The sequence below is a fragment of the Schistocerca piceifrons genome, chromosome 2 (assembly GCF_021461385.2).
Source record: "Schistocerca piceifrons isolate TAMUIC-IGC-003096 chromosome 2, iqSchPice1.1, whole genome shotgun sequence".
Classification (NCBI taxonomy): Eukaryota; Metazoa; Arthropoda; class Insecta; order Orthoptera; family Acrididae; genus Schistocerca; species Schistocerca piceifrons.
This window is the reverse complement of record NC_060139.1, coordinates 612,610,626-613,764,058: the sequence shown is the minus strand read 5'-3', so window position 1 is coordinate 613,764,058 and position 1,153,433 is coordinate 612,610,626. Positions and strand designations below refer to the sequence as shown.

Here is a 1,153,433-nt window from a genome sequence, read left to right as displayed (position 1 = left end):
ATGACAGGAGGTGTAGTGACACGATCAGCCTGTCCTGGCCGACCGCTGTCTTTCAGTGACATCCAGCCTTCCGAAATCGTTTATTCCATGCATAAACACGCTCACGTGACATCCTGTGTTCGCCATACAGAGCCGACAGTATATGATCAATTTCACTTCCCCACACTCCTCCCGCAGTAAAAAAAAAAAAAAAAAAAAAAAAAAAAAAAAAAAAAAAAAAAAAAAAAAAAACGCACTACTTCGGTTTCTTACTCTCTCCCGGACTCCATAACGAAGTTGGACGCGGACACGACTCACTGACCTAACTTCTCAAAGACAAACGGCACAGTAGTGAACGTTCGCGCTGTTTCATCGTGATCCCCAATAGAGGGCACTTCAATACAAACATCTACCAACGTTATCAAAGACCCGCCATGCTGCCTATACACTGAAGCACTAGAGAAAGTGGTATAGGCATGCGTATTCAAATACAGAGATATATAAACAGGCAGAATACGGCGGTGCGTTCAGCAACGACTATATAAGACAACAAGTGTCTGGCACTTGTTAGATCGGTTACTGCTGCTACAATAGCAGGTTATCAAGATTTAACTGAGTTTGAACGTATTGTTACAGTCGGCCCACGAGCGATGGGACGCAGCATCTCCGAGGGATTGAGGGATTTTCTCGTGCTACCATTTCACGAGAGTACCGTGAATATGAAGAATCCCGTAAAACATTAAATCCAACATCGCTGCAAACGGAAAAAGATCCTGCAAGAACGGGACCAACGACGACTGAAGAGAATCGTTCAACGTGAAAGAAGTGCAACCCTTCCGCAAATTGCTGCAGATTTCAATGCTGGGCCATCAACAAGTGTCAGCGTGCGTAACATTCAACGAAAGGTCATCGATACGGGCTTTCGGAGCAGAAGGCCCACTCGTGTACCTTTGATGACTGCACGACACAAAGCTTTAAGCCTCGTCTTGCCTCTTCAGCACCGACATTGGGCTGTTGATGACTGGAAACATGTTGCCTGGTCGGACGAGTCTCGTTTCAAATGTATCGAGCGGATGGACGTGTACGGGTATGGAGACAACCTCATGAATCCATGGAACCTACACGTCATCAGGGGACTGTTCAAGCTTGTAAAGGCTCTGTAATGGTGTGGGGCGTGTGCAGTTGGAGTGATATGGGATCACTGATACGTCTAGATACGACTCTGACAGGTGTCACGTACGTAAACACCCTGTCTGATCATCTGTATCCATTCATGTCCATTGTGCGGTCCGACAGTGCGACAACCCACACGTCCAGAATTGCTACAGGATGGCTCCAGGAAAACTCTTCTGAGTTTAAACACTTCCGCTGGACACCAGCCTCCCCAGACACGAAATTATTGAGCATATCTGGGATGCCTTGCAACGTGCTGTTCAGAAGAGATCTTCATCCCTCGTACTCTTATGGATTTATGGATAGCCCTGCGGGATTCATGGTGTCAGTTCTCTCCTACACTACTCCACACATTAGTCGAGACCATGCCACGTCGAGCTGCGGCACTTCTGCGTGTTCGCGAGGGCCCTACACGATATTAGGCAGATGTACCAGTTTCTTTGGCTCTTCAGTGTACATTCTGTCTCGTTTTCGTTTGACTGCTCTTTACAGTCATCTACGATTTTTTCTTCTTCTGTTAGTGGATAAATCTCTCTCTCCCTGCAAAGCAATTATTCCAAAAGCAGAGATGCGAACTTTAATCCACGTTCAGCGAATAGTTTCAATATAAATTATTCAAAAACGTTTCGCACCACCTAAATAATCACACGAACCCAAATAACTCACCTCCAAGAGTCTCCACACTAATATCATGTAACACTGCCTGTAGCCTTGATAGTGACTTCAATTCGACTAGCAAGAGAGTCCGCAAGTTTTTTCATATCTGCAATTTCCAGTGGAAACCACTCATTGGTGATGGTTGGGTCGCTCAGAATTAACAAACTGCTGGGATTTTGAATGCTTCGTTTACAGCGTGTGCGCTACACTCGATGTGTAATTGTGTGCTTTTGCTTCCTTATTAACTAATCGTACGGCAGGCGCGTACCAGTGCAGCTGTTCGAAGTGCAAATTACATTACGGCTGCAGGCTCTGTTAACTGATGGATCTTCAAAGGCTTAACAGATATTATTTTATTGGAATCCAAGAAATTTGTATTTCTGGTCGTTTAAAATTAGCTGTTGATCTGTCGCTGTGGTCTTCGAGAGGTAACTAATAACTGCGACGTCGTAGTTAACAATAATCTCGGATTCGCTATCTAGTTACCTTCAAATAGACGCACATTGGTATTCGAATACAGTTTTCACTATAACTGCTTTCTCTATAGTTAATTTAGGTACTTCTCACTTACAGACAGTATCTTGCTTTAATCCTTCCACAAACATCAAAATATTCAGTATTAATTTCCAGCAGCCGTAATATTTTACGACAAGAGATAATAAAGAACTTTCACGTTAGCGTCGTAATTTCGATTTCATTACTAAACAAATACTAGCAACGCGTTGAAGTATATTTTTTCTGTATATTCATTATGTAATCTCAAACGGAATCACGTCACCAACATCTTTGTACACTCTTCAAAACAGCAGACACATTTATTACACAGATCTATGTACAAGCTAATGCCACGCCATGGAACTTTAATGTATCGATATGTATGCAAAACCAATCGTGGCTAGATTAGAACCGAAAAGAGAATATAATTCACATTTATCATTTAATTTTTTACAATATTTCTTCATTTGTTTTAACTGTCATCGTAGGGGCTGGTTCATTGCATCGAGCTATCTTCTGTGATTGGCGGCTATCGACTCGGGAACTCTGACATACGGCGACGATACCTCCGGCACGACATGAAGGTTTGTCCTCCGCCTTCCCCGGTTCTCACGATGAACATGAAACAGACTAAACAAACAAAACATACATTTCTAGTACTTCATATTGACAATAAAATACATGAATAATTGTAATAGCGCATTCAGTACTTGTTACTACCTACCGTACCATGTATCGTCTGGTGGAAAAGTTAACGGGTAATACTTCATACATAATACTAAATCATTACACTTTTTATCCGTTGTTTCAAACAGTCCCAGTTATTTTCTACAGGATTTAGTCTGGATGCTGTAGTGTGCCGATCGAAGTGCGATAGGATACCTGAGTGATCGTCAGACCACGATCGTATGTGTATGTATGTATGTACCCTTGTGTACGTGAATGTACCGTTTGAATATGGCTGTCGTCATTTTGGAATATGGGAGCATCTGCGTAAACTTATTTGTCAGCCCGTATTTATGTGTCAATAAATCGGACAGCCTCACTCTGTTGTAAACATTTCACTGCGTGGTCATGGACACATCCAGACACTGTAGCGACCCGTGTGTTTTGTTAATATTGTGACAAATATTTTGTGTGGTGAGCTTGACTGTGATTATGGTGGGCTTGGATTCAAGGGGAACAAGGACTTCGCATATTTTTAAAATGCTGTACTGTAAAATAAGAAATAACAAAAATCAAGAAAATCTTCTCGAGACTGCATATGTTAACACATCTATTGTAACTCTGCAAGGATTACATTCAGTACCGTGTCCCTTCACTCCGTGCATTTCAACACGTTTGAACACCTCACTACACGCTGTCTACAAATGAGATAAACGGTTATAGCTCCGTCATAAGTTGCATTGAGAAGTAACTTCTTGTTTTGTTTCTTGATGGTGACTATTTTCTGACATCTGTGTCCATTTTCAAACCATCCCTACCGTAATTAGGACAATAGGCGATAGCCCATATAAAAAAAACTGCCCCTGCAGCGATGATCAAACCGGCAGTACGGCCGACTCAACAACAGTAAATAGACCACGTAGAACGGACATTAGAGAACTCTAACACTTACGATACGGAGGGTTTGAAAATGGACACAGATGTCCGAAACTAGTCATCACCAACGAAAAAACGATACTTCTCAGTGCAAGTTATGACGGAGCCACAACTATTTACTTCAATTATAAAAACAATTTAGGTAACTATTTATCACCTGCAGCGTGCTGCAAATTCGTAAATGCTGTCCACAAGCTGACGGAGGCGTTGCTGTTTCTAGTCCCAGTCTTCGACAGCCACCCTCCCTAGGTCATCCAGTGTGTGAGGATGGTGTCCGTGACGACGCACTACCAGTTTCAGATTATCCTAAGCTTGCTCAATCGGGTTATCGGCAGCTGATACCACATGCGATTCCATTCGGTTGCTTCCTACCTCCTAGACCAGTCGTTCCCAACGTTTCTATCTTCACATTGCCGCTGGGTGTAATCACATGTTAATTAGTGCCTTTCCCCCCCCCCCCCCCACCAGAGCCCGTTCCCTACCATCATAATTAGGGCCTACTAAATTTTAAAATAAAAACAAGCTCTTTGAACATTTTCGTGTTTAAAATGGCGAAAGATAAATGATATTTAGTTTTTGTAGTTGTCTTAGTAAACCACTAACTGATGAGTCCATACGACATTTCTAGTAATATTTTTTACAGACTGATAACGCATTTTTCAGTGCATCACATTTCCTACCTACAAAATCTTCTCAGAAAAGAAAGCTATTTTCGCTGAGGGTAGACACGTGTTACAAAGCATGCTTCCTCTGCACCACTCCACTTTCTAGCGGCATTTGCTTCATCCAACACCTGCACCCCCGTACCAAATTAAAATGTGTTCATTGTGCTTATTGTTTATAAATCACTTCTTTGCTGGACTTCTTACTTTTTGAAATTCGAAGACTTCAGGCTGCCAATCCTTTGTTTAAGAGCACTGCTACTACCAATTCTGCTACTACTACTAATAATAATAACAACAGTAATAGTAGTAATAGTGCGGTGTAGGCCCTACAGCTGTGCAGTAGCTATTCCATAGTTGCTGTTGCTTTGTGCTGTCGGTTAGTACGTTTATAGTCGCAAAGTAACTAATCAAGCAGCTTCCGGTCTATTGCGGAAATTATGTACAACTTTGAGGAGTAAGAATATGTTTTATACATATGTCTAAATTTTACTGTCGTACATGGTACAAAGTAAAAAGTATTTGTGTAGACGATGTACTAGGCGAAGAAGACGTTGTTCGTACATGTTTACACAAACTGTAAGCCTCACCACAATGTTAATGCTGGTATTTGAAAAAAAATGTAGTTATGGGTAACTATTGTGATCACCATTAGAGTCTTATGAAATTTTGATCATACATTGGTGAGTAAAATTTAAGGACGAAAGTAACTTTCTCATGGTGTCTCACCACAGATTAACGTAGCTCAATGAAACGTGGACCACACATAGAAAGAACTCCAGTAGCATAGTACAAAATGTGACTAAAGCAAATGCGCAGCGAGATGAACAGAGATGAAACTTTTATTCAGAAACAATAATTACACTGAATTCACAGCGATTTTTGGTCGTGCCCTGGACGTTAATAAAGGCTGCACATTGTTCTGTGTAGGGTGTGTGATTACCATGAATGGCTGTGCATGCTCTGCAACGTGCTCCCCTCCTGGCCTCGAGGTTGGCGAGGTGTTCTCGTGGTAGGGCGCTCCATTCCTCCACCAGAGCGACTGACAGCTGCCGGATGGTCATTGGTGCTATAATAGGTCTCCGGACACTTTCACCAAGTACTCGACGGAATTTAAGTCGGGAAAACGGGCAGGCCAGTATACTAGCCAAATATCGTCACCCTCCAACAGCTCCTCTACTTGTGCTCTTAGATGCGGTCGCGCGTTTTCGTAGATGGTTCAAATGGCTCTAAGCACTATGGGACTTAACATCTGAGATCATCAGTCCTTTAGACGCAGAACTACTTAAACCCAGTTAACCTAAGGGCGTCACACACATCCATGCCCGAGGCAGGATTTCAACCTGCGACCGTAGCAGCAGCGCGGTTCAGAACTGAAGTGCCTAGAACTGCTCGGCCACAGCGGCCGGCGCTTTCGTAGATAAAAATGAAGTCAAGGCCGAATGCAGCCTTGGAACTACGCACGTTGGGAAGGAGTACAGTGCCACAACAACGTTGACGGGTGTTCAATGATTTGGAGGTTAGTACCTCCATGCAACGTTATGCGGCTACCCCCGTCGGAGGTTCGAGTCTTCCCTCGGCCATGGGTGTGCGTGTTGTCCTTAGCGTAAGTTAGGTTAAGTTAGATTAATTAGGATGTAAGCCTAGGGACCGACGGCCTTAGCAGTTTGGTCCCATAGTCCATACCACAAATTTCCAACATTATGCGTCCCCACACGATAACACCTGCACCACCAAAACGATCATGTTCTATAACGTTCATGAGTGCATTACGTTTACCTACCTCTTGCGATAAGAGGATAGATCTAGTAATTCACTAATTATAACTGCTAACGGATGCAGTGCGCTTTTATTTTTTAAGCGTTAACTGAACAACATAATCAACCTCACTCAAGAGACTAAACTACCTCCTACACCTGGCGCTAATCAGCTCACATCACACAGTAAAGAAACTCACTCTTTTTAAATAGTAGGTAATTCCATCATAAATCTGAAATAAAATTTTTGTACCGCTACTTACCTAGCCAGTGTCCACGCTGAAATTGGCTAAGTGATTTGGGAGTTTTATTCATGCTTTCATTACATGGAAAGAATAAATCAACTGTTATTCCAATTTTTACGGTAGCTAGAATTACCTGCAAGATGAAGAGCTACAATAAATAATTTCGGTGCCAAATTTGATATTATATTCTCTGTAGCAAAACAGTAGATATGCTAAGATGGATCTTGCTTTGTCACATTCTGGTACCTTTACCTTCTTTTTAGTGTTGAATAGAGTTTGGGCCGATGGGAGTATGTCCGTTAATTATTTAATAACAACCATTCAAGTGAAGAAATCGGTGTACACAATTATTATTGTCCTATGGTACCTTCTTATTGCAGAGAATGCGAAGGAGTTTAGCGGTTCTTCGAGAATGTAAAAGGAAATGAAAACTTACTAATTCCTGGCTGGCTTGGACTACGTCAAAATGACCGCTTGCGTGGAACGTAAAAGTTAAGCGAGTATAATTCTCGCCCATTTCAAGAGCTTGCAGTCTTTAGTTTTCCGATTTCACAGTCAAAACATAAAAGGAATAATAGTGGTCTCCTAGTCAGCTCATCAGATAAGCCCTCTGCCTCCTGCATACCGATCTAAAGCGAGGCAGGTATTTTTTTTTTTTTTCAATAGCTCGTAAAACTAACATAATCGTGAAACATGGCACTGGGAAATAACCCGTTCGTACCACTCTCGCTAATGTAAATCCCTTTTTGTGTGCTGCGACTAACGATTGCATCAAGAATCATCCTCGGATTGCGGGCGTATTTGATTTTCAAAATTATTAAATTATTGAATGAGATTTTCACTCTGCAGCGGAGTGTTCGCAGGAGAGCTTCTGTAAAGTTTGGAAAGTAGGAGACGAGGTACTGGCAGAAGTAAAGCTGTGAGGAGGGAGCGTGAGTCGCGCTTGGGTAGCTCAGTTGGACAGTCTGCGTTCGGCAGGGCAGCAGTGCGCACCGCGCTCGGCCGTCCACGCCGCTGCGCGCGCGGAGTGTTTTGTTTACTTCCTTGTCACAGCGCTTCTCAGTCGAACAAGCTGTAATGGCCAACTCTTACAGGAAGAACACTCTTAAGTTCACCTTCTCAAACGAATACGCACGACCCAAAGCACTGGCCGTCGAACGCTTCCTACGCGAAGACGTGAAGATCCCGCGTGACGAACTCATCGGCATACACCTATCGATCATTAGCAGCGTCGTTTATGTTAAGATGACTTCCGACGCTGCCTGCAACGAGATCATTCAAAGGACGCGACATGGACTAAAATTTCGGCACTCCGACGGAAACGTCGGGCCTGTGGATGTCGACCATGCAGGACTTGGCCTTCGGACGATCCGTGTATTCGAACTGCCTTTCGAGGTGACTGAAGATGAAGTCATCGCGGCGCTAAGTCCGTTCGGAAAAGTCCAGAGCCACGTAGCCGAGACATGGGCACAGTTTACGACGTATCCGGTGCTTAATGGTGTGAGACAAGTCCGAATCGATCTCAAACGGCACGTTCCATCGTACATTTCTATCGGCGGCTGCCGTGCGGTAGTCATTTACGACGGACAACCTCGAACATGTTCCGGTTGTGGCCAAGAAGGCCACGTCCGTAATGAATGCCTGCAACGCCGCATCACACAACTAAGGCCCGACGATACGAACACCGACAGAACCGTGACCACCCTTCCAGTCACCTATGCGGCGACACTGCACGTCCAGCCCTCACAAGGCGCCGTTCATGAGCGTCTCTCTGGTCCGTTACACCCGGAGGCGTCCCAGCACCTTGACACCGGCGATGCCGCCCGTGAACATGTCCAACAGCCGGACACACCCACGCTAGAAGATCACAAGGATACCAATGAGAGTGTTCTGGAGAATGAAGACCGCATCATAGCACCCGCGGCTTTTGTACCGGAACGACGTGAATCTCTTCCTTCCTCAGACACCGAAACTCATTGCCGAAAGCAGAAGTCGCCCAAACGACAAAAAAAACGCCGCAAGACATCAGAATCGACCATTGAGCCCCCTCCGCAGGACGAAGAAATGCCACATCACTCCGACGGAGAACACGATAACACTTTCTCCTCTGCCACGGAGACGCGTCATCCACAAGACGGTGAACCGTCCGACAGAGATCGTGCGCAAACCCCGCGCCCAGAAGCCATGGAACATAGCACGCCTGTTGTCACCGACGCCATTGAGCCGACTCGGCCAGCGCTGCCACCTCTCGCCGATGTCAAACCTGTCGGACACCTTTCATGGGCGGATGACACGGATTTCCCACCTCCATCTGATGCGGAAATGAGATCTGTTTCTCCGTTCGACCAAAACTAAAATGGGGGAAGTTTCTACGGCGAATCCTGCGACTTCTATGGACTTCCAGCATCCACAACAACAATCTTCACCAGCTACGACCCTATCAACAGCACGGATCTCCCATCAGGCGTACCGAATAGCTACTATCAATACTAATAATATCGGCTCCCATGCTAAACTTCAACTGCTCCGTGACACGCTAAGAGCAGCGGACATCGACATCGCCCTGTTACAAGAACTGAGGACAGCGACTTGGACTGGGTGTTATGGATATGAGACGTACGCCGCCCCTGCAGCTATGGAACACACAGGCGCAGCCATCCTCCTCCGAGAAGGAATTGCAGTTTCCGATGTCGCATACCTACCAACAGCGCGAGGGGTGGCCATAACAGTTGAAGGACTCAAAATCATAAATCTCTACGCCCCATCGGGCACTGATAAACGGAGGGATCGCTCCCAGTTCTACGCAGAAGATATCACGCCTTTATTCCTCGGTCGATACGATCATCTCATCGTAGGTGGAGATTTCAACTGTGTTCTCGAGTGCACAGACCAATACCCCCATTTCACCACATGTCCCGAACTTCGCTTCCTCGTCCGCCGCCTTCGTCTCCTCGACACTTGGCGAGTGATACACGGCGACCGCCCGGGGTATACACACATCACGAGCCACTCCGCCAGCCGACTTGATAGAATATACATCTCTAACGCTCTAAAATCAGTACTCCTCGACGCGGAACGTTGGCCGTCTGCCTTTTCGGATCATGACATCTATATCTGTACCATGAACCTACGTCGACAATCTATATGGCGCAGTGCAGGACCCTGGAAACTCAATGTCGCGCTACTGCGGGACCCTGAATGTCGACAACAGGTCACCGACACGTGGCACACCTGTGTTCAACGCATTATGCGTTACGAGACCACACTGCAGTGGTGGTTGCTGTGCGCCAAACCGGCCATCCAACGCACATTGACACACTATGGCAGAGCAAAAGCCAGGTGGAATCACCATACAACTGATTTCTACTATAGCGCTCTACGTGAACTCATGGATCATCCTCCATCCCCGGATCGCCTCAAAGAAGCTCAACGCATCAAGGCAAAGATTCTATCCTTGACCAGATGCCGTCTAGAGGGAGCCATTGTACGAGCCCGCAGCCAAGACAGGATTCATGGTGAAGAACCTTCTATGCATCATATTGTTCAAAATGTTCGTCGACGCCGACAGGCTTTAATGACAACTTTAGACTTACCTGATGGACGACGGCTGACTTCGCAAGCTACCATTGCGGATGCATTCACAACGCACTATAGACTTTTCTATCAAGAAGTACCTGCCGGTGCAGAGGCCATTGCTGAGGTTGCCCATGAGACACTTGGTACTCTAAACGCAGCAGCTGCAACCCTCCTGACTGCTGAAGTGACCACCGACGACGTCCAGGGCGCTGTGGCCAAGGGGTCTCTGAATCGATCTCCCGGCCCGGACGGTTTACCTCTCGAATTTTACAGAACCTTCCAAGATTTGATGATGCCACGATGGAGGGACATGTACTGGGAACTTTTGTCCGGCGCGGCGAACCCGCCACCAATGTTCATGGAAGGCTTACTTGTACCAGTCCCGAAACCCGCAGGAGGAACACGACTCGACAGTTATCGGCCGATCACGTTACTCAATTCGGACTTCAAGATTTTCACACGCCTTCTGGCAGTGCGACTCAAACATGTATTACGGGACATTGTCTCCCACGAACAAACATCCTTAGGCGGCGATCGTAATATACAGACGGCCCTCAGTGAATATCGAGATGTGATCGCTGTGGCAACACACTCGCGACTGCCAGGCGCTTTAATCTCCATCGACTTCAAACAAGCGTTTGACCGCGTAAATCATGCATTCCTCAACGCAGTGATGGACCGAATGGCAATTCCCCCGACGTTCACGCAAGTGATTATGTGGCTCCTTCGTGGAGCAACGTCCAGACTTCTCGTCAACGGCAGACTTACAGAACCTATACGGATTGAACGCTCAGTACGGCAGGGTTGCCCTTTGTCGACGGTACTTTATGCCATTGCGATGGAACCACTCATTTGCGGATTACGGCGACGTTTGACAGGTATTCCACTCCGGGATCATATGTTCCGCTGCCGAGCTTACGCGGACGACTTGGCCCTCGTCGTACGTTCAGCGGCTGAAGTACAAGCTGCGATGCAGTGGATTACCCGTTACAGTGCAGGGGCAGGGAGCGCTATGAACGTGGCAAAATCATGCGCCATGAAGATCGGCCGCGGCCTTCCCGCAGACAGCGTAGCTCCATTTCAACTGGTAGACACCATTCGTTGTCTCGGATTGGTGTACACGCGAGACATTCGCCGCACCTCGGCGATCAATTTTCGTGCGCTGCTGCAACGCATCCGGGCCAACATACAAAATCACATACTACGCCCGCTGAATATGTGCCAGAGAGTCACCTTCGTCAATACCCATCTGGCAGCTCGGATACCCCATATAGCGCAGATTCTGCCCATCACTGCGACAATGGCGGCCAGGTTACAGGCGGCATTCGGCTATTTCATTTGTTCTGGACACATCTTCAAAGTCCAGTATGAAGCTCTCACCTTACCGAAGCGGGACGGTGGCCTCGATCTGGTTAATGTGAGAGCCAGGACAACGGCACTTTACACCAATACTATGATCCGGTTATGGAAAAGCCAAAATGCTAGTTTTACTGGAATGTTGACCACCGAGCTCGCGCCTGTTTCGAGACGCCCACCGACGTCTTTGGCACACATCCCACCTCCGATGTCACATATCGGCCGTTTCTTTTTGGAGTACAGCTACATATGCACCGAGCTCCCCAGGACCAGGAAGACGACCACCCGCGACATCTACCGCCTTCTCCGAAAGTCTCCACCCCGCAACCCCGTCGAAACACGTCACCCCCAGGTTTCATGGCCTACAGTTTGGAAAACGATCCACCAACCATATCACACCACTGACACCACCTCTATGTGGTACCTTCTCGTCAACGGCAAGTATACTACAAGACAGAAACTGCATCGCATCGCACTGGTGGACTCACCCCTGTGCCTCAAGTGCAATGTCGAAGATACAGATTTACATCGTTTTGAGTGTGGGCCAGCAGCAGCTGTCTGGACCCTCGTGCAGAAGGTTGTGGCTTTCTACCTCCGAGTACCACCACATCACGTTTCTCCCACCATGATGATATATCCCGACACGACCTACTTTCCATCGGCTAAGTGGCACGCCATCACATGGATCAGTGGCATGGCTGTCGACTACCTCTTCCGAGACGACATCGTCGATCCGGCGGACTTTTGGACACGCCTCCAAGTGTATCACCACACCCTTCGCCGGCATCGACACTATCGGGCCACTTTCGCGAACTATTTACAGAGCGTTTTCACGAACCCGCCTCAAAGCTGGAATCTCAACGAACCGTGCCAGCCAAGGCTGGACGATTCCACGTTCCCCTTCAATGGTCAATGATAGAATGCATTTTGTTCTGCTGGCGCGCCAAAGTGGAGCATGGCGCGGAAAGTATTCCTATTTTATTTCAGTTCTCTTTCCTCCTCCTCTTCTAAGTTTTTTTTTCTCCTTACACATTTTATCCCTTTCACACATAGCTCTCTATCTGCAGCCTATTTGTTTTCTTTCTCTTGTGCTCCAAAAAAAAATAAAAAAATAAAAAAAAGAAAAAAAAAAAAGTTGGTAGAGCACTTGCCCACGAAAGGCAAAGGTCCCGAGTTCGAGTCTCGGTCCGGCACACAGTTTTTTTATTAAATTATTGTTCTCCCTCTAAGCAGTCAACAATCTTCCTATCCCCGTCAGTAAACGCTAGTCACATTTTACAAAGGAGAGCTGGAGAGCCCACCGCTGCAGGCACCGACCTCCGCAAACTGTCACGAAATTGATTATAAATTACTACTGCTCACATTAAAAGGTGCAATGCGTCATATTATAAACTTATAAAGTTCAGACCTCTAAATGTAACAAAATTTCGCGATACACTCCATAGTTCCGAGCCACATGCTAACATGTTGCTAACCACTGGATGGGAAAATTTAATTAATCTATGTTCTGCTCAGTAGTGAAAGGTGGACAGTTTATATGCGCCGGGCGAGATGTGAGCACTGTCCCTACCCAAATGGATTAAACATTAGAGCAGAGGTGAAAGGAAAGTACAACTGGATCCCAAAACCAGTACTAAGTCAGAATGCAGGGAAACTTAATTCAAATTAAAAGCTGTCAGACTCTAGCTTTCCTTGGCTGTTACTTCTTGGTGCAATGGTATGTAAACAACCTGTCTTCAGTCGAGCATTGTTAACAATTTGAAAGGAATGATTTCTGTTGTCAATTTTGTGCGCAACTTCCTAATAACGCACAGGGCCTCACAGTGGAACAGAATGTGTAAATAAAACTCTTGACCCAGTTCGTAATACTGGTGTGTAAAGTAAGTTTTCATAAAATACAATTACATCTATTGCATTCTTGAAACCTTCGAATGGCAGTAATCTATCACCTCTAGTGCCTCAAAAATACTGCCGATGATATGTACATGATTCTAAACGGTGCTATTATTATTGCTATTGTTATTACTTCGTTACTTACTTTGGGCCTTACTGGACCACATGATATACAACAAGGGGTATTTTCAGGATTTTGTTTTATGATTTTTTTGTCCCCTTATTACTTTCATTCTCACAGAACGGGCCCCTTTCCTCTTTTGTGCCAGACCATCTGTCCAGTAGTGAATTTTCTGCCTGCAAATTTTTCTGTCTGGCTCAGCAAGTTGTTTGTTCTTGCTTCCTTCGAGCCTTCTTTTACTTCAGCAGTTCATTACATTGTTTCTTTATCTTTTCTCCGATTTCTGTAGAATTCCACAACCTGTCTAGTTAATATGGTTGGTTCCATTCTTTTGTACGCCCATAAAATTTTAGCCTGCCTTTTTCATACCCGAATAAATCTTGCTATGCGTTTGGGTTTCTTTATTTGCTCTTTGTCTGTATGCTCCCTCTTCAGTGTAATTTGCACTTAAAATTTTCCTGATTACTTTTGCATTACTTCAGTATTTCAGCCAGATATGGTCATTGTGGTTTGATCACTGTGTTGTAGTGTCTCTATTCTAAGTTCAGAAGTACTACATTCTCCCCCCCCCCCTCCAAAAAAAAAATCAGTAAACAGGGCAGTGCGCCTGATTGGCCTATCGCGTGTGCTGCATGCGCAATATGGCTATATCGCCTCTGCGTCCAACTGTTCCTCTTTGTATTTGTTCCACGCTCAAGTTTCTTTGCAGGTGGCTTCGCCTGCGTAATTAGACTACCCGCCTAACTTCTCGCGAGCGTCTAGGTCGCCTTCACTTCAAATGGTTCAAATGGCTCTGAGCACTATGCGACTTAACGTCTGAGGTCATCAGTCGCCTAGAACTTAGAACTAATTAAACCTAATTAACCTAAGGACATCACACACATCCATGCCCGAGGCAGGATTCGAACCTGCGACCGTAGCGGTCGCTCGGTTCCAGACTGTAGCGCCCAGAACCGCACGGCCACTCCGGCCGGCGCCTTCACTTCAAACACACCACAGGGCCGGAGAAAAAATTAAAATACAATATCATGGGGCCATTATTGGCAAATCATCTGGCTGATTTCAAGCGTTACAGTACTCCCAAACACTGCCACCAACTCAGTATTTGTTAGAGCTACCACTTATTAAGAGGAGAATCAGCAAATTCACATCTCACCAACAAGTTAGATGTCTTCTTGAGGTATTGCTTGTCATAGTACTATGATGTAGAGCAACATTTTACTGGCACACGCTGCCGAGGGACATGGCGTCGCCGAAATAGCAATACGTCTTACATCACCGGCGTTGCATATCCACATCTACACTCTGCAAATTATTATGAGGTATGCGACCGTGCCATTACGATCCATTCATGCAGGGATCACCGGAACAATTATTGCTTCTACGCCTCTGTGTGAACTGATTTGGTTCAATTTTATGTTCATAATCTCTGTGGGATAGATAGGCAGTGGAGAGTACAGTTCATAGTTTCGCGCTGAAATTTTGACCCAAAATTTGGTGGCACCGTGGATGAGTGTCAGAATAAAAAGTGAGCTGTAACTTATAGAAATGTTCAGTTTACATTAAAAATGTAAATTTTTCCGTGCTTCGCATACTAAGCTAACCGCATTCAAAAGAATTCTAGGGGTTGTCCACTGCCGTGTTGGTAACCCCTACTGCTTTGTTATGATGCAGACCGAGAATCTGTATGACATCGTTAGAAGCAATAAAACAGTATTCAAGAATATTCCTCTTATGACTCAAAATACAAGTCGTTCCAGTTTCTTCTGCGATGGCTGGTAGCTACGTAATCCAGAGAAGAATCCAACAGCTGACTCATTGCAACCGAGGACGGTGCTTCATCTCGGAGTGGTAGCCGATGACAAACTGGTGCAGCGGTCTGCAGCCCGCTGGCGAGGTAGGCACTCTGCGTCCACAGTCCTGCTTGGAGATGGCAGTGATCGCGACATGTGTGTTTGACACCATTTCGGGGGGTACTCAATCCCTCCCAGATCACTGCCCGCTTTGTCCCTTCAAGTGACGTCATGCTCAATGCCGTACTTGGCCCGCCGCACTACTTATCAGTGCTGGCTACTGTGCTGACTTCAGCCCTGGATGCTGAAATTCATCATCCAAGGCAAGAGACTGCTGATCTTCTCGTGAGGTAGGAAGTGTAAGACCAGCAACAGAACAATCTCACACACAATATGTTACCATACTGTAACTAGATAATCAGAGTGAACAACGTGAACGCCATCGATCCTACATGTCGAGTGCTCTAAGACAGTGGAGGTGGAGTATCTATATCGTCGAGCAGAGGCTCCGGTCTACGCCGTCATTCATAATGACCGAATCGGTTCTGCTACTCTCGAGTTGTCAGCGGTCTCAGTTCCATTACATTTGCTTAACGAATTTGTTACAGTGTTTTTACTCCTTGGTCAAACTCCTGCTAGGCGATGTTGCGTCCTTTGAACCATTTTCTGCTGAGCTCACTTGCAATTGCAGACAAGAGCGTCGAGGTTGCTATCTTCCTGACCGAGCAACAGCGTTCAAATGATTGCACTTTCATGCTGTCGGCTGTTATACTTCCTTGTGACAGTAGCGCCGGCTGTTGGGACTTGAATATTTTGCTCTCCCTTTTCCTTACTAATTTATCATGTAACAAAATCATCTCTAGTAAAGCAATGTGGTCTGCAAGTCAACCTCCGATTTATTGATTGAATAACATTATCTGATAATAATCCAAGAAGAAAGGTGTCTAAACAATCATAGAAACGCACACCTTCTTCCCCTTATCACTCCATTAAAATCATAGACATGTAATTACGATAAGAAATTAAGTAGAATATTTGTTACTTTATGTGATCTAAATGAGAATAACGTATCTGTAGAATTCAGACTCTACAATAGGCGGTCACATTGTTTCTAACCAGAAATGACATGTTTCCCACCTAGTTCCTACTCACCAATACTTCATAACTTATAGTAACTGTGTATAAGCTGAGTGTGACATGTAAGAGAAGATCACATCGTGTCATCCAAGCTATGGGCTTAATAATGAAGGTTCCAGGTGCCAGGGTGTCAGCTCGCATTGAATTTCTGCGATATATGATGGAGTCAAAGAGACGTCTGGCCAGGTAAAAATCCTCAAAAACCGTCAATCAGCTGGTCTTCTGTACATAGAAAGTGCATTTATGTTTATTGAGCAACACAGGGGCACCGAATTTATGTGGATTGTTTCGAAGTAATCAGACCCTTTTAACTACCACAAACTGGTGAAGACTGCAAGACAATTGAATGCAGAACATTGAACTGAAACAGTTAGAGTACGATATTCGCATGGTGTAGACATCACTGCAGGATAGAGCTGTGCAGGGCCGTAAAGCGTAGCACATGGGCAAGGGAACTAACAGCAGACGTTGAACATGTGTTTGCGACGAGAAAATAAGAACTGGAATATTAAATACACAAAATTTGACACATTGTAGATAGCATGTGAGTATTTATGAACTGAGTGTCAGAGAACAGAAAGGAACGCAGAATACTGGCATTATTATTCAGGTATTACTGCCCCGAAAGGACAAAAAAAGACCAGCAATGAACTACGGCATTCGGATGCAGAAGCCAATGGAAACAATTACATTAAAGACACATAATGTGTATCCACAGTTCATGTGGCGTGTAACTGAAAAAGTGTCGTGATTTCTTTCCATTGGCAAAAGATTCCGCATTAGTCCCACATTCGGATCTCCGGGAGCGGTCTGCCAATGGTATGTTGAAGGAAGTGATATACGGAAGTATTGACGAATGAAAATGTACGTTTGAAATCCTCAACTGTTGTAGATAATGCGATAGTGAAGACCACAGTACGCAGCTTAGACGAAGAGGAATGGGCATAGAAAAACATATGGGGATATAAGGAAGGTAACGGAGAAGCTGTTCGGTAACAGAAGAAAATATCAATTCACAGACGAAAGAAGAAAGTACAAAAATGTTCTGGTAAGGATAGGAATACTGTAACCTAACTTAGGAATGAAATAAATGGGACGTACAGGAAAACCAAGGTGTAATAGTTACAAGAAAAATGCTAAGAAATCGAAACAGAAATCGAGTCGGAATAACTGATTACGCACATACAAATGTCCAAACAACCGTTGGCGGAATTAAAAGCAAGAGAGCCTACATTAAGAGTGAAACTGAATTCCACTGTTAAACGCAGAGGAGAGAGCGGATGAATGGAAAGAGACCACTGAAAGGCTCTACAAGAGGAGGACTTGTCTGAGAACTTGATAGAAAAAGAAATGAATGTCAGTATGTAACACGTAGGGGATCCAGTATTAGAGTCAAGAGTTTAACAAAACATACTTTAAATAGTACAGTACGAATGCGAAACATTCTTTCGACATTTCTAAAATCATTGGGGAAGTGGCACCCAGAAATTACTGAAGTTGTTGTGTAGAATCTATGAGATTGGAGATATAGTACTATAAATTCGGAGAAATATCCACACAATTTCGAAGTTAACAGGGACAGATAGGTGCGAGAACTCTCCCTCTCCCACATCTCATGCATCCAAGCTGCTAGCAAAAACACTGTACAGAAAAATCGAAAAAACAAACAGGGATCTGTTAGCTGACGATCAGTTTGGCTTTAGGAAAGGTAAAGGCACCACATAGGCAGTTTCGACGTTGTGTTTGATAATGGAAGCAAGACTTCAGAGCAATCAAGATATGTTCATAGAATTTGTCGATGAAGAAAACTCGTTCGACTGTGAAAAATAGCGCAATATGTTCAAAATTCAGCGAGAAAGAATAAAAATACGAGTAATATACAGGGCCGGATGGAGAACATTTCCCCACGTAAGCAACCCATCATTATGCGTTCCCACCCCTTTTCCCTTGCACGATTTCACTTGTGTCGGTTTTCACTACTAATTGTGATACGCGCTGTATACAAATTTTGCACTTGGGCTCCGCTCTCAGTTTGGCACCCCAAGAGTGCGCTGTTAACTGTGGTACGTACTGCATAGAAACGTTATAACTGTGTCGCCTCTGACCCTTCCCAGCATGGTGCTCCAAGCAGTAGCTTGTGTCAAACCGTTCCTCCAAATGTACAATACGTGTATGAAGCAATGAGGAAATATAAGGAGACCAAAAACGTAGCGTTCCGTTTAAAAACGGTATAAGGTAAGGACACAGTCTTCTTTCCCTAGTGTTCAACCTGTACATCGAAGAAGCAATGACAGAAATAAAATAAATGTTGAGTGTGATTAAAAATTACGGTAAAAGGAAGTCAATGATAAAATGTGCTGATGATATTGCTATGCTCACTGAATGTGAGGAAGAATGTCAGGACTGTTGGATGGAATGAACCGTCTCATGAGTATAGAATGTGGACTGACAGCAAATCGAAAAAAGAGGAAAGTAATGAGAAGTATCAAAAACAAGAACAGCGAGAAACTTAACACCGGGATTGGTGATCACGAATTAGACGCATTTAAACAATTCCGTTGCCTTCGAAGCAAAACAACACATGAAAGTCGAAGCAAAGAAGACATAAAGAGCAAATTAGCAAAGGCAAAGAGGACAATCCTGATCAAAGGAAGTCTCCAAGTCTCAAACTGGGGCCTTAATCTCTGGAAGGAATTTTCTGAGAATATGTCTGGAACTGCATGAAAACCGGAAAAGAAGAAGAGGATGGCTGCTACAGATAAACGTTGCAAATAAGGTGGACAGACAAGGAATGAGGAGGTCCTTTGCGGAATCGGAAAAGAAAGGAACGTACTGAAAATATTGGCAAGCAGAATGGACAGCATGATAGGACATGTGTTAAAGGATCAAGGAATAACTTCCATGGTAAGAGAGACAACTGTAGAGGGCATAAACAGAAGAGAAAACAGATGTCGGAATCCACACAACAAAGAATTGAGGATGTAGACGCAAGTGCTATTCTGAGATGAGGGAGTTAGAACAGGAGAGGAATCCGTGGTGGGCCACATCCAACAAGTCAGAAGAGTGAAGATTCGAAAACAAAAAAGGGCCACTCGTGAATGTAACACCAAAGGGGAAAGATACTGGTACCAGAAGGACCCTCCCCCTCAGTAAGGTGGCTTTCGGACTATAGTCGCACGCAGATGTAGATGCAGCAATGCAGCAATGGCATCCGTATGTAGACTATAATGGGTGTTAAAGACGGGTGCAAGAACGCGGAGAGCCAAGTCGGGGGGGGGGGGGGGGGGGGGGGACCATGTGAAGCCACACACACTAAGTTGAAAGAGATCTGTTGGCTCCAGTTACCCGTAGCGTGTGCGAAGACACCCACGTAAGTGCAGCCGATTATCACATACACACTTAGTTTCATTAAATTACAGGTGGAACCCTCCCTTTGACACAGGCGAAACTTGCGTTGGAAATTTCAACGTCACATTATCAGTCTGCTTGCGACGCTTAAAATCAAGTGAATTGGTAGCGCAGTGGCTAACAACACAGTTTCGAATTTTTGTGCCCGTGTTCAGATCTAATCTTATGTTCTTTTTTCCTTTTGTTGTTGCGGAAGATGTGGCATTAACATTTTTTGTTAGAGAGTGACATACAATGGAATTATTGACAAAAGAAATAGGCACTTCAAATCGAATTAAAAATAGATTTTGTCGTCACAAATCTGATATAATTGACAGCAATAGAAAGTAAAAATCATATAAATTCTAGTAATTCAATTTTCTGCTTAGATTTTTACTTCTGTAATCAAGAGAACCAGTGCTTTCCCAAGGTGATATCTATCATACAAACGCTTCAAGGCTATCATCCGGGAGCATCACGTGCAGCACGGGAAGGCATATATGCCACAGACACATTTTTTAGTGCAAATATCATTAGCAAAAGCAGCCTCGTTAATGTTGCTAAACACCTCGCTATCTGGCGATAATTTCGCGGCAAACCACGCATATCGAAGCATTTTCTCGAATGCATCGCTTCTACTTGCGATTTCCCCTTGCTGTACGATAAGAATAGAGCACTTCTGTAATTGTCAGCTGTAATTCTTCACCTGTCGATAAAAGTAAACTATCAGGGTTGATAGAATGGCATTCACTTTGGCGGAATTGCTTTTAATGCACAGTCTTCCGACTTCATCGACAAACAGACGGTCGTGGAAGTAGGGCTGGCTCTGAGCACTATGCGACTTAACTTCTGAGGTCATCAGTCGCCTAAAACTTAGAACTAATTAAACCTAACTAACCTAAGGACATCACACACATCCATGCCCGAGGCAGGATTCGAACCTGCGACCGTAGCGGTCGCTCGGTTCCAGACTGTAGCGCCTAGAACCGCACGACCATTCCGGCCGGCCTGTAAGTAGGGAACCCTTTGTCCACCCCACGAGTCAGTAATGCACAGCAATGGCTCCATTTTTGCGTAAGGTCGCTAAACATTGTCCAAAAAATGTTGATGGGTTTCTTTTGTGATTTTTTCTGCTTTTGTGGCTGTTGCGTACAGCTTTATGATATTATTCCATTCATTGATTTACATCTTCTTGGACGCGAGGAAAAAATTCGCCACTGTCTTTTCGGAGACAAATAAAAATTGTTGCTAACAGTTTCCTGAATGGTGTCCATACGTATTTTAGCCACATTAAAAAGGTTGCTATTCTTAATTATGTTCACACTAAAAAACGTTGAATTTTTACGCTTCGAATGTCTGTCTGATGGATATCACCCTTGGAATGCGCTCTTTCTCTTAATGTATAAAAATAAAAATCAAAGGAAAAATTTAAAATACTAGAATTTATACTTCTTCATTTTCAGTTACGGCTAATTATGTAACATTGTATAAGATTTAGGTTATAAAATTTTGTTTTAATAAGATTTGAAATGCTTATTTGTTTCGTCAGTAATTCCACTGTATTTCACGACAAAAAATATTGATGTCATGTACTTCCGCAACAACAAAAGGAAAAAAAACATGAGACTGGATTTGAACACTGGGCACAGAAATTTGATACTGCGTTCTTAACCATTACGCTGCCAACTCGCTTGGTTTTACGCCACGCGGGCTGACTGATGGAGTGGCAACGAAACTAGAACCGTCATTTTCTCGGAAACTATTGCTTGTCGGCACCTAAACCAAACTACGTGTCTCTTTATTTCCAAGCTTCTTCCTCTCTGCTAAATTTCGACTATGTCAGAGAGCGATCTATGGTGAGTTCCCTTTGCGAAAACTGGCATCGGAAACGCAAGTGGTGTATGCGCAAGTGTACGGAATAGATTTTATGAGCATACGATTACGAATAGAACAAACTATATAGACACGAAGTGAAAACTATTAATAGCACGGCTTTTTCTGATCCGGTATTACCTATCATAATAATGCATGACATCGAGAAAATGCAACAGATACCGTCACGAAAACTTCGACTGTCTCTGATGTTGGAAGAATTGGCAGTTGCATGGAGAGTCTTAAGGCAAAAACAGATAAAGATTTTGATTAGCGGTAGATCTTTTCGCGACTTCAGCGAATAAATTGGCTTACGAGCAGAAGCGATGAAGAGATGGAAGCTGCTCAGAGATTTCGATGTCACGACTGACCGGAGACGCTTCTTTTCAGCATCTCATCGTCATAGGGAGTAAGATATGTTGTTACTGGTTAGTTTCTGAGTCTAAGTCACTCAAAATAATTTCACGTTTCATCGCGACCAGAAGTCTTCCCCAAAAGCCCATCACGATAATCATCCATCGGGAATTTCTACCTGAAGGTCAAATCTTGAATGCTCAATTTCAATAGGCACAAGAGTGAGCGCCCGTAAGCCGCGATCCAGCGAAGCTTCTCAATTAAGTTCGGCGTTACTGTTCGAAGTACTACCAAGCACTCTCCCGATCTAGCGCGTGAGGAATGAGCGTGAGACAAATCGTCATGTTTAGGGCTTGTTCCGGATTCTGGGATCAGTTTAGGAGGTGTTGATTTTTGTATGTACAATACATAAAATTTATAGAACTGAAAAATCACTCAGAGTTCGGAAGACGTCCAGTTTTCAACCTCTATTCTGATCGTTGGTGACAAATGCCTTGAACTGAAATTTGTTCCGGCTACCAAATGAAATAATACAAGATCCACCATATCTGCATACAACACTACAGCACGTAGCACATGAAACAGGCAAGTGCCTAGTCACCATATCTGAACGTCTCACCACTTCTACTGATGCCCACCTGTAGGTGGCGGTTTCCCAGAACAGTCGTGGTTGTGCATGGAATAGACTGATTCTGTACAAGTTCTGTAAATTATGTAATACCGTAGGCTAAGATCTTCTACTGGCTGTTCCTCAGTAACTGCCAAAGATCGATCACATTACCAACAAATAATTATTGCACAGACCATAATAATACTAGGCGCTTCAGTCTGGAACAGCGCGACCACTACGGTCGCAGGATCGAATCCTGCCTCGGGCATGGATTTGTGTGATGTCCTTGGGATAGTTAGGTTTAAGTAGTTCCAAGTTCTAGGGGACTGATGACCTCAGATGTTAAGTCCCATAGTGCTCAGAGCCATTTGAACCATTTGATTGTGCTTTTGATAAAGTCAGCCGTTCTTTCCCGGCTGCTATAATGGATCGAATGGTCTTCCCAGCTGCCCTTATCCGTGCTATCATGCGCATTCTCCAAGCTGCCTCGTCGAGGATGATGATTAACGGTAGGGATGAAGGCTAGGGCTCTCCTCTCTCAGTAATCCTCAATGCAATAGCGACAGAGCTGCTTCTGTGTGGGCTCAAACAACATCTTTCGGGCATCACGCTGAGAGGGCACACATTCCAATGCAGCACTTATGCAGATGATTTAGTTTTTCTCGCCCGTTCTGAGAAGGAGATCCGGATGGTGCTAGGATCGATCGACAGTATGGGAACGCGACAAGCAGCAGCATGAACATGGTCAAGTCTTGTGCCTTGGAAAATGGGCAGAGGGTTGCGGGAGGAAGTGTGGTCCCACTGCAGTGGACACACTTCAGTGGTTAGGCATCATATTTACTAAAGATGTCCGCCATACGAAGGTCTAGAAATGGCTCTTACATGCTCTCCGCACGGACCTCCGGGGCCGTCTCCTCTGAGCTTTAGATTTGTTCCAAAGGCTCGCCTTCATTAACGCTAACGTGGCATCACCGATACCTTATTTGGCGCAGATCCTTGATGACACAACGGATCCAAGTGGAATTCGGCTACTTTGTTAATAATGGACTTCTCTTCAAGATTCGGTCTGACGCCCTCACTCTCCCCCCACCCCCCGCCCCCCGTCCCCTCCCCTCGCAGCGGAAGACTGGGACTTTACCGTGATCAAGATGTGGACTCATCGTCGACACAGTTACACCAGTCTCCTCGTTGATGAACTGGCGCCTCCGTCCTGCTTGCCCCCTAATGCACTCGCTCACATCGCACCTGTGCTCGCTCACATCGCACCTGTGCTCGCTCACATCAAAACATTCTTTCTTGGTTATAGCTATGTGCACGCGAATCTCCCCAGCACAAGGGATCCTATGGCACGTGATTTATATGACCAGCTGATGGTGGATCATGCTCGGAATGTGGTTGAAAGACGCCGCCCAAAAGTGGCTTGGCCTGGGGTGTGGCGAGCGATGCACGGAAGATATTTTACCACAGTGATCTGCGTCACCTGGTACCTCGCCGTCAACGAAAAGTTTCCTATAGCACAGAGACTGCACAAAATTGCTCTGGCTGACTACGCAATGTGCATGCTATGTCGTGCGATAGACACGGATGAACATCGCCTGGAATGTGGTCGTCCCGCGGATGTGTGGCTTCTAATTCAGAAAATGCTAGTCTTCTGTCTCCGAGTACCGCCCCACACGATGCAGCCCGGGATGCTCCTTCGCCCGGATGAGACTTACTTTCCGCAGTCAGAGACACATCCGATTAACTAGATCAAAGGACTATCTTTACGGGATGGTCTCAAAGAGGTGCTTCAGTTTTTTTACAGGAACGACACGATCAATTGCAATACATTTCCAGATATCGTCAGACCTTTGCTCATTACTTTGTTTATTAGATAGTATCGGGTAAGAGAAGTTGTCTCTGGTGGACATTGATTTGAATCTCGAAATGGACAATTTAACAAGACTGTATTCCGAGAAGACATACCTGCGTCTCCACTGTGGAGAGTTGATACCAGACAGCGTTTATTCTGAGATGTATTCTAGTGGTCGTCGTTCTTACATTGTACTAATAAAGCCCAATGCTGTCACGAAAAAATGCGTAACACTGTAGTCTGGTAATAGAAGAGTCTCTGGTTCGAACCCCTTAACACCAATTTTTTGCTTTTTTTCACTTTCATTTAAACTGTATATTTTTGTCAAATAACCAGGATCGAGTCCCACGTGCACCTATGCACTTTTTTCATTAAAAACAGGACGTTAAAAAAACGCAACTGAAGAAAAAGAAACCAAAACCAAAAAAAAGTGCAAGGAGCCATGACTGTGGCGTGCCGGCGCGACGAGCTGCTCAGCGGGCAGTGCAGCGTGCCCCCCTGCAAGTCCGGCGGACGGCGAATGGTAACAAACGATAGTAAATCAAAAGCGGCTCACCAAGAAATCCTCTCCTATGCCAATCTCCTCATCTCAGAGTAGCAGTTGCAATCTATGTCCTCAACTATTTCCTGGATGTATTCCAATCTCTGTCTTCCCATATAGCCTTTTTCTTTTTTTTTTCCCTCTACAGCTCCCTTTAGTACAGTGGAAGTTGTTCGCTGAACGTATGTACTATTATCCTGCCCGTTCTTCTTGTCAGTGTTTCCCAAATATTTCTTTCCTTGCCGATTCTGCGGAGAACATCCTCATTCCCTACTTTATTAGTCCATCTAATTTTCTACATTCTTCTATAGCACCACATTTCAAATGATTCTTCATCTCTTACCTTATTAGATCATCTAATTTTCAACATTCTTCTATAGCACCACATTTCAAATGCTTCATTCTCTCCTGTTGTGGTTTTTCCACAGTCCTTGTTTCACCACCATATAATGCTGTGCTGCAGACATACATCCTTAGAAATTTATTCCTCAAAGTCAGTCACATGTTTGATACTAGTAGACTTCTCTTGGTAAGGGATGCCCTTCTTTGCCAGTGCTAGACCGCTTTTAATGTCTTTGCTCTGTCCGTCATGGGTTATTTTACTGTCAAGATAGCAGAACTCTTTAACTTTGTCTACTTCTTGCTCACCAATTATGATGGGGAGTTTCTCGCTTTTCTCATTTCTACTACTTCTCATTAGTTTTGTCGTTCTTCGATTTACTCTCATTCCATATTCTGTACTCACTAGACTGTTCATTCCATTCAAAAGATGTCGTAATTATTCTGCACTTTCACTTCAATTACCGTCCAATCTCCCTTCTAACAGCTTTATCCAAAATTTTTGAGAAAGTAATGTATTCAAGAGTAGCTTCGCATATCTGTAAAAATGAAGTACTAACAAAATGTCAGTTTGGTTTCCAGAAAGGTTTTTCAACAGAAAATGCCATATATGCTTTCACCAGTCAAATTTTGAATGATCTGAATAACCGAACACCACCCATTGGGATTTTTTGTGATCTCTCAAAGACTTTTGATTGTGTAAATCATGAAATTCTGCTAGACAAGCTCAAGTATTGTGGCATGAGTGGGACAGTTCACAAATGGTTTAATTCGTTCCTGACTGGAAGAGTGCAGAAAGTTGAAATAAGTAGTTCTCGTAACATGCAAAGATCAGCACATTCCTCAAACTGGGGAACTATCAAGAATGGGGTTCCACAAGGGTCAGTCTTGGGTCCTTTGTTGTTCTTATTATATATTAATGACTTGCCATTCTATATTCATGAAGAGGCAAAGTTAGTTCTCTTTGCTGATGATACAAGTATAGTAATCACACCTGACAAACAAGAATTAACTGATGGAATTGTCAATACTGTCTTTCAGAAAATTTCTAAGTGGTTCCTTGTAAACAGACTCTCACTGAATTTTGACAAGACACAGTACATACAGTTCCGTACAGGGAATGGTATGACGCCATTAATAAATATAGACCTTAATCAGAAGCATATAGCTAAGGTAGAATATTCCAAATTTTTAGGTGTGTCCATTGATGAGAGATTAAATTGGAAGAAACACATTGATGATCTGCTGAAACGTTTGAGTTCAGGTACTTATGCAATAAGGGTCATTGCAAATTTTGGTGATAAACATCTTAGTAAATTAGCTTACTACGCCTATTTTCACTCATTGCTTTCATATGGCATCATATTTTGGGGGAATTCATCACTGAGGAATAAAGTATTTATTGCACAAAAGCGTGTAATCAGAATAATAGCTGGAATCCACCCAAGATCATCCTGCAGACGTTTATTTAAGGATCTAGGGATATTCACAGTAGCTTCTCAGTATATATACTCTCTTATGAAATTTGTTATTAACAACCAAACCTAATTCAAAAGTAATAGCAGTGTGCATAACTACAATACTAGGAGAAAGGATGATCTTCGCTATTCAAGATTAAATCTAACTTTGACACAGAAAGGGGTGAATTATACTGGCACTAAAGTCTTTGGTCACTTACCAAATAGTATCAAAAGTCTGACAGATAACCAACAAGTATTTAAGAAGAAAATAGATGAACTCCATTCAGAAATAAACAAAGCTCATAAGAACATAAAATTCACACTTGAAAAAGAAAAAGAAAATCAAATAAATTTTCTTGACATTACAATTAAAAAAGAAAATGGAAAACATACATTTAACATCTTTAGAAAACCAACAGCCACGGACACAATAATACATTCCACATCCAACCACCCCCAAAGCCAGAAATTTGCAGCACTAAGGCACATGTTACATAGATTAAATAGAATCCCACTCAGTAAGAGAAACTATGAACAAGAAATGAACACGATCATACAAATAGCTAGGAACAATGGGTATGACACACATGTGGTACACAGGCTCAATCAAAAAATAAAAACACAAATAAAAAACAAACACAACATTTCCACAATACAAAAGAACTCACAAGCTGAAAACTTACAAACACACTCAACAAACACACACAATGACAACACCACACAGAAAAGAACCAGATGGTACACCATGACCTACACACATAAACTAACACACAGAGTTGCAAACATCCTAAAGAGACAGGGCTTCAAAATAGCATATAAGCCTGGGCAAACCCTTCAATCACACCTAAGCCAGCCAGCTACCAAGAGGGACAAATTCCAACAATCAGGAATATATAAACTTGAATGTCAAAGTTGTGATGCAGTATACATAGGCATGACATGCAGGAATTTTGAAACAAGATACAAAGAACATATCAGATGTTGGAAGTATGAAACAAACCATTCCACATTTGCAGAGCATTTAAAACACTACAACCATCATCCTACAAACATGGAACAAGAAATGAAAATAATGAGAATAAACAACCATGACAAACATCTTATACAAATGCAAGAGAACTTCCACATCCAGAAAGCCATAGCAGAAAACAAACATGTGATAAATGAACAAACACACATCAGCACAGGCTCCTTACTACACTTAATAAAGGAAATGATAACATAAAAAAAGTATATAACACCAAAATACACACACACACACACACACACACACACACACACACACACACACACACACACACCCCTCCCCAAAAAAAAAAAAAAAAAAAAAAATTGCATAACACCAAAATACAGACAGACACACATACACAGCACATATATATATATATATATATATATATATATATATATATATATATATATATATATATATATATCACACCAAAACACACATACACAGGACATAAACAAAAATAAATAATTAAATACAATAAAATAAAATAATATGACACCAAAAAACACACACACACACACACACACACACACACACACACACACAAATGCATACACGAACAGACCACTGATACTTCGATAGTTACACTCATAAGTTTGGCAGTAATATTCGATCTTTGGCAAAAACATTTGACAGTCGGCAACAGAAACCAAAACATTGCATTAAAAAAAGCGTTCAGTGCATAGTGCTGTGGAATGCAGAAAAAACAGCAAATTGGCGCTCATAGGAAGAAGAACAAGACCAAAACTGCAACAGGAGCGTAATATGTAAGAAACTGTCTACGCAACCTGTAAGTACAGTTCAAAATATTACTACTTAATAGGAAATACCAACCACCAGAACTGTTTATAACCTATAGGCACAGTGACAAAAAATGTAAATAAAATAGCTAACATATGTACATATTACAGGCCACTGATGATGCCTTGCAGAAAATAAAGGCGAAACGCGTATGGCACTAAAATTGTGTTTTATTCAGTTGCTGTCAGACGGTCCATAAGTGAAAATCATCAACATACCGTAGTATTACGCGCAACTGAGGAGGACAGGACCAAAAAATTGAAAAAAAATAAAGTTGTTATATTAACTTAAGTATGTTGTTAAATTAACCTAATTGTGTCATGTATTAGAAAATTCGACTCATTCCACATCATTACGAAATATCGTATTCATGATCCATGGAACTAGTATTAATCTAATCTCACTGAGGATGGCAATGTCATCAGCGAAGCTTATCATTGATATCCCTTCATCTTGTACTTTTATCCCGCTCTTGAATGTTTCTTTTATTTCGGTCATTGCTTCTTCGATGTACAATTGAACAGTACGGGCAAAAGACTACCTCCCTGTCTCAATACCCATTTTAAACCGAACACTTCGTTTCTGGTCTCCCACCCTTATTATTCCCTCTTGGCTCTTTTACATATTGTATATTATCCGTCCCTCCCTATAGCCTACCCCTATTTTTCTCAGAATTTCGAACATCTTGCAGTATTTTACACTATTGAACGCTTTTTACAGACCGACAGATCCTTTGAATGTGTCTTGATTTTTCTTCAGTCTTCAGTCCATTATCAACCGCAACGTCAGAATTGCCTGTCTGGTGCCTTAGCTTTCCTGAAGCCAAACTGACAGTCTTCCAACAAATCCTCAATTCTTCCGTACATTGTTCTTGTCAGCAACTTGGATGCATGGTTGTGCGGTAATGCTCACAACTGTCGGTTCTTAGACTTCATAAATGAAAGTTCTGCGGCAGTACTGAAACCTACGAGGTTTGCAATGTGAACTTTACTTCTCAAAAACTTTTCATAAACTTAATTTGTGTATTATTTTTAATGATTAAACATGTTCATTTTTTAAAAAATCTTCGATTTCATTTAATAAAAAGTGGTTCAAAGAAAACGTGGAAACACTAGTACAATGTTTTCGAAAGTTTCAAACTGGGCTCATCTACAACGACCGAATGTCGCGACGCTGAATTAATTTCAAAGAAGGAAAGATGCATAGCTGTGAGAAAACATCACAGTCCTCTGTAGATGATTCGAGCAGTGTCTTGGTCGTGTTCGCTGTATGGAGTCCAACAGTGTGGTTGCAGTCCCGACGTAAGCTCTCCCAAGAAACAAGAAGCTCAGAGTACATAAGACGTCTACGATTGTGAAAGTATTCACCGACATATTGAATCACGAACTCCAACGACGTTGTTGTCCTACAAATGGCTTTATGCAGCTCTCCAAGCTAGTCTACGATTTGTGCGGTGCTTCATCTCTGCATAACTACTGCAACCTATTCGTACACCCGCTCTAACCTTTTTACTGCAGGAGTGTCTTAGACTTTCCCTCACAGATCCCTCGATTACCAAATTAACTATTCCTTCATGCTTCAGGATGGGCCCTATCAGCCTGTTCATTCTTTTAGTCAAGAAGGATTGTTAAGATTTTCTCTCACCGATTAGATTCAGTGCCTCTTCATTGGTTATCCGTCTGCTCATCTAATCTTCAGCTTTCTTCTCTAACAACGCATTCCAAACCTTCTGTTCTTTTTATTTCACTTTTGAATAATGTTACACTTCAGTGTGTTTTCTGAACAAGTTGTATTTTATCCCTGTTAACTTCATAATTCCAAACAAAAAGTATTCGATCCAACACTGTCAAGACGCTTTGGAACGCCCCTCCTCGTCTGTGCCTCGGAAATTCCACTGGTGAAACCCAATCGCGGCCGCGGCCAGAGTTCGCGAACTCTTAGTGCGGTGCGGTACGCGAGACAAATCACGCAAAGTATTTCTCTGTAGGCTACCTAAGTTTGTTAACGGACCTGGACGATTTCTACGCCCTGCTACACCAACGCTACAAAGCAAATAAGGATCTCCAACCTCTATTAGGGCCGCGAGACAGGGTTAAAAGAAATTTTTGTATGTCTATCCTTGTGATGGGGGAGGCCTGGGGGCTTCGGCCGTACACCTTATGTAAGAAAATGAAAAACCTACAGCCGTCCTTATGATGTCATTTATTGTATGGCTTCCAGTTTCGGTGCTTCAGTGCACCATCTTTAGACCTTAGTTGATGCTGAAGGGGTTAATACCATCCGTACACAAGATGCACCAGTAGCCAACAGCTATAACTGGTTTACGCAGACTATGTGTAATCGCGATGTTGTCTCTCCAACCACCAATTATCAACAGCTGATAGTTGATGGTTGGAAAGACCCCATCGCAGTTACCTTCAGGCTGGGGAACAGCCGCAGTCCCACGGACACTGGGAAACCAGCGCTGTAACTCATAGCGGCGCTCAGCATTGGCCGAGCGTCACTGCCCGTAAATTATCCGTTACAGCTTCTTCCAGATCTACAGCTCTAGAAATATACTAGATGAAATTAACTGTATTAAGCGGCAGCGCTTAGATCCCTTGTACTTTTGTATTCCTCCAGTCCATCACTCGTGTAAGTACTTTGCAATCATTACTAATTTAAGTGATAATTAGGTAATTCTTCGCGTGTCATCAAAAGACAACGATATAATATATTTTTCCTTAAATTCTGAAGATACTTCACCGTCTCTTACACACTATCTGATCAAAAGTATCCGGACACTCATAAGAGCCGCTCTGAAGCTGCCCAAATCGACTGATACTGACGTGATTCTAAAGGGGAATCACGAAATAACAACCAAAGCGAAAATTTCGCACTAAATCAACATAAGGGATCACTCGTGATTTACAAAGTGCTACCAGCACTTCAGCTAGTACAGTGACTGTGCGTAGGGAGGTTAAAAGAATGGTATACAATGGTCGACCAGGAAAGGTAGAAGGAGTAATCCACAAAATTACAGGCCCATATCGTTAACGTAGATATGCAGCAGGATTGTAGAACATATATTGTGTTCGAACATTATGAATTACCTCGCAGAAAATGGTCCATTGACTCACAGTCAACATGTGTTTAGAAAACATCGTTCCTGTGAAACACAACTAGTGTTGAGTGCTATTGACGAGGGATTTCAGATCGTTTCCGTATTTGTGGATTTCCGGAAGGCTTTTGACACTGTACCACACAAGCGGCTCGTAGTGAAATTGCGTGCTTATGGAATATCGTCTCAGTTATGTGACTGGATTTGTGATTTCCTGTCAGAGAGATCACAGTTCGTGGTAATTGACGAAAAGTCATCGAGTACAACAGAAGTGATTTCTGGAATTCCCCAAGGTAGTGTTATAGGCCCTTTGCTGTTCCTTATCTATATAAACGATTTTGGAGACAATCTGAGCATGCGTCTTCGGTCGTTTAACGACTAATAAAGTCATCAGAAGATCAAACGATTTAGAAAAGATATGCGAATGGTGAGAAAAGTGGCAGTTGACCCTAAATAACCAAAAGTGTGAGGTCATCCACATGAGTGCTAAAAGGAACTCGTTAAACTTCGGTTAAGCGATAAATCAGTCTAATCTAAAAGCCGTAAATTCAACTAAATACCTCGTTATTACAATTACGAACAACTTAAATTAGAAGGAACACATAGAAAATGTTGTGGGGAAACTTAACCAAAGACTGCGTTTTATTGACAGGACACTTAGAAAATGTAACAGACCTACTAAGGAGATTGCCTACAATACGCTTGTCCGTCTTCTTTTGGAATACTGCTGCGTTGTGTGGCTTCCTTACCAGATAGGACTGACGGAGTACATCGAAAAAGTTCAAAGAAAGGCAGCACGTTTTGTATTATCACGAAATGTGGGAGACAGTGTCACAGAAATGATACAGGATTTGGGCTGGAAATCATTAAGAGAAAGGCGTTTTTCGTTGCGACGGAATCTTCTCACGAAATTCCAATCACCAACTTTCTTCTCTGAATGTGAAAATATTTTGTTGACACCGACCTACATAGGGAGGAACGATCACCACTTTAAAATGAGGGAAATCAGAGCTCGTTCGGAAAGATATAGATGTTCATTATTATCACGCGCTATACGAGATTGGAATAATAGAGAATTGTGAAGGTGGTTCGATGAACCCTCTGCCAGGCACTTGAATATGACTTCCAGAGTATCCATGTAGATGTAGATGTAGACCATCTTCTCGTTAACTACAATTTCTGATTTGGAGTGCTGAATCACACTATGCGTTGTGACAGCCGGAGGGAAGGGTTTGGGTTTGGCAAATGCATGAAGAGCGTTAGCTGCCGTCGTGTGTAGTGCCAACAGTGAAATAGGGAGGAGATGGTGTTCTGCATGGAATGTTTTTCGTGCTTAGTGTGTGGTTCCCTTTCTGTGCTTAAGGAAACGCTAAATGCGGAAGTATATGAAGACTTTTCATATCATTGTGTACCGAGTACAGCAAAGGAAAAATTTGGAGACGATGATCGTTCATATCAGGCTGACAATGCAATCATGTCATAAGGCAGCATCTGTGAGGCGATGGTTTGTGAGCAATAGCATTCCTGAAATGGACGGCCAGCCCAGAGTCCCCACTTGAACCCAGTGGAATACATCTGAAATGAGCTAGAACGTCGACTTCACTCCAGTCTCTTACGTCCAACATCACTACTTTCTTTGGCTTCGGCTCCTGAAGCGATGAGCCGAGCGCGCTGGCTACTGCCTCTCTGGTTATCGATGGTCGTCCGTGGTTTAGTCTGCCGATCAGAGACGCTGGTGTGAGGATCTTCGACTGGAAGACTGTTTAAGCGCGCAACGGGTCGGTTGCTCTCGAGTCATCAATATTTGGTTTCGCGGTGGTGCAAGTATATTCCCTGAGGTGGCGGGTCACACCGCTGGTGGTAGAGTGAGAGCGAGCGGGCGGTTCAGTGAAGAGTGTGTGATGATGTGGGGCCGGCTCTGTCGCTGAATACGAGTCCGACGAGAGTACTGTACTCGGTTCACTGGTGTTCAGAAACAGCGGTGACCGTTTGTTGGTTTGGAGGCTAAATGCCCTTTTAAAGCGTTAGTGCATCCCGCAGGCTGGTTGTAGCAGAAGTACGAGTACAGTTACGCTATTATATACCATTCTCCAATAGGATAGCACTGCTGAGCCTATAAGTTATGAAGCAGCCGATATTAGTAACTTGCCCGCGTTGTGCTGTTCCAGTTTCTTTCGCCCATTAAGAAATCTCTTACCTTCAGCTGTCTGTAATTTAGTACGGTGTTCATATTTAAAGAACTATTGTGTGCTGTGTTGTTGTTTTACCGCACTTTAGATATTTTGTACCTTGAAGGAAGTTTCTTTTTGTCAACCATTATGTAAAGATTAGATAGGTGGATGATCGCTGAATTGTTTATAATTCTAGTGCGATAAAGCAGGCTGACCCTACTGCTTCTCGTAACCCAAGGAGGTGCCGGCCGGTGTGGCCGAGCGGTTCTAGGCGCTTCAGTCTGGAACCACGCGACCGCTACGGTCGCAGGTTCGAATCCTGCCTCGGGCGTGGATGTGTGTGATGCCCTTAGGTTAGTTAGGTTTAAGTAGTTCTAAGTTCTAGGCGACTGATGACTTCAGATGTTAAGTCCCATAGTGCTCAGAGCCATTTTAAACCAAGGAGGTGATTCTGAACCAGCTGTTGACTTACTAAGCGCATGTAGTACGAGTAACTGGCTTAAACTTTTTGCACTGCTGTTGATCCCAAATTGTTTTATAAAGTCAAGTGCTCTTCGTTGCATTATTCAAATAATTGCTTCTTACTTGAAAAGTCTGAAGTCGCTCAGATTTTTAGTTTGTTAAGTTAGTATGAGAAGGAGCAATCATCTATTGGCTTAATTCACAGACTGCTAAATCAAAAGGTCAAAATTAAATGGCTTTGTGGCGTTTAATGCCAAGGGATCATTCTAATACTTGTAAATGCTTTTTATTGCAAATTTTCTGTGTGTGTGTGCGTGGGGTAATGTATATTTGTTGCCGTTATTAAACAACTTAAGTGCTGCGACTCCTTGTCTATGTCCGGTCTACTGTTATTTATCCCTCGGTTGTCAATGCATTCACAACGATTGTATTTGTTGTTTAATTGATTGTCTTTAGTGATTCCTCGAGTCAGCCGTTTTGAAATCATGAGTTGTAATATGTCCCCCGCAGAGTTCAAGGCGTCATTAAGGCGAAGAATGGATACACCCAATATAAACGTCCACTAATATTTGTCCTGATACTTTTGGTCAGATAATGTCCTCTGTGTACTAGATGAAACAATTTTGTCATGACTGGCTCTCCGATGGACATTAATAATTCTTAGCAAATGTCACCGGTTCCTAGGGTTCCAACTTCGATCTTTCGCTGCTCTGTCAAATTCTTTTGCAGTATCGCATCCCGAATTAAGTTATAAACCGCAATAGCGCTGAAAAAAGAAAAAAAGAATCCACCAGCTTTAATCTGCTTTCACACGAGAGACTTTCTTGTCTAAACTACTCGTGACAAGTGAATCTACTGCAGCACCCCTGATGTATTACTCCTAAACTAAACTCTCCTGCCATGAATTTAGACGTCGGCACCAAAGGTGCGTGCGTTCTGAGCGCTGTCTGCTGTGAAACTGAGTTTACTAGAAACCGTCCTCCTTTCAAAAACTGTGAATGTATGAACATTACTAAAGAACTAGCGATGACAGTAAAGTTTATCAATAACGACGCCAAATTCTGGAACAATGCATGATGAACACAGTTCTGTCTTGTCAATTATTTATACACGGCCGGTTTCGGTCATGGATCATTTTCACAATGGATTTTTTAAAAGTAGCAACATCAACTGATATTCATACCTTTAAATATGAATGAGCAATACTGTCGTATCAAAACCGTTAGAAACATTTAGCATAGGTATTCAGCACTATCGCAATGTCTCCATGAGTTAATGGCCCCATAAGTTGAAGGAGGCATTGATATGGCACTGAATACCTGTGTTAAATATTTCTAACGTTGCGCTGAGGTGATGAGCTCCATGAGTTGATGTAGCCATTGCTATGGTACTGAATACCTGTGTTCAATGTTTTTTATTTTTTTTATGGTTTTGACTCAATAACGTTGTTCATTTACACCCAAAGATGTCATGTGATGTTACTACTGAAAAAGAAAATCCACTATGAAAATGATTTATGAGAGGAACCGGTTGTGAATAAATAATTTAGAAGGCAGCACTGTGTTCATTATGCATTTTTCCAGGCATATCACCGCTATTAATATTTGGCTGAAAAAATGTTCAAAGCCAAATTGACAGTGACTGTCTTGGCAAAGTCGCTGGCAATAGAAGGAATAAGAAAACTGTAGTCCAAATATTATTAAATACCTCCATTTATTTGCATTAGAAAACACAAATACATGCAGTGTGCAGTGCCTGTTTACTTTATCTTTTCTGTCTTGTCCCCTTTGTACGCGCAAAAAAAAAAAAAAGTATTTTCTTCTTCAATAGAACCGACGTTTTCACTGTTGAAACAATTTTCAGTAAAAACTCTTATCTATTTATTTTCTTATTTTTACAAGGTGTATACTTTGTTTGTCCGTATACTGCATTGTTAATCCTAAATAATTTTGTCTTGTGGTAGAGCATTCGTAGGAAAAGTATCAAATCCTCATGCTACCTCCATAGTGCGTCCCGAAAACAAAGTAAACAACGAAATATATATTAAGAAGACACAAAATCCATTATCGGTACTTACAACATCCACGAAGGCGGCGAGAACTAGTAAACTGCCGATGTAGCAGATGACGCCACCGTCCCCGTTTTCTGGACGCAGCATGCTCAGGCTTCTACAGTTCTACATTTGGCACAGTCGATTGATGAATCATGTCACTGGTCAACTCACAATGTGGATGGCGGCTGATTTACTTGTAGGCTCGTGGCCCAGACCCATCACGAGAATAGTAGTCACCGAAACACGCGGCTCAAGTTCATATGCGTTAGCCCCTCGCGTCTCACTCCGCTTCATTCCTCGTCCTGCAACGTTGGAGTGCCACTTACTGCCTGGTCAGCCATTACAAGTCGCTAGCTCCGAGTGGTTGCTTTCGCTTTGATCCCTGATTTCATTGTGCTTTGCACATAATTATGAGTAAAACTTCCTGGCAGATTTAAACTATACGAGAGCGAGACTCGAACCGGGAAACTTTGCCTTTCGCGCGCAAGTGATCTACCAACTGAGCTGCCGAAAGTCTTAGTGATGCTGACTTTCGCCCGGGCTGAAGTAAAAAACAAAAAGTATTTTACAACTATTTTTCTTGAAAGTTATTTCTAACTCTAGTTCGTATTTTTTATGTGACAACTGGAATTTTTTAAAAGCATCCTATCACATTCTAGACTAAGAACAGAGATAGCTAACTAAAAGCTAAACTAAACTCCGTCCGTAAAGGCTTAGAAAGCCCAAAAAAATATGTCGTGTGACTAGGGCCTCCCGACAGGTAGACCGTTCGCCTGGTGCAAGTCTTTCGATTTGACGCCACTTCGGCGACTTGCGTGTCGATGGGGATGAAATGATTATGATTAGGACAACACAACACGCAATCCTTGAGCGGAGAAAATCTCCGATCCAGTCGGGAATCGAACCCGGGCGCTTAGGATTGACATTCTGCCGCGCTGACCACTCAGACACCGGGGCGAACAGAAAGCCCAACGGTACCGACCGAGCGCCGTGGCATTCTCAGCCGACAGGCGTCACTGGATGCGGTTATGGAGGGGCATGTATTCAGCACACTGTTGTCAGTTTTCGTGACCGGCGCCGCTACTTCTCGCTATCAAGTACCTTCTCCGTTAGCCTACAAGAGCTGAGTGCACCCGCGTTGGCAACAGATTAGATTAGATTAGATTAGATTAATACTAGTTCCATGGATCATGAATACGATATTTCGTAATGATGTGGAACGAGTCAAATTTTCCAATACATGACATAATTAAGTTAATTTAACAACATACTTAATTTAATATAACAACTTTTTTATTTTTTGTGTTTTTTATTTTTTTATTTATTTTTTAAATATTTTTTTTTTATTTCTTTTTTTTCTTAATTTATATCTAAAAATTCCTCTATGGAGTAGAAGGAGTTGTCATTCGGAAATTCTTTTAATTTCTTCTTAAATACTTATTGGTTATCTGTCAGACTTTTGATACTATTTGGTAAGCGACCAAAGACTTTAATGCCAGTATAATTCACCCCTTTCTGTGCCAAAGTTAGATTTAATCTTGAATAGTGAAGATCATCCTTTCTCCTAGTATTGTAGTTATACACACTGCTATTACTTTTGAATTGGGTTTGGTTGTTAATAACAAATTTCATAAGAGAGTATATATATTGAGAAGCTACTGTGAATATCCCTAGATCCTTAAATAAATGTCTGCAGGATGATCTTGGGTGGACTCCAGCTATTATTCAGATTACACGCTTTTGTGCAATAAATACTTATTCCTCAGTGATGAACTCCCCCAAAATATGATGCCATATGAAAGCAATGAGTGAAAATAGGCGTAGTAAGTTAATTTACTAAGATGTTTATCGACAGACCCAGATAGTCGCTCATCGAAGTACTAGCAAAGCTCAAAAGCGTTTAACTTCGGTGATCTGACGGAAACCGGCGTTACCACTGTGGCGAGGCCGTTGGCAGAGATGTCTAGCACGCTTTTCTTGGAATTTTTACTAACATTTGAAATTATCACTAATTGGAAATGCTATAAGTAGGTGAGACTACCTGATCTACTTAGTCTCGTGACGACTACTTAGGTACAAACAATTTTGCTGTGTAAAATGGACTCTGCAGTTACAAATTCTTCAGATAGGCTGTGTGGTGTCGGTGTGAGGCATTTAGAAGTGTGTCAGGCACTAAGCCAGCTGCGATCCTCCATCCAGACAGAAGCAGCGTGAGTGCGACGGTACGAATCGGTGTCCAGGTCAGCGCGCACAAGGCGACCCGTCCAACCCTTCTTCCCCTCTCCACCCCCCTCCCCCCCCCCCTCTGCCTCTCCGCGAAGCTCCCCTCCAGAGCGCCGAGGCGGCAGCAGCTACGGCTGCGGCAGCGAAACAAAATTTGGCGGCCCTTCCGCTGGCGGTAATTGTGTGGGCGACACTTTAATTTTCTCATTTGCCGCTTAATTCGCGGGCGCGGAGCGCGACATTCGCCGGCCGGCTCCGCGGCAAATATCGCCGAAACCCAATTGGACAGCAGCGGGCGGAAGGTAATCGGCCGTACGGCGCGCAATCTGCCTGCTGTCGCTGCCGCTGCTACTGGCCCCGCCCCCACCCGCGATCCCCACCCACCGACCCCTCACCCACACTCGCACCGCCCAGAGGGAGACCTCAATGCCACATAAACACTCACTCAGCACCGGCGTTGCGCGCCTGTACGTTAGAGATCAGAAAAGGAGCGCGTATGATTCTGAAGTTGTGGGTTGCATACTTTACAAAACAAGGTGGCACTGTTAAACCAAAGCAGACGGGCTTCCTTCGTTCCCGCCTAATTCCGAGAATACTGCGTGTGCGAGAACTGTGGCGCTGCGGTGGTTTCACACTCGCATATTCTCCGTCTTACTGCGGACTGCGGGAGTATAAGACCAGTCGTGACTTCCTGTTAGTACAGAAGATGAGTACTCTATCTTGCTTCTGTAAAGTAGCACTGACAAGCCGAAATGATCGATTTTCGGGGTCAGGTGGCATTTAAAGAAGCTTGTTTCGTGAAACTGTGTTGGTGTAAGACAAAAATTATTTGATGGAGAGTATAATACTGCAAATGTCTTCCGTTGGAGAAGGGGTGATGCCTGGAATAAGTTTTAAGCTGTAGTCCATGCTACAGACGAAAAACATACAGAATTCCGTCCAACACAAACACAATGATTGTATTCTTGTTTATTCTACCTCTGCCAAGAGAAACATATTGAAACTTCTTTATTAAATATTTTACTTTAACTGCTGAGTGAAATTGAATGCAAGTGAACCTACTTTCTCTTTACTTATTCTTATCATGTCAACAATGACCCACAATATTCTAGCACAACGCAATCTGACTGCTCAAAAAGAGAATAACATAACTTCAAATAATTAATTCAAAAGAATGGCCCCGACTAAAAAGAAATCGTAACAATAACCTATACATTTCATTAAGCACTTATAAAAATCTTCATTACGCGAACTACTGCAATACAGCGAGCGTCAATACTGCCAGCTAAATAAAATATTCTGGCTACTAAAGCCACTAACTACTAATAGGCATGTGGTTACCAAAGGAAAGATTTTGTTGCAAACCAAATAATGTATTTCTTTACCTTAATAATGTGACATCCAGTTCAGACACAAACATAAATCGTCATTGACATCCAGTACGAAAGTATATAATCATGAATAATATTCAATCTCCAAGTCGAACATGTACAGATCGTTAGCCTACGCTAACACTTCAGACCTCTACCCTCCATCAATGCTAACTTCTCACATCGAACATCCATCACTGCTGGCCGTTCACCTCCAACTGATCAACAGTATTTCCATCACTGCTGGCGACTAACTTCCAACTGCCAACACTACTGGCGATTAACATCCAACAACTAGTCCAACCAGCCTCAGGGTCTCTTACAAAGAAAGCGCAGTCAGAGATCGAATGCAAAGCGCTACGCAACGCTGCCAACACAGAAGCAGCCCACTTACAATCTGTAGAGCGTCAAAAGGAAACTGGACGCAGAGTAACGTCCTGTTATATCTGTGCTATCAAAAAGCGCGCTATTTCTGTATTCTTTCGGTCTTGGCAACTTGCGTTTATGGGCTAATCACGAGTTGTGTAGCGTAGCCCATCATTCGTTTCTGTAAGTTTTTCAAAGACTATGTATATAAAGTCCGCGGTTATACTTGCGAACTCGTGCATCCGTCTCCTATCTGAACAAGTCGAATCCACTCATACCCGACAGCAGTCGCAATGACAAGTGTGAATCAGCGGAAACTCACGAGTCGAGTCAACGAGTACGCGGGGATGGCGAATTCGAAGATGACGGCATAGGACTTACTGGTGAGTTTAAAGCGAGTATACGGAGCTAATTTCTGATCTCTACTATAAAGATTACGAAAATCCTGGGTTCATTCCTCGGTAGTAGGAAGTTCTTTCCTAGCAAAGATAGATACAAGAGTAGATTTAAAGGAATTGAAACAGATGTCTCCCAAGGATCGATCTTGGTGGGCCGATCCCATACAAATGACCGCAAAAAGACGCAACTAACTTCATTTTCAGACGTCATTGCGGTCTACTTCAGCCACCCGAATCTCAGTTACATCACATTACATGTGCAGATGCACCTTGGAGAGATAATCTTACGGTGCAATACAGGGAAAATTAGAATAAATTCCGATAAATGCGACGCTATCATATTCACTACCAGAAGGAGACCTCCCAGTCGTCAAATCTCCATTGACGGACGGAACCTATCCTGGTGTGACATATAAAACATCTGGATTTAAAATTTGATTCTAAACTGCTATGGAACTGCCGTAGCATATACAACGTATTTAACTCTTACACTTTACTGAAGGGTAATGGACTGGCCACCATGGCAAAATTACTTAAACTGAAACGCCAAAGAAACTGGTATAGGCAGGCGTATTCAAATACACAAATATCTAAACGGGCAGAATACGGCGCTACGGTCGGTAACTCCTATATACGACAATAAGTGTCTGGCGCAGTTGTTAGGTCGGTTATTGCTGCCATAATGGCAGGTTATCAAGATTTAAAAATGGTTCAAATGGCTCTGAGCACTATTGGACTTAACATCTGAGGTCATCAGTCCCCTAGAACGTAGAACTACTTAAACCTAACTAATCTAAGGACATCACACACATCCATGCGCGAGGCAGGATTCGAACCTGTGACCGCAGCAGCAGCGCGGTTCCGGATAAACGCGCCTAGAACCGCTCGATCACAGCGGCATTGTTTCATAATATTACACTCACTATCAGCCAACGTCAGGACCACTTTCTGTACTGCAACTTCCCAGTGTTAGCCTAAAAATCTGAGCCAGCATCCGTCTGTAACGAGGGAGATGTTAAGTTCAGAAAGAGGAAAAGGTGATTAGTATCACACCTAGATTTGGGAGTAAGTTCTACCACAAAAGAAACAAAGAAGGAAAAATATAGTTTGATAGTGTCGTGTAGAGTGATAGATGTTTTGTCGTCGTAAGTGTTATTTATTTACGAAACCACTCTCTCCGAATAATCTGAATGTTGAATTACCACAGCAGTGCGTTATGGTTGTACCGAACAAAACACTACTTTCTTTAATAGACAAAAGCGGAAAATGAGACGAAAATAACATGAATTAAGCTGTAGAAAATGTCAGACTTATTGAAATGACAGTTAGTTCCAAGAAGTACATTATGTGACAAACTTACAACTGCCATTCTACCGGATATGAGTTCACTGCACGACCTCGCTCGTTGTATTGTGGGTAAGGCTCTCCGCGAAGCACGTCTTTCTTGCGACGTCTCCTAGAGCAGTTTGCTGAGTATTCCCGACACACTCTCGTGTTGACCAAACCCACTGAGTGAGTGTCGCAATGGCTGTACAGGAACTGTATTCCGTAGGGTGGCGGCTCAAATCCATTCTATTCGATACGAAATCGTTACAACTCACATTTATCAAATTCAGGGACATAGAACTCACTCATTGCTCCCTTATATACCAAGTTCTGAAACGACTGTTTTCTAGTGATGCGCTCTGCAGCCACGTACTACGAATCTAAACAGGGGAGAAATGCTTTGTCCACTGATATGTCACTTATCTGTGTATCTTGTAGTTTTCGTGCAATCTTCTTATGAAAGCCTGCAGATTTATCAGTAACCTCACACTTATTACCTCTATTAAAAAACAAACACAGTCCGAACAGGTCTTGAAGGTCCAACGGTACTGACCGGCCGCCGTGTCATCCTCAGACCGTAGGCGTCACCGGATGCGGATACGGAGGGTCATGTGGTCAGCACACCGCTCTTCTCGCCGTTGTCAGTTTTCGTATTTTTCAATCAGGTAGCTCCTCAATTGGCCTCACAAGGATTGAGTACACCCCTCTTGCCAACAGCGCTCGGCAGGCCCTGATGGTAACCCATCCAAGTACTAGCCAAACCCGACAGCGCTTAACTTCGGTGATCTGACGGGAACCGGTGTTACCACTGCGGCAAGGCCGCAGTAATGCTCTCTATGCTCGAATTTTCATGTAGTGCTTGTTGATCTGATAGTTAATGCCTGTGACTGTTTACGAACTCCCTGAAATATTTTTCTTTCTATATGTGACTTATTGTACCAAATACGTGTGTGAGACATTATCGTAGTGAACTGCAGTTTACTGGAATATTTTGTAATTACCGATCAAGTATTCGTAAAGGTAAGGCAAGGGTGAAAGGTGGACTAGCAGCCTGGAGGGCAGAGAGTCAAATATCCGTCCGCCCATACAGAATTTAGCTTCTTGGAGACTTCTTTGAGTCACTTAAGTCAAATTTTATAGGTGTTCCTTTGAAAGGGATCCTTCACCAGTCCGTACTTGTGCTCTGTCTCTAATGGCCGCGTCGTCGGCTTTGAATGTTAATCTTGCGTTTTTGAGTAATCTTATCACAAGTTCTAAAGTGTGTCCCCGCTACCATAGTTTCGCAGAGCAGAATAGTAATTAAGTGAGGAATAAAATTTTAAAATGTTTATTTGACACCACATACGGTCACAAGCCACAGTCACTAAAACAATAAAAATTTTAAAAGGTTACATTATTAGTTTCGGCGCACTGGATCGTCGTTTTCGAATGTAATCACAAACCCTGAAAACTGCAACCACTATTCTTTCACATACTACGAAAAATACACGAAAACCAATAAACTTAATCAAGGCAGCAGAAACGGGTCACAAGACGTTATGGCAATTTTTGGTTGATCAGTTATTTCATATCTCATACACGCTACATTAAAGTGTGAAATGACTGATCAACTATAAATTGTCATGACGTCTTGTGACTGGTTTCTGCTGCTTTAGTGTATTTTTCGTAATATTTGAAAGAAGCGTGGTTGCAATTATTAATGCAGTTTTCCAAGTTTGTGATTACATTTGAAAACGACGACTCAGTGCGTCGAAACTAGTAATGTAACCGTTTAAAAATTTTATTGTTTACTGACTGTGGCTTGGCGACCGTGTGTCGTGTCAAATAAAGATTTTAAATTTCATTCAGTCACACTCCTTGATAGCAGTTATGTCGCAATACAAGAAAAAGAATAAAATTTTGTTGAAACTGACTGGTACAAGGCAAAGTGGTGAACGCCTGTCAAGTTCACAGTGATGCCGTAACCAATGTCAGTGTTTGGAAGAACCGAAGTACAGGCAATCAGAGAGCTCAGTGCCTCAGAGCGTGGCAGAGAGAGCGTCAGGAACAGCTGATTCAGCACCTTTACAACAGTGCAGACCAGATACGTCACTAGTCTCTAAAGGGGCTACATGCAGCAACTACGCCTAGGGACTATGCAAGAACGCCTTTCAAGCTACATACTTTGCATAAAAGAACGTTATGAGGCTCTGAAACTAAACATCAGGCCATACAAGATATTTGGTCACCAGTGCAGAGGCATCACGTCATCGACTGCTATGAAACCCTCATTCTCAGTGTCTGGCCACTACACTTACATCACTGGTGTCGATGGAGGACCAGCTCGACACGATGACCCAGTGAATAAGCCGAAGTGTTTTCGTCCACCGCTATCTTGGAGTCTATTGCTAGGAATCTGGAGTCATCTGGCTGTGGAAGGAACTTCAACTCTGCGAGCTGCATTTCTGATGGCCACACTTGTGGTTACCCGAAGATGAAGACCCAGCTGATCTTCCGTGAATGAAGAACCTATCTGCCCATTTACAGCTGCATGAGCTGTTCATCTTGGGCAATGCGCCTGTGCCACCACTCCTGGGCAGTCCTCCTGTTCTGATGGGTCTTCCGCCTATACGCCATCACGGCGACTAACAACTGGGGCACGTAGATTTCTGGGGCCAAGCCTAAGCGCAGTTACACTCAATGAGAGCTCTGAGGCTCCGACAGACGTCCACAGCCACGCCAGGCTGCAAAGAGTCGCCGGCCGCCACACACCCCTGTGATGGGGCCACGGTACTGACCACAGACTACGCCACGGGCTGCGCCAGCAGATTCCTCGCCGAAATCCGATGCACTACCCTGCATATCCGTGCAACGCGAGCACAGCACTTCCGCTGCTACGCCACATTGGAAAGAAGACACAATGGCTGCAAAACTCTCTAAAGTAAACGACTATTAACTGAGTGATGCATTATTAGCGCCTTGGCGCACCACAGTCCTCTCGACTATCCCGCACCCAGATAGGAGGCTGGATCTGGCGGTATCCTACAATACTGTACACAACATTTAACACTGTTATAGGAAAATGAAACATAAAACGCACGCAACACAAATATCCACATACAAATCCGCTATACTCACCTGAAGATGATCGCATAAACACTGGTAATCCGTCATGAGTTGTTGCATAAAACGTGTATAAATAACAGTTTCTTTTACTTCCGTAGTAGACGTTGGATGAACGGGGCAAGATTGACAATTTTTTAAAATTTTCGGCAAATAACTGACGAGACTGTGTAACCACTGGCAAGAACAGAAACTAGGCGCTGTGGCGAGCTCTAGTTATTACATAGAACACGTTCAGTTGCACGTTAGACTTACAATTACATATTAAGATACACAATAGATCGAATTCATTACAATGTGGGAAGCCATAGTCTGGTAAACAACGAACCGAAAAAAAAGAAAGGCGAGCAATAATTACAAATGACTGTTAAGATGCCCACGAATTGTGCCATCAACTTCAAATGGAGAAGTAATCCAATGATATTGAAAAAGCTCATAAAATCACAGTCATAGTCATATTTTCGTTGTCTCTTTCTGGAGCTAACAATTTAATATCGCGGGACGGAATTTGGATGCTGTTTTGCATAATAAAATCCCCAGACACCTTGAACGAGGTCACACAAAGTTCGCAGTTTCAGAAGCGATTAATGTCACACAAAATGTCATTTACACACTTTAACGACGCTTTATAAACTCGAGAAATATTTATCATAAGACAATGCAAGATATTTTTTTCTACTTTCGGGCCTGCCGGAACATTTACTCGATACCACATATGACCTATTCTGTCATGATCTGGTCGTATGTCAGGAAAAACGGAAGAAATATAAGTTAAATAAATATAAAAAGTACTCATAAAAATGGAAAAAGAGCGAGGAAGCATTACGGCTTCCCTACCAAAATATATTAACAAAGAAGTCTCTACGAAACAGTGCAAGAAAATAAGCAGTGGTATTGTAGCTCTAGGAATCTTATAAACGTTCCATTTATTAAAAATTAAAAATATGATAAATATGTGTGAGGTAGATTGCGAAAGTAGTTCACTTTTTCCTTAAACAAAATTCTGAGAACCAGGAAATAATTTATATGTATACTTACTTCGCGAGATATTGCTACAGAGAATTTTCTTTGCCCTACGGTGGTAGGTATTATCTCTATAAGTGGGCTCCCTGCAGTGTGAAGAGCAATCAGCTGACGATCATAACAAAATTGACTGCGAAATGTTTATTATTTCAAGTAACGAGTTTTTCGATCGATAACCAATATCTTCTTTCGATAACCGACGCCTCTTAGGCAAACTCATTAAAGCGCAGAAAATGGGAGAAGGGCGTCTAATTACCTCGTAATAAGCAGCGAAATCGTATAGCCGCTAATGCGATACTGAGACGTTAACGGCTAATGGGTTTCTGTTCGCGTGTCCTCTATTTCCCCCCGATTTTGTGGCGAGCAGCAATCTTCCCCTGGCAGCCTTTCTCGTCACGAGAGAGGATCGTTCCACGTGCCATTCTCAAGCCGATCAACGGCTGTGCCTTCGCATGGATAACTTTAAACAAGGCTACGGAACAGTTGGTAAAACATGTGTTCCAGCTTCATTCACTACACTGACAAACTACTTACATACTGCGGCTGTCCTTGCTCTCAGGTGACAAAAGTGTCGAAACATCAAGTAACTTCTGCCTCTGAGTTACCATACAAAAGCAGCACTCGTCAAAAATTGGCATCTTCTGGGAGAGCGACAAAACGTTGTTTATCTTTAAATATCATCTTGTTCTCATTTATATTTTTGTATTGCTTCCTAGAAATAGCTAAAACATTACTATTATATGGTACTTACTGATGATCCAGCCTAGCTACAACTGATACAGGCTGGTTTTGTCAGAAACTTTTGCTAGGAGTAGGAAGGAATAATACGATGAGCTGCGCTAATTATACTTTATTAATCTCAATGTATCCTAATGTTTTACAGAACAATAGTTACATTAAAGGCGCACAAAACTGAAAGTCAAATTTTCACTGGACTTCTCCGCTACGTGACTATTGTCAGATTCAGTAATATCCAGGTTCAGTTCATGATTTTTCCCTCAACACGCAATTAGTGATTTAAAATGTTTTGCCTCTCACTCTTCAAGAACGGAAAAAGAGCCTTGATGTCTTGAGTTGTTGACTTTTTAACCTTGATTACATCGTTGAAAAACGAGTGTAAGCCACATCGAACCTTCTCTTTCCTTGAGTGCAACCTTGTATAACTGAAGCTCACAAAAAAGTAGCTCTCAAATGCCCTTCAGATATACGCGTTGCCTTGCAGATGGTTTGAGGTAGTGATCAACACCCTCTTTCATGTTAAGCGTAAAGCGCTAGTCTGCCTTGCAAATGCTGAAAGGTGCACGACGTTGTCCAGAAGAAGTAACGACCGTGTACCAGTCATCGGGGGGAGTAAGGCAGTTTATTTTATTGAACACTTTCATACTGCCCTCCGGCAAATGAAGAAGATACGTCGTGACAAAGGGAAGGAAAGAATGGAAACAGTGCTTACTTGCAGCCATCTCCAACACATTTGGCGGGACCATTCTTCCCAACTTTATGATCGTGTTTCGCGCCCATCAGCTTCTCTTTCTTCTTCTTTTAAACATTAGTTGAATGTTTCGTCGGTGCTTGGCAGAATACTATAATAACATTACAAAATGAAAAACAAGCTAATGTTCTGCAATATTATATTTCTTTGGTCACGCACCGGATTTCGGCTTCTTAGGCCGTCTTCAGATAGCAGCAACTGAATGTCGCAAACGCAGATAAATATAATGTGAGATTCACGCAGATATTACCTGTACAGGAGATAGAAAATGACACAAAGTGTTTCCATAGGAAAACATTACATTTTTCTGCCACTTAGAAATAATAAAATTACCTAAAAAGGGGGAAACGAAGCTTTTATTTGGAGATACATTGAACAGCTGTTGTGAAATAAGATGAATTTACAGTTTGAATCTAGTATCTGTAATGAATATATGATTTAGTAAAGGGGAAAAAGGAAACTGATTCTGATCATTTAATGGTAAGCTGGTGTTCTGTGTCACGTGTTTGTTGATTTCCAGAGGCTATTTTCAGTCAGGTCAACTTTTTGCTTTTCGTAGCACAACGTAAAACTTCACGTTCTACCCAATATGAATGGCTTTCTGTTAAAAGACGATCAGAAAAGGTTGAATCAAGCTCAGTCAGTATTTGATGATCATCTTTCAACAGAAAATAATTCATATTATGTGTAATGTGAATTTTACATTCTGTTGAGAAAAGCAGCATGATGACCCTACTGGAAATCAACGAACTCATGATACAGAATGCCAGCTATTATTGAATGATCAAACTCAGTTTCCTTTTTCCACGTTTTTAAATTAAGTTTTCGTTACAACTACTTGATTTAAATTGTAAATTCAACTTATAATTAGTTGTTCAACGTCTCTCCACATAAAAACTTTGTTTCCCCTCTTTTAGATAACTTGATTATTTTCATTATGTAAACACTGTCGCTGAGCTGTGGCCGAGCTGTTCTAGGCGCTTCAGTCCGGAACCGCACTGCTGCTACGGTCGAAGGTTCGAATACTGCCTCGGTCATGGATGTGTGTGATGTCCTTAGGTTAGTTTAAGTAGTTCTGTCTAGGGGACTGATGACCTCAGATGTTAAGTCCCATAGTGCTTAGAGCCATTTGAACCATTTTTCAACACTGTCATTTTTCTACCTCCTGTACAAATAATATCTCTGTAAGTCGCACATCATGTTTGTATTTGCGGCATTCAGTTTTCACTTGCAGAGGACCTAAGAAGCTGAAATCCGCTTCCTGATCAAAGAAATATAATTTTGCAGAGCGTTTGGAAGTGTTTATCCTTTTTTAATTTCCTTATTTTTGTCGCATTTTCCTTTCTGATGTTTAGGCCACTGGATACTGTCTTAGCAATCTATTACTGAATCACTGACACTGAACCGTAACACACTACAGAAAGAGACTGAAAGATTCCAAAAATTACCAAGAAGGTAACAACAAACATTTAGGTTGCATTTCGCCATCTTTCACAAAAACGAGTCTTTGTCAAATCTGTCAGAAACATTTTTCATAAAGTTTGTTTTTGTACAACTACTCTGTCTCTGAGCTGCAATAACTCAAGGCAAGGGTGGTTTCTGCTAAAGTTCATTAGCGTAAATGGTGAGTCATGGACATTGCTACCAGAATTCGCAGAAACCGCAGAAACGAAAAAAATGACAAGGGTTATTTTGTAATGAACTCTTCAGTCGCCTACACACATGCACAACTGAACGCCTCCTTCGAAATTAGCTGCAACTCTCCTTGTACTCAGGCGATGAAAGTATCAAGTAACTTTAGCCATTTTTCTGTACATTAAAGAGGTATGGCCGAATTCTCTGGATCAGTGCTTCACCAAGGAAGTAAGAAGCCATTGAATGTACACGATGTGATCAAAAGTATCCGGACATATGGCTGAAAATGATTTACAGGTGGCGCCCTCCATCGGTAATGCTGGAATTCAGTATGGTGTTGGCCTTGATGACAGCTTCCACTCTCGTAGGCATTCGTTCAGTCAGGTGCAGGAAGGTTTCTTGGAGAATGGCAGTCCATTCTTCACAGGGCGCTGCACTGAGGAGAGGTATCGATGTCGGTAGGTGAGGCCTGACACGAAGTCTGCGTTCCAAAAGCCTGTGAACGTGTCCCGATTTTTCTTTAGCCTTGTTCCCAATGCCAACCGCAACAGCAGAACTGCCTTTCTGGTGCCTGTACCTTTCCTGAAGCCAAACTGATCGTCATCTAACACATCCTCCGTTTTCTTTTATATTCTTCTATATGTTATTCTTTTCAATAACTTGAATGTATGAGCCGTTAAGCTGACTGTGCGATAATTCACGCACTTGTCAGCTCTTGCAATCTTCAGAATTGTGTGAATGATGCGTTTCCTAAAGTCAGACTATATTTCGCAAGACTCACACATTCTACACACCAACATGAATAGTGGTTCGTTGGATCTTTCACCCAATGATTCTAGAAATTCATATTGAATGTTATCTGTTCGTTCTGCCTTATTTTATCTTAAGACTTCCAAAGCTCTATTAAATTTTGATTCTAATATTGGATCCCGTACATCTTCTATATCGATTTCTGTTTCTTCTTCTTCTATCACGTCATCAGACAAGTCTTCCCCTCATAGGGGCCTTCAATGTATTCTTTCCACCTATCCACTCTCTCTTCTGCTTGTAACAGTGGAATTTCCGTTGCACTTTTACCACTCTTGCTTTTAATTTCGGCAAAGGTTGTTTTGACTTATCCACATGCTGAGTCAGTCCTTCAGACAATCATTTCTTTTTCAAATACTTCACATTTTTCATGCAGCAATTTAGCCTTACCTTCCATGCATTTTCTACAAATTTCGTTCCTAAGTGACATGTATTTCTGTATTCCTAAATTTCCCTGAACACTTTCGTACTTGTTTCTTTCATCGACCAACTGAAGTATTTCTTCTCTTACCTATGGTTTCTTCGCAGTTACTTTCTTTGTACCTATGTTTTTCTTTCCAATTCTTGTGATTGGCCTCCTTAAAGATGTCTATTCCTCTTCAACTGCCTACTGAGCTACTGCTTATCGTTGTATCCATAGCCCCAGAGAATTTCAAGCATAGTTGTTCATTCTTTAGTATTTTCGTATGCTCATTGATTTTTCGTGACTATTCCCTTTAACTTCAGCCTAATCTTCATCACTGCTAAATTGTGATCTGAGTCTATATCTGCTCCTGAGTACGCCTTACAATCCAATATCTGATTTCGGAATCGGAGGGAAAATGTGTAAGGACATATTGCTGACCAAAGGATAAAACTGAAGACGAACTAATAATTTCAGAAATTTCCTTCTTCTTCTTAGGCATTCTCTTGTCCCTGGTTAGTTTCTGTTTAATCTCTACATCTTTCTTGGTCTACTGATTAAACTTTACCTTATTGATCGATAGTTCATTATTGTTCCTGCCTTTCTATTTTCATTCACTCTTGTAACATTATCTCTCTGTTTATTTCTACACTTCCTGGTCTGTTATGTTTTAATTTGCAATTACTGTCTGACTGTTGTATTCCTTATCATATAACGCATTCTGTAGCGTGCTGTTCTTGTTAGAAACCTAATTCTTCGTTCATTTCCAGCGGTTATTATCCAAGTCTCATTGCCATAAGTATAAATGCTATTGCCATTATTTTGCAGTTCTTAATTAGTGTTTCTTTCTTCAGCTTTCCATTCGGTGACCTGAATGAGGCTCCATTAATATAACAAAATCTTTAGATTTTTTTTCGGTATGTCTTTCTCGTTTGTGAAATAGATAGAATTTTCCAAGAAGATGAATTCATTTTCTGGATGCTTATCATACTTATGCTTCGGACCGGGTCTTGCTCTTTAAAACCCGAGTAGTCCATGGCCAAAACATTGCCCATTGTCATGCGAGCAAGATATTCTAGAGCAAACGTTTGTCTCAGTGTCAGGTCAACATGAAGCAACTCCTGAACATGGATAATTTTATATGTTTCGTAGAATATTATGCACCGTGCTCACAGTCAAAGTTCGGCCAAAGTTCGGGCAATTCCAATTCACTGCACAGTTGCAAACCACCGCTGCAGCCACATATTTCTACTGAGGTCGGATCAATTCTTTTCCTCCTTCTGCCACAATGTACTTTAAAAGAAGCTGTCCTTTAGAATTAGGTAATCATTTTCCTTGCCCAATATTTGACTGACGTCTTTTTCATATCCTTGAGCGTTCGGTACAGAATGTATGACACTGGCGAAATACCATCAGACTTTCGGAAAACATCATCCACACAGTTCCGAATATCCCAAGAGCTGACAAGTGCGAGAATTATCGTACAGTCAACTTAACAGTTAACACATTCAACTTACTGACACGAGTGGTACATAAAGAATGAAAAAGAAAATTGAGGATCTGAGGATATGTTAGATGACGATATTTGGCTTCAGGGAAGGTAAAGGCACCAGAGGGGCAGTTCCGCTCTTGCGGTTAATAATAGAAACAACACTAAAGAAAAATCAATACACGTTCACAGGGTTTGTCGACCTGAAAAAGACATTCGACAATGGAAAATGGTGTAAGTTGCTCAAAATTCTGAGAAAAACAGCTTTAAGCTATAGGGAAATACGGATAATATACAATATCTATATGAACCAAGAGGGAACATTAGACTGAAAGACCGAGAACGAAGTGCTCGAATTAAGAAGTGTGTAAGACAGGGATGTAATCTTTCGCCCCTATTGTCCAACCTATGCATCGAAGAAGCAATGACGGAAATAAAAGAAAGGTTCAAGAGTAGATTTAAAATTCAAAGTGAAAGAATATCCATAATAAACATTCGCTGATGACATTGATATCCACAGTGAACGTAAAAGGAGAGTTACAGAATCTGTTGAACAGAATGAATAGTCTAATGAGTACAGAATATGGACTGAGAGCAAATTGAAGAAAGACGAAAGTAATGAGAAGTAGCAGAAATGAGATCGGCGAGAAACTTAATATCAGGATTGGTATCGCGAAGTAGATGAAGTTAAGGATTTATGTTAGCTAGGCAGCAAAATAACCCATGACGGACGGAGCTAGGAGGACACAAAAAAAACAGACTAACGCCGGCAAAAAGAGCATTCTTGGGAAGTAGAAGTCTACTTGTATCAAACAGGAAGAAATTTCTGAGAATGTACATTTGGAGCAAAGCATTGCGTGGTAGTGAAACAGCGGCTGTGGGAAAACGAGAACAGAAGAGAATCGAATCATTTGAAACGTAGTGGTACAGAAGAATGTCGAAGATTTGGTGAATTGACAAGGAAAGGAATGAGGAGGATCTCCGCAGAATCGGCGAGTGAACGAATACAGAGAAAACGCTAACAAGAAGAAGGGACAGGATGGTAGGACAGGTGTTTAGATACCAGGGAATAAATTCCATGATACAAGAGGAAGCTTTAGATGGTATAAACTTTAGAGGAGGAGAGAATTTTGAATACATCTATCAAATAATTGAGGACGTAGGTTTCAAGTGTTACTCTGAGATGAAGAGGCAGGCACAAGAGACAAATTTGTGGCGGGTCGCATCAAACCTGACAGAAAATCGATAACTCAAAAAGTGTCCAGAACTTCCACAGAGCGACTGTTGCACAATCACCGTTTTTGTAAAAGCCTTTACCAGCATCGATGATCCTGCGTTGAGAGAGTATTACAGAGCATCTCAGACGCAAACCGAGGAACATCTGCGTACCTTGCGTCATTTATTTTGCATATTCTGCCGCTTATAGAGCCATCTAGTGGTAAAATTTTCGTTAATTTTTTTGTATCCTTAATTCTTCCCACTTCCTTCATAGCATAAAGTTGAAATTTTGAAAATAGGCTTTTTTTTTACAGCGTTTTGAAATTGGAAATTTAATTATCAACACCCAGTAGTCGTAGGAAAGAATTTTTATGACTGATTAACGTCTTCACTACCAACAGCATACATATGTGTCCCACAATAGGTTATCAGGAAACTGTTGAGAATTCGTTGCATGTTATTGCTGTAAATCAAGGTCCCCATGGCAAATTGAAGCCTGCTAATGGTTTGCTATATTCTTATAATTACAAGTTGCACCTATAGGTCGTGCTGCCTTCAAGTTTCACTGTTAATCGTCTGCTCCATATTGTCGCATCGAATTAGTTCACCCCTGCAGGTAGGCAACCTAACAAAGACATTTACAAAGCGGACTGCTATCGTTCATTCCCAGACAATTCGTGTCAATGAAATGCACGCAAGAAAAGGCTGTGCCCATACTGTGCATCTGTAATGCGAATTAAAAATTTGAAGAGATGCTCCATTCACTTACGTGTGTCTGTTTTCAGTACGTCTTGCAGATCTTGTACATTTGACTTCCGAAATCCCGGGAGTACTTGTGAATAACGCTGTATGTCCCTACCCTCCCTACATTGGAAAACGAAACAGCGGGAAATATTGTTTTGTATTAGTACTTATTACTACTGTATTAGCTAAAATAACCATACATTGACGTCTTTCACTTGAAAAAGTATTAGTAGTGAAATGGTTAAATTATTTTCAGTGATATCTATAAATTTGTGGCTGTAGTGGCGACTATGAAGAAAATTATGACAATGGTGATGTTTACTCGCAAACGTACGCAGCATGTTGTTCCACATTCGGCACCAGCAACCTCGACCACGTGAATGGTGGGACTAACCTACAATTAATGACTAACGTAGTACGCGCGCACAGGCACCTGCTTCTGAGGCTAGAACCAGTGATCAACAGTCTCCGTGCGTTGGCCAGTACTTCGTAGCACGCGCAGCCGCCCCTGTATCGATCACAGGCCCAACCTCAACTGGATCGCAGTGCAATCTTCTACCGCACCAACGTCAAGTTAGCATTTGCTAAATTGGACCAAGTAGAGTATCAGTGCGAAAGAAGCTATACAGGGTGTTCCGAAACTACTCGTTCAAATTAATACAGGAGGTAGAGAACGTCAAAATAAATATATTTAGTTATGGTACATATGCTCTTTGGCGACACTTTCTGAAGTTGGGGCGCTTTAGACGGAAGGTAGTTTAGCACGCTAATAACAGCTGAGGCATTCACAGTAATTGTTCGAATGTGCGACCATTGGCCTGTATGCACGAGTACATCGTCCGACCACTGGCTGTAGTGTCCGCTCGAAGACTCCTGGCATGTCCGCAACGGTAGCAACAGTGATGGCAGTTCTAGAGGTTAGGTCTTCTTCATTTTCCACAACGGTTTCATATACCAGCTGCTTCATATGCCCCCTGGGGAAGAAATCCAGTGACATGAGATCAGGTGACCTGAGTGCCGAGACCATAGGGCCATCTCGGTCGATCCATAGACTTCCGAAGGTGGCTCTCAGATAATTCGCCACAGCAATGCTGAAACGGGCTGGCGCTCCATCGTGCTGGAAGTACATCCTTTGTCTAACATTCAGAAATACATCCTGCATTAGTTCTGGCAGCACATGGTGCACCGTTTTGAATATCAGAACACAACCCCACTCAGCGACTCCGACACAGCAGTTTACGTCAGCACTACTAATAAAAGTTTTCTAGCCTTACAAGTTGACTTCAGAGACAGTAAGTTCCTAATCGAAGTATATATGTTCTCTCCGTTGTGTTACCTACCGCCTGTATTCTCTACCTCTTGTATTTGAACGAATAGTTCCGGAACACCCTGTATAGGAACGTTGTCTTCAACCCGACCCACTCTTTGCTCTTTGAAAAACTGGAGATGTCTCTACGTATTTTGCCGAGAATCCAGTCTCTGGAGCTCCCTGACCTTCAGAAATTAACTGAGCTATAGGAGGTTCTTCAGACCAATTATCATTTCTGTCGTGTAACCAAAAGCACCTAGACTAACTTATGATTCGAAATTTATTTTATCAGATGACCACGGAAATGAAGTGGCCAGATACGATGAAAATATTCACTGACGAGTCAAAAATAATTGAGCAACCATATGTGGATACCACCAGTTAAGCCAGATCTACAGGGAGAACTCCCGCTTACAGAATAGCAGTGGCCATCCTGCAACTTGTTTGTCTGTAGAGCTCGCACAAAATAACGTGGCACTGAGAAAACGCATTTTTTGCAATTTTAATTCTCTGAAGGAGAGTTCTTTCACCCTGCTTAGAAGGAGGGACTGGTGTTGGAATTTGGAAAAAAAGTTAAGAAAATTGGAAACTAGCCTTGTGTTTCCTATCGTGGAGCCCTTAACTGATATGCAAATTAGGGGGAAGAATCAGGATGTTATGCAAATCACACCCAAGTGGATTTATACTGAATCTGCACAAGATGTGTAATGCGATCTTATAATGGCCGTGACATAAACACTACGTGCGGTGGCTAGCATCTCATATAATTTATTCATTAAATTCATTGATCAAAGTTCCCATCGAAAAATGATGATGGGAAAATATTCTGATGAGTGTGACTGTTTAACAGATAAGTGCCGTCCTAAAAATTTACAATTACATTATTTTCTTTAAACCTAACACAAATTGATCATGAATTTGTACAAGGAACAGTAATGTATATTAACATAAACCAAACATGTAAATAGGCCTCAATTTGATAGAAGTGCTTGCAACAACCTATTACAAACGACACTGCATGAAATCTAATGTGCTTCTCTACTATGACAAGGGGAGCAAAGAGAATAGTTGAAATGTATAATGTTAACAGAATCTTCCGTCGGTTCTTGGTAGAACAACATTATGATAAATGAAGAGCAGCAGTTTGCTTTTGTTCTACAGTAGCACGATACGGTACCACGATATCACCTAAGGAGGCAAAGTGGGCCTACGGATTCAACCGCTGAGAAACCTCAGTTCGTTTTCTGGGTGGCTGGAAAATCAACTGAAACCCTACAGGCCAGAGCTGCGTATATTACCGACAGTACGATGCAAGGCGGCGTGCTGAACACCGCTGTTACTCATGGTCAGTCGCTGCACGGAGAGAGGCCCTGCCTTGGAAACCGATCGAAGTGCGAGTCCGGAAAAACTCTTAAGTGTTCGTCAGGGTGGTCGAACAAGTGAGACTGCGAATGAAATTACTCCGCGGTAAGGGCGGCAAACTATGCGACCGACTCCTGCTGCGGCCATGAATCAACTCTCCCAGATTCTCTTCCACCCCGCGCCCAGTGAGCTGCAGCTCCACTTGTGCTAGAACTCAACCAATCGGCGCCGATAAACAAAGCTTTCGCCTATTATGTCCTTACAGCAGATACGTATACAGTCTCACTACCGTACTCCGGCAACATAGGCGCTAATACCATTTCTTCCCGCCAATTCCCGACGATAACTGCAAACGTGTGTGTGCTGACGAAACCGTCGAGCAGCCTGCCTTAGCCTCCGCCCGAACTTCGTGCGGTAAGCTTTATGGCGACGGGCGGCAATGGAATATGATAATTAGGTTGCTACGTGTGGCGCCGTTCTGTCGGCTATCCTGCGGAGCTTGGCGACCATTTCTCCGAAATGTCCCAAACAACAGCACAGCCGTTGCTCCAATTTGGCGCTTTCCTGTCCGAAACATGAGGCTTTCGCGAGAAAACTACCCCCAGCTATTGCAAAAATAGCGGGCGTCCGTCGCCCTGGCCACTGAGACCCGACATCAAAAGAGAAAGCCGCCAGCCAGGGTCCGGGACTCCGTCCGCAACTCCCAGTGACCAGGTGTCCTCCCACCTCCTACTATTGTGAGAGTTGGCCTCCTCACAGCCCAAAAGTTCCCGTTCGTCTCCTTCGTGAAATGAGCAGAATAACGAAATGCGTGCATCCTACTCCCGATCAGGCACATGCCAGTACATAGTATCCAATTACCTGTTTTGCATGACAGTGTAATGCGGTAGTGAAATAACATTAATCTGCATGTATGTAAATACAGATTTTAAAAATGCAAGATAGGCTGATTTGATGGCCCTTACAAGTGTATGAAGAGGCCAGAGGGCCTAACATCTTACATAGTTGTTATGAAAATCTACTAACAAGTCCTGTGTGCCTTCAAAACCCATAGGACTATAGACGATGGTGAGATTGTTTGATGGGCGATAAACTGTATTCTCAGTTATTATTTATTTTATAGCATACCTAAGACCTTTAATGACCAAACTCTAATTATAGCCTTCATTTTTCCATCTATATCTACAGAATGTTTTCGCAATCGGAGGACAAAATTGATGATTGAAATTTCATGAGAAGATCCCGCTGCAACGAAAAACGCTTTTGTTTTAATGATAGCCACTCCAATTCTCGTATCATGTGTGTGGCACTATCTCCCATATTTCGCGATAATACAAAACGAGCTCCCTTCTTTCAACTTTTTCGATGTCATCCGTCAGTCCCACTTGATGCGTAAGCCACACTGCACAGCAATACTCCAGAATAGGGCAGACAAGCGTGGTGTATGCAGTCTCTTAAGCAGACCTGTTGCACCTTCCAAGTATTCTGCAATGAATCGCAGTCTTTGGTTTGCTCTACCCACGACATTATCTATGTGATCGTTCCAATTTAGGTTATTTGTAACTGTAATCCCTAAGTATTTTGTTGAATTTACAGCGTTAAGATATGTGTGACTTATCGAGTAATTGATTTTAGTACTCATATGAATAACTTCACACTTTTCTTTATTCATGGTCGATTTCCATTTTGGCACTATACACATATCTTATCTAAATCATTTTGTAATTCGTTTTGGTCATTTGATGGCTTTACGAGACGGTAAATGACAGTTTCATCTGCAAACAATCAAGTATGGAAACTCGGATTCTCTCCTATGTCGTTAATATAGAGCAGCGACAATTTCGAAAATGAAATAATGTTTTCCGTTAGCAATGACTCTGAGGAAATACTAATATGTAAGCTTTAGGTCGCTTCAGCATAAAATTAATGTTCTGTGTTGAATCTGAAGTACTTTGGGAGCAGTCCATTATTATGAGTACCTGCGAGAAACTTACAGTGTTTTGTCATTATAAGTGGAAGGGGGTGAGGGTCATGAGAAACACGAACCCTGCGATGAACTTGTGATATCACACTGTTTACCTTGCCCAACATATATCGCGAAATCTCCGCTCCGTCCTGCACCCATGAGAAATCAGTATACCAATGGAAAGGTACCCACAAAAGGTCTTAATTCTGTCATGAGTTACTGAGAGTTTGCATATATTAGAACACACAGTTGAGAGATATTAAACTCTTCCGAAACAGTATCGGTCCCACGCAGCAGACGGCCGCTGACACTCGTAGGATATGCAGTGTCGCATGCTGTGCTGCACGCCGCAGCGCTCGTATATCTCGTTGGCTTTGAGGGCGCCCGCCTGCGTGCTAGGACGGCTCGCTGCTGTCGTAGTGTTGTACTTGGTATGAGGTTAAACAAACATTTACCCAAGCGGGTGTTGACAGTAGTGCAGGTTTGTACTACATCCTGCACACATCCACAGGACTTATAGGAACGTCGACTGCAGTACACGAGAGATAAAGGATAGAGTGAGTGAAACAAAACGCCTGAAACGTACTTTATACAGTACGCGAATATATTCTGTTTAAAGTCGTTTGAATGTTTCCTACAAATGGTACAAGAATAATTATTAGAATCGTCCACAAGAGAGCGTCTGTCTTCGATATTCGAGCAAATTTTGTATAATCGTCGCATTATATCGGTTTCTCTGTCTTGTAAAAACTGAAAACAGGGAATAATAATCCATCTCCACAGGGAATCTGCGGAAGAACCTTCTGACTACGGGCCCATTTGCATTCTACAAGCATTGTCTAACGCGTTAGATTATATAGGGTGGTCCATTGGTAGTGACCGGACCAAATATCTCTCCAAATAAGCATCAAACGAAGAAACTACGAAGATCGAAACTCGTCTAGCTTGAAGGGGGAAACCAGATGGCGCTATGGTTGGCCCGCTAGATGGCGCAGCCATAGGTCAAACGGATATCAACAGCGTTTTTTTAAGTAGGAGCCCCCATTTTTTATTACATATTCGTGTAGTACGTAAAGAAATATGAATGTTTTAGTTGTACTACTTTTCTCGCTTTGTGATAGACGGCGCTGTAATAGTCACAAACATATAAGTACGTGGATCACCTAACATTCCGCCAGTGCGAACAGTATTTGCTTCGTGATACATTACCCGTGTTAAAATGGACCGTTTACCAATTGCGGAAAAGGTCGATATCGTGTTGATATATGGCTATTGTGATCAAAATGCCCAACGGGCGTGTGCTATGTATGCTGCTCGTTATCCTGGACGACATCATCCAAGTTTCTGGACCGTTCGCCGGATAGTTACGTTATTTAAGGAAACACGAAATGTTCAGCCACATGTGAAACGTCAACCACGACCTGCAACAAACGATGATGCCCAAGTAGGTGTTTTAGCTGCTGTCGCGGCTAATCCGCACATCAGTAGCAGACAAATTGCGCGAGAATCGGGAATCTGAAAAACGTCGGTGTTGAAAATGCTACATCAACATCGATTGCACCCGTACCATATTTCTATGCACCAGGAATTACATGGCGACGACTTTGAACGTCGTGTACGGCTCTGCCACTGGGCACAAGAGAAATTACGGGACGATGACAGATTTTTTGCACGCGTTCTATCTAGCGACGAAGCGTCATTCACCAACAGCGGTAACGTAAACCGGCATAATATGCACTATTAGGGTACGGAAAATCCACGATGGCTGCGACAAGTGGAACATCAGCGACCTTGGCGGGTTAATGTATGGTGCGGCATTAAGGGAGGAAGGATTATTAGCCCCCATTTTATCGATGGCGATCTAAATGGTGCAATGTATGCTGATTTCCTACGTAATGCTCTACCGATGTTACTACAAGATGTTTCACTGCATGACAGAATGGCGATGTCCTTCCAACATGATGGATGTCCGGCACACTGCTCGCGTGTGGTTGAAGCGGTATTGAATAGCGTATTTCATGACAGGTGGATTGGTCGTCGAAACACCATACCATGACCCGCACGTTCACCGGATATGACGTCCCCGGATTTCTTTCTGTGGAAAGTTGAAGGATATTTGCTATCGTGATCCACCGACAACGCCTGACAACATGCATCAGCGCACTGTCAATGCATGTGCGAACATTACGGAAGGCGAACTACTCGCTGTTGAGAGGAATGTCGTTACACGTATTGCCAAATGCATTGAGGTTGACGGACATCATTTTGAGCATTTATTGCATTAATGTGGTATTTACAGGTAATCACGCTGTAACGTGTGTCACATTGGAACAACCGAAATAAAATGTTCAAACGAAACTACGTTCTGTATTTTAATTTAAAAAACCTACCTGTTACCAACTGTTCGTCTACAATTGTGCGCCATATGTTTGTGACTATTACAGCGGCATCTATCACAAAGCGAAAAAAGTGGTCCAACTAAAACATTCATATTTCTTTACGTGCTACACGAATATGTAATAAAAATGGGGATTCCTATTTAAAAAAAAAAAAAACGCAGTTGATATCCGTCTGACCTATGGCAGCGTCATCTAGTGGGCCAACCATAGCGCCATCTGGTTTCCCCCTTCAATCTAGACTAGTTTTGTACTTTGTAGTTTTTTCGTTTGACGCTTATTTCGTGAGATATTTGGCCCGATCAATGGACCACCATGTATAGTTCACGATCAACTTACCAGTTGTTAACATCAAATAACCTTCTGGATTAATACCAATCTCGTATCCGGAAAAATCGTAGCACGAAGACTGCTCTTATGAAAGTGACAGATGAACTGAAACAAATTATAGACAAACACGATGCGACTATTATGTGCCTTTTAGATTTCAGTAAAGCTTTCTGCACTGTCGACTTTGATATTCTCCTTGTTAAAATCAAATGTTAAGGCTTTTCTTCAAGTGCTGTATCATAGTTCTACTCATACCTTAGATACCGCCGACAGTGTGTAATGATCGAAGCAGACAGGTCACAATGAAACAATGTAGTATCACGGGCCTCACAAGGATCAGTATTGGGCCCATTACCTTTCTCATTATATGTTAGTTACGTGTCTACTATTATCTCCCAATGCAAACCTCGTTTATACGCTGATGATCTTCAGTTATACCTAAGTGCAAGCCCAACAAATCTGCGCACAGCCACTCAGAACGTTAATGATGACCTCCTTACCTTATCAGAATGGACGCAGAACATAGGTTTGAAACTTAACCCTTCTAAAACGCAAGCAATCTTATTCACTAACAAAAGACTTATTACTCCTCATTTCAGAGAATCTCTTCCACCCTTAATCCTAAACAGCACAGAAATCACCTTTTATTCTTCCGCAAAGAATTTGAGGATGGTTTTGGACAATAATCTAGACTGGACTGAACATAGAACTGCAGTCTGTAAGACGATGTCACCATCACTTCATTCATTTGAAAAACTTAAAAGAATATTTACTCTCAAGCTTAAAAATTACAGACCAATATCTCTAACTACTGTTTGCTGTAGAATCCTTGAACATATTCTCAGTCTGAATATAATAAACTTTCTTGAGGATAAGAAGCCTATGTCCACGAATCAGTATGGTTTTAAAAAGCATCGTTCGTGCGAAACTCAGCTTGCCTTTTCTCACATTATATACTCAGAACCATGGATGAAGGGCAACAGGCAGATTCCATATTTCTATATTTCCGGAATGTAATTGACACAGTGCCCCATTCCAGGCTACTAACGAAGGTACGAGCATATGGATCATACGGAATAAGTTCACAGATATGTGAGTGGCTCGAAGACTTCTTAAATAAGAGAACCCAGTATGTTGTCCTCGACGGCGAGTGTTCATCAGAGACAAGGGTACCGTCAGGAGTGCTCCAGGAAAGAGTGATAGGACCGCTGTTGTTCTTTGCTGATCATGTCGTGATTTATGGTAAGGCGTCGAAGTTGAGTGACTGAAGGGAAACACAAGACGACTTAGACAAAATTTCCAGTTGGTGTGATGAATGGCAGCTAGCCCTAAATGTGGAAGAATGTAAGTTAATGCAGGTGAGTAGGAAGAACAAACCTGTGGTGTTCGGATACAGCATTACTAGTGTCCAGCTTGATACAGTCAAGTCGTTTAAATATCTGAGCGTAACATTGCAAACCAATATGAGGTGGAATGAGCAAGTGAGAACTGTGGTAGGGGAGGCGAATGTTCGACTTCTGTTTATTGGGAGAATTTTAGGAAAGAGTGGTTCACCTGTAAAGGAGACCGAATGTAGGACGCTGGTTTCTGAGTACTGTTCGACTGTTGAGGATGCGTGCCAGGTCGGATAGAAGGAAGACACCGAAGCTATTCAGAGTCGGGAGGCTACATTTGTAGGTTCGAACAATAGGTAAGTGTTAAGGATGTGCTTCGGGAATTCAAATGGGAATCGCTAGAGGGATGGCTAAGTTCTTTTCGAGAAACACTATTGAGAAAATTTAGAGAAAGGGCATCTGAAGCTGACTGCCGAACTATTCTGCTGCCGCCGACATACATGGCGCGTAAGGACCACGAAGATAAGATACGAAAAATTATGGCTCATACGTAGGGGTACAGACAGTCGTTTTTCCCACGCTCTATTTGTGAGTGGAACAGGAGGGGAAATCACAGTAGTGCTATGGGTACCCTCCGCCACGCACCGTACGGTGGCTTGCGGAGTATCTATGTAGATGTAGATGTAGATGTAGAAAAAGAAACTCGTAGAGCCACTAATACTCCCCATCCTTGATTATGATTAACCTATTCTTCTTCGTATGAGAGTTCACGTCAGCTGGAACTGACGAGAAATGCTTATGTGCGAACCATTTGTGAAGTACGCTATTTCGACCGTATCACTCCTCCCTATGTACAGTTAATATGGCTACGTGCCAATAAGACTTGAGATTATCATACCCTGTCTTTGTTATATTGTCTTCTCAATCACTGCACTCCTTCCTGTTTATCTTCAACCCTCACACTACTATCTGAACAGCACAGCAGAAATACTCGTTTTCAACAAATTAAAATCCTCTGTGTACCATTGTACAACACTGCCATGTTCTCTCAATCATTTTATGTATCAGGAATCTGACTTGGAAACAATCTTCGTCAGGATATTAAAGGAATTAAAATCCTTTGAAACTTCAAAAAGACAGCTAATGGTCTGCCTTCTCTTAGTAACTATATCTTCTTGTGGCTCACTCTCATCAACGCTCCGTCCTGCACCGCTTTGCCCTCTCTATTGAAAGTCTCTTCTTTGCTAGCAGCCATTGTCACTTTCACTCTAACGCTCTCCTCTTTCATTTTCCCTGCCACTTCTTCTAAAACAAAACAAGGCTTCCAAAGAGCTAAACTACTCAATATCAATGCCTCCATTAATTTATTATTCTTTTTAGTGCAACTGTTATTATCATTATTCCAAATTATTACCTTCCGGTTAATAAAGCAAATTATTATTATTGATTTTGTTATGTAATAATTAATTAATATAATTCTTAATTCCTCCATTATTTTATCATCATGATTAGTGTTACTATTACTATGCCAATTATTATTCATATTAATAATCCAAATTATTACTATTGTGATTGTTATGTAATGTTTTTGGATACGTTGTTCCTGGTCATATGCAAGAGAGGGTCTTAAGGCTCTAACATCAGGCTAAAAAAGCAATAAATAAACAGATAAATAAACAGAGCACATAGCGCTGGTACTTATGATTCGCTATTACATGATCGCTGACGCATCGCTTGTGTGCTGCCTAAATTTTATGTGGTTTGTTCGTTTACAGTCTCTTGGCAATAACATACGCTCACGTTGTCCTTTACATTTCATTTTACAATAACAAGGAAAACGGAATAGCATAGTGCGTGATCACAGGGTCACACTCCATATTTGTGGATTAGGATCCTAGACTGCCTACCGTTTTTAAGAACTTTCCCTCCTTATACAAAATAAACGTTTTCGCAGAATAACCTGCATTTCAGTGATATAAATAGTTTCATTCGTCTGATGTGAAAGAATGTCACTGTTTGACGAAATTGGATTTTTTATTTCATTACCAGTAACCGTTGGTTGCAAATTATGTATTAATAAATTACCTATAATAATTATTCTCCAAGATAAATCTATTTTTAGTTCGTACGTTCTGCGCTAGATGTTTACGAGTAGAACAAACCGCTAAAACACAAGTCTTATTGAAATGCTGATTATTTTGTGAAAATGGTACAATTTACAAAAGACAAAATGTCATTAAAACCGTGAAGCAGACCCAAACAAGAGTACAGATTTCCGGAGAGAACAACGATCCAATCCTCACCCAGCCATTTCGGTTTTCCGTGATTTCCCTAAATCGCTCCAGGGAAATGCCGAGTTGCTTCCTCTGAAAGGGCACGAACGATTTCGTCCGCCGACCGCTTGTGTTCCGTCTCTAGTGACCTCGTTGTCGACGGGACATTAAACATTTATCTTCCTTCCTGTTTTTCGGAAATCCGAAGTATGATGTTTTCATCAAAGCTCGCTAATATTTTATTGTCGTTAGAACTTACTGTATACCGAAAATATGAGCGACAATTTTCACAATAAATAAGAATTGTCAAGCTAAATCCGAAAATAGAAATCTCAATCAATGGTGAACATTGGTCCGAAATTTCATTCAAATCCGTGACTCATAATAGCCGGCCACTCCTTATTAAACATTGAGTGTTAAACCACTCCTTTTACAGTTACCAAACTAACCACGTTTTTCAATGAGTGCTACTCCTTGCTAATACAATGATTTTAGGTTAAATCTCATAGATATAGGTTTATGAAGCTCCTGCCTCATGTTCATTTACTGTTTGAATTTTAAGCTAATCCAATGGTTAGCCTGATTTCTCACTTGATTTTAAAGTAACATATCATTAGTCTTTACTTCCTGATACTTTTTTTCGCCAATATTGCACTTAATCTCTTGAATTAGATTCTAGTGGATAAAGTATAAAATATGAAAAACAGGACCAATTACCTTCAGTAAATATTACGAGGAACAAAATTAGCACTACTGATTAACAAAGTCATCATAAAAATACAGATGTAAACATAATGTCACCTTTACCATTTAAATTCGAGTCCCCACAATGAAATTCCTTCGTCATATCAAGTTCGGTGTAACTGTTAAGCAAGTAAAAATCAAGCGCCGATTACAAGCAACTCAGGATATAATAAAAGTCCTGGATCACAATAGACACGATGTAAACGTTTGGGCGGACCAAGAAATATGCCTATAGTTACAAATTTTTTTAGTGCTTTGGCAGCGAGAAAAGTTTCCGTGCAGTCAACGAACATCACAACACCATAACATCCACGTCGGTAAAGATTAGATCTCTTTTGATCATAGGCTTGGTAATTATTTCGTACCAGGTTCTCTCCGTAAGAAGAATACTACGATTCATTTCTTATTAACCAACTGAAAGCAGAAGCAGTAAATACTAACGCCATGGAATATATGAGAAAATTGGTTCTGCGTTCTACAATATCTGATATAATATTTTTTATAATGTTAACAAAAACGATGTTTTCCATTGGTACTAAACACCACCTGCGACACAACACAAGGTGTTTTTATTTGGGGTGACTCACAAAAATAAAATTTGCAATGAATTCTGAGCAAGGTAACATTGTAGCATGTACCTCAGTGTAAAACCTGTAGAAGTATGGAAGGCTCCAGACTCCCAAGAATAGCTTATTATTCCAGGGCATTTGAAAGAAGAGGCTTGAGAAGATAATGTGACAATATCTTCTAAACGCAAGTGCGGGACAGATCACAAATTTTAATACCGAAGAAATATCTTCATTAAATGTAATAAATACCAAATATCGGTTTAATTTGTTATAAAAAGTAAATTAATTTGTACTTTAGTAGTACCTTCGCTGAACTCATTCTTGTCAGGAAGTATGGTTATTAATGTAGAAAAACAACAAAACCTAATCAATGCGTAACACTATGTAGCAAACACTGGGATCTGGGATCTGATATAATTTCATGCATACAGACGACGTATAGTGTTAGAAACCAGATTTGAGCCTTATACGCAACATTGTAAGTAAGTACTCTTTCGTTGCAACACAGCCTCTTTATCAAACAGTTTCCCCAATTTAACTAAAAACTATAACCAAATATACCACTTAAGATGAAATAAATATCTAATTCAGGATAAATTGTTTCTTTATTATTACATCTGGGCAGAAAGTAGATGACAGGCACAACTGTGGAATCTGTACAGACAACTGCCTGAATCCCAGTGAACTGGAGAACAACAAAACTTTAACATTGTATAATTACAATGTTCTTCTCCCAGTCTGGCAGCAACACCCGAGGCAAGAATGTAACGATAAGAAATATCGAGAAGTATTGTAATATTATTTACACATACTTCCATAAGACGAAATGATGACAGTCGATGTTATAATCAAGTAAATAATTCCTCAGCAGTTTTCTGGTTACTGGTCTGGTTACTCGGCTCCTCTCCTCTATCAGGTATTTTTTCCTTGGCGGTGCTCTAGATACTGGCGAAGAAATGGCGGCTCCGGAAGGGCGGTGCGCCTCGGCAATGGAGAGCCGTGAGGCGAGCTTCTTTCTGCGGCGCAGATACTGGCGCAAGTATAATAGACGCCCCGCTATCACCAGCTTCGTTCATTTCCTGCGCCACCGTGTCGCCGTCAGATAAGTCGCGCCCTATCGCCACAATGCCACCACATTTCAACACTTTTTATCTCCTCTTGAAGGGAAAAGAAAACGCGGCAGAATGGGGCCCTGAGTGTACCATTATGTTAGTGTGTAAATCCTATTATCCGAGGCGGTCCAATTTTGGCGCCTTTATCTGCGCCGGCACAATAACGCATAAGTTGCAGCGGGCCATAAAGGGGCGGCGCTGCGAGCGCTGCGAGTGGCGATAGCGGCTCCGCGGTGCGCCCCGCTGCCGCTGGATGGCAGCACCGCCGATCGTCCTAATTGCCGTCTCTGCGGGCGCGCACACCGCCGCGGACTCATTACCGAGGCAAATGCACGCCGCCAACGGCGTCTCGCCCACTCTCAACGGCGCATCGGATCTCGCAGGAATTGTTCCGTTTGTGCTAATGTCTCGTGAACGTATAAGAGCTGTGAAAGCTTAAACTTGACGACAGAATCCTTAAAGCATCTCAACCAGAATCCCGTATGTTTTTCCTCACGAGCGTCACCAGTACTAAAGTATTGAGAGGGACAACTTAGTAGGTAGGCTATAGCTCACAATGAGGTCTAAGACGGAAGCTACTCTTGAAAAAAGCTGAAAAATTGGGACCTAAAACCACTTTTTGGAGCATTTGGATGCCTCAGATCGTATATTCCAATAGACTTAAAACTCGCAAAGTGTGTCAAAGTATTCTTGGATTTAAACGTATTTTGTGATTATTGGACATAGGAAGGTTATATAGTATTGACATTTAAATGGATCAACAGTGTATGATTATTATGAATTACGTCCAAAACGAAAAGGCAATAGTCCTAAGTTCTTTCCATATACAAAAGCGTTCATGAAAATTTTCGGCTGAGTGAATAGGTGAAAAAGATCTCTACATTTTTAAATACTGCATTAGTTTGATTGTCAAAACCAGTTGAAGAAAGTGAAAAATATGCGACAGAAAACGAAATCTATTTTGTAGTTTAAAGTACAAACATATGCGTTTAAAATACGAGAACGCTGCAGACCTATTGTTCTACAGCAATAGACTTCAAAATTTAACATTGTGTAGCTTTCTTTTACTGAGTATTATGCGGCTGAAGCTGTGACGGGTAAATTGATAGTTTTGTAAACTTTTTGTAGGTCAGAATCAAGGAAAATTAATATGTCTGGGACATTATAAGCTACATGATATACTTAGATCAGTTAAAAAAACAGTTTATGAAAATGTCTGTAAACTAGGTATTTTGCAATATTGTGGCAGTATAATTGAGTAAACTGGAATACATTTTGTAATAAGTGTTTACTCACAATCTTTTTTTTCTCTAAAAAAAGAAAAACACAATATTAATGAACTGCCTTGAACTCTCTTCATAGCAGTTGTTCTTCACAAATACGCTGACTATAACTTTATTATTTTACCAACACCAGACTGTAAGTGATTGACGCGTGGCGTTCAACTGTTTGACTTCTGCCTCCCGGCCACCCCTGTTACAGATTTAACAGCAAAACCATAGTGTGCCGGCCGATGTGGCCGAGCGGTTCTAGGCGCTTCAGTCTGGAACCTCGCGACCGCTACGGTCGCAGGTTCGAATCCTGCCTCGGGCATGGATGTGTGTTATGTCCTTACGTTAGTTAGGTTTAAGTAGTTCTAGGGGACTGATGATCTCAGATGTTAAGTCCCATAGTGCTCAGAGCCATTTGAACCATTTGAAAACCACAGTCTAACCTAACAGTCGTGACGCTCCGTCTCGTTTTTGTTACCCATAGCGTTAGCAGCGTCCCAAGCGGACAGCAAGCGACACTTCTGAATACGTTATCGGAAGTGAGGTACTAACGTTTGTATTGATTTGTAAGATAGTTTTTACAATAGGGAGCGCATGTTATGCGATAAAAATCGACAATAACTAAAAAAATTGCACCTCATTTTTCATTATTTAATTTCTTAAGAGCCCTGGGAGTTACGGAGCGGTACACCACAGGACAGTTTATTTACGATTCTCTTGTAACGTACAGGCATGTACTGAATTATGTCGTTTTCCTTTAATAACAAAAATTCCTAGTAAACACCAGAAGACCTGACGTTCCGCAGAAAGACGTTGTATATGTACTCAACAAGGAGGATTTTTGTTCGCTTACACTTTCGGTAAAAACAGGGAATGTGGGAAGTAAGAAACCTATATGGAATGTAATATCTACATTAGTTAATGTACGAAATAAGCCACCACAACTACAGCTTAACGGAAAACGTGACAATAAATCGTCAAAAGCAATTAAACGTCTCCCAACACAGATGCAACCAGTTCCACCATTATTGCTAAATCCAAACCACTAACGGCAAAGCCGGTCGCGGTGGTCGTGCGGTTCTAGGCGCTGCAGTCCGGAACCGCGGGTCTAGGCACTGCAGTCCGGAACCGCGGGACTGCTACGGTCGCAGGTTCGAATCCTGCCTCGGGCATGGATGTGTATAATATCCTTAGGTTAGTTAGGTTTAAGTAGTTCTACGTTCTAGGGGACTGATGACCTAAGATGTTAAGTCCCATAGTACTCAGAGCCATTTGAACCATTTTGAAACTAACGGCAAAAAGCTTCAACACATTCGCTTTTGATACAAGAGTAAGTACATTCATAGTCGCGTGTTAGAAAGTGGAATGAAGTTTAAGAATAAGCGAATCGACAGACTACATCAAATTCTTTTAAGTATCACGGAAAGTGCCTATGATAATAACATCAGATAACAACAGAAATATTTGTTTCTAATGCATGAAATTCTTTTCCAGAAAGAGATTTTCACTCTGCAGCGGAGTGTGCGCTGGTATGAAACTTCCTGGCAGACTAAAACTGTGTGCCGGACCGAGACTCGAACTCGGGACCTATGCCTTTCGCGGGCAAGGTCCCGATTCGAGTCTCGATCCGGCACACAGTTTTAATCTGCCATGAAGTTTCATGAAATATGTGTTTATATTCTCGTGCTTCCAGCGGAATAAGCTGCAAATATGCACTTATTCGAAAGTATTTTTTCATTAATAAGTTATAACTTATGTTAGGGAATCAGCGTATTCGGCTGTTTTTACGTGTATTTGACGATAATTCATGCCTCTTGGTAATTTACTAACGAATGGAACGCAAAAATATAACAACTATTTAGAAAATAATTAAAAACAAAGATTATTCTTCCGACGCACGTGATTCTCTGCTTTCTCGCCGCTTGGAGCGGTAGTGTCGCTCCAGCTGTCAAACGTAATAATTTTCGCACCACAGACTTTCGTGACTGTATGTACTACACTGTGGCAAAACCAAGTAGATTCGCGCTTATCTCCCCGTTTCTTCATCACTCTTCATTAAAACTTGGAATACCGCCTTTTTAGTGAATAGTATGAGCAGACCTGCTCTACTGCTACGTTAGTAAATCTTGAGAACAATTGATTCTTATCGCACAAGAATTTTTGTATATGTAATTAGTTAAACTTGAATGTATTCGTCTATCAGTGTCAATTTTTGTCAACTAAGAGTAAAAAAAGTGATATTGCTTTTCAAAAAATAATGGGGAGACTCGTTCCCCCTGTCATGCCCATAGTTTTCCTCATCTGGATCTCACTGCTAATTAAATTGTTCTAAAGCCTGTCGCTATCTAAATTTAGTCGAGCATGGAACCTTTCTTAACTCAATTCACTCTTCGAAAAGCCGTTTTGTGCCCTGCAGTTCTAGTAGTCGCTTCAATTGTAGCATTGTAGCTTTTACAACACCCCAATAACTGACAACAATCACAAATCCAAATTTTTACCTCGATCACTTGTTAGTTTGTTAAGGAAAGGACATGCACAATCAGTAACTCGAAAACTTACGTTAATCAGTTTGGTGTAATATACTGTATTAATCTTTATTAATGTAAATGCTACAGAGGCTGTTCGAAATGCTCATTTAAAATGTTAAACATCGTACGTTAACATGCATCATTCCGTTATGAGGCTAATTTCACAAAATCGCATTTGCTTATTTCGTTTGCTACAGTCGACAGTTCCTCGTTCTTCATAACAATTTTAAAAAAATCCTGACACCTGTAACTATAACTTGCACTTTGTGCATTTCGCATTAAATGAGTTGTTGCTGATGTGTGCTGTCCATGAAGAGGATTACCAGATTAAATAGATAAAATTACTGAACATTGCTTTGGCGAAAGGATTTGTGAGCTGCAGGCTGAGTGCGAACACAATAAAATGTTTAATAAAAATTAACAGTTATACTGTCGCTAGTTGCAGCTTTCACCAATTTTTTTAATTTTTAATTTTTTGGAATAACTGGTGGTATGTTGCCATCTTGCATAATTCTGCTTCTGCCGTGTCGAGACTCAATTCCTTTCTAGCATCAGACCATCAATGACTCGTGTGACTGAAGACTCTTTTCACATAGGCATTGCTCCATGGAACAGCTGTTATAATTTTCATAATTTAGTGATACGAAGAGAATTCTGAAAATACGGAACAACATATACTTTGGTACCGAACAAGAGGCTGAAATACCGAAAATTTGCGTAAAAAAAACCAAACATGTGGCAATCCACGACATGGATATTTTTTCTCAGAATTTTAAATAATAGCCAATAATTCGCTTAGACACTGGATTTGATGTTATTACTTCAATGTCACTCGTATTCATGTAAGAAATAACTAGGTTCGAATATCGACGGTTGACTATTGACATTTGTTATTTATGCGTAACTGTCACTGGTTGGTGCTGCAGTTTAATAGTAGTGGATCGTTGAAATAAAACATTGTTCATTGTTGTCGCAACTTTTCAAATTACGGAGCGTTGTTTATGCGTTGACAACTGACATAGGTTACAGCATAAATAAGGTAGATTCAAACTTACATGCATCGCCTAATCACAGATAAGTAATGTGATGTATCGTACCATGATTCCTACAAACATGTCATAAAACAGATTCGTACTTCCATATATCGCGCAGCGATATATAGGCTTAACATTGATGTAATTTCGACAGATGATTTAAGACAAAAAACATAAATTAGCGGAAAATATTATGTAATGGATAATTTTTTAACCCTCAAATACGGAAAATCCCTTACAATATGTGACAACTGGCACTATTACAATAAGATTGTTCTATCAACATTGAAACGTTCACATGACAAAAAAGGTTCGACACTTTGGTTTTTCTAAAATAAAGTTAGAATATCGTCCATATGTAGATACTATTTATATTTCTTATTTTGCATAGATAGCTGCTTTGTAGGTTTCATATTTCCATCTTCAGGTGCCTGAAAGTCCAGATAGTTGTGCATTTCTACAGAGACTCCACTTATAAAGCTTATCTATTACCACTTGCCCAGGAGGGCTACACCACCAAGATAATGTATGTACGACTTTAACAGAGAACAGTTCACTCGTAGGCGTTACGTACTTACATACTTGAATAGAAGTGTGTGCGGCGGCTGACACCCGTTGGCACTAAGCCATTGTCACAGGAGGAAACTCTAACGCGTGTTACACTGCTAAGAATCCTCTGCTAGGCACAGTGGTTTTCAGAGTATGGATCTAGATGTAGATATAAGTGGGAAGCAAACTGGGCTGGAATTTGCATGTTGTTGTGGTCTTCAGTCCTGAGACTGGTTTGATGCAGCTCTCCATGCTACTCTATCCTGTGCAAGCTTCTTCATCTCCCAGTACTTACTGCAGCCCACATCCTTCTGAATCTGCTAAGTGTATTCATCTCTTGGTCTCCCTCTACGATTTTTACCCTCCACGCTGCCCTCCAGTACTAAATTGGTGATCCCTTGATGCCTCAGAACATGTCCTACCAACCGATCCCTTCTTCTAGTCAAGCTGTGCCACAAACTTCTCTTCTCCCCAATCATATTCAATACCTCCTCATTAGTTATATGATCTACCCATCTAATCTTCAGCATTCTTCTGTAGCACCACATTTCGAAAGCTTCTATTCGTTTCTTGTCCAAACTAATTATCGTCCACGTTTCACTTCTATACATCGCTACGCTTCATACAAATACTTTCAGAAACGACTTCCTGACACTTAAATCTATACTCGATGTTAACAAATTTCTCTTCTTTAGAAACGCTTTCCTAGCCATTGCCAGTCTACATTTTATATCCTCCCTACTTCGACCATCATCAGTTATTTTGCTCCCCAAATATCAAAACTCCTTTACTACTTTAAGTGTCTCATTTCCTTATCTAATTCCCTCAAGCATCACCCGATTTAATTCGACTACATTCCATTATCCTCGTTTTGCTTTTGTTGATGTTCATCTTATACCCTCCTTTCAAGACATTGTCCATTCCGTTCAACTGCTCTTCCAAGTACTTTGCTGTCTCTGACAGAATTACAATGTCATCGGCGAACCTCAAAGTTTTTATTTCTTCTCCATGGATTTTAATACCTACTCCGAACTTTCCTTTTGTTTCCTTTGTTGCTTGCTCAATATACAGATTGAATAGCATCGGGGAGAGGCTACAACCCTGTCTCACTCCCATCCCAACCACTGCTTCCCTTTCATGTCCCTCGACTCTTATAACTGCCATCTGCTTTCTGTACAAATTGTAAATAGCTTTTCGCTCCCTGTATTTTACCCTTGCCAACGTCAGAATTTGAAAGAGAGTATTCTAGTCAACATTGTCAAAAGCTTTCTCCAAGTCTACAAATGCTAGAAACGTAGGTTTGTCTTTCCTTAATCTAGCTTCTAAGATAAGTCGTAGGGTCAGTATTGCCTCAAGTGTTCCAACATTTCTACGGAATCCAAACTGATCTTTGCCGAGGTCGGCTTCTACCAGTTTTTCCATTCGTCTGTAAAGAATTCGCGTTAGTATTTTGCAGCTGTGACTTATTAAACTGTTAGTTCGGTAATTTTCACATCTGTCAACGCCTGCTTTCTTTGGGATTAGAATTATTATATTCTTCTTGAAGTCTGAGGGAATTTCGCCTGTCTCATACATCTTGCTCACCAGATGGTAGAGTTTTGTCATGACTGTCTCTCCCAAGGCCGTCAGTAGTTCTAGTGGAATGTTGTCTACTCCCTAGGTCTTGTTTCGGCGTAGGTCTTTCAGTGCTCTGTCAAACTCTTCACGCAGTATCATATCTCCCATTTCATCTTCATATATATACTCTTTCATTTCCATAATATTGTCGTCAAGAACATCGCCCCTGTATAGGCCCTCTATATACTCCTTCCACCTTTCTGCTTTCCCTTCTTTGCTTAGAACTGGGTTTCCATCTGAGCTCTTGATATTCATGCAAGTGGTTTTCTTTTCTCCAAAGGTCTCTTTAATTTTCCTGTAGGCAGTATCTATCTTACCACTCGTGAGATAGGCCTCTCCATCCTTACATTTGTCCTCTAGCCATCCCTGCTTAGCCATTTTGCACTTCCTGTCGATCTCATTTTTGAGACGTGTGTATTCCTTTTTGCCTGCTTCACTTACTGCATTTTTTGTGTTTTCTCCTTTCATCAATTAAATTCAGTATCTCTTCTGTTACCAAAGGATTTCTACGAGCCCTCGTCTTTTTACCTACTTGATCCTCAGATGCCTTCACTATTTCATTCCTCAAATCTACCCATAATTTCCACAAAGACTATTAATACCTAGGTTTTTGCCAGTTAATTTACGTTCTCAGTTAACAGTGGACTTTCTTAAACGTATTCGTATCGCTATCCGAACTTTATTTACGTCTGGACTAGTTAGCAGACTTTTCATCAACTACCTGATTTTTGCACCAGTGCAGCAAATATCGGCAATGTGTTTGTTCTGATGTCTCTTACTCGCACGATAATTTATGACACAGTCACTCAGGTAGATGATAGGTGTCCTCCACAGCATAAACGTCGTGTTTGGACACTCTGAACGGTGTATATGAATGATTTCGGGAGTCACATTTAAATCTAAATATAATACACTTCATACACAAGTGCAGTGAGGTATACACTAGGTAATAAATACTTTTGGCAGTTGTTTGTAAATAGCTACAGTACCTCTTTGACAGCAGTCAACTTGTCATTCTCTCTGCAAACACCTCCATCAAGTGCAACCTGGACTGATTTTCACTCATACATATGTAGTATGATTCAAGTAAGTTACCTTTTTAGTTGTTCCACAACTTTCGTAAACTCTTCCTAGAATGTCTTAGGGATCCACACAGATATTACAAACAAATGAAAGCTCTGATAGCTGTAACATCTGTTCCTTTAACATTCCTTTCCCTCGAAAAGTTGCCACGAAGTTCATTGATGTAAATATTAGTACACGTTTCAATTATAGGTATTATATTTCCATCCAAAAATAAGTTTGTAATATCTATTTCTGTCTTTGTTATACGAGCTATACTTTTGGGTCCGGGTAAATACTTAATAGCCGTACAAGATCTTCTTCTAATATTTGTAGGATAGTTACTTTTTCTCCAGTTAGCTATTCCGTCTCTTCGTAAAACAAATACGTCCTCTTGACTTACTTCTTCCAGTGCTTCATTTTCTGACACTTCTTGTTCTCTCCCTAAATCATGACCATTTTCATATACACAGTCCTCGTACTCTGAGTCATCAATATCACTGTCAGGATCTTCATCACTTAGTTCATGGAACTACATCATTCCACAATCCAAAAATGTATAAAATGTTTACCTTTTGTAGGTAAGTATTCTAAGCAGGCTATAACAATGTTTCATAAACAATGCAAACCTGCTTAAGTGAAAACCGATAATGGTTGGAGCTAACAGATGGAGAGTCAACGGAAGGAACGGAACGGTGCAAACTCAGTTCAGCACAGTCAGACAAAATAGAGCGGAGAAATTATGTGGACGACGAGTGTCATCCGCGCGAACAAGGGGGATTAGTGATTTCCAAGACAAGAATAAATAAATGCTTTTCGTAACTTATTATTTATTGTAGTCGTAATTGCGATTTAATACGGGTGTTAAACGGTTTCCTCCGTTGTGGTTCACCTTCACATCATTTCAAATTAGTTACATAACGCGCCAACTTCTTTAACGTTGAGGCAGTCATAGAGGGTAACGAAATTGAAGTGTTACACTGTAACTATGCTCCAAAGATTTGAAGATGGCCAACAACAGTCGAAACCGGTAATCACCAACATTAAACAGCAACTGTGACTGAAATAAACAGTGTCATAATTTTCCAACAGTTCCCGTATGACGTTGAGTTGTTGGGCGTTCCGCCGGATATCAGCGTCGTACTTGCACCGCAGAACACCCGACAACCCAAGACGTCATTAGATCGTCGGGAAAACCTGAAGAGGTACAGTTCCTGTATCGCTACAAGCATTATGTCCGTCCTTATTAAAATCTTTTGCTACTAATCATTTACTGACAATTAGTGTTCTTGGCTATTGCTCTTGCACAACATTTTTTTCTACTAATCATTTGTTGACAATTAGTGTTTTGGATCTTGCTCTTGAAGAACATTTTTCCTACTAATCATTTGTTGACAATTAGTGTTCTCCGCTCTTGCTCTTTTACTACACTACAGTACAGATTTAAAAAAAGAAAACATTACTTTCTTTCATTACGAAAACTTTTATTACTGCAACTATTATAACATCATTTTTGAACAAATAGAAATGAAGCGCACAAACGTAACGTAAAGCGTATACTTAAAAACAGATTATTGTTTGATTACACGATTGCAAAACAATCACGGAAACCAGTTTCTTCCATAAAATATCTAAAAGTATGCACACGGAGTGATTTACAGTGGAACGGCCACATAAAACTAATAACGGGCAAGGCAAATGCCGGACTGCTAATCATTGGCGACTCCATAGGAAATGTAGTCCATCAAAAAAAGGAGGTAGCTAATAAAACTCTCTTTCGACCATTAGTTGAATTTTGCTTGCCAGTTTGAGATCCGTAGGAGATAGGATGTTAGAGGAAGAGATTAATTTAGTAAGCACGAGAGCATCAAGGAGACGAACACTAGTGGCAGACGCTGCAAGAGCTGTGTTCTAAATCGCAGTGTGGGCTACTGTTGAAGTGGCGAGAGCGTACGTTCCTGGAAGAGTCAACTAATATGCTGCTTCCTGCTACGTGTATTTCGTGAAAAGGTCATGAGGATAAAATTACAGCAGTTTTTGTACGTACAGTAATTCATCTCCGTGAACTGGCTCCGTACTTCATCAAGGAGCTATTGGTCTGAAGATGGTCACTTTTGACTGAGATCGGTTACCAGAATTAATAAAAAAACAAACTGTTGCGATGTGAATTGACTGTTTTTGTTATTCTAAAATTAGAGAGATTCCATCCCACATGGAGGCTTACCAACAATCGTCCATCCTGCGAAACATACTCTACTCGAACAGGAAAAGTGACAATGGTACTACAAGGTACTAAAGCAACACATTTCTTTCTCGGCCTGTTTCGGTTGAAAGATTTCGGAATTTGTTGTGGGACATCGTGGAAAATTCCCACTTCAGTCCATACAGTTTCATGAAGTTCCGATAGGTGGCGGTGCTATACGTAACCTTCAAAATGGTGTCTAATGGATGTGCGTTCCAAACAAGTCACTTTGGCGATAAATCAGAGCATCGCAGATATACATGGCCACTTGCAGAATGTCGTCGGCGACCTGGCAGTGAACAAAAGCTCGGTGAACAGTTGGGCAAGGCGATTTGTGTGTCATCGTTGCGACAAGGTAGCTCAAACCTGTCCGATCTACCGCGCGCTGTGTGGTCGCTCACAGCTATGAAACGTGCAGTATTGGAAGGTGCGAATATTTATTCGCGGTGATCGAGGATCACAATCAAACACCTCGCTGCTCAAATGGACGTCTCCGTTGGTAGTGCTGAACCACTCTTCCACTAGTTGGGGTACTCAAAGGTGTGTGTCCCCTGGGTTCCTCTGCCAAACAGAAAACTTTAAATGGTTCAAATGGCTCTGAGCACTATGGGACTTAACATCTGAGGTTATCAGTCCCCTAGAACTTGAACTACTTAAACCTAACTAACCTAAGGGCAGCACACACATACATGCCCGAGGCAGGATTCGAACCTGCGACCATAGCAGCAGCGCGGTTCCGGGCTAAAGCGCCTAGAACCAATTGGCCACAGCGGCCGGCCAGAAAACTTCTGTTTGCTTGGATGCACTCTGCAGGAAGCAGCACGTGGATGATGGGGATGTTACTGATTCGACGTCGAACAGTGAGTGGTACCATACGGGCATACGGGCCCTTCCAGTAACGTACTTTAAGGCCATCGCATTGAACATGTTGAAAAATAGATTATTGTGGCCCTAACAGAGGTGAATAATATGATGTTTTGGTATTCCGAATAAAAACAACCTGCTTTCAAAAAATACACTCCTGGAAATTGAAATAAGAACACCGTGAATTCATTGTCCCAGGAAGGGGAAACTTTATTGACACATTCCTGGGGTCAGATACATCACATGATCGCACTGACAGAACCACAGGCCCATAGACACAGGCAACAGAGCATGCACAATGTCGGCACTAGTACAGTGTATATCCGCCTTTCGCAGCAATGCAGGCTGCTATTCTCCCATGGAGACGATCGTAGAGATGCTGGATGTAGTCCTGTGGAACGGCTTGCCATGCCATTTCCACCTGGCGCCTCAGTTGGACCAGCGTTCGTGCTGGACGTGCAGACCGCGTGAGACGACGCTTCATCCAGTCCCAAACATGCTCAATGGGGGACAGATCCGGAGATCTTGCTGGCCAGGGTAGTTGACTTACACCTTCTAGAGCACGTTGGGTGGCACGGGATACATGCGGACGTGCATTGTCCTGTTGGAACAGCAAGTTCCCTTGCCGGTCTAGGAATGGTAGAACGATGGGTTCGATGACGGTTTGGATGTACCGTGCACTATTCAGTGTCCCCTCGACGATCACCAGTGGTGTACGGCCAGTGTAGGAGATCGCTCCCCACACCATGATGCCGGGTGTTGGCCCTGTGTGCCTCGGTCGTATGCAGTCCTGATTGTGGCGCTCACCTGCACGGCGCCAAACACGCATACGACCATCATTGGCACCAAGGCAGAAGCGACTCTCATCGCTGAAGACGACACGTCTCCATTCGTCCCTCCATTCACGCCTGTCGCGACACCACTGGAGGCGGGCTGCACGATGTTGGGGCGTGAGCGGAAGACGGCCTAACGGTGTGCGGGACCGTAGCCCAGCTTCATGGAGACGGTTGCGAATTGTCCTTCCCCATACCCCAGGAGCAACAGTGTCCCTAATTTGCTGGGAAGTGGCGGTGCGGTCCCCTACGGCACAGCGTAGGATCCTACGGTCTTGGCGTGCATCCGTGCGTCGCTGCGGTCCGGTCCCAGGTCGACGGGCATGTGCACCTTCTGCCGACCACTGGCGACAACATCGATGTACTGTGGAGACCTCACGCCCCACGTGTTGAGCAATCCGGCGGTACGTCCACCCGGCCTCCAGCATGCCCACTATACGCCCTCGCTCAAAGTCCGTCAACTGCACATACGGTTCACGTCCACGCTGTCGCGGCATGCTACCAGTGTTAAAGACTGCGATGGAGCTCCGTATGCCACGGCAAACTGGCTGACACTGACGGCGGCGGTGCAGAAATGCTGCGCAGCTAGCGCCATTCGACGGCCAACACCGCGGTTCCTGGTGTGTCCGCTGTGCCGTGCGTGTGATCATTGCTTGTACAGCCCTCTCGCCGTGTCCGGAGCAAGTATGGTGGGTCTGACACACCGGTGTCAATGTGTTCTTTTTTCCATTTCCAGGAGTGTAAGTGTTGTAGTACTTACTGGACGCCCCTCGTAGTAGTTCCATTCGCCGCTCACGATAAGGTGCTTTGCGGAGTATAGGTGTAGATGTGGGGGTACACGTGTTGTGAAAGCACCACCAGCGGGCCTAGGTCACCTACGGGAAAAGGGATAAATAGAAAGGAAACTGACAGTGTGGGAGTAATTTGGAATACTGTGAGGACTATGTGAAGTCTAGAAGAAAGGAAGTATAAAACTGTGTTAGCTCATTTAATATTAAATCAGGAATATAGATTAGGTGTTTGTTGATTTCCAGGCCTTCTAACGGATTTAGTTTTTGGCCTTTGTTTGTTAAATGCAGGATATTGGATTGTAACGGGTTACTGTAGACCTCACTTACTGTATTCTCAGCAAATTTGCAATCATATTTCTGTAAGTTACAACTGCATTCATGTGCAGCCACCTAGTTGTTATGTCTCTGCCTGATTGAACACAATCGGGACCAGTAATTTTATATGCCCCATTGTTGGCTAGTAATTAGGTCTTAACTTTGCCACTGAAAGTACTCTGGACTGTTGTGTTGTGATGTTCCTCACGTGGTAGAAAATCATACAGTTGCAGGATTCAGTGTTTTGGCTATACTCCGTGATAGGTGTCCTATGTATATGATTATACACCACTTCCTGCAAACAGTGGAAGGAATGGCTAAAGTCCTTTAAAGTAAAATGACGGCCTTGTAAGCCGAAAAACGGTTAACAACATAAATTAATACTATATAACATACAAAATACTGTGCTATTCATTTATAATTATGTAAGTTTTACCAAGAAAAGACGGAAGAATTAGTTAACACGAGACAGTCCAGTGTCCAACTTTCTCCAAATATGAATCACAGTTTAATACAATCTTGTAACAATTTAGAGATGTAAATAAGCACATCCGATTTGTCTAGAGCCTTGAAATATTAAGCACCACATCATCTTGTTGCCCTCTAATGTAACTCCGACTCTGTTTTCGATTTTACTACTGCTATGAAGACGAAATGTTAATGGATAAATGAGCGCCCATTTCTGAAAGATTCGTAGTAGCTATCATGTAATAAATAAATAAATTTTTAGTTTTTACGTTGTAAAAGATTTATACGTTTCGCGGGGGGTTTTAGTGAATAGGCAGTTTATATCGGCGTAATATATTGATTACTGGAAAGCAAATACAAGGAGTTACGAAAGGGTACGGCCAAACTTTCAGGAAACATTCCTCACACACGAAGAAAGAAAATAAGTTCTGTGGACATGTGTCCGGAAACGCTTACTTTCCATGTTGGAGCTCATTTTATTACTTCTAATCATGGAATGGAAACACACAGCAACAGAACGTACCAGCGTGACTTCAAACACTTTGTTACAGGAAATGTTCAAAATGTCCTCCGTTAGCGAGGATACATGCATCCACCCTCCGTCGCATGGAATCCCTGTTGCGCTGATGCAGCCCTGGAGAATGGGGTATTGTATCACAGCCGTCCACAATACGAGCACGAAGAGTCTCTACATTTGGTACCGGGGTTGCGTAGACAAGAGCTATCAAATGCCCCCATAAATGAAAGTCAAGAGGGTTGAGGTCAGGAGATCGTGGAGGCCATGGAATTGGTCTGCCTCTACCAATCCATCGGTCACCGAATCTGTTTTTGAGAAGCGTACGAACACTTCGACTGAAATGTGCAGGAGCTCCATCGTGCATGAACCGCATGTAGTGTCGTACTTGTAAAGGCACATGTTCTAACAGCACAGGTAGAGTATCCCGTATGAAATCATGATAACGTGCTCCACTGAGCGTAGGTGGAAGAACATGGGGCCCAATCAAGACATCACCAACAATGCCTGCCCAAACGTTCACAGAAAATCTGTGTTGATGACGTGATTGCACAATTGCGTGCGGATTCTCGTCAGCCCACACATGTTGATAGTGGAAATTTACAATTTGATCACGTTGAAATGAAGCCTCATCCGTAAAAAGAACATTTGCACTGAAATGAGGATTGACACATTGTTGGATGAACCAGTCGCAGAAGTGTACCCGTGGAGGCCAGTCAGCTGCTGATAGTGCCTGCACACGCTGTACATGGTACGGAAACAACTGGTTCTCCCGTAGCACTCTCCATACAGTGACGTGGTCAACGTTACCTTGTACAGCAGCAACTTCTCTGACGCTGACATTAGGGTTATCGTCAACTGCACGAAGAATTGCCTCATCCATTGCAGGTGGCCTCGTCCTTCCCCAGTCGCGAGTCATATGTTGGAATGTTCCGTGCTCCCTAAGACGCCGATCAATTGCTTCGAACGTCTTCCTGTCGCGACACCTTCGTTCTGGAAATCTGTCTCGATACAAACGTACCGCGCCACGGCTATTGCCCCGTGCTAATCCATACATCAAATGGGCATCTGCCAACTCCGCATTTGTAAACATTGCACTGACTGCAAAACCACGTTCGTGATGAACACTAACCTGTTCATGCTACGTACTGATGTGCTTGATGCTAGTACTGTAGAGCAATGAGTCGCATGTCAACACAAGCACCGAAGTCAACATTACCTTCCTTCAATTGGGCCAACTGGCGGTGAATCGAGGAAGTACAGTACATACTGACGAAACTAAAATGAGCTCTAACATGGAAATTCAGCGTTTCCGGACACATGTCCACATAACATCTTTTCTTTATTTGTGTGTGAGGAATGTTTCTTGAAAGTTTGGCCGTACCTTTTTGTAACACCCTGTATACGATTTTATTTGTACTTGACAAATGAGATCCGGTAGACACGCTCAGCTTAAATTTTTCTAGGCAGTGAGGTCATACTGTAAAACACATGAACGTAACACGTTAAGACTGACTAGGAGCAACCTGAAAATGATAAAATCCTTTAAAAAAATGGCATAGGCTAATGTGAAATAACTGAACTGTGGATGTAGCAGCAAAACCGATACCTACTGTAAATATGTCACAGAAAAAGATAGAAGTAGCGTACAAGAATACAAAGTACTGCAAAAAGTGTTACATAGAAGTACTAAATTGTGATTAATTCTAAACTAATAAAAAGATGGGAGGTTGCGGCAAAAATAAACTGAAGTGCAACTGGTTCTTACGAGTAAATAAAATAGAAATGCTATGAAAGTGATCGTACTGAAGCTACTAAACTATGAATAGAGAGAATGTCTGAGACACGTGCATATTCAAGCGAGAAGCTGAGTTCAATAAAACTGAATAAGATGCGGGTGAATGGTGCCCCTCAACATAGAAACTTACCTGACGACACGTTGTCAGATTGAATAAGATGCGGTTGAATGGTACCGACAACAATAATGATACAACAAAATCCTAAAATATCAAAAACGTGCTTGAGACTAAGTTCACTGAAAGCAAAACAGAAGAAGAAAATTTACGCTAATATCTATGGAAGAGAGAGAAAGATGGTTCTTCACTTAAAGACATGGAGGTAAAAATAAGACGACATGACACTACAAACTTACGTTGTATGTTGTTAACGTTCACGTTTGCAAGAAGTTATCTATGTTTCTTTGCTAGCTCATAATTGAGTGCAATGAGGAAGAAGTAAGCAAGGCATGCTAGCATGACTTGCGAATGTCAACAAACTGAAATATTCTTGAAACGTCGAAGGCGTAATTGTAGTGTACAGATCTTCTTGCTTTGAGAATTTACCTATAAAGTGTCATTTAGTGTGTGGCCAATAATAGCAAAAAGCCATGCATTCATCTTAGAAAGCATGATCCAGCAATTTGCAATTCAATATACGTCGCCAGTAGGCAGTTCTGGTGCTATTAATGAGCATTTCAGCTAATACCCCCTATATTAGTTAGCGCAGATGACCGCACGGTGAATGTAGGAATGATCTCAATAACCTAGAGCATGTGAAATGAATATTTTGCTGTAACAAGTATGTAATTCATTGATTTAGAAATGAGTTAATTAATGGAATGTAATTTCACACTTTGTTTTCACACTAAATTACTTTATCTTTGTACAGTAGCCTATTTGCTTCATTGTCCAGAATTTTTCTTGTCAGAAACTCTGTGTCAGTTTTTCAGAACTAACCTTCTTGATTTTACTTTTGAATTTCATTTTGAGGTTTTCAGAGTACATAAGCCTACACCAAGCTTTTTGATATATCGATAATAATACTATAATGTCATGCCGCAACTATCACTTTTATTTATTCATTCATCCAGCAAACAATAGATCAAATTTGATACAATGTACTTGTCAGATACAATAATGAAAATTCAAGATCCATTTTCTATTTAGAGCTGTTTCAGTCTTCTTTTATGTTTCATCTTACAACGCAGTAGCTTCATCTTACTGGCTTTCCAACAGTACTTGCTAGTCACCCACGCTTTGTAAACGAAGTTCTAATTGTTACCTTGTTTACTAATTTGGCAAAGACCGATATAAAATTACTCCACACTATGCATCCAAACTAGGCTGGAAAAGGAGTTTTTCTCTGTAAGTTGAGCAGAAGCATTCATGTGTTACTGTTACCGAGATTGTGCACAAATTTCTTCTTAAGTGTAATGAAGGATCAGAAGTATAGGAAAACGAAGATGTACATTCCAGTCCTGTACAGAATACAAGTATAAGAAAAAGAAAACTGTTGGGGCGTATTATTTTCTGATTCGTCAGAAAGATATGTGCTTTGAGTCACGTTGCAGGTGACGATTTTTAGCGCTTAAAGTTGAGATCTTTTCAGAATGTTCCATTTATACAGGGTGATTTTTTCCACCGTGTACAAACTGTAGGGACTGATCGATGAGAGGATAGGGAACAAAAGAGGTCTAACGAAGTTGTGTCCGGAAATGCTTGGTTTCCATGCTAGAGACCATTTATTTAACTATACTTTGTTACAGAGACTGCGGTCTAATACGCGCTGTACCATCCAGCCACAGTTGTAGTATGCATGGTTTTTTTCAAGAGGGTGGTACTGTTCCTCACTGTTGTGCCCTAGCGCCCTCTCCTGCCATAGTAATTGGCAATGGTGTGTCCGATTCACTTCTCTAGTTGACTCGCCTAGTAGTGGATGTGATACAGCATTGTACACAATGGTTCCGTATTCGAATCGAGAGCTTGCCGGCATGGTGTTTACTTGTTGTTGTTGTTGTTGTGGTCTACAGTCCTGAGACTGGTTTGATGCAGCTCTCCATGCTACTCTACCCTGTGCAAGCTTCTTCATCTCCCAGTACCTACTACAACCTACATCCTTCTGAATCTGCTTAGTGTATTCATCTCTTGGTCTCCCTCTACGATTTTTACCCTCCACGCTGCCCTCCAGTACTAAATTGGTGATCCCTTGATGCCTCAGAACATGTCCTACCAACCGATCCCTTCTTCTTGTCAAGTTGTGCCACAAACTTCTCTTGTCCCCGATTCTATTCAATACCTCCTCATTAGTTATGTGATCTACCCATCAAATCTTCAGCATTTTTCTGTAGCATCACATTTCGAAAGCTTCTATTCTCTTCTTGTCTAAACTAGTTATCATCCATGTTTCACTTCCATACAAATACTTTCAGAAACGACTTCCTGACACTTAAATCCATACTCGATGTTAGCAAATTTCTCTTCTTCAGAAACGCTTTCCTTGCCATTGCCAGTCTGCATTTTATATCCTCTCTACTTCGACCATCATCAGTTATTTTGCTTCCCAAATAGCAAAACTCCTTTACTACTTTAAGTGTCTCATTTCCTAATCTAATTCCCGCAGCATCACCCGACTTAATTGGACTGCATTCCATTATCCTCGTTTTGCTTTTGGTGATGTTCATCTTATACCCTCCTCTCAAGGCACTGTCCATTCCGTTACTTACGGAAAAGCAAATGGCAACGGGCGGCGGGCAGCCATTTTGTGTCAGTAGACTCATCCCCGCCGACAACAACACAGCATTCAATGTTTGCAACAGTGTTTTGTCGTTTGTCCGAACAGGGTCATTTCAGCAAACAGGAAACCATGAAGGACGTATCCGAATGTTCGGACACCAGACTTAGGGGAAAATCTGATTAACCCTGTGGAAGGCGACCGCTGTGTCAGTACCAGGCAGTTGATCCGCCAGCACAGGGTATGCCAGACGACTGTGTGGAACATTCTCCATGATAATTGTTACTAACCTTATTACTTAACAGCGTGTGCAGACTTTTCACATCGGTAGCAGTTTTGTCACTGGTTTCTTCACTAGCCAACAACGATTCCAGGATTTGTGTCATCCATTCTACAGATATTCACAGGGGAGGTCACCTTTACGCGGAGTGGTATCATCAGCTTTCATAAGTCATCTGTGGGATAGTATGTAGTGCCCCCATGGTATGGTGACAACGAATCATCAGCATCGGTGCAGCCGGAATATGTGGGCCGGAATAATTGGCAAACTTTTTTGGAACGTCTTCCTTCATGTCGCCTAACAGGCCGAAACCATCGGCGTTTCTTGCGGGTGACTTCGCTTCTCCTGCTAGAAGAAGTGCCATTGATGATTCAAAGGGTTATGTGGCTGTGCATGATAGTGCTCCAGCTCGTGGGTCGATGGATCGGACGACGTCGTCCAGTTGCATGGCCTGCTTGTTCACCGGATCTCAACCCGCGCGATTTCTGGTTATGGGACTATCTCAAAAATGTATGCGTATGTAGAGCCGATACCAGATGAGGTGACACTGGAGCAGCGCATCATGCTGCCTTTAACACTGCTCGGATGCAGCCTGTTCGATGTGATCGTGTGAGGCAGAACGTGCTACGACGCGTACACGCATGCTTTGAGGCACATGGAAAACATTTTCAGTATATACTGTAACTGTGACTGCATAGTACAGCGCGTAGTAGGCCGTAGTCTCGTAACAAAGTAAGACTGAATAAATGGTCTCTAGCATGGAAACCATGCATTTCCGGACATACGTTCATTAGATCTCTTTTGTCCCGTATCCTCTCATCGATCAATTTCTAGAGTTTGTACACGATGGAAAAAATCGCCCTGTAGAAAGAATAGATTAATGAAGGAATTCAATCAAATGGCCTCCTATGGTAAAGTGTAAATCCTGTGATGCGAATAACAACAAAGAAAATTCCAGATGAAGGAGTATATCATGATCGTTCCTACGTCTACAAGGTGTGTATGAATAGGGATGGACAAATACAGGATATTCAGGTATGTCAACCAGCATTCTTGACATTGCATTACCAAGACATCTCTCGCTACAGTTAGAAAGGCGTTCGCTACTACAGGGAAAGGAAAGTTGGAGACAAGAGAAAAACATAACACTACATCAAATAAACGTAAAGGAGAAACTGTGTCTAAAGTGCATCAACATATAAAGTCAATGAGAGGCCACAAATCAGTTTGTGATATTCACGACAGCAAACGGTGATATTTACCACAAGGACTTCATATACGGAAGTTACACCTGTTATAATCAGAGAAAAATCCTCCAAATCCAGTGTCATACGAACAACATCGACCGATCTTTGTGACTAACTAGAACATAAGTTTTGGGAATCCCAGAACTGACACATGTTCAGTGTGTGACAAAGTTAGAGCTGACTGTTTTAAACTTCATTTACAGATAAACAACGGGAAAGATGCAACTCAGATACAAACTCTAAATAAACAGAAACAATATCTAACGACTTAAAATGAAATACGTAAGATTAAAGCGCACAAGTTTTGCGAGATTAAACATTCCCAGGTCCATAAAATCTGTGATTAAGAAAGCTATCTATATTGATTACAGAAGAATTTACCGCTTCTTAATGTTTCAACCAATGATGCGTATTACCGCAGGCAGCTATCATTTTATTCATTCAGCATTCATGTGCTTTCTTCTGGGAAATCCAGATTTTATACATATGATGAAACACTTCCCAACAAAGGACCTAATGAAATGTAATCCTTTTATACTTTAGACTACGGTCAGAACGAGTAAACGACGCAAGCTGGCTTTTTTGATCAAACAAGTTTCACGACTCAAAACAATCAGAACACATGAAGGTAATGTTTTGGGGCAACTAAGATGGTGCACGTCGGCTTGCTGTTATTGACGTGGTGACAACTCCCATTATTTTTACCGTCATGGTTAAGACCATGGTAAAAGATAATTTACACCATTCGCTCAGTATTCGTAACACAGATTAACAAAATATCATATTTTTCATTGCCAAGAATGAAATTTTACGTGGTAGACCATTCTTTCCGCTATTTAAGGAAATTTATTTGGTTTGCAGCCATCATGTACAGTTTTTCGATCATTAGATACTGTAAACTGCAGTTTCTATAATAATTTTACATGCTGTCAAAGGAGATTTCTCAGCTCTCCCAACAGCATACATTTTTCAAGTTAATAAATAAGCATAGCGATCACAGTAGCTCTTATCCCATTCAAAACAGTCACTTACGTTCGCGGATAGACTTGGAAACTAAAGCTGCTTAACATATGATTGCCGTTTATGCAGTTTTGTTCGGCTGTCAGACACAGTATCCAGCAGCGAAACGTTGTTAAGGTTTTTCCGCGGCTTTAACTGTGATGAAAGCTTTCGTCTATTCCTTGCCTCACGCTAGAAATGTTACTCCGGAAAAAGCAAAACATGAATGCAAGAAAAGAAGTTGTAGAGACATTTGGCACTACATACATCTGTATGCAGCCAGAAGATCTCAGTGCCTTCTTTCTGAGCAAGAAACTTCCTTTTTATCTTTTCTACAAGAAGATTCGTACAGACATACTTGACGTATTTGCAAGCCCTCACTCCATTCTCACTCAGGTGTTCTTCGAATTTTCCTGTTAGCAGTACTTTCCTTACGTATGGTCACGCTAAAACATCTCCTTGGAGCTTGGCAGTTGCAATTGCAGAAGACATTTTCGTGAGAACACGAAGTCCAGTTTCCAGTGTTTTTATAAATGTTTTATCCAAGGTGTGTTTTATACGGAGCAACGAAGCAGCACTTCATATATGATAACCAGTGGTCTGTATATGACAGTCGATACTTCAAGGTAGGCAAATTCCCATCAGCATGCCAGTATTTTTCATATTTTCATTCTATATTTTCCTATGCTGTTATCGTCTGAGATAATGCTGCAGGAGTTAAATTTTAAACTTCAGAAACGAGCAGTGAGATTAATACATGGGATTTCTTAAAGAACGTCCTGCAGGGTTTTCTTCAAGCTTTAGGATGTTTACACTTATAGGTCAATATACTCACTCCCTGATGATGTTTGTAGTCAATAACAGGGAATTCTTTTGGACAAATTGCGACATTCACAACCATGACACAAGAAAGATTTTTGCAACTCTCACAAATATACACAAGAGAGTTGCTGAGACACGAATAAAAGTATACACTAAGGTCCCCATTAATATAAAAAGGAGACTAATAATATTCAGGTATTCGAAAGTAAACTAAAACATTCCTCATAGATCAAACTTTTTATGAATTCCAAAAGTTCTAGTACACTGTTTAGTAAAAAAATTGAGAAACCACTTAGTCTGAAAATACACTTAAAAACAAAAAGTTCGCTGCTTTTACTCGTATCATGAAGACACACAAAGGTTATATTTTAATTTAATTCTTTAAGATCAGTATGTAAATGCATTTATTTCATTATGTCATTAATGTACAGGTACGTTTATGTATGCCATTTTATATATATATATATATATATATATATATATATATATATATATATATATACAAATGATGTATAAAATTTTCATGTAACCAGCGTCCATGTAATATTATCTGGTATGACTTGTCCTATATTACCAGTAAACTATTTGTACAACGTATAATCTACGGAACAAAGCAAGACTCCTGACTTGACTTTGGATACCCTAGTGTAGAAGAAGTGCCTTCGAACTCTGCTTCGAAGATTTGATGAATAGTCTCCATTGCGAGGGATACAGTGCCACGACAAAGCCATTTACGTGTAGTCAAACGACCTTTGGGCTATCGGAAAAAAATAGTTTTCTAAATCAGCTATTCTTGATCTGTATCAGGCATTTTTTATACTATGTTCCAGAACATGTGTGTCTCTAAGCTTGAAACCTAGAAGTGATAGACGAACTCAGTATTCTTTTGTCTGACATATAGGAGGGGACTATCCAGTGATAGCGTTTGCTTCGAACCAGACGGCGTACTTAGATAATCAAATGATAAGGCGTCTGCTTGCGAAAAGCAGGAAATTAAAATTCAGATTCCAATTATGTTACAAATTTTTATTGTTACTCCAAAGATAATACACATTTATATAAGAGAAAAATGTTAGCTTCCTCAACTAATGTGCCAAAGGACGGTCACGATCCTGCTTAATCACTAAAATTTGAGAATAGTTCCGAAAAGGAACAAGATAAGAAAAAACTGAAATCAAGTCTGATACCGTGCCGGTGGTGTTTAGCTTGGGTGGTGAAATTTCGTTGTTGATCAGTGCTATGATAATTAGGGAATGGGACTCTTAATAAAATAAATCTTGTGGTGAACGAAAACTTCGAGCAATGCTACATAAAATTATCGAATTAAAACAAAAAAATAAACAGAAAAAAAACAGAAATACGAGGTTAAGTTAAAGGGTAAGCCGTAACAGAGTCGCATTATACTGTGGGATGTTGCAGACTGACATATTCAGTATGATTTTGGAGTTCTTAGTTACCTATGATATACACTGGTGTTGAGAACTTAACGACGGAAATATCTTTCGAATGATGTGTCGATGGTTAGTAACATAGCTCGATGAAGCTTGGACTACACATAGAAAGAACTGCTACGGCACAGCGCAGAGACATCAGAAAGAAATACGCCATGAGGTGAACAGAAATGACACTTTCACACAAAAACAATAATTACCCTGCGTCACTGCCATACATGATGGACTCCTGGACGTAACAAAAGGCCGGACGTGGTTCTTTATGGGATGAATGATCGCCATGGACTGCAGTACATGTTCTGAAGAGAGCTCCCGTGCTGACCACAACGTTCCTAAGGAGTTCTCGTGGTAGGGCGTTCTATTCCTCCACCAGTGCGGTTGCCAAGTGCTGGATGCAGTACGCCTCCCCAGCACATTAAACATGAGGCCCATGTGACTTAAGACGAGGGAACGGGCAGGCCAGTTTATTCGCCCAATATCCTCTCGTCCCAAGAGTTCCTGCACTGTTTGATGCGGTCGTGCATTGTCATCCTTAAGCATGAAATCAGCGCTATATGCACCCCTGAAAAGACATACATGGGAAAGGAGTACAGTGTCACAATAACGTTGACCAGTGGGCGAACTGTCCTCAAAGGTTTGGAGGCCAGTGCGCCCATGCAACATTATGCTTCCATACAACATAAAATTAAGACGAAGACTACCAAACCGATCACGTTCGACAGTGCTAGAAGTATCCTCGTATGGTGGGAGGTAGGAACACGTAATGCACCTGGAAACAGTGTCGGACACGATCGTTTCGGTGATTCAGGTGTATGGTATGGGTAGATAAAATGTTGCATGGAGGTACTGACCTCCAGATCTTTGAACACGGAACACACAGCGATCAACCATCGACCGCATGTGGGATGGATTCTGGAAACCTATTGCAGCACGTCCACATGCACCAACCACCATCCAGCAGCTGCACAGGCGCCGACTCCATGGGGCCTGAGGGGGCCCGAGGTCCCTCAAAAATTCGTTTGGGGGGGGGGGGGCAGAGTCCCCCAATAATTTAAGAAAATTATTAGTTATATTTTGATTTGTAAAATCACGGAAGTAAGCAGGTTAACTGAAAACGAGTGGTGAATCATGATAGTGTGACGGTGATGTGGGCAGACTTAGAATCTGTTCCGGTGCGCGAACCTTCGGGGAAAGTCTGGCGCCGGCGGGCCAGCGCTGCAGCCGCGGCGACATTCAAAAGGACTGGAGCCGAGGCGCCTAGAACCCTCCACCTCGCGTCGCCTTGACGCTTCGAGACATTACGACGCCGTGGCTATACAGTATAAAGCCCACCCTGCTGTCGCAGTCATTCAGTGTGGGTACTTTCGCTCAGTGCATGCTGCAGATCTGTTTCGTGTTCCAACTTTAGTGTCTAGTGGACTATTTTATATGACTATATTTTATTCATTTACTTTAGTCTCTTAGTGTATTGCGAATTAAGTTTGCAATGGATAAATTTGTCATCAAAAAGGCGCGCTCGGAAGTTGATGATACTGCAAGTCAACCTCCAACAATTATTGTGTCGTCAATTGCTTCGTCGTCTTCAGGCGAGAACCGCTCACAGCCAAAACCTGGACAATCCGGTAAGGGAAGATCATTTCAGAAGTCTTGGTTGATCAAATATACATGGCTAGAATATGAAGCATCTACCGAAAAAGTTTTTTGCAAAACCTGCAAAGAGGCAGATGCTGAAAATCTAATACAATTTTCTTCAAAAAAAGAAGATGCTTTTACTTCCGTACGGTCTTCTAATTGGAAAAAGGATTTGGAAAAATTCCGTCTTCATGAAAATATGTTTACACATAAAGAAGGTGTTCTGAAAATAAATTCTATAACTAACTGAAGGGTGGCCTCCCAACTGAATGAACAGTTAGTGATATGAAGAAAGGCCCTTTAGCTCTTGAGACAATTTTTACTACCGTACAATTTCTATGCCGGCAAGGACTAGCAATTAGAGGGTACGAAGATATAAACTCAATTTTTTTTCAAATGTTGTAACTCTGAAAGAATGACATACCTGAGTTTAAAGATTGGTTAAGGTATTCGGGGTATAAGTGGACGTCCCACGATATTCAAATCGAAATCATTGATCTACTAGGAAATTCTGTGTTGAGAAAAGTATTGACTTCAGTCAAGAAGACTGAACATTTTTCTATTATGATTGACGAATCAAGTAATTCTTAGATTCGCGAACAAGTGTCATTTTGTACTGTCGGTGATTCCTTAATCATCAATGAAGACATTATTGGCTTATACGAGACCCCCAACACTGAATCAGAAACTCTGTATTTTAAAAGACGATTTTGCTCGTCTTGATTTTTCAATGGATAACTTAAGAGGACAGTGCTATGATGGTGCCTCGAATATGAGAGGTAAGTTCCAAGGACTAAAAAAGTTAGTTTTGGGTATACAATAAAACGTACATTATGTGCACTGCAATACCCACAGTCTAGACTTGGCAGTTGTAGACTGTCTCCGCCACCTTACGTCTATGAGGGATATTATGGCGTTAGCCAAGGACTTCATAAACACCGTAAGGGAATCCAACAAAAGGATGGGACTTTTCAGAAGGATGCGCTGTGAGAGCGCCAATGACCAAGCTGGTCTACGACCCCACTGCCCGACTGGATGGACTAAGCGAACTGTCAGTTATTTATGAGAAATCAACAAGGGTTGCCCAGAAAGTAACGCGCAGAATTTTTTTCTCTCGGCCGGAAACAGTGCTACAAATGCGAAATGTTACATGTGTATCATTTGAAATCTCCTGAGTGAGCACGCCAAGTTCCCGTCACTTTTGACAGATAGCGTAGCTGCAAGACAGTTTGAAAATGGCGTCTGTGGGCATGTACGTTACAATTTCTCACAGCAGAGAAAGAAACTGTGGGGAATATTCACCAACACCGGTGCAGAGTCTATGGAACATCTGCTGTCGACAGAAGTGCGGTTAGTCGCTGGGCACGAAGGGAGAGGTCATCAGAAGGCGCTTCGGCGGAGCTCCACGATTTGCAGCGGTCGGGGGGACCATCCATGGCTGTCACACATGACAGCCCTGACCCAGCCCCTCGGACTTCCACTTGTTTGGGCCACTACAGGATGCCATTCGCCATTCGTGGAAGACATTTTGAGGGCGATGAGGAGGCGATTCACACAGTGAAGCACTGGCTCCGCCACCAGGACAAGGATTGGTCCCGACAGGGCATACACCCCCTTGTTTCGTGCTGGAGGAAGGCCATACAACGGCATGGAGATTACGTGGAAAAATAAGGTGTGTAAATAAAACATCATTCTTTCGTGTGTGTTATTCTCATTATGTTCAATAAAGAGTTGTTGAAGAAAAAATGCGGCGCATTACTTTCTAGAAACCCTCGTAAATGCATTACTCAGCAACTGTCAGACAATAAGAAACAGTTAGTAGTTTTTGGAGATTTCAAAGCAAATTTCTTAAAAGATACGGACAGGAGAAATGAACTAGAATTATTATTTGGGTGTTTAAATCTAATTTCAGTAGTCAATTTTCCTACTCGTACGCAGCAGAATTGTAGGACACTGATTGATAACATTTTTTTATAGACAGTGCTTAGCCTGGAACAGTTAATGTGTACCAGTGGCTAAAGGACTGTCTGATCATGATGCACAATTTATGGAAATAAAGAGTATGGCACCTTACAACCCAGAGGCAGATTCATACAAAGCAGTGTAGCTTATTGATGAGAACAGGATACAACGTTTTAAGAGTAAGCTAAAAGAAGCGATATGGAATGAGGTATATGTAGAAATAGATGCCGATGTCAGACTCGATTTATTCCATTGTAAATTTGCGTCAATATCTGAAAGTTGCTTTCCTAAAAATTATACAAAAGATCCATTAAAAAACAAAACAAAAAAGAAACAAAAAACCCTGGACAACTAAGGAAATTAAAATCTCATGTAAGAGGAAAAGGGAAATTTACGTAAAGGCTAGAGTAAGTTAAGATCTGACATTACTTGCACACTAAAAAAAAAAATGCTGGAGTATTTTAAGGAAGATCATTAAAATGTCCGGAAGTATGCATGGCAGAAATAAATAATGCAGATAAGATTGAAACTATATGGGACATTGTCAAATAGGATACAGGACAGGACAGCCAGTCAGTGTACATGATTCCATATCAATTGAACTAAATGGCAATGTTGCGACTGGTAATTAACAACTTGAAAGCATTTTTAACAATAACTTTCTAAGCACAGCGGCAAATATACGATTAAATGGTTCAGATAAACAAGCAAGAGGATATATTAAAAACGTCATTTCACAAAACTTTAAGCAGCTAAAATTAGCCTCAACATCCTTCACTGAAATTAATACAGTTATAAAAATTCTTAATAAAACAAAAGATCTTGCGGGGTTGAAGGTATTTCGAACAGAATTCTGAAAAGTTGTTCCAGCTTAATAAGTAATGTCGTAAATAAATATCGGTAGCGGGCAGCGATCCATTGCCCCCGTGTCAGCGTCAGCTGCTACATTGATCACTGTAGTGGCGACTTCAGGGTAGGCTGCTCTGGCTTAGATATCTACTGTGGTCCTCGATTGGATCCCATAAGGTGGCCAGGTGACATGGCCCCTGTGGTAGTTGAGCTGTGGCGCTGACAGAAGTGATTTTAGTACATATGATTTGAGCATATATACTGTTCCAAGCTGCGCGTGCTTGGTCTGCGCTACGCCTTTTGGCATGTACATCGTACGCTTTGGCAGCCACCAGTGTGGAATGGCTTGTGATGTATGGGTGCTTGAGTACTGCTGCATTAAGTATTTCCATATAGAACCAGGCTGGTCCACCTTGCAACACTGCGACGGCTATGTTACATTTCGCAAAGCACGGCGTGCCTGTGGCTGGCGCTGCTGCAGTAACTTATAATTAGTGCATTTATGACCAAATATGGTTGGTGCGCTATAATACAAGTGCGGATATCCTGTATTTCCCCATTCGTATCCTGATTCGTTCCATATTCAGTGTGGAAACGTATATTCAATGATTAATAAAGATTTTTGTACAAGTACATGTTTATTCACTTTAGCCACCTTACCGGTGCAGTCAGTTTCTTTAGAATTCAACAATGATTTCGATTTCCTCACCTAGGTAATCTACAAAGTGTCTACAGGAGCATTTATTCTTAATCCTCCTAACGTCACTCCAGGAAAACTTCCGTAAACAGACAATGCTAGTTCTAAAATTTGATTCTTATCCACACTAGAAATCATGGATAGTTTTTGCATGTCGATCCTTCTGAATGAAGGTTTCTGCTGTTATAACCTTAGTGCTGTTTTCAGCTATCTTAAATACAGCTTTATGCTCACCGATTCTTCAGAAAATGTAGCTCCATGACTACCTAACAACGCTGATGTTTACACTTTCTCCTAGAAGAATTCTACCCAGTTACGTCTGTAAAAGCTTCGTATAACCACTAAAGATCCAGGATGGAAATAATGTTCGAGGAACTGACTTTATCCAGTTACAGAGTACCTGGCGGCTCAACACAAAAGTTTTGTCTCAAGTACAGATACTGTTGAGGATCAGTGGACGAAGTTCAAAACCATCGTACAATATGCGTCAGATGAGTATGTGCCAAGCAAGATCGTAAGAGATGGAAAAGAGCCACCGTGGTACAACAACTGAGTTAAAAAACTGCTGCGGAAGCAAAGGGAACTTCACAGCAAACATAAACATAGCCAAAGCCTTGCAGACAAACAAAAATTACGCGAAGCGAAATGTAGTGTGAGGAGGGCTATGCGAGAGGCGTTCAATGAATTCGAAAGTAAAGTTCTATGTACTGACTTGGCAGAAAATCCTAAGAAATTTTGGTCTTATGTCAAAGCGGTAGGTGGATCAAAACAAAATGTCAAGACACTCTGACCAAAATGATACTGAAACAGAGGATGACAGACTAAAGGCCGAAATACTAAATGTCTTTTTCCACAGCTGTTTCACAGAGGAAGACTGCACTGTAGTTCCTTCTCTAGATTGTCGCACAGATGACAAAATAGTAGATATCGAAATAGACGACAGAGAGATAGAGATACAATTAAAATCGCTCAAAAGAGGAAAGGCCTCTGGACCTGATGGGATACTAGTTCGATTTTACACAGAGTACGCGAAGGAACTTGCCCCCCTTCTTGCAGCGGTGTACCGTAGGTCTCTAGAAGAGCGTAGCGTTCCAAAGGATTGGAAAAGGGCACAGGTCATCCCCGTTTTCAAGAAGGGACGTCGAACAGATGCGCAGAACTATAGACCTACATCTCTAACGTCGATCAGTTGTAGAATTTTGGAACACGTATTATGTTCGAGTATAATGACTTTTCTGGAGACTAGAAATCTACTCTGTAGGAATCAGCATGGGTTTCGAAAAAGACGGTCGTGCGAAACCCAGCTCGTGCTATTCGTCCACAAGACTCAGAGGGCCATAGACACGGGTTCACAGGTAGATACCGTGTTTCTTGACTTCCGCAAGGCGTTCGATACAGTTCCCCACAGTCGTTTAATGAATAAAGTAAGAGCATATGGACTATCAGACCAATTGTGTGATTGGATTGAAGAGTTCCTAGATAACAGAACGTAGCATGTCATTCTCAATGGAGAGAAGTCTTCCGAATTAAGAGTGATTTCAGGTGTGCCGCAGGGGAGTGTCGTAGGACGGTTGCTGTTCACAATATACATAAATGACCTTGTGGATGACATCGGAAGTTCACTGAGGCTTTTTGCAGATAATGCTGTGATGTATCGAGAGGTTGTAACGATGGAAAATTGTACTGAAATGCAGGAGGATCTGCAGCGAATTGACGCATGGTGCTGAGAATGGCAATTCAATTTCAATGTAGACAAGTGTAATGTGCTGCGAATACATAGAAAGATAGACCCCTTATCATTTCGCTACAAAATAGCAGGTCAGCAACTGGAAACAGTTAATTCCATAAATTATCTGGGAGTACGCATTAGGAGTGATTTAAAATGGAATGATCACATAAAGTTGATCGTGGTAAAGCAGATGCCAGACTGAGATTCACTGGAAGAATCCTAAGGAAATGCAATCCGAAAACAAAGGAAGTAGGTTACAGTACGCTTGTTCGCCCACTGCTTGAATACTGCTCAGCAGTGTGGGATCTGTACCAGATAGGGTTGATGGAAGAGATAGAGAAGATCCAACGGAGAGCAGCGCGCTTCGTTACAGGATCATTTAGTAATCGCGAAAGCGTTACGGAGATGATAGATAAACTGCAGAGGAAGACTCTGCAGGAGAGACTCTCAGTAGCTCGGTACGGGCTTTTGTTAAAGTTTCGAGAACATACCTTCACCGAAGAGCCAAGCAGTATATTGCTCCCTCCTACGTATATCTCGCTAAGAGACCATGAGGATAAAATAAGAGAGATTAGAGCCCACACAGAAGCATACCGACAATCCTTCTTTCCACGAACAATATGAGACTGGAATAGAAGGGAGAACCGATAGAGGCACTCAAGGTACCCTCCGCCACACACCGTCAGGTGCTTTGCGGAGTATGGATGTAGATGTAGATGTAGATGTAAATAATTAGCCTAGATGCACTATTTTCTGTATGTATGTGTGGTGGTTCTTGTCAGGAGCCCACAGACCCTGTCCCAGACTTAAGACCCGAATCTGAACCTCCAAACACTATTTCAAGAGTAGCATGAGTGGGTCCACCTCGGACGCAATTTCATATGTAATGTGGGTGGATTCACTCCGGACGCCATTCCGGACGTAGCATGGGTCGAATCACCACTAGACACTGTAACGGACGTAACGCAGGTGGATCCATTTCTGGATATTATCCGGGACATGCCTTGGGCGTAGAGGTACTGGGTGCACCAGATTTTTCATACGTGGAGGAACAAATCCGGTACTGTTCTGCCTCAAAGAATCCGACCTAAAGTGGAATTAGTACTAAGGCAGAAGCAGATGCTGGGTGAAAGAAGTGTGATTCATCCATAAAAGACATGATTTACAAAAGACAACATTATGTGACTCCTAGGATCGTATTACCTTGGTTTACTTCATTCGAATACGTAACACAAAAACTCGGGAAATCCTCTGAGTAAAGACGAGTTGTAGGATGTTAGGAGATACTGCTGTTAGCTATAATAAGAAGGCGGTGAATTGCAGGAGGACCGGTGGATGATCTGTTATTGATGCAGGAGCTGGCAGTTGACTCGAACGTAAATAAATGTAACTACGAAACATAGTCAGGCCTAGAAATCCACTACTGTACAATTACACTATCGCTGGAAACATTAACTACTGTAAAATACCTGGAGGTAAGAACCAAGAGCGACCTAAAGTAGTACGCATAAAGCACATTCATATGTCGAGCTAAGATTCATTTGCAGGAATCTTAAAGTAATGGAATTCATCATCCACAAGAGACGGGGTTAAAAAACATCTGTTCAACCGATCATTATTTACGCTGAGTTGCTTGTCAGACTCTTTCTAAGTTGGATTAACAGACGTGCAATGAGTTTTTTCAAGGAATCGTTTACTCGGCGCAAGACAGTAAATGAACTTTAGTGGAAGACTGTACAAGAGAGATGTGGTGCATTAAGGAGTGGTTTAGTATTGCAAAACCCAGAGTTGGTAAGTTGTGTACAATATATTACTCCGTTCCACATACGTCTCAGCAAATAACCACAATGCGGAATTGCAGCTATTGTGGATGTTAATGACAGTCTTTATTTCCTCTTGAATGGAGCAGGGATACGTATTAAAACAGTCTCTGACACACACCGTAAGGTGGCAAGTGAGCGTTAGGCATTGAGATTTTTGATACAGTCCCCATATAGACACTAGGATCATTCGGAAAGTTGTTGTATTTTTTCCATTGAATCCTGTTCAAGCCCATGCAAAACGTATGTAGTTTGATTATAAATGTCTAGGTGCTACGATACTGCTAGCACATTTTAGGGTCTAAGCTATGGGGAATATATTACCTTATCCTAGGTCTCTGACCAAGGAGGTAATATCGAAGATAATATCAAGTGTGAATGAATTTTTGTAATGTCATGCAGAAGTGACAGGAGCTCGCCAATTTCGTAGTTGTGGATGAGTATACCGTTTGTCGACTGAAAAATTGGGAAGTAGCAACCATCAAAGGAGAGTAAGGCTGACGGCAATGAGCGTGCAGTGTATGAAATAGACTTAATCAGGCCCCTACTGAAGGAATTACATCTAGTTTCCTGCAAAAAATTGGATGAAGTACATGCAACTGTCCACATCTCTCGTGTTCCGTCTGGTGTTGCTCCACAGTGCATATTACTTAGCCGACGTAGTAGCAGTCACACTGACATGAAATTTTGTACATCAAGCTCGAGATCGGCCTTCAAATCCTCATGAGCTATCGTATTTTTAATGGGCGCCTGAACATTGATGAAATGTTGTCTCTTCAGGAGCCAGCTCCCCCCAGGGGGTCCACAACTCTTTTATGGATACGTGCGTAGCGAGCACGGGACCCCGAGCTAATGTGGCCCTCCTTCCTTTCTGGGCTGCATACCTTCCTTTTCCGCATCCTTCCCCATCCCCCATCTTCGCCTCCCCCCCCCCCCTCACCTCAGCCTCTTTCCTTCCCTTTCTCCCCCTCTAGGAATATGTTTTGTGCCTATGTCCGGAGACAGACGCTCGAAAATGTATAATAGTCTCTCTTCTTCGCTTTCTCTGTTGGCAAGTCTTTGTCCTTCCTTTGTTCTTGTCTTTTCATTACCTCTTCTCTTTACACTTTTCTCCGCTGCGGTGTTTGAGGCCTTTCCCTTTCTTTGTTTTTCCCTTTTCTCTTCTTTCCTCCCTGTGCGTGTCTGAAGGCCGACCCACGCATTCCCATGCGTAGCCAGTGACGGGTAGACAGGTAGGACACGTACGTACCCCCTGGTAACGGCCAGGCCCAGGGAGGGGTGATTACCCAAGCTGATACCTTCCGAAAGTGCCGATTGGTCCCTCCGTCCGTTTCTCGGGAGGTGTGACGTGAGGTGTGAACAATCACCTAAGGCGGGAGTGCCCTCAGAGAGGGCCCCCACAAGGAAGGAGCGCGCCATCGGAGACGCCGGTAATCATGGGGGATACTTCTGCAATGGTTTCCTCATCATCCACTATGTCTGCTCACAAGAAGTTCAATGAGTCTCAGCCACAGACAGTTCTTCCATCGTTGTTTCTCGGTCTGACGAAGGTCACGACTTCTCCACGGTCAAACCTTTCATTATTCAGAAAGGTGTCGACGCAATTGCAGGTCCTGTAAAGTCTTGTTCCAGATTACGAAATGGCACCTTGTTGTTAGAAACAGTCAGTGCCCTCCAGGCACAAAAATTTCTGCGTACTTCACTGCTACACACCTTCCCTGTCCAGGTGGAAGCGCACCACACTTTAAATTCATCACGTGGGGTCGTTTATACACGCTCCCTCGACGGACTGTCCGACGAGGAAATTCAAAACTACCTGTATGACCAGGGCGTCACAGCTGTTCATAGAGTCATGAAAAGGGTTGACACGAACATCGTTCCAACCCATACTGTCTTCTTGAACATAAAAGCGGGCTATCGGATAATTTCCGTTCGCCCCTACATCCAAAACCCTACGCATTGCTACCGGTGTCGGTGGTTCAATCATACCAGCCAGTCCTGTTCCAATCCGGCCAAATGCGTTACGTGTGGCAAGGATGCCCATGAAGGTGCTTGTCCACCTCCATCCCCTTGTTGCATCAACTGTATGGATGACCACGCTGCTTCCTCTAGAGATTGCCCATTTTTAAAGACGAACGGCTCATTCAGGAAATCAGAGTGAAGGAAAAGGTGTCGACCTTTGCTGCTCGAAAGTTATTCGACAGTCGAAAGCCCACTGTGCCCCAAACAGGTAAATACAGCACTGTCCTTGCCTCTCCTCGGCCAACAAAGTAGGCAGCCACTCAGACTTGTGATCTCACCTTTAATGTCACAGTCGTCAAATCGGCCAGCGCAAAGATCGCCCGTTCAACCTCCCCACTCTCCCCACCCTCACCTGCTCACTCTATGGCTCACCCTTCATCGGGTTCTGCTAAATCTCGAGCCCCAAAATCAGACACCCGGAGTTCCAAAAAAGAGCCTACTCGCGAAGATTTTTTACGTACACCAACTTCACAACCATCGGTTCCTCCTTCATCTCAACGTTCTGTATCTGGTAGCCACATACAAATGTTGCTGCATTTATCTTACCATAGTCTGCGTTACCTCCTTCGCCTTTATACTCGAATTTAGACCGACAGTACTTTTCCCAGACGATGGCAGGAAGCTATCGTCGTTCCTGTTCCGAAACCTGGAAAGGAGAAACATCTCCCCTCTAGCTATCGCCCCATTTCTCTCACGAGTAATGTATGTAAGGTTTGGAGCGTATGGTGAATTGCCGTTTAGCCTGGTGGCTGGAGTCCCGCAGTCTTTTAAAACCTGCCCAATGCGGTTTCCGAAAGCATCGTTCTGCAGTTGACCATCTTGTTGCTCTCTCCACTTATATCATGAACAATTTTCTCAGGAAACGCCAAATAGCAGCGATATTTTTTGATCTGGAGAGAGCATACGATACCTGTTGGAGGACAGGCATCCTCCGCACACTGTTCTCTTGGGGCTTTCGAGGTCGGCTGCCCCTTTTTCTTCGTGAATTCATGGCAGAGCGCACATTTAAAGTGCGGGTGAACAATACTCTCTCCTGTACCTTCTCCCAAGAAAACGGGGTACCCCAGGGCTCTGTGCTAAGTGTTGTACTGTTTGCCATTGCCATAAACCCAATTATGGATTGTCTCCTTCCTGATGTCGCGGGCTCCCTCTTTGTGGACGATTTTGCGATCTACTACAGCTCGCAACGGATCAGCCTTCTTGAACGACGTCTTCAAGGATGTCTCGACCGCATCCACTCTTGGAGCATCGAAACCGGCTTCCACTTTTCTCCCAGTAAGATCGTTTGTGTTAATTTTTGGCGTCGTACAGAGTTTCTTCCGCCTTCCTTACGTCTAGGCCCTGTCAACCTTCCATTCGAGGACGTCGCAACATTCTTGGGTCTTATGTTTGACAGAAAACAGTGCTGGTCCTCCCATGTTTCCTATCTTTCGGCTCGCTGTCTGCGATCCCTCAACACCATCTGTGTCCTGAATGGTACCTCCTGGGGAGCGGACCGTGTGGTCCTTCTCCGCCTCTATCGCGCCTTAGTGCGCTCGAAATTGGACTATGGAAGCATAGTTTACTCCTCTGCTCGGCCATCTGTTCTTCGGCGTCTCGACTCTATCCACCACCGTGGATTACGTTTAGTGTCCTTTTTACACCAGCCCTGTGGAAAGCCTTTATTCTGAGACTGCTGAACCTCCGCTGTCGAATCGGCGAGCAGTCCTTCTGAGTCGTTATGCTAGCCATCTGTCTTCCATGCCTGCAAATCCGGCCCATGACGATTTTTTTCGACGCCTCCTTGGATTTAGGGTATGCTGGACGCCCTTCCTCCCTACTACTACCGGGAGTCCGCTTCCGTCAACTGCTCCATTCTCTTTCCTTCCACTTTCCTAAAACTTTCTTGACAACTTGGGGTACAACACTGCCTTGGCTCCGGCCCCGGACCTGCCTGCTCCGTGACCTTTGTCAGTTTCCCAAGGAAGGTTCTCCTTCTCTTGTTTATCGTCGGGCATTTGCTGCTCTCCGCGCACAAATGACGGATGCCACATTTATTTACACTGATGGCTCAAAAACATCGTTTGGTGTAGGTAGTGCCTTATTGTTGGCGACACCCCAAATCGATTTCGGCTTCCCGACCAGTGTTCGGTTTATACTGCGGAGCTTTACACTGTTCTCCAGGCTGTCCAATACATCCGTCGCCATCAGCGAATACAGTATGTTATCTGCTCAGACTCTCTCAGCTCTCTCGCCAGTCTCCAAGCTCTCTACCCAGTCCACCCTCTGATCCACCGGATTCAGGATTGCCTCCACTTGCTCCACTTGAGGGGCATCTCTGTTGCGTTCCTCTGGATCCCGGGACATGTTGGTATCTGTGGAAATGAGGCGGCTGATATAGCGGCCAAGGCAGCAGTCTCTCTTTTTCGGCCAGCTATTCGCATGATTCCCTTTGTCGATCTACGGAGTGTTTTATGTCGTCGTGTTGCTCTTTTACGGCACGCACATTGGTCGACACTTCCCAATAATAAATTGCGGGACGTGAAAAGTCTTCCCTGTGCTTGGACCTCTTCCTACTAGACTCCGGATAGAGCACTGTCTTTTTAGCCATCGACATCTTTTAAGCGGCGATCCTCCCCCACTCTGTCCCCACTGCTCTCAACTGTGGACGGTGAGACACCTTTTACTTGAGTGCCCCTATTTTACTCCGTTACGCGCCCGTCTACAGCTGTCGCCTGATATATGTTCCATTTTAGCAGATGACACGCGATCGGCCGATCGCGTTCTCGAGTTCATTAGTGCCAGTGAGATGACGTCAGTAATTTGAAGCTCTTTTTGGGGACAAACAACCCCCCTTCTATAGTGGTTTTTTAAGCTTTCCTTCTGTTTTTGGTTTCCCCACTTTGTTGAGTTTTGCTCCCATTCCTGCTGGTTTCCAGTTTCGTTTTTTAGCTTTTCCTAAGTCACAGACCGGGCGCTAATGACCATAGCAGTTTTGCGCCCTAAAACCATAACAAAAAAAGTAGCCAGCTAAGCTTTCGCGACACTGTGCCACAGAACGGCAAAAACGCGAGTTTCTTGTTCTCTTCTTCAGTGGTGCTTTTCCTGTGTGTCCCTCCAGAAACAGCCTGTGATACGTGGCGGTGATTGCACATGTTTTCCCCGAAGAATTCTTGGAGCTGACTTAATTCTGGTGGGAGATTTTCAGCGTTTGAGGCGACTTTAGCACGGTGGACGAGAGTGTTCAGAATGCCAAGATTTTGTATCGAATGGTGGTGGCTAAGAGCGTGCAAATGCCGATTCGTGTGTTTAGGTTACCTGTACACACAGTGGCTGAGGTGACCATTGGTTTTCCTGAGAACGAGGACATCAAGGAAGGGCAAGGCATAATCTATCTCTTCTCCCATCGCAAACCTAATGTGTCATGAATGCTGTTCAGGTGTTCTAAGAATTCTCACAGTTTTTCACATCAGTGGGGCCTGATGATAGAATTGTCGTCGACGTAACGATAAATGCACATTGGCTTATCTGGAGTCTCGTTCAAAGCGATGTCGTCACATTTCTCCCTAAAAAGGTTGGCTATGGATGGAGCTAACGGACTTCCCGTCGCCAAGCCGTTCAACTAGTCGAAATAATGGCCGCCTTATAAAAAATACGATAAGGTCAACATGTGCTTAAACAATCACTTAATCTACAGCTACATCTACATATATACTCCGCTAGCCACCAAGCGGTGTGTAACGGAGGACACTATTCGCGCCAAAGTCATATTTCCCCCACTTTGTACTACCGAATAACTGGGAGAGAAGATCTATGCAGTCTTTGATAGGAACACTCGTAAATAGAGAGGCCATATCAAAACTGACAATTATATCACCTTGCACAAGATGCAGATTTTTATTTCGTTTGAAGAAGAGAACAAGAAACTTGCGTATTTACCTTTCTGTATTACAGTGTCGGGAAGGATTCGCCGGCTCCTGTAGAGTGACAAGATCTCATCAGTGTTCAGGCCCCAGTAAAAATATGATAGCTCTTGAGGCATATGAATGGCAGTCTAGGACTTACGACGCCTGGAGTGTACGAAATATCGTGTCAGTGTCGCTGCTACAACATCGGCCAAATAGACACACTGTGGAGCAACGCCATACGGAACCCGAGAGATGCTTGCGCCTACACTATCCCGAAAAATCGGCTGTGGCAGAACACGCTTTAGAAAATCGATTCTGAATTCTAATCGGCAAAGCATCTATCATTATGAAGACGGAGGGATTCTGGGGCAGCGTCATAAAAGACGTAGTAGAAATAAACATATCTGAAAACCCCATCAACTGGAACGGTGGTTTGCAGCTCAGATCGGCAAGGGACCCGGCCATCTCGAGGTTGCAGAGGACCCATGTACGCAGGACGAAAACATTGCCACATTTGGCGACGAAGAGAGCACCAGTGATGTCACAGCTAGCAGTGTGGCTATATAACGACGCGGCCATGGCTACACGGCAGTGATTTCCCCCTTGACAATGGCCGAGGAGAGCTCGGCCGAAAGCTCGTGGAATTTTAAACACCTGACACTGTTGTAACCCAGACAAAATTATATTAATTCATATCGCTACGAGCCCATGCATTCATACAGTATACCAACGGGCTGTTAAGATGCTGGAATGGATGACGTCAGTGTTAACAACCTTTGTGGATACCATATACATTTTAGCCAACTGCAATAGAATGTGCTCCGCTAAGATAAAGTTCTAGAATCACTCTGCTGCTCAAAATTGCGTGTCGTAAGTACTCTGTAACATCTATTTGTTCAATACATATTGTGCATTAAGTGTGTTGAGAAAAAATGAATTATTAAGAAATTTCTCAAATAACTGATCAAAGCCATCATTATCCGTTTAATCTTGATGAACTGCACGGAAAAAAATCTCATAAAAGCTTGACTGGAGGACTGGATGGCGGCATGGCGTCTCGCATAAATGCACATGGTTGATAAGTGGTTGGGAGGGGGGAGAGGGGGCAGGGGGGGAGATCCAATGACTGTTAGCAGAATATGGAATCGGTGGGTTCAGGGGGGTAATACGGAACGCCGTGCTGGATCCCAACGGCCTCGTATCACTAGCAGTCGAGATGACAGGCATCTTATCCGAATGGCTGTAACGGATCGTGCAGCCACGTCTCGATCCCTGAATCAACAGATGGGGACGTTTGCAAGACAACAACCATCTGCACGAACAGTTCGACGACGTTTGCAGCAGCATGGACTATCAGCTCGGAGACCATGGCTGCGGTTACCCTTGACGCTGCATCACAAACAGGAGCCCCTGTGATGGTGTATTCAACGACGATCCTGGGTGCACGAATGGCAAAACGTCATTTTTTCGGATGAATCCAGGTTCTGTTTACACCATCATGATGGTCGCATCCGTGTTTGGCGACATCGCGGTGAACGCGTATTGGAAGGGTGTATTCGTCATCGCCATACTGGCGTATCACCCTGCGTGATGGTATGGGGTGCCATTGGTTACACGTCTCGGTCACCTCTTGGTCGCATTGACGGCACTTTGAACAGTGGGCGTTACATTTCAGATGTGTTACGACCCGTGGCTTTACCCTTCATTCGATCCCTACGAAACCCTACGTTTCAGCAGGATAATGCACGACCGCATGTTGCAGATCCTGTACGGGCCTTTCTGGATACAGAAAATGTTCGACTGCTGCCCTAGCCAGCACATTCTCCAGATCTCTCACCAACTGAAAACGTCTGGTCAATTGATCAATGGTGGCCGAGCAACTGGCCCGTCACAATACGCCAGTCACTACTCTTGATGAAGTGTGGTATCGTGCTGAAGCTGCATGGGCAGCTGTCTCTGTACACGCCATCCAAGCTCTGTTTGACTCAATGCCCAGGCGTATCGAGGCGTTTATTATGGCCAGAGGTGGTTGTTCTGAGTACTGATTTCTCAGGATCTATGCACCCAAATTACGTGAAAATGTAATCAAATGTCAGTTCTAGTATAATATATTTGTCCAATGAATACCCGTGTATCATCTGCATTTCTTCTTATTGTAGCAATTTTAATGGCCAGTAGTGTAAGTTTCGATCGGTTGCGAAATCTAAATCACAATGAAAATCAGAATTTTTTTATTTGCAACGGTTAGCTATACCTTCCAGCTATTCTGTACCCATCACCGCTCCGACTTAGACATTTGTGGTATCGTTGAATCAACGTTCCAAAACCCTCGTCATAGAAGGCAGCCGCCTGTGCTTTTCCCCAATTCTCTACGCAGGTATGAAGCTCGCTGTCTGTGCCAAAATGTCATCATGGTCAGCGGTTCATGTGAGCGGAGCTGAAAATCTGAGGAAGCCACGATCGGGCTGTATGGCGGGTGATCAAACACTTCCCATCGAGAATACAGCAGGAGTTTCTTCATTCACCCTGCATTGTGCGGCCGAGAATTATCATGAAGAAGAAAATGCATGACAGTTACGTTATGTGAGGTTGTATGAAATGAGGCGAGATCTCTCGGCAGGCACCCATATTTGGCGGGAGACATTACTTTCTAGTCATCTTTACGTGTTCATTGTGTGTTCAGAACTGCAAAATGGAACATGACGCGATCGATGGGCATAATAGAGACACTGCACAACACATACGTGCAAAACTTCATAGAATTTTCACTGTGGTTTCCATTTTGCGACCGATCGGACCTTGCTTTCTGGACACCCCTCGTAGAGAGTGAAATTCGAAATTTTGTGATGTAAGGAACGTATAACCGGAGATGTGAAATGAAGTTTCTACAGCTGCCGCTGGGTCATTGGAAATCCATGCACTACCTGTACGAGAAGTTACCAGGTAAGATTATCGTAAACATGCGTGCCGGAATTCTTGGAGATCATGTTACAGGCCCACATATCTCACCACATCCTTTGAACGGTGCATGGTCTTAGAACTATTTGGTGAAAAACCTTGCCTGAATTTCTAGAGAACGATAGCTTGTACTGGGTGGGGCAAATAAAAGTGACCCGGACGAGTGTTTACGATTGGACGTGAATGTCTGCTTATGAATACATCCCATGACGCGCGCAGCACGTCTACTCCCGTCACGTGATCCACACCGGTTCAGAGCGTAGTGTCAGTGTGAATGGAGTGGTGCAAATGGGTCTATGGTACTCACAGTGGAGTTGTGTGACAACGAAGTCAAGGAAACGGTGTGGTCAGTTGTTTGCTGAGACGTTTAATGATGTCAAAGTACCAGCAAAGGGTACCATGTAACGCTTAATCCGAAAATGTCGTCAGACAGGATCTGTTTTGAACAAGTCAAAAAACATTCCGAGACATGCCCGCACATCTGTAAATGTGACTGCACTTCACCAGAAAATACTTCAGAGTCCTGCCAAATCAACCCGACGCCTGTCAAAAGACACCAGCATATCACGTCGATGATCATGCGGACGAATAGTCCACGTGGACCTGCACATGTATCCGTATCGAGCGTCTGTTGTTCATGCATTAACACCAGCAGAAGCTCCTCAAAGCCTCCAGTCTTGTGAATAGCTGTTCACTGAGATAACAATGAATGGCTTTGACATGTATCTGTTCTTTATGTCTGATGAAATGTGGTTTCATCTGAGTTGTTATGTCAACTCACAGAATCACAGGTTCTGGTCAGCGTATAATCCGCATAACTTCCACGAAACATCATTACACGATCAGAAGGTTGGGGTTTGGTGTAGAGTGTCTGCAGGACGAATTATTGGTCCCATCTTCTTTCATTAAACGCTGACTTCGGCGCGTTACATTTGTGGCAGCATTAACGGAGGGGGAAAAAACCTACAATTACTTCCAACAGGATGGAACAACGGCCAACACAGCCGGCCGAACCTTGGAGCACATTTACACGAACGTCACGACTGACAGAGTTGTCAGCGGAGGTCAGTCTGGTCACGGTCCTATCTGGCCAGCCAGGTCACCTGATCTGTCAGTGTGCGAATACTTTTCACAGGGCGCCCTCATATCTAAGCTACATCGCACCAGCCCTCATAGTCTTCAAGAACTGCAGAAGAACTTTTCGGATAAGACTGCAGCAATTCCAGCAGTCCTGCTTCGACCTGCCTTCAGCATCTTATTGATCAGGGCCCAAAAGCGCCGAGAAATGAATAGTGATCACTTTCAGCATCTACTATAGTCATGTTATTAATGTATTTTCTTTTCTCTGCTGTGTTTCGTTGTACCCTGGAATTGTGTTCTTCAGGCCACTTTTATTTGCTCCACCCTGTAAGTATGCGCTAGTTTATGGTTTCAGAATGATGGTGCTCCAGCGCACTTTGATTATCGACCCAGGGCATTTTTCATAGATAATTTCAGGCAGGCAGTAATTGGAAGGGAATGATCAGTCACTTGGCTTCTGCGCTCCCCTGACTGCACCACTCTTGAACTTTTTCTCTGGGATTATGTGAAGGCCCTTGGGCACTCAACACCAGAAGAAACACTTGAGCTAATTGAGAACATCTTTACACTGTTTGGTATCATCAGTGGCGAGAATGGAATCAGAATAATAAAAAACATGGTTGGTTGTTGCTCATCTTGTAACGAAGTTAATGATCGTCACATCGAATATTTACTCTACAACAGATAAACCACACATTCCATTTATGGTATCTGATTGTATTCTACGGTTAATAAATGATTTCCAGACTACAGTATTTTGGTGTTTCATTTGGCCTGTCGAATGTGTAGAAAGTGCATAGTGCTGTAGAAACTTTCCAACTACAGGTCCCATATTGCAAAACGTTCTGAATTTCATTCTCTACAATCTCTGAAATTTTTAAGATGTCATTCCGTAATACCCTGTAGTTCTTCTCGTAGCCTTTAACGATGGGGTTCAGAATGTCTCTATCATGGACCGAATAACGTGCAGTGGAATTCAAAGGTGTCAGGAGCCGTTGCATATTCACAAGTCAACTCGATTTCGGAGTAAGCACTGTGTTTTGAAACTCGTTTCCACTACTGTCAGATACCGTGGATCAAAGCATAAATTTAAAGCTGTGATAGATGGGGTTCACTTTTCTTACTGCTCACGTTCGCGATTGCGTAACCTTGCTGTAACGACTCATGTATATACCGCAGCGGGGCGGCATTATTTAATGCATTTGAGTCGTTTACCGACCAAAAATTCGCAAAGTACCGTGCAATTCAGGTACGTTGCCCATAAAAGTTATACTGCTCAGCGAGGAGTAGTCACAAAGTTAATCAACATATCACAAAAATCAAGTTGTGATCATGAAAATTTGGCGAGGAAGAATTCACTGGATACCATTTCAGCAGAACAGCGGAATGAGGCGAAAGTTGATAGCCCGAAAGACGTCATGTGTGATTGTGTCATCTGTAGAATGAGTTGGGGCATTACGAAGGAGTATAACCACCCTCTTGTACATCGTCCCGCGACGCTTCGTCTTAGAAGGCTCCCGTAACGTCGTCAGAAGATTTCGGTAGTTCTCTCCTGTGACAGTTTACGCCTTGCGACCATAATCTTGTAGCACCACATCATGACAATTTAAAAAAAAGTCAGATTCATCTTGCCCAATAACGGATGGGTCCTCAGCTTTCTTGGTGGTGGTGAATCCACATGTTCCGATTGCTTGTTTTTCTCCTGTGGCTGGAGGATTTTGTGACATACTCGTCTATGGTGGTTAGTCTGATAAAGAAGCCAGTACGATTAGCTGCAATATTTCCACTTCAGTCACCAAGAACCAGCAACCAGTCTTTTTACCGATATGTCATGGAGAACACGATGTGAGTCGGGTAGACACCCGAGAATTCTACAAGATCTCACCACCGCCTCGATTCGACAGGCTTTTTAAATGAGTGTGAGCAGTCGCGGAACCCAACGGGTGGTGAACCTTATCAAGTTCAAAATGTCGTACAAGGTGTTGGGAACTGATCCGTGATTGATTTTCATTTTTCCACTATCGCCCGAATTGTGATACGCAAGTCTTCGAGCACCATGGCCTCCGCTTCTCTTGTGATTCCCCTTTCTTCACAGGGAGATAGTGTGCCTCTTCGTGATTCCGACACCTCTGACCGCACAGGAAGCATCATATGTCATACGATAGTGCATTGCTCCCGTCACCTATCACCAATTCAGCATAGACTGTTGTAATGTTGTTCCTCTTCAAAAACGAACTACCGCGCGATGCCAAAATTTAACAACGGACTCCACCATTTCGTTTAACTTCTTCTGGCGGCTTGCTACATTATTGGAGAGGGCAAATGCACTGCTGTGATGGAAAGATTGTAAACGAATGACACTCATGCTATGATGACCGTGTGAATAACCAGCTGCGATAGAAAGTGTAAGTGCTATGGGTCCTGTCTGCCTCTCTAGCCGAGCCATCAGTGCAGATGGCCTCCGTGCGGAGGATCTGGCTCCGATTCCCCTTCCTTGGCGGAAGGACTGGAACGTGGTCCATTGAGCTTCGTGAAGCTAGGTGGGGTGCTACTTAACTGAGTAGTAGACATCTGCTAACCTGGCAACGGTCGGGAGAGTGGTGTGCTAAACACACGCCCCTCCACACCGCATCCAAGTGACTCCTTTGGCACATGGATGACTCAGCTGTCGGTAGTGCCTGACTGGCGTGTGTGTGAGGAGGATGGCGGGGCTTTCTCTTTTTCTCACTATGGGCCATCAGCGAGTACTGCGATAACGAGGCTACTGAAGTATTTCTCAATACTCTTTGTGACTATCTTTCGACCCTAGTTTTGCTGAAGGACTTTTCAAGATCAATTAGCTAGTGAATTAATCCGTTTCTAGTCCACGTCAAGCTATTCCAACAGGATATCAGGTACAAAAGGACTTCTTCGCATCTCTAGAGTGAATGCGGATATCGACATCCTGAAGAAATGATAGTGTGTTGGGTACAAATACAGAGCTGGCAGGAAGCGTTTGGCTTCGTTTTCTACTTTTTCCCTGCGTACAACTTGCAGTTTGGAACGCCAGCAGTTCCTAGTATCACAGACTGTCGGTGATATCAAAACTTCAGCATCAAGCTTCCCATTCGTTTATCACGACGATATAAAGACTATGGAGAAATTTTAAAATTTATTGTTTTATAGTAATGACTATCGCGACTTGTTTCAAACTCTCCATCATCCTTTTCTCTCTTGAAATCCTCTTTTTATCTCTGCATATATACTAATCCGCACTTCCTCTACATTCGGTTTAGTTTGATTTTGTCTTTACTTGAACACTTCTCCTCTACTGCCTACCTAGTTCCAAATTAAGAGTGTTTGGCAGCTATTGTTCATCTCCTATTTACGTTCCGTTCTGATAGGTACAGATTTTCGCAAATTTCATCCGTTACCAAGTTTTTCCAGTTCTTCTTTATTTTTTATTTAGTCTAGTCTCTCAGTCGTATTACCCTCCTACAGTAACATATTTCAGATGGTACTAGTTTCTTCTTCTCTGGTCTTCTCACCATCCATGTTTTGCTTACAGAAAATGCTGAGCTTCAGAAGTGCAATTTCAAGAACCTCTTCCTCCCCAGGTGCTTATTGCACAACACAAGCTTTCTTTTCTTGGAGAAAGCTATTACAGTTTGCACTCTTATTTTAATGATGTTTTCCTTGCTGCGGTGATCTTCTGCAGCTTCACTTTGTTACAGTACTTCCACTATGTTACCAAGCAGAAATCTTATTTCTGTTAATTTTCATAACTTCCAACTACGCTCTATTCGTATTTATCCTTAACTCATGTTATTTGGTAAGCTGGCTTTCTGTTCCATTCAACAGTTCTTCTAAGTTTACATAATTTCTATCGAGAGTGCAGTCCTAAAGCATCGACTGCACGCCGACCAGCGCAGCGCCGTGGAACGGCGTTAAGAAGGTGCTGACACCGCACCAGTGGAGAGAACGGGCGGTGCCACACCCCGAGGAAGACAGAGTTCAGCGCCGTCTGTCAGCGCTGACTTAACCAGCCATCGTTTGTTGGGCCAGTTCTGTTGCAGACTTGGAGAGCATCATTACTGAGTAATAGGAAGATGATACTTAGCCTGCGCTCTGCGGGGAGGTGCAGAAGCACATCAAGCCACCTCATAATGAGTTTTGTTTCTTTCCTTTTTAGAAATAGTGCTCTATTAATCGGCAAGTGGCATGTACAGATCATTTTAGATTCCTACCACCGACCATCACAACTTCTCTCCTTCCTCGTTTGTGTCAGTGCTGATTTCAACAGTAGCCAATGCAACACGATGGGCAGCCGCGCGGAGTCGCGACGCTGTCTATGGCACCACGGCACGGATTGCGAGGCCACTCCCGCCTCGGGCATGGGTGTGTGTGTGTTGTTCTTAGCATAAGTTAGTTTAAGTAGTGTGTAAGTCTAGGGACTGATGACCTTAGCAGTTTGGTCCCTTAGGAATTCGCACACATTTGAACATTTCAACAAGATGGGCAATGTGATCTACATAGTTTGAATTAGAACCTGTTCTCCTTGAGCCTTACGTAAATTCTAAAAGGGAAGTACCAGTTTCAGCTGTCACTAGTCAGCAGTCATCTTCAGGTCGTAACAGAAACATGTGGCTCACTCACACTTAGAAAACTGTATTGTCCGTTCAGTGTGCTTATATGCGAACTGCTGCTTCCTCTTGCCATCTGAAGATGGACAGTGATAGTCAAAAACGATAGTTGCTTGTTAAAATATTTGTGATTTTTCACGACAGTAAATCATTTTTCAAAGAAATAGTCTCTTCAGTTTTCAAGAAACACTCGCCTCTACATATCATATGCTCACTAATTTACATACTAAAAAATTTACCAAGTATATTGATGTCACAGATCAGATCATTACTCGGCAAAGCTCACTAAGCTGCCTTTAAGATGCTTTCCTCCAGTTTAGGATGCCATCCAGACAAGTCAGTGCTCTATTCACAACAGCATTTACACACTGGACTCGCAGTCGGGAGCACGACGGTTCAATCCCGCATCCGGCCACCCTGGTTTACGTTTTCCGTAATTTCCCTAAATCGCTCCAGGCAAACGCCTGGATGGTTCCTCTGAAAGGGCACGGTCGATTTCCTTCCCCGTCCTTCCCTAATCCGATGAGATTGATGACCTTGCTGTTTGGTCTCCTCCCCCAAACAACCCAACCTAACAAGAGCATTTACACTAGCTGATCAAAAGTACCCCAAAATGCACACGTAATGCGGAATCAACCACTAGGTGTCATTATAGACCACTATAAAAGGAGGCGGGGAGCATTGCGATATCAGTAGACAAGCAGTAACAGCAGAATGCATTGGCCAGGAGAGTTCAGTAACTTCGAAGGTTGACTAGTCACTGGATGTTGCCTGAGTAATAAGCCCGTCAGCGAATGCTAGTGGCATGGCAAATACGGGGAAAGGCAAAGGAACAACCACAAGTAGACCAAGAACAAGAATACCTCATTTACAGAAGGACAGGACACAGGGGCTTTGCTAAGGGTAGATGTTAAATATAGCATGAAATCAGCAGAAGGAATGACAATGCACCCTGTAATAAAGCAACATGTGCGAAGTAGAATTTTGTTAACATTCCTGAAATGGGCTGGCCTGCCCGAAATATCGACCTTGAATCCAGTGCAATACCTTTGGGATAAGTTAGAACGTCACCCTCGTTCCAGACCCCCAGCGTCCAGCATCACGACCATCGGCGGTTTCGGCTTTTGAGGAATGATGGGCTGCCACTCTTCCACAGACGTTCAGACACCTCATTGAAAGTATGCCAAGGAGAGATGAAGTCGCCTTTAAGGCTCAGGGTGGACACAGCCCACATTTATGACCACTAACAGGTGTGTATATTACTTTTTAGGATGTAGGTTCTAGTGCAGCAGTAACCTCACAGCATTGGCCTCAGCACGAAAGCAGTGGCTAAGTCCAGAGGAGGAGACTTGTAGAACCATGGCGACTCGTAGAGCGCTAGACGCGAAGAGTGCAGGCCATCATAGGTTCCTCCTCGGCCCAGAATGTGGGGCGGCCATGTTCCCCCTCCTCATAACGTTCTGGAAATCTGTTTGACAATACCCTAAAGCCAAATCTTTCGTGAAGCAAATCAAGCACAATTTTGGCAATATGAGGGTGTGCTCCATCTCGCATAAACCATTGTGCCTGCAATGGAAGAAATGAGGCCATGAGTTGAGGAAAGAACTGATTTCGCAGCATGTGTAAAAAGCGTTCACTGTTCGAAGAAGAACAGACCGATGATTCCATGGCTTGACATCGCGACCCACAGGCACACTTTCTCCCCGTAGATGTCTTTCGTGTGGATTATTCGCGGAGGTTCACATGCCCAGCATCGAATGTTCTTTTTGTTCAAAACACTGTTCACGTAAAAATAAGCTTCGTCAGAAAACCATGTGTTGTGTAGCACTGCCTCTTGGTCTTGCTCGATTGCCCACCTTGCATACTGCAATCTCCGCTCCTTCTCTCTCGCAGTAAGCTTATGCGCGACAGTCATCTTGTATGGATACAAGTGAATGTCGGATTGAATAATTCGTTGTACAGACTGGCGTGAAAAGCACACCTCATCACTGGCTCTTCTTGTTGATTTACTCGGACTATGAGTCAAAGCCACTCGAACTGCTTCAATGTTTTGCAGCGAGCGTACGGTACGTGCATGTGGCCGCTGACACTCCAAAACAGATCCAGTACCTTCAAATTTTTGATATAATTTGCGTATTGTCTGTGCGCTGGGAGCCCACCGTGTGCCGAAACGAGTGCGAAACCTTCTCTGTGTCAATGTAAAGCTGTTCGTGGCCGCGAACAGTAACACAGTCTTCGTCTTTTGTGCGACAGTCAACCGTCCTTTACCCGCCATCGCGGAAAACTGAAATGGCGGGCTCACAACGTAAGCGATAAACTCGCAACGACATCTGGCGTAATATCCATGAACTGCACGAAGTTGAGAGCACAATTTGAATGCTATTGCCCCAATAGTACACTTGTAGCATCAAAATTCAGTCGGGTGACTTATGGTGCGCCACCCTGTAATTATACAAGCCCTTACAGAAATTTTAGCCCTCTGGTTCTGCACTGAAGCGCCAAAGTAACTAGTACAGGCATACGTATTAAAATACAGAGATACTAAACAGGCAGAATACGGTGCTGCGATCGGTAACGCCTACATAAGACAACAAGCGTCTGACGCAGTTGTTAGATCGGTTACTGCTGCTACAATGGCAGGTTGTCAAAATTTAAGTGAATCTGAAAGTGGTGTCATAGTCAGCGCAAGAGCAATGGGGCACAGCATCTTCGAGGTAGCGATGAAGGGGGGATTTTCCCGCATGACCATCCATTTCACGAATGTACCGTGAATATTAGGAATCCCGTAAAACATCAAATCTCCGACATCGCTACGTCCGGAAAAAAATTCTGCAAGAACGGGACCAATGGCGACTGAAGAGAATCGTTCATCGTGACAGAAGTGCAATCCTTCCACAAATTTCTGCAGATTTCAATGTTGGGCCATCAACAAGTGTCAGCGTGCGACCCATTCAACGAAACGTAATCGACATAGTCTTTCTGAGCTGAAGGCCCACTCGTATACCCTTGATGACTGTACGACACAAAGTTTTTCGCCTCCCCTGGGCCTGTCAGCATGGACATTGGACTGTTGAGGATTGGATAAATGTTGCCTGGTCGGACGAGCCTCGTTTCAAATTATATCGAGCGGATGGACGTGCACAGTTAAGGAGACAACATCCTTAATCCATAGACCCTACATGTCAACAGTGGACTGTTCAAGTTGGTGGAGGCTCTGTAATGGGGCGTTAGCATATGGAATGATATGGGACCCTTGATACGTCTAGATACGATTCTGACAGGTGACACGTACATAAGCATCCTGTCTCATCACCTGCATCCATTCATGTCCATCGTGCATTCCTACGGACTTGGGCAACTCCAGCAGGACAATACAACACCCCACAAGTCCAAAATAGCTACAGAGTGGCTCCAGGAACACTCTTCTGAGTTTTAAACACCTCTGTTAGCCTCTAAACCCCTCAGACTGAACATTATTGAGCATATCTGTGATGCCTTGCAACGTGCTGTTCAGACGCGATGTCCAACCCCTCGTTCTCTTACGGATTTATGGACAGCCCTGAAGGGTTCATGGTGTCATTTCGCTCGAGTACTACTTCAGACATTAGTCGAGTCCATGCCACGTCGTGTTGCGGCACTTCTGCGTGCTCGCGGGGGGCCCTACACGATATTAGGCAGGTGTGCCAGTTTCTTTGGCTCTTCACTGTACTTCGCCGCCTGTCGGTGCAGACACAAACACGATTATTTAAAAGCAGAACACCTCACAGTAGCAACAGGTTATCCGTTCCTAGTGAGCTTTTCATTACATGAGCTTAACATTAGAATATTATATATAAGCGAGTAATGTTACATTTTTATTGTATTTGGATACAACTAACATTATACTCTATGTTTCGAGCTACGACAACGTCTAACAACCCTAGTAATAACAATGGGAATTTTAAACTTCCACAGCGGTAATTTTGGGTTGTATTTGACAAAGCAATTTCAGGTATGATAGAATAAAAACTTAATTTTTAAAGATTTTTTTAACAGGCAAAGCTAGAAAAAGCTCTTGAAATGACAAGCAGGGACGAGAGTGAGAAATAGTCAGGCAATGTAAAAGCAAAGAGATCCTCATGAAGCGTGTTTTAGGAAGCAATAAGTTTTTCCGAGATCACTCAGTGACAAACGTATTGTACGATTGTCTTAAAAATTTAGACCGCCAGCTCATTCCTTTGTGTAAAGATATGTTCTCAAAACCAATGTGCAAGTATGGAGAGCACCTGAAAATAAAGCACCGGTCCTAAAAACCGAGTAAAGACTTTTACTACGATTTTAGGAAAAGTCCTGAAGACTTAAGGACGAGGACATTTCAGTCCACGAGTTCACAGCCAGCAGCAGTTTTCAGCAAAGAACAACTTGACAGATTATTTGATAAACTATATAAGCTGATAGGAAAATACAAATTTATAAACATTTGTGATTCACTTAAAACTTTTTTGTTGCGAAACGACGTTTTACACGTTATAATTTCATGTCTGATACAGCCCTTCAAAAATTTAAGCAGCCAAAATGCGAAAATTGGAAAAATATTAAAAAATCGACGATAATATATTCTTATGACGTCATGTTTCACAATTATATTGAGCAGCCTATCACAGTACTGGTTGGTACAAAGAATATGTCAATACATCGTGGAGAAAACGTTATAATTTAGAAAAAGCTTTCTTGCCCGGTACTACCCGACCTTACCCTACATGTTGACGTGGAGAATGTTTAACCCAATAATCAGCATCAAAATGGCGACAAAGTGTAATCTGAGATTTGAACTGAATCCCCATCGAACTTATTCCCTTCGTTCGCTCCCAGTGATGTATCGTATTTCAAAGCTTCAAAATTTAGTTTGATGGGAAGACATTGTCATCAGACGAGAACACGGTCGTCTCCGTGACTGAATATTTTTCATTGTTTGACAAAATCTACTTTCCCTATAGGATGAAATACCTAGAATCTCATTCGATCCAGAGTATGATATTAAAAGAAACAGCTCTTCATGGGCTCTGCCAGGTTTATTTATACATTTTCTTTAGAAAATTATTCTCGATCTCAGTTAATGACGCTTTGGAGCAGGTTTAATTATTTGTTCAGAAAACCTAGGATGCAAATGATAATATGTTAAAAAAAGAGATGAATAAGAGACACAAACAACCAAACCACAATCTTAGGTCATCTGAAATGCTCGATACACATGAATTATCACATTAAAGTGGTACGAAATGACTAAAAAGAACTAAAAATCCGAATAATATAATACAAAACATAAAAACTTACGCCTGTTAAGATCAGTGAGCTTTAGTCGCGCTGCACTGTAGTCATGCTACACTGACAGCGTCGGCAAAGCACATCAGACGGGCTCACACAATAACTGCACGAGGATGAAAAAAGGTAGGGGGCGGCAAACGAGTCGCTGGCGACCTTCATAATACACCAGTCAGCCACACCATTACGACCACTGTCCAAGCGAGTCAGAATGCCGTCTGGCGGCGTTGCGGGCACGGGACGTGCTGAGGAAACTATGTAAGCAGAACAGAGACGAATGGGGTATCATTCTAGTAACAATACGGGCCGCAGATGAGGAAATCCACTGACTTAAGCGACTTTGACGAAGAGAAAATTGTTCTGGAACAAGTATCTCCGTAATGGTGAGGATGGAAGGCTGTTCGCATGCCACTGTTGTGGGTGTCTGTGTAAAGTGGTTGAAGGAGGGTGAACGAACGATTAGGCGACAACGTGTTGGACGTTGACACCTCTTCACAGAAGGTGGAGGTCAGAAGTGTGCCCATTCTGCAAAACATGACTGATGGCGATCAGTAGTAGATCTGACGACATAGCATGATGCTGGTGCAGGCGTAGGTGTTTCGGAACACACCATTCAGCGCACTTTGTTGAAGGTGGAGTTCTGCAAAGATAACGCACGTGTTCCTTGTTGATCGAACAGCATTGTTAATTACGAGAGAAATGGGCATGGGATCACCGGGGTTGGCCCGTAGATCAACGGGAACGTGTCGCCTGATGTGATGAATCACGTTTCTTGTTACAGCAGGTGGATGGTCGTGTACAGATACACTGTCATTAGGCGAACGGACGTTCGAAACATGCATCGCGCCACGGAGACGGACCGACGCGGGCAGTTTTATGCTATGGTAACATTCCTCTAGGCTTCCATGGTATCTGCGATATTAAACGAAAGCATAGTAACAGCTGTGGCTACATGAACATTATTGCGGACAACTTGCATGCCCTCGCGTATAATGGCATTTTCTAGCAAGCTAAATGCCCATGACACAAAGTCAGAACTGTGCAACAGTAATCTGAGGAGCATGATAATCAACCTACGCGTTAAGTCTTGGCCACCAAATCCGCCTAATCTGAACCAGATGGAACACTCTGGGGACGCTATTAGACTCCAGCTCCGCATCCACAAAACACCGGCCTGTAATTTATGGCCGGCCTCTGTGGCCGAGCGGTTCTACGCGCTTCAGTCTGGAACCACGCGACTGCTACAGTCGCAGGTTCGAATCCTGCCTCGGGCATGGATATGATGTCCTTAGGTTAGTTAGGTTTAAGTAGTTCTAAGTTCTAGGGGACTGATGACCTCAGATGTGAAGTCCCATAGTTCTCAGAGCCATTTGAACCATTTTGTAATTTATGGAGGTTGCGTGTTCTGCACGTAAACATCTGGTGCCATGTACCTCTGGAAACCAACCAAGGCCGTGGCGACCACGCACAATCACTGCTGTACTGCATTCAGGTGATCATAATATTTTCGCCATAAGTTTATGTTTGTTAGCTGCAAATAAAAAACTCTGAAAATTATTTATTCCTAATCCCAGTGTTGTAACGTTTTTTATATAATTAAACTTTTTAAGATTAAGCTGAATGAAGTCTAAACTGTGGAAGGGTTACCAAAGTCTGATAGTCGTGTTACGTGTTGTAAGTGCATGTGGTGTGCTTACTCTGTCTTATCGTTAGCAAAACTCTACGTATCGAATGGACAATGCAATTCCCGATACCAATAACGAAATACAGTCACTGCAAAATACATTCAGCCCCTTAGGCACTGAATCATCTGGCCCTGTTCAGAACTGTCTACTTTGGTCCCTAAGCACATAACAAATAAATTAAATTTTCTTACCTCTAGAGTAGCAACGATGGAACGCGGTATATTCTGGTCTCTCATAAAAAATATGAATATGCTAACTAAAGGCTCAGCAGTGGGCAATGATGGCCACAATACTGAAAATGCACTTGAAATTCTTTTGGCTGATAAACGAGAACATTTAAGAAAATTCAACTTCTTTAAAAAAAAATGTATGACCTGGACTTGAGAGGAGGCACTGATTATCGTGAATTACTAACACTGAATTTTCTTAGCAAAATTATATTGCATGTTAAGTTTGTCTTTCCACAAACATTTGACAATTGAGGCTACATTAGTCACAATTGATTGATAAACAGATTTAAACAGTAAGTATTATCTAATTTCATTAATCCAACATAAATGTAAATCATCAAATTATATACAGTTTAGTTAACAAATTTTAAAAGCATGACAAAAATGAAATATCTAACTAGTCCTTTTCTCAAAACAGTTTACGTACATTCTGGAGTTACTCAACAATTACAAATTATCAGCCAACTCATCTATACTAAAGCACTGGCAAAAACGGAAATCGTAATTATTTAAATCTTTACCTTATTTGCACGAAGACTTCTGCTTCAATGTTCGACAATATTGACATACCTATATTAATTTAACTCTTGGTGGCTTCACACAGCACACCACAAAGACTGCCTACTCCATCGTCTTTCCCTCCCAGACAGCTACCTACAATTCTGCGCCAAGCGTTCTCTTACTCCAACACTAGCAGCACAATAGAAACTTCTATATTCAAATTAGTGTGTCTGCACTTAAACTGCTGAATGCATGAGAAGATGAAACTTCTACGTTATTTGATTCTGAAACAGCAGAGTAGAACTGAATATACTGAGCCTGCTTTCTCTTTACTTTTCTTATCATGCCAACACTGACCCAGAATATTCTAGCCCAACGCAATTGACTGCTCAAAAAAAAAAAAAAAAAAAAAAGCCCCTATACATTTCATTAAACACTTACCTCAAAAACATCTTCATTTTGTAGCAAACCGAATAATGTATTTTTTTTACCTTAATAATGTGACATCCAGTTCAAACAAATATAAATCGTCACTGACATCCAGTACAAAGATATATAATCATGAATAACTTTCAATCTCCAAGTCGGATACTTCCAGATCTTTAGCCTACGTTAACACTTAAGACCTCTACCCTCCATCAATGCTAACTTCTCACATTGAACATCCATCACTGCTGACTGTTCACTTCCAACTATCCAACAGTACTGGCGATTAACTTCTAACAACGAGTCCGACCAGCCACAGAGTCTCTTACAAAGAAAGCGCAGTCAGAGATCGAATGCAAAACGCTACACAGCGCTGCCAACACAGAAGCAGCCCACTTACACAGTATCTTTGACTCTGCGGTCGCGCACAGTCAGCGATCCGCATTATCGAGCCTATCAGAGATATTAATCGTTTATAGTATACTACTTTCATTTTAACTTATTAATACTCTTATCTTATTCTGGTGCCACATACAAGTGTGCCCCAGTGTTAAAAATGATGCACACAATCATTCCTAAAGTAATTATGCACAATGAACTGTTTCAATTGTAACTGTAATATAGTATAAGATGCTGACCAAGTAGTGCTCTGCAAATGTACATACAGACCTTGAGTGTTTGTGTGCAAACCCTCGCAACGGCGTAGTAGATCCCGGATGCCATTTTTTATTTCTAGTTCATTGTTGCTATTTGAGTTTACATCTTGCCATTTTGTCGTTTGGAGATAGTGAGTGGAGCTGTGTACGCTAGAAAATGGAGGGCCACGTGGAGAAATCGGAACATTTCCGACATACACTCCTGGAAATGGAAAAAAGAACACATTGACACCGGTGTGTCAGACCCACCATACTTGCTCCGGACACTGCGAGAGGGCTGTACAAGCAATGATCACACGCACGGCACAGTGGACACACCAGGAACCGCGGTGTTGGCCGTCGAATGGCGCTAGCTGCGCAGCATTTGTGCACCGCCGCCGTCAGTGTCAGCCAGTTTGCCGTGGCATACGGAGCTCCATCGCAGTCTTTAACACTGGTAGCATGCCGCGACAGCGTGGACGTGAACCGTGTGTGCAGTTGACGGACTTTGAGCGAGGGCGTATAGTGGGCATGCGGGAGGCCGGGTGGACGTACCGCCGAATTGCTCAACACGTGGGGCGTGAGGTCTCCACAGTACATCGATGTTGTCGCCAGTGGTCGGCGGAAGGTGCACGTGCCCGTCGACCTGGGACCGGACCGCAGCGACGCACGGATGCACGCCAAGACCGTAGGATCCTACGCAGTGCCGTAGGGGACCGCACCGCCACTTCCCAGCAAATTAGGGACACTGTTGCTCCTGGGGTATCGGCGAGGACCATTCGCAACCGTCTCCATGAAGTTGGGCTACGGTCCCGCACACCGTTAGGCCGTCTTCCGCTCACGCCCCAACATCGTGCAGCCCGCCTCCAGTGGTGTCGCGACAGGCGTGAATGGAGGGACGAATGGAGACGTGTCGTCTTCAGCGATGAGAGTCGCTTCTGCCTTGGTGCCAATGATGGTCGTATGCGTGTTTGGCGCCGTGCAGGTGAGCGCCACAATCAGGACTGCATACGACCGAGGCACACAGGGCCAACACCCGGCATCATGGTGTGGGGAGCGATCTCCTACACTGGCCGTACACCACTGGTGATCGTCGAGGGGACACTGAATAGTGCACGGTACATTCAAACCGTCATCGAACCCATCGTTCTACCATTCCTAGACCGGCAAGGGAACTTGCTGTTCCAACAGGACAATGCACGTCCGCATGTATCCCGTGCCACCCAACGTGCTCTAGAAGGTGTAAGTCAACTACCCTGGCCAGCAAGATCTCCGGATCTGTCCCCCATTGAGCATGTTTGGGACTGGATGAAGCGTCGTCTCACGCGGTCTGCACGTCCAGCACGAACGCTGGTCCAACTGAGGCGCCAGGTGGAAATGGCATGGCAAGCCGTTCCACAGGACTACATCCAGCATCTCTACGATCGTCTCCATGGGAGAATAGCAGCCTGCATTGCTGCGAAAGGTGGATATACACTGTACTAGTGCCGACATTGTGCATGCTCTGTTGCCTGTGTCTATGTGCCTGTGGTTCTGTCAGTGTGATCATGTGATGTATCTAACCCCAGGAATGTGTCAATAAAGTTTCCCCTTCCTGGGACAATGAATTCACGGTGTTCTTATTTCAATTTCCAGGAGTGTATTTTTCTGTTTGAATTCAATAGAGGAATGGCAGCAGCCGAGGCAACCAGAAATATTTGTGCCATGAATGGAGATAATGCCACCCAACAGAGCACGGCAAGAAAACGGTTTTCTCATTTTAAGGAGGATCGTTTTGACGTTAGTGACTCTCCACGTTCAGGAAGACCTTGGGGTTTAACGAAGATCGTTTGAACGCGTTAATCCACAGTGATCCGCGTCAAAGTACTCGAGAATTGGTAAATGTGATGAACTGTGATCATTCGATTGTCGTGCGACATTAGCACGCAGTGGAGAAGGTTAAAAAATCGAGTGTATGGTTACAGCATGCTCTAAGGCAATATCAAAAAAATTGGCGGGTGGCCATGCGTGCAGGTCGGCACGTGTCATTATGTTAACCTAAGGAAACGAGAGGAATGTTTGACGCTAAAAACAGCAGCAACTCCCCACAGCAACACCCGCGCGCATCCACGAAATATAATGTTATGCATCTGATAGAAGAGCGACAGTGTAGTCTACTATGAGCTGCTTAACCGAGGTGTAACTTCCGCTGCTGATATTTATCATCAACAACTGAGACATTTTGCTGACGCAATCCAAGAACAACAACAAGGAAGACAGCGTGAAGTGTTGCTACTCCACGATAACGTCCACCCGCTCTCTGCAAGACCAGTGGCTCTCAACCTGAAGGAAATTACCCTTTGAGAGGTAAAATGAAATTTTTCTGAGAACTAAAAACTACACGTTTTGAAACTAAATTATTTTCAAAAGACCATTACTATTATCACAATTTTGTAAGACTCTAATACTGTTTATATAATCAATAAAATTTTCTCGGGCTTCCAGCCGCGTCAGGAGGTTAAAATGTGTGATTTTAACCACTACTTGATGCGGCTGGAAGCGCAAGAAAATTTTATCAGTTCATATCGCCGCGAAACCATGCATTCACTGATTGTATGAGTTATCAATAATTATTTTTTCCCAATTAGTAGCATTAATGTGATGAAAGTTACGGATTTCTTACATAGTCCACCCACTAAACTTACGGTGTGCTTTGTACCGTACATCGCTGATGATAAAAGTGAGACATACACGTAACAAATACCAAATATATCAAGAAAATATCGTCTCCAAATTGTAGATAGTACCTGCAGCAGTCCAGAAATTGCTCCATTACTCGCTTCGAAACACATAAACGAATTAATTGACAGTACAACACAGCAGTAACTACATGGGGGCTACTGTAGTGCTGTAGACATTATTATTATTATTATTATTATTATTATTATTACTATTAGTTGCCAGTTTAGACGTAAGGAGTGCAACAGCTAAGTGATTTATGGGCAGTGAGTATAGTGCACACATTTTAACTTGGTCGATTTTAAATGGGACTGCTGGGTGTGCAAGTCAAGCAAGTGCCGCAATGGAGAGGATTCGTGCAGGGAAAGCATGTTTTGTAACAAGTGTCTACCCTCACCGTGGATAGATAGCTTTCTTTTCTGAGAAAGATGCCCGCATCTCGTGGTCATGCGGTAGCGTTCTCGCTTCCCACGCCCGGGTTCCCGGGTTCGATTCCCGGCGGGGTCAGGGATTTTCTCTGCCTTGTGATGGCTGCGTGTTGTGTGCTGTCCTTAGGTTAGTTAGGTTTATGTAGTTCTAAGTTCTAGGGGACTGAGGACGATAGATGTGTAAGTCCCATAGTGCTCAGAGCCATTTGAACCATTTTTTTCTGAGAAAGAGTTGTGGGTAGCACAGGCTATGCACGACGAATTCCTTCGTCATTCATTCTCTCTCTCTCTCTCTCTCTCTCTCTCTCTCTCTCTCTCTCTCGCACACACACACACACACAAACTAAATATCATTCATCTTTCATTTTAAAAAGTGTTCCCATATGATCTAAGAAAAGCTGGGACCCACTGTGCTAGCTGAAAAAAACACTATACAGGAGTTTGGTTGGAAAGTCATTCCACATCGTCCTTATATACGTGACTTTGCGCCCTGAGATTTTCACCTTTTCCGCTCTCTATCGAGCAACCTTCAAGGAACTTCCTTTGCTGATAAAAATGGGTTCCGAACATGCACATCGCCGCAAATCCACGTGATTTCTGTAGTCACGGAATCGAAAAGTTATCACAAACTATTGTAAATAGTATCTGTTGTGTTTATTAAACCCATGGAAAAACGCTACCAACTTATGCACCAATCTAACAGTAAGCAGTCGAAGAAAGTAAACAATGCAGAAGAAATGCTATTCGCCGAGAATCTTATACGGCCATTACGTGTGTAAACTCTAGATTTCTATTTCCTTCAAAGCGTTCATAACTGCACAGCGTATGAAATTTCCACACTGTTACCAGTTTTGTGTACCGAATGTCTCTCATTCTACAACTGTTTGACAAAAGTTGATTTGTAGCCAACAGGATCATCCCTGCAGCGGATCGTAGAACTGCAGCCTATCTGCGATAAAAACACCGACATTTGTTCGCCGCATGGCATCCTACGGTGTGTGTTCAAATGGCTCTGAGCACTATGGGACTTAATATCTGTGGTCATCAGTCCCCTAGAACTTAGAACTACTTAAACCTAACTAACCTAAGGACATCACACACATCCATGCCCGAGGCAGGATTCGAACCTGCGACCGCAGCAGTCGCGTGGTTCCGGACTGCGCGCCTAGAACCGCTAGACCACCGCGACCGGCCTACGGTGTGTGTGGCGGCGGGTAATTTACATACCACTGTCATCTACTCCCTTTCCTGTTTCAGTACCGAACGATGCACGGAAAGAACCATCGCTGGCAAGCCTCCGTGTGAGCTCATATCTCCCTAAATTTACCTTCAATCTCCTTTCGCGAGATATACGTAGGAGGAAGTGATATATCTGTTGACTCTTCCAAGAACGTGCGCTCTCGGAATTTTAATTGAAAGCCATTCGGCGATGCAGGTCACTCTCCCTGCAGCGTCTCCCACTTAAGTGAATTAATGAACAGCTCAGTAACGCTTTTGTGATTACTAATCCAACATGCAACGAAACACGCTGTTCTTCTTTGGATATTCTCTATTTGCTCTTTCAATCGTAGGGGGACGAACGATAGTCAAGTATCGGTCGAAGGAGTTACTGGAAGCCATCTCCTCCACAGTTTGACTACACTTCCGCCAATGATTCTCCATCTGGCATCTGCTTTTTCAACAATTAGTTTTACGTGTTCATTCTACTTTAAATAGTTCCTTAGGCATACTACCAGTTATGTTATGGGTGTGACTGCTTCCGGTGATTGTTGGCCATCGTGTAAGTATACAGCAACGTTGATTTCCTCTTTTTTATGGGCAGATCGATAATTTTGTTTACGTTCAGGGTCAATTGCCAAGTCCCGCTCATATCATCGCTCCTCTGCAGGTCTTTCTGCATTTCGTTACACTTTTTCGACATTGTGCCTTCTTTATATACAAGAGAATCGTACGTGTAGTCTCATACTGCTTTCCACGTAATCTGTCATGACATTTATACAAATCGTGAACAACAGCAATCCTGCAATTCTTCCTTGAGGGGTGGACGAAGATATTTAAACGTCCTAAGACATCTCTCCGTTAATTGTGAAAAATAAGAACAGTTACTGCATTCAACTCGACGAACTCCTGACACAGAAAATCATGAATATATCCTCATGAACATTCTCAGACACTTCATAGACTTGCCCATATTGTACATGCAGATTTCACTTTGTAAGGTGGCATCATTTTGAGCGACATTACAACTACCATTCCAGAAAGAAGACCCTTTAATAGTATAAACATCGAGACTGGAAACCATTAACGATACTGACATCGGCTAGGGATCTTAATTTGTAGCAGAATATCTGCACGTTGGGCGATAGTGAAGCTGATGGAGACGTGGAGCTGGCAAGAGAACGGGAAAGACACAACCGAGGCAGGCAGGCCTGAGATCTGAAGACAACAGCGCCCGTAAGCTACTGGAAACCCCAGGCGGGTGGACCGCGGCTTAGCTGGAGCCACGTGGCTGAGGACAAGGAGAAGACACAGGGGCTCGCTCACAAAACGCGTGGCGGCATGTAGGTGGTTTTCCCAACGGCCGGAGCGGAAGCTTCTGGAACAGTCTGGAAGCTTCTAGAGGCTTCGGTCGGTTGCAAAACTGAGATTGGTCGGCGCTCGGAAACGAACGCCTTCCAGCAACGTGATTGGCCACGCACATTAAAGGGGGGAAGAAAAAAGAACAGGAGCTACGAAAAAGCGTAGCGACTGAGAAAGACTTGTTCCTGGGCCGTCGAGGAGAGAGGTTGGTCCTGGCGAGGTGTGCGACCTCGTTACTGGGACAGACTACTTGTAGCGAGAGCCTGAGGATCGTCTGGTGTACCACGGCAGCTGTGGAGGTGCCTACGGAAGCTTTTGGTGAGGTAGAATTTATGTTATCCCGCTGAGGCGAGAACCTTTGCAGTGATAAGCGTTAGATCACTGTAGTGGTTGTACATTCGCAACGGCGGTTAGGGAAGTAAAGTAAATTGCTGATCACGTGTCTTTCTCGTTCTATGCTGAGGCTTCACGTTGCTAGTCGCGAGTGCAGTTCTAAATATAATTGCAATTGCCACAGCTGATGTCAGTATTCCGCGCTTGAATTAACGACCGCGAATATATCACAGGACAGTGCCAGACAGAGCGATTACCAAATGCGAATAGGCAGAACTAAAATGTTGCTCGTACTGTGTAATCTTGAATAGAGTAAATTGCAGAAGAGTAAAGAATTTAACACTACTGAGTGTATCAATTCATAGCTAGTACTTTCCTTTGTCATTTTATTATCTCCTTATTTGTGTATTTCATGTTTGCAACCACCTGGTGGAGGCAGTGTTTGTAGGTCAGCGCATCTGAACATTGTAGCATATACTGAGGATATGGTTAGAAACCAACCAGATTTGCATACGACTAGTTAACGTCACATATAGAGCAAGGGATAAGCTTACCCTTCTGGAGAGCGTATAAGTGTCAGGGCGACAAATAAGCGTTATAAAATCCGTTGTGCAAAATTTTTCACTTATACGTTCGGCTCGCAGGCTTACCCATCAGCAGAAAAGAGCAAAACAGAAGCCGTAGCTTACAACTTAAATGTTTTGCTTCTGAATGCGAAGCGACTTTCCCGAGCAGTGAAGCGGATTGAAGGAAAAGCAGCTGTTTGCTCCTGGCGCCTCGCGCGTGTTCCGCCGCAACCACGCGTGCCTCCCCTCCCCTCCCCACCCCACCATCCCTTCCACACCTGCCGCGGCCGGACCCGCGCCTTGCAGACGTAGCCGCCGTCGCCGCCGGACGTTCCCGGCACCTGACCTCCACACCGACGCCGACGCCGACGGCGGTGCCCTCGAGAGGACCGCTGTTTGTCGTCTTGCCGACTCATGAATATGCAGCCACCGACTCTTGCGTGTGGCGTAGTTACGTCCCCATTCAGTGGAGCCAACTTGGCAGAGTCTGCAAATCGCTTCAGTCGAATTTCGTCTCCTTTCTCCGCCGCGGATCCCGCTGCACTCTCGCTCCCTCTTCCCCGATGATGGAAGAGTTTTCCAAACTCGCCATTGAAGACCAGGAAATTACAGTTCACTAGGAAGGAAGAAATTAGTTCTTATTCACAGCGTGCGAAGAATGGCGGGCCCGGAGAGCGATTGTGATTATAAAATCAACTGGAAATAAGCGCGCTTCATATTTTTATGCAGTCGGATACGTTCTATATATACAGTAATTACGTTAGCAAAGAGGAGCAAAACTCCGCAGAAAAAGGGCGAAGAAAAATAAATCTTCTTCGAAAGAGAGAAATCTGTTTCCTTTTGAATACGCCGGATTCTAAGAGTTACAATTAAGCTCGAGACGAGGGAAAAAAAAACGTCGGACGGACGAGTAGTCGTATTTTAATATGTCTCAGCTTCTCGTTCTTTTTGACAAAGCACAAATGAACAGTTACACGTTTCTGAATAGTAATCATCCTATTGAACTGGACACTCGCCAGTGAAAATATATCGTTATGCTGCGAATTTAATACTTATTCATCGCTTTATATCTCATAGCGCAGCGAGAACGCCAGATTATTTGCGCGAATTAATCTTCTCTGTAGACGGAGATTCACGGAAGCGTCTCAAATTAGAGCTTTACGCTATTACATTTCTGTCCTTTACTGAGAAACACGAAATAGTGCAGGGGATTAGGTTGCTGGCTAGACTCTTTCGACGGTTGTATTTTCCTGAATCCCGTAGAGCGTTGGAGAAACACCAGCTATTAATTGAATCAGAACACGATTTAGTATTTTATCAATTCGTTAACTGATTTCCATATTGGGCAACGTGTATTTTTCGAGTATCATGTCCTTTGACTATTCTGTTTACATTTATATGCTGATTTGCTTCTGATAACACAAAAGGGAAAAAAAATTAATAGAGGGAGAAAGCATCAGTTCAGCAGATATGATGAAAACGTTTGAACATTATTTCGAAATTCTGGTGTATACACAATAAATATCTACCCCAATTACATTCTGTAAACTCAACGGAATTTTCAATACTGCAATAATAACTATTCATTCGTCTCACTGTTTCATAAAGGTATACAATTATATGAAACCGTTTTTGTTTCTATTTGAGATAATAACTTGGTCATATCAGTTTTGTTGTATTATCGGTAAACAATTTTGTCTTCCGGGGTATGTTGCCAAACACTTTTTTTTGTATTCTCTTCCGACAATAGTTCGTGTCATGTCTAGCTCATTTAACATAAATAGTAGTGTAGAATCTCTTTCTTGTAATATTTCTGTGTGGATGTTTTAACATTGTTAGCAGTATGGTTAAATAAATTCAAAGCAGATCAAAAACGCAAATCAGCAAATGAATAAATGGCACCACGAACTCACGTGTCATCTGAGAAACACAAACTCAGACAAAATTGATAACGATTTTTTTTTTCAGAAGAAGATAGAGAGAAAAAGATAAACAAATTTGTTGGACATGTCATCAGACACAACACCTTTATCATTAATATACTTCATGAGAGAGTGCTGAGAAAGAAAGGAAGAGGACCGCCTAGGATGAAGTATTTGGAAGACATCGAGAAGAGTATAGGGCACCATAATTAGGTGGAACTAAAACGAACACCCAACTAGAGAAGAGAATGACTGCATTCACAAAGTATTAGTCTTTAGAATATGTATGTTTGTAGTGCACAATTTATAGTCAAAACTATTCACTGTATGTCAGTGAGAACGTCTTTGCCTTTCCAAGAAAAATACTTGGAACAGTTTTTGGCTTGTTGATAAGGCGGGATTTCAGGTATTGTGTTCTTCTGCCCTCGGCTGTCATGTATTTGTGAGAATCGTCATTTTCAATACTGGTGGCCATTCAATGATAATACCGAGAAGTCTTCGGAACATAGTGAGTGCCATGCCGCCAAAGGTGACGATCATTAAGAAACACTTCTTGCTATTGTCGTTTTAATTCACTATTCCAATCATTCATCCTTGACGATATATTTACCTAGTACAACTATTTCTTTCTCAAATATTTTTAGGTGCAATCTGTTCGATCAATGTTTCAGCAAAGAAGGGCGTTGGGACAGTCTCCTCCCCCCCCCCCCCCACTCTCCTTGGTGCCATGCCTTTTGCAGGCAACATTCTAAGCGACCGAGCCATCCGTGGTCGGTTCAGACCTGGGATCTATGCCTTCCACAGTCAAATGCGGTAACGACTGAACTATCCAAGCACGACTCAACGACCCGCCGTTGTAACTTAACTTCCGCCAGTACCTCACTCCCTACCTTCCAAACAGGAGTTCTCCTGCATACCATGCGGGACTAGCACTACTGGACGAAAGGCAGAGTGTGCGGGGATTTGAAACTATGCGTTGTACCGGAATCTGAAGCTGAATTCCTTGCCTTTCATGGGAAAACTTTCTGTCGATTGAGCTATCCAAGCACAACTCACGACCCGCCCTCAAAGCTTTCCTTCCGCCAATACCTTGTCTTCTATCTTCCAAACTTCACAGAAGGTCTGCTACTTACCTAGCGGTACTAACAGTACTGGGAACAAAAAAATGTTACAAAGAAATGACTTAAGCACAGCGTACAGTCCACACAAGATACGGTGTCTGATGTACAGTAATCAGTTTTCATCCAAAGCGCTGGGCGAGTTCATTTGTTTGTTCAGACGGGAAGGCCGACAATGTTTGCTACCTTTCGGCCGGTCAGCGATGATAAAATCGAGGCGTACGTCCTGCAATATTTCTCAAAACGATTTTACGAAAACTATTCTATAAAAAAAATCTTTTTCGCGTTATTAATAGCTTTACGTCAGGTTCATGATGACGTGACTATCATTTCGTTAATGGTCATAGTTATTGTGATATTTGCATGAAAATAAGACACTGCGAGAAATTCGAAAATGTTTTGCAATGAAAAATAGAGGTCGCTATGATTTTGCGTTTGGTGCATATTACGTAATATGTTTCTGGGTATGAAATTTAGCTAACATATCGAATTTTTCTTTAGTCTTGGATGGACGTCTCAATCTGTCACAAATCTCGAAAAAATTGATCTGATGTAGCACACTTATTTGCGTTCGCGCCGCACCAGCGATAAAACCAGAGTGAAATATCAAATCAAAATGGCTCTGAGCACTATGGGACTTAACATCTGAGGTCATCAGTCCCCTAGAACTTAGAACTACTTAAACCTAACTAACCTAAGGACATCACACACATCCATGCCCGAGGCAGGATTCGAGCCTGCGACCGTAGCAGTCGCTCGGTTCCGGACTGATGCGCCTAGAACCGCTCGGCCACCGCGGTCGGCACTGAAATAACCACAACATTCTTAATATCTCATAAACTATTTGAGATATCGAAAAGAGTTTTTGGTAAATGATAGCATACAAGTAGGAGAGTATTTTTCCATATGTCTATTAAGCAAAACTTCGTTACCTACCATGCTATTCCACTAACTACAGTCTCTTTTAATGAAAGAATTTAATTTTTGAGGGCTATCGATAGCTGGTGAAATGAGAAATGCTACTGGCTTTGGGAACAACGTAACTGAAGATATTACACGTTTATTTTATACCTAGGATGTGCTTTCTCATAAGCTACTGATCTTCGTTTCCCTCGGTTCCTCACATAATAAACCATTGTTTCAGAATTCTCCGCAGTTGTGAGGTGGCATTTTGTAAACTCTGCTGTGCTTTGGCAACAGAAGCAAATTTTAACATGGCAACCAGAAAAATGTGTTAGTTTTACGCAAAATTCGCTACTCATGACACTTCTCTGAAAGTTACAAATGGTTAACACGCCAAGCGAAAATATGCAGCTTCATTTTCAGTGGCATACTTTTTAGATACTAACCAAAGTGGAGGTGACAGATCGTTTTGAATAATGGTCACCATGCAAATGTGGGTGTGGAGGGACTCCACGTAATGTTTACAAAAAGTGTGAGCTTCAGTTTAAAATGGCACTTCCCCTCCAGCGCTCAGCATTTCCCCTACAGCACCTGCCTGTAACTCCCACCACTACCACTTTCCCCACTCGTGCCCTGCTGACTGTGCATCTACTGGCCATGGTATTTTGTACAGACTCCAGACGGAAGGGATGGGGGGAGGGGGGAATGAGGGGGCTGGGAAATGTTTCTGCAACATCCTTCTTCCAACAATGTTAATCCCACTAGGTATGCAGGAGAACTTCTGTGATGTTTCGAAGATGGGAGTTGAGGTACTGAGGGAAGCAACGCTGTGAGGGCAGATCATGACTTGTGTTCTGATGGCTCAATTGATACAACATTTACTCATGGAATACAAAGGGTCTGAACACTATGGGACTTAACATCTTAGGTCATCAGTCCCCTAGAACTTAGACCTACTTAAACCTAACTAACCTAAGGACATCACACACATCCATGCCTGAGGCAGGATTCGAACCTGCGACCGCAGCAGTCCCGCGGTTCCGGACTGCAGCGCCTAGAACCGCACGGCCACCGCGGCCGGCGGAATACAAAGGATTCGCCTTCGAATCCCAGTCCGGCACACAGTATAATCTGCCAGTAAGTATCAGTACAATGGTTATTCACATGCGCTGTTAGCAGCTCCCTGTACAAAATGGATTGTGAGCGAAAAACTCTGAGTAGTCCTGGTCCACAGTGTTTGGTCTTTGCCTAGTCACTGATTTTTACGCGTTGGGAGTGGGTAGAGCTTAGGATCTACGATGACCGACAGTTGTCCCTGCAGTTGGCCTGCGTGGATTCGGTGTGGCCCTGACGTCACCGCACGAGTCGAGATGGATGTGGAAGCGCTCGCTGGAGGGGACTAGCTCGCGAGCCACACTTTGTCAAGTCTTACCTGGACGTGCCGAAGCACTGGCTTATGCCACAACTACAAGGGTATCCTTCACTTTGCAGCAAGATACTGCTCCATGACTCTTTGTTTCAGATGTTCGTGATTATCGCAATGCCGAACTGCCTCAGCGATGCTTCCCATAAACAACAACCCTCTTCTTCAGTGACACCCTTGATGACCTGATTTAAATCCATGTGATTTCTTCTTGTGATGTTATGTCGCAGATCGTGTGTTCATGACTCAACTGCCACTTAATTCGAAAGAGTTACAAGGACGGAATATCGTCAGTGATATTGACCATGCCGCATTGGGACGAGTATGACAAGAATTTGACTATCATATTGATTGATGTTCACCACGTCTTAAACTGTGTTCATATTAAGCACCGGTAGTGTGCATTAAAAACACTGGTATTTTCTATTTTCCATATGTCCTTCAGTTTTCGTGCAAGCGTCTTCTGAAATCCTGGAGGTGCGTATGGTGGTAAGTTCCTATGGGACCAAACTGCTGGGGTCATCGGCCCCTAGGCATACACACTACTTAATCTAACTTAAACTAATTTACGCTAAGGACAACATGCACACCCGTGCCCGAGGGAGGACTCGAACCTCCGACGGGGGCAGCCGCACGAACCGTGGCAAGGCCCCTAGGCAGTGCGACTATCCCGCGCGACGAGGTGCTTATGAATAACCCTTTACAACATAACACGTTTAAAGAATAGTTTAAGTCAACATATACTAACCCACCATATTGGCATATGCTTATTTGACGAACTCACCTCGATTAGAATAAAAATATTACACTTAAAGTGCTTGTGGTATATTTGAGGATGACAACAGAGGTAGACAGCGTAAAAGTTTTTGGGAATGATAAAAACAATAAAGTGAGCATTTCAGTCATCTTGAGTGATGGCCCACATTTCTTCAGATCTCAGTCCTATTGAAGCACCTCACGTATATTCACCGCTGGTCATCTGATATGTCCCCAACTCCTTATTTGCTTCAACCACAGCATTACTCCCGCGCCATGAAACTACACTCCTGGAAATGGAAAAAAGAACACATTGACACCGGTGTGTCAGACCCACCATACTTGCTCCGGACACTGCGAGAGGGCTGTACAAGCAATGATCACACGCACGGCACAGCGGACACACCAGGAACCGCGGTGTTGGCCGTCGAATGGCGCTAGCTGCGCAGCATTTGTGCACCGCCGCCGTCAGTATCAGCCAGTTTGCCGTGGCATACGGAGCTCCATCGCACTCTTTAACACTGGTAGCATGCCGCGACAGCGTGGACGTGAACCGTATGTGCAGTTGACGGACTTTGAGCGAGGGCGTATAGTGGGCATGCGGGAGGCCGGGTGGACGTACCGCCGAATTGCTCAACACGTGGGGCGTGAGGTCTCCACAGTACATCGATGTTGTCGCCAGTGGTCGGCGGAAGGTGCACGTGCCCGTCGACCTGGGACCGGACCGCAGCGACGCACGGATGCACGCCAAGACCGTAGGATCCTACGCAGTGCCGTAGGGGACCACACCGCCACTTCCCACCAAATTAGGGACACTGTTGCTCCTGGGGTATCGGCGAGGACCATTCGCAACCGTCTCCATGAAGCTGGGCTACGGTCCCGCACACCGTTAGGCCGTCTTCCGCTCACGCCCCAACATCGTGCAGCCCGCCTCCAGTGGTGTCGCGACAGGCGTGAATGGAGGGACGAATGGAGACGTGTCGTCTTCAGCGATGAGAGTCGCTTCTGCCTTGGTGCCAATGATGGTCGTATGCGTGTTTGGCGCCGTGCAGGTGAGCGCCACAATCAGGGCTGCATACGACCGAGGCACACAGGGCCAACACCCGGCATCATGGTGTGGGGAGCGATCTCCTACACTGGCCGTACACCACTGGTGATCGTCGAGGGGACACTGAATAGTGCACGGTACATCCAAACCGTCATCGAACCCATCGTTCTACCATTCCTAGACTGGCAAGGAAACTTGCTGTTCCAACAGGACAATGCACGTCCGCATGTATCCCGTGCCACCCAACGTGCTCTAGAAGGTGTAAGTCAACTACCCTGGCCAGCAAGATCTCCGGATCTGTCCCCCATTGAGCATGTTTGGGACTGGATGAAGCGTCGTCTCACGCGGTCTGCACGTCCAGCACGAACGCTGGTCCAACTGAGGCGCCAGGTGGAAATGGCATGGCAAGCCGTTCCACAGGACTACATCCAGCATCTCTACGATCGTCTCCATGGGAGAATAGCAGCCTGCATTGCTGCGAAAGGTGGATATACACTGTACTAGTGCCGACATTGTGCATGCTCTGTTGCCTGTGTCTATGTGCCTGTGGTTCTGTCAGTGTGATCATGTGATGTATCTGACCCCAGAAATGTGTCAATGAAGTTTCCCCTTCCTGGGACAATGAATTCACGGTGTTCTTATTTCAATTTCCAGGAGTGTATTACAAACATGTCATCACATCACTACAATGTCTAATCATTTCTCAAGGAAGGTAACACACTTTACTGTACGTGTTAACGTCTCAAGATCAAAAAGTGCAAATAACGCTGCCAAAAAAAGTTTTAAGTGTATGTGGTTGTGACGGAACTAGGAGAGAGCGAGACAGGGGGAGAGAGAGGGGGAGCGATATCTACATTACGCTCTGTCTATAGTGAGTACAGCCGCGCATGGTCCTACTCAGCTCAAGCGCTTCACTAATCACGCCACAGTTCCATTTTTTGTAACCTAGTCAGGTACTCATTGTTTTAAGAACATTATTTTTCTTTTGTCCTACAGCGTTATTATTGAAACAAACTGTTGATGGTGTGCAGCTGCAACCAGTCGAAAATTTATGTGTCTACAATATTCAGTAATTTTCATGGCACTAAATATTATTAAATGCTAATATACTGTTGGCAGCACTGTTAAAATAGCGTGAAAGGTTTCCACATACCTTATTATCCATCTTTAATTCTCTGCCACTTTGTAAATTAAGTTTCTCATGCTGTTATTTCTCTGTATTTAATGTCTTACATTTAATGTAAAATGCGTTTTCAATTTAATATAACAGTAATATAGGTTTTCTTTCCATAAATGTCATATCTTTTTAATGTGTCAGGTGGTTATAATTAAAATTTCCCTATTTAACACGTTGTAATACGGAAAATAATAACCGAAGGAGTACCAAACTTGGTAGCATTAATGTCAAGGACATGGAGAAGAAAAATAACGCAGAATCAATTCAGCTGTAACACTTCTAATGTGCTGCAGCGGTACATCATATCATAATATACCGGTACTATTACTGCTACAAAAGGAGCTCAATGTAGCGCCCATCAGTGTCCAGGAAACAATGAAAGAACAGGATTGCATTCTGCAAAGCTTAACGAAGCATGTCCGTAGGTATGCTGATTACCTCTCTTGATATACAGCGCTTCAGATCAGTATATGCCTGATTGTTCCCCTGGGAAACCCTGTCCATCAGGTGGCCACGCAACCAGAAATCACAGGGAGTGAGATCAGGTGATCGTGACGGACAAGCATTTCGAAACAATCGTCTGATAATTCGATCGTTTACAAATGTGTTTTGGAGAAGCAGGTGACAATCGGAAATTGCACGCAGCATTGTCTGCCATAGCAACAGCTATTTCATCAACCACCTGTGGTGCAACCGATAGTCGACCACTTCCCAAAGCGACGCCCAATTCTCCAGCTGATTCGAACTGTTTCATCATGCTCCGCACAGCATGTGGTGAAAGAGGACCATTCCATAATGCTTTCAGCCAGCGATATTCTCGAAGTGCAGCTGCAGCATTACTGTTGTTTTGATAATAGAGCTTCACCAATAATGCCCTGCTTCTTTAGTTGAAGCTCATGTTGACACATCAACAAGTGTACTGCGATTGTTCAGGTGTGTGAGACCATGAATCATGATGACTGATGACGGCACCTGGTGGCCGTAGTTGGAACTGAACAGTGACGCTTGGAAATCATGCACGTGACGCTTGGAAATCATGCACACCATACTCTGGGCATCAATGCTACCTACACTCCTGGAAATTGAAATAAGAACACCGTGAATTCATTGTCCCAGGAAGGGGAAACTTTATTGACACATTCCTGGGGTCAGATACATCACATGATCACACTGACAGAACCACAGGCACATAGACACAGGCAACAGAGCATGCACAATGTCGGCACTAGTACAGTGTATATCCACCTTTCGCAGCAATGCAGGCTGCTATTCTCCCATGGAGACGATCGTAGAGATGCTGGATGTAGTCCTGTGGAACGGCTTGCCATGCCATTTCCACCTGGCGCCTCAGTTGGACCAGCGTTCGTGCTGGACGTGCAGACCGCGTGAGACGACGCTTCATCCAGTCCCAAACATGCTCAATGGGAGACAGATCCGGAGATCTTGCTGGCCAGGGTACTTGACTTACACCTTCTAGAGCACGTTGGGTGGCACGGGATACATGCGGACGTGCATTGTCCTGTTGGAACAGCAAGTTCCCTTGCCGGTCTAGGAATGGTAGAACGATGGGTTCGATGACGGTTTGGATGTACCGTGCACTATTCAGTGTCCCCTCGACGATCACCAGTGGTGTACGGCCAGTGTAGGAGATCGCTCCCCACACCATGATGCCGAGTGTTGGCCCTGTGTGCCTCGGTCGTTTGCAGTCCTGATTGTGGCGCTCACCTGCACGGCGCCAAACACGCATACGACCATCATTGGCACCAAGGCAGAAGCGACTCTCATCGCTGAAGACGACACGTCTCCATTCGTCCCTCCAGTCACGCCTGTCGCGACACCACTGGAGGCGGGCTGCACGATGTTGGGGCGTGAGCGGAAGACGGCCTAACGGTGTGCGGGACCGTAGCCCAGCTTCATGGAGACGGTTGCGAGTGGTCCTCGCCGATACCCCAGGAGCAACAGTGTCCCTAATTTGCTGGGAAGTGGCGGTGCGGTCCCCTACGGCACTGCGTAGGATCCTACGGTCTTGGCGTGCATCCGTGCGTCGCTGCGGTCCGGTCCCAGGTCGACGGGCACGTGCACCTTCCGCCGACCACTGGCGACAACATCGATGTACTGTGGAGACCTCACGCCCCACGTGTTGAGCAATTCGGCGGTACGTCCACCCGGCCTCCCGCATGCCCACTATACGCCCTCGCTCAAAGTCCGTCAACTGCACATACGGTTCACGTCCACGCTGTCGCGGCATGCTACCAGTGTTAAAGACTGCGATGGAGCTCCGTATGCCACGGCAAACTGGCTGACACTGACGGCGGCGGTGCACAAATGCTGCGCAGCTAGCGCCATTCGACGGCCAACACCGCGGTTCCTGGTGTGTCCGCTGTGCCGTGCGTGTGATCATTGCTTGTACAGCCCTCTCGCAGTGTCCGGAGCAAGTATGGTGGGTCTGACACACCGGTGTCAATGTGTTCTTTTTTCCATTTCCAGGAGTGTAGTTTGGTGTTATAAAGTGTTAAATAGGGAAAGTTTAACTATAACAAACCAGTATAATCGTATTGCGCTATCTGTGACGCTTGTGTACATTGTACCACTCTGTATTTGTGTTCGTATATTGTGAGTCAAAACGCGTGATGCACATTGGTAATTTCTTTTATCACCCAATGAAAGTGTTTTACAAAGAAAACCAACGTGTATGAACGTGAAATCATTTGTGCCTGGTTGCTGTTGTACGTAATCAATTTAAAAATTTTGATTATCCCTTAATTCGAAGATTATGAAGAGGTTTCATTTGTTTGTAAGATCAATTCTGGAACTGGCCATCCCCTAATAAATCCCATCTGGGACTCTTTCCATCCCACTAGTAACGCTCCTTGTATTTGGCTGAATGGGGCCTGGGGCAGAACACTAACAGTACGCCCTAGTAATCGTTAAAAAAAGGAATGGATATTTCCTATTTAATTGCTGGGGTACTAAGAAGCGTGGCTCATAGGCTCATTGGTAATTGAACCAGTCTATCGAGGCAAACGTACTGGGTTTAATATTTTCATCTGTCATTTATCTCTTATTTCACCGCTGAAATTGTTTGCTGACCTGAAAAATGCCGAACTGCACTATGGCTCGGAGTCCACATTACACTGGAGGTCTCCTACAACGGTCTGGGAACATTGATTCAAAGATAAGAGGAAGGCAATGATATACCACCTCCTTCATAGATGAGACATGGAGTCAGTCTTGTAGGCCTACACTCGAACGGACCTCTCGTGTTAGTGTAGTGGTACGAGTGTAGCACTAATACTTTTATTTATTAATGGATCACTTTCACAATGATACTGAACATTTCATTGTACTACAGTTTAAGAATAAAAAAGAAAAATGTGGTCATTTCCAGACAAATTACCAAAACCATGCAGTAAGCACATCTCAGACTTTCTTCCTATTTGAAAAGGAATATTACTTACAAAAATGCCGAGCGGTTCTACGCGCTTCAGTCCGGAACCATGCTGCTGCTACAGTCGCAGGTTCTAATCCTGCCTCGGGCACGGGTGTGTGTGATGTCCTTAGGTTAGTTAGGTGTACGCAGTTCTAAGTCTATGGGACTGATGACCTCAGATGTTAAGTCCCAAAGTGCTTAGAGCCATTTGAACCATTTTGAACTTACAAAAAGATGGCCTTCAGCCTCAATACTGGGAACAAGGGAATACATATTAATTAGTCATATAAAATGCAATAAAAATACTTCTAGAATATAACAATAAGAAAACACAGCAATCATCACAAGTTTCACATTTGCAGAAAGCCAACAACAACAGACAGAATTATACATGTCACATGAAATCGGCAGCTCTCCATCACGTGATACACAGACTGAATAAAATCCCACGAGACAGAGAAAACTATGAGATAGAATTAGAAGCAATACACCTCATAGTGAAAACAATCAATATACCACCTATATAATACAAAAGACTCAATAATAAAATGAAAACTTGTTGAGATTTAAAGAAAAAGATCGTAGCAAACGAAAGCAATTTGTGCCTGTTAATGGAAGACCACATTTGGTGTGCATTGTTGTTAATATGAGTTCGTTGCTATATGAGAAACAAATGCAGTCGGTCGTTCCCTGTAACCTTGTGTTTCAATGTGATTTTTTTAAATGAAAGACAATTCCCAGATTTTATGAGCTTCCCGTCGTGTTGGAAATCTGGGAAAGGAAAAGGTCGTAATTTGCGACTGTGAAAGTATTGTGATTTTTCTGTATCGTACGTTAAAACATGGCTCCATCGGCAGAAGAAGTAGCATTAAGCAGGATGCCGAAATGAAAAGACGCTGCAAGTTGTCCGTTATCGGACTTGGAATAAAATGTGATGTTCATTGCAAAGAGCCATGGTGATTACTTTACCGACAATATCAAGGAATCTGAAAATGGAAAAAATTGGAGTAGGAACAAAAAGACTCACATGAAAAATATTACATTTTGAGAACCATAGATATCACTGTTTAAACATACGTTATTATCAGTGAAAAGTTTAAAGAAATGTATAACACACTTGCAAAGATTATCATAAGAATAAAGACCAGAAAGATATGCAATTACTTGGAGAGTTCTACGACTTCGAATATGACATAAATCTAGACATTTGTCCAATATTGCTAAAGTGCAAGCCCTAGCATTCAGACTGAAGCGCCTGGGGAAGAAATTGACAGAATAGCTCTGATCACAATGATAAAAAAAGAAGCTGTCTGATGAATTTAAACGTTTTAGAAGCGCTTGGGACACTACTATCAAGGAAGAGGAAATGCTGGGAAAACTACACTTTAATTACGACAGAAATCGAAATATTTCATCCAATATTGCTAAAGTGCAAATCCTAGCATTGAGACTGAATCTCCTGAGTCAGAATATTGGAAAAATAACATTGATCACAAAGATAACAACGAAGCTGTCTGATGGATATAAACATTTTGGAAGTGTCTGGAACTCTACCAGCAAGGAAGAGGAAAGTTGGAAAAAGCTGAAATCGCGACTTCAGTCTAAATAACATAAACCGATAAAAATAATGAAAAAATGTGTTTTGTGTGTTGCATTTAAAGCTACAGCCCACAAGAAGAAACACCAGAATAAAAATATTGGTAAATCAGTAAAGTGCTTTGGAAGTGGCGGTTCAGGTCACTATGTAAGTGAGTATAAAGAGAAACTTAATGATAAAAAGAACAGAACACAATTCTCAACATGTAGCAAATATCATCAGGGGGAGTGTTGGTCAATAAACGAACTGCTTTCATGAAGTACTGCAGAATCACAAATCATCCATCTAAAATATGTACCTTCAAAGAGGAACATCAGAATATGAAAGAAGACCAAAGATAGCTTTTGTTTCAGAAGTACTTGTGAGAGAAAAGTAAGAAGATCGACAAAACAGATACCACATTTGTTGTAGACAGTGCAAGTAATGAGCACATTTCATATGAAAGATAAATTATGTCAAATGTGAAGAAGGGGGTGAAGATACAAAATTAAAATTGCAAATGAAAATTTCATGTGTTCTAATCTTATGGTAAAGGTGACTCAACAAGGGAGTTACTGACATGTGTGTAATGTGTCCTTGAACGATCAACAAATCTGTTGTCAGTAAGTGCAATTATTACCGAAAAAGTGGGTGTGGCAATATTTAATAAGAAAAAGGTGAAGATTGTGAAAGATGGAGACATTATTTTGTGAGGCAACAAAGCAGACAATGGAGTGTACATCACTGACATCAAAAGAGACTGTGAAAAGGAAGTGACAGCGAGACAAAAGAATAAACCAGTTCAGGGGCACAAAAAATAAGGTCATCTAAATATCAGTTTTCTGGAGAAAATACCAGAATTGTGTGATGGTGTGGACAACATTGTGTCAGAAGAGGACATGCCTTGTTGTGAAACATTCATCATGGCAAAGCAAATAAGAAAGCTGTTCAACATTGTGCAGCACAGATCAACAAGACCTCTTGAGATTATTCACACAGATATACAGAGTAAGGTAAGCCCAGTAACTTATTTCAATGCATAACATTTTTGCTACATGTCTTGATGATTATACACATTCCTTGAAAGTGTATCTTTTGCACACACAAGATGAAAAAGATGACTGTATCAAGGAATATTTAAGTGCAAGTGAAGCTCACTTCAATATCAAGACAGAAAAAAATGGGCTGTACCAGAGAACAAGACTACAGGTATATTGACTTCAAGGAAAGCTGTAAAAAGAGAGGTATGGTGATTGACTACACAACTAAAGAAGCTCCTCAGCTGAATAGTAACGCAGAAAGAATAAATCTTACTACCATGAACAAAGTAAGGGCTATGTTGTTTGACGCAAAAGTTGGAAGCAAAATGGAGGGCTATGCAGTCTTGATTGCAGTTTATCTCATGACCAAAAGCCCTGCTACAGCAGTTAATGTGACTCTAGTTAAAATATGGTTAGGAAGAAGATCAGGTTTGACAGGATCTGATATTTTTAGATCAGTGACGTTCACAAAAATCTTGAAAATTTAAGAAAACCATGCTTAAGAGATGAAAGAGGAATTCGTGCAGGTTATACAGACAATAGCTATGTCACATGGTATCTTAAGACTGCAAATTTTCTGAAGCAAGAGATGTTGAGTCTACTCATCAATATGAAGACAAAAAAGAGCAAACCAGAGAAGAAGGAATAAACCTAACTGTGGAAAACCATATTTTTGAAGAGGAAGGAAGAAGAGAATACTTTCAAGAGGAAGACAAAAGAAGATAATTTTTTGAAAAAGAAGAAGAATAACAAGGATAACACAAATCAAAAGAATAAAAAAATATGAACCACAAGAAGAAAGAAGACAAACTCCAGAAGAACATTAAAGAATTTATCATAAACAAAGACACCAAATAAATGACGATTTTGTCAAGCTCAGAAAATTGGTTGATGGATATAAATGAAGACAAAGAGTCATTGAAGAGAAATGAATCATAGATTCCCATGGATAAATAAAATGTTCATTGAAAAGAAATAATTACAGGAAAATGGATTTTCAATTAAAAGGGTAATGGAAAGTACAATGATAGGCTAGCTGAAAGAGGGCATCACCAGGATCAAATAAAACTGGATTTTAAAGATAGTTTTAGTTCTGTTGAAAAAAAATTTATTTCCTGAGATTCCTATTTGTGCTAGCTGCACATGAACATGTGATAATAATAACATTCCATGTTGAAACACCCTGTCTTAGTGGTGACCTGAAGGAACAGGTTTTCATGGAAGTTCCAGAGGGACAAAATTTCAGAGGTGCAAAATTTGTCTGCATAAAAAGGCACTGTATGGAATAAGAAACTGAATGATTTCTTAAGAACGAAAAGCTGATTCTCCTAAAATCTGATCAATGTGTTTTATAAATCAGATACTGAGAAGAGACTATACCTCACTGTGCATGTTGATGGGATTCTCTTTCGATGAGACATATCTTAATCGAAAAATCTCTTGCAAAAGCTGATGCAAAATTTTGAGATAACAACTGATGAAGAATGAACAATGTATTGTGAACTTGGAATCAAAAGCGCAAAAGAAGGTACCTGTATTCATCAAGAAAAATTACTAAATAAGTGATGCAAACATGCAGAATGGAAAAATCAAAAACTGTATAACTTCAATTTCACCACAAGGAGAAACTGACAGAATCAATCCAGCAAAGTCAGACTTTCCATATTGAGAAGCGATAGGCAGTTGATTGTATTTAATGAGTAAAACAACATTGAACCTGTAATATGCAGTATACTATGGTAGCAAATCAATCACATAGACATCCAAAATCTGAAGAAAACTCTAACACATCTGAATTCGACAGGAAGTGGAATATTCTATTCCCCAGAAAAACAAGAACAAGAAACAATGGCTTATTGTGATGCAGATTTCGCAGGTGACAAGAAAGAAAAAGTACTACATGATACATATTTTTGTACAATAATGCACGAGTTACTTTGTGCTGCAAAAGTCGATCTATGGTTGCACTATCTAATACTGAAGCAGAATGCATATCTGCAACTCACTACTGTCAAGAGATAATGGGTTTGAAGATTTTCATATAAGAACTGCTGGACAAAGACATGAAAATGACACTTTGTGTGGATAACCAAAGTGTAATGGCAATGATAAAGTCAGTTCAGATCTCAAGACGAAGTAAGCATATTGACATGAAATATCATTTTCTCAGTGATTAATTGAATCATGGCTGGTCCAACATACAATATTGTGAAACTCAAGAAAAACTTGCTTACATTCTAATGAAACCTCTTCAAAGTATTGTTTTTAAAAGACTAAAAGAAAATTTGATGTTTAATTGAAAATTAAATATTTTGTTTGTTTAATATATGCATTTTCAGAGACATGGTTACAAATGTTTTATGAGATAATAAGACATTGTTTTGTTTTAGGGAGTGCATAGTATTTTAAAGAGAAAGATTGTAGTAAACAAAAGTAATACATGGCTGTTAATGTGAGGCCACATTTGGAACACATTGTTGGCAATATGACTTTGTTGCTATTTAAAAAATGAATGACGTTGGTCGTTCTGAGTAGCTTTGTGTTTCAATGTGTTTTTGTTTTTTTTTTTAAAAAAAAGGGCAATTCCCAAATTTACGAATTATCTTAACAAAACACAACAAAAGAAAAATGAAAACAAGCAGTGGACATGATCACCACAAAACACAACCAATACAGAAGTTATAGTACATACATAAATATGAAATGGGAACACTTTTAACATGAATAATAAAAATAAATTGTACACTAACAAATGAACACACAGAATGGCAATTATACTGACAAAACAAGGATTACAAGTATGATGCAGACCAAGTAACACACCTTAGACATATTTACAAACACTAATATAAAAAGTGGATGAATATCAAGGAGCCAGTGTATATTAGTTAGAATGTGAATATTGCAAATCATTGTGTCTTGGGAGAGCAGGCAGACATTTCAAAGCTACACACAAAGAACACAAGAGAAGCTTTAAGTATAAAAATAGCCATCCTACATTCGCTGAATCCCTAATAAGGCCTGAGCATGAAGCATCATTGAACAGAATATGAAAACTATTAGAATAAACACTCACAACAGGAATGAACAAGGAAGTAAAAAAAGGCCAAATTAATATGAGTAACAACCCATTGATCATGATAGCCAGTATTATGTATAACAAAATGAGTTGTAGAAAATAACCATACAAAATAATCCCTCACTTCATCTCCTGACCATACACCCTTAATTTAAAAAAATTGAAGAACTAATATTTGCATTCCCCTATACTCATATTTCCCTCTTTTTCCCAGAGCATCCCAAACCATACGCAATAACACATGCACCTATATAACAAACAATTAAATACCTGACTGTATACAGGTACCACAACACAGCCAAAAGACGACTGAAAAACACACAGTGACAGTTGGCAACACTACACACAGTCTGCACACAACCTACACAGTTAAAGTTAAGTTTTCAAGTGAAATTTGTTCGATAACGTCGAAAATCGAACATCATGGCGTACACAGGACAATGAAGTACAATTCCAAAGCGATACAAGCGAAATAATATGATCAGAAAATCGTAAGTAAGACAAAACAGTAATTTTATCTTACAAAACTGTGTTGCAAAAAGTTGTTTCTCACATAATAATAAGAGAATAACGAAAAAACTGCAGCACAGTATCAACTCTGGAGCTTTATATATTACATTTACCTTATACATAAAACAAACTCTTATTACAGGTGGCTGAGAATGCTTCATAAATAAACGGAAGCGAAACATGCATGACGAAAAAAACAAACAGCATACACAGATGGACTGCATCTCCAGGAAGACAATAATAATAATAAAGAAACATAATTTGTACATACAGGCATTCACATATTTACAAGTCTAGATTGATAAGTATGAGACAGAAACTGGATTTATATTAGAAAAGGAATACAATATAAATCAGTGCATAATCTTCATGCAGTAAATGAAGACAAACACTTTGAAATATCAACTACTGAATCTGCAGTGCTTGACATCAACAAGAAATTAATTATTTTGTATGTGTCTCACTAACCAAGCAGTTCTGTGGACACTTTTTTCAATAAATTAACAAAAGTTCCAGATAAAATCCCAACGGAAAATGTTAACTTCATCTTGTACAGACACATGAACACAGATATTACAGATGAGACTAGTAGCACCCTCGCAACTATCCTTCACAGTTAAGGCATATTCCAGATGGTTAATAGTGCAATAAGCACAACTACAATTACTACATCAGCAAACAACCATGTGGTCACAAGTATGTACAGAGAAAAGTGTGATGTAGCTGTTAAAGAGCTGGGACTGTCAAACCATTTCTACCAAATAACAACAGTAAAATCAAGTATGGACGAAAATCGTCAGCTGTAAGCCTGCACGAGACATTTATGAGCAATCAACATAAATTATTTTTAAAGAGAACTAGCAAACGAAAATTAGGGTAAAGTGTGTAGAGAATCCAATATAAATATGAAATTCTCTTAGTACATCATCGCTATCATATCAAGTTTTTTTTTTTTTTTTTTTTTTTTTTTAGGTATCCTTGCCTGTTCCAGTTACAAGTAGATTGCAGCTAATTTTTCCATCTCTTCTTAGAATGCTTAACGTTTCTTTTCTCTTGAGGTCTATATTTGTGTATTATTTTAGGAAGTCGTTCTTCTGGTATCCTTTGAATGTGTTCACGCCATTTCTGTCTGTACTCCTTTATTTTCTGGAGTATTCTTATGACACCCAGTTCGTTGTTTATGTCACTATTTTTTATCGGATATCTGAGTTTGCAACCAGCTAGAGGTCTTAGGAGTCTCATCACTGCTGCCTCAACCCTCCTCCTTTGAGTGGTGGTTAGAGTGCAAGTCTCAGACCCATACATTAGAACAGGCACTGCCATAACATTATAAAATTTGAGTACTGTCTCTTTTCCAACTTTTTGAAGAGAGAGCCATTTATAGCACCTACCAATTGCTGGAATTTTTACAGTTTGTATTTTTGATCATTGTGCGTGACATATGAGACCTCATATCTCAGGTATTTAAAAGTGTTTCTTTAATGTCAGTAGCGCCATTAGACTGTTGTTTATATACAGTGTTACATTTACACTTACACAATAATGATTTTGGCTTCAAAGTGTCATTATCAAGTGTTTTAAGTGTTATAAATTGCCTAAGAAGGCATACTGTCGTATTAAAATACACTATTAGACATACAGTCTAAGAGTCGATATTTCTGGCAGAGCCTACTGCATTGTTTCATTACTGAGTACGCCCTCTTGATTGAAATAAAGGGTTGTGTCTCTGCTGAAGAAAGGTAACCAGAAGACATAAAAGACTAAAGGCCCATTTCATGGTACAATCATCCACAAAAATAATAGCGTTAGTTATAAAAGACTGATTAATGACTTATTTGAATAAGTACAACCTTCCAAGTGAATCACAGTTTTGGTACTGAAATGGTAGAAGTACAGAACCATCCACATTATAATTCACAAAGATGGGTGTGTGAGGGATATTCGTAGATCTTTCTAAAACTTTTGATATTTTCGACCATAAGATTCTAGAAAATAAGCTAGAGTCATTAGGAATAAGAGGTATAGCTAATGACCAGTTCTCACTTTACCTTGATAAGACAACATAGGAGACAGAGCCTATGAGAATCTCTGCTCTAGCCTACAAGGAGTCTGTATAAGACGTTGAAATATGGTCAATGAATCCCACGTCATGGATATCTAGAATGCAAAGTTTCGTCAGCAGTTTCAAGCACTGTGTGCTTTCTTGAGAAAAATAATGTAGGACAACATTGATGCAATCAAGAAGTAGAATGGCTGACTCTGAGCACTATGGGACTTAACATCTGAGGTCACCAGTCCCCTAGAACTTAGAGCTACTTAAACCTAACTAACTTAATGACATCACACACATCCAAGCCCGAGGCAGGATTCGAATCTGCGACCGCAGCGGCCGCGCGGTTCCAGACTGATGCGCCTAGAACCGCTCGGCCACACCGACCGGCCAAGAAATAGAAGTATAAGCGTTTCGGCAAAATTCTTTTTCAGATCGAAAGGGAAGAGGTTTTAATATTTCTGTAGGTCTTGGAGAGAAGCTGATATCTTCTTGCATATTGCCACTGTGTGGTCACCCCACTTTAACTTTTCGTCTATTGTTACTCCTGGACTATTAAAGACGGTAGGGATTCGTGTTTTTCGGGCTAATGAGCCTAGTATGATCTACCAGTACCGTTTTGGTTACATTGAGATTTAACGCTATATTCTGTGACCATTTCGATAGTGCACACAGGTCAGTACTGAAATTCTCGGTAGCTGTCTTTATCGGTTTTGCACTTACATACAGCTGGAGGAGGTCATTGACATACATGTGGTACTTCTAGTAGTATAAGATTGATGACACATCACTGAAGTACAATGAAAAGAGTATACCATGTCGATAGTGCATCACAGGTCAGTACTGAAATTCTCAGTAGCTGTCTTTAACTTTGGCGATTTTGCACTTAGATACAGCTTGAGGCCATTGGCATACATGTGTTACTTCTAGTCATATAAGATTGATGACACATCACTGAAGTACAATGAAAAGAGTATAGGACCCAATAACGAGCCCTGGAGGATGCCTGATACTACCTGTCTCCACTGTGACTTCATGTTGCTGGACAAGACGCACTGCTGGCGAGACGTCAGGTATGAACGAAACAGCTGCACAACACTTGGAAAATTTCGAAGAGGCCAGTGTCAAAGACTACACTAAAGTCTACGAAGCACGTGGAGTCACCCCTTGTCTATCCAGGACAAGCTTGAAGTCGTCTGCTATTTTTATGAAAACAGATGTGTTACGATGTTTACAGAAACCTGATTGGTATTAGTCTAGAAGGTTATTTGTGGTTAAGTACAGGGTTATTACAAATGATTGAAGCGATTTCACAGCTCTACAATAACTTTATTATTTGAGATATTTTCACAATGCTTTGCACACACATACAAAAACTCAAAAAGTTTTTTTAGGCATTCACAAATGTTCGATATGTGCCCCTTTAGTGATTCGGTAGACATCAAACCGATAATCAAGTTCCTCCCACACTCGGCGCAGCATGTCCCCATCAATGAGTTCGAAAGCATCGTTGATGCGAGCTCGCAGTTCTGGCACGTTTCTTCATAGAGGAGGTTTAAACACTGAATCTTTCACACAACCCCACAAAAAGAAATCGCATGGGTTTAAGTCGGGAGAGCGTGAAGGCCATGACATGAATTGCTGATCATGATCTCCACCACGACCGACCCATCGGTTTTCCAATCTCCTGTTTAAGAAATGCCGAACATCATGATGGAAGTGCGGTGGAGCACCATCCTGTTGAAAGATGAAGTCGGCGCTGTCGGTCTCCAGTTGTGGCATGCGCCAATTTTCCAGCATGTCCAGATACACGTGTCCTGTAACGTTTTTTTCACAGAAGAAAAAGGGGCCGTAAACTTTAAACCGTGAGGCATCCAGAAGCTTTAAACTGCGCATACCATCGCCGAATGGAGTTAGCAGTTGGTGGATCTTTGTTGAACTTCGTCCTGAAGTGTCGTTGCACTGTTATGACTGACTGATGTGAGTGCTTTTCAAGCACGACATACGCTTTCTCGGCTCCTGTCGCCATTTTGTCTCACTGCGCTCTCGAGCGCTTTGGCGGCAGAAACCTGAAGTGCGGCTTCATCCGAATAAAACTTTATGAGTTTTTCTACGTATCTGTAGTGTGTCGTGACCATATGTCAATGAATGGAGCTACAGTGAATTTATGAAATCGCTTCAATCATTTGTAATAGCCCTGTAGTTGGTTAGCCAGTCATGGAGTGTATATTCCAAGGCCTTTGACATTGCTAGAAGATTGTATACAGGTCGGTAATCAGAGGGTACTGTGACAACGTCCTGTTTATGTTGTTGATTAACTAGTCCTTGTTTCCAGACCTCAGGAAAAACACTTTTGTTTGAGGGGTGGTTGAAGATATCTATTACAGTGGGCAGTAGTGGGTCAACAGTAATTTTAATCATTAGGATTGTGATGCCATTGTGTCCAGTAGCCAGCCGAGGTGGCCGAGCGGTTCTAGGCGCTACAGTCTGGAACCGCGAGACCGCTACGGTCGCAGGTTCGAATCCTGCCTCGGGTATGGATGTGTGTGATGTCTTTAGGTTAGTTAGGTTTAAGTAGTTCTAAGTTCTAGGGGACTGATGACCTCAGATCTTAAGTCCCGTAGTGCTCAGAGCCATTTGAACCATTTGTGTCCAGTAGATGCTGATCTAACATGAATTAGGGATTTTTTGATCCATTTCCAGTACCATGCTTCAGACAGAATTTTTAGTGGTTGCGTCGTTCATCCTCTTGAAGGAATAAATAAGTCTCCGTTTCGTTTGTGGTCCAGCTGTGGTTGTAGATAGTGGTTCAGTTCCTTATCTGGGACTGGGGGATTAGATAAAGCTTATACTTTGCCTGCACCAAGACCACGCATGTATTTCCATAGGACAGCTGGTTTGTTTCTCTTGTCAGTTACTGAATGGGCATGCCTGAGCTTAGCATTTCTCGCAGCTTGAATGATTCTGTTCCGCTTCTGCTTGTGATTGACAGGATTTTTAGGTGTAGGGCAGAGTGTGTATGCCCGATGTGCGATGTTTCCGATTTTCATGATCTCTTTTATTTCATTAGTGAGCCAAGATGCAGGTTCCCTTCTCACTCCTCTGGTCTTTAGGGGAGCATATTTGTCTTATAATTGAGTAAATTTGTTAGTAAATGCACGAAGTTTCGTTCGTACCCGGAAAAGAATCGAAATTCGTCACCGAAACCATTCCCTGCACCTCAGCTACAAATTGTGATACACTGTTGCGTTTATAGTCTCTGTATGTAGTCAGTTATGGCACCATTTTTTGACATCCTAATGAATACATCAAGAAAATTATATCGTGGGCAACAATGCCGCGTGCCAATATTTGAGAGATAGTAACTATTCTGCTTGGGGATGTCACAGCAAATATATCTGTGAGAGTGTGGCTGCTAGCCGTGTGATGGCTAGACGTAAGCTTAAGTAATGACAGAGTTGAAGAAGAAAGCCTACACTTGAATTTCACACCGCAGGGGCTGCCGTACAGAAAATTTGTGGTAGTGGTACCCGCATAATTATTTCCTCATATGTCGATTTGAAACTTAAGACGGCATTTTCGAAGCAGGACAACCCATCTACTTTACATAGTTTGTGGAGGGCATAGACTAGGCATCTTCTTTCAAGGGATTTGATCTCTATGAACATGTATCCCACTTGTTTATTTTCATTGTTGTTGGATATGCGTAACACAGTACGCAATAAATCAGAGCGTATGTATTCCACACCTCGTCTGGTACATCTGTCGTGTCTTAGAAAGACGTAGCCATCTAGATTTACGGAACTGATGGGAATGTTTCGTTTAAGTCATGTCTGCGATAGAAGCATTACGTGAATGTGTAACTCTTGAAGTTTAAACGCAGCCAAAACCTCTCAGACAAACAGAAGCTAAACGATGTCAAAGTTAGCGTAAGGAGGGCAATGCGTGAAGCGTTCAGTGAATTCGAAAGTAAAATTCTATGTACCGACTTGACAGAAAATCCTAGGAAGTTCTGGCCTTACGTTGAATCAGTAAATGGCTCGAAACAGCATATCCAGACACTCCGGGATGATGATGGCATTGAAACAGAGGATGACACGCGTAAAGCTGAAATACTAAATACCTTTTTCCAAAGCTGTTTCACAGAGGAAGACCGCGCTGCAGTTCCTTCTCTAAATCCTCGCACAAACGAAAAAATGGCTGACGTCGAAATAAGTTTCCAAGGAATAGAAAAGCAACTGGAATCACTCAACAGAGGAAAGTCCACTGGATCTGACGGGATACCAATTCGATTCTACACAGAGTACGCGAAAGAACTTGCCCCCCTTCTAACAGCCGTGTACCGCAAGTCTCTAGAGGAACGGAAGGTTCCAAATGATTGGAAAAGAGCACAGGTAGTCCCAGTCTTCAAGAAGGGTCGTCGAGCAGATGCGCAAAACTATAGACCTATATCTCTGACGTCGATCTGTTGTAGAATTTTAGAACATGTTTTTTGCTCGAGTATCATGTCGTTTTTGGAAACCCAGAATCTACTCTGTAGGAGTCAACATGGATTCCGGAAACAGAGATCGTGTGAGACCCAACTCGCTTTATTTGTTCATGAGACCCAGAAAATATTAGATACAGGCTTCCTTGACTTCCGGAAGGCGTTCGATACAGTTCCGCACTGTCGCCTGATAAACAAAGTAAGAGCCTACGGAATATCAGACCAGCTGTGTGACTGGATTGAAGAGTTTTTAGCAAACGGAACACAGCATGTTGTTATCAATGGAGAGACGTCTACAGACGTTAAAGTAACCTCTGGCGTGCCACAGGGGAGTGTTATGAGACCATTGCTTTTCAAAATATATATAAATGACCTAGTAGATAGTGTCGGAAGTTCCATGTGGCTTTTCGCGGATGATGCTGTAGTATACAGAGAAGTTGCAGCATTAGAAAATTGTAGCAAAATGCAGGAAGATCTGCAGCAGATAGGCACTTGGTGCAGGGAGTGGCAACTGACCCTTAACGTAGACAAATGTAATGTATTGCGAATACATAGAAAGAAGGATTCTTTATTGTATAATTATATGATAGCGGAACAAACACTGGTAGCAGTTCTGTAAAATATCTGGGAGTATGCGTACGGAACGATTTTAAGTGGAATGATCATATAAAATTAATTGTTGGTAAGGCGGGTACCAGGTTGAGATTCATTGGGAGAGTCCTTAGAAAATGTAGACCATCAACAAAGGAGGTGGCTTACAAAACACTCGTTCGACCTATACTTGAGTATTGTTCATCAGTGTGGGATCCGCACCAGATCGGGTTGACGGAGGAGATAGAGAAGATCCAAAGAAGAGCTGCGCGTTTCGTCACAGGGTTATTTGGTAACCGTGATAGCGTTACGGAGATGTTTAGCAAACTCAAGTGGCAGACTCTGCAAGAGAGGCGCGCTGCTTCGCGGTGTAGCTTGCTCGCCAGGTTTCGAGAGGGTGCGTTTCTGGATGAGGTATCGAATATATTGCTTCCCCCTGCTTATACCTCCAGAGGAGGTCACGAATGTAAAATTAGAGATATTCGAGAGCGCGCGGAGGCTTTCCGACAGTCGTTCTTCCCGCGAACCATACGCGACTGGAACAGAAAATGGAGGTAATGACAGTGGCACGTAAAGTGCCCTCCGCCACGCACCGTTGGGTGGCTTGCGGAGTATAAATGTAGATGTAGATGTAGATGAACTGCCGGAGATTGTACATTCGGGTGTGTGACGCAGAGTTTTGTATAATCAGTTTTAGCACGTGCGAGTGCACTGATAGTCATTAAATCATCGGGCTCTGAATAAGCGTGTGCACAGAGACAATGCATTGAGGAATGTGTTGTGCTGGAGATCAGTGGGAGCAGCAGGCGAAAGCAGGACAGGTAAGTAAGTTACAGGGAAAGGTGAAGTAGTGTGGTCGAGGTCACAAAGGCCTGCTGCAGGTTCGGGACAATGGAGCAGTAACGGCGAAAGGAATCTCGCCAGCCAGAGCCAAAATAATCTGCACAAAATGCAAGATAAGAAGAACAGTAGTTGATTGGAGCTAATAGTAAGTAACATCAAAGACATTATAATAAATTGCTAAATAAAAATGACACTAAGACTAAGTTACTACAGCAATCGATAAAGTAAATAAGAAAAGGAGTTAGTAATAAAGTAAAGTCAAACAGATAACACGTTAGTGAGTTATGGCTGGCTATGTAATAAAATAACAATAGAGACTGTAAGGTGGGTATTTCGTTTTGATTTTTGTAAGTTATCGATGTGCACGTCAGAGAGAGAGCAAGTTATATTACTGTTAAACAGCCTTTAGTCTTGTTGTGGCGCAGTCTTTGCCTCTATGCAGTCTGACACATTCTTAGTTGAAGTATTGTATGTGAGAGACGCATTCGGTAGTGCTGTGTTGACTTGCGATGGTATCGGTTAGATGATGAAAGATTTTTATAAAGGACAGCAAGAATGAATATGATATGCGTATTGAAAGGCGATAAGAATATAATTTTTGAATAATTTTGTTTGCAGCACTGCACAGCTAGTTTGCCACGACGATTATTGTCAGTTATTTAACTTTGTTCACTTGCTCAGAGCTGAGAGAAAAACCACCACACTTCCCGGAGTGATGCATGAACATATCAACTAATTAAGTTGTTTGGATTTTATAGAAATTCTCTGTTAACATTATACCCTTTCTAAAACATTGTGCACTTTAATAAACATAGTCTTGTTGAGACTGAAGTTACGTGTGATTATCATGCGAAGTTTTACTCTCTAATTTTGAACACATACTTTGTTCTAAAACTGTTATCTTGGAACATAATTTCATAGGAATAGTTCCTCTCCTCATACCACTGTTTAAAGAATGTTTGCCGGCCGCGGTGGTCTAGCGGTTCTAGGCAGGTCGCACGTTCGAATCCTGCCTCGGGCATGGATGTGTGTGATGTCCTTAGGTTAGTTAGTTCTAAGTTCTAGGGGACTGATGACCATAGATGTTAAGTCCCATAGTGCTCAGAGCCATTTGAACAATTTAAAGAATGTTTGTTATTACGTATTACCACACTGCGCAAATGGTATGCAACAGTTTGAATATTGTTTGGAAATTTTATTTAAAAAGCGAAATCTAGTTTAGCCTCTACCTGTTTGCTGTTGTGCTCTCGAGATATGTTGTCAAGTCTCGAGGTAAGTGGAAATATTGATTAGTGCCAGATAATTGTTTTACTTCAGTTGCACATTTAATATAAAAACAAGTAGAATCCAGAGCAGTTACAGTTCAATTCAAATTAGGTTCTGCGTAACCAACCGTTAGCATATGAGTATAAGTAGGATAATAGTTCGTGGGTACATAGTTTTGGTAATGGGCGGACTTTTTATACAATGGTAGGCAAATTTCGGCTAAATATCGTACAGGTAATAGCGGCAGCAAGAGCTGACGTCTTCTTAGCTCCTAAAGTAGAGGTTTTTGAGCTCATTTTCTTTGAAAACTGATGTTCCATCGTCTGTCTTTCCCATTATCCTAGTATTTCTTGTCCTTACTTTGTGTAGTTAAAATCTCATAATCGCGCTGTTCAAAATCTTTTAGCTTTCAGAGGTAAGAGCCTCGCATACTGTCGTACCTGATTTCACGAGTTTCTTCTTTGTTTTGAAGTTGTCACACCTTTTCCTGTAGGTTACAGAATTCACTATTATAGGTCTTGGTTTCGTAGATCCTGGCATCTTAAATCTCACTCTATCACTTCTCTCTGTGCCGTTCATTTGCTACTTGACTTTGGTCAACTTAGGATATGATGTGTTATGTGGATAGGAACAAAAGGGTCAATTGATCACTTTTTACACAGAGTCCAAACTAAGAGAGTTAAAGAACCGCTTAGATGTAATGTCAACAAGTAAACATTTGGCGAGAGCTGAATAGTTAATTGATGCTTTTCCGACCACTCACTGAAGTGGAGCAGTAATTAGAACTGGCTAGCTTTGACCTGCGTGGTTTCCTAAATACTGGTGTGCGGAAGGTTGTGTGTTCTGCTCACTTTGCGAACACGTGGTCGGAATAGGAAAATACTGCTGAGAATATGGAGCTGCTTGTCACGATGTTGACACCGCCAATCTGAATAGAGCCTTCCCAAAGCCAGGCTGTAAACATGTTGTTATATTTATACTGTGAAGGTTTATCAGGTAGGCAACCCATCAGAACTGGCTGTACTGCAGTAGAGCCTAAGCCGTAGTATATAGCAGTTGGTGGTAGGGAAAATTTCACTTTACCAGTGACAGAAGTATATTACTGTTGCACACGAAACAATGGAGTTCCTTCCAGAGAAAGCTAATTAAACCCTCAAGAAAGTTTAAAATTCCATAATATGCAATAAAGTGACACTGAACATACAGAAAACAAATGCCATTTATTTCAGTTTGAAGAGAGAAAAATGAAACTGACAAATTAAATGTAGATGGTACTTCCACATACTGTGTAACAAACCCAAAATTTCTAGGAATGAATATGGATTCTCAGCTGAAGTGGCATAAACTGACAAACACATTTGTGAACAGAATTACATCAGCACATTATGACCTCAGAGTCCTGTCATGAATATATAACACCCAGTGTCATTTAGTTATATGCTATTCACATTTACATTCAGTTGTTAGTTATATAAATCTTTTCTGGCGAACAAATACACAAAATATGAACACACTTATTAAACTACAAAAAAGGGTCATTACTAAAAATAGTAGTTGAGTTAATTGGAAATATCTATTCAGAACACTGGGGTTTTTAACTACACCATGTGAATACATTAACCAGTGGTTTACAGAACACAAACAGATCTGTCCATGATCATGAAACGAGATCTAGATTGAACTGGAATTTAACAAGAAAGAATAAACACAAAAGCCGAAACAGAGTTTTCTGCCAAGGAATAAAGCTGTACAATAAATGGCCTAAGAAACTTAAAGAATTTATTATGGTGAATTTATCCAAAATCATGATTAAGACATACTTATTAAATTCTAATTCTATAACGAGAAGGGTTATTTAGATGAAACAGAGTGAGAGTTTGGTAAAAATTGTAGAACAACAAAATACCAAGAATGATGATAAGGAAACATCCATCTTAACCACCGAGTTTTCTTTACAAACTCATCAGAACTTAACCCCAGGAAGTAACAAATCCTCTATCATCAGTGGCACAACTAGACAGTCGGATTCTGCGGAGACTGGGCTGAGACATTACATCCTAAAACTGAGGAAATCCTAGTCTTCTGCTCAACTCAAGTTCAGACTCAAAACTTTTTTGGCACAATCAACATTAATTCATTCAAAGTCAGAGACGTTATGCAAATTGTGAGAAACACTTGAAGAAAAAAAAATAAAATTTTAGCCTTACAAGACACAAAATTTCCTGATGAGAACACAATGTTTTTTTTTTTAAATTAAAAAGCGATCAAAATAAAATTGACAAAAGAACCATTAAAAACACATCCCATCTGGAAGTTTCATTCACAGTTTCATGGGGCATTCTTTGTTCAATAAATGAAGAAAAGCCGGTGAATAACAGATTAATGACAAGTTCTTTGAAATGTGGAGTAAAAAGAACACAGTAATTAATACACATATGCAACTCAATCAAGAACATAAAAAAGAAAGAATTAATAAATCATGGGATGTGTTAGAAATATAGTCTCTAAAAGTCCCCAGAAGCTTCTGAATATTATGATCCAAGTTTGAACATCACAATTAGAGGAAGACAAAAAATTCAGCAAAACAACTGGTGATTTTCTTGCATGCAAATGGGGAAATCAAAATGGAAAGAGACTGGTAGAACTGCATAGAAATTTCCATCTCAAAATATTCTCAACCCATAACAACAAAAAACCCTCAAAATAAAAGAAGAAGGTGACGACCACCCAAGGAGAATACAGGTGAATTACAGACTGGTTACATCATAATCTCATATCCACATCAAAAGGAAATTTTAAATGTTAAAGTATGCAAATGAAGAAATATGAATCCAATAATGGGAGGGAGGCAGAGTATGTTCTGGTGTACTCTAAATTGTGGAAAGATTGCCCCCAAGATCAAGGTAAAGGGAACCGCTCCCTCAACGCCTCCCCTTCCCTTTGAAACCAACTAGGAGAGGTATAAATGCTGTGAAATTAAAAAATTGGAGTTGGGGCATTATGATATTGCTAGGGAAAGCCTGCATGGTTACCAAAATTTTACAAAATCGAGGATCTAATTGATTAAGATAATTGATGACTATGCCCCTCTATAACTTATTAATCAGTGTGGGGCAAATAAAAGTGGCCAAGAGAACAGAGCTTCAGGGTACAGAGAAATACAACAGAGGATTGCTGCAATCTCATCCGAAATGTTCTGCTGCAATTCTTGAGGACTATGAGGGTCGCAGCGATACACCTTAGACCTAAAGGCAACCCACACAAAGAAATCACACAGTGACAGATTAAGCGACCTATGTTGCCAGATAGGTCAGTGACCAGATTGACCTCTGCTAACAACTCCGGTGGGCGTGAGGATTACGTAAATCTGCTCCAAGGTTCAGCCAACTATCTGGGCAATTGCTCCATCCTGTTGGAAGCAACTGTAGGTCTTTCCCTCCCCTGCTAATGCTGCCACCAATGGTTTCAAAATGTGTGGGCTACTTTTATTTTCCCCACTCTGTGCAATTCATGAGCCAAACATGGCTGCCAATAATTTTCCCCCACAACAATTCAAAAATAGTTGTTCGAATTTCCTATCTATGAACTACACTTCCTAATTATATTTTACTATCAAATCATTCTTCTATAATTATTTACCCAGTTTGTTATTCCTATTTATTACCCAGTTAGGACTACTCTGGGGCTCTTATTGCTACAATTTGTAATCACTCATTTATAAGGGGCACTAAAAAAAACGAGCCAGAGACATAATTACAGAAACCAGTACCTGTATGTTAGAAGTATTGGCATTGGCTGTTGAGACACTTGTCCCACTATGACACAAGGCGGTTAATGACTGTCTCATAAAATTCCCAGGGCTGTGATGTTAACCAGTTCCGCATGTTCAGCTGGACATGGTCGTCCGAGATGAATCGTTTGCCCTTCAGAGCCTTTTTAAGGGGACCAAAATTTCATTCCTTCTGATTCACTTTCTGCAGAACAGAACAACAGTGAATGCCCAACGTTTCTCGCAAACATTGACCACCCTTCACCAAGCGATCGAATCAAAATGACCAGGCAATCTCACCTGTTGGGTCATTTTGCTCCACGACAATGCAAAGCCCCATGTGGCCAACACAGTCATGGCACTCCTGGAGAAATTCAAATGGGAGGTTCTCAGCCACCCTCCAAACAGTCCGGACCTCTCTACCTGTGATTACACCGTTTTTGTTCCCGTTAAAAAGACTCTGAGGGGCAATCGATTCACCTTGGACGACGGCATCCAGCTGTACGTGCGGAAATGGTTAACATCGCAGCCCCGGGAATTTTATGAAGCAGCCATTCACCGTCTTATGTCAGAATGGGACAAGTGTCTCAACAGACAGGATCAATACTTCTAACATACAGGTACTGATTTCTGTAATTATGCCTCCAGCTCGTTTCTTTTTGAACGCTCTTTGTACTATAACTCTTTTCCAAGATGGAAAACGATAAGAGTGTCAAAAATGCATATAGTGTGCTTGTTAAAACAACTGCTATTGCATTATTGTTACAAGAGACATAACTCCCGTGTAAAAATGACTCAAATTCTGTTACCACACTGCCTACACACAATCCTTATGTAACAAATCAAGTACACTCCTGCCACAGAACAATATTTCACTGTAGAGATGCCTACACAACTCACACTGCCAGCAACCAGCTCCATGTTTACCAATTACCACAAATGTTTTCTTACACAGAACCCTGTGTTGTATGAAGGGATGTAACAGTTATTATGTTTTTATTAGAAACAACCACAGCAGTCAGTAAGCACGAGTCCCACGGCATATCTTTCTATAACAACTGCCCACAGCCTGTACCTGATTCACAGCAACAAGAGTATAATGCAGATCTGCTAAACCTAGCATGTCAGAAATAACATCACTTTCGAACAGCTTTACATTCCACCCAATATGCTGTGGTCAGAAGTGTTTGATGTGGTGGGGCGGCGCTCCTGATGTTTAGCAGAGGACTGCACTCTCAGGTGTGGAACATTTAGATAGTGAGGGCCAATGTTGGAGGAACAGATGTAACATCAAGACTGCAGTGTGCAGGAGAAAACTGGAACAACTACTTTGGACTGGTGATAGGGGAAAATTACTACAGCCATTTTTGGGTAATAAATTATTCAAACTGAGCAATAAATTAGAGAGGGGTGTGTTCATCTGTTATACTAATAAATTAGATCCGCCATTTTGTATAAATCTGTCAACCATACAGGATGCATCAGCTGTTCTGACCAATAAGATAATTGTCCAAAACAAATTTTTGAATTGTCCACCATTTATGCTTCAGCCTGTTGGCCTAGAAGGTAGGGGAGAGGGGGGAGAGGTGGGAGGAGCGGTTGACATTGACTTGGGGGAGGAGATGTCTGACAACAAATCAGAATGTGGCAGAACATACAATGCCCCCATACTAACAAAGACCAATACCTAATGTGTGTGAAACTAAATTTAAAGCCTTAAAAATTCAGTAGTGAGGTGTCACTAATTGTTAAATTTGATAGTACTACAATCCAATCACCGAAAATGAGCTTGATAATGTACTAGCACAAACTGACTCTAACTCAAACACAACTTAAGCAGACTTGCTCAAAACCAGATTCCTTTATAAAGATGGAAAAAATACCCTTGATGGAGTGAAGATTGTGGGCATGTAGTAAAATCATTACAAAAGGCATTCGAAACATGGAACATTAAAAAACATAAAATGTATGCAACATGATCCTGGCCACTAGAGAAGTAGGAAAATTAAACAAACAAAAAGACAGCATTAGAACAGTCAAATGTGTGAAACTGAAGAAGGCTTCCAAAAAAATAAAAATAAAATTAAAATATAAAATAAGACCAGGACTTTTTATAATTTTTAAAAAATAAAGATAAATAGGTACCAGTCCCTAAGTCCCAGCTTCAACAAGAAAAATGGACAACTGGCACTTAACAATGAAAAAAACTGCATAGAACATTTCAGATACTTTTAAAAATTTCTAAAGTGTCCTGAACCCACTGAAAGATTTCTACCAGAAATTTCCTTAAAAACCAATCTATATTTGCAAACACCAAATGGAGAGGAAATTGCTAGGTAAACTGAAAGTTTAAAAAAACATCAAAGCATCTGATGAAGTTTCAGAACTCCTGAAATTAGCTGGCCCAGAAACTTTAAAGAAACTATATTGATCATGCAAAATATTTGGCAAACTGGAAAAATTCTAGATGACTGGAAACTGCAGTAATAGACTAACTACAAAAAATGGAGGCATGATGAATATTAAGAAGTGCAAGGGGGGGGGGGGTTCTTTTCTGCCTGTTAGATACAAAATTCTACCTCAATGTCCCCTGTAGCCCAAAGAAAAAATTGGTGGACATGAGGCATGTTTCATACCAAATACATCTTGTCCAGAACAAAGTTTACTTGTGAAATTAATTCTCAGGCGTCATACGTTTCAAAAAAGTTTATGACTCAACACATCGTAAGTCTCTTTTCCATATTCTGAAGGAACAAGTTAATGACGTCGAAACCACTGCAGTTCATAGTGAAACATTAAACGACACAAAATCTAAGGTAAAATTTAGTACAGAATTTTCGAAAAATCTTTGAATTAATACAGGATTGAGACAAGTTGACCGGTTCTCTCCATTACCTTTCAGCTGTGTTTTGGGAAAAGTAATCCAATAGTGGAGAAAACAGAAATCAGAGTTCAAAACTGATGAACCAATCAAATTATGAAAAATCAATATCAGGAAAGAGTGCTTACCTTTTGCAGACGATCTGGTGATTCTATAACAGGACACTGATATAGCACAAAAACAAGTAGGAACTCTTAAAGAAAGAGTAAGGTTGCAAATATCACTTGGCAAAAGAAATTACATGTCTAGCAACTATCTGATACCAATAATTCTAAAAAACTAAATCCTGAAGAGTCAACTGACTTTCACAATTCAGATATTTATGTGAAACCATTCAGGAAACTGGCCTGGAAAAAATTGGTTACAGAATTCATTGCTACAAAGTGGAAACTGTTTTCGGGCCATCAAAAGACATCTATAACAAAAAATGCGTTCCAAATTACACCGGTCTGATACACTACAACACACTCATACAACCACAGTGTCTTTATTTTAAACAGAAAGTAGGACATTGAGGGAACTCAAAACAGAGAACGAAAAGTAATCAGTGTAATTTTAAGTCCAAACTGTTCTGAAGAAGGAACATCCAGACTAAGCAAATAAAGAAATTTAGAAGTATATCAGCATTTACTCAGATATGAACAAACGCAGGCTAACATTCATATTAAACAAATGGAACCTACCACATTAACTAGACATGTTGTGAAAATTTACGAAAGTTGCAATAAAGCTAAAGAGCAATAAAATGGCTCGTTGCAGTAAAAGAAAACCTGAAGGAAGTAACACTAACACAAGCTCATGGGTCAGACAGTTGGCTTGTAAGAATAGAGGAAAAGAGTCCATTCTGAGAGAATGAAAGTAACATTGGGACAAAAAATTCTAAAAGAACCTTGAAACGTCTCTTGTTGTATATCATGTGGTCCAATAGGGCCCAGAAGTGAATACTATTAATTTCATGCCATTCTTCTTGTTTTTATTTTCTGGAAAACATAACTCTCAAAGGTATGCAACGAATAATATGGAAATGTCACCCAGTTACCGAACTCAATACATCGTTCATAATAGTGGATGGGATGCCGATACAGAATTTCAGGCAAGCAAATAAGGAAGATGTGATTCAAAAAACGAAAAGCGGACATCATCGCCCTAGCCCCGATGTCAGCTGATAGTATGTTTAGTGTTACATTATGATATTATTTGTATGTTGTGTCTGTAGTATGTGCCATGACTGATAGTGGGAAATAAATTTAACAGTATACCACCAGCATTTTACACTACAAAATAACTTCTTTGCTAAACAGTATTGAACACTAGGAATAAACTGAACGAAGTAGCACTATTTTTAACAGACTGCACTTGTGTTCGGGAGGATGGACGTTCCAGTCTTTACCCATTCATCCTGATTTACGTTTTTTCGTGGTTTTCTTACATTGCTTCACGGAAATGACAAGATAGTGTCTATTATAATGCGAAGCGCGACTGTCTGTCCCTTCCTTGTCAAACTAGATCTGCAAATAGGTAAATGTCTGCATACATTTTTGTAGTTCTTGAATATCATGATACATCTGTCCATCCTTGTAAAAGTGATTCACAGGAGAATAAAACTGCTACTACTACGTTGTCATATCGTATATGTTTGATCACTCACTGCAAGTATGAATCATTCACCGCATGAATCCCTATTTCAACGTTCAATGTACATGATGTCTCTGAGTAACTTATTTTGATTAAGCTCGAGATCTCAAAGGTGTTGTATTTCACACAAGCCCTTCACCCACTAGTAGATACGGGCGAAGATGGTATCAAACGGAAAACAAAAACAGAATCATACTTGCAGATATATTAAAAAAGGCAGCAGAAGAGATTTTAATGTTTCTATTGTTTAATGGGACATAACCTTGTCTTGAAACGGAAACCGAAAGGTCGCAGAATCGAATCGTGGTCAGCACACTGATTTTTTTCATTTTTAGCATTCACATCTGAACGATGTGAGTATTTACACGAAACGTCACATGATTCATATTTCACATTAAATTGTAGGTCCCTTTACCAGTGCCGGCCGCGGTGGTCTAGCGGTTCTAGGCGCTCAGTCCGGAACCGCGCGACTGCTACGGTCGCAGGTTCGAATCCTGCCTCGGGCGTGGATGTGTGTGATGACCTTAGGTTAGTTAGGTTTAAGTAGTTCTAAGTTCTAGGGGACTGATGACCACGGATGTTAAGTCCCATAATGCTCAGAGCCATTTGAACCATTTTCCAGTAGAATTACTGGGCTAGATTAGCAACACACAAGTCAGTGAAATGGCTTCAGCAACACACAAGTCAGTGAAATGGCTTGGAACTCAAAAACTTGCACCAGGCAGTTGTGTCACACAAAATTATTATTTCTGATTACGCGTCATCTTGTGGAAAACCTGAGCAATTAGCCAAATATAAGTCTAGTTATTGTCTCTGCTATGTATCTCTTATCCGTACTGCAAAGAATTCGAGAATAGTTGCAGAACAAAAATTTAGTGATCCTCTGTCCCTTACGCACATAGGCTACGATGTACGCAGAAGAAACTGCAAACTACGCAAAGTTGATTAGGTGTGAAGTGTCATCATAGGTTCAGCCCACAGCTTGGCGATTTATCGAAGCACCTTTATGTCGCTTGTGTCCAAATCTGACCTCTTTGTTCGTAATATGAAATTTTTTTGTCTAATGATTATTAATACTGTTCCCTGATAGTTTTGTCGAAAGTCTGTGAAATTTCCTGCACTGCCACACCCCTTCAAATTCCTAAACAGTGTCGTCAACTTAGATGGAGAGTGGTTCCAGGACTCCCATACAATTTCGATATGGTGTCATGCAGCAAAAAGAGCTGCCTTGAAAGAAGAATATAAGCTGTTATTGGGGAAAGAAGAAGCCATTGCCGATGTGCAAGCAAGGCTTATATATTACTTTAAATTCATTGTATGGAAAAATATAGATACCATACAACTGGAGAATACAACATATCAGCATGTACGGCATATAGCAATGGTAAGTGCTCAGATGTGGGAGTACTGATAAAAAAATGATGGATTTGAGAAAGTTTATTATGTTAAAGGGAAAGCAAAAAATCTGTTGATAAAACTCCAGTCCATTTGAATCTGCTTGGAAAGCTTGGTTACATGGTATCTAAATGTGGTGGACTGGATACTGCGCATGTAGCAAGAGAAAAGCTGTTTTCGGAGTTTAAAATCGATGGATAACAACATTTAACAAACATTGATTTCTTAAAGTTGTAAACTTAAAATTCTATACGGAAATTCCACAACGATTTGGGGCAGTTGAGATGGCAACATACACCCAAGACAATATGGAATGCGTTAACAACATTTTAATTCAGAAAATAAAGGGTAACATTCCCAAATGCACTTGGCTTGAAGAATTACAAGAAGGTACTGAGACAATTGCTAAGGCCATAAAAGTCACAGTTTACAGGAAAAAAATTAGGTATATACACTCCTGGAAATTGAAATAAGAACACCGTGAATTCATTGCCCCAGGAAGGGGAAACTTTATTGACACATTCCTGGGGTCAGATACATCACATGATCACACTGACAGAACCACAGGCACATAGACACAGGCAACAGAGCATGCACAATGTCGGCACTAGTACAGTGTATATCCACCTTTCGCAGCAATGTAGGCTGCTATTCTCCCATGGAGACGATCGTAGAGATGCTGGATGTAGTCCTGTGGAACGGCTTGCCATGCCATTTCCACCTGGCGCCTCAGTTGGACCAGCGTTCGTGCTGGACGTGCAGACCGCGTGAGACGACGCTTCATCCAGTCCCAAACATGCTCAATGGGGGACAGATCCGGAGATCTTGCTGGCCAGGGTAGTTAACTTACACCTTCTAGAGCACGTTGGGTGGCACGGGATACATGCGGACGTGCATTGTCCTGTTGGAACAGCAAGTTCCCTTGCCGGTCTAGGAATGGTAGAACGATGGGTTCGATGACGGTTTGAATGTACCGTGCACTATTCAGTGTCCACTCGACGATCACCAGTGGTGTACGGCCAGTGTAGGAGATCGCTCCCCACACCATGATGCCGGGTGTTGGCCCCGTGTGCCTCGGTCGTATGCAGTCCTGACTGTGGCGCTCACCTGCACGGCGCCAAACACGCATACGACCACCATTGGCACCAAGGCAGAAGCGACTCTCATCGCTGAAGACGACACGCCTCCATTCGTCCCTCCATTCACGCCTGTCGCGACACCACTGGAGGCGGGCTGCACGATGTTGGGGCGTGAGCGGAAGACGGACTAACGGTGTGCGGGACCGTAGCCCAGCTTCATGGAGACGGTTGCGAATGGTCCTCGCCGATACCCCAGGAGCAACAGAGTCCCTAATTTGCTGGGAAGTGGCGGTGCGGTCCCCTACGGCACTGCGTAGGATCCTACGCTCTTGGCGTGCATCCGTGCGTCGCTGCGGTCCGGTCCCAGGTCGACGGGCACGTACACCTTCCGCCGACCACTGGCGACAACATCGATGTACTGTGGAGACCTCACGCCCCACGTGTTGAGCAATTCGGCGGTACGTCCACCCGGCCTCCCGCATGCCCACTATACGCCCTCGCTCAAAGTCCGTCAACTGCACATACGGTTCACGTCCACGCTGTCGCGGCATGCTACCAGTGTTAAAGACTGCGATGGAGCTCCGTATGCCACGGCAAACTGGCTGACACTGACGGCGGCGGTGCACAAATGCTGCGCAGCTAGCGCCATTCGACGGCCAACACCGCGGTTCCTGGTGTGTCCGCTGTGCCGTGCATGTGATCATTGCTTGTACAGCCCTCTCGCAGTGTCCGGAGCAAGTATGGTGGGTCTGACACACCGGTGTCAATGTGTTCTTTTTTCCATTTCCAGGAGTGTATTAGTATCCGAGAACAAACCTTCTTTGTATTTATCAGATCACATGCTGGAGAAAGAATTAGATGAATCATATGCAGATTTGAATTATAAATGAAAAATTAAGCTGGAGGTTTTTAAAAATACACAAGGCAAACATAAAGAAAAAATTGTTTTCTGTGTATTAATGTATATGTATAATTAATAAGGAATTTGTACAAGAATATTTGTTTGCTTATTTGTTGCACTACCAAAAATCTGAACAGAATCTTATTTGGTGTGTCTTTGGATGCTGATCTTGCAAAGCACGGTAGCTGAAAATGTGTATTTGGCTGACATTTAAAAGTAGTCAAAACAAGGTGTCTGAAAATATCAGAATCTACATTTCATACTGATATGAACTACTAGACTCCGTGAGCTGCAGATTTTTGGAAGTTATACTGCTGGCCTTGAATGTCTTAGACTTAAGGACCTCTTGACATCTGGAGGGCATAGTGTCTAGACACTATTATAGCTACAAGTCTGGTATTATTCATCGTCTCTGCCTGGGCCAGTGAGAGGGTATCTTCACTCACTGCAACAAGAACATAATGGCCACAGCTGCCAGCTGAGGCAGGGAGTGCACCAAGAGAGGCTACACATCTGCAACTGTACGGTTTCAGTGCAGGTGGTGTGTCGACTGAGGTAGTGCAATCGGCGGGAGATGCTGGCAGGTAGCAAGGCAGTTGGGACGAGCACTGAATCTGGCTAGTGCCAGCTGTATCATTGAAGTAACCCGCTGCTTGTGGCCACCACTGCCAACAGTGGCAAAAAAAAAAAAAAATGCTTGCCAAGGTAATATCTACATGTGGCCATTGAGCCACCATGTCATGGACTGTTCTCTCCAGCTGTTCAGCCAGATCAATCATTCATTCATTCTGAACAGCTGTCATTCATCTGTCAACTACGACTTGTACGTTGAGGTCTGGAGTTCAGTGCAGTCCATGCTACCATCACTCAAAGACGCTCGCTGTTCTAAGGCCACAGGCTGCAACGCCTTGCGCCTTTGAACGGTGAGGGGGTGACAGTCAGCTGCCTGTAAGTTAGCAACCGAAAGCCACCACCGGCCTAGTGCTGCCACCTGGATAGGCGCCATAGCACAACTCCGTGAAGCACTACCTCTGCTTCGCTCTGCGTCATCCAGATGTCGATGCCAGACTGGGATATCAGAATGTGAGAGTGTACTTGTTTCTGACGGTGTGCTAACAATTCTGTTGTTACTAAAGGAGTTCAACTCAGCTGAGGGCATCTATCTGACTGGAACATAATCTCCATTTACACCGTTTGAATGAGGAATGTCTGAGTGAGCAGCAGCGATACTATTCCAGCCAATAAAAGAATGGTTTCCCAAACAACCAACAGTGGTCATACAAAAACCCAGCTTCCACAGTATTGTTTAAATTTTAATGCAATGCTTATTTTAATACCAGTTGTGAAGTTAAAATTAATATTAGCAATTGATAATAAACTGTCGAACAATTTTAACAACACTAATGGAGAAAGCAAGATGACGCCGTGTGTCGTATTGAAAAGAACAAGCCTTGTACACATCCAGCACTGCAGAAAAGCGCCTTCATAGCTTGATTTTTCCTTTTATTCTCAAAGAACCTCTTAGTTTTTTTTGTCCTGTTCTTCATCTGCGCTCTTCAACAGCAAATTGGTGATGTTCAGTCGTGTTCCTGATTCCATTTCAGCGAATGACTTCTGGTAAATTTGTTGAAGCGTATACTTACTCTTCAGTTCTTGTGCTCTCCCCAGTTGGTTCTCAATGTGGCTCAGTTTTTCCTAAATTCATTACACTATCTAGTTCCCAATTATTTTACGACTTCTTCGCTGTCTTCCATGATCTGCTGGTCATAGGTCTATTGTGATTTATATGTAACTTCTCCCCTCAACCAATTTTCTACATGTATTTATCTTTTAGTCTCTCAGTAGCAATACAGTTGTTAAAACAACAACACAAAAGGAGTTTCATTCGGTAAAGGGAATTATGGGAGCCATAGATGTAGTGTAGCATGAAAAGACCCTTTTAATTGGGTGTTACATTACTTTTACTACTATCAAATTTTCCCTGCTAAATCACTGAAACAGTTCTCGGCAAGGATACTTGCTAAAAACTCGAAATGCTTTGTGTATTACCTAGCAATTTTTTCGAAAGTATTTGTCGAGAATTATTAAACGAAAGAAGAATCCTTTTTTCTTTCTTTGGATGTTGAAGCTCTTCTGTCCGTGTCTGCTTACAGATAAATTTGTTTCTTGATAGGATATGCCTTGAGCAAAACAATTTTTTTTTCTTCTCTTCTATTACCCAGACATGCTTCACTTTCAACATCATCAGTAGGCTTTCATTCTCTCTCTCTTGTCACTACATTCTGTGGATTTTCTTGCTTTTTATGTTTTGCGTTACACAGTTTTCCTTTTCACAGACTGCCATTTTCGCTGGTTTCCCGATTGAAAAACTGCAATATTCAAACTTTCACTCTCGCTGTCACTGTTTTTCTGATAACTCCAGGAAACGCGCAAGCTAATGAAATCATAGAACTGGAGTAGAACAGAAATTTAGTAAAATTAACAAGTAGATTATGCATACAAATTCGGCATAGTAGCAATGACCAACATGGAATCCGAGCACCTAATATCCCTATCGAACAGCATTACAAATCAATTGAAAATATCGTGTCGAGTCGGAAAATTTCCTTCTAAGTCACTCGTTTTATAGATGCCTAGCACAGTGATGGAAATTGGAAATTTGTGGTAAGTTCCTATGGGACCAAACTGCTGGGGTCATCGGTCCCTAGGCTTACACACTACTTAATCTAACTTAAATCTAACTTAAACTAACTGACGCTAAGGACAACACACGCTCCCATGCCCGAGGGAGGACTCGAACCTCCGACGGGGGAAGCCACGAGAACCGTTGCAAGGCGCTCGAGCCCACGCGGCTACCCCGCGCGATGCACAGAGATGGATTCAGATCACCATGTCGTCTGAATCAGTTGACAGGTGATCAAAGACCAAGTATTCTGCGAACAAAATCCACATGCGAAAGACACCGAGAAAAAGACAGAACTTCACCGAAATTGAGTGTTTGGTAGTTCCCAACCATGTGAAAGCTGTTACAGTACTCACGGATTACTGAGGTCTCACCGTTACACTGTTGATTGCTGGTTGCAAGTTTCCATCACTACATCGCGCTACCAGACGAAAGTGCCTTCCGCTTCGAAGTGTGCTGTAATCCAAGGGAATTCTGCCGCCGAGCGTTCCAGTTGGCCGGTTCCGCTCAAAGATTTTGGCCTTGCGGCATGATAGACTAGCACTTCCTTGTCCCTAGCAGAGATGAGACACTCTTGCGGTCAGAGGAAGCTCTTGCCTGATCGTCTGTGGTCAAAAAGTGAGTAATGTCGAACATGGTGCAGTTCTGCGATGCATGAAAGGCATTCGTGTCGTCGAGACCATGACTTAATCCCCATTACATTCATTGAGCGTTCCCATTTGTATGTCTCAAAAACTGATTCGTATAATGACAAAAGGCTGAACGCAGGAAGATGAATGGTGGTTAGCATTTCCCTTCACAGGTCTTGGGCATACAAGTATGTTGTGGAATGACACAATTTTTTTATTTTTTTAACTCTTACCAATATTAATTTTTTTACCAATCTCTTCTTCTGTATTATCTACGTAATCCTTTACTGTATAATATGAATTATTTAAGAGCTATGTTTGAAGTAAATCTTTAAACGTGTTGGTTTTAGTTCTCTCTTTTATTTCCTTGGGTAGTTTATTATACAATTTGATACCCTAGTAGAAAATGCTATTTTGAGATTTTTATTTATTTTTCTTGGTATTTTCATGTGAAGTCTGGCTCTTGTTCCATTCTCACGAATAGATATGTTAGTGATAATTTCTTAATGTGCGTAATGGATTAGTAGATGTACATTATGCAGTTAGAATTTCCAACTCTTTAAGGAGATTTTTACAATAAGCCCAGTTATTGTTTTCATTATTCTTGCGATTTAGTTTGAATATTGAGGTCATAACTTCCATACGTGGTCCCCAAAAATGATGCCGTAACTAAGGACTGATGTACATATGAACAGTATGTGACAATGCCTCTATGCGAGCTGCTATTTGTTTAGTTTTATCTGTACGATTGCTGTGGAATGGATTCGTAAGGCCATGAAACTGCACATAGCTTCTGTCCTGAAGGAAAGGTCTTCTTAGTTTTCTACGCACGTTCCTGCGAGATGTAAGGCGTTTAAGGTCTCTGTCTACCATTTGAGATTTTTGAACACGTCTGCCACGCCCGGCTCTCATACGGTATGAGACCACAACCACCGAGCTTGTTTGTATAAGCTGGCTGGTCTTTTACGGTTCTCTTTGGGCAATAACATGCGGATGTGGAGGAGATCAAACACACATCGCTTGACAAAAACGTGAACAGGCAGAAGACAAGGTCGATAGTCAGTGCAGCTTCGTGCACATACATACCTTCGGTGGGTGTATAAATGATTAAGAGTTGTTATTCTACGTGACAGGTAGAATGGCCATCACAGTGCTGTGGTGTTGTTCATGTCTGATGCTGCCATCAAGGCTGATGGGGCATATAAGGGTAGTGAATTGTGGGGCATGCTGATGAGACAGAAGCCAGATTTTGAACAGCATAGGAACTTGAGGGCATACTACTCATCGTCAGGGTTTTGCTCCACCACGTCTAACTATCACAACGGAGAGTCGACATACTGTCCATCAAACACATTGTAACCTCTTCACATCAGAGTATGCCACCCGAAAACAAGTAATGATCTCCTTGCAACATTTTCCTGCCATACTATTAGTCAGACACTAACAGCATCTAGATTAGGCAATTACTGTCCCATTCCCAAGCTGCTGTTAATACCACAAGACAAACGGCTGAGTTTGGAGTGGCGTCGCGACCGGGAAGCATGGATTGTTGCTGAATGGTATCGCATTGTGTTCAACAACGAATAGCGGTTCTACACTCCCCCGTATGTGTCTATGAAATGTCTGCGTGATGCTGAGATTCTCCTTTCGCCAGCAAGACCCCAGGTCCATCCCTGTAGATGTGTGGGACCAGTGCCAACTCCATCCCAGTGCCAAATCCAGGACATAAAGTATCAGTTACAACAGTTGTAGGCCACATTGTCTAACGAAAGGATACAATGGCTTCATGACGTTCTTTCCGTCCGAACCTGTGCACATGTTCAGGCCGCAGGACGTGCAACGTCGTATGGACTAGTACTGCCAGTTCTTTGAAAATTTGACTCGATATTGTAATCACTGAAACAACGTTTTCAATTCCTAAAATTTCATTCTTGTCCTTTTTTTAACAAGCAGTCTATTTCCAACGGTACGCAATCGCGGGATTCCGATCCAAGTAACTTCACAGTGTGAATGTTGTTGAGCGTGCTAGCTCATACAAGTGTCTGTATTACTGGTATAATAAACATTAGTAAGAACTGATCTATTTTGCCTCAGTTCACGAATTATTCGAAACTTTAGTGTAATCATGAAGCTTGATGATGATCTCGACCTACATTGTTGCACATATCGTGTAGACTATAGGCTATCGGAAGGTAGGATCATGTAACAGGATCCTTTCCTTGTTTAGCTTTCAATATATATATATTTTTTTTTTGGTGTATTAGAGATTCATTCTCTTGTCCATATTTCTGCTCTGGATTTTGACAATCTCATATTCCTCACCCATTCTTTCATCCTGACACTAATGTTATTGCTTCCCCTCATACACCATCTCAGGTAATCAAATTAGTCCATCTTTAGTACAATAAGTTCCGCAATTAATACATTCTGTATTATACTGAAGTATGATATATCAAATTTGAAGACCCAATTACACGGATAAATGCGAGGAAGGTTTAATAAGTAACGCAACACATTTTTTTTCTGGAAGTGGGCTGGTTTTATTCAGGATTCAAACACACATTACTTTTCCTTACTCTTCTGGCTGCAAAACCCTATTTTTTCAACATAATCTCCGTTCAATACGACGGCCTTACGCCACCTTACTGGGAGGACCGGTATGTCCACGTGGTACCAGCCTACTAGTCCATGACGGGGCGAACGTCGTGGAGTATCAATGACCTCCTCATTAACCACATACTGCTTCCCACGCAGTGCATCCTCCATTGGGTCAAACAGATGGAAATCAAAGATGCAAGGTCCGGACTTAAGGGTGGATCCCAATGGGCACACGCCTTTGGGTACCCCACCTGGTGGACGAGTGAGTCAGCACTGCCAACAGAGACGTCCAATTATGCAGCGAGGTGTTTGATTGTGATCCGTCGATCAACTCGAATGAGAGAGTCTGCACGTTCCAACACTGCAGGAGTAACAGCTGAGTACGGCCGGCCGTCAGCCAGGAATCGCACAGATTTGGCGACCTTGCTGCGATGATGACAAACGCATCACCCGAGGACTCACAGTGCTTTTGTTCACTGCCATGTTTCCATAGACATCCTGCAGGCGCCTATGAATGTCTCAGATGCCCTGGTTTTCCGCCAACTCAATGACAGCTCTGTGCATAGAACGCACCTCCGTAACCAGACGCCACTTAGAAGGCTACGTATAGCGCCGCAACAAGAAAAACTTCGTTAACCTACAGGAGCTGAAGTGGAAAGATTTCACGATATCCCACCACGAATTCCGCACATTATCAACCAAAATTAGTCGAGAAAAAAATTTGTTGCTTTGCTTATTGCACGTCGCATGTACATTCAAACGTTATGACCTTAATGTCATATAGAAGGAACCACTCAACCAAATATGCATCACAACACGATTTGTAGTTCCTCTTGTGATAACCAAAATTAGTTCCCTTCAGCATCTCAGAGCTAAACTATTACATTTCAAGCTAACTTGGACTTCAGTTTGCGGTGCATATCAACCTCTCGACTCAATCTATAGTCAAAAAATAATGTAGTAGTGAATCGTCAGTGTTCTGTTCCAGTTTTGTTTACGCACGTATAATCTTACGCGATAGAGTATGATAGGTCGCGGGTCAAAGCCGACGTTCGATATCTGTAGGATCGACGTAGCCGTATGCAATATATAGAATGAGGTGACAAAAGCCATGCGACAGCGACATACACATATACAGGTGGAGGTAGTATCGCGTACACAAAGTATAAAAGGGCAGTGCAATGGGGGAGTTGTAATTTGCACTCTAGTGATTCATGTGAAAAGGTTTCAGACGTGATTATGGCACGACGAGAATTAACAGACTTCTAACTCGGAATTTTAGTTGATGTTGGTCGCAGGGACATTCCATTTCTGAAATCGTTAGGGAATTCAGTATTCCGAGATCCACAGAGTCAAGACAGTGCCGAGGATATCAAATTTCAGGCATTACCTCTCACCACGAACAATGCAGTGGCTTTCGGCCTTCACTTAACGACCGAGAGCAGCGCCGTTTGTGTAGAGCTGTCAGTGCTAACAGTCAAGTAACACTGCGTGAAATAACCGCAGAAATAAATGTGGCGCGTAAGACGAACGTATCTTTCGGAATGCGTGACAAAATTTGGCGTTAATGGGCTTGGCGGCAGACGACTGATATGATCGCCTTTGCTAAGAGCTTGATATCGCCTGCAGCGCCTCTTCTGGGCTCGTGACCATATCGGTTGGACCCTACACGACTGGAAAACTATGGCCTGGTCACATGAGTCCCAGCTTTAGCTGGTAAGAGATGGTGGTAGGGTTCGAGTGTGGAACTGCGCGACCACTACGGTCGCAGGTTTGAATCCTGCCTCAGGCATGAGCGTGTGTGATGTCCTTAGGTTAGTTAGGATTAAGTAGTTCTAAGTTCTAGGGAACTGATGACCTCAGATGTGAAGTCCCATAGTGCTCAGAGCCATTTGAACCATTTTTGGTTCGAGTGTGGTACAGACCCCAGGAAGCCATGGACCCAACCTGTAGACAAGACACTGTGCCAGCTAATGGTGGCGCCATAAAGATGTGGGCTGTGTTTACACAAAATGGACTGGTCTTCTATTCCAACTGAGCCGATCATTGACTGAAACGGTTATGTTCGGCTACTTGGAGACCATTTGCAGCATTCATGGATGTCAAGTTTCCAAACAACCATTCAATTTTTATGGGTATCAGTGCGCCATGTCACTGGGCCACAATGGTTCGCGATTGATTTGTGGAATATTCTGCAGAACACGAGCGAATGATTTGGTCCTCCCATATCGCCCGACATGATTCCCATCGAGTATTTGTGGGGCGTAATCGATAGGTCAGTTCGTGCACATCCTGCACAGGTAACACTTTCGCAGTTATGGACGGCTACAAAGACAGCATAGTTCAATATTTCTTCCAACGACTTTTTGAAAGCATGTCACGTCGAGTTGCTGCACTACGATTGGCTTAAAGAGGTCCGACGCGATATTAGGAGGCATCCCATGACTTTTGTCACCTCAGCGTACAATATATCGCTTTCTGGTTCGTGCATCGATATCGCTTCACTTCTATTGCGCCGCTAGTTTCCGTATTAAACTAGAGCAAGTGCTACAACAACTAAAGGTGAAATCTTCCAATTTCCTCAGCGCAACTCTCGGCGAACTTTCCGCATTTCTCGAAGCGGCGGATGGGTAAGTATGCCCCGGAAACTTTGGAGAGGACGAAAAAGGCCTGGTGTTAATCGACAGATTCGCCGGGGACAGAGCACCCGGGGCGGCCGTAATTGGCGCAGGCGGAAGGCCCGCGCACTAAGTGAAAACTAACAAGCCGGGGGCAGGGGCAGGCAGCCAACAGGAGATGAGGCGCGCTTCCTGAGCGCAGCGGCGCGAACACAGGCGCCCCGCCCGCCTTAATAAATGAACCTGTTTTGCTTAATTTTCCGAGTCAACACGGGCTCGCCAAGGCGAAGGAAATATGTAATGGAGTGCGCCCGCATCCGGGCCGACCGAGAAGCCCATTAAACGAGGACGCGTGGAGGGTGGGGTCGGTAATTAGCTCGTAGGCGAGTTTATTACGGCGGCGCAGTGTGTAACAGTCATTCGCGAAGTTTGGAACAAGCGGCGAACAGATTGCAGCGCAACCCGATAAAGAGCGGCAGCTGCTGCGGCCGTCTTCCGCGGAGCTCCTCGCCTCGCCAGGAAGACATCGTGGGCCCCTCCCCCCCTCCCTCCCTCACCCCACCGTCACCGCCATTCCACCCTCATCCCCCACCCCCACCCATCTCCCCACACCGACAGGCGGGCTAATCGCGCCTTTGCCGCTAATGAACGGACCCTGGCGCGCCGCGAAAGAAAACCCCCGCGGAATTCGGCTGCTGCAGCCGGAGGCCGACTATTACGGCCCGGCGGCGCTATCGCGGCGGGACAACTTGCGCCCGACAGGAAACCCATCGTCATCCTGGCGCCTGTGTCGAGTGAAAAGAAAGCACATATATTGTCGTAAATAGATGACAATTTGGGTATTTAGAATGCTGCTTAACGACAGCGAGTCTCAGCCAGGGTCTCACTGCAGGGCAGTGTATGGATCTGTAGCAGTCTCCAACGAAATTATAAAAGACAGAAAACCTAGATAGAGGACAGCGACCATGATGCTTTTCTACAATGAAAGAATTGTCTAGGTTGCATTTTTTTCCAACCCCATCAACTATAAATTAGGCATTTCGATAGACTGCGATCATCATATTCCATAAGAAGAGATAGGACGATAAATTTGACGATATTTTTGTTATTGATTGAGGCTTTCTTCGTGATAAATATTGTTTCTTAGCATTAACGTATCCGTGGTAATGGTGCTGGCCGAGGTGTGAGGCTGTCGAGTAAATTACTTGAAGAAGTACGATCCTAATTGACAAACAAATTATTACAGTTTCAGAAAAAATGGATGATTTATTCAAGAGAATGATCTTCATAAATCCAGGAAGTCAATAATGCGTTGGTCCACCTCTCGCCCTCATACAAGAAGTTATTCGGCTTGGCATCGATTGTCAGAGTTGTTGACTGTCCTCCTAAGGGTTATAGTGCCAAATTCTGTCCATTTGGCGGGTCAGATCGTCAAAGTCCCGAGCTAGTTGGAGGGCCCTGCCCATAATGCTCCAAGCGTTCTCAAATGGGGAGAGAACCGACGACCTCGCTGGCCGAGGCAAGGTTTGGAAAACTAAAGAAAATCAGTAGAAACTCTCGCCAGATGTGGGCGGGGATTATCTTGCTAAAACGTAAACCCAGCATAGCTGACCATGATGGGCAACAAAACAGGGGGTACAATATCGTCCACATACCGCTGTGCTGTAAGGGTGCAGCGGATGACAACTAAAGGGGTTCTGCTATGAAATGAAATGGCACTCCGGGCCATCCGTCTTGGTTGTCTTGCCATACGGCGGGCGACAGTAAGGATGGTATCCCATCGACAACAGGAGCATCTCCAGACACATATTCGCTGGTCATCGCGGTTCCGTTCGAAGCGGGACTCATCACTGAAGACAGTTCTACTCCAGCCAATGACATTTCAGGTCGAAATGCAAAATGGGGTGTTCGTGCAAAGAGGTCAATTGTAGTCGGCGCAAGGGGCGCCATGAACTCAGCTCCCCTTCTATGAGTCGCCTATTAACGATCCTTGTGATCACTGAAACACCAGTTGCACGTCGCATCAATGACAATGGTGAATCTGGGCTCTGAGGGCCTCTTGACGATTGCCCTCTCCTCACGTCCGTCATTTTATAAGTCGACTGCTTACTTCGCGATGCTGTGTTTGGGCATCGTTCACCCTTTTCTGTTATCATCGAATAGTGGCATGGCTCCTATTCAAACACTAAGGAATTCGCCAATCACTCCATCCAGCTTCTTAGAGTCCGTTACGTCTTCCTCACAAATCCTGACACCTGCGTCTATTGTTCACACGCCTGTCTGTGAAGCATAGTTACTGTCTAACTGAGTCCACAGAATGAAATTTGCAAAGGCTTTCTGCGCTGGTATCGACAAGTCTCCTGTTTACTATTATTGCCGGCTGCACAGTGAAAAAATGATTCAAATGGCTCTGAGAACTATGGGACTTAACTTCTGATGTCATCAGTCCCCTAGAACTTAGAACTACTTAAACCTAACTAACCTAAAGACATCACACACATCCATGCCCGAGGCAGGATTCGAACCTGCGACCGTAGCAGTCGCGCGGTTCCAGATTGCACTTCACTATAGCATCACACACTCATCCATTGGCCGCGAAAGTGTACAACTTTGCATTTTTCGTCGATACCGAAACGAATATCAATTTGTGACTAGTCTGCATAACTCCTTCGTGGTGTGCCTTTTTTTTTTTTGTCTGAGAGTGTATTTCTATACCTTTTTTTTATGCCAAGACGTATTTCGGACTTTCACATTTCTCGAATTGGCAAAATGCATTTAAATCTTCATCAAAATAACGTTTTTGTTGACTTCATTTTGAAGACGGTGGCTGTATTGCATCCTGTAACTTTTTTTCAAATTCACACAGGGACTCCAGAAAGTAAGTTACACGTGTCATCCCACAATAAGATCATAGCACAACAAGAGTAACACATGTAAGCTCTCGCTCAAACTTCGCGTTATCTATTCTCTACCTCCATAGCCAAATGGTCAGCGCAACCAAATATCGTGCGAAGGGCCCAGGTTTGAGTCCCGGCCAGATCAGGGATTTTCTCCACTTGATGACTGGATTTGGGTCTTATCCTCATCGTCATTAAATCACTATTGACGCATATGTCGCCAAAATGACATGCACCAGGTGCCGAACTCCTCAAAAGGGGGACTATGGTCAAATATGCCAAATACACTTTTGATACACGCAAAATACCACAACATACGTTGCTCTCTGACTCCTGCTTCTTGTTTGTCATCTGGATTCACTAACAAGTAGGGCTCGATGAGGCGACCACCGACGTCAGCACAGATACAGTACCTTTTTACTATGTTCCAGTATACACAATCACCAACCTCCAGTCCTCCAGCATCTGCCACAGCCATAAATCGCAACAGTATGTCTTCTTGAATACCACAGAATTCTTGTAAATCAAAGATTTCATGTGACCCCACAGGTAGTAATCTAGCAGGTTCAAGTCAGTATGATGTGTAGGCCAAACAATTGGGTCACCATGACCTACCCACTGTTGCCCAAATAGTTGATCCGAGAACGTCATGGACTACATGTGAGAAATGAGATGGTGTGCCATGTGCTAGGATCACATGTTTTGACACACTTTGGAGAGCCCAAGCAGTACACCACCAAGGAATTGCAAGTATGCAGCATCTGTGAGATGTGGTGGAAGAAGATATGGGGCAGTTACACATCCATCCAGGAACGCTGTCCAAATCTTCTGATCATATTATTCCTGAACCCATGGGATGTGCAGCATGTGGGTTTTCACTGGCGCACACATGATTATTGTGCAGATCGAGAACACCTCCCCTGGTGAACTCGGCTTCATCTGTAAAAAAGATCCGCTGTGGGAAGCATCCAGACAATGATGCAAAAGTGGGCTCTTGACACAAAATCCTGTAGCTGCGTTACCTGTGCCTAGGATGCCTGGGGTTGTGTGGGTGTAGCTACCGCTCATGTAGAACACGCCAGACAGTCTGGTGATCAGCAGCATTCAGTCTACGTGCTATGTTTCTAGTACTTGTCGTATCATCTTCCACTGTGTAGAGTACAGCCCCTTCTAACTTGGTTGTGTGGCGCCACCATGGAGCAACGAAGCTGACCCTGCTGGAGGTGATTGTACCAGTCTCTGAGGTCTTCTGATACACAACAGCAAAGAGGGAGCGCAAAGGTGACAGTTGGTATGCGTGCACTGATAAGCAGCCCTTCCATTGGACCAAGCTTCGCCATACAATGACTCCATGTCAGTCTCTTCTGCAAATGTATGGTATGTTCAACATAAAATCAGTAAAAATGAAATACACATACAAATTGTATTCTGTAGTGTAGTCAATAATTACTACTGCACACTAGAACAGTAAGAACAAACACCATCTAGGCGCCTAAAGACAGGCAATGGGCAGTGGAAGTGTGTCAAATGGTTGTATACCTGCAGGCACCTTGGGCTACTTCATACATTTTCTCAGTAAAGGCACATTTTTAAAATTCTCCATAAATGTGGGCTGGTGCAACGGACAGTTTTCACAGCTGGGGGGTCTTAGAGGAACCCTATGGCGTTTTATTGAAGCATGTATCAATGTCGCACCCCTCTGTGATCACGCCACAGGAGGGAATGAAACAGGAGCATTGAGAATCGTAAGTACTCTTTGGTGCTTCACATCACATTGAAATTTCGTCGAATGGGTTTGAATGGTCCTATATACCAGAGCAAAAACTGCAGACATAGTGCATTCTGAAGGGCTGGGTTCACGTTCGATGGGGTTACAGCGCTGTGATGTCCATCAAGAAGAGTTCAGTTACTCACGAAGTGTCAAAAGTGTCAAAGGTTGTCAAAAACAACGTCCTGTTGCTCATCATACTGCAAACTGTCGTTTTCGATCACGATATGTGTGAGGATTAACGCCCCAAGGAAAGACGTGGTTTCGTTGACGCCCTTTACACCTCCTCCTGAGGCCTTTTTGTGTCGATTCTAAGTGGCGATGTGTCTCAAATGTTTTCCTCGGCCACTCATCAGAAAACTGTGTGATTTCAGTGCTGGCCCTTGCGGTTCTGACCTCCATCGCAGAGCAGTTAAAAGAAGGTTTTTCTTTTTTCCTTGTGAAGTACAAAGTGCTTGTAAATGGAAATCAGAAGAATTGAAGGAATTGTTATACAAATGTTTTGTCGAATGTTTTCCTGGACATCGCAAATGGAATGTTCTTATATGTGATGAAGAAACCTGGTTTTGACTATTAGATGGACAACATTTCTAGAAGAAGAAGAAAAGTGCAGCTCCAGTGCCAGTGAATGATGTTTGATATGGTATCTTTGCACACTGGCCAGACCATGGGCCGAAAAGGAGGGTGCAGGGTTGGCCTTCAAGTGCATTTGACTATAAGCTGTGGAAAACGTGGAACAGTTCCGTTCTTTGTACCAAAAAGGGATTATTTTAAGAGACTTCACATGAAATAGTACAAAATGCAACGATTTTTTCAGCCACAGAACAATATTGTAGTATTTACATTGTAGCACCCTTGCAGGTTTTGTGGGCAATGATGTTTAAAGGCAACACACTGTATTTTGAAAAAAAATGGATGTAAAAGTGTTCACACAACTACACACATCTAATTTAAGCAACTTGAAATTTTTTTCTTCACAACGACAAACAAAGGGTTAATCTCACCCAGCTTTTGGTCCTAGTGGCCTATGTGTCACGTCTGTATCTCCATTTTCGTAAATTTAATAATTTGTCTGACTTTCAAGGCAAATAGTTACGTTCCGTATGCTATTTAATTTGAGGTGGAGGTCTTATATAATTTCGTCAATTTACAAAGTGTCCTTTTAACACACAACCCTTCTATCTAATTCCTGCACACCAGTTAGTCCCTGTTAATGACTTAATATTACATTTCAACTTATTTAATACCCCATACACAAAATATTTCGAATAGTTTAATTTTGTACCGATGATAATGTAAGTCAGAGACCACACATCTGCTCAGTCTTCCTCCAGTTGCCTTTTGCCCTGCCATCCATCATTGCTTCACACCATTCTTCCATTTCCTGCGTGGCTTTATGTCTTTGAAATTGAAAAATGATGGCATCGGCTTGACCCCATCGGAGTTCAATTCAGACCTCAAATAATTCAGCTCAGCCGAAAAGATACTGGGAGGGTTATTCAATAAAGAATACTCCTCAGTTTCTTTTCTTAGAACTCATTTATTCTCAAGAGTTAGAATTTGGGGATAGTATCATCCACAATTTCTTTTACCTGTACCGTTCTTCTACACGGTCTCCGCCAAGTTCTACGGCCTTATGCAAGCGTTGAGTAAGGGCATGTATCCCCTGCTGGTAAAAGCTGTTGTCCTGTGCACGTAGCCATGCTTCAACTGCATCAATTACGATCTCATCATCTTCAAAAAATGTTCGAATGGGTGTGAATTCCGAAGAGACCAAACTGCTAAGGTCATTGGTCCCTAGACTTACACAGTACATAAACTAACTTATGCTAAGAACACACACACCCAGGCCCTAGGGAGGACTCGAACCTCCGGCGGGAAGGGCCACGCAATCCGTGAGATGGCGCCTCAAACCGCACGGCAACTCCGCGCGGCCTCATCATCTTCAAAGTGCACCCCACACTGGTGGAAGTCCAAGGGCGACAGGTATGGGCTATGGTGTAGATGAGGCAGTGATATCCAACTCTATTCGGCGATCTTGAGTTTGTTCAGAGTCTACTCCTCTGAACTAATGGTTAACCCTTCTGTCAACACATCCGCGAGAATGACATTATCACTGTCCCAAAAGACAGCATCACGACTTTGACAGCAGGGGGAGCTGCCTTGAATTTCTTCTTTTTTTGGCGATTGTGGGTGGTACCAATCTAGTTGTCGCCTTCTGGTTTCCCGTTGAAAGAGGTGAAACTGGGTTTCATCACCCTAACTATCCATGACAGAAAGGCTTTCCACTGGCCTCTCACACTGCTTCAGCAGTTCAGATGAAACGGCATTTTTTTCTTGATTCTTGTAGTATGTTGTGACCATTCGTTGAACCCATCTTGAATACGCCTTTCGGTATTCAAGTGTCTCAATCATTGCACACGCATTTCTGACTCTCACCGGTAGCTGTGGAGTCAATTGTCGAGCTGTGATGCGGTGAGAATCACAAATAATCACGTCCGCGCAATTCTCCATGTCGGAAGCAATGGATGTGAAAGGACGTCCAGAACATAGCTGATCATGGATCTGTTTCTGCATTTCCTGACGCTTTAACCCACTGTACTTATCCCTCAACAGTAATCCGATCAACTGCGTCATTATCATACATTGTGCACAAACGTTTATGGACGTTCTTTGTCCACAACCAAGAATTTAGTTACAATACATTGCTTGTAACGAGTGTTTTGCATGGATGCCAATTTGATGGTTCACTACGGTACTGTCATCTATCGAAATCGTTTGAAACTCCGCACATCAAACATGAAGCACCTAAAACAATTTTTCCGTAGTGACACCACTTACTGGATACTCGTAGTACATACATAGTGTGCGTTTTCCTAATAAGAACCTAGTTCCACATTTTGCATGTTTCACCACCGTTGCGGCATCGTCATTATATTTTTCCAGAGAGAAAATAACGATAAATAATCTGTTACTTTACAACCGAGAGACACAAGCTTCTCGTAATTTCTAAATATTGTTTCTGTATATTGCATAATCCTTAGATTACGTTTGTCGTTTGCTGTCTCTATCCATCATTGAATGTACTTAATAAACATGGATATTTTTGCTTACTTCTCAGGAATTCATTTATCTTCTGTACAACACTTTAATATGCGGATTCACACATTACCTTATGGTCTTTCCAAAAAATTGATGAACATACGATATAGGTCTCCTTGTTTCTTTACATATTTCCGAACAAGTTCAAGAAGTATAAAAGGTAATTATTATAAATACACACAGAAACGTTATGTCACTTTGCCATTATCATATATTCTCCCTGCTGTGTTCTTTAAGTGATATTTTCTATCAACATGAAGTTAAAACATATGATGCTGTTTATTTGGGTCATTAGATGTGCGTGCTCAACGTTTTCCACGATTTTATTTCCAATTTTATGATACTCCTCTTATTCTGTCGACGCTGACGATAGGAAGAAGGATGGGGGCATAACAACTCGTCCACAATCAAGTTAACAGCGATGAAGTGTGAACGACTGGAAGAGGAAATCGAGCATATCCTTTTCAAAGACAACGTCCTACATGCCTATGCGGACAACGGCAGTACGAATGGTCACAGGTTTGTTTGAATCATGGGGCAATGTCAGAGAGACGCTGAAGGAACTGAACTGGAACACACTTGAATATAGATACAAACTATCCTGAGAAAGACCACCTAAAATGTTTCAGAACCAGCTCTGAATGACGAATACAGAAATAAACTGCAATTCCACACGTATCCATCCCTTAGGAATCACGAGGACAAGGTTAGATTAATTACAGTGTGCCCAGAGACGTATGAGCAGCCATACTTCTCGCGCTCCACACATGAATGGAACGGGAAGAAGCCGTAATAACTGATGCAATGGGAAGCAATGCACTTCAGTGATTTGAGGAGCATGGATGTACTCTGTCTGATCGCAAGTACACGGAAACCCCTACGGAAAGCACCACTGACCACTAGATGTCACGAGAGACGGACCCACAAGTATAATAGGAGTCGGGGAGTATTGCGTTGTCAGTAGAGAAGCAGTACAGCAGGGAAGGTCGCTCAAGAGAGCTCAGTGGACAAGTCACTGGATGTCACCTAAGACAAATCCGTCATGGACATTTCAACCCTTCTAAAGCTGCCCAAGCCAACCGCTGGTGATGTGACTGTGAAGTGGAAATGTGGAGGATCAACCGCAGCTAAATCAAGACCACGTGTTTATCGTGTGCTAATGGACAGCGACCGTCGTGCATTGCGGAGGGAGTTTGTAAAAACAGCATGAAACCAGCTGAAGGAATCACTAGTGGTTTCCAAAATGCTACCAGCGACCTAGCTAGCACAATCACTGTGTGTCGGAAGTTAAAAAGAATGAGTTACAGTGGTGGAACAGCGGTGAGTTACAGCCAAACAATATAAGATCATAAGCCACATTAAACAGAACTCTTTGGTGTGACGTCACATGTGCTGGACTGCTGTTCACAAATTTTTAGACTTCAGATACCTATTTCAAAGATTATTTGCGTCGATATTGGCTGTAACAGTAAATTATTAGTGGATTTTCATTCATCTCAGTCTTTCTTTTGTTATTCGTGAGTGTGCTTACGTCCTTCATCTAAGTCTCAGCACTGTGTTTACATTTTGCGGCGTGCGGTTGCAAAAAATGGTTCAAATGGCTCTAAGCACTATGAGACTTAACATCTGAGGTCAACAGTCCCCTAGGCCTAGAACTATTTAAACCTAACTAACCAAAGGACATCATACACATCAATGCCCGAGGCGTGCGGTTGCAGCTGTAACGGTTCTAAGGCTAAGTACTGACAAAGTTGTTTGTGCACTGTATTCTAATATTAAATTTAGTAGTTTTCAATTGTTCATCGAAATATTAGCAGTTTGTTTACATTTTGCGGGGTGCAGTTGCAGTTGTAGCAGTTCTTAAGCTCTGACAAAGCTGTTTGTACACTGTTATTCGGTTATTGAATTTAGTTGTTTTCAACGGTGTCTCGTGCTGTTTCTGTCGAAATAACGGTTTAATAAACTTTCGGAAACTTTCGCCCACTGTGTTTTATAGAGCTGTTTGTGTCTTGAAGTCATTTATTAAATTTAGTACCGTAGTTTTCAGCTGACGTTTCTTATTGTTTGTAGTGAAATATTTCTGTAAAACTGTTGTTCACATTGTTTAATTTCGTTGAGTGTTCCAGAGGTCGCTTTAGTTTTAGATAAGAAATTGTGTGAAGTTTTTGTGGTACTGGTATTAGTTGCGGTTAAGTAGTATTAATAAAAGTAATTACTTTCTTAGCGAAATTCGAGATCACTATTATTAGTTCTTTAAATAATTCTACTGTTGTAATTGAACTTAGGTAACGAGTAATGGGTTACGGTGTCAGATTTTTTCAAAGTGCTTTCATTGGGAGGAATGCAGTGGGAAAGCCAGTGGGCATTCTAATGATATCCTCTCCTAATAATACAGAATTTGTAGCAGAAATAAGTTGATGGGGGAGCAGAGCGTAAGATATGTACCCTTTAGGTGCAGTTACAAAACTCAAAGGAGGAACTAGATTGGTTGAAGAGGGTGAAGGGCGCTGAGAAATGGGAACTGGCAGTTGGTAAGACGGCAGCTAGTTGGAGGAGATATTCAGACAATTGTACTTTGAGTGTAATCGATATATTTGATGAACTGTCAGAGTTTAGTGGAGAGGAACCTCTTGCAGCTGTAGGTGTAGGAAACCTGCAGCAGTCCTCAGCAGTTAGGAGGCCTAAGTCAGTTGCAAATTCTGACAGAAAGAAGAAGGTTCTGCTGCTAGGTATCTTCCATGGCAGAGGCGTGAGCCAGCAGTTGCAGGAAGTGTTGGGGAGTGAGTACCAGGTCACCAGCATTGTGAAGTATCGTGCAATGTTGGCTAAGCTGACTGTTAACATAGGGGAATTAACAAGGAATTTTACGAAACAGGATCAGGTAGTTATTGTGGGTTAAGCTGGGATAGTCTTGATAAGGACGGAGTGTATGATGTAGATGGTGACCAGGTAAAGATAGCTGCTCACACTGGTGGCACTAATGTGTACTTCGTGCAACTGTTTCAGCGTCATGATTGGCCTCATCTCAATGCTGCTGTTAGGCGTGGTAACATGGAGCTGGGGAAGGCGCAGATGGCGGAGGGCATGGCTCACATTGCAGTGGTGCCAGTTGAATCGGGTTTTGTTAGGCAAGGCCTGCACCTAAATAAGTATGGGAAGGGGAGAGGCTGGAAAAGCTTACAAGTGACAGTGTAGTGGGTGGTAGGATCACTCATGGAAAAATTCCTGTAGTAGTTGGTGTCAGAGCTGCACTTTTTTTTTATTGAAGTCAGCTGATAGGTATCCTTGCTTAAACGAAGTCCCTCTAACAAAGCAGTCACCTTCAAAGGAGGTCAGGAATCCAAGTAGTGAAGGAATTAGCATATTTCAGCGAAGTATAAGAGGTATTAGAGATGAACTGCTTATAGATGTTGACTCCGACATTATTGGTATATCGGAGCACCACTTAAATAACTTGACAGTTCAGAGGTTTCCTTTACCAGCATACAGATTAGCTGGCTGTTTTTCAAGCAGTTCTTTGTGGGGTGGGAGAGTGGCCATGTACATAACAAAAACAGTATTCCATTTGAGTCCATATACGTATCATGGCACTGCACCGCACAGGTATTTGGATGTTGTGCAGGGGCAGCTAGTTACACTAAACTCTTAATTGAATTGTTTACAGGTCCCTTGACTCTGGCTTCAGAGAATTTCTTCTCAAGTTAGAGAGGGTTCTTGATTCACGTCATAGCAAGTAGGAAGAGTTAGTTACTTGTCACGACTTCAATATTAATTTTATTTGTGTTTGTGTAAGAAAAAGGGTGTTGGAAGATCTCCTAAGTTCATATGATCTGATGCAGACTGTGTTTCTTCTAACTAGGGTGTTGTTGTTGTTGTTGTTGTGGTCTTCAGTCCTGAGACTGGTTTGATGCAGCTCTCCCAGCTACTCTATCCTGTGCAAGCTTCTTCATCTCCCAGTACCTACTGCAAACTACATCCTTCTGAATATGCTTAGTGTATTCATCTCTTGGTCTCCCTCTACGATTTTTACCCTCCACGCTGCCCTCCAATACTAAATTTGTGATCCCTTGATGCCTCAGAACATGTCCTACCAACCGATCCCTTCTTCTGGTCAAGTTGTGCCACAAACTTCTCTTCTCCCCAATCCTATTCAATACTTCCTCATTAGTTATGTGATCCACCCAATCTAATCTTCAGCATTCTTCTGTAGCACCACATTTCGAAAGCTACTATTCTCTTCTTGTCTAAACTGTTTATCGTCCACGTTTCCCTTCCATACATGGCTACACTCCATACAAATACTTTCAGAAACGACTTCTTGACACTTAAATCTACACTCGATGTTAACAAATTTCTCTTCTTCAGAAACACTTTCCTTGCCATTGCCAGTCTACATTTTATATCCTCTCTACTTCGACCATCATCAGTTATTTTGCTCCCCAAATAGCAAAACACCTTTACTACTTTAAGTGTGTCATTTCCTAATCTAATAACCTCAGCATCTCCCGACTTAATTCGATTACATTCCATTATCCTACTTTTGCTTTTGTTGATGTTCATCTTATACCCTTCTTTCAAGACATTGTCCATTCCATTCAACTGCTCTTCCAAGTCCTTTGCTGTCTCTGACAGAATTACAATGTCATCGGCGAACCTCAAAGTTTTTATTTCTTCTCCATGGATTTTATTCCTACTCCGAACTTTTCTTTTGTTTCCTTTATTGCTTGCTCAATATACAGATTGAATAACATCGGGGATAGGCTACAACCCTGTCTCACTCCCTTCCCAACCACTGCTTCCCTTTCATACCCCTCGACTCTTATAACTGCCATCTGGTTTCTGTACACACTGTAAATAGCCTTTCGCTCCCTGTATTTTACCCCTGCCACGTTTAGAATTTGAAAGAGAGTATTCCAGTCAACATTGTCAAAAGCTTTCTCTAAGTCTACAAATGCTAGAAACGTAGGTTTGCCTTTCCTTAATCTTTCATCTAAGATAAGTCGTAAGGTCAGTATTGCCTCACGTGTTCCAGTGTTTCTACGGAATCCAAACTGATCTTCCCCGAGGTTGGCTTCTACTAGTTTTTCCATTCGTCTGTAAACAATTCGTGTTAGTATTTTACAGCTGTGACTTATTAAACTGATAGTTCGGTAATTTTCACATCTGTCAACACCTGCTTTCTTTGGGATTGGAATTATTATATTCTTCTTGAAGTCTGAGGGTATTTCGCCTGTCTCATACATCTTGCTCACCAGATGGTAGAGTTTTGTCAGGACTGGCTCTCCCAAGGCTGTCAGTAGTTCTAATGGAATGTTGTCTACTCCGGGGGCCTTGTTTCAACTCAGGTCTTTCAGTGCTCTGTCAAACTCTTCACGCAGTATCATGTCTCCCATTTCATCTTTATCTACATCCTCTTCCTTTTCCATAATATTGTCCTCAAGTACACCGCCCTTGTATAGACCCTCTATATACTCCTTCCACCTTTCTGCTTTCCCTTCTTTGCTTAGAACTGGGTTTCCATCTGAGCTCTTGATATTCATATAAGTCGTTCTCTTTTCTCCAAAGGTCTCTCTAATTTTCCTATACGCACTATCTATCTTAACCCTAGTGAGATAAGCCTCTACATCCTTATATTTGTCCTCTAGCCATCCCTGCTTAGCCATTTCGCACTTCCTGTCGATCTCATTTTTGAGACGTTTGTATTCCTTTTTGCCTGTTTCATTTACTGCATTTTTATATTTTCTCCTTTCATCAATTAAATTCAGTATTTCTTCTGCTACCCAAGGGTTTCTACTAGCCCTCGTTTTTTTACCTATTTGATCCTCTGCCGCCTTCACTATTTTACCCCTCAAAGTTACCCATTCTTCTTCTATTGTATTTCTTTCCCCCATTCCTGTCAGTTGTTCCCTTATGCTCGCCCTCAAACTCTGTACAACCTCTGGTTCTTTCAGTTTATCCAGGTCCCATCTCCTTAAATCCCCACCTTTTTGCAGTTTCTTCAGTTTTGCTCTACATTTCATAACCAATAGATTGTGGTCAGAGTCCACATCTGCCCCTGGAAATGTCTTACAATTTAAAACCTGGTTCCTAAATCTTTGTCTTACCATTATATAATCTATCTGATACCTTTTAGTATCTCCAGGGTTCTTTCACGTATACAACCTTCTTTCATGATTCTTAAACCAAGTGTTAGTTATGATTATGTTGTGTTCTGCACAAAATTCTAACAGACGGCTTCCTCTTTCATTTCTTAGCCCCAATCCATATTCACCTACTGTGTTTCCTTCTCTCCCTTTTCCTACTACCGAATTCCAGTCACCCATGACTATTAAATTTTCGTCTGCCTTCACTATTTGAATAATTTCTTTTATCTCCTCATACATTTCATCAATTTCTTCGTCATCTGCAGAGCTAGTTGGCATATAAACTTGTACTACTGTAGTAGGCGTGGGCTTCGTGTCTATCTTGGCCACAATAATGCGTTCACTATGCTGTTTGTAGTAGCTTACCCGTACTCCTATTTTGTTATTCATTATTAAACCTACTCCTGCATTACCCCTATTTGATTTTGTATTTATAACCCTGTATTCACCTGACCAAAAGCCTTGTTCCTCCTGCCACCAAACGTATCTAATTCCCACTATATCTAACTTTAACCTATCCATTTCCGTTTCAAATTTTCTAACCAACCTGCCCGATTAAGGGATCTGGCATTCCACGCTCCGATCCATAGAATGCCAGTTTTCTTTCTCCTGATAACAACGTCCTCCTGAGTAGTCCCCGCCCGGAGATCCGAATGGGGGACTATTTTACCTCCGGAATATTTTACCCAAGAGGACGCCATCATCATTTAACCACACAGTAAAGCTGCATGCCCTCGGGAAAAATTACGGCTGTAGTTTCCCCTTGCTTTCAGCCGTTCGCAGTACCAGAACAACAGCGCCCTTTTGGTTAGTCTTACAAGGAAAGATCAGTCAATCATCCAGACTGTTGCCCCTGCAACTACTGAAAAGGCTGCTGCCCCTCTTCAGGAACCACACGTTTGTATGGCCTCTCAACAGATACCCCTCCGTTGTGGTTGCACTTACGGTACGGCTATCTGTATCGATGAGGCACGCAAGCCTCCCCACCAACGCCAAGGTCTGTGGTTCATGGGGGGAACTAGGGTGTAGGCAATATATTTATCCATTCTTCATTACTAGATGAGCATTCTGTTAGTAAAACTGTGAATGGCCTTTCAGACCATGATGCACAAATTTTAACACAAACAGGTTTCTGTACTCAAACAAATGTAGTATATAGTTACAAATTATGTAGAAAAGCTAATCCTGCGGCAATTGAGAGTTTATTAAACCTCGTTAAGGAACAAGAGTTGCAGGATGTTTGCAGCGTCGATAATAAAGATGACAAATATAATGCTTTCCTTAATACATTTCTGGTCTCTGAAAGTTGCTTTCCATCAGAACATTCTAAATAAGATACTAGCAGTGAAAGACAGTCTGGGTGGCTGACTACTGGGATAAGGATATCATGTAGAACAAAGTGTGAATTATATCGAAACGTTAGAAGTATTCACAATCGAGCTACAGTAGCCCATTACAGACAGTGTTGTAAGGTGCTTAAAAAAGTTATCAGGAAGGCAAAGAGTATGTGGTAAGCAAATAGAACAGCTAATTCACAGGATAAAATTAAAACCATATGGTCATTTGTGAAGGAAGTGTCTGGTCAGCAGCACACGGTCGACGATATGCTGTCAGTTCAAAGGAAAAATATTTCTGTTACTGATAAGTCAGATATATGTACAATATTTAACACTCACTTTCTGAGAATTGCTGGTGAATTAAATAAAAACTGTTTCTACAGGGAATCATATAGCTCTCTTGGAAAATGTCTTTCCGAAACGGATGTCAGAAATACTCTACTGTGATACTGGCAAGGGAGAGATTGAGTCAATAATTAAATCATTGAATACTAAACACTCTCGTGAATATTATGGAATGCCTAGCAGAATATTAAAGTACTGTGCTGCACGTGTTAGCCCTGTACTTGGCCATATTTGTAAGTTTTCCTTTAAGATCGATAAAAGCATTCAGTAGTAAAGCCGCTTTATAAAAAGGAAGAAAGGGATGACGTAGAAAATTTTAGACTTATTTCTGCCCCATCAGTGTTTGCTAAAGTTACTGAAAAGGCTGTGTATGTAAGGATAATTGATCATTTTATTTCACATAATTTGCTGTCAAATGTACAGTTTGGCTTTAGAAGTGGTTTAATAACTGAAATTGCTATATTCTATTTTCTGTGTGAGGTACTGTATGGATTAAAGAAAAGATTTAGAACGCTAGACATGTTTTTTGATTTAACTAAGGGGCCTTTGTTGATCACAAAATATTGATCCAGAAGTTGGACCATTATGGAATATGGGGAGTAGCTTGCAATTGGTTCAGCTCTTACTTTAACAACAGACAGCATAATATCATTATCCACAGTGTTGAGAATAGCTATGATGTGGGGTCAGAGTGGGGTGTGGTCAAATGGGGGTGCCCCAGGGATCAGTGCTGGGGCCACTCCTGTTACTTATTTATGTACATGATACTTCCTCTAGTAATACAGGTGATTCTAAAATATTTCTGTTTGTTGATAACACTGTCTTGGTAATAAAGGATGTTGTGTGCAACATTGGCTCGGTTTCAAATAGCGCTGTTAACGACATAAGTTCATGGCTTGTAGTTAATAAACTAACGTTAAATCACAGTAAGACTCAGTTTTTATAGTTTCTAACACACAATTCAGCAAAACCTGACGTTTTAATTTCACAGAATGGGCATGTGATTAGTGAAACTGAACAGTTCAAATTTCTAGATCGTCAGATAGATAGTGAACTGTTGTGGAAGGCCTGCATTCAGGATCTTGTTCAAAGACTTAATGCTGCCATTTTTACTATTCGAACAGTATCTGAAGTAAGTGATAGTTCGACACGAGAAGTAGTCTAACTTGCTTATTTTAATCCGTTTATGATGTATGGTTTTATATTTTGGGGTAAGTCTTCCAATTCTCAAAGGACTTTTTGGCACAGAAAGCAAGTGGCGTAAATTCACAAATCTCTTGTAGACTCCTGTTCACTAGTCTGGGTATTCTGGCATTGGGCTCTTAATATGTATAGATTCTTTATTGTCGTTTCTTGTTAACATTACCAGCTTATTCCCACGAATTAGCAGCTTTCACTCAGCTTCACACTAGGCAGAAATCCAAACTGCATTTGGATCGTACTTCCTTGACTCTTGTGCAGAAGGTGTGTAATATACTTCTGCATCCATTTTCAATAAGCTACCAATGGAATTTCTTTCAAATCGAAACTGAAACGTTTCCTCATGGGTCACACCTTTTATTCTGTAGAGGAGTTCCTTGAAAAATTAAGCTGATTCCTGTGTTGTATTGTTGATTGCGTTTACATAAACGTATGGCTTGTTTTTTGCTTCATAAATATTTTATTTTATCTGTTATTACTTTTATGTTGTAATTTAATATGCTGACACGTTCCATGACCTTGGTGATTTGTTCCTCAATTTGGTCCTACAGAACGAGACGTGTAAAGTAAAATAAATAAAATTGATCACGATATGCCACATTTTAATATGATGGAATGTTATCTGCCATCATGTGTAGTGCCAACAGTAGAGTAGAGAGGAAATATTCCGCAGTTCGTGGTCTAGTGGCTAGCGTTGCTGCCTCTGGATCAGGGGGTCCCGGGTTTGATTCTCGGCCGGATTGGGGATTTTCTCTGCCCAAGGACTTGGTGTTTGGGTTGTCCTCATCGTTTCATCATCATCGTCGTCGTCGTCATTCGTGACAGTGGCTAGACTGGACTGTGTAAAAAATTGGACTGTGTAAAAATTGGGGACTTCGTGCAGGCGCTGATGACCACTCAGTTGAGTGTCCCATAAACCAGACATCACCATCAAAGAGGAAATAGTGTTACGCTGTGGGGGATTTTTTCGTGTTTAGCGTGTGGTCCCCATCTTTTGCTTAAGAAAACGCTAAATCTGAAAGGATGTGTACACATTTCTACCATTATGCACGGCGTACAGTAGAGGAATAGTTTGGAGACAATGATAGTTTGTATCGGCATGACAGTGCACCCTGTCACAAAGCAGCGTGTGTGAGGTAATAATATGTCCACAGTAAAGCGTTTCTGAAATGAAGTAGAGGAAACCCAGGAATGAAATGACCTCAGCCAAATAGAACACCTCTGGGGCGAGTTAGAATGTCAGCTTCATTCCAAACCTCAGCGTTCTCTCAAAGAAAACGGACTGCTACTCCTCCACAAACATTCAGAAACCACACTGAATGTGTCCTCAGCAGAATTCGAGTCATCATAAAAGTGAAGTGTGGAAATGCGCCATATTAATGTCAGTGGTGTGCTTAAGTGGGTGCTGCAACAGTCTGCACTGTTGCCAGATTCCCCTTCCCCCTCCCAACCCATATGATATGATGCACAGTTGCCAGATATCCCCCTCCACGCCATCTCTGTGATATAATAGACCAATTCAAAAAAATGTGAGGAATTCAAAATAACCCAGTTGAGCTACATGTTTCTTTCCCATCGCTCTGATGTCACTATGGAAGGAAGGAAGTTGCTCCAAGTGTGAATAGGTGGGAAATTTAAAAAATGGAAGACGTACAATTGAGTCATTGGTGTAAAATTCAGAACTCCAAATGGCGACCTGGGTGTACTAGGAGAGTCTGTATGATGACACAATCCAAGAAGGTGAACTAAGATGGTGACCTGTGCAAGTTACGACAGCCTCTATGATGTCAGAATACAATATGGCGACCTGGGAATACTAGGACTACCTCTATGACGTCAGAACAAATAGAAGATGGAGACCTGAGCGTACTTCGATAGTATATGACGTCACAACCCAAGACGGTCATTTTTTGCAGATATGAGGCATGCTGCTTCAAGATCGTATGTCTGCAACTGTGTAGTATTGAGGAAAATCTGATATGTTTTTGTTTTGTCCCTCACAGTTGCATGAATAGACAAACTACGGCTGCATTGGTTACTAGCCTAAAGCTGACTCACCATTTCTCAAATCACACACCTTATTAACTGTAAAAGTTATACAATATCGTTGCCAAAAGGTACGAATACGTTTTTAAAGGAAAGTCAAACTGTGAGAAACAAATTCTCTCATTGATAAGACAGTCTACGTGGCTATTGTTACAGCTGACCGACACACGAATATTGTCAGTGTAGAACCTTACACTCATCTTTAGCGATTTACAGAAACTAGACTTATATAGCTGGATAGGGAGCTGAAACCTAAACTTCTCAAGTAAGAGTCCAGTGTCTTAATCACTAGGTCAACTCTTGCAGTGTCACTGACTGAATCCCTAGGTATATAGGATCTTCCGCTTATTTGAGTGTGAGTTGCCTTTCTTACTTTTATTTCTGTTCGCTTTGCTCCATATTAGGTAATTGGAAAACGACAGGTTGGAAATATGGTTAGACGTTTTTAGATAATTCAGTTTCCATGTAGCGCTGTTAAGTCCCAGGATACTATCACTGGCGGATATTAAAAATTAGTCCAAGTTCTGCGTAGGCAGTTCCCTAAAGCCGAACCATCTGTGTCAAGGACCAAGCAGACTGTCAGCTAGAGGAAAATGCTGAACAAGTTCCGACAAACAATGAAGCTATCACAAAATGGGAGAACGAGCGAGTGCCTAAGCTTCAAGCAAAGCCTAATGACAGCATGGAAGCCGAGAGATACCGACACACTAGTGACAGAGCAGTGTGTCGCATGGAAGGCTAGGTACAATGTAATAATAAATACTCAGGTACCAAGCCAGTAAAAAAGAGCCTCTGAAACGTGAAGTTACCAAAGTCTAAAGTCGCTAGGAGAGCTGACAGCGAGGGAAAACCAGGACACATAATGTTATAGCCATTCCCACTGATTCAGAGCTCATAGAAAACGCCAATATAAATACCCCACACTTCTTTGGAAATGTATGACTGCCGAGTGTTGATTGCCGACTGCCCAGCGTGTAGTCTCAGTACTTGTGCCAGTTGCAGCTCTCCAGTGAGAGAGGAGGCAACGCAGGTCGACCTTTGGCATGCCTAGCTGTCTTTGATCGTCAATGGGACCACAAGGCTAGCTGGAAGGATGCTGCTGCTAGCTGCACTGCCAACTTCCAAGGTGACGCTGACGGGACGTGGAGGCCGCCATCACCCTGCATATATGCATGACCTGAATGCTGTCTGTCATCCACCTTCGAGCAGGGGGACCAAGCGAAGTGGGGCAGTGGTTAGCACACTGGACTCACATTCGGGTGGACGAAGGTTCAAACCCGCATCCAGCCATCCTGATTTACGTTGCGCGTGATTTCCCTAAATCTCGCCAGGCAAATGACAGGATGATTTCTTTGAAATGGCATGGCCAATTTTCTTCCCCATCCTTAACAAAATTCGAGATTGTGCCCCATCTCTTATGACCTCAGGGGGGACATTAAACCCAATCTTCCTTCCTTCCTTCCTTCAAGAGGGGGGGAGGGGGGCACTGTTGCCCATTCCATTCCTGTGACAGACACTGATGCTGCCAGCACCTGCCTCCTAAATGGGGGCTGAGAGCTGACCTCTGTGAGGCAATGAGTACCTCAGGTGGATCTGGGATGAGACCCCTAAGTGAAATGCTTCGACGGCAACAAGAGCACTTAGACCAACATGTAGAGCTGGAGGCCACCAGAGTCCATGGGTAGATGACTGCCCCATGAGACAACAGCTGTCAGACGACGCTTCGCTGCACTGGTGGTAGCACAAGTCGAGCCCATGCCTCCCTTCTGTTGCTGAAAAGGCACTGCTCTGCTGGACCAACTGAGGTGTGGCGCTTAGGAATACAATCTTGTAGTACTGGCTAATAAATGTGTTATTGTCGATGGTGTTTTCTAGGGGCGCTCGAGCGTAACTAGATCCTCACCACCACATCCCCCACAGCTCTCTCCTGACGACTGTAGGATGGTTCAAATGGCTCTGAGCACTATGGGACTCAACTGCTGAGGTCATTAGTCCCCTAGAACTTAGAACTAGTTAAACCTAACTAACCTAAGGACATCACAAACATCCATGCCCGAGGCAGGATTCGAACCTGCGACCGTAGCGGTCTTGCGGTTCCAGACTGCAGCGCCTTTAACCGCACGGCCACTTCGGCCGGCTCGACTGTAGGAGTCTGGGATCGGATTCACATATCTGGTGTCAGCAAGCGGTTGCCGGTGGTGGTGACATGTATACCTGACACTATACCCACACATCTAGGACAACAGTTCTGACATGAGATCAACAGCTATGAACTGAAGTTCGTAACACAGATATGTTGTGAGTGACTGATATTTGTTTGCTTTCTTGTTTTGTATTTTCTTACGGCCATGTTGAGCCATAGGAACCTTCGCCATACGTTAAAAGTGTCGCTTGTTAGGCTGTAGGAACCTACAGATTCTGAGTTCCGCTGGAAAAATAAATATGTGTACTTGTAGCCAGTGAGGTGTCTCTAGTGCAATTTATCTGGGCATGACTTGCCATTTGTTCAACCTGTGTCAGTTACCTGTATTCCATGTAGAAGGATTGGTCACGAAGCACACCAGAGCACAGAATCTCGCTGGGCTACGATATGGCGTACAGACTAAGTGTAGTTTAATTCCTTTTTTTGTCTATTGGTTGTGCAGTTTCCTTCTTTTCTGATATAATGTTTTACGTTAATGCCTGACACATGAGGAGTGACTCTGAATGAAATGGTGAAAGCTTTGAAGGGGCAGATAGCTGTGTTGCTACAAACTACAATGCAACATGGACAAGATAATGAGGCATTGCATAGGCGAACAGAGAAATCGGAAGCCGTTGGGGCCCAAGGACTCCTTCATTCCGCAGAAAATAACACCATGTTGAGTGTGCCCCACCCTCTTTCCATTGATCCGACAGAAGCTAACCACACAGCGTCATTTTCGGAGAAAGTAATTGAGGATGTATCTACTTTTATTAGCTATGTAAGGGCTGTCGCAAAATTGGGAAAATGGTTGGTAGAAACGTCCTCGTCTATGCCTAGATTAAGATTTGTGGTTGAAGCGAAAACATACGTTATGTACCACAAGACCCTCGTAAAGGCTAAGACATTTGATGAACTTGCTACTGGGCTACAACAGCGCTATTAGAAGCAGAACAGCGCGAGGTTCTTTAGGGAAAGGCTCAATGGAGTATCAAATAAGCACGATGAATCAGTGGAATCCCTCTCTGAGAGGATTAGGAGACTGATCTCGTAAATGTATGAACTAATGAAGAATTCGGCGGCCGATAGTTGATTGAGGCAGAAAATAGGGGACTGGATGTGTTTCTAAGGGTGTTTCTGCTGATATGTCATGGGGGTCAGAATGGAGAACCCAAGTGAATTATCTGCTGCTATTAGAATTGCTATGTAATTGGGGAAGACTGACATTGCTACATGAAGACTGAGTGATGGTTCAAATAGCTCTAAGCACTATGGGACTTCACATCTGAAGACAGAGTGATCCCAGTGTTTTTGCTTCTGAAGGGAAGTGTTTTAGGTGTGAGCAAACACGCCACATCAGGAAACAATATTGTCGGCTCTAATAATTGGTCGTTATACGCGAACGGGAGTGCCTCGAGCATTCGACAGTATTTCCAGTAGAACACGAGACGGCAGAAATGTATGCAGAGATGGATTGTTGCGTGCTAGACAAAGTAAATAGAATGGAACATAAATTTCTGGTGGACACAGGAGCTCACATGTCAGTAGTCAGTCTGGATTTCGTGGGCAGAAGGAGATGTGGTCGCCACGTTATAGGTCACGCAGAGTAGGCGATAAAGACATGAAGTCATTGAGGACAATGCTGTTCAATTTTAACATTGGAAGTACGTGTTTTCCAGAGCATATAGAAGTATTATCGTGTGTTGGTGAGGGGTATTGTGCGATACTATGACTCGACTTTCTTGCTAAGCATCATGAAGAAATTGAAATTTGGCAGTGTACAACTGAATTTGGTGGGGCATTGTTTCCACTAGAAGCAACAGCTGCAATTGTTACGCTATCACAAGATTCACCGATCATAAAGGCAGTACCCAATAAACTGTGGGCACAGGCACTGAAGATCAATTTGCATGATACAAAGCCGTAAGGAACGGGCAAGTTGTTCTGGGTAAGCACAGATATGGACAGACCTAAGGATTTATTATACACTGATAAGCCAAAACATGACCACTGCCCACTGCGATGTTGGATGCCGTCTAGTGGCGTTGCAGGCACGTAACAAAAGTATGTAACTGGAGCAGGCATGGACGAGGAATCACCCTAGCGACGATACGGGTTGCAGATGGGGAAATCCATTGACATAAGTGACTTTGACAAAGGGCAGATTATTATTACGCAGAGCCTGTTAACGAGTATCTCGAAAACGGCGAAGCTGGTCGATGGTTCACATGGTACTGTCATGAGTATCCATGGAAAGAGGCCGGCCGGGGTGGCTGAGTGGTTCTAGGCGCTACAGTCTGGAACCGCGCGACCGCTACGGTCGCAGGTTCGAATCCTGCCTCGGGCATGGATGTGTGTGATGTCCTTAGGTTAGCTAGGTTTAAGTAGTTCTAAGTTCTAGGGGACTGATGACCACGTAAGTTAAGTCCCATAGTGCTCAGAGCCATTTGAACCATGGAAAGAGGCAGAAGGACAGTGAAGCTACCACAAGCCGCTAGATGGTTGGACGTCACAACTGTTCACAATGATGGGGACCATACCCTAAACATAAAAAAGTCCCCCATAGCGTAACGTGGAGTTCTGAGGCTTGTCTGTTCTGTAAAGTAGGATAGATGGTGATCTGTGGCATCTCTGCTGAAACGTGCAAACACAATTGTACTGCCATGGGCATGGGACCGTTGGGATTCACCCATCGATCAATGATACATGTTGGCTCTTTGGGTGAATCACATTTTTCCTCGATGGTTGTCTCCACAAACGACCTCACTGAGGTGAACGGCGGCTCGAAATGTGCAGCGTAGTACGGAGACAGGCTGGAGGGTTTGGTTTGTTTGATTTGTGCAGCGCTCAACTGCGTGGTTATCAGCGCCTGTACAAAGTCCCAATTTTTACACAGTCCACTTTTTTTTTACACAGTACAATCTACCTACTGTCACGAATGATGATGATGATGAAATGATGAGTACATCACAAACACCCAGTCCCCAGGTAGAGAGAATCCCCAACCCGGCCGGGAATCCAACCCGGGACCCCATGATCCAGAGCCATTAGACCACGAGCTGCGGACCCAGACTTGTGGGAGCAGTATTATGCTACGGGAGACATTCTCCTGCACCTGCATGGGACATCTGGTAGTAAATGAAGACATGCTGACAGCTGTGAACCATCTGCATCCCTTCATGTCCCATGCCTTCCCCAACAGCGATGTCATGTTTCAGCTGTGTAACTGTCCACGTCTCGGAGCCAGAATTATGCTTCATTGGTTTGAGGAACATTATAGAGAACTCACTTTGATGTCTTGGGGACCAAATTCCCCTGAGGTAAAACCTATGGAAACCACGTGGGTCGCTATCGGGCGCCATCACCGCGTACTCAACCAGCGGCCCAATATTTACGCAAATTACGTTATCCATGCACAGACATCTAATGCCAAATATCTCCACAAAACTACAAACAAACTGTCGGATCTCTGATACGCGGAATCAGTAGAGGACCAATAAGTTGATAAGCAGATAGTCATAATGTCTTGGTTTATCAGAGTATGTCGTAAAGCCATTGGAAATTAATGAAGACTTGGGTAAGTCACACTGTTTTGTGTGCAGAAGTAAAGTACATGTCAGTTGCGTGGGAAATTTTATGGTTCCGGTCTTGATAATTTTGGCATAGACGAAATGAGTGAACCAAAGCGTTTACTAATTGCCGATTTGGATGTTTTGGAGGAAGATGACATGGGACAGGGCAAGTCAAGTGAGGACCTCTGCCACAAGCATATAATCAGTGTATCAGTATTACGTGAGAAAGTGAAGCATTTACATGGAGACGATAGAGAAGCAAATGAAGCTTTGTCACTACAGCTCATGGATTTGTTTCATCCGAGTAGTCTTTTACCATCAACACAACTCGTGCAACACAGAATACCAACAAAGAATAATGCTCTAGTGCACAAGAGCCCAAATCGAATTCCGAAATGTATGCAACCAATAATGGAAGAATTTATCGACCAGCAGAGAGTCCCTGGGGGCCATCCATAGTTTTGGTTCCAAAAAACTCACCAGATGGCATTAAAAAATACATATTTTACTCTGACTACTTATATACAAATGCACGAACGATCAATGGGGCATATCCAATACCAAACATAACACAGATTTTCAACAACATGCGTCGATGTAACTATTTCTCCACAATGGATTTAAAGAGTGGATATCATCAAATAGAAACAGTGCCAGAGGATTGACCAAAAACAGCTATTTCGATCCAGAAGGGTCACTTCCAATATCACTGAATGCCATTCAGACTCAATAATGCACCTGCCATCTTTGAGTAATTATTGGAGACTGAATTAAAACGTTTGATCTATCTGGATGACATATTAGTCTTTTAGAAGCACATGGAAGAACATGCACTTTGGTTGGACGAGGTATTCAAAAGACTCAGAACAAACGACTGATATTAAGCATTGATAAATGTCATTTTTCAGCAGTAGAAGTAATTATCTTGGGCACATACACTGATCAGCCAGAACATTATGACCACCGACCCACTATCGATACAGGTCCAGGTGATAGCAGTATCACCTGGCAACAAATGACTGTTAGTCAGACACACGCAAAGCGCATGTAGTATCAGTGAGTGTGCTGTCCAAGTGTAGAATGGGGAACATGCACAGTCTCTCTGAGTTTGACCGAGGGCAGATTTCGATGCCCCAGAAGCTTGGCACAAGCATTTTGTAAATTGCACAACTTGTTGGGTCTTCGAGGAGTGCTGTGGTGAGTGTTTCCAATACGTGAAGAAAGCAAAGTGAAACCACATTCAGATGTCATGGGGTTGGGCGGCTACTCCTTATGGCAGAGGTTGGATGTCGCAGTCTGGGCAGACTGGTAAAACAAGACAGGCGGCGAACTGGGTAGAACTAACATCAGACTTTAATGCTGGGCACAGTACAAGTGTGTCTGAACACACAGTGCACCGAACGCACGTAACAATGATCCTCCGCAGCTGACGATCCATGCATGTGCCAATGTTAACACCACGACATTGGCAAATACAACTGAAACGGTTCAAATGGTTCAAATGGCTCTGAGCACTATGGGACTTAACTTCAAACGTCATCAGTCCCCTAGAACTTAGAACTACTTAAACCTAACTAACCTAAGGACATCACACACATCCATGCCCGAGGCAGGATTCGAACCTGCGCCCGTGGCGGTCGCGCGGCTCCAGACTGAAGCGCCTACAACCGCTCGGCCGGCGATTGAAACGGGCATGTAACCGTCGGAACTGGACGTTGGCACAGTGGCAGAAAATTGCTTGGTCTGATGAATCCCAATACATTCTTCATCATGCCGATGGAACGGAGCGAATCCGTCATGCCGATGGGAGGATGCAAATCCGTCGTCTACCAGGGGAGACAAGCCGGCAGTGACTCTATTCTGCTCAGGAGAACATTCACTTGGGCATCCATGTGTCCAATGGAGCTCGTGCAAAAGCGCCACAACTGCCAAGGAGTTTCGTACACTGCTTGCAGATTACGTACATCCTTCATGACGATCATGTTTCCCACGGTATTGGCATTTTTCAACATGATAATGCGCCACGTCACAAGACCAGGAGTGTGATGAAGTGGCTCAAGGAACACAGTGGCGAGATCCAATTGATGTGCTGACCCCCCAACTCGCCAGATCTTAACCCAGTCAAACACAGCTGGGATGTAATTGAATGTGGCGTCAGAGCTCATCACCCATTCCCATAATTTATGGGAATTAGGTGAAGTATGTGCAGATGTGGTGCCAACTCCCTCCAGGGACCTACCAATGCCTCATTGCTTCCATACCATGACGCACCGCCGCTGTTATCTGTGCCAAAGGTGGATAGACAGACTGTTAGGTAGGTGGTCATAACGTTCTGGCTGATCAGTATAATTAGCAAGCAAGGTGTGAGAACAGATCCACATTTGGTCTCAGCAGTTTCGCCAACGAAGACAGTTAAACAGTTGCAGGGTTTCATCGGCCTGCGTAATTAATATCATCGATTCGTAAAGGACTTTGCTGAAATTGCCGCACCTTTGACTCGTTTGTTATAGAAACGTACAAAATTTGAATGGTTTGCCCAATGTCAGACGTTTTTCTATACTTCAAAGCGAGCACTCACATTGAATCAAGTTTTGATATTCCTTGATTTTGAAAAAGAATTTATTCTGTTTTATGATGCGAGTAACACGACTCTGTTGTTGTCCTAGGACAGAATATAAATGGTAAAGAGCATCCTGCAGCGTATGCATCCCGACAGTTGAACAAAGCAGGGCAAAATTCTTCCACGGTTGAGAAGGAGATGCTAGCAGTAACCTATGGTATTACGTACTTCTGTTGTTGTTTATATGGCCAAAAGCTTAAGGTAGTGATGGATCACAAATGGTCATTAGGATTGAAGGATCCTTGCAGAAGATTAACAAGGTGGGTATTCCATTTCAGGGAATTTGATTACAAGGTAATGCACAAGCCAGGGAAAAAGCATGATAATGCCATCAGTCTGAGTAGAAAAATTGCACTTCTAAAAACACTGGACAGGAGTGTTGCTGAATGGCAAAATGCTCAGCTACCAATGTTGACTGTCAACATTTCAAGTTGCAACCTCACTTCGTGAAGCATAACGGCTTGCCGCAGAGAACAACAAAGTGCAGATTACGAGTGGTAGTGCCTGCAGCTTTCCGGAACAAAGTCTTGGCACTAGCACATGACCATGCGTTGTCAGGTAATGGTGGGCAAACGGCAGCTGATAGATGAATTGCCAAAACATTTTGGTGGAGAACTAGAAAACGAGATGTCGAGCGATATGTCATGAATACATACCTTGTGCGCAGCGAGCTGATTTTAACCACCGACCGATTCCATAACAACATCTATCGGAAGCATGTAAATCATTTGAAATGCTTGGGGTGAACATTTTAGGCACATCTAATAAAACAGCCGCACTGAGTAGCCGCGTGGTCTGGGGCGCCTTGTCACGATTTGCGCGGCTCCCGCTGTCGGAGGTTCGAGTCCTCCCTCGGGTATAGGTGTGTGTGTGTTGTCCTAAGCATCAGTTAGTTTAAGTTAGACTAAATAGTGTGTATGCTTAGGGACCGATGACATCAGCAGTTTGGTCCCATAGGATCTTACCACAAATTTCCTATTTCCTAATAAAACGCCAACCGGAAATAAATACATATTGACTATAATTGAGGATTTCTCGCGTTATATAACAATGGCTGCAGTTTCTGATCCAAAAGGAGTACATTTACTCGAGCGTTAATAAATAATTGGTTGCCCACAATTAGCATTACAGATGCTCTAATTACAGAGCCTTAAAAAAAGAAGAGCAGATATGACAACACGCTGGGAGATTACCACAATACAGGGCTGGCCAATGGCTATTAGTGGCGAATCCACATACACTAAAAGAAAAGAAAAAAAATTCCTCACCTGATACCATGGACCATATGAAGTAGTGGAAATGATGTAACCTGTCAATGTTAAAATACAGATGCCAACGAAGACATTTTTGGAGCAGTCGATGCATTGCCATAAGTAGCAGCAGCATCTGCAGTACAGATGTGAAACCTCATGGAACAAAGAAGAAACAGATGACTTGTGACCAGAGTTTGTCTAAAAGCCTAACGACTTTAAGCCAAATCGAGAGGTAAGATATGAGATTGTTGTTGTCCTATATTACACTTCGTTTGCTCTTGTGTAGATTATTAGGAAGTCATACAATATTATTTTGTTCTATTTATAGTCAGTTTTAAAGTGGTTTTTTTTATTCCTTATTGTCAAGGGCTCGATAAGTGTTGTTTTTGTATACGGGGGTATAGTTCTGTTGAGGTATTCTCATTGTCGTCTTCTGAAGGGGGGGGGGGGGGGATGGTGATAAAGATTCCTTTCCCTCAGGTCGTATATCGAAATGGGTGCAGGTATGAACAAAAGATATGTTAATAATACGAGATCGCTATGCTCTAACGTCATTGGACGACCGACAGAGATGCCAGAGGGAAAGTGTTACCATCTGCCCAAATAGGATAATATAGACTGGCTAACAGGCATGCGAGGTCCAGTTATTCCTGGGAAAAGACGAAGCAGTTGAATGTCAAAGGGAGGAGTTAACGATATATCCACATTTCATAGAGTAGACACCCACCAGGTCTATTCAGATTTCTCACCACAAGTAATCGTAGTAAACTGTTACGAACATGGGAAACCAAGAGTTCTGAATAGAGTGGAATCATGGGATAGCAGAATAATAATAATAATAATAATAAATGGTACAACTTACGACCTACCACGTGCCACATTTCGTCTACCAGCTACGATCACTGGTATGACCACACTTAAGTGAGAAAAACCTATGTTGTACTGGCCTGTGAAGCCGCTAGAGGTACTGCATAGTAGTAGTAGTAGTTGTTGTGGTAGTAGTAGTAGTAGCAGCTTTATTCATCCGTATATCTGTTTTTACAATGACATGTCAAAGTATTTACAAGTTTAGACCAATTTAAAATAAGCTAAATCGTATACACATACATTTACAAACTTCTAGTTAGGGACAATCATTAGATTTACTCCTGGTATACAACACTTTTTTTACAAATAACTTATTAAATTATGTAACGCCACACTGTTCACTCATATCTCACTATCAGCCACTGCACACACTATACACACATTTTTTCAAAGTACTTCACCCACTACACACACACATCACGGCGATCTCCGGGCCATTTTCTGTACCACAACTTCCCATTTGCTATCCTGAAAAACTGAGTCGGCATCCCTCTATAATGAGTGAAATGTTGAGCTCAGAAAGAAGAAGAGGTGTTACTAATGTGCAATGCATAGCTTGGGGTTAAGTTTTTCTAGGAAAGGAAAAAAGAAGGAAAAAAACATAGTGTGAAGGTGTTATATGGAATGTTGGATGTTTTATAATCATTATTATTATTTATTTACTTGTATAACATTTTTTACCAAACTCCTACTCTGTTTTATCTAAGTAATCCTTCAATGTATAAAATGCGTTGCATAACAGGTACTTTTTAACTGTCTTTTTTAAATAAATGTATTTTTGCAATTTCTTTTACCTCTTTTGGCAATTTATTGTATGGTTTTATTCCTTGGTAGAAAATGCTGTTCTGAGTTTTATATTTATTTTTTCATGGCAAGTGTAAGTTGAGTATAGTTCTTGTTCCATGGTCATGGACAGACCTTTTTGTGCAGTAATTACCAATGTTATTTTTGATGTGTACAACTGACTTGTAAATGTATTCACACAGAGCAGTTAAAATCCCCAGTGTTTTGAACAGATACTTACAATGAGATCGACTACCATTTTTGGTTATGATTCTTACGGCTCTTTTCTGGAGTTTGAAAATTGTGTTCATATTTTGTGCGTTTGTTCCCCAAAAAAGACTGCCGTAGCCAAGAATTCAATGTACATATGAATAGTCAGCAACGCGTACTGTCCGGGAATATAAAGTCACAATGGCGGCAGGTAATGTCAGGCGTTCCTCAAGGCTCAGTTCAAAAATGGTTCAAATGGCTCTGAGCACTATGGGACTTAACATCTGTGGTCATCAGTCCCCTAGAACTTAGAACTACTTAAACCTAACTAACCTAAGGACCGCTAGACCACCGCGGCCGGCAAGGCTCAGTATTAGGTCCTATACTCTTCTCTCTGTATGTCAATGATGTGTCATTGGTTCTCACCTATTGCAAATATCACATGTATGCTGATGACCTTCAGTTGTACCTAAGTGCGAAACCAAGTAATCTTAAGAGAGCTGTTGAAAATTTCAATACTGACCTCGATGCACTATCAAAATGGGCACAGGACATAGGACTAAAACTAAACCCATCTAAAACCCAAGCGGTACTTGTTGGTCACTCTAAGCTCATTAGCCCAAAACATCGGGAATCCGTACCATCTCTTATCCTAAATGGGACAAATATTAACTTCTCTCCCTCAGCAAAGAGTTTGGGAGTAATAATAGATGAAAACCTAAATTGGACAGAGCACATAATTGCAGTGTGCAAAAAAGCATCAGTATCCCTTCATGTCCTACAAAAATATAAAAAACTCTTCCCTTTCGATCTGAAAAAGAAATTAGTACAAACGCTTATACTCCCAATCATTGACTACGGCGATATTATCCTACAAGGCCTCTCTCAGGAAAATTCGCAACGTCTGGAGCTGGTCATGAATGCCTGCGTCCGATATATCTGTGACGTTCGACTTTTTGATCACATTTCACCAGCATATGCAAAATTGTCCTGGCTGCGTGCAGACAAACGCAGAGATTTCCATACACTCTGTCTTATCTACTGCCTCATAAATGTACACTGTCCCTTATATCTCTCCTCGTCCTTAACGCTTATGTCGGAACAACATGACAGAAACACACGTTCCCATCACAATAAAATCCTCTCTGTTCCACTGCACCGCTCAGTCATCTTCTCCAAGTCCTTTACAGTAGCGGGAACCCGGCTCTGGAATAACCTCCCTCGTTATGTTAGAGAACTTAAAAACATTTCCGGCTTCAAAAAACAGTTAATGACGTATCTACTTAAGCAACAGTAATGCCTTCCTCTGTACATGAATGCACTTCACCTCATTACTTCCCTCTTTCCCCCTCCTTAAATCTCCCTTCCCCAAAGCTCGCTATACTAGTAAACCTCTACCTTACACACCAAGATATTAACGTAAATCTGCACAAATCGTCATTACTATTGCCAATTTTTCTCATGTTTATCATTATTATTTGATTTTTTTTACTGTTATTATTATTGCTATTATCATAATTGTATGTACTGAAAGGGTACAGTACCGCCCGACATTGAAAATAGGTACAACATTCTTCGTTATTCTTGTCAGAACAACATATTTTTTCTAATAATAACTCACTTTCAATTAATACAGCGAAGCCGGATACCAGTGTGGCAAAGAATGACAATTTATTTATTTAACTGATCACATGTGCACTCCCACAAAATAAATCCCTACATCCAGTTTGGTGAGATCTGTGAAATGAATGAATGTATGGCCGTCTGCTAACCGCAGATAGTGAATGTGAATATATGATCATCTTTGAGACAGTACTTGGGTCACCTTTAGTGGGACCAAAGAGATGAAATTTACCTGAGCTTTGAGCGCCTGAAATGTGGCTGACCAATACGGTAGCATGGTGCTCCACCACCTCGGCGAAGGTGCGAGATTAGCCATGTTTCAGCACTCTGCCGCTGGATCTAGTGTTGGTAAGACCTGTCTTAGGTGTGCTCCGTAAAGACAAAAGAGTGGAGACATGGTATGCATGTGAAATACTTAAGAGTAGTTTAGAATAATAATTTCTCAATTTCAGGAACTTTTGTGGCGAGAATTAAATGTCAGGCAGGTAATATTAATGGGATCGTAGTAATCTTCGGAAGTGACCAACGGTCACAATGAAACCACGTGTAGCAATAAGTTGAAATACTTCCGAGTGCTTAAGTTAAGCTGAATTACTAGCGTGTGTACTATAAGTTGGAAATATTTAAGAAATGGCGTGTGCAGGACTTGAAATTAGAGACGAGTACTTCCACGTGGTGAGTACTGTGTGAGTCTCAATCTGTGTATGAGACAAAGGATAAAGAGAAGTACTCGTCCATGGTATCAGTTGAGGACTCGCGTGTGTGATGAATATGTTCTTAATATTACTTTGCGTGTTACGTTTCCGTGTGACGCTTGATTCAAACTATAATAGTCTGAGAGAGAAGCAAGGTGAGTTAGCCGTCTATCCAGCAACGCCACTTGGCTTGTATTGCACAGGAAGACGTGCATATATCGTCCAGAGTTCGCAGTAGGAAAGAAAAGTTACGAAGTGGGGCTGTGTCGTGTGGAACTGGGATGAATACTAATTGAAGTGGAAAAGCTGAAAGTGATGGGATTATAATGTTGTGACTATTCCTATGTTGTATTCCATGTTGCAGTGTGGTGTATGTCATGTAATTTAAGTATGTGTGGTTTGCATGGGAGAGTAGCAAGGTAGTTTCAGAGGTAGTGGGTTATGCATGTTCCTTTTGTACCACTCGGTCTGGAGGAAAGTTTCGTGATGATGGTTGTGAGAGTCGAAGTGTGAGATATAGCAAAAGATCCACCATCCTATTCAGAAAGTGCACTGTAGCATTAAATAATTACGAGACCATAAGATAGAGAATCACCAATGTAAAGCCATGCCCACTGGGCGGAATTTCTCATGTGTTATTGTTGTAGGTTATAGAATTTGTGTGTTTAGGTTATAGAATTTATCGGAATAAATAAGATAGTGAAAAGAAAAAGATTGGTGGCCTTTGCCTTCGAATAGTGTGTTGCCATGATACCCAGAATTTATAATGTGTGCGCCATTCATATGCAGTGCGATGGCCACGTGTTGATCAAAGCCGTTGAATAAGAACGAAAATGTGGTATTGCCAGTGCGTAGTGAACAGTCAGAGTTGTGTAAATTACTAATAGTCAGATGTGTGTTTCCGTTGCGCAATATCCAAGCAGGAGAATAACTTTTAACTTAATTGTGAGTACTAGAGTTCATGTTACTTGATAACAAAAAAATGAATCCACTCGCTTGGCAGACCACTCATCTTGCAGGCCTGACTTCTTGATGCCACAGTATGAGCAAGGCATGCGGGTGCCTCTCAGTATAGCACCTGTTGTAAAAATACTGCCAGCATTTACTTTCTTGATAGGTTCCCGGGAATTACGCCGGATAATAATGTAGAAACTGCACAATATTTCAGTGAGACAACTGCCCGCCATCTTCAGGTGCTACTGTCGCGTCGCTGAGAAGCTCGCCAATTTATATGCTGGCTTTCTAGAACAGCGCAGGCGCCAGCACGGCACAACGTCATCGAAGACCAATCGTAGACAGCGTCGAATACCAGAGCCCTCTGCTGGAGAAACGGGTCGCGGTCCGCGGAAACGCGCCGCGGCGCGGGAAAATGCGGCCGGGAGCGACGGACCCCGTTCGCGCGCGCGAGGTGTTGGCGCGCGATTTAAGCATCTGCGCTAAGACTTCCCATCTGCGTTGACTCGGTGCGGTTGCTAATCTGCGGCTGACGATTCCTTAGTGCCGCCAAGGCTGGCTCCCAGGCTTTGCTCAGGTGAAACCCCGTGTCTCTGTTTATTAGGTCACTGCTTATACGTATTTCGACCGCCTCTTTGATGATGGAGTCCCAGTATGTGGAAGCATGCGAGAGGAACTTGGTTTCTTCGTAATTCATGCCGTGTCCCGTGTCAAGGCAATGTTCAGCAACCGCAGATTTCTCTGGCTGACCCAATCTCGTGTGACGTTTATGTTCGTCGCATCTGTCTTTGACCGTACGACACGTCTGGCCAATATAAGATTTCCCACACTGGCACGGGATTTTGTATATTCCTAGTCTCCTCAGGCCGAGGTTGTCTTAACCCAGCCCAGCGTTGATTGCACTCGCGCTAGAGGCAGGAAAACACATTTAATCAGGTATTTCTTGAAAATTCTGCCCATCTTAAAAGACATGCCACCAGCATACGGTAGAAAAACCAACCCCGTCGTGTTCTCTGCTTCTTCAGGCTGTTCTTGAGGTTTGGAGCGTGCTGGTCGAAATGCGTTCCGGATCTGCTTCTCGGAGTACCCGTTCTGTGCAAACACAGAGCGGAGATGGCTAAGCTCTTCCGATAAGCTGTCCTGATCTGAGATGGCTCTAGCCCTATGCACTAGCGTCCGTAATACACCGCTGCGCTGTGAGGGATGATGACAGCTCGTAGCTTGTAAATACAAGTCTGTGTGCGTAGGCTTCCGGAACACACTGTGACCCAAGGAGCCGTCTCCTTTTCTACGAACCAAAACATCCAGAAACGGGAGCTCACCATCTTTTTCTACCTCCATGGTGAAACAGATGCTTGGATGGAGGGAGTTCAGATGTTCCAGGGAAGAAGGAAGCGTTGCTGTCCCATGCGGCCATACCACAAACGTATCATCTACATATCTCCAAAAACATTTGGGTTTCAAAACCGCCGTCTGAAGTGCTTTGTCCTCGAAATCTTCCATAAAAAGATTTGCTACTATGGGAGACAGGGGGCTACCCACAGCAACACCGTCAGTCTGCTCAAAATACTGGTCGTTACACAAAAAGTAAGTCGAGGTAAACACGTGTTTGAAAAGGTGTAAGACGTCCTCTTCCAGCTTACCTCCTATGAGTTGTAATAAGTCCATCAGAGGGAGCCATGTGAACAAAGAAACCACATCGAAACTCACTAGTAAGTCGATAGATTCAGGACGCAGGTTCTTCAGTCGCCGTATAAAATCTTCTGAGTTTCGAATATGGTGTTCACATTTCCACACCATGGGACTCAGAAGAGAAGCCAGTTGTTTAGCTAGGTGGTATGTTGGGGCACCTATATTACTGACGATAGGGCGAAGTGGAACATTCTCCGTATGTATATTTGGCAGGCCATAAAGTCGTGGCGGAACTGGTGCTCGTTCTCTTAAAGTCTTCTTCAGATGGTCAGGAAGTTGGCTGGATTTGAGGAGAGCGGATGTCTTCCGTTGTACGGCATCCGTCGGTTCTTTCTGGAGACGACGATACGCTGTATCCTGTAATAGGTCCATCATCTTGCCAAAATAAGATGTAGCAGGCAGAAGAACAGTGGCGTTACCCTTGTCAGCTGGTAAAATTACTATATCATTGTCTTCTTTTAAAGAAGGTAGCGCTCTTCTTTCTTCAATGGTGACGTTCTGCTTGGGTGCAGGCATCCTGGTTATTGATCTGCAAGCCTCTCGCCTTATTTCTTCAGCAGCATCATTCGGAAGTTTTAAAACACCTTGTTCAACGGCACTGATGAACTCCTTGATGGGCAAGGTCTTGGGAGTCGGCGCAAAATTAAGTCCCTTTTCTAACACTGACATTGCAGCGTCACTCAGTGGTTTATCTGTCAGATTAAACACAGTCCGTCTGCTAAATTTCTCTTCTTGCAATGGCCGGTGTGTGAGGCGTTGGAACTTAGAGGTTTGACGCGCCGTAATTTGCTGCCGCGCCCAGTCCGAAAGCGCCCAAGTAGAGCTGTCCACCCACTCCCAGGAATCCGCTGACAGACACGACGAGATCTTCAGGTGAAGTGAGAGCAGGCTTCTGGAGACATGGTCAAATACTCGTCTAGTATAACGGATTCTTTCTCTCACCAGTGCCCTGCTTGCTCGTTGTTTAATTCTCCTGGCCGCCGCAGAATCCACATAATGGGTAAACTTGGCGAAAGTCGGTGTAGTTTGCTGGTCCCGACATCTCAGTAAGAACGCGAGAGAGCACAACTGTCTCTCCCTTTTGTTGCGGAGTTTATCGAACTCACGTACTTTGTTGACCATCTCCTCCCCGTAGAGGTACCAGATGTGCTGTTTGAGGGGAACCTTTCAAGAAGATGCAGCGCCGGGAAAGCCTCAAACAGCACAGCATTTACTTTATTAGGTCTTAGTCATTACTCTTTATTCATATTGTCACTATAGTAATCTAATTTTCTTATTTAAACTATTGTCATGATGTAACTCTGATGTGTGAAATGCTGCGTGTGTGGAACACTTGTCCGATGTGAGAGAGGGCCTGATGGCCCTAATCTGATCAGGTTAAATAAATAAATAGTATGTAACTAAAAGACACTGTATGTTACACATTGATGGTAGGATTCTAAGGGCATAACGTGCTAATGACATGCTGTTTGCAAGTACCTTAATGTGCTTACACCACTTCAACTGAGAATCAATATTCATTCCTAGAAATTTTGCATTTGTTACACAGTCAATACAGGTGCCATCTACATTTATTTTAACATTGTCATTTTCCCTCTTCAAACTGAAATTCATGGCATTATTAGTTTGCTTCATGTTCAATGTCACTTTATTGCTTATTGATCAATTGTAAACTTCCTTGATACCTTCATTTGCTTTCTCTGCAAGGAGTTCTCTTCTTTTCTCAGTGACTATTATACCGCTGCCATCAGCAAAGAGAATTTATTCACCATCAGTAACACTACTGGGAAAGTCATTGATGATAGTATTGGTCCTAATAAGCTACCTTGTGGACACCTATATTAATGTATTTTGGTTCTGATAAGTTTTTTACTAAATGGTTCGATCTATTTGAAGTATGTGTTATCTCTACTCTTTGTACTCTATCTGCTAGGTATGATTGAAACCAGTCATTAGCTACCCCTCTTATTCCTAATGTTTCTAATTTATTTAACAGTATCTTGTGGTCAACTGTATCAGAGGCCTTCGAAAGACCCATAAATATGCCTGTGACACACTCATCTTTGTCAAGAGCATCAAGTACAACCTTCGTGAATTCTACTATGGCTGACTCCGTATTTTTGCCACTTCGGAAACCAAACTGTGATTTGCTTAGAAGATTGTATTTATTCAGGTAATTCATTAATCTGTCATTCATAATAGCTTCTATATTTTTGAGAATGCTGACAGCAGGGAAATGGGCTGGTAATTTTCTATATCTTCTGCGTTACCTTTCTTAAGCAAAGGAACAACTCTTGCCTGTTTTAACTGCTCTGCAAATATCCCTGAAGTGAAGGATCCATTTACTATAATTGTTAAGGGGCCTTGTATAATCTCTATGCATTGTTTCAGTACACATTGGTACTTCATGTAAGCCTACTGACTTTTTATTTTTTATTTTTGAACAGTTTTATTGACTTCATTCTCTGAGGTTTGAAGTAATATCATTGTATTTAGTGCAACAGTATTTACTGATGTTATATTTGTTTTGGGGAATGTTTGCTGCAACTTCTCTGCAATACTTGAAAAATGCTCGTTTACATAGTTTGCTAAGTGTTGTGGATCATTTATTACCTTATCCCCTCCCTTAGCAGTATGTTATTCTGCATTTCTTTGCCTCTCCCTGTTTCCTTTTTTATAACATCCCAGTCTGCTCTGCTTTTATTCTCTGCAATATTTGGTCATCAAATGACTTTTTTGCAGCAATCAGCACCTTCCTAAAGATCTTTTTGTATCTATGACAGAAATTTAAGAATTCTGGATCATTGCACCTCTTTTTCATGGAACTGAGGTATTTAAGTGTTTGGGAGGACTTCTTAATACCTGCTGTTATCCATCTGTTTTTGTGAGATGTTGATACAGACATGCATAATTTTGGAAATGTGTTTTCAAAGTTCAATTTATACAATATGGAGAATTTAGAGAATTTCATATTCACATCGGTTTCCTTATACACTTCATCCCAGCTTTGTTTTGCTAGTTCCTCTGAAAAATCTTTTATTTTGATTTCTCATAGATGTCGTTTGTAGGCTTGTAGTTCAGGGAATGATTCGAGGCCTGATTTTACTGTTTTATTTGACAGAGATGGTCTGATAGTCCGAGATCTTTTACAGCTACATCACATTTTTCCCTGTCCATATTTGTGGCCACATTGTCAAAAACTGATACAGTCACTGCAGTAACCCTTGTTGCACTATTTACCAATAGGGACATACCAAAACTTTGAAGGATATTTATGAGGGTCCTGTTGGATTCATTTATGATATCAGTCTTGATGTTAATGTTCCCACACAGAATAATGTTGACCTTTGTATTTGAGACTTTATCTTGAACTTCTGTTAAGTTAATGAAAAAAGTGTCGACACTACCACTGGGAGATCTATACACACATAAAATGGTTAATTTCTTGGTGATATCAAGCACTGTTAATTCAATAGCTGATATTTCAAAGTGTTTGTATTCACTTGCTGTACTGAGGTCATGTCTTGATTTGAACTGTGTTCCTTTTCTGATATAAAAGCATGATCCTCCACACCTTGAAGCATTTCTGCAGTAAGAGTTTGCCCTTTTATATGATGATAACACTACATGTTGCCTTTCTGTCTCTCTACACCAGTGCTCAGGAACACAAACTACTGTGCAGTTCATAGATTGGAGGTCAAATTCTAACAGCTGTATTTCATTTTTTATTGATTGCATGTTTTGGTGCAGGATTATTAAGTCTGTGAAATGCCCCATGTTACTATTTCCAATTTTTTGTTTTCTTTGTGACATGTGGTATGTACGATATTTGGAGTGTTAAAATCTGTCTTGTGAGTGAGTGTTTCAGTATTTTGTCAAGTGCTGGAGATACTCTTTAGGCAGGGGAACCTGTCGTCTAGATTTATCCTAAAAAAGACTTACTTTTCCTACTGATGACAACAGGTATTTGACCATGTGTGGCCTGAGATCCACCCCCTATACTTTCATGAATCAGCTGCACCAATCTTCCCCTCCCAGTCCTGTTTATGTGTAGACCATGCCTAGTGAAACCCTATCTGTTGATAGTACCGACAGGCATCAGAGGAACATGAACAAAGTTGGATGCCCTTGGAGCCATCCCTAACTCCACACTGATTCGCCTCACAGCTCCATCAAGGTGTGGCCGATCATGACGCCAGAACAGCTCAACAAAGTGTATGTTGGTGCCATGAGTCATGAAAGCTATCTTGTCCAGGTCACCACCTACGTCATACACCCCACCCACTATCACTACATGGTCCTCTTTTGTAAAGTCCTTACATAAAGACCCTAAGTCCCCTATCACATGGCTTAGCCCTGCATTTGGCTTGAAGATAGTGGTGGCATGGTATGCTGCCCCTAAACTTTCCTGTAACTGAGGGCCTACACCTCATCCATGGCTACTACCTAGCAGCATTTTCTTCTTCCTAACACTTTGTACACTCCTAGGCGTTTTGGCCTCGGTTGAAGTGCACTGCATATTTTCTGCTCCTCGCTCTACCTGAGGCTCTTCTCCACTTAACTCTGGCAGTGGTAGATACCTGTTATTGGTGTTGATGATAAAACTGTCAGCTCGCGTTCTCTTTCTTCCTATCGTCCTACCAGCTGCCAGTTCCCAACCACCCTTCCCCCCCCCCCAATCTCTATTTATCCTTATCAGTTCCTTCCTTGCTTCCTCCGACTTTGCTTGAAGGCACAGATTTTCCTTTCCTGGTCCCTAATCAATGTGTTCCTACTGTACTCTGAAGTTCCAGGAGAGAGCCTCTTCTGTTCTCCCAACATTCTCCCCACTGCATCTCTCTCTCTCTCTCTCTCTCTCTCTCTCTCTCTCTCTCTCTCTCTCTCTCTCTCCCCCCCCCCCTCCCAGTGAAAATATTTCCTTCAAGATTGGCAACAAATCCCTCTACTCATTACCCTATAACAGCTCTCACATTTATCACTCATGATCAGTTTCGAAAGAATAATTAATTTTAAAGAATTTTTTTTTAATTTGTCAAGGACGTGAGATTGGCTGTATGTAAACAAAAAAGGCACAAAGATCTTACGTGCGATGGTGGTTGTTTTTGTACTGATTTAGACAATGACAGAAGAATGAATTAGTAATTACTTTGCTTTTAGATAATTTACGTATCAAGCGTGTTTGGTTAGGTTTTTAATCGTTTACAGCTTGGAAAATTTAGGCCTAGATCGCGTCTATCTAACTAGTAAACAATACGAAATGTGTTAGTTAAATACGATTTAGAAACGTTTAATTACACTTTTATTGCGACAATAGACACTGATGAAACTAGTAGCTGTCTTTTTTTAACGAATTTTGCACTATCAAGAAAACTTGAATAGAATTTTTTGTGTTTGTCACGCATAATTTCGGGTTATGTCGCGAAGTTTTTTCAAGAACAAGCTCTGCTGGGACGCTAATACCCAGTTGTGCGACAAGAACGGACACTACAGCTAGTATACGAAACAAAGAAAATTTAAATTTGACACTATTTCCTCTTAAGTAAGTTCTTTTAGCGGACGAAGAAAATACCTATGATCTCACTCAGCAGCTATCTTGAATGTGTACCCAAAACTTAACGTTCCTAAAATAATATTCGAATCCATACATTCTGTACTCACTAGACGAACTAGTAGCAACGCATAAAGGGAGAATTACAGCTGAACAAATGCAGGAATCCCGCGATAGACAACATCATAGTATTACATCTATAAGGGTGCAGTCTACTTCTGTTTCAAACGAAAGTCAGTGCACGCTCAGATTTACCTGTGCATCACATGCCCATGATTGCTTTGTAAATAAGCATCAGACATAGTAAGCAATTGAATGTAAAACTAATATGAACCTATAAGTATATGTGTTTGTAAGAAATTACTTCTGCAAAGAGTTACACATACCATCGAAATATCAATTGTTGAAAATTATGTAAATTAGCTGTATAGATAGAATAACTAAATTGGATAATGTGTAACTACTGGTGCGAAATATGTAGGATGAGGTTATTACAGGTACTCCAAACCGAAAAATTCGAGACGAATTTTCTGAAGGAGATAATCCCAGCGGGCACATAAAATTCGTCCATGTCCTACCATCCCAGCTCCCGGAAGAAGAACCGCCTGTCTCAATGACCAGGAGACTGCCGGCTAGGGGGAAGGAAATGCTGAGCGAGCTGCAGCAAACACAGAAGCCATCGCTGTAAGGGGGAACACCCAGGTCCGCAAGTAAAGCATAACATCATGGAAACCGAGAGAGACCGCCATACTAATGACAAAGCAGAAGGTGGCAAGGAAGGCTAGGTACAACGCAACAATATCTATACAGGTGCTGAAACAGCAGAAAAGAGCCTCTGAAATATGAAGTTGCGAAAGTCTGAAGTCACTAGAAGAGCTGATAGCGAGGGAACACCAGGACAAATGATGTCATAGCTATCCCCACCACAGCAGAGCACATGGGATGTGCCAACATGAATACCCTTAAGCTTATTAAGAAACGTCTGATTGTTGGGTGCCGATTGCCGACTGATCAATGTATAACATCAGCCCTTGTGTCGCTGCAGCTATCCAGTGAGAAGTGAGGTTATGGAGGTAGATCCTCAGTACATCTAGCTTTCTTCGGTCATCTATGAAACCATGAGTCCAGCTGTGAGGACATTGCTGCTGCCAGCTGCCCTTCCAGCTTCCGAGGCAACGCTGATGAGGTGTGGAGGCCGCCATCACCCTGCAGGCCTGCTGGAGGCTTCACCTGCATGACCTGGATGCTGTCCGTCATGCGCCTTCGAGAGGGGGAGGAGGGCGGCACTGCTGTTACTCATCCCGTTCTTGTGAAGATACCAACATCGCTGGCTCCTGTCTGTTTCAAAAGGGGCTCAGAGCCGAATCCTGCGAGCCAGTGACTACTTCAGGTGGACCTGGGACGAGACTCCTGAGTGCAAATCTTCGATGTCAATGAGAGAACTTTGGAGATCGACACATAGAGCTTGAGGCAGCTGGAGCCCATAGGCTGACGACCACCCCATGACGCAATAGCTGATGCCGAACCCTTCGCCGCACTGGCGGTAATGCCCATGCCAGTAGAGCCGCTGCTGACGCGGCGCTGCTCCGCCGGCCCGGCTGAGGCATGGTTTTCTGGAAGACGATCCTGTATTACTGCCTAACAAATGCGTTATTATCAATGATGTTTTCTAGGCGCTCTCAAGCATAACTAGGTTCTGATCACCGCATCCCACCTGGCTCCCTCCTGTCGACTGTAGGAGTCTGGGACCGGACTCCCATAGTGCAATTTCTCATATGAATTGCGACTTGAAGATGATAAACAGACAAGAGTAAAAAAAACATGTATATGGTGTTACAGAAGAATGCTGAATATTAGGTAGAACCATTAGATAACTTATGAAAAGAAAAATGTTGATAGAACACATTCTGTCACATCAAGAAATAGTTAATTGTAAAATGAAAGAAGTGTAATGGCGAAAATTGCAGAGGGAGCCCAGGACTTGACTACAGTAAAGTGGATACAGGTTGGAATAGTTATCCAGAGATGGAGAGACTTGTGCATAATAGCCTAGATGGAGACCTGCATCGCTCCAATTTTCAGACCGAACACAACAACAACAACAACAACAACAACGCAGTCCAGAGTATGTAGCCAAGGATGGAATGGCAGAGTGGTAAGTCCTGGCAGTATTAAGTTATTACAGATGGAGCACATCTCATTGGGTAGGAAGTGAGAATGGAAACTGCTATTCGTTTATTTACAAAAGCATTCGTCATTTAACCGTTTGCCTCAAGTGATTTAGGGAAATCAATGTCACCCTAATTCTTCAAAGCCGAACGGAAATTTGAACCAAACTCTACATTTACTTCAGTAGAACCACAACTCTGCATAAGGGTTGATCATATTTCACTAATTATCCCATCATGGTAAAATAAGTGTGTATCAGGAAGTAATGTGCGTCCAAACAGGTCTTGCAATATACACTCCCGTAATTCCAGAAGACGTCACACCATGTGCGCACTTGAACGATTTTCCCTCTCTCTCTCTCTCTCTCTCTCTCTCTCTCTCTCTCTCTCCCTCCCTTCTCTAAGACATTATGAAAAGGTCCCTTTTTTTCTGAATCAGTATAATGATAGTACAATTTAAGCTAGGCACCAACAGCTGTTTAATGAGTGGCCTGGAATTTTAGGCGACAGTCCAATGTTATCCCAACGCATCTCACAAGAACTGTGGACAAGGATTTTATACTGAACATTGTTTCGTTTCATAGTTGCTACACGACACAACGGCCTTACCTCGTTGAAAACACCGATTCTCGTCAGAACACAAAGGATAAGCAACGTCGGGGGCGGTCAGTACTTGGTTGAGTAATTGCCTGGGTATGCCACATACTGTTGACAGTTTTCACTTTGCCTTTTAAGGCAAATGGAAGGACGGATTGTGGCGTGAAGTCCATGATCATCTGTCTTTGTGCCAGTGTCCTGGATTAAATTCCAAACCACTCTGCTGTATCTGATGAAGTAAGGGTACGTGACACTGTTGATGGTGATCTGTCTGTCGGACACAGAAGTTCAGCTCGGCGTTACCCCTTGGTGTTATTCGGGAGCTACAGGCTATGTGCTCACACTTGGAGAACACAAGGAAGCATGTGGTTTGTGCATCACGGGGCTCCAGCACATTTTTGTCACGTTGCTCGACATGCATTGGATGACATCTACCGTGACAGACGAATAGATAGGGCAAAACTAGTTCTATGCCACCCTGTTCTCCCGACCGCAGTCCTCAGGGATAATCAACCTCAGGCAGAGGCCAGTGAAACCATTTGACTCCGTCCGAGCGTGTTTGAAAGGGAGTACTCTTCCACAAACGTAAATGATTCGACGAGTGTATGTGTTTGTATAACAGTTTTTTCCTTCTTTTAGTACAAGGATTCCGCTTACAATGTTAGTAAAAGTGTTTCTACAATGCTCATATTAGTAGCGATGTATGCTCTTTGATTTTGCACGCAGTATTTTTGTCTTTTTATATCATCATGAAATACGAGGGCTACGTGAAAATTTCTCGACCTGATAGTAAAAGACTGGTTTTTTAAAGCCCAAAAACACACTTTTCCGTTGTCAAGATCAATGTACTGCGTCCAGAGTTGTTCAAGGGAGGGCATTCCATCTCTCTAGTGAGATTCCCGAAGCTCTGCAAAATGGAAATCGTACACGAATACTCTACTTCGAAAAAAAAAATCATTTTTTATACTTTTAGATGCGTATGAACTTCAGTAAATCTGCTTTAGTACTCACTGCGCAACCACGCGATGCTCTTGACAGCTGTTAAACAGACGCCTGTGGTTATAGCTATGTAATATGATCACTCACAAGTAGGATACAGGAAAAAGAGAGACACAGGTAATATGCAACATTCATTTATTCATTTAACAAGTATAAAACCCATTTGTACTTATAAAAAATAACATTTGAACTGCTATATATAGAGTATTAACCTCCGTAAGGTCTCGCCAGTCTACATAATAGCGAGCCGTTCACTCCCGCCATTGCGATCCCTAACACAGCGTCCGCACAATGACGCTACAGACCTCCGACCCTCTTGCTCGCTCGCAATCACCGTCCATTGTATCTAACTGGTCGGACACAAACACCTAATAACGGCTAATGACAATTGACATCGAAAATAATATCCTTTGTCAATCCAGTCAATAATATTCCGGCAAACGCGATCACCTATTGTTCTCCCTGGCGCAACAGGTGGAAAAAATATATATATTTCCCCGTTGTCGAGGGGAGTGAGGAAACGGAGATTAAGGTACTATACTTTTACTGTTCTCGTTAACTGCACATACTTGTCGTAAACCAACTTGGTAAAACATTTGTACTATCTGGGAAACAGTCTTATCTTTACTGAGCAAATGCTGTGAATCTGAATTGAGGTAATGGTCTGACGCCAAAGATGAATTGGAAGAAATGATGCCTGTTGCGTTGCTAAGAAACATACCTGAGATTCAACTGTCATGGATCATAATGCGACAGAATCGCCTTCTACGGAACAAAAAAAAAAGTTCATAGTTGCACAGTTTGCTTTGAAATAGGAGTTGTAATGCATCAAAACTGAAATACCACCATGTTGAACGTATAAAAAATTAATAAGCATATAATGTTAAAAAACCCAATCAATACAGAATTAAAAAGAAAATAGATACAAGTAGTTTCACTATACCCCAAAGTATATAATAAATTCAAAGAAAATAAGGATACCCAGAAAAAAGCTGCTAACAAAAATATAAGAATTCTTTGGCAAATGTGAGCATCGTCACTGGAAAGCACTAACTTCCCAATCTCTTAAGTAGATTCCCCACGATTTACTTAAATAACCGGCCTGAGGCACTGTCTGTTAATAGGAGTCGAAAGCGATATTCGATATTCTAGGTGAATACGTCAAATGAAAACAGGGACTTATGAAGCAGAAATAAACTGTGTTACGAGCAGGAAACGCACACGTAAACTTATTCTCCATGTGAAATGAAATGTTAGTTGAGTAAATGTCTAAACGGAATGGAGGTACAGCGCAGAGGAAGCAAAGGTGATGCATGAACAGTTCCTCGTAAGTAGCGAACTTGTTAGTCACCAACAAGGAAGGTGGGACTTTCAAAGAGAGCAATTTTCTTTTCTCATAAATGTGTTTGATCATCTCGAAAATATTACTACGGACTGGCCTAATCTTATGACTGATGCACAGTCTTTCAGCTACATAAGCCAGAACAAATTACTCTTCGTATATTCAATCTTATTATGGAGTACCGGGAACTTCGGTTCAGATTATTGACTTGACGGAAGCATTTAGAATGTAAGCTACAGATGCATCTCCAGGAAGAGGAAAAAATGTATGAAGGACGTATTCAGCTTGGTTTGCCTTTTTTGAAGCGCACCTTACGATCTCATTGTTTATACTGAACTTAGCTGGAACTAAACTGAACTTTGTAACTCTTTCAAAGTACAAAGCGAATATAATAATGCCTCAGAGTCCAGAATGAAAAGTTTCACGCCAGTGTCGCTCTCTGCACCATCCTCTCCACCTTCGACTTGTTCTTCAGGCTGCCGCTACGGGACTTCTCGAACTTCTGGTAGCTGCAACACACAAAATAACTTTTAATACCTTTCATACTATTAGTTTACAAGTGGTTCAAAATACCAGTACAGAAATACATTGAATCGTTGAAGGTGACTGTTCTGTGGAAGTAGATACGACAGTATACATATATATTGGTATTAATGGTTGAACTATGATAACCTAAGATAGAACATCTGGAGGCTCCAACTGAAAGCAAAGAAATTTTACTTGGGCCCAATGCCCTGTGCTTCCGTATTCGAAAAGTGAGTTGCGCCCAGGTAGTATATGATGGCTCACTAGCACAAGTTCGTAAGACACGCTCCACAGTACGCAGTGCGGGCTTCATCCTGACTCTATGTGTACGAGTATTAAATAACATTCAAAAATGCAAAGCCCCGTTGCGACAGGAAGGCAGTGAAAGAAACACCAAAAATGGGAAATACAGGATAATTTTCGGTTAGCGATAAAGCGCACAACCCTCTGTCACTAGAAGCATCTACAAAACAAAGTGAAGAGTCACAGCATCCAGCATCGCGACTGTAAAAAACAACGTGAACTAAATATTCACAAAGACTCTCTTATACTCTTTAAACCCGTTGCAATAGACATTTGCTGTAAGTAAAATGACCCTCTGAAAGTGAAGAACAAAAGGAAATTTGAGTAAAATCGGCGCCAAGCTGAGAGGAGTGGCAGCGGCGCCACAGCTGTAGATCTCGCTCGGCTCCAGACTGTAGCGCCTAGAACAGCACGGCCACTCCGGCCGGCTGCCATTTGTACTCAGGTGATTCATGTAAAAAGGTATCCGACATAATTAGAGCCGCACGACGGAAATTAACAGACTGAATGCGGAACAGTAGTTGGAGCTAGACGCGTGGGACATTCGATTTCGAAAATCGTCGCGGAATGCAATATTCTGAGTCCACAGTGTCAACAGTGAGCCGAGAATACCAAATTTCAGACATTACCTCTCACCACTAACGACGCACTTAACGATCGACGGCAGCGGCGCTTACATGGAGTTGTCAGTGCTAACAGACAAACAACACTGTGTGAAATAATCACAGAAATCAATGTGGGACGTAAGACGAGCGTATCTGTTAGGACTGCGTGACAAAATTTGGCGTTAATGGTCTTTGGCAGCAGATGACTGACGAGAGTGCCTTTGCTAACAGCACGACATCGCCTGCAGCGCCTCTCCTGGGCTCGTGACCGTATCGGTGGACCCTAGACGACTGGAAAACCTTAGCCCGGTCAGATTAGTCCGGATTTCAGTTGGTAAGAGCTGATGGTAAGGTTCGAGTGTGGCGCAGACCCCGCGAAGCAATGGACCCAAGTTGTCAACAAGGCACTGTGCAATATGGTGGTGACTCCATAAAGGTGTGGGTTGTGTTTACAAGGAATAGATTGGATCCACTGGTCCAAATGAACTGATCACTGGCTGGAAATGCTTATGTTCGGCTACTTGGAGGCCATTTGCAGCCATTCACGGACTTCATGTTCCCAAAGATCTATGGAATTTGTATGGACGAAAATGCACCATGTCGCCGGGCCACAATTGTTCGCCACTGGTTTGAAGTGCATTATGGGCATTTTGAGCTAATGGTCGGACCATCCAGACACCCGACATGAATCCCATCGAATATTTATTGGACATAATCCAGAAGTCTGTTCGTCCACAACATCCTTCACCGGCAAAACTTTCTCAATTATGGACGGCTATAGAAGCAGCATGGTTCAATATTTCTGTAGGGGACGCCCAATGAATTGTTCTGTCCAGCCCACGTCGAGTTGCTGCACTAAGCTGGGCAAAAGGAGGTCCATCACGGTATTAGGAGGCATCCCATGACTTCTATCACCTCAGTGTACTTTTCAGCATGTACTTTCCGTGCGTCACTTGTTTTCATTTCTGCACGTTCCCAATAGGTTGCAGCGCTTGCTTTCAGAAAACTGTTCAGTTTTGTTTCGTTTTAGTAAGTTTGGACTACAATGTGTCTAGAACATTAACATACACAACACTATCGAATAAGTGATTGTTTTATCACAATACACCGATGTATTTTTTTTCGGTTTAGCATTGACACTAAATTCGGCAACAACCTGTTCTTTCACATTCCAGTGGCACCGTTTTCATAACTTTTAAGAATTAGTATCGCGTTTTCTGAATGTTGTACGTATTCCGGTTATTTTCTAAAACAAATAGTAGTATTCCTTTTGAACAAGTACTAAAATTTTGGTGAATCTCACCAGTGTTTGTAAAAAAACAGTATTTTCATCTTATTTTGGCATAGAACAATGCACTGACCACTAATATAAACTTTTCATTCATATAATCAGAGTTGAGGAATGAGGAAAACTATATACAGGGTGTTACAAAAAGGTACGGCCAAACTTTCAGGAAACATTCCTCACACACAAATAAAGAAAAGATGTTATGTGGACATGTGTCCGGAAACGCTTAATTTCCATGTTAGAGCTCATTTTAGTTTCGTCAGTATGTACTGTACTTCCTCGACCCGTTGGCCCAATTCAAGGAAGGTAACGTTGACTTCGGTGCTTGTGTCGACATGAGACTTATTGCTCTACAGTACTAGCAACAAGCACATCAGTATGTAGCATCAACAGGTTAGTCTTCATGACGAACGTGGTTTTGCAGTCAGTGCAATGTTTACAAATGCGGAGTTGGCAGATGCCCATTTGATGTATGGATTAGCACGAGGCAATAGCCGTGACGCGGTACGTTTGTATCGAGACAGATTTCCAGAACGAAGGTGTCCCGACGGGAAGACGTTCGAAGCAATTGATCGGCGTCTTAGGGAGCACGGAACATTCCAGCCTATGACTCGCCACCGAGCGAGGTGGCGCAGTGGTTAGACACTGGACTCGCATTCGGGAGGACGACGGTTCAATCCCGCGTCCGGCCATCCTGATTTAGGCTTTCCGTGATTTCCCTAAATCGCTCCAGGCAAATGCCGGGATGGTTCCTTTCAAAGGGCACGGCCGACTTCCTTCCCCGTCCTTCCCTAATCCCATGAGACCGATGACCTCGCTGTCTGGTCTCCTTCCCCAAACCAACCGACCAACCTATGACTCGCGACTGGGGAACGACGAGGACACCTGCAATGGATGAGGCAATTCTTCGTGCAGTTGACGATAACCCTAATGTCAGCGTCAGAGAAGTTGCTGCTGTACAAGGTAACGTTGACCACGTCACTGTATGGAGAGTGCTACGGGAGAACCAGTTGTTTCCGTACCATGTACAGCGTGTGCAGGCACTATCAGCAGCTGACTGGCCTCCACGGGTACACTTCTGCGAATGGTTCATCCAACAATGTGTCAATCCTCATTTCAGTGCAAATGTTCTCTTTACGGATGGGGCTTCATCCCAACGTGATCAAATTGTAAATTTTCACAATCAACATGTGTGGGCTGACGAGAATCCGCACACAATTGCGCAATCACGTCATCAACACAGATTTTCTATGAACGTTTGGGCAGGCATTGTTGGTGATGTCTTGATTGGGCCCATGTTCTTCCACCTACGCTCAATGGAACACGTTATCATGATTTCATACGGGATACTCTACCTGTGATGCTAGAACATGTGCCTTTGCAAGTACGACACAACACGTGGTTCATGCACGATGGAGTTCCTGCACATTTCAGTCGAAGTGTTCGTACGCTTCTCAACAACAGATTTGGTGACCGATGGATTGGTAGAGGCGGACCAATTCCATGGCATCCACGCTCTCCTGACCTCAACCCTCTTGACTTTCATTTATGGGGGCATTTGAAAGCTCTTGTCTACGCAACCCCGGTACCAAATGTAGAGACTCTTCGTGCTCGTATTGTGGACGGCTGTGATGCAATACGCCATTCTCCAGGGCTGCATCAGCGCATCAGGGATTCCAAGCGACGGAGGGTGGATGCATGTATCCTCGCTAACGGAGGACATTTTGAACATTTCCTGTAACAAAGTGTTTGAAGTCACGCTGGTACGTTCTGTTGCTGTGTTTCCATTCCATGATTAGTGTGATCGGAAGAGAAGTAATAAAATGAGCTCTAACATGGAAAGTAAGCGTTTCCGGACACATGTCCACATGCCATATTTTCTTTCTTTGTGTGTGAGGAATGTTTCCTGAAAGTTTGGCCATACCTTTTTGTAACACCCTGTATATAGTGTTTCACAATTCCTACTACTGGTTTCCAGGGCGTTAAAAGATAAAATTTTGATAAGAAAACGATGTGCTGAAATGCACCGTTTGGATATAAACTAAGTTTGAAGGTAGGATCACGTTCAAATCACCCGCTTCACGGAAGTCACACATACTGAGAAGAGGGCACTGTCGTCAGTGAATGTTGCAATTATAGCATCACATTTTATTTATTTATTTATTGCCAAATTATAGACCTGTTGCCTGATGTTTTGAAACAGGTAGAACATTCCTTATAGTTTTCTGTTTTCACCTTTTTGTAGTTTTCTTTTATTTTTATCCACAACGTTTTACAAAGAATAATACTTTTTAAAATAATGAAATTTAAGGTTGAAATATAAGATCTGTGAGTGCCATAGCCGATTGTGACTGGCGGTGAATATCTCGGAATGGTTTATTCGAGCTGTTGACCGCCAGTCACAACAAAAAATTTAGGTTTGTTAGCACAGAAATAGTATTGCTAATCCTATATATAAACTTTATGTGCTCATCCGTGTACAGTATTTAGTTCTTTCTTGGCTGCATCGCCGGCACCTTATGCTTATTTACTGTCACATCTCGTCCTCCTCCTTCTGTTCTTCTTCAGTATCACTGCTTTCACGGTCACTGTGGGTATCGCTGTCCGTCTTCTGAAGATCGTTATTACGTTGCATATACGCATGTCTGTTATTTCGTGTCCGCAGGCACTCTTCATGCGTTGTTTTTGAAATACTGTTTGTCAGTATGTTTAGTTGTGCCCATTGTTCTTCGTCTCATGTATGTCAGTTTCTGTGCAGTGTAAATGTAGTGTATGTCCATTGTTCGCGTATTGCCCGCGGAAAAAGACAGTGTTTTCTGGGGAACCTTCTTCCCCGCATGTGTATGTAGATGTAGATGTCTGTCTCAGACTCAACCGGTTTAAGTGCATGAGGTGAGGTCCGTGTCCGGTTAAGAAACGTACCATACCGTGGCTGGGATCTATATATTTCATTCTCAACCGCTCCTCCGCATCACATGCCATTTAAGCCCGACTATAGCAACAGCAGCGGAAACTGGTACTTTCACAACTGGGAGGGTTGACTGTGGTGTTCCACGGACTCGCCGCACTCTGAAGAAGATGTCCTTCCTTACGTAGAAAAGAACCCTACGGTGGGTATTCGAAACACTGCCCATACAGAGCTTATTGTTATGCTGCGTGCGTACTGCGAAGTGAGCATTTTCGAATTGATAACGATCTTCAATTTTTTTTTTACACACAAACTGTACATTCCTGGACATGAGTTCCTTATCAAAACATTATCTACCACCTCCCCCTACAATCCCTAGAAGCCTGTAATAGAAATTGCGAAATACCCTGTACATGCGAAGAACTACCTCTCCAGGATCAGTGCTCTTTCTTCAACTAAGAGATTTTAATTGAGTTTTCGATTACTGTGTGATCGCTTATCTCTACATACGTCAAAAAAATGGCTCTGAGCACTATGGGACTTAACTTCTAAGATGATCAGTCCCCTAGAACTCAGAGCTACTTAAACCTAACTAACCTAAGGACAGCACACACATCCATGCCCGAGGCAGGATTCGAACCTGCGACCGTAGCGGTCGCGCGGTTCCAGACTGTAGCGCCTAGAACCGTTCGGCCACCCCGGCCGGCTCTACATATGTCATTTTCGGTGTTGTGCAGATCCCGGAAGGAGTAACGGTATTAAGGTTTTCAGTGAAGGAAGAAACCAGCAATGCGATCTACTCTTTGTCACCCTGTGTTTCAGTTCAAGTATGGTCATTGAGCGTGAAAGAACAGTCTGATGGACAGGACAAAGCTGCACGACAGCTTTCTGTCTGATGTTTCAGAAGGCAGGTAACCTGGAAGGTGAGAAATACTACGGAAAAGCGTGGTACACATTCATCGCGCAACTGATGCGGGTACAGAACCATACTCGTAGTATCAAGTGAGGGCAAATGCCTCTTGTCTCGATAAATGAAGGGAAATTGCAACAGTGAAAAATCAGGCAGAACACTGAATTATGGTATGGCGATGATGATAACGATAGGTTTTTTTATGTCTCGTATGAAAAATTAGATAACACTGATCTCAAATGACAAGTTCTAGATTAAACAGATTGTGGATTACTAAAGTTTGTTAACAAAATTCGTTTGGCAAAGAACTTCCAAACCCCGCTACAGAACAACGATGCCGTTCGTGACTGCTCCCTCGCTCTCCCTAACGCCTCCCCTACCCCTCCCGCCCCCGCCCTTCCCCTCACTTAAATACCTAATGGCGTAACTTGACGGTCTATCGCATTATTCCACGATGAACGGTCGCTCGCCACTCGCGTTGATTACACATTGGCAATATAGTGGTCACGACTCCGGCAAATAGGTTTCTAAAGCCAATAACCGGGCGCGGCGGACCGCGCACGCCGTGTCAAACGCATTAGCCGCACCAAACTACGCAAAATGATCCCCTGTGTTTCCAACTTCGTTACCAGCCAAACAAGCGTTATTTGCCGGCACCGAACCGCGATAATTTAGAATAACTGAAAATGACGGACAGCGCTTGATAACAGAGCTTCGAAACAAGGACTCCATAACTGGCAACCAAAGGCTACTGCTTTTGTTGGGGAGTGGACTTTGCACTCAGAGGAAACGACATTGGCGAGTATTATGAAACTCCAAGAGAATCTCATCCAGTACTTTATGCTTAGACAGATATCCACTCCTAAAAAGGAACAACTGGGAAAGGAGTACAATATCACTATAACGCTGACTGGTAAGTGTACCACGTTCAAAGATTTGGAGGCAATATCATGCGCCCCCACACCATAACACGTGCATCACCACAAAGAACTTGTCCGACCATTGTGAACGTACCCTCATATGGCCGGAGGTGCGATCAAGTAATGCACCCAGAAACATCGTTGAACATGATCGTTTTGGTCATCTAGGTGTTGTGGTGTCTGGTCTAGGGGGTACGGGCTAACGCTGCATGGAAGTCATCAACATGATGACGATGATGATGATCATCATCATCATTTTCCAATTCCAGTTTCCCGAGTCACGTGTACAAACGCACGCCACCTCTTCTGTCTTCATACATCTTCTGTTCCAGGATAACTTCCGATTTGTGCCATTTATCCTGCACGCCTGATCTGACGGTTTCTATCCAGCGTTTTCTTGGTCTTCCACGTGGTCTTCTTCCTACGAGGTTCAGGTTGAAATAGTTTTTGGCAGGTCATTCGCTGTTCATTCTCATTATGTGCCCATACCACTGAAGCCTGCGTTTTTTTATGGCACTGGTAACAGGAACCTCAGTACCGTCTACTTTTCTATTCACCTCATTCCTGATTTTGTCCTTTCTAGTTGTTTGATTCAGAGTTCTAATGAATTTCCTTTCTGTTGCCTCAATTCTGCTGAGGTCTTTGTTTAGTAGGGTACATGTTTCTCAACCATATGTAAGGAATGGTACGAAATAGGTGTGGTACATGGTCGCTTTTGCTTTTCGTGGAATTTTATCGTCCGAGAGAAGATTTCTGATTTGACTGTAAAAACTGAATGCTTTCTGTGTTCTCCTGAGTATTTCCTGCTTAATGGTGTTTTCTTTCGAGATCACGCTTTCGAGGTACTTGAAATGGGAAACAGATTCTACTTTGACTCCTTCTAGAAATATATTTGAAATTGTTCCTTGCCTGTTGACTGTTCAAATGGTTCAAATGGCTCTGAGCACTATGGGACTTAACATCTGCGGTCATCAGTCCCCTAGAACTTAAACTACTTAAATCTAACTAACCCAAGGACATCACACACATCCATGCCCGAGCCAGGATTCGAACCTGCGACCGTAGTGGTCACGCGGTTCCAGACTGAAGCGCCTAGAACCGCACGGCCACACGAGCCGGCCCTGTTGACTGTCATTTCTACTGTCTTTGTTTGATTTATTTTTAGTACGAAATTTTTGAATTTGTTGTTCGAATCATTAAGTTTCTTTCGTGCTTCAGCTTCTGTCTCTCCCCATACTATCAAATCATTAACAAAAGCTAGGGCATTTGGTTCAGTATTTTGTTGACAGAATTTATGATCTTGTCCATTACTATTACAAACTGGAGTGCTGATAAGTCACTTTCTTGTTGGAAACGTCTCATTGTTTCAAACCATTCTGATCTTCGTTACCTATCTGGACACAGCTGTAACACTTTTGGTGTGGCGTCTTGACTTTATCAATTAGGTACTTTGGCACCTTTAAAGGTCTTCCCAACATTCCCATATCTTGTTTAGAGGACACTGTCATACGCTTTTTCAATTTCCACAAATTCAGACACAAGATTTCTTCCATATTCCCAGCACTTTTCTGTCATCATTCTTACTGCAAAAATAAGATCCATAGTACCTCAGCCTTTCCTGAATCCCTGTTGTACTTCCTCAGGCAGAGGTTCTACTATCTTTCCATATCTCATTTCTGTGATCTTTTCAGCAGCTTCACGGTGTGTGGCACCAGCGTGATGCCTCAGTAATTTCCACATTTTCGTCGACCGCACTTTTTGAACAAAGGGATGATGACTCCTTTACTCCAATCTTCTGGGAATTTGTTTTCTTCCCAAACCGCTAATACGCATTTTAAGCTGCCTTTGGCATGTCTGAGCTGAGATCATCATAGCCTGTCGACGTTCCATTCCGCATATTCTTTATGCTGTTCCTACCCCACGCCATTTTAATGGATGCTCGTAGGTTTGTACTTCATTAATTACTCTACACTCGTTGATGGTTGTGTTGTCCCCACCTCTATTTAATAGCACGTTCACGTACATTTTCGTTTCATCCCGGGTTCCTTTCTGTGTCCAAAGTATGTTACCGTGATATGTTACCAGTTCAAGGATATTTACATATTCATTTCGTTTACTCTTTAGTCCTTTGTATAATTTCCCACTTCCCTGACAGTCTTCCTCTATCCTTGTAGTAAAGTCCTCCCAGCACTTTTCTTCCTGGATCAGTGTTGTTACAGCTAATTTCTTTCTGCGGTATTTTTGTGCTAGATGTTCAGTTGCTAATTCATTTCGTCTACAATCTGTTTTCCGTTTTTCATGGTCTAATTTTCTTTTCAATACGTTCCTATCTTTTACTGCTGTCTTCACCCCCCCCTCCTTTTTAATCAAGTATTTCATTCTCTTTTGATGTGGCACTCGCTTTTCCGCAGATGTCCATGGCCTCTTTAAAAGGGTTTCTTTGAATGAAGACCATTCTTCTTCAACTCACCTTTTCTCATTTTTGGGTACATTGGCTACTATTCGTGCTTTTAGTTTCTTTTCTTTTCCATATTCTTCAACAGCCAAGTCATAATCTTTGGCATTCTGTTTTGTTTAAATTTTTTCACTTGAACATCTTGTAGGTCAGCAATAAACAATCGGTGGTCGCTATCTAGGCACTCAATGGGCATGACTTTAACATCTGTAACATACTGATCAACTTTTCTATCCTTGATGAAGTCTTATCATAGTCTTGAGCTTGCCATCCAGCTGTATCTTGTTATTTTATGACTTTCCCTCTTCTGATACCACGTGTTCTGTATGGTTAAGTTGTTTTGCACACGGAAAAGAATTAGATTCTCACTTTCCGGGTTTCTGTTCCCATAACCATGAGGGCCGATGACGTTTTCACATTGTAGTGTTTTCTAGCAACTTGAGCATTCAAACCGCCTGTAATGATAGTATTCTCCTGTGTTATTTGTTCTTCAAGCTCAGTAAGGAAATGCTTTCTCCTTCGTGGTACATCCTGTCTGAGGATGCTTCACTACAATGACGTCCTCTGGTAGCGCTAGATCTTTCTTAGCGCTTCCTTGAATTGGATTATAAAATCTGAGTACAGGATCTTACCGTTCTCCTGATTGCCCGTGGTAATGGCTACTGTCGCTAACTTGGCACTCATTTTATTCCTGCGAAGAACGCCACGGGATTTTAGCAATATAAAAGTAACGTCGTGTTTCTCTCTCGCAGTTGTATATACCGAATTATCTTAAACATCAATGGGACCCTATAGCGTTATCCGCTGTGATGTTTCAGTACTTCTTGTGCTGCTTGAGAACCTTCTGATAAACATTTCGTGAAAGGCACTTCGCGACTGCCGAAATTGTTGTCAATTGTGTTGATATAATAGCTGTTTTTAGGGGCAATTTACATCATCCTGCGTCCCTGAAGCCAAATCGATATACGCCCAGCTGGCCTATTCATAGCGTCTTTTGAAGCATCTGTGCGTGTGTGTGTGTGTGTGTGTGTGTGTGTGTGTGTGTGTGTGTGTATTATTCAGTCGGGAGCAGAACTGGATATATGTACACTAGTGATGAGGAAGAGGTCCCATACTCCGAGGAGCGTAGGGAACGATGCGGGAGACCTGCACCGCCGTCTAGGCAAGGTCCTAGAGGAGTTGGTTGGCCATTGCTTGAATGATGATGATGAAGACAACACAACAACACCCAGTCATCTCGAGTCAGGGAAAATCCCTGACCCCGCCGGGAATCGAACCCGGGACCTCGTGGAAGGGAAGGGAGAACGCTACCGCGAGACCACGAGCTGCGTACATACACTAGTAAAATATGATTAATATTACTGTACACTGGTGTGCAAAATTTAAGGATGGAAGTAACTTTCGCATGATGTGTCATTCGAAAGTAACATAGCTGGATGAAATTTGGACCTTATACAGAAAGAACTGCTTCAGTATAGTGCAGAAGGTTGCTGGAACAAATACCCAATGATACGATCAGATATGACACTTTTATTCAAAGATAATAATTATACTGATATCGCCGCGATTTATAAGGGTTCAAATGGCTCTGAGCACTATGGGTCTTAACTTCTGAGGTCATCGGTCCCGTAGAACTTAGAACTACTTAAACCTAAGTAACCTAAGGACATCACACACATCCATGCCCGAGGCAGGATTCGAACCTGCGACCGTAGCGGTCGGGCGGTTCCAGACTGTATTTATAAGGGTATCCTTGACATTACAAACGGCGGACACGATTCTATAATAGGCTGTTTGATCACCACGGACGGCGATATAAGCTGTGCAACGCGCTCCTATGCTGGCCACAATGTTGGCAAGGAGTGCTTGCGGTAGGAGGCTCCCTTCCTCCACCAGCGCGGCTGACAACTCCTTCATGGTCCATGGTGCATGTGGACGCGCTGTAATACGTCTCCCCAACGCATCCCCCGCGTGCTCGACGTCGAGAGAACGGGCAAGCCAGTTCATTCGCCGTTTCAAGAGTTGCTGCACCTACGCTGCTCGATGCGTTCGCACATTGTCATCGACAGAAATGAAGTCGGCGGTGAACGCACTCCAAAAAGACGTACGTGGGGAAGGACGACAGTGTCAGAATAAGGTTGACGGTGAGAGTGTCGTCTTCAAAGATTTGGTGCTCGGTTTGCCCATACATACTGCTTTCAAACCTAAACCAAGCCGCGGATGGAAGAATGAATTAAACACGAGACATGACAGTTCTTCCAGTACCGCTCGAAGTAATACGGTGCAAATACCTGGTGCTCATCGAAGATAACGTAAGACACAAAACCCTCCCAAAAAGGAACGACAGAAAATTGGTACACTCAATATCCTCACTCTTAACAACAAATGTGAAATGGGCAGGCGTAAGCTCAGGATACTGGGACTGGGTGAGACAAAGTGCAAAAGCTGTGAGAAGAAATCACCGAGAAATTGATATGTGCTATACTGGAGAGGTAACAGTTGCGAATCCAAAAATGCAGTTGACCTCGTCCTCCATAGATGTACAGACAGAGTGCCCGGATCATCCAGATGAAACTAAGGGCTAGTAAAACACAGAATTCTGTTTTGCAAGTATATGCACCTCAGGAAGAATGTAGCCCTGAGGAGAAAGAGTATTTCCTTACTGAGCTTGAAGAACAAATAACACAGGAGGATACTGTCATTACAGGCGATTTGAATGCTCAAGTTGGTGAAAAAGACTAGGATGTGGAAACATCATCAGTCCTCATGGTTATGGGAACAGAAACCCGGAAATACAGAATCTAATTCTTTTGCGTGTGCGAAACAACTTAACCATACAGAACACATGGTATCAGAAGAGGGGGAGTCATAACACCACCGGTATACTAAACGAACATTACCATGAACGATTTACGAAGCAGTAGTGCTCAAAAATTCAGTCACGAACGTTTCACACAATACCTACGTCGAAATGGCTGGGTGGAGAGCAAGAGGTTACTAACTACACTGTGCTCGCCTGCCAGCGATGGGAACCGTGCAACGGACACACTACTTCATCAGCTGTTGAACTTTGGATACAGGCCACTTCAATTCCTAGCTTCACAAAGCTTCTGTCTATCGCCAACTTCAAGGTCAAGGTCTTAAAAGTACTATCGACCTCCCTTACTTCAGACGGAACAAAGATACTGTACGACTATCAAGCCTTAAAGAAATTATGTAAAGACTTATGCATAGGAAGTGCAGCATTAAGAATTTTGATGAGTGAGCGCGTGTATCGAAGTATGTATGTGGAAACAGTGTGGTCGTTCCATTTTGTGCAAGTATGCTTTAAACGTTGGTGATATTGTACAGTCTCTAACATGGCTTTATGACTATCAAATCAATTTCAAAAAGTCAGTTCCACAGAATTAAAAAAAAAAAAAAAAAAAAAAAAAAAAAAAAAAAAAAAAAAAAAAAAAAAAAGGACATACGTTTTTAAGCTATTGCCTGAGGCAGAATTCAAAAATTACTAAAAACTTAGAATCATTGCACATACTATAAACGTTTAGTAACATTATAACGCTTAAGTCGCACCGATAAGTTCCTTAATAAGTACAAAGAAGAAAAATGCGTCCGAACGGAAGTAACATTAATGATTTACTACGCAACACGAACGACTAACATCATAGGCGCTGTAGGAAACATAAAACCTACGCGTCATGTCTCCCTATCTTGTTGCTCGAAGATTTGTCATTAATGCCTGCTCTTTCTGTGACCAAGGGGTAGTTCCCTCCTTTTCCTATTGGACTGGAGACTAAAACCAATCCAAAAACGAATCCGCGGGTGATTGTGCCTGCGACTTATCTTTCACAGAGGCTTCGTCAACATGTACTATGTTCATGTTTTCAGTTACAGGTCTATGTTTATTTTATTATCAACCTATACTCATTCCTGCGACGTACGACCTACCCTGCAACTGTTCCTTTATTGTGTGAATTAGTCTGACACATTGCTCTAATGTCATTGGTCTCTGTAGAAAACGAGGCATCTACCCCGGAGAGAGTGACGCCATGTACAATAGTACTTCATAAATGATAGTAAAGGCTCGTCTCCGTCAATACACTCACCAGCCAACTAGCATCAGAACTCCGTCGTCTCTGCTCTATCTACACATATTATAAATTAAAACCAGCCGCCGCGTTTGTTCTGTCTGTACGCATATGATGGTTAATTTCAGGAACTACTGCAGCGATTCTGATACGTTTTGCACTAATAAATAGACTGATTCACGGGGAAAATTTTATTACCGCTACGCTAGACAAGTCATCCAACCGAGGATACTTAAGAGGTTACGAGTTGCACTCAAGTTACAACATCTCGGACTTTTTTCTCGCAAACTAATCATACGAAAACTGTGACACTTTTATCAGTTCTCCACTTAATCTCCCTGCAGCGTACACATGTATACCAACGTCGACCCGATGGTTTATGGGCTGCCGTGAACGTTTCTTTAGGAGCCCGGTTTGACAACGGAAAATCGCTGGTGCAATAGCATCACGACTGGTGAATGTGGGACGGCGGAGAGTGTCTGTCACCGTTGGAAACAGCCACAAGTCGCTAGGATCCAGGTCATATGAGTAGGGACCATAAGAAATCGCTTCATAGTAATTTTTCGCGAAGATACTGCTGCGTCCAATGCACCCTATGAGCTGGTGCGTTGTCTCGGTGAAAGAGCACATGTACAGCCCTTTATGGCCTCTTTTCACACAATGTTGAAAGGAGCTTGTTCTTCAAAACTTGGTAGAGTATATCTGGGACCGTAGTGCCCTTTGGAACGCAATGCGTAAGGATTACGCCATTAAGCCACCGCTGTCACAGAAAATGGCCATCATCGTTTTTCAGCACTCGTGCTTACCTGAAATTTTTTGTTTGGTGGTAGTGTGTGTGTGTGTGTGTGTGTGTGTGTGTGTGTGTGTGTGTGTGTGCGTTTCCAATGAGTTGACTGGCACTTCGTTTCAGGATTGAAAAACGCCATCCATATCTCATCCTTCGTCAAAATCGATGAAGAGTCCCATTCATGCCGTCATCACGCATCAGCATTGCCTGGCAACGTGCCATACGCGCAGCCTTGTGGTCGTCCGTCAGCATTCGTGCGACCCACATGGAGAGCACTTTTCGCATTTTCAGGCCTTCATATAGGATTGTGCGGACAGTTCCCACAGAAATGCCAGCTTTGGAAATGGTGTGTTCCACACTCGTTCGGCAATACTCTCAAACAACTTTATCCACTCCGTCACGTCGTCAGACTGGCCGGGGCAAGGCCAAGATTGTCTTTCATTGTTGTCACATGACGTTCTGCCTTCTTTGAACTTTCGCATCCGCGAACACTCGTTAGGCACATCAATAACACGATCGTAATATGTATCACTCAACTGGAGATGAATTCCAATTGGCGTCAAAGCATGGAAATGAAGAAAACGGATGATTACGCTGCTCGCGAATTGTAAATATCGCCCTTTTAAGTATCAAAACCAGTCTACACACTCTCCGCTACCACTATAGTTGTCTCTGTCGTAGACAGCTGCCGTCTCTGTCAAGCATTCACAAGTCGAGTGCACACGTATTTTAAAACAAATCGCATGTTTCCAGTTGCGAGAAAAAAAAATCTGAGGTGCACTTCGAACAATCAGTGCTACCCGAGGGAAGTTGGGGCAGGTCGCTAGTTGCTACTAGTTTCCAAACCCATCAACCTCTTGATGGGACACGTTTTCGCCTAAGAGTACCTGCCGTAATTGGCCTCTCTAAGAGGAATACCATTAAAACGTGAGCCGAATACACAGCCCTAAAATGGATGGTTCAAATGGCTCTGTGTACTATGGGATTTAACCTCGACGGTCATCAATCCCCTATAACTTAGATCTACTTAAACCTAACTAACCTAAGGACATCACACACATCCATGCCCGAGGCAGGATTCGAACCTGCGGCCGTAGCGGTAGCGCCGTTCCAGACTGAAGCGCCTAGAATCGCCTAGAAAATGGGGTATATGCGCCCATTATCTGCTTGTTCTGTAACTGCGTATAATAGCGACATGAAATGTCAAATTTTACAGCAGAATACTACTGAAACCTCAGGGAGTCACACCTAGTGATACGTGGCTGGCGACCACGGGGCCCCGAGCTGAGTCCTGGCATTGCTTCCACTTACTTATGCCAGGCTCCTCACTCTTATCTTTCCTATCTGGCCACCCTCGGCCAGCTCTTGTTCTTTTCCGACCCTGACGCTATTAGGTTTCGAGGGCTAGGGGTCTTTCATTTTCCAACCTATACTTCTCATGCAGCGTCTGACCCGGAGCGGGCGGCTGCAAAAGGCGTCTGTATCCCATGTTAGGGGCGGCCTCCAGAACTGCGGAAGGCAACGGAATACCACCGCAGATTATCTTCCCCGCATAATGCAGTCTCCATTTATGCACAAAAAATGGCTTCCTCTCATGTTAAATCAGTGTCCGGAGGTAAAATAGTCCCCCATTCGGATCTCCGGGGGGGACAACTTGAAAGGAGGCAAAAAATCAAAACGAGAATTGGTACCTGGAATGTCAGAACTCTGCTACAAGCAGGAAAACTAGAAAACCTTAAAAGAGAGATGGAAAAGAATCATATGGACCTCGTAGGAGTTGCTGAAGTAAGATGGAATGGACATGGAGAGTTGCAGTCAGATGAATATGTATTCTACTACTCAGGAGGAGAAGTAAAAGGAATTAATGGAGTAGGAATGATTATGACAAAGGAATTGGCTAAATGTGTGGAATATGTAGACTATGCAAATGACCGGGTTATTGGTGTAAGGCTGAAAGGAGCACAAAAAGATTTACTGATTGTTCAGGTGTATATGCCAACTTCAGAACATGATGACCAAATTGTAGAGGAAACGTACAATGTAATAGAGAGAATAATGGACGAAAATAAAAAATGCTGCAAAATAGTAATGGGAGACTGGAACGCCATTGTGGGAGAGGGGAAAGAGGGAAACATAGTAGGCAGTCATGGTCTTGGAAAGAGAAATGACAGAGGTGAATGGTTAATTGACTTCTGCAGGGAAAGGAAGCTGATAGTGGCAAACACATGGTTCAAGAACCATAAGAGGAGGCTCTACACTTGGAAATCACCAGGGGATAAATATAGAAACCAAATCGATTTCATACTGGTAGAAGAAAGATACAGGAATGGAATCAAGAAGGTGCACACATTACCAGGTGCAGATATTAATAGTGACCACAACTTACTTATGGCAGATATAGAAATAAGAATGAAAAAACTGAAAAAGGCGACAATGGTGAAGAAATGGGATCTAGAGAAGATAAGGTCCAACAAAGAACAAATTACAGAAATGCTGTCTCGGGACTTTCTAAACACATTACGAGACAAAGAAGCACCTGATAATGCCAACGAGTACTGGAATATGCTGAAAGAAGGAATCATTAAAGCAGGACAACAAAATATAGGATATGTAAAAGGGAAAAGGTCAAAAAAACCATGGGTCACACAAGAAATGATTTCCAAGATGGAGGAGAGAAGAAAATTGAAAAACAAGAACACTGAAGATGCAAGAAAGATATACCGAAGGTTAAATAACGAACTGCGAAGAGAAACAGAGCAGGCTAGGAAAAAATGGCTAAAAGAGGAATGTGATGAAATTGAAGAACTGGACAGGAAAGGAAGATACAACTTACTATACAACAGAGTAAAGACTATGACATGGGAACAAAACAGAGCAGGAAGTGCTACTATGGAAATTTTGAGTAAAGACGAAGAGGTAGTGTATAAAGATCGTGACGATGTCCTCCAGAGATGGGAAGAATATATAAAAGAGCTATATGACACAAATAGCAAACCAGAAACTCTGGAACTTGAATCACACAACAGTGTAAGTGATGAAGAGAAAGGACCGACCATCATAATGGAAGAAGTAAAGTCTGCTATTGCTGCAATGAAAAATGGCAAAGCAGTAGGTACAGATACAATACCGGGAAAAATACTAAAATGCTTGAACCACAATGGAATAAGAGAAATATTGAGGTTATGTAATAAAATATATGACAGTGGTGAATGGCCTGAGGATTTTTTGACAACAGTAATGATTCCATTGCCGAAAAAACAAGGAACCAAGAAATGCAGCGAGCACAGGACAATCAGCCTCATTTCACATGCAGCCAAAGTGATGTTAAGAATAATTAATAAAAGACTTGAAAAAGTAATAGAGGAGAATCTCGGCGAGGAGCAGTTTGGCTTTAGACGGAATACGGGCACCAGAGATGCAATAGGGCTCCTACGAATCTTGGGAGAAAGATTTATTGAAAAAGGAAGAGACCTATATATGTGCTTCATCGATTTAGAAAAGGCATTTGAAAATGTGGTTTGGGACAAGCTGGCGACTATTATGAGGGAAAAGAGAGTGGACTGGAAAACCAGAAGACTTATAAACTCATTGTACCTTAATCAAAAAGTTTCAGTTAAAGTGAGAGGAGAAAGTACAAACTGGATCAGACTAGGGAAAGGAGTAAGACAAGGATGCTGTTTATCACCTACTCTTTTCAACCTGTACTTGGAAAATATGATTGACCAATGCTCATTAGATGACAAAGGAGTAGAAATTGGAGGAAGAAGAGTAGGGTGCTTGAGATTTGCTGATGACATGGTCCTTCTAGCCACAGGGGAAAAAGAATTACAGGATTTGGTGGACACCATTGCAACTAACGGAAAAAAATATGGAATGAAAATTAACACAAATAAAACAAAAGTATTGGCAATAGGAGGAAATAAGGAACTAAAAATTGTGCTGAATGGAGAAAAACTAGAACAGGTGCAAAATTTTAAGTATCTTGGAAGCAGGATAGACACCGACTGGAAGTGCACCACAGAAATTAAAACAAGGATAGCAATGGCAAAAGAGGCGTTTTATAAGAAAAGGAGAATCTTCTGCAGCGGTATGGACAGAGAACTCAGAAAGAGACTCATAAAATGTCTTGTATGGAGTGTTCTTCTATATGGCGCTGAAACATGGACTATGAGGAAAAAAGACAGAGAAAGGCTGGAGGCTTTTGAGATCTGGACATGGCGGAAGATGGAAGGAATAAGTTGGATGGACAGAGTAAAAAATGAAGAGGTAGTGAGAAGAGTGGGAGAGAAAAGGCAGTTACTAGATGTAATAAAGAGAAGAAAAAGAAATTGGATTGGGCATATATTAAGAAAGAATGACGGACTGATAAAAACAGTTTTAGAAAGTTATGTACAAGGGAAAAGGAAGCGAGGAAGGAAGAGATTCCAGATACTGGATGACATGATGGACGGTACAACATACAGCAGCCTTAAGAAGGAAGCAATGGATCGCAGAAAATGGAGAGGCAAAGGACCTGCTAATATAGCAGATAACTAATGACGATGATGACTACTGAAATTGTTAAAATAAAATGCGAGACGTATCTGCTGGTAATGGAGGGTTAATAAAGTAATTACCCTTTTAAATAGGTTTCAATCTCTCCGCTGAAGGATCGATCGGGCTGTTCGAGACCCGACTCACTGTAGAGCTCCATGTTTTCCAGTCAGACACCAGTGGAACTGATTGTGGGGAATGAGGGACGCGGGCCTTGGGGCAGGGGAGAGGGAGCGCAGGTGAAGACAACTGAGAATATTTGAGAACTGATTTCCAGTTCTGGCATTTGCCTTACAAACAAGGGAAATCTACCGAAAATCTTTGATTAGGACCAGCAGATCCGCAGGTATTTTTTACTTAGTTCTGGGACAATACGTCTCAGATGAAAAAGTGGAGACTACTAAATGTAAAGCGACTAAAGTAGATGACTTGGTCAGCTTGGGTAGTGCGTCTACCGCAGCAGTCGCCTGCTTGAAATCCTACCTTTTGTAAATTTCCCAGCCGAGAATACAGGATAGAGAAACCCCCCAAAGACCTTGGTCAGAAATGGCGCATTTGAAATATTTTTAATTTTTGTATAAAATCTTGTGTGTTTTCACATATCTGTTCGCGTCTATTAAGACATAACTTTCGATGACTTGTGCGACATCCTTAGCATAGCTACCGTAGTCGCCTGCATACGATTCTCTTTTTAAATTCATTAATGCGGAGAGGTGGTTAGGCAAACATTATAAATTTGTGTATCTGCCTCATAAGTAAGGCAGAACGAACATAATTCAAGCCTGCCAATGCGTCACGCGCTTGCTTAAGCACTACACTGAAACTGTACCATCTAGCTGTGACTGAGGTTACTTACATTATATCGTACTTCGCCTTTTCAGCCGGCGACAAAGAGGGTCTCGTATTCTTTAGCGATGTTTCCAAATGATGTTGCGTGATGACAGGAGCGAGCTGAAAGAAACAACAACATTAAAATCACACGAAGAACTCACCAAAGGCTAAGAAATTAAAATCAAGACCTTTAACCCGAAACATGAAGCAAGTCCCCAGTACACCGGGATTCTTACTCAAGGTACAGAATAAACAGACTTTATAAAGAAGCTACTGGATCAAAACGCGCAGGATGGAAATTTAATCATGTATATAGCAAACAACATCTCTCACAACTAAACTGTAGACCGCAAGAAACAGAGAGAGACAGAAAATCTAACACTGAGATACAGCTTCTTGCGAGAAAAGAAATCACTCAGCAATCAGAACGCTTGGCGTAAATAGTTTCCTTGTACAATGCAGAAGATGTAGAAAGTAAAAATAAAAGTCCCGTGCATTTGTTCTCCTTCCTGCCTCCCCCTTTTTTGTGAGCGGCGGGGGTACATGCATAGCGACAGCCATTTTTCCACATGTTACGATCTTCAGGTTTAGGCATCTAAGCATGTCTTGTCTTTTCCCTACTACCGTCTACATTATAATTATCTTACACGATAAGTCTTGAAAGAATTCCTTCACTACACTTTCTTTCAGGGCTCATGTGCAGCCGCTCGACCTTGAAATTCAAGTTTTCTCTCCTCCCGCCTAACTGTCGTACTACTTTCAGTGGATGCTGATGCAGTTTGGAATTCCTGTGTGATGGTCTGGATAGATGTCTGACTATTACACATTACGACCCTCTTCAACTGTCGATTGTCTCTGTTAGTCAACAGACCAGGTCGACTTGTACGCTTTTGTGCTGTACGTGTCCCTTCACGCTTCTAGTTCACTATCACATCGGAAACATTGGACGATTGAACAGTGGAAAAACGTTGAGTGGAGTGACGAATCACGGTACTCAATGTGGCTATCCGATGGTAGGGTGTGGGTATGGCGAATGCCCGGTGAACTTCATCAAAAATGGTTCAAATGGCTCTGAGCACTAAGCGACTTAACTTCTGAGGTCTTCAGTCACCTAGAACTTAGAACTAATTAAACCTAACTAACCTAAGGACATCATACACATCCATGCCCGAGGGAGGATTCGAACCTGCGACCGTAGCGGTAGCTCGATTCCAGACTGCAGCGCCTCGAACCGCACGGCCACTCCGGCCGGCGAACGTCATCTGCCAGCGTGTCTAGTGACAACAGTAAAATTCGGAGGTGGTGGTGTTACGGTGTGGTCGTGTTTCTCATGGAGGGGACTTGCACCTCTTGTTGTTATGCGTGGCACTATCACGGCACAGGCCTACATTGATGTTTTAAGCACCTTCTTGCTTCCCACTGCTGAAGAGCAATTCGGGGATGACGACTGCATCTGTCAACACGATCGAGCACCTGTTCATAATGCACGGCCTGTGGCGGAGTGGTTACACGACAGTAACATGCAAGTAATGGACTGGCCTGCACAGAGTCCTGACCTGAATCCTAGACAACACCTTTGGGATGTTTTGGAACAAAGACTTCGTGCCTGGCCTCACCGACCGACATCGATATCTCTTCTCAGTGCATCACTCCGAGAAGAATGGGCTGCCACTCCCCAAGAAACCTTCCGGCACCTAACTGAACGTATGCCTGCGAGAGTAGAAGCTGTGATCACGGCTAAGGGTAGGCCAACACCATACTGAATTTCTAGCATTACCGATGGAGGGCGCCACAAACTTGTAAGTCAGTTTCAGCCAGGTGTCCGGATACTTTTGATCACATAGTGTACATGTCACCTCCACTTCCATTTCAGTTCTTTACCGATCACTATGACTATATCTTCTCGCACATATAGACGGTTATTCGTAAGTACCTATGGGGTTTCAGAAGACAACTGCCCGAAAACACATTTTCACTCTACAGCAGGTCCTGAGTTCGAGTATCGATTCGGCACACAGTTTTATCTGCCACGAAGTTTTATATCAATGCACACTCGGCGGTAGAGTGAAAATTTCATCATGGCTTCAGTTCTCCACAAACCATGAATTCCGCATACTTCAGCGTGTACGTAAACTCCGTTGCCTGTGTGCTGGGTGACAAACTGTTTATTCCACAGAATCCAGCTTCCAACTGTAATACTGTTGTGGTTGCAGACATCTAAAACGATACCATGCTCTGGCAACATAGGGGACAAACGCCAGCTCTGAAGGACTGAGTAACCACTGCATAAAACGCGCATGCCTGAGTACTACATATTGAGGGCAGTGTGAACAATAGATCTATCAAAATGTTTTGGAGCCTGCTTACACCCTGCCCTTCAACTAATTCTACATATTGGAACAATACAATCCGAGCCTATGTACTTGTACATTCTTCAATGAACATCTGGGACCACAGTCTCCCTAGCCTGAATTTTTGTGTGACACCTCACCTATCGACCATATCTGCTATATGGTTAACACCAAGTTTAGTCAGAGAGAATCTAGTGTCAGAAAGCTTATTGGCAAATGCCGTCAAATAACGTGTGCTTGTCCAGAACATTTGTCAACTGCTATCGAGTTTCACGATTCCTTCGAGTTTTATGGAAGTAAGGTGTGTGAGTGGAACCTCGGAAACTGCGACATATTCGTAAAGAAACAACTGAATATTTGTGACAAGCAAGAATACAAATGTAATTGCTTCTCGATCCAAATACATAAATTTAATCTTTCGCCATTTAATCAGACTGAAGTCATAAAATCGCATAAAATCACTTCTGGGAGGGAGCGCTCTTATATGGAAATAACATCGAATACTGCAGACCATTACATTAATAAAAAATTCGGAATCTTACCAAACGCAAAATATATAAATAAATACTAGAATGTTGCAGGTCTCAAACCTACTTTTCTCCACTCCATAACTCAACACCTCTAGCCGTTACGCAGTGACGAATACATGGACAACTTTCAACAATGGTATCTTTCATCTTAGAATCTCCTTAAGGCTTTTACCGCCAATGTGTTATTAAATGACGTTTAATTATAATAAATCCTACCAAGAGTGATGAGTTTGTGATAATTCTTTAATGTGCCAAGCGAACGACACTGTGATGGCAACAGAAACTCTTCAAAACCGGATCCATTTTTGGTGGAAAGAGGACAGGTCGACCAGCAACACGGCAACAAACATATGCAGCAGTGACAGCTTCTGTGACCAGATTTCCCATAAAGTCATTGCCGAAAAGATCTGCTGAACTTGACATTCCAAAGGACGTGCGGTGAAGACATGAAGCTTACTCAAGATTACTCGAGATGTTTGCGTCGTTCCCACAGCGGGGCAAAGTTTTATTAGAAGAATGTGCAATTTACCGGTCTTGTCGGAATAGTGGCATTTTTTCTGGAGCAAGGAAAACCCATATTATTACGAGGAGTTATAGAACAATCCCCCAAATGTTACGATCTGGGCCGCAACGTCCAGTAGGCACCTCATAAGGCCATATTCCTCTGACAGTGCAATGAATCAGCATTCTTGGTTGTAAACGTTGCGTGAATAGTTTATTCCAGAGCTCCAGAGACTGAACATTCTTAGTGACAGCTGGATTCAACAAGCTGGAGCTCCTGCCCACTACACTCTCCGTGTTCGAGCATTCTTGGATGAAATGTTCCCCGAGAGGTGAACAGGGACAGAATCGGTGCATCTGCCAGCGCCGATTGAGTGCCCTCCGGGGAGACCAGATCTGACATCATGCGATAGCTGCCCGTGGGAACAATTAAGCAGCTTGTCGCGAAACAACGACACCAGACAACTGCCGAACTAAAGAAAGCTGTTAGGGACACATTCAAGGACATCACACTGCCTATGCTTCGGAAAATTTCACACAGGGCCTGGCGGCGCATCATTTAGTGCCGCGACAATGATGGCGCCCATACCGACGTATGACAGGACTTTAGGACAAGGCTGTATATTCCAGGGGCGAGATGAAGTAGGCCGCAAAGATAGTATTACTACCAAGTTACTAAACCTGCCGCTTACTGTGCACTCCGTACCACAGTGCAACGTAGCATTTTCTCATTTACAAGTCACTGTCAGAGGTCGAAAAAGCGAGAAGTGACAGAAAAATCGCATGACCAATGGTAGAGCAACCTCCAAACCAATGGATTTGTAGTCTGTCATTAATCCACTGAGCCAACAACTCAAACTTTTGCATAAAGTATCAAGTAATTATTTACATCGACAAGCCTCAGAAACCAACACTCTTTATAGGTGACACAGTGTAGATAAAAAAAATTAGCAAAAAAATGCTGTAGTAGCCCTCTTTATTCGTCAGTTAAGTGGACGAATAACAAACAATAGGTAATTATTAGTGTTAGCGTAGACGAATCATTTTATTGACAAATAACTTTTCGGGTTATCTATTTATTCGAATTATTATCTATATGTGAATTTATTCAAGTAATGTCCATTTCTTTTGATGGCTATCGAAAGAACGACCATGTGTTGGTGACAAATTGGTGCGCATACTAAAAAATACAGGGTCAGTGGTTGCCAGCCTTCTTCCTCTTACCGACTTGTACCCTCCCAAAAATTCTCACCCTGGACAGATCCCCAAAAGCCAAAGGACAGAGTCGGTGTCGACTGCACCAGTGCATTCTTGAGTAATATGTGTAGCTGCTATTGGAGGACTCATCATCACTCTTTCCATACATAGTACGTACATAATCCAACACATAAAACGTAACAGTCAGGCGCTACGAAACGATTTTTGCCATAGCGTGGGGCGGTAGGTAAAAACAAAAGATATGTAATTCAGTTTTATAAATTGAAATGTTTGGAAATTTTGTGCGATTTTTGAATACTACAGCCTTTTACAAGGATATGAAAATTAATAGTATGAAAAGTCAAGATTCCAGAAGTTTAATATACTGAGAGGCGAGTTGATGTATCCTTTCTGCCATAGGTGCATCATACCATTAGGCAGCGTCATCTGCGTACAAAGCCAAATCTTCGTTCCATTTTATTGGTGATGGAATATCTACAGTATATAGTGATCACAATATCTGTGATAAAATTGCCCCTTCCGGTACTCCTACCTTAGGAAAGAATGGTGTCGATCTGCTGTCATTTATGAAAACAAAACATAAAAAAACTCCAACGCAGATATTAGCTGTAAACAAATACCTTTATTTAGAACGTAACATTACCCTTCCTTTTACAAAATGTCATATACACTCTATTCCTTACAACAAATGTAACATATTTCACTTCGCTTTGAACATTATCGTTTTTCTCAGGCTCATCACCAGCAATTTGCAGTCCAATATAAAATGGATTAGTACCTTGAAAACGGCGGTTTTTTACTTTACATTCCTTCTCTAAATCTGTCCAGGATTTCACTTTAGATATATCAGCACTTTGTTCAGGCTTAGAATACGTTACAAACTTAAATCTATTCCTTCTAGTATATTTACGCCAGGGTACACCAGTTGACCTCTGTGAGTTCAAATCAAAGGCACGCATCTTATTACTACAGGCTATACGAACTTTTTCCAATGCACCCTGATCTTCAAAAATCTTTTTGTTAGCTTTATCATCAAGTGTTAACCTTTCAATCCTCACATTAACACTATAGACATAAGTTACAATTTTATTAATAATTACAGAAGCACATTTGTTACCAAAAAACTTAAATTCATCAGTAATATCATAGTGTTGAAGTGTAGAAAAGTTCTTGGCCTTTTCATCATGTTTCTCCAAAGCGGCCATTTTACCATACTCAAAGCGTACACCATCTGTTTGTGTAAATTCTGTACGCCACCGACACATACGACCGAATATGGGCCTAGTTAGATTCGTCAGTCGGCGTATCCAACGCCGAGGGCGTGCAGAACGAAACTTCCGGTACATCCTCATCCGACGATATACAAACACTCTCTTCCGGGATTTCCACATCCGACGCGTCCGACGCATCCACTTCATCCTTACATGAACGACAATGGACAATATGACAATCTGCATGTACAACCTCAAGTCGGGAAATTAGAGCTTCACCTCCAATACTAAATTCATTCGATAAAAATACAACCAAGCCACGGTGTGTAATGACCATGCCAGGTTTGTTTTTAACATTAACAGTAACTGGTCGACCTTCGACAATACGCTTCAAAACAGATGCATATTGAAGCCACCTGCACCATTCAAATTCTTCAAATACAATTACCTTGTGAATACGACTATCGTACCCACCAAATCCGAATTTGGAACAAAAAGGCAAATATACGTGCTGCTTTTTCGATTAAACCTTTTCAATCAAAGGTGACTTGCCAATATTTGTATCGCCAAATAAATACAATTGCTTCTTACGAACCTCCGTGGACCGAAAGGCCTTGTTATACCAACGTACCACGCGGCCCGCCCAGCCATTAAATCAAATGACACTCGCTCAGAGAATGCACAAAAACTCGATTAGCCTGAAAAGAATCGAAATACTTCTCAATAAAACGAATACGACTCCAATTATTAACAAAAAATGGATCTGTATAATCAAACCTGGTCGTTCGCTCAGCCCATCTACGTAAGCGAACATTAAATGACAGAGCGGAATTATTACAATTAGACAACGGTTCTGAATCATGTTTAGTAATATAAATTAAAACCGACAGATCTGGCCTTGTAACATTAACCAAAACGGCCTTGCTGTGCTGATATTGGGAACGGCTGAAAGCAAGGGGAAACTACAGCCGTAATTTTTCACGAGGGCATACAGCTTTACTGTATGGTTAAATGATGATGGCGTCCTCTTGGGTAAAATATTCTGGAGGTGAAATAGTCCCCCATTCGGATATCCGTGCGGGGACTACTCAGGACGACGTATAAACAAAACGCGTTCTACGGATCGGAACGTGAAATATGAGATCCCTTGATCAGAAAGGTGGGTTAGAAAATTTAAAAAGGAAATGAATAGGTTAAAGTCAGATATTGTTGGAATTAGTTAAGTTCGGTGGCAGGAGGAACAGGACTTCTAGTCAGGTGAATACAGGGTTATAAATATTAATTATCTAACAACGACATGGAGCAGCGAGTTCGAAACAGCTGTGCTTTGTTGGCACAGTTTCGAAATGCCGTGTCTTGCTCCAGTATTCAATTTTCTCATGAATGTGCGATGTATTGCAGTTCATAGATGAGGAATGTTGTTTTCTGTTCTATGGAAAAACCTCCTTTCGTGGATGAGTTGGAAAGGCAGCCGCCTCAAGTTAAGACATGGCGCGGGCTGGCATCACGATACCTGTTCGTGCCATATTTTTGAAGGATATTGCTGACTGGAAATTTTTATTTGGACATGTTTAAAACGTAGTTAACACCTCAGCCCGAAGGCAAAGTAATCGTGGATCAATGTGGTTACAGCATGTCGGAGCTCCAGCACAGCTTACTATACCTTGGTGAACATTTTCTAGGTTGAAACGTCCCCTTTGAAAAATTTATACAAGACTGTGCTTAAACTGACACACAATATTTTTTAGCGCAACGCAATCTGACTTTCAATAACCCTACAAAAGAATGGCCCTGACTAACTTTAACCTATACAAATCACTTACCTCACCAAAAATCTTCGTTACTCAAGCTACAGCAATACAGCGAGCGCCACTACTGCCAGCTAAATAAAAGATTCAAACTATGGAAGGCACTATCTACTGATAGGGATAGTTAGCAAATGAAAGATATTAATAGAGAACAAACAATGTATTTACCTTAACATCATCAAAAGTCATAATATATATAGTAGTTCATAACATCCATTTTTACAAATATCAAAACTCCGCCATTTCTCTCTCCACATCCACCACTGCTGGCGGCTCACCTCCAACTGCGCAACGCTACGCGCTGTTCACATCCAGCTGCCGCTGCCCAACACTACAATGGCAGACAACAATGCAAACTAGCCACAGACTGCACACAGCACAGCCAGTGATTTTTATACAGAGGTGGCGTTACCAATAAAAAAAACATAAACAGCCTACTTACAAGGTCTCTGCATTTGGCGTGTGGTGCATCAGCATCTGCAGGCCCATTTAATTGGCCACCTCGAAGCACGTACCTTACCACGCCAGATAATAAACAAGCCCCACGTGGCTCATCGTCGGTACAAGACTACGCAAGAAATTCGCAAAACTGTTGAGGTAGCCTTTAGAAGCATAATTCCTGAGATGTTCCGTAAGATGTCAAGGAGGACGTGGAGACGCAGAGATCTTTGCGCAAGCCACGATGGTGCACACACAGATCCGCTGAATACAAAGTTTCTATGCGTAAGTACTCAGATATGCAATATACTATTCTGACATAGGAGTACAGGGACTCCTCGCTCAAAACTACATGCGAAAGGAATAGTAGAATCAGAATGGGTAGCCTTGAGAGGTGAGAGAGCGAAAACAGCAGAAGATCAAGTAGGTAAAAAGACGAGGAATAGTAGAAACACTTGGGTAACACAAAAGATATTGAATTTAATCGATGAAAAGAGAAAATATAAGAATGCAGTAAATGAAGCAGGCGAAAAGGAATACAAACATCTCAAAAATGAGATCGACAGGAAGTCCATAATGGCTAAGCAGAAATGGCCAGAGGACAAATTTAAGGATGTAGAAGCAAATACCACCAGGGGAAACATAGATACCGCCATACCGCCTACAGGAAAATTAGACAGACCTTTGGAGAAAAGGAAACCATCTGTAGGAATACCAAGAGCTCAGATGGAAAACCAGTCATAAGCAAAGAAGGGAAAGCGGAAAGGTGGAAGGAGACGGCCTATACAAGGGTGATTTGCTTGAGAGCAGTGTTATGGAAATGGAAGAGGACGCAAATGAAGATGAGATGGGAGGTATGATACTGCGTGAAGAATCTGACAGAGCAATGAAAAACCTAAGTCGAAACAAGGCCCCGAGAGAAGACAACATTCCGTTAGAACTACTGAAAGCCTTGGGGAATCCAGCCATGACAAAACTCTTCCATATGGTGAGTAATATGTACGTGACAGACGAAATACCCTCAGACCTCAAGAAGAATATAATAATTCTAATTCCAAAGACAAAAGGTGCTGACAGGTGTGAAAATTACCAAACTATCAGTTCAATAAGTCATGGTTGCAAAATACTAACAAGAATTCTTTACAGACGAATGGAAAAACTGGTAGAAGCGGACCTTCGGGGAAGATCAGTTTGGATTCCGTAGAAATGTACGAACACGTAAGAGAATACTGAGCCTATGACTTATCTTAAAAGATAGGTTAAGGAAATCCAAATGTACGTTTATAGCATTTGTAGACTTAGAGAAAGCTTTTGACAATGTTGACTGGAATACTCTCTTTCAAATTCTGAGGGTGGCAGGGGTAAAATACAGGGAGCGAAAGGCTATTTACAATTTGTACAATAACCAGATGGATTTTATAAGAGTCGACTGGCACGAAAGGGAAGCAGTGACTGAGAAGAGGGCGAGACAGGGTTGTAGCCTATCCCCGATGTTATTCAATCTGTACATCGAGCAGGCAGTAAAGGAAACAAAGAAAAATTGGAAGTAGTAATTACAATCCAGGGAGAAGAAATAGAAGCCTTGAGTATTGCCGATGACACTAATTCTGTCAGAGACAGCAACTAACTTGGAAAAGCAGGTGGACGGAATGGGCAATGTCTTGAAGCAGGATATAAGATGAACGTCAACAAAGGCAAAACAGGGATAATGGAATATAGTCGAATTAAATGAAGTGATGCTGAAGGAATCAGATTAGGAAATGACACAAAGTAGCAGATGAGTTTTGCTATTTGGGGAACAAAATAACTCATGATGGTCGAAGTAGAGAGTGTAATGTCCAGTGTAATGTCCCCACAGAAAACACCCTCTACCACGCACCAATTAATCATTGTCAATCAAACCATCCACATTCATTCACTTTGGAAACGTATCTGATCTGATTTTCTCGTAATATATGCGGCGACAGCTCGACGACGCCAAAGTATTTTCTAGTGCGTGTATTCTTTGAAGTAACAGAGATGCATATATGCTTTCTCCATGGTTGTTAGAGTGGTAACTAGGACAGCTTCTGGAGTATCTGTTGAGGGATTGACGTGTTTCTGAGAGATACATATTCTGCTTTTCTTCTCGCTAAAGCGAGCCAATTATCATTTGTGCCGCTAGCGGTTTGTTTGAAGAGAAAGAGACTGTAAACGGGAAATAATTAAGACGTGGAATCACCGGAGATCTGGACATGTAATGGAGATGGATTTAATACACAATTTCCTTCATAAATAAGGTTTGTGACTTTTTTGTTCTGGAGTGAATGAACGAATGAGTTTTCTGAATCATTTGATGATCACGTTGGCCCTGTAATAAGTGGGGAAGTTTCAGCTGTGTCGAAGAGAGCCTGCAATCACTGAGTCTGTGTTAAATCGTCCAAAAAGGCTTCGTACACATCTGGAATTCGCAATCTTTCGTAAAAGGAACAAATTGTCCACACGATTGATTCTCCCGACTGAATGCAGTGTTTAACAGTAATTATAAATGTAAAGATCTCTTACAGCAAGCCAGCCGCTGATTACCAAAACGAAGGACTCTATTTGGCTGATTTCACGTAATGAAATATTATAGTAAAAACTGTACATAGATAAAGGAGAGAAAGAGAGAGAGCGAATGAAAATAGAGATAATACTAATAATCTTCCATTAGTCTAACTTTTCGCCTGTCTTATCACGGATCAGCCAAGAAATAGGAGGCCCTTACTTTACTGTATAGATTTATGTGTGAAGGTGAAGGGCTCTTAAAGGCAACAGATACACGTCTATACAGACAAGACATTACACAGAGTTAGCGGCTAGCTGCATTCATCATCTATTCTTAAAGAGACGGCAACTTATTATCCTTAAGATTTTAAAAAATGTTAAAAGAGGATATAAAACGTAGACTGGCAATGGCAAGAAGAGCGTTTCTGAAGAAGAGAAATTTGTTAACATCGAGTATAGATTTAAGTGTCAGGAGATCTTTACTGAACGTATTTGTATGGAGAGTAGTCATGTATGGAAGTGAAATATGAGCGATACCTAATTTAGACAAGAAGAGAATAGATGCTTTCGAAATGTGGTGGTACAGAAGAACGCTGAAGATTAGATGGGTGGATCACGTAACTAATGAGGAGGTACTGAACAGAATTGAGGAGAAGAGGAATTTGTGCCACAACTCGACTAGAAGAAGGTTCAAATGGCTCTGAGCACTATGGGACTTAACAGCTGTGGTCATCAGTCCCCTAGAACTTAGAACTACTTAAACCTAACTAACCTAAGGACATCACACACATCCATGCCCGAGGCAGGATTCGAACCTGCGACCGTAGCAGTCACACGGTTGCGGACTGCGCGCCTAGAACCGCGAGACCACCGCGGCCGGCCTAGAAGAAGGGATCGGATGGTAGGACACGTTCTGAGGCATCGAGGGATCACCAATTCAGTAGTGGATGGAAGGGTGGATGGTAAAAATCGTAGAGGAAAACCAAGAAAGGAATACACAAAGCAGATTCAGAAGGATGTCGGTTGCAGCGGTTATCCGGAGATGATGAGGCTTGCACGGGACAGAGTAGCATGCAGAGCTGCATCAAACCAGTCTTTGGCTTTGGACTGAAGCCAACAACAATAACACCAACTTGAACATCACTGTATTCTTCTAGAGGCATGATTCTGATAGCTGGAACTATTTTGTCATGGAGTACAAAAGTGGAAATCAGTATATGGGCAGAGTTCCTACGAACGTAATATACGATGCTTGAAGCACAATGTCTGAAGCACACATGTATCAAATTTATTACGAAAGTAGTGGATACATATAAGACGTAAACTATTATAATGGTATTACTTGGTTTCTTTCAAAACACAAGTAACAAAATAAGGCGTTTGCATTTCCCCGTTGGTAATTGTTACAAAGGCACTCACTTTCTTGTTGTGTTATTGCATTGTTAGTACTTTGTCCAATCTCTGTTCTTCCTAATTGTCTCAGAAATTCTCTTCAGCACTGATTTTGTTGTGATTTGTAGTTTTACAGTGAAATTGTCACCCGCTCTTCTTTCATCGATCTTTTCAGCTCATAAACGGCCTCAAATTGCCTTCCACTAGCGACAAACAAGTTTTTCAAGTATTTGCTCAATGTTTTCCACGGGGTTCAAATCCAGACTACGAGAAGACCACGACAAGACACCAATACGATTATCTTCTAACCACTTTTAGTTGTAGCAGAAACACTGAAATCCATCCGTACCATCTACATGAAACTTTTTCTCATCGCTAAATATTACTTTTTCCATTATTTTCAGCAAACTCCAATACAGCCTCTTAATGTTTGGGTGTCACAGCGGGTTTCTTGGCTATTTGACGATTGGAGAGTCCCATTTCCTTCTACGCACCGATATTTTCCTTTTTGTTAACACGATAATAGTTTTCCGCGTGGCAATGTAACATTCGTGGTTTATGTGCACAATACGCACAGCCACTAATGGTGTTTGTTTCCCATCTGCAGTAAAGGCACATATGCGCACACTAACACCGCACAGAGCCGACTGCCTTTAGATTCTTCTACCACTTCAATCGCTGATGTCTTGTGAATAACTGTACTACTGGCATCAAATGCGACACTATTTGATTGGATTTATCAGTATACTGGATCTCATTATGTTGCATCTACACCGTGCACAACTATTCTGCCAGACAATGTTAATTTCCCTACAAATATTCACGCCTTTATACTGATATTCGCTATTGTACTGATACCCTTCCTGCATTATTATGTGAATATTTGCGATGGCATGTATAAACTTTTAATGCATCGAAAGATCATCTCTAGTTTCAGTGATGCCAAAAATTTTGGCTTTTCCTTATCGACTACGTACGGATATTCTGTTATCGGTTGTTTGGATCGATGGCTACTTGTATTAACGAACGCAATGGTTGGATTAGGCCAAAATGTGGAGTCTTATATCTGTCTCTGAAGTTCTGGAATTTGCTTTTCATCCGGGTTTGTTTTATTTATGCAGTAATGCATTAATGTTTCTGATTGAAAGCTGAGAATTTTCGGCGGATGAAACACGTGGCAATTTGACTCATCGCTGTAACAACCTTTTCCTTTTGTCGGGGAAGATATTAATTAGTGCTGTTGTAACTGCACGTAACGAATTTCGATTATGGCTCTGGAAAAGTTGGCGGATCGACACATTTGATAACAGCCGCAGTTTCAGCGCTTGTGGGCTCCTTGGAATATTTTTATAACGGAACTTCCTGGCAGATTAAAACTGTGTTCCGGACCGAGACTCGAACTCGGGACCTTTGCCTTTCGCGGGCAAGTGCTCTACCAACTGAGCTATCCAAGCACGACACACGCCCCGTCCTCACAGCTTTACTTCTGCCAGTACCTCGTCTCCTACCTTCCAAACTTTACAGAAGCTTTCTAGAAACATACCCCAGGCTGTGGCTAAGCCATGTCTCCGCAATATCCTTTCTTTCAGGAGTGCTAGTTCTGCAAGGTTCACAGGAGAGCTTCTGTAAAGTTTGGAAGGTAGGAGACGAGGTACTGGCAGAAGTAAAGCTGTGAGGACGGGCGTGTGTCGTGCTTGGGTAGCTCAGTTGGTAGAGCACTTGCCCGCGAAAGGCAAAGGTCCCAAGTTCGAGTCTCGGTCCGACACACAGTTTTAATCTGCCAGGAAGTTTCGTATCAGCGCACACTCCGCTGCAGAGTGAAAATTTCATTCTAGTATTTTTATAACGCTTTACACTGATTGAGTGATAGTCTCCTTGACAGTTTGCGCAAGAAGTTGTTTTGATTCAGAGCTACATTTGCTAGAAAAATTATCGTCAGTACATTTACTACATTTCACACTGCAATTTTCTGTCTAGTGATCAAAAGTATAACACTGGTACATTGCATACATCGTGGGGGAGATAAATTTGTCCCAAAAACTCGAAATGAATCTTGAGGAAGTAATCTACTGTGGTTTGTTCTCGTTTAAAAACACGTATAATTGTTGTTCTTCATTTGGTCAACCTGCATTTTACTCTTACTGCGCTTAGTACGTTCAGATTTGGGTTGCTTCTCAGCACTTCCACTATCTCTTTTGGGATCAACGTCTAAGTCAACAGTTTTAATAACCACATTAAATGTCGGCGAATTTTTCTTTGTTTTCTAATCTGGGGCACTTGCCTGTCGCGCTCTTGGTAGTGTAACCTTGGCTTTTGTCGATGATTTTGGATAAACTTTTTAATTTTCGTTAAGACATCTGGATTGTAGCTTTCTATTCTTACTAATCTGTCTTTTTGAAAGCGGAAGTTATAAATATCATTTGACACTCCTTTTTTTTTTAATTCCCAGTCGAGTGTTCTCTGAATTTCCTCTCTTTTTACATTACTTTTGAACACAACAACTAGTTCTTCAGTTGTAACTAATGAGGTATTTTATTCTTCGGTGGGTTCTTCGGTTGGAGTTGACAGTGTCATGCACTGACGGGTTCCAAGACCATGGAGATTTGTTCCTCAATTTCATCCTACGGAACTTGACGTGTAAAATAAAGTAAGTTTTACCGTAGTCCAATTTGGTTTCGTTACATCTTCCTGAGCTTTTAGTTGTATAATATTTGTTGGCCTCGATTGTGATGGCAGTTCAAGGTTGTTTTATGTTTTTTGTTTAGCTTTCATCTTTTCTTTCACTTAGTTTGGAATCCATCATCTGTCATCGGATAATTTGGTATTTGGTCGATTCAGAATCTAGGACATCAGCGCTAGCATTTGGCATTTGACTGTTCGTGAGTTCTTTGTCAGTTGTGGGCATAATTTTGAATGAGAGTCCTGATTTGGTTTTTTGAACACTCATAAGTTACGGAATAATGGCGTTGTCAGAGGAGTTTAAGTCTATTATGGATTTTGGATCCATATCATAGAAGTTAAAAGAAGATTAAAATAGGTGCACCAGTAGAGGAACAGTAACCACTAGCCTTTGCCTCTGCACTCGCAGATAACCCCAATGTGAATGGGACCTTGGAGTGCACGTCCCCTAGCTAACGCCGTTGATCTGGTTAATGCAGGATCAAGCTAAGTGATGAGGTAAAGTCTCGGCGATAGTAAAATATTAACCGCCGGGGCGACTCCACCGGATGGAGTCGTGAAGTCGCAGCTTTTCACACTGCTGTAAGTCAACTGCAAACACGATAAAGTTGCTCACAAACAGCGCACACATCATACGCTAGAGCGCATGCATACTACTGAGACCCTCTCAAGTGAAGAAACGTCGGTCTTTATAGACTTAGTGGGTCAAAATTTACACATGCGTCATTTGCTGATTCTGCTGAAAAAACGAAATTGAACACTTCCTTATCCTAGCATTCCATACAGCTTCCAATATGGCAGCTGAGCAAATGGTGACGCTGTTCACAACTCCTATGCGGAAAAAACTTGCTTCACCCTTCTGGTGAAGATGTACCAAAACCTTTTCTGAGCTCTTGCAGATCCACGTCAGCAATCCACCCAAGTTGCTACACCGGTGAAGACATCACACACTGCTCTGTCTGCTTCTGCTCACAATCTGAATAACATCAGCACCTCCCTTCCAAATGGGCTCTCCAATATGGCCACGTATCAAGAGATATCAATCATGTTCGGACAACAGATCAGGATCACAGGTAGACGCTGCCAGAATCACCCACGCCCGTGATACACGCAGACGCCCAAACTGACAGCCTGGGGCATATCGCCAGAGCACCCACACCACCACTTATAGCTTCTACGTCCAACACAGAGAACAATCTCTGTCCATGTCAATGACAACAGGTGACCGCCATGATGGATGTACTATCTATATAGCTGATCCCAAGCGCCGGTAAAATATGAAGGGGTGTTTTTATTACAAAACAGTCGAAAAAGCCGTGGCTAACACCAATCAGTTTTTCACCGTGGTATTTCCGGCCAGTGCCTCCCGCACTGTGCTGCTTCCTTCGGCGGTCGGAAAAGCCACGGTTAAAATGCTGTGATCGTAAAAACCACATTTATTTCAAGTGTCGGCAAGTACATGGTCGGGAAGTCGTCGTCACCGCAGGAGGCTATCGAAGGGGCTGTTTTAGCTCCATGGTACGGGCTTTCTTCGCTCCACAACAATGCCCCAGCTCATTCCGCATAGGAAACACAACCACGTATGCTGCTTCTTTGGGCTATCAAATTTTGCCTCACCCACTTATTTTCTAGACATAGTATTCACATCTTCCTCTTTCCTTGGATGAAGAAACCGTTGCGCGGCAGACAATTCCCAAATGATAACGATGTGGTTTCAGAGGTAGGACGTTTCCTGAACAGCCAAAATGCAGACATGTACAACCAAGGTCTCCGCCAAGAAATTCATTGTTGCAAATTTTGAAGCTTGATTTTGCAGCATGTCACAGCATTAAAACTTTACGACTAACCCTCGTACGTCTGAACTTCAGATAAGTACGAAAATAAGTTCCAGAAACGAGCTATTTTATGTCACAATTGTCACACTGCTTTATCCAGCCACCGTTGAGGCAGAGACAGATCCGACACGGGACGGCGTCAGAGTGAGGGATTTCCTGAAGTGGCCCAGATTGTGCGCCAGGAGGGTGGGTGGCAGGGGCCTCACCCCCGCCGAGCACGTAGCCCGACATCGGAGGCTGGCCGCCGCGCCGATACAATCCAGCGCTGATAATTACATCGTTAACTAACGGCGCGCTATTCTACCTTGCGCTGATCGGCCGTAATGGCTTGCCAGGGGCGGCGCGATAAACCTGCGCAGAAACTCAGCAAGATGACATTGTTATCTGGCGGCGCGTTAAGCCCGCCTCGGCCTGCTGCCGGCGCGGATCAGCTAGCAGCCCGGGTGATTTCCCGCCCTCCCACCACGACCGCCACCATTCCACGCTAGTTAGCACCAGCAAACACCCGATTCTTTAACGAATCGTACTTCCATGTATAAAACAACTTCAAAAGTCCGATTACTTTACATTTTAGTTAATGTGTTAAAAAAGATCAGAAAATGTTTGAAATTACATTTAAAATTTTTTGGAAGTCGTTAAGCGCTCTCGGTATGAAGTACTGTGTATAGTCTGAATAACTGGCGCTCCACTTTACGCAAAATCAAGTTTCTCAGGCATCACAATGTTTATGGCGCCGTATCTCCTGAACTACGAGTCATGCAACGATACAATGTTGCAGGTACATTCAGTGGTATATACTCGTATGTCTACTGTCTGAAAAATGTGTTGCAGTTTTACGGCATGAACAGTGGTAATTTTACTAAGCGATGAACTTTTTTTCCCTTTCATCTTTGGGGGCTTTTTTCATAGATTTTACAAAAGCATATGATTCAGTATTACAATCAAAATTGTACAGAATTCTTTTGGAACTAGGGATACCAAAGAAGTATGTTAGACTTATAGAAGCGAGTTTGAAAAACACAAAAGGTAGAGTACGCGTGGGGAAATTGGAGTCAGAAGAATTTGTAATAAAGAACGGACTTGAGCAGGGAGATGCCCTGTCTCCGCTACTTTTTAATTTAGTCCTAGAATATATTGTACGAATGGCAGCACATAATTCAGAGGGTGTGGAGTTAAATGGAAATATTAAGATATTACGGTATGCAGATGATCTAAAGATCTTTAGCGATAGGAAGGAATCTGTAACAGCAAATGCGAATGCGTTAATCAAGGCTAGTGGAGATGTAGGTCTAAGGATAAGTGAAGACAAAACTAAATACCTGGTTACTACTAGAATGCCAACAGCAGTAGATCAATAAATGTTAAGAGTTGGAGACATGCAGTTTGGGAAGTGAACACATTTAAGTATCTAGGCGTGGACATCACTTCGAGAAATGAGATTGAATCCGAACAGAAGAAGAGATTGCGGGCGGGAAACGCGTGCTACTTCTCACTGAATAGATTACTTTCATCACGGATATTGTCTAGGAATTTAAAGATTAGAATATACAAAACTATTATTCTACCAGTTATGCTGTATGGGTGTGAGACTTGGTCTCTCACTGTGCAAAATGAAAAGCCGTTTCGAGTATTTGAAAACAAAATTTTGAGGAAAATTTTCGGAGCAAAAAGGGATGACTTTAGCGGAGAGTGGCGAAAACTGCATTACGAAGAGGTTCATGAACTCTATTCAAGCCCTGACGTAATCAGTATTATTAAATCACGTGTGCTGCGATGGGCGGGTCACGTAGTTCGAATGGATGAGGGCAGGGCAGGCGCGCAGAGTACTGTAGGGCACCTAGAGGGAAAACTTCCCGTGGGGAGACCGAGGCGTAGATGGGAGGACAATGTGAAGGCTGATTTAAGAGCCTAGGTATCGAAGGTGAATGGAAGGAAATAGCCCAAGACAGGGACAGGTGGCGAAAATACGTTGCTGCGGTAATGGACTCTCGAGTCCGGTATGACCAGTAAGTAAGTAATCTTTGGGAGGGGGGGGGGGGAGGGGAGGAGAGAAGAGGGGAGGGGCGAGGGGAAGGAGTCAGCAAGAAAAAAGGTTTCTCAAAGATTTGAAATTATGTGTAATGTTTGTTGCAAGTAAGTAAGTGCTCTTTCAAAAATACTGGATCCATCTCTCTTTCTCTCGCACTAGCACTGTCTCCTCTCTCTTCCACCGTCGCTGTCTCTAGACTACTCACTTTCATCACAAAAAAGCGCGACTACGTTCGCAAGCCAAAATTTTTAGTGAGGAAGGTGGAATGAGGAATGAGACAGCTAGTTTCCCCACTTTTCTGTCAGAGCCTGTTAAAGGGCAAAATATCCGCCTTTCTTCTGTTCCGACAGAAGAATTTTACCGCTGGTTCCCTGCTTTTTCCCTGCTACAGCTGGGTGTGCTCCTTATATAAAACGAATCCTGGAGGTCAGTAGCGTTTTGATAGTTTATTTATATACTTCCACACATTTACATTCTTTGACACATATAAATAACAAATAAGTATGCATAATACAAGTTTAACATAAAATCGTCTCCCATCCAACCCAAGTTCACTCTACACTACTATACATAAAATTCCACAACTTTTTAGACTACACACACAGTACACAAAAGTGTGGTGTTTGATTTGCAAGTACAAAGAGTTTCGTATGACATAATAATTCTTTATAAGGTGCTTACGCCACCAGGTGGCACCATCGAACAACTTCCAGGCCAATACCGCCTATAAAGTCGTGAAGTGTCCATTATACAGAGACAGAGCATCAGTATTTTACTGGTGAAAAAATGTCTCCCAAAAACATAGTTTAGTGACCTTAAAACCCTTGCGATGAGCCTAGAATTCTTGCCATGTATTCACTAAGTCAATTAAAGTTACATTTACACCTCGCAATGGATATTACGTGCATATTTTACGTGTATAAGTACGGTAACGTTTAATCTGTGTATCTCGGTAATGGATAATGTTACCGAAAAAAGTTTCTTAAGTTCCCAGAAAACATGATCTTAAGAACACAAGATAAAATCTTCGATGATTTGCCATGAACAGAAATCATAAAAGTGGGCATACGCACAACTGATGCTTCTGATAGATAAAAATCTTGGATTTTCGGAATTTCCTCAGAAATCGCCCATGAATAAATTGTGCTTTTGTAAGTCGCCTAAAACCCACCCTCAACCAATTCTAATTCAAAAGACCCGACCTATTTGCTCAATTTTAATGGGCTGGAAGAAGTGTGTACTGTTTAAATTTTGACCATGTACTGTACAATAGCTACAGTATGGCCGTTATTCAGATAGGTATACAAATGGTCGCTAGGCCAAGAGCTATTTAAAAAACACTTTGCCTTTTGTCTCTAATCAATAGAATCTCAGACATGACCGCTGAAAAATCGCATTTTCGCGCGCAGCTTTTTGGAATATATTGGTACAGTGCACTATCGTACATAACATTGATAACAGAAAAATTAAGACTGACGTTATATCAGCAGTGACTGAGTTTTTGTATTTAAAGGAGTTGATGAGAATGATTGGGCGGACAATATAGGAAACAGAACAATAAAAAGAGTTTAAACAGTGTTTTCAAAATCTAAGATTCCAGGAAAACAGAAGCGAATGTTTACAACAGATGTGCGTTAACAGTGTTTACTTTTGCCAGTGAGCCCTCGGCACTCAGCGTACAAACAATTCTAAAATCTGAGGGATGCTCAGCAAGCGGCGGAGAAATGCATGTTGGGCATTATTAGCGGAGAAAATAAAATCAAAACACGGAACGGGTAAAAGACTGGACATGAAGAAGTAATTAATGTGCTGTTTTTGTTGTTATCAGATAGCTCAAATGGCTCTGAGCACTATGGGACTTAACTTCCGAGGTCATCAGTCCCCTAGAACTGAGAACTACTTAAACCTAACTAACCGAAGAACATCACACTCATCCATGCCCGAGGCAGGATTCGAACCTGCGACCGTAGCGGTCACGCGGTTCCAGACTGTAGCGCCTAGAACAGCTCGGCCACTTCGTCCGGCTTTGTTGTTATCAGTTCGAAGACTAGTTCCATGCCGGTGACCACGCTAGCATATCCTGTGTAAGCCTCTTCACGATTGCAATATGCAGCCACTTGAACCTGCTTACTGTAGTCAAGCACTGGTCTCTCTCCACCAGTTTTACTTCCCACACTTCCCATCACGATCAAACTGACCATTCGCTGATGTCTCAGGACGTGTCCCATCAAAAGAGCCCTTCTTTTGGTCAAGTTGAGCCACACATTATAAATGTCAATGAAATGAAGTGGGGCTGGGCAGGACACGCAGCCAGCCGAGGCTGGTACATGGGACCAAGGCAGTTGACTACTGGATTCCAAGGGGATAGAGAAGGGCAGGACGACGACCTAATGGAAGGTGCGCATATAACATAACAAAGCGTGAAGGGGCAGCCTAGTTGCTTATCTCTAAAGGAGTGGTTGATGACAATGACGTTGCAAATAACGGTTTACAGGCATCCTGTATGAACGCTGATATTTCAAGCTGTGTCAACATTATTTTGAAACAAAATTTAACTACATTCCGCAGTCAAGTCAAAAATAAAGCTAGGTGTAGGTTATTCACCGGTGGAGACTCGTCAGATGGGGAATTAGCGAATTCGCCAAATTTGCCTCATGAACTGCAAATGTCCTACCGTATGTCCCGTGACGTACACGAGGTAGGATTCCAAGGTGTTATAGAAGGGCAGGACGACGACCTAATGGAAGGTGCGTATATAACATAACAAAGCGTGAAGGGGCAGCCCAGTTGCTTATCGCTAAAGGAGTGGTTGGTGACAATGACGTTGCAAATAACGGTTTACAGGCATCCTGTAACACGAGGTAGGATTTCGATTTCAGTCGATACTTCTTTCTACTATCATTCTCCCTCGAATGTTTACCTGAGCAACACTTACTCTCTGCCAGAGTCGCTGGTTGCGGAAGAAAGATTAACATGGGCCTTCACACACATTCTCTCAGCCTCTCAGTTAATCAAGCCTTAATTTTGAGAGGATGAGCGGTGCAACACAGAACTATCTACGATTAAGCCCAGTTCATCTGCAAGGAAGATTGTCTTCTACGAGTAAATGAATATCAGTGGTGAATGGGGAGGACAGTGATTTGTCCTATCTGGAAGAAAGAGTTCCTGTAGTCTGTTTACAGCTGTGACACAATTTACAGCTACAGTATACAATACGCAATGGACAACTACCCTTTATGGTCCCATTTCTCTTATTTAATGTTAATTTTATTCGCCCCTGATGATGGAAGTTTGTCAATAGGCATAGTCGCACTTTTCATAACGTTCTCTAACTTACTGAAGAAGTTAAACTAAAAAATTGATGCACAGGGTTTCCCAGAAGTTCTCGTACACCTCTATCCTTTGTGAAACTGGGAACTACACTGTTGTTTTGTAGATATTCCTTCTTTGAAATTGGCGAAATGTTTGTTAACAGTACTGTATCGTTGTGTCTCAGCACTGCAGCCTTTCAGTTGTGAAGAAGCCATCGCTGATGTTAGTGGGAACAGTTTCACTCTTGTGCAGTACTTCGCAGCGCGCGCGCGCGCGTGTGTGTGTGTGTGTGTGTGTGTGTGTGTGTGTGTGTGTGTATGGCGGGGGGGGGGGGGGGGGGGGGGGGGAGTTGTGCGCACGAACCCCTCTACAAAATAAAACATGAGATAGCTTAGGCAAGGTCCCCTCTTGTAATGCTCCCTACTTCATTGGGAGAAACGTAATTTAGTAACGCGTTCAATACGCATGATCACATTAAAAAGTATTTGGAAATTAATTATGTAACAACGGCATGGAGCAGCGAGTTCCAAACTGCCGTGCTTTGTTGGCACAGTTTCGAAATGCCGTGTCTTACTCCAGTATTCAATTTTCTCATGAATGTGCGATGCATTGCAGTTCACAGAGGAGGAATGTTGTTTTCTTGTCTATGGAAAAACCTCATTTCGTGGAAGAGTTGGAAAGACACCCGCCTTAAGTTAAGACATGGCGCGGGCTGGCATCACGATACCTGTTCGTGCCATATTTTTGAAGGATATTGCTGACTGGAAATTCTTATTTGGACATGTTTAAAACGTAGTTAACACCTCAGCCCGAAGGCAAAGTAATCGTGGATCAATGTGGTTACAGCATGTCGGAGCTCCAGCACAGCAAACTATTCCCTGATGAACAGTTCCTAGGTCTCTGCATTTGGCGTGTGGTGCAGCAACATCTGCAGGCCCACTTCATTGGCCACCACGAAGCACGGACCTTATCACGCCAGATAAATAATTATGGGAAATAAACAAGCCCCACGTGGCTCAACGTCGCTACAAGACTACGTAAGAAATGCGCCAAACTGTTGAGGTAGCCTTTAGAAGCATAATTCCTGAGATGTTCCGTAAGATGTCAAGGAGGACGTGGAGACGCAGAGATCTTTGCGCAAGCCACGATGGTGCACACACAGATCCGCTGGATAGAAAGTTTCTATGCGTAAGTACTCATATCTGCAATATACTACTCTGACATAGGCGTACAGGGACTCCTCGCTCAAACCTACATGCTAAAGCTGTTCATAATAATACGGGACTGCGCAATGCTGTCGATTGTCTAGCTAGTAGTTGGCTGGGTGGATGACTGTAATGAAAAGGAGTAATGGATAGCAGAATATGAGCCTTATGGAAATGTACTACAGAGACATGTTGTATAAGGTCTAACGTATGAACTGAACATGCACAACACGACTCTTTACAAATTCGTATAAATAAATTTGTCAAGCTGACGCTTCACTTATGTTACAGCGTTAACATGCACCAAAATAACAAAAGTACGCCAAGCTCCCGATAATCCGTGTTAATGTGAACGCGAGACCGCACGGATAACAGAAAAACATCGATAATCCAAAATACAAGTATGTTTACCTGTAAACTGTTTCATGTCATATTTGAAAGCCCAATTAGAAAACTTCTTCATGCATTTGCTTTCAGTTCACTGTCGAGAAATCATCGTATAATTCAATCTGTTTCTGCTTTTCATTTGCTTTTTTTCCTGACGACGTTTCTAGTTTTCGAAGAGTCGAAACATCAGGGCACTCAAAGGAATTTTATCCTGTATACTCTAACAACAGACACACACCCTTCAGCTCCTCGACGAACATGATAGCGAGTTCCTCTGTCTCCTCGTCCCGTTTCTTTTCCTCTGACGAACAACTTTGTTCGCTACATCCGCGTCACTTAGCTGCTATAACTCCGTTTCATAGGCATCGCTATTTAAACACATGCAAATGTTTTCAGTCATCGATGTCTTCGTAAGCAAAAATTTGTTTCGCAGAGTAGGTCAGACGAGTAGCAGTGTCATGTTCCTCACTTCTATAACTTTCAAACCTTAGTTTCACGGATGGTGGCATCATTTTCTTCAGAGGGGCGAACTGCTACTCCCGCCTTTACGTCGTCCCAAGCCTCGTCTGTACCACGGGTTACAACGAGCACGTTCAGTGATTTCTAAACACCGAGGACGTCCAACGGTAGGACTGGCACCAGAGGTGACTCCAAGTTGCACAACACATTATTCCCATTTAAATCGCCGAATCGTCCAAGGATAATCTGCAACCGGGCTAATCCTCACCCTGATAATCGGAAGATTGCTGCATCACTGATGTAGATTACAAGTAGTTAAAGCAAAAACAAGGACTTTGATTACAAACACACATTTCATTGAGGTTCATTTCCCTTGTCTAAACATACACGGATAAACGCTTGTTCTTCTTCCCTCTCTTGTTTCCTCTTCTCTACCGGTTCTGGTTCTTCCCTATTCGTTGATTTTCTTCTGTTGTCGCTTTGTTTACGTCGCATTTGGTCAGGTTCTCTACTTACAGCGTTCATTTCGCTTTTTATTTCTCGCTACATCGTGTTTCTGATATTCTTTGAGATCTCTCCCATCATGGCTTGCAACCGTAGGAGAGACTGAACAAAGACCGTGGGTACAGAAGGAAATCATAGAAACAGAAAAGATGAATTCAGATACGTGGAAAGAACAGAAATTCCAAGTCCGTCACCTTCACACGCGCGTTTTGCCGCCCACAGTTTCCACGAGAAGATATCACAAAATGGATCATATCGCAACCCCAAGGAGAAATACATCTGTAAACTTTGCAACAAGTCATACCCCAAAACTCATTCAGTGAGGTATGAAAGGAGAACTCAACCACCAAGCACATTAACAAAAGACTGATGAAATCATAACTCAGATGTAACTATATGGATGTGATAAAGTGATCAAACATTTGATTTTTAAATAAAAAGTGCCAAGCTAAAGCCTATGCCATCATCATGATGTAAAGTTCTGGTGATGTCCGTAATCAAATTATCTGGATGCTGATATGAATCTTCCAACAGGGCTTGCCGTCGGGTAGATCGGTCATCTGGTGCAAGTCTTTATAGCTGACGCCTTTTCGGCGACTTGCGTGTCGATGAGGATAAAATGACGTTGAACACAACACCCAGTGCAAGTATGCCGTTTAGGCTTTTATGTTGTAACGCCACGTAGTGGTGTGTATGAAAATCGCTGACTGCGCTGTGTGCAGTCTGTGGCTGGTTGGACTCATTGTTGGAAATTTGCTAGTGTAGTATTGGGCAGTTGGATGTGAACAGCGCGTAGCGTTGGACAGTTGGAGGTGAGCCGCCAGCAGTGGTGGATGTGGAGAGAGAGAGATGCCAGAGTTTTGAGAGGTTACTATAACCGGACGATCTGGACGTGTGTCCGCAAAAACAAAAAAACAGGAAATTTGAAAAGATGGATGTGTTCGCAAAAACAAAAAAAAGGAAATTTGAAAAGATGGGTGTCATGAATTGATATATATATATATATGATGACTTTTGAAGATTATTATGGTAAAACGTCCGGCCTTTGTGGCCGAGCGGTTCTAGGCGCTTCAGTCTGGAACCGCGCGACCGCTACGGTCGCAGGTTCGAATCCTGCCTCGGGCATGGATGTGTGTGATGTCCTGAGGTTAGGTGGTTTTAAGTAGTTCTAAGTTCTAGGGGACTGATGACATCAGATGTTAAGTCTCACAGTGCCCAGAGCCATTTGAACCATTAAGGTAAATACATTGTTTGTTCTCTATGAAAATCTTTCATTTGCTAACTATGCTTATCAGTAGTTAGTGCCTTCAGTAGTTAGAAGCTTTTATTTAGCTGGCAGTATTGGCGCTCGCTGTATTGCAGTAGTTCGAGTAACGAAGATTTCTGTGAGGTAAGTGATTCGTGAAAGGTATACGTTATTGTTAGTCAGGGCCATTCTTTTGTGGGGATTATTGAAAGTCAGATTGCTTTGCGCTAAAAATATTGTGTCAGTTTAGTGATGATCAGAATAAGTAAAGAGAAAACTGTTTGAGTAGTTGAGTTTTGCTCAGCTGTTTCTGTATCAAATAGCGTAAGATTTTTTCAGCACTGTCATTCTTAATTTTTCTAAGGGGACGTTTCACCAGTCCCCCAGTGGAGAAAATTTCTGACCGGGCCGGGAATCGAAACCAGGTCCCTCACTTGGTATTCTGCCGTGCCGACTCATCTATGGAGGCGAAGTCCAATACCATTGATTAATCCACACGGTTAGCCAATGGTACAAAGTTCCACTGTTGCTGGCGTCACGTGTAAACAGTGCAAATATTATATTATAAATATTTAAATTAGATTCTAAAATTTCATCTATAGATGATAATAGAGGAAGCCAATGGGGGCAATAATGCGGTCCTTCACCGGGAGCGGTGTAGAGACACGTGGGTAATCCTTGAGAACGGCGACAGGACGGGGGTTTGAAGCTGATCCGTCACGCAGGAGAGTCGAGTTTTTCCCGCACTGCGCCGCCTCCGCCAGTAGGGGAGCCCGTAACATAAGAGGCGTTGCCGATAAGGCTGGAACGCCCGGAATGGTACACACTGCACGCACTGCGTAATGTGCGGCCTTTTATCGACGCTCGCGTAAATCTGTTCTTTGGACATTTTCACAGCTCCAGCAGTCATCAGCGAGTCCTTTCTTACGAGTTACTACTTGTATAACGCTCTGCGCTGATGTTTCTTGCTAGCTTTACAATCGATCTCAAAACTGCGGCGACTGCCACTCCACTTTCGAGAGAAGTGCTCGACGCAGACGCTTCCGCTCCAGTGTAAAATGTGCGTAGCAAAAGTAGTATACAAGTGTAAGAAGCTTCTGCTGAATACGCACCATGCAATGTGCAACGCACTGGGTCTTGGCGGCCTTTTACCCGAATTAAAAACTATGTGCAAGATCACACTGCTCTGTATCTGATAGATCTGCGTCCAAAAGTGGTTCTTTTGCTTCCATAATCCAGTAATGCCAACTCTCTCTTTCTTTCTCTTTCTCACAGCACTGCTAACAACACGCTACATAAGGGCAGAAGACTAGATAACTGCAACTTTGTTTTTAATTAAATTGCACGACAGTATATTGGAAAACAAGGACAGAAATCCTGTAAGTACTATTAGGCACCTATAACATGCTTAAACACAGATGCATTTGATATCTTTACTCCTGTAAGAGGATGTTGTCCGAGGTGGTCCCAAAAATCTTCTATCGGGGACAGATCTGGGGAACTTGAAGGTCACAAGAGTACCTAAACATCACACAAACAGTTCATAGCGACATGTGACATGTGTGGGTCAGCTTTGTGCTGTTGAAAAGTGGCATCACAATAGGGTTGCATGAGAGGTAACACATGAAGACGGAGGATGTCCGTGACGGGTCGTTGTGCCGTCAGACTTTCTTAAATCACTATTAGCAGTAACCCGAATTAATTACCGATGGATCCTCACACTACGACGCCGGGAGTAACGCCCCTATGCCTCTCCAAAGCATTGTAAGAATGATACGTCTCCGCGGCGCACAATCGTAGTTCAGTGGCGAAAACAATGCGATGCCATTCATCTGCAGTACTACGCCCTGGTCACACCACCACTCCCAACACAGCTCTCTGTGTTGTTGTATCAAAGGCAGCGTAAGCACTGAACAGTAATTCTCTAGTCCGGCTGCTTCTGGTCCCTGACCAACGGTGCGAGGGGACACAGAATGTTGCAGGGAGACCACTACTAGTTCTCGGATGGCAGGCGCAGATGTAAAGGTGTCACGATGTGTTGCATGCACTATTCGGCGATCATCCCTTGTTGTGGTTGTTGGTTGGTTGTCGGTTGATCGGTCCCATCGGATTAGGAAAGGAAGACGGCCGTACCCTTTGAATGGAACCATCCCGGCATTTGCCTGAAGAGATTTAGGGAAACCTTGGAAAACCTAAATCAGGATGACCGGACGCGGGTTTGAACCTTCGTCCTCCCGAATGTGAGTCCAGTGTGCTAACCACTGTGCCACCTCGCTCGGAGAGTGATGGTCAGTCGTGGATGACCGGAACCTTATGACGAGTATGCTTACCCTAACGTTCCCATGCAGTCCAAACTGGGATACTGACACATTCGAAAGCCCCACAAGTCTGCGTATTTCACGGGTCAATCATCTGCCCACGTGGAGACTCGCAACGACGCTCGTTTTCAAATTCTGCAGAATGCTGATAATACTGTCTCACACGAGCATGCGGCTTCTCCGTGACCATCACAGAGATCACTAAACATCTGACCATGTTCACTCCCCTTATATACGCTATCTGGCTTGATTATAAAATTAAACGTCATCAATGCACTCTGGTGACAGTTCTACCCGTCAGAGAGAATTGCAACTCTAATCATTTACATACCCAACGATGGTTCCTGCGCGTGCGAGATTACATTAACATCTCACAAGTCTTATGAGTGCTTCACATTTTTGTCAGGCAGTATACTTATGAGACACAGAGTGTTGCGCATTAAATGAATAATTCTAATGATGTTTGTAGGTCAACTACTAACAGCATCATACGACAACTGTCTGGCAGTAAAAATGTAGATTTTTCCATTCGTTCTTGTGCTAGAATACCCGTACTGTGCACTGCACGGCTGAATAGTTTTTTTTTTAAGAATAGCACGAGATGTGTGATAAAAGGAGTGAAATTGATTTTTTATCTACCAAAGTTTTTATTTTTTTCAAACAATAATATTGTCCCCCTCAAAGTAGATCTCCTTAGCAGCTATACATTGGCGAAATCTTTCTGTCTTGGTAGCAGCGCTGAAAGGCTTCAACTGGTAGGCCCTTTGTCATGTACGTAGCTCACATTATTTTTAATGTTCTCCTTTCGGGAAGAGGAAAAAAGTCACAAGGACTCAGATCAGGCGAACAGGGACTTGTGCAACCAGTACCTTTTTGAGGCCGTGTGAGATATGGTGTCGTACTGATGCAGCATCCACTTGTCTGCAGTGTCCGGTCTCACTCGACTGACCTTTGTCCTGAACCTTTCACGGGCAATTTTGTGGAACCCTTGGTTGACAGTTTGTCCTAGAGGAAAAAATTCGTTCTGCTCTCACAAGATCACGCACACGCTCGACGTTTTCGTCATTTTTTGAAGTTGCCCGTTTCCCTGTGCGAAGTTCATATTCAAAGTGTTCTCGGTCTTCTAAAAATGATATCTACCAGCGAAAAACTTGTGCTCTTGATAAGAAATGCTCACCACAGACCTGATACAAATTTTTATGTGAGTGGTTGGTTGATTTGGAGGGAAGGGACCAAACAGCGAGGTCATTGGTCCCATCGGATTACGGGAGGATGGGAAAGAGAGTCGAAAAAATTGGTTCAAATGGCTCTAAGCACTATGGGACTTAACATCTGAGGTCATCAGTCCCCTAGACTTACAACTACTTGAGCCTAACAAACCTAAGGACATCAACCACATCCATGCACAAGGCAGGATTCGAACCTGCGAACGTAGCAGCCGCGTGGTTCCGGACTGAAGCGCCTGGAACCGCTCGACCACAGCGGCCGGCGAAGAGAGTCGGCCGCGCCGTTTCAAAGGAACCATCCTGGCATTTGCCTGAAAGCGATTTAAGAAAATCATGGAAAACCTAAATCAGGATCGCCGGACGCGGGTTTGAACCGTCGTCCTCCCGAATGCGAGTCCGGGGTCCTTTTCAAGTGTCACACCTGCGGATTCCTCAAGTTTTGAGTTAAACTTTCGCTTTTCCATTTTCGTAACACACAACAAAAACACAACTTCACCGATGGCGCTCCCAAAAATCTTGTAATATCTGTACGGAGCTGAAACTCGAACTAGCCGGCCAGTGTGGCCGAGCGGTTCTAGGAACTTCAGTCCAGAACCACGCGGCTGCTACGGTCACAGGTTCGATTCCTGTCTCGGGCATGGATGTGTGTGATGTCCTTATGTTAGTTAGGTTTAGGTAGTTCTAAGTCTAGGGGACTGATGACCTCAGATGTTAAATCCCATAGTGCTCAGAGCCATTTTCTTGAAACTCGGGCTGAGCATCTGGAAGGCAAGAACACACCGGTCTGCACTAGAACAACAACACAGAGTTGCCAAACCGCTTGCAGTGTTATCAGTCTCAATACTTTTCTCACACCCCTCGTACGTAGACAAAAAATTTTATTGGTTATGCGTTGTTAATGGGACAGCACGGCAACGAAGTAGGTACTTCACGCAGTAAGGAGAAACTTTTCAGCTTCCGCAAACCTCCTTTATGATTCTCGTCTTCAGGGTTAACTTTGACAGTCTGCTGTTTGCGTCGATCTTCATTTATCGGAGATACTAGCGTCATGTAGCCACCTCACAACAATTTTTACAGTCAATAGCAAAACAACATGGAATAGCTCTTTACTGTCATTAAATAATACGTAACCCACATTAGTTAGATTCATTAAACGCAAATCAAAATTTAGTCTACAAAAATTGCTGTGAAGCTGTAAGGGAGCAATTATCGCAACAGATTCGACTTTCAACATGATTCTTCCATCGGTGTTAAATAAAGAAAAAAGCACCGACAAAGGACATCCACAAGCGCACAAAGATCTACTGTATTTACACCTGCGAATAATTATGCCACGGAATACGTATTGGGAGCGTTAAAATCGGTCAACAACAGCACCACGCACCAACCACAGTAAATTAGTTCAACTGGTTCTAAGCACTATGGGACTTAACATCTGAGGTCATCAGCCCCCTAGACTTAGAACTACTTAAACATAACTAACCTAAGGACATCACACACATCCATACCCGAGGTAGGATTCGAACCTGCGACCGTAACAGCAGCGCGGTTCCGGACTGAAGCGCCTAGAGCTGCTCGGCCACAGCGGCCGACCAACCACAGTAAACACAAAGCTAAACATGTCGTGCTGAGTTCTCAGCCAATTAATGTCGCTATCACCATTGGCCACCTTCTGCATGTGTAGGCCCTCCACCCTTCCTTAGGCTAATAGGCGTCTATGGCGACAGGAAATGTACCAGCCAAAAATTGAAATAAATTTGGCAAATCACGAAAAACAGTTGGGATAAACGATAGGAGACAGAAATTTGTCTAATTGTGTTCTGCATGTCAGATGCTTACTGATTACAACAGCACCGAGCGAGGTGACGCAGTGGTTAGCACACTGGACTCGCATTCGGGAGGACGACTCTTCAAACCCGCGTCCGGCCATTCTGATTTAGGTTTTCCGTGATTTCCCTAAATCGTTTCAGGCAAATGCCGGGATGGTTCCTTTGAAAGGGCACGGCCGATTTCCTTCCCCAATCCGAGCTTGTGCTCCGTCTCTAATGACCTCTTTGTCGACGGGACGCTAATTTCTCGCAATTTTAACTCTGCAAGAAAGCCACCAGTAGTAAATTAACCTGTGCACGCTAAAGTTAACGAAGGTGAGGAAATAATTTCTCGGCCTGGAAGTGGAATACTTTTTTTTACGATAACATGCTCTTATGACCTGTTGATGGAGAAAGTAGTCACCCACAAATACATTTTAGAAATATTTATTTTACTACCTTGACTTGGTTCCAGTTATCGTGCCCGTCTTTGATGGGTGCGCTCTTTTTACTATAGCACTAGCTGAAATAGACTCGCTTCGCACGGTTTTTATATTTATTTGTTTTCTGCAAACATTCCACATCAATCGAGATTATTCGAGACCACAGTAGAAATGAATATTTAAAAATCGTAAAAATGTTAGTACGACACGCTAAAAAGTATTCTCGAATGCTCAAAAATACTCTCAAATACTCTTTAATCCACTGAAGTATTGCACAATACCCAATTTTAAACAAAGTGCTCTGCCATCCATTTCTCTACAGAAGACCGAGACTATTCCAAAACATACGAGAACGTTAAAAAAATAGGAACTTTCTAGAACGTTCTACAGTCTAGAACAATCGTGAATATTTTATAACATTCGAAAACATTCGTTAACATTTAAACATATTCACGACAACATTGTTAAGTCTTGACCTTTTTCCCTTAAAACATACATTGATGCGAAAGACGGAAAATGTCCTGATGACGAATATAATGTGATAGCAACCACTCCAAACATTGTTATCTCCAGAAGCACAACAACAATCACCGCAAAACCACTAAAGCACACAACAGGGCAACAAAGGTTAGCACCTGACAAGAAAATCAGTGGTTGGCAGTAGGTTATTAACAGAATAAACCTTTAAATAAAGAAAGTGTGAATGTATACTAGATCATCATAATATTCTCAATATAACTGTATTTAACGCACTGAAAGAAAACTTTGTTTTGTTATCTCTATACTTCGTTCTTAAAAACTAATTCTACAACAACACTTGCATAAGAACTACATTTGTCATAGTGTTACTTGGTGGGCAGACACACAAATTCCTTATGTTTGCCATCCTTAGAGCAAGCTACACGCAAATGACCGTGAGGGAAGCATGATTCTTTCACATTAATATCACAACAAATTAACGTTTGTCTTTGAACCTTATTTATAGTGATACTATATGCTAATCTTATGGATATTGCAGTCTTTTGAATTGAGACGACAGTTTGGTGGATATGAGCGGAAACCTCGGAATTAATGTTATTTTTCCTTTATCTTTTACTGGTGTCATTTTTGCTTCAATTATATTATTTGATAACAGTTCATAGCGATTTATTCTTTTGAATTTTTAAGTTAATATCGTCAGCTACGTCATTTCTTACTGCTAAAATGGCTCTTTCAAATAACCAACTTTATTAATTTTGAATAATATTCGGAAAAACTGTTATCGACTAATTCATCTGAGCTGATTATAATGTTACGTGAATCATTTGTAAGCTCAATCTGGCCAGTTATACAATCAATTGGGTAAGTGCCCTCACTGATTCATAAGAGTTTTTCGACACAATGTTTCCCTTCTTCGCCATTGGAAAGTTGAGGGCCGGCCGGTGTGGCCGTGCGGTTAAAGGCGCTTCAGTCTGGAACCGCGTGACCGCTACGGTCGCAGGTTCGAATCCTGCCTCGGGCATGGATGTGTGTGATGTCCTTAGGTTAGTTAGGTTTAATTAGTTCTAAGTTCTAGGCGACTGATGACCTCAGAAGTTAAGTCGCATAGTGCTCAGAGCCATTTGAACCATTTTTTGGAAAGTTGATGGTTCAAATGGTTCAAATGGCTCTGAGCACTATGGGACTTAACTTCTAAGGTCATCAGTCCCCTAGAACTTAGAACTACTTAAACCTAACTAACCTAAGGACATCACACACATCCATGCCCGAGGCAGGATTCGAACCTGCGATCGCAGCGGTCGCGCGGTTCCAGACTGTAGCGCCTAGAACCGCTCGGCCACCGTGACCGGCTTGGAAAGTTGAAATTTCATATTTGTTCTTGATTGTACTTTCCTCATTCGAGGCCAAAGTAATGACTTCTTTGAACATCCAGTGATTTCATCAGCTGGAGTTGATTTAGGAATAACTGAAGTCGTTTGCCGAACACGTCCAGAATGTTTAAGTAACGCACCTCTCAATAATTACGGATTACCTCGAAGATCTAGAACATTCTCGAATTTTTTGAAATAATCTATAACATTTTGGAACATTCTAAAACATTCTCAAAGGTTTTTGAAAATTCTAGAACGGACATTCTGGTCAGGCTACACCACTTCGGCACTCGATTCCAAGCTGCTTCACCGTCTTCCCATAAGAAGTCAATTGGTGCGTGCCCTGTTTTGGCACTTGGATTCTTCGCACTCAAACCCCTGCAGTTCCAGACCAAGCCTTTTTCATGGATGGAGGTCAAATGAACCATATCAGCTCCATGGGGGTGCGTCAGTGTGTAGCGGTGTTATAACGGCACACACGGACAATCCAGCTAACATTTATAATGTCGTCGCGAACAAATACCCTCTTTAGACACCCATATCTTCGTAACTAACCCTTCCAGGTAAAAAAAAAAAGAGTCATGGCTGGCGGATGGAGGTTTACGACACCGTATAACCCTAACGGAGATGCGAAATTTGCTTTCTTAGTTTTGGCGGTGCGCACAGTCACATCACACTTTCTTTCATTATCCTACTGTTTAGATTCGTTTGCATGTTGCTGAAGAATCCCATACTGTAATAAAACAAGTGCAACCATATGAAGGTGGGTACGATGACCTGATGGCAGTGAAATAAAACTTTTTTAAAAAATTTGTGGGTGGCTGCGCTCTCCATTAACAACCCTTAATTAACAACCATGGAGTTCAACGTACTCTGATTTTCGATCTGCAAGTGATTACATTTAATTTCTGAATTACGATTCTGCAAAATGCGTCGAGGCCTTGCCAATGGAATCAAAATGTTTCCAGGAATAAATTTCTTTACATGTGATTTACATTGTCCCGATGACAGACGATTTATTTCGCTTCCAACCCAGGCATCAGAAGTATTTCTTTTCATGCAGTTGTCCAGAAACCTTGTGAAGTATTCAGCACCCACTGTTTTACCCTTTGTAAGATAACCAGCAACTAGAACCCCTGTTGCATCACAGAAAAATCTCGCCACAGTTTTCCCAGCAGAAGAAATCATCTTTGATTTTTCAAGTGCAGAGCCACCGGCTGCAGCCTCCTGCTTTGTTTGCTGTGTTGTTTCTGGTGTTAGCGTTGGACCGAAGTCTTATCCAGGGTAACAAAACATGCATACTGAATCACTCCAATTCTTTTCAAAACGGCGTAAAACATTTACAAGACAGAGAGCTTTTGTCTCTCTCCTTGTATAGAGTCAGTAACAATGTTTTATATTTTTTATATATATAATAATAAAATAAAGAAAGTATATCAATTAACCCTACCGTTCTTTGCATTATTCGATCACTCATTGTGTGTCCTGCCAATAAAAAACTTCTTGTGAAATCCTTTTTAAAAGTAAAGCTGTACGTGAGTTCAGTTTCAGTTTGAGTTTAACGTCCCATCGAGAAAGAGGCCATCAGAGATAGAGCACAAGCTAGAATTAAGGAAGGATGGGGAGGAAATCGGGCGTTCCCTTTTAGAGGAACCATTCCGACATTTGCCTTAAGCAATTTAAGAAAATCACGGAAAACCTAAATTGGGATGTCCTGAGGGGGATTTGAACCATTATCCTCCTGAATGCAAGTCCAAAGTGCTAACTATTGCGGTATCTCGCACCGTCTAACCCTACCAGAATTAACCGAAAGATTACTGACGAAAGTTATTCTGAACATGCAGTTTATCTTCCTGCAGCAGATGCACTAAACTTTTCCTTTATTTAGGCTATAAAATTTCTTTTCGCTACTCAATCAGACGCCTTTCATCTTTACTTAGAAAATCTCGTTGGTAGAGTAGCTTACTATGAAAAATGATGGTTTGGAAGAAAGAAGCGGAAAGCATCTCCCCGATAGTTAATTCAGCGTAACATATACACGACTGCTTTTACCCAGTAGGAAAACTTACTTAAGCGTGTCGACTGCTGCAATCACTTAGTTAATAACCAAGGTTAACTAAAGGCACAAATAAAATCACATTTTCAATGTAGTTTGTGTAAAATGGCAAGTTCACTGAGAAATTGCGGTCACATGCAGAGGCACGTTCACAGTTCTTTATAAGCTTTTATTATTTAGTTTTAACTCTCTCTCTCTCTCTCTCTCTCTCTCTCTCTCTCTCACACACACACACACACACACACACACACACACACACACACACTGCTCTCTCTTCTGCCTGTTCCGTTTATGAATGGTGCACAGGAAGAACGACAGTCCATACGCCTTCGTATGAGTTCGAATATCTGTGATTTTAATGTCGCGGCGTTTCAAGAGGTGGGTGGGGCAAAGTAGTATGTTGCTCTATTCTTCCTTGAAACACAAGCTCTTGATATTTTAACAGCAAATCTCTCCATTGTATGTATCAGCCCTCCTGTAGTGCCTGCCACTGGAGTTCGATGAACATCTTCGTAACAGAACGGAATTTTCACTCTGCATTGGAGTGTGCGCTGATATGAAACTTCCTGGTAAATAAAAACTGTGTGGGGGACCGAGACTCGAACTTGGGACCCTTGCCTTTCGCGGCTCTACCGACTGAGCTATCCAAGCATGAATCAAAACCTGTCCTCACATCTTCAATTCTATCTGTAGTTCGTCACACGACGTACTGGCAGAATTGAAGCTGCGAGGATGGGTCGTGAGTCGTGCTTGGGTAGCCCAGTCGTTAAGGCAAAGGTCCAGAGTCTGAGTCTCGGTCCGGCACAGAGTTTTAATCTGCCACCAAGTTTCATCTTCGTAGAACTCTCGCATTTACCACACGGACTTCTGATGGGGCGCTATGCTCTTCTTTGGCTACCTCTATATCCTCGTTTAACATTGCTTCTTAGGGGTCCCAGGCTGACAACCAATTCTTAGCAGACACGGTGAAAGACTATTTTGGAAGCTATCTCCTTCAGCCCTCTGTGGATGAACTACACTTTTCAGGCCCATTCTAATGAACCTCGATCTGCCCTCTGGGTTTCTTATAATTTGTTTAATGAGGATGTTTCAATTTAAATCGCTCCAGAGTCATACCCCCAGATATTTAAGAGTTGTTGATCTTTCCAAATATAGACAGCCAATCGTGTCTTCAACCAATAATGGATACTTCCACCTACCTACGACCAATACCTTATATTTGTTTACACTTTGAACCATTTGTCAGTCTTGAATTGCGTCGGTCGTCCGCAGATCTTCCCGAATTTTGATACAAATTTCAGGTTTTGTGACTTCCCCACATACAACAGCATCATCTGCGAAAAGCGTCAGGGATTTCCCACATCATAAATCCTGTATGACTGCAAACTGCCGTTCAGTGAAAAAAATGCGAACGTACCCAGTATCGAACCAGATGTATGAGTGGATTCAAGACTTCCCTGCAGATTGAACTCAACACGTCGCTCTTAACGGAACGAAATAGACAGATGTGAAGCTAATTTCAAGATTATCCCCAGGAAGTGCGATATGACCGATACTGTTTACGATGTATATCCATGATCTAGTGGAAAGCGACGAATGTTCTTTAAGATTTTTCGCAGATGATGCAGTTGTCTATAAGAAAGTAGCAACGCCAGAAGACAGTATCGATTTGCATAATGACCTGCAGAGGACTGATGACTGGTGCAGGCTCTGGCTGTTGATCCTGAACGTAAATAAATGTAACATATTGCGCATACAAAAAAAACGAAGTCCACTGCTGTACACCTACACTATTGATGACAAAAATTGCTGAAAACAGTATCTACCGTAAAACATCCAGAAGTAAATGTCCAGAGCGACCTTACGTGGAATGCCTACATAAAATAAATAGTACGAAAAGCAGTTCCAGACTGAGATTCATAGGAAGAATCTTAAGGAAATGTGACTCATCCAGAAGGAAGTGGCATATAAGGCGCTTGTTCGACCGATTCTTTGAGTACTGTTCATCAATATGGGATCCTTACAATTACGACTGATAAAAGAGAGAGAGATCGAACGAAGAGCGGCGCATTTCGTCACGGGATCAGTTAGTCGGCGTTAGAGTGTTACAGAAATGCTTAACAAACTCCACTGGCAGACGTTACAAGAGAAACACTTTGCATCACGGAAAGGGTTACTTTTGAAATTTCGAGAAAGAACTTTTTGGACAGAGTCGGAGAACATATTTCCTCCCGCATACATCGCGCATAATGAGAACAACGAGAAAATTCGAGAACTTAGAGCCAATACAGAGGCTCACCGACAATAATTCTTCCCATGCGCCATTAGCGTAGGGGAGATCAATCAGTTGTAGCGGAAATAGCCTCTGGCATGCACAATTAGGTGGCATTCGGAGTGTGGTGTAGATGACGATAAAAAATATGTGAAGTGTCGGACATTACTATGATAGCTGCATGCTGCCACGAATACGTGCATTCCTTCAGCGTTCCGCATTTGCTCTTTACACCAAAAATTTGATGTTTCTCGCCACCATTCCAAGGTAAAAGAATGACAGCCTTTACAGAACTAAGTGCAAGACCAACTAACTTATCGAGTTTCATTCTGACTGTGCTTCAGCCCGCTTTCAACCTGTTCCTGAGAATTCTATTTACAGCAAGTACAGTAAGTGGTAAGTTATTGAAGAACACTCCAAGACAAAAATAAGCGAAGCAACACGAAAGAATTATCCGAATGGGACAAAAATCAGTAGATGTGATGCACAGGTAAACAAATGGTGGCAATTTCAGAAAAACTGGATAATTTATTCACGAGAAAGAGCTTCACAAATTGAGCAAGATAGTAACGAGTTGGTCCACCTCTGGCCCCTATGCAAGCAGTTACTCGGCTGGTCATTGATTGGCAGAGTTATTGCATGTCCTTCTGAGGGATACCTTGCCAAATTCTGTACAACTTGCGCATTACATCGTCAGAATCCCGAGCTGGTTGGAGGGCATATCGTCGACGTAGCGTCGCGCTATAATGCCTCCGCGGATGACAACCGAAGGGGTCCTGCTATGAAATGAAATGGCACCCCAGACCATCGCTACCAGTTGTCGGGCCGTCTGGTGGGCGACAATCAGGTTCGTACCCCACCGTTGTCTAGGGCACCTCTAGACATGTCTTCAGATTGTATTCTCATTACTGGAGAATAACTGCCTTCAGTGAAGAGTTCCGCCCCCAACTGAGCCCCAACCACCAGCCAAGACGTGCCTGGAGACGCCTGGAACAGCAGCCGGCCTGTCGCCTGCCACGCCGCCCGACTACCAGAAGTGATGGTCTGAGGTGCCACTTCTTTTCACAGCAGCAGCCCTTTCGTTGTCATCCGCGGCGCCCTTACAGCACAATGGTAGTCGACGATATTGTAGGATCCGTTTCCTTTCCCTTCAAGGCACCCCATCCTGGACTTACATTTCAGCAAGATAATGCTCGCCAGCAGACGATAAGAGTTTCTACTGCTTGTTTTCGTGCTTGCCAAGCCCTGCCTTGGCCAACAAGGTCGCTGGACCTCGCCCCAGCTGAGAACATATGGAGATTTATGAGCAGAGTCCTCCAACCAACTGGGGATTTTGACGATCTGACGCGCCGATTGGACAGAATTAGGCATGACATCTCTAAGGAAGACATTCGACAACTCTGTCAATCAATGTCAAGCCGAATAACTGCTTGCATAATGGCCAGAGGTGGACCGACGCGTTATTGACTTGCTCAATTTGTAAAGCTCTTTCTCTTGAATAAATCATCCAATTTTTTTCTGATACGGTAATTATTTGCTTGTCCGTCTACGTACATCACATCTACCGATTTCCGACCCATTCGGATAATTATTCTTTATGGTGTTTTTTCCATTAGAGTGTGTATTAGGAAAACAAGTTGTGTAAGAATGTCATAAAAAATAAGACAAAAGAGTATTCTGATAATTTTTTAAGCTCTTAAACAGATAAAAGATGGGCAGTGTAATATTGAATGCAGCTGCAGAGCAACGCTGAAAGGGCTGCGTAGCATCGATGACTGGTGCAGGGACTGACAGTTATCCTGAAAGTAAGGCAATTGTACGCAGATAGGCGAAGAGAGCATTATTGTTAGATTGCGCTGTTAGTTAAAAATTACTGCAACCAGTAACGACGGTAAAATACCTATGGAGTCACCGAAAGGGGAGTGACCGCATAAAACTGACTCCTGGAGAAAGCAGATGCCAGGCAGAGATTCACTGGAAAGATCTTAAGAGAATGTAATTCATCTGTGAAAGAAGAGGTTAAAACACTTGTTCGACCGATTCTTGAACACTGTTCATCAGTTCCTTACCAACTAAAAGTGACGACGACGGGAAAAACAGCGAAATTACTGTTTATACAGAGGTACTGCCCGCCACACACCATATAAGGTGGTGTGCGAAGTATAGAATTAGACGTAGAACGATTTTTCAGTTTTCAGTTCTTATCTCATCATAGTTTTTTACGATCTGAATACTTATAATACTTCATTGCAACCTGTATTTAACATTTTGTTTTTAATACACAAAAAAGGCTAATTTCACTGAGAGTGAGGGTTTGTTCTAAAATGTGTTCCTTTTCATTTGCGCACTCGTAAATTAAACTCAGTTGAAAATGTTCATGCGAGCGCTGCACGTCGGCTGATTCTTCCGCACCGTACCGAACGAGATGGCGCGCTGGTAAGACACTGGACTCCTACTCGGGAAGTCGGCCGTTCAAATTCCGATCCAGCCGTTCAGTTTTAGGTTTCAAGAGCATAACGCTAGACGGGGACCGCCGGCGATTGAAAACAAAAAAATATGGACTCAAACACTAACTTACTGAAAGGAGAACAAAGCAAAATACATTCCGGCGTAAGAAAAAAATTAAAATTCATATTGACACTGATATAATGAACTTCCACTGGGGTCCAAAATTTAGGGACTAAAATAACTTTCACGTGATGTGTCAGTGCCAAGCAACATAGCTCCATGAAACTTCGACCATACATAGAAAGAATTGCTACAGTACAGTACAAAAGGTGAGTGGATGACATACGCACTGAGGCGAGCAGAAATGACACTTTTACTTAAAGACAATCACTACACTGTAGTCACCGCGATTTTTCACGCTCCCTTCGACATTAAATAAAGAGGGCCTCGGTTCTTAATTGGTTTTGTGATCAACGGAATCCCATGCTGGCCACAAGCCTGGTAAGCAGTCCTTGTGCTCCATTCCTCAGCAGCACGGCTGACAGCTGCTGGATGGCCGCTGATGCTTGTGGACGCCCTGCAGTACTTCTCCTCAATGCACCCCACACTTGACTGACGGCATTTAAGTCGGACAAACCGACAGGCTAGTCCATTCGCGCATTTTCATGCAGTCACACTATGTCAGGACCGAATGTATCCCCAAAAGTACGCATATGGGGAAGAGGTACAGCGTCGCAATAACGTTGACCGGTGAATGTACCGTATTCAAAGATCTGGAGGTCAATACACCCATGCAACTGTGCTCCCCACGGCATAATGTCTGGACCATCAAAACGATAATGTTCGACAATGTTCCGTGCTGCTTTATATGTTTCCCTCTCTCGCCATATGAGGGTACATCCAGTACTGCAGTTAGTCGGTACGAGGTGCGCACGCGAGTGCCTTGTTAGCGCATGGTAACATACAAGAAAACACTTCGCCTCTCACGTTCTCCCACACTACAACGACCGTGCTACTTTTCTCTCTGCACCCCCTGCTCTCCGAAGATAAATCACCAACTCTTCGCGTTTTACATGTACGACAAAGAGCAAAAGAGGGCCATAGATTCTGGCTGTGTCAATGTAGCGATCCATATTGTCAAATAGCAATAAATTTATTTATACTTGGTAATGTGTAAGGTTCGTAACTTCGTAATTTTAGCGTCAAAATACTCAATATACAGGGTGATTCAAAAAGAATACCACAACTTTAGGAATTTAAAACTCTGCAACGACAAAAGGCAGAGCTAAGCAATATCTGTCGGCGAATTAAGGGAGCTATAAAGTTTCATTTAGTTGTACATTTGTTCGCTTGAGGCGCTGTTGACTAGGCGTCAGCGTCAGTTGATGCTAAGATGGCGACCGCTCAACAGAAAGCTTTTTGCATTATTGAGTACGGAAGAAGTGAATCGACGACAGTTGTTCAGCGTGCATTTCGAACGAAGTATGGTGTTAAACCTCCTGATAGGTGGTGTATTAAACGTTGGTATAAACAGTTTACAGAGAATGGGTGTTTGTGCAAAGGGAAAAGTTCTGGACGGCCGAGAACGAGTGATGAAAATGTAGCACGCATCCAGCAAGCATTTGTTCGCAGCCCAGGAAAATCGACTCGCAGAGCTAGTAGAGAGCTGCAAATTCCACAATCAACTGTATGGAGAGTCCTACGAAAAAGGTTAGTTATGAAATCTTATCGTCTGAAATTGGTTCAAGCACTGTCTGCAGCTGATAAGATTAAAAGAATCGATTTCTGTGATTTTATCCTTGCTCAAATGGAAACAGATGAATCTTTCGTTTCAAAGATTGTGTTTAGTGATGAAGCAACTTTCCACACTAACGGGAAAGTCAACCGTCACAATGTCTGTATATGGGGCACTGAGAATCCGCGGGAAACAACTCAGTATGAACGTGACTCGCCTAAGGTGAACGTTTTCTGTGCCATTTCAGCCCATAAAGTTTTTGGTCCCTTTTTCTTCGAAGGTGCTACTGTAACTGGACTACAGTATCTGGAGATGTTAGAGAATTGGCTGTTCCCTCAGCTCGAACAAGAAGCACAACAATTCATATTTCAGCAGGATGGAGCGCCACCACATTGGCACTTATCTGTCCGTAACTACCTGAACGTCAACTACCCGAGGCGATGGATCGGCCGCCAGGCAGCCCGTGACAGAGCACTTCATCACTGGCCTCCAAGAAGCCCTGATCTTACCCCCTGAGATTTTTCCTTATGGGGGTACGTTAAGGATATGGTGTTTCGGCCACCTCTCCCAGTCACCATTGATGATTTGAAACGAGAAATAACAGCAGCTATCCAAACTGTTACGCCTGATATGCTACAGAGAGTGTGGAACGAGTTGGAGTATCGGGTTGATATTGCTCGTGTGTCTGGAGGGGGCCATATTGAACATCTCTGAACTTGTTTTTGAGTGAAAAAAAACCTTTTTAAATACTCTTTGTAATGATGTATAACAGAAGGTTATATTATGTTTCTTTCATTAAATACACATTTTTAAAGTTGTGGTATTCTTTTTTAATCACCCTGTATTATTATCGTGTCAGGAATTGAGGGAGGGGAGCGGAGATGAAAATTGTTTGAAAATTGAAAGACTGAAAAATGCAGACTTAAGGCAAATGCCGCTATGATTCCTTTGAAAAAGCATGGCCGATTCCCTTCCCTTTCCTTCCCCAATTTTCGCTTGCGCTTTCTCCCACGATCATATCGTCGGCGGGACATTACACCCTATTATTCTTTCCAACAGTCCATATCGATACGTACAGCTCTCTCAACTGAAGTATATTTACAGAATTTTGTATATTTAATCTCATTGTTTTACAGTCGAATCTCGATATTTACGCGCCGTTTGCAGGTACACTGTATGATCAAAAGTATCCAGACACCTGGCTGAAAATGACTTATAAGTTCATGGCGCATTGTATCGTGTAAGCCCACCCTTAGCCTTGATGTCAGCTTCCACTCTCTCAGGTATACACTCAATCAGGTGGTGGAAGGTTTTTTGGGGAATGGCAGTCCATTCTTCATGGAGTGCTGCGCTGAGGAGAGGTATAGATGTCGGTCGGTGAGGCCAGACACGAAGTCGGCGTTTCAAAACATCCCAAAGGTGTTCTATACGATTCAAGTCAGGACTCTGTGCAGGCCAGTCCATTACAGAGATTTTATTGCCGTCTAACCACTCCACGACACGCCGTGCATTATGAACAGGTACTCGATCGTGTTGAAAGAAGCAATCGCCATCCCCGAATTGCTCTTCAGCAGTGGGAAGCAAGAAGGTGCTTAAAACATCAATGTAGGCCTGTGCTGTGATAGTTCCACGCAAGACAACAAGGGGTACAAGACCCCTCCATGAAAAACACGACCACACCATAACACCACGGCCTCAGAATTTTACCGTTGTCACTACACACGCTGTTCATCGGGCATTCGCCATACTCACACCCTGTCATCGGATAGCCACATTGTGTACCGTGATTCGCCACTCCACACAACGTTTTTCCACTATTTAATGTTTACGCTCCTTACATCAAGCGAAGCGTCGTTTGGCGATTACCGGCGTGATGTGTGGCTTATGAGCAGCCGCTCGACCATGAAATCCAAGTTTTCTCACCTCCCGCCTAACTGTCATATTACTTGCAGTGGATCCTGATGCAGCTTGGAATTCCTATGTGATGGTCTGGATAGATGTCTGCCTATTACACCTTACGACCCTCTTCAACTGTCGGCAGTCTCTGTCAGTCAACAGACAAGGTCGGCCTGTACGCTTTTATGCTATACGTGTCCCTTCACGTTTCCACTTCACTATCACATCGAAAACAGTGGACCTAGGGAGGTTTAGGAGTGTGGAAATCTCGCATACAGACGTATGACACAAGTGACACCCAATCACCTGACCATGTTCGAGATCCGTTGAGTTCCACGGAGCCCCCCATTCTGCTCTCTCATGATGTCTCTACTGAGGCCGCTGATATGGGGTACCTGGCAGTAGGTGGCAGTACAACGCACCTAGTCTAAAAAACCCATGTTTTTGTGGATGTCCCGATACTTTTGATCACATAGTGTATAAATGTTACTGCGTCAACAGGGAAGTACATACAGCATACCCGTACTGGAGCCCCATTTGCAGCGACATGCCATGAAGTATGTGCTTACTTATGTTCTGATGTGTAGCATTCAGCTGTCACTTATTAAAAATGTCCGACAATGGAGAGGAAGGAGAGGGGGAAGAAAGTCACGGCGACGGCATACGAACCCGGAACCATGTCGGTATTCGCCTGGATCGATATTGGAAGAACGGAAAACGTAAATTGGGGATGTCCAGTCGGGAGTTTGAGTCCCGCTGGTCACGAAAGCTTGTTCTACGTGATACAAACTGCCGTTATTACTGCTTTACAAAAAGAGTAAGCTGCGGTTCAGGAATGGACGCCTTCGTCACCTAGTAGCGGTTTCGGCCATTTTTGATGAATGCTAATGATATATTTTGTAGTCATGTGTTTTGAGCTAGATATAAGAATTGTAAAATTGTGTATTCGTTGCATTTATATGGAGAGTAGTTTTGGTAACTGACGTTTTCAAACAGTACCAACAACGTAAACAAATATTATATATGTTGTATGGAAAACATTCTTATCAGACTTACATGACATGGGCTTTGTTTGGAAAATGGCCAATGACCACAACTAATTGCGAAGTGAATGCAGTAAAGAGGATACTGCGCAGACAGGGTATATTAATTGTTACAGCCTTGTTATGATGTTAATCATAGCAGCAGATGAACACCCGACGATCATCGTCAGTTTCTGGATATTAGTTCTCAACAGCACGTCCACAGCAATCCGCCCACGTAAAGCAAAAGACGGCGCTGCGTTGTGCATATAACTGATTTGACTTACATGTGCTATTCATTTGTAGTCCATAATAAAATATGTTCCACGTAGAGTCCGCAGCTCGTGGTCGTGCGGTAGCGTTCTCGCTTCCCACGCCCGGGTTCCCGGGTTCGATTCCCGGCGAGGTCAAGGATTTTCTCCGCCTCGTGATGACTGGGTGTTGTGTGATGTCCTTAGGTTAGTTAGGTTTAAGTAGTTCTAAGTTCTAGGGGACTGATGACCATAGATATTAAGTCCCATAGTGCTCAGAGCCATTTTTTTGTACCACATAGAGCACACGACAGTATTCTCACAACAGAAGCCGTATGCGCTGAGCCGGTCATGCCACGCCACGACATAAGCGAAGCCAGCGATGCTAACAGGTGACGCCGCTGAGTACAAGTTCTAAGACAAGAGCAAAAGATGCAAAATAGTACAAAGATTGACGTCGCGTAGTAACGTTGAGGACAAGCCCTCTTTCTGACAAAGCTACACGAGTTGACTTGTGTGACACATGTAAAACCGAATTTTGGAATACATGAAGTGATGTAAGGAGTATGCGCCCACTTTGAACGTTTTTAAACGCTGAAACAGCGCTGATATGGACACTACAAAAATATGCAGGAGTCACAGGACTTGTGGTGAGTGATTTAATGATGTGTTCCGACATTATCATCAGCAGATAATCTGATAAAGGAACAAAACCTCAAATAGCACAGTGAAAACAGATTGATAATTGAAAAATTTATTACATATTTGTTTCGAAAATCGGTACAAAGTTATACAAAGTACATACCAAATGTGAATAGGACCTACATGGACTAACAGAGAGGAATGTAATTTACATACTTGCCAAGATGACAGTGGCTGGTTAAGGCGACCTGTGCCACGAAAATTAACAAACAAGCCACTACGTGGTATCAGTTGTGTAGCGTATGCCGTACAGATTCACTTATAGGATACAGATAATAGAAAATAGGACGGCATAGCCATGTAGGGCTTAGTAAGAGAAATCATTTTTCCCATAAACCAACACAAGAGAATATCATTAACATAATGAGTAGTCTATAAGCGAAAAAAGTATTTAATTAAAAATTAAACTTGAAAAAATCACTCATTTATATTGCACGGCTTATTTATTTGAAGCATGTATGGTTCACGTCGCGATAATTCGAGTGCTTTACCAAAGATAATCCATACCGACATTGAAATTCATTTGAGTAAGCATTGAAAAATATTCATACCTGGCATTACAATCTTGGATGACCAATAAAAAAGAAAATTTGGAAGCTTTTAATACATAAAAGATAAATAACGAAAGTAAAAGACGACCAATAAGTCAGAGAATACATAGTAATTATTCTGAACGCCTGAACTGAGATGACCTGGGAAATAAGATCCCATTGATTTTAACTATTACGAAAGTTTACGTCGGTACATTTTCGTCGTATAAATTTCTAAGATTGGAAACAAGTTACGTGCTACTAGTAAATTAAGTTTCTTGATGAAATACGTTTAGAAATTCCAAACAAAAAGTGAGGAAGAATGCAAAGTTTATGACCCGTGTAACCTCTACAATCGATCACTATTCAGTATAGGGTCGCATTTAAGAAAAAAGAAATAATAAAATTACAGGATGTAACAATTATCCCTGAATACAAAGCTGATTGCTAATTAGCATCTGGGCGAGGGGGGATGAGCGTAAATTAATTTTCTGAGTAGTAAATGCAAAAAGTATTTAATCAGCACTCTATAGATATTAAAATTATCACTATTTTGTTATACTAGTATTTATTACATAAACGTCGTCATCGTCTTAATCATCAGTCGTCTGATATTTACCGCTAGGTAGTGACCTCTTGTAGATTTATCCATGCATTATGGTCTTCAGGTACAAGAGCGTATCCAGAGTTAGAGCTTGCGGGGAGGGATGGAGGGCACATTAGATTCGCGGTGAATGGCGAAATAGTTTTGAGATCACACAACAAATGGTGGTGAGTGCATTTGTTTCTACACAATATCCATTACATATGTGGCCTTTCTTTAAAATGGTACATAACTAATACCTCAGACTGTGTGGCGGGGCGGGGTGCGAATTCGGTTTTTGAGGATCACTTTTTTTCTGGTGTGAGAGGGACAGCTACCTCCAGGCACCCGCTGCGTACGCATATATTTATCTATAGGAATCCATGATGCTCGTACGCAGGGGCGATTCTAGAAGTCGATCGTGGGGGGAGGGGGCGGAGGCTAATGGGTGGGTTGGGGGAATGGAACATAGTTTAACAAAAGGAGTGTTGGGGTCCTCCACCGACAAACTGGTAAAATCTGGTGTTGCTTAAAGTAGTTTTCGGTAACTGTTTTGGAGTTCAGAGTAAAAACATGTCTACAGAATGTGTGTGCCCGGGAAAATAGTACGATTTGACCCAGATGTCCGGCGATTTCGAAGTTTGTCTGGGGTCAGCAATTTAAGTGTTGGTAGGCATATCCGGCATATTTAGCTATCTTGATAAATGTTAAATGGCACTCGTACATTAATATACATCCTATGTCTATTAATAAATAATAAGACGCCCATTTTAAGTTAAATGATATTTATTGGTTTAGATAGTAAGCTACACTCCTGGAAATTGAAATAAGAACACCGTGAATTCATTGTCCCAGGAAGGGGAAATTTTATTGACACATTCCTGGGGTCAGATACATCACATGATCACACTGACAGAACCACAGGCACATAGACACAGGCAACAGAGCATGCACAATGTCGGCACTAGTACAGTGTATATCCACCTTTCGCAGCAATGTAGGCTGCTATTCTCCCATGGAGACGATCGTAGAGATGCTGGATGTAGTCCTCTGGAACGACTTGCCATGCCATTTCCACCTGGCGCCTCAGTTGGACCAGCGTTCGTGCTGGACGTGCAGACCGCGTGAGACGACGCTTCATCCAGTCCCAAACATACTCAATGGGGGACAGATCCGGATATCTTGCTGGCCATGGTAGTTGACTTACACCTTCTAGAGCACGTTTGGTGGCACGGGATACATGCGGACGTGCATTGTCCTGTTGGAACAGCAAGTTCCCTTGCCGGTCTAGGAATGGTAGAACGATGGGTTCGATGACGGTTTGGATGTACCGTGCACTATTCAGTGTCCCCTCGACGATCACCAGTGGTGTACGGCCAGTGTAGGAGATCGCTCCCCACACCATGATGCCGGGTGTTGGCCCTGTGTGCCTCGGTCGTATGCAGTCCTGATTGTGGCGCTCACCTGCACGGCGCCAAACACGCATACGACCATCATTGGCACCAAGGCACAAGCGATTCTCATCGCTGAAGACGACACGTCTCCATTCGTCCCTCCATTCACGCCTGTCGCGACACCACTGGAGGCGGGCTGCACGATGTTGGGGCGTGAGCGGAAGACGGCCTAACGGTGTGCGGGACCGTAGCCCAGCTTCATGGAGACGGTTGCGAATGGTCCTCGCCGATACCCCAGGAGCAACAGTGTCCCTAATTTGCTGGGAAGTGGCGGTGCGGTCCCCTACGGCACTGCGTAGGATCCTACGGTCTTGGCGTGCATCCGTGCGTCGCTGCGGTCCGGTCCCAGGTCGACGGGCACGTGCACCTTCCGCCGACCACTGGCGACAACATCGATGTACTGTGGAGACCTCACGCCCCACGTGTTGAGCAATTCGGCGGTACGTCCACCCGGCCTCCCGCATGCCCACTATACGCCCTCGCTCAAAGTCCGTCAACTGCACATACGGTTCACGTCCACGCTGTCGCGGCATGCTACCAGTGTTAAAGACTGCGATGGAGCTCCGTATGCCACGGCAAACTGGCTGACACTGACGGCGGCGGTGCACAAATGCTGCGCAGCTAGCGCCATTCGACGGCCAACACCGCGGTTCCTGGTGTGTCCGCTGTGCCGTGCGTGTGATCATTGCTTGTACAGCCCTCTCGCAGTGTCCGGAGCAAGTATGGTGGGTCTGACACACCGGTGTCAATGTGTTCTTTTTTCCATTTCCAGGAGTGTATTTGCCGCTCTTATTCTTTTGTTAAAATGTATTTGAAACACATTGCAACCTATATTGCTACACAATTATAAAACAAATGATTGAATCTGTTGAAGCAATATATTCACTGATTTGTGAAGTCATTTTATCCAGTGTATTATGATACTCCAGTGGGGAGGGGGGGGGGGGGCTATAGCCCCCATAGCCCCCCGCCGCCCTTGCCACCGCCTCTACATGTACATATTTTCTAATGCCATCCACGCAGTTCGCCAAGGACGTCGTTGTCTCACTATTTATTCCATCATGTTTTGGATCGGCATCTGGAATAGCAATATTTCGTCTTTCTATATTTCTGCTGTTAACCGTACAGCCATGTTCAAGCCGAGTCGGTGACTGAATTAAAACCATAGAACACAATGATATACGAGTGGAGTAGAACGGGCATCCGTGACAGGCCAGTTGGCACAATAACTTGTCTTAGAATATAACATAACAAGTACAAGTCAGTAAATCCACAGTGTTTAGAAATTATATTGATCATTATTAAAATGGACGGCATGTGCTGAGATGGGAGGCAGCAAAGACATAGAACAATAACTCCTCTGAGAGCGGAGACGTGAAATATGTGGTTTCCACAAACTGTCGAACTTGAAACCCTTGTCTCGGTTGAGAAGATTGTCTGCAAGTTGTAAATCCACTGCTTCCATGCCTAGTGAATTCCAACAGGTAGAGGCTGTAATCAGTATCTTGACTTTCTCGTCATCCAAGGAATGACTACTGAAAATACAATATTCAGTGACGGTGTTGAGGAACTGCAGATTTATTATGCTTTAGGGGGCGGATGTGTCGCCGGTATTCGATACACCGTTCTTGCACAGTGCGTGTTGTTTGTAACTTTTACCTAACTGGCAAAGAATTTCATAAATACCCGTCTTTCGTAAGAATGCACATGCAAAACATCATATAAGAGACCTCTGAAAGAGTAAACTCCATATCAACAAAATAAAGAAGAAAGAGTTTTAAAGTGCACGAGCTTTCTTCCGTACCAGTTCGTGAGAAGCGTTTCTTCAAAAACTGTTAGAATAAGGTATATAGTTGTCAGTATAATGTGGATGAGATTTTCCGCTCGCCGGCAGAGGCAGTCGCTCTTCTGGGATCTGTGGAAGATAATCTGCTCTTATGAAAGACTGGTATTCTTCAAATTCCTCGTCACTGGGTAAAAGGCACACAGGACAACAATACGAACTGTACAACAGCGCTGCACCGAACACCACCGACACAACCGCCCCCTAAAGCATAATAAATATGCAGTTCCTCAACACCCCATTTCCACAGGTCATTCCGTGGATTCCGAAAAGTCAAGATAGTGACCACACCTCTATCATAATGGACCTCAGTGGTCACGGAAGCTATGGAAATTCAATTTGTAAACAACTTGCTCAACCGAGACGAGAGTTTTCAGCTCGACAAATTATGGAAACCACTCATTTCACCTCTCCGTCCTCAGAGGAATTATTAAAAAAAAAAAGTTCAAACGTGTGTGAAATCTTACGGGACTTAACTGCTAAGGTCATCAGTCCCTAAGCTTACACACCACTTAGCCTAAATTATCCTAAGGACAAACCCATGCCCGAGGGAGGACTCGAACCTCCGCGCGACCAGCCGCATAGTCCATGACTACAGCGTCTTAGACCGCTCCGCTAATCCCACGCGGCGAGGAATTATTGTCAGAGTCTTCCCTCCCTGGCATTCCAACTCATGCCGTCCGTTATAATGATTAACCACATTATTTGTAAGTACTCTGGATTTGCTGATTCACTCCTTTTATGTTTTATCCATGGAAGACTAAATTTTATCTATGACAGGCGCCGTTGTACATACTGGCTTATCTATGACGCATGCGAATTTTACTCCACAGTACACTATCTGATAAGAAGTAGCCGGACACCTATTAATGGACATTAATATGAGGTGTGTTCACGCTCTGCGTCCATGACGCTCGGACTCTCCTAGGAACACTTTCAATAGGGTGTCTGTATGTCTGCGAAAGAATCGTAGCCCATTCTCACTCAAAAGGCGAAACCAGGGAAAAAATGGCTCTTAGCACTATGGGACTCAACTTCTGAGGTCATTAGTCCCCTAGAACTTAGAACTAGTTAAACGTAACTAACCTAAGGACATCACACACATCCATGCCCGAGGAAAAGCAGGGAAAGCAATGATGTTGGTCGGTGGGGTCTCGAACGAAGTCGACGATATAACTCATCCCAAAGGTGTTACATTGGTTAAGGACGGAACTCTAGGTAGGCCAGTCCATTTCAGAAAGGTTATTGTCCACAAACCATTAGCTCACAGTTGCTGCCTTGTAACAGGGTGCAGTATCATTCTGATACAAATAACTGCCATCTGCGAAATTGTGTTCTATTGTACGCAGTACATAACGCTGTAAAATGTGTTCATTTCCTCCGCATTTAACGTTTTCTTAAATGCAATAAGGGGACCACACACTAATCATGGGGAACACTCCGATACAGAAACATCAACTCTTGCAAGTTTGGAACTACACGTAATGGAACAAAACGCTCTCAAGGCTTTCGCTAAATCTAAACCCTTCCATCGGATTGCTACAAGTATAGCGTTATTCATCACTACAAATCATTCGTTGACAATCATCCACTGTCCATTGGCGTCACTCTTTACACCACCTCAAACGTCGCTTACACTGACTACAGAAACGTGTGGCTTGTGAGGATCTGCTCGACCACTGTGGACCATTATTATTAACCCCCTACCCACAGTCACTGTGCTGGCTCTAGCGCTGGAGGTACTTTGGAAGTCAGGAGGTGTTGCTTTCCCTGATTTCATTCAACTTTTTTCAAGCAGCCTCCGCAATGCTCGACGGTGTCGGTCTGTCAGTACATGACGTCTGTGTGGTCTCGGTTTAGCTGTGGTTATTCCGTCACATGTCCACTTCACAATCACATCACCAGTACTCGACTTGGGCAGCTTTAGAAAGGTAGAAATATTCCTGATGGAATTGTTACTCAGGAGAAGTCCAAGTCATAGTCTACGTTGGAAGTCACCGACTCTCCTGACCGGCCCATTCTACTGTTACCACTTGTCTACTAACGACACAACACTCCCCGCCTCGTTGTATACTCGGGGGTCCGCCTCTCGTAACGTACAGCGATCAATTGCGCAATACACAGGGTGTCCGGATCCTATGATCAGCTAATGTATACCGCTAGACCCGCTGCGGGTCGGACTGTTGCTGCTGTCACTCGTCTCGCTCGCCTACGCTTCGTCGACATGTCCGGACGCGGAAAGGAAGGTAAAGTTGCTGCTGTGGTCAATTTACTGTTCAGCCTTGTCGGGAACGACCGCGGCAACAAGAAGAGCAAGAAAAACAAAGCGAAGAAGGACAGTGCTACCGCTACCAGAAAATAGGGCTCGAAGCCAAGACCCACAGGGGCACAGTCGCCTGATACACGTGACTGTGATAAACTGAGGGACGTCGCTGCCACGTGTGTGAACTGTTGCAGCGCTCATGCTGCCAACTCACGCAGGTGCAGCTATATAAAGAGCAGAAGAGGGAGGCCTAGGCGCCCCCGCCCCTTCCTACGCCCCCCCCCTCCCTCCCACCCATTCAAGAGGGAAAACTGGCCGCGCCGCCACGAAGAAGACAACGGTGACTTCCGCGCAGCGTTGTGGACAGCAGCTAACGACACAGTTGCCGCTCCCAGGTCCTCCATGGCGGAGGAGAGGGCGGCCCTGAGGGCGGAGTTAGACGAGGCGCGCCGTCAGATGTGGCACTTGCGTGACGCCCTGCCTCGCGCTTCTCGCAAAGCACAAGAGCTGGCGTCCGCCCCCACCAGGACGGGAGCAGACGCAGAAACAAGGGCTGTCTCCCCGAGGCAGAAACGCAGGCAGATCCGGAAGTGGTCACGGAGCTGGAGACACCATCCCTAGCCACAAAGATGGACAGCATAACGCGCGATGAAGGATGCTGAGGTGGTGGCCAAGACATGGAGACGACAGCGTGAGGGCGGTACTTAACTAGATCGCCGTCTCTCTCCATGTTGGCACCTACCCAAGCCATGACTTTCCCTATCCGTTCTCCGCCACAGACATCCCTCATCTCCCTCACCAACCCTCCGATTTCCAACAGGGATACGAACCACCGAAATGAGAATACGAAAACGGCAGTTATAAACAAGCAACGCCGATTGTGCCACTGACTCATAAATTCTTGGTTCCATAGAAGAAAACCCACAGAAACACACAGTATTTTTTGTTTGAACATTAACTGATATGGTTTATCTCATATCACTTTGAAAACTGATGTGTTAATGCTACTTCCTCTCCGCCCCCCCCCCCTCCCCGTGACCCACCTCAACAATAATTAATATTTCGTCAAGAGCTAAACGTTTTAAGAGATGTTGGCTGAAATCTGATCTAATTCAGGGGTAATGGTCTCTGAAACCTTGGGAACCCGTTTATAGCATGTTTGCTTGGGACACATCTGTCTAACAGAATACGGAATCAGGGCACGTGACCCCAGTAAACTTCCACGTACCGCCAAAAAAAATGCACATAGCGACGGATAATACAACGATAATATGAAAGACGTCAGTTTACCAGAAATTTGAAACATTTAATTTAATGACTGCCTCTCTACTATCATATCACCATACATATTCCAGCTAATTTTATTTGTACATCTAGGTCAAAAGGAAAATGTGGATGTAAAATCTGTGAATCAAATTTTGTCTGTACTGTACTATTCCAAATTCCTTTTAAATGTTGTTTATTTACAGGGCTTGACGTGCAGTGAATTCTTTTAGTATGAATAAAAACACTGATTTCAACTGGTTCCAGACTTGTGTACGAGAGGCCGATATGTGTAGGGCGTCCGGGAAGTGCCCATACCCCTGGCTGACTTTGTACAATAGGGGAAATAAATAATTGTTTCACTGGTATACCCCCCCCCCCCCGCTCTGAAGCTGATGAAAAGCACTGTTGTCAGTATTGTACTGTTTCGGTTCAGTACCGTGTTGTATCAGTTGTGAGGCCATATTTGACGTGAGCAGACATACACATGGTCCAGTCACATTAAAGACCGAGCGAGATGGCGCAGTGGTTAGCACGCTGGACACGCATTCAGGACGACGGCGATTCAAACATGCTTCCGGCCATCCTGATTTAGGTTTTCCCTGATCTCCCTAAACCACTTCAGGCAAATGTCGGGATGGGTGCTTTGAAAGGGTACAGTTGATTTCCTTCCCCATCCTTCCCCAATCCGATGGGACCGATGACCTCGCTGTTTGGCCCCGTCCCCCCCAACCAACCATCACTTTACTGTGACCACCGCCCATGGTCGGTGTCAACGTGCAGTTGTTACTCACAGATGACAAAAAAAAAAATGGCTGTAAGCACTATGGGACTTAACTTCTGAGGTCATCAGCCCCCTAGAACTTAGAACTACTTAAACCTAACTAACCTAAGGACATCACACACGTCCATGTCCAAGGCAGGATTCGAACCTGCGGGGTAGCGGTCGCGCGGCTCCAGACTGAAGCGCCTAGAACCGCTCGGCCACACCGGCCGGCACAGATGACAGGTGGCAGCACTAGCAGTGCGGGGTATATAAAGCGTGTCGTGGCGACGTGGAAAATAATCCTGTCGTTGTCGTCATGTAGAAATGGGGCGATTTATCTGACGGCCAAAAGATAACAATCATTGGCTTTCAGACAAGGGATGGAAGCATTTCAGAAACGGCTAAGTGTGCTGAGTGAAAGTATGCCGTGAATGACAAAATGGAACTATGCAAAAGAAACGCTGAGGCAACTATGGTGCACCATGTGCCATAAATGACAGGGGTGAATGATGCTCTGGAGACGTGTACGGTCAAATAGACGTGTAACTATTGAGCAACTGACCCCCACCCTCCCCTCCCCAGACGAACCAAGGACTACTAACAGTTTCTCCTGAACAACCGTTCAGCAAACGTTGCTGCGTAAGGGTCTCCGTATGAGGAGCTTAGTCCATACACCTATGCTGATTGTTGTTCATCGGCGACGAAAGCTGGAATTTGCACACCAGTTCCGTATCCGGACGTCGAGTGAGTGGCAACAGATGGCAGTTTTAGGTGAACCACGTTTCATGCCCCATCGGCGTGAAACGTTTGAAAGCAAACACCCTGCAACAATCGTTGGAAGGGCCCAGGCAGGAAGAGGAGGCGTTATGGCCTCGGAAATGTTTTCTTGGTATCCCTTCGTTATCTCGTCATTCTGGAGGAACAATGGATCAATATACGTATGCATCTATCCTTGGGGACTACATCCACTTCTACATGGAGGTTTTTTTTTCCCCTCGGCACGATGGTATCGACCAGCTTGACAAAGCAATGTGTCACACAGCTCGCAGTGTACATGCGTGGTTCCAAGAGCACCTGGGTCAATTTACTATACTCCTCTGGTCAACAAACTCCCAGGATTAAAATCCAATTAAATCCCTTCGCAAGAGAGCAAGTGAGTTTCAATTACCACGGTCAATAATGCATGACCGCATCAATAAAGACACGAAGATGAAAGGACTTTGACCGATGTTTGCCAAATGAATTTCTGACAACTTGAAGCAACGAGTTGCAGCTTTTATGCTTTGTAGGTACAATTCCCAAGTTCCTTATCTCTCTACAGAGGGTTTCCCTTTTATGCTGTCACGATATCTGTTTGGACCAAATTTTTTAAAGTGTACATCAATGGAAAGAGTTCTTCAGTGACGTTGCAAGTGTGACTAATACCTTATCTAGAAAACCAGGGAATCACTGATCATTAATGGAAATAAGAAAATCTCGTGCGGATCAACGTCGGTACAGGTCTAATGATTGTCGGAAGTGCTGAAGAAACATTGTGATGTATAACTCTTGAGATGCTCCGCAAGATGTCGACGAACACATTAAGACGCACAGATTTCTGTGTAAGGCGCAATCGTGCACATGCAGATCCACTGACGACATAGTATTTGTGTGTAAGTAAATCAGTGCAAAACGTGCTTTTTTGATCTAGGGGCTGGCCGGTGTAGCAGAGTGGTTCTGGGCGCTTCAGTCTGGAACCGCGCGACCGCTACGGTCGCAGGTTCGAATCCTGCCTCGGGCATGGATGTGTGTGATGTCCTTAGGTTAGTTAGGTTTAAGTAGTTCTAAGTTCTGGGGGACTGATGACCTCAGATGTTAAGTCCCATAGTGCTCAGAGCCATTTGAACCATTTTGACCTAGGGCTATGGGGACTTCTCGGACATGATGTAAATAATAATAATAAAGATGATAAATATTAATTCAACTTACAAGAACTAGCGACTAATATCAGGAAGGGAAAAGATTTTGAGATACAATAAAGTCAGCACTATCAGAAATAACACACAACGAGCTTTTTCAATCTGTACAGGTAATCTCTGAGGGTTGTGTTAGAAGCAAGCTCATAATTGATCATTAACATTTACAATTAGGTGAAGTAACTAGATTTCACTGTGCTGTAGGGGTTTCTTTATTTCTTTGTAAAAAGTCTCCCAGAGGAGTCAGAAAATACAAAGGCATTACTGCATCACAACAGGCTACAAAAAATAGTAATGTTGAGTAAACTGCTTTATGATTAAATAAAATAAATACACACATCTTTATCAACTTACGAATCATAAGTCCCCATCATTTCCTAAGTAAACTAAATTGAAGGAAGCTCTCTGGAAGAGGCATGTCTCGGTTTGCCTATAGGAGACGTTACTGATTATGGGTTCTGTTAAAACTATAGTAACAGAAGTTTCTGATGGTGAGACGTTATCATCATACGGGCGGCTATTGACAAACAGTTCACATTAAAAAATACCAGGGAGATGATTTTCTTATAATCGCTGATTAGATGATCGTCTCAGGTAATTGAAGGTATACGGCTTCTTTAACTCTGTCACAGTAAAGCTAATAATTCAGTCGCCAAAAAGATCGTTCCGCAAGCAAAATTTCAAATACTTCAAAATCGAGATCGCAATTAACTTTCGAATATCATTTTCCCGGAGACCAGCTTGGAAAACTGGGCTTCGCACCCAACGTTGCTACTAGTCTATAGGTTGACAGTGATGTCATTAGCGACGAGACTGCGAGGAGGAAATTTGTCGAAAACATGAATCGCGCCAACTACCGACCGTCCTCCGCAAAGCACTGCCGTTTCGTCTGCTGTCGTATTTAAGCGGCAGTGCCTTCAGAAGAAATTAAGCGATCACAGGCTTCTTCTGGAGCTGCGGTTTGCTTTCCCGTCGCCTAAAATCAAACACTCCGCAGCCGACCGCAAAAACGTGTCGCTCCGCAGGCGCGTCCCGTCAAAAGAACCAATGAAATTATTTGGCTTTGCAAGGGTGAGGAAGGCACACAATCTCTTAAATTGGAATCCGGAATCTTGAACCTTCATCAAACCGGCGCGGCCGCAGCGCGCGGGAAACCAATCTCGACGGTGCGCATTCTGTAATGGAGACGGGGCGGGCACGTGGGGCGCCTCGCCTCGCCTCGCCTCGCGAGCCTTAATTAATTCCCAGGACTGGCAGCGGAGCTCCGCAGGGTGGATGCGGGCGCAGTCGGGGAGTGCCCCGGCCGCAGAACAACGGAGACTTCGGCATTAACATACGGTACGGCTGGCCGGAGCAAACTGTGCCTGTACATCTACATCTACACGGATACTCTGCAAATCACATTTAAGTGCCTGGCAGAGGGTTCACCAAACCACTTTCACAATTCTCTACCAGGTGTACCGGCATGAAATGAAATGAGCATTTTTTTTGTGAAAATGAAACACTAATTTTGAATTGAAAAGTAAAAACATTTTATTCAAAGTACTGACCATTGCTTTCTATACATTTTGACCACCTTTCTGGCAATTTGTGGACACCACACGAATAGAAATGTTAGTCTTTTGAAGCAGACCAATCAGACACCCAATTCGACTTCTTCGTAGGAATCGAAGTGTTCCTCAGCAAATGCGTGCCCCATTGATGAAAACAAATGGTAGTCGGAAGGGGCCAAGTCTTGTGAATATGGCGGGTAGGGTAGCAGCCCCCAGCCAAGTGTTTTGATTGTATCCTGAACCAGTTTTGCTTTGTGTGCAGGTGCATTGTCGAGTAAAAAAATTACTTTGCCATGTTTTCTGGCCCATTCTGGTCTTTTTTCGACCAATGCATAGTTCAAATTGACCATTTGTTGTCTGTAGCGATTAGTATTCACAGTTTCACTGGGTTTTAGAAACTCATGATACACCACACCTTTCTGATGCCACCAAAACACAGAACATTGTCTTCTTGCCAAATCGATCTGGATTTGCAGTCGGTGTTGATGGTTGTCCCGGATTAACCCGTGATTTGTCCCGTTTAGGATTCTTAAAATAAATCCATTTTTCATCGACAGTAACAATTCGATGCAAAATTGATTTTCTTTCATGTCTTTGAAGCAAAATTTGACAAATGGTTTTTCGGTTTTCCATCTGTCTTTCATTCAATTCATGTGGCACCTATTTTCCGCACTTTTGGATCTTTCCCATAGCTTTCAAACGGTCAGAAATTGATTGTTGTGCAACATTTAGGATTGCTGCCATTTGCTTCTGACTCACAGTATCATCTTCATCCAATATTGCGTGCAATTCGGCGTCTTCGAACTTTTTTGGTGGTCTTCCACGTTCTTCATTTCTTACGTCAAAATCGTTATTTCTGAACCGTTGAAACCATCTTTTGCATGTTGCTTCTGATAGAGCATGATCACCATATGCCTCGACAAGCACTCGATGCGACTCTGCAGCACTTTTTTTCAAATGAAAACAAAAAATTAATGCTTTCCGCAAATCATCACTTTCTGGTACAAAATTCGACATTGTTAACACGATGAAAACATATGATGTTGTTTGATCCATGACTTGATGTTTACTAAATATCTCCAACAGATCTCATAGCAACCAAACAAAAAAAAGGCTCGTTCACAACAAATGTTCCCTGTCGACACATTTGTATCTTAACGCTCATTTCATATCGGTACTCCTGGTATTATTCCAATCTCGTATAGCGCGCGGAAAGAACGAACACCTATATCTTTCAGTACGAGCTCTGATTTCCCTTATATTATCATGTAGGTCAGCGTCAACAAAATATTTTCGCATTCGGAGGAGAAAGTTGGTGATTGGAATTTCGTGAGAAGATTCCTCCGCAACGAAAAACGCCTTTGTTTCAATGATGTCCATCCCAAGTCCTGTATCATTTCAGTGACACTCTCTCCCCTATTTCGTGATAATACAAAATGTGCTGCCCTTCTTTGAACTTTTCCGATGTACTCCGTCAATCCTATCTGGTAAGGATCGCACACCGCGCAGCAGTGTTCTAAAAGAGGACGGACAAGCGTAGTGTAGGCAGTCTCCTTAGTAGGTCTGTTACATTTTCTAAGTGTCCTGCCAATAAAACGCAGTCTTTGGTTAGCGTTCCCTACAACATTTTCTATGCTTTCCTTCCAATTTAAGTTGATCGTAATTGTAATATCTAGGTATTTAGTTGAATTTACGGCCTTTAAATTTGACTGATTTATCGTGTAACCGAAATTTAACGGATTCCTTTAAGCACTCATATGGATGACCTCACACTTTTCGTTATTTAGGGTCAATTGCCAATTTTCGCATCATACAGTTAACTTTCCTACATCGTGCGTCGCAGTCGCGTCGTTACTGTGTGTGTGTGTGTGTGAGAGAGAGAGAGAGAGAGAGAGAGAGAGAGAGAGAGAGGGAGAGAGAGAGGGAGAGAGAGAGGGGGAAGGGGTGAGGGGGGGGGGTTGTATATACACATCGATCATACAGACATCAATGAAACGTCCAACAATGGTGTGTACAGCACTGCTGTAGACAAAGCGTCAACGTAACGTCACGTCATGTCGCACAGCCCGGTAGGGTAGGTTTAATAAAAATGTATGGGCTTCCTAAAAAAAATTGAAAAGAAAACAAAATTTATATCTCACTAACGGCGCCTCACTGTGTTATGCACCGTTAAATAGTTACTTATAAAAAAGGCCCGGGTATGCATTTATTACATTCTTCCATTAGTCCATCTCCTCCTAACCCCTCGCTATATGCCGTCTCCTCCTCCCCCTTCTCTCTCCACGTTATCACCCCGATACAAATAGGACTCGGGTTCTTCTTAGGCCCACAGTATTTCTTTCTGGATCATGACTGTGTACCCAAATTGGTTGAAGTCGTTCAAGAGGTTTAGGATGAGCTTTTTATACGTGACGTTGCTCGCGTACGCACATGCCAAATATATTTAAGATGTATTTAACACATTTTACACGTATTTCTACTCACGTTTCACCTTTATCTCTAGCGAACTTCGCACTGCGTTTCATCTTCACGCAGCTCAATGTCTATGACGTCCTACCTCTTGAATTATGTGTCGTACAATATCATTCTACCGGTACATCCAGTGAGGTATGTGGCTACTGTCTGAGAAACGTGTTCGAATAGACTTAGTAGTAAGGAAGTAATAAATTAACAGGCCATAAATGATACCGCAGTTTCGGACAAATCTTAATATGTGACGTCATATCTCCTGAACTATCTGCAAAATGTGTCGCGAATATAGTTAGTAGTAAATAAGTAGGAAATTAAAACGTCATTCTGCATGTGGTAGTTTTGCTGCACGAACAGTGAAAATGTAATATGAGATAAACTTTCTTCTTTTCATTATTTTGTGGGGGTTTTCAGCGTGATGAAATTTCGCAGACGTTTCAGATTATATATAAGTTTGTTGCAAGTCAAAATGGTTCAAATGGCTCTGAGCACTATGGGACTTAATTTCCGAGGTCATCAGTCCCCTAGAACTTAGAACTACTTAAACCTAACTAACCTAAGGACATCACACACATCCATACCCGAGGCAGGATTCAAACCTGCGACCGTAGTGGTCGCGCGGTTCCAGACTGTAGCGCCTAGAACCGGTCGGCCATCCGGGCCGGCATTGCAGGTCATTAAGAGCTATCATTCTCAAATACTGGATGAATAGAGTACGGGCTCTTGCGCGTCGTGGACTACACAGCTTTTTTCACTCCCACCCCTTTGGTTCAAATGGCTCTGAGCACTATGGGACTTAATTTCTGAGGTCATCAGTCCCCTAGACTTAGAACTACTTAAACCTAACTAAGGACAACACACACATCCATGCCCGAGGCAGGATTCGAACCTGCGACCGTAGCGCCCACCCCTTTGACAGGTAGTTATATATAAGGTAGTGTACGAGTTAATTCAGGTTGTAAGGTGCCTCCAGTCCAAATTTCACCCAAATCAGTCCAGCCGTTTCAGCGTGAAGGTGATACAAACATATTAACACAAACCCCAACTTTCGCATTTACCAGGTTTTATTCCCTCCTCATAGAAAACTTACCTTTCAAAGTGTTCACGACGAACACCTCACCGAAAGCCAAATGGGATTCAAGAAGGAAAGATCAACTCTAACTGCATTAGAACTACTGCTAAATAGCGTATGGGAAGCCCTTGAAGATACAGAAAAGTTTTATGTGGTATTTATAGACGTCACAGAATCCTTTGACTTAATAAATGGAAGAAATAAACAGAAAATTAATGACCAAAAACTAGAGGAAAACCTAAGAGAGAACAATATATGGATACGAATCATAAGCGCAATACTGCGATGGAACGAAATACGGATCTGAGACAACCTCCTCCCGTCGGAGCCGATACTCCAATCAAACGGAGTACCACAGGGAGATCCACTGAGTCCTCTGTTATTTATCCTTGCAGCGGAAGAATACCCCAAACGGAAAGTGTACTCTTAAATGCATATGCATACAATATTGTAACAGGCGCATAGGACATTGCAAAGTTACAAGAAGTGATAAACGATATGGAAGATTGGTGTGTCAAACAGGGTTTCGAAATAAATGTGGCGAAAACAGAAATGATGGTATTCAGAAATGGGGGAAGAGCACCTGCATCAGCTGAGATCATCAGCTGAGATCTTCATACGGGAGAGAAAATTGAAGATTGTACCAGACTTCAAGTACCTAGGGGTCACAATACAAACAACTGCAGAATGTTTCACACAAAATGTAACAGAGAAAGCAACGCAAGCAATAATGGCAATCCATGAAATACAACACACGAGATCCCTTAGCCTAGAGATAGAAATGGCACTATTCAGAGCCCAAAATCTTCCCAAAGCTGACGTACGGAATAGAAATTATCGGACCACATCTTACAGTGAAAAACCTAACGACAATAGAAAGAGTGAAAGGGACCTGCATAAAGAAAGCAATAGGAGTGTCCAAAACAACACGATCCAGACTGGTATACTTACTGACGAGGAAACCCTTTCTCAATGAATACTTACGGACAAACCTGATGTTACCAAACAGCAGCGTTTTGGAAAGACTACTTAAAGCATTGGAGGAAAAAAGGGAAGCTGTATCTTCGGAATATTACAGAACAGGCGCCATGATTGACCGAACAGGGACAAAGAAAAACTTCGAAATGAGAAACGTGATCACCAGAATGGCAGTCCGTAGTTTCCACCCCCTTATTTGCAACAACAAGTCATATCATAATGCAATGTTTGAGTGTAAACTGTGTCATGAAATATTCAAACGTTACCATACAGAACTCTACCATAAAGAGACGGTCAATAAGTGACTACGCAAATCACTATATGTAAAATTTCTAATTTCGTTTATCATCATCATTGTACTATGAATTTGTATAGCTATTTGGTTACAGTAAACTTATTATTATTTCCTCCTCATAAAGTAATAATCATGCATAAACTATTAATTAGAAATAAAAGAAAAATGGCTTTTGAATAAGAGTTAAGAACATTTCGTTTCCCAGGCACTGCATTTTTATTATAATTTTGCTTTGCATTTCCTTGCTTTGAGCGAAGAAAACTGATTGATTATGTCACTGAAATCCAGTTCAGTTATATCGCCATGATAGCTAGAACTGAGAGTCTGCTTTCAATTCTTTCAATTTAAATGAATTATAGCTGTATATACGCACAACGGCTAACAACTTCCGTACTAGTACCAATCAGTAAATTCCTCCACTCCCATGTATGAGACAGTTTCAAATGTCGGTTTACTTCACAAATGAGTTAATGTCTTAAATATTTGACGTTACTCATGGAATCGAGGAAAAGTTAAGAAACGGTTTGAAATTATGTTTTAAGTTTACTGGGAGGCGCTAACTGCTCTCGTTGTCAAACAATTGATGAGTATACACTGGGTAATAAGCGCTCCGTTTTAAGCAACACCTAGTTTCTAATGCACCTCAGTGTTTATAACGTCGTATCTCCTGAACTATGAGCCGTGGAACGATATAATGTTGCAGATACATTCACTGGTACTCACTGAGTCGATAAAAGTCATGGGATGCCTCCTACTATCGTGCCGGACCTTTGCCCGGCGTAGTGCAGTAGCTTGACGTAGCATGATGGACTCAACACGTCGTTGGAAGTCCACTGCAGAAATATTGAGCCACGCTGCCTCTACAGCCGTCCATAATTGCGAAAGTGTTGCCGGTGCAAGATTTTGTAATTGAACTAACCTCCCGATTATGTACCATAAATGTTCGACAGGATTCATGTCCGGCTATCTGAGTGGCCAAATAATTCGATCGAACTGTCCAGAATGTTCCTCAAACCAGTCGCGAACAATGTGGAACGCATCCGTTAAGATAGTGCGGCGAAATCTGGCGTTAATGGGCTATGGCAGCAGACGACCTATGCGAGTGCCTTTGCAAAGAGGACAGCAACGCCTTTAGCGCCTCTCCTGGGTTCGTGACCATGCGAACATGGCGCATTGTCATTCACAAAAATTCAGTAGTTGTTTGGGAACATGAAGTCCACGAATGGATGCAAATGGTCTCCAAGTGGCCGAACATAACACTTTACAGTCAATGATCAGTTCACATGGACCAGAGGACCCAGTCCACTCCACGCAAAAACAGCCAACACCATCATGCTACTACTACCAGCTTGCACCGCGCCTTGACAACTTGAATCCATTGCTTCGTCGTGCCCGAGCCACACTCGAACCCTACCATCGGCTATTACCAGCTGAAATCAGGGCTTATCTGACCAGGCAACGGTTTTCCAGTTGTGTAGGGTCCAGCCGACATGGTCACGAGCCCAGGAGAGGCGCTAAAGGCGATGCTGTGCTCTTTGCAAAGGCACTCGCATAGGTCGTCTGCTGCCATAGCCCATTAACGCCAAATTTCGCCGCACTATCTTAACGGATGCGTTCCACATTGTTTTCTGCGGTTGTTTCACGCAGTGTTGCTTGTCTGTTAATACTGACAAGTCTACGAAAAAGCCGCTGCTCACGGTCATTAAGTAAAGGCCGTCGGCCATTCCGTTGTCCACGGTGAGAGTTAATGCCGGCGGTATTCTCGACAAACTCTTGATACTCTGGCTTTCAGAATATTGAATTCCCTAACGGTTTCCGAAAAGGAATGTTCCATGTGCGTGGCTGCTACTGCCATTCCGCGTTTTAAGTCTGTCAATTCTCGTCTTGCTGTCATAATCACACCGTAAACTGTTCACATAAATCACGTGAGTGCAAGTGACAACTCCTCCAACTCTTTTATACCTTATGTACGCGATACTACGGCTTTGACGTTTGTCGCCTCAGCGCACTCTCAACGGCTACTTCCTTAATAGTACCAATCTGTCCGCCCCCGGTAGCTGAATGGTCAGCGCGACAGAGTGTCAATCCTAAGGGCCCGGGTTCGATTCCCGGTTGGGTTGGAGTTTTTCTGCACTCAGGGACTGGGTGTTGTGTTGTCCTAATCATCATCATTTCATCCCTATCGACGCGCAAGTCGCCGAAGTGGCGTCAAATCAAAAGACTTGCACCTGGCGAACGGTATACCCGACGGGAGGCCCTAGACACACGACATTTTATGTAGTACTAATCTGTAAATTCCCCCACTCCCGTGTATGATACTGTTTCAAACGTCCAATTACTTTACAATGAGTTGATGTGTCACACATTTGTCGCTACACATACAAGGATAAAAAGTAAATAAAAATTTTAAAATTACGTTTAAAGTTTATTGGAAGTCGCTAACTGATCTTATTGTGACACACGAGCTGAGTACTGTCAGATTAATTTGCGCTCTGTTTTTCGTAAAGCTTAGTTTTTAACGCATCTCATTACGTTGTATCTCCTGAACTGCGTGTCGTCCAAAGATACAGCTTTGCAGATACATTCAGTGGTATACGTGCATACTGTCTACAAAACTTGAATCGAACAGAATTAGAAGTAAATCAGAATATATTATCAAAGTAACTGTACAAATGCATGCCACTAAAACTCAGAAACGAGTTCCGGTACGGTCAAGCAACTTAATGGTGTGGTAGCTCACTATCCCCCATCCATGAAGAAGGTTCCCAGTTTTATCTGAAATGTGTGCTCTTGAAGATATAATGGCTGGGAAGTTTCGCCCTCTACAAATTTACAGAACATTCCAGAACGTTCCGGAGTGTTCTGAAAGATCCGGGATATTCTGGAATCCGGAAATAATCTGGAACATTCGGGTGATTCCAGAATGTTCGGAAACATCCCGGAACATCACAGATCACTGTGGAACATTCCAGAACACTCTCGAATGTCGCTGAATGTTCTGGAACACTTTGGGCCATTCGAAGCCTTTTTGGTATGTTCCGGAATTCGCCACTTCTGGGGCTACCCATTGGTAGCGGTATGTAAACCAAGACCCGTCGTGTGTTCGAACATCAGTTTCTTATCAGTGACGAAGGAAGGAACCGAAGAAATGCAGTGAACGAATAAAAATAAACAGTGAAGTGTTAGTAGTCAAACTGATACAGTGACTGAATGTAAATCGAAAATAAAGTTTGAAAAATGTGTAAAGTGTACTTAGTGTACTATTTAATAAAAAGTTGATTTGATTTATATTTTAGACAACGCCCAAACGTAATAGAGGAGGAGACTTTGCCAGTTCTGAAGCAAAAGGGCGAAAACAAAAAGAACAGCGAAAAAACGAAGAGCGTGAAGCACGTATAACATCCCAACGAACGACAATGAGCACCGAGACACGCAGAGAAACCGAAGAACAACGAAATGAACCGATTGCTAAATCAAGAATTGCGACACAATCTTGTGATAGAAGACTGAGAAACCGCCCTACGAGAACCGCGGACGAGGACACGTACGCAGTACAACCTAACAAATGAAGTATTCCATCACGACCCTACGAAAGAATTTAACAAACACGTCGTAATAAGGATAATGGATAACACCTGCCATTTTGCAAAGCGAAAAAATTTGGTAGAGAAACACCAGATTTCTGTTGCATGAATGGAAGAAATCGGTTATCACCACTGCAAGAACCATCGCAGGAATTCTTCCGTTACCCCACCGGGGAAACTACAGAATCAAAACACTTTCCTCAATATATAAGAGCATACAACGCCTGCTTCCAAATGACTTATTTCGGTGTCACTTCGATCAACACTAACAGAGCATACTTAGAAAGTTCGAGATACAAGCAGGAATACACTCAAGATGCCATGATCTAAAAAAAAGAGAGACCGACCTGACCTCTTCATAACATTCACGTGCAACTCATCGTGGCCAGTAATCAAAGAATAACTAGGACACTGCAAGCCCCCACCAATAGACACGACATAAAAACCCGAGTTTGCCGACAAAAACAAATGAGGTATACTGAAGTCATTACAAAACATCATATCTTTGCAGCCTTTAGATACACACAATCGAATGGCAAAAACGACGACTGTGTCACTCACACAATCTCATATGGCTACACGAAGAATTCATCCCACGGGTATCGACAAAATCATGTACGCTGAATTTCCCAATCCACAAGAAGATCCGGAACTGTATAATGTAACAGCGAAAAAACATGATTCGTGGACCATGCGGGCCATTAAACCCTAATTCTTCATGTGTGAGTGATGGAAAATGTACCAAAAAATGCCCAAAACCAAACTTGGACGACACACAAACTGGAGTTGCTGGCTATCCCAAATACAGAAGACAATCACCCAAGAACGGTGGCTTTACAGCAAATACGAATACAAGGCAGGGACGAACTGGAAATACTGTAGATAATCAATGTAGCCATATAACACACTACTTAGCAAAATGTTCCAAGCGCACACAAGTGTAGAATAATACTGCAATTCAGAGAAATCCATAAAATATGTCTGTAATTCTGTGAACAAAGGCAGTGACATGGCAGGATTTCAAACGGCCAAAGACAGCGTACAACAAAACAGAAACGACGAGATCCTCATGTACCAGATGGGAAGATACATCAACAGTAACGAAGCAGCGTGGCGGATTTTCGATTACGCATTTACGAACGCGAACCAATTGTGCAATATAGCAGTATATTTGAAGAATGGACAGAAAGTTTACTTCACAAAAGGCACCGTTTGAAAAATTGCAAGCGAACCACCTCAGACCATAACATTAACAGCTTCTTACCAACTGTGCCACATCCATATACATGGAACACGACAAGAAAAATCTTTCAACGAGGAAAACAAGGAATTCCAGTAGAAGATCATCCAGGAACCATGAAAACTGGCGCGCTAGGTCGAGTACACACCGTACATTCGAACAACGCCGAATGTTTCTATCGCCGGATTTTGCTACACGAAATACGGGGACCAACAAGTTTCACAGATCTCAAGACAGATGACAGTTAACTACGCCATAGATACAGAGAAGCACGCCAACGCTTAGGACTACTGGCAAACGACAACCACTGGCAATTAACAGTACAAGAAGTCTTACTCACAGCCTCAGCTGAATAAACGAGAGACTTGTTCGCCAGAATTCTAACAACATGTAACCCATCGAATTCGAAACAGCCATGGGACTCCTTCAAAGAAAGTATGAGTGATGACATACTGTACCAAATCCGACAAGCACATCCTGAACTGACCATCAAATTCAACGACGACTTCTTCAATGAAACGCTCATTAGCCTAGAAGATAAATTTTAGCAATAAACAACCAGACTACATCTTCAATAAAACACTCTTTCGCTTTGAAGATAAATGTTTAGTAATAAACAACCAGACCTTAGTACAACTTGTGAAAAGATGCTATCCAAGAGTCAAACTTCAAAATTACAAAGGAAAAAAGCTACAACATCAATGAACTACTCCAATACATTGCTCACAACAAACCACTTTTCAATGATTATTAAAAGGAAATTTACGTTATCATGGACCGGATCGACAACAACACCGGTGGAAGTATTTACTTGGACGCACCCGCGGTATCGAGAAAACGTTTCTGATGAATCTATTTGTGGCGAAAATACGTGCTAAACAACACATCACACTTGCATTAGCATCATCTGGCATTGCAGTCACACTTACGGGAGGAGGACATACCGTCCATTCCCCCCCCCCCCCCCCCCCCAACAACTACCGTCGAATATAGCCAAAGAACAATTCCCCTGTACGTAAAATCTCACGAGCATCTGGACGGGGTGAACCTCTAAAGGAATGCAAATGAAGTCCCATGCTTCTTAACAGACTGTGGGGGAACGATGCGGGAGACTCGCACGCCGTACTACACGGTCCTAATGGAGGGGGTTTGTCACTGCCTTCCTCCGACCGTAATGGGGATGGATGATGATGATGATGATGATGATGATGATGATGAAGACGACACAATAACACCAAGTCGTCTCGAGACAGGTAAAAATCCCGGACCTCGCTGGGAATCGAAGCCGGGACCCCGTGCTCGGGAAGCGAGAACGCTACCGCGAGACCACGGGCGCGGACTGGACTTTAAAAGCAAGCTAAAATTATATTCCGGGACGAATCCACAATGGCACATACAAAATCACTCGAAGCCATGGGCAGAACATTACAAAACTTGTAAGGATACTCTGACGTGATGGGAGGAACTCTGCTCACACTCTCAGGAGATTTTCGACAAACACTTCCAGCTATCTTCAAATCAACACCAACCGAAGAGATCAATGCACGCTTTAAAAAAAATCATCTCTGGCACCACATGCAAATACTGGGACTAACAAAAAATGTGAGAGTTGAACTATCGATCGACGAAACAGCAGCACATTTTGCTCAACAGCTTTTACGAACAGGTAAAGGCACATATCCTACTGACCAGACGACCGGTCTCATTAAACTCAACAGTGATTTCTGCAACATAGCTATTGCTTAAAACGAACTCATCGAACAAATTTATACAAACATTGTTCACAACTTACCAATCTGGACTGGCTATTTGAAAGAACACTTTTGGCAACTAAAAATAATATTGTCGACATTATCAACTTAAACATTATAAAGGAAATTCCCGGTGAACAGTGAATATGCAAATCAATCGACACGATGGTAAACATTGAAGAAAGTGTGAACTTCCCTATAGAATTTTTAAACCGTTTTCAAGTACCAGATATGCTATTACGCTGCCTTCGACTTAAAATTGGATCCTTGATCATACTACTCAGAAATCTCAACTCACCAAAACTATGTAATGGAACATGGATGATCGTCAAACAGCTATCGAATAACACCATCGAAGCCGAAATTATGACTGGAAAGTACAAAGGACACAAACTATTTATCCCCAGAATACTACTGATCTCTACTGAACTGCCATTCCAATTTAAAAGACTGTAATTTCTAATCAAATTAGCCTACAGTTTTACAGTTAACAAAACGCAAGGACAACGTTTAAAATATTGCAGCATCAACCTCAAAGATACCGGCATCTCTCACAGTCAACTGTACGCAGCTTGCTCTCGCTTACGAAATTTGAAAAAAATGTAGATATATACCCCAGATAACAATAGCAACAATGTTGTTCATAAACAAGAATTATAAATAGTTCGAATATGTTTTTAATAAAAAATTTTACATGGTACACTTTACAGTTTATCCTTTTATTGGAACTACGACATAATCTCATACCAAATCCCTGAGCGAATCCGGGTACCCCAGCTAGTAAGTAATAAATTAAATCATCATGCCAGATGCCAAAGTTTCAAATTGGTTCAAATGGCTCTGAGCACTATGGGACTTAACTTCTGATGCCATCAGTCCCCTAGAACTTAGAACTACTTAAAGCTAACTAACCTAAGGCTAGCACACACATCCATGCCCGAGGTAGGATTCGAACCTGTGACCGTATCGGTCGCGCGTTTCCAGACTGTAGCGCCTAGAACCGCTCGGCCACTTCGGCCGTCGCCAAAGTTTCACTGTATGAACAACCGAAATTTATCAAGCAAAAAACTTTTTTTCCTTTTCATTATTTTGAGGGGGTGTCAGCGAGAAAAAAGTTTCGAACAGATATGTAATTATGTCTGAAGTTTGTTTTCAGATATTGGTTGAATATAATCTGTGTAGTTTGCATGCCGCGTGTTATGCTGCCAGTTTCTAACTGTAATACGTACCCTACTGTGTTAGACCTTTATCGTAAGATTATACCTCTTAATGAGCAGATTATGAAAACATTTTAAATTTCCAAAGTTGTTCACTAATCATATGAAATATTGACAGTCAAGTTTTTGTTGCCACTGGCAGTCGTTAGATAGGCAGCCTGGAACTACGACTGTGCACGGTGATATCAGTTTAGTAACATTGGCCGTTTCAAAATTAATATCGGGTTTTAAGGTTATCTAACATTTATTATCATCAACTGTCTGCCTGTTTAGCTAGGTGGTAACGTGCTCGCTTCCCATGCAAGGGGGCCCGGGTTCGATTCCCTGCAGGGTTGGAGATTTTCGTTGCTCGTGGACTGGGTGTTGCGTTGTCCTCATCATCATTTCATCCTCATCACCGGCGCGCAAGTCGCCCAATGTGGCGTTGAATGAAATAAGACTTGCACTTGGCGGCCAAACTTGGCCGAATGGGGCCTCCCGGCCAACGATGCCAGAGGCTCATTTCCATTTACCATCAACTTACAATTATAAATAATATATCAAATGAAAGAGCAGTTCGAACAGTTACGTTTAAAGACCTGCTTCCTGTCTTCTCTTGAAAGCACTAGTGGCAAAAATGACTACTACTCAAAAGAAACTTTTTTTGTGTTTTACAGTTTGCAACGACTGAAGTAGCCTGCAGGCATGCGACAACTTGACACCTCTCCGTTCCGGAACGCCTACTAGCAGGTTTCCAGGACTCACTCTCACACACAAGTAGGTTTTCTCTTTAAAGGCACATATTTAAACTTCTCCGTAAGTGTGGATGGGTGCCAGTGAGGGTATTGCTGAAATTGTGGGTCTTTTTTGTCGAATGATTTTGAACGGTTCCTAGTGGTTCCACCCTCTACCCCAGAGCAAAAAAATCAGTCGCACTAGGAGTCAAATCACGTTGGCTGGGATTGCAGTGCCACGATGCCCTTAGAGAAGGACTGAATCGTCCAGGAGATGTCAGCAGTGTCAAAAATTGTCAATAACGTCGACATGTTGCTCATCGTACTGCGAACAGTTGTTTCCCAGCGTTAAATGTGTGGGGATCAATGCCCCAACAGAAGCGTTGGTTTCGTTGGCTTTTTCGTATCGAATCTGAGCGGGAGTGTGTCTGAAATGTTTTCCGCGGCCACTCATAACAAAAACCGCGTGATTTCAACGCTTAGCGTCGCCGTTCTGACCTCCATCGCAGAGGCGCCAAAAGAAGGGGTGTGATGCTGGTAAGAGGGACTGTTAGATTAGATTAGATTAATACAAGTTCCATGGATCATGAATACGATATTTCGTAATGATGTGGAACGAGCCGAATTTTCTAATACATGACATAATTAGGTTAATTTAACAACATACGTAAGTTAATATAACTTTATTTTTTTGTGTTTTTTGTTTTTCTTTATTTTTTATTTTTTTTATTTTTTAAATATTTTTTTTTCTTTTTCTTCTTAATTTATATCCAAAAATTCCTCTATGGAGTAGAAGGAGTTGTCATTCAGAAATTCTTTTAATTTCTTCTTAAATACTTGTTGGTTATCTGTCAGACTTTTGATACTATTTGGTAAGTGACCAAAGACTTTAGTGCCAGTATAATTCACCCCTTTCTGTGCCAATGTTAGACTTAATCTTGAACAGTGAAGATCATCCTTTCTCCTAGTATTGTAGTTATGCACACTGCTATTACTTTTGAATTGGGTTTGGTTGTTAATAACAAATTTCATAAGAGAGTATATATACTGAGAAGCTACTGTGAATATCCCTAGATCCTTAAATAAATGTCTGCAGGATGATCTTGGGTGGACTCCAGCTATTATTCTGATTACACGCTTTTGTGCAATAAATACTTTATTCCTCAGTGATGAATTCCCCCAAAATATGATGCCATATGAAAGCAATGAGTGAAAATAGGCGTAGTAAGCTAATTTACTAAGATGTTTATCACCAGAATTTGCAATGACCCTTATTGCATAAGTAGCTGAACTCAAACGTTTCAGCAGATCATCAATGTGTTTCTTCCAATTTAATCTCTCATCAATGGACACACCTAAAAATTTGGAATATTCTACCTTAGCTATATGCTTCTGATTAAGGTCTATATTTATTAATGGCGTCATACCATTCCCTGTACGGAACTGTATGTACTGTGTCTTGTCAAAATTCAGTGAGAGTCCGTTTACAAGGAACCACTTAGTAATTTTCTGAAAGACAGTACTGACAATTTCATCAGTTAATTCTTGTTTGTCAGGTGTGATTACTATACTTGTATCATCAGCAAAGAGAACTAAGTTTGCCTCTTCATGAATATAGAATGGCAAGTCATTAATATATAATAAGAACAACAAAGGACCCAAGACTGACCCTTGTGGAACCCCATTCTTGATAGTTCCCCAGTTTGAGAAATGTGCTGATCTTTGCATGTTACGAGAACTACTTATTTCAACTTTCTGCACTCTTCCAGTTAGGTACGAATTAAACCATTTGTGCACTGTCCCACTCATGCCACAATACTTAAGCTTGTCTAGCAGAATTTCATGATTTACACAATCAAAAGCCTTTGAGAGATCACAAAAAATCCCAATGGGTGGTGTTTGGTTATTCAGATCATTCAAAATTTGAATGGTGAAAGCATATATGGCATTTTCTGTTGAAAAACCTTTCTGGAAACCAAACTGACATTTTGTTAGTACTTCATTTTTACAGATATGTGAAGCTACTCTTGAATACATTACTTTCTCAAAAATTTTGGATAAAGCTGTTAGAAGGGAGATTGGACGGTAATTGTTGACATCAGATCTATCCCCCTTTTTATGCAAAGGTATAACAATAGCATATTTCAGTGTATCAGGGAAAATGCCCTGTTCCAGAGAGCTATTACACAGGTGGCTGAGAATCTTACTTATCTGTTGAGAACAAGCTTTTAGTATTTTGCTGGAAATGCCATCAATTCCATGTGAGTTTTTGCTTTTAAGCAAGTTTATTATTTTCCTAATTTCAGAGGGAGAAGTGGGTGAGATTTCAATTGTATCAAATTGCATAGGTATGGCCTCTTCCATTAACAGCCTAGCATCTTCTAATGAACACCTGGATCCTACTATATCCACAACATTTAGAAAATGATTATTAAAAATATTTTCAACTTCTGACTTTTTGTTCGTAAAGTTTTCATTCAATTTGATGGTAATACTGTCTTCCTCTGCTCTTGGTTGACCTGTTTCTCTTTTAATAATATTCCAAATTGTTTTAATTTTATTATCAGAGTTGCTTATTTCAGACATGATACACATACTCCTGGATTTTTTAATAACTTTTCTTAATATAACACAGTAGTTTTTATAATTTTTGATAGTTTCTGGGTCACTACTCTTTCTTGCTGTCAGATACATTTCCCTTTTCCGGTTACAAGATATTTTTATACCCTTAGTAAGCCATGGTTTGTTACAAGGTTTCTTACGAGTATATTTAACTATTTTCTTGGGGAAGCAGTGTTCAAATGCATTTGCAAAAATGTCATGAAATAAATTATATTTTAAATTGGCATCAGGTTCACGGTACACCTCATTCCAGTCTAACTGCTGTAGGCTTTCCCTGAAATTTGCAATTGTTAAATCGCTGACTGAACATACTACTTTGGAGGACTGTTTAGTATTGCTGAATGGAGCTATGTCATATATTGTAACTAGCTGTGCACCATGATCAGAAAGACCATTCTCAACAGGCTGAGCAGTTATCTGGTTAAACTTATCTTGGTCTATAAAGAAGTTATCTATCAGTGAGCTGCTATCCTTTACCACCCGAGTAGGAAAATCAATAACGGGTGTCAAATTGAAAGAACCGAGTAATACTTCAAGGTCATTTTTCCTATTACCCTCTTTCAGAGAATCTACATTGAAGTCCCCACAAATAATAATTTGCTTCCCCCTGTCTGACAGATAGCACAACAAGGAGTCCAAATTTTTCAGAAATAGATGAAAATTTCCTGATGGGGACCTATATACAGTTACAATTATAAATGTGCCTTTATTTAATTTAAACTCACAGGCACATGCTTCTATATGTTTCTCTACACAAAACTTTTTTGTTTCTATACTTTTTGCACAATGATAACTTTTGACATATATGGCAACTCCTCCTTTCTCCATATTTTCTCTCATTACATGTGCAGAGAGCTTATATCCACTTACATTTACCTTATCCATATCAGTAACAATGTGATGCTCAGACAGGCATAGTATATCTATTTCATTCTCAGCTTCTAAATCTTCTAAACAAACCAGAAGCTCATCTACTTTATTCTTTAAACTCCCAATATTTTGATGAAATATACTTACATTATTTTTAATTATACTTTTATGAGAACCTTTCCTTATTCTAACATTTTCAGTACTCTCCTGTCTGAGTTTCTCATTGTGCTTAGGCCTAGTTCCTATGCCAGTGGTCACATGGTGTTCAGAGAGGCAGATTATGTCAACTGGGTTGGGTGACTTTAATTCATCAATGCAATTGCCTAGGACTGAGATACAACTTGGTGGAGATAAAATTTCTGGTGATTGGTGAAAATTAATAATTGATAGCTGTGATTGGTGATCAAATGTGCTAGAATTGTGCTGTTTAATTTCTTTCCTAAACTGAAGATTTGTTTCAATCCTGACCTCTCGTAGAACTTGACATCTTTCTGTCTTACCTATCCTAAAAAAAGGTGCTGCTCCAACACCTGTAACCACTGGTATTTTAGCATTCATGGCAGTGCCTCCCCCCCTTAAATTTCCTGCTATTACCCCAGCCAGTTTCCCCTTCCCTTTCCTGTTGAGATGTAGGCCGTGCCTGGTATAGTCCCACCTACTGAGATAATCAACAGGAACTACACCAATACGAGCCCCCGCACCCGACCCAAGCAGCTGTTCCAACTCCAAATTAACTCTCCCAACAGAAGAGTTCAAATGAGGCCGGTCATGGCGTCTCAGGACAGATACAAATTCAACATTGGTGTGTCTCGATGCCGACGCAATCTTTACCAGGTCACACTCTATACTGTACCCAGGATCTCTGTCGATACTGTTCCCTGGCCCTCCCACAATAACCACGGTGTCTTCCCTGGTAAATCCTTTACAGAGTGAACCTAAATCCTCTGTCACCTGATCCAGACTAGCACTTGGTTTGAAAAAATTTGTGACCTGGTATTCTGGTCCTAATTCCTCCTGCAGAAGTTGGCCTACACCTCTGGCATGAGAACTGCCTAACAACAAAACTTTCTTCCTTTTCGATGACTTTCCTACATTCTTTTTCAATTTCCTATTGAAAGTTTGTTGTGTCCTGTCTACACCTACCTCTGCTTGAGTCTCATCAGTTTCTAACTGAAGCAACTGGTCAAACTTATTTTCGACATTCACCACAAAACTGTCAGACTTAGTTCTAGGCCTGTTCCTTCTGCTACCTGTTGCCACTTCCCACCTCTCTTTGCCCTTCTCCCTCCTTAACCTGTCCAGATCTTCCCTAGCCTGATCTAGCTCAGCCTGAAGGGCAACAATTTTCCCTTCCTGTTCCACTATCTTCCTATCTCTGCTGCAAATCCTACACAACCACTGATGAGCCTGATCCACTTTCCCAACACCCACGCCACTGCAGTCCCCCCAGTGAAAAAAACTAATACATCCATCACACCAAACCCCGGAACTAACAATTCTACGGCAAGTCAGGCACTTCTCACTCATGGCAAAAATAATACTTTAGCTAGAATAAATCAATTAAATTACCGAAAATCAAAAAAGACGTTACAAGAATTAAGCCTATTCACAAATGTATATAAGCAAGTTTCTGATTTAAAATTCCGCTGTTTTTCTGAGATCTGTATTAAAACAATGAAGGTATACGCTATTTATTATATATTTCACTCGATGGAATGAAAAAAAGGACAATTAAACGAGATACTTTAACTTTGATTCTCCAAAAACGTTACGAGAATTAGGCCTATAAACAAATGTATATAGGCAAGTTTCTGATATAAAGTTACGCTGTTTTTCTGAAATCTGTATTAAAACAATGAAGTTATACGCTATTTACGGTAGTTTACTTATTTGTTACCGAGAAACTAGTTAAATTACCGTGAAACAAGAAACAAACACGTTTACAAAATTTAAGCCTAAACGCGACTTCGCGAAGTTACGATCTTTTCGTGTTTTCTGAAAAAATACGCAAAGAAAAGTCAAACCTTTAATGGCAAGACTAAACGATACACTAATGCACGTATTTAATTTGTTGTCGGCGTTAAACTAAATTATATTCCTGTATAAATCATTTAACTTTCTGGAAATGGTTTCTGGCGTCACTTACTCGGCGGCCATCTTGGCTGCGTCTAAGCTACAATACTGTGGCGATCTTCGCATTATCTGAGGCACCCACTGTTGCGTTGAGCAGAACTGTGGTGAAATTTGGTGTCAATGTGACATTATTAAGCCACCTTACACCTCACACGAACTTTTGAGCTCTGGCTCTTTTTTTTTCTTTTTTCCCGCATGTGCCGACACCTTGCTGTTTGAAGCGTTGCCGAGACCAAGGGTGACGTAGCTTTTGGTCCAATAGAGACCAATAGGCACCTTTGAGCTAGATTTCAAACTTATGTGTCGCAATGGGTGACAATTACGGGGTTTCCAAAAAGTGACTGCTTAATTGTGTTGCGCAGTGTATTTACAAGACGAACGCTTGATAAATTTGGTGTCATGGTAATGTACAGCTAGTGAAGCTGTTTAATTTGTACGTAGTTCTACCAAGAGTCATCTGCAGTTGAGAATTATAAATGTCTGTTGAAGTCACTTCCTTCGTACTATTTTCGTTTTCCACAGCGCTATACTTCTTTTGCAGAAGTCCAAGTTTCTGTGACGTGGAGAATGAGTATGTGTGATTAATGTTTTAGTTTCCATGAGGAAAAAACGGACTCAAAGAATATAGCAGAAAATAAAAATAGAAGGATTTCATCTTTAAAAATGTCAGTTTGATAAATCTCTAATTTGCAGCATGACAGAATTCCAAAGCCGAAGTTTTTCGATACACTTTCAGATTGGTGCACTGTGAAACAATTTCACAATCTCACAGCAGTATAATTTATTAAAACAGAGAGTCGTAAAAGTGATAAAGTCCAGCACAAAACCTAAAAAATTACGGTGGTAGTCCCTTCTTTTCCCACACCAGAAAAAAGGATAGAGCCATCTGAGCTGCGACACTTGTCGCAAACAAGCGAAATGCCCTCCCGTTTCTCTGTTCGAAGCTTTAAAGTCAAGTATTGGTACGTTCCATACAGCAAATGCTAATGATTAAGATACCAATGACGAAACTGTGCAGATTCCACAGTATTTCGAGAGGGGTCTGCCTGTACCAGCCAAGCAACGGCATTCAGAAACTGCAGACGCTTACGAGCATACCTTACTTCGCACCATAGCACATGACTTTGGGAATCAATGCAAGTCAGAGAAAAAAATTTTATGCTCATATGAATCCACACTACATTGTTTTGCTCATCTGAATCCTCACTATACAGACATCCGTACCGTGTGAATCATGTATTCAACGGTGAAAGTGAGCTTATCAGGAACAAAATGTCGGAATATACAGGGTGTTTCAAAATGAATATACGGGTTTTAAGGCTGTATAGCATTTATTACATTCAACTTACAACTATTAATAATACCGGTACATCAAATGAAAGAGCAACTCAAACAGTTTTGTTTCTACACCTGTGCGCAAAAGGAAGAGTGCAAAACTACCCACAGTGACAGAAGAAAGTGTTGAACGAGTGAGAGTCTTTGACATGCAGCCCCAAGAAATAAGTTTGGGAAAGCTTGTCGCGAATTAGTAATTCCAGGGACATCTGTGTGGAGACCGTCCGCAGCTCGTGGTCGTGCGGTAGCGTTCTCGCTTCCCACGTCCGGGTTCGATTCCCGGTGGGGTCAGGGATTTTCTCTGCCTCGTGATGACTGGGTGTTGTGTGATGTCCTTAGGTTAGTTTGGTTTAAGCAGTTCTAAGTTCTAGGGGACTGATGACCGCAGATGTTAAGTCCCATAGTGCTCAGAGCCATTTGAACCATTTTTTTGTGTGGAGACTTTTAAGGACACGCTTACAACTACATCCCTATCGTCTTCAGGTGTTACAAGCCCTAAAGCCTATAAACTATGGTTTATGAACCAGCTTTGCAAACGAATGTTGCTGCCTGACTATGAAGATTTTCTGGATCGTGTTGTCTTGCGTGATGAATCGACATTTCTTCTTAGCAAAAATGTGAATACACATAATGTGGACATCCGGGGGCCAGTAAATCCCCACTTTTGTACAGTTGCAACGACACTGTCCTAACTTGAACGTTTCTTCTGACATTTTGTTTGGCAGCCGCCTCAGTACGCCACTGGTTGAACGGCTTTGTACCACCCTCCCCTTGGATTGGTCGCAAGGGGCCAGATGACAAAGCTTGTTTCCTCCACGTTCACACACGAGCATGCGCGATTTTTTACCTCTGGGGGTTCATAAAGGACCACGTGCATGTCTCCGCTGCCAACTGATCTTCTGACATTATAAATAGCATTGTTGCAACAATTAATCCAGACACACTGAACAAACACTTGTAAGAAAAATTATTCGATTTGCTCTTGCATTTGATGAACTATTTACAACTGTAAGCTGAATGCAATAAATGCTACAAAGCCTTCCCACATAATCATTTAGAAACACCCTGTATATAAACTCAGCAGATAAAATATTAGTCGTCTCCCTCAAATTAGCACATTAATCGCCGACGAAAATCAAGGCAAAGAAGCTGCGTGTAAGTGCCAGTCGGCTGTATAGAATCAGCACAGAAAGCTCGGACGGCGTGTAGTAGATGTAACAGAAAGGAACAATCGTGTTTGGACGTGCCCATAAACACAGTGTGAATGAAGCTGCCCGATTTGGAGATTTATCAATGTGCATAGGCCAGCGTGCCTGCAAGGAGTGGTGTACCACTAACAGCCATGTAACATGGCGTGGCAACAGTGATCGAAAAAGATCCAAACTGACAGGGACCGGCCACAGGTGCTACACCTTGTCAATGACAATCAGTATCAAACACGACAGGAACTGCTGTTACCAATTAATGCAGTTGATCTCATCCACTTTGCGAGCAAACATTGAGAAAGAAACTGCAACCAATGGACATTTGAACTGACATGCCTCAACCCGGAGTTGGTTCAGTGCTATTTTGCAGGTATCCATTTTTCATACCAGACTTAGACCCACTCATTCAGGTTACCGTGAACATGAACTAGAATGTGAAATTTGAGTTTCAACTGGCCTATAAAATGTTCAAAAGGCTTACTGAAATTGAGCTGCGTGACGTCTTCGACAACCGCCGATATTTCGAACGAAATAGCAATGTGCAAGAAAATTTAAACCCTCGTTAGGCCGGGTTACAACGACCAAGAACCGTAATATGACATCTGCATACAGACAACGCACACTCACCGTAAACGTTTACTTCTACAGGGACGAAATTTGCCGTTGTTTGTGGAAGTTACACAAACTTCGAATTACAAGAATGAGAGTGCAACGTGCACCAGCTCCTGTTCGCCACAAGATCCATTATACTCGCTTCATCTACATCACACTCTGCAATCCACCGAACGGTGTGTGGCAGAGGGTACTTCTGGTACCAGTAACTGATCCTACCTTGCCTGTTCCACTTGCGAATGGCGTGTGGGAAGAATGATTACCGGTAACTCTCTGTATTAGTTCTAATTTCTCGAAGTTCCTCGTTGTGGTCACTAAGCTTCTTAGTCACTGTCTGACTGGTAATTTCGTTCTGTAATTCGTCGATATTCGGCTAAGTTTTAACTTTCGTGTCTTGGAGTGTGATATTACATCTCGGTGTCCTGTGATCGATCTCACGGAGAAATCATTGGACTACGCATCCTTATCCACGTTGGGGAAAGGTTTCGACTTTCAACGACGCCAAGTATTTGCCAGTTGTAAATTTTTTAATTTCTGTCAAATAGGGTGACTTTAAACTACCTCCAGACACTGTTGAGGAAGTTAGGAGACGACCATATCTTGTGTTGGCTGCGGCACGTTTGCCCAAGAATACAACAGCTGAAACGTCTCCTCTGCGTGCACTCAGGATGGATCTTGATATTGTTATCTGCCGAACAATAGAAATGCTACATTTATGTTAGACAAAAAGGATATAAAGATGCAGTGTTTACCATCTGATCCACCACACCGTAGGTAGTAATTGCCTGACAAAAATAGTTCAGAGGAAATTAATCACCTCCTGAGGAGTTCCTTCTATGGAACTTTCACCAGTACCTCAGCCAAAAGCACACCAAAATAAAATTTACTATGGAGATAGAAAAGAATGGGATGTTGCATTTCCTATATGTGGAAGTTTACCAAAAGTCTGATGGTAAACTTGGCCAAGAGTATATAGAAAATCTACCAGCACAAACAGGTACCTACATGTCTCCTCTCATCGTCACCCTATGCAGAAAAAAAGCTGCCCTGCACACTTTAATCGAAAGGGTCCACAGGATCAGTGATGAAGAACATCTGAAGATGGAACCACAAACCTTCAGGTCCATCTTTGGAGACAATGGTTATGGCATGAAGATGACAGATAAAACTATGGTGACAGAGGATGAAGGTAATAGAGAAGAGGAGCAGACAGTAAAAAACATTGCCCATTACCATACATGCAAGAGGTCACTGAACATGTGGGCAAAATTCTATGTCAACCAAGTATCAACCCAGTTTTCCGAAGCAGCAACAAAATAAAAGATGTTCTTAGGTCAATAAAAGACGCAGTCAACAAGCTACAAACTGGTGGAATCTACGAAACTGGCTGCAAGTATGGACTAGTGTATGTAAGCGGAACATTAAGATGAGTACAGGCAAAAGAGCCACTTACCTTGATTAGGGAGATTAGAGGTATGGTAGAAATAGGTAAGTGACCCGCCAACGTGAATAGAGAAGACCTCAAGTGACTTGGCTGCCATCTACGGAATAACAGTATTTGAAAAGCAACCCACACAGGTACACAGGAAATCTCAGTGGTCATACGAATAAAAAGTACTGGTTTGCTCAGCCTGCATCAGGCAGCATTAAAACAGCACTACACCATGACTGCCACCTATTTCTCGTTGCCTGTTTCCATTAATGACAAGAGATAAAGCAAACACCAGCAAAGGTCACCTAACAGCCTTCCTCCTCATCCTCAATATCCTATCAGATTACCAGTACAGTTTCTTTCACTAGTATATAAGAACTTAGGTTTCTCTCACTCAACAATCAGCTCAACATCCTGAGGAAAGCCATTTGCAAGAGTGGCCAGAACACTGGAGAATTTTACATATTAACAATGGTCACATACCATGAGGAATTTTATTGACTGTGACAATAGTTGCAAAACCCTTCACTTACATTATTATGTGCTGTCCCCTCTAGGTTATATTCCCTTCCAAAGATCCGCAAGGAAAGGGCCCTCTTAGGCCTATTATTAGTAACATTGGTGCTTCAACATACCATGTAGCAAAACACCCTGATACTCTGTTGAGCTCACTAGTAGCTTGGTGCAGACATCACACTAGGTAGTCGGCAGATTTCTTGTGTGGGAAAAAAAAAGAGATTGTATTTGAATGGCTCTGATATTTTAGTAAGTTTTAATGTGGACACTCTATTCACTCTATTTTGGCATATCTTGACTTGCACTTACTTTTTATTCAATGACTACTTCCGCAAGTGGTTACTCGGATTTGTGACAGAAAACCAATTGTCACCTATTATCTGTTTATGGATTGTTTATGGTAGAATTGTTTATGATAGTCTTTCAGGAAGGTAACCTGGAGTCCATGGCACTTTCTTAATGTGTAAGTGATACTTTAGTTGTTTCACCTCATGACAGTGACAGTTTGCAAAGCTTTTAAGAACATCTGAATTCCGGTTACTTGAACATTTGCTTCACTGTGGAGATAGAAAAGAATGGCCACCTTGCCTTACTTGATGTGATGGAAAGGAGGGAATTGGTGGTACATTGGGGCATGCCATTTACAGAAAGCCAATTCACACTGATTTGTACCTTCAGGCTGATAACAGTTAGTCATCCAGGTCATGATACAGGGGTTCTCTGTACCTGGGGTCAGAAGGCCCACATCATCTCAAATTCTGAAAGTTTGTCAGCTGTGCTAGCTCTCTTCAAAGTCCTTTTCACCAGAATGGTCATAGTGAGCGACTAATCAAAAGCATATTATACTATCAATCTACTGTGGATCCGGTGAGGTAAAAATGACAAGGTGGCACTTAAGTCTATAGTCTTTTTGCTACATGCGGTAGCATTTCCAACAGGAATGGTCACCTTATTTGGAAACATGGCGCGAAATGCATTTTTTAACCACCATCTAACATTAGAAACCTTTTAGGGCCTTTAAGGTATAATCCTGGGTTGCCTAAGTCAGGTGTCTACAGTATACCAGGTAATTGTGACTTGTCATACATTGGTCAGACCATCGGGACCATGGTGGATTGGTGTACAGAGGGTAAGCACTTTACAGAGCAGAAGAATCACATACACTTACTACAGCTGAGAAAATCTGCTACTGCACATCATTGCATTGGTACTCATTATCTTATGGCATAAAATGACAGAGATTCTGGCATGGACTTCCTGCTACAAGGATGACATTATTAACAAAGTAGTTGAGATTAAATTAGCAAGTGACTTCATAAACAGAAATCAAGGTTTTTGCTTAAATTCTGTTTGGAGTCTTGCTTCCCCCACCCCCAACTCCCACCCCCACCACCTCCGTCCCGCTCCCCTCTGCTCAGACAACAGAGGAACAGAGTTAATACTATCAATTGGTAGTTAATATTCGCTATCGAGAACTTCAAATATTGTTAATCTTTGATTGTGTGGTGATACCAGTTATTTACATTACGTGAACTGTCTTTCTTCATATGCCATACTATGGGTCTCGGTCAGCATACCCCTGCCTACTAAGGGTTTAAATTTTCTTGCACAGTGCTCTGTTATTGCATTTGTGCCTTAAAAATGATGGTGTGTTCACCTGCCCAACTGTCAGTGGTTGTCAAAAACATCACCCACCTGCATTCTCGTAAATTGCTTGAACATGAACCAGGATGTTTATTTCAACATTATTGACGACGAAGTACAACTTTTCCTTCTACATCTTCATGATGAGTATGCTGTGGACAGTCCTAGCCTCCAAATGATAAAATCGAAGTCAACAGGGCTGCACTCGTAGTCTCAATTTGATGAACACTCAGGCAAATTTTCGCAACTGAATTGGCTCACTAAAACCCAAAATTTTAATCCCACAAGAAATGTCTGGGACTATTTTAAACAGTGGGCAAAATGTTGCACACAACATGCCTTCAATCTGGTAGCTCTAAGGTATATTATGTCAATAAATGGCTTCAGCTAGATGTGGCATACCTGCAGAAAATTGCAGAGACACTCCCTCACCAAATTGAGGCCATTATCAAGGCTAGAAGTGGTGATACACAGTATAATGTGTGATTCTCATTGGAATGATTAATTTTTTGTCCAATGTGCTTATATACAGAGTGTCTCAAAGCTTTAGGGCCAAACTGAAACAGTGATCTGGGCCCACAACTGATTTTATTAAGATAGGGAACCAATGGTCAGAAATGCATATTTATAGTGTTATGGACATACATAGTGCGGACCACATAACAACATAGCTCACAGTAATTGTTCAAAGTGATGACCATCAGTCTCAATGTGGGTATTGAAATGGCACATGCAGTTCTGCTGCACTCTCGCAAAGTCGCCGGGTGTTGTTGTACACTGGAAAAGGCAGTGGGTGATAAACTACCAGACAGACATGTAGTACACAATTTAACTCATAGCACATACTTCATGCAACAATTCCATACATAACACCAGTGCGTTAACCAGCACTGCAAGCACACTGCTATCCCTTATGTCAGTTGCCCCTTGTGTCAGGAAGCTAGTAATTGGGAAGAGGAGTATGTTCCGTTTGATGGGCTGGTGGGCCAAGACTTTTTCAAAGAGAATTGAGACTTAATCAATTATGCCACTGGAAGCCTGTGGTTCCAAGGCAAACAGACTGGAATGAAAACAGAATAAGAGTGTGAGCTCCACACAATGCAGAGAGGTATTAGAAGTTGGGGACTGTTCCAACAATTGCACTGATACAGGAATGAGAAGGCTGTTTCTGCAAAAGCTCAAATGGGGAGTGAAAACTGAGTAGAGACATGAAGACAGAGTTACAGGGTGAGTTCTACACAGCACATTTAAAGGAAACAGAATGCTCTTACAAGAAAGGCTTAAGCACAAAGTGAGAAACACATGGAAAGGCAAGAGTGAGTAGGGACAGAAGGTCATTAACTGTTGACCCACAAAAGAGACAGGCAAGAGGGGTTGATGAAGAGATGCAGAAAGGGCACAAGCCAACCTAGTTTCAACACTAAAAATAGAACCCCAAGAAGAATGTGAGTGCCAAATAAAAACAAAGGTGAATGAAATGAGAGAGGCTATGATTCTGAAACAGGATATCAGAAATGGTGTGCATCTATGTGAGGCATCAGTAAAAGTAGGATCAGGAGAATGCCTAACAAGTGTGCTGAACACTATAGATAAGAGTGCATCAGAGAATGTCCACAACTGGTAGCACAAACAGTACCACAGCAGGCATTGTTACAGGGCTCATACAAAGTGAATCATGTCAGAAAGAACCAGCCACAGTTGAAAGTAAGAATAAATGTATTAAAATAGAACATCCAAGTAAGTTATCTGGACATGAAAGAGAAAGCAGCCATTACTATGGAGTGAATCATGTCAGAAAGAACCAGCCACAGATGAAAGTACGAATAAGTGTATTAAAAGAGAACATCCAAGTAAGTTGCCTGAATATGAAAGAGAAAGCAGTCATTATTACCGAGCTACACACCATGTAGAGTGATGATTTCCATTTGCCAGGAGCCAAATTATCTTATTCAGACAGGCATGAAATTAAACTGCTACAAGAAGTGAAAGGTAGTATGATATGCTCGCAGTCCTACGGAATACCGTATGCACAAAAAGAAATGCTCCAGCAAGAAACTGAAAAGATGTTAGAGGATGACATCACAATACCAATCAAAAATGGTTGGAATTTCCCCTTACTTTTGATTCTGAAGAAGATGGATGGCAGTAGAAAGCAAAAGTGATGAATAGTCATGGACTATAGACAACTGAATGAGATCACCCTAAATTCATCATATCGATTGAGAGCCTAGGAAAGTCAAAGTACTTCTCAACCCTACATTTAATGGAGGCCTATTATCAGGTCTTGTTGAACAAACAGGATCAAGAAAGGAAGGCTTTCAGTATGCTCTATGGACACTGCGAGTACAAATGAATACCAAGTACATTTCAGAGACTCATGAACTTCATTTTAACAGGGTTACAAGGTAACAAGTTGTTCATCTACTTGGATGACAAGGCAATATAGGGCTACTCTTTAGAAGACCATAATGTGCAGCACAGAAATATTTAAAGGACTTAGACTCCACAATTTAAATCTACAGGTGGACAGGTGTAAAAAATTTTGTGAAAAGAAATATTCTATTTGGGCCACATTCTATCATGTGATGGCTTGAGGCCAGACCCACAGAAGGTCAAAGTGATAAAGCAGTATCCACAGCCCTAAAACAATAAAGCAACTGAAAGCATATCTGGGCCTTGGTAGATACTATATACATTTTATAAGCAATGCCAGCAAAAGCATGAAGTTGCTACATGAATTATTAAGGAAAGTACCATTTTACACTTTGGGTGTCAAGCAGAAAAATGTTTTTTCAGGATTTGAGGATAAGCTGATCCATCCACTGATACTGCAGTATCTGTATCCCATCTTTGAAAAGGACTTCATAATTACAATGGACACTAGATAGATATGTATTGCAGCAATTCTACACTAAGGAAAAATTGGAAGTGATTTATCAGTTGTGTGTGCCTCAAGAACACTGAATAAGGCAAAAAGAGGATACAGTATGATTGAGAAGGAAACATTAGTCACTTGTTGGGCAGTAAAATACTTTCAATCATATATATTTGGTAGAAAGTTCCTGATCATTACTGACCATAAACCACTAACATGGGTAGGCAGTATATCAGATCCATAGTTCCGATTGATAAATTTTAGGCTACAGTTGGAGAGATGTGACTATAAAATCATTTACAAGAGTGGCAAAAGAAATCAACAACTGGTGCACTCTCACAACTGAGAGATGCCAGGAAGGCTGGAACATGACTGGAAGGCAATAGCAGCCTAAGCAGAAGAGGAAGCTGTACTGCAGGCCAGGGATCCAAGGTGGGCAGAGAGAATGGGGCTATATAGAAGAGACAGCTGAATTGGGAATGTGAGAAGAAATAAGAAAACGAAAAACCTGCAATATTAAAAAAGTTTCATGATTCTCCCACTGGAGGGCACCAGGCCACAGGAAGATCTATGAGCAATCAAAAGAGTACTGAGTATGAAATAATATGAAGAAAGATCTACAATACAATATCTGGAAATGTGAGAGCTCTCAAAAGAATAAACTCACTAGGGAACATATAAATGTGCCAAGAAAATGATGAAGACCCACAAATGCATTTTCAAAAGTTGTGATATTGACCTGGAAGATCCATTAAACCAAATGGACAGACGAAACAAGTATATTCTCACCTTTCAGGATATACTGACCAAGTTTACGCCAGCTGAGACTTTTCAATGGCAAGATGCAGACATGGTAGCACAAGGAAAATTGTTTCCATTGGAATTCATGTTGTAATTACTGTAAAAAGACCAGACATCAGACTGAGAAGAGCAAAATGAACCACAATTGATAAAAAAGTCAGACAATCAAGCATACTGCAGTGGTCAACAATAAAAAGTCTGGTATTGTTCATACCAAACATGTGCAAAGTCATGAAGTTTGATGGGTGAAACGTCATGTGAATGCCATGTTTTCCATCAATAACAAGTCATTATCTGTAATTCTTCAAGTTAACAAAGTGCCAGTCAATTTTCAAATTTACACAGAGTCATAAATTTCCATCATCAATCTACAGGAGCCCCAAACATTTGAATTGCCAAAGTTAAGGGACAATTTTCAGCAAATGTTACTACATTCATCATTGTAAATTCAAACAAATTACCTCAATTACTAGAACTGGATGTCTTTATGCTTTATTAGTCACCACCATTCATGAAGGAGCAAATCAAAATCAAACTGATGTTCCAAATGGAAAGTTCATCTGTAGCTAAAAATTTAAGATCTTTTTTCTGAAGCAACAAGTAGTATTTAAGATTACAAGGCGTACATTACACTAAAGCTAAAGCAGTGCCAAAATTTTGAAAGCATGCAACATTCCTTTTGTGTTAAAAGATAATGTAAAGCAGGAACTAAACTGCCTTTGAAAGAATGAGGGTATAGAAGGCAAAGCCAGTTGCCAATGGGTGAAGCTAATTGTAGTTGTACAGAAAGCGAACAGCTCAAGCTTGCATCTGTAGAGATTTCAAAGTGACAATTCATGCTCAGTCTATTTATGACTCCTACTGCCAAGCCAGAAGAACTGTGTCAAAATTATCTGGTGATGTGTACCTTGCAAAACTGGAAGTATATTTGCAAATTCCCTTGGATGAAGTCAAACATAGCTTTATTGTGACAAACACTCCATTTGGTTCTACCAGCAAAACCAGTTACCCTTTGGAATAGTCAGTACATTCAGTTTGTTCCAATGATACAAGAGACTGGGCACAGTGAGTAGTGAGACGCAGTGAGCAATGGATTATAAAAAATATATGACAAAATGCCATCATCGTTTTCCACATGTAGCATACAGTCTCTGAGCATTTAGAAGACTGTGAAAACTAGAAGGCTGAATGATGCTGAAAAATTGAAACTATGACTCTCCTGTTTTACTATATTTCTCTCCTAATTGTGTCGTGCCTATATAGGGACTTGTATTACTTCATTTAGTAGAAACCACACATTAAAAAGATAAGCAGTTGTCACAGGTTTTGTTTCTTTATAGCATATGAAATACAGAATTATAAACTCTATTTGTTACTGAATAAATGTGTTTAACTGTGTTGATGGGATATGGGAAAGTGTGAGCAATTTTTTCTGGACACAATGAGCATACACTGATCAGCCATAACATTATAACCACCAACCTATTATCAGTATAAACCCATCAAGGTGATAGCAGTGTCACCAGTGAGGAATGACTGCTAGTCAGACACATGCACAGTGTGTGCAATATAAGTCAGCATGCTGTCCATGTGTAGAACAGGGAAGGCACACAATCTAACTCAGTCTGACTGAGGGCAGAATTGCAATGATCCAGAGGGTCAGCAGAACATTTCAGAAACTGCAAGGGTATTTGAGGAGTGTTGTGGTGAATGTCTGCAACATTTGGTGAAACCACGTCCAGATGTTGTGAGATTGGGTGGCCACTCATCCTTACAGATGTTGAACACAGTAGGCTGGGTAGATTGATAAAGCAGGACAGACAGTAAACTGTGGTGGAACTAACATCAGACTTTAATGCTGGGTAGAGTGTAAGTGTGTCTGAGCACACAGTGCACCGGACTTCTGCAGCTGATGACCCATGTGTGTGCCAATGATAACACCATGTCACTGGGAACTACATCTGAAATGGGCACGTGATCATGGGCACTGGACGTACGCACAGTGGTAAAGTGCTGCATGGTCTTATGAATCCTGACATCTTCATTATCATGCTCATAGAAAGGCACGAATCTGTAGTCTTCTACAGGAATAGCTCCTTGACACCTGTACTATGGGACAGAGACAAGCTGGCACCAGCCTCATTATGCTCTGGGGAACATTTACGTGGGCATCCCTGGGTCAAGTGGAGCTCATGTACACTCCATTATGATGATCATGTTTCCTAAAACTAGTGGCACTTTTCAATCTGATAATGCACCATCTCACAAGGCCAGGAGTATGATCAAGTGGTTCGAGGAAGGCAGTGTAGAGTTCCAATTGATATTCTGGCCTCCCTACTCATCAGATCTGAAGCTGATCAAACGCATATGGGATGTCATTGAACATGGCATCAGAGTTCATTGCCTCCGCCCCCAGAATTCATGGGAATTAGATCACTTGTATGAGCAGATGTTGTGCCAGCTCCCTCCAGCGACCTTCCAAGGCCTCACTTTTTCCATCCCATGATGCATTGCTGCTGTTATCCCTGCCAAAGGTGGACATACTGGCTATTAGGTATGTGATCATAATGTTCTGGCTGATCAGTGCATACGCAGAAAATAAAAATTGTCTGCTGTAGAGAGAGAAAACTACTTTTGGTCTAGCATCTGCTGAAGAAATGAAGAAAGCTGTGATTAATGTGATTCAAAATGGCTTGAAAGTTCTGGTGAAAAATATTCCTCAACAGGTAAGACATCTCAGCATGGAGCAAAAAGAGGAAGCACAAGAATACTTACTGATACCCAAGAGAAGCAAGAGCTTTTAGAATGTGAAAATGGCATAGAAAGAAAATGGCCAAACTCAAAAAATCAAACAACCATTAAGCCCATTTCTAAAAATGTCTGAAGGCAACTTCAACCAGACGAAACCTATAAAGGCTCTGCTATCCTTCAGATGGGTGACAGTAACGATAATTCAGGTCTTCTTGATGAAGAAGAATTTAACATGGGAGGCAAGCTCAAAGAGAAACTTAGTAGGACATATCAGTCAACTAATAAAAATGAAAACACTGAAATTGTGACTTATCTGCACAAGTCATGTAAGTTTGACAGACACTGTTCATATGCTGTAGATGAAGAACTACAGAGCTTCACAGATGTCATTTGTAGACTACCAAAATAAGTTGTAAAAATGTTTTATTTCCTATTGACATGGATACTTATAATCTCCTTTGATTTTGTTATGCATAATATCATTGTATCAGACAATTTTTATAACGAAAAATAAATATTTCCAACTTGTCTGTGGATTTTTTTTCTTTTTTTTTTTTTTTTTTTTTTTTACAGTTGCTCACACTCTTCCATGCCAGTGCTAATGGTGTCCTCTAGTGGGAACTGAGTGGGCACTTTGCTGTCAATTATTCTATTTATAAGGTTTTCATAAGAACAAAATGTATAAAAAATCAATATAAATATTAGATGGTACACGCAAAATCAAACAATGGAAAATCCATGATGGAATGTAACAATATTAAGAAAAGGATAGTTGCTACTCACCGTATAGCAGAGATGCTGAGTCGCATATAGGCATAGCAAAAAGACTGCCAGAAAGGAGTTTTTGGCCAACAAGGCCTTCATCGGAAATAGACAGCATATACACATACAACTAATACAAACACAACTCACACGCACATGACCATAGTTTCTGGCTGCTGAGGCCTCAGCAGCCTCTGGCCTCAGCAGCCAGAGACGGTGGTCACATGTGTGTGACATGTGTTTGCATACATACACACGTGTGTGTGTGTGTGTGTGTGTGTGTGTGTGTGTGTGTGGTGTTTACTTCTGATGAAGGCCTTGTTGGCCAAAAGCTCACTTTCTGACAGTGTTTTTGTTGTGCCTATCTGTGACTTAACATCTCCGCTATAAGGTGGTATAAGCTTTCTACATGACATGAAGTAATGCATAAATGTTATCAAATTTCATCACAAAATATTCTAGAACAAAAAATGTGACCACTGTGCCCCAGTCTCCCCTATTTAGAAGATTTAATTCGAAAATCTCTGAACACTGTGAACTACCTTAAGTCTTGTGACTTACTCTGAAGATGGCTGGACGATACGCAGCCGAAATATTAGTGGAAGAAATTTTATTTGTGCAGCTGCATGCCCAAAATTTAATGGACTATCCATTACCCTGCGAAAAGTTGAAAATACATGTCTTAATTATTGTCCGAGGCAAAAGTCGAGGAGGACTCTTACAGAATTTGGAATCCATTTTCAGAAATCTCCAAGCTGTAAATTTGAAATGCAACATGAAGAAGTGCATCTTCTTTCAGTACAGAGTGCAATACTTGGAACAATCTGCACACGGCATCAAGCAGATGCCGCAACATATTGACACCACTTAAATACTTCTTATTGCTAAGGACATCTAGTAATTAATTGCCGAATTAGAACAAATTCACTGCTCAAATAGCTACCTTCAGTGAATCACAGCACTAGTTGTTGCATAAAGGCATCAAGTGGAACTGGAACAGTGAATGCCAACAAACATTTAAAATTAAAACAACATTTACTTGCAGACAAAAGTCTTAATAACATATGATCCAAATAAAATTTTAGAATTGCTGCAGATATTTCAGACTATGGCACAGGTGCCAATCTGTTGCACCAGCATCATGGTTTTGGACGAGCAATATTGTTAGCTTCAAAGACTCTGACTTCTTCCTTTTTTTATTTCTTCCCCCTTTCTCCTCCCTTGTGTTTGAAGACTTGCAGACACATTATGTAAAATGCATTGAAGTAGGAAGGAGTGCCTTGAAAAAGATCATGTAAACACTGAAATGGAGTAATAAACATCTATGAAAAAAGAAATCAGTCTCTGTCTTTGTTGATCCGGCTTCACACATTTCTTGTCATCTGGGCAAGACTCAGCATCAAGGGTGGGTTGTTGTTTGTTGTTGTTGTGGTCTTCAGTCCTGAGACTGGTTTGATACAGCTCTCCATGCTTCATCATCTCCCAGTACTTACTGCAACCCACATCCTTCTGAATCTGCTTAGTGTATTCATCTCTTGGTCTCCCTCTACGATTGTTACCCTCCACGCTGCCCTCCAATGCTAAATTTGTGATCCCTTGATGCCTCAGAACATGTCCTACTAACCAGTCCCTTCTTTTTGCAAAGTTGTGCCACATACTCCTCTTCTCCCCAATTCTATTCAATACTTCATCATTAGTTAAAGCTTCTATTCTCTTCTTGTCCAAACTATTTATTGTCCATGTTTCACTTCCATACATGGCTACACTCCATACAAATACTTTCAGAAACGACTTCCAGACACTTAAATCTATACTCTCTTCTTCAGAAACGCTTTCCTTGCCATTGCCAGTCTACATTTTATATCCTCTCTACTTCAACCATCATCAGTTATTTTGCTCCCCAAACAGCAAAACTCCTTTACTACTGTAAGTGTCTCATTTCCTAATCTAATTCCCTCAGCATCACCCGACTTAATTCGACTACATTCCATTATCCTCGTTTTGCTTTTGTTGATGTTCATCGTGTATCCTCCTTTCAAGACACTGTCCATTCCGTTCAACTGCTCTTCCAAGTCCTTTGCTGTCTCTGATAGAATTACAATGTCATTGGCGAACCTCAAAAGTTTTTATTTCTTCTCCATGGATTTTAATACCTACTCCGAATTTTTCTTTTATTTCCTTTACTGCTTGCTCAAGGGTGGGTACAAACTTAAAATTTGGTCCTTCTATCAATCACCACACTCACCTCCAGAGGTAAATCAAGGCTTTATAGAAAACCTCTGCTTACTAATATATACAAACCTCCAATCAAACTCTCATCACTGAAAGAGTCTTTAATAACTCTGTTGGGAGAAGAAGAGGCACACAACAAAAGACATCCAGCAAAATACAACTAAATACTTCCTCTGAAAACTACTCAGAATAGATAACATAGAAGCCCACTCATCACAGAAATACGTAACATCCAATGGCAGCAAACAGGCTTTACCTTTTTGATGCTGTCCACACTTAAACTGGCAACAGTGACCATGAGGCAGTTGCAGCAACAATGATTACCACCAAAATACGAAGGACAATTAAATGAAAAAAATTACACATTTGATAAAGTAGACAAAAAAGCTGTAATATTGTATCTCAAGGAAGAACTATAAAACTTTAGCACTGGGCACGAGCATTCAGGGTAACTGTGGCTCAAGTCCCTCCACGGTATACAGTCTCTGTAAAGAAACTTGTCAAGAAACAGGTTAAGTGGCGGGGGTCACATAGAAGAAATAGGAACCAAAATTTTGGGTAGCAAAGAAAAACCACAAATGCTGAACTCAGTTTTCAAATGTTCCTTTACAAAGGAAGCTCCAGGTGTACAGATCTAGTTTAATTCTTGCACCACTGCAACAATGAGTGATATACATATTAGTGTCAACTGAAATCTCTAAAACTGAAAAGGCTAATAGACCCAAAGAAATCCTTCTCAGATTTCATTTGAAATTATCACAATATTCTGGTCATATCTGCCAGTGGTAGTGGTCAGGTGTGCATGAGGTGTGATTGCTTGTGTGAACATGTGCGTGTTTTCTTTGCTGAAAAAGGTTTTGACTGAAAGCTACAATGTGTTACAGTCTCTTCGTTGTACCAGCCTGCAACTCAATGGTTCATCTTTACAGTGAGTAGCAATCAATCCATTTCCTAATATTGTTAAATTAACACCTAAGTTAGACCCTCTCTTAACCATAAAATACTGTGAATTATAAAAAAAGTACAGTTCATCTCTGTCTACAAGAAGTGTAATGAGTGATCCACATCACTACTATCCTACATCATAAAAACTCCTCTGTTGTAAAATACACACATAAAAAAAAGTTTTGCATTGCCTCGGTTCCGAGAGTTCCAAAACCTGTACACAAAATTGGGTTAGAGATCAACATAAACATCATTTATTACTCATGAAAACCACACATTGCATGTTGTACCATACAGCAGCACCTTCAGAGGTGATGGTCCAGTTTGCTGTACACACTGATACCTCTAATACTCAGTAGCACATCCTCTTGCATTGATGCATGCCTGTATTCGATGTGGCATACTATCCACAAATTTATCAAGGCGCTATTGGTCCAGATTGTCCCACTCCTCACTGGTAATTCAGTGTAAATCCCTCAAAGTGGTTGGTGGGTCACGTCATCCATAAACAGCCCTTTCCAATCCATCCCAGGCATGTTCGATAGGGTTCATGTCTGAAGAACATGCTGGCCACTCTAGTCAAGTGATGTCGTTATCCTGAAGGAAGTCATTCACAAGATGTGCATGATGGGGGTGCAAATTGTTATCCATGAAGATGAATTCCTAACCAATATGCTGCCGATATGGTTGCGGTATCAGTTGCAGGATGGCATTCACGTATCATACAGCCATTACGGTGTCTTCCATGACCACAACGACGTACGTTGGCCCCACATAATACCACCCCAAAACAGCAGGGAACATCCACCTTGCTGCACTCACTGGACACTGTGTCTAAGGCACTCAGCTTGACCAGGTTGCCTCCAAACAAGTCTCCAATGATTGTCTGGTTGAAGGCATATGTGACACTCATCAGTGAAGCGAACATAATTCCAATCCTGAGTGATCCATTTGGCATGTTGTTGAGCCCATCTGTACAGCACTGCATGGTGTCATGGTTGCAAAGATGGGTCTCGCCATGGACATCGGGAGTGAAGTTGTACATCATGCAGCCTATTGCACACAGTTTGAGTCATAATACGACGTCCCAAGGCTGCACAAAAAGCATTATTCAACATGGTGACATTGCTGTCATGGTTCCTCTGAGCCATAATGCATAGGTAGTGGTTATCCACTGCAGTAGTAGCCCTTGGGCAGCCTGAGCAAGGCATGTCATAGACAGTTTCTGTTTCTCTGTATCTCCTCCAAGTCCAAACAACATCCCTTTGGTTCACTCAGAGATGCCTGGACACTTCCTTTGTTGAGAGCCCTTCCTGGAACAAAATAACAATGCAGACACGACAGAACTGCGGTATTGACCATCTAGGCATGGTTGAACTACAGACAACACAAGCCGTGTACCTCCTTCCTGGTGGAATGACTGGAACTGATCGGCTGTCATACCCCCTACATCTAATAGGTGCTGCTCATGTATGGTTGTTTACATCTTTGGCCAGGTTCAGTGATGTCTCTGAACAGTCAATGATATCCACAGTCAATGTCTTTCTTCAGGAATTCTGGGAACTGGGTGATGCAAAACTTATTTTTGATGTGTGTATTAGACATATTCTGAGCTCAAACTCAATGACTTCATCTATGTTAAAAGGCATGGAGTCCTAAATTATCAGGCCTGTGATACTTACCTCTAAATGCCTGAATATACAACAATGTTGCCATGTACAGTGCAGAAGAAAACTAACTGTAAATACACTACTGGCCATTAAAATTGCTACAGCAAGAAGGAATGCAGATGATAAATGAGTATTCATTGGACAGATATCATATACTTTTTTTTTAATCTCATTTTGTTCGTTAAGAATTGGGTGCAATTGTTCGTGGCAGACGTCCCATGATGCCCGTTGAAGTTCTTTATTGATCCATTCACTCAGTTTTTTTTATTACAGTGGGCAGCTAACCCTCTGACCGAACACGCTGAGCTACCATGCCGGCTACTAGAACTGACATGTGATTACATTTTCACACAATTTGGGTGAATAGATCCTGAGAAATCAGTACCCATAACAACCACCTCTGGCCGTAATAACGGCCTTGATACGCCTGAGCATTGAGTCAAACAGAGCTTCGATGGTGTGTACAGGTACAGCTGCCCATGCAGCTTCACATGATACCACAGTTCATCAAGAGTAGTGATTGGCGTATTGTGATGAGCCAGTTGCTCGGCCGCCATTGACCAGACGTTTTCAATTGGTGAGAGATCTGGAGGATGTGCTGGCCAGGGCAGCAGTCGAACATTTTCTGTATCCAGAAAGGCCTGCAACATGCGGTCGTGCATTATCCTGCTGAAATGTAGGGTTTCGCAGGGATCGAATGAAGGATAGAGCCACAGGTCGTAACACATCTGAAATGTAATGTCCACTGTTCAAAGTGCCGTCAATGTGAACAAGAGGTGACCGAGACGTGTAACCAATGGCACCCCATACCATCATGCCGGGTGATACGCCAGTATGGTGATGACGAATACACGCTTCCAATGTGCGTTCACCGCAATGTCACCAAACACGGATGCGACCATTGTGATGCTGTAAACAGAACCTGAATTTATCCGAAGAAATGACGTTTTGCCATTCGTGCACCCGGGTTCGTCGTCGAGTACACCATCACAGACGCTCCTGTCTGCGATGCAGCGTCAAGGGTAACCGCAGCCATGGTCTCTGAGCTGATAGTCCATGCTGCTGCAAACATTGTCGAACTGTTCATGCAGATGGTTGTTGTCTTGCAAGTGTCCCCATCTGTTGACTCAGGGATCAAGACGTGGCTGCATGATCCGTTACAGCCATGCGGATAAGATGCCTGTCGTCTCGACTGCTAGTGATATGAGGCCGTTGGGATCCAGCACGGCATTTCGTATTACCCTCCTGAACCCACCAATCCCATATTCTGCTAACAGTCATTGGATCTGGACCAACGCGAGCAGCAATGTCGCGATACAATAAACCGCAATCGCGATAGCTTACAATCCAAACTTTATCAAAGTCGGAAATGTGATGGTACGCATTTCTCCTCTTTACACGAGGCCTCACAACAACGTTTCACCAGGCAATGCCTGTCAACTGCTGTTTGTGTATGAGAAATCGGTTGGAAACTTTCCTCATGACAACAAATTGTAGGTGTCACCACTGGCGCCACACTTGTGTGAATGCTCTGAAAAGCTAATCATTTGCATATCACACCATCTTCCTCCTGTGGGTTAAATTACGCATCTGTAGCATGTCATCTTCATGGTGTAGCAATTTTAATGGCCAGTAGTGTATGCTTGCACATGACTCCTTTATTGATTTTATACTTTACATTGTAGGAAATGTTACTGTGAACTACACATACCACCATTTATATGGGAAAATATCAGAAGAGTAAATCCATATGTGACAAAAGCTAGCTGAACACAAAACTAGGTTTGGAAGACAGGTGTCCCAAAGACCATTGGTAAGTATTCAAACCATTATTCACTTGTCCCTAATGTCTCAAGCCCACTGACTTAGAAACATACAAATGGTATTCATAATTATCATGCCTTTCACGGGCAAGGATGGGTCTTGAGTCATGCTTGGGTAGCTCAGTTGGTAGAGCACTTGCCCACAAAAAGCAAAGGTCCCGAGTTCGAGTCTCGGTCCAGCACACAGTTTTAATCTGCCAGGAAGTTTCACATAAACGCACACTCTGCTGCAGAGCGAAAATCTCATTCTGGAAACATCTCCCAGGCTGTGTTTAAGCCATGTCGCTGAAATATCCTTTCTTCCAGTAGTGTTAGTTCCGCAACATTCGCAGAAGAGCTTCTGTGAAGTTTGGAAGGTAGGAGACAAGGTACTGGCAGAACTGAAGCTGTGAGGATAGGTCGTGAGTTGTGCTTGGGTAGCTCAGATGGTACAGCACTTGCCCGCGAAAGGCAAAGGTCCCAAGTTCGAGTCTCCATCTGGCACACAGTTTTAATCTACCAGGAAGTTTCAACAGTTAACTTTCTGTAACAACAGAAATTTGTTTGCAATACATTACTATCTGCCAAGTAACTTCACAATGTACAGTGTTATACATGTCATTTAACTAACAACAATATCATGAAAAGGATAGATGGCTACTCACTTAAAAGATGTCATGTTAAGTTGCAAACTGGCATGATGGAAAGATTGTATACAAAAGTGTTCGGCTGAAGCCATTCTGACCCGCGTGACCAGAGACAGCAGTCGTGTGTGTGTGTGTGTGTGTGTGTGTGTGTGTGTGTGTGTGTGTGTGAAGTAGTAGCCCTTGGGCGGCCTGAGCAAAGCATGTCACAGACAGTTCCTGTTTCTCTGTATTTGTGTGTGTGTGTGTGTGTGTGTGTGTGTGTGTGTGTGTGTGTGTGTTGTGTGACGTGTGCTTGCTTGTGTAAACATGTGTTTCTTTTCAGAAGAAGGCTTTGGTCAAAAGTCCTTGTGTACAGTCTTTTCATCATGCCTGTTTGCAACTAAACATATCATCTTTATGATGAGTAGCAATATATCCTTTTTATAATATTGTTGATATTCCAACCTGGCCTTTCCACTGTTTCATTTAATTACCAAGAATTTTCAGTCCCTAAATATAAATACCAAATTAATTTGTTGAATTTGCTAATTAGTTATATTTCCAATGTCTTTTGAATTGCATGGATTTCCCAGTCCTGTAATTATGTTAGACAGTGGCTGCTGAAGAACTTTTCACTTCAGCGTATAACTTCATTCTGAACCCCAGACAAGGAGGCAAAGTGTACATGAAAATTATTTTTGTGAGATGAAACTTGCAGTTCCGCAGCAACAAGCACCACTGAGGAGTAAATGTACTGGTGACTGCATACAGGAATCCCAAAATCGTTAATGAGGCTGCACCAAGATGCAAAATAAGCCTTTAGACAATTAGATACATTCCTAATTGAAAAAAAACACTGAATTAAGTTCCTTAACTTATCTAGGAGGTCCAAGGGTGGCACCTTTTTTAGGTTAGAATCGAGTTTCTATTTTGAAAGAAGTCACTAGAACAGAAGAGCACCACAAGAATGTACAGAAAAGTAAGGTTAATTTATTCCACCAAAATATTAGAGGATTGACTAATAAGGTAGAAGAGCTTCTTGACTGCTTGCAAACTTTAGAGGAAAAGATAGACATTCTGTGCCTGTCTGAGCACCACATAACCACAGGGTTAGATTAGTTACATATACAAGATTACTATCAAACAGCTTACTCATGCAGAACTAATATGAGAAAAGGAGGAGATGTTGCATATATTAAGACAGAACACAAGTTCAAAAGCACTGACGCAAGTAGATTTTGTAGTGATCAGCACATAGAAGTGTGTGCTAGTGAATAAATGCTGAAAAACTGTTCACTTTAATTGTAATAGTATATAGATCCCCACTGGGAAATTTTGAATTATTTATGAGGAGCCTGGATCCCTTCCTGTGCTCTCTGTCAGACATCAGCAAGTAGTTAATAGTCTGTGGTAACTTCAATGCAGATTTTCTAAAGGATTCTAACAGGAAAAATGATCTGGAAATCTTATTTGGATTCTACAATTTGCTCTCAGTAGTTAACTTGCCGACAAGGGTTTATAAAGAAAGTAGGTACCTAATTGATAATGTTTTCTTTGGTGAGGCACAAAGCAAGAAAATAACTGTCTACCCAGTAACAAATGCTCTCTCTGATAATGATGCACCATCAGTCAGGATAAATGACAATAGTGCCTTACAGTGTGGATACACCTCAGTGGAAGTCAGTCAGAATCATTAAAGACTACAGGGAAAATATTTTTACAAGTAGTTTACAAGAAACAAACTGGGATGAAATTTATAAAGAACCAAATGCCAATATAAAATTTAATTTATTCCACAATAAATTCGTATCAGTATTTGAAAATAGCTTTCTGTACAAGCTAATCAGAAGGGACATTAAACAGCCATGCAAAAAACCATGGATCACTAAGGGGATTAAAGTACCTTGTGAAAGGAAAAGGGAAATTTATCTTTTGGCAAGAATACGCAGAGACCCTGCAGTAGTTGTGCACTACAAAAACTACTCAAAATTACCAAGAAGGGTTATTAAAAAATCAAGAAACATGCACATAATGTCAGAAATCAGTACATTTGACAACAGAATTAAGGCAATATGGGATAAAGTGAAGCAAGAGACAGGACAACCAAGCACAGAAGAGGATAACAATACTGTTGAATTGAATGGAAGGATTATAAATTATGAGTCACAGGTAGCAAATGTATTTTATAATCATTTCTTAAACATAGTAGAAAGCACAGGGACCATCAGTTCAAGAGAAAGATCACAGCAATATGTTGAAGAAGTAGCTCTCATAAAATTACATCATATGAATGTACCACTAACTTCTACTTCTGAAATTAAGAGAGTCATACATTCTCTCAAGAATAAAAGCTCTTCTGGTTTTAATGGAGTTTCCAATAGAGTACTAAGTATTTGTTCCCACAGAATAAGTAAAGTATTGTCCAAAATATGTAATACATCACTAACTCAGGGCACTTTTCCAGAGAGACTAAAATATGCCGTTGTTAAACCCCTCTTTAAGAAAGGTGATAAGAGACACATCAGTAACTACCGACCTATTTCACTGCTGACAACATTTTCCAAACATTTGAGAAAGTGATGTATTCAAGTATAGTATCTGATCTTGGCAACAATAATATTCTCAGCAAATCACAGTTTGGGTTTCAGGTGGGTTGCTCTACTGAGAATGCCATTTACAGGTTCACACACCAGATATTACAATCATTAAATGACAAAATAGCACCGGTAGGTATTTTCTGTGACCTACCCGAGGCATTTGATTGTGTGAATCATAGTATACTCGTAGATAAATTGAAGTTTTATGGGATTGATGGTATAGCCAGCTAATGGATAATGTCATATCCAACCAAAAGATGCAGACAGTTGTACTTAGTAGTAATTCAACCAACAGAATCCAGGGATATACCGTATTTACTCGAATCTAAGCCGCACTCAAATCTAAGCCGCACCTGAAAAATGAGACTCGAAATCAAGGAAAAAACAATTTCCCGAATCTAAGCCGCACCTGAAATTTGAGACTCGAAATTCAAGGGGAGAGAAAAGTTTTAGGCTGCACCTCCAGATCGAAACAAAGTTGGTCCATTGTAATATGAGACACAATTTAGGTCGAATGAATGACGATACAGCTACAGTAGTTTGGTTCGAGTCATAAGCTTAGCAGTTAAGCTTTACCAGGTAGCCATTGCAATGCGTCAGGCGCTACGTCCATATTTATACGGGTACCCTTCCTTTTTAACGTGCTTCGTTTGGTTTGAATTGATTGCTTATTTTTCTTTGATCTGATAAGTGCCGTTCTCTTTGTTATAGATCTTTACGTGTCACTCTAAGCTGAAAACGCATTACTGTACTGTGTCATGCATTGTTTGTTGCATTCTGATAATGAGTGTTTACGACCAGTCCCCGCTAGCGACATGCCTTGCTTTTGTGCGCGCTACCGCTGCTTGCAATAAAAAAAAGAGAGGAATCGTCTCATTAGCGAAACAATGGCAAGAGACTGCTATTTGTTGTTACTTACACTAATGCTTTCTTTGATAATGATCAACAAGAACCAAATAATAGACTGCGTATGATAGAAGATGTTCTGAACGAGAGATCAGCGAAAATTTTTCTCTGAAAATCTTTGTAGACGCCTCTGTAGTACGTTACATTCTGCACAGAAATTAGAGTCATCTTAGATTTAAAAATCTAGTCAATTGCCGTGCTTCATTTCTGACTGTATCACTATTAGGCATAAGAATAATATGAATATAAACGTGACATGATATGTATATTCTTCCGTGTTTGCTGTTGTCTCACTCTAGTTTCGTAGTTTATTAGGCAGCAAACACGAAAGAATACAAGGCAAAATGTTTATATTAGTATTATTCTTATGGTGAAGAGAATACTGCATGTGATTCACAATTCATAAAAATTCCTATTAGCAACCATCTCTTCTCACAGGTAGGAAAAAATTCAGAAGGTAGAGTTGGCCAGATTCACAAATATCCCAAACAGTCTTGCCAGTCGGATTTTCGCAGTACATTGAAATGCTGCTACTTTCGAAGATGAATAATATGGAATTTGTATCTACTTCATTGGGTAATGTATGAAAATGTAGTGGTCAAAACTCCGGGCGGATAAAAAATCTCGTCTTCCACTTTTTTTTTAAATTTATTTACTGGCGCAGAGGTTTTGGCACCAGTATTTATCTTTGTGCCTGCAAAGCATGCCTGTGTAGCGCTACATATATTCGACAGTAGAAGTTAGTTGTGGTGGCACCTACAAACATTTTTCAGAACTTCCGCTTACTTTGCACTCGATTCTAAGCCGCAGGCGGTTTTTTGGATTAAAAAAATCGGAAAAAAAGTGCGGCTTAGATTCGAGTAAATACGGTAATTCTGACTGGGGAGAAATCACACATGGAGTTCCCCAATGCTCAATCTTAGGTCCACTAGTGTTTCTCACATATTTAAATGATCTACCATCTAATGTACAACAAGCAGAAATAGTTCTTCCTGCAGATGATACCAGCATTGTAATCACTCCCAGTATACATACAGTAATGGAAGGAATGGTGAATAAAGTTCTCAAAAGTATCATTGACTAGTTTTATGTGAATGGTCTCACCCTGAATTTCACAAAGACACATCATATTCAGTTCTGCACCTCTAATGGTACAGCACCAGTGATAAGTGTGAGAATTGAAAAAGCACATTTTGGAACTCCTAAAACGACTTAGTTAGCCACATTTGCACTTAGAATCATAGCAAATTTTGAGGAGCGAGTAATCAGTAAGTTGGCATATTTTGTTTATTTTCATTCAGTAATGTCATATGGAACAATGTTCTGGGCTAACTCATCTTTAAGAAAGAAGGTCTTCATTGCTCAAAAACATGCTGTAAGAATAAAACGTGGTTGTCAATCACAATCATCTTGTAGACATCTGTTTAAGGAGTTGGGCATTCTGACTACTGCTTAACAGTATATTTATTCCCTCATAAAGTTTGTTGTAAATAATCCACTACAGCTCAAAAGGGACAATGAACTACATAATTACAATACAAGAAGGAAAAATGACATTCATTACGCAACATTGAAGTTGTCTTTAGCACAGAAAGGGGTGAACAATGCTGCAACAAAAAATTTTGACCACTTACCCAGTGATATAAAATGTCTAACAGACAGCAAGGTAAAATTTGAAAATAAATTGAAGTAGTTTCTCCTTCACAACTCCTCCTATTCCATAGAAGAATTTCTATATTTGAAAAGTGTAAAAGGTGGTGGGTAGAAATGCTAACTCAATCTGTATATCTTGTTTGCATTTTGGGAGAAAACATATATGGTGATGTTTAGAGTACAAACAGATGTACAAATTAATTTGCAATATGAATGTAAAATGACTCATTCCACATCATGAGGATTTATCATGCAAAATGATCCTGGAACATGAAAGTAACTTTTTTTTAAGACAGTATAGTTGTATGATGGAGATAAACAGCGATTAATTTACTTATAATCAATTATTCAAAATGACAGTCACAATCGCCTTATTTATTTTGCCGCCAACTGGTTTCAACCCGCTATGGGGTCATCTTCAGGGCAATTTACACCATTTGGTCACTTGCTGGAGTCATCACCCTGCCTGTGCATGGTCGGTAACTATACATTGGCAGGGTGACGACTCCAACGAGCGACCAAATTTACACCATTTGGTCACTTGCTGGAGTCATCACCCTGCCTGTGCATGGTCGGTAACTATACATTGGCTCCAACGAGCGACCAAATGGTGTAAATTACCCTAAAGATGACCCCATCACGTGTTGAAACCGGTTGGTGGTAAAATAAATAATGTGATTGTGACTGTCCTTTTGAATATCTGATGAAAGTAACTAACTAACTCCATTTTAATTACTATCCAGCTGGACCCACAGGAATTTTACATATTACATTTCATTTACTGTACGGTTGTGAATAAAGAACATAGACACTATTCTTACATTTCAACTGGGTTGCACTGCTCTGACAGCAAGGGGAAAAAAAAAAGAGGCAAATTTTTAAAGTGCTATCAAATCAAGTCACTTACAAGAAATTTGAATTTGGGACTTTGATAAAAAATAATTTAGTGGTTTGGCATCGTGTGATGAAAATCTGTAAGGCTGTATGACTCTATGTTGTTGTTGTTGTTGTTGTTGTGGTCTTCAGTCCTGAGACTGGTTTGATGCAGCTCTCCATGCTACTCTATCCTGTGCAAGCTTTTTCATCTCCCAGTACCTACTGCAACCTACATCCTTCTGAATCTGCTTAGTGTATTCATCTCTTGGTCTCCCTCTACGATTTTTACCCTCCACGCTGCCCTCCAATACTAAATTGGTGATCCCTTGATGCCTCAGAACATGTCCTACCAACCGATCCCTTCTTCTGGTCAAGTTGTGCCACAAACTTCTCTTCTCCCCAATCCTATTCAATACTTCCTCATTAGTTATGTGATCTACCCATCTAATCTTCAGCATTCTTCTGTAGCACCACATTTCGAAAGCTTCTATTCTCTTCTTGTCCAAACTATTTATCGTCCATGTTTCACTTCCATACATGGCTACACTCCATACGAATACTTTCAGAAATGACTTCCTGACACTTAAATCAATACTGTACTCTAATGTAACTTTTTTCTAAAAGTCCTTTAGAATGGTACTTCCACCTCACAAAATGTTAAACATAAGACACATTAAATCAATAAAAATCATGATGGCAGCAATATATATTTTGATAAGAAATGAAAACCATTGTTTTACAGTTAACCAGAATTTTTCAACCATCTACAAAGGATAAAATCAAATTATTAAAGAATCTGTAATAACACCAAGTTACGACTGAGGTAACAGATGAGAGGGTGGAGTAGTAGGGGTGTACATACACTATGATTTATCACCTACTGTGCTACACACATCCAACAATAATGAAGATAAACAAGTGGAATATACATTCATAGAGATCAAAACCCTTTACAGAAAATGCCTGACAGTGTCTTCTACAAACTTCTTAAAGTAGCAGGTACGTCTGCTTCGAAACTGCTGTTTCGTGTCTCGAATTCATATATGAGTACATAATTATACATGGTATAACTAACATATATTTTCTAGACAGTAGTCCTCCCATGTAAAATTTAAGTGGATGCTTATTTTTAAAACATGTTGCTACTTCAGGTTGCTCCTACCCATCAAGCAAACAGTAGTCACATTCTCGTAGATACATTGCAATGAAATCTCCAAAGACTAAATTCATGCCTCTCAAGGCTCTGCACCTGGCATGTCTGCTCATGACACAATTTTCATGATGTACTTGCTAGAATGTCTCTGAAAGGAACCACAACTGACTGCATATTGAGACTTTAAATGCATTAATTTATGTGAACTTGCAACTGAGGTGCAAGAAATAGTTTTGGGAATGTCATCTATTCCCTTCTCAAACCTAAATGAAAAAACTTCATGGATTTATTAATAAATTTACTCAATTATGTGACAAATACGTCCCCCAAAGACTAGAAAGGTATGAAGGAAACCTGCACCTTGGTTCACAGAAGAATTAAAACAGCTCACAAAGCTCAGAGATCACATATACAAACTGTGCCCTATGCCTGAAAATGCAGTCAAGCTGTGAGAAATTCTAGACTCAGGCCTGCCCACACATTAACTGGCAACAGAAATAGACCATCCATCCTAAAGAACAACCTGCGTGGTCTTCGTATAGGCAAAGTAAAAGCTGCAGCCAAAGAACGGAACCGGTACTTCACAGTAACTACATCCACAAATGAAGTGGGGACTCATTGATTACTTCATTGGCGTAAATAGCTGTAGCCATTAAAAATTCTATCTAAAGCATATTACTTGAAATGCCATCAAAAAAGCCATCATGCTATTCACATCGGCATCTATTGGACACGGTAGCACCACAGTCCAAATGATGATGCTTATTACTGACCCACTACTGCCCACTATAACAGATATTTTCAACCACTCCTTAACCACAAGTGTTTTCCCTGAGGCTGGAAACAGGGGCTAGTTGAGCTACTACCTAAAAAGTATGTTGCCACACCACCCTCAGATTAGCAACCTATTTGCATTCTTCCTGCACTGTCCAAGGCATTAAAACACATGGTCCATGACCAGTTAACAAACTACATAACTACAAACAACCTACTAGGTGAATACCACTCACGTTTCTATCAACATCGCAGCACATCAACCTTAATAAGGGTAACAATGACCTCAAGCTTGCCGTGGATACACAAGAGACAATTATCATTCACTTCTTAGACTTCAGCAAAGTCTCTGACACTGTCAACTTTGACATTTTACTTGCTGAGCTTTGCAGCCTAAATTTCTCTCAAAGTGCAGTGCAATGTTTTCGCTCATACCTGATGTCTCACCAGCACTGCGTCATGTCCAGCAGCATGAAGCCACAATGTAGGCAAGTAGTAACAGGTGTCCTCTAGGGTTTGGTTAGGTCCTACTCTATTTTCATTGTATGTCAACAATGTGTGATACGAATTGTCTAAGACCTCCAGTTGTATGTAAGAACAAAACCAATAAACCTGAAGGCAGCTATCAAGATTCTCAGTACCGAACTGTGTGCATTATCAAAATGGGTGCAGGATACTGGTTGATTAGTTCAGGCTAATTAGCCCAAAGTATCAGGACTCCCTACCATATTTAACCCTAAATGGGACAAATATCAGCTTCTCTTCCTTACCAGAGAGTCCAGAAGTAATAACAGATGAAAATCTAAACTGAACTGAGCATATAACTGCAATGTGCAAGAAGGCAGCAGTACCCTGTGAAAATATAAAAACCTCTTCCCACATGACCTGAAAAAGAAACTTTTACAAACACTTCCAATTATTGATTACAGTAATGTTATCCCGCGCAGTCTTTCTCAGGAAAGGCCACAGCACCTCAAAATGGTTATGTATACCTGTGTTCATTATATCTCTAATGTTTGACTCTTTGATCATATTTCACCACCACATGCACAGCCATTCTGGCTGTGTGCAGAAAATTGCAAAGATTTCCATACACTCTGTCTTCTCCACTCGTTAATCAACATACACTGTCCCCCATAGCTCTCCACAACGTTACCACTCATATGAACAACATGGCAGAAACATTCTTTCCCATCAAAGCAAAATCCTTTCTGCCTCACTTTATTATTCAGCGACTTTCCCAAAGTCCTTCTCAGTAGCACGAACCTGATTGTGGGATGACCTCCTACATTATATTAGAGAACTGAATAACATCTTAAATTTCAGAAGATAGTTCATGACATATCTACTACAGCAACATAATGAGTACCACGCACTCATTACCCTTGCCCATCCTCCTTTCCAACCAGATCGTCCTCATTTCCCAGTTATCTTAGCTGGTGGAATCTCCTTAAATTTCCTTTCCCCGGAACTCGCTATATCAGAAAATTTCTATTTTGCACACCCATAAATTCTTTTTATATCTGACATTATTATTATTATTATTATTATTAGTAGTAGTAGTAGTAGCAGTAGCAGTAATAGCAGTGTTGCCAGTGTTAACTTATTAGCTCGTAGTCAGTATTATTGTCTCACTTCGTCACTATAAACCATTTTAATACTATTTTTCACATTAAAATTCTTATTTCTTAGGTAACTATGATATAATGAAGGTACTGTATGTGTGAAATCCTGGTCCAGTGTAAGAGAGGGCCTGATGGCACTAATGAGATAAGGTTAAATGAATAAAATGTTCTCGGTTTTCAAGCCGCGTCAATTCGAATAAAATCCTCGAGCTTTCGACGACCATCTCCGCCATCGTCGTCAGGAGTTCACTGACTGCAGGGGCAGCTATGGTTTCTCACTTATATAGGCACGATGACATCATCAGCAGCCAATCAGATAGACCCAATGTGGCACGTGGGCATAAGTCGACCTGGGCAGCTAGCGGAGCTATTGCCCATGGCAGCACCGGTGACATCTGGTTTATCAGATGAAGTGGTGAAGAAATTAACGCCTCATGCCACCAGACCTCCCAGGCTTATGGATTACCAAAGATACACGAGGAAAGTGTTCCTTAGAGGCCCATTGTTAGTGCAATCCGTTCGCCCACCTACACATTTGCTAAACATCTGGCAGGATTATTAGCACCAAAATTGGGAAATTGTGAGCACCATGTTGTCAACTCGCAGAAATTTGTTGAGGCACTCAAGAGAATGAAGACAGTCCCAAATGACCTAATGGTTAGCCTGGACATTGTGTCACTTTTTGAAAGGGTGCCAATACAAGATACGCTGGATCTTTTGGCCTAACATTTTCCATCTGGAATCATTAAGTTGTTCCATCACATCCTAACGACAATGTACTTTTTGTACTGTGATTAATATTATGAGATGACGGACGGCACAGCCATGGGATCACCACTGTCTCCAGCAGTCGTAAATTTCTTCATGGAGCACTTTGAGGAGCAGGCTTTTCAAACTGTGACATTATGGCCATCTTGCATTCTACAATACGTTGATTACATGCTTTCTATGATACGTTGATGACACATTCCTGATATGGCCTCATGGTGAAGATACACTACAGCAGTTCGTAGATCACATGAATGGTGTACACCGCCAAATTAAATTTACTGTCGAGGTGGAGGAGCATGACAAGCTACCATTCTTGGATGTTTTGGTTGAGCAGAAGGCAGGAGGCTAGCTTGGTCATTCAGTGTACTGGAAACCAAAATACACTGATCGATATTTGAACACCAGTAGTTTCCTCCACTCTGTACACAGGAAAGCGGTTCATAGAGCCAAGACTATGTCTGATGATGACCACCTACGGTCTGAACTGCAGAACTTAATATGTGTTGTCGGGGAAAATTGATTCAGCGAAAGAGACATCGCAAACGCTTTCAAGGGCTGCCGACAAAAGACACCTCATGAATCAGTGGAAGAGGCCAAACGGACTGCATTCCTGCCATACTGTGGAGCAACTAGCAGCAAGTCAGGACATCTGTTGCCGAAACATGGGCCAAGACCAGTGTTCCAGCCGGCCCCCAAGATACGAGACATGTTGCGCCCTGTTAAAGACGACATTGCTCATCGAGAGTCCAGCATGTATGGTGCACCCTGGGAACGTGGCAGCATGTATATCAGACAAATAATTTGCACAGTTGCAGAGTGTTGTACTGAGCACAACCGCCATATAAAACAAAGGGAGCTTGAAAAGTCAGCCATAGCAGAGCACTGCCTAGAAAACAGGCATAAAATATAGTTTGAAGATACAAAAGTGTTGGCTCATGCATCAACGTATTGGGACTCTGTTATAAAGGAAGTGGCCGAGATTCATTTAAACAACAACAATTTCAACAGAGACCAGAGGTACACACTGTTGGACATTGAAAGAAAGCAAAAGCAGATGCGCGACGCGGGAGCAGCAGTTTCAAAAGTGGTGCCCGCCCCTGGTGCCACCTGACGTCACCAATGCTGCCATGGGCAATAGCTCCCCTAGCTGCCCTGGTCAACTTAAGCGCAGGTACCACATTGGGCTATCTGATTGGCTGCTGATGATGTCATCATGCCTATATAAGCGAGAAACCATAGCAGCCCTAGCAGTCAGTGAACTCCTGACGACAATGGTGGAGATGGTCATTGAAAGCTCGAGGATTTTATTCAAATTGATGCGGCTTGAAAACCGAGAACATTTTATTCATGTATGCCATCGCAAAAGACTCTGAGGACACAGAGATCAGGTTAAGTAAGTAAGTAAATTAAATAAAAACCAGAGCAAATCTTAATGCTAGTCAGAGCTTCTGATCATTAGACAAGTCTACATGCCACCCATCATTCACCTACAAGTGACGGGCCACACATGCACAATTGTCATTTTTTTGTGTGTGTGTGTGTGTGTGTGTGTGTGTGTGTGTGTGTGTGTGTGTGTGTGTGTGTGTGTGTGTGTCATTTTAAGGAATCATTTTCAAACAGTTATGTCCAATTCCTGTAGTTATTCAGTGCTGACCAGCTTGATCATTTCATTGCTACTTCTGCAATTAAGTTAGACTCATCTGCTCTATAGCATTGGCATTTTTAATGTCACACCACATATACAAGTAATCTGTGAACCAAAATCGCTAATTTACAACAAGGAAAAAGTATAGCAGTACTGTTTAAGGTCACAGGAACAGCCGAACAGAGACAGCGATAGGTTTCACTATGTTAGAGATAAAAAAATACATCCTACTTTCAGAGAGGAAACTTAGTAAATTTTTTACACTGCAAATGGAATATAAATGATATGTAAAACAAAAATGATATTAATGTCACAAAAAAAATCATTATTAATCAAGTTATGACATTTTCATAAGTGATATGTTTTAATAGGCAACTGCCAAATCTTCATTTCTACCCATTACACATACAAGAACCACATGGCAGTCACAAGCACTGAATAAGGCAACTGAAACATACAAAATACAGATCATACATACCTCCAATTTCTGAGTCACAGGAACACTAAGTGATTCACATAAGTCACCTACAGTTTCCGTTGAGCCTGCAAGATTGATAGCCTGATTAATATGAACAGAAAACTTAACAAGCACAAAATATGAGAATCAAGAAGACTATGCTTTCTCTAATAATCCAAAAAAGGCATCAAGTGATAAATTTATACAAATGTGAATGGTAGTAAAAATTAAGACTAAATTTGTATGAATTGTACTTAAAAGCTAAATGTAAGAAGAAATACCTGGGGTTGGGAAGGAGTAGGGAGGTGGGGGGGAGGGGGAGGGGGGGTTGGCTGTAAGAGTTAAGTAATGTCCATTACAGTCTTTGTGTTTGTTGTTAGCAATTCATACAGTTCATCATTATTATCTGCAGTTTTGTATTTCACAGCTTCTAAAATTAGAATGTGATTCAAAATGTCAGAGAACTCAACACAATTGCTGAGTGAGACTACTGTGACATCTTTGACTCTGTTCGCTTTTGTTCAGTTCTCTTTGATCTTCCATGTAGTCAGTAGGTTTTGAATTGTTTACAATTTTATGTTTCTTGCACAAATGTGAAATAAATTGCTTGTATTCACTGTATCAGTACACAAGTTTTTATTGTGGTTATTGATCCCACAAGAACATCCATTGTTACGTACTTCTAGTAGATGCAGATGCTGCTGCACTAATTGCTGTTCCAAAGGATACACAGTACTGCAATGATATTAATGAAAGAGGTACATTTTGATGATTTTCTGTAACTACAGTGACTTAGCTGCAATGAGGTTTTAACAACCTACACTAGGTTTGGTTAACCATGCACTTCAGTGTCTTTCTTATGCAGCTAGTGAGACTAATGCTACAATTACTACTAGGGTTAGTCCAATCCTTCCCTGGTTTTAAAATACAGAGTGAAATGGGTTCTTTCCATGAGGCAGGATATATTCCTGTCGCCCAAATTTCATTAAAAATCTGAAAGAGGACCTTCTTTGACTGCATGTGTTTGTTATCAGGTCATGACCAGACACACTATTATGAGCTACTGACAATGCTGGATCCAGCTCCCACAGAGAGAAACACTGTTAGTATTCCTCCATATTGATGGAACAGAGATCAAGACCAACCCTCTCCTGTGCTACATGATTATGACAGAAAGCTGAATCATGGCAAGAATTGGCCATAAGGTCCTACAGGATTCAGCCATTGTCTGAGCAATGTCTCTCTGCTATCGGCAGTCATGAGTTCTGCCAGGGAATTCTTCCTATTGGCATCCCACACTTAGCTTGCATGAGTGGACCTATTGATGGAGTTCAGGAACCAGTGGCGCCGACTTAGGCGGGGGAGGGGGGGGGGGGCAGGAGGGCAAGGAGGGGGGGCGGCCTCACTCACCCCCCCCCACCACCACCGCACCATTCAAACATGCATTTCTCACTGCTCTCCCCCCCTTCCTCATCCTTTACTGGGAAATTTGTTAAAACTTGCACATACATTTTGGCATAATAGTATGTAATGATTATGAAGGAAAAAATTACCGATTTTACGAGCTATTGTGTATTCCTTTCTGCTACTCCTCCAACTTCTGCATATGATGAACTGTCGTGACAGGGTTTGCCCCCTGCATCTGTACTATTCGCACACTTTTACTGTATCGAGGTATGGGGGAAACGAAAGCTCACCATGAGCTCGCAGTGCTTTGGCTGCTAGGACGAGGTCCACTTCCTCCCACAGCAGCCTGCTGGCAGCTTGTAAAAGAAACTAATGAGCAACAGTGACACCGAATTTGATGGCAATAGCTAGAAGGACTAGGTAACATTAAAGACTCTTCATTCATTTTTGTAAATTCTATTGACAATCACTAGGTACAACACCACACAAATCAGGACGAGCTCCAGGGATTTTGCCGCCCTGCGCAAACATGTCAAGCGCCCCCCCCCCCCCCCCCCCCCCCCCTACTTTTCCAACATAGTCATCCTTTCCCACAATATATTTCATACATGACGCCTTATTTTCACATATCACACTCATTCGTCTCTTTGTTGTGAATATGTCTTTAAGATCAAAGCAGCAGTCAGTGATACGTTTACAGTGCAATACATTTTAAGCCATTTTTGTTGGAGGAAACGTTTCTTTCATAAATCGGAGCACATTTGTTTCTGTAACATAGATAATTTTCAATAAGACCCTTGATTTTATAAATAATTTGTATTTCCAATTTATTCCCACATTCCTTCATTTACGCAAGATGGATTTGCCGCCCCCAGAAATCTGCCGTCCTGGGCAGTGGCACGGTTAACCCCCCCCCCCCCCCGCCCCCTCCCCTCCCTAGAGCCAGGCCTGACAATAATCAACACTATTGTTACATGGCTACTTCTTGTTAGGTGCACACTGCTGTTACACAGACCGCAGCTAATGTTGGCAGTGAATGGAGTGAATGTAAATATTCTGGAGCTGGGCATCGCCAGTGGTCAGTTAGTCTTACTGTGACTCAGTTCAGTTGTTAATCTTTCGTCCCTTCCTGTCCAGTTTGAAATGGACAAGTTTATAATTAGGAAGAAATGTGGCAAGTGTTAGCGATGGTGAAAATAGACCCAATGTTAGTGGTGCTGTGAGTGACAACAAAGACACAGATAGTGACGGAACTGTGGGGGTGACAAAAAACACTGTTCCCAGAAAAAAACAACGCTGTTATCAGCCCTCTTGGAAACAGCAATTTGCATGGATTGATTACAATAAGGTAAAAGATGTTTTTTTTGCAAATTTTGCAGACAAATGTTTGAAGAAAATCGTTTTCAGTTTTCTCACAAAATGGAAAAAACTTTCACGGAAACTGGTTTTTCGAATGGAAGAAAGGGGTAGAAAAGTTGAAAGCGCATGAAGCACTGGGCTGCCACAGAGAAGCTGCACTGAAATTCAAATCCTTAAAATTGAATGTCAGTGTATTTAGCCAGATTTCCAAAGAAAAACTGACACAAATGAAAGAAAACTGAGCTTGCTTACTAAAAATCATATCTTCCCTCCATTATTTAGCAGTGCAGGGGCTTGCAATACGTGGGCATACTGATGAAACAAGTAACTTTGACAATTTATTATGCCTTCGATGTGAAGATAATCGGCTACTTTCAATATGGCTACAGTGAGAAACTTACAAATGGACATCCTATGATGCGCAAAACGAAATTTTGGCCATTTTAAGTCATACACTTCTTACAAAATTATTGGAGGATATCAAGAGTGCAGAGTATTTTGCAATAACAGCAGATGAAACAACAGACATAGCCAACAAAGAGCAATTTAGTATCTGTATAAGATTTGTTGATGCTTCGCTAGAGATAGAAGAATATTTTTTAGGGCTATACTCAATACAAAGTACCACAGCTAAGGCTCTGTTTGATATTATTATCGATATTTTAAGATGATTTGATTTGCCTATATCTAATTGTAGGGGCCAATGCTTTGATGGTTCAGCTAACATGGCTGGATTATATAATGGTGTCCAGGCAAAGTTTATGGAAATGGAGAAGAGAGCTATGTTTGTGCACTGCCTTGCACACTGTTTAAATCTTCCAGAATGTCGAAATGCACTGAATGTTACAAAGGACTTAATACATTTTGTGAGAGATTCACCTAAAAGATTAGATCTTTTTGCTCACCTGAAGGCAGATGCCTCTACAAATTTGAAACCACCCTGTCCTACAAGGTGGGCCGTAAGATACTTGGCAATGTCTTCAGTTTTGTCCAACTATACAGAACTTCAGGAATTTTTTCTAAATGTTTCAAGAAATGACAATTCAGACACTGGGGCCACAGCAAATGGCTTTTTGATTAATATGCAGACATATGATTTCTTTTTCATGTTATCACTTTTGGTAAAACTGTTTGGTCACTTTGATACCGTAAACATAGCACTACAGAGGAAATCCCTACACTTAGAGGAGGCCAATAAGATGATTTCCACTCTTGTAACTTCTATTAAATTTATGAGAAACAATTTTGAATCATTCTGGGGTGAAGTAACTTCAAAATATCAAGATATGGATGTTGATTCTCCAAAATTACCCCGTAGAAGAAAAGTCCCTAAGAAATATGATGACTCCATCAATTCATCTGTAGAAACATTCACTGGAGTATGTGACAAACATAGAATATTGTAATAAAATATGTTTAAAATACTAAAATAGAATATTGTATTATCAAACAACGGATACATCCATCAGCTTCTTGGAATCACGGTTCAAAACTCAATCATTCATGTTTGTAAATCAAACTGAACAATTTCTTCTTGGTGATAACAAACATTCATTCGATATTTTATCTTTCTACGAATTAGATATAGACAAAGAACGCTTGCTTCTACACCGAAGCCTGTTTCATGAGATTATCCATAGTAGTGATTCTGCGAATATTAGTTCGTTGGATGACATAGTGAAATACCTAAAACAGGAAAAGCACCTGTTTGACCTACTGCCTGAACTAGTGAAATTCATACATGTTGTGCTGACAATTCCAGTAACGTCTTGCACCGCTGAGTGATCGCTTTCTTGTCTGCGGAGGGTGAAAATGTGTCTTTGTTCTATAATGAGGCAGGATCATCTTAATGCCATCGCAATTCTCAATGCCCATAGAGATGAATCGATGAAACTCGACCTTGATGCCATATGTGATGAGTTCATATGCAGGAATGATCTGAGGATGAGTACATTTGCCATAAAAAATTAAGGTATGTTTCTTCAACTTTATTTATGTATTTGTTTTGTACCACTACTGACCTATACTCTGACTGAAATGACATTGTGATTGACGTTTCAGCGAGTCGAGGGTTAGGGGCTAGTCGCCAGCCAATCGTAGTTTGCATGATTTTCAGCTGTTTGCACTTTTCATTATCTTCACAATCTTTTTGGTTTCTTGAAAGTTGTTATGCTGTGAGGGAAATTTCCCAAGAATATGATGTCATAACTCAAAAGGGAAAGTATGCGTGCATAATACACCTCTCTCCTTCAGTACTTGCATTGTTCCATAGAATTCTCATTGCATAAGTCATTTTAGATAGCTTAGAATTTAAGAATATGATGTGGGAATTCCATTTCAGATTGTCTTGTAAGTAAACAAAGCAATTTTGTTTCAGTGACACTTAATTTTTTTGGTTTTCCAAAGAAATATTTAGTTTTAATGGATTTTAAATTTTGCTGTGTGTGGAATTGTATAGTGGCAGTTTTTTTTCTTGATTTATATATATGTCTGCTTGTGTCTGTGTATGTGTGGATGGATATGTGTGTGTGTGCGAGTGTATACCTGTCCTTTTTTCCCCCTAAGGTAAGTCTTTCCGCTCCCGGGATTGGAATGACTCCTTACCCTCTCCCTTAAAACCCACATCCTTTCGTCTTCCCCTCTCCTTCCCTCTTTCCTGATGAGGCAACAGTTTGTTGCGAAAGCTTGAATTTTGTGTGTATGTTTGTGTTTGTGTGTCTATCGACCTGCCAGTGCTTTCGTTCGGTAAGTCACCTCATCTTTTTTTTTTAAGTTGGCGCCTCTGTCAGGAACTGTTGCTAAGATCTCTGCCTGTTCTCTCAAATAATCCTCTAAGCATGTTTCAGATGGATCCAGATAGGGTAGTTGTGGCTGCTATGAAGGATACCATACACCCCCACTGAGCAGTGTCCACAAGGTTTGGTGAGCAGAACGAGAGGTCCATGGCTGTAGGTGAACCTGTAATGGTGCTGGAATACATAGCTTGATCCACGTTCAGCATGATGATGTCTTTTCAGTTCATGAGAGATCCTCAAGTATTTCACCCCAGAGGTAACTGGTGTTGGACCTTCATGGTGCACCCCCACATTTGACTATCAATTACATTGTTATTTTGATTGAGGTACAGGAAGAAATACAAACCATGCTCATGTGAAAAATCATACCTTGTTGTTCTTCCAGTGCCATTATTTGTGCTGTATACAGTAATGACTGAAGGTCAGCTCCTGTAAAGCCTGGTGACTTCTGAGCTATCTTTGAAAGGTCCACATCATCAGAAAGTTCAACTTTCCGGCTGAGAACTTTTAATATTGATAAACGATCTTCCTAAAAATAAAAACAAATATATCTGTATTTAGAGTTCTCATGTCTGCATAAAAGTAGTTTGCTCAAATGTAATAAATATTCATAATATTCTATTAAGGAGACATTCACAAACCATGTAAAATAGATAATGCTGGCTTGAAGACAAAGTAGTGAATCAAAATCCATTAAGTCCAATTGTCTTTTATTTTATTCCCAATATCATATCTTAGCATGACTACTGTGTGATATGACATTATGAAGGATGTGGTTTTACCAATGGTCTGAACTTCACAGGGAAGTTCTTGGGACCAAAAGAGGAAAACCCTGCATAAACATAAGTCCAAAAATTCTCCTACCTCTAAACAATAACCCTTGATATGTTTGAATAACACTTTTTCAATATGTCTTTCATCATTATCTTTCCAAAATATGTTATCTTGTTATATGTGATGGTTACATCACCACGCATACAGACTTCACATGAATCAAGACCCATTTTATTAAGTTGGAGCATAAGTTTGTAGCACTTTTGTTTTGCATGTTGGTACTCTGGTTGTTATGGATTTATTTATTGATTGTCATACTTTATTTGTAGTTCACTGCTCCTAACTGAGTTTACATATTGTCATTCTGTCATCTGAAGATAGTGGCTTGAGTTTTGGATGCTATAAAATGGAGTGCTAAGTGGAGAAATAAGAATATTTCCAACATACTCTTCTGTCTGAGTTCAGTAGAGGGGTGATAGCAGTGAAGGCAGCCAGGAACATTTGTGCCATGTATGAGGATAATGCCATAGTACAGAGCATGGCAAGACATTTGTTCTCTTGTTTTAAAGAGGATCATTTTGGCATTAGTGACTCTCCATGTAAGGCCTTTCGGCTTTGATGAAGAGCATTTAAACACTTTAATCCACTTTTATCCACATTAGTGTACTCGAGAACTTGCAAATGTGATGAACTGTGATCATTCCACTACTGTGGGACATTTGCAGGCAATGTGGTGGATTCAAAAATTGGGTATATGGGTACCGCATGCTCTAAACCAAATCATAAAAATCAGTGGGTAGCCAAATGTGCGCCTCAGCTTGTTTGTCATCAATTGGCTCATGAACAACACCAACCACACCTACCCTGTATCATTAATGGTGGTGAGAACTATCATCCTAACATAAGGAAAAGAAAGGAAGGTTTGAGCCCAAACAAAGCAGTGATTCCACGTATAAATACCTTGTGCATCCACAAAACACAATGTTATGCATCTGATGGAACAGTGATGGTGCAGTGTACTATGAATTGCTTCCCTGAAGTGTAACCATCATGGCTGACATTTTTTCAACAGCTGAGATGTCTTGCAGACACAGTCCAAGAACAACAACCAGGAAGACTGCATAAAGTATGCTGTTCCAAGATAACACTCGCCTGCATTCTGTTAAACTGACAAAAGACACTATACAGGAGTTTGGCTGGGAAGTCATTCTGCACCCACCTTATTCATCTGATCTTGTACCCTCAGATTTTCACCTTTATCACTCTCTACTGAACAACCTTTAAGGAACTTCCTTTCCCTACGAAAATGCGCTCGCAACATGGCACAAAGAGTTCTTCACCTCAAAACTACATGATTTCTACAGTTGAGGAATCAAGAAGTTAGCCCAGCATTAACAGACTGTTGTAAACAGCAAAGGAGAATATATTATTAATGACTAACATCTCTATTATGTGTATCTGTTGTGTTTATTAAGCTTATGGAAAAATGCAATGAACTTATGCACCCACCCAACACATGTAAAATATAAGACTAAGTTCTCATTTACTCACATATTAAGTTTAAAATAGAGTTTCATAGTATTTTTGCCAAAAATAATCATTATCTTTTTCTGAAATGCATTTTAATACAAAATTTACACACTTAAAAATTTGTACAGTGAAACCAGCAAAAGTTGCAAAGAAACTAGTCATCGAGTGAATATAAAAAAAATGAAATCTGTAACTTTGGATGGTTTTCCATTGTACTGATTAACAGAAGTTGTTGACCTACAATTACTCCCGTATGCTGGAAGTTCATACTTAAAAATTTAACACACAATACATAAATCATATGCATCATAAATAGACTCTGGATCATCTGCAGTGGAAGAATCCATCGATGCCGTAGTCAGTTCATTTTCAATGACAGATTTCTTTACATGCAAGTTATTTGCAGTAGCTGAAGCGTCTTCACAATGCACTTGACATTTGTCTGAAGTGCCACACCGTCTTGCAAAGAAGTGCTTCATTGTCAGCTGTATAGTCTGCTTTGCCAGTTGATTATACAACTCTTTGTAACATTTAGGAGAATGTTCAACTTCTCGCTTCACTACTGTACTCCTTACTCATTCAGGATCACTGTTGTTCAAAAACCGTCATTGTGGCATCAGTTACTCTAAAGGCACTGGCCATTTTCTTCATTGTCAGCTTCCTAACAGGAGGAACTTCCTCAACTTCAGCTTCTTCTTTATTACTGTTCTCACTGAAAACTATCAATCTTCATTGGTCAGGTTCTTAGAATGTGAGATTAAGTCACATATTCTCTTCACAGACATCAATGAAACCAAACTGTTGTGCCATGTCCACAGTGTGTCTCATTGCAACAGTGAAATCACTGACCACTTCATCTTTTAGCATTGACACAGCAAGGGGCCACAATTTCCTCCATACACCATTCATACATTTTGGAGTGATGTCAGTCCATGTGTCTCTAGTAACATTCTATCACCACCGTAATATTAAACTGCCACCAAAAAATCTTCATTGTAACTTTGTCATTTGAATCACATTCTTCCCTGAGACTGGAGACAGTTTTATTCAGATAGTAAACCGTAAATTTAAAAATAACTCCCTGGTCCATGGGTTCCAGGATAGATGTAGTGTTAGGCGGGAGAAACAGGACTTCACAGTTTTTATTAGAATCAGTAATGAAAAGTGGGTGGCTGCGGCATTATCAAGATGGAGAAAAATTTTGAAAGAGATTTTTTCCTTTCTCATAGCAGATCTTCATTTCTCTATTCAGTACAGCAACAAAATAGTCATATTTTAGTAGAAGTTGTCAAACCTTTTTTATTCCATCTTGAATGAACTCCCAGCATGGTCCTCACAACCTTTTAATGGCCTAGAATTTTAAGAGTGGCAGATCATAAGGGGTTTTAATTTTCAGTCACTTGCAATATTTCCTACAAAAAGAAGGGGGCATAATCCTTGGCAGTCTTGAAACCAGAAGCTGTTTTTTCTTCAACAAAAATGAAGATGGGTTAATTTCCAAAGCAAAGTAAGCACATTTGATCAAGGTTGAAAACTTGCTTCACAGTATAGCCTTTTCCTGTCAATTTCCTTAAATCTCTTTTCAAATTCCTCAGCTCCAACTTCATCTGCTGCAACTGCCTCTACTCTGTTTTAATGGTGTGAAAGCCAAAACGATACCTGAAGCAATCAAACCAACCTGAGGTGGACGAGAAAGTTGTTGGATCATCCTCTTCTTTCATCAAATCTGCATACAAGCTGTTGGTTTTAGCTTGAACAGCAGCTCCAGAGAGAGGCATGTGCTTTTGGTTGTGGGTGGTGCTCAGCTCAATGGCTTAGAATTTTTTCAGTCTTTCCATCACCTCCAAGTGTGATTTGTTCACTCTAGTCACATTTGAAATAGCCAAAGATTGAGCAGTTTTTCATACTGACTCCACAGTATGACAAATAGTTCTCACAATGGATTCACTATGTCACAAAGTGTGCTGAATGTCAACAGCATACGCACCTTTCTCATAGTGGTTTAAAACTTCAATATTATGAAAAGGAATGTTTGTTGCTACTCACCATGTAGCAGAGATCTTGTGTAGAAGATAGGCACAACAAAAAGACTGTCACAAATAAAGCTTTCGGCAATTAAGGCCTTCATCAACGACACACACACACACACACACACACACACACACACACACACACACACACACACACACACATACACACACGAGCGCGTGAGCACAGGCATGCGCAAACGCAACTCACACACATGACTGCAGTCTCAGGCAACTGAAACCACACTGCTAGCAACAACACCAGTGCATGATGGGAGTGTCAACTGGCTGGGAGGAGGAGGAGATTAGTGTTTAACGACCCGTCAACAACGAGGTCATTAGAGACGGAGCACAAGCTCGGGTGAGGGAAGGATGGGGAAGGAAATCGGCCGTGCCCTTTCAAAGGAACCATCCCGGCATTTGCCTGAAGCGATTTAGGGGAATCACGGAAAATCTAAATCAGGATGGCCGGAGACGAGATTGAACTGTCGTCCTCAACTGGCTGGGGGTATGGAGGAGTCTGGAGTGGGTAGAGGGATGGATAGTATGGTGGGGGGGGGGGGGGGGGTGGACAGTGAAGTGGGGAGAGGGAGGAGGGGGGGGAAGTAGCGGAAAAGGAGAGAAGTAAAAAGACTGAGTGTGACACTGGAATGACGGCTGTATAGTGCTGGCATGGGAACAGGGAAGAGGCTGGATGGATGAGGACACTAACTAACAAAAGTTGAGGCAAGGAGGGTTATGAGAACATAGGATGTATTGCAGGGAAAATTCCCACCTGCACAATTCAGTAAAGCTGGTGTTGGTGGGAAGGGTTCCGTATGGCACAGGCTGTGAAGCAGTCATTGAAATGAATGTCAAGTTTGGCAGCTTGCTCAGCAACCAGGGTGTCCACTTGTTTATTGGCCACAGTTTGTCAGTGCCATTCATGCAGACAGACAGCTTGTTGGTTGTCATTCCCACATAGAATGCAGCACAGTGGTTGCAGCCTAGCTTGGAGATCACATCACTGGTTTCACAGGTAGCCCTGCCTTCAACGGGATAGGTGATGTTCGTGACTGGGCTGGAGTAGGTGGTGGTGGGAGGATAAATGGGACAGGTCTCACATCTAGGTCTATTTACAGGGGTATGAGCCATGAGGTAAGGGGTTGGGAGCACGGGTTGTGTAAGGATGGATTAGTATATTGTGTAGGTTCAGTGGATGGCAAAATACCACTGTGGGAGGAGTGGGAAGGATAGTGGGCAGGACTTTTCTCATTTCAGGGCAGGGAATGTAATTCCATTGCTCCAGTCCTGGGTGGTACTGAGTTATGAGGAGAATGCTCCTCTGTGGCTGGACAGTGATACTTTGGGGTGTGGTGGGAGACTGGAAAGATAAGGCACAGGAGATTTGTTTTTGTACAAGGCTGGGAGGATAATTACAGTCTGTGAAGGCTTCAATGAGATGTTTGGTATATTTCGAGAGGGACTGCTTGACACTGCAGATGTGATGACAATGGGTGGCTAGGCTGTATGGAAGGGACTTCTTGATATGGAATGGGTGGCAGCTATCAAAGTGGAGGTATTGCTGGTGATCAGTAGGTTTGATATGGACAGAGGTATTGATGCAGCCACCTTTGAGTTAGAGGTCAACATCTAGGAAGGTGGCCTGTTGGTTTAAGTAGGACCAGGTGAAGCAAATGGAGGAGAAGCTATTGATGTCCTGAAGGAATGTGGATAGGGTGTCCTCATCCTTGATCCACATCAGTCATCAATGAATTGAACCAGGTTTCCACTCCCATCATGCATTGGTGCTGCTGCCCTCAGTGTGGTTTCAGTTGCCTAAGACTGAAGTCAAGTTGTTGAGGAAGGCCTAATGGCCGAAAGCTTTATTTGTGACAGTCTTTCTGTTGTGCCTATCTGCGACTCAGCATCTCCGCTATATGGTGAGTAGCAACTTTCCTTTTCATAACATTGTTATGTTCCATCCTGGATTTTCCATTTTTTATTTAAAACTTCTAACTTTGTTTGTAATGAATATAATTTTTATACACAGTTCTTTCCATCGACAGAGACACTTCCTTTCCTTCTGCCCAGTATTGTAGATAAGATCCTATCAAGTGCACCTTCACAGCTATACTAATGTGAACTGATAATTCACATCTTGACAAATGCACAGAAGATGCATGTTGAGATGTGCTAATGTATTATTGCCTCTGTGTACTGTTAACAGATGGCAATACTGAACTTAAAACTAAAGTCACTTGTATGTGAAAATGTGAATAAGTATTCCATGTATAAGGGGGCCTACCTGTATCTGAGCAGAATTTATTTCATCATTTTCAGTTTCAGCTTTGCAACTGTACATCTGCCCACATAATGGTCTTGTGAACTGTCTACCAACTGTATTAATTTTCATTATATAAATGTAATAAGACAAATATTAGGGCCCAAACACCAGGTCAATATTGGTTGGACAAAAATGAAAGTTTAATCAAAGTGAAATTATGATTAGTAGAAATGTGTGCAGTTCAAAATATCTTATTATCACTGTGTGGCACAATAAAATGAAATAAAGATTTAACAGCTGGCATAATAGTGACTTCCGGAACTGTCAAAATACGTAAATTATAAAGTACAGTCAATACACACATTTAGAAGTAGAAAAACTGATCTTTGTCTCCTATCATCCTCTGAACAGGTGGGTCCATCTCAACTTCAGATCTCAGTGAACTGGTCCTAATTTCAAACTTTCTCCAATGTATCCCTCATTCCTCCCTCACGACAGAGCTAACAGTTCAAAAAGCTAGGAATAGACTTCGTTTTGTTTTTCTTTTTTTTCTCATACTTTCAAAAGTGTCTGTTGGCAGTACTTGAAATTTCTCATATTGAAACCATTCTGTTTCCTTATAACACAACAGCTTCCTCAGTGAATTTTCCTTTTAATACAAAATTTATAATTTTAATGATTTGTTCCAGTGTGAATATAGAATTATGATAAAAAAAACAGTGCATCACTAACAATTAAGAGTATCCTGAAAGAATTACTGCAACACAAACTTCAGATATCGAACAAATACCAGAATTTCAATTACAACTTCCAGGCTGAAAGGCCACGATCGATACACATGAAACTGTTTCCTGTCAATTCATTTCTGACTGCAAGACATCTTCAGAGGTAAAATGCTCACTACAAAAAGGTCTCAAAGGGCCCTCAAACTTATGGAACAGCATAGAGAATATCACCATTTGTTACATCATGCTGATTTCATGATTATATCAGGCTGGTATCACTGTTCTCAATTAAAAGTAATTGATATTCATTCTGTTGGTGGGGTTGGTGCAAAATTGACATCGATATTTTATTTAACTTAACAGCATCTTCTTTTCTATTAAAATTATTATATTGTACATGAATCTCTGTGGTCTCTCTACACATGTACGCATTACAACGTATTGGAAAAACAAAGATGATGTGACTTACCGAACGAAAGCGCTGGCAGGTCGATAGACACACAAACAAACACAAACACACACATAAAATTCAAGCTTTCGCAACAAACTGTTGCCTCATCAGGAAAGAGGGGAAGGAGAGGGAAAGACGAAAGGATGTAGGTTTTAAGGGAGAGGGTAAGGAGTCATTCCAGTCCCGGGAGTGGAAAGACTTACCTTGGGGGAAAAAAGGACAGGTACACACTCGCACACACACATATCCATCCACACATATACAGACACAAGCAGACTTACAACGTATTGGCTTTGATAAAACACTCGTCTCATTGAATTTTATTTCATAGTTTTTATCATGGAAGACTTGTTCTCCTATGGTCCACTTTTCAGGTCATGGTAGCTGACAGTTCTTTTTGTGTTCAGCCAAGTGAGTGGTAATACTTCTCTCTGTAGAGTCAATGTATATTTGCCCACAACTGCAAGAAATTCTGTAAATCTCAAGTGTCACCAATGGATGTTGCGCATATTTTGCCATTTTTAAGAAGCCTAAAAATTGTTTCAACAACATCCTTGGCCAACACTTTCCCAGTTCAACCCATAATCTTGTTCATAAACAGGAGGAAAACTTTCCTAGTTGGCAGTCATTGTTCCTAATTAGTCCTGCTTCCTCTTCTTGGACAGAGTGCTCGATTCACCTCTTTAGTGAAGTAACCTTTTTTCTTTCTTTTTTTTTTAAGGAAAACTATAGGTAATTCAGCTTATCTAGTAAATAATATTAGCCCTCTCCACCAAGGTTTTAATGATGCATCCTTTTGTCTTGGGTGACAGCTGTATTCCTTATGGAAGTATTGATCAGTAAGTGTAACTTTCCTTTGCACCTTATGACCCAAAGTCCCATCCACCCTTCTGATCACACTTACTTTCAGAAAATTAAATCATCGAATGCTCTTTTTCTTCATCATAAATTGAATTTTTGAGCTGATATTGTTTAGAGCCCTCCCAAGCCCTTGCTGCAGTTGCCATTTTATCTCCAAAGATGTCTCCCACAGTTGAGACGAGATGTCAGTGAACTGTTTTATATACCTCAGCCCATAAGGCTTAAATGAAGTGAACACTGGCTGTGAAAGCCTACACTGTATGATGCAAGTCTAGAACAAATGTGTGGGAGAAAATACAGAAGTTTAAATGAAAAGTAACTGTGAGGCATGACATGCACCGACAAAGGGTACAACACCAAGGGACATACTGTAAGTACACGTAACAATGGCATGTTGGAACATGTACTACAAATTATAATTAAGTGGACTGCAAATGTGGAGAGTGAGAATGTCAAAAGATTGGCTGTTTACTGTCAGAAGGTTTACAGCAAATTCCTCTGAAGTACAAAGATGTGAAATGTTCAACAACACTTGGCGTACAAATTGGAAAGACTGGTTTGAGCCCCAGGAAGTGAAATGTTTACAGTAGTAAGCAGAAACATTGGGTTGGGACTTAGATCAATAATTGATTGTTTCTACCGACTCTGTTACATTAGTTGTAAAGTCATTCAAAGATAACCTAAACCTGATAGTACGGAAATAGCTTAAGAATACAGTTGTGGTGGTAGTGGTAGTAATAGTACATGACTATAATATAACCAATATCAAATGGGAAAATTACACATACATTTTTGACGCTAAGGAAAGATATGGAGGATTACAATTCAGCATTCCTTTGATGACACAGTTTCAATTATTGAAATATGGGGTTGGAAACCAGCTGTATACTTCCCAAAAGAGCTGTCTTACCATATACCAAAGTTCAGCAACCTAGAGAAACCACCAAAACTCTAAATATGGATGGCTGAACAGAGATTAGAAACCTTGTCTTCTCGAATGAATCCAATGCCTCAGCTGCTATGCCAACTTGTGCAGTAGGTTAGGTCAGTGTTGCAACGTAATTCTTAACTCATTGCCCTAAAACTACCTAGAACAACCAATCTCTTAACCATAACATGCCACAGAACCACTGAATAAAAAACTGAGCCAGTCATTGGAGGAAATCACAAACCATGCCTGTCTACAAGGACAGCAGAAGTGAGCCACAAAACTACCATCCAGTACCAATGACATTCATTTGCTGCATAGTCTTGGAACATATTTCAAGCTCAAACATAATGAATTATCTCAGATGAAATGACCTCCTCTCTTTTCTCATATGACACTGTGACATTTGTGGATGAAGGAACTCTAGTGGATGCAGTACTTCCTGAATTCCAAAAAGCATTTGTGTCAGTACCACATCAATATTTATTAATGAAAGTACAGTCATATGGGATAACAAACAAAATTTGTAACTGGACAGAGGATTTCTTGATAAGGAGGACACAGCTTATTTTCTTGGATGGAGAGTCCTTGCTGATTAAAAATAACTTAAAAAATAACCAAAGAAAGTTCAATCCTATTGAAAACATTTTCTTTTGCAGTTTACAAAATACAAACTCTTCTCTTGTATTTTCATGATGGTCAAGTAAATATGCTTGGTCATCAGGTCAAGTTTTGCTTTTTAAAAATTTCCGTTAATGTGGGCGGAGTGACTTTTTGCACATTGATGGAGAAGTAGAAATATTAGACTGGTCATTAAGGTGTCTCAACCTCTAATATGTGGAATAAATAATAAGAGAAATAGTAATTGTGCTAACTAAACCAGAAACTGGAATAGCTGTTTTCCAGACGTCATTTTTGAATGGGCTAGTAAATCGGCTTCAGGCGTAAAACAACAGCAAAAAATGGTTTCCAAAATTCAGTTTCCATTTTCTGGAAGATGTGTCACATGTAAACGTAATGACTGCATAATGACTACTGCAGTGACACACATTTGTACATTGCATAAATTGGCAGCAGTTGCAAAGTGGTATGAAAACTTTAGGATGACCACCAACAAGACCCAATCAAAATATCGCCAACATCACACCATGATGACCATTCCCTCTCAAGGCAGCAAAAGCTAATGAAGGGAGGGGTTGGGAGAGTACAATCTGATCTTGCATCCTGCTTACAACCTGAAACAAACCTTTTGCAGTAAATTCATTTTCTTTAACATTATACAGATGCTAATTTAGCAATCAGTTTTCTCATAATCGTTTTATTTTTAAAATAACATAATGAAAGAAAATACTTTTACTTGTATCAGCATGCACTATGTTTAATTTTATGAATACCATCTGAAACGTTCTTGCATACCACCAGTGGTATGTGTACCACCATCTGGGGATCCCTGGTTTAAATGACAATTTGCCTGTTGGCTTCAGCCTTGGGTTCTTTGGCTTTTCTGAAATTCTGCCAGCACAAGTTGCTAGAATTGTCAAAGCTTCATCCTCCACTGTCGGTGGCAGGGGAAGCTTTAACAATGCTAGTTGCTCATGCATCTCACCAAATAATTCATCTTTCAAGACTCTCTACTATGCATGAAGTAATTTATATCTATTTTCCTTTTCATTTTGAAACAAACCAGTTTGTTCTCATTACAGTCTGGCACAGCTGGCATTAACAGTTAGTCATAAGACTTGACAATTATTAAATTAAGCAAATTATCTCCAACTGTGTTTCAGTGAGCTCCCGTGAGTTTTTCTTTTGGCTGATGAAGTCTTTCCTTCTGATTAGATTACATCTTTAAAACACACATGAAAATGTCAAACATGCCTGACTCTACTGAATAAAAATCTTCACAATAGGCATAAATTCCATGGACAGACAATTTTCAATAAGATTTGGTTCAGTCCTCAGGCACATTCATTGTAGCACAGTCAACTAGAAGCTTAAATGCTGTTTCTTCCATTTTATTAAACACAACCATCTCACTCGGGACTATTCTAGTGTACCAAAGATATCCTTACTTAACTACAGTTTTTATTAAGAGGAAAAAGAAAGAGTTCTGCAAATTTTTATGAATTATGTTGCTGTGTTCCAAAATAAGTTGGAACAATTTCAAAGAACCATTGAATGAATTAAAATAGAGAGTAATCAAAATATTACTGTCAAGTTTTAAAACTTTCCACATTCCCATGTATCCTAATACATATTTACAATTAAGTCATATACCTCTGTTGGAAGGGTACAGAGAACAGTATGATCAATTCTTCCAGGACGAAGCAAAGCTGGATCAAGCAGGTCAGGGCGACTGGTAGCCGCCAATACCCAGACACCCTGCAGACCTTCTACACCATCTAACTGAGTCAACAACTGATTGACAACACGGTCTGTGACACCTGTACTATCGTGGCCACGCCTATAACGAAAAAGGAAACGCTAGTAAATAAAGTAACTGACCAAATGAATGTCAAAAACATAAATAAGGAGAGAGACAGACTAAATATATGCTGTTTCAGTTCACATCTTTGCTACAGCAAAAAATTGTGTTCATTCAAGAGAAACAAAACTTTAAATGAAAGTGGCTGTATAGTGGATATTTTCCATCCTCTGTTTTTAAGTTCAATGTATTACCACTGTACTAAAACTGATTTTTGTATTTCTAAATTTCCAAACATTCGAAAAAATAAGGACTTAAACCAAAAGCCATGAGAGTGTGTGGTGCTAGTCATGGTAAACAGGTAAACAGAGTAATAGATGAGAGCAGCAAGAAGAGAAATGTGCCAACCTGAATATCTGTCCTGTCCCACCTCCCTAAGGGACCCAAAACACAATTGTTTTTAGTGTTGTATGGGAATATCTAAATATCTGCATCTTTTGGTGATATTTACATGAAAATGGATAGTAATCTGACGTGTAATATGAAAAACACCTACAGTTACATACCAGAGCATGTAACACCTGACGATATATGATGTTTGTCAGTAATTTTAACATTTTTCTTGATGTTCTGCTTGATTTCAATATACTGAACTGAACACATTGAATATTTATTACAAATTAATCTGCAACTGCTGTCTCTAACTTATAACACTACTGTCCTCGTGACACAATATTTAGTCCACTGTGCATCACATGAGTCATCCTCCTAACACTTGAGCAAGCATGCCTGTGTATAAAGTTCGACAATCACAAATAACATTGTCTGGTACCATGCCATTATTGTTTTACAACTGTGAGCCCTTACCTATTCCTTCATTATCACTTCAGCTAATATATTAATTAGTTGTGTTGTCATATGTCCAAACGAGCATCAGTAACATAAAATAAACAGCCAACTAAGTGAGAAAAATTTACAATCTGTGCAAGAAAATGACCCAGATTTCAAACTAGCAGCACAATCCCCCAATGAGGCAGTTATCTACGAGATAATTAGTAATCAAGTAATCGCTTGACAGGGATATGATGTAATGCACTGTTTAATGCTTCAAGTGGGTCACTGCTGTGGGGTAACACTTGTATGCAGCAACAGAGTGATAACATGAAAGGTTTTGTGGGGGCCTGCCCTCTCATCTCGTATAGGGTGCTTAAAGGAAGCTGCATCCTTGGAATGCTACACAACAATTCACGCAAATAATGTTAGTAGTTTTATTTCAATAAAGCAGATTGACAATACTTAACTTGTATTTGCAGTGGTGTCACAAGCGGTGAGTGACATGCAACATAAATCTGAGTCCTTTGCTATATAACAGTGTTCATGCAAGTTTGACACCCAGTTTGTGGATCACTAATAACTGCTGTCGTAGCACTCTCTGTTGGCCCATGCTAATGCTCTGCGAATACTGTCCACTAATGTCTGATCAAGGCTGGCAGGAGCAGCACTCATATTCACTTCTGCTAGATGCCTCTCATATTGTGGTGATGGCCTGGTCAGCGCGCTATTGGCCGATGTCATCTCACCGCCTTCTCTTCTCTTGCATTCTTCATCTTTGTTCCAGCACTTGTGGTTACGCCAGAACAGGCTTATTTTATTTTTGTCTAATTAAACAGTGATGTAGCTCATGAAATGTAAGTTTATTTTATCATTCTTCAATTAAACTAACCATAGGATTAAACAATGACTTTGCTCATACGTGTTTCCATTTGTAACATAAGGACAGCTATTCTTTATATATGTACAAAGTCCACCACTTGCTCACTGCCATTATGAAAAATAATACACCCATTAGAGGGTTAATACAAGGATATACCTACCACTTTATGATGCACCTTCTAACAGTAAGAACTCCAGCTAAAAGGCCTATAAACTCTGTCACACGAGCAATGACTCTCTGTTCTGTAGAGTATTTGCTTGAACATGCATGATCTAAGGATGTCTTCCACTTTAGTTAGTATTCCAAACTGTCTTCGGTTTTGTGGCAGTGTAAGAAACTAATCATTCTGGGATTTAAAAAAGAAGTGTATACAGGCCTTTCAGTTTGGCCACTGTGTTGAATTCAGAACAAACACCTATTACATCTTTAATTTTTCATGGTGTAGGACACCTTTTATTAAGTTTATGGAATGTAAGCATATAAATTTTTCCAATTCTTCTACAACTTTTTGGTCACGTATTTTCCTGCAATTCTCAGAATGAGTCAAAAAGTTAATAAAAGTCAGTGCTTTCAACAGTGCATAGAATTTGGCCTAAACTATAATTTGATCACAAAGAAGTCATCATAGTGTTGCTACCACCAAAACTAGACCCCAGAATGTTTTGACATTTCAGTGCTTCATTTTCATCTGACAAACCACTTATGAAGCTACCTCTTTGCCAAAGACCAGCCCCTTTGATGCACATTCACATGTTCCTTGATGATGTACACAAGGGATATACTGGCAACATTTAATCAGTCTCTTAGCTCATTCCAAGGTCGACCAGAAGATGCATAATAAAAGTATCAGTACAAGAAGGGGAAATTGCATAGCTGCATGCTTGACACTTGATGGATTAACCACATATCAATTGGTTGGTTTGTGAGTTTACATTATTATTCATATAAAAAGTAGCCTTTAATTAATATTTAACATTGTATTGTTCATCTCTGAACTCTACTGAGACTAAGCAGATGCAAATGTCACACCTTTTCTGTAATGAAGCAGCACAAGAAAATTATATGCCAAGCAGTATTAACAAGAGGACAACGAGTAAAATGAACACATTACAACTGAAACTGGACAGCCTGTGAGTGGAGCAATCAGTGGCTCTTCTGTTTTAATAATAGAGAAATATATTTAATTTGCATAAAGATCTGACTGTGTAGATCGCAACATTTTATAACAAAAACAGAAGTTTTATTAAATTAAAAGTAGTGTTAACAGATGACTCACATCGTGCTTAATGAAAAGAATGCAAAAGACTGTACTTCATGATTAACACACTGGAGAATGAGAATCTCTTTCAGATTAGGAGAAATCATTGGAGTTCCACAAGGTTGAGTATTGGGTCCTCTGTTGCTTCTCATGTGTGTTTATGACCTTCCATTTAACACACAGCAAGCAGAATTATTACATTTTTAATAGAGAAATATATTTAATTTGCATAAAGATCTGACTGTGTAGATCGCAACATTTTATAACAAAAACAGAAGTTTTATTAAATTAAAAGTAGTGTTAACAGATGACTCACATCGTGCTTAATGAAAAGAATGCAAAAGACTGTACTTCATGATTAACACACTGGAGAATGAGAATCTCTTTCAGATTAGGAGAAATCATTGGAGTTCCACAAGGTTGAGTATTGGGTCCTCTGTTGCTTCTCATGTGTGTTTATGACCTTCCATTTAACACACAGCAAGCAGAATTATCACATTTTACATATGTCACAAGCACATAATTCAATCCCACTAGACATACAGTAAATAAAGAAATTATAAATAATTTGTTGAGAGGGATTATTGAATGATTCTCCGCAAATTGCCTCTCTCTTGATTTTAAGAAAATACAGTATATTCAATTTTGCACATCAAAATTTATGACACCATTGATAAATTTACAGTAGAAGCAGGGGATAGTAAGCCAGGCAGAACCTTTACAACTTTGGATGTACATACTAATGAGAATTGAAATTGGAAAAAACTCACGTTAGAGATTACTAAACAACTAAGTTCAGACACTTTTGTACTTTGTGTTATTGCAAGTAGTGGACAGAGGTAAATCAGTAAGTTAACATACTTTGCTTATTTTCAATGAATAATGTTATCTGGAATTTTACTCTGAGATAACTCATCTTTCAAGCCATAACAATAATATGGTGCTCATCCTCAATTACCTTGAGTAAGTTGAGGGTTGGGAATTTTAATGATATTATCATGCATGCAACTTCCTGGAAGTATCATGCCAAGTATAGTCAAGACAGACACAAAGCTGGTCCCACCACTGTAGTACAAATTTACATGCCAACTAATTCCACAGATGGTGAAGTGAGACTGAAAGAATGTCTGATGTGATAAAAGAAATTATTCAGATAGATAAGGAGAAGAAGAATTTAATTTGTGGGGAGGAGACTGGAATTTGATAGTAGGAAAAGTAAGAGAATGGAAAATAGTTGGAGTTATGGACTGGGGGAAAGAAATGAAAGAGGAAGCTACCTGGTAGAATTTTCCTCAGAGCACAAATCACTCAGCACTAATACTTGTGAGGGGGATTACCGGGTTGGTTGCACCGATAATCACACCTATTTAGCAATAGTTCATTTATTAACCTTAACATATACAAGGATGACAAAGAACTGAACTGAACATGGCGGAACAGCCAAAGATAATGCTTAGAGTCCAAAGATGAATGCATATTGATGTTGGTGTCGATTTCATTGGCGCCACATGACAGCCCCCCCCCCCCCCCCCCCACACACAGTACGGAGTACTCTTGAGAGGCCAGTTGGGGGGGGGGGGGGGATGACTATGGCGTCGGCAGGGGTGGTCCGCAGGAGCTGGATCACTGTCAGCTCGACAGCATTGTCGGGGAGCTGCGTGGGTAGATGTCGTGAAGGAAGGTTCAGCCACCAAACCTAGAAATCGTTGAAGCGAGCCGGGCGTCGTACTGGGTGTGCGGCAACAGGTAGGCCGGTGGTTTGCGTGTGGAATGGAGCGACGACGACGATGTCTCCGGTGAGTGTGACGAACACATGTAGCATGTCTAGGTCGACGTCAGGCGGGAGGGGAACACATTTCACCAGGTGGCAGGGAATGGTGGAGGTTGTGTCATGAGCACTGGATGAAGAGAAACACACGATGAACAGTGTATAATCACTCAGTATTATTGAGATGTCATGGATTATGTCCGGGTGGACAGGCACAAACACCTCGAGGAGGGCACCTTCAAGACAGGGGGGGCGTGAGAAATCTCGACAGGGTGAGGCAGGCGACGGTGGAAAGGTCGAAGGGACCGGCGAAGGGCCCAGCGGCGAGGGCATGACCGTAGGTAAGCTCGACATGGGGAGCATGTGGTCACTCGACGGAGTGTGTGAGACTGGAGTAGAGGGCGAGGTCGGAGGAGAGCTCGATGATTGGAGCTAGAAGTCACTCAACGGAGTGTGTAAATCCGACATGGAGGGAGTGGTTGGAGCGTCATGAACCACGACAGTGAGTGGCGTGGTCGTGGCCTGAAGGGGGGTAGAAGAAGGCTCGACATGATCAGGCTTAAGTCTGCTGAGAAAGACTGTAACAGCTGAATCTTTCATCTGGATGTCATAGGTGTTGGCTGAGTGGCGGAGAACTTGGTACAGGCCAGTATATGGAGGTTGGAGGGGAGCACGGACATTGTCATCTTGGAGCATGACGACTCGCAATTGTCCAGAGATTTCGGGACGTGAACCTTAGGCCGGGAATTGCTGGCGGGCGGAGGGATATGGAGGTTGATGAATTGGCGTCTGTCCCAGTCCCGAAGGAAGGTAAGTCAGACTGCGGGAGAGAAGCGGAAGGGCTCACAAGTTTGCAAGGGAGAACAATGTTCTGGCCATATATGAACTCGGCTATTGTGCCTTTGAGGTATTCCTTATAAATCGCACAAATGCCGAGTAGCACAAGGGGAAGGGCCTCCGTGCATAGAGAGTCGTGGCATCGAAGAGCCGCCCTGAAAGTGAGGTGCCAACACTCGATTAGCCCGTTACTTTGCGGGTGATATGCTGTGGTACGGATGCGCCAGATGCTGCAAATGTTTAAAATCCCATTGAACAGGGCCGACTCAAATTGTCTGCCCTGGTCAGTTGTGATGATAGCTGGACATCCAAAATGGGATACCCATGACTCGACGAAAGCTTGAGCAACAGTTTCTGCCGTAATACTGGGGAGGGGGACAGCCTCGACCCAGCGAGTTGTTTGGTCGATAGATGAGAGAACATAACGAAAGCCATTAGAGGGGGAGAGAGGGCTGACAATGTCAATATAAATATGCTGGAAACGTCCCAGGAGGGATCGAAAAGACGCCGAGGGACGGTGAAGTGTGCTTGTGTACTTTGCAGCGTTGGCACGCAACGCAGGAGCGTACCCATTGCTGGCAGTCCTTGTTGACATTTCTCCACACAAAGTGCTCTGCTATGAGGCTGGCGAATGCATAAACACCAGACCGATGAGCTTGCTGTTTGGTCTCTTCCCCCATCCAATCCAATCCACACGAACACCGGGGTGGGCTAAATTATGCAATGCGTTGAAGACAGCTCAATGGAGCATGGTTGGGATGAGGGGGCGTAACGTTCCCGTACTGTCGTCGCACCAGATCTCACCAGAAATGCCAGGGAAGGTGGTGCGGATGAAGTGTAGTGAAGAAGTAGAGTCTGAAATTAGGTTTTGTGTTTCCTCTTTGGCAGGTTGGAGGTTAGGCAGTTCAGAGAGGTCTAACAGTGAATGGACAGCATCGGCTTGTGAAAGGAAATCAACAACTATATTGTCAGCACCCTTTATGTGTCTGACATCGGTGGTGAATTGAGATATGAAGTCCATGTATCTGAAGCGGCGAGGAGGCGGTTCAGCTGGCAGGTTTGTAATGGCCGCAGCCAAGGGTTTGTGGTCCGTTAAAACATAGAAAGGGCGTCCCTCAACGTCAGTCTTAAAATGCTTAATCGCTTCATAGACCACGAGCAACTCCCTGTCAAGCACGGAATATTTCCATTGTGCATTGGTGAGCTTGCATGAGAAGAACTGCAGAAGTGAAGTTTGGCCATCGATTGTCTGGCTAAGGACACTGCCGATGGCAGGATCGCTCGCATCTGTGGTGATGAAATGCTGTGTATTGGGATGAGGATGCGCGATGATGCAGGCCTCAGCAAGAAGATTTTTGAGGACAGTGAAAGAGTCAGTCATAGCAGGGGTCCATGTAACGGGCCGAGATCCAGAAGTGTTGGTGCCTGCCAAGGCGTCTGTCAGTGGAGGCTGAATCTCCGCAGCTTGAGGTAGATATCAGAGATAATAAGTAACCATCCCCAGAAAGCGGAGCTCTCTGAATGACAAAGGTCTAGGTAGGTTTAGTATTGTTTGTCCTTTCTCAGGAGGCAGTGAAATGCCGTCGGCAGAGACTCGAAAACCAAGAAAAGTGACAGCGGGTTGATGTAGCTGCAATTTGTCCTGGTTGGTCTCAATGCCTGCTGCTGCGAGAGTGTTCATAACAGTTTGCACATGTCGAATGTTGTTCTTGACAGAGGAGCTGAACACAAGAATGTCATCAAGATATGCAAAGCAGAAATTTAGGTCGAATAGCACTTCGTTGATGAAGCGTTGCCAGGTCTGGGTTGCATTTTTTGGACCGAAGGGCATGAATCGAAACTGAAATAACCGAATCGGGGTGGTGATTGCTGTCTTCTCAATGTCTTCAGGTGCCATGGGTCTCTGATGGTAGGCCCATTTGCAATCAATGACAGAGACGTGGTCGCACCTGTGAGGGAACTGGTAAAGTCGGCAATGTTGGGTATGGGGTAGGTGTGCATAATTGTTCGTGCATTTAGTCGATGGTAGTCTCCGCACATGTGCCAGGACCTGTCTTTCTTGGGTGTCGTATGTATGGGCATAGACCAGCTACTGGCAGAGGGTTCAATGACGCCGGAGCTTAGTAGTTCAGAAATCTGATTTTTAAGGTCGGAGATGCACTCGGGAAAAAGTCGACGTGGTTTACTGGAGATCAGGGGACCTGGTGTGAGGCAAAGCTTGTGAACCGTTCCGTTGGTGACGACGGAAATGTTGCCGGCGGCACGGGAGGCGGTTTGTTTACAATGTGTGGTGGGCGGGACAGGCGAGGCATGGTCGTGGTGTTCAGAGCCACTTGGCGGACCAGACGGGAGCCAAGGTGGCAAAGTGTCCCAGGAGTCAACGCGACAAGATGGCCACCGGCCCATAGTAGTGGCACCGTGGTCAGGTGAGCTCGGTAGAGCTCATGAGCCGTTGGTGAGTCCATTGTCCGAGGGCGCGGCCTGTGGCATCAAGGTCGCAGGTGAAACGCTTGGCGCGAGTGCACTGTTTGTGTTGTCAGTGGTGGTTGCATGGCGGCACGCAGGAGCCGAAGTTGCATAGTTTGAGGTGCTGTGCGCGAAGGGCAGGGTAGGAGCTGTCAGTTCGGGAACACGTGATGCTCATCGCGCATGCGCACTTGTGTCTGGCCGAGTGTCAAATGCTGCTGTGTTAGGAGGGTGTGGCCCTGCGGAACTGTCAGTACACATTATGGCAGTCTTGATAGCACAGTTGCAAGGGAAAACGGGAGGTAAACACATGGAGGCTCGATTGCTGGGATTGCAAGCAGATTTGGCGCACTTACTGACCTTGCTTTGTCCTTGCTGTAGTGTCTGTAATTCCATTGCTGCATTCGAGAGCTGGAGCTGTGTTTCGTGGAGCCAGAGGGAGAGCGCAAAGTTTTTTTTGTGTAGGCGAGCGACGTGTTCAAGCTCAACAAGGCACTTGTGCGTCAATTTCGCACACTACAAAAGTCCACTCAAGTTTGCAGTTTGTGGAGATTGAGACGAAGTGGGAAGTTGAAGCCGAGCAATGTATTTTAGTTGAATTCACGGCATGCAGTGAAGTATGATGAGGGCGGATGTTCGACAAGACTAAGGACGTAGGCAGCAGCGAAACATCGGCACCTGTGTCCTCTAGGAAAAGGTATCCCGACGAAACGAAATGTCTTTAATGTAAAGTTGTCCGCAATTATCCAGTCATTCCCAGACACAATGGAGCACAGAGGAGGGGGGGGGGGGGGGGAGAGGGGGGGGTGCCTGTCATGTTGTGCGCAGGAGGTGGCACCCAGGCCTACCTGCAATTGGCTTGTGGGAAGTAGCAGGGTGGTCTGCAGTTCCATGCCACCTCACTAAACCGTGTGTGGAAGTAACAGTACGGGTAGTGCGGTTGCATTTCCTGTGGAAAGTTCGTTGCCAATGGCAGTGGCCGAGGTTCGGTGGCCGCAGAAAACGGAAGACGTTACAACTCGGGGTCACCAGTGAGGAGGATTACCAGGTTAGTTGCACCAATAATCACACCCATTTAGCAATAGTTCATTTCTTAACCTTAACACATACAAGGATGACAAAGAACTGAATTTAACATGGCAGAACAGCCAAAGATAATGCTTTGAGTCCAGAGATGAATGCATATCAATGTTGGTGTCGATTTCATCGGCGCCACACTTGGTTTAAGAAGCATCAAAGAAGGCTGTATATATGGACAAGACCCGCAGACAACGGAAGATTTCAGGCTGATTACACAATGGTAACACAGAGATTCCAGAAATAGTTTTTAAACTGTATGACAATTGTAGAGGCAGATGTGGACTCTGACCACAATTTATTCGTAAATTGGAAAAAGAAGAAATTGCAAAAAAATAAGAAATTAAGGTGGAGGGTTCTGGGTAAGTTGAAAAAGAAAAAAAAAAAAAGAGATGTTATTGAAAGTTTCAGAGGGAGCATTAGACAATAACTGACTGAAGTAGAGGACAGGAATACAGTAGAAGGGATGGGTAGCATTAGGAGATTAAATAGTGACAGCAACAGAGGATCAAATAAGCTAAAAGACAAGGTCCAATAGAAATTTTTGTACACCACACAGGAGATATTAAATTTAATTGATAAAAAGAGAAAATATAAAAACACAACAAGTGATGCAGGTAAAAGGGAATTAGAGGTCTACAAAGTGAGACTGACAAAAAGTGCAAAATGGCTAAACAGGAATGCCTACAGGACAAATATAAGGCTATAGAAGCATATATAACTAGGAGAAAGGTAGATACCTCCTATAGGAAAATTAAAAGACCTTTGGCGTAAAGAGAAGCAGCTATATGAATTGCAAGATCTCATATGGGACATGTACTAAACACAGAAGGGAAAGCTCAAAGTGTATAAAATATATAGAGGGGCTGTACAAGGGAGATGAACTTTAAGGCTGTATTATCGAAAGGGAAGAAGATTTAGATGAAGATGACATGGAAGACAAGATAGTGTGACAAGAATTTGACAGAGCACAGAATAATCTAAGTCAAAACAAGATGCCTGGAGCAGATGACAGTCCATCAGAACTACTGATATCTTTGGGAGAACCAGCCATGACAAAACTATTCCACCTGGTGTGCAAGATGGATGAGACAGGCAAAAATCTCTCAGACTTCGAGAGGATTGTAATAATTCTGATTCCAAAGAAAGCAGATGCTGAAAGGTATAACTAATGCTACATAATAAATAATACTTTACTATACATAATAGAAGTTAAATTCTGAGACAAATAATTTAAGAATAAAAAAACCGATAGAAGTCAACCTCGGAGAAGATCAGTTTGGATTCCAGAAAAATGTAGAAACACTGGAGGCAATACTGACCATATGACTTATATTAGAAGATAGATTAAGGAAAGGAAAAACCTACACTTATAGCATTTGTAGACTTACAGAAATCTACTGACAATGTTGACTGGAGTGCAATGATTGAAATTCTGAAGATAGCAGGGGTAAAATACAGGGAGTGAAAGGTTACTTGATCTCTGCCCAAACTCTTTGCCTTTACAAATGTCTGCTTGTGTCTGTATATGTGCAGATGGATGTGTGTGTGTGTGTGTGTGTGTGTGTGTGTGTGTGTGTGTGTGTGTGTGTGTGCGCGCGCGCGAGTGAATACCTATCCTTTTTTCCCCCTAAGGTAAGTCTTTCTGCTCCCGGGATTGGAATGACTCCTTACCCTCTCCCTTAAAACCCACATCCTTTCGTCTTTCCCTCTCATTCCCTCTTTCCTGATGAAGCAACCGTTGGTTGCGAAAGCTTGAATTTTGTGTATGTGTTTGTGTTTATTTGTGTGTCTATCAACATGCCAACGCTTTCATTTGGTAAGTTACATCATTTTTGTTTTTAGATATATTTTTCCCACGTGGAATGTTATTTTATGTTTGGCATTAACATGAATACCAAGGAATCAATAATACAGAGTTATTGTATCTGCAGTGAGATGCAGCTGTCTGTATGACTAGGACCTTTATATTTAAATTAATAACAAATCTTCAGATGAACTGTCGACTTATTTCTGTTGTTATGCTAACATGATCTCGGGTATTATCAAGAGCAGATTCTGTTTATTTTAGCTAAAGGTATATGTATAAGAGTTATAGTGATTGTAATGGACTAAAGCTGTTTGTATGACTGTACACTTCATATTTTAAAAATCATGAACAAAAGTTCTTTAACTGTTGACTTATTTTTATTCTTACATTAGAGTGATCTGGAATATTGGTAAAGGCAGCTTCTGTTTGTTCCAGCTAGAATTAATATGTGTAGAAGTACTGATTTACGTTATCAGTAGAGGGTTTTAACATTTAGAGATATAGTACAGGTTTTATTCTGTGGTAGGATATTACACTGACACCAGTGTGGTTAGTATGTAAATAGCAGGAGGGGGGGGGGGGCTCATTGAGAGGGGGGGGGGGGGGGGTTGGGGAGCAGGTTTAGGGTTCGTTGAGTGATTACTTGTTATGAACTAGTAGATCTTCAAAGTTCTGAATGAAAAATTTGTTTCTCAGTTCAGTTTTGGTCATTGAGTAGGTAGTCAAGTGCTGTATTTGTGTAGATAAATATTTCAATTTCTTCAAGAAGGTCAAGTATTTTGCCTTTGTTGGCAAAATGTAGTATTCAGAGATTCTGTTCTATGTTGTTTGCAGTACGATGGTATTGGGCAAGATGTGAGGCAAAGCTGGACTTGTTCAGGTTGTTCAGATGGAGTGCATCTGTGTGTTCTTTAAATCTTGTTGTGAAGCTTCTACCAGTTTCTCCAATGTAGAAGCTTGGACATGAGTTGCAAATGAGCTTGTACACACCTGACTTTTGATACTGTTGTATAGAGGTTTTGGTGCTGTGTATGATTTTATTTTGTATTTTGTTGTTGGTGAAGAAATGTATTTTTATGTTGTATGTCTTGAAGAGGTTGGCTATTTGGTGAGAAATCTTCCCTAGGAAAGGTAGGCTAACAAATGTGGTTTTCTTGTTTATGGGTGGTTGTTCAGCAGTTGGTTGATTTAGTTTTGCTGTATGGATTAGTTTATGTATTATTGCAGCATTGTACCCACTGGTGGAGGCAATTGATTTAGTAATTTCTGTTTCTTTTTGTCTTTCACTTGTGTCCATTGGGATTTTAAGCATGCAATTAACCATTGTTCTGAAGAATGCTTTTTTCATGTTGGTCTGGATGGCAAGAGGATTTGTGTATGCCATTGGTGGTTGTTGGCTTTCTGAAAATTTGAAATTTATGGTTCTGATTTTTATTTGACATTGTTAGATCAAGATAGTTAATGCCTTCTGGTGTTTCATGTTCTACTGTGAATTGGATTTTATTGTGTATTTTATTAAGTTCTTTGGCTAGATTATCTATTTCTTCTGTTGTTCCATTGAACAGAATGAGTGTGTCATCAAGAGAGCATTTGTAATAAAGCAGCTTATCTTTTAGTTGGGTTTGGGACCTAAAAATGTTATTTTCAAGGTTATTGATATATATGTCTGCTAGTAAGCCTGCAAGACTACTACCCATTGCCTGACTACCTACTCAATGACCAAACTGAACTGAGATACAAATTTTTCCTTCAGAACTTTGAAGATCTACTAGTTCAAAGCAAGTAATCACTCAATGAACCCTACACCAGCTCCCCAACCGCCCCCCCCCCCCCACCCAATGACCTCCCCTCCCTCTATTTACATACTAACCACACTGGTGTCAATGTAATATCCTACCACAGAATAAAACCTGTACTATATCTCTAAATGTTAAAGCCCTCTACTGCTGACATAAATCAGAACTTTTACACATATTAATTCTAGCTGGAACAAACAGAAGCTGCCTTTACCAATATTCAGATCACTCTAATGTAAGAATAAAAATACGTCAACAGTAAAAGAACTTTTGTTCATGATTTTTAAAATATGAAGTGTACAGTCATACAAACAGCTTTAGTCCATTACAATCACTATAACTCTTATACATATACCTTTAGCTAAAATAAACAGAATCTGCTCTTGATAATACCCCAGATCATGTTAACATAACAACAGAAATATATCTAAAAACACAGATGATGTGACTTACTGAACGAAAGTGCTGGCAGGTCGATAGACACACAAACAAACACAAACATACATACGAAATTCAAGCTTTCGCAACAAACTGTTGCCTCATCAGGAAAGAGGGAAGGAGAGGGAAAGACGAAAGGATGTGGGTTTTAAGGGAGAGGGTAAGGAGTCATTCCAATCCCGGGAGCGGAAAGACTTACCTTAGGGGGAAAAAAGAAAAAAAGGACAGGAAAATGTCTGCTTGTGTCTGTGTATGTGCGGATGGATATGTGTGTGTGTGCACGAGTGTATACCTGTCCTTTTTTCCTTTTTTCCCCCTTTTTTCCTTTTTTCCCCCTTTTTTCCTTTTTTCCCCCCTAAGGTAAGTCTTTCCACTCCCGGGATTGGAATGACTCCTTACCCTCTTCCTTAAAACCCACATCCTTTCGTCTTTCCCTCTCCTTCTCTCTTTCCTGATGAGGTAACAGTTTGTTGCGAAAGCTTGAATTTCGTGTGTGTGTTTGTGTTTGTTTGTGTGTCTATCGACCTGCCAGCACTTTTGTTCGGTAAGTCACGTCATCTGTGTTTTTAGATATATTTTTCCCACGTGGAATGTTTCCCTCTATTAACAACAGAAATAAGTCAACAGTTCATCTGAAGATTTGTTATTAATTTAAATGTAAAGGTCCTAGTCATACAGACAGCTGCATCTCATTGCAGATACAATAACTCTGTATTATTGATTCCCAAATTACATCTCTGTACAAAGTAGGCCTATGCCATATCTTTCTGTCAAGATCTTTGTTACAAGCAACAGTTGTAAAGCACATACTGCATGCTGGAAAAGTCTCGCTGTCAAAGTGTACATTAATATTGTTTGTGTGGAAGTGTGTGTCCTTATATAACTACTGGACATCAAAATGGAGGTAGACAGATGGACACTAACCGAAAAAAGCCGCCTATACTGTCGCAGTAAGTAAAAACTAAATTTACATCCATATCGACAGGTAAGCTACAGTCATGGCAATACATTAAAGTGTGACCCATCTTTCTGCCATAGAGCCAGCACCCAGCATTATGCTACTACCAGTAATGATGTAACTTCCTGAAACCATCTGAAGATGAACCTGAAAAGGTTCGAAAACCGGTTCATGGAATAAGACATAATTATTCAAAAAAGTGACTGGTTGCAGTTCTGTATAATTTATTTACATTCAATATACAGTCACGGTTCTAAAATATCCATAATGGATAAGCATAAAAAGAATTTAAAGATTAGAATATTTTAGCGCTCTCTCTCTCTCTCTCTCTCTCTCTCTCTCTCTCTCTGTGTGTGTGTGTGTGTTATCTATATATCTATCTACCTATCTCTCTAATATTACCTCTGCAACCTCTTGTGAGATATAAGAAAGAGGAAACAATATATTGAGCAGCTCTTCTAGGAACACGCAGTCCCACAATTTTGACAGTAAACTTCTCCATATTGCACACTGACTCTCTTATAGATCCTGCCTCTGGAGTTGGATGAGTGTTCGTATGATGTTCTTGTACTTACTAAACAAACCCATGAAAAAATATGATTCCCTTCGTCAGATCATCTGCATGATCTCTTTCAGTCCTACCTGGCAATGGTTGCAGACTGAAGAGCAATACTCAAGAATCAGTCAAACTAGGGATTTGTAAACTACTTCCTTAGTAGGTGGACTACACTTTCTGAAGATACTTCCGATGAAACTTGGTCTGGCTTCTGATTTTCATAACTGGATTTCAAACCGTTAGTGATCACAGACTCTTAACATGCCGAGTAAAAGCTGACATAAAGCTAGAAAGGAACAGACTCATCACGAGAGTTGTTCAAGAACAGGGAGGTTTAAACAATCAAATTAAGCAACAGGTTCATCATTCTAGGAAATTAATTTATTGACACAGTTAAGAGGGGCAATTACTTGTTGTTGTTGTTGTGGTCTTCAGTCCTGAGACTGGTTTGATGCAGCTCTCCATGCTACTCTATCCTGTGCAAGCTCCCTCATCTCCCAGTACCTACTGCAACCTACAACCTTCTGAATCTGCTTAGTGTATTCATTTCTTGGTCTCCCTCTATGATTTTTACCCTCCCCGCTGCCCTGCAATGCTAAATGTGTGATCCCTTGATGCCTCAGGACATGTCCTACCAATCAATCCCTCCTTCTTGTCAAGTTGTGCCACAAACTTCTCTACTCCCCAATCCTATTCAATACCTCCTCATTAGTTACATGATCTACCCACCTAATCTTCAACATTCTTCTGTAGCATCACATTTCGAAAGCTTCTATTCTCTTCTTGTCCAAACTAGTTACTGTCCATGTTTCACTTCCATACATGGCTACACTCCATACAAATACTTTCAGAAATGACTTCCTGACACTTAAATCTATACTCGATGTTAACAAATTTCTCTTCTTCAGAAATGCTATCCTTGCCATTGCCAGTCTACATTTTATATCCTCTCTACTTCGACCATCATCAGTTATATTGCTCCCCAAACAGCAAAACTCCTTTACTACTTTAAGTGTCTCATTTCCTAATCTAATTCCCTCAGCATCACCCGACTTAATTCGACTACATTCCATTTTTCTTGTTTTGCTTTTGTTGATGTTCATCTTATATCCTCCTTTCAAGACACTGTCCATTCCGTTCAACTGCTCTTCCAAGTCCTTTGCTGTCTCTGACAGATGCAATCGGCAAACCTCAAAGTTTTTATTTCTTCTCACCGGATTTTAATCCCTACTCCAAATTTTTCTTTTGTTTCCTTTACTGCTTGCTCAATATACAGATTGAGTAACATCGGTGAGAGGCTACAACCCTGTCTCACTCCCTTCCCAACCACTGCTTCCTTTTCATGCCCCTCGACTCTTATAACTGCCATCTGGTATCTGTACAAATTGTAAATAGCTTTTCGCTCCCTGTATTTTACCTCTGCCTCCTTTAGAATTTGAAAGAGAGTATTCCAGTCAACATTGTCAAAAGCTTTCTCTAAGTCTACAAATCCTGGAAACGTACGTTTGCCTTTCCTCAATCTTTCTTCTGAGATAAGTCGTAAGGTCAGTATTGCCTCACATGTTCCAACATTTCTATGGAATCCAAACTGATCTTCCCCGAGGTCGGCTTCTACCAGTTTTTCCATTCGTCTCTAAAGAATTCGTGTTAGTATTTTGCAGCTGTGACTTATTAAACTGATAGTTCGGTAATTTTCACATCTGTCAACACCTCCTTTCTTTGGGATTGGAATTATTATATTCTTCTTGAAGTCTGAGGGAATTTCACCTGTCTCATACATCTTGCTCACCAGATGGTAGAGTTTTGTCAGGACAGGCTCTCCCAAGGCCGTCAGTAGTTCTCATGGAATGTTGTCTACTCCCGGGCCTTGTTTCGACTCAGGTCTTTCAGTGCTCTATCAAACTCTTCACGCAATATCATATCTCCCATTTCATCTGCATCTACATCCTCTTCCATTTCCATAATATTGTCCTCAAGTACATCGCCCTTGTATAGATCCTCTATATACTCCTTCCACCTTTCTGCTTTCCCTTCTTTGCTTAGAACTGGGTTTCCATCTGAGCTCTTGATATTCATACAAGTAGTTCTCTTTTCTCCAAACGTCTCTTTAATTTTCCTGTAGGCAGTATCTATCTTACCCCTAGTGAGATATGCCTCTACATCCTTACATTTGTCCTCTAGCCATCCCTGCTTAGCCATTTTGCACTTCCTGCCGATATCATTTTTGAGACGTTTGTATTCCTTTTTGCCTGCTTCATTTACTGCATTTTTGTATTTTCTTCTTTCATCAATTAAATTCATTATCTCTTCTGTTACCCAAGGATTTCTACTAGCCCTCATCTTTTTACCTACTTCATCCTCTGCTGCCTTCACTATTTCATCCCTCAAAGCTACCCATTCTTCTTCTATTGTATTTCTTTCCCCGATTCCTGTCAATTCCATTATATAATCTATCTGATACCTTTTAGTATCTCCAGGATTCTTCCATGTATACAACCTTCTTTTATGATTCTTGAACCAAGTGTTAGCTATGATTACGTTATGCTCTGTGCAGAATTCTACCAGACGGCTTCCTCTTTCATTTCTTACCCCCAATCCATATTCACCTACTATGTTTCCTTCTCTCCCTTTCCCTACTCTCGAATTCCAGTCACCCATGACTATTAAATTTTCGTCTCCCTTCACTACCTGAATAATTTCTTTTATCTCATCATCCATTTCTTCAATTTCTTCATCATCTGCAGAGCTAGTTGGCATATAAACTTGTACTACTGTAGTAGGTGTGGGCTTCGTGTCTATCTTGGCCACTATAATACGTTCACTATGCTGTTTGTAATAGCTTACCCGCACTCCTATTTTTTTATTCATTATTAAATCTACTCCTGCATTACCCCTATTTGATTTTGTATTTATAACCCTGTATTCACCTGACCAGAAGTCTTGTTCCTCCTGTCACCGAACTTCACTAATTCCCACTATATCTAACTTTAACCTATCCATTTCCCTTTTTAAATTTTCTAACCTACCTGCCCGATTAAGGGATCTGACATTCCACACTCCGATCCATAGAATGCCAGTTTTCTTTCGCCTGATAACAACGTCCTCTTGAGTAGTCCCTGCCCGGAGATCCGAATGGGGGACTATTTTACCTCCGGAATATTTTACCCAAGAGGACGCCATCATCATTTAACCACACAGTAAAGCTGCATGCCCTCGGGAAAAATTACAGCTATAGTTTCCCCTTGCTTTCAGCCGTTCCCAGTACCAGCACGGCAAGGCCGTTTTGGTCAGTGTTACAAGGCTAGATCAGTCAATCATCCAGACTGTTGCCCCTGCAACTACTGAAAAGGCTGCTGCCCCTCTTCAGGAACCACACGTTTGTCTGGCCTCTCAACAGATACCCCTCCATTGTGGTTGCACCTACGGTACGGTTATCTGTATCGTTGAGGCACGCAAGCCTCCCCACCAATGGCAAGGTCCATGGTTCATGGGAGGAGGGGGAGGGGGGGGGGGCAATTATTTAAAAAAGATAATTTTTCAAACAAAGCTAAAAATTTCTAACAAACAATAATATGAACATATTCAGCAAAATGTAAAACTACTCAGAAATGACTCGGGGAGGATGTGACGTGAATTTAGGTGAAAAGTGTTAGAAAAGGAAAGTGCAAAATGTACACAATGCCTATGGGGATGACAGCTCTCAAAAACTGGAACAATACTGTAATTATTTTACTTCAAGGCAAAGGAGACAATACATACAAAAAACTACAAATCAGTCAACTTCCTCCCTAAATTATCACCAATCAGACATAAAAAACTGAATTGTAATCAGGCAAAGCAACAAGTAATTGCAGTCATTAACAAAATTATATCATGGAGTAATGAGTATTAATTACCACTTTGCCTGGGATTCAAAGACTCTGGCAAAGCTTTTGATTCAGTTACAACAAAACCCATATGAACAGCACATGAGAAACAAATGACTAATTTAACCTATGATGTTATTCTGAAGAATATAAACATCAAAGCTAAAGTTTCTTACGCTTCACTGTAACACTGAGACGTTCAAGACTGATAATGGAGTCAAGCAAGCAAGGAGATTCTGTTTTCAGTAGTCATAGATAGGGGTTGCTATGTGATTTTACAAAGCATGCAAGAGCAAAACAGATATAAATAGCTGAAGTTAACTCATAAAAAACATTAATGGCTAATGATCTAGTGTATATTGACGCCCAGAGGATTGCAAGTTTTGCTGTAGTGACAATTCATGTCTATGCACTTAAGAGATGGTATTACTAATAAGAAGGAGCCATATGGCTTGATTTGTGAAGTAGCCACTGAAGCTGAGGTGTGATGTGCAGAAGTACGTGGTCAACTATCCTCTTGGCCACAGTCTGATAGTAATCATTCATTCAGTTGGGCAGCTGGTTGGTGGTCACACCCACAAAAAACCTATGCAGAAGCTCAACAGAGCTGATATAACTTCTCTGACAGATGCACATGAAATGATCGAAATGATGTATGACAGGTCTGGAGACAGAGGACAGGTCTTGCACCTGAATCTTCCACAAGGTATGGACCGCATAAGAAGAGGAACACTTATCATACCTCCCAAAGTGGTATTTCGCCACCCACCCAGCCTTAAAAATAGTCTGGTGCACCCTTATGCCAGGCCTACTTTCACCCCTTGCCATATTGAGTGTCCAAAATAAAACAGGCCCCTAAAGTGTTCCCCGCATTTCATGACAATGTAATCTGAACAGCAAAGAGATCACCAGAAAATTATCCTACTAAATGAATCTAATCCGTGAAAACATTAATCCAGTGAAAGGCAGCTTGCAACAATAATCAAGAGATGCTCATGGAAGAATGATGAAATGCATTATAGAAAAAAAAAATCAAACCTGCAGTGAAATTAAAATAAGGATGGGTACAATGTGAACCAGATGGAAAGATGGCAGATAGACGGAAGAAGTTCTTTGCTGTATATGCGTGATAGTAAAATCCTAAAATGTTACATTTTCTTATATACTGGTCCAACAAGCACCACTGGGACAATCTTCCAGTGCTTTCCTTTTTGAATGATACTGGATGAGATCATCACAAGGGCAGTCATTACCCTTGCACCATAAAATGAAGCAGCTGCCCTAAAAAATCAAAAACATCTGCTGGTAGCTGCATATAGTACCGTCATAGTAAGCACTAGAATAAGATGAATAGGCATCACAGCTACACCATAAAAATCATTTACGAGATTAAGGATACAATTGTTTTGGTAGGAACAAGCAATGCTTTTTGTGAATTTCAAACTCAGAAGCAAAGGCACCAATGCAAGTATGCAAAAGTCTACAAAATTTTACAGTTTTCAATCCACAATTACGAAGGTGATATGAAAGCCTAGAGTGTTCTTCCTACACCTGACAATGCCTGCCTGCATACACCTCTTGAAACACTACAATTAATCATATTATCAGGATGAGAGTAATTTCCTCATTCTCCTTTGAATAGATCTGGTACCAAGTGAATCATTCAATGGCAGAGAGCATTTATATGAGGACAATATGTATGAAATTGACACCATAAAGTTATTGTGCCATTCTTTCATGTTTATAACTTCAGAAACCGTACTTCATGACAGTACTGTCTTTCACAAATCAGCTCTTGAATCACAGACAGCTGAAATGCTACTTAAGATTCATTTAAATTCTTCATGGTTTTTTATAACATCCAACTTATTTATGTGGTATGTCTCCAAACAAAATTATTTTGAAACTAAACCATTGTTAAACAATGTCAACAAATAAGGCATGCTTTTGTTACTGGATTTACAGATATTTGAAAGTGTGTACTAAATTGTCTTGAGACCCTAAGAATAAATTGTAATTGTTTGTTTGAGAATGAATGCAACCTGTATTCACCAAGATAAAGAGTGTAGATCACAAAGTAAATGTTGCACAACATGAAAAGGGGAACAACAACACACTGTAGATGGGAAGTGAGGATTACAGTGTCATCTACAAAAGAATACAAGTACCAAAACCAGATAATCCTCATAACATCAACTGGAAATTGGGGGGGACTAGTATGTTTCTCTCAATTGCAGTGGTGTCATAGATCTTTATTTTTAGTTACCAATAATATTTCCTTAAAGTAAGAAATATTGTGTAAATTATACACATTTAGAGCTTTTATCTTAAGATGAATAAACGAAAAAAAATCTTTAGAAAACGTAAGTGACCACTCACCTTGGAGCCAAACTATCAAATTCATCAAAAAAGAGTATACATGGCTTGGCACTCTGTGCTCTGGAAAAAAGCAAGCAATTGATTTGTCAGTTTCTATTTATGCATTATTTCAATTACACGAATATTTCTTAAATAAAAACCTGTTAAAACTACATTTATCTACAGAATTTCTTGATGGCAATGATGGCTCTCACTTTTTATGTCCTGGTACATAAGTTTCATTTTTCAGTTATTTGCGTAATTGGGGGGGAGTAATTCAGATCCTGAATGAAATGTATGTTGTAATATCCTGACCTCAAATATAATGAGATATTTCAAACAGAGCAACCTCCTCTATCCCAACCTGAATGGATTCTGAAAACATTGGTCATACAAAACCCAACTTGTGCTTTTCTCACATGAGTGTACTGAAAGCCAAGAATTATGGTTAAGTACATGTGGTACATCTTGACTTCTGAAACATATTTAACTCAGAATCACACCAATACTCATTAATGAAAGTATGGTCTTATGGAGATAGCAAATAAAATTTTTGACTGGATTAGAGATTCCTGGTATGGAGGTTGCAACATGTTATCCTGGATGGGAAGTCATCAACAGAGGTACAAGTAACTTGAGGTGTGTCCTAGGAAAGTGTGTAGGGACACTTGCTGTTAATGTTGTATATTCATAGCCTGGTGAACAATGTTAACAGCAAACTCTAACTTTTTGCAATTGGTGTGGTTGTCTATGAAATACTGTCTAAAAACAGTTGCACAAATATTCAGTCAGAACTTGATAATATTTCAGAAAGGTGCAGAGGATGGTAGACTTCTCTAAGCATTCAGGTAAGTACAATTGTGCACTTCACAAAATGAAAAAAAGACATAGTATTCAATACTACAACATTGAAGAGTCACAACTGGAAATAGTTAACTCACAGAACTAGCTGGGAGTGACAATTTGTAGGGATATGAAATGGAATGATCATATAGGCACTGTTGTAGATAAAACAGATGGCAAACTTCATTTCACTGGTACAATATGAAGAAAATGCAATCAGTTTACAAAGGGATTTCTTATGAAAAATATGTGACACATTCTACTACATTGTTCAGGTTTCTTGAACCCCATACCAATCAGGCATGACAGGGACACTGGATGTATACCGTATGAATGGTCAAAGGTTTGTTTGACCTGTGGGAGAGCATCATGAAGATGCTGAAAAACCTGAACTGGCACACACTTGAATAAGGAAGTCAACTATCCTGTTAAAGCCTAGCTAAAATGTTTTATGGACCAGTATTAAATAAGTAATGAACATTACAGCTCCCTACTTATTGCTCCCATAGAGGCCCTGAGGGCAAGATTAGACTAATTACAAGATTAGACTAATAATAATTAGAGGCATTTAAGCAGATATTCTTCACATGCTCCATACATACATGGAATGCTAAGAAACCCTAACATATGGTATAATGAGAACAAGCCTTTGCCAAGCTAATTACAAGATTAGACTAATAATAGTTAGAGGCATTTAAGCAGATATTCTTCACCTGCTCCATACATGAATGGAATGCTAAGAAACCCTAACATATGGTATAATGAGAACAAGCCTTTTGCCAAGCTCTTCATATTACAGTTACTGATGTTAATGTGCATATATGCACTATTTACACATACAGCCATACAATCAAGAACCTGCACTTATATTACAAAAATCAGGAGGGACTTGGATGCATAACACTTTATATGCATAAGAGGCAATCAAAAAGTTCCCATTCAGAGGTCATATGATCCAGAACCGGTATGCCAGTCAAGCAAAATCACTGTCAGCACTGAGGCAATCATTTCATCACCACACCAAGTTGAACATACCCATTTGGTAAACACCATGTCCTGCTGCCTGCTACACATCCTTGTCCAACAGGAATCATCACCATTGAAGGCCTTTTTTAAGAGGCTGTAGATGTGATAATCACATGGGGAGAAATGAGGACTAAAGGGAGTGTGCTCACATGTCTCCCATTTCAGTTGATCCATAACAGACAAAGCTGGCCTCCCAAATTGACCAGCATCTTGTGTCAAATTGCAAACAGCATGGAACTTGGTGCACCATTCCACACCAATCGTCTTCGACAGAGATGCTGTCCCATACACACTCATCATACTCCAGTAGATGTCTACCAGTGTTTATCCTTCAGCAGCTAAGAAAATAATAACAACACGTTGGTTCTGATGGTATGCATTTGGTAATAACGTCACTATAGTTTGTTTTCACATTTACCACACACACTTCAGAAAGACATGAATGCCCCTCTAATTCCTTGCCCACATGTCAGTGCTTACGTATTCACATTGAAGTTGTGCTACATTACCTATACACTGCATCGACACCCTCAAACAGAAACTTTTTAATTGCCCCTTAGAGTACACATGTAGGAAAACAAGTGGTGGAACCCATGTAATAGCATTCAATGTATGTTACAAAAAAGTTATTAAACTGTAATAAAACAAAAAATTAATGATAACAGAAATGGCTGCGTTACACATTTATATAGCCAATTTAATTACACTGTTCAAAATGCAATGGCTTTGTAGTAGCTATAGAGTAATGTCATGCTTCAAAAACTAAGAATTTCATAATTTAAAACCCTGACTGTTCTGGGTTGAATGCTCAGACACATGCAGCTATGTTTCCACATGCAGGTGGGGATAAACAGCCTACACTCAGGTGGTCAACACTGTCTATACTGATAAGAGCACTGATTAAAGAAGTGTGACTGCAACAAGACATGTTCCACAGAAAAATCCAATCTAAGTAAATAACACCCCTCAGGAGACACCGCCTTAACAAAACACTGTCCATGTGATCCAATGAAATGGAGGGCTATACCAGCAGTAGTGTAACTACCGGCAGGGCCTCCTAAGCCGGACAGGTCTCCATAGAGGATCCAAATGAAGAATGTCTCACAATGTCTTGTCTAGTGTCCTATCCTGTCCTATCCTATCCTATCCTATCCTATCCTATACGCCCCCTTCCTTTCCTTTTCATCTCTGTGATTGTGTGGCAGCAGGCACAGTCCCCTAATGTGGACAGCAGAAGATCCTTGGAAACCAGGACAACATTGAATGGATGGATAGCATTCTGTAGTCACGGTGAAGACAAGCTAAGGGGTAAGGCCCTGAAATAAAACCTTGGAAGGTGTCCAGACCATGAGGTGGCAGCCCCACCAGGACACTCAGGGGCTGTGGGCTGATAACCTGCACCACCAAAAACCACATATCACAGAAACTAAAAGAAGAGACAGCCAGATGGATCTTAAGGATATGACCTTTGGCCTGAAAAGGAAAACCCGTATTGGTTTTTGGAATGTAAGGACATTGAGAGAGGCAGGAAGGCTAAGACAGGTTGAAAAAGAGATGGAGAACTACCGACTAGATATATTGGGACTAAGTGAAATAAGGTGGCCAGAATTTGGGGAATTCCAAACACAAAATAGTGGAGTGCTGCTGTATGCGCGTCAGACAGGTGAGGGCGTGATGCATAGGAATGGTGTAGAGCTCTTACTGTGTAAAAGCAGCAAGAAGAGATTACTGGAATGGAAACCAGTCTCAGAATGGATAATAACTGCACACTTTAAAACAAATGTGTGATATGTCACTGTAATTCAATGCTATGCACCTACTGAAATATCTAAAGAAGAATTAAAAGATGCAATTTATACAGAGCTTAACGGAGTCCTTAGACAAACAAATTCTAGGGACATAAAAATTGTAATGGGTAACTTGAATGCAAAAGTTTTTTCAGGAAATGAAGGGCTTTAACATATCACGGGTGTGCGTGGCACAGGGATCAGAAAAGTACATGTTGAACTGTTGATAAATACGTGCTCTGAACATGACCTAGTCATTGAAGGCACATTGTTTCCACATCGTAACGGACATAAGATAACGTGGGAACGTGGGTTTCTCCAGACCACGTTACCAAAAATCAAATAGACCACATAGTCATAAACCGCACATTTCAACACTCTCTGTTAGATGTCAGAGGAGCAGATATTGGAAGTGACCAACACCTAGTTTTGGCGGAATTCAGACTCAAGATAGTGGTAAATAGAACCAAGCTCAATCACAGGAGAAAGAAAATAGATGTGGCAAGGTTAAAAGATCATCAGATCAAAGAAACATTTGCCCTTGAACTACAAGGTGTACAACTTTGCTTCCACCATTTGCCGATAGGTGGCGACAACGGTAAATAGCGGTTGAAAGAAACAGATCGTAGATGTCAGGCACTTAGCTTGGACCTCGGTCAACATAACCTCATTCAAACTTTAGTCGGTTTGTGTCTGCATCATAAAGTTGTTTTCAATTGAAAATGTCAGTTGATGAGCCTAATTCCCGTCATTTGCAGGAGGTGTTACTGTTTTGTTTCAATATGAAGAAAACAGTGCCTGAGTCTCATCAAATACTCTCAAATATGTATGGTAAGGACGCTATTAGTGAAAGAACATGTCATGAGTGGTTTCAATGTTTCAAGAATGGTGATTTTAACATCTTAGACCAGCATAGTAGTGAAAGAGAGAATGTTTCCAAAGATGCAGAACTGGAGACATTGCTGAGTGAAGACCTGCATCAAAATCAAGAAGAATTGGCATGATTAGTGGGAGTGAAACAGCAAGCCATTTCAAAATGTCTCAAGACCATGGGCATGATTCAGAAAGAAGGAACTTAGGTCCTGTGTGATCTGAAACCAAGAGACGTTGAACGGCGTTTGTGTGTTTGTGAACAGTTGCTTCAGAGGCAAAAACGGAAGGGATTTCTGCATCGCATTGTGAACAGGGATGAAAAATGGGTTTATTACGATAACCCTAAATGCAAATGGTGGGTGCCAGGTTGATATTCATTGGGAGAGTCCTTAGAAAATGTAGTCCATCAAGAAAGGAGGTAGCTTACAAAACGCTCGTTCGACCTATACTTGAGTATTGCTCATCAGTGTGGGATCTGTACCAGGTTGGGTTGACAGTGGAGATAGAGAAGATCCAAAGAAGAGTGGCACATTTTGTCACAGGGTTATTTCGTAAGTGTGATAGCATTATGGAGATGTTTAGCAAACTCAAGTGGCAGACTCTGCAAGAGAGGCGCTCTGCATCGTGGTGCAGCTTGCTGTCCAGGTTTCGAGAGGGTGTGTTTCTGGATGAGGTACCGAATATATTGCTCCCCCTACTTATACCTCCCAAGGAGATCACGAATGTAAAATTAGAGAGATTCGAGCACACATGGAGGCTTTCCAGCAGTCATTCTTCTCGCGAACCAAACGTCACCAGAACAGGAAAGGAAGGTAATGACAGTGGCACATAAAGTGCACTCCGCCACACACCGTTGGGTGGCTTGCGGAGTATAAATGTAGATGTAGATGAAAAATTCATGGGGATACCCTGACCGTGCTTCCACGTTGATGGCAATACTGAATATTCACGGCTCCAAGATCATGCTCTGCATTTGCTGGGACCAGCTCAGCAAAGTGTCCTCTGAGGTGTTAAAACCAAGTGAAACAATCACAGGTGCTCATTATCAAACGTAATTAATGCATCTGAGCCCTCTCCGGGAGACACCACCTTGACGAAGTACTGTCCTCGCGGGTGGAGAGGCTTGCATATCCGCGGGAAGCTGAGGGCTAAGTCGAAGGTAGAGGACCTACTGCCGGAAAGGCCACAGCCGATTGATCAGACTAAGAGTGCCCCAAAATGTCCTATCTTCCCTATCCACTCCCAGTTCTACCCAACCCAAGATACGATGTGATTCGTGCTGAGGGGTGCTTGGCACATGGGAAGATGTGTCGCAAACGGAGCCTCAGGGATACCGGGCGACCTCCCTGAGCAATTAGCCTTACACTGCGTGGGGAATTTGTGGTGTGGCCCTTCTAGATCCCCAAATCTCATGGGACCAATATGGGCATGACTATAGAAAATAAAGAAAAAGAAACTGAGGGGCAAATTGAGACCTCAGATACCCTAACAGACAGAACCAATGGAAGGCATTTCCACTACTGAATCAGGGTCTAGACCTGAGCCAGAAGTGGGAACCGTAACTGAGAAGCTAGACCAGATTAAGATCAAAGGTGTGTCTGGGGTCCAGAGGAGGAAGCTACTCAGGGAACAGAGGAAAAAGGAAGGTAAAGAATGGCTTCCTAAAAACAAGTGGAGGGAAGTAAAGGGACTAGAACCTAAGACTCCCAGGAAAAACTGTCTGAGGTTGACGGGGACATGCAGACCCCCACAACATCAAAGACAGATAGTAAGTGGATAAGGGGGGAATCAAAGACTCCCTCCTCCCTGGATAAGCGAGTCCAGAAAAACCCAAGGCAAGAAATAAGGAAACAGACCTATAGTACTGCAGCTCGGTTTTTAGGATGTCAGTTATCCAGGACGGTTATCCACTCGTGGCCATTACCTTGCAGCAGGAGGAACTAGTACAGATGGCCCTCTCTGAAAAGATTGGGGGGGGGGGGGGGGAGGACATGACAGTGGCCCCGGTCCCAACTTCAGGAGGGTCTATCTACATCGTGGTGTACTCACTTTTGTCTGTGAGGGGGTGCACACAGTAGAATGGCTCAAGGACAAGGTGCTCACGATATCCCCATGGGAAGATGCGAATCTGATGGTCAAGACGGCAGCGGAGCTTCTTAAGTCCACAAAGATATCATTAAGGGTACCTAAGATCCTTAAGGAAGTCTCTCCCAAGACTCTGTTCAGGAAAATAGGGGCCCAGAACCCAAAAGTCCCGACAGAAGACTGGAGAGTGATTAACCAGAAGGTAGCTCCTGAAGGACAAACCCTGGTGTTGGAGGTTGGTGAGAAGTCCCAGAAGGTGATGCAGGAGCAGGACCTGAAATTGTTTTTCTCGCAGGTCACCGTCAGGGTTCTCAAAGATCTCAAAGATCTCAAAGATGGTAGAAAGACGGAGCCTGGAGGTGCCGCAGATTAATCTGCAGTAGAATAAAGGAGCCTCTGCTGCCCTGAGCCACTGCCTGGGGAGACAGGAAGTGGACGTGTCCCTGATACAATAACCCTATTTATACAAAGGTGGTGTACCGAGCCTCGGAGGCACTGGAGGTAAGCTGATCTATGCTAGGAATTTAAGAAACTCCAGAACATGCATCTATGTTAGAAATGGCATTTCTTTCGTGCCAATGGTGGATTTCTGCTCTAGGTACTTAGTGACCATCAAAATGCAGCAATGTGAGAAAGGTATCATGAGGGAAATTATTTTGGCCTCAGCATATCTTCCCTCTCTCTTGGAGGTGAGGAGACATAGAGACTTGCCATCGGCAAGGTGATCAACTGCTGGTGGCATGTGATGCCAGTGCCCACAACCTAGTGTGGGGCAGCAATGACACCAACAGTGGAGGTGAGTACCTTCTTGAATTTCTCTTAGCCAACAACTCAGAGGTCCTGAATAGGGGCAATGAACATACATTCAGGAATAGCAGAAGGGAAGAAGTAATTGACATAACATTTGGTTCCATGACAATGGGCATCTATGTCAAACAATGGCATGTGGTGTTGGAGCCATCCTCACCAGACCATATGTACATTAAATTCAAGGTTGAAATGGGAATCAGACAGACCATGACCTATAGGAATCCCAGGGAAACAGACTGGGAGACATATAGGAGGCACCTTGACTTAGGCTTATCAGAAATTAAAACCTCGATAAGGAAGCCAGTAGAATTTGAGGAAGTAGCAGAGGCTGTTACCTCTGCCATAGTGACCTCATATCAAGACAACTGCACAATCACCAGGAAGTGCATAATTAGGAGTGTTCCTTGGTGGAATAACAATCTGGAATCACAAAGAAAACAGGTACGGAGACTGTTTAATATTGTGAGATGTAAAGGACAATGGGCTAAATATTGTGAGACCCTTGTCAATTACAATCTTGCAATAAGACAAGCAAAGGAGGCATCCTGGAAGGCATTCTGTGAGGAAGTGGTGGGCACGGCTGCAAAAGCCAGACTTCACAAGATTCTCGCTAGAGTACCAACCAATCCAGGAGGTACGTTGAGGAAGAAGGATGAGGAATACACAAAGACAGCACATGAGACACTGGAATTGCTCCTCAAAACTCACTTTCCTCAATATGCTCTGCCGGACAACACACACCAGTATGTGACCTCAGAGAGACAACGGTTCTCAGGCACTCGAAGAGAGGACTGGGAATTGGCCAAGGAGTGTGTGAAATTCAACAAAATCCACGGGGCAGTGGGAACATTCCAACCGTTAAAGTCACCTGGCCTAGATGGAATTTTCCCAGCTCTCCTGCAACAGGCAGGAGGAAAGCTTATAAGAGTCCTATGCAGGCTATTCTGGGTTAGCCTAGCAGTAGGAATCATTCCCAATGCTTGGAGGGCAGTGAAGGTTGTCTTCATCCCAAAGCCAGGGAGAATTAATCATACCAAGGCCAAGGATATGAGACCCATCAGTCTGTGCTCCTCCATTCTCAAAACATTGGAAAAACTGGTTAATGTATATGTTGGGGAGAGGAGGCTAAGTAGGGTCCCTCTACACCTGAACCAACACGCATACCAACCAGGTAAATCATGTGAGACACCTCTCCACCAACTCATCAGGAAGGTGAAAAAAGCACTTCACTCACAAGAAATAGCCCTCTGCATCTTCATGGATATTGAGGGGGCCTTCAGTAACATGACCTTTGATGTCATGGTAAGGGCAACAGATGTGCATGACCTGGGGACCACTACATGTAGGTGGACCAGGGCCATGCTTAGTGGAAGGAAGACAGAGGCTACCATGATGAATGAAAAGATGGTAATTAAGATCACTAGAGGCTGCCCACAAGGAGGAGTTTTGTCTCCTCCATTGAGGAATCTAGTGGTGAACAAACTCATTGAGGAACTAAATTCCAGACAATGCTTCTGTCAAGGATACGCAGATGACCTTGTCATAGTAATACTTGGCAAATTCACTGACACAGTCAAGAATATGGCACAAGGAGGGTTGGACATTGTGCAGAAATGGTGCATTAAACAGGATCTGAGAGTTAATCCCAAGAAGACTGTTGTGGTGCCATTTACGAAGAGACATATTCAGCATGCAAGTTGGAATCTAAAGCTCTTCGATGAAACTCTACCTGTGAAGGGGATAGTGAAATATCTACGGGTAACCTTGGATGAGAAGCTAACTTGGACCCCTCATATTAAGAGCATCTGCTCCAAGGCAAAAAGTACTTTAGCGAGTACTAGGAGGGCTTGTGGCAAAAACTGGAACCGAAGCCCCAGGGGTATGCACTGGATATACACCACAGTGGTTAGACCTAGGATTTCCTATGGGGCCATAGTGTGGTGGGAAAAGGTAGACCAGCGGGTTGTTGCTAAGGAGCTTTCTAAGGAGCAGAGATTGGCCTGCTTAGCCATAACGGGCGGAATTAGCAGCACACCAACCACTGGAATGGAAGCCATGCTGGATATGCCTCCACTTCACCTTTGGGTTAAAATGGAGGCAGCAGCTGGGGCACACAGACTTAAAACTGGCCAAAACTGGGTCTCATTCGGATATCCAGAATCACACACTAACATAGTGAGTGAGGTAAATATAGGTATGGCTGGGGAAATGGCTTCCAACTATATAATAACTCCCAAATGCTTCAACAAGCCTTACAACAAAATAATTGGAAGTAGGGAGCAGTGGGAGAAAACAGTTCGACGCCGTACGGGGGACATCATTTGGTTCACCGATGGGTCGAAAACAGACCAAGGCATTGGGGCAGGGTTGTATGGGGTTCAGCCAAGACTGGAGAGCATCATCTCTCTAGGGAAACTGACCTCTGCACTCCAAGCTGAAATTACTGTAATGAAGGCATGTGTGGAGGAGAATATGCATAGGTGCTACAATGACCATAGCATCTACATCTATTCAGACAGCCAGGCAGCCCTGAAATCGTTGGCAGCTCCTGCAACAAGATCTAAAATTGTTGCAGATTGCCACAGGGCTGTGGTGGAGCTAGGGGGAAGCGATAGGGTGAACCTAGTGTGGGTCCCTGGCCACTCAGGTATCTGTGGCAATGAACAAGCTGATAGATTGGCTAGGATGGGGGCAACAGCTCCATTTATTGGACCGGAACCTGAACTGACACTCACCAAGGCTATGATCAAATTAGAACTATGGAACTGGCTTAGGAAACAGCACGTAGGATATTGGACCAAGGTCCATAATCAAAAACATGGTAAGGTAATGATGCCCAAGTCATGTTTTAAAAGAAGCTCTGTAATCTTGGGATTGAACAGGAGCTCATGACTGGACTGATGACTGGCCATGGGAATTTCAAAAAACACCTACACACAATGGGTATAACGGAAGAGGATCCTAAATGTAGGATCTGTGATGAGGGTGAAGAAACTGCATCACACCTAATCTTCCAATGCATGGCATTGGAGAGTAAAAGATACAGAATCTTCGGGACAACTAGACCTCAAGAAATTGTGTCTAACAAAAAACTGGTAGAGGGACTCCTTGCACTATTTAAGGCCACTGGTTGGCTTTACTAGATATACAGGGAGCGATACCGCAAAATAAACCTAGTTTTGGTACGGGCAGTGGCAGGTCAGACCTAAGCTGTTTTAGCTCCCCTGTTAAAATCAATCAATGCGTTTGAGCAGAACATTAAAAGAAAAACCACCACAATACAATGAGAGGCATGATAAAGTGATTTTTCAGCATGACAATGTTCAACCCCACATTGCAAATGAGGTCAAAACGTACTTGGAAATGTTAAAATGAGAAGTCCTACCCCACCCGCCGTATTCTCCAGACATTGCTCCCTCTGACTATCACCTGTTTATATCAATGGCCTGGCTGACCAACACTTCCAACCTCATGAAGTCACAAATTGGACTGATTCGTGGACTGCTTCAAAAGATGAACAATATTTTCAATGCGGGATTCGTACACTGCCTGAAAGATGGGAGAAAGTAGTGGCCTGAGATGTAAAATACATTGAATGATACATGTGTAACCAATTTGTTTCATTAAAGCCTCAAATGTTGTGGAAAAAACAGCGGATGCAAAGTTGTACACCTTGTACAAAACAGATTCCAGGTCCTCTCTGAAGCAAACTTTATGGAAGAGGGAAATGAAACATGTTGGCAAAAAATCAAAGATAGTTATTTAGATGTGGGAGATAAAATCTTAGGATTTAAGGCACATCAAAGGAAAGAATGGATCTCCAATGCTACAGGGAATGAAATCAGCCACATGAAAGAACTAAAACTTAAATTAAATCTTTGTAGGACAAGAGCGCAGAAGAGTGAAGCGCAGAAAGAATACATGGAGGCGAACAAAAAAGTGAAAATATGGCTATGTCAAGATAAAAGGAAATGGATAGATGAGCAAGCAAAGTTAGCAGAAGAGGCAGCAAGACAAGGAAATATGAAAGAGCTCTACAATATAAACAAATGGTTGTCAATGAAGAACTTCAGACAAGAGGGACCAGTTAAGAACAAGGATGGGGTGATGCTTACAGTTCAACATGCACTGCTACAGAGATGGGAAGAGCACTTCAAGGAACTGTTAAATTGTGAAAACAACCAAGGGGAACAGGTAAGAAATGTTCCAGAGGAAGTCGAAAGACATCAAGATATAAATCTGCAATGCCCCACAATGGACAGGGGGATTGCTTTGAAAACCCTAATACAAAGGCTCCAGGCCTAGACAACACAGCACCAGAGCTCTTAAAAGCTGATATTGAAAGTACTGTTAAAATACTCCATCCATTGCTGAAGCATATTTGGCTTGAAGAGAAATCTCCAAAGGAGTGGAAAAATGGTTTGGTGGTAAAGCTCCCAAAAAAGGGAAATCTGTCAGACTGTAACAACTGGTGTGATATTGCATTGTTGTCAGTGGCCAGTAAGGTCCTCACCAGAATTATTTTAAACAGATTAAAGAGTCTCTTGATAAGTGAACGTCTAAATAACAGGCTGGTTGTAGGGCACAATGCAGTTGTGTTGATCTTACTAACACACTAAGCATTATTTTAGAGCAAAGCAAAGAATTCCAAGCAACCATGTCCCTGGCATTCATTGGTTTTCAAAAGGCCTTCTATTCTGTGAAACATAACTGCTCTGGCAGGTGTTGCAGAAGTATGGCATACCACAGAAGATCTTAAACATCATACAAGATCTATATGATGGCTACAAATGTTGCGTACTCCACAAGGGAAATATGACAGAGCCCATGAAAGTAACAACTGGAGTCTGGCAGCGTTGCATTTTATCACCAACACTTTTTCTACTTGTTCTAGACTCAGTTATGAGAAGAGTTTACAGCAGGCAGGAGATGAGGAATCCAGTGGGGAATCCATGAATGTCTGGAGGATTTGGATTTTGCAGACGACATAATTTTATTAGCTCGAAGGCCAACTGATATGCAAGCTAAATTAAACTTGCTGAAAGAAGAAACAGAGACTGCTGGTCTCAAGATAAATACAGGCAAAACAAAGGAACTGAGAGTAAATTCAGGGAACATGGAGGTGCCACTGTTAATAGGGGAGCAGCGGGTGGAGACCGTCAACTCATTCCTCCATCTGGGTAGTATAGAGATGGAAGATGGTGGAGCTGGAGATTACACGAAAAACCACATTTAAAAGGTGCCTTCATACAATTGTATCCAATATGGAAAAATAGAAATATCAGGTACAAAACAAAAATCCATATTTTAATACAAATGTGAAAGCTGTCCGTCTGTACGCCAGTGAAAGCTGGAAAATGGATAAAAAGATAACATCCCAGTAACAAAACTTCATAAATAGATGTCTCTGACATATCATGAAAATCTGGTGGCCAGAAAAAATATGTAATGAGAAGCTCTGGTGAATAACAAACCAGATACCTATAGAAGACCAGATACGAGAGAGAAAGAGGGGTTGGTTGGGGCACACATTGAGAAAACCAGATGGAGCCATTGAGAAAAAAGCATTGGAATGGAATCCCCTGGGAACAAGGAAGGGAGGAAGACCTAGGGGCACATGCAAGAGGACAGTGGAAGGGGAAGCAAAAATAATTGGCAAGGCCTGGGCAGAATTGAGACAAATGGCCAAAGACAGAGACAGATGGCGAGTTCTCCTGGATGCCCTATGCCCACACAGGGGCCCGTGGTCTAGGGGTAGCGTCTTTGATTCATAATCAAAACATCTTCGGTCCTGGGTTCGATCCCCACCACTGCCTAAATTTTGATAAATAATCAGCAGTGGCGGCCGAAGATTTCCGGCATAAGAAGTCAGCCTCATTCTGCCAATGGCCTTGTCAAAGAGGGCGGAGGAGTGGATAGAGGTTCAGGGCACTCTCTTGTCCTAGGGGTGGGAAATTGCCCCTAAAGGCAGAAGAATCAGCAATGATCAACGACATGAGGATGCAGAAGGCAATGGAAACCACTGCATTAAAGACACGTAACGTGTATCCACAGGACATGTGGCCTGTAATTGAAGAAGTATCATGATGATCTCTCCATTGGCAAAAGATTCCGGAATAGTCCCCCATTTGGATCTCTGGGAGGGGACTGCCAAGGGGGAGGTTACCATGAGAAAAAGATTGAATAATCAATGAAAGGATAACATTCTACGAGTCGGAGCGTGGAATGTCAGAAGCTTGAACGTGGTAGGGAAACTAGAAAATCTGAAAAGGGAAATGCAAAGGCTCAATCTAGATATAGTAGGGGTCAGTGAAGTGAAGTGGAAGGAAGACAAGGATTTCTGGTCAGATGAGTATCAGGTAATGTCAACAGCAGCAGAAAATGGTATAACAGGTGTAGGATTCGTTATGAATAGGAAGGTAGGGCAGAGGGTGTGTTACTGTGAACAGTTCAGTGACCGGGTTGTTCTAATCAGAATCGACAGCAGACCAACACCGACAACAATAGTTCAGGTATACATGCCGACGTCGCAAGCTGAAGATGAACAGATAGAGAAAGTGTATGAGGATATTGAAAGGGTAATGCAGTATGTAAAGGGGGACGAAAATCTAATAGTCATGGGCGACTGGAATGCAGTTGTAGGGGAAGGAGTAGGAGAATATGGGCTTGGGACAATGAATGAAAGAGGGGAAAGACTAATTGAGTTCTGTAACAGGTTTCAGCTAGTAATAGCGAATACCCTGTTCAAGAATCACAAGAGGAGGTGGTATACTGTGAAAAGGCCAGGAGATACGGGAAGATTTCAATTAGATTACATCATGGTCAGAAAGAGATTCCGAAATCAGATACTGGATTGTAAGGCGTACCCAGGAGCAGATATAGACTCAGATCACAATATAGTAGTGATGAAGAGTGGGCTGAAGTTCAAGACAGTAGTCAGGAAGAATCAATACGCAAAGAAGTGGGATACGGAAGTAATAAGGAATGACGAGATACATTTGAAGTTCTCTAACGCTATAGATACAGCAATAAGGAACAGCGCAGTAGGCAGTACAGTTGAAGAGGAATGGACATCTCTAAAAAGGGCCATCACAGAAGTTGGGAAGGAAAACATAGGTACAAAGAAGGTAGCTGCGAAGAAACCATGCAAAAACTCTAGACCTGGCGTATTTCTGCCTCAGATTTATTTCTTGGAGTACTTCATTCTCCACTGTGTGACAAATTACTGATTCCTATGCAACTTACCATACCACACTGCATGAAGGAACATGCAGAATGCTGCAATTATTATTCTTGTTGTTGTTATTATTATTGGTGAATTCTCCCCAGAAATGGAAGATGTTAAGCAAATAACTCGAACAATTTTTCTTGTTCTGACAATAGGCTTTCATTCTTTCAGGAAAGGCTTGTTTATGCTCATCCAGCCACATTGATTTGTACTGTTTTTCTTTTGGTTGCTCTGATAAAACTTCTCATTTGTCTCTTTTGTGTCTCAAGCCGTCTCTTTCTAGAATGTTGGCTGGTCTTATGTTGCAGTATTTAGGTCCTTTCAAATTTCATCTAGCCAAGGTGTGGAGTTCTTAAGTGAGATTACAGAATCTATTAATCTTTTATTCTCTTTGTCAATTGATTTTCTAGTAGTTGGCTGAGTTGACCAAAGAATTTCATTTGCCTTTCTCCAATACCAGTTTCAATATTTGAAAGCTTTTGTGTTGTTTTAATGGATTGTAGGCTATAACTGTCTTGGGTATGTCTTCCTTCTAGAATTTTCCAGATGATCTTTCTCTCTTCTTTTTTGATGTCTTCAAGTTGTTGTTTTCTGTTAAGGGTTAGTGTTTCACTCGCTTAGAGGATTGCTGGTTTTATGACAGTATTGTAGTGTCAAATTTTTGCTCCTCTTGACATTGATTTTTTATTGTAGACGTTTTGTGTTAACCCTAATTCAATTTTAATTTTTTGGAGGAGATGTTGCTGTGAACTTTCAGTTCAATGAATTCTCCAAGGAATTTAAAGTCTGGGACTCTGTTAATTTTACCATGTTTTGTTTTCAAGCTTGCACTTTCTGTTTTTGAATAAAAGAATTAAGTTTTCTCAAATGAAATTTGTAAACCTACTTTTTCTGCACATTCTTTGAGTATTTCCAGCTGTTTGACTGCAGTCTGCCTATCCACTGTTAGTATCGCTAGGTCGTCTGTAAATGCAAGATATGGTAAGTAGAAGTTGTTTTTGCAAATGCCCATTTGGACTGGCTCCCAAAACCCACATTTCTTGAGTTCTTTCTCTCATTCTTGCATAACTTTATCCAGAACTACATTGAACAGAATAGGAGAGAGTCCAGCACCTTGTCTCACACCTGTTGGAATGTTGATGGGTTCTGAGATCTCCCCAATAAATTTTACTTTAGATTTCATGCCAATTAGTGTTTGTTTTATGATTTCTCATGTCTTGGGATCCAAAGCCCCCCCCCCCCCCCCCCTCTACTACAATTTGGAACAGTGAGGGCCTGTGTATTGAATCATATGCTTTTTTGAAATCTACAAATGGGAATACTACAGGGTTTTTCTCTGAGAGCTCACATTTTGAATATGGTTTTGAGGTTGAAAAATTGCTCCAGAAATGATCTGTTTGGTCTGAATCCTGCTTGATATTCTGCTACTTTGGGTTCTAATCATTGTTGTGTTCCATTCAAGGTAAAATCTGATAGAATTTTGTAGGTGACTGGTAATAGAGAGATACCCCTATAGTTGTTTACATCTGATTTATTACCTTTTTCATGTAATGGATGAATCAGAGCAATCTTCCAGTCATCAAGGACTTTTTCATTTTGCCAAATGTTTTGGATAATTTGAGTAATTTTTCCGAGTGAATTCGGGCTTAAATTTTTCAAGAGTTCTGCTACAATTCTGTTCTCTCCTGATGTTTTATTGCTTTTAAGTTTCTTGATGTGCAGATAAATTTCTTCTTGTGTTGGTGGTGACAAGTTCTGTGGCGAAATTTCTGGCTGCATTTTCGGGAATCTCTCTTTGGGTTCTGGACAATTTAAAAACTGAAAAATCTGTGACCAGTATTGGGCAAGTTTCTTTATTTGTCAGGGCCAATTTACTACATTGTTTTCGAAAGCAAACATTTTGTGGTGAGTACTCCTTGATCTGGTTTGTGAAGCTCTTAAAGAAATCATGTGTATTGTAGTTTTTGAAGTTTTCTTTGATTGACTGCAGTTGCTCACTAACATATTTTCGTTTAATTTGTCTCAAAATCTTAGAAGTCTGTTTGTGCCTTTCAAAAAATTTACTCTGTGTTTCTTCTGATTTATTTCAATTGTAAGTTTGAAATGCCTTTCTTCTTTCTTCCCTCCCAGGGCACACCACCTTATCGTAGGCACCTTCAGTGCCAGGTGGGAGGTTTGGGTGCTCCAATGAAGCCGAGAGCTGTGCAAGCAGTAGCATAGTTACTGGCAGAGTCACCCAAGCCGGACTGGTGTCGACGGAGGAGAAGATGAAGTGTGTCCCGCAACATAGAGCAGGGGAGGCTCTATAGGCGTAGGGAAGTCAACCCTCCCTGGGGAGTGAACCCTAAAAAAACCCAGGTTCTCCAAGATGCGGGTTGGGCGTGAGGCTAACAACCTCACCCCAGAAAAAAGAGCTTGTTACGGAACCAAAGTACAAAGAAAGCCAGATGGATGTAACGGATAAACAGCCTTGGCAACAGAAACGGCACACGAATTGGTATTTAGCGACATGGAACGTGAGAACACCGAACAAGCCTGGAGGACTACAGAACCTGAAAATGGAAATGAAGAAATATAATGTGACAATAGTGGCAGTACAAGAAGTGAAATGGAAAAGAAGCAGAATATTAGCATCTGGGACACACAAACTGTTTTACAGCTGTGGAAGCAGAAGATATGGAGGCATAGGTTTTCTGGCTGATAATGCTCAAAAGTCTGCCACATTGAACTTTAAGCCTGTTACTGAAAGAATCTGTGTATTATGAATGAAAACCCTTTTCTCCAATATATCCTTCATATCTACACATGCACCAGATATATATACATGCTTCAGATATATTAGAGGTGGATAGCTGTTGTGGTGCAGATGGAGATAATGATCATTATTTGGTAAGAATCAAATACAGACAGGGAATAGCCAATAAAGCTATCATGCCAAGGTTTGATGATACCAAGTTAAAAACTGATGAAATTACAGCACAACAGTATAAAACTATCTTGACAAATAGACTTAATGAAGAGAAAGAGTGGGCAGGAGAGGATATTGAAGAAAGATGGGAAACAATTAAAGGAATATTACATATGACAGCTGAAACAGTACTGGGCAGAAAGAAGCAATTGAGAACCCAGAGGTGGTTTGATGAAGGCTGTAGAAGGAAGACAGAAGAAAGCAATGAGGCAAGAAAAAGAATAATGCACAGGAGAACTATAGGTACTGTAGAAGAATACCAGGAGAAGAGAAAGGTAGCAGATAAGGAATGTAGGAGAGAAAAAAGAGATAATTTGAAAAATGGTGGAGGAAAAAAGCAGATTTTAGACAGATGGCTGGAGTATTTTAGTTAACTACAGAATGCAGAATCGAAAAATTAAGGTGGGATAGATGCCAGTATGGCAGAAAAGGTGGAGCAGGAAGTAAACGGAGATGAAGAGCACCAGGAATCAGTAGCAGAACCCACACTAGAAGAAGTTAAAGTTATATCAAGACTCTTAAAAACAATAAAGCTCTGGGAGAAGACAATATTACAGCAGAAATGATAAAATATGGTGGAGAAAAACTAGTAAGGGTTTAGCATGAGATTATAATGGAAATATGGCAGAAAGAAAATATGCTGAAACAGTGGGGTACAGCAATTCTCTGGCCTATACATAAGAAACATGACAAAGCTGACTGCAGGAATTATAGAGGAACTGCACTACTCTGTGTAGTATATAAAGTATTAGGAAAAATCATGGCTGGGCAGTTAAGAACATACGTAGAAGAGTATCTAGGAAACTACCAGTGTGGTTTCAGAACTAATAAACACATCAAAAAAAGTTTTGCATCACCTCGGTTCCGAGAGCTCCGGAACCTGTACAGAAAATTGGAATAGAGATCAGCATAAACATCATTTCCACCCTTTTTATTGCTCATGAAAAACAACACATTGCATGTTGTACCACCATACAGCGAGACCATCATACGTGGTGGTCTAGATTGCTGTACACACCGGTACCTCTAATACCCAGCAGCATGCCCTCTTACATTGATGCATGCTTGTATTTATCATGGCATACTATCCACAAGTTCATCAAGGCACTGTTGGTCCAAATTGTCCCACTACTCAACAGCGATTCAGCATAGATTCCTCAGAGTGGTTGGTAGGTCACGTCGTCAATAAGCAGCCCTTTCCAAGGTGTCCCAGGCATGTTCGATAGGGTTCGTGCCTGAAGAACATGCTGGCAACTCTAGTCGAGCGATGTTGTTATCTTGAAGGAAGTCATTCACAAGATGTGCATGATGAGCGCACAAATTGTCATCCACGAAGATGAATGCCTCGCCAATATGCTGCCCATATAGTTGCACTATCGATCAGAGGATGGCATTCATGTATCGTACAGCCATTACGGCGCCTTCCATGACCACCAGCAGCACACTTCAGTCCCACATAATGCCACCCCAAAACAGCAAGGAACATCCACCTTGCTGCACTCACTGAACAGTGTGTCTAAGGCGTTTAGCCTGACTGGGTTTCCTCCAAACACATCTCCGACAATTGTCTGGTAGAAGGCATATGTGACACTTGTCGGTGAAGAGAGCGTGATGCCAAACCTGAGCGGTCCATTCCACATGTTGTTGGACTCATCTGTACTGCGCTGCATGGTTTTGTGGTTGCAAAGATGGACCTCACCATGGACGTTGGAAGTGAAGTAGCGCATCATGCAGACTATTGCGCACAGTTTGAGTTGTAACACAACGTCCTGTGGCTGCACGGAAAGTATTATTCAACATGGTGGTGCTGCTGTCGGGGCTCCTCCAAACCATAATCCGTACATAGCGGTCATCCACTGCAGTAGTAGCCCTTGGGCAGCCTGAGCAAGGCATGTCATGGGCACTTCTTATCTCTCTGTATCTCCTCCAGGTCTGAACAACATTGCTTTGCTTCACTCCAACATGCCTGGACACCTACCTTGTTGAGAACCCTTCCTGGCACAAAATAACAATGCAGACACGATATAACTGCGGTATTGACCATCTAGGCATGGCTGAACTACAGACAACACAAGCCGTGTACGTCCTTCCTGGTGGAATGACTGGAACTGATTGGCTATCGGATCACCTCCGTCTAATAGGTGCTGCTCACGCATGGTTGTTGATATCTTTGGGCAGGTTTAGTGACATCTCTGAACAGTCAAAGGGACTGTGTCTGTGACACAATATCAACAGTCAACGTCTATCTTTAGGAGTTCTGGGAACCAGGGTGACGCAAAACTTTTTTTTGATGTGTGTAGATCCACTAAAGACCAGATTTTCACTATCAGACAGATCTTTGAAAAATATTACAAGTTCAACATTGATGTCCACCAGCTGTTCACTGACTTCAAACAAGCTTATTGATAGTATCAAAAGCGATCAACTTTGGAAGGCAATGCAAGAGGCAGGAGTCCCTAAGAAACTGATAAGATTGGTTCAAATGACTTTGAGAAGAACAGTATGCAAAGGTCGACGGCACTTTATCAAAGGCATTTGAAGTTATCCAAGGCCTTGGAGAGTGCAATGTGAAATACACAAAGCAACAACCCTGGGTGAACACTGTGTAATAGAGTTACCCAGGAGCTTGCATATGCAGATGATATTGATTTGATAACCAGGAGGAAACAGCACCTGGAAGAAAAGTTTGAGAAAGTAGAAAGATATGGTGCAGAGATGGGGCTGACCATTAATCAGTCATAGACCAAGTATACGTTAACATCTAGGAAAAGATATAGTGAAGGAGAAAGAAGCATGACTTTGAAATCTTGGGTCACTGGTAACTGAGAATAATGATATGAGAGAAGCAATACATGCAAGGATTGCAGCTGGTAACAGAAGCTACTTTGCACTGGTTCAAGTGTTTAAAGCAAGGAGCCTTAGTAGGACTCTGAAGCTGATGGTGTATCGTAAAGTAGTTAGACCTGTGATGTATGGTTCAGAGACCTGGACTACGACACAAAACGATGAGGAGTTGTTACTGAGATGGGAAAGAAAGATACTTAGGAAAATGTATGGGCCAGTGAATGATAGGGATTTTCAGAGAATCAGAAATAATAAGGGTATCAGAGAGTTGTACAACAAACCAGATATCATGACTGAAATAAAGAGTAATAGATTACTTTGGTTGGGACACGTAGAAAGAATGGTGGATAACAGCACAGTCAAGAAAGTTTTCAAAGGAAAACCAGGTGGATGTTGTATAAGAGGCAGACCAAGGATCACACAACGTGGAAGAGGACTTGAGAAGGATGGGAATGAGAAGACGGAGAGTCAAGGCGGCGAGCAGAGAATAGTGGGCAGAGGTTCCCCACAAAGGCTGTAGTGCCAAGGAGTAGTAGTAGTAGGAGTAGGAGTACTACTACTAGTACTAGTAGTAGTAGTAGCAGTAGTAGTAGTAGTTTCTTCTTTCTTCTTGTGCATTCTAGCATTCTTGATTCCACAAGGGTATTTTGGTTTTTTGTGAAGAAAGATCAGATCTCTTGCAGTTTTGATGATTTTAATTTGAAATTTCTCACAATCTTCTGTGTGTTGTTCTTCCCATTTTTCAGTGATTTTGGAGTCTCTGATTTTGTGTAGAACAAATTTTGGGATCAGTGGTGTTCTTCTTTTGAATTTCCTCCTGGGTGTGAATTTATTTTTTATTCTGGTTAAATAATGATTCAAATTGATATTTGCACCTCTGCACACTTGCACATCATGAATTTCTTTTCTGTTTCTGCAATTATTATTATTATTATTATTATTATTATTAAGTTTGTTTTCCAATAAACAAGAACGGTTCTTACTAGTGAAGCGAGAATGACAAGCCATAATTCTGGATGCCATAATTACTACTACTTCACTAAAAAGCTCAAGACATTTATAACTTGATCATTATGCGGGAGCATTTTGGAAATAAGTGTTGCCAGACATCAAATGTACTAATCATTATAATTTTATTCACACAACAGAATGAGGTACAAACATGGTCACTGTCCAGCCAGACTGTGTCAACCTGATAGATGAACTGCAGATACTCACTGGCCTCCATGATGTGTGGGGCAAAGTTGCGATAACTTGATTTATTTAGTTACCTCAATTTGTTAATAACCAGCTCTAAAATTTAAAATGGCTTATATTGTTGAAATATCAGACAAAATACAAGTACCATTTTAAAACAAAATAAAAAACAAAAACAATACTGCAACAAGTTTATTTTTACATGGAAGCCTGCACTTAAATCTACTTCTTAACATAATTTCCACCTATATTAAAGCACTTATTGTATCTTTCTACCAGCTTCTGAAATCCGTTCTCATAGAAAAATGCCAGCCACTTTTTCACTAGTCTTGATTTGATGTCATCATCTTCCTCATAGTGTTAACTGACAAGGTGCTTCTTTGAGCACAAAATAGGTGCTAGGTCAGGGCTATCTGGAGCATGATTAAATTGTCTCCAGTTGTATGATGTGATGAGATCTTAAGTGCAATGAGCCACAAGGGGACAGACATTTTCATGCAGGAAAATGATGTCTCTACTAAGTATGCCATACCTTCTGTTTTGGATTGCACATAATAGTTTCTTTCAGTTCTCACAGTAACTATCTGTACTGAGGGAGCTACCTTGAAGCAAAAATCGACACGCAAAATACCATCCCTGTCTCGGGACATAGTAAACATGATTTTTATGGCTGAAATTGTTTGCCAGTACTTCACTTTCTTAGCATATGTTGAATGTCTCCATTCCAAGAACTGGTCATTTGATTATGTGTAACATGAGCAACCCATGTTTCAATATCAGTGATAATTTAGCTTAAAAACTTATTTCCTTCAATATAGTATCTCCGGAGGAAAGTCACTGCACTTGCTAAATAATTAGTTTTGCATAACTCAAATCAGCATTTTTGTAATCTAACATGAAAACTACTTCTGATACTGTAAGCATTCTGTCATCATTCCATATGGAACACTTCTTCAAATGTGAGGGAAGGTACAAGATGATGATGAAATCAGGCATTGCCTACCTTCTAAATCTTTTTTTTTCCATCTTCTGCATCAGATCGTCAATAATGACTTTAAATGCTATAAACCATTTTCCAAGCATTCCAGCATTCATAGTGTTTTTTCCATAGACTTTACTAAATATTCTGATGAATTTTGGCACCCTTTACATCTCTTGAATTCAACAAATGAATGTCAATGTGTATTTCACTATCAATGGCATTTTCACTCTACTGAGCTACTTTGAATGTATACAAACAAATGTTCATGTGAGCAAAAGCTACTGTACGGCATTTGTGGTAGTCAACAGTTGAAAGCATTTTGCGAGCATGCAGAGTATTGTGACTGAAAACACCGATGACCATATTTCAAAATGGTACTTACTTCAAAACCTTATCTGTTTAGAGCTCTTTAGAGCTCAATGTATAATTTATGTAGCATTGTATGATTTCAAATTGCCTGATATAAGCTAACATCTACTTTCATTCCACATATGTAGCTAATACTAACATATCCATTAATTCAATTCTGTATTATGCTCTACTAAGTGAAAATTATGTTAAGAGACGTAAGTTTATGCCAGAATGGATCAAAAACAGCTAGCCAATTATAATAATCATACAATTCAAATAGTGTTTACAACCAAGCACTATATTGAAATTGAAAAACAACAATAACGAGCGTGTTCACTTTAGGTCATTGCTAAGCTCAATTAGACATAATTTTTAATATAAAATCGATTAAGTAGCTGTGTTCATTTCTGTAAATGTCTTCTGATGTAAGTACATTGAAACTTTTGATTGAAATCAGGTATATTTCAATATCTGATAGTTTATGTATTTTGAAGTAAAAAGACAAATAAATTATCAATTACAGGCAACTTATTTGAAAAAAGTAAATAAAAGCTTCAATAAATTTACCTTATAAAAAGATTCCTTACAGCTTCTTCACTGGCTCCTATGTATTTTGAAAGCAGTTCAGGTCCCTACAACAATAAAACATTGACAGCATGGTAAATGAAAACCAACATTGACTACAATCAACAGTACTGCCTGACAAAAAAGTGAGGAGGAAGCCAAATGAAGCTTCATGAGTTCAGTTGGTATGTAGAGTTATTTGAGTGATTACAAAATTGAGTCCATTTATCAGTATGACATTGCAGTCACTCTGCTCTGGATTCATACACCAATTCAGTTGGAAAAGATATCACAAGGCTGTTGTATACTTGCCTGAGGCAAGCTGGCCCAGAAAAGTGATTCCTGATATTCTGGATATTGGCACTGGAGTGGAGCTGACATCTGAGCTGGCCCAACACATGTTCTATTGGGGACAGATCTGGGGATCTTGTTGGCCATGGGAAAATCTCAACATTACACAGATAGTTCTTAGCCACATGTGCAATGTGTGGATGAATATTGCTCTGTTGAAAAATGGCACCATGATGCTGTTTCATGAGAGGCATCACTTGAGGGTGTAGAAAGCCTGTGAGACACTGTTGTACCATCAGAGTTCCCTCAGTCACTTGGTAGTGACCTGAAGCTATACCAACTTGCTCCCCACAGCATGACACCAGAAGTAACATTGCTGTGTCCCACCAAAACATTGGAAGACTGGGACCTCTCCTCACCATACTGTCTCACAATGGTCATCCGAGGTACTGTGGATCATGATTAATCACTGAACACAATGTGATGCCATCAGCAGTCTATGCTCCCTGGTAATGCACCACTCCAAATGTAGCATTTTGTGCTGTGGTACAGATGGCAGGGTATGAAGGAGACGGTAATTCCGAAGTCTGCCTGTTGTTAGTATCAGGCCTGGTAACAACACTAAACTAGAACAAAACTATTGTGCTCTGGTGGCTTTTCAACCTGTCGCAGAGAATTCCAACTCTAATCATTTACACCCTAATGGTGTGTTCATGTATGAAGTTACACTGCTTCGTGGTGCTTGAGGATGCTTCATGATGCAGGATGACAAAGTATGTTGTAGGATAGTGTTAGTACTGACAGTAAAAAGTAAAACCATAGTAACTGAGAAAGAATAGATGGCATTACTTGTTGTTGTGGTCTTCAGTCCATAGACTGGTCTTATGCACCTCTCCATGCTACCCTATCCTATTGAAGCCTCTTCATCTCCAAGTAACTACTGCGGCCTACATCCATTTGAATCTGCTCACTGTTCTCCAGCTACAATTTCAGCCCCCCTCCACACACACACACACACACACACACACACACACACACACACACACATTTTATTCCAATACTAAACGGATGACCCCTTAATGTCTCAGAAACTGTCCTATCAACCAATCCCTTTTTTTTAGTCAAGTTGGGTCACAAATTTCTTTTCTTCCAATGCTATTCAGTACCTCCTCATTAGTTATGCAATTTACCCATCTAGTCTTCAGCATTCTTCTGTAGCACCACAAAAGTTTCTTTCAATTTTTGTCTGAACTGATTATCATTAACATTTCATTTCCATACATAGCTACACTTCAGACAAATCCCTTCAGAAAAGACTTTTTAACAAATCTACATTTGATGTTGATATATAACGGTTTTTACTGCCACTGCCAGTGTACATTTTATATCTTCTCTGCTTTGGTCATCATCAGTTATTTTGCTACCCAAATAATACAATTTGTCTACTACTTCACTTGCCTCATTTTCTAGTCTAATTCCCTCAGCATCACCTGATTTACTTCAACTACATTCCATTACCCTTGTGTGGTATCGATAGCTAAGACGCCTCAGCGAGGGCCAAGTTGTTAAGTTGGGATGATGACACCGACACTGATGACTGTGCTCACTAGACGATGCTGGAGAGCTCTACGAGCATCGCTCCAGATTCTCCCGATTTCATCGAGTGCAGACAGCCAGGAAACATCGCTTCAGCTTAGTTTGCTATTGAGACTTTGCACCAGTTATGATGGGGCCACAACGCTGCACCTACGTGTCATTATCTAATGTTATGTAATATGTTTGTACACTAGTAAAGGTGCTTTAACTGTATTTGCAGTACCAACTTGTATTACCTTTTCCTGCTCCTACCCACGTGCTGCCTTCCAGGTGGGATACAAAACCTTGTTTTACTTTTTTTGGTGTTCATTTTACATCCTCCTTTCAAGAAACTGTCAGTTCCATTCAGCTACTCTTCAATGTCCTTTGTTGTCTCTGACAATTACAGTGTCACTGGGAAACATAAAGGTTTTTATTTCTTCTTCCTGAACTTTAATCCCTACTTGCAAATTTTTCTTTGGTTTCCTTCACTACTCGCTCAATGTACAGGTTGAATAACATCAGGACAGACTGCCAACTTGTCTTACTTCTGTCTCAACCATTGTTGCCCTTTCATGCTCCTCAACTCTTATAATTTGTGACATTAGTATTGGAAGTAAAATCTAATGCCTGACCTTTCAAAGCCCAGCAAGTTTCTCCAAACTTTGGAGATGAAAGCATAAACTAAGATGCCACTCTACTTAAAAATTTGTAGGCAGATTCCAACAAGGGTTATACACTGGCTCGTAGTAAATGCATCATTTTTTGTATAATTAGAGCTCCACGTACCCTGATAAGTTTGATGGATTTGATTTTACAATGGGCCAATTTTGGCTGAACTGATGTTGTCTGATGGTCATGTCTTCCATTTGAGATCTGTGGTTATGTTATATTACTGTAGTAGCAATAGTACGTGACAGTAGTAATAATAGTTAGTTATCACTTTATAATCAACTATCATTACTACAGTAATACCAACAGAATGTATCTAACAAGCAAACAGACAGGAATAGAACCATCGATATCATATGAATGCCAAAACCATCAGAAATAACGTGATGATGGCAGATCAGATGAAACGGATCTATTGCAAAATAAAAGCAACCAAACTTAGCAGCAGGCTTGGAATTACATTTATACAATGTCCTTAAAAGACACATACTAAGCAGAAGAATATAAATTGCATTATCTTTTGTTGTTTGACTTGCACTGTCGTGAATGCTGTGACATACAGAACGTACATTCATGCTTGCTTTTTTTTTTTTTTTTTTTGTCATCAGTCTACTGACTGGTTTGATGCGGCCCGCCACGAATTCCTTTCCTGTGTTAACCTCTTCATCTCAGAGTAGCACTTGCAACCTACATCCTCAATTATTTGCTTGACGTATTCCAATCTCTGTCTTCCTCTACAGTTTTTGCCCTCTACAGCTCCCTCTAGTACCATGGAAGTCATTCCCTCATGTCTTAGCAGATGTCCTATTATCCTGTCCCTTCTCCTTATCAGTGTTTTCCACATATTCCTTTCCTCTCCGATTCTGCGTAGAACCTCCTCATTCCTTACCTTATCAGTCCACCTAATTTTCAACATTCGTCTATAGCACCACATCTCAAATGCTTCAATTCTCTTCTGTTCCGGTTTTCCCACACTCCATGTTTCACTACCATACAATGCTGTACTCCAGATGTACATCCTCAGAAGTTTCTTCCTCAAATTAAGGCTGGTATTTGATATTAGTAGACTTCTCTTGGCCAGAAATGCCTTTTCTGCCATAGCAAGTCTGCTTTTGATGTCCTCCTTGCTCCGTCCGTCATTGGTTATTTTACTGCCTAGGTAGCAGAATTCCTTAACTTCATTGACTTCGTGACCATCAATCCTGATGTTAAGTTTCTCGCTGTTCTCATTTCTACTACTTCTCATTACCTTCGTCTTTCTCCGATTTACTCTCAAACCATACTGTGTACTCATTAGACTGTTCATTCCGTTCAGCAGATCATTTAATTCTTCTTCACTTTCACTCAGGATAGCAATGTCATCAGCGAATCGTATCATTGATATCCTTTCACCTTGTATTTTTATTCCACTCCTGAACCTTTCTTTTATTTCCATCATTGCTTCCTCGATGTACAGATTGAAGAGTAGGGGTGAAAGGCTACAGCCTTGTCTTTACACCCTTCTTAATATGAGCACTTCGTTCTTGATCGGCCACTCTTATTATTCCCTCTTGGTTGTTGTACATATTGTATATGATCCGTCTCTCCCTATAGCTTAACCCCTACTTTTTTCAGAATCTCGAAAAGCTTGCACCATTTTATATTGTCGAACGCTTTTTCCAAGTCGACAAATCCTATGAAAGTGTCTTTATTTTTCTTTAGCCTTGCTTCCATTATTAGCCGTAACGTCAGAATTGCCTCTCTCATCCCTTTACCTTTCCTAAAGGCAAACTGATCGTCACCTAGTGCATTCTCAATTTTCTTTTCCATTCTTCTGTATATTATTCTGTATATCATGCTTGCTATAACTAGTAATTAGATGTATTTTCTCTCTCTCTCTCTCTCTCTCTCTCTCTCTCTCTCTCTCTCACACACACACACACACACACACACACACACACACACACACACACACACACACGAAAGCAACTAGAACAAACAAATTAGTTAAAAAAAGTTTTGATTAGATATGACATATTACAAATCAAAAACAACACTTTTGATATATATAACTTTTTGACAATTTACAAAAGAAAAAAACTGGATGAGCCAGTTAATCCAAAAATATGTTATCTCCACCTCCCCCACCCCCACCTCCAAGCCAATACCACCACCAATTTAGGTGAAAAAGCCAGATAACAAAAACTTCTGAACCCACAACGGACAAACACACACACACACACACACACACACACACACACACACACACACAAATAAATACACAAGGTGAAGATTTATGATATTCTCCTACACCTTTCTTATGTAATTTGTGAGGTTGGTACAATTCATCCCAAGTTTACACAATTGAAATTACTTCCTTCCCAACAACAAGGAAATTGTCAGGTTACTTATGTGGTATTATAAAGGTCAAAAAGTAGATATTGTTGGCATTCCTTGTAAGCTGCAGCAACACACTGAACAGTAATTTTGTCATGTTAGGGCATTACATCACACACTACACACTATGCTTAACTGACCTGCACAGTAGTCTAGAGATATTTGTAAACCTTATTTTTGGTTGAGCTAAAGCCCCACCAGTGCCTTTCCATAACATCCCTTTTTCCACAATTCTCGAAAAAGTAATGTCTTGTAGAGTAGTCAGTTTGATTTCCAGAAAGGTTTTTCAATGGAAAATGCTATGTATACTTTCACTAATGAAATATTAAATGCTCTGAGTAACCAGAAGTCACCCGTTGCGATTTTTTGTGATCTCTCGAAGGCTTTTGATTGTGTAAATCATGGAATACTTCTAGATAAGCTCAAGTACTGTGGTATGACTAGGACAGCACTCAAATGGTTTAAATCATACCTAACTGGGAGAGTGCAGAAAGTTGAAATAAGCAGTTCATATAATATGCAAAAAGCTGGTGATTTCTCACACTGGGGAACAATCAAGAATGGGATGCCGCAAGATTCGGTCTTGGTTCCTCTGCTGTTCTTAATATATATTAATGACTTGCCATTCTATATTCACAAAGATGCAAAGTTGGTACTTTTTGCCGATGATACAAGTGTAGCTATCACACCCAACAGACGAGAATTAACTGGTGAAATTGTAAATGATGTTTTTCAGAAAATCATTAAGTGGTTCTCTGCAAATGTGCTCTCATTAAACTTTGACAAAACACAGTACATACAGTTCCACACAGTAAATGGAATGACACCATTAATAAATATAGACTTCAATCAGAAATCGGTAGCTAAGGTAGAATATTCAAAATTTCTAGGTGTATGCATCGATGAGGGGTTGAACTGGAAAAGACACACTGAGGATCTGCTAAAACATTTGCGTTCAGCTACTTTTGCTATTAGGGTCATTGCAAATTTTGGCAATATACATCTCAGTAAATTAGCTTACCACGCCTATTCTCATTCTCTGCTTTCGTATGGCATCATATTCTGGGGTAACTTATCACTGAGTAAAAGAGTGTTCATTGCACAAAAGTGTGTAATCAGAATAATTGTTGGAGCTCATCCAAGATCATCCTGCAGACTCTTATTTAAAGAGCTATAGATCTTCACTGTAGCCTCACAATATATATATTCACTTACGAAATTTGTTATTAACAATCTGAACGAATTCAAAAGTAATAGCAGTGTACATGGCTACAACACTAGGAGAAAGGATGATCTTCACTACTCAAGGTTAAATGTAACTTTGGCTCAGAAGGGGGTTAAATTATGCTGCCACAAAAGCCTTTGGTCACTTACCTAATAGCATCAAAAGCCTTTGGTCACTTACCTAATAGCATCAAAAGTCTGACAGATAGCCATACAGCATTTAAAAGGAAATTAAAAGAATTTCTTAATGGCCGCTCCTTCTACTCGTTAGACAAATTTTTGGATATAGTAACTGGGTAATTTCCCCAATCCCCACCAAAATATAAATAAATAAATAAAAAATAAAAATAAAATTAATATTAAGTGTCATGTAATATTTTGTGTAATATAATATCTTGTATAGACACCTTTTATTTACCTGACACATTCCACATCATTCCGAAGTGTCGTATTCATTATCTATGGAACAAGTACTAAGCTAATCTAATCTATAGGGTACTGCAACATGATTCTGACTGGTTGTAGTGGTAATTTTAGTGAACTTATGTGCAAATGTCTGTACGATATATCTCTTAATTATCAGGATGTTCCCATACTATAACTGTCATAGGACATATTCCATCTCTACTGGCAGTCATGTTGATGGTTTCCCACACTACAGAACATTTTGTATAATGGTTTAAAAAGACAAGGTGAAAATTTCTTTATTTGGCAGTGAAAGAAATATTAGGTACTTATTTTTTTACCATAGTGCCTTATTATATCAATGCATTTCATCCACTGTTTTTCCAGAGAGGACATTCTTCTTCTAAAGTGAGATTCTGGAAGGATAGTTGAAAACCTACATACAGTGCCAAACCTCAACCTCTTCTTTAGACCCAATATGCTTCCCACCCACATATTACAGAATAGACAAAAATTTAGAGGGTGCCAAATTTAGTGAAAAAATGGATGATCAAACTACTTGTATTTCAAATACACACTTTTCCCACTCAGGAACCACCTTTTTGGGCAGTTACTTCCTTTCACACTATTGCCATCTTTTTACACACTTTTTATGCTAGTTGGTCCACAAGAGTTGCATAGCAGTCACCAGTTTTTGAAGCCTTTGTAAGCTAAACAATGAGAAGAATCCTTTTCTCTTCTCCGACAACAATGGCTGTGACCTTCAGACACATGAAATTAATCTCCTTTTAGAGGTGCAGCAGTGGTATTGGCTTCCACACCATATTCAGTTCCCCTCCGTTTCTTCTTCTTCTCCTCCTCTCTCTCTCTCTCTCTCTTCCCTGACATGGACCTACATAACAATCTCACAATATCAGATGGACTCTTTATAAACTGCCCAAATACTGATGAAAACTTGTTCTCACAATTGATTTCACCACTACTTAGCAAATGTGACACCCATCTCACTCAAAGCATTTGCATAGTTAATTCTTCACGTAAAGTTTGCCATATCTTTCCTCCAGAATTTCTATGGCGTCAATTATTCTCTGCACCTTTACTCAAGGACATTCCAATTCCACATTTTGCACTTTCAACATTTCATTCATATATTCACTAACTCACTCACTCTATCATCACATACTATAGATCTCATCAAGAAGTGATGTGGAACACATCAAGATGTACATTAATTAAAGACCAGCAAATCATATAAAGTTCATCTCTACATTATACTAACAAAATCATCAAAATGCCTGCAGTTGATGCTTATGACAGCTCAGTAAATTATAAAAAAATCTGCTGTTGTTAAAAAAGCTGTTACTTTCTTGGGTATATTAAATATCTACTACATATCTCCTGTAGGTAATTTAATATTAATTCGATTACATTTGTGTTTTTAAAAGAAAATACATGCATACATTTTTGGCACAGAGAAAATATGGATACACTGTAATCATTTGATAATTGACTGTAGAACACACCAGAGGAATAATTCAAACAATGGAGGGTCAAACAAGTCCATCAATAATCCATAGAATAGCAATCTTAAATGTAATCCAGTTGAAATCTGGTACACGGCCCATGAAAGTACTGTGTCAGTGAAATACAGACTTTAGCACACTGCAATTCAAAGTGTCTTGCACCTACTCAGAGGGCAGATTTTATCTCTGGCTTGATACTAGAAACCAGGCCCATATGACAGCCCATTGGTATCTCTTACCAGCTCCTAGTGGAGTCAGTGATAGCGTACATCACACGTTATTGGACTCAGTGTCGGATGTCAGAGATACAGCCTTCCTTCCCCCTTTAATTGGTGCATAGAGCTATAAATCTCTGCTTGCAGAAGGAGTTTGGCGCTGAGACTGGAGTTGGCTGGTGTTGATGTTCTGGTATTTGGGTTGATGCTGGGAAGTCACTGTTGCTACAGGTGGAGAAAAGTTCCATTCCACAAACGACCAACTCTGATAGCACAGAACCTGGGGATGTGGGTCTGCCAGGCACCTGAAACTGTGTTGAGCTGGCTCTGGGGACAGTAGTGGTTGTCTCAAGCTAAAAGCCACTAAACGTGGGCACAGCTTGTTGGCATGTCATACCAGCACGGTGGCATTTACATCCACTGTTAACTTCTGTCATCCAAAGAACTTATTGTTTTGCTTGCTGTGGTATTTGGCATTTGAATGACAGACAGAATCTGGCGTAAGCATCTATGACAAGCCACATCTCTGGCGGGGATGGACCACCAAAGTCCAAATTTACATGCTCCCATGAGAGCTGTGGTGTTTGTCAGGCATGGGACCACTGCAGGCATGCTGATTGGGTTGATGTTCAGCTCTCACAGGAGGGCACTGTCGTCTCAATGTCCTTCATGATGCCACAGGTATTTTGGCTAGCCAACACCTTCATGCATGACATCCTCTGGTGGTCAGCATGCAGGAGATTTGTGCCATGCTGACACAGTGGTAGTGGGAAGAGCATCCAGCACTCATTGTCATCACTGTCTGATGTCAGCATCAGTACTCCCTGCACCATCTGGATTACATTTTTTAGGGAAAAATATGTGCAGGATCTGGAAGGAAGTGCATTGGGAGGTGTTCCAGATAATCTTGGCTAATGTATTTCATAATTTGTTTGAGGATAAGATCCTCAGCTATATCCTTCACCATTACAGATGCAGTGACAGCAAACCATTGTAGGTAGTTCTGTAAGGTGCCCCATATTTGGAAGAACTTTGTTTCCCAAGACTTAAGTTTGAGATCCGGTCCCTTAGACAGTATGGATAGGACACATGCGTTACTGTGTGGTGCTGTCAGTTGACAGTGAATCAAATAATTGTAAATGCTGAGGAAGAAAGCACACTGCTATAGGTATTGCATCATTTTCCCTGAAAGTCCATTCTTCTACATCTCAGGAATCCACCATATAGTGCATGGCCAAGGTACCACATATCACTACTAGTCATTTCCTTCCTGTTCCACTCACAAACACAGTCAGGGAAATTGACTGTCTATAAGCCTCCACATGAACCCTAATTTTTCTCATCTTACCTTTGTGGTCCTTATATAAAATGTATGTTGGTGGCAGTAGGTTCAATCTGCAGTCAGCCTCAAATAAATTTCCACAACAATGCTCCATGAAAAGAGCATTGTCTTCCTTACTGGAATTCCCATCATTAAGTATGTCCACAGATCAAACCTACCAGCAACAAATCTAACACCCCACCTCTGAATTGCTTGGATGTCTTCCTTTCATCCAAACTGGCAGAGGATCCCAAACATTCAAGCAGTACTGAAGAACATGTTGCACTATTGTTCTATACAATGTCTGCTTTACAGATGATCTACACATTCCCAAAATTCTCCCAACTAAACAAAGGCATTCACCTACATTACTACCAACCTGACATGCTCATTCCATTTTGTATCGCTTTGCAAAATTACACCTTAATGTTTACTTACTTGATGTGACCATGTCAATCAGCACACTACTAAAGCCATATTCAAACATTACAGGATTGTTTCTTCTATTCATTTGCACTAACTGCCATTTTCCTACATTTAGAGCAAGATGTCACTCACCAAACCAACTATAAATTATGTATAAGTCACCTCAGGATTAAACAAAGAGATTAATAGTTAATGGTGTCTTGGGAAGATCTAAAATTTTGTGCCTCAAAGAAATGTACTGAATTTTTGGAAGCCAAACATGATAGTCAGTGGCTTTAACAATAATAATAATAATAATAATAATAATAATAATAACAACAATAATCATCTGGAAGTAACTGACCTCGACTGAAATATTTTAGATGTGTATATGGTGGTTGTTCATGCACAAAATCATTCTTGTTAGAAAAAACACACATTGTGTCATGTTGAGACACACAATGGCCAGTATGAGGTGTTCATACATTCCCAGACAAGATGCACACATTAGATAATATTTTAATTTGTGAAAAGCCTGTAAGATGGTAACCTTTGTGATGTTGGCTACAGAGATGGTGAACAAATCATCATTAGAACACATGTTTCCTTGTTTATAACAGAAGCTGCTGAAGCAGTATCAACAACAAATTTTATTAACTGGTAGTTCATTCTTAGTGGGAGAGAAAATTTTTTCAGTTTGTAAGGGGTCCGCAGGCCCTTACTACTAGGTTTGCACTCACACAGGTCGACAGGGCAACTATCGATTAGTGTGTCGGGTCGCGAGAGCGAGAGTTGAGTCAAGTCAGTGCGTGTTGTAGGTTCCCGCGAGGCGGGCAGAGCTGAGCAGAAGCCAGCAATTGATAGAAATTACCGACAAAGGGAGTGGCCATCGCCGCGGTTCAACCCCTTTGTGTTAGTATTATACGGGAAAGTGAGAAAGTATAATTAACAGAGTGATTCAGTGATATTTATGTGCCGTTATTGAGATTCCGCGTCTACCGCGCCGGCATTATTTGGATTGCAGTGTTGGATTGCAGTGTTGGATTGCAGTGTTGGATACAGTGATTAAAATTTGCGTGTGACGATAATGAATAACATAGAGGCCTGTGCTAAGTTTAGCCGTTATTAACTCTGTAAGACGAAGGCAGTGGCTGTCTCCTTATTTTGGTGTTTTTGGGATGAATATAGGTCGTTCATTGATGAAGCTGTATTGTTGTTCTTCTTACCACCAGACATTTTATTATTACAGCATTTGAGAAGGACAGAATGGAATGTAACATCTCCGTAGCAGTCCAATCCGATTGCCGGCCCCATTAGGTACACGGTCACATTAATTATTATCTATTTGGGCTGGTATCAGATCCCGATCGAGCGGGATAAGTCAGTAGATAAAGCGGAGTGTTACACCCTTGGCTTACCGTGAAAGGACTAGTGCAATTTTTGGACGAGTAGTAAAGAACAATAGATAATTTTACCTTGCTTAACGCAAGAAAGTGTTTTTTCAATTTGGATCGAGACAGAGTAGGAACTGTAAAATCGCGACAAGGAACAGTGCATTTTTGAACAATACGAAATAATAATATCTTACGATTGTGACTAAACTGTTTTTTCTTGCCATATTAAATAGAACAATAGTGTCAATAAACTGTGTTATAATGTGCGAATGCATAAATCCGCGCAAAAAACTGTGAAAAGTGAACGCCAAAGAAAGACACGTGTGAACAGTAAAATAGCAAAACGAGCCAAGAATTCATCACGAAAGTTTTTAAAGAAGTGTTTAGCGGTAGTATTTTGACTGAAATTGCTTTTCGAATAGTGAAAATCGGACAGCTTCGTGTGGACCCATAAACTGCTATGCAGACGACAATGTATTGTGGCGACGCAATTATTGAGTGACGTCACGCAGACCCGTGTAGCAGTTGCACCAAAGAGCTTCGATCCGTGAGGTGATTTCACACGACATCCCACCACGGAGCAGCCAGCTGAGCGACGCGACTTCGAGACACCGAGCGCAGTCCCGGCACCTAGCGGCCAAACTACAAACTATGCCCGCCTGCAGCGCCACGGAGCGGCCGACGGAGAACTACGACGACTTGCAACAGCAGCGCAACCTCACGCAGCTCCAGCGGCAGTACAGCGCCACGCCCCCCTCAAACGTCAAAACATCGCGACTCGCAGTGACGTCAGTTGGTGAGTGAAGACGACTGGTTGACATAACATTAAATTGCGGTGTGCAGTCTTCGCGATAAATAAACAATTTTTAACTGATATTTACATTAGGACAAGTGCCCAATTGTAGTAATTTCCGAAAAATTTGAGCATACTCTGAAATATAGCATACTTATTTATGCACACTGCACTGTCTAAATGGTAATTATACAGATATGCGCATTGTTTTTGGGGATTTTACATTTATAGATTTTATGAGTGTTGTGATTATCTTGTTTAAAACATTTTTACATAAACTGTGTATGTGGAAGTTGTTATTGGAAATTATTAGGTTTTTGAGAGTTGTTATGTTCGATGCTCCTGCATATTGTATCAATTTAGGGATTAATTGAAAAATGCTTCAGGTACTGTTTGATTAGTTTTATGGTAATTAGGAGTGTTTTGGGTTACTGGAGGTTATTTTGTATTACTTGCCTGTGCATTAAAAATAAATCAAACATGTCTACTGAAAATAAGCAGGTTTGTGAGGAAGTAGTTGAAAGGAAAGGGATAGGACAGGAAGACAGGGAAGATTCGGGAATCAGGGATTATGGAGTATCATTAGATAGCCCATTAGCACACTCAACTAGTTATCCCAAAACACCGGAACAAACGATGAGAAATAAGTCAGTTTCAGAGGATGCAGATAAGTGGTCGATGTTGGTAGACTTGATAAAGGAGAATAGCGCATCACTAAAGGGTTTGCAAGAAAACAACGCATCACTAAAGGAAGATTTACGAGAAAGGGAAGAAAAGTACCACAAATCAGTAGAGAAACGTTTACAAGAAACTAGAGAAGAAGGAAAAATATTACGAGAATCATTAGAGAAGGGTTTACAAGAAAATAACGCATCATTAGAGAAAGGTTTACAAGAAGCTAGAGAAAGGGAAGAAATGTTCCGCAAATCATTAAAGGAAGATTTACAAGAAACTATAGCACTAGAGATCAAAACATCGCAGATGAAGATGGAATGTAATCTGAAGAAAGAAATGCAGGAGTTACAAGAACGACTGAAGATGGACATCGACGAGAGAGAGAGGAAGCTACAGAAGAGCGTAGACCAAGTCCAGGGAGACATGGAGAAGATGGAAGGAAAGTTGACAAAAAAGATAGAAGACGATGTTGAAGAAACTAAAGACGAACTGGGAGAAAGGATCGCCGAGGTGACGCAGATGCAGAAACAGTGCAATGATGCGGTTAAGGGGATAGGAGATAGGCAAAACCAACTAGCTGTCAATCTGAGAAATGCCATAGCCATGCAACGAGAAGAGGATAACAAGAGGGTTGAAATGGAGGTCAGGCAGTTACAACAGGGAGTGCAGCAATTGGAGAGCAAGACAGAAGAAATTGATAAACGAATTAGCAACGCCACCTTAGCCATTGGGGGAGGTAAGGTCGTTACATTGATTAGCAGTGATAATCGGTGCGTCCAAAATCATACAGGGCAGAAATTTAGACCGAAAGGAGGGTTGCACCCAATGATATTTATGAAATGGCTAAAAGGAGTTTTCCCAGCACATCTTAAGGACTCAGACAAGATTCAATTTGCAATAGATAGAATGGAAGGTGAGGCCTTCACTTGGGGGGTCAGGAAGAAGGAAGGGACTACTAGTTATGATCAGTTTGAAGAGGAATTCTTGAAGAAATACTGGTCCAAAAGCCATCAATGTGCAGCAATTGAGGACCTACTCCATCGCAAGTCACTTAGTACATGGAGAGGAACGTTGAGAGAGTTTGCCGAACATTTGTGGGAATTGAACGAGACCCTGGAACAACCCCTGAGTGATGACGTAATGATATCTGCGATAAAAAGAAGATTGAATCAGAAAATGCGGGGGACTGATGACCTTCGCTGTTTAGTCCCCCTTAAACATCCAACAACCACCACCACCATCAGAAAATGCAAGAAACTGTATCTGGGAGCCTAATTAAAAATAGGGAGGCTTTGATGGAGATACTGGAACAGTTGGAGTCTGTTCGATCACAGGGACACAATCAAGCTAATGATCAAAACTGAGGGGGAGGTAATGACCCAAGGAATCATTTTGGTAATTCGTCTAATTATAGAGGAAGAGGTGATGGTCATAGGTACAGGAACCATGGTGGTGAACGTCAATGGAGAAATGATTGGAGAAGGAGTGAAGAACCAAGAGATCATGAGAGAAGATGGGATAGGTGAATGAATGACACGGTGCATATAGAAGAGGTGGAGAGACCGGAAAACTGAATGACACTCCAGATGAGGTCCGATCGGGAGTGAGAGCTATGAGGACCAGGGTAAACCTACTAAGACACGACAATGGTGGAAACCTAAGAGAAGATCTACTGGAGGAAAGAAGTGGGATTCCCAAAGAACCCGTGCTACCCACGATAGGGATCAAGTTATGTGGACTGAATATCGAGGCATTAGTCGATACAGGAAGTGAAGCATGTGCAGTATCCAAAAGGTTATATGAACAGATACTAAAAGCAAATATTAGCTTGCCTAGTTTCCCAGTGAGTGGAGTGAGAATTGTGAACGCGTTGGGTGCAAGGAGTAAACCTATTAAAGAACAAGTGTTGATTACCTTCGAGATAGAGGGAGAAGAATACGAAGCAACATTTTTGGTGGTGGCCGGATTGAACACATCAATTATTTTAGGGATAGATTGGTTGAATGAAGTTGATGCAGTAGTGAGTTTTGATGAAGGTACTATCAAGGTCAAAGGAAGAAAGGGAGAAGAGAAGAGGTTAAAGTTTGCTGAGGGGAGTGCAATCGAAGAAGAGGAAGAATTCAGAAGAGTAAATTTGTGTCATGAAGAGGAACCCACCACGGGATACGGGGAAGAGGAACTAGGAGGAGAAGTGTTGATATACCTTGAGGGATTAGCACAAGAGGATAGGCATAAAGAGAATAAGATCAGGAAAAGGTTGGAGGAGATGACACACCTAGATGAGAGGACTAAGAAGAAATTAGCCACAGTATTATACAGGCGTTGTAAAGTATTTTCTCAACGGCCAGGTATCATGAAAGGGGTGGAGTGTAAGCTAAAGATAAAGAACCATAAACCGTTCAATATAAAACAGTATTCCATTCCCCAGGCGAAACGAAGAGCAGTAGATGAAGAAATGCAGAGGATGATGGACCTTGGTGTTATAGAAAGGACCAATAGTCAATACAACAACCCCCTATTTGTCGTTGATAAGAAGGATGGAAAGGTGAGGATAGTTTTGGATGCACGAACAGTGAACAAAATCATCGAACCGGAGAGGGACAAACCAGAGACTATAGAAGAACTGATTCAAAAATTCCGAGGAGCAAAGGTGCTTAGTAGTATCGACTTGACTGCTGGTTACTGGCAGATACCATTGGCCACAGAGTCTCGCCAGTATACGGCATTTACTTATGGAGGAAGGTGCTATCAATTTAGGGTGTTGCCGTTTGGACTTAATGTGTCAGTGTCTGAATTTATAAGAGCGATGGATAAGATACTAGGCGAGGAGTTACTTAAGAAGGTCACCGTCTATGTGGATGACCTCTTGATAGCAAGCGAATCATGGGAAGAACATTTGAATAGACTGGATGCAATCTTGGCAGCTTTTGAAACCGCAGGGGTAACTGTAAACCTGGACAAGTCGGAATTTGGCAAATCAAAGATAAAATTTCTGGGCCATATAATATCCGAGGAGGGTATCTATCCTGATCCTGGTAAAATGGAGGCTATTAGAAATTTTCCGACCCCCCATAGTAAGAAACAGTTGCGAGCATTCTTCGGGGTTTGTGAGTTTTATAGAAAATTTGTCAAAGGATCTGTACTTAATGCCCCGAGTATGAGGGAATTGACTAAGGCGAGGATGCCGTGGCATTGGAGTGCAGAGTGCCAAACCAAGTTTGAGAATATCAAGGAAGCACTATATAGTGCGGATATATTGTACCACCCGGATTTTTCCAAGGATTTTTATTTAGGAGCAGACAGCTCTGACTATGGACTAGGAATACATTTGTACCAAATAGAGAGGAGCGGAAATGGTGAGAGTGTAAGAACAATAGCGTTTGGTAGCAGAAGTTTAAATGCTTGGGAGAGGAAATCTTCGATTACTGAAAGGGAGGCATTGGCAATTGTGTGGGGGTTTAAGCGTTTCCGGTACTATTTGGCCGGGAGGCATGTGAAAGTCGTGACTGACCATAAAGCCCTTACATTTCTGACTACAAGCAAGTTGAGGCATAGCAGACTAACGCGATGGGCCCTGGCATTACAGGACTATGACTTCGAGATAATTTATGAACCAGGAGCAACACACATAATACCTGATGCTCTGTCAAGATTACCAGCTGACTCAAGAGGAATGTTGGTGGACAGGCCGGAAGGAGAAGGAGTTAGAATTAACCTGATGAGGGGAGTACAGTATGAAGAATGCATAAGGAAGTTCCTAAAGAATGTGCATAGGGAACAGAACGAGGACGAGAAATTAAAGACAATTAAAAACAAATACAGGTGTGCAGGAGAGGAAAGAATTCACACATTTTATTATATTCACAATGGGATACTTTATAAAAGGAACAAGGAGAGTGAGGAGAACTGGAAACTCTGTGTGCCTGAGCATGTGGCAGAAAAATTAATTTGGTATACGCACTATAGTAATGCACATTATGGACCGAAGAAGTGCCTGGAAAAGTTGAAATTAGATTGTGCATTCAACAACATGGGAAGGCGTATACGTAAAATACTGAGTACATGTGACACCTGTCAAAAATCTAAAACGACTACAGTACAGCACAAAGGATATATGCACCCAATTGTACCAACAGCAATTAAGGACATAGTTGCAGTGGATCTCTTTGGGCCACTTCCTGCCTCACGAGGGAATTACACACAAATCTTAGTAGTGGAAGAACTGGTTTCCAAATACATAAAATTTTACCCACTGAAGAAAGCTACTAGTAGAGCCATCATTAACCATTTTGAGAAAGACTATTTTCAAAAGGTGTGTATTCCTAAGCGAATTTTGAGTGATAATGGGTCACAGTTCAGGTCAAAGGAATGGACAGAGATGCTAAGTGAGCACGGAATAGAGCAAATTGCCATTTCTAGGTATAGGTCAGCTTCTAACCCAGTGGAACGAACAATGAAGGAATTGAACTGTTTATGCCGAACCTACTGTCATAGGAAGCATGGTTCATGGAAAGAATATCTGGAAGAATTTAAGCGGGTTAGGAATCACCTCCCACATGATTCTACAGGGTTTGCCCCATGTGAAGCATTGCTCAATCAAGAACCAGATAGTATTTTTCGTGAGTTGGTAGTCTACCCACCAGGAAGTTCATTGACCTGGGAAAGGAAATTGGAGCTGGTGGAATTAAGTATGAAGGAGAAGGCTAGGAAAAGACAGGAAAGACACGACAAGCTAGTGAAACCGATAACTTACCGAGAGGGAGACCTGGTATTAGTAAAGGTTCATGTTAGATCAAAGAAAATAAACTCTGAAATACATAAGTTTAACCACGTTTATAAGGGACCGTACAGGATTATAAAAATTGGTCATCCTAACATTGTGGAGTTGGAATATGCACGGACAAAGAGAGTGCATGGTAAGGAGCATGTGGAAAACATAAAAAGGTACTACTCCCACGAGAGCAGAAATGACCCAGATGAGGAAGAGGAACTCGATTAGGGCCAATGTCTGAACTGAGAGTGTTCGAGCTCCTTGATGTAGTGGGGAAGGGCATGGTTAGAACATTTAGCTGTAAAATGGACATTTGAAAGAGGGAAAGGTTTATTTATATTGTGTTTTGTGATGTATTACAATTGGAATTGCATATTTCATGTCGAAGATTATCTAAGAATGAGTATAAAACCTGTAATAACTAAATTGTAGTATAGTAATTCATATGTCCTGTGTTTAAGTAATAATTTTTGAGTGTATATGTTGTGTGTTTCATTCAATATTGGACTAGAGAGGACTATTGCTGGTTGATATAAAAATTGTAATTTGGACAATGCCATGTTTATGAGATGTATAACCTTTTGTAAAAATTATTGTGGAGGCAGCCCACTACCGGAGTCGAGGGATTATTTGATGAATTGTAATTTCATTAATTATTTACACTGTGTGTTTGTTCAAATGTAGCCATGTTTCATTCCCTTGCCGATTCTTTTTCGCCTGCGGCTCTAAAGAAGTTTTCGAGGGCGGGGATGTAAGGGGTCCGCAGGCCCTTACTACTAGGTTTGCACTCACACAGGTCGACAGGGCAACTATCGATTAGTGTGTCGGGTCGCGAGAGCGAGAGTTGAGTCAAGTCAGTGCGTGTTGTAGGTTCCCGCGAGGCGGGCAGAGCTGAGCAGAAGCCAGCAATTGATAGAAATTACCGACAAAGGGAGTGGCCATCGCCGCGGTTCAACCCCTTTGTGTTAGTATTATACGGGAAAGTGAGAAAGTATAATTAACAGAGTGATTCAGTGATATTTATGTGCCGTTATTGAGATTCCGCGTCTACCGCGCCGGCATTATTTGGATTGCAGTGTTGGATACAGTGATTAAAATTTGCGTGTGACGATAATGAATAACAAAGAGGCCTGTGCTAAGTTTAGCCGTTATTAACTCTGTAAGACGAAGGCAGTGGCTGTCTCCTTATTTTGGTGTTTTTGTGATGAATATAGGTCGTTGATTGATGAAGCTGTATTGTTGTTCTTCTTGCCACCAGACATTTTATTATTACAGCATTTGAGAAGGACAGAATGGAATGTAACATCTCCGTAGCAGTCCAATCCGATTGCCAGCCCCATTTGGTACACGGTCACATTAATTATTATCTATTTGGGCTGCTATCAGATCCCGTTCGAGCGGGATAAGTCAGTAGATAAACCGCAGTGTTACAAGTTGCTCTTTGAAGGGGTCAGCTACGGCTGTAACAAGTTAATGCTACTGCAGTGTTGTCGGTGTGATGCAGGGCCTAATTTGCAATTTTCCACGACCAGTATCTGTTTAGAGCACTGCACACAGCTTGTTTCCCTATATGGGCAATGAGTGTGGTTGTTGTTGTTGTTGTTGTTGTTGTTGTCGTTGTTGTTGCTTTCTTCAGTCCAATGACTGGTTTGATGCAACTCCCCTTGCTACTCTACCCTGTGCAAGCCTCTTCATCTCCACGGAATCACTGCAACCTACATCCTTCAGCAACTGCTTATTGTATTCACCTCTTGGTCTACCTCTATGATTTATACCCCCTACACTTCCCTCCAGTAATAAATTGGTGACCCCTTGATGTCTCAGAATGTGTCCTACCAAACAATCCCTTCTTCTAGTCAGGTTGTGCCACAAATTTTTCCCCCAATTCTATTCAGTACCTCATCATTACTTATATGATCTATCCATCTAATCTTCAGTATTCTTCTGGAGCACCACATTTCAAGAGCTTCTATCCTCTTCTCGTCTGAACTGTTCATTGTTTGTGTTTCACTTCCATACATGGCTACACTTCACACAAATATTTTCAGGTAAGTTTTCCAGACACTTAAAGCTCTACTCGATGTTAACAAATTTCCCTTCTTCGGAAACACTTTTCTTGCCATTGCCTGTCTACATTTTATATCCTCTCTACTTTAACACCATCAATTGTTTTGCTACCCAAATAGCAAAACTTGTCTACCGTTTTAACGGTCTCATTTCCTAATTGAACTCTCTCAGCATCACCTGATTTAATTTGGTTGCGTCCCATTATCCTCGTCTTAATTTTGTGGATGTTAATCTTATATTGTCCTTTCAAGACACTGCCCATTCCTTTCAACTGCTCTTTCAAGTCCATTGCTGTCTATGACAGTATTACGTCGTCAGCAAACCTCAAAGTTTTTATTTCTTCTCCCTGGACTTTAATTCCTACACCAAATTTTTCTTTTGTTTCCTTCACTGCTTGCTCAATATATAGATTGAATAATATCAGGGATAGGGAGCAACCTGGTTTCATTCCTTCTTAACCATTGCTTCCCTTTCATGACCCTTAAATCTTATAATTGGCATCTGGTTTCTATACAAACTGTAAATAGCATTTCGCTCCATGTATTTTACACCTGCCATCTTTAGAATTTGAAAGAGAGTATTCCAGTCAACATTGTCAAAAGCTTTCTTTAAGTCAACAAATGCTGTAAATGTAGGTTTGCCTTTCCTTAACCTATCTTCTATGAGAAGTCATAGGGTCAGTATTGCCTTGTGTGTTCCTACATTTCTCTGAAATCCACACTGACCTTCCCCAAGCGCTGTTTCTATCAGATTTCCCACCCTTTTGTAGAGAATTCATGTTAGTATTTTGCAACTGTAACATATTAAACTGATAGATTGGTGATTTTCGCACCTGTCAGAACCTGCTCTCTTCAGAATTCGATTTATTATATTCTTCTTAAAGTCTAAGGGTATTTTGCTTGTCTCATACATCTTTCTAGCCAGATGGAAGAGTTTTGTCATGGCTGGCTCTCCCAAGGTTATCAGTAGTTCTGTCGGAATGTTGTCCATTCCCGGGGCCTTGTTTCGACTTAGGTCTTTCAGTGCTCTGTCAAATTCTTCATGCAATATCCTATCTCCCATCTCATCTTCATTTACATCCTCTACCATTTCCATAATATTGCCCTCCAAGTAAGTCTCCTTGGATAGACCCTCCATATACTCCTACCACCTTTCTGCTTTCCCTTCTTTGCTTAGGACTGGTTTTCCATCTGAACTCTTGATGTTCATACAGGTGGTTCTCTTTTCTCCAAAGTTCTCTTTAATTTCCATCTTTCCTCTAATGATATATCCTTCTAAATCCTTACAATTGTACTCTAGCCATTCCTGCTTAGCCATTTTGCACGTCCTGTCAATCTCGTTTTCCCCCCTCCCTGCATCATTTACTGTATTTTTATATTTTCTCCTTTCAGCAACTAAATTAAATATCTCTTTTTTTACCCATGGATCTCTACTAGCCCTTGTCTTTTTACCAACTTAATCCTTTGCGCTTTCGGTATTTCATCTCTCAAAGATACCCATTCTTCTTCTAATGTATTTTTCCCCCTGTTGCTCATATTTAGCAAAACAGTCTGGACTGCCTGGATAACACTTCCTACTGACACTGTGATGAGGTTGGGTGGTAGAGGGACTATGTGAAGGCAATGAGTCGAATACTTGCTCTGCTGATTTGTTGCTTGGGTTTTGTCCCTAAATGGGCATCGGGGTCTGAATCTCAAGTTGCATTATGAAGATGAACTTGATTAATTCTGATAACATCTGCTGTGGTGTGAATGGAAATAAAGTTTTAAGAAATATACCTCACTTTCATCAAAATTCTGCAGTACTGCATTCAATATTTTAAGCAATTTTACACAAAAAAAACCTGCTTTCCTCCACTATTGTCAACTTCTTTGGGAGCAGGATCTGTTAATCTCAATGAATGTGCACAAGCTTCTTTATTTATTTGGTGCATTTATTATGCCATGTACTAATGTTTCAGCATAAGATTGTTTCAGTTTTTATTTTTGCACAAAAACTGACACTTGCAGGTCAGCCATTTGAGAGCACTTGCCCATTCAGCATATTATTGATGTGACTTCTTGTCACAATGAAACAATGTGAGCCTAGCTGGTACAACATGTGATAGCTGCTTGTTATGCTTAGAGAGCAAACTACAGATTTCAGACAAATCTAAACACTCTTTATTGAGAGGACATAATTTTTGTCAAAGAGATAATTTTTGGGGTTTGTAGATAGCAGAAAAGCACATTGTTTAGCTGTTTGCAAGGAAGTGTAATTGCACACATATGTAGTATGAATCCCAGTCCTTGTCTTCTGGATGATGAGGTAAAATTGTTGGTAGTGACTACTGTTCTGACTAGGAACCATTGTACTATAATCTGTTGCTGTTCCAGTATTTGCTTTCACATTTCATCCTGTCGTGTCTGGTACTGCCACTGAAGTTGTAGTTGTCAATTTCATTGTCTCCTCCTTGTGCCTGCTGTTTCATTTGAGGTTGCAGCTGTTGTCCCCACTGTTTGATGTATTCTGGATCCATATTCACTGAACTTACAAGGAGAGGACCCCAGTGGTAGGAACAATTTTCTGAAACCACTGTATGGTGATGTGGGCTGAAATCCCATGTATCACACCCTGCAGTCATTCACCTGGTGTACCCCACATTTGTGAGTGATTGATGCAAAAAATTGGGGATTCTACTGACGCTCAACAGTGTTAAAAGACAAGAATTTTCTAGACTAGCTTTGTGTTGTAATGGATAGGGTAAGACCTTTATGTGCTGAGGGGCAACGGCCTTGCCGCAGTAGATACACCGGTTTCCGTCAGATCATCGAAGTTAAGCGCTGTCGGGCGTGGCCGGCACTTGGATGGGTGACCATCCAGGCCACCATGTGCTGTTGCCATTTTTCAGGGTGCACTCAGCCTCAAGGTGCCAATTGAGGAGCTACTCGACCAAATAGTAGCGGCTCCGGTCAAAGAAAACCATCATAACGACCGGGAGAGCGGTGTGCTGACCACACACCCCTCCTATCTGCATCCTCAGCTGAGGATGACATGGTGGTCGGATGGTCCCGGTGGGCCACATATGGCCTGATGACGGAGTGCTTTTTTATGTGTTGAAAGTCATGGGCTTGAATCTCATCAGGTACTTTAGATTTTTTATCTTTAAATCTTTATTGAAATGATTTTGATCATTATATTTATTCAGTTAACTGGTATAAATGTAATTTCTTATTTCAATTCATTTGTCACATCATTTCATTGTATGAATTTGTTTGTTGAGGGAGACGGGGGAGAGGGAGAGGGACGGGGTGAGGGAGCGAGGGGTGGGGGAGGAGAGGGGGAGGGGAGGGGGAGGCGAACCTCATTGCAAATACTGCACATGCCACAGAGCAACATGCTCTTTATTATAGAGATAATATGGATACAAGATTATCACTTGATAGTTCACAATTCCCTTCTGCACCGGATCATAAATTTAAGAATACAACAAGAGAACTTTCTGACATTCCAGGGTCAAGCAAATCAGTCATTATTCCTTATAAGAAAAATCCTAAGCGTAGTCCAACTGAAATAAACCTCCTGACATGAAATAAAGTAAACAGCCAGGTCACAAAAGTACAGTGTAAGTGAGGTACAGGCATTAGCACAGAAGGATTAAAAGTTTTGCAACTGCCCAGTGGTCAGATTTCATCGACGACTTGACATCAGCGGCCATGTCCATGTGATGGCCCACTGGTACCTCTTACCAGCTGCCAGAGAACTCGTTGATAATGGACTCTGCAGGGTATTAAGCTCGCTGTCTGATGGCCAATATACAGCATACACTACTACTTTTCATGCAGCTTTACAATGAACACCACTCCTTGCCATGTAATTAACAGAATTTATTGGTCTTCTGTGACTCTATGTATGCAGATAATTTCAAGAAAGAGTGGCTAATAAGGTAAGCTTTTTAACTCTTTTGATTGATACTGATTCCCGATTTCTATTAAAGCAGTTTTGTGGCATTCTTCATTGGGAATCTATCGTAGAGAAGTGGGTTACACTTTAAATCAAGTCACCTATTTCCTAATGGTTGACAATGTAGAATTAAAATTCCTCTAACTATGAATAGATTTTTGTTTGGTGATAAATGATATAAAATGAAGAATACTGTGATAGCAGAGTATTCCAGTTTATACTGTTGGAAGACACACACATAATACACCATTTTACAATTCTGTATAAAGAAAACAATCCTTCATATTAAGCTGGCACATTATTTGTGATATTGTGCAAGATGTAGCAACTGCAACAAAGGAATATATACAAAATTTCATTGATAACAATACTATCTCTCTGCTAGGCCACAACTTCTTCCCATGTCGTCATATGAGATCTGCAACACTTACCAAGATCTATTTTTGTTCAGCTTAATTATCCACTATTATTTCTCCCTGCGGCTCAAAATGTTGTGTGGTACACTGCTGTAGGTCTGAATTTAAACCTTTACAGTGCCACCAGATTGTCTTCAAACGGCAATACTCCTCGTGCTAGGTGGGTGGGAACTGTCTATCTTTTCAACAAAAGTTGAGATCTTGGAAAGGATGCATAGTGTATCAGATTCATAAGGTGCTTCAGTGAATTCTTGGCCCTGTCTTGGCATCTTTCCAGAGACATTCTGTTCAGTTCGTGAACCACAATGAGAAGGGGTACATCAGATAATCTACAATTGATGCTGAACTGACCAGTAGTAGGAGTGAATAATAAATTGGCTCAGAGTCTCATATTAAACAGACTCATATAGTGGCAGATATACATAATATACCACAAATTCTTGACATGTGGCTGTCAGTAGAGTGAATGCTTGAAGCAGAGTGTTTAGAGCCATGGAACTGGCAGGGAAAGATTTTTCACTAACACACTTCCTTTCCTCTGCCAAGATCATTGTTATGGTAGAGAAAATAGCCCATTAAGACAGCAGCATCAAATAGTTTAAAATGTCTCTGTGTACACATCCATATAGATCTTACCTGCATTAGGAGTTTATGTTCCTCTACGTAGGACCTGAATCCAATCATATTCCATCTCAGTATGATTACGATTCTACATGTGGGGCCTCAAATTATACCCAATATCACAGTCAAGGTGCCTATTGAATGGCTCTGAAATAGCACTTGACTCAAGATATACAATTCAAGGAAAAAACTTTCACTATCAATATTTGGTCACCAAGGAGAGGAGAGATGATGGTGAAATGTTCTCAGATCACAAGATTTTGCACCAATGCTCTGGATTAAATTCCAATTCGCAATTTGTGAAGCAAAGGTGTCAATAAATGTGAAGGAAGAAAAATCTTTCCAAATTCATGGTCGAGTCACATTAATATGACCATCAACTATGTTCGACATCAACTTGCAATAACCACTCACAGATGGCAGGTGACAGCACTAGCAGTGATCGGTATATAAAGCACGTGAGAGGGACACAAAAAACAGTGCAGTTGCTGTTGTAATGTGGAAACAGAGCAAGTTATCTGGTGTCCAGAAGAATGTGGCCACTGGCTTTTGAGCGAAGGATGGAACAGTTTCTGAAATGGATAAATTTGTAAACTGTATACATGCGGCCATGGTTAAAGTATATCAAGAATGGAAAAATAGCCCTATCCAAAACTGGACCACAGATTACAGGGTTGAACGATGCCTGTGGAGATGTGTACAGGCGAACAGACATCCAACTGTTGAGCAGCTGACCACCCAAATTAACAATGGGGCAACCAACAGCATCTCATCAACAACCGTTCAGTGAACAATACTGTGAATGGGCTTCCGCAGCATGCGTCTGGTTCAGCACCCATGCTAAACACAGTTCATCACCGATGAAAGCTGAATATCAATACCGCAACTGGATGTCCAATGAATGGCGACTGGTGGCATTTTTAGATGAATCATGTTTTATGCTCCATTGGCGTGAAACATCTGAAAGCAAACAACCTGCAATAATCATCAAAAGGATCCAAGCTGTAGGGCATTCCCTGAGTGATCTCATCATTCTGGAAGTGACAATGGTGAAACATATACATCTATCCTTGGGGACCATGTCCACCCCTACATGCAGTTTATAACAATGTAAACAATCAATATTGACAAAATAATTTAACTGGATAGATAAAAAATCCACTCACCATGCGGCAGCAGAACACACATGTAAAAGACGGTTGTAATTGGCAAGCTTTCAGAGCCAATGGTTTCTTGTTCAGGTAGAAGGGTTGAAGGGGAAGGCAGACAGGTGAAGGAAAAGAGTTGGAGAGGTGTAGGAAAAGGGGTAGATTTTGTGAAAGTCTCCCCTGACCCGTGGTTCTGGGTGACTTTCCCGAAATCTACCCCTTTTCCTAGACCTCTCCAGTCCTTTTCCTTCACCACTCTTCCTTCCCCGCCAACCCTTCTGCCCAAAGGAGGATCCACTGGCTCCAAAAGCTTGCCAATTACAACCGTCTTTAATGTGTGTGTTCTGCCACTGCATGCTGAGTGGATCTTTTATCTACCTACATGTAGTTTGTTTTTCCTCAGTATGACGGCATCTACCAATAGGACAACACAACCTGTCACACAGCTCACAGTGTGAATGTGTGGTTCGAAGAGCATCAGAAAGAGTTTACAATACTCTCCTGACCAACAAATTCCCCAGATTTAAACCCAACAGAGAATCTGTGGGGCCACACCAATCGGGCTGTTCATGCCACAAATCCTCAACCAAGAAACCCAGTGCAGTTGGCCATGACACTGGAGTCGGTATGGTTCCACATCCTTGTCAGTACCTTACTACAGTAGCTAGTTGCATCTCACAACACTCTCGCTGTAATTACAGATATTGTATAGCTCTGTTACCATTGAAAAATTTTATGAAACATGTTTTGCATTACATTGTTTCCTTGATTGGCTATTGTGGTCTCCACAAAAGCCTTTGCTTATGAAGGTGTTTTAAAAATTTTAGCATCCCTGCCACTCATCAGCTCTTGCTGTATGCAGAAGGGTAAAACCTTCTTAACTGCCCTTCCTGTTTTCTTTCTTTTTTTCCTTCTTTTTTTTAAATTGTTACCGCTATGTAAATGTTCTGACACAAAGCATGTGGTGTACCTTTTTAACTGACATCTGCCCAAGATGACCCACATTATGTACTATAGTGATATAAAAATTGTTAAAAGTCCCTAACAGCCCACCAAAGCACAGCAATTTCTTTTGCTTTGATTATTGAGAACCACATTTTTTTGACACAGGGGGAAAAGAAATAGCAATTAAGCTATGTGGGGCGACAAATACCTGGAGAGATATTAAGCTGCAGCTTGAAACATACTTTGATTTTCATTATACTGTTTTTATCAAACAAATTCTGTACCGTATACATCACAAAATATTTATGAAGGCACATCACCATAAAGTGAAATTCAAGATAGGTAAGTATATTTGTAGAGGATAGCAGTTCTTATAATAAACTTCACCTTAATGCTAATAAATTTCAGTCCACACTCTTGGGCCATGGCACCAGCCAGAAGTGTTTTCCCAGTTCCTGGAGATCCATACAGCAGGACACCACTTTGGTGACGTAAAGGAGACTGCTCAAACAATTCTGGATACTGAAACAATTAAAACCTTTGAGTGTTTTACATCATAAACCAAAATATATTAAACATACCTTTGCAGAATAGAGTTACAAAGTTTGCTTTTGCCTTGAAAGTATAATGAGAGGATTATAAAAACTGAATATTTAAGTAATGAATATAATAGGGAAACATTCCACGTGGAAAAATACATTTAAAAACAAAGATGATGTGACTTACCATACGAAAGTGCTGGCAGGTCGATAGAAACACAAACAAACACATACATACACACAAAATTCTAGCTTTTGCAACCAATGGTTGCTTCGTCTTTCCTGACGAAGCAACCATTAGTTGCGAAAGCTGGAATTTTGTGTGTATGTATGTGTTTGTTTGTGTTTCTATCGACCTGCCAGCACTTTCAAATATTTAAGTTATTTAGATAATTATACTTTCTATTACTTGAAAGTCTTCATTTCTATCAACATTGTTCAACATCCTGACAAATATTACGCAGTATGCATTTGTTAATTAAAATCAGTTTTTCTTCTGTTACCCGTTACTGTATTCTAAATATTTTGAATGGATTTTCCAGATAATTGTGGTGGTGATGATTTTATGTATGTAAGAAATAGCAACAAATTTCAGATATCATTTTGATATAACAGTACATTAGTTTTATTTTATTTTTACTGTTTTATTCTGTGACAGTGTTTCAAATTCTACAAATCCACTGCACATCATTGCTGGATCCATGCCGATTTCCTCAGTCTTCTCCTAAAACTATTGGTCACAGACATTTTCATTGCTACTAAAGTAATTTTGATGTCTTCACTGACAATTTGGTAATAGTTTCCCAAATTTCTGCATTTAGCCAAATCAGATTCTTACAGCTACTGCTCTTCAGAGGAATAGAATACTGTAGAAGAAGAAAGGGTAGGTTTGAGAGATGAAATATTGAAGGCAGCAGATGTTCAAGTAGGTAAAAACATGAGAGCTAGTAGAAATCTGTGGTAAATAGAACAGATATTGAATTTAATTGATGAAAGGACAAAATACAAAAATGACATCCATGAAGCAGGCAATAGGAAATACAAACAGCTAAAAACGAGATTGACAGGAAGTGCAAAATGGCTAAGTAGGAATGGCTAGAGGACAAATCTAAATATTTAGAAAAATATGTCACTAGGGGAAGCGTAGATGCCACCTACAGGAAAATTAAAGAGACCTTTGGAGAAAAGAGAACCACCTGTATGAATATCAAGAGCCCAGATGGAAAACCAGTCGTAAGCAAAGAAGGGAAAGCAAAAAGGTGGAAGAAGTATAAGAGGGTCTATACAAGATAAACATACTTGAAGGCAATATTATGGAAATGGTAGAGCATGTAGGCAAAGATGAGATGGGAGATACATACAATATTGCATGAAGAATTTGACAGAGCACTGAAAGACCTAATTTGAAACAAGGCCCCAGGAGCAGACAAGATTCCGACAGAATTACTGATAGCCCTGAGAGAGCCAGTCATGATAAAACTCTTCCACCTGGTGAGCAAGATGTATGAGGCAGGAGAAATACCCTAGACTTCAAGAAGAATATAATAAGTCGAATTTCAAAGTCAGCAGGTTCCGACAGGTGTGAAAATTACCGAACTATCAGTTTAATATGTCACAGTTGCAAAATACTAACACGAATTCTTTACAAAAGGATGGAAAAACTGGTAGAAGCTGAGCTTGGGGAAAGTCAGTTTGGATTTCAGATAAATATTGGAATACACAAGACAATACAGACCCTACGACTTCCCATAGAAGATAGGTTAAGGAAAGGCAAACATACATTTATAGCATTTGTTGGTTTAAACAAAGCTTTTGACAATGTTGACTAGAATGCTCCCTTTCACATTCTAAAGGTGGCAGGAGTAAAATACAGGGAGAAAAAGGCTATTTACATTTTTTTACAGAAATCAGATGGCAATTATAAGAGTCATGGGTCATGGAAGGGAAGCAGTGGTTGAGAACAGAGCGGACTAGGTTCTACACTATCCTTGATGTTATTCAATCTGTATATTCAACAAGCAATGAAGAATTCAAAAGATAAATTTGGTGTAGGAATTAAAGCCCAGGGAGAGGAAAGAAAATCTTTGAGGTTTGCCTATGACATCATAATTCTGTCAGAGACAGCAATGGACGTGGAAGAGCAGTTGAATGGAATGGGCAGTGTCTTGAAAGGAGGATATAAGATTAACATCTAAAAAAGCAAAACAAGGATAATGGATTGTAGTCAAATTAAATCAGGGGATACTAAGGGAATTATATTAGGAAATGAGACACTTAAAGTAGTAAAGGAGTTTTGCTATTTGGGCAGCAAAGTAACTAATGATGGTCGAAGTAGAGAGGATATAAAATGTAGACTGGCAATGGCAAGGAAAGTGTTTCTGAAGAAGAGAAATTTGTTAACATCAAATATAGGTTTAAGTGTTAGGAGGTCTTTTCTGAAAGCATTTGCATTGAATGTTGCCATGTATGGAAGTGAAATGTGGATGATAAACAGTTTAGACAGAAACAGGATAGAACCTTTTGAAATGTGATGCTCCAGAAGAATGCTGAAGATTAGATGGGTAGATCATGTAATTAATGAGGAGGTACTGAACAGAATTGGGGAGGCAAGATATTTGTGGCACAACTTGACTACAAGAAGGTAGATAGGCTGATAGGACACATTCTGAGACATCAAGGGATCACCAATGTGGTACTAGAGGGAAGCAAGGAAGGTAAAAGTCATAGAGCGAGACCAAGAGAAGAATATAGTAAGCAGAGTCAGAAGGATTTAGGTTGCAGTAGTTACTCGGAGATGAAGAGGCTTCCATAGGATAAAGTAGCACGGGGAGCTGCATCAAACCTGTCTTCAGACAGAGGACCACCACAACAGCAACAACTGATCTTCATAATTTTTATCTTTCTCTTGTTTATCTGCGAATTAACTAGTTTGGCCAATAATTTTTCCCACTCGGTCCTAAAGACATATCATCAAGAAGCATTAATTCTATTACCCTTTACTCTACAGTCAACTTTTCTGATACTTCAATTACTCATTCTTCACCACATATCACTAACTTACTCTTCCTAATACAGTAGTAATTGTAGTTCCTAGTTTTCAATTTTTTTGATTGTTATACTGATGTTTGTAAACATTGTAGTCTAGTTCTACAGTGCTAAACAGCTTATCTAGCTACTTATTACAATGGTCTTTCTCCATATATCCAAATGAATTTTGGTTTTTTGTGACACAGGAAGTTGTAACATAATAGGCATTCTTCACTTTTCTAACTCATAGCTTACTCTCAACACATATAACATTGATTTTCCACACGTCTATGCATCACTTAGTAAAATTTACATTATTCTACAGAATGATATATGACAGATTTTAAATTTATCTGCACAAGCTTTATTTCAAAAGGTGTTAGTAATTGTAATTTATATAGTCATGGCTACAGATCAATAACAAGCACAAATATGTTTTACACCAATTATGAATGAAAATATACAGTAAAATTATGTTAAATTAACCCTCAAGACATTCAATACTCCTCCGAGCAGCAGAACTAACATCTCATAATCTCCTGCATATTCTGCTTGAATACAATCATAAATGTTTATATGCATTTGCTACTGAGTATCCCAAAATATTAAACAATCCACGAACTTCTGATAGAATAAGCCTGTTGAGTACTACAATCCGCATCTTCCAGTGTTCTAACAACTGTTACTGTTACTCAAATTGATCTTGTCTCTTATAATCTAGAGTCTAGAATGACTTTTCCTTCCACCCACCATTTGTACTTTTTCACATCTTGACCCACTAGCCGTGTTTCAGCAATTAGGAAGCAAGTAATTCGTTTCAGTCCCAAACAGTCTAATATCAAATTTCTGGCTTTTTCTTTTCGATTATAGCTTCCATTCACTTTGAGACTTTATGACAAATGTATATGGTTATTGTTAGTATAAATATAAAATAGGGTAAATATATGGAAACACATACCTGTGATGGCCACCGGAAAAGTTCAGTTAACATTTCCTTTACTTTAAGAAGGCCACCAACATCAGCCCAAGACAGAGAAGTATCATGATGAAGCTTCACATCTCTTAGGGACAATGGGATGTTCTTCTCAAATGCTTTAACTAAATCATTAGTCTCTATTTCTGGCAATTTTTCATCACCTACATGAAAACACCAGTTATTAGAAAATAAAAATCTTGTCTAGACCAAGCTGCAATAAACATATGTTCAAATTATATGCCAACAAGCTTCTATAAATCAAATACAAATTGTTCTAAAATAACCAAATTAAAACACACTTTCCTGGGGCACATGTAAAGTTATTTCTATGTCTGCTAGTGACTCTCCTTCCAAGGTAACATGTCGCATCCTCCCTACTAAAAATTTCGAAGTCCAGTCACAAATTTCGTTTGATACTCCATAGGATCATATCTTTGACAGTAAGGGTAGATGTGGTACAGAGTCAAATGCTTTTTAAAAATTGAGGAATACTGCATCTACCTGACTGCTTTCAAGATGTCAAATAGAAAAAAATGTGAGCTGGCAACACATGATTGACATTTTCAGAACCCATGCTGGTTACTAAGGAGGAGAGGTCATTCTGTTCAAGATACCAAATTACATTTTGACCTCAAAATAGGTCCCATGATTCTAAAACAAATGGACTGCTAGGATATTGGATGGTAGTTCTGTGGATCACTTCTGCTACCCTTCTTGTAGGTGGATGTGACCTCAGCTTTCTTCCAACTACTGGGCACAGTTTCACATTTGAGGCATTTTTGGTAGATTATACTTAAAAGAGGGGCTAACTCCACTGAAATTTGGTACAGAATCTGACAGAGAGTCCATCAGGCCCTGGAGCTTTGTTTACTTTAGGAATATCACCTGTTTCTCTCACCACTAACATTAACAGATGTATCACTTATCTTTGCAGTGGTGCAAGAATTAAATTCGGAAATACCCCTGGATTTTCATTTGTAATGGAATATCTGAATACTGAGTTCAGTGTTTCTGCTTTTTTTTGCTGCCATCAATTTCAGTTCCTGCCTCATCCATGAGTGACTGGACACTAAGTTTGGTCCCACTAACAGCCATTACACATGATCAGAATTTCTTTGGATTTTGTGGGAGATCCTCTGATAATACTCTACTGCTGTAGTCACTGAAGGTTTCACATATTGCCCGCCTGATGGACAAATAGATTTCATTCATATTTCACTTTCTCTAGCCCTTGGTTTTGTTTTACAGATAGTATGCAGTAGTTTCTGTTTCTTTAGTGGCTGGTTACCATATATTGCCATTCCGAAAAATCTTGCCTAGGTAGATCAGAGAACACACCTAGTAATGTTTTGCAGGACATCTTATCAGCTGCACTCACTTAAGAAACTGTAATATTGCCAATTGATTGTTGGCTGATTAAGGACTAATCCAATGCTGACAGTATTATTGGGGAATTTCTGTACTATTGAACTTGGGCTTATTGTGAAGGTTTTGGTTACACTTGGAGGTAACATCCTCTTTGTCTCAGAATAGCACCATGTTTCCTAAGCCCACAATTATTTGTTGTATGTTCTCTAATCTCTGTGTAACCCTTCAGTTTTTACCCTCTACAGCTCCCTCTAGTACCAGGGAAGTTATTTTCTAATGCCTTAAAATATGTTTTCTCTTCTTGTCAGTGTTTTCCATATACTCCTTTCTGGCTTTACTGGCCAGGAGACCCCACCTGAGGTTGTTCGGCCGCCTAGTGCAAGTCTTTCAATTCAATACCACTTCAGTGTCTTGTACGTCAATGATAATGAGCTGAAATAATTTTGCAGAGAACTTCCCCATTCCTCATCTTATCAGTACCCCTAATTTTCAACATACTTCTACAGCACCATAACTCAAACACCAGTTTTCTTGTTTTCTGGTTTTTCCATAGTCTATGCAATCGTTGGTGGCGCATACACAGTGGAAAGCAGGAGAGAGCCAAACATGTCAATAATGTTGCCAAAGCTCTCACAGAACCAGAATTTCTATACCACCTCTTCCAGTGACACCAACATGCTCAAAGCCACTGAGAACTTGTCACTTACAGCACCAGAAGAAAATGAACAACTAAATCTTTCTGTGCAAGCTCCGATTTCTCTTATTTTATTATAATAGCCATTTTTCCCTATATAGGTGGGAATCAACAATTTTTTCACTTAGAATAGACTGTTTGTGACTGAAATTTCATGAAAAATCTCACTGCAATGAACACATGTATCCTATCTATGACACACTCTGCCCCATTTTGCAATAATACAAAATAAGCTATTGTTGTTTGAACTTTTTTGATGTTTTTCATCAATACTATCTGCTAAGGATTCCACATCATGCATAAATACTTCAGAAGAGTATGACCAAGTGTAGTAGAGTGTGATATTCCCTATACATGTTTTCAGATATAAGTATGTTGACTTCTCATATTTCTGAATTTCTGCATCTGAAATGTATTTTCATTTTGCCACATCAGTGCAGTTCTGTTGTATTTTGTCACTGTTACAGTCTAGAGTAATGCTGGAATTGAAATCTTTAGAATAACGAGAACGCTTTTAAATGAATATGAAGAGTTTTTCTATAATAACCTTCACATATTATTCCAGAAGTATACAACAGCTGTGTCTGTAAAAGACTTTCCAATTGAGGAAACATCATGTAATAGTATATATCGTCAACGAAAAAACAATACCGTGTAGCTGACAAACTGCTGATTTTTCGTTTTTCAGTCAAATGGTGTCGTTGACCGTACGCGCATCTGCTCTTAATGTCATAATGCTGAATTTTTAATTATTTACCATGAAAAAATTATCTAAAACAATACCACATACGTGACACAGCAAATAAACAGATGGCAATAATGTGGAACTGTAGAGAATTAAATACTGCGTATCTACAATCTATGGATACTGTAAACAATACCGCGTAAATACAAAACTGCACGCAGCACAGCACATCGTTGTTGCCTTATTACATATTTAATAGTGCTCGAAAGTGGTTACATGCTTGTAGCTTCATTTGTGATAATGGACAGCGATACAGATGACAATCGTTTTACTCAAGAAGAAAGTGTTTCTCAGCTGAAATCAGCTTATGAAAGTGGAGAATCATTCATGAGAGTGGCTGACAGTGGTAAGAAAATTGTTTTATTATTCAACTTTGAATGTTAGTAGCACCACAAGTGTCTTATTGTGATATAAGTCAGAAATCCCCCACTTCACTCGTTCTGTGCTTTATTCATTTCTGCCAAAGATTTCTAGACTGTCCACTTTCTTGTAGGATCTCCCGTAAATGCAGAACAAACAACAGGTGAGAAAAGTCGTAACGCTGGAGTTACATTTACCAAAGAAGAATTAATTTCATAGATGGGGTTCTCGGTTACTGTTCCTGCAACATCTAATGATGCACGTAAATTTTCTTGGGATTATTGTTAATAGTATTACTGATGCTGTCATTCTCATAAATACAAGAATTTGAGCTTCATCTTTGTCTGCTTAAATTAATTTATAACTATTTTTCCATCTAGAAACCTCAGTGGCTGTATTCAACAATGCTCAAAATTAAACCACAGTCACATTTTCCACTAGAGATGACAGTACTTCACATTCATTGCTATGCAGTGGTGCTCATCGTTTGCCAAACACTCTGGATAAATTATTGGAAGATCATGGGAGCAATAATGATGCTGACAGTGAAGGCCAAGAATTTTATGGTGACACAATCAGTGACAGGAAAAAGAAGTCTAAACAACATTCTGAAGATTGGAAGAAAAATGCCAATAAAATTCTGAGAATGCATGGACAGGAGTATATTGGATACAAAAGAAGTCAAATTGGTAAAATCATTCGAGATACTCCAAGAGAGGCACGAAAATTAGGTCCAACATGTACTACGAAGATGTGCCAGAAATGCTTTCAAAGGAAGTGTCATCAGTTTTCTGGTGATGATAGGCAGGCAGTATTTAACACATTTTGGGAAATGATGTCATGGGATCAGAGGAAGGTTTATGGTATCAACCTTGTGGACGTAATTCCAATCAAATGTCCAGGGAAGAACAATGGCGAATCCGGGAGGAAAGGGACGCTCATTTATCATTTTAAAAATGAGTTGGGGAAACAAAGTATGCAAAAATATGTTTCTCAATACTCTTGGGATTAAAGAATGGACTGTCCAATATTGGCTGGGTAATTCCGCACATGGGATGAGTCCTGATACAGAATCATCACAACCTCGAATCAAACAGATGATGAAGAAAGATGAGAGAACCTTCATGAAAGAATTCCTGGACTCTCTTCCAAAACTTCCATTGCATTACTGCAGGAAATCCTCCTTGAAGTTGTACCTTGAGCCTATTCTACAATCCAAACAACAGCTGTATGGACTCTATATGAAAAAATGTCATGCGGAGAAGGTTTCACCATTAAATCGGGCTACCTTTAACTTGATTTTAGAAGATGGTAATATTAGCTTATTTTCCCCCAAGAAAGACCAGTGCGACTTGTGTTGTAGTTACAGGCTTGGTAACTTGAATGAAGACGTGTGGAAGCAACACACAGAATGGAAAAAGCACACAAGGATGCAAAAAGATACTGACAAGAAAGAAGCCCCGCAGAAGCTCTGCTCAGTGTACACCATAGATTTACAGGCCGTGAAAGTAGTTCCATTTTTAAGTGCAAGTGCAGTTTATTATAAAACAAAGTTGGCTGTTCATAACTTTATAATGTATAATTTAGAAAGTCGTGATGCAGTATGTTACTGGTTTGATGAAACGCAAGGTAAATTGGTTGCATCATGTTTTGCCACATGCATCATGGACACCCTATCCAGAATGATTAAGGAAAATCCCATTCAAGTCATTCTGTATTCTGACGGCTGCACATATCAGAACAGAAATGTGATATTATCAAATGCTCTTTTAAGATTAGCAATTGATAATGGAGTATTGATTACACAAAAGTTTTCTGAAAAAGGCCATACTCAGATGGAATGTGATTCAGTTCACAATTCCACTGAGTGCAAGCTTAAAGGACGTGAAGTTACACATCCTTGCCAATACGTGGTGATATCTAAAGAAGTGAGAAAAAAAGCCACAGCCATACAAAGTCCATTACCTAGATTATTCCTTTTTCGTCAACTACAGAAAAGTTTGTAGCTGTATGACTCAATTAGGCCTGGAAGAGCTGTAAAAAATGAGCCTAGAGTTACTGATCTGAGGGCGCTACAGTACCGCCCAAATGGTATTATTTACTACAAGTGCCCTTTCAACTAGGTGTGACAAGAATTACCGAGGCATCCCAGGAAAATTCTTGGAGATGTTTGCTTCCCGAAACTATACAAGAAAAGACTGAAAAACCAAAAAATCCAAATGGGATAATTTACAACAGCTTAAATCTGTTCTTCCTAAAGATTGTCATAGTTATTATGACAACATTCCTTATGAATGAAAATTACCGTGGAGGTAACTGTGTGACGAGTATCAGTGCAGTGTAATTCTCTGTTGTTGCTTTGAGTGACGTTTATGATTTTTCTTGAAGAAATGTGCAGACATTATTGGAACTACGTAAACAGTATATTTATTTAAAATGTTTCTATGAAATCTTACGATAAAAAATGATTAAGGCTCCAAAACGTGTTCTTACCAGCTTTCTCAGTACCAAATACCAATGTAAATGTGTCAAGTCATGCTGGGAGACTGACAAACAAATACCGTGTAAGTAACAGATCATGGCATAAATACCGATAAAAATTCTGCGCATGTGCCTTAATTAAGCTTTCTAAAGTGTATTTTTTTTTGTTTCACATTTTTATTTGATCCAATATTTCCTTGCGATGCTATGATGCAAATTTAGTGCCACGGTGAAATGTATTAGGCATTTTAGACAGTTTTTTCTCTCTCATGTAAAATTCTTATTTTGCTACTTACGCGGTATTGTTTCTTCGCCAACGATATACCATTTTGAGAGATCATTGCATGAATAAATGGGTGGTCTACATCAGGACCGGCCACATTGTGCCAAACTTCATGTGTGAACATGTGCAGGCCACAGGCGGGCCAAGGCCAAGCCTATCACTCAGTTTTGCTCACTCCTTCTTGGAAGTACTCAGAACAGTGTAAGGAAAGTGCAAGGATTGAAGATGTTTGGTTTTTGGGGTGCTCAACTGCGCGGTCATCAGTGCCTGTACAAAGTCCTATGTTTACACAGTCCAATATTTTTCACAATCCACTGTAGCCACTGTCATGAATGATGATAATGTGATGATGATGATGATGATGATGATGATGATGATAAGGATGAAATGATGGGGGCAACACAAATACCCAGTACCCTGGCAGAGAAAATCCCCAATCCGGCCAGGAATCGAACCCGGGAGTCCGTGATCCAGAGGCAGCAACATTAACCACTAGACTATGAACTGCGGCCCTGCAAGGTTTGAAGAATTCATTGTGACCTTGAAAGAAGTACAAGGAGAGTTTTAAAGCGATTTTGAGGACATTTTCAATCTTATGTCTGTTTCCGAGCTGATTTCAAGATCATTTGCCATTTCAGTTGAAAGTCCTGCTGTGTACGTGCAATTGTAACTGACTGATGCGCAAAATAATTCCAGTTTTAATAACATATCTTTCTGTTTAACTTCTCATGGTTGGGATTCACAGTTATATAATATTTCTTGAAAGACATCATAGTCGCCGTTGACTGTATAAAATATTTCTTGTTACTATTGCAATTTCGGACTTATGGCCATTTTTATGTAACACTGCAAAGTTACCTAAACACAAAAATACAAAAGTGAAGCACAGGGTGTATATACATAATCAAGCAAACATTTCATTTCATTTCATTAAGAAAGTAGCCCAATTATAAAAATTGGAGATAAATGTACATTACTTTCATTCTGTCAGAACATTAAACTATCAGACATGAGTACATGTCGTCGTCAAAATGCAGGCTTTTGACCGTGAGAGTCCCACAAGATCTGATGAGTACGACACTTATTACATCGTATTACGTTGTTAAATATATACTGAACTGTCGATGTTACCATTGTTCTAATAATCTATCATACATACAAGTTCAGGTGCACTGACAACATGTGGAGCAAAGTCAGTTGGCGAGAAACTACATTTACTAAAGATACTGCCTGTGCACGTATCAAAGATAGTGCACACCAAGGATACAACTTATAAGCTTTATATGGTATAGTCTTTTCATCTGTCGACATCGTACAGCTTACTAAATAATGCTATGATTGTAATGGGCAGTAGGATAGGATGGGAGGCATTGTGATGTTTTGTCAGAATTTGTGGTGCTGCACAGTGAATTGGACTGCTGGCGAGCATTTTACACTATTTATATTTGTAAAATTTATAGGCATACAAAGTATTATATATCAGAGCTCTGTGTTCATCTCATTTATGAGCACTTAAGTCAATGTGAGAGCTTATTAATAGATAACACATGTATTATCCCCTATTATGTTATAAATAAATATTCCCATAGTGACATACTGTATATAAGCATGTAATCAAAAGTAGCATCAGCTGACAAGTTAGTTGCAGAGAACAAAGGGGTTGGCCAAGTTATTCTGTTGATAATCAGTCAAAGTACAATCAGAAAAGTCAGTCATGTGGTTTACATTCACAGATAGTAAATTTGTCTGTTATCAGTAGATTCTACTAAGTTACTATTTGAACTTTTGCCGAGGATCGTTATCGAGCAACATCAAAGTCAGAAATGTTGTATTCAGTAGTAACCGGACAGGAAGTTAAGCCGACAGGAGGAGAAACTAAACACAATGAAAAGTCTTGGATTGTAAAAGATCATGATGCACAAATTTTTAGCAAGTCTGTTAGTCAAATGCTTAAAAAGTTAGAAACACTATATGGCAAGAAATCAGATTTAATGATTGAAGGTTTACAGAGAAATTTCTTTAGTTACAAATACAATGCTAGTAAGTCAGCTATTTATAACTGTGTGCAGATTCAAGAATACACAGAAGATTTAGTGGCAATAGGTGAAACTGTAAAAAAGGGCTGAATTATGTTGTAAATTTCTGGAATGTTACTGCCAAAATTTCATCACTTCCGTACTGTATAGGATAATGTAGCAGCACCCAACAAAAATCTCGACATGTTATTTGAACACCTGCATCTGGAAGAAGCTAGATTAAATGAGACAGAATAGTCAAACATGTCTCAAATGCTTTCATATCAAAACAAAATAAACTTTTTTTTTTTTTTTTTCAAAGTAAGTCAGTAGGAACAGTCTACAGTTCAATGCCTCACATGCGGCAAAACCAGGCATGCGAAGAAAACACTTCAGAAATAAACCATGTACCACATATTTCGCATATTGTAGACACACCTACTCACACAACTGCAAACAAAAGGGTCATTTTGCCTGGTAATGTCCGAATGTAACATTAACACAAATGAGACGAGTCAAAACTCCCATAGCAAAGACTCAAAATGTTTCAAGTGAAATGCGCTGGTCACTTCTGAATTACCTGTTGCCAATGTAAATGACATAAATTTGCAATCTGATCAAGGAAACACTTGGTACCAAGACTGTGGTGCCATGCAGCATGTGACATTTATATTAATAAATTATGAAGAATTAAATAAATGTATGAAAGTGTTGATTGGCAATGCTACTGAATTAGAATGAACTGGAGTGGTAGACATTGAATTAGTGGCTTTTGATCGAGAACAGTTGTGTGACATAGTTCTGGAGAACATTTTAGAAGTACCTAATAGAAATTTTAATTTATCTTCTGTTACTCAAGTCTTAAATATGGAATATGTTCTGAGTGCAATTGCGTACATCTCTGTTTTCAAAACCAATGACAATTTGGGAACTGTAGCAATAGGCAGACATGAGTGACAGCTGAACAAAATGCTGTTTCATACAGAAGAGTCCAACAAATGTCTGAGAGCAGTCTCAATTAAAATGTGGCATGAAAAGTAAGCTCATCAAAATGTCACATGTTAGAGACATTCTAAAAAGAAATGACATTAATTATACTGATGACTAGAATGAGTATGTATGTGTTGATCATATCTACAGCAAACAACATTACAAATCTATCCAACAAATATGAAGACTGCAGTAAATACCCTGGATGTAAATCATGTTGACTTGTGCGAAGTGAATCTCATGTCATTAGTAGGAGTAAGGTATTTTCTGTTGTTAAAAGATTATCTGTCTCATTTCCAAACTGTTTATTTTCGGAAGACAAATGGTTAAGCTACTGCCAAATTAGAACTTCCATGAAAACAGTAGAAAACCAGTGTAGGAATAAAGTAAAATGTTTGTGTCTGACAACAGGATCAAAATCAAGAATGCTCTCACTAAAAAGATTTTAGATAAAAGTAGTATTTTTCACATCAGAACCAACATGTACACACCTCAGCAAAATAGAAGTACTGAAAGAGAAATGTGCACAGTTGTCGAGTCAGCACAATCAGCAACACATGCACAAAAAATGAATGAGAATCTGTTGGCCAAAGTGATAAATCATGCAGTCTTCATGTTAAATCAAAGTGGAAGAAGTGTAATAAAAGAAAAAAGTCCTACTGAATTGTGGTTTGGATAAAAAATAAATCTTCCTAATTTGAGAAGTTTTGGAAACGACTGGTACATTTCAATTTAAGATTACGAATGAAGAAAGAAATAAAAGGAGGGAATCATCTTTGGCTATAGACTCTACCTACCTGATGAAAAGAATGTTGTTGCCTCTGATAATGTCATATTTGATAAAAGAATAGAAGATAAAAAAGAAGCTACTGAATTAAAGACTTTCACAAGGGAAAATGAGAATGAAACTGAGTATTAGCATCCAGAAGAAAACCAGATATCTGATGACTCACTGTATGATGTCTCTGAACAATGCAGTGTGTCATCTGATCACATAACACAAAACGGAGTCTTACCCCCAAAACTACATGACTGCAAATCCGATAGGCTGTGAAAGGTTTCATCAGACTATGAAATAGCTTCACAGCACAGTAAGAATGCAAACTTTGGCATGATGGGTGAAGTTGAAGGCATTTCTATTTCAAATGCCTTGAAAGACAAAAACTGGTACAAAGCAGTATCTGATGGATACAAATCCCTAATAAAACTAAAAACTGGGAGGCTTGTAGAACTTCCAAAGAATGTAACACCTCTAAGCTGTTGCTGGGTATTGTGTAAAAAGCAAGACAGATGTTATAAAGCCAGACTAGTTGCAAGAGGGTTTGAGCAAGAGGAAGTACTGGACTACTCAGAAACCTTTAGTCCTGTAGCACATTATGAATCAATTAGAGTGCTTCTTAGTCTTGTGGCTATAAATGAAGTGAAAGTAACAACTTTTGACATAAAGACAGCTTTTCTATAGAGCGATCCGCAAGAGAAAACCTACATGAACCAAACTGAAGGATACAACAATGATACAAACAGAGTTTGCAAGCTGAAAAAGAGTTCACATGGCCTCAAATAAACTCCAAGGCACTGGAATGAGAAATTCTCAAATTATCTGATGTCATTAGAATTTATTAAGACAGATGATCACCCTTATCTACTATAATGAAGACAGAAGCACCATTATAGTATTGTTTGTTGATGATGGATCAGCTATTGGAAGGAGGACAGCCAGCACTACTGAAATTAAAAGTACATGGGTAGCACAGGCTGTGTGGCATGGACTGGGTGGTTTTCTAGGTTATAGGGTCTTGGGGAAAAAAAGAAAGGGCTTCAGTCTCAAAGGGTACAGATTGAACAGAGGAAGAACATAGATCTAGGAACCATCAGCATAACAGTTGTAAATTGCCATAGCTGTGTTCAGAAAGTACCAGAGCTCCAAGCACTAATAGGAAGCACTGATTCTCAAATCATTACAGGCACTGATAAGTTCAGCCAAAATCTTTGCGAAGGATAGGCTAAGTACAGTTGGCGGTGGTATGTTTGTTGCTGTTAGAAGTAGTTTATCTTGTGGCAAAATTGAAGTAGATAGTTCCTTTGAGTTACTATGGGTAGATGGCAACTCACAACTAACATGATTCAATTGCTGAAAGATTCAAAGAAAACTTGAGTCTAATTTCAAGCACGAATCTGACACATACAATTATGATTGGTGGTGACTTCAATCTACCCTCGAAATGGTGGTAAAAATACATGTTTAAATCTGGAGGTACACATAAAACATCATCAGAAATAGTGTTAAACGCATTCTCTAAAAATAATTTTTTAGTTCATGAGCCCATTTGCATAGTAAATTGTTGAGAGAAAACACACTTGTCCTCTTAGCAACAAATAATCTTGATCTAATAACAAGTGTCAAAACAGATATAGGGATAAGTGAAAACAGAGTTGTCATAGTGAGCCTGAATACCATAACTCCCAGATCCAATAAAAATAAAAGACAAATATACTTAATCAAAAAAGCAGATAAAAATTTGCTTGATACCTTCCTGAGGAACAATCTCCACTCCTTCCAAATTAATAATTTAACTGTAAAGCATATGTGGCTTGAATTCAGAGAAATAGTATCAACAGCAATTGAGAGATTTATACCAAACAAATTAACATGTGATGGAGCTGATCCCCTAGGGTACAAAAAATAGATCAGAATATTGTCGCAGAATTTAAACAAACACGAAATCCCCAAGATTGGTGATATTTTACAGAACTCAAAACTTTAATGTAGAATTCAATGCGAGATACTTATAACAATGAAACCTGGCAGAAAATCCAAAGAGATTCTGGTTAAACTTAAAGTATGCCAGCAGTAAGACATAATCAATGTATTGTCTGCGCAATAGTAATGAAAATACTGCTGATGACAGTGCTGCTAAAGCAGAGTTACCAAACACAGCTTTCCGAAATTCCTTCACCAAAAAAGACAAAGTAAATATTCCATAATTCAAATCAAGAGCATGTGCCAACATGAGTAACTTAGAAGTAGATGTCCTCGGAATAGTGAAGCAACTTAACTCACCTAATAAAAGCAAGTCTTTTGGTCCAGATTGTATAACAATCAGGTTACTTTCAGACTATGCTGATGCAATAGCTCCATACTTAGCAATCATATGCAACTGCTCACTTGAGGAAAGATCTGTATCTAAAGACTGGAAAGTTTCACAGGTCACATCGATATCCAAGAAATGCAATAGGAGTAATTCATTAAGTTACAGGTCTGTACCATTAACACTGATATGCAGCAGGAATATGGAACATATATTCTGTTCAAACATTAAAAATTACTCGAAGAGAACGGTCTATTGATATATAATCAACATGAATTCAGAAAACTTTGTTCTTGTTAAAGTCAACCAGCTCTATACTGACACAAAGCTCTGAGTACTATCGACAAAAAATTTCATGTTGATTCCATATTTCTATATTTCTGGACTCCATTGAGAAAGTTCAAAGGAGGACAGCATGTTATGTATTATTGAGAAATATGGGAGAGAGTGTCAAGAACATGAAACATGATTTGGGGTGGACATATATAAACAAAGGTGTTTCTCTTTGCAGCAAGGTCTTCTCACAAAATCTCAATCACCAACTTTCTCCTCTGAATGCAAAAATATTTTGTTGACGCTGACCTACATACTGATAAATGATCATTATAATAAAATAAGGTGAATCAGAGCTCACACAGAAAGATGTGGATGTTCATTTTTTCTGCAGAGTTCTGTTGGTTCATTCAGACTTTGCTGTTTGAGAGTGGACTAACAGAGAATTATAGTGAAAGAGGTCCTATGAACTTTCTTCCAGGCACTTAAGTGTGATTTGCAGAGTAGCCATTTAGATGACATGTAGATAAAAGTTCAGTGGAAATTTTTGCAAATCAATCTATGTATACAAACAAACTTTTAAGACAATTTAAGTTTGACGATTTGAACCCAGTAGCTACACCTATGGAGCACAGAATGGAAACAGATAAAGAAAATCTTGGCAATGATGTGTCACTAGAGAGGACTGAAGTCCATAGAGAAACTACTGAGAGTCTACAGTGCCTTTTACAACAATATCTCATTCAGGTATCAGTTTTTCTGCTAATTACTTAAGCAGATTTAGTAATAAACCAATGATTAGTCACTGGAAAATGGTGAAACATATTTTTCAGTACCTAAAAGGTGCTATGAAGATTGGTATATTCTTTGATGGAGACTCAACACAGCTTGCCTTTGCCGATCCTGATTACGGAGACGATATTTCAACTACATGCTCCAGCAATGGAGTTCTTATCATGTGGGATGGACCCACTGCCTGGTATGCTCAAAAGCAATGTCTTGTGGCACCGTAGAATGGTGTGTAGTGGAACATGTGGGGTAAAGTGGGACGAGTGGCTCTCTCTGAAAGTGATCTCTTTACTTAATTTTGTTCATCAAAGTTTAACAAAGCAGATACATAGTGTCTGAAGCTTATTTAGCTGGTAAGTGCTTCACAGATTGTTTTTTTTTCTGTCATGCCAAAAAGGTTAGATTATAAAATATCCTTACAAACCTCTTCCAGTGCTCATAAGAATATTAATGTAACGCTCAGCTTAACCTATAGTCTCAGAACTAGTATTGAGGTTATGTTGTATACAAATCATTGTGATGTTATTGTCATTAATGTACTCATGAGACTAATTAGTTTAAATAATTGTCTTTTCATGGGTGAATGGGACACGGTGCGAAACTATAAAAAGGCTGCAGGGAGTGATGGACTCTTTTATGCGATGCAAAATGCTATTGCAGAGTACAGGAGAAGTAGCAGAAGCTTAAGGATCATAGCTGAGGAATATAGTGTTCCGAAAACTATTCTGGCAAATGAAAAATTTAAGAAGAAACATGGAAATCAACAAGTTTTAAGTGAGGAGCATGAAAATTTAATAGTGGCAGGAATTTTAACCTGTGCTGAGTGGGGGTTTTCTCATCAAAGTGATGATGTTAAGGACACAGTAAAAACTTTTCTTGATCAACATGGATATCATGTGAAAAAACTGGGAGAGATTGGATCAGAATCTTTTTTGTTGATATCCCAGCATCACATTTCGTCTTTCAAAAAATGTGAAAAGATCAAGAGCTGCTGTTAATGAAGACTGCCTTACTGGATATTTCAAAAACTTGGAAGCTAATTTAAAAGACATTCCTCCAGAAAGGATTCTAAGCTGTGATGAAACAAATTTCACAGATGGTCCTGGATCTTCCAGGGTCATTGTAAGAAGAGGATGTTGACATCCAGAATGAGTTATTGACCATAGCAAAGAGTCAACCAGTGTGATGTTAACTGTTTCTGCTAATGGAGAAGTGCTCCTCCCTTTTATTGTGTAAAAGACCTTGCGCACAAGTCTCTACCCAACTTGGACAGAAGATGGTTTTGAAGGCTCACGTTAGGCAGTAAGCAAATCTGGTTGGTTTGACATGCCATTATTTGAAGAATGGTTTGTCAAAATAGGTCTGCCATATCCGAGAAGGTTTGATGGAAGAAAAGCTGTCATAGGGGACAACCTTCCAAGTCATCTCTCTCAGGAAGTGATAAGACTGTGTCATGATCATAACATTGCCTTTATAATGCTGCCTCCAAATTCTACACATCTAACATAACCCTTGGATATTGCAGTATTCAGACCAATTAAAGCAGCATGGAGAGATGTTTTGCTGAACTGGAAGAAACTGTACAAGGGATGTCTGCCTAAAGCCCAGTTTCCAAAAAAACTGAAGCAAGCACTGGAGAAGGTTGGTAACATGCAGAGGAACATAATCTCTGGCTTTAGAGCATGTGGTAAAATACCATTAGATTCTGAAAAAGTGCTGCAGACGATTCCAAGGAGAGTTCAGCATTCCAAATCTGAGAAAGTTTGGATAGATGTTCTCACTGAAAAGTTTGTCATAGCCATATCTAGTGATTCCACAAGAAACAGAGGTAGAAAACTAAATGTTCATCCAGGTATGAGCATTTCTCCTGCAGATTTTGTCACTAATGTTTCCACAACTTCTGCCAACCATAGTAGTGTCTGCAAGCACCAGTCGTCCATTGGTACCCAACAAGATATTCAAGTTCCTAGAGGTAAGAACAGAAGTAGGGAAGTGAAACCTAAATTTGCACTGTCAAAAAGAGAACAACCCAGTGACTTCATTGTGGCGAAATTCATCACAGAGCAAGACCACTGAACAAAATTCTACCAGGGAGAAATCACTGGCGTACCACAGGATAAGACAATTGAAATAAAATTTCTAAGGAAAAAGGTAGGGGAAACAGAGACAATGTTCCATTTCCCTCAAGTGACGATATCCAAGATGTTCTCTACACTGATATTGTTTGGAAAATTGATGTGTATCAAGACATCAGAAGAGGAAGATTTCTCTTCCCAACACTGTCCAAGATTGTTGACATTGCAAAAGTCCGATGAGGGAAAATTAGCGATGAACAGTATAGCAAAGCTGCATATAGATTTGTAAGACCATTATTATCATGTTATAGTGCATTAAAATAGTCTTATTTACAGAAAAAGTTCCTGAATTTAAAATAAAAGATTATCTCTACAAAACTTTTTTATACGGTAGCATATAATAAAAAGAATTTCTGCTTACCCTACTCATTTGTGTTATTTCCCTGTCCTGTTTCATCTCCATAGTGAACTTGAGGGGTATTTTGAACACAAATAAATGTCTGGGACACACATTTCAGCACTTAAACAGTCCCTCTATCTAACATATTTAAAAAAAAATATGAACCCAAACATAGTGCAAAATGTTGTTAGGAGATTATGTATTTAAAGTTTCATAAGGTTTGGAAACAAAATTGGTACCATAGGTAAATTTACTAAAAAGATGAAAATCTGTCCCACTTCACCCCATTCTATGATAACTTCAACCACTGAAGCAGAGTATCTAATTGCCATCTCTTCAATCAACAATGAATGCTGGATACAATGCCTTGGACAAGAATTTGGAATTTCAAGTCTGAATGAACCAACAGATTATGTACTGACAATCAAACTGCCAAAGCTGCATATTGACAATCAAACTGCCACATATATGTTGAAGAATACCTATGAAGGAAAAATAACAAGAGGCAAGAAATATATAGACATTCCACAAAAGTTCACTCAACAACATATTGGAACAACCACAAAAATGAAATATGTGGAAAGTTCAAGTCAACTTGCTGACGTACTGACAAAACCACAGACTCGTAAAGTATTTGAAGAATTAAGAAGAAAAATAATTAAGGAGGAGCATTGGACGTTAACTATTTTTCTGTCTTAAGGTGCTTCCATATAAGTTCCATGAATTTTTTGATAATGCTGTATGTTGTAATTACTCTCTGATCAGTCAGTTGTCTGTTGTCTCTTTTCCAAGCATTTTATAGATTACATCCAAGGGATCAGTAGAGTTGGCATACCCGATCAGCATCTCATCTCATATCCACTTATGAGAATATTTCAGGGGATATGAGGAGATATATTTCTCTCTTCTGGAGATAACAAAGCTAGATGCAAGTATAATTTACCACATACTGTACCCAACAGCCAAGAGGATGATCTCAACAACATTCTGGCTCAATGTGGCAGAGCAACTCATGAAGAAAGTAACTCTCCTTCTCTACAATTGTGAGGGGACCAAGCAAAGCAGAAAATCCATTAAGGTTTTGAGCCAAAAAAGCTGGAGGCATCTTCCAGAAAAAATAATACCAGCTTAGAAGAAAACAACTCCTTTTAGAAGGTGAAAAGTTTATTATGATTGAAGACGTTGTGGAAAAACCTGTTTCGAATGTAAAATATGTAAAATTACCTTTAATGTGGTCAAGTATATCACGATATACCATACACAGGCTGACTTCCGGAAGGCATTCGATACAGTTCCGCACTGTCGCCTGATAAACAAAGTAAGAGCCTACGGAATATCAGACCAGCTGTGTGGCTGGCTTGAAGAGTTTTTAGCAAACAGAACACAGCATGTTGTTATCAATGGAGAGACATCTACAGACGTTAAAGTAACCTCTGGCGTGCCACAGGGGAGTGTTATGGGACCATTGCTTTTCACAATATATATAAATGACCTAGTAGATAGTGTCAGAAGTTCCATGCGGCTTTTCGCGGATGATGCTGTAGTATACAGAGAAGTTGCAGCATTAGAAAATTGTAGAGAAATGCAGGAAGATCTGCAGCGGATAGGCACTTGGTGCAGGGAGTGGCAACTGACCCTTAACATAGACAAATGTAATGTATTGTGAATACATAGAAAGAAGGATCCTTTATTGTATGATTATATGATAATGGAACAAACACTGGTAGCAGTTACTTCTGTAAAATATCTGGGAGTATGCATGCGGAACGATTTGAAGTGGAATGATCATATAAAATTAATTGTTGGTAAGGTGGGTACCAGGTTGAGATTCATTGGGAGAGTCCTTAGAAAATGTAGTCAATCAACAAAGGAGGTGGCTTACAAAACACTCGTTCGACCTATACTTGAGTATTGCTCATCAGTGTGGGATCTGTACCAGATCGGGTTGACGGAGGAGATAGGGAAGATCCAAAGAAGAGTGGCGCGTTTCGTCACAGGGTTATTTGGTAACCGTGATAGCGCTATGGAGATGTTGAGCAAACTCAAGTGGCAGACTCTGCAAGAGAGGCGCTCTGCATCACGGTGTAGCTTGCTGGCCAGGTTTCGGGAGGGTGCGTTTCTGGATGAGGTATCGAATATATTGCTTCCCCCTACTTATACCTCCCGAGGAGATCACGAATGTAGAATTAGAGAGATTCGAGCACGCACGGAGGCTTTCAGACAGTCGTTCTTCCCGCGAACCATACGCGACTGGAACTGAAAAGGGAGGTAATGACAGTGGCACGTAAAGTGCCCTCCGCCACACACCGTTGGGTGGCTTGCGGAGTATAAATGTAGATGTAGATGTAGATGTAGCCATGTGTGAGTATTTCGACAAATGAAAAACAAGTGATGGTGTATCATAAACAATTCAACTGGTGTTGTAAGTCCTTAGTACACATATATTTCTTCAAATTTCATAAATAATCATTTATATGTAAAAAAACGAAAACACAATAAAAACAATTGTACTCCAATGCAAAATACGTTCTCAAAAATCATACGTGAATGGTTTAATGCAGTGAGTGATATATTACTGCAGGTCCTATATTTTCAAAGTTTCTTCTGTTAAAATACTTGTTATTCATTTATGACACTTTCTTCAAGATAAAGAATTGTTTTTGTTGCTGATAAATATGGTTTTTAATTTGGTTTAACATGTTAATCATTTAGAACTTCGACTTCATAAACCTGTATACAAGTGACACACAGCAATTGTTTTCGATCTTCATTATCAACTGATAAAACTTACCAACTCGTTTCCAGCTCTCAAATAAAGTTTTCTCAGCTAAATCTATTAAATCTTGCAATACATATCCCTCAGTCTTCTGGGAAAAATGTTTCAAATCATCTAATGTTATCAAACTCGGGATATCCCTGAAGCTTCCTTGTAGCAAGTTCCTTAATATTTCAAGTCTTGCATCCTGTAAATACAAATGTTAGAGCTTTAATGATGAGGCATTAGCTAAAATATGCAATTCATAATTTAAAAAATTGTTTTTCCCACACAAATACTCATATCAGATGAAACATAATGATTGTCCCCATTCCTCAAGAACATGAAAATGGCAATGTTGGAAATGGCATCTCTCCTTCCAACCCCCTCTTTTGTGTGTGTGTGTGTGTGTGTGTGTGTGTGTGTGTGTGTGTGTGTGTGTGTGTGTGTGTCACAAATAAAAAACAGCGGAAAGTGGAAAGTCATGTGTTAGTTCATATGTAATTATGCCATTACTTTCTGAAGTCAGAGTGAAGGAAAGGAGTTCCACAATGGCTGGACAAATGGTGCCACAAAATGTACATTCTTGCCCTACATACACATTTACACTCTGCAAGCCATTGTGAAGTATGTGGCATATGTTACTTCCCATTGTACCATGTATTAAGGACTGTTTCCATTCCATTCACATGTGGTATCTCATCTTTTCTGTGATGCTATCTTGTGGATCACATACAACTGTGACCATATGTGCTGTCCTTTTCTGAATATGTTTGGTATTTCCTGATAGTCCTATCTGGTATGTATCCCACACACTAGTTCTAAGGTGCATCACTCAAGTGTTATATAAACAATCTCCTTTGCAGACTCATTGCATTTTCAGAGTATCTTACCAAAGAACCAAAGTCTACCACTTGCTTTACCTACAACTGGACTGATGCAATCATTCCATTTTATAATCCTACAGATTTTTATACCCAGGTATTTGTAAGGAATGTCTGATTCTAACTGTGACTCACGGATATCGTAGTCATAGGATGCTAGATTTTGATATTTTGTGAAGTGCAAAATGGTCTGTCCTTGTTTCAGAAATGATATGAACAATAATAGGAGGCCTTTGAAAGGTATTACAGTGTGTTCATTGATAAGCCTTGTCAGTTACCATGTCACACGACTCACCAGAGTGCTACAGCACGAGTGGAGGGTCCTGAATGGTGTGGATAATTTCCTTCTCAGGCTATATCTCTTGAATGCCTTATGGGACACAGAGAGAATCAAATCAGATGGGAAAGTTCTTTTCTACACTAAAGTTTATCTAATGCAGTGACTGTAGGAGATATAATGCTCTGTTGTATATGGTAAATTCTGCGAACAAAGTAGGTCTCTCTTAGATCCATCAAGATACTCAAGGTTAAAATGTTACATTTACCTCAAATAGTAAAAAGTCTGTGCTTTATTGATTTAGTGCCATCAAATCAAAGTAGTTCTGGACCACCTAAGTTGGAGCATCCATGCCTAAAAGACAGTACTCTGGTCCAGCTCCGAGCAGAATTCCCAAAAACCCTAATTGATTTTTAATGAAAAATTTGTGAGCAGTTTCAAGTATGGCTGAGCAACTGTATGCTATGTAAATAAGCATGTATAGAGCAAATTTCATATGCTCATTCCATCACGAGGAATTGATACCTGTTGTTAAGAGATTGTTCTGCAGGCATTTGTGGCCTGCCTTATGCCACATGGTGGACTGCATCAAACCTTTCTGGCAGAACATCTCAGCAGACTCATACATATTGCAATCATGATCAACCTGTGATTTTATACAGCCTCTTTAAAACACAAATCAGATAGCTCTGTCTCCTTGCAAGCTCTGTGCCTTATATATTTTAACATAATAAGTCCTTCAAGGGTGTGGCTTTCATGTTTATCACATTCAATAGCCAAGTAAAATTTGTATCAAGAACAAAACCCAGAAAACTCAACTGAATATGTGAAATCAGGACACTCATTCTCAAATTAAAAGCAAAACTTCGATGTTTAACAGGCACACACAGATACTCCAACAGAAAATTTAAAAATCTATTTGTTAACCCATTCCAACCTCCAAACTGTTAGCACTAATAAAAGTGTCGTTATTGTAAGTCTGTGAGAAAAGTAAAATTCTGCTATTGAACTCATGCTAGCTGTGGAAATTTCAAGCATGGGTACATTTAAAGTGTCTGAGAGATGTATTCTCATAATTAAGTAGACCAGCTGGACTTCATTGAGTCTGAACTCGTCAGCAAAACATGCAATTGCTCATCCTACAAAGAAGATCTCATTGCATGACTTCTGAACTGAACCAAAGATTTTGGCTAGGGCACATTACAAGTAAGATGAACATTGTGAATGCTGTGGGGCACAGACATATGGACACAGTCTCAATGTAAGTTCTTTTTGTTTACTGAGAGACTAATAACTGAAATGACTCACAGAAGGGCTGAAATACACCCCTTGGGACAGAAAGCTCCATTTCAGAGTCATATTATTAAAAGACACAACCATAAAAGAATAAACAGAAAAGCTGTGCTATGGGCTCAGAACATCTACTGGTCTAGGGTGTAATAGATGTCAGGTATGAGGACCCTACTGTTACCCTGCTACAGCAACTGCTGTATAAATCAGTCACAAAGGAGACAGGCAAAATATTGTATGTACTGTTAACAAAAATAATCCTCTCCCTTCCAGGAGTCACCATTTCTGTTGAGGCTACAGTCCATTAATATAAGAGAGTGTGATTCCTAGAAACATAGGCAGAAGTTTAACTTCTTCCACTTGAGAGCTAGTGATTTTTCTTTATGTGTATTTTAGAAATTACTACCAAACTTTGATATGCTAGTATATGTATGCTATGTAGCCTACCAGAAGGAGACAACAAAATGTGAATCAAGAGCTTTTGAAGGAGACAACAAATTGTGAATCAAGGGCATTTGCAAGCACAGGTATTGATGCTGCTAATAGCAGTATGAGTCAGTGTTTAGCCATCTATCTCCACAGTAGATATATGAAGAGCTGAAATAAATGAGACAGTGAATATCATAATTGAAATAAATGAGACAGTGAATATCATAATTCACATTACCTTATATGCCCTTTTTCTTTCCACATATGGAATCTGGCTTACAATTTTAGGTCCCTGTACATTCATAACATCAAAGTACACAAAATATCCAGAATAAAAGCTGTCAAGGTAAAACTCTTAAGTAGACAGAGTTGCACAAGAAGCCAGTTATAAATAACACTTTCCAGAATCCACCAGATGAACACCTTAAGTTACACAAACCACCTAGGGTTAATCTTCAAGTCACTGATGTTTTTGATGTCATGGGGAAGCGGAAGAAAAGTTGAAATGAACATCCATCCCAAAATGCCCATCTAATTAAACATCTAATGAACAATGTTGCTGGGTTTGAGCTTGCCAATTATAAATGGTTGATACTTAACTACATTCAAATGGGATGTTGATTAAATGGGGTTCAGTGTGTGACTGTTGTGTGGAGGAGCAAAACTGCAAAACTGCCCATTCGATGCTTTTAAAGGTGATCTGAAAGGTTCATAAAAATTGATACTGAGTGTTGCAATCTGGTTGTCAAATTTTAACATTAATCTATAAACAGTGTGTATGTTTTCTATAATTCCACATTATAAATAATAATAATAATAATAATGCTACAAATAGTGATTTCCCAAGCAACCTAGCGATGCTTGTGAAAACAGGCAAGTATGTTACTTGATGAATAATGTGGAGGCATTTTCTTTATATTCTTAGTCTTCTGGTTACGCCAATGGCATTTAAAGCAGTCCATAAGGTCTTATTCTGAGTTATATAAATACTCATGAGCAATTGCATTACAGGTAACTAATTTGTTGTGGAGAGAGCATTCCTGTCACCAAGGATAATGAAATAGTTTGACAAATTATGTGACTGATACAATGTAAGACTTGGTTCTGGCCATTGGCACTATTTTTAAGTGTAGAATTGGCAAGAAAAGTGACTTCATTGCATTTGATCACTGCCTGGTAATGAGAGCCTGATGTACAGAATACTCATTCTTCGAGCTAACACAAACAATGGGCTTTTTACACACCAGTGGGTCAAAGGGTTACAGTGAGTTTGTCGACCCGAGAGAACAGCCACTACCCAAGCTAACTGTTGTGGTCCATAATGTGACAGATATCATCACTGAATATAATGGATAGTAGTGGTGGGAAGATGGGCCACAGTCTTCTAACACACTTGTCAATTCAGTACTGGACAGCAACAACCCTCACCAGATTTTGGTGTAAGAAAGCCACCACACCATTTGTTACGCCACTCACAACACTACACAAGGCACAGAGATTATCGCATACCCAGGACTATCATGATTCGTTGCTTAAAGCATGAAAAAAGATTGCTTTAGGTGATGAACTGTGGTAAACATTGTTACACATCATTGGGAAGGTGTGGAGACATAATATACCATGTGAGGGGATGCATTTCACTTACCAACAGAATACTTTGCAGGCAATGAAGGTATGGTATGTTCACAGAGAGAAGAATGAGAGTTTCCTAGTTTTGAATTTGCAGAAGTTGGTCAATTTCAGCCTGATTATGTTTTGTGACTGGCCACTGCCAAGCCCAGTGATGTAACCCTGAAATTTTCAAAGTGGTTGTTGTGTCATGTTCTGGTGTCTCATGAATTAATACCTCTACTGATAATTGACAGTGGTTTCTTGTCCATCATGGGCAGCACCAGGCTCACTTTCCATTCCTTGGAGAGAGGCAAGTGGTAGTACTTTAAGGCGTTGAGCATATATAGCAGTGACGAATACAGAAAAACCTCAAGGAGGGGTGCTAAAGATATCTTGAGCTACCTTAACTTTTGCCATAATAAAAAATAATCAAGTCACATGCAACGAGTAAGAAAGTTTTATTTAAAGTGATTATACACATATACAAGACAATGTCATCTTACGATATCAAAATGTTACAATTGTGGTTCTCTTCCTAAAACGATGAATTCTATATGCCTATTCTTCCTGGCAAATCAGTTAATTACATCTTCAATAGGACAATCAATGTCAGGGTAAGTGTTCAACAGAGCTAAGCCATTAAGTCAGTCTTCCTTCACTGTCGACCTCAGCCATGTCTTTGTATTCCACAACGTTGAAAAACTACTTTCTACTGTAGCAATAGAAGCAGATAAACAAGAAAATATTTTGTACAGCACGTGCAAAGTAGATCTAGTACAGACAGACAATGCTTGCATAACAGAATCATGATCATTAAGGGCGTTTATGCTTGTTTGTTTGTATTGAAGAATCTCTCCCATTAGTTTCTTTTTAATCACAAAGAGTGATTCTTCTTCAAAGACCAGTAGTTCAGTTAAGCACTGATTCAATTTATGTGCCAGATCATTACAGTCACGTTTCAGTAGTTGTGAGGGCAAAAGTATGTTGAATTTTAAATGATAAATATTTTCTTCAGCAAAACGCGTGTGCTACATAGGAAAGTACAACTACTGGATAACTTGGCATGCACGCCCTGCGTGCCTCCCTTATGTATCCACCACTGATAGGGTGTCACAGAGTGTTGTGACCAGGGCCGCAAAAAGGGGAAAAAAAAATAAAGAAAAGGAGCTGTTCCACTTTCTCTCTTAGCCCATGAGACAAACAGTGAAGTGCACAGGATCAACAGACGAGATCATTATTAATGCTGTTGAATCGAACAGTAGCACCAGTAATAATGAATCTTGCAAAGTTGAAGAATATGAAGTTCAAAATTGTAACCATTCTTTTTATTGTCACAATGTAAGTTTTATTATTGGTTCTTTTTAATCCCAAATTGCCGATGAGAACTGATACAGAACTAGTAGTAACAAGCTCCTTTACTCAACCTGAAACTATCAACTTCAATTTCAATTGTTAGCTTTTTTTTACACCTATTTCAGTTTTTACTTTCGTAGACACACAGCACACAGACAGCTGATACAGTAGCAGATAGAGTGCTGCTTTGAGCATAAACTGATATGTGAGCAGAAGTGTAGTCCCAGCACCATGTGATGTAAATGCAGCTTGACCCCCCCCCAACCCCCCTCACACCTTGACAGGGCTATATTCTGGGGGTTGGTGGGCAGAGCTTACTTCCTCTGCTCAATGTAACCCACATCCATCCACTTACTTCACTATACTAACCTGCACACTTCATGCATTTACAGAAAGGCAATGGACCAGCCATCTGCCCCAGAGATGAGTAATAATGGTTTGAGGAACACTACAAAGATATGAGGATGTTTGTGCGATCTCCTATGTTTACCTGACTAAATTCCTAATGGACACATCTGAGTAACCACTGAGCCAGACATAGATGCCCTTAAACCTAGTTCCGATGACTATCTATGAGTGGTAGGTGGTTCAATGGTCACAAATCAGAATGTCTCACAAACCTTTTCAGTCTCAATGAGTGTAGAGCAAGACTTAATATGTTATTGGAGAAACTGGACTATTAAATGGAAGAATGAGCACTGCTGTCTCTACCAACTTCTCTCTCTCACATTTTGCATTACACTTTTAAAATCAATCCCACCAACTTTTTTTTCCAGTTCTCTTACAACCCGTGTCTGTCCACATCCAAGTTGCATACCATGATACAACACCCATATTAACCAATTTAATTATTTTCCTGAAATGAAATGAATGGATCAGTGGGAATGAAATCAATCAAGATGCAATGACATGAAATGTTATCATCTAAAACTGGCCATAAATGCTGAAGCTACAGTGTAACAAATATGGTGTGATTAATGCATATTTATATTTCAGCCCAGCAGTTGCCTTAACAATTATGCTATCTGAGCACACCACTGGAGTTAACTCAATGTTTCACTATCACTAATGTTCCTATCTATGATTTTGTTTCATTGATGCCAGCTGTTCTTGACTTTGTTAATTTTCTCTACGGGAAATTCTTATAAATGCTCCAGAAGAATCACTGACAAATAAAATATATTTTGTTAGATTGAACTGCTGTGCAATTTGTTGCTCTTCCACACTTCAAGTGTTGGGCCCCTGCTTGCTACAGTGCCCATCTCTTCCTTTGTCTTCAGACACTTCTTTGGTCTACTGGATTATAATTTCTGACTGTATGGTAGTCTTCTGCCAGTTCATTCTGTTGAGATGTTTCTTCCATTTTATTCTGTTGTCTTCAGTTTTGGATCTTACACAAATATGTTAAATTCTGTCCTAATGTTGCTGTTTCTTGATCTGTTTACTCCGGCACAGCCTCTCACAGCTATAAGAAATCTCATTACAGTCACCTAGATCTTACTTTCTTGCCATTCATAAATGACCCATAACTTACTTTGGCATAGTGTCCTCACAGGGTGTGCTCTACCATCTGAGCTACCCAAGCATAACTCACACCTCATCCTCACAGGGCGCGAGTCGTGCTTGAGTAGCTCATACAGTAGAGCACTTACCCGCGAAAGGCAAAGGTCCCGAGTTCGAGTCTCAGTCCAGCACACAGTTTTAATCTGCCAAGAAGTTTCAATGTTTCTTTGGTTACAGAGTTCATTTTGTATAGTCTACTTATTGGAGTCACTTCCCATCATTGACAATACATTACATAGCCTATTTCCCTTTCCAAAAAGCCAGTAAGTATATAAGATATTAAAAAATAAAAAACAACCTTCTTCAGCTCAGGAATTTCCAGAATTGTTTTAAATATATGTCTTCCCTCAGGCTCAGAAATGGCAGGATTAAGTTTTCCCAGTTCCAATGCTGTAGCAATCACAGCAACATAATTGTATTTCTGAAAGTCCAATAATGTAATGCAGAACATTTCAGCAACTCTGAAACAGTCAAAGGCATTTTAAAAAAACTTAATTTTGGCAATCCAGGAAAACAAATTGATTTCATAATATTTAACAGATTATTTATTTGTATTTTTTAAAATTATTTCTTTCCCTTATAGCCCATATTTTCTTTCACAACTTTCTAATTTTTATTATTATTCCTTCTTGTTCCACTATTACAATGGCACAATAGTAAAACAGTGAATTAAATTATCTACATCATGCAATAATCTGGAACATGTAAGAGAGAAAAAAAAACAATCTGGACACAAAAGAAATGACAAGCTGCTTCACAAATACCTTCGGATAGATTGTTAGGGCATTCTTACGTTGCCATCAAAAGTCAAGCTCTCAATTTATCCTCAACAGTAGTAACTGGCATTTGTATAGTACATCAATATAGAACATTACAAACATCTTCAAGCAAAGCCAGCAACCTACAGTAAAATTTTGCAGTAGCTATAACAAAATGAACATTCCTAACTGTGATGCAGTAGTGTGTGATCCACATAAAAATTCACACTTTTGTTGACTAATAAAATTGCATTGCAGGAGGTAACGTACTAGAAAGAGGACATGTTCTCAAAACCCCTGCAGTTGCATTTACAACATGTGCCATGTTCTATGATGTACTGTGATACTTACTGAACAAAGTTTCCATACTTCATGAGTTCATGTCATGATTAGTTGCTATCTTTTTTTAAAAAAAAAATTTGAGAGGTGTCTTACTCATCTTGTACCATACATTTACAAGCTATTACAAGTACACGTGAAATTAATAGTAAAATGCTAATGCTTTTAAACAATAGCTGATTAATGATAACAGTAGCTTGGTATTAACCAGGTTTTACTGTGCATTAACAGCAATTTTTATGTAAGAAGACTAGTGATAACTTTCACTAATAAGGAAATATGTCTAATTTAGTTTTTTTATTATTGTTTACCTAGTGAATGAATGATAAATAGTTATTCCATTATTCATATAAATGCCTTATTTTGAACATTCCACTAAATATTCGACTATTGTCACATTTAAATAACAATTAGGGAAATCTGTAAGCAACATGTCTTCATGAATACTCTTAATTTTTGAGCTGGAAATCTTAATCCTAGTGAGTGCAAAAACCTATTACACCATCATTAAAAAGTTCGAACCAATTTCTGCTAATATACATGGAATAGTCAACATTTATAAGGTCTCCACAGTGAATGCAAAAACCCTATTGATTGACTTGGTAACTGAAGTTCTTGTGACTCAACTTAATGTGAATGGCTTAAAGTTGTGGTTTAATTTTCAAGAGCATGTCTTTTCTGCAGCTGTGTTTACAAATAACTTCTCTTTTTCTAACTACATATGGTACTTTTGCAGTTTCAAATATTTATAAAGGATCAGTGTGTTGTATTCTTTCAGTGAAATCCTGTTGAATTAGAAAGTTTTCTCTCTCTCTCTCGGCCTCAGTGTTTCAAATAAGTCTCCTATTTTGTCACCTTATTTAACACTAATTCATGATATACAGTAGGGCCCCATGGCTCAGTAGGTAACAGTTAATTACAGATCCAAGGAACCAGAGTTCAATTTCCAGTCAGTTCTAGGACTTCTTCTGTCAGTTATTGTTCCCTCTATCTTTCACGGCAGTTTTTTAATGTGAAAAATATCGAGTGACACCATGGCTTGGAGTCCACATTAAACTGTAGATCCCCTTATAACTGACTAGGCATATCAGTTCAAAAATTGGAGAATGTAATAGCATACCACATAAAATAGGACAATGCCTAGTGAATCACTGTGGTATTCAACATAGTTTCAACTTCACATCATCACCTTTCACATATTTACATGTCAGAGCTCAAACATGTAACCTTGCCTTAGCGAATCTGCTTTGCCTGATACAGGGAAACATTAAACTATGACAGCTGGGTAGATATTTGAACTCTCTCCCTCTCCAAAATGGAAGTCCAATTTGCTAACCATGGCACTACCTCATTCAATAACAAGTTTTCATGTCAATCACTTTGTGCTTGTGAAAAAAACTCTTGCATCAAATCAATCACTGCCAGAGACATACTCTTGTGGTGGCCAACAGCTGACTTTGCTCTCTACAGGGAAATGTTTGGTTGAATTAGATAACTGCACCAGAAGTGTTATTTCAAGAGTACTTGCCACCCACAGTATGTACATGCAGATAAAAGAAAAAAATCTAAATTAACGTAAATAAAAGAGAACATTTGCCATATTTACAGTGTGTAACACAATGACACTGAACTTTCGAAGGCTGTTCATGGAATTTTCTGAATATTTTGGTATAAGGGACCTGCGGTCTTCTGTGGCTCAGTATACAATAATTACATTCTCACCACATAGCAGAGATGCTGAGTCACAGATAAGTACAACAAAAAGACTGTCACAAATAAAGCTTTCAGCCAGTAAGGCCTACATCAAAAATACATGATACACCCCTCTCTCTCTCTCAGGCAACTGAAGCCACAATTTGGAGTGTGGCTTCAGTTACTGGGAACTGCAGTCATGTGTGTGCGTGTGTGTGTGTGTGTGGGGGGGGGGGGGGTCTATTTTTGATGAAGTCCTTACTGGCCCAAAGCTTTATTTGTGACAGTCTTTTTGTTGTGCCTATCTGCAACACAGCATCTCCACAATATGGTGAGTAGCAACCTTATATTGACGACACCACACGGAAATTGCATCGAGATTAAATATTATGTTCTTCAAGCATACATTCGTATGAGTGATAACTGGGCCCACCGTCAAATCATTGAATCTCTCCTGGGAGGCCAGTAGCTTGTATCCGACGCGCCACAGCCCACTTAATTTACCCTTCACACACTTATATTGACGATAGCACACAGAAATTACTTTGCGATTAAATATTATGGTCTTTAAGCACAATTTCATATAAGTGGTAACTGGGCCCACAGTCATCTCATTAAATCTGTCCTGGGAGACCAGTAGCTTGTATCCGACGCACGCAGCCAAATTACATTATGGTTCACACCCTTATATTGATGATACCCCAAAGAAATTGCATCGCGATTAAATATTGTGTCCTTCAAGCACACTTTCCTAAATGTGATAACCGGGCGCAATGTCACCTCAATGTATCTCTCCTGGGAGACCAGTAGCTTATATCCGAATCACCGCAGGCCACTTCATTTACCCTTCACACCCTTATATTGACGATACCACACAATAATTGCTTCACAATTACAAATAATGGTCTTCAAGCATACTTTCCTATAAGTGATAACTGGGCCCACCGTCACCTCATTGAATCTCTCATGGAAGAGCTGTAGCTTGAACCCGATGCACCACATCTTTCCTTTTCATAATATTGTTACATTCCATCCTGGATTTTCCATTGTTTAATAATTACATTTCATTTGATCTCTTACCCCTTGTATCAATACTGCAATGAAAATATACTCACAGCAGCACAAATGTCAATAGGATGTGCTTTACGTCTCACTTGAGAACAAACTTGTATCATCCAGTCACAGTTCATGCTGTTGACAGCAGTAATATCTCCTTTACACTTGAGCCTCAAGCCTGCATTCAGTACCAGTTAGTTCTGTCTCAGGTTTGTTTTTTTCTGGCTGTGTCAGTTGTACGTCAATAGTGATACACAGAAGTATGGAAATAACTGATGAGGAGTTGTCCAATATGACCTCACATGTGAGTTCACTGAAGGCACTGGAAGAGTGACATAAAGGCGCTACGCTCAGTTGTTCCCACAGTGATGGCAACCACATCACGGTAGTTATGCAACTGTACATAGGCCCCATGAATAATTGAATCCTATTGTGTAACTATGTTTTGAAGAGAATGTGTTGCAAGCTTTTTCAGTGTTGTGCAAATATTTTCACAGAACAAAGATAATTCTGGTAACAAAGCCAAATAAATCATAATTACATCATTACTCTGTAATGAGCCACCAGTGATCATAGCTCCCTTAGACCAAAATACCCAGAAAATATGCATGATCAACCTCCAAAATATCAATTTTTCCTGTTACTACCTATATACAATTTTAACTTCATGGAACCTTTCATATCTTGCTCTCTCTCACTACCTACACACATACACAAAAACTACATGTAATCAAGTAAACCTATCCAGTCCATCACACAATACTGTCATTGGACTTCACAAAATCACCTGGATTTTTGTTGCCATTGTTAATTAAAACACGCAAAAAACATTAACGTACAGTTGAGAAATAAACAGTTTTTTAGGGTGCTACATATTTCGAGACTCATGGTCACCAACAAGTCCTCAAAGAATCTTGTCATCCCAGTTAAAAACCTCAATGCCCTTCATGAGAAGCGATTATCCTCCTACACTATTTGCCATTGTATCACAATTAAAAGAAAGGATGGCAGTGGTATAACAGTACTATGAGAATGGATACTGGGATAAGTCTTGAGTCTGCTGACAGTACCTTGGGAAAAAAGAAGGAAAAAGAAATAAAGATGATCCCCGCTTCACGAACCAACCTACTTGGGAGCGTCACTACTACACCATGCTTATTGGAGGTTGTAAATTTGAAGAATGGATGTTACATGTCATTTTTCTTATCATTTCTCCTATCCCCACCAAAAACTGATCGTGGTATCAACTAGCCACTCCTGTAACCAATTTTATCATCACTTCACTGATGTAAATCTCTTTAACTCATCTACAATATATAGTCCTCTAGCTTTCCTTCTTGCTGGCTATCCAGTGACAGAATCACAGGACAAAGCATTGCAGTAACACAGAACAGTATTTTAATACATGATGGACTATGTCAATTTCTTTATTCTGTTTTGAACTTTTCCTAGGGCCTTTGTAATGCTGTTAGCAAAGGTTCACCTTCAATTTTGCTGCTTAAAAATTCCATTGTGGCCAAATCAGTAATTAATTTGAGAATTTACACTGTCTGACAAAAAAGGTGAAGAACATGGGAGACATGGTCTGATGATAATTTAATTTTGCATAAGTAACACCATTGGCAGGTAGTTAACTGATTAGACCTGCAATTCTAAGTGATAAGTAGAACAGCCACCAGAGTGCATTAGCATTGTTTGTGTTAAGTGTTGTTACCAAGTTTGGTAGGGTATATAAGGGGCATGACCAGCATCAAACGTTGAGTGATCACTCTGAAGGACATGGAGATGCTGCATAGTTGTGTGAGACAGCATTATCAGCACTGGACAAGAGTTTGAAAATAGGCCTCATTGAGTGTCTTCATTTGGACAGCTAGTTCAATCATGCAATATATCCAGATTTGTGGGGCATACAGATGTGTCATCTTAAACATACCAAGTGAAAATATTGGAAATCACAGAGTGTGTACGAACAGTGTTTTGGTTACATTCAATGCTTTTGCAAATTAATTGTGCAAGTAACACTAAAAACATTCAAGTGCAGACCATGATGCGACTGTGTTAGGAACATTGCATCAATCATACCCACATGTGTCTCATCCAGTTGACTGATTCCTGAATTTCTGCATTTGTATATTTGACAGAATGCTACATCTGAGGTTTGTCATACTTACAAATGACACAATCTTCATATTAACATGATGAGTATTCTCAACAATACGCATTCTGTTATACTAATTGCTATTTGAAGTTATGGTCCAAACTGAGAAAACAATGCATGATACATACGCAAGAATTTATTTTGATCACTAATAAAGGTGATTAAATCATAGAATAAAAATGGTTAAAAAGTTGAATTTCATATCCGTTTTCTGACAACAGGTGGTATGATGATTTTATTGTGTGCTATTATAGAAATGCAACAATGTGAACCCTGTTTCTCCCCATTATTGGCAGTCTTAATGATAGATGAGAACAAAGCAGTGAAAGAAAACTTGAAACATGCTGCTATCTTCTTACTTATTCTCAGCTGAGAAAAGATTGGTCAGACAGATCCGTGATGTCAGTTTGCGAGCTTTGTGTAGGCTGTTATTCATGTGTCTTGGAATTTTGTCTCTGCCGTCCTTGTAAATATCTCCATCATAGCATTTGTTATTCACAATAATGGCTCATTCAGAAGAAACTGCAACATTCACTCACTGAGCACTACATGGAAAATTAATTTATACTTGTGTAACACTTTCTTGAGCACAGTACAGATAGGTGTGCACTATTCAGCAGACTTCGTTTTCAACAGCCTTCCACCAGAACTTGAAATAATTGAGTGATAAACCTCCAGTCTTTATATCTAAGTTGAAATGTTTCTATGTGGCATGCACTATTCTGGACAGATGTTCTTCATAGTACTAGGAGAGAACTTCTCTCTGTAAAATTTTATTTATTCATATATTCTTTCATGTTTTGTTAATTTTTTAGTTTCTTTAGTAGTTTATTAGAAAACGGGCTGTAAACTACGAGCTGACTCATGTAGCTTTGTCTTCCATGGTCCCACAAAATCAGATAAATAAATAATTAAAAATAAAATATAATCAGCGAATCTCACTTCCTTTCAGATATCATATCTTGAAACTGAAGTTTGGCATTAATAAAACCTATTGTATTAGGTACCTATGACCCAGCTGACTAGTGATCCGAAAAGTGAGGTCTTTGTAGTTGGTGTAGACAACTAGTCCTTATCCTGTTAATGAGTATCTAAATTTTCTGAATGCCTATAATATAGAAAATGCCTCCTTTCCTGTGCAGGGGTTGTTCATCTCTTTTTATTCAAGTCAGTTCCTGCAAAAGCTATTGTAGTGTGATTTTCACCTCTGTTGTTAACTTATCCATGAAGTAATATGCATAAAAGCCAATAATTAGAAGCATCTGAAACTGAAATGAAATAATGATAATGAAATACATTTGCCTCAACTATATACTGCGAAAGACTACTTTAGAATTATTAGCTAACTTTTTACACAAAGAGTATCTTGGCATACTCTTAAAACTAAACACTGAAAGAACAGGTAGTAGTTTCATTCTATTTACAACACCCAATATGACTATCTGCAGTAGTTCCTTTTCCCACCTCTTTTCCTATCATTTCTTATTCTGCTGCTATCACTAGACACTATATTAAGAAGACAGTCATCAAATTTTATTTCCAATTTCTCATTGGGACTTCACCAGTTCCACCCTGAGACTGCAGAATAATACGAAAACCTCAATATTATAACATGAAAATGAATATTCCATAATTCCAAATACATCTTAGAAACCATGTTAAGGATCCAATCATGAAAAAAATTGTGGTATTCTTTTGTGGTTATCATCGATTTATTATTAGTCCAGCTACTTATAGGCCATATCAAAGACAGTACACTTTACAGACACACACATTTACAGTGGTCCTTCTAAAATATTTTGGTCATTCCAAGTTGGAGATTATTATAATAAGGAAAGTTCTGGCAGAATTAAACCCTTTAGCAGTAAAGGTAACCACTTACCAAATAGTAGAAGCACTGAGCTGTTGGCAGGCACACAAAAAGGAACGAAATGTTGTTAGCTTTTGGAAGAAATCCTTGGATGTGCTAAAGTGCATGCACGACCTTGCCCCCTCCACACACACACACACACACACACACACACACACACACACACACACACACACAAAGTTTGGTGGGGAAAGAGATGGGAAGCAAGAGGATGGGTTGGGGACAAATGGATAACAGAAAAAAACACTGAGAGAGACATCAGGTGTGTAGCCTAGGAATGTGGGAAGGAGGGATGGCATGTGCTCAGGCTAGGGACACAACACATGGGCACCAGAGCCAGTGATGTGCAGCACATGATAAAGATGACATGGGGTCACAGACTGGGAAGGGATGACAGGATAGATGAAGGGAAGCTGTTGGATAGATGTTGTGGGGAGAGTGGATTGGTAGAGATTAATGCCAAGAGGATTATAGGAGTGAAGTACGTGTTGCAAGGGTAACTTCCATTTATGTAGTTCAGAAAAGCTGGTGCTGGTGGGAAGGATCCAGATATCATGGACTGTGAAGCAGCCACTGAACCAGAGCATGTTGTGCTCAGCAGTGTGTTGTGTCCCTCCTCCATCCTGTCACCCCTTCCCAATCCACACCCCCATGTCATCTTCACTACATGCCACACCTCACCAGCTCTGGTGTCCTTGTATCACATGCCTTGCCCATGCAACTGCCGCCCCTACCTCTCAATGTCATATCTTGCTTTCCTGCTTCCTCCCTTTTAATTGCTAGGCACCTGTCCCAACAACTCCTCCTGCTTCCCACCTCTTTCTCCCTCTACCCGTCCCAACTGACAACTTCAATCCCAGTCCATAGCTCCTCACAGAATTTCTTACAAAAGCTAACAAAGATTCATTCTTTTTTGTGTGCTTGGAGACAACAATGCTTCTGCTATTTGATGAATGGTGTCCTTTATTCCTAAAGTGTTTGCAAGTTAGACATTACCTGTATCATACTGCTTCTGAAATGAATTGCTCATTTAGCTTTTATGAAATAAGTACTGTGCTGCTAAACACATTAACACATTATTTCCATCATTAAAAAATAAGTTTACTCAGTTGCATTGCTGCATTTTTTACCAGTGATGTAATTCATATTCAATCATCAAAACATCCTCACTACTATTATCTGTAACATTCCAAACTTCATTGCTGAGATGTCTTGTAACTCCCCAGTTGTTGTCAACCTCGTGCTTCAGCATAAGCAGCACATTTCTTGTCCTATCTGTTGAGCACCAAGAAGGGAAAAAGAACATTCTTCAATATGCTATTGTTTGTCTTAGAGTCTGTCTTTCAGTTTATATATATTGGTCAATATTTCCTTTCACAAAAACTCTCAGTTTTCACTGTTTTACGCTCTAAGTTGGTTATTAGAATTTTACAACTCATCTTTGAAATATTGGCAAATAGGCTAATTTTTTCCCCAACAGTTTGAGATAACGTGCAGTTTTGTATCCTCATTCTCTGACTGGATGCTGTAACCTCAAGACTCTTGAATATGCTTTGGCAAAAGTAGTGTACTTTCTGCCATCAGCTCCAAAACACCCTTGCCCATTTATGTAATACTGATTTTAATTATCTTAAATATTAACTGTCTCTTTGTTGTACACTGAAATTAAATAAAAAACAATATAAACAAATTATTTTATCCATTTTGGTTGGAGGACACTGCAACTGTTTCTGTGCATTACACTGCAGGAAATAGGTTTTTAAAAATGATTTTTATTGTACCATTATAAAAACAAATATTAAGAGTTCAAAGTTAGTGCATATATTTGAACAACTGAGTTGCTTTTCTCTGGACTGGAAGACATGGTAACTCCATAGGTGTTCAAAGGGGGAAGGAGGGCTTGGGGCACTTTCCCTTCCTGGAATCAGGGATACAGCATGTTACGTCCTCAGAAGCATCTCTCATTGTGCTCACCTAAAGACAAGAGTGTTGACTTATTTAGCACATTGTCACTCCCTGTTGTCTTGTGGAATTATTTGTTGGGGCGATGCATGTAAAGTACCTATGGTGCTTGTTCAGCAGAAGTGAGCAGTGAGAATATTTTGTAAAATACATAACTGTACCTCTTTTAGCACCATTTTAAGGGTCTTTGAATCAATACACTCATTTACCAATACATTTACTCCTTAATATGTTTTGCTGCTGATGATAAAAATCAAGGTTCAACGTACGGTGATATGCACAGTCACAATATAAGAGAGAAAAATAATTTTCATGTAGACTTTGCCCCCTTGTCCAGGGTTCAGGATGGAGTTATGTAGCATACTCTGGAGGTTAGATATTCAACAAGCTTCCATCTATCATACAGTGAGAAATTGGGAATGGCTACCAGTTCAACAGAAAATTAAAAATATGCCTCATTAGCCCTTTTTCCACAGGGCACTTGAATATACAGACTCACGGATTGAAAAGTTTTGTTAGCTGCATGACAAGTGATAGAGTTTGTTATAAAGCTGTGTGACAAGTATTAACCTATGCAAATAACATGTAAAAATATTCACTTTGTAAAATACCATTGTAATCAAGGAAATACGAAGCCACTAACAGAAGGTGAACAGCAGCTATACAGTAAACAGGACCAGGCAGCATCTTTTTCCAAAGTAGCAGCTTCCTTCATTGATTAAATTTAGATGACATAAGTGTCACTAGCATAAAGCAGTACAGTGTCTTGGTGGAATCTACAGAAGATGAGGAATGAATGAATGAATGAACAGACTGCTTGTTTATTACAGAATTCACACACATGTCCAAAAATGACTGACAGTGATGCTAGTAAAACTCAAGAGGGGGGAAAACTATGTAGAATATCCTAAGCATTAAAACCACCATCTTAACTTTTCTCTCCCCCCCCCCCTTTTTTTTTAAAAAAAAAAAAAAAAAAAAAAAAAAACCAGTCTCAAACTTTTTGGACAGTTGGGGTATGTAAGAGAATACGTTCACATCTATGGCTTTGCAAACAGAGAGTGCTATAAACTTTTATCTCAAAAAAATTTAAAAGAACTGCTCGTTTCATTTCATTGCAGTGTGTAATCAATGTAAGTTGTCTGTTGGTTGTATTCTTGTTTAGTAATACTTCATTTACTGGAAAATTAGTGAAAAGTACCTGTCATAATAAGTGTGTTCTGTGTGCTCCAGCTGGACAGCACTGGCTATAGCATCCAGATCATCCAAGAGCAAAACTGAAGGCTGGTAATAGACACATTCCGTTAAGGCTGTCAACAATATTCTCTGCAATGTCTCAACAGTTTTTCCTTTCAAAAGAGAAGAAAAAGATAATGTCTCACACAATGATCACCATCTACTGTAAATAAAAGCTCTGTTACACTGTATTAAATGCACCAATCTTTCATTTATTATGAATTCCAATACGTTTACCACCAACAATTGCAGCAATAATAATTACAATACAATAAATATTAATAACAACAAAAATGATAGAAATGAAAAGAATATAATTTTTTCCAAGTATCTGGTGACAAATAGTTTCGATCTCAACAGCAGTAGAAACACACACACACACACACACACACACACACACACACACACACACACACACACACACACAGAGAGAGAGAGAGAGAGAGAGAGAGAGAGAGAGAGAGAGAGAGAGAGATGAGAGTAAGGACATCCCATCTTAAACCTGTTGGTAGGCTCTCACTCCACCTACATACTTAAATTCAGAAATCAGTGCCATTCCTAGTGAAATCTAAATCTCCCACCATTTTTCTGAAATAGTATTTTACTTAGATGTGTCCCCCAAAACTAATGCAATTTTGTCACAAAAACTTCCAACACTTGCTCTAATGTCTAATAACCACAACTTCGAATAACAGAGAGGGAGTCATGACAGGCATCCTTGCTCTATACACAAGATTCTTCTGTTATGTAATCCAAACATCCCCCACTTTATCTCCCAGACTGAAGACTTAACCGTCCAGTAAGTGATGTAGCTTTTTAAGTATCATCTCAAAAAGTTATCCGAAATACTGTTTTGACTATTCCTGTCTTGGAATACCACTACTTATCAAAAGCACAGTAAGCTTCAGCAAACAAACCTCCTACCACCACCAATCCCTACAGTCCCATAATCAAATTTAACTACATTGCATCAGTCAAAGACCTAGTCTCCTTCACCTAATACCTGCAGTTACCCCTTTAGTTTGCACTTAACACGACTCTCGCCCAACACAAAGTCTCAAGCAACCTGAAAAAATGCAAGTGACTCCCATATATAAGTAGAGTAAAAGAAAGGACCCCCCCAAAATTAGAGACTTAAATCCTTACCATCAGTTTGCTACTGAATTCTTGAGCATATTCTAACTTGGAATATAATATACGTCTTGAGACAGAAAAGCTTCTGTTCACAATGCAGCATGGATTTAGAAGCCATCACTGGTATAATACTCAGCTTGTTCTTTTCTTGCAAAAACTCCAGCAAATTGTGGATGAAGTCTGGAAAGTATTTGACACAATGCCCAACAGCAGACTGTTAACGAAGGTCTGAGCGTGCAGAATAAGTTCTCAGATATTTGAGTGGCTTGAGGGCTCCTAGGTAACAGAACTTTGTATATTGTCCTGGATGGCATGCATTCTCACAGGTAGAGTATGCAGCAGTCTGTGATTGTTTGCTGATGACGCTGTAGTCTATGGGAAACTGTCATCATACAGTGGCTGTAGGAGGATACAGGATGACTTGTTCAGAGGAAGTTGCCATTTATCACACCAAACAGATATTCTATCCACATAAAATGTGGGTTAATGCAGATGAGTAGGAGCTACAATCCTATAATATTTGGATATAGTATTAGTGGTACACGGCTTGAGTGTTTGGGATCCCACCATGTCAAATAAAAGGAAGACATCAAAGCTATTCAGAGGTATGTGCCAGAAATGTTACTGGTATCTGATCAAAACCTGCGTACTATGGGCATTCCTGGAGGGAAGACAATTTTCTTTATGTAAAATGCTATTGAGATAGTACAGAGAACCAGCATTTGAGACTGACTTCAGAAGATTCTACTGCCACCAATGTACATCTCACATAAGTAATCCAAAGACAAGACAAGAAAAATTAGGGCTTGCACAGAAGCCGCCATTTGCAAGTGGAGAAGGAAAGGGAATGACTTGCTTTGGTATAATATAATTTCCACCATGCAACATATGGTGACTCAAAAGAATTTATGTATGTATTTGCTGTCCTTAATAGCTCACCTGTGTACCTATTTTTCAACTCATGACAGATGCACCCCTGCACTGCTTCTATTTGATGTTGTGTTGATAACCCTATACTCACGCGACCAGAAGTAGTGTTCTTCCTACCACCCCACTTCCCTACTTCCCACTATACCTAACTTCAGCCTATCCACTTAAAGATAAAATCTCTAACCTAGCTACTTGATTGAGGTATCTAACATTCTAAGTGCTGACTCACAGGATTCAAGATTTGTTTTTCCTGATGACAACATTCTCCTGTGTAGTCCTCACCTGACGGATTATTTTACTTTCAAAATATTTGTCCCATTAAAATGCCATCCAGCATTAAAGTACACAGTACAGCTGCATGTCCTTGAGAAATAATGACCTACAATTACCCTTGCTTTCAGTGATTCACAGTACCAACATAGCAAGGCTATGAGATGGCTGTACTTACAATATGAGTGTTTGTCTTTCCGCATCTTTGAGGCATGCAGTCCAACCAATCATGACAAGGTCTGCGGTCTTGTGAGAGGAGAGGGAAGCAGGTAGGTTATTTGGGGGAGAGAGAGTAGCTAATTTGTAGTTATAACATCAGGAAGCTGGTCATCGCCTACCTATTCTAAGGCGTGGATAGTGCTGTAAGTATAGAAATAGGGTGATGGTCGGAAGGTAGTGAGAAGTTCCTACCTACCACTCAATATCTACATGATCAGTGGTTATACAGCAAGAACATATTCCAAGTCTTAGTTGCTGTGTCACTGTTTTTACTCTGTAAAAGAATGCCTAAAATAGTAAACATGCTGGTTATGGTTGAGTGTGAAACATGTACCGATCAGTGAAGCAAATCTTATATAAACTTGTTTCAATGTATTGTGACTCATAATGTACCCAATGTAATATTAACACATTTTGTCCACTTTCTGCAGCACACTGTGTAATATTCCATGAAATGAATCAAATAAATAAATAAGTAATTTACTGTATCAACATACCAGCTGACGTGTAACATACCATTTCTGTGAAGTGATGTGTTGCACATGTTAATAGTACCAACGAATGGTGTTCGCCAAAAATATAGTTAATTTTTATTATTACTTTTATGGAGTTTTGAATATGCATATTATGTGGAGAATTTGTACTGTTTGTGCATGTTAACAAGTGTGATAGAAGCAGTGTTTCTGCAAGAAGGGGGTGGGGGCAAGAAGGGGGCAGTCTGCAGTTTGAGCACCTGCTGATGTGCCAGTTATTGTGTGCAGCTGCACCCCTGCATCTGAGACATGCTGCACTCCGTAGAATAGCGTGACTAGACAATGGCTTATGTCATAAAAAAATAGAGTGAGTTTCTACTGGAGAGTCTGTGCTAAAGCCTGTTAGAGAGTGGACACTGAGCTGTTGATAATTTCGTTAACATTTTATGTAAATGCCAAAGCTAAATTGCAGACAATTGTACATGGGAGTTTCCAGAGCTGTATAAGTTGAAAGAACACATGCATGTCTTTAAACAAATTCCTCAGATATTTGGTACCTTGTTGAACCTATACATGCAATATTTTTCTCATCTGCACAGGCCAGACTGCACAGGAGATAAAGTCCAAGGGAAGAAGAAAGATGATCCAGAGAGGAGAACTGTACTCCAAATAAACATGTCAATGATCACAAATCTGGCACCACAGTATCAAAATTGTTACATGAAATTTCTTCCCCTCTGAACATTCTTCAAATTCAGTGGGAAACATCCCAAAGTATATAATCTAAAACAAGTACACTGCCATAAACTATAGTGGGCTGAATAATTTCCAGCTCTTTTAGTCATAAAATAATAAAATACAAGTTTTTATAAAGAATCTAGTGGGCTAGAAACACTTGATAATATTTCAGTTGGTTAGTTCACATCACATTCATTGCATAACTGGGGAGAATACATTCACTTAAAAAGAAGTAGCATAACAGTAGCAAAACAGTGGAGATACAGAACAAAGGCTATATTTATGAAGTACTATATTTGTGATCATATAAGGGACAGTCAATTGAAAATGAGAAAGATGGGAGAAAATAAGGAAAAGTTTCTTATTTCAAAATTAACTGTCACAAATGTTAATGCTTTTCTCCCCTGTTAGCCAAGACGGTCCATGTCTTCATGGAAAAATGTTTGTGTTTGCCTACAGACCACAATTGTACCTGTGTGCGCTCCTCTTTGCCAAAAGCAAATTGACAGCTGCGAATGACTGTCATCAGAGCTCCAAAAATATGGAAATTGCAAGGGAAGGGCGTGTAAGGGCTCCTCAGTGAAACTTCTACATCACAATCAAAACAACAGGCATGTCAGCTCCAGGAAAGTCATGATGACCTTTTTCTTTGATTGCAACGGTCTGCTGCTCACTGACTTTCTGGAAAACAGTGGCCCAATTAATGCACAATGGTATGTGGACACTTTGCAAAAACTGAAGCACACCATGAATTTCAAATGCACAGGAACGCTGATGAACAGCATTATTCTGCCACACGATAATGCCTGCCAAAATACTGCCAAGGTTGTTTTGAGTCGATGCAGAAGTTCTGCTTGGAAGCTCTCACACGTCTTCCATACAGACCTGATCTGTCCCCATGAGATATCCATATATTTGGAGCACTGAAGAAAGACATTTGTGGCCACTGATTTGCTTCGGACGAAGAGGTGCATGCCTGGGTACAATCGTGGTTCCACAGGTAACCACAAACTTTTCCCATGAACGCACTGACTGTCTTGTCTCACAGTGGGGCAAATGTATTGACAATTATGGTGATTACTTCCCCCCCCCCCCCCCCCCCCCCATGAAACATGGACCTTGCCGTTGGTGGGGAGGCTTGCGTGCCTCAGCGATACAGATAGCCGTACTGTAGGTGCAACCACAACGGAGGGGTATCTGTTGAGAGGCCAGACAAACGTGTGGTTCCTGAAGAGGGGCAGCAGCCTTTTCCGTAGTTGCAAGGGCAACAGTCTGGATGATTGACTGATCTGGCCTTGTAACAATAATCAAAACGGCCTTGCTGTGCTGGTACTGCAAACGGCTGAAAGCAAGGGGAAACTACAGCCGTAATTTTTCCCGAGGGCATGCAGCTTTACTGTATGATTACATGATGATGGTGTCCTCTTGGGTAAAATATTCCGGAGGTAAAATAGTCCCCCATTCGGATCTCCGGGCGGGGACTACTCAAGAGGATGTCGTTATCAGGAGAAAGAAAACTGGCGTTCTACGGATCGGAGCGTGGAATGTCAGATCCCTTAATCGGGCAGGTAGGTTAGAAAATTTAAAAAGGGAAATGGATAGGTTGAAGTTAGATATAGTGGGAATTAGTGAAGTTCAGTGGCAGGAGGAACAAGACTTCTGGTCAGGTGACTACAGGGTTATAAACACAAAATCAAATAGGGGTAATGCAGGAGTAGGTTTAATAATGAATAGGAAAATAGGAATGCGGGTAAGCTACTACAAACAGCATAGTGAACGCATTATTGTGGCCAAGATAGATACGAAGCCCACGCCTACTACAGTAGTACAAGTTTATATGCCAACTAGCTCTGCAGATGACAAAGAAATTGAAGAAATGTATGATGAAATAAAAGAAATTATTCAGATTGTGAAGGGAGACGAAAATTTAACAGTCATGGGTGACTGGAATTCGAGTGTAGGAAAAGGGAGAGAAGGAAACATAGTAGGTGAATATGGATTGGGGGACAGAAATGAAAGAGGAAGCCACCTGGTCGAATTTTGCACAGAGCACAACATAATCATAACTAACACTTGGTTTAAGAATCATGAAAGAAGGTTGTATACATGGAAGAACCCTGGAGATACTAAAAGGTATCAGATAGATTATATAATGGTAAGACAGAGATTTAGGAACCAGGTTTTAAATTGTAAGACATTTCCAGGGGCAGATGTGGACTCTGACCACAATCTATTGGTTATGACCTGTAGATTAAAACTGAAGAAACTGCAAAAAGGTGGGAATTTAAGGAGATGGGACCTGGATAAACTAAAAGAACCAGAGGTTGTACAGAGATTCAGGGAGAGCATAAGGGAGCAATTGACAGGAATGGGGGAAATAAATACAGTAGAAGAAGAATGGGTAGCTTTGAGGGATGAAGTAGTGAAGGCAGCAGAGGATCAAGTAGGTAAAAAGACGAGGGCTAGTAGAAATCCTTGGGTAACAGAAGAAATATTGAATTTAATTGATGAAAGGAGAAAATATAAAAATGCTGTAAGTGAAATAGGCAAAAAGGAATACAAACGTCTCAAAAATGAGATCGACAGGAAGTGCAAAATGGCTAAGCAGGGATGGCTAGAGGACAAATGTAAGGATGTAGAGGCCTATCTCACTACGGGTAAGATAGATACCGCCTACAGGAAAATTAAAGAGACCTTTGGAGATAAGAGAACGACTTGTATGAATATCAAGAGCTCAGATGGAAACCCAGTTCTAAGCAAAGAAGGGAAAGCAGAAAGGTGGAAGGAGTATATAGAGGGTCTATACAAGGGCGATATACTTGAGGACAATATTATCGAAATGGAAAAGGATGTAGATGAAGATGAAATGGGAGATATGATACTGCGTGAAGAGTTTGACAGAGCACTGAAAGACCTGAGTCGAAACAAGGCCCCCGGAGTAGACAATATTCCATTGGAACTACTGACGGCTGTGGGAGAGCCAGTCCTGACAAAACTCTACCATCTGGTGAGCAAGATGTATGAAACAGGTGAAATACCCTCAGACTTCAAGAAGAATATAATAATTCCAATCCCAAAGAAAGCAGGTGTTGACAGATGTGAAAATTACCGAACTATCAGCTTAATAAGTCACAGCTGCAAAATACTAACACGAATTCTTTACAGACGAATGGAAAAACTAGTAGAAGCCAACCTCGGGGAAGATCACTTTGGATTCCGTAGAAACACTGGAACACGTGAGGCAATACTGACCTTACGACTTATCTTAGAAGAAAGATTAAGAAAAGGCAAACCTACGTTTCTAGCATTTGTAGACTTAGAGAAAGCTTTTGACAATGTTGACTGGAATACTCTCTTTCAAATTCTGAAGGTGGCAGGGGTAAAATACAGGGAGCGAAAGGCTATTTACAATTTGTACAGAAACCAGATGGCAGTTATAAGAGTCGAGGGACATGAAAGGGAAGCAGTGGTTGGGAAGGGAGTAAGACAGGGTTGTAGCCTCTCCCCGATGTTGTTCAATCTGTATATTGAGCAAGCAGTAAAGGAAAGAAAAGAAAAATTCGGAGTAGGTATTAAAATTCATGGAGAAGAAATAAAAACTTTGAGGTTCGCCGATGACATTGTAATTCTGTCAGAGACAGCAAAGGACTTGGAAGAGCAGTTGAATGGAATGGACAGTGTCTTGAAAGGAGGATATAAGATGAACATCAACAAAAGCAAAACAAGGATAATGGAATGTAGTCTAATTAAGTCGGGTGATGCTGAGGGAATTAGATTAGGAAATGAGGCACTTAAAGTAGTAAAGGAGTTTTGCTATTTGGGGAGCAAAATAACTGATGATGTTCGAAGTAGAGAGGACATAAAATGTAGGCTGGCAATGGCAAGGAAAGCGTTTCTGAAGAAGAGAAATTTGTTAACATCCAGTATTGATTTAAGTGTCAGGAAGTCATTTCTGAAAGTATTCGTATGGAGTGTAGCCATGTATGGAAGTGAAACATGGACGATAAATAGTTTGGACAAGAAGAGAATAGAAGCTTTCGAAATGTGGTGCTACAGAAGAATGCTGAAGATTAGATGGGTAGATCACATAACTAATGAGGAAGTATTGAATAGGATTGGGGAGAAGAGAAGTCTGTGGCACAACTTGACCAGAAGAAGGGATCGGTTGGTAGGACATGTTCTGAGGCATCAAGGGATCACCAATTTAGTATTGGAGGGCAGCGTGGAGGGTAAAAATCGTAGAGGGAGACCAAGAGATGAATACACTAAGCAGATTTAGAAGGACGTCGGTTGCAGTAGGTACTGGGAGATGAAAAAGCTTGCACAGGATAGAGTAGCATGGAGAGCTACATCAAACCAGTCTCAGGACTGAAGACCACAACAACAACAACTTTTTTTCCATCTGTCTCATTTTCATTTGACTGCTGCTTGTACATGAATTGCAGTTCAAATGATGTATAATGATGTCTTGCTTGTATATTTATGGTGTACATGACAATGGCACATTCTTGGATGAAGCATGGTTGTAAGAATCAGAAAAAGTATCTGCACATAGATCTGTATCGTTGCAGTAAAAGTCTGTGATACAAAGTAAAACTTATGCAACCCTTTGGGTACCTCATCTGTTCAACATTCCCGAGTGGTGTAAAGGTGATAATGCATGTGTAATCCCTTATGACATGAATGCGGAAAATAATGGACTGTGGTGTAACATATCACTTGAGGAATGTGATGTGTTACCACATGTCTTTCTCTAATTGACGACCTTGGCAAGTGTCTTCTAGTTCATTGAGTAGGTAGCTTCAACCTGTAAACTATGTGCAGACTTTTTGTTTCTTCTGTGCATGTGCTTGAGTTTGGGTGGATGCAATACATTTGCAAGACAAGGTGAAAAGAGCTGTCTTTCTGCACACTGTAGCACCTGCTAGTTGCACAATTACTCTGTGCCACCACCACTGCAGCTCAGAAATGGACTGTGGGCGATGGGATCTAGAAGGTAGTGACAATAATGGTGACATCACAATAAATGAAATTGACATTCGTTATCTAGACTTAAAAGGGTATTGCTAGATTTTAACATACAAGCAATGTCCACACAAAAGTCTTCAAACTATCTGTAATTGAAGTGTTCTGAATTGTAACTGCAATATATAAATCTCTTAACAAGAGAAAGTGGACATTTTGCAAAAATGACTTTTTAATTAGCACTTATGATGGAGTTTGCAGCTACAAAATAACTTCAGGGCCATTCTGTCAGTGGATTGCATCACATATAAACGGCAAATAAAAATCAACAAAGGTGAGCACAAAATTAGTTATACAACTTACTGACAGAAAATGTACATTCCAGGATGTATAAGGTACAGAGAAAGTTGAGCTACACAGGATTTAATTTGTATTCTTTTTTATCTTTTTTTAAGTAAATGAGACTCTACAACAGCATGGCAACTTAGCTTTTATAACAGCATCATGGTGCCAAAGATAGTAAGTGTGACAGTCTCTGAGAGCTGACCAATACACAGTCAAAAAACCCAGATAGCTAATCACAATTTCATAACACTTAGTGAATGGAACATTATTTATACCCTTCTCCCTTTATGGTGAACCAAGAGTGAAAAAATACAGGGAATAAATAGCTGATTTGGTGGCCAATAGGGCATGTGAAGTGGTCATTGTACCAAAATGTACCACATTCCTGCAAGCTAGTGCCTCACTTTAGAGAAGAAAGATTGTGTTCATAAGAGAGTAAGTAGCTGGGGACAGAAAACAATTTGTCATAAAACTGACAGGGCAATCCTGGACACCAGTTTGTCATCTCTCAGATGAACTTGAGTCTCATTCATAGCATTGAGGACAGGGCATAGTTCCTTAACACAGGGCTATTTTGTACAGGTAGAGAATCCACTTATTTGTGAGCTGGAGGCGTTTGAAATTCAGTGTGCCTAATTTTATCAAACTGAAATTTATGTTCTCATTATGGCACAGGAGTAAGCAGTCTATTTTAGGTATTTATTTTATTTATTAATTTACTTTATTCATCCATATACATATTCCTTAGATCCTTTAATGCGTGACACACTAGGATGTGGAATGACTTAAAAAATATACAGATGTATTTTCATAAGACATAGTAGCTACTTTACAAATACAGACATGGAATTGGCAGTGAATAAAAATTTTAACACTGAAGTGGTGTACACTTTCTACACCCGATTTAGATTTTTTGTTCACAATGAAGGTCATCATTCCTTCTTGTGTTGTGATAGTGGAACATTTGGTTGCTTTCATAGTGGGCAGGATTGTCTACCACAAAACTCATTATCAAGTAGATCTATTGGAAAGTCATAGTAAGTATACCAAGCTTCTTGAACAGATTATGGTAGGAGATTCTCGCGTGTACTCTACACATTATTCAGACCACCTTTTTCTGTTACAAGAAGATTTTCTTTGATGAAGATGAATTACCCCCGAGGGTAATTCCATAGCACATGACGGAAAGGAAGTACCCAAAATAAACATATTTTGTGACACTGATATCTCCAATTTGTGAGATTGTGCTAATGGCAAAAGTAGCAGAGGACAAACGTTTTATGGTTTAGAGGGTATGATGTTCCCAGCTGACCCTACCGTCTATGAGAGACCTACGAATTTCATGCTACATAGTCATGTAAAACAGGAGTCTCTTTTGGGACATTGTCATCAAAACTGAGGTGGATGCAACTGGTTCTGCTCAGGTTTACTGTTACTGAGTTTACTCTGAACCAGGTTAAGAGTTTTAAAAGTAATTTGTTGACTTCAGCTTCTATGTCAGTGGACTGTTTGTTGTATATCACAGCACTAGTATCAGTGGCAAACATAGTAAACTTGAATGTTTTATATGACAAGGGTAGTTCATTTATGTAAAACAGAAACAGCAGTGGACCGAGGACTGATGCCTGAGGGAGTACAGTGCCCCAGTTTTACTCCATCTCCTCCCCTGCTAACCTGCTCTTATCAAGAACCACCGTCTGCATCCTATCATTTAGGTAAGATTGTAGTGAGTTTCCCACTGCCCCTAAGATGCCATAGTGCCTTCCTTTTTTGATAAGTATTTTGTGATCCACACAGCTGAACACCTTAGAGAGATCTCAAAAGTTTCCAACTGGTTTCATTTCATTATTATTATTATTATTATTATTATTATTATTATTGTTGTTGTTGTTGTTAAGGGATTTCAATATGTTTTTTGTGAACAAAAATATTGTACATTAGTGGACATACCTTTTCAGAAACCAAACTGTCTATCACTGAATATGTTAAAATTTTCAAGGTGCCTCACAATTCTGGAATGCAGTAATGTTTCAAGAACTTCTGCAAAAGCGGTCAAAAGAGAGATGGAATGATCATTAGTGACATCCATTGGGTCTCCCTTTTTATGGAGTGGATTCACTATAGCAAGCTTCATTCCATCTAGGAAGACACCCTGCCACATAGAGGCATTAAATATGTGGGCTAAATCTTTGTGTAGTTGATAAGAGCAGCATTTTAGTAGTTTACTGGAAATATATTCTACATCTGATGATCCTTTGTTTTTAAATGATGCAATGGTTTTCTTTGCCTCCTTTCTGGTTATGGAGGATGGATTTATTTCACTTTGTGGATTGGGAAAATGGTGCTTTAGTATGTCCACGGCACTTTCTAAAGAGCCATTGCAACCTATTTGCGCAGCAGCACTTATGAAGCTGTCGTTGAAGGTTTTGGTAACTGTCTCTTGATGGCTTATATGTTCATTATCAATATTTAAAACAAAGTCTAGATGTTTATTGGCACTGTTGACACCTGCCACACTCCTGATTATGTCCCACATTGTTTTGATTTTTTTACAGGAGTGATTGATTTTGGTGTTAAAATATGAACTTTCTGAGTGTTTAATTACTTTCCTTAATATTTTACAGTACTTTTTATAATGATTTATTTGGGCAGAATTTTCTGAATGTTTTGCTGTTATCTACAATTCACATTTGTGTTTGCAGGATATCCTTATCCCCTTTGTGATCCATGACTTTCTTGTGATTTCTTTGGGTCGATTCTTGTAAACCTTTTTTGAGAAGGAAACTTCAAATAATGATGCAATTTCATTGATAAACAAATTATATTTGGAACTGACATCTGTTTTATGTGTATGTGATCCAATTTACATTTTGGAGGTATGACAAAGTCCTTAACTGTTTCATCATTTATGGGCCTGACTACCTCCCACTGTGGCTCAGTTTTATTCTGGCAAGTAATCATATTATGAACGGTAAGTCTCTGACCATCATGATGAGAGGGACCATTCAGTATTTTACTAATGGTGATGCTTCCCAGATTCCTTTGGTCTACAAATACGATGCTTGAATTAGAAGTTACTCTGGTGGGAAAATTCACCACTGGGACAAGGTTGTAAGTGTACATCAAATTTTCCAGATCTCACTTCCCACTACTGTATGTTAGAAATTTGATACTGAAATCTCAAAGTATTATAACATCTCTTTTAGAATTAAATAGATGAAGTAAGAGCAAGCCAGGCCGCTTCAAAAGCAGGTTAAGATTTCTTTATGGTGCGCTATATACAGGGTGAGTTTTTTCCACCTTGTACAAGCTCTAAGGCTTGAATGATGAGAGGATATGGAATAGAAAGTTCTAATGAACTTGCATCCAGAAATTGCAGGAATCAGTGGACATCAGCATACATATATTCATACTCTTGTATTGCCATGTTTGCCACTATCTGTAGGTCAGAACAGACTTTTCATTGAAGTTTGGGTGGTAGATAATCCATTAGCCCTACAAGTCAACATAGGTCCCTACTCAATTAACAGATGTATGCCAGGCTAGGACCCCCACAACTGGCTCACATTGAGTGTCAATTGGTAAGCCTTAACAAATCGCAAATTCATAGTCTCAGCCAATTCATGACCGACACAATTTACAAGTCAGTTGTTGGTTCCATTATGTACTTGCTGGTTAATTATGTGAGTACTAGAAATGTGATTAGGTCAGATGCCTTTGTTACTTTTGGTTTTTCTACTGTGGATGCAGTGCATCTGGTGTCAGAACAAGCGGCTTCCCACAAACTGTTCTGAGTTTTCAGATCAGTTTGCCCCAGGGTTAAGTTGGGCAAACACTTTCACTGTAGACATCACCCTCAAAACCTCTGGCACCGCCGGTGCCTGTTGCTTTACACGACCAGGTTATGATGGAGCTGGATTGCTTAAAATCATTGGGACTGATTAGACATTTCCCCAAGTGAATGGACTGCACCCTTAGTGATTGTAAAGAATCCATCCAGTCAGCTTCAGCTCTATGGTGACTTCAGGGTCACTATTAACACACAGGCTCCCTCTGCAACTCAAACACAACGTCATTAAGTCTCACTTTTTCCGGCCTCCCACTGTTTATCTGGGCCATGAACTTTCCCAGAAGAGCATGGAATAACATGTTGCCACTATTATAGCTTTGCCCCATCAGTCTAATCTATGTGAACTTGAGGCATTCCTTGCCAGAGTGGTGTACTCTCTCATGTTTTTTGCCAGAGCAGTTACTATCACCCACCCCTTTCACATGTTGCTTCAGAAAAGTGCTCCTTTTTTTGGTCTACAGCCTGTGACCATCCCTTTGTGATCTTAAGGATAGTCTTTGCTCCATGCCGTGTCTTGCAACATTTCAACTCAGCAAGCATCTGATCCTGGAAACTGATACATCTCAGTACAGTGTCGGGAGGGTCCTGGCCCGTTGTCATTCACACAATTCCAAACAGCCTACTGCCTTTCCATCAAAAACACAACTAAGCTCAGCAACATTATTCTCATGTGGAAAAAGATAATCTTGCTATGGTCTATGCCATAAAAAATTTAATGTGTTTTCAGATGCTGCAAAATTTGATATAATTACCAACTCTAAGCCCTTGGTTCCCTGTTTAGCCAGTCAGTGTCCTTAACAGATAAAGCCACTCACTGTCTTTAATTTTGGGCTCTGTTCTTGCTCTGTTCAATCTTGAGACCCATTTTCGTCCCAAAATGCAACATGCAAATGTTGATGGTCTGTCCTGGCTACCCATTTTCTTTGACCCCTTATTTGATCAGTAGGAAGTTCTCTGTTTTCAAATGCATACAGAGGCGAGGCACACAGTGCATGGATTCCCTGTCACTAGTTCCTGTATTGCCTCTTTGTAGCAGCAGATCCAATGCCCCAGCAGGTAGTAAACACGAGGCAACATGGATAGCCCGACCATCTGAAGGGTCAGTATCAGACAAGCTTCAGAATTATTATTGTGTTGTCCCATCACCTCTCCCTCTTGGATGGCATTATTCTCCTATCAACAGTAGGGTTTATGGTCTGCATCATGGTTCTAGCAGCTCTGTGGCAGGAGAACATCTCCTTATTACATCAGGATCACTGGGGCTATCTCTCACATAAAACTGTCAGTGCACCACCATGTATTAGGGCCGGGCATCATTCAGGAAGTGGAACTCCTTTTTGCAGGCAGCCGCAAGTGTTCGGGTCAGCAGACAGTCTTGCGTACTGTATTTTCACCACTGCCGGCCCCTACACAGCCTCAAGAAACAGCCCACATTGCTTTCACTGGCCTCTCTCTCTCTCTCTCTCAATACTTTCCAGTTACTGGCAATTGCTGCTTTATCTCATTTTCCTTATGGCATATGTTGTGTACCTGTGGCAGCAGATACAACTGTCAAAGCTCTTCAAAGGTATTCTCCACAGAAGGCTTGTCTTGCACCACGGTTTCAGATAATGGCCCTCAGTTTGGGATAAAATATTTCAAGGACTTCTGCATGCACAATGCCTTTCATTACATCATGGCACCTATCTTCCATCCATAGTTGACTGGCAAGACAAAACACCTTGTTCGAACATATAAGACACAGATGCACTAATATGTCGAATATTTATTGGCTGAGAGGATTTCAATTTTTTACTCTTTTTAAGTCCTTAACAATGATGCCAGTTGGGGCCAAGTGTCCCAGTTAGCTCCTGCATGGTTGTCAGCCACAGACAATGCTCAATCTCTTGCTGCTGGGCAGGTGTCCCCCAGCAACACTGCTTTTGCTGACTTTTGTGCCCGGTATACCAGTTCGAGTCAAGGCATTCGGATTCTGACCATCGTCCACAGACAGCAGGGTCACTTCATCTTCATGGGTCGCTCCGAAGATCAAATCGTGGCATGCCAATGGAGCAATTACATCCCAGGATGGGGACAAGCCTTCTCCTTGGGCCATGAGCCTGATGCCTTGCTCTTTGGCAGCCCTGGCCACCCCGCAGGTTGTGTCTACTCCATTGGTTGAGGTTGTCAACACAGACAGAAGTTTGTTTCCTGCAGCATCTGACACTGCAGTGAGCAAGCACCACCACCAGCCAAGGTGAAAGCCAGGTCTCCATCATCAGAGCCTCCCCTCTCCAGTCCACTGTCTGCTACCCATGCCAGTGCCATTGTTGTGAACTCCAGTGTCACGATGGCATCTGTCCCCCCGTCGCTGATCCTGTCCATGGCTAACCCTGGGCTTTGCAGTTGGCGGGGATGACCTCATCCTATTCACTTTCATATGTAGGTGCTGGTCCAGTTGTGTCACGGACTTCTTGCACTTTTGCCCTCTCAGCACTGCCACTGATGCCAGAGATGCCTCTTTGGTCAGAGCATCATGGATGGCATCGCAATGGTTACGTCACCGACTGCCCATAGTGGTCATATGTTGGGTCACAACAGCAAGCTAGTGCACATTGACATTCAAACGGTACGGCTTCAACTCTTCAACTTCCTGAGCCAGCCTGCTCACCAACCACCTCCACCAGGTCCACCACGTGTACACAGCACTACACCAGCAACACCTGATGTGGACAGCCTCTTTATAAGGGCAGGCAAGGGCCTTGGGCCCCTGGCTGTTAAATGTGTCCGAGATGGGTAAACTACGTTCATGGTATTCTTGTTGATGTCGCTGTGTGACCCAATAAATTGCGTCTCTTTTACAGCCTGTGTTTTCTAGTGTTCCTAGTTAGAACAACATGAAGTAACATGAATGGTTACAACACTGGATTTGAATTTAAAATGTGTATGATTCAAATCCACATCTCATCATGAGGATTAGGTTTTAAATGATTTTATTAAATCAATTACAGCAAATACTGAGACGATTTCTTTGAAAAGGATATGACCAAAATTTATCCTCATCCTTGTCCTACCTCATTTTATGCCTCATTTATAACATCTTCATCACATATGACACAGTGAAACTTACTCTTCATTCCTCTTGGGTGAGAGAGGGTTTCTGATGCTCTATCACAGGGCACACATGTGTGCATGCATGCAGGCACTCAGCTAGCTAGCCAGCCAGCCACCCACCTACCCACCCATCCACCCACCCACTCATACCCACACCCACACATACAAACACATGGTTCCATAGTCTAAATCATCCACCTTGTCCCAGGACTGTAGCTTGACTGGAGTGATGGGTTGTGAATGGCAGGGTGGATGAGAGGAGAAATGCAGTGGGGAGAAGGCATAAGGGGAAATGAGAGCTGGGAAGTAGTACTAGAATGGGACAGATGTATGAATGTGCCACCAATCAATTCATTAAGGTGCAGGAAATCACGCAACACATGTAGCACACAGTGAGGTCGAGGAGTGTTCAGATTAGGATTTTTTTATCATTGTGAATTGATGTTCTTTCCTCTGACAAAGAAGTTTGTATTTTTGAGAATGGAGGTGAGAAAAGAAGGTGAGGCCAGGTTGAATGTAAGGTACTCTCAGAAGGCAGTCTAGCCAGCTATATCCTTACTTATAACTACCACTTCTTCAAGATGAAACCCAGAAACAAATCCACTGAAAGGCACTGAGAAGTCATATGCCAACCTATTTATGGGCCATGCAGAAGAAATCTTCCAAGCCACGTAACATCTAAACCGCTTTTCTGGTCTAGGTTCTCTCATCATATCTTCATGATCTGGACTCAGAGCGAAGATACTCAGTCCTCATCCTCCACTGTTTCAACACCTTCTCTTCAATGTGAGCTTCACCCAGTCTTCCTCAGCCCCATGTTTCACCTTCTTGGCTGTGGATCTCCAACTCTACAATACCTCCATAAGAACATTCATCCATATCAAACCCACTAATTATCAATAGCACCTACGCTTTGATAACTGTCATTCCTTACACCCTAAAAAGTCTCTCTCTTATGGTCTGGCCACCCGCACTTGGTGCATCCACAGTGACAAGCAGCTGAGCTATTTCTTGCTAAGTACACTGAAAGTCCTACCAGGGCCTTCACAGATGAGGTACTACCACAGCTGCCAACCTCGAGAAGCGACTTTCAGTAATCGCATGGCAAATAAGGAGGAGGGAAAATTTTAAAAATTAGAAGCCTGATTTAGGGCTTTAAATGCTACATTTCAGACACTTTCCAAATCTAAATAAAGAAGATTTTCCAGGAATAAAAACAACTGTAAATGAAAAAATCAGGTTAAGTGGAAAAGGCTAAAAATTAGTCTAGCAAACAGCTTTCACAATATTACTATCTGAAGTTGCTTAAGTACTCAAGCCTATTTTTACAGTACTTATTTTTTTTTTTACTGTGATCATTTTTCACTTTTCTTTTTACTACAATCAAAATGATATGTAAATCCATGACTACTGGTACTTGGAACATTTACAGAAGCTTTCACCTTTTTTCAGTTTCACTCTGAATATAATTTGCACTGTTTAATTTTGCATCACCGTTTGTGTCAAGCTTCTCTTTACAGTTGCCAAAGGAGCAAAAGATGTTCAATTCCTTGCATTTTTGACAAAAACTAAAATAATCTAAAAGACAAATAAAACCAATGAACACAGATAATGTCACAAAATTACCAAACATTTCAATAACTTTCTTTACTTCCTTCTGCCGGTGTCTTTATATCAACTCTTGTACCTTTTATATGGCCACGACTATCAACCAGCTGGCCATTGTCAAACTGTAGCTAAGAACAGATTTGACTACCAGTGGTGGAACATGCTGCTAAGCATAGGAAGCTTGATATCAATGGCTTCTTCACAACAGTGCCATGTGGATTTCACTTTCCCTCCAATGCCACCTTCTCTGAATTATAAAGATGGGTATTGTCAATACAATATAACCTTCGGTACCAGAAGCTTCCTGGCTTCAGCTCCACTAGCCCCTGTCCCACACCACCTCCTGCCTTGCTCCTCCACCCCCTCCCTCTCACCTTTCATCTGCTCTATACTCAGACTCTACTCTATATACTAGACTCTCCTCTCTACATTCTCTCTCTGTTCATCTACTCCATCCTCCAACTCCTCCACCCTCCGAAAAACTACTACTCCATCTCATTCATCTCCACTTTACCCCAGGGTGAGTTCACACATATCGTACTCCTTTCCTGTCCCCTTGCTGACTCTCCCTCCCAGCCTCAGCTAGCACTAAACTGGACATTTCTGAAACCTCAGCAAAGTTTTCAGTTTTGGTTTACAAGTTTTGGGTTTGTTGTTGGGTTGTGATTTTCTCTCTACACAATATCTTGACAATTTCTTCAGCTGTTTTCATCAAGTGTTGAATGCAGATTTCATCACTCATTGTTTGGACTCCAACCAGGCTGTGAATGGTACATGCTACTCACCACCCTAGCAATTTGTTGACAAATGGAACAGGACAATAAACAAATTGAAATCCAACAGCAAGGCTGTACCAAAACATAAACATGTTTAAGTAAGAAAAATGTCACAAGGCAAAACCCTTCAGTAAGAAGTCACTTAATAAGCATTTACCTAATAACACAACAATGTTGTCTGATGTAACTGAAGTAAAATGAATGCAGGAATCCATATTACTTAAGCTAAAGCCTCTGTCATTTTTGATTAAATTATCTATAACTCTAATCTCAGTTGCCTCGTTTATTGCACTGCTCCAGAAATTCGTTGTCTGCAACTCAATGCTCGTATTTTTACATTTCATTCCATGTTCACAGGTGAGGCAGTGTTTGTTGACAGCTTATTTTGTTGGTTGCTTTAGTCACGTGTAACAAGTGTTTTTTACCACTTTGTTCAACAGTTCTTATAATTTGTGCAACATATGACATGCCAAATTCAAACTGAATGTCTCACACACCCAGTTTTTGAAGCTGTAAATTATTTTTCACAAAACATAGTAGACCCAATGAAATTCAAAGGTCTACTGCTATATCTCATAACACATCTCCATCATGTAAACTCTACTTCCACCTCAAATCATGATTGTCACAGCAAATGCCTTGGAAATGAATTACTACCAACAGCATACATATCACATATCTCAGTTATGACAGTAGAACTGCCTGCCATGGATCCACCCCTCCTACCCTCCTCCATGACCACCCTTCCAACCTATGTCAAATATTTTCATACAATTTTATGAGCTCAAATATACATATACAGTTACTCATGCAACAATTAACTGTGTAGAATAATTAATGAAAAAGTGTACATACTGGCCCACTGCTGTACATCAATGTATTACGTGGCCACAATTTCCAATTTATTACAATAATTAATTTCAACAAATTTTTCATTTACAATGGGGATAAGCTTTAAAAATGCACTGATGCATCAAAGGTACACAGAAATAACACTCATTCCATGATAGAAGACATTTGTTAGACACATCTTGTGAAACATTTGACAGCAAAATAAACAACAGAATTAAATCCACAGAGAAATTATTGAGATCCACGTATGCTTTCGAACAAAAGAATTTAGAAAATAATTCTTGCATGCTGCTCACAAACCTCTCAAATGCTTGCAGCAAAGTTCCACAACATGAATATAATATGGTGATTCCTTCACTTCATTGCATAGCATCTTCGCAATGGTACTTCGTCCAGAACCACTTTTACCTGAAAATGTGAAAGAATAAGTTAAATGTGCAAATAAACACTCACTGGGAAGACCTGAAGATAAAGTACTATTCTTCCTAAAAGCACCTACTACCTGATTTTGCATACAATTCTTTGATTGCTAGCTCATATCCATAGATAAATAATATTTTGGGAAACTGGGTTACTGAACGGTAGTGGGACAAACGTGACAAATATGGCACGTCTATCTTAAACTGCTTGGTGTTCCTACAACAGTCAGCATGGGCAGGCTTGTTGGACATAGTTGTTCTAGGTGCCACTGAAGTAGGATGGTAGAAGAAACACATCTGGATGACATTATACACAGACAGATCATGGGCGGATTAGAGGTTGGTCAGTCAGAACAAAGTGAAAAAAAAAAAGAGAAGTGTACCACCTATAGTGTCTTTTTATGAGAAATTTTCAGCAGGGAGGAAACATTTAACAGCATATGGGCAAGGTTAATGATAAACTATGGCTGAGAACTAGTAACATCACTGCTGCCCTAACTGATTAAATACAGTCACCCAGCATAGGACCTGACCGGGCTGGAAACCTCATGCCAGTCCCTAAGTTACACAATTGCCATCAAACTATGCATTAACAGGTTCTTGAAATTCCTCTGGATGCTTGTCAACATCATGAATGAAATCCCCTTAAACAAAAGCACAGCATGGGCAGGAGAATATCGTGCCTTGCCTGCCACGAGTGGATCCAGGAATATTGGGGTGTCGCCCTGTTCTCAGGAAATCACAGTTCAGCTTGGAGAGCATAGGAACAGTATTAAAGTTCAATGTTATCTTGATGAAGAGATCGTCAGAGATGGAGGAAAGGTTGGAATGGGGAGGGACTGAGAGGGAAATTGGCTGTACTCTTTTTCAAGAGAACCATTCTGATATTCCCTTAGGTGATTTTTGGAAAACCACAAAAAACCTAAATCTGTTTGGCCAAAAATAGAACAGAACTGCCATCGTTCTGAATGCAAGTCCAGTGTCTTGCCTCTGAATCTCCTCACTCACCAGTTTTCAATGCAATTCTCAACATACTGTAATATGATGTATCCCTTGACACATATTACACACCTCACTTGCCAGTAGTTGAAGGGCAGCTGGCAATGTTGTTTTTGGTAAAACATAGCACATTGTTATATGCATTTTCTCATAGTATACATTTATTTATGCATTTATTTTACCTGGCAAGATTAGGGCCTTCAGGCCCTCTCTTACACCTAACCAGGCATACTCAGATTGAACGAATTTCAGTTTGTACAGAACATTATGGACATACCACGTGTTATACAGTATTAATGTTAAAGAAAAAAAATAGAGATTACAACATTAGTACACAGATAATTATAACAATAAAAAAATTATAACAGAATGAAATTTTCACTCTACAGTGGAGTGTGCGCTGATATGAAACTTCCTGGCAGATTAAAACGGTGTGCCGGACCGAGACTCGAACTCGAGACCTTTGCCTTTCGCGCGCAAGTGCTCTACCAACTGAGCTACCCAAGCACAGTAGCTCAGTTGGTAGAGCACTTGCCCGTGAAAGGCAAAGGTCCCAAGTTCAAGTCTCGGTCCGGCACACCATTTTAATCTGCCAGGAAGTTTCAAAATTATAACAATTAATAATAATAATAGTAATGACTATGTATACGAAAGTAAACATATTTTTCTTTTATGAATGTCAGTCCTATTGGTAGTTGGGAATTTTCTCGTTATGTTCTTGCAGCTTGTGAGTTATTCACATTGAGCAGAGACATAAGATGATAGAATGGGGTGAAAGAGATATAGAAGAGGTAGCTAGGTTAGAGGAAGAGAAATAGAATGGTAAAATTCAAAGCTATGATGGAGAGGAGAAAGAAAGAATGAGAGGGGCACAACAATGGTGGCTATACCATCCCTAATATGTAAGTTTTGAGTTGCCTCTTGAATGTTGAGTGGTTCTGGATAAGACGCAGATCACGGGGGAGCGCGTTCCATAATCATATGGCTGAGATGGAGAATGACACGGACAAAGATTTTGTGTTATGTAAAGGTACAGGCAAGATGCTATATGTATCTGATTTGGTATTGCGGTTGTGGAATGATGATAGGTGTTTAATGTGAGAAGATAATTATTGGCGGAACATTAATTCCATGAGATGAATGATAATGCCAAACCACACAGCTATCACCTGGTGGACATGTACCAGCAACACGACAACTTCACATGCTGGGAAGGACAGCTGCCACCCCCACCCCCCCCCCCCTTCAGATTTAAGTTCTGCTGGACAAAGCCTAAAGACTGCAGACTTAGCCTAGCAGAAGAGTCCCATGATTGACTTAGCAGAAAAAAGTCATAGCAGAGTGTCGCAAGAAACCTCAGGGGTAGGGGGTATGTGCTTTTGCACAAGAAGCCATATTCTGACTATGCTGACACTGCAAAAGTCATCATCTGGGTATCCTGAAAGGCAAGGTTGCTACACAGCCTTGGCACAGAAAGGACTGCAGTATCCCTGACACTTTGAAAAGATCGGGACTTTGAGACAATGATGTCATAATTTCCCAGCGACAATACCTCCCTCAGGACTCAGTACTTCTGTGTCTTAGGGGAAGAAAAGTGATAAAGACATGCAAACACGTGGCCTCTCCACTTGCCCCCCAAGCACCTGCAGTGTGTCGGACAGAGTGCAAACATCCGCAGAAGTTGTCAAAGATTACCGATGTTAATGACAGACGTATGAGCACTTGCACATGTGCAAGGTGGCTGGTACAGGTGCTCGTTCACAGCGATGTGGAATTCACGCACTTGAATTCACTTGCACACAGGCTGGGAATTTGCAGTGTGTGCATGCGCAATGTGCTTCGCTTAACACCAGAGTTGGGCGAAATTAATGCAAATGAAAATATGGATACATATAAATTATCATTCATTATTTGTCAATAACAAACATTATTCAAAACATTACTCCCTCACACAAATAAAAAAGCTTCATCAACTGTGAATAAAAAGTATTATGAACAATAGATAAATTTTAAATCCAATGCCATTTATTGCCCAACTCTTCGGCCAATGGATGCATTTTCTGAATTTGTTTTCAAAACCAACTTTTTTTCCAAACATTACATCGGAAATTTTATTTGATTTTCAAAGACTTGCCTTTGTGATGCTAAAGAAATACATTCTATATGTGCAAAGAGGATAAGCCATTGGTGTGTGACATCTACTGAATTCATGTTTATATTGTGACTAAACTCAGAGGTTGTACAGAGTTTCAGGGAGAGCATAAGGGAACAATTGACAGGAATGGGGGAAAGAAATACAGTAGAAGAAGAATGGGTAGCTTTGAGGGATGAAGTAGTGAAGGCAGCAGAGGATCAAGTACGTAAAAAGATGAGGGCAAGTAGAAATCCTTGGGTAACAGAAGAAATATTGAATTTAATTTATGAAAGGAGAAAATATAAAAATGCAGGAAATGAAGCAGGCAAAACGGAATACAAACATCTCAAAAATAAGATTGACAGGAAGTGCAAAATGGCTAAGCAGGGATGGCTAGAGGACAAATCTAAGGATCTAGAGGCTTATCTCACTAGGGGTAAGATAGATACTGCCTACAGCAAAGTTAAAGAGACCTTTGGAGAAAAGAGAATCACTTGTATGGAAACCCAGTTCTAAGCAAAGAAGGCAGAGCAGAAAGGTGGAAGGAGTATATAGAGGGTCTATACAAGGGCGATGTACTTGAGGACAATATTATCGAAATGGAATAGGATGTAGATGAAGATGAAATGGGAGATATGATACGGTGTGAAGAATTGGACAAAGCACTAAAAGATAGAAGTAAAAACAAGGCCCTAGGAGTAGACAACATTCCATTACAACTACTGATAGCCTTGGGAGAGCCAGCCCTGACAAAACTCTACCATCTGGTCAGCAAGATGTATGAGACAGGCGAAATACCCTCAGACTTCATGAAGATATAATAATTCCAATCCCAAAGAAAGCAGGTGTTGACAGATGTGAAAATTACCGAACTATCAGTTTAACAAGTCACAGCTGCAAAATACTAACACGAATTCTTTACAGAAGAATGGAAAAACTAGTACAAGCCGAGCTCAGGGAAGATAAGTTTGGATTCCATAGAAATGTTGGAACACGTGAGGCAATACTGACCCTATAACTTATCTTAGAAGAAAGATTAAGGAAAGGCAAACCTACGTTTCTAGCATTTGTAGACTTAGAGAAAGCTTTTGACAATGTTGACTGGAATACTCTCTTTCAAATTCTAAAGGTGGCAGGGGTAAAATACAGGGAGCGAAAGGCTATTTACAATTTGTACAGAAACTAAATGGTAGTTATAAGAGTCGAGGGACATGAAAGGGAAGCAGTGGTTGGGAAGGGAGTGAGACAGGGTTGTAGCCTCTCCCCGATGTTATTCAATGTCTATATTGAGCAAGCAGTAAAGGAAACAAACGAAAAATTCGGAGTAGGTGTTAAAATCCATGGAGAAGAAATAAAAACTTTGAGGTTCGCCGATGACATTGTAATTCTGTCAGAGACAGCAAAGAACTTGGAAGAGCAGTTGAATGGAATGGACAGTGTCTTGAAAGGAGGATATAAGATGAACATCAACAAAAACAAAACGAGGATAATGGAATGTAGTCGAATTAAGTCGGGTGATGCTGAGGGAATTAGATTAGGAAATGAGACACTTAAAGTAGTAAAGGAGTTTTGCTATTTGGGGAGCAACATAACTGAAGATGGTCGAAGTAGAGAGGATATAAAATGTAGACTGGCAATGGCAAGGAAAGCGTTTCTGAAGAAGAGAAATTTGTTAACATCGAGTATAGATTTAAGTGTCAGGAAGTCATTTCTGAAAGTATTTGTATGGAGTGTAGCTATGTTGGAAGTGAAACATGGACGATAAATAATTTGGACAAGAAGAGAATAGAAGGTTTCGAAATGTGGTGCTACAGAAGAATGCTGAAGATTAGATGGGTAGATCACATAACTAATGAGGAGGTATTGAATAGAATTGGGGGGAAGAGGAGTTTGTGGCACAACGTGACTAGAAGGGATCAGTTGGTAGGACATATTCTGAGGCATCAAGGGATCACCAATTTAGTATTGGAGGGCAGTGTGGAGGGTAAAAATCATAGAGGAAGACCAAGAGATGAATACACTAAGCAGATTCAGAAGGATGTAGGTTGCAGTAGGTACTGGGAGATGAAGAAGCTTGCACAGGATAGAACAGCAGGGAGAGCTGCATCAAACCAGTCTCTGCACTGAAGACCACAACAACAGCAATGTGATAATGAAATATTAATTTCAGCTCACAACCTTCTTCAGCAAAAATTGAGAGTTCATCAATTCTGCTGACATTTTTGGCAAATAATTCATTCTGGTTCCATCTTAGCTTCATTTCTCAAATCACATTCTGCATAAAATCTTCTTTTTACATCATATCATCATTTGAAACTCACGGCCTGCTTTCTTTGTAACTTTTTTGGCTACTACATGTCAGTAGTTTGTTGTAAGCCTCCCTTTGTCGTTGATAGAATATAGATGTTCTACTTGTTTTTAAATTGTGGGTAAGACATTGATTGCTGCAACAACTGCAGTTATTGTAGAAAGGTGGAAAAGTCTTCCAATAGTCTCTAGACACTTTATTGATAAAAAAATTACCAGGGTGCTGTAATATTGTGTTTCTTTTATGAGCCCAAACCCAGTGTCTCTCTTGGAACAATTATTAAAAAATTTGAGAGTGTTGGAAAAATTTTGGTCTGTGCATATTTGAGGGCAACTCTAGACACGGTGTTTGACAACACCATACTGGTAGGTGCAGGGAGAGTTGAACAGGGACATGTCAGTAATGTAACTGCTAAGTATTTTTAAGTTTTATTTGTTATGCACTGAAGTTAGTAAAGATGTGCTCAACCTGAAGGTGGGTCTGAACACCGCAGTGCTTTACTGTAAGTCATGACAACGTAAGAAGGTCCCTAAGGCTCGGAGCATTGTTGCCAGCTTACAGCATTGAAGATACGCAAAGCTGCCACATCCACTCCCTTGCAACTGTCAGCAATCAACTTATGCCAACTTAACCATAGGCAATGTCATGTACTCTTGACTTCCTCTGACCTTTGAACTGATTTACACAGCCAGTTGGAGGTGGACCTAAATTTTCAACATGTACCCGAAACATGGTACAACTTGATTTGGCATTTTTGTCATTTGTTACAGGTGAAAGATGCAATAAGTAACAGAGAAAATTGTAGGACCAATGGGGGATTCAACCACAAACATTTAGTTGTGTAGTCTGGAACTTTACCCAGTGAAGCAGGTTGCTGCACAAACCATTAATAAGTTATTTGTCAAACAGAAACTGCACTGAGCCATGGGAAGAAACACTAGCCATAGAATCTGCTACAAGAAGTAAACAAAGAAAATATAGTGGCATTCTACAGTACTCATTATTTAAGTCACAAATAATTTATTCACAAATAAATTTGTCTTAATGATCCACTTACTCAAATAATTATCTTGAAAGAAATTTATTTACATAATGCTCATTTCTGCTTACCACAATATGTTATGCTTCCTTTCTCTTTCCACTCACTGCAGTTCATATTATCAACTTCAACAAGTCCTATGAGTTCATTTGCTCGATTTACTCATGAAAGCTGGAGGTGTAGCTGAACTTAAGGTTTTTTGGTTAATTGCAAATAAAGTTGACAATTACAGTCTGTTGTCATGCTCCTTAACATAAAGCCTTTCCAAAACATGTCTCAATATCAGTGTGATTTTAGCAGTGGACTGAATGTGAGCATTGTTTCATGAGCTATTATTTTATGCAAATTTACAGTTCCACAGCTAAAATGTCCTTCAATAATGTCAATATTGAAGTATCACTTTAATTTTCATTATACATGATCATACTTAGTCACTGTGGTAACATTTGGTGAATCTCATGTATACAACACACACTTTCTCCACAGAAAACAGGGAAAATCAACAGAAAAAAGAAATTCTAATTGTAAATGCATCCAAACTCTAGCCAGGACCATAAGTACTGCTAAGTTGTGCCAAAGCCATATAGAGTCCACATTTCCCTAGCTGCATGATCCTAGACACAAAAAATTAGAATTGTTGAGTTTCACAGTGATCAGTACATAAATTTTCATATACAGAACAAACATATTTGTAAGACTGATGTACAACCAAACATATTTTACAAAATTATTTAATGCTTTATATTCAGCTAAGTTGGATTTTACTTTGTTTGATGAGCTACAAGAACTAATGTGATTTTGATTTAGAGAAAATATTGTCGGCTAGAAATTTAGAAACATATATGTTCACTATTATCCTTATGCAATGTGAATCTCCTTATTTATATGAATGAGCACCATATAGCAAATTAGAGTAAATTGCTTGAAAGTATTAGTCAGTGAGTTAATCAATCAATGCTGCATGTCATTGTGTACAGAAAAATTAAGATAAGAAAAGTATGTACTTGAAGTTCAGAATCTAGCAGTGGTTTTGACCAAATCTGCAATGGAAAAATTGGGCTGCTTCAAGTTTAATTATCATGGAGGACAAACAGTTTTACGTAATCTAAAACACATTACTGGAAAATCGAAATTTTTAAGTTTCAAATGGCATAGGTCACCTTCTCAAGTATAAGTGTTAACTCGCAGGTTTTTGGATGTGGTGAACTGTAGTGCTAACTTCAGTTATTCATAGTGCTAACTTCAGTTATTCAGTTAACTGAAAGTTTTAATTAACAGCACCCTAATGAAAACTAATAACACCAATGGAATCACAACAGCCAAAAAAGTAATCTGAATAATAATTCCACTGAAATTCAGTCTAAATAAGAACTTGAGATTTTTAAGTCTCTGTATGCCCATCTTTTTAGAGATGGTTGCGGGACTCGGCTTTTCTATGGGAGGATGTCAAATTAAACACCTTTCAGCTGTCTAGTTTCCACCCTATTTTATTTATCAACCAGTTTCAGCGTATTACTATGCCAACTCCAAGGCCCTGACTAAAGTGTAGGGGGAATCTATCTTACTTGTGATCAAAACAAGGGGCAGCAATAGTGGCATTAGTTGATTTTTGCTATATTGATCACTTCAGCCATCACCAGCCAACTCTGCACTTCTGGATGGACATGAAACAGTTAGCATTACTTTTCATGTTAGTTTAGATGTGGTGTTCATTACAGGTGGCACAAAGCAAACATGACAAGGGCTACATTAAGAAGTGTCAGAGACAGTTTTATACCATGAGGTGTGGGAGGGAGGGAGGGAGGGAGGGAGGGAGGGAGGGAGGGAGGGAGGGAGGGAGGGAGAGCACACACACTTGGTGATGCCCCCTATCTTTCTGTGCAAAACGCATCTACTAAATCACCTTCTTATGTGCACACCACTATAGTAATGGTTGGTGCCTCATTTAATGTTCCCAAAGCCTCCCCTCCTCCATTATTGTATGTATGCCTAACCTTTCCTTGTCATTTTATGATTCTATTTATCTCTGTTTTAGTCTACTCCACTTTCTTCTTAAGAGTGCCTACAGTTTTGTTCTAACTATGGAGAAATCCTCAAACATCTGGTTACTGTTGGACAATTTCAGACAACCCACAGAGAATACTGCTATTTTTCTTGTGTCATATGGCACTGTCTAATCTTTGATAACTGCAGAAAATTATCATCAGCAAATGTGGAATACTACACATTTGTGGAACCTAATACCCTGCATAAAATGAAACAGTGTAATTGAAATTACTACATACCAACAATAAGTATGTTTTGTAGTATCAGATTTGGCCACATTTCTGGAGGCAATGAACCTCCTAAATGCAATCCAACCTCCAGTGTAGTTAAACCTTCATTTAGTATATCCCTCTGCCACCTGTAGAACAATAGCAGTAATAAGAAGAAAACATCACACCGAAGTAGAAAAATGATAATTACTATCAGCATTACTTACTCAGCAAAAAAACTATTATTTTTTGACAAAAGTTTACTTTCATCATCTTTTTCAATCTCTGATGTTCTCTCACAGAATTCAGTAACCTTCACAGCACACTTCTTCATAGATTCTGAGTTTAAGATACAGTACTCCAATTTGTCAGGAATTATTTTTACCAATACAGTCTTCTTTGGCATAATAGCACTTAGAGGAAATAATGTCTCAGAATTTAGAAGAATGCCATGTTTCTTGCTGTACTTCTGTACAAATGTCTGAAATAACTTTGGCGCACTTTCGTCGCTTTCTTCCTATAAAGAAATAAAAAGCAACTTGCAACACTTTTGGTTGTATGATTTAAAAGTATAACACAAAACTACATGTTCATCTAATTTTTATTATTCCACACAAATAGGACATACTAAAAGCAGCACTATAAAAGAATATATGGAGTACCAACAGATCTAACAAGTGCATGGTAATTTGCATAACAGAGAAAAGAAAAAGATTAACATAAGAAATACATGTCATGAATTATCATTTTGGCTACTTACAAAATAAACATGTAAATATAAGAACTAATGTCTTTGAACCAATGCTCACCACCAATAACCACATACAGTACAATGTGAATATAATTAATTAAATAAAAGTAATTTATGTCCAGACAGGCTATCTGGTATTTACTTCAAAGAGTCGTAGCGCCAAGAATTGTAGCTCCAAGTACTGAATATTTAAAACAGAAAATAATAAATAATATTTTCTCTAGAATGAACTGTTTGTCAAGAGTAGCAGATGTTTAGATACAGCATGAAACAACAAAACCTTATTGATCTGTCCCACACCATTACACTGTTTCCAACAAATTTTACGAACAACACAACATGCACAAATACACCACTTAAATGCAACATTGTGTGCCAGGTGAAGACATGATAGCAAAATGTCGGATCTAGTAATTATGATTAAGCTGTCCTCCAGAAAAACGCTTAATCTTAATACTACTGTGCCTTACTATAAATGGCCCTATTGGAGTTTAAGTACTCGCATCTTCCTCCAACTTTTGAACTAACTTATCCAGACATTCAATAGGGGAAACTAAAATTTAATGTAGATTCTGACTCTAGGTACAACTCTGCATTTTTCAGATGTGCAAAGCAATGCAGAGATGAAAATGTAGTAAGTAAAAAATCCTAGGACCAACAGGATTTAACCCTGAACCTTTGGATTTGTAGTCCGAGACTTACCCAATCAGCATCACACTACACCATCTTGATCTACACCATGTAAAACTGGATGAACAATGTTTGCAAAAAGTTGTTTATAATGTGTAAAATGTGGATAACACCAAACTCTCTTAAATAACAACTGTTCAAAATTATGTTATTTCAGACCACTGAGAATTTTTAGGAGAACAGAAGGAAAGTGTGTATGCCAGGTACTTCAAAATCTTTTTATATTAGTCACAGATTTTTGTCATGCAACGCAGAAATTCAAACTTGATTTTCAAACTGAAGAACCAACAGCCCATACGGAAAATGATGGACTTTTATTATTATCTGATATTTTTATGTCTTCATCTAGTGCTGTGAGAACATTTAAGCTATCACTTTCAATTCCAGATTAAGAGGACTAGGTCAGTCAACAAATTATTATTAATAGGAACATGATTAAGTTTGCTGGGTACCTGAAAATACAGGGTGAGCAAACCAAGCTGTTCACCTCAAATATTTCTGGAACGTAATTCTGTTTTCATCCAGATGAACTGTGAAAAAATCCTTATTAAATGACATTCTTCGATCCTTATTAAATGACATTCTTCGTTATATTGTCACATCTTAACCAGGCACTAGTCTGAATCCAAAAACAAGACCATAAATCAAGAACAGCAATTAGTATTGAAAGCACATTTATTACAAACACCAATGTACATTCAGAGGAGAGGAGAACAGAACTAGACTAATGGACAGAGAATGCTGCTATGTATATGAACAGTGACTATTCCAGAATATACAAAGATTACAAACATAAGAACTTTCAAGAACCTTTCAGAAAGGATAAATACTAAATAACAATTAATTGCTGGTTTGAACTGATGAACAGCAATACACCAGCCAGTGATGCTAACAGTTATGCCACACCGCATGCAGAACTAGCAGCATTGCTCCCTCTCCTGGAAAAACAGGCACCTGCTATTTCAAAAGTTTGTCAAATGACTTCTTTATGTCAGTGCTGGCTTATCCCCCAGGGCTGTAGTAGGGCTTCATACAAAGAGCAAGGATAACACCTCTGCACTTTTGTCATCTTGTGAACTGTTATAATCCAGGACTTTGTATTTGACACATGACACACAAGAAAGGATATGATACAGGCCGAAGTAGCACTTCAGTAACTTTTCTGATAGTCCTCTTTCCACACAGCCTTAAAAATACATACCAACTCTCCCAGACCTTATCTCACTGGATGGTCTTTGTGTTATAGTGCTCTGGATCTTTCTCCTGGGCACCAAGGGTCTGTATATGAGTCAGCTGTCGTACTTCTTCGGTCCTGGTGATGAAATTCCACATAATCGTCCTGGGTACCATCTGGTTGAAAAGGAACAGCATGTCCAATGTCATTTCAGCCCATGCCTGTGGCACAGGAAGAAAAGTGTGAAACCTGTAGTGTCCTACTTCACATTACGTGTGAATATCACGGCAGGCAGTACAGTATTTCGGTCTCTCACTGTTCGACATCTGCTTACATTGAGAGCAAGTTTGCCAAACTCTTATTAAGCTGTTCTGTAAGAATATTCATTTGTGAGTGATAGGCACTTGTCATGCTGTGGGTGATGTCACAATGTGAATTCCCTCTGATACTAGTATCAAGTGGACGTCTTTTGCATGATCAGAGATTATCACATGGGACGCTCCGTGCTTCAAAATGGCATCTTCTACAATGAAACTGCAACTTCTGGAGCTTCAGCAGTCAGCACAGATTTGATGACAGCATAGCAGGCAAGGCAGTCAGTGCAAACTACTATCCACTGATTCCTGTTTGTCAACTTTGGGAAACTCCCCAAGAGATCTATTCCAATTTGGTGGCATGGTGCTGCTGCATGTGGAACTGGTACCAGCAGCTCCAGAGGTAACTGCAGCACCTGCTTCCATCACTAGAATTCTTTACAGTGACTCACATATGAGTAGTGTCTAAAATATCAGTAGAGACCTGACAAATGATACAAGCGTCTCATTGTATCAAGAGTCTTCATGAATCCCAGGTGACCAGATGTTGGGGCATCAAGAAAAAACTTCAGGATGGTTGGCCATATATGATCTACGATGATGATCAACCATTTCAACCCCACTGGATCATAGTTCCCCTTCAGGGTGGCTACAAAGAAATGATTCAAAAATTCCTTGATTTTGAAATTTTATCAGTATTTTAAAGACAATTAAAGTTTAATTGTTTTCTGTCAGTAACCAAATATGGTACAAAACTTGCAAAAATGGTTTATTTTATTCATTTTTAGTACACTACATTGGCATTTTATACGTAATTTAACAATATTATAAAATGTATAAAATTTAAAGAAGGTAACACAAAAATAAGATAATGACTTGTCATATGAACTAGAACAAATTAAAGTTCTACATTTGGTAGAACAATTTACTGAAGATTCTTACATTACTCATCAAATGCTTGAATCTTAGCTTAAAGCTCAGCTTTTCTTGATGTAAAATATTTTCTTTTAAAATCCGCTGATTCTATTATTGTATCTTCTTTTTTCTGGTGTTCAGTTCCTTCTGGTACTTTTGAACGCAAGTTCCGGTAAGAATGAATTAAATATTTTGGAAAATCAAGAGCTGCAACATCTCCAGTTATTTCATTTAGGATAGAGTCATATATTAATTGTTGAGCAATTAAAGTTTCATTCTTCATATTCTCAACTAAGCATTCACAACTGACTAAAAAACCTCTTTCAATATTAGCGCTGCTATGAGCAAAAATGAAAACTATCTTTAACATTTTTACTAATGATCATGTATTGCTATGCAAAAGAATTAATTCATTCAAAAAATGATCTAAGCGTTTCTTAGTCTGTGAATAAGTTCTGAGAAGTAGTTGTGCTGAAGACTGAGGACAAAAAATGTTGATACCTCATGTAATTTCATCAGCCACACTCCAAAATAGCATTCAAAATAGTGAGCAAACTTATCAGTCTCCCTCTTCTGACTTTAGGAAAATATACAAGACTTGGAGCAAAATATGAGATTGCTTTAATAAGATTATATAGTAAGGGTGATTGCAGCTTTTCTATTAAAGCTATGATACTCAGTTGTGGCATCTTTTCTAAATTTCAAAATCATAAGATCAGTGATTTTTTTTTTTTTTTTTTTTGTTATACTTTGATAGCTTTTTTAGTACCAGATCCTATTTGTACAGACTCAAATTGTTTTTATCAGTTAAGTCAATACTTGATAAGGAGACAACACACTTCAGTATATCTGCTTTGCTAAACTTCTGCATTATAATTGGAATAACCATCACTAAAGAGCTGTGTAGAAACAGTGCTGCAGGAGCACTAGCTCAATATTCTTGTATGAATGGTTGTGACTCAGCTGCTAATGACTGAAAGAATTATAATTTCACTGGCAGAAAAGGATTTGAAGAAGCCCCAGTTACTATTTTGTCACTGGTGCTACTCGGTTCTTTTTTATCACACTGTAAACCCACCACAGTTTTTTTTAAGATTAGAAATAATTTCAAAAGTCAAAACCCAAAAAGGGTTCCAAAATTTCTTACGATAAAGATTTGATGCTGAATACTCTGTCAACTGAGTGTGAAGAGTCAGCATGTCTTTAAACACACAATAAAATAATTGAACAGTATTCCAATTAATGGCTTCAGTTCCACATTCAAATGCACCACGAACGATATGAGTATTGCAGTCGCCAATATCAAGTATCATCGGATCATTAATTTATTTAATAGACTGCAGCTCAGAATTCAGACCTCTAAAAAATTTATGATCAACATTTGGTCCAACTACAGAGATTTGTAACATTTTATTGCAGCATATGAGAGGTATTAAGTGTTTCCTTGAATGACATAAGAAGATCAGAAGCTCTTGTACAATGAACAAAAGTAAATGTTAAGTACTATGTACAAAACTTTTTTTCTGTCATTGTTCCAAAATCTTATATTTATATCCATTTGAGTTTGAGAGATTTCATTGAGTGATTCATCAAATTCTATAACAAAACGATTCCCTCAGTCTATATGACAGAGCAAACCCATAATGAATTGAGTACACAATTTTAGTTTGCTGCAGTTCCATTCTACTTTATATATATATATATAAAATGATTATAATAGAGGGAAACATTCCACGTAGGAAAAATATATCTAAAAACAAAGATGATGTGACTTACCAAATGAAAGTGCTCGCAGGTCGACAGACACACAAACAAACACAAACATACACACAAAATTCAAGCTTTCGCAACAAACTGTTGCCTCATCAGGAAAGAGGGAAGGAGAGGGAAAGACGAAAGGAAATGGGTTTTAAGGGAGAGGGTAAGGAGTCATTCCAATCCCGGGAGTGGAAAGACTTACCTTTGGGGGAAAAAAGGACGGGTATACACTCGCACACACACACATATCCATCCACACATATACAGACACAAGCAGACATATTTGAAGACAAAGAGTTTGGGCAGAGATGTCAGACGAGGCAGAAGTGCAGAGGCAAAGATGTTGTTGAATGACAGGTGAGGTATGAGTGGCGGCAACTTGAAATTAGCGGAGATTGAGGCCTGGTGGATAACGGGAAGAGAGGATATATTGAAGAGCAAGTTCCCATCTCCGGAGTTCGGATAGGTTGGTGTTAGTGGGAAGTATCCAGATAACCCAGACGGTGTAACACTGTGCCAAGATGTGCTGGCCGTGCACCAAGGCACGTTTAGCCACAGGGTGATCCTCATTACCAACAAACACTGTCTGCCTGTGTCCATTCATGCGAATGGACAGTTTGTTACTGGTCATTCCCACATAGAATGCGTCACAGTGTAGGCAGGTCAGTTGGTAGATCACGTAGGTGCTCTCACATGTGGCTCTGCCTTTGATCGTGTACACCTTCCGGGTTACAGGACTGGAGTAGGTGGTGGTGGGAGGGTGCATGGGACAGGTTTTACACCGGGGGCAGTTACAAGGATAGGAGCCAGAGGGTAGGGAGAGTGGTTTGGGGATTTCATAGGGATGAACTAACAGGTTACGAAGGTTAGGTGGACGGCGGAAAGACACTCTTGGTGGAGTGGGGAGGATTTCATGAAGGATGGATCTCATTTCAGGGCAGGATTTGAGGAAGTCGTATCCCTGCTGGAGAGCCACATTCAGAGTCTGGTCCAGTCCCGAAAAGTATCCTGTCACAAGTGGGGCACTTTTGTGGTTCTTCTGTGGGGGATTCTGGGTTCGAGGGGATGAGGAAGTGGCTCTGGTTATTTGCTTCTGTACCAGGTCGGGAGGGTAGTTGCGGGATGCGAAAGCTGTTGTCAGGTTGTTGGTGTAATGGTTCAGGGATTCCGGACTGGAGCAGATTCGTTTGCCACGAAGACCTAGGCTGTAGGGAAGGGACCGTTTGATGTGGAATGGGTGGCAGCTGTCATAATGGAGGTACTGTTGCTTGTTGGTGGGTTTGATGTGGACGGACGTGTGAAGCTGGCCATTGGACAGGTGGAGGTCAACGTCAAGGAAAGTGGCATGGGATTTGGAGTAGGACCAGGTGAATCTGATGGAACCAAAGGAGTTGAGGTTGGAGAGGAAATTCTGAAGTTCTTCTTCACTGTGAGTCCAGATCATGAAGATGTCATCAATAAATCTGTACCAAACTTTGGGTTGGCAGGCCTGGGTAACCAAGAAGGCTTCCTCTAAGCGACCCATGAATAGGTTGGCGTACGAGGGGGCCATCCTGGTACCCATGGCTGTTCCCTTTAATTGTTGGTATGTCTGGCCTTCAAAAGTGAAGAAGTTGTGGGTCAGGATGAAGCTGGCTAAGGTGATGAAAAAGAGGTTTTAGGTAGGGTGGCAGGTGATCGGCGTGAAAGGAAGTGCTCCATCGCAGCGAGGCCCTGGACGTGTGGAATATTTGTGTATAAGGAAGTGGCATCAATGGTTACAAGGATGGTTTCCGGGGGTAACAGATTGGGTAAGGATTCCAGGCGTTTGAGAAAGTGGTTGGTGTCTTTGATGAAGGATGGGAGACTGCATGTAATGGGTTGAAGGTGTTGATCTACGTAGGCAGAGATGCGTTCTGTGGGGGCTTGGTAACCAGCTACAATGGGGCGGCCGGGATGATTGGGTTTGTGGATTTTAGGAAGAAGGTAGAAGGTGGGGGTGCGGGGTGTCAGTGGGGTCAGGAGGTTGATGGAGTCAGGTGAAAGGTTTTGTAGGGGGCCTAAGGTTCTGAGGATTCCTTGAAGCTCCGCCTGGACATCGGGAATGGGGTTACCTTGGCAAACTTTGTATGTGGTGTTGTCTGAAAGCTGACGCAGTCCCTCGGCCACATACTCCCGACGATCAAGTACCACGGTTGTGGAACCCTTGTCCGCCGGAAGAATGACGATGGATCGGTCAGCCTTCAGATCACGGATAGCCTGGGCTTCACCAGTGGTGATGTTGGGAGTAGGATTAAGGTTTTTTAAGAAGGATTGAGATGCAAGGCTGGAAGTCAGAAATTGCTGGAAGGTTTGGAGAGGGTGATTTTGAGGAAGAGGAGGTGGGTCCCGCTGTGACGGAGGACGGAACTGTTCCAGGCAGGGTTCAATTTGGATGGTGTCTTGGGGAGTTGGATCATTAGGAGTAGGATTGGGATCATTTTTCTTCGTGGCAAAGTGATATTTCCAGCAGAGAGTACGGGTGTAGGACAGTAAATCTTTGACGAGGGCTGTTTGGTTGAATCTGAGAGTGGGGCTGAAGGTGAGGCCTTTGGATAGGACAGAGGTTTCGGATTGGGAGAGAGTTTTGGAGGAAAGGTTAACTACTGAATTAGGGTGTTGTGGTTCCAGGTTGTGTTGATTGGAATTTTGAGGTTTTGGAGGGAGTGGAGCTGGAAGTGGGAGATTGAGTAGATGGGAGAGACTGGGTTGGTGTGCAATGAGAGGAGGTTGAGGTTTGCTGGAAAGGTTGTGAAGGGTGAGCGAGTTGCCTTTCCGGAGGTGGGAAACCAGGAGATTGGATAGTTTTTTGAGGTGGAGGGTGGCATGCTGTTCTAATTTACGGTTGGCCTGTAGGAGGATGCTCTGAACAGCTGGTGTGGACGTGGGAGAGGAAAGATTAAGGACTTTTATTAAGGATAGGAGTTGACGGGTGTGTTCATTGGCTGAGTTGATGTGTAGGTGAAGGATTAGGTGGGTGAGGGCAATGGATTGTTCAGTTTGGAACTGGTATAGGGACTGATGGAAAGAAGGGTTGCAGTCAGAGACGGGAACTTTAAGTGTGAGGCCTTTGAGGGTAATGCCAAATGTCAGACAGGCCTGAGAAAATAGAATATGGGAGCGTAATCCGGCTAGGGCGAAGGCATGTTTGCGGAGGGAATGTAAATAAAACTTAATGGGGTGGTTGTGGGGGTGTTGTGAGGGTGACATGGTATTAGAAGGTGGAAAGTGTAACACGAGGCTGAAATGAAAATGAAAATAAAAATATATGGGGAGAGATAAAGGTGAACTAGAAAGCAACTGGAGATCTGGTATGAAAAAAGGCGAAAAAGTGTTGGTTAAGTTGATCCTGTGGTGAACTTGGGTTGGTAATGAGGATCACCCTGGGGCTAAACATGCCTTGGTGCACGGCCACCACATCTTGGCACAGTGTTACACCGTCCGGGTTATCTGGATACTTCCCACTAACACCAACCTGTCAGAACTCCGGAGATGGGAACTTGCCCTTCAGTATATCCTCTCTTCTCGTTATCCGCCAGGCCTCAATCTCCGCTAATTTCAATTTGCCGCCGCTCATACCTCACCTGTCTTTCAACAACATCTTTGCCTCTGTATTTCCGCCTCGACTGACATCTCTGCCCAAACTCTTTGCCTTTACAAATGTCTGCTTGTGTCTGTGTATGCGCGAGTATATACCTGTCCTTTTTTTCCCCTAAGGTAAGTCTTTCCGCTCCCGGGATTGGAATGACTCCTTACCCTCTCCCTTAAAACCCACACCCTTTCGTCTTTCCCTCTCCTTCCCTCTTTCCTGATGGGGCAACAGTTTGTTGCGAAAGCTAGAATTTTGTGTGTATGTTTGTGTGTCTATCGACCTGCCAGCACTTTCGTTTGGTAAGTCACACCATCTTTGTTTTTTATATATATATATATATATATATATATATATATATATATATATATATATATATATATATATTAAGATGAGGTGACTTACCGATATATATATATATATATATATTAAGATGAGGTGACTTACCGAACAAAAGCGCTGGCAGGTCGATAGATACACAAACAAACACAAACATACACACAAAATTCAAGCTTTCGCAACAAACTGTTGCCTCATCAGGAAAGAGGGAAGGAGAGGGGAAGACGAAAGGAAGTGGGTTTTAAGGGAGAGGGTAAGGAGTCATTCCAATCCCGGGAGCGGAAAGATTCCTTCCATTATATATATATATATATATATATATATATATATATATAATATGAATATAATAGAGGGAAACATTCCACGTGGGAAAAATATATCTAAAAAGAAAGATGATGAAACTTACCAAACAAAAGCGCTGGCAGGTCGATAGACACACAAACAAACACAAACATACACACAAAATTCTAGCTTTCGCAACCAATGGTTGCCTCGTCAGGAAAGAGGGAAGGAGAAGGAAAGACAAAAGGATATGGGTTTTAAGGGAGAGGGTAAGGAGTCATTCCAATCCCGGGAGCGGAAAGACTTACCTTAGGGGGAAAAAATGACAGGTATACACTCGCACACACACACATATCCATCCACACATACACAGACACAAGCAGACCCTGCTTGTGTCTGCTTGTGTCTGTGTATGTGTGGATGGATGTGTGTGTGTGTGCGCGAGTGTATACCTGTCCTTTTTTCCCCCTAAGGTAAGTCTTTCCGCTCCCGGGATTGGAATGACTCCTTACCCTCTCCCTTAAAACCCATATCCTTTTGTCTTTCCTTCTCCTTCCCTCTTTCCTGACGAGGCAACCATTGGTTGCGAAAGCTAGAATTTTGTGTGTATGTTTGTGTTTGTTTGTGTGTCTATCGACCTGCCAGCGCTTTTGTTTGGTAAGTTTCATCATCTTTTTTTTTAGATATATATATATATATATATATATATATATATATATATATATATATATATATATATATATATATATATATATATTTTCCAGCAATAGTGCAATTGAGAGTAGAAAGGAACTGCAGCAAACTAAAATTGTGTATTCAATTCATTATAGGACTGCTCTGTCATATAGACTGAGGGAATCGTTTTGTTATAGAATTTGATGAATCACTCAATGAAATCTGTCAAACTCAAATGGATATAAATATAAGATTTTGGAACAATGACAGAAAAAAAATGTTTTGTACATAGTATATAATTAAGAATTGAGTACAAAATTTTAGTTTGGTGCAGTTCCATTCTTCTCGCTATTGCACTATTGCTGAACATTTTTTTTTTTTTAATAATTGTGCGTCACTTCTTGCTGAGAGCAGTGACTTGTCAGTAATCAGTGTCTGAATACATCAAAGTATTTCTGCATGGCTTACTCCTTCTTTGAGAAGAAAGAAGCTGATAGTATTTTGTGCTTTCTGAATTTGTGGTTCATTTTCTTCACGTATGACTGGATAAGAAATGGTCAATTTTTCTTAAGAATCATGTTTTAATTGCATCAGCACTAGTATGTTGTAGGCGAGTTACAAAGCTTTGAAGAGGAGTTGTATTTTTGTAGATTTTAACTTTGCTAATATATTTTAATCCTTTAGCAATACCCAAATTACTTGAAAGAAATGTCACATTGCGAAAGCTTGCATTTTGCCCTCTCAGAACTGTTTGTATTTTATTCTCTCCAAAACCCCAAATTTGGGTCACTCTATCAATAACTCTGAAAGTGTGCTCTCATGCTGAATGCAACTGTCTGAAATTTTTAAAAAATAATAATTTTACATTTTATTCAACAATATGAACAATGGAACAAACGACAGATGGCAGTACCAATGATTTTTGAAAGTGTATTATAAATATAGTCCTTCTCAGAAACAGTACTTATTTGTAATACAGAACATGAAACTAAACTAGTGGGTCTATACAGTCAAGAAGTCTCATGCCAGTAGGGAAAAGTAGAGCATGTACTCAGATTTTGATTGTTGAACCAGTATATTGTACATAAAAAAATAAAGTACTGTACCTGTATTAGTTGGAGAACACTGCTAAATATACATAATACATTCCACAACTCAAAGTTTCCATAGTTTTTACTACAGAACAACAAGCACGAATACAGGTCTCAACAACTGCAATATTATCTCAAACAATAAAGTGAAGTAAGCTTCAAGCTGCAGTCCAAAGATGCCATGTTATATGGTGAAGATCATGCAGGCCCAAAGGTCTGTGGTAATTTAAAAAAAGCAAAGACATTGGGTAGTTTTCCCTGATATTTTCATGGTATTTCTCGGTTGCATACAATTCCTTGATCATTCCCAATATTCCCAGTTTTCTTGGTTTGTGGCCACCCTGCTGTTATACGATTCTCTTTTTATTAACTAGAATTCTCCTTTGGTTGGTTCCTCATTCTTCAGGCTTCTGTGGTTATAGGAAGGCTGGATCTTCCCTCTCTTCAGCAGCAATGTCATTTAATGCAATGATGACTGAGATTTCATTCAGACTGCTGTGTCCCACCATAGGGGTCTCGAAATCCAGTCAGTATCCTTATATTTGCATCCATTTTTGTGTCAAATTGACATGAATTCCTGAAGCCTCGGTGCCCGACTCGTCAGTTGATGAAATATATCTTTCAGGCTAGTCAGCCCACATACAAAATGGTGGCCTGCCACTTGAATGGTTTGTCAATCAAACAGGACCCAAACAACTGCAAGGCATTGATTCTCAGTTGTGGAATAGTTCACCTCAGACTTGGAGAGTAGTCTGGAAGCATAAGCTGTCACCTCAGCACCTTCAATCATTTGTACTTGAACTGAATCTGTCCCATAGAATAGGTATGAAGTTCTGTCATTCAAAGCTAGGATGGGAGAAAATGTTAGCACATCATCAAGCACAAGCAAAATCTCTTTCTTGCATCTAACCCCAGGAAAATTTGGTATCTCACCACCAGTAGTTCTTGCAAGTTATGTTCCTTGGTACATAAATCCTTTATGTACAACAGATAGCACTTCTGATGAAACTTCTCACAATTATGTAAACGAATCTGAAAATCTATGACTGCTCTTATTTTCTCTCGATTTATTTCTGAAGTGGCAAAAAGGCACTTCATTGGATTCAGACAGAAGCCTGCTGCCTGAACACACGTCAACACAGTTTTCAGGTACCTTGGATGTCTTTCATATATCTTTTTTTAAAAAGATAATGTCACACACATAGCAAAGACATGTCATCTATTTTAAGCACTGAAGCATTGTCGAAAGTGGCTGGAGCACTAGGTAGTCCAAACAGCATATCCTTGAACCTGCAAACCAGGAGCGCTTCTGTAAAGTTTGGAAGGTAGGAGACGAGGTACTGGCAGAAGTAAAGCTGTGAGTACCGGGCGTGAGTCGTGCTTCGGTAGCTCAGATGGTAGAGCACTTGCCCGCGAAAGGCAAAGGTCCCGAGTTCGAGTCTCGGTCAGGCACACAGTTTTAATCTGCCAGGAAGTTTCATATCAGCGCACACTCCGCTGCAGAGTGAAAATCTCATTCTGATAATAATGTTGATCTGTCTTTTCTCCATTCTGCATCTGAAAGCATTTGAATATTGGTGCAGAACAGCTAGCACTCACTGATGTTGTTCCCAGGTCAAGCCCAATCCTATTGGCAATTTGATAGTAGCTGCCCCCATGTTGTCTGTGCTGGTATTAGAGTACAGTTCTCCAACTGTATTAAGCTGCCCTTACTGGACTGGTTCAGCTGTCTGAGTTGTAGCTGCTCTTGACAACTGGTGATCCAAAGTTCTCCTTGACCACTTACAATACTTATGATCGACGATGAAATGCAGATTTCTTTTGTGAGCCAGTGTAGCTTTTTGCAATCTATATACACAGGTTAACTAAGCATCTGTACTGACAGCTAGAACTTCTGTCACTGATTTCAGTAAGTTAACAACATCTTTGATGGCAAACAACCACTTAGAGCAATCACTGTTATGAGTGTGTATGTCAAAATAGCTTTGTCAGTTTGGAGCTCTGGTCTTCCACAATCTATGACTGTTGTGATGCCTGCAAGAAGTTCTAGCAGAGAATAATGTTATGATTACATTCTGTTAAAATAACACATTCAAAACAGTTTCTTCTGTCACTGGTAACTACTCTTGCTATACCTGTTTTTGTTAGCTGCACAATTTCCCATTTGAAGCCTTCAGCACAATTGCTTTTGTATCACAGACAGTCTTCTTTAGTTATGGGGTGTAAGCATCCAAACTTACAGGAAAAGAAACCAGTGATTCAACTAGTGCCCATACAGGTCTACGATGACATTAACGAGACTTCCTGATATCTTGGTGACAGTCGTCCATCGCTTCTTGGATAGTCGCCTCACTTAGATTTCCTCAATTCAGCAGCTAAGCAAGTGGCTTGTTCCTCTGTATGGCAACATGATAGGGAGCAACCCCATCTATGGTGCAGTAATTGGCCTCATCCTACAGACCAACTATAATTGTCTGCCAGTCTTGTGGCGTAGTAATCATCAAACACTAGTTATCTTTCTCTGCAGTAGTGTACAAAGTGTCCCGGGCATCCACAGAGAAAATATACTGGTATGCTGTCCTCTGACCTCCAAATGTCTGTTGTTCTGTGGGGCGTTATACTCGGTGGAGGAGTTAGTTGTACCCGCATTGGTTCAGTGCCGGGTTGTTGTTTAACAACTGTGGTTTAAGTCTAAGTTGGCCAAGTCTATTCTTCCTGGCATGTTGTAATGGTGGTTCTAAAGATCGATACACATCATCTTCAAGATCCTCTTGAACTTCAGATGTATGGAGTCGACATTCATGGCTGCTATCTCTTACTTACTTAGTCCACCTGTTCTGAGTGACATAAATTGCTCTCTCTCTCTTCTCTGACAACCTGGAGTACGAGGGAGGGTGAGGACATGGTGGTCTTCAACAACAGCCATAGGGACCATATTTGGGAGTCAGTCATATCTCCTTTTCTGTTTCATTTCCTTGATGTGCTGGTACCACTTGATGAATTTCTCTGGTGTTGGGACATTCTTTATAATAAGACTTTGGCACGTTTTCTGCGACTCCTTTTATCAAGTATGCGAGTCTGTCAGGCTCTGTTATACTACGATTCTCAATGTGGGATAGGCCCAAAAACAATCTGTTATTAGGAGTGTGTAGTTTCCCCATGACACTGGGCCTTGTTCTTCAACTGATCTTCTTCTATGAGGAATTGCTGCAAATTGTCACCAAATGTTTTCTACAGTATGGCCTGTAATTTACCCCAGCTGTTGAGATTCTCAAACCACTGCTGGGCTGTGCTATACAAATAGTAGTACACATTTGCCAAACATATCACGTCATCCTATCTATTTTACTTGGCAACTTGACTGACTCCTTTCACCCACTTCATCACATTCTAACCAATGTCCCTGGTAAACACAGATGGATGTCTGACATGTAGCTGACTTACTGCTGTTTCAGAATCCATTTGTCTCTTGAATATATGGACTGTGGGAATGGTGTACTGCTTGTATTCCAGTTGCTGTCCATGTAGGTCACAGCTTTTACATTGCCTAATTGGAGCCATGGTGATATAAATGTTTTGAAGTACCTGAAGTCTCCACCAAACACTGTCATGTAATAAACAGAATCAAGTCGAAATCAGAAAGCAGGGTTGTTCGATAAAGCACAACACTTAGTACAGAAAGCACGTTGATTACGGACAGTAATGTACAGCCAGAACAGAACAGAACTGAAATCCTACCAAGAGTGTTGCTATTTATACAAACATCAAATATTCCAGAATATACAAACACAAGAACTTTCAAGAATCTCTGAGAAATGTTAATTACTAAATAACAAATACCTGTTGGTGGTCGAGTTTGAACAGGTGACCTGCAGCACACCAACAACTGACACTAACTGCTACACTGCACTAAATGCACCATAGCTAGTAGTAATATGAATTACAGAGGTATTGGTATCAACTTGGACCTACAGTAGTTTGTACTGCTGAACAGCATTTAACTCTTCAAAATCTAGCTATTAGTTTTTGGAGAAATCACATATTTAGAGCTTTTGATTTATATGTTTTGAATTTGATATTGATTGCTGACTTATGCAAAAGTTCACATTTCACAACCAAATAAGAAAAAACGTCACGTCAGATAATGAGGAAGCAAAGTGTTGGAACACTAAGATATTAGTGTAAAAGGAGCGTACAGGAAATTAAGCATTCGTTCTACCGGTGTCATTCAGATGTGTTGAGTGTTGGTGAATTTGAAAAAATAAATGTTTTTCACAAACCAAGAGAAACTAAGTATGCTACTTCTTTATGAAAACTGCAGAAGGAACATGGGGAGAACAGTTAAGTTGTATGCACAAAAGTAGCTCAACGGACAAAGGTCCAACAAGGATCATAATTTAGCAAATATTGAAATATTGTTATTGGAAGAGCACTGAAATACTATGCAGAGCATAAAGAGTGAGCCTGAAATGAGCAGAGAGAATAAAATAAATGTCCTGGCAGTTGTTATTCATAAACTACACGTTAGCTCCAGAGAAACTGAAAGTGCCTCTAGAATAAATCAGCTCAGTTTCATACACATTTTGCATGCAAACAGCTGCGATCCATATCATGTCACTTCACCAGCAGATTGATCAGCGAGACTGCAGAAGACAAAGGAATTCTATTGCTCAGTTCTGGTGCAACATCAGGACAAAAGATTCTTTCTACAATGAATTCTCTTTACCAATGAAACTATCTTTACAGATCATGGAAAGCTGACTGAAATAACTAAGCTTTATGGGATCACTGGGGATTCGTACTGGGTGAGGTAGGTTCATCATCAGAAACAGTGGAGCGTAAATGTTTGGGTGCAGGATTTTTAAAGATTACATGATTGGTCCTTACTTCATTCAAACTTTATTAACCAGTAAAAGATATGCCCAATCACTAACCAAAGTGCTAAAGGCTCTCCTAGTGGAACTACCCCTTAGAGTACATAGTTATTGTGGTATTAGCATGGTGTGTGCCTGGCTTACTACTCACACTCGTGACTAAGGAAGTGCTCACCCAGCTCTTTCCTGGTTGATTTATAGTGTAAGACAGCAATTAGTTTTTTGTCCTAAACAGGTAAGTTCTAAATACAGTTTCTCCATAATTGCTAATCACATTTTCAAAAAAGTAATGCAACTGAATTCATTTCTTTTAGAACTATGACATTAGCAGCAGTTATTACTATAGTTGCATCTGAAAAAGTGAAGTCAAGACTAGTATTTCTGTAATTAATATAGCTAGTAAACATTTTAGGAATATCTCAGCTGAAAAGCTTTGCTGAATCACCCTGTATATTATCTACAAAGAAATGATTGTTGGAATATGAAAGTAGATCCAGTAACAATGAAAAATCTGTTTGTCAACAAAATTGTTTACGTTTCCTCAACTACTGGAGGAGTGTTAAAGTGTGTGGCACTTGATTCCCACAAAATAGTCTCTTTGAAGAGACGCTCCCAACAAAATGCCTGCCTCAAGTTGCATATGTATTTTGAACCATTCATTCAAAATAAAGATCTAACAATTTGGTTCTTTCACATGGCAGTACTCTAGCATATACGTCCAACCTCTCTAGACAACAATGATCTTGACCCTGTGACTACTTGCCATTTTTATAAGTTAACAAGCAGCTGAAATGATTATGATCTCCTATAGATGAAGAGCTCCTGCAGGAGTAAGAACAATGGAACAATGTATGTGGACACTTACTGGAAAAAGCTTGGGGGAAAAAATCCTTTGTGCAGTCTACAGTTAAAGTGATACTCTGGATAGTGCGCAATGGAACTAATTAATGGAACTTATTTAGGAAAAGGGAAATGAATTTGTTTTTCTAAAAAAAAAAAAAATAAAATAAAATAAAATAAAAAAAAATCACAGAATCCTTTAAACACCTCTCTCATTCAGCATAATCAAATACACAAGCTATTTTGCAACTTTTGTTTGATTAATATATTATTAGTCCCTGCTCTCATTCTGGTAGCACCGATTTCAAATTTTTGTTTTTTGTTTTTATTCCTTTTAATCAGGCATGCTACTGACAACATAGTTCTCGAACAATTCCCTAGCAGTGTGCACTTGCTCAATATCTGTACACAATTGTAAATGGACTACCCACCCTTTCAAATTTAATGACTGCATGGGTCATAGAAACAAATTACTAGTTCCAGTTCTATTATCAAAATATATATGATGGAAGAAAGAGAATATCTTAGGGAACTCATGCAATTTCTTCACTGATCTTGCATGAACAGTATGAGGGTGATTTCACAGAATCACCACGAGAGGTCAGCACTAGTGCAACAAGTTGTTCAGGTAATATTCATTGGACTGTTGCCTGTAAACACATGGCACGTGGTGTGGTAGTGATGTGGCTCTGTCGTTGTTCCCACTTAGTGATTTGCAAACATGGAAAAAAATTGAGATTCAAGCAGTGATTAAGTACATGAAGAAAGGTATGTAAGCAAAGGACATTCATGCCAATTTCCAAAATACACTGGGGGGGGGGCTCTGCCCCTTCATATTCAACTGTTGCCAAGTGGAAAAATGAATTTAAATTTGGTCAGGAGAGCTTAGATGATGATCCATGCAGTGGATGACCAAGATGTGTCACTACTCCAGAAATCATTGCAAAAGTCCACAAAATGATTATAGAGTATCGCCAACTGAAAGTGGGGCAAATTGCTCACGCCTGCCAGATGTCATCTGAAAGGGAATATCACATTTTAACTGAAGAATTAGAAATGAAAAAGTTATCTGCAAGATGGGTGCCGCGACTCTTGACGTGTGCCAGCACACACGGCAAAATTACACAAACTAAGGTCTGAATTGCCTTATTCACCTGAAATGCTCCGTCAGACTTCCATTCCTTTGCAAAACTGGAAATTTTTCTTGTTGGATGAAGATTCACTTCAAATGAAGAACTGATACCTGAAGGTAACAACTATTGTGCAGGCTTGGAAGAAACTCATTTTCGAGATGGGATCAAGGTACTGGAACATCACTGGACCAAGTGCATTAATCTCCGAGGAGGCTACATTGAAAAATAAAAAAGCTTCAGTGATGTAAGTACTATTTTTCTATTTCGTTCTGTGTACTTCTCAAATCACCCTGCATAAAGCTAACACTTATGATAGCAGACAAACTATCTATATATGTAATACACGTACCATGAACAGGCCCCTGAACATTTTTGAAAGCCTACTCCTTAGATTGAAATTCTAACCATCCAATTTCAAGTACCAGCATTTCTGAGACTTTGAAGTGAAACTGCTTTTCCAGCACATTCTTCATTCTCAGCACTCACCAACCCTTACCTTTTATTAAATCACTCTGTCTCTTGCTTCAGCTGATCCACTTGCTGTCTGCACTTGTTATACTTTCTTTACCCCTTTGACATCAGTTTCTAACAAGGATTATAATTTCTGAAGCTGGAGATTAAGTCATTTTTGTCATTAAGAGTTTTCTGCCAATTATTCAGCTTCAGGGAAGTAAGTGTTTTTCTCTGAACCCGTCATAGAGCTTAACCTTGAATAATACTGCTTATTGTTTGGTGCAACCCACAATTCTCATTCATAAATACTCATTAACAATCTTTCATAACCTAAATCAGCTAATAATGTTTAGTCTTTGACTATGGAATTCTGGATAATATTCATTCAACAAGAATTACAGATAAGTATATTACAATATTATGAAAAGGAAAGGTGCCACTCACAATATAGTGGAGATGCTGAGTCGCAGATAAGCACAACAAAAATACTATCACAAATTAGCTTGCCGCCGCCACCACTGCCATTTGAATCTACTGCTGAATAAAGCTTCCTAGAAACTCCTTAATCTAAACACATCCATCTTGCGCATGCAAGTACATTAGGGCAACATTTAGGGCTCATCTCGATGAATCTAAAAAGAATTTCCTTGGTCCATGCACCATTCATTTGCACGGTTGCATGTACTGCCAACCTCCATATCTTAACCAGCAGACATAAATTTGTACTCTATGTATAGCACTGTTGGCTCCTATTTCCATAAATTCAAAATTCTTTACTCACAACTACTGGTCATTTATTCATTACAGTAAAACTATTTTCTGTGACTGGCTCCAATGAGACTGAACACAGTTAAGCACTGAGACAACGAGAGAAACAGGATGAATCCAAGTACCACTGCACAGCCCATTCCTCTTGAACTACACCAAGATGGGTGCAGATTTCAAGTGTGACAACCGCCGTTCCCCCAGCCCCCTCCACACACACACAGATATACAGTGTGTCTCACCTTCCTCCGCCACCTCAAATATCTCTGGAACAACAATAGATATTCAAAAATGGTTTTCACCAGCACGTTAAGTACAGCAGGGGCATAGGAAACCAAATACTATGCGAAATTTTAAAACAAACAAATACTATTTTCAACACAAACTTGTGTATTTTTAAATGGACATCTCCTCTTATTTCATATGCAATCTATAGCATGAAAATCACAAAAATAATGGCGTTGGTTGCATCGCAATACATCAATTACATCCCAAGAAATTGCGTAGCGAAGTTGACGCTTGAAATAAATGAAGCGCATAGCCAGCGCACGTCCTGAGACTCAATCGTGCACCTCACGCTGCCTGTGTCAGGGGCTCACACAATGGAAAGGTATACACAACCCACAAAAATAAATTAGTAACACGTCCAACGCAAAGTTATGTCTTTCAAATTGCAAATGTATGTTTATTCTAGTGAAATGACAACTAGAGCTACAATGAGAGATAACACACTTGAATTCACTTTGCTAAACACATTTACTAGTGCCCTGTCACCCACAGAAACTGTATTGTTGTGCATTACATACAGCTTAGAAAATACAGCCACATCTTGACTAATGCAGCTTTGTCACGTCAACATATGTTTGAAGTGCCCTCCGTTTGCATCAATACACATTTGCAGATGGGTAATAAGAGAGTGTTGCACAGATTGTAGAGTTCCTACAGGTATTGCTGCACATGTCGCAGTAATATGATGTTGAATATCCTCTACTGACATTGGGGGTTCTTGATACACACTGTCTCTCACTGCGCCCCAGAGAAAGAAGTCTAGTGGGGACCGTCGTGGCCATCACACCGTACCTCCCCGTCCCATCCACCTATTTGGAAATACCACACCTAGAATGTCTCTGGAAACTTTTTCATTGTGTGCGGGACATCCATCATGTTGGAACCACATCGATAGACAAGTTTCCAGTCTTAGATCCTCCCTGAGGAGCGGCTAGTGTGTTTTAAAGAAATTATGCATATTGCTGTCCGTGCAATGTTCCATGGTGTAAATAGGGACCTACAATACAGTTAGCAACGATACTGCCCACATTCCACTCTCTCTGATGAGCAACTTGGTGAATCCAGTGGGGATTTTGCACGGACCAGTAGTGCATGTTCCGCAGAGTCACATTACCATGATTTGTAAATGAAGCCTTGTCCGTCAACAATGTATTGCTTAGGAATACTGAATTACCTTGCAACTGTTGAAGTGCAAAACAACAGAATGCAATGCGAAATTCAAAGTCATTCCCATACAGCTCTTGGTGCAGTGAGATATGGAACGGATGAAACTGATGCCGATGCAAGATTCTGCACACATTACTGTGGCTTATTTCTACACCTCGTGCAATTTCTCATACACCCACCTGAGGATTGTGCGCTAAAGTAGCCCAAACAGCAATTTCGTTTCCATTTCCAGACACTGGTGTTGTACATTGACATTTTGTGGGAGCCCAGCTTCCTGTCCCCGTGAGTGTCTTGCAGATGTTGCCAATGTTTCGGCGTAACGGACACCGCCGATTTGGGTAACTTTCAGCATACAGTGTCACAGCTGTGGTTGCATTTCTGTGACATTCACTATAAATTAAAATAATATCTGGTTTTTCTTCATTACTGAAGGCTGGCATATTGACTAGATGACATCAAATGTAACAAGCCACAAGAAAACAGGTTTTAATGTGGCAATGTATGTGAATTACGTTACAGTATGAGAGCAGTTCAGCAGACCAGATTAGGAGACACTTGTACACTGAAGGTAGAGTGTGCTATGGTGATATTGGTATGTTTACAGCAGGATACAGGCACCAGTGCAGGTAAGCCCTGCTCTGAGTACAGTACTACATGCGACACATTACGTCAGAAACTGTGACGCCATTGCTATCCTTTATAAGCCATATATTTCAGAACTTATGAGGTTTCGAAACATGAAACCAAGTGTGTTACCACTAATTGTACCTCTAGTTGTCTTTTCGAAACAATAAACATTATGCACAGGACATCCATCATTCTGATACCGCATTATTTGACACATTATAAGAGGTGGACTAATTCAAGTAAGGTACAGCTCAAGAAGGGGCTAAACTATCCCCCTTTAGGAGTGCCACCAATGAAATATGGGCCAATGATGTGTTCTCATACAATACCACACCATACATTAACACTCCACTGATGTAGTACATCAATCACATCATGATTATCAGCAGTGTGAGCTGCACGCTCGAGTCTCAGGACCTGTGCTAGCTTTGCGCTTCATTTATTTAAAGGGTCAACTTTGCTTCACAGTTTCTCATGATGTAATTGACATATTGCAATGAAACCAAGGCCATAAAATTTCACATAGTATTTAGTTTCCTAAGCCCCTGCCTTACATTCATGCTGGTGAAAACTATTTTTGAATATCTATTGTTGTTACATAGATATTTGAGGTGGCAGAGTTAGGTGAGACACCCCGTATATGTGCCTTTACAATGTGCTGGCTGAGCACACAATGACTGCAGTGGAAAGGGGCATGAATTCAAGAATTGAAAAGGATGGCTGGGAAGGGGGGAGGGGGGGGGGGAGGAGGAGGAAAGAAGAGTGGCTGATGGCTCGGGTGGAGGCAGCGAATAAGCAGAATAAGAAAGTGGGGGAGAGAGGCAGCAGGTGCACAGGCTAGGATGCATGAACATCAGAGTCAATGAGTTTATGCAGAATATAATGATGATGATGATAATGATGATGATGATGATGTGGAAGAGTGGATTAAGAGGACATGCAGTACAGAGAAAGAGGAGACTGTTGGGTCGAGAGTGTGTGTGTAGTGGGTTAGAGGAGAGTGAGACCAGGAGCATTACAGGAGTGTGATGTATTCTAACACCATAATAAATGGCACACACATTGGAAATAAATACCAAAAAAAATTGGTGATCAGAAACTGTATGCCAGCAAATTTTCTCCCCTCGTTAGCCAAAGACAGGCAATGGAATTTTTTTTCCTATACCAGGGTTTGAACTGGCTGCCTTTGGATCGAGCACCACTACACAAACTATACATTAACGATCTTGGCTACAGTGACATGTGATAAACTGTCCCCCGTCTCAAACTGGTATAAAATTCCAAACTTTCAACAATATCATCCAAGTCTCTGAGATTATAACTTACTTTTCTTCTTCTTTTTTTTTTTTTTTTTTTTTTTACGTGGTACTCATTCTCATTCATATGAGCACAGGCTATATATTTTTAGACAACAATGTACAGATTTTTTGTTAAAACTAACTGTGACAAAGATACTGCTGTACTGTGCTGTGAAGATGTGCAGTTTACTTTCCAGTTTTAACTACGATGGCAGCGAACTTAAACCATTTGACAATTTTTTTCTCCAGTTTGTTGTCTTTCTCCTTATATATAATTTTAATCAAAACTGTAAGCACAATAATGTGCTGTTTTGTTTTCTTCCTCACAGTCAGTTTTAAGAAAAAACAGTAATGTTGTATTTAGGGTGAAGCAGAGATGATGCACAAAGAGGGGGTGAGATGGAGGTAATGAACAGAGGGGGGGGGGGGGGGGGGAAGGGGGGGAAGGTGATGGACAGAGAGAGGAGGAAGAGGAGGTGATGGACAGAGAGAGGAGGAAGAGGAGGAGATGGACAAGGAGAGAGGGGGGGAGGAGATTGACAATTAGAGGGGAAGGAGGAGGAGATAGAAAAAGACGGGGAGCATATTTAGCAATTGTGCAGCTCTTCCTGGTTCATTAGTATTCTATATGTTTCACGTGATATTTATATACCCTTCGTAGTATTACAATTTCCACAAACCAGAGTTAGAAATTCACTGTACATAAAACTAAAGCCCTGGAAGTTTTTTATCATTATTTATTGTCACGTTGGATGCTGCACAATATTATACTCTTCAGATTAACTACTCTCTGTACCTCTGCCTGTAGGGTCTCATAAAACTCATATAGTTTTTTTTACGCACTTACAGTTAATATTTACACCTTGAAAGCCGAGATTTCTTGCTGATGGTCAGTTTTGATTACTGGTGTGATATTTTTAACATTAAAAAACATAAGCTTACTTCAAAATCCACTTTGGAGTAACAAACATCACACATAATTTTACTGTTGCCATCCATCAGATTTTGCAACCTATTTCACTGTTCAATTAGCACAGGCTGCAGAACAAACTATTTGTTCTACTATGCCCACTTTAGCAAACTTCTTTTTAGTATTGCTGTAAGATTACTATGAAGTGCCCAATGAGCAGTTTCTCAGGGAGCACAAGGGAACACCAATGAGAGAAAGAGCAATATGGCACTGATGAAATATGCCATGATTATAATTTCAAAGGAAAAACCTAGGTCTCTTCAAAACAACCAATCACTATGGAGCCAAGTTTTTGGGAAAAATGATATATTGTTGGGAGACACTGACTGACTGTTTCGCGAGTACATTTAATATTTTCGTAACATAACATAAACCACAGTCATAATAAGCATTACTAGGAACTCATCCTTATGCTGTTTCAGTTGTACTGATGATGGGCAATGGTGGTTAAAATCAATTAACAGTATAAAATTATTATGTGATTGAGTCAATAAAAATATTAAATGTACGAGAGACTGCAAGTGCTAAAATACATTAAAAGAATCCAATTTTTCAATAAGACTAGCATGCACGGAACCTTCATAAAAGGAGATTTAATTCATGATCCCACCGCCAACACCATTATTTAACAGCATAGTTATTTTCTGATTTACATGGCGACAGCTGCTTGTATATTAACAGTCCAGCTACCAGTTAAATGAAGTATCACTAACGAACACTTTTACTACAAGTTTATCTCTGTTTGCAGTTGAATGTGTCAGTCTGAACAAATTAGCCCCTGAGGTAGCAAAAGCAACTCTTCACATCAGAATCAGTAAACATTTTATTCAACTGCACATGCAGTTAATTAATGATGAATACTAAATCACGGTGTTTTACATGAAAGTAGTACTAACCTGATGGCTAGAACATTCAATAGTCAAATTTGACTCCATAACAAATTAACAATGGAATGGAAAACTATTCTACGGACAAGTGTACAAGCATCATAGAATACCGTTCGTCTGGTGGCTGGGGCATAAGCACTTTGACAGCATTACAAAATTACATGCAAAAACCACACAACTTACACTGCACTGTAGAGTCACTTCTATTTGCTACATCAGCCCCCACCAGGGAAGCAGAGCAGTGTCCAAAAACCTTGTAGGGAAATGTGCTCATTGACCAAATCATGTTGTGCATCCTGAGGGCTCCTTTGCATTGACAGTTAGTGAATTTAGTGGTGACTAAACAATTGGAACTGGGTCAGGATTGTGCTGTGTTGTCCTCTTCGGAATTCCTTCTTGAAAGAGGCTCACAGGTTTCATGCAGTCCAGTAAGACAGAAGTGGTTTTGCCAATAATGATAATGCAGAACAAGTGTGGGGTCTCCTCATCATACCACTTTATGTGGCCCTGAGTAAGGTGGCTGTAATGGAGCTTTGACACTGTCAGAGAGTAGCATTATGTCTTGGTTTAAAAACATAGGATTGGTGCCATGTCTGAATATTTGTCAGGACCGCAAGTGGAAGATATCTGTCAAGGTGGGTAGCTGCTAGGACTGTGGAGCCACTAACTCCCTTTGCAGGCGTAACATTCCACCCCACACAATTTCGCCAGCTGGAGCATCGAAATCAAGCTTGCAAGTATTTATCAGGCTGAGCAAAACCATTGGCAGGGCTATGGTCCAACTGGCATCGTGCTACATCAAGACTGTTTACAGTGATCTGTGCCAGCATTCTATGATCCCACTGCTGGTGGGGTAATAGCTCATAATTCTATGATGCACAGTGCTACAGAATTTAGTCAGCTGTGTGAACAGGTCAAACTCAAACTGGCATCCACGATCCATCGTGACATGCAAAGGGCAGTCAAAACATGACACCTAAGTCAAAACAAAGACAAAAGCTAAACTCCCTGCCAAGATTACGTCTACTGATGCGGCTTCCAGCCAGCATGTGAAATGGTCTATCATTGTAAGTAAAAAATGTTGGCCATTCGATGGAGGTACGGAGCCAACTACATCGGTATGAATGTGTGCAAATTGAGCCATTGCATCAGGAAAGTTGCCCACAGGCACACCCATGTGTCTGTTGACTTTACTGCATTGGCATTTAATCCATGTTCACATCCAGTCTTGGCAATCTTTCTTGATTCCTGGCCACACAAAACGATTGAAGACAAGTCACAATGTCACATGAACTCCAAGATGGCACAGGCATATTACCAAAAGCACACCTCCTGAATGCCATTGGTAGGAAAGTGCAAGGTTTGCCACTGGACAGTTCACAGTACAACTTGGCGTCATTGCTGGGAATTTGTACTATCCGAAGTTTGAGCAATGATCTGAAGTCTTCAAGCAGATCATGCAGCTCCTGGCCTGATTGTTATGCTGCTGTAGGTTCTGTGAAATCCATCAAATGAATGATGCTGCTGACACAGCAGAGGCAGTTGGCCCCTATATTGTCTATTCCACAAATGTGCTTCATGCCTGTGCTGAAATGAGAAATGTAGACCAACTGGTTGTGTTGGTTAGGTGAGCAATTCATGTTATTTTGTTGTATGGTATATGTGACTTATGGTCAGTAAAGAAAATTCTCAGACCTCCAGTTGAGATTGTAAATATTTAAGGGCTTCGTAGATTGGTAAAAGCTCTTTGTCATAGGCACTCCGTTTTTTTTAAGATGGAGACAGCTAGTGCAAGAAGAATGCTAGCAATTGCCATGCTCCATCAAAAAGTTGTTGTAATGTTGTGCCGATTGCCATATGACTGGCATCAACTACCAGTGCCAATGGTGTGCTCGTTTTTGGGTGTGTGAGTAATGCCACATCCGCTATACTCCACTTGGCTGCTTCAAAAGTCAAGATCATTTTGTCCATCCCTGAAACTGGTGACTTTCCCTTCCTCTTCAGTCTTTGTGAGTGCCGCTTTTATCGGTACTTCCTACTCAGCCACATGAGATAGATGTCGGCATAGAAATTGAGGATTCTGAGGTAATGATGCAGTTCCGTGAAAGTCTTTGGCTGGGTCATCTGCAGGATGGCTTCAACTTTCTCTGCCAAGGGTAGTGAGCCAGATTGCATGGTCCTATGGCCCAAAAACTCAACTTGTGTTTGGCTGAAGACATTCTTGGCAGTATTTAGAATGATGCCATACCACTCCAATCTTCTGAACACTTTTGTAAGATGATGCTAATGTTGCTCCAGAGAGGTAAAGAAGACCAGAACATCATTGAGATAAGGGAAGCAAAATATTAGCCCTTGTAACATGGAGTCAATGAGCCTTTACCATGCATTTTGTAGGCAAAATTTCATGAACCAACTCACAAAAAGGCCAAAAGGACTGATAATGGCTGTCTTTTGTATTTCTGCTTCTGCAAACAGAATCTGCATATATGCTTTTGCAGTCTACAACACGGTATCCATAACGCCACATAAGTAATTGTATGGGGCAACGACTGGTCACAGTTCTATCATTTAGGACCCAATAATCATCACAAAGGTGTCATTTACCATTCTTTTTTGGCACCAAGTGTAATGGAGACCACAAGGGCCTACTCTATCCAGTGCCAAGCATTAGGTTGGCAGGACACTGGTGGGCCTTCGGTAGTCTGTATGTGATCACAGAGTCACGGGGTATCTTCTTTGGTGCTCCTGGAAGTCTCGTTAGTGCAGGAAATATCTTCAACAAGTCAATGGACTTGCTGCTGGTGTCTTGCATGAGTTTAGCCACATGTACTGCTGTGTGCTGACGAAAACCTGCTGCTGTTGACCATACACCAAAAATTCTGCTCCTGTTATGGCTCCTGACACATCTGCAACTGTGAAATCCCACGTAAAGTTGCACCTTAGCATTCCATATCAATATAGGAAGAATTGTTGGAGGCAGTCAAATGGAAGTGGGTACACGACCACTTGCTATGCAACTCCATGCATGGGAACACACACAAGTCAGAACCAGTATGTATGAGATATTGGTACCCGGAGTTATGATGACTGACGACAAGGTGCTAAGACAATGTCCAAGTGATCGGTTGATGTGCCAACATCCGATTGCCGCTGGCATTTGGGTGTAAGCAGGGCATTGTACACTTGCCTGCCCGGTTCCAAATCTCCTATAACAACAGAAAATGGAGAGCTTGTCAGGACCTGATGTTGATGAAGTGGTAGACAAACGGCTGTTCGACCACTTGCAAAAATGACCGCTGTCTCTGCTGCGATCACACTAAGTCAATAATTATTCCATCTTCTTGGTCAATAAATTCATTTTGGCAGACAACATATCAGTATTGACTCATGTTACCATTTGTGACAACAAGCTGTTGCCCCCCCCCCCCCCCCCTCCACCCATCACTGTACACTCTGGCATAAATTTTATAGCATCAAACATTTTGTCAGCTAATTCCACTACAGTGTCTAAGGGAATGCCACTTTGTGATGCAATAACAGTTTTCGCTTGGGGTGGCAAGGGATTACTACACAGGGTGCTTACTACACATGTGTTGCAAATACTGTGAGAGTCATATCTCGCCAATGTCTTCTTGGGTTATGACTCATCTGATTCATTCTTCCTGTGAAGCAGAAACCCTTCACATCAGTTTGTTATTAAATTCTCATATGTGCCTGATATAGGTGGAATGGTGATCACATCTTTGATCTCCACTACATATTTCTGATCCACCTGGCTTGCTATGAATTTGGTTCCATCCACGGTAATTTTGCCTTAGTGAAAATTCACTTCCACTTGTGCAAATCATAAGCTGCATTATTCAGTCAAAAAGATAGCAAATGCATGGCGAGTCCTGAGACTGAAGGCACAGTTTCCATTCATGCCTCTGTCATCTCGAATGCATCCTTCCTGTTATATAATGTGGCTAATTCTATCACGTCGAGATCACCAGTGTCAGACTGACATTGTGTCTGTCATTGTCCATACAAATTATTGCATGAGTACTATTAGCTGCCAATGTAGTGAAAGAGACTCTTCACATCAGAATTGGTAAACAATTTACTCAATTGCACAGGGAGTTTGTTAATGATGAATACTAGATCGAGGCATTTTACATGAAAGTAGAACCAACTGGGCAACTAGAAAATTCAGTACGCAAATGTAATTCTGTAACTAATTGACAACGGAATGAAAAACTATTCAGAGAGTAAGCATACAATTGTCATATGTACATTGAATCTGGTGGCTGATGTGGAAACACTTTGACAGCATTACAAAATTACGTATTAAAACCACACAACTTGCACTGCACTATAGGAGTCATTCCTGTCTGCTACAAATTTATCTCATTCCATGAGGTGTAAGTTTTCCTTGTGAAATCTCAATTCCAGGGTATCACAGGGATTTTGCGAACCAGTAAGTCTGTTCATCATTAATTTCTTTTAAATACAACTGGACTTCTTCCTCCTCTCAAGATGGTTCTGTTGGTGAGAGTAGGAAGATACTTTGGTCTTTCAGCTAACTGCCTTTCTTATGCTTGATAATATGTTAGTACACTCACAAGGAAATGAATTACAGGAAACTACTATTTTCAAGAGAGAGAGAGCACCTATGCCCATAGCAAATGCAGTAGTTTAGTACATTAAGTGCTTGGACTATCATTAGACCTCATACAGAACATTGGTATGATAGTCAAGTGCATGGTGGGCAACATGCAAAGTATCGGCACCAGATCACAGCAAGACCATGAGTGACCAAAGATCACGTGGGCACTTTCCATATGCTACTATGTCAAGTGTGTAACCATAAATATTGCCACTGGCAACATGTTGATGACAGGGGTCACCATTTGCTATCACATATTACAACAACAGTTAAAGAGGACACAAAGCACCTTATAAATCACAAATTCAACAACGGACGAATACAACAACTATTCAGCAATCATGCCATCCTAAGATTCAGAAATCATTGCACCACATGTATAACTAAGCTTGCTGCACGCCACATGACAAAGTTTTGCACTGGTGCAGCAAAACTACCACTGGATACTCAGAGAATAGGAAAATGTCATCTGGACAGACAAGTTGTACGCTTTCCAATAGGAGCTACTTCAGTAAGTAGTGGAAGCATTCTTGTGCACTGAAGTTCATACAGGATGAGTAAGAACCCTGATATGTGCCTCTGCAGTCTTTCACACTGAGTGACAAAACATAAATCTGCTGTCCAACTGAATGTATTCATTTATTCACCTACAGCACACAGCTGGTAGCCTGTATCTTCAGCAAGACGTGCACCATCTCACCACTTTTTTATCACATCAGAATGGTTTTAGCAATACTCATTGGACATCAAAGTCCTTGGGCAGCTTCGTAGGTCAACTGATTTCAATCCTATTACATGTGGTACAACATTAATGTGCAAACTCTGGAACCACCTCCAAACACTCGCCATAAGTTATGAGTTTCAGGTGAGTACTTATAGTTCGAGGTTGTTCCCCTATTAATTTGCCATCCCATGGAGTCCTTAGTGTAATGCGTCATCATTGACATAAGGGTGAAAGGAGCCATTACATGCTGCTTTGTTAAGTGTAAATAATTCAGCTCAAGAGTGAACCTGCATCATTAAAATGGGAGGATCCAGAACTTGTGAACTTACAATGTAAAACTGATTTTGGTGTGTGTGGGGAGGGTTGGGGGAGGGGGGAGGGGGGAGGGGGGGAGGTGGGTGCATGTGTGTGTGCACGGACATATTTGTCAAGGTAGGAGGGCAAGAGGTAGCCGAGTTTGACTAGAAACACACAGTGCTGCAGTAGTCCTTTGTGTCTGCTGTGACAGCATATAGCATGTTAAAACCAGTCACAATACAAAGTGTTTTAAGTACCGTAACTATGTAAAAATTAAGCATATGTTATCATAGCATTGAGCCTCACAGCACAATAAATTTATGAGCTAAAGAATCACAAGTCATGTTCTGATTGCACTCTTGCATTAGTCATTGCACTCGTTGTTTTGCTCCTCGATACTGCTCCGTCTAGGCTCTCGCTTTGGTTCACTCTCTGGACTTGTCATTCTGTCACGTTGCCTTCACTGTCCATCTTGCTGTTGCTGTCTTTCCATGTTTATCAGCGATTCACTGTCAATGCACTCGGCTGGCAGGCCAGTGTCTCCTGGCCGTGTTTGATTCCGGCTCGTATATTCTGTGTCATGTACAGTGAGTCAGGATGATAAATGAATCTTGAGGATGCTAAGGCAGCAGTTGACCCCAATTCTGGCTTAGAAATGGTTCCACTAAGTCATGTTTTGTATGAATCACAAGTAACCTCACCACTCAATAACAATATATAAAGGTGATTTCCATAGCATGGTGAACAATGGTTTGGTATGACAATGATACTGGAACAATGAAGAACCAGTATTGCCTGACACACACTGAAAAACTGTCACTGGATGAAGTGTGGCAGAGCCACAACCTCAGTATAGAGGCCAAGCATCTGATCATGACCGTCTCTTTTCCTTGTGGTGGATAGTGTCAATAGACTTAAAGTATAAGGGTCTCAGTGAACCATAAATTGTACACCCATAAACTAGCCAGAATTTTAAGAAAGCTCCATAAAACTAGTAGACTCTCCCTGTCTAATACACAACACATTTAACTAAGGTACTTCAAGATGTTCAGTGCCTTGAGGGACCTTTTTAGGTCTATTAGATGTGTTACCAATGACAGCTTTGAATCAAACGTAAATCCCAGAAACCTCACTGAATCTTTAAAACTTAGAATGTGTCACTCATTTGCACATCAGGTAAATTAAAAATCCAACACAAATAGTTAAAATAAACACACACACACACTTATCTACAGAAAATCTAAAATCAATATTGCCAGTCCATCTTCCAGCTTCCTAAGTGTGAGTGTCTGTTGGCAAATCGCTGTTGTACAGCTGGAAGAGGAACAAGAAACTGTAAAACCATCCACAAATCTTGAACATTGTTCCAAGCTCCTTGAAGTAACAGTTATTCATTATTATGATAACAGTAAAAATGGTTCCACAAAAAATATTGCCTTGAAGGATACCATTCCCCTGCTAAAACATCAAAATATCCGTACCTAAAAATGTTGAATTTTGAATAATTGTACGAGTATATGCAGGTAGTGTCATCATGTAGTTTTATGCCCCTTTTCTTTGTTGAAAACTATGCCCACTATTTTCTGTCACTGAAGGAAAGCCTGCTGACAATATGCCATCCGTGTTGTTGTTGTTGGTAGATTAATACCTCATGCATCCATACTGATCTCTAGGATTCAGACCAGACAATGGTTTCTCATATGACCCAAGGTCTTCCAAAAAGAAGATTACACTTCAGTAACTACTGGGGAGCATGGTTGGTCCTTTCTTGGTCTGAGGAGGAGGACAATAACTATCTACCTCCTCGAGTTTGTACATTGTTGTATCTGCCATATTTCACTAACAAACATTATGGGAAACAAATGAAATTTGGTAAGTACTTCCTAGCTCTGCAGTGGATGTTCTTTATACAAGCAGGTTAGTTCTAAAGGACTTAATGCCAACAATAATAATTCAATTTACGAATTAAACAATTTCATCTGCAATGGAATATTTGATGACCTGAGCCATAGTAAAATTAAAGTTGTATTAGACCCTGTTACTTCATTGACTTTATGTATAATGTTCCACATTCTAAGCCATTCAAGTATATGTTATTAACCTTCATAAAACTTCTATCAAATACTGCATCCAATTACTCTTCCATTTGGTGAGAACAAAATTCCTAATTACAAATTCTGATCCAATGGGACATCCTAGTGTCACTAAAATTTACAACTTAAGTTATTTACTAATATTTCCATTGCCCTTTTAACTGAACAACATTTACTGCAGCTATTTCCCTCACTCTCATTAAGTCTCTGAAGTTTGATGTATTTCACAATTCCACAAAATATGGGCATTTGGTTACATTTTTTTCCTAATTTTTCAGACAGGTGGCAGAAAAGCTTATTTGTCTAAGAACTTTGCCATTTCTCTGCCATTTCATTAAACCACTCCAATACTGAAAAATACACATTCTCAAATGACCATTTGTACCTCATGACAATATAGTTTGTCATACTATCTTTGTTATTTCTTAAGAAATACATCAAGGTATTAGAATCTATTTGTGGAGAGAGCAATGAAACTTATTTACACAAGTTCAAAGATAGTAGGAGTTCCAACTGAATTGCTTGTAAAGAACAGATTTTTCTGCCAAAGCTGCACCAACCTCCCCATTCATTACTAGCATTCATAATGCTATATGCTCTTAGGTATGAACACTGAGCAAGAAAGATTCTAGCATATGACCCATTAAGCTACAGTATCAAGTCCACTGGACAAAAAAAAAAAAAAAAAATAGTCACCCCTAGAGAACTCATTATAAACATAATTTAATACTGTATAATTCTACTACTGGCATTGATAACCATCTGGATTTGGTTAGCAAGGAATCCACAACATGATGCAAGTCTGGCACATCAGGTTAAGGCACTCATTGAGGATTCGATCACACAGTTCAACCAAATTGGAAGGATGCTGATGTCAGCATTTCATCCACTCATCCATCATGTCCCACAGATGTTCTATGGGGTTTAAGTCAATTGATTTAGCATGCCAATCAAAAAATTATGTGGTGGGCGAGTGTTCAGAAAAACAGTCACATATTCTTCCAACCCATAGAACTTTGCTATTGTCTTGAAAAACATGAGTATCAATAAAATACTTATTATGCAGATGTTGACTGAAAGGAAACACCTGGAAATTCTGAATGTTTAAATGAACATGCTTGTTCATGTCAATGGTCACCTCAGTAAGCAGCCCATCTTAGGATTTATTTATTTATTTTTTTAATAAAAGACTCATTTCATCATGAACATATGTCATTTCAATATGGGCGAAAATGTGATTTGTCAGACTATACCCAGTTCTGGCAGTTAGCTACTATCCACTTTCAACGTTTTCTAGCCTACTGAAGATGCGTAGCATTACATCCCTGTGAGAGCAATGGCCTCTTGCGAGGTGACCCACTCCAAACTCTCATTGCAGTTCCTGTCACAATATTCTCCTGCTGACAGGTGGGGATGGACCTTCATCCTCTGTCTGCAGCAAATCCTGTCAGGTTTGGAAGTGATTCTGATTCACAGGCCATGAAATGCACCTCCATTCTCCCTCATTCAGTATCTTTCTCAACCACAATTCTGATGCGTTTCGTGGCCACATATGTTACACTCCTGCTTGTAGACACATTGAACAGTCCACCACAAAACACCAACAAATTCAGCAACTTCACAGACCATTTGGTCATAGGTAAGACAAAAAATGATTGTCTCTTTTTGCCACTCCTTTTGCACCCTTAGATTTACCCACATTTACATACAATGTCTGCTTGAAACATAAATATGTAACAAATCACTAATAGAGGCAGTGTATGTGCAATTGAGTGTGTGACTCAATCATTGTGCTATTGTAAAGGCTTAACAATTCATCTGTGCAAGCATACAGGGATGATTAATTTTTTGTTCAGATGCTTATTTTTGTACTTAAATAGCTGTTCTGGAAAAAACACATAAAATAAATAGCTTTTTAAGGATAAAAGTTGTGACCCTGCTGAGACATCAATGTAATAAAAAGGAAAGCCCACTACTTACCACACTGTCAATAGCAGATAAGTGAATTTCAGTAACATGTGAACTATTGTCCACAGGCAACATTTCTAGTGTAGTCCTTGACCCGGGCAAAACATTTAAAGTATGCATGACAATTTCACTGACAAATAAAGGCCTGTGAATGGTCTTCAAAGCTGTTTTTATTACACGAGTCCTTATGCTCTCAGAAGCATTTCGCACAACACACTCCAAACACACAAGTCTCACAAAGAGACAGTTTCTTGATGTTATTTTAGTACCTCCCTTGTTTTCCTCTACAGGTAAAGACAGGTTAGCATATTCTTTCACCACCTTTTGTTGGAATGGTACAACTGACAGCTTGCATATTACAGTTTCTGGATGCACTGAATCTGTTCTTGGAAAGTCTGTTTCATACACAAATACATTGTATGGCTGGAAAAACAGTTCATCTTGGTAATTAGTTTCTACCAAGTCTACACTACACTGAAGTAACTGAAGTCTATACAAGTACGTTTGATCATCTTTATACACAATGGATTTCTGTATTTTCGAATTGTTAATGGAATTCTTTAGAGTCACATCAATCACTTCCTCTTCGGCTGCAGATGCCTGGAGAAATGACCCCAGTTTTCTGACAGAGTTCCAAAGAGTAGATGCTGGTCTGAAATGTGCTGTTCCACTTTCACTATTGTCTTCAACTTCTGGTACAGAAGAAATACCACTACTTGATCCTAAAGATGGTTGTGTCTCCTGCACTTGTGAAGAGAGAGACTGGCTTGGAATGTCATTAACAATTACTTCAGTGAAGTTTTCCACATAACCAACTTCATAAGAAGGTTCCAGAGAATCTGAAACATAAAAGAAAGTTGTATTCTTCTTTTACTGTAATATGATTGCAAAGCTATTTTATTTTCATTAAATACATTTACAGTGTCACTATTTTCATTATTTTTGAATTTAATGTAATAATGTACTTTCATTTTTTAATATTTAAATGATGCTATGTTTACTTTTAACTGTAACATTTTAGTGTGCTACTGCAGTTTTCGGTTTTGTGCCATTTTCTAGCATCCACAAAGACATAATACAACATAAAGATCTGATGTCATATTATTCCATAATATATTCATATGTTACTCCACAGACATTGGGTCTTTACATTGTTGTAATCTTTGCATCTTTGTGGATATTTGAAAATGGCACAAAACCCAAATTTACAATACAGCAATAAAAAAGTTACAGCTAAAAGGAAATGTGACCTCATTTAAACAATTTATAGGGGCTGTGGATCCATATTACAAGAAATCATATACTATCGTGAGTCTCAAACAATTAAAAGCATTACACTCAAACTGGATTATCCTGTGTACACTGCCTTATTTAGTTCACTTTTTTTAATCAGAGTTTTTCTTGACTTACTTCCAAATTATATTCATATGAAGAGGATTGAATGTAGTCTCTTATGCATGTTACAACTGAATTCACTGGACTCTAAATTCAAATGTGCTACATAAATCTAACTGATATTTTGTAAGTGACACATTAATCTTCACATATTTTATTATTCACCTTTTTTCTCTGCAGTAGAACATTCATCTTCAATTCCCAGCATTCTGTCACTGTTCTTAACAAATGCAGCATTAATTTGTAAAATTAACATTTACAATAGGTTTGGAATATACAAATATCAAATGATAAGACTGAAATTTTGAAAAAAATTATAATGAAGTGCATTCCTTTCACCTAAAACCCATAAACGAGAGTTTTAATTCAATGTTTACTTCACATCGCAATACAGAGCAACTCCAAAAAGGCTCAGTTTGTAACATGTGAAATTTTATATATGACATTATTTAAATGCGAAGCAGAATTACACTGTCAGTTTTTCCTATGCAGAGGCAGAAACAGCATCTTCAAATTTCATTGTCTTTTCCTCAATTGCTCACATTTATCTCTTCATAGACTTGTAAGAGACACTTTTTCAGAATTTTGCTATGGCATTCACTGCGTGTATTCCTTCCATTCTGTTTTATTCCACAAACAGTGCACACTGAACTCTGCCCTTACTGACCAGCAGAATTTTGTTTAAGATGCTTCCACTTATTTGACATTTTCCCCCGTTTATAGCTAAATGCTTTGATTGCTATAACAATGTAAGAGCTTCCATTATACAAAAAATTTTATTCAAGTAGGTTTGATCATTATTTCTTAGTGATGTTACAAGCAATCATGTCAAAGATTGATTACTTATTTGTCATGGTGATAAGCTACTGTACATATGACACTTGTTTACACTGTTACCCTGTCTATGTTCAAGTTTTATCTAACAGCAATATTTTCTAAGAAATCCATCACACAGAAATTTTCAAACAGCCTGCTCAACTTAGTTGACAAAGCCTGTGGGCTGATGAACATTTAGTACAGTGGTGGCATATTTCTGGTTGCCAGTTTCTATGTCAAAGACGGTACTGCTTCCTTTCGCCCAGTAAGTACAGTCACTTTCAATTACTTTAATCAGACTTTTTGGATATATTTCTAGCCACATTCCTGTTTTTCTTAACATGTTCCCACCCACACAACCCCTTTTTTCACAATAATTTCTGAATCTTTTGTACTGTCTGTTTTACAATAAAAACTGAAAGTCATGCCACTTTCATGAAATGAGACAGAACTTTCATTATGGAACAATCTTCAGGTATTTTACATCTTTTACAGCCCACGTGAAGCAGACGTACAATTTTAAACTTAAAAACATGCTGCTGTATTTAATCACTTCTACGTGTGTGCTGCCCAATCTAGCAGCCACCCACCAGTCTCACCTTTGTCTTTCCCAGGATCTGTGCTTGGGGCAGAGGGGATCTCATATTACATTTGTGGGGGAACGAATCACAATTTCTTATACAATAAAAGTCAAAACCAAGCATACTAAAAGACCACTTCATAACAAGAGACTTACTACCTATAATTTTCTTAACTGAGAGTGTATAATTGGTATGAGATTTGTACACATTTTAAGTTGTCGGAATGGTAACATTTAGTTTCATGTGCAAACTTTCTATATTTACATTTCAGCAGTTTTTGACACACTGTTAACATGACGAAAAATATGAACAAGTGGAGGTACAAAGCTGTTTAAGACCTAAAGCCATCTGCCATACGAGAATAACAACAAATGGTTCTGAATGCTCTTGAAACCAGTGAATATGCGTTACATGTTCTGACTTCAAATTGGTATTGGACTGAGACATCTGTCTACATGGTGAGTCATGATTCAAAGTTAGGATTGCGAAGATCATATTTTTTCCTAAGGGAGGAAAGAGTGGAAAAGAGGGTGGCAGCTGCTCTGTCCCACCCCGTGCTGGGAGTGGCCTTGCCTTTACCAATCTCTCTTCTTGCTCGGGTATTTCACAATTTTGTGTAAATTAAATGGCCCATCTTGGATTACTTTTCCATGATGCACACCATATTTTTCAGAGAACTCCAAAGCAAGACCTGAAGACTGGTAAAATTTCTATCACTTGATTACAATAGTATGCTGATCTTAAGATGATAAAGCAACAAAGCTCAAATATCTCACAGAATGATTAACGGTATATCATTCACTGTAATTTACAAATACATTAATTTTAGAAAGTTATTAACACATCTGTTAAAAGTTACATGCCTGGTGTGTGATGGCAGTTTGTTTCTACATTTGTGTCAGTGTACCATATGCTATCTGGTTTTAATAACTGACAAGTACTGTCAACCCTAGTTCTGACCTTTGGTTCACAGTGTCCTGACAAATTATTTGTTTCACTATTTTCAAAGGTTGTCATATTACTCTTCAATGATTTAGAATCATACAGTTCATGCAATTCAAGGTTAGAAATAGTGATTTTTACACAATTTTGTTAGAAGCATCATCATTTTTTACGCAGTTTACAAGTGATTCAGATTTCATTCATTTGTTATACTCTTCTTGTCTTTGGATTCTTGTTTCTTTCTCTGGAGGTAGATTATATAGTATTTTTCCTTTTATGATGTTGAAACTGATAGCCTCTTCTTTTTGGTCGCCAATGATACTGCAGCACTGACAACTTTTTTGTTTTGTTTTTTGTTTGTGCATTTATTTTATCCAACAAGATTATACATCTAAGAAGACATCTTTAGTGAGTTAACACTAGAATATGAACAGTAGATGAGCAATACATATTGATATCATAATGAATGCACAGTATTTCATAAACATCAGTCTTACTAACAATGTGTTAGCTATTTTTCATTTAAGTAGTGTATGGCAGCAGTACTGCAAAGACCCAAGTCTAGGCAAACGGGCTCAGTGCCATAAAGCAGGCCCCCTTGCAGCTATATATTGACCCAGAGTTATCCCATAGCTCTCACCAAGTGTCACCATCTGCCTTTTGAGGTGATTACTAAAACCACAAAGCACTTTGGCATGCAGTTTACACACTTTTAGCAGCTGTAACACCAGAACAGTCCTGCTCTGGGACGTATAAATACTGTCTGTCTGGCCGGGCTGATCTTCAGTTGGATCAGAAGTCACTGATTTATCAACTGTCATCATGATGGCCTCTGCCACGAAGTCAGTGTTGCTCTGCCATTACCCTGACAAGACCAACTGATAAGAAAGTGCAGCTGCTGTCAGAAGGGCTGAGGGTTGACTTCCAAGGCCCTCCCTGCCATTGAAAATCCAGCCAGATGTAAGTCTGGGGTTCTTATCCGGATGCCTCTACTGTCCCATACTGGCAGCCAGTTGGCCTCGCATATTGCCAAGTCGACCGCGCCAGCTGGGCTTAACACAATCATTATGGCCAGCAGGAATGCTGCAACTAATCAGGAGCAAGTCAACATGCGTGTGAAAGTTCAAGGGCACTACCTCTACTGTATCAATACACAGAAATTGTGGGTTGATGCCGGGCTGCAGATGAGGGCATGTACCTGTAGCTGCCTTAAGCTTCTTGGTGCAATAAAGAGTTTGTCTTGCTGCAGCCGCATTACTCTTCCAAAAGTCTCTGATGGTTCTCACCAATAAATCAAATTCACAACCCCCAAGTGGGAGAGCCCAGCACCATCCTGACAACTAGAAGAATGGCTCTACAACCACTTGTAGAAGTCATTGCACACCAAGTCTCTACACTCCAGAAGGAATCAAATATGTATAAGAAGTTGACTCATCAGGGGAAAAGTGACAAATATGCATCCAGTCACATTAATGTGACCACTACCCATGTTCAACATTAACTAGCAATAACCACTCACAGACAGCAGGTGGCAGCACTAGCAGTGGAGTGTTTATAAGTGTGTTCACATGACAGGGAAAATAGTGCAGTCATTGTCATAATGTGGAAACAGAGTGATTTGCCTGACATCCAAAACAGCATGACCATTGGCTTTTAGGCAAAGGGTGAAAGTATTTCTGAAACAGCTAAGTTTGTAAACTTTCATGCGCCACTATGGTTAAAGTAAACCATGCATGACAAAATAGCACTATCCAAAACCGGTGCTGAGGCAAATGGGGTGCCCCACAGGCCAGAGATCACAGGAGTACATGACGGCTGCAGAGATGTTTATGGGCAAATAGACATGCAACTGTTCAGCAACCAATTGCCCAAATGAACCAAGGGGCTACAAACAGTGTCTCCTCAATGACCACTCAGAGAATATTACTGCCTCTACAGCAGGCATATGATTAATGCACCCAAGATCACTGCTGTTCGCTAGCAACAAAGGCTGGAATTTGAACACCAGTACCATAACTGAATTTCCACAGAGTGGCAAATAAGTGGCCTTTTCAGATTAATCACATTTTATGCTCCGTCTGCATCAGACGTCTGAAAGCAAACACCCTCCAACAATTTTCAGAAGGGTCCAGAGGAGAATGTTTTTGTGGCATTCCCTGGGGACCTTATCATTCCGGACAACCAAATGGATCAACACAAGTACGCATATACCCTTGGGCACCATGTCAACACCTACATGCAGTTTGTTCTTCCTCGGTACGATGGCATCTACTGTCAGGAAAATGCAACATGTCACATAGCTCACAGTGTACGTGCATGGTTTGAAGAGCACCAGGATGAGTTTATTGTACTCTCCTGCCCTCCCCCCCCCCCCCCCCCTCCCAAATCTCCCAGAAATAAATTGGATTGAGAATCTGGGGACCACCTTGAGTGGACTGTTTGCATCCTAGATCCTCAACCAAGCACAGACGGCCATGACACTGGAGGTGACATGGGTCCACATCCCTGTCTCTTCCTGCATGTCTCAAAGCAGTCTGTGGTGCAAAAGGTGGTTATTCAGGCTTTTGACAGGTGGTCACAAATGTAAGTAGTCATTGCTTCACATCTGTTTATGGCATACAATCAGTTTATTTTGAAACTCTTCCACTTGCCCATGTTTCCATAAGAAACAGCAATAAGGCATTGTGAGTCTGCCTTGATGCAAAACACTTGTTTTTATTTATTTTATTTTCTTTCCCTAACTAGTTTCAGTCACAATGTCACCATCATCAGTGGTTTTTTTTTCCTTTGTTCTAAAATGTGCAAAAATACTGTAGTTATAAATATTATAAAAACTTTTAATTTTTGCACAAGGTGAACCCCAATCCGAAATTCTTGTTCACAGCATGTTTGACATCATCCGACATTTTGATTAATGCAATTGTTGTATTATGGTGTTTACAGAAGCCTGATTGATATTTATCACGGGTGTTGTACATTTTAAAATAGTCTAACAGCCGGTGACAAAAATGTACTCCAAGGCTTTATGTACTGTGATAAACGTATTTCTCAGCCTATCATCACCCCCATGAACCATGGACCTTGCCGTTGGTGGGGAGGCTTGCGTGCCTCAGCGATACAGATAGCCATACCGTAGGTACAACCACAACGGAGGAGTATCTGTTGAGAGGCCAGACAAATGTGTGGTTCCTGAAGAGGGGCAGCAGCCTTTTCAGTAGTTGCAAGGGGAACAGTCTGGATGATTGACTGATCTGGCCTTGTAACAATAACCATAACGGCCTTGCTGTGCTGGTACTGCGAACGGCTGAAAGCAAGGGGAAACTACAGCCATAATTTTTCCCGAGGGCATGCAGCTTTACTGTATGATTAAATGATGATGGCGTCCTCTTGGGTAAAATATTCCGGAGGTAAAATAGTCCCCCATTCGGATCTCCGGGCGGGGACTACTCAAGAGGATGTCGTTATCAGGAGAAAGAAAACTGGCGTTCTACGGATCGGAGCGTGGAATGTCAGATCCCTTAATCGGGCAGGTAGGTTAGAAAATTTAAAAAGGGAAATGGATAGGTTGAAGTTAGATATAGTGGGAATTAGTGAAGTTCAGTGGCAGGAGGAACAAGACTTCTGGTCAGGTGACTACAGGGTTATAAACACAAAATCAAATAGGGGTAATGCAGGAGTAGGTTTAATAATGAATAGGAAAATAGGAATGCGGGTAAGCTACTACAAACAGCATAGTGAACGCATTATTGTGGCCAAGATAGATACGAAGCCCACGCCTACTACAGTAGTACAAGTTTATATGCCAACTAGCTCTGCAGATGACAAAGAAATTGAAGAAATGTATGATGAAATAAAAGAAATTATTCAGATTGTGAAGGGAGACGAAAATTTAACAGTCATGGGTGACTGGAATTCGAGTGTAGGAAAAGGGAGAGAAGGAAACATAGTAGGTGAATATGGATTGGGGGACAGAAATGAAAGAGGAAGCCACCTGGTCGAATTTTGCACAGAGCACAACATAATCATAACTAACACTTGGTTTAAGAATCATGAAAGAAGGTTGTATACATGGAAGAACCCTGGAGATACTAAAAGGTATCAGATAGATTATATAATGGTAAGACAGAGATTTAGGAACCAGGTTTTAAATTGTAAGACATTTCCAGGGGCAGATGTGGACTCTGACCACAATCTATTGGTTATGACCTGTAGATTAAAACTGAAGAAACTGCAAAAAGGTGGGAATTTAAGGAGATGGGACCTGGATAAACTAAAAGAACCAGAGGTTGTACAGAGATTCAGGGAGAGCATAAGGGAGCAATTGACAGGAATGGGGGAAATAAATACAGTAGAAGAAGAATGGGTAGCTTTGAGGGATGAAGTAGCGAAGGCAGCAGAGGATCAAGTAGGTAAAAAGACGAGGGCTAGTAGAAATCCTTGGGTAACAGAAGAAATATTGAATTTAATTTATGAAAGGAGAAAATATAAAAATGCAGTAAATGAAGCAGGCAAAAAGGAATACAAACGTCTCAAAAATGAGATCGACAGGAAGTGCAAAATGGCTAAGCAGGGATGGCTAGAGGACAAATGTAAGGATGTAGAGGCCTATCTCACTAGGGGTAAGATAGGTACTGCCTACAGGAAAATTAGAGAGACCTTTGGAGATAAGAGAACGACTTGTAGGAATATCAAGAGCTCAGATGGAAACCCAGTTCTAAGCAAAGAAGGGAAAGCAGAAAGGTGGAAGGAGTATATAGAGGATCTATACAAGGGCGATGTACTTGAGGACAATATTATGGAAATGGAAGAGGATGTAGATGAAGATGAAATGGGAGATATGATACTGCGTGAAGAGTTTGACAGAGCACTGAAAGACCTGAGTCGAAACAAGGCCCCCGGAGTAGACAACATTCCATTGGAACTACTGACGGCCTTGGGAGAGCCAGTCCTGACAAAACTCTACCATCTGGTGAGCAAGATGTATGAAACAGGCGAAATACCCTCAGACTTCAAGAAGAATATAATAATTCCAATCCCAAAGAAAGCAAGTGTTGACAGATGTGAAAATTACCGAACTATCAGTTTAATAAGTCACAGCTGCAAAATACTAACACGAATTCTTTACAGACGATTGGAAACACTAGTAGAAGCCAACCTCGGGGAAGATCACTTTGGATTCCGTAGAAACACTGGAACACGTGAGGCAATACTGACCTTACGACTTATCTTAGAAGAAAGATTAATTACAGGATATCACAATTATTTCATATTCTAACAAAATGTGCTAATCATTATTTCTTCTTACTTAACAGACACTGACATACAAACAATCAGTAAGAATTGCAACAATTTCTTGAAAAAATTATTTCTTCCAATTGAGAGACCATCTGTAGCATGGACGCAATAGGTAATTGGTCAGTGTGTGTACTCACCTTACACCACTGCAAGTAATGATTCCTTTTTCTACATTAATTAGCATAATCAGATGTTGCTGTCATCAGTATATTTATTATACTGGAAGTATACTTCTAATGGATTTTTATTTAAGTGTCTTGGTTTCACAGTTGAGTATTTTTGGCTCATATATTTCTATTTCTAGCACACATTATATGTCTTCAAATTGATCATATACTTTTACTATATAACAATAATGATACCGTACCTATTTAAAAAATCAACTAAAAATAATATAATAATTTTGTCTCTCACCAATTCGAAGGGAGATGTGAACATTTTTTGACACCCAAGCCACAAAAAGTTCATTTTGAAATACAATATGAATTTGGTTTAGAAGTGTAGACTGCAGTTTAACACTGTTAGACTCCTGGAAAAAAAGATAGTGCAATGGAGTAAATTACTTTGGTTTCACACAAAATTCAATAATACATAGTTACATAAAAAAATACACATGGAGAAAATAAAATATGATTAGAAAATATTGACAAACAGCATCGGTACAGGTTGTTACCTCATGAACCTATTACAGAAATGGCTTTTGGGCTATGGAAATAAATGATGCAATGGTCAACAGAAATCATAATGAAACTGGATAGATAAGAAATCTACTCAGAAAGAGGCAGCAGGAGAACATACGTACAAAAAAGGTTTGACTGATGCAAACTTATAGAGGCAGTGGCTCCTTCTTGCAGCAGAAAGGTTGAAGTGGAAAGAGTGGTAAAAGGAAAGGAACAGGATAGGTTTAGGAGAAGGTGTAGAGTTCGCAGAAGCCACCCAGAACTGCAGATCAGAGGAGATTTACTGGATGGCATGAAAAGAAAAGACTGATTGTTGAGGACTGCAATGGATGAGAGGTGAAAACCTGAGAGCTTAAAGTTGGATGGCAGGGTAACATGCAAGACAGAGATAGCGACTAAAACATCATGCACAAGTTAATAAGGGTAAAAAGGTAAGCGCATCGTATGAAACAGGATTGGATGCGATGGCCCGGGAAATCTGCTTTTCAGCAAAGCTGATACTGTTGATCCCTCCAGAACACAATTCAGAGCACACCACTTGCCACTAGTCTTGAATGTATTAATCAGCTACTTCGACAAGGCCATGACATCTTAAAACCGTGACCTGAAATGAGACCTATCATGTCCAAGATTCTGCCCACCACACCTTGAACAGCTTTTCATCATCCCCCCAATCTCCCCAGTTATCCTTGTTAGACAATATGCTCCTTCTGCACCCATCTCCCTACCCTATGGTTCCTAAACCTATGACCACCCCACTGCAAGACTTGCCCTATGCACCCGCCTACCACTACCTATACCTGCTCTGTAACTGGCAAAACATATACTATCAAAGGGATAGACACCTGTGAAACAACATGTCATATGCCAGCTGTTATGTAAACACTGTTCAGCCCTTTAAATGACTACCAAGAAGTTATCAGTTCAGACGAATAGACAAAGGCAGAGTGTATATATCAGCAACACACAATAAAATGTTGCACAGCATGCTCTACGACATGACAGTCATGACCTCGGTGCCTGTTTCACTGCACACACCATCTGGATTCTTTCTCCAGGCACCAGTTTCTTAGAATTCCACAGGTGGGAACTAGCACTACAGCAAGTCCTTGGTTCTTGCCACCCAGCTGTTCTTAGTTTTCTTCTGTCTCAGCATTTCTTCACAGTAACGACTCCTTTCTTCACTTCATTTTTTTATCTGCATCTTTCATTTTCTGACCTGTCTATTTTTCACCAGCCCCATCCCACGTCTATTACATATATTGCACTTAGCTGTTCACTCTTAGTCACTCATACACAATGTTTTAGCAGTAATCTCTGTCTTGGATATTACCCTGTCTTCCACCTTTTCAAATCTCATCCAGTGCAGTCCCCAACAATCAGTCTTTCCTTCTTGTACCGTCTGGTAAGTCTCCCCTGACCATGGGTTCTGGGTGACTTTTCCGAACTGTACTCCTTGTCCTAAACCTCTCAGGTTCCTTTCCATTCACCACACTTCCTTCCCATTCAACTCTTCTGCTGGAAGGAGGAGCCACTGTCTCCAAAAGCTTACATAAGTGAAACCTTTTTTATATGTGTGTTCTTCTGCTGCCACTTGCTGAGTGGATTTCTTATCTGTCCAGTTACATTATATGGTTAAAAATAGATTATTTTTGTTGTTAGAAATCATAATGAGCATTATATACATCACTATTAATGAATGTATGGCTGCCCCCCAATAACTCATTGAAGGTGTACTTCTTGTTTCTTATACAACCATTAAGAAAGTGAAGATCATCTCATAATATTGGCAGACATCATGTAGTAGCTTATTCTTTGGTTTCTAAGATTCTTTGTTGTATTTTGTTTATCGACAGCTTGCAGCCAAATCATGGTATTTATGCACAAGGCAAAGTCATGTTAGTAAATAAAACAGAATAGCATTTCTAGTGTTTGTACCTATTTCACAATTCTTGATGCTGAACTTTACAACATAAGAAAATAAAATCAAGAAAGAAAAAAAAATCCTATTTTGCGTGTGTGAGAAATTAATGTCTTGGGGACCACTGGAAATGTGATGGAAAAAGTACAATAATGCTACATTTGCCATCCATGTTTAAGAAGAGTAGACTGTCGACTGTCAACAAACTGTGTTATTAATCTGGATTTAATGTTCATTTCATACATTATGAACATATTGGCTAAGTGAAACATCTGCTGTTATCAACTTTGAAAAAGCTTACACTTGACTATTTACCACAAAGTTTTACTGAACTAAAATATTTAACATTTGTTAATAACATGGTGGGACAGTGATTAAATAAACATGGTAGAAAGGATTCAGCGTTTCTTTAATGAGGAAAATATTATGAGATCAAAGTGTTGCCACTGACAACTATCATCTTGATATCTATTTCATAAGAGTATCAAATTAAGTATTAGGTGAGGAACTCCTAATAAAATCACCACACAAAGATAACACATTAACAACAATGGAAACATGGTAAGTCACTGTAATACATTATGAACGATATTTCATTCATTACATAAAGCGGAAAAGATAACATTCTCGAAGTGCTTATATGTATAAATCTAGAGTCAATTTCTACATAATTAATAAAGGTGGAATTAGGTTTATTTCTGAAAATTAGAAAAGAAAATGTGAAAAGACTTCTTGAAGTTGGAAACAGAAAAGTTTTTACTGGAATTTCATGGCAAATCAGTCCATAAACAGTAATGTTTCTGGTCAACTCTTGAAAAAATATTACACTATATGCATGTAGAGCAAAAAGCGCTAAGAAGTATTCAAATACATAAATAATCAGTTTTATACAATACCATCAATTATTTCATCCAGAGTTTACATTGCAGTCTCACCTAAATACACAAGGAACGTTCAATAAGTAATGCTATACTTTTTTTTTTTCTGAAAGCAGGTTGCCAGTGCATCATAGTATTCCTCACTCATTTGGCTGTATACTTTATTTTTGAACATATCTCCATTCAATGTGATGGCCTTATGCCACCTTACTGGGTGAGCCCACATTCCCACAAGGTACCACACTACTGGTTGACACTGGAGTCAATGTCTTGCTGCATCAATAACATCTGCACCATCCATGTATGCTTCTCATGGAGTGAATCCTTCATTGGGCCAAACAAATGAAAGTCAAAAGGTGTGGGATCCAGACTGTAGGATGGATAAGGAAAAACATTACAATGAAGTTTTGTGAGCTCCTCTCAGATGCACAGACTTTTGTGAGGCCTTGTATTTTCATGGAGAAGGAGAAGTTCATTTGCATTTTTTTTCGTGACAAACATGCTGACATTTATTATTTATTCAGTTTCCTGAGGCTAGCACAACACACATCGGAGTTGATTGTTGCACCGTGAGGGAGAACAGCAAACAGGATAACGACTATAGAATCCCAGAAGACTGTGACCATGACTATTCTCAGAGCATGGCGTTGAACTTTTTCTTTGCAGGAGAGGTGATGTGGTGCCATTCCTTGGATTGCTGTTTTGTTTACAGTTCAAAGTGATAGTGATAAATGCACTATGAACAGAGATGGCGAGCTGGACAGCGAAGTGTTTGACTGAGTGTCGCGTACATTTCAACATCACAGGAGTCACAGTTGTGTGAGGCCAGCAGAGGAGATTGGACAGGTTTGCGTGATCTTGTTGTGATGATGACAGACTCACCATGCTTTTGTTCACTGCCAGGTATCCATAGATATTCTGCAACTGCTTATGAATATCTGCAATGCTCGAGAGGGAGAGGGGGGGGGGGGGGGGAGAGAGAGAGAGAGAGAGAGAGAGAGAGAGAGAGAGAGAGAGAGAGAGAGAGAGAGAGAGAAATAACTTCATAACACCTCTCTGCTTGATACCATTTTGAAGGCTACGTATAGCACCACCACTTATTCCTACAACAAATTCTACATTTTTTTCAACAGAAATTGGCAGAAGAAAAAAAAGTTGCATTACTTACTGAATGCTCCAGTAAGTAGCATTATAACTAAGCTACAAGTAGAGCTGTTACAGCTAAAAGAAATGGAAATTAGGCCAATGTCAGGTAATATTGTTTATGTACTATAAATTTAATAAACATCATAGTGTAATAGAACAACAGCAACTCATGATTTTATAGAAACCAAAAATAATTCAAGTAGTAGATGGTCAGAATATGAATAAAAACATTTACTGACCACAGCTCATTATCCTTTCTACAGAGCTACAAATCAATAGAAGCCTACCAAGGCAAGCCTGGGTTTGTAAGAATGTGATTACTCAATTGTTTTTATTAGAGAAATAGATGACATAGTGACAAACATGTTGCCTCATCTAAATATCAGTAAGCCTACAACAGGCGGAGAATGAAAAGAAGAGAATTTTACAAACAAGACCTTTCAGGGCCAGATCAACAATCTTTGAGAAATGATACATAACATTCTAAAGCATCATTCTTTGTTAGTGAAGAGCCCCATAAGGTACAGAGAATTAATAATGATAACTGCACACAATGAATGTTAAGAAAATCACAACAGCTGTTATTTTAGGTGGATTTATTAATCCACAACCGTTTTCATTCTATATAAACATCCTCAGTTGACCTAACGTTCAACAACACATAGACTAGGCTAAAAGCTACTGAAACATCCAAATAATATATGATATGTAACTGTTCATTGACTATTCATCAACTGTCTGTGTAAATATTATCCACAAAGTGTCTGAAATGTACCGATGTCATGGTTTGAAATGTCCAGTTGCCCAGTGAATTTGAAAAGTACATGCTGAAATACAACAACAACAACAACAACAACAACGTTTCAGTTTATTGACTGCGCTTGGTACAAGCACAGCCAGCGGTACATGTTGGGTAGGGCACAGCCATTCAATGAAAGACATAAACATCCTGGTTGGCATCTATCAACATACTGACTTTAAGACAGCAATCATTTCAAACTAAGTTTATGACGAAGTGTGAGGCGGCAACCTAATAATTTACACATTCTCAGCTTAAAAATAAAATGTAAAATTACTTGATGTGCTAATTATGTCATGAAAGCATAAAAGAAATTTTTAGGGAAAAGAATTAAAGAGTTGACAGTCAAGTGTAAAAGATACTATACATGTGTTCTAACATTTTGCCAAAAACAGCTGAAGGTTCGTATGGAATGAAACTGGCCATTGATAAACATTCATATCACTCAGCAAAGGAAGTACAACATGATCAAGATTAAATAACGTTACACATATTACATTTATTTAAAAGCATACTTGAACAACCTTCTAACAGATGTTCAATAAACCCTCCATGAGCCCTATTACATGCCTAATGTCTTCATAGCCACAAAAGTACTGCTCTGTAAAGCATAGTAGGATTTTAGTACATGTTGTGAAATGCACATCTGATATGGACAGTCAGCTCAGCTTCAGTGAAAATTAAGATGATGTGCCCTACACTCTTGTCATGCCTCTAAAGAAAAAAAGTCAAAGAGTGTTGAATCATGCAAACTTGCTAGCACATAATATATCCTATCAAATACATCCATGAAACTTCCTGGCAGGTTAAAACTGTGTGCTGGACCGAGACTCGAACTCGGGACCTTTGCCTTTCGCGGGCAAGTGCTCTACCAACTGAGCTACCCAAGCACGACTCACGCCCTGTCCTCACCACTTTAATTCCACCAGTACCTCGTCTCCTACCTTAAAGCAGTGAGGACAGGGCTTGAGTCGTGCTTGGGTAGCTCAGTTGGTAGAGCACTTGCCCGCGTAAGACAAAGGTCCCAAGCTCGAGACTCAGTCCAGCACACAGTTTTAATCTGCCAGGAAGGTTCATATCAGCACAAACTCCGCTGCAGAGTGAAATTTTCATTCTGGAAATACATCCATGTTCCCCAGAGAGGACAGATTGCTGACACGCAAACAATAAAATGTGATGAGGCTCCATCATGTGGACCCAGAGGTTTCTCTCCACAGGAAATGGTACTATGTTCAGGAATCCTGTAAGTTATGGAAGTTGTTGGTCAGGTCCAAAAGCATTCGATGTTGGTTTTCACGGTTTCAGACATGGCTATTTGAACTATAAAAAAAAATCTCGCATAATTAGGTAATATAGTTTCTATGATGGTGTGGTTTGCATTCCTGCAGTAGCCACAAATAATTAAGAGAATTTTGCTCATTGCACCCGTGACAGCTCAAATACCTGTACAATTGTCACAGCTCACATACTTGTATAATACGCTCCACAAAATGTCAGTCACACAACCACCTCAAAAACCAGAGTGCTTACAGAACATTTTTCACTGCCAGTGTGCTCAAGACAAGGAATTACTGTTTTTAGAAGTCAGCAATAGAATGAAGTGAAGCTATTATGTTGTATACATTTCCTGTCAGGAAACCAATACTCTTCGACATAATGAGAGCATTTGCCATGGTCCCTTTTTCACCATATCACTTGTCAATGAGCTCGAACAACTCTTAGTCCACACTGTGTCCAGAACTTAACCTGTTAACAACAAGGGGTGTATGCCAATATTTTAACATGGCAATTTTAGATGGCAGTATTTTGGACAATGGTTGTATGAGATACTGCTAGAGGTCGGGCTTGTTCTATGTCGTTTATGGCACTGCCAACTTCAGCAAGCAGTTGTAGTAGCCATTCTGGAGAACTTTGTGTATTCCAATTTGCTTTACATATTGTGCTGCTTATTGTATTCTTTCCTTATTCTGAAATAACTGAAGAGGCTGTATAGGTCCATCAAAGGGTTCAAGTATGACTCTCATGACCCAAAAAGTATTTAACAAAATTTCTTTCATGATAATGATAACTCACTTTCCTTATGTCGGCTCTAAATACTCATACAAATTTATTACTTTTGGCTGTGAACTAGCTTCTGCATACAACAAAAACTCTGCATGTGGTAATCATTCAACCATTCCTCAAGCTGCACTTCGTAGATAGACAGGGTCATTAGAGGTGGAATGTACATCACAAACTTTTCCAGGGGGATTCACATTCAAATTGGTACGGGCAAAGCAACCATTGTATCCAGCTCATACAAAGAAAGAGCATTTTATAAATCTAAACAACTAAATTTAGATCACAGGTTCTGACAGCTGATGAAATTACAAATTGAGTAACAGCAGTTACATTTATATGTATATGAAGCAAGTACATAAATTTAAAAGCAAATCTCTCCCTGTAAATCAGTTGTGTGTCAAGTTTTGCATCTACCAATGTGTTATGGAAGGACTGGCTGTCGGACAGTAATTTAGAATAATTATGCAATTACCCTAACTCACTTTCATTAAAACTCTCAATAGGTCTGTACAAAAACGAAAAGCCACTTCTGTTCAAATTTTTTTTATGGCACACACAGTCATGGAAGGAGACATTTATCTCTGTGTTTTTGTGTTGGCATCACGTAAAGAGGGCAACCTTAGAACTAAAAAAACTGGTCCACGTGTCTGAGGATTCTGCATAAACTTCATTATGTACATAGACAGTTCATCCATCCCAGGAATTGAGAATCTGGACAATTTTTGCCTGTTATTGACATTAATACTGGCAAGATATTGTTCCAGGAATTCCAAGTATTTTGAGAATGTTTTAATTTTAAATTTGAGGAGGATAACAAATGGCAAAAGAAATAATTTTTTGTATGATATAATTACAAATTAACACTTTTTGATTTTTTTTTCCTTTACTTAATGCTGTGAAACATTGCTTCATCCCAAATTTCATGATTCTAGGTCAATGAGATGTAACCTATAAATGTTGATGAGTGAGTTTATGACTATCAAAACATGTGACAGATCACTCTATCATTTGATTGAATTGACTTCGAAGCTAATGTTTATTACACCACAAAGGAACTGCACACCTTAGTATGTGATATAAATTTCAACTTGATATGTCTACCTATTCCTGAGAAAAATAGGTCTTAACAGACAGATGGACAAGCAGACAGTCGGATAATAAATGACAAAAAAATATTTTTTATGTGATGTAATTTCAAATTCACAATTTTTGTATTTTTTCCTTTAGCTGTACTGTAAAACCTTGCTTCCTGTCAAATTTCATGATTCTAAGTCAACAGGAAGTACCAAACAGGTTTTGATGATTAACAAAGCGTGTGACATAATTAGCAGTATCTTTTGATGGCACTGACTTATAAGCTTCAATTTTTTTTTCACTGCCAAGAGACTCTAGACCTTAGCATGTGACAAATTTCAACTTGATATGTCTACCTGTTCTGAGAAAAAAGGGTTTCTAACAGTCACACAGACAGACGGACATGACAGTGACCCTGTAAGGGTTTCGTTTTTACTGACTGAAGTACAGAATCCTAAAAAGTCCTCACCGCCAACAAAGATGTTGCAGGTGTAGGTCAGAGCAGCCACCTCATAGGGATGGCAATGTAGAGCATGTTTTTAGCCATGGAAACACCCTACTCATGTTACAAAACTGCTGGAGACACAACATTTTGCCTCACTCACTTAACTGTTTCACTTGTTTTGTATAATTTGTCAGATTCATTTGCAGTTTGTTATTTGTCATTTGTCAACAGGCTCATTGGTGTAGATGTCTGTCATCACGCTAGATAACAGCATGCTCTGACCTCCATTACCTCGGAATCAGTCTTGTAGAGTTAGCTATTAATTCCACGACGTTGTGAGAACATGGCCTCAACAGATGTCAGAGTAAAGATGATGCTTGCCTGAAGTCAAAGGTCTGATTTGCTATCCGTCTGTGTACTGCCAATACATAAGTGCTATATTCTACGCTGCCACTTGCAATAAATATCTAGAAATCCCTTGCCTAGCTAGCAACTCCCATTCTCTCTTTCACACATAGCTTTCCCCATCAACTGCATTTGAAATTCAAACCATTTTATTTATGATGCAAGAGTAGTGGTTAATTGGTCTCCTACCATATTGTCATAGCATTCTGAAGTTCTATGGGCTGGAGTAAGTGAACTTCTCTGTCTCTTTAAAACTTTTTCTGTTCTAATAATTTCATGTGTGCAACAGGGCTATTCCTACTAATATTCTGACATTGTGAATCAGGGGCTCCCATAACAGAAAGGCTGTCTCAATCTCCATACATACTGAAGACTATATCTAAATAACATTAAAATTCTACTAATTGTTTCTTGTCTGTAACCATCCCACCTGTCCCTCTATATGTATACAGCATACTATGGTATAAACAGAGCACAGAATTTATGTTTGTAAACACAAACTGATTGTGTCAATAAATTGATTTAGTGAGTGTAATCACTAACTAACTATAAAAGTGTCCCAAGCTGGGGCACTTCAGCTGGCAACGAGGTGTGGCAAGAATTTCACGTGACTGTTCCAGATACGGTTTCTGTGTTTTGTATTGACATGGCGTTGGTAGATGTACCCGCGGAACTTACTTATCCAATGATCCTTCTGCTACAACCGATGCAGTGGGTCAATGAGGCTCTTCTGGAGAAGCTCACGGATCTGGTGCACTGACCACTAGAAGTTTCAGAGCACGTGGACACAGCCCTTGCCCCCCAGCCAGGAGTTCCAGCAGCCACCCCCTGCCTTCGTAGTGTTTGACCACAAAGTGAAGCTGTGGTCATTCTACCTAGTGCATATGGAATAACATTTCTTGGTCCATGTGTTGACAGTTGACGTCTAGTGGCGTGCTTCTCTTGTGGCCAATGCCGGCCCCATTGTGTACCAACTCATCCAACAGCAGCATTCTGAGGGTGATCCGGACTCTTGTTTCCTATAAACCTGAAGTCCAATGTTCATGTGCCCATGGCCATCTACCATGTTTTTAGTTGTTACAATATTTTTCACGAGTCTTGTAGGGAGTGGATTAGCTGACTCCAGGGACCCTTGGGACTGTTGTTTCTAGCACACTAATGGCCAGTGTAAACGTTTGTACACTTCCTCCCTGGTGTGTGACACAGTTCTAGTGCACTCCCCAGATGAGGCTCTCCAGAACGATTTGCTCAACCTTAAGGAACCCTCCCTTGAATACCCTTCCCTCCTGCAGTCAATGTTTTACTAGCCATTTTTCCACCACGCCAAATGTTTGGCATGTGGAAAGTCTGGCCACAGGTCCAAAGTTTGTTGCTCCTAGGTGATGTCTGTCGACTGGGCACCTCCTGTCACCTCTGACTCTGACAACTCTGAGGGCAGTGATACTCCGCCATCTGTTCTCCTGATCCACATAGTGCTCCCTTCCTGCCACAAATCAGTGTCTCTCCCTGTCCTGCTTGACGGCATCCCAGATTCTCTCTAAATCGATACAGGGTCCTCTGTCACCATCATTAACTGGCCGACATATAAGGCCCTGGGATCTCACCTCTCCCCCTCTCTTGCCTTCCCACACCCAGCTACACACTTTTAGCAACAACCTCATTCCCGTCGAGGGCACCCTCTCTTCTCGTAATCAGTATGGGGATACAGCTCTCACGGGGCACATTCTGGTGCTGATCTACCTGGCAATCCTAACCATCTTGGCTTGGACCCTTTCACCACTTCGGGGGATGCAAATTCACAATACCAATCCTCATGTCAGTCAGGTGGAGGCAGATTCCTATCCCTCCAAATTGTTTGCCAAGTACCTCGAAGTGTTTTCTGCACCCTCTTCTGGCCTCAAGGACTTTGAGGAACATGTCCCACTTCTTCTGTCAGCTGTTCCTAAGTTTTAGAAAGCTTGAACCATTCCCTTTGCACTCCGAGACCATCTCCAACAGGAACTCCGGTGTCCTCACTCCTATCTCCAACAGTTGCTGGGGCTACCCCATAGTTTTTGTCGAGAATCCAGATGGTGCCTTACACATCTGCAACCATTTCAGGGTCATGGTCAATGCCCAGTCAGTTGTGGACTCTTACCCTATCCCCAAAGTTGAGGAGATTTTGTCTAAACTGGGCACCGGCAACATTTTTGCAAAAATTGATCTTTGTGACCCATACCTCCAACTTCCTTTGGATGCAGCGTCCAGGAACATTTTCGTTATTAATGCCCCATCGGGTCTTTTTCAATACAATTGACTCCCTTTCGGTATCGGCAGAGCACCGGCGATTTTCTAGCGGTATCTTAAGCAATTTTTGTGGGATGTTCTGCATGCTACCAACTACCTGGACGATACCTTGGGTGCTGGTGTCTCTGCCGAAGACCTCGGCCACAATCTGGACCTTTGTTTGCAGTGTTTGATCATATGGGCCTCCATTGTAACAAGGACAAGGGTGACCTGTTTGTGTGACAATATCTTGGCCATCTTGGCCATATCCTTCGTGTTTCTGGAATCCACCCAGTCCCACAGTTTGTTAAGTCCATCCAGAAGCTCTCTGTGCCTCGCAACAAGACTCAACTCAAATCTGTCTTAGGTCAACTGAACTATTGCCACCATGCAGCTGTCATTTTGGAGCCTCTCCATCACCGCCTCTGCAAGAATGTCCAGTGGCACTTGTCCCCTGGGTGTGACATGGTGTTCCACGTATTAAGATAGGCGCTCCTCAAGCCTACCTGCTTGATGACCTATGATCCCTCCCGGCCACTCATGCACACCGCCGAAGCCTCCAGTTATGATGTGGGAACTGTTCTTCCCAAGTGACTGATGGAGTGGAGTGGCCGATTGCATTTGTCTCTAAACCTCTTAATTCTGCTCAGTGTAACTACAGCCAAACCACATAAAAGCATTGGCCATTAGTTTTGGGTCCAAAATGTTCCATGATTATGTCTATGGGTGTCAATTTATCCTCTATATGGATCACAAGCCCCTGCTACTCCTCCTCTGAGCTGTAGCACCTGGTCCCACCAACACAGCCTGCTGCCTCCAGCACTGAACCCTGTTCCTCTCTACCTATTTTAATGAGACAGTTTTTCACTCTACCACCCATCATGCCAAAGCTGAATTCCTTTCCGGCTTCTACTGGGAGAGGATCCGGCATTTGAAGCTGATCCCAAAGTCTGCTGCCACCTCGACTCCACTGTCAATGTCACCATTGTGTGGCTACCCCTAGTTGTGGACCTCTACCAACACCACACTGCAGAAGATTTGATCCTTCATATCCTCCTCCAGCACATCCAGCACTGCTGGCCCTGCAACAGGAAGGCGCTCTGGCACATCTGGATCTCAGGTATTCTGGGGTTGTCGACAGGACCTCTCTTCCCTGGCATTGTCCTGCTACTGGGCGACAACAGCTGCACTCGATTGGTCATTCCGGTGGTTCTCCACAACTGTGTCCTCTGGTTGCTCCACGAAGGACAATGGGGGACTGTTCTTATCAAGCAGCTGGCTTGCCATCATGACTACTGGCAGGGCATGGGTTCTGATATCATGGATTTGGTTGCCACCTGCCCTATCTGCCATAGACAGCAGGTGGCCCAGCCTCAGTGATACTTCCCATCGCCATCCCTTGGTCCTGCTTATAATTGGACATTGCCGGCCCCTTCCTTGGCTCATTGTGGCTTATTGTAGTGGACACTGTGTCCAGTTTTCCGTTCATGGCCTGCATGTCTTCCACTTTCCTCTTCCCACACCGTTTGGGTCTTTACACAAATTTTCGCCCTTGAGGGCCTTCCTGAATCTATTGTCACGGATAATGAGCGTCAGTTTACTTCCTATGAATTTTCTGCCTTCTGTACTAATTGCAGCATTGCATTAATCCACACTACACCTTTCCACCCTGCCTCCAATGGCACTGCTGAGCATTTTGTGTGGACTCTAAGCCTCAAATATCCAAACTACACCAGCACCACTCCCTCAAAGAGACTCTTTACCTTTTTCTCACATCATACCATGCCACTCCGATGGAGGGCTCCTCTCCAGCAAAGAGCTCCATGGTCACCCTCTCTGCTCCTCTCTGTCCATTCTCCACCTCACAGACCATCCCACCTCTCCCCCTTCTTCCTGTTGACATTGTTTTTCTCCTGGACACCAAAAAGGGCAATGAATTTTGTCCACGACCAGCTCCGATGGCTGCTGGCCACCATTTCCCATCACCTGGACCAAGTTATTCTTCTCATCACACTCCTCGATGGCTCCCAATCCCACAACATCTAAACCAACTCTGCACCCACCGTAGTTACCCACCTCCGACAGAATCGGCCCCTCCTCTCTCTGTTTCAGATACACAGGACTCTTGACTCACTGCATGCCCAGCCAATGTGTTGCTCCTGTGCCCAGCCTGTTGACACCTTCACCTGCTGTCCCAATGGACATCGATCCACCAGCATCCCCTGCCCAGCCCTGCAGCTATGCTTCTGGCAATGACACGGCCCTCGATTTCAAGTCTTGCCTCTGCCTCTACTCAGTATTTCTTGGGGAAGGGGAGAAGATATGCTGTGTTTCCGGTGTCTCCTACAATGACACCAACACCCAATGTCACACTGCTATGCAGGTCATCACTCCAGCTCCACAGGCACACCAGTGGAAGTCAGCCGAATTTCACCTGGCCAAGGAAGCACACTAGTACCAAGGGCACACAGAAGAGCAGTAGAAGCTCCCACCCTTTGGTGCATCTGCCACACCATTTTCCTCAACCAATCCAAAACCACATTGCTAAACCAATAGCTATCTAATAGTCATTCATCACATGGGTATAACTGCCATCACCCGGAGAGCAGCAAGCAGTTCCATCTCCACCAGCAGAAGGAGAAGTTTGTCAGCACCACGCTGCCACCCAGACTCGACATTGCCCTTGCCACCCAGGACCAACATGCATCACTACACAGGGCTCAAGTTGTGGACTCTGAAGTTGGAGCTCCTTGTATTGCTCATGAGATGGGACTTTAATTTTCTGCCTACTGTGCATGTGTATGAAGAGTCTTTTTCTTTTGCAAGAGAACTTTTCAGAGGATAGTCTCACACCAAGATTTATTTATGCTGTTTTCCCTGAACTTTAAGTTGTCAAAGAAGTAATTCCTTTATTTTCAAGAAGGATTTTTTTATTTGTTTTGAACTGCTAACAGAGCACAGAACTTACATTTGAAACCATAAATTGATTGCGCCAATAAATTGATGAGTGAATGTAATCTCTGAGTTACTGTAACTGTGCCCCAAACCAGGACACTTCAAAGTCCATGGAAAATTAAAGCTTCATATCACTCCTTGGGGCATGCTTGAAGAGCACAACCATCAGCACACTGCACGCAAAAGAAGGGAACCAATTTAGATGCCCAACCAATTTAGAGACCCACACTCTAACACAGTTTCCACTTGCCACATACAGTCAATGCAGCGTGTATTCTTCATAGCCTAAGAATATTCAATTTGAAAACACAGTTCAGCTATGTGCATTCTAGATCTGGCATTGTCTCATATAGGGTGGCAAAAACTGTCTTAAAAAACTAAGTAGAATAATTTGCAATTAAGTTTAATTGGTTAAACTATTAGCAAAAAATTGATCCATACATATTTGGAAAAGAACTAACACCTGTAATGTCTCAAGAAAAGATAATTCACACTTTATGTCAAATATTAGCACACACTATAAAATATGGTATAAGCTATTATCAAACATGTTGAAGTATGACAAGTTCAAGAATTACACTAATACACAATTAAATGACTAAGTTTTAATTGACTTTTCATTCTAGTATAGTGTGCAATATTTCTTCAAATACATTTCAGACTTTATTTTCAGTGAATATAAACAAAGGTTTTTGAGTGTCTGAGCCCAATGCAGTTAATATAGACAATATGTAACATAAATTATTCACTTACTAAAAGATCCCAGTCTTCAGATGACAGTGGTGAAACACACACTTTGCTCACTGCAGCAACATTTGGAAAATAAGAAATAAGCACTGTATCCTCATTTTTTAACCCTAGTTTCTGTGCAAAAAGACAGAGCTAACAGAAACTTCATTTTGTTCAATAGAACTGTCTGCATAAGGACTCCAAGAAACAAAAGCTACCTGCTCATTGCCATATTCCATTTTTAATCCTCCAACCTGAAATTAAAAAAAAAGATAATTTAATAATCTGAATCATAATGCTTTCCATTTCATATGCTGATATTTACAGATCAGTCTGAATATCTCAAGAATGATTTGGGAAAGGTCTACAACCACTCTTCCAAACAGCATATACAGCAAACTCCAATTTACTCTATGTAGGGAGAAACACAAACAATGAAAATACCTCTATCCTGCTCCACTCAAAATTAAGACTGTCAGCCACAGAGTTTAAACAACTATTTCAATTTATCCTCTTGGATTCCATTCATTCCATGCTTCTGAATTTAATTCGGTTGGCATTACATAGTTTCAAAATGAGTTTCAATACGGATGAGAGACTTGGAAAATTATAGTTTTCATTTGGGTTGATTTTCCTCTTCCATGGCTACTATGTTAGCTGATACTCAAAGATAAAAATGCTTTCAAGTGTCCAACAACATCAGTGAGAAAAAATAAAATATTACACACTCAAGAACTGATTAAGAAAACACCACTTGCAAGCACAATTACATTCAGTGTACCAGTAGTTTAGGGAATGGGTCATTTGCAGCCCAAAAAGCTTGCAGATACCATATCAAACAATGGAAAATCCAGGATGGAATTTAACAAAATATAGGGCTGTGTGTGTGTGTGTGTGTGTGTGTGTGTGTGTGTGTGTGTGTGTGTGTGTGTGTGGAATTTGCATGAGTGTGTGTATGAATGTTTTCTAATTTTGAAGGCCTTGTTGGCCGAAAGCTCAGTTTCCGATAGTCTTTTTGTTGTACCCATCTGCGACTCAGCATCTCTGCTACATGGTGAAAAGACTATCCTTTTCATAGTACAGCTTGCACATAAGTCTTCATGTGTATTCTTCACAGTTCATGGCTGCAGCTCTATCTAATATCAGAACAGACAGTTCAGCACTTGAGGCTCTATCACTAGATGCTCAGTAGGTTCAGTTGCATTAGGTCAAAGTTAACTTTCAACATTGCTACTGTTAACGAAAGAAGCCTATGTGATTCTGAGTCTAAGATAAAATAAAAACCATGCAAGCCTATTATGTTAAAATAGAAGGCCACTTCATTCACTCAATTAATCTGAGAGAGATAAGACTGGACAAAATAAATTGGCCATGCCCTGCCAAAGGAACCATCCCAGAATTTGCGTGGCATGATTTAGGAAACCTAAAGTAGGATAGACGGATGCAGGTTTGCACCATCATCCTTCCAAATGCAAGTCCAGGTGCTAACCACTTCACCATCTTGCTCAGTTGAGTATTGCAGATGGAGGGACATGGAAGAAGGGCGAGGGGAGGGATGGGGCAAAGAAGAGGGGCAGGTGTGTGTGTGTGTGTGTGTGTGTGTGTGTGTGTGTTTTCCAAACAAAGAATTCTTCAATGGACTCTTCATTGGGGGGGGGGGGGGGGCATTTTCTTATATAAAATTGCTCAAGACAAATTAATTACACTGGTTATTTGACAATCGAATGACCATGCTGCAAGGAAAGATTTTAATTAACTGCATTTCTTATTTAATGGAAAATAACTGAGTATGTTGTACCTCCACATAAAGCCAAATGCTTTTTCAATGCCAAAGAGTATCCCTATAAGGTGCTGTCCACGTATGTAAGCTTTCTGTAGAGCTGTCTCCAGTGGAGTCATTTTGTCTAAAATAGAACAGCACTTTCTGAAGCCACATTGCAAGGATCTGCTAAGTGTCTTACTCACCAACACCCATACTAGAGAGTAATTTACTATTCATTAAAAGGTTTACCTACACAGCATGTGACAGCAGCACAACAGTAACTGCATATGGAGGTGCTATCCTTCCCTGGTTATAAGATGGAAATCACAATGGAGTCCCTCCATGTGTCTGGGTATCATACACAGTTGAGAAGATAAAGGAGTGTTTCTTTCACATGCTATTTCTGTGGCTGTATCCTTCACAGCAGACAAGGTGTTTTCCAATACTACACAGAGAGGGTGAAGGTACAGAGGGTGGAATTACAGCCTTCTCAGCTGTAGAAATTAAAGTCCAAATACCCCCTCTCTACAGCTCCTTTTTTATGTAGGAATGTGTGATCTCTGTTTCCGAGAAACGGTATGTTATACCATGGCTTGTACTAAGTCAGCTGGAGAAATTTATGTAACCTCATCATTTATTATGGCAGAGATAGCTGTTCAGCTGGCTTTCCCATAGACCCTCCAGATTGATTCTCATACTCTTGTGTGGGATGAGGAACCATGAACCGCATTCAGTAACTCTTGTCATGACATTCCTCAGGTATCGTAATTGTTTGCCGTGTTTTTACCCTCGTTGCACAAAAGGCTGCTAAATTATCTCATGTATGTCTGGTTTCTAGCTTTCACAGCACTGCCTATACCTTCCTGATTAGAGACCAGCATTTGTTGTTCCACCACAGTATAGGTTGCCTCTTACGATGTTCCGAGATCTTTGGTGTGCATGACTCAGCCACAATATAAATTATACTTTTAACAGAACTCAACACGATCTTCATGTACAAATGTTGCAAACTGGGAACAGAGCATCCAGTATGCTCTACTGATAACTGATTTCAGCAGCTGCCTTTTTGGTTCTCTTAAATCTGAAAAGTGTGTCCAGATAGGGAAATGATCGCTTAATGCAATTCAGTCCCCACTTCTGCTCAGCAATGTCTGCGAGGGTATGTGCATAGATGGAGAGGTCAGTGGCTGAGCATGACACTGTGACTCAGCTAAAATGCACAATTTAAGACGACAATGGGATCCTCGAGAATGCAATCCCTGGATGCAGGTGCCGTTGGAACCCCTGAGTACGTGCTGTGGATTAAATCCCCAATAAGTAGGAATGGCTGGGGAGTAGTCTAGTAAGGTTTATGAGAGCCTATTTATTTAGTGGGTCATGAAGTGGTAAGTATGCAATGCACACAGTTTTCAGCAGTACTTGGATGACAACAGGTGTGTATGGCAAGCTGATGGTGAGTGGAACAAGTGGGCTGTGGTATATGCTACTAAAGAATGACACTACCCCGCCCACAGCCCTGTAACCACTAATGACATATTTCCTACGGAGGCAGTAAGTTACTAGCACAGAGGCATCAGTAGTTTTCAAGTTTATCTCCAGCAGATAAAGGCACAGTGGACTTTTCTGTGTTAGGAGTTTGAGTTCCTCCATATGCGTTCTGAGTGCACTTGCACTCCATTGAGTTATGAAAGCTACCAATCAATGATGGTTTTCTTTTTCACTTCCTCTCTTCTTTGATATCAGGTGGAAGATAATAGAGTGAAAGCTGCCAGTGACTTTGGTTCCTTGATAGGGATACCTCTGTCCACAAAGTTGCCTTTGCCATTAGAACACGACAGGACTTACCAATCCAATAGTTTTAAATTGATTTTCTTTGGCTTTGCTGGCTTTTAGCTGAACCTTTCTCTATTATTGAAGGTGATAGTGTTGGTATGGATAATGATGCAGACTTTCTGAGCTACTACAGATTTAATATTTTTGTTTGGAAGACCAACTGGCTTCTAAGTACCTGAAGGATCAGAGGAAATTTTATTTTTGCAGGTGCAGCTGCAAGTGTATGTACTTTTTCCCAACTCAGATGTCTAAATCTAGTTCAGGTTTTGTTCTTGGTGATTTTTTTAAGGGAAGTTGCATCATCTTGAACGATTTCTTAGGCTCCCCATATGGGATTCTCCTTGCCACCTACAGTTTCCAAATATTTTTTTCTTTAATGTAAACATGGCACTCCTTGCCTTTTAGATACTTTGGTGGACATGCACACAATTCATTTGTTTTGGATGCCTGTTATCTGCATCTACTACACATAGCTTCACTATTACAACTAAAAGTTAATAATAAGTCTGTGGAAATGTTAGGCATTTAAAATATTTTGTTGGGTTTGGTATTTAGAATCTAATTTCATGACAAATAAATCAAGCTGTGATATATTCTGGTAGTATGAGGGAACTAAATGCTAAAATGAACACCATAGATTTTCTAGTGACTCATTTACATTCTTCTTCATGTTCATCATCAGCATGATGTTCGCATTTGATTATTCTTCCTCCATTTCTTTGGGGTTAGGTTCCATTAGATTGTGGAATTTAATCACACCCTTGCTGAAACTGACGGTGGAACTGTGGGGTGGTGAGTAGGTAATCAAATGGTTGGTACTTTGTTATGTTATTATAAAAAGACACTTAAATTGTTTGTGCATACTTTACACCTACCTCTGCTTCTTACAAAAGCCTAATAATTATGTTTGTGGCCAGCCAGAAAGCACTGGAGAACAAACCGACCATAATTTCTAGGCTGCAAGTCCACATTACTCTTTGTACTCACTGAAAGAAAATGCTCCTACTTGCTATTGACTCAATGGCATCAGGAACTATGACTATAAACAAAAGTTTTGAGTTTTAACTGATTGATATATTCAGAAAATGTTCATACACACAAAATGTAATATTATCCCTAACGATGATAATAATATCCCTATCGGACAGCAGTACTATTAACAGTTCAGGGGCAACCTCTACGGGAAGTTCCAATTAAAATGGTCTATTGCCCTGACTTCTAATCACAAAAAATTAATTACGAGCCTTAAAAGTGGAAAATAATCTTGCCATTTGCCACACAGTTTAGTTCACATTAAGAGCAGCACACAAACAGTTGCTTCCATGAAATCTTTGCAATCTAAGATGGTGTACAGTCCTTGCAAGTTCACTTCCTACTTTTACTGAAAACAATTTCATAGAGGCACAGCAGACCGTCAGACGGAACATCTGCTATGAACCGCCTTACGCACATGTAGTAGTATCTAAATAGTCGCTTTCTCGAATTTGTATCAATCTATCTCACTGTTGTTTAACAATGTACAATCTTCTTTATTATTATATACAAAGGGTTAAGCTTGCTTTAGTTACTGAAAAAGTTTTATCTTAACTGCATTTAAACTTTGTTGGTTAGAATTTTTAGAGTCGAATCGACAGTAGAACATGACCTTTGAACCGCCTCTTTAAGGTTCCTTGTAATTATTATTATTTACAACATAGTCTTAAAATTTTGTACGGATGTTTTCTTTCCTGAATGTAATCTAGTGCTGTAATTAGAAATTTCTATTACTAATACAAATGATACCTAATCTACCATCAATAAGGACGTTTTGATTCCAAATTTTGTTTTTAGTACATAACTTCAAAACTAATAGAGGTAGCTAATCGGTGCCCACAGTTACTGTTTTTATATCAAACAAAGGCTACATACAAATTTTCATCTTTCAGTGTTTAATATTTAGCGCCTTCAATTTTCATACAAATGCTGATTTTAACCAAAATATTGCTCTGATCAAGTTGAGACTTGTAAGTTTTAGTTATGACACACTTTTGCATATCCTGAACAGTTTTTAGCTTTGTAGTCTTATTATTCGGTGCCACCCTTTTCTTTTAATTCTCAGACCTTACAAAACTGAAGAATACACGGATGAAGTTTGGAAAAGTTATTTTAATTTTTAATTTCACTCTTAGATTATGGTTCAATCCTTTGTATGTTGAGCACAAATACATTACGAAGATGTGGCGCTGGTAGAAATGAACTGTGCAAGCCCCAGTACACTCCGTGCTTCTGTATGTCTTACAATGATACAGCACTTGTTTCGCCTCACTATGTGCTGTGGTGACCAGGGACACTGACAACCCTCACAAAAGTTATGATGTGTCAGTCAAAGTAAGTAACACACACACGCTCTGTAGCAGCCATGCGGGAACATCAAGTCTAAATCCAGACTGCCAGGAGATGCACTGAAAGCTACAAATCATCAGGTACCTCACCAGGCATCAGCAAGAGGTTGATGGCCATACCACAAAACCACACCCCCATATGATCACAAGTGACTAAGGAGCAGAATGCCTCTTCCTGAAGAGTGAGTATTTAAGCCAGCCTAGGAACCAGTGTGGGTAGTTCTCAGGACCAAGAGCGGTCAGAGTGATGAGCTGACTGCTTACATTCCATCAATTAAGCTCTAATTGACGTGCCACTGGAGAAGACTGTGTCACACCAAGAATTTAGCTTGCAGTAGGCAACAGTTCTTCAAGTGCTAGATTTTTCCATTTTATTCCTGGCTGCCAGGAGTTAGTTGCAGCCTATACCTCAGAACTGTATTTAGCAGGAACCACTGAAGAGGTGGAGTTAATTTCTCATTATCCCTGTTGTAACCACCAGTGTTTTTCAAGCTAATAAAGAAGCTGTTTGTAACATCTATTGGAGCTCTCCTCAGTTGGTAACAAAAAGTATGATTTGTCACTATGCATACCAGTTAGTATATGGTTTGGAACCCAAAAGCTTAGATACTTCTTGTTGTGCAGCTGTCTCAACCAGTTAAGTGTCATTTGAATGTCAACTCATTCCTTTCACAGACCCTAGCAATTGGTTCTAAACCTTCGCAAATATCGAAAGGAAGATATTTTTAAAAGATCTGTTCTCTCTCTCTCTCTCAACTTTTTCTTTTTCTGTGAGTTGTAAGTCTTCTGACTCATTTGATATGTCCTACCAAGAACTCCTCTATTCTTCATTTCGGAGTAGCACTTAAACCAAGCATCATCAATTATTTGTTGGATATGTTCGTCTCCATCTCCCCTATAGTTTTTACCCTCTACGCCTCCCTCTAGTACAGCTAAAGCTATTCCCTGGTGTTTGAACACATGTCATATCATACTGTCCCTTCTTCTGCTTAGTGTTTTCCACATTTTCCATTACTTGTTGAATAGCACATCCCAATTTCTATCAGTCCACTAAATGTTCGACATCCTTCAGAACTGTATCTCAAATGCTTCAATTCTGTTTATCAGGTTTTCCCACTGTCCAAGATTTACTTCCAAATAATTCTGTCCTGTATATGCACTTTCTCAAAAAATTCTTCCTGAATTTAAGGCATATGTTTGGTACTACTAGGCTTCTTTTAGCAAAGAATGCTCTCTTTGCCCATGACAGTTTGGTTTTTATGTACCCCTTACTTTGTTTGTAATTCCTTATTTGGCTCTGAAGATAAAAGAACTGGTTCACTTTGTGTACTTCATAGTCCCTAACTACATTGTAAGTTTATCGCTAATCTCATCTCTGTTTCATATTTCCACGGTTTATTCTTAATCCATATCCTGTGCTCATTATAGACTGTTCATTCCATGCAACGGGTCATGTATTTTTCTCATTTTCACTGAATATGGCTATGTCATCAGTGAATCTGATTGATATCCTTTCACCCTGAAGTTTAATACCACTCTGAGACTTCGTCATTACTTCCTCGATGTACAGATTGAACACTACTGGAGAAAGACTGCATCCCTGCCTTACACCATTTTTAATCTAAGCACTTCATTCTTTGCCTTCCATTCTTACTGTTCCCTCCGGGTTCTTACGGATATTGTGTACTACCTTCTAACCCAGTAGATTGTGATGGTGATGATGGACACATGACAATGGAGTATTTAACAACCCACTTAAAAAGATTTTCGAGATGAGTATGGTTAAAACAAATTAATAAAAGTTTCAACACGGATGAAATGAAATCAGTTGAGCCTTCAGAGTCATGTCATGTACAGTCCAGCGTGACAGACTGTGAATGCATTTGGTAGGCAGCCTATGACACACAGTCAGACAAAACTACTGAGCAGTCAAGGGATTCCATAATTGTAAATTGTGGTGCTCATCTACAATGTTATTAAATATATATTTTAAAATCACATACAGAGTATTTTCTTTTTTAAAATTAGTCAAGTATCAAATAATTATGACATCTGAAGAAGCCAATGTGGTAATTTACTCCACCCTTAGCATAAAATATTACTATTTGCCACATTCATTTAAAAAATATGGCCTTGTCACTCTCAGACAACTGTTGAAAAGTTGCTACAAAGGTGAGCAACCAATGGTATTGCTTGCAGGCATCTCTGGTATGGAATACATTCTGTACACCTGTCACATGACGAGTAACTGCTGTCTGAGTGTAAGCAGATGTGTGCAACTTCAGCACAGAAGTTGAGCATGAGACTTGTTCTAAATGTGCCTGTGGTCAATCTAATGGACTCATGGTGGACAGAATCCGGTACCTTACATTATGATGATCTAGCAGACACATACACTGTGCATCTCTAATAAAGTTGGGATGGAAGAGAAGCTGTATAAAACTGGAGCAGACATATTTGGTCTATGCCCCCCCCCCCTGCCCCCCACCTCCCACCCCAACCATTGTGCAACACATTAAAAATAATAAGGGCTTTGCAGGACCAATTCTCAAGTTCTGCAAATGAGGCAGCCACGTAACCTGGTCAAAACGGAAGCTCAGATAACTCACTGAATCTTTGAAATTTTAAACAGTGATCCTTATTTAAGTTCTAGGAGGTTAAAAAGGTGATGAGAGTGGTCAAAAACAAAACAAATCAACTTTTAGGGTGAAAACATAAATTCTGTTTTTCATGCCTATTTCTTCAGTCTCTTAGTCATCAGCAGCTGGTGTGTACTTGACACTACACTGGAATGTGAACTAAAAACTGACAGGTTGTTCAAAAATAAAGAAAACTTAACAGGACATCTTACTGTGGATGTAATATTAGCTATAGCCAATAAAAACAAGATCAAGCTTAAAACTCTACCTTGAGAAAATCATTTTCTTGTATAAAATTACCCAATAAAACATTGCATGCTAACTAGACATCTAAAATAACTTTGCAAAGAAAGGACCATATAAAAATAGGAAGATGCCCCTAGAAGAGTTGTGTATGCACTTGTCCAAGGATATTACGCCTCAAAGCAGTATATAGGGTTTCTCAAGGGGCAAGAGGGGGGGGGGGGGGAGGGGGGGCTTAGGGATGTCGCTTAAGTGCTGGTTGCATAGGAAACTCTGTCTAAAATCCAGACAAGACAGAATTTGACTATTCACTCCAAGGCCTCTACCACAGTCTAGTGAGGGCAACATTATGATAACTAAATAGTTATTTATGGTCTTTCCCCTGTTTAAGAAGTGGAATTAAAATAGCTTTCTTTTATGCACCACGAAATTGACCAGTTTCCTATTTTAACTTAAAAAGTTCAAAATGGATTCTCTTAGCAGTCCCAGTGATGCGCAGCAACATGCTGTAAAGCACTTTGTAGTGAAATACTCCCTTGTCATTTATTGCAATCAATGCTGAATCCAGCTACCACAAAGAGGGGGAGCAGTTATAGGCTTCATCACTGGTGGAACTTAAGTCCCTAATGTCCCTCTCAGCAAGTGCTCAGTAATGACAAAGCTGGATCTTGGCCAACAGTGGCCCTGATTTGAGTGAAGTGCTCTACCTTGGTCTGGACAATGTCTCTCTTGCTAGTCAAGAAATCTCCATTCCTCATACCAATTTTAATAGGGTACCACCCACCTGTCCCCAAAATCCTCCTAATGGTTTTCCATACATAGGTTGGTTAAGTGCAATGGCTGATGGAGTTCATAAGCTGTAGCCATGATCTCTTTTTGCTCTTCCTAAGTGTACAACAGCTTTTTGCCCTTCCCAGCTAAAAGACTGCAAGATTCTCATCCAATAGTCAATACTCGAACCTCTGCAAGGCCAGACACCTACTCCTAATTACACAGTGGCATTTGCCACTCCAACAAGGAGCAGGTGGTCTTCGTGACTGCCCTGAAAACTTTGGCATAGTTGAATCAGTAGTGTGGTGGATGGTGTTGAAAAGTGTGTGTGAGGACTGAAGAGCATAAGGATAGATTGATGGTAGAGAATGACCCACTGGCAGTACTGAAGCGCGTGTTTTCCTCCCCATTCAGGAGAAAGCTATTTTTGGACAACATAAGAGCCTCAACAGCTTAACCCTGGGGACATCTGGTGGTGGAGCCCCACAGTACATGATATGTGGTTAAGCCTCCACAAAGAAGGAACAGCCAAGGGACCTGTGTGATGAGGTTGCAGAGGGGCTCACCCTCTGGAGCTAAATTCAATGGCAAGTAAAGGGAGTATAAGGTCTTCCCATATGGCACATGTGCACCTTTGCATTAACTGCTTGCAAGCGGGTGTGTAAGAGAGAGTCTTTTACAGAGATGGTGACACCTTCTTTAGCTATTTCCCTACTTAGGTCATCCTTTCTGTGGAAGCTAAACTTATCAGCCAGTATATTATGACCATTGCTCTACTATAGATATAAACCCATCCAGGTGATAGCAGGGTCACCTGACGAGGAATGTCTGTTAGTCAGACACATACATGATGCATGTAGTATCAATGAGCATGCTGTCCGTGTGTAGAACGGGGAAGATGCGGGATCCATCTGAGTTTGACATGGGGCAGATTTTGATGGCCTAGAGACTCAGCGCAAGCATTTCAGAAATAGTGTGAACTGTCAGGCATTCAAGGAGTGCTGCGTTGAGTGTCTTCAACACGTGTTGAAACCAAGTCCAGACGATGTGGGGTTGGGTGGCCAACCCTCATCACAGATGTTGGACACCATAGGCTGCGCAGATTGGTAAAATATGACAGGTAGCAAACTGTGGTGGAACTAACATCAAGCTTTAATGCTGGGTAGAGTACAAGTGTGCCTGAACACACAGTTCATGGAACACTCCTAACGACAGGCCTCCACAGCAGAAGACCCATGGATATGCCAATGTTAACATCACGACACTGGCATCTATGAATGAAACAGGCATGTGACCATCAGCACTGGATGTTGGTGCAGTGGCAGAGCATTGCATGGTCTGATGAATCCCGATACCTTCTTCATCATGCCAATGGAAGGACACAAATCTATCATCTTCCAGGGGAACAGCTCCTTGATATTTGTGCTCCAGGACAGAGACAAGTTGGCGGCTGCTCCACTAAGCTCTGGGAAACATTCACGTGGGTATCCATGAGTCCAGTGGAGCTTGTGAGAGGCCCCATGACGGTCAAGTAGTACCATACACTGGTTACAGACCACATACAACCCTACATGACAAATGTATTTCCCAACGGCAGTGGCATTTTTCAACAAGATAACACACGACCCATGGTCTAGGGGTAGCATCTGTGATTAGTAATAAAAACGTCCTCAATCCTCAGTTTGAACTCTGCTACCGCTTAAATTTTTAATAAAAATCAGTAACGGTGGTAGAAGACTTCCGGCATAAGAACTTACCCTCATTCTGCCAACGGCCTTGTCAAAGAGGTCGGAGGAGACGACAAAGGTTCAGGGTACTCTCTTGCCCATGAGATGAGAAACGGCCCCTAGAAGTGGAAGAATTAGCAATGATCAACAGCATGAAGATGCAGAAGGCATTAAAGACACGTAATGTGTATCCACAGAACATGTGGTCTGTAACTGGAAACGTGTTATGATGATCTCTCCACTGGAAAAAGATTCCGGAATAGTCTCCCTTTCATATCTCTGGGAGGGGACTTCTAAGAGGAAGGTGGCCATGAGAAAAAGATTGAGTAACCAATGAAAGGATAATGTTCTACAATTCAGAGCGTGCAATGTCAGAAGCTAGAAAATCTGAAAAGGAAATTGAAAAGGCTTAATCTAGATATAGCAGGGGTCCGAGAAGTGAAACGGAAAGAAGACAAGGATTTCTGGCCAGGTGAGTACAGGTAACATGAACAACAGCAGAAAATGGTATAACAGAAGTAGTATTGAATAGGAAGGTAGGACAGAGATTGTGTTACTGTGAACAATTCAGTGATAGGGTTGTTCTCATCAGAATCGACAGAAACCAACATCGACAATGATAGTTCAGGTATACATGCCGACGTTGCAAGCTGAAGATGAAGAGAGAGAGAAGGTATACAGAGGATATTGAATGGGTAATTCAGTATGTGAAGGGAGAGGAAAATCTAACAGTCATGGTGGACTGAAATGCGGTTGTGGGGGATGGAGTAGAAGAAAGAGTTACAAAAGAAATGGGCTTGGCACAAGGAATGAGAGAGGAGAATGATTAACTGAATTATGTTATAGATTTCAGGTAGTAATAGCAAATACTCTGTTCAAGAATCACAAGAGGAGGAGGAATACTTGGAAAAGGCCGGGAGGTATGGGAAGATTTCAATTAGATTTCAAAATTAGATAGTGGATTGTCACGCATATCCAGGAGCAAGTATAGACTAAGATCACAATGTAGTAGTGGTGATGAATAGGCTGAAGTTTAAGACATTAATCAGGAAGAATCAATAAACAAAGAAGTGAGATATGGAAGTAATAAGGAATGAAGAGATATGCTTGAAGTCCTCTAAGGCTATAGATACTTCAATAGGGAATAGCTCAATGGGTAACACAGCTGAAGAGGAATGGACAACTCTAAAAGGGGTAGTCACAGAAGTTGGAAAGAAAAACATAGGTACAAAAAGGTAACTCGAAGAAACCATGGGTAACAGAAAAAGAAATACTTCAGTTGATCGACGAAAGAAGGAAGTTCAAAATGTTCTGGGCAATTCACAAATACAGAAATACAAGTTGCTGAGGAATGAAATAAGTAGGAAGAGCAGTGAAGCTAAGGCAAAATGGTTGCATGAGAAAAAGAAAAAAAAGAAAAAAAAAAGAAAAAGATTGTCAGGACGGACTCAGCACATAGAAACGTCAAAACAACTTTCAGTGAAACTAAAAGCAAGGGTGATAACATTAAGAGTACAGTGGGAATTCCACTGTCACATGCAGAGGAGAGAGCGGATAGGTGGAAAGAGTACATTGAAGGCCTCCATGAGGGGGACTATTTGTTTGATGTGATGGAAGAAGAAACAACAGTTGATTTAGAGGAGATGGGGGATCTGGTATTAGAATCATAATTTAAAAGAGCTTTGGGAGACTTAAGATCAAATAACAAAGATGTGATAGAAATATTCCACCAGAATTTCTAAAATCATTGGGAGTAGTGGCAACAAAACAACTATTCGTGTTGGTGTGTAGAATGTATGAGTCTGGCAATATACCATCTGACTTTTGGAAAAACATCATCCACACAGTTCAGAAGATTGCAAGAGCTGACATGTGACAATTATCACACAACCAGCTTGACAGCACATCTATCCAAGATGCTGACACTAATAATATACAGAAGACTGGAAAAGAAAATTGAAGATGTGTTTGGCTTTAGGAAAGGTACAGGCACCAGACAGGCAATTCTGACATTGCAGTTGATAATGAAAGACAAGAATAAAGAAAAATCAAGACATGGTCAAAGGATTTGTTGACTTGGAAAAAGCATTCGACAATATCAAATGGTGCAAGATATTCAAAATTGTGAGGAAAATAGGGGTAAGCTATAGGGAACGATGAGTAATACACAAGATGTACAAGAGCCAAGAAGGAATAACAAGAGTGGAAGACCAAGAATGAAGCGCACAGCTTAAAAAAGCTGTAAGACAGGGATCTATTCTTTCGCTACTACTTTTCGATCTATACATCGAAGAAGCAATTACAAAAATAAAAGAAAGGTTCAGCAGTGGACTTAAAGTTCAAGGTGAAAGGATATGAATGATACAATCTGCTGATGATACTGCTATCCTCAGAGAAACTGAAGAAGAATTATATTATCTGCTGAACGGAATGAACAGTCTAATGAGTGCAGAATATGGATTGAGAGTAAATCACAGAAAGATGAATGTAATGTGAAGTAGCAGAAATGAGACCAGCGAGAAACTTAACATCAGGATTGATGGTCATGAAGTTGATGAAGTTAAGGGATTCTGTTACTTAGGCAGCAAAATAAACAATGACGGACAGAGCTAGAGGACATCAAAAGCACACTAGCACTGGCAAAAAGGGCTTTCCTGGCCAAGAGAAGTCTACTAGTATCAAATATAGGAAGTAATTTCTGTGAAAGTATGTTTGGAGCTCAGAATTGTATGGAGAGAAAAATGGATTGTGGGAAAACCAGAACAGATGAGAATAAAAGCATTTGAGATGTGGTGCTACAGACAAATGCTAAAAATTAGGTGGACTGGTAAGATAAGGAGTGAGGAGGTTCTGTGCTGAATTGGAAAGGAAAGAAATATGTTGGAAACACTGACAAGAAGAACAGACAGCATGATAGGACATCTGTTCAGACATCAGGGAATAACTTCCACGGACTAGAGAGAGCTGTAGAGCAAAAAAACTGTAGAGGAAGTCAGGCATGAACACATCCAGCAAATAACTGAGGATGTAGATTGCAAGAGCTACTCTGAGATGAAGAAGTTGGCACAGAAGACGAATTCACAGCAGGCTGCAATAAGCAAATCAGAGGACTGATGGAGAAAAAAAGGTCAGGATTGTGATGGAGGGTTCGAGGCACGCAGTTGCAAGTTCCAATTGATGTACTCTCCCAACTCGCCAGATCTGAACCAAATCAAACACATCTGGGATGTGACGGAATGTGTTTCCAGAGCTCATTGCCCCCTTTCCTGGAATGTACAGGAATTAGGTGACTTATGTGTGCAGATGTGCTGCCAACTCCCTCCAGCAACCTACTAAGGCCTCATTGCTTTCATGTCATGATATGTCGCCACCATTATCCGTGCCAAAGTGGGACATAGCAGCTATTAAGTAGGTGGTCATAATATTCTGGATGATCAGTGTACAGCTTCTAAACATAGAGGGATCAGATAATTTAAAATATGTTTCCTGTAAACACAAGTGTAAAGGTCTGACCTGTGCTAAGAGTCTGACCTCCTCCACATATGTTCCAAGTCAACTTGTGTTCCACTGTAAAATGGGAGACATTTTATTGGTGAGGTTTTGTGTGTTCTTGACCGGTTTCTATCTGTCAAGTGGGGATGCTGCAACAGCATATCCCGCTGGAATGGCTTTTTGGTTCCTTCAACCACATTTCTACATCCATATTTCCTGTACTTCCATCAGCTTCATTATACAATACTAATGCAGTGTGGTCTGATGGCTTTGGACTGTTTTGTTTCACTCTCTAAACCTCTTTACCATACCTTTCCCCATCACTGGAGATGGTGGTGACTTAATCATTGGTGGCATATTACTGATCTTCAGTCTGTCTACCTGTCACTATTTGTGGCTTGTTGGTTACTTTTGATGACAATGTTATGCAAAGGATAGATTGCTACTCACCATATAGGTTTTGAGCTCCAGACAGACTCAACAGAAAAATTGCAGTCTTTTTGTTGTTCCTGTCTGCAACTCAACATCTCTTTTATATAGTGAACAGTCTTGTATCCTTTCCACAATACTGTCATTATTCCATCCTGCGTATTCCACTGATTGTTCAGTAAGCTTGTAAGATTCACATGTTGTCTGGCAGCAACTTCTCCATTGCAAGTGCACTTGCATGTGCAAGTGTCCGTGGCAACTTCAGATTATAAAGTCTGCATCAAGAAATCCTCTCTTTAAGGATGAAGTTTTTGCTACCAAAGCAAATGAGGTTACAAATCTTGGTGGTTTCTGAGTTTCAAAATAGGGATTCTCCTTGTAACTTTTATCTCCTGGATTTTCCTCTCATCCTCCAAAACTTGGCAGTCACGGCACCAAGCAGCATGACTGCTTTACACTTCAAACTAAACAGAGGAGCCGTACAAGGATTCCCATTTTGCTTGTGCCTTGGCCAAATTTACACAAAATGTCCGTCTATTGCATGCTGTAGTGGAGTGTCCATCATGTTGACATTTGGAACAATGTATTGGGTCAGGAATATATAGTCTCATTTTCAGAAGGAGGAGTGCTACTGTAGTAAGCTCAGCCAACACAGGAGAACTAGAGAACGAATGCAGACATCTTTTCCAATTTAACATTCTCTCACATCACTTAATTTTTAACATTCATCACAGTAAGATGTTCTCACTCTTTCCTCAGCTGCTTTAACTCAATATCCATTAGGCTTCCACAAGTGAAAAACCCTTGCTAGAAAGAAAGATTGTTGTGATGTTTTATCACAACTCGGTATTCTCAAAAATCTTTCACTGTCTCCAAGACTTCAGCTTGGTGTGATGTGGCAGTTTCCACCATTAGTGTGCCATTCCTAAGACACCTGATAAATTTTTGTGTGACTGGTATACACTGTAGTCCAACATATATGTAGAAAGTTTTTCAAAGCTTACCTCCTGTCTTAGATTAGATTAGATTAGATTTACTTTCATTCCAATTGATCCGTAGTGAGGAGGTCCTCCTGGATGTGGAACATGTCAGAAAAACAACAATACATGACAAATATTTACAACTAAAACAAATAAGCTAATGTACCATTCCACAGGTCCCAAGTGGAATGATCGTCATTTTTAATGAACACTAAGAGTCATTTTACAAATACTAATGCACTGAATTTAAAATAAAAAACGTTTTTTATTTATTTATAAGGTAATAAACATGTAATACAACTACTGTAATACTTATTTACAATGAACACATTACTGCACTGAAATGGTGCAGAAGTTAGATTATACTTACACACACACACACACAAATTTTCAGTGAACACATTACTGCACTGAAATTGTGCAGAAGTTATGTTGTACTTATATACAAATCAGTTGGTTTTACTAAGAAATTCATCAATGGAGTAGGAGTTGGCCACCAATAAATCCTTTAGGCTTCTCTTAAACTGAATTTCATTGGTTGTTAAGCTTTTTATGGCTGCTGGCAAGTTATTGAAAATGTGTGTTCCTGAATAATGCACACCTTTTTGTACAAGACTAAGTGACTTTAAATTCTTGTGAAGATTATTCTTATTTCTAGTATTGATTCCATGAATTGAGCTGTTGGTTTGAAAAAGTGATATATTTTTAATGACAAATTTCATTAAGGAATAAATATACTGGGAAGCTGTAGTTAGTATCCCTAGTTCCCTAAACAGGCTTCTGCAGGATGTTCTTGAGTTCACACCACATATAATTCTTACTGCACGTTTTTGTGCCTGGAAAACTTTAGCTTGGCTTGATGAATTACCCCAAAAAATAATCCCATATGACATTATGGAATGAAAGTAAGCATAGTATGCCAGCTTTTTCATTTTTATATCCCCTACGTCTGACAAAATTCGCATTGCAAACAGAGATTTGTTAAGACGCTTCAGCAGTTCTGTGGTGTGCTCCTCCCAATTGAATTTATTATCAAGCTGTAATCCCAAGAATTTAACACTGTCCACTTCTTCTATCTTCTTGTCATCATATGTTAGACATATACTCTTGGGACACCCCTTACAAGTTCTGAACTGCATGTAGTGTGTTTTTTCAAAGTTTAGTGACAAAGAATTGGCTAGGAACCAGTGATTAATGTCCACAAATATTTTATTGGCTGATCTTTCTAAGACTACACTTGATTTGCTATTTATTGCAATGTTTGTATCATCGGCAAACAAAACAAACTTGGCATCTGGTAATGTTACTGATGAAAGGTCATTGATATACACAAGAAAAAGTAAGGGCCCCAAAATGGAACCTTGTGGGACCCCACACGTAATTAGTTCCCAGTTGGATGATGCCTGATAGACATGTATCAAGCTCTTTCCTAATAACACCCTTTGTTTCCTGCCAGAGATATAAGATTTGAACCATTTTGCAGCATTTCCTGTTACACTATAATATTCTAGTTTACTTAAAAGGATATTGTGATTTATACAGTCAAATGCCTTTGATAGATCACAAAATATACCAGTTGCCTGCAATTTTTTGTCTAATGAATTAAGCACATTTTCACTGTAAGTGAAGATAGCCTTCTCAATATCAGAACCTTTTAGAAATCCAAACTGTGACTTTGACAGTATGTTATTTGAGATAAGATGGTTATAAAGACGACGGTACATTACTTTTTCGAAAATTTTTGAGAATGCTGGTAACAGTGAAATTGGACGGAAATTTGATGCTATTTCTTTATCTCCCTTCTTAAACAGTGGCTTAACTTCAGCATATTTCAGCCATTCAGGAAATATTCCACTGATAAACGACTGGTTACACAGATAGCTTAATATGTTACTTAGCTCAGAATCACATTCTTTAATTAACTTTGTTGATATTTCATCATACCCACTAGATGTTTTTGATTTTAAAGATTTTATGATGGACATTATTTCTGTTGGGGTAGTGAGGGTCAAATTCATATTATGGAAATTACTTGAAATGTCTGGTCTAAGGTAATCCATAGCAGCATCTACCGAACCTGACAACCCCATCTTTTCAGTATTAACATTTAACAGAAGGAACTGCATGTCATGGTCTGAGAGGCCATTGGCTATTGGTTTTGTAATATAATTTTGTTCATTGGACTTTTCTATAAAGATATTATCAATGGCTGTTTGTGAGCAAGTGGCTACCCTAGTGGGGAACTTTACTGTGGGAATTCTGAGACCTCGTAAGTGGCCTATTACTATATGGAATTCTTTTCTAAGCCAAAGATCGCAATGGGTGTTAACACACCCAGACAGTATGCCCTTCTTCCCTTTTAGGGTGTTCCTTTTTATCTGTTGAATTTGTCGTGGAGTTCCACAGGCAGCTTTGAAATAAACTTCCACTCAGGCAAAGCCCCCACTTGGCTGGGTAAGCCTTATACACCTGAGATGATAGATTTCCCATAAGTTATACGCTAATGGCTGTTCCATCTCATCGGTGCACAGCACACTTTAGTATTGAGGTTTCTTTCATAGAAGTTTGTACCACACAGGCAATCTGCACCATTAAGCTGAGATTTCTGGTCCCTGTGACACAATATTCCACTACCACACTGTACAGTGGTCATTGAATCCTGCCCAAAGTTTATGGTTATACAGGACTGGCAACACACACAGTCTCCAGATCAGGAAACTAGGTTTGGTAAACTCATACCTAGCAAATGAAAGTTCAGCTGGAGAAGTTGCTGCCAGACAACCATCTGGCACAGCCCTGGAAGCAAATATAGCTTATTGAATGCCATGGATACAACTAGCATTACCTCCCCTCCCTCCCTCTTTCCCACAAGCTTATACCAATTTTTTTGAGAATTTTGACCACCTTGCACCTTTTTACAATGCTGAATGCTTTTTTACAATGTAAAATTCCATGTAAGTGTTTTGTCTCCATTATCAAGTCTTATGCCAGAACTGCCACTGGTGTCTTTACTTTTCCTCAGGCCAAACTGACAGTTGTCTAACAGGTCCTCAATTTTCAAGCTCTGGGAAACTATTATTATAGAACCAGTCTCCTCCTCCTCCCCCCCCCCTCTCCCCCTGTCTTGCAAATTGCCATGTATTTCTTCTTCTGACACATCCACAGACACTTCCTCCCTCAAAGAGGCAATTGATGTACTTTTTTGAAAGACATTTTGCCATTTGACTTAATTGTTCATCTATTTCCACAGTCATAATTTTGGCTTTACAGCCATTCTCAAGTGCATTCTGAAACATTAAAAGAAGCCTGCCCTAACATGCCCTTGAGAATGGCTAAAAAGCCAATATCATGGCTGAGTAAAATAAATTAACAATTAACTGTCAAAAGGCGGAAACATATTTCAAAAAATAGTATTCCCAAAGAAAAGATCATTAATCACCATACTCTTTTCACTTGTCTGTTCTCTCTCTCTCTCTCTCTCTCTCACACACACACACACACACACACACACACACACACACACACACACACACACACACACTCTCTCTCTCTCTCTCTCTCTCTCTCCCCTCTGTGTTTAACAGTGAAATCCCTTTTGCACTCTTAATGCCTTTGTTTTTGCTTTTGATTCTACTGAGAGTTATATTAACTTTTCTATGTGCTGAATTTGTTCTTCCAAATAACAATATCTTTCTTGATTTCTTCATATTTTTTTGTATCTATTTTGTTTTGCTTCCCTACACTTCCCATTGATTCAATATCTAAGAGACTTTGCTAAATACCTCTCTTTTCATTATCATTTTTGTATTCCCTTCTTTCTTTGATGAACTACTTCTTAACAGTTATTTGTGTTTATCTGTATAACTTCTTAGGGAAACAAATAGTAGAAATGGGTAGGGCCAAGTTATATACAGTGGGAGGTAGTGGGGAGTATTTGGTCAGCTGAGTATTGGAAAATCAACACAGATTGAATAGAGGTATTTCAGTAGTAGGTCTCGTATTTGTAATGAATAAAACAATAGGAATGTAAGTGAGTTACTATGAATAGCATATCTTGTAGTCAAGATCAATATAAAGTCAACACTATCCACATTAGTACAAGATTATATGCTTCCTAGCTCCACAGATGATGTACAGATTGAACAAAATGTATGATAAGATCAAAGAAATTATTCAGATCATTAAGGGAGATAGTAATTTAATTGTCACAGGTAACTGGAATTTAATAATAGGAAAATTAACAGCAGAACATGGACTGGGGGAAAGGAATGAAATGGGAAGTTGCCTGATAGAATTCAGCACAGAGGAAAATTTAATCATCATTAACACTTTGAACTTCTTGATAGATTGTCTTCCATGTTGGATAATAAAATTAACCTCACACACAAATTGAAATCATGTCTGCTTGACAACTCCTTGTACTCCAAAGAAAAATTCTGAATCTACATCTACATTTACAAACATAATCCGCAAGCCACTGTACTGTGTTTGTCGGAGAGTACCACATACCACTACCAGTCGTTTCCTTTCCAAACAGAGTGAGGGAAAAACAACTATCTATAAACGTCCATTTGTGCTCTAATCTCTCTCACCTTGTCTTAATGGTCCTTACGCAAAATGAACACTGGCGACAGTGGAATTTTTCTGCAGTCAGCCTCAAATGCTGGTTCTTTAAATTTTCTCAATAATGCCTCACAAAAAACAATGCCTTGTTTCCTCCGGGGATTCCCATTTTTTAGTTCATGAAGCATCTCCATAGTACTTGTATGCTGACGGAACCTACCTGCAACAAATCTAGAAGCATGCCTCTGAATTGCATCAATGCCTTCCTTTAATCCGACCTGGTGGGGAGTTCAAATACTCTAGCAGTGTTCAAGAATGGGTCACACTAGTGTCCTATACACCATTGCCTTTAAAGGTCAGCTACACTTGCCCAAAGATTCTCCCAATAAAATGAAGTTAGTTATTCAGCTTCCTACTATCAACCTGATGTGCTTACTCCATTTCATATTGCTTTCCAGTTTTATGCCTAGACATTTAATCGACATGACTGTGTCGAGCAGCACACAATTAATGGTGTATTTGAATGTTACAGGATTGTTTCTGTTACTCATTTACATTAACCTTCATTTTGCTACCCTTAGAGCAAGCTGCCACTCATCACACTAAATAGAAATTCTGTCCGAGTCAACCTGTATCCTCCTACAGTCACTCCGTTAGACACCTTCCTGCATGCCATAGCATCATCAGCAAACAGCTGTAAATTGCTGCTCAACTTGTTGATCAGATCATTTACGTACATAGAGAGAAAAGAGCAGTCATATCACAGTTCCCTGTGTCACTCCTGACAATGCCCTTGTTTTTGATGAATACTCACCATTGAGGACAACATACTGAGATCTTTGAGACACTCACATATCTGTGAAACTGATCCATATGCTCACATCTTCGTCAACACTCTACAGTCAGGCATCATGGCAAACGCTTTCTGGAAATCTAGGAATATGAAACCTGCCTGTTGCCCTTCATCCATGGTTTGCAGAATATCATATCAGAAAAGGGCAAGCTGAATTTCGCATCAGCAATAGTTTCTAAATCTGTGCTGCTCTGGCGACAGAAGATTTTTCTGTCTGAAGGAAATTTATTACAAGAATGTGTAGTAGTATGACTTGGTCTGTGTGTGTGTGTGTGTGTGTGTGTGTGTGTGTGTGTGAGAGAGAGAGAGAGAGAGAGAGAGAGAGAGAGAGAGAGAAGGGGCACACAGGGGAAGGGGGGGAAGGGAAGAGATATTGGACATAGTTCAGTACAAATCACTGTATGCACGGTAAAAGAAAACTAAAAAAACATAAAACTGTCTTATTCAGCATCACAGTGAGAGGTTGCAATTATTACCCACAAACACCTTAAACCAGAAGTCTTTGGCCACCACTGATGATGATGATTTTATTGAAAATTTAAGCAGTGGCTGCAAACTGATACCCAGACCTATGATGTTTTGATTAGTTGTCAAGTAAACTACCATTAGATCTCATAACTACCACAAATGAATTTTTGTAAACATGTGCTCTGTTGCTTTCTTTACATAAATTCTTTTGATTTGATCAATTGGGAGGACTATCCACGCAAGTTCTCTGTTGGTTGGATGTCAGTAGTCCAGAACAGTTTACTCTTCCTGTGAAGAATTTGAATATGAGCAGTAGCAATAACTTTATTTCCATGACGCTACATTCAGCAGATAACAATGCACAAACATGTGGAAATGTAGGAAAGTAAGGTGAGACCTAGATAAATACAAGGAACCAGAGACTGTTCAGAGTTTCAAAGAGAGTATTATGCAATGGAAACCAGGAAAGGAATACAACAGAAGTTGAATGGATAACTTTGTAACATGAAATACTAAAGGCAGCAGAGGATTGAATATACAAAAAGAGAACTCCACAGAAATCCTTGGATAACACAAGATGTACTGAATTTAATTGGTGTGCAGCAAAAGCGAATACAGACATCTAAATATATGAGATAGACAGAAAACACAAAATGGCTAAGCAGGAATGGGTAGAGGACAAATGCAACACTGTACAAGCATATGTAACTAGAGGAAAGATGAATACCGTCTATATGAAAAATAAAGAGATCTGTGGAGAAATGAGGAGCACTTTTATTAATATCAAGAGCTCAGGTAGTAAACCAGTACTCAGCAAAAAAGGGAAAGCTGAAAGTGGAAGGCATAATGTAGATGAAGATGGGATGGGGGAAACAACACTACCAGAAGAATTTTCCACAGCACTGAAACATCTCAGTCGAAAAACAAGATCCCTGGAGTAAATGATGTTCACTCAGTATTATTGAGATCCTTGGGAAAGCCAGCGACAATAAAATTATTCCACCACATTTGCAGGATGTATCAGCCAGGCAAAAGACCTGCAGACTTCAAAAAGAATGTAATAATTCCATTTCCAAAAAAAAGGGAGATACTGGCAGGTCCAAATATTACTGAACCCCTAGTTTAATAAGTCATGGTTGCAAAATACTGAAAATACCAATAATTAAGATAAGAATTGAAAAACTGATAGAAACTGATCATGGGCAGGATGTTTGCGTTCTGGAGGATTGTAGGACCACCCAAGACAATACTGACCTTAAAAATTATTTTAGAAGATAGGCTATAAAGAAAGCAAATCAACATTAATACGCTGCCCAGTCACATTAATATAACCACTTGTCAAAACCCTGAATAACCACCTTTTGCAGCATGGACTGCTGCGAGATAAGCAGGAAGAGAGTCAATGAGGTTTTAGAAGCTCTGACAGGGATGTGGAGCCAGTCTGACTCCAGTGCCATTGCTGGTGTGCTAGGTAACTCGGTTGAGGAACAGACCACTTCAGATGGTCCCACTAGGATGGGTGGGAAGCATCTTGGGTAGGAAGTCCTTCATTTCAGGGCATGATGATTGGTAATCAAAGTCACAGTAAAGGATGTAGATCAGTTGTTCCAGTCCTAGGATGGTACTGGGTGATGAAGGGGACACTCCTTTGTGGCTGGTTGTTGGGGTGGTGGGAGGACTGGAGGTGTGAGGGCAAATGCAATGAGAGATTTGTTTGTGGACTAGGTTTTGGGGATAGTGCCTGTCAGTGAAGGCCTTGGTGAGACCATCAGAATACTGAGCAATGGAGTTTTTGTCACTGCAGATATGCTGTCCCTGGTTGGCCAGGTTGTATGGGACAGATTTTTTCTTTGTGAAAGGGAGGACAGCTGTCAAAATGGTGGTACTGTTGGTGACTGGTGGGTTTAATCCAGATGGAGCCATCAGAGAGGAGGAGGTAGACATCTAAGAGCACTGGGTTGAGGAGGACCACAAGAAGCAGATGGAAAAGGTGTTGAGGCTGTGAAGCAATGAAGACAGGCTGTCTTGGCCCCAAATCCAAATCATAAAGATATCATCAATGAACCTGAATCAGATTAGGGGTTTGGTGTTTTCAGAGGCTACGAAGGCCTCCTCTAGATGGCCCATAAAAAGGTTAGCATCGGAGAGTGCCAAGCAGGTGCCCATGGCTGTGCACAGATTTGTTTATATACCTTCCCTTCAAATGAGAAATAGTTGTGGGTTAGGCTAAAATTAGTAAGTTGTATAAGGAATGAGGTAGTGGAGATGTTGGTGTATAGGGAGATGGTGTCAACAGTGATGAGTAGGGATCCAGGAGGTAAAGGGGTGGGGATGGTGGAGAGTCAGTGAAGGAAGTAGTTGGTGTCTTTGGTGTGGGACGCTAGATTATGGGTTGTTGGTTGGAGTTGTTGGTCAATGAGGGCTGAATTTTTTTCAGTGGGGGCACAATAACCAGCCACAATGGGCCATCAAGCATTGTTGGGTTTGTGGAGCATGTAGAAGGTGGGAGTGCAGGCTATCACAGGGGTGATGAGGGAGGTGGATGCAGGGAGGGTGTTCTGGGAAGGGCCTATGGCTTTAAGCAGGCACTGGAGTTTGCGTTGGACTTCTGGGATGGGATCACTTTGGCAGAGTTTACAGGCGGAGGAGTCAGATAATTGGCGAAGGCCTCTGCCATGTAGTCACGTGGATTCATAACAACAGTGGTGGAACCTTACATTAATTTAATTATTTTAAACAGCACTATATGAAGTAAACATTATTTATAACAGTAACTTTTTTCTGAACAGAGTACATCTACTCCTCTGAAAACTGGTAAGTTCTTCCAGTTGAGAGTTTAAGTTATTCAACAACAGAAAGCACACAAGGAATGAGAACTGGTCAAATACCCTCTCATTTGGGCCAACGGAGCTATGCAAAAGTCCTGAAGGGCACACAAATTGTACATAAATACCTTGTTCTGTTGTATTTATTTCAGTGATTATTCCAAAGTATCACGGATTGGGATACTTACAAGCTATGTGTCTGGGAGGATATGGACTTGCTGGCTGATAACATAAGTAACAATTCATGCCTAAGTATGAGAAAGGAACAAATTCAGCTGGTAAATATCCCCATCTCACTTATCTGATTTCAGGAAAAAATCTGAAATACTTTCAAAAGTTTCTGAATACTGAACATGGCAAGCAGAACCAAGGCTGCAAAAGACAGAAGAAACTAAAAATTGAAGTAACTAATTTACTAATAAATGATTATCATTTGAAGTGAAGAACAGTCTACAAACTATGTACAAAAGATATTGGAAGCACAGGAAAAAAAGGTATGAAAGAAAATAGTTGATTTTAGGCGATTTACATCACGTTTATTCAAGATTTAAAGGCAAATATCGAGAAACTGAAGTAGATATTTCAACATAGGATTCACTTCTACCTAAATGGTGTGTTTTAGTAGGCGCTACTGCTGTGTTTGCATCATTAATCAACACATAAATTTACTAAAAAGCCCAGTAGCATTTGAAGGAAGCTATAAAGAACTCACAAATAATAGTACATGAAAATCCAACCTCCACACGTATGCTACGGCACTGAAATGAGTGCCATCCAAAAGAAACACTATATTCCCTATTTTTTATATTAGAGAAGGCTGATAACTGTAATGAAGATGAAACATTGATTTTTGTCAGTAGATTTTAACTGGTACAACACAAATGGTCACATGTACTATTAATACTGCTGATTTGACTGACGATCTTTAACTAAACTACACCATTTTTTTCTACATCCTTAAATTACCAAGTCTCAATAAGAATATTATAAGATTCTTAATGAATCGTCTGATGTAAATGTTACCACAGTATCAATGGGCTCTGGTGAAAATTACTCTTTCATGAGCAAAGATGAAGAACAATGATACCATTGGATCTCTTGCAATGCAGATCCTATCATGAGTAATCTAAAAATACTGAAGATGAGAGATTTGTTAAATGTCTTCATGTTTTATCTGATGATATCAAACATGATGACTGTATGGGTGCACAAAAATGCAAGAAACTTAACTGAATTAATTTAAAAAAAAACACACATTCAAATATTCAAAAAATCCATTATGTTAGTGATAGCTGTGTTAGCAATACAAAGAAAATAAATTGGTAAATCAACATCTTCATCAAACGGATTTTAATGTCAGTGCTAAGTGATCATTTATTGCAACTAGCCACCAAAAAAGTGAGTGTGACATTTTAGGAAGGCCAGTTTAAAGACTAGCACAAAAGTAATAACAATATTATGAAAATGATGAGTCACTGACAGGCACAACAAAAAGGCTGCTAGATATGTAAGATTTTGACCAAAAAGCCTTCTTCTGGATTAGACAAAAAACACACACACACACACACACACACACACACACACACAACACACACACACACACACACACGGAATCACCATAGGACAGCTGAGCAGCCAGGAGGTTAGACAGAGGGCGGGAGGAGATTTTTTTTTTTTTGGGGGGGGGGGGGGAGGAGGGCTGAAAAGAATTGAAAAAAAACTGTGGGGTGCATTGGTAGAACAGAAGGCTGTGTAGTGCTTGGATGGGAATGGGGGAAGGAGATAGATGGGTATACGACAATGACTAACACTAATTAATGCTTGGCTCATAAAATACCCCAAAATGGCCTTACCATCAAATTATCCATCTCTGGCTGCAACCCCTCCTTCCACAATGACCTCCACCTGTTCAGATTCTGCCGTTCCTTAACCCTCACCAACACAGTCCTCCAAGAACCATATTGATCAGGTCCAAACCTCCTTGAAATACCCCTTCTCCATCCATAAAATTCTCATGCTGTGCAAACCCAAATTCTTGGATTCCATCTCACACACTGAAAATCTTGCTCTCCAGAAACTAGAGCAGTACACACAATGCCATCTGATAAAACTCTCCAACCTGTTCATTTCGTAATCCCACCTTAGACTAACACCTCTACAACTGCCTCCAAACGTCCCCCACGTCCCCTCATAGCTGGCTACGTCAGTACCTCTGTCCATATCAACCAACTAATAATAGTACCTCTGCTTCGATAGCTGCCACCCATGCCATATCAAGATGTCCCTTCGATACAGCCTAGCCAAATGTGGCTGCTGCATCTGTAGTGGCAGCAGTCCCTCTCAAAATATACCAAGGGTCTCACTGAGGTCTCCATAGACCATAACTACCCTCCCAAAATTGTACAGAGACATATCTCTTGTGCCTTATCTCTCCAGTCAGGCACCACCTCCCCAAGTCCCACTGTCCGGCCACAGAGAAGCATTCCTTTCGTGACTCAGTACTGCCCAGGACTGGAACAACTGAATCACATTTTCTGCCAGGGTTTTGATTATCTCTCATCATGTCCTGAAATGAGGAATGTGCTATCTACTATCTCCCCCCCCCCTCGCCAGTGGTATTCTGCCGACCTTTGAACCTACACAATATTCTTGTCCATCCTTACCACCCCCCGTGAACCATGCTTGCCATTGGTGGGGAGGCTTGCGTGCCTCAGCGATACAAATAGTCGTACCATAGGTGCAACCACAACAGAGGGGTATCTGTTGAGAGGCCAGACAAACGTGTGATTCCTGAAGAGGGGCAGCAGCCTTTTCAGTAGTTGCAGGGGCAACAGTCTGGATGATTGACTGATCTGGCCTTGTAACACTAACCATAACAGCCTTGCTGTGCTGGTACTGCGAACGGCTGAAAGCAAGGGGAAACTACAGCCATAATTTTTCCCGAGGGCATGCAGCTTTACTGTATGGTAAAATGATGATGGCGTCCTCTTGGGTAAAATATTCGGGAGGTAAAATAGGCCCCCATTTGGATCTCTGGGCGGGGACTACTCAAGAGGATGTTGTTATCAGGAGAAAGAAAACTGGCGTTCTATGGATCGGAGCGTGGAATGTCAGATCCCTTAATCGGGCAGGTAGGTTAGAAAATTTAAAAAGGGAAATGGATAGGTTAAAGTTAGATATAGTGGGAATTAGTGAAGTTCGGTGGCAGGAGGAACAAGACTTCTGGTGAGGTGACTACAGGGTTATAAACACAAAATCAAATAGGGGTAATGCAGGAGTAGGTTTAATAATGAATAGGAAAATAGGAATGCGGGTAAGCTATTACAAACAGCATAGTGAATGCATTATTGTGGCCAAGATAGATACGAAGCCCACGCCTACAACAGTAGTGGAAGTTAACATGCCAACAAGCTCTGCAGATGACGAAAAAATTGAAGAAATGTATGATGAAATAAAAGAAATTATTCAGATAGTGAAGGGAGACGAAAATTTAATAGTCATGGGTGACTGGAATTCGTCAGTAGGAAAAGGGAGAGAAGGAAACGTAGTAGGTGAATATGGATTGGGGGTAAGAAATGAAAGAGGAAGCCGCCTGGTAGAATTTTGCACAGAGCACAACTTAATCATAGCTAACACTTGGTTCAAGAATCATAAAAGAAGGTTGAATACATGAAAGAAGCCTGGAGATACTGACAGGTTACAGATAGATTATATAATGGTAAGACAGATTTAGGAACCAGGTTTTAAATTGCAAGTCATTTCCACGGGCAAATGTGGACTCTGACCACAATCTATTGGTTATGAACTGTAGATTAAAACTGAAGAAACTACAAAAAGGTGGGAATTTAAGGAGATGGGACCTGGATAAAATGACTAAACCAGAGGTTGTACAGAGTTTCAGGGAGAGCATAAGGGAACAATTGACAAGAATGGGGGAAAGACATACAGTAGAAGAAGAATGGGTAGCTTTGAGGGATGAAGTAGTGAAGGCAGCAGAGGATCAAGTAGGTAAAAAGACGAGGGCTAGTAGAAATCCTTGAGTGACAGAAGAAATATTGAATTTAATTTATGAAAGGAGAAAATATAAAAATGCAGTAAATGAAGCAGGCAAAAAGGAATACAAACGTCTCAAAAATGAGATCGACAGGAAGTGCGAAATGGCAAAGCAGGGATGGCTAGAGGACAAATGTAAGGATATAGAGGCTTATCTCACTAGGGTAAGATAGATACTGTCTACAGGAAAATTAAAGAGACCTTTGGAGAAAAGAGAACCACTTGTATGAATATCAAGAGCTCAGATGGAAACCCAGTTCTAAGCAAAGAAGGGAAAGCAGAAAGGTGGAAGGAGTATATAGAGGGTCTATACAAGGGCGATGTACTTGAGGACAATATTATCGAAATGGAAGAGGATGTAGATGAAGATGAAATGGGAGATATGATACTGCGTGAAGAGTTTGACAGAGCACTGAAAGACCTGAGTCGAAACAAGACCCCAGGAGCAGACAACATTCCATTAGAACTACTGATAGCCTTGGGAGAGCCAGTCCTGACAAAACTCTACCATCTGGTGAGCAAGATGTATGAGACAGGCGAAATACCCTCAGACTTCAAGAAGAATATAATAATTCCAATCCCAAAGAAAGCAGATGTTGACAGATGTGAAAATTACCGAACTATCAGTTTAATATGTCACAGCTGCAAGATACTAAAGTGAATTCTTTACAGACGATTGGAAAAACTAGTAGAAGCCAACCTTGGGGAAGATCAGTTAGGATTCCATAGAAATATTGGAACACGTGAGGCAATACTGCCCCTACGACTTATCTTAGAAGCTAGATTAAGGAAAGGCAAACCAGTGTTTCTAGCATTTGTAGACTTGGAAAAAGCTTTTGACAATGTTGAGTGGAATACTCTCTTTCAAATTCTGAAAGTGGCAGGGGTAAAATACAGGGAGCGAAAAGCTATTTACAATTTGTACAGAAACCAGATGGCAGTTATAAGAGTTGAGGGATATGAAAGGGAAGCAGTGGTTGGGAAGGGAGTGAGACAGGGATGTAGCCTCTCCCTGATGTTATTCAATGTCTATATTGAGCAAGCAGTGAAGGAAACAAAAGAAAAATTCGGAGTAGGTATTAAAATACACGTAGAAGAAATTATAACTTTGAGGTTTGCCGATGGCATTGTAATTCTGTCAGAGACAGCAAAGGACTTGAAAGAGCAGTTGAACGGAATGGACAGTGTCTTGAAAGGAGGATATAAGATGAACATCAACAAAAGCAAAACGAGGATAATGGAATGTAGTCGAGTTAACTCGGGTGATGCTGAGGGAATTAGATTAGGAAATGAGACACTTAAAGTAGTAAAGGAGTTTTGCTATTTGGGGAGCAAAATAACTGACGATGGTCGAAGTAGAGAGGATATAAAATGTAGACTGACAATGGCAAGGAAAGCGTTTCTGAAGAAGAGAAATTTGTTAACATCGAGTATAGATTTAAGTGTCAGGAAGTCGTTTCTGAAAGTATTTGTATGGAGTGTAGCCATGTGTGGAAGTGAAACATGGACGATAAGTAGTTTGGACAAGAAGAGAATAGAAGCTTTCGAAATGTGGTGCTACAGAGGAATGCTGAAGATTAGATGGGTAGATCACATAACTAATGAGGAAGTATTGAATAGGATTGGGGAGAAGAGAAGTTTGTGGCACAACTTGACTAGAAGAAGGGATCGGTTGGTAGAACATGTTCTGAGGCATCAAGGGATCACCAATTTAGTATTGGAGGGCAGTGTGGAGGGTAAAAATCATAGAGGGAGACCAAGAGATGAATACACCAAGCAGCTTCAGAAGGGTGTAGGTTGCAGTTGGTACTGGGAGATGAAGAAGCTTGCACAGGATAGAGTAGCATGGAGAGCTGCATCAAACCAGTCTCAGGACTGAGGACCACAACCACAACAACAACAACAACAACAACAACAACAACAACATCCTTACCAGTCCAGTCACAAGCATCAACTATCCCATCGAAGGCAGGGCTACCTGTGAAACCAGTCATATGATCTACAAGCTATGCTGCAACCAGTTTGCTGCATTCTCAATGGGCATGACAACCAACAAACTCTCTGTTCACATGAATGGCCACTGTCAAACTGCAGTCAAGAAACAGCTGGACCATCCAATTGTTGAGCACGCCTCCCAACACGACGTTCTTTATTTCAATTGAAATCTTTTGTGAGAGATGAAAATGTGCAGCCTGTAATTATTCCAGTTGGGGTACTCTGGCAGAATCATTAAACTAAAAACATAGAAATAATATTACTGAATGATTTATGCACCCTTTAGTATCTTGGAAGTCATTCCATTAACCTAAATGGCAGGAATTTTTCTGGTTCCCATTCCTTAAGTACTTGCTGTTGTTAACTGTACTAAAACATCTACTAAAAGAACTTACCAATTTTCAGATAAATTCATGCAGTCTATTCAGAATAAGAATGTTGCCGTTATAAATTGCATACACTACACCTATCGATAACAATCAATTTTTGACAAAATAATTCAATTGGATAGATAAAAAAAATCTACTCACCAAGCGGCGACAGAAAACACGCATAAAAGGAAGTTATAATTAGGCAAGCTTCCAGAGCCAGTGGCGCCTTCTTCAGGCAGAAGGGTTGAAGGGGAAGGAAGACGGGTAATAGAAAATGACTGCAGATGTCTAGGAAAAGGTGTAGATTTCAGGAAAGTCACCCTGAACCACTGAACAGGAAAGACCCCTCCATGTGCCAAAGAAACTGATGTAGGCAGGCATATTCAAATACAGAGATATGTAAACATGCAGAATACAGTGCAATGGTCGGCAAAGCCTATATAAGACAACGAGTGTCTGGTGCAGTTGTTAAATCAGTTACTGCTGCTACAATGGCAGTTTATCAAGATTTAAGTGAGTTTCAACATAGTGTTATAGTAGGCGCAGGAGCGATGGGACACAGCATTTCTGAGGTAGCAATGAAGTGGGGATTTTCCCATACAACCATTTCATGAGTGTACTGTGAATATCAGGAATCCAGTAAAACATCAAGTATCTGATATTGCTGAGGCCGGAAAAAGATTCTGTAAGAACGGGACCAATGACAAATGAAGAGAACTGTTCAATGCGACAGAAATGCAATCCTTCCACAAGTTGCTGCAGATTTCAATGCTGGGCCGTTAGCAACTATCAGCATGTGAACCATTCAACGAATAAGGGCTTTCGGAGCCGAAGGCCCACTCGTGTACCTTTGATGACTGACGACATGAAGCTTTACACGTCGCCACAGCCTGTCAACACCAACATTGGACTGTTGATAACTGGAAACATGTTGCCTGGTTGGACGAGTCTTGTTTCAAACTGTATTGGGCAGTTGGACTGTACAGGTATGGAGACAACCTCATGAATCCATGGACCTTGCACATCAGCAGGGGACTGTTCAAGAAGGTGGAGGCTCTGTAATGATGTGGGGCATGTGCCTTTGGAGTGATATGGGACCCCTGATACACTATGTGATCAAAAGTATCTGGACACCTGGCTGAAAATGACTTCGTGGTGCCCTCCATCAGTAATGCTTGAATTGAATATGGTGTTGGCCCACCCTCAGCCTTGATGACAGCTTCCACTCTCGCAGACATATGTTAAATCAGGTGCTGAAAGGTTTCCTGGGGAATGGCTGACCATTCTTCATGGAGTGCTGCACTGAGGAGAGGTATCAATGTGTGTCGGTGAGGCCGCGGCACGAAGTCGGCGTTCCGAAACATCCCAAAGGTGTTCTATAGGATTCAGGTCAGGACTGTGCAGGCCAGTCCATTACAGGGATGTTATTATCATATAACCACTCTGCCACAGACCATACATTATGAATAGGTGCTCGATCGTGTTAAAAGACGCAATTGCCATCCCCGAATTGCTCTTTGACAGTGGGGAGCAAAAAGGTGCTTGAAACATCAATGTAGGCCTTAGGCCTGTGCTGTGATAGTGCCATGCAAAGCAACAAGGAGTGCAAGCCCCCTTCATGAAAAACACGACCACACCATAACACCACCGCTTCCAAATTTTACGGCTGGCACTACACACGCTGGCAGCTGATGTTCACCGGGCATTTGCCACACCCACACCCTACCATCAGATCGCCACATTGTGTACCATGATTTGTCACTCCACACAAGATTTTTCTACTGTTCAATCGTCCAATGTTTATGCTCCTTACACCAAGTGAGGCATTGTTTGGCATTTACCGGCATCATGTGTGGCTTATGAGCAACTGCTCAACCATGAAATACAAGTTTTCTCACCTCCCACCTTACAGTCATAGTACTTGCAATGGATCCAGATGCAGTTTGGAATTCCTGTGTGATGATCTGGACAGATGTCTCCCTATTACACATTATGACCCTCTTCAACTACTGTCTGTGGTCTCTGTCAGTCAACAGATGAGGTCAGCCTGTACGCTTTTGTGTTGTATGTGTCCCTTCACATTTCCACTTCACTATCACATCACAAACAGTGTACCTAGGGATGTTTAGAAGTGTGGAAATCTCATGTACAGATGTATGATACAAGTTACACTCAATCAGCTGACCATGTTCAAAGTCCTTGAGTTCCAAGGAGCACCCCATTCTGCTCTCTCACAACATCTAATGACTACTAAGGTCGCTGATATGAAGTATCTGGCAGTAGGTGGCAGCACAATGTACCCAATATGAAAAACGTATGTTTTGTTGGATGTCCGGATATTTTTCATCACATAGTGTACGTCTAGATATGACTCTGACAGGTGATGCAGACGTAAGCATCCTGTCTGATCACCTGCATCCATTCACATCCACGGTGCATTCCAACAGACTTGGGCAATTCCAGCAGCACAAGCCAACACCCCACTGGTCCAGAATCGCTACATAGTGGCTCCAGGAACATTATTCTGAGCTTCACTTCCACTGGCCACCAAACCTCCAAGAGATGAATATTATTGGGCATATCTGGGATGCCTTGTAACAAGCTGTTCAGAAGAGATATCCACCTCCTCGTACTCTTACGGAATTATGGACAGCCTGCAGGATTCATGGTGGCAGTTCCCTTCAGCACTATTTCAGACATTAGTTGAGTCCATGACACCAAATTTCGCATTCTCTGAATAAATGAAAAAACACACACGCACACAGTGAGAGAGAGAGAGAGAGAGAGAAAAAGTGTGTGTGTGGGGGGGGGGGGGGGGGGGGGCACACACGCTTGATTTTGGTATGGTTACTTGTCGCCATTAGGAGAACAAATAAGCCATGTTCCATCCAAATCTGGGATGGTGGATGAGTAAGATGCTTTTTTCCTGGTTGAACTAACAAGGAATGAACCTGAATCAAATTGGAATAAAAAGAGATATATGATGTAACGTGATTAAAGGAAATTATGGATTGATCAAACACAATCTGGGGGTCAAGGAAGCATCACCTTGATAATAGTGTGGGCAGTAAAAACTGTCGAGGGAGACCAAAGCTTGAATACAGTTAAATAGTTTCAAATGGATGTACGTTGCAGTAGTTATGCACAGATGATGAGGCTTGTGCAGGATAGAGTACCATGCACAGCTGCATCAAACTATTCTTTCACTGAAACTGACCAGTGAGACACACTTCACCTGTTTTGGTGGAACCAGTTTTATCCAGTGTCAGGAGGAGGCAGTCACAAAAGGGAAGGGGTCAATTAATTGTTGGCAGGTCAAACTTATGGCAAATGATGGTACCCCTTAGGGAAATGGCAGCAAGGGACAAGAAAGGACACCATGTGCACTTAGTGTGTATGCCTGGGGGCCTCGTTCAACATGTTGAAGATACATGTTGAAGATACATGTTGAAGATACATGTTGAAGATACATGTTGAAGATGCTATTTCAGCAGCCACTGAGGGAAAAGGATGCAATCAACTGCAGATTGTGGTGCACCTTGGAACAAACTATGCCTGTCTTCTGGGCTCCAAGGTCTTGGGCCATTCCAGCAACTGGCAGAGAACACTGAGAAGACAAGCCGGGCACATGGAGTTTCAATGAAGCTCACAATTTGCAGCATTGCCCCAGAACTGATCATGGCCCTTTGGTTCAGTCCTTCTACTCAACTCAGAACCAGAGACTTTGAAAGTTCTTTAACAATCTAGGCTGCAACTTCCTGGACTTGCGCCACAGGGTTGAGAACTGGAGGGTCCCCCTAAATGGATCAGATGTGCGCTACAGATCAGAGGCTGCTACTTGTAGCTGACTGTGTGAGGTGTGTACAAAAGGGTTTTTTAGATTAGGTAACACCACTTACTGCAGATAACAATAGCTGTAGGCAACCCAGAAATATCAGCGTAAGATTGAAAGAAATTCGTCCCACAGGTGAGAGAGTTTAAAAAAATCGTAATGGTAAACTGCCAAAACTTTTGTAATAGAGAGGCCAGAGTTTGAAGCAGTGAAGCTCAGACAATGCTACATACAGAAAGCTGGTTGAAATATGAAATTGATGGCAGTGAGATCTTTGGGGGAAATGTAAGTATATATTAAGAAGATAGGCAATTGGAAACAGAGATGGAGTATTTGTCACAGTAGAGAAACAACTCAAATGCACTGAGATAGAAATTGCAGCTGCATGTGAGATTGTTTGGACAAAACTCAGTGTCAGGGGTGGGAATATAATAATAAATCAATCCTTTTATTGCCCACTAGACTCATCTCATGATGTAATTGAGACCTTTAGAGAAAATCTCAGTTCACTTCTACATAAGTTCCTCAAGCATACTGTAATCATCAATGGAGAGTTTTATCATACAAAAATTAATTTGGAAAATTCAAGTTTTGATAGCAGTTGGCGTGATGAGACAACCTGCAAATACAATACAATACTTTACTAAATGCCTTCTCTGAAAACTACCACAAGCAAATATATTGGAACCAATGGCAACAAATAGACCAGCTCTTTGACAATGTCCACATCGAAACTGGTATCAGTGACCATGACGTGGTTGTGGCAACAGTGAGTACTAAAGTACAAAGGACAGTTAAAACAAGCAGAAAGATACATATGTTCAGTAAAAAAAAAAAAAAAAAAAATCAGTCGCATCGTATTTCAATGAGGAACTTCAAACTTTTAGCACAGGGTAGGAGCATGTAAAGGAGCTGTCGCACAGGTTTAAAAGAATAGCTCACCATGCACCGGATAGATATGTACCCATGTACAGTCATTCTGAAAGAACTCCTAAAGGAACAGAGATTACCGCATAGTAGGTGTAAAACAAAGCATACGGCTATAGATAGAGAGATGCTGAATGAAACACTTTCCTGACTGTCAACAGAGCAATTTGTGATGCTTTCAATGACTACCGTAGCAGAATATTGTCAAATGATATTTCACAAAATCCAAAGAAGCTCTGTTCATATGAAATGGCTGCCACAGGCAATGAAGTTAGTGTCCAGTCCATAGTGAACTGGAACAGGAACTGAAACAGAGGGTAGCAAAAAAAAAGCTGAAATGCTTAACTTAGTTTTCAAATGTTCCTTTACAAAAGAAAACCCAGGAGAATTGCCCCAATTTAATCATCATACCATTGAAAATATGAATGAAATAAACATTAGTGTCAATGGTGTTGAGAATAAGCTGATATCATTAAAATTAAAAAAATCTCCAGGCCCCGATGGTATCCCTGTCAGATACTATGCTGAATTTGTGGCTGAGTTTGTCCCTCTTCTAACTATAATTTATCATTGATCCCTCAAACAAAAAGCCATGCCCAGTTCTTGGAAAAAGGCACAGGTCATACCCATCTACAAGAAGGGCAGTAGAAATGATACACAAAACCACCATCCAATATCCTTAACATTGATTTGTTGTAGGAGCTGAGAATGTATTCTGAGCTCAAACATAGTGAGATACCTTGAACAGAACAACCTTTTCAATGCCAACCAGCATCGATTTTAAAAACATCGACTACGTGAAAATCAACTCGCACTTTTCTCACATGATGTACTGAAAGCTATGTGTCAAGCAATCAGGTAGATGCTGTATTTCTTGATCTCCAAAAAACATTTGACTCAGTACAACTACACTTATTGTAAGAAATACGATCATATGGGATGCATCAGAGAAGTGTGTTGGAATGTTTGCTGTTCATGTTGTGTATTAATAGCCTTGCAGACAATATTAATAATACAATCAAGCTCTTTGCAGATGATGCAGTTATCTATAATGGAGGACTAACTGAAAGAAGCTGCATAAATATTCAGTCAGATCTTGATAAGATTGGCAACTTGCTTTAAATGTTCAGAAATGTACAAATTTGCACTTCAAAAAATGAAAAAAACATAGTACCCAACAACCATAATATGATATCAATGAGTCACTGTTGGAATCAGCCAATTCATAGAAGTAGAGGGTGTAACACTTCATAGGGATATGAAATGGAATGATCACATAGGTTCTGTTATGGGTTAAGCAGGTGGTAGACTTTGGTTTATTGGTATAATACTAGGGAACTGCAATCAGTCTACATAGGAAACCGCTTAAAAATCACTCATGCCACTAGTTCCACAATATTGCTCATGTGTGTGGGACCCATATCAGATAAGAGTAACAAGGGATATTTAACTACACAGAGAAGGGCAGCATGAATTGTCACAGGTTTGTTTAGTACATGGGAGAGCGTCACAGAAAAATTAAAAGGAACTGAACTGGAAGACTATTGAACTAGACCAGGAAAGACTATTAACAAAGTTTCATGAACCGGCTTTAAACAATCACTCTAGGAATATACTACAGCTCCCTACATATCGCTCACACAGGGATCACGAAGATAAGATTAAAATAATTACTGCACACACAGAGGCATTCAAACAATCATCCTTCCTGCGCTCCATAGGTGAATGGTATGACAAGAACCCTAAAAAACTGGTACAATGGGGCATCTCTCTACCGCACACCTCACAGTGGTTTGCAGATTACAGATGTAGATGAAGACCACAGCAACAGCTAGGAGGTTGTCTTTCACTTGCACTTTTATTGTATCAAAGCCACAATGTACCAGATCTGTTATTTGCTGCAGTCTTCCACACCTCAGGTAGCGTACAACACAGTGGCTTGATGGGACTGCAATCCACTGCCAGTTCCCCTCTTCGTTAATGCCTGATGTGAGTGGGATGGTCGTTCCTGGTTCTCAGTACTCATGGTTGAAACAAATAACCTGGGCAGTCCCGAGTAATATCTTGAGATGTAGCTTGTCGGCATCACTGTTATAGTACACAGTTACTGTTGAAATGACACTTTCACCCGGAACGTCTGTACAGTTCTACCTTGACGTAATAAGTTTTTTTTAAGGGAAGCTTCTGATCCTTTCTGTGAGCTCTTCCGGGGTCCAACACGTCACTTTAGCCGATCTTACAGTCTTGTACTTAGTAAATATTGCATTTATTAACGGTTTCTCCATAGTTCCTATAAACGGATTCCAAGGGAACCTAATTCATTTCTTTTTCTCCAGTTTCCTGACTAAGCGGACCAGGTTTTGTAAGCTCACAAGGCAGAATTGCTATTTATCAAGTTTACTTGTATTATGAATCTATATACTGAATGTCTCTACTATTGCGCTGCGTATCATATAATATCATCAAAGAAAAGCCGTCTACTTACCGCTGCCTTACTGGCATTTAATAATCGTAACCAGTAAGCTGAAAAGTGAAGGAAACAGTTCCTCGACGAATTGAGTTTGACGATAAAAGATTGTCCGTGGATCATTTTTTTCTCGTCTGTCTTTATTGTCAGTGGGCTTTGTACCTGTTACTTGGAATATTTACTAAGTTTCAGCTTCGATCAGCTGTTGTTGACAATATCCACGTGCATTTACAAACTCCAAAGATATTAGGTGGATGTTGCAAGCACTTTTTTTCTGAACATTTCAAATGTATTTAAGGTACTCTGGAAAATTTCAGACAGATATATTTATTTTATCTCACAGGAATAAACATAAATTTACAACTGCAAAGCATTATATTTCATCCTTTTCTTAATTTTCTGATCAGACACGGAAAGTTTTTCGAAAACAAAATAACATCGAACACGAATCTGAGAGCGCCGGTAGAGCGCACTACAATGAATTTAAAGGCTTTCATTGGTTCCTTCCTTGAAGGTTCAACCAATCGCATGTGATCGTAACAGTCATCAGAATTTCGAAAACTGTTCAGAATCTGCATAGTTGCAGATTGAGTATTCCTGAAGTAGTATTTCTATATACCACTTCTAATTAGCTCTGTGCTGCAGTGCCGCGGAAAACAGAAATACCGCTGGGAATAGCTTCTATCCGGACTTCTCCATCGTATTATTCGTGCGTATACCATCTGTAAGTGATATGTATGGCGGTTTTTAAAGGGACCTGTTGAAGTTTGTTTATGTTTGAGATAGCAATCTTTTGCCTGTAAATGTTAAAATTTATTAGAAAGTATTAATTCAAATATAAAGGAAGGGTAGTATTTTGTTACATTTTGAATATTACTGTTGAGGTGGCTAGTTAAAAGCAGCCATGAAATACAAACACCCTGTTTGTGTGAGCCAAAGCTAACAATTTCCACTGGCAGAAATTCTGACTAGTAACACTAGCTTACTTCTAAACCGTCATTTGGTGCATGCTGACCAATTCTAACTATTACGGCGGTGATAAATGCCTTTAAGCTTTTGTAATTGGCGTCCTGTACGTTAGTATAACTGAAGGAATTAATAAAATTAAAGTATTTGGTCTAGGTTAATATGGGAATTGCTCATTTATTCGTTCTTAGAAATCTAGGCTGCACTTCTTCCTAATAATGCCCATGGGAGTTACACTGTACTCGCAGTTCACTTATAGGTTGTAATTGAGTGTTAAATGTTTTGTAATACATAATATTCATTGCTCTCATTGACGTACTCGGTGACTTGCTATAATTGTTAAATGTCTCAGAAATTTAGCGGCACAGTCTGAGACTTAAGTGCAAGACAGTCTTCATTGGCAAATTTACACGATACGCCGCGAATAATCCGGAACAGAACCGCACACAATTAAATGCGAGTGGCTCAAGAGAGAATAGTTCGCAGTATGCTATTTCTTTGCCAACTTACTCGCTTGCCTTATTTCCGATTCGTAACGTAGATCTAATCCAGAAAAATAATCATTTTAGATATGGAGCTTGCTTTTTCAGGGTCAGTAACCTTTTTATGATAAAAGAATAAGGACTAAAACTTTGTAGTCATTCAGAACTTTGTAGTGTTGAAGTCATATAGTGAAGTTAATATATTGTCTTTATGTGGGCGTTATATTTTTGCTTAATTTGTTTTGGACCTGTTAATCTGGCTTGTGTAGAATGTATAGTTCTAAAGTTTATAATCTTAAGTACCTGGTACCTGTAGTGTTTGTAGGACAAGTAATCACAACCCTGAAGATTACATACTGCTTCCACACACTCTCCATTCTTTTGCTTTATGCAAGATTTCTACAGGTGTCTTCAATCCCCAGAGCTGTGTATAAATGTGTAATTTAACATAAGTTTTCTAAATTGTTGTTTTTGAAACAAAAATATAATTGACATCTTCCTTAAGTGCCCCAATACTATATGGTGACAATAATATGGTTTGGGAGTCAATTATCCCGGCAAAAATTAAGTATTTTTGTACTTGATATAATATAGCTTATCATAGGCACTTTCTTGTAGGCCTAATTGAAAGCATGTTGCAAATATTGTGTGGAAGTCTTGAATTGTGAAAAGGCTACACTTCTCCAAAGAGGACCACAAGTTGGTCTGTTGTGGTTTTGGAATTGACCTCTATTTTATATTAGGCATGTGTAAAAGATTTAAAAAAATTCATTTTAGATAGGTTTTTGTAGGGGTAGACTTAACTCTGTGCTAGATTCAGAAGAGGCCAGAGGAAATATATTTCCTTCTAGGGTTAATAAATCTATTTTAGTGTGTGTACGTTTACGATTGCTTATGTTTAAGAGATTATTCAAATTGACTTGGAAGTACTTCAGATTGGTGAATGAAAAGGTTTCTTAGATAAATTAATTACTTGAGTTTGTAGGTATTACTATGATTTTGTCTTAAATGCTTTATTAAATGTGTAGGGTGGGCATTTGTGTGTTGTTTGGATATAAAACCAAAATTAATTTGCGAAGTGCAGTAGAGAACTGTGCCTCACAGTGACTAAATATACTTAGGAAGATATTTGATGGAAAAATAATCTTGGTTTATTAAAAGTTCAATCAAAATAGTTTCACATTTCAATTTATTGGATCACTGTGTGGTCAGATTTTCTCCACGGAGAAAAGAACTACAAACATCCAACTGAAAAATGGGAAACTATTCCCATTACAAAAGTCTCACTCAGTTTAATTTTACTACTGGACTATATATTTCTTAATAAGTGGCTTTGTTGGAAACCTTTAACTAAAAGATGAGCTTTATAAGAAACATTATCTTTTTTATCTTTCACCTAAAAAACCACTTTGTGTCAATAACATTCCAATCACATGTGTAATCCAATGTTTTATTTTCTTCCAGGGCTTGCAGCTATCTTCCTATGTCATGTTTTAAATTTTCAACTTCACTAAAAGACATCACTTCAGTGTAAGTGCTGGGGTCATCATTCAGTGCTTCTCAGCAGGTCCAACTTGTAAGCATCTTAGTAATGTGGATGTTTCACATTCCACCTAAGTCTGGTTTTATGGCCTCCCATCAGTATCTATTTTTCTCTGTCTTCAAAAGAACTATTTTTGTCTTCACTGACTTCTTGTTTTACTTCAAGCTGACTTGTATTTTCTTTCATGAACTTGGTCCTTATTTCTAGTTTTCTGCCCCCTCTGGTTCTGAAATTTTAGGTTTGTTCTTTTCACCACAACAAATATGATTCTATTACAGGAACACGTTTTTCTTTTGCCATTCAGATATTGCTGCGTGCAAGAAAACATCCCATTACCTCAATGTTTATGTATTGTATATACATTGTGTGTCCTTTTCAATCATTATCATAATCCATAAATAAAGCTGTCTTGTTTTTGCATTTGTTTCAACCTCTTTTCTTCGCATAAAAGTGCATGCGCACACACTAAATATTTTCAAATCTTCTCGGGATAAGTCAGTGCCATAAAAGGTTTCAGAAAGGAATTTTGCCTCTGGCAGGATGTGGACCAGTTCCATTTAACATACAAGCTACCATGTTAACTGTTTCAGCCCAGAAATGTTTGGGCATTTGTGAAATCATTGAATGACCAGCTGCACCCAAGATGTGCATTTCCTTTGCATCCTTTTCCAGCCATTCTTTCCTCAGCATTCTTGTCTGCAGCTCATGGTCTAGTGGTTAATGTTGGTGCCCCTGGATCACAGGGTCCCTGGCCAGATCGAGGATGGTGTCTGCCCAGGGGCTGTGTGTTTGTGTTGTCCTCATCATTTCATCATTCAGGAGATGGAAATGAAACAATTGGGTCTCCTTCAGAAGCTGTGGCATTGACATAATCTAAAAATGCTTTTCCTCTATCACTTCCATTTGGAATTTCCACATTGCCCAATTGACCCCTCCAAACAGCTTGAAGTACTGGTGCTTAGATTGTTCCGTAGCATCATGCTAATGTCAAAGTTGCTCTTGATCACAATACCAAGAAGCTGTGCCATTACCTGAAAAATACTTACGCACCTGGCCCCATAACCTGTAATTAGGCCCCATAAATGAAGCTTGATAATTTTGTTAGTACAGTTGGGTTAGATATTGAAGTGTAAAGTTCAGTCATATGACAATGCACACAGAGAATAAACAAGTGCCCATAAAATGGAAGTTAACACAAATTGAAAAAGTGGTGCCAACTTAAAACAATATTAACATTGTACCACTGTTTTCCTAAAAAATAATTAAATTTAATAATGGCAAGTCATTAAAAATCTTGGATCACATGTCATAATGAAGGACTTGAAGAAAATAGCCAGAACAAGTAGTGATTAATAAGTACTTTCATATTATAAACAACACAGTAACATTTTATGGAACATTATAAAAATCCAGGAGAATGCATATCTTGTCGTGAGATTGACAGCTCAGTGTAAAATAAAATAGATATAGAATACTGTTAAGAGACAGGGAAAGAAACAATAGGACATTTCCCTGTTAAAGGGAATGGGACCATATAATGCAGTTAAAGTGGAGCAGATAGTTTAATTTACTGTTAAAATATATATCAGTCAAGTGGGCAAGTAGTTCAGAAGAGGGGCAATTTCATTGTCACAGGTAGGACAGCTGCACTACTGTTTTTGAACAGTCAAAAGCTAATACAACAAAAAGTATAAATAGAAATAGATTGGTTGTCATACTGACAGTTATATTTCCTTATTTTTAATTCTGAATGTCAGAAGTTTACAAAGTTGGTTGCTAATCATCTTTAAAACTGTCACAGGTCAGACAGGAAATGGACATAACATTATTCACCAAAATTTTACAAGAAACCTGTGAATTATTTTCTTTTGAAAATATTGAATCCACACTAACAAAGTAGTTCTCTGCATGACATATCAATAAATATATTATTAATACTTATAGATTTTGTAGTTGAAGAATTGTCACAGGTGGGACTTTGGTGAAATAGAACCTGTATTTTAATTTAAAATTAATTTGCTTGTATTATTTTATTATCCATTTTAACAATGAAATGTTGAACATTATCTGGTACCCCAAGATTAATCATGAAATTAATTTTCATTCTCCATTTTTGTCTACCTCTCAAGAAATTTTATTCACTATTTCTTCTGATAGAGGTATGAATTCCTTGAATCCATGTGGTCAGCAGCCTCTTTCTTCCTGGTGGCTGCCACTCAATAATTCTGTGGTAATCTCTCCTTTGACATCCATACCATAAGTTGTTTTTCTTCTATAAAATCTGCAGCTGAATTTGTAATGCCTATTTTCTTTCTGATGACTTCATTTTGATTCTTTCTTGTCTTTATATCCCTGCATGCTGCCTCCAAAAGTCCATCTATGTTGCAATCAACCTTTTTACTATTTGCGATGTAACTGTCCATATGCTGTAATTCATGTGGTAATTGTGTTGAAGTTTTTCTTTGTGTTTCTTCTCTAATCTCTTCATCCCATAAAATGATTTACTGTTCCAATAGCAAAATTCCCACCTTTTATTCTTGAGTTTTCTTCTCTTGTTTTCCATCTTGTGACAATGACTTGGAGATATTTGTACTCTTCGGAGTGTTTAATAGTTCCATCCCTATATCCAGTGTTAAATCTTGATTTCTCTCTATTAAAATTTATTTTGTTTTATTTTTGTTGGAAGGCCCCATTTTTTTATACTCCGTTAATTTCACTGTAATATACTATCTTCATCTTGTGCCAAAATTAGTTGGTCATAGATGGACAAACTTGTTCTTCTTTAGGAACTAGTTCTTTTTTTTTTTAATAGTTAATTTTTACTCATTCACTCTTCATTTGTGCATGGTATATGGTTCTTATGAAAAATTGAAAATTAGTAGTGTAGGTCAGTGAAGATGGAAGGTGCCAAGAGGGGCACTTGGCCTCCCCCTGGAGTACAGAGCTTTTATCCATTACAGAATTCTCACACACTTGTAGAAATTTTCATGATTCTGCAAAACCTCATGTTTAGCCAACTGTAGTGTTACATGGCTCATCGCAGTGAAATAAGACTAAGGTGGCACACGAAAAACCAGTCCAGAGTACAGACTGCTACGAGCAGAATAGGTAAACATGTAATTGGTCCGTAAAGAATTAACAAATAAGCTAATGCAAACAGCTACTTCGAAGAAATAGGTGATGACTAGTGGGCGACAGTGCCGAGTCCGATACTCGGGGTCAATTTTTGTGTGGCACCCTGTACCACTGAAATAATATTGTAGAAATTATCATTCTCTATAAAAAAAATCTGCCACCACACACTAGATTGCAGAGTGTGGGTTCCATTCTGTTGTAAAATGGTCTGCGTTCCATAACAATGAACTTGCTGTTTTACCTTGGATCAAAAAGACGGAAAATGGCTACTCGTGTGTGCTGCGCAGTCTTCCTTTGCATGTGTAATATCAAAAAAGCTTGCCTTTTTATGTCTTCTGCTGTTTATTGAAACAGTGAAGTAAGCAGATATGTCCTTTTACCTGAGAAGATGTAGTATATATCATGTAATTTACTTAATTATAAGATACATTTTATTTACCATTAATGGAAGCTGAATAGAATATGAAAAGAACCAGAAGTCAAAGATTCAAAAAGGTTTGAAACAGATCTAGAATGGGTGTGCACAGGCAACAAAACGAACAACTCGATATTGAACTAACTACAAGCAACCGGCAGTGGAACTGCAGTGAGCGTCCTTGTGAAGGATGAAGACTCTGGCCAAGGGAGACACACTGATGGGAACAGGCCCGAGGCTGGAATGAGACTGACAGTTTCCTGTTCCTGGGAACTAGAAGTAGAAAGCTGTGGCCAAAGTGAACTATGAAAGACCGTTTCTTACAAGGGAACCTCCCCATCGCACCCCCCCTCAGATTTAGTTATAAGTTGGCACAGTGGATAGGCCTTGAAAAACTGAACACAGATCAATTGAGAAAACAGGAAGAAGTTGTGTAGAACTGTGAAAAAATAAGCAAAATATACAAACTGAGTAGTCCATGGGCCACATAAGCAACATCATGGACGAAGTGTGCTTAGAAGCGCCGTGGTCCCTTGGTAGCATGAGCAGCTGCTGAACGAGAGATCCTTGGTTCAAGTCTTCCCTCAACTGAAAATTTTACTTTATTTTTGCATAGTTATCTGTCCCTTTTTCCCCCTAAGGTAAGTCTTTCCGCTCCCGGGATTGGAATGACTCCTTACCCCTTAAATACCACATCCTTTCGTCTTTCCCTCTCCTTCCCTCTTTCCTGATGAGGCAACAGTTTGATGCGAAAGCTTGAATTTTGTGTGTATGTTTGTGTTTGTTTGTTTGTGTGTCTGTCGACCTGCCAGCACTTTAATTTGGTAAGTCACATCATCTTTGTTTTTAGATATATTTTTCCTACGTGGAATGTTTCCCTCTATTATAACCAGATCAACAAATTGTAATGAATACATATCGTTTACTGAGATCCCGCATGTTTGTACATTCTGTCTACAAATACTAAATGAAGGGACTGATTTCTAACTTTTTTCTTTCCAATTATTTGTTGCAAACAGAATATGATCTATAGTTGATCTCTTTGCACAGAAGTCAGCTTGGTCCTCGGCCTCCATTTCCTTAAATGCTGTTTCCAAATTTGCTTATAACTAACATAAATTTCAGTACAGTGCTACTTTAAAGTATTGAGTACTTCATTATTTCTCTTGAAAAATGTACCACTTAGAAAAATGGACAGTTGACTTCTCACACATTTTCAAAAATATCTAAATTGCTTGAAAACTTGTAAGGTGTCCCTAACAAGGTGCCTCGATTTGGAAGAACAGCAAGAACTTGTTCAAACTCTTATGTAGGATACATCCTTCTTGTCAACTTTGAATACCTTTGCCAAGTTCCGTACAGATCTCGTACACATAATCTGTATTTCCCTATTGTCTTAAACACTTCTATGCGAACACAGCATATTTTTACTCGGATTTCTTTCTAGCAGTTTGAAATTCCACTAAAATGTTCCTGGCATGATTTTTCCAATTTGTTCTGAACTGGTAACTGCTTGGGGATTTAGTAAAGTCATCAGGATGTGATTCATCACTCATCTCAGATCTCTGTAGAAAAGAGAATTTCTGGTTGGTGAATGTCGAAAAACCTGCACTTTCTCTTAATCTGATTTTAGAAACCTTTTCCCACATATTAGAGTGCAGGTAATGTAAGCATTGAAGTAATGCTTGCTGCAAGTATCTATCATGTTAACACATTTCCAGTGTCCGTCCAGAAGATCTGTTTTGATAAATATCTCTTACAGTAAAGGAAAGCTTAATTTCAGAAACTGATTTGGCATAATCCAAAAATTCCTGTGCATTGATGGCTTCTGTAACTTTGTTCCAAACTGCCCTTTTAGTTACAGTTACTATGCCATCCACTGCACCTTTCCCTTGTGATCTTGTAAAGAAAAGCCATTCTCTAGACACTACAGTGTCTTGCATTGTGTAGCAGAGGTTAGAAATGGTGAATTTGTTCAGAAATTGATCTGTGCAACTGTCAGAAAAAATTCCAGTGAAGATCAGTTTTGGAAGCTCTTGTTTCAGTTTACTTACTAGCCACTTCAAAGAAGCACAAAGTGAGTACTTGTGATGGCACTGTTCATTGCTCACAACTGCAAATGACTGTAGTCTTGTTTTCAACCAAGCAGTCAGTGACCACTGTAATTTGTGTATGATTCCAGTGAGCACTTTTCTCACATTGTGTCAATGCTGCATAGTTTTCTGCAAAATCTGTTTGCAATGTACCTTCATCACTAACGGATGCTTTGTCTTGAAAGCTACAGATTGTATCCTTCTAAGAAGTGCTGTTTGATCTTAGTTGAAACGGAAGTTCAGGGATAACTTAACTTCCACTAGCACTAATCTGTTTAGTGACTTAAGTTTGGTTCACTGTCTAAATCATATTATGTCGCATAAAACACTTTATATCAGATAGTGTGTGCAGATTTGTGATGCACTTCTTGCAGTCACTTGTCATGTGTACTTATTTTTCTGTGAATGGCTTTAACGATGAAGTTGAAGTTAGCGTGATATTTGCACACGCATGTATTGTGAAGCATTTGAGAAGTTATAACAGTAGTTTCAGGCCACAGCTTGTAAAATTTTGAAAGCTTTATAACAATATCAGGATTCTCTTACTTAAAAAGCAAAACTGCTTCCTTAACTGTCAGTCATGTGGCATTTGTCTACAATAGACTTCCAATCCTTTATAGCAGATGCTACATTGATTTCATCATTTGTGAAAAAGTTTTGTATTTTGATCAGATTGTCACCTGCAAGTTCAGATGATGTTTTCTTCTGAGAAAATCTGCTTTACTGCCTTTTTAGGTAAGCTTTCACTTAAAAACTTTATTATTGCTGGTTTATATATAGGCTTGAAGGAAGCACCTTGTTTAAGCAAAATACAGCTTTGCCGAGGGCTGAGGACATTTATAAGATCCTAACTGGGAAGCTGATCTGTAGTCGATACAGATTTTAGTTTGTCTGCTCTTTCTTATTCTTTCCGCTTTTTTCTTCTTATCTTTCAATAAAGATTTTTCACTGGAGGATCCCCTCATCTTCATATTTTCCTGTTTCTTTTTTGTTATGGGCATTGTACTTGCTGGCATCTTTCTTCAACTTTTCTGGAATTTTTCTCATATGCTCTGCTGTCGTAATCTTCCCCATTTCCTGAATTAATTTTTTATTTAGTTTAAACCATCAAGCACTTAGTATACCAACCAGCATAACTAATAACTGTTAAATGTTTGAATTGTAGTAACATTCAAAAAAACTCAAAGGTGGGACACAATTTCTCTTAACATCTATGAATGATCATGTGCAAATTAACAGCTCTGTCATGGGTCATAGTTTTTGTTACTTAAAACCTAAAAGGCACAGAATTGCTGTGATTGCTGAGTTTAGAAGGTAAAAACTTTTACGTTTTTGTCACTGGTAGGACACTAAATGCATAGTTGCGGCAAGCACGGGGTCCCAAGCTATTGCAGCGTTCCTTCTTTCCAGGGCTGCATTTCCTTGCCCTTCCCCCTCCTTTCCTCTCCTTGCTTCTTCCCGTTCACCCTCTCGTCTCCCTCTTTGGTGTCTTTAAGTTGGCCCCACAATCCTCCTGGTTCCGTTGACTTTGCAATTTGGTTTTGTTGTGTAATCACCTAATCCTTTTGGCATTCCCTGGTCCCTATTTAGGGTTGGACCTCCATTACTAAATGTCTATTCCGTAGTGAGAGCCATGTGAGGAAGAGCAGCTTACCTAGTGTCCGACATGTGCCCTCCTAGTCCATTCCACCTTTTCTTTCACGTCATTGTCTGATGCTAGGATGCGTAGCCAAATCAATACCCAGCCCATGTGGTAGGGTCACTATGTACCCTTTTGGTTGAGCCCCCTGAACACACAGGGATCACACTTCTGATAACTGAGCTGTGACCTCTTCACTTAAGCTTAGGAGTGGTTGCTTGTCGTCCTGGAGCATCGGAACTCCCGGCAGTGGCCGCCGTGCCATACGGCTCTTGGTGTGACTGGGTGGCGCCTGTGGGGAGAGCCCCTGATAGGGGTGGGTGGTATCAGGGCGGACACTATGCAAATGAAACTCACAGATCCAGAACTCTGGCTGTTCTTCTGCAGCTGTCTCTGTGTGGAACTGACTCTTCTAGTGCTGCTACTCCTGCCCTTCTGGCCTTCCGTTCCATGGCTACCTCCTGGGAGGAGGGTCAGGCCCGTCGGCTTGGGGTGAAACCTTTTCCCCCCATTATCCCCCCCTGCGGGTCCGGGGTAAGAATAGGCCCGAGGTATTCCTGCCTGTCGTAAGAGGCGACTAAAGAGTTTCAACCGTTTCGGCCTTCCATGTGATGGTCCCCTTTGGGGTTTGACCTCCATTTTTCAAAATTCTACAGAAGTACGAGCCTTTTGGGGAAGGACGCCTTACGTGGTGTACCACTGGTCCTCAGTGCACTAAGACCTTGGCACTCAGCATTGTACCGGCGTTGTAACCATACCCACTATTCCTCACATTGGGGCTAAACGCTTGATGGGTTGTACAAGTTATGCCCATAGTGCATCCCCATCTGCACCTACGATCATGATGGACTTTCCATGGCACCAGAAATCCAGCACGGTAGCCAGCCCGTTGTGGTGGGGTCATCATGTACCCTCTAGGTTGTAGCCCCCTGACAACACAGGGATCGTACTGCCGATACCTGAGCTGCACCCTCCCCACGTCGGCCAAGGAGTAGATGCCTGTCTCCTTGGGGCATCAGGACTGCCGGCAACGGTCATCCTGCCAGGTGGCCCTTGCTGAGGCTGGGTGGCGCCTGTGGGGAGAGCCCCTGGTCGGAGTGGGTGGTATTGGGGTGGACGTTTCGCAGATGAAACGTCAACATGTATCAGGTTGCTCTGCGGCCGAGTCTTTCAAAAGGAAAGGTACTGTTTCTAGTTCTGGTTCTCCTGCCCTTTCCCCCTTAGCCACTCCCTGCGAGGAGGGACAGGCCCGCCGGCTTGGGGCGAAGTACTTCCCCTGCTATTTGGTCTGTTCTCGAACCGATGGGGGGGACGTTCGCCACCTCCAAGCCCATGTTCTTTGTTCAGCACATTGAGGACATCTTCAGTGAAATCGAGGCTCTCAGTAAGATGCGTTCGGGGTCCGTTCTTACAAAGACCACCTCCGCCACACAGTCGGCGGCGCTCCAGGCGTGCGACCGCCTAGGGGACATCCCATTGTCCCACATCTGGCACTAAATAGGACGCAGGGGGTTATTTTTCATCGTGACCTGCTGCAATCTGAGGAGCTCAGGGCCAACCTGGAGCGCCGAGGCGTGCATTTCGTCTGGTGAGTCCAGCGCGGCTCCAAAGACCGTCGCATCGACACCGGGGCCTTCATCCTTCGAGGGGGACGTTCTCCCGGAGAAGGTAAAGGTGATGTGCTACCGGTGCGACCTGCAACCTTACGTCCCGCCTCCTATGCGCTGTTTTAGGTGTTTGCGCTTTGGGCACATGTCGTCACCGTGTGAGGCTGAGCCCCTTTGTGGCGATTGTGGCCGTCCTCTTCGTGAGGAACATACATGCACCCCACCACCTCGGTGCGTTAATTGTCCTGGCATCCACTCGCCTAGATCCTCAGACTGCCCCGCATATCAGAGGAAGAAGATACAAGAACTCAAAACTTTGGATCGGCTCTCTTATTCTGAGGCCAGGAAGAAGTATGACCGCCTCCATCCCGTGCCGTTGACCACTTCGTTTGCCTCAGTTGTGTCCACTCCTTCCGCGGTATCCTCACCGCTATCCTGTCCTCCCATCCGGAGTCTCTGCCTCCGCCTCCCAAATCCCTCCCTTCCAAATCCTCCTCCCCAGGGGCCACCCTTCCCCCCCCTTGTCCGACGTCTTCCTCCAGCAGAACGGAGTGCCTCAGGGCTTCGTCTTGAGTGTAGCCCTTTTTGCCATTGCGATCAATCCAATTATGGATTGCATTCCACCTAATGTCTCAGGCTCTCTCTTTGTCGATGACTTCGCGATCTACTGCAGTGCCCAGAGAACATGCCTCCTGGAGCGCTGTCTTCAGCATTGTCTAGACAGCCTCTACTCATGGAGCGTGGCAAATGGCTTCCGGTTCTCTAAAGAGAAGACACTTTGTATCAACTTTTGGTGATATAAAGCGTTCCTTCCGCCATCTTTACAGCTCGGTCCCGTTGTTGTCCCATTCGTGGAAACAACTAAGTTTCTAGGGCTCACGTTGGACAGGAAACTGTGTTGGTCTCCGCATGTCTCTTATTTGGCGGCCCGTTGTACACGTTCCCTTAATGTCCTCAGAGTTCTTAGTGGTTCATCTTGGGGAGCGGATCACACTGTCCTGCTTCGCTTGTATCAGTCCATAGGCCGATCGAAGCTTGATTATGGGAGCTTCGTCTACTCGTCTGCTCGGCCATCCCTCTTACGCCGTCTCAACTCCATCCACCATCGGGGGTTACGTCTTGCAACCGGAGCCTTCTACACTAGTCCTGTTGAGTCTTTATGCTGAAGCTGCCGAATTACCATTGACCTACCGGTGCGACGTACTGCTGTGTCTGTATGCCTGCCGGCTGTTGTCTATGCCCGACCACCCCTCTTACCAGTCCTTCTTCACCGATTCTCTCTACCGTCAGTACGGGTTGTATGTGTCTGCCCTGCTGCCTCCCTGGTGTCCGCTTCCGTTGCCTGCTTCGACAATTGGATTTTGCCCTCCCTACCACCTTCAGAGAGGGTGAGAGCCCGACACCACCTTGGCTCCAGGCTCCGGTTCATATTTATCTTGACCTCAGCTCACTCCCGAAGGAGGGTACTCCGGCTGCAGTGTATTGCTCACAGTTTGTCGAACTTCGTGCTCGACTTGCCGGTCACACCTTTATTTACACCGATGGCTCCAAAACTGACGATGGTGTCGGCTGTGCCTTTGTTGGGGCCGCCACCTTTAAATACCGGCTCCTCGACCAATGTTCCAGCTTGACGGCCGAGCTTTTTGCTCTCCATCAGGCCGTTCAGTATGCTCGCCGCCACCGCCATTCATTGTATGTACTCTGCTCTGACTCACTCAGTGCTCTTCAGAGCCTTGGAGCTCCCTATCCGGTCCATCCCTTGGTTCAACGGATACAGCAGTCCCTCCATTCTTTCGCTGATAATGGTTCTCCTGTCAGCTTTCTGTGGGTTCCCGGACATGTAGGAGTGCCTGGGAATGAGGCTGCGGATGCTGCAGCCAAGGCTGCAGTCCTCCTGCCTCGGCCAGCCTCCCATTGTCCTGTCATATGACGTTCGTGGGGATGTTTGTAAGAGGCTTGTGTCGTTGTGGTGGGATGCTTGGTCATCCCTCCAAGGAAACAAGCTCCGGGCAGTAAAACCGCTCCCAACTGCTTGGACAACCTCCTCCTGACCATCTCGGCGAGAGGAGGTCCTTCTGACCAGGTTGTGGTTTGGGCATTGCCGGTTTAGCCACCGCTACATGCTCTCCGGTGACCCTGCCCCACAGTGCCCTAGTGGTCAGGCATTAACAGTGCGCCATGTTTTATTGTCGTGTCCCCGCTTTACTCAATCTCGTGTTGCCCTGTCCCTGCCATCTACTTTACCGGATATTTTAGCTGATGACGCTCGAGCAGCTGCTCGTGTTCTGCGTTTTATAACTTTGACTGGCTTGTCCAAAGACATCTAACCTTTTTACTTATTTTATCTGCATCTTTGTCAGGTCTTTCTGATGTCCCTCCCCTCCCCTTGAGTTTTACTAGATTCCATGTGCCCTAACAACAGTGACTGGGCACTAATGACCTCAGTAGTTGAGCGCCCTTAAACCCCACAAAAAAAAAACAATCTGGCCAAATGGTTAAGTGTGGCAAGGATGCCCATGAGAGTGCTTGTCCACCTTCATCCCCTCATTGCATCAACTGTGTGGGTGACCACGCAGCTTCCTCTAGAGATTGCCCCATTTTTAAAGATTAACGGCTCATTCAGGAAATCAGAGTGAAGGAAAAAGTGTCTACCTTTGCTGCTGGAACGTTATTCGCCTGTCGAAAGGCCACTGTGCCTCACACAGGTAAATACAGCACTGTCCTTGCCTCTACTCGGCCAACAAAGGAGGCAGCCACGCAGACTTGTGATCTCACCTTTAGTGCCACAGTCGTCAGATCGGCCAGTGCAAAGATCGCCCGCTCAACCTCCCCACTCTCACCTGCTCACTCTATGGCTCATCTTTCGTCGGGTTCTGCTAAATCTCGAGCCTCAAATTCAGACACTCTGACTTCCAAAAAAAGAACCTACTCGTGAAAATTTTTTACGTGCCCCAACTTCACAACCATCGGTTCCTCCTCCATCTCAGTCCTGTTTCCAAGAAGACTAATAAGAAACCCAGTTCCTCTTTCTCCGCCACGGCATGTCTCATCTACAGCACCACCTGGTGGTAACCGCCCTCTGCAGTCTTCTGTGTCACCAAGGCGCACTGCTGGCAGCCGATCACTGGTGGCAGGTTCTGCTCCCGAACAACCTATTTATCAGGATCTTCTGCCTTCGACTGAATGCCGTTCCACGCTGTTGGTCGCAAGCTCTGAGCAGTCGTTGAGTTGAGAGCAACCTTGGTCACATTCTTCCCTTTCCTGTCCACCCTGTGTCCATTATCCATTGGAATGTCTGCGGCATTCGAGCCAATCGGGATGAATTGTTGATCCTCTTGTGGTCTTACTCGCCGGTCATCTTCTGTCTTCAGGAAACAAAGCTGCGTCCCCACGATCGCTTTGTTTTCCCCCATTTTCGATCAGTCCAATTTGATGTCCCTTCTGTTGAAGGCACTCCAGCACATGGACTTATGATTCTTCTCCATGATACTCTCCATTATCACCCAATCCCCTTAAACACTTCCTTCCAAGCTGTCGCTGTCCGTCTTTCCCTTTCTGGACACCTCTTTGTACTGTATACATTCCATCATCCACGCCAATGGCAAGAGCTGATCTCCTTCATCTTCTTGGTCAGCTTCCGTCCCCCTATTTGCTAGTTGGGGACTTCAATGCCCACCACCCGCTTTGAGGATCTCCGTGTCCTTGTCCGCATGCCTCACTATTGATAGACGTCTTCAAGGGGATCTAGTTTGCCTCAACACTGGGGTCCCTACATTTGTCTGCCTCCACGACAAATTACTCTCACTTGGACCTTTCGGTCGGTACTGTTCCGCTAGCTTGGCACTTCGAATGGTTCGCCCTTGACGATACACACTCGAGTGACCACTTTCCATGTGTCCTTAGACTGCAGCCTCAACTGCCATATATGCGCCCGCGACGCTGGAAGTTAGCCCAAGCCAATTGGACACTTTTTTTCGTCCCTAGCGACATTTGATGACCGTCACTTTCCCAGCGTCGACGATGAGGTCACACATGTTACCGACGTTATTCTTACAGCTGTGGAACGTTCAATACCACGCACCTCAGAATTGCCCCGGCGCCCCCCAGTTCCTTGGTGGAACGGGGCGTGCCGTGACGCGATACGTGAGCGGCGACGTGCTCTTCGCGTTTTCCGCCACCATCCTACTTTGGCCAACTGTATCCGCTATAAGCAGTTCCGTGCGTGATGCCGTCTCGTCATCCATGGTAGCAAGAAGGCAAGCTGGAAATTCTTTATTAGCTCATTTAACACCTTCACTCCCTCCTCGGAAGTTTGGAGTCGGCTTCGACGGTTATCAGGCGCGCCTAGTTTCTCCCCGGTCTCTGGGCTCACTGTCGCGCATGATACATTAGTGGACCCCGTCGCAATTTCTAACTCATTGGGTCAACACTTTGCTGAGATTTCAAGCTCTTCAAATTACCCTACAGCATTTCTCCCGAAGAAACGTGCAGCGGAAGTGCGACCACTTGCTTTCTCCTCTCAAAATCGCGAAAGCTACAATACTGCTTTCTCCATGCGGGAACTCCAACAGGCACTCTCTTCTTCTCGCTCCTCTGCCCCAGGACCGGATGGTATCCACGTCCAAATGTTGCTGCATTTACCAACCCATAGTCTGCGTTACCTCCTTCGCCTTCATAATCGAATTTGGACCGACAGTACTTTTCCCAGACGATGGCGGGAAGCTATCGTCATTCCTGTTCCGAAACCTGGAAAGGACAAACATCTCCCCTATAGCTATCGCCCCATTTCTCTCAAGAGTAGTGTATGTAAGGTTTGGAGCATATGGTGAATTGCCGTTTAGCCTGGTGGCTGGAGTCCCGCAGTCTTTTAAAACCTGCCCAATGCGGATTCCGACAAAATGGTGGCTCAAGGTGTTTCAGATAGCAGTAGGTTTCACAATATAGTCTGCTAACATCAGGCTGGAAATTGGGGAACAGATCTTGGTCCCAGAGAGCAGTCTGAGGTTGGATAACATGACAGAGGAAGGGTTGGAACTGTTAAAAGAACTAGTCAATGAAATCCAGTTAGCATGCAACTATTTATAATGAATGCAGTTTGCCATAGTAGGATGGCGGTTAAAAATGTTGAGAGCGCATATCTGTTTGTGAACCCTACCTGTCAACCCAGGGCTGGGAGTTAAGTGTTACCCAGTCATCTGTTATGTGTCAGACATGTGGGCCAGCCTTCAGGAGCATACAGGGAGGAAGAAAAAGAGGAACCTCAAATGCTTGGAAAAAGAGGAACCTCAAATGCTGAAAAGAGGAACGAGAGAAGGGAAACAGACAGGAAAAGGGAGTGAAAAACAGTTATGGGACTGTTCTTACGTCAGTGACAGACAATGCAGAACATCCCCAATAACATCCCACACACGTTCCCCAAGTGAGGGGAGAAAGAATAGCAAGAGGAGAGAGACGCAGTACAGAATGTGAAAAATCCTGCAAAGGCTGGGGCCCTGTGGTAGCCAAGTACAAATTCACCCAAGAGTAGCGAGCCCCCTGAGGGGATAAGCAAGTGGCCTATCTGGACGGAGGTAGACATTGCAAAAGGTGATTGCTGGGATTGTTCACACTTTTACCGCTATTACTTCCAGATTAGTATGAAGGGGGTTCCAGTCACTAATGACATCTGTGCAAGCCACAGTGCAGACCCTTTCAGATGCTATCCCTGCACCGGCACAGTTCTGATAGACTGCCTGATTAGCACGAAACTGGAGAGTGGTCATCACGGATGTGCATTTCTTGAAGAGCAAGACAGAACACAGAATAAGAGGAGACAAGGTGTTATTTCTGGTAAGCGACTAATATCCACTGCAATTCCACTGGATTAGCATGTGACGAGAGCCCAGGTTAGACAAAGAAGCTGAGGGGAGGGGAGGTGATGTCACTGATGAGGATGGTGTGGCTCAAATGTCAGATGCAGGTTGTGAGGGGGGAGATAGCACCTTCAGCGGCATTGGGAGGGGCATTTTGTCCTGGGACTTATGTCTTTTCTTCTCTATCTACGGATGAGGAAGGAAGGATGATGATAGACAGGCTTCTGCAAGATCCAGGACCGAAAGAGTGAGTAACCTTGGGGCACACAGATAGTGCATCTCTTGACTGAGTTGTGGCCGCAGACTTCAGGCCTCAGAGGGTTCCCAGGGGAGAGCCCTATCACTGGTGGGTGCCGAAGAAGGGAGGTACTTCAGCTGGGAGAGGGAAGTGACACGGAGGAGATGGCGTGGGAACTGTAGGGAAGGGGGAGGGGAGAGGGGGACTGGGCTTGAGTAAGGAAGATGAATGAGCGGGGCGTATATAACAGAGGCAACAGTTGAACTCTACACCTGAAGTCTTATTGGCGAGCCTCAGCATAAGACATGATTCAGGGACTTTTCCTCTTGACTCTTCTCTCTTGTAAGCTGGGCAGTCTGGCAAGTGTGGAGAGTGGCAGTCATGACAATTTAAACACAGATGGTGGACAACAGGGGCTTCCCTCATGGAGTGGGTGTAAAGTCACCATACACAGCTTCCACCACACTGTGGGAAGCCTTATGCCCAAAACTCAAGCACTTTAAGCACCTCGTGGGTGGTGGGATATATGGTTTCACATTTCATCAGTAACATGACCTTGACCTCCTTGGGGGAGGTTATCTCCCTTGAGTGCCAGAACAAAGGCACTAGCATCAGTGCGTTTTTCGTAAACCTTCTGTACATGTCAAAGTGAACACTGCATCGCTCCAGATTAGCCTGGAGTTAATCAGTTTGCAGGACGAGGTTCCAATAAAAAATTGCTCCCTGGACCATATTCAGTGACTGGTGAGGGGTAATACACTGGCATGTCAGCAAGATGATTGCAAGCACAAAGAGCTGCAGATTGGGTGGCAGTTGTAGTTTTGATCTACAGGGAGCCTGACTGCAACTTAGTTGAGACTTCACTTTGCCAAACGGTACGTGCCATTTAGGGAAGAACTCAATTCATAGCATCTATGGCGTGGATTCCCCTTCCGCTCTGTAGATGCCCTCAACCCCACTGGGTCATCAGTATGTGTAGCCAGTCCTTGTGGTGGGGCTGTTATGTATGCATCTGGCTGAGCTGTTGCCTCCCTGTGCCAAGGAGTGGTTGCTTGTCATCCTACAGTATGGGAACTCCTGACAATGGCCACCATGCCATGTGGTTGTGGCTGGGTGGCACTCATGGGGAGAGCCCCTAATTGGAGTGGGTGGAAGCAGGGCAGATGCTTGGCACATTAAGCGTATCAAGCTGCAAAAATTTGACCCTCTCTTCGAATGGTGAAGGATAATTGAATGCTGTTTCATATGATCCATTCCCTAGCTACACCCTGAGAGGAGGGCCAGGCTCACAGTCTTGGGATGAAACATTGTCCCCAGCTACATGGTCTTTACTAGGATGGGTGGTATTACAGAATTATGTGAATTATTTATGACAAATATTGGTATCATGACTGAAGCTGTATGGAACGTTCAAGTAGGCGGTGTTTTCTTGGACAGTATCTGCAAGATATATGTAATAAGGCTCTGAATTAAGTGAATGGACTGACCAATGAGGGACACACTTATTATGGCTGAGCAACAGTCATTCATACTGTGATTTAAGTGTTTCATGTGTGTTAAACACAGTGATGAACTCATGGACAAAATTAAAACTGAATATGCAAATATTCATGAAAAAATTCAGTTACTCTTGTCGCCAACTTGGTCGACAGAATGTCAGTTCCAAATTTCAGGTTTCTGAATATTTGGTACAAGCAAGAGCTCATAATGGAGAAGGGTATTTTATCGATGGCTGAGTAGGAAAGAGGAAGGCATTGCCATATGATACAGTGCGAAAAGTCAAGTTTATTTGGATGATGAAAACAAGAATAATGCCTGGGGAAAAAGTGAGCACCAGCAAAAATACCTATGAACAAAAGCACCTTGTTTTAATTAACTTGACTGTATTCTCTATAAAAAGTATCCTGAAGATAAGGTAGGATTCTCAAAATTTGCTTCTCTTTGACTGAAACAGTGTCTACTTGCAGGGTGATCAGGAAAACAGTGTATGTGTGCATTTATCACCAAAACAAATTACCACTAAATTCCATTTATATTTAAGAAATTTATGAAGATGTAATTAAATATGTGATGTAAATAACAGCCTGTATGCTTTGTGTGAAAAATGCCCACCAGTTCACTGCTTCAAACCCACTTAGAAAATGAAATAGACTATGATCCTGACGAGATAGTTCAGTACAGTCAGTGGGTGTCAACTGATAAATAAGTTATTTGAACACTGTCATTCTATCAGAATTCTGTGACACTAATTAAGAAAACTGAAAAACTTGCTCCAAACTTATTTCTCAATCACAATCTGATAATCTGAAAATGAAGGAAACACTTGAAGGAAACACTTGAAGGATCAGTGTTAATTTTAATGGATTTCAGTAAGAATCTCAATTTTTATCCATGATGAAGTACAGGGGTACCATTGAAACAATGGCAGCTGCATTCTTCACACCGTCCATATATATTACAAAAAGGATAAACAGTCACACAAAAGTATTTGTATTGTTTCTGATCATCTATAACAGGTTGCCTTGGTGTACCAGACTCTGAAGACTATTGAATTTTAAGTGTTAATTTCCAGAGATTCATTTGCATATGTTGAGTATTTCACTGATGATTGTGCTACACAATATAAAAATTTTAAGAATTTCAGAAACATCTACCATGAACACAACTTCAACATGAAGTGCAGCTGGTCCTCTTGCTTCCAGCCATGCCAAATCTTCCTGTGGTGGTATTGGTAGCACTGTTAAGACTTGTCACAAAAACAAGATTGCCAAGAGTTTATGAAGATCAAATATTTACAGATTCACAGGTATTTGAATTCTGTCATGAGAACCTGCAAGGCATTTGAGTTTTCTGTTTCAAAAGATGAAATGGTACATTTCAGACCTCTTTCTCAGCACTTAAAGTGTAAAAACAATTCCTGGAATACAATCCATGCATCACATTGTACCAACATCACCGATTAAGATTGGGGCAAAAAGGCTGAGCTGATACAGATTTTAGTATCGTGCATGATTTCTCAGATGCTCTTCCAACCCTACTGCCAGAATGCAATGTGCAGCCCAACTGCTATGTTGCATGTGCATGTGACTACATGGTATTTGGAAATTGTTGATAAGGTGAATTGTCGATAAGGTGAATTATGAAGGAGATGTGACAGTAAGGTTCATGCATCCTCATGGATCGTGCCTGTCCTATTGGCCTAATAATGATTGTGATGTTTCTTTCTCTCATACACTGTGAAGTTGATATTACCACAGCAACAGCCCATACTTATTCTCTGAGCAAAGAGTCCTTGAAGTTGGTGGAAGAAAAGTGGTTGTCATACAAAAAACATTATCTAACAAGGGAACCTCCCCATCGCACCTCCCTCAGATTTAGTTATAAGTTGGCACAGTGGATAGGCCTTGAAAAACTGAACACAGACCAACTGAGAAAACAGGAAGAAGTTCTGTGAAACTATGAAAAAAATTAGAAAATATGCAAACTGAGTAGGCCATGCGAAGATAGGCAACATAAAGGACAATGGGCCTGAAGGAGCGCTTTGGTCCCGTGGTTAGCGAGACCATCTGCAGAACGAAAGGTCCTAGGTTCAAGTCTTCCCTCGAGTGAAAATTTTAATTTTTTATTTTCAGTATATGTGACACTCTTTTGTTTTCATCACTTTTTGGGGGGGTGATTATCACATCCACAAGAAAACCTAAATCGGGCAAGATAGAAGAATCTTTTTACCCATTCGCTAAGTGTATAAGTTAGGTGGGTCGACAACATATTCCTGTCATGTGACGCACATGCCGTCACCAGTGTCGTATAGAATATATCAGATGTGTTTTCCTGTGGAGGAATCGGTTGATCTATGACTTTGCGATTAAATGTTTTCGGTTCCCATTGGAGAGGCACGTCCTTTTGTCTACTAATCACACGGTTTTGCGGTGCGGTTGCAAAACACACACTAAACTTTACAGTGAACAGAGACATCAATGAACGAACGGACAGATCATAACTTTGCGCAAATAAAGTAAGTAAAATTTTCAGTCGAGGGAAGACTTGAAACAAGGACCTCTAGTTCCGCAGCTACTCACGCTAACCACAGGACCACATCGCTCCTGAGCCCAGTTTCCTTGATGTTGCCTATATGGACTACTCAGTGTTGACAATATTGGCTTTTGACAAAATGTTTAAATATTATAAACAAAATGCTATGTATTTTTACATGGAGTTAATTTGGTTATGGCAGAGCTAAGAAAGTGTTCATATGTCATGTGATGAACAAGTTGCCCTGTATTTTATAATGTGCAATTTTGTTTCACATACTGCAAATTTTGTTCAGTTTGGATATTGTTATGTGTACTTATGTTGATAATGTCTCTTGGGTAGTGATTTTATTTATCTCCAGGAGATTTACATATTTTGTCACTGCCATTCATTTCTCAAACTGATTTTTGTGTGATTAAACATTTGTAGATCACTTTCCGATTTTTTTCAGTGTCTTCCAGAGGGGGCCAATTGTGAAATATTTTTTTTCTGATTTAACAATAAAATTAAACTTCACAAAAATTTAATCGGAGAATTCTAACATGTTTTCAGAAACTGCATGTCCGAAAGGATATTCAGGGAAAAACTGTCAGCATACCGATTTTTTTTTTTTTTTTTTTTTTTTTTTTTTTTTTTTTTTTTTTTTTTTTTTTTTTTTGTTTAGAAACTGAAGCCAATTTTCAAATTTTTACAGTTTGCTTTGAAGTTATTGCAATTGCTATCTACAGAATGCACACAAAGCAATAAAAATTGGCAAAAGTTCATTATATTAGACAAAAAAGCAGTACACAATCTCTCTTCACAACTAGATAATGGGTGTCATGGCCTGGATGACTTGATATGGAATGACTCAAGTATTATCTGCAAATATGACATTCTGCCTCCTGACCCAAATAAAATGGCAGATCATTGAAGCAGATACAGTTGGCAGTGAAAACCTAGAGGCACTAATTCCTCCCCATACAGATGTACTACTGTATCAGCTTACAGCAACTTCCTGCATTGTTTCTTATAACTTGATCATGCATTTGCTGAACTAAGTATTCCATAAAAACTTAGCTTCTGTAATACAATATGACATCTGAATCAGATGCCTTAGATAAGTTACAGAACATCTAAACTGGCAATATAAAATTATGTAGGAACTGACACTGGGTGGTAACTTGACATCTGTTGAGCCACCCATTTTACAGGAAGGCCAAACAATTGCATGTTTCAATTTTTCTGGGAAGTCACCCTTAGCTAATGATGCCAATACTACAGAAAGTAGACCACTGCTCACCATATAGTGGAGATGTTTACCCACCAGTCATGCCTATCAGTGGCTCAACATCACTGTATGGCAAGCAGCAATCTATCCTACTCATATTATTTCATCCTGGAATTTCCATTGTTTAGTTAATGTTGCATTGCATGAGTGACTAAGAACATTACATATTACAGAGCCAAAACTTCTCTGGTGTGATTGGAGAATTTTACATCCCATATGAACATTTGTATTATAGAGTTACTATCATCCTTATTTCATAATGGATTGAGATATTTTTGATTGAGTAAATGTTGTCTACACTGTTTCCTCAGCATTCTGTTTTGCTCTCTGTGCAGTTTCATGCCAAACTGAACCTGAGGCTTATTTCTAATTTTTTTTAATTTTTTTTTTTTTTGAACCTACAAAAGTTGAGTTTTTCTGACCTGAAAAAAAATATTAAGATTACAAAATCAGTGCTCCTGCTGATGAATGAAAACAAAAGGTTTGCTTTCTGTGTTGGTAGCTATTTAAACTTGGGTTGCAACAGTTGCTTTAATTGTTAAGTTTTAAGAGCGAACATTATCTTCCTGATAAACTTCAGTCTTTAAAGAAAGTAAAGTTATTAAGATGATTTGAGGTGAGAGGCACTCGACAGTCATCAGCATCCTGACGAGACGTCAGCATGCCAATTTTATGGGTGAGGACGAAGGCTGTCCCCACATGTCTCCCTTCCCCTCGAATTTAGGGATGAGGCCTGATGGTTTACAAAATTTCACCACTTGTAACTCTGGAATAAGTATCTGCGAGACTGAGGACTCACGGTATCAGTGTACAAGACATAAATTGTTCTGGAAGACACTTTAAAAACAGGGTGTATACGTGGACAAGAAAAAAAATTCCCGGATTTTTCCCAGATCTCCCGGTTAAAAATACATTTTCTCCCGGGTGAAAATGCATCTTTTCCATGTTAAGTGACAGTATACTTTCCGTCGGAACTGTAAAACTTATCAATCCTTTGAATAGATATAGTTTTATACAGCAGCGTAGAATTTCTCGGCACTTTAAAAAAACAACTCAGGGGGCAAGCAAGTTTTGGAAAGATCTTTGATAAGCAGCAACATGTATGCTGCAAATTTTTGTATTATGGAAGTATGAATTCGAATTCCACCAACAGGAAAAGTTAATGGTTTAAGTTACTATAAGTAGTGTTGCTACAAGAAAAGCAAAGCTTTCTCATATAATACTTGTCTCTAAGATTAATAAGCTACAAGAGAAGCTAAGCTTTCACATATGTTGACCTGTTTAGCACATGTTAAACTAAGATACTTCATACAAATATGCCAGCAAAATTTTTAATACCGACAAATCTCTGATCTTCTGGGCTCAAAAATCTTGTACATGGCTCGTCATCAAAGAGTTGATTTTTTAAATGAGAGCAAACAATCAGTGATTTAAGAAATTCATCATACATTCGCGCACATAGTTCTTCTTGCGTAAAAGAAAATCTACTTTGAAAATAACGCTTTTCGAACCACAATTCGCAATATTTTCCCGCAACCTGTTAGAACTAGATTCATTTCAGCAGTTGCCAGAGAGCGCCAGATAAGAGGCGTCACCGCACTTGTGCAGCTACGGTGACATAGGAAGCCAGTATGTTCGTACATGTAAAACATTAAAAGATCTTACTTACATTGTCATAAAAAACAAGACATCAGAGGATACTCAAAGAGCATCAGAATTTCGTGAACCATACTAAAATAAATATTTCACCTTAAAGCGCACATTCATATGTCCAGATTCCCAATGACATAGGCCTCAACCTGATATTAAGCTTTTCAGTATGGTTTTTGGGATGTAAATTTTCTTGGAGTACCAGTACTGTATTATCTCATGTTTGGTTCTTTATTATGGCATAATGTCATACATGCTAGAAGATGAAAATGTGCACTTGAAACGCAGTGAACAAATAAAACTAGCCAATAGTGTGGAATTAAACACTTCATTTCAAATAAATTTACTGCCTCAGAGGAAATCTGAACGCCAAATTTCTTTAGCAAACCGACAAAAATAACTGTTGTTCTGCAAGGCGATTAATACTTGACTTTCAGAAAGGTGGAAATAAAATCTGAAACTAGTAACATATTGAAGCCTTCTGTAATTATGTGAATGTATTTTAATTCACTGGATAGCTCCCAGCCACAGAAATCCAATCTTTCATTTGACGAGAGCAGTAAACGAAGAGGAAACAGAAAACTCACAAAATGTAAACACGGGTCATGTGGAGACTTACCCCCCCCCCCACCCCCACCCCACCCCACTGTAACTCAGACTGCTCTGTGCACATCTTTCGGAAGAGTGATACATAAAACATATCTTCGAGGAAATATAAGACATGTTATTTGGTCTTCAGTGAGCTGAAGTGCAGTGCCACGCCTCTACAAACAATATTCTTATACCGCATGCCACTGTGTTGCGCTCTGTGAAACTCAAACGTGTATATTTTGCAATGCATGCCATCAGACTGTTTCAGGACAGTGGAAATTAAAATGTCCTGTAGTGCCTCTCCTGCTTCCAGTCGGCTAGTTTGACATCTTGTCCCTCTAAAAAATAAAAATAAACACAATTAATAATGGATGGGATTATTTGTAACTGGGAGAACAAGAACTCTTCAGAAAATCTGGTCTTTTTATTGCCTATTAGCTAATAACTTGCTCTTCTGTGTGACAAAATTAAATGTAGGATATGTAAAACCAGTAAAGACAAGATACAGGCAAGATAGTAAACATTTCTTCAGTCCTTAGGTCCTCGCGATTTTTCTCGCTAATCGTGCTGCAGCTTTACATGGCGTGCTTTCCTTTCTGCGAAAGAACTATTACCTCAAAGTTCGTCAAACGTTTTGCTACATGAAAAATCGAAATGTCGTCTAATACTGAAAAAGCTGTTTCCTCCATCGGAAACGAGCAGAGGAGGCTCGGGTGATGCTATGCTCTGCTCTGCTCTAAATGAGTGCTGCAATGCTGCCTTTACTATGAGGAAGCTTGATTGACTTCTCATTTCATCCCGATCCTCTGCCCCAGGGCCAGACGCCGTCAGATGTTGAAGCACCTTTCTCTTGTAGGCAAGCACTTACTGCTTAACACGTACAACCACTTTTGGGCAGAGGGCACATTTCCTGGACACTGGTGTGAAGCCAATGGCTTTTTACATAAATCAAATTGTGGCCGTGTTTTTCGATTTGGAGAAGGCCTAAGACACCTGCTGGAGAACTGGTATCCTCTGTGCGGCCTGTCCTGTTTCCTTCAGGCATTTGTAAGACAGTTTCCAAGGTGTATGTGGGTTCTGCCTTGTCAGACATCTTTATTCAGAATAACAGTATGCCTCAGGGTTCGGTCCTGAGTGTTGTCCTCTTTGCTATCACCATAATGGCCGGTCTCATGTTGAGCATCTTTAGCTTCCTTTTTGTTGATGATTTTGCCATCTATTGCAGTTCTCCACGGACCTGTCTCACTGAGTGGCGTCTTCAGTGCGGTCTTGATAGTCTTCACTCCTGGAGCATCTCCATTGCCTTTCGCTTTTCCACTGACAAAGCCGTCTTTATGAATTTCTGGTGGCACAAATGGTTTCTCCCACAATCTCTACATCTTGAACCTGTTGCCCTTCAGGTCATTGTCACTAAGAAATTTCTGGGGCTCGTGGTTGATAGGAAACCCTCTTGGTCCTCCCGTGTCTCTTACCTGGCAGCCCGCTGTACAGTCCCTCAATGTCCTGTCTGTCCTCAATAGTACTTCTTGGGGTGCCGATCGAACCACTCTCCTCCATTTGTACTGGTCCCTTGTCCATTCGAAACTCGACTATGGGTACTTTGTGTCTGCATGCCCATCCCTCTTACACTATCTCAACACTAGCCACCATTGTGGCATCCATTTGGCCATGGGTGCCTTTTACACTAGCCTGGTGGAGTCTGTATACTGAAGCTGCTGAATACCACTGTCAGACTGCTGTAACTTTCTCCTCAGCAGGTATGCATGCCATTTGTGTGCCATGTGTAGCCACCCATCCTATGCCTCCTTTGATTCCTTTGATCACCACTATGGGGTGTGTCCCTCTTGTTACCTCCTGGAGTCTGCTTCCACTACTTGCTACGGTGGCTTAAATTCACACTACTTGCAACTTTCCCAGTGGGTGTGAACCCTTCACCACCTTCGCATTGTTAAATGACCCATGTTAACCTTTGCTTTCATTTGCTTCCTAAGGACACTACTCCAGCTTTGATCTATCGTTGTCAGTTTCACGACCTTTGCGTGGAACTCCACGAAAGTGCCTTTGTATACACTGATAGCTCTGACTGTGGAATCGGGTGTGCCTTCGTCATTGGAACCAGTGTCTTTTGATATAGGTGTCCGACACACTGCTCAGTATTTACAGCAGAGCTCCTCACCCTGTATCAGGCCACGGAGTACACCTGGTGATACAGCCTATTCAGTTGTTCTCTGCTCACTTTCAGCGCCCTTCAAAGTCTATGTGCACTGTCCACCCATTAGTGCAGCAGGTCCCAGAAAACGGTCACTTGCTTACTCTTGGTGGAGCCAGTGTGATGTTTCTGTGGGTTCCTGGTCTTGTCAGTCTGCCAGGATATGAGGCTGCTGATGCTGCTGCCAAGGCTGCAGTCCTCGTATCTCAGCCCACGAGTTCCTATATTCACTGGGATAATATCTGTATTGCTGTCTGTCAAGGGGTGGTCACTTTAGCATCACCACTGGTCCTCACTTCACGGTAATAGCTCAGGCCTGTTAAGCCTCCCCCAATGGCTTGGATGACCCCTCGACTCTCCGGCTGGGAGGAGGTCATCTTAAATAGGCTGCATATTGGGCACTGCCTTTTTAGCCAGTCACTTGATAAGTGTCACCACCCCACCATTTGTACACATTGCACCCATGTTCTGTCTGCCAGTTTCTGACACTGCCCATTTTTAACCATTTACGTTCTCACTTAGGGTTGCAGTTTTTTCCCCCCACTAGCTGCTTATATTTTATGACCCACCGTCTAATTTCTTATGGTGGGTCGTATGTTGCCACTTAGCCGCTGTGACTGGGTCCGGGGTCCGGAGTGACAAAGTAACACCACCCCGGCTCCCGTCCCCACTCACACCGTTGCCAGTGTCCCGCCACGTGGAGGCGGGCTCTATTTGTTTAGATCCATTTGATTTTTTTTTTTGTGCAGCATTAGAAAATCTTATAACTAATACAAAATCAAGTAAGATATTAATATACAAAACGAAATTAAATATTTAGAATGAAGGGAGAGAACTGAATAGCGAAGGGGTAGGTATAATATTGCCCGTCAGCTGGTTGTGGGCGGCGGCCCGGGTCTTGGAATGACCCTCAAGACGCTGGCCGTCGCTCACCATGCCTTTAACATCTACCATCCTAAAAACTAACTGAACTAGAAGAGATTAGAGTACGTTAGAGCTAGAAACTAAGACCTCCATGTCCAGCCTGCTAAACTGTTTACGATATACAATAGAGAGGTAACTGATTTTGTGCTTGGCTTAAAGTTGCTAATGAAAGGGTACTTGTGGTAAAAGTAATAAGGTAATGACGCTAACAGTTTGTGTTGAGCCTACAAGGCTCCTAGTATAGTACATCAGGCGCAAGCACCTCCCGGCCCTGCCGACAACACTACCTGAACGGTGGTTTTCCCCGATCTACCATAGGCATCCGTCGGGTTGGGCTCAAAAGAGAGGAACCACAATTGAGATCCTTCCATCCAGGACGTGCGCCGCTTCTTACCAGGGGGCGTAGGTCCCTTGAAGGGGTGCCTAACTTTAAGCTTCAGATCAGAAGTTATTAGTGTAGTGGAGGTTGAGGTATAGGCTGTGTAGGTTGGTTGCACAAACAGTTCACGCTGAGACAATGAGACTTACAATGATACGTGGTGTGGCAGTTAGCACCTTCCGGCTCCGCCAGCAACACAGCCTGAACGGTGGTTTTCCCTGATCTACCATAGGTATCCGTCGGGTTGGGCTCAAAAGAGAGGGACCACAATTAAGATCCTTCCATCCGGACTGTGCGCTGCCTCTTAAAGGAAGGCGTAGGTCCCTTGAAGAGGTACCCAGCTTTAAGCTCTTATTAGACATGGAGATGCTGTTAACTATTTACATATAAAGTGCAATCTGTTTTTAGGATTGTGTGTGACTTGTGCACCTCTTGTCGGTTGTTCCACTGTGTTCTCTGAATTTGACTTGGTTGACACTATGGATCATCCGTGCTGGACGCTTCAATATCTGTGTTTGTGCCCTGGTCTGTATCTGTTTCTTCTTCATCACCCGTGGTGCTGATCATATCTGTCCCCCCTGGGCATCGTGATGTCTGTTTGGACCGACTTGCCTTCGGTAGGGTCTGTTGCGCAAGTATTCTATTCGTTGGATCTTCGAGATTTCGTCCGTTAGTTTGTTGAGTTCAGTCCACCTTTCCGGGTCGCGTATTATGGCATATAGTTCGTTCTGTGTGTTCGGGCGATTTATGTGTACTGTGTGTCTTACGTTCGTGCGTTGTCGGCAGAAGACAGTATGTTCAGGGGAACCTTCTTCCCTGCATGTGCATCTATTAGTCTGCTGCAGACGTGCATGGGATAAGGGCCATGTCCTGTGATGAAATGTACCACACCGCAGCTGGGATCAATATGTTTGTATTTCCCGGATGTCAGGGAAGAAGTTGTATACACGGCGGCCCTTATCGCTGTTGGCCCACTCGCCATGCTCTGAGTTGGCGTGTTGTCTCAATCGGTACACCAGTGATCTGCCAAACCTGGTCTATTCTCCCCATCCTAAGCCAGTACATTGCTGTGCGGTACCTGATGGTGATATCTATGGGAAAGATTCCCATGACGACACATAGTGCGTCATTTGATGTGTTGAATGCCCCTGTTAGTCGAAGTAGAACACTTCTTTGGCCTCGACGTACAATGGTTCTGTTGGTTGAGAGATTTAACCTGTGGGCCCACGTACTGGCAGCAAAGCATAGTACTGACTCGAAGAGAGCGCAATGGTATGTTCGTGTCACTGACAGGGGTAGTCTGAATTGTTCCGAATTTAGCCTAGCCAGCTTGTGTAGTATCTTTTCTGCTTTGTTTGTGCATATTCGCATGTGTTCGTGGAAGTTCAATCGTTCATCAATGTATACTCCTAGACAGCGTGTGACTGCTAGTTTTTTTTATGTTTGTGTCCCCGAGTTTGACTATTGGGTTCCTGCGCAGGATACCCTTTAGCAATGTGTAAGTTGTTTTGTTTCCTGCCATCTTTAATTGATTATCTGTGCACCATTGGGTTATTGTCCTAAGTGTTCCATTGGCTCTTTCTTCTAGCTGGGCACGGTTGTTTGCTGAAACTACGAGTAGATCATCAGCATAAGCGACAACTCCATCAGGATGTGCTCCTCTAGTATCTGTAGAAGCAGTTCTATAACTATGTCCCAGAAGATGGGGCCACAGATCGACCCTTGTGGACAGCCTTTTGTAATTCGTTTAATCACTTTCTGGTTGTCCATTTGCCAAATGACCGTTCTGTCTCTGCAGTAGTCCATGAAACTAATGTACAGGGACTCCGGTACCTGCAGGTGTCTGAGCCTCTTGAACAAGGCCGGCCACCAGAGGTTGTCGAAGGCACCTGAGATGTCTATCATAATTGCAAGTGTGTATTTGGAGGGTGTGTCGTGTACTATTTGGAGTGCTCTGTTAATTGCGTCGTCTATAGATTTCCCTTCCCTGAAGCCATATTGGTGTGGTGTCAGTCCCTGTAGTGTTCGGTGCGCTTGTAGTCTTTTGCAGAGTAGTTTTTCTTGAAATTTACCGAGTATATTGATAAGGCAAATTGGTCTGTATGACTTGGGGTCTGATGGGTCTTTGTCTGGAGCCTTTTTGATGATAACCGCCTTCGAGGTCTTCCACACTGCAGGCACACGACCCAGCCTTAATGCATTGTTTAACGACGTTGTGAGAAACGGGGTGATCTGCGGTGCAATTTGTTTCAGTACCTCAGAGTGGATACCATCCGGTCCAGGTGCCTTTTTGTTTTTGAGTTCTGAGATCGCTGTCGCCACTTCTTCCTGCACAAATGGACAGGTGACGGTTGGTGTGGTGTATACTGTGCCTATTTCACGCCTCAGTGCTGCATGTTGTGGTGTCTGTGTCTGCGATGTCATCGGGCAGGAGTTTGCTCAGCAAACTCCGCTGTGCGTCTCCAGCCCTTAGTCATCTCACCATCCTCCTGTCGCAGCGTTCCCAGAACCAGTGGGCTCTTAATTTTGTCAAGATTTTGTATGGTGCCCCCCCCCCTCCCCCCTCCTGGCCCCGGGGTGTCCACAACTCTTTTGTGGATACGTGCGTAGCGAGCACGGGACCCCGAGCTAATGTGTCCCTCCTTCCTTTCCGGGCTGCATACCTTCCTTTTCCGCATCCTTCCCTATCCCCCATCTTCGCCCCCCTCCCCTCACCTCTGCCTCTTTCCTTCCCTTTCTCCCCCTCTGGGAGTATGGTTTGTGCCTACGTCCGGAGACGGACACTCGTAAATGTAACGCCTTGTCTGTCTTCCTCCTTCCTTTGTCCTTCTTTTCCTTACCTCTTCTCTTTACCCTTTTCTCTGCTGCGGCGTTTGAGACCTCTTCTTTCCTTTCCCTATCTTTGTTTTTCCCTTTCTCTTTCTTTCTCCCTGTGCGTGTCTGAAGGCCGACCCACGCATTTTTGTGCATAGCCGGTGACGGGGTAACGCGCAATTCCCCGCCCCGGGTAGACAGGTAGGACACTTACGTACCCCCTGGTAACGGCCAGGCCCAGGGAGGGGTGATTACCCGAGCTGATACCTTCCGAAAGTGCCGATTGGTCCCTCCGTCCGTTTGTCGGGAGGTGTGACCTGAGGTGTGAACAATCACCTAAGGCGGGAGTGCCCTCAGAGAGCCTCCCCACAAGGGAGGAGCGCACCATCGGAGACACCGGTAATCATGGGGGATTCTTCCGCAATGGTTTCCTCACCTTCCACTATGTCTGCTCACAAGCGTAAGTTCACTGAGTCTCAGCCACAGACAGTTCTTCCATCGTTGCCAGAGTTCCTTGTTGTTTCTCAGTCTGACGAAGGTCACGACTTCTCCACGGTCAACCCTTACATTATTCAGAAAGGTGTAGACGCAATTGCAGGTCCTGTAAAGTCTTGTTCCACATTACGGAATGGCACCTTGTTAGAAACAGTAAGTACCCTCCAGGCAAAAAAATTGCTGCGTACTTCACTGCTCCACACCTTCCCTGTCCGGGATGAAGCGCACCGCACTTTAAATTCCTCGCATGGAGTCGTTTATACACGCTCCCTCGATGGATTGTCTGACAAAGAAATTCAGCACTACCTATCTGACCAGGGTGTAACGGCTGCTCAGAGTTATGAAAAGGGTTGACACGAACATCATTCCAACCCCCACTGTCTTCTTGACATTTGACAAAGTTCAACTCCCATCGAAAATCAAAGCAGGCTATGAGATAATTTCCGTTCGCCCTTATGTCCCAAACCCTACGCATTGCTATCGGTGTCACAGGTCCAATCACACCAGCCAGTTCTGTTCCAATCCGGCCAAATGTGTTACGTGTGGCAAGGATGCCCATGAGTGCTTGCACACCTCCATCCCCTCGCTGCATCAACTGTATGGGTGACCACGCTGCTTCCTCTCGAGATTGCCCCGTTTTTAAAGACTAAAAGCTCATTCAGGAAATCAGAGTGAAGGAAAAGGTGCCGACCTATGCTGGTCAAAAATCATTTGCCGGTCGCCAGCCCACCGTGCCTCAGACAGGAAAATACAGCACTGTCCTTGCTTCTCCTCGGCCAACAAAGGAGGCGGCCACGCAGACTTGTGATCTCACCTTTAGTGCCACGGTCGTCAGATCGGCCAGTGCAAAGATCGCCCGTTCAACCTCACCACTTTCGCCTGCCGGCTCTATGGCTCACCCTTCATCGGGTTCTGCTAAATCTAGAGCCCAAAAGTCAGACACCCGGACTTCCAAAAAAGAGCACACTCGTGAAGATTTTTACGTACCCCAACTTTGAACCATCGGTTCCTCCTCCATCTAAACATCATATTTCCAAGAAGGCTACTAAGAAACCCAGTTCATCTCCTCCTCCGCCAAGGTGTGTCCCATCTACAGCACCACCTGGCGGAAATCGCCATCGGCCGTCTTCGGTGTCGCCGAGGCACACTGCTGGCGGCCGATCGCTGGTGGCAGAAGCTGCTCCTGAACAACCTACGGATCAGGATCTTCTGCCTTCGGCTGAATGCCATTCCCTGCTGTCAGTCGCAAGCTCTGAGCAGTCGATGAGTTGACAGCACCTGCCCAATGCGGATTCCGAAAGCATCGTTCTGCAGTTGACCATCTTGTTGCTCTCTCCACTTATATCATGAACAATTTTCTCCGGAAACGCCAAACAGTAGCAATATTCTTTGATCTGGAGAGAGCATACGATACCTGTTGGAGGACAGCCATCCTCCGCACACTGTTCTCTTGGGGCTTTCGAGGTCGGCTGCCCCTTTTTCTTCGCGAATTTATGGCAGAGCACACATTTAGAGTGCGGGTGAACACTACTCTCTCCCGTACTTTCTCCCAAGAAAACTGGGTACCCCAGGGCTCTGTGCTGAGTGTTGTACTGTTTGCCATTGCCATAAATCCAATTATGGATTGTCTCCTTCCTGATGTCTCGGGCTCCCTCTTTGTGGACAATTTTGCTATCTACTACAGCTCTCAACGGACCAGCCTTCTTGAACGACGTCTTCAGGGATGTCTCGATCGCCTCCACTCTTGGAGCATCGAAACCGGCTTCCATTTTGCTCCCAGTAAGACCGTTTGTGTTAATTTTTGGCGACGTAAGGAGTTTCTTCCACCCTCCTTACATCTAGGACCTGTCAACCTTCCATTTTCGGACGTCGCTAAATTCTTAGGTCTTATGTTTGACGGAAAACTGTGCTGGTCCTCCCACGTTTCCTATCTTTCGGCTCGCTGTCTGTGATCCCTCAACACCCTCAGTGTTCTGAATGGTACCTCCTGGAGAGCGGACAGAGTGGTCCTTCTCTGCCTCTTATCGCGCCTTAGTGCACTCGAAATTGGATTATGGAAGCATAGTTTACTCCTCTGCTCGGCCATGTGTTCTTCGGCGTCTCAACTCTATCCACCACCGTGGATTACGTTTAGTGTCTGGAGCTTTTTACACCAGCCCTGTGGAAAGCCTCTATGCTGAGACTGCTGAACCTCCGCTGTCAAATCGGCGAGCAGTCCTTCTGAGTCGTTATGCTACCCATCTGTCTTCCATGCCTGCTAATCCAGCCCATGACATTTTTTTCGACGCCTCCTTTGATGTAGGGTATGCAGGCCGCCCCTCCTCCGTACTACCACCGGGAGTCTGCTTCCGTCAACTGCTCCATTCTCTTTCCTTCTGCTTTCCTAAAACCTTCTTGACAACTTGGGGTACACCACCGCCTTGGCTCTGTCCCCGGATCTGCCTGCTCCGTGACCTTTGTCAGTTTCCCAAGGATGGTACCTCTGCACTTGTTTATCGTCGGGCATTTTCTTCTCTGTGCACAAATGACGGAAGCCACATTTATTTACACTGATGGCTCAAAAACATCGTTTGGTGTAGGGAGTGCCTATATTGTTGGCGACACCCCAAATCAATTTCGGCTTCCCGACCAGTGTTCGGTGTATACTGCGGAGCTTTACGCTGTTCTTCAGGCTGTCCACTACATCCGCCGCCATCAGCGGATACAGTATGTTGTCTGCTTCGATTCACTCAGCTCTCTCCCCAGTTTCCAAGCTCTTTACCCTGTCCACCCACTGGTCCACCGGATTCAGGACTGTCTGCGCTTGCTCCACCTGGGGGGCGTCTCGGTGGCGTTCCTCTGGCTCCCGGGACACGTTGGTATATGTGGAAATGAGGCTGCAGTCTCTTCTTCGGCCAGCTATTCAATTGATTCCCTTTGCCGATCTTCGGAGCATTTTGTCGTCGTGTTGTTCTTTTATGGCACGCACATTGGTCGACACTTCCCCATAATAAATTGCGGGACGTGAAAGCTCTTCCTAGCGCTTGGACCTCTTTGTCCTGAACGCGTCGTCGGGTGGAGGTAATTTTAACTCGACTCCGGATAGGGCACTGTCTTTTTAGCCATCGACATCTTTTAAGCGGCGATCCTCCCCCACTGTCCCCACTGTTCTCAGCTGTGGACGGTAAGACACCTTTTATTTGAGTGCCCCTATTTTACTCCATTACGCGCCCGTCTACAGCTGTCGCCCGATATATCGTCAATTTTAGCAGATGACACGCGCTCGGCCGATCACATTCTCGAGTTTATTAGTGCCAGTGAAATGACGTCAGTCATTTGAAGCTTTTTTTGGGGACAACCATCCCCTTTCTGTAGTGGATTTTTAAGCCTTCCTTCTGCTCTTAGTTTCTCCAATTTTTCAAGTTTTGTTCCCATTGCTGCTGGTTTCCATTTTCGGTTTTTTTACTGTTTCCTAAGTCACGGACTGGGTGCTAATGACCATAGCAGTTTTGCGCCCTAAAACCAAAAAACAGACAAAAAAATTCCACCTGGTGAATTTACAGGGGTACCAAAGACAACAGGGTTGCTACTGGTGCCTTCATCTGGACCTTTGAGGGTGATTCATGGCCTGAAAAGGCCAGGGTGATGGCTTACTGCTGTGATGTTACCATGTGTCCCTTCCCCTATGTGGTTCTTTAAGTGCTGGAAATTTGGGCATGTCTTCCCGCTGCTCTTCCAGTGCCACATGTCGAGACTCTAGATGTCCACTGCATCTAGATACTCAATGTGCTCTGGAGAGCATCATACTCCCCCTGCTCACAGACCCTGGACCGGTTGACTTACCAAGAGGCTAAATGTAAATTTGAACAATTACACCCCATTTGCCCCCCAGGGGGTCCACAACTCTTTTGTGGACACGTGCGTAGCGAGCACGGGACCCCGAGCTAATGTGGCCCTCCTTCCTTTCCGGGCTGCATACCTTCCCTTCCCTTTCCGCATCCCTCCCCGTCCCCCATCTTCACCCCCCCCCCCCCCCCCCCACCTCTGGCTCTTTCCTTCCCTTTCTCCCCCTCTGGGAGTATGGTTTGTGCCTACGTCCGGAGACGGACGCTCGAAACTGTTCAAATTTCCTTGCTTTCTACACTTGCAAGTCCTCGTCCTTCCTCTGTCCTTCTCTTTTCCTTCCCTCTTCTCCTTGCCCTTTTCTCCGCTGCGGCGTTTGAGACCCCCTCTTCTTTCCTTTCCCTTTCTCTTTTTTCCTCCCTGTGTGTGTCTGAAGGCCGACCCACGCACTTCCATGCGTAGCCGGTGACTGGGTAACGCGTAATTCCCCGCCCCGGGTAGACAGGTAGGACACGTACGTACCCCCTGGTAACGGCCAGGCCCAGGGAGGGGTGATTACCCGAGCTGATACCTTCCGAAAGTGCCGATTGGTCCCTCCGTCCGTTTGTCGGGAGGTGTGACCTGACGTGTGAACAATCACCTAAGGCGGGTGTGCCCTCGGTGAGGGCCCCCACAAGGGAGGAGCGCGCCATCGGAGACGCCGGTAATCATGGGGGATTCTTCCGCAATGGTTTCCTCACCTTCCACTATGTCTGCTCACAAACGTAAGTTCACTGAGTCTCAGCCACAGACAGTTCTTCCATCGTTGCCAGAGTTCCTTGTTGTTTCTCGGTCTGACGAAGGTCACGACTTTTCCACGGTCAACCCTTTCATTATTCAGAAGGGTGTCGACGCAATTGCGGGTCCTGTAAAGTCTTGTTCCAGATTACGGAATGGCACCCTGTTGTTGGAAACACACAGTGCCCTCCAGGCTCAAAAATTGCTGCGTACTTCACTGCTCCACACCTTCCCTGTCCGGGTGGAACCGCACCGTACCTTAAATTCCTCGCGTGGAGTCGTTTATACATGCTCCCTCGATGGATTGTCTGACGAAGAAATTCAGCACTACCTGTCTGACCAGGGCGTCACGGCTGTTCATCAGGTTATGAAAAGGGTTGACTCGAACATCATTCCAATCCGCACTGTCTTCTTGACATTTGACAAAGTTCAACTCCCATCAAAAATCAAAGCAGGCTATGAGACAATTTCCGTTCGCCCTTATGTCCCAAACCCTACGCGTTGCTATCGTTGTCAGCGGTTCAATCACACCAGCCAGTCCTGTTCCAATCCGGCCAAATGTGTTACGTGTGGCAAGGATGCCCATGAGGGTGCTTGTCCACCTCCATCCCCTCGCTGCATCAACTGTATGGGTGACCACGCTGCTTCCTCTCGAGATTGCCCCGTTTTTAAGGACGAAAAGCTCATCCAGGAAATAAGAGTGAAGGAAAAGGTGTCGACCTTTGCTGCTCGAAAGTTACTCGCCAGTCGACAGCCCACCGTGCCTCAGAAAGGAAAATACAGCACTGTCCTTGCTTCTCCTCGGCCAACAAAGGAGGCGGCCACGCAGACTTGCGACCTCACCTTTAGTACCACGGTTGTCAGATCGGCCAGCGCAAAGATCACCCGTTCAACCTCACCACTTTCCCCTGCCCACTCTATGGCTCACCCTTCGTCGGGTTCTGCTAAATTTCGAGCCCAAAAGTCAGACGCCAAGTCTTCGAAAAAAGAGCATTCTCGTGAGGAGTTTTTACGTACCACAATTTCACAACCATCGGTTCCTCCTTCATCTAAACATCATACTTCCAAGAAGGCTACGAAGAAACACAGTTCCTCTCCTTCTCCGCCATGGCGTGTCCCATCTACAGCACCACCTGGCGGAAATCGCCCTCGGCCGTCTTCTGTGTTGCCGAGGCGCACTGTTGGTGGCCGGTCAACTGGCCGATCGTTGGTGGCAAGAGCTGCTCCTGACCAACCCATGGATCAGGATCTTCTGCCTTCGACTGAATGCCATTCCATGCTGTCGGTCGCAAGCTCTGAGCAGTCGTTGAGTTGACAGCACCCTTGGTCACGTTCCTCCATTTTCTGTTCACCCTATGTCCATTATCCACTGGAATATCCGCGGCATTCGAGCCAATCGGGATGAATTGTCGATCCTCTTACGATCCTACTCGCCGGTCATCTTTTGTCTTCAGGAAACAATGCTGCGTCCCCATGACCGCTTTGTTCTCCCTCATTTTCAGTCCGTCCGATATGACCTCCCCTCTGTTGAAGGCACTCCAGCCCATGGAGGACTCATGATTCTGCTCCATGATACTCTCCATTATCGCCCAATCCCCTTAAACAGTTCCTTCCAAGCTGTCACCGTCCGTCTATCCCTTTCTGGATACACGTTCTCTCTTTGTACGGTATACATTCCATCGTCCACACCAATGGCACAAGCTGATCTCCTTCATCTTCTTGATCAGCTTCCACCCCCCTATTTGCTGTTTGGGGACTTCAATGCCCACCACCTGCTTCAAGGATCTCCACATCCTTGTCCACGTGGCTCACTATTGCTAGACGTCTTCCACCAAGCAGATCTAGTCTGCCCTCAACACTGGGGTCCCCACATTTTTGTCTGCCTCCACGACAAATTTATCTCATTTGGACCTTGCCGTCGGTACTGTACCGCTAGCTCGGCACTTCGAATGGTTTGCCCTTGATGATACACACTCGAGTGACCACTTCCCTTGTGTTCTTAGACTGCAGCCTCAACTGCCATATCTGCGCTCGCGACACTGGAAATTTGCCCAAGCCGATTGGACACTTTTTTCATCTCTAGCGACATTCGATGAACGTCGCTTTCCCAGCGTCCACGATGAGGTCACACATGTTACCGACGTTATTCTTACAGCTGCGGAACGTTCAATACCACGCACCTCCGAATTGCCCCGGCGCCCCCCAGTTCCTTGGTGGAACGAGGCATGCCGTGACTCAATACGTGAGCGGCGACGTGCTCTTCACATTTTCCGTCACCATCCAACTTTGGCCAACTGTATCCGATATAAGCAGCTCCGTGCGCGATGCCGTCGCGTCATCCGCGATAGCAAGAAGGCAAGCTGGAAATCCTTTATTAGCTCATTTAACACCTTCACTCCCTCCTCGGAAGTTTGGAGTCGGCTTAGAGCTCTTCAAATTACCCGCCAGCATTTCTCCCGAAGAAACGTGCAGCGGAAGTGCGACATCTTGCTTTCTCCTCTCAGTCACGAAAGCTACAATACTGTTTTCTCCATGCGGGAACTCCAACATGCCCTCTCTTCTTCTCGCTCCTCCGCCCCAGGACCGGATGGTATCCATGTCGAAATGCTGCTGCATTTATCAACCCATAGTCTGCGTTACCTCCTTCGCCTTTATAATCGAATTTGGACCGACAGTACCTTTCCCAGGCGATGGCGGGAAGCCATTGTCGTTCCCGTTCCGAAACCTGGAAAGGACAAACATATCCCCTCTAGCTATCGCCCCATTTCTCTCACGAGTAGTGTCTGTAAGGTTTTGGAGCGTATGGTGAATTACCGTTTAGCTTGGTGGCTGGAATCCCGCAGTCTTTTAACACCAGCCCAATGCGGATTCCGAAAGCATCGTTCTGCCGTTGACCATCTTGTTGCTCTCTCCATTTATATCATGAACAATTTTCTCCGGAAACGCCAAACAGTAGCAATATTCTTTGATCTGGAGAGAGCATACGATACCTGTTGGAGGACAGCCATCCTCCGCACACTGTTCTCTTGGGGCTTTCGAGGTCGGCTGCCCCTTTTTCTTCGCGAATTTATGGCAGAGCGCACATTTAGGGTGCGGGTGAACACTACTCTCCCGTACTTTCTCCCAAGAAAACGGGGGTACCCCAGGGCTCCGTGCTGAGTGTTGTACTGTTTGCCATCGCCATTAATCCAATTATGGATTGTCTCCTTCCTGATGTCTCGGGCTCCCTCTTTGTGGACAATTTTGCGATCTACTACAGCTCTCAACGGACCAGCCTGCTTGAAAGACGTCTTCAAGGATGTCTCGATCGCCTCCACTCGTGGAGCATCGAAACCGGCTTCCGTTTCTCACCCAGTAAGACCGTTTGTGTTAATTTTTGGCGACGTAAGGAGTTTCTTCCGCCCTCCTTACATCTAGGTCCTATCAACCTTCCGTTTTCCGACGTCGCTAAATTCTTGGGTCTTATGTTTGACAGAAAACTGTGCTGGTCCTCCCACGTTTCCTATCTTTCGGCTCGCTGTCTGCGTTCCCTTAACACCCTCCGTGTCCTGAATGGTACCTCCTGGGGAGCGGACCGAGTGGTCCTTCTCCGCCTCTATCGCGCCTTAGTGCGCTCGAAATTGGATTATGGAAGCATAGTTTACTCCTCTGCTCGGCCATGTGTTCTTCGGCGTCTCGACTCTATCCACCACCGTGGATTACGTTTAGTGTCTGGAGCTTTTTACACCAGCCCTGTGGAAAGCCTTTATGCTGAGACTGCTGAACCTCCGCTGTCCAATCGGCGGGCAGTCCTTCTGAGTCGTTATGCTAGCCATCTGTCTTCCATGCCTGCTAATCCAGCCCATGACCTTTTTTTCGACGCCTCCTTTGATGTCGGGTATGCAGGCCGCTCCTCCTCCCTACTACCCCCGGGAGTCCGCTTCCGTCAACTGCTCCATTCTCTTTCCTTCCGCTTTCCTAAAACTTTCTTGACAACTTGGGGTACAGCACCGCCTTGGCTCCGTCCCCGGATCGACTTGCTCAGAGACCTATGTCAATTTCCCAAGGATGGTACCCCTACACTTGTTTACCGTCGGGCATTTGCTGCTCTATGTGCACAAATGACTGAAGCCACATTTATTTACACCAACGGCTCGAAAACATCGTTAGGTGTAGGGAGTGCCTATATTGTTGGCGACACCCCAAATCACTTTCGGCTTCCAGACCAGTGTTCGGTTTATACTGCGGAGCTTTACGCTGTTCTCCAGGCTGTCCACTACATCCGCCGCCATCAGCGGATACAGTACGTAATCTGCTCAGATTCTCTCAGCTCTCTCCTAAGTCTCAAAGCTCTTTACCCTGTGCACCCTCTGGTCCACCGGATTCAGGACTGTCTGCGCTTGCTCCACCTGGGGGGCGTCTCAGTGGTGTTCCACTGGCTCCTGGGACACGCTGGTATCTGTGGGAATGAGGCGGCCGATATAGCGGCCAAGGCTGCAGTCTCTCTTCCTCGGCCAGCTATTCAGTCTCTTCGCTTTACCGATCTACAGAGCGGTTTATGTCGCCAAGTTGCTCATTTATGGCATGCGCATTGGTCAACACTTCCCCATAATAAATTGCGGGAAGTGAAAGCCCTTCCTTGTGCTTGGACCTCTTCCTCCCGAACGCGTCGTCGGGAGGAGGTAATTTTAGCTAGACTCCGGATAGGGCACTGTCTTTTTAGCCATCGACATCTTTTAAGCGGTGATCCTCCCCCACTCTGTCCCCACTGCTCTCAGCTGTGGACGGTCGGACACCTTTTAATTGAATGCCCCTATTTTAATCCGTTACGCTCCCGTCTCCAGCTATCGCCTGATCTATCGTCGATTTTAGCAGATGACATGCGCTCAGCTGACCGCGTTCTACAGTTTATTAGTGACAGTGAAATGACGTCAGTCATTTGAAGCTTTTTTTGGGGACAACCAACCCCTCTCTATAGTGGATTTTAAGCATTCCTTCTGCCTTTAGTTTCTCAAATTTTATGACTTTGTTCCCATTGCTGCTGATTTTAAATTTCGTTTTTTTCCTGTTTCCTAGGTCACGGGCTGGGCGCTAATGACCATAGAAGTTTTGCGCCCTAAAACCACAAAAAAAAAAAAACCCATTTGATTGACGTCCGCATATGCTGCAGCTAAATTACCATTGCAGTCACAAGTACCAGTCATACCACATTCTGTGCCATGAACAGTGGGCTCTCTGAGCCTGCAGAATACATCTGCCCACTTGGTGGTAGGGGAAAATTTCCTTCTGTTGCTCCCAAAGTATCTACTTTGAAAGCAAGGGCACCCCCCCTAAACACAGGGGACATTGGTGCCCTACCGCCCAGTTTGAGAAGCAACATCCTCCTCCAGCTCCTTTTGTGCAGAAGGGGTCCCTTAGGGCCCTCTCTCGCCAGGTTCACCACTAATGCTACAGCACACACTCGCCAGTGGCTAAGCAAGCCAAAGGCCGCTGGACGAAGAGCTTCATGATCTTCCTACGTGCCTGGAGCTACTTCGGAGAAGTCTTACCTGCATTTCTCTAAAGTCAAGTCGGGGGGGGGGGGGGGGGGGGGGCAAGCAAAGAAACAAGTATGTTAAGAAAGAGGACCCTCCAGTGGCCCTAACACCACCACTCCCTACCAATTGAGCACATGAGGATTAGGTGGAGATCTTAGTGTCCCCTGAGGTCCTAGATCTCACTGATGCCACATCAATAATACAAATATCCAATCGGTGGCAGCAGGCGACCCTGCTTGCATAACTTGACTCCTTACACGCTTCATGCCTTCCCAGCATCAAGATAATGTTATCCTCCAGTGGAATTGCGGAAGTTTTTTCCACCACCTAGCTGAGCTATGGCAACTGTTGAGCTTTACACCTGCTTTCTGCATTTCCCTCCAGGGAACCTGGTTCCTGACACTGCACACACCTGCCCTCCGCAGCTATAGGGTATTTTACATGAACTGGAGCAACTATACTAGTGTCAGGTGGAGTTTGTCTTTATGTACTGAACTCGGTATGCAATGAACCTGTGCCTCTTCAAACCCTTCAAGCTGTGGCTGTCAGGATAAGGACAACACAGGAAATAACTGTCTGCAGCGTATATCTTTCTCCAGATGGTGCAGTACCCATGAACACATTGGCTGCACTGATTCAACAACTCCCTAAACCTTTTCTACCTTTTGGAGATTTTAACACTCGTTGCCCCCCTTGTGGGGTGGCACTGTGCTAACTGGCAGAGGTAGAGATGTCAAAACTTTACGGTCTCTACTCAACCTCTGCCTGTTAAATATTGGAGCCCCACACATTTCAGTGTGGCTCATGGCACTTAATCTGCCATTGATTGATCCCTCTGCAGCCCCGGACTTCTCCCATTTGTCCACTGGAAAGCCCACGGTGATGTGCATGGTAGTGGCCACTTTCCAATCTTTGTTGTTCCCCTGGGCGTCTACCAAGGTGTGCTTTAAACAAGAGACTGGGAAGCTTTCACCAGTGTATCTCCCCCACATGGTGCCACTGATGTAGTAGTTCAGCGGGTCACTAGATAAATTGTTTCTGCAGTGTAAAACACATTCCCTTGTTCCTTAGGTTGCCCCTGGTGAAAGTCAGTACCTTGGTGGTTGCAGTAAATTGCTGAAGCCATTAAAGAGCATCAGTGAGCTCTACAGCGACATATGTGGCACCCTTCCCTAGAGCATGTAATAGCTTTCAAATGGCTCCATGCTTGTGTTCACCAGCTTGTAAAAAGATGGAAACAGGAATGTTGGGAGAGATATGTCTCGGCCATTTGGTGCCGTCACCTTACCAAGTGTGGATGAAGCTCAGAGGTGTTTCGGTACCAGACCCCAACTGGTGTCACTGACATGAACATCAGTGGCGGGTTACCTACCATCGCAAACACAGTTGCCGAGCACTTACCTGAGCACTATGCTCAAGCCTCTGTGTCTGGGAATTATCCCCCAGCATTTTGCATCCTCAAATGGTGGATGGAAATGTAAGCCCTCTGATTCACTGAACATTACAGTGATACCTGTAATGCTCCATTTACAGAGTGGGAACTCCTCATTGTCCTTGAATATTGCCCAGACACAGCTCTTAGACCATATTGGATCCAGTCAATGATCAAACATCTCTTGTGTGGCTAAAAGCGGCATCTCCTAGTCATCTTCAACCGGATCTGATGGGATGGTGTCTTCCATAGCAATGGCGAGCACCATCATTCCAGTGCTCAAACCTGGCAAATACCCACTTGATGTGGATAGCTATCGGCCCATCAGCCTCACCAATGTTATTTGTAAGCTGTTAGAATGTATGGCAAGTCAACAGTTCTGTTGAGTCCAGGAGTTATGTGGCCTACTCGTTCCATGCCAAGGCGAACAGCCTTTTCCAGACAATCTCTCATGATTTATGAAAAGATTGTCATGACCTGGGATCTTGCCACATTATGAGTGGGGGCTCAGGGCCCACTCCTGATTTTTTTATCCAAAATTTTCTATTGCTCAGTACTTCCTGTGTCCATGTTGGTGTCTCCCATATTCCCTCCCCCCCCCCCCTCCCCAATATTCAGGAGAATGGGGTCCCACAAGACTGAACAGTGTGTGTCTGTTTTTAGTGGGCATTAATGGTCTAGCAGCAGCTGTCAGGCCATCTGTCCCACCTTCTCTGTATTCAGAAGACTTCTGCATATCATACTGCTCCTCCAGTACTGATGTTGCTGAGCGGCACCTACAGGAAGCCATCCACAAGTCACTGTCTTGGGCTTTAGCCCACAGCTTCAATTCTCAGCTGAGAAGTTCACATGCACTTCTGTTAGTGGAGCACCATTCATCCGGAACCAGAATTTTACCTTAGTGACAATCCACTTACTGTAGTGGAGACATATCGATTCATAGTGCTGGTTGTCAATGCCCCATTGACGTGGCTTCCTCGTGTTCGTCAGCTGAAGAGGAATTGCTGGCAGCACCTCAGTGCCCTCCACTGCCTGAGAACCACCAACTGGGGTGCAGATTGCTCTACGCTGCTGCAGCTCCACAGAGCCCTGGTTAAATCCCACCTTGACTATGGGAGTCTGGCTTATGGCTCAGTGGCACCCTCAGTGTTGCTTTTACTGGTCCCAGTGCACCACTGTGGCATTGGACTGGCAATGGGAGCTTTCAGGATGAGTCTGGTGACCAGTGTCCTGGTGGAGGCTGGAGTCCCTCCGTCGAAGCTTAGGCATGCAGGCACAATTGCTCGCCAGTTATGTTGCACACATTCATAGTTCTCCTGTGTGTCAAATTTACAGTCTCCTTTTCCCACCCACAGCAGTTCATCTCCCATATCAGAGGCCCAGGTTAGGGCTTAAGATTGCAGTTCACGTCAGATCTCTTCTGCCTGGAGTCTTTGCCTTTACCACCTATACTCACTGTCCATTCACATACACCTCCATGGTGTACAACTAGGCTGAAGCTTTGCCTGGACCTTTCACATTGTCATAAGGACTCAGTTAACCCTGCAGCTCTGTCACTTCCTCTAGATTCTTGACATGTACCAGGACTATGAAGTGGTTTAAACCAATGGCTGATGGTCACATTGGTGTCGCATATGTCCATGGAGGGCATATTGAACAGTAGTCCTTAGCAGATAGCTGCAGTGTTTTTCACTGCAGAGCTGGTGGTCATTTCTCGTGGTCTTGAGTGCATCTGCTTGTGCCCTGGCAAGTTGTTTCTTCTCTGTACTGATTCCTTCAGCAGCTTACAAGCTATCAACCAGTGCTACCACCACCATCCTTTGGTAGTGACAGTCCTTATATTCCCTGGAACGGTTCAGTCATTTTGTGGTGTTTGTATGGACCCCAACCCATGTCAGAATCCCAGGAAATGAACTTGCCGACAGGCTCGCCAAACAGGCTACATAGAAACTGCTTCTAGAGATTGGCATCCCTGTAACCGACCTGTGATGATTACTATGCCGCAAGGTTTTTCAGCTTTGGGAGACGGAATGGCATAATCTCAGTACATGCAGCAAACTGCGTACCATTAAGGAGAATATGAATGAATGTGCACAAGTCCTTCATGCAGGCCTCTTGTAGGGTCTCTATGGTTCCCTGCTGGCTCTGCATTGGCCATATGTGGCTATCACATGGTTACCTCCTCAGTCACGAGGACCCACCTCAGTGTCACTGTGGCTCACATATGACTGTTGTCCACGTCTTGCTGGACTGCTCTCTTTTAGCCTCTCATTTAGCCTCTCTGTGGCAGATTTTTAATCTTCCCAGCACCCTACCTTCGGTGTTGGGCAACAATGCCTCAACAGCAGATTTAGGTTTGTTTTATTCGTGACTGGTTTTTATCGTACCATCTATGGGTGGGCATTTAGCCCTTTGTGAGGCCACCGCCACCCTGCCTCCATTTTAACTCTGCCACCAAGACAGACAATTGCAAAGATAGTGAGACAGTCTTTTCCCTACATGTGTTCATCTTACCTTGTCTTTTTTTGGTGGATATTTTGTGTTGCAGAGTGACTGGCTCATCCTGTTTTTATTATTGTGATCAGCCAGCCCAGACCATCTGCTGTATGATTTTAATACCTTCTTCTGCTTTTCTTTGCGGTGTTTGTTTTACCTGTTTTTCGTTTCTTCCATTCATTTTCTTTTTAGGTGTGATTCCCCATTAGTTTTCATTCTTTTACTTTCTCAAACATACTTTGGGTGTTTTTGTACCCTGAGCCTTGATTGTGTAAGGAATAAGGGACTAATGACCCAGTAGTTTGGTCCCTTTATACCCCAATCCAGCCAACACTTACCACCATCTTATGCTTTCCATCCTTCAGTTCTAGGGTGCTCCATCTTCTACATAGATTGTTCTAAAACGCTAGGTATGGCGGGATACACTTTTGTCTCCTATTGGCATGGAACACCATTTAGTGCTGTGATCATGTAGTGTGTTCACAGCAGAGCTGCTAGCCAGTAACAGAGACCTCAGTTTTGTTACTAGGACCTCCCTCCACAGTGTTCTAATATGTACTGACTCAATGAATGAATGCCTGCAGGATACAGACTGATGCTACTCTCGCCACCCTTTGGTCATGCTATCCGTGACCACCTCCTCGCCCTTGGCTGTGCTGCATGCTCAGTTGACTTTGAGTCCAGTCATTTGGGCATCCCAGGGAATGAATTGGCAAATTGTTTGGCTAGAGGCAGGTAATTGTGTGTGCCTCTCCCCAATTCCATTTAATGATTCCAGGTGCAGATATACAGATAAAAGCAAATCTAAATTTGCCTAAAACTGGAGTGACATCTGGTGCTCTACTGCTCTTAGTAATAAATGCCACACAATCGAGGAAACTATGGCAGTTTGGTGCTCTTCCTTCTGCTCCTCTCAGGAGTCCACTGTCTTACGCTGTCCATGCATTGGTCATACTAGGCTCACCCACTGTTTCCTCTTGCATAACAAGCCACTCCCACAGTGTGATCGTGGAGCCAGATGGTCGGAATTCCATATATTGGTGGAATACCCCTTTCTCTTGGCCCTTCGTGCTAAGTATGGCCTTCCAAATTCCTTGTCTTCAATATTAGTGGATGGTTCACTGCTGTCTGAACAGTTCCTCAGTTTCCTTCATGAAAGTTTTTATTTTCAGTCAGGAAGTTTTGCCTTCCTCCTGGTCTCTCTTCCAGTTTTCTGAACTGGGGCACATGACCTTTCCCCCATGAAAATAACTGCTATTCTATCCCTCTGTTTTCAAGTTTTTAGATTTGGCCTATCATGTAATGCATTCTACTGTGTGTGATTTTAGCTTCCTTGCTTTGTAGATTGACTCCACTGGCTGAATCTGCCCACTTTTTGCAGGCCCCTGTTATGCATGTACCTTTAGAGGTGTGGTACTGTTTAGTCCCACAATCCCACTCATTCAATCATCTTTTGGTGAAAGGAAATACATTTGCCCTGTTGATGTTCTCACATGAACCTTTGTAAGAATGTCCTTGTCCACAGCTGTGATTTCAGGTTTCTCAGTATATATAGGTGAAGGGGAAGGCCCATGAGGATGTAAGAAGCTGATTGACACCTCATCAGTATCTTAATTAAAATTCAGGACATGTCCAACCCATTAGTGACCTTTGTGCTTGCATGCATACAAGAAACCCTGTGATATCATTGAGAAACAAGCCTCGTTGGATCCTAGTGAGATTCGTTTCTGATGTCTGGAAAATTGGAGAAAAGGTTTGTTTATTGTAATGGTCAGTGGAAATAACACAACGTAACTTGTGGGTACCTATAATTATGTGAATTTAAGAACCTCTCCCTCAAGAGTGGTACACACATGCTCGGAGCTAGTTTGTATGAGTGGCACACTGCAAAGTTCTTTGAGCACCATTCAAACAACTGTCTGGGTGTCATTATCTGAGATGTAGATGCACTGCAGACTGGCACAGGCACAGTATCTTGATACCAGCAATACCATCATATGGTTCTTTGCCATGTGATGTGGCAAAAAACCTTCTGCAGAGGCATTGGAATCAGTCTGGTGAAATTTTACATTGGCAAAATTCTTGCAGTTCTTATACAGGGTTGCAGCACCATCAGAGAACTATTAGTACATGTACATAGGTGTTATATGGAAATGGGATCTTGTGGAGCTGATAGTGACACTGAAAAAGATAAATTACTGTCATGTTTAATGCAATTTGATATAACAAAGGAAATGTGATAAATTGCAGTTTTCTGGTTGTCTGTAATAAACAAGACAGATAGTGGCCTGGGCATTGTTCTGATGAAACCTGTGCACCTCATTGTGGTGGGCAAATGTACAATTTCCTGCAAAATTATATATTAATAATTTATTGCACAAGTGTCTTTTTCAGATGTTTTAGAAATGGAGATTGTTGTGTGGCTATGAAGGAATGCAACAGCTTCTTTTCGTTTGTCTGCAAGGTTTTCTAAGAAGTCTTCCAAAGATGATAAACATATAAAGTTGTTATATCTGTATGTGTCCAGTGTTTGATTCCATTTTCATCAAACAATTCTTTAAAGAGTGTCATGATAGAATGTGTACCTGGACAGTTTCCACTGTGGACATATAGCATTATGGCTGTGCAGGATTACAAATGAGCTATGCGAGACTGTTGGTGCTAAGTTGACAGTGTGCATTACATGTCAAAATTTTTTAGTGGGGTACCTTTCAACATGAGCTCCACATGTTTGTAACTACTCTCTCTCTCTCTCTCTCTCTCTCTCTCTCTCTCTCTCTCTCTCTCTCTCTCTTTGTGTGTGTGTGTGTGTGTGTGTGTGTGTGTGTGTGTGTGTGTGTGTGTGTTTTGCACCAGCCAAAACACAATTCTTAGGTTGCAACTGGAAGAATTTCGATAATCCTGTTTTCAGTCCTGGGTGTTCATCCCACTGTTCACAATTAGTTCACGTAAGACATTTTTAGGTCTTGGATTGGGAGTTTCTGCTTTTTCTCACTAAATAAAGGCGCTAAATTCATTTTCAAATCTTTGAATGCTCAAACTTTTTCTAAGTGTCAGAATTTGGTTCCCCTTACTGAATGTGGTGCTGGTACTGAAGCTATGCAAGTTTGTAGTGGGTTAGCCACAGGTCGTTGTCAAAAGTTTATTTTTTCTACATGTATCGCGTATTATGTAGTATGTCATTATGTCACTGATCCTGTCGACCATCCACATTTGCACTTTACGTAGATTTTGCTTGTAACTGTTGTCCATCTTCCGGAATGAATTACAGCATAAAAGATCTCTAACTCCATCTTCAATCTGTATTTGTATAATTTCAATACACAGTGCCTTCTGCATCAACTGTGTGCATGTAGCAGCCACACTGCCATCCAATATTTGATAGCTTGATATTGGCCTGCCAGCATGTTACCTTACTGTGCTTCGTTAGAAGACCACCGTGTTAGCAATAAAAACATGTTTTCCAGAGCTCTGTGTCATATTGTTGAAGGCTGAATAAAATTTGTGTTAACGCAACACTTCCTGTGCATATAAACTAATATCTCCTAATCCCATTGTTCTCCTAACTTGATTTTTTACTGTGTTATATAGTATAACCTAAAGAAACATAAATTTTTTCGTCAATTTTGAAAGTAACGTGTTTTAAGGTATTCAGTGCCAAAAGTTTTAGGTCACTGACCTAAATAGTGTACATTCTTTGAATACGACAAAATTGCATGTTATTGAAAAAGCTTGTTTCAGAGCCTTTCCAAAATTACATGGTTCACTGTTCTATCTTCTTCGATCTACACAAGGCTTAAGACACGACACTACACTACACTGCTTGGCACCACACATTTTAGTTACCCTCCATGACTGGGGCTTTTCTGGCCCTCTTCAGGTTTTTATTAGCAAGTTTTTATTCCACTGGCTCTTCTGTTAATTTGCTCTTCAATCGGCACCATTGGCACAGTACCCTGTGCGATACTGTTCTCCTGCAGCCAAGTGTTGCACTCTTCCGTGTCACCATCAATGAGCTTGTATCCTTTGTTGGGCCTCTGGTTACCCCAGCATTGTATGTCGACAGATTTTTGCATCCAGTGCAGTTCCCACACAGTAGCATCTGCTGGATGCTGGCTCTAAGGTGCCATCTGATGGGCCTGTGTGTGCGCCCTTTCCCATGGCTTCGTTTTCTCCCTTCAAAACACAGGTTATGCATTTTTCCAATGCACCATTCTGCTATCCAGAACTTAGGCAACCAGTGCCTAGATTAATGATTTTACTCTTGTATTGAGCCACAGTTGTCTAAAACTTTCTGAAAGGTATAACGTATTTACTCGAATCGAAGCCGTACCTGAGAAATGAGACTCGAAATGAAGGGAAAAAAATTTTCCTGAATCTAAGCCACATGTGAAATTTGAGACTTAAAATTCAAGGGGAGAGAAGTTTTAGGCCGCACCTCCAAACCGAAACAAAGTTGGTCCTTTGTAATACGAGACACAATTTAGGTCGAATGAATGAAGATACAGCTACAGTAGTTTGGTTAGTTGTAAGCTTACCAGTTAAGCTTTACCAGGTAGCCATTGCTACGCATCAGGCGCTCCGTCCGTATTTATACGAGTACCCTTCTTTTTCACGTGCTTCGTCTGGTTTGAATTGATTGCTTATTTTTCTTTGATCTGATAAGTGCCATTCTCTTTGTTATAGGTGTTTACGTCACTCTAAGCTGAAAATGCATTGCTGTACTGTGTCTTGCATTTTGTCGCTTTCTGGTAATGTGTTTACGGCCTGTCACCGCTCGCGGCATGGCTTGATTTTGTGCACGCTACTGCTGCTTACAATTTAAAAAATAGAGGAATTGTCTCATTAGTGAAACGAATGCGAGAGACTGCTATTTGTTGTTGCTTACACTCCTGCTTTCTTTGTTATTTGGTTCTTGTTGATCATTATCAGACTGCGTATGATGTTCTGAACGAGAGTTTAGCGAAAATTTTTCTCCGTTTGAAAATTTTTGCAGACGCCTCTTTAGTACATTACAGTACATTAGGCACAGAAATTAGTCATCTTAGATTTAAAAATCTAGTCACTTGCCATGCTTCATTTCTGACTGCATCACTATCAGGCATAAGAATGATACGAATATAAGCATGACATGATATGTATATTCTTCTGCGTTTGCTGTTGTCTCCCTCTAGTTTCGTAGTTTGAGGCAGACAGGATTTAAATGAGGTAGCAGCAAACATGAAAGAATACGTGGCAAAAAGTTTTTCGTATTATTCTTATGGTGAAGAGAATACTGCATGTGATTAACAATTCATAAAAGTTACTATTAGCAACCATCTCTTCTCACAGGTAGGAAAAAATTCAGAACGTAGAGTTGGCCATATTGACAAACATTCCACAGTCCTGCCAGTCCGATTTTCGTAGTTCATTGAAATGCTGCTACATTCAAAGATGAACAATAGGGAATTTGTATTTACTTCGTTGGATAATGTATGAAAATGCAGCAGTCTAGACTCGGGGTGGAGAAAAAAGCTTGTCTTCCACATTTTTAAAATTTATTTACTGACTCAGGTTTTGGTGCCAGTATTTATCTTTGTGCCTGCAAAGCATGCCTGTGTAGCGTTACATATATTCAATGCAGAAGTTAGTTGTGGCGGCACCTACCAACATTTTTCAGAACTTCCGCTAACTTTGCACTCGATTCTAAGCAGCAGGCAGTTTTTTTGATTACAAAAACTGGAAAAAAGTGCGGCTTGTATTCGCGTAAATACAGTAACTGCCATTTGACTGTAAAAGTTTCATCCCACAATCTAAATTTCAGCCTTAGACCAGTATCAAGGGTTAGAACTTATTATTCAATATCTAAAACTTCATCTTCACTCATTTCTACCAGACATACCAGTCAATCATAGGTATACATATAAAATTGTATAATCATTTTTAACTACTGATGCTACTCTTGCCATCCTGTGGTATCTGCTATCCATTACCTTCTCCTTGCACTTGGCTGTGCTGCCTCCTCGTTTTTCTTTCTCTGAATCCAAAGTCATGTGGACATCCCATGGAATGACGGGGTGTCAGTTTGGCAAGAGAGGCAGATACAAATCAAATCTCTTTGACAAAAAGTGAAGTGACATCTGGTGTGCTGTTATCAGTAGTAAACTCCGCACAATCGAGGAGACTGCTGTTGGGCACTCTTTTTTTTTTCCATTCCTCTCGGAAGGAGTGCACTCTCATGCTGTTTATGCAATGGTCAAATTAGGCTCTCACGTTGATTTCTCGTGTGTAACAAGCCACCCCATAATGTGGTTGAAGAATGTCCTTAAAGATTCCTTGTCTTTAACAAGAGATGATTCACAGGTGGCTGAACTAATCTTCAGTTTCCTTAAGCAAAGTGGTTTTTCAGTTGAAAGGTTTTGCTTACTCCTGCAGCAGGGGCAAGGTGGCTGTGGATGAAGCCTTTGTGTTTTCTGGGTCAGGGACTCATGACCAGTCACCTGTAAAACTGCTTTTTAGCCCTGTTTTTCCAGTTTTTAGATTTGGGCTGCCACATTATGCCTTCTGCTGGGTGTTTCTTAGCTTCCTCATTTTATAGTTTGAGCTTCTTACGCATTTAACTTTCAAGTCATGGGACTGGTGACCTCTCTGTTCAGTTCCATAACTTAATCAGTTCCCCTCCACCCACCACCCTAAATAGGGAATTTGTATTTACTTCGTTGGATAATGTATGAAAATGCAGCGGTCTAGACTCAGGGTGCTGTGCTTACTGGCAGTCTAATCCCAGCACTCTCTGCCAGACAGTGCTCTGCTCTTCTGTTCCACATGACTTTTGCATTCTGGCCTGAGATGCTGGAGGTGAGTTGTGTGGTTCTTTTGTGAATATGGGTTTTTGTGTGCGTGTGCGGGTGTGTTTTCCTTTTCTAATGAAGGTTGTGAGCTGAAAGCTGGTGTGAGGTGTCTTCAATTATGCCTGTCTGCAACTTAAAATGTCACCTTCTCCTTACATTGACATTACAACCTCATGTTTCTATTGTTTGATTTGTTCTATTAATCTCTTATACCAAAAAGTAATAAACAGGGTAGAAAATTCTAAGTTCATAGTACATATTTACGAAAACTTTTAACTGGAAAAATCTGATGTTACTTCTGCTAAAAATCTAGGTCCACCTACTTTTGCATAAGAATAGACATATTTTGTGGATAAAGAAGTCAGGAAGTTAAAATATTTTACATATTTTCATTTGCTGGTGTCCCCTAGAATGATGTTCTAGGGTAAATCCATCTTTAGGCAACAAGTATTCATTCTTAAAAAAAAGTAATTAGAACTCATACAGCAGGTCTCTCTTTAAGCAGCTGAGAATGTTAACCATATGCTCACATATGTATTAACTTACTAAATTTATCAACAGTCCATGTAAGTTTGAGTGTGACATATATTCACAAGTACAATACTAGAAGAAAAAACATGATTTCCATTACCCTTTGATCTTTGGTGCAGAAAAGAAATATGCAGCTCTAAAACTGACAATCCACACATGGAAATAAATTTGACAAGTGTTTTCAAATGTAGGCTCAAGATGTTTCTCCACAACAACCAGGCTTTTGGTCTGGCCCTTGCAAACTTTAATAGGTTAAATGTGTACGGAACTTAATACAAAAGTCATAAGTGAACAGTAGAAGTCAGAAGCTTATAAAGTTAATGCAGCAATGCAAAGTTTAGTGCTTACCGTAAGTTTTCCTAATTCTTCGTACAGTGGTCAGTTTGAATTATGTGTAAGACTTTAAATACATACTGCATACAACCATCTTCATTAATTTCCTTTGTTTTCCTCTATCCCCATCCTTGTATGAAATATGACCTTGACATAGATAAAGAAACCATCCCAGGTAATATTTGCATGATAGCCTATTATGAATATGTTCCCTACATCAGCTGCTCTTTCTGTACTTGTGAACTGCAAGACTGTAGAACCAGGCTACAATCCCTGAAAGCAAAAATGAATGCAGCTCAGAAAGTTGGATTTTCTCATATAGAGACTGCACTTGTGTAATAATTCATTGTTGCCTCAACTGTTCTAGTCCGTTTTTGTGACTGCACTGCATTTGTAGATTTAATTGTAGATGGAGATCCTCTGATTATGCACCGAATGATGTACTGGTTAAACACTCTGAAACTAGGTAACTACTTTTTGGTTAGCAATCCAGTTTTATTAATACCTGAGTAATATAATGAAAAAGTCCCATGAATACACATGTGTAATGTCACGTAAGTTACTCTATTAAGCTGTAATATTATGGATACAAATCTTTGCTGAGGTGTCTTGACAAGTCAGTTTCTGCTTTTAATCTAGCTAAAGATAAAATTTGCAAAAATATCATGATTCCTTTAGATGTAAGTTATTTAACTAAGGTTTTTTGTTTCAGGTATGTTTAATATGGCACCAAAAAAGACAGCTTTAAAAAAATCTCTTGGTGAGACAACAATGTTGAAAAGATCAGTTAGTACTCGTACAAAAAAGAACTCTGATGTGAAACTGGTAGATGAATCTTCAAAGCGAAAAGCTGTTTCTCCCCTGAAGCAGTTGTCTAAAAGATCAGCATTTGGAGATATAACTAACGTAAGTATCAAATCGAGCCAGGTTTGCAAATGCACGCCTTGGTGATTTGTGAGTAAATCATAGTAGGTGTCTACTTGGCTTATCACTTGTAACCATTAATATTTGATCTCCTTATGGTAGGATGCTGATCTATCAAAGAAAATTACCACAAATAAAAAAGACTCAAAAAAGAATGTGGAAACAATTTCTCATGTTGTTAAGAAAAACCTTAAAGAATCAGAAAATGGGAATAAGGCTGTTATGCCACATAAAAAAACTGGCAGGAGTAACATTCCAACATTCCCACCGAAAGTGCAAATGGCAAAAGCAAACATAAAACCTGAAAAGGTACACCCAAGCTCAGTTTCAAAGCCTACATGTGACAAAACAGAAGTTTTAACTTCTGTTCGTGTGAAATCACCAGATTCCACTGACAATGAGCTGTATTTGACAGCTGTGGAAGAACTGTAAGTATGGTAAAATGTATTTGCCTCATTGTGCTTTGGTTTTTTTCCTCCGGTGATTCACTTTATTACAGTGGCTCGTCCAGTAAAAAACTGACTACAAAGGACGAGGAAAGAAAGAAAGAACCACTACCTCCACCTGGAGTTGAAGACTTTGATGCAGAAAACATGGGTGATCCAGTCCAAGTTTCAGAATATGCTATGGATATATTCAGTTACCTCAAAGAGAGAGAGGTAAGTGTTCAGTATGTTGACCCACTGATAATATGGTAATTTCTTTTACAAAATTATCACAGAGTTGAACTGAAGTATGGGACTAGAAAACATTGTTTACTCATTGCAATTAAGTATCTGTAAAAAAGTAGCAAATGATAAAAGTAAGACAGTCTTAAGTGGTCAGCATGTGGCCATACTGTTCTGTGTGCATTATAAACTCTGCAACATAGTGAGGTGCCACTAATGATTAATGCAATTTGCAAATAAGCAGTCAACTTACTGAAATAAGTTGTAGGCATGCAGCTGAGTAAATTTGATAAACTGGTGATGTTCATTAGATTACCTCTTAACATTTAAAAAGTATTTTCCAGTTTATGCCTTGGAAATAAAGGGGGGAGGGGGTTATTAGCTGTGAAAACATTGTGTCAAAGAGTTTTTGAACATTGTACATTCTGATGAACGATGTAAATTTTACAACCAAGCTGTTTATCCTTGGGAATTAGGTCAAACTTCCGATGTCACTTATACTAAGCATATGTTTGCAAATTTTTTATGATAAAAATTACCACTTAATGGAGGCTAACAACTGCTCATGTGATAGTCTGACACAGCAAAAAATTGAAACCTTGACTGTAAAAGCAAGAACTATTCTCACCTTGTCTGCATAACACCATTGCTCCCTCTGTGTATTAAACATCTGGATGCATTTCTCTGGAGATTAAACAGCTTTAAATGTCAGAATATTAATATAACAATGAAAATGATCAATTATTGACAAAATTATTTAATTAAATAGATAAAAATCTACTCACAAAATGGTGGCAGAACACACAGACTGTAATTTGCAAGCTTTCGAAGCCAGAGGCAGAAGGGTTGAAGGGGAAGGAAGAAGCGTGAAGGAAAAGGACTGGAGCAGTCTAGGAAAAGTAGATTTCAGGAAAGTCAACCAGAGTTGGGGGGCATGGGCTGACGGCAGGAAGGACATCCGGCCAACCCCGACACACACATCGCCAAATCCGTAGTAACAAGGCTGACCACACTGTGCAGTGGGACAAAGGCCCAAGGACATGATGATGATGAAGGTTCAAAAATGGTTCAAATGGCTCTGAGCACTATGGGACTCAACATCTATGGTCATCAGTCCCCTAGAACTTAAAACAAAATCTCATCCAATGCAGTCCTGAACAATCAGCCTTTCCTTCTCACTCCGTACAAGTCTCCCCAGACCCCCGGCTCTAAGTGACTTCCCTGAAATTTACCTCTTTTTCCTAGACATGTCCAGTCCTTTTCCTTAACCTTCAACCCTTCTGCCTGAAGAAGCCATTGGCTCCAAAAGCTTGCCAATTGCAATAGTCTCTCATGTGTGCATTCTGCTGCTGCTTGGTGAGCAGACTATTAATGTTATAACATTGTGAACTGTAATGTAAACTATATATGTTAGATGTACATTAAAACCACCAGTTAGATGACTGAAAGAAAATCCTAATCATTTAAATTGCTTATTTAAAGTGAGGTAAATGTAGTCAGAGATAACAAAGCTGATTACATATAGACTGAATTGTTAAAAACTGTGTGCATTAGCAATATGATCATAAGATGAAACTTCCATGGAACAGCAGTATAGACATAATTAGATAATGAAAGAAAGGCTTTGTCACAAACTGTTTATCTGTTGTAGTTGAAATAACCACTCAGTGATGTTACTTTACAGGCAAAGTTTGTAATTGATAACTACATGGAGAGGCAAACCAGTATAAACACTGCAATGAGAGCTTTGCTTGTTGACTGGCTGGTTGAAATACAAGAGAATTTTGAGCTTAACCATGAAACATTATACCTTGCTGTTAAGCTTACAGACATATATCTATCAAAGGTTACTGTATCAAAAGAAACTTTACAATTAGTTGGTGCAGCTGCCATCTTTATTGCCAGCAAATATGATGTGAGTATTATTCACAATTCGATCTATCTCATTTGAGAAATACATGTATTTATAAGAACTTGATGCTGACAGGAACGAATGGCCCCAATGCTCGAAGAAATGTTATACGTATGTGATGGAGCTTATGACAAGAAGGAACTCATAAGGATGGAAATAAATATCTTGAATAAAGTGGGATTTGAATTGGGCATTCCACTCTCATACAGATTTCTTAGGAGATATGCAAGGGTATGTAAGCCATTACTTAAACATATTTTCTAATATCTGTAGAATAATGTTAGTTTGATGTTAGTTATAACTATCTTAGAGGGTCAGTAATGAAATTTATGCTGAAGAGAAAAGTCACATGTTGGTTTGTTAAAAGCTGATTTTTAGTGATGCCTACTGAAAATAGGGAAAATTTCTTAGCAAAGTCATATTGGACATCAGGTGTATTCCAAACCCCGATTGAAGTATTTATGTACTTCAGCTCCAGATACAGGCTCTGTATATACATAATTTTAAGGTGAATCGTGGCAGTAACACAGAAATGATGTGGTCTTAAAAGTATGAAACTTGATGTGTTTACACTGATGTGGGTAGGTCTGTTAGCTTGTTAATTGCTTGGTTAATTGAAAACTGCATGTCACTAAATGTTATAGATATTTCTCCAGAACATTAACCCTGTTTCAATACTTCAGTTGTTAAGAAAGTTTACACTCCTTGATTTTCAGAATTATAACACAGTGTGTATTAGTGTGTTTTTGCACTATCTGTTAAAGGTTTGACTTTTCCGTAGTAATATTGCAGAAATCATGAAAAGATCAATGTTGGGTTGTAGCTGTATGTTTGTCTAAATTTTTGACACAGTATGCTTACAGGATTGCAAAAGCAGTTAAAATTTAAGTTTTTGATGCAGAAACTGTGCTTTGGTACTGGTAGTTAATGTACACACACTTGTTTATAGGCCTGTTTTTTCCTTATTTATTGGTAATATAACTTCATGTATTCTTAGTAAAATATATTTATCATAAGTGAAAAGTCCCTGACTTGCTGTAGAATTGTTAAGTCAGGGCTTCTGTGTGGTGATTGCTGTAATTTTTTCATGTTGGTGTCGTTAGTGGTGTAGGAAAGGGGAAGTACATGAGGCTCTTCAGTGATTTTGTAGAATATGTAGTGGAACAGACTGGGGAAAAATTGCCACCCTTCAGGCTGAATTAGACAAGGCTAGGGAGGATCTGGACAAGTTAGAGGGAGAAGAGTAAGAACAGGTGGGAAGTGGACACAGGAACAGGCTCAGAACTACATCAGGCAGCTTCGTGGTGATTGTGAAAAATACGTTTGACCTGTTGCTTCAGTTAGACATTCAGGAATCTCAAGCAGATGCGGGTGTAGAGCACAACAAACTAAATGCAAATTCAAAAGTAAGAATTTAGGGAAGTCGGTAAAGAAAGTTCTTTTACATAGTTCTCATGCTAGAGGTGTTGGCCAACTTTTGCAGGACAAACTATAATCAGAATACCAGGTCACAATTTTTTAAACCTGAAGCTGGTCTGTAGCAGATGACGAGCATTTTGGCTCACTTTGCAGAGATTTCACAAAGGAAGAGATTGTAGGTATGGTGGGTGAATAGGGTAACAACATTCAGATATTCTACATACAGTATGTGGAGTTTTCTTTAGGTGTCTGATGACTGCTGTATTTAGCTAATGTGACAATATTTTGACTGTTTGTAGACATATTACTCCCTGCAGCTACATCTAATACTGCTGCCTTAACATTCCATTAGACTGGTATAGATATTCAGCCTTGCAACTCTTTGATTTACGTCAGGGTCCAGCTATGCTATGTCCTGTTCTTCCTCGGCACCAGACTTTCTTCCATGCAGATTTCTATAAGTGCCTATAAAAGAAAACATTGCATCCAGTAAACTATGTATATTGTCACAGCCTTTCACCAAAGGCTACACATTTTGTGGGAACCAACTAATATTACCATCTTGTTACCATTCTGTGTGAGAATAGTATATAATGACAATCATGTATGTACATCGTATTCATCTTCCTTGGTGTAGGAAATCCTCCACAGACCAGAGCTTTTCCTCCTTGCTTTATGGAGATTAGATTCTCTCCAGCAGGTTCTCTGCACCTGTTGGGTAATAGTTTCCCCACAGTGTGTGGCCCGATGTTAACAAACCAAATGCAATCAAGCACATCTTTAATCTAGCTTCTATATTTGATGGTTGATACATGCCTGTCAAAGAATGGCATGTATCACTACATATGAAGTGTTACCTGGCAAAGATTGCATTAGCAGAGACATATCAGTGTTAAGTTTGTATCTTCTCTCAGGTGCCATGACGGACCTCATTTGAAGTCTTCAATTGGGAAAGTTAATTTGGAGTTGAAATGGCTGCATATATAACTTACTCATGTGGTTCCTGTTTCCCCTCGGTGATATTATACTATACATGGCCTTCACATCAACAGGAAGCTGAAGGGTAAACGGGCTGGGCCCCCCAGGGGGCTCACCGCTCTTTGGCGGGTTTGTGCTTGGCTACCACAGGCCCCAGCCTTTGCAGCACTTTTTTCCCTTTCGTGCTGTCTATCCTCTTGCTATTTTTTCCTCTCCCTTGGGAACATCTGTGGGGTATTATTAGGAATGTTCTGCACTCTGTTGCTGACCTGCGAACAGTCTCAACTTTCTTTTTGGCTCCCTTTTCCTTTCTTTGTTGCCCTTCTCCTCTCATTCCTCCACTTCGGAGTTTGAGAATCCTCTTTCCTTCTTCCTCCCAGTCCGCTCCTGAAGGCCGGCCCACGCATCTGATGCGTAAAAGGTGACTAGGTAATGCGTAATTACCAGCCCCAGGACGACAGGTAAGGTTCACTCGTACCCCCTGGTGCAGGCCAGGCCCAGGGAGGGGAGATTGCCTGAGCTGTAACCTTCCCAAATGCTGATTGGTCCCTCTGTTGGGTGTTCGGGAGGTGTGACCTGAGGTGTGAACAATCGTCTTAGGCAGATGTGCACCCTTATGAAGGGGTCCCCCAGTTCGAAGGACTGCACCATTGGAGATGCTGGCAACCATGGATTTCCTCTCGATGAGTCAATCGTCTCCATTGACGTTGACAAAACATAAATGTAATGAGGCTACTGATTAGGAGACCCTTCCTGCCGCACTGTGGTTCCCTGTGGTATCATGTACTGAAGACACAGTCCTTTGCCGTAGTCAATCCATTTATTATTCAGAAAGGTGCTTATGCCATTGCTGGCCCTGTTAAATCCTGCTCTTGTTTACGGAATGGCACTTCGCTTTTGAAGACAGCTTCAGATTCTCAAGCACAACTGCTACTTGCTGCCTCGCTTCTCCACAGCTACCCTGTTCATGTCGAGGCATATAGGACTTCGAATTCTCCCTATGGTGTAATTTCCACCAGGCTGCTTGATGGTCTAACCAAGGCTGAAATACTCGTACCTCTCTGATCATGGTATAATTGCCATTAATCATGTAATGGAAAAAGGTCAATTCCTCCTTCGTGTCAACCCATGCTCTTTTCCTCACCTTTAACAGGGTGATGCTGCCTCACAGTCCGACCGTACATTCCGAATCCGATGCACTGCTACCAGTGTCATCGGTTCAATCACACTAGAACATCTTGTCGACACCCAGCCAAATGCGTAACCTGTGGCAGGGATGTACACAGGGAGAATGTATACCTCCTTCTCTCCGCTGTATCAACTGCAATGGCCGCCACACCACCTTCTCCCAGGATTCTCCTGTGTATCTAGATGAGCGGACTGTACAAGAGATTTGTGTAAAGCAAAAAATGCCTTACCCAGTAGCTCGCAAGTTACTGGCTTGTCGCAAACCCTGTGGTCTCCCCTTTGGCACCTATAGTTAAGTGTTTATTACCCCCTTGCTATATGAAGGACCTGGCCCTGCAGACAAGCAACCCCAAATTAGACTATGAGGTTGTGAAGTCGCCCAGTGTCAAGGTAGCATTGCTGCTACACTGTGCTAAAAACTGTCAAACTCCCATCTAAAGGAGTGAAGCTACGCACTACACAACCAGGAGGAGGAAAGGACAGAAGGAGAACTCCTGACAAGACTTCCTCCGTCCCTCCAGCCAAACAACATCCAAGTCTTCCCCTAACCACAAGGGCTCGAAGTTTGCTATAGACAAACGGTCCTTTCCTCCACCAACTCAAAGATCCTGCTTGACGGTGTTGTCATGTGGTCACTTAGCCTGGCTCTGATTTGCTGGTGCACAGCACAAACTGTCTTTCAGTGTTGGACTCCACATACTGACTGCACAAGCACGTCGATGCTTCTGTGTAAACCATGGAACAGGAGCCAGGATCATCCTGCTCCTGTGCCCTGTAGTAGCGACTCTCCATCAGCTGTCCCTCTGCGGTGACAGTTTATACCCCTAAATTTCATCATAACTGTTCTCCAGTGGAATGTTTGCAGCCTTCGGTCCCACAAAGAGATTTACGCCTGTTTATAGCAGCACAGCATCCCCTTGTACTCTGCCTTCAGGAAACAAAATTATGCCCTCAAGACCACTTTGGGCTTGCACATTACTTAACAATTCGTTTTGACCATCCCCTGAGGTCTGCATGACATCTCATTCGAGTGTCACGCTGCCTTACCCACCTTTAGTCAACCCATCTCACTGACTACCCGTCTACAAGCTGTTGCCGTTCACTTTTTCATTCCCCACCTGACTTTCTCCCTCTGTACCATTTGTCACTCCATCATTCAATGTCACCAGGGCAGACATCCTTCAGCTTATTGGGCAACTACCTCCACTGTTTTTGCTACTCGGTGACTTTAATGTGCATCATCCACTTTCTGGTTCTCCCAGGACCTGCCAGAGAGGTGCCCTCCTGGCCGACCTTCTTAACTGAACCTCTTGTGACTTAACACTGGAGCACCCACTTTCCTTTGCAACTCCTCACACACTTATTCCAATTTGGACCTATCCTTTTGTACTGCCCAGCTTGCCCATAGTCTTGAGTGGTCCGTTCTGACGTCTACTCGAGTGACCATTTCCAGTGTGCTATCTGTTTGCCGACTCCTACCTCATCCACATGCATGCACAAATGGCAGCTTACTAAGGCTGACTGGCAGCTTTACTCCTCCCTGGCAACCTTCGCAGAACAAGATTCCCTCAGTTGTGGTGACCAGGTGGACTATCTTACCAATGTTATCCTTACTGCTGCAGAATGTTCCATTCCTCACCCTTCCTCTTTTACGTCATGTCCCAGTCCTTCGGTGGACAGAGGCAAGCCGTGATGCAATTCACGAACGGAGAAGTGCTCTCCACATTTTTAACCGTGACACTACGCTGGAAAACTGCGTTCATTGTAAACAGATGCTTGCAAAGTGTCATTGAGTTCTTCGGGATCGCAAAAGAGCTAGTTGGATTTCATTCTCTTTTAACAGTTCCACACCTTTTGTCATGTGGGCCAATCTCTGACAGATCTCTAGAACCAAGATCCATTCCCCATTTCCAGCCTGACAGTAGGTGCCGATGTCGTCGTAGATTCTTTTGCTATATCTATCACCTTGGGCCACCATTTTGCGGAAGTTTTGAACTCTTTCCAATATCACCCTGCTTTCATCCATTGGAAACGAGTGGACGAGGCTTGGGCGATACCCTTCTCTTCTCCGGATAGTGCTAAAATACTGCCTTCACTCTCAGGGAGCTACGTAATGCTCTGTTCATCCCAGTCCACCACCCCAGGGCCAGATGCTATAAATATTCAGATGTTGCTGCATCTGGGCTGAGGGCTCATTTCCTGGATGCTGCTGTGAAGCCAGTCACACCCATACCTAAGCCTGGTAAGGACAAAATCTTCCTTCTAGCTACCATCCCATCTCATACCAGTTGCATTTGCAATTGTCCTCTGCTCAGACTCTGAGCCCTCCAAAGTATGTGTGCTGTACACTGCTCATCCCTTAGTGCAGCAGGTCCAGGAAGACTCACTTGCTCACTCTTGGTGGAGTCAGTCATGCTTCTGTGGTTCCCTGGTCATGTCAGTCTGCCTGGAAACAAGGCTACGGTTCTTATACTGCAGCCCGTGAGTATATCTATTCCTTGCGATGCTATCTGCATTGCCATCTGTCAAGAGGTGGCATCTCCTTTGGTGTCGCCAATGGTCCTCCCTTCAAGGGAATAGGCTAGGGCTTATTAAGCCTCTCCTGGTGCCTTGGACAACCTCCGCCGGGAGATTATTTAAATTTGGCTGCGTATTGGGCACTGCCTTTCTACCAATAGTCATTTGCTCAGTGGTGTTGCCCCTCCACTTTGTACACCTTGTGCCCAAATTTTAACTTTTCACCACTTCCTGCTGGAATGCCCTCTTTTTTTTACGTTAGAGCTTGGGTTTGCTATCTGATTTATCAGCCGTTTTAGCGAATGACGCACTGGCTGTCAACCGCATTTTACTTTTTATCTGCCAAAGCAATACGGTGAAGGCCATTAAATTTTAGTTTTAAACCCTCATACTTGTACGGTGGGTTTTAAGCCCTTTTTGCATGTGCTTTTTTAGCTGTCTCCTTTTCTGTCCATTGGGACTGACATATAGTTTCCCTCATCTGTGTTCTATAGTTTTTATTTGGGCACATATGACCTCCAGTTGTTTTTGCACCCCAAAACAAGCTGGCTGGGCTAATAGTAGAAAATTAATGATAAAACGCCAGTGGCTACAGGGCTGGTAAAATCATCTTTAGAGTGAAAGGGGGGGGGGGGGGGGGCAGGAACACAGTTTTAAGACAGGTTATGAATGAAACAAACCTTTTTGGTGTGAGGAAGAAATTAAGTGTAATTCTACTTATTGTATCAGCACTAACAGCTTTTTGTTAAAAACTTGCAACAGAAATCTTATTTCAACTCAGTGGGGAGTGTCAGTAGTCTTCACTGCATCAGAATATTCTAAGACTAAAAAGTAAAATTAATAAACTAATAATCTGCATTGATAAATTAGTCGTCAAACCCAGTTGACGTAACCCACCTCTCTGAACATGTGTTAAGTGCTACATGATTTAGGTTAGCATCTCACTTTTGTAGAACAGATGTGGGAATAATGGCTTGTCATAAATTTAAGAACAAATATTCATAAAGATTACCTGGATCAGCGTATAGGAGCATGTGTAACCAAAGCAGAATTTAATAAGTGTCTATTGAGCACCTACTGGTAATTCCAATCTGTTCATAAACTGCGAAACTGTTCTGGCCTAATAAACATAAAAACAAAGAAATAGTGGTTACTGGTGACTTAAATGTAGTCTATCAGACCAGACAGTACAGGTAACTTCACTATTATGAATATGACCATCACTCCCCAAGCAGAGGTAATCCCGTTTTTGAATCTTTAACATCAAAAGATTCTAGTAAAGATAAAATATCAACAATTTAGGGTGCTTCTTATTTTAATAACATGCTAAGCTATCTGTGTAAAGAGTCATTTATTAGTGGACCATTACCTGAATGATAGAAATATGCTGAAATTAAGCCATTGTTTAAAAAAGTCAAATTTCCATCCCATTTGACTTTTGCCAGTAGTCACAAAGTTCTAGAAAAAGCAATCAGCTTCTTAACCATCTGACAACAAATATATTACCGAAGTCTCAGTTTAGATTTCTAGAGTTCTAATAAACATACAGTAAAAATGTACTAAATATGTTAAATTACAGTCTACTGTTATGTTCTATGTCAGACATTTGACTGTAAATCACAATACCCCTCTAATTAATCAGATTATAATAGAGTAACAAGAATTGTTGCAAAATTGTCAAATTCCTATATCTGACAGGAAACAGAGGGTGTCATTAAGAAAGACATGAATTAAGCTATCACACATCAAACAGGGAACTAATTAATGAGGTGAGGTGCCCCACAAGGTTCCATCTCAGGCCTCTTGCTCTTTTTGTGTGTATCAAGGATCATTCATCAGTACCATTGCCAGATGCCGAGTTAGTTTTGTTTACAGCTGACATGGACATTGCAATCAATAGCAAATCAAATTTAGTCGTAGGAAGGTACGTTAATGAAATTTTCATGAGCATTAGTAAATGGTTCTCTTTTTTTTTTTCACTCAACTTTGGAAATGCCCTACTTGCAGTTCGGAGCTTGTGAAAGGTTCTCTGCCATATTTGCCTAAGATGACAAACAGGAGTGGAAGGAGCACACCAAAGAACTGATAGTGTGTAAACAAACCTATATTTGCAATGTGAGTGTTGTCATAGATATAAAAACGAAAAGGCTCACTTTCATTCCATAATGTCATATGGGATTATTTTTTGGGGTAACTCATAAAGCCAAACTAAGCCTTCCCAAGTGCAAAAACCTGTATTAAGAACTGAGTGTGAACTGAAACAGACTGCAGAGGCCTGTGTAAGGAAATAAGGATGCTAACTACTGCTTTTCACTAAATTTATTCCTCGATCAAACTTTTTAAAAATCTTCCTCACACAAACAGCTAAGGTCATGGAATTAATACTAGAAATAAGAATAATCTTCAAAAATACTTGAACACTTCAGTTCAAAAAAATATCCATTATTCAGGAATACAAATTTTCAGTAGTATGCCAGCAGCCACAAAAGTTTTACTACTAAAAAGTTCAGTTAAAGAAGAGCCTAAATCAGTTGTTGGTGACAAACTACTCCCATATGGGAGGCACATTAGCATACTTCTATTTCTCATTGTTTGCTTTTCATTTTAAATATTTGTGTAGTGTTCTGACACGTTCAACAACCTGGAGGATCTCCTCACGATGGATAAATTGGAATTAAAAGTACATCTAATTCTATCAAAAACAGTTTAAATGATTCCCACACGGGAGTTAATTTCCATTGTTAATCTGATAAAACTTGAATTCCGTTACAAAGTTCAAAAGTGATGTGAAGCATTATTCTTGGTAGTACATAAAATCGGTACATAAATTGTGGGTATGGTAGTCTAGATAGTCATAATGCAGCAAGTAATTGTATGACTTGCCGTTAAGTAGTAATACATTTTTCAGTTCTATATTCACAATTGTGTGCTTATTATTGCTTAAAATTTGTTGCAGTGTTCCAAAGTAACTCTACCAGTCCTCACATTGGCACGTTACATCCTTGAACTCTCCCTTATGGAATACACATTTGTGTCTGAATCGGATTCAAAGTTGGCTGCAGCTGCTTTATTACTTGCTTTAAAAATGAAAGAAATATCTGGGTGGACAAAAACTCTTCAGTATTATTCTGGTGAGTCAGTTGTACAATTAAGATAAACAGATGTTTATTGAATACGGTGACAATACTGGTTTCTTTCACAGGTTATAGTCTTGAAGAAATCAAGGATCTGGTTTTTAAGTTGAATGACATGCTGAAGATGAAACCAAAGGAAGCATTGTCCACAGTAAGAAACAAATATTCCCACAAGTAAGTGTGTAATCCATTACATTAACTATTCTTCACTGAAAAACACACTGCTTAGAATCCTCTGCAGTACTGAAAGAATTACTGTATTTACCTGATTCCAAAGTGAGGTTCCCAGATTTGTTATTTGAAAGTGTCGCCATGTTTGCAGGTGAAGCTTTGGAAACTGATATCGTGTAGATTTACCTTAAAAAATTTATAAGGGTTGAAGGGAGAAAAGTGATCTCATCTTGGCTGAGAATGAGTATGAATTCAGGGTGAGAAGTGATGATTGAGCAGCATATTTGGTAGTGCTGCCAACCATGAGAATGTGTACCACATATCTTAGTTTCTTATGAATATCTACCATGTTTAAACTGCAGTTTGTTGGAATCCATTGGATTGACTTCAAAACTGTTAAAATATTAAGTATACATTACTGCGAGAGAGTAAAAGTATAGGTAAGAGACAGTGGCATACTTCCATGTGCCAAGCAGCTTTGTTCTCACATATCACCATTAGATACAATGGAAATAAAATGGAATATATAAGTGGCTGGTTCTACACAGCCAATGAGGCCAGTAGACAGACAATATTCAGAAGTAAGAGGTAAAATCTCGTGTCAGTACACATGTGAAATCATTGTGGCAACCATGTCAGAAGCAATATATTTGAAAGAAACAGCCAGATATTTGACAACAGATTATTCACGTGCAGAAATTTCATCTTTTTACTATTAATATTGCTGTTGCACACTAAAAAGTGAAGATTAAATTAATGTAAACCATCGTAGAAGGTTTAGCCAAGAGCTAAACATAAATTTGAAAGATTACACCCCGTTGGATTTATATCCACATACGCTACAGTTACATTACCATCGTCCTCACAAGTACAAGTAGTACCACACTGTGTGCAGTGTGCCGTGAGCTGTGGGCCATCTGGGGCAAACAAAGTTGCTGAGCACTATGCTCAAGCCTCTGTGTCTGGGAATTATCCCCCAGTATTTTGTGTCCTCATGGTGGATGGAAAGCAAAGCCCTCTGGTTCACTGAACATTGCAATGAACCCTGTAATGCTGCATTTAGAGTGGGAGCTCCTCATTGTCCTTGAATATTGCCCAGACACAGCTCCTAGGCCATATTGGATCCAGTCAATGATCAAACATCTCTTGTGTGCCTAAAAGCGGCATCTCCTAGTCATCTTCAACCGGATCTGATGGGATGGTGTCTTCCATAGCAATGGCAAGCACCATCATTCCAGTGCTCAAACCTGACAAATACCCACTTGATGTGGATAGCTATCGGCCCATCAGCCTAACCAATGTTATTTGTAAGCTGTTAGAATGTATGGCAAGTCAACAGTTCTGTTGAGTCCAGGAGTTATGTGGCCTACTCGTTCCATGCCAAGGCGAACAGCCTTTTCCAGACAATCTCTCATGATTTATGAAAAGATTGTCATGACCTTGGGATCTTGCCACATTATGAGTGGGGGCTCAGGGCCCACTCCTGATTTTTTTATCCAAAATTTTCTATTGCTCAGTACTTCCTGTGTCCATGTTGGTGTCTCCCATATTCCCCCCCCCCCCCCCCCCCCCAATTCAGGAGAATGGGGTCTCACAAGACTGAACAGTGTGTGTCTGTTTTTAGTGGCCATTAATGGTCTAGCAGCAGCTGTCAGGCCATCTGTCCCACCTTCTCTGTATTCAGAAGACTTCTGCATATCGTACTGCTCCTCCAGTACTGATGTTGCTGAGCGGCACCTACAGGAAGCCATCCACAAGTCACTGTCTTGGGCTTTAGCCCACAGCTTCAATTCTCAGCTGAGAAGTTCTCACATGCACTTCTGTTAGTGGAGCACCATTCATCCGGAACCAGAACTTTACCTTAGTGACAATCCACTTACTGTAGTGGAGACATATCGGTTCATAGTGCTGGTTGTCAACGCCCCATTGACGTGGCTTCCTTGTGTTTGTCAGCTGAAGAGGAATTGCTGGCAGCACCTCAGTGCCCTCCACTGCCTGCGAAACACTAACTGGGGTGCAGATTGCCCTACGCTGCTGCAGCTCCACAGAGCCCTGGTTAAATCCCACCTTGACATTGGAAGTCTGGTTTATGGTTCTGTGGTGACCCCCCCCCCCCCCCCCCCCCCAGGGGGCTCACGGTTCTGTCGTGAGTACGTGTGTGGTGAGCACGGGGCCCCGAGCTATTGCAGCCTTCCTTCCTTTCCAGGGCTGCATTTCCTTGCCCTTCCCCTCCTTTCCTCTCCTTGTTGCTTCCCTTTGCCCTCTCCTCCCCCTCTTGGTGTCCTTGTTTATGTTGGCCCTGGTTCTGTTGGTTTTGCAATTTGGTTTTGTTGTGTAATCACCTAATCCTTCTGGCATTCCCTGGTCCCTATTTAGGGTTGGACCTCCATTACTAAATTTCTATTCCGAAGTGAGAGCCATGTGAGGAAGAGCAGCTTACCTAGTCTCTGACATGTGCCCTCCTAGTCCATTCCACCTTTTCTTTCAAGTCATTGTCTGATGCTAGGCTGCATAGCCAGCACGGTAGCCAGCCCGTGTGGTGGGTCGCTATGTACCCTTTTGGTTAACCCCCCTTGAACACACAGGTATCACGCTTCTGATACCTGAGCTGTGACCACCTAAAGTTAGCATTGGAGCTCCAAGCAGTGGCCGTTGTGCCATACAGCCCTTGCTGTGGCTGGGTGGCACCTGTGGGGAGAGCCCCTGATCGGAGTGGGTGGTATCAGGGTGAACACTATGCAAATGAAACGCATACCGGGTTCAGAACTCTGGCTGTTCTTCTGCGGCTGTCTCTCTGTGTGGAACTGACTCTCCTAGTGCTGCTTCTCCAGCCCTTTCGGCCTTCCCTTCCATGGTTACCCCTCTGGGAGGAGGGTCAGGCCCGTCGGCTTGGGGCAAAACCTTTCCCCCGCTATATCGTTTGCACCAGGACTGATGGGGATACTTTCACCAATACCGAAGCTTTATTTTTTGTGGAACACTTTGAAGACAAGTTTGGCAAAGTAGATTCTCTGCAAGATGCGGTTGGGTTTGTTGTTGATCAAAACTGCTTCAGCTGCCGAGTCTGTGGCTCTTCGTGCCTGTAACCATCTTGGCAAAATTTCTGTGTCCATTACCCCCACCAGTCTCCAAATATGGTTCAAGGCGTGATTATTCACAGGGACCTCATCCTTCAAACTGATGAGGAACTTCGGGACAATCTCGGACGTTGGGGTGTTCACGTTGTTCGGTGTGTTCAGAAGGGTCCGAAGGACAATCACATTGATACTGGCACCTTTATCATGGCCTTTGAAGGGGATACCCCCCCCCCCCCCCCCGCCCCCCTGGAGAAAGTAAAGATTATGGTTTATCGATGTAACGTGAAGCCATACATCCCACCACCTATGAGGTGTTTTAAGTGCTTGCGTTTTGGACAAGTCTTCTTGCTGTTCTCAGGCCCCTCTCTATGGTGACTGGACGTCCACTCCATCTCAAACAGAAAAGAAGAAACGTAAGTCCTCCCCCCAGGGGGTCCACAACTCTTTCGTGGATACGTGCGTGGCGAGCACGGGGCCCCGAGCCATTGCAGCCTTCTTTCTCTCCCGGGCTGCATTTCCTTTCCCTTCCCCTCCTTTCCCCTCCATACCCCTTTCCCCTCGCCCTCTCCTCTCCCTCTATTGGTGTCCTTGCTTATGTTGGCCCCCGTTATCCTCCTGGTTCTGTTGGTTTTACACTCTGGCTTTGTTGCGTAATCATCTCCTCCTTTTGGCATTCCTTGGTCCCCCTCTGGGGTTTGACCTCCATTCCAAAATTTCTCTTCCGTAGTGTGAGCCATTTGGGGAAGAGCACCTTACCTAGTGTCTCCGACGTGTGCCCTCCTAGTATATTCCATCTTTTCTTCTACGTCGTTGTCTGATGCTAGGGTGCATAGCCAGCACGGTAGCCAGCCCGTGTGGTGGGGTCGCTATGTACCCTTTTGGTTGAGCCCCCTGAACACACAGGGATCACACTTCTGATACCTGAGCTGTGACCTCCTCATGCATGCCTTGGAGTGGTTGCTCGTCATCCTGGAGCATCGGAACTCCCGGCAATGGCCGCCGTGCCAGACGGCCCTTGCTGTGGCTGGGTGGCGCCCGTGAGGAGAGCCCCTGATCGGAGTGGGTGGTATCAGGGCGGACGCTATGCAGATGAAACACATAAGGGTCCAAACCTCTGGCCGCTCTTCTGCGGCCATCTCTCTGCGTGGTACTGATTCCTCAAGTGCTGCTTCTCTTGCCCCTTCGGCCTTCCCTTCCATGGCTACCCCCTGGGAGGAGGGTCAGGCCCGTCGTCTAGGGGCAAAACCCTTCCCCCGTTATCTAGTTTGCACCAGGACTGATGGAGATACTTTCACCAGTGTCAAACCTTTATTCTTTGTGGAACACATTGAAGACAAGTTCGGCGAAGTGGACTCCCTGAGCAAGATGCGGTCGGGTTCGTTGCTGATAAAAACTGCTTCGGCTGCCCAATCTGCGGCCCTTCGTGCCTGTACCCATCTCGGCACAATTCCCGTGTCCATTACCCCTCACCAGTCTCTAAATATGGTACAAGGTGTGATTTTTCACAGAGACCTCATCCTTCAAACTGATGAGGAGCTTCGGGACAATCTCGGACGGCGGGGTGTTCACTTTGTTCGGCGTGTTCAGAAGGGTCCTAAAGATAATCGTATTGATACTGGTGCCTTTATCCTGGCCTTTGAAGGGGATACCCTTCCTGAGAAAGTTAAGATTATGGTCTATCGCTGTGATGTGAAGCCGTACATCCCACCTCCTATGCGGTGTTTTAAATGTTTGCGTTTTGGCCACATGTCTTCTCGCTGTTCCCAGGACCCTCTCTGTGGTGACTGTGGACATCCACTCCATGAGGGAGTCCCTGTGTTCCCCCTCCTGTATGTGTAAATTGTCATGGTAGTCATTCTCCACGTTCAGCAGATTGCCCAGTCTATAAGAAAGAAAAAAAGATACAGGAGTATAAGTCTCTTGATCGTTTAAGCTACACAGAGGCCCGTAAGAAATATGCACGATTGCACCCTGTGTCCATGACATCTAGTTACGCCTTGGTTACATCTTCATCCCTTCCTCCCCCTTCCTTACCCCCGTCCCGGACCCCTCTCCTTCCCCCCCTCCCCTGCGGCTCCCACACCTTCTCCTCTGGGCGCCGCTCCCCCTCCCCAGCCGGAGAAGTGTCCCACTCCTTCGGCGTCTGCCGGTCAAGGGCGCCTCTCCCGGGATGCCCCTTCCCGGCACCTTCCAGGTCAAAGGTCTGCTGCAGCGCGGCGACCGCGAGAGCCGCGGTCTATCGGCCCCCAGGTCGCCCGGTCTCTTTCTGTTCCTGATCTTGCTGCAGCTGGCTCCATTATGCCACACAGCCCTCCTCGATCTCAGCCTGAAAAGAAGAAGAAACATAAGTCCCGGGACAAAGAGCCTCTGGTGTCACCGGAGGTCCCTTCCCCGGCTTCACAACCGGATTCTGACCTGTCGTTTATGGATGTCGCCCCCTCCTTGTCGGTGACGGGTGGGGACCCGGCGGTATGACTGGATTTAGCGTGTTCAGCCCTCATTTAAACCATCGTTCTGTGGTTCTCCAATGGAATTGTAATGGCTACTATCGTCACCTTCCGGAATTGAAATCCCTTCTTTCGTCCTACTCAGCAGCTTGTGTGGTTCTCCAGGAATCTCATTTTACTGATGCTCACTCACCGACCCTCCGTGGGTTCCGTGTTTTCTGTCGAAATCGGGTCGGACCCTTGCGGGCTTCTGGTGGCATTTGTACGTTGGTCCATACAGACATTGCTAGCACGTGGATTCCTCTCCAAACTACATTGGAAGCAGTTGCTGTTAGGGTCCACTTAGACTCTGCAGTCACAGTATGCAATCTTTATCTCCCTCCTGACAGGACTCTTACACCTGCTGCCTTAACCACCCTTCTTCAGCAACTTCCTCCTCCCTTCCTCCTCCTTGGGGATTTTAATGCTCATCATCCTTTGTGGGGCAGTGCCTTTCCATCTAGACGAGGTCTTCTTATCGACCAATTTATTGCAGACCACGACCTGTGCCTTCTTAATGATGGCTCCCCTACTCATTTCAGTGCTGGTCATGGTACCTTTTCTGCCATTGATCTTTCTCTTTCTTCTCCCTCTCTCCTCCCTTCATTACACTGGTCGCCACACGACGACCTTTGTGATAGTGACCATTTCCCGTTGATTATCACGCTCCCTTCCCGCTCCCCGATGGAGAGGTTACCTCGTTGGTCTTTCCACCGCGCCGATTGGCCTCTATATACTGCACAGGTCGAGTTTTCTCCCTCTTTGTCAGGTTGTATTGATGACGTCCTACGTGACGTGTCTGACGCGATTGTTCGCGCTGCTAACCTTGCTGTCCCGCGCTCATCTGGACAATTTCGTCGTCGGCAAGTCCCGTGGTGGAGTACGGCCATTGCCATTGCCATCCGTGATCGCCGTCGAGCTTTGCAACACTTTAAGAGGCACCCATCTGTAGCCAGCCTTTCTACCTTTAAGCACCTTCGCGCTAAAGCCCGTTATTTAATCAAACAGAGCAAGCGGATATGTTGGGAACGGTTCGTTTCTTCCCTTGGTTCCACTGTCCCTCTGTCACGGGTATGGGCTACACTTCGCTCTCTCCAAGGTTGCCATCGGCAGTCCACCCTCCCAGGCCTTCACCTCCCAGATGGCATTTGTACGGACCCATTAGTTCTCGCAGAACATCTTGCGACCCATTTTGCAGTGGCATCAGCGTCGGCCTCCTATCCAGCTGCTTTCCTTCATCAAAAACAGCAGGCTGAAGCTGTCACCTTATGTTTCACCACTTGTGAGTCAGAATCTTACAACGAACCTTTCACTGAATGGGAATTTCTTTCTGCTCTATCTGCTTCTCATGATACGGCTCCTGGCCCAGATTCCATTCATAACCAGCTGCTTCAACATCTCAGTGCTCCACAACGGCACCATCTTCTTCGGGTGTTTAACCGTATCTGGCTCCAGGGTGACTTCCCTTCTCAGTGGAGGGATAGCATTGTGGTTCCTGTCCTTAAGCCTGGTCAGAACCCCCTATCTGTTGACAGCTATCGGCCAATTAGTTTGACCAATGTTGGTTGTAAGTTACTTGAACGGCTGGTAGCCCGTCGGCTCACTTGGGTCCTCGAATCTCGGGATCTAGTGTCCCCTTACCAGTGTGGCTTTCGAGAGGGACGATCTCCAATCGATCATTTGCTTCGCTTGGAATCCGCAGTTCGGCAGGCTTTTTCCCGGCGCCGCCATTTGGTTGCAGTGTTTTTTGACCTTCGCAAGGCCTATGACACGGCCTGGCGCCATCACATCTTACTAACCCTTCATCAGTGGGGTCTTCGGGGCCCACTCCCGATTTTTATCCGCCAGTTCCTGATCCATCGGTCATTCAGAGTTCGAGTTGGTACTGCTTTTAGTTCTCCACGGACCCAGGAGACGGGCATCCCACAGGGTTCTGTCTTGAGTGTCCTTCTTTTCCTCATTGCTATCGATGGACTTGTGGCCTCTGTCGGTCCCTTGGTCGCCCCTGCCCTGTATGTGGATGATTTCTGCATTTGGGTTAGTTCCTCCTCGATGCCATCTGCAGAACGGCAGCTCCAGGTGGCTATACGGCGTGCCTCTGCATGGACCCTCTCCCACAGGTTTCAATTCTCTCCTTTAAAATCGCGGGTGGTCCACTTCTGTCGCCGTACTACGGTCCACCCTGAACCAGAGCTCTATCTCGCTGCACAAAGATTGCCTGTGGTTCCACAGTTTCGTTTCCTAGGTCTTCTTTTCGACAACAAACTCACTTGGCTGCCCCATATCAGACTCCTGAAGGTAGGTTGTTTCCGTAAACTCAATGTCCTTCGCTTCCTTGCCCACTCCTCCTGGGGTGCGGACCGTTCCCTCCTCCTCTTACGTCTTTATCGTGCTCTAGTTCTGTCACGTTTGGACTATGGTTGTCAAGTTTATGGTTCAGCTGCTCCTTCCACGCTGCACGTGCTGGATCCAGTCCACCATCGTGGTATCCGTTTGGCCACCGGTGCCTTCCCTACTAGCCCTGTTGATAGTCTCCTGGTTGAAGCTGGGATCCCCCCCCTTTCTGTTCGGCGGTCCCAGCTTCTGGTGTCTTATGCCCTTACTATCCGTTCTTCTCCCGCTCATCCTTCCTATTCTATCCTATTCCCAGACCATGGACGTCGCCCGCCTGACTCCCGCCCTCGGGCGGGTTTACCGGTTGGGCTGCGCCTTGCGTCTCTTACCCGTGATTTTCGGCTTCCTTCTTTGTCCTGTCTTCCTCGCTCCCTCCCCTCCACCCCTCCTTGGTTAGTTCCTCGGCCTCGAATTCGGATGGATCTCCGCCGCGGTCCGAAAGATTCCATCCCCCCGGTGGTGTTCCGTTCCTTTTTCCGCCAAATTTTATGGGAGTTTCGGGATGCTGTTGTTTTTTACACTGATGGCTCTAAATCTGCTGATCATGTTGGGTATGCCTTCACGTCCTTTGTTGGAACGGAAAATCATCTACTGCCACCCTCATGTGGGGTGTTTACTGCGGAATTGATGGCAATTTCCCGGGCCCTTACCTTTATTAAACAATCCCAACACAACCGCGTTTTGTTATGTACGGACTCAATGAGTGGCCTTCTTGCTATTGACCGGTGTTTTTCGCGCCATCCCTTGGTCTCTGCCATCCATGACCATCTCGCTGATCTTCACCGTGCTGCTTGTTCCATTGACTTCCTATGGGTCCCGGGCCATGTGGGTATCCCGGGTAATGAGCTCGCTGATCGTTTGGCTGGGGGAGCAGTTACTTACCCCCCGTTTTCTGTAACCCCTCCTGCAGCGGATTTACGGCTTCACATCAAATCCCACTTTGCACAGTCATGGGCCAATTCTTGGGAGGCTACTCCACTGTCTAATAAACTTCGTGCCATTAAGGTGAATACAGGCCCATGGCGTTCTTCCTTTAGCCTCTCCCGCAAGGACTCGACCACACTGTGTCGTCTCCGCATTGGCCATACCAGGCTGACCCATGGTTTCCTTTTGCGTGATGAGCCACCCCCGCTATGTGGTTGTGGAGCCTTCCAGTCAGTGGCCCACATTTTGGTTGAATGCCCCCTTCTTTTGGCTCTGCGTGCTAAGTACAGACTCCCCCACACTTTACCTTTGATGTTGGCTGACGATTTCCGGATGGTCTCTCTGGTTCTAGGTTTCCTCCGGGAGAGTGGTTTTTATTCTCAGTTTTAAAGTTTTTAATCTCCCTCTGGTGTTGGGGCAGGGTGGTGAGTGTTTGGGTGTCTCCCACTGTAGGCAGTGTTCAGAGATTCCCGATTCACCTCCCTGACCGGAATCCTCTTTTCTTTCCCTTTTACTCTGTTTTTACCCCTTCTTTTTAAGGCTTGGTTAGTTTTTCTATTCCCATACGTACTTTCTGCATTGTAGCAGTTGTACCTTTTAAGTCACAGGTGGTCTTGCCTATGCTGTTTCAGCAGTGTTGGGTTCGTTCTCTTGCCAACTTCCCTCATTTGTTTTTACTAATGACAACGTGACTGCCCTTTTACGTTTCCCCTTTATCCGTTTTATTTTTCTGACTATACTGAGATGTCCCGTTAGCAGAATGGAGTCTATTTGAAACAAGGGACTGATGACCTTGCTGTTGGGTCCCTTTAACCTCAAACAACCAACCAACGTAAGTCCTAGGACAATGAGCCTCTGGTGTTACCAGATGTCCCATCCCCAGCTTTGCATCCTAATTCTGACATGTTGTTCATAGATGTCGCCCACTCTGTCAGTGACGGGTGGTGACCTAGCGGCATGACTGGCCTTAGCCTGTTCATCCCCCATTTGAATCATCGTTCTGTGGTGATCCAATGGAATTGTAATATTACCATCACCTTCCAGAGTTGAAAACCCTCATTTAGCTTACTCTGCAGCTTGTGTGGTTCTACAGGAATCTCATTTTACTGATCATCACTCACCGACCCTCTGTGGGTTCCGTGTCTTCTGTTGATATCGGGTCAGGCCCCCTGCGGGCCTCTGGTGGCGTTTGTACGTTGGTCCGTACAGGTGTTGCTGGCACGTGGATTACTCTTCAAACTACATTGGAAGCAGTTGCCGTTAGTGTCCACCTCGATTCTGAGGTCACAGTTTGCAATCTTTCTCCCTCCTGACAGGACTCTTACACCTGCTGCCTTAACTGCCCTTCTTCAGCAACTTCCTCCTCCTCAGGGATTTTAATGCTCGTCATCCATTGTGGGGCACTGCATTTCCATATAGACGAGGTCTTCTCATAGAAAAGTTTCTTGCAGACCATGACTTGTGCCTACTTCATGATGGCTTCCCTACTCATTTCAGTGCCAGTCATGGTATCTTTTCTGCCATTCATCTTTCCCTCCCTCCCTCCCTCCGCTACAGTGACCATTTCCCATTGATTCTCTCTCCCTTTCCACTCCCTGATGGACAGGTTAGCTTGTTGGACTTCCCAATGTGCCAATTGGCCTCTATATACTGCACAGGTCATTTTTTCTCCCTCTTTGTAGGGTTGTATTGACGTCCTACGTGACGTGTCTGACGCGATTGTTCACCCTGCTAGCCTTGCTGTACCGGGCGCTCATCTGGACCATTCCATCACCGGCAAGTCCCGTGGTGTAGAGGCACCCATCCGTTGCCAACCTTATTACCTTTAAACGCCTTCGCGCTAAAGCTCCGTTATTTAATCAAACAGAGCAAACGGATGTGTCAGGAAAGCTTGGTTTATTCTCACAGTTATACTGTCCCTGTATCATGGGTATGGGCTACAGTTCGCTCTCTCCAAGGTTGCCATCAGCAGTCCACCCTCCCGGGCCTTCACCTCCCGCATTGCCTTTGCATGGACTTGTTGATTCTCGCGGAACATCTTGCAACCCATTTTGGAACAGCATCAGCCTCCTATCTGGCTGCTTTCCTTCACCAGAAACAGCAGGCCGAAGCTTCTGCCTTGTTTTGCCCCCTGTCAGTAAGAATCTTACAACAAACCTTTTACTGAATGGGAATTTCTTTCCGCACTTTCTTACTCTCATGATACGGCCACTGGCCCTGACTCCATAACAAACTGCCTCAACATCTCGGTGATCCACAACTGCAACATCTTCACCCGATGTTTAACCGTATTTGGCTCCAGGGTGACTTCCCTTCTCAGTGGTGGGATAGCATCATGGTTCCTGTCAAGCTGGTAAGAACCCCCTATTTGTTGAAAGCTATCGGCCAATTAGTCTGACAAATTTTGTTTGCAAGTTACTTGATCGGGTGGTAGCCAGTCGGCTCAATTGGGTCCTCGAATCTCTGGATCTATTGTCCCCTTACCAGTGTGGCTTCCGAGAGGGACGTTCTCCGATCGATCATTTACTTCGCTTGGATTCCGCAGTTCGGCAGGCTTTTTCCCAGCGCTGCCAGTTGGTTGCAGTATTTTTCGACCTTCGCAAGGCCTATGACATGGCTTGGTGCCATCACATATGATTCCCACTTCATGAGAGGTATCTTCGTGACCCACTTCAGATTTTTATCCGCCAGTTCCTGTTCCATCGGTCATTCAGGGTTCAGGTTGATACTGTTTTTAGTTCTCCACGGACCCAGAAGAATGGCATCCCACAGAGTTCTGTATTGAGTGTACTGCGTTTCCTCATTGCTATCGGTGGACTAGTGGCCACTGTCGGTCCTTTGGTCACCCCTGCTCTGTATGTGGAAGATTTCTGCATTTGGGTTAGTTCCTCCTCGATGGCCTCTGCAGAGTAGCAGCTCCAGGGAGCTATATTGCATGCCTCTGCATGGACCCTCTCACATGGGTTTCAGTTGTCTCCTTTAAAATTGTGGGTCGTCCACTTCTGTTGCTGTAGTACAATCTGCCTGATCTGGAGCTCTATCTCATTGCACGACAATTACCCGTGGTCCCACAGTTCTGTTTCCTGGGTCTTCTTTTTGACAAGCACTCACTTGGCAGTCTAATATCAGACTTCTGAAGGTAGGAGAGGTGCGGACCGCTCCAGCCTTCTCCGCCTTTATCGAGCATTAGTGCTGTCTTGCTTGGACTATAGTTGTCAAGCTCATGGTGCGGCTGCCCCTTCCCCACTGCACCTCCAGGATCTGGTCCACTATTGTGGATCCATTTGGCCACTGGTGCCTTCCGTACTAGCCCTGCTGATAGTCTCCTGGTTGAAGCTGGGATCCCCCCCCTTCTGTTCAGCAGTCCCAGCTTCTGGTTTCTTATAGTCACTGTCCATTTCCTCTCCCACTCAGCCTTCCTATGCTATCCTGTTCCCAGACCATGGACATCGCCCACCTGATTCGCAATCTTGGGCGGGTTTACCAGTTGGGCTCCGCCTTGCGTCTCTTCGCCGTGATTTTCAGCTTCCTTCTTTGTCTTGTCTTCCATGCTCCCTCCCCATCACCCTCCCACCCCCGGTTAGTTCCTCGGTGCCGAATTTGGATGGATCTCTGCTGAGGTCCGAAAGATTCCATTCCCTGATACTATTGTTTCTTCTGCCAAATTTTATGGGAGTTTTGGGATGCTGTTGTTTTTTACACCGATGGCTCTAAATCTGCTCATTGTGTGGAATATGCCTTCACATCCTCTGTTGGAACGGAAAATCATCTCCTGCCACCTACATGTGAGGTGTCTACTGCGGAATTGATGGCAATATCCCAGGCCCCTACCTTTCTTAAACAGTCCCAACTCAACCGCGTTTTATGTACGGACTCAATGAGTGGTCTGGACCATCTCCCTGATCTTCACTGTGCTGCTTGTTCCGTTTACTTCCTTTGGGTCCCTGGCCATGAGGGTAAACCACGTAATGAGCTTGATCATTTGGTTGGGGGAGCAGTCTCTTACCCCCCCCCCCCCCCGCTTCCCTCCCCTCCCCCCCCCCCCCCCGCTTCCCTCCCCTCCCCCCCCCCCCCCCCCATCTGTAACCCCTCCTGCAGCAGATTTACAGCTTCACATCAAATCCCACTTCGCACAATCGTGGGCCAACTCTTGGGAGGCTATGCCCCTGTCTAATAAACTTCGTGCGATTAAGGTGACACCAGTCCTGTGGCGTCCTTCCTTCCACCTCTCCCGAAAGGCTTCAGCCACCCTGTGTCGTCTCGGCATCGGCCATACCAGGCTGACACATGGTTTTCTTTTGCGTAATGAGCCAACCCCATTTTGTGGTTGTGGAGCCTTCCAGTCAGTAGCCCACATTTTGATGGAATGTCCCCTTCTTTTGGTTCTACGCACTAATTACAGACTTCACTGCACTTTACCTTTAATGTTTGCTGATGATTCCCGGATGGTCAAACTGGTTCTCAGTTTCCTCTGTTGTACCTTGAGCCTTGCTTGCATCAGGAAAAAGGGACTGATGACCTTGACCCTGTAGATTGGTCCCTTTATACCCCAGACCAAGTAATCCAAAGCTCAGACATTTGGTGGACCACACAAATTTATTAAGGACACCACCCATTTTGTGGGACTTTGAAAAGAAAAGTGTATCTTGGCCACAGGCATGCTGGTTAGCTCCAGCGCGAGGTCTTCATTCACGAATGTAACAGTACAAGATGCAATGAATGTCTTAGAGAAATGTATAGCACCCGATATGTGATCTAGTGAGTCACTGTTTAACAACCACCTATTTCAGGTTGAAAGGAGAATTTTATGAATAGACAGATGGTGTAGCTATGGGTACCCCTCTCTTAGTGATTGCAGCAGACATCTTTATGGAAGCAATAGAAGAAACAGCACTCCAATCTGCACCATTACACCCAGAATGTTGGCTTAGATATTTTGACGGTACTGGCCACATGGAGAGGAAGGGCTGTGAAATTTCCACCAACACCTTAACTAACAGCACAGCAGAATCTAATTCAGTATGGAGATAGAAAAGAATAGGGTGCTGCCTTTCCTTGATGTGTAAGTTCACTGAAAGCCTGATGGTAAACTGGGCCATGGAGTTTATAGGAAGCCAACCAGTACTGACAGGTACCTGCATGAATTGTCCCATCACGCTATGCAGAAGAAATTTGCCCTGCACATTTAACCAAGAGGGCTGACAGGATCAGTGATAAGGGACATCTAACGAGTGAACTACTAAACCTAAAGTCCATTTTTTATGCCAGTTATGGAATGAAAGTAGCAGATAAAACTATGGTGACAAAGAATAAAGGTAAGAGGAGAACTAAAGATGGTACAAAACATCGCTCTATTACCGTATGTTAAAGGTGTCACTGAACAGGTGGGCAAAATTCTCCACCAAGCAGGCATCAAGCCAGTTTTCTGAAGCAGCAACAGAATAAAAATTTTCTTCACACAACAAAAGATACAGTTGACAAACTACATGCTGCTGGAGTTTACGAAATCAGGTGCGAATGTGGATTAGTGTATGTAGGAGAGATGGAGTGACCAGTAGCACAAGGATATGTGAACACGAAAGATAAATCCGACTGGGACAGCAGAGCACCAGGATGTGTGCGGCAAACATTGATTTTGGTGAAGCTCGCATACTGACGAAACAGCATCTTAGTTTCAGGAGGAAGATTAGACATTTCTATTGTCTCTCTAAACGATCGGCCATCATGCACAGAGGATGGGTACAGATTTCTGGCGACTTGGCTGCCAGCAATAACAGTGCTAAGGGGTGATAGCTCACATGAAGCAACACATACAGGCATGCGGGAGAATGCAGTGGCTGCAGGTACATAGAGTAGTGGCGCACCTCAGCAAATGCTAGACAGCAGGAAAAAGCCATGTCACAGTTACTGCCTGGTTTTCCATTCGCCAATTTCCGCCAATCACAAGCAGTAAGCAAACACCAATCAAAATGTCGGGTTTACACCAATGAAAAGACATAATAAAAACACCAATAAAGGCTTCTAACATCCCTCCCCTTCATCATAAACAGCCTATCAGAATTAGATAACTGCTATGTCTGCAGGTTAGTTTTCTCATTCAGCAGTAAACAAAACACCTTGAAGGAGGTCACTTGCAACAGGGACGGAAATGTTGCTTAGGTTTATATATATATATATTGACAATGCAGTCACAAACCCAGAAAAATTTTGTTGAATGGGTTGATGGCTTTGAAAGCTTACATTTACATTTTTTATTTTATCTCCTTGTGATACCAAGATCTAAAAATTGATAAATGCCATAAATTTAAAATAGATATAACTTTTTAGAAACGTTTTTATGCCAGTAAAACTTAATTTTCATTAGTCAAAATGTTAAATTTTTCTCAAATACCCCTTTTTTTTTAAAGGGGTTAATCTTATACCGAAGTTAACACTATAAGTTGATTTACTAAGACTAAAAGTTAAACAAAGTAGTTGGTAAGGAGAAGCTGTTCTTTCCGTGTGTGTGTGTGTGTGTGTGTGTGTGTGTGTGTGTGTGTGTGTGTGTGTGTGTGTGTGTCACACATACTAATTTTTTTCCTCTTTGTTCAGAATATTTTTTGAAGTTGCCAAAGAACCAGTATTAGCAGAAGTCAACTTGTGATGAACACAAATGCCATTCTGGAGGTGCACTGCAGTAATCATTGTTGTTCAATTCTTCATTATTTACTGTTTTTCTGCCAGTATATTTTGTACAAAGTCTGTTATTTATAGACCTTTACTGAGCTTTTATACAATTCAAGGTTGATACTTCCAGTGTAAAAACATTTTTATATTTTTTACTATTAATCTATACATACTTTTAGATGTACATATTTAAGTGCTGTATTTTAAGTCTTTTGAAAATAAAATTTTTGACGTGAATGTGAATTGGTCATGTGTATACTTCAGTCGTTTTTGTATTGTCAGCATAGCACTGCCAACCAAGTCTTCCTTAAAATTACAAATCTGCTACTTTGCAGCAGTACTCAGCATCACTGCTGTTTATATTGTACAAACTTATAATTTTATGTATTTATGACAACTGACTGTAAGTCTGTAAATAGTGTAAAAAATAAATTTTCTTTCTGATAATTCATTGTCTTTGAGAATGACCTAAAAACCTAAGATGAAGTCCCGTGTGGAAAATCACGTCATGACCTGAGCCACAGATACTGCTGCAACAACTAATCACACTTGCTTTATTTCCATGTTTTCCAGAAGTTTAGATTCTAATTTATCAGTTGAGCCAAATTGTGAAATATCTTAAGCTTTGTCAGGTGTCTAAAAGACTGTTTAACTTCGCTTTAGATGCAAACAGCTAAATCTCAGGTGGTGTTAAATGTATGCATAAATGTGAAATCATTCTTGTTAACTTTGGTTTGTATCAATAGTATCACAATTCAACATGTAACTGTGATTCAGGTCACATTTGCAGGTAATGTGCTAAATTTGTCAGCTGAGTAGGGATGGGAAATGAATGTATGTCTCGCTGCTAGATAATGTCTACATGCTTTTCTCATAAAACGTGCTTTGTTAGACTCATGGACAGTAAAAATGCTTATCATGTCATGATTCTGTGAAGAAATTAATTTTGTTCAGAGATCATTCATTCGGCTTGAATAAAACAGTTGTAATACATTCAGTACTTGTACTGTGTATGGATAGTAGTGAAGAGGAAATCACAAGCTTAAATATTCCCTGTATCCCTGAAAATAGTGTAGTGTCAAATTTGTTCCTGTTACACTGCTTTTCAAGTACAGTATGTTAATTGTGCCTTTTTTCTATGGTGAAGGCTTTGCATTAGGTATAAAAATTCAGTTGTTGGTGCAAATGTAACTTGTGCAGAAGATCAGTTTTCTGAGGTAGCCTTAAAGCAGACAAGGCTAATAAATTTAACATGTGCATAACAAGATGACACATCATTAACAATGTGTTCCACAGGTTACAGATTTACTTTTTCAGATATTTCCTTTAATAGTTCCTGTGGTCAGTGTTTGCGTTGAGATTGAATATATCCGGGAACTTCTGGCACAAAAGCAAATTAACGTTGGCTATGTAGGGATGAATTATTGTAACTGTATCAATGTACCTAGAAGGCTGTAAATCTGAAAGTGGCTTTTATTTACAAAAGCACAGAAAACTGAAAACAAAGCACCATTGTAAACAGATGTTTCCTGTGCAAGTGCTCTTCGTCATTTTTCCTTAGCCTGTGCTTCAGCTGCTATTATTTTGCCCCAGGCTTTTTGAATTAGTTTCATCACTTATTTGCACTAGCACTAAATTTACAGCACACCCCGCCTACCGAGATTGTCCCGAAGTTCATCATCAGTTTGAAGGATGAGGTCCCTGTGAATAATCACGTCTTGAACCATATTTGGAGACTGGTGGGGGTAATGGACACAGAAATTTTGCCAAGATGGTTACAGGCACGAAGAGCCACAGACTCGGCAGCTGAAGCAGTTTTGATCAACAACAAACCCAACCGCATCTTGCAGAGAGTCTACTTTGCCAAACTTGTCTTCAAAGTGTTCCACAAAAAATAAAGCTTCGGTATTGGTGAAAGTATCCCCATCAGTCCTGGTGCAAACGATATAGCGGGGGAAAGGTTTTGCCCCAAGCCGACGGGCCTGACCCTCCTCCCAGAGGGGTAACCATGGAAGGGAAGGCCGAAAGGGCTGGAGAAGCAGCACTAGGAGAGTCAGTTCCACACAGAGAGACAGCCGCAGAAGAACAGCCAGAGTTCTGAACCCGGTATGCGTTTCATTTGCATAGTGTTCACCCTGATACCACCCACTCCGATCAGGGGCTCTCCCCACAGGTGCCACCCAGCCACAGCAAGGGCTGTATGGCACAACGGCCACTGCTTGGAGCTCCAATGCTAACTTTAGGTGGTCACAGCTCAGGTATCAGAAGCCTGATACCTGTGTGTTCAGGGGGGGTTAACCAAAAGGGTACATAGCGACCCACCACACGGGCTGGCTACCGTGCTGGCTATGCAGCCTAGCATCAGACAATGACTTGAAAGAAAAGGTGGAATGGACTAGGTCTTCCTCACATGGCTCTCACTTCGGAATAGAAATTTAGTAATGGAGGTCCAACCCTAAATAGGGACCAGGGAATGCCAGAAGGATTAGGTGATTACACAACAAAACCAAATTGCAAAACCAACAGAACCAGGGCCAACATAAACAAGGACACCAAGAGGGGGAGGAGAGGGCAAAGGGAAGCAACAAGGAGAGGAAATGCAGCCCTGGAAAGAAGGAAGGCTGCAATAGCTCGGGGCCCCGTGCTCGCCACACACGTACTCACTGAGATCGCACACAAATTTTCGGCATAAATCTGGATACTGGAGAGTCCCAAACAAGTGAGAACTTGGGAGCACATGAATAATTCTGCAGAGAATTTTGAGTTTGAACTTTTTGTTAGACACAATGTCAATGATGGAGTGCAGTAGTGAAAAGATGGGGTTTGTGGTTTATGAAAGACAAGGTGGTGGTTAAGTGAAAAATACAATTCATGGAAATCTGTCAAAGGTATTGCAGAAATATCTTAATCCCCAAGTAAATGTTATCACATCTACGATGCAGGAATTGCTATACTTGCTAAAAGAAAGTCAGTGATCACCAACCTGAATGATCAGTCACCAGAAAGTGAAACTGAAGACAGTCAGATGTTTATATTCCTGGGTCTGAAGTTGTTGGAGCATTGAATGTTTGCATTTCTGTTGTAGCCCCTCTACTGTATGGCCCCTTAAATGTCCAGGGAAGATAAGCAGCACAAGAAAACAGTATGTACAAAGAAGTGGAAGAACTTAGTTTTACACAAACTTTGTAATTTAAGTGCACATGTATGCCCCATGTGATGTAGTTTCAAAACATAAATACTATCTCAGCAGCCACCTTTACTGACACCAATACCAAATAGCTGCTTCAAGCAGCAGATATCTGCTGCTTGAAATATATACCCACTTCCTCACATTTAATTTCAAAAGCTTGTAAAATAAAGAATGCTAAAGGTGTTTGGGTATGTCTAGATTCCTACTGTGGGTATTTGTTGAAAGATGATATTAACATTGCTCTTAAATGTTACGCAAGTGATGACATACTGAAGCAGGCCAAGTTCTAAATGGGCTGATTATCTCTTAGTGAAAAAGGTAAGAAGATAAAATATCAGTAAGAGAAGCATATCTCCTAACGAAAAAGGAGAATCCAGATTTAAAAATTGGTTTCATAAAATTCCACTAATTATGACCAAAATGGGTAAAATGCCAACTAGTGAAGGAAGTATGTACATGTATTTACTGCACTAATTTGAAACTTGTTTCATAAGTAGTGTCACAGGGAATAAGCACACAAAGATTGATTTAATGCTTTTTTTTTTGTACATGTCAAGAACTGAGAGACCAAACTTGGTTGCAGGTGTGTGCAATGTGTCCTGGTGCTGACTGTATGACCATTAAAGAATTACACCTTCAGGATACTGACAATGATGTAACCTATACATTGTGGGAGGAAGGAGTGTTTAAGAAGAGTGGAGCAAGGGAAGTTTTACAGAGGTTAGGCATTGGGTCATGAAAGAGGTAGGTCGTCATATCCACAGGATTCAGACAGACTGTAGCAGAAATAAAATCAGCCACATCCAGAATACTGACAAATTAGTTTTTAATTTAGACTTCACTGAGAAGTAGCCTGTTGCTTTGCAGAAGAAAGTTCAAAGCTACCACTGGCATACATCCAAAGTGTCAATATTCAAATATGTTGCTCACTTCTGTGAAACGTTAAGTTTGCTATTTATCATCTCATTCATGACAGTGCGCATGCATGCTATACAACCAGCATAATTGGTGTTATAGCATCTAGAGGCCACACATTTCCTAAACGTTTGATGGTGCAGCGTCTAATTTAAAAAAAAAAAAATCAGCTTTATGTGCTTGGAAGAGACTGTACAGGAATTAAGAGAGAAAAATGGGTATTTTCAGCAACAGGTTGTTCAAATACTGCATGTGCTGGGGTAGGACAGCTCTGTAAATATCTTGGAACAAAATTTAATTTCCAGATGAAGCTCTGAAGATGCTATTGGATTTCTGCAGACCATATCAAAATTATTACAAAATGTGGAACTCTTACTCTACATGAAAGTACATTAGTGGCATTCTGCTTAAAAAATGAGTGGCCTGCTACGAAGCCAGTGGCAGGTATTCAGTAAAGTCACAGCTGGGTTGCATTGTGGAGTGGCATATACATTGCAAGAACAGTTCTCCACGAAATGCAGCCTGTTGCTGTGTAATAAATGCTCAGACCTCAGTATTTTAGAAGACTTAGTTGTCACCACCATTTCTTGTGTATATGACAGTGGCAGGTTGGACAAATGACTCTCATGAGCTGCAAATTCTTTCAACTGCGCGCGCGCGCGCGCACACACACACACACACACACACACACACACACACACACACAAAAAACCTCTTTTCTATACTTTTCTTATAAACTGCTAGAACAAAGTGAACAGTTGCTTTCCTACTCACTCGTAAGGCTGTAAAATAATTATTTTGACTTAATATATACCAGTTTTGCATTACATTTACTCAACATCAGCAATTAGTTTAAAGTTTCAAGTGGCCAGGATTTTTTGACCTACAGCTACACTTACCAAATTTTGCACCACAAAATATTACCCACTGTGTACCTTCCATAAGTATAATGACCAACTAACATACCATGTAATGTACAAATGTATGCTTTTGCAGCGATATCAACTTTAATGAAATGATTATAATAGAGGGAAACATTCCACGTAGGAAAAATGTATCTAAAAACAAAGATGATGTGACTTACCAAATGAAAGTGCTGGCAGGTCGACAGACACACAAACATACATACAAAATTCAAGCTTTCGCAACAAACTGTTGCCTCATCAGGAAAGAGGGAAGGAGAGGGAAAGACGAAAGGAAATGGGTTTTAAGGGAGAGGGTAAGGAGTCATTCCAATCCCGGGAGCGGAAAGACTTACCCTAGGGGGGGAAAAAAGGACGGGTATACACTCGCGCACACACACACACACACATCCATCCACACATATACAGACACAAGCAGACATATTTGAAGACAAAGAGTTTGGGCAGAGATGTCAGTCGAGGCAGAAGTGCAGAGGCAAAGATGATGTTGAATGACAGGTGAGGTATGAGTGGCGGCAACTTGAAATTAGCGGAGATTGAGGCCTGGTGGATAACGGGAAGAGAGGATATATTGAAGAGCAAGTTCCCATCTCCGGAGTTCGGATAGGTTGGTGTTAGTGGGAAGTATCCAGATAACCCGGACGGTGTAACACTGTGCCAAGATGTGCTGGCCGTGCACCAAGGCATGTTTAGCCACAGGGTGATACTCATTACCAACAAACACTGTCTGCCTGTGTCCATTCATGCGAATGGACAGTTTGTTGCTGGTCATTCCCACATAGAATGCGTCACAGTGTAGGCAGGTCAGTTGGTAGATCACGTGGGTGCCTCACACGTGGTTCTGCCTTTGATCGTGTACACCTTCCGGGTTACAGGACTGGAGTAGGTGGTGGAGGGAGGGTGCATGGGACAGGTTTTACACCGGGGGCGGTTACAAGGATAGGAGCCAGAGGGTAGGGAAGGTGGTTTGGGGATTTCATAGGGATGAACTAACAGGTTACGAAGGTTAGGTGGACGGCGGAAAGACACTCTTGGTGGAGTGGGGAGGACTTCATGAAGGATGGATCTCATTTCAGGGCAGGATTTGAGGAAGTCGTATCCCTGCTGGAGAGCCACATTCAGAGTCTGGTCTAGTCCCGGAAAGTATCCTGTCACAAGTGGGGCACTTTTGTGGTTCTTCTGTGGGGGATTCTGGGTTCGAGGGGATGAGGAAGTGGCTCTGGTTATTTGCTTCTGTACCAGGTCGGGAGGGTAGTTGCGAGATGCGAAAGCCGTTGTCAGGTTGTTGGTGTAATGGTTCAGGGATTCCGGACTGGAGCAGATTCGTTTGCCACGAAGACCTAGGCTGTAGGGAAGGGACCGTTTGATGTGGAATGGGTGGCAGCTGTCATAATGGAGGTACTGTTGCTTGTTGGTGGGTTTGATGTGGACGGACGTGTGAAGCTGGCCATTGGACAGGTGGAGGTCAACGTCAAGGAAAGTGGCATGGGATTTGGAGTAGGACCAGGTGAATCTGATGGAACCAAAGGAGTTGAGGTTGGAGAGGAAATTCTGAAGTTCTTCTTCACTGTGAGTCCAGATCATGAAGATGTCATCAGTAAATCTGTACCAAACTTTGGGTTGGCAGGCCTGGGTAACCAAGAAGGCTTCCTCTAAGCGACCCATGAATAGGTTGGCGTACGAGGGGGCCATCCTGGTACCCATGGCTGTTACCTTTAATTGTTGGTATGTCTGGCATTCAAAAGTGAAGAAGTTGTGGGTCAGGATGAAGTTGGCTAAGGTGATGAGGAAAGAGGTTTTAGGTAGGGTGGCAGGTGATCGGCGTAAAAGGAAGTGCTCCATCGCAGCGAGGCCCTGGACGTGTGGAATATTTGTGTATAAGGAAGTGGCATCAATGGTTACAAGGATGGTTTCCGGGGGTAACAGATTGGGTAAGGATTCCAGGCGTTTGAGAAAGTGGTTGGTGTCTTTGATGAAGGATGGGAGACTGCATGTAATGGGTTGAAGGTGTTGATCTACGTAGGCAGAGATACGTATCCACCATGGTTTAATAGCCGTTTTAGGAAAGTGCTACGTAAACAAAAAGCACTTCATCTCAGATTCAAGAGAAGTAAAAACCTAGCTGACAAACAAAATCTGAATGAAACGAAAATGAGTGTAAGGGGAGCAATGAGAGAAGCGTTCAATGATTTTAAAAACAAGACATTGTCAACCGACCTTAGTAAAAATCCTAAGAGATTTTGGTCATATGTAAAATCATTCTCTCAGCGACCATACCAGCACCGAAACGGAAGACAACAGAGAGAAGGCCGAAATACTGAATTTGGTTTTCCAAAGTTGTTTCACTGTGGAAGATCACAACACTATCCATCCTTTCAATCATCGTACGAACGTCGAAATGGCAGATAGTGAAGTAACGAATTGCGGATTTGAAAAGCAGCTACAATCGCTTAGTAGTGGAAAGGCGTCAGGACCAGATGAGATATCTCTAAGAGTCTATAAAGATTATTTGAAAGAACTTGCTCCCCTTCTAGCAGTAATTTATCGTAGATCGCTTGAGCAATGAAAGGTACCTAATGACTGGAAAAAACTGCAGGTCATTTCCGTTTTTAAGACAGGCCCTAAGACAGATCCACACACTTATAGACCTATATCGTTGACATCACTATGTTGTAGAATTATGGAACATGTTTTATGCTCAATGATTATGACATTTTTGGAAAACAAGCATCTCCTCTATAAAAATCAACATGGATTACGTAAACAGAGACCCTCGAAATTCAACTCGCTCTGTTCCTCCATGTGATCCACAGCACAGTGGACAACAGCACTCAGGTCCCTTGATGTCCCTTGATTTCAGTAAGGCATTTGACACCGTCCCACATTGCCATTTAATGAAAAAAATACGAGCTTACAAAGTATCAGAGCAGACTTTCGATTGGATTCAAGACTTCCTTGCAGATAAAACTCAATATGTCACTCTTAACGAACAACATCCGGAGTACCACAGGGAGTGTGATAGGACAGTTGCTGTTTGCAAAATATATAAATGATCTAGTAGAAAGCATTGGATGCTTTTTAAGGCTATTTGCAGATGATGCAGTTGTCTATACCAAAGTAGCAACGCCAGAAGATGGTAAAAATTTGCAGAATGACCTGCAGAAAATTGATGAATGGTGCAGACTCTGGCGGTTGACCCTCAACGTAAATAAATGTAACATATTGTGCATACATAGGGAAAGAAATCCACTACTGTACAGCTACAGTATTGACAACAAACAGCTGGAGACAGCGTCTGCTGTAAAATATCTAGGCGTAACTATCCAGTGCGACCGTAAGTGGAATGACCACAAAAAACAGATAGTGGGAAAAGCAGATACCAGACTCAGATTCAAAGGAAGAATCTTACGGAAATGTAACTCATCCATGAAAGAAGTAGCTTATAAAGCACTTGTTCACTCACTTCTTGAGTACTGTTCATCTATCTGGGATCCCTATGAGGTAGGACTGATAAAGAAGATCGAATGAAGAGCGGCGCCTTTCATCACGGGATCGTTCAGTTGGTGATAGAGTGTTACGGAGATGCTAAACAACCACTCCATTGGCAGACATTACAAGAGAGGCATTGTACATCACACAGAGATTTACTATTGAATTTTTGGGACAGCGCTTTTCAGGAGTCTGACAACATATTGCTCCCCCCTCCACATACAGCTTGTGTATTGACCATGAGGAGAAAATTCGAGAAATTAGAGCCAATATAGAGGCTTATCGACAAGCATTCTTCCCATGTACTATTCGTGATTGGTACAGTGTTGGAGAGATCGGATAGTGGTACCGAAAGTACCCTCCGCCACACACCATTAGGTGGCTTGTGGAATATGATGCAGATGTAGATGTATTGCCGTTTTTGATAAAACAGCTTTACAAGTAAAGCCCTTCTCACCTTTACCAGACCAATTTTGATTGCAGCTGTAATGCACACTGATGCTTGTTTCAACCCTGTGTCACCATACCCCAGTACCGACTCCTTATGGTGGTAACTCATGATATTAACACTACTAACAAAAATCTGGCTGCACACAGTCTGAACATCATTCCTGTAAAGGTGTATACGAAGTGGCAAAAGCTTAGTTATAACCATCCTGTATACATATAATCTGGATTGATTTATAGCAAATTTGGTGCATAAACAGAAAACTTCACAAGTATCTGCACTGTTGGTTTTATAACCTCCTATGTAGCTCCAGTAGGGGTGGAGTTACAGGCAAAGATGTGTTTTTTTCCAGCCTCTGCCATGTAAGTAGCCATTCATGACAAGTGTGTTGTGTAGCAGTAGTAGTGGCCTGCCTTATCGACCTGCTTTGCAAGGCAGCCTACACATCATGGGCAAGAAATGGATTTTGCAGCCCCAGATGTGTGGGCTACCCTGCATGGCAGGCTTGCCATGGGAGTACTATCAGCCTGCTTTATCTTTTGTTTTAGGGGCTACATGTGTGGATGGGCATAGCTGGCTGAAGGAGATGAATAGGGAGAGGTGAGGAGGTTGTGGTGGATAGAGAGGGGGGGGGGGGGCGCAAGAGGCAGGAAGAGATGGACTGGAGGAGATGGGGGCAAGAGAAGACAGAGGGGGAGGAGGAGATTGACTGAGAGGTAAAGGTGATGAACAGAGAGAGGGGGAGGTGGAAATGGACAGAAATAGGAGAAGATGGGCAAATAGTGGGGGCAGAGGAGACGGACAGTGAGGGTGAGGTGGAAATGGACAGGGATAGGAGAGGATGGGCAAATAGTGGGGGAAGAGGAGATGGATAGTGAGGAGGAAATGAACAGAGAGAGTAGGAGGAGGAGAAGACAGACAAAGACTTATCCTCAGATATTTCTACATGATAAAATGGCAGCTGGGGAAAAGTTGCTAGCTATGTTACCTCTGAACAATTAACTTTTCTTCTATGTATAATTTGAGGCAATTACGCAAAAGTCCTATTTCAGAGACTCCTGTATGCAGAAGCATCTAACCCGAGTGCTATAATAGTATCATCTTCAACTGCAACAGAAGGTTGGGCCTGCAATAATTTAAATGCTAACGTATACAGAGTACATATATTAACAGAACAGCAGGCATACTGTGAGAAAAGAAATTGGTTTGTTCATCAGCGTGGTATCAATTCCCTCAGTCTGACTTAATTTTCCCTTCTCAGAGAACTTTTCGCACAAGGCCAAATATTGCTTTTGTACTGTTTCTAAAATAGTCAGTCATGTATACCAGTGAGAATCAATGGATAATGTTTTGCCATGAGCATCAAGAAGACCATTTTTCTTTGTATAAGAGACAAGTTCTTCTGCAGCACTCAAAATCATGAACGACAGACTAATACTCCGCATTAAAAACATTTTGTAGAACTGTATTTAGCATATGGTAGGAACAATGCAGTCATCAATGATTACTCAATGCAGTGACATTGTTGCCATAGGCATTGTTGCCACAATCAGTTACCTCAGGCATAATTATTTTAAGCATTTTCTGCCATGAGACATGACACTTGTGGGACGAGGTATAATAGCCTTTTCCATAACTGCACTACAATATCAAATAAGGTGTAAGATTAAACCTTCACCTCCAATAGTTTCTTATGACTATAAATATCACACATACATAGCCACACATTTATCAATAGCCACCTCCTGAGTAGATTCAGGAAGGTGTTTCTTGTCAGATGAAGATGGTTGTATATTAGACAGAAATGGGTCGTAAGAAATATGCTGAGTCTCACTTAACCACTAACATGAGTTTAAATTTCACTGCAAACTGAAAAACAAACAAAACTGAAACTTTCCCCATTCCCGTCAGTTATAGGCTTACACACTGCTTTTAAGATTTTTATCACACTATGTAGTTTTATATTAACTAATGATTAGTTTGTCTCTTACTCCCCATTTGCTTGACATGCTCTCCTTTCTTTGCAAACCACCCTCATTTTTTCCATAGTAAAAAAGAAATAAAAAAAGTCGGTGACTGAAAAATTACCCACACATTCGACTGTACCACTACACTAAGAACTGCTCTACTCACCATTCATATACTGTAGCATGCAGCTGTGGTAAGTGCTACCACCAGTCAGCAGTGCAGTGGTCACTGAGCACTGTGCTGTGTAGCCTTTGCAGTAATGTCACACGCTCACTCTGTCTCAGACTGTTGTAGCCCAGAGTAGAGCAGTGTGGACTGCGGCTCTGTGCACAATTCTGGTCAGGGAGTTGTACACCATTTGCATTACCAAGTTTATTCATATTGTACCTAACAAAGCTCCAAACTAGTGTTGCATTTTTCGCAGAATTGTTTACTTGGTTCAGAAATGAAATTTACAATACTGCTTGTAGTTCCACTTTAACTCCTGATTACATTGCTTTAAATAGAGATTCCTCTTCCTGGCTTATGACACTGTGAGCTTGGATTTACAAACCCTATCTCTTCTTTGCCACTGCATTTGATACCGACCAATTGTATATGAAAACTGGATTCACAGCGTTGTAAGAATTTCTCAGAAAATAATTAAATTTCTCATTTACTGTATGCCTCTGGTAAACTTCTTCCCATCATTTATCTTGTAAATGCTCTATGAATAACGCAAGAGAGCCACCACACAATTTTTTTACTAAATCTTATTAGTACCCTTTCTAGTTACATGCAATTTTAAGCAAGAAAATACAGATACTACAACTGATGCCGACCTTCTTTCTGTCCTGGATCACATCACAGTCATGGGGCACAATTATTCCCATGGAATCAAACTTGATAAATATATTATGATTGTTACACCCTATGCTGTCCAAGCTGCTGTTGCAGCTGATTATTATTAGTATCATTATTATTACTGTTATTTATTTCAGCCACAGCTCACTCAGAAAGTGTTGCAGTGACATGAAAAAAAATGATAAATACATCATGTTTATTGTTTGAGCCAACAGAGAAATAGAGATTTAAAGTAATGCATCCCCTGATACCAATAGAGCGAGTGCAGATGAAGTTGCACAAAGAAAGCAAGCCAGTGTGCTTTATTGATAATAATGAAGATAGGTCAAACTGTGTGTTTAATAATTCACTCAACAGCAAGTTGAAGAAAAGTGTGTGTTTCCAGAGAGATAGACAGTATTAAAAATAGTACAGTTTTCACTCAAAAGATTAAAGAAGTTGAAATTCGGTCAGGAGCTACTTTAGCTACCCTCATCATGGTCAGTTTAATTACAAACATACCAAGAGACAAAGCTTATAAATACGTCAACAATACAGTCATATAGTGGGACGGTATCACAGACAAATTACGTCTATCACGAAGTTAAATGTATTTCACCCTAAAACTGAATTCACGTTATAAACAGAGAAAAATAACAGCTTCAGTTGACATTTTCAACATATTAATTAAACACTCGCATTTAAGTTCTTAATAACCAAACTCATTGACAGACAGATTGTTAGTATCCCAAGGTCAAAAAGTAAGTAACTAATTACTTAAATAATCCATACAATCTTCTTTTGTTTTTCTTTTTGGAACAGCAGCCACTATCATCCCGACCTCTTCTCCTTTGGCATCCATAGCACCCCACAAATCACAATGACAAAGTGTAAATGTCTCCTTCCCCACCAGTAAAACACTCTCCCTCTATCACGTCTTGTGTGTGTGTACTGTGCTTACATTTGTGTTTTGTATCTGCATATAAACAAAAAATGAACGCATAGTATGCAGTCTTTCCTCTGCCGTTACTACCATAATTTAAGGTTTCCATGTGACCATCTACAACGCGCAGTAGGAAGGCTTCAAATGGCTCTGAGCACTATGGGACTTAACATCTGAGGTCATCAGTCCCCTAGAATTTACAACTACTTAAACCTAACTAACCTAAAGACAACACACACATCCATGCCTGAGGCAGGATTCGAACCTGCGACCGTAGCAGGTGACGAAGTGTCAATGCAGTCATATAAATTAAAAACAGAGTATATAATAAAACTAATTAATATTTTATTTACATTCTTCTCTGGCCTGAGTTACTGTACATAAACACACTGGTTGCAAAAACATTTCAAATGTCTGAGAATTCAGTTCCTTCTTCTCTTAGTAACAGGTCCCGATTGCTTTCCTTTACGTTTGCGTTTCCATTTCTTGTTCTGCTGCATCCACATATCTCTCTTTGCCTCCCATTTCAGCTGTTTAACATCTGCAATTAAAAAACCAAAATTAATGGAAAAGATTATGCTTTCTTAATATTAAAATACGTGCAAATGGACACACTGAAGTCCTAATTTCTATATCTAAATCTACATTTACACATTGCAAGGCATATTACAGTGTATAGCAGACAGTTCACCATATATCACTAACATTCTCTCACCCTGGTCACTGTTGTTTCATCTGCAAATGAGTGTTGGTAAGCTTGAATTTCTCTAAATTTACCACCAAAGACATTTTTTGATAAACATGCAGTAGGAAGTAAAATGTTGATTGAGTCTCCTTGGAACATGTATGCTCAGAATTTAATTTTATGCCTTCCTATAATGAATAACACCTCTCTTACAACATATGTGGCTGAAGCATGGCAACTCCATGTCACACTTGTCCTGATTAAGTGTGCAATGAGTAAATGCACAGTTCCTCTTTTCATTTTCTTCATTGATCTTACATGGTAAACACCTAATACTGACAAGCAACATCCAGAAACTGGTCAAATGAAGGTCTTCTAAACTGTTTTCTAACATATCACTTCTGGCCTCACCTCTCAGTTGGGACACCAAAGCCAGTTTCTGACATATGGTGGAAGGGGGACTTTTTTCAGCCTAGAGATGATTGGTCAGTATTTATGTAACCCGTCTTAGTGGTTTGTGGTCAGAGTCTACTATGCTGGGTTAAGGGCTAGTGACTTTTCCATGAAGGAAGGTGTTTTCTAGCAGGTGTTGGAAATACACTTGGCTGGATGTCTTCCCCGATATAGGAAGCAAGTTGTATGCTCTGGAGGTGGTTCTTGTACTATTTCTGAAATTGAAAGTAAGTGATCCTTCACGGTCAATAAAGTTACTTTTCCAATAAGGGAGGCTTACAAGAATTAATTTCCAGGTGTGACCATGGAATTCAGATTAGTTGCCTTTCAATCTGCTAGGCAAGTACTGTAGTTTAATGAGTGGGCATGCACTCAATAGGAAGAGACCTCATCATCAACATGTGGAGTGATTAGCTACCTGTAGGCAGCATTAATTATAAGTAACAGGCTTGGCGACGTCTAACTGAAGCCAATAAATTATATCTGCTCCTGTAGAAACTTGGAGTGTAGTTTTATGGTGAGTGGTCTGCTTCCTATTGACTTTAAGCTGGTATCCTGTTTTGTTCTCAAGAAGATTATCAGCTCAAGTTGCTAGGAGCTGACTGGAAGCAGCATATTTACTGTTAGCGGTGTAGGGTTTCCAGTCCAGTAGTCACAGTGTAGATCCTGGAATTCTGCTAAAGGCAAGTAAATAGCTATCCAACATTAATTATTGGTTTTGGAATAGAGACTAGTATAACTCTGTTTTCACGTGGGTGTGAGGGGTTTCTTTAGTACACACATTTTTTGAGCAATAGATAAGACTGTGAAGTTTTAGTACAAATCAGCACACACAAATTCCATAAATTAATGATACAATCATAATTAATGAAAATCTATGATAGTGCTCTATTCAAATTGATTATACTCGTATACTTTTCAGTCAGCACATGTACACCCTAAGTCTGCACTGCAAGCAGATGACTGATTTTGAGATGTGGATACAAGGTTGCGTTTCCGAACCTATTGAAGGTGTTCCACAACACAGCAGAGAAAACACTGTGCAGGATAATAAGTATACATCTGATAGATCAGACAGTGAATCGCAGGATTGCGGCATCTGGCTAAATCGCTGTTCAAGCACAAAATAAGTGAGTACATGGTCATTAGCACCTCATGGATGTGAAATGACAGTCAGTATACAAAAATTGAGATAGGAACATAAACAAATAAAAGTGATACAAAAGAGAATATTAGAGAAGGAAAGTTGCTACTCACCATATAGCGAATAGACACACAATTATAGCATTCAGCCCTTAAGGCCTTTGTCAACAAGACACACACACACACACACACACACACACGCAAATGCAACTCACACACACGTCTGCAGTCTTAGGCAACTGAAACCACACTCAGTTGCCTGAGACTGCAGACGTGTGTGCGAGTTGCATTTGCGTGAGTGTGTGTGTGTGCGCGTGTGTCCATTGTTGACAAAGGCCTGAATGGCCAAAAGCTAAAATTGTGTGAATCTTTTTGTTGTGCCTATCGTGACTCAGTATCTTCGCTACATGGTGAGTAACAACTTTCTTTCTCTAATATTGTTACATTCCATCCTAGATTTTCCATTGTTTGATACAAAAGAGAAGAACACAAAATCATTAAAAAGTCTAAATACACCCATAACAGAAGAGCTGGTTTGCTAGCACTCTCAATACTGGCCGCATTATATGTACAAAGCTGTAGAAACCAAACAAATTTAGCCATATTCAGAAGAATGCTATTTTGTCATTCTTTAACAAATTCTGACCAATAAGGCACCACTTTAGAGCTACTTTCTTCTACTTTTACATTCTTCTAAAATAATTATTTTTCAGTAAGTAGGTTTCAGGATAACCACATAATCCATACAACACTGTTTTTGAAAATTTGAAAAAAATTCTATATTAGAAAAAGTTACACACAATGTATACCTTAAAATATAAGTAAGTTTTTCTTCACACTAATGATGTGGCTAATAACAGTTTTCATAGAGAATCATATTGTTTCTTTGTATGGTAGATCTTGACACAAGGTTCCATATACAAAGCAACACCACATTGCTCACACTGGTACCAGGCCTCTTTCTGAGAAGCTTTTCCACTTTCTTTTTTGCACCTGAAAATATATAAATGGCATATACAAGCAGCATACTTCTTGCTTGTGGGTGGTATCCACTACAGCAAATATCCCTCTGTTCCACTTTGCACAGCAGTATCAGTAACATGTTGCACATCATCTTCAATTAGCTCAGCTGCAAGTCTAGTGATGGAATCAGTCATTTTCACTCCCTCCTGGTGCTCTGAATTACACAGCTAAAATATTTTTGACACTCCCATGTCATACGAATGTACAACTTCCTCCATGATTTGATTGTTCTGTACTGAAACCACACCGTACTACAAGATATGCACGATCATCACCTGCCTTGTTCACAATGTAATCTAATATTGTAAGTGGCTTCATCATAAGTGTTTTATTCTTTTAGGTATGTGATACAAATGATGTTGCATGCACACACCTCTTTAAGTTTCCATTTTATCACCTACAAATTGTTTTCACATCTGCACACGATTGCACCCTTTTCCTGTTTAGTTGCAGCTAAATCTTTGGACACAAAGTCATGTTTTGCTTACTGTACCACAGCACCAGTTCCTTCCTGACCCAACTGCTTGAAGATTTCTGGGCTGGAGTAAAATTTACATTTTATTACCTACAAATTGTTTTCATGTCTGCACATCATTGCACCGTTTTTCTGTTTAGTTGCAGCTAAATCTTTGGACACTGTTTGTCATGTTTTGCTTACTGTACCACAGCACCAGTTCCTTCCTGACCCAACTGCTCCAAGATTTCTGGGTTGGAGTAAAATTTGTCTAAGTAAGCAGTGTGGCCTGTTTTGCAATGTAAGCCTCAAAATTAATTACATAAAGATTGAAACTTCCTGGCAGATTAAAACTGTGTGCCTGACCGAGACTCGAACTCGGGACCTTTGCCTTTCGCGGGCAAGTGCTCTACCAACTGAGCTACCGAAGCACGACTCACGCCCGGTACTCACAGCTTCACTTCTGCCAGTACCTCGTCTCCTACCTTCCAAACTTTACAGAAGCTCTCCTGCGAACCTTGCAGAACTAACACTCCTGAAAGAAAGGATATTGCGGAGACATGGCTTAGCCACAGCCTGGGGGATGTTTCCAGAATGAGATTTTCACTCTGCAGCGGAGTGTGCGCTGATATGAAACTTCCTGGCAGATTGCCCGCGAAAGGCAAAGGTCCCGAGTTCGAGTCTCGGTCGGGCACACAGTTTTAATCTGACAGGAAGTTTCATATCAGCGCACACTCCGCTGCAGAGTGAAAATCTCATTCTGGATACATAAAGATTGTTTGCTTCAGCAACAGTATATAACTTCAAACCACATTTGTGTGGTTTATTCTGAACGTATACATGAAAACTCACATGAACAAAAAATGGACACACTCCCTGATCTATCATAAGTTTCTCAGGCAGACAATATGCCCTAGTATAAGGCTCTTTGAGACTGTTGTATTAACAAATAACTCTGAAGAGTGGATGATACTACTTCTCTTGGTCTCTGTTGCTTGGAATTGTCAACAAGGTGCAAACAGAGTAAACGTTAAGTGACTCATCACTTGCGCACAAAAATTCACCCAATCATTGGATTAGTGTTCCAATCCTGAGCCATCCTGAAACATACATATGAAAAACTATGGCCAAGAAACACCTACTTTCACAGAGTGTCAGTAGCTTCCACAAACTTAGTACTGAATGAGGTTTCAGTTCATTTTTACTATGTTTCTTTGCTACTACCTGAGATGAACATACATGTGTATGAGCTTTAGTTTCTCTGATGTCTTCAATGGTTACAAAAACATTTGAACAATGGGTATCTCATGTAATTGATCTTCATGAGAACTTTTTGTGGTGCTGTGTTAAGAGGTAAATACACCTGAGTGTCAGCTATAGTCTACACACCAATGGACACAACAGACTTTTATGCAGTGCATTCTGATGTTCACTATTTGTTTCATTCTCTTGCAATAAATGGTTTTCATTCAGTTAATCTGTTGGAATGAACAATGCACTGCTAATATAGTCAAACAGAAATGACCACAGAAAACATATTTTTGTGTACGTAGTAACAGTAACATATTATTATTTAACAGTCAGTCTCTTGCTTTCAAATGTGTCGCTTTCTCCAAAGTCATCTTTTTTGCTACATCAATCATCTAGAATCTCTTCAGCAGTAAGTGGAATGGTGATTTCCTGGCCAAATTAAGTTTGACATGTTATACTGAACGAAAATTACAGCTCATAATGAGTAGCCAGCAGAAGGTGCAGACAAATCTTTCTATTCATCTGTGAATGCAAACTGTAAGTTCTTACTGCTGGATGCGACATCTAAGATATAAAATACATGAAGCCAACAGTGCAATCCATACTTTTTATGAGCTTGATGATTTTTGGACATCATGTAGCCCACAAATTCTATGGTCTTGGCACCAAGAGTGTTAAATTAACTTGGAGGACAAGTTAATTGTTACCATGCAAACTTTTGTCAAACTGTTGTATAAGTGAAAAAATATTGTAGTAGAAGTTTCAAACTATGTTTGTTGTCACCCAAAATAGAGGATTAGCACCCAGCAAAATTATCAACTGACCTTTTGGGTGCAGGATACAATGTGCTGGATGGCAGTGGTCAAACACAAAGCTTCTCCAACCTCAGCTTGTTGTCCTACACCTCCTGTCACTCCTCCCTCAATCACATATGACCCTGCCCATAGTAGTCTCTAACAATATGCAAGACTGAACAACATGCAAAACTTTTTGGTAGCTGCATCTGCCAGTTCACAGCTCCAAATTTCCATGTACCCAGTACAATATCACTGCCTTCCACTTCTTTTATCAGTAAATAAAACTGTTCTGTACTGAGTGGACTGGTTTCTCTGTTGAACACATGCACTGGGTGTCTTGCAGTGTACTCTGTGAATCAGAGGAAATGAGGAATTCTGTAGCCCAAATACATCCAGCCTGCCCCAGTGCCCTCAAGACTGCAAGTAACACAGCAGCAGAGAAAGTAAAATTCCTATTCACGCCATGGGAACACTGGCATAAACTACAGAGCAATAAAGGTAATCCCTTCCTTAGACCCATTGTTGTATATTGCCAAATAGTTGGCATATAGGTATAAAACGTTTATAGGTGAATCCCAGAACACTGTACTTATATTCAAGAAGAGTCAAAATATTGTTGCAGTTTCTGTGAGTACAGAAAGGAAAGGAAGATCAAGATTTTATGTCCCTTCCATACTTAGGCCATTAGACAAAGAGCACAAGGAAGGATAGGGAAAGATTCCAAACATATTCTTTTCAAAGGAACCATCCTGGCATTTACACTGAAGAGCCAAAGAAACTGGTACACCTGCCTAACATCGCGTAGGGCCCCCGCAAGCACACAGAAGTGCCGCAACACGATGTGGCATGGACTTGACTAATGTGTGAAGTAATGCTGAAGGGAACTGACACCATGAATCCTGCAGGTCTGTCCATAAATCCATACGAGTACAAAGGGATGAACAGCATGATGCAAGGAATCCCAATATGCTCAATAATGTTCATGTTTGAGGAGTTTGGTGGCCAGCAGAAGTGTTTCAACTCAGAAGAGTATTCCTGGAGCCACTATGTAGCATTTCTGGATGTATGGGGTGTAGCATTGTCCTGCTGGAATTGCCAAAGGCTGTTGGAATACACAAGGGACATGAAGGGACGCAGGCAATCAGACAGGGTGCTTACATAAATGTCAGCTGTCAGAGTCGTATCTAGATGTATCAGGGGTCCCATTATCACGCCAACTGCACGCACACCTCACCATTACAAAGGCTTCACCAGCTTGAACAGTCCCCTGCTGACATGCAGGATTCTTGGATTCATGAGGATGTCTCACGTCCGCCGCTCAATACAATTTGAAACGAGACTCGTCCGATCAGATAACATGTTTCCAGTCAAAAACAGTCCAATGTCAGTGTTGACAGGCCCAGGTGATGTGTAAAGCTTTGTGTTGTGCAGACGTCAAGGGTACACGAATGGGCCTCAGACTCCAAAAGCCCATATCGATGAAGTTTTGTTGAATGGTTGGCACGCTGACACTTGCTGGTGGCCCAGCATTGAAATCTGCAGCAATATGCAAAAGGATTGCACTTCTGTCACATTGAACAATTCTTTTCAGTTGGCATTGGTCCCGTCCTTGCAGGACCATTTTCCGGCCGCAGCAATGTCGGAGATTTGATGTTTTACTGGATTCTCGATATTCACGGTACACTCGGTGATGCTGAGTCCCATCACTCGTGCACCTACTGTAACACTACATCCAAATTCACTTAAATCTTGATAACCTGCCATTGTAGCAGCAGTAACCAATCTAACAACTGCGCCATACACTTGATGTCCTAAATAGGCGTTGCTGACCACAACGTTGTATTCCATGTGTTTACATTTCTCTGTATTTGAATACGCATGCCTATACCATTTTCTTTGGTACTTCAGTATATCTTGGGCAATTTATGAAAACTATGACAAACCTGTAACTGAATGGCCAAATGTGGATTTAAAATGCCATCCACCCAAATTTGGGTCCAGTGTCTTAACCACTGTGGCATTCTGCTAGGTTCCAGTCCAGAATGGCAGCCAGCTCCACCAATGGAAACTGATCAACATTATAAGTCACTAGGTCAGCTTCTGCATGAATCCCAAACAAAACTGTCACTTGTAGGCCATTTGAAGATGCCGTTTCCACAAATGAGCACATATGCTTGTCATACGAAGGGAAGTTACACTGGCTGAATAGTTGTAGCTCACCAACCTCAGCACAGAGGCTGGCTATGGTGCTGAACTAGTAGACACCTTTGGCCATCCTTGTCCCTACATGGCAGATAGCATCTATGATGCACGGGTCTCACCAATTACACAAGTGGCCCTGTAATCCAACCAGAAATGCAAGAAAGCCTTATAAAACTGTAACAGGCATACACTGTCTGTTCCCAGGATTTACTCTAAGTTCACCAGGATTTACTCTAAGTTCACAAGTTGTTGTTGTTGTTGTGGTCTTCAGTCCTGAGACTGGTTTGATGCAGCTCTCCATGCTACTCTATCCTGTGCAAGCTTTTTCATCTCCCAGTACCTACTGCAACCTACATCCTTCTGAACCTGCTTAGTGTATTCATCTCTTGGTCTCCCTCTACGATTTTTACCCTCCACGCTGCACTCCAATACTAAATTGGTGATCCCTTGATGCCTCAGAACATGTCCTACCAACCGATCCCTTCTTCTGGTCAAATTGTGCCACAAACTTCTCTTCTCCCCAATCCTATTCAATACTTCCTCATTAGTTATGTGATCTACCCATCTAATCTTCAGCATTCTTCTGTAGCACCACATTTCGAAAGCTTCTATTCTCTTCTTGTCCAAACTATTTATCGTCCATGTTTCACTTCCATACATGGCTACACTCCATACAAATACTTTCAGAAAGGACTTCCTGACACTTAAATCTATACTCGATGTTAACAAATTTCTCTTCTTCAGAAACGCTTTCCTTGCCATTGCCAGTCTACATTTTATATCCTCTCTACTTCGACCATCATCAGTTATTTTGCTCCCCAAATAGCAAGTTCACAAGTACAATCTATTAATTGTAGTTTGCTACTGACCAACCACAGTTACAGGGTTGGAAAAAGAATGAAATATAGCAAAATCATCCATTGGTCTGCCAACAGTAATGTAAGGCCATTGATGGCAACAGCCTTGATACACATCATTCTACTTTACAAACAAACCACAATGACTTCCTTAACAACATTTAACAGAAATGATAGAAGATGAGAGACAACATGAATATGGTAGAAATGCTCAGACACCCCACTAATGTGGGCTGTACTATGATATCATGCCTTCAAGTGGTGCTGCAGGCTTTCTCAATATCAAAAAGACATCAACGAGACATTGCTTGCTTGTTGAATCAGGGTTGCCACAAGTTACCCCAAGTCAAATTCCCTGATACTTCCCTGATTTCCAGACACATTTTAGCATTTTTCCCTGAAAAATTTTGAGATTGATTGATTAATTGAGTGGGTTTATGGGGCCAAATGGTGAGATCATCAGTCCTGTGATTCCTAACTTACTCACAGATGAAAGAGGGTCAGCTTTGGATGGATCCAGTGTGGAGTCAAACGCACGCAATAGAAGATATAAAAGGGTAGACCAAATCTAAAAACAGGAAAACAGAGTGCTCTTTCCATGGGGGAGTGGTCATGGGGTCCCAGACTGAGAAAACATGAAGAGAGACCCCAAATACAGCTAACCTGCCTCTGCTCCAGGAGTAAAGCAAAACCTTATATCAGGAAATAACCACTTTCACAGAGGAAACTGAGGACCAATGTCTGCTAACATTAATATTACGGAAGACTATATTTAGCATGAAGGGGACATTCTACCAATATGCGGGATATCATCAGACTGGCTCCACAACAATACTGTGGCAGTGGTTCATTATACAGGAGGACGCAGTGGGTGAGCCAGGTATGGCCAATGTGTAGACGGCATAAAGCAGTGGACTCCTTCCCAGAGGTGCGGAAAGAAGAGCACCAAAGCACAGCAGTGGACCCTTTCCAAGAGGAGTGGAAGTAAGAGCACGAAAGTGCAGCAGTGTCCTTGACTGTGTGGATTTTAGTACTGAGAGCAGTAGCACTCCAGATGTCACTCCACTTTCGGGCAAAGAGAGATTTGACATAGGTGTATATCTGCACCTGGAGTCTCGAAAGGGAATGAGCATGAGTATCAGCTTATCTAGCCAAACAGTCAGCCCATTCATTCCCTGGGATAACCACATGACTTGGGACTCAGAGAAAGACAACTGAGCAGGCAGCGCACACCAGGAAGGAGAAAAGACCATGGACACCAGAGATCAAAGGATGACAAGAGTAGCATGCTGCTCAATGAGTTGGTACATATTAAAACACTATGGAGGAAGGCCTGAGTAACAAAATGGGCGCTGTGGTAACAGCTAGCAGCTCTGTTGTGTACACACTACATGATCTCTGCAATAAATGGTGTTCTAAGTCAGTAGGAGACGTGAAAATGTATCCTGCTTTATCTATCACCTTAGAACCATCAGTGTAGAAGACTGTAGTACCCGAAACTCTGCAAGGATGGAATGTACAAGGGAGACCATAGGGGCGACAGAGACCTGGAATAGGTTGGTCCTAATCTGTGGTCCAGGCACCATCCAGGATGGGGGGGGGGGGGGGGGGTAGAGCAAATACATGTGTACTTGTGGCACATTTCAGTGAATGGAGATGGAGATCCTGACAGAGGGAAATGAGACGCATTCCAACTGGCAATCCCACCTGAGGGTAGTGCTCGGGAGGCAGACGTCCCTCGTTTGCAAAGAGGACAGAGTACATGGGATGGTCAGGGAATCTGCGAATGGCAATTGCGTACAAAACCAGGAGTTGGCTTCGTCGTATTTGTAGAGGGGGAACCCTCACTTCTGTGAGAATACTGTCATTGGGAGTAGTGTGAAAGGCACCAACAGCCAGACTCACCCCACAATGGTGAACAGGCTTGAGTATTTTCAGAGCGGAAGGAGTCACTGGGCCTTAAACCAGACTTCCATAATCTAGTCTGGACAAGGTCAGAGCACTGGTAAGATGAAAAAGAGTAGCATGGTCTGCATCCCAAGATGTGTGGGCCAGGAGGCAGAGAGCATGCACATAGTCTTCAGGTGGCAAATACGGGACAGCCACATCAGCTTTAAATAAAAAAAAGGTCCAAGAAATGGGACTGTGCTGTAACATCTAGGAGCTGGTCACCTAAATAAAGTTCTGGATCAGGATGTACTATGAATTGGCAACAAAAATGCATAACCCGCATTTTGGAGGGAGGAAACTGGAAGCCATGGGAGACAGCCCATGCAGAGGTTCGCTGGGTGGCCTCTTGGAGTTGGCACTTAGCAGATGCTACCGAGTGTGAGCTGCACCAGATGCAAAAATTGTCAACATACAATGCCGGGGTAACCAACAGATATTACAAGCCCACTGATGACTATGAGGAAGAGTGTAACACTTAATACAGAATCCTGTGGGATACCATTCTCCTGAATCCAAGGAGTGCTGAGGAAGTGCCAACTGGAACCCAGAAGGGGCGGTGGGATAAAAAATTGTGAATAAAAATCGGAAGGGGGCCTTGAAAGCCCCTGTCACTGATGCTAACTAAAATGTGAAATGTGCTGACATTTAGTAGAAGCCAGTCGGATTGCAGTTTCGAGTCTGAGTAAATAGTCAGTTGGAGATCGTCCTTCCTGGAAGCCACACTGATACGGGGACAAAAGGCCCCGAGATTCGAGTACCCAACGTAATTGGAAGCTGACCATCCTTTCTAGCAGTTTACAAAGTATGTTCATCAGGCTAACTGGGCAGTAGCTGTTGAGAGACGTTGGGTTCTCCCCAGGCTTAAGGACATGGATAACTATACTGTCTCGCCACTGTGAGGGGAAGGCACCCATGAGCCAAATGTGGTTCAAGACCCTGAGTAGATATTGCCTCTGTGTAATGTCCAAGTGTTGGATCCTCTGGTTGTGGATGGAATCTGGGCCTGGGGCTTACATAAAGAGGTAAGAGCCTACAAGAATTCCCATTCACTGAAGGGTTCATTATAGTGTTCAGCTTGGTGAGGGTTGAAACAGAAGTCTGGTTTCTGCCGGAGACAGGTGGCAGGATAGGAAGAGGATGCCGAGGCTGTCGCAAAGTGTGTCGCGAGGTGTTCTGCAAGGACCAATGGATCAGTAGACAGAGCACCTTGGAGGATAAGCCCCTTTACAGTTGACTGTCATTGGTGACCCAGAAGGCTGCAGAGCTTGAAACAAACCTGTGATGAAGAGCCGTACCTCCACAGCAAGGAAACACAGTGCTCCCAACATTCCTATTTACTCCACTCAATAGGGTAACGACCCGTAGCACGGAGACACTTAAAAGCGAGGAGGTTGGTCTGTGAAGGGTGTCATTTAAATTGTAGCAGTGCCCGTTGGTGGTCCTGGACAGCGACTGCTACATCCTTGGTCCACCGTGGTACTGGCTGATGATGAGGGGGACCTGTGGATAGGGGGACAGCAGTGCCAGCAGCATGAAGAATAGCGGCAGAAATACCCTGCGCGACCGCATCAATGCAGTTTGAGAGAGAAGTGTCGAAGTGCACAGCAGACATATATAAAGTCCAGCTGGTCCTGCAGAATGCCTGTCTGCCTGGCAGCGGCAGGGGAATAACAGAAACTCTGGCAAGTGATCACTGTCACAAAGATCATCATATGGGGAGACCAATATAGGCAAGCCACGAGAGCAGGAGAGGAGACGGTGAGATAGAGAGCAGCAAAGGCTCCATAAGCAGCACTGAAGTGGGTAGGGGAACTGTCATTGAGGAGACACAAATCAAAGTCTGTAATAAGCTAGTCAAATAGAAGACCCCTACCCAACAAAGTGGCACTCCCCCACTGGGGTGGTGTGCACTGAAGTCCCCAAGGAGGAGATACGGGAGTATGAATTGCTGTATTAAGGTATACAGTTCATTACAAGCAACTGGCCTACCTGGAAGGCGGTAGACATTACAAATGGTGATTGCTGCAGTCGCCCGCCCTCTAACTGCTATCACTTCCAAGTTGATATGAAGGGGGATGCCCTCTAACTGCTATCACTTCCAAGTTGATATGAAGGGGGAGCCAGTCACTAATGACATTGATGCAAACCAAAGTGCAGACCGCTCCAGACACTATCCCGGGGCCGGCACAGTTCCAACAGAATGCTCAATAACAAAAAACTTTAGAATGTGGTCATCATGAAAGTGAGTTTCTTGAAGAGCAAGACAGAATGAAGAGTAGGAGGAAACAAGGTGTTGTACTTCTGGGAGGTGGCAATAATATTCGTTGCGATTCCACTGGATTATTATGTGGTGAGATGAGACATAAAGAAGCTGAGGGGAGGTCAAGTCACTTGGTCAGTGAGCTTCACCAATGAGGATGGGATGACATCCATAAAAACTAGGTCTCATTTGGGATGAGGTGGAAGCGTGAAGCCCTCCGGGAAGCTGGGGAAGCTTTGTCCTTTGACTTGCATGGCTTCTTTTTCTCCCTCAGAGGGTGGGAGGAGGTGTTCTCAGCAAGGGATTAGATGGCAATGATTACAGTATAGGACAGAGAGTGAGTGGTTTTGGGACTCTTGGAGCACTGGACTCTCCCCTGGCCCAAGTGTGCAAGCTTTCTGTACTGATAATGCCAGGAAGGGATGTTCCAAAATGGAGCCCCATCCCTTGCATGCGCCACAGAAGAGGATGTTTTCCCTGGCTGAGGAGGAGGAGGACGAGTGGCTCCTGGAGGGGATGGGACGGGAGCCACCAAGGGTGAGAAAATTGAAGGGGGGCAGGATGGGGGTAATGGTGAAGGGTGAGGATGGGAGGGCATAACTGAGACATAGGTAGAGCAGAGATTTACAGGGTGAAGTCTGTCAAATTTCTTCCGGGCTTCAAAGTAGCTCAGATGGTCAAGGGTCTTTATTTCCTGAATTCTTTTTCCTTCATGTAAACTGGATATTCCGATGAGTGGGGAGAATGGAGACCAGAGCATTTTACACAGTTAGGCGGTGGGGTGCAAGGGCTCCCCAAATGAAGAGGGTGGCCACAGTCACCACAGAAGGGAGTGGCACCACAGTGCAAGGACATGTGGTCGAACTTGAGGCAATCGAAGCAATGCGTAGGAGGTGGAATGTATGGTTTCACATCACATCTGTACACCATTACCTTGAACTTCTCAGGCAGGGTATCCTTATCAAATGCCATGATGAAAGTGCCAGTGTCTACACAATGGTCCTTAGAGACTTTCTGGACACACCGGACGAAATGAACGCCATGTTGTTCCAGATTAGCCCTAAGCTCATCATCAAGGAGAAGTTCCCTATGGAAAATTCCATCCCACGTCATACTGTGTGACTTGTGAGGAGTGCCGGCAGGCTGTGGCCGAGTGGTTCTAGGCACTTCAGTCTGGAACCGTGCTGCTGCTACGGTCGCAGGTTCAAATCCTGCCTCGGGCATGGATGTGTGTGATGTCCTTAGTATTAAGTAGTTCTAAGTCTAGGGGACTAATGACCTCAGATGTTAAGTCCCATAGTGCTTAGAGGCATTTGAACCATTTTTTGTGCCGAGCAATAGTCATGGGAATGTCTCCTAAATGGTTGCAGGCACAGAGGGAGGCTGGCTGACTGGCGAAAGTTGTCTTTATAAGGAGAGAGCCAAAGCTCATCTTGCTTACTGACTCAACTTCACCGAACTTGTCCTCAGTATGCTCGTCAAAGAAAAGGGGTTTGGTGGTGGCAAAAGTCTTCCTGTCAGTCCTGGTACAGACCAGGAACTGTGGAAAGTGTCTCGCCCCAAGCCGGCACATCCAGCCCTCCTCCCAGGGTGTATCCAAGGAGCGTAAGCCTGGAAAGGCAGAAACAGGAACTGAGATAGAACTACGTTAAGCAAGAGACACAGCCGCAGTAGAGCAGCCAGAGAGTTTAACATATTTCCGTTGCCAAACGTCCGCCCCGGTACCACCCACTCTGAACAGGGGCTCGCCTTGTAGGCACCACCCAGCCACACCAATGGCCGCCTGGCAGGACGGTCATTGCTGGGAGTTCTGATGTCCCGAAAAGATGGGCAACTACTCCTAGGCTTTCACAAGGCATTCACAGCACAGGTACCACCAGAGTGGTCCCTGTGGGATCAGGGTACTCAGCCAGACGGGTATGTAACAGACCCACCACATAGACTAGCTACCGAGCTGGTGACCTAGCAAGGAGGCAAAACGGCTTTGGCAGGGAGGGAGGGAAAAGCAGAAAGGGAGAGGGAGAGGAATCCACACCAAAGACGCTAGGGAGGGAGTTCTTCCCCAACTGGTCTGCACTACAGGTTTCAAATTTAGAGATGGAGGTCAAACACCTGAGGGAGAACCAAAAAAGAAAAGGCAAAAAGGAGGAGGAAAAGCAACCAACCACACCTGCAAGATGAAGCAGCCGACATAAAGAAGAACACCAAAGGAAGGAGGACAGGGAAGGAGAAGGAAGGGGAGGGGAAAGCAGCCCAGAAAAGAATAAAGGCTGCAATAGATCAGGGACCCGTCCGCACCACACATGTACCCACCGAAGAGCTGTTGGCCCCCTGGGGGGACAAATTTTGAGATCTCAAGGGAAAGTAAAGACATAAGTTGACAAAAAATGTAAGGACTTCTGTATTTCTAAACATGTGAGTAAAAATCTTAAGTACTAACATCAACATCTTTTGAAATGAACTGTTTTTAGATGGACAAAGCAATTCAAATGTTATATATGTTTCATCAAGATCACAGATTTTATTTTATTTCAATAAAACGAAACACATTTGGTGACAAAAATGTATATTTCATTGGAATCGCAAGACAGATTTAAAATATCTCCACTGATTGCAAAAATAATCTCAGAAAACAGTAGACCTCTCAAAAGAAGTGTATTAGGCAGGGAAGAGTTGTGTGAACAGACACTATAGGCAACTGCCAATAAAATGTTGGGCCTACTATGTTTGTTATTGTCAGTTATTACCCACTGTGTTATGACTATTATTTTATGGGTATTGTGTGGTTTTTCTTTCATGAAATATGTGAGTAAACAGTGTAAGAACTGCCAGTGACTGTCACTATTTTCTTCCTCTTATCAGCCATACTTTCTAATATATAAACTACTTTCAAAGTGCCAAAATGTACTAGGATAAAGAAAATGTCATAAAATGCCACACTGTACAATGTTCTTGCGGTGAGACAGTCGCAGTTCCTGAAATCCGTTGCCTCTGGCCTGCCGAGCTCCACAGTTCTGAGTCCATGGATAAACCACAAACATCTGCTGCATTACACCACACACATACATGGCCTGCAGGCAGATCGGTGAGACCAGATCCGATGGGCAGGGCCTGCACATTAGTGGGAAATGATGTCCAGGTTGTCAATCATAGAATTATAGCACCCTAGGCAAAACTAAAAACTGAACTCCAGAAATAGGCAAAGTCATTATTTAACATTTACTCCAAGCCTTTACAAGCATGTAGTGAGGGAGAGCTCTGTGATAACAACCTGGACAAGCACAGACCTTCACTTACTTCAAGAAGCATATTATAATATTATATACAGGGTTATTACAAATGATTGAAGCGATTTCACAGCTCTACAATAACTTTATTATTTGAGATATTTTCACAATGCTTTGCACGCACATACAAAAACTCAAAAAGTTTTTTTAGGCATTCACAAATGTTCGATATGTGCCCCTTTAGTGATTCGGCAGACATCAAGCCGATAATCAAGTTCCTCCCACACTCAGCGCAGCATGTCCCCATCAATGAGTTCGAAAGCATCGTTGATGCGAGCTCGCAGTTCTGGCACGTTTCTTGGTAGAGGAGGTTTAAACACTGAATCTTTCACATAACCCCACAGAAAGAAATCGCATGGGGTTAAGTCGGGAGAGCGTGGAGGCCATGACATGAATTGCTGATCATGATCTCCACCACGACCGATCCATCGGTTTTCCAATCTCCTGTTTAAGAAATGCCGAACATCATGATGGAAGTGCGATGGAGCACCATCCTGTTGAAAGATGAAGTCGGCGCTGTCAGTCTCCAGTTGTGGCATGAGCCAATTTTTCAGCATGTCCAGATACACGTGTCCTGTAATGTTTTTTTCGCAGAAGAAAAAGGGGCCGTCAACTTTAAACCGTGAGATTGCACAAAACATTTTAACTTTTGGTGAATTGCGAATTTGCTGCACAAATTCGTGAGGATTCTCTACTGCCCAGATTCGCACATTGTGTCTGTTCACTTCACCATTAATAAAAAAATGTTGCTTCATCACTGAAAACAAGTTTTGCACTGAACGCATCCTCTTCCATGAGCTGTTGCAACCGCGCCGAAAATTCAAAGTGTTTGACTTTATCATCGGGTGTCAGGGCTTGTAGCAATTGTAAACGGTAAGGCTTCTGCTTTAGCCTTTTCCGTAAGATTTTCCAAACCGTCGGCTGTGGTACGTTTAGCTCCCTGCTTGCTTTATTCGTCTACTTCCGCGGGCTACGCGTGAAACTTGCCCGCACGCGTTCAACCGTTTCTTCGCTCACTGCAGGCCGACCCGTTGATTTCCCCTTACAGAGGCATCCAGAAGCTTTAAACTACGCATACCATCGCTGAATGGAGTTATCAGTTGGTGGATCTTTGTTGAACTTCGTCCTGAAGTGTCGTTGCACTGTTATGACTGACTGATGTGAGTGCATTTCAAGCACGACATACGCTTTCTCGGCTCCTGTCGCCATTTTGTCTCACTGCGCTCTCGAGCGCTCTGGCGGCAGAAACCCGAGGTGCGGCTTCAGCCGAACAAAACTTTATGAGTTTTTCTACGTATCTGTAGTGTGTCGTGACCATATGTCAATGAATGGAGCTACAGTGAATTTATGAAATCGCTTCAATCACTTGTAATAGCCCTGTACATCCAAGAGTTACGGAAGTCTACTGCTTCATAAATGTGGTGGAACAGGGACAGGGTAAGGACTTCTTCGGCTGCATCTGTGAGATGCCACAACATGGTGTAATGCATTTTGTCTCATCAGTTGTGTCACGAACTCACTCCCACCTGGGGAAGTGACAATTACAAGGTTTCCAATCCTTGAAACTGTCTTGCTCAGTGATGGCTCCATGATGATAATTTATCTTGGCTAGTAGTCGGTACACGATAATATTTTGTCAAAGGAGGTCCAGTGTCATACATAGATAGTAGGTGCTCCACTCAATTCATTTGCATGAATAGTGAATTCATGCCAACTAGCTCTGCAGATGACGAAGAAATTGAAGAAATATATGATGAAATAAAAGAAATTATTCAGATTGTGAAGGGAGACGAAAATTTAATAGTCATGGGTGACTGGAATTCGAGTGTAGGAAAAGGGAGAGAAGGAAACATAGTAGGTGAATATGGATTGGGGGACAGAAATGAAAGAGGAAGCCGCCTGGTAGAATTTTGCACAGAGCACAACATAATCATAACTAACACTTGGTTTAAGAATCATGAAAGAAGGTTGTATACATGGAAGAACCCTGGAGATACTAAAAGGTATCAGATAGATTATATAATGGTAAGACAGAGATTTAGGAACCAGGTTTTAAATTGTAAGACATTTCCAGGGGCAGATGTGGACTCTGACCACAATCTATTGGTTATGACCTGTAGATTAAAACTGAAGAAACTGCAAAAAGGTGAGAATTTAAGGAGATGGGACCTGGATAAACTGAAAGAACCAGAGGTTGTACAGAGATTCAGGGAGAGCATAAGGGAGCAATTGACAGGAATGGGGGAAATAAATACAGTAGAAGAAGAATGGGTAGCTTTGAGGGATGAAGTAGTGAAGGCAGCAGAGGATCAAGTAGGTAAAAAGACGAGGGCTAGTAGAAATCCTTGGGTAACAGAAGAAATATTGAATTTAATTGATGAAAGGAGAAAATATAAAAATGCAGTAAGTGAAACAGGCAAAAAGGAATACAAACGTCTCAAAAATGAGATCGACAGGAAGTGCAAAATGGCTAAGCAGGGATGGCTAGAGGACAAATGTAAGGATGTAGAGGCCTATCTCACTAGGGGTAAGATAGATACCGCCTACAGGAAAATTAAAGAGACCTTTGGAGATAAGAGAACGACTGGTATGAATATCAAGAGCTCAGATGGAAACCCAGTTCTAAGCAAAGAAGGGAAAGCAGAAAGGTGGAAGGAGTATATAGAGGGTCTATACAAGGGCGATGTACTTGAGGACAATATTATGGAAATGGAAGAGGATGTAGATGAAGATGAAATGGGAGATACGGTACTGCGTGAAGAGTTTGACAGAGCACTGAAAGACCTGAGTCGAAACAAGGCCCCCGGAGTAGACAATATTCCATTGGAACTACTGACGGCCGTGGGAGAGCCAGTCCTGACAAAACTCTACCATCTGGTGAGCAAGATGTATGAAACAGGCGAAATACCCTCAGACTTCAAGAAGAATATAATAATTCCAATCCCAAAGAAAGCAGGTGTTGACAGATGTGAAAATTACCGAACTATCAGCTTAATAAGTCACAGCTGCAAAATACTAACACGAATTCTTTACAGACGAATGGAAAAACTAGTAGAAGCCAACCTCGGGGAAGATCAGTTTGGATTCCGTAGAAACACTGGAACACGTGAGGCAATACTGACCTTACGACTTATCTTAGAAGAAAGATTAAGGAAAGGCAAACCTACGTTTCTAGCATTTGTAGACTTAGAGAAAGCTTTTGACAATGTTGACTGGAATACTCTCTTTCAAATTCTGAAGGTGGCAGGGGTAAAATACAGGGAGCGAAAGGCTATTTACAATTTGTACAGAAACCAGATGGCAGTTATAAGAGTCGAGAGACATGAAAGGGAAGCAGTGGTTGGGAAGGGAGTAAGACAGGGTTGTAGCCTCTCCCCGATGTTGTTCAATCTGTATATTGAGCAAGCAGTAAAGGAAAGAAAAGAAAAATACGGGGTAGGTATTAAAATTCATGGAGAAGAAATAAAAACTTTGAGGTTCGCCGATGACATTGTAATTCTGTCAGAGACAGCAAAGGACTTGGAAGAGCAGTTGAATGGAATGGACAGTGTCTTGAAAGGAGGATATAAGATGAACATCAACAAAAGCAAAACAAGGATAATGGAATGTAGTCTAATTAAGTCGGGTGATGCTGAGGGAATTAGTTTAGGAAATGAGGCACTTAAAGTAGTAAAGGAGTTTTGCTATTTGGGGAGCAAAATAACTGATGATGGTCGAAGTAGAGAGGAATAAAATGTAGACTGGCAATGGCAAGGAAAGCGTTTCTGAAGAAGAGAAATTTGTTAACATCCAGTATTGATTTAAGTGTCAGGAAGTCATTTCTGAAAGTATTCGTATGGAGTGTAGCCATGTATGGAAGTGAAACATGGACGATAAATAGTTTGGACAAGAAGAGAATAGAACCTTTCGAAATGTGGTGCTACAGAAGAATGCTGAAGATTAGATGGGTAGATCACATAACTAATGAGGAAGTATTGAATAGGATTGGGGAGAAGAGAAGTTTGTGGCACAACTTGACCAGAAGAAGGGATCGGTTGGTAGGACATGTTCTGAGGCATCAAGGGATCACCAATTTAGTATTGGAGGGCAGCGTGGAGGGTAAAAATCGTAGAGGGAGACCAAGAGATGAATACACTAAGCAGATTCAGAAGGATGTAGGTTGCAGTAGGTACTGGGAGATGAAAAAGCTTGCACAGGATAGAGTGGCATGGAGAGCTGCATCAAACCAGTCTCAGGACTGAAGACCACAACAACAACAACAGTGAATTCATTTACATGTCGCTGTAAAACTGCAGCCATTTTAGAAATGAGGTTCCTTGATAACATCCTTTTTGTTTCCATCCAGTACTCCTCACAGTCCATACGGATAACTGGTGATCACCTTATGGTGTAACAGACAGAACCAATGTGATGTGTATTGATCAAGGGTTTTTTCCCCTTAGATTTGTTGCTTTTACCTGACTTTATCTTCCAAGGACAAAAGTGGCAACTTTCATGCCAGTCAATTTTTCTGTTTCTGTCTTTAGGGCCAATTCATTTGACTTGAAGCTACTGTTATCTAGTGTAATCACAGATGCCTGTCAAGAAACTATCAATTTTGCTGCAATTACAGTAACATTTCTAGTTACAGTTATTTTCCAATTTCTACAGATAAGACTGAAGACTACTTCATACTGACTAGTTTTTGGTGACAGATTACTATGATGACATGAATTCTAGATGTTTAATAGCTTAATATACTTTCTTTATGTTGTGTACCAAGCAAGAGGTACACAAAATATACCATGTGACACTGCCATCACACAGGCACAACCATTCACCTGATATCTCTAGCTCCAGTACAGCAGTCTGTAGGTGTCACTGACAGACACAGTGCCTCACTAATTGCTTGGAAAAGACATTGAAGAAAATGGTGAACAGCCACTTTGCCTAGGTTATGGAGTTCAGTCGATTAAGTTCTCAGTTTTGACTGGGGTGCTTCCATGCCACTTCCTCCAGCACATCCTGTAAGTCCACTGATAGTGTGCTAAAGCCGATAGGGAATGCTGTCAACAGCAAACCACATTGCTTCCATCTTGTACAGCAGACTCGGATATTCTTCTGCTGACAGGTTCATAACACAACATAGCACGGGCACTAACACAGTTACGAACCATCAGTCAGACAGTTCACTTCAGAGCCTGCAGTTAGCTCAGTACAGTACTCTGATGACTTCCCTCTGACTTAACAGTCAGTATTTACGGAGAAGCATGACAAGTAACAGATTGTCTGCAAACATTACTATCAGCGATACTTTCCATCTCATAGACTGCCATGAGACAGTACAGTAGTTAGATGCCATGCATCAATTTGTACCCAAGTGAAATACAATTTTGTAACATACTCTTAATAAATGTTACTTTATTATTTCTTATTGTGTTCCCATATTTCTGTTTCAGTACACCTTATCAAGCAAGTGTTAATTAGTTAGTGTACAAACCAGCTGAACCATAGCAAGGAAACAGTTTCCTGCTGTCATGAGTGTTTGGACTGAGTTAATAATAGTATTGATTTATTACATTCATAAAGTTTTGCAGCTGGAGGATAACTTTAAGAATTGCAAACAATTTTCACCAGTCATGATTTTGGCAATGTGGAAAAACTCATCATTTGACAACATGAAAAACTGGAAATAGTTGATCACAAGACAGTGCAAACCCACAAAACTTTCAACAACATTGGATGGCGAACAACACGAAACACTACTGGACAAAAGGGGAAAAATTACTAAGCAGGGCAAACTTTATGCTTCAGTAATTTCATGTTTTCCGTGGCAACAGTGCATGACTGCCAAGAGACAGTAAAGCTAGTTTGGTGACATGCATTAGATTGTACCCAAGTTAGGTAAGCCAAAGTATACATCACCCCTGAATTTCGCTGTATATCAGTGCAAATTAAATATGCATTCTGGAGAATTTTTGGAAGCTACCGTTGTGTTTTGCATAATTTACTAGCAATCTGTAACAAACCAGGGTTCGTGATTTCTTTAGCAAAGCAGATTTTCTAAGTGACATTTTGTGTTACATCTAGTTCTCCTTTAGAGAGCAGTAGCCCTATATATTATCTGCATTTATCATAAAATAACTCAATTTTCGAGTTTGCTGACAACTAAAATTAAAATCAAAACATTTTAGGAAATAAGTAATTTTTATCACAGGTTTTTGTATTGCCTTGATAAAAATCTCATTTTGTGTATCTGCTTCAATTCTTATAGGGAATTAGCAACTTTTTAGCTCAACAGATTAAAAGATAATCAGCAGGTTTAATTTAAAGTCCTTTGTTCACTGCCTTGTAACACACTGCACCAGCCAAAAAGCAGCCCCACTGTGAATGCTGCTCTCAAACACGGGATGAGTTGGCTGACATTCATAAGGAATTGGAAATCGCCCTGACTACTGTCAAACGATTGACAGCTGCTCCAAATCGGTGTGTCAGAAAAGCTCCTGAGAGTTGTGTACCTGTGATACCTGTACCATAGGTACCTCAAGTACTATCCTCTCCTGAAGATCCTGTCTCCTCTGCAGAAAGTACAGGATCTGTCATTACACATCCACTTGACTGTGAGTGGCATGTCAATGGTACAGCTAGGCATCCTGTACAGGGTGGACGGGGACCAGGGACAACTCAGGGTGTTGTTTCGATCCCCTTAACCAATAAGTTTGAGGCGCTGTCTATTACTGAAACTGAAACTGACTCAGTGGGACTCGCTTCACCTGTATGGGAGAAACCTGTTTTTTCTGGTGTCAGGAGGAGGCAAACACAAAAGTGAAGGGGCCTATTAATCATTGGCAGTTCAAACATATGGCAAATAATGGCACCCCTTAGGAAAATGGCAGCAAGGGACAGGAAAGGACTCCAAGTGCACTCAGTGTTTATGCCTGGGGGCCTCATTCAACATGTTGAAGAGGGTATTCCAGCAGCCATAGAGTGAACAGGGTGTAACCAATTGCAGATTGTGGTGCACCTTGGAGCAAATGATGCCTGTTGTCTGTCTCCAAGGTCATTCTTGGGTCATTCCAGTGACTGGCAGAGTAGGGTGAGAAGACCAGCCTTGCGTGCAGAGTTTCAATGAAACTCATAATTTGCAGCATTGTCCATGGAACTGATCATGGTCCTTTGGTACTGAGTTGAGTGGAAGGACTAAACCTGAGACTTTGAAAGTTCTGTGAAAAGCTACGCTGCAACTTACTGGACTTGTGCCATAAGGTTGAGTACTGTAGGGTCGCTCTAAATTGGTCAAGTGTGCATTACACATCAGAGGCTGCTACTCAAAATCCTAATGATAAACTGCTGAAGCATTCGCAATGCAGTGCCAGAGTTTGAAGCACTCATGAAAAGCAGTGAAGCTCAAATAATACTAGGTACAGAAAGCTGGTTGAAACCTGAAATTGATAGCAGTGGGATTTCTGAGAAACTTTTAAGGGTATATCGAAAGTATAGACAAATGGGAAATGGGGGTGGTGTATTTGTTGGAGAAGACAAACCACTCAAATCCACCAAGATAGAAATGAAAGCTGCATGTGAGACTGTCTGGGCAAGACTGAGAATCAGGGGTGGCCATAAAATGATAACTGGATTCTCCTATCACCCACCTGACTCATGATGTAACCAAGAGCTTCAGAGAAAACCTCAGTTCATGTGTACTTAAGTTCTCCAGTCATACTGTGGTCATTGGTGGATACATTATTCATCCAACAATTAATTGGAAAAATTACAATTTTGTTAGTGGTGGGCATGAGAAGACATCCTGCGAAACTTTACTAAATGCCTTCTCACAAAACTACCTAGAACAGATGGTTAGGAACCCCACTCATGATGTAAATATACTGGATCTAATGGCAACAAACAGACATGACCTCTTTGAGAAAGGCCACATTGAAACTGGTATCAGTGACCATGATGCTGTTGTTGCAATAATGATTAACAAAGTACAAAGGACATCTAAAACAAGCAGAAAGATATATATGGTCAGTAAACTACATTAAAAAAATCTGTAATGTCATATCCAAACAAGAAACATGAAACTTTTAGCACAGGTCAAGAACAAACAGAGGAACTCTGGCTAAAGTTTAAAAGAATCGTTGACCAAGCACTGGATAATTGCGTTCCCAGCAGGCTGTTGGTGGCATAAAAGTTAGTGTCCTGTCGCTAGTGAATGAGATGAAATTGAGGGTAGCAAATCAAAAGCTGAAATGCTTAACTCAGTTTTCAAATGTTCCTTTACAAATGAAAACCCAGGAGAATTGCCCAATTTAATCCTAGTATCAGTGAAAAGATGACTGAAATAAGTATTAGTGTCAGTGGTGTTGAGAAACAGCTGAAATCGTGAAAACTGAGCAAAGCTCCAGGTCCTGATGGAACCCCTGTCAGATTCTGTACTGAATTTGTGGCCAAATTAGCCCCTCTTCTAACTATAATCTATTGTAGATCCCTGTGCCCAGTTCTCGAAAAAAGGCATAGGTCACACCCATCTATTAGAAGGGTGGTAGAAATGATCCACACAACTACTGCCCAATATCCTTGACACAGATTTGTTTTAGAATCTTAGAATACATTCTGAGTTCAAAATATGATGAGGTATCCTGAAAAGAATGACCTCCTCAATGCCAATCAGCATGGTTTTTGAAAACATCTATCTTGCGAAATCCAATTTCCACTTTTCTCACACGACATACTGCAAGCTTTAGATCAAGGCAACCAGGCAAACGCAGTGTTTCCTGATTTCCAAAAAGCAACTGACTCAGTACGATAGATGTAGAAGTAACTTCAGGTGTGCCCCAGGGAAGTGTGCTGGAACCTTTGCTGTTCATGTTGTATATTAACAACCTTGCAGACAATATTAAGAGTAAAATCAGGTTTTTTGAAGATGACATGGTTATCTATAATGAAGTACTATATGAGAGAAGAGCTTGATAAGATTTCAGTGTGGTGCAGAGATTGGCAACTTGCTCTAAATGTTCAGAAATGCAAAATCATGCACTTCACAAAACGAAATGTGTCACTTTTGGAAGCAGCCAACACTTTGTAGGGCTATGAAATGGAGTGATCACCTAGGTTCAGTCATAGGTAAAGCAGGTGGTAGACTTTGTTATTGACAGAATACTGGGGAAGTGCAATCAGTCTACAAAAGATATTGTGGGACAAGTACCAGATAGGAATAACAGGGGATACTGAACATACACTATGTGATCAAAAGTATCTGGAAACCTGGCTGAAAATGACTTACAAGTTCGTGGTGCCCTCCATTGGTAATGCTAGAATTCAATACTGTGTTGGTCCACCCTTACCTTGACGATAGCTTCCACTGTTATGGGCATGTGTTCAGTCAGGTGCTGGAAGGTTTCTTGGGGAATGGCAGCCCATTCTTCATGGAGTGCTGCACTGAGGAGAGGCATCAATGTCGGTCGGTGAGGTCTGGCACAAAGTTGGCATTCCAAAACATCCCAAAGGTGTTCTATAGGATTCAGGTCAGGATTCTGTACAGACCAGTCCATTACAGGGATGTTATTGTCGTGTAACCACTCCGCCACAGGGTGTGTATTATGAACAGGTGCTCGATCGTGTTGAAAGATGCAATCACCATCCTCGAATTGCTCTTCAACAGTGGGAAGCAAGAAGGTGCTTAAAACATCAATGTAGACCTATGCAGTTATAGTGCCATGCAAAACAACAAGGGGTGCAGGCCCCCTCCATGAAAAACATGACCACACCATAACACCACCATTTCCAAATTTTACTGTTGATACTACACAAACACGCTGGCAGATCACATTCACCGGGCACTCGCCGTACCCACACCCTGCCATCGGATCGCCACATTCGGTACCATGATTCATACTCTAAACAACGTTTTTCCACTGTTCAATCACCCAATATTCACACTCCTTACACCAAGCGAGGCACCATTTGGCATTTACCGGCGTGATGTGTGGCTTATGAGCAGCTGCTTGACCCATAAAATCCAAGTTTTCTCACCTCCCGCCTAACTATTATAGTACTTGCAGAGGTTCTGATGCAGTTTGGAATTCCTGTGTGAGAGTCTGGATAGATGCTTGTCTATTACACATTACGACCCTCTTCAACTGTCGGCAGTCTCTGTCAGTCAACAGACGAGGTCGGCCTGTACGCTTTTGTGCTGTATGTGTTCCTATGTTTCCACTTCACTATCACGTCGGAAACTGTGGACCTAGGGACGTTTAGGAGTGTGGAAATCTCACATACAGACATATGACACATGTTACAGCCAATCACCTGACCACATTAGAAGTCCATGAGTTCCGTGGAGCACCTCATTCTATTCTCTCACGTCTAATGACTACTGAGGTAGCTGATATGGAGTACCTGGCAGTAGATGGCAACACAATGCACCTAATATGAAAAAATGTATGTTTTTGGGGGTGTCCGGATACTTTTGGTCACATAATGTATGTAGAGAAAGGCGGCATAAATGGTCACAGGTTTGTTTAATCCATGGGTGAGTGTCACAGAGCTACTGCAGGAACTGAAATGGCAGATTCACGAAGACAGACATTACAACATATTTCGGCTCACAAGTTCATGTTTCTTCTGCCAGACATTGATTTCTCATGTTTTAAGAAGTCAAAACAAAGCTATAGCCAGCTAAGAAATCACAGGACTAATTGACTGAAACAGTCAGTAAAAAAGTTTAGGCAAAACTATAAAGAGTGGCTTACTCAACTGCAGGGCCTGACTCAGGACATCAATTTCATTGTGAAAATGATCAATGTAAGAAATTTTATGCAGACTCACTATTTTGTGAATGCTTTTCCTGCACTCCCCTGACAGTAAATTAGAGGAGGACTTGGAAATCTAACAAACCCAATTTACAAGATTGTTTGCCTCTGATTTGAGCATACCAACAAACATGTGTATCTGCTGAAGCAATACAGAGTGAAAATGCCGTTCACGACATATCAACAGCCAGCACAGCCAAGTAAATAGTACTGTTAGGCCCAGAAATCACAGGACTAATTGACTGAAACAGTCAGTAAACAAATTTAGAAATTCTAAATTAAGATCCTGTTCACGCTGTGGGGTAAACCACAAAATACAATGTGTGTTGTGATTATTGTAAAAAATCTGAGCATATAGCTCAGGTGCGCAAAATGAATCACAGTCGACAAAAATAGCAGACACTCAAGTATATGCAATGATTAATGGTAAAAAGTCAAATATTGTTCATAATGGACATGTGCAAATTCAACAACTTTTGCGGAGATTAGATGTCACATGAATGCTATTTTTTCTAGGAATAACAAGTTGGTAACTGTAACTCTTTGAGTTGATAAAGTGCCAATCAATTTTCAGATTGACACAGGGTTGTCAATTTCAATCACTAACCTGCAGGCATACCGAAGGTTGGGAATGCCAAAGTTAATAGAGTTCCAATGTTCGCTGTTCAGTTACATCAATCAGGAAATTCGAATGAAAGGACAATTTTTCAACATATCTTACATTTAAACAATTTACACAGCAGGCTACACTCGCAGTTGTAAATTTAACTGAAGCAACAAATTTTGCTGGGACTGAATGTCTTCAGTGCTTTGGGCTTCATCACGCATGAGAAACAAATCAAGTTCAAACTGACATTCCAAATTAAAAGTTAAATCAGCTATTGCAAAAAATATAAAGATATTTTTTCCAAAGCAGCTAGCAATATCAAAGGTTACAATGCATAAATTATGCTGAAGCCAAATTTGGTGCCGAAATTTTGCAAAGCACTCAATATTCCTTTTAGGCTGGAAGATAAAGTAAAGCAGGAATTCAGCCATCTCGAATAGCACACAGTTATCAAAGCTGTAATCAGTAGCCAATGGGCAACACAGGTCTTAGTTGGACAACCAAATGGTTCTCTTCGCATCTGTGGAGATTTCAGTGAGAATAAATTCTCAATTTAATGATTCATATCCTATTTGCAACACAGAAGAACTGATGTCAAAATTAGCTGGTGGTGTATACTTTGCCAAGCTGTATCTTAAAGAAACATATTTGTAAATCCCTTTGGATTGAGACACACAAAAATTTATGGTTACAAATAATCCATTTGCTCTCTACCATTGCAAAAGGCCAGCGATATTTCGAGCAATTAATTCTGAAAGCTCAGAATGCTGTGGATTACCTCGATAACACAAATGTCTCACACACAACTCCACAGGAACTCTTACAGAATTTCGAAGCTGTTCTCAAAATGCTACAAGTAGCAAATAGGAAATGCAACAAAGACAAGTGCATCTACTTTCAATGCAAAGTGCAATATGTAGGATACATACAGTCTGCACACGCTTCAAACTGATGCCACAAGACACTGACACTATTAAACACCCTCTGGCTCCCAAGGATATCAAGCAATTACATTCTGTATTGTGACACACAAATTATTATCAGAAGTTCCTCCTTCACACAGTTTTATTCAGTGAACCACTGCACAAGTTGTCACAAAAAGCAACTAAAAGAAAATGGAACAGTGAATGCCAATGTGCTTTTAACATATTAAAACAATATTTGATTGACACCAAATGTCTTACGATGTATGATCAGAGCAAAATGCTCACAATTGCCGAAGATGCCTCCATTGCATCAATATCATGGTTTCGAATGACCAACTGTGTTCATTTCAAAGACTCTGACAGTGCCACACAGAAATTGCAGTCAGAGTGAGGAGAAGGCTCTTGCAATTATATTGCAAGTCAAGAAATTTCATGATTATATTTATGAATGTACTTTCATCTTCCTCACCAACAACAAACCTTTAGTGGCTATACTTGGACCAAACAATACCATTCCTACATGCAGAGCTCAATGTCTGCAGCACTAGGCATTTCTTCTGCTGAACTGCAACTATGTAATTATAATCAGGTCCACAGTACAACATGCAAATGCATATTTCCGTTGACATTTTCCACTAGGACAACACAAAAAGACTGACTTATTAGATGATTTTTGTTTTTCAATAGTTGTCAATAGGCAAGCCCAATGGCCTTGCCACAGTGGTGTCACCAGTCCCTGTCAGATCACCGAAGTTAAGCACTGTTGCGTTGGGCTAGCCTTGGATGGGTAACCATCCGGTCCGCCGAGCGCTGTTGGCAAGCGGGGTGCACACAGCCCTTGTGAGGCAAAACTGAGGAGCTACATGATTGAGAAGTAGCGGCTCTGGTTTTGGAAACTGACATACAGCCGGGTGAGCGGTGTGCTGACCACATGTCCCTCCGTATTTGCATCCAGTGATGCCTGTGGGCTGAGGATAACATGGCGGCCAGTCAGTACCATTGTTCCTTCGTGGCCTGCTCGAGAGGAGTTTAGTTTAGTTCAATAGTCAAGACACTGTGGGAAATTTTCCCAGTAAACTCTAATTTAATTGACAAATTTGTGCCTACAGATCCATTTTTGCCTAAGCTCAAACAGTATGTTCAAATGGAGTGGCCTAATTATAAGAACTTAATTAATCAATGGAACATGAGGCAAGCAGTACAAGGTAGAAAGGTGTCATTGCGGTACATTCAGAATCAAAACAAGAGTGGTTATTCCTGTGGAGCTTAAATCTAAGGTCTACAGATGCTACATTAATGTCATTGGGGCATAGTTCATATGCAATGCATTGCTTCAGAGCACTATTTCTGGAAAAATATTGACAAAGACAATGAAATGATGTCAGCTAAATGACTCTTATGTCAAAAATACCAGTCAGCACCACCTCGACAATATTTTCTGTGGCCACAGACAGCAGAACCCCGGTCATGTCTGCATACTTATTTTGCAGGACCATCTCTCGGAAGCTACTGTTCCATCCTCACTGGTGCTTCCTTCAAACTTGCATTTGTGGTGCAGATGTCATTGATATCTTCCACAAAGGCTTTGTCTAAGGTCTTCTCTATTGAAGGATGGCCAAAATACATTGTCACTGACAATGTCAAACAATTTTATTCTCGGGAATTTAAACTATTTTGTGTAACCAACAGCATTTCACACTGCAGGATGGCGCCATTTCATCCTGAGGCCAATGGACTCGCTGAAAGACTTGTGTGAATTTTCAAGTACCACATGTTGAAGCTCGTTCAACAGTACAATAAAGACTATCCTTAATTTATCTTCCTCCTCACGGTACAGTGCCACTTCACATGATGCACAATCTCCAGCAGAGATACTCCATGGAAGACCCACTTAACATTAACATGAATTTTAAAGCTGCTAGTGCATCCATGTGCCAGGACTCAACAACAGTCAAAACAAAAAAATTTAAAGTGAATGATCTGGTACACTTTTCAATGTACATCATCATCATCATCATCATCATCATCAGTGTTCTGCCAAAGGGCAGGTTTTCACATGATAGTTCTCCAGGCCGTCCGGTCTTCTGCCATCCTCTTCAGGTCCACATAATTTCCTCTTCCCTTCATGTCATCTATCATCTTGTATCTCCTTCTTCCTCCCAGTCTTCTCCCACAAACAATGTACAAGCATGGGAAAAAGACCTGTGTACCAGGAATATTCATAGATCAGCTCAGCAATGCCATGTTTATGAATAAATATTTACATGGCATCACAACACACCACAAAAATCAAATCAGGACCACTGCACTCACATGCACATAGGCAGTTCTCTATGCTGTTTTCTTTTACAGACTCAGAAGATCTATAAGCAGCCAGCTGTCTGAGGGACCTTCTTATGCAGTCGGCAGCAGCTTATGCCAGTGCCTCCAGCAGCATGCTCCAACTGCATCCATCACCTCACTGTGGTTCTGCATGGGTTTCCTGCAGTGGTGCAAGCGAATGCCATGGGAAGCAACATGTGCACCTAGCAAATATGCACGCCAGCAAGCACAGGAGGAGGACACTTACCGTGAGCGGCCGCCACCACACAGATACAACAACTCACCTGGTGTCTCTCAGCTCCATGCAGCAACCTCCAGATGGTACTCACAAACAACAGCCTCTTGCTATTTCTGCACCACTTTCAGAGTGACTTGCATGTCCACTGGTAGTGTGAACAGCCAATGAAAAATCCTGTCAAACACAGGCTACATTGCTTCCATCATGCATGGCCAGACAAGGATATTCTTCCACCAATAGGCTCAAAACATGATGCGCCACACTCACTCACACAGTTACGAACCAGCAGTCAAGATAGTTCACTTCAGTGAACTCAGTAGACTACTCCAAAGACCACCCTCCAACTTAGCAGTCCCTACTGACAGAGAACTACAGCCATAACAGAATGTCTGCAACAATCACTATTAGCAATATATATAGTATCATGCCAAGAAACAGCAAAATTAGTAAGATATCAGTATATTAGGTTTAGGAGATCAAATTCCGCATTTCTGTTTTAGTGCACCCTATCAAACAAGTGTCCCCTAGCAAGTGTACAAACCAGCCGTCATTATGGAACAATAAAAGGGAAACACTATTTTCTGCTACTGTTGATGTTTGGGCTGAATTAATAGTAGCAATCAGTTACTACATTCACAACACCTAGTTCATTCTCTGCTTTGAATTTTGGGTACTTTTGACTCCATGTGGCATGGTTAGTAGAACAGTTTATTCAGGCTAGAGGTGATGAACAGCGTCCCTGGTTCACGTGCACCTTTGCCGTAAGCCACTTGGCCCTAATAGGGCACAGTAAGACACCACTACTGCAGGCATTGTAGCATCTCATTGGTTGGATACCCAGCATAGCACTTTCAGTCAAAAGAAACCACTGGTCCAGTAAGGTAAAGTTATTGCAAATATAGCTGTCATTTTAAGCTACTCATTAACCATTTTCAAGGCACATCTTACCTAAGTCACTATTTGCCTGTCCATTCCATTACATCTCTCCCATAATTATGCTAAAACTTGGGGCAGTGCAAAACTGCATTATGATGGGTTATTTCAGCACTTTGACCTTTCAAAGTGAGCCTTGCGAAGGAATTAACTGCTTCATTAAAAACTGTCGTTCTTGAGGGACTACCCTATAAGTGTCATTGCAACAGGAGTATGCAGTTGACTGGAAAGTATCATCGGAATAAATGATTTGGGTATTTGGAGATACTTGGCAACATAGTTCACAAATATGTTCTCCTATCTGATACAAGTCAGCATTTCAATGAAATCTATTGAAATGGGAAAACTAAATTATGTTAAACCTAAGTGTAACCCATATACTTGTATCTAGTTGCCTGCATTAATATACTGCAGTTAGTCCCCTCCCCTCCCCTCCCTAAACAAACGCATATAAAATTTCTTTCTCACACCGCAGTTGGTTTGCTAATCATGATGTAGTTCAATTCCACGAGTATTAGAAAGACAGCTGTCAAATATTACACTTACCAGCATTATCTTTGGTAGACACTGCTGATATGCTTCCTACATTGTGATCAGACGTTCCAGTATCTTCCAATATTTCAGCAAACTCTTCAGCGGGGATGAAAATCTCTTCATCAAGACCTTTCTTCTGTAGGATTCTTCCTTTCTTTTTGTTTGCCTGCCAACAGCACATAGAGCTATAGCACATTTAGTTTATAGCATCTGATCAAAATTGATCAGTTTACGGAAGAAGCAACAGGACAATATCAGACAAAAAAGGAACACAAATCATAACAATGAATTAAAGGGATGAAATGAGTTTATTCCAAATTCTAATCAACAATAAACACAAAGGAAGGATTGTTTTACTGTCCATGTCATTACACCCTCCCCCCCCCCCCTTCCCCTCAAACTACAAAATACACACACAAATCCAGTTCACAGGATAACTATCATTGGTTTATTAGCAACATTACAGCTGTTATTATTGCTATGGAAGTGCTAAAAATGCTGGCTGGCAGTGAGTTTACAGAGACAGGCAAGAATGCATTATCACTTAGTTCTAGCTCTCACCTCTACACTGAGATTCTGTATATTCTCATAAACACTAAGCCAGTGACAGAAGTAATTGTCAGGCTCTAACAGAATACTGAACACATCCTGCCTGAAACAACGATGGTGTTGACTCTGGCTTCTCCAGTGCTGTACCTATATTTGCCGTTTACAATTTTAGCATATGACAGCATGTTGTTGTTGTTGTTGTTGTTGTTTGGTTTGATGCAGCTCTCCAATGCTAATATATCCTGTGCAAGCTTCTTCATCTCCCAGTACTTACTGCAACCCATATCCTTCCGAATCTGCTTAGTGTATTCATCTCTTGGTCTCCCTCTATGATTTTTACTCTCCACACTGCCCTCCAATGCCAAATTTGTAATCCCTTGATGCCTCAGAACATGTCCTACCAACCGGACCCTTCTTCTTGTCAAGTTGTGCCACAAACTCCTCTTCTCCCCAATTCTATTCAATACCTCCTCATTAGTTATGTGATCTACCCATCTAATCTTCAGCATTCTTCTGTAGCACCACATTTCGAAAGGTTCTATTCTCTTCTTGTCCAAACTATTTATCGTCCATGTTTCACTTCCATACATGGCTACACTCCATACAAATACTTTCAGAAACGACTTCCTGACACTTAAATCTATACTCGATGTTAACAAATTTCTCTTCTTCAGAAACGCTTTCCTTGCCATTGCCATTCTACATTTTATATCCTCTCTACTTCGACCATCATCAGTTATTTTGCTCCCTAAATAGCAAAACTCATCTACTACTTTAAGTGTCTCATTTCCTAATCTAATTCCCACAGCATCACTCGACTTAATTCGACTACATTCCATTATCCTCATTTTGCTTTTGTTGATGTTCATCTTATATCCTCCTTTCAAGACACTGTCCATTGCGTTCAACTGCTCTTCCAAGTCCTTTGCTGTCTCTGACAGAATTACAATGTCATCGGCGAACCTAAAAGTTTTTATTTCTTCTCCATGGATTTTATTACCTACTCCGAATTTTTCTTTTGTTTCCTTTACTGCTTGCTCAATATACAGATTGAATAACATCGGGGAGAGGCTACAACCCTGTCTCACTCCCTTCCCAACCACTGCTTCCCTTTCATGCCCCTCAACTCTTATAACTGCCATCTGGTTTCTGTACAAATTGTAAATAGCCTTTTGCTCCCTGTATTTTACCCTTAGTAATTCTACTGCGTCCTAAGCATATATAGCTTATTTCATATGATGGTACATTTAAAAAATCTTGCACTCCTGTATCCAATGCTTGTGGACTTCGACAATTTGTATTCTTCTGTCTCTAAAAACGTTATCACCACCATGACATTAAATCCTTGTCTTCTTTGTATTTCTTTGTATGCCAAATAGTATGTTTACTGAGTTATAGCAATAATTCATGGCCCCTCACAAGTACAAAGAAACACAACACAGGGTAACTTTTCATTCTGAGTCATGCAGTATAGTTATTTCAACCTATATGAAATTTACAGGCTGGCAGTGAAACACTTTACATGCACCACAACACAGTAGATACCATTCTGCTTGGTGGAAACGACTATCACACTTTCTTCCTAAAAATACGGCACAGCTTCAGCCTATGGACTGCAGTTTCATTTTGATTGCAGCCTCATTGCAGTGTTACCACCAACGAAGATATTATTCATGACGCTCCTGTAATCCTGTTCATCATGCTGAGCCTCTAAGGTTGAACAGCTATGCCTCTATCGACTACACACCACTCAGAAAGTATTCGAGCCCATAGCGTGGCCATCAGTATACCATTTCAATATGCCACAAGTATAAATATATACACTGACTGAAGAGTCAAAGAAACTGGTACACTTGCCTAATATCGTATAGAGCCCCTGCGACAACACAGAAGTGCTGCAACACGATGTGGCATGGAGTTGCCTAATGTCTGAAGTAGTGCTGAAGTGAACTGACACCATGAATCCTGCAGGGCTGTCCATAAATCCGTAAGAGTACAAGGGGGTGGAGGTCTCTTCTGAACAGCATGTAGCAAGGCAACCCAGATATGCTCAATAATGTTCATGTCTGGAGAGTTTGATGGCCAGCAGAAGTGTTTAAACTCAGAATAATGTTCCTGGAGCTACTCTGTCACAATTCTGGACATGTGGGATGTTGCATTGTCCTCCTGTAATTGCCCAAGTACATCAGAATGCACAATGGACATTGCTGCAGTCACCACAGAGGCCTACTGCAGTGGCAACACAGCAGACAGACCAGCAATGCAGGTTGGTGGCTCCACTGCAAAGTCTGGGCGACGCAAGCGTTTACAAGCAAATACCACAGTCGACAACAAACATGTAAGGGCAGCCAATTTCCATCAGAGGGCATCAACCAGCAGCAGAGGAAGGGGGCGCAACAATCAACAAACAATTACCTGGCGATCACATGTGTTTTAAGGCCTATCATTGACTCTTACCTTATCCCGGAGGTCGATGATATACTGCCCAAGTTGGGGGTGGACAGATCTTCACCAAGATTGATCTTAGGGAAGCATACTTCCAGCTGCCACTAAATGCTCCCTCTCAAGGGGTCCTCGTCATCAATACTCCCTTCAGACTCTTCCAGTACAACCGCCTGCCCTTTGGGATCACCAGCACTCCAGCCATCTTTCAACTCTTTCTGGAGTTGGTGACTAAAGAGGTCCCCGGCACTGCCAATTACTTAGACAACATCTTAGTTGCAGGGATCTCAGTCCCAGACTTAGCGTGGAATCTTCGGCGACTTTTCGAGGTTCTGCAGGCTGCGGGGTTGCAGTGCAACAGGATCAAATGGTAATTTTTTGTGCCGCAAATGACCTATATCGGTCATGTCTTGAGTGCTACAGGTATTCTCCCCACACTGCAATACCTCGAGGCTATTCAGTGGCTCCTGAGCCAACAAATGTCTCCCAGCTCAAATCCATCTTGGGTCAACTCAGCTATTATTGGTGTTACATCCCACATGCTGCAGCTCTGGCAGAGCCTCTGCATCGCCTCCTTCGCAAGAATGTTCCCTGGATATGGTCGCCAGAATGTGATCAGGCTTTCCAGCATCTAAAAATCTACTCTTCTCGCTCCACCATACCTCGTCCTGTATGACCCCGCCAAGACTCTTATTTTGGGTGCTGATGTGTCAGATTATGGGCTGGGGGCAGTGTTGTCTCATATCATTGACACTGTTGAGCATCCAGTGGCTTTCGCCTCGAAAACCCTATCACATGCACAGCGCAACTATAGGCACATCAAGAAGGAGACCTTAGCCATCATATTAGGAATTATGAATTTCCACGACTTCATCTATGGCCGCCAGTTCACACTCTACACGGACCACAAGCCCTTGGTCTCCGTCTTCAGCACCACATCCATCATCCCTAACTGCTTGCCACTTGCAGCCCTGGGTGTTGTTTCTTGCAGGATAAACTTACGACATCTGTTACCAGGACACGGCTCTCCATACCAACACTGATCTTCTTTCTCAACTTCCTGTGGGGACTGATTCTGACTTTGATGCTGATTTCGTCTGGATGGTGCGGCCTCCTCCACCATCGCTGCTTGGCACTGGACGCCCAGCACGCCACACACCACACAGCCTCGGACCCTGTTCTCCAGACGATTCTGCGCCACATTCAACCTGGGTCACCCTCTGATCATCGTCAGGTGTCAGACAAGGAGGTTTGGGCTTACGGGCCTCGCCGCAATGACTTTTCTGTCCACGATAGGGTTCTTCTTCTCTTAGGGGATACTGATCATTGGCACGTCGTGATACCATCCTCCCTCCGTCAGCGGGTCCTCGCGCTCCTGCATGTCAGGCACTGTGGTATCATCCTGACGAAGCACCTCGCCCACCAACATGTATATTGGTGGGGTATGGATCACCCACATGGTGGGTTCCTGCACCTCCTGTCACTGTCAGCAGTCGGTGCGGCCACGACACCTGCTTCTGTGGCCTCCAACCACTGCCCCACGGTCCCCGGCTCCATCTGGATTTTGCAGGTCCATTCCTAGGTCCTAGTGGCTCATTTTGGTGGATGCCGGCAGCAGTTTTCCGTACATTGCACACATGTTCTCAACAACTGCCCCTCACACCATTCAAGCCCTCTCTCACATTTCTGCCATCGAGGATCTGCCGAAGGTGATTGCGATAGACAACGGCCCGCAGTTCACATCGCCAGTTTACTTCCTTCTGTGGTACGTTGGGCATCCAGCTGCTCCATATGGCGCCATTCCATCCTGCATCCAATGGTTTGGCTGAAATGTTTGTCCACGCATTTAAATCGCAGATGGTCAAACTGTGTCAGTATCACTCCCAGGCAGCTGCCCTCGACCTCTTCCCGTGTACATATCGTTCTTCTGGGCCCGCGGGGTCTTCTCTGGCAGAAAAGTTGCATGGCCCCACTCATCAGAATCCCCTGTCACTCCTGTTTCCTGCTTCCCCTCATCCGACTGCTCCTGTCTCAGCGCAGCTGCGGTTCTTTCCATAGGATCCAGTTTGGGCATTGGTGTTTCCCCGTTGGGGGGAGGGGGGGGAGGACTGCTGCAGTCACCACAGATGCATACTGAAGAGGCAACACAGCAGACCGGCCATTGATGTAGGTCGCCGACTCCGCTGCGAAGTCTGGCCAATGCAAGAGTGTTTACAAGCAACACATAGGTGTGGCCACCATCTATTAGAGGGCATCAACCAGCAGCAGACGAAGGGGTGCTACGATTAATGAACTATTTCCTGGTGATCATGTGTGTGCAAATATTCCCGGCAATATCCTTCTGCCAAGGGCTAGATAAGCCGGTGCCCAGCCGTTCAGTGAGCAGTTCTCAACTCGCCAAGTGCGGAGAACATTGGCCGTCTAGCAGTGTGCCACCTGGACCGTCCTCTCTGCCCCAACGATTGTGCTACATCGCTTCCACTGTGGTATACTACCTACCAGCTGCTAACAGCAGACTTCGACATGGAACAGTTGTACAGGTACAGAGATAAAGGGCACACTGTGTTTAGGAATTAGTAGTTATTTGCTTGATCCGCAGAAGGAGTCCTTATTGTTTCGACGAGTGTGTTACTGTTGGTGGTTTATTGCAGTTTCCATAACAAATAAGTTGGCAAAACAAGTTGGTTCTTGCTCTGTAGATTTAGCAGTCATGAATGGATGCAAGTGATCAGACACAATGCTTGCACCTGACAGTCGTATCTAGACATATCAGGGGCCCATATCACTCCAACTGTACATGCACAATTTGGAATGAGACTCATCCAAGCAGGCAACATATTTCCACCTGGCAGTCCCACGTGAGGCGTAAAGCTTTGTGTCATGCAGTCATCAAGGGTAAACGAGTGGGCCTTTGGCTCCAAAAGCACACATTAATGATGTTTCGTTGAATGGTTTGCACGATGACAGTCATTGATGGCCCAGCATTGAAATCTGGAGCAATTTGCAGAAGGGTTGCACTTCTGTCATGCTGAATGATTCTCTTCAATTCTTGCAGAATCTTTTTCCAGTCACAATGCTGTCAGATGTTTGATGCTTTACTAGATTCCTGATATTGGTCGTATGGGAAAATCCCCACTTCATCGCTACCTCAGAGATGCTATGTCCCATTGCTCGTGTGCTGACTATAACACCACATTCAACTCATTTAAGTCTTGATAATCTGCCATTGCAGCAGCAGTAACTGATCTAACAACTGTGTCAGGCACTTATTGTCTTATATAGGCATTGCAGACCGCAGTGCCGTATTGTGCCTGTTTACATATCTCTGTATTTGAACACGCACGCCTATACCAGTTTCTTTGGTGCTCCAATGTATCTTGCAATTTACAGTACAGAATGACTGGGAAACCCTACACCAATTCATTCCAGTTCCAGATATTTTCTGAAGCTAAAATAATGTTGAAAATAGATATTTTGTGGGTTGGGTGTGCTGAAGATTTGAAGAACTTTGCAACCTACTTTATTATAGCAAAGCAACTGAAATGGGAAGAGAATGTATAAGACTATGATATTGTACATGCACCACCAGAAGTTAGTGGACATTTAGATGCATAAAAGATCAGCTTGTGAGCAAAATCAACATTGGGCACACAAAATGGCTGAATTAATAGAAGTGCTGGAAACTATTAAGTAGTGGAACACTGAACCGAATTCAGTTGGTTATTCATCAGTTTTGTATTTTAAAAAAATAAAAATAGAAAGAGAGAGAGAGAGAGAGAGAGAGGAAAGGAGTGAAATACTGAAACTGCATATTTCACTAACCTGTATGTAATAACCTGAATTTGAACTCCTATCTGCACCAACATGAAGCATCCTAGTATATGAAGAGCACACCCATTTGATTTCATTGCATAGACCGCACAGGGCATTACAAAACATTAAATCAATATGAGACTGGCTTAGTGTCCATGAAAAAGTGGACAGAATCATTAACCTAACTGACATAAATCTTACCAAACAAGAAAAGAGCCTACTACATAAAGCACCAAAACACAACATTAACACAAACATATCATACCTAACAATAGAAAACCTCATAGCAGAATCGGAACACATTATAAAGGAACAAGAAAGATTGAGCACACCAAATTTTAATGCAAACTTGACAAGAGAATTAGTAGCTGCAGAAGTAACACAGATAAACAGATCACACAAATCCACAATTATTTCTAATCATAGAACATCAGAGGAAATCACAGCCAACAAGCTAAAATAAAAATTAAAACAGAACAACGCCATAGTAATAAGAACAGACAAAGGGAATATTACTATAATTATGGATGAAAAAGAATGCATAGAAAAAACAATAGATTTTCTCAAAGGCAACAACATCACAAAACTGACCAGTGACCCAACAGCAAAGTACCAGAAAAACATTCAACAGACACTGAAAAACATCAAAAATACATTCTCAAAAGGCCAGGTAAAGAGGATAACATAAAAATCCAAAAGCACCCACCCTAAACTCCCTACCAAAGGTTCTCAAGGATAATATCCCATTAAGGCCCATCATCAACTTCCGAAATACTCCAGCCTACCACCTAGCCCAACAGACACACACACAACTAAAAAAATAGTACACTTTTGATAACAACAGGAACCTGGAAAACTCAAAGGAATTAATTGACAGAATCAAGAACATACACATAGCAGACACAGCAACCCTCATATTATTTGACATCAAATCAATGTACACTTGTATTCCAATAAACGAAACAATCAACATCATCACACAAAGATTAAAACAACAAGGAAACACACCGGACACACATATCAATGAAATAAAAACCATATTCAAGACCATAACACCACAAAATTATTTTGTATTCAACAAAGAATTTTATTCTCAACATGAAGGGCTGCCAATGGGATCACCAATTAGTGGCCTCCTAACTAACATATTTATGAACAACCTGGAGAACATAATCTTCAGACACATAATGAAACCAAAAAACTACAAAGTTATATACTAGTACCGTCATGTGGATGACATAATATGCCTGACTGATCAACCATATACACACATAGAACAGCTGTACAATGAAATGAACAACTTACACCCAAAAATTAACTTCACATTAGCAACAGAAACTAACAACACACTACATTTTTTTAGATCTCACCATACATAAAACAAACAACACACACAACTTCACAATATTCAGGAAACCAACAACCACAAGCACCACCATTCACAACCTATCGAACCACCCACTGACAAATAAGCAAGCAAACTTCAGATTCATGCTTCACAGATTAAACAGAACACCTGTGAACACACCTGCTGAACAAACAACTTCACACAAGAACTAAACACAATAAAACAAATAGCAGTAGAAAATGGTTATGCTACCCATATGGGAGACAAGTTAAATTAAAAAGTATGTAAACAGTACAAAAATGAACATCCCACGCACACACACACACACACACACACACACACACACACACAAATCCTCACCCAACACAGAACGACACCAAACACAGAACGACACCAAACACAGAACGACACCAAACACAGAACGACACCAAACACAGAACAACACCAAACACAAACAATGACCACACACAAGACACACCAGAGCAACAACACACACAAACCGAAATGGCATATACTCACCTACAATAACAAGATTGTTCATAAAATAGACAACATATTAAAAAAACAGGGACTCCAAATAGGATAGAGAAAAGAGAACACAACACAGAAAAAGATCAGAACACAAGAAACATTCACAGATAAATTTAACAGATCAGGAATATATGAACTCACATGCAACACTTGTCAGTCAGTGTACATAGGGCAAACATGCAGAAACTTCAAAACCAGATATTCAGAACATTTCAGAGCTTTAAAAAGCAACAGCTCCCACAGCACATCTGCTGACCACCTTATAGCCCACACTCACCACCCAACTACAATAGAAGCAGACTGACCACTGGGGAAAACTTTCACATACAGAAGCCAATAGCAGAAGGAAAACAGGTCATAAATGAATACATTAAACTCTGCAAGGGCACACTATTTAACATATTAAAGGAACTTTACAAAAAAGACAACATAAACAGATAAAGTAGTCTAACCCCCCCCCCCCCACACACACACACATACTAAAAATGGATACACTACACTCTGCAAAGACTCACCATTTTACACACAAAAGGAACACCATGTAAAAGACAACAGCTAAGAAGCACACACACACACACAAAGATAAAATGTAAACAAAATTCAAATTTGGCACCGAACTCACTGGTAAACAAATGAACACTGACTGGGCTGGGACACACAACAACCACAATTACACTGTTTTGGTGAAGTGCAAAGTGCTTTTATGACCTTATTTGTGAAAATACGTGTAATATTTACATGTGCATCATGACACCCCACCGTGATGCTGAGAATAAAAGGGCTTGCCTCATGAAAATGTAAGTAAAAATGAATATAGGTGCAAAATATCACAACAAACTAAATCAAACAATGGAAAATCCAGGATGGAATGTAACAATACCATAGAAGGAAAGTGGTTACTCACCATAAAGCACAGATGCTGAGTCGCGATAGGCACAACAAAAAGATTCACACAATTTTATCTTTCGGCCATTAAGGCCTTTGTCAGCAGTAGAAATATGTACACACATGCGCGCGCGCGCACACACACACACACACACACACACACACACGCACGCACACTCACGCAAACGCAACTTGTACACACATCTGCAGTCTGTGGTTTCAGCTCTCTGAGACTGCAGACATGTGTGCAAGTTGCGTTTGCGTGAGTGTGTGTGTGTGTGTGTGTGTGTGTGTGTGTGTGTGTGTGTGTGTACTGCTGACAAAGGCCTTAATGTCTGAAAGCTATAATTGTGTGAATCTTTTTGTTGTGCCTATCATGACTCAGCATCTCTGCTATATGGCGAGTAGCAACTTTCCTTCTGTGGTATTGACAATCTAAATTATGTTTAGATGATAGGTTAACTCTCAACAAAGTTTCTCATCAACATCGTTTGGTTGCAGATGACAAGCTACCTGCAATAAATAATACACAAGTGGTCCTGAAAAATCATGCACACCAAGCAGGGGTTGCTCCTGTATAGGTTTGCAGGTTTGTGCTACCCCCAAGGAATAATTTTGTTCAACTGTGTTTGCCTTCTGAGCGTTCTATACTAGTGGAGAAGTAGCGCACCGTTTATCTCTTTTGAAATGCCCGAGCTCCAAGCGCCGAACGCAGCGGAGTTGGACGGAATGTGCCGGCGGCGACAGCAGGTTGCACTGTGGCTGCAAACGCGGACTTGGGTGTCTCAGAGGCGGTGCGGGGTGCGGGGGAAATGCTTGGCATCACTGTACTTGTATGCGGGCCTTGTGCGTATAAGCATCTCACCCGGGCCACCCTGCCAGCTGCAGGAAGAGGACCCGAACTCTTCCAAAGGGAAACGGAACTATCCGATCTTCGAACAAAGTGGGATTCTCGCGCCACCTTATCAGTTCAGGTGTTGCTGAGAGCGAATTAACTATTTCCTGTGCGTTGTGTTAGTTATTTTAGCATGTGCTACTGTGAATTTTGAGGCTCAAGTGACAAGCGAATACCTGAAATAATGAATCAGGTAATTTCATTGCTCTCTGAACCCTTCAGTTCACGTAAGTTTGAAGAAAAATTAGAAATCAAGAGGCTAGGTAGGCCGACTGCTTTAACAATTTCTCAGACCGTTAAAACAAAAAGTCGCCAATTCAATAGGAAATTTAACTCTGAATTGTACAACAAGCATGAATGGCTGTGTGCTTACGACATGAAAAATGCCTTATTTTATTTTCCTTGTTTATTATTTGGTGTAGATATTTTCATGGTCTACACACGGAGTCTGTGACATTCAACACCTCCATGACAAAATTAGAAAACACGAACTTCTTCAGTCGATGTAAATAACATTTTTGAATATATCAAGTCTAGGCAATGTAAATTAAGACAGTGGGTGCAGAAGGTCTGTGGCATTACACAACCAGAAAGTTGCCAATAATAGGTACATATCGAATCTAATTATTAACTGTATTCATTTCTGTGGTGCGTTGGAACTTGCGCTTAGAGGACACGACGAGACTGAATCATCTTCCAGTCCTGGTGTTTCTCGTTCCTTGATTAATTAGAATTAGACTCGGTATTAAAATTGCATTTAGAGAAAGCTACAGTTTTCAAAGGAACCTCAAAAACCATCCAGAGTGAACTCCTCCAGTGCATACTTCAAGTCTGCCAAGAGGAATTTAGAAAGGAAATTAAAGGTGCTGAGTTGAAAGATTTTGGGACTTCATAGCACCAGAAAAGTCTTTGGCAACATCCATCATCGAACAGATAAATAATCATTTGGGGAATTGTCCACATAAGCCAATAGCACAAACATATGATGGTGCAACAGTCATGAGTGGTTTGTCACGTGGGGTGCAGGCTCTTTTTAAGGAAAAGTTTCCCAACACTTCATACATTCATTCCTATGGCCACCAGTTGAATCTCATTATGCTTAAAGCCGCTTCCATTAATAAAAATGTGCGAATATTCTTCACTAAACTTCAGGGACTTTGCAGCTTCTTTTCAGCATCTCCTCTCACAGAACAGCAGTTCTCAACGAAATAGTATGAAAACAACTGCCACGTTCAGTGCGTACTCGTTGGAATTTTCAGTCAAGGAGCGTCAATACCGTTTTAGAATGCAGGGAAGATATTATCACGTGCATGAATAATACTAGCCGTGGGAAAAACTGTGTAATGAGAACACGATCCTACAAGCCTGTGGCTTAGTAACAATTTTGGAGGATAAAAAGTTCATTTTTTGGCTTTCATTTTTTTCATAAAATCATGATCCATGTGGATATTTTGTATAACCAGCTACAAAAAAGGCATATTGACCCAACTTACTCACACAGTCAGCTGGCAGCTTTTGAGCATGAAATTGCGAACATTAGGGATGAAGTGAGCGAAAATTCAACAGATTTACAGGAGTACCATAAAAGAGGGAGAACTGAAGATGGGGCAGCGATGTGTAATCTACCGCGGGAGGTAAAAGAAGTATGTGACGTCGTAAGTTACGAGGCAAAAGAAAGATTCAAGTTCACTGGACACCTAGTTGCAGCCTCTCTCTTTCTACCAGAGAAATTCGCTACTTGCTCTTCCAGTTTTCCAGAAACTTATTTCAGAGCTGCTACTGAATGCTACTCTTTTTTGGAAGCAAAGAAACTTTGATCAGAACTCTCTGTTATTTATGGAAGATAGGAGTTCAAAATCATGTGTGGAGCTTTGAGCTTTCTGGATTACATAACAGACAATAATCTTTGTGATACACTGATTGAATCTGTGAAGCTCCTGAAAGCGATAATTACAATTCTAATGACCACATCAAAAGCAGAACGTTGTTTTTCTTCACTGAAACGCATCAAAATCTTCTTGCAGAATACTATGGACCAAGAAAGACTATCAGCATCCGCGATTGCAGACTTCAATCAAAGAGCGATTGAAGGATTTGCAAATATGACGGAAAGAAGAATAGAGTTCCTGTACAAGTGATCACCACCACATCCAAGTTCAGAGATATAATCGAACGGCGCTAACATCAGTCCTGCTGAATAAGGTTAGTAAGGCATCCCTACCACTTTTTGAGTACATAGAGCTGCAGTTGATTTTAATTCCTTTTATTCTGCAAAAGTAATAGTTTTTTCTGTGTACACCTTTTGGTTTTATTATGAGTAGATGTAGGAGTGACACGAGCGAGTGGTCTGTTTATATCAGGCATTACAAAAAGATTGAGCAGTGTACTGATTTTCTCTCTTTTGTTGATGTTTTCCTTCATGAGTAAAGTGCACCACCACCATCTTCTTTGGTCACGAGCCGCCACTGACACCAAGTGTAAAGGTATCAACAAAAAGAAACGAATTATTGATGGAACTGAATATCCATATAATTTTGTAATCATTTAGTAAAAATGTTTCACATTACAGATTAAATAAACTGGAAATCCACTGATGATGGCACAGTGGTGCTGAAACATGTTTGGGAAATTGAAAAAAACGGTGTTTTGCATAACTGGCAGACCTTACATCCAACAATTTTAACTGCAAACATGGTAAACACAAGGAGCTGCAAATCTAAATGATGAATATACTGAACACAGATAGACACACATACAGCCATAATACACTCTGTCCTACCGCCACCCCTTACCCCTGCCCCAAACACACCATCTCCACCTACATCTATACTGCTGTGATGTGTGAGGCAGAAGATAACTTTTATTATATCATATACTGATGTTTCTTCCTGTTCCATCCAAGGATGAAATGCAATAGGGATGTCTGCTTGTACACATCGGTGCCACCTATTATTTGTTTAATTTTATGTGCACTCTCTCTACAGAATAATCATATAGGAGTCTTATGAGAAGTGAGGCATATTTTTTCAACTGTCTGTCTGTCAAGATTTTTCAACATTTACACTCTCTGACCAGTGAAACAATATGACCACCACCACCACCACCACCACCATCACCCTTCCTCACACACAATAATAGTTTTTAGTTAATATGACCTAATACAGGTCCCATACTATTGAGCAGTATTCTAGTACGGCCATACCACTGTTTATCACACAATTTCTTCTGTAGAGAAACTGCACTTTCCCTGTATTCTACCAATTAATCACAGCTTGCCACTTGCTTTACCTACAACTGAACCTATGTTGTCATTCAACTTTGTATCTCTACACATTGCTATTCCCTAATATTTTTATGACTTGACTCTAGTTGTACCTCACTAATCATGTCATCAAATGATACTTGCCCTTACTTTTCATAAAGTTTACATCTGTGCTTTTCTTTCTGTCATGAACTAGTTATTAATCATTGTTCCAGACTATTTTGCTGAGATTAAACTGAATACTGCCATAATTTTTACTGATAGAATTTCACTGTAAATAACAGCAATACCTGTGAAAAGCATAAGATTGCAGCTTGTAGTATCCACTAATTGTAGCTCATATTCGTAAAACGTGAACAGCAACAAACCTAATTAAAGTGCCCTGAGGCACACGAAATATCACTTCTGTGTCTAAAGATGATTATCTATTCAGGATAACATATATAGCGAACTACCTGTCATAACATTTTCAATCCAGTCACAAATCAATTTAGATATGACATAGGAATATATTTTCATTAGAAAGAAATCACTGACGTACTGAATCAAAAACTTTCTGAAAGTTTTGAAACATAGAATCAACTTAGTTTGCTCTATCAATGTCACTGAGGATACCATGTGAGAAGATGGACAGTTGAGTTTCACATCATCAGGGCTCATGCTGATTGCTGTGGAAAAGATTCAAGGTAGGTCATACTTTTTAAATAAGAATATGTTAGATGAGACAGAGCTGGCTCCAGGGATTTTGCTGCCTAGTGCTAAAATGTCAAGTGCCAGCCAACCCCCCCCCCCCCCCCTCCCCCTCCTATCCCAGAGCTTGCATTTTCAAACATACTCAACCTTTCCAGAAAGTTATTCATCCATAAAATTTCACGTATAACTCTTACTCATATGTCGTTTTGCCGTAAACACTCCTTGAAGGCCAGTGCCAGGTATGGTGGCCCAGTCAGTGGAACAGAAGTGAAACATTTACAGTGTAATACATCCTGCGTTACAAATCCAAAATTAATTATATCAACCAAAATTATGTCACTAGCAGAGTACATAACTAAGATCTCTTCACTTTTTCTTGTTTCCTGAGGAACAGTGTGAGACGTGTAGCGATCAGAATAGCTGAGTACTGCATTGTTGGCAGTATCGCTGGAGCTTCTGTTATACCAAGCGGAAAATCATAGGATAGTGAGTGACTTACATATAAATGTTTTATTTGTTGGAAAAAGTGTATAAACAGCCAGTGCCTATTTAGTGTGTCTTTAGTACATAAAGAAAAACAGCTGTGTTCGGATGTCAACAAGGTGTGTTTTCCGACACGCCATGATCACAATTTGTGCCTCAAACAAGCAGTTTTGAAAGCGCTTTAATTTACTATCAGAAAAGTAACAGTTAATCCCCAAATACAATTATTGAAATGAGAACAGTGTGAAATTTGATGAAACAGGATAAATAGTTCATGCAGTGCAGTTTAGTTGCTTTAGCTCCTAAATATGGTTTGATACCTTTTCTCCACATGATCTTAATATGATACATTTTTTACACATGAACTTAATATATAGTGCTTATGGCTCCATCACAGAGACAGAAAAGAGAAAGAGGAAAATTTTAAAACAAGTTACAGAGAAAGTAAAAAAAAAAAATTTAGACGAGTGTGGCAAGAATAAAAGGATGTAAATAGTATTATGGCAGATTCAACGGGGAGGGGGTGGTGGAGGAAGAATTCCATGTATTTTTCCACATGTAAATGCTGCTTAATCATAATGCCTGGTTTCAAAGGGCTACGACATGTGACAGGCAGTGCATATTTTACTTATTCTTTATTTATTTACTAGCGCAGAATTCCAGCATTGCCCAGGTATTTATTTATAGCTGTGCATCCACGTGCATACCACACAGCATATGGCCTTGTGCTTAATGTTTATAACATCATATTTCCAGAGCTTTGTGTCGCACATTGTTATCATTTTGTAGGTACATTCAATAGTATATGTGGATACTGTGTGCAATTGTGTAGCAAATGGAGTTAGCAGCAATGAAGTAATAAATTTAAATGTCAGGCACAATGTGACAGTTTCTGATGCATCTCACTGGTTTTGACATCATATCTCCTGAACTATTAGTTGTACAATGGTGTAATATTGTAGGCACATCCAGCAGAATATGTGGATACTGACCATGACATTTCCTGTGAACAGACTTAGTAGCAAATAAGTAATAAACTTAGGTGTCAAGCGTGTGATGTGGCAGTTTTCACACATCTCACTTACTGTGATGTCATATCTTATGAACTTTGTGTCATACAATGGCATAATTCTGCACTTACGTTCAGTGGTACGTGTGCATGCTGTCTCGCGAATACAGAGAGAAGCAAAAAAGTAATAAATTAGAATGTTATGTCTTGGGCAGTATTTTTACTGTACGAAAAGTGGAAAAGTACTAAGCAATAAACATATTCCTTTCATCATTTAGCAGGGGGTCGTAAATGAGAAAAAAATCCATAAAGGTTTGAAATTTTTCATGCCCACCCTGTTCCTTTTGATAGTTAGGTGGTTCTTAACCCCACAGCAATTGTCGCCTGACAGTAAGGTGTATGTGTACCCTGTTTGGGTGAAATCAATCCAGTGGTTTAGAAGGAGATGTGGAAAATACACACACACACACACACACACACACACACACAAATATATATACACACTACTAAACATCATGATGGTACAACGAGAAAAATCTCATTACCCCGGGCCCCAGTCAATAGACAGGGATCGTCGTGAGCATCGGATTCTGGGGGCTCATGGACATCATGAGAAGAATCAGAGCTTCCCTCAAGACCAAACGCAAACACTACATTGGTACACTCAACATGAACACACTGATGAAGACAGGAAAGATGAAACAACTCACAGACACTCTCAAAAAATTTCAAATCAAAATATGTGCACTGCAAGAAACATGATTCACAGACAAAGACCATTTCAACATGGAGAACTTTAGAATATACAAAGGAAAACCATCGAGACAACTGAAAAACCTACAGATTTTTGGTACAGGATTTGCAGTACACAGGTCCATCACGGTCAGCATAATTGACTTTTCGTCACCAAACGAAAGAATCAGCTCCACCACAGTGAAATCAGCCAACAAATCCTACACAATAATCAACGCACATGCACCGACTAATGACTAAAACAGGAAAAACCTGGACGAAATTGATGACTTCTGGGCGACAATGGAAGAAACTATAAGGAAAATTCCTGCACATAGAGTCAAAATAATACTGGGAGACTTCAATGCTAAACTCGGAAAAGAAAAGATATACAGACATACCACAGGAAAACATATTCCACACAAGGACACAAACAAAAATAGAAAATACCTGATAGACTTTGCAAAAGCCACAACCTCGCCATTATGTCAACAAAATTCAAGAAATCAACACGGAAACTTACCACATGGAAATTCCCCAGCAGAAAGCAAGAACAACAAATCAATCGCGTAATAGTCCAAAAAGACTTACAAAAAGAAATTTTGAATATAGACAATGTGAAGGTTATTCGACTCAGACCACCACCTACTACAGATCAGGATTCGTCTTTTACCCAAGAAAAAGGTCCAGAAGAACAAAATTGTTAGACCAGATCCAGAATACCTTACTTTAAACCAGACACAAATGGAAAACAACAACAAATTGAGGTTAAGGCTAGAAAAGTTGTGGAACTGATAGATGTGTTGGAGTTTTAAATTCTGCAGTACATCAGTATGCTCTGGAACTCAGCAGTCAAACAACAGTTTGGCTGTTATTCTTTGTAAAGATGCACAGTTGGCTTGTTGTCATTGCCTCATACAGATCTACACAGCAGTTAATGCAAAGCCAGTACATGACGTGGCTGCATTCATCAATGGTCCAGCATCTGATATGGCAAGATACACCCGTCATGCAACTAATTAAGCAGGAAGCTTATGGATGCACAAAATAGGACATGCAACTGTGAACCTGGAACTTTTCCAAGAATGATATGCATGGGTCAAGCAATTGAACATATGTTACTCACTGTAGAGAGTGATAAAGAGTATTCGAAGCCTAAGCAGAGACTGTGATTTGGTTTCTCTGGTCTAGGGTGACAGTCTGTAATAACAGTAATAGAGAATTGATTCTTTGGAGTTCTTAGTGAATTTGTTTTTCTGATCATATTTTTACCATAGATTCCTTGGCAAATAAATGTTCCCAAGAATTGTGGAAGAAAAAAAGTTTTACTGATTCACAGAACTCCTATCATACCCAGGCTGGCTCTAGGGAGGGGTGAACCATGCCACTGCCCAGGGCGGCACGTTTTTGGGGGTAACAAAACCTTAATTTTTGATATGGTTAGAGAAGGATAAATTAAACAAGACACTGGAAACTTTGCACAAATGAAGAATTGTGGGAATAAGGTGGAAATATAAATCATTCATAAAATCAAGTGTTTTACTGGAAATTGTCTACGATATTGTGAATCAGATGACAAACGAAGTGCTGGAGGTGGTCACTAAGGGTGCGTCTTTCAAAGTAGCAAAAGTTGCTTGTGGCAATGTTGCCAACTCACTTTCTACCATGTATGTACACAACAGTTTAAAAGTACCTACATCAGCTTGAAAGCCCCTAAGAAGTGGAAATATTTATAATAAATAAATAAAGAAAAATGTCAGCATGGGGTGGCCTACACATACAGCAGTCTTGAATGTCTATAGCAGTGCTGCTTTATATATTATTATTATTAGTGGTATTTTGCCCTTAAAGAGTGCAGTTGGACTAAACTACAATGCCAATTCCTTTTGCTGTCTTCCCTGCTGCCCAAACTTCCCTCATTCACTCACTGTGTTTCTGTTTCTGGTCCTCTGTCCATGTTTCTTGTCGGCTTCGTGTCTTCGGATTCATCTTGATTGCCTTTTTGGTTGCCCACATTTCTTTCATCTTCTGGCTGCGATCTTGCTTGTGTTCTTCGGCCCATTTAAGCCTGTTCTTTTGTCACAGTGCGTCTCGTGTAGTTTACTTTTCTTAATGGTGTTTCTGAATTTTATTCTGTTGTTTATTGTGTCTGCTGTGACGTTGAGTTGCTTCAGGTCATTTTTTTACCTCTGACACCCATTTGTTGTTTCTAGTGGTTACCCAGTCAAAGATCTGTTTGGTCAGTCCGTATGATGGCATTCTGTATAGGTGTCCATAGAATTTTAGTCCGCATTTTCTAATTTTTTCTGTGATTGTCTCCGTATGTTTGTGTAGTTCCTCAGTAGGTTTCTTGATCCATATTCCATTGTTGTTGGTTGTGCCAAATATTTTCCTAAGTATTTTCCATACTACTTTTTCTAGTTGTCCAATACGTGTATACCCTAGGATTAGTGTGGTCTCTGCTGCATATAGTGCCTCGGGGAGCACCACCGTGTCGTAGTGGCGTAATTTGGCTTTTTGTGAGTTAGACTTCTTGTTGTAATGATTCCACACTACTTTTTATGCCTTGTCCAGTTTAGTTTTTCTTTCTTCGTTTGAGTCTCTGTTATGTCCTTTCATTTGTAGTGTTTCACCGAGGTATTTAAAGTTTGCCATTTTGTAAATCGTCCCGTACTTTGTGTTCAGAGATGAGAGTTTCTTTGTGCTCATAAACTGTGTCTTATCATAAGATATCTGTAGTCCAGTTTTGGAAGCGATTTCATGTAGTTTTTCAAGAGCGTCTTTTGTTTTGTTTATACCTTTTGTGACAATCGACAAATCGTCTGCAAAAGCCAGGCATTTAATCTGTAGGTTTCCTAAGGTTATCCCCTGTTGTGATATTTCCCATTCTTTTATTACCTTATATAACACTAGATTGAAAAGGAGAGGTGAGAGGCCATCGTCTTGTCGGACACGTGCAAATTTCAAAGGGCTCTGATAGTTCACCACAGAACTTTACTTTGGAGGTCGTGTTGGTCAAGGTTTCCTCTATGACAGTCCGTGTTTTGTTGTCTACTTCGTATTCAGCTAGAATTTTGAAGAGAGTTTTCCGTTTGACAGAGTCATATGCTTTTTTGAAGTTGACAAAGGTAATGATCAGGTTCTGTTTGTGTTGTAAAATACTTTCAGGTTCCAAATTTGTTCCACACAAGACCGCTCTTTACGGAAACCTGCTTGGTATTCTCCAATCAAATGGTCGGTCTGGCATTCTAGTCTGTCAAGTAAAGCTTTAGAGAGTATCTTGTATGTGAACGGTAGTAGGGATATTCCTCTGTAGTTGTTCGGGTCAGTCTTGTCACCTTTTTTGTGTAGTGGATGTATCAGAGCAGTTTTCCAGTCGTCAGGAATTTTCATGGTCTCCCAGATATCTTCCAAGATCCTGCGGATGTGTTTGGTGAGTTCTGGGTCTTGTAACTTCCAGATTACCGTGATGATGCCGTCTTCTCCTGGTGCTCTACAATTCTTGAGTGACTTAATTATTTCTTTAACTTCTTCTACAGCTGGAGGTACGTGCTCGTTTCTGTCATCATTTCTTCCATAGGGGGGTTTGTGTTGAGCAGTTTTTCAAAGTCCTTTGCCAGAATGTCACAACTGTTTTTGGTATTGGTTTCTAGGGTTCCATCCAGTCTTCTGAAGCACAAGTTGGATGGTTGACATCCAGTCATATTTTCTCTGAATGTTCTGTAGAAGTTTCTTGTATTGTTCTTCGTGAAGTCCGATTCGATCTCCGTCAGTTGCCGTTTATCATACTGTTGTTTTTCACTGCGAATGATTTTGCTTGATTGTGTCTGTGTTTTCAGGAAGTTCATCCAATTCTCTGGGGATTCAGGGCTACTAAATTTTTTCCATGCACTGATTTGTTGGTCAATAGCTTGGTCACAAGTTTGGTTCCACCAACGGTGTTTCCTTGTGCATGGTGCTTGTGCTAGTTTCATGGCCTCTCGGATTCTTCCTGAAAGTTGTGTCCAGTCTTATACAACATATTTATGACTCAGTTCAGTATCCCTGTTGTTGTTGTGGTCTTCAGTGCTATGACTGGTTTGATGCAACTCTCCTCACTTGTCTATCTCTTCAACATGACATGAATTGTACCCACCTGCTTGCTACAGTTACACCTGGAGCTCACTCTACAATTTCTCTTTTTCACAAAACTTTTTCTTTTTATCACTAGTTAGTATTTCATAATCTCAGGACCTTGGCAGTTATCAGTTATTTTGCTGCCCAAATACCAAAACTCATTTACTGCTATTAGTGTCTCATCTCCTGATCAAATTCCCTCAGCCTTGCCTGATTTGGTATGTGTACATTACAATAACCCAGTTTTACTTTTATTGATGCCCACCTTGTGACTTCTTTTCAAGACACTGTCCATTCCATTCAACTGTTCTCCAAGTTCTTTGACATAACTACAATGTCGCAGGCAACTCTCAAAGATTTTATGTCTTATACTTTCCCTTTTCACATTTCTCCTTGATTTGATTCACTGCTTTCTCGATGTACAGACTAAATAAAATCTGGGATACATTACAACCCTTCCTTATTTCCTTCTCAACCACTGCATCCCTTTCACTTTCTTTGACTCCTATAACTACAGTCCAGTTTCTGTACAGGTTACAGACATTCTATTGGACCTTGAATTCAGAATTTCAAAGACTGTACTCCATTCAACACTGTGATATCCTAAATCTACAAATCCTATAAACGTACATTTGCCATTCTTCACATAGTTTTCTAAGCCATAGGGACAATATTGTACTTCAACGTTACACACATACTCCACAAGGCACCACATGTTGCATGGCTGTGGTTGTCTTGTACCACTATTAGTCATTTCCTCTCCTGTTCCACTCACAAGTGAAGTGATGGGAAGACAACTGCCTATGTGCCTCTATATGAGCCCTAATTTCTGTTGTCTTAATTTGAAGTGTATATTCCACAGTTTCTGATGATAGTCTTCTTAAACTGAATGCAACTGGTCAATAAAAATATTTAGTGTGACTTGTGGCTGTCCTGAAAAAAATTATTTTCTCAATAGTATTTCGTGAAAGGAATGTTGTCTTACCTCCAGAGATTTCCATTTGAGTTCATGAAGCATTTACATAATACAAACGGCCTTCAAAAAAGTTTTGCACAGTCGTCTCTAATTTTTTTATTTTTTGCAGGAGGAGAGTGAAATTTTTTGTGAACATACTTGGAACATTTAGCTATAAGTTGGCGTGTAAAAGTATTTTCTTTTATTTACAGGTGAGCCATAATGGACAATGAAGAAGACGTCAGGTTGTGACAAAGGTCAGTGATAGAGTTCCTCTTCAAGACCGGCGATGACTCTGTCAATCGATTCGCATGAAGTTGCTCCCTGTTTATGGGGAGGACACAGTGCATTGCAACAGTATCCTGCGGTGGTTACAGATGTTTAAAGAAGGTGATTTCTCTCTACTGGACAATCCACGATGAGGTAGACCATTGACGGCAGTGAGTGATGTGAATAAGGAGACCACTGATCAAATCACACAAAATGACAGATGTGTGACTACATGACAGCTTGCTGAAATGACTCGTTTAGTCATTTGGTAGTGTTGTATCACTGGTACAGTCACTGGGGTACAGAAAAATCTGTTCACTTTAGGTGGCTAGATTATTGACAAAACAAAAAGAAAGCGATGAGGAAGAATGTATGCGAGGGTCTCATGAAAACCTTTACTGAAGAGTGGAAACAATGTTTTGATGGCACCACTACCCAGGATGAAACATGGTTGTTTTTGTCCAAAACTGAGAGCAAAACCCTACCTTCTACCTTCTTCTTAAAATTCACAAACCCAATCATCCCGGCCGTCCCATTGTAGCTGGCTACCAAACCCCCACAGAACGTATCTCTGCCTACGTAGATCAACACCTTCAACCCATTACATGCAGTCTCCCATCCTTCATCAAAGACACCAACCACTTTCTCGAACGCCTGGAATCCCTACCCAGTCTGTTACCCCCGGAAACCATCCTTGTAACCATTGATGCCACTTCCTTATACACAAATATTCCGCACATCCAGGGCCTCACTGCGACGGAGCACTTCCTTTCACGCCGATCACCTGCCACCCTACCAAAAACCCCTTTCCTCATTACCTTAGCCAGCTTCATCCTGACCCACAACTTCTTCACTTTCGAAGGCCAGACATACCAACAATTAAAGGGAACAGCCATGGGTACCAGGATGGCCCCTCGTACGCCAACCTATTCATGGGTCGCTTAGAGGAAGCCTTCTTAGTTACCCAGGCCTGCCAACCCAAAGTTTGGTACAGATTTATTGATGACATCTTCATGATCTGGACTCACAGTGAAGAAGAACTCCAGAATTTCCTCTCCAACCTCAACTCCTTTGGTTCCATCAGATTCACCTGGTCCTACTCCAAATCCCATGCCACTTTCCTTGACATTGACCTCCACCTGTCCAATGGCCAGCTTCACACGTCCGTCCACATCAAACCCACCAACAAGCAACAGTACCTCCATTATGACAGCTGCCACCCATTCCACATCAAACGGTCCCTTCCCTACAGCCTAGGTCTTTGTGGCAAACGAATCTGCTCCAGTCCGGAATCCCTGAACCATTACACCAACAACCTCAAAACAGCTTTCGCATCCCGCAACTACCCTCCCGACCTGGTACAGAAGCAAATAACCAGAGCCACTTCCTCATCTCCTCAAACCCAGAACCTCCCACAGAAAAACCACAAAAGTGCCCCACTTGTGACAGGATACTTTCTGGGACTGGATCAGACTCTGAATGTGGCTCTCCAGCAGGGATATGACTTCCTCAAATCCTGCCCTGAAATGAGATCCATCCTTCATGTGAAATCCTCCCCACTCCACCAAGAGTGTCTTTCCACCGTCCACCTAACCTTCAAACCTCTTAGTTCATCCCTATGAAATCCCCAAACCACCTTCCCTACCCTCTGGCTCCTACCCTTGTAACCGCCCCCAGTGTAAAACCTGTCCCATGCACCCTCCCACCACCACCTACTCCAGTCCTGTAACCCGGAAGATGTACACGATCAAAGGCAGAGCCACGTGTGAAAGCACCCACGTGATTTACCAACTGACCTGCCTACACTGTGAAGCTTTCTATGTGGGAATGACCAGCAACAAACTGTCCATTCGCATGAATGGACACAGGCAGACAGTGTTTGTTGGTAATGATCACACCCTGTGGCTAAACATGCCTTGGTGCACGGCCAGCACATCTTGGCACAGTGATACACCGTCCGGGTTATCTGGACACTTCCCACTAACACCAACCTGTCAGAACTCCGGAGGTGGGAACTTGCCCTTCAGTATATCCTCTCTTCTCGTTACCCGCCAGGCCTCAATCTCCGCTAATTTCGATTTTCCGCCGCTCATACCTCACCTGTCTTTCAACAACATCTTTGCCTCTGTACTTCCGCCTCGACTGACATCTCTGCCCAAACTCTTTGCCAGATCTCTGCCCAAACTCTCTGCCTTTACAAATGTCTGCTTGTGTCTGTGTATGTGCGGATGGATATGTGTGTGTGTGTGTGCGAGTGTATACCTGTCCTTTTTTCCCCCTAAGGTAAGTCTTTCCGCTCCCGGGATTGGAATGACTCCTTACCCTCTCCCTTAAAACCGACATCCTTTCGTCTTTCCCTCTCCTTCCCTCTTTCCTGATGAGGCAACGGTCTGTTGCGAAAGCTTGAATTTCATGTGTATGTTTGTGTGTCTATCGACCTGCCAGCACTTTCGTTCGGTAAGTCACATCATCTGTGTTTTTGATATATGTTTCCCACGTGGAATGTTTCCCTCTATTATATAAATATCTAAATCAAGTATTCAAGAAATTCTCTAGAATGTTTTGAAGAACAAAACAGTGTGTAGAAAGTTTTTCCTGCACACCTTGACTCCTGAACAGAAACAACACACTAGGTCGCCTGCCATGACATGACTAAAATGAAAAGCATGGACAGTTCTTTCCTGGAAAAAATAATCAAAGGTGACAAGACTCAGTGTTATCAATATAAACCTACCATTAAATAACACCATGCCGAAATTCACATAAAAGTTCAACACTTTGAGAACATAACAAATAAGCAAGTCAATGTGGTGCACGAGATGAACAACATCCCACATAAGTATCTTTCTGACAGTTTCATATGGTTGTATGAAAGTTCTGTATGTTGCACACAAGTGACTGGGGAGGGAAAGGGGGGGGGGGACTATGTAGAATGCCTGCAGCCCTAAAACTGCCAGCTTAACTTTAGTCTATTTTTGATTTTTCATTAATCCAGATAGACTCAAAACTTTTTAGTGTGACAGGATATGAGTTTGTTCCATTTCATATTAGCTCAAGCGTTCATACATTTTTCTGGAATCCAAACTGACCTCCTCCCAGTTTGACTTCTACTAACTGTTCCATTCCTCTATGGCTAATTCATGTTATTCCTTTGCAAACATGACTTATTAAACTAACAGTTCAGCAATAATCACTCCTCCTTTCTTGAGGTCAATAGGTATTTCCGATGTCTAATACACTCTGCATACCACTGCCTTGTTTCAACTTAAGCCTTTCATCAGGCTGTCAAATTCTTCTCCCAGTTCTGTATTCACCATCTCATTTCGCATTCATCCACTTCTTCTTTCCTTTCTGTAATGATGTCTTCAGGTTTCTTTGCTTTATATAGTTCTTCTACAAATTCCTTCCAAATTTCAGCCTTACTTTCTTTTATTATTTGGCAAGGTGTGTTGCTCTGTACAAAATTACAGTGGTAAGTATTACAACGTATCTTGAGACACTGAAAGACTAATCAAGACGTTGTGCCTTGACCTCAGAAACTGTTTTCATGGATTTTCATGAAGAATTACACACAGCATCAATTATTGTTGCAGCTATGGACCACTGCTGATTTATCTACATTCTGAGTAGCCAGTTCACGTACACATTACAGGTAAATTGAAACTTCTCGGCAGATTAAAACCGTGTGTCAGATCGAGACAGGAACCTTGCCTTTTGCAAGCTTACCAACTGAGATAATAGTAAGTTGAATGGCGCAACAGCTTGGTGCTAGTCTTTCAACTGGATACCACTTCAGCAACTTGCTTGAACCTGAGTCAATGGTACCCAATTTTCCCATTTGGTCACCCATCAATGTATTAACTGGGCCCGACATTTGCTTAACTCCAGTGATCAAGGAAGATCCCGCGAATCAAAGGTTGTAAAAGTCATTGGGACCAACTGAACAATCCAGGTACAACTCACAATGTTCCCTCACAGCTCTCTCTCTATCAACACCCCTTTCAAGATAGCACACACACTGCAGCAGAGTAGAAGATTCGTTCTGATGAGCAGTCCATTTTCTGAAACTTCCAGGCAGATTAAAACTGTGTGCCGGACCGAGACTCGAACCCAAGTTCGAGTCTCGGTCCAGCACACAGTTTTAATCTACCAGGAAGTTTCATATCAGCGCACACTCCATTGCTGAGTGAAAATCTCATTCTGAATCCATTCTCTAATTAAAATCTTGTAAAAAATAGACATAATGAAACATCAATACGGTTACAGAATGAGATACTTAACACGTACACTAATATAAAAAGTAAATGTACACCAGTAATATAAAGACTATCAAAAAATCAATGTGAGGTGCCTGAATGACAAAAATGACACAAAGTAAGAATTAGAACACAAATAAAAATACATTGACTATCAGACATAAACATTTGAGATAACATCTGTTGTCACTTCAAAGTGCTATTGTTAGGAACAGTTTTACCTGTACAGGTGACCGAGAGCTGATAAAGTTCCCTGCCACAGACAGGGTTTGTATAAAAAGTAATGAGACTGATTTTTTGCTGACACGACTGTACTTCACAGTGCACACTCCCCTGGGGTGTTTGGTGGTGGGGGGTGTCTGGCCGAAAACGTGTGGCATGCCAGTCACCTGCGGACTCTTGTCTCAGCAGCACCGTGCATTGAGTGGACACGTCACAAAGTTAGCGATTGTGGTGCAACATGCAGCAAACGATCGAGCAACGTTATGCCATCAAGTTTTGTGTGAAACTACGGAAATCAGATACGGAAAGGTTGGATATATGTTGGCAAAACTACAGTGATGATTGCCTGTCAAAAGCCCAGGTTTTTAGGTTGTGAAGAGCTTTAAAGAGGGCCAGGAAAGCACTGAGGATGAGGACAGCTCCAGACGCCCGTCAACCAGCAAAACTGACGAAAACATCACTCGTGTGCGTATTTTATTGAACACTGACCGTTGGATGAGTGTCAAGATGATAGCACATGACCTCGGATTTGATAAAATGACAGTGCACATCATCACCAAAGAATTGTCAATGAGGAAGATCTGCACCAAGAACCAAGACGGTCCTGAATATTTCGTCAGATGTTCAAAAGCAAGCACATGTGAATGCCTGCCAACACAATCTCCAGAGCCTTGAAGTTGATTCTGAATTTTTAGATAACATTATCACCAGAGATGAAACCTGCATGTTTCAGTACGACCCGAAGACAAAGGGTATGAGTGCTGAATGGCACATCACAACATCCCCACGTCCAAAAAAGGTTCGCATGAGCAAATCAAAGGTGAAAGCCAAGCTGATTGTGTTTTTCGATGTCATGGGCATGGTTCATCATGAGTTTGTGCCCCAAGGCCAAACTGTCAATGGTGCTTTTAACTGTGAAGTGATCAAGAGACTGAAAGCCAGGATCCATCACTTGAAGCCAGCCATCACCGATGATTGGAAGCTGCATCATGACAATGCGCTGAGTCACACCTCCTTCATGATGGCCAGCTACCTGGACAAGAAAGGGATTCCAATGATTCCCCAGCCCCCCTACAGCCCCAATGTGGCCCCACCAGACTCTTTTTTGTTCCCCAAACTAAAAACTTCCCTGAAAAGACACCATCACGGGACCCTGGAGGAGGTCCAAGCTGTCATGATGAGGGCTTTGAAGGCCATCCCAGACTCAGCGTTTGAAGAATGGAAATATCGCATGCAGCACATTTTTGATTCTCAAGAGTCATATGTTGAGGAGTACTAAGTGGTTGTAGCGATATCTACAATAAATTTTGATTCACACGCTCAGTATCATTACTTTTTATACAAATCCTGTACTCTCCATTGTCAAATATAACGGACCACAGGGAAGATGATGTTATAGAGCAATCTGTACGGATAGTTTGGGTTTCAGCTTGAGTAGGGTTTGAGGTTTTGGTCATATTTTTATGAAAGACTGAGAGATGATGCTGGAAACGAGAAATTCTTAGAATGTTGGAAGAAGATGATTTTGGGGGAAGCAGAAGAGGGCACTTTTGGTATTTGGGTCAGTACTACTATAGACAGGATTCGACACCCATTCTGTTGGTTGTGGGTTGAGACTAGATGGTGAAGTGATATTTCTAGTTGTATTTATGAGTGAATGAGGGGATATCTTTTGACTAGGACAGGGTGACTGAATTTAAGGATGGGTTAGGAATTAGAAAAGAATGAATGTATCAGGATCAGAGAGAGGTATGGATTAGAGGTTTACTACTGAATGGTGGTCGAGGTGACACAGTGTCGGTGTTTTATTATGGTTATGGCTGTGGCTGTGTGGGAGGTGTGTCATGATATGGAGGCCAGGCTGGGCTTGTTGGCTAGATGTTATTGGAGATGGTGTTGTGAATGGTATTTGTGGGAGAGGTGGAGAGGGGCACCACTGTTGGGCCACAAGGTAAATGAGTTTAAATAGAGATAGGAACTGTCAGAATTGGTGACTGGCAGAGGCAATGTACAGATGAAGGACATGGTGGGTAAGGGCTAAGAATGGATAAGTCTGGGATTTATGTAGGGACTGTTGGAAGGATGGATTGCAGACAGAAGTGGGAACTTCAATACCGAAAATTAAGCACAACTGGAGGAAAAATATATAGGAATTTAGTTTGGCTACAGTGAAAACATGCTTGCAAAAGGAGTGTAGGTATCAAGGTCTATGGTTAGGGGGCATGAAGATATGGGGGGAGGGGGGGGGGGGGGGGGGGGAAGCAGAGCTAACTTAGACTGGGGAAGGTAACATCATGAAATAGACACAAGACTAAATCAAGGTGTAGAGCTTCTGTACACAGGCAAATTGGCCACTGGGACAATGTGTAGAAAATATTAGACAGTCAAAATAACTTTACAATGAGGTATAGTCATTCAATGCTCTGTAAGGGTTACTAAAAAGAAAATAAGACAGAAGAAAATCACTAAATTGAGAAAAACAGTAGCCAAGCAAGAAAACTAGCGGGAAAACAATTGCCACACAAATATGGAATATTGTTCAACAATTAGAGTAGACTGCCAAACAATGAGAGATCACTACTACTGAGTAAGGATGAATGAATACAGAGAAACGATCACCAAAAAAAGAAATGAGATCGCTAAACAGATAGAAAAGAATCACCATACAAGGAAAAATCATTGTGGAAGGAAAATGAAATGAAAAAAATTATTATACAGCATTTTTGACCAGGAGGCCCCATCTGTGGTTGTCAGGCTACCTAGTACAAGTCTTTTTATTTGATGTCACTTCAGTGACTTGTGCTTCGATAATGATGAGGACAACACAACTTCCAGTCCCTAAGTGGACAAAATATCCAACCTGGCCAAGAATCTGACATGGTTCTCACGTATGGAAGTCAGCTGCACTGACCATTCAGCAACAGAGGCAGAAAGGAGATGACCAAATCACAAAAAAGAATAAAAATGCCAGAAAGAGGATTAATTGTATCAACAGATAAGTTCACTTGAGGGAATTAAGAAAGTACAAGGATCCATAATGACTGGGCAGTACTTATCTCTAGGAGTTATAGGTCTAAGTACAGCTGAGAGATACATACAACAAAGTATCCTAGGTTTCAGAGATGTTGATTCCTTCCTGGGGAAGGAAAGAGGAATAGATTGGAGAAGGCTATAAAGACAGGCAGGTCACTCAAGACTCTGAGATCAGATAGACCCATCAGTTATAATGACAATTACACTGAAAAATTATTAGTTGCCACAGTATATCAATGCTAGTTTATACCTTCAATGAAAACTTTTTCCTCCTTATGTCCTCCCGAATGCTATTTACATCAACTTCTTCATCAGACATATCATCGAATACTAATTCCTCTTCATCATCATCCTCTGCATCAATATCATCTCTTCCAGTACTACTACCAATATCATCATCATCATCATCATCATCATCATCAAAATCACCATCATCAATATCTTCATCAAGATCCTCATCAACATCAAGATCATCATCAAACACATCATCCATATCTTGATCAGCACCACTTCCATCAGAATCATCGTCACTGTCTGTCTCTGTAACAATAAATTTTTTTAATGGTTGTAGCAGATTTCTGTGAACAAACAGATAAGATATCATAATCAGAATTGTGCCAGGAGCACATGCAGCTTACAGTAAATTGCTGAACGCTATATGTGCCCTGATTTATATTTGACAACAATATTAGCAAAAGGATAAGACTGCTACTCACGATAAAGATGACCTGGTGTGCAGGCACGCACAACGAAATGACTGTTACACATTATATCTTTTGGCAAAAGCCTTCTTCAGAAAAAAAACAGACATTAATACAAGCAAGCACACCTCATGCACATAGGACTGCTACTGCTGGCAGCCATGATCAGAATGCAACTGTCACATGATTAGCAATATAGAGTAGGGTGGGGAAGTGGGAGGGGTAGTTAGGGTACGGGTGGGGGAGAGAAGAGTGCTGTCTGGTGGGGCATGCAGGAACTAGATGGTGGCCTGATGTGACAACCAGGTGCAGAGTCGGGAGGGGGGGGGGGGGGGGGGGAAACGGAGAGCAGAAAAGGAGAAAAGCAGGGAAGAGGGAAGGATAGGTGGATAAATTGACAAAGGACAGCATACAATGAGGGTGAGGGGACATGAAAAGGGAGAAGGTGATAGGGCAGAGGGGGCGGGAAGTGTTGGATGGACGGTGTGGGGCTAATAGGTTACTGTAGCCTGAGGCCTGCATGATTTCGGGAAATGACACTGTGTTCTAAGGATAACATTGATCAGCACAGCCCAGAAGAGGCTTTCAGAATACTGGGAAAGGGACTTTTTGTCACTGCAGGTACACCATCCCCAAGTGACCAAGCTGTATGGGAGTATTTTGCTGTGGAAGGGATCACAGCTATCAAAATGCAGGTACTGTTGGTGGTTAGTGGGTTTAACATGGACAGAGGTGTGGATGAAACCATCAGAGAGGAGTTGGTCAATGTCCAAGAAGGTGACATGCTTGGTTAAGCAGGACCATGTGAAGCAGATGGGAGAGAAAGTTGAGGTTGTGAATGAATGAGGATATGGTATCTTGTCCCAGAGTACTGGCCAGGGCCTTCACAGACAGGCACTATCCCCCCAAACCTAGTCCACAAACAGATCTCCTGTGTCATTTCCTCTCACACCCCAAATCCTCCCGCTCACCCCAAGAGCCAGACACAAAGGAGTGCACCCTTTGTCAGCCAATATCACCATGGACTGGAACGACCGAACCACATCCTTCATCAGGGCTTTGATTATCTACCATCATGCCCTGAAATGAAGGACATCCTACCCAAGATCCATCTGCCCCCTTCTAAAGTGGTGTTCTGTCGTCCACACAAACTCCCCAACGTCCTAGTCCACATCCCTGTGGAAGACTTCACCACCAGCTTTTCTGAACTGCAGAGATGGAAGTTATCCTTAAAACACACTCACCACTCCCAAAATTAACCCGGGCTCACTCCACAGTAACCTACTGTGCCCACATGCCCCACCCAACAGTTTCTGCCCCACTGTCCCATCACCTCCTCCATTCTCATGTCCCTTCACCTGAGCTGTGTGCTGCCCTCTGCCAATGCACCCACTTGTCCTCCTCCCTTCCCAGCTCCTCTCCTTTTCCACTTTCCATATTTTCCCATCACACCCCACCTCCCGACTCTGCAACTGGCTGTCACGTCATTCCGCCATCTAGTCGCTGCATGCCCCACCAGACAGCACTCTTCTCCCCCCACCTGTACCCTACTATTCTGCCCCCATTCCCACCCCTCTCCAAGTTGCTTTTCATGTGACAGTCACATTTTGGTCAGAGCTGTCAGGGGTAGTGGCCATGTGTGCATGAAGGGCACTTGCTTGTGTGAATATGTGTGTGTATTCTTTGCTGGAGAAGGCTTTGGCCAAAAGCTATAACAACAAGCCATCTTTATGGTGAGAAGTAATCTATCCTTTCCCTAATACTGTTGTTATTCCAATCTGGAGATTCCATTGTCTGATTTATAGTTGAAGCAGATGTTGGTCCATAACATTAAGCTTGATGGTGGTTAAAGGTTATCACATATCTGATTATGATGTCACATTACGCCCAAAGAGGGTCTGTTTATGAGTGAAACGGGCGTAATGTGGATCCGAGGGGATGCACTTATAGTACATTGTGAATACCATCTCTGTGTGTGTGTGTGTGTGTGTGTGTGTGTGTGTATTGCGTTTTTGTACATGCATGCACATGCATGTATATTTTTAATCCATGCCATACAGCTTAAAATTAATATTTCATATACAATTTGCACCACTGATTCCCAAATTAAAGTTTTTCATTTGCAGAAATCTATAAATACTATAAATGTAATGAAAATGGATAAAAAAGATTCTACTTATAATAAAAAAGAACTATTTTACTGGGCAGAATAAGTTCCAGGAGTACAGTAATAAGTACTTGCTTATTGAGAACTCTTTGCACATATATAAACAACTAGTGACCATAACAAAAATCTAAGCCGAGAGGGGCAAAGCCTCCTAGCTCAATCGATGAGCAATATAGTGCATTAAATCTAACATACCTAAAAGAAGAAAGAAACAAAATAATAAGATTCATAATGAGATTTTCACTCTGCAGCGGAGTGTGCGCTGATATGAAACTTCCTGGCAGATTAAAACTGTGTGCCCGACCGAGACTCGAACTCGGGACATTTGCCTTTCGCGGGCAAGTGCTCTACCACCTGAGCTACCAAAGCACGACTCACGCCCGGTACTCACAGATTTACTTCTGCCAGTACCTCGTCTCCTACCTTCCAAACTTTACAGAAGCTCTCCTGCGAACCTTGCAGAACTAGCACTCCTGAAAGAAAGGATACTGCGGAGACATGGCTTAGCCACAGCCTGGGGGATGTTTCCAGAATGAGAATTTCACTCTGCAGCGGAGTGTGCGCTGATATGAAATTTCCTGGCAGATTAAAACTGTGTGCCCGACCGAGACTCGAACTCGGGACCTTTGCCTTTCGCGGGCAAGTGCTCTACCATCTGAGCTCATTCTGGAAACATCCCCCAGGCTGTGGCTAAGCCATGTCTCCGCAGTATCCTTTCTTTCAGGAGTGCTAGTTCTGCAAGGTTCGCAGGAGAGCTTCTGTAAAGTTTGGAAGGTAGGAGACGAGATGCTGGCAGAAATAAAGCTGTGAGGACCGGGCGTGAGTCGTGCTTCGGTAGCTCAGATGGTAGAGCACTTGCCCGCGAAAGGCAAAGGTCCCGAGTTCGAGTCTCGGTCGGGCACACAGTTTTAATCTGCCAGGAAGTTTTATATAAATATTATTGGACAATATAATTATAATTTCAAGATATGTTTGAGATGGTTATTCCAGTATTTATTTTCCTTAATATCATCATTTATTAATATTGGCAGTTTATGGATTGTAGGGATAGGTGTAGGATAGACAAGTAGTATGAACCTGCATCATGGTCACTACCGTGCTTGGGGAAATTATTATTCCACCGATTTTCAATTTCGATACAATAACAGCTGCCACCCACTCTCCACTTAAAGTGTTACACCAATGTAGGTGTGGACTCCCGGCTGCCCATAAACATGAGAATGATTCGACAAACAAATTTTCTAGGTCAAAGAAATAATGTTCTCTGTGTAAGTCATTTCAGAAACTTCGCTGAAAACAAACTGGAGTTATGTAAGATCCATGCCTACAAGAGCTACTGAGGTTTCTTCCCTCTTCTGTAAATACATACTCTTGCCACCTCTTTTTATTTTTTATTTCTAGTGCAAATTTCTTAAATTTTGACTAGAATACAATCATTGAAATTCTGAAGTAAGCAGGGATAAAATGTAAGGAACAAAAGATTACATCAAACTTGCAGATACCAAACTACAATCATAGGAGTTGAACACCGAAGACAAGCAGCAGCTGAGAAAGTAAAGAGACACAGTTATAGCCTATAACTAATATTGTTCACTCTGTAAACTGAGCATACAATAAAGGAAACCAATAAGAAATACAGAAAGGACATTAAAGCTAATTAAAAAGAGGTTATTTGATGAAAATCAACAATACAAATGAAGGGTATTGGAATGTAGGCAAATTACTTCAGTCAGAGCTGAGGGAATTAGATCAGAAAATGAGACTCTAAAAGTAGTACATGAGTTTTCCCATTTGGACAGCAAAATGACTGATAATGGACAAAACAGGGAGGACATAAAATGCAGACTAGTTATAGCAAGAAAAACATTTCTGAAAAAGAGGAATTTGTTAGCATCTAATATAAATTTCAGTGTTAGGACATCTGTTCTGAAGGCATTTGTTTTGAGAGTAGCCTTATACAGAAGTGATACCAAAATGGTGAATGGCATAGACAGAAAGAAAATACAAGCTTCTGAAATATGATGCTACAGAAGAATGCTGCAGATTAGGTGGCTATGTTGGATAACTAATCAAGAGGTACCAAATGAAATTGAAGAGAAAATAGTATTATGACGCATCTTGACTAAAAGAAGGGATTGGTTGATAGGACAGATTCTGAGGCACCAAGGAATTTTCAATCTGATAATGGAGAGTAGTGTGGGGAGTAAAATAATGTAGAGGGAGACCAAGGCTTCAGTAATGTAAGCAGGTCCAATGGATGGCGTTTGCAGGAGTTACAGCAGAGGAGAAGAGGTTTGCACAGTGTACACTAGTGTGAGTTTTACGTGAAACCAGTCTTCAAAACAGAGAACATAACAACTATACTAGAAGTGACCACTACATTTTCTCCCAATCCAGTCTTGATTATCATTTCTATTTTAGGGATCTGTGGAATGCCACAGATGTGTCAACAAAATTTTGTGGGAGACTCAAAAACATATGCAATATCCATCACAGTAAGTTTATTCTTAGAATTGAAGGAGCCCACCTTCTGAGAGGTGTTTAGGAGCATATTACTACCTTGCACATAATACGCATGAGGGTAAAATTATAGAGAAATGGGCTCATGTTGAGATCTACACGCCGCCATTCCTTTCGCTCTTAATTCCTGAAAGGTAATGATACAATAAGCATTCCCTCAACTGCAATGAGTTATACAACAGTAGATTTAAAAATATTGCAAATCATGTCAGATAAGATCATTTCATAAAACACCATTTTACAATACATTAAATAAATAAAAATCATTCCCACTAGACACTCTAAGGGCTGACAGTATAAAAATTGCTGATTGGATACTAATTTGACATTACATCAGAAATAGAACTACATTCAGGACGCAGTTCTATTGTGTAATGCTACATTTGGATCCACCGAAGCAGGTTACCAACACCCCCCACATACATGGTCTCTCTGCTGCTGAACATTTCCTCAGTCAGTGCCCACCAGATTCCGAACCTATGACATCCTTCTTGCTCACCTTAATCAAATTTATATTTACCTACAATTACTTCACCTTTGAGGGGCAGACACAAAAACAGATCTACCAACTATTTCATGGGTCCCTTGGAGGGGGCTTTCCTGGGATCCATAAGCCTCCAGCCACTGGTTTTGTTTAAATATATTGGTGACATCTTTTCCATATGGACTTGTAGTGAGGCTGACCTATTAAAATTCCTGGAATCTCTAAATGTCTTCACCCAATTAAATTTCACATGGACCTATTCTGAATCCCATGCCACTTTCTTTGATGTTGATCTCATTCTTGCCAAAGGACAGCTACACATTCCTGCCCACATTAAACCTACTAACAAACAGCAGTACTTACATTTTGACAGTTGCCATCCCTTCCATGTCAAATGTCCCCTCACACACAGCCTTGGCATTCAAGGCAAATGTATTTGTTTGGATGCAGACTTTCTACAGCAATATACCACCACTTCACCTCAGCCTTTCTGGACATAATTACCCCATCAGCCCAGTTCAAAAGCAGATTTCCCAGGCCGTCACATCCAACCCTGGTACTGATTACCTCTCCAAAAAACAACTTCGGAGCACACCACTTATCACTCAGTATTATCCTGGTCTTGAAATTATTAATCAGCTACTTCAACAAGACAATGGCTTCCTAAAATCATCCCCTGAAATGAGGCCCATCCTGACTGAGATTTTGCCCACCACACTAGAATAGCTTTTCATCGCCCTCCCAATCTCCACAACATCCTTGTCAGACTCTATGCTCCTTCTGCACCTGTCTCCCTACCCTATGGTTCCTACTCCCTATGCACCCTCCTACCACAACCTACACCAGCCCTGTAACTGGCAAAACATATACTATCGAGAGGAGAGCCACCTGTGAAACGACACACGTCATAGACCAGCTGTTACATAAACACCGTTTGGCCATTTACATTAACATGACAACCACTCAGTTATCAGTCAGCATGAACAGGCATAGGCAGAGGACATATACCAGCACCGCAAAATATCCTGTTGCAGAGCATGCTCTACAACATGAGTCATGACATTGGTGCCTGTTTCATCACAAGTTCCATCTGGAGTTTTCCCACAGACACCAGTTTCTCAGAACTCCGCAGGTGGGAACTAGCGCTACAACATGTCCTTGGTACTCATCACCCACCTGGTCCTAATTTACATTAATTTCTTTGTCCCAGCATTTCTTCACAGTAACTACTCTCTTCTTCACTCCATTTTAGTTTTCTACATCTTTCATTTTCTGACCTGTCTATTTTTTGCCATCTCCCCCCCTCCCCAATCTCTGGTACATACAATGCACTTAGTTCACTCTAATTAACTTGTGCACGATGTTTTAGTATTAATCTCTGTCTTGGATATTACCCTGCCTTCCATCTGTAAGCTGTCAGGTATTCAAATCTCATCCAGTGCAGTCCCCAACAATCAGTCTTTCCTTCTCATCCCATCTGGTAAGTCTCCCCTGACGTGGGGTTCTGGATGACTTTTCAAAACTGTATCCCCTTTTCCTAAACCTCTCCAGTCCTTTTCCTTCACCCATCTTCCTTCCCCTTCAACTCTTCTGCTGGAAAGAGGAGCCACTGGCTCCAGAAGCTCCCATAAGTTAAACCTTTTTGTGTATATGTCTCCTGTTGCCGATTGGCGAGTAGAATTGTAAAATAAAGTTAATACACGTTGTCAACGCACCACGCTTCTAATGAGGGTGCTGCAGATTGGTATGTCATATACTGAAATCTGCAGTGTTGTAACTGTCAACAGTGGCCTCTGTTGTGAACTCAACTTTTGGCATGAATAGTCCAGTTGGGACTATGTGTTAACAGTGTGGTTACAAACAGTATGAGAAACTTTTAAGGGTGTTTCAGGGTAGATTGTGGTGAGAAATAACAGTCAAAACATCGCAACACTTCAGAGTTAATTAACACTGAAGCAGCCAATCAGGCCATTATGCATGCAAACTCAAGCAGCCCACCAGAGACAGCGTTCTTGACATGGGACGGTAGTAAGGATTGAGCCCGAGCCACAGGCTGAGTAGTCTTGTGTGCAATCATCCAAAGTATGAGAACATTCAACACTAATTGTATCTGGCAAGCTGTTTGAACCTGTGAGTGCAACAGCCTGTTTGCTACCTTCACTGCTTATTAACTCTGAAATACCACAACATATCAAATTTCTTTCTTCGCAATTACTTCTCAGCACAACCTAGCCTGCAGCACCCTTACAAGTTTTTCAGACTGTTTCTGACCACCCTTTATAAGTGGTTTTAAATATTTTAACTTACATTTCCTGCTATGTATTTAAGACTGACCCACATTTAAATCTTATACAACTGTACATTTATAGGGTTGAGTCTCATTAATGTGACCACCGCCTATGTTCTACGTCAACGTGCAGTGGCAGGAGGCTGCACTAGCAGTGGAGGGTATGTTGAGGGAGGGGGGGGGGGGGGTTGAGGTACGCAAACAGTGTAGTCATTGTCGTAATGTGAAAATGAAGTGATTTATCTGATGACCAAAAAGGTATGATCACTGGCTTCCAGACCAAGGGTGGAAACATTCCTGAAACTGCTAAGTTTGTGAAATGTTCACATGCCACCATGGTTAAAGTACGTCAAGCATCGCAAAGTGGTACTATCCAAACCGGCATTGAGGCAACTGTGGTGCGCCACAGGCCATAGATGACAGACTTGAACAACGACTCTGTAGATGTGTACATGCAAATAGACATGCTACTGTTGACCAACTGACAGCCCTGATGAACCATGGATACCAAAAGTCTTCCGACAACAACCATTCAGCGAACATTGCTGTGTGTGGGCCTCTGCAACAGGTGCCTGGCTCATGCACCAATGCTGACCGCTGTTCATAGGCAACAAAGACTGGAATTTGCATGCAAATACTGCCAACTGAACATCCACTGAGTCGTGACATGTGCCCTTTCAGATGCTTCCTCAGACAGATGACCGTTGGTGTGTAGGGCATGAAAGATCCAAAAGCAAACACCTTGCAACGATCTCTGGGAGGGTCCAGGCCAGAAGAGGGAGCATTATGATCTGGGGAATGGTTTTGTGGCATTCTCTGGGGGATCTTGTCATTCTGAAAGGCATAATGTATCAACACAAGTATGCATCTATCCTTGAGACCATGTCCACCCCTATATGCAGTTTGCTTTTCTGCGGCACAACAGCATCTACCAGTAATGTGTCAAACAACTCACAGCATATGTGCGTGGTTCAAAGAGTACCAGGAGGAATCCAGCATACTCTCCTGGCCATCTAACTCCCTGGGTTTAAAACCAATTGAGAGTCTGTGGGAACACCTCTGTCAGGTTATTTGTGCCATGAATCATCAACCAAGAAAGGTAGCACAGCTGGCTGCAGCACTGAGCTCAGCATGGCTCCACACCCCTGTCAGTACTTTCTAGAACCTCACTGAATCTTCATGTGTCTCATATTTGTGCGCAATGCAAAAAGTTGTTATTCAAACTTTGGCAGGTGGTCACATTAATGTGACTGGACAGTGTAATAAGGCATGCACATTACCTTATTGTAACTGGTTCTCTATGTCTTTTAGCACTGAAGATGGCCACACAGTAACCCAAATCTGGATATGCAATAAATGTTATTTGTAATTGATTGCTGTACCCTTTACTACTTGCGATAAAATATGTTCAAACAATGAATAATGTCCTATATGAGATTATCTCTATGACTGGGATGGACTGAGGGGACAGACTCATCCTTCCAGTAGAACAGATGAAAAAGTTGTACAAAAAGAGACCAGCATGATTTAAAGATGCACCAAAAGTCCTCCAGTACTCAACATCAATTGGAATTTTTCACAAACGATGGCAGGATTTTTTCCTACTTTTTCTTCGTGGTTTTCATCTGCTGTTGCTTAATGTGTAGAATTTCTTTATTCACGTCAAAAATATTTTCAGATTGTTGATCATTTTCACAGATAGTATCCATATTGTATAACACAAAAGTATGATAATATTTCCACTGAAGGCTGAAATTTGCTGTGCTACTACTGACCTTTTTTTTCTGCTGATGTAAGTTTACCAGCAACCTCATTAGCGAAGTCAATATCACCCTTCTTTACACCCATCATACTATCAATCATTTCTTCAAATTCCTCACTTGCTACACTTTCAATGTCACTTTCAGTGTCCTTGGGAACTGTATCTTTTCTTTTCTTTTTCAGGTACCTAAAAAAGTTGAAGTGTTACACAAAAAGAAGGAGCATTATCAAGAAACAAATATTCAGTTTGTTACCATTGCAGTGTGCAATATTGTTTATTTTCATACAGCATAAGCAAACATGGAAATTCTGACAAAAATGAATTACTAAGGAACTGATGCACTCTGTACAGCTGAAACATAAGGAAAACAAGAAACTCAAAAGATGTACACCGATATATCAAAAGGAGAATTCATTTGCGAAAATGATAAAATTATTAGGAGATAGTAAGGCCGGGCAATAATTACCTTCAAGAGGCAATCCCAGGATGTGAAACTGAGGAAAGAGGTCTGAGTGATGTTCTTCCCAGCTTCTGAAATCCATCCCATTTTCCTCCATTATGAGGGACAACTGTTTTGTAGATTAGGGATACATTTATTCTACTGTTAATGTGTCTATTGACAGCACCTGAATTACATTTCTCGGAGGTAAGTAATGACCAACCATCCTGGGACACACACACCATGAACTGACAACATTTTTAGTCTGTGATTCAAATGCCTCTTTTCATGTAAATGAGAAAGAGGGAGAGAGAATTTTTTGTTTCTCTTTGTAATATACTTAAAATTATACTATACTACTTAGTAAAAGTAGAGCTTTGTTCCATCTGAAGGTTGGTTTGAACAACACAGCATTTTACTAAGCACAGTCCTATTGTAGGTGGTATGTCTTCACCTTCCTACAACCTGACTTACCCAGCCAGTTATATGGGAACCTACTGTTTAACATGGCAGTAGACACAAATGTCCTAGTTGTTGCCATACACCTTGACATCTGGAATGCATTCAATACAGCTCCTCAATGTTCCATAATGAGCAAAAAAGTATGCTTACAAATATCAGATCAGATTTTTTATTGGATTAAAGAGCTCCTTGCAAACAGAACACATACTGTCATTCCTGATGGAGAGAAATCATTCACTGTAAAATTTATTTCACATGTAGCCCAAGGAATTGTCAGAGGAGCATTACTGTCACAGTATATATAAATGACCTAGTGGATAATATTGGAAGCTCTATGAAACTGTTCACGGATGACAGTTTCATAAGGGAAGCTTCAATACTAAAAACTGCAGTGAAATGCAAGAAGATCTGCAGAAAACTGACCGATGGCAGTTGAAACTCCACATATTTAAATGTAACATACCGTGTATGACCCATAAAGACTTGTTATTGTATGACTACATGATCACAGAACAGTCAATGGAAGCAATCACATACATTAAATATCTGGGAGAAAAATATATAGTGATTTAAAGTGGAACAACCACATACAAGTAATTGTAGGAAAGGCAGAGGCTAGACTGATATTCACTGAAAGAATCCTTAGGATATGTAGGTAGTTCACCCATAACAAAGGAGGCACCTTACAAAACCAAAGTTGACGTATTAGAGTACTTCTCATTAGTCTGCAACAATTACCATATAGGATCATATGGGCAATAGAAAAAAATCGAAAGAAGAGCATCATGTTTCATCAAATGTTTGTTTATTAAGCAGAAAAACATCACAGAGATTTTCACACATCTTCAGTGGCATATGTTTCAAGAGAGGTATTGTCGACCATAATGTGGTTTGTTGTTAAAATTCTAATAGCATACAATCCTAGAAGAACCAACCAATATATTGCTTCCTCTTACATATATTTCACAAAAATACCAGAAAAGTAGGATTATCAAGATTCAGGCTTGCACAGAGGATTACGAATAATCATTCTCATTGCACACTACTCATGATTGGAACAGAAAAGAGGAAGTGATGGTTGTTCACATAGTTTCTTCCGCCACACACCATAATATAGTGTGACTGATTGGTTGGCTGGTGGTTGGGGGTTAAGGTCTAAACCACAAGGTCATTAATGCCCTTAGTCAAGAGATATTTCATCTGGAGTTACTGATATCAGGCTGAAATTTGATAAAATTATGGAGGTATGCAGGATTGGTAAAATACTGGTGCCAGAGCTAAGAAATAATTTAAAGAGAAATAAAATTATTTGAGTTTGGTTAGTACACAAGTTAGAGCACAGATGAGGGTTCTCTCAGTGTGCATCTGTGGCAACAGAAACCCCACCAGCCAGTTCCATTACGGGAGAAGACAGTTGTAGAGAAAAGACTGCCTCTTAGTGGGGACATTCATAATAATAAAAGTGAGGACTCATCCCTCCCACAGCTGTCCCATTAATCCATTATAGCCAAAGTGTTAAAGAATGAAACAACACTCATTATTCATCACAGTGCAATCCCTAAAACAGAAAACAAGATATGGCAGAAAAAAGGGTGACAGCAATTAAAGTAGTCTAAAAGAGGGATGGGAAAGGCAGTTGGTAAAGGGAGTAGGGTTGAGTGCAACCCAGATCCAGCATGCAGCAGGAGGTGCCCCAACATCATGAACCACCATCCTCCTGCCCTGAAAAAGTTTAAAACATTTTGTCTGTGAATAAAAACCACCTTCACAGAGAAAGCAGAGAACCAACAGAACTGTCCATGAGTTGTCCGCTGATATTAGATGCAAAGAATCTGCAAAATCATGCTTAGCACACAGAATCAGCAGGAAGGGGCATTCTGCCAGAATGTGATCTCCTGTCTGCTAGGTTTCACATCCACAACTTGGAGGTGGCTCATTACACTGAATGAAACAGTGTGTTAATTTGGTATGACCAACAGAAGCAACACATGGTAGCGGATTCCTTCCAGAAAGGGTAGAAGGAGGTGCACCAAACAGCAGTAGTCTCCTTGATAGTGTGGAATTTTATAGAGGGGACAGTAGTCCACGAAATGTTGTTACGTTGTTCCATCTTTAAGTGAGATGTCATATTTGCACTCACAAATATGCATCTGGGATCATCAAAGTGAATGTTGGGTGAGCAATCGCTTCTCTAGTCAAATGGTGGTCAATTCATTACCTGGGACACCACATGACTTGAGAGACAGAGAAAGACAAGTGTGCAGGCAATATGACTAAGCTCAGACAGAGCATCATGAATAGCAGATATCACAAGATGACAAGAGCAGCGCCAATCAACAGTGTGGAAACTCTCATTGAGTCACTAAAAATTAAAATACAGTCCAGGGAGGTCTGTTTAATAAAATACTGGACTCTGTTAAAGGGTATCAGCTCTGTCATAAAAATACTACAGATTCCCAGCAACAAATGTGCCTCCTGACTGGTGGGAGATGTAAAAGCTTACATATCATTTCCTATTCATGGTTTTTTTGAGTGTTACTGTTAATGATATCATGATACTCCTGAAGAACTGAGAGGACAGATGCCAAAAGGTAATTGGGAGAACTGCAACTTTAGGTCCTTGAAATAGATTGATCATAATTTGTGGTCTGTGTACTAAACAGGGAGGAGTTTCCAATCAGTGAAAGGTTCATTGTATAACTCAGTGTGATGGAAGATAAAGGACAGGGAGATGTTTTCAACTTGCCTTTTATGCATTTAAAAGCTAGCCAGGTAAGAATAGGATACTGATGCTGTCACAAAGTGTTCAGCAAGAACTGACACATCAGTAGAAATACCACCATGAAGGAATACACACAGAGCAGTTGCTGATGTGTGATGGGCCAGAAGAATACAGAGCTTAGCTTGGTATTAAGAGGCATATGTTCCAAAGAAGAAGAGATAGCACTCCCAACATTCCTTATTACTGTGTTTAACTAGATAGCAAGCCTTAGTGCAAAGCTGCTTAAAAGTGATGAGGATTGTCTATGAAGGATGTCACATGAGATGTTGTTGGGCCCTTCAACAATCCTGAATAGCTTTTGTAACAACTTTGATTTACCATGCTATCAACTGGTGGTGGAGGGGGCTTACAGCAAGAGGAGCAGCAGTTCCAGCGGCACAAGTGACTGAGTGAGGTAGTGCAGAGGTTAGCACACTGGACTCGAATTTGGGAGGATGACAGTTCAAGCTTGCAGCCGGTCATCCTGATTTAGGTTTCCCATGATTTCCCCAAATCGCTTGCAAATAGTGGGATGGTTACTTTGAAAGGGCACGGCTCACTTCTTTCCTCTCCTTCTCAAATCCAATGGGACCAATAACCTTGCTGTTTGGTCCCCTCCCCAACCCACTGATGCAATCTCACAGAGAGGGGATGATGTTGACAGCAGAGGTATACAACTGCCAGTGGCTCTTCAATGAGCCCAGCATGGCAATCATCCCATTGTGTAGTGACAAGGAAGTGACAGATTGCTAGAAAGTGGTCACTACTACGAAGATCGTTGTGTAGTGACCACTTTAGCAAATCCACATGATTAGGGATAGAGACTTTATAGCTGATAGCTAGTAAAGCACAGCAGGTGGAATTGAGGTGAGAATGAGTACAGTCAGTGAGGAGACACAGATCAAGGTCAGAAAGACACTAGTCAACCGGACAATCTCCACAGGGAGTGAGATGCAATGATATCCCGAAGTGGGAGAAAACTGGGTGGGGAAGGAGGGGGGGGGGGGGGGGGAGTTGCTGGATTCAGGTGGTCATCTCATTGTATATAACTGCCGCCCTGCCTGGAGCTAAATAAAGCTTACAACTGTTGATCACTTGGGTGTTTCACAACTTCATTGCTATTGCTTCCAGTGTGGTATGGAGATGACACCACTCACTGATGATTATCTGTGCGAACTGATGTACAGATCACTCCAGATGCTCTCTTAGGGCCAGTATTGTTATGACAGAACGCACATTAGATGGTGCTGCAGCTACCATGAGAGGGAAGACCCTATCATCCCCATTGTCTAATTTAGTTGAGTGACTCCCAGAGGGCAGTGTTGAAGGAGTAACTAATCAATGAGACAGGATATAAACAATCAGATGTTTTCAAGCTTCAAAATATGAGAATCAGTTGGAGACATTCAGGTCACAGATTTTGCCTTTTTTTAATTAGAACAGCGCACTTCAAGGATCGGGGAGTGAGGTCGTTTCCACAACTGATACAGATAGATGGAAGTGCACAAGGTGAACTTTCGTGAAATGATCCACCACCACCACCATACATAATTATGTCAAAAGACAATGTCTTTTCCCTTGCTGTTTCCTTCAGTCCTTGCTGAAATTCCTTTCCTGTGCAGGGAGTGTGATGCTTGAAACACTAGTACGCAGGGGAACATTTCACATACAGGCGTCTCCACCTGGAAAAGGAACAACTCATAAAAGCATTCCAAAAAACGTTTACATGCAATGGCAGAGTTGCCATGCTCTGCGCCCTACCACTAGAGTGTAACATGTGGAGACAGGTGAAGTTATGGAGAAAGAGACTAGCTTCTTAAACAGGCCACCTAAATACTTTGCTAGGGGCTATCTTATCATCTGGAACTGCAGCTATAGTCTCAGAAAGGCTTGGGAACCAGTTCTGGGTGTAATTAAGAAGACACTCAGCAAACACAGTGAGCTGTCATCTGGAGTGGGTGGATTGCCTACATCCATGCTGCCACACCAGGTCACCCCACTGGCAGTGCCACAAATGCCGATGCAATCACCTATTCAGCTGTGGATGCACACTCTCAGGCATAGACAACATACGGAACACCCCAAAAGGGGAAGTGATACACGTTGGTCATGTAATCCTCACCTTCCCTATTCCCTCCCCAATGTCAGTTTGTCAGCACACCTGACGGTGACGACAAGTCTGATCACTGAAATACTGAGCCCTCTGCACACTATGAACTGGCAGTACACATGTGACTGTTCAATAATTCTTTTCTTAAATTCTGCCCAAGCCAGATCTCTTCCCTTTTTCTGGCATACCTCAGGGGATTCTTGTTTCCTTAGCCTTCCACATACTTCATCATTCATTAATCTCTCTGCCTATTTAATTTTATCCATTTTTCCCCAAAGGTAGATTTTCAAGTTTCTAAATTTTTTCCTGTTCCTTCATTAATGTGCAGGTTTCTGATCCATAAATAACTACACTCCAAATGAAGAATTCTGTAAATATATTTCCTCTCAAGAAAGTGAAGGAGTTAACTTCTTGAGTTTCAAACATTTGCAGCTTCCTTCATCAAGGCAAAAAAAAAAAAAAAAAGTACAACCCGCATCTGGATTTAACTTTTTTTGTACTAGGTGCAGAGCCTCTCATCTGTGAGTGTATGCTGATACACTATTTTAATGTATGGAAAGTTATGGTTGAGAATAATGAATTATTTAGGAATAAAGGAGATGACTCACCGAAAGGCAGAAGTGCTGTGTCATTGACAGGTACACAAACAAAAGTTACAGAGCTTTGCTTTGCTAGCTTTCAGAATGAAATTCCTGTCTCAAGCTGTAGGAGAAACTTGCAAACATACATATACACATACACTCACTTACATACACATGCCTACATTATGCTCAGACAACTGACGGCTCTTTCCTGGTCCACAGTGAGTGTACTGGGGTGAGGTCTAGCTGCAGAGTAGGGTGGGATGAGGGATGGAGAGAGATGGGAGGCAGGAAGGGGGTTAGGGGGGAGCGTCTAGCAGCTCGTATGAAAATGGGGAGCCATCTGTCAGCTAGCTAGGGGTGCAGTTGGAAGAGGCAGGTGGCAGACGAGTGGGTATGCAATTTCACAGACTACGGCATGAGATGGCAGCACAAAACTACACTACGTGATCAAAAGTAACTGGACACCTGGCTGAAAATGGCTTATAAGTTCGTGGTGCCCCTCCATCGGTAATGCCGGAATTCAGTATGGTGTTGGCACACCCTTAGCCTTGATGACAGCTTCCATTCTCACAGGCATACATTCAATCAGGTGCTGGAAGGTTTCTTGGGGAATGGCAGCCCATTCTTCATGGAGTGCTGCACTGAGGAGAGCTGTCAATGTCGGTCGATGAGGTCTGGCACAAAGTTGGCGTTCCAAAACATCCCAAAGTTGTTCTATAGAATTCAGGTCAGGACTCTGTGCAGGCCAGTCTATTACAGCGATGTTATTGTTGTGTAACCACTCCGCCACAAGACGTGCATTATGAACAGGTGCTCGATCAATGTTGAAAGCTGCAATCGCCATCCCCGAATTGCTCTTCAACAGTGGGAAGCAAGAAGGTGCTTAAAACATCAATGTAGACCTATACTATAATAGTGCCACGCAAAACAACAAGGGGTGAAAGACCCCCCTTTCTCCCCCCCTCCCCCATGAAAAACACTACCACACCATAACACCATCGCCTCCAAATTTTACTGTTGACAGTACACAGGTTGGCAGATGACGTTCATCAGGCATTCCCCATACCCACACCCAGCCATCGAATCACCAAATTGTGTACCGTAATTTGTCACTCCACACAATGTTTTTCCACCATTCAATCGTCCAATGTTTACACTTCTTACATCAAGCGGGACAGTGTTTGGCATTTACCAGAGTGATGTGTGGCTTATGAGTAGCCACTCGACCACGAAATGACGGGGGGCCGGGACGAGCGGCGTTTCCGACACGGTTCTCCCCGAAGGGCGGCGGTGCAAGAGTCAAGTTTTCTCACGCCCCACCTAACTGTCATAGTACTTGCAGTGGATCCTGATGCAGTTTGGAATTCCTGTGTCATGGTCTGGATAGATGTCTGACTATTACATGTTACGACCCTCTAAAACTGTCGGCGGTCTCTGTCAGTCAACAGACGAAGACAGCCTGTATGCTTTTGTGCTGTACATGTCCCTTCACTATCACATTGGAAACTGTGGACCTAGGGATGTTTAGGAGTGTGGAAATCTCGCTTACAGACATATGACACAAGTGACACCCTATCATTTGGCCATATTCAAAGCACCTCATTCTGCTCTCTCACGACATCTAATGACTACTGAGGTCGCCGATATGGATTACCTGGCAGTAGGTGGCAGCACAATGCAGCTAATATGAAAAAGTATGTTTTTGGGGGTGTCCGGATACTTTTGATCACATAGTATAGCTTACACATATTGGGCGGGGGTACTGGGTCAGGGGATGAGTGTACACACACACACACACACACACACACACACCATACCTTGTCCCAGTACCCCTGCCCAAAACATGTTAGCTAGTTGTGTGCTGCCATCTCACACCTTAGTCGGTGAAATTGCGTGCCCAGCTATCTGCCAGGTGCCTCCTCTACCAGCACCCCTAGCTAGCCAACAGACGGCTTCCCATTTTCCTATGAGCCGCTGGATGCTTCCCTCCAGCCCCCTCCCTGTTTCCCGCCTCTCTCCACCACTCACTCGTGGAGGAGTACAGATCTGGGAGAGAAACTTAACAGAATTACGCCAAACAATAAGGTTAGTTGCCAGCATTGCAGAGCAACAAGGCCACCATATGATGCCTAACCAGTTTTTTCCTAGAAATTGGAAGTAAACAAATGGTTCACTGACCGTGAACATAAAGCATCAACCAAGCGTTTCTTTTTTTCAGAGTAGGCCTTGTAAGGAATGTTCATGCTCCCCCTCAATACAGTTCCCAGATTTTTTAAGAAAACCTGGCAATTTTTTGGGCTGATGATTATATCAATACTGAAGCTACCTCACTCTGTATCATCAAAGTGGAGTAATTGTCTGTGGCAGCAGATACTTGAAATGGCAGAACCAATCTTGTCATTACTGGTTGGTTGGTTGGTTAATTGGGGGGAAGGGACCAAACAGCAAGGTCATCGGTCCCACCGGATTAGGGAAGGCATTCAACCATGCCCCTTCAAAGTAATCATCACAGCATTTACCTGGAGCGATTTAGGGAAATGAAGGAAAACTTAAATCAGGATGGCTGGACACAGGTTTAAACCATCGTTCTCCCAAATGTGAATCCAGTGTGCTAACCAGTCATTACTGGCATAGCATCTCTGTAATTCATATTACTATTCATTATCAACTTACCAACAAGATGGAGTATTATTTCAAAATCATTCACCAACAGAGGAGTAAAGTTTTTAAGAAGCACAAACTACAATATGCAGAAATTTTGTGTAGTGAAGATGATGGGAATGAAGTAAGAAAGGAAAAAAGTATAAAGATGGAACAACAATGTAGGATGTAGAAAAAATGGTTGGAGGATACAATAAGTCACTTTCAACTTATTAATTCTCAAAATACTCACCTATACAGAAAGAGTTCATCAACAGGTATTTTCGATTCATCTGTGTTGAGATAGCTGTCACTAGTAACAGCAAGTGACTTTACTCCAGTAGGAGTATACTGGACTTTGTGTACCACTGTATCAGAGTTCTCAGAGTTCTTCTTTGGGTTTTTGAAAACAAATCTGTCCAAAAACCTTGACAAAGTGAAGTCTTGAAGTGGATCTCCAGAATAAATTATTTTTTCTCCTGGCACAAAGAAAATTTAAGTAAGTGCAAGTAGATAGAAAAACAAATACAGGCAGAAAAAATTAAGAAAACATGTACAGCTCACCTTGGAGAATTTTCTGTGCAAACAGAGACACAGTAGGGTGATAATGGCTGTTTAGGTGTCGCAGTTCAGTACATACACTATATTCCCCACCAGCAAACAGAGGATTTCTTTGGAAAGCATCATATGCACGTATCTTTTTAAGACCCTTGTGCCTATCATTTTGACAGTGAAACCATGTTCCCTTAACTTCTTCATTTTTTATTTTATTGTTTATTGCATTATTGGTAGAAGCTTCAGATGCCTTATCCTGTGGAAGTGCAGTAAAATAATTAACAATGATATACCACACAAATTCAAAAAATCAATAACAAAGAATAGCACAGGAAGCTAGTGGAGCAACTAATCTCCACCATATTCATAAAATATGCTGTTTAAGTTGTCTTAATACATCCTCTTACAACATTCTGTGGATTCTTCAAACATATAATAATCGCTTGAAATACTTGTCCCAAATCTCGAAAACTTCTGTCTCAGACACATTTGTAGAGTAGTCCTCAATATATCAGATTCCAATGTTGTCCATTCTCTGAAGAAGAAGAACTACTTTTTCCTTTATCTGAATCAGGTGTTACTGTGAGTCATACAACAAACGTGAACATAAAAATTGTTATGCTAATAATGTGTAAGTCCACATCACTTCACACCAGAGATTACACGCACAACAAATATTTATGTAAACCATTCTATTGCTGGGCTACGCTACATGCAGGAACTGATCTGACATGTAATTGATGCTCTACTTCATCCCACAGACGTTCCGAGGGATACATGGCAGACCTACAAATAGGGTGCTCCATTCTATGTAATTGATCTTCAAATCATGATACAATGGTCTTTGCTTTTAGGACAGGACCGTTATTGTGTTGACACATAAAAGTACAATTTCAAACTGTTAAGATGTGGGAAGCTTGCTAATGTTTAATATGTTATTGTGAACCTCTGCACTGACACTGATCTTAACTAGTTTAAAGGTGTATGACTGCTAGCAACTAAACTTCTGCTGCAAGTCACTTGATAATCAAAACGTGAAGTGTAATTACATAGACTTTGGTTCAAATGGCTCTGAGCACTATGGGACTTAACATCCATGGTCATCAGTCCCCTAGAACTTAGAACTACTTAAACCTAACTAACCTAAGGACATCACACACATCCATGCCCGAGGCAGGATTCGAACCTGCGACCGTAGCAGTCACACGGTTCCAGACTGAAGCGCCTAGAACCGCATGGCCACACCGGCCGGCCACATAAACTTTCTGAGAATAATAAGTGATGATACTCATCTTTGATATGCAGCCAGATACTGCAGTCATCTTGACACAAAATTTCAATGGACCAATTGACTGCCATTTTCAGGCGAAAATGCTGATGTACAATCTCACCAGAGCCGAGTTTTCAACAGAATCGGCAGCTCCTTTATACACTGTGGTCGGCTCATTGCTTATACACAAGCAGTTGCACTGCTGCTCTCAAGCGCAAGTGAACTGGTAGTGAACTGGTGGAAGAAACAGCCAAAACGATAAATCACTAGCAGACATTAGCTACAACAATCCAATAGTCAGAATAAAGACTATTGTTGTTTAATATCACATAAAATTGGATTTCATATCTTACTTAAAGGGAAACCCTTTCTCTATTATTAATATTATCAGATAACTGAATTTCAATAGATTCCTTTACAGCACAATGCCAACAGCAGGAATCAAGAGCGATCATTCGCATCTCATTATACAAAATCTTATGTCCTTCATTAAGCCAGTGTTCTGCCAATGAGGAAACAAACAAGTGCGATGATGGGGTTCTACACACTGGTCCTGAATAATACAGATATTTTTGGAAAATATAAGCCATTGCGTAGAAACATGGAATCTTGTATGCTCCGGGTTTCATTAGTCCCAAATCATCCCTTACTGGTCCAAGAAGGACTCTTAATCTTAGCTTCTTAATATTCTTGAAATTTTCAAGGATATGCTCCTAGCAAAAGGTAAAAAGCAACAGATTTACAAGCATCCTCTAATGGTTCACCTGGTGGTCCTAATTAAACAGTATGACATACTTGTTGGACAGTATAACCATTCTGTTCAAAAACAACTTTAAGATGATCCAGCTCCTGTATCAAATTTTCTGTGTTGGAAACAGCATAAGTTCCCTTCACTAAAGTCTGCAAGAAGCCCATGAATTGCAGTGGTGGGTGAACTTTTTGGAGATTTAATGATGGCACTTTTAAAGTTTTGGCTCATGGAATTGATGTGTTGAATTGTTTTATCAATCATTCTAATTATCTTCATCCTAGTATCAAATTCATGATGGAGGTTGAAAGGGGAGGCAAACTTTCTTTTCTTGACTTTTGGTTCACTGAAATGACAATGGGATTTTGGGCACTGGTATATCGTGAACCCACGCATACTGATCATTGTCTTCTTGCTAACAGTTGTCACCCACCACACCAATGCAAGTGGGTCTTGCAGTCTTTCGTGAAAAGAGTTTATGCTGTTTCTGATGCAGAAAATTAGATACAAGAACTGGATCATCTGTAAGTCGTTTTTAAGCACAATGGTTATACCGACCAAAAAATATGTTGGGCTTTTCAGTTTGGACTGCCAGATGAACCATTAGAGGATTATTGTAAATCTGCTGCTTTTTTACTTTTTCATGGGAGCATATCTTCAAAAATTTCACGAATATTAAAAAGATATGACATTACAAGTACATTTGTGCCACAAGATAGGATTAGAGCCCTTCTGGGACTGGGGAAACCCAGAGTATACAAAATTCCATGTCACTGTGGGATGACATATACTGGCCAAGCTATCTGTACCATTCAGGACTGGTGAGTACATCATCATCATCACACTTGTTTGTTCCAGGACGAGAAATCAGCAGTGGCAGAACACTGGCTTAGTGAGGCACTTTAGATCTTGTATAATGAGATGCAAATGATCGCTCCTGCTTCCCGCTACTGGGAATGTGTTCTAAAGGAGTCTATTGAAATTCGATTATCTGATAATATTATTAATAGGGATGAAGGTTTCCCTTAAAGTAAGACAAGGAATCTGATTTTGTCTGATATTTAACAACAGTCTTTATTTTGACTGGAAAATTCTTTTGCTAGAGCTATACTGTTTTGCCTATCTCTTCCACCATGCACAGCGGGTGCACCGGCGTGTATGAAGGAGTCACCAATGCTGCCGGAAACTCAGTTCCAGTGATATCGTGCAACAGCATACTTACCTGAAGATGGCAGCCGCTAGTCCAGTGAAACACTGTGTCAAGATCATTACATTATCTGGCTTTATAACTGAGAAGAACATCATCAAGAAGTGGAGTGTTTTTCTGTATAGTGTAATAAGAAACACGCAGATTTCAAGAATAAGGTAGAGGAGTGGGACATACTGGAAAACATTGTGGCAGATTTTGAGACAACAAATGCCAAAATACTGAAAAAATATCCACAAATTATGAGAAGAAATTACTAAAGTGTTTCCATAAAACTTAAAAATGGCTTCATTTTTTCAACCAGAAACAATTTTGTCCCACTTTTTCTTTACTACTACTACTACTACTACTACTACTACTAATAATAATAATAATAATAATAATAATAATAATAATAATAATAACAACAACAACAACAATAATAATATTTGCTTTTACGGCCTCATTGGACCACTTTAGTCAATCATTTCCTGGTCCTCTTCTTCAGTAAACGCATGTTTCGTTCTTTCTTAACTGCCCAGTATCTTTTCATTCGTTCTGATCTTTCCTGTCTTTCTTCAACTGTAAATACCCTTTTCATTGAGTGTCGTTTGTCTACTTTTGGTTTAAATCTTATTTTCTTGTCTTGCAGTTTCTTGAGATTTTCTGTATTGTTTTGCAGATCATCCAAGGTTATATCTAGTTCTCCCATATCCTCTTTAATTTCCTTGATTCATCCTACTTGTTGCTTCAGATTCCACAGTTTCTGCATAATTTTTCTTGCTAATCTGGTTTGTGGTGTCCTCATTGTGTGACCAATGAAAGAAATCCTCTTTTTACATATAGTATCTGCGATGGACTCCAGTTCCCTGTACACTACTTCATTCGGCACTATCCGCCACTGTCCTTCCTTCTGGTATTTTTTTATTTATGCATGTGCCAGCTATTCTTCTCTCTACTTTTAGTATTTTGTCGACTCTGTTTCTCTGAGTGACTATAAAAAAAGTGTCTCGCTAGTGTTTGTTACATCTGGCTGAACCACCATCTTGCAGGGTTTTAATTCTGTTTGATTTGAAATACATTTCTTATTCTACGTAGACCATGTTAATTTTTGAGCTTTTATCACTTTATTGGTTATTTCTTGCAAAGCATGTTTTACATCCAAGTTGTGTGTTATAATCTCTCAAAGATATTTAAATTGCTTCACTATTTTAATTTTTCTGTTGTCTACTGTTACATGGTCTATTTACTGGGGCTACTTGTTCAGCTGTTTGTTTCAATTGGGGAATTATTTCATCCAGATCATCTGATATTTTTTTATATTCCTAGTTTGTTCTTCACACTCCTTGTTATTTGTCAATTTATGAGGGTCATAGGTTCTCTTCTTTTTGGGTAAGATTTTTTCTTTCTCAGTGGGGTGAATTTTATTTTTATTTTTATCAAGCAATGATCTGATCCAGTGTCAGTTCCTCTTAGAACTTTCACGTTGTTGATTTCCTTGTGGTTCTTATCCATGCAGACAAGATCCAATTGCCATTCTCCTGTTGCCCAGTCTGTGTGTTTCCAGGCTTTAAGTTTATTTGGTCTTCTCACAAAGTATGTTGATTTTGAGATCATGTCATGGTTTCTACAGAATTCCACCAATCTCATGCCATTCTGGTTTCTTCTTCATTGTGATGGCCAGTTCCCTATTACATCTCAGTATCTCAGCATTAAAGTCTCCAATTAAAATTTTGATGTGATTTCTGTTGATGTTTCTTGCTGTCTGATCCAAAAGCTCCAAATATCCATCCACATCTTCTCTGTGGTCCTTTCCTTTAATTTTGTCATTAGTTGGGGCATGGGCACTTATTATTGTGTATGTTCTACTTGCCGCTTTTATAGTTAATGTTGAGAGCCTAGGAGATTGTGCTTTCAATGCTATTATGGAATCTATTATTTTGAGGTTGACCACGAACCCTGTTCCAAATTGCGGGCATTGCTTCATTGCTCTTTTCCCTGGTATTCCCTAGTAAATTTTATATCCTTGTGATTCCATTGGTTCTTGATCAGTGTTTCTCATTTCATGAAGTCCAGTTATCAGAATCCCTTGCCGATCCATTTCGTCTGTCAAAATTTTGAGTTTACCTGGTTGGATGAGAGAATTTATATTGTGTGTTGCTATTTTACTTATCTGTCCTGTATTGAGTCTAACTTTCAGTCTGCTGTCAGTCTTGGGTATTTTCAGATGCTCTGACTCATCTATGTTATCTTTTAAGTGACTGCCCACCATATCCGAATGCAGTCTTCCCTGGCTGTTGCCATGCGGTGGAATTTTCCTTAAAGATTTCCTTCCACGGTTGACTGTCAAATGTGTTCAAGCTCCAAGTTACAACTACAGTTGTGAACCGTAGAGCGGCCCAGTTGTTCGGGGTTGAAGGGTAGGCATTTCCTTCATACCCTACAAATAATAATAATAATAATAATAATAATAATAATAATAATACTGACAGAACTAATGAAGCCTCGGACAAGCGCTGTCATGGTCGGGGACAACGCTTGAACCCTATGCCCGTCCACAATGGTAACGACACTGCTAGCCACACGGAAAATGATTTAAATCCAAATAGAGGTGTTTTGCAGGATATGCTTCCTGCAACCACTCTAGAAGGAAAACAATGACAGAGGATGAGATGGTCAGATGAAGTTAACCGACACCTCATGTTCTGTTATTATCAAGCAACAAACTTAGGAACCAACACAACTGGATACAGATCGCAAGTATACACAACATTTATTACCAGATACCCAGAATTAAAATTTTTAACAGAACAACAACTAGCTGATCAGATCCGTGTAATAATCAAAAATAAAAGGATACCCCAGTCAGAATTAGAAAACATCAAACAACAAGTACAACAAATACTGGAACAAAATAATGTTCAATCAGAAGAAGAAGAAAATACAGTAATGGACTCAAACATCCCAGAGCAAACAACCAAAGAACAACACGCATCAATTAAACAATCAGAGGAAAACGAAATCTTAAGACAGCCACCACAACAAGCACAAATAGAACACGAAGTGACACACATGTTAGATATAGAAGAAAAATTTCAGCTGCCATATATAGAATACAAAGACACAAATACAGACATCAGACCATTCTTGCACAGACCACCAAATAACCCACAAGTCGAAACAACAATAACAATTATTAACACAATCATACACAACAAAATAAATGAAAACATAACTACTGGTTTATATAGGAGCACTCATTGCACTAAATATACACACTAGGCAGAGATCAGAATCACCCAACACACAGAAGAAACCCACAAAACCAGCATGGCAACACAGGCTACAGATCAGAATAGAAAAACTGAGAAAAGACATCAGACAGCTAACACAATTTATAAGAAATGAAATATCAGACAAAAAACGAAAAAGGTTACATAAAACCTCAAAACAAGAAGTGATACAGCAATTAGATGAAAAGAAGTGGAAATTACAAGCATTGGCCAAACAACTTAGAAGATACAAAAAAAGTGAAAATAGAAGGAAACAAAACCAAACATTCAACACAAACCAAAAGAAATTTTAACAGACACATTAAAATAGACAATCAACCAAACATAACAGACATGGAACACTTCTGGAGCAACATATGGTCAAACCCGGTACAACATAACAGACATGCACAGTGGATACAAGCAGAAACAGACACATACACATACAAGATGATACCACAAATGCCTGAAGTGATAATTTTGCAACATGAAGTCACCCGAGCAATTAATTCTACGCACAATTGGAAAACCCCTGGAAAAGATAAAATAGCAAATTTATGGCTAAAGAAGTTCACCTCAACACATTCACATCTAACTAAGTTATTTAACAATATAATAGAGGGAAACATTCCACGCGGGAAAAATATATTTAAAAACAAAGATGATGTGACTTACCATACGAAAGCGCTGGCAGGTCGATAGAAACACAAACAGACACATACATACACACAAAATTCAAGCTTTTGCAACAAACTGTTGCCTCAGCAGGAAAGAGGGAAGGAGAGGGAAAGACGAAAGGAAGTGGGTTTTAAGGGAGAGGGTAAGGAGTCATTCGAATCCCGGGAGCGGAAAGACTTACCTTAGGGGGAAGAAAGGACAGGTATACACTTGCACACACACACACATATCCATCCACACATATACAGACACAAGCAGACATATTGCAATATATGTCTGCTTGTGTCTGTATATGTGTGGATGGATATGTGTGTGTGTGCGAGTGTATACCCGTCCTTTTCTCCCCCTAAGGTAAGTCTTTCCGCTCCCGGGATTCGAATGACTTCTTACCCTCTCCCTTAAAACCCACTTCCTTTCGTCTTTCCCTCTCCTTCCCTCTTTCCTGATGAGGCAACAGTTTGTTGCGAAAGCTTGAATTTTGTGTGTATGTATGTGTCTGTTTGTGTTTCTATCGACCTGCCAGCGCTTTCGTATGGTAAGTCACATCATCTTTGTTTTTAAATATAAGTTATTTAACAGTTACATTGCAGACCCATACACAGTCCCTGATACACTTACACAAGAAATAACTTATCTGAAACCTAAATATCAAGCAGACACAGCAAACCCAGCAAAATATCGCCCCATAACATGCATACCAACAATATACAAAATATTAACTTCAGTCATTACACAGAAATTAATGACACATACAACACACAACAAAATTATAAATGAAGAACAAAAAGGCTGCTGCAAAGTAGCACGAGGATGTAAAGAGCAACTGATAATAGATGCAGAGGTGACATATCAAGCTAAAACTAAACGAAGGTCGCTACACTATGCATACATTGATTACCAAAAAGCTTTTGATAGTGTACCCCACTCATGGTTACTACAAATATTGGAAATATACAAAGTAGATCCTAAATTGATACATAGCAATGAAAAATTGGAAAACCACACTTAGTATCCAAACAAATTCAAATAATATCACATCACAGCCAATACAGATTAAGCATGGAATATACCAAGGAGACTCATTAAGTCCTTTCTGGTTCCGCCTTGCTCTGAACCCACTATCCAACATGCTAAATAATACAAATTATGGATATAATATTACTGGAACATACCAACACAAAATCACACATTTGCTATACATGGATGACCTAAAACTACTGGCAGCAACAAATCAACAACTCAACCAATTATTAAAGATAACAGAAGTATTCAGCAATGATATAAATATGGCTTTTGGAACAGGCAAGCGTAGGAAAAATAGCGTAGTCAAGGGAAAACACACTTAACAAGATTACATATTGGATAATCACAGCGACTGCATAGAAGCGATGGAAAAAACAGATGCATATAAATATCTAGGATACAGAAAAAAAATAGGAATAGATAATACAAATATTAAAGAAGAACTGAAAGAAAAATATAGACAAAGACTAACAAAAATACTGAAAACAGAATTGACAGCAAGAAACAAGACAAAAGCTATAAATACTTATGCTATATCAATATTGACCTACTCATTTGGTGTAGTGAAATGGAGTAACACAGACCTAGAAGCACTCAATACACTTACACAATCACAATGCCACAAATATAGAATACATCACATACATTCAGCAACAGAAAGATTCATTTTAAGCAGAAAGGAAGGAGGAAGGGGATTTATTGACATAAGAAACCTACATTATGGACAGGTAGACAATTTAAGAAAATTCTTTATAGAACGAGCAGAAACTAGCAAAATACACAATGCGATCACTCATATAAATACATCGGCCACACCACTGCAATTTCATAACCACTTCTACAACCCTTTAGATCACATAACATCAACAGATACGAAGAAAGTAAATTGGAAAAAGAAAACACTACACAACAAGCATCCGTATCATCTAACACAGCCACACATCGATCAAGACGCATCCAACACATGGCTAAGAAAAGGCAATATATACAGTGAGACAGAAGGATTCATGATTGCAATACAGGATCAAACAATAAACACCAGATATTACAGCAAGCATATTATTAAAGATCCCAATACCACAACAGATAAATGCAGACTTTGCAAACAACAAATAGAAACAGTAGATCACATCACAAGCGGATGTACAATATTAGCAAATAAACAGAATACACCAGAAGACATGACAATGTAGCAAAAATAATACATCAACAACTTGGCAAAGAACATAAACTAATAAAACAACAAGTTCCCACATACAAGTATGCACCACAAAATGTACTGGAGAATGATGAATACAAATTATACTGGAACAGAACCATTATAACAGATAAAACAACACCACATAACAAACCTGACATCATACTCACCAATAAAAAGAAGAAATTAACACAACTAATCGAAACATCCATACCCAATACAACAAATATACAGAAGATAACAGGAGAAAAAACTGAAAAATACATCCAACTGGCTGAGGAAGTCAAGGACATGTGGCATCAGGATAAAGTTGACATTATACCAATTATACTATCAACTACAGGAGTCATACCACACAATATCCACCAGTACATCAATGCAATACAGCTACATCCAAATGTATATATACAACTACAGAAATCTGTAATTATTGATACATGGCTATTACCCGAAAGTGCCTAAATGCAATGTAACATATACCATACAGTTAAAAGGAAGTCACGCTTGATCAAGGTCTGCGTCACTTTCCATTTTTAACCAGACATAGCGTCTGAGAAAGGAAAGATAATAATACTGATGTGAAACTTCCTGGCAGTTTAAGACAGCGTGCCGGAGGCTCAAACTCGGGACCTTTGCCTTTCGCAGACTAGTGCTCTACCATCTGAGCTACACAAGCACAACTCATGACCTGTCCTCACAGATTTAATTCATTCTACAAGAACCTTGTCTCCTACCTTCCACACTTCACAGAAGCTCTTCTGCGAACCTTGCAGAACTATCAACCCTAAAAGAAAGAATATTGCAGGGATATGGCTTCGTCACATCCTGGAGGATGTTTCCAGAATGAAATTTACACTCTGCAACAGAGTGTGCGCTGATATGAAACTTCCTGGCAGATAAAAACTGTATGCTGGACTGAGACTCGAACACGGGACCTTTGCCTTTTGCGAGCATGTGCTCTACCATCTGAACTACCCAAGCATGACTCACGACCCATCCTCACAGCTTCAATTCTGTCAGTACCTTGTCTCCTACCTTCCAAACTTCACAGAAGCTCTTCTGCAAACCTTGCAGAACTAGCACTCCTGGAAGAAAGGATACTGTGGAGACATGGCTTAGCCACAGCCTGGGGGATGTTTCCAGAATGAGGTTTTCACTCTGCAGTAGATAGTGCACTGTTATCAAACTTCCTGGCAGATTAAAACTGTGTGCCGGACCGAGACTCAATCTCAGGACCTTTGCCTTTCGTGGGCAAGTGCTCTACTATCTGAGCTACCCAAGCACGACTTACGACTCATCCTCAAAGCTTCAATTCTGCCAGTACCTTGTCTCCCACCTTCCAAACTTCACAGAAGCTCTTCTGCGAACCTTGCAGAACTAGCACTCGTGGAAGAAAGAATATTGCAGAGACATGGCTTAAGCCCGTGTAACACGATGCGCCTAAACCGTACACCTATGCACCGGTGTCCCTAATGTGCACACCTGTAACTACAAACTGGTTCACTTCCGACCTATTACACGCGGGATATACCTAGCGCGCATGTGCAGCAGCAGACAATACGTGCGAGCAGCAGAACATTACGTGCGAAAAGAAAATACAACTGTCTGATGTCTTGTAAAGTCGTTAGTTCTACTGCACGCAACTCAAGGACAGCTGTATGATATACTGGAGAGTCACATGTTCAAATTATTTCTGAGAGATCAAGATTCCTACTTAATAAGAAATTGTTTTTACATTATTTATTAAGTAATTGTTTTCTCTTATGTTCTGAATTACAGACTCAACAGTTTTATATTATGACACTTGGTTACACAGGTATATGTATATTGAAAAAGATCCACTTGTTTTTGGAGCTACTGCCCTGTCAGTGACAGTAAATCTTCGGATTAGGGCAGAATGGTGACAAAAACGAAAAGTCAGATGGTGTTGGGTTCGACTATGTCTGAAAAGTAGGGATGAAGGTAGGGGAATATATTCACAGTTAATGAAAGAACTGAGGCCTGAAGATCCTCAAGAATTTCAAAACTTCCTTAGGATGGATATGGCCCATTTTGAGAAGCTGCTGTTTATGACAGAAGACGGATTTGGCAAGTGTGACTCAGTCATGAGAGAGGCTACCTCACATTCTCAAAAGCAAGAATTAAATCATATGTTTATACATTCTGTGATCATACCAGCCTAGACCACCTATAAAATACCAGTAAACACACTGTTATGTTGCGAGGTGGTTGCAACATTAAGTTTCCTGGCGAATGGGGAATCTTTCAAGACTCTGGATTTTAGCAGCAGAATAGCACAGCTCACCATTTCAAAAGTTGTTGTGGATGTATGCGCTGCAATTTGCAGCACCTGAAAGGACCAATACTTAAAGGTGTACTTGTTTTGTTTGTCCAAGTTTTGAATATACAGTGTATAGGGGCTACTCAGAGTTTTTTCAGTCCCCGTCTATAGCACTGCATGGTCTTCATCACCTATCACCGCTAGTTTCTCTTTTCTGGCATGCTGAAATAAACAAGAGATGAAATCACAACAAACACGAACTGTCGTAAGCTAAGGCATTACGATACGAATCGAAAATCACCGTGTGGCGTTATATGCATATTACTCAGAAAGAAACGATTGCCAACATATCGTATTATGATACAGCGAGTCACACGTACACTCTTCCTAACTGTATGCCTGAATTAAGACACTTAACACCTCTTTGCTCCATTTCATTTCTAGAATATGAAGTAATCAATAAAAATAATGCTTTCACAAAGAGCTAGTATAAAAAAAGTCTACTGGCAAAAATTTTTTTTTCTCTGCATTTATGAAAACCTACTTACTGAGGGGGGGGGAAAAACACGTGGAAAATCCCCAACACGAAAATCTGAAATGAGCTACTAACCACCAATCAGTAAGCAAATAACAAGCAGAAAACACTGCAGTAGCCCCTTGCGGATGCAAGCATTTTTGCTACCTAGTGCACATGCACGGATTGACGGTAGTTTAGAACTGCTCTCTATTCTGGCGTACAGATAATGTGTCTGCTAATTTTCATAGTTTCACCCTTTCTACCGCTAGATGGCTGTCACGGTAGACCAGTACCATTCGCGGCGTATTGTCGTTTAATACCTGCTTTAGCCACAGCCTGGAGGATGTTTCCAGAATGAGATTTACACTCTGTAGTAGAGTGTGTGCTGAAATGCAGAGTGAAAATCTCATTCTGGAAACATACCCCAGGCTGCGGCTAAGCCTTATCTCCACAATATCCTTTCTTCCAGAAGTGCTAGTTCTGCAAGGTTTGCAGCTGAGTTTCTGCAAAGTTTGTATGGTAGGAGATGAGGCACTGGCAGAAACGAAGCTGTGAGGGCGGGTCGTGAGTCATGTTTGGGTAGCTCAGATGGTACAGCACTTGCCTGCGAAAGGCAAAGGTCTCAAGTTCGATTCTCAGTCTGGCACACAGTTTTAATCTTCCAGGAAGTTTCATATCAGTGTACACTCTGCTGCAGAGTAAAAATTTCATTCAGGAAATATCCCAATATCATGTCTCTGCAATTTCCTTTCTTCCAGGAATGCTTCTTCTACAAGGTCCGCAAAAGAACTTCTGAGAAGTTTGGAAGGCAGGAGACGAGGTACTGGCAGAATTGAAGCTGTGATGACAGGTCATGCTTGGGTAGCTCAGATGGTAGAGCACTTGCCCATGAAAGGCAAAGATCCCGAGTTCGAGTCTCAGTCTGGCACAAAGTTTTAATCTGCCAAGAAGTTTCAATAATACTGATGATGATGACACAACAGTGGCAGCTGCTCTGAGTTTTAAGCATGACATTGTAAACTTCCACTTGCCTATATCAAGATGCGACTCTAGGGGAAACACTTATGGGAGTACTTGCAGCAAGTGCTTGAAATTAACTTGCCAAAGCAACTTGCAGAAGTTAACTTGCACAAGTTTTTGTTCTAATATTAACACCTCAGCAAGTACTTGCAGAAGTTACTTAACAGTGGACACATACCTTAATAAGTATAAACCAGGAAAAACAGATCCTTACCATCAGAATATCACAAACGAATTTCACTGCCACACCAATACATTCACAAGGAGAGATCCACAGGGGTTGGGCTGATTTTTTTCAAACCATCTATACGATGGTGTAGATTACGGTCCATGTATGACACCACCTTGCAGTCATCTATCAATGTGGACCCTTGTTTGTGATTAATTGACAAAAAGAATTTCGAATGATGCACTAGAGCAGTGGTCATATAAAATTTTTGCTCAAGAGCAGATAATGATATTGTGGGGTGGCACCTCAGATCAAACATTTGTGTGTATTGTGTATTGAACTGGGGACCTAGAAGCGGCGGAGGGGCTTCATCCCTGTCATAGCCCTTAGTGGTTCACAACCCCACAACAAGCTACAGCAGTCTACTCACCCCACTGCCACCCCACACTGAACCCAGGGGTTCGGCCTCCAGTGGACACCCCTCCCCCCACCCTCCCCAGGACGCCTCATATCAGATGGGTGTAACTCCAAATGTTTGCATGGTAAAGTAACTATGGTGTATGCGTATGTGGAGACAGTGTTTGTGCATCAATCATCGACATAGTGTAACTGAGGCGGAATAAGGGGAACCAGCCCAAATTCACCAAGGCAGATGGAAAACCACTTTAAAAACCATCTACACACTGGCCCGGCACACCAGACCACAACACTAATCTACCACGCAGATTCATGCCGAGGACCAGTACACCTTCCCACTTGGGAAGCAGCGCATTAGACTGCACAGCTAGCTGGGCGGGCGATCACATATTTACCACTCTTATTATTAATTAGTGACATATATAAATCAGTGGGTTATGAGTCCACAGTAGACTAGATATAGTAAGACCATGATAAGCTGGTTGCCAGCTCTCAAATTTTATCACTAAAAGTGTCAACACCATTTGGAACACTTCAGGTCGATTGTTCGTTGACATGTTCCACACCCAGGAGGATTCCCTCTTTTATGGGTCTATGGAATGAATAATTAATCTAATCTAATCTCTGTTTCAAATTGCTGCCACTTGCAGCTACCTCAAAGTTATGACACCATAACTGCCTGATGAAATGTTGTTGTGTTGTCTATAATATCAAATGATTGATTAAAAACAGTAATTGTCCTTATTTTTAAATGCATTATGTAATATGAGGCACAGAGTTGGGAAGAATTTGTGGTCCATTATTTAGAGAGCACGAACAAAGACATTCAAAATTATTAAAAAGTTTAACACAGTGAGATAAATGAGAATGTGAAAGTGAATCCCATTCCTTTACCTAAATGGCTGAAGAACTTCCAAGAGCTATAGTCACAACCATCAGAGCCTCCTAGAATCCAACTCTCAGGGAAATACTCAAGAAAAACCAACCATAAGTGTGAGCTTACTAGCACATTAAACAAACTGAAAAATAATAAAGCCCCATGAGATAATTAAGTCTAGCTACAGCTGTTTAAATATGCAAGCAAGTCATTTATGGACAGAGTCCTAAAGTTCTTACAATACGATCTGGTCAGGCGATGATATAAGTGAGGGCTGGACTAAATCAATTGTCACTCCTATCTTCAAAAAATGAGACTAGAAAAACTGTGATAACTATCACAAGAAATAAGCTTATATTACCATCATCATCAAAAATAAATTGTACAGAAACTACAAACCAATCTTGAGTGAGAAGCAACATGACTTTCGAAAGGAAGATCATGCTATAATTGCTATTTTTCATTGAAATTGCTAATAGAAAAAAATATAGAATTAAATCTAGAAACAAATATTGCCTTCATCCACTTCAAAAAAGCTCTCGATAACATCAACAGAAACAAATTATTACAGATTCTGGCAAATCATCGTGTTTCCCAGCGACTTGTACAAAATTTACACAACACATTTAATCTGTGTCAAGAAATAGTGGAGCAGAATACATGCAGGAGTTTGACAGGGATGTGGACTTCCACCACTCTTGTTTATTACAGAGCCCAGTGACATTAATGTGACCATCTATCAAAATCATGATTAACCTCTTGCACTGTGGATTTACAAGAAGACAGTCAACGAGGTTCTACAAGATACCAACAGGGATGTGGAGCACTGCCAACTTCAGTGCCGTGGCTAACTCTGATAGATTTCTACATTGTGGATCCTTGGCCCGAACAGCCTGACTGAGGTGGTTCCAAAGGTTCTTGATTGGATTTAAATTCGAGGAATTTTGTGGTCATGGGTGTATGGTACTCATCCTTGTGCTCTTCAGAACACATACGTACAACACGAGGTGTATGACATACTGAATTGTCCTCCTGGTAGATGTCATTGTACTAAGGAGAAAATATACTGCATGTAGGGGCGGACAGGGCCTCAAGGATAGATGCATACTTGTTTTGATCCACTGCGCCTTCCAGAATGATAAGATCACCCAGAGAATGCCACGGAAGGATTCCACAGGCCATAATACTCCCTTCTCTGGCCTGGAGCTTTCCAACAATTGTTGCCTGGCCGTACACAGCAATGGTCATCCGTACGATGGAGCACAAAATGTGATTTATCTGAACAGGCCAACTGTCACCACTCAGTGGGCATTCAGTTGCGATTCCGGCATGCAAATTCCAACATGTTTTAATTTTTATAAGTACACTTGTGTCTTTATCTATTTTCATACCTAGGTGCCTATGGCTCTGGTATTATTTTGGTGTAGACGGGTTCAACCCGCTATCATCATTTATTCATTGTTGTTTAGATATGCACCTGATATTGTGGCTATAAGATGTGAAACCAGAAGCACCTTAATAAAACAGGTTCAAGATACAGCTGTTTGAAGAGTTTTTGCTATATATAGTCACCAATTAGTTCTTCAGTTACTGGGATCAGTCTGTTTAATAGACATTTCGCTAGAATTTTATAAGCGACATCTAGTAAAGCAATTCCTCTGCAGTTAACACATACAAAGGGATCTTTCTTCTTAAATATAGGGCACATAACTTCAGTTCTCCAGTCTGCAGATATGATTTCTGCCTTCCAAATTGTTCTAATAAAGACAGTAGTTCCACTTCCAGTTGTGGTCCTCCATTCTTTAATACCCCAGCAAATATCTGGTCTTCACATGCCATATTACTCTTCAATTTCTTTATTTCTTGCTATGTTTCATTTATTGATAGTGTGGTGACTTGTATATCATTCAAATTTAAAGTAACACTGTGGATCATTGAATTTCAGTAGCTGTGAAAAGTATGTCTTCCATCTTTTTTGCATGTCACTCTTGTTGGTCAGTATTTTCCCATGCTGATCCTTTATAAACTTTAAGTAAATTTACAAAAGATTTTTTATATTTTGGTACATCTGGCTTGCCCAGTGATGCCTGAAATCATCCTCTGATTCTCTTATTATTTTGTTGTAGTAATCCATTTTGTCTTGTCTTACTTTTAACTACACTTGAAGCCACTGCCATTAAAGTTCTTGGTTAGAAACTTTTAATCAAACTTATGAAAAGATTATCAATAAGTAACTCATTTGTTATGTAAAAGACTTTCTTTGACATATGTATAATATTTGTCCTTCTGGACTAGTGGCTGGAAGTCACAAGGTAGCAAGGAGAGAGATGTGAGAGTTGGTTTTGTATTGCACACATCTGTGTTGTGTCCATAACTGTTTATCTGCAGCATAATCATTTGGAGAACACAAATAAGTATTTTTACAGTGAATTTGAACACCTGTAATTTTTATTATTTATATTAATACTGGTAAATTCAATAAAAGGGAACAGTTTATAAAGGATCAGTATGGGAAAATATTGACCAACAAAAGTGACATACAAAACAGATGGAAGACATACTTTTCACAACTTCTCAACTGCAATGACCCACACTCTTACTTTAAATTGGAAGAACCTGATACAATTGATACAGCTGATACAGTTACTACCCCATCAGTAAATGAAATACAGCAAGCAACGAAATTAATGAATAACAAAGCTTTTGACGAGGACAAGATATACATTGAGTTATTAAAGAATGGTGGCCCACAACTGGAATTAGAAATACAGGCGTTAATAGAAACGATTTGGGAGACAGAAACCATTCCTGCAGATTGGAAAACTGCAATTGTGTGCCCCATATTTAAGAAGAGTGATCCACTAGTTTGTGATAGCTAAAGAGGAATTGCCTTACTGGATATCATCTACAAAATCTTATCGAGCTGCCTATTAAACAGGCTGATACCAATAACAGAAGAACTGATTGGGGGCTACCAATGTGGTTTCCGCAGAAACAGATCCACATTAGATCACTTATTCACCCTAAGATAAGTAACTGAGAAGGCGTGGGAATTCAATGTAGATGTCCACATATTACTCGTAGATTTTAAAAAGGCCTATGATAGCATACACCAACAGACACTCCTAAATATAATGAAGGAATTTAAAATACCATCAAAATTAATCAGATTAGTTAAAATGTATATAGATTAAACTTTATGTGGCATAAAGACATCGGTAGGAGAAATGGAAGATTTTAAGGTGTACACTGGACTGAGACAAGGGGATGCCATTTCACCTATTTTATTTAACCTTGTCCTAGAGAAGATCGATAGAGAATTTTCTAAAACCAGTCCACAAGGGATCCAGCTACAGGATGTGAACATTACAAGACTTGCCTATGCAGATGATGTAGCACTAATAAGTAGTTCCAAAAGAGAATTAATCAGAATGATGCAAAATTACTACAAAATTGCTGAGAAAACAGGACTACATGTTAATGAAGAAAAGACAGAATACCTGCCCATAAGTAAGAAAACCAGAAAAGATGCATCTCTGACTGTAGATGGATTCAATTTCAAGACTGTTGACCACATCAAATACCTAAGAAGTCTTTTTAGTAATAACAACAGAACAGATACAGAAATAGATGCCCGTTTATCAACAGCAAACAAGACACTTTTAGTTTCATCAAAATTCTAAGAAAAAGATCACTTAGCAGTAACTTCAAAATCCGCTTATATCAATCGACCATTATACCTGTGATGTTATATGGATGTGAAACATTAATATTTAGAAAGAAAGATGAAGAAAAACTGTTAATATTAGAAAGAAAAGTACTAAGGAAAATTTTTGGACCTGAACGACAAAAATAACATGGAATGGAGAATAAGAAGAAATGAAGAATTAAGAGGGCTGTACAAACACCGTAACATTGTCGAAATGCTCAAGAGGAGAAGGTTGAATTGGGCAGGCCATATAGCAAGAATGACACAGAATAGACTACCTAGAATGGCATTCAGCAGACCAATAGATGGAATGAGTGGAAGAGGGAGACCCAGAATCAGATGGCGAGATAACATTCAATTGAATTGGGCAGGCCATATAGCAAGAATGACACAGAATAGACTACCTAGAATGGCATTCAGCAGACCAATAGATGGAATGAGTGGAAGAGGGAGACCCAGAATCAGATGGCGAGATAACATTCAAGAGGACACAACTAGGATGAACAGCAACAGCAACTGGACAAACAGCACATTGGACAGGCAGAAGTGGAAGAGGCTCATAGAGCAGGCATATGGTCGATAAGGCCCTTGCCACATGTAAAGTAAAAGTAAGTAAAGTAATATTAATACTGAACATTGGATGAGCCCAATATCTTTCTACATCAATCAGGTATATTATATACCTCAAGAGTGCTGTGCCAACAATATTAAGAAAATGTAATTAACTTCAACAAACAAGGTAAGTCAAAATAATTACTTTCAATTTCCACATTGAGAATGAGCTGCAGTAATATTCATTTATAAAAGTGTAGATTAGTAAAAGGGCCTCTCATTAAAGATCACTATCCCCCCTCCCTCCCCTTTTCCTGTGTTCTCACAAATCTTTGACTTGCTTAAAACAAAATATTGAACCACTGTTCTGAAAATAACATTTTAACACCACCACAGCTTTGCTTTTGTAAAGGCTTTTCTACCAAGAAGGCAATACATGCTCTCACAAATTTAGTTCTAATGGAACCAGACAAGAAAAAATTGTCTTATAGGATTTTCTAAGACCTTTTCAAGGCCTTCAATCGTGTACTCCAGAAAATTAGTCTAGGGAATCACAAACAGTTAAGGTGCTTAGCAAAGCATAAATAAGATTGAAAACAATGCCAAGCTTTAAGATACTGTCTCTCTTCAGAATTAGCTAATAAGGAAACACACACACACACACACACACACACACACACACACACACACTCTCTCTCTCTCTCTCTCTCTCTCTCTCTCTCTTTGACAGCTCCCCTTAAACTTTGTCTCGCCTTGACTTCATAACATCTCTCTTTCCTTCCTGAGAAAGTCCTGAAAGCCAACATAGCTTTTTCTACTATTACATAATATGTCTGTTGGCAGTACTTAGAATTTCACCCCCTCAAGGTAAGGAAGTGCCTGTCACTCTGTCTCCTTGTACTGTAATAATTTCCACAATTGAATTTTTCTTCTGATATAATAAGGAAATGATAACAACAAAAAGTAAAGTAAAGTGCTGGTCTTCAATGGAAAAATGCACATAAGAAGCAAAATCTGTAAGCACAGTTCCACAATACAGTAAATGATTATTTTACATAAACAACTTATCTACTGAGGATTTGTGCATGGTGCATAGAAACACACGATAGAAAACTATTAACACTAGCTTTTGAGCTCTTGCTGTTTTTCTGCTAACAGTAAACACATTCACACACACAAGCACACTAACACCTGAATATATATGCTTGCGGTAGTAGTAAAACTGTATACTGAATATTGATTATCAACGGTAGTTACCTGGGTAGTTGGAGGCGAGAAATGGTGCACAAGACAATGAGGGGATAGCAGGAAAGTGTGAGGCAGGTCTTTGCCAGATGACTCAGCAGCTGCACAACAAGATGAAAAGAGTTCAGAGGGCACAGCATTTTAGGAACAGAGAGAGGAAGGGGATGGGTGGGTGAAGAGAGAGACCAAAGGGGGGGGGGGGGAGGGGAGAGGGAGGAATAGTGGTCGGAGAGGGCAGTACACAAACTGGATGGAGGCAGAGCGGTGTGGGCAGAAGAGAGAAGGTGAAAGGTAATGTGAGGCATTGGCAAACATGTTGGAGATTCAGGACATGGCATTGCAACAGTGCAGGATATGCTGGAGAGGCAATTCCCATCTGGATAGTTCGGATAAACTTGTGCTGGAAGGGAATATCCAAATGGCCCACGTAGTGAAATAGGTGTTGAAGTCATTAGTGTTGTGGTGTGCAGCATATTCAGCAACTGGATGGTCAAGCTTGCAGTTTGCCACAGTTTGACAATGGCCATTCATGAGAGTCAACAGTTGCTTACTTGTCATGCCCACATACAATGCCGTCCAGCAATTGCAACATAGCTGTTATGTAACATGGCTGCTTTCACACATGGGCCAGCCTTTTGTTGGGTAGGAGGTGCCGATGACTGGACTGTGGTAGGGGGCGGTGGGTGGCTATATGGGACAGGTGTTGCACTGCAAGGAAATGACCCACAGGGAGCAGGATTGGCATAGGGATGGACAAGGATACTCTGTAGATTAGGTGGGTGGCAGGACACTACTTTGGGTGATGATGGGAGAATTTTAGGTCAGTTATCCCCCATTGGTTGGGGATTTTCAAGGCCATTATGATACTGGATGATTAAAAAAGTGTTGGTCAGTCACTGGTTAACAGGTTTACTGGTGTCAGAGGAGGAGATGGCATGGGAGATCTGTTTATGAATGAGCTGGACAGGATATTATCTATCAATAGAAGCTCTTGCAAGGCTACCAGTATATTTTAACAACTCCTGCTCTCCACTGGATATGTGACATCTATGAGTGGCAAGGCTGCATGGAAGAGACTTTTTGTATCTCAAAATACACAAGCACAAGTTTTTCCAAACTACACAGGTGAGCACTGTCTCTCCAGCATATCCTGCACTCTTGCTGCGTCCTGGCCTAAACCTCAGCTGACCCATTTCCCAATGCCTTACCTTGTCTTTTCCCTTCTCTCTTCTGTCCGCACCACTCCATCCCCATCCAGATTGTGTTTTGCCTTCTCATACCACTTTTACTCCCCCCTCTCACTTTATTCACCCCTCTCCCTTACTCATTCCCCTCCCTGTGTCTCTCTTCACCATCTGCTGCCTCTCCTTTCCTCTCCACCCCTATTTCTCTCCATCCCTTATACACTCTACCCTCTAAACTCCTTTCGTCTTATTGTGCACCCACTGAGTCATCTGGCGAAAGTCCTGTCTCACAGGGCACTCCACCCCCTCATGTGTCCCTCCCTCCCCCCTCCACTTCCCCAGGTAACTGCTGTTGATAATCAAAATTATGTCAGCTTTCAGACAACACTACATACAAAGTTTGCCAAGGTAATCCCATTCCTGATGTCCAGGTGGAGCTTCAAGGAATCCTCAGAACCTTAGGCCCCCTACAAAACCTTTCACCTGACTCCATCAACCTCCTGACCGCACCAACACCCCGCACCCCTACCTTCTACCTACTTCCTAAAATTCACAAACCCAAACATCCCGGCCGCCCCATTGTAGCTGGTTACCAAGCCCCCACAGAACATATTTCTGCCTGCGTAGATCAACACCTTCAACCCATTACAAGCAGTCTCCCATCATTCATCAAAGACACCAACCACTTTTTCAAACACCTGGAATCCTTACCCAATCTGTTACCCCCGGAAACCATCCTTGTAACCATTGATGCCACTTCCCTATACACAAATATCCTGCACATTCAGGGCCTCGCTGCAATGGAGCACTTCCTTTCACACTGATCACCTGCCACCCTACCTAAAACCTCTTTCCTTATTAGCTTAGCCAGCTTCATCCTAACTCACAACTTCTTCACTTTTGAAGGTCAGACATACCAACAATTAAAGGGAACAGCCATGGGTACCAGGATGGCCCCCTCGTACGCCAACCTATTCATGGGTCGCTTAGAGGAAGCCTTCTTGGTTACCCAGGCCTGCCAACCCAAAGTTTGGTACAGATTTATTGATGACATCTTCATGATCTGGACTCACAGTGAAGAAGAACTCCAGAATTTCCTCTCCAACCTCAACTCCTTTGGTTCCATCAGATTCACCTGGTCCTACTCCAAATCCCATGCCACTTTCCTTGACGTTGACCTCCACCTGTCCAATGGCCAGCTTCACACGTCCGTCCACATCAAACCCACCAACAAGCAACAGTACCTCCGTTATGACAGCTGCCACCCATTCCACGTCAAACGGTCCCTTCCCTACAGCCTAGGTCTTCATAGCAAACGAATCTGCTCCAGTCCGGAATTCCTGAACCATTACACCAACAACCTGACAACAGCTTTCGCATCCCGCAACTACCCTTCCGACCTGGTACTGAAGCAAATAACCAGAGCCACTTCCTCATCCCCTCAAACCCAGAATCTCCCACAGAAGAACCACAAAAGTGCCCCACTTGTGACAGGATAGTTTCCGGGACTGGATCAGACTCTGAATGTGGCTCTCCAGCAGGGATACGACTTCCTCAAATCATACCCTGAAATGAGATCCATCCTTCGTGAAATCCTCCCCACTCAACCAAGAGTGTCTTTCCGCCATCCACTTAACCTTCGTAACCTGTTAGTTCATCCCTATGAAATCCCCAAACCACCTTCCCTACCCTCTGGCTCCTACCCTTGTAACCACCCCCAGTGTAAAATCTGCCCCATGCACCCTCCCACCACCACCTACTCCAATCCTGTAACCCGGAGTACACGGTCAAAGGCAGAGCCACGTGTGAAAGCACCCACGTGATTTACCAACTGACCTGCCTACACTGTGAAGCCTTCTATGTGGGAATGACCAGCAACAAACTATCCATTCGCATGAACGGACACAGGCAGACAGTGTTTTTGTAATGAGGATCACCCTGTGGCTAAACATGCCTTGGTGCACAGCCAGCACATCTTGGCACAGTGTTACGCCGTCCGGATTATCTGGATACTTCCCACTGACACCAACCTATCAGAACTCCGGAGATGGGAACTTGCCCTTCAATAGTTCCTCTCTTCCTGTTACCCACCAGGCCTCAACCGCCGCTAATTTCAAGTTGCCGCCCCTCGTATATCACTTGTCACTCAACAACATCTTTACCTCTGTACTTTCGCCTCGACTGACATCTCTGCCCAAACTCTTTGCCTTTACATATGTCTGCTTGTGTCTGTATATGTGCGGATGGATATGTGTGTGTGTGTGTGTGTGTGTGTGTGTGTGTGTGTGTGTGTGTGTGTGTGTGTGTGTGTGTGTGTGTGTGTGCGCGAGTGTATACCTGTCCCTTTTTCCCCCTAAGGTAAGTCTTTCTGCTCCCGGGATTGGAATGACTCCTTACCCTATCCCTTAAAACCCACATCCTTTCGTCTTTCCCTTTCCTTCCCTCTTTCCTCAAGAAGCAACCGTGGGTTGTGAAAGCCTGAAATTTGTGTGTGTGTTTGTGTGTTTTTTAATGTGTCTATCTACCAGCACTTTCTCGTTTGGTAAGTCACAGCATCTTTTTTAATATATTTTTCCCATGTGGAATATTTCTTTCTATCATATTCATATCATAAATTATGTAATTAGTTTCACTGTTAGTGTGAGTGTGTACGATTGAGTGTCTATGTGGTTGTGTGTGTGAACGTGTATACTCTTACTAGAAAAATAGCAAGGGCTCGAAAGCTAGTGTTAACGGTTTTCTATTATGTGTTTCAATGCACCACAGACCAATGCTCTATAGGTAAGTTGTTGCATAGCCCTTATTTTAAGTAGATAACTATTTTAAATACTAAGGCTAGGCAGGTCTTACATACATGATCCAGATAACAATAATCTTGTGAAAGGGATAGACTGCTATTCACCACACAGAGGAGGCTTTCAGTCACAGATAGGTACAATGAAAAGACTACTAAACATTTACGCTTTCAGATAAAAAAAGCCCTTCACGGAAACTGAAAAAACACACATATTCACACAAGCACAAATCACACACACATGGCCACTGTCTCCAGCCGATTCTACAAAGAGCACTCAAAATCATTAATAAAGTTTTCAATGCAACAAATGCCAAGAAATGGACAAGATTAACAATATAACATTTTGGTATTATCAACCATCTGTTAAGGAAATGAAACACGTCCTTTTTGAAATAAAGGTAAGAAACACTAAACAGCCATTGAAATGAAATTCTGAGGAAACATGCTCATTATAGTCTTCTAGATAGTACGAAAGTCATTAGGATGCGGGTGAAGTTTGAAGGCCGGCAGATGAATATCAACTGTGCCCTGAGCTAAAATACTGTATAGTTTGCAGCAACAGACACCCCTTCTTTCTGAATGGCTTAGAATAGTCCAAACTGAAATAATAATTTTAAAAAAAATCAGAGGAAAAGTAGTGCATAATAAAGTTACAAATGGTAATAGGAGAGAGGTAGAATACTGACAAATATTATTCTGTAAGGGTGTCATTTGGAAGTGTAGGCAGAAGATATTCCAATATCAAAAACATAAACAATTCTTAAAGACGATTGTGTGGTATCACTGTTGCCCCAGTTGGGCAGCAGTGGGGAGGATGTGCTACTGTTCAGGAAAATGCGCTGGAGCCTGGAGTGTGCAGACATTTTGTGTGAGATGGTTCCACAGTTACAGCAAAATATGCTATATCTTTGCACATATTACATAAATATAGTCTTTGCAAATTAAGTCACATAGGAAGTGACTTTGTTTGGTGATAACAAGTGCTTTGATTGGTGGCAAATTCACAAACTTAAATGCTGTCAGCCCGTGCACAAAGTTTATGCCAATTGTGATGCCATTAGCATGATGCATGTAGGTAAGTTGGGTGTCTTTATTATTCCAATACGTACTGCATCAATGTTGTGACTTTATCATCACTGATGACCATTGGGTTGCGACAGGGAGAGAATTCAGTTATTCTGTGTTTGCTTAGAAAACGCCAGCATTTCCTAAAAAATACTGGTGGTGTGGCAGCAAGATCCACATGGCAGGTACAGGTTTCAAAGACAGTAGAAACGTGGGAGATTGTTATTGTACATTCTGGTGCAAGTAACTTTATCTTGCTTACCGGTAGCATTGGGATGAGAGGCAAAAGTTACGTCTGCAAAAGCACTGTGAATTCTGATTAAACCATGTGTAACTTGGTGCAATTGTTGTAACAAATGTACACCTATTAGGCCTTGATAACATATTAAGCTTTTACCAAATTTTTCTGTGATTTATTTACAGGTGTTACAACTTCCTAGAATGCTATTTTCATAGTACATTCATTCTCAGAATCCATACGCCAGCTTGCAACATGCTGTTAGCTGTCCTGTAGGTAAGATCACATAGTTTGACAGGTGCGAATAGAACGATTGATCTGCTATGAGAGAGAGATAGAGATAGAGATAGAGAGAGAGAGAGAGAGAGAGAGAGAGAGAGAGAGAGAGAGAGAGTGTGTCTAGGTCAAGAAAGCCAGATCAGAATTTACACTCACTCTATTAAGTTAACAATAGATAACTACTAATCACTTCTTGGTGCTTATTAAATATTATAATAAAGTAGTACACAGTCATCAGTCTTAAAAAACAAACCTCTTCTAGCACATCATCATAGTGTTCTTCTTCATCACTTCCATCATTTTCAAATTTAGGTGTATGTTTCAGCTCAAAGGATAAAATATTTGCATGTTTGACTAAAAGTTGTGAAATCATGTACAGGACACCACATACCAGAGGAACTGGCCACACCAAACAAAGCTGAAAAAAAAAAAAGAGAAAGAAATTTGTGTGACCAAAATAACTGAATTTCTTACATGCAATTCTGGCACAATAATGGAGATTAGATATGATAAAGCCCTGGGAAACACATAAGTAGACAGCAAATAATGTGGACATCTCTTTCTTTATTAACACTGATGTGTACTTCAAAATAAAGAAAAAAGAGTATTTTCATGGCATCCACTTAAAAAGGTTTTAAAAAGTGAAATATTAATGTTACAATACTGCAGATTAGTGGTTAACCTGGCCTACATGTATAATGATTTTATACATGGAGAGCCAAAACATTATGAAAATGGGTCACTTCATCAATGAATCATGTTTCTTGTTACACTGGGTCGATGTTTGTGACCGGAGTCACCATCATGTAGGTGAACAACTGTTCAAAACATGCACCATGCCATGAGCACAGACTGGAGGGGGCAATATTTGACTATAGAGGGCATTTACCTGGGCATCCCTGGGATGTACAGTAGTAACCGAAGGCATTATGACAGCTGTGGACTATGTGAACATTACTGCAGACCACACTTGATGTCTTTCCCAATGGCAATGATTTATTCTAGCATAATAACTGTCCATGTCAAATGCCAGAATAATGCTAGAGTATTTTGAGAAGCATTATAGCAAACTCATGCACATTGATGTTCTGCTACCAAATATGCCTGATCTGAAAGCATGGAAGACATCCTGGATGCTATAAGACACCAGCTCTGCACCCACAAACCACTGAAACAAAACTTACAGGAACTGTACGGCCTGTGCATAGACATCTGGTGCCACATACAACAGAAACTCATGTCATGCAGAATCACTACTGCACTACCTTCCAAAGGTGGATCAGCATGCTACTGAGCAAATGGTTATAACGGTTCAGCTCAGCAGGGCATATCCTCCAACTGGGAATTATCATTTAAAGATAATGTTACAAATATAGCAAGCATAAAAGCTCATTGCACAAAAAAAATTATAGATCATCAAGCAGTACACTTAATAACTCTGAACATGACAAGATTCCAGTGAAAGTGCACTGCATAACAATAAAATTCAAAACAACAAAATGTGTGCATCTGAACATATAATTACTACTAAAAATACTGATCCAAGAAGAGATTGCTCCCCCTCTACTCTACTTACAAAGAAAAACTGTTGGCAATGTCCAAATGCATTCAAATTCCTCTGACTTTTTCCACAATGATCATTTCATAGGATTTATATTGGAGGAAGTAATATGTTGTATGACTCTACCTGAAAAGTGTGCTTATGGAATTTTAACAGTAAATCCCTCCATGATGCACATGGCCTCTCTATCAGCATCTGTTCCTAGAGTATGATGAGCATCAACGTGCTGCTTTCATACTTAATAAATGAGCATAAGAAAACACACCACTCTTCTTTGGATTTCTCTATCTCCTGTATTACTCTTAACTAATAATAATCCCAGACAGACAAGCACTACTCAAGAATGGGTCTAATGAGGGTTTTGTATGCCAACTCTTTCTTTGACAAATTAAATTTACTTAGGATTCTTCCAATGAGTCTCAACCAGATATATGCATTTCCAACAACTAATTTATGTAGTTGTTATTCACTAAGCCACTTTGGAGTATAGTCATAGATGTTTTACAGTCACTACTGTTCTCAGTGACTGATTTCTAATTATACAAGGTCCGGCAGAAAAACCTCCCCTTTAAGGAAAGCTAATAAAAACAAAACCAAATAAGGTAGAACAATTTTATTTATACTAAATAAAAGTACATATTATGCCATTTTAGAAAATACTCTTATGGTCTTACTTTTTAAATAAAACATCCCTTAAATGGCTTCCTGCACTGTCGACACACTGTTTGAGTCTTTCCCTGAAGTTATTCATTACTCTTTGAGTCATTTCAGGTGGAATAGCTTCAACCTCTTGTGTAAATGCTTCTTTCAGGGCTTGTAAAGATTGTGGACGTTGTTCATAAACTTTTGCTTTTAAATAGCCCCAAAGAAAGAAATCACAGGGCGTCAAGTCCGGCGATCGTGGGGGCCAGCCAATGTCTCCACGCAACGAGATCACATGTCCAGGAAACATTTCCTTCACCAATGCCAGTGACTGCCGCGCTGTGTGGGCAGTAGCACCATCTTGCTGGAACCACACGTTCTCTATTTCACCAAAAAGCTCCCTTAGTTGCGGTTGGAGAAAGTCGCGGAGCATGGCACAATATCGTTCACTGTTGACGGTTAAATTCCTGTCATTTTCTTCGAAAAAGTAAGGACCGATCACTCCGGAATTGTAAACAGCACACCATACTGTTACTTTAGGGCTATGAAGTGGTCGTTGATGAAGTTCTTGGGGATTGTGTTCACACCAGTACCTGCAATTTTGGCTGTTCACTGTTCCGGCAAGGTGAAAGTGTGCTTCATCAGAAAAAATCACAATATCGTTGGGACGAATGTTCCGAAGAAGGTCTTGGCACAAACTTACACGGACACCACAGTCTCGTTCACTCAGTTCCTGCGTAGTTACAATTTTGTAAGGATGCATTTTAAGATCTCGATGCAAGATTCTTCTCACACTTCGATCAGATATCCGTAATGCTGCCGCATGCTTTTTAGCGGATCGTCGAGGAGATTGTTGAACTGAAGCTCTAACTGCATCAACATTTCCGGGGCCTGTTGCAGTCCGTGGTCGTCCAGGTGGTTTCCTTTTTAATGCGGAACCTGTCTCACGAAAGTTAGCAATCCAAGAATAAATTGTTTTCTTATCGGGAACAGGGTCCCGTCGTCCGAGCGCAAAGCGAACGCGAAAAGCACGTTGAGTATTAATAGGCGATTCACCATTTTGAATAAAATCTTCCACTACGAAGGCACGATGTTCACCAGACCACGCCATGGCGTACACTGAAAACGGCACGTAGGCAGCTACTTAACGACGCGCCACCCACCACTCTGCTCCTTCTACTGTCCGCTGCACGTTACTTTGTAATCGGGGAGTTTTTTATGCCGGACCCTGTATAATCAAAATATAATGTGTCTTTCTGCCTATTTACACGCAGTATGTCATATTTATTAACATTGAGTGTTACTTGCTGATCATCCCAGCAACAAACTCAATTCTTTGCAGATCCTCCTGCTTTTTGCCAAAGTTGTCTGGGGTTACACCTTTCCTATGTACAACAACATCATCCACATACAACACCACAGAGTTTCCTATGTTATCCACCAGGTCATTTATTTTTACTGTGAACAATAATAGCACTATAACACACCCTTGGGGTGTGCTTGAAGTTATCTGATGATTTCACCTTGTTAAGAATGATGCGTTGAGTTCTATCTGCTAGACAGTTTACTATCTTATCACAAAACTCGTCCTCTAGTCCATATGTCCATATTCTGTTCACTATGCAACAATGTGAAGCAGTATTAAAAACTTTGCACTATCAGTCACAATTCCGACTGGCACAATGAAATCTGCCCCTATCACAAGAGAATGATCAGAAAATTACATATAATTTTCTCCAAATTGTCTCAAAAAAATTGTAGCACGACAGGTCCTGAGGCACGGTGTCAATTAAAGGATACAACAGTTTGCTCCACTTCAGACACTTACCTTCTTCCAGTGACTTTTCCTTTTCAGTTAAAGAACAAATTGTCAGCTACATTTAGAAGCACTAACATGAGGGACTTGAACAAATAACCTGGGCCTCAGATAGCAAAATATGTGTTGTTATCCCCTCCTATTATGATTCAGCGTGCTTTTAGCAACATGCTACAATACAACACTTGTACTGCTTCTTCCTGAGGAGGACAGTGACTGAAACAAAACTGCTTGATCTGCTTTAGCCTCCAAAAACAAGGCTGTAGATTATGCTTAAATGTGTTTGTATAAATTAATGTAATATGAAAGCAAGTTCATTATTTATGTACAGTTTTGATGCTATAATTGAAAGTTCTAGCAGTGTATGAACTGTGATTTCTAGTCTTGGTCCACAACACAGTTTTAATCTGCCAGGAAGTTTCATACGTTTCGCAGAAGAGCTTTTGTGAAGTTTAGAAGGTAGGAGATGAGGTACCAGCAGAAGGAAAGCTCTGAGGAGGGACCATAAGCCATACTTTGGTAGCTCAATCACTAGAGCACTTAAAAGTTAAAATCTTCTGAGTTGTTAGGTCACATCGTATTTCCTCAAAAATAATCAACGTTTCGACCCCTCTGCTGGGATCTTCTTCAGGATCTTCCAGAATCCACTATTGTCCAGTGTTCTAGCAATAGTGGAGTTTGAGTTCAGTCTGGCACACAGTTTTAATCTGACAGGAACTTTCAGCTGCAGTCAGTATTGAGGAGGGCAGTTTGGCCACACACGGGAAATTTGACAATACATTGACCACCAACAGCCACATGCTACCCCATAGCATGACTCGCAAAATCGATGTGTGCTCCGCCCCGAGGATGGTCCAGAATTGGCCAAGGGGAAAACAGATGCAGTGGTGCAGCCTTGTTCTGGGCGCAGGCTGTGCAAGCCTGTACAACATTTCCAAAACCATGATCGATTGCCAGCCAGCAGATGTAACGCATACAGCAACTGGAGTATGTGGGGATGCAACATCAGAACAATGGTGACTGGATAGCTTTGCTCCTCTGTGGCCAGCATGAGGGCAACATTGAACTGATCCCACAACAGAAAAGATGCCACACCGAATCTTCTCCAGAAAGAGCACTTGAGCCATCCCACCTGAAATGCTCAAATGTTTTTCCAGAAAAGCAAGTCAGTGGCATAGGTGGCAACAATCTCCCACACTACCAAAGAAAAATCCAGCAATGTCTGCTGCGAGGTATCATCCAATGTGAAAACTAGAACCCCCTGTCAATCGAACTACAGACCAAAACTGTGATTCTGCATTTGCACGTTGGATGGTGGGCTGGTAACGAATGTAATAGCAATAATTACTGAAAAAGAAGCCCCTCCTCTGCAACTGGTGGGCAATCCAATCTGGTATATCAGAGTGAGGTATGAATAAGGAAGCCTGAGGACTGTGGTCTGTAATGAGCAGGAATTTTTGGTCCCTATAAAAAAACATGAAATCTTTTAGTGCCGAAAGTGGGAGCCAGCACCTTCTTTTTTACTTGCACTGCAGAAAGCATCTTTGATGTGAAAAGTAATGGGCTGCTTCATGATACCTGGGTTCTGATGCAATACAACAGCAAGGGGCATACTGGAAAGCATCAGCAGCCAGGGTTACTAGTTTACATGGAGTAAAGGAAGCCAAACAAGGAGCAGAGCACAAACACTGCTTGAGGGACTGAAAAGTCCATTAACAGTCCACAAATCACATGAATTTGATGCCCTTTTGGTGAAGCCAGTTGAGAGGATGGCATATGGGCATGGCATGGGAATGAACTTAGCATAATAAGACATTTCACCCAGAAGAGACTGGAGTTCCTTCAGATTCTTGGGCGCTAGCAAGTTGACAATGGCTTTGATGTGCTTGTCTGTAGGGGCAAGGCCATCTTTGATAAGCACGTGTCTCAAAAAATGCACCTTTGGGGAAAAAACCAACATCTTTTGAGTTTTGATGAAGGTTGTTCATCAGAGGTCATTAAAAATCACCTGCAGATTTCATATATACTCCTATAGGGTGGAACCCATGACCCAGATATCACTGACGTAGTTTACGCAACAGAGAATGTCATGAATCAACTGCTCCACATATTGTTAATAAATTCCAGACTTTGATTGGCAACCACAGATATGTTCTAGCAAGTCAATGGGTGAAAAATACTGGCTCCTTGACAACTTCACCAACAACTCATGTGGCCACGGAGTTGGATAAGAGTCCACAACACATTGGACAGTGAATGTCTGTTTAAAGATGCCACAAAGGTGCACGGTGCCGACTGGCTTAAATAGGAGAAATGACACTGATGTCCAGCCGATGCTTCAACTCAGACTTGACCTTGCCGCACATGGCAAAGGGAATGGGGTGAGGAGCGACAAAATTTAGGTGTTGCTGATGGCTTAAGGCAAACAAGTGCCTCAAAATTTTCAGCTGGACCCAGGATATTCTCAAATAGCTGGCTGTACAATCTTAGTACAGATTTCAAGTCTTCAACGAGTACTGCCTGAGACATCAAATGTATCCTGTCAGCTATCTGGGAACCAAAACCAAAAAGGAGTGTCTAACCTAAAAATATGTTGTGCCAACAGTTTATTAAGCACTGACAATCCTAGTTGCTGTTCCACATTCTTATAATGTGCAAAGACAGAAAATTTCTCCTTCAAAGAAATATAACACTTTCTATAAAATACAACTGCAGAGAGTGGCCATTACAACACAGGACAACCCAACAGCCTGAATCTATCCATCGTAATTAGGCTGAGTGTCACTCTCTTGCCTAACTGAAACTCATCCATTATGTGCATAAGCAGAATTCACTGGGGCAATGCTTGAGACAGCCTCTGAGCCAAGGGAAAGCACCAGGGCCTTCAACGAACATGCTGCATCTCTCGACTGTCACAAACTGCTACCAAATGGCCCATCCTGTGGCACACCACACATGTGGCATCTATTTATGGGCAGCACCATCAAGTATGCACCAAATGACAATTTGGGCAGGATTACTGACTAGCCCTTTGAGCAGAAACAAGTGCAGAGGGAGAGCGATGTCGAGAACTCTGAAAACAGTGGAAGCAGGGATTACAATGCTGTGACAGATTCGCATTCGCCGAGCCCAATGTGGGAAGAAATGGGCAGCACTGTGATGACACTGGACTTGAATGATGAACAGCATCAACACACCCAGCTGAACAGGAAACAAGGCAATCTGGCTCAACCCACAGGACACCAGGTGCTGTTTATCAGGCATGTCTAACTTTGCCACTTGCGAACAGTTGTAGTATGTTCTTAATGCTACTGTAACTTCATGTGATTTTGCAATTTTAGCAACTTTGGCTAAAGAGGGGTCAGACAATACCAATGTCCTAGTATGGATCTCAGGGTTGGGTGCTAACCAGATGATCATGTCCCTAATTAGCGAGTCCGCATATGAAGTGGCACATTGAGGACCTCAAACCAACACCTTAGCAAGAAGCCTCGCATGTCAGTGATTGACGCCACATATGACTGCTCTGGATGTTTGTGGTGCTAGTTAAATTGTAATCGTGTTGCCACCACAAGGATTTGTTAACCAAAATACCGCATGAGCAGCTGATATAGATCCTCAAAGTTCAGGTTTCTCAGGCTCAGGAGGTGGTTTCAAATTCTGTATCATTTTGTACAATCCCATGAAATTTTGTACAACAACATGGCAACTGCATCAATTATACACCTTATCTGGCAGTGTAGCAAGAACCAGTGCAGGTAATTGCCCCTCCTTTCCACAGACTCAGAAAGCCAGTGAATGGCTTTGGGGGTAGCAGGAGAGAAGGCTTCTCAGCTGGTTACTAGCTCACCACCAGTGAGGTGTGAGTATGTGGTGCATTTGAGCAGTTTCTGCATCTGCTTTTGCTGCATCTTTTGTTGATGTTCCTGGAGGCACAACTGCCCCCCCCCCAGCACTGCTAAAACACTGGTTCCACGGTGGCTACAATTACACATTTTGAAAAACAAAAGCATGACACCCGTACAAACATCCTACATCACCACTTTTGTATCTGCACAGGCATGACAACACCAAGAAACCGTCACTGTCAGCACAAAATATTACTATACAAGCCGGTTGTGGCTCAACTACAAGTCTGGCCAGCTGAAACCGTGTCCAAACACCATGTACAGATGAGCCCTGAGCAACACAATGCTACCAGAATGAGTGACTGAATAAACTAAGCATACAGAAAACAAAACACAGTGCGTAGCAAAGGCTAGATCCAAGGTAGTTAATGTCCACATAGGAACTACCAATCCAGGCCTACTGCTGCCAGCAGGTAAACATCTGAGCTAGTGACTCTGCCTTTGCAATGCTCCTCGCACGTGACAGTGTTTTGCACTATTCCACTGCAATACTCATACCAACTCATCTAGATACATCTCGATATCTTCTAGCGGGGATACCAAAAAGAGGTAAAACCAACCCAATTAATGGTATTAGAGCAAGATCTAATAAGTCAAATCTATTACAGCTCCACAACTACTGCTCACCACGTTCCACTACTGATCTGAATCTTATCCAATTCCTTCCTCCCTCCCACCAAGCCCTAATGTAGACTGCTAAACTACTTACAGTTGCTGTACAAAAATAATGTGTATCTTTCAGCGTCCACATCTGCAGAATATTGTTCACAATTTGCTCAGAGATCCCATTTGGAACTTCCAGTACAGCTTAGCCATTATGCAATAAACATATGTCATAGAAACATGTACACATAGAAGCTTCTGCCTATGACAGCTCAGAGAAGGCAGCAAGCTCCTTATCATTTCAGAACTTTCTACTATACAGAGACCACTTAGTAAATAGCAAACTTTCCTTGATTATTACACTAAAAGAGGCCAGATAAAAATTTGGTATGGCCAGCACACTGATGAGCAATTCAATTTCAATACCATCCAGCCTACTTATTATGCTGAAAATGGCTCAACATTTTGAAAGCTCAATAAAATATTGCTATGTAATGAAACCTAACCATATTTCTTCTCCAGCTAAAGATAACCTCAATAGTGAAAATCTATATTATACTCCCAAATTAAACATTCTACACACAGCAGGATATAAAATGAGGTTAGGGATAAAACAAGATTGAACTTAGTAAATGACAAGTTCTTTGCCTGGTGACTTATTTCGCTACATGCACACACTAAAATTGTAGATGGGTTGTTAGTCCCTCCTCTTTCCTTTCTTCCACCATTTTCTAAACAAATAAAAGAATGAGTAAACTGGATAATACAGGTAATATAAAATTATAAAAACATGAAATAGTTTTTATGTATGTTATTTGGCTGAGTTCAAAAGCTCAATTTAAAAAGAAGAAGAAGAAGAAAACAGTTAAATTACAGAGAGACAGAATGCCTAGCCAGTACTTATCTTCAGCAGGCAAAAATCCTAGCACAGGCAACAGAGACATTTAGAAGCAGGAAATACTATTCCTAGCTTTCAGCGCAAGTATGTACCTTCCTGCGGGAGAAAGAGGAATTGAATGGTGAAGGCTGGAATGTAGACTCTATCTAGGTTGAGAGGAACACACCTGTATTTACGAAGATGAGAGAAGACAAAGATGAAGGAGAAGGTGTCAGGTGGTCAAAGATAGTTTGCAAACACTGTGTTAGCTTCAGTTCATGGATGACAATAGGGGAAGAATAATAAGGGAAGATGGATTAAATAGAAAGATAAATGAAAAGTGAAATGAAAACTGCAATTAAAAATAGGAAAAAGGGGGAGAAAAAGGAAAGAGGGGAAAACCAATTAGAGAGAGAAAAACCAATTAGAGAGAGAGAGAGAGAGAGAGAGAGAGAGAGAGAGAGAGAGAGAGAGAGAGAGAGGAGAGGGAGGAGGAAATAAATTAGTTAATGTGGAAATAATGAAATTCTACGAGTGAGAGAAAGAGGAGGAGGGGGTTGTTCACAGAGTTTAAATTCAGGAGGGCAGTGGAATTGAAGGATATTTTGGAGACTTAGTTTCCATCTCTGGATTTCAGGGAAACTAATATTGGATGGGGGGTTTCAACGATCCACGCGATAAGCAGTACAAAGTTGTTGAGCATGCTCTACCTACAATACGACTCAAGGGACCTGAATGGCTGCAACACAACAAAGGCCACTTGAAGCAGACTATCCAGTATGAATTTCCTCCAATCTGGAGACGAGAAATTGCTCTCCAACATGTCCTTGCGTCTTGCCACTCTTCTGTACTCCGTTAAAAATCACCCTGACCCATCCCCTTTGAACCAATGGTAGAATTTTGAGTGGTCTGCCCTCCTTTCCAACCATCCTCAATCAAGCCAAGTTCTGAAAGCTAGGAGTAGTATCTTCTATTTTTCATTGTTTCTATTAGCACTGCTTTAAATGATCCCTCCAAAAGGTGAATACCAGCAAGCCATTCTATGTTCTCAAGCTTTAAATTTACATATGTTACATATGGCATACCTGCAGTAGACGTTTGATGAATGCACATACTCGCGGAGTGCTAGTATCCTTTTGTAAGGAACGGAATAAGAGGTTCACAAAGGCAGCCTGGTGTGAAGAGCATCCAATTTGTGGATCCACCAGTTTCTTGTACAGGGCAGAGTAATACCTTGGAGACAACAGAAAAAAAACAAATATTCAAATAAAATCACACCACCTTTGGGAGAAAGAGAAAAATATCTATGAGGACTGCTGCTGCATTAAAGCCTTTATTTACTTATTGCTTATTTAGCCTTACGAGATTATGGCCTTAAGGCCCTCTCTTACACCTGCTAAGGAACAACACATACAAAAGATACTATAAAACAATAATAATAATAATAATAATAATAATAAACTTTTTAGAAACACGGAAACTTTCAAATAAACTTATTAGACAAGAGAAGAGAAAGTATGTAACTCAGCAACTGGAATCAATAGAAGCAGATTTTAAAAATTATAATACGCATGGATTCTACAAAACTTTTGCAAACCAAATTAAAGGGTATATCCCTCAAAATGTCTGTTTTCGGAAATCAGATGGGAATCTGGCACTAAGCGACGAAGAAAACTGTGAAGAATTAGCCAAATATTTTGAAACGCTACTAAACTGTCCAGAACCAACAGAAGCTCTTCCAATATCCAGCACTAAAGCCCCGCAACAGCATGACTCTGTACCGCCAACTGAAGAAGAAATTATCAAACACATAAACAAACTCAAAAATAACAAAGCATCAGGAGAAGATGGAATTGTAACCGAATTTCTCAAAAGTCTAGAGTCTAACTCAAGAAATGAGCTAGTTAAAATTATTCAAAACATATGGGTTACTGAAGAAATACCAGAAGATTGGAAATGTGCCCTAATACATCCGTTACATAAAAAAGGGGATAAATCGGATGTGAACAACTATAGAGGAATCTCCTTACTTGCCGTCACATACAAGATATTATCAGCTTGTCTTCTTGAAAGAACACAAAAACTGCTAGAACCCAAAATCTCAGATTTCCAAGCTGGTTTCAGACCAAACAGATCATGTCCAGAACAAATTTTAAACTTGAAATTGATTACAAGGATGAGACAAATGCGAAGGAAGCCTACAGTATATGTCTTTGTCGACTTTAAAAAGGCATATGATTCAATTCACAGACCCACACTATTTAAAATTCTTGAAGAACAAGGACTGGATAAGAAGACACGGAACATCATAGAGCAGACATTAACAAATACAAAATGCAAAGTGAAATTCATGGGAAAACTTTCAAAATCATTTGAGATAAAAACTGGGGTTAGACAAGGTGATGGATTATCACCTCTGTTATTTAACTTAGTTCTGGATAGAGTCATGGCAGAATGGGAAAAAGAACTCAAAAAAGAAAAGTACTGGAAACCAATATCACTGGGAACCAAAAAAGATGACCTACAAATCCCCTACTTAGCCTACGCAGACGATCTTGCAATAATGGCAGATTCTAGTGAAATGGCAGTCAAACAGATAGAAACCTTAAAAGAGTGTGCAGGAAAAGTTGGCCTACAAATATCTTTTGAGAAAACGGTGTTTACAACAACAAATCTAGAAATTTCTAAGTTACAAACCAAATATGGAGAAATTAAGAGGGTACCATACTTTAAATATTTAGGAGCGATAATTTCTGAAAAATACTCACAACAAGAAAGAATATTAAAAGCTCGTAGGGGTCTAGGGCTGGTCCAAAACATTTACAATAAAAAATGTCTATCTATAAATACAAAAATTAAACATTATAAGTCGGTAATTAAACCAATAATGCTATATGCCAGCGAAACCTTGACACTTAAAAGGAAAACAGATATGGAAAACCTGAAGAAAGAGGAAAGGAAAATCATTAGGAAAATTCTGGGACCAAGATGGACCAAAGAGGGGTATAGATTACAGAAAAATTCTAAAATTGAAGAATATTCTAACATAGAGATAGACATGAGGAAGAGGCATCTAAAATTCTATGGCCACATAGTGAGACTTCCCGATCACAGACGTACAAAAAAAATAGTAAGATACGTAGCATCCCTTGTTAATGGAGGAGAATGGATCAAAAATGTAAAGAAAGATCTGGAATTAGCCAACATTACTACTGAAGACATGAACAACAGAAACAATTTCAAACTTAAAGTTGACAAATGGGAGGTCAAACCAGAGACAAAAGCGCCGAGAACTGGAACAAAATGGAGTGAAGAAAGAAAAGCTGAATTCTCGCAAAGAATGAAGACCTGGTGGGCAAACAAGAAGAATAAGAAGCCCCAGAAGTGAACCATCTTTACTTAGCGTCTTCCATGTTGGGAGCTTTACGACTAATAATAATAATAATAATAATAATAATAATAATAATAATAATTTACACGGCCAGTTGGCCAGCGAGGCCTTTATATATAGAAACATTCCACGCGGGAAAAATATATTTAAAAACAAAGATGATGTGACTTACCATACGAAAGCGCTGGCAGGTCGATAGAAACACAAACAAACACATACATACACACAAAATTCTAGCTTTCGCAACCAATGGTTGCTTCGTCAGGAAAGAGGGAAGGAGAGGGAAAGACAAAAGGATGTGGGTTTTAAGGGAGAGGGTAAGGAGTCATTCCAATCCCGGGAGCGAAAAGACTTACCTTAGGGGGAAAAAAGGACAGGTATACACTCGCACACACACACATATCCATCCGCACATACACAGACACAAGCAGACATTTGTAAAGGCAAAGAGTTTGGGCAGAGATGTCAGTCGAGGCGGAAATACAGAGGCAAAGATGTTGTTGAAAGACAGGTGAGGTATGAGCGGCGGCAACTTGAAATTAGCGGACGTTGACGCCTGGCAGATAACGAGAAGAGAGGATATACTGAAGGGCAAGTTCCCATCTCCGGAGTTCTGATAGGTTGGTGTTAGTGGGAATTATCCAGATAACCCGGACGGTGTAACACTGTGCCAAGATGTGCTGGCCGTGCACCAAGGCATGTTTAGCCACAGGGTGATCCTCATTACCAACAAACACTGTCTTCCTGTGTCCATTCATGCGAATGGACGGTTTGTTGCTGGTCATTCCCACATAGAACGCATCACAGTGTAGGCAGGTCAGTTGGTAAATCACGTGGGTGCTTTCACATGTGGCTCTGCCTTTGATCGTGTACACCTTCCGGGTTACAGGACTGGAGTAGGTGGTGGTAGGAGGGTGCATGGGACAGGTTTTACACCGGGGGCGGTTACAAGGGTAGGAGCCAGAGGGTAGGGAAGGTGGTTTGGGGATTTCATAGGGATGAACTAACAGGTTACGAAGGTTAGGTGGATGGCGGAAAGACACTCTTGGTGGAGTGGGGAGGATTTCATGAAGGATGGATCTCATTTCAGGGCAGGATTTGAGGAAGTCGTATCCCTGCTGGAGAGCCACATTCAGAGTCTGATCCAGTCCCGAAAACTATCCTGTCACAAGTGGGGCACTTTTGTGGTTCTTCTGTGGGGGATTCTGGGTTTGAGGGGACGAGGAAGTGGCTCTGGTTATTTGCTTCAGTACCAGGTCGGGAGGGTAGTTGCGGGATGTGAAAGCTGTTGTCAGGTTGTTGGTGTAATGGTTTACGGATTCCAGACTGGAGCAGATTCGTTTGCCACGAAGACCTAGGCTGCAGGGAAGGGACCGTTTGATGTGGAATGGGTGGCAGCTGTCATAATGGAAGTACTGTTGCTTGTTGGTGGGTTTGATGTGGACGGACGTGTGAAGCTGGCCATTGGACAGATGGAGGTCAACGTCAAGGAAAGTGGCATGGGATTTGGAGTAGGACCAGGTGAATCTGATGGAACCAAAGGAGTTGAGGTTGGAGAGGAAATTCTGAAGTTCTTCTTCACTGTGAGTCCAGATCATGAAGATGTCATCAAAAAATCTGTACCAAACTTTGGGTTGGCAGGCCTGGGTAACTAAGAAGGCTTCCTCTAAGCGACCCATGAATAGGTTGGCGTACGAGGGGGCCATCCTGGTACCCATGGCTGTTCCCTTTAATTGTTGGTATGTCTGGCCTACAAAAGTGAAGAAGTTGTGGGTCAGGATGAAGCTGGCTAAGGTAATGAGGAAAGAGGTTTTAGGTAGGGTGGCAGGTGATCGGCGTGAGAGGAAGTGCTCCATCGCAGCGAGGCCCTGAACGTGCGGAATATTTGTGTATAAGGAAGTGGCATCAATGGTTACAAGGATGGTTTCCGGGGGTAATAGATTGGGTAAGGATTCCAGGCGTTCGAGAAAGTGGTTGGTGTCCTTGATGAAGGATGGGAGACTGCATGTAATGGGTTGAAGGTTTTGATCTATGTAGGCAGAGATATGTTCTGTGGGGGCTTGGTAACCAGCTACAATGGGGCGGCCAGGATGATTGGGTTTGTGAATTTTAGGAAGAAGGTAGAAAGTAGGGGTGCAGGGTGTCGTTGGGGTCAGGAGGTTGATGGAGTCAGGTGAAAGGTTTTGTAGGGGGCCTAAGGTTCTGAGGATTCCTTGAAGCTCCGCCTGGACATCAGGAATGGGATTACCTTGGCAAACTTTGTATGTGGTGTTGTCTGAAAGCTGACGCAGTCCCTCAGCCACATAGTCCCGACGATCAAGTACTACGGTCGTGGAACCCTTGTCCGCCGGAAGAATGACGATGGATCAGTCAGCCTTCAGATCACGGATAGCTTGGGCTTCAGCAGTGGTGATGTTGGGAGTAGGATTAAGGCTTTTTAAGAAGGATTGAGAAGCAAGGCTGGAAGTCAGAAATTCCTGGAAGGTTTGGAGAGGGTGATTTTGAGGAAGAGGGGGTGGGTCCCACTGTGACGGAGGACGGAACTGTTCCAGGCAGGGTTCAATTTGGATAGCGTCTTGGGGAGTTGGATCATTAGGAGTAGGATTAGGATCATTTTTCTTCGTGGCAAAGTGATATTTCCAGCAGAGAGTCCGAGTGTAGGACAGTAAATCTTTGACGAGGGCTGTTTGGTTGAATCTGGGAGTGGGGCTGAAGGTGAGGCCTTTGGATAGGACAGAGGTTTCGGATTGGGAGAGAGGTTTGGAGGAAAGGTTAACTACTGAATTGGGGTGTTGTGGTTCCAGATTGCGTTGATTGGAATTTTGAGGTTTTGGAGGGAGTGGAGCTGGAAGTGGGAGATTAAGTAGATGGGAGAGACTGGGTTTGTGTGCAATGAGAGGAGGTTGAGGTTTGCTGGAAAGGTTGTGAAGGGTGAGTGAGTTGCCTTTCCGGAGGTGGGAAACCAGGAGATTGGATAATTTTTTGAGGTGGAGGGTGGCATGCTGTTCTAATTTGCGGTTGGCCTGTAGGAGGATGCTTTGAACAGCGGGTGTGGATGCGGGAGAGGAAAGATTGAGGACTTTTATTAAGGACAGGTGTTGACGGGTGTGTTCATTGGCTGAGTTGATGTGTAGGTGAAGGATTAGGTGGGTGAGGGCAATGGATTGTTCAGTTTGGAACTGGTATAGGGACTGATGGAAAGAAGGGTTGCAGCCAGAGATGGGAACTTTAAGTGTGAGGCCTTTGGGGGTAATGCCAGATGTCAGACAAGCCTGAGAAAATAGAATATGGGAGCATAATCTGGCTAGGGTGAAGGCATGTTTGCGGAGGGAATGTAAATAAAACTTAATGGGGTCGTTGTGGGGGTGTTGTGAGGGTGACATGGTATTAGAAGGTGGAAAGTGTAACATGAGGCTGAAATGAAAAATATATATATATCCAAAGATGATGTGACTTACCAAATGAAAGTGCTGGCAGGTTGACAGACACACAAACGAACACAAACATACACACAAAATTCAAGCTTTCGCAACAAACTGTTGCCTCATCAGGAAAGAGGGAAGGAGAGGGAAAGACGAAAGGAAGTGGGTTTTAAGGGAGAGGGTAAGGAGTCATTCCAATCTCGGGTGCGGAAAGTCTTACCTTAGGGGGAAAAAGGACAGGTATACACTCGCACACACGCACATATCCATCCACACATACAGACACAAGCAGACATATTTAAAGACAAAGAGTTTGGGCAGAGATGTCAGTCGAGGCAGAAGTGTAGAGGCAAAGAAGTTGTTGAAAGACAGGTGAGGTATGAGTGGCGGCAACTTGAAATTAGCGGAGATTGAGGCCTGGCGGATGACGAGAAGAGAGGATATACTGAAGGGCAAGTTCCCATCTCCGGAGTTCGGATAGGTTGGTGTTGGTGGGAAGTATCCAGATAACCCGGACGGTGTAACACTGTGCCAAGATGTGCTGGCTGTGCACCAAGGCATGTTTAGCCACAGGGTGATCCTCATTACCAACAAACACTGTCTGCCTGTGTCCATTCATGCGAATGGACAGTTTGTTGCTGGTCATTCCCACATAGAATGCATCACAGTGTAGGCAGGTCAGTTGGTAAATCACGTGGGTGCTTTCACACGTGGCTCTGCCTTTGATCGTGTACACCTTCCGGGTTACAGGACTGGAGTAGGTGGTGGTGGGAGGGTGCATGGGACAGGTTTTGCATCGGGGGTGGTTACAAGGATAGGAGCCAGAGGGTAGGGAAGGTGGTTTGGGGATTTCATAGGGATGAACTAACAGGTTACGAAGGTTAGGTGGACGGCGGAAAGACACTCTTGGTGGAGTAGGGAGGATTTCATGAAGGATGGATCTCATTTCAGGGCAGGATTTGAGGAAGTCGTATCCCTGCTGGATAGCCACATTCAGAGTCTGGTCCAGTCCCGGAAAGTATCCTGTCACAAGTGGGGCACTTTTGTGGTTCTTCTGTGGGGGATTCTGGGTTTGAGGGGACGAGGAAGTGGCTCTGGTTATTTGCTTCTGTACCAGGTATCCTCTCTTCTCGTCATCCGCCAGGCCTCAATCTCCGCTAATTTCAAGTTGCTGCCACTCATACCTCACCTGTCTTTCAACAACTTCTTTGCCTCTACACTTCTGCCTCGACTGACATCTCTGCCCAAACTCTTTGTCTTTAAATATGTCTGCTTGTGTCTGTATGTGTGGATGGATATGTGCGTGTGTGCGAGTGTATACCTGTCCTTTTTTCCCCCTAAGGTAAGTCTTTCCGCTTCCGGGATTGGAATGACTCCTTACCCTCTCCCTTAAAACCCACTTCCTTTCGTCTTCCCCTCTCCTTCCCTCTTTCCTGATGAGGCAACAGTTTGTTGCGAAAGCTTGAATTTTGTGTGTATGTTTGTGTGTCTATCGACCTGCCAGCGCTTTCGGTCGGTAAGTCACCTCAATCTTTGTTTTTATATATAATTTTTCCCACGTGGAATGTTTCCTTCTATTATATATATATATATATATATATATATATATATATATATATATATATATATATATATATATATATATATATATATATATATATATATATATATATATATATATATATATAATAGAGGGAAACATTCCACGTGGGAAAAATATATCTAAAAAGAAAGATGATGAAACTTACCAAACAAAAGCGCTGGCAGGTCGATAGACACACAAACAAACACAAACATACACACAAAATTCTAGCTTTCGCAACCAATGGTTGCCTCGTCAGGAAAGAGGGATTATAAATTTAAATATGGGAGTGTAATCTGGCTAGGGCGAAGGCATGTTTGCGGAGGGAATGTAAATAAAACTTAATGGGGTCGTTGTGAAGGTGTTGTGAGGGTGACATGGTACTAGAAGGTGGCAACCATTGGTTGCGAAAGCTAGAATTTTGTGTGTATGTTTGTGTGTCTATCGACCTGCCAGCGCTTTTGTTTGGTAAGTTTCATCATCTTTCTTTTTAGATAGATATATATATATATATATGGGGGGTGAGATAAAGGTGAACTAGAAAGCAAAGCAACTGGAGATCTGGTGTGAAAAAAGGCGAAAAAGTGTTGGTTAAATCTGCGCTGTGTTGATCCTGTGGTGAACTTGGCGTGGTAGATAACGATGTGCATAAAGGTTAGGTGGTTGTGTTGCCGCCAAAACACGTTAAAGGGTGGACAAATTCGGGAAAATTTCCAAAAAATTAAGTGTAAATGTATTAAAAGGAGTGGTTTTGTGGTGGCAGATTATGAGAATGAGGCTAACAATTGTCTGATGAAGAAATAATGACGTTAAAACCTGTGGGAAACGGCTAAAAATGATCAGTGATGTGTAAAAAAACGGAAATGGAAATAAAGCTAAAGTTATTAGAAGTAGCCGAAATGGTTGTTTAATAGGTGAAAGGAACTGTTTGTGAACTAGAAACAGTGGATTTTATAGCGGCGGTGGTAGTGTTGAAAGCGGGGGGGATTTGGTTATGGTTTGGAAGTGGGTTACGTATTATAAGCAGAAAATGTCTGCTTGTGTCTGTGTATGTGCGGATGGATCTGTGTGTGTGTGTGTGTGTGTGTGTGTGTGTGTGTGTGCGCGCGCGTGAGTGTATACCTGTCCCTTTTTCCCCCTAAGGTAAGTCTTTCCGCTCCCGGGATTGGAATGACTCCTTACCCTCTCCCTTAAAACCCACATCCTTTCGTCTTTCCCTCTCCTTCCCTGTTTCCTGATGAGGCAACAGTTTGTTGCGAAAGCTTGAATTTTGTGTGTATGTTTGTGTGTCTGTCGACCTGCCAGCACTTTCATTTGGTAAGTCACATCATCTTTGTTTTTTATATATATATTCCACGCGGGAAAAATATATTTAAAAACAAAGATGATGTGACTTACCATACGAAAGCGCTGGCAGGTCGATAGAAACACAAACAGACACATACATACACACAAAATTCAAGCTTTCGCAACAAACTGTTGCCTCATCAGGAAAGAGGGAAGGAGAGGGAAAGACGAAAGGAAGTGGGTTTTAAGGGAGAGGGTAAGGAATCATTCCAATCCCAGGAGTGGAAAGACTAACCTTAGGGGGAAAAAAGGACGGGTATACACTCGCACACACATACATATCCATCCACACATATACAGGCACAAGCAGACATATTTAAAGACAACGAGTTTGGGCAGAGATGTCAGTCGAGGCAGAAGTGCAAAGGCAAAGATGATGTTGAATGACAGGTGAGGTGTGATTGGCAGCAACTTGAAATTAGCGGAGATTGAGGCCTGGTGGGTAATGGGAAGAGAGGATATATTGAAGAGCAAGTTCCCATCTCCGGAGTTCGGATAGGTTGGTGTTGGTGGGAAGTATCCAGATAACCCGGACGGTGTAACACCGTGCCAAGATGTGCTGGCCATGCACCAAGGCATGTTTAGCCAGAATTTTCGTTCGGTAAGTCACATCATCTGTGTGTGTGTCTATATATATAGTTATAATAGAGGGAAACATTCCACGTAGGAAAAAAAAAATATATATACAGGGTGTTTCAAAAATGACCGGTATATTTGAAACGGCAATAAAAACTAAACGAGCAGCGATAGAAATACACCGTTTGTTGCAATATGCTTGGGACAACAGTACATTTTCAGGCGGACAAACTTTCGAAATTACAGTAGTTACAATTTTCAACAACAGATGGCGCTGCAAGTGATGTGAAAGATATAGAAGACAACGCAGTCTGTGGGTGCGCCATTCTGTACGTCGTCTTTCTGCTGTAAGCGTGTGCTGTTCACAACGTGTAAGTGTGCTGTAGACAACATGGTTTATTCCTTAGAACAGAGGATTTTTCTGGTGTTGGAATTCCACCGCCTAGAACACAGTGTTGTTGCAACAAGACGAAGTTTTCAACGGAGGTTTAATGTAACCAAAGGACTGAAAAGCGATAAAATAAAGGATCTGTTTGAAAAATTTCAACGGACTGGGAACGTGACGGATGAACGTGTTGGAAAGGTAGGGCGACCGCGTACGGCAACCACAGAGGGCAACGCGCAGCTAGTGCAGCAGGTGATCCAACAGCGGCCTCGGGTTTCCGTTCACCGTGTTGCAGCTGCGGTCCAAATGACGCCAACGTCCACGTATCGTCTCATGCGCCAGAGTTTACACCTCTATCCATACAAAATTCAAACGCAGCAACCCCTCAGCGCCGCTACCATTGCTGCACGAGAGACATTCGCTAACGATATAGTGCACAGGATTGATGACGGGGATATGCATGTGGGCAGCATTTGGTTTACGGACGAAGCTTATTTTTACCTGGACAGCTTCGTCAATAAACAGAACTGGCGCATATGGGGAACCGAAAAACCCCATGTTGCAGTCCCATCGTCCCTGCATCCTCAAAAAGTACTGGTCTGGGCCGCCATTTCTTCCAAAGGAATCATTGGCCCATTTTTGAGATCCGAAATGATTACTGCATCACGCTATCTGGACATTCTTCGTGAATTTGTGGCGGTACAAACTGCCTTAGACGACACTTCGAACACCTCGTGGTTTATGCAAGATGGTGCCCGGCCACATCGCACGGCCGACGTCTTTAATTTCCTGAATAAATATTTCGATGATCGTGTGATTGCTTTGGGCTATCCGAAACATACAGGAGGCGGTGTGGATTGGCCTCCCTATTCGCCAGACATGAACCCCTGTGACTTCTTTCTGTGGGGACACTTGAAAGACCAGGTGTACCGCCAGAATCCAGAAACAATTGAACAGCTGAAGCAGTACATCTCATCTGCATGTGAAGCCATTCCGCCAGACACGTTGTCAAAGGTTTCGGGTAATTTCATTCAGAGACTACGCCATATTATTGCTATGCATGGTGGATATGTGGAAAATATCGTACTATAGAGTTTCCCAGACTGCAGCGCCATCTGTTGTTGAAAATTGTAACTACTGTAATTTCGAAAGTTTGTCTGCCTGAAAATGTACTGTTGTCCCAAGCATATTGCAACAAACGGTGTATTTCTATCGCTGCTCGTTTAGTTTTTATTGCCGTTTCAAATATACCGGTCATTTTTGAAACACCCTGTACACACACATATATATATATATATATATATATATATATATATATATATATATATATATATATATATATAGTGTATACCTGTCCTTTTTTCCCCCTAAGGTAAGTCCTTCCACTCCCAGGATTGGAATGACTCCTTACCCTCTTCCTTAAAACCCACATCCTTTCGTCTTTCCCTCTCCTTCCCTCTTTCCTGATGAAGCAACCGTTTGTTGCGAAAGCTTGAATTGTGTCTATCGACCTGCCAGCACTTTCATTTGGTAAGTCACATCATCTTTGTTTTTTTTATATATATATATATATATATATATATATATATATATATATATATATATATATAAAAAAATCAAAGATTAGGTGACTTACCGAACGAAAGCCGCTGGCAGGTCGATAGACACACAAACATACACACAAAATTCAAGCTCTCGCAACAAACTGTTGCCTCATCAGGAAAGAGGGAAGGAGAGGGGAAGACGAAAGGAAGTGGGTTTTAAGGGAGAGGGTAAGGAGTCATTCCAATCCCGGAGCGGAAAGACTTACCTTAGGGGGATGGATATGTGCGTGTGTGCGAGTGTATACCTGTCCTTTTTTCCCCCTAAGGTAAGTCTTTCCGCTCCCGGGATTGGAATGACTCCTTACCCTCTCCCTTAAAACCCACTTCCTTTCGTCTTCCCCTCTCCTTCCCTCTTTCCTGATGAGGCAACAGTTTGTTGCGAGAGCTTGAATTTTGTGTGTATGTTTGTGTTTGTTTGTGTGTCTATCGACCTGCCAGCGCTTTCGTTCGGTAAGTCCCCTCATCTTTGATTTTATATATAATTTTTCCCACGTGGAATGTTTCCTTCTATTATATATATATATATATATATATATATATATATATATATATATATATATGCAATTCATACACACATGACTGCAGTCACTGGCAGCTGAAGTCACACTTCAGCTGCCAAAGATGCAGTCATGTGTGAGTGAGCTGCGTGTGTGTGTGTGTGTGTGTGTGTGTTTTCGACAATGGACTTGTTGGCCAAAAGCTCATTTGTGACAGTCTCTTTGTTGTGCCTATCTGTGACTCAACATCTCCGCTATATGGTGAGTAGCAACTTCCCTTTGCATAATATTATTACATTTCATCCCGGATATTCCATTGGTTGATAAAAGTTTATGTTATTAATAAATAATAATAATTGGCAATAATAATAATAACAATAATAACAGTAACACTAACAATGATGATAAACAAATGGAGGCATTAAGAATGATGTTAATTAATTCTTACATAACAAATTCAATAATAACAATACTTGCAATTTTCTTTGTTAAATTCAATAATAATAATTTGCATTACTAACAAAAGTAATAATTTGCAATAATAATAATAATAATTCTGACTGCAATAAAATAATGGAGGCATTAAGAATGATACTGATTAGTTTAGCATTTCTGAAGCCTTTTTTGGTACTAGAAGTGGAAGGGTTAATGAAAAAGGAGAAGACAGAAATGAAAGAGGCAATGGTTGCTATGAAAGAAGAGAATTTCAATGGAAAATTCCGCAGACATGAGGAGAGAAAAGTTGAGGCAGAGGGAGGATTGACAAGATAGCTGCAAGAAGAGAGTAACTATTGTGATAGAAGGTGAAGTTTGAAAGGTTTTTAATTTTGCTAGTATTATGAGGAAGGTTGTTCCAAAGTCAAGTTCCTGATACAGACTGTATGAACATGTTAGTGTCGTGTAGTGATACAGAGAGAATTTTACTTTGTTGGAAATGATAATTTCTGCTGTATTGTTCAGATAGTAGTATAAGAATTGAAGACATAGGAAGGAGTGCAATGACTGAGAAGACGATACAGCAAACACAGGGTATGAAAATCTCTACTTATTGGCGTGTAGACATAATAATTGTTCATAAGCAGGAGAGGCATTGTCAAAGTAGCATATATCACAAATGTATCACACTCGAGTGTTCATCACCAGTTCCAGCTCTCATACAAAACTCTTGGACAATAGGAACACCATAAGCAAGGATACAGAGTATTAGTGATTCTGTGTGTTTCTTTTCAAGCTCAACAGGAAATCCTTTTTTTTATATTTCTGTAATAAATGAATTAATACTGACATCTTCTAACAGACTATAATTGTGTGCTCTTTTAATTAAGAACAATATTATCAGGCATATTTTCATATAGGGTACAGGTGATCAACAATATCAGCAATAATTAATAGCATTGAAAAAGTTTTAATTAAAATTATCGATATATAATATCTCATCAGAATAACACCCGCACCAAAGTAGCGCTTCCAGAGAAATCAAAAAGGGTTTAATGTAGCTACTTTTGCTTCTGAATTCTACTATATAAAACCTGCGTGGGTATAGTTAGTTCTTTCATCTTGTTTTCCCCGCTCTGAATAAGTCTACGACGTAGTTGTGACGTGCGATATAGCGGGCATTTTCATGTGATATGTTACGGAAGGGATCAGGCCCACTTTTGTTAAACTGCAAGATAATTCACTATAATTAATTTATACAGGACAGACTTTTGCCATACTGCCATGGACTAAGAATATCTGAGGAATTCTGTGCGCGAGAAAAAGTAATGCTCACTATTAAATTCTATTACACGCCGAATAACTGTAAGTAGGATCTGCAGACTATACGAAGGGACATTAAATTGAATATAAAAACGGAACTGGACACTTAGCTTTGTAAAAATAAAAGTGTATGAATGACTGTATTGAAGTATAGTAATGGACCATACATATTTCTGTAATATCTTTGGGAGACGAACTATAAAAAATCACGGACATTTTAGTTGCCGTAATTGCTGAAAGTAATTGTAGGATCAACCCCCTTTTTCCCTCTATACAAAAAGCAATCATTCATGATCATTTAATTATTATTGAATGTTGTTCTTATTAAAAAATCTAAAGTGATTTCCATAGGTACATTTAATTAGTAACTAGTACGTTATTAACTATTGTGTCTTCGGTAATGCAGCAAGAAATGAAGGATGATTGACTGAGCAAAAAATTAACATTAATTATCAGGAAAACCTGAAATTTAGTTGTTGTTATAATGAAGATATTTGTGGTTGCTCCATCTGAGGTACAGATATAACAATCAGTGAGACATATTCAGTAGATAACAACATAAACATCGTTCGTCAGAGAAGTCAATGACAGCAGATAGACGGAGGACGACTACATCCAGAATTATCCCAAATTCTTTGCAGAAGAAGAAAAGGTTATTTCTGTGCTGTTTAGGACTAAGGGCAGAAGAGATTCTCTGAACTGAAGTATAATAAGTCTCTTGTGAATGTCTAAGCTGCCTTATGTTTCAGATGGGTTAAGTTTCAAACCTATGTTATGTCCCCATTTTGATAAAGCAATTAAGTCAGCATTTACCTTCTGGATGGGTGAGTGCAGTATAAATAATGTTTGCAAAGGGGGATAATAGTTGACACATCATTAACACATAATGAAAAAATTAATGGGAGCAGTACTGATCCTTGTGGGACACCTGATACTATAGTCTTCCACTATGACCTCTTTGTTCTGATCATCACACCTGCTGGCAGAATATAAGATATGAGTGGATCCACTGGACAGTACTCGAAGAAAAGATTTGACTTTTGAGTTTGGCAAGTAGACTGTTAAGGTTGACAGTGTTGAAAGCTTTGCTGAAATCCAAGAAGCACATAAAAGTTGCCTCTTGTTTGACCACAGCTTGTTTTAGTTCATCAGTAACTTTTATGAGAGCAATCACCATGCTGCAAGTTTCCCAGAAGCCAGATTGGTATTCATCCAAATGGTTACTTGAGGTTAACTAACTGGTAAGCTGATTGTCAACTATGTATTGTAAAGCCTTAGACAATTCTGGTAGAATGCAAGTGGGCCTATAATCAGATGGTTCTCTGGCAGATGCCTTTTTGAGTATAGGATCAGCAAGTCGCTAGGAAGATGAATGGTCAAAAAGATACATTATTATCAAGAGTAATGAATTGATGAGGAAATTGATCATTTGTACTGCAATATTGTGATGTCCTGCGGCAGCAGAACGAATTTGCGCAATTGACTTCCTGATTGTGTTGAGACTTACAAGCTGCAGAAAAATTTTTTTATTTTTACTGACCACAGATGCTTCACGGAAGTCAATGTCTGTGTCCTTTTGCACTGGTCAAGAAGAGATGTTAGTGTGCAAAATACTCAATTACAAGGAGAGGTCCCAAGTGATGCAATCGACTTTTTGCAACCACCTACATAGTTGTGTAGGTATCACACCCTGAAGCCATTAACCCTGCTGGGCCCTTGTTTACAAGCAAAAGCCGAAAAATAATTTAGCCTGTTCCTCTACAACATTAAATTAACACCAGGTTTTCAACTACCATTGTAGCTAATGGACAGCGCAAATGAGCAGCAAACAGAATGTGACAGGTTCGATTCCTGTCAAGTTCCTCTTGCTTTTTTCTTTTATTGATTTTTATTTTTCTTCAGTTATCATCTTCAAATGTAATATTTTTAGATTTTCTAATCCTTTGCCAAGTCATTTTAACCATTGTATTAGCTTCCTTTTTTGTTCCCATTTCTCCACCACGCTCAACATCATTGGTGGGTTTGCACTTTCCAATCATAAATCAATTCTTTCCTGTTTATTTTTTTGTGCCTCCCTCTTGCATTTGTTTTGTGAGTGTATGGCATTTGAAATGACCGGCAATGCAAATTCACCAACCAGCAAATGTCATGACGAAAGAATGGAGGAATTTGATGAAGAAATAAGGAGAACTTTCACGAATGCCTTACTTTATGCATTGTCTGTTTACAAGGAGAGATCTCGCCTTTCTGAAAATGCTCCCTATTATATGAATGCAAATGCAATATGATGCTGTTTCTAATTGATACTGAAACATTTGAAAAATTTAAGGATGCTTGGATGTGCTACAAACGAGTGACAACACGTACACTGTATCTATAGGAAAACTTGTCATTCTCTGCAAGTGGGAAGTGAGCAAACAATTTTAAAATAAAACACGGAATACATCAGAGAAAAGTGACTAAATTCATTAGTGCAAATGACATTGCAACACTTGAAACTGCAACAGCAGAACGATGCAGAAAATGAACAGTGCTGATAGTAGGAAATTATAGTCCAAACCTTGTTATTAATACCAATCAAATGGGTTGCAATTATAAATCAACATATCATTGATCATTGGAATTTCGAGGACCAAAAATAGTTTTGGTGCAAAAGAGAAATTTGGCAAAAGCCTTCACATTCGTACACAGTGCAATATTCCTTGACATTTGCCAGTGAATTGCTACCATGCATTCTTATGTATGCAGGAGGTCGGAAATAAATTTGGACCTATGGTTGCTAAAAAAATTAAATTTTGGAGTAAGAATATGGAAATGTGGTCATCACCTGCTCAAAATCAGGAAAATTAGCGAAAGAGCTATACGCGCAATATTTGCTATCTGTAACGAAACCATACACAAAGAAAATGATTTTTTGTTACTTGTTGATTCATGGAGAGGTCAGATGGACAACACATCATATGGCGAAATATATGTGAACAGCTCTGGGGAAGCTACATGCACTTTGAAAATTATTCCTCCAAAATGTGTTCTCTGTTGCCAGACATGTGAAGTATATTTTTATGGCCAGGTGTAAAATACTATTAAAAAGCTTCAGAGCACACCTGAATTATTACAAGATAAACGCAAAATTGCTACGCTTGGCGATATTATCAAAGTACATTAAATTGTTCTTTGAATTATGTGTGCTCCAGCCTTTCAAAACATGGTAAGGTACACCTGGTATGGATCAAAGTTAGGTAATGAAAAGACAATATTTCATAGTGTGAATGAAGTGTGCTTTCCATTGAATTTGATAAAGAAACTATGTAAATGTAGACAGATAGCTTTTATAGTTTGTCCATTGTGTGAGAACAATTTGTGTTTCAAATGTTTGTATGACAATTACCACCCAAAAAACTGTGTACCTCGAAACGAAAAATAAATTTTTGTGCTGTTGCATGATCTACATGAATACTAATAACTATTTTGATTTTTAGTCACTTGATCAGTATTTTAAAATGATTAAATATTACAATATATAAATAAAAAAGAATTAAAACCATAAAAAGAATTAAAACAATATGGACAATGATTTCAAATGAAAAAGGAATGACAGGAAGACAATATGAGAGCAAATAAAAAAGTTAATGCAACAATTAAAATGACTTAGGAAAGGATTAGAAAATTTAAAAATATTACATTTGAAGCAAATAACCGAAGAAAAATAAAAATTAAAAAAAAAATAGGAATTTGACAGGAATCGAACCCACCACCTTCTGTTTGCTACTGATTTACGCTATCCATTACACTATGATGGCAGTCGAAAGTCTGAAAGTCTGGTGATAATTAAATGTTGTAAAGGAACAGGCTAAATTGTTTTTCGGCTGTTACTTGCAAAAGAGGGCCCACCAGGGTGAATGGGTTCAGGGTGTGATGCCTAGGTTCTTAACCTGCACCACATATAGCTGGTTGCAAAAAGTAGATTGTACCACTGGGGACCTCTCCTTGTTAAATTCTCAATAGGAATGAAAGGTTCAGCTGCAGATTAGGTTTACCTGTTCCTTGTCCTTGTAGATTTCCCCACAGGACAGAAGTCCAGTGAAAGTTCTCAGTTACTGAGTTGGTGTACCTGAGTTTTGCATTTCTAACTGACTGGCTAACGTGGTTGCGAATTCACTTGTATGTGAGATTATTCTCAGAGGTAGGATGCCATTTATATTTTTTTGTGTGCTGTGTCTCTGATACTCATAAAGTGTTTGAGTTGATCAGTAGGCCGTGGTGCAGATTTTCTCCTGATTCTTACAGTTTTTATCAGGGTGCATTTATCATATGAATTATTGAGTATCTCAGTGAAATTAGATGCTCCATAACCTATGTCAAAGTTATTTCCTGTCACTCCCCACCAAGAGGTGTCATAGGCGTCAGCTATAAGCTCAGACATAATTGCTTGAAGTCTATAAAAGTGGCCAGTTGCAGTTCGTTCTTTAGACTTGCAACAAATAATTCATGAATATTACGTGATAATCAGGTAAGCCAGGTGCAGAAATTTGATCAGTGTGAATAGCTCTGTTTGGAGACTTCGTGGCAAAAATACTGACAGAGGTGCGAGTGTCTGCAGTATGTTGAGTTGGCCCAAGTGGACGCAGTAAGTGATTTGAGTAGGAAAGTATATGTTTGAATTTTGAAACTGGAAGATTGTTGCTTATAAAATTTATGTTCACATATCCAGCTACAATTATGTGTTCATACAAAGATTCAAGACCTGAGAGTGTGGATTTAAAGCTAGAGATATGTCCAGCTTTGAGTGGATTGTATATCACGCAGACAGAACACTTTCGAAGCTTACAGAGCCAGAAGGGATACTTGGCTAAAGCCACATCTCCAACAGTAGCATGACATGAAAGCTGATGTCCTGAAATATGCATCTGAATTCAGTCAAGTGGGCCGGTAATTACTCCATGTTTGCACGCGCGAGATGTAGTGTACAATCGTTGTGAATAGCTCCCGCTATAATGCTGAAAGTAGGGACAGCAGCTGCCCTGGACTCTGGCATAGCCAGTGCCTTGCAGTATGTGGGATGAGTAGGAGGGGGAGGGGCCCATGGGCGATTAGAGGGTGTGGAGAATGCAACGAGTTCAAGGTCAGTTACTCTTCCCTAACACAAAGCGCAAAGGTTGGTGCGAATACGGAGGAGTGGGCAGCAGAGATTATTCCTTGTGAGGGAATGCGACTGAGAACAGCAATGACTGTAAAAACAACAAACCTTCCATATTAAAGGTAATTAGAGTACTGTGTAGCTCAGATTGGGAGGAAAAAGCAGATGATTTACAACACCGATGCTGCCAACAAAGAAAAATAGTTTTAATAACTAAAAGATTAACACAGAACGCTAACAATTAAATTAGGAAATACCAAAGTAATATTGATTCTGATTTTGTTGTAGGCCATTTAAACCCAGCTACTATTATACACAAGACAGAGAATTCTCAGGCAAATAGTGATAAGAGTACATAAAATAAAATAAAGTAATACTACAGTTAATGGTACTATAAAGGTGATAAGTGAAGGAGCTATTACAAGAACAACTACAGAGTTACAATTACAAAAACAATAGGTGAAGGCGCAGATACAAAGATAGCTATAAAGTTGACACAATTTCAAGATAATATTTAAAGTACAGGGGATGTTACACCAGATTAGTATTTAACCAAGGTGAAATGTGTTAAGTTTTTACTTTGGCTTACGTAGTTTCACTTAATGATATTCAGTTTTGTCATGTTTGTAACTGCCTTCTTTCCAGCTGTGGTCTTGATAATTTCTCTTTCTGTATCTACATCTGCATTTACATGGATACTCTGCAAATCACATGTAAGTGCCTGGCAAAGGGTTCATTGAACCATCTTCACAATTACTCTCTATTATTCCAATCTTGTACAGCGCGTGGGAGAAACAAAAACTTGTATCTCTCCAGGCGAGATCTGATTTCTCTTATTTTATTATGATGATCATTTCTCCCTATGTAAGTTGGCACCAACATTTTCACGTTCAGAGTAGAAAGTTGGTGACTGAAATTTCATGAGAAGAGTCCGCAGCAAAAAAAAACCACTTTTGTTTTATGATGGCCACCCCAAATCTTGTGTCATGTTAGTGACACATTCTCCCCCATTTCTCAATAATACAAAATATGCTCCTCTTCTTTCAATTCCTCGACCTACTCTGTTAATCCTATCTGGTAAGGATTCCACACCGCACAGAAGTACTCCAAAAGGGGACAGACAAACATAGTGTAGACAGTCTGTTTAGTAGATCTGCTGCATCTTCTAAGCATTCTGTATATAAATTGTAGTCTTTGGTTTGCCTTTCCCACAACATTTTCTGTGTGTTCTTTCCAATTTAAGTTGTTCTTAATTGAAATTCCTAGGTATTCATGTGAATTTACAGCCTTTAAATTTGACTGACTTATCATGGAAATCAAGTTTAACAGAATCCTTTTAAAACTCATGTGAAAGACCTCATACTTTTCATTATTTAGGGTCAATTGCCAATTTTTGCACTATATAGAAATATTTGCTATATCACTTTGCTATCTGTTTTCATCTTCTGATGACTTTACTAAACAATAAATGACAGCATCATCTGCAAACAATCTAAGAAGGCAGCTCAGATTGTCTCCTAAATCGTTTATATGGATAAGGAACAGCAGAGAATTCTCAGGCAAATAGTGATAACAGTACATAAAATAAAATAAAGTAATACTACAGTTAATGGTACTATAAAGGTGATAAGTGAAGGAGCTATTACAAGAACAACTACAGAGTTACAATTACAAAAACAATAGGTGAAGGCGCAGATACAAAGATAGCTATAAAGCATCTCAAGATCTCAAGCTGGAATGCAACATCATGTGGGAATGCCAGAAATCACTTCTGTTTCACTCAATAACTTTCCGTCTATTACTACTAACTGTGACCTCTGTGTGACAGGAAATCATGAATCCAGTCGCATAACTGAAATGATATTCCATTAGCAAGCAATTTGATTACAAGCTGCTTGTGGGGAAAGTGGCAAAAACTTTCTGGAAATCTAGAAACAGAATCAATTTGAAAGCCCTTGTCAATAGCACTCAACACTTTGTGTGAGTAAAGAGAGGCATCAGACAATGGAAACTCCACGTAGGAATATCAACAACATAGGAAAAGGTAGATTGCTACTTACTGTAAAGAAGACATGTCAAGCTGCACACAGGCACAGTCAAAAGACACGTATAGTTTTCGGGCACAATCTTTGTCAGTAAAGACACACACACACACACAGACACAGACACACACACACACACACACACACGCACACGCACAAACACAAAAGTAAGCACACCTCACATACACACGACTGCCAAATCCGTCATCTCAAGATCTCAAGCTGGAATGCAACATCATGTGGTATGTAAGTAGCAAACTAGAGGGGTTGGGGAAGGGGAAGGGAAAGGGATAGTAGTGAATGGATAGGGAGAGAGACAACACTGTCTGGTGGAGTGTGCAGGGACTGGACTGCCAACAGGTGCAGCATCAGGAGGTTGTGGAGCAGGGAGGTGGGGAAAAAAGGAGCAAAAAGGTGAGTAATGGGGAAAGATGGGTAGATGCATTGGCAGAGGGCTGGAAATAAACCGAGCGGAAAATGAGAATGGGGGGGAGACAATAGGACAAAGGGGGTGGAAACTGTTGGGTCGAGGATGTGAGGACAGTATGTTACCATAGGTTGAGGCCAGAATAATTATGATGGCAGAGAATGTATTGTAAGAATATCTCCCATGTGCACAGTTAAGAAGAACTGGTGGTGGAGGGAAGGATCCAGATGGCTCGGGTAGTGGAGCAGCCACTGAAATCAAGTGTGTTATGTTCAGCTGCATGTTGTGCCACAGGATAGTCTACTTTGCTCTTGGCTACTGTTTGGAGGTGGCCTTTCATCCTGATGGACAGCTGGTTGGTAGTCATACCAATATAATAAGCTGTGCAATGATTGTAGCAAAGCTGGCAAATGACATGGCTCTTTTCACAGGTGGCCCGGCCTCTGATGGGGAAGGATAAACTTGTGACAGGACTGGAATAGCGAGTGGCACAGAGATGGACCAGGATAATGTGAAGGTTGGGTGGCAATGGAACACCACTTAGGAGTGCTAGGAAGTGCTTTGGGTAGGATGTCCCTCATTTCAAGGCACAATGACACAATGACAGGTAATCAAAGCCCTGGCAAAGGATGTGGTTCAGTTGTTCCCGGAGTTGGAACAGTTGGGACAGAAAGATCATGTGGGTGCCCATGGCTGTGTCATGGATTTATTTATATACCTTCCCTTCAAATGAGAAGTAGTTGTGTGTTAGGATAAAGTTAGTAAAGTGCATGAGGAATGAGGTAGTGGGTTTGGAGTCTGAAGGACATTGAGAAAGGTAGTGTTCAATACCAGTAAGACCATGGTCATGAGGGATGATGGTGTGCAGGGAGGTGGCATCAACAGTTCTGAGCTGGATCCAGGAGGTAAAAGGATGGGGATGGTGGAGAGTCGTGAAGGAAGTGGCTGGGGTCATTAATGTAGGAGGTCAGATTACGGGCAATTAGTTGGAGGCATTGGTCATAGAGTGCCGCAATTCTTTCAGTGGGGCCGCAGTAACCAGCCACAATGGGGTGTCCAGGACTGTTGGGTTTGTGGATTTTGGGGGCAATTAGAAGGTGGGTGTACGGGGTGTAATAGGGGCGAGGAGAGAAATGGATTCAGGGGAGATGTTCTGAGAAGGGCCTACGGCTTTAAACAGGGATTGGTGTTTGTAATCCACTTCTGGGATAGGACACTCTGGCTAGGTTTATAGGTGGAGGAGTCAAGACAATTGGTGGAGGCCTTCTGCCAGGTAGTCACTGCGATTCATAACAACAGTGGTGGAACCTCTGTCTGCAGAATGCTGGACTTGTCAAAGATCTACTCTCCTTCTCCTGATCCCTGCAATGGAAGCACTTCTTCAGATCGTTGTGGAAGACCCATGTGCGAAACCTCTCAAATCTACCCACCCACCACTTCTTATTCCAGTCCTGTCACAGGTTTATCGTACCCCATCAGGGGCTAGGCTACCTGTGAAAGCAGCCACGTCCTACCAGCTCTGCTGCAATCTTTGCACAGCTTTTTATATTGATATGACTACCAACCAGCTGTCCACCAGGATGAAAGGCCACCGCCAAACTGTGGCCAAGAGCAACATAGACGATCCTGTGGCACAACATGCAGCTGAACATAACACACTTGAATTCAGTGGCTGCTTCACAACCCGAGCCATCTGACCATTTGGATCCTTCTCTCCAACACCCCATCTCGATCCTTCCCTCCATCACCAGTTTTATTCCCGCCTCAACCTATGGTAACATACAGTCCCCACACCCTCCACCACCAACATTATCCACCCCCTCTGTCCTATCATCTCCTCCTCAATCTCATCTCCCGTCCTGTTTATTTGCAGCCATCTGCCAATGCATCTGCCTGTCTTTCCCTACTCCTCTCATCTTTGTTCCATTTTTCCCCCATCCCCCTGCCCCACAACCTCCTGATGCTGCACCTGATGGCAGTCTAGTGACCGCACCTCCACCAGACAGTGTTCATCTCTCTCCCCATCCATACACTACTATCCCTTCCCCTTACCCACCCCCTCCAGATCGCTAATTGCATCCCACATGATGTTGCAATCCGAGCCAAGATGCTGGAGTTGGCAGTCACGTGTAGTGTATGTGAGGGGTGCTTTCTTTTGTGTGTGTGTGTGTGTGTGTGTGTGTATTTACTGATGAAAGCTGTGGCCGAAAATTATATGTGAGTGTCTTTTAATTGTGCCTGTCTACAACTTAACAATCTTCTTTACAGTAAGTATCAATCTATCTTTTCGTACATTGTTAAAGAGCTACTTGTGTTTCAGAGGAACAATCTTTTCTAAATCTGTGCTGACTGTGTGTCAATAGACCATTCTCTTTGAAAACATTTATAATGTTCGAACACAATATATGTTCCATAATCCTGCTGCAAATCGACATTAATGATATGGGTCTGTAATTTAGTGGATTACTCTTACTGCCTTTGTGGAATATTGGTGTGACTTGTGCAACCTTCCAGTCTTTGAGTATGGATCTTTCGTCAAGTGAGCAGTTGTATATGATTTTTAAGTATGGAGCTACTGCATCAGCATACTCTGAAAGGAACTTTATTGGTATACTGTTTGGACCAGTAGACTTGCTTATTGAGAGATTTAAGTTTTTAAGTTGCTTTAACTACGCTGAGGATACCCATGCTGGTAACTGTTCTCAATTCAAATTCTGGAATATTTACTTTGTTCTCTTTGGTGATGAAATTTCAGAAGACTGTGTTTAGTAACTCTGCTTTAGCAGCACTGTCATCGATAGTGTTTCCACTGCTATCGCACAGAGAAGGCATTGTGTCTTGCCACTAGCATACTTTATATGTGACCACAATCTCTTTGGATTTTCTGCCAGGTTTCAAGGCAAAGTTTGGGCATGGAAACTATTATACACATCTCGCATTGAAGTCCGCACTAAATTTTGAGCTTCTGCAAAAGATCGCCAATCTCGAAGATTTTGCATTTGTTTAAAGTTGACTTGCTCTTTTCGTTGTTTCTGCAACAGTGTTCTGACCTGTTTTGTGTACCAAGGAGCACCAGCTCCATTGTTTGTTAATTTATTTGGCATAAACCTCTCAATTGCTGTCAATTCTATTTCTCTGAATTCAAGCCACATCTGGTCAACATTTACCATACAAGGGGTGTTTGAAAAGTCCGTGCAAAGACCGAGAGATGGCACCACTGGCACATATTGAGGTCATGTTTAGTTAGTAGCATCTTTGGAAAGAATATTGGTCTATTTATTTGTGTTTGGCGTTTGTGTGAATCGTGGAAGTCGAGTGATTGTCAAAAAATGGACGAAAAAGAATTTCGTGTGGTGATTAAACATTACTTTATGAAAGTCAAAACGCCTCAGGAGACTAAAGAGAAGCTTGATAAACATTACGGTGACTCTGCACCTTCAATTAGAACAGTTTATAAGTGGTTTCAAAATTTTTCGGTGTGGCCATATGGGCACAAGTGATACTCAACGTCCTGGATGCCCTGTGGAGGTTATGACCCCAGAAATCATTGATAAAATCCATGACATGGTGATGGATGACAGAAGAGTTGAGGTACGTGAGATTGCCAGTGCTGTGGGCATCTCGAATGAATGGGTACATAATATTTTGCATAAACATTTGGACATGAGAAAGCTATCCCCAAGATGTGTTCTGCGACTGCTCACGCTTGACCAAAAATGGAATTGTGTGAAGTGTTGCAAGGGTGGTTTGCAGCTGTTCAGGAAGAATCCACAGGACTTTAAGCGTCGTTTCGTCATTGTGGATGAAACATGGATACATTACTATACTCCTGATACCAAACAACAATCTAAACAATGGGTTACCAAGGGAATATTTGCACCAAAAAAGGCGAAGACCATTCCTTCGGCCGGAAAAGTTATGGCGACTGTCTTTTGGGATTCACAAGGGATAATCCTCATCGACTATCTGGAAAAGAGTAAAACTATTACAAGTGAATATTATTCATCATTATTGGACCGTTTGAAAACCGAGCTGCAAGAAAAACACCGGCGATTGAACTGCAAAAGAGTCCTTTTCCATCACAACACTGCAGTTGTGGTTGCAAAATTAATGGAAATAGGATTCCAACAAGTTTCACATCCCTGCTATTTCCAGACTTGGCTCCCTTGGACTACTATTTGTTCCCCAATTTGAAAAAATGGCTGGCGGGACAAAGATTTCATTCAAATGAGGAGGTGATTGCAGCAACTAATAGCTATTTTTCAGACTTGGACAATTCCTATCATTTGGAAGGGATCAACAAATTAGAACAGCATTGAACAAAGTGTATAAGTCTAAAAGGAGACAACATCGAAAAATAAAAAAGGTGTACCTGAAACACATAAGTAGATTTTATTTTTGCAGGGACTTTTCAAATGCCCCTCATACATTATTAATTTGTAAGGAGTGGAGATTGTCTCTCAGGAAGGTGTCAAGTGAACTTTTATCTGCTTTTTTTGAATAGGTGTATTTTTCGTTTTCTTTTGAAGGATTTGGGAGTTACAACATTCAGAGTCGCTATGACAACCCTGTCTTCACTAATCTCTGTATTCACTTTGATGGTCATTAGTAGCTCAAGAGTATTTGTTGCTAAGAGGTCAAGTGTGTTTTCGCAACTGTTTACTGTTTGATTGCGCTCGTGAACTAATTACTTGAAATAATTTTCAGAGAATGCATTTAGTACAATCTCAGATGATGTTTTACTCATACCTCCAGATTTAAACATGTATTATTGCCAACATATTGAGGGTAAATTGAAGTCACCACCAACTATGATTGCATAAGTTGGGTATGTGTTTGAAATTAGGCTCAAGTTTTCTTTGAACCTTTCAGCAATTGAATCATCTGAGTTGGGAGGTCAGTAAAAGGATCTAATTATTATTTTATTTCAGTTTCCAGGAATGACTTCTACCCATACTAACTCACAGGAACTACCCACTTCAATTCTGGTTCAAGATGAACTACTTCTGACAGCAACTTCTACTATAGTAAATAGAAAAACTGTATTTGGGGAAAAGTGCATCTCACAATTTTAGTATGCTACACAAACTTTAATTGCAGGAAGATTCATCATCTACAAAAACTCATTCACAGAATTGCACCTGATAAGACATTGATATAAATTATGAGAAATTAAAACCAAATTTAAAAACTTGTGAGTATAAGGCAAAATAGTTTATAGTAAATAATGTTGTTGCTCCATACAATCCATTTCGTAACAAAGTGATACATGTTTAATGCTAAAATTGTTCACAATGCATCATCTGCATAAATTAAAAGTGGGAAATAAAAAACTAACAGTGACTGGAAATGAACAAGAAAAGATATTACTATGAATTAGAGATAAAATCAAGCAGTTTTTCTGCCAATTTATTTTTATCTTGCCTTAAGAATAAACTATTTTTGTGGCCCATTTTGTGCCTTGTTGCACATATAAATAAAGGAGAAATAAAAGAAAGAAGAACAAATAACACAAGCCTATAAACAACAGGAAAATCCTCAAATGACTTCTCAAGTAGAAAGACAAGTAACTATAATAGATTATCAAATATTACATCTTCACACAATATTACCTGTCAGCTGATGTATTTTCTTGGTCAGTGATATGGAACAGCAGGCACAAGGCATGTAGACTGACATTGAAGGATGCTATATGCACAACTTTGTATAGTGTATCAATATGTTCCATAATAGTGTTAATTTCATTTCGAGCAAATGGGAATGCCCGATTGACTCCTGTGAATAATGCACTCATCAGCCTTGAATCAATCTCTCCCTAGAGGATTAAAAAATGCTTTATATAGTTATATTTCAAATGATTATTTAGTTAAAAATATTTTTGAAACAACAGATCATCATCTACTTCATTCATAATAAATGAATGAATGAAAAACAGTACTAGATTTGTAAATTGCCTTGGCAGTCAGGTTTATTACTTCGTGCTGCAAGTTTAACACTTATTATCTCAGCCTATGTTCGCATTTATACACAAACACTAACATGTTCTGTGTACTATGGAATTATCTATTGGGATAAGGCAACTTTAGTCAATAACATATTTATTCTGAAAAAAAGTGCAATGAGAGCACAGTTTAAAGTATTTAACTGCAAATCTCTTCAGAGATATTGGAATTTTTGCACTGATTGGGACATTTCTTTTGCAATGGTTTTTGTGGCTAACCTTATAAATATGTTCCAGATGAAATGTAACGTACACAATTACAATAGGAGAAACAAAAAACATCTTCATCTAGCTGCAGCTTGTCTGGGTTTCAGAGTGGTGATCAACACCCTAGTGCAAAGATCCTATCACGCCATACAGAGGAACCCCAGCATCCAGAAAATAAAACTGACAGTATAATTCATTTAGCACTTCGCTCCTCCTATAAATTATGTGATTATCTAGATTTGGGATTGGAAATCTCCAGTCGTACAGTATTTACATATAACTGATATTTTTTATAGTTATCACTCTATTTCTGGAAATATTAAGCAACCATTAGTAGATCAACAACAGCTGTGCATTGTAACCTGAAAAACAGCACTCTTTTCAAAGATGTGGTTTTCCTGTAAAGTACCTAAGATGTTCATTTATGGCTGTAAAAACAGGAAAGGCTGATGTAAGGTTGACAGACACACAAACTAAGAGGCAGGTGACTTTTGAAAATATTTCACTGTGGTAAACATGGAGAGCAAGAAAAGAGATGCATAAATTATAAAAACTCACTCGCAGCAGCATTTCTGATACACGCTGATGTAAATTAGAGGAAATTAAATTCAAAATTTAGTAACTTGAGAGTACAAGGCAGATACTGAAGGGAAAGAGAAGTTAATTTGTCTTCTTGATCATAATTTCAACTTTTTTATATCCTGTCTTTCACCTTAATTTAAGGTCTCAAGTGAACTTTTCTTTCATACAGCACAAGTGTATATCCTTTACTTTTACTTTACTGCTATCTTCATCCTGATGAAAATATGTTAGAAACATCAAAATGTTAGAGACCCATTTGCTGTCTGCCACACCTGTTCCAGGTGGCCTTTTTTGATGGTTGATATGCAGAATAAGTTGACAATCCCATTCTGATACTATTATAATTAGTTTCATGTTTAATACGTACATCTGCTGCATTTTTATGTACCAACAGAGTGTAACAGATTATCTTTAATAATTTTTAAATGTTAATACGTTCTACAAATATAGTTTGTGATAGGCAAGTCATTAAGTTTATGGACACAATGATTAATACCCTTGATTGAGATTCTCTTTCATAATGTGAGTTGGCTAGATAATGTATGGATGAATAGGGAATGCCACCACTTACTGATTAGGCACAATTATACACAGCAAAAGAAACAATACTCAGTGCTGATATATTAATATTATAGTGTAAAGTATGTATATGAAATCCTATGGAAGTACATGTAGCGTTTCAGTACCTGATTCCAGTTACTGAATCTACATACAAATATTCTTTAGGTATAAAATATAGTTTATTTTACAGTCAAATGTCTACACACAAATATATACTTCCCAGATTTTCAATCATAATAAATACAGAGTCAATAAATATTTTCATGCAAATATAGATCTCTTTAGTGTACAAAATTAACAAAAAAGGATTTAATTGTTACACAAACCAACTAGAAAAGAACTTTAAATTCTTTCAGATAAATTATGCAGATATAAGCTACTAGATAAAATGCTGGGCACAAGCTTGGTGGCACTTCGATTACATTATGTTTTTTACTCAACTTTACACAGAATGGACCCTGGATCAATGGAAATTTGTCCCCACATTGGATGAATATAATTTTTGTTACATCAAATCAATGGACATGTCCAGCTACGCCACAATCCAGGCAAAAGACTCTTTCGAACATGCGCCACCCAACAGCTGGTGGGGGTGGTATTATGCTACAGTGCACATCAACTTGTGGTTCTGCAGAACCTGTGGCAGTAATCAGAGGTGCCATGACAGCCCTGGTCTATGAGAACAATACTGTTGACCACATATATCCCTGCAAACGTGAAGTCTTTCCCAATAGTGACCGTTTCTTTCAGGAGGATAGCTGTCCATGTTATTAGACCAGAATTGTGTCACAGTGGTCTGAGGAGCATTATGGTGAGATCATGTTGATTTCTTGGTGTCTTAATTTGTGTCATCTGAACCCAATGGAATACATATGAGATTCAACTGGGTGCCAGTTCTGCACCAAAATGCCACTTGCTCATAATTTATGGGAATTGTGAGAATGTGTGTGTGTGTGTGTGTGTGTGTGTGTGTGTGTGTGTGTGTGTGTGTGTGTGCGCGCGCGCGTGTATGTGTAGACATCTGGCAGCACACACCAGCTGGGACCTATCAAGGGCTTGCTGACTCCATAGATCGCAGAATCGCTACTGTATTCTATTCCAAAACTGGACCAGAACATTATTACGCAGGTGGTCCTAAGGTTTTGGTTTGTTAGTTCAATAACCAGTGTCAGGAAAACAGCAAACCTCTGATCTATAATATCATTGTACTTTTTCCTTGTAGCATTGAATAGTGTGAGAATCCTTTCCTGCATGTCTTGGTTGCTTTTATGAGTGCATCTATAGATTAATGACAATTGTTTTGCAATTCCAGTTCAGTGCCTTCCCATTCAAATTTATTGCCATATCACATATAAAATTACAATGAAACACTACTATAGTGAGAGATGATTATTTAAAACCAACTCATCTTAATACCAATAATATACACAGTTTGCCCCAGTCAAAAATAAATAAACAAATAAAATAAAAATAGTAAACTGAAAGAAACTTGAAGTTCCAGTTAATGTCAACAAGTTATTTGGTGCTTTTCACATGAAACTGCACTGGCATACTGCCACTGTAGAAGCAGTTCAGCAATGGTTTGTTTGATGTCTATGGCAATTTAGTGAGCAGAAGAAAATTAATATCTTTGAAGAGTACATATTTATGTGAGAGATATTCACAGAGACTTTAACAAACTAGCTGAATGCTTGTGATGTAAGAGAAAGTCTATTGAAAATTATATACAACCTTATGTTATGGTGTGTACAGTACATGAAAATCTTTGATGAAATAATAAAGCTGGGGTACAGTAAAAGTTCTGGTGATTCAATTGTGGTGCAAAAACATTACAGTAATCTGTTTGCTACAAATCTTGCACAGCAGTTATTGACGTTTGCACATGTTGACATCAATCAAGATATTTTCTGATGGAGAAAACAAAAATGATAATTTCCTCAAGAACGTAACAAGGAGATAAAACGGTTGCTGAGATTATGCAAGTTTAGCTCACACAGTAAGAGAAGAGTGGCTAATTAAATTTATTTACATAAGACTATTCATGATTAGGCTTATAAAGGATGTTTTTATCATTAAAAAATGTTAGGTATTTAATCTTCCAATAGGAGGAGCATATTATCGGACAAGCATCTACTAACTATATAGCATAAGGAATTGTGATTCACCACTAACACTCTTAAAGAAAATTAAATCATTGGTGCAGTTGTTGGTAGCTGCTCATCAATAAACAAAAATATCATATATTTGATGAACCAGTAAACACACTCGCTATGCATTCAGAGTAGGGTAAGCAAATATCATGTTGAAATTTAAGAGAACAATATGAGAAGTATAAACTCAACTGAGCGGGAAGTTACTTACATAGCTGGTGCCAGGACTGCAATGTTATTCACAAACTGCTTCCATAAATGCAGATTCAGAAAATGTACACACAAATGTAGCCAATTTTATTACTACAAATAAATATAACATTAACTTATGGCAAAAATTGACAGAAAATGTTAAGATAATTACGGTAGTTTTAAAATATTAGTCTTCGTGAGCCAATCTTGCAGCAGCCCAATGTGCAGGGACCCAAAAAATTTGCAATTTCTGATAAATGTGAATATAAATGCAAATTCTGCCTCAAGATGCAAAAATATGAAATTTCTAATAAATTCTACTTCTTAGCAAATTGTATCCAAATGGACCATTTTATCAGAAATAGTTTGAAATTCTTCATTTTCTGCATATAATTACTTAAAATGTACTCAATTCCTGGAACCAAAAATCATCTTTCCCACTCAGTGCTCTGGTGTCACACCAACTGTGAGCAGATGAATGGTTAGTACAAGATACATTCTACATAATCCAACACAGGACTCAACCATAGGACCTATCAACTTAGAACAAAGAAAAACATACATAAAGTTCAACAGTTAGTGTAATAAGGACACTTAAACGTGGCAGTTTTAGGTTGCAGGTGTTTTGAATTGTGATTGCATGAAGTGCTGGTAGAGATCTGGCGTGAACTACCTTGTTTACAACACTGCTAATGTCAACAAGCAATTTTGTGGTAACCACTACTGAATGCTTTGAGTGGTGTGTTCCTCGTTTTCTTTTCTTATTTTGAACTGTGTAAAGAAACTAATTCTGATTCATCATGGAGTTTGATTACTACCATCAAAGCACCAGACAGGACCAACGACCTCTACAACCATGTGTCAAGTTCTGCTTTCGCAGAAACAAAGAACATAGGTGTAGACTGCCTGTCCTGCGAGACAGCTTGTTTTCCTGTACTGTTCCTTTACCCTCTGGCAGCCAAGATTCTAGTTTGTTTATGCTCATGGCCGACTGCTGATTTATAACCTTCACTCTCTGCACTACAGTGCAACCAAAAAACAAAACCCTTTAATTCATTTCAACCATGCCGAAAGTCTCCCCCAACATGCGAACAGAGTTATTTTTGGTTCCACTTCTATACTAAGTACCTTCTAGAGTTGACGAGTATGAGTCACACAGCTATAAATGCCCACAAAAGGTTGAAATCAATATTCTGCAGATTCTTTAATTATTTGATTGGGCAGGAAAAGAAAAATAACATCGGGAAATGCCTCAAATCGAAGACATAAAAATAGTGCTGCTTCTCAACAGAAATAACCATTTGTTGAAAGCATAAAGCAAAGACCATTTTGGAATAAAGCTTTTGAAATTTTAGCAAAAGCAAACATTCCAGCCAAAAAGCTCCCAACTCACCACTTTTTTAAAGATCAATTTGAAAGTACTATGGGTTCACTTTCAGGCAAGTCAGTGTGACAACACTCTAGATTTGAAGATCTAATCATTTATAAACAAAAAAATTGGATGCAAATTTCACCAAAAAAGATGAAAATTTTCCCAAAAACAGATGCAAATTTTGCCATAAATTTTCAGTCCCTACCAATGTGTGTGTTCATGAATGTTGGTAACAGGCCTTACAGCATCCAGACAGCTAGTATAACACCCAAGTACTGGCCTGCAGATTGCAACCCTCTGAAGTAACCATACACGCAGTCACCTGAATGTATGTGAGGTATTGTCTCCACAAGATATAGAGCACTGTTCATCTGTCTGAGATCTATACTGATAAAAAGACACTAAATAGGATTCAAAACCCATCATGGGCTTGTTTATTCAGCTTAAAAATATCCTATAACAACCAACAAATTACAGTGGGAGATACTGCATGGAAACAGCAGAATATAATTTTTCTTGAAATTCAAAATAACTTCAATGAGGCAACACAGAATGTATAATCATCCACTACCTTTATATTAACAAAGCCATATATGCAGCAAACAGGTATAGGATAAATTGAGTAGAAAAAAGATCATCATAAATGAAAAACATATTCAACTATTCTTATTAATTATAAGTGCAATAGTGTGGTAGTTGCAGGTAATACAAAAAGAAGGATAGGATTCTCATTAGAAATCCATCATGTGCTACAAATTTTTCTCAGACATGAATGCATCATGTTTTCTATAACACTATACTACAACAAAGAAATGCAATTTTTAACCAATTCTACATTTACCTTTTTAACACAGGCTTTGAAGAAGGAAAAATATAACTTAATTAATGTAACTGCCAGAGACGCTTCATCTTTAGTGAACAACAGCTGTGTCAAAAAACACAGGCCATAATACTGAGCTCTTTGTTTTATATTAGGCCTAAAACAGAGAAACAAAAAAATCAATAAAAGTAATTCACTGTTACAAATATACAATACCACTACGATTTATTAGGTTCCCACCTGAACAGAAGTTTCTCAATTTCTTCAGTCACAACACCTTTCATGTTTGGATGTACATGAAGTAACTGAGTCAGGCAATACATTACTTTTGAAACAACCTTCTGACTTGGATCACCCAATTTGTTAACAAGATTTGAAAGTAATACCTATAAAGAAAATAGACGAGACACATTAATCTATTACACATACAAGTATATTACAACACAGCAACACAAGCAGATAAATAGGTTCTCGCTCAGCCAATAATCAAGCTTACCACATTTTTAGCCAATTTTTCTTTAAATCATTAAGTAGGCAATAAAAGGTACACTGTATTGGATGGGAGCAAAAGCATGTATTGGATGTAACTTAAATTTTACAAGACTAGTATTTAGACATAAAATGGTTTCAGCTCTGCTTTTGACATCTTTAAAATTACTACAAATCAGGTTCAAGGATATCACAGGAGCTTACAAAGTCTACACATGAACTTCTTCTCATCTTACCAAGAAACTATATTGTAACAAAATAACCTAAGTTATGAAAAATGATAAGACAGTAAAATTAATTCTTATAAAAGTGTTTTCAGTTGAATAATTAAATTCAGTGCGCTCTGTATGCGTCCTTCAATTCTGGAAATCAAAGCTGCATGCAAACCAGTTCACATGGAGTACTAGTTTGTAAGAAAAATTAAGGGTGAAAGTAAAATCGAAATTCCTCATAGCAAGTTGTGTAGCTCGTTCCTGAGGCAAGAAGGGCATGCAACTCTAATGTCGAAATGTAATACACACAGTAAAAATGCAATAATAAATGCTGTTACCAGTCTAAAAGCTGAGGCCTGCAACATTTGACCTACCCAATTATAGCAGAATTAATATTTCAAGGCCGTCATTTTCAATTTTTCTTAAATATCTGTTCAAGCATCTATGTAGTGACCCTTAAGAAGATATTTAAGAAAAATTCACAGAGATAAAAATTAAGTTGACACAATATCAAAATGCTGAGCAATACGCTTCACGCAATTCCCTGAAGAATCTAAGGAAGACAAAATTCATGTCAGTATTGTTTTTTCCATAAAAACACCGGAGAACTGCCAGATATCAGTAATGTCCTACCACGATATTTCGGCGCAGAGTCTTCTGGCCATCTTCAGGTGAGTGCCACTGTAGTAGTACTGGCGAGTACGCACTGAGCTCCGCTATTTAAAGCCGTACTGAGGTGACATTGCGCATGCGCTGCTCAGCGTGCGCGTTCGTAATGGTTCCATGCGCTGCGCCTCGCGCCCTCCACTGTGAAAGCCTGGCATATAGGTATCAGGTCGATTTCCATCTTTATGCAGATAACTACGTCGACTACGAAGTTTCTCTATAACAGGATTCCAAGCAGAGTTTAGCAGATAACCGTTATCTCGATTGATGAGAGTCTCATTGTCAGACAATCTTATTTCCACAGATTCATTGATAATCGAGCCCAAAAGTTTGATGTATGGGCCAAAATTTTTGTGTCGTCGTAATTAATGGAATGGTCTGTGGAAATACAAAGTTCGGCAATTGCGGACTTGGTGGGTTGGAGAAGGCGAGTATGCTGTTGGTGTTCCACAATGCGTTCCTGCACAGTTCGTGTTGTTTGCCCTATATATGATTTGCCACATTCACACGGAATTTTGTAAACACCTGGTTTACGCAGGCCCAGGTCGTCTTTAACGGATCCCACCAGTGATGAAATTTTGGAAGGAGGGCAAAAGATGACTCTCACTTGATACTTTCTCAATATTCTGCCTATCTGTGAAGAAATATTCCCAATAAATGCTATATAAACAGTTGACCTGAAGGCCTCTTCCTCTTCCTTGTTCCGTCATTTGTAGGTCTTCATCACTCTGTTCACTTGCCTAGGTGAAAAGCCATTCTTCAAAAATACTTTTTGCAGGTGTTCCAGTTCCGCTTGAAGACTGTTGGCGTCAGAGATAGTATGGGCACGGTGGATCAAGGTTTTGAGAACGTCCATTGTTTGTGCTGGATGGTGGAGACTAGTAGCTTGTAGATACAGATTTGTATGAGTGGGCTTTCTGTACACCGAGTGGCCAAGTGTGCCATCACTCTTCCGTCGCACCAAGATGTCTAAAAATGGCAGACAACCATCTTTCTCTATCTCCATATATGGAGTTCATGTGACGTAAAAATTCTTGGAGATGGTCCAGACAATGAGGCCGCACTATAGAAGTGTCGTCAACGTACCACCAAAATAGTGTCGGTATCGACCTGATAGCGATACGCCAGGCTTTCACAGTGGAGGGCGCGAGGGGCAGCACAAGGAGCTGTTATGAACGCGCACGCTAAGCAGCGCATGCGCAATGTCACCTCAGTACAGCTTTAAATAGCGGAGCTCAGCGCGTACTCGCCAGTACTACTACAGTGGCACTCACCTGAAGATGGCCAGAAGACTCTGCACCGAAATATTATGGCAGGACGTTACTGATATCCAGCAGTTCTCCCGTGTTTTTATGGAACAATCAGTATGCTGGGAAAGCTTTAAACACCACATCAGTACTGTATCATATCCACCTCATAATGCACATTTAGCACTCTGTGATCTTCTTTTGTGAACATCACTATAACATTAATGATTTATTTCATACAACAATAAGGAATTGGTTGTAAAAACATAAAATGTAGCTCTCCAATATTTCTATCGTTACATTCATGATATACAGATAGACATACCACAAGCACAACCACGTCAGAGTGGCATCTATGAAGCGGCTAGACTAGAGGGGTGGCAACCTTTCTGGTAGTTGCAGAGGTGACAGTCTGGATAACTGACTGATCTGGCCTTGTAACATTAGCCAACATGGCCTTGCTATTTTGGTACAGTGGCATGGCTAATGAAAAGGGGAAGGAAGTTACAGATATTACATTCCTTAAGGACATACATTTCTACTATCTGGTTTAAAGATAATGGCATCTACTTGGTTAAAATATTTCAGATGAAACATAGTCTCCCATTTGGATCTACAGGATTATTCTGGAGGATGTTGTCAATGGGAAAAAGAAATATTGTGTACTATGGATCTGAATGTGGAGTGCTAGACTCTTAATTGGGTAGTAGGTTAGAGAATTTGAAAAATGGATGTTAATAGGTTTAAGTTGGAGATAATGGGAATTAGTGAAGTGTGGTAGCAGGAAGACCAGGATTTCTCATCAGGTGAGCACAGGGTCATCAATACGCAATCAGACAGGTGTAATGGAGGAATTAGAGTAATAGTGAGTGAGAAAACAGGAATACAAGTAAGATATTACAACAGAGTAGTGAAGGCTTTAGTGTAACCAAGACTGACAAGAAGCCTGGACCAAACACAGTTGTACAAGTATAAAGCTCAGCAGATGATGAAAAGAGCAAGAGTAGGAATGATGAATAAAAGAAATTATTCTGATAGTTACGGCAGACAAAAATTTAATTTTGATGGGGGCTGGAATTCAATGGTAGGAACAGTAACAGAAGAAAAAACAGATGGAGAACATGGACTGGGAGGAACACATGAAAGAGAAAGCCATATGGTAGAGTTTTGCAAAGCGCACAATAAAATCATTACTCACACTGAGTTTAATAATTATCAAAGAAGGTTGTATAAATGGAAGACACCTGGAGATAATAAAAGTTTCCTGATATACAGGATGGTCAGAAACAGTCTGAAAAGCTTATAAAGAAGTTACGGAATAGGTTGTGCTGAAAGATAATTGTTTAAAAACATCAATACATTGTGTCATTTTTAACATAATCAGTTAGCCAATCAGACTGTTGCATGCACGGATTCAAGTACCCCACCAGAGACGGTGATGCCAAATGTGTTCATTTGGTTTCCTAAAACCGAACATGAGAGTGACCCACAAACTAGACATGGGATGGTAGTAAGATCGAACTTGAGCCAAAGGCTGAACAGTCTCATATGCTGTCATCTATAGCACGAGCATAACTGACACTAACAGCATCTAGTGGTTCACTTGAATCTGCAAATGTAATGGCTCAGTTGCCTAACTTCAATGCTAATTAACTTAGAAACAGTGCAACATAACAAAATTTTTCTTAACAGTTACTACCTTCCAATACCCTTACAAGCTTTTCAGACTGTTTCTGATGACCCTGTATAATAGAACTAGGGACCCGCCCTGGCTTCAGTGGGTACCATTAACTGTCTAAGGACGGATGACTTTACTGGCATAGCGATAATTTTGTTTGTGGAGCAATTAATAGTTATGATGGAAATTCAGAGAACAATGTTATGTAACTGAAAATCATCACTTTCATTTAACTGAAATGATATGGGAAGTGCTCACCAGCAAAGTTCTCAAAAGGCACAAACATTGCCGGCCACCAAATTGCAGTGCCGGTATGATGTGGTCCACCCGATCGCAACGCAGTTTGGCCCAAGCAATGGCCACTTGCTGGCCAACTGACCCAGTGCCAGTCTACATCGTTCATGTGAGGATTTAGAGAAGGAACTGCAGTGCGGTCTTCCTCTGTGAAACAGCTTTGGAAAAAGGTGTTTAGTATTTCAGCTTTATGCGTGTCATCCTCTGTTTCAATGCAACTATCATCCCAGAGTCTCTGGATATGCTGTTTAAATCCACTTACTTATTTAATGTAAGAGCAGAACTTCCTACAATTTTCTGTCAAGTCGGTAGATAGAATTTTGCTTTCAAATTCACTGAACGCTTCACGCATAGCCCTCATTACGCTAACTTTGACATCGTTTAGCTTCTGTTTGTCTGAGAGGTTTTGGCTGCATTTAAATTTGCAGTGAAGCTCTCTTTGCTTTTGCAGTAGTTTCCTAACTTTGTTATTGAACCAAGGTGGGTTTTTCTCGTCTCTCACAGTTTTTCTTGGCACGTATCTGTCTGAAACACATTTTATGGTTGCCTTGAAATTTTTCCATAAACACTCAACATTGTTAGTGTCAGAACAGCAATTTTCGTTTTGATCTGTTAGGTAGTCTGAAATCTGCCTCCTATTACTCTTCATAAACAGGGAAACCTTCCTCCCTTCTTTTATATTCCTATTTACTTCCAAATTCAGGGATGCTGCAATGGCCTTATGATCACTGATTCCCTGTTCTGCACTTACAGAGTCAAAAAGTTAGGGTCTGTTTGTTATCAGCAGGTCCAAGATGTTAACTCCACGAGTCGGTTCTCTGTTTAATTGCTCTAGGTAATTTTCGGATAGTGCACTCAGTATAATATCACTCAATGCTATGTCCCTACCACCCGTCCTAAACATCTGAGTGTCCCAGTCTATATCTGGTAATTTTAAATCTCCACCTAAGACTATAAATATGCTGAGGAAATTTATGTGAAATGTATTCCAGATTTTCTCTCAGTTGTTCTGCCACTAATGCTGCTGAGTCAGGAGGTCGGTAAAAGGAGCTGATTATTAACCTAGCTCGGTTGTTGAGTATAACCTCCACCCATAATAATTCACAGGAACTATCCACTTCTATTTCACTACAGTATAAACTACTACTAACAGCGACAAACACGCGACCACCGGTTGCATGCAATCTATCCTTTCTAAACACTTGTAAAACTTTGTAAAAATTTCAGCAGAATTTATCTCTGGCTTCAGCCAGCTTTCCGTACCTATAACGATTTCAGCTTTGGTGCTTTCTATCAGCGCTTGAAGTTCTGGTACTTTACCAACGCAGCTTCGACAGTTTACAATTACAATACCGACTGCTGCTTGGTCACTGCACGTCCTGACTTTGCCCCGCACCCTTTGAGGCTGTTGCCCTTTCTGTACTTGCCCGAGGCCATGTAACCTAAAAAACTGCCCAGTCCATGCCACATACCCCTGCTACCTCTGTGGCCACCTGCTGTGTGTAATGGACTCCTGACCTATCCAGCGGAACCCGAAACCCCACCACCCTATGGCACAAGTCGAGGAATCTGCAGCCCACACAGTCGCAGAACCATCTCAGCCTCTGATACGGACCCTCCACTCGGCTCTGTACCAAAAGTCCACAGTTAGTCCTGTCGACGATGCTGCAGATGGTAAGCTCTGCTTTTATCCCGCTAGCGAGACTGGCAGTCTTCACCAAATCAGATAGCCGCCGGAAGCCAGAGAAGATTTCCTCCGATCCATAGCAACACACATCATTGGTGCTGACATGAGCAACCAGCTGCAGATGGGTGCACCCTGTACCCTTCATGGCATCCGGAAGGACCCTTTCCACATCTGGAATGACTCCCCCTGGTATGCACACGGAGTGCACATTGGTTTTCTTCCCCTCCCTTGCAGCCATATCCTTAAGTGGCCCCATAACGCACCTGACATTGGAGCTCCCAACTACCAGTAAGCCCACCCTCTGCGACCGCCCGGATCTTGCAGACTAAGGGGCAACCTCTGGAACAGGACAAGCAGCCATGTCCGGCAGAAGATCAGTATCAGCTGGAGGCAAAGCCTGAAACCGGTTCGTCAGACAAACTGGAAAGGCCTTCCGTTCAGCCCTCCAGAATGTCTTTCGCCCCCTGCCACACCTCAAGACGACCTCCCACTCTACCATGGGTGAGGGGTCAGCCTCAATATGGGCAGTATCCCGGGCAGGCACAGCCGTAGTCCGATCAGGGAATGCGTGGGATGAGCTAGCCGTCCACAACAAACCCCCGTCTGGACCCCCACAGTGATGCCCATTGGCAACGGCCTCAAGCTGTGTGACCGAAGCCAACACTGCCTGAAGCTGGGAGCGAAGGGATGCCAATTCAGCCCACATCTGAACACAGTAGTCGCAGTCCCTGTCAACGCTAAATACTGTTGTGCAAAGAACGTCTGAACTAATCTACAGAGAGCACAAACAATTCAACACAAAATTTAAACAGTTATTAAAATACAAGACTGCCTAGTAAATGCAGTAATGCTACTACTTGTGCACTGCTGACACACTGCTCAGTGGCAGAAGGCTAACTGTACTGTCAGTAACGTACAAAGACTATCCGAAAGAAATAAACAAATGACAGCCGACTACGCGACTTTACATGTCACAGGTATTAAAATGCAAATCTGCCCCTGCTAAATACGAAACTACACAATGATTTGACGGATTTAACTAAACAAGTGTGCTAAGAACACTCAAACAAATTTTCAACTTGACTACTACACTTATATGAGTGCTAAATAAGCCACTTGCTGCTACTTGCGCACTGATGACACACTGCTCGGTGACAGTCCAACACAAGCTACATTTTGTGTGTGACTTTTCCCACATTTCCTTTGCACCCCTTATATATTAACTCTGCACCAAAAATCCTGCTCTTATCAACTTACACCCTGCACCACAGGTCAGTTAGGAAGTCAGTAGTAGCTGGCACTGGCCTCTGGATAAGAGTAGCTTTCGCCAGCCTGGAGCTGCCGTCTCATATGGCCTTATGCGATTCCATGTTCTGCCACTCACCACTAGATGGCAATGACATCATTTTCACAGTGTCGGGGGACTTCTTTATAGCTGGGTCGATTTGTATGAAATATTTTGAATTTATGTCTGCACAAACCTTCCTCCATGAATCAGTCTACCGTATTACAATCCCAGTAGTCGTTCCTGAGATTAGCCTGAATGCACAGACAGAAATAGTAGCAGGGGACTTTAATTTATATGTGTATACAAAAAGATAGATAAATAGAAGGGGAAGACAGATGACAAGACAGACACTTCCAAACCAGATTCTACTGCAAAACATTTGCAGCAGGAGGTGTGAACACAAAACATAAATGTATGAAATCAAGGGGATGGGACCTGGATAAGTTGAAAGAGCCATAGGTTGTTGAGAGTTTCAAAGAACGTTCCCATTAGGCAACTACTGTTTGAAACAGACGAAAAGAACGTAATAAAGATGAATGAGCAGTTCTGAAATATGAAATACTGAATGTAGCAAAGGACTGAATAGGCAAAAACACATCCCCAGCAGTAATCCTTGATTAAAGTATGAGATATAGAATTTAACCAGCCAAAGGAGAGAATGTAAGAATGACAAATATTGTAGAAAGACAAGACAATATGGACGTTTAAAAATGATACTGATACCAGAAATGCAAAGCTGTAGAAATCTTTACTACTATGGGAAAGATAAGTACTGTATACAAGGAAATCAAAGAATCCTTTTGGGAAATGAAAGCAGTTTAAAAATGATACTGATACCAGAAATGCAAAGCTGCAGAAATCTTTACTACTATGGGAAAGGTAAGTACTGTATACAAGGAAATCAAAGAATCCTTTTGGGTAATGAAAGCACCTGTATGAATATCAAGAGCTCCGACAGCAAGCCAGTACTGAACAAAGAATCAAAGGCTGGAAAGTGAAATTTATATATAGAAAAGCTAAAAACAGATAGAAACTTGAAGATGTTATGGAAAGACAAGAGGATCTAGATGAACATGTGATGGAAGGCATCATATTGTGAGAGGAATTTGACAGAGGACTGAAAGATCTAAGTAAAAAGAAGGCACCAGATGTAGAAACATTCCCTCAGAATTATTTAGATCTGTCTGGGGAACCAACAATGAAAAAACGTATTCTACCTGGTGTGCAAGATATATGAGACTGGTGAAGTACCCTTAGGCTTCAAGAAGAAAGCACTAATCCCACTTCAAAAAAAAGCTGGTACTAACATGGGCAAATGTTACTGAATTGTCAGTATAATAAGCCATGGTTGTCAAACACTAATACAAATAATTTACAGAAGACTGGAAAAGTGTAGCAGCCAAATTTGGGGGGGGGGGGGGGGGAGATCAGTTTGATTAGCAAAGAAATGTACAAACATCATAGGCAAAACTCACCCTATGACTTATCTACAATGACAGAATGAAGAAAGACAAAGCCACATTTACAGAATCTGTAGATTCAGAGGAAGCTTTTGGCAATATTGACTGGAATACACTCTTTGAAATTCAGAAAGTAGCAGTGATAAAGTATAAGGAACCAAAGGTTAACTAAAACTAATAAAGAAACCTGACAATTATTATTAGAGTCAAAGGATATGACAGGGAGGTGGAAGTTGAGGAAAGAGGCTACCCCCCTCATTTTTCGATCTACCCACTGAACGCACTGTAAATAAAACCAAAGAATGATTGGTAAAAATGAACTGAATTTTTTAGAGAAGAAAACAAATTTTATGGTTTGCCAGTGGCAATGTAATTCAGTCAGAGTCAGAAAATGATTTGGAAGATAAGGCGAACTGATTGGATAGTATCTTAAAAAGAGGTAATAAAATGATCATCATCAAAAATAAAACAAGAGTAATACAATGTAGTCGATTTCAATTTGGCGATTCTGCAGGCGTCAGATTACAAAATGAACACTAAAAGTAGTAGAGTTGTGGTATTTAGGTAGCAAAATAACTATCAATGGCAGAAGTACAGACTTGCAACAGCAGGAAAAGCATTTATGAAACAGAATTTTTTAATGGAAGTAAACTGTGGACAATAAACAGTTCAGATAAGAAGAGAACAGAAACTTCTGAAATTCGATGCTACAGAGGAAAGATGAAGGCTTGATGGATAAATCATGTACTTATTGAAGAGGTTCTTAACTGAAGCAAGGAGAAAAGAAGTTTATAGCACAACTTGGCAGGATACATCCTGAAGCATTAAGGTATCCTCAATTTGGTAATGGAAGGAAGTTTGTGGGATAAAAAATTGTAGAGTGAGACCAAAGCTTGACTATATTAAGAAGCTCCAAGTAGGTGCAGGTTACAACAGTTGTGTAAATATGAAAAGGCTTGCACGGGATAAACTAGTGTGGCTAGTTGCATCAAATGAGGCCTCACACTGAACACCCTAAAACAACAATAACGATGTAATGATCTGTGGCTAAACAGTCACTTGTTTCAGTCATTCTAAATGATAACATAATTTGGTTTCCAACTGATATCAGTGTTTTGAACCTTTTTTCTGTTATGATACTTTGTGCCAATATCAATGATTTGTCATTTTATTTAGGATTCATAAAGTGGACCCAAATTTAATTTGCAGTGGTAATGATGTAGAGAAAAAATTCATCTTCTGCCATGTAACAAAACAGAAGCCATTAGCAAATTTTCAGTCCTGGGAGTCACTGCAAGCACAAACAGTCAAGTTAAACAGTGAGAAGAAAATTCAGTTTGACCCATACGTTCTTAAATTTCTATAGAGGAGAGAACTTTTTGTTGTGTGATGGATCAAATCTCCTCAACAGTTTTAAAAGTCCTCAGTAACAGCAGAACAATCTGAGTGTAGCAACCTTCACCTCTTGAGCTGCTGTCAAGCATTTTTCACATTAATACTCTTATTACTATACGAAACTTTTGTCTACCTGTTAGTATCCACTAAATCAACATCTTCCACTTATAACAGCTTCTATTGAATACTGCTTGAATCAAACAGAAAACTTCCTGAACACCCTTTCACTATGATAGCTTGCAATAAATGCAGTTCTTCGAAGAGGCTTCACACAAAATGTTTTAGTCTGTTTAATAGTTTGATTTTAACTGGTTCTGGTGATTGGTGTGTTATTCCTGTGGAGACACTACTTAGCAATTAACCTTCATACATACTGCATATGTGTATATATTATGAAGGTGAGTAAATATTTTTTTTGTCCATAATACTGTCATCACTTTGAATATTAATGATACTAAGGTAAAGATCAATAAATATTAAGTGCCACGAATGATCACATTTGAAACTTACACTTTCTAGTTCAGGATTCCCTGCAAGCAGTTTATAGAAAGCTGTTATAGCTTTCTCTTTATTCTTGTCCACAGAATCATGGGAGACAGACTGTAGTGACTGTACAAATGTCATGTACAATTCCTTGAGTTGATCTTCAAAAAACCAGTACATGAGGTACTTTTGTCTCTTGGCTTTATTTCCTTCACTTAACCCCTGCAAGATGACATGAGGCCTGGATTCAAAAGTTTTCAGCTTTCGGTGTGGAGGAAGTAGATCAGCCATAAAAAGTTCTGTCAGAGTGTCTGTTAAAGAAACACTTTATGTTAGTGTTATATTACATACTAAATTAGGCAAAACAACCAAAGCTACTACAAATTCATTTGCAATTCTGTTCACTGACTGCACTGACTTCTAAAACATTAAATTTACTTAATACGTTGAAAAAGAGAAGAGCCTAAACCAGATAAAAAAATATTTATACTTTGCGCAAAATAACAAAGTAATAGGGCAATACCATTTAAATCATTAACTTGCACCATACAAATCTACAGAATACAATTTGTGATCTCTCTCTCTCTCTCTCTCTCTCTCTCTCTCTCTCTCTCTGTGTGTGTGTGTGTGTGTGTGTGTGTGTGTGTGTGTGTGTGTGTGTGTGTGCGTGCGTGTGTTTCTTTTTTCAGCTAGCTGTAAGTTTAACAATGTGTACTGTCATATAGAAAATTTTCTGCTGCGTGATTGCTATGATGTATGCATACCTCTTTATTCTCTTATGGTGCAACGATGTGTTTTTGCTGAACTGTTACTGCACTATTACCAGCCAAATTTTAATTGTACTGTGAAGCATGTTGATACAGAACTGACAAAACCTGACTTATTTGTCATTTTGTCGGTAGCTGTTCATTACAGTCAACAGAGTTTCACTAAGCACAACCTATACCTAAATAGGACCATGAAAAATATAAGTTGAGCTAAACGTGACAATATAGAGAATGGATTCAGGTTGGTGAAGATGACAATTAAGCTTTAAGAATAAAGGCATCAGCAGCAACACAAACAACATTGGCATCACCACACCCAGCATCAACAGAAGAAAGAGAAGAATATGTAAGTCGTCATTTCTGAAAGATTTTTAATAACCAAATAACACAAGAGAATGTTGTGATACAACTGCAGCAAGATGTAGGTCCATGTACAAGGAGGACCAGGATTTTAACTGCCACATGCAAGGGAAAGGTAACACCTAAAGGTAAGTGATGGTTGGTTGGTTGATTTAGGGGATGAGACCAAATAGTGAGGTCATTAGTTAAATCGGATTAGGGAACGATGGGTAAGGAATTCAGCCATGCCCTTTCACAGGAACCATCTTGGAATTCACCTAAAGTGGTTTAGGGAAATCATGCAGACCTAAATCAGGATGGCTGGATGTGGGTTTGAACCGTCCCCCCCCCCCCCCCAAATGCGAGTCCAGTGTCCAGTGCGCAACTAATGCGCCACCTCATTTGGTGAAGGTAAGTGAAGTAAAGTTTTCCTCAACTTAAATGTAGTCTGAACACCACAGTGTTTTACTAGACATGTTCCTATAGTATTCAGTGCAATGTGCCATTAGATTTCTCCGTTTTGAACGGACATACTGAGATACAAGTGTGGTGTGAAAAGTTCTCGGAATGGAACAGAAAGAAAAGTATTTACATCACTGAAACTTTCTTTTTATTTTTCAATGTAGTCTCCTTATAGATTAATGCACTTGGTCCAACAATATTCCAGTGCCTTGATCCCACCTCGCAAATGCGTTTCCTCCAGGCCTGCAAAATAGTTGTCAACTCCAGCTATCAATTCTTCGTTTGAAGTGAATCTTCGTCCACCAAGAAACATTTTCAGTTCTGGGAAGAGATGGAAGTCTGACGGAGCCATATCAGGTGAACAAGGCGGTTGTGGCAACATTCATACCTTAGTTCATGTAATTGTGCCGTGGCGATGGCACATGTGTGCGGGCGCGCATTGTCATGATGGAAGATGCCTTTCTTCCTTGTTAAACCTGGCATTTTTTCGTGTATCTTTTGTTGCAATTTGTCCAGGACGTTAGCATAGTATTCTCCAGTAATTGTTTGCCCAGTGGGGAGATAATCTACAAACAGAATCCCCTTCGCATCCCAGAACACTGCTGCCATGACCTTTCCCACCGAAGGAATGGTCTTTGCTTTCTTTGGTGGCGGAGAATCAGCATGTTTCCACTGCTTTGACTGTTGTTTTGTCTCTGGGGTATAGTAGTGCACCGAAGTTTCATATGTGGTCACAAAGTGGCACGAAAAATCTTGTTTGTTTCTCCTAAAATGGATCAAACGTTGTTGCAATATGTCCATTCTCATACGTTTTTGATCCAGCGTCAAGAGTTGCGGCACCCATCGTGCAGATAATTTTTTCATTTCTAACTCTTCAGTTAAAATTTGATATATCTTTTCAGGTGACATCTGGTAAGCGTGACCAATTTCACGCTCTTTCAATCAGCAATCCTCCATGACCATTTTGTGCACTTTTGTTCACAGGCAATGAATATCACCTGAACAACTCATTGCGCTAGTGCTGATCTCTCGTTGTGATTCCGAGAACTTTTCAAACCACCCTCGTATACAGCTTAACTTTGACTGCAAACGAGGATTTAACTTGGTGTTATCCACATTAACAAACCATTGCAAGATGTGAAAGGAGTGATAAGTTTCAGAAAAATATCCTTGGACCGAATTTAGATTTGGCCTGGTATTTACCAGCTAAGCCACCAAGCCACACTTCAGCAGCAAGAATACATCAACACACAACCAAAGAAACGTAGATAATTTTTTCAGAACTATCAGTAATAATAAACACTTTTGCAGAGATAAAACACACTAGGTAACAGGACATGAAAGCAGTAAATTAAGGGTAGGCTTTCATTACCAATGTTAAATTGCTTGGAAGTATTTTTTGGAATAGATAACATCTGCAATAATGAGTTGATCAGACTTCCAGGTAAAGTTTTCTGAAGGAAGTGGTAGTGGTAGCAAAACTACACCGAAGGATATTTTCATTCCCAACATTTATCTCATTCCAACAGACTTGCCCTTCATGCCACAACCTTCAGGTAGTTGGTCTTTACTTAGAGTGTAGATTTCCTATTGCTTTACACAGCTTGTACCCGAGTATCAATTGGAAGCCACATATACTTAGTGGATAAATCTTTTACTCCACAGAACAGTGTGCACTGTTTTGAAACTTCCTGGTAGATTAAAACTGTGTGCTTGACAGGGACTCAAACTTGAAGGTTCTTATCAACTGAACTACCCAGGCATGACTCACAACCCGCCCTCATAGTTTCAATTCTAACAATACCTCTCTCTCCATTTTTGTAAACTTCACAAAAGCTGTTTCCTTTATCTCACTGAGCTAGCACTTCTGGAAGAAACAATACCGTAGATAAATGATTTTGCCACAGTCAAGGGATGTTTCCATAATGAATCTTTCTCTCTCCAGTAATTATGCACTAGTTAGAAAATTTCTTATTCTAACTGCTGCAAGCACAAAAAGGGAGCCAGAAAGCTAATGAGAAAAACAAAATCCAGCTTATATGCAAATAAAATTGTAGTTTCAAACAGGAGAGAGAGCAGTAATAAAATCCTAAAGAAGTACTGCAATGAGTGGATAGGCTTGCTGAAACTAATAAAACCTTTCATTGGCATTACGATGAGATAGTGAGATCAGTGGCTCAGTGGATACGTGACAGACTACTAAGTCAAAGGTCTGTGACCTCACTCCCTAGTTATTCCTATGATTTGTCATGTCATTTACTACTTCTCTCACCTCTGGTAATGATCTTCACATGTGCAAAATTTGAAGCTGCATAACAATTTGGAGTCCACATTAAACAGTAACTCCCTTTATAACTGGCTGGAAAAGCCAGTTCAACGATCAGAGCATGACAAGGGCATAATTTCTCCAATAATGCCTAGTAAAGTACTGCGGTACTCACATCAAACTTTGGGTGTGAATAACTTTGTTTCGTAAACAAATTATTAACTACAGCTATCCAAAAGCACAGTATAAATACAAGACCTCCCATTTCTGCAGCCAATAAATTATTCTGAAGTAGCAATACTACAAAATACTCTGCACCACGAGTATATATCTGCTGAGCTAATTGAAAGTTGTTTGAAATGTGCCACTGGTTGTTATGGCAAAGTAAACCAAGAGGAAGGAAGGAACACTTCTCAAATTGCTAAAAATGAGTGAGGCTGTGCTAACATGTAACCTTTTTGACATGAAGTCCTATGTTTACAAGTCAAATCCCGTTAAAGATGTTTCACGTAAAATGGCAAAACATGATACAGAGGACAGAAACATATGTGGGAGAAACAACATTTTGCATGAGGCACAACATGAGGTTCTCATTTGCAGCTCTGTCAACAATCAATGGTGGTATTTGCAACTGTGAAATAAGTAAACAATAGTTTACTGTTTGTTCTATGATCTTTCAAAGGTTTTGACAGTATTTTCACGAACAGAGGTATGGTATTATGGATGTTGTTGTTGTTGTTGTTGTTGTGGTCTTCAGTCCTGAGACTGGTTTGATGCAGCTCTCCATGCTACTCTATCCTGTGCAAGCTTTTTCATCTCCCAGTACCTACTGCAACCTACATCCTTCTGAATCTGCTTAGTGTATTCATCTCTGGGTCTCCCTCTACGATTTTTACCCTCCACGCTGCCCTCCAATACTAAATTGGTGATCCCTTGATGCCTCAGAACATGTCCTACCAACCGATCCCTTCTTCTGGTCAAGTTGTGCCACAAACTTCTCTTCTCCCCAATCCTATTCAATACTTCCTCATTAGTTATGTGATCTACCCATCTAATCTTCAGCATTCTTCTGTAGCACCACATTTCGAAAGCTTCTATTCTCTTCTTGTCCAAACTATTTATCGTCCATGTTTCACTTCCATACATGGCTACACTCCATACGAATACTTTCAGAAATGACTTCCTGACACTTAAACCAATACTGGATGTTAACAAATTTCTCTTCTTCAGAAACGCTTTCCTTGCCATTGCCAGCCTACATTTTATATCCTCTCTACTTCGACCATCATCAGTTATTTTGCTCCCCAAATAGCAAAACTCCTTTACTACTTTAAGTGCCTCATTTCCTAATCTAATTCCCTCAGCATCACCCGACTTAATTAGACTACATTCCATTATCCTTGTTTTGCTTTTGTTGATGTTCATCTTATATCCTCCTTTCAAGACACTGTCCATTCCATTCAACTGCTCTTCCAAGTCCTTTGCTGTCTCTGACAGAATTACAATGTCATCGGCGAACCTCAAAGTTTTTATTTCTTCTCCATGAATTTTAATACCTACTCCGAATTTTTCTTTTGTTTCCTTTACTGCTTGCTCAATATACAGATTGAACAACATCGGGGAGAGGCTACAACCCTGTCTTACTCCCTTCCCAACCACTGCTTCCCTTTCATGTCCCTCGACCCTTATAACTGCCATCTGGTTTCTGTACAAATTGTAAATAGCCTTTCGCTCCCTGTATTTTACCCCTGCCATCTTTAGAATTTGAAAGAGAGTATTCCAGTCAACATTGTCAAAAGCTTTCTCCAAGTCTACAAATGCTAGAAACGTAGGTTTGCCTTTCCTTAATCTTTCTTCCAAGATAAGTCGTAAGGTCAGTATTGCTTCACGTGTTCCAGTGTTTCTACGGAATCCAAACTGATCTTCCCCGAGGTTGGCTTCTACTAGTTTTTCCATTCGTCTGTAAAGAATTCGTGTTAGTATTTTGCAGCTGTGACTTATTAAGCTGATAGTTCGGTAATTTTCACATCTGTCAACACCTGCTTTCTTTGGGATTGAAATTATTATATTCTTCTTGAAGTCTGAGGGTATTTCGCCTGTTTCATACATCTTGCTCACCAGATGGTAGAGTTTTGTCAGGACTGGCTCTCCCACGGCCGTCAGTAGTTCCAATGGAATATTGTCTACTCCGGGGGCCTTGTTTCGACTCAGGTCTTTCAGTGCTCTGTCAAACTCTTCACGCAGTATCATATCTCCCATTTCATCTTCATCTACATCCTCTTCCATTTCCATAATATTGTCCTCAAGTACATTGCCCTTGTATAGACCCTCTATATACTCCTTCCACCTTTCTGCTTTCCCTTCTTTGCTTAGAACTGGGTTTCCATCTGAACTCTTGATATTCATACAAGTCGTTCTCTTATCTCCAAAGGTCTCTTTAATTTTCCTGTAGGCGGTATCTATCTTACCCCTAGTGAGATAGGCCTCTACATCCTTACATTTGTCCTCTAGCCATCCCTGCTTAGCCATTTTGCACTTCCTGTCGATCTCATTTTTGAGACGTTTGTATTCCTTTTTGCCTGTTTCACTTACTGCATTTTTATATTTTCTCCTTTCATCAATTAAATTCAATATTTCTTCTGTTACCCAAGGATTTCTACTAGCCCTCGTCCTTTTACCTACTTGATCCTCTGCTGCCTTCACTACTTCATCCCTCAAAGCTACCCATTCTTCTTCTACTGTAGTTATTTCCCCCATACCTGTCAATTGCTCCCTTATGCTCTCCCTGAATCTCTGTACAACCTCTGGTTCTTTTAGTTTATCCAGGTCCCATCTCCTTAAATTCCCACCTTTTTGCAGTTTCTTCAGTTTTAATCTACAGGTCATAACCAATAGATTGTGGTCAGAGTCCACATCTGCCCCTGGAAATGTCTTACAATTTAAAACCTGGTTCCTAAATCTCTGTCTTACCATTATATAATCTATCTGATACCTTTTAGTATCTCCAGGGTTCTTCCATGTATACAACCTTCTTTCATGATTCTTAAACCAAGTGTTAGTTATGATTATGTTGTGCTCTGTGCAAAATTCTACCAGGCGGCTTCCTCTTTCATTTCTGTCCCCCAATCCATATTCACCTACTATGTTTCCTTCTCTCCCTTTTCCTACACTCGAATTCCAGTCACCCATGACTATTAAATTTTCGTCTCCCTTCACAATCTGAATAATTTCTTTTATTTCATCATACATTTCTTCAATTTCTTCGTCATCTGCAGAGCTAGTTGGCATATAAACTTGTACTACTGTAGTAGGTGTGGGCTTCGTATCTATCTTGGCCACAATAATGCGTTCACTATGCTGTTTGTAGTAGCTTACCCGCATTCCTATTTTCCTATTCATTATTAAACCTACTCCTGCATTACCCCTATTTGATTTTGTGTTTATAACCCTGTAGTCACCTGACCAGAAGTCTTGTTCCTCCTGCCAACGAACTTCACTAATTCCCACTATATCTAACTTCAACCTATCCATTTCCCTTTTTAAATTTTCTAACCTACCTGCCCGATTAAGGGATCTGACATTCCACGCTCCGATCCGTAGAATGCCAGTTTTCTTTCTCCTGATAACGACATCCTCTTGAGTAGTCCCCGCCCGGAGATCCGAATGGGGGACTATTTTACCTCCGGAATATTTTACCCAAGAGGACGCCATCATCATTTAATCAAACAGTAAAGCTGCATGCCCTCGGGAAAAATTACGGCTGTAGTTTCCCCTTGCTTTCAGCCGTTCGCAGTACCAGCACAGCAAGGCCGTTTTGGTTATTGTTACAAGGCCAGATCAGTCAATCATCCAGACTGTTGCCCTTGCAACTACTGAAAAGGCTGCTGCCCCTCTTCAGGAACCACACGTTTGTCTGGCCTCTCAACAGATACCCCTCCGTTGTGGTTGCACCTACGGTACGGCTATCTGTATCGCTGAGGCACGCAAGCCTCCCCACCAACGGCAAGGTCCATGGTTCATGGGGGGGGTGGTATTATGGATAAAGCTGTTAAAATTGCTTTAGTTTTACAGCCAGTGGACACACACACCTACACAGATGAGCTGGTGTGAGTCTCATGGCAGAGTAGAGCTGCAAGCTACCATGGATGTCACCCCCTTTGTATGGGCAGAACTGCAGACCCAGGTGTTTACTTACTGGTGGCAATAAAGCAGGACCTGTCATACCTTAAGCTGAGATCAATTAACATGGACCTGCCTTTTGCATTGTGCTGTACTCTTGGTTTCATGCGTTAGCTGTTTCAGTCACACTTGCTGGTCACATTTTATGCTTTTCTCCATTCCAATTTCTACATGGTGTTCAGATTTTCTGCTCTCCTGTGGATTGATCCACATGTCAAATTTTCCCTCTTCCTGGATCCAACTCCCTGGCTTTTGGGTCGAGCAACCACCATCTGCTGGAGTAGGGACATTTGAGCTGACAGGATGGTTTTGCAGCACTGTCACACCTGTTCAGATACACAAGCAGGAATGGTGATGGGATGTTCTTACATATGTGACGCTTTCTTTTCTTTTTTCTATGTTGTTAATTTTTGACCACCATGGACCCAGAAGTGTGCAATGCTGGTATCAACAGTTGTGCATCAAGATGCAGCAACAACTGCAGCAGGAGCACATGCACAAGTTGCTCAAACAGAAGTGAAGTCAATGGGAATGCTGCACTGCCAGGTAAAGGGTTTCGTCAATCCAACTGATAAGGCCACCTTGTTATTGTCCAGCTATGTGGAGTTGTATGAAATCATACAAAATTTCAAGTCCTTTACTGAGCCTGAGAAACTTAACTTTGCGGAACTCTGTCAGTTGATTACGCAGACTTGGGACATCAAACCCATGTGGTGGTGGTACCATTGCAGTTTAACCAGCACTGCAAGTGCCAGAGGCCATCACATGTTTCCTGGATCATATGCAAGGTCTCTCAGGCAAGTATCAGTTTGAGTAGGCCCACTGTGCTACCTTCTATGCGGACTCACTAATTGGGAACCTGATGATCTGGTTAGTACCTGACCCCAAGCTCCAAACTACGGCATTAGCATTGTCAGATCCTTGTTTAGCTGAAGCTGCCCAGACTGTTGAATCACATAACCTTACTGTAGCAACAAGTGATGTACTTTCTGACACTGGCAGGTTGCAAAGTTTACATTCCATAGGATTGGCAAGGTGACCTTGCCTTCACTGGACCATTGTGTGATGATGCCATTGACGATTTGCGTATGGTAATGTCACAGTGCTGCCTGTCATCACCCGCAGTGAGTTTGGCAGGTACAAGTATGCTGAAGAGTCATAATCACTGCCTGTGACATTTGTCAGACTCTCGGTGCCATTCTCCTCCTGCATCTGTTTCCACTCAAGGGTCAAGTCAGCAGTCCTGTTGTTATTTGGTGCATACTAGATAGGACTGCCCATATGCAGTCATGTGTGGGGTATGCCAAAATGTAGGCCATTTGGCAACAGTTTATGACAAGTGGTGAGCTGCAAGACTATCATCAGAGGCCCCAGTGTTTTCTCTGGACTCAGAGGCTGTATTCGCCACCCCATAAACATCAGCCCAATGTATTTTGCTAATGATGGTTGTGGTGAGTGACCAATAGAGTTTCAGGTAGACATGGGGACAACCATCAGCCTAATTAACTTAAGACTGTACAAGGCTCTTGGGCTGTTGTGTTGCAACAACTCTAAATCAAGTATTACACTAGGTGATCAAAAGTATCCAGACACTCCCTAAAACATACTTTTTCATATTAGGCGCATTGTGCTGCCACAATATTGCCAGGTACTCCATATCAGTGACCTCAGTAGTCTTTAGACATCTTGAGAGTGCAGAATGGGGCGCTCTGCGGAACTCATGGACTTCGAACGTACTCAGGTGATTGGGTGTAACGTGTGTCATATGTCTGTAAGGAGATTTCCACACTCCTAAACATCTCTAGGTCCATTGTTTCCAATGTGAGAGTGAAGTGGAAACATGAAGGGACATGTACAGCACAAAACCATTCAGGCCGACCTCAACTGTTGACTGACAGAGACCGCCAACAGTTGAAGGAGGTCGTAATGCGTAACAGGCAGACACCTATCGAGACCATAACACAGGAATTCCAAACTGCATCAGGAGCCACTAAAAGTACTATGACAGTTAGGCAGGAGGTGAGAAAATTTGGATTTCATGGTTGAGCAGCTGCTCATAAGCCACACATCATGCCAGTAAAAATCAAATGACACTTCGTTTGGTGTAAGGAGCATAAACATTGGTTAATTGAACAGTGGAAAAACATTTGCGTGGAGTGACGAATCACAGTACACCATGTGGCGATTCGATGGCAGGGTGTGCATATGATGAATGCTTGGTGAACGTCATCTGCCAGCTTGTGCAGTGCCAACAGTAAAATTTGGGGGCAGTTGTGTTATGGTGTGGTCATGTTTTTATGAAGGGGCCTTGCACGCCTTGTTGTTTTGCATGGCACTATCACAGCACAGGCCTAAATTGATGTTTTAAGCACCTTCTTGCTTCCCACTGTTGAAGAGAAATTCGAGGATGGTGATTACACCTTTCAACATGATCAAGCACCTATTCATAACACGCAGCCTGTGGCGGAGTGGTAACACGACAATAACATCCCTGTAATGGACGGGCCTGCACAGAGTCCTGACCTCAGTCCTACAGAACACCTTTGGGAAGTTTTGGAACGCCTACTTCATGCCAGGCCTCTCCGACCAACATCGATACCTCTCCTCAGTGCAGCACCCCATGAAGAATGGGCTGCCATTCCCCAAGAAACCTTTCAGCATCTGATTGAATGTATGCCTGCGAGAGTGGAAGCTGTCATCAAGGCTAAGGGTGAGCCAACACCATATTGAATTCCAGCATTACCGATGGAGGTCGCCACAAACTTGTAAGTCATTTTCAGCCAGGTGTCCGGGTACTTTTGATCACAAAGTGTACCTTACAGTAAACAGTACATTCCACTGTGGGGCAGTTCGCCATCTCAGTGCACTATAAGAAAGTAGAACAGTAGCTTACATTGTTAGTGGTAAATTCACCATTAGCACAAAATACTTTTGGGCTGAAGCCTTGTCTGTTTTTGGATTACAGATCATTGACAGGAGCTCATTTAGTGACCCAATAGGTCCAGTTTCAAGATTTGGAGTCTCTATTGAGATTGTATGTCCAAATGTTTGAGAATACCTTGGCTTGCACAGAAAATTTTGAGGCTCATGTGTCCCTTAACCCGTCAGCAATATCAAATTTTGTTGCCTCCACCCTATTTGCATGACCAAGTGCAGCAAGGTCAAGGTCAAGGTCAAGTTCAAGTTCAAGCTGCAGCATAAGCAGAGACTCTGTCATTTTTCCCCATTTTGTCTAGTCAGCGGGCCATCCCTTTGGTGATAATTAAGTAACCAAATGGCACCATATGCCTTAACAGCAATTTTAAACTAACAGTCAAAGCACAATGTGTTATGGATTGTATCCCATTTCATGTCCGGAGGAGTTTTTGGTGAAGTTATCAGGTCCCTAGAAATTTTTACGCATCAACTTGTGCAACACTCACCAGCAGTTGCCACTGGATGCCACATCTCAGCATTCCTTACTGTTCCATACCCTGTTTGTGCTTTACCACTTTAATCACTTGCCCTTTGGTATTTCATGTGCCCTGAGAATTTATCAAAGATATTTGGAGCATTACCTGTTGTGTCAACTACTTCGATGATATCTGTGTCACAGGCTCCTGAGAGAGAAGTATTTACGCAATCTGCAGGTGATTTTCCAACACCTTCTTGAGAATGGCCTTTCTTGCAAATTGGAAAAATGTAGTAGTTTTGCTCCAAACATGCATTTTTGGGTTACATGCTTAGCCAAGATGGCCTTACCACTATGGATGAGAACATCGAAGCCACCGTCACCTGTAGCCAACCACAACCCTGAAGAAGCTCCAGTCCTTTTTGGGCAAGATTTCTTATTATGCTAAGTTCATTCTCTAGGCTGCATACATCTGCCATCCTCTTAACTGAATTTCCCAAAAGGGCATCAAATTCATGTGGTCTGCAGACTGTCAATGGGCTTTCCAGTCCCTCAAGTAGTGTTTGTGCTCCACTCTGTTTGATTTCTTTTATGCCAGGTAAGTCACTAATCCTGGTCACCAATGCAACCTGCTGTGTTGCAACAACTCTAAATCAAGTATTACACTAGGTGATCAAAAGTATCCAGACACTCCCAAAAGCATTGGTGCAGTCCTGTCTCATTGGAACCCAGATGGTACCAGGTAGCCCATTGCTATACATGTTGAATATGCTCTCAATGACACAAAGTAACTATTCACAAATGGGAAAGAAGGCACTGGCTATCATTTTCAGCATCAAAAACTTTCAGTGGAATTGGGTGGGCTCTTTCTCTTACATTATTACTATTACACTCATAACATTGGCTCATGCATAGGTCGTCAGCTGTAGAGGTTCACTGTTAGCAGTGTTCAGAGCACTGTGTATCAGACACACTAGTACTCGGTCCAGCATTAAAGTCTGATGTTAGTTCCATCACAGTCTGCCACCTGTTTTGTTTTACCAGTCTGCCCAGCCTATAAAACCCAACATCTGTAATGAGGAGTGGCCGCCCAACCCCACAATGCCTGGGCATGGTTTCACCACACATTGAAGACACTCCCCATAGCATTCCTTGAACACTGTTATGCAATTTCCAAAATACTCATGCTGAGCCTCTGGGCTGCCTTGGTCAAACTCATATAGATTGTGAGGCTTCCCCATTCTACAGATGGACAGCACACTAACTGATACTGCATGTACCATGTGTGACTCTGACTAATAGTCATTCTTTGCCAGGTGATGCTGCTACCACCTGGATGGGTTTATATCAATAGTAGGTCATTGGCTATTTCTTTCATTTTTCCAGGCTGAAGCATTGTCCTCAGATTCCAAGATGCTACTATCAGATTCTTTGTCTGTTTCCTTTACCAGGGTCTTGATACATGTTTTCGATCCAGTTTCCAAGGCTTCTCTTGATATTCCATTTTATTATTATTATTATTATTATTATTTTCAGTATGGGGTTATTGGCCCAACCCCCAATCTGGAGGACCAAGATTTGTATTAGGTTTACTGCTCTAAGGAGTCTGGCTTCACTATGCCTCTAGAGCCCTCCCTGCCCTACATTGTGGGACACACGTCGTCTGGTTCCTCAGTCAAGACCAATTCGGCTTGGGTGACCCTGCCAGTAACTATGCTACCGCCAGCATAGCTCTCAACTTCAAAAAAGTACACAAACCCTCCTGCCCGACACTCGGATAATAGGTAGTTGTATTTCCCAATTAGGCTGTAAACTGCCACCTGGTATTATGGTAAAGAAGCAGCAGAACATTGCGTCCTCAATAAATTTGTTTTCAACCATTTAAAAATCTTGCATTCAGTGAACATCATTTAATTAGGCAACTACTACAATAAAAACAAAAATATGGACACATATTACAATGTTCATAAGACACAGCAAGCTATATTACATCAATAAATGGTTGACATCCACTATATGGTGGAATGACATTACCTATAACCATCAAACACTCATTCTTCTTTCCAACTTTGACAAGGCTGATCAAGTTCTTTAGAGTTGGCACATTATGAACAGGTGAATCTTGAATAAGAATTGTGTTTGCAGCAACTTTATCAGAGGCTGTTCCCTTGTTGACAACAGTTCGCATCCATGAGTAGTCGAACTGTCTGCCACCTTTTGATAATTCTGGACGGAAAAGCAAAAGATTTCAAGAGAGAAAAATGTCACAAAAGAAAAACAATTTGAATGAAATAAATTCAAAATATGAAATTCAGTTTATCATAAATAACATAAACAGGTATGTTTAAAGACAAAAATGAACTATTTCAAGCTAAATGGTTGACTGCTGTAGGTTATTTCATATTCATAAAAAATATATTCCATGCTATACATACTGTTTGTATATGAACAAGTCTCATCATTTAGTAGTTTCTTTGCTTCTAATTTTAAATGTTCTATTTCTGCATCTGACACTTTTGAGAATTCCTCTGGATCATCTGGAACCTAAATACATAAATATATGAAAAACATTAGCATAAGGGCAATCTTATTGAATCACAGGCTTAAATGATATGTTAAGTCTAAATTAAACAGGCCTTTCCTTAATAATTAGAGCAATTATAGTAAATTATCTATTTTCAGTGACTATATTTGGAAGATAGCTAATTTCAGTGCATCCAGTAAAAACATTGGGGCTTTATTCACTTAATTTAAATCATCATAGGACTGGAGAATACTCTTTGTGAAAATAAATGACATGGAGATTATGGTTCAAGAAAGTATAGTTTAATTATCTTTAAAGACTGTACACAACTACAATTCCTATTAGTAATAACTAAAATCAAAAAATCAGTATCCCATTGTGCTTGCTTCTATGATAATGAAGCATTCAAATATTTCCCATTGGACCCTCATAGACAAAGTGAACATTAATAAAACTGACAAACAGCAGGGACAGATTCCTGACTCGAAATGGAAGGAAAAAGGTCCTATGAATAAATGTCCACAAATGCATCGTTGCCACAATAGATGGCGCTGACAAATGACAGTTCCTGACCAAGTTCCATGTGTTCCTTGTATGTTGCAGGCTGTGAGACTGACGCAGCATACTGAAAGCAGCAGAACAATCCGATATTCCTGCCGAGAACAAGCAGAGATGGTGTTTGTGTACAGATAAGCAGATGGAAAAGGTCAAGGGACAGCATGGTTATACCAAAACAAGTATGCTCAGAGAGACCAACCACATAATAAAACACTACAAGCCCTTTTTGTGTGTTTACATGATCATGGTTCCCTTCAGACAGATGAACATGCATGGAGGCTGCGGACTGTGCATATATGAGATATGGGGGACCAGGTTCTACAGGATATTGGGACAAACCGTAGTACAAGGTCCAGGCAAGTGGCCCGCCAACAACGTGCAAGAGACAGTACGATTAGGTGTATCCTGCATGACAATCACTATCACCTGCAGTCACATGGAGGACACTTCGAACATCTGTTGTAAAGTGGATGCGATACAGCTCTGTACTGGGTTCCGGGATGATTTATTGTCGTTGCACGCACATCATCTATTTCCAGATACATGTTCATAGGACCCTTTTCCCTCCATTTCCAATCAGGAATTCAACCCTGCAGTTTGTTGGTTTTATTAATGTTCACCCTGTATATTATCATCAACATGTAGTGTTATCACTCCATTGGTCACAGAAAAGTTTATGCTGTTCAGATATTTTACACAATATTTTTTATACGTCACATGCAATGAAGGACATTGCTTGGAATAAAATTATACACACTTCACAAACTGCTTTCACTGTGAAGTGGAATCAATCTGGACCACAGCTCCATACAACACACTGTGACAATATGTCCAATAGGCAATTAAATACGAGGATATAAGAGAGCTAAGAACCCTCCTCCCCCCCTCCCACCTCTCTCTCTCTCTCTCTCTCTCTCTCTCTCTCTCTCTCTCTCTCTCTCTCTCTCTCTCTCTCTCTCTCTCTCTCTTACACACACGCACACGCGCGCACACACATACCCAACCAAGGATCAGGAGAGATGAGGATACAAGAAATGATTGGTTCTAGACGTGGAAATGATGAGAGTTAAAACCAAGAGAAATTAACATGAAAGATATCAATCTGGTTAATATGTGAAAGGTAAATGCTTCATTTGAAGGTAAGAAATAGGCAAGAAATTGGACAGAGTTAGTAACTAGAAATTTGAATAAACTAGAATGAAATATAAAAAAAGAAAGGTTGATGAAGGCAAAAACGGATAAGACAATGGTACATATGAATAAGAATAAAAGGACAAAGCAGAGGAGAAACTGAAGGAAGGAGAAAGTGACAGAAAAGACAAAATACAGCAAAATAAAATAACAAGATAAATAGAACTACAAAGATAGGAAGAGAAAAGTAATGCTCAAAGTAACAGAAAGTGGGTGGAAATGATACTGTGGAGGAGAGACCTGTTGTGAATATAGTAGTGTACACTAAAAACAAGAGCGTGGCAAAAGTCTACATCCTAAAGAACCAGTTAGTATCTGTAGTGTATAAGTGCTGGTGCTGGGATAAAAGACACAGATAATCTCTGCTCTTGTATTCCCCAACCTGTTCACCAAAAAATTCATTTTTTTTAAAAATCAGTTTATTTTTGGGTACACTCCTATACTCAAGTTTATTGTAGTAGGCTTTGTTTACAAGTTCTGAATCTCTGTTGATTAATAAATGGGAACCTATCCATTTCACGGAAAAGAAATGAACAAAGCAAAATACATATCTTTACAACAATAGTGAATATACTCGTACTCTTGCAAAGCCTCTCACTGCACGCCAAGAATAAGTGTCTTAACATTTATGCATACGTCCGAGAGAAACGTAAATAATATATAGTATACACTCTACAGGATACATCTCTTTATAAATGGTAATAATGAAGACGTTAACACACAGCACAACATTTTTATAGCAGTGGTGATGTCCCTAGATATCATTCATGTGATCAGTTCTGAAGTGTTCAATACTAACTCCCATTGTGTCAACCAGTGCACTTGAGGTATCAGGCTACTATAAACAATTCATTACTTTTCAAAACTCTATGTTTTCCAAAGTATTAGATGTACAAATGTGATTGTCACATAAACAGAACCACAAACTCACCAAGTTTGCATTTCACATGCTACAAATGTTCTATGAATGCCTCTCTGGCCACATGACATATGTCCAAGTGGTAGTCAAGTTTGTTCCATACCGTAAGTAGCAACAACCTGTCAATAGTCATCACAACAGCACTGATGCTTTCTCTGGGTTTTTCCAGTGTTCTTGGCATTGAGTGCACGTAAACATGGTCCTTAATGTACCACCAAAGGATAAAGTCACAATGTGTTTGGTCAGTCAACCTGTGGGGCAAAGGGGACAAAGCTCATCATCTACAACACTATGCCCAGTTCAGCGATGTGGAAGTTTGTCATTTAGATAGTGATGTACATTGATGGTTCACTGACAGGGTGCTCCATCCTGTCTGGAGATGAAATTCTCAGAATCGATAGTCAGTTGTGGAAATAACCACAACTGCTACATATCAAGATAACATGTACTCATCATAGTCTTTCCAAAGAAAAAAAACGGCCCATACAGCTTCCTCTGTAACATTCATCAACCAGTACTCTACTGTTTACAGAGAAAATCAGTGTCCTTATACTCCTGATACTAACACATAATGCTCTCTTCATGTGGCGGTTCTTTTTCATAATTCCTTTTGAATGCAAGGGTGCACTGTTCTAACAGATAAACATCTCGCATTTTCCAACAGACAAAAGCTCTTTTCTAGCTTTATAGCCATTCTGTCAAGGCACTGCACTCTTAACACCAACTGGTGGGCACAATGCAAACTTCATGAGTTTACAGTTTTATTTACACATTAATCAGATTTGTAGATGTAATGTTTTGAAAAAAAAATAACTTTGAAAATGACTGAATAATTCATAATAGCACTGTTCATTGAGCACATAAGTACACTGTAAAAAAGATTTGTTCTTTGGATTTTTCTTCTAACTTCGTTCATTTTTCTTTAGATACATACACAAATGCTCAATGTGCAAGGATTCATAAGTGACTCAAGTTTTATTTCAGAACTTCTCCATAATTCTTCAGGAGTAACAGTCTGAACAGCTTTTGTTGTGAATGGCTTAAGCTCAAAATTGGTGCATCCTGCATCAGTAAACATCGATCTTGCCCTTTTAATGATTGTCGATTTCAGGAATTCTGCATCTCTGTGTTGTTCTTGTGTGTAAATAATTGCTGTCTCACACTGAATTCAATTTGTCTTTCAAGAATGACTTCATATGCTGACTTACAAACTCAATTTCATTATCTGTTCAAAGTATTTAAATTTTTTGACTATTTTCCTTTTCTACTTTTTCTTTGAACTCAATGAAAGTACAGCACTCTGCTTTTGTTGATTTTAGCGTATAACCAAATGGCTTCCTTGACATATCACCCATAAAAAGTGAGTATATAATGTGCTCCTGCCTATGAAGTTATGCCCATTAGTCCACAAACATTGGAATGTACTATATCATGTAGATCTTTTGCTCTTCTACTTCATGTTTCAGGAAAAGGTTATCAACAGTTTGTATTAGAAATTCCTCCAAGATACTTTAATTTCGCAGTCGTTAACATAGGCATTGTATTATTCTACAGCACCTTACAATCACAGATACAAAAAGATACACACGGGAATTCATGTTGTTCAAAAAAAGTTGTTCAATGACAAAATAATATGAATGCAGAAAATAAAAGCAAATTATTATGGGATGCCATAAAGCATAAAACTGGAAAGTACAGTAACATGCAAATCAAAGGAGGGGAGCAACAGATAATCCTGAGGAATGGGCAAATTTTGTGAATGATTATTTCCCCGGTATTGTGGAGAAGTTGCAATAAAATCTCTCCAAACATGTCAATTACATGCAATGAATTATACTGCAAGAACAAATACATTGTTCACCATAGGAAAGTTTGAAGTCAGGAAGAAAATAAAGAAATTAAAAAATAAGAAATCAGCAGGAATAGATGAGGTTCCAGTCTCTGTTCCGAAGGCGTGCATACACAACATATGAACCCCCTTAACAAACATAGTGAACGAGTCTTTTAAACCAGGTGTTTTTCCAGAACACTTAAAGCACATGCTTATTAAACAAAGATAATGCAGAGAGTATGGAAAACGACATGTCATTTTCAGTATTGTAACAACAGAACCAAATCTTGAAAGGTAGACTAATGAGTTGCATAAATAGGTACAGGCTTTTTAATGGAATAATTTGATTTCTGATGAGGGAGAAGTACAATATTGGCCTTAACAAAATTCACAAAAGTGGTAGTTAAAGCTCTTGACAAGTGCCTCTGTTTGCACAGCTTCCAGGAGAGGACAAATTAACTCAACTTGTTCATTTATTTTGAGACAAGCAAAAATGCGACAGCAGCATAGATGAAATTGCTCTAATAAATGCCTAAAGGATGAGATATGACAAAAACAATAACCGACACTACAAAGTTAAATAGTGAGAGTTATGTTGCAGCTCATTTTTAAACCACTGAAACGAGTCATATGAATAATACTTAAAAGTATTGGTTGGGCTCAGTGTTAAGAACTAATTAAAATAAACGGGTATCCTTACTGAACAAAGTGAACACATCTACCAATCTGCTGCACATATCAGTGAAAACATTAGTAAGCATTTCACTAGAAGTTCTACAAATAATTATGGAATATAGTGCCTGAAAATAATGTCTCATTCTCCTGAGCTCAACAACTCACTCATCGGGTGGGGGGGATACTGACTTGGTTTTCCAGATGGATTGAAGGGGGACATGGATATGTATATGTTCGTGGTCCTGCAGTCACCAGAGTGTGTCCAGTGGGTAGAGTGGCGCAGTGCAGAATTATGTTTTATATTATATTTGATACAAACTGTGTATGATCAAAAGAACATTATATAATAGAGACCAACCAAATGTGGCAATGCAGTTATTATGGAGAATGGAGTTTGAGCTGTCTGGTATCCTGATTTTTTAAATTTATTAATTTATTTTGTTATTAGTATTTATTATTGTTAATTTTTATTTATATATTATTTAACCTGATCTGATTAGGACCATCAGGCCCTCTCTCGCATCGGACCAGTGTGTCACATATACAGTACCATTATAATATGACAAATAATATTAAACTAATTTGCGTGTCTATAGTGACAATTCAAGTAAATAATTCTAAGAACTACTAAAGATAATATTGAAAGTACTACTACTGAAATGATCGTATGGCATTGTTGGCCGGGAGGCCCCATATGGGGAAGTTCGGCCGCCGTATTGCAAGTCCTTTTTAGTTGACGCCACTTCGGCGACTTGCTAGTCAATGGTGATGAAATGATGATGAAGAACACACAACACCCAGTCATCACGAGGCAGAGAAAATACCTGACCCCGCCGGGAATCGAACCCGGGACCCCGTGCCCAGGAAGCGAGAACGCTACCGCAAGACCACGAGATGCGGACAGTACTACTACTACTACTACTTCTACTATTCCTGATGCTGCTACTGCTGCTGCTGATGATGAAGATGATGATAATATATGTTATATCTGTCTTCTGAAGCTAGAGACATTATACAGTTCTCTAATATAATGCAGGAGGTTATTCCAGAGTAAAGTACCTGTTACTGAGAAGGATTTCGAGAAAGTAACTGAATGATGGAGGAGGACAGAAGGTTTTGCTCTGCTGGGAAGGGGTGTTTCTGCCATGTAGTTCAGACAAGAGCTTTAAGGTCAAGGAGACATATGACAGACAAGTGTATGTTGCTTATACAGTATAGAAGGCAGAGGGTATGGAAATCTCTGCACACCTTGCCTGCACATGGCTGGGGCAGCTGTGCATATCATGGCGACATATGGACATCAGAGATATAATGAACAAAGGCATTTGCGACCACTTCCAGGTGCCGAATTAGAAGTATGAGTGTTTGTACAAGTTTCTTTTTCAGATCAAGAGGGTACAGCTTTTTATATTTTTGTACAGCGTGGAGAGATATTGATGCCTTCTTGCACATTGCTGTTTTGTGCTGAGTCCAATTTAAGTTTTCTATTGTTATTATTACTCCTAGACTCTTTGCTGAGGGAGAGAAGTTGATTTCTATCCCATTCAGGGTTAAAGATGGCAGGGATTACCTATATTTATATAGAATGACCAACCAGTACCATTTGGCTTTTGGATGAGTTCAGCATAGCCCTATATCCTGCACCCATTTTGATATGCACACAGGTCAGGTATTGAAATTCATGATAGCCCTCTTCAGGTTTTCCTTGGTTTTCCTAAATAATTTCAGACTTCAGTATGGCCACAGCTGACCACTTGTCCTTTCCTCATAAAACATACATATATACATATGTATTATGTGTGTGTATATTGGAGCTATCTATCTGCAATGTACTATGATAATGACAAATCTCATATCACTGTGAGATTGTCCCTGGAGAAACAAACAAACGAGTAATTCAATATCTTTCCTAATAAGATCCAGCTAAAATTTTACTGGAAATGGTAATGAATTATAATAACGGGTTGCTTGTGCCCAGCAAAAAGAAGCAGACATCCCAGTGTGAGTGAAGTGAATGTGGAGCACATATGAGAGACATTCATAAGGAGTCCAAAGAAATCGGTGCATCATGCAGCAATGACTGATGCCTCAAATGCAATCGGACTCTCCGTTCATCTTTCAGCAGGATGGGGCTCCACCCCATTTTCATCGTGAACTTTATGGGTACCTGAACATGGAGCTGCTGCATCGATGGATCGGCTGTGATACAGAAGGGGACAACAGTTTCATGAAATGGCCTCCCTGATCACCAGATCTCACTCCGTGTGACTTTTTTCTGTGGGGATACATTAAAGATCTGGTGTATGTACTGCCTCTGCCATGTGATTTAGCAGAGCTCCGGGAGAGAATGCAGGAAGCGACTACCACAGTCGATGATGCCATAGTGGGATGGGTACGGCACGAATTCAATTACCACATTGACATTGCCGAGTCACTCATGGTTCGCTTGTCGAATGTTTGTAAAAAAAGCTTTCAGAGTTTCTCTTCAAAATGCAATATGTATGGCATCTGCACAATATGTAGTTCTTGTACCATAAATAATTGAAAGTGTTCCGGACTTTATGTACACCCTATATTGTGATTCAACGGATACAGACATACAGTTGTAGAAGTGGATAAAAATTGAGTTATTTATTACTAAACTGAAAGGAAACTAGACTAATTTTGTTAATGAATATTGCTTCAAATGCATCATATGATATATTTCTAGATAACTTAAAGATTTCCATTTCCGTTTTTTCTAACTTAAAGTGTACATTTATATAACATATAATCTACAAAGATTATGCCAAAAGTTCAAAGTATAAAAAAAATCTTAACTGCAATGAATACCTGTTTGTACCATTTTCCCATCTCATGTGTTCCAACATCGTCTTCTATTTCATGAAAAGTTGACACCACACTTTTCTTTTTTTTAGAGCTAAAACGTTTGGGTTCTGATTTCACTGTATCAACTTTCATGTTACTAGTCTACAGCTACCTGAAAATGTAAGTAAATGCTGATAACAATACGAATATATACTGTGTCACAATAATACATGCACTTCTGCATTAATCTGTCATCATGGACTGCATTAAAAAACAGTATAATTATTTCTGAAAATGTTTGACAAACTTGAGAAATCACTGAACAGCTTCTACATTGCAGCATGCAAACTACAGAAAATAAAAATAAAATAAATGTTAAACAAGAAAACAAATAGTTCTATAAAATAATTAAATGAGTTCAACAACAAATTAAAAACAACATCACAAAAATGTCACATTTTAAAACTAATTCATCATATGCATTCATGAAATGAAGACTACATTCAAATTTATGCAAATACACTAGTTGAAGACTACTCAAACACAGACAATTGTAAATGAAGGTTCTAATGAGACTAGCACCACAAGAGAAGAGACTAAATTATTGGGCAAGACATAAGAACATCATATAACTCTAAAAAACGGAACATTGATCTATAAAATGGCATAACAACACACCCACATACGTGGAAAATGTTTGCTGAAGACAACAAAAATCAGTTCACATCTAGTGCAATACTCATTATTCAGAAGTCTGGGACCTAATTTTTTATACTTTGATCCTTGCCAAAAATATATTTAAATTACTTTTCAGCTTTTTATTATGCATGGTACTGCCCTTTTTCAAAAATCACAAAAATACTACATTCATCTGCAATGAACGCTATTATTCATAAAACACACACATAATTCAAAGCAGAAAGCATACCTCTGACCTACGAAAGACCTTGATGGAACTGATCTTAAAACAACACTATAGTGTACAGTTGAAACAAGTGAATAAATAGTGACTGCAGAAGAGAGGTGGGCAAGTTGAATACCATAGTGTTTCAACACAAATATTGTTTTCTGTGAGCACTATACTTTGGAGAGAGTTCAGTACAGCTTATCACGATATTGCATTACACACTCCTTGTTTTTAGTCTCAGGATGTAAAATGAAGGTTACTTCTAATTTCCACAGACTTGCTTAATCCTTTATAAGAGTTTTTGAACTGCATTCACACGAGACTGCTTTCAGCCAGGTTTGATCTTGTTAGTAAACAACACCTGAAAAGTTGTGATAACATATTACAAAGCTACCAGTGCTTACAATGGGTGGTTTCTCATAGGCAGTTGCATTCCAGAAAAATTACACCTACACCTACACCTTCACTTCACCTACACTTAAATCCACAACTATACGCTGCAAACCACTGTGAGGTGTGTGGCAGAGAGTACCTTCCATTGTACCAGTTATTAGGGTTTCATCCTGCTCCATGCGTAGAATGTGGGAAGAATGATTACTTGAATGCCTCTATGCATGCAGTAATTACTCTAATCTTATCCTCGTGATCCCTATGTGAGCGATACGTAGGGGTTGTAGTACATCCCTTGAGTAATCAGTTAAAGTCGGGATCTTTAAATTTTGTTAATACACCTTTTCAGGACAGTTGACATCTATCTTCAAGAGTCTTCTGCTTCAGTTCTTTCAGTATCTCTGTGACACTCCCCCACTGATTAAATAAACCTGTGACCATTCATGCTGCCCTTCTCTGTATATGTTCAGTATCACCATTTAGTCCTATCTGGTACAGTTCCCATACACTTGAGCAATATTCTAGAGCTGGTCACATGATTGATTTGTACGCAATCTCTTTTGTAGACTAACAGTCTACCAATAAACTGAAGTCTACTACCTGCTTTACCCACAACTGAACCTCTGTTGTCATTCCATTTCATATAGTACTTCATTATAGATAATTGCATCATATGCAAAAAAAACCTGCTTTTACTATTAATATTCTCTGCAAGTTCTTTAATATACAAGATGAACAACGAGGTCCCAAACATTTCCCTAGGGCAAACCCGAGTTATTTCTACACTACTGGCCATTAAAATTGCTACACCAAGAAGAAATGCAGATGATAAACGGGTATTCATTGGACAAATATATTATACTAGAACTGACAAGTGATTACATTTTCACTCAACTTGGGTGCATAGATCCTGAGAAATCAGTACCCAGAACAACCACATCTGGCTGTAATAACAACGTTGATACGCCTGGGCATTGAGTCAAACAGAGATTGGACGGCGTGTACAGGTACAGCTGCCCATGCAGCTTCAACACGATACTACACTTTATCAAGAGTAGTGACTGGCATATTGTGACGAGCCAGTTGCTCGGCCACCATTGACCATACGTTTTCAGTTGGTGAGAGATCTGGAGAATGTGCTGGTCAAGGGCAGCAGTTGAATATTTTCTGTATCCAGAAAGGCCTGTACAGGACCTGCAACATGCGGTCGTGCATTATCCTGCTGAAATGTAGGGTTTCGCAGGGATCGAATGAAGGGTAGAGCCACGGGTCGTAACACGTCTGAAATGTAACGTCCACTGTTCAAAGTGCTGTCAATGCGAACAAGAGGTGACCGAGACGTGTAACCAATGGCACCCCATACTATCATGCCAAGTGACACACCAGTATCTCGGTGACAAATACACTGCGATGTCGCCAAACACGGATGCGACCATCATGATGCTGTAAACATAACCTGGATTCATCCGAAAAAATGGCGTTTTTCCATTCGTGCACCCAGATTCGTCATTGAGCACACCATCGCAGGCACTCCTGTCTGTGATGCAGCGTCAAGGGTAACCGCAGCCATGGTCTCCGAGCTGATAGTCCATGCTGCTGCAAACGTCGTCGAACTGTTCGTGCAGATGGTTGTTGTCTTGCAAACGTCCGCATCTGTTGACTCAGGGATCGAGGCGTGGCTGCACGATCTGTCACAGCCATGTGGATAAGGTGCCTGTCATCTCGACTGCTAGTGACATGAGGCCATTGAAATCCAGCACGGCGTTCTGTATTACCCTCCTGAACCCACCAGTTCCATATTCTGCTAACAGTCATTGGGTCTTGACAAACGCGAGCAGCAATGTCGCGATACGATAATCCGCAATCGCGATAGGCTACAATCCGACCTTTATCAAAGTCGGAAACGTGATGGTATGCATTGTTCCTCCTCACACGATGCATCGCAACAACGTTTAACCAGGCAACGCCGGTCAACTGCAGTTTGTGTATAAGAAATCAGTTGGGAACTTCCCTCGTGTCAGCACGTTGTAGGTGTCGCCACAGGCGCCAAACTTGTGCGAATGCTCTGGAAAGCTAATCATTTACATTTCACAGCATCTTCTTCCTGTCGGTTAAAATTCGCGTCTTTAGCACTTCGTCTTCGTGGTGTAGCAATTTTAATGGCCAGTAGTGTACATAAGGTTCAGTAAATGCAGTCAACAATATAACATAAGAATCAGCTTAATTTTTCAACGAACTCCTCGACAGAATAGAAGGAGTGACCCTCCAGTTTTAATTTGAAAGCGCGTGGATTACTGCTAAGATTTTTGAATTCAAGTGGTATCTTATTGAAAATGGATGCAGCAGTGTACTGCACACCTTTCTGCACAAGAGTTGAATTTCTGCCGAGTATTAACTAAGTGATAGCTGCTTATTCTTGGGAATAAGCTGATATTGTTAACAAGTTTTGAAAGGCCAATGTCAAAATACCCAGACTAGAGAACAGGAGCCGACAAGAGGTTCGCAAACTTACACCACTTATTGCCCGAACCGCCTGTTTCTGGTCCAAAAATATTGATTTAGAATAGGAAGAGTTACCAACAAATACAATACCATATGACATAAGTGAATGAAAATAAGTAAAGTAGGCTAATTTTTGTGTCAAATGATCACTTACTTTAGATACCATTCGAATAATAAAAATGGCAGCATTAAGTCTTCGAACAAGATCCTGAATGTGGGCTGTCCACAACATAATAATATTTACCTGAACACCTACAAATTTTAACTGTTCAGTTTCACTGATCATATGCCCATTCTGTGAAACTGAAATGTTGGGTTTTGTTGAATTATGTGTTAGAAACCGTAAAAACTGAGTCTTACTGTGATTTAGCATTGGGTGACTTAACAAGTCAGCAGCCAATAAGAGTTTACTAGCCGGAAATGGGTGACGTTTCCTCGATTATGACTGCCCATCCAAGATAACATGCTGCGTCCTCCCTACCAAAAAGTCCTCAATCCAGCCAAAAATGTCACTTGATACCCCACGTGATTGTACTTTTGGGAATAAGCGTAGGAGCAGTGCATCCCATTGTACCAGTTATCAAGAAACACTGCATCCACCTGGTTGTCCAGCTGCATACCTGGAGCTTTGTTCAATTTTAACGATTTAAGTTGTTTCTCAACACCACTGACATTAATACTTATTTCACTCATCTTTCCAGTGTTTCGAGGACTAAACTGGGGCAATTCACCTGGGTTTTCCTTTGTAAAGGAACATTTGAAAACGGAGTTAAGCATTTCAGCTTTTGCTTTGCTACCCTCAGTTTCAGTTCCCATCTCATTTGCTAACAGCTTTTATGTACGAACAGAATTTCTTTGGATTTTGTGAAATGTCATTTGAAAAACTTCTGTGACTGTAGACATTGAATTGCTCCCTTGACAGCCAAATGTATTTCATTCTCCATCTCTCTATCTACAGCCCTACACTTTGTTTTGCATCTATTATGCAGTAATCTCTGTTTCTTTATAGAAGTTTTTTTACAGTGACTGTATACCACGGACGTTCCCTCCCATTATGGACTACTATACTTGGTACATATCTATTATCCAGTGAGTGGTCAACTATTCTTTTAAACTTGTTCCAGAGTTCCTCTACATCAGTATTTCCCAATCTTTCGTAGACCATTACCCCAGAGTGCAATTAGATATTAGTTAGTACCTCCACTTCCCCCCCCCCCCTCCTCCACCCTGCTGTCTGTTGTTGAGTTTACTTCTTCAACTGACATCACAAGCTTATTAGAAACTGGCTAAGTGAATTTCTGTACACTGTGTAAAATGTAAATTTGAAGAAACCTCATGTGCTACAGTTTTGCTTCATGCCTTCTGTCACTGCTGCCAATCTTTACATTCTATGGTGTGGTGCGCTGCAAAGTATATACATGAATAGTGTACATAGTTGTTGCAACAGTATCATGTCAGATTTGAACAGGAAAGACTTTGAAATGTGCTATTGCAAGAAACCTTGTTCTATTTCCATGTGACATCTCTGACATAGCATATCATCCGCATGAAAAGTACAAGGGTCACTCCAAAAAGTTGCACACTATCTTTTTTTAAATCCATCTTTTATTCTACATGTTTGAAAGTTTTACAGTGTGTAGATACATCCTTTAGGAACAATATTTTCATTTCTGCACATAATTTCCATACCTCTCAACTGCCTTATGCCATCTTGGAACCAGTGCCTGTATACCCGCACGGTAAAATTCTGGACCAACCTGTTGGAGCCACTGTTTGGCAGCGTGCACAAGGGAGTCATCATCTTCAAACCTTGTTCCATGAAGAGAGTCTTTCAGTTTCCCATAGAGGTGATAATCGCATGGAGCCAGGTCAGGACTGTAAGGTGGGTGTTTCAGTGTTGTCCATCTGAGTTTTGTGATTGCTTCCATGGTTTTTTGACTGACATGTGGCCATGCATTGTCGTGCAACAGCAAAACATCCTGCTTTTGCCGATTTGGTCGAACACGACTCAGTCGAGCTTGAAGTTTCTTCAGTGTCGTCACATATGCATCAAAATTTATGGTGGTTCCACTTGGCATGATGTCCACAAGCAAGAGTCCTTTGGAATCGAGAAACACCACAGCCATAACTTTTCCAGCAGAAGGTGTGGTTTAGGTGGTTTTTTTTTTTTTTTTTTGTGAATTTGCATGATGCCTCGTCGTCTCTGGTGAAAAATGATGGAGCCATGTTTCATCACCTGTCACAATTCTTCCAAAAAATTCATCTCCACCACTCTCGTACTGTTCCAAAAGTTTGCTGCATACCGTATTTCTTGTTTCTTTGTGATCCACTGTCAACATCCTGGGAACGCACCTGGCACAAACCTTTTTAACGCCAACACTTTCAGTAATCTGCAAACACTTCCTTCCCCTTTCCCAACATAGCGTGACAATTCATTCACTGTGATGCATCTGTCAGCAGTCACCAATTCGTTAACTCTCTGCGAGGACAATCCTCAATATTGCTGTGCCCGCTTTCATCACGTAACCTGCTTGCCCACCGACTAACAGTAATGCAATCAACAGCAGCATCTCCATACACCTTTTTCAACCAATTGTGGATGTTTCCCACTGTCTCGTTTTCACAGCACAGGAATTCTATGACAGCATGCTGCTTCTGACGAGCGTCAAGTGTAGCAGCCATCTTGAAGACATGCTGTGACGGCACCACCCACGGGAACAGGTTGAACTACGTTTGAAAACAAGCAGGAAGGATGTATCAACACACTTTCACACAGGCAAAATGAAAACTGTATTTTTACAAAAATAGTGTGCATTTCTTCTGGAGTGACTCTCATATATTTTCAGGACTTCACAAAATGCTTTCACCCATACCTGCACTACCATCGCTGAAGGGCCACTACCGTTCTCCACACATCCAGTAGGTGAGCTCTTTTTATATGTTTAGTGTGGTGTGATGGCTGTGCTGGCTATTGGGTGACTTAACACGTCGCCTGCCAATTAGAGTTTACTAGAAGGAAATGGGTGATGTTTCCTCGATTATGACTGACCATGTTCTTTGAGACTCAATGTTTGAATTTAAAAAGTTGATGATTGATAATGTTGTTGAATACAATACATTGAAAACACATGCAAAAAGATGAGACTGAGTTATAAGTGGCAAAAGAAAAGGTGGTGGTTGGGCCCCTTGGCTCAGTCCAGAACACTTAGTGTTGACTGTTTTGCTTTTCCATTACTGCTGCAACCTAGCAGTAGTTGTATCACAGCTGCTTGGTAAAGCTAAGGGTTGCAAATTGTTTGGCAAACACCAATCGTGGGTTACATTAGCATTTCCTCTCTTACATTTCCCCTCTCCACAATGGCCTAAAATATTCCCTTAATTCTGCCACCACCTGTGATGCAAATCATCTGTCTTTTGAGCCACTTATAACTTGTTTAGTCATTCATATGTCAACAGGACAAAGTCAAGCAAGAACTTAGAATCAGGGTAAACGTTACTAGGAAGAAATGGAAAACCGGGGAATTTTTAGCACTGATCTTATGGGTTTTTCACAGGCACTAAGAATTTATGGTGTAGAATCATGAAAAACGTAAAATTGGAGGACATAAATTCAAAGTTTCACTGTACCCACATTGAAGACAGACACTTGTTACAAAACACACTTCTCCTGCAATATTCCTCTGCATTGTGGCACTTTTTGACCTGCAAACTGCAGCCCCATTTAAAATCAACCAAGTTAAAGTGTGTGCACTTCTTATAGTTCGTAAATCACTTGATTGTGGCGTTCTTTACTTCTGAACTGGCAGAAATTGGAAGACTTCAGGCTGGAAACGCTTTGTTTCTCACCAGTCACTAAGAGTAGCAATAATAATAATAATAATAATAATAATAATAACAATAATACATTATATACATTATAGTAGCCCTTATGCTGTTACCGCTGTGTCATGCTGTCAATAAATTCATTTATATGTTTTGAAGTGAGTAATGAAGCAATTTCTGGACTACTGCAGGTAGTACCTACAACTTGCAGAGGACATTTTCTGCTGTAATCTCCACTGCAATAATGCTACTAACTGAGAAAAAGTAATCGCTGATAAATTATATAATCAATATTATAGTCTTAAAAAACTATGATAATAGTAATGATCTTTACAAAATAATTTAGTTTTGTGACCGAAAGAGAATCAAATCACTTAGTTTGTACCCCTCAGAAAATTTCACTTTATTACACCCAGGTTGGGAGGCACTGCTCTACATGCTGTTGATCTGTGCTGAAAGTTTCAAGTTCTTTGTTGAGATATGACACTACTGATTTTTTATCTAGTTTACTGAACATATATATCTTTCTGTTTGTTTTAGTTGTCTTTTGTGCTTTGGTAATCATTGTTGTCACAACCGCATTATGGTCAGTGATATCAGTTTTGTTGTGGACATCCTCAAAGACGTCAGGTCTAGTTGTTGCCATCAGACCTAATATATTCCCATCATGAGTGGGATTCCTAGCTATCTGTTCTAGGTAGTTTTCAGAGAAGGCATTTAGCAAAGCTTCACAGGGTATCTTATAATGCCCACCACTAACAAAACTGTTATATTCTCAATTAATTGTTGGATGATTTAAGTCTCCACCAGCGACTACAGTCCGGTTCTCTCAGTGAATCGGCTGCTGAACAATGATGATTTTTTTTTTTTTCCAATATGGGGTTGTTAGCCACATGATGGTAGAAGGAGGAGAGGACAACCATGTGTGAGATGGCTGGAAGATGCAGAAGCCGACCTGAGAGCACTGGGAGTGAGGTGGTGGCACAGGCGTGCTGAAGACCAAGACGATTGGAAATCTGTGATTGAGGAGGCCAAGGTCCTCAGAGCACCGTAGTGTCATGGAGTCAGTCAGTCAGCCAGCCAGTCAATGATTACAGTATGATTGTGGAATTTACAAACACGTGGACTGAGGTTTTCTTTAAGTTTTCAGTTACTTCAGGAGATGAGTCTGGGGGGCAATAGAAGGATCCGATTATCATTTTATGCCCACTCCTGATACTGAGTCTTCCTCTAACCATCTCACATGCAGCTTCAATTTCTATCTCTGTGGATTTGTGTTTCTTGTCTACTGTGACAAATACACCATCTCCATTTCCCATTTGCTTATCGTTTCCATATACACTAAAATTTTCCACAAAATCTCACTACTATCAAGTTCAGGTTTCAACCAGCTTTCTGTACCTACTATTGTGTGAGCTTCACTGCTTTTCTTGAGCACTTCAATCACTGGCACTTTGTTGCGAATGCTTTGGCAATTTACCTTTAGGATTTTAATAATGTCACCCGCAGGAGGCAGTTCTTTCGAACTTACATTGCTACTTCTGGGTTTCCTACAGCTACCGTTATCTGGATTGGATGGAGAGTCGCTTAATCTAAAAACCCTTATGTGCAACCCCCCCCCCCCCCCCACACACACACAGTCAGCTACCTGAGAAGTAGCCTCTGACGTGTAGTACACATCTGACTTATTTAGGAGGACCCTACAGTTCTCAACCCAATGGCGCAAGTCCAGGAAGTCACAGACAAGCTTGTCACAGAAATGATCAGTTCTGGGGACAATGCTGCAAATTGTGAGCTTTGTTGAAACTCCACGCATTATGCTGGTCTTCTCAACCTTCCCTGCCAGTAGCTGGAATAACCCAAGCACGACTTCAGAGCCCACATGAGAGGCATCATTTGTTCCAATGTGCACCACGATCTGCAGCTGGTTGCAACCTTTTCCCTCAATGGCTGCCCACCAGGTACACACTGAGTGCACCTGGTGTCCTTTCCTGTCCCTTGCTGCCATTTCCCTAAGAGGTACAGTCTTTGCCTTACATTTGAACTGCCAACGATTAATAGACCCTACCTTTTCTTTCTTTCTTTTTTTTACCTACTCCTGACACCACTCAGTTTCAGTCTTCTTTAGTAATGTATCATGTTGTTGTTGTTGGCATTCATACTAAACTGGAATCTGTTGTTAAGCAGAAATAATAGTTAACAGAAAAAATGTGGGTGTGTGATTGTAGTAATATCAAGGCCCTTGGATAATGTGTGTACAGTAGAAGATAGATTATTGACTTTCAAAGTATTCTTACAACATATTTTTTGAAGAATAAATCCTTTACGAATCATTTTGCACTGCCTCTGTAAAAGTCCTGGACGACAACAAGGAATCGAAGTGTGCAACATAGGTTAGCAAGTTCATCCGCAGGTCACCACAAACTTCATAACAGGCTAAGACCTTTTTTACATAGTCGAAATTTTAATTCCATTTTCTACATGTATAAATATATTTCTATTTTTAATTTGTCAATCAAACTAATAATTTTTATGTGTGAAGCAGTAATATTTTGTTTCACTAATCCTTGAAGGGTGGTCACTGAATCTTAAGACTGATCTTAGTCATCAGGCACACTACCTTCATTTCAGTATCTGATGAACATATCTGTGAATTCTTGCTCTGTTCATGACAAATTATTACAAATCACACTGTTTTTCATTTAATCATATCTGTTGCAATGAGGTGTTGCCAATGGGCAAAAGCCGACCAGATAGATAGCAGACTCCAGGTGGACTGAGTTATCCACCATAGAGCGGCCACAGTGAAAACCAAAAATGGCTCTGAGCACTATGGGACTCAACTGCTGTGGTCATAAGTCCCCTAGAACTTAGAACTACTTAAACCTAACTAACCTAAGGACAGCACACAACACCCAGCCATCACGAGGCAGAGAAAATCCCCGACCCCGCCGGGAATCGAACCCGGGAACCCGGGCGTGGGAAGCGAGAACGCTACCGCACGACCACGAGATGCGGGCACAGTGAAAACCACCTTGAGTCAATATCAAAATGTTGAGGGACTCATGGATCCAAAACAGCCCCAACTCACCAAGCATTCAAGGATCTTGCAGAGGGTGTTGGTAAGGCTAATTGGACAGTAGCTATCCAACTGAAGAGGTGGCTTTCCAGGCTTCAACACCAGAATAACAATACTTTCCTACCACTGGATAGGAAATACCCCCTCACTCCACAGATGGTTGAAAAGGGTCAGTATACGACGATGGCCGGCCACCGATAAGTGTTGGAGCATTTGGTTATGTATCCGATTTGGTCTAGGAGCCGTGTTGGGACAAAGGGCGAGGACGCTGGCGAATTCCCACTCACTAAATGGGTCATTATAAGGCTCCAAGCATCGAGAAATGAAAGACAAAGGCAGTCGTTCCGAGGGCTCTTTCAGGAGGAGGAACATGGGCGGATACCGAGTCGATGCAGAGGCTTGGGCAAAGTGTTGAGTGAAATGCTCTGCGACAAAGTCCGAGTGGGCAAGGACAACACCTTGCACAGAAACTCCTGCAACCTCGGTGGGAGGACGATGGCCAAATATTCACATGAGTTTTGCCCAGAGTTGTGAAGAGGGGGTCTGCGGTCCTATGGCAGCCACATATCATTCCCAGCAAATCCATTTCTGAAATTCGATTAGGTAATGGGCACGGGTGCAGAATCATTTGAAGACCAGCAGGAAAGCAAAAGAAGGGTGTCGCATGAAGTGTTGAAGAGCTCAGCGGCGGTCTTTTATGACTGCAGCAATTTCCGGAGTCCACCAAGGCACCATCTTCCAATGGGAGGAACCCAAGGAAGAAGGGATGGCTAAAACAGCTGCAGAAAGAATGGCTGCAGCCAAAGTCTGTGGAGACTCGCCAATACTACTGTGTGGTAGTACAGGGGGGATGGTAGCAGAAGAGAAGGCACACCAATCAGCTTTAGAGAAGGCGCACCTGGGAGGGTGACGGAGCGAGATGTACTGAAGGAAGATCAAAACAATCGGGTAACGATCGCTGTCACATAAGTCATCGTGGACACCCCACTGAATGGAGGGAAGAAGGCTGTGACTGTAGATGGAGAGGTCATTGGCAGAGAAAGTGCCATGTGCCACACTTAAGTGTGTGGGAGCACCGGTATTTAGGAGACAGAGGTCAAGCCCTGCCAGAACAGCTTCAACTGTCCTGCCAAAGAGGGTCGTAGGCATTAAAGTCCCCTAGAAGCAGGAAGGGAGAAGGGAGTTGTTGAAGAAGGGTGGTTAGGGCAAGGGTTGTGGGCCCTGACAGCAAAGGCTTCCAGAGTGGTATGGAGGGGATCCCATTTACTAACAATGTCCATGCGGATCAAGGTGCAAACACCAACAGAAGCCCACAAGGGGCCAATTCGGTTTCGACAGAAAGCGCGGAACCCATGAAGGGTGGGTGAGTAAGAACTGATCAAATGGATCTCCTGGAAAGCAATGCAAGCAGCAGAGGAGGAGGAAAGAAGGGGCTGCAACTCTGGGAGGTGACACAAATAGCCATTACAATTCCACTGGAGGATTCTCAAGCTGGAGTCCAAATGGAAAGTGAACGGACCGCTGCCGGTCATGCCGCCAAGTTGCCATCCGTCACCGATGGACATTACCCCATCCTTAGATGCGGTAATGGCTATATAGGTGGGGTCAGACTCTGTTAGTTCATTGGCTGGAGGAGGGGAAGGTGGCACCTCAGGGGGTACTGGAGGGGCCTTGCCCTTGTCCTTGTGTTTCTGCTTCTTCTCTTGTGAAGGAAGAGAAGGGCAGACTGCAGCGAGGTCAGTCATGGAATTACACCTGGCAATCTTGGCACCCACTGGCCATGGATCGCACGGCAAATGTGGAGCTACAGATTGCCTTTCCGGGGGGAGGGGGGGAGGGGGCGGGGAAGAGGAGTGCTGGGAGGGAGCTCCAGTACAAGCGGCTGCTGAAGAAATGGAGTGCTTCTCTGGCAGGAGAGGGGGAGCGGCACCCAAAGGGTACTGACGGGGAGGGGGAGGAGGAGTGGGAGAGTGAGGGTGAGGCGAAAGGTGTGGGGCAAATGGGGGAAGGCTGGGAAGAGGAGGGGGTAGGAGGGAGGAATGGACGTAACTGAAGCAAAAGTAGAAGTTATAGGCACAGGATGGAGCCGGCATACTTTCGACAAGCCTCAGTTTAGGTAAGTCAATCTAAGGTCTTGTACTCTTGAATCCGTCATTCTTTCACATACACCAGGCATGCTGGTGAGCATGGAGGATGCTGCGCATTACAATTTACGCACACTGGCAGGGGAACACAGGCACTCCCCTCATGGAGGGGCCTCAAAATATGGTGCTGTGAGCAGCAATGCCTGTATAAGACAACAAGTGTGTGGCACAATTGTTCGATCGGTTACTGCTGCTACAATGGCAGATTATCAAGATTTAAGTGAGTCTGAACATGGTGTTACAGTCAGCACATGAGCAGTAGGACACAGCATCTCTGAAGTAGCGATGAAGTGGGGAGTTTCCTGTACAACCATTTCATGAGTGTACCATGAATATTTTGCGCAGAGTATAACTTAATCATAGCTAACACTTGGTTCAAGAATCATGAAAGAAGGTTGTATGCATGGAAGAACCCTGGAGATACTAAAAGGTATCAGATAGATTATATAATGGTAAGACAGAGATTTAGGAACCAGGTTTTAAATTGTAAGACATTTCCAGGGGCAGATGTGGACTCTGACCACAATCTATTGGTTATGACCTGTAGATTAAAACTGAAGAAACTGCAAAAAGGTGGGAATTTAAGGAGATGGGACCTGGATAAACTAAAAGAACCAGAGGTTGTACAGAGATTCAGGGAGAGCATAAGGGAGCAATTGACAGGTATGGGGGAAATAACTACAGTAGAAGAAGAATGGGTAGCTTTGAGGGATGAAGTAGTGAAGGCAGCAGAGGATCAAGTAGGTAAAAGGACGAGGGCTAGTAGAAATCCTTGGGTAACAGAAGAAGTATTGAATTTAATTGATGAAAGGAGAAAATATAAAAATGCAGTAAATGAAGCAGGCAAAAAGGAATACAAACGTCTCAAAAATGAGATCAACAGGAAGTGCAAAATAGCTAAGCAGGGATGGCCAGAGGACAAATGTAAGGATGTAGAGGCTTATCTCACTAGGGGTAAGATAGATACTGCCTACAGGAAAATTAAAGAGACCTTTGGAGAAAGGAGAACCACTTGCATGAATATCAAGAGCTTTGATGGAAACCCAGTTCTAAGCAAAGAAGGGAAAGCAGAAAGGTGGAAGGAGTATATAGAGGGTCTACACAAGGGCGATGTACTTGAGGACAATATCATGGAAATGGAAGAGGATGTAGATGAAGATGAAATGGGAGATATGATACTGCGTGAAGAGTTTGACAGAGCAGTGAAAGACCTGAGTCGAAACAAGGCCCCAGGAGTAGACAACTTTCCATTAGAACTACTGACAGCCTTGGGAGAGCCAGTCCTGACAAAACTCTACCATCTGGTGAGCAAGATGTATGAGACAGGCGAAATACCCTCAGACTTCAAGAAGAATATAATAATTCCAATCCCAAAGAAAGCAGGTCTTGACAGATGTGAAAATTACCGAACTATCAGTTTAATAAGTCACAGCTGCTAAGTACTAACGCAAATTCTTTGCAGACGAATGGAAAAACTGATAGAAGCCAACCTCAGGGAAGATCAGTTTTGATTCCGGAGAAATGTTGGAACACGTGAGGCAATACTGACCCTACGTCTTATCTTAGAAGAAAGATTAAGGAAAGGCAAACCAACATTTCTAGCATTTGTAGACTTAAAGAAAGCTTTTGACAATGTTGATTGGAATACTCTCTTTCAAATTCTGAAGGTGGCAGGGGTAAAATACAGGGAGCAAAAGGCTATTTACAATTTGTACAGAAACCAGATGGCAGTTATAAGAGTCGAGGGACATGAAAGGGAAGCAGCGGTTGGGAAGGGAGTGAGACAGGGTTTTAGCCTATCCCCGATGTTATTCAATCTGTATATTGAGCAAACAGTAAAGCAAACAAAAGAAACACTTGGAGTAGGAATTAAAATCCATGGAGAAGAAATAAAAACTTTGGGGTTCGCCGATGACATTGTAATTCTGTCAGAGACAGCAAAGGACCTGGTAGAGCAGTTGAGCGGAATGGACAGTGTCTTGAAAGGAGGGTATAAGATGAACATCAACAACAGCAAAACGAGGATAATGGAATGTAGTCGAATTAAGTCGGGTGACGGTGAGGGAATTAGATTAGGAAATGAGACACTTAAAGTAGTAAAGGAGTTTTGCTATTTGGGGAGCAAAATAACTGATTATGGTTGAAGTAGAGAGGATATAAAATGTAGACTGGCAATGGCAAGGAAAGTTTTTCTGAAGAGGAAAAATTTGTTAACATCGAGTATAGATTTAAATGTCAGGAAGTCGTTTCCGAAAGTACTTGTATGGAGTGTAGCCATGTATGGAATTGAAACGTGGATGATAAATAGTTTAGACAAGAAGAGAATAGAAGCTTTCGAAATGTGGTGCTACAGAAGAATGCTGAAGATTAGATGGGTAGATCACATAACTAATGAGGAGGTATTGAATAGAATTGGGGAGAAGAGGAGCTTGTGGCACAACTTGACTAGAAGAAGGGATCGATTGGTAGGACATGTTCTGATACATCAAGGGATCACCAATTTAGTATTGGAGGGCAGCGTGGAGGGTAAAAATTGTAGAGGGAGACCAAGAGATGAATACACTAAGCAGATTCAGAAGGATGTAGGTTGCAGTAGGTACTGGGAGATGAAGTTACAAAGGATAGAGTAGCATGGAGAGCTGCATCAAACCAGTCTCAGGACTGAAGACAACGACGACGACAACAACAACAACAACAACAACAACCATGAATATCAGGAATCTGGTAAAACATCAAGTATCTGACATCGCTGCACCCAGCATAAGATCCATCAGGAATGAGACTAATGATTAATGAAGAGAATTGTTCAATGTGATAGAAGTGCAACCATTCGCAAATTGCTGCAGATTTCAATGTTGAGCTATCAACAAATTTCAGCATGTGAACCATTCAACGTAACATCATTGATATGGGATTTTGTAGCCGAAGGCCCACTTGTGTACTCTTGACGACTGCACGACACAAAGCTTTATGCCTCATCTGGACCCGTCAACACCGATATAGGACTGTTGATGACTAATCGTATGAGTCTTGTTTCAAATTGTATCGAGCAGATGGATGTGTACAGGTATGGAAACCACCTCATGAATCCATTCCCTGCATGTCAGCAGGGGACTGTTCAATTTGGTGGAGGCTCTGTTATGGTGTTGGATGTGTGCAGCTGGAGTGATATGGCTCCCCGAAATGTCTAGATATGACTCTGACAAGTGACACATGCATAAGCATCCTGCCTGATCATCTGCATCCATTCATGCCCATTGTGCATTCCAACAGACTTAGTTAATTCCAGCACGACATGCGACATCCCACATGTCCAGAACTGCTACAGAGCAGCTCCAAGAATACTATTCTGAGTTTAAACACTTCCGCTGGCCACCAAACTCCCCAGACAGGAACATTATTGAACATATCTGGGATACCTTGCAACGTGCTGTTCAGAAGAGATCCCCACCATCTCGTACTCTTACAGATTTATGGACAGCCCTGCAGAATTCACGGTGTCAGTTCCCTCCAGCACTACATCAGACATTAGTCGAGTCCATGCCACACCATGTTACAGCACTTTTGCGTGCTTGTGGGGGCCCTACACAATATTAGGCAGGTGTACCAGTTTTTTTGGCTCTTCAGTGTATATGCTTCAGTGTTTTTGGAAATTCCTCCCATTAAAAAAAAAAAAAAAAAAGAGGTGTAGCACATTGTCAACACCCAAATGTCACAAAGTGCCACTAATGGTTGCCTATGTGACTGTCGCCAACACCAAAGTAGGTATCCCTTCCCCACAGCCCCTCTCATGACTACTGTGAAAGTTCCAAAACAAGATGTTTGCTCACACACATGGCCAAGGACTGCAACTCGCTGCACATTGCACAAAGATTTCCATGAAACATCTGTCACAACAACAACTCAACTATGCCAAAGCTGGCATGGCCATCAGAAGCTGTCAGTTAGTTTGTTATCCTAATTCAGGTTAGTGAGAGCAACGTTATGAAAGCTACTCAAACATGTTTAGTACTTTCCAGGCTTAAGAGCGAGAATTAAAACAGTTTCCTTCTATGAACCCAGACATTGCATGTCTCCAAAATTACACTACTGGCCATTAAAATTGCTACACCACGAAGATGACATGCTACAGACACGAAATTTAACTGACAAGAAGAAGATGCTGTGATATGCAAATGATCAGCTTTTAAGAGCATTAACACAAAGTTGGCGCCGGTGGCGACACCTACAACGTGCTGACATGAGGAAAGTTTCCCACCGATTTCTCATACACAAACAGCAATTGACTGCCATTGCCTGGTGAAATGTTGTTGTGATGCCTCATGTAAGGAGGAGAAATGCGTACCATTACGTTTCCGACTTTGATCAAGGTGGGATTGTAGCCTATCGCGATTGTGGTTTATCGTATCGCGACATTGTTGCTCGCGTTGGTCGAGATCCAATGACTGTTAGCAGAATATGGATTCGGTGGGTTCAGGAGGGTAATACGGAACACTGTGCTGGATCCCAACGGCCTCGTATCACTAGCAGTCGAGATGACAGGCATCTTATCCACATGGCTGTAACGGATCGTGCAGCCACGTCTCGATCCCTGAGTCAACAGATGAGGACGTTTGCAAGACAACAACCATCTGCATGAACAGTTCGACGACGTTTGCAGCAGCATGGACTGTCAGCTCGGAGGCCGTGGCTGCGGTTACCCTTGACGCTGCATCACAGACAGGAGTGCCTGCGATGGTGTACTCAACGACGAACCTGGGTGCACGAATGGTAAAACGTCATTTTTTTGGATGAATCCAGGTTCTGTTTACAGCATCATGATGGTCACATCCATGTTTGGCGACATCGCGGCGAACGCACATTGGAAGTGTGTATTCGTCATCGCCATACTGGCATATCACCCGGCGTGATGGTATGGGGTGCCATTGGTTACACGTCTCGGTCACCTCTTGTTTGCATTGACGGCACTTTGAACAGAGGACGTTACATTTCAGATGTGTTATGACCTGTGGCTCTACCCTTCATTCAGTCCCTGCAAAACCCTACATTTTAGTAGCAGAATGCACGACCGCATGTTGCAGGTCCTGTACGGGCCTTTCTGGATACAGAAAATGTTCAACTGCTGCCCTGACCAGCACATTCTCCAGATCTCTCACCAATTGAAAATGTCTGGTCAATAGTGGCCAAGCAACCGGCTCATCACAATACGCCAGTAACTACTCTTGATGAACTGTGGTATCGTGTTGAACCTGCATGGGCAGCTGTACCTGTACACGCCATCCAAGCTCTGTTTGACTCAATGCCCAGGCATATCAAGGCTGTTATTGCGGCCAGAGGTGGTTGTTCTGGGTGTTGATTTCTCAGAATCTATGGACCCAAATTGCGTGAAAATGTAATCACATGTCAGTTCTAGTATAATATATTTGTCCAAGGAATACCCGTTTATCATCTGCATTTCTTCTTGGTGTAGCAATTTTAATGGCCAGTAGTGTAAGGTACAAAGTTCAAGAAAGATACCCTTGGCATTCTTGATGTTTACTGCAGCATATTGTTTGAGCTGGTGCAGTAATACATAGCAAAGGCAAAGCCAAATACAGCTGCCACATGGCAAATGGACAGTTACAAATTTCATTAAAGGCTGGACTCAAGTCCCTTTTGCCCCTCCAAGCAACTGTTTGGTGTTGATGGGAAGCCAGTTCATCGGTTGCAATTCCAGCGAGGCAGTTTGAGCAAAATGTTTTGCCAGGGTGATAAATAACTGCTACACCAATCTAAGGATTTTGATTTCACATTCCAGCATTAAAGTGGAACATTATGTCTCTCCCAGATATTCTAACAAAGTCTTCCCACACTTGCACTGGTCAGGTAGAATGTTTTACAGTATTCAACAATACGGTCATGATCTCTTCTTGATAATACTGCAAGACACGGTCCTCTTCATCTGAAAGTCTTTCATGATCTTGACAGTTGGTCAGTTCTTGAACTTACACAGATCCACTCAGTTGAGGAATGGTGCTCATGACTCCATCAATGGAGAGGCAGTCTGGTAAAAGCATTTACATAAGCACCAGTCAAGTACTTACGTATTTCGTGCAGCAATATTGCAAGTGCATACTGTGAGGTATGATGGGATGCAAAGACTGTCTAATGCTGAGTCTACACAGCTGATAAGAGAGCAGTGGACATATGACATGTTTCGAAGGAATATCATCACATTCTCATGTCACTGTATCACAACTCAGAAACTGTAACACATTTGGAAGAAAGACGCAAATATTCTAACAATTACGATTATTAATTTAATTCAAGCTGTGCTATTACGACATATTCTAATCACAACCTCGATAATTTGTGGAGTGTATGGAAGAAACAAATATATGTGACAACAAATATTATCAATTTAATTTTCATGAGTAAAACTGTTGTATTCCAAACCAACTTAATCGTCAAGCTATGCTACAGATCAGTCTGTCACCACAATCAGATATTTTAACTTTCACATACATTGGGTTCGCAAATTCATGACTAAACTAACACATTCCAGTCTAACTACTATCTTGTAATTTGTGACATACTCGAAATAAAAAGCATTCAAATATCTGTGATGACCAATATTAGATTATGAATTTAACTGCTGCTCATTTCACTCATAGCAACTTAAGCTATCAAGTCCCAACCTAACTACAACAGTCAAATATTCATAACAACAGCAAATAAGAGAATGGTTCCTATTTTGATGAAACAAATTCATTTTCTTGCCTTTCATTGATTATGTGACAGTATCATCCGGCGACTATAGGAAACTGACATGCTGCCAAATCGCTGACTGCCACTAGCCCTGATCTATGCTTTAGCTAACAATCTTCACTATTCGCCCGAATGAAGTAGACCCTCGTTTAACCAAATTTAAAATGACTGAAAAGAAGCCAGTTTGGTTTCATGAAGTCTGAATTAATGAGTTTTTTTTATGAAAATATATGATTGTTGAGCTCACTTTTTCTCTTGTTATGGGTAACAACAAATGAGGTTGTTCTATTTCCTTGACCTCTAAGAAAAAACAAAAGAAACAAAGTTATATATGTACAATAGTATTCCTGGCATTTGTTTAACTGAGAAAGTATATGTACATATTGTCAAATGCTTGTCACTATTTTTTTTGTCAAACAGTACAATTACATACATACTGTGGAACAATACTGTACCCAAAGAAATAGTGTGTCATGTAATACAACAAATGATAATCTTAAGAAACACTTTAATGTACTGTTCTTTAACACACCAAGTTTTAATCAGAACCCGTTTTTGTTCACAACAATTCTTATCCATTAAATATTTTATTTCTATACATTAATTTGAAAAAAAAATCTTTGATTGCTGTTTGTCAGACAGTTGGTCATAATATTACGACACTCTGTGTAGGTACCACATTCAGAGCAGTCTGAAAAGCCACAGAGACATCAGTATTGGTAGCAAATCTTCCAAGAAAAGCAATTGCAGCTGTAACTTCAATGCGGGGTGGCAGTTTCATACAGTATCTTCATGATCCTCCTCAAAAGATGACAGTAAAGCATTATCATTCTTTTCAGCATCATCAGCGAAACTGATGACTGATTCTTCAGCAGCACAGGTGTTATCATCTGCCTGCATCCGTTTTTCCATATTGATGGTACAAGAGGGCATCAACCAGCTGTAAGCCTGAAGAAGAGCAGCATCAGAATTCAAAGTAGTATCCGCATTATGAATAATTTCAAATGTTGGATCACTGGTTTCCTCTTCACATTCCAGTGGCAATATTACTTGCTGTCCATGCCTTCTTAAAACAGTTAGTTATGATGTCTGTAGTAACTTCATCCCCTCCAACAGATATATCGTGGATAGCTTGCAGTACATTCTAATGTGGAACTGTTTCTTGTAGTTTCATTGCACTGATGGTAGCCTTAATAAGTCAGAGTCTGTAACTACACCTCACCAAGTTGATTATTCCTTGATCCAATGGCTGAAGATGGCTCATGGTGTTACCAGTTCAGAAGACAACTTCAATGTTCGCAAATTACAGATCAGTTGTTGTTGAACCTTCAAGAATCGGCTTTAGAAGAGAAATTTGGTTGTGCAAGCTTTATTGTTATTCTCATAGTGGCATGACAATGACAGATTGAATAGGTTGACATTTTTAAAGCAACGTATGTTCCAATCACTAATGGTCTGAGCTTCTCAGAACCATCTGAATTACAAGACCACCATCAGTCTCTCCCTGCTGTGTTCTCCTCCAAGACATTTTTCGCCCTTGGCAAGTATTGTTATTTTCAGGAACCAAGTTATAGAAAATATCGGCTTTGACCATATTAAACACATCCCTTCGGTGATACAAATGACAGGGCTTAGACTGAAATTCCCACATTCACTCACTGGCATCTTCCTCATTTACTCTGTGCGCTTTCCACAGTCACTGACAGCAATGATTTTATGCCTCTTCTGAGAATGCCACAGCTAGCCCTCGGAACACAAAAACCTAGAAATTTCCTTCTTCTAGGCAATTCCCATGAGCCTTTCCTTGAAGCAAAGGACTATACAACAGAATTTCCTTTGAGCTCATGTATTGGAACCATTCAAACAGCCAATCCTCCACTACTTCATATTCGGCTGGCCTCATGCGCTCACTATTGCTGCTAAATGAAAGCTTGCCATATTTGCCTCTATCTGCTGACTTATTATTGATGAGAGAGTAGGCTTCAGGATCGGAAAGTGTTTTGCACCCTGTGTTTTAGTCTTCTCTCCGCCATCAATCATATGCAGAATTTGCTGCTTTTGTTTTAACGTCAGGGAATTATGAGCTCCAGAATGAAATTTTCACTCTGCAATGGAGTGTCACTGATATGAAACTCAGTGGCAGATTAAAACTGTGTGCCAGACCGACACTCAAACTAAGGACCTTTGCCCTTCATGGGCAAGTGCTCTACTGGCTGACCTACCCAAGCATGACTCACAACTTGTCCTCACAGCTTCACTTCTGCCAGTGCCTCATCCCTTAACTTCCAAACTTCACAGAAGCTATCTTGAGAAATTTGCACGATTAGCACTCCTCGAAGAAAGGATATAGCAGAGACATGGATTAGCCACAGGCTGGGGGATGTTTCCAGAATGTAATTTTCAATCTGCAGCAGAATGTGTGCTGATATGAAACTTCCTGGTAGATTAAAATGATGTGCCAGATGGAGACTCAAACTTGGGACCAATACCCTGCAAAAAGCAAAGGTTCCGAGGAATCTGAGTCTCGATCAGGCACACAGTTTCAATCTGTCAGATAGTTTGACTATGAGCTCGGTTCTGTTCCAGCTGCTTTTTGCAAGTGATGGAGCGAAAGGAAAAACACATTCACCATTTGCAAACAAACACACAGAGCTCTCTGGATTGTTGAGTGTCGTTCACTGTGAACAATCTGTTGACCGACGCTTCTCTTTCCCCGCCCTTGTGTCTTATGCTGTGGACGTGATATATGAGCAGTAATCAAGCGGTCTGACCACTGCTATGAAATTTCAGTAAGTACATTATCAAGAATAATTACATGAAATGCATAATAGAAAATACCATAATGCACAGCACTACATATGTACGTACTTATTTGGTCTAGACAAAGAATAAGATATGGAACATGTACAGTGGAGGCCAAATTTTAGCTTTTAGTATGAATTATTTGAAATTCAGTTAAAGTGGTAGATTTTTTGATGTAATTTGGCAGGGACCAAACAGCTAGTTCTGGTTAACAACATCTTTGGTTTATCTGATTTCGAAATAACTAGGACCTATTGTACTGTGGAATAGATATTTCAGAAACATGACTGTTGAAGTTGGTAATTTGATTCACCCACTCATGGATGCTGTCTGAATGTTCAGACAAAACAAGCTGGCTGTAGCATTTAGTTTGTCTTGCTCAGTAACCATCTTGGTGGCTTTCAGTCACTGCTCTATCTGGCAGACATTCATATTGGGATGTGGTCATGGCAGTTCAAATCTTTGAATACTTACCCCTGAGCAGTGGGCGCAAAGATAAAAGAGCAAATGAAAAGAAAAATGATGGAGAACTTCATTTACAGGTCATCTAGGCCATTATACCTAAAAGTTTTAGATACAGTCTACTTTAAGATCATTGGGCTGGCCACAGTGTCATTTAGGACTAGTCTCATTTCCTTCCACTATGCCGAGGGTTGTGAGCTGCCACTTCAGATCAGGTGATAAATTCTCTTAGTGTAACAAACAAACTAAATGTATTCTATACTCTAGGCACAAGCATAACATATCAAAGCCCTCCCCACCCACGGAGTAACTTTCAGTAGTCAGGGTTGCCACAAGTTTCCCCAAGTGAAACTCCCTAATATTTCCCTGCTTTCCAGACAAGTTTTAGCATTTTTCCCTGATAAATTTTGAGATCTCAAAAGTAGTACTAACATCACATCTTTTGTAATGAACTGTTTTTAGATGGAGAAGCAAGCCAAATGGTATACGTGTTTCATTAAAACCAATATTATTATTATTGTATTTCAATAAAACAAAGCACAATTGGTGACAAAAACACACATTTCCTTGGAGTTGCAAGAAAGACTAAAATACATTCACTGATTTCAGAAATAACCTCAGAAAAAATTAGGTCTCTTGAAAGTAAAGTATAAGGCAGGGAAGAGTTGTGTAAACCAACACTATAGGTGACCACCAATAAAATGATGGTTCTATGTTCATTATTGTCAGTTATTAGCCACTGTGTTATGTCTATTATTTTACCGGTATTATGTGATATTTCTTTTGAGAAATATATGAGTACAAACCGCCTGCGACTGCCACAATTTTCTTCTTCTTTTTGTCCATACTTTCTGATATATAAACTATTTTTGAAGTGCCAAAATGTACTAGAATAAATAAAATGTCTATGAAATGCCACACTGTACAACGGACTTGTGGTGAGACAGTCGCAATTCCTGAAATCCATCACCTGTGGGATCTGGCCTGCCAAGGAGCACAGCAGTCCTGGGCCCATCGATAAATTATGAAAATCCACCGCATTATCCACACACAAACAGACCCAGCCTGCAGGCAGATCGGTGAGACTAGATCCAATGGGCAGGGCTTGCACATTAGTGGGAAACGATGTGCTGTAGATCAGTAGGCCCAATCCATTAGAGATACCCACAGAAATGGCCTGCGGTTTTGGCATGTCATGGTAGACCAATCATGTGGCCAGTTACTCATGTGTCAGAGACATCGTGCTGATGAAAGGAGACTGCGGTGATCAATACATAGACCAGATAACTTGGTGCAAATACTCTGAGAAGCAACACTAATTAGAATAGGCAGCAACTCATTGTAATGATGATCACTGAGCCGCAGACAGGCACGTAGAAAAGACAATCACACTCTCACAACTAAATTTTCGGCCATACACTTTGACAGGAAATGAAAGCACAAGCCTTTGTCAGAAAGAGAGAGCACATACACGTTCACAGTAACTCAGACAACTCATGCACACAACCACTGTCTCTAGACGCTGCATCAACAATCTCTGACAATCACATCCAAACAAAACCATTCCCCACGCCTCGCTGCCTCTCGTCGGCAGCTGCTAGGCTACTGGTAAGAAATGGTGGCAGCACTGATCGTAAACTGAGGGGAATGGTAAGAAGGGGAGAAGCAGTAAGAATGAGGGATTAGGGAAGCAGCACACATACTCAGCTGTGCCAAGCCTGCAATGGTGCATGACATCTCAGTAAACAACCATTTCATCTACTCCGAAAGGAGATTTTTGCAGTGTTTTTCTCAAATTTCCCTGACATGTCTGAAATTCCCTAATTTCTCTTATTTCCAGAATTTGTGGCAACCCTGGTAGTCATCCATGAGAAACAAGGTCTTTTGGAATTTATACAAAGAGTTGTCATTTAAAAATGAGTGTAGCAAATATTCTATACCAAGCTAGTAATAAATCTCATACTTAAGTTTCCTCTGAAGCATTTGGCTTATTAAAAAAAAATAAATAAATAAATAAATAAATAAAATAAAAACTTCAGTTTGATTTCAAGATCCTTGAATCATAAAGTTTTAAATGAACAACATAATGTGTGAAGATCAAAACACAGAAAGTCTCTTTGCAATCAACTAGTGACATACTTCCGCACCTACAATGCCAAGTTCCACGCAGCTCTCAGAGCACTGGAGCAGTGAAGTTGTGACCAAAGGAAAAAGTTTCTCATCGTATCCAATTTACTTCAGCAAATGTCCCTGCCCAAAAAATTGTTCAGAACACACAAGATTTCATTCTCCCACTACAGTATCAAGTGAATAAGGTTGCTTTCCGCTGGGTTTAAGCCAACACAGAAATAAAAGATACAATCAAGTTGGTGCAGCACCTGAGAGAGAGCCTACAAGAGTGATACAGCTGTACATCGAACAATTACCTTGTGGGCTGCTGTATAATTATTGAACCTGAAGGTTACACACTAGTGGAAGAAAAAGTAGCTTAGGTGAAAGACAAGAAGCTGTGGACGGCAAAATTAATTATCTTGGCAGGGCATTTCTCATTCCAGTCGCAGACACACAATGCAGTCACATTTCTCTAGCTCAGACAATTCCCCTTACATATGGCTTTCTACTTTGCTCATAGCATCCACCTGTTTGCACAGTCTGTTTCATGTGCAGTTTGGTGTGGCACATTTTAATGGAGTGTATATTCTTTACAATCTGATAAGAGAGTGGCAATAATTTTACTTCAACCAATGATAAGGCCAATGCATGAGAGGTTTCGCAGTTTTATACATTCTTTTAAAAAACAGCCTAAGCTTTTTGGTTGGGTATTAAATGAAACTTAAATTGTCGCATGATGAAGAGGTGTTACAAACTCAGTGCTACATAACATTAAATGATTGTATATTATCAAATTTCACAGTCAGCTGAACTGTGTCTTCAAAAGTTACTAGGTGAAGAACAATTGGGGGGGGGGGGGGGGGGGGGGGACAGGTTCCCCAAACAGTTTTTGACTGACCTTAAATCACTGCGTGGCACACAGTTGTTACCAGAATATTCTATTTGCACATTGTGGCTTAAACACCTATCGAGTAGCATACAGACAGTTTTCGCAGCACACACCTTTAAGCATGCTGGAAGATAATGCTGATGCCATTTCAAACACCCTGTAAAACAGTGTTTCCAGTGCAGCAGCAAATGACAACATAGCAAGCAGATCGATAATGCCCATGATTAAGATGCATCAGCCCACCGGGCCAAGAACACACATGCCTACAGAAGCACACACAGCAACACAGGATCAACAGAAAAAAAGCATGCATGAGTTGAATGTACTGTTAGCAGCTCCAAATAAAAACAGTTGCAAGAAGCAACACCAAGAGCACCCTGCAGGTGGTGTGGCAAATCTTCACCACAGAATCGCAATGACAAGGAACCAAAGGAACCAGAAGAATTTAATAATTGGTCTGCTATGATCAGCAAAAAAAAAAAAAAAAAGTGTAGCACCTTTTCGGCATTCATATGCCACAGATGGCCATTAATGTATGCCTTTGACAATCACCAGCACCAAAGTAGTTGTCTCTGCCTTTCATTCTAACCCCCTTCTGGGGGGCGGGGGGGCGTGACTATCATGACAGTTTTAAAGGAAACATTCGTTCATACATACGGCCGCAGAGTGCAACTGGTTGGACCATGCATGAATATGTCCACGAAACATCCTTCACAACAACCACTCACCTATACCCAAGCTGTCTTGGCAGAAGACACAGCTACCCCATCAGCCACAAAACTGCATATGGCAAACAATTCACAGTTAGTCAGTGTCACACAGGTGGCACAGCGGTGCTTACACCAATTTTTTGTGGCTGACAACATATCAAGTTCTTCTAAGCAAATTCCTGGTGAACACAGGGTCAGACCTCACTGTATTGCCTTAACACAGGCATAGGCAGAGAATACGTTGACAGCACACATAATGACAGCACCTAACAACTCATCTATTCACATATATGGAAGGAAGTACATGGAACTGGACCTCAGTATGCACAAGATATTTTCGTGACACTTCATACATTCACCGACATCATGGAGCTAATTATAGGTGCTGACTTTCTCTGTAAGTTCCACCTCTCAATTGATCTCAACAACACGTGACTTGTGCCGCTAGTGGAGGTGGTTCCACTGCATGGAGGCCTTTCTTTTCACATATTTCATAAGACTTCCCAGAACAAACATTGTCATCAACAGCAATGAGAACATGCAAACACAAAGTACCTTCTGGCTACAGTAGTCTGTGCAGTTGTGGTGCCCACTGTGTCCCAATGGCATAGTGGTCATTGTATCCACCTAGTAAGCAGGAGACCTGGGTTCGAATCCCAGTCTGGCACCAATTTTCAACTTGTACCCCATTGATATAAATGAATGCCGAATGGCAGCTAACCTCTTTAATTCTTTTGTGGCTTGGCCATTAGACATCATAGAAACATCAACAGCTTATTTTAAACACGTTTGTCTGTGGAGCTGGTAGGGCCGCTACCAATCTCGAGCCAACACAGGCACTTGCTGCAACAGTGATGGCCAGATGCGATTACCATCACAGACAATTTGGGCAAGGCAGTAGCCAGAGTCCTTATCATTAGCTGGATTTCAAGATTTGCAGTTTTTCAAACAATAACAACTGAATGCAGGAGGCAATTACAGTCTCAGTTATTCCACAAACTTCAACACCAATGTAGCTGAAACCACCTCAGAACCACCGGCCACTATCTCATGAATATCAGGATGGTAGAAAGGTACCACAAATCCATCAAAATAGCTCTAATGTGTAATGACAGCCAGTAAACCAATTCACTACCATTAATGCTGTTAGGGCTATGGACAGCAGTACAAGAGGACCTGCACTGCTCCACAGCATGGCTAGTGATTTGAGAACAATTACAACTTCCCACCATGTTTGTCTCCACTAAGCCACAGCACCTTCCAACCCTAAAGGCCATGACAGAGTTCAATCAACTGCTACAGAATAGGATGGCACAGAATTAAGGGGACAAAAAGTCTTTGTACTTGAAGAGTTGCAGTTGATATCACAAATCTGGCTAGAGCTGATTGTGTACAACCTCCCTTGCAGCCAATATACACAAGGCCCTACAAGGCTCTCCAGAGGGGTGGACACACATTGAAAATAGAGTGAAACAACAGTTGTCACACAGGCTGGCAGAACTTCCATTCACGGTACTCCCAATTTCAAAAATGGAGGAGCCGGTGTAGCGGCCTTAGCAGTTGACACATAAACCATGAACATGACACAGTAATCAGTGCAATATCATGTATGTGAGCTGTAAAGATTGGTTATCTTATATACACTGTACAAAGAGTATCTAGGAAGAGTTAAATAAATGTCTGGTTTTGATTTATTCTCTAATCATATCTGTGTGGAAATTATGGTGTACCTATTACTATAACCAAATACGATCAGCAAATCAGAGATTTCTACTCTACTATTTTAGACTTTCTCTGATGGCAACTGTTCTTATCCTACATATATCTGATATCTGAAACAGGATATGCTTTTATCCTTGGTGTACCTGTGTGTACTATTTGTCCAATATTTGTTGGTTGCATGACTTCCTAGTTACAAATTGGTAGAACTCTGAAGGCTAAGCGGCCATCAGTATGTTCTGTCCAGCCACTGTCAACAACATTGTTTCTTCTGCTGTCGCATCTTAAATGATGTTCTATGTCAAATGTCCAGAAGGTGGACGAGGCAAAGTTTGCAAAAAAATATAAGTGCTGGTGTCACTACAGGTCTCTACTATCCCGCAAACTTATAAATAGATGTGACACTTAAAACTGCATGTATATATGATAAGGAGTTATTACGTGACACATGTATGTAAAACGCTGACACACATCTGATGATTCACATACATCGTATAAATCACTGGTTAGTATTTCGTGACCGTAAAAACCATGTTTTGCTATTTTAAAAGTTGATGCCATTAAAACTAATTAACACATTTCCGGAAACATAGTTCACTACAGGTACAAACAATGTGAGATTAATACATAATAGCAAATTCAAATAATACCTGCAAAACTTTGTTAGTTAACTCCTCTTCTTTCTGATTTCATATGAAACAAAAACATAAACAACCCCACATGTGTTCTCAACTTTTTGATGTAAACTACTCAAAGATCTGAAATGAGTAGAGACTCCAAAACGTACTAGCACATCAAGAAAGACAGGCTTTGTACCCTGGTCTACCGAAGGCACCGATAGATGTCTCTTCGTCAGTGTGTCGGTAAAATTACAGGGCTTGGACAAAAATGTGGAAAAACAGCGAAAAATGCACGCCTGAACGTTAATCAAGATGCTAACCAGACCTTCTGGTTGAACTGTTGCATCTGACCACCAACGTATTTCGAACAGTGTTCTGTTCAGGTGTAAGTGAATTTATAGCGGAGCGAAGGCCCGTACACACGCAACGAGCTGTCTGCGCAAATGTCTGCGCACATCACATCTGCGCAGACAGATCGTTGCGTGTGGACAGAAGATTTGCACCAACCTGAGGTGTGTGCAAACCTGGAAGTTGGAGTTTTGAGCGAAATCTCTCAAGCCCGGTCCACACGCAACGATCTGTCTGCGCAGACATCGGTGCAGATGTCTGTACATGCAAAAGATCGCTGCAAATGTGGTGTGTTCACACGACACAAACCCCAATCTACTACTCGCCCGCCATCTGTCGGTGTAGAAAAGAAATATCAGTGGCAAGCGACTACGCTCCCCGTAAACGTCAAAAATTTAATGAAGTTATTTTGAAATATAGAAATGGAGGAAGTTCTGTTGTGGTCTGTGTTCGCAACTTGTGTTGCAAAAATCATTCAGACCAACCGCAGGAAACAGAGAAAGCGGGCAAAATGGTGTAGACAGTGGCTGCTAAAGCGAAAGCAGTTTTCTCACGTAAATTTACTGAGAGAGTTGCAGGACGAACCTAACGACTGGCGAAATTATTTGCGGATGGATGTCGAAACTTATAATTATCTCTTAAAGCTTGTAACCCTTCATATTATGAGAAAAAATACTTGTATAAGAAGGGCAATTTCTCCTCATGAACGGCTGGCGGTAACATTGACACTCCAATTTCATCTTCAATTGTACTCCTGCTTGGTCTTGGCGTTTCTTGATCACTAAGAAAGCCAAGCAGATCAAAATACCATAACGTTGGCTGGTATACTTGATCTACTCCTACACCAGATCTAGATTTCTGAACTTTGGATAACTCAATTAGAGCATTGTATGCTGCAGTCTTTTTGTCTCGGTCACTATATTCTTTACTTTTAATCTTCCACAAACATGGGTGGTTTCTACATATTTCAATGAATTCACTTACAAACTCTTGAGAACACTGACGAGTATCAGCCAATTTAATGCCCTGTGCACGCAAACACTAGACTGAGCAAACAGCTGTTTCGCGCCAGATTTGCGGCGATCTCCTGTCCACACGCTCCAACTTGTCTGCGCAGATGTGGTTTGAACCCACAGATTTGAGAGGTTTCGCTCAAACCTCCAACTCCAACTTCCAGGTTTGCACACACCTCAGGTTGGTGCAAATCTTCTGTCCACACGCAACGATCTGTCTGCGCAGATATGATGTGCGCAGACATTTGCGCAGACAGATCGTAACGTGTGGACGGGCCTTCAAATCTGTGGGTTCAAACCACATCTGCGCATACAAGTTGGAGCGTGTGGACAGGAGATCGCCGCAAATCTGGCGCGAAACAGCTGTTTGCGCTGTCTAGTGTTTGTATTTGTGCGCACAGGGCATTAAAATGGCTGATACTCGTCAGTGTTCTCGAGAGTTTGTAAGTGAATACATTGAAATATACAGAAACCACCCATGTTTGTGGAAAATTAAAAGTAAAGAATATAGGGACCGAGACAAAAAGACAGCAGCATACAATGCTCCAATTGAAAAATTGCGGGCAGTTGACGCCTCGGCAAACAGAGAAACAGTAGTAAAAGAAATAAATTCGTTGCGAACTGTTTACCTAAAAGAGTTATCCAAAGTTCAGAAATCTAGAAGATCTGGTGTAGGTCAAGTATACCAGCCAACGTTATGGTATTTTGATCTGCTTGGCTTTCTTAGTGATCAAGAAACGCCAAGACCAAGCAGGAGTACATTTGAAGATGAAATTGGAGTGTCAATGTGCGAGGAAATAGAACACGAGGTAATGTAAAGCAATAGTATAACTATATTAACTATAGTATTCACAACCACAGTACTACAAGTAAAACTTTTCAGCCAGATAACGAATCTCTGTCTAGAGTTCAGAATGGAGTTTTGTATCCTGGAACAAAAATTTGTAACAGGTTGCTTCTACACAGTAGCGAACTGAAAATGCCTACTCAGGAACAAAGTAAACCGTAGCTCATTGACCGTGTAGGTATATAATCTCTAATAATATAGGCCTACTGTGTTTCAAACACGTCTACAACACCAAAAATATTATCTGTAGCTTGACAGACTTAATTTACTTGACTTGCCTTCATGAGCTCATCCTTCAGGACAGCGTAAATAGCTTCACATGTGTTGGGTATTATTTCACTCAACACTTGTTTCGATATTGCAGTTGAAAATTCCAAATCCTTGTAGCTCCTTCCTGTTGCTAGGAATCTTAATGTTACCGCCATCCGCTCATGAGGAGAAATTGCCCTTCTCATACAAGTATTTTTTCTCATAATATGAGGGGTTACAAGCTTTAAGAGATAATTATAAGTTTCGACATCCATCCGCAAATAATTTCGCCAGTCGTTAGGTTCGCCCTGCAGCTCTCGCAGTAAATTTACGTGAGAAAACTGCTTTCGCTTTAGCAGCCACTGTCTACACCATTGTGACCGCTTTCTCTGTATCCTACGGTTGGTCTGAATGTTTTTTGCAACGCAAGTTGCGAACACAGACCACAACAGAACTTCCTCCATTTCTATATTTCAAAATAACTTCATTAAATTTTTGACGTTTACGGGGAGCGTAGTCGCTTGCCACTGATACTTCTTTTCTGCACCGACAGATGGTGGGCGAGTAGTAGACTGGGGTTTGTGTCGTGTGAACACACCACATTTGCAGCGATCTTTTGCAGCCCTGCAGCCAAGCGACTAGCGCGAGGTTTGGTGTTCTCGTAAAGATAAGTTATTTTAGATTATAAAACACATAGATTAGTACTGATTACGTGGTAAATAAGTGTATTAGTGTGCCGTTTAAGTGTACCATTAAAGGTTTCATTTCTCATTACGTAATATAGCAGAAAACGCGAAAAGACCGTACAGTCGTATTTTCTGTTTACGTTCTGCTGCAGCAAATCTATAGAATTTCGTTTAGTTGTTCCTTGCTCTCTCCAGCAATTTAACTTAGCGTACCTCTTCATTATTTAACTAGCATTTCCGGAAAGTAGCGTAAAGTTTAACTTGTTGTTTCAGAAACTTTGCACTTTTGTTTTTGTTTACACACAGTTGCGTATAGGCCAAATTTGTGTAACCATATTTTCGTGTGTATCTGTAATTTAACTGACTTATTCTTAATAAATTATTACGTTTATCATGAGTGAAAAGTGCTTGACTTGCCGTAGAATTGTTAGGTCGGGGCTTTGGTGTGATGGGTGCTGTAGTTTTTTCCATGTGGGTGACTGTAGTGGCGTGGGAATAGGGGAAGTAAATGAGACTCATCAGTGGTTTTGTAGGATTTGTAGTAGAGATAGGAAGATACTGGAACAGGAGGGGAAAATTGCTGCCCTTCAGGCTGAGTTAGACAAGGCCAGGGGAGATCTTGACAGGTTAAGGAGGGAGAAGGGTAAAGAGAGGTGGGAAGTGGCAACAGGCAACAGGAGGAACAGGCCTAGAACTTTGTCTGACAGCTTTATGGTGAATGTGGAAAATAGATTTGACCTGTTGCTTCAGTTAGAAGCTGGTGAGCCTCAAGCAGTTACAGGTGTAGACAGGGCACAACAAACTTTCAGCAGCAAATTGAAAAGTAAGAATGTAGGGAAATCAGTAAAGAGAAAGAAAGTGTTGTTGTTAGGTAGTTCCCATGGAAGAGGTGTTGGCCAACTCTTGCAGGATGAACTAGGATCAGAATACCAGGTCACCAATTTTTTTAAACCTAGTGCTGGTCTGGAGCAGGTGACAGAGGATTTAGGATCACTTTGCAAAGATTTCACTAAGGAAGACACCGTGGTTATAGTGGGTGGGGCAGGTAACAGTATTGACAGAGATCCTGGGTACAGCATAGAGTGTGACCTGGCGAAGATTGCATCAGCATCGAGGCATACCAGTGTTGAGTTTGTATCTGTTCTTGGGCGCCATGACCGACCTCATTTGAACTCTTCTGTCAAGAGAGTTAATTTGGAGCTGGAACGGCTGCTCATGTCGGGTGCGGGGTCACACATTTGTGTGGTTCATGTTGATTCTGTCAGTAAGTGGGATTATACTAGGCATGGCCTTCACCTCAACAGGAAGGGGAAGGGTAAATTGGCTGGGGAAATAGCAGGAAAGTTAAAGGGGGGAGGCACTGTCATGAGTGGTAAAATACCAGTGGTTATAGGATTCAGAAAAGACCCTTTTTTAGGGTAGGGAGGACAGAAAGAAAACAAATTTTAAGAGAGGTTAGAACTGAGACAAACCTTCAGTTTGAGAAAGAAATCAAAAAACATAATTCCAGCTTATTACATCAACATAAACAGCCATTGGTTAAGAATTTTCAACTGTCAGCAGATATTTTAACTCCATCCAATTTTAAGTCAGTCAATGTGAAATGTCAGCTATCTTTATTGCATCAAAATATTCGAGGACTGAGAAATAAAATTAATGAATTAACTATCTGCATAGATGAATTAGAGTCTTCAAACCCAGCTGACATAATCTGCCTCTCTGAACATCATGTGACCACTGGTATAGAACTTTTAAGTGTTACAGGGTTTAGGTTAGCATCTCACTATTGTAGATCAGAAATGGAGAAAGGAGGAGTTGCCACATTCATCAGGAACTGTCATAAATTTAAGAACATAGACATTCATAAATTTTGCCTAGAACAGCATATGGAAGCATGTGCAACAGAATTAGATTTTCACAAAAAATCTTTCATAATATTAAGTGTATATCGAGCACCTGCAGGTAACTTTAATCTGTTTGTAAACCACCTTGAAGCTGTACTGGCCCATTTAACAACCAAAAACAAAGAAATAGTGGTTGCTGGTGATTTCAATGTAGATTTCCTTAAAGACTCTCCCAATAAGAACCTATTTGAGTTAGTAACACTATCATTCAACTTAATTCCCACAGTAAAGTTCCCCACTAGGATAACCACTTGCTCACAAACAGCCATTGATAATATCTTTATAGAAAAGTCAAATGAACAAAATTATATTACAAAACCAATAGTCAATGGCCTCTCAGACCATGACATGCAGTTCCTTCTGTTAAATGTTAATACTGAACAGGATATAAAATCTGTTAAATCTGAGCTCAAGAGGGTAATCAGTAAGCCAAAAATTGATTATTTTAGGACACTCCTCAGAGACATTCACTGGACTGATGTTTACAGTGCTCATGGCATGAATGAAAAATATAACATTTTTGCTAATAAAGTGCTTACCTTATTTGAACACTGCTTTCCCCCAAAACTTACCAAGGTTAGAGCAAAGTCTACAAAGAAGCCATGGATTACTCGAGGAATAGGGGTATCTTGTAAAACAAAAAGAAAACTGTATCTGTCAATCCGAAACATTTCCAATGTTGATGCTATAGCACATTATAAGAAATACTGCAAAATATTAAAGACTGTAATACGGATGTCAAAGCAAATATATTACAAGGAAAAGATAGTCATATCAGATAACAAAATAAAGACAATATGGGATATAGTGAAGGAGGAGACCGGTAGAACCAGACATGAAGAGGAACAAATAGCATTAAGAGTAAATGATGCATTGGTGACAGATGTGTATAGTGTTGCAGAACTTTTTAACAAACATTTTATAACTGTTACTGAAAAGATGGGGTTGTCAGGTTCGGTAGATGCTGCTATGGATTACCTTAGACCAGACATTTCAAGTAACTTCCATAATATGAATTTGACCCTCACTACCCCAACAGAAATAATGTCCATCATAAAATCTTTAAAATCAAAAACATCTAGTGGGTATGATGAAATATCAACAAAGTTAATTAAAGAATGTGATTCTGAGCTAAGTAACATATTAACCTATCTGTGTAACCAGTCGTTTATCAGTGGAATATTTCCCGAATGGCTGAAATATGCTGAAGTTAAGCCACTGTTTAAGAAGGGAGATAAAGAAATAGAATCAAATTTCCGTCCAATTTCACTGTTGCCAGCATTCTCAAAAATTTTCGAAAAAGTAATGTACAGTCGTATATTAAAAGGTTCTGATATTGAGAAGGCTATCTACACTTACAGTGAAAATGTACTTAATTCATTAGACAAAAAATTGCAGGCAACTGGTATATTTTGTGATCTGTCAAAGGCATTTGACTGTGTAAATCACAATATCCTTTTAAGTAAACTAGAATATTATAGTGTGACAGGAAATGCTGCAAAATGGTTCAAATCTTATATCGCTGGCAGGAAACAAAGGGTGTTATTAGGAAAGAGACATGTATCAAGCTATCAGGCATCATCCAACTGGGAACTAATTACATGTGGGGTCCCACAAGGTTCCATTTTGGGGCCCTTACTTTTTCTTGTGTATATCAATGACCTTTCATCAGTAACATTACCAGATGCCAAGTTTGTTTTGTTTGCTGATGATACAAACATTGCAATAAATAGCAAATCAAGTGTAGTCTTAGAAAGATCAGCCAATAAAATATTTGTAGACATTAATCACTGGTTCCTAGCCAATTCTTTGTCACTAAACTTTGAAAAAACACACTACATGCAGTTCAGAACTTGTAAGGGGTGTCCCAAGAGTATATGTCTAACATATGATGACAAGAAGATAGAAGAAGTGGACGGTGTTAAATTCTTGGGATTACAGCTTGATAATAAATTCAACTGGGAGGAGCACACCACAGAACTGCTGAAGCGTCTTAACAAATCTCTGTTTGCAATGCGAATTTTGTCAGACATAGGGGATATAAAAATGAAAAAGCTGGCATACTATGCTTACTTTCATTCCATAATGTCATATGGGATTATTTTCTGGGGTAATTCATCAAGCCAAGCTAAAGTTTTCCGGGCACAAAAACGTGCAGTAAGAATTATATGTGGTGTGAACTCAAGAACATCCTGCAGAAGCCTGTTTAGGGAACTAGGGATACTAACTACAGCTTCCCAATATATTTGTTCCTTAATGAAATTTGTCATTAAAAATATATCACTTTTTCAAACCAACAGCTCAATTCATGGAATCAATACTAGAAATAAGAATAATCTTCACAAGGATTTAAAGTCACTTAGTCTTGTACAAAAAGGTGTGCATTATTCAGGAACACACATTTTCAATAACTTGCCAGCAGCCATAAAAAGCTTAACAACCAATGAAATTCAGTTTAAGAGAAGCCTAAAGGATTTATTGGTGGCCAACTCCTTCTACTCCATTGATGAATTTCTGAGGAAAACCAACTGATTTGTATATAAGTACAACATAACTTCTGCACAATTTCAGTGCAGTAATGTGTTCACTGAAAATTTGTGTGTGTGTGTGTGTGTGTGTGTGTAAGTATAATCTAACTTCTGCACCATTTCAGTGCAGTAATGTGTTCATTGTAAATAAGTATTACAGTAGTTGTATTACATGTTTCTTACCTTATAAATAAATATAAAACTTTTTTATTTTAAATTCAGTGCAATAGTATTTGTAAAATGACTCTTAGTGTTCATTAAAAAATGACGATCATTCCACTTGGGACCTGTGGAATGGTACATTAGCTTATTTGTTTTAGTTTAAATATTTGTCATGTATTGTTGTTTTTCTGACATGTTCCACATCCTGGAGGACCTCCTCACTACGGATCAATTGGAATGAAAGTAAATCTAATCTAATCTAAAAAAAAAACATCTGCGCCAATGTCTGCGCAGACAGATCGTTGCGTGTGGACCGGGCTTAAGTGAGTTCTGAAGTGGGAAAATTTTTGGTGAACGTGTGATGGGTGTTTCCATAACCAAGAAAGCCGAAGTCTTTGGTACTTCAAGAGCCCTCGCATCGATGATTTATACCGCATACAGGAAAAATTGGAAGTTCATTATCCTCTAAGTCACAGTACGGACGAAAATGGATGTTGAGAGGTCGTGACATACAAACATAAAAGAGGACTCTGACGAAAAATAAGAGGGAGACAGCTTCAAAAGTCAATGCAGAAGTGAACCTCGCGCTCACAAACTCTTTCGGCATCAAAGCAACCTGAAGGGAGTTCCATGTTCTGGGAATTGCAGGACGCTGGAATTTCCGAACCAAATATTATTGATGCAGAAGAACGCAACAGGAAAACGTGGCGCCGAAGCCTTTAAACCTGAACTATGGACCAGTGTCATTTCTTTTTTCATACTGTTTTAAACTTCTGCAGGAGTTTATGTCCCAAGAATGAAACACCATGGTTTCTCTACAAGGTCGCATTACTGCCATGGATCTAGAGATCATTTTGGCTTATCAGGTCCATCCCATGGCACAATTTTTGTTCCCCAGTAGTGATGCAGTGTTGTAAAACGACAATGCCCATGTTCATATAGCTCTCTTCGTCCTGGACTGGTTTTTTAAGTACAAGAATTAGCTCTCACATCTGCAGCGGCGAAAACAGTCACCAGATCTCAATGTTATTGAGTCTTTGTGGTCTGGTTTGGAGAGAAGGGTGCATGATCGCTATCCACCTCCATCATCACTATCTGAACTTGCCACTATGAATGATGAATGGTATGATACTGCCCTTGGACCAAACAGGATCTGTATTTATCCATTCAGAGACGATTGGAAGGTGTTTTGAATATCAGCGGGTTGCGTACGACATATTACACATGGTAATGTGTTCAGACATGCCCAAAAAACAGATGCCACATACATAATTAAAGCGAAGCTGGCAAATGATCTCTTCAGTGCAGATGCACGCCCTGCTCGTACTCTTAGGGGAATCGTCGAAACGATGTGAGTAATAAGAATAATGGGCAGGGGCATTACATCAGTATTGTGACGGTAAATTGAGAATCTGGATATAACGAGAAGCTTGCAGTTGCGATGAGCACTGTGTACATATGGATTAGTGGTCAAAGCATCTCCCTAGTGACCAGGAGACCCGAGTTTGAATTCCAGTCTGGCACAAATTTTCAGTTTCCCCCATATATGAAACAATTCAGACCTGCAAATATCATTGTGGAACTTAATTTAAGAATCCACAGTTATGTTTTAAGCGTCAAGTGTAAGTTACATAGTAACTGGACTTTTCCGGTATCTGACAGAATGTTTTAGCTGACATGTGTTTTATAGAACAATAATACAAAACTTGATGCTTGGGAATAGCATTTTAGCACTTAATCTGAGACTCAGCAGGCATATTTTGGGCACCAAGTATGAGTTACACAATAACTGGACTCTTGCAGTAGGTAACAAGATATTTTCGATAACATATATTTTAGAGAATCATATTACAGACATTTCAGAGACGGTACTAATACTGAGACAAAAATTGTGTGTGTGTGTGTGTGTGTGTGTGTGTGTGTGTGTGTGTGTGTGTGTGTGTGTGAATGTGCAAACTTACATATTTGTGACAGATACTTTGTTGTTGTTGTGGTCTTCAGTCCTGAGACTGGTTTGATGCAGCTCTCCATGCTACTCTATCGTGTGCAAACTGCTTCGTCTCCCAGTACGTACTGCAGCCTACGTCCTTCTGAATCTGCTTGGTGTACTCATCTCTTGGTCTCCCTTTACGATTTTTACCCTCCACACAGCCTTCCAATACTAAATTGGTGATCCCTTGATGCCTCAGAACATGTCCTACCAACCGATCACTTCTTCTAGTCACGTTGTGCCACTAACTCCTCTTTTCCCCATTTCTGTTCAATACCTCCTCATTAGTTTTGTGATCTACCCATCTAATCTTCAGCATTCTTCTGAAGCACCACAACTCCGTCACTCACCGTTGGGTGGCTTGTGGAGTTTAAATGTAGATGTAGATTTTGAAAGCTTCTATTCTCTTCTTGTCCAAACTATTTATCATCCATGTTTCACTTCCACACATGCCTACACTCCATACAAATACTTTCAGAAATGACTTCCTGACACTTAAATCTAAACTCGTTGTTAACAAATTTCTCTTCTTCAGAAACGCTTTCCTTGCCATTGTCAGTCTACATTTTATATCCTCTCTACTTCGACCATCATCAGTTATTTTTCTCCTCAAATAGCAACACTCCTTTACTACTTTAAGTGTCTCATTTCCTAACCTAATTTCCTCAGCATCACCCGAGTTAACTCGACTATATCCCATTATCCTCGTTTTGCTTTTGTTAAAGTTCATCTTATATCCTCCTATCAAGACACTGTCCATTCTTTTCAACTGCTCTTCCAAGTCCTTTGCTGTCACTGATAGAATTAAAATGTCATCGGCGAACCCCAAAGTTTTTATTTCTTCTCTGTGGATTTTAATACCTACTCTGAATTTTTCTTTTGTTTCCTTTACTGCTTGCTCAATATACAGATTGAATAACATTGGAGAAAGGCTACAACCCTGTCTCACTTCCTTCCCAACCACTGCTTCCCTTTCATGTCCCCCGACTCTTATAACTGCCATCTGGTTTCTGCACAAATTGTAAATAGCCTTTCGCTCCCTGTATTTTACCCCTGCCACCTTCAGAATTTGCAGTGGAAATACTTTAAGTTACATTGATATTGTCGAATTTTTTTCATATTTTTTGTTACATAATACAGATATTTCGTACGCTTTCCAACAGGGCACCAATTTATCCAATCTTATATTTTTTAGTTACCCACTATGGATTCCATCATCTTGGACATATATTTCTCACACTTCTGTGTTGCATTATGATGTTCATAGTTTTCATATACTGGTACTCTATGTACAAAAGGCAATTCACACTGAACATCACATCATGGCATCATCACATCAGGGTGAATTCATACTATCTGTCAAGTCATGTCAGTTCACTCAGTCCAGTACAGAACGGTAAAGGTGAGGTTATAATACAAAAAATTGGGGTGGGTTGTTGGAATTGAGGAACTAACACTGACAGAAATTTTTATTGACCAAAGGAAACTTCACAACATGTTCTCTTGATACGTTTTCTGTAATTAAGTGCTGAGAAATGAAACAACACTTAAAACATCAACATTTATTTGCCAGCGAAAGTATGTATATAGAATCACATCAGAAATATTTATAATTGAGTAAATATAGTCTAGGTACTTTATCCATTATGTTTTCTTTTCTCACAGGACTTATAACGTCATAAACAACTGTATTTTTCTCCTTCATTAGACTTGGAATTATCAGTTAAAAATTTATTTAATGGAAATTGCATCAAATTACACTCTTATTCATGTACAATGTGGGAATCAGCTCTGATATATTGTTATGAAACCAAAATAATTTTTCACTTTCAAATACCTAACTTCGCTTGTGAAAGAACACTCAATGGAAAAAATACCCAAGTCCTCATGAAACGTTTGCAATGTGTCACGACAACAATGCAAAATAATAAGGTAAAGATTGAAAAGAAACAAAAGAATGGAATCCTCTTTTATAATACTATTCAGTGCAGTGACAATAGGTTAATTTCAGACGTTAACAGACTATCACACCATCAAAATTATCTACCTCAGAACCTTTAAAGTGACGTGGCGCCACGTGATGTAATATAATGGACCGTTGATGGCCTTTGTGAATTGCATCATTTGAAATCAATTGTATCAAGTTTTGAAGTGACGTGAGTCGATATAATGCATTGGCCAGTATGAACTGGCATTAAACATGAGAAAAGTGTGATGAAGTCACTACAGCATTATTACAGCCCATTATTTAAGTAACTACATATATATCCGACTCAGGATATCTCCATAGTGGAATCGATTTTTGATTGAATAACTAACCAACAGACAAATTATCTAAGACATCAAAATGGAATAAAATGAGCGGGTTTCACCACAATTACACTGTAAGTATATCAGAGCCAGTTATCACCGTTCTTTCAAGAATTACAAGAGCAGAAGCGAGATGTCGGAAATGGTGGCAAGAAGTGGGGATCCTACGTAAAAAGCGCTAATAACTGGTGGACTGATAATGTAGTTGGCATATGGAATTATGAGAAGACTGAATGAACCATTTCATGAAACAAACTGAGGATGAGTGGCTGCTGGTTGAAAGACTTTGTTCACAATAAAGCCCATAGCAGCAAACAGAAACACATTCGTCTTCATCTATGGAGATCAAAGTTCACTGCCACTGCCCTATCACAACGAATCTGACGAAATAGAGGATCAACAAGTTAATTACTTAGCAGGAAGGATTTTAACAGTCACACCAACAACAGAGCCAGAATTGGCATCCGTCACGGAATTCAAAGCCACATTGCAGTGACTTCGACAATGCAAAACATTGGGGTATTCATAAGGTGACAAACCAACAGTAGAAACATCTACCAAGAAAACAGTTGCTCCTATTGATGAAAATTTACAACAGTTGCTTACAGACTGTATACATTCCGAAAAAACAACTTCTCACTTAAAATCGTACCCATTCCAAATTCAAATAAAGACCTGTCTCACACCAGATATTATAGCCCCATCAGTTTACTAGACAATCTGGGTAAAATTCTTGAATGAAGTGGATCAAAGAACCATTGATAAAACATTTAATGGTTCGACCACAACAAGTGAAGTTCCAGAAAATACTCTCAGCTGAGCTACCACTGCTCCAGGTAAGCTAGCACATATATAGAAAACTCAATTTGTTTAAATCCACAGCAGCAGTTTTCTTTGGTTGAAAGAAAGCCTGGTATAAGGTGTGTAGAGGAAACATTATTATCAAACTCTGGCAGCTAACTATAATCCCAAATTGTTGTGTAAAACTGATTGCATCATCCATACAAAAGTTAAATTATGATGTAAATAGAGAGGCAGAGTTCCAAACTGAAGATAATGTCTACCAGAATATCACAGAGGGTCAGTTTTATTCCATGTCCCTTCATCATTTTCGGAAATTACGTCCCACACAACATTATCAGAGAAGGATCATGCAAGTTACACAACAAATTATATGGTGCAAGTGTATCATAAAACATATCAGAGATATAGGTCCAACATTCCCTGAAACAAGAAATCACTTTAACAAACCAAATTTCACTTGGAATTCATACCAATCACCTTTTTTACTTGTTCGGTTTCTTCCTTAAAGTTTTCTATACTTTATTTCATGAAAATGATTCGGCTGGATGTTTATCCATTTACACATGTATGTTAACCGCTATCATTTGTTATTTCACGCCTGTTTCGTAATGATATATGCACATTCTTTGACTTATTTCCAAGTTTCAGTTTTAAGTATGACTCACATATATCTTTTTTATTTGGATTTTAATTCCAGGTATTACACAGAGATTTTATTTCTTTAGTCATTTTTCTAAAGAGAGAGTAGTAGTTGTAATATAAAATCAGTCCTACATCTCTGTTTATCCTGATTGTTTCATAATTATTCATTTTTCTTGCATGTGGTGTTTTGAATACTGTTGTAATCCAAGTCTTTTTCATCAGTGCCATACTTTAATGTTTTATTTGGAAAATAACTATTATAGATTGACAGAAATGCAACTATAAAAATATTAAATCTGAAACTGATAATTGACACATTACACAGATCCCTCCAGGCAGCTTCCTGTAAAGCTGCCTTACCTCATTATTAATTGCATTTTTTTTCCATTGCACAACAACACAACATGACTATAATTGGAGTCATGAGCAATGGCAAGCGATTGTTCTGTAGGCCTAAATCACGTATCTCCAACAGCCAATGAATGTTCAGTTGTGTTCTGAGAGATTGCTGTGAATGTTGTAGGCACTATAAGCATCAAATGTGAGCATAGCGAGTTATTTAGTGAAATTTTATTCTACTTTTTGCGAGTTGTAATCACTGGTGGTGACAGTAAACGACAAAATCTAGATAAGCAACCGAGAAACTTAATTTGCAGCATCTGCGCTTTCTTCAGCTGCAAAGCACTTGCATATGTGTACCACAACTGACACTTCAATCCAGCAACAATGCAAACCCTGTCCATACCACGACCTGTATGAACCGACATCTTTCACGAATTAGACTACAATTGTACATAATTCTCAGAATCTCTATTTATTCCAGGATAAAAATGAATATCACCGATTAAGTAATGATCTATTAAAAAAAGTCTTGTCTATTAATGTTCTACTTTCCTGGCTAATTCTAGTGGAAAATTTAGAACCACAACTCGGACTAAGTGTGGTAAGTAACATTTACAGATCGTTCTTTTTATCTCTTAGAAAATTATTATTTAAAGCTCCAAATAGGTGGTTTAAAATTTATATAGGAAGCTGTAAAGACGTAATGAACTTATAATACATCAGTAAGGCAAATTCACCTGCGTCACTGCACTACAACATAAATAACAAACACCCCATAGGCTTATACATCGCACGATTTTTATTTTTGTTATCCTACGAACAGCGTTTTTAATGGTCTCTACAATGAAAGTATCTCTGCAGCAGTAATTTCTTTACACAAAACCAAATCTTCATATGTCTGTATGTGCTCGTGTTATAATACACTATTTCATACTATGCAGCCATAATGTTAGACTTCTTGATATTCCCTAAAACTATATAGACAAACAAAATTTAACCAGTGTTTCACTTTATTTCTAAACTCATGTACTCCAGACACTGAGACAACTTCTGTAACAGAATTTTAATAGCATTCAGTGTCCTTATCTATCAATTGCATTGACAGTTCACTGTCGGTGTGGTAGCAATTCTTTTTCCCTGTATTATAGACATTTGCAGAACTGTTTTAAATGAGTGCAGTTTATTGTTATGAATATATTAAGTTTGAATCTTTAAATTTTCACCTGCAGCATTGTCTCGAGGCAACGCCAACAATACATCTGACAGCCTTCGTTTGTAGGATTAAGATTCTATGGATATGAAAATTTGCATCACAGAAACAACATTAGAAAATGGTACAGGTGTGGGAAGATAAAAATATACTTTATTTGTCTCAGTTTATTGCAGTGATCGTTTGCTCCATCAGAAATACATTTGATTTTTGAGGAAGATTTTAATACATGTTGCTCCCATTTCATGTATTGGATTACAATGACTCCTAAGAAATTGTAGCCATCTCTTTTCTTGACAAATTCGTCGTCTCTGCCAGGTGGAATTCCTGTGTTGGTATGGAACCTCATGCATATTGTCTTACTGTCATTTATAAACATGTTATTCTTACTGAAGAATCTATCTGCATTTTATACATTGTACAATGTTTATTTTCTGAGTTCTTACACAATCCAGGTACTTGCCACAAATAATGTTTCAACTGCAATACATAATTATCTAGTTTTAGCTGACAATGATGCTTTGTTTGTGCTTAAAATGAAGAGTAATGGGTCCTACATCGAGTCCTGCAGCTCACTAAACTTAATATCTTGAGAGTCGGAGAAAATAGTAATAACTGTCTTAGCTGTTTCATGTTTTTCCCTTACACTACACTCTGTTTTCAAGAAATGATTTTAATGAATCCGTAAATGTAGCTGTTGAAAATGAATTTAAAAAGGGAATCTCTATTTCATTAGAAAGCACATAAAACAGAACCATTAATACTTACAAGGTATGTAACAGAATTTGAGTGCTTTTTCAAGACTCATTTAAGTTTTACCCAAATGTTGTAATAAACAGGTTTGAGATTCTTTAGTTAAAAAAAACATACATGCACACAGTAGTAGACATTATAAATGATAAAGGATAAAGACATCAAACGTAACGTGCAGAATACAGGCAGGGGTGGTGTCTACAAGATATGATCACAAACGGCATTTCCGAAGACTGGTCTAGGCTCCCACCTAATACATCAATCAAAATAGGCACACACAAGGTCCTCTATGCCGCACAGGCACAGCCCAAAGCTGATGTTAGGAGCGAGATTATAATTTACTTCTCTAATCCACTAAAATTCTTTAACACACGTCAGAAAACTCGTATTACAACCACCCTTCTAAAAGTAATTAAAAAAAGAAGTGCTACAAGAGAGGTTGCAACTTTTAGCAAATTCAAACATGAAATACCAAAGATGACTAAATTAGCCAAATATGCTTAAAAAACTACAGCAGGTATAATAGCCCAAACATGATAACATATTAAGCCCACTCAACAAGTGAACATAATAAGACAGACATGCTTGGCAGTACAATGCAAAAGCGAAAACACATTACATCCAAAAGGAAGGGTGAGCATAGCGATGCTAGAACGACAAAAATACGCCAAAGGCGCACTAAAAGAACAGTAGGGGCATCTATCGAAATAAATAAATGTGATGCACCATGTTGTTGTTGTTGTGGTCTTCAGTCCTGAGACTGGTTTGATGCAGCTCTCCATGCTACTCTATCCTGTGCAAGCTTCTTCATCTCCCAGTACCTACTGCAACCTACATCCTTCTGAATCTGCTTAGTGTATTGCACCATAACAGGGCTAATAAGCAAGCTGCAGAATAATATTGCAAGAAATGTGCTTAAGACTCCACTGCCCATATCTGAAGAAAACCACCAATGCATGACGATAATTACAGCCTCATCCAGTCTTAGTAACTCGAGGAGCAACAAGGCTTCGTCCTCCAGATAGACCAGCACCAACAGAGAGATCTGGAAGACAGATCACACGTCTTCTAGCAATGACACGACCCCAGTGTGGGAACGTCCTACTTGGGGTGTTTACGCTGTGTCTCCTTATTCACACAGCGAGTTCCAAACAGACACCTTCACAGCACCTTGAAACCAAAACAGAGTCCTAGACTCTCCTTCACTGCCAAATGGAGGCCAAATAACCCACGACACAAAGCCTCAGTCCATACAGTATCAAGCGGTATTAATGTTATCTTGGGTGTTCGATGAAATCTTTCGACTAATTCTTTGCTTTCATGGTGGTAATTAATTGGCCTAATGTGTTCACATATAGACACCTGAAGAAGCTCTTATAACAAACAAGCCTCAAACGGTTTTCATCTATTGTAAGTGATGACATGGGAACTTCATAACAGGCAAACCAGCCTGTGATGAGCGTTATAGAAACAGTGTTGGCCTAAATGTTGTCTGCAGAAAATGCTGCTGGCTAGTGTGAGAACCGATCCACCACCGTGCAGTACGCTTGACAAATGATCCTGAGGGAACATGCACATGTCGTCTGACTTTGCTTTTTCCTGCACTGTAACCAACAGTGGACCCAGTACCAGCAATCCCTTCTGATCCTGAATCATATGACATATTATGCTGGGAATTTAGCGGGAACTCTAATCCCCGTGTGTGCCAGATTATGGAAGGCACAAAAAACATACCGTATGTGCCTCTGTGGAATGTATGAATAGCGCCTTTCCTATGATATGTCACACCATACACTAACTTCCAATTCCTCCACCTTTGCTTGAATCATCATGTGAAGAAAAATTATATATTTTTTCTTTCTCTCGTCCTTTTCTTTATATATATATATATATATATATATATATATATATATATATGTATATATATATGTATATATATATGTATATATAGATTATGTAACTTACCAAACGAAAGCGTTGGTATGTTGATAGAGATACTAACAAACACACACACAAAATTCAAGCTTTCGCAACCCACGGTTACTTCATCAGGAAAGAGGGAAGGAGAGGGAAAGACGAAAGGATGTGGGTTTTAAGGGAGTCATTCCAATCCCGGGAGTGGAAAGAGTTACCCTAGGGGAAAAAAGGGACAGGTATACACTCGCACACACACACACATATCCATCCACACATATACAGACACAAGCAGACATATGTCTAGGACAACTCGGCCACTCTGAGTGGCACCTACTTGATCCTCTGCTGTCTTCACTACTTCATCCCTCAAAGCTACCCATTCTCATTCTACTGTATTTCTTTCCACCATCCCTGTCAATTCTTCCTTATGCTCTCCCAGAAACTCTGTACAACCTCTGTTTTAGTCAGTTTATCCAGGTCCCATCTCCTTAAATTCCCGCCCATTTGCAGTTTCTTCAGTTTTAATCTACAGTTCATAACCAATAGATTGTGGTCAGAGTCCACATCTGCCCCTGGAAATGTCTTACAATTTAAAACCTGATTCCTAAATCTCTGTCTTACCATCATATGATCTATCTGAAACCTGTCAGTATCTCCAGGCTTCTTTCATGTATACAACCTTCTTTTATGACTTGAACCAAGTGTTAGCTATGATTAAGTTATGCTCTGTGCCACATGGCTTCCTCTTTCTTTTCTTAGCCCCAATCCATATTCGCTTACTACTTTTCCAGTCACCTATGACTATTAAATTTTCATCTCCCTTCACTATCTGAATAATTTCTTTTATTTCATCATACATTTCTTCAATTTCATCGCCATCTGCAGAGCTAGTTGGCATATAAACTTGTACTACTGTAGTAGGCATGGGCTTGATGTCTATCTTGGCCGCAATGATGCACTCACTATGCTGTTTGTAGAAGCTTACCCGCACTCCTATTTTTTATTCATTATTAAACCTACTCCTGCATTACCCCTATTTGATTTTGTATTTATAACCCTGTATTCGCCTGACCAAAAGTCTTGTTCCTCCTGCCACCGAACTTCGCTAATTCCCACTATATCTAACTTTAACCTATTCATTTCCCTTTTTGAATTTTCTAACCTACCTGCCCGATTAAGGGATCTGACATTCCACACTCCAATCCGTAGAACGCCAGTTTTCTTTCTCCTGATAACGACGTCCTCTTGAGTAGTCCACGCCCAGAGATCTGAATGGGGGACTATTTTACCTAGGGAATATTTTACCCGAGAGGACGCCATCATCATTTAACTATACAGTAAACCTGCATGCCCTTGGGAAAAATTACGGCTTTAGTTTCCCCTTGCTTTCAGCCGTTAGCAGTACCAGCACAGCAAGGCCGTTTTGGTTAGTGTTACAAGGCCAGATCAGTCAATCGCCCAGACTGTTGCTCCTGCAACTACTGAAAAGGCTGCTGCCCCTCTTTAAGAACCACACTTTTGTCTTTCCTCTCAACAGATACCCCTCCGTTGAGGTTGCACGTACGGTACGGCTATCTATATTGCTGAGGCACCAATGTGTACAACACTGAAATGTTCATCTGTTTCTACGAATTTTTCCAATTGTTATTTTGTATGGCGAGTGATCTTGGTTTTCTAGCAGCTAACACAGGATTTAGTCCATTGTCACACATCACTTTTTATGTTCAACCAAATAACTCTACTAATTAGCAGTTTCACTGTAGTCCTTATGGCCAGATGAGCTAAACCTTGAAAATGGAGAAATATTTGAAGACTATAAACTTGAGAAATGTGAGGTACGATGTTTGCAGTTGAAGTGTCACACCACACTGTTTTTGCTGGTAGTAGTTGATGTGACTTGAAATTTAAGGAATTGTTCCCTGTTTCGAGTTGCTGCAATTAGTGATCTTGCAGTTGACTCGTGGCAGTTTCTTCAAAGTCCATTATTGTCGCTTCATCAACTCCAGATAGGGGATTTGCAACCAATTGTCAAACAAATGTCAGTGGCTTATGGTCAGTGAAGATTATGAAGTGCTTTCCAACATGTAAATACTTAAATTTTTTTACAGGAAGCTAAATTCCCAACAAGTCTAGGTTTTCAATTTCCTTTCCAGTAAAATCTGATGTGTCTGTGCATAGCGCTAGGCGTAAATCTGAGCATTTCTTTGACAATTTCTTTACTTCCACAGTCCACTGAATTTGCCTATTATCCTTGCGTTTTGCTCTCTTAATATAGTCGTATAATACAACCTGAGTTTGCGCCGCATCTTAAAGACAATTACTCTAGTAGTTGACAATGCCAAGAAACTTGTACCCAAAAATTGCTTTCACTTTCTCAGGTAGCAGACAGGATCTCTCTGGTGTTACGCAGTACCAGGAATTCTATTTCATTTACTCTCAAGATTGGTTTTGGAATGTTGATTCAAAGTCTATAACTAGACAATTGCTCTAGGACTCCTTTTAGGTGTGCTCAGTGTTCAATACTTGATGAGGCGAGTAAATTGTAGTGGAGGTACAGAAACACAAAATCCAGTCAAACAAAACCACATCAATGAATTACTGGAACGTTGAAGGTGAATGGCCAAGTGATGCCATTGTGTAACACGAATTTAAATTATTATTCTGCCACTCCCACACCCTTTGGGTCTAACTGTCTTGGTTCAAATGGCTCTGAGCACTATGTCACTTAACTTCTGAGGTCTTCAGTCGCCTAGAACTTAGAACTAATTAAACCTAACTAACCTAAGGACATCACACACATCCATGCCCGAGGCAGGATTTGAAACTACGACCATAGCGGTCTCTCGGTTCCAGACTGTAGCGCCTAGAATCGCACGGCCACTCTGGCCGGCTAACTGTCTTGCCCTAGAAAACATGGATAGGCCTTCAGTGGTACTGCAGTGTTTGAGATCATGTTTAAACAGTTCTGTAAATCTTGACTTTTGACTCATGGTACTTACAACTTTGTCAACTGAAGCTGACACAACTTTGCCCTCAAAACTGAGCTTGGTTACATTATCTGTTAATCTGTTATTATTAATATCTACTAATAATCCGAATTTATTCGCAAAATTGGCTCCCATTATAGCTTTATTGATTTTCGCAACGATATACCACCACTGAAACTGATGTTGCAGTCCCAAATCGATGGTACAAAGTTCGAGCTTGAATGTAGGAACGTTGGTACCATTAACAACTCATAATTGATATGGTGATTCAACATTAACTTTTGGGTTAGTTGGAATTTCAGAAACATCATCCCCAAAGTCAACTAAAAATCACAGTCATTTGTGTTTGTTCATTACAAATAGGCAGGTTTTGCGGCAGCTGGATTGGGCAGCAGAACTTGCTGCTAATTGATCGGCTGGGTTGTGTGCTTGATTGGACCAACCACATGGAGGCGCGCATTTTTCAGTTACAGTGCTGTCCACAGCAAAACTGATAATGACAATAATTTCCCAGATAACTGAATTTGTTTTGAGACCTTTTGTGGCTGTTATTACTTTGGCAGTTGAAGATCCTCTGGCGATACCTGCGTTTATAATTAGTTGAGAATGCATATATTTGGCTCTGGGCCTGAAAGTCTTGTAATTATGTCACTGATTGTTACTGGAACATCCTGTTGGTTACAAGCATAATTTTACATGATAAACAATTCGTTACAGGGATTCATTTCTATTATCTTATCAGCCGTTGTAGCCACATTTTCTTGTCCCTCTTCACTGGGAAAATATTCCATATAAAATCAGGAAATATTTGTTGCCAAAGAACATTTTTCTACTCTTGTCCAGGCTTGCATCTTGCGTACCAGCTGGCTAGGGTTTTGGTCTCCCAAATCCATTCCCATGACTAATCACTTAATATGCTTATCTTGGTTGTCTTTGAATAATATATTCAGTAGACTTTTTTAGTCAACACATATTTATTCCTTGTGTGCTGAAAATAATATCTCAGATATTATCGGTGTATTTTGGTTCTAATTGTGACAGTAGATGGTTAAATTTGGCATTTTCCGTGGCAATTTTGCAAATGGTGAACTAAATCGAAGATATTTGAGGATATTAGGGTCTAGTGCAGCAGGGGATACAATGACGTCATTCCTTAGTCATAGATCGTAATGTCTTCACTTCGAGGCATAGATAATAAAGCAGTTCTGTGTTCTGATAAGCACTATCATTAAAATAATTGAATGTTAATCTAAAAGCGATCGCTTGATATTTGGTACATCATTAAATGTGAGATTTAATTAACTTAATTGTTTGTTTTTTATTCGGCCGGTACTTAATATTTTTCGTAATGATATTGAGGTAATGTGGGTTATTAATTTTTTATTATAGAACGATTTGTAGTGTCTTATTTTCGTTTTTTGGCTTTAAAAAAAAATCTCACGAGATAGAATAAACTGATCCTAAGATACAGATGCTTCAATAGCTGGTAAGTGTTTTTTGGCTTTAAAAAAAAATCTCACGAAATATAGTAAACTGATCCTACTTTATTAAGCAATCAATAAAAAACTAAACTAAAACCTAACAGCTTTTGCTGTTATGTTTTGGTTTAGTTTTTTTATTGATTGCTTAATAAAGTAGGATCAGTTTATTCTATTTCATGAGATTTTTTTTAAAAAAAAAAAAAGCCAAAAAACACTTATCAGCTACTGAAGGGAGCTACAACACTAAGAAGAATCGCTTCTCGGCTTTTGACGAGATGTTGCTTAATAAAGTAGGATCAGTTTATTCTATCTCGTGAGATTTTTTTTTTAAAAAGCCAAAAAACAATTGTTAGCTACTGAAGGGAGCTACAACACTAAGAAGAATCGCTTCTCGGCTTTTGACAAGATCAATGTTTATCTCTCTCGCATTCCTTTGTTTCTCAACATTCTCCTCAGCTCTTTCATCTTTGTAATACATGGTCTCTGGCGACTTGTGACCTCATTGTTCAAAGCCGACGGATTGTATCCCCTGCTGCACTAGACCCGGATATTATGAAACTGCATTTGAATAATAGCGAAACCTCAATTATTTTTCCTGTTTTTACAACGAACAGCTTTTCCCTCTCCACATGCAATTTTATTACACTTGCAGTCAGTTGTTCTACCACAGGTGTAGTAGGTGAAATGCTTGTACCAGGATTGCACTTACTTTCTTCACTGCTGATGCCTGATTCAGGGCCTACAGCCATGCTTTTTTGTTGAACAATGCTGCAACCATTGTTCTCTAAAGCTGCAACCATTGATTCCACTTTATTCATCAAAACTACCAATGATAAATCAATATGTGCTGCCAAAACAGTGCTAATAGTCTGCAGAAGCTGTATAAGCCACAGTGAATGCAAGTAAGTCTCGAACAACAAATCATTACCTGCAAGTGTTTTTAGTTCCTCTACAATCTACTTTGGCAACATTTTGCCCATCGAGCCTTCCTATAACAGCTTATGCAATCTTTTTTCCAGTGTCAAGGAATATTTTTTTATTAATCCAGAGTTAGGAGATTCATAATTTTGCAAAGCTATCACCTCCTCAGCTTGCATGAATTAAGCTTCATCCAAGTGTGCTACAACACAGTGAAACCTAACGATCGAAGACATAAAGCCCTATAGAAAAAAAGTGCTCTCTATATGCTGGAACTTGTGACATTACAGCCTTTATCACTGCGATTTTTAACATGTAAAAGTTTTTTTTTCTGTATTTGCGTCAGTATGTGCGAACTTTTAACATATACCAATGAATGTTGTAACCAGATATCTTTGCCGCACTCCTGAAAAGCGCAGAATATCATGATAGCTATAAACTGTTATACGCTGCTAACGATCAGTAAAAAAAAAAAAAAAAAAAAAACGATGCACGTATGTTTAAAAATAACTATTGCCAATTTTTACTTCTGCAGGGAGCTGCGCCGCTCTCTAGCTGTTCTGTGAATGTGTTGCGAGTCGGACGCAAAAGTATTGTGCTCCATACTGATATAATCATTTTATTGTAACTTTAAGAGTTTAAGTGATTAAAAAATATATGTAGCCACAAACAAGCGAGAATGTATATCATGAAAATTCGCTCCACCGCCACAATGGGTGGCCATGTTAATGTAAGTTTCCGTTTCATAATATAATACTTGAAGCCTTGAAGTTTATTTAATTTCAAAGAAAATCTCTCAACCTTATTTTCATTAATTATACTTGTGATAATCTTTCCTGTTTAAAAGATTTATGCAGCTTATGATCCAGCGTGTGTTCTGTCGGAACAGGATGCTGTCGTGACGACATCGTTATAGTATTTATTCCAAGTTCTTTCAGTTCCGTTTATATGTTCGTACAAATCCAATTAGTTGGTCCCTTAGGTTTCTTTCATGTAACTTCCGTCTGTTTTCTCCGCGCGAACTTCCTCCGAAAAAAAATTTCTGTTCATTTTTTTTTTAGTAATTTTCGATATAGCAAATGAGAAAAGACAGCCGCCTCCTGCTCCGAACAGAACACCACGACTTTTCTAACGTCAGAGAGTACCGCACGAATTTTCCGCTAAAAGGTAATAGAATTTCTTAAAGCTGGATCAATTACACATGTTGCTGCTGTTCTCCGACAAATCTGGTGTGATTAATAGTAATTTATTCTGTCACGACAAAAAGAACCAATTTTATTTTTACCAAAGCAACAAAGCTTTCAATTAAATTACTAAAAAAAAAATCATACCAGATCTGGCGCCCAAACAGGGACTTGACTAAAATATTGAAAGTGTCACGGTACTAATATATGATTGTCTTATTTCATGTATCGCTCTTTGGAACCCAATGCTGCATAAAATTACGGATGAGCAATAAATATACGCAATATTGAAGGATGCGGTATTTACACAAATATCTTGGGATTTAATAAGACGCAGATTTGCAGTTTTGAAGACAACGCCGAGTGAGTACCAAATTTTCGTTTGCCATAGTTCTGTCTAAAGGGTAGCTCATTTGACCTTCAAATTCGACCTCACTCTATCCTTTCTGTAGCTTAACATAAAAAACCACTTTTTTTCTACAAAAATATTTGAACATTTTCTGTAACCTTTTGCTTGACTATTTGTTTTATACTGTAGTTAGTATGCTCGTGTAAGTTCAAGATGGATGCCATTTCAGTCTTTTCTGTGTAACAGCGTTGGCAATCAATTGTTTCAACGGCGTTGACTCCATCTTGTCTTTTTGCTACAGACGTGTGTCAGTTATTACCCACGTAACATTAGACATTTGACGAACGCGCCGCGACTTTAACTTGCGCGGCAAGAATAATTGACAATCAGAATTTCAGTTAGCAGAACCCATTTTAAGTTGGCAATAGTTGAATTTCATTATGGCGGACGGACAATCGAGCGCGGCACTGTTAGGCTGCGTTCATACTGCCGGCCGGGCCGAGCCGAGCCTGGCCGGGCCGCCGCCCGCTTCGATATCAAACACATGGTTTTGAATTGCGGTGTTCACACTGGCGGCCGGGCCGCGCCGACACGGCGTGAGCCTCCCGGAGCCGAGCCGACGACATTCCGAGTGTTTAATATTGCCGGCGCGAGCCGACCGCAGGCGCGAGCCTGTGGAGCAGCACAACAGCTTCTGCAGTACATGCATCACACGTCTCCCTTCTGCATTCTTCACAAGTGTGACTGCACACGTCTTTTATTTTAAGATGTTACCTCACATTTCACAATCAGCGAGGAAAAATTACGTTTATTATGATGATACATGCGAAATTACTTTTATTTCATTTATTTAATCTACCGTATTTACATGCATTTACAACAATAGCTTGCCAGCGATCGCGGCATTGCCGCCACTGAATAGTTCGCATTTACTTGTAAACGGAGACAGATATGAGTGTCACTGAGGGACGGAAATGTGTCCCTACCAGATGATAATGCATTGTAAAGTCATGCTGTGGCAGTTCCTTATCAGTGGAAATAGAACCACTGAGTCAAAGGGCATTATCTCAAAACTCTTCGCCTATCAATCTGTCTATCTTACAAGGTAATGAAAAGAATTCTGTGAGGTCATCAGTGGCTCCACATGATGAACCATCACCACTGCCAAGCGCTGTATCATGAAGAAAAAAGAAGAAAAAAGTTGGAAAATTCTGAAGGAGTATTTCTGCGATTCTTCGTTGAAGGCACAGCAAGACATTACCCAAAATGACGAAGCTAATTACTTCCTAATGATTCTCAGGAGTCCCATAAACTCTCTTCCCCTCAGAGGTTAGCCTTTGTGAAATTTAAAATACAAAAGCATGACTACAATTAACTGGAGGTAGCGAATGCTGTACAAAGTTCTACTGCAAACCAAAAAGTGTGTACTAACGAATCTTACCTTATCGTTACACACAATTTTTCTTCTGCTGTTATACTTCTGCGAAAATTTGTGTTCTGTTTAGAAATTTTGTCTTGAATGTTCTGCAGCACATACTGAAATGTATTATGATTCATTCTGTAATTTGAATAAAATTTTTCAGGATAGTTTTTAAGTTCTTCATATAAAGAAAAAAACTCTCCTAAATGTCTGTCGCTATTCATAGGATGTATCCATAACTTCCTAGTTCTTCTGTACTTCAAAACTCGACGAGTTACTGCAGAGCCAAAACAATACCAATAAAAGAGTGAAGACATTGTTCTACACGACAGCACAGACTAGCTAAAGGCGAGCAACTGTTGACTGCAGCTGCGTTTTCTACTGACTTGCTTGTCAGCTGTCGAAGGGTGGAGATCTTTTTAAATTTATTTATTTGGCCTCCCGCCAGCCATTTAGCCAAAGAGTGGGGATTACCTTGACAGTGCAGCGCAGCCCGCCAAGGAAGAAAAAAAAAAAAAACAATGAAGAACAATGAAATGCACATCTGGGCCGATCTACAGTAGTTTCATTAACTCTCCATTATTTTTTCTGTCAAAGTACACAACGAGACTACAGAATTGCGCTTCAGTTATCTTTTAGTTCGAAATACGAAATGTACATCATACTAATTGTAGGATGTTGATGACAAATAATTGTTTGTCTTTTGTGATGCAACGTGTGGCCAATTATAAAAGCATAGCAGACGAATTGTCCAGTAGCCGAGGGAAAAATTCTTATACATTTGAATTTATCTAGAGAATGAGACCATTAAAATAATAAGAGGGACCGGCACTAGGTCTGCGCTGATCACTAGTAATTAGTTTTTTTTTCTGTGCTGCATTATATGACTACACTAAACCAAGCTGTAACCGGCCGAACTCCGTGGCTTGCGGACGCGGCACTGACGCCACTGAATAGCTCGCATTACTTGAGACCAGAGACAGATATCAGTATCATTATCATTTCAAAAACTTTTTGGTACTTTTAGCTACATTTCATTCCCAACAATGTATGGTCTAAAACGGATCTAACAGTAAGCTAACCGCTACATAACTTTTTCACTACAAGATTCGTAAATCAAGTGCACAACGTTGACAAATAGCATCATTTCACAATGACTGTTAAGAAATATGGAAAGATAAATGATTCAATACGAAGCTAAGATGTTGCACTACCACGTGTACAAAAATCAAATTCTTTAGCCGCATACTTTCTTCAAAATCGGTTGGGAAGCGTTACGAAACTAAGAAATCACGCGAAACGAAAAGCAGACTTTTTCTTTTTTCACGACGTAAGTAACGCTTTTAAGGAAAAAATAAGTTCATAAAACGATGTGGCAAAGTCTTATATACCGGTAAGAATTTTTAAAACATGATAATCGGAGAAGTGGTTTTTCCCCCATTTCGCCGTCCCGGCTCGGCGCGGCGCGCAATGTGAATGCACTACTCGTCGGCCTAAGCTGGCTAGGCACGAGCCGAGCCAGTACGCGTCAGCCCGGCTCGGCCCGGCCGGCAGTGTGAACGCAGCCTTAACAAACATTACCGACTCCGCACACGCGGAACGACGGCCAGGACAGACGACAGACAAGAGGTAGCTAACGTGGACGACACTCAGCAGGAAACACCCACCTCCCCGATAACGGTATCAATTGACATCGTCAAAATGTTACAGGAATTGATACTAGACAGACAGGAGAGGGAACAGCGCGAACGTGATCGCGAACAACGTGAGAAAGACAGAGACAAGTTTTTATCAGAGTTGAAAACGGATATGACAACACAGATTGACTCAGTTAGGAATGACGTAAATACCACCATTGATGCGAAAGTAGGTACACTCACTACGCAAGTAGGCTCTCTCACAGCACAGATAGATTCGGTTAAGGGTGACGTCACGGCGCAAGTAACGACTTTGACAACACAGATAAGCACTCTGAATAACAAAATTGATAACATTGGTCAGAATCTCACAACTAAAATCGAAGTGTGTCGCAAAGAAACCGATTCGGTAAAACTTGCGTATAAAACAGTTGCACGACAGTAGACGAGTTAGCGACAGCGGTAGCCACTGTAGAATCAAAAGTAAGTGCAATGGCGAATGACATTTCGGACCGAACTATTGAGGAAAGAGTTAACAGTAGTGTTGCTTCGCACACTAAAGCACTTACCGAACATTACAAAGAATGGATTGATGTACAAGAGAAGCTTGTTGAGGAGAAGGTTACACGTGACTTGAAAGATGTTGTTAAATCCGCAACCTTAGACATATTATCTCCACCCGGCAGTTCAGGAGACACTGTTTGTACTGAACTAGGCCAAATTAGACGAGTGTTTACCCGGGATTTGCCGGAATGACGGAAGCAAGTAACAGATGAGATATCCGACCTGAAACAGCAAATTCAAACACTACAGTATGATAACCAGAGTGACGGGAAACACTCACTACCTTCAAAACCAGATGAACATCAATACCAGACAACACAACAACACAACGCACCACAGTACATTCCGCGACCGAAAAATGAATTTAACGATTCACACAACAACACTGAACAATTGACACTCACAACCCTCATGAAAGAGGAGAGTGTATTGAAACACAGAGTTTTTCAACCATTTCAACCGGAAAAGCGAAATATTCATCCAGTCGTTTTCCTAAAGAACTTTTCAGGAGTCTTTCCAGCTGCCTGGAATGACAAACAGAGAATACAATTCATTACCGGATACATACAAGGAGAAAGTGCTATATGAGGAACCGAGATGGTTGATAAGTGCAAAACATTTAGCGAGTTTGAGAAGAACTTTTTAAGCAAATTTTGGAGCGCAGGTGTTCAGCAACGCCTACGCAAAGAGGTCTACAACGCCGAACCTTTCCATTCGAACAGTGGCGGACTTCGCCGGTACTTTGAAAAGTACTTGAGAAAGATACAATATTGGGACACTCCCATAACAACAAAAGATGTTATTATGATTCTTAAGTCAAAACTACCCATTTCCATATGCGAAAAATTAGTGAACGTGTCAGAGGAAGATCAGGACGCATTTTTATCCGTCCTTGATTCGCTCGATCTTATACACGAAGACGCGCGTGCGAATGGTAACCGTAAGAACAACAACGCAGGCACGTATTCGAATGGAAACGGTAGTAATGGAAATGGTTCACACGAAACACAATACGGAAACAAACAGTACAATAACCGCAATAGAGGCCGAAACAATGGTTACCGTAATGGTAAACACAAAAACAAGCAATACGGCAACCAACGGTACAATCCAATATACAACATGCAACAACAGTATTACGGGAATGCCCCATACCAATCAAACAATAACGGTAGTAACTTCCACCAGAATGGGAACAAATACAAGGGTAAACGTTGCAACAATCAAAATTGCGGAGGTCAGCTGCCTCCACCACAACCCTATGGGCAGCCACAACACCAGCAACAACAGCAATACACGCCTCAGCAACAACCATTCATGCAACAACAACAGTACACGCCACCACAACAGGACTTTAGATACAATAACAATAAACCAAGAAAACAATACAATCCACCGGTATATTTTACGCAGGCAAGTAATGTACCGATTTTTCAGCCTGGTAACCAAGTGCAGTACCAACAAGGGTTTGATACAAATCAACACACACAATGGGTAAAAAACCAGCGAGAATGGTCAAGTGATGTGACAGAAGAATCAAATCAGTCGCATCACAAGAAAGCGGAAAGCTAAAGGCAGCACCCTTTCGCCTCCTTGGGGATGCTGCGGGACATAATGGGGGCAAACTCGACCTTGAACGACTTAACGTAATACGTTATGATCGCGACACTGACTTGAGAGACGATTTGTTGCAGGAAAATATTGAGACAGACTTGAATGACGTATGGGAAGACGAAGTACAAGCAATGACTAAAATTTACATAGCCAACACACCAATAGATGCTATTATTGATACTGGTGCAAACGTAAATGCTTTATCACTATGTATGTTTAAGAAAGTTTCTGCAGGGATGAAAATTTTAACGTTACCAGTACAAGGTTGTTCAGTAACAGGAGCGGTAGGATCTTTATCACAGTGAGTCAATTTGCAAGCTCAGGTACCGATAAGGATTAATTCTACATCTTTCATGTGTGTATATCTAGTAGTTAAGAATCTGTCAGTGTCATGCTTATTTGGAATGGAGTTCCTGAGGAAGAATAAGGCAGTGATTGATATAGAAAAGGGTATCTGTACAATCCGAGTAGGTGAACAGGAGGTAATGCTGCAATTGTTGCGCGGCAAGGTCAAAAGAGTCAACACTGAGCACAAAGTTAAGGTACGCAGACTGGTACAGCGAATGTTTTTGAACCAAGCACACATGACAAGACAGGGTAACAGTTGGACGGATTTTGATACTGATGACGGACTTCCGACTAGAGAAGAGATTTTGAATAAAGTAAGCGAATCAAGTGAACTTGATTACATACATTACTGCACTTACTTATGAGGTATCTTCATGTCTTTTCTTCGAAACCTGGAGTAATACGTGACTACGAATATGACATGAAGGTCGCTCCCCATTCTACTTTTTGCAAGACAACGTACTCTGTCCCGTATGCGAGGCGCGAGGCTGTGAAAAATGAAATATGTAAAATGCTTAAGTGGGAGATCATTGAACCGTCAGACTCACCTTACAGTAGTCCGTTATTGCCAGTTTTGAAGCAGGATGGTAGTGTACGTATAGTTTTAGATGCAAGAAACATAAATAAAATAATTATTCCAGTAAGAACTCGACCTGAGGCTATGGATGAACAATTACAAAGATTTCATGGAGTAAAATTCCTCACATCGGTAGACTTGAGATCGAGCTACTGGCAGGTAAAGATGACATCACAGTCTCGAAAATATACAGTGTTTATATTTGCAGGTAGATCATACCAATTCAAAGTAGTTTCATTTGGTTTGAATGTGAGTTCAGGCGTATTCATAGCTGCACTTGATCATGTATTAGGACCTGAACTGTTGGATCGAGTAGCAGTGTATGTTGATGACTTACTGATTGCTACGAAATCTTGGGAAGAACGTTTAGACATAATAAGCTAAGTTTTCCAGTGGTTTGTTGACTAAGGAGTCACAGCTAATCTACATAAGTCTAAATTTGTAAAAGCGAGATTAAATTTTCAGGACATCTTGTATCATCACAGGGAATTACCCCAGATCCAGACAAACTAGCAGCTATTAAAAACTTTCCTGTGCCCTCTTCTAAACGCCAGTTGAAAGGCTTCCTCGGAATGACTTCCTTTTTCAGAAAGTTTATTTCAGACCAGTCGATGAACAGTCAAGCATTGCATGATCTTCTAAAGAAACATACTCACTGGCATTGGACACCAGAGTGTCAGGCAGATTTTGATCGCATTAAACAAGCACTTCTTAACAGCAATATTTTGTTCCATCCAGACATGGATAAAGAATTCTGTATTTCGTCAGATGCTTCATTTCAGGGGCTTGTTTGTTTCAAATAGAAGTAATTGATGGAAAAGAAGAGATAAGAGTTATCAGCTTTGCAAGTAGGGTTCTCACAGAATGTGAGAGGTCATACTCGGTGACAGAGTTGGAGGCTCTGGCCATTGTATGGTCCTTTAAAAGGTTCAATTACTACATCCATGGTCGGAAAATTAAGGTCTTTTCTGATCACCAAGCTCTTAGTTTCTTGCTCTCGTGTAAACTTCTTCATCCTCGTCTTACACGATGGAGTCTCTTCTTGCAAGAGTATGATTTCGAAATAGTATACATCAAGGGTAAAAACAACATTATCGCGGATGCTTTGTCACGCATGCCGCAAGGACTTCCCGAGTCCAGTGAACTTATCGAGCAGATGTCTAACTACCGAATTCTTCTAATGAAAGACCCACTACATAGAAAGTATTTTCTTCACCTCTGCAAGCAGATGCGTATACTCCAAGAAACAGATCCCAAATGGCGTAAGGTCAAACAACTTCTTCTAACAAAACCCGATCACCACTTGTCCAAATTTTATAAACTACACAACGATGTTTTATTCCATCGAACTTCTCTCCTCTCTGGTAGGTGGTGTGTGCGTATACCACACGCATACGTTGAATACCTTATCTGGTACACACATCTTTCCTGGGGTCATTATGGACCTGAAAAATGCAAACGAAAGATTTCTGCGTATTGCTATGTACCAAACTTGCACCATCGAATCCACAAGTTGTTAAGTACATGTCTTATCTGCCAGAAGGCAAAACCCTTCAACCATTCGAACCTAATTCCTCTGAATCCAATTATTACTGAGAGACCAAATCAAGTTCTGGCCCTTGATCTCGCCGGCCCCCTGCCGCAAGGGAGGGGAGGGGTGAAATACCTAGTCGCATTGTTGGATCTTTTCACAAAACATGTGAGACTTTATGCAGTGAAATCATCCAGTGCACTTCCGATCATCCGTCGAATCGAACAAGACTATTTTCCTCGATTTGGCAAGCCGGAGGCCATTCTATCAGATAATGCATCGAATTTCACTGGCAGACAATGGCGCAATTTTCTTGCCAGACATGGCATCAAACAAATACGAGGGCGGTTCAGAAAGTAACCTCCGATTGGTCACAGTGCGGGTTGTGGGGGGAGTAGCGACGCCATCTGTGCGTTCACGCACTCAACAGGTCAGTCGGCATCAAGCCGTGGTCGAGTGAACGTCGTACCTGCGCTAGTTTAGTTTTTGTGGCAGTTTGAAATGTGTGCTGCAATAGAAAACCCCGCCAAATGTGAAGTGCGTGCTGTCATAAGGTTTTTTACAGCCAAAGGATATTCTGCAGCAGCTATTCATCGTGAGCTTTGTGCCATGTACGGACCAAGAGTTATGAGTGAAGGAGTTGTCCGTGAATGGGTACGTTTATTTAAAAGTGGACGAGAAAACGTTCATGATGAAGAGAGGAGTGGTAGACCATCATTGGTGACTGACGAACTCGTTCAGACAGTTGATGCAAAAGTTTGTGAAAATCGACGTTTTTCAATGTCGGAGTTGTCTACTGGTTTTCCACAGATTTCTAAGACTCTCTTGTACGAGATAGTGACAGCAAGATTGGGTTACCGTAAGTTCTGTGCACGGTGGGTGCCCAAAATTCTTACCGACCACCACAAAACTCAAAGAATGGCCTCTGCATTAGACTTTCTGGCACGTTATGAGGACGAAGGAGAACCATTGTTAAACAGAATCGTGACCGGTGACGAAACCTGGATTAAGTACGTGAACCCTGAGACAAAAGAACAATCAAAGATGTGGGCACATTCAAATTCGCCTACCAAACCAAGAAAAGCCTCGCAAGATTTTTCTGCCAGAAAACTGATGGCAACGGTGTTTTGGGATGCCAAAGGGGTGTTGTTGGTTGAATTCATGGAACGTGGTACGACCATTAATCAAGACGTGTACTGTGAAACAATAAAAAAGTTATGACGGGCTATACAGAACAAACGCCGTGGTATGCTGACTTCCGGTATCGTTTTTTTGCACGATAACGCCCGTCCTCACTCTGCTCGCAGAACAACAGCCCTTCTTGAGTCCTTCAAGTGGGACGTTATCAACCATCCACCTTACAGCCCAGACCTGGCGCCAATTGATTATCACCTCTTCATGCATTTGAAGAAATGGCTCGGGTCACAGCGGTTTGATGACGACGAAGAGCTCAAAGATGCGGTCACAGGCTGGCTCCAGGCACAAGCGGGTGATTTTTATGCAGAAGGAATTTCAAAGCTTGTGAAGAGATACGATAAGTGCCTCAATCGCTATGGAGACTATGTAGAGAAATAGTGCAAAGATGTAGTTGTAAGATGTATATATTAAAATATTTTTATTTAACTTGGTGTATTTTTTTAAATCAACCGGAGGTTACTTTCTGAACGGCCCTCATATTTATATCTCGTTTCAGACCGCAATCTAATCCCACCGAACGTATCTTCAGAGAGTTCAATAAATTCATTCGAACCTACATACCTAATCCACAAACCCGTTGGATTGACTTTGTATCTTCATTCAAGCAGATTGTCAACAATCTTCCACACTTCTCAACTGGATTTACACCTGCGGAATTAATGACGAGTCATCGGGAAAGAAATGAATGGTTAGATCCCATACCTAAAACTGTAGAACCAGAATTAGATTTAGATGCAAAACTTAGGCAAGCATTGGTATCCTTAGCTGTACAGGCGAATCTACGCAAGACGTCTTATGACAAGAAAGTATCTAAGGCTCTTACATATGATATTAATGAAAAGGTGCTTTTACGGACACATTTTAAGCCATCGAAGTTGTTGAAAAGAAATCGGAAATGGAGGCTATTGTACGACGGACCATTTGTAGTAATTAGAAAACCACATACAGGATGTTATCTAATAGCGGATCCAGCATCTGGCAGAATTAAAGGATTGTATCACCACCAGGATCTCAAGAAGTATAACAAGGCAAAGTAAAAAGCAAAGGAACATTAGCCTAAGGTTTAACCTGTGAAACACTTCGGTATTCAAACACACCAATACGAGTACTCACACTTTGGCGAAAAACTATGGAGGTAATTGAAGATTTGATTTATTATGGCGTACGAAAAGGAAAGCACACTCCACTTGAGAGGACAGATTCTCAGTTAGTTTTAAGTTAGTCATAGGTGTAAGCAGTCCAAGTTGGCCGTTGGCATTGAGAAATGCCGCTATTGGTGAAAGGAGATATGGAAGGAAGTAGCAGATTGCTACCTTCCAACTCCAATGAATATATATGTATGTGAAATATTAGGTTAAGCAATTTATTTTTCAGCCCTCAAGATGGAATGTTAGTCTTTAAGTGTACAGAGTACAGCCTATTGCGTGTAAACTGTGCGTTATTGTAACACCGCCATGAACTATACCTTTTGTTAGCGCGATCTTCAGAATTAAACAGATTTGTGTAGCCAAGTGTTTGAACTGTCAAAAGCAGTAAATAACAGAGAGAGAGAGAGTATCACGTAGTATTTGATAGTTTTCAGGAGATTCAATCTCAGATTCAAAGTATCATCTACGAACAGTAAGCCTCATATAGATTTAATAGCTAAGCAACAAAGCATTTCCTTTATTCTGTTTTACAACAGCTGTTAGGTCATGTAGTCGAGAGTGCCATGGAAACATATACGTCGTATTGACAAGTCTGAAGTATTCCTGATGGTAAACGTTTCTTCTTTAAACATGTAAGATGCACTAAAGTAATTAGCTATTTCACAGCCAAGCCCGACAGTCGCCCAGAAGGAAGCGTGAGAAACTAGAAAGCTGCCACCAGATATGACTCACATTATAATTATAAAACTAAGATCTGATATTAGATTAAAGAATAGCCACTTGAAGGCACACGTGACGCATGTCATGCATCTAAGGTCACAAAAATATCCTAGTGTAGTTGTGCTAGAATTTGTATATGTATATAGTGTATTTATGTTCATATTTGATCCTCTCCTCTTCCACTTCCCCATCCTATCCCATTAAAAAAAAGTGAGGATTAGAATTTGACAGGCTCATCTGAGTGCTCTTTAGATGGTTGAAGTGGAAACGAAATTTGTGGGAGAGATCCGTTAGCGAAAGTTTTGTTCTAATCGCGTATCGCGAGTAGCAATATTGAGAGATTATAATACATTCCGCGAGTAGTACTTGCAGCCAGTAACTTTATGAAGCATGAATCTTCCAGAGAGAAATGCATGAGTATGCTCGACCAGTAGAGACAGAATTTGTTCAATCTGTGCTCTACATAAACAGTGGCACTAAATTTTGAAGAGAAACGAAATAACAAGCTGCTTAAAAGATTTGTTTTTTTTAAAAAAAGGGAGAGAGAATAACCGAAATAATCGTGCCTTGATGCACAAGTAGTGGTATTCAATACCCTAACCTGGCGTGGCGTGACTGAAAAGGTTAACAAAATTTTGTGACTGTAAGCAAACTTAAGAAATGTATGTATGTATGTATGTAATTTATGGACATTGTTTAATCTTGTAATGTATTTACCTTTGAGTAACTTGAACTGTGAACTTTGAAATCGCAATGTGAGATGGGAGACACTCTAAGACGGTCTAAACAAAATGCGAGTGATAAAGTGTGCAAAATACGTGTGCAGTGACGTGTGTACACGCAAGTGCAGGTAGTGATAGCGATCACAGCAAAACATTTTGCAAACTATATGTAAAACGTTGGCTTCACTTACCTGTGTGTAAGCAGCATGGCAGGTCACAGGGACTGTCGTGTGAAATCCTCGAAACAGGCGGTGGTATTTTCTACTCAAGTTTTCGATACGCCGATCGACGATGGAGAAAGGACACTAGACGTGTGTTTTCCGCGTGTTCTCATTTTAACAGAGCGTGAGTGACGCACGTTAAACTTCATACGAGCATACACGAGCGCGTGTTGCACTGGACTAGTAACTGGCAACAGCGCGGAGCTGCTTGCAATTGGACTCAACAATTAACATTTGAAACACAACCGACGCGCGCGCTGTGGAGGCGTGTCATTGACCTTAGAATGTTTTCCGTCTCACAACTACGCAAGAGACATTGCTAAAGCTATCACAGTGAAACTTAGTTATGAACTTTATTTATTCTGTAAAAAGAGAAGTCTTAGCTTCAAATTAATTTCCATTTAATCAGTCACGTCGGATATTTTGCGATAGATAGTTAAATAAAGACAAGGCATTACTGAGCACTGAAACGTTAACTGGAAGGGAAGGTTATCAATCCTGTCCAGAATCCTATAAAACCTTTACCTGTAAGTCTACATTATAGCACGAACCTAACACAGGTTTCTTTCTGTTTATTTGCATGTAAACGACATGACGCTTGATGCGAGACACTAGAGAGGCAACACGTGGGAACACAAAAAAGACGCTATCCAGGGTCGTGACCTCTCGGACGACGCCGCTCACCGAACGAGAATAGACGTTGCAGACTCCGGTTAAGTGAGCGCGTGACAAATAAAAGTGTACAGTGTAATGTCAAGTGAAACATCCTGATTAACAACGACATTCTAAAAGAATCTAATGAAACGGATAAAAAAACATTACGAGACCAAACAGGTCACAGACAATTTTAGAGGACTGTTTAAGTAATTATTTCAATGTATCTGTGTATGTTTGTCTACTGACATGTTTTGTTTTCTATATAGAGTATTATTCATTTATCTTTGTGTGTGTTAGACTTAAGATTGTTTTTTGTCATATTTTGTTTCACAGTAACAGCAATTAAGATAACAGTGCAAGGACACCTTACAATGAACTGAGAGAAGTGCCAAAGTGCACAAAAGACACTGAAAGACTATTTGTTTTCATAACTGTACTGGAAGCATAAAATAACTAGATGACAAACTCATTCCAATTTTATGTTAGAACGAAAGTAAACAGATGATAAAACACAGTAATGTCTTGAAACTGCATGTGAGTCCTGATGATCCTTCCGGAATCATCATGCCTGACATGGGAGGCATTGTGACATTACAGCCTTTATCACTGCGATTTTTAACATGTAAAAGTTTTTTTTCTGTATTCGCGTCTGTATGTGCGAACTTTTAACATATACCAATGAATGTTGTAACCAGATATCTTTGCCGCGCTCCTGAAAAGCGCAGAATATCACGATAGCTATAAACTGTTATACGCTGCTATCGATCAGTAAAAAAAAAAAAAAAACAAAAAACGATGCACCTATGTTTAAAAATAACAATTGCCAATTTTTACTTCTGCAGGGAGCTGCGCCGCTCTTTAGCTGTTCTGTGAATGTGTTGCGAGTCGGACGCAAAAGTATTGTGCTCCATACTGATATAATCATTTTATTGTAACTTTAAGAGTTTAAGTGATTAAAAAATATATGTAGCCACAAACAAGCGAGAATGTATATCATGAAAATTCGCTCCACCGCCACAATGGGTGGCCATGTTAATGTAAGTTTCCGTTTCATAATATAATACTTGAAGCCTTGAAGTTTATTTAATTTCAAAGAAAATCTCTCAACCTTATTTTCATTAATTATACTTGTGATAATCTTTCCTGTTTAAAAGATTTATGCAGCTTATGATCCAGCGTGTGTTCTGTCGGAACAGGATGCTGTCGTGACATCGTTATAGTATTTATTCCAAGTTCTTTCAGTTCCGTTTATATGTTCGTACAAATCCAATTAGTTGGTCCCTTAGGTTTCTTTCATGTAACTTCCGTCTGTTTTCTCCGCGCGAACTTCCTCCGAAAAAAAATTTCTGTTCATTTTTTTTTAGTAATTTTCGATATCGCGAATGAGAAAAGACAGCCGCCTCCTGCTCCGAACGGAACACCACGACTTTTCTAACGTCGGAGAGTACCACACGAATTTTCTGCTAAAAGGTAATAGAATTTTTTAAAGCTGGATCAATTACACATGTTGCTGCTGTTCTCCGACAAATCTGGTGTGATTAATAGTAATTTATTCTGTCACGACAAAAAGAACCAATTTTATTTTTACCAAAGCAACAAAGCTTTCAATTAAATTACTAAAGAAAAATCATACCAGAAACTATGGATACCGTCCTTAATCCTAAAAGTAGTAAATTTTACATTCCCGAAATTTCTGCTTTCAGTTGCAGGGATTTGTGAAGAGTTTGCCTACGAAATGAAATGGTTAATGCTCGTTTCTCAACAAAGCAATCGATATTTTGTATGAAGTCATTTTTACTTCGCTATCAACTATCGCTAGCATTCAATAAGACTCTCTCATAAGATTCCATGCGTGCATACTGGAGACTTACAAAAACACGCCATTCTTGAAATGATTTATTGTAATTATTGCTATAATAAAATGTCACATTACGATTTATCTACGGTTAATCTCTTCACATAAGAGCGCCTTCTTAGGAGTGAGTTATTATCATGAATAATTTTCAAGTTAGGAATGAGACACAGTTGTTTTATAATTTGCAATATGCCATTTCAATGTAACAGGGCTTTGAAATTTTGCACAAACACATCACCATTATCATTAAATGTCACTTATTAACGCATCAACGATACATGTCTTCAAGATAGAGTACTTCTTGTATTCTATTGTATTCTGATAACCAAGACTGGAGTTAAACATTGTATGATTAAGTGCTAGTGTAATGAACGACGTCGTAGTCTGCGGAGTCGAAAGTTGTTGGTTCGCATGCCCTTGCATACAATTTTTTCATGTTAACGTTGTCAACACGTTCTGTTACATTCTTATGAAAGAGATACAAGTATGTTCTGCGATATTGGATGTTATTTACGTTCAGTCTGATATGAGAACGAGGGATGACATAAATATTTAGCGATTTCTGTGTATATGATTGTGCAGCTCTACTTGCTCCGACTAAAACGTGCAACAATAAAATTCATATTCTGCCAGTTCACTAATATGTGGCTCTCTATTTCTGAATATGTAACGATTTCAGAGTGTGTGGTTAGACAGGAACTGAAGAGGACATCTTAAATTGATGCAAGTAAATCGAGGAGCAGCAATATTCTTATAAATAAGTTAAATGAAAATGCAACCTGCCACTTTTTTGGATAATTATATTTCATTCCATGAATCGGTTTTCGAACCTTTTCAGGTTCATTTTCAGATGGTTTCTGGAGGTTACATAATTAATTTTAGCCTAATGCTGGGTGCTGGCTTGCAACCAGTTCATGGCATAAAACATAATTATTCAAAAGAGTGACTGGTTGCAGTTATATGTAACTTATTTACATTCAATTAACAGTCACAGGTTAGCCGATCATGCGGTCGTCGATATTGCGTGTGACGTAAAAATGACGTCACTTTTTTGGAAACCGTTGTGAGAAGAACATTACCCCACTGGAACCTAGTCACTGCAGTTTTTGTTATTCAGGTCGATATCATGTGTCGCAACAAAATCAACCCCGCCAGAAATTGCCTTTTAAGTTATGCCAAGTTTATACTCCAGTTATGTGTTAGTCTGGGTTGTATAACACGTTTCCCGTGCTATTTCGAGACAGAGCTTAACCCCCTGTTAACTGGTGTTTGTGGTACCAGCATTTGGTAACTTTTCCCTTGTGAATAACTGCGTGACCTACAGATAATAATTCAGTTACAGCTACCAAGATTCACTGACATAATAAGATATTATTTGCTGATGAAATCTCAAACTGACAATAGAAATTTTTGTCTCTCAGAGGAAGGCTGTCTGAATTATGAGTGGAGCCCATCGAAACCATTAATCAGGAAACTCTTCCAAGAACTGCAGGCAATGATACGTCAGTATATCATCTTTCTTAGGCGCATTTTTAATGAGAATTGTTCCTTCTGCAAAACAAACAGTGCCTGCCACGACTATTAACAAAAAGGACCTGATTAACAGTTAAAAACGACTTTTCACCGCAAAGGGGAACATTACTCAAGTGTAGAAGTGTTCAATGTACTCTTAAATAACACAGAAAACCTATAGCGACGTATTCGTGGCACCTCTTTTCTCGTTCACGAGTGAGAGCTTCAAAATTGGCGGAACATATGGAAGCCACAGCATTATTTGTTCTAGCTCTGAACCATTTATTGCTTCATTTAATTTGGATGTCTACTATTTCTGGATCAAATGTACACATATTATAGTTTTGTTTTTCCAGTTAGATCACCTCAGAAGAACAAATTCACTAATGGAAGCAAAGTAGTCTTTGTGGTGATGCAAACTTTTTCCATGTGTGCTACGATGAACACTTGCCATTTTTTCAGCCGGATGGGGACGAGAGATTCGTCGAAATGTAGTGTTAGCCGAACGCTGCCGCCTTGTTGGAAACCCGCGAGCTTTTCGTGAAAATAGTGTTTATTGACAGTGATCTGCTTCGTAGGGCTTGTCACTCACAGGTATTTGTATGAGTTGACCAGAATAGTTTGTAAGGTGCTGCTATTGTAATCATTGGATACTAAGTTTCTCAGTTCTATAATTCTACATTTCTCAACAATCAAATGCATTTGGGGATGCCCGTGCAAGTTTTGGTTGCATGTGGCATCGTCACCTTGCACAGTGTCTTCTGCTAACACATAATCTTTGACTATGTAGCCGCAAAGTAAGGCACGTGTGTTTGTTTACATGTTATTGCTTGCGGGAGTATATGAATTTTGGTGTGACTTTGACAGAAATTACAGAGCTACCTGAAGTTAGATGAAATATGACATTCCTCTGCAGCCTTCACCAGCTATCCTTTCCTCACATCTGGAAACAAGTGTTGCATTATGTGAGAAATGATTATATTTTGGGAGTAGTGTTACATTTATAAAGGAGGGAATCTTCAGATTGAAGTGTTACACACAGTTATGAGAAAAATGGCTCTGAAAGGACTTAAACGGCGTGCATCCATTGCCGACAGTGTTCATCCAGAAAAGAAGAGTAAAGGATTTTCAGTGAACTCATTTCTAAATAGCTTGCAGCAGCCCGAATGCCTCACATGTGAGTTGGAGTTTCTGTGCATGCCAAACGTGTCGTCCTTCACGTGCGTTCATATCTTGTTGTTTGGTTCACATTCATCAAATACCGGGGACCATAATTGTACACTCTCGCCACGATGTAAATGAGACAGTTTTGCAGTTACAGAACACTTCATCAGTGAAAAATATAGTGTCTCTCTCTCTCTCTCTCTCTCTCTCTCTCTCTGGGATGTGGTACTTCACCACAACCAAGATTTCGTGGTGTGTGTGTGTGTGTGTGAGTGTGTGTGTGTGGAAAGGAGAGGGATCCAATACCACACTTAAACCCTGCAGACGTGACAAAATACAGACTTATCACATTGTTATTGGATTAGCTGAACCAGATTAACTGGAGGCGTTGATACTGCTTTGCCAGCTCTCTGGCGAACTATCAACTGAATGTACCAATACCATATGTACTGATGATGTGGCATCATACATATATAAACAGAAGATAATGGAACACAGGTTTTTTTGCATCTGTGTTACTTTTTGGAATAGGCCTATAGGTTGTGATGACAAATTGATCTCATGTATCATAAGATGTAGGTTAGAGGTCTATCTATTAACAGTATTGAAAAGTGCTCAGCAGTAAATTAGGACATACTATTTCTGCAATCTAATATATTCACTTGTATTTCTACTCTATAAGCCGTTATATTCTCCAATCTCTTTATGTCTGTTGGCTGTGCGTTATAAAGAATGACACCTTAATGGGTCAAGTGTTTTTGAGTATGAGTGGCTTTTGCTCCCTTTACGTGGAGGGACCCACAGTTGTGTTGTAACTTGGCAGTTGCAGTGTGCCCTTACACATCTGTGTGACATGATTTGAGTAGCCGTTTTTTATAATGAAAAAATTTCTTTTAATCGACTAATGATTTAACTCCAAAAAACTGTTCCATAAGCCATAAGGAACTAGAAGTAGTCAAAGTAAGTCATTCTATTACCTTCTGAGGAGCATACTTTTGAACTTTTGAAATGTTTCTCTGATCAGAACATGCCAAATTGAGTTTGTGGACGAGTTTTTTTACACAGTCACTCCAGTTTAAATCTTGATGACCATACATTGCTAAAATAATGTAGGCCTACTCTTTTTAACTCATAATAAGTTTATAGGATGTATCAGTCTTAAATTCTCTTGAATAAAATGATATACTTATTTTTGAAAATTGGAATAAACAATTCAGACGATGTAAGTTAAATGAAGAATACTGTGAAATGAAATAAACATACAAGCATAGTGCAACTGAAAGTGAGGGACTGTAGACTAAAACAGTGGTAATGGAAATGTAGATTATGATGAACATTCTGTTGAATGTTGCCAGTGTCAAGGAGACTAGTTGAAATAAAATTTTAGAGGAAATGAAGTTGATGAATAGTAGAAATAGTGTAGAATTCTGAATAAAATCATCTCACTTGGGTTAATCCACACCAAGTGGTCCAGCACTGGTTGCTTGACCATCTCAGAAAAAAATTATATTTGCTGGGTGAATTCCCCAATGTTTAGTAGTCACAAAAATATTTTTTAAAAACATTTATTGTTTATTATTTTGAAATTGCGGCCATATTTGTACCAGGCCGCATGTGTTTTTTTGTATTTGCAAGCATCAACATTTTTTACAATGATTTAGTAGTGAATTGTCCTAAGTCTTTCAGATAAAATGCATTTACTTCCACACACTCTGGGCTACAAATTAACATCATTATCACTTAGTTTAATGTATTCTTTAATATATTTTTAATAGTTCAAAGTTATCAGCCACAAATTAAAAAAACTCAATTTTTGAACAGTATTTTTGCAAATAAAGATTAATTTCTTAGCTTTAATATTTTTTTCTGCTGTTGCACTGTATAGCATAGTTACTTTATAGAGTATCAATGGTGAGGCAGCTTACTCTTAATAAATACACTATTTAAATTTTTTTTAAATTTTTCCATTTTGTGGCCTGCAGTATCTTTGTTTGGGGGCCAAATAAAAATCTGAACATTTCACGGTTAATAGACCTTTATTATATGAAACTACAGTATAAATTTCAACTGTGAGATTCAATTGGAAGTTATGGGGAAAAAAAATTACAAACACGAGTCAAAAATGTGTTGTTTAACACCTGCGATATCTGGTAGGCTAATCAAATAAAGTATACCAGTTACGTAATGTATTACACCACATAACACTAGCTATTGATTATTTGTTGAAACAATTCTGTGGTAATTGTTTCACCGGGCTAACAATTGCATCTGCAAGCCTATACAAGTCTGATTGTTGTCTTCCCCATTACACCAACAGTTGTCTACTCACACTTATTTAGCTAGAAGTTCTTGAAGTGTGCAGTTGAATGGAGTCTTGGTGTTCTGTTGGTGTTATTAATTAAGCATCTCATAAAAGTGTGTATGGAGTGTATCCTAAAGACATTACTTTAATCGAATATTACAGTGGAGAAGAAACGGTATTGTTTTACTTATGAGTTGTCCCAGAGGTCAAATCAACATGCATGTATAATGAAATGAAATACTTAAAAAAAAATACATCACCTTTTTGGTCAGTCTTGCATGACCCTTTTGAGAAACATAAGAAGCCTGTAACAAAAGGTCTGCGAGAAATAACATTTGATCATTATTCTAAAAATAAAAGCCCTTTTGACAATCTCATACCAAGAAAATCATGTGTCCAACACATTATTCTAAAATATTTGTAATTCACAAGAGAAATGATAGCGAAACCTCAGATACAGAATTTTGTGACTTATCAGGGGTCGACAGAAGCATCCGATCCCACGCTTCGGCTTTGACCCGTGACGTAAGGTTGTTGTCGTGTGTGACGTCATGACGGCGCGGAGTTTGGTTTGTGAGTGTGGCGTGTATGTAGATGTCGTTGTGTTGTGATTTGTTGTGCTCTCTGGTGGTATGTTCAGGGTTTTCGTTTGTGTGGTGTAATGGGCTGAATTTGCTTTTGCTCATTATCCAGAATTGTTCGAGTGTCAGCTGTGTTTGTAGTGGAATTCGTTTCAGTGAGTTAACGATTATGTGTGAAGGTTAATTTAGTGTTGTTCCCTGTACATCATGTGGTGATTTTAATAAAATTAATCGGTTGTTGGTTTTGTTCAGGAATGGATATGACGGATAAAATTAACAGTGCGCAGGTCAAGGGAAGTGTTCGATCCCAAAATGTGGCTGTGTATGTTGATATTGGTATCGGGAGATGTTTTTGAGCTGTATAGGCCGAGGGAAGTGTTTGATCCTAATTTATGGGATTGGGAGCTGCTGTTGAGCTATATAGGTCAACTGAAGTGTCCGATTCCACTTGTGGAAAGTGTGTTTGTTTTTCGATGTATTTTCATCCTCATAATGTGTATGTACTGACTTTATATGCGCCTAATTGGAATCGTGGTTTATGGTCGTTTCCGCCATATTTGTGATGTCATGGGTCAAAGCAGATGGGCGGGACGGACGCTTCCGTATTTCCCTTATCAGCAACCATTAAAAAAGTGGATAAAGCTTGTGAAACCGTGGGTATATCACCTGCTAGTAAAGTTAGAAAACTAAGTCAAGATAAAATACCAAGTGCCTTGAATTCAAAAATTGAGAAAGTGGCAGCTACAGTCAAAAAGAATTTGGAAGTTTCATTTCAAAATACAATTTGTACTAAAACAGATGGAAGATCTAAAACTTCACCAACTGAATATGATGATTTGATAGAAAAGCTAAAAACTAAATGCAGTACTTCAAACAAAGAGGAAGAAATTAAGATTATCAGTTTACTGCCGAATTCTTGGAATCGAGCAAAAGTTATTGATGAATTTAATGTGTCAGAACGTCTTGTTAAGTTAACAAGGCAATTAATAAAAGAACAGGGAGTTTTATCAGCATTACAAAAGAAAAGTGCATCCAGTTTGGTAGATGAAAACACAATCAATGAAGTTATAAAGTATTATGACGATGACAATAACTGCCGTTTGATGCCTGGCTTCAAGATTAAAAGTACTCGATCTTTTCATTGTATTGTACCCCATTCACACAACTTACTGAAGTGTAAGATCACATCAACTTTGCCTGATTGTGAACTTCATCAATGTGGAAAATTTGTACAACTGGTTCTTTAAAATAAAGATAGTGGCTTGTGTTTACAATGAACAGTGGTGGATTGGCGAAGTTGATAATATTGACTGTCAAAACCAAGATGTACATGTTGTATTTTTCACCCTCCATGACCAAGGACATCTTTAAAAAAAAAAAAAATGAGAAGGATCAAGTTTGGATGACACTTAAAAATGTACTAAGGAAGCTGTTTCCCATGGAATTTACAACTGTGACTGCACGAACTTATAATCTAACACCCAAACTGAGTGAACAAATTTCTCAAACGTTCAATGAGCGATGTACTAAAAGCAAACAACAAGAGAACAATATAATGTAATTAGTAGGCTTATTTTCAATAAAAAAGTAAGTAATCATAGATATGATTAAATTATATACCGTAACTGATATATTTTATTCCATAAGCCTAGATATCGCAGGAGTTAAAAAACATATTTTTGTCTCGTGTTTGTAATTTTTTTTTCCATAGCTTCCAATTCCATTTCAAAGTTGAAATTTATACTGAAGTTTGATATCATAAAGGTCTATTAACTGTAAAATTTTCATGTTTTTGTTTGGTCCCCCAACAAAATGGAAAAATTTTAAAAATCCATAGTGTATTTTTTTAAGTGTAAGCTGCTCACCATTGATACTCTATAAAAAGTAACTATACTATACATTGTAATACCAGAAAAAAATACTAAACCTGAGAAACTAATCTTTTTTTGGAAAACCACTGTTCAAAAATTGAGTTTTTTTTTAATTTGTGGCTGATAACTTTGAACTATTACAAATATATTAAAGAATACATTTAGCTAAGTGATACTGATGTTAATTTGTAGCCCAGATTGTGTTGAACTAAATGCAATTTACCTGAAAGGCTTAGTACAATCCACTACTGAATAATTGTAAAAAATGTAGACGCTTGCAAATACGAAAAAACGCATGCGGCCTGGAACAAACATAGCCACTATTTCAAAATAATAAACAATAAATGTTTTTAAAAAATATTTTTGTGACTACTAAACATTGGGGAATTCACCCAGCAAATATAAAATTTTTCTGAGGTGGTCAAGCAACCAATTATTTGTTTCTTGGACCACTTGGTATGGATTGACCCACATGCTCATGTAGCTATGTGCATTAAATCTTCCACTTCTGTTCTGGGGAGGTGTTCTGGCCCCACTTTGAATGTGCCCTATGAATTAATGAGTAGAGCCGGTGTGCTGGCTAGTATGGATGTGGTTTTTAGGTGGTTTCCTACATCATACTAGATGAATACCTGGTTGGTACCCCAATCCCGCTTCTGATACATGCTAAGCAAACATTTAGAAAACTTTGTCACATTTGCGCATGGAATTTTATCTACACACAGAGGGATAAGAGTGCACTGATCCCACTATGAGAGGTGTAGTAACTAATGACCTAGATGTTTAGTCCCTGTAAACCCATAATCAGCAGCAGTGTAAAGCCTTCATCAAAATTATTCGAATACATTTGTTAATATGTATCAGAAAGTAGAATGAGAGAGTCATGAGAGACACTTGAGAACAATAAAAATAAATATAGCAAAAGATTCTGATCTATTAGGCAACTTTGGATCATATTCCTGTGTGAATTACTTTATTTAGCGTTTATGTAATTCCTAAATCATCAACACTATGGTAGGTTTTGTGGAACAGTGTTACTGATATTCTTCCTCACTATTGTATGATCTTGGTTTATTCTCTATTTCTGATGTCATCATTCTTTGGTAAACCTCAAACTCTACTCTTCCTACCCTCCTTCAAGAACAAATTATCCATGGAGAAATCAGAACAGACATTTATGCTTTTGAAACACTGCAGCTCAAGGACACAAACAGGACATTATGACAAACAGTGAGACTTTAGATAAGATCTTTACATATTTCTTCAGAACTATAGAAAATGTCAAAAAAAGAGAGAAAAAGAAATCCCTGGTAGTATATTCTGAAAATGAAAACATTTCTGATGTTCTCTTCATTGCAGTAAATAAAGCTGTTTGACACATGCAGAAGAAGAAGAAAGTTACAGTTGTAGCTGTAGAAAGAATAATAGACAATGATGCATCGCTTTCCATATGTACGTACCGAAACTGAAATTCACACTTAAGCATTTGGTAAACAGTTTATGGAACCACTTTCAGGCCATTTCTCTATTGTTCCGCTCTCAAATAATTCATGGGAGAAACAAACCCTTAAATCTTTCTGTGTGAGTTCCAGTTTCTCTTATTTTAATCTGATGATCATATTTCCTCTGTATGTGGGAGTCAAAATATTTCTCTTAATGACTGCCACCACAACTTGCATATCATATCCATGACTCTCTCTCTCTCCTCTTTTTTTTTTGTGGTAATACAAACTGAGCTGTCTTTCTTTGGACTTTACTGATTTCCCCTGTCAAACCTATCTGGTAAGGATGCTATTACCTGCAACATTATTACAGAAGAGGCTGAATAAGCATGATGTAGGCAGTCTCTTTACACATGATGGTTCCATTTTTAGTTGTTCATAATTGCAATCCCAAGGTATTTAGAACAATTGACAGTCTTTAAAGTTGTGTGGTGTACCATGTAACCAAAATTTAACCGATTCCTTTTAGTACTCATGTGGATGACTGCACACTTCTTATTGTAGAGTCAATTGCCAAGTTTGACACTATACAGATACCTTGTCTAAGTTATTTTGCAGCATATTTTGATTTTCTGGTGATTTTACTAGACAGAAAACGACAGCATCATCAGCAAACAATCTAAGAGGCTGCTCGGATTGCCCCTTGAATCATTTATATAGGTGAGGAACAGTAGAGAACCTACAACATTTCCTCAGGAAATGCCAGACATCACTTGTTTTGTACTTGATGACTTTCTGTTATTTACCACAAATTATGACCTTTCTGACAGGAAATTATGAATCCAGTTGCACAACTGCCAACCAGCATGTATTTCGAAAACATCGATCATGTGAAACCCAACTCACACTTTTCTCACGACACACGGAAAGCTTTGGATCAGGGCAACCAAGTAGATAAGTAGTATTTCTTGATTTCTGAAAAGCATTTGACTCAGTACCGCACCTACACTTATTGTCAAAAGTACGATCATATGGGGTATCAAGTGAAATTTGTGACTGGACTTTTTAGTAGGGAGGACACAGCATGTTATGGTGTGCACCAAGGAAGTGTGTTGGGACCCTTACTATTTGTTAGTTAGTTACATGTTCCATTGATCAATCTCACAGTAACCGTTATGATGTGGAACGTGTCAAGTGCGTAAGAAATGCACACTTGAATCAATGTTTTAATTTTTTTAGCTTAATATTTTTATTGCCTACCCCATTCCCTTATTTATAAAACTGTTATTGCTGTCTGTCAGACATTTTATTTCATCTGGTAATTTATCAAAAAGTTTTACAGCAGTGTATTTTACACCTTTCTGTGCCAAAGGTATGTTAAGTAGAGGATAGTGTAAGTCTTTCTTTCTGTTCATGTTGTATATTAATGACCTTGCAGACAATATTAATAGCGAAATGATGCAGGTATCTATAATGAAGTACTATCTGAGAGAAGCTGCATACATATTCAGTCAGATCTTGATAAGATTTCATTGTGGTGCAGAGATTGGCAACTTGCTCTAAATGTTCAGAAATGTAAAATTGTGCACATCACAGAAGGAAAAAATCTAGTACCCCATGACTATAGTATCAATGAGTCACTGTTGGAATAATCCAACTCATACAAATACCTATTAGGGATATGAAATGGAATGATTACGTAGGTTCAGTCATGGGTAAAGCAGGTGGTAGACTTCGGTTTACTGGTGGAATACTGGGGAAGTGCAATCAGTCTACAAAATAAATTGCTTACAAATCACTCATGTGACCCATCCTAGAATATTGCTCAAGTATGTGGGACCTGCACCAGACAGGACTAACAGGGGATACTGAACTTATACAGAGAAGGGCAGTAAAAATGGTTACTGATTTGTTTAATCTGTGCGAGAGTGCCACAGAGATACTGAAGGAACTGAACTGGCAGCCTCATGAAGAAAGACATAAACTATTCCAAGAAAGTCTAATAACAAAGTTTCAAGAACCGGGTTTAAATGATTACTTTATGGTTATACTACAAACCTCTGTGTATCACTCACATAGGGATCTTGAGGATAAGATTAGAATAATTACTGCATGCACAGAAGCATTCAAACATTCTTCCCGCACTCCATATGTGAATGGGACAGGAAGAAACACTGTTAACTGTTGCACTGGGACATACCCTCTGCCGTGCACCTCATGGTGATTTTCAGAGTGTAGATTTAGAACTGTGACGTTACTCCATAGTAATGCAATTTGATAAGAAGCTGAAGTGAGGAATGGTATCAAAAGCTTCATGGAAATTAAAAATATGGAATCAACTTGAGTGCCCCATCATTAACTTCGTGTGGATAAAGACCCTGATGTGTTTCACAAGAACGATATTTTTTGAATATATGTTAACTATGTGTATAGATTGTTTTATATATGAGGTAATTCATAATGTTTAGACACAGTATATGTTTCAGAATCTGTGATTCAGTGGATTACTTCTGTTTCCTTTCTTGTTTATTGGTGTGCCCTGTGCAACTTTCCAGTCCTTACGTGTGGTTCTTTCACTCAGCTTTCCAGTTCCTTAACTTTGTTTAGAATTCAATTTTGACCCTACATTTGACACCATTTCAACAAATTCTTCATGACAATTTTTTGTGATATTAAAACAATGAGCCAAACCAAAACCATTTTGTGGACAATGCTGTAAGCAATTTATCCAGGCATATTAAATGGTGTGACACAACCTTGGTTTGGCAGTCTTTCTTTTCTATTTTCAAAATTCAACAGAAGCACTCATGCAGATAGCAAAACAGTAATCACTTTTGAAACTTCACAATGTCTGTGTCAAGGCAGCCTGTGTTCTAACTCCCAGAATGTCAACATCTTTTAACACACTATCTTTATGCATGGATATCTGTACCCATATGGTGGACCCATAAAAATCTGTATCCATACCAGGTTCATTATACGCCAACAGTTGCTCCATTTTTGCAGCTGCCAGTTGTTCCGTACTGAAAAGTCCCTGTTCTACAAGTATGGCTGCCTTGGGGCAACATCTGCTGAGGCTAGGAAGAGTGATAATTTTGTCACAGGCAGACAACAGCCTGCCCAGCTAGTACAGAAACAGATTTATACTACCTTTTCTTCCTAAGATACAAACAAATCTGTCACAGCTGGTGAGCCAGCCCCTAATTGATCAGACTTCACTTACCCCCCAAGTTACAACAAGCATTTCTGTGTGATTAGAGGTGTGGTCATGTGTGAATGCAGTCACATTAAGTACTAACTGTATTGGAGTTACAGTGCAACATTGGATGTAAATATGACTGATAATTATCCATCTGCTCACATCTATAGCCACTTCTAGACTGTGACTAGCTGTAAACTTAAAGTGTTTAAATTGCAGCAAGCCACACGATTGGTGACTTAGCCATTTCAGTACCTATGTTAATTAAATTTCTCTCCCTGTCACTGTCACTATTCTGACCTCCTTAGGTGACAATTGGTCCAAGTCGTCGTCATTTCTCATAACCTCCCAAGATCTCACAGCTGACTGGCAGGGATGTGAACACAGGCACATAGTAAATCCCACAGCCAAGGAACTAAAAGTACCAGCAAAATCAGTGCTGTTGAAAGGTCTTAGATTTTCATCAGCTCCATGAAACATGCCACACCAAGTGATCATTAGCAGAAAGTGTGGAAAAGGTCATTCACCGTTTGCCCATGGAAGTGGCCAAAAAACTAATGTGGCAAGAAAAATGCAAATCATCAGCTTGTGAATAGTGCTGAAAATGAACACTGCAGCAACACTACTCTGCTGCCAGCAAACAAAGGCAGTACAACAGTTTTATTTTGTGCCTCCGCTGCAGGGCTAATCCTGGAGATGTTTGAGAGTTGGCACAACTACTTATGATTTGTGATATGATATTGCGAGCCCATTTCCTATCAGCTTTCCATCAGGTATATGGTAGTTTAATTGAGACTATGGCCAGTTCTTACAGAGGGATATGATCATTGATTATAGGTGTGTATATTCTCATATTGTAATACTTCAACAGTAAGTGATAGAGGCTGCCCCTTGGGAAGGCATTGCAATATTCTGCATATGCCACTCAACCTGCTGTTCAACCAAATGTATGCCCAATGAGTAATAGTAAGCCACAGATACCTGTGTTAAATACACTATGTGAACAAAAATATCCAGACACCTAGCTGAAAATGACTTACAAGTTCATGGCGCCCTCCATCGGGAATGTCGGAATTCAATATGGTGTTGGCCTGCCCTTAGCCTTGATGACAGCTTTCACCCTTGCAGGCATACATTCAATCAGGGACTGGAATATTTCTTGGGGAATGGTAGCCCATTCTTCACGGGGTGCTGCACTGAGGAGAGGTATCGATGTCGGTCGGTGAGGCCTGGCATGAAGTTGGCGTACCAAAACATCCCAGAGGTGTTTTATAGGATTCAGGTCAGGACTCTGTGCAGGCCAGTCCATTACAGGGATGTTATTGTCATGTAACCACTCCGCCACAGGCCGTGCATTACGAACAAGTGCTCGATCGTGTTGAAAGATGCAGTCGCCAGGCCCAAATTGCTCTTCTACAGCGGGAAGCAAGAAGATGCTTAAAACATCAATGTAGAATATAGGCCTGTGCTGTGATAGTGCCACACAAAACAACAAGGGGTGCAAGCCCCCTCCATGAAAAACACGACCACACCATAAAACCACTGCCTCCGAATTTTACTGTTGGCACTACACAAGCTGGCAGACGATGTTCACCGGGCATTCGCCGTACCCACACCCTGCCATCAGATTGCTACATTGTGTACTGTGACTCGTCACTCCACACAACATTTTTCCACAGTTCAATCGTCCAATGTTTATGATCCTTACACCAATCGAGGCATCGTTTGGCATTTGCTGGGATGATGTGTGGCTTATGAGCAGCCGCTCGCCTGTGAATTGCAAGTTTTCTCACCTCCCACCTAACTATCATAGTACTTGCAGTGGATCCTGATGCAGTTTGGAATTCCTGTGTGACGGTTGGGAAAAATGTCTGGCCATTACACGTTAAGACCCTCTTCAACTGTGGGCGATCTCTGTCACTCAACAGACGAGGTCGGCCTGTGTGTTTTTTTGCTGTATGTGTTCCTCCAGGTTTCCACTTCACTATCACATCGGAAGCAGTGGGCTTAGGGTTGTTTAGGAGTGTGGAAATCTTGCATACAGGGGTATGACACAGTGACACCCAATCACCTCACCTCGTTCAAAGTCCATGAGTTCCACGGAGTGCCCCATTCTGCTCTCTCTCACATGGTCTAATGACTCCTGAGGTCGCTGATATGGAGTAGCTGGCAGTAGGTGGAAGCACAATGCACTTAATATTAAAAACGTATATTTTTGGGGATGTCCGGATACTTCTGATAACATAATGTATGTTGGTATTCTATGTACTAGTATAGGGACTTACACATTGTTGTCTGCAGCTGAGATACCAGGGAAGAATGTGATGGCCATAGGGAATACAGCCAATATGTTATTCAAATGTATGTTCCCCTTCCTATTCTGAAGTCACTCTAAGTGCATGGAATTAAGTAATTGTATTCAAATCATCATTCCAGTCCTGTAATAATCTGTGGTTTTACTGACACGAGTTTAGTGCATCTGGCCTGTAAGGTCCAGCATGACCAGGCTCTCTTCCTTGCTTCAATGTGCGCAGGATGATTGACCCATGTCATTGGGAGCAATTCTGAAGGCCACATTTCATTGAGCACCAGAGCTGAAGTTGCAATGCTTCTGACAACAATTGTCATGTTGGTGAACAAAAATTATCAACCTCATGTTTTCTGTTACACTTGTACTTGATTACCATTTTAAATTTCCTAATTGTAATGGGGTGCATAGAATAAGATCAAGTTAAATTGCTTGAGAATTAACAGGGTGGTGGAGTGATGGTGTCTGCAAAGTGCCGTATCCACCATGTGACTATTTCTGATGTTTTTAACATATTGCATGTTACTAAACCTCTTGACTTTCTGACATATGTCTATCATTTTAGCACCTGACACGTCTATCATGTTAGCACCTCTCATCACTGAAACACAGAAAAACTTCAAAGCTTCACTGTTTCATTGTTTCAAACATCTTATCCCATCGTTGATACATTTGCATTTTAGGGGCATTTCCTGTGTGGGCTGCTATCTAAATTCTCGTAATGTTGATCTTACAGCAATGACTCGAGCATTCCAAATTACATCATATTGTGTAAGTAGTGAATAGTTTCCCTTGGGATGGTTATGGAAGCTACTTTGTTCAACATTTCTGTGACCCAGTCATATGCAATACATCCAGCAAGAAGTGAGAAATAATAAACTCCACAGTTTGCCAGTTCCACTTGTCTGGCCAACATATCTGTCGCAGAAAAACGGTTTTGCTGTCAAAGTGATCAGGATGGAATAAAGATTCAGACTCCAGCGATTTTTTAAGACATCTCAATCACATATGAAAGCAAAGATGGTGAAAGATAGAGATGCCAGCTCTGAGCTTCTTCGATAATGAGAAATACCGTAATGGACAAAACAATGTATGGAATAATAGATTGCTCTGCCATAAAGACAACATGTAAAGTTGCAGACAGGTACAATTAAAAGACACACAAAAGCTTTCAACCACAGCCTTTGCCAGAAAAAGAGAAACGCACACCATTCGTTCACATAAGCAAGCACTCCTCACACAGACATGACTGCCACCTCTAGCAGCTCAGGCCAGAATGCAACTATCATGTGGGATGCAAGCAGCAATCTGGTGGGGGAAGGGGTAGCAATGTATGGGTGGGGGAGGGGGGGAGAGGAGTACTATCTGGCGGAGTGTGCAGGGGCTAGAATGCCAACAGGCGCAGAGTCAGAAGATTGTGGGACAGGGAGGTGGGGAAAACAGAGTGAAAAAGGAGAGGAGTGAGGAAAAGTGGATGGATGCATAGGCTGAGGGGGGCAGACAAAGAGGGTGGTGGACAAGAATGGAGAGGTAGTGGAAACTGTTGGGTGGAGGGTGTGGGGACAGTATGTTACCTTAGGCTGAGGCCAGGTTAGTTATGGTAGGGGAGAATGTGTTCAAGGATAACTTCCATCTGTGCAGTTCAAAAATGTTGGTGAGTGGGGGGGGGGGACATCCAGTTGGCTTGGCCACGTCTTGCATCTGAGTCTTCCACACATGTATGATCATTGTGGCAATGGGTCGGGATTAGGAGAGGCATAGGGTTGGACTTGACTAGAGTAGGATGTTGTGTAGGTTGGGTAGGTGATCAAATACCACTTTAGGAGGGCAGGAAGATTCTTGGGTAGGATGTCCCTCATTTCAGGGTGTGCTGATAGGTAATCAAACCCCTGGTGAAGGATGTGGTTTAGTTGTTCCAGTCTGGAGTGGTATTGGATGAAGAAGGGGGCATCCTTTGTTGCTTATTCTTGGGGGTGGTGGGAGGATTGGGGGTGTGAGGGGAAATGGCACGGGAGGCCTATTTGCATACTAGGTCTGGGGGTAGTGCCTGTCTTTGAAGGCCTTGGTGAGAGCCTCAGCGTACTGGGCAAGGAAGTTCTTGTCACTGCTGACACACCACCTGGTTTATCAAAACTAGACATAATTGTCTCAATGGGAATTCTGCGATCGTTCATTAATAAAATATGCCGTTTCAGTCTTTGATCGCTATACTTTATTTTCAATTACTGGTTTCGGGCTAGCTGCCCATCTTCAGATCATATATTGTAGTTACAGAGTAACTTGTCCCTATAGAACACTCGGTTCGCTGTCATATGACAGTGAACCGAGTGTTCTGTACGGGCAAGTTACTCTGTAACTACAATATATGATCTGAAGATGGGCAGCTAGCCCGAAACCGGTAATTGAAAATAAAGTATAGTGATCGAAGACTGAAACGTCATATTTTATTTCATATTTTACACCACCTGGTTGTCCAGGCTGTATGGGAGGGATTTTATGGTGTGATAGGGATTACAGCTGTCAAAATGCATTTACTGTTGGTGACTGGTGGGTTTAATGTGGACAGAGGAGCATATGTAGCCATCGCAGAGGAGGAGGTTAACATCTATAGCAAGTTGCCACAGTGAGTTGAGGAGAACCGGGTGAAGCGAATGGCAGAGAAGGTGTTGCAGTTGTGAAGGAATGAAGATAGGATGCCTTGGCCCTGAGCCCAGATCGTGAAGATATCATCAATGAACCTGAACAAGACTATGGGTTTGGTATTTTGGGAGGCTAAGGAAGGTCTCCTCTAGATGGCCCATAGACAGGTTTGCATAGGAGGGTGCCATGGTGGTGGCCATGGCTGTACTGTGAATTTCTTTGTATATTGCTCAGTCAAAGGAGAAGTAGTTGTGGGTTGGGACAAAATTGGTAAGGTGTATGAGGAATTAGGTAATGGGTTTGGAATCTGAAGGACATTGGAAAGGTAGTGTTCAATAGCAGTAAGATCTTGGGCATGAAGGATTTTTGTGTATAGGGAGGTGGTATCAACTTTGATGATGTGGGATCTAGGAGGTAAAGGGGTGGCAATGGTTGAGAATTGGTGAAGGAAGTGGTTGATATCTTTGACATGCAAGACTAGACTACAGGCAACTGGTCAGTGATGTTGCTCAACGAGGGCCGAACTTCTCTCATGGGGACGGAGTAGGCAACCACAATGGGGTGTCCAGGATTGTTGGATTTGTGGTGCATGTAGGTGGGTGTGTGTGGTATCGTAGGGATGAGGAGTGAAATGGTTTTAGGGGAGAAGTTCTGGGAAGGGACTAAGGCATTAAGCAGGGACTGGAGGTTGTATTGGACTTGAGGGATGGGATCACATTGGCAGAGTTCATAGGTGGAAGAGTCAAATAATTGGTGAAGGCATTCTGCCAGGTAATCGCAGCAATTCATAACAACAGTGGTGTAACCTTTGTCTGCAGGTAGGATGATTAGGTCAGTATTTGATTGAGGTTGTGTATGGCTGTTCTTTCTCCTGCTGAAAGGTTGGTGTTCTGAGGAAGGGAACTGGGGAATGGTGGTGAAGCTAAGTCGGAGGTAAAGAATTCCAGGAAGGTGACCAATGGGTTGTTAGGTGAGAAGAAGGGAGAGTCATGGTTGGATGATTGTATGCACTGGGAGAGGCAAGGTTCAGTGTTGCAGTTAGGTTGGCTTTGGTTGGAAGTTTTGGTGGCAAACAAGTGTTTCCACTCCAGGAATTGGGAAAGGAGAGTAGGTGTCAGCATGGTTAAATTTGGATGTAAGGCTGAAGGTGAGGCCTTTGGATAGGACTGAAACTTCTGTAGAGCTGAGGGTTTCGGTGGAATGGTTAACAAAAATGTTATAGGAATGTTTCAGTTCTGGATTTGGCGTACTGTTGGTGGGGAGCTTTGGGGGGGGGGGGGGGGGATGTGATGAGTTGATAAGGCCAGCTAGGCAAGGTTTAGGAGCAGTGAGGATTGAACGAGAAGAAGTACTGTTAGTAGGAGAGGGGTTAGATAGTGGTGCCTGAGACAGCAGTAAGAAGTTAGCAGGTTGGAAAACTTATGGGGGTGGTGTCTGGAATGATCTTCCAGGTGCTAGAGAGCAAGGCATTCAATTTCAGAGATTTGGTTTGTGAAGCATGAATTGTACAGTAGAAATATCTTGCAGAGGGAGCAGAGGTGGTTCTGGAATGGCTGTACCATGGAGACATATTTTTGTAGTACCAGGTTTGTGAGGCTCAGGGACTGTTGGAATCTGAAAATATGAAGGCCAGTGTTGAAGTAAGGTGGGCTGCGGAAAAAAGGAATTTTTATTGTTAGGCCTTTTAAGAAGTAGGATTTGTAACTAGGTTTTAGCGGGGGAAAGGGATGCTTTTCTGAATTGGTGCAGAAAGATGGATGAGGGATCCACTGTGCAGGAATGGTATAATGGAAACAGGAATGAGAGGGAAATGGGCAAAATAGGTGTTGATAGTTGTGAGAGGAGCTTGGTAAGAGAAAAGGCACACAAGAAGTACACAGAGACACGCAAAAACAACCACAGATACACAAAAATATGTGCAGATACATATAAAAGTTCACAGATATTTAAAAATATGCAAAAATTCATGAAACTAATTAAAAATACTAACAAATACCTTAAAAGTGTACAGAAACATGGGAGAAAAGGAACAGATCAGGTGTGTGTGTGTGTGTGTGTGTGTGTGTGTGTGTGTGTGTGTGTGTGGCACAGACAAGTGTGGAAATAAAGCACTAAAGTACGTGAAAGTGACGGATGAAGTGTACTTGATAGGAATAAATATAATTATAACTACTGGAGGAAAGATCTGAGACATTAAATGCTGCAACAGCAATCCATGCAATCATGAAGCATATCTTCTGCATGAGCAATTGTTGACACTGTGTTGCTTCAAAGTAGATGGAATTTGGAAGATGGTGAATAAACATAGGAAAGAAGAGAAAGAACAGACCCTGAGAAGAGTAATGCTACAGAGAATAGTAACAAAGGAAAACATCATGTGGTTGTAGGGTGGAAGAAAAGCCATTCAGCAAAATCAAACAATGTAAACTCTAGGTAGGAGTATCAACAATGTAGGAAATGATAGATTGCTACTTACTGTAAAGATGACGCATTAAGTTGCGGACAAGCACAACTAAAAGACACTTACACATACGCTTCCGGCCACAGCATTTCTCCGCAAGAGAGAAACACACATCATTCATTCACACAAACAAGCACATATGACTGCTAACTCTGACAGCTCAGGCCAAAATGCCACTATCATGTGGGATGCAAGCAGCAATCTCGAGGGCATGGGGAAGGGATAGGGGTAGCAAAGTACAGGTGGAAGCGGAGAGGAGCACTGTAGAATTCCTACAGATGCAGTATGAGGAAGTTGTGAGGTGGGGAAGTGAGAAAAACAGAGTGAAAAAGGAGAGAAGTGGGGAAAGGTGGTCAGGCATGTTGGCAGAGCATGGCAAATGAAGAGGTTGGGAGATGAGAGTGGGGAGGTGATGATAGGACAGAAGGGCGGGAGGGGGGTGAGAGGTGCTGAAAATTGTTGCGTGTAGTGTGTGGGGACAGTATGTTAACCTGGATAATTATGGGAGTAAGAAAGTATTGTAAGGATAATTCCCATTAGTACAGTTTAGAAAAGCTGGTGGTGGAGGGGAGGATCCAGATGGCTCAGGTAGTGAAGCAGTGATTGAAATCAAGCATGTTATGTTCAGCTACATGATGTGCCACAGGGTAGTCTACTTTGTCCTTGGCCACAGTTTAATGGTGGCTGTTCATCCTGATGGACAGGTGGTTGGTGGTCATACCAGTATAAAAAGCTGTGCATTTATTTTGTCAGGGCTGGTAAATAATATGGCTGCTATCGCAGGTGGCCTGGCCCATGACAGGGTAGGATAAACGTGCGACAGGACTGGAAAAGGAAGTGCTGGGTGAGTGGATTGTGCAGGTCTTGCACCTGGGTCTTCCACAGGATTATGATTCTTGTGACATGGGGTTGGAACTGGGAGTGGCATAGGGATGGACTAGGATGTTGTGGAGTTTGGGTGGGCAATGGACCAGCACTTTAGAAGAAGTGGCAAGGATCTGGATGTCCCACATTTCAGGGCATGATGATAAGTAATAAAAGCCCTGTTAAGCATGTGGTTCAGTTGTTCTAGTCTGGGGTGATGTTGAGTGACGAAGGGGGCACTTGTTTGTGGCTGGTTCTTGGGGGTGGTGGGAGGATTGGGGTGTAAGGGGAATGGCATGGGAGATCATTTTGCAAACTAGGTCTTGGGGTAGTGTCTGTCTATGAAGGCCTTGATGAGACCTGTAGCATACTGGGCAAGGGAGTTCTTCTCACTGCAGATACCTGATTATTACATATTTGTAGTTGTTTTTACATGATTCTGCATATTTTTCTACATCTTTTCTCTTACCTAGTTCCTCTCACAACCATTAACACTCATTTTGCAGAGCATTGTTTCAGCACCTGATGCCCCAGATTCTTTCCTCTGATAGTTATATTTATTCCTACTGATCCCACTGCATCCCTCATTCTGACATACTTTAGTGCCTTAATTTCCACATCTGCCCATACCACATGAACTTGTGATCCTTGACTAAATCATCATCTTTCCCCCCTCTCTTCCCTTATTGCAACACACACATATTCGCATACCTCATCCGCTCCTTTTCTCCCTCATTTCTGTACATTTTTAATGTATTTGTGCGTATTTTTATTTAGTTTCACACAGTTTCATATATTTTTGCATGTTATTATGTATTTGTGCACATATTTTCATATCTGTGCATGTTTTTGTTTATTTTTTAGGCATCTGTTCTCATATCCAGCTCCTCTAACAACCATTAACACCTATTTTGCCCATTTCCCTGTCAATCCTGTTTCTTTTACACCACTCCTGCCACAATGGACACCTGCCCTGTCCTTTCTACACCAGTTCAGAAATGTATCCCTTTCCTTGGCAAAAACCACTCCCACATCCTACTTCTTTAATGGTGCCTAAACCATGGAATTCTCTCAAACGGCCTAACCACACTGACCTTCATGTTTTCGAATTCCACCAGTCCCTGACCCTCACAAGCACTGTACTGCAAAAACACATCCCCATGACACAAACATCTCAGAACCACGTCTGCCCCCTTTGTAAGATACTGCTACTGTGTAATCGCTGCTTCGTACATCATATCTCTGGAATAAAATCCCTTGCTCTCCAGCACCTGGAGGACCATTCCAGACACCACCTCCATAAGTTATCCAACCTGCTGACCTCCTCCTGATGCCTTGGAGCACCACCATCCAAATCCTATCATACCAACAGCGTTCCTCCTCGTCCACCCCTCATAGCACCTAAACCCTGCCTGACAGACCTTTCCAACTTGCCACATCCCCCTAAACACCCTAACAATACTTCACCAAATACTGAGCCAAATCTTTCCCATAACACTGTTGTTAAGTGCTCCACCAAAACCCTCAGCACCACAGAAGTTTCTTAGCCCCACACATAAATTTAACATTGCTGGACTTGTCAAAGACCTACTCTCCTTCTCCTGATTCCTGTATTGGAAACACTTCTTTGCTGCCAGTCCCTCCAACCCAACCCAATCCAACCCAGCACAATTTCAACATTAAACTCTGCCTCTACCAGTTCATACCACCATCCACCTGTGATCTCCCCCCTACCCACCCACCCACCAAACCTTCCAGGAATTCATTACCTCCAACTTCACTTCACCACTGTTACCCAGTTACCTTCCTCAGAACACCAATCCTTCAGCAGGAGAAAAAACAGCCATACACAACCTCAAAATAAATCCTGACCTAATCATCCTATATGCAGACAAAGGTTCCACCTCTGTTGGTATGAATCACAGTGACTATGTGGCGGAAGGCCTTCGCCAATTATTTGACTCCTTCGCCTATAAACTCTGCCTGTGTGATCCCATCCCTGAAGTCCAACTCCCTGCTTAAGGCCTTAGTCTCTTCCCAGGACCTCTCCTCTGAATCCATTTCACTCCTCACCCCTATGACACACTGAACACTCATGTACATGCTCCCCAAAATCCACAAACCCAAACCAAGTGAGGTGGCATAGGGGTTAGCACACTGGAATTGCATTCAGGAAGACAACAGTTCAAATCTTGTCCAGCCATCCTGGTGTAGGTGATTTCTGTAAATCGCTTCAGGCATATGCTGGGATGGTTCCATTGAAAGGACACGGCTGACTTCGTTCCCCATCTTTCCCAAATCTGATGGGATCGATGACCTCGCTGTTTGGTTCCCTCCTCCAAGTCAACCAACCAACCACAGATTCAACAATCGTGGACGCCCCATTGTGACTGGTAATTGTGCCCCCACTGAAAGTAGTTCAGCCCTCTTTGACCAACACCACCAACCACCTGCCCTTAACCTAGCCTCCCATGTAAAAAATACCAACCACTTCCTTCACCAAATCTCAACCATCCCCACCTTGTTACCTCCTGGATACCAACTCATCACTGTTGACACCACCTACGTATACACCAACATCTTCAGGACCAAGATCTTGCCACTATTGCACACTACCTTTCCAGTGTCCTTCAGACTCCAGATTCACTACCTCATTCACTTTGATAACTTTATCCTAATCCTCACTATTTGTCCTTTGAAGGAAAGGTATGCAAACAAATCTGCGGCTAGCCAAGGACACCCGCGTGGCGCCCTCCTATGCCAACCTGTTTATGAGCCATCTAGAGATGACCATCCTTGCCACCCAAAACACCAAACTCCTAGCCTGGTTCAGGTTCACAGATGATACCTCCATAATCTGAACTCAGGGCTAAGACACATTATCTTCATTCCATCACAATCTCAACACATCCTCTTCCATCTGCTTCACCTGGTCCTCCTCAACCTTGCTTGCTGGATGTTGACCTCCTCCTCTCTGATGGCTCCATCTGCATCTCTGTCCACATTAAACCCACCAACCACCAACAGTACCTGCCTTTCAACAGCCGTCATCCCTTTCACACCAAAAATTCCCTCCCATACAGTGTGGTCACCCGAGGATGGCGTATCTGCAGTCACAAGTATGCTGAGGGTCTCACATAGGCCTTCACAGACAGGATTACCTGCAGACCTTGTCTGCAAACAGATCTCCTGTACCATTTTCCCTCACACCTCCGAATCCTGTCACCACCCCCCAAGAACCAACTACAAAGGAGTACCTCCTCTGTCACCCAGTACCACCCTGGATTAGAACAACTGAACCACATCCTTCGCCAGGGCTTTGATTACTTGTCATCATGCCCTGAAATGAGGGACATCCTATCCAAGAGCCTCACACCCCTCTTAAAGTGGTCTTCCATCACCTACCCAACGTCCACAACATCCTACTCCATCCCTATGCATTCCCCATCCGAATACGAACCCCTTGCCACAAGGACGATATCCCTGTGGAAGACCCAGATGCAAGACCTGTCCAATCCACCCACCCAGCACCTGCCATTCTAGTCCTGTCGCAGGTTTATCCTACCCCATCAGCTGCTGAGCCACTTGCAAAAGCAACCATGTCCATTTCAGCTATGCTCTAATCATTGCACAGCATTTTAAGTTGGTATGTCTACCAACCAGCTGTCAACCACCATGAACGGTTCCTGCCAAAATGTGGCTAAGACAAAGTAGACCACCCTGTGGTGCAACATGCACCTGAACATAACATGCTTGGTTTCAATGGCTGCTTCACTACCCAAGTCATCTGTATCCCCTCCACCACCAGTATTTCTGAACTGTGCAGATTGGAGTTATCCTTAAACACATTCTCCATTTCCATAATTACTCCGTCCTCAACCTACAGTAACATATTTTCCTGAAACGCTCCACCCAACAGTTTTGACCTCCTCTGTCCTATTGCCTCCTCCCCATTCTCGCCCCTAACCTCTTTGTATGCCATCCATTACCAATACACTGACCCATCTTTCCCCACCCTTCTCTTTTTTTGCTTTGTTTTGCCCACCTCCCCTGTCCCACAATCTCTTGACGCCACACCTGTTGGCATTCTACTCCCTGCTCACTTTTCAGACAGCTCTCCTTGCTCCCTCCACCCATACACTGTGTCCCTATCCATTCCCTGTTCCTCACAGATTGTTGCTTCCATCCTACTTGATAGCTGCACTCTGGCCTGAGCTGCTGGAGTTGCTTGTGTGAACGGATGGTGCGTGTTTCTCTTTTTCTGATGAATGTTGTGGCCAGAAGCTTATTTGTAAGTGTCTTTTAATTGTGCCTGTCTGCAATTTAACGTGTCGTCATTATGGAAAATAGCAATATGTCTTTTCCTACATTGTTGGTATTCCTTTCCGGAGATTCCATTGTTTGGTAGTGGACAAAAGGTTGTTTAACAGTATGGGGTTTTTGTCTTTTGTATGAAAGAAGCGCTGTATTGTTCCTGTCTGTTGCTTCCTAGCCCCATGTTGCAGCACAAATTAAGTTCACAGTGGAGCCCACATAATGGTGTAGCATGCAATTTAATTCATCATCAAGGATCAGGTGAAAAATTCGTAACCCAAGCCATGATTTAACAGAGTTCTGATTACTGCCATTAGTGACCCTTATTCAGTGAAGTAGGCGACTTGTAAAAGCTGTCACTCATATCCTATTTGGAGAATGAAATATGGAAATATGGTTGCCAAAACTGGACAAACAATACACAGTGAGATAGTTAAAGCTTGGTGAAGCACACTGTAGTGTCTACATGTAGCCTAAACCAGAATTACAGGAAGCCTACGAAATAAGCATCTAAAAAAAAAAAAAAAAAAAAAAAAAAAAAAAAAAAAAAAAAAAAAAAAGAGGAAAGAAACAGTTTGGTCTTCTGTCAAGAAGATTATATGTCATCAATACCCTCACCAGGCTGATATCAAATGTGACAATAGTTCAGAATCCACCATTGTTATCTACATGTTCAAATGTTTTGCTCTGATAGAGAAGCAAAATAATGTTTTACCATTTGACATTCAACAGTAGTGAAAATAATTTATTTGGAAATGTTGGAAGCCAACAAAATGCTGAAATATTTCAGGATCTGGGGCTTTACGAATGCTAACATGAAGGATCATTGTAGCAGTGTCATGCATTCAGGAATCATGAATGCCCCAGAGTTTTGATCAATACCAAAACCTGAAATAATGTTAAATTGAATTTTCTGATAAATGTGTAAGGCAGTCATCAACTGGGTGGAATGGGAGGAGGTTTGAATGTAGCAGTTCATTAGCTACATTTATGTGACAGATGATATGACATTGCCTCACCAAACCACTTATAGAGGACTAAAATTAGCATGAAATTTGAACCATGATGCAGTTTAGTATCTTTCCTCCTTGAAGGAGAAATGTGCAGTTGTGAGAGGTACTGGCATGCATATTGTTTTCTATTTTAAGTTATTCTGTCAGCAGTACTGGGAGTTGTGCCTCCCGTAGGTAAGTAGTGGGCCAGCAAATTTCAGTATATGGTAAGCAAATGAAGTGAGTAAGTGTGGTCTTGAGTAAATACACCTGCATACACATCTACATCAACATCTACATAGGTACTCCACAAGTCACTGTATGGTGCACTGTGTAGGGTACCCAAGTAATTTCTTTTCCTGTTCCACTCACAAATAGATCAAGGGAAAAACAACTGTCTATATGCCTCTGTATGAGCCCCAATTTCTTGAATTTTACCTTCATGGTCGTTATGCATGACATATGTTGGTGGAAGTAGAATCTTTTGGCAGTCAGCTGCAAATTCTGGTTCTCTAAATTTTCTCAATAGTGTTTCTTGAAGAAACATCACCTTCCCTCCAGGGATTTCCATTTGAGTTCCCAAAGCATCTTTGTAACACTTAGGTGTTGTTTGATAACAACAAATCTAGCAGCCTACCTCAGAATTGCTTTGATGTCTTCTTTCAGTCCGACCTCATACGGATCCCAAACACTTAAGCAGTACTCAAGAATATGTCCCACCAACAGTCTCCTTTACAGGTGAACCACTGTTTCCTAAAATTCTTCCAATGAACCAAAGTCGACAGTTCACCTTCCCTACCACAGTTCTCACATGCTTGTTTCATTTCATATCACTTTGCAACTGTTACGCTCAGATATGTAAATGACTGTGTCAAGCAGAACACTAATAATACTGTAACCGAACATTACAGATTTTTTCTTCCTACTCATTTGCATTAATTTATATTTTTTCACATGCAGAGCTGCCATTCATCACACCAGCTAGAAATTTTGTGTAAGTCATCTTGTATCTTCCTTCAGTCACTCACCTTCAACACCTTACTGTCTCTGTTGAACATTTCTCCATCGAGAACAACATACTGGGTTCTATTACTTAAGAAGTCTTCAAGCCACTCTCCTATCTGTGAACTTATTCCATATGCTCATACCTTCATTAACAGCCTGCAGTGGACCACCATGTCAAATGCAGATTGCAGATGAAAGTGACTGGTATACTTTTCTTCAGGAAACACTTTGAATGAGTAGTAACAGATAGAGAAGTCATTCTCTACAGGAAAAAATACAGCAAGTGCCCTTTAAAATAGATATTATCTGCCAGTTGATAAAACTGATAGTGTCTATTCCCTGAAAAAGTGAAAAAGGTGCATGAGAAATCTTACAGAGAACAAACAAGGTGTGTGGTGGTATATATCAAGATAAACCTGAAGAATTATGCCCATGTGCCAAAATCTTAGGGACAGAAAAAGAAAAAAAGCCTTAGGAATGTTCAGAATGTAACACAGTGATCCATAGAACATGTTACTAACTAACCAACCATTTGTTTCACAACTCATCACAGAGAACTAGAGGGTGATTCTTAGTCCCATGAATATTCCTCTGTTGTTGCATATTAACCTTTAAGTCTTTCTTTCCTTTCATAGTGCATTCCCCCATTTACTATTACCTATACTGTATAATCTCACTCTATCTTTTCTTCTTCTCCAGAATTGCTTTGTACAGTTACCTGTTTAACATTGTGTTTTTTGTTTTGTAATTTCATTACAGCTTTGAAGTCATTTGTGAATTTGAGCAAATCCTTTGAAACTGTTGATGACAATGTTGTTAAGGAATACTTAGCAAGTGGTGCTGGTCTTGAGGAGATTCTGAAGTGTGTGAATGTTAATGAGAAGAAGAACTTGGCCCTTGCAACAGCTGCTTTTTCTGCTGTTCGTGTCATATTAATGAGGTGAGACAGCAGTAGAAATCAAGCTGTTGTTATACTTTTATATACAAGCTGGAAAGCTGTGTTCTTCTTTTTTAAATAATGAAGTAATGTTATATGCGTTATGATGACTTAATGTTCCAGTTTCTTTGAGAACTCAATGTGTGCTGTCATTCCTAAATTGTACCATTCACAAAAATACATTAGTCTTTTGCATTTATTAGTTTCATTTATAATCTGTGTTGTTAGATATGATTATGAAGGTGTTCCTAGTAGGTTGTTAAATCATGAACTGTCATTGTAACCAGTCAGCTAGTGCAAACATATTTCCCTGACAAACTTTTGTATAAGGAGCAACCAATGAACACAAGACAGATGAAAAAAAAAGTGAATTGTTTATTATTTCAAAACTATTCCCCGCAACTGTTAATGCATTGATACCACTGTGATACAAGACAGTCAATACATTTATGGATAAATGTTTGCAGTTGCCTACACAGAACCATGCCTGTACTCAAATTTGACAACCTCTTCATTCAAAACAAATTGACGACCACATATGTCTTTCTCCAGGACTCCAGAAATATGGAAATCACATAATGAGAAATCTGGATTCTATGAAGGATGTGCTTGGGTTTCCCAGCAAAACTGTGCAAAGTGCTCAAAACAGTGTTGCCAACATGTTGGCCCGCATGTTGCCAAGGTTGTTTAGAGTGCGCTACAGAAGTTTCACTGGGAAGCTCTTACAGTCCCATTCTATCCCAATGTGGGTTACAAAGTTTTGCAGCCCAGTGGAAATACATTTGTAGCTGTGAATTTGCTGTGAGTTAAGAAGTTGACATCTGAGTAGTCATGGTTCCATAAGCAACTGCAAACATTTTTCCATGAAGGCATTGACCTGTCTCACAGTGGGATGAATGTATTAACAATTATGGCAATTACTTTTGAAATAATAGACAGATTACTTATTGTTTTTCATGTGTCTCATTTTCATTCAACTGCCCATTATTATAATAACTGTCTTTAAAGATGATTACAAGCAAACAACATCTAGTTGGAGACCCACTTCACTCCTTCAAATCTTAAAGAAAATCAGAAAGTAGTATATATATGATCAAGATTCAGTTTTCTGAACAGAATGAGTTAATCACTTCCCAACTTGGCATTCTTGAAGAATTCTCTATTGTGTGTGACTGCACAAATTACATTCTGGTTGAGCTGTCAAAAACTATCCCATAGTATTGTTTTATATACTTGCTAAGGCATTTCATGAGATAGTGCATAAATCATTTTTCAGGAAAATGAAATAGTATGTTGTTAATGGCATCAAAATCTTTTTTTAAACAAAGAAACTGTTAACTGTACTTTTATCCATTGTTTATAATACTGTCTTTAATTTTCACAGGATTCTCTCTGATTTACCTCAGTTTTACATTAAGGCAGAAGTTGGATGTAGGTATCTATTGCGTGCATTCTTGCCCATAATCAACACAATGCTGTCACTGAACAGTAATGCTCATCAGAGAAAAATTGTTTTGAGGCTCTTGACAGGTAATGCATTTCTCACAATAAAATTGGCAGTAATATGATTCCTGTAATAAAATAGGCACTGTCCTAACAATTGTGACTGAATTTTACTTTTTTTGTAGATAGTAGTAATGTAATGAAATTTAAATCAATGAGAGAGAATTTAGTGTAAAACAGATGTGAATTAAAGGACCACAGTGTAGGATACAGGCAGACATTGCTTACATGTTTCAAGGAACTATTATGGAAGTACTACCCATATTTTTTTTATGGTAGTATAGGAGTGTGAACAACTGGGTTCCAAATATCTAGTGAGAGAGCAGCAGGCAGTTGACATGTTTTGTATTATTGTATTGAAGCAGTTGAGTCAAACCTCTACATGTATCTAACTACAGACTGCACAATGTATTCAGATGAGCAGGAGACATTATCCTACATGTTCACAAGATATTCACAACAACAGTAACAATAATTTTGTGGCAGATGATACACAGCCAAAATTACAATACAAAGAAATGAGAGACACACATAGCCTCCTGTTGTTGACTGTCTTTTGTCTTATTATGTGAATTGTTCAGTATCTTGACATCATATCCACATAAACTGTGATCAGAGTAACAAAGTAATTGACAATGATGCATAGTTGAGCATGGAAGGAACTGACATTGGAAATTCATTGATACCTTTGCCTGCAGTATGGCTATGGCAGCATGCAGACAGTATTCATTTTACAAAATGTTAATAAGCTTGCCACAGTTTTACATACTTTTGCAGAGTACTACTGACTGTAATAGCTGCCACTTGAGCTTGCAGAGAAATATTAAAAGTGTGAAATGAAGAAAAGGCAGCAAGGTGCACATTGTCTTATTGATCATTAATATGTTAACTGATCTGTAAATGAGTAGTGCCAATCGCTTTGTTATTCATATCCAAGTATAGAATTCGGATTTGCCACAGCTCAGTCGATCAATGTTGTTTTACTTTAATTTTTAGTAGCACACAAAACAATTTTACACATGTAGAACACAGAAACACAAATCAATGACAACATTGATAATCCTGTTGGCAAAGAATACATAATCTAAAGGAGGCATAGATTGTCATCTACAATGTGCCCACTAGAATCAATGCCTGTGGAATCTTCATACTGCTAGTCAAAATTCTGTAATCATTTGATATCATATTCTTGATAGCAACTTCATCAACATACCATCACTCTGCTTTACTTCATCCGAGTCTTTATCTTTCTTTAGTTAAATGATGTCTTTTATCTTAAGTGTTTGGGTTGTCCATAGTAACTCTTGTTTTGCATAAATCAATCGTGCTTTTGTTATTGCAGAAAATCTGAAAGGAAACTGAGTGATTTCACTTTCCAACCTGTGCAATTTGCAGCATTGTCCCCAGAATTGATCGTAGCTGTTTGGTTCTGAGTCAAGTGGAAGGACTGAACCAGAGACTATGAAGGTTCTGTGACAAGCTAGGCTATGGCTTCCTGAACTTGCACTATAGGGCTCAGAACTGTAGGGTCCCCCTCAATGGGGTAGGTGTGCACTACACACCAGAGACTGCTACTCAGGTAGCTGACTGTGTGTGGGGTGCACATGAGGGTGTTTTAGATTAGGTAACTCTCCATTCAGTCCAGATAACAACAGATTGTTTGACACTTCTCTTAGCTCTTTCAATTTAAATTGCTCTTTGGGTTTCTTTTTGAAAGTGTCCTTCTCTTGCAGGTTATTTAAAAAAATCAACTTGTCAGTATATAAATTGTAACAGTTAGTACATCATATCCTTTACTTCTCTTATAAAATCATAAATCTGCAACAGGTCCACATTGTCACAGGCCTACATCGTTTGACTTTGAAGTTTAAGAGTGCTTTATTTAGTTTAATATTAGTGTTGCAACTACCTTGTTTTAACATACAGGCTGCCTTTTTAAAGCCTCTTGATACATTTGTCCTAAACAGTTTGAGTGACAAAATCAGTTTTTGGGATTTTAAAACAAGTCTGCTCTTTCAGATATTCTTGTAGGAATTCTGTAACATTATCTAAGTGATCTGTTTTTGGATTGTATTTACTTGCTAGTCCAAACTAATGTGTTATTCCAAACTAACTTATTGAATTGTAGTAGATTGTGGGAGCATATGTTTCTTCACATTCTAAACTCAATTGTTTGGTCACTTACTTTAACTGCTAGATGTGCTGGGAACCTGGTAGTGTGCTGTTGAAGATCCCGTTCAGCTTTGACACTGCACTTGATGTTTGTTAACTTTTTATCTCTGGGTAAAACAGCATTTACCCATGTCTGATTTTTCAGTACATGAGTGCAAATCTTTAATTGCCTGAAGCCATATGTGTGACTGTGCTTTGCAAAGTTGCTTCTGTGATGACAGATCTGAAAACTGTGTCTATAGAGCAGGGTTTCCCAAATTGTATGTGGAACACTTGTGTTACACAGGAAGCAAAAAGTGCTGCATGAAAAACTATTAATAATATGGCATTTTCTCTGATATTTTAATGATACTATTTTTTTTTAAAAAAATGGTATGGTTTCTGTGGTATTAATTATACGAGGGCAGTTCAGAAAGTAACCTCCGATTGGTCACAGTGCGGGTTGTGGGGGGAGTAGCGACGCCATCTGTGCGTTCACGCACTCAACAGGTCAGTCGGCATCAAGCCGTGGTCGAGTGAACGTCGTACCTGCGCTAGTTTAGTTTTTGTGGCAGTTTGAAATGTGTGCTGCAATAGAAAACCCCGCCAAATGTTAAGTGCGTGCTGTCATAAGGTTTTTTACAGCCAAAGGATATTCTGCAGCAGCTATTCATCGTGAGCTTTGTGCCGTGTACGGACCAAGAGTTATGAGTGAAGGAATTGTCCGTGACTGGGTATGTTTATTTAAAAGTGGACGAGAAAACGTTCATGATGAACAGAGGAGTGGTAGACCATCATTGGTGACTGACGAACTCGTTCAGACAGTTGATGCAAAAGTTCGTGAAAATCGACGTTTCTCAATGTCGGAGTTGTCTACTGGTTTTCCACAGATTTCTAAGACTCTCTTGTACGAGATAGTGACAGCAAGATTGGGTTACCGTAAGTTCTGTGCACGATGGGTGCCCAAAATTCTTACCGACCACCACAAAACTCAAAGAATGGCCTCTGCATTAGACTTTCTGTCACATTATGAGGACGAAGGAGAACCATTGTTAAACAGAATCATGACCGGTGACGAAACCTGGATTAAGTATGTGAACCCTGAGACAAAAGAACAATCAAAGATGTGGGCACATTCAAATTCGCCTACCAAACCAAGAAAAGCCTCAGAAGATTTTTCTGCCAGAAAACTGATGGCAACGGTGTTTTGGGATGCCAAAGGGGTGTTGTTGGTTGAATTCATGGAACGTGGTACGACCATTAATCAAGACGTGTACTGTGAAACAATAAAAAAGTTATGACGGGCTATACAGAACAAACGCCGTGGTATGCTGATTTCCGGTATCGTTTTTTTGTACGATAATGCCCGTCCTCACTCTGCTCGCAGAACAACGGCCCTTCTTGAGTCCTTCAAGTGGGACGTTATCAACCATCCACCTTACAGCCCAGACCGGGCGCCAAGTGATTATCACCTCTTCATGCATTTGAAGAAATGGCTCGGGTCACAGCGGTTTGATGACGACGAAGAGCTCAAAGATGCGGTCACAGGCTGGCTCCAGGCACAAGCGGGTGATTTTTATGCAGAAGGAATTTCAAAGCTTGTGAAGAGATACGATAAGTGCCTCAATCGCTATGGAGACTATGTAGAAAAATAGTGCAAAGATGTAGTTGTAAGATGTATATATTAAAACATTTTTATTTAACTTGGTGTATTTTTTTAAATCAACCGGAGGTTACTTTCTGAACGGCCCTCGTAATTTAAAATTGGAATAACCTCTGAATAAAACAAGTTTTACTCATTTAAAACATATCTTCAAAATAAAAACAAGCTGTTCCATCGAAGTATCAGCACTCTCAAAGTGTCCTTTCAGAGGAAAAATTTGGGAATTCTCACTGTAGAGTAATATGGCATCCAATCTTCCATTCTTGCTGATTGCAGAATTTTTGATGGTCTTCTAAGAATTTGAGTTTGTATGAGGGAGCAGGAGTTCTATTTGCCTCAGATGAAGTTGATTTTTCTGAACTGCTCTGCTCAGATAAAGTACCTTTTGTCACTTGTCTCATAAGTAACAGGTTCATTTCAAGTGTTTCTGAGTTATTTTGCTGAATTTCATATCTGTCTCAGTGTGAAATAAGTAAATAATTCTCAGACTTTTCAGGAACTGTTATTATATCATGACTCTTCTGAACTGTATATTCATTAAATATCAAATTCCCTCAGAGTGCTCAAAGCTCTTTTGTGAGTGCGTGTTTAGGGAGCATGGTAACATGAGGCTTTGGGATATTCTTCCTGTCCTGTGCCACAATTTTACTCTGTGATTATATCTTTTCTAAGAGTTTGTCTCTAGGACAAATTCCAAGCTGACAACGTAACTTGCTTTTGGATGTTGATTGTGGCTTTTCCCACTTCGCTACATTATTTTTTTGCCAGCTATTTTGTTTAACCTATGTTCAATCCCCACATCTAGGTTTGACCTCCAACTTCCTTTCTTTTTTTTTTTGACCAGTCCATGTGAAGGGTTGTCAGGTACCCATATGATGGTAGCCCCATTACTGCACACTGAGGGCACTATTTCCTCGCACATGCTGAAGAGTAGGTGCTTGTCCATTTAGGGAAACTGGCACTCTGGGAAATGACCATCAAATCATGTGACGATTGCTCTAGCTGAGTAGTGCCTGTGGAGAGAGCCCTCATTTGGAGTAAGAAGTATCATGGCAGATACCTGATACCGTGAAAAGATTTAAACTATCAGGTGGTAGCCACGAGGCTCCAGCAGTCTCTTCAGACAGACCTGAGTTCTTCTGTGTGGGTTGGTATGACCTTAGGAATTTACCCTCCTTTGCCACACCATTGGAGGAAAGCAAACTTGAGCAGCTTTCAGAAACGTATTCCCCTCAATTCCAGATTTGCTTTAGGACACATGGAGGGTCCTTTCTCTCTACTAAGCTGATGTTCTGTTTTGAGAATACTGAAAAGTTATTTGGGAAAAATCTCTTCCCTTGGTAAATTATTTAGTGCTTCCACCTTAATTAAAATGGGCATTACTCTCTTGTATAAAAAAAAAAATAAAAATGAGATGATGTACATGTTACCGTGACACACCATAACAGTCTGAATGTGCCCATTGACTATGTTTTCCCTTTATCCAGCACCAGACCAGGTTGGGACATTAAGAGTACTTCTCCACTTTATTCTGTCTTTCCACCATTCGTCTTGTGTAACTGTTTTGTTCCAGTCCAGATTCCTTCTTCTTAAACTCATTTTGTTGAGTCAATCCACCTAACTTTAGGTCTCCCCTATGCCCTCAGACTTGGCCTCCGTAATTTTTTTGGTATTCTGCCATCATCCATTCGCTTTATGAATCCAAACCATTTTAACCTGTTCTTCTTAGTTCTCTCATTCAGCTTTTGTATTATTTCTTACTCTGTCTCTCCTCATTTTTCCTAACATACTTATTAAGAATTTCATTTTACTGGCTTGGATTCTGCTCTCCTCTCTTCTTGTCATTGTCCAGGACTCTGATGCAAATGTCAGTATTAGTGTGAAGTACGTCTCGTACAGCACTTCCTTATACTTAATTGACACCTCCCTTCCACAGACAGTCCTCCCCGATAGCTGTGTGGTCAGCACAGCGGTGTCTCATGCCAAGGGGCCCGGGTTCGATTCCCGGCTGGGTCGGAGATTTTCTCCACTCAGGGATTGGGTGTTTTATTGTCCTCATTATCGTTTGATCTTCACCAGTGGAAGGTAACGGGAAACCACCACTGGAATCACTTCCCTAGTTGCTCATGCAATGGACCTCTCTGACGAGGCTTCCCCCATGACAAGACCTGCAGAACATAAAGTTTTCCACAGACGAAGCCCCTCATGCACTAGTAAAATACATTGCTCTCTTCCCTTTCGATAATTTCTTCCTCCGTTCTTGAATTTCCCCGTATCATACGCTCTAGGTATTTAGTTATCCATCTTTCAGTATTCTGACCTTTAACATTAATTTGTCCCTTGCCTTTCCTGGTTTCCACTGTAGTTTTGCTTTTCTCCACATTTCATTTGATTCTATATCTCTCGATTTTGTTTAAGATATCTATTTGTTCTTGTACCTCCTTAATGTTGATTCACCACAGCATAATATCACCAGGAAATAGCAATAACTTCATCTCTCTTCCTCCATGAGCTGCTTCTATCTATTTCATCCATCACTATGAAGTGTGACATGACATTTTTAGGATTGCTTACCCACTTGCTGGCTTCTGTGATGACGGAAGATGTTTAGTAGAAAGTGTTTGGAGATGTTACAGTACGTGCAGATGGGAGAATGTCATGAACCCACCACTTTTACAAGGTGAGACGGCGAGTGAGCCTCTCCATCTGCTGAGTGAACTAGCTTGTGTAGAGAAAACTTCTTGTCTTGATTTTGTGCCTGCAACATCAGTTTAAAAAGATCTGTCAACTTGCTTTGTATATGAGATTGTTTTTGTAAGAGAAGGAGATTTAAAGTCTAATCATTTATGTCATACAAGTAGCTTGGAAGTCAGGTAACACTCTCTTTTAGCACCCATCCACGCACAAACAGATAAAGTCCAGTGCAGACTGCTGCCTCACTGTTGGTGGAACTGACTAGCAGGGCCACCACAGAAAACATCAAGAACGGTGACTGAGAGAAATTTACTAAATAATTGTATTAACATCTAACATCAAAGGGTTACAGGTTGTGCAAAGGAATCATAGCAAATATACCACCAAAAAACCACCAACATCGCGTTTCAACCATTATAAATAATGATGGTGACACCACATTCTCATGCCTCACTCCTTTAACATTCCTGAATCAATTGCTTCTTCAGACTATTTCTGTGGACACTGCTGAAGCTTTTGTCATACATTGCTTGAAGGATTTCAATCATTTCTTTTCCAACTCCATTTCTTTTTAATGTTTCCCATAACTTTCTCTGAGGACACTATAGTAAGCCTTCAGTAGACAAGAAATATCACCACCAGATCTTTGACATACTCCCAATGTCTTTCCATCAACTATCTCATACTAAAGATTGGGCCCACTGTTGATTTACCATGTCAAACGTCACACTGCTCCTCTTTCAACTGACCTTCCACTTTTTCCCTCAGTCTTGCTTCCTGTATCCTCTTCATCATTTTTGCTACTATTGGTATGAGTTGTATCCCTTCACCGTTTTCACATTATTTTCTGTCTCTGTTCTTGAACACTGGAATTATTATTCCCTTTCCCTATTCTTCAGGCACACATTTCTAAGTCCATATGCATCTTAGCAGTGTATATAACCATTGTAGCCCAGTAGGTGCAGACTTGTGAAGGCTACACGAACACTTGCATAATTGTGGGATCCATTTTGTATGTTATGTACATCGAGATGTATCAGACAACAAAGTTGAAACTGGCACATTCATCATTACATTTGAGAGGAATTCTCCAGAGGAGATGATAATCATGATTTACCACTGTGATGTGCAACAGGGTCATTTCCATGTCAAAACATGCAATAATTCAAGGATTTGTAACCCTCTATCTCAAATGTTCACAAAAATTTGCACATTTGCTTATACCTATAACAGGAACTTCTGCAAAATCTTTTTGGTCTCAGACTACAACTTTAATATTGAATTTTAAATGTAGTGATATTCTGATAATTGAGCTCATCAAGAATGTCAGTGCATAATGGTACTTATCTTCATAAATGCCCATAACTCAGGTGTTTATGAAGCTTATGATTTGGAATTTTTTTTCATAAGTTAAGCGAAGCACATACTTAACAGGCATATAATTATTTAAGCAGTAAAGTTATAAATAAATTTTTTAAAGAATATTAATATATGTCAATTTTTTATTTCAGAAAAATTGCAATGAAGTGAAAAAATGCTATGTCACATTTCTCCAACCTGCTGGGAACCTGATTTTGCTCTCAAAAGAACCCCTTGATTGCAAGTTTTCTAACAAAATAAAAATTTAAATGGGTCTTCTGCTAATTGACACACAGTTTGAAATCAAAATACTTTTTACTGTTATGGAAAAGGGTCATTTTAAGTAAGTTCATCCACTCAATGCCTCTGATGCAAGGGTATCAAATCAGCATATTTAAGTATAACTCATTCTAGGCAGGCAAGTTAACTTTAAGTGTGAAAATTAACTTCCTTTCATTTGACTAATTCGAAAACAATGCAACAATTGCTGGAATTCTTAGTTGAGAATAACTGGAATGCAACAATTAGCCTATTTGGCCTCAGTTGCTCTTTGACTTTCTGTGAGACATTCCACTTGTATGAAGTGAATTAATGCTCAATTAATTGCAGTGGAAAATGTGGATTCATGCACTGTTTGAAAATTACTAAAAACACCATGTCATTTTACAACCCATACCTTAGTAAAAACTCTACAAAAAATAGAAGAGCTGACTGAAGACCAATGAGATTTGATATTGCTGCGATCCAATATAAGCTTTCCACGAGATCAAGAAAGTGCTACTATATGTGGGTGTCGCAGATACTATTACTTAAAATTTTTTGAAAGTCACCAAAGAACTTGTAGGCGACTTGCCTACAACAAATAATTGCATAGCCGTCCGGTATAGTGAGTTAACGAAAAAATATTTATTCATGAAAACTCACAATGAGAAGAAACTAAAAAAAAAAAAAAAAAACAACAGAGAAGTAACAAAAACTAGGGGATTCTATAGTCTTACGGCAAAGATAAAAAACAACACATGACAAAAAAAAAAAACTCTTGCGCACTTTTGATATCACTTTGCACCAGACATGAAAAATATCACTGCCACACAGCCCCCCCCACCCCCTTAAAGTGCGAAGCCCCAGGGATATCTTGATACTTGAATTTTATTCGACGTCAAGCTCTGGTGTGCGTTGAGTGTCTCGGGGGCAGTGACATTGTTGTTTGTGGTGGTGATTCACCTGTCTCGGACGATGTACTGAGCGGTGTTTCGGTATGCTCTGCGACCATCATGTGTTGATTCACAGGCGTGGTGTCAGAGGTCGGAGAGGATAAAACCCATGCTGGCTTGACACGTTCAATCAATACCTTTGTCGGAACACCATTGTACATTATGTCCACGGCATGGTTATTTCTACTCAGCACCTGAAATGGGCCCATATATGGTGGTTGTAAAGGTGATTTGACTGAGTCTGTTTGCAACATTACGTGAGAGCAATTGTACAAGTCTTTGTGTACAAACACCTTACGCTGGTCCTCTTGTTGACTTCGTGTTTCACACCCAGCCCGGTCTCTTTTGCACTTAAAGATAACTTGTGGTTGCTGTAGCGTGCGTAGTTGTGCTCGCAAATCCTCTATTGCAGTTTTTAAATCTCTAATTTCGTTTGAACTTTTTGTTGTTTGTCGCATTGTGACCACGGCACAGTTTACTGTTATAACGTCAGTTTGGTCTTGCTGGTAATGGTAGTTACCGTACGTGGCATCTGTCAACGTCATTGCGACTGTTGCATTAGGCTTGTGTGTTTCGTAGATTCTGTCTGCAGCGAGCAGCAGTTTGTCAACTGATCTTTCGTCGTATATAGCTAGTGTAGTTCTTACTTGCGTTGGTAGCTGTTGTTGCCATACGTGGAGTAACAGTCTATCAGAGACTGTCGATCTATCTACCAGGCTGCGTAAATGACGCCAGTATTCTGACGGGGTCCTATCTCCCCGTTTCTCTTGCTACAGCTTGTTTGACTCTGATGTCGACTGACTTCACACACCGAGAAATTAATTCTTCTTTCAGTCTACAGTATGCTCATTCTGTAGCCGGGTTCACTATAATGTCAGATATCAAAACCGAGGTCTGATGGTCCAAATTACTTATCACCAAGGTGAACTTCACTGACTATTCTTTGTTGTAGAAATAGATTTTCCATTACCGCGAACTATGTGTGTGGCTGAGAAGGCATGAATGGGGGCGCCCGTAATTGCAACTGTTGAGTTGGTGAAGTGTTGAAACCAGTGGGTACTTCCATTGCTGTTACTTGCTGTGTTTGTGCTGCCATGGTTGTTGAACCAACGTCATTCCTTTGGTCCGGTATATGCTTTAAGTTCAGATCTTTCGAAATATGCAACTGTAAAGTTTCTATCTCATTCTGAAGCCTCTGAATTTCCTCTGTTATCGAACCATATCGTTTGCCGTCGTCGTTCATAGCTTTTGCAGTTAATGTTCGACGTAGCTAACGAAAGATTTAAAGTTCCTTAATCGGAGGTCACCGATTGTGTAGGCGACTTGTCTACGACAAATAGTTGCATAGCCATCCGGTATAATGAGTTAACGAAAAAATATTTATTTGTGAAAACTCACAATGAAAAAAATAAATAAATAAAAAAATAAAATAAAATGGAGAAGTAACAAAAACTAGGAGATTCTATAGTCTTACGGAAAAGATAAAAAATAAAAGACGACCAAAAAAAAACTCTCGCGCACTTTTGATATCACTTTGCACCAGAAATGAAAAATATCACTGCCACAAACTTGTTGTGGTTCGTTCAAAAAACACAGACAAACAGTGAAAAAAATCTTTGAGGTCAGTTTGCTTGTCATTGCCTAAAACATTAAGTGCTAAAAGAATCTGTGTAAAACCAGGCCAAAAACTGTGCACATTTTGTAAGATTAATGAACAGAAAACTGACATCAGTGATAGAAATGAAAGTGATGCAGATGCCCCTGAGGTGACATTTCACAAATCAATACTAAAAAGTCGAAGTATTGAGGATGCAAATAAAACTTTACATGATGTGGGGTGCTCTTCCTTAAAAATTCACTGTATTCCAATTCACAGCAAGGCTCCATATGGCAAAAAGAAGCTAGAAAAAGTGAAGCATGTTTTGGAAAGAAAAGTGTGATGGGCATTAGATTGCAGTATTGAAGATTATGACCATAGAGAAGAAAAATTTGATGGTGAATTTGGTAAGAAAGCCAAAGGTGTTGATGCCATGATATTGTTAACTAAAGAAAAAATGTCTACTGTAAGAGTACCTGAAAAAATTCAAATTTTGACTATAGCTCCATCCTCTTGGTCAAAAGAAAACATAACGTCAGAATTTAATGTTAATGAGTATGTGTGGTCTGATAAGCAAGGAAACCAAAAAAGGGAAAAGTTATTGCTGATGAAGTGGTAGACATTGCCACTAATTTATACCAAACTGATGAATATACTCGAATGTTACCATGAGCAAAAGACAAAGTTAGCATTCAGAAGAATGTGTATATGCAAAAAGACTCATCCTTCGCAACTTAAGAGAACTATACTCTTGTTTTAAATGGGAGAATACAAACATTAACTTTGGTCTTTCTAAATTTTGTTCACTAAGATTGAAATGGTGTATTTTAGCTGGTGCTGCTGAGTCTCTCTCTCTCTCTCTCTCTCTCTCTCTCTCTCTCTCTCTCTCTCTGTGTGTGTGTGTGTGTGTGTGTGTGTGTGTGTGTGTGTGTGTGTGTGTGTGTGTGATCTACCAAAATGTAAAACTGGTTTTAGATACATAACACATTGAAGAAACATAAAAGAACTTATAACATTTCTTGTATATGACTCTGAAAACTATTGACTGCAGGCTTAATCACTGTGGTAACGGTCCCAGTGATGACAAACTGTCAGAATTATTAAGGCAGAAGTTAGCTTACAAAGATGCTGATGATGAAATTGAGTTCAGCCAATGGATAAACACAGGTCATCGGGCAGAATTGGTAAAGCAGTCTGCTACTGTTAGTGAATACATCAACTTGTTGTTAACAAATTTACAGGGAATCAAACAACACTCATTTATATCTAAGTGTCAGTCAAAATCATTGAAAAAATTGAAAGAGCATCTAACCCTGGAAAAAGCAATTCTGTTAATGGACTTAACTGAAAACTACAGTTTTTTTAATTCAGAATGAAATTCGGAGTTACCTGTGGACAAGAAGCAGCTGTACTATCCATCCCGTGTGTGTTTGTGTGATAAATGAAGAAAGTAAATTGGTAATATTGAGCCACTGCTGTATAAGTGGTGATATGGAACATGATGTAGGATTTGTAAATGCTGTCCGGAAAGAAATGTTTAAGTGGCTGGCAGAGCATTACCTGCAAGTGAAGAAAGTGCATTATTTCACTGATGGATGTGCTACCCAGTATAAGAATAGAAAAAGCTTTAAAAATTTAAATGAGCACAAAAATTATTTTTCTATTGATGATGAGCATTTCGTTTTTGCTAATAGTCACAATAAATCTGTGTGTGATGGTTTGGCAGGAGGTATAAAATGTATATTGAGAATAACTGGTCTTCAGCTAGTAGATGATGCACGAATAACAACTGCATCTGGTGTTTACGATTTCTGCAAAGCTAATATTGACAAATGTTTTTTTTCACTTCTTAGAGAAATTCGCTTTAGATTTCCTATGCAAGAACATTGAGAAGAGATTTTCAACAACCCACACAATACCTGGTACCAGGAATTTTCACCATTACAAACCACTTCCTTGTGATTCTTTAGCGATTAGAAGAGTAACTTCAGGAAAGCCTTCCTTGATTTTTGCATTCAGTGAAAATGCCCCACAATGGACATGCTCTCATCTTCAACAAAATTCTTTTGCAGCAGCTGTATACGGTGACAGGTGGTACTTTGCCTTCGTCAGAAATGTCTGTGATGAAGAAGGAGATGTTAAACTAATTTTTTTCTAACCACCTGGACCAGTAGTGTCATTCTTTTCTGAACATGTTGTTGTTGTTGTTGTTGTGGTCTTCAGTCCTGAGACTGGTTTGATGCAGCTCTCCATGCTACTCTATCCTGTGCAAGCTTTTTCATCTCCCAGTACCTACGGCAACCTACATCCTTCTGAATCTGCTCAGTGTATTCATCTCTTGGTCTCCCTCTATGAACGTTTTAAATTAACATTAGTGTGGCTAGAATAATTGTTGTTTAAAGACCCTAATTAGACACCCTAAATAAATCTAACCCGTGTAATGAAAATGTTAGTGTGGCTAGAATAATTGTTGTTTAAAGACCCTAATTAGACACCCTAAATAAATCTAACCCGTGTAATGAAAATGTTTCCATTAAATATATAACTTTTGGCTCTGTACTTTCATCAGGCAGCCTTACAATTCCAGAATGAGATTTTCACTCTGCAGCGGAGTGTGCGCTGATATGAAACTTCCTGGTAGATTAAAACTGTGTGCCCGACCGAGACTCGAACTCGGGACCTTTGCCTTTCGCGGGCAAGTGCTCTACCAACTGAGCTACCGAAGCACGACTCACGCCCGGTACTCACAGCTTTACTTCTGCCAGTACCTCGTCTCCTACCTTCCAAACTTTACAGAAGCTCTCCTGCGAACCTTGCAGAACTAGCACTCCTGAAAGAAAGGATATTCCGGAGACATGGCTTAGCCACAGCCTGGGGGATGTTTCCAGAATGAGATTTTCACTCTGCAGCGGAGTGTGCGCTGATATGAAACTTCCTGGCAGATTAAAACTGTGTGCCCGACCGAGACTCGAACTCGGGACCTTTGCCTTTCGCGGGCAAGTGCTCTACCAACTGAGCTACCGAAGCACGACTCACGCCCGGTACTCACAGCTTTACTTCTGCCAGTACCTCGTCTCCTACCTTCCAAACTTTACAGAAGCTCTCCTGCGAACCTTGCAGAACTAGCACTCCTGAAAGAAAGGATATTGCGGAGACATGGCTTAGCCACAGCCTGGGGGATGTTTCCAGAATGAGATTTTCACTCTGCAGCGGAGTGTGCGCTGATATGAAACTTCCTGGCAGATTAAAACTGTGTGCCCGACCGAGACTCGAACTCGGGACCTTTGCCTTTCGCGGGCAAGTGCTCTACCAACTGAGCTACCGAAGCACGACTCACGCCCGGTACTCACAGCTTTACTTCTGCCAGTACCTCGTCTCCTACCTTCCAAACTTTACAGAAGCTCTCCTGCGAACCTTGCAGAACTAGCACTCCTGAAAGAAAGGATATTGCGGAGACATGGCTTAGCCACAGCCTGGGGGAAGTTTCCAGAATGAGATTTTCACTCTGCAGCGGAGTGTGCGCTGATATGAAACTTCCTGGCAGATTAAAACTGTGTGCCCGACCGAGACTCGAACTCGGGACCTTTGCCTTTCGCGGGCAAGTGCTCTACCACTTGCCCGCGAAAGGCAAAGGTCCCGAGTTCGAGTCTCGGTCGGGCACACAGTTTTAATCTGCCAGGAAGTTTCATATCAGCGCACACTCCGCTGCAGAGTGAAAATCTCATTCTGGAAACATCCCCCAGGCTGTGGCTAAGCCATGTCTCCGCAATATCCTTTCTTTCAGGAGTGCTAGTTCTGCAAGGTTCGCAGGAGAGCTTCTGTAAAGTTTGGAAGGTAGGAGACGAGGTACTGGCAGAAGTAAAGCTGTGAGTACCGGGCGTGAGTCGTGCTTCGGTAGCTCAGTTGGTAGAGCACTTGCCCGCGAAAGGCAAAGGTCCCGAGTTCGAGTCTCGGTCGGGCACACAGTTTTAATCTGCCAGGAAGTTTCATATCAGCGCACACTCCGCTGCAGAGTGAAAATCTCATTCTGGAAACATCCCCCAGGCTGTGGCTAAGCCATGTCTCCGCAATATCCTTTCTTTCAGGAGTGCTAGTTCTGCAAGGTTCGCAGGAGAGCTTCTGTAAAGTTTGGAAGGTAGGAGACGAGGTACTGGCAGAAGTAAAGCTGTGAGTACCGGGCGTGAGTCGTGCTTCGGTAGCTCGGTTGGTAGAGCACTTGCCCGCGAAAGGCAAAGGTCCCGAGTTCGAGTCTCGGTCGGGCACACAGTTTTAATCTGCCAGGAAGTTTCATATCAGCGCACACTCCGCTGCAGAGTGAAAATCTCATTCTGGAAACATCCCCCAGGCTGTGGCTAAGCCATGTCTCCGCAATATCCTTTCTTTCAGGAGTGCTAGTTCTGCAAGGTTCGCAGGAGAGCTTCTGTAAAGTTTGGAAGGTAGGAGACGAGGTACTGGCAGAAGTAAAGCTGTGAGTACCGGGCGTGAGTCGTGCTTCGGTAGCTCTGTTGGTAGAGCACTTGCCCGCGAAAGGCAAAGGTCCCGAGTTCGAGTCTCGGTCGGGCACACAGTTTTAATCTGCCAGGAAGTTTCATATCAGCGCACACTCCGCTGCAGAGTGAAAATCTCATTCTGGAAACATCCCCCAGGCTGTGGCTAAGCCATGTCTCCGCAATATCCTTTCTTTCAGGAGTGCTAGTTCTGCAAGGTTCGCAGGAGAGCTTCTGTAAAGTTTGGAAGGTAGGAGACGAGGTACTGGCAGAAGTAAAGCTGTGAGTACCGGGCGTGAGTCGTGCTTCGGTAGCTCAGTTGGTAGAGCACTTGCCCGCGAAAGGCAAAGGTCCCGAGTTCGAGTCTCGGTCGGGCACACAGTTTTAATCTGCCAGGAAGTTTCAGCCTTACAATTGGTTGTCAATTTACATAATCTGATTTGGATGATCATCTGAACAATGATGAGATGAGATGTATGTTAAACAAACATCCAATATCTATCAAAACTCAGGATTTTTTTTTTTTTTAGTATCCGAGTTTTGATACAAACAAATCTTGTATCAGCTGTCAGAAAGTGTTTTACATATTATTTACATATTTAAAATTCATTGTTTGGACCATAATAGCTTAAGTTGATTTTCTGTATTCCCTTAAGTCAAGAATATTTATTAATTTTTTTTTCCAATAAAGATACATCCCGTCTGTGATATCTGGGGAAGTATGACTGATTTGTTGAAAATCAGATACTTTCTGTTATTATTAATTTTTGTCTGAAGTAATGCAATCCAAATGACGAACTTCAGTTGTGGCATTTATGTCTGTAAAAAATTTCCATTTTTTCCCCCTTTTTTTGCATTGACTATTGCCATGCAGAAAGTAACAAGTAGAAAGAGTTTCATGAAAATCTGAAGCAATGGGTGTCAGGTATGGATGATCTTACTTAGAATTATTATTTTTGTCATCACAACACAAAGTATTGTGATTTCAGATTTATTTGTGTGTCCATTCATAGAAAACATTAATAATTTTATTTTATTACAATGTGTACCTCCTTGGGAATTATTTAAGACCAATTATAAGCTCGCACCAGATTGGAGGATTGTGATATAAGCATTTTTCAATATATCTGTACTTTTTCCAGAAATTGGAAAGCGACAAATTAAATTTTTTTCTATTGTTCTTTGTAGCGTGACTGCTTAAATAATTACATGTATGTTAAGTATGTGCTTCTCGTAACTTATGAAAAAAATTCCATATCAAAAGCTTCATAAACACCTGAGTTACGAGCATTCATGTAGGTAAGTGCCATTTTGCATTGACATTTTTCCGGAGCCTGGTTATCAGAATATCACTACATTTAAAATTTGATACAAAAAAAGTATTAGTCTGAGAGAAAAAAGATTTTGCACAAGTTCTTATGTTATAAATATAAGAAAATGTGCAAAGTTTCAGGAAAATCTGAGATGATAGGTGTCACGACCTCCATGATTTGATGTAGAATGATGCACACCGATGCCGTGCTTTGGATGCCAACACTTTGGGCATATGGTTTGCCAATGTACATATGACCCGACTGTGGAGACTGTGGTTGACTGCTATGTAAGAACTTCCATGTTCCTACCAGCTGTCTGTGTTAATTGTGGAAATGACAACTCTCCAAATCCCTGAAATGTACAACCCTAATTAAAGAATGCATAATTCAGGAATCGCAAGTGTCCAATTATGTCTCGTTATTTGATGCTCACAAACAAATACGATTGTTCATGTACTGCCCAATGATATCTACTGTTGCTACTATTGTGGCCAGGGCGTGCTATTTACTACTTCCACATAGACCTCTGGTAGCCGTGCATGTAAATTAGACCATGGGGCAAGAGGCCTGCCCTCTCATGGTTCCTGAATTTTCATTTACAGGAGCACTGACTCCCTGCACACAGCCAGAGAATCAGCATCTTCATCTAATGGGTACTGATGGCAGGGCATCCATTCAGGAATTCTCTACAATTCCACAGACAAGAACCAGATGCCAGCCAGTACCTAAAAGAGTCACCAACTGTGTGTCCTTGGCGTGCCCACTCCCTTTTGTTTCCTACACCTTGCAGCACAAATAAGCTCTCACATGATTCAGGACTGCCAAAAAAAATGAAAGAGAAAAAGAAATCACTGGAGAAGGCTACTCCAGTGACCCTTGAGGCACCAGATTCTCCCATGCCATCAGACTCTGAACTGATGTTTAGTGATGTTGCTCTAGACCCAACAATGACAGATCACATCTTCTGGTTGCAACCTTCTGATTGAGCAGGTTTTTTTCTGATCTGGATCTTTGTCTCCTCCATGGGACATTTCAGTGCTGCCCATGGCACCTTTCTGGCTATCAACCTCATCTTCCTCCAGTCACGTGGCTTTGCTAGAATGGTCACTACATGACAATCTTCATCACATTGATCACATTCCAGTAATCCTGTTACTTCCTTGTTACTTCCCAACAGACCAGTTGTCAAGATGGTAGTTTTGAAGAGCCAACTGGCAATTGTGTGCATCTGCTGTCATCTGCGACCCTTCTCAGTCAGATTGCATCAGTGAGTTTATGGGAGATGTTTCCAACACAATTGTCTGCACCGCTGGAATTGCTATTACCTTTTCTACTACAGGCCTCTCCACTGCCAATTGGTGCTGTGGTAGACCAACAACATTAAAATAGCAATTCATGATTCTTGGACGTTTCTTCACAAACCATGCTCATCACTTTTAAGCAGCTCTGTGCTAAGGCTCGGTAGCTAATTAAACACAAAAAGATTGAATCGTGAGAATGCTACATCTCCTTCTTGGGAACATTTGCCTCTTCATCCTGATTGTGGGCAATATTCTGTAGTCTTACGGGCCACCAAAGATCAACAGCTGGCCACCAAAGATCAACAGCTGTTCCAGATCTCATCCTCTGTGGTGATATTTGAACCAGTGTGTCTTGTTGAACACCTTGCGACCCACTTTGTAGTTATTTCAGCATCATTTACCTACTGTCTTTCAAAAGCATAAAAGACTTTTGGAACTCTTCCTTGATAAAAAGCTAACATGACTGCCCCATAATCATCAGCTAAAGTTAGTTATTTAGTTAGATCCATGTTCCATAGATCATTTGAACAATTCTTTTATCAAAATGATGTGGAACAAGTCAGTTTACAGGATACGTACACATGTATATATATGATTGGTGTTAATATTAATGAACACATTATTTTTATAGTCCAACACATAAATCTACCCTATTTTTTTCATTTACTGGCTACTAGTTACTCAAGAAATTCATCAGTGAAATAGAAGAAGTAGTCAAGGAGAAATGATTTTAAATTAGATTTAAAACTTGCTTCGTTACCTGTCACACTTTGTATGATATTGGGAAAATGATAAAAACTTTTTGTTGTTGCATATTGAACTCATTTCTGAGCCACTGGCAGCTTTCACAAAAGGTACTAAATGTCATTTTTCCCTCCAGTGTTGTAGGTATGGACATCACTGTGCTTTTCAAACTGCAGTGAATTATTTATTACGAATTTCAGTAGTGAATATATGACTTCTGATGGCGCAGTTAAAATGCTCAACTCCTTGAAGAGGTATCAACATGATACACTTGGGAGAATACTATACATTTTTCTTACTGCTCACTTTTGTACTATTAACACTTCTTTGTAAGTGATGAATTACCCCTGAAAATTTTTTTGTAAGATATTATTGAGTGGTAATAGCAAAATATGTCAGGTTAGAAAATCTACTTACCAAGCAGCAGCAGAGCACACACATATAAAAGAAGGTTGTAATTAGGCAAAGTTTTGGAGTCAGTGGCTCCTTTTTCAGGCAGAAGGGTTGAAGGAGAAGAAAGAGGGGTGAAGGAAAAGGACTGGAGAGCTCTAGGAAAAGGGGTAAATTTCAGGAAAGTCATCCAGAACTGCGGGTCAGGGAAGCCTCTCGGTGCATGATGAGAAGGAAAGACTGATTGTTGGGACTGCATTCGATGAGATTTGAAAACCTGAGAGCTTAAAGGTGGAAGACAGGGTAATGTGCAAGACAGAGATTACTGCTTAAACATCATGCATGAGTTAATAAGAATGAAAAGCTAAGTGCAATTTACGTAATAGAGATGGGAGTGCGGTGGTGAAAAAATAGGTGTGTAGGACAATGAAAGATGTAGAAAACTAAAACAGAGTGAAGAAAAGAGTAGTTAATGTGAAGAAATGCTGAGATGGAAGAAATTAACATAAATTAAGGCCAGGAGGGTGGTGAGAACCAAGGACATGTGATAGTGCTAGTTCCTACCTGTGGAGTTCTGAGAAACTGGTGTCTGGGGAAAGAATCCAGATGGTGCATGTGGTGAAACAAACACCGCAGTTATGATTGTCATGTTCTAGAGAATGCTCTGCGACAGGATATTGTGAATTGCCAGTATACAGCCCCTGCCTATACCCCTTCATCGTAACTGATAATTTGGTTGTAGTCACGCCAATGCAATAGGCCAAACCGTGTTTACACAACAGCTGGTATATGATGTGTCACTTCACAGGTGGCTCTCCCTTTGATAGAATATGCTTTGCCAGTTACGGGGCTACTATAGGTGATGGTAGGAGGGTGCATAGGGAAAGTCTTGCAGCATGGTTAGTCACAGGGTAGGAGTCATTGGGTAGGGAAATGGGTGCAGAAGGAGCATAGGGTCTGACAGGAATATTGCAATGATTGGGAGGGTGACGAAACGCTATTCTAGATGTGGTGGGTAAAATTTAAGGCAGAATGGACCTCAATTGAGGGCATGATTTTAGGAAATCATATCCCTGTCAAAGTAGCTGATTAATACATTCCAGACCAGCGTTATACCGAGTCACCAATGGTGTGCTCCGAAGTTATTTTTTGGAGGTTTCAGTAGTACCATGCTTGAACATGGTGGCCCAGGAAATCTGCTTTTGAACTGGGCTGGTGGGGTAATTATGTGCAGTGAAGGTTAGGTGAGAATTGCGGTGTGTTGCTGTAAATAGTCTGCATCTGATCAAATACATTTGCCTCAAATGCCAAGGTTATATGGGAGGGAACATTTGGCATGGAGAGGATGGCAACTGTCAAAATGTAAGTACATTGTTTGTTAGTAGGTTTAATGTGGGCGGAAGTTTGTAGCTGGACTTCAGTGAGGACGAGTTCAACATTAAGGAATGTGTCGTGGGATTTGGAATAGGGCCATGTGAAATTTCATCGGGAGAAGGTATGCAGAGATTCCAGGAATTTTAACAGGTCAGTCTCACCATGCCTCCATATGGTAAAGATATCATCAATGTATCTAAACCAAACCATGGGCTAAAGACATATGGGGTCCAGGAAAGCCCATGAAAAGGTTGACATAGGTAGGAGCCTGTACCCCTGATCTGTTTGTAAGTCTGCCCCTCAAAGGTGAATTAGTTGTTGGTAAGCATAAAGTGGATTAAGGTGAGTAGGGAGGTTGTCATAGGTTCAGATTCAGGTGGGCGCTGACAGAGGAAATGTTTAGCAGCAGACCGACCGTGTATGTGGGGGATGGTTGGTATAAAGGGAGGTGGCATCAGTAGCGATAAGCAAAATGTATGGTGGGAGTGGGACTGGCACGGATTTCAGACGATCTAGGAAATGGTTGGTATCTTTGATATAGGAGAGGAGTCTTTGTGCTATGGGTTACAGGTGCTGATCAACTAAGGCAGATATACATTTGGTGGGTGATTTGAAGCCAGCAACTAAAGGACAGCCAGGATGATTGGGTTTGTAGTTCTTAAGAAGAAGGGAAAAGGTTGGGGTGCATGGTTTGGGTGGGTGAGAAGGTCTATGGACTGAGGTGTTAGTCCTTATGAAGGGCCTGAGGAGGTTTTAAGGAGGGACTGCAGGTCAGTTTGTACCACAGGAATAGGACCTTGATGGCAGACACTGAGAGCTTAAAGGTGGAAGACAGGGTAATGTGCAAGACAGAGATTACTGCTTAAACATCATGCACGAGTTAATAAGAGTGAAAAGCTAAGTGCATTTTACGTAACAGAGGTGGGAGTCCGGTTGTGAAAAATAGATGTGTAGGACAATGAAAGCAGTAGAAAACTGAAACGTGAAGAAAAGAGTAGTTACTGTGAAGAAATGCTGAGACGGAATGAATTAACATAAATTAAGGCCAGGGGGGTGGTGAGAGCCTTGGACATATGGTAGTGCTAGACACATTCATAGGTTCTGTTGACCTGTAAAAAGTGTTCAACAATGTAAAATGGTGCAAGATGTTCGAAATTCTGAGGAAAACGGGTAAGCTATATGGAAAGATGGATAATATACAATACATACAAGAACCAAGAGGAAACAATAAGAGTGGAAGACCAAGAATGAATTTCTCGGATTAAAAAGGGTTTAAGACAGGGATGCAGTTTTGCACCCGTGCTGCTCAGTCGAAGAAGCAATGACTGAAATGAGAGAGAGGTTCAAGAGTGGGGTTAAAAATCAAGGTGAAAGGATGTCAGTGGTAAGATTCGTCAACGACATTAGTATCCTCAGTGGAAGTGAAGAAGAATTACAGGATGTCTTGAATGAAATGAACACTCCAATGAGTACAGAATATGGTTTGAAAGTGAATAGAAGAAAGACAAAAGCAATGAAGTACCAGAAACGGGAATACCGATAAACTTAACATCAGAATTGGTAATCACAAAGTAAACAAAGTTCAGGAAATCTGCTACCCAGTCAGCAAAAAACCTGTGATGGACAGAACAAGGAGGACATAAAATGCGTACTAGCATTGGCAAAGAGGACATTCCTGGCCAAGACAAGTCTTCTTGTATCAAACGTAGCCCTTAATTTGAGGAAGAAATGTCTGAGAATGTATATTTGGAGCATAGCATTGTATGGTAGCGAAACATGGCTGGTGGGAAAACCAGAACAGAAGAGCATCGAAGCATTTGAGATGGGGTGCTGCAGGAGAATATTGGAAATTAGGTGGACTGACAATATAAGAAATGAGAAGGTTCTCTGCAGAATCGGTGAGAAAAGGAACATATGGAGAACACTGACAAGAAGAAGAACAGGATGACAGGACATTTGTTAAGACAACAGGGAATAACTTCTATGATACTAGAGGGAACTGTAGGTGGTAAAAACTGTATAGGAAGACAGAGATTGGAATACATCCAGCAAATAATGGAGGACTTAGGTTGCAAGTCTTATTAGCAGATGAAAAGGTTAACACAGGAAATGAATTCATGGTGGGGTGCATGAAACTATTCAGAAGACTGATGACAAAAAAAAAGTGTGGTACTGGTTGACTCAGAGAATATTTTTATGCCTCACCGGCATTGAAACTCACATGCTACTTGATAAATTTGCTGGATTTTTTACATGACTGGCATGACATTCTCGTACATAATCGAGGCATAACCTGATGATCACATTTGTATGGCCTCTTTTAATGTTAATCAGTTTTATGAAGAATACCTTTTCACAGTTATCCTTGCTTTTTGTAGCACTTGAGGATGGGATTTCCATCCAAAAACCTGGGCTGCATGTACAATTTTATCCAAATAAAGGATTTGTCAAGTACAATTGGAGCAGATTTTTTTTTTTTTATAATGGAAAAATTATATCTTGACATATGAGATGAAACTGCTGTTTGGTGCAACATCGTAACATTTCCCTAATGATCATGCCAGTTGATGGAAATGGTGTGCATTAAGCCACAGAGTAAACTGCATGTCCACAGAAATTTTATCCGTGTTAGGTAAAGAATGTGGTCGCTAACAGAAGGGCAAATACCATTACAGTTGTGTATGTAGTATCACTAAACGAAGGGAACCAAAGTTTATTGCATTCTTTTAACTGATATTGTTTAATTGGTTTAGTTTGATATGGACCTACTGTAGCAAGAGCTTCTATAATTATTCAAGTAGTAATTATGAATGCTGTGAACATGCATTGATTGCAAATAAAACTATGGAGCTATTGAGTCTATCATAGTGTGTCAACATGTGAACGTTTAGCTTGTGGCAGGGAAAAGTACTTACACAAAATACATTAGGAGAAGAGATATTTTTGGATTAAAGTTCTCGATTAACTTTACACATGAGATTAGAAAACAAAGTCAAGCTTTGACATTTTAATTTATGTAACAGTCATCTCACAGTCTTTTCTTCTAAATGTAGGTACTGATTCTTTTTTTAGATGTACAACATGAGACTATACCAATCAGTAAAAGCCCTTTGTCCAAGAATAGCAGATTGTGAGACTGGGTTTCTTAGGATGGCATACTTGAGAATGTCAAAATGTGTGTTAAAGATGGGATGCAACTTCTCCTAATGACGAGCAAGCCAGACAGCAAAGACAATAATATGTTGCTTTCCTGGTGGAAATGTGACAGCATTACATTCCAAATATTTGTAGGATGGCACAAAATATTTTAGCCATTTCCTGATAATAATTTATTTTAAACAATGAATGAGAAGCTCACACAAAGTGTAAATGGTTTTGATAATAATACTATACATGTTAGTGACAAACAGTCCAGAGTGAATAGAGAGTGTCATGATAGATACAGGAATTACTGACCCCAAGGTTGTTGTAGTGAGATTGAATACAGTAACATCTAAATCCTCCAAAAGTAAACACACAATATATCTGTTTAAAAAAGCAGATAAAAATTCAGTTGACATCATCCTAAGGACACTCTCCATTCCCTCTGAACCAACTTAGTAGGCATTGACCAAATGTGACTTAAATTCAGTGAAATAGTTTTGCTGGCAATTGAGAGAGACGTAAACGCAAGAAAGATCAGGACACTATGCAATGTTACTTAATGGTTATCCTGTTGCTGAGTTGTGACTGCTCCACCCAGCATCCCATACGAGCAGACCCATTGCAATATTACCTGATTTTACTTGTACCGTAGGTAATGGGCTATGCGTGATGCTGTTTAAAGTGAATAACTTTCACGCCCAGCAGATAACTCGCTGCAAATAACAACCTCTAGCTGTGGTCCTGCAGTCAGACACTAAGTGCATTGGCTAGAATTATGAATTAACAAAATAAACATAAATATTAAATAAAAGACAAATGAATAGTTAATAAAAAAGCGTTCCATTCTAATGTCAGTAATTGATGTAGGTGATAGTGGAGAATTCTGTTGATTACTGTTTATTAAAGAAAATAAACTTCACGTAAATAGAAAGCGTACCTGTGATAACCAGTTTTAACACAGACAGAAAGATATCCTTATAAAACACAGTAAATTTGCGTTCAGAGTGTTAAGAAAATCCTAGCAGAATCCTCAAACAAAATAGTCATCCAAATCTTGCAAAAAAGTAAGTGTATTTTGTGACCATAATACACAAAATATTTGATAGCTTAAATAATTCAGAGTATGGCAGTTTACACAATAACACACAAGTGATAATGAGTAGGAACTCATAATCTGTCTGCTCTCATATCTGAAGTGCAAGTGGAAAAGTTAAAGTTTTGCACTGGAGCATTTTCAGACCTTGCAAAAGTCAGAGTTCCTTCACGGCTAAAAGTATTGTAGTGGCTGGGCTGTACACTGCCCACAATCTGTCACCAACATTACTGAACAACACGCGTTACCACAGGCAGATCTGCCTCCTTCCAAAAATAAGTTATAAGTGATGTGTATATGCAGACTGAAACGGCAAATGAAAATTTGTACCAAGGCCGGGAGTCAAACCTGGGTCTCCTGCTTAGCAGTCAGCACTATACCATCGCGGCACTGTGACTTGACGCAACTGCATGGATTACCCTAGCACACCTTCCTCCTCAATCCAGATTCTCAATTACACCTCTGCCATGAGGTATTACCCCTAAACTTGAACGGCATTGCAGAGGATCTCAAACTACATGCCTGAAACCGAGGCATAGGTGCTTTAATCAAATGAAACCATATGGTTCTAGAGACCTTTTCAAGTCTCAAACATCTATGATCTATATAAGCGGACTGAAGTGACAAATGAAAATGTGTACCAAGGCTAGGATTCGAACCCGTGTCTCCTGCTCACTAGGCAGTTCTGTTAACTGCTATGCCACCCTGGCACAGCAGCTTTGCACAAGTGCACTGATTACCCTAGCATACCTTCCTCCTTGTTCCAAATTACCATTCACACCTATGTCCAAACCTCTGGAAACACATAGTTTCATTTAACATAAAAGTGTCCAGAATTTCTTCCTTGGGCATCCTATTCAGAATGTTTCTGTTTTCACATGATTCCAGCAGTCTTCCAGCAGTGTCTAACTATTATTGGCAGAAGGGCATCTCCACCAAAAACACATCATTCTTATGTTGTACAGGCATGATTCTGAATCAACTTCACCACTATGTGCATCAAACTAGTACATTACAACAATATTTAATAAAGGAATGTTATAAACATTCTATAACACTCAGACCTTTCACAATAAGTATAAATAAAGGTTTGTTAAAAAAAAAAAGCTAGCATTCTTGTGGCAGTGCACGCATGTTGAAAGAAAACAAAATGTTGTTAAATATTTTTTAACATTTATTTTATATCTCCTCAATAGAAGTGTCTTTTGCCACTCTTTTCGATGGTGGTGTCAGCTAACACAAGCTATTGACCACTTTTAAATTACAGTGGTTTTTTATATTAACTGCAGTCACATTGAAACAATGCTATTGCCAAAAATAACAATATATTACTGTGGACGATATGATATTCTGACAATTATTTCCATGATGAAAAACATTTAAAAACATATGAAATTATGTGATTCTTCAATTTCTCCAGGCGTATTTTATGATGAAATAAATCGCAAATGAACAGCCTGGTATGAGTGTGCATAGGAGTCATATTAAATTAATAAATAAAATTGATACATACATGTAGGTTTTCGGGATGATGCAATGGTGCAATACATGAAATGTTTAAAATTTGTTAGGTCTAAGGTTCCTTGTAAAAATATTTCATTACTGTAAAATATGAACTTCTGCAGTTTTTAAGTTATTGAAAATATTATTGCTTCATTGGAGGCACCTCATTTTTCTGAGATTACAGATTACTCTAGAATTTTCCATATCTATTAAAACCTGTGGTAAAATTTGAATTTTTTTCTAAACATGAAGTTTAAAATGTAACAGCTCATTCATTTCTTCATAAATTAAATAAATTCTAGAGTTTCATACACCTGTAAGTATGGTTTGTATGCTGTGCAAAATTCATCGAAGAATCTCTCTTACTTATGAAGGAAAGTGTACCTATAGCAACAAATGCAACCAACAGTAAGTTTAAAAAAAAAAATGAAATTTCACATGTAAAAAAATTTATTTTGGTATGTTTTTGGACTTTCACTGCTATGAGTGTAAATCCTGAATCTTTCCTGGTCATGCCGACAAAGTTTTATGAATTTATTTGTAAAAGTATAGACAGTGGAAATTAAAAAGTCCTATGGTGCCTCTCCTGCTCCCAGCCAGCCTGTTTGACGTCCTACCCCCTTTAACTCCCAAATATTGGGTGTTTTCTTGCAGCTGAGTTGTGCTGAAAACTGATGCCAAGGCCTGAATTCATCATCCTGTATTGGTCCCCATTCTGAACATGGTGCATGCGCAGCCCATCACAAGTGTTGCCCCCAAGATTGAGCTTGTGGTGATGCCCCTAGTAGAACAACAGTGCTAACTATGTATAGCATTCAGTGACTCTTCTCTAACACCTAGCCCAGCCTATTCTCAAACACTTGGGCTGGCTGCACCAAAAATTTTGTTTTTTAATAAGAAATAATACAGGATTCCATGTCATACTAACAGGAAAATCCTGTCTCTATTGATTGAATTGTCTACTACTCTAATTTGTAAACAATATACTAAAAACTAGATGTGCTGGCAGCTATCAGGTTCTTATTAAATATCTTCTTCTATCCCTCATTTAAGCAGTATTTTGCTGCTGCCATTTTTCAGGCTGTTGTAAGCGATGTTCCACACACCTATCCTGAACTATGTGAATCGATTGGCCAATATAAGCTTTCTCTCAGTGACAAGTAAAAATTATGTGCTAGGCTTCTTAAATCCCAAATCATCCTTCATAGAGGCAAGTAATGCCCTAATCTTGGCAGCTGGGCAAAACACATCCTTAATGTTAAATTTCATTAAAATTCTTTCATTCGTAATGGATATGCCCCCACAATGAGAAATAAAGGCCACAGATCTGAGCTCCTCTTCGTGCACTTCTGGGATGGTCCAGGCTCCATTGTCTGATGAATCTGCTTCTCAAGTATCCATTTTCCTTAAACACAGACACCAAGTGTGCAGGTTCCTGTGTTAGACTATCTGTGTCGGAAATAGCGTATGTTTTACGTACCAGAGTCCTAAGGATGCCACCATGTTGGTCCAGTGGATCACAATATTTATATGCAGAAATGATTGGTGTGCGTTGGTTTACAGTGAACTCTGTGTCCCATTGTACTTCCTTCGGGCCACTCAACAAAAGTGTTGTCAGCATACCTTCAGAAAAACATTGATTGCAAAGCTGAATTCCTCACTGCCCTATCCTCGAAGTCCTCTATGCAAAATTGGCAACTGTGGGTGGTACAGGGCTACCCGTAACCACTCAATCATTCTGTTCAAAAATATTGTCATTAATTGAAAAATACACAGATGTTGGTGCATGGTGAAAAAAGCTGCACCTTCTCCTCATTGAGTTTTTCACTAATCAAACTTAAGGACTCTTCCAAAGGGACCTGCATAAATAGAGGTACCACATAAAAACTCACAAATAAATCCAAATGATTCTACCTCAGAGAATTCAGCTGTCAAACAAAATCCACCAGATTGGAAATATGATGTTCACACTTTTCAAATATGCAAAGAATTGATGTTAAGTACATTGCTAGGTTGTAACTGTTTGCATACAAATTATTAATGTACACCATATGTATTTTGTAAGGATTGTTATGTTTAAATTTTATTGGTGCTTAAGGGAGAGGACACATCACTGTTTTGCTGTTCCCACTCCCCATCTTCCCCCTCCCCTCCCCCCTTTTTTGCTTGTGCCTCACTTTTGCTTTTTAGTTTGGTTAGAATTATTGAGTACTGATAAACATTTGAATGTATTGTTTGTTATTACAGCTGTTGTGACCGTCAGTTCTGAACTGGCACATGAGGTGGCAGTACAAATAACACTGAGCCCTCCTGTCTTGGAGCTTCTTGTGAAACATTCACAGGCATCAGAGGAAAAACACAACGTGCGAAGTTGCTTCATACATTATTTATTGTCATTCTTTGTGAGTGGATCGGATTTTACTATTCGCCTGCTTCTTGATAGAAAAGGTGAGCATAGGAAAATAAGAAATAGCTAATTTACTGGTGTGTGTGTGTGTGTGTGTGTGTGTGTGTGTGTGTGTAGGGGGGGGGGGGGGAGAGCAATGTATGTGCTCCTCCTTGCAAGCACATATATATTATTTTGTTTTTTTGAATTGTATGAATGCATGGTGTCTGTTCTTTCACACATGTCCAAAAGAACATACTCCAAGCAGAATCCGCAGCTGTTATACATTATATGTAATTTCACATACATTGTTTTGTTGATATGTCATATTTGATAACTTTCTTTTATAATATGGTTTCCTAATCATAAAGGTAAGTGTGTTGTCACCACCTTTTGAAACACATTTTTATGAGAATTATTTTGTTTAGAGAAAGATGGAGAGCTCAGTGTTAATCAGTAGTAAATTGCATTAGCACAGTATAAGACTAGAAGTATGGTATTTGCAAAACAGATGATGGATTTTTTGTTTACCACACACACAGATGTAGAAAGTTTATGATATCTGCAAAAGAAGAGGAGTGTTAAAATAAGAACGCTTGTTATTTATGCTAGTTCCAGGCTCACCAATCACCTTTATCAAAATCCCCACACTAATTTCGGATCTTCTTGATTCTTGAGAAACTAAACAGAAAATCCTATGTGCTATTTATTTTTTTGTGTATTACATGCTGCATTTTTATTATTTTGGTTTCCACAATGTATTATGTTTATTTTTTGTGTAATGTTTTTTCAGGAATATGAACTGTGATTTTTCTTTGTTAGTAGCATAATAAAATGTATCCTGTCTGTTGCAGGATATATAAACAGCATAATTCCTGGCCTTCTGTATGATAGTGCTGACTTGGTAGTTCTGGTATTAGCTACATTACGGTCTAAAGTGCTAGAAAACCCATCAGTCTCAAAGACCAATAAATTGCGAACATTTAGTGTTCCTATAATTCGGTCTCTTATAGGCTTGTATGAATGGAAAGGTCCTCAGAAATGGAAAGGAGATGCTGATAGTCTGATACAACAGGTATGCTGTGAGCCAGTCGTAAATGTTCTATTCACACTATGAACCACTCTAATACTTATTTTATAATTCAATGAAACAGGTTGAGGTATTTTTGTTTAATCTGACAATCATTTTGAAAAAGAAAGAAGAGCGAATTTGTAACTCAAGCAGTCAGTCGAAGTTTGCTGACATGCTTTTTCCCTTGTAATTGAAATCATATTTATTAACTGTGTTATCAATTTAATCTGTATTGTACAAATAACTGGAAATTAGGGTATTGAATGAATATCACAAAGCTTTAAGTATGACATGATGCTTTCATTCCTTTGTCATGACTCAAAAACTTCAAGTCTGTTAGTTCCTTGGAGACCTAAGGTGAGTCAGTTCTCAAGCTATCTGCTTGAAGTAATTCTCACATAAGACATTCAGAAGAATTTGACATGAATCCCTGTCTTTGGTACCAGGTTTAACTACATAACTGTAGCATTGTTTAGCTGGCAAATTGATGGCCACCCCTCTTACTGTGGCATGTTCAGGATGGTTCAAATATTCCCAAAAGCTTTCTTGGATGCACTGTGCCTCTACTATGACTTGTGAAACTTGGGGTATGGTCCCCTGAGGATAGATGCATATAGAATGTCAGTTAGTAAGCACCATGATTAGTTCAACCGTATTCCTTTCTACTCCATTTCTAACTTACACTTTTGACTTTCATATCGAGTTTACAATTTCAAAGTTGTGATTCGGTTACCTGGTGAATCATGAACTTTAGACCAACTCACTACTTTCCATTGTTATTTGTCCACCATTATCACTTATTGTTTGACACCTCTCCCTACGAAGAGGAACTGAAATGTTCATATTTGACTTTCTGACTTTGTTTACTTTATTTCTGAAAGTACTACATTTGTTAGTATTACTTTCTCCCCGCCCCCCCTCCCCCCCCGCTCTCTCTCTCTCTCTCTCTCTCTCTCTCTCTCTCTGTGTGTGTGTGTGTGTGTGTGTGTGTGTGTGTGTGTGTGTGTGTATGTGGGAGGGGGGGGTGGACGCATGTGTCCATGTGCCCATGTGCAAACACTTACACTTGCATGGGGGTGCACTCTTTAATAGGTTACACTAATGTCTTGTATGCTGTTAGCGTGCCAAGTGCATTCTTCTTCCCCAGAATTCTCCAAACAATTTCAAATCTTTCATTTGCGTTCCCTAACACAGTGTTTTTCTCATTAAGCATTACACAATAATTATGCAGTGCGTCTACAGCAGTCAAAGGGTAAATCTATTTAATGTTATATGTGTAATCCTAAAATTTGTCTTTCCTGTGAGCTTGTGTTTCCTCATAAAAAAGTAACCAGTAACCTTAAAGATTATAAATAGTTAAAAATCATGCTGCTCACCATAAAGAAGAGATGTTGAGCCGCAGACAGACACAGTAAAAAGACTGCCATATATGTTGAGCTTTTGGCCGAAAGGCCTTTTTCTGCAATAAGCAACACATGCACATTCAGACAAGCGCAACTTGTTAGCTAGAGACAGTGGTCGTGTTTGTGTGTGAATTGCGCTTGTTTGAAAGTGCATGGTTGTCTACTGCAGAAAAAGGCCTTTTGGCCAATAGCTCAACATATATCAAAGTCTTTTTATTGTGTCTGTCTGTGACTCAACATTTCTTCTGTATGGCGTGTAGTAATCTTCCATTTTCATTGTAGTGTCAAAATGATGATAAAATTTTTTAGATAGAAGACATTGCACAAAAGGTATACGCTGAGGCAATCCATGAGCTACAATTATATGGCCACTAATGGTTTCAACGATTTTGTGTCTGCAAAACAAAAATACCACAATAACCACTGCCACCACCAAGCTCTTGTCATCTGCTAGCATATCCGTTTGTGTAACAGTCCAAGTCTGGCAAATTAGAAAGCCCTTTAGGGTATTCAGAGGGAAAGTCACTGCTGTTTTAGTTGGTCACCACCCTCACTCACACACACACACACACACACACATACACACACAATTTACCGAAGGCAAATATAGAACATAACTAGATATACATATTACCCAACATCCTTGATACAACTTGCAGAAATTGTGTTTTATAGTGCAGTATTATTATAAGGATAGATTACTATTCACCATATAGCAGAGATGCTGAGTCACAGACAGGCACAACAAAAAGACTGTCAAACAAGTAAGGTTTCGACCAAAAAGTCCTTCATCAGAATTAGATAAAACACACTTGTGCTCGCGGTCGCACACACACCCACGCGCGTGCACACACACACACACACACACACACACACACACACACACACACATGCAAATACAACTCAAACACACAGGCCTACAGTCTCTCTGGCTGCCAAGGCCAGAGACTGTGGACATGTCTGTGTGAGTTGCATTTGTGTGTGTGTGTGTGTGTGTGTGTGTGTGTGTGTGTGTGTGTGGTCTAATTCTGATGAAGGCCTTTTTGGCTGTAGGCTTACTTGTTTTACTGTTTTTTGCTGTGCCCATCTGCATTTCAGGATCTCCAATATGGTGAGCAGTAATCTATCCATTTCATGATATTGCATTATTCCATCCTGGTTTTTCCATTGTTAGAAACTGTGGTATGTTTCATGTACCATCCTTGTGAGTTTTTCTTAAATGCTAGTGAATGTTTTCCGTTTTTGTTGTTGTTTGTACAGTTTATCCTTTATGATTTACAGACAGACGAACAGGAAGGCAAATCTGTGGTGTGTGAATCAGTGCACGAGTTCCTGATTGTACTGTGCACTTCTCGGAAGCATGGAATTGCATTCATAGATAAAACCTTAGGTACATCTGGTAATAAACAAAATCCAGTGCTGTATGGTGTTCTACAGGTAGCGCATTTAATTTTTGTTCGTAAAGTATGTAATCTACTGTGTTGTATTGTTGCTGTTGAAAGACTGACTTTTAGTTGCAATATAGGTACAGAATAACCTTATTCTTTGTTTGTTTAGTTGATAAATTTGATTGTAGCTACAGTATTGTCATTTTATAACTTAAATTGCCCCCTGACATGACCAGCCACATGAAGCAGTACTGTATTTAACAAATAAGATTCTTGTTTGGGTTGAGAAGGTTTCCAATTCCCCATCTGGTCACTTGGTGTAGGTATTATACATGGCTTTCATTTTGATACAGTTCGCAGTTCGCATGTACTCCTTTTTTGATATGCCTAAATCAAATAGCACTGCAATTTAAAGCCGATTGACTAATAATATTAATAGTTAAAAGATTTCACCACGGTGTGCGGAGTGGCCGCGCAGTTAGAGGCGCCATGTCACTGACTGCGCGGCCCCTCACACTGGAGGTTCGAGTCGTCCCTCGGACATGGGTGTGTGGGTTGTTTTTAGCATAGGTTAGTTTAAGTTAGTTTAAGTTGTGTGTAAATCTAGAGACCAATGACCTCCGCAGTTTGGTCCCTTAAGAACTCACACACATTTGAACATTTGATTGCACCACATCTCTATACATGCAAAATAAATCAACAGGCTATATGACCATAGGTTGTTACTTGTGAAAGACATTGTAGGTGGTTTCATAGCTACAGAGTACTTTTAACAAACTGTCCAAGAAATATCAGTGCCGCATGTACAAAAGATGACTGACCTGACTTGCATCATTTTCATCATATCAGCATATGAACCTCAGCAGGTGCAATTTTATCTGCATGTAATTGCTAATCACTGAGTAATTTCTTTCTTACAGTCCAATGAAGGAAGTAGCATGACAGCATTAGATTTGCATATAACACACAGCGGTTGCTTGACAGATGTTGGCATACAAATTAAGAGACCTATTTCAAATATTATTTTTTTGGAAATTTGTGGTTTGATATTATCAACAGTTGGTTAATTGCGCCTATTATTTTACCAGATTGTCTTACTGGGCTTGGATGTAGAGACACCCTAAAAAAGAAACCATATTGAATGAGTGCATTTGCCTAAAAGACCAGTCATATTTCTATATTATAAAAAAGGATATTTGCTACTTACCATATTGCGGAGATGCTGAGTCTCAGATAGGAACAACAAAAGATTGTCAGAAAGTGAGCTTTGGCCAACAAAGCCTACATTGGAAATAGACAACATACGCACACACACTAATGCAAATGCAACTCACACACACGATGACAGTCTCAGGCTGTTGAGGCCACACTGCAAGCAGCAGCACATGACAGGAGAAGCAAGTGGATAGCAGAGATAAGAAGGTGGCTGGGGTGGGGAGGGGGAGGTACAGCTGAGTATGGATGGGGAAAGGTAAAGTGCTGCTTCTGGGAGCATACAGGGACAAGGTGGAGAGTGGAGAGAGGTATGGCAGCTAGGTGCAGTCAGGTGGTTAGACAGTGGGGGGGGGAGGGGGTTGGTGGTTTGCAGTTTGCAGGAAAGGAGAGAACTAAAGACTGAGGTTGCATTTGTGGAATGGAGGACTGTGTAGTGCTGCAATGGGAACAGGGCAGGCATTAGAAGGGTAGGGATAATAATTATCGTAGGCCAGAGGGGTTATGGGAACGCAGGATGTATTGCAGGGAGAGTTCCCACCTATGCAATTCAGAAAGTCTGGTGTTGATGGGAAGGATCCAGATGGCATAGATGATGAAGCAGTCATTGTAATGAAGAACATCGTGTTGGGAGGCTTGCTCAGCATTGGGATGGTCCCGCTGTTTTTTGACCATAGTTCGTAGGTGCTCGTTTTTGTGGACAAATGGCTTGTTGGTTGTCACATCCACATAGAATACAGCTCAGTGGTTGTAGCTTAGCTTGTAGACCACACTGGTTTCACAGGTAGCCCTGCCTTTGGTGGGATATGTGATGCTTGTGACTGGACTTGAGTAGGTGGCAGTGGTGGTGGGTGGATGCATGGGACTATTACAGTGAGATGAATCCTGAGGCAATGGGTTGGGAGCAGGAGTTGTGTAGGGATGGACAAGGATATTGTGCAGGTTCGGTGGGCTGTGGAATATTGCTGTAGGAGGGGTAGGAATGATAGTGAGTAGGACATTTTTCATTTTAGGGCTCTGGGGTAGGTAGTCAAAACCCTGGCTGAGAATGTGATTCAGTTGCTCCAGTCCTGGGTGGTACTATGTCTTGAGGGGAATGCTCCTTTGTGGATGGACAGTGGGACTTATGTAGGTGGTGGGTGTCTGGAGAGATAAGATACAGGAGATCTGTTTTTGTACAATGTTGTGAGTGTAACTACATTCTGTGAAGGCCTCACTGAGACACTTGGTATTTTTTGAGAGGGATTGCTCTTCACTACAGAGGCAACGGCCGCAGGTGACTGGACCGATGACCTCAGCAGTTTGGTCCCATAAGACCTTACCAGTGCCGTGGGTGGCTAGGCTGTATAGAAGGGACTTGTATAGAATGGGTGACAGCTGCTGAAGTGGAGGCATTCCTGGTGTTTGGTAGGTTTGATATGGATGGAGGTACTGATGTAACCATCTTTGAGGTGGAGGTCAACATCAAGGAGGATTGCTTTTTGGGTTGAGTAAGGCCAGTTGAAGTAAATGGGGGAGAAGGTGTTCAGGTTCTAGAGAAATGTGGATAGGACACAGGCAGCCACCTGTGGCCGTCGCATCTGTAGTGATGAGCAGTCCCTCTTGAAATATACCAACGGTCTCAATGAAGTGTTCGCAGTCTGTAATTGCCCTCCCAACCTTGTACAAAAACAAATCTTGTGTGCCTTGTATCTCCAGTCATCCACTACCACCAAAGTTCCTCTGTCCAGCCACAGAGGAGCATTCCCCTTGTGACACAGTACTACCCAGGACTGGAGCAACTGAATCACATTCTTTGCAAAGGTTTCAACCACCTCTTGCTGTGCCCCGAAATTAGGAATATCCTACCCACTATCCTTCTCACCTACAGGTGCTGACTCCATGGGGCCTGAGGCGGCCCGAGCCCCTTCAAAAATTCATTTGGGGGGGGGGGGGGGCGGAGCTTTATGCTTTCTAAAATTACCAAATTATGTTGGAATTTTTTATTTTCCGTGTTTGACGATAGTTACCTTTTAAAATACATTCAGTAATGAGTTAAAACAAATAATTACTATGGTAGTAAGCAGGTTAACAGAAAACGAGTGGTGTGAATCATGATAGTGTTACGGTGCTGCGGGCAGACTTAGAATTTGTCACGGTGCGGGAACCTTCGGGTAAAGTCTGGCACTGGCAGGCCAACATTGCGGCCATGGCGACACCAAAAGGACTGGAGCAGAAGCACCTGGATCCCTCCACCTTGCGTCGCCTGACACTTCGAGACATTATGACGCCATGGCTGTATAAAGCCCACCCTGCTGTCGCAGTCATTCATTGAGGATAGTTTCGTTCAGTGTATGCTGCAGACGTGTTTAGTGTTCCAACTTTAGTGTGTAGTGGTCTATTTTATATGACTACATTTTATTCGTTTACATTAGTATATTGTGAATTAAGTTTTGCAATGGATAAATTTGTTACAGGCCGCTGTGGCCGAGCGGTTCTAGGCGCTTCAGTCCGGAATCGCGCTGCTGCTATGGTCGCAGGTTCGAATCCTGCCTTGGGCATGGATGTGTATGATGCCCTTAGGTTAGTTAGGTTTAAGTAGTTCTAAGTCTAGGGGAATGATGACTTCAGATGTTAAGTCCCATAGTGCTTGGAGCCATTTGAACCATTTGATAAATTTGTTACCAAAAAGGCACCCTTGGAAGTTGATGATACTGTAAGTCAACCTCCAACAATTATTGTGTCATCAGTTGCTTTGTCGTCTTCAGGCGAGAACAGTTCACAGCCCAAACCTCGACAATATTTTCTTCAAAAAAAGAAGATGCATTTACTTCTGTAGGGTTTTCTAACTGGAAAAAGGCTGTCATGAAAATACGTTTACGCACAAAGAAGGTGTTCTGAAACTAACTTCTGTCACTAATTGAAGCATGGCCTCCCAATTGAATGAACGGTTAGATAGTGATATGAAGAAAGGCCATTTAGCTCTTGAGAAAATTTTTACTGCTGTGCGATTTCTATGCCAACAACGACTAGCAATTAGAGGGCACGAAGATGTAAACTCAAATTTTTTCAATTGTTGGAACTCCAAAAGAATGACATACCTGAGTTTAAAAATTGGTTAGGACATTCAGAGTATAAGTGGATGTCCCACAATATTCAGAACGAGATCATTGAACCACTAGGAAAGTCTGTGTTGAGAAAGGTATTGGCTTCCATCAAGAAGACTGAACATTTTTCTATTATGGTTGACGAAACGAGTGATTCTTCGATTCGCGAACAAGTGTCATTTTTTATTTGTACTGTTGATGATTCCTTAATCATAAACGAAGACTTTAATGGCTTATATGAGACCCCCAACACTGAATCACACACTCTGTTTAGTGTTTTAAAAGACGTTTTTGCTCGTCTTGATTTGTCAATGGACAGTGCTATGATGGTGCCTCGAATAAGAGAGGTAAGTTCAAAGGACTAAAAAAGTTAGTTTTGGATATACAACCAAAGGCACAATATGTGCACTGTACTGCTCACAGTTTAAACTTGCCACTTTTAGACAGTCTCCGCCATCTCACTTTTATGAGGGATATTACGGCTTTACCCAAGGACTTAATAAACACCGTAAGGGAATCCAACAAAAAGATGGGACTTTTTTTAAGTGGTGCTGATCAGGAAAAAAATATATGAGGGCTTGATTTGTATATTGAGTGGAAGGTGTGATAGTTTTGAACACTTTTGGGAATTTTAAAGAAAAACCTTCACAAGTTGATGATCTTTCGCTTCCTCGGAATCGAAGTATACCAAAGAAGTATGGAGACAACGAAGCCAGCTCACCATACACTTTCAAAACCCCAAAGGAATACTGCAAAGCTATTTACATTGAAGGTTGTGAAATGGTGCAATCTTGCATTACTGAGTGGTTTGTTTCAGCTGGACTCACACAGGTCATTGCAGCTGAACAAGAGTGCTTGTTTTTAGTAAACAGAGGTGAAACAAATTTGGAAAAATCAACTGAGTTGTTCTGAAAAGACCTAGACTTTGAGAGACTGCGCTTACACTTGAATATGTTAGCCGATATTGCTAATAAAAGAGAGTAGTCTTATAAAAAACATCGATGTAAGAAAGTACGTTACACAAGAGCCTGCAGTTGGAGAAATGTTATGTGAAGTAGTGAAGTGCATTAAGCTTCTCCAAGTAGTTCCAATTGTGACAGCAACAGCAGAATGGTCATTTAGCACCCTTAGACGTCTGAAGTCATATCTCTGATCAACAATGTGACAGAAGCGATTGAACAACTCGTCTGTTCTTCATGCCCACTGAGATGTATTGGATGGATGAATTGGATATCCGACCACTAAGCAAAGACTTCATATTCAGTAATCCAGTCAGACGGTTGGATATCCGACCAGTAAGCAATGACGTCATATTCAGTAATCCAGTCAGACGGTCAACATTTGCACCTTTCTAAAGACACTCTAACCCTAATAATGGCATTTAGAGTAATGTTAAAAAACTTTATAAAATAGTGAATTAAATACGCACATAATGTTAAATTTTCAGTTTCGAAATATTAGTACTAGTTTAGTACTGTATTGGGCAACGGCCTTGCCGCAGTGGATACACCTGTTCCCGTGAGATCACCGAAGTTAAGCGCTGTCGGGCATGGTCAGCACTTGGAGGGGTGACCATCCGGGACGCCATGCGCTGTTGCCATTTTCAGGGAGCACTCAGCCTCATGATGCCAATTGAGGAGCTACTCAACCGAATAGTAGTGGCTTTGGTCAAGAGTACCATCTTACGACCGGGAGAGCGATGTGCTGACCCCACGCCTCTCCTATCTGCATCTTCCACAGAGGATGACACGGCGGTCGGATGGTCCCGGTAGGTCACTCGTGGCCTGAAGACAGAGTGCTTTTTTTTAGTACTGTATTACTATAGTACTATATTAGTTAATTTCAAATACTTAAATATTTTTAGGGTGTAAGACCCAATTAAAACCCACTTTTTACATACTTTTTGACTGAAAGTATTAGGCATACTGTACGAACTTTATTAACTGTATTAAAGCATTAACTTTGAGATACTGTTTTTATTTAATGAACCCTAAACCTTATTCAACGTATCAGCACTTTGTATATATCAAAACATGTGGTGCATGTTAGAAATCTTTGTGGCTGGTTGCTGTCTCAACACCAACATTTGTCTTCAAATGACAGCCATGGTCTCCAAACACGTCATCATATGACAAAATTGCAGTACTCAAAGTAAGCTTAAATTAGCTATTTCATTTATTAATCAAAGTGTGACAAATCTAAAGTGTTCAGTGAGAAAAATTTACGTGTGCAATGATAAGAATGCAGTGGAAATTTATTCACATCTGTTGGACAAATGCAATGAAAACAAACACTCCAAACTGACATTTCACGATAATTAATCTGTGAAAAAATGCACCATATGTTGTAATGAAAGAATGTAAAGCGTCTGAAGATGAATCATAACAATTCGAAACCGGTAACAGTACCCTTTGAATAAAGAAATTGAAAATAAGTTTGTGGCTGGTTGCTGTCTCAACACCAACATTTGTCTTCAAATGACAGCCACGGTCTCCAACCACATCATCATATGACAAAATTGCAGTACTCAAAGTAAGCTTAAATTAGCTATTTCATTTATTAATCAAAGTGTGACAGCAATATTTTAAGTTTTATTCTTTTAATGATAGTTTAGGATTTATTTAAATATAATTTCAGTCTCTTCAGAGCTATATATTCGCTGCTCTGTAATAGTCTATAAGCATAATTATTACTGTAAATTAAATTAGCTTTTTTACGAAAATACCGTGTGTTTTTATGTTTTTTCAAAGCCAAAAAATGTGTCAGGCTTTTTGAGTTTCCCGGAGTGTCGATTTATCGAGAGTCCAGTTTTCGGGGTTTTAATGTTGATCATATGACTCTAAAATGCTTTAAAAAAACTTTAAAACTCATCTAAAATTTAGAAGATTTCCCAGGGCAAGACCCCCAGTATGCCCCCCCCCCCCCCTCCAATATTTTTTATAAGTTGGCGCCCCTGTTCTCACCTGTCCCACAGCAGTATTCTGCCGCCCATTGAACCTACACAGTATCCTCTCCCATCCCTACACAACTCCTGCTCCCAATCCCATGCCTCATGGCTCATCTTCCTGTGATAGAGTTAGATGTGAGACCTATCCCATACATCCTCCCGCCATCACCTACTTCAGTACAGTCACAAGCATCACATATTTCATCAAAGGCAGGGCTACCTGTGAAACAAGTCATATGATCTACAAGCTAAGCTGCAACCACTGTGCTGGCCAAGAACAACCTGGACCACCTCATTGCTGTGCATGCCACCCAACATGAAGGTCTTCATTTCAGTGACTGCTTCATCACCTGTTCCCTCTGGACCCTTCCTACCAACACCAGATTTTCTGAATTGTGCAGGTGGAAACTCTCCCTGTGGATATATCCTATGTACCCATAACCCTCCTGGCCTCAACCTTCTTTAGTCATTGTCCGTACCATTTTAACTCCTGCCCTGTTCCCATTCCAGCTCTACACAGCCCTCTATTCCATCAACGCACTCACAGTCTTGTTACTTGTCTCCTTTTCTGCTAGCACCCCTTCCCCTGCCCACTGTCTGACCTCCTGACTACACCTAGCTGTCCTACACTCTTTCCAACTCGTCCCTGTATGCTCCCACTAGCAGCACTTTACCACCCCCACCCCTACCCTACTATCCTTGTCCCTCCCCACCCCAGCCTCCTCCTCACCCTCACCACTCTTTTGCTTCTCCCACCATGTGCTGCTGCTTGCAGAATGGCCTCAGCAGCCAAAGACTGCAGTTGTGTGTGTGTGTGTGTGTGTGTGTGTGTGTGTGTGTGTGTGTGTGTGTGTGTGTGTGTGTGAGTACGTGTGTGTGTTCGTTGTCTATCTCTGACGTAGGCTAGGCTTTGTTGGCCAAAAGCTCATTTTCAGACAGTCTTTTTGTTGTGCCTATCTGAGACTCAGCATATCTGCTATATAGTGAGTTGCAGCTATCCTTTTTATAATATTGTTACATTTCGTCCTGGATTTTCCATGGTTGAATTGTGCTTGATGGCTTTTCTTCCATTCTGTAACCCAGTACTGTTATCCTTTATTACTATTTTCTAATGCATTACTATTCTGAGTATTCGTTCTTCTTTCTCTTCTTTCCTGTGTTTCTCTTGTCGCCTCACAGGCGTATACTACACACTCTATTTACGAGACACACTGTATGAACCATCTCGGCCACGCACAACAGAAGCTACAAGACCACGATGATTGTTGATGCAGCATCTCATGTCCCACATTACTCCTGCTGATATCATTAATCCGATACCTTCAAATTGATTTCCCTTATCTTCCTGTGCCACATGAATTGTATCTCATCCTACCAACCCCTCTCCACCCCCACTCCTTCTTTCTGTGCCAGTTAGCACATACTAACTTCACCTAATCAGGTCATACTTGCTGTCCCCCTTCTTCACACTTATCCATTCGTAACCCTCATTCCACTCTTTTATTTAATTTTTCATTAATCTCATTGTGTCTTCACCCCAATTTCGGTTGGTTTTTGCCTTCACTATCGGCCTACTCCCTCATATTTCTGTTTGTTTCTCCCTACTTCATCCATTTCATCATTTTTGTGATGTTTCCCACGTGTTTGGGTGTATTCCTGCAAATTTGATTTGGATGTACTTGTATGTTATTGACATATTTTTACGCCTTTTTATCCTCCACTGTAGGTCCTCGCTCCTTCCATCTGCATCAATAAAAAAAAGTTTCCTTATCCCTAGTCAGAACCCAGTTCCACATACTGTTCCTGCATTGTTGCTTGGCTCATGAAATCCCTGCAAGTGGCCTTACCACCAAATTATCCATCTCCAGCTGCCACCCTTCCTTGGACAGTGATATCCATGTGTTCAGATTCTGTTAGTCCTTAACCCTCAACAACATAGGCCTGCAAAGCCATATCAGTCAGGCTCAAACCACCTTTCAGTATCTCCTCTCCATCCATAAAATTCTCCTGCCATGCAATCCCAAATTCCTGGATCCCGTGTCACACACTGAAATCCTTGCCCTCCATGAAATAGAGCAACATGCACACCACCACCACAAAAAACTCCTCAGCCTGTTCACTTCCTTCTCCCATCTTGGACTACCACAATCCACCACCTCTGCAACAACCTCCAGACCTCTCCCACATCCCATCATGGCTTACAAACCCTGCCTCACAGACCTTATATATTTACTTCACCCTCAAAAACTCCCTCCCACCACCACACAGAATCCAGAACCTAAACAGATCTGAAACACAGCCATGAACCTTTCCTCCAAAAGGCTTAGCCTTGCAGAAATATCAGCCTTTTCCAAAAACCTCATCTTTTGCACTAGTCCCAAATTCAGTCATGCAGGACTTGTGAAAGACCTTCTCTCCTCCTGCCGGTCCATAGAGTGAAAACACTTTTTTGCCACCAACCCTACCAATCAGACTCGGCCAAAGACCAATTTTGAACTCTGCCTGCCTCAGTTAACTCCTCCATCCAACCGTGACCCATCCTCGCTGCCCTCAAATCACCCCTTGCTAACTTTCCAGAACTTCTTAACCTTGAACATTGCCTCGCCATCATTCCCAAAATCCCTCAACATGCAAACTAACCTTACATCTGCAAAAAGAATTGCAATCCACTACCTAAAAACTGATCCTGACCTTATAATCATACCTGCTGACAAAGGCCCCACCGCTACCATTTTGAACCACAAGGATTACTCGATGGAAGGACTTTGCCAGCTGTTAGATTCATCCACATATGAACCCTGACACAGTGACCCCATTCCAGACATCCAGCAGAATCCTCAGTCTCTCCTCAAATCCTTAGGCCCATCCCAGAACCTCTTCCCAGAGTCCATTTCTCTCCTCACCTATACCATTCCCCGCACTCCTACCTTCTACATGCTTCCTGAAGTCCATGAAGCAAACCACCCAGGAGGCCCCATTGTGACCGGTGACTCTGCCCCAACTGAGAGAATCTCACCTCTCATAGACCAATACCTGCAGCCCATTACCTGCAATCTCCTTCCTAGTTTCCATGACCAACTATATTCTCACCTACAATTACTTCTCCTTCGAGGACATTACCTTCAAACAAATCTGGGGAATGGCTATGGGCACTCACATGGCAACAACCTGTGCCAACTTGTTCGTGTGCCATATAGAGGAATCCTACTTAAACATCCAGAATCCCAAACCCTTCACTTGTTTCATTATCTGCATTGGGGGTGAGGACAAGCTATCCACATTTCTCCAGAACCTCAACACCTCCTCCCTCATTTGCTTCACTTGGTCCTACTCAACCCAACAAGCCACCTTCCTCAATGTTGACATCCACCTCAAAGATGGCTATATCAGTACCTATCATCCATATCAAACCTGCAAACCACAAGGAATACCACACTTTGACAGCTGCCACCCATTCCATACCAAGAAGTCCATTTCATACAGCCTAGTCACTCACGGCCATCACATCTGTATTGATGAGCAGTTCCTTTCCAAAGATACCGAGGGTCTCACTGAGGGCTTCACAGCCCTTAATTATCCTCCCAACCTTGTGCAAAAACAGATCTCACATGCCAGATCTCCAGTCACCCACCAACCCACCATCTGGCCAAAGTGGAGCATTTCCCTTGTGAGTCAGGAACACCCAGGACTGGAACTACTGAATCACATTCTCTGCCAGGGTTTCGACTACCTGTCGCCGTGCCTTGAAATGAGGAATGTCATGCCTACTATCCTTTCCACTCCTCCCACAGTGGTATTCCATCACCCATCAAACCTACACAGTATCCTCATCCACCCTACACCACTCTTGCTCCCAACCTCGTGCTGCATGACTCATAGCCCTTTAATAGAACTACATCCTACCACCACCAACTGCTCCAATCCAGTCATAAGCATCAACTATTCCATGAAAGGCAGGGCTACGTGCAAAATGAGTCATATGATATACAAGCTAAGCTGCAACCACTGTGCTGCGTTCTACGTGGGCACAGCAACCAATACGCTGTCTTTCCACATGAATGGCCATCGACACTGTGGCCAAGAAACAGCTTGACCACCCCATTACTGGGCCCACCATCCAATATGACATTCTTCATTTCAATGACTGCTTCACAGCCTCTGCCATCTGGATCCTTCCCATTAACACCATATTTTCTTAATTGTGCAGATGGGAACTCTCCCTGCAATATATCCTATTTCCTGTAACCTCCCAGCCTCAACCTTCCTTAGTCCCTACCCTTGTAGATCCTCCCGTTTCCATTCCAGCACCACACAGCCTTCTATTCCACCATCAAACCCACAGTCTTTTTACTTCCCTCTTTTTCTGCTAACCCTACCCTCCGTCCAACCTCCTGACTGCACCTAGCTGCCATAACTCTCTCCACCTCGTTCCTGTATGCTCCCAGAAGCAGCATTTTACCATTCCCCACCCATACTCTGCTGTACCCTCCTCCTCCCCTCCCCACCCCAGCCTCCTCCTTATCTTCGCTGGCCACTTGCTTCTCCCATCATGTGTTGCTGCTTGCAGTGTGGCCTCAACAGCCTGAGACTGCCATCGTGTGTGTGAGTTGCATTTGTGTGAGTGTATGTGCATATGTTGTCTATCTCCATGTAGGCCTTGTTGGCCGAAAGCTCGCTTTCTGACAGTCTTTTTGTTGTGCCTATCAGCGACTAAGCATCTCTGCTATATGGTGAGTTGCAACTATCCTCTTCATAATATTGTTGCATTTCATCCTGGATTTTCCATTGTTGAGTCATATTTTTACAGTATGTCTGTGTTTGCTACATGTCATACAAATCTAATATTTTCTGATTTCATAGATCATAGTTTCTGGGTGTATCGTACATAGATCGAAGGCAAAGTCTACATTGAAATAGTAAACACAAGGCACAAATTTTGTCCAACATTACAGCCAGAGGGAACCAGTTTTGTGGAAAGAACTGGAAAGTGTGTTAGTCATTGTTGGGATATCACAAACATTAAATTAAGTTTGTAAATCATTCTTATTGTTTGCAATAAATAATTGTTTCAATAAATTACTCTCATGTTGCTGATCATTTTTATGTCAATTCTTTATGCATAATGTGCAAACTGTTTGATAATTGGTCATGTATAACCTATATGAACCGTAACTCAAAATTGTACTTACTTTGATCATCAAATATATGTTCCATTCCTCATGAAACTGTTTGTTTAAATTAACTGTTCTTACCTTGACAGGAACTTTAAATGGAAAAAACTGTAAATATGTGATAAATAAAATCTGAAAATTTCTTCAAAGGAAGTTTAAGTAAATGACTTTTATCAGAGAAGATCAATAATGATCAAGGATTATAATTAATAATGAAATAATACAATGAGTAGAAAGTATGAGTACACCCATAATGTCGATGGAAAAAACATATGTAGAATCATTACCAAACAATAAGGAAATAAAACATATAATGTAAGATTAATGGAATTTTGTAACAGTGGAAAATCCATGTTGAAGTAATGGCAGTATTATGAAAGGGATAGATTGCTGCTTACCATATAGAACAGATGTTGAGTTGCAGACAGGCACAACAAATGAGTGCTATACATTTGAGCTTTTGGCCAAGAGACCTTCTTTTATTTATTTATTTATTTATTGTTCTGTGGGACTGCATTAAGGAGAAGTCTCCATGGTCATGGAACGAGTCAATACATGAAATTATAACATGATAGTGGAAACAGATAAAATGAAATATAAGAAACATATTCAGGCGACAATTCGTAAGTTTAAATAAAGAAAATCAACAATGTAACAAGAATAGATGGAGTGAGCCATGAGGAAACTCTTCAGTTTAGACTTAAAAGTGTTTGGGCTACTGCTAAGATTTTTGAGTTCTTGTGGTAGCTTATTGAAAATGGATGCAGCAGAATACTGCACTCCTTTCTGCACAAGAGTCAAGGAAGTGCATTCCACATGCAGATTTGATTTCTGCCTAGTATTAACTGAGTGAGAGCTGCTAACTCTTGGTAATAAGCTAATATTGCTAACAACAAACGACGTTAAAGAAAATATATACTGTGAGGGCAATGTCAGAATTCCCAGACTATTGAATAGAGGTCGACAAAAGGTTCTCGAACTTACACCACAAATAGCTCTAACAGCACGTTTTTGAGCCAAAAATACCCTTTTTGAAATGGAAGAATTACCCCAAAAAATAATACCATATGACATAAGCGTATGAAAATATGTGACATAGACTACTTTTCGTGTTGAACTGCCACTTACTTCAGATACTGTTCTAATGGTAAATAAAGCAGCATTTAGTTTCTGAACAAGATCCTGAACATGGGCTTTCCACAACAGCTTACTATCTGTCCGAATGCCTAGGAACTTGAACTGATCCGTCTCACTTATAATATACCCATTCTGTCTGATCAAAATATCGGTTCTTGTTGAATTGTGAGTTAGAAACTGTAAAAACTGAGTCTTACTGTGATTTAGCATCAAATTATTTCCCGCAATCCACAAACTTATTTCATGAACTACATTATTTGATAATGTTTCAATATTACACACAAGATCCTTCACTACCAAGCTGGTGTCATCAGCAAACAGAAATATTTTTGAATCGCCTGTAGTAGTAGAAGGCGTATCATTTATATAAATAAGGAACAGCAGTGGCCCCAGCACCGACCCTTGGGGGAACGCCCCACTTAACAGTGCCCCATTGGGACTGAACATCGCTACCACTCTCAATATTGCGGAGAATTACCTTCTGCTTTCTGTTCTTAAAGTAAGAGGCGAACCAATTGTAAGTTACTCCCCTTACTCCATAATGGTCCAGCTTCTGCAGTAATATTTTGTGTTCAACACAGTCAAAGCCTTCGTTAAATCAAACACCTAACGTTCGCAGTCTTTTATTCAATCCGTCCAAAACCTCCCAGAGAAAAGAGAATATAGCATTTTCAGTTGTTAAGCCATTTCTAAAACCAAACTGTACATTTGACAGCAAATTATGTGAATTTAAATACTCCAGTAACCTTGTATATACAACCCTCTCGATAACTTTAGCAAACACCGATGGCATAGAAATAGGTCTATAATTGTCAACATTATCCCTGTCTCCATTTTTATAAAGTGGCTTCAGTACCGAGTAGTTTAATCGGTCAGGAAACCGACCACTCCTAAAGGAAAAGTTACAGATATGGCTAAGTACTGGGCTAACATACATAGAACAATACTTCAGTATTCTGCTAGTTACCCCATCATATCCATGAGAGTTCTTGGTCTTTAGTGATTTAACTATTAACTCAATCTCCCTCTTGTCAGTATCATGGAGGAGCATTTCAGGTAACAGTCTCGGAACCCTTTTTTCTACGAGCGCTATATGATTCCCTGTTGGGACTAGGTTTCTATTTAGTTCACCTGCTATATTCAAAAAGTGATTATTAAATACTGTACATATATGTGACTTATCAGTAACACGGACATTCCCACTACACACTGATTCAATATCCTCGACCTGTCTCTGCAGAGCAGCCACTTCCTTTACGACTGACCATATGATTTTAATTTTATCCTGAGACTTAGCTATTCTATCTGCATACCACATACTTTTTGCCTTCCTAATAACTTTTTTAAGCACCTTACAATACTGTTTGTAATGGGCTGCTGCATTTAGATTGTGACTGTTTCTAACGTTTTGATATAATTGCCACTTTGTCCTACAAGATATTCTTATCCCTTTAGTCAGCCACCCAGGCTGCCTGTTTGTGCTAGTACCTTGTTTTGAAACGTTCTAATGGAAAGTAACTTTCAAAGAGCACGAGAAAAGTCTTGAGGAAAGCATTATATTTATCGTCTACTGTATCAGCACTATAAACATCTTGCCACTCTTGTTCCTTGATAAGGTTTACAAAGGTCTCTACAGCAACTGGATCAGCTTTCCTAAAAAGTTGATAACTATATTTAACATGTGTTGCAGCAGAAAAATCTTTTAGAGTTAAAATTTGTGCATCATGATCTGAAAGGCCATTCACCTTTTTGCCAACAGAATGCCCTTCTAGTAATGAGGAATGAACAAAAATATTGTCTATGGTTGTTCTACTGTTCCCTTGCCCTCTCGTTGGAAAGAATACGGTTTGCATAAGATTATATGAATTATGGAGGTCTACCAGCATCCTCTTCCTTGCACAATCACTTATACAATTAATATTGAAGTCACCATATATAACTAACTTTTTGTATTTCCTATAAAGTGAACCAAGAACTTCCTCAAGCTTTAGGAAAAATGTTGCGAAATCGGAGTCTGGGGATCTATAAATAACAACAGTAAGAAGTTTAACTCCACTAAATGTAACCACACCTGCACAACATTCAAACACCTTTTCAGTGCAGTACTTTGAAACATCAATTAACTCAAATGGAATACCGTTTTTCACATACATGGCTACTCCCCCACACCGCAAAGAGCTCCTAGAAAAGCTGCTAGCCATCCTGTATCCTGGTAAAGGAAGCCTCTGAATTATCTCCTTATTTAAGGAGTGTTCAGATATACTAATAATTTCAGAGTCAACATCTATAAGCAGTTCACTAACTTTATCTCTAATACCTTGTATAGTTTGATGAAATATACTAATTCCCTCATTAATCGGATACCTAAGCTTTGTCGAAAGTGGTTTCTTTGTTAGAGAGACTTCCCTTAAGCAGGAATAGCTATCAGCTGACTTCAATCTAAAAAAGGTACAGCTCTAACACCCACAACTACCGGAATTTTCCCATGAGTGATCCCACCACCCCCACCTATGCTGTCACCTATAAGCTTTGCCAACCTCCCCTTTCCATTCCTGTTGAGGTGCAGGCCATGTCTAGTGAAACCCGTCCTGCTGATAGACTCCACCGACACCACTGAAATGTGACTCATGTCTTCTGTCATCAACGCACCCCCAAGTCTCATGTTATTACGCCTGACGGCTTTATTAAGATGAGGCCGATCGTGACGCTAAAGTTGGAAACACATACACATTCACACAAACGCAATTCACTCATAGTTGTTCACTGTCTCTGGCAGTATGGCCTCAGCAGCCATAATGTGCAAGTTGTGCTTGTGTGAATGTATGTGGGTTTTCTGTTTTGGAATAAGGCCTTTTGGACAAAAGCTCAAATGTATAGCACTCTTTTTGTTGCACCTGTCTATAACTCAGTGTCTCCTCTATATGGTAAGTAGCAATCTATCCTTTTCATAAGTTTAATTAAATCCAATAAGACAGTACCAGTCCTCATGCTTACATATGCGACTGTAAACTAAATCCTTACAAGGAACAAAGTAGTAGAAATGAGACTACTTACAGCAATGAAAAGCTGTATGAAGACAGACAACAGACAGGATTAAATGAAAAAATAAGAGAACTATAAACATAAAGCATTTGAAGTGTTATGAGCGTACGGGGAAAAAATTAATGATGCACCATTACCCATAAAATCTGAAGAGTATAAATGTTAATGCAGAAGATAAGAGGATATACCATGCACTAGATGGGTAACGTCACAAATGTTAGAGGTTAAAATTGAAGATGAAGAAGAAAATAAAAGAAGAAGAAGAACAAGAACAGGAAGAAGAAATTTTGTTTTACTGTGGCAATCGAAAATAGTGGGCAGAATATGACAGTATTATGAGAACAGATCAAGAATGACAAACAGACTTATAAAAATAGATATTGTTACTAAACTATTGAATTTATATTGTTCATCAGAATGTGTGTGCACCCCCCCCCCCCCTTTCCCACACTCACACACACTCTATGTACAATGGCAAGTTGTCTGTCTTCGTACCAAGTGTCACTTCATGTCATATGTGCACAAAATTACTTCAGTAAACTTAAATATTTTTTAAAAAATGCAAGGCATTTACTACTATTCTAAAAGAAAGATATTCTTAGTAGTAGGCAGCCACATATATGTTGTTGGAATAACACTAGTAACTGTGCAACATTCAAAACAGTACGCTGTGGGGTCTATTGTGCATCTCAGGTTTGCTGAACTGAGGGGCAACAAACAGAACATTGTATTTAACATTTCACTTGAAAGAGAAAGAGCTCTCATAAAAAAAATACTAACAAAGATTCTTGGAATTTGAGATTGTTTCTGTTTCTGGAAGTACGAAACTGATCGTATGTGCCAGCGACATGTATGTCATTATTAAATATCTGCACTATTTTATATTAGTTATAATCTTTCTTCTTGATAGATTTTATTTAGAATTTGCTCAAATATAGTGAATTTATTATGAATGTGTAATTTGCTAATTTTCTCGTTGTTTTCTCGTTTATTTACAGGGGTTGGATCAGCCTTGGGACAATGTTTTTACATCAGAGTTAGTTGTAAAAATATTACAATTGTGTCCAGATTTAGTCAAAAGTACACTGGCAAACACAGAATCTTTTCTTCCACCGAGGCCGTCAATAAAATGGGAGAAAACAGTTTCTTTTGTAGAAAAGGTATTTTGTGTGCAACTGAATGGAATAAGTACCCGTAGAAAATTTCTGCATATGTACTGTTCTCTCCTTTGTCCAATAGTTGATTTTGTTGTGACATTGTGTTTATGTTCCACAGTCATTATTATTTCTATTTTGAAGCAATTGTGCAAATTTTTCCAAATGTGCACTGGAGTAATTCGTGCTGTACCAACTACTCTTCATAACTGCATGAGTAGCACAGAGAAAAAAAGTCGAGAAATTATGAAATTATCATATGAATATATGTAATTCTTTACAAATGATATTGTCTAAATAGTAATATATGATAGACTATGAAGTTTCACAGATTTAATCTTAGTAAATTAATTAAATCAGACCATTATTGTTATTTTGAGTGCTACGTCCTGTGCCAGTAGTTCCCTCACTGAGGGACTTACTGTCATTGGACACTATTTAAACCATTTATTAGGTTAGTGTTCATTGAATCCATCACCAAGTTTTGGATCCACAGTGAACAAGAGGTTTTCTTTCATTCTTTCAGAACCTTGTCATCTTTTGCCAAATTGATTGCTCTTGATAATCCTCATCATCTTAATAAGCCAGCTTTCTCCTCTTTGATCTCTGCCTGTTTAATGGCTTCAAAATAACCTCTGATTACATTAAACCAAGTTAAATAGCTGTCCCATTTTCCTTATAAAAAAGGCATCATACTTACGGAATGGATGCCTCAGATGCAGTGATAAGAAGTCTCCACGCAGTAAGCCAAAGTTTTTGCCAAGGCCTTTATTGACAAAGAGAATCTTCCTCTGTGTGACCCATAAACAAAATTTTCCATGTCATATACTGCCATTCACCAGATAATTCCATGAACATGCCTTTCAGCACCCTCCTCATGACACAGTACTACCTCATACTTGTTTAGCACAACTCGTCTTCTCCACCATAACTTTATTTCATTGCATCTTTAAATCAGAAATGTGTTGCTTAAATTTACCTCAAATCCTTATTCTCAAAGCAGTATATAATTACACCATTTCCACCCCTTAACCCCGTGCGCCCTGGGTTAGGGATGGGTCATCAAAAGATAGATATGGATATTTGATATAATTGAATACTGCCATAGTAAATATCAAGGCCATCAATTAATCAAATGAAAAATATTGGATTGTGATATAGCGGTGCCAAAAAACTAGTTTTAAAAGTCAGGCTATACATTATTTTTATGTATGAATAGAGAAATCTGATGATAATAATAATAATAATAATAATAACAATACAGATTCTAAGTTTGGAGTAATGTCTTACAATAACTGCACTTCACACTTTTACTACACTATGCACTTATATGTAAAATACTTGTGCAAATCACTTTTTGAGAGGCATTTCTCCCCCCCCCCCCCCCCCCCCCCCCATCCCCACCCCCTCCCACCCTTCTTTTGTTCACACTTCAATATCACTAATATAAACACACAACAGTCAACGAACAATGGAAATGGAAGAGGTTTCAAGAATTACATTTCAAACATTTTTCCAACCTTACATTGTATTTTTGAGTGAGATGAGGATATGAAAATGCACAATTGCCAACAGTCAAAATATCTCTAAAAAGCTAAAAGCAAAAAAACTGTAGTTAACTGTCTTATGTTGTAAGTATTACAATATTAAAAAGAAAGCAGAGATGAGTTTTCTCTATTATGAATTGATAATGGTTATAATATTATCTGAGTATGGCCACAAAATATTAATGTTACTGATATATTAGCTGGACAGATATCACGTAACGTAACTGATTCCAATACATCAATATTTTGATATATTGCTGTCTGATATACGAACCTTGCCCTGAGTAATAACTCTGTAAACAATCGAAGTTTAACACCTATCCCACGTGTTCACCTACTAATACCTACATCAGTCATGTTGCGGCCACATGATAGAGTTCATAAAGAGCGGAAGGACATGAGAGAGTAGCAGTTCAACTGCAATCTCTGTGCAGCAGTATCTGTGGACATCACAACTAACCATTTGATCATGCGGATGAATATTTGCCCATATAACTATCAACAATAATGAAGTAAATCATTTAAATTACCCACCACAAACAACAATTTTATGACTTGCGTTATTTGGATTATCCCCCGCTCCCCATTTCCTCTGTTCAAGTAAAAAATATTCCTCAGTCCTTTCTGCTCTCAACTACCTCTTGTTGCTCACTGAAACAAGGAATTCACAACTAAAACTCCTACTGTTACTGTCCTTGCCCCCCCCTAGCCCTAGCTGCGCTGCAGCTGCTGTGAATTTGCCAGCTACCCAGTCTCTACTCATATTAATTGTTTTTATTTCTCATCTTTTGCTGGCATCATTTTATTGAATTCCCTCTACTCCTTTCCTGCTGCCTCCTTCATGGAATTTTGCCCAAGAAATGTATCCCAGCTTCCAGAAACTAGCAGATGTGACAACAATCTGTTTATCATCAAAAGGTAGGTGCAGCATAGACAAACAGTTGTGGTCTAAAATCTAGTCAGAATCACCATTTACAGAAGTAACATAAGAAGTAACCAATGTAAAAATCTGACTAGAGCATTGTACCTATTCAGTACAAAGCATATGCACAGTGAATAAAAGACTGTGTGTGTGTGTGTGTGTGTGTGTGTGTGTGTGTGTGTGTGTGTGTGTGACTTTTGAGAGTTTACAGACAGCAAGGAAACACTTTTTGTAATTAATTATTTCTTAAAGTTTGTATCTCATACTTGTGCATTAAAAGAGTTTGAATCTGTTTTGTTTTATTTTAAATAGGTAGTAACATCTGTGGAGCCAGAGCATCTGAAATCATTTGCTGAATCTGCACACAAAAATGCACATGACAACCGACTGTTGAGTTTGGTGCTAACTCTTACAGTTCCTACTGTGCCACTGAGAGTTGTGGGTGAAGCTGGTGTCACTCATTCCCATTTGGCTGTCAGACATCGGACTGTATTACTGCTAGTGTCCCTTCTTTTACGTCTGAGGTATTATCAGATGAAGTTACTGCATTGGGGAGTGAGTTTATCTGCAGATGCAGTGTCAGCCTACCTTATACAGGTACAGTTCTTACTGATAAAGAACATATATCTAATTACATTAAGGCTAATATTTATTTTTCTGAGTGAGGTGGCACAGTGGTTAGCACACTGGCCTTGTATTCGATAGGCTGACAGTTAAAACCCACATCCGTCCCATCCATATTTAAGTTTTCCGTGATTTTCCTAAATCGCTCCAGGAAAATACTGGGATGGTTCCTTTGAAAGGGCACTGCTAATTTCCTTCGCCATTCTTGACACAATCCATCATGTTCTCTGGCTCTAATGACCTCAATGTCAGTGGGGTGTTAAACCCAATCTTCCTTCTTTCATTCCTTTTTGCTATTATTTATTTTCAAAATGAGTTTCTCTTGACAATTTGATACAAGTATATTTGTTTCCATTTTCTTGTCACTTCTCCAGGTGAATGTTTTACTTATCGCCATTGCAGCATTACTGATTATTTTATACTTCAATTTTGTCAACATAAATCTTTATTAAAAAATTCATTTTACTATAGCAGGCAGTGGTAAAAGTGTTTGAAGTTGACAAGTGAATATTATACAATAGTTTTCTAAAATTGGTAAACATTTTACTCTCATTATGTTTATTCTTTAATCGGATTTTTGGCAGAAAGTAAAAGCCAGTTTCAGAAAGGTTATAATGTGTACAACTAAAAAACATATTTAAAAAGGAATTGCTTTGTTGCCTTAAAGCTTTGTATTGTGATGCAAGATGCCCAGGAACATAGTGCAGAAACTATGGTTCCCGAGGGGTGGAGAGGGAGGGGTGGGGGCAGCTAACACCTACTTAAAACGGGATTCCAGAGTTGCAGGGTTTTCTCAGTACCATAGCAAATAATGAGCATCATAAAATGAATATGCATTCGTACTAGGTTATACAGGTTGTCACCAAATAATTATAGGAAAGGCGTGGGCCCAATAGTCTGTTACTCATCAGTGCCTACACTAATGGTTGATGGTGTGTAATATTAACTGATTCAGATCAGATGGATTCCTTCACAGAGAATAGTGAGTTCATAAAAAGGCATTAACTGTATAAAGGGTTAATAACATCTCACAAATTCCCAAGTAACTTAGTTAACGATATGTCTTATTCTGGATTAAATAGCTGACAGAATATGTTCTTGCGACAGGTCCAAATCATGAAGATAGTAAATCTGAGTGAGGCAAGTTGTTTAGGATTGCTAAAAGGATTTCTATTTTCTACTTTAACTGACTTAGTTGGCAGTACTAGAAATTTCACATTGTGAGGATAAGAACTGTCCAGCCATTCTGTGTCTAATTTAAAATGGTTATTTTGATCCTTAATGAATATGTGTTTCCTTCTAGTAAAATTCTTGAATTTGAGCAACAAAGAGAAATGAGTATGGGCTTCTCTTTTAATTTCAGCATCTTCCAGATGCACAATTAATTCATCAGACCTGGGGAAAACAGGATGATAGTCTTGTGGGACAAGATGATAGGAATGATGGGCCATCTTTACCGGACGCTGGTGACTATGAATGTGCTCTGCTCCAGCTGCTTCTGCTGTATCAGCAAATGTGTCCGCAGCTAATTGACATAGCTGTTATGTCACAGTGGATATGTTCATTATTGCCTAATCTGCTGGAATTACAACCCAACAAGGATTTCCCACTTATGCTGGCAAGAGCTACATTTCTTTCACTGTCCACTGACAGCTCCATTCTAAAGCCTGATTCGGTGAGTTTTATTTGATGTTACCCACTCCTTTTTTATTGATCAGTGGCTTAATTAAAGTGGAAATGGTAAGAATATGACAAATTGATGTTCAAAAGGTTTGCACTTGAAGACTTCTAAAATAAGTTTAGTTATAACACTGTACACCACTTTTTCTGCATCACTTTTTTCTGTTGCATTAGTTGCAATTCTTATTTATTTATTTATTTAAGTATTATACAGATTGAAGAATATGCCGTGAAAATTGGCAATTTGTGCCAAACCAGGACTCAGGAACACATTTCATTCTTATTTCAAGCAGTTGTCTTCACCACTAGGCTATCTGATTGTGCCACCACCCCTTGTCACTGATCTTTCAGTGCATTTAATTCATTATTGAATTAAATGTGCTGAAAGATCAGTGATGAAGGGTGGAGGCATGAGTCATTATTGAAGTAAGCTAAGCAGTACGAGATCATTATTGGACTGTGTTGTCCAGTGCTGTATTCTGTATTAAGTATTTGTCGATGTTGTGACAAAGTAGAGATTAGTGCATTACGAAACATAAGTGCCGTTAACATTAACTGCTGGATGAAGACCTCCTCCAGACTTCTCCATGCATTACTGTCTTTTGCTATACGCTTCCATGTTTTGGAATGCTGTCTTTCAGTAGATCTTTGCTTAAATCTTTTCTTAACTTTGAATCCAGCAAGAAACTTTCTTGTTCCTTCTACCATCCATTCACCTGTTCGCATGTCCTATCCACTGCCATGCCATCTTCATTATAGTCATAATTCGGTCTATTCCACAAGATTTCTGGGTTGCAGCCAGTTGACGTTGACTTCTTGTCTCAACATTTTGGGTGCAAACCAGGCAGCTGCTAGAGGTTAAACTTACTATTGGAGAATGCTGAACCACACACTTAAGTTTATACCAAAAATTCCACACCAATAGAAGCTGTGGTAGTGTGGTGAGCAACCTTATTAATTGAAATGACAGCCTTAAATTGGACAAGGCATGGGCCCTGCCATTTCTTTAATTTCTTTATGAAGACAAAATTAAATGCATAGTTTCACATCTGGTGGCAATCTTCTGCATTTGACAATCATTTCTTAACTCTGCAGGCCTACAGTTTGATAGAGGGTATGCATGCAATGACACTGACGCACTTTTCCTACCACATGCTAGATACAGCACACCTTAAAACAGAGTGCTAAATTTAACAGAGGGTGGTCATGTGGTCAAGACCTATGGGCACATGCCATCACACCAAATTTTGATATACAGGGTGCTACAAAAAGGTACGGCCAAACTTTCAGGAAACATTCCTCACACACAAATAAAGAAAAGATGTTATGTGGACATGTGTCCTGAAACACTTAATTTCCATGTTAGAGCTCATTTTAGTTTAATCAGTATGTACTGTACTTCCTCGATTCACCGCCAGTTGGCCCAATTGAAGGAAGGTAATGTTGACTTCGGTGCTTGTGTTGACATGTGACTCATTGCTCTACAGTACTAGCATCAAGCACATCGGTATGTAGCATCAACAGGTTAGTGTTCATCACGAACATGGTTTTGCAGTCTGTGCATTGTTTACAAATGCGGAGTTGGCAGATGCCCATTTGATGTATGGATTAGCACGGGACAATAGCCGTGGCGCGGTACGTTTGTATCGAGACAGATTTCCAGAACGAAGCTGTCCCGACAGGAAGACGTTCGAAGCAATTGATCGGCGTCTTAGGGAGCACGGAACATTCCAGCCTATGACTCGCAACTGGGGAAGACCTAGAACGATGAGGACACCTGCAATGGACAAGGCAATTCTTCGTGCAGTTGACGATAACCCTAATGTCAGCGTCAGAGAATTTGCTGCTGTACAAGGTAACGTTGACCACGTCACTGTATGGAAGTGCTACGGGAGAACCAGTTGTTTCCGTACCATGTACAGCGTGTGCAGGCACTATCAGCAGCTGATTGGCCTCCACGGGTACACTTCTGCGAATGGTTCATCCAACAATGTGTCAATCCTCGTTTCAGTGCAAATGTTCTCTTTACGGATGAGGCTTCATTCCAACATGATCAAATTGTAAATTTTCACAATAAACATGTGTGGGCTGACCAGAATCCGCACGCAATTGTGCAATCACATCATCAACACAGATTTTCTGTGAACGTTTGGGCAGGCATTGTTGGTGATGTCTTGATTGGGCCCCATGTTCTTCCACCTACGCTCAATGGAGCTCGTTATCATGATTTCATACGGAATACTCTACCTGTGCTGCTAGAACATATGCCTTTACAAGTACGACACAACATGTGGTTCATGCATGATGGAGCTCCTGCACATTTCAGTCGAAGTGTTCATACGCTTCTCAACAACAGATTCGGTGACCGATGGATTGGTAGATGTGGACCAATTCCATGGCCTCCATGCTCTCCTGACCTCAACACTCTTGACTTTCATTTATGGGGGCATTTGAAAGCTCTTGTCTACGCAACCCCGGTACCAAATGTAGAGACTCTTTGTGCTCGTATTGTGGACGGCTGTGATACAATACGCCATTCTCCAGGGCTGCATCAGGGATTCCATGCGACGGAGGGTGGATGCATGTATCCTCGCTAACGGAGGACATTTTGAACATTTCTTGTAACAAAGTGTTTGAAGTCACGCTGGTACGTTCTGTTGCTGTGTGTTTCCATTCCATGATTAATGTGATTTGAAGAGAAGTAATAAAATGAGCTCTAACATGGAAAGTGAGCGTTTCTGGACACATGTCCACATAACATATTTTCTTTCTTTGTGTGTGAGGAATGTTTCCTGAAAGTTTGGCCATACCTTTTTGTAACACCCTGTAAACATAGCACTTTGACTCAGGAATCTCCAGTCACAAATTTCTCCTCCTTGGTTGTCTACTGAAATGTCAAGATAACAAGTCAACATCATTTGAGTGCAATCCTGATATCTCGAGCAATGCTATTACCCAGCGAAAACTTCAAAAATCACTTAATTATGTCTTCCACTACAGTCTGTGATCTGAAAAGTATTGTTTGTTTTTCTATATCTCCTAGTAGTTCTCAGTGTGCATCTTTTGATTGCTTGTGGATAACCCACTACTTATTATTGACTTCCACCCCAAAAGTCCTTATGTCATTCCTAAAACTCAAAACTGGTGATACAGATCGAGTGTAAGACACATTGTAAGCTTAGTTCTGAAAACTAGTTTTTCTTTACCAGGCCATTCTCCTGGTTTTCATTTTTTATTATTTATTTATTTTTTGCTCCATCTAGTCATCTTTTACTGCTCTAAGTAGTAACACTGATCAAATGATTCTCTACATTAATTGTTCTTATTTTTAGTATTCTCACATTATTTTAGTTGTATCATAATTCATTCCTAGGTTACTTAAAACAGACCTGTGCTGTATCATAAGCAAGACAAGGGGATATTCCTTTGAGAATTCCCATTTTAGAGATCTGAAAATCTCTTCTTGCATTGCTTGAAATAATTTTGAGATATGGAATCTTGAAGTGAAGTCTAATGTAAGCAGTAAAAATCATTAATTAGTTATGTGCATGTTCCAAGGATTGTAATTGTGATGTCTCACTATGATGTGGAGCGAATCGGTTATTATTTGAGACACAGAGAACAATAACAGCTTAAAAAATTGGTTTTTATTTGCGACACTGACAACGATAAGTGCTTAAAGCACGTCATTGTTGATTGTGAGATTGTATCATTTATTAATGCTGCTAACATCTGTTGACCTTTAGTGAGCTAAGTTTATCTATGTTGTTGGCCCACATTGTTATGTATGAACATTCACAAAAAGTTGTCTCACCGATTTCTCTGATGTTCACGTAAACATAGGCTCGACAAGAGTGACCTGTAGGTTATTTTTCACAGCACCTTATTTGAAATACAATTACTCACACACACCCCTATCTGTTTTATTTTATTATATAGTCAGAAATTATATTGTGGAGTAGAAGTAGTTGTCAACAAGACATGGTTGAAGTTTGTGTTATTAAGTAAATTCTAACGTCTGTCAGATTCTTCGCATAACTTGGTATGTGGTCAATGACTTTCATTTCTGAATACATCACTCCTTTTTGTGTCACAGTCTGGCTGAGTGGTGGCTAGAATAACTCATTTCTCCTTCTGGTATTATATTTTTGAGTTTTATTGTTATTTTCAAATTGTGATTTATTGTTGTCATAAAGGAGCAACTGTACTATTCGACTGTTGTCAGTAAAGAGCTGTGTACAAGAGGTTCTAGAGTGGATGCCTCATATTATCCTTATTACCAGTTTCTGTGTGGTGACCATTTTTTTCCTGAAATAAGAATTTCCCCAGTATATGATGCTGTCATACATCAGTAAATAAAAATAGGAAAAGTAAGTCACCTTTTTGACATTTTCAGCTCCAAAATCTAGTATTATATGTAGTGCAAAAGCTGCAGAGCTTAGATGTTTAATAATAGCTCCAAGATGTGACTTCCAGTTCATTTTTTATCAATGTAAAGACCTGAAAATTTAAACTGTTATTTCATTTGTTGATTTTCACCCAAGTTTTTTTGCTGATAATGCGCACATGTTTTGTCCACTACAGAATTGTATATTTTGTGTTTTACCTACCAGTTCATTTGCAGGGGACCGGTTATTAATTTTCAAGAAAATTTAATTTATTTTTGCAGGAGATCTTCAGAAAAGTATCACTAGCTCTGTTCAGTTTAGTGGCCCAAGGCTCTAAACCTGCTAGGCAAGCACTTTCTGCACTGTTTGAGGCATCAGGGCAACTAGAGGGTGCACAAAGAGAGTTGCCAGTTTGGCTACACAGCTACACTACAATGGTGCCTGATAGTCAGCAAGAAGTTGCTTCCTTCATTGTGAACACAATTCAGCATCTAGCACATGACTCTGCTAGTTATCTGAAAATTTTACAAAGTGCAGAAGAAGAAGCCTCTACTTTCCAGACAGATGCCTTGCATCATGTTCCTGCTGGTTCCTTGCAGGAGCTCTTGGATGGTTAGTAGTATTGAAAACTAGTTTTATTATTGCTGAAACTCTGAACATATGTCCTCTTGTGGTGTCACTAAAAATTCACAGTATTTTGACAGTGTACTTGCTCTTCATTTTCATATGGTGTTTGAAAATCTTGTGGAATTTCAGTGATGATCCATTAAAGACCATGCAACATTTGCAGTATCAGTAAAGCCTCTGACTGCACTGCAATGTAGTTGTTAAACTAAATTATATTTTTTCAGTAACCAACCATGGTTTAGCTTGAGTTCTTGCATGAAAGTTCAGAATGTGCTAAGGCAGGCATGCAGAATTTTTACTGGCAGCGAAATACTTTTATTTCCTAATTTGCTGAATGCATTTTTCCTACATTGTCTAACTGAATCTCTTCTTCAGGATCAAGTTATCTATTATTTTCCAGTTTGCTGTGTTCATTTCATATTACATTATCTTTGACTTTTTCCCTCTGCCCCGGGTTTTGGCTTTGCATTTCTTTTCCACTGTGCCCATTTTTTTCTTTTTTTCCTATTGGAGAAGGAAAATCCATATCTTATTTTCTGAGATTGATCATCTCATCAGGCCGGTAAGACACTGGGTGACACACATTTAACAAAAACCATGTATCGACAAAAACATAACCATTACGAACTGCCATGTAAAGGACATTACCCTAAATCATCAGTATTTGAAGAAATACATTTATAGAATGACAACCTCACCTACATACATATCCATTCACTCTAAAGAAATGACATGGGGACAGAAGCATGTACAGAAGGTGGTTTTCGTATTTATTTACCTAATATCATGGTAAAAGTATTTGTAGTTGACATCAGTTTAATTGATTGCATGTCAGGTTTATCATATGTAAATTTTTTGTGCAGGTTACTGTGAAGAGTATGTATGAGGTGTGATATTGTGCTGTGCTGTATTTGTGTCTTTGATCATGAAACAGAAAGAACAGTGTGAAACTTAGTGCAGGTCAGTCCTGTCCTCGTAAGTAATACTAACCAAGCTGCGAATTATAACATTTCGTTCTTATGAACGGATGAGTGTCAATGGGATGTCGCGCCACCACTTCACAAGACACAGAATGTTGACATCCAGTCTTGTGATCAGGAAATTTTTAGCATCACCCTTCATTCTTTGTATCATTATATTGCGAATGAAAATATCTTCAAATATCAACTTTCAAACTCGAACCCTGAATTTTTTGCTGCCACACAGGTGTAAGTTAACTATTGTTGCTACATAGGAGGATGGAGGACAAGGATTAATGAAAAATGTGCCAAGGGGGTTGCAGTATTAAAGACTATGTTGAAGGAACAGTTTACACCTATAAAAATAAGACACTGTGGTGTTTCAAGGTGGAAGAATCCAAATGCCTCAGATTGTGAAGCAAATAATCAAGATGACTGCATCTGATGAGTACTGCGATCCTCAATGGGTGGTCAAGCTTGACCCTGGTCAGTTTGATGGTGGGAGTAGTGAGATTGCTGTTGATGACACGTCACTAGCACATAACCCAGAATTCTGTTTAAAAAGCCTCCATGTGCATTGGTACAAAAATGGAAATCACTTTCTGGGTCAAGTCCATTTTATATACACTGGAATTGCTACAATTGCAACAACCGTTGTAAAGATCTCGCAGAGCTATGCCACACACTCAACCAAGCTGCCACTTTCCAGTCTAACCTAAACCTTGGTTGGAGATATAAGTAACATAAGTATATAACCAAGACTGTTTTACACAGTTATATTTGTAACTACTGAAAACTTTGTAACATTTACTCCACAACTGACAACACTAATTAATCAACATCAATCAACTTCATCATTTGTCATGTTGTGCTGCACATTGGTTAGCCCTCACTAGTTTCTGTTGGAGCTTTTATAGAATATTCTGTGCTGTATTCATCGTGATAGTAGTACATGCTCTATAATGGCAAATTGTATATCATGATGTTTGTAGTTGGCAGAATTCCATTATAGATAAGAGATTTGGAGTCAAAATGAACTTCTCGTAATCTGTCACTGATTAAGGAATCCAGGTAAGGTGTAAGCTGAGCTACACACTGGCAGCTCTGTTGTCACAAGTCACTTCATCAAGCTACAGCTGTATTGAGACATTGTTTCCTTTATTGGTTCAAATGAGATATTCAATGTGGTTGGAAAGAGAGTTGTAAGTAGAATCTCATGATCACAAGCAGCTTTACGATGTGGATTTTGATTACAGTAAATCAACTAAGGAAGTTAAGTATCATACTTTGCTCCATGGTCAATTTGTAGTCAGGTTTGATTTTCTGCTATCCAGTATTGAAAAGATGGTAAGGCGGAAATGAAGTACCATTTGCAGTAACTCCTGAGGAGTAACATGTCAATAAACGAAGCACTCACAAGCCTGAAATGTATACTGTTGATTGAAAGAATGTGCACATATTCTGGAAGAGCATCAAGACATTTTGGCATAGATAAGTAACTTCGTATAAGAGAATAGGAAACAATGAAGTTTAGTGATGGTACAGCTGGATCATAAAGTAATGGTGTCTCTATGTAACAAGCCATGCAGTGGCTCCATCAAAGTTCATGTGTGATGGGGCTGCTTTCACAGGCGACCCTGCCTTTAATAGAGGTGGTATATAATACTCATAAGACTGGAATAGGATACGTTGGCTTGATACGTGGCACAGGTATTGAAGTTATGTCGTTTGCATAGTTTGGACTCATGTAGTAAGTAGTTGCAAGCAGGAGTGCTGTAAGGATGGTGAATATATCATTGAATGGGCTTGAATGGATATTTCTGGTACCTTTGGTAAATATAGTTTCTGAATGAAATTACTGTTAGCAGCACAGATGAGTGATTAAGGGGCACAGCCATCTATGACAGCAGTGTCCAACCTGCAGGCTGCATGTGGCCCAAAGCTAGGATCAGTGTGCGGCCCAAGAAGTGAACATTTAGCACATGACTGGTATGAAAAAGAAAACAATGTCGTAAGTTATCATAAACTGAATATTTTCAGTCGAAACTCCCACCCACGATTATTCCCTCTCCCACGATTATTCCCTCTCCCCCCCTATCTCTCTCTCTCTCTCTCTCTCTCTCTCTCTCTCTCTCTCTCTCTCTCTCTCTCATTTCTAGTGAAGTTCAGGATATTATGTGTGACCCAAAAATACTAATCTTCTTCCAATGTGGCCTAGTTAAGTTAAAAGGTTAGGCACCCCAGATCTATAACATACAGGGTGTACGTAAAGTCCGGGAACACTTTCAATTATTTATTGCACAAGAACTAAACATTGTACAGATGTGATACATATTGCATTTTGAAGAGAAACTTTGAAAGTTTTTTTTACAAACATTCAATATGCAAACCATGAGTGGCCCGGCAGATGTCAATATGGTAATCGCATTCTTCCCATACCTGTCCCAGCATGTCATCGTTGACTGTGGCAGTTGCTTCCCGTATTCTCTTCCAGAGCTCTGCATACACCAGATCTTTAATGTGTCCCCACAGAAAAAAGTCACATGGAGTGAGATCTGGTGATCGGGGAGGCCATTTCATGAAACAGTTGTCCCCTTCTGTACCACAGCCAATCCATCGATGCGGCAGCTCCGTGTTCAGGTACCCACGAACTTCACGATGAAAATGGGTTGGTGCCCCATCCTGCGTAAAGATGAACAGAGTGTCCGATTGCATTTAAGGCATCAACAATGCCATCCCCATTCGCATTTAGTTGTTGCAACTGTGAACAAAACTGAAAATGCTTGTCTTTATTGTCATCATTGAGCTTCTGCATTAGCTCCAATTTGAATAGTTTCATAGACAGCTTCTTTCGCAGGACTTTCCACACTGTCATTGGAGTCGTTTTGAGTTCACGGGATGCATGACACAACAATTTCTTTGGACTCTTTATGAATGTCTCTCGTACGCGCTCCACGTTCACTTCACTCACACTGGGACATCCTCTTCTCTTTGCTGGGCACAAGCAACCCATTGTAATGAATTTGTTGTGCCAGTGGTAAATGGCCTTCCTTGTTGGTGGCTTCTTACTGCACTTGGTTTTAAACATCTATTGAACAGCTGTAGCACACGTGTTTTTGTTGAACTCCAACACACAGAAAGCTTGCACTGCACCTGAACTTGCTATGTTTGCAACTAGAGCTGACTGTCAGCAAATTACCAATCTATGCTGTGGCGGTATACATGAAAAAACTTTCAGGGTTTCTCTTCAAAATGACATACGTATCATATCTGTACAATGTTTGCTTCTTGTGCAATAAATAATTGAAAGTGTTCCCAGACTTTATTTACACCCTGTATTACCATTTAATTTTTTGATTAAAAAAATATTAAAGCTAGGAAACAATTTGAATTCAATTAGAAACTTCCTGCTCATCAGTCTGGGCTTGCTCAACTTTTTTCCATGAGTGCTCATGACACAGACGTATCACTTCTGTGTAATATCAAATTTAAAAGCATCAAGGTTGTTATTTGTAAGAAATGATTTTACATTTGTACATGGAAGCGTCTGGAAGAAATCATTTTACATTTGTTCATGGAAGCATCTGGCAAAAGATCATAGTGGCCAGAGATCCAAGTAATTACTAGATTCACAGATTAAGTGAAAAGTCTACTGATGGGCTACTGTTAGATCCTTACATACTCTAGTTGCCAGCTATAATGTTACCAGTGGTCACAGTGTTGCCATATATGGGTATAAGTGTGGCCTCTGTGTTTGATAGATCTGTTTCGAAAGGTCAACTGTTGCGTCCCACATGGCACTACACTTTTGTTTGTTATCTTTATTAAGGGTGCTCTTCTGTCACAGTTGCTTTTAACGGAAAAAAATATACATTGTGTGTGTTTGTGTGTGTGTGTGTGTGTGTGTGTGTGTGTGTGTGTGAGAGAGAGAGAGAGAGAGAGAGAACATGAGTGAGCAAGCATGGGAATGTGAGTGTGAGCACGTGCGCTTGCATTCCAGTGTCTAGCTGAATGTTTATTAGAGTATTGTGCAAAAATTTAAAATAAAGTGGTTAGGAATTTCGAGATTTTTGCTAATCCTCTCTCTCTCTCTCTCTCTCTCTCTCTCTCTCTCTCTCTCTCTCTCTCTCTCTCTGAGTATTGTGTAATAATTTCAGAATTTCAGATATACAAGGAACTCATTCATTTGGACTAGGTGGGACCGGATGTAATCCAGATTACCAAAAATCTGGAAATGTTCTACTAAATGCAAAAACACTAATATGTGCTACAATATACTAATCTTTTGTTTTGGTGCTAATAAGAAACTTTTTTTTGCCTCTTTAATGCTATATTGTAGTCCACTCACATTTATTTACTAAAGTGGAGTGTAAGTTTCTTTTGTTTCAAATTTGAGTGGTGTTTGAGAGCTTCACAATCGTTTAGATGTGTCACTAACATCAGTTTGTCTGGAGTTGTTTCAGGATGATGTTCTAGGTAAACCTTTAGTTTTTTTCAGCTGTGCCATTGTCTTCGCATGGGTCATTATTTCTTCCCCTCCTGTGTCATTTTTGTTGTCCACTTTACCATCGATATCATTCTCTGTAGAGTAACAAGCGGCCATACAGATTTTGTAATTGGTCATCACTGTCATTCTCCAACCAAGCACCTACGGCACTGTTGTCTACATCCTAACAACCAGGAATGTTTGATGACATTTCAAGGAATTCAGAGGTTTGACAACTAATCAAAAATTCAGTAATGGAACTGCAAACAGCAGGCCATATTGTTGTCCGTGACTTCAGAATTGATGGCTCAGGAACTTGATCCTAAGAAGATGCAACCATAAAAATCACATCTTTGGTATTTACCAGTTCCAGTACAGGAATCAAACTTAACTTCTCCCTATTCTGCAGTTAGTTTACTCAGTATCTGTTAACTGTGTACACATTGTGCTCACCAGTACACCTTAATCCATCAGTTGTAGAAGTGCCATTATGTTTGGAGGGAGCTGAAAGTGTGGGACCAGTGAAAAGAAAACAAAAAAACGAATCCAGTTAAACTGGGATTAAGGGGGGCTGAATAAATGTTAAACAATGTCTTATCTTTACTTACTAGATAAAATGTAATATCAAGTGCTGTACCTTCATCCTGTGTATATTTATCGCCAAAAGTGTAAAACTGCCTTCATCTTCTGAAAATTTCATTTATATTATTGCTTTACTGTGTTTCATTTCCTGTTTTGCCTCTCACACCTGATGAGATAATACCTATTTGAAAAATTTGAGCTTTCTTGTCCGTCTCTGTTTGTGTTTGGCTGCTTGACTGTACTTGTTTGTATTCTGATAAATATACAATTATCATCTTTAGTTTGGTTAGTTTTCAGTGTCTGTCATTTAATAAATAATTTAAGAGTGAAGGAGACAAGCCACCAAATAGTGGAAGCATTGAGTGTCAGTGGGTACACAAAGAAAAAATGCAGACTTTCTAGCTTTCAGAAGAATCCTTTAATGAGTTAGAGGACACACACACACACACACACACACACACACACACACAAAACCTGCGCAGCTACATTTTGCAGTTTGCCGGTAGATACGACACAGTCCCTCATCAAGACTACCTGCCGAACTGCAGTCGTGGCATTGTGTGTTCAGCTAGCACAATGTAGTTAAGTTTCCAGTTTTTGTTTGCCTGTTAATGACTCAATGTTCTCTCTATTCACTGAGGTGTCTCCATTACTCCTAAATTATTTACATTCTGCTAGAAGTTTCCTTACCGTGTTTATGCACTACTGTTTGTGAAAATTGTGATACCCAGAAAAAATGGTCTGAATCACTCCAAAATTGAGACTGTATAGAACAGTGGAATCATATTAATTGATTAAGATTGCAGAGAAGGACCATTCACCCAGGCCCAGTAATGCCCTCTTTTGGGAGACTCTCAGCCAATGCAAAGCCACCAAACAAATTGCAAATGTAAAAGCAAGTGCTGATATGCCTTGTTGATTTTAAAGGATCCAATATCAGCATGAGTGAGTGAGTTTGAATGGGGAGAATGATTGGTCTACAGAAAATGGGTTTGTCATACTGTGACATTACGGCTTGTACAGGGCATGCTGCTATGATAGTGGTGTGTGTGTGTGTGTGTGTGTGTGTAAAACCATTGGATGCAAGAGGTTTGTATACAGTGATGAATGGGTACTGGACCACTCAATTTTATAACTGCCATCTTGTTCCCATGGTCGTAACAGAAAGAACAACTCGGTCCACAGTGTTGGGCTTGATCTTGGGGCATTGCACTTGTGTCGACATTGCGATGCCATCTGTTGTGGGTTGGACTGGTGGCATACATGCCGTAGCATTGGCTTCCATTGACCAGAAAGCACCATCACCTTAGACTGCAATGGGGATGTGAACCAGTGGCTTGCTGAATAGCAAAATATGGTGTTTTTTGGAAGGCTCCCACTTTGACTTCGCCTACAGTGACTACCATGTATGTGTTAGAACCCACTGTGGTGAACGCAATCTGGCATTTGCATTTTTGAGTGGTGTAGTGGACTAACACCAGGTAAGGTGTTTTGGGGTTCTGCTGGTTATAGTGTGTGATCTCGCCTATGGGTAGATCACATAACTAATGAGGAAGTATTGAATAGGATTGGGGAGAAGAGAAGTTTGTGGCACAATTTGACCAGAAGAAGGGATCGGTTGGTAGGACATGTTCTGAGGCATCAAGGGATCACCAGTTTAGTATTGGAGTGCAGCATGGAGGGTAAAAATCGTAGAGGGAGACCAAGAGATGAATACACTAAGCAGATTCAGAAGGATGTAGGTTGCAGTAGGTACTGGGAGATGAAAAAGCTTGCACAGGATAGAGTAGCATGGAGAGCTGCATCAAACCAGTCTCAGGACTGAAGACCACAACAACAACAACAACAACAACATGTAACAATGTTACTTTCAGCAGCAGCAACTACTGCATGAAGGAGGTTTTAGTGCTGGAGGCTCCTCCTCCAGACAGCCCAACATGCTATAATGTCTGGTCACCTGTGACAAGGAATGTGCAAGGCTTCTTTCTGTATATTCACCTGACATGTCGCCCATTGAATATTTCTGGAATATGGTCCGTCGGCAGTTTCTTCAGTGTAGTGCTCCAGCAATCGCTGTTGATGCTTTGTGGACACACCTACAAATTTTGTGGCAATGTGTTCCCCAACAACATATCTAAGTCATCGTTCCATGCTACAATGTCTAGACGCCCTGATTGCAACATATGGCAGCTTCAAACCATACTGAATTCTGAGAGTCAAAGTGTATATACAGGTTTGTAATTCAAACCGTTGGTGTGTTGTCATATGCATAATCTGTGAAATAAATTTCACTGTAATCATATGTCTCCTTGGTGTTACAATTTTCACAGACATTAGTGTATAATGACTTCTTTTTTATGCAGCCCTTATATATAGTTTTTTTTTAATTGTTGTTTCAGATCTAATGGAAGATCACCATACCCCTACCTGCATGGCCAGAACAATGGAGAACCATGAATCTTCAAGTCTTCTGCTTGTAGCAGCATTGTTTACAGGAAAAGAAGACTCTGATGAAGATTGTGTAGGTGCTGTTCCATATTTCCTGTCACATGTTGTTGTGTGTCTATTTCACCAGCAGGCCTCTCCCTCATTGCTTTCTTCCTTGGTACATATGCCTCACTGCCGCTTGCCACCAGCAGTTGTGAGCTATATTGACAGTTGGTTCAAGTCACCAGTAGCACACCCACTTGGAAAGCCTTTTCCACCTTCTTGTCCATTAAGAAAGCTCAGCAAAAAGCTACTGAAAACTGACACACACATTGATGAGAAACCATTAGCTATTGTTAATTTCTTTGATTCCATGGAAGTAAATGATGATCCAGAACTGATAATGTCTTTATTTGATCAGACACTGTTTTATGCAAGTCGTCTTGCTATGCACAACGCACTTACACTTGTGGTATATGAAAAATGCAAGTACACTCTTCAGCATCTTATGGAGATAGCAAATAAACTAGAGCAACCAGAACAGTTAAGTGGCTTGTCATCCATAGATTGTGTTGTTTTTGAAACAGCCAGTGCAGCTCAAGAGTTTGTTGTTGAGAAGTGTCTGAAAGTAGCTTTGAGAAACAAGAATGTTGTTGAAATGTTTAATCCACTGTGCAATGACCAGCAGCAGTCTGATATGCTGATGACAGATTTAATATGTTTCTTAATGTCCTCTGCAAATTGTTTTGTGAGAAATAAATCTAATCTCTGCAACATTCTTGATCCACTAAAAATGAAATTTATGAGTGAGATAGTGAGGCAAACATCAAGCAAGAGAAAGCGATCCACAGAGTTTACAAGAGATTTGTCAAACATACTAGTTTGTTTCACACTGGAACATCATGAAGTTGCTTCATTATTGGATGCAGTAGCTCTTTCACCACTCATTTGTCTCCCTCAGTGGCAGAAGTTATTGGAATACCTTCTTAAGAAAGCTGCCTATTTGAAATGTGGCCAGGTGGCAGGTTCGTCTATAGCGGCATTGGCTGAATTTATAATGACTACATCTGATAAAGCAAATACTTTGGGAATTCAGGACAGCATCAGACTGCTTCTTTCAGAATGCCCTCATCTTATTGGATCCCTTCCACAGTGTACGTATGATCAGTTTTTAAGTTTTTGCTTCCATTTATGTTTATCACTCGGAGACAAAGAGCATCTTTGTGTAGCATGTTTTGTGTTTTTTCTTAGTAAATATATTACTCATCAACTGCAGACATGTTAATTCATTTATGTTAGGTACTATGATATGAGTGCAATGTGTGTTAGATTAATTTATATGGAACTGTTTTTAAAATTATTTCATTTGTGTGACATGAAGATAGTAGCAGTATTTACATTAGTATATTCCATTTCTTCTTTTTTCAGGCTCCTTTGTAACTTGATTGTGCAAGTTTACTTGTGATCTCTCTAGGAATCTATACCTAAGTTAAAATGTTATATTATTCTTTTGTATTGTATTCTGATATTACCTCAAAGAAAACCAGTTTCATGGAAACTAGAACTCAGTAGCTTTAAAACTAATTCTTTTGTGTGTTTTAACAGCATGAGGGAAAGTCTCCTGAATTATAGGAAAATAAAAGTCAACAACTAACTCAACATAAAAACATGCCATCACTGTTAGGAAAAATATATTTTCGGATCTCAAGCACAAGAGAAAATAGTGCAAGTACAACACTCTAGGGCGATGCATGGCAAGAAAAACATAAACACAGTTCAGTGATGAAGTGAGTCGCACGCGGAGCCAGAGCTGAATGAGAGTGAGCGATGATTGGCGCTCACCTACATAGGCGTATGTTGCAGGGGGTGCTGAATGTGCCTGCACAGTAGTTGGCGCTGCACTGTCGTTCAGCTGCCGTGTTTCCTGCTAGTGGCCTCCACCTCCTATTGGCTGTCGACAGAGGTGTTGGCCAGTGTCCGATGCATAGATGGTAATCTGGTAATTACCATGCTTGCATAATTTGTTTAGAGAGACTTCTTGAAAAGTTTGGAGGCCACTCAAATTCTCCAAGTACTTTCATCTTGTAGTAACAGGTTCTGTTCAACATAGTGTGCATAAATTTAAAAATTGTCACCGGTGAAGGCATATTTGTGTGCCTACTGCTTTGTCTCTGTATGCTGGAGATGTCACCAGAGGCTATAAAAATTCAGATAGCAAGTTTCAAACTTAAATAAGTTCAGCAAGCTGAACTGTAGCGATCAGGTTGTGGCATCGTCAGATTGCTACCTAAGATTGTGAAGTTGCGCCGACATGCGCTATGGAGCTTACAGTGCTGTACAGTTGGGGTTGTTTGCTTTATTTAGCATTAAGACCCGTGGTTTGTCTAAATTGTTTTTCTGCTTTTGATTTTCTATGGCCTCCATACATCTTAGCATAGTAATTCTGGGACCTTGATAAAACTGTAGTATCGAAGCACCAAATTTTGTAGTTCGCTGGTCCAAGTACATTATTTACTGCTACATTTCCCAGATGACAATTGCTCCTGTGTTCCATAAGCCAGGTGTTCTTTTTGTAGTTTCTGTGCACAGTTCAGAGCATGTGCAAGGGATTTCGCATACTTCTGCTTTGGCAAAAGGTGGACATAGGTTCTTTCCATTGGCCAAAGATTTGTGCGCCTTTTTTGTTGGTTTGAACACTATTGATGCTGTCTCTTCACAGCATCTGCTGATGCAATCTGTGACTGTTTATATGATTTAGGGGAAAACTTCCCCTTTAGTTGATTCTTTTTTACTAGATACTCCTGACCTTTTAAGAATAGTTGTTTCTTCTAAAAGTAGTTCCTAAATGTCCAAGCTCTTTGTTCACATAATGTTGATTCACAGATTATTTTAGCACAGTGCACTGATATGTTAATCTCTCCTCTTTTCTGCTTGGGATGATGACTGGAATTTTGATGAAGGCATCTATGTATGTTAGTAGGCCATCTGTGGACTTTGTGCTCTAAAGTTCCATCAGGTTTTTTAATTATCTGTACAGCCAAAACAAAATTTTATCTTCGATAGTTGGAGCCTTGGCAAAAAACTTGAATCAGGTGCTCCAGTCAGAGATGATATTGGGTGCTATTTTGGGGAGGGAGAGTATTTTTTTGCAACTGGTTCTTGGAGTTGGTGGGAAGATTAGGGGTGTGTTAACAAGGAACAGGCTTCAGATCCATCTTCAGCCTTTCTGATTCAGGTTTTACATGACTACATAAATTCCTGTTTAAATTACCCTGTGTTAATAACAGAGAAAATTTTATCTGCATGAAGTTCACTGTAAAATGGTATGATTTGTTTTTAGATCATTTCAATATAATTACCATACACTGTTTGGTGTTTGAAAGTAATAATATGTTAACACAAAAGATATTTTAGTTGTGCCCTTAAAAAAACTCTTAAGTCATTTTTTTCCTGTTTACTGTTGATTGTTATTCGAAATTTATATTTCATTTACAGCATTCTTCAAATTCCTTTTGAAGCAACATTCAAAGGACTCTGCCACCATGCTCTCCGTTTTACTTCTCAGGCACAATCCAGGTTTTCTGCCATCATTCAGAAGAACTGTATTGAAGAAGATGGACATTTTACAGTGTGCATCTCTTGTTTTCTCATTACTGACATGTTCCAGTCATGTCCAAAATGAAATGTCAAAAGATGATGAGTTTCTTAGAAAACTTTATGAGTTGCATGGTCCTGATATTCACAAAAGCATTAAGAAGCCAAGTAAAGCTAAGTCATGGATGCTTACTAATGTTCCAGGTGTAACATTAGTGTTGGATAAGTGTTTCGGTAAGATACTGTTTACAGTTATTTGTTTAATTTTTTGTGTAAAATGTTTCTTCTTTCTCCAAAGAGATGAAGATACATACATTACTGATTGTGTCCTGACAGAAAACTTCATTGCATACTTTTATGGCATGTATTCATTTTAATATGTACTCAGATACAACAATAAATTAAATGTGGTGAGATAGAAAAGGGACACATCAATTTGAGTAGAAAAGTTTGTTGTTTAGAACTGGAAAGGGAGGGAAGTAATGATGAGAGTAAGAAGGAATTGACACTAACAAGGAGTTAAAGAAAGAGATCAAAAGGGAACTAAGTTTGATTGACAGTCAGGTTACAAGCTATAAATAAGCTTCAAAATGAAAGAGAAATGTTAAAATAACTGTAAACAACAATTGGGAATAAAATTTGGAAGTGCATGAAGAAAAATTATTGCTTGTAGAGAACCGAACAAAGCTGTAAAGGAACATGCGCATTAACATGGTCCACAAAATACACATGCACAGTTCAGTAGTAGTAGTAGTAGTAGTAGTAGTTGTTGTTGTTGTCTTCAGTCCTGAGACTGGTTTGATGCAGCTCTCTATGCTACTCTATCCTGTGCAAGCTTCTTCATCTCCCAGTACTTACTGCAACCTACATCCTTCTGAATCTGCGTAGTGTATTCATCTCTTGGTCTCCCTCTACGATTTTTACCCTCCACGCTGCCCTCCAATGCTAAATTTGTGATCCCTTGATGCCTCAGAACATGTCCTACCAATCGGTCCCTTCTTCTTGTCAAGTTGTGCCACAAACTCCTCTTCTCCCCAATTCTATTCAATACCTCCTCATTAGTTATGTGATCTACCCATCTAATCTTCAGCATTCTTCTGTAGCACAACATTTCGAAAGCTTCTATTCTCTTCTTGTCCAAACTACACTCCTGGAAATGGAAAAAAGAACACATTGACACCGGTGTGTCAGACCCACCATACTTGCTCCAGACACTGCGAGAGGGCTGTACAAGCTATGATCACACGCACGGCACAGCGGACACACCATGAACCGCGGTGTTGGCCGTCGAATGGCGCTAGCTGTGCAGCATTTGTGCACCGCTGCCGTCAGTGTCAGCCAGTTTGCCGTGGCATACGGAGCTCCATCGCAGTCTTTAACACTGGTAGCATGCCGCGACAGCGTGGACGTGAACCGTATGTGCAGTTGACGGACTTTGAGCGAGGGCGTATAGTGGGCATGCGGGAGGCCGGGTGGACGTACCGCCGAATTCCTCAACACGTGGGGCGTGAGGTCTCCACAGTACATCGATGTTGTCGCCAGTGGTCGGCGGAAGGTGCACGTGCCCGTCGACCTGGGACCAGACTGCAACGACGCACGGATGCACGCCAAGACCGTAGGATCCTACGCAGTGCCGTAGGGGACCGCACCGCCACTTCCCAGCAAATTAGGGACACTGTTGCTCCTGGGGTATCGGCGAGAACCATTCGCAACCGTCTCCATGAAGCTGGGCTACGGTCCCGTACACCGTTAGGCCGTCTTCCGCTCATGCCCCAACATCGTGCAGCCCGCCTCCAGTGGTGTCGCGACAGGCGTGAATGGAGGGACGAATGGAGACGTGTCGTCTTCAGTGATGAGAGTCGTTTCTGCCTTGGTGCCAATGATGGTCGTATGCGTGTTTGGCGCCGTGCAGGTGAGTGCCACAATCAGGACTGCATACGACCGAGGCACACAGGGCCAACACCCGGCATCATGGTGTGGGGAGCGATCTCCTACACTGGTCGTACACCACTGGTGATCATCGAGGGGACACTGAATAGTGCACGGTACATCCAAACCGTCATCGAACCCATCGTTCTACCATTCCTAGACCGGCAAGGGAACTTGCTGTTCCAACAGGACAATGCACGTCCGCATGTATCCTGTGCCACCCAACGTGCTCTAGAAGGTGTAAGTCAACTACCCTGGCCAGCAAGATCTCCAGATCTGTCCCCCATTGAGCATGTTTGGGACTGGATGAAGCGTCGTCTCACGCGGTCTGCACGTCCAGCACGAACGCTGGTCCAACTGAGGCGCCAGGTGGAAATGGCCTGGCAAGCCGTTCCACAGGACTACATCCAGCATCTCTACGATCGTCTCCATGGGAGAATAGCACCCTGCATTGCTGCGAAAGGTGGATATACACTGTACTAGTGCCGACATTGTGCATGCTCTGTTACCTGTGTCTATGTGCCTGTGGTTCTGTCAGTGTGATCATGTGATGTATCTGACCCCAGGAATGTGTCAATAAAGTTTCCCCTTCCTGGGACAATGAATTCACGGTGTTCTTATTTCAATTTCCAGGAGTGTATTTATCGTCCACGTTTCATTTCCATACATGGCTACACTCCATACAAATACTTTCAGAAACGACTTCCTGACACTTAAATCTGTACTCGATGTTAACAAATTTCTCTTCTTCAGAAACGCTTTCCTTCCCATTGCCAGTCTACATTTTATATCCTCTCTACTTCGACCATCATCAGTTATTTTGCTCCCCAAATAGCAAAACTCCTTTACTACTTTAAGTGTCTCATTTCCTAATCTAATTCCCTCAGCATCGCCCGACTTAATTTGACTACATTCCATTATCCTCGTTTTGCTTTTGTTGATGTTCATCTTATATCCTCCTTTCAAGACACTGTCCATTCCATAGTTATTATAACAAAAATATCTTCAGTTTCCAGTGGAGATGTCTCATTTATGAACTTTATGGTCATGTTGTTTGTTGTTGTGGTCTTTAGTGTGAAGATTGGTTTGATGCAGCTCTCCACGTTACTCTTATCCTGTGCAGGGCTCTACATCTCCGAATAAGTACTGCAACTTACATCCTTCTGAATCTGCTCACTGTGTTTATCTCTTGGTCTCCCTCTATGATCTTTAATCCTGCCCCAAGACTCTCTGCCAATACTACGTTGGTGGTGTGGTGATCCCTTGATGTCTCAGAATGTGTTCTGTCAACTGATCCTTCTTTTTATTCAAGCTGTGCCATAAATTTCTTGTCTCCCCAATTCTTTTTAGTGCCTCCTCAATAGTTACACCATCTACTCTTCTAATCTTCAGCATTCTTATGTAGCACCACATTTCAAAAACCCCTATTCTCTTCTTGTCTAAAATGTTTATCGTCCACATGTCACTTCCATGCATGGCTACACTCCGGACAAATACCTTCAGAAAAGCCTTCCTAACACTCAAATCTATGTTTGATGTTAACAAATCTCTCTTCTTCAGAAACACTTTTCTTGCCATAGCCCATCTACATTTTATGTCCCCTCTACTTCAGTCATCATTATTTCTTTTTGCAGCCCATATAACAAAATGGATGTTTAGCTTTTGTTGATGTCCATCTTATATCCTCCTTTCAAGATGCTGTCCATTCTATTCAACTGCTCTTCCAAGTCCTCTGCTGTCTCTGACAAATTACGTCAGAGGCATACTTCAAAGTTTTTATTCCTTCTCCTTGAACTTTAGTCCAAATATTTCATCAGTTATAGGTTTCAGGAATTACTGCAACCAATTGCCATTTTTTCTTCAATTTTTATTTATTCATGACCAGTTTCGAATCACCCGGCGATTCATCATCAGATGATACAATTTAGTTTGGAGTATTGTTGGGGTCGTGAATCTGTGGCAGATACAGAGACAAAAAAGTGAGCACTCTGTGTGGAAAGAATATTATGATTGTAAGATTAAATTGATGGTATTACTCACTGTTTTCATTCTTGTGGCAAGCACTGCTCCAGGAAACATAATGTGTGCTTACCAGTATTGTTAAATATCAAGTGAAACAGGCACTTTTCCACCGATGGCGACTCCCCCACCCTTTACAAAATATAAACAAACCAAAGAGTGTGGCTGTTGTATCCAAAGAGTTTTGTGGAGGCAGAGAATTTTCTTTGTTCATTTTTTCGTATTGTGTGGCATTTGTAATAAAATATATATTTATTACATTACTTTCTTTATAAAAAATTATTATTATGATTTTACATTGCAGAATTTCTTATGCTATTTACAAAATCTACAACAAAGTGTTTAGGACAATATTTCTAGTAGTGAAGTTATGTTTGGCATGTTTCTCATTGCTCAATAAACTGGATAGTATACATATGGGGAGGGGAGGGTAGTTAGGAAGGGGGAGGGTAGGGTGGGATGGAAGGGGGGAAGGGAGGGAGGGAGGGAGCGAGAGAGAGAGAGAGAGAGAGAGAGAGAGAGAGAGAGAGAGAGAGAGAGAGGGGGGGGGGGGGGTTGGATGGATGGATGGATTGTTTGTTTGTTTGTTTGTCTGTGTGTGTGTGTGTGTGTGTGTGTGTGTGTGTGTGTGTGTGTGTGTGTGTGAGTGTGTGTGTAAAAAGAGGTAGAGAGGATGGTGTTTAGGTGTGGTATGAGCATTGTGGGGAATGGGTATGGGAGTGAATGAGTACAGTATTTATTGGTTTTTCAAATTTAAGTGCTCTTTAAAATTTTGGAAGAATGGGTTGTTTGCTAAATCAATTTGTTCATTTAAGATGGTGTGGGGTGTTTTATTGTTATGTATGAAGATTACTAATTGTTCCAAGAGGTCCATTTTTATTCCTTTGTCTACAGTGTGTAGAATGTGGAGGTTGGTTTTTATATCTGTGATGACTATTTTGGGCTAGATGGGCAGCAAACGTGGATTTATTTAATTTTTTAAATGGACTCTGTCAGTGTGCTCTTTGTTATCAGATTTCAAAATTTCTTCCTGTCTGTCCTATGTTAATAACAAAATTTATATTCAGAAAGACGGTTTAGCTGTCCTACTAGCTGACATCTATATTAATTATCTGGAAAACAAATTCTTTAAAGATAATCCAATGGAAAAAGACAAAGTCATTTATTACAAATGCTATGTTGATGACACATTTACTATACAATGGAACAACAACTGAAATAGAAAACTTAGCCACTAAACTGCATAATATACATCCCAAAATACAGTTTACTGTTGAACACCAAACACAACAGGGAATTAATTTTCTTGACTTAAACATAACATGTCACAACGCCAAATATAATTTGAAATTTACAGGAAACCCACCACAACAGATGTTGTAATAAATATACATCATGCCACCCAAATCAGCATAAAGTAGCATTTTTCAGACCAGCACTCAACCGTGTAAATAAAATTCATGCTGAACCTGCTGTAAAAAGCAAGGAGCTAAACATTTTAAAAACAATAGCCCACAATAATGCTTATGACCCAACCACAGTTGACAAACTGGGTGCGAAAATGAAAACTAAGCAAAAAACAATAAAAAAAACCTTTCCTCAGCACCAACAGAAACTAATAATGTCTGTATGCCTTTCCTTGGTAATGCATCATATCAACTTGCAAAACTATTTAAACCACACAAAGTCAAAATTAGTTTCCACACAAACAACAAAATACAAAACAAAATAACTCACAACATTAAAACAACCAGCCCACTATATTACAAATCAGGTATATACTAATTAACTTGTGACAGCTGTTCTTGCTACTACATAGGACAGACAGGAAGAAATTTTGAAATCCGATACAAAGAGCAAACTGATGCAGTCTGTTTAAAAAGTTAAAAAAATATATAAATCCACTTTTGCAGCCCATCTAGCCCAAAATAGTCATCACAGATATAAAAACCAACCTCCAAATTCTACACACTGTAGACAAAGGAATAAAAATGGACCTCTTGGAACAATTAGTAATCTTTATACATAACAATAAAACACCCCACACCATCTTAAATGAACAAATTGATTTAGCAAACAACCCATTCTTCCAAAATTCTTCTTAAATGAACAAATTGATTTAGTAAACAACCCATTCTTCCAAAATTTTAAAGAGCCCTTAAATTTGAAAACCCAATAAATACTGTACTCATTCACTCCATACCCTTCCCAGATGCTCATACCACACCTAAACACCAATCCTCTCTACCTCTTTTTACACACACACAATCCATCATCCACCCCCCCCCCCTCTCTCTCTCTCTCTCTCTCTCTCTCGTCTCTCTCTCTCTCTCCCTCCTCCCTCCCTCCACCTCCCTCCCTCCCTCCCTCCCTCCCTCCCTTCCCCCCTTCCCCCTTCCTTCCCTCCCTACCCTCCCCCTTCCCAACTACCCCCCCCTCCCCATATGTATACTATCCAGTTTATTGAGCAATGAGAAACATGCCAAGCATAACTTCACTACCAGAAATATTGTCCTAAACACTTTGTTGTAGATTTTGTAAATAGCATAAGAAATTTTGCAATGTAAAATCATAATAACAATTTTTATAAAGAAAGTAATGTAATAAATATATATTTTATTGCAAATGCCACACAAAACGAAAAATGAGCAAAGAAAATTCTCTGCCTCCACAAAACTCTTTGGATACAACAGCCACACTCTTTGGTTTGTTTATATTTTGTAAAGTGTGGGGGAGTCCGCCATCAGTGGAAAACTGCCTGTTTCACTTGATATTTAATGATACTGGTAAGCACACATTATGTTTTCCGGAGCAGTGTATGCCACAAGAATGAAAACAGTGAGTAATACCATCAATTTAATCTTACAATTGTAATATTCTTTCACATACAGTACTCTCTTTTCCATCTCTGTATTTGCCACAGATGCACGACCCCCACAATACTCCAAACTAAATTGTAATATCTGATGATGAATCACCAGGCGATTTGAATCCGGTCATGAATAATAAAAATTGAAGAAAAAATGGTGATTGGTTGCAGTAATTACTGAAAGCTTTAACAAGACAATCACAGAGTTCCAAATCCGGATGGATAAAAGTTTTATTTCATCAGTTTCTTTTACTGCTTTCTTGGTGTATAGATTGAATGACATCAGGGTTAACTACAACTCTGTGTACTCCCTTCCAACTGGTGCTTCCCTTTCATGCCCCTTGACTGTTATGACTGCCATCTGGTTTCTGTACAAGTTGTAAATAGCCTTTCGCTCCCCGTATCTTACCACTGCTACCTTCAGGATTTCAAAGAGAGTATTCCACCCAACGTTGTCGAAAGCTTTATATGAGTGTACAAATGCAATAAAAGTAGATTTGTCTTTCGCCTATCTCGTAAGAGAAGTTGTAGATTCAGTAACACCTGAGAAGTTCCCACATTTCTCCAGAATCCAAACTGAACTTCACCAAGGTTGGCTTGTACCAGCTTTTCCATTCTTCTGTAAAGAATTCATGATAGTTTGGTGATATCCACAGCTATCAGAACTTACTTTCTTTGGAATTGTCATTATTACATTCTTCTTCTTGGCGTTTGAGGGTATTTTGCCTGTCTCATACACATTGCACACCAGATGGAGTTTTGTCATGGTTTGTGTTCACAATGATGTTAGTAGTTCTGATGGAATGTTGGCCTACTCCTGGGGCCTGGTTTCTCCTTAGATCCTCCAGTGCTCTGTCAAATTCTTCTTGCACTATCATATCTCCCATCTCATCTTCATCTGAGTCCTCATCCCTGTCTATAATATTGCCTATACTGCCTTCACTATCTCATCTCTCACAGCTACCCATTTGTCTTCTACTGTATTCATTTCCCCTGTTCTGGTCAAGTTAATTTCCCTTGTATAGACCCTCTATATACTCCTTCCACCTTTCAGCTTTCCTTTCTTTGCTTATTACTGTTTTTCCATCTGAGTTCTTGATGTTCATAAAGCTGTCTCTCTTTTTTTTCCTCTTTAATTTTCCTGTAGGTGATATCTATTGTTTACATAGTGAAATGTGCTTCTAAATTCTTACATTTGTCCTCTAGCCATTTTTGCTTAGCCATTGTGCACTTCCTCTCATTTCATTTTTTAGATGTTTATATTCCCTTGTGCCTGCATCATTTTCTACAAGTTTATATTCTCTCTTTACATCAGTTAAATTCAGTATTTCTTGTAATATATAAGGATTTCCACCAGGCTTTGTCTTTTTACCTGTTTGATCCTCTGCTGCCTTACTATTTAATCTCTCAAAGCTACCCATTTATCTTCTAATGTATTCCTTTCCCCAATCATTGCCTAATGCTCCGTCTGAAAGAAATGGCCCATACACTTGATGTTGAGACATAGTACAGAAAGTGTTTAAATGGGGAATCTCTTTGATATTGTACAGGTTCTTGAGGATGTTCTGACCCCTAGATACAAATATTGTGGGTATTTACCTTTACACTTAGATGAAATGTTGCCTCATCACTGAACACCCCATGGCCAAGAATCATCTTCCTGCTACAACATTTAACTTGCAAAGTTATAACATACACCACTCCCCCCCCCCCCCCCCCCCCCCAACCCCCCTCCCCCCCATGCTTTTCCCCTTCACACACATCTAGTTGTTTCGAACTGACTACACCATTGCGCATCCTGTATGAACTATCCATCAATGGCATCTGACAATAAAATAGTGTAAAGATAATGTAAACTTTGGTACATTCGAGATATTGGAGTGTGATCTTAAAATCAGTCTCATCACCTTATTAATTACACATCTCAGTTTAAAAATGTGAAAAGGTTCACAGGCTTCACTTCCAGTGAAATGCTTGCATGGTTGACATTCCTAGATTATTTAAAGGCAGTGCATTGAAAGTCATGAAATGCTGCAACTACAGGTTGTGGGGAAACAGACCCAATGCTTGATACAGGTTCACATTCAGTATTTTGAAATCCCTGGAAACAATGATTTTTACTTATAGGGTACAATTCTTTGTTATAGCTGAGACTCTAAATACCTTTGAAACCATTCTGTACAAGTAATCAGCAGAGATTCAAGTCTATATGATACTCTTCTCTAGCTGTGGAGAAAGAGGAAATCAAGTGTTATTTTGCAGCCTGCCAGGAAAGTTGTGATACATAAGGTAGACCATGATTCTGCAAGTGATATTATACATGTTCTCACATGTTAAGATACGTGATCATTTATCAGTAGGAAGACAAATGGGGGGGGGGGGGGGGGTGGGGGGGGCTATGATCAGCAGAGCCAGTGGCCCAACCATGGTGTTCCTTCCCTCAAGGATAGATAAAGTCAAAGAAACACGGCTTAAAATGGGGCACTAATCATTGATAGATGAATCATTTTTCCATCGAGAACACCACCAGTGTTCAGTATTCATCAGTTTTTACCTCTGCAGCCCAACATACACACACTGCACTGTTTTCCTTGACAATGGAATTTCAAATAGTTTGTCTACCTCCATTGGCTAAATCCGTCATAACAATATAGTCTTGAGTTTACAAATTAAAAAGAAAAACTCAATATACATGTGAATCACCTTCCACTTACATTAACAGTCACCTGAAAAGTGCTGTGTTTGTCTCAGATGTTTCACGTTTTATACAATTTTATTGCCTCTGAAGTTAGCCAGTAGTATGCATAAGCAATCCATCAAGCTGTCTGTCAATCTCTAGCTGAAGAACAAACAGTAAAGAAGGGACTTCTTTTTGAGGGGAGGGGAGGGGAGGGTTGTAGAATGTTACATTGGCTAATATATCATACACTGTTGAGCCAAAGAAACTGGTACACCTGCCTAACAGCCGCAACAATGTAGGAGATTTGATGTTTTATCAGATTCCTGATATTCACAGTATACTCGGTAAATGGTCATACGGGAAAATCCCCACTTCATTGCTACCTCAGAGATGCTGTGTCCCATCGCTCGCGCACCAACTATAACACCATGTTCAAACCTACTTAAATCATGATAACCTGCCATTGTAGCAGCAATAACCGATCTAACAACTGCGCCAGACACTTGTTATCTTATATAGGTGTTGCCGACCGCTGTGCCATATTCTGCCTGTTTACTTATCTCAGTATTTGAATATGCATGCCTACACCAGTTTCTTTCATGCCTCAGTGTATGTGTGATCTAAAGATTCCATTCCTATTCTCTCTTTAGGAACCTTTTCGTATTTTTGTGCCATTTTAACAATGAGAATTGTTACAATCAGGAATAACACAATAAATATATCACCGTTCTACAGTTTATTGACACAATACGGATACAAAATAATTCTGTTACCAAGCACAAAGTCGTAGATGAACACTTCATGGAAATTATAAAAATTGATGATGGTTATACCATTGTCTGGGAAGTGCAAGTGAAATACAGAATTCCAGTGGAAATTACAACTCCGTTGACATACTAAACCTAGTGAATGTTGAATTCCAAGTTCCGGTATAGTATTTGGATTCTAAGTCCAGAACACAGAGCAATCAATATCAAACAGCAGGTCCTCTGCAGCATAGCACTTCCTGGTTGTGGAGCAGAACATAGCACAATGAAACGTCAGTAGTGGTGTTAAATAAGGCTCCATAGTTAATGGAGCCAGCGGCTGGGTTCACTGTATATCCTGGGTGGCCAGTCGCTGAGTGTTATGGGTGGCCAGTCACTGTGGTTTGAAGCATGCATGCGCAAAATTGGCCTGTGATGCTAGCAGTGGGCCGCGCACAGAGAAGTACTGCCAACAATGTGTCTCTTGGCCACATGTAATAACATGCTGCTGCTCATTGTGGAGATTTAATAGTGGTCGATACCACACCCCTTCACCTAGTGGAAGCGGGGAAGCATCTGCTGCGAGTATACGCCACATCCAAAGGGTCCTCTGAGGTGTCAGCATCGTTGGTGATTCAGGACGCAGGAGCATATGTACAAAAACGCCCTGGCCGAGGGTGAAGGTTGTATGGTGTGGACCTCAGCAGTGGAGCAGGTGGAACAGGAGCAGCCAGGGGCATGTCTCCATCTTCATCCAGAATTACTCGTGATTGGTGACCAGGTGACATCTCATAATCCGGGAAGGGCAGCCTGTGGGGCTGGGGTAAGTCGCTCTTGTTGTGGTTTGGTGTTGGTCAGCTGACTGTGGGCAAAAGGCATGTGTTTGCACTGGCTGGGTGGCTTGGGATAGGATGGGAACTAGAAGACTGGTAATGATGGTGTAGAGAGGGGAATGGAAAAAAACTTGGGAAACTAGTCAGAGACAAAGTGATTTGCATGTCGCAGAATCTCCCGGTCCGGAAGCTGTGCCCTGAAGACCTTCCAGCTCCAGTGCTGAATGATTGTTCCCAGAATCCAGGTTGGTTGTCAGCCAAATCCTTTTGCCCACACCAAGGTGCCAGGGTGAAACTTGGAAGCAGGCAGTGGTGGCGCTGGCTGTGGCGTCAGCATGAGTAGGCTGAAGAAGGTCTGGGGCTGCCATCCATGTAGAAGTTCCACTGGACTTTTGCCTCCGATGGGTGTGGACCTGCAACTGCTCAAAAAAAAGTTAGTGAAGCATCGGTGGAGTGATTGTGGAGGTATTCTTCATCTGAATTTTGAAGGAGTGGTCCATCCTCTCAGCTTATCCATTAGATTGTGAATTAAAGGGGCATTGAAATGTGGCGAATGCCATGCTGGGCACAGAAAGTATGAAACTCTTGACTACAGAATTGTGGACATTGTCAGTTATAAGCACTTCCATCAGTCCTTCAGCTTCAAAAACTTTGATGGTATTGGTGGTTGATGAAGCACTGTATCGAACAGTGTACAGAAATCTGGAATAAGCATCAGCCACTATCAAGAACATGTCGTTAAACACTAGTCCGGCTAAATCAATGTTTACCCTGTCCCAAGTGCGAGCACTTGGTGGCCAAAAAATAAATGAATGTTGTGGGGCTGCCTGCTGACTTTGGCAGGAGGGACACGTTTGGGTGAGTCATTCAATCTCCTGGTTCAAGCCTGGCCAGTACGTGATCCTGTGAGTCAGGAGTTTAGTTCAGGATACCATCCCAGTGACCTTGGTGCAATAGTTGCAGGACGTGCTGGCATAAAGAATAAGGAATGACCACCTGGGAGTGTCCCTCATTTGAAACGAGTAGAATTACTCTGTTGATCAACATGAACTTATGGTGGGCATTAAAGAACTGACAGAATGCCACAGAAGCCTTAGGAAGTTGTTGTTCAGGCCATCCATGAAGTATGTGACTCTGGACCTGTTGGAGTACCTCATTGTTACTGGTTGCATCTGTGACTGACAAGCTGGTAATGGGAAAAGAATCTGTGGTGGCTTCTGCTTCTTCATTGATATGAAAACACAAAATTTCCTCTTTGTTGAACCCTGGATCGGGTATCAGAGTTGGCATGTTCAGTCGTTTTGCGGATGTAAATGTCATACTGGTAGCACACCGAAAATAAAGCTCAACACTGAGGTGGTGAGCAGTCTGGTCTGGAATCTTTGCTGCTGGATTGAATAAGGAGATCAGCGGTTTGTGGTCTGTGATGAGATGAAACTTTGTGCTAGAAACAAAAAGTGGAATTTCTTTAATGCAAAGATGATGGCCAGTGCTTCTTTTTCTATTTGGGGGTACCTGCGTTGCATGTCATCAATGTTTTCGATGCATAGGCTACAGGGTGCTCAGAACCATCTACCTCCCTGTGTGCTAGGACCGCTCTGACACCTGTATCAGATGCAACCTTTGCAATAACTATCTGCTTTGTTGGATCAAAATGTGCGAGGCAAGGGGCCATCAATAACTGGAAGGCACACTTGCAAGCTTGGTGTCCACTGGAAAGGCACACCTTTTTTTCATAACTGGGACAAGGGGGCAGTTTCTGTTGCTGATGTGGGTAAGAACTTTCGGTAATATGATATCTTCCCCAGAAGGGAACGAAGCTGCATAAGTGTTGTTGGTCTGGGAAGTTTGAGTATGGCTTCGACATGTTTATTCAGTGGACAAATGTGTGAGCTGGAAATTACGTGGCCAAGGTACTCAGTCTACTGCTGGAAAAAACAACATTGTTTTTTTCTGCCTCCCTTAAGACACTGAATAAAGATTTCAAATTGTGAAGGTTTTCCCCACATGGTTCTCCCTGTTACAATGATTTCCTCTAAACATTAATGCACCCATCCACTTGAAGTACTGATTGTTCCAAAAACTGTTGAAAAATGGTGGGGGTCCTTCCATTGTCAAACATTAAGCATTTCAAATGATGAAGCCCATGCAGCATGTGAAGTGTGAAAGTGTTGAGATTCTGCATCAAGGGGAAGTTGTGGGTATGTATCTCTGAGGTCTATTGTATAGAAAAAGTTCCCAGCTTTTAATTTTGACAGTAATTCTTCTGGCTTAGGAACGGGACATGTCTCAGTCTCTAATTGGGCGTTGACAGTTACTTTCTCCGATGGCTTTTCCACTTGACTAATGGGATAGCCCATTGACTGGAAGGAATAGGTTCTAGAACTCCAGTTGCAGTTAGACGATCCAATTCTTTGTTTACTTGGTCTCTGAGAGCTAACGAAATGATGCGGGCTCCGAAGTACAGATGTTAATTATGTTTCAGTGCCAAGTGTGCATCAAAATCCTTTGCAGTGTTGAGTACTGGGGTGAACAGGTCCTCAATCCTGGGAAAGTGTCTCTAGGACAGAGTACGGAACATCATTAGATATCAAGTTGGCAGAACTGTGTATTGAAAATACAAATTTCTGAAAAGAGTCCAGTCCAAACAAGTTCTCAGTGGAATCACTGTTAATGACTTGGAAGGTAATGTGGTGGGTGACATTATGATATGTCGTTAGCAGTTCGACTTGACCACGTACTGGGATGGTATGTTTATTGTACGCCATTAGATATCTCTTTGTTTCTTGCAAGGCAGGAGCTCCAAGTTTCAAATAGATACTGTAATTCAGAATGTTTATGGCTGTGGCAGTGTCTGCTTGTAATTGAACTGGTTTCTTTGCCATTTGCACTTCTACAAAAAGACTGTTGGAGGTCTCGTGATGGTCTATTGTGGCTACCAGATAAACATCCATCTGTCGGATGGGAAGTTGTTTTGCCTGACAGGACTTATGACATACAGAAGCTAAATGGCTGTTGAAAGAACAGTGTTGGCAATAGGCCCACCTGTCAGGACAGTCTTCACATCGATGTTTTTTAAAACAATCTGGACAAGGCAGCAATCGTTTCAGTACCCAGGACCGGTTTGATCGGCTCGAGTGGGATGGACGATGTTGTTGTTTAATATGTTAATGCTATGGCATCCCACCTGTACTTTGCCATGTCCAAATCGCCACTAGTGTGGCCATTGGCTGCCGGCTCAGATGTGTTTACATTAATGGCTGCTATGTCAATCCACGACTAGTTTCTTGCTTGTTGCTCAGATCACTTCGAAGCTTTGTGCTAAGTCCAGAACTGTGTCTAATGATGGCTCTTTAAGTTTAAGTGCCTCATGCTGGAAATCTCTGTCAGGAGTACCCTGGATGATCATGTCCCTGATCATTTCTTCTGCGTAGGACTCCTTACTTTTAGGGGCAACAAAATGACACTTTTTGTCCCAAACGTTTTGCCATAAACCTTGCAACTCTGCGGCCTATTCTCTATGAATCTGGGTTGGCTGCTTCTTGCATTAGTAAAATGCTACCCTGAAGGAAATAACATGGGTATGCCATTGGTAATATTTAGTCAGCAACAAACGAATATTGAAAAGGTGAGCTCTGAAGGCTTAGATAAGGGGGCCAATTTGTACAGTAGCCAGTAAATCTCAGGTTTTGGTCAAGACAAATACAAAGATTTCATGAGGCTGGAATCTGTTACTCTGAATGTGTGGAAATGCTCCAGTAATTTGTAGGCTTCCCAATCCTCTAAAGCCTCATCAAAGTAAGGAAAAGATGGCACTTGCTGAGTTGCTTGCGAATGGAGTTATCCTCGAAGAAGTGTTTGGAGCATGTTCAATAGCAGTTTCTGGTTCTCATCCTGCTGATGAATAAATTGTGTGAGTAGAACTTTCAAAGTAGATTGTCTTATAACCAGGAATAACACAATAAGTATATCACCGTTCTACAGTTTATTGACACAACACTGAAATGAAATAATTCTGTTACCAAGAACAAAGTTGCAGAGGAACACTTTATGGAAATTATATAAATTGATGGTGGTTGTACCATTGTCTGGGAAGTGCAAGTGAAATGCAGAATTCCAGCAGAAATCACAAGTCCGTTGACATATTAAGCATAGTGAATGTTGATGTCCAAGTTCCAGTGTCACATTTGAATTCTAAGTCCAGAGTGCAGCCAGATCAACATTGAACAGTAGGTCCACCACAGTGTAACTCTTCCTAGTTGTGGAGTAGAACATAGCACAATGAGAACTCACTTGTAGACGTCAGTAGCGGCGCTACATAAGGCTCCGTAGTTAATGGAGCTGGTTGCTGGGTTTGCTGTATATTCTCAATGGCCAGTTGCTGAGTGTTATGGGTGGCCAATTGTTGTGGTTTGAAGCATGCACACACGAAGGCGGCCTGCGATGCTAGCAGCAGGCCGTGCACAGAGAAGTATACCGCTGTTCGGTGCAGAGATTTAGTAGTGATGAATACCACAAGAATAATTCATTGTAGTGTTGAGGCATTGGGCAATAGGTAGGTACATATACAAGGCGTCGAAAGTTGTAGCTTAGCTTTTGGAAAAAACATTCTTCAGAGTAAACAAACTCTGGAGAATGTTATTGTCCAAAAGCTAAATTACATGTTCCAAATCTTGTTTCTGTGCCTGTCTAGTAGTCCAACACCTCAGGTGTGAATAGTTATCTTCACTCATCTCAAGTGTATGTGTGCCACCCAGGACTTTTCTGTCTCTGTCTCTTTCGTAGAATCCTTCTATCAATACCCTCCACTGTTCCTTTCTTCATTGTGTACCACCCAACATGTCTGTCCCATAACTTGCCCCCAAATCCAGCATGAACTTTTTTAACCTCCACCTGTTTCTTTCCTCCCTCTTCCCATTCCATACACTTTTCATTTTCTTTTCATTTTCGCATAATGTGTGCTACAGGAGATCGTTATTGCCCCCAGTCCAGAAGAGGACAGTGGCTGTGCATGTATAGGTTTGTTAGCTCTGTTGAAGAACTTTGTTCAAAATCAAACAATGGAAACTCCAGGTAGGAAAATAAACAGCATAGTGTTGCTTACCGTAAAGAAGACAAGAAAACCTCCACCGCCGGCCGGAGTGGCCGAGCAATTCTAGGCGCTTCAGGCTGGTTAGTTAGGTTTAAGTAGTTCTAAGTTCTAGGGGACTGATGATCTCAGATGTTAAGTCCCATAGTGCTCAGAGCCATTTGAACCAACCTCCACCTGTTCCTTACCTCCCTTTTCCCATTCCATACACTTTTCATTTTCCCCCAGTCCAGAAGAGAACAATGGCTGTTCATGTGTAGGTTTGTTTGCTCTGTTGAAGAACTTTGTTCAAAACCAAACCATGGAAACTCCAGGTAGAAATATAAACAGCATAGGAAAAGTGCTGCTTATCATAAAGAAGACAAGACATGTTGCAGATATACACAGTTAAAAGACACTCACACATAGCTTTTAGTGACAGCCTTCATTGGCAAAACACACACACACACACACACACACACACACACACACACACCTCTAGCACACATGATCACCGACTCCAGCATCTCGGTCTGCCTGAGATACTGGATTTGGCAGTCGTGTGTGTGACGTGTGCTTGCTTTTGTGTGTGTGTGTGTGTGTGTGTGTGTGTGTGTGTGTGTGTGTGTGTTTTCTACTGATGAAGGCTGTGGCTGAAAGCCATATGTGAGTGTCTTTTAATTGTGACTGTCTGCAACTTGATGTGTCTTTTTTATGGTTTGATTCAAAACCATTTGTATTGTAGTGCATAAATATGTGATTTTGAAACTGGCATGGTTGAAACTAAGCCAAAATGTTAGTTTTATGTTTTCTCTGTTTTTCAGATCATGAAACGTATTCAAAAATCCTGCCAACAATATCAGAAAACATAACCCAAATGACAGTTGTTGACCAATTTTATTTAAACCTTATAAAAGCTGTATTTTTTAATGCCTGGAAAAATGAAAATAAGAATACAGAACACATACTGTCATTTGTGAAGATGCTTCTACCATTAATTGTGAGAGTTTTGGAAGAAGGCACAACATCTGCTGCAGATCTGGTCATACTACCAGAATTGATAAATAATTGTGCTGACAAATTGAACTCTTTAACTGAGTTGAAAGTTTTGAAAGGGACACAATTGTGGTTCAACTTTTGTCGAGTTTGTTTGAAATTTGGGCTACAAAATGAAAATGAATATCATTCAGTGCTACTTCCACTTCTCACCAGGTTCATCAGTGGCATCTACGAAGAAAACAGCAATTCTGCTGAGGCAGTTAAATTATTCCAAATGACTGTATCTCATTCAAGATTTCTCAGTGTTGTCCTTGGCAAAACTCAGGCAAAGGGTAAGGGCTTAGTTATCTCTAAACAACTTTTATTTTCAGCATTTTTTCTTCTGGAATAACTTTGATTACAAATTTATTAGGTAACCTTGTGAGACTGCTTTTGATGCTAGCAACAAGAGCACCATCTGTCATGCTTCCAGAACATGTACCTGTCCTTTTGGGAGCATATGGTGCAACGTTATCTAGCACAGACCAGTTGATTTTGCAGGTAATATGGAATATTCCAAACCTCAAAGTTCCTTGCATTCATATTTTGTTCTGCTCAAGAAATTTATGTCTTAAGAAAATATGTAAGTGTATCAAATGAAGACGCAGTCAAGAAAATTAATGAACTGTTGACCTGAATTAGGGGCCAATACTTAACATCAGGAGGCAAAATGTACAGTACTCCCAGCAGGCAAATATAAACAAATATAAAGGTAAAAGGAACAAATTGCTTAGCTTTTGGAAATAATAATTCCTTCATCAGGAAGAAGAGAGGAGTATGTTAGGTAAGGTAAAACAGGAAGGACATGTGACTGCCAGCCGGTGTGGTTAAGCGGTTCTAGGCACATCAGTCTGGAACAGCGTGACCACTACAGTCGCAGGTTCGAATCTTGCCTAGGGCATGGATGTGTGTGATGTTGTTAGGTTAGGTTTAAGAAGTTCTAAGTTCTAGGAGACTGATAACCTCAGATGTTAAGTCCCATAACGCTCAGAGCCATTTTGACATGTGACTCAGACCGAAGGATGGGAGGGACCCACCTGTGATGAGGACAAGGATAGACAGGGAGTGTGAACCCTTTTTCACAATACAGGTGGGTCTGAGGAGAATATGTCCTTGACTTGAAGGAAAATTCAATCTCACCTCCGTAAGGAAGAAACTATTAGTTCTGAAAACTAAGTAATGTTTTCCTTTTACTTTTGGATGTGTCTTATTGCTGAAAATACGTACATATAACTTAAATCCTAAATCCTGCAATAACATGCTGTAATCGGACATATACTCCAAAATAACCATAAATTTAACAGAAAAATGAGAGGTCCTTAAGCCTGACTGGAAGTTTTCTATGCTGCTTTCTGTTAGTACGGACCACCTCCAGTAGAAAGGTGCCAAGTGACACATTGTGGTTCTCATACGATTCTACAAACCTTTAGAGTCCATTGTCAGACTTTCCTTTTTCCCTTAACACTTTATGGTCTCTCTTCCTTTCAGCAACATAGAACATAAATTTAAAGAAATTATTGAGGAAAAAGAGAAGCATTTACTCTCTACATACCTTTACAGTAATGAATGGAGAAAGGTCTTTTCCTTTTTTGTCACAATGTCTGTGGCTTTCAAAACATCTAAAATAGTTCCTTTGACAGGAGAAGGAGAAAAGGCAAGTGGAAGGAAAAAAAATGTTCATATGTTAAATGGAAGAAAAAAGCCACTCAGAATACCAAATGTACAAGTTGGAGGAAAACAATATTTTCTGATCATTTTTGACCATATCACTTGTCCGTGGACATATGGTATTCTTGCCAGCTGTATTCTTGCTGTTATATTCACAATTTTATACTCAATAATCTATTTGCACATCCACAACCATTGCTTTTTCTAGTCTGTCATTCACTGATCACAAGACCCGTCACATTGCTCTGCCTGGTGCCTTCTTTTTTCTCCAGTATGAAAAATGTTGTCCATAATGGGCTGAACAATTTAAATGTTTATTATTCATTGACCAATTTCAATTTTTTTTGTTATTATCAAGCAAACTGTGAACTTAGCAAAACACAGATAGAATAAAATGTGTAACATGTATAAAAATATCAAATTGCTCTATATCGAGATAACTTGAGATAAAGCATAGTACTTAACAGTCCTATAAACTCTGTCTAATATGGCATTCTAGAGTTGTTGACTGTACTGCTAGATATCACCGTCTTTCTTGCATGATATTGTTGACGTTAACATTGTAATTCTATAAGAGACAGCAAAGGACTTGGAAGAGCAGTTGAACGGAATGGACAGTGTCTTGAAAAGAGGATATAAGATGAACATCACCAAAAAATGCAAAACGAGGATAATGGAATGTAGTCGAATTAAGTCAGGTGATGCTGAGGGAATTAGATTAGGAAATGAGGCACTTAAAGTAGTAAAGGAGTTCTGGTATTTGGGGAGCAAAATAACTGATGATGGTCGAAGTAGAGAGGATATAAAACGTCGACTGGCAATGGCAAGAGCGTTTCTGAAGAAGTGAAATTTGTTAACATCGAGTATAGATTTAAGTGTCAGGAAGTCATTTCTGAAAGTATTTGTATGGAGTGTAGCCATGTATGGAAATGAAACAAAGGACAATAAATAGTTTGGACTAGAAGAGAATATAAACTTTCGAAATGTGGTGCTACAGAAGAATGCTGAAGATTAGATGGGTAGATCACATAACTAATGAGGAGGTACTGAATAGAATCATGGAGAAGAGGAGTTTGTGGCACAACTTGACTAGAAGAAGGAATCGGTTGGTAGGACATGTTCTGAGGCATCAAAGGATCATCAATTTAGTATTGGAGGGCAGTGTGGAGGGTAAAAATCATAGAGGGAGACCAAGAGATAAATACACTAAGCAGATTCAGAAGGATGTAAGTTGCGGTAGGTACTGGGAGATGAAGAAGCTTGCGCAGGATAGAGTAGCATGGAGAGCTGCATCAAACCAGTCTCAGGACTGAAGACAACAACAACATTGTTGGCGTGACTTGTCGCCTTCATCAACTGCTACCTGAGACTGACTGTCAGATGGGGTGTGACCATAATTAATACCCTCAGCCTTACGGCTCCATCCACAGTCAGCTCCTGCAGGCACTGCCCTCAAGTGTCCGAGCTGCCCAATGCTCTATGCACTGTCATTCCTGCTGCCTTCCCACTCCGTCTGTTGTCGATTCCTGCTGCCTTTCCCACACTGTCTGTTGTCCATTCCTGCTGTCTTCCCACTCCATCTGAGATTCAAAGCCACAGACAGCACCTTCTAATGAACGTTCACCTGATACTCTGTCTGCACTTCTCTCCTTGCTACCTTCCCACTCTGTCTGTAATCTGCTCCTGAAAGCACTGCCAATGAGTGTCCGTGCTATCAAACACTCCATGAGATGTCCATTCCAACTAACTTCCCACTCCAACTCTTGCGTAGCATTGATGTTTTTGTGATCTGATGCCAACATTTATTGTAGTGTCATTGGCATTGAGAAACAGTCAAAACTGCTAACATTAAGCTGTGCTCCATGGCCTGATAAAATCCCTGTCAGATATTACAAACAATTTGCACCTGAGTTAATTTCCATGTTAACCACTTTGTACCGTAGATCACGTGAACAAAAGATCTTCCCAGTGAAGGAAGCACAGGTCGCAATCATGTACAAGGAAGGTAGCAGAAGTGATCCCCGAAACTTCTATCCAGTCTCATTGATACCCATTTGTTGTAAAATCCTAGAAGATATTTTGTGTTCAAACGCAGTGAAGTATCTCAAACAGACTGAAGTCCTCGCCATGCTTCTGAAAACATCAATCATTTGAAATACAACTTGGTAAAACCCAGCTCACAATTTTCTCAGATGGCATTATGAGGTCCACCGGGAGAAAATTATATGTCCTCTGGTCCCGTAGAACACTTTTCCACTTTATTCCTTTAAATGTAGACATATTGATGTTACTCAAGTTTACTGCAACGAGTAACTGAGGACTTCCATCCAACTGGTTTATTGTCATATTGTGAATTCATAGACCTTTCCAGCTTACAGTATTTCATATGACTGACTTTCTCTCCTATCAAAAATCCATCCTTTTTTTTCTTGTTTGGCATTCTTAACGTTTCTCCAAGAAAGGCCTCTGCTTGAAGCATTTGTGGGACGATGTACGGCACTGGGGTCTCTCTGCTGCTCCTGTGCTGACATCACAGCATCTATCACTGTGTCTGCTACACTGCACAAAGTCCAACGAATACCTCAAACAGAAATTATGAAACACAAGCAGAAATTTAATCTCATACATATTATGGAATAAGTAACTAATACCAAAATCAAAACTTTATTTTATTGTTGCTCATATTACATCAGGTCCGCCCTCGTGGTCTCGCGGTCCCGAGCACGGGGTCCCGGGTTTGATTCCCGGCGGGGCCGGGGATTTTTCCTGCCTCGAGATGACTGGGTGTTGTTGTGTCGTCATCATCATCATCATTTGTCCCCATTACAGTCGGAGGAAGGCAACGGCAAACCACCTCCATTAGGACCTTGCCTAGTAAGGTGGTGCGGGTCTCCCGCATCGTTCCCCTACGCTCTGTAAAGAAGCATGGGACTTCATTTCATTTTTTTTTTTTTTCATATTACATCAGACTTAAAATATTAATGTTTGTTCATTCATATTTATTGTTGAGAGTAAAGAAATGTTAAATCAAAGAATACATTCATGGGAAATACCTAAAACTAAAACCCTCACAGATGCTGCCCCTGCAACTGAGCAAATGTAATACTATTGACTAATTAACTATGTACATAGAAATAGAGAAACTTTAATATATACAGGGCGTCTCTCCTTGGAGTCATCAGGTGCATTTTCCTGGGTGTTTCTGACAGATATTTTTGCAATTTCATTTTTGCAATGTGTAGATAAACTCAACCCAAACAAATAGTGCTCATCATGTATTTCATGTGATGTCCAGTGTCAACAGAAAGCATCAGTCTGTTTCCCATTACATACAAAATTATTTTTAAATCAGAATTTTATATGGTCATTTGATAGAGTGTCTAGTGATTAGTCTAATGCAATACTGTATTCATTTTATCGATGTGATTACCAGGAAGAATAAAACATGAAGAATAGTGAATATTTCAGCACCGAGATGACTGCCCTGGCCTGCACAGAGTGTTACAAGCCAAGCATGCAACACTACTGATTTGATGCAGTATTGCTGTTCATTCTTCAAGTTTTACTGTCCCTGTGAATGCATTTCAATAAAACGAATATCACACTAGCGTAATTTGGAACTGCTATTTCTGGTGGGCACATATATTTCTGTTTTAAAAATAATTTTGTTTGTAACGGGAAACAAACCGTCATTTTCTGTCGAAAATTATATGAAAGATGGGGTGAGCACTATTTGTTTGGGCCGACTCCAGCTACACAATGCAAAAACAGAATTGCAAATATCTGTGGAAACACCAGAGAAATTGCACCTGACAACTCTCTTAGGAGACTTAGGAGAAAAATCCTGTATGCATACATATGATAGTGGAAAAACCCATTGTTGTCCAGGTGTTTGTTTATAGCTGTGCATCCCACACCCGTAACAGGCAGTGTCTGGCCTTGTATTGAATGTTTGTGATGTCATATCTCCTGAACTACATGTTGTACAATGATATAATTCTGTAGAGGCGTGTGTGGATATTGTCTGCAAAATGTTTTGTGAATAGGGTTAGTAGCAACAAAGTCAAAAAATTTAAACATCGAGCACCAAGGAGCAGTTTTTCATGTTTCTCACTGTTTATGATGTGACATTGAACAGGTTTTGTACATTGATATCGTGTTGTAGGTATATTTCAGCAGCATATGTCTGTACTGTCTGCAAAATTTATTTTGAGTAGACCTAGCAGCAAAGATGTAATTAATTTCTAGGTCATGCATGATGCAGCAGTTTTTCATACATCTTATTTTTTATGATATCGTATCTCCTGAACTACTCTGAGGTAACAAAAGTCATGGGCTACCTCCTAATATCGTGTTGAACCTCCTTTTGCTCAGTGTAGTGCAACAAATAGACATGGCATACACTCAACAAGTTGTTGGAAGACTCCTGCAGAAAAATTGAGCCATGTTGCCACTAAAGCCATCCATAACTGCAAAAGTGTTGCCGGAGCATGATTTTGTGCACAAAATGGCTTCTTGGTTATGTCCTCTAGACATTCAATGGGATTCACGTTGGGCAATTGTCTGGAATGTTCTTCAAACCAATCTTGAACAATTATGGCCTGGTGATATGGTGTGTTGCTATTTGGAAACATATGATGTCCATGAATGACTGCAAATGGGTTCCAAGTACCCAATCATAACCATTTCCAGTCAATGATCGATTCAGTTGGATCAGAGGACCCAGTCCATTCCTTGTAAACACAGCCCACATTGTTAGGGAGCCACCACCAGCTTGCACAGTGTGTTGTTGTTAATTTGGCATTGTGGAGTCTGCACCACACTTTAATCGTACTGTCAACTCTTACCAACTGAAATTGGGACTTATCTGACTAGGCCACAGTTTTCCTGTCAACCGATATGGTCATGAACCCATGTTGTGCCATTAGCAAATGTACTCATGTCAGTCATCTGCTGCCATAGCCCATTAACGCCATATTTCACTGCACTGTCCTAATGTATATGTCCGTCTCACATCTCATGTTGATTTCACCACTTTCACACAGTGTTGCTTGTCTGATAAGCACCAACAACTCTGTGCAAATGCCATTGCACTCGGTTGTTAAGTGAAGGATGTTAGCCACTGTGATGCCTGCAGAAATAATAAATAATAAATTATAACACCATGCATCATTCAGTGCTTTTACTGCATGAACGGAGGAAAAGAAGTAAGTTATAATCATTTTTTCTTTCTTTATTACTGAAGGTCAACTGTCAGCAAGAAAAAGTTTCATGAAGGTTTGAAGTAATATGTAAAGTTTCTTGCAAGTCACTAAATGCTCCCGTTCTCAGGTAAGGGAGTACACAAGTCTGGGAATTCATGCATCACTTCTGTTTCACACACATGCAAGGGGTGTTCAATAAATAATGCAACTCATCTTTTCTGAAAGCAGGTCAGGACTCCCAAATACACCATATTATTCCCCACCTTTTTGCTACAAAACCCTATTCTTCAACATAATCGTCTTTTGCCACCTTACTGAAAGGGGCTGTATGCCTACATGGTACCACTCTACTGGCCAACGTCACAGCCAACGTCTTGCTGCATCAATAGCTTCCCTATCATCTATGTACTGCTTTCTGCAGAGTGCATCCTTTTCTGGCCAAATAGATGAAAGTCGTAAGATGTGAGATCCAGGTTGTAGGGTGGATGAGGAAGAACAGTCCAGTGAAATTTTGTGATCTCCTCTTGGGTGCACAGACTTTTGTGAAGTCTTGCATTGTCATGGAGAAGGAGAAGTTTGTTTGTTTTGTGACAATGAACATGGTTTATTCGGTTTCCTGAGTGTAACACAATACACTTCAGAGTTGACTGTTGTACCAGAAGGGAGGACATCAAACAGAATAACCCCTTCAGAGCCTCAGAAGACTGTCATCGTGACGTTACTGGCTGAGGGTGTCTTCAGAGGAGAGTTGGTGTGGCACCACTCCATGGATTGCTGTTTTGTTTCTGGTTTGAAGTGGTACACACATGTTTCATCATCTGTGACAACATTCATGAGAAAATTGTTACAATCAGCCTCTTAATCTGCATAAATGCTCCATCATTTCTGTTTATGTCATCTGTTAGGCGGCGAGCATACATCTTTAAGTACCCCAACTAGTGGACGAATGTGTTAGTGCAACCAACAAAGACTCCCAGTTATGCAGCGAGGTTTTTGAGTGTGATCTATCGATCACCTTGAATGAGAATATCCACGCATTCCAACATTGCAGGAGTCACAGTTTTGTGTGGGCAGTCAGCACTCGGGAGATTGGGTAGAGTAGTGCAACCTTGTTGCAGTGATGACAGACGTCTTGCCCAATGACTCACTTTTGTTCACTGCCAGCTCTCTGTAGGCATTCTGCATGTGATCTAGCTTTCCACCAAAGGAAACTCAATAATGTGCTCTACTTGGAATATACCACCATTACAGATGACATTTTGAAGGATACGTATATCGCCACAACCTATCGGAACTTGATGAAACTATAGGGGCTGAAGCAGGATTATTCCATGATGTCCCACAACAAATTCTGCATTTTTTCAACCTTAGTTGACAAAGAAAAAAAGTGTTTCTTTTCTTATTTGACACCTCTTGTACATACATCCATTTTTGTAATATATAGATATCACATAGCCAGAAAGGGTTCAATAAAGAATTTTGTTAATGGAATCAGTCTCGGTAACGTAATTTTTATAGACAGAAATTGTCTTGTAATGCACTACACATGTATGAATATAATAGAGGGAAACATTCCATGTGGGAAAAATATATCTAAAAACAAAGATGATGTGACTTACCAAATGAAAGCGCTGGCAGGTTGATAGACATGCAAACAAACACAAACATACACACAAAATTCAAGCTTTCACAACCAACGAGTGCTTCATCAGGAAAGAGCGAAGGAGAGGGAAAGACGAAAGGATGTGGGTTTTAAGGGAGAGGGTAAGGAGTCATTCCAATCCCGGGAGCGGAAAGACTTACCTTAGGGGAAAAAAGGACAGGTATACACTCGCACACACACACACATATCCATCCGCACATACACAGACACAAGCATGCTGAAGAAATCTTTTGGGACAGCTTGAAACTTTGCTGGATCAACATTTGAGCACATTTATTTTCCTGTCTGATGTCAGCTGTAGAAGAATAGAACTATAATGTTTATTTCTGTATGTTTTCTACATGTGGTCCTTTGTTTATGCTCTGTCCTCTGATTATTGATATTCCAATCAGGATCTGTGTAGTCATTATCCTAATTATGTTCATGTTCTTTAGTGTTGTAATTTGGTGAAGCAATAAGTGTGGAAATAGGAACACTTCTTGTTCAGTAATTAAATAAATTGGTTAACGTATTGGCCTTCTAGTAAACATGTTGTCAGTTATTATTTTGTCATATCATCTTCTAAAAGCTGTTACTTTTCACCACTCCTAGTTTATGCTCTGCAACTTGTTGTCAATTTGTGTTTAGGTGGATGGGGTGATTATACACAGTCCAGTCACATTAGTGTGATGACCTGTCAAAAGCTTGAATAATCACCGGTTGCAGCAAGGACCTGAAGAAAGAGTGCCAGGGAGGTTCTGGAAGGTACCAATAGGGATGTAAAGCCATGCCGACTCTAGTGCCATGGCAGCTGTGCTAGGTTTCACAGTTGAGGACCCATGGCGCAAACAGCTCGACCAAGGTGGTTCCATCAATTCCCCATTGGGTTTAATAAATTGGGGGGGGGGGGGGGGGGGTTGGTGGCCAGGGGAGTATGTTGAACTCATCCTCGTGTTCTTTGTACCACACATGTACGCTGTGTGACACGTTGCATTGTTCTGCTGGTAGATACCATCATGCCAAAGAAGAACAAATTAAATATAAGGTGGACGTGGTCCCCAAGGATAGGTGCATATTTGTGTTGATCAGTTGTGTCTTCCACAATGATGAGATCACCCAGGAAATGCCATGAAAACATTCCCCAGATTATAACCCTCCTTCCTCTGGGCTGGACTCTTCTGACAGTTGTTACAGGGTAATTGCCATCTGTCTAGTGGAGCATAAAACATGATTCACCTGAAAAGGCAACCTGCCGCCTCAACTTGGACAACCAGTTGCAGTAGTGGTGTGCAAATTCCAGCCTTCATTGCCAGTGGACAGCAATCGGCATGGGTGCTCAGACTAGACACCTACTGCAGATGCCCATATGCAGCAATGTTCACTGAGCGGTTGTTGGGGAGACACTGTTGGTAGTATCTAGGTTCCTCTGGGTGGATGTTCAGTTGCTCAACAATTGTACATCTATTTGCCCATACACATCTCTGCAGTCCATCAGTGACCTTTGGTGCACCACAGTTACCTCAGTGCCAGTTTTGCATTGCACCATTTTGCCAAACACAGCATACTTCAAGCATGGCAGCAAGTGAACAATTTACAAAGCTAGCTGTTTCCAGAATTTTTTCTCCCTTGGCCCAAAAGCCAATGATCATACACCTTTGGGCCTCAGATAAATCTCTCTGTTTTTGCGTAATGACAATGGCTGCACTGTTTTCCACATCCCCTGACTTACTTTATATATCCTCCACTACTTGTGCTGCCATCTTCCGTCTGTGAGTGGTTATTGCATGCTGATGTCGAACACAGGCAGTTATCACATTAATGTGACTGGACCATGTACATTTTGCTGTATGTATAGTTGTATTGTGGTGGTAATTTTCCTCAAGCCCATATTATTTATCAAAGTGAATATGTACTGTTGTTATATTCTGTGTGATCATTCAGTTGTTACAGAAGTATGAATCGTCAGGTGTGACACTTGAGAGATGCCAGCCTTATTTATGGGGCGAGGCAGCAGTGAATCATTATAGTGTGAGAGTCCAAGGTAGCTCATCTCTTTGGCAGCAGCCCCATGCCAATCAAGTGCTAGATATGTTGGATTCTGCTGTTCTGCAGACAACAGTTTCAAGATTTCCCAGTGAGAGAGATGTACAGGTAAGATTAATACTAACAGGTGCATTTGTTCATGCAGTTAACTGTTCCTTTTTTTCTTTTTTAAAATTTTTTTTAGCATTGTGGCACAAGCCATAGGAATTTAATATTAAAGATGGAATGTTTATAGTGATAATGAACTGAAATAATTTTCAATTCAGTGTAACTTTGAGACTTTGAACCTTTGCTTTCAGTTGTTAATAATTAAACTTTAGGAATGTGCACACTGTTTGTGTAAGAATATATTATTTTTATGTTCGTTTCAGTGGTCTGGTATTTAACTTATTTCATTGCACATTTTCGATTGCATCTTTTGTCTACAGCCTTATTCACCCATCAAATGATGATGTACAGTGTTTATGACACTTGACTCATTTAGAAAGAGCAAATTTAAATCTCTGTCAAAGAATTCAGACTTAGGTTATATGTTATTTTCCATTATTACTTACATGTAATGTCCGTATGTGTCCCTAGACAAATGTAGCTAATTCCCTTCCCAATCCCTGTCCAATTGAAGCACTTGCTCCACCTCTAATAACCTCATTGTTGCCATTTGATTCCTGTTGCTGGAGTACTCTAAGAACTGTAACTGGTCAGATACACTTGTATGGTTACGATATTTGCTGTCAATGGGGGAGGGGGGGGGGGGGGGTAAAAAACCCTCCACGTAGGCTTTCACGGCCGGCGTCTTCGTCAATAAACACTTCCGGGCTAAGTTGCCGTGGTCGATCTGTAGAACTTCTTCTCCCTGACATTTCGTTCTCAACTACGGAGAACATCTTCCGAGGTGAGTCAACGACTGGCTGCTAGGAGCTGGGGCCGCCGCTTATATGGATATCGTAGAGGGCGCCACCGCACGTCACGTGGCGTCGATGTGCAGCTATCTTTGGCTATCGTCTGTTCTCTCAATTGCAGGCAATCGATTGTCACGTGATTGGTGCAACGTCGACCGCCATATCTTATCCAATTTTAATCCTTCTTCTTTACGATTAAAATTGTATTGATGTTTGTGGATTTCAATTGCCTCTCTATACATACGTGTATAGAGAGGCTACTTACAAGAAGAACTAAATCATTTACGAATGGCCTTTGCGAAAAATGGTTATACAAAAAACGAGATTAACCGAGCATTTCACCCAAATAGAAAAATGCCTAAAAATAGGAGACAGCAACAACCATCAACTGGAAAAGTATTTCTTCCGTTCATCCATAATATCACGGATCGCATTGGGAATGTACTAGCCAAGTTTCACGTAGAGACCATTTTCAGACCTACTAAGAAAATTAGCGAATGCCTAAGATCAACAAAAGTTGCTCTTCACCCCCTAGCCAACCCAGGGGTATATAAAATTCCGTGCAGTTGTGGCAGGGTTTGCATAGGAACTACAAAAAGAAGCATCAATACATGGTTGACGGAGCACAAAAGAAACTGTCACTTGGGACATATCGACAAATCGGCAGTAGCGGAACATGTTTTTAAGGATGGAGATCACGAAATAAAATTTGGTGAAACATGCGTGCTAGCGAGGACGTCGCATTATTATACACGTATGTATAGAGAGGCAATTGAAATCCACAAACATCAATACAATTTTAATCGTAAAGAAGAAGGATCAAAATTGAATAAGATATGGCAGTCGACATTGCATCAATCACGTGACAATCGATTGCCTGCAATCGAGAGAACAGACGATAGCCAGAGATAGCTGCACATCGACACCACGTAACTTGCCGTAGCGCCCTCTACGATATCCATATAAGCGGCGGCCCCAGCTCCTATCAGCCAGTCGTTGACTCACCTCGGAAGATGTTCTCCGTAGTTGAGAACATAACATCAGGGAGAAGAAGTTCTACAGATCGACCATGGCAACTTAGCCCAGAAGTGTTTATTGATGAAGACGCCGGCCGTGAAAGCCTACATGGAATGATTCAACACCTCTACGGGGAGGAAATGTCAACTAGGGTACGACAACTGGAGAACCTACGCAAGAAGAAAGGTCAACAACTTTGCTCACTCACTTTTCTGCTACGCTGTCGTGATACCGGTATAGTTCCCAAGTTTTTAAAAGTGAGAAGAATGTTTCATTCGGCACAAGCTAACCGTATTTACTCTCGTATGGAACTGGCATTACTACGTGAGCGGATACATCAGACACGACGAGGACTGGCGGTATGTGATGGTCAACTGCTAAATCTTCATTTACTTATTAGCAATACTATGCAGTTTTGTCATTGGAACAAAGTGGACAGTTTAACATTTAGATCTATGGAGATTAGTGCAGAAGTGTCTTCCAATAGGCAGAAGGAGAAGTATGATCGTCTGCAAGAGGGTCGATAGGAAACACCGATTCCAAACAATACCGAAACGGTTATTAATTTATCGGAAAAAGAATTGTCTAAGGAAGAACTTTCTGTTCTGTCTAAAGGAGGGAATTTTGCAATAACTCCATCCAAGATTCCTATGGAGGATATTATTGCTAATATAGAGGCAGGAATTCATCAGTTACCATCATATTCTGCTGACGAAATTAGAATGGAAACCTCCAGGATATTACGCAAAGCTAAGCCACCCAGCAGCAGTCTGTCTCAAGGGGAAAGGAAGGCATTGCGAGAGATCAATGCAGACAAGAATGTTATTATAGTTGCCGCTGACAAGGGAAATGTTACTGTTTTAATGAATACTGAGGATTATCACAAGAAGATCAGTGATCTCCTGGAACCCAGCACATACAAGAAGTTGAAAAAGGATCCCACAACGAATGTGCTGAATGCCACCAATCGTCTGATAAAACAGTCTTCCATTCCTACAGAAGTTAAAAAGTATCTTTGTAAAACGGAGGCTTATCCTCCGAGATTATATGGATTACCAAAGATACATAAGCCTGATGTTCCTTTGAGACCAATAGTCGGCGCAATTGGAGCTCCTACCCAAGAACTAGCCAGACACCTTGCCTCTTTGTTACAACCTTACACAGGCAAAACTGAGAGTCATATTAAAAACTCTCTACACTTCATTGAGAAATTGAGGGAAATTACTGTCGGTCCTAATGACATCCGTGTCAGTTTTGATATAGTCTCTTTGTTCACGATGGTTCCAGTTGATGAAGCTCTCTCCCATATAGCCGATATGTTCCCTACTGATGTAGTAGCCTTGTTCCAACACTGTCTATCCTCGACCTATTTTCAGTACAATAGCGAATTTTATGAACAGATCGATGGGGTAGCCATGCGAAGCCCCCTAAGTCCCGCAATTGCAAATTTATTCATGGAATATTTTGAACATCAAGCACTGCAGTCGGCCAAAAAAAGCCCCTCGAAGTGGTATCGGTATGTGGATGATACCTTTGTAATATGGAATCATGAGGAAGAAGACTTGAATGATTTCCTCGTACACTTAAATAGCATCAACCCAAAGATTAAATTTACTATGGAGAAGGAGAAGAACGGACAACTTAACTTCTTGGATGTATCAGTTATCAAACGGGCGGATGGGACCTTAGACCATAAGGTCAACAGGAAAGGTACACATACTGATCGCTACCTCCATAAGAACTCAAACCACCACCCTAGGCAAAAGAGGGGGGTCATAAAAACATTAGTGGATAGGGCCAATAATATTTGTGAACCAGGCTACTTACAAGAAGAAATAAATCATTTACGAATGGCCTTTGCGAAAAATGGTTATACGAAAAACGAGATTATCCAAGCACTTCACCCAAATAGAAAAATGCCTAAAAATAAGAGACAGCAACAACCATCAGCTGGAAAAGTATTTCTTCCATTCATCCATAATATCACGGATCGCATTGGGAAAGTACTAGCCAAGTTTCACGTAGAGACCATTTTCAGACCTACTAAGAAAATTAGTGAATGCCTAAGATCAACAAAAGATGCTTGTCACCCCCTAGCCACCCCAGGGGTATATAAAACTCCGTGCAGTGGTGGCGGGGTTTACATAGGAACTACAAAAAGAAGCATCAATACACGGTTGACGGAGCACAAAAGAAACTGTCACTTGGGACCTATCGACAAATCGGCAGTAGCGGAACATGTTTTTAAGGATGGAGATCACGAAATAAAATTTGGTGAAACAAGCGTGCTAGCGAGGACGTCACATTATTATACACGTATGTATAGAGAGGCAATTGAAATCCACAAACATCAATACAATTTTAATCGTAAAGAAGAAGGATTAAAATTGGATAAGATATGGCGGTCGACGTTGCATCAATCACGTGACAATCGACTGCCTGCAATCGAGAGAACAGACGATAGCCAGAGATAGCTGCACATCGACGCCACGTGACGAGCAGTGGCGCCCTCTACGATATCCATATAAGCGGCGGCCCCAGCTCCTAGCAGCCAGTCGTTGGCTCACCTCGGAAGATGTTCTCCGTAGTTGAGAACGAAACGTCAGGGAGAAGAAGTTCTACAGATCGACCACGGCAACTTAGCCCGGAAGTGTTTATTGATAAAAAAAAAAAAACACTGTACGCAGAACAGTACACAAGGATGTGGTTTAGTAGTTTATATGTATGACTTAGAAGTTCTGAGGGTAAGTACGAAGCTATGCACTTAAAGGTTCTCGTCTTATAATCAGTTGGTTCAGCCCTTTTTCCGTCTTTTAATGTGGCCTTAATCTCTAGTACCGCAGTTCTTACTGTGTTGAAAAAGCAGCTTGAACTGTGGTATTGATTCACAAATAATCTGAGAACCCATCTGAAACTGACTGAAGGAGCTAATTCACCAATATGTGGAAGGGAAAAAGTCTCTAACAGAAACAGTGCCTAATAAAGCGATGGGTGTTCAACCTGTATTTTAGCTTGATGACCATATTTTTATGAGCTACTTGCTCATGTGGGCAAAATCATACCTTGTTTTCCCAGAGTTTTGCTTTTTTTCCATGTACAGAAATATTGTGTGCGTATTGGATTTATCAGAAACATCAAATGAGAAGAAACAGCTGTGCCAGTAGGAGGTAGCTGTTGAATTATATTCTGACACACAGTGATTGAGAGAACACATATTTAAAAAATCAACAGTTGGAAGGAATTTGAGAAATTATTCAGATTTTTGTAATATATGTTCCTGTCAGTCAGTCTGGTTTTGAAAGATAAATCACTCAACCTTTTTATGACTTCCTTGTGCCCTATCATTTTTGCTATTATTTATATATTCTTTAAATTTAATACTATAAAATATCAATATGTTTGCTTGTCAGGTTTTAAATAATATGCATCATGACGACTCAAGTATTTATGATCCTGCATTTATCTTGCCTCTGTTGAGTAAGTTGCTGGCTCCAGAATCACCAGTAAGACCACAAAAGGTCATTCACAGTGATGCACTGGCATTAGTTCTTGCTGCTCTTGGGAGCGAATGTAACACAACTAGATCAGCAGCTTGGCATGTAATTGGACAACTCTACACACATCTTGAAGCTACCAAGTAAGTTTTAAGAAATATCGAATTTCTTTGTTACCGTCTTTATATAAATGAAACTCCTTTTTCCCTGTAATATTATTAGTGTATGCTGAATCTCGGGGAATGTAATACAAAGCCAAACTGAAAGTTGTGTTGATTAAACAGTTACTCATATTGCACTGTATTAAAAGCAGTAAGCACTTGGTTCTTATAAAGGCTATAAATCAGAAAGTTAGCATAAAGTTGATTTTCATTTTTACCAATTTTGCAAAAGAAATGTAGTATTGTGAAAGTACTAAACACCATTGATGAGAGAGACTGCTTCACAACATTGTAAAAATGAAACATTCTTCATTTTCATCCCAAATGCTACAAATATTTATTTGCACAAATTAATTTTTGGGTTTAAGGACTCAAACTTCTGTAATCAATACACTTATTATTTCATCATCTAAGATGCAAATATTTGCACAACAGTCATGTGACAGATAAAATCAAATCTCAACCACATTCATATTCAGGTTAAATCCTTCAACTTCACCCAGTAACTGACTTGATCACGTTGCCTATTTGAACAAAATGCTCCCGCTTTCCTGTAAGTGCTCGAACAGGAAGACATCAGTTGGCACGTGGCTGAGTGTGTGAAGGTAGTATCTGCAAATGTCATTGATTACTGTGACATACAGTTGTGGTGGTACTTGTCATTAATTTCAGCCCCAGTAACAGTAACAGTTGTATTGAAGTAATTAACTGTATCATAAGAAGAGTAGAACCATTTATTAATAAAATGATTTGAACATCAGATTGAGTTGTGTGTTTTGATGGGGTGGATAACTGTTGATGAAAAATCGTGGCTAGGCATCTGCCACACCACAGTTGGTTTGGGCTTGTGGAGCATTATTTATTACCATTTACCACATTTTTTATTATGACCAGTGTACTCTTTCTTTACTGATTTTGTTAAATGATTGGGTTTCTAAATAAGATGGCATTGACATTTCATCGACTGTATTAATCTTCAGTAACAGTCAAATATATCGCATTAAACAGCACTTGTTAATTTCTATAAAACCAACCTTCACACCACATAAGCCATTGTTGTTAGTCTGCTATCACTGTAAGTATATATTTAGCCTGTCCATACACATTATTCAGTTCTGATCATGATACAACACCATTAAATTCTGTAATCTTTCCCATGCACGTATATTTGTCGTGAGAGCCAACACTCAATCCATCCTATAGCAACCAGTTCTATTACCAATTGTCAGCTGTAGGATTCAACAACAGTGCCAATTTCTAAAATGCTACAGTTGAATAAAAGAAAAAAATACTGTATATAACATCAGGGTGCTTAAATTTCGTAATGCACTTTTTTTTTTTAATTTATGTAAAAAATCTAAAATAAAAGTAAGACTTCTTTATGTGGGAGATTTCTGCCACATGTAGTGTGTTACATCTCATTTTATGTGACTATGTACTGGCATACATTATCATCATATATATTTTTAGTTATACAGGGTGTTACAAAAGGTGCGGCCAAACTTTCAGGAAACATTCCTCACACACAAATAAAGAAAAGATGTTATGTGGACATGTGTCCGGAAACGCTTAATTTCCATGTTAGAGCTTATTTTAGTTTCGTCAGTATGTACTGTACTTCCTCGATTCACCGCCAGTTGACCCAATTGAAGGAAGGTAATGTTGACTTCGGTGCTTGTGTTGACATGCGACTCATTGCTCTACAGTACTAGCATCAAGCACATCAGTGCGTAGCATCAACAGATTAGTGTTCATCACAAACGTGGTTTTGCAGCAGTGCAATGTTTACAAATGGGGAGTTGGCAGATGCCCATTTGCTGTATGGATTAGCACAGGGCAATAGCCGTGGTGCGGTACGCTTGTGATCGAGACAGATTCCAGAACGAAGCTGTCCCGACAGGAAGACGTTCGAAGCAATTGATCGGCGTCTTAGGGAGCACGGAACATTCCAGCCTATGACTCGCGACTGGGGAAGACCTAGAACGACGAGGACACCTGCAATGGACGAGGCAATTCTTCGTGCAGTTGACCATAACCCTAATGTCAGCATCAGAAAAGTTGCTGCTGTACAAGGTAACGTTGACCACGTCACCGTATGGAGAGTGCTTTGGGAGAACCAGTTGTTTCCGTACCATGTACAGCGTGTGCAGGCACTATCAGCAGCTGATTGGCCTCCACAGGTACACTTCTGCGAATGGTTCATCCAACAATGTGTCAATCCTCATTTCAGTGCAAATGTTCTCTTTACGGATGAGGCTCCATTCCAACGTGATCAAATTGTAAATTTTTACAATCAACATGTGTGGGCTGACGAGAATCTGCACGCAATTGTGCAATCACGTCATCAACACAGATTTTCTGTGAACGTTTGGGCAGGCATTGTTGGTGATGTCTTGATTGGGCCCCATGTTCTTCCACCTATGCTCAATGGAGCACGTTATCATGATTTCATATGGGATACTCTACCTGTGCTGCTAGAACATATGCCTTTACAAGTACGACACAAGATGTGGTTCATGCACGATGGAGCTCCTGCACAGTTCAGTCGAAGTGTTCGTACACTTCTCAACAACAGATTCGGTGACCCATGGATTGGTAGAGGCAGACCAATTCCATGGCCTCCACACTCTCCTGACCTCAACCCTCTTGACTTTCATTTATGGGGGCATTTGAAAGCTCTTGTCTACGCAACCCCAGTACCAAATGTAGAGACTCTTCGTGCTCATATTGTGGACGCCTGTGATACAATACGCCATTCTCCAGGGCTGCATCAGGGATTCCATGCGACGGAGGGTGGATGCATGTATCTTCGCTAGCGGAGGACATTTTGAACATTTCCTGTAACAAAGTGTTTGAAGTCACACTGGTACGTTCTGTTGCTGTGTGTTTCCATTCCATGATTAATGTGATTTGAAGAGAAGTAATAAAATGAGCTCTAACATGGAAAGTAAGCGTTTCTGGACACATGTCCACATAACATATTTTCTTTCTTTGTGTGTGAGGAATGTTTCCTGAAAGTTTGGCCATACCTTTTTGAAACTCCCTGTATAGCCATGGATAAGCATAATCTCCCATATCTGCAGTTTCTTGCCAGGAATATTTATTATTACCATCTTGAAAGTTTTGCAAGTTTAACAAATATGTAAAATAACACCCTTAGAATGTTGTTTATTTTTTGTTGCTATATTGCCAGTTAGTGATATAACTTATCTTTGTGCCTGAGAGATTAGTCGACTTCAGGAATTTGTTTTCTTCAATATTTTGTAATCTGTGGCATATTCGGGATTGTTATATCACTTCTCTTTTCTTTTTCCATAATGTTTGTCATATTTGAAACTTTGTCAGGAACTTCAGTTGCAGATATTTACATAATTTTGCAATGATAGATCTAGTACATTATCTTGTAAATTTGTAAAAATATTACGCCTTCTTTTTCCTGTTTTTTACGTTTCTCACAAAGAAGATGGGAATCAAAGTAAATTTTTTGTACATTGTAGCTTTTCTCATTTTACAAATAAAATATGTTTCACTTTTTTCCTGTAAGAAAAACACAGTTACAGCTAGTTCCTATCGTGTTTCACAATAAGTCATATAACAAATATCCTTTCAGATTGAGATGCAATTGGCATCCGAATGTTACAGAAATTAAAATCGTACACTTTTTTTTTCTTTTCATTTTACGGAAATGTTAATAATGGTCACAGGAAATTAGAACAAAGTGACAATATCTTCTCACAGTCACTGGCCATTGGTGTAAGTTGTCACTCTGCTGTGGCAATGGTCCCCTCCAAACAAAATACGTGTTGTCATGTTGCTGTAATCCCTGCTCGTTGAACATGAAATATAAAAATAAACTTTTGTTGTTATTTCATAAAATTATGATGTGTTAAAACTCTAATTATATCTTCAAAGAAATATCTTCCTTACATCACTTAGTTGACAAAGATGACCATGTGATAAAAGTTCTGACACATTACACATCCCAAAAATGTGAAAGAACATATCAAAACAGCCAGCTAACTTCTCTACCATGTGCCCTCATTTACAACAAGTCATGTCATCAAAAACTAACATGTAGAAGAAACAAAAATTTTCTGTACCTACACATACTTCCCTCCAGTTGGAAGTTAACGTGATGAAACTGCAAAGGAAATATTTAAAATGCCTGATGAAAATAATGCGAAGAAAAATGTGGCATCAAAAAAAATGAAGCATAGTTTCTTACACAATAACAGAAAAAAACATTGTATGACTATTTAAGTTGTTTATTTACCTGTTAGTGTGAAATAATAAAGCAACATGTACAACAAACATATTAAGAGAATATCTTACATTTTTGCAATTGCGTGTGTATGATTAGTGGAAAAAAGTAACATGTGAACACATTACTTAGAGAAAAAAAGAGTGACAGACAACATGGACAGTTATCTAAACAATGAAAGAATCAGTTTTACATGCACAAAAAAATCACCAATTTTTGATGTTTCACACACATGTGTTTCCTAGTGCAGTTTTATGCAGTGACAAAAATTTGATTAATGTCTACACATAAATTGCAAACACTGTCAAAAATTAATATTATAGTTTACTCTCAAATGGCATCTCATCCAATTCTGAAAATTACATCTGTGTGTATCCCAAATATGGAATTGCATTACTGCTGGATTCATCCCTGTCTTTCATTGGTAGTTACTTTTGAAGAGGATGGCAAAATTATTTTTTTAAAAAAGTAAGAAAAACATCTGACATTGTGTATAGTTCACTAAATCTATCAAAATAAAAGAAAGAAAGAAATAAAACGTTACTGTATTCACTGTGTTACTCCTTGCATGCACTATTTCATCACTTCACCAAATACGTAAATCAGTGTTAGACTTTAGAGTTTGTAAGCTGAATGAAGCATGCGTTGCTCCATTAGTGCCACAGTCTGTATAATAGTATTTTGATAATGTTGGGTATGTCAGGCTTTGTATTGGCAGACAATGTCTGTAATGCAGAGAGGAACTATTTTAATGTTTCAGATGACTTTATAATACTTCCTGGAAAAATCATCATTAATTAATAAATTAGCATTAGTATCTCTCTTGCTAAATACACTATATTCTTTTAAAATGGGAAAATATGTTTTGTTATTGTTTTACCATCGTACCTTTTTCACTGACTTTCTTTTTCTTTCAATGTTATATTGTAAATCTTCTCAAAAGAAGTTCATTGGTGTGAGTTTTCATGTGGAAATTGTGACACTGAATCTTTCTTTGAACAGAAACTCTTTTTAACTCTCTCTGCAATTCTGCAGGTGTTTGGTGTAGTGTTGCTTTTATTAGCCACTTGTTTCTTCTGTAAACTCTCATCACCAGTTTTGTAAAGGCCTTGTCGCTACTGCTGTGGAGGCCTAGTTTCCACTGTTGTTACGGTAGCAAGTTCGTGAAATGGCTTCTGGTGCATTACACCACTAGGGCAATTTCTCCCTGCCACTATTACACAACTATGCCCGGGGTCAGGCAACAGGATAGGAGAGCGAAGGTTCTACAACACTCCAACAAATTAGTAACAGTGTCACACAAACGAGTTAAAAAGGCTTACTTACGTTTGTGATTAGTTGAATGATCAAGTCTGCAATGCTGCATGTAATATAACACAAAAAAGGCTCTCAATGGCTTAGTGCAAATAGTCATAGGTAAATTTCACAGTTCATAGCAAATGCAATTTACAACTGTCTGTTCACTACTAAGAGTTCACTAAAGGACATTCCCTGTCTAAGTCAGCCCTGGACAGTGATATATAACCAAGTAGGTGAGATCTGCTCTCCTACCTTCAGAGTAGGCTTCTGTCCACTGTCTCCAGTCATTGGTGAATTGTACTTGGCCGCAATTGGCTGAGGCAAAGTCAATATCTTCGTCTTCAGTGCCGCCTGTGTCACTGGTGGAATTCGCGCAAGTGGCAAGTCTCTGTGTCACAAGCACAGCTTGCTTCTTTGCGCCTGTGGTGCTTCTGCCATGGCTGTATCTTGTTCAGATGACGCAGAAATTTCATTCAACAATTTTTATGATTATTTCTTTACATTCTTTTTATGGAGGGGTCATGATCATAATTAATAGTCTATGACACTTTGTCTCTTCTGTGAAAATGAGGCACAAGTTTAAAGCCAATCAAAAGGAAGGTACTTATGTTAATGTAGAAATAAGGTCATAAATTGAAAATGTTGGATGGAAAAGACAGTTCCTTTACATGCTTATTTAATTTTCTGTTTATCAGATAAGTGAACTTCAGCAAATTAATAAGAGGTTTCTGTGCTAGGAACTGTTCGATCATCACCAACTCACTAGAGAAAATGGGCTGCAACATGTGAAGATAAAGAACACACAATTTTCTATACACAATTCCTGCAGACCCAGCTGAAGGACATTGACCTGCTAGCATCCTCAAGAAAACATACAAATCAATAACATGCTTTGTGTTTCATGCCTCCTGTAGTTATGATGTTGCTTGAAAAAGCTGTTATTTTTTGTCTCCTTCTTGCATAAGTGTGTCACAATACATCAAACTCTTCAAACGTGCTCATGTCCCATAGGAGTAACTCTGCAGTATTATTTGCATCATATAATTAAATATAGTCTATTTTTTTCCAGCTTTGGTAAGGAACGCCACCTATGGCTACATCTGCTGGATGTCATTCGCTGTGGTGCTGCAGATATCATGAAATCTGACAAGAGCGACACTGAATTTGTCACTCCAAAACTTTCATGCATAGTGTCAACATTCCTCGCCAGGGCTTCACTGTTAATTTCTCAACCACTGCATCCTTTGTATCAGCCTTTGCATAATTTCATTCTTGCCAAACCTTCGTTGTACCTGTTGAGTATCCCTGAATTCCTTCCACTTTTTCATAGTTCTGATCTTCAGCACAGGTAAGAATATTAATCTTATTACAGCACTATTATATTGTATTTGTAACAGAGCAGATGTGTGGAATTCAGGGATATAATTTCAACTGTTGTTAAGAAAACATTTAATTCAATAGTTGTTTGTTACAAGTTTCTATGTAGTATTCATAGTATCCTTTTTCTTATTACTAGTCACAAATACTGCATACCAAGTAGACATTACATGCAATACTGTTAGCCTTCTGTGCAGGTTATTTTATAGTTACAAATTAAAACACTGGCCACTCTTTGAAGGCAATATATTGTTAAACAAATGCTATACAACAAGGTAAACTACATAACTTATTATCCCTGCATAGCTAATCACAAATTGATTTTCATCCCCCCCCCTTTTTTTGTCAGGTGTTTGTCTTATGTAATAAATCATACATCCTCCAATAAATGTATTTAGGAAACAATGGATTAAAAACAGAAGATAGTAAACACAATAACTGCACACACCCAGAATGGGAATAAAAGCCCTCACAAACAAGTTTTGTAACATTGAGGTCCTGAAATGGAACAAGATTCAGATAGGAAACATACAAACATAGTCATTGAAAACTTAACACACAAATGTTTCAATCCAGTTTCCAAGTATGTTTCAGTGTTTTTCTTCATTTTTCCATCTACATTTTTTATTCCTGAAACTTAAAAGATTGTGATATTACATAACAGAGCCAGTTTCTTTCGTTGCCATAGTCAATGTACTCTACAGTGTAAAATATTTTCTACTGGAACATCTTCCTTTGAACCATTGTCGTATGGACAAGAGGCATTACATTTCAGCTGCAAAAGGTGGACCATCATTAAACTAATAAAAATGTTCCAACACATTTCGATCATTGATTCCCTTTCCAATAGTTTGATAGGATACTTAATATGCTAGGTAAGTATTACACAAGGCATTACTTCAATCTGTTGCATTAATAAGGCAGTCATTTTGAAAATTCTTGGTGCATCTGTAATTCTTCACTTGTCAGTCATTGTGGGTTGTACTGCTGGTTGCCAGGACTGTTTGATGTTTCTGAGAGTGGTCAGTTTTTTTTAACCATTTGTTTTGACTGCAGAATTTCTTCCTTCATAAGCCAAAAATCTCTAAGTCTCTTATTTTTACTACCTTCTTAATTTTTCTGCCATATCAACCTCCTTTATCTTTTCTTTTCTGTGGTTTTGTTTCTTTCAAAGCATTTGTCAGTTTTGTTTTATATACCATGTTCATGTGTGTTCCACTTCTTTCAGTCTGTAGTTTTGTGTATACATATTTAATCTCTCTTTACAAATTGTGGGTGCAGTTTTTTTTCCACATGATACTACATGGTAAAAATCAAACAATGGAAAATCCAGGATGGAATGTAATAATGTTATGAAAAGGAAAGTTGCTACTTACCATTAGTGGAGACTCTGGATAGCCATTAAGGTCTTCGTCAACAACAACAACAACAACAACAACACACACACACACACACACACACACACACGACTGCTGTCTCAGGCATCTGAAACGACACTGATTGTGGTTTCAGTTGCCTGAGACTGCAGTTGTGTGTGTGTGTGTGTGTGTGTGTGTGTGTTGTTCGCGAAGGTTGGTGTGCCTATCTGCGACTCATCATCTCAGCTAATGGTGAGTAGCAACTTTCCTTTTCATAATATTGGTACTACGCGGTGGTTGTAATTAAAGTGCAGCTACTCATGGAGGCACAGTGTAGGCTGTAATTATTGTATGTCAGTGAAACTTGGTAGATATGCTAATGTGATAATGCAGAACCCGTAAACAAATTAGTTCCAGTTTTGTACATCAAGTGCAAATCTGCCACTGTACACTGTATGACGGTATCCATACTGTCGTTTGACAAGCCATAACATTAGTGTACAGTGTGGATATGTTTTATGTGAATGGCAGCAATTACAGAGCTGCATTGAGAGAGTGTCACTGACTGAAAAGTCTGAGGAGAGGCCTGATGTCATTAAATGGCCTAAAGATGATAAGGAACTTTGGAAATGCAGGTGAGCTCGGTATGGCACAGAGAAGAGGAACATGTCATATCGAAGTGGAAGTTATTGACAAGGTTACTGCTGCTCTAACTGACCATGCAGCATGTGACCAGGTAGTGACAGTGCTCATGCAGTGTCATGAGAATTGTCCATTCCGTTGGCAACAGTATGGAAAGTTTTGCAGTCTATTTCACACTGGTATCTGTACAATATCCAGATGGTGCACAAAACTGAAACTTCATGATCTGCAGCAGTGTTCTGAATTTTCTCTTAGGTTTCTGGCACACAGTGAAGCTCATGATCTGCAGAAATGTTCTGAATTTTCTCTTAGGTTTCTGGCACACAGTGAAGCTGATGACTTGTGGCTGGGCAATACTCTGTGGAGGACAAAGCACATTTTACACTACAGGGTGCAATCAATACACAGAAATGCCGAAATTGGGACACTGTTAAACTACCTGTTGTGTCTGAAGAGCCATTGCACTTGCCATGTATGGCTGTGTATTATGGATTCACAAGCACCATTACTCTCGGTCCATTTTTCTTTGTAGAGAATGTACCTAGATGTCCTGCCATGCGTACCATGGTGTCTGCACATTATCAAGACCTCCCTGTACAACATTTTTTTCAGGTTCTGCATTATTATATGCCCAGTGAAAGACTGGCCTACTGCAACCTTCCACAAATGTGTAATCTACTGAGGTTTTCCAGATGCATTGCCAGCAATATCATCTGACCTGAATCCATGTGATTTTTGGCTCTTAGGGTATCTAGAAGAATGTGTTAGCAGGAACACTGGAACTGCTGCGAGCAATTGTTGATCACATTTTTTTACGTATGCAACATCTCGTCAATGTCTTCGGTGCTCATATGTATAAGCAGCGGTTAATAATAAAATCAACCTTATGTCTTTCTCACTTGTCTGACATTTTCTGGCCACATAGCATGCCTAATCTTTTACCTATGGAAAAATTTCTGTATGTCCTTCTTACATTCCACAGAGCCAGATTTGCACATGGTGATCAAAATTGGAACTAATTTTTTTTTTTAATGTAAATTGGTTGCATATTAAAGCTTTAGCATATCTACCAAGTTTTGCTGCAATATGATAATTACAGCCTGCACTGGACCTCTGTGTCTAGCTGCACTTTAATTATAATCAATCAGTACTATAGCATGACTGTGTTCGTTTTGAGATTTGTCATTTTTTTGTGATGCCTGGGGCTTTTACTGTTGTTAGTTAGCTTCATACAAACCATTGTTACTACTGTAATTTGGATGTTGCGCAGTTATATCCGTCTGAGAGTGAAAATTAGAGTATATTAGTTACATTCATAGACTGATGGTAAAATGTGATCTTTCTTGATGTATTCACTAGAAATAAGTGTCCAAGGAATAGAAAAGCAACTGGAATCACTCAATAGAGGAAAGTCCACTGGACCTGACGGGATACCAATTCGATTCTACACAGAGTACGCGAAAGAACTAGCCCCCCTTCTAACAGCCGTGTACCGCAAGTCTCTAGAGGAACGGAGGGTTCCAAATGATTGGAAAAGAGCACAGATAGTCCCAGTCTTCAAGAAGGGTCGTCGAGCAGATGCGCAAAACTATAGACCTATATCTCTTACGTCGATCTCTTGTAGAATTTTAGAACATGTTTTTTGCTCGCGTATCATGTCATTTCTGGAAACCCAGAATCTACTATGTAGGAATCAACATGGATTCCGGAAACAGCGATCGTGTGAGACCCAACTCGCCTTATTTGTTCATGAGACCCAGAAAATATTAGATACAGGCTCCCAGGTAGATGCTATTTTTCTTGACTTCCGGAAGGCGTTCGATACAGTTCCGCACTGTCGCCTGATAAACAAAGTAAGAGCCTACGGAATATCAGACCAGCTGTGTGGCTGGATTGAAGAGTTTTTAGCAAACAGAACACAGCATGTTGTTATCAATGGAGAGACGTCTACAGACGTTAAAGTAACCTCTGGCGTGCCACAGGGGAGTGTTATGGGACCATTGCTTTTCACAATATATATAAATGACTTAGTAGATAGTGTCGGAAGTTCCATGCGGCTTTTCGCGGATGATGCTGTAGTATACAGAGAAGTTGCTGCATTAGAAAATTGTAGCGAAATACAGGAAGATCTGCAGCGGATAGGCACTTGGTGCAGGGAGTGGCAACTGACCCTTAACATAGACAAATGTAATGTATTGCGAATACATAGAAAGAAGGATCCTTTATTGTATGATTATATGATAGCGGAACAAACACTGGTAGCAGTTACTTCTGTAAAATATCTGGGAGTATGCGTACGGAACGATTTGAAGTGGAATGATCATATAAAACTAATTGTTGGTAAGGCGGGTACCAGGTTGAGATTCATTGGGAGAGTGCTTAGAAAATGTAGTCCATCAACAAAGGAGGTGGCTTACAAAACACTCGTTCGACCTATACTTGAGTATTGCTCATCAGTGTGGGATCCGTACCAGGTCGGGTTGACGGAGGAGATAGAGAAGATCCAAAGAAGAGCGGCGCGTTTCGTCACTGGGTTATTTGGTAACCGTGATAGCGTTACGGAGATGTTTAATAAACTCAAGTGGCAGACTCTGCAAGAGAGGCGCTCTGCATCGCGGTGTAGCTTGCTCGCCAGGTTTCGAGAGGGTGCGTTTCTGGATGAGGTATCGAATATATTGCTTCCCCCTACTTATACTTCCCGAGGAGATCACGAATGTAAAATTAGAGAGATTAGAGCGCGCACGGAGGCTTTCAGACAGTCGTTCTTCCCGCGAACCATACGCGACTGGAACAGGAAAGGGAGGTAATGACAGTGGCACGTAAAGTGCCCTCCGCCACACACCGTTGGGTGGCTTGCGGAGTATCAATGTAGATGTAGATGTAGATGTAGATGTAGAATTTTCAAATTATATAATTCAGGTAACATCCATATCAAATTTATTTTGGTGTTCAACATGTTTGTATTTATTAAATGTATTTGAACTGTCTGTTTCTTTCATATACAGTATTCATCGACAGTGGATTTTGGAAGTTATAAGAGATGGTTTAAAGAGTCCTCAAGACATTGAATTGTGCTTCAGATGTGTATTGTTCAAGTTACTTTTGGACTATTATTTTTCAGTTTTGGCTGACACTGAAACTAAGGTAATGTAACACAAAGAAGAAAACTAAAAATGAAGGCCACCAGCCTGTATAAAACAGATTTATAATATTTGTGATCAGTAGACAGATTTAAACTAAGTTAGCCATTTCATCTAACCAGATATCAGATGTACTTTGACAAATACTTCGTTTTGATGCATGTTTCAGTTCCAACTAAAATTAGTCTTGTTTACAATGTTAGTTCCTCTCAAAGCAATTCCCTTCCTCCACGTTTTAAACTATTTTGCCTCTTTGATCCATCAATGATGACTTTGAAATCTGCCTAAGTATTTTTGTATTTCCTTATATTTTTGTTTTGTTTCTGATTTACAAGGGGAGGCCACAACATTGGGAACATGGATTTACTGCAAACTTCGTACACTCGTAGTACTCCATGAGGACAACAAAATGTGTAAGCAGTAGCGCATACTTCTCAAGCGTTATTGAGAAAATTGCAAGATAATTTCGGTCGTCAAATATATACCTGTGTATGGCCATTTTTACCATGAAGCACCGGCAGCCGAGTGATTAGCGTTCAAGCCCCGTAATCGCTGAGTCACTGGGTCGAGTCCCGCTCGTCAGTGTTTTTTTTTAAATTTACAATGATATTTGGTAGCCTACAAATTTTTATTATCACAAATAATATAATATTCATAACTACCGACTAGTAAATGACCAAACGCGTAAAGTGATGCTGAAAATGTGTGCTTGTTTGTGATTTGAGATATCCTTTATACCTGGAAGGAGCCCGACACGACTTGTTACCTCCAAGTTTTGACCGGCACAGACGGCTTTCGAAAGATATACAATTAATCGTCGCTTTCAGCATTATGAGTACAAGTTGCAGGATAGATTACGAGTACAAGTTGCAGGATGGTATTTTTCGTAAAAACATGAAAAACAAAGTTAAACAGCACCAGCGACATTGAATAAATGCTATGTTTCCACACACGCAAGGTCTTTTGAGGTTTTCCGTGGAAAAACAAACCTCACTAACATTTTCAAAAACCTCTCTTTTGGCTGATAATTTGCAAACAAACCGTGCATAATGCAGCATTTCCTTAAATATTGGTGCTGATCATTGGTCATGCAGTATCGAGTTTATTTTAATAGTGTCTACACGAGAAGCAATTTCTCATTCTGTTTCGATTAAATAAGAACAATTTTGAAGACACGGACAAGCATACATTTTCAGTATCACTTTATGCGTTTGGTTGTTTACTAATCGGTAGTTATGAATATTATATTATTTGTGATAATAAAAATTTGTAGACTGCCAAATAACATTGTAAATTTAATAAAAGTTCATCCGATTACGTGTATTTTTCCCATTACATCAATTGTAGTATAAATACTAAAGAAAATGACTGTGTTAGAAATTAAAAAAACTGACAAGTGGGACTCGATCCAGCGACCCCGCGATTATGGGGCTTGGAACGCTAACCACTCGGCTGTTGGCACTTCATGGTAAAAATGGCCATGCACAGGTATATATTTGACGACCGAAATTATCTTGCGATTTTCTCAATAACGCTTGAGAAGTACGCGCTACTGCTTACACATTTTGTTGTCCTCGTGGAGTACTACAAGTGTACGAAGTTTGCAGTAGATTAGATTAGATTAATACTTGTTCCATAGATCATGAATACGACACTTCGTAATGATGTGGAACGTGTCAGGTTAATAAAAGATGTCTGTACAAGATATTACATTACACAAAATATTGCATGACACTAATGTTTAAAGTGGTTTTTTTTCCCCTCCCTCAATTTATATCTAAAAATTCAGCCAATGAGTAGAAGGAGTTGTCATCTAGAGATTCTTTTAATTTATTTTTAAATGTTGGTTGGCTATCTGTCAGGCTTTTGATGCTGTTTGGTAGGTGACCAAAGACTTTTGTGGCAGCATAATTTACCCCTTTCTGTGCCAAAGTCAGATTTAACCCTGCATAGTCAAGATCATCCTTTCTCCTGGTGTTATAGCTATGCACACTGCTATTACTTTTGAACTGGGTTGCATTATTAACAACAAATTTCATAAGTGAATATATATACTGTGAGGTTCCCTAGATCCTTAAATAGATGTCTGCAGGATGACCGTGGGTGGGCACCAGCAATTATTCTGATTACACGTTTTTGAGCAATGAATACTTTTCTACTCAACGATGAATTACCCCAGAATATGATGCCATACGAAAGCAGCGAATGAAAGTAGGCATAGTAAGCTAATTTACTGAGATTCTTATCACTAAAATTTGCAATAACCCTAATAGCATACGTAGCTGAACTCAGACGTTTCAGCAGACCATCAATGTGTTGCTTCCAGTTAAAGCTCTCATCAATGGACACACCTAAAAATTTTGAAAATTCTACCTTAGCTACAGACTTCTGTTCAAAGTCTATATTTATTACTGGAGTTGTTCCATTTACTGTACGGAACTGTATATACTGTGTTTTATCAAAATTTAAAGAGAGTCCGTTTACTGAGAACCACTTAATAATGTTGTGAAAAACATCATTTACAATTACATCACTTAGTTCTTGGTTTTTGGATGTTATTACTATACTTGTGTCATCAGCAAAAAGAACTAACTTTGCATCTTCATCAATGTGGAATGGTAAGTCATTGATGTATATCAAGAACAGTAAAGGACCTAAGACCGAACCCTGTGGGACCCCGTACCTGATAGCCCCCCAGTTTGAGGAATCAGCTGTTGTTTTAACATTACATGAACCACTTATTTCAACTTTCTGCATTCTTCCAGTTAAGTATGAATTAAACCATTTGTGCACTGCCCCACTCAAACCATAATGATTTAGCTTATCTAAAAGAATTCCATGATTTACACAATCAAAGGCCTTTGAGAGATCACAAAAAATACCAATGGGTGATGTCCGGTTATTCAGAGCTTTTAATATTTGATCAGTGAAAGCGTATATAGCATTTTCTGTTGAAAAGCCTTTCTGAAAACCAAACTGACATTTTGTTAGTACTTTATTTTTACAAATATGGGAGGCTACTCTTGAATACATTACTTTCTCAAAAATTTTTGATAGGGCTGTCAGAAGAGAGATTGGGCGGTAGTTGTTGACATCTGACGTATCTCCCTTTTTATGCAATGGTTTTACAATGGCATATTTCAGTCTATTGGGGAAAACACCCTGCTCCAAAGAGCTATTACATATGTGGCTGAGAATCCTACTTATCTGTGGGGAACAAGCTTTAAGTACCTTGCTGGAAATGCCATCAATTCCTTAAGAGCTTTTACTTTTCAGTGAGTTTATTATTTTACTGATTTCAGAGGGAGAGGTTGGTGGAAATATAGTTGTTTCAAACTGCACAGGTATGGCCTCTTCTATTAGTAGCCTTGCCTCTTCTAGTGAAGATCTAGATCCAATTTTCTCCACAACATTTAAAAATGATTATTGAAAATATTTTCAATTTCTGATTGTTTGTTAGTACACTTGTCATTCAGTTTTATGGCAGTAAAGTCTTCCTGTGCTCTTGGTTGCCCTGTTTCCCTTTCAATAATATTCCAAATTGCTTTAATTTCATTATCAGAGTTACTGATATCAGACATGATACACATGCTTCTGGACTTTTTAATAACTTTTCTTAGTACCGCACAATAGTTTTTATAACATTGAACAATTTCGGGGTCAGTACTCCCTCTTGCTGTTAGATACAGTTCTCTTTTACGGTTGCAAGATATTCTTGTTCCTTCAGTTAGCCAAGGTTTTTTATATGTTTTCTTGGAATTATGGTTAACTATTTTCTTGGGAAAACAATTTTGAAATACCCTTAAAAATGTATCGTGAAATAAGTTACATTTCAAGTTTGCATCGGGTTCCTTATACACTTCATCCCAGTCTAGCTGCTGTAGGCTTTCCCTAAAGTTTGCAATATTTATATTGTTAATTGAACGCACTGCTTTGAAATTCTGATTTGATATACTGCATGGAGCTATGTCATGTACTGTAACTAGCTGTGCACCATGATCTGAAAGACCATTCTCAACAGGATAAGCATTTATGTCCTTAAACTTATCTTGATCTATAAAAAAGTTATCTGCTGTTCTTTGTTATCCGAGTAGGAAAATCAATGGCGGAGCTTAAATTGAAAGAACTGAGTAATACTACAAGGTCATTCTTCTTATTACACTCTTTCAGGGAATCAACATTGAAATCCCCACAAATGATAATTTGCTTCCCCCTGTCTGACAGATAGCACAACAAAGCATCCAAGTTTTCTAGAAATAGGTGGAAATTCCATGAGGGGGCCCTATACACTGTTACAATTATGAAAGTGCCATCATTTAGTTTTAGTTCAGTGGCACATGCTTCTGTATGTTGCTCTACACAAAATTTTTTAGTTTCTAAATTTTTTACACTGTGGAAGCTTTTGACATATATGGCAACTCCTCCTCTCATCATATTATCTCTACTTACATGTGCAGCTAATTTGTACCCATTGATGCTAACCTTTTGCATATCAGTGACAATGTGATGCTCAGACGGGCATAGTACATCTATTACATTCTCAGTTTCTATATCTTCTAAACAAAGCAGAAGCTCATCAGTTTTATTCTTCAATCCCCCAACATTTTGATGAAATATGCTAACATTATTTTTCACTTTACTTTTGTGAGTATCTTGAACTTTTTTAACATCTTTAGTACTTGCCTGGCTGAGTTTCCCACTGGACACTGATCTTACACTAAAGAAGAGTTTCCACCATGAGATGTAGTTCCTCCCCCCTTTAAATATCCTGCTATCAGCCTAGCCAGTTTACCCTTCCCTTTCTTGTTGAGGTGTAGGCCATGTCTAGTATAGTCCCACCTACAGAGTGAATCAACAGGAACCACACCAATGTGTGACCCTGCACCAGATCTAAGTAGCCGTTCCAACTCCAAATTAACTCTCCTGACAGAAGAGCTCAAATGAGGTCGGTCGTGGCGCTCCAGAACCGACACAAACCCAACACCGGTATGACTCGATGTTTATGCAATCTTTGCCAGGTCACACTCTATGCTGTACCCCGGATCTCTGTCAATACTGTTGCCCGGCCCACCCACAATAACCACGGTACCTTCCCTAGTAAAGCCTCTACATAGTGAACCTAAATCCTCTGTAACGTGCCCCAGTCCAGCACTAGGTTTGAAAAAACTTGTGACCTGGTATTCTGACCCTAATTCATCTTGCAGAAGTTGGCCCACACCCTTAGCATGCGAACTACCTAGCAACAAGACTTTCTTTCTCTTTGCAGACTTTCCTACATTCTTATACAATTTGCTTCTGAAAGCTTGTTGAGTCCTGTCTACATCTACTTCTGTGAGAGGCTCATCAGTTTCTGACTGAGGAAACAGGTCAAACCTATTTTTTACAGTAATAACAAAGCTGTCAGAAGAATTTCTTGGCCTGTTCCTTACGCCTGTTGCCACTCTCCACCCCTGTTTACCCTTCTCCCTCCTTAACCTGCCCAGTTCTCACCTAGCCTCATCTAACTCAGCCTGAAGGGCAGCAATTTTCCCATCCTGTTCCACAATCTTTCTATCTCTACTGCATAGCCTACAGAACCACTGATGAGTCTCGCTCATTTTCCCAATTCCCACGCCACTACAATCGCCCCAATGAAAAAAGTTACTACATCCATCACACCAGACCCCGGAGCTAACGACTCTACGGCACGTCAGGCACTTTACACTCATAGTACAAATCGATCAGTAAATCCGCGTTCCAAACGTTGTGGCCTCCCCTTGTTAGTGTCCCAGAAATGCAAACTATTCTTGATGATAACATTTTCCTGGGACACTTTATGACTGATTTGGCACTAAAGATATAAACACAATTCAGATGAAGTTATGTGACTAACAGAATTATGTTCCAGATTGCAATTTAAGTTAAATCATGTTTTGTGAATACATTCAGTGTGCAAACCACACGTAGTTTATTCCCTCATTCTTGTCCATTTAGAGTGTTTTATTCTATGCAAATGACTTTGTGCATGGAATGTTAAATGCTGATGAGAGCCACCTATCACATGAAATGCCAAGAATCATTTTCAACCTTTTCAAGCACTGCCTCAAAATTTTGCCAGTACCTAGTTTTTGAATAGCTTGTTGCTTGTAGTGGTAAGTCACTCAATGTCTTGACACTTTCTCACTAGCTAAAGTGACCACATTCATAAGTGTAATAGTGTGTCTATGAATGCATTCATTCTCCTATTTCACCCTTACTTACTAAGAGTTCCAAATACTGGGATAATATTCATTGCACAGCTCTGCACTACTCAAGAGGACATGGAAATTTATATTTGCCATGAAATCATCTCTGCAGTCAAATGTTTGTGAGGCGGTTCCAACCTCCACCTCCCCCTCCCCCCCCCCCCCCCAAAGCAGTGTTATTTTTTTCTTCTTCCATTTATATTCCTTCTTTCACCAAATATCACCACTTTTAGTTATAAATAATATCATCTTAAAGATAACCTAAGAGATGCTTATGTATTGGTACCATCAATTTTGAAATTTAATTGCCATATCTGGAAGTTAAGCCATATTCTGGGCAGTTGTAAATGATGTATTTGTCCATTTTAACTCTTCCATAAGGTGGGAAAAGAAATCCTCTCCCAACGTTATTTTTACAATCAAGAGTCATTGTACTTTCCTCTATGATGACAAAATTTTAATTTTATTATATGTATTTATGCTTATCACATATTGATGATTTTAATTTACAGGTGTTGATTGTCTCAGTGTTGGAATCTGCACTGAAAGTGCCAGGTGCAGCCAAACTTCTTACAAACAGCTACAGTGTAATTGTGTGGATGATGGCTGCAGTGGATCGTTTGACCAGTAGTGAAACAGGCCTTGCCAGAGCATTGCTTGGTGCCATTGCAACACTACCAGTTACATTACCATCACTACCAGCTCTTTTGATAAATTTCTTAACCCATTTACCCGCAACCGTGTTAGACTTACGTAAATATTTGGAGGTTTGTTTCCAATGTTCAACAAAATTTTGAAATATAGCAGCAGTATTTTTAGACTATTTTTAACTTTAAGGCATATAGTATAACTGTAATAATATGGGGATCACTGTTGAATGTTTCTCATTGTCTTTATATTTTTTATTAGCTTCACAAAAGCTGGGGTATAGATAAACATCCGTACCATGTTCATTATTCATAGTTGAATCGTAAACACTGTGTGTTCTTAACTTAGATCAGCACTCATCACACATTCCAATTATCATCATGGTCATGAGAACATTAATAATAATAATAATAATAATAATAACAATAACAATAATCCAGTGTTTTTACTGTATTAGTTCACCTTGGATTCTCTTTATTGACTTGTGTTGTTATCTTGCGGTTAGTTCACATGATCCTACAAAACAAGTAGTTTCCCTAACTTTTACAGTAGTTGAATTCTTTCCTAATTTCCTGTGTAGTTCTTGATCAACATCAGGAATCAGCATTGTTTAATGCTGCTGCTGAGAAAAGTTAAGGACCTTCAAAAATGATGAACAAATGCACTAGTGAGCTATAAAAGAGAATTTAGATGTACTGCTTCACAGAGAATAGATGGTTTTTCTTTCATAAATTCATTACTCATTGAGATTTTTCAATGAAAGATTGTGAGCTTATTGCTTTGTGCATGAAGTATTATGGGAGCATAACATTTTCTGAAAGTGGGCACCTTTTGCACTCTTGATGATGAAGTCTATGTTTTGAAGCTATTTACCCTGTCCACTTTAGCATTTCCATTGTTACTTGCTAACTGTTTAGCTGTTTTTTGCTTCCTATGCATATGTTCTGTGCAATTTGTTTGTTCTTTCTCTCCCTTTCAGATATCACTTTCAAAAATAGTGAAATGTCATAAAATAAAGCACAAAGTGTGTAACATTATAGACATGTTTTGAATTCCTCTTTTTGTACTGCTTACCTGCTGATGATTATTTGGTGTTGTAAACAGTTGTTAAATAATTGTGCGTAACACTAACAAGTTTATTTTTCATTCTCATTACATTTATTGATACTACACATGTCACGATGAGTCACAGTGACCAGCAAATTAGGTAGTAACTTTGACAGACATAATAACACAGGCCAGCAGTTCACACAGTGTATGAGTGATCCAAGAAAATTTACAAGTGGAAACACACATAATTAACATAATAACTCAGTTCTTTGAATGCTAAATAATGACTGAATAGTACTGATCTGGAACTGGTGTAGAAATTTACATTTGGCTACTGGATGCCGACTGACTAAGACATAGTAACTACACACTTTAACTGTGCAACCATGAGTGCCTAGAAACTGAGGTACTGTGCTGATTAAATGTTTACCACTGATTGACTGTGACCTGCTGCGTGATGCGTATTTAAAAACCCAATTAGTACAGAAATTACAAAATGGTAAAATCTGCAGTAATTTCATCTTCAGCAACAGTGTAAAAGCTAGGAAAGATATATAATGCATATACAAATTAGACTGTAAAGTAATTTGATTTAACTGTAATTTATGTAATTAAAAATGGTAGAAATGGTAGGTACTATTTTATGAAAGGGAAGTTGTAATATGCACTGTAGATTCTGAAGAATGCCAAGAATTTTGTGGAAAGTTACATTTACTAATTTGAATAGTTTGTTAATTAACATGTTATTTTAGTTAAAGTATATATTTTTGGAAACAGGAAAATTGGGGCTACAAAACTGTCCACTGGAATTATGAAACGTTTACAGTTTAAGATTCAAATTTTGTGGAGTATCATAATTTTGAAGAGGAATAATTTTGTAAATACACAGTTTTTGGAGCGTGGAATGTCAGATACCTTAATCGGGCAGGTAGGTTAGAAAATTTAAAAAGGGAAATGGATAGGTTAAAGTTAGATATAGTGGGAATTAGTGAAGTTCGGTGGCAGGAGGGACAAGACTTTTGGTCAGGTGAATACAGGGTTATAAATACAAAATCAAATAGGGGTAATGCAGGAGTAGGTTTAATAATGAATAAAAATAAATAGGAGTGTGGGTAAGCTACTACAAACAGCATGGTGAACGCATTATTGTGGCCAAGATAGACACGAAGCCCATGCCTACTACAGTAGTACAAGTTTATATGCCAACTAGCTCTGCAGATGATGAAGAAATTGATGAAATGTATGATGAGATGAAAGAAATTATTCAGGTAGTGAAGGGAGACGAAAATTTAATAGTCATGGGTGACTGGAATTCGAGAGTAGGAAAAGGGAGAGAAGGAAACATAGTATGTGAACATGGACTGGGGCTAAGAAATGAAAGAGGAAGCCGTCTGGTAGAATTTTGCGCAGGGCACAACTTAATCATTGCTAACACTTGGTTCAAGAATCATAAAAGAAGGTTGTATACATGGAAGAATCCTTGAGATACTAGAAAGTATCAGATAGATTATATAATTGTAAGACAGAGATTTAGGAACCAGGTTTTAAATGGTAAGACATTTCCAGGGGCAGATGTGGACTGTGACCACAATCTATTGGTTATGAACTGTAGATTAAAACTGAAGAAACTGCAAAGAGGTGGGAAGTTAAGGAGATGGGACCTGGATAAACTGACTAAACCTGAGGTTCTACAGAGTTTCAGGGAGAGCATAAGGGAACAATTGACAGGAATGGGGGAAAGAAATACAGTAGAAGAAGAATGGGTAGCTCTGAGGGATGAAGTAGTGAAGGCAGCAGAGGATCAAGTAGGTAAAAAGACGAGGGCTAGTAGAAATCCTTGGGTAACAGAAGAAATATTGAATTTAATTGATGAAAGGAGGAAATATAAAAACGCAGTAGATGAAGCAGGCAAAAGGGAATATAAATGTCTGAAAAATCAGATCGACAGGAAGTGCAAAATGGCTAAGCAGGGATGGCTAGAGGACAAATGTAAGGATTTAGAGGCTTATCTCACTAGGGGTAAGATAGATACTGCCTATAGGAAAATTAAAGAGACCTTTGGAGTAAAGAGAGCCACTTGTATGAATATCAAGAGCTCAGATGGAAACCCAGTTCTAAGCAAAGAAGGGAAAGCAGAAAGTTGGAAGGAGTATATAGAAGGTCTATACAAGGGCGATGTACTTGAGGACAATATTATGGAAATGGAAGAGGATGTAGATGAAGATGAAATGGGAAATAAGATACTGCGTGAAGAGTTTGACAGAGCACTGAAAGACCTGAGTTGAAACAAGGCCCCGGGAGTAGACAACATTCCATTAGAACTACTGAAAATTACCGAACTATCAGTTTAATAAGTCACAGCTGCAAAATACTAACGCGAATTCTTTACAGACGAATGGAAAAACTGGTAGAAGCCGACCTCAGCGAAGATCAGTTTGGATTCCGCAGAAATGTTGGAACACGTGAGGCAATACTGACCCTACGACTTATCTTAGAAAATAGATTAAGGAAAGGCAAACCTACATTTCTAGCATTTGTAGACTTAGAGAAAGCTTTTGACAATGTTGACTGGAATACTCTCTTTCAAATTCTAAAGGTGGCAGGGGTAAAATACAGGGAGCGAAAGGCTATTTACAATTTGTACAGGAACCAGATGGCAGTTATAAGAGTCGAGGGGCATGAAAGGGAAGCAGTGGTTGGGAAGGGAGTGGGACAGTGTTGGAGCCTGTCCCCGATGTTATTCAATCTGTATATTGAGCAAGCAGTAAAGGAAACAAAAGAAAAATTCGGAGTAGGGATTAAAGTCCATGGAGAAGAAATAAAAACGTTGAGGTTCGCCGATGACATTGTAATTCTGTCAGAGACAGCAAAGGACTTGGAAGAGCAGTTGAACGGAAGGGACAGTGTCTTGAAAGGAGGATATAAGATGAACATCAACAAAAGCAAAACGAGGATAATGGAACGTCGTCGAATTAAGTCGGGTGATGCTGAGGGAATTAGATTAGGACATGAGACACTTAAAGTAGTAAAGGAGTTTTGCTATTTGGGGAGCAAAATAACTGATTATGGTTGAAGTAGAGAGGATATAAAATGTAGACTGGCAATGGCAAGGAAAGCGTTCCTGAAGAAGAGAAATTTGTTAACATCCAGTATAGATTTAAGTGTCACGAAATCATTTCTGAAAGTATTCGTATGGAGTGTACCCATGTATGGAAGTGAAACATGGACGATAAATAGTTTGGACAAGAAGAGAATAGAAGCTTTCGAAATGTGGTGCTACAGAAAAATGCTGAAGATTAGATGGGTAGATCACATAACTAATGAGGAGATATTGAATAGAATTGGGGAGAAGAGAAGTTTGTGGCACAACTTGACAAGAAGAAGGGACCGGTTGGTAGGACATGTTCTAAGGCATCAGGGGATCACAAATTTAGCATTGGAGGGCAGCGTGGAGGGTAAAAATCGTAGAGGGAGACCAAGAGATGAATACACTAAGCAGATTCAGAAGGATGTAGGTTGCAGTAAGTACTGGGAGATGAAGCTTGCACAGGATAGAGTAGCATAGAGAGCTGCATCAAACCAGTCTCAGGACTGAAGAAGACATCAACAACAACAGTTTTTGAAAAACATAATATGTCTGTTGGAAAGAGGGAACTGTGGGTTTCAATTAATGTTTGTCAGTCCTAAAACAAATAATTATTAGAAGAGTGGAATTTTGAAAAGCACATGATTTTAGTGATAAGAAATTTAGAATATTTCGTCAAAGAAAATATTTTCCCAAAAAAACAATTATACTGTTATCATTGTTGGTATGAAAACTAAACATTGGGTAACGTTTACCAAAATACAGCAGAGATAAAAATATAAAATTTCGTGTATTCGTAGTGTCGATGGTAGGCAATGAATTCCTCATTACTCCATTTTGTTAAATTTTACAGGAGAAGTAAAAACCATTTCTTAAAAATAGAAAGTGATAAAGATAAAGGAGCTATTATGTAACTATTTAGTAGAAGCCTACCTATTGACAGATTAAAGAAATCCATGCACTTTCAAATCTCTCTTTGATAATGGGGTTACTGCTCACTGGAATTACTAAGTTTCACAGCCAAGTGGAGTTACAAGGTTTTCATTTCCTACCATTGATATAGGCATTACTTGCAGAACAGAAAATAAAACATTATTCAATGAGTGAAATTATAGCAACAGGTACCATTCCACCTTGCTATGTTTGAAGTGCTCAGAGATACTTTGAAATGACTTGGACATCACTTAGATGCAAATCTCTCACACATACAGGTGTTGGCTGATTTGTATACGAATATTTCCATATGCACAGCTGTTGTGTTAAATGTATTGAAGAAAGCTGGATCAGTTATTCATAAGAAACTTCCTTCTTCCATAAATACTCAGCTTTTCATATACTACCATGTGATTTTCAGTGCATGCAGTCTGAAGATTAATTTATCCTAAAGTTGAAATTTTGCCTATTTCAGAGTTTGTTTGTACTGTTAATGATTTCTGACAAAGCTCCAAAAAAACTGAAGTATCTTTTGCTTGCTAACTTTCCTGTAATTTATAAGTTATGAAGACACTACACTTCCCTGTTTAGCAGCACAATTAAAAAACTGTGATTCAGTGGAAGCTGTAGCATCTGTTATATGGCATACACCAGTAACCAATCCTCCATTTCCAGTACTGTTATATCTGACAGGGAATGTGGTTTACAGATCCCAGATATATAGCAAGAGTTGCATGCCACAATAAACACATTTCAGTTTTTCATACAATGAACATAATTTTATTATAATTTGAGGATAACATGTTCATAAGTTTTAAAATTATTTCAGAAATTTTAGACTCACTCTCCCATTATCATTCAGTGTATTGAACCTATAAGATTTGGATGTGGTATCTGGAATTCCTTCCATATTGTATTCTTGATGTTTCCACAATTCCCTCCAAATTGATTTAAAAGCTCTATACCGAACAGTCAGTGCCAGTAACTCACTAAACATGGTATCTGTTGTGTCAGCCATCTTCAACACATATACCACTCTTGATACCACACATACAAGATAATTCACCTAAGCTGTTAACATCAAATACTTCCAATACAGTTCAAGATATCTCAGTTCTGTTTTCACCCAGATTAATTGCAAGAAAATGCCTACTATATGACGTATAGCCTCAAACCATAACAATATTGCTTGTAGCAGTATTGTTGTCAAGTTGTTTTTGCTTCCCCAAAGTGAAACTGTTATAAATTTATCATAATAGCAATTTTCTGCAGCTTGCAAGATCCCCTCGCTTCTAAACTGATACTGTTATTACTCAGCTTAGCTGCGAGTCCGTAGAGGGTGGTATATGTGACATACAGTGAAACTGGTCAGCATTTCCACCTGGAATTTGCAAGTGTAAGTCGGACCTTCCTTGATCCGCCTTGGTGGGTCGTGTCGTCGGATTTCCTCCTACCTGTGTGCGGTGCAGCTCTCGTAAATGTCATCCCGTGCATATTCTTCATTGGTGCATTGGATGTCTCTGTCAGTGGAAGCTAATTATCTGAAATTGCTGTCCATCAACTTTGTAGTATCTATTTACTCGAAATTAACATTCAGAATGCCGTAATATCACTTTTATTCCTATTAGATCAATAATGAAACACTCATGTCACAAACTACTCGTAACTGAGAGCATGGCTACCATCAAACAAGACAGGAAGAGCTCTTAAAGCCGACTGCCGACTTTGGCCCGCAGTCCGTATCTCTTACTAGTTTCTTCACAGTTTATGGATTTCCGATCAAGTTCGTACTTCCTAAGATATGCATCTGTTAATGAATGGGTGTGAATTTTAACGAGGTAAAATTATGATAAATAGTTTTAAACATCTAGAGGCTCCTCCTAGTATTCATGTTGTCATAAATGACTTTATTTATTAAATATAAATAAACAAAATCGTTGACTTTGGCGCCAAGATGGCAGTACTTCCCGTCATGTATATTTCCCAGGCCAACGCTTGTTACTACAGTCCAGCGCCAAGCCCCATCCCACTACATGCGACATATGGTCGCTTTGTCACCTAGCCAGCCAGCGTGGGAAATGCTCTCCGATTCATGGCCAGCTATGGACTACAGCACTTCCTAACTATCATGAATACATCAATGAGAGACAATAATTTATTAAAACTGGTAAAAAATGTCTTCCTCGCATAAGAGACACCTTACAATCTGCTGCACAAATATTTGTTTATAAATAATTTGAACACTTGGGTTTGTGAGGGGAATTATAATAATTTCTGCTGCTTGTTTCATCAGCTGGGTAATGACAAACTCAGTGGCATTTTGCTTTCCAAAAATCTGAAAAGTAATTTTGAAGAAATTACAATATTTTGAACTTAGGATATCTGTCCTTGAATATCAAATTGATTGCTGTCATATGAAAATCATGATATCAGAAATGAGCTGTTAAATTCAGCTGATGGATTTCTCCAAGCTGATGCAGCTAAGTGCGTCTAATTGCAGATTCAAAGTAATGGAGAAAATTTTCATTGAAAACTGATAATAGTACTTTTCGGCTGCAAGAAGTTAGCCCAACACCAACTGGAAAGCAATAAATGTAGTGTGATTCACCAGGTAACTATGATAATAGTTCTGCCGCCTCCTCCTCCTCCTCCTCCTCCTCCTCCTTTTTCTTCTTCTTTTTCTTGTTCTTCTTCTTTCAAAAAATAAAGATGAATCTTACAAAGTGAATGGATACATAAAACAGAAAAGTGAGGCATAAAGATTTTTCTTCTTCTTCTTCTTCTTCTTCTTCCTCCATCATGCGTTAGGCTTTCCCTCAGCCTGTTGCAGCTACACCTGGTCCTTCCATTGTTTTGCATGTCTTCCAATGCAACTTTTACCTTGCAGAGTATATCGCCAAAAATGTAGTGGTAATCTTGGCTTCTCCATTTGTAGCAGGAATATCCATTTTTGTCGGTATTCGCCAACCTTATTGTTTATATAGAAAATATTTAATTCTTTCCTGATATCTTTAGTCTAGCTTGGTATATCCTGCTATGTACCTGAGAAATTTCATTTCATTGGCTTATAATATTATTTTATCTTTCTTTTTCATTACCCAAGATTAACTTCCATATAGTAATGTTGGCACTGACATATCTTTATAAAATTTTAGATACATTTCTGTTCTTACTTTACGTTGGAGGGCTCTTCTAATAGTGCCATTTAAGTAGTTAATGTGGTTACTAGCAATTTGAATCTATCTACTTGCTCTATGATCTTGTTGTCTATAATCATTTTTGTTCTTACTGGATTTTTTTCCACAGAAAGCCATGGCTTTTGTTTTTTGTATTGCTACTGACATATTATATATCTGGCATGTTTGGTATAGTTCGTAGGCAGCTCTCTGTAGTCCATTATTCGAAATTAACACTAGGTCATCCGTGAATAATAAATTCATAATGTGATCTTTTTGATTGAAGTTATGTGTATAGTTTCATTCTCCATTGCCGTATAACGTCATCAATGTATATATTAAAAATCATTGGAGAGAGGCTGCAACCTTCTCGAACTCCTAAATTAATAGCCTTTGTTGTTTCTTCGTTATACCAAATAATTTGCATTCTTGTATTAGCATAGATCTTTTGAATTACCTGTACAGTGTGTGTTGGTATAACTCTTCTTATTAAAACTTCCCACTGTAGCTGTCTATTTACTTTATGAAAAGCCTTTACATAATAGGCAAAAAGGATGTGTATTTCTTTATTGAATTCCTTATGTTCTTCTGTGATTTGCTGTAGCATAAATATGTTGTCTGTACAGCTTCTCCCCTTTCTGAATCCATTTTATTCTTCTGACAGCAGGCACTCCATTATGGGTTTTAGTCTTTCAGTTATTATTCTAGCATAGATCTTATATGCTATATTTAATAAAGATTCTTAAATAATAATTTCACACAAACAAACAAATTATCAGTAATTTAACATCAAGATACGCATCTTCAGTGCAAAATTGTATCAGTGACAACAACAAGAAGGAAATCATGAACATTAGTGATCAGAACTGCTTACATAATCAATTGTTCGATGTGCCCACTAACTACTGTGATATTCATTTGAACCAAAGAGATCTGAACATGCTGAAGAGATCATTCATTGTCATTGGATACACTGCAAAAGTGTATTATTTTAAAATGTCTTGAGTCATTTTAACTTAAGCATAAAATTCATTTTTGAGCATATGACAAAGAAGTTAAGGTCACTGGTGTATCGAATCAGGCGAATATGCAGACCTCCTGATAATGCCTTCATACACTATCTAGTGACCAGGAAAGGGCTTGGGGACCATGTGCATAACCACTGTGGGTAACGAGCAGTAGATGAACCACATATATCGACATGGTTCAAATAATATCTCTCCTTGAAGAGGCTTGATACTTTGACAAGGAATTGTGTGTATCCGTTACGTGATAATATTCCTAAATGAAGCTACAGCCAGACCACTAAAATATGCCACATGATAGCTTGCATGCTGTTGGCTATAATCTGATGGCAAGGATGCAATAGCTGCCACCACACATGCCTAAATCTGATAACTCCAAGGTTTGCTTTATAAATGGAGGCTGCAATTAATATGTTTATAAGCCATCACATAATGAAGTATACATAAGTGCAACAAAGAATATTTTTCTAACAATGGAGAGAGCAACTAAGGAGAAAAAGCATTTGATATTATGTGAAACCAAGAAATAAACTACAACCAAAGTTATTGATAATGTTTATGAGCAGTTGTTCCAAATTGTTACTGCAATAGCTGCATATAAAATGTGATATAATAATGTTAACTGTAGCATACCAAAGAACATACTATCCTCCAGTCGTAGAATAAAATAAAGAAAAAGATGCATGGCCTACTCAGTTGCACAAAGAATTAATTTGGTATACATTTACTCTTTGGAGAAAAGAGAACCACTTGTATGAATATCAAGAGCTCAGATGGAAACCCAGTTCTAAGCAAAGAAGGGAAAGCAGAAAGGTGGAAGGAGTCTATACAAGGGCGATGTACTTGAGGACAATATTATGGAAATGGAAGAGGATGTAGATGAAGATGAAATGGGAGATACGATACTGCGTGAAGAGTTTGACAGAGCACTGAAAGACCTGAGTCGAAACTAGGCCCCAGGAGTAGACAACATTCCATTAGGACTACTGACAGCCTTGGGAGAGCCAGTCCTGACAAAACTCTACCATCTGGTAAGCAAGATGTATGAGACAGGCGACATACCCTCAGACATCAAGAAGAATATAATAATTCCAATCCCAAAGAAAGTAGGTGTTGACAGATGTGAAAATTACCGAATTATCAGTTTAATAAGTCACAGCTGCAATATACTAACGAGAATTCTTTACAGATGAATGGAAAAACTTGTAGAAGCCGACCTCAGGGAAGATCAGTTTGGATTCCGTAGAAATATTGGAACACATGAGGCAATACTGACCTTACGACTTATCTTAGAAGAAAGATTAAGGAAAGGCAAACCTACGTTTCTAGCATTTGTAGACTTAGAGAAAGCTTTTGACAATGTTGACTGGAATACCCTCTCTCAAATTCTAAAGGTGGTAGGGGTGAAATACAGGGAGTGAAAGGCTATTTACAATTTGTACAGAAACCAGATGGCAGTTATAAGAGTCGAGGGACATGAAAGGGAAGCAGTGGTTGGGAAGGGAGTAAGACAGGGTTGTAGCCTCTCCCCGATGTTGTTCAATCTGTATATTGAGCAAGCAGTAAAGGAAACAAAAGAAAAATTTGGAGTAGGTATTAAAATTCATGGAGAAGAAACAAAAACTTTGAGGTTCTCTGATGACATTGTAGTTCTGTCAGAGACAGCAAAGGACTTGGAAGAGCAGTTGAACGGAATGGACAGTGTCTTGAAAGGAGGATATAAGATGAACATCAACAAAAGCAAAATGAGGATAATGGAATGTAGTTGAATTAAGTCGGGTGATGCTGAGGGAATTAGATTAGGAAATGAGACACTTAAAGTAGTAAAAGAGTTTTGGTATTTGGGGAGCAAAATAACTGATGAGGATCGAAGTAGAGAGGATATAAAATGTAGACTGACAATGGCAAGGTAAGCATTTCTGAAAATCATAGAGTGAGGCCAAGGGATGAATACACTAAGCAGATTCAGAAGGATGTAGGTTGCAGTAAGTACTGGGAGATGAAGAAGTTTGCACAGGATAGATTAGCATGGAGAGCTGCATCAAACCAGTCTCAGGACTGAAGACCACAACAACAACAACAACATTTACTCTCCTCAATATACGATACCAGTGGCACAATTCCATCCAATTCTTCTCCACCATCACTGGACTTGGTGCCAAAACTATCATCGTCATCATAAATCTTGTTCATTCTCATTTGTAATTCCATCTGTAGTCTGTACTTCTCTCAAAAGCTTACCAACGTGGTCTGTTTTCTTCTTCCGTGATGTGCCTGCAGTAGCAAGACCTTAATGTAACAGCCTTTCCACTTCCATTATTGTAAAAGACTTGTTATCATTTCGAATGTAAGCCTTGACGTCACTCTGAACCAATTCATTTATTTTAAAATGGCACTAGTAAGGCAGTAGCTTAATTATCACATGACCCTGTTTCCTTGTAATTTCATCTACGGACTTATTTTGTTTTTCAGGTAAATATAACAGCAGTTTTGTCATTCTCATGTTTGCAGCAATGGCTCTCACCTGTAACCACTGCACCATTGCACCATAGTTTCTTTGTGGTCACTGGTTGTTGGAGTTTTGCCTGATATCATAGAATGGTAAGGTGCATTATCCATTACAAATACTGTCGAATGACTAAACTGGAGTAACAAGTTTTTTAAACAACTCCATAGACTGTGGGTAGTCTATATCATTATGGTAATCACAGGTTTTTCCCAATCAAAAACCTAAAATTTCTTCACATACAGAACCATTTGAAGAGCCCGGTAGGTCACAATCAATTGGAATCCTTTTTCCATTGGTTGATGATTGCTGGTGTTTGGAGTGTCTTCTGTCCAGCATTTATCAACTGCTTCTCCTGCATTGACTTTACCTAACCATATAACTGAACGTGTATCCTTTCCTGCAATTTTGTGTCAGAAAATACTGTGAGCTGCAACTATAAGCTTTTTTGAACAACGGGTTTCATCCATATAACTTTTTAAAGTTAAAGCCCTTACTTTTTAACAACATTTTAAGTGACATTTTCCCCTCTGAGAAAAGTTGACATTTGTTAAAGAAATTACCAACTTCACTATTGAGGGGTTTTCTTTCCTGCTATAATATCCATAATTGTGCCATCGAACTGCATCAGTTTGAAACAAATGAAGATCTGTAACTGGACAAGGCTGCTTTCCTTTTTTTCCCAGTAGTACTTAAAAATACACTGTTTTTTCCATGGAGATGTATTCCATATGGTTTACTACAATATCTTGCAAGGTTTGAAGTAGCACCCTTTTCCTTATAACAGTTATTTGGTTTAGTCATAGTATTTTTGAACTGTATCAGCAGGAATCGATGCATGCCCACGAACAGAAATAAATTCTTTTTCTTGCTTGTAAAACTCTCACATTGTTCATAGTAATTCAAAAGTCTGACTATTTAATAACACTCCACAACACAACGGGTTATCACTTGGTGAATGAAATCATATTGGTGACATTCTTCATTAAATAGAAACTGTAGTTGAAGCAGTAACACAACAGAGCTATATAGAAGCAGTTGGTCGCACACTAACATGCAATGCTTACACAGCAGCTGGCAACATAGCAGTGTCGATGCCAGAATTTGCTTTTGTTGCTGTAATTGATTCAGAAAATGAAGCACCTCTTATTCCTCATTTGTTTGTCAGTCGTACTACTAACTTTAAGGTTGCTTGTGAAGTGACCTTGCAGCGATATGTTTCAGTGGCAAGGTTATAGGACCAATTACATAATCTTCAACAATCCCACTCTGCTGTGTCTGGTGGTCAACTTGTGTCTTCCAACGTCCATTGTCAGCTGCCCACTACTGCATATTTCTTCTGTTAAGATATTTATGATTTTAAGTGTTGTTTCATTCATAAGGAAGTTCCTTAAAGAAAGGCATGCTGCAGTTGAACCATGTGACATCTTCTGTGATCCCACTGCTTAGTGTGGTGTTTAAATGACTCAGAATATGGATGGAATTTGATTTATTGAAAAATGTGAATAACACTAAACTAACTTATTTTACAGGCACTTACAGCTTCTGCAGAGCTAACATGTGGATTTTAAACAAAAGGTCCTTTCACTGTAGGCTCCTTGCATTGCAGGCTTGGCCCCTTACTCTCTATGTGACATTGCTGTGCCCTTTCAACAACAGTTTTTCACACATTTGTAAAACTGTCGTGATTGTTGAACACAGTCAGTCAGTATATCTTTGTGCATACAGTCACCTGCTTTCATTGTGCTCCGTCTGCATTCTCCATCAAGAAATACCGTATCTCTCTTATCTTGGTTGTAAAAGACATTTCCCACTCCTAACAAGCTCACAACAGACAAAACACAAAACTCTCTTTGCCTTGTATACCACTGTCCCTGCAGTTAAATCTCTCTTTTCCTCAAGTACAAAGATCTCTTCACCTTTTATATCAGTGTCCCTGCAGTTAAACGTCCTTTTTCCTCCTCTTTTGATGCAGTGTATTCCCTTATTTGGTTACGAAACCACAAACTCCTGCATACAACAGCTGTCAGTTAGTTGTTAATGTTATGACTGGTGTAATCTATTTATTTATTTATTTGCCCAAGAATCATTTTAGTACATTATTTCTACATGTGATATAGGACAGTGATAAACCTTGTTAATTTACAATGCAGTAGTCATTTTGATTACATTGTTGACATAATCAAAATGCATGATAATGTAGGTTGGTGTACTACATTGCTTCTACATGTGATAACAGCAGTTATTAAGTGAGATGACATGATAAGTGCAATGTAAACTATATTATGAATTGACAATTAGTAAAATTTGGTGAATGAGGTTTACTTATTACGATGTTCCATAAATTCAGACAACGAAATAGTAGCAGTTATCAAGCAAGAACTGTTCTAACTTTATTTTAAATGCATTTAATGTTGGTATGCATTTTAGGTAAGAAGGCAAATGGTTATATAACATACCTCCAGTATGATACACTCCTCTTGTACATAAGTTCATATTTACTGTGTTCATGTGTAGGTTCATCTTCTGCCTAGTTTCATGTGTGTGTATTTCATAGTTGTGTTTGAAGAGATTTTCCTTTTTTAAGATGCTCCCTTTTGTGAAAATTAGAATTTCGTTGAACTGCTTACTGGATTTCAGTGAGTGAATGAAACACAGTTGAATCCATCCCTTCCAAATCTAAGTTACTAACAGCAGGAATTGCAGAGTTTCATTTCAGAAAAATTAATATTCATATCTATCTAATATTACTGTTTCAAGAGACTATGCATAATAGTTGCAGTCCACCTGTTTGTTAGCTTCACATATTATGTTCCAGATATGACTCTTTAACAATGATTGTTTTGTTTTTTAAATGTTCAGAGACTAATTTGATGCAGTTTTCCATGCTAGTCTATCCTGTGCACACCTCTTCATCTCTGAATAACTACTGCAGTGTGTGTGCACTTGAACCTGCTTGCTGTATTAATATTTTGTCTCCCTTTACAAAACTCTTGCCCTGTTAAAGATATTCTTAGAGTTCCCAGTGTGGTTGTTTCCTCTGTGAATGTGGTAGCATTTACATAGGTCAGACCATTCACACTGTCACTGACCTTTGTGCAGAGCATTCATGATATATCAGAGAAAGGGAACTTGAGAAGTTGGCTGTGGCTAGGTATTGTGTAGAAAAGGGGCATAAAAATTTTGTAAAAATGAGAGTTTTGGTTCAGACACTATCATATTGGGATTTTGTTATCAAGGAAGTGATCAAAATCAGGATAAACAGCAACAATTTTAACAGAGGCCAGTGTACCCACTTAGTAGGACATGGAGGCGGACTTCAGCCATTGAGCAAAAGCAAAGATATAGGCTTGACACATGTAGGGACATGGTAGCAGCAGCTTCAAACATGTCACTGGCCGTTTACACCATGTGACATCACTTGGTCCTGCGGTGGACAGAGCCACACCAAGCTGCCCACATTGCCTTCCGTGCATACACCACTCCAGCCATCTCTAGAAGGTTTCAGACACTGCCATTATATCTACATAAGCAGAACACCGCGCCAGCCCCAGCCCTCATTGATTTCAACTCATGATGTCGTTGTTGAAGATAGATTTCAAAAGTTCAAGTGTTTTATTTGAAATGGTGAGGCTTGAAAATCGAGAAAATTTTAATGACCTGGAATAGTTTTTTCATGGCTGAATCTTCCGATGATCTCCATAATTCTGAGTGAATGATAGTGTGTTAGTTAGTTAGTTATATGTTCAATTGATCAATTTCACAGTAACCGTTACGATGTGGAACGTTTCAAGTGCAAAAAATAATCACATATGAATCAAGGTTTTTTAAGCTTAAAATTTTTATTGCCTACCCCATTCCCTTAAATGGCACAAAATGCATATCTTATACCTGTAGATTTATTTATTCCTGTTCAAGAATTCATGTATGGTATAGAAGGAGTTGTCAAGGAGATATGATTTCTGTTTATTTTTGAAACTATTACTGCTGTCTATGAGACATTTTATTTAGTCTGGTAATTTATTGAAAAGTTTCACAGCAGCATATTTTACTCCTTTCTGTGCTAAAGATAGGTTAAGTAGAGGATAGCATAAGTCTTTCTTTCTTCTGGTATTACAATCATGAATGTCACTGTTGTTTTTAAACTGGTCTATGTTGTTGAGAACAAATTTCATTACGGAGTAAATGTACTGTGGGGCTGTTGTAAGAATTCCTAACCTTTTAAACAGATGCTTACAAGATGTGCGACTATGAGCTCCACACATTATTCTAACCACTTTCTTTTGAGCAATGAATACTTTTTGCCTAAGTATTGAGTTACCCCAAAATATTATTCTGTATCACATCAGAGAATGAAAGTATGCAAAGTTTGTTAGCTATTTATATAGCCTCAAAATTGGCAGTTATTCTAATTGCAAAAATTGCTGAACCCAATCACTTTAGGAGAACCAAAATATTAATTTTCTGATCAAGATACTCATCTATATGCACACCAAAAAACTAAGTGTACTCTACCCTGGCTACTGACTTCTGTTGATGTGTTATATTCATTGAAGGAAATGTGTTCCTTGCAGCAGAAAATTGGCTGTACTATGTTTTTCCAAAGTTCAGAGAAAGGCTATTCACAGAAAATCAATTAATAATTTTTCCAAAGCCTTTATTTGTATCATATCTATTGGAGTTTCTTTTATTGGATTAATAATGATGCTTGTATCATCAACAAACAGCATCAGTTTAGCTTCTTGTTTCAGATGAGAAGGGAGGTCATTCACATATAACAAGAACAGAAGGGAACCCATGATCGAACCCTGTGGAACACCTAATGTAACTTCACTCCAGTTAGATGAAGTGGCAAGCTTCCTTAAATCACTTAAACCGTGTAAAGAAACATCTTGTTTTCTGTTCTGTGGATATGATGTAAACCACTCATATGCTGTTCCATTTAAATCATAGAATTGTAATTTCTGTAACATAATGTCATGGTTCACACAGTTAAGTGCTTTGCATAAGTCACAGAAAATTCCTATTGGTGACATTTTACTACACTCCTGGAAATGGAAAAAAGAACACATTGACACCGGTGTGTCAGACCCACCATACTTGCTCCGGACACTGCGAGAGGGCTGTACAAGCAATGATCACACGCACGGCACAGCGGACACACCCGGAACCACGGTGTTGGCCGTCGAATGGCGCTAGCTGCGCAGCATTTGTGCACCACCGCCGTCAGTGTCAGCCAGTTTGCCGTGGCATACGGATCTCCATCGCAGTCTTTAACACTGGTAGCATGCCGCGACAGCGTGGACGTGAACCGTATGTGCAGTTAACGGACTTTGAGCGAGGGCGTATAGTGGGCATGCGGGAGGCCGGCTGGATGTACCGCCGAATTGCTCAACACGTGGGGCGTGAGGTCTCCACAGTACATCGATGTTGTCGCCAGTGGTCGGCGGAAGGTGCACGTGCCCGTCGACCTGGGACCGGACCGCAGCGACGCACGGATGCAGGCCAAGACCGTAGGATCCTACGCGGTGCCGTAGGGGACCGCACCGCCACTTCCCAGCAAATTAGGGACACTGTTGCTCCTGGGGTATCGGCGAGGACCATTCGCAACTGTCTCCATGAAGCTGGGCTACGGTCCCGCACACCGTTAGGCCGTCTTCCGCTCACGCCCCAACATCGTGCAGCCCGCCTCCAGTGGTGTCGCGACAGGCGTGAATGGAGGGACGAATGGAGACGTGTCGTCTTCAGCGATGAGAGTCGCTTCTGCCTTGGTGCCAATGATGGTCGTATGCGTGTTTGGCGCCGTGCAGGTGAGCGCCACAATCAGGACTGCATACGACCGAGGCACACAGGGCCAACACCCGGCATCATAGTGTGGGGAGCGATCTCCTACACTGGCCGTACACCACTGGTGATCGTCGAGGGGACACTGAATAGTGCACGGTACATCCAAACCGTCATTGAACCCATCGTTCTACCATTCCTAGACCGGCAAGGGAACTTGCTTTTCCAACAGGACAATGCACATCCGCATGTATCCCGTGCCACCCAACGTGCTCTAGAAGGTGTAAGTCAACTACCCTGGCCAGCAAGATCTCCGGATCTGTCCCCCATTGAGCATGTTTGGGACTGGATGAAGCGTCGTCTCACGCGGTCTGCACGTCCAGCACGAACGCTGGTCGAACTGAGGCGCCAGGTGGAAATGGCATGGCAAGCCGTTCCACAGGAGTACATCCAGCATCTCTACGATCGTCTCCATGGGAGAATAGCAGCCTGCATTGCTGCGAAAGGTGGATATACACTGTACTAGTGCCGACATTGTGCATGCTCTGTTGCCTGTGTCTATGTGCCTGTGGTTCTGTCAGTGTGATCATGTGATGTATCTGACCCCAGGAATGTGTCAATAAAGTTTCCCCTTCCTGGGACAATGAATTCACGGTGTTCTTATTTCAATTTCCAGGAGTGTATTTAAAGACTCTGTTATGTGGGCAGTGAAATTGCATATTGCTGTCTCGGTGGAACAGCATTTTTGAAATTCGAACTGTGATTTAATAAGTAACACATTATTGTTGACACAGCTAACCACTCTTGAGTACATTACTTTCTTGGTGATTTTTGAAAATGCTGTAAGCAAGGATACTGGCCAGTAATTATTAACATCTGTGGTGTCCCCTTTTTTGTAGAGAAGCTTGACAATGACATATTTTAACCTGTCTGGGCAAATACCTTGAGTTAGTGATACATTCTACTGTGAATGAAAATTTCTAGTTCTTCATAAAGATTGAGTTTGTGGCCTCTGTTTATTTTCTGACGTATCTCTAGATTGTCCTTTATGTTATCAAAGGAAAATCTTGTGTCCTGAATGTGTGTAGCTATGGCAGATTTATTGGGTATGTTGTATTTGAATGCATCTTGTATTGTTGTATTTGAATGCATCTTTGAATCCAATTCAGAAGCTTTGTCCAGTCTGACCGACATATAGTACGAGGCATTGGATGCATTTTATCTTGTATACACCAGAGTTAGAGAATTTATCTTTACTGGTTTTAAATTGTGTGGCAGTCTAATACCAAATTTATTGTTGGTTGAGAAAACAACTCTTACATTGTATGATGTCAATACATTAGCAATTTTTTGTGAAACAGTTCCAAAGTAGGTAAGACATACTGTCCTGTTGCCTGTCTGCTTGTTGTTCTTATTTATGTTTCCATCTATTCCTTTCTTAACTTTCTTAGACAATTTTTCTAAGCAGATTGAAAACCATTTGCTGCTGCTATCTGATCACCTCAGTTTCATTTTGGAGCATTTCTTTGCTTAATGGCATTTTGTGTGCTCTGTGCAACATGGGTCGATAAGTTGCTAGTGTGTGTGTGTGTGTGTGTGTGTGTGTGTGTGCAGGTGGCATGAAGAAGCATGGATATTTACATTTGTAGTTGTGGATTTTCTGTAAATACTAAGCATGTGTTCACTGTTTTTTCTTGTGGGTGAGATCCAAAAAGTTTACAGAGTTCCGATTTTCATATTCACACGTGAACTGAATGTTTTTGCGTGTGCTGTTGAATCCTTGAATTACGGTCTCAACACTTGTTTGTTTTCCCTCTCTCTTATTAGTAATATTTCATCTGCATATCTTTTGTAAAAGTTAATGTCTTGTATACATGGGATGTTGCTATTGAATAATTTTTGCTCAGAGTGGTTAATGAATATGTTAGCGATGATCCCCACTATCACCATTTAAAATTTATAATCATATTTTGCTAATAAGTGCCTGTTATACGTTTTTGTAGCAAAATGAAACCTCAAGGAACAACTGTCTGCATCCAACAAGCAAAAATGTAACATATTATCATTGTTCCATGTGAAGATGAGAGTGTAAACTATTGAAACACATCTTAGTATGAAATAAAAAGAGTGACTGACACAGATAATTGTTTTATTTGTTATTTTCATATAAATAGTCGCAGTTCCTTATAAAAGTGCAGCATGGTTGACGTAAGCTTACACTTTAGAGAACTACATAATTATGATCCACCAGGGGAAAAAAAAAAAAAAAAAATTAATTTTGATAACATGATCGAAATACAACCAGACTCGAAGCCACCAACAATAGAGGAAATCAGAGAAATCATGGAACAACTTAAAAATAACAAAAACTAAGGGAAAGGCAACCACTCACCTACAGTCAGTTGAGGCAACTTCTTATCAGTCAGGGTATCTTTGTACCACTTACTACTTTTGTTTCAAATGCCTGCTGCTCCATGTACTTGCATTATTATGGAATAAAAGTAACAGTTTATTACCATTGTGGTGTCCAATTAATATTTCAGTTGGCTTTGCACCATCTGACAAGCTGTCAGGATTGTGAATAGCCTTTAATTGCATTATTCTTTCAAGTATTCTGCACTGCTCAGTGCTATTATATGCACTCTTCTGTGGTTTTGGGTCTATAAATTGTAAACTTTGTATTAGTCAGCTGACTTAAGTAGATTTTTGTATTTTGTAGTCTGATCTTTTTGAGACCTTTTGAAGTAAGTGTCCTGGCTTATATCAAATTTTCGCTGTTATCATTTTTATTTGTGTTCCAGATATTCCAAGCTCATCGTCTCCTTATAATTAACTCATCATTATCGTCATTCCACAATTCCATTTTTTGAAAAGAGGAATAGTTTCTGCTGCAGTCTGAATAATAATATCAATAATGTCTTCTTGTAGAAAACATTTACGTGTTCTTTTAACCAAAAGCATTTTGAAATAATTTTGTCTAGGCAACTTCTGTGTATGAAGTATTTTGGGTTGATGATGTACTTTATTGAATCTAACAATAGATTGTGATCTGAATCTAAACCAACATTCTTAGCTACTTTTGCATTGAGTACTTCCATTGCAGATTGTCCACTTGTAGCAACATGATCAAGTTGTTTCTCTCCGCATATTGGATTTGGTGATACCCATGTGATTTGTTTTCTAGGACTTCTTTGAATAATGTAGATTTTAGTGCTACATTATGCTGTCTGCACAGATGTACACATTTTTCTCGATTTGCATTGGTTGTTTTATGTGTTAGGAATTTTCTTACTAAGGGTCTGTGATGATGTTCTTTGCCAATTTGTGCTTTACAGTCTCCAAGTGGCATTACCGTGGCTTTCAATAGAATATGATCTAGGTTGACACATTTGGTCAACAAATTTCTGCTTGCTCCTTCTCTGTTTTTCTCATTTTTTAATGCGTGTGTACTAAAAATAGTGTAAACTTCATTTGATGATCTAACGCTCGTTTCACACTGGGACACTTGTGACGGTCACCGGTGACGGTCACTGATAGAGATACATTCGTTTGAATTGGAGCATTCACACTGCGGCACTGCACTGAGTCACCGAGTCATGGTGACCCAGCAGTGACTCACCCTCGCCACATGTGACGGACACCGACACTGTGTTCGCTGCGGTCACCGCCGGACATGCATTAGCTTGTATTGGAGTGTTCACACTGGGACACCGATCACAGACACAGCAGTGCAGAGTTGCCAACAGACAGGCAGCCGTTACTGAGCCCAGTGGTTCTCCACACAGTGCAGCCATGAGTTTAGAGTTCATCAACACAGAAGATTTTATAAGTGAAGTGGAAAGTCATCCCGTTATTTGGGATATGAAAAGCGATGACTACAGTAACAAAGTCATGAAAATGAAAGCGTGGCAAGAAATTATTACGAAGTTTGTGTCTGATTTCGATGTAAAGAGCATAGATGAAAGAAACAAAATTGGTAAGTTCTGTATTCTTTTTTCGCTTTAATACCGTATTTTTCGGACCACAAGACTATCGAAATATATTTTCTACCCCTGTATGAGGCTAGGAGGTTAATAACCTACAAGGAGAATGCTATCCCTCACCCCTTTTCTTTTGCATTACCAATAGCAAGTGTACTGTTATGCAGTCTCAATGCGAGAAGAATGGACAAAATGGATGAGCGCTGAAACCATGTACTGACCCCTACAGGGCGAATGAAAGTAAAACAAAATAAATAGTTTTATTTCAACATTTTCATAACAAAATTAAGGGTACGTCTTTTCGTAGTCTAATAAGGCCTTATGGTCCGAAAAATACAGTTAAAATATTATTCAAAACAACAATAATTTACGCATATGTTGTTACTATAATAATGAATTTTATTTATTTACCATAATACTATTGACTTACAAGTTTTTGCCACCCGAATGAGAACAGTGCTCGTGCTTGGGTTCTGTTCAATTAGGTACACACAACTGTAATACAAAAAAGTGCATTGTAATTATAATTTTAATTGCAAGTTTTAATCAGTTCAGTGAACGCAACAGTATGGTTTGTTACAGTTAACATGGTAATAATTGAACACTGCACATTTCAAATACCATTCCAATGAACATTTAGGCTTAACGACATTAATGTTCACATAACATTTCTAGCACTTAGATTTTTTGCAGCTGCCATGGCACTTCGCCTTCATGGCTGATGAAGTAGTTTGCAAAATCTTCTCTGATACCGTTCGCAATATTTCCTCCACGGACCAAGCAAGGTGACATGTCCTGCAATCCCTGAGTAGTTAACATATCCTCAAACTGTATTCCATCACGATCAAGCACAATGTTATGGAGGAGGCAACATGTCTTCACAATAGACTCTGCCAAATCTAATTTAACATCCAGTAGTCGATAGAAAATGCGCCACTTGTGTGCAAGAATTCCAAAAGTACACTCGATGTACCTTCTGGCTCTGCACAGTCTATAGTTGAACACACGTTTTTTAATGTCTAAATACTTTCCACCATAAGGGCGCAAAATGAATTTTGACAATCCGAAACCTTCATCTCCTACTAACATGAATGGCATAGGTCTTTCAAATGATAATGACAGTTGTTTTGGTGCAGGTAAATCTAGCGTACCATCTTGTAGTTTATTATTTAACACTGTATTACGAAACACAGTTGACTCAGATGATTTCCCACATGCTCCAACGTCTATAAATAAGAATTTGTACGTCGAATCACAAACAGCTAACAACAGAATGGAAAAATAGTTCTTATAATTATAGTAGAGTGAACCACTGGAAGTGGGTTTTACAATTCTGATGTGCTTCCCGTCCACTGCACCCACACAATGAGGAAAGTTGGCCCTCTTATGGAATCCTTCAGCTGAGGCAAGCCATAGATCTTTCGAGAGGTCGGGAAATATTTTGACTTCATTTTACGCCGTATGGCAGAGCAAACGTCTCGTATAATATACGAGATAGTTGATACTCCAATTCTGTACTGAAAATGTAAGTCCATCATGGATGATCCGGCCCCCAAGTACCTGTAAAAAAAGATAAAGCATATGGAGCAAAACTACAAAATTATGCAGGTTACACACAAGCATACACACGCACGCACATGTAGACATTATAGATAACCAGCTGAAACACCCGGCAACTATAATTTTAATAATTGTACTATGCCTATAACTTTCGTGCAAGTGACAAAGTTTCATCGCAATCGGATGAACGGTACGGCTGCGCATAAAATACGAACAAAACCAAACAAACATTCATTTTTATATATTAGATATTACAATACTATGGTGGTTTTTGTTTGTTGCAGGGACAATCCTTCAAAGGAAATGGAAGAGCTTAAGGGCCAGTTATACCAGAGAGTTATTAAGGCAAAAAACAGAAAAGAGTGTTTCTGCAGCAACTGGTAGGAAGAAGTATATCTACTTCGATCAGCTGCGATTCCTAACAACTGACTGTAAGAACACTACTTCTAGTATTGACAATGATGATGATGATGAAGACAGAAATGAGTTTGATGAAGGAGAAAATTTAGAGCAGGAGGCACGTGAAAAAACTGCTGAGCGACGGCAAAAAAGGCCACGTGAAAAGAAGAGTCTTGAAGAAGAAGATATCCTATATAACATTTTGAAGGAAAAGTACGCCAGAAAAGACAATTCATCACAGCAAGCCGACGAAGATAGCTTGTTTATGCAGTCTTTAGTACCTGAATTAAAAAAATTACCCAGTCATGCAAGATTGAAAGTGAAATCAGATTTGATGAATGTCATTATTAATGCCCAACAATATTACAGCGCTTCTGCTTCCTCTTCGTCCCAAATAGGATTTGCACCGGTACCAAATTACGCTACGGGGGATCCGCATCACGACCGTGCATATCATGGAACAGTTCAAGGCTACACTGGAGGACAGTCGAGGTTGTCCGATCAGTTACCAGCTGTGTGCTCGCCAGCGGCCTCCGAGTATAGTGACGAGTCCTTAATATACTTTTCAACAGCACAGGCAGAGAAACAACGAACTTAAAACTATCAGTGAAAGTTTTACAATATTTTGTAATGTATATTAATACCAGTTAAAATCTGTAAAATGTGCTTTCAATAAAATAAAATAATACTACAGTACCTACCTTAATGTAAGAGCAAGTTTTTCCTCTGGTGGGATAGCCTTCCTTAGTATAGTGTCTTTTCCTGTGATTGCTTCTTTCACATTTTCTAGTAGTTCATCAAATGAAGTTTTTGACATTCGAAAATACTGAAAAAACTTCTTCTCAGATTGTCTCAGGTCGTCATAAAGGGTGTAATACAATCCTTTCTCCAGCTGATCACGTAGCAGTGGATGTATGTGTAATGAACGTTGTGTCTTCATTCTCCTCCTCCTCCTCCTCATTACAAGTACTAAACAGTTCCTCCTCGCTCGAGTCCATTTCACCAACTAATCAGTTGGCAACAGCTGCAGTGTGGGACACCAGTGACCCAGGAGTGTTCGCCACAGTCACCGGTGACCGTCACAAGTGTCCCAGTGTGAAACGAGCCTTAATGTTAGTGTGGAAAGACTCATTAATTCATTTAAATTCTGTTGTTGAGTTTGGTATGTTTTGTTTGCAGTTAAACTTGTTCCAAGTTGATGTACATTCTTCATAACTCTTTGGTACATGTAATTGAAGTCTAACATATATATGTATTTTCTTGTTTGAAGGTACTGATGTCCATCAAGGTGAATCTCCTGGACAGAAAGCACCTTAATACCTTGCTGAATAAAGCAGAAGAAATCCTCAACAATGTGGATGACTGCAAAATGCTGTTGAAGTATGATGGGAAATTTTATATTCAAGAAGATATCAAAGATATACAACATGAAGAAGAAAGGACAAAACTGTTGCTTAAAAACATAATTCTCACATGGTGCTGTGATAAATAACTAAATTACATATCTTCGACTTGTATCCCACTATTTTAATGGTTCACATAACTACAACTATATCATTTTTTTCATATCAATCATAGACAATGAAAACCTCATAACTCCATTTTCTTAAAATTTTGCAGGAGAAGTAAAAACAATTTCTTAAAAAATTAAATATAGTGATACAGATAAAGTGGCTATGTGTGTAACTATATTGTAGAAGTGTAGCTATTGACAGATTATAGAAATCGATATACTTTCAAATCTCTCTTTGATAATGGAAATACTGGTTATCGAAATTAAGAGATTTTCACAGGCAGACGGAGTTACGAGGTTTTCATTGCCTACCATCAATATGCAAACAGTTGAAATGATTTTTTGTGGTTTAGTAGTGTTGTATATACCTCAGTGATACCACCATATTTATTAAGAAGAAGAAATAGCTGTCAACCACATGAATGATAATGTAAATATGGAACAAAGCTTATAACATATTGTATTATATTCATAAACAAGTAGATGAAACAGTTATTCAATCAGGTGACATTATTTGTTGAGTATCCAGATGTAAATATTCCACAAATCTAAACAAAATAGCTATTGGCACAAATATGTGCTGCTTCAAACAAGTAGGAAAACAAATTATAACCAAATACAACCAGACAAAGTGAAAGTTTCAAGAAGTCATACATACATAGAGAGAAATATTCGATCATGAGCTTTCAGAATGTATGTGCTTGTGTGGTACTCGTCCTGAATACAAGCAGTGTCAATAGACTAACCACAACATTACATTTAATGAATAATTGTTACCCTCTTCAGTAATGGAGACCCCTGTAAACAAGAAAAATCATCATTATAATGACTTCACTAGGATACATTTCATTATAACAAAGAAAGCAGATCCATGTGAACACTGAACTTACATACTGAGTACTTTCTAAAATGTTTGCTTCTTCCTTTGACTAAAGATTAACCTTGCCTATTGTTCCATTTGGTATACATCTTTATGTGTACTTAATGCCATTTTACCATAGATTTCTTATTTGTTAGTAGTATTTTGTTATACCACCCAGAATATATAGAAAATTTTCAAAAAAAGATGTTTTAAGGTTCTAGGTTTGTTTTAAGGTTTGAAAGTACAAAACCAGCTTAGGTAAATTGTTTAAAATTTTAATATAAGGAACTGTAGAATTATAACGATCACAAGTTGTCAACAGTAATTTGTGAAGTGTACTTTAGAACTGACACAGCCAATCACATAACCAGGAAAACAAGGCTTTAGATTATAAAATATGAATGTCGTTTATTCCAACATGCTCTTCTTCAGGGTGTGTACATATTGTCATCTTCATTCCATGAATATCTCTTTATTAGTAATAACCTTTGGTGCTACATACCCCTCTGGCAGAGTGGTATGTAACTATACATCTTCATAGTCGACAAATGATAGTAGCAGTTTTGAAACCATTCAATAGTTTAGAGTCGAAAATAAAAAGCTGGTTGGAGGTTTACAGTATCTGTTTTGCATGTGACACATGGAGAGTTGGACACTGCCCGTCTACAAGGTAGGACAGTGATTGTAATATGACCACGACTTGCAATGCCTGTATGTAATTTGTATCTTCCTGGTTGAGCATCCCAAATTGGAGCAGCATGGCGCACAACTGAGTAAGAGCACATGTGATAACAATATAGCTTGACATTGTGCAAAATAAAAGAAATCAATTGAAATATCGAAGTCATTTGTTTCATGTCAGAACTTGAGACATATATCCATGTCATGTTTTCTGTATTGTACAGTACTGAACGGGAAGAAGTGATTATGCATTGAGAGAGAGTAAACGAGGTCGGTCAAAGAAGAAATGCTTTGTATTCCTTTAGCAAAAATTAATATTTGTTAAAATACTTGGATTCGAGCATAAGCAAGAGTGCATCAGTGACAAAGTCCATCCTGTTTCTATCCACATGGTCTGAAGAGAATTTTGATTTCAATTGGAGATGTTCAGAGCTACTAAAGGTAATAAGCTAAAATCAGAATACTTATAACATTTGTATTTGAAAGGAAACATGGAAGCTAGGTCTGAATGGGCCAGGAAACAGGGGCAGAGCACAAAATGTTATGCTTGTAAAATGTAAGAAATACAATGTAACTGATATCTTGTTAGGTATCACTGATAGGTGGACTCTACATAATTATAAGGGGTTACAGGTTTTGTATCCTCAGCTGAGGACCTCCTATGCTATTTGTCAGAATTATGTAAACATTTGGTTTGTGAAGTACAGAAATATGTGAATACCAAATTATTAACTTTTACCACTGTATTTCCATGCTCACTACTCCGACCTGACATAACTGTGTCTGACATCCCAAACACCAAGTAAGACGGACTTAATGGGATTCTAATGTGAGCCAAAAAAAGACATACATTCCAAATTGAAACCCCACGAGTTGAAAAAGCTCGGCTCTGTACAGGCGGCCAGTGATGCAACGGCTTGCTGCAGAAAAGATTGATGATTCTGTCGTTTCACTCCCTTGTTAGCTTGTGTGCTAATTCCTTTATGTGTTATGATTCCAGAATTCAGTCGGGCAAAGTCCAAGGGCGAATGTATCTTTCTTCCATTTACAATTTCTTAGACTTAGGCCAGTTGACAAGTGCATTTTTGCATTGTAAGCACAGAAAGATGTCTCAGTTAGAATGCTTGCTGCTTACATAGTGATTAACCATCATAATGATTCTTATGTGGATTCACTTGGTGCTTCCATTTCCTTCACGTTGTCCTGATGTAGTTCTTAGCTGAACTATTTTCAGTAACTTGCAAGTCTACTTAAACACTTCACTCATGAAATTCATTCCTTGGTCAATGATTATGCTACATGGTTATCCAGACTTGGAACCCACTCTTTGACAAAAACTTTAGCCACTGTCTCAGTGCTTTGATCAGGTATTGGTATCATGAGAAGATATCTGGAGAAATTATATAATGTGGTCAGTATGTATTTATTCCCATTGTTAGTCATAGGTAAAGGTCCAACAACAGCAATTACTACATTTTGAATGGTTTAATATTTTCTGTCAGCTCTTCTAATGGTGCCTTAGATTTTTCCAAATTATTCCTCTATTACAGGAATCACATTGTGAAACAAACTCAGAAAGTCAGCTTTATGGCGTGGCCACCAAAATGTCTAAGCTATTTCAATGTCCATTGCTCTTTCACTGCAGTGTCCTTATTATGAAGAATCATGCTGCTCTGTCATGATTTGTTTTCTTATGCCTTCCGGAGTTACTTGACGGTTTCCTTTACTATTGATTTTGAACAGATATCCATCTTCTTCAATAAAACACTGATCATTTTTCCATATTTTGCAGTGTGGATCTTCCTCTTGAGCTGCTTTTAACTTTTCCTCATTACTTATTGTAACACGGATACAAACTGTTCGGCTCATCGTGTCAGTATGCACACGTAATTAACCAGGTCAGTGAATAACTTTAGACTTGAACTCACTTAGTTTCAGAGTCACCTTGTTAATCTGGGACATTGGTCCTTTTTAGGTCAGTAAACATTTAAGTACAACATGGTCAGTAATCAAGTTAAATTCTTGTCCTGTCAGAAAACATCTGTTATGTGTTATGCAAAAACCAAAACACAAAGTTCCTTTTCTGTTGTAGTATAATTACATTCTGCTTTGCATAATTGTTTGGGGGCAAATGGTATTGGGTGTTCATGGCTGTCAGTTTCTTGATACAAAATAGCACCAACAGTAAAATTCAAAGCATATGTCAAAAGAATGAAGGGCCTACTGAAATCTGGATAAGCTGACATTGGAGCTGTGGTTAGGGCAGTTTTAAGTTCCTCCATACATTTGCATTCTGTCAACCAATTAAATGTGGTTCCTTTTCTCAGTAGCATCATCATTGGACAAACTATATTTGCATAATTGGCTATTAAATTTCTAAATAAATTTACTAATCCCAAGAATGATTGTAGTTAGTTTAAATTCTGCAGTTTAGGGAAGCTCTTGACAGCTTCGGTTAATTTTGGGTCAGAATGGACACCTTTGCTCCTTATAACATGTCTAGTGTTCACTTGACTTTGTGTAAAATGACATTTATCTATTGATTAGCACTTCTTATATGCTCAAAAACTGCTTGAAGTCATTCGGTATGTTGCTTCTTGTTTTCGTCAACATTATTACGTCTTCAAGATATACGTCAAGATAACCAAAAAATTTCATCTGCACAAGAAACCCAGAGTTTATACCATGTTTAATAATGAGTAATTGTCTAATGTGGTTACTGCATTCATTGTATTCATTAATGATGCTGAGTGATTGGTACTGCTTTTCCAGTATGCATACTATGCTGAACCAAATGAGTGACATGTAAATTTGAATGTTCTCAGAAAACATCCACGTATTCCAACAAAAAGGCACTAAAATCTTCTGCTCTCAACTGTCAAATGTTCTATCTTCTGCCAAATCTTGTTCTTCAGTTCATTATTAGCTTTGACTCTTTGTTGCAATTTTTCATTATTCTACAAGATCGTCTTCGTGACGGCAACATTTGATACCTCATTTGGAATATGTGTGACAACTTTTATGTATAATCAAAACTCCAGCAACCTTTGTTCCTAATGGCAATACAGTGTCTTCATTGAAAATGTTCGTTATTGTTACTGGGTCTCCAGCTACATTCTGTCTCACCATTGTAGCAACACCTACACTTCTGGCAACATGACAGTACATTTTGTCCAATAACACACATTTACCTGACCATTCAGCCAGTAACATATCTCCTTTACATTGATGTACCTTGACTTTGAGGTTGATCGTTTTTCCTGCTCCATGGGGAATTTGCTGAAGCTGGTCAATTTGCACATTGACTTGGTCGGTTTGAACTGGTGCATCATCTGGGTTGACCAATCTCACAATGTCAGTGTTGTTGCTCCTTTAAGTACAATCTGGAGAATGATTCCCTATGTCATAGTTACTAGGCCTAGTCAGATCTTTTTATATGCAACAAATATAGCTGCCCCGGTAGTGGACAAGAAATCAAATCCAAGTACACCATCATAGCAAGCTTCATTGTTTGAAGTCCGCCTCCGTAGTACAGCGGTAGTGTTACCGCCTACCACACAAGGGGGCCCGTGTTTGATTCCTGGCAGGGGACTGGGTGTTTGGTGTCTTTCATCATCAATGACACACAAGTCGCTGAAGTGGCATCAACTAAAAAGGCTTGTAATATGGCGGCTGAACCCCGAGAGGAGATATCCCGGCCAATAAATGCCATATGATCATTTCATTTCATTGTTTGAAACTTCTTACATCCTCGCTGTGTATTTTTCTTGTCTTAAACATAATGCTACATCAACCCCTCCATGGTTACATAACCTCTTGCCGTTTAATCTGTGCATTATAACTGTATATTTTATCAATGTCACACCATGTTAGTTAGATTTGTGCTCCTGTTGCAATACATAGCTTGATTTGTCATCCATGATATACAGCATGCATCACAAAAATTGTTTTCGATCTCATTTCTGGTGGATCTAACAGGATGCAGCATGCAACAGATGGTGCGGTGGCACTTACATCCCTGCATTCAGTTAATAATCTGCCAGGTTGTTGCTCACACTACCTTTTCTTTTATTGTGGCAAGCCCTTGATACATGTCACTGTACCCCACAGTTGCAACAAATTTGTTTGTCCTTACAGTCTTTTCGCTGGTGACCAGGGTTCTTACATCTGTTACATTATTCTACACTTTTATTGAACATACAGCACTCTTCTTTTCACACATCATTTGGCCATTGAATGCTTTCACAAAGCCAACAGCTGCATCTACTGCGTCCTGAAAGGTCTTACTTCATGCCAATCTGACTGCTTTGCTTTCTTCTCTCCATACAATCCATGGATGAATGTGTCCAAAGCTCTCAGATCAGGTTCAAACAGCTGAATGCAATTCTCATCCTTGTCTTCTATCAACCCGTATGTTTGAGTGTCCAATGTTTCGAATTCTGTTGGCAAATTGCTCAATACATTTATCTTGTTGCATCGTCAGACTATGAACTTGCTTTCTGTAGAATCTGGTAGCATTCTTGCATTTGAATCGTTGAACAACTGTAAGTTTGAACTCATTGTACACTTCTGCTTACACAAGTGGGCTCTGTGCTAATGAAATCCTGTGCAGCTCCCTGAAGTCTTATTTATTAACTGCTAACCTATCTGAATTAGCCCACAAACCCACCAAGGCAGCTCCTTCAAGTTTCCAAAAGAATACTTTTATGCCTTTCTCTGGTTTTCTGCTAAATACTGGTACTGATGTCAATAATGATAAATTCTTAATAGGCCAGCACTGCGTGAGCTATCGCTCGCTAAGTCACGTGAAAGGCTGCATTAATTTCTGTCTGTTTTTAACCACTGTATCTTATTTCACAAAATTCTTATAACAGTTCAGAGATTGGCCATGTTACTCGGCATAATGTATGCCAACGAAATCACTCAAATACAGGAAAAAGTTTTATACATCCATAACTGCTTTTTGTATTTAAGTCATATTTGAGCAGACAACCTGAATTCCAGCATTTAACATCCCCGTATTGTCGGCTGATGTCCATGCTGCTGTTCTTGCTGCTTTGGAGAAATGACTGGAACTCTGAATTCTTGGAAGTTCAGACATACTGCCTCCTCCCTCCCTCCCTCAGGATTGTAGATATCCATAACTGATCCCCATGCTGACACCACTTCTATGAGGGCCTATGGGTTTTGTGTCTTTGGCTGAGGGCTGCCCTTGGTATTTGTCAGGATTATGCATGCACTGGGTCAGTGAGGTACAGAAATATGTGAACACTGATTTATTAACCTTCACCAATTTATTTCCACAAGAACAGTTATAATAATACACTCACAATAATGATAACTCACAAAACACTGACCTGTCAGTTATGTGTCTAACATCCTAGCACAAATAAATAAAGATATGTCAAGACTCCAGTGTGAGCCAAAAAAAGTCGTGTATTCTGCACTGAAGCCCTGCAAGTTGAAAGAAGCTCTGCTCCATGTAGGCGGCCATTGACGGAACTGGTACTGCATGTGTAGACGTGCTCTGCGGGAGGCGTATATTGGCACCACAGTTTGTCATCATTCCAAGATAGCACCAGCTCACACTCATTTACTCATGAGATGGCTGCATTCAAACCATCTTTACATTATCTTTAGGAAATGGTACCCTTTACCATGGTACTTACACAAGAGGACAATATAAATAAGTTTAATCTTATGTACAAAATCTTGTACTGATATGTCCAGATGTCATATACATTTCAAAGACATGTCAACACAATCTAAAGATTTGTAGCTATTATTACAAAGAAAAGAATTTCTTTCTGTTTTCTTTCATTCTCATAGTTGTATTGCAGTAAGAACTGGCGTTTTATAACCACACATTGCATTATCTGTAATCACATTCAAGTATAGTATTCCAGTGCATGATGCACAAATTATCTTTGATATATAAAAAATATAAAACAAAAATATCAGGGATGCAGCATTTTCCTTTCTCCAGTTCAATTTGATCATAATCACATCATGTATGACTGAGGCATATGAGACTCCAGCTTCAAGTTTGTGCAGGACTGGGTTTTTCACATGCTACTGTTTCGAGGGTGTACCATGAGTACATTGCTGCTGGATGTGCATCGTCAACAAAGTCAACAGTTGTGTGCAGAGATCACTTTTGTCTATCCTGGACTGTAACAGCACGCAAACATCCCACAGTGTAGAAAATAAATTGCCATTTCAGTGCTGAAGAACAACAACCAGTAAACAGTCCTACCATCCAGGACCTGCGCAATAAAGAAGCCATCACCCCAAAAATCATAGGTGTCCACTGGGGAAGGTGCTCACTCCTTCGTGGAATTTGTTGTACAGACTTTTAATTAGTTGCTTAATTCATATGCACTTCTTGATATGATTTTCTGCTATTCTGCTAAACCACAAAAATAACACTGCTTTGACGGCAACTCTTGTAACTTTGAAGGTTAGGTTTATCTGGTCATCACACTGTACCATTTCCCCTTGGTATACAAGTGGCGATATCGGTGATGTCCTACAATGACGGCAGATCTGTACTTTTTACATGACATTGCTGAAGTAGTCATTGTTCTGTGATGTAGAATGTGTAGTGTACAGCCACAGTTTGCTGATGAAGTACATTAATGAAGAAGTGGTATTATCACTTTAGAATTTACCCATTCATCATGAGATGGCTTGCATGCTTTTATAAACACACATGGTATGTAGATTTACAGCTAAGTTGCCTTAATATAAACAAAAATTCACAGTTTCTAAAGTGTGACAATTCTAAACTGAGAACAGTGCTTTTCAATGAAATAAGCCAAAATTAAATTGTGACTGGTTGCTGCTGTACACTATAAAAATTCTGTATAATATGATATTTTCTGCACCAGAAGACAGGAGAGAGGGACTAGAATGTGGAATTTGAAGGTTGAAAAGATGCCCTCTTAAGAAGTTGGCATATCTGTGGGTTTAACACAGTATAACATACAGTGACAGAGTTACACTCTGCAGTTCAGTACTCACAAATTAACATGTCAGACTGTGGAGATGAGAATTACCTTGATTCTATCCTTTAGGGGGGAGATTGCACTTTACACAAGCAAACTAAACAGTGGAATTTTGAAAACACATTTGCCCAGCTTTAAATATGCCATTCAACATTTAAAAAATAGAAGACATGAAAATACTATGAGCTATCGATTAATTAATATGATGAAATTTGAAGCTTTATAAGCCAATTGTCACAAAGGGCATTCAAGCTGAATAACCAAATTGTAAAGTTTGCCCCCTCTCACCCATTAGCAGGATACTATTGATGGTGTTTTTTTCATATCTAACAGTATTATCTCATCCATTCTGTCTTTATTTCAATTTCAGATTTTTAATTTTCAGTCTGGGTCTAACATCACTAGTATAATTAAAATATTTCTTGTCTACATTTTGCAGCTTTCTCTGTAACTTATCTAATGTGCTGGATTTATACATTGAGGATATAATTTCAGATTATCACCACAAAAGAAATGGCCTCCACAATGGTATTAATAAGACAAAAAAGTACTCAGCATATACTAAAGAAATATTTTTACTGACATGTCTTCGGACTCACCAAATCAGTTTTCAAAAAATGCAAGTTTACTGTCTTGCTCTGTCTTGTACAAATTCCTGTGGGTGGCAATGGCACAAAGATACCTCTGCTTGCTGCATGTCTCAGTACACAGAGCATGGGCACAGGAACGTGGCCACTGAACTTTTGAGGAATGGAACCTGGCCTAAAGAGGTGCAATGCATGTTAGTGTACATCAATGACAGGGTAAGAGTACATTGAAAACAACATCAGGTAAAGTTCCCCCCTTGGCAGCAGGACACTGTTAAAGACAAGTGGTAGGCCTATTTTCATATGAGGGTTCTTTAACTGTATGAAATATGACTCCTGATACATGTGTCTTTGTCTCCCACAGACATATGACATGAAAATTGTCTATCATATGAATGTGTGTTGTCCCCTGCAGTACCCAGCAAGTGATGTAGAAAGGCAATACACAACTCCATTGTTATTAAATTGTGTGGGAATAGTTTCAGCAGCACTCTGTGGACATAGGGGTGTTTGGGTGGCCACCCAGATCCCCTGACCTCAGATGCATTGAGCCCCTGGGATACCATCAGTTGAGATTTTTATTGTGGCACGCAGCTCCAGCCATGCTCAGTGTGTTTTGATTGAGTTATTACTGAGCAGAATGACTCCACAATGATCTGAGTGTCTTCTGGAGTCTGTGTCATGAAATATTACCAGAAGGAAATAAAAATTAAGTTTCTAATTCAGTGGCTCATAAGAATAAATAATGAAAGAAGAGATGCTGCTGAGGAAGATATGTATGTTGCCTTATTATATTAGTAAAGATCCCTTTCAGCATACCTCTGCAAACTGAAATAATGCCATAATAGAAAAAAGTTTACTTAGTATAATAGCTTACATCACAAGTAGAAATCAGATAGTGCTTAGCCCATACCACAATGGTGGTATACATTGAAATGGACAATGTTACACCTGTACCAAACTGATACTCCAGTATTTTCATGCCAATGGGATATGCTGATTAAAATTTCATTCTTATGAGAGCTTATTTTCAGTACAGATAAAAATATTTCCTTTATATGAAGAGTGGTGTGGATACATAATGGCTGTTGGATGTGTGTAACGTTACTGGAAGTTTTCAGGTGGAAATCACAACACATGCACTCACAACAATGCTCAGAGCAACTGTGCAAGCAGCTTATCACCATCTTTTGGACTTTGAGAAAAGCTAAATCTTTGGCCTGAGAAAGATGAGAGTGTTGTACTGACATTGCACAGACAGTTGGCTGTATAGCGGAATGATTGGTGACTTGCTGGGAGTACAGTCCTTCCAGAAGGACAACACCACAAGATCATGGGATTGTTAGAGTGGCAGAACATATTACTGAAAGCTGGACTGAGATTGCGAGTTGCCGTTGTAGCATACATTCTTTTTTTCCTTACTTCAGTCTCTCTAAAAGATTTATACTACAAATAGCTTTATTAACACACAATATGTATGTGACTAGTTTAAAAAAGTTACATATCATGAGATTTCTCAAAGCATACTAGTTTGTCCATTCACTACATGTTCTAACATAAAAATCTGCAAGACACTAGCAGAATTATAAGTCATCATTATCCTATTAATCTCCATTGCATGACGACTCAAGAGTACTATTTGCTCTCATACAGAATGTTACTCACACTGATGTAATTTAAAAGGCTGCTAAATGTGTTGCTTACTGCTTACACCATATTACACACAGTAGAGACTTGCATGGCATAGAACCAGATTCAACTGTGACATTGAATAGCATTTGGTGGTCTTCAGCAATGTGTCTCACTTCTGTTTGTGGTGGTAAGATCAACACCAATGTGGCTGTGGATGACCTCTTGAAAGATCACATGAAGCAGTGATTCTCGAGCCCCAGCTCTTGAAATCATATTTCAGAGAGCTTTTGGATATGAAAACAGAACTGATTTGTAAATTCTTGAAAGGAGGAGTATGATTGCCAGTATGTGACAAGAATCGTAAACTTTATAGCCACATCCATAACCAGGGTATCAAAGGCATATTTCAGCAGGTTAATTCAAGACCACACACTTCAGTCTGCACCATTAGTGCCTTGAATGATTTACAGATCCTTGACTGGTCTGCCCCGTCCCTTGATTTGTGACCCATAGAGCCATTGCAAGCTTCCTTAATTGTTCTGTTAGAACAATTGTGCAGTTATTGTATATTTATAGCACTCTTAATCATTTCTGAACATTACAAAGTTAAGACAGGTTGATATTGTGTATCATTCATTTTTGTGTACGATTGTAGTTAGTAGTACAAAAACTAGAAGTGTGCTGTAGGATGGAGCAGTATGCAACATCACAGCAGCAATAATCTATATGACTGCCACTATGTGTTGTACAAATCTGCCTTAGAAAAACTGGTGATATACTATCAGCTCTCAAATGTAACGTTCCAAGTGCAGAAATTGAAGGTTATTTTCTTGACTGCAGATGTATCAGTTTTTGTTAATTCACATATGTGCTAAAAGTGTGTGTTTCATTAATCTTGGCATTCAATATTTGGCCATCTACCAATGGGAGGGACCTTATTATCATGATCTGGAACTTGTAATTTGATGACTGAGTCCCTCAAGGTCCCTGCACGACTGCTTCATTTCCGGAATGGTTCATGTAGATGGAAGTGTGTGTGTGTGTCTATATATATATATATATATATATATATATATATATATATATATATATATATATATATATATATATATATATCAACTGCACATTAGAATGTATTGATGACTGGTTTCTGGTTTCAGATTCAATTCCGGAAGTCTATAGCGATTCTTACAATTCTGACATGCCCTCATGTGATCATTCTCTATTCTCTGCAGTGAAAAATTTCTAGCACAAAATAAAATTTACAAGACTTGAAGGGGCTGTTAATGACCATAAAAGTGAACTTATTGTATTGGAAGAAATGCTTGGAGAAACTGTTTCCAGATCTGGTTTACAAGAATTGAAAAATATACACAAAAGGCCCTTTGCTAGCAAAAAATAAGGTAGAAGATTTTATTTTTTTATCTTGTATATATAGTTGAGAGTATACTGAATGCAAGTTTTCGACCTCCAAATCCCTTGGAACAACTTTTTGTGCAATATATATATAACAAAGATGAGGTGACTTACCGAACGAAAGCGCTGGCAGGTCGATAGACACACAAACACACACAAACGTACACACAAAATTCAAGCTTTCGCAACAAACTGTTGCCTCATCAGGAAAGAGGGAAGGAGAGGGAAAGACGAAAGGAAGTGGGTTTTAAGGGAGAGGGTAAGGAGTCATTCCAACCCCGGGAGCGGAAAGACTTAGGGGGAAAAAAGGACAGGTATAATACACTCGCGCACACACACACATATCCATCCACACATACAGACATATTTAAAGACTCTATATATATATATATATATTATTTTTTTTTTTTTTTTTTTTTTTGCACAAAAAGTTGTTCCAAGGGATTTGGAGGTCGAAAACTTGCATTCAGTATACTCTCAACTATATATACAAGATAAAAAAATAAAATCCTCTACCTTATTTTTTGCTAGCAAAGGGCCTTTTGTGTATTCTATATGGCTGGGTGCGCCGCCATATTGGCGGGTGACCTTGAACGAGTTTCGCTCGGCCGCCGCTAGAGCTCGGAGGATCGTGCTATAGTTTTAACTAAGCACGATCCGCTGGAAAGGGTCTGCTTCCGGCCGCCATTGCGCTCTCTCAGCGCGCGACTTCCTGCCGCGCCCAGTTTGGCGGCGCTTATCAGTTGGAATTTCTGCTGTACAGGCAGCTGCACACTTATTCCACTCGAGGCAGCCGCACTGAACACACAGCCATGTCGTATAGGCATATATTTGGCACTTTTTTCAGGTTTTCTGCTATTACTCTGAAACTATGCATCCTACTGAAAATGTTTTTTTGTAAGTCAGAATGAACTCTAGATGAATAGAAAAAAAGTGCTTTGTCACATGCAGTGGTTTCTGCAGCAAGGCCATGTCATTTCTATCTTCACTATTGATTGGGCTCATTACATTCATCTACAAACAATTCGGATCAAGACTTATTGTCGACGCGAATACTTTCCTTTCCATGGGAGGAATCATGGCAGTCTCTCCCTGCATAGCAGTGGAGTCTAAAAAGGGCATTGATTGGGAAAGAAGACATTCTACTTCTGAATTTTTGTCTACCCAAGTGATGCTTCGCAAAGGGGAATGTAGTCTGAAAGATGTCGTCATTTAAAGACACCAGGTTCTTCATCAGATACCATTTTCAATGAAGATACAAATTCTGCAGTCAAACAGGAGAAGTTTCTCGCAAATAAGAGCAACAAGAAGCCCTTGATTTTTATGCTCATGAGGAAATTTGAGGACGGAGGTTTTCAAGTGCTACAGGCAGAATAAGATGCCGATCATTAATTGTTGAAACAGCTATTTCCCAAGTTGCTGAGTCTGGCAGTGTGGCAGTCATAAGCAAGGACATTCTTGTTCTCCTAATGGGTCGAGGAAACAACAACAACAACAACAACCTGTACTTTCATAAACCGAGAAGAGGTAAATCAGCAGGATTGTGGTACTCCAGTAATTCTTTCAATTTTGATCCTGTATTTACCCTTTTCAGCCATGCCTTCACAGGCTGTGGTACCACATCCCCATTTTTGACCAAGGAAAATGGAAATTACTAAACCCATGGAGCAACGGTCACACCTCAGAGTGAAAGCTGCTGAATTCGTTAAACCCTCAATCCCTCGAGACTTAATAGCACAAGCAGGAGAACAGCTGATGTTACCACTGTAAGGGAATTCCAACTGCGCAACTTTGGATGAGCTCAGGTACAAGCTTTTTTAGTAAAGTCTGCCCCAAGAAAATCTTTCACAGATGAAAGGCTACTGCCAACATCGGACACATTAAGGTGGCACTCATTGTGACCCTACCATCAAGTGCTGTGTTGGCTGAAGAAGAAAACTGATCCATGCCAGTGGGGCTGGAAGATAAAGTTACCAGGCTTGTTTCCTGTGACAATGACAAAAGATGCGGCACCACGCATGCTACTGAAGATGGTTTACTGTGCATGCAAAACAGGACACACAGCAGGATGGGGATATCGCAAATCTGGAATGAACTACTCTTCGATACACAAACACTGTTGCTGCTTATCTTGCAAGAACACTCTAGAAATTTAGCTCGACAAGGATGAGGAAGACATAGAAGGTACATTCCAGGATGAGGAAGTTGTTGAAAGTGTCCTATGGATCCTGCAGAGCGGATGCTGAACCGGGACTTGCTGCAGTCTCTCAAACGACCTCGATGGAATTGAAAATTGATAAAATGTTAAGCTCTGATATTTAAATTATTTTTCTTATGTTGTCATGCCCTTTTATTTGTTCATTTGTACAAATTTTATATTACTCATACATAAATACATATTGGCCATCACTGTGTACTTGGTTTTCATTATAGCAACCCACTCTTACCAATTAAGGCATGAGTAAAAACGTATAAAATACATATGAATGAAGAAAATTAAAAAGATATACACAGAGGACACATATGTGCTCATTAATTCCCAAGTAATTAACAGCTTTGTCAAAAGTATTGCTTGCATAACTATATTTGTTAATTTCGTGATTTAAACAAATAATTTGGCTTAACCCCTGTAATAGGAGAAAATGTTAAAAAAAAACAATTTTTCGATATATTTAGTTAATTGAGTGAGTTAAGTTTTAATTTCTGTAAATTTAACTTCGAACAATGTGTAGTTTCAGTACCGATTATTGTGATGTTATATAAGGGCCTGATTTGTGGTCACAAGACAGTCAGTGCATGGTCGAGTTTCAGACGAGTAACCTGTGCTGGTTAGAACAACAACACTGCTTCAAATTAACTGTGGAGCAAGTGTTAAACAATTAGTCTGTGTGTAAAAACAGTGACAGTGTCTGCTCCATATGTACCTGATTATTCTTCAAGAACTGTGAACTTTGTGGTTAGATTTTGCTGCTCGTAGATGTTCAACAAGAAACTATTGTAGCAGTATGTGGAGTTTCACCTGAAAACTATTGGTGAGGCCTATCGCAAGTTAAACAATAGGGCACTGGCCATATAGCTGTGTATTACTGGGGGGGGGGGGGGGCGTGAACAGTGAAATTAAAGTACTGAAAAACTTAGCTGTGCATCTGTCGGCTACATCATTTAAAGTAGTCAGTGTCGGAATCCACAAACCCCATTTTTCAGCCAGTTTAGCAAAGCAGTATGTCGACACTGAGGATAACAAACGCATAATTAAAAGTAGATGGAACCACCACAACTGGAAATTTCATTTCATTGAATAACTTTGACTTAAAGGGAAAAAAATGGAATTACTTTTACTTTCAACTGTATGAACACTTAATAGCGCCTAAAACTGAAAAACAAGATGCTTTTATGACCTGAAATTTCATGGTCTACAACTTCGATAACTTGACCTTTTTTATTTGGAGTAGTCATTTTTTATATACAGGCATTGGAGTCGACGCTTTAGCCAAGTTGGTAAAAATGAATGAACTTCGAAAACTGATAATGGTGAAACAACTGCACCAATTCTGACATTTAGATAGGTCATTTGACAGAAAATTTAATGCTCTTTCATTTTGGTAATAACAACATTTTCAGTAGGGTGCATAGTTTCCGAGTAATAGGCAAAAACCTGAAAAAAGTGCCAAAATTTCCCTGTTTATTGGTCACAAAAGGTTGTCCCAAGGGTTTTGGAGGTTGAAAACTTGGAATCAACATACTGTCAACTGGATACACAAGATAAAAAAAAAATAAAATAAAATCTTGTACCTCGTATTTTGCAAGCAAAAATTACCCTGTTATTGGGGTATGTGTAAGCAAATACAGTGATCAAAATTATTTTATATTATTTACTAGTTTAATATGACAAAATGTTTGTAGTAGCTCTCGCAGCACCACATTTTAAATAATTACTGCTGTTTCTCTTTACTGTTCATTTCTATATATTACTGTATATTGGATTGTAACTCTCAGAATTTTCTGTTTCTGTTATGTTTTGATACCAATGGAGCACATTTTTACATTCTTTGTCCGCAGGATTCAACTACATAGATGTTATTTGTAACACGATCCTGTGTAATCAAGTTTTCACAGATATTTGTATCACTCTGCTGTGTAATCAAGTTTTCAAAACAAGGGACCTGATTTACATCTTTGTCTTCTCCAAGTTAGATGTTAAAAATGTTGCAAGTCCCCTTTCTATTGTGCCTTTCTATTGTACCTGTTCTTGTTTTCTTTATCCTTTGTCCACATTTTATGTTAAGCATGCTGACCTTCTGTTAACAACTCTGTCTTCCACTATTTTGGTTAAATTTTAACATTTGTTGCTGTGCCCCTTACCCATTTGGCCTTCTTGCAAAATTTTCTTTCAATTTCCCAAGTTGAATAACCATGGTGATAAACTGCAACACTCTGGTGCACCTATTTTAATACATATTTGTCATTCTTGATTTTTTACTATTATTATTTCTGCTTGATTGTACAAATTACTGTTATGCTGATTTGTCTTTTATTTACTTCAAGCCAGAATAAGTTCTCTAATATCTTAACCTTTCCTGAAATGAAACAGGTCTACAGTACTCTTCATCCGTTCTTTATAATCTCCTGTAGGTACATTATTCTATTCAGTGCCTATGTGATGATAACGATTTTCCAAAAATCTGATGACAAGTCTTCTATTTCATAAGTTTCTTCTCTGTAGATTCACATAGAACTAATTGAGACAGCCTTAGGTACTTCAGGTCATAGAACTATAGAACTTAAAACGTTATGGTATTACAGCCACTCCTTGCTTGGGTGGACTTCTACCACAACAACAGAAAACAGAAAATTGCACTAGTAAATCTTACCACAGGCATAAAACTAAATTATGAGTGAGGAAAACATTAAATATGGTGTCCTGTTAGTAACTTTGAAAAGGATATACCCAAGTTTCTTCCCACTTGTTGTGACTAAAGACCGATTTGATGTAACTCTCCACAATAGTCTATCTTGTGCAGGTCTCTTCATTTATATAGTTACTGTAAACTACATACATTTAAACCTGTTTACAGTACTCGTCCCTTTGACTGTCATTACAATTTTTAACTGATAATTCTTTGATGTATCAGGATATTTCTACTTTCCCCAGTTTGAGGCAGTCCATCTTCTTTAGTTATATGACCTAACCTTATAATCTTCATAATTCTGCTGGAGCTCCACATTTCAAAAGCTTCTTTTCTCTTCTTTCTTGAATTGTCTATCATCCACATTTCATTTCCATATAATGCAACACTCCAAATAAATAGTCACTTAAGTTTATAAGTAATGTTAACAAATTTCTCTTTTTCAGAAATGCTTTACTTGCTGTTGCCAGTCAGCTTTTAATTTCCTCTCTCCACTGGCACCCAACAGTTACTTTGGTGCCAAAATAGCAGAACTTGTCCATTACTTTTTGTCTTTCGTGTCCTAAGCAATTTCCATTTGCATTGCCTGGGTTAATCTGATTATATTCCATTACTTTCGGGACCAATATGAGAACATTTTTCCAAAGAAGTGCACCCTACCCCTTCCATCAGGCTTTAGTTTGCTTTCACTTTTTTTTCCAATCAGTCTTCTGCCTCATTTGAAATGTCCCATCATGAATTCCTCTCCTGTAGCAACCTCTTCACCTCAGGGTAGCATTTGCAAGAAATATTCTTAATTATTTGTTGGATATATTCCAGTCTTTGCCGGCTGGAGTGGCCGAGCGGTTCTAGGCGCTACAGTCTGGAACCGCGAGACCGCTACAGTTGCAGGTTCGAATCCTGCCTTGGGCATGGATGTGTGTGATGTCCTTAGGTTAGTTAGGTTTAAGTAGTTCTAAGGGACTGATGACCTCAGAATTTAAGTCCCATAGTGCTCAGAGCCATTTGCACCATATTCCCGTCTTTGTCTTTCACTACAATTCTTGCTCCCTTCAGTTGCCTCTATTACTATGGAAATTATTCCCCTAAATCCTATCACATGTGCTACCGTCCTGTCCTCCTCTTCTAATCAGTGTTTTTCATACATTCATTTTGTCAGCGAATCTGTGGAGAACTGCCTCATTTCATGTTACAAGTCCACATAATTTTGAACATCCTTCAATAGCACCACAGAAGTGCCTTCTACACCTTTGCTAATCTGCTTTTTATATGCTCGTGGTTTTGTCCATCATGAAGTCATTATTTTGCTACCGAGGTAGCAGTATTCTTTCACTTCTTGGCTACCAATCTTAATTTTAAATTTATTGCTAATCTCATATCTCCTGCCCCTCATTTCCTAAACTCTCATTTCTCTTCGGTTTCCTCTCAATCCATGGTGTGTGCTCATAAACTGTTAATTTATTATAACAGCCTTGCAGTCAGTGGCGGCAACAGGTTTTCACATCGTAAACACTATTCCCTCAATTAATTGTTTTCATGCCGTTAAAAGTTTCGTATAGATAACATTTTGTGCTTTTGAACAACTACCACCTAGTTTCAACATAGATTTTTAAACAGGTTTATGTGGAACTATATCATGCCAAAATATGCGTGGCATTTTAGGGGCACTTTCAAAATTCCACAATGTCTTGTCACTAGACTGTTCTCTAAACTGCAATAAATAATCAAAAAAGCATTTGAATCTGTTTTCCCTCGTAAAAGTACTTCATTTAAGACATAAAACAATACATTAGAAACAACTGATTTCAACTTAGCACTACTTGTTTGTACTAATTTCA

The 1,153,433-nt window shown here is 41.0% G+C and overlaps 4 protein-coding genes, 1 non-coding gene and 3 pseudogenes across 8 annotated transcripts; 4 read left to right on the top strand and 4 right to left on the bottom strand.

Moving 5' to 3' along the window:
* Positions 1-42,851: 42,851 nt before the first annotated feature.
* Positions 42,852-42,970, bottom strand: LOC124778853 (annotated as a pseudogene).
* A 178,660-nt stretch (positions 42,971-221,630) lies between these two features.
* Positions 221,631-609,862, bottom strand: LOC124776403 (peroxisome biogenesis factor 1). The gene is given in 21 exon segments (XM_047251383.1): positions 221,631-223,363; positions 243,033-243,127; positions 353,506-353,570; positions 359,415-359,574; positions 370,882-371,068; positions 391,953-392,012; positions 415,493-415,557; positions 442,656-442,790; positions 446,793-446,971; positions 465,164-465,335; positions 472,833-472,995; positions 483,571-483,718; positions 503,159-503,266; positions 512,043-512,161; positions 512,240-512,529; positions 546,650-547,476; positions 556,081-556,195; positions 571,049-571,168; positions 571,171-571,278; positions 582,411-582,499; positions 609,654-609,862. Coding segments are annotated over 20 exon segments (3,210 nt in total). The 5' UTR covers positions 582,417-582,499; positions 609,654-609,862; the 3' UTR covers positions 221,631-223,275.
* Positions 256,362-256,436, bottom strand: Trnas-cga. Its single transcript has one exon. It is a non-coding gene; the product is annotated as a tRNA-Ser (tRNA).
* On the top strand, positions 437,961-438,078 carry LOC124778922 (annotated as a pseudogene).
* A 293-nt stretch (positions 609,863-610,155) lies between the features above and the next one.
* Positions 610,156-692,564, top strand: LOC124776374 (G2/mitotic-specific cyclin-B3). 3 transcript variants are annotated; one of them, XM_047251336.1, is made up of 9 exons: positions 610,156-610,344; positions 664,419-664,612; positions 664,733-665,058; positions 665,130-665,289; positions 666,983-667,213; positions 667,286-667,441; positions 676,269-676,443; positions 676,515-676,620; positions 692,090-692,564. In XM_047251336.1, the coding sequence occupies exons 2-9, from the start codon at positions 664,421-664,423 to the stop codon at positions 692,139-692,141; spliced, it is 1,398 nt and encodes a 465-aa protein (XP_047107292.1). In that variant the 5' UTR covers positions 610,156-610,344; positions 664,419-664,420; the 3' UTR covers positions 692,142-692,564. The 3 variants fall into 3 exon arrangements, with proteins under 3 accessions (XP_047107292.1, XP_047107291.1, XP_047107294.1); XM_047251335.1 differs by having other exon boundaries at positions 610,156-610,359; XM_047251338.1 differs by having other exon boundaries at positions 610,156-610,359; positions 665,142-665,289; positions 692,090-692,563.
* Positions 692,565-705,185: 12,621 nt separating this feature from the next.
* LOC124776318 (CCAAT/enhancer-binding protein zeta) lies at positions 705,186-917,589 on the bottom strand. 2 transcript variants are annotated; one of them, XM_047251254.1, is made up of 16 exons: positions 917,473-917,589; positions 888,562-888,709; positions 880,467-880,575; positions 880,066-880,257; positions 866,655-866,938; positions 855,969-856,114; positions 855,750-855,885; positions 849,456-849,658; positions 822,761-822,908; positions 812,522-812,686; positions 786,553-786,799; positions 786,242-786,467; positions 777,006-777,178; positions 767,322-767,611; positions 737,590-737,743; positions 705,186-705,403 (listed from the first exon to the last, which is right to left on the bottom strand). In XM_047251254.1, the coding sequence occupies exons 2-16, from the start codon at positions 888,688-888,690 to the stop codon at positions 705,285-705,287; spliced, it is 2,721 nt and encodes a 906-aa protein (XP_047107210.1). In that variant the 5' UTR covers positions 888,691-888,709; positions 917,473-917,589; the 3' UTR covers positions 705,186-705,284. The 2 variants fall into 2 exon arrangements, with proteins under 2 accessions (XP_047107210.1, XP_047107211.1); XM_047251255.1 differs by lacking the exon at positions 917,473-917,589 and having other exon boundaries at positions 888,572-888,676.
* Positions 917,590-958,616: 41,027 nt separating this feature from the next.
* On the top strand, positions 958,617-1,136,201 carry LOC124775505 (nucleolar pre-ribosomal-associated protein 1). Its single transcript, XM_047250338.1, has 20 exons — positions 958,617-958,966; positions 983,692-983,872; positions 985,254-985,399; positions 1,013,647-1,013,847; positions 1,014,640-1,014,860; positions 1,017,542-1,017,697; positions 1,035,242-1,035,403; positions 1,038,179-1,038,463; positions 1,039,854-1,040,165; positions 1,044,840-1,045,170; positions 1,053,612-1,054,793; positions 1,057,135-1,057,467; positions 1,074,202-1,074,708; positions 1,074,789-1,074,916; positions 1,084,871-1,085,080; positions 1,090,299-1,090,525; positions 1,097,173-1,097,451; positions 1,102,486-1,102,624; positions 1,109,357-1,109,611; positions 1,134,261-1,136,201. The coding sequence occupies exons 1-20, from the start codon at positions 958,834-958,836 to the stop codon at positions 1,134,480-1,134,482; spliced, it is 5,610 nt and encodes a 1,869-aa protein (XP_047106294.1). The 5' UTR covers positions 958,617-958,833; the 3' UTR covers positions 1,134,483-1,136,201.
* Positions 1,023,429-1,023,546, top strand: LOC124778533 (annotated as a pseudogene).
* Positions 1,136,202-1,153,433: the final 17,232 nt, after the last annotated feature.

Bases quoted from the DNA above. Each gene is read 5' to 3' on its own strand.
- LOC124776374 (XM_047251336.1), top strand. From the start codon at position 664,421: ATGTTTAATATGGCACCAAAAAAGACAGCTTTAAAAAAATCTCTTGGT. The intron at 667,214-667,285 runs GTGAGTATTATT...TGATGCTGACAG, and splicing joins TTATTGCCAGCAAATATGAT to GAACGAATGGCCCCAATGCT. The intron at 676,621-692,089 runs GTAAGTGTGTAA...CTCTTTGTTCAG, and splicing joins AGAAACAAATATTCCCACAA to AATATTTTTTGAAGTTGCCA.
- LOC124775505 (XM_047250338.1), top strand. From the start codon at position 958,834: ATGAGAAAAATGGCTCTGAAAGGACTTAAACGGCGTGCATCCATTGCC. The intron at 1,085,081-1,090,298 runs GTAAGATTAATA...TTTGCTTGTCAG, and splicing joins CCAGTGAGAGAGATGTACAG to GTTTTAAATAATATGCATCA. The intron at 1,097,452-1,102,485 runs GTAAGAATATTA...TTTCATATACAG, and splicing joins AGTTCTGATCTTCAGCACAG to TATTCATCGACAGTGGATTT.
- LOC124776318 (XM_047251254.1), bottom strand. From the start codon at position 888,690: ATGAAAGTTGATACAGTGAAATCAGAACCCAAACGTTTTAGCTCTAAA. The intron at 856,115-866,654 runs GTAAGTTTCAAA...TTTTCTTTATAG, and splicing joins GGAATCCTGAACTAGAAAGT to GTATTACTTTCAAATCTTGT. The intron at 855,886-855,968 runs GTGGGAACCTAA...TCTCTGTTTTAG, and splicing joins ATTGAGAAACTTCTGTTCAG to GCCTAATATAAAACAAAGAG.